The 1071172-nt window shown below is 38.9% G+C and overlaps 11 protein-coding genes, 1 long non-coding RNA gene, 1 other non-coding gene and 2 pseudogenes across 36 annotated transcripts; 9 read left to right on the top strand and 6 right to left on the bottom strand.

Moving 5' to 3' along the window:
• The first annotated feature begins 3366 nt into the window (after nt 1-3366).
• Nucleotides 3367-28720, top strand: DNA2 (DNA replication helicase/nuclease 2). Its single transcript, XM_088144316.1, has 21 exons — nt 3367-3643; nt 4270-4440; nt 6686-6869; nt 7833-7975; nt 8568-8690; nt 9677-9884; nt 13365-13482; nt 14769-14934; nt 15115-15306; nt 15469-15699; nt 16198-16314; nt 16409-16518; nt 17641-17750; nt 18854-19078; nt 20139-20332; nt 20416-20505; nt 20586-20775; nt 21336-21425; nt 24177-24359; nt 25750-25898; nt 28026-28720. The coding sequence occupies exons 1-21, from the start codon at nt 3549-3551 to the stop codon at nt 28078-28080; spliced, it is 3144 nt and encodes a 1047-aa protein (XP_088000442.1). The 5' UTR covers nt 3367-3548; the 3' UTR covers nt 28081-28720.
• A 2862-nt stretch (nt 28721-31582) lies between these two features.
• Nucleotides 31583-62596, top strand: RUFY2 (RUN and FYVE domain containing 2). 6 transcript variants are annotated; one of them, XM_088144311.1, is made up of 18 exons: nt 31586-31826; nt 34084-34257; nt 35050-35167; nt 36887-36988; nt 38342-38465; nt 39253-39314; nt 40676-40741; nt 42332-42401; nt 43200-43301; nt 45218-45334; nt 45532-45699; nt 47670-47767; nt 52045-52164; nt 54115-54244; nt 55820-55914; nt 57964-58012; nt 58618-58695; nt 59180-62596. In XM_088144311.1, the coding sequence occupies exons 1-18, from the start codon at nt 31730-31732 to the stop codon at nt 59321-59323; spliced, it is 1914 nt and encodes a 637-aa protein (XP_088000437.1). In that variant the 5' UTR covers nt 31586-31729; the 3' UTR covers nt 59324-62596. The 6 variants fall into 6 exon arrangements, 4 of the variants coding, with proteins under 4 accessions (XP_088000440.1, XP_088000437.1, XP_088000438.1 ...); XM_088144312.1 differs by lacking the exon at nt 31586-31826 and adding an exon at nt 31899-32037; XR_015796713.1 differs by lacking the exons at nt 58618-58695; nt 59180-62596 and adding an exon at nt 55247-55369 and having other exon boundaries at nt 31583-31826; nt 57964-57980.
• Nucleotides 62597-63089: 493 nt separating this feature from the next.
• HNRNPH3 (heterogeneous nuclear ribonucleoprotein H3) lies at nt 63090-78136 on the bottom strand. 6 transcript variants are annotated; one of them, XM_007423146.4, is made up of 10 exons: nt 77938-78109; nt 70477-70595; nt 69851-69989; nt 69147-69331; nt 68711-68797; nt 68323-68438; nt 66740-66875; nt 66553-66633; nt 66383-66472; nt 63090-66154 (listed from the first exon to the last, which is right to left on the bottom strand). In XM_007423146.4, exons 2-10 carry the CDS (start codon nt 70589-70591, stop codon nt 66078-66080), a joined length of 1026 nt encoding a protein of 341 aa, XP_007423208.1. In that variant the 5' UTR covers nt 70592-70595; nt 77938-78109; the 3' UTR covers nt 63090-66077. The 6 variants fall into 6 exon arrangements, with proteins under 6 accessions (XP_007423208.1, XP_025019121.1, XP_007423211.1 ...); XM_025163353.2 differs by having other exon boundaries at nt 77952-78108; XM_007423149.4 differs by having other exon boundaries at nt 69192-69331; nt 77938-78107.
• A 3352-nt stretch (nt 78137-81488) lies between these two features.
• Nucleotides 81489-91193, top strand: PBLD (phenazine biosynthesis like protein domain containing). Its single transcript, XM_007423157.4, has 9 exons — nt 81489-81640; nt 85111-85210; nt 87391-87489; nt 87578-87687; nt 87781-87810; nt 88778-88866; nt 89356-89534; nt 90508-90570; nt 91049-91193. Exons 1-9 carry the CDS (start codon nt 81557-81559, stop codon nt 91159-91161), a joined length of 867 nt encoding a protein of 288 aa, XP_007423219.2. The 5' UTR covers nt 81489-81556; the 3' UTR covers nt 91162-91193.
• A 17465-nt stretch (nt 91194-108658) lies between these two features.
• ATOH7 (atonal bHLH transcription factor 7) lies at nt 108659-112078 on the top strand. The gene has a single exon (XM_088144310.1). The coding sequence runs from the start codon at nt 108972-108974 to the stop codon at nt 109401-109403; it is 432 nt and encodes a 143-aa protein (XP_088000436.1). The 5' UTR covers nt 108659-108971; the 3' UTR covers nt 109404-112078.
• A 1502-nt stretch (nt 112079-113580) lies between these two features.
• MYPN (myopalladin) lies at nt 113581-198152 on the bottom strand. Of its 4 annotated transcripts, none has more exons than XM_025163350.2 (21): nt 198033-198152; nt 166037-166909; nt 158436-158611; nt 154792-154843; nt 150882-151041; nt 148114-148185; nt 147269-147410; nt 145093-145116; nt 141962-142078; nt 138543-138906; nt 136792-137403; nt 134121-134265; nt 127117-127209; nt 124717-124938; nt 123329-123478; nt 122994-123076; nt 122712-122838; nt 121938-122145; nt 120857-121022; nt 119994-120127; nt 113581-118343 (listed from the first exon to the last, which is right to left on the bottom strand). In XM_025163350.2, the coding sequence occupies exons 2-21, from the start codon at nt 166906-166908 to the stop codon at nt 118174-118176; spliced, it is 4089 nt and encodes a 1362-aa protein (XP_025019118.2). In that variant the 5' UTR covers nt 166909; nt 198033-198152; the 3' UTR covers nt 113581-118173. The 4 variants fall into 4 exon arrangements, with proteins under 4 accessions (XP_025019118.2, XP_025019117.2, XP_025019119.2 ...); XM_025163349.2 differs by lacking the exon at nt 198033-198152 and adding an exon at nt 183886-184112; XM_025163351.2 differs by lacking the exon at nt 198033-198152 and adding an exon at nt 183886-184112 and having other exon boundaries at nt 138543-138804.
• A 7183-nt stretch (nt 198153-205335) lies between these two features.
• Nucleotides 205336-256560, top strand: HERC4 (HECT and RLD domain containing E3 ubiquitin protein ligase 4). 6 transcript variants are annotated; one of them, XM_088144303.1, is made up of 26 exons: nt 205336-206017; nt 206948-207098; nt 211279-211370; nt 214307-214592; nt 216189-216348; nt 218213-218289; nt 218955-219176; nt 219600-219691; nt 224164-224294; nt 226168-226328; nt 226952-227028; nt 228503-228636; nt 230461-230520; nt 230621-230732; nt 234180-234369; nt 235761-235933; nt 237125-237244; nt 239670-239768; nt 246598-246765; nt 247645-247788; nt 249709-249875; nt 251083-251149; nt 251303-251385; nt 253507-253690; nt 254189-254291; nt 255580-256560. In XM_088144303.1, the coding sequence occupies exons 4-26, from the start codon at nt 214367-214369 to the stop codon at nt 255786-255788; spliced, it is 3159 nt and encodes a 1052-aa protein (XP_088000429.1). In that variant the 5' UTR covers nt 205336-206017; nt 206948-207098; nt 211279-211370; nt 214307-214366; the 3' UTR covers nt 255789-256560. The 6 variants fall into 6 exon arrangements, with proteins under 6 accessions (XP_088000429.1, XP_088000431.1, XP_088000432.1 ...); XM_088144305.1 differs by lacking the exon at nt 206948-207098; XM_088144306.1 differs by lacking the exon at nt 211279-211370.
• A 906-nt stretch (nt 256561-257466) lies between these two features.
• SIRT1 (sirtuin 1) lies at nt 257467-273740 on the bottom strand. The gene is made up of 9 exons (XM_088144309.1): nt 273197-273740; nt 271476-271592; nt 269572-269813; nt 267604-267756; nt 266023-266170; nt 265739-265818; nt 263932-264118; nt 263069-263644; nt 257467-260597 (listed from the first exon to the last, which is right to left on the bottom strand). The coding sequence occupies exons 1-9, from the start codon at nt 273699-273701 to the stop codon at nt 260266-260268; spliced, it is 2340 nt and encodes a 779-aa protein (XP_088000435.1). The 5' UTR covers nt 273702-273740; the 3' UTR covers nt 257467-260265.
• A 4209-nt stretch (nt 273741-277949) lies between these two features.
• On the top strand, nt 277950-290870 carry DNAJC12 (DnaJ heat shock protein family (Hsp40) member C12). Of its 2 annotated transcripts, none has more exons than XM_088144302.1 (5): nt 277950-278054; nt 281935-282013; nt 287101-287240; nt 288761-288959; nt 289111-290870. In XM_088144302.1, the coding sequence occupies exons 1-5, from the start codon at nt 277992-277994 to the stop codon at nt 289203-289205; spliced, it is 576 nt and encodes a 191-aa protein (XP_088000428.1). In that variant the 5' UTR covers nt 277950-277991; the 3' UTR covers nt 289206-290870. The 2 variants fall into 2 exon arrangements, with proteins under 2 accessions (XP_088000428.1, XP_007436407.1); XM_007436345.3 differs by lacking the exon at nt 277950-278054 and adding an exon at nt 279426-279657.
• A 10393-nt stretch (nt 290871-301263) lies between these two features.
• Nucleotides 301264-301345, bottom strand: TRNAS-UGA (transfer RNA serine (anticodon UGA)). The gene has a single exon. It is a non-coding gene; the product is annotated as a tRNA-Ser (tRNA).
• A 13386-nt stretch (nt 301346-314731) lies between these two features.
• Nucleotides 314732-324095, bottom strand: LOC103055067 (plasma membrane calcium-transporting ATPase 1 pseudogene; annotated as a pseudogene). The gene is made up of 3 exons (XR_015796711.1): nt 324044-324095; nt 322089-322142; nt 314732-318673 (listed from the first exon to the last, which is right to left on the bottom strand). The product of XR_015796711.1 is annotated as a plasma membrane calcium-transporting ATPase 1 pseudogene (transcript).
• Nucleotides 324096-328715: 4620 nt separating this feature from the next.
• On the top strand, nt 328716-1032378 carry CTNNA3 (catenin alpha 3). 4 transcript variants are annotated; one of them, XM_088144301.1, is made up of 19 exons: nt 328743-328875; nt 329001-329003; nt 335050-335156; nt 340564-340756; nt 366591-366757; nt 383973-384092; nt 471121-471384; nt 487272-487475; nt 696119-696199; nt 701944-702096; nt 761247-761339; nt 807869-808025; nt 843405-843605; nt 889111-889262; nt 936527-936619; nt 957472-957653; nt 1000014-1000119; nt 1007833-1007967; nt 1027209-1032378. In XM_088144301.1, exons 1-19 carry the CDS (start codon nt 328758-328760, stop codon nt 1027494-1027496), a joined length of 2817 nt encoding a protein of 938 aa, XP_088000427.1. In that variant the 5' UTR covers nt 328743-328757; the 3' UTR covers nt 1027497-1032378. The 4 variants fall into 4 exon arrangements, with proteins under 4 accessions (XP_088000424.1, XP_088000425.1, XP_088000426.1 ...); XM_088144298.1 differs by lacking the exon at nt 329001-329003 and having other exon boundaries at nt 328716-328871; XM_088144299.1 differs by lacking the exons at nt 329001-329003; nt 761247-761339 and having other exon boundaries at nt 328716-328871.
• Nucleotides 438182-438281, top strand: LOC112542863 (U6 spliceosomal RNA; annotated as a pseudogene).
• Nucleotides 527078-633323, bottom strand: LRRTM3 (leucine rich repeat transmembrane neuronal 3). Its single transcript, XM_007436274.3, has 3 exons — nt 632565-633323; nt 630685-632216; nt 527078-531688 (listed from the first exon to the last, which is right to left on the bottom strand). The coding sequence occupies exons 1-3, from the start codon at nt 632566-632568 to the stop codon at nt 531500-531502; spliced, it is 1725 nt and encodes a 574-aa protein (XP_007436336.3). The 5' UTR covers nt 632569-633323; the 3' UTR covers nt 527078-531499.
• LOC148215173 (uncharacterized) lies at nt 979636-988544 on the top strand. Its single transcript, XR_015796710.1, has 3 exons — nt 979636-980021; nt 980364-982550; nt 984436-988544. It is a non-coding gene; the product is annotated as an uncharacterized LOC148215173 (long non-coding RNA).
• Nucleotides 1032379-1071172: the final 38794 nt, after the last annotated feature.

Below are 1071172 nucleotides of genomic sequence, written 5' to 3'. Positions count from 1 at the left end.
TGGCATTTCCTAGTGGTCTCCTGTTCATCAGCCTGACTGTACTTAGCTTTTTCGTTGCCACCTGCTGACTGTAGCTTATAGAGATCCTTGGCTAGCCTGAGGATGAGGTTGATCTTGTTCATATACTCATCTTTGAGGCTCTGCAGAGCTTTGGATTTAAAGAGGCTTTTGGGCACTAAGATAGACCCTCTCAGCAATGCCTTAAAGCATTGTCCTTTCCCAGCCAGCTGCAGCATGATCCCAGAAGCACATGTGGTTAGAGGTGCCACATGTACATCCCTGCATGTTTGAAGCATCCTTTTCCTTTTGCGCCCAAAACGATGAACATTCCTTTCCGTCCCATTTAGAAATGCTTAATTGCAGCTTGTTCTACCACGTGTGTGTGGGTGGGAAGCATGGGTGGGTAAAAAAAGCAACTGCACCACCCATTTGAAAGGTGAGGCTTCAGACCTGCAGTCACAGCTACCATCTTGACTTTTTTCACTCACCCCTGCTCTGCCATTTGAAATCAAACTGGTAAGATTAAAAAAGTGAAGATGCTATCAAGCCAAACTTGATTCCTGGTGACAAAGCCACACTTTTTTTGACAGCAGCGTGGAATTGATTTGCTATTGTTTTGGAGGACCTATTCTGAGTCAGAGATTAATGCAATCCTTGTAAGTTTCTTGTCCTGAGTAGGAGGAAGTACTTTTATTGGAATCACTTGACTCTAGAAATGAAAAATTTCTGGAAATTTTAGTCACAGCAAAAAAGGTATGTGGTGCTAAAAATGGAACCCTTTACTGATCTTAGTTCATTTTGCTATTTTAAGAGCATGCAGTGCAGTATATGTGAGTTAATTTACCCGTAAAGTGATCCTGTTTGGCCTGGTTGTGAAATTTAAAATAAAATTATCCAGACAATTCCCAATTTTTTTAAAAAAATCCAATGTGGGAGCAGGGGAGAAAAATAAAAACAGAAAAAGTACGGACTTTTATATTTTTCCCCTCAAACCTTCTTGCCTCTGCATTCCTCCCATTTTCAGTTATTAATGAATATCAAGTAAGAGAAGGAAATAAACTGATCCTGCTGAATTTGATAATGTTACCCAGAAATCCCTAAAACGATAAACAAAGTAAAGCTTACATTGGCATTAATTCAAATCATGAAGTACTATTTACAAATACTGCCACACTGCAAAAGGAAAAACCTAAGGCATTTTTTTTTTTAAGTCAGTGCCAAATTACAGGGTTACTGCTGTGATAAGGGAATCACCAGGTTGGACGTGACGAGAGGTCACCCAGTCCAACCCCCTGCTCGGTGCAGGATCCACTTTAGCATCACTGGCAGCCTCCGAAGACTTCTAGCAAAGGAGAGCTCACCATTTTGTGTGCCACTGGCTTACAACTTGTTCAGTAAGATCTTTCTGATGAGCCTGTTTACTTGTAGTTTTAACCTAGTTCTTCTGTGGCAACAGATGGACTTTGTGATTTGCTTACGGGGTCACCTGGTTGGAGATATACAGACTGTAAGAAAACTTCTAAATATCTATGACTTGGAGCCATATTTTTTTGCCACAGTAAGGCATTAACAGTAAGGCATTGTTTAGGCTACAAAATAGTAACATTGATGTTTATTCAGTTATGGTTGCTGTTCTGTTAATATCATACAAATTAATGCAAATCCATTTCTTAAATTACAGAAGCTGATTTCTATGCAGTAGTTCCCCTGTAATAGCTGCCTTCCCATTGAAACTGCTTTCTGGATATACCCACGATACATACACTGAATAAATGAATTAATCCAGCTATTTTGGTTCACAGCAACCCACTGGGTTACAAAGTAGCTAGCTATCCTTTTACCAAAAAGTACTGAGGGAGCTGAGCTCATAGGTAGGGTTCACACATGGCGTCTATATATTTGCCTTTGAGGATCACAAGAGGGGTGGATGATAAATCATGCTACTTCTTTGGGGCACTTCTAGAGAAGGGCCAAGGCACACGGCTGTAGAAGTTCAAGGCATTCTCTACATCACTGTTTCTTGACCTTAGCAACTGGAAGATGTGTGGGCTTCAACTCCCAGAATTCCCCAGGCAGCGCTTGCTGGGGAATTCTGGGAATTGAAACCCACACATCTTCCAGTTGCCAAGGTCAAGGAACACTGCTCTACATAGAGAAATTTGAAGTAAGATTTAGGATTTCTAAGGAGTTAAATTCAACTGTCTCTCCCCCCACCACAAAGTCCCCACCGGCTTGGGGCTTTCTAGATACCCGAAAACAGTGCTTGGGCTGTTTATGGACTGTGGGATTGGCTTCCTTTTGCTGTAATGATTTGGTTACATAATTTATTGAATAAAGCAGAATGGGGGGGGTGTTATATTAAGCCATAATTCATGCAGCCCACATCAGACCTCATGATTTAAAAACCACAGCTGGATTCACACAATATGTTAAGGCCAAAACAACCAAACTCTATAGCTTAGCGCAGCCTTTCTTAAAGTGTTGTCTGAGGAACCCTGGGGGTTCCCCAAGACCCTCAGGGGTCTGCAAAATCAAAATTATTTGCAAAAATGTAAAACAATGTCACTGTTCACTATTTTTAAAAATTTGTTAAAAAATAAAGCTTTTTTCATGAAAAATATGTTAATATGTAATGGGTTTAATGTTATTTTTATATGATTCAATAAATCTATATTCTACAAATACATCAATTTTAAATTTTAAAGCAGTAAGTATCACTAAATATAACCCATACAAACAAAACCTCTTTTGGGATACTCCATACTTTTTAAAAGCAGGAAGGAGTCCTCAAAGCAAAAAGTTTGAGAGACACTGGCTTAGTGCAATGTGCGAACCAAGCCTCCCCGACTTCCTATGTATAGCTCTTAAGTCTTGTGGTGTATTGAAAAAGCTACAGGACTGTACTTTTTCCAAAATGCTAAGCCAAGGCCAAATAAACCACATTACTGTGCTCTTTCCCTGGCTGTTTTCCCCCCACCCACCATGGTTAAGTGAAGTAGCCCAGTCGCCTGGGTTCAAGGAATTTCAATTTATTAAATGTGTAGGCCGCCCCACTCCCAGCTACTCTGGGCAGCTTACAAATGGTTAAAACATTGAAACAAGAAAAGAGCAGCAGAACTCCGCTCCAGAAGCGCCTCAGAGAGGCACGGCCGCCAACGCAGAAGGGATCTGCATCCAGTGGCCGCCTTTTCTACTTCCCGCCGATCCCTAACATTTCCTAGTGGCCTTCCATCCAAGCGCCGAGCCTGGTTCGCGACGCAGGCCGTGGCCCTGAAGCAGGGAACGAGCCAGCGGGAAGGGAAGGGAAAGGAAGGGAAACTCGGGCCCGCCGGCAAAGGCCCCCTTCCCTCAGGCGCCCGCGGGAGCCTCTCCCGAGCAGGCACGAGGCAGCGAGGCCACCTTCGCCGAGGGGGCCGGGGAGCCTCGCCTCCTCCCGCCGGCCTCTCCGAAGCGCGCGCAGAGGGAGCTCCTCCCCGGCCGGGCCAGGCGAGCGCCGTTGGGGCGGCGGGTTTCGCGGGCTTTCGCGCCGGGGCGGCCGGGGCTTCGGCATGGCGGCGGGGCAGGGAGCCCTGGAGGCGCTGGACGGAGCGACGCTGGAGGAGCTGATGGAAAAAAGCTTCGCGGAGGAGCCGCCGGCGGAAAGGTGCTCGCCTCGGGCCGGGGCTGAAGCGCCGGCTTGAGAACGCCGGGGGGAGGGGGAGGGGGCGGGGGGGCGCTGCCCGGCTGCCCACCGCGTGCTCGGTGGGATGGTGGGGCGCGAGAGGCCTCCGGTTAAAGCCCTAAATGCAGCATGGCTTGACTGTGGCTCAGGTGAAGGTGGTAGCGCGTGGCTCCCTGTGGATGGGCTCAGCTCGGCGCTTCCGCTTCGGATTTGTAAGGGATCCCGCAGCATCGTCAAGATGCATCTGGTTACTAACGTAGGCAAGTAAGATGAAGTTAAAAAAAAAAAAAGTTAGGCCAGCGATCGCCTGGATGTTGGCTGAAAGTGAAGAAAAGGAGTAAATGTAACTGCTCCCTTCTGGGTTAGACCTTTTGGCTGCAGCCTGCGATGAGACGTGATTTCTCGTTTGAAATCCCGCCTGAGTCCTTCTCAGGGGTATCTGCAGAGAGGGGGCAAAAAAGTCAAGAGGGCGGTGACAACCGCGGGACTGAAACCTTTGTCCTTTTTTATGTGCAGTGCCATCCCCGTGGACACCCTGGTCATTGCGTTAGAAAACGTCTGTGACTATTCCGTTGTACGTGTAACGTGTGTGTGTGTAATAATTTTAGGTTTCCAAAGAAAATGATTGGCTTCCCGGACACTGCGCTCAGCAGAGGTTTGAACAACAGATACTGTGTCGTACACGTCCAGGATAATGAAGAGTTTGAGAAACGTCTGACAATAGTTTCTTCTCTGCTTGACGATTCAGACAGAGAATTGTGCATCCTTCAGGATGACTGGTAATTATTGGGCAAATGTGGTAGATATTTACAGGCAGGTTTCTAACTACGTTCAAAACCCGAAAAACTACTTTTCTGACAAATTTCTAAGAATTATGGGAAGAGGGCAGGGAAACATTTTATGGAAACTTTCTGATGGTTTGTTCTATCACATACTTGTTGTTGTTGTTTAGTCGTTAAGTCGTGTCCGACTCTTCGTGACCCCATGAACCATATTGCGCCAGGCCTTCCTGTCCTTCACTGCCTCCCTGAGTTTGCTCAGTTTCATGCTCATTGCTTCAGTGATGCTATCTAACCATCTCATCCTCTGCCGTCCTCTTCTCCTTTTGCCTTCAATCTTTCCCAGCATCAGGGTCTTCTCCAAAGAGATCTCTCTTCGCATTAGGTGACCAAAGTATCTGAGCTTGAGCTTCATTATCGATCCTTCCAAAGACCAATCAGGGTTGATTTCCTTTAAGATTGACTGGTTTGACCTCCTAGCAGTCCAGGGGACTCTCAAGAGTCTTCCCCAGCACCACAGTTCAAAGGCATCAATTCTTCGGCGCTCAGCCTTTTTTATGGTCCAGCTCTCACAGCCATACATTACTACTGGAAAAACCATAGCTTTGACTATGCGGATCTTTGTCGGCAAGGTGACGTCTCTGCTTTTTAATATGCTATCTAGGCTTGCCATAGCTTTCCTCCCAAGGAGCAAGTGTCTTTTAATTTCATGGCTGCAGCCTCCGTCTGCGGTGATCTTGGAGCCCAAATAAATGAAGTCTTTTACTGCTTCCATTTCTACCCCTTCTATTTGCCAGGAATTGATGGGTCCAGATGCCATGATCTTAGTTTTTTTAATGTTGAGTTTCAAGCCAGCTTTTGCACTCTCCTCTTTCACCCTCATCAAGAGGCTCTTTAGTTCTTCTTCACTTTCTGCCATTAGGGTGGTATCGTCCGCATATCTGAGGTTGTTGATGATTCTCCCTGCAATCTTAATTCCGGCTTGTGATTCTTCCAGCCTGGCATTTCTCATGATGTACTCTGCATATAGGTTAAATAAGCAGGGTGACAGTATACAGCCTTGTCGTACACCTTTCCCTATTTTGAACCAATCGGTTGTTCCATGACCGGTTCTAACTGTTGCTTCTTGGCCCGCATACAGATTTCTCAGGAGACAGGTAAGTGGTCTGGTACTCCCATCTCTTTAAGAATTTGCCACAGTTTGTTGTGATCCACACAATCAAAGGCTTTTGCATAGTCAATGAAGCAGAAGTAGATATTTTTCTGGAACTCTTGTGCTTTCTCCATGATCCAGCGAATGTTGGCGATTTGATCTCTAGTTCCTCTGCCTCTTCAAAACCCAGCTTGTACATCCGGTAGTTCTCGGTTCATGTATTGCTGAACCCTCCCATTCCTAATTAACTGTATTTTTGGAGTGTGCATGCATGCTGGACATACAGGGCCTGGATTCACACAGTGGGCTAGCCTAAAATATGATTAGCTGTCTTGTGGTTCAGTATGTCTTGTAAACATAACTCATAAGCAAATTGGAAAAATTATGATGTTCAGTTCCTTTGACCACCCTTGTGATATTTATGATACTTAATCTAGTTTTTCGTCACTTGGTATTTTTTCGTTTTATATCCATGATACACAACCTGCTTTATTTATTATTTCAATTGATATGGCTGCCCATCTGAAATTCATGATTGTGAGTGGCTAACAACAATTAAAAACGTAACTATAAAAGCAACATACACATATGAGCAGCTAAGGTAAAAAAAACAGAGCCACCACCAACAAATCAACATAAACCATTGCACAGGCTGTGCCACACATCTGGATCCTGAATCCCGGTGACAAAAATGTGTCTTTAAGGCCTTGTGAAAGTCCAGCAGCATTGGGGCCGTTCTGATCTCTGGGGGTTGATGTTCCAAATGGCAGGTGCCACAATAGAAAAGATTCATTATTTGTATTATTTATGCTCATTATTCATCATTAAAATTGCTCTAACTCAAGTAGTTTTGAATGCAGATAAATCTGTATCTTTAAAGAGCTTGTTAGGGCTAGCAGATCTGGGCTTCAAAAATACACATAACTACTAAATGGGAGCAAAGAGAAAATTCTTTTCTCCTGTTTATGGGTGGATCTGTGTGTACATAGATGGAGAGGGGGTGGACCATGTACAGAAATCATAGTTTGCTTTCCTTATTTTTCCTTCCATTTCCAAAAATATTTGCCCATTTTATGATCTACCTTTTTAAAGGATTTCTGTTCCAGTTCAGCCTGGAGATATCATTCACTTAGAAGGAGAGTGCAATTCTGGTATCTGGATAATAAATGCAGATTCAGGATACTTAATTCTGTATCCAGATGTGCTACTTTCTGGCACCACTGTATCAAAGAGCATTCGGTGCATGAGGAGAGCTGTACTGAGTGAAAAGTTCCAGGTAAGTAAAAAAATACTAGATTCCTGGATTTTTAAAACATTTGTCATGTCAAATATTTTTTATCATAAATCACAATTTACTTCAGCTAAAAATGGTGCTGGTATTTCAAATGTCATTTAATTGAATGGATGCTTCGTATATTACTTCACAAGTAAACCTATAAGGATAGAGGTTTTCTGAATGCTTTTGTTATTTCCATATATATTTGAGGGGATGGACCCTGATTCTTTTATAATGCAATAATAAAGGCAGTCTGTGCATGTGTTTTATCAGTTTTAACTGCCAAGACAGCTGAGATTTTGTAGTATTAAAACATGTGGCACTCTGTCTTGTCTTGATAACTTTGAGATGTGGCTGCTCTCATATAGTTTGTTTAAAAAAATACAATATGTGGGAGTTTATTTTTTAATATGGTTGGGCCAGCAAAAGCCATTTGTGCTCCAATAATCAGCCATAAGGCTCTTAATATTTCTTTCCATGGTAACAAAAGACATCTTTACATATTTTTCTTTATTTCTTCTGGACAAGCCAACAACAGCATTATTGGACTTGGAGACATGTAGATAGCTATATTGGTAAAAATGCATGTTCAGACTTATATTACCAGTCATTTAATTCAGAAACATTTACGATTAGGATAATAGACAAATTGTAGAAAGATAATATTCAAGTAAGAAACAGTCTTTATTATCTTGTAATTTAAGATCACTTATGCACTTCCTTTTTGCAATATGTTGTATATTTTTCTATTCTTAACTTTCCTGGCTTATTTCAACTATAGCCTTACTCGTCTTTGCTCAGAAATAAGTTCTCACTTTGTTCAGTGGGTCTTAATAACTAGTAAGTGTATAGGCCTGCAGCCTTAGTATGAGCATAGTAAGGGAACCACAGAATTTTGTAGATTAATCTATATGTAATACACATTTATGCAAATATTTCCAGAGTGGCTGTTTTGTTTTACAGAGATGTGAGCGTAGTTCACGTGCAATGCTAATAGGTACGATTCTACATGAAATTTTCCAGAAAGCGGGAACAAATTTTACGCAGGAGAAACTGAAAGAAATTGCTTTCTCAGCTGTTCATGGACCAAAGTATCTAAAAGAACTGTAAGGCGTTATCAATATACAATTTATTTAAGAACTATATTTTCTTAGTTTTAGTACTTAGTGGAGATTAGTTTGTGCAGTGTTGTCATGCATTACTGCTGTTGTTGACCATGTGAATGCTGTTTCGTTAGAACTCAGTATGTGCATTACAAAAAGATGCTGTGAATCAAAGGTTCACTTAATGAAAATGTTTTTGGTGTGTAACCAGGTTTCCAGCAGAGCAATTCAGTTACCAATTCAATTTACAATGGTAAAGCATTTCCCTTCTTGTCATGACTGGGAATGTATGCCAAAATCCTTTTCAGATTTTCACATTCCTATTTCTCCCCTTTTCCTGATCTGCTATATATTAAGGACCCAGGTCTCCATGCAGTCACCCCAAAACCTTGGGTCTGGCCCTTGAGTTCCTTCAGAAATTATTATTAACTGTACTTGGTTTCGTTTGAATGAATTTACAGTTTCATTTAATAAAATTATTTTGTGGTACTGGCCCCTTTTCAGTTTCTTCTAGCCGACTTTTCACTAAATGAAAAAAGCCTAAGAATCTTTCCTGTCCAGTTTCTAACTTTCTTTCCTTCTTTCACTCCTGAAGGTATCAATTAAATCTGGAGCAAAATGATATAATGTGTGAGATTGAGGAATACTTACCATCTTTTATTAAATGGGCAGAAGTCTATATAAACAAACACTGCCAAAATAATGTGCAGTTAAAACCGTAAGTAATTGTTAATTGAACAGGAACAGTAATCTTATCATGCTTTAGAGCAGTGTTTCTCAACCTCAATATTTACTGCATTAAAAATTAAAATTGATGCATTCATAGAATATTTATGTATTGAATCATATAAAAATTATATTAAACCTATTACATATTAACATAAATATTTTTCATTAAAAAACCTATATTTTTTTAACAAATGAAGGGTGACGTTGTTTAAAACTTTTGCAAATATCTTTAATATTTGGCAAATCATTTTGATTTTGCGGACCCCTGAGAGGGTCTTGGGGGACCCCAGGAGTCCTCAGACCGCACTTTAAGAAAGGCTGCACTAAGCTATCCTGCGGTTTGGCTGTTTTGGCTTCAGCATATTGTGTGAATCCAGCTATTGTGGTTTTTAAATCACGAGATGTGATGTGGCCTGCACGTATTATGGCTTAATGTGTCACAAACCCACCCAGTTGTGCTTTATTCAACAAATTATGTAAGCAAATCAGCAAAATCAACTACATTTATTTTCCTGTTTTCAGTCCCTTGGCTTTCTTTTCCCCCCGTACAAAATGTTAAGTTTCTATTATATCACCTGAGGTATTCAGAGACAATACATTTTCAAGCTTCTATTATTCATAGTTTTGTTGAAGTTGTAGGAGAGCTATGTTTAGTTGGAGAAAACCAGAAAGAAGTTTGCTTGCATCTTTTCCAGAAAAGAAGCTACTGGACTCCTCTTATTTTTGCTGTGACTTTCACAAAAGGCTGGTTCTGTTTGCTAAAGTGCTAAAGTATTTATGCTGATGTGTTCTTTTATTCAGAAGATAAAAATAGACAAATAATAGCCTAAGTTGTTTAGAAGCATTCTCTTTAAGGTAATATTTCAGCCTTCTGTTGAAGGAGGAATGCAAGTTTCTCCAGGAATTCAATTGTGTACTTCAGGAAATGTATAGCTTAACAATTTCAATTAACATATACAATTTGTTTTGTGATAGGCTAAGAGATAAGTCCTGTTATACTGTCAAAGTTACAGAAATCCTGGATGTTGAGGAGAATATCTGGTGTCCTAGGTTTGGCTTGAAGGGGAAGATTGATGTTACAGCTGGAGTAACCATTCATGAAAGATCTAAAACTGAGACCAAAATAATGCCACTGGAGCTTAAAAGCGGAAAGGAGTCTAACTCTGTAGAGCATAGAAGTCAGGTACGTACACATGGGAATTTATACGGAATGTAAATACATGAAATGCAGAAAATGAATAAAAAAGTAAGTTACAACAGTGCACTGCAGCACAGTTTTATAATATTTTTATAGCAGCTGGTATAATGGATGATCTCCCACTGACTACTGTTGAGGAAGCCCCTGATTTTCAGGACAAGGAATCCACATTGATGGTTAGGGCAAATTTGGCAGAATATTTCTTCTGCCAAGTAGAACAGCTTATATTCTATGGTGATGTTGATGACAGAAATAACATTACTGCTCTGCCATCATTGCATCTAGCAGACTTGTGCTGGGATTTAAAAAGCTTTTATAATCACCCTCTTGGCAAGCCCTAGCTTGGTGCTTCGTATTGTTTGGAAAAATCAAGGAAGTTTTTGCTTGTGTATAAAAAGTATCTCCTGCATTTTCATTGTTGAAAGCAATTGTAAAGCAGGGGGATTGTTGGAAATCTGGCACATCTGAAGAATATCAGATTATGGAAGGCATCCATGGTCCAGGAGCAGCCTATTATGACTTACTTGGAAATAATTTTGTAGATAATCTCTTTCTTCTGCTCCGGGTTGAATGACACTTTATTTCCCTGATTCCCTGAAATTCCCTTTGGTCTTGATAGTTGAAGTTATTTAGAAGAGTGCCAGGAAATCTCACCTGATATTCCCAGCAAGATGTTAGGAGAGGGCTATGCCATAATGGTTAGAATGTCTTTTAGTGAGGGATGTTCCCTATAACTATGAAGGCAGTGGCAACTTAAAAAAACCCCTGTAAATTTGGATGATAAGCCAATCTTTGATTTATTGGGTAAGGTAATAGGTGGACAGCTTTTGATACTTTGTAGTAAAGGTGATTGTGTAAGTTATGGGTGGAAAGTTGGGTGCTGATCCCTTGTGGTTAACCTTGAGAATTGTAGCGTAGAACTACAGTCGTGTGAAAAAGAAAGTACACCCTCTTTGAGTTCTATGGTTACGTATCAGAACATAATAAAAATCATCTGGTCCTTAGCAGTTCTCAAAAGTAGATAAATACAACCTCAGATGAACAACAACACATGACATATTACACCATGTCATCATTTATTTTACAAAAAGAAAGCCAAAATGGAGAAGCCATGTGTGAAAAATGAAGTACACCTTATGATTCAATAGCTTGTAGAACCACCTTTAGCAGCAATAACGAAGTAATCGTTTTCTGTATGACTTTATCAGTCTCTCACATCGCTGTGGAGGAATTTTGGCCTACTCTTCTTTACAACATTGCTTCAGTTCATTGAATGGGCATTTGTTTATGCACAGCTCTCTTGAGGTCCCGCCACAGCATTTCAATCGGGTTGAGGTCTGGATTTCGACTGGGTCATTGCAACACCTTGATTCTTTTCCTTTTCAGCCATCCTGTTGTAGATTTGCTGGTGTGCTTGGGATCATTGTCCTGTTGCATGACCCAATGTTGGCCAAGCTTTAGCTGTCATGCAGATGGCCTCACATTTGACTCTAGAATACTTCGATATAAAGAGGAGTTCATGGTCGACTCAATGACTGCAAGGTGCCCAGGTCCTGTGGCTGCAAAACAAGCCCAAATCATCACCCCTCCACCACGGTGCTTGAGGGTTGGTATGAGATGTTTGTGCTGATATGCTGTGTTTGGTTTTTGCCAAATGTGGTGCTGTGCATTATGGCCAAACATCTCCACTTTGGTCTCGTCTGTCCAAAGGACAGTGTTCCAGAAGTCTTGTGATTTGTTCAGATGCAACTTTGCAAACCTAAGCCATGCTGCCATGTTCTTTTTAGAGAGAAGAGGCTTTCTCCTGGCAACCCTTCCAGACAAACCATACTTGTTTAGTCTTTCTCTAATTGTACTGTCATGAACTTTAACATTTAACATGCTAACTGAGGCCTGTAGAGTCTGAGATGTAACCCTTGGATTTTTTGCAATTTCTCTGAGCATTGCACAGTGTGACCTTGGGGTGAATTTGCTGGGACTTCCACTCCTGAGAAGATTGGCAACTGTCTTGAATGTTTTCCACTTGTGAATAATCTTCCCCACTGTAGAATGATGGACTTTAAATTGTTTGGAAACGGCCTTATAACCCTTCCCAGATTGATGGGCAGCAACAATTGCTTCTCTAAGATCATTGCTGATGTCTTTACCCTTTGGCATTGTGTTAGCACACACCTCAATGCTCAAGACCAGCAAACTCTTAAAACTTTGGCTTTTATAGATCAATTGATCAAGGGCATTTGATTAACAGCACCTGGCTGCTACTTAGCCTCTTCATATGTACGGAAGCAGTAAGGGTGTACTTAGTTTTTCACACATGGCTTCTCCATTTTGGCTTTCTTTTTATAAAATAAATGATGACATGGTATAATATGCCATGTGTTGTTGTTCATCTGAGTTGTATTTACCTACTTTTGAGAACTGCTAAGGACCAGATGATTTTTATTATGTCCTGATACGTAAAACCATAAAACTCAAAGAGGGGGTACTTTCTTTTTCACATGACTGTATCTAGAGAGCCAAAGGTTCGCTACCCATTGTCTAGGTCAGAATTATACAGACTGGTAGTTACATGCCTCTTCCCTGGTTTTGTGTGAAGCCCCCTGAGCAGTTGCTGCAAACGTTTGCAGGCATGCATTGTCCCTGCCTGCTTTTTCTCTTTTTGCCTATTGATGCCACCTTTCTCTTTCTTCTTCCTCTTCTGCTCAGCAGTGGTATATATATGACCAACGGGTAAGGAAGATAATGGCCTGTGACCTTGTCTTATTCCCCTGTAGCTACTGGGAACAACTAAAGCAAAGTTCTCCCTACTTAGCATTGCCACCCCCTTCCTGCCAGTTATCTAGAAGTCTCTCTTCTGCTGTTGCTGCCTCCTTCCTGTATGTTTGCCATGTATCTAACCAGTACCTGCAATGTAACTTCCTCTCTCATCTGCATCAAGATGATAGTTTCCTGCCTATCCTAAGCACGGGTCAAATAGGCAAGCCGTCTGGCTCCCAAGTGTGGCTGTGAGTCCATTTGATTATTCATCAGCTGTAAGTAGTGGTGCTTCTCCTCTGACCTGCAAGCCCCAGCTGTTTGCCCACCTGTTTGCTCCAAGAATAAAAAGAACAGTAAGCCGTTGTCATGCAAGGCAAATAAATTAAATAAGCAGGTCTGCATAAGTCACCAGGAATCATGCTCGACCAGAAGACAACTTTTTTCATCTGTACAGTGGCAGCAGTCATCTGATGCAATTACCTGTGACTGTTACTGGGGTTAGAATTTACATAGCGCTTACCTCTGCATTGATGATCCTAGGATGGTCGTGTGCCAGAAAAGTATTTGTATGCTCACCGAAATACAGTAGCATATTGAATGACTGCAGCTTTTATGAAGTTCTTTCTTAGTAAACTAAAATGTTGCAAATATCTTCAGTTTGTTACTGTGGTTAATTTTTGGCCTTAATTGTTCTAAATATCTTTTCAGGTAGTTTTGTATTCCCTACTGTGTCAAGAAAGGCGAGTTGATCCTGAAGGTGGATTTCTCTTGTATTTGAAAACCGGCAATATGTTTCCTGTAGCAGGAAATCGTATGGATAGGAGAGGTAACTTTTATGCTGGCAAAAATATGTCCATGGGAGTATAATTACAGTATTTTCTCCCCCGTGTTTCCATTGTAGTGCCTTCACAGTGGCCATTGTGTGTGTTTGTGTGTCTTATGCCAAAAACAAAACAGTCTCTGAACTCAGTTATAAAAGGAAATACATTTTTAAACTTCTAGCATATGGAATACAAACAAAACATGTATAATGTAGCAGAGAAGATGGAGTAGACACCTTAAGAGTTTTTAATGGGTATGATTTGAGGGGGCTCTAAAAGGATTCCAGGGCAACCTGCAGTTTTGGAACCTCAAGTTGCTTATCTCTAGTCTAGGAGGATCAGCTGGATTGTATTTTCACTGTCTATCCCAATTCTGAGTCAAAGTTGGATTGAATTGCATTATGTGCCAGCTGGAAATATCTAAAGCTGTGGCCCTATTTGGTAATGACATTTCTGAGTGTCATCTTCTTTTCCTTCCTTTAGTGCTTAATGTTGTCCTCTTTAAGATGTTGCTCATTATTACAGTTGCAAGACATTTTGATCAAAAACAAATATTTTTTGTGCAATGTGAAGAACTTATTTATTTATCAAATTGTTTAGCAGTACTTGTAGGCTGCCTGAATCCTGATGAACTCTGAGTGGTGAATAGAGCAATAAAAAAAACCCTGGTACAAATTATAAAAATGCCTGTGATCAGTTCCCTCAATCAACTAGGGCTAAAAGCACATTGAAATAATGTGGTTTTTACCTGCTTGATAAATGCAAGAAGAGACAGGACCAATTATATTTCTGGGGGAAGAGCGTTCCGGAGTGTGGGGGCTACTAGATAGAAGGCCTGTTCTCTAGTCCACACCCTGTGTACCTCTCAAGGTAGGGGTATTCTCGACAGACCCTCTCTAGAAGTTTGTACCAGATGGGAAGATTCAATTATGGCAAGGGATCCTTTTGTGCCAGGTAGGGCTTTAAGGTAATGATCAGTACTTTGAATTGGGCCCAGAAGCCTACTGGTCACCAGTCCAGCAGCCTTACAGGGGGTGTTATCCTGCACTGTCATGGTTGTCCCGCCAGCCCCCCAGAAGTATATTCAATAGAGAGGCTGACTTGAGGTATGTTGGAAATGTATTTAATAGTTTGTTTGTTTTCAGGTGAATGAGGGAATGAATTCATAGGGCCAATCCATGTCCTGGAATGTGCTAAATGCCCAAGTTCTGCTGTATGCTTTTTTTTTTTTTGGGGGGTGCACTTTGAAATTGAGAGCATCTGAACCTGTTTCTGTTTTTCTCCTTTGCAGAACTGATTAAACTAAGAAATCAGTTGGCCTTCTATTTAATTCACGACACGTGTAAATCTGCCACAGGAAAAAAGCAGACACAGCTTGCCTCTCTACCTCCTTTGATTAATGATAGTCAAGCATGTACCTATTGCTCTCAGAAACAGAACTGTATACTTTATAGTAGGTAAGTTTCTTTTAAAGGGGTTATTTGAAAGTGTGCCTTAGTTCAAAATAGTTGACACCATAATTTTAAGGATCATTCTTGGTTTGGGTTTAAGGAAACGTAATAGAAGGTTGGACAGAAAAGCAGGAATCACACAACCTAGATTTTTTTCAGGAGGACTCATGTTTAGTTGTGTTTCAGGGCTGTAGAACAACAGAAAGACATCTTGATTCCTCCGGATATGGTGGCTGCTGCTGAAAAAGAGACCCAGCATTTGAAGCCTTCTCACTTGGAATATTTCCATCTCTGGTATCTAATGTTAACTTTGGAGTCACAGTATAAAGATGGGAAAAAGGGGCGCAGAAATATATGGATGATGTCTGCTGCAGAAAGGTAAGACAAAGAATAAAACGAGGACTGGCAGTGAATTTTGTAAGCTCGTTTATAAACTTCATTTTACAAATTAGAGTGAGAAGGGGAAAATGCTATAGCGTGACTTTTTTCCTAGTGGAAGAAATCCAAAACCACTTTCTTCTTTCTTCTTGATGTTTGTAGAGAAAAACATGGTGACTGCATTGGAAATATGATCAGAATGGAAAAGGTAGTAGAAGTTTCGGATGGACAGTATCTACACTGGTTCCAGCGTAGAGACGATTGTGTGCCAATCACAACTTTGATGGTTGGGGACAGAGTTGTTCTAAGTGGCGAAGACAGCAGTTTGCTTGGCTTATCTACTGGCTATATTCAGGAGGTCAATAGAACCAAAATTTCCTGCTTATTGGATAGGTATTGATTGCTTTGTATTGCTTGCATTTATATTTTACCTGCTGAGAGTTCAAAAAAGCAGACATAATTGCTAACTGCAAAAGAAGATTGCATGTGTCTTGTTAATAAACAGTGATATTTCTGTTTACTGTGACATTGGCAGATCTTCATAAATATATAGTTTCTTGCATGCTTGCCTTGTTGAAAGCTGTATTTGTGGGGTTTTATTTAAGCTGGTTCTTGGGTTTCAGTGTGAATTGCCACTGAGATTAAAAAAGGCTGTTTCATAAGTATCAATACTGGTTGTACTTGGGACTTTATGCAGTTTTGGCAAAATGTTTTTCTCAGGAGATGTTTGTGTGTTAAGGTTAGATGTGTTCCTGATGAGAATTGGAACTTGTATAGATGCTACTGTATCATAGTTGAAATGGCCATTAGATTTAAAATACTTCTTCTGTATGGGCAGGAGGTATTTGAACTTCTTGTGGAATTTTACTGGTTCTGTTTAATGTATTTCAGGAACTTATCTCATCTCCCTGGGGATACTGCATATAGATTAGATCATGAGGAAGGAGCACTTGGCATAGATGCCCCTTTAGCAAATCTTTCTAAATTAATGGAAAATTCTCCTGCCAGGTATTTTTTTGGTCTTTATTTCCACAAGTAACATTACTCTTAGAAATATTTCCAGATTTGACTATTTCATCCTTTCTCTCTTATTCTCTTTCAGTGAAAAGCTTCGTAACTTAATAATAGACTTCCACAAGCCACAGTTCGTTCAATACTTGAGTTCTGTCCTTCCTCCAGGAGCGAAGGAGACTGTTGCAAACATTCTGAAAGGTACAGGGGACAAAAGTTTAAAGGAAAAAAAACCCCTCTGGTGGTAGTTAAGTGAAATTCTGACATTTCCAGAGCAGTAAATTAATGTTTTCCAGCTGAGAATTTCGTTGCAAATCCTTGTGACAAAAATATATCAGAATCTGTACATCTTCAACAATAGAATCATTCCACAAACTATACCAACTATACTTCGTGCAGTAATATTCATAATCAGGCATATCCTAAAGAATTGTCAGGGCTTACAGTGCCACAGTATTGAAAAGCTACTCAGAGAATCAGTGGCAGACCTGGAATTTGAAATTCCATCTATGAGTGGTTGTAATTCTTATGAATACTATATGAAGGAGGGTAGTTTTCTGTGCTGGCATAAGGATTCTTAAGTGTATTAGCATACAGAATTTTCTCTGCTGAAGCAGTACTTTGAATTTCTCCTAAGGAGCCAATTATTGCCTAGTTTCTTTATGGTGGCTTACATTTTCTCCTCCTCCTCCTTTTGCAAATTTCAGGATTTAGTGTTCAGATGTAAAGTAACTGCAAGTAACCCACAGGTATTTCTCCAACTAATACTATCTGGGAAGCACTTTTTTACTGGTGGAACAGCCTATATGTTTTTTTTTAATGAGCATTTATTGCAAATATAATTGCCAGAAAAACAAGCAGAAGTAACTCTTAATTTACAAATTTGTCCTTGCATAGAACAAGTATTACTTGTACCACAAGTGAATAATTACAAGACCCTGAGTGTTGAAGACAGCAGTGAATTAGTTCCAAGTTCAGTTCTTGGATAATAGAAAGAAAGTCTGAGGGCTCACTGTAAGGGTCTGAGGTAAATGGCTTCTGCTGGTTCCACCCGTCCCAACATGCCTGTTTTAGCACAATGCTTGTGTCCACTTAGTTGGAGAATACTATACTATATTCAGTGGGACTGAGGTTATACAGGATGAGACTGAAGTACATTTTCTCTGTATGTGGAACAAAGACTAAATGGACTTTTAATGGTAACATTCTAACATGGGTATTCAAACACCTTCTCTCTTAGCGTTGTTTACAGAGAAGAAATAGAGTGCAGTTTTAGTTAACATGCAGAGTTAATGACTTTTCCCTTTGTCTGGTAAATCCAAGGCTTGAATAAACCCCAGAAACAAGCAATGAAACAAGTTCTTCTTTCAAAGGATTACACCCTTGTTGTTGGTATGCCAGGAACAGGGAAGACTACGACAATATGTGCTTTGGTAAGGCCTTGACTTTGAAGCAGGATTAGCAATTGCCCCTTTGTTTAAAAGTTTGACCCAATATTAAGGTGAACTTGATTCAGTTCTGTTACTCAAATTGTAACTTCTAAAATGTGAAGATTGTTTAACAAAACAAACCAGGATGTGACTATGTTCTTAATGTGGATATTATGATATCTGTTGAAGCAATGAATTCTTGACGATTAAATCATTGAAAATCTCAGAGCTGTATACCTCCAGCATGTATGAATTCAGTAGCTACTGAATATCAAAAAAAAGTTAAAGCACATAGGCTAGCTGCCTCCTGTTGCAAATAAATGCACCTAAAGCCCATAATCATCATTGTCTACATCAGAATGGACAATATAATCCCAGGGTGTCATGTGGCTTTTCATTCCTTTTTTTTTTTTTGCTTCTAGAGCCATCTCTGACTATAATTGCTGAAAACTAATGACATAGTGTTTTTGTCACTTTAAAATGGAAAACTATAAATAAGCCCTAAAATAGGTTTAATATACAAGTAGTCTTCCTTTAGCAACCACAATTGGGACTGGCAACTCGGGTTGTAAAATTACTTTTTCATCATCATCATAACTTTGAATGGTCGTTAAGTGAGGCAGTTGCTAAATGAGGACTACCTGTATTTAAATTACAAATTCCCCTATCCTCTGCCTGCTTTGCATTGTAACCTACTCACTGCCACCTAAAACATTAAGGGCTGCCATTGACTATCAAAAGGTCGATCATCCCTGAACTACAGTGCACAGAACCCCTTTCCTTACGTGCCAGAGACATGAGCACAGAGTTCCTTCATGCTTCAACCCAGATTTCCTACAGCTTGGAGGGAAGCTATACTTCAGGGGTTGATTTCTATACAAGTTGAATATGTGCATGGCAGTAAGTGAGAAATGTCCAGGGATAGACCAGGGTGAGATTGACCTGTATAGTTCTGTAGACTTTCTTGAAACATTTTCTGAATGCAAGAGGTAATGCCTTCTGATCTGCTCTTATATTATCTGGGGTGGGGTGGGAATCAGGGCAGGAGAACTAAGTAAAATACAGATTAAAAATTTTTTTTCTTGGTTGTCTTTCCCACACTTTAGGTTCGGATTCTTTATGCTTGTGGTTTCAGTGTTCTCTTAACTAGTTTTACCCACACAGCAGTTGACAATATCCTTCTAAAGTTAGCAAAGTTCAAAGTAGGATTTTTGCGGCTGGGAAGAGCTCAGAAGGTTCACCCAGACATAAAGAGGTTTACAGAAGAAGAGATCTGCAAATCAAAGTGCATTAAAACTGTGGCTCACTTGGAGGAACTGTACCAAAGTCAAGTAAGGAAAATGCATTTCAGGAGTCTAGCATTCCAAAAAAGAATCTCTGCTAGGAAGTTTGTGCTGGTGACATTCATTTAGTGTTGTAATTTCATAATGCTTATATTCTAGGTATGTGGTCCTACCAGTTTTTATCAAATTAATAAGAAAGGTGCGTTCATATTTTTCAAGAAAGGTGCTGCATCTCTTAAATTCGTTTTATATGATGTAGACATACATGATTATACAAAGGGGCTTTGTTAGCCATGCTTCCATTCTGCATAGTTTCACTGCTTAAAAAGAGAATAGATCTCAATATCCGTGGTCAAGATTTTGATGTATCTGCAGTTTGGGGGCTGTTTTTTCTTGCTTTACACATGTGCAAAAGGGAGATAGATTTACCCCCTCATAAACTACATTTCTTCAAGTTCTCAGGATCTGTAGTGTTGTTATCCACAGTTTCGGTGCTGGAAAGATATCCCCCCCAAAAATGAAAGCCACATTTGGGTTTGTAATTGGGGAACTTTGCCACTAAGTCCTGCAAATTTTAACATGGAACCTGTTCACTTAGGATTTGCATATGAGATAATAAATGTATGTTCCTGCGCATCTAAGGGAATTAGAGTTGTCCAAAGAATGCAGATGTTGGCCAGCCTGTGATATTCTACAACATAAAAAGGAATTCTCAGATTTCATTACCAACAAATTTACAGGCATCTTACCATTTAAATTTCTGTAAGGTCCAGGACTGATGAATGATTGCAGAGAAAGACTTACCTTTCATCTTCACCTCTGACCAACTTTGCTTCCCTGCCACCAATTTATTTAAAAGATAGGTAGGAAATTAGGTAGTTAAACAGACAGCTGGAATAATAAATTAAAATTGGCTCCATCCCAAATTCTGAGAGCAGAGAGACATTCAGTTAAAGCTCTGCATTTAATAACTTGTACAGGGTGCACAATCTTGTATTGTTTGAACTTGAATGGATGAATTTTTGATTCAGTGTTGAAATGTCTTTTTTAAAAAAAAAGTTTTGGTGTTCATATTAAAATATAATCATACTTTCTCAACTTTTTCCAGCCAGTCATTGCAACAACATGCATGGGAATAAACCATCCAATCTTCACTCGTAAACGATTTGACTTCTGCATAGTGGATGAGGCTTCTCAGATTAGCCAGCCCGTCTGCCTTGGCCCCCTTTTCTATTCATTTCGATTTGTGCTGGTGGGAGACCATCAGCAGTTGCCTCCACTTGTGCAAAATCCAGAAGCAAGGTAGGTAGGATGACATGCTACAGGAATTTAAACTGGCTGTTAGCAATGCTGTGTGCGAGCCACTGACTGAATTTTTATTACAGAGAATGTGGCATGAGTGAAAGTTTATTCAAAAGACTGGAACAAAACAAGAATGCTGTTGTGCATCTAACTGTCCAGTACCGAATGAACAGGTGTGTAAGAATGTAACTGTTGTTTCACTGCATAATATGAGTGGCCAAATCTGACTTTTTTTCATTTTAAATCCCTTTAGTAAAATTATGTCATTGAGTAACAAGCTGGTATATGATGGTAAACTGGAGTGTGGCTCTGAAAAGGTGTCCAAAGCTGTAATTGACTTGCCGAACTTAAAAAAACTGAAATTGGAAGAGTATTCTTCAGAAACGTGGCTAAAAGAAACACTTGATCCAAATAATCCTGTTTGTTTCCTTAATACAGAGAAGGTAACTTTTATGGGCCTCTCATGTCATCCCCCAAACAATTTGATGTGGGGTTTTGTTCTGTTACTCAGGAAATTGAAGGTGCAAAATTAATGTGAGGAGGTCACAGTTGGCTTTAACTTCCATCACCCATGAATGGCAGGGACTGTGTGGTGTTGCATCTTTGAGCAAGGCAGAGTGACCCGTGTCTTCCCTACGTTTCGGCCAGGGCAAAGCTCTCTCTGACCCCAAAGGACCTATCAGTTACTTTTGCTCTTTTCATTCTGGGAACCTCTATCCTATCCTTTTGCTATTCCATATTTCTTGATATAGAGATTGAATTTTATTTACTGTCTTTTTCTCCCTTGAAAATGGCTTAATTAAAAGTGAATTGCTTTGGAAAATGTCCAAATGTTCAGTTCCAGTAAGACTGGCATTGGTGTAAAATTGTCCGCTTTGGCATAATTAAATGATCTACATGCAGCAGTTTTTGATATAGCTCAATCTAGTCTTTCTGAACTATCAAACAGCTTGAAATTTGCATTGCTGTGAATTTAGATATATGGTGTTGGTCTCTTATTCAGGTTGTGGCCCCTGAACAGATAGAAAAAGGTGGTATATGTAACACGACTGAAGCCAGACTGGTGTTCTTCCTCACATCCATGTTTTTAAAGGTATTTCTCTTGTATTTAACACTGGAGATTTTTTTTAAATGTTCTTGAACAAGGATGTGATTTTAACCATTATGCTTAGAATATGTGTTTATGTTGAGATACTTGTTACATAAAGAGGTATACAGGTAGTCCTTACTTACCAACTGCCTAGTTTGCGACTGTTCAAAGTTATGATGGCACTGAAAAAGGAGGTTTATGACCGGTCCTTGAATTTACAGATGTTGCAGTGCCTCTATGGTCATGTGTTTGGAATTCAGGTGCTTGGCAGCTGCACCTGGTGCACATTTATGATGGTCACAGCCTCCCGCAGTCACATGATCGCCCTTTGTGACCTTCCCTGCCAGCTTCCGATAAGCAAAGTCAATGGAGAAGCCAGCAGGAAGTCACAAGTCATGGTCATGTGATGTTGCACTTAACGACCCATGGTGATTTGCTTAATGACCACAGCAGAACTGATGTAAGTCTGGTGTGGTTATGTGATGTTTCACTTTATGACTGCATTGCTTAGCAACAGAGTTGCCGGTCGCAATTGCAGTTGGTAAGTGAGGACTACCTGTACTTACTTGAGGGAACTGCTTTTGTGGCCTCTGTTCAGGACAGATGGTTTGGAAAGTTAGAAGGGAGCCTCTTTTACTGGTCTTCTGCTGTTTTCCTCCTGCCTCCTCTTCTGCAGTCTGTAAAGGAGAGACTTACAGAGGTTATGCTGTAAATTCCATATATCTGCTTCTTTTGCCAAGGGCTGCCTACAGACAACACAACCAAGTATCAACTCTTCTTTGTTACCCTTTTGTCCTTTTTAAGGTTTGCAGCCTATAATGAAAATGGAAAGGCATGTCTAAACTCTTTAGAAAGAATCAATGTATTTATATCCTAAGCTAAAGTGGGAAGATCTCTTAGATTTCTTGGAATTGTCAAAAAAATTGCATCAGTGCCCTGTGAACTTTGTCAGGCAGCACTTTTGATTCTTCTGCATTCGCAAATACTTTATTGTAGTGGCTAGAACTGATAATGTATTCATTTAATTCTTAAATATATAAATTGCACCTTTTTCTTCTAGGATTCTGTCAGGTTGTCCAAAAGTAATATTTAAACTTATATTTAAAAAGCGTATAAATAGAGGATAAACATTCAGAATATACAGTTTAAAAATAGGGAGAAAAAAACACAAGCTTGGCTGCTTTCTTTGACGCAACTCGGAGAAAGAGCTCATCTCACTTCTCTTGAATAGTTCAGATGTGCTCTTGAAAAAAGTCAGGAGATTCGGAAGAGGGGGGTCCTTCAGATAGCCTGCCCTCAATTTGTTTTGAGGGTGTGCGTGGGATTGGTGCTTCATGCCTGCAGGCTGGCTTTGTCCCTTGGAATCCATCCCACCCAAAGTCCAAGCTTCTAATTTCCTCCAGCAACACGTGGTTATAAATCTGTTTCCTTTGCAGAAAAATTGGCAATTTGTTTGTGTTCATTGGGATGAAGTAGAACGATAGCAAGAATGCAGGTTTCCTTCCCTTCCTGTGGGGAAGAAGACTTGTTTTTCCTCTTCCTTCCCATTGAAAGTATCATTCTGTTTGTGGGAGCGTAGGGGAGAGGGGCTTATATGTAGATGCAGATAAAGCATCTGAAAGCTTAACCTGCTTCTTTTAGGAGCCTTCAGATGGAAAAGGGGCCTACCTCTGGTTTAGGGCATACCAGATTAACCTTGACATGTATCCAGAACTAAAATAGAAGTTGCTGAAGTTTCACGACTGGGGGTGTAATGTTCACAAAGTGCAGTCCTTGCGCTGCATTCAGAATTGCAGAGTTCAAAAACAGTTTGGAAGAACAGCTTCACATTTTGCACAAACACAGCACTCAAGCTGTTGCACTTAATGAGTGGATTCTTTAAAACAGCAGGATCTTGTTTTTTGCAGTTTGCACAGAAGTCAGTTTGCTTTAATAAATGGCAGGGAGGTGCTGTGTTCTTGTCTGAGAAACAAAGCACACATTCTGGATGATTTTCGAAGAACTTATAGCTGTGCCTATATACCTTAGTAAAAAAAAAATAAATCTTGGGATACTTTTTAACAAAAATACATTTCTGTGATGAATAAGCTAAAAGGTTTATGTGAAGAAAATATACAAATAATTAATGTTATCAGAATGAGTGGGCCTAGTTTTTGCAGCCAGAGGGCATATTTTATTTCCATAACTTATTTCAGGTGCAAGGAATAAAGGAGGAGAAGTGGGCTGGCACTTTCAGTTCTTCTATTGTTATTTTTTCCCTAGTAGTATAGGTTAAATTAGCTAATGGGAAGCTTAATATATCTCAATGATTGCTTTTTTTTTTTTTTTTTAATAAAATAGCAGTAACTTGTGCTGCCGTGGTTAAACGATGGGGAGGCAATACAACCTGTGGACCTCAGATTGCTCACCCCAGCTATAGGAGAAGATAAAAGCAGAAGGGGGACTGAAGATATCTAAGAATAAATAATGTTGCATTAAAATTAAAAATATCCCTTAACTATCACTTAGTAGCTAACATCTTGTGTTAAGCAACTTTAAACTGTGAAACTTCAGATCCAGCGGGCATTAGAGGAGGAGAAGGAAAAGTTTGTTTAGTCTCTTATATCATCAACAGACAGAACCAGTTGGATATGAACCTTTTAAAACATTTCTATACTTTATCTTTCCTAAATTTCCTAAAGGGTTTATTGCTGGAATGTACTCTGTCATAGCCATGTGGGGTTCCACAGTTTAACACTGGGATTATTTTTTTAGGCTGGTTGTAAGCCATCAAATATTGGAGTCATATCTCCATATAGACATCAGTTGAAGATCATTACTGACTTGATGGCAAGCTCGTACATCAACGACGTAGAAGTAAATACTGTGGACAGATACCAGGGGAGAGACAAGAGTGTAATTATAGTGTCCTTTGTAAGAAACAATGTGGATGGAAATGTGAGTAAACACTATAGACTCATACACTTGTTCATAATTCAAGCATTTTAGGTTGGTTGTCCAGTTCAACATTTAACTTGTGTGCAGTGCAATGCTTAAAAGATGTGTGCACTAGTAGGTAGAATTGAGGGCAAAGATAAGCAATAATTAGTACAGATTATTCTTTTTTTCTTTTTTACAAGAAATCTAGTCTGGATTTTACTATGAGAAAGCCCTGTTGTTGATCATGGCTGGTTTTTATTTTGGTTATTTTCTTGTAGCTAAGATTCCCAGGTTTTCCTCTCCTTGTTTGAAGAGTCCATGTGTATAGTATATACGGCTGCTTTGCACGCTAGCCAAATGCATAGTGGGTAAGACTGTATGGCAAGTAGGTGTAACCCTACTAATCTCATCAGTGTCTGAGTGTTTTTGGCTTAATACCCTGCACATCAGGAGATACTTTCCTTTGGTTGTAAGCTGCCAAACCAAACTGAAAGAAAATTCAGCATGCCACTTTCATCTGCAACAGTGCTTGACCTTAGAAGTAAAAGAGATAGAAATGTTAGCTGGATATAAGACTTTAAGAATAGGCCCAGTGGGACAGATCAAAAAGTAAAACACAGAGGTAAGGAAGAAAAAACAAAAGGAAACTATGAAAAGAAAACAAAAAATTGTGAGTTATGTACTCTACTTGTATATGTATATGATAAGATGATGTAATCTTAAGAATAAATGCAATCATTTAAAACATCCATACTCAGTATTTCTACCCAGAATAACATTTGTACAAATGAAGATAATTCATAGAAAAACCATTAACATACTAAAGAAATGGTGACCAGATTTGAATACATTGATTTTGAATTGTGAGGATTTTCAAAATATTTTGTATCAATTTTTCAGCAAATGCCCACATTTTTAAATAAGAGTGATCCAATTAAAATTGTACCTTAGTTTTAATTGTTTGGAAATAATGAACTTAACAGATTACAGGGGGAATCAAAGCATACACACACTATGAAATATGGACACTAAATCAACAGCAGGATTCATTATGGGAGAATGTTGGGTGATTTTCCTGATTTCTTTACAACTTTTCACCAACATAGCTTTATCACCGTTTGCATCAAAAGTTAGCAATATGTAAAAAAATTGCTTACTTTCGATCAACTCTATAAAGGTTACAATCTGTAAAGTTGTGTTAGAAGAGTGGAGTGCCGTGTGTGCTTAAAACAAGAGTTTTAAATAATATGGAAGAAATCACATTGATTTTAAATGAAGCAGATAGCCACCATTCTTCAGGTGTTGGTTAATGGTTATCATTGATGAGATGGTACCATGCAAAGGAATGATTGCACTCGGCTCATTTGAGAGTAATTGAGAACTTGTACTTTGCTTTTTTTTTACATAGGTTGGAGAACTTCTGAAGGACTGGAGACGTCTTAATGTTGCCATTACAAGAGCCAAACATAAATTAGTTATGCTGGGCTGTGTGCCATCCCTGTGTCTCTATCCTCCTCTAAAGGAGTTACTTCATCATTTGAAGACTGAAGCCATGATATCCTTTCTTTATTATTTACATATATTGTGTTGACTGCTTAGATTAAGACTTTTCAGACCTCCTAAATGAAGATGAAAAAATTTAAAATGTTAACAAACTATCAAATCTGTTCAAGGTAATCCAAGCATTATATTGTAGCCAAACTAACCTAAGAAGGACAAGGTTGTTTCTTTATCACTTTCATTTAAAGAAAATGAAACCAGATTTTGGAATTTTCTTTGTCGCTTTGAATTAAGGGTGAACATCAGATGGAAAAAAATCATTTAGCTCCAAGCTTGAAACACAATAGTCCTCCTTGGAATCTTCTCTCAGAACATTTGAAGTGAATTGCGTTCTGATGGGACAAAATTTGAAATATTTTAAGTATTTAGCCATAAGGAACAATGGGACTCAGCCCTTGGAAAGTATGGGAATTTTATCCCTTGATCCCTTATTTTATTTTGTCACAGAACCTCAAAAGTAGGTGAAGTGGTTGACTGTTTTGAATGTTGTCTGTTATCCCCCTACATAAACATTAGCTGTAAGGATTTTTTTTTTTTTTTAAATCACCTCTCTGGAGCTGCTGGTGTTTTGAGGAGTGAGGGAAAGACTAGCCATTAGTCTAGTAGGAAGAAGTTGATTTTGAGGAAGACCAGATGCTCCACCAAATCAGTATTGAAATGTAAGCAGTAGGGTACCGTCACATCACATCACCTGCCCTGGAGCATGCTGTTCTTAGGACACTACTGTAGTTGGTGAGCATATGGCACATACTGGGGAACTATAGCTGGGCCAAGTCATCCACCTAATACAGGAACGGAATGATTGGTTTGTCTTCCTTTCGCTTGCTAGGATAGTGCGAAATGCCTGTGGAAGGAGCCAAGGATGCTCCATTAACCAGAGAACCTCCAGTATTACTTAGAATTAGAGATGGGATGAGAGGCTGGGCAGGCAGCAGACTTACTAATGATGTCAATTTCCAAGTTGGCCTGTTGCTTCATGAACCTACACTGAATTAACCCCACCTTCCACCACTCGGGCCATCAACTACCTCCAGTGAATGGCATTTAGGGCGAAAGCTGCTTGCTGCTTAATACCTTTTCCTTGCTTTCATGGCTTGAAGGAAATGTTAACCCAGTTGAGTAAACCCCATTTTGAAGTGAAGCACTCATTGCTCTTGCTTAAGACAAGACTTTGAGAAGGAAAGACTGTATCTGCACTTAAACCCATCTTTCCATCTATGGAGACAATTTTAGCATTGTCTGCTCATTCTCCTGGAGTCTAGTTCACTGTTAAATGTTGTAGAAACTGGATTTAGATAGATGTTGAACTCTTAATAGGGATGCAAACACTGCAAGTGCTGATGATAACAGTAAACGTGCGGTTTATATTCATCTGAAAAGCATGCAGGCCAGGGGATTCTTACATGGGGCTAAGTCCCTTAAGCATATTGGCAGCAATAGATTGTGTTCTTTGTGCATCTTCTTTTAAGTTAATGACACTTTTTAAACTTGATAGGAAATTAATGGTTTTGAGAAAATACTTCCTCTTCAGCTCCTTCTGTTTTATTTTACAGGTAGTCCTCACTTACTGACTGCAATTGGGACTGGCAACTCTGTCGCTAAGCAGCATGGTTATAAAGTGAAATGTCACGTGACTGTGCCTAACTTACGACAGCTGTTCTTCAGTTCCAGCTGCGGTTGTTAAGTGAATTGCCCACGGTTGTTAAGTGTGACATCATATGACCGTGACTTGCAATTTCCTGCTGGCTTCCCCATTGACTTTGTTTGTTGGAAGCCAGGTGTGAAGGTCGCAAATGGTGATTGTGTGACCATGGGACATTGCGACCATCGTAAATGTGCGCCTGTTGCCAAGCTCCTGAATTGCGATCATGTGACCGTGGGGATGCTGCAATGGCCGCAACTTTGAGGACCAGTTGTAAGTCTCCTTTTCAGCCGTCGTAACTTTGAACGGTTGCTGAACAAGTGATCGATAAGGGAGGATTACCTGTATAGTGTAATGGTTCAAAATACGAGATGGTGTTAAGTCAGATACGTACCTAAATTTTACGAGTTAAGCATTAAAACCTGACACAATTTTCATAGTACTTGAACTAAAAAACATGTTTTCCTTAATGTTTCCTACATTTTCAGTATTCCTTTAGGAGCATATCAACGTGTTTTACAGTGTAAACTCCTGTGACAAACAGACACTGAGGAGAAAATCTTCACTAATATGAGACTGATAGACTGAATTCTGCCAGAAGGTGCTAAACTAGATTATCACTTTAATTCTAGCTTGTGTTTTTTTTTACACACTAATGATGCCTTAAATAGAAATTTGGGCATTTTAAAAATAGGTCTTTAAGGATTATTACAGGATGTCTGTATTTTTTCCCATTCTGGAGAACAGTATCCCCTTATTTGATCTGACTGAGCATTTGAATTCCATTGATCAAGTTGATTTTGTGCTTGCAGATGTGAGCAGCTTTAGCTCTGTGTACACAGATCTTAAAGTGTGCAGATTACAAACTGATGTCTTTTTTCACTTCACCCTTTAGTTTAGCAGTATAAATTGACCCAAAACCTCTACTGTTAAAATTGGTATGTAAATATTCTAGGAAGTCTTTCTCTGTGTCATAACCATTCAAGGAACTTTCCAGAACTTTTTCTCTCACAGTCTGATTCCCCACTTAAATATGACTTCTTTCATATGTTGAAAATGTATTATCCTAATAGGAAATGTTGATATTTATATGAAATTTCAATGATGCAATTTTAGTAAGAAAGAATGTTTGAAACGCCCTTTTCTTTTCTAACGTTGACATAATTTGGGGGGGGGGGGAGATAGAACTGTATATCTCAAGCTTATTGCATGTTCTAATGCCATTTATTGAAGTAGTGTACAATTCAATTTTATGTGTGGAAATATATCCGGTAAAAAGTACACTAAAGGAATAAGCTACCTCTTGGATGATATTTTAAACTTTCCTTTGGATTTGATTTGTTGTAATAGCTACAGTAGGTCCTAACTGCATTTAAATCAAATTCTTTTCTACATATATTTTTGTAATCTTTTTACCTCAGGTATGTAATATTTTAAAATGCTCATGTTTTTGTAGAATGTGTAATAAAATTAATGTGATATATACATATATATTTGCATTATTGGTATGAGTATCTTAATTAAATATATTAATTTCATTTTCATCTGCCATTCAACTCTAGCAGCCTTCCAAACTCTTGTTTAAAGATAGGCAATAGCCACTTCTAACGAATGGAAATACAACATACATTCTTTTTTGTAGCTGGATGCATTCTTCCTCTTCTTCAAAATGGTTGAGAAAGCTACAAATGACTGAAACAGGTACATGTGGGTTGTTAGGCTAGCAAAGTTTGTGGGCAGGTGATTTCTACGCCCTTTTTATAAATATAGTTATATCTGGACTGCCTTCTCTCTGAAGTCCTTCCAGGGACAGCATGCCAGTTGTGAGGGAGGCTGAATGCCAAAAATGACAGGGCCATACTTTCCTAGATCAGGGGACCCTTCAGACAGTCACTCACGCCTTGGTCACCTCACAGCTTGATTACTGCAATACGCTCTCCATGGGGCTGCCCTTGAAGACCACCCGGAAGCTTCAGTCAGCAGAATGCAGCAGCACAGGCAGTAATGGGCGTGAGCTGCGCTGGTTGCCAGTTTGCTTCCGGGTGTGATTCAAGGAGCTGGTAGCTACCTGTAAAGCCCTGCATGGCATAGTGCCTGGTTACCGCCTGTCTCCCATCATGTCTGCCCAGCCAGGTTGGTGCGCTCCAGGCTCCATCGATTAAACAGCGCCGTATATCGGGACCCCAGAAGCGCACGTTCTCTGTAGCAGAACCTGCCCTCTGGAATGAGCCCCCCCGAGATTCGAATGGCCCCCCACCCTATTGGTATTTCCAGGCTTTTGATGAGGGTGGTGGATGCCCCTTCTTCCTCGTTCCCATCTGGGCCTGTTTCCTCTGCCATCTTTGTTTCTTTGTTTTGTGTTTCTTGTACTGTCACTTTTTAAAAATGTCTTTAACAACTTGTAAACTGCCCACAGTTGCTGGGAGTCGGGTGGCATATACGTTCAATAAATGATGGTGATGATGATGACTTAAGTTCCTATAAATCCTGTTTCTTAGCCATTTCCAAATCCCCCTTTTCTACGTTTTGCCTTTTTAAGCCCTCCTGCTCAGTCTAGGGTGTCCTGTGCATCCCGGTACTGTAACCCTTTGAAGACCTTTATTAGCGCAAGAGAGGAACAGGAACCAGCACAGGTTAATGGTTGTTCTTTGTGGGTAGGAATTGCACAGAGATTCTGATAAGTATCTTTGGGTCTGGTTTGCACCGAAGGAGAACACCAGCAGAAGAGGAATGTACCTATAGGTACCTTTTCTCTCCATCTGCTCCTTTCTTGAAGAACAAGTAGCGGTCCACAAAACCAAACATGAGCTCCTTTTCGCTCCAGAACAGTTTCCAAACACCCTTTTTTTGCTGAGCGTTTTCCATTATTGCTTTTTGCGGGAATTCTGGTGGGCAGATGAGATTCCGCTCCCAAAAACTCAACACTGAGGAGAACTGGAATGAGGTGCTGTACAGCAGGGTTCCTCAACCTTGGCAACTTTAAGACGGGTGGACTTCAACTCCCAGAATTCCCCAGCCTGGGGAATTCTGGGAGTTGAAGTCCACCCATCTTAAAATTGCCACGGTTGAGGAACCCTGCTGTACAGGATAGAAAAGAGGTAACCTAGGTGGGACCAGGTACAAGGGCTAGAGCAATATTTCTCAAATAGGGCAACTTTAAGGTATGTGGACTTAAACTCCCAGAATTCCCCAGCTGGCTGGGGAATTCTGGGAGTTGAAGTCCACACATCTTAAGTTTGAGAAACACTGGTTCCCTGTCCTTGTAGTACATCAATTCCACTTCTCATCCTTAACAAACTTATTTGATAAAATATGATGGGTTTTCCCCCCCCTTTTAAATTATTGCTAGATTCTTCAGCTGCACTCCCGTACTGCTTATCTGGAAATAGGGGGGAGTTATTTCTTAGTGGCTATCTGTAGGATTCTGCTATTAAGCCCTTGCTTTATGCAACATTTTTTGAGTCAGTGGAATAGTAGGATACATAACCATGTAACTGGATGCCTCTAGAAAGAAATATTTTAAAAGCTGTGTGGCCGAGGCTTGGGCTATAGGTGAGGTGACCATATTTTCTTGGAAAAAATAAAGGACGAACCTGAAAAAAGTGGCAAATCTGAAAGAGGTTCATAAGGATAAAAATGTTTAATTGTTTATGTTAGAACTTTACAAAGGAAAATTCAAGAGCAAAGCAAATAAAATCTTCACAAAAACGCCTATTCTGATAACAGTATCTAAAATCAAACAGGCTATGTAAATTTATTTTACAATAGATGTACGGTCACTGCAGCTATAGGAGGGATCAGACACCTGGCTAGCCCTTTCCAAAACGCCGGATTCTTTCTGAACAGGGTTTGGTGTTCTTTTGAGTTAGCGGGAGACCCATTTTTAAAATATTGGCTTGGTACTCTTTTTAAATCACGTTCTTAACTCGGCGCACGTTCAGCGAGGAGGACAGGACCAGGCGTGGCTCGTTTCTGACAGCCGCCTTTTCTCTGGGTCCAAGATCAGGGGGTGGCCCTTCACGCGGCACCCGGCGGCGCCGGGACCGGACTCTTCGCGCGCCGGCCCCGGCGCCGGGCAACGCCGCGCCGCGCCGCGCCGCCCGAGCCCGGCTCCGCCGCGGCGGTCCTCCGGCCGCGAGAGGCGCCGCGGCCCAGGCTGGGGGAGCAGGAGGAGGCGGCGGCGGCGATGGAGGATGAAGAGGGCTGGAAAAAGGCCGTGAAAGCAGCCAAGGCTGGATCCGCGCCGAGCTGCTCGGGCAGCTGCTGCTCCTCGCCGGCCATGGGTAAGGCGCGAGGGCGGCGGGCCGTGCCGGGCGGCGGGCGGGTGGGGGGGCGGGCGGCCGAGGGAGCCTCTCTGCCCGGCGGACGTTCCCGAGGCGCTGGAGGCGGCGCTGCTCTCCTCGGCTCGCTCTGGGGCCAACATGGCAGGAGCGGGGACGCAGCCGAGGCCGCCTTCCCAGCGGCTGCCGGAGGCCAACAGCAAGTCGGCCGCAGGTACTCGCTTTGCACGGTCAGCGCCTCGGAGCCCTGTGCGTGTGCATGCGCGTGTGTGCGCGTGTCTCGCAGCCCGCAGTCCTCGGAGACCGCCGCGCCGCCCGCCCGTCCGCCCGCCGCGCCCTGCCCTTCATCTCGCCCCGGGGCTTCCAGGGCGCGCGCGGCCAAGGGTGCTGGCGCTGCCAGGTCGGGGATCCTCGGGGGGCAGCCGCCGCGATCCGTGCCCCTTCTGCCCTGCGCTCCTGGCCGGGTCCCCCACCCCGCCTCGGTGGCAGGGGCTTCAGAGGCAAGCGAAAGGAGGGGGGCGCGGGTCCCTTTTAGCCATGAAGAGCCGGAGACGTCGCCGGGCGCTCGGAGGACGGGCGGCTCCCTGCGGGCCGGGAGTCGCTTGTGCCGGACGGGGTGGTTCCCGACTGGGGCTTCGCAGGCAGCGGGTGCCCCTCGCGGGCGAAGGGGGTCGCGTGCGCCTCGTCGGTCGGTCGGAGAACGAGAATCCCTCGGCGTAAAGCTCCCCCGCGAAAAGCGAGGCGCCGTGGGCCGATTAGACGTCTGATTTGAACGGGGGGGGGGGGGGAGAGATCTGCCTTTCCGTCCCCTCTGCAGCCCTTGGAGTAACTCTGGAGCCACATCAAAGTAGCCTCCAGATCAGGAACGCAAAGGAAATTAGGGGATTTACTGCCATCTGATGCAGCGATGGCCAGCAGGGCACACAGCGTGGAGAGGACGTTAGGCCAGTTTACGGTGGTTTGCTTTTCGCTGACTACCTCTCGGGGGCTGCGATTTCCCTCGAAACCCCAAGCAGCATATTTAATCGCCAGTTGCTAGGGAATCGCCCTTCTCTTGGGGGCTCCTGAAATCACACCGGTGGGTTGCTGGGCGCCAAGGAATGCTGCGCTAGATGGGGAAGGGGATTCCCTCCAGCCGGGTGTCTGCTTTTGTCAGGGCTACCTCCAGCAACAACGATGATAAGCATTTATATTGTCATAGTGACATGTGCTAAATGATCATATGGAATAATAATAATAATAATAATAATAATAGCAGCAGTAATTTACTTGAACAGCTTATATCCTGTGACAGTACCTCCAACACCATCAAACAACAACATCTGCCTATCCCAGATCCTTGGGAAGGACTCTGTAGGAGGATAAAAATGCCAAATCCAGTCTAAACATCTGGCTCACTGCAACCAACCATAATAATAATAATAGGATAAAGAGTGGAAACCAAAATGGGATAAGGCTTTGTATGTTTCTACTATAGTAATGATACAAACTTGTTTCTTTTGTAATGCTGATAAAATGGCTGTTTCATAAAATAAAACACAGGGCCCTTTTTCCCTTCATTACTTACAGTTTTGGTTAATTACAGGTTAAATATGAGCCAGTTTGGTGTAGTGGTTAAGGCATCAGGCTAGAAAATGGGAAACTCTGAGTTCTAGTTCCACCTAGGCACAAACCTGGGCCAGTCACTTTCTCTCAGCCCTAGGAAGGAGGCAATGGCAAACCACTTTTGAAAAACCTTACCAAGAAAACTGCAGGGACTTGTCCAGGCAGTCTCTAAGAATCAGACATGATTGGATTAAAAAAAAAAGCTGCAAGGTAAATATTTTACTGTAACCAGTTGGTTTTAGCTAAAGACTTAACACAAGAGACTCCCTTCAAGTGTAAGTCTCTTCTTTGAGATGTCTACATTTAAAATTAATAAACTGACGAAAATACAAAACAAAAAATAATAACCACCCCTCCCCATACCAGGAAATGGGATTTACTTTATGAAATGGAAAGCAGCACATGGTGTTCTGTCGTTAAAATGCTGTCCGCACTAATTTGGAACAGGATTTCTGCCAGTGCTGCAGGATTGTTGATCTAAACTCTTCCTGCTGGCTTCACTGAAAAAAATCCTCTATTTCTTAGCCCAGTGCCCTCCTCGTTGCTTTGATTCCCCCCCCCCCCTCTACTTTGCGATGCTTAGATTTGGCCATGACTGTTGTGCTTTGATTGATAAAATGTATGTCCTTAATCATTTATCTTTTATTTTTTTAAGCTGTGAAAGACCCCCTGGCAGTTGAACGGACGAATCTATTGAACATGGCTAAATTGAGCATAAAGGGGCTCATTGAATCTGCTCTGAGCTTTGGACGAACTCTTGATTCCGATTATCCACCTCTTCAGCAGTTTTTTGTCGTCATGGAACACTGCCTGAAACACGGTCTCAAAGGTACAGATGGCATTTTTGGGTTATGGGTCTTTTTACCCCGTCATCATTTTTATTCTGTATTTGGCCATCTGAGAGTGCCATCTTACACCAACCACTTTGTTGTGCACTGAGAGATAAGTATTTTTAAAAAATACAGTATGGATCAGTGTAGTCATGGCTGGCTAGGAAATTCTGGGAGTTGAAGTCCACACATCTTCAAGTTGTTGAGACTGAGAAACACCGGGATAGATTGTTGAATGCTGGCCTACCCATGTTTGCTTTCATTTGTCCTGCAATCCCACTGCAAACTTGCCTTTCCAAATTCAGAAGGAAGCTGTGTCTTCCTCCCCTTGAATTCATTGGTATTTGAGAGGGCAATTGAAGAAATGCTCTACTTTCTGGAAGTTTTACTTCATTGGAGTCTGAATGACTTAGGAATTTGGTTCATGTGCTTTTACCAACCTATTTCTATTATTGGTTGACTGTCTAGAAGTCAAGACTGTCTGGGATCTTGACTTCCTGGTTCAAATGTGCTTTTCCTTATTTAGTCTTCATTTGTCACAGGGTGGAATTGTAGCAGTAGTTTCATGGCAGGTTGCAGTGGTTATAAAAAAAAACACTGTGTTGTGCCATATGAAATTAAACATGTTGATGCTCTATAAATATAAAATATTGATGTTTACAAACGTTCACAATATTTGTATGTGCCTTTCCAATAAGTATTTCAGATACCTCCGGAGCAAGTATATTAAATGTGCCAAGAGAACAAAATAGAGTATAAAAAGTCAAAATGTGTTTTTTTCCCCCTTCCAGTAAAAAAATCTTTTCTGAGTTACAATAAAACAATATGGGGCCCTCTGGAACTTGTAGAGAAATTGTACCCAGAAGCTGAGGAAATTGCTGCTAGTGTTAGAGATTTACCTGGTCTCAAGTAAGTTATTTTCTCAATAAGGATCTTTGGAATTACAGATAATTTGTAATTTATTGAAATATTTTCCTCACTGCTTTCCATATATAAATCAAGAAAATGAAATGAACAAGAATCCATCTTCCACAGTTAAAATGTGTATAACTTTTCTTAAACTCATAGAATATTCTGTAGGTGAAATAATGTTCTTATTCAGAATTGTAGGAAAGGTTGTGTCTTGGGCAAAGAAGATAAGATAGACATTCTACTGGATTTGGACCATTTGCTCATGTATTGTCTGAACTGACCAGCAGTTGCTCTTAGATCTTTGAGGCACACCTGAAAGTGCCAAGAATTGCAGCTGGGAGCTTTCTCATCCAAAGGATCTGTTCTCCCACTGAACTATATTCCTTTGCAACTGCCAACACACAAAAGGAGGCTTGACAATGGGCACAGCTGCGTTAAAGTGCAATCCACCAATCTCTGACCCAGAAGAAAAGTTGGGCTGCATAAAATTTGCTGTTCTGATTGCCAAGTCCTATTCTGCCCCAGTCATGAAGCTGGACACTGGGACTTTCCTGTTTTAATGGGGAATTTTGCTTCCTGTCCCCTCCAGCATTGCCTGATGGGGAAACAACCATCTATCACTCCTTGGATGTGGCAAGCCGGACAGGTGCTTGAAGTGGCAGATCCAGTCAGCTGTCAAGTTGCCCAAAATAGCCCGCCCAACAGGTTGCAGGTGGGAAGGAGGGGTGCAGGATGAAGCGGGTAGGATCGGAAATGAGCGAACTCCGCCTCTGATTAGTGCTGCAAGAGAATGACAGTGCTAGCAGCAAGTCCACTTCTCTTCTTGTGGTGGATCCCAGCCCTGATCGTGTCTGGAATCACATTATTGATGGAGTATGCTAGATTGTATCCATGGCAAAAAGTGTGTTGGGAGAAACTGGAACAGCTAGAAGTGACTTTGAGGTGGTTCAGCTGTGGGGTGAAATGAAGGCAACATAATGAGGATGTAGCAGTAATATCTGGTTACCAGAGCAGGTCTATGGCAGCACATGAGGATGAGCCCAGTGAAGAACTGTTCTCGTCACAGATTAATGAGGTGAACATTTTAATAAAATAACTAGAATATTAAACATTGGTTTTGATGTGATACAGTTTTCCTATTCGTATTCATAAGCTGGTATTTAAAATAAAGTCTTAATTAATTAATATAGCTGACCAAGGGACTGTTGGTGGCTTACAAGAGTGGGCTTAATCTTTTCAGAGATTTCAGTAGCATAGAGTCCTATGGTCTCCTTTGGATCTCCTCCTCCAAATCCGAGTGACCCACCCCTAGATGGAATGACCCAGCCTCTGATCCCACCCCCAGCTGCCCACTGCAGAAATCTCAGGGCATTCATTAACCCCTTCTTCCCCAGAAAACACCATAAAGGGAAGGTATTTGCCCAAGATAAATACAGGGGAGGACATTTTCTTCCATTTTGGGTCTTAAGAGCTTTTTCAAGTAAGTGTTTAAATCAGAAGGGTTTTTTTTTATGAAAACAACTTTTTGATGAGAGTGTAAAGTGGCCAAAGCAATTACTGAGTTGAATATTGAACGATTAAAGGACATTGTTCCAAATGAAGATGGAAAGTGGTATAATCCGTGTCTCTTTATTGGAAGACCTGTTGACTAGTCTTAGAAACAGTAGGCCTGACCAATACATGTCTGTGCTCTGGGCTATTCCTTTTTTAAATCAGGACTTCATTGGGACGTGCTCGGGCTTGGTTGCGCTTGGCACTTATGCAAAAAAAGATGGCTGACTATCTACGATGTCTCATCCTTCGGAAGGATCTCCTCGGGTGAGCACTTATCCAGATTCTTATTAAAAGTCAGTGCTTTGATTGCAAACAGAATTGTGCACCTTGACTGTATTACATTGTAACTAGAACTTAGCTAAAATAAGGATTTATTTTCTTGGTTCAATAAAACAGCTTACATTTGGATTGCTTAGATAGCAGAAGCAATCCAAGCATTTCGGTTTCTTCTGAATTATAGATGTCAGTAAAACAATCCATTTTGTTGACCTGGCATCTGTTTTTTAGATAGAACAAAAAAGAAAGGGGGGATTCTAATGATCATTTGGGTTTTGACAGTACTGTAGCATAAGCCAGAAGTCAACAACACAATGCCTGTGACATTTTCAGACAGCACTTGCCACAACAGTGGTGATGATATATTCTTTCTCTTTTGCTGCTTAATGTATTATGCAAATTTACATTATGCTGTCAGCTGTTGGAAAAGGCTGCAGACCCAGAGCCTACGCTATACAAAATGTGGTTGCACAGTATTTAATTTTGTATTTGCAGAACCAGGCATCTTCTAAAAAAGTAATTTTCTCTGCTTTTTTATTCTAGATAGGGAATGTTATTTATGTTATTCTGGTTGTGTGTGGCTTCTGTTGCATGGAGAATCTTTTTCATCCTTGTGCAAATATGAAATCCAATATTTGATTCTCTTTGAGGATGTTATTTCTCAACATGTTATGATGTCATGATTTTAAGTGCTGCTGATGCTAGTTTGCCAAGTACCTGCTAATGGTTGCATAGTGGGACATGCAGTCATTAGCAGGTCTACTTTTTCTACCTGTGTTGACATTGGATGCAAACTTAGAAGATCTGCATATGTTTGAACTTTGGTAACAGAGGTAACATGATTGGAATCACAAGATACATTTGTGTGTATCATTGGTATTGAGGAAGAATGATGCAGAGAAAAGAGATGAAATTGCTGTGTGCCATGTGAGTTATTTCTAGAAATTGTGAAGAATTCTGTCATATCATCAAAGTTGAAGAAATACTTAACTACAGCCCAACCAGCTTTTGTAGATGGGAAGGGGCACAGGGAAGATAGGTTTTATTTTGGCCTCTGACAATTAGTCGGGCTGACTCTATTCTGTGGACACAGGCAAGTTTTAAACTCTCAATTTTGCTAGTTTGCATCCTTTGAAATAACTTCAATAACAATGGCATCTGTTTTCATGAGGAAAGCCACATGTTTTTGAATTGCCACACTGTGTTGGCCAGTACAGTAGAGCTTTAGATCTACTGGAATATCAGTGAAGCTAATCTTCAGGAGACTTGAAAAAAAGGTCAGCTATAGAATTGATCAGTAATTGAAAATGTGATTTGAATTATATGAAAATGCGTTTACAGTGAATTTTATGAATATCATGCACTGATGATGGAAGAAGAAGGAGCAGTGATTGTCGGATTGCTTGTTGGGTTAAATGTAATTGATGCAAACCTGTGCATAAAAGGAGAAGATTTGGATTCACAAGTAAGTAGACACCACATTAAGGTAGAATATTTAGCTGTAAGAGCAAATCTGAAGACCTTGAATAAATTAATTCAAATAATTTATTTAAATTAATCTGTTTATAAGCTGTTTTTCCCCCATGCAAACAATTTATTTTCTTTGAAGCACTATAAAAACTTATAAATTGCAGATCCATATAATTCTGCTTCTCTGAAGAATACTGGTCGATTTTACAACAAAAATGTTTCTTGATTAGGAGATCTTTCAAAGTATAGCCTGGCTACGTTTTTTCCCTTGTAATAAATTTAGTTCTATGTCCTTTCTTCAGGATGTGCGTGAGAGGGATGTTTTTAGCTTACGTATAGTTCTTAGAATTGTAAACTCAATGTGATAGCTTAAATGTTTGAGTATTAGAAAAATACCAATATTGGACTGTTGATAATGTAGGCTTATCTATATAGTATTCATAATTAAACCAGCACACTTTTGCTCATTTATGGGGACAGCTCATTGCTCTCCTTATGCGTTCAATCCACTGTGGGCTCAGTTTGGCCTGGAAGTTTTCTAATCCATGGGAGCAGATGTGGGGGAGATGGGGGTGGTTGTAAAAACTGTTCTGTTGCAAAATGACATGGGTCAATACAATCCAACCCATAGTTCCCTAAATGTTAAGGCACATGTAAGGTGATCATTTCCAAATCTGGAATTTCCCATTCTGTTGAATTTGGTCAAATTTCCAGGAGAATGAAGCTTATACCCTAGCTTTTCATTTACTTCATTTTGCAAAATTTGAATTTTTTTTTTTAAGGTTGGCGTGATTGATTTCTCCATGTATCTAAAGAATGAAGATGACACTGAAGATAAAGAAAGGTGAGTTTTAGAAGAAATTGTGATGCTTAGCATGTTGAACTAAATGGTTGAAAAACCCATCACGCTGGAAGGAATTCAACAGTGTCCTTCCCCCTCACAGAATATTCCTTCTGTTCAGAAGAAGGAAACCTTTGCCCGTGGTCCATTTTTTGTTCATGTTGTACCTAATGTGTGTTAGTTCTGACCTACAAAGCCCTCTAAGGCTTCCCACAAGTTGTACACCTACGTAACCACCTACTCCAACCAGATTTGATCCATGAAGCTGGTCATGTCACCCTAATTTCATGAGGGGGAGGGCTGAGGTCAGAAAGTGCTGTTTTTGCATTATGGCACTCTGCTGTGGAGGAACCAGCCACTGAGCTGTTAATCTGGCTGCCTCAGGGCTGGCTTTTTGAAGTTGGGTGGGGTTTGTTTTTTTAATGCCTTCAAGTCCCTGCAGTTTTCTAGGCAATATTTTCGGAGGTCGTTTGCCCTTGCCTCCTTCCTAGGGCTGAGGGAGAGGGACTGGCCCAAGGTCACCCAGCTATCTTCTTGCCTAAGGCTGGACTAGAAGTCACAGTCTTCTGATTCTAGTTTAGCACCATAACCACTAGTTTAAACTGATTCTTTCTTCAAGTTAGCAAAGGCCAAACTTTTCCAGAGGATCTTCAGGGAAAAATTGTTTGCCCTTGGTTTATTTGCTTGTTTTATTTATTGTATATTGTAACTGTACTGTGTGTGTGTGTTTACTTTCACCTTTATTGACTTTTACTAAATTCTATTCCATTACTTTACATCTTTATGAGTCTGAAAAATCATAATAATAGTAATAACAATAACAGATTTTAGCCTGAACATTCAGTACTGTGAAAAAAGTTATACATTTTGGTGCCACAGATCTCAAGGGCAAAAAGCAGAAATTATGGAACAACTAAAAAAAAATCAGAACAGATTCTATTGTTTAATGAAAGGCAATTGTTTAATCAAAGAAATGCAGAACAGATATGAACAGTCCTATTTTATCAAAACCTAATACAAACTCAGGAAAATAGATAATCAGTCATATTATTCCCATCTGATAAACCTTAGGCAAATGTTCCAGTTCCAATTTTGTGAGAAAACCAAATGAAACCTTTTTTTATGGACTCCAGATTTCTTGATGATGGAATATTGAGAAGAACCAGTTGATTATCCAGTTCATGCTGCTGCTGTTCTACATAGGATGTTCTATATTTCAAGACATATTCAGTTATTGTTGTTTTTTAATCTATGGGGAATAGTTATTAAGACAGCATATTTCCTGTACAGTAAATAGAAATTTCTCACATGGCATTCTCAAGACTCAGTATCTAATTAATCATTAAATATTCAACTTCTTTTAGAAATGACCATATTGCTGCAATATTAGATCAGAAGAATTATGTTGAAGAATTAAACCGGCAGTTGAAGTAAGTATATATTGAGGCATGGGTTAAGTATAGAGACAGGTATCATCTGTTTTAAAAAATAGTTACCTTGGTAATTATCAGGCATTGAAATTATTAGTATTTATTAAATCATTAGTAGAAAGAAGAGAAGTTGGGAAGGGTTGTGAAATGCAAGGGCATCCATGGGGAGGGGGTCAAAAAGGTCAAGATGCTGATTGCAACCACATGATCAAACTCTGCCCCTTTTTCATGTGGACACATGATCACATAAGAAGTGGGATTTTTTTTTTTTTTTTGGTGCCTTCAAATCAGTGTTGACTGCTGGTGACTGCCTGGACTAGTCCCTATAGTTTTCTTGGCAAGATTTTTCAGAAGTGGTTTGGCCTTGCCTCCTTCTTCCTAGGGCTGAGAGAGAGGGGTTTGTGCCTAAAGCAGGACTAGAACTCACACTCTCCCGGTTTCTAGCCTGGTTCCTTGCCATTTTGACTTTTAATCCCCACCTCTGATGGATCCTAGTTAGAAATACCTTAGGATATTCTTACATTAAAATGTGGTTACATTTTTAATCTGGGAGCCCTAGGAGGAATTTGTTAGCTGTTGCATCAAGGAATTCATATTGCCACGATAACTCCCTTTTAATATGGTTTTTTGCTGTTCTTTACTAAGCAGACTAACAACACAGTCCTGTTGTTATTGATTTAGGAGTAAGACTAATATTCCAGATTATAGTTGTAGATGACATTTGGTTCTACTGGTGTCTTCCATAGGACAGCTGTCAAATGAATAAGTAAAATATACTTCTTTAAAGTATAAAGTATAAAAGGTATATTTAAAGACCTGTGTATCTTTCCTGTGGATATGACATGGCTGTTCAAAGATGTTGTTCATGCATGTTTGGCTTCATGACGTCAAACACAAACAGTGCTCCCGTTCAGATCTCTCTACTGAGTGCAGTAAATCTGGATTAGAGAAAGCGGAGGGGCTGAGTCAGTGTGGCCAGCTTTGTCCTTCAGTAGCATGAACTTTCTCACATTATTCAGGAGAACACATGAACACATGAACTAATAATTAGCCTTCTCCAGATGATAAGAGGAGGACGAAGGGACAATCATATAATGGCCTTTTGGGTCATAGCAGTTAGCCAGCTTTGAGTGATCTCAAAAAGCTAAACAGCATCAGATCTCTTTGATATTAGGAAGGGAGACCACTGGGATATATACCAGGGCTATAGGCTAGTTAAGGAAGTCTAAAAACATCCTGGGAGAAAAGCAGTGGTTAACTACTTCTGTATTGTGGTCAAGAAAACGACATGAAATCATCAGGAGTGGAGCCAACTCAAAGGGGACTTTAGCTTTACCTCAAGCTGATTCCAACAAGGAAGTAAAAATTCATGCTACGGATAAGAAAGAAAACCTCTGGGGGAGATGGGCGGCACATAAATTTAATAAACAAACCAAACACTATACATTTTGAGGAGTGATGGCAAAGAAGTATCTTCTGATGCATTTGTCGGTGGGCACCAAGCAGCTGCTAGGAGGTTTTGTAAATCAACTTGTACAACTGCACAATTGCAGAAATAATTCTGAAGAATTTTTTTTTTATCATTTTCAGTAGTACAGTCAGCAGCCTCCATACACGCGTTGATTCACTAGAGAAGTCAAACACTAAATTAATTGAAGAGGTATTGTCTTTCAGCAATATATACTTTAATGTTGAAATTAGCAGTATTTATTTGCGTTTTGGGTTTGGTTTTTATTTTGTTTTGGGTTGTTTTTGGTTTGCTTCAGCCAATATGTTTCCCTTTGCCGGGGTGCATTGCGTGTTACAGAGCATCTGAGGAATGTGAAGATGGTGGCCTAGTTTCTTAGATCTTCTCCTTTTTGCTCAGCTGCAGTAAACCAAATGAAATCCTGGCCCATCAATATAAACCTACATATATTTTTTTTGCCATAGAGGCAGGGGCATGTGCAAGGGTGGTCAAAAAAGTCAAGATGGTCATTTAGTTGGAGCCCTGCCAGAGCCATCTTGACTTTTTTGACCCAGCCTATAGACAATCTGCAGATAGCCCTGAAATATGTATGAAAGCAATATGGAAGGATAGGTCCAGATCCACCAACCCATGTAATATATCTCTCCAGCTGCTGAGAGTCTGCGTACAATTGTGGCAGGGCGTGACTCATGGCGCTCTACATATTAAACATTCATTCACTATTGTTAATGTGGGATTTTAACTGAGTTTAATATCTTTGGTTGTAAATTCTGGATTTGTGCTTCCTGTCAACGGCCATGAGTCCATGGTTGTTGGCAATAGAAAAAGGTGAATGAATAAGTAATAAATAAGTATGCTGAATTAGTGCAGTGACGTGATTAGGAGATTGTGACATTTTCATGCAGCACTTTGTATCTGGAATTGTTTTTTTTTGTTTTCATTGTTTGAAAGTTTTTGAATTTTTATTGTTATGTTCTATCTTTTTCTTAGTTGGCAATAGCTAAAAACAACATAATTAAACTTCAGGAAGAAAACCATCACTTAAGAAGTGAAAACACACTCATTTTAATGAAAACACAGCATCGTCTAGAGGTATGATATTTGATTAGTATCTTTAAAATAATTCATGATTTGTATGGCACATTTGCAATTGTTAATGTAATTTTCTGTAAAAAATATGTAATTTTAAATAATTTATATAAATACTGCAAGAATCTAGCTAAGAGTTTCCAGAGGGAATTTTTGGAAGATCATTTGTAAATATACTTTGTTGTCTGGCAAATTATGATGACAATAAAAATAAAAAAATAATGTTATTTGTTAATAAAAGTATTACTGCATTCACAGTTGGACAAGACCTTTTAAAGACCAAACAGAATATCAAGCATGCAAGTTTCAAATTTCTAAAATTATTATCAGTACCAAAAAGTGTGTAGAGAAAAGAACAAAAACGTAAAAAATATATGAAGTCTAGTTCTAGATTTAACTGGTGGTGAGAAACTTTCTAGCAGTCTGGGCATCTCTTGAATTGTTCTGGCGTCTCAGAAGCTGTGGAGATACAGCCAGAAAGGAGGAAATAATTCAAGCAATTTTTCCTCTGAATTGCCCTCAGATAGAGTCTTGGCTATATACGATTGTTAATATACTCATCAAGGCCCACAGATACAAATAATGCCAGTCAAGTATTTTGATAAGGTCATATGGGGACAACATGGAGTCACTTCCTTGTGAGATGGGCGGTGTCTAAATTTGAAACATAAAATAAATAAATAAACATCTTTGAGCAGGGTTTTCAGAGCAGGGGAGACAGACCCCACTGAAGACATGAATCCAAGTTTTATACCCTCTTGAATACCCTCACAAGCACCCCAGGATCCTTATAAGATTAGAAAGATTTTGTAGGGATAATAGAAAAACTTCTAGAATGACATAATAACCACCCACAAAATATTCAGAGAGGGAACTTCTTAAAACTGCAGAAGTCAGCAGGGATGATTTATCTATTGAGTACAAATAGAAGAAATGAAAAATGGTGAAGCAGCTGAAATATGGGATAAAAATAGACCTTATGAAGCAGAACAGGCAAATAAAACTGACATGCAATTGGGGCAAATGACAGGGAAGTGGAAATACTATTTTGATACCTTAGGGAGTCAGTTAACGAATGGATTCTCCCAAGACCAGAACTGCAGGCCAGGGGAAGAGCAGTGTGTCTCTCGGCACACAACCCGTGGCCATTCCAAAGATGGAGTCGGTAAAAAAATTGAAATGGGCTAATAAGGCACAGCTAATTCTAATGTGTCATGACATCACTGAAGTGAACAGGATGAAAACTTTTGCCCCATATTTGGTAGGGGGTTACAGTTCTGCAAGGCTTAAGGCACACATTTCTCCCCTTCTTTGCAGAAAAGAGAGACCCCAAACGTCGTCCCCCTCTGTTCCACAGGTACATGGGAGGTGCAAGAGACGTGGATGGACTAGACGCTCCATATTCATGATGGACACTGAATTAATTAGTCCTGGCTAGATTCTGCGTGTCTCAAGTTACTCGTGGGGTTTTTGGAAGAAGAATCAGTTGCAGACCCCCATTTTTTAAAAATATAAACATTCAGCTGGTGATTTCAGCAGAAATCTCTTTCTGACCTACTGAAGATGAAATTTTCATAAATAGCATTGCCATGAGGAATATCTCATGAACAATAACAAATATGGCAGATTCCAAACTATAAAAGGAGCATTTTTTCTGTATTTTCAGTAGTATTTATACGTATTACAATACTTTTTAAATAGGTGCTGTGCTTGCAGCTTATATGTGATCTAAATCATTTTTGACACATGCATAGCCCTATAAAATACCCTTTCCTTGTCTTCATGTCATCACAAACCCAAAGAAAAGTTAGGAGGTGGTTCTTGCTGCCTAGGGCATTTATCTGTGTTGCTCTAGGAAGAGGCTTCTTTTTGAATACCAATGTTTTTAAGTACAATAATTTTCCTTATTTCCTTGGTAGATTAATAAAGTAGATGCCGAAGCAGAACTTCAGACATATAAACACTCCAGACAAAGCCTGGATGAAATGTATAATGAAGCACATAGGCAACTTCGAGAAGAATCACAGTTAAGACAAGTGAGTGGGTATCCTATAAACTGTGAAGTGGAGGGTTACTCCTGCATGTTCCTTGCTCTCAGTCATAGAGTTGCATACTTAGGTAGTTGCGTGCTGTTGTCAACCATCTATCATGCTGTTTGGCTAGATCTGTTTAATCTAAAATTAAACACAAGATTTTGGGAAGATTTGGATTTGTTTGTTTTTATGTTCTGTAGGATATAGAGAATGAATTGATGGTCCAGGTTGGTATGAAGCATGAGATAGAACTTGCGATGAAGTTACTGGAGAAAGATATACATGAAAAACAAGACACTCTTATAAGTCTGCGGCAACAGCTGGAGGAAGTCAAAGCGATAAATGCAGAAATGTATCAAAAATTACAGGTAATTCATTATTTATATCTTGAAACCAAAATACACAAGTGTAATATAGTGGTGTCTGGTGGTGTTTGGGGGTTTGATTTCCCCTAGAGAGTTGTTCCTCTTTCTCTCTAGCTTTCAGGGGCAACTTGACAGCTATTCCCTACATGGGTTTGAGACTGTAAATTGAGCTACAGAAGGGCTGTATTTGGGGAGGTCACAGAATGGGCTTGGTTTGTTTGATATGCTAGGCCACGTCTGCTTAGCATCAGCCATCAGCAAGAAACATACAAGCGATCCTATATTAATAACATGGAAGCCATTCTTGCAGAAATCTGGGTGTGCCTCTCTTTGCAGCTGGTATCCTAGCTGGCAGTGGCTGGCCAGCTAACCAGAGTTCGTTGCTAATTGAACAAAACACAAGGGCACTATGGCCTGATCAGCTTGGCAGCTTCTGTATGCAAGGTGAGGGATGCAAATCCTTCTTTAAGCACCTCTGCTTTTTTAAAAAGACCTTCCCGTGTAGCTGGAGCAGGAGGAGGAAAAATACATCCAGGAGCATCAAAAATGTGGCTGCAACAGCTGCTGTTTTTGGCCACTGCTCTTAGACTGTATTTACTTCTCTTCATTAGTCCAGGTTCAGACAATCTGCCAGACCATGGCTAAAGTAAACTAACCAAAAGTAAGCCACAACTACAGACCCTGTTTTAAAACATACCCTGTTAGCCCCAGTTTGAATGGTGGTCTGAGTTCAGACAACAAAGTCAGTGCTCGCAAGCTAGAAGAGAACTCTTATCCCTAACCTAGCCCTATTCTGAATTGATGAGACCTAAAATGGAGGGTAGTCACTTAAAGCAGACATCTCCATTGCTAGCAAAATGGCTGTCCAAGCGCATGGATGTGCAGACAGCTGGAGATAGTTTTCAAGCGGCTGTAGGAGACTTGCAAAGCATGTGACTGCTCTAATGCTTCGAACGGAGGTGCTTGTGAAGTGGCACTTTGGAATGCATTGTGCACTCCTACTAGTTTCCCTGTGTACTGGCTTCTCGTTACTCCTTTTAACTATCTAGCCCAATGTTTCTCGACCTTGGTGGATTTAAGATGTGTGGCTGGGGAATTTTGGGAGTTGAAGCCCACACATCTCAAAGCCGCTAAGGTTGAGAAACACTGACTTAGCCATTGAGGCCAGAGGTATCAGGCCACTCATGCCAAGTCAAGAAATGTCAGGTTGGGATGCCATACAGGTAGTCCTTGCTTAACGACTGCCCTGATTAGCAACTGTTTGAAGTTACAACAGCGCTGAAAAAGAAACTTTACAACCACTCCTCACATTTAGGAGTGTCGCAGTGTCCCAGTGGTCGTGTGATCAAGATTCAGGTGCTTCGCAACCAGCTTCTGACGAGCAGAGTCAATGGAGAAGCCGGCAGTAAAATTGCAACTTGCAGTCACATGATGTCTTGCTTAACAACAGAAGTGGAAGTGAGGTTGTAAGTCTGTCACAGTCACGTGATGGCTTGCTTAACAACCATGTCACTTAGCAGTGGAGTTGCCGGTCCCAATTGTGGTAGTTAAGTGAGGACTATCTGTATTCTCTCTCCACAGATGCTAAAGGAAAATAAAAAGCACGGGTCACTGCCCTCCCCATTCATACACATTGATAAACAGTGCACATCTTGAAGGCAAATTTTTTATTCTTATCATATAATCAGGTACAGATATTACTCTGACATCAGCCACATTTTTCCCTCTTTTTTCCCTGACTACATGAAATGTTTTTGGAACTGAAAAATGTGCAGCAGTTTTGCAGAACTGAAGTTGCCCTGATGACTGTTGGACTTTTTTTTTCTTTGCGGCCAGCTACTTTCTGCAGAGATTTCAGTATTCAGAGATTCATTGGTTCAGAGAGATCTGCATTTAACATCAAGGAGAAGAAGAAAGAAAAGCTACACAGCAAGATAATTACCATATTGTAATATAATAATCTCTAATAACAGTTTTCAGATGATGCCATGAAAGAAAAGAATGAAATAATTGGTCGCCTGGAGGATAAAACCAGTGAGATTACTGCAACTATGAAGCATCTGGAGCAAAGGTAGAACATCACATTCTTTTTTTTTCTTACTCATTTTTTCCCCACTAGCTTGATTGGCTGTTTGGCCCATGTCAATGCTGTTGTATAAAGGCTTATGTCTTCATCTCATGTGCAAATTTTGGTGAAGTTTAGTTACACTTTTACATAATCCCAACTATTTTTAACGCAGTTCAGTTTAACCCACCAGGTTCATAATCCATGGTTTGAGGTCAGCTTGTTAGAAAACATGATCTCTAGCTCATATGCAGTGACAAGCTGAGCTTTTGCAAAAGCCAGAATAAACACCCCTGAAGTCTGCCTGGCCAGCATTGGGTGATGGGGGGAAACTAGGAACTGGGTTTGTTCCAACTCACGTTGCAACATAGAACAGACCTTGGCTTAGCATTACATGCGAGCTGGGCAGGTTATAGACCCCGTTACCTGCAGGTTGTGCCAAAATTAATAGAACATCATTTTGGAGAACTATCAACATTTGACTTGCTCTTAACTTTAAATACAGGTTCATGCAGGAACAGCTATAGTTCAAACTGATCTGCTTTTACATACTTCTGTGAATATAGAAGATGCCTCCCCCTGATTTTGGGGAATCCACTCTCCCTTTCTCCTCTCTATCACATGACATCCCATTCAGCGGATTGCAGTTAGTGGTTTCAAAACTTTCCCCGTTTGGCTTTTCCATATTGCTTCTAATTCTTCAAAGTTCCACTTGACCTAAGTGTGCCTGGGGCACCAAATGCTGGGAGGCGGCAGAAGATAAGGTTTGAATCTCCTTTTAAATTCAGCTGTAGACTGACGCCCTGAATGATGAGTTGAAAAATGGAAGGGCCACAGACAGTGTTTTCGGTCCCATCCAGGGACTCTCGCCCCTTCTTACCCTTTTGGCCAGATGTGGCCTGCACAGCCTTCCAATACCAGCAGCTCTAAGGCCATCAGAAAAAGCTGGGAGATGTCCCACAGCTGATGGTTATAGAGTTTGAATTTTCAAGGGGTTGTTTTGTTAACTGGTTTCCTCATACTAGAATCCAGTGTTTCTCAACCTCAGTAACTTTAAGATGTGTGGACTTCAACTCCCAGAATTCCCCAGCCAGCATGGCTGGCTGGGGAATTCTGGGAGTTGAAGTCCACACATCTTAAAGTTACTGAGGTTGAGAAACACTGCTATAATCCATGCAGCAGGTTGCATTTGAAATGGAGAGTTTCAGAAGCAGTTTATATTTTTGCTGGTATTAGTTCCATGAAAAGAGCTTAAATATAAGGCAAGTTGCCCGTAAGAGCTTGAATGCTTGTAAAATAACTCTTGAGTTGAGGATCCATATATTAAAGTTAGAGAATTGGTACCATGTCAGTGTTCTGAAGGAACGGTACCCTTTAATTCTGACTTGGTTTCACTTGTTAGCAGAAACATCTAGTAGAAAACCCAGGACTTTTCTAACCATAGTTGGTTCAGCCTCAGATCCATGCCAAGCTTATTTCTCTCTTAAGAAGCCAAGAGCAAATCTAGGCTTAGGGTGAAATAAGCCAGCAATCCTGGTTGGAGGTGTCTATAGGTTTATGTGTCAAAAAAGTCGTCAGCCTTGATCAATGTCCTATGCCTTTTTCATTGCATTGCACAGAAAAAGGAATAGAGTTTTGATTGCATAGTCACGGCTGCCATCTTGACCTTTTTGACCCACACATCCTTGTGGACACTCATGTTCTGATTCAAGGGTAATGCTAAACAGATCATAGGGGGAGCTTCCCAGTTTGTTTAGCCACTCCCATTTCTGGGAGAAGCAAAGGGAGAATGGTTAGAATGGGGTACCCAAAAAAGCCGGTTCCTTTCTTTCTGAATCCCTGGGCCCTCTGAATTTGCACCCTTTGTTGCATCACATTCCCAGAAGTATGTAAAAAACAACAGTTGATTTTCTAAATGCTGAAAAAATGTTAACATCCATAGTCTCATCATTGTTTTCTTTTTCAATTCAGTCTACTGAACAAAAACATGATTATGTATTAAAACGTTAGTGGCATGAATATTCTTTTATTGACATCGTTTTTCCTCTTTCTTTTTCTTTTCTCCTTTATCCCAACTTTCACATTTTTGGATGTTTTTATTGCCTTTGTCTTTGATTTTTATCCATTGCACATCTGAAGTGACAAAGAATTGTTAACGCAGACTAGGACTATTGCTATGACTTTGGTGAAATGTTCCAGCCGCGAAGGGCAGCCCCAGTACAAGCTGGTTAAAGATATATCATTTTGAAGCTGAGCCTCTTGCAATTCGTAACGGAGCAAACAATCAGCAGTGTTTAAAAAGAAAATGAGCTTTGAATTATGATGCTTGGATTTGAGTCTCTTGTCCATGTATTTGGCTTACTTGGGATACACATGTAGTATTCTCACCTGGCAGTGTTTCTGACACTGACCTCCTGCTTTGTCTTTCCGAAATGAAGTGACATTAGAAATATTGATCTAGCAGTTTCCAGTTGGAATTAATGTGAATTTTTCAAAATCACAGTGTTCTTACATAGCAAATGATAAAGAGAAACTGAACCTTAAATTCAGCTAGCACAATTTTTATGACAGTTAGTGAAGCTGGTAGGGAAGAATGGTTCAGAGAAGATCTTACGGATTGTAATGGTTGGTGTTTTGATAAGGACAAGAGTTAAAACATGGTCTTCCAGGATACTTTTCTTTAGTATATTTACCTTTGCACAATGTTTTCTGTAAGAAGTGTAGATGTGCACCACAGTTATGCTGGGAGAATTATATTTTGCTTTAAAAAAGGAATTAAATTGGAAATCCACCGTGCTTTGGGCTGAAGAAGTAGTGAAATCGAAATTAATTGGTGGACATAGTGAAGCATAGAACCTTTTTAGTGGAATATATGCATACATCTACTTCCTGGTACAGAAGAAGAAAGAGGGACTGATGGATTTTTTTTTTTTTTTTTGGTTCACAGTTGATAGCATCCTGTCATGGAATGGAGATAACTGATCATTTGCTTGTGCTCAGATGTCTGCATGGAATCCTGGGTAGAAAGGTTTCTCAGTTCATTTTTTGGGAAGGGGCTTTCTCCCAAGCCCCTGCCTTTAAAACTAAGGGGAATCATCCTTACAGATGATGGTGCTTCAGAAACATATTAGTATTAAAGCAGGAGCACCAGGGGCCAAAAAAGTCAAGATGGCAGCTGCAACCATGCTACAGAAGCCCCGCCCCCTTTTTACACAGAATGCATGCGAAAGGGGCAGGGCTTAGATCACACAGTGGCTGCTGGCATTTTGAGATTTTAACCCCCTCCTGTGCAGACATCCCTGCATTAGAGCTCAAGATAAACCCCCGTTCAACATTTTTTACAGGATTTGTGGATGATTTCTACAGATTTCTCTAGGGACAGCGGGTGTTTTCAAGAGCAAGATTCCCCCTCCAAGGTTGGACTGAAAAAGCCCAGTGCGCGGAGTCCCCTCCCAGTTTGATTGTCCTTGGGACATAGGAGATGCACGGGAAGCTGGGGCGATGATCAATTTCCCTTTTCCTTGGAAAGAATTTTTAAAGCAAGTTGACTATCAGATTGAATGAGAACGGATAGAAAAAGTCTAGGAGGATTTCTCTGCCAGGCAGCATAGATCTGTTCTCTCATCCGGTCTCAAAACCTGGACGGGAATCCAACTATTTACATGTGAACTGACACCACAGATCGCAGTTAGTGACTTTCCTTGGCATATATTGTGTTGAGCCTCAAATGCACTATTTGTGTTCTGGATTCAATCATCCAGTGTTCTGCATCAGTGGGAGATGAGGGTCAAAAAAGTCAAGATGGTGGCTATGACCACATGGTCATGGCCACCATTTTGGTTCTTTTCACCACCCTTTAGGACACTCCTGTGCCCTTGCTTTCTTCTTTTGTGAAGCTGGTTGATTTGGGTATAGATTTGATGTTTCATTTTCCTTTTCAAAAAAGAAGTAATATCCATAAATCAGCAAAAATGCTTAGTCAGCACTCTGTATGTATAAAACCTAAAATATGTATCACTCTGCAGTGATGGCATCTGTTTATCATGAATCCCAAATAAAAAAAAAATGGAGAAACTTATGGATGTTTTGTTGTTATGGTGAGATGTATAATGTGAATTTCTAGGCATTGTCTGGGTCTCTCATTTGAGTTAGTGAGTTTATCCCCAAACTTTGTTTTCATTTAGAAATGTTCTATTTCCCCATTTTTTTCTTTTATTTGTCTTCATCCTTTACATCCAAATTCTAGCTTCAGTTTTACCCAAAGTTGATTTGAATTACACCAGATTGCAGCAAGCAGAGAAGGCTCACATGGAGGCAGACAGTGAGGACAAGAAATTTAAACAAGATTATATGAGTAAATCTGAAAGTCTCCAGAAAGAAATTGCCCAAAAGGAAAACCAAGTGTAAGTAACATTGATTTTGCGGAAGCTGGAATACTTTTAATATTTTATTATAAATATTTTAATATTTATATAATGTCAGTGTATACTTGTAATTTATCAAACCAATATATCCTGTCCCGGGTATATTTTTCCTTACAGAAATTTGTACAGACTTACAAAATATTATTTCATGGAAATGATTAAGGTGCACGATTAGGAACCAGGAGATGGTGAGTTCTAGTCTTCCCTTAGACAGAGAACTTGCCTAGGTGACTTTGGGCCAGTCGGTCTCCCTCAGCCAAAGCCACCTCACAGGGCTGTTGTTTTGGAGAAAATAGGAGGAGGAAACATTACTCCCTCTGCCTTGAATTAAACAAAATAAAGGTGGGATACCAATCTAATACATACATACATACATACATTTCAATCATTGTCTTTTACATTTTATTTTCTCAGATTAATTTCCTAAGAAATATCATGATTTTCCCCCCTCAGTAGACTATAGCAGAAAATCATGATATCATGCTGGCTGGGGAATTCTGGGAGTTGAAGTCCACGCATCTTAAAATTGCCAAGATTCAGGAATACTCTACTATAGTACATGGATAATGTATGTTGAATTAAACAGTCACAGAATGATCAAATTGTAGAATTGGAAGGGACCTTGGAGGTCTTCTAGTCCAACCCCCCGCCCAGAGCAGGAATCCTCAGACCATCCCCAGCCGGTGGCTGTCCAGCCTTGGTTTGAAGACCTCTGGTGATAGAGCACCATGACTCCAGGAGCCAGGCTGTTCCACAGTTTCATAGCTCTCGTGGCCAAGCAAGTCCTCCTTATTTCAAGTGTGGTCTCCCTCTATAAAGCTTCCACCAGCTGGTTCTTGTCTTGCCTTCGCCACGAAGGAGAATAAGAAATCCACAGCCTCCTTCCTGTGACAGCCTGTCAAGCATGGGAAGAGTCTTTCGCCTCTCAACAAGACTGGGGTCCTGATCCTCAAGCAGTTTGGTGGAGCTCATGGAAGCATTTATGCCTGAGCAAGTAACTGCAAAGCCACCGTGTCGATTTTGAAACTCCTTTGAGTTTCCTGTCAGGCCAGGGAGGCCTGTGCTTAAAAAAAGGGAAAACCTTGCAGATTCTTAAGCTCCTGAAACTCATTTAAGCTTTGTCTGTCCTTTTCCCGATAGCCATAACTAGTTTTTGTCCAAATGGCAGTTTTAAAAAGAAATTATATGACTTGAAGAAAAACTCTGGTGTGTTTTTGTGAACATGAATAACTCCAAACCACAAATGCAAATTTCAAACTAAGTTGGAGAATTGAATAGCTAAGCTATGATCCTGGCAACGCCAGCCAGCATGGGGAAGAAAGAGAAAGAGAAGAACCTAACATTTAGGAAACATTTTTAGGTCAAACTAGAGAATATGTAAAATGTAATTAAGTGATTACACATTTCATGTTCAGTCTAGTTTAACAACTTTATAAGATGCAGCTTCCTCCTTGTGGGTTTATTTTGAGGTATTGTGATTATATAAGGATTTATTTGGGCTTTATATCTCTCACTGTTTCTACCCAAACAATAATTTTCAATAAATCAATAACAATAAAATTAGAAAACATACAAAAAATGAGGTTCTGAGACATTCCTTTAAGGTGTCTCAGAAAATGTAGTCCTTGTAAGAGGAGAAAAAAAAGAGTAAGTGAACAACTTCTTTCTTTTAAAAAAATTGTTAATGTTCTATCATTTATTTTTGAAAGGGTCTGTTAAGCATAATATCAAGCACCTACTATTAGATTTATGCCATGATTTAAAGGATGTGAACTGTTTATCATGTAGTTTATGGCACTGGTTAATTTTAAAGGAACATTTATCTAATTATATAACATATTAAAATATTACATAAATTAAAATGAAGCTAGTGGAATATGAAAATATTCTTCCAGCTTGAATGAATTTTTAAATATTCTATATTTTTAGGTGTCAATTGGAGACAGATTTGAAAATAGAGAGAGAATGGAGACAAACCATGGAAGAGGACCTTAAAAAGGAAAAAGAAACAACATGTTTTCTAAAAACAGAGACTCAGCAAATCATTACCCTTAAAAAAGTAATTTCTCAAAACTTGAATCTTGGTTTAAAACAGTAGAGGGACAGGGGAGAGGAACTTGGGCCAGGAAGCGCCTTCGCAGCCTTCATGAGGTGGGCGTTGGGGGTTTTCAGGGAGGGGCCACCTGAGGAGGGCTTTGGAAGACTTCTTGGGGGTCGAGGTGGGTGGCAAGTGGGAGAAGAGCTCTTTTGCCTGGGTCTTTGTGGTGGCAAGCAAAGATGGTATTTTTATAACCATTTATACAGGGGGAAAAAGGAGAGGGGAATCACTGATCATGATCCTGGTGGGCTTCTCCAAAGACATATTAACAAATGCCTAATATTGACTTAATGGCTACCTCTGAATATGTCAAGGTGAGCTGTTCAGATTTTGTTTAGGAGTCGGGGCCCTTGTTTCACAAAGAAATGGAAATGAAATTGTCTCCATCAAATGTGAATATTCAGAAATAGTATACTTTTCTCAGTCTATTCGATTTGGGGGTGCTAGTTGTCACATTTAGGTGACGATCAGTGCTAGTTAGCATTTCCCTCTATTTTTAGATTTTACAGAATTAATCTGGGATTCTTAATTTTCATAAATTGGCATCATGCGGGGGGTTGTTAAAAATATGGCTGCAACTGCATGATCAAAGCTTAATCATGTGGTCATGAACACCATCTTGACTTTTTTTGACTGTCCCTGGATATATTCTGTTTTCTGCCAATTAATTCTAGGATCTGATTCAAGGAAGCTCTGAGCTCGCTCAAATGGGGATACCATCAGCTGGGGCATTCCTTGAAGTTTTTATTTTATTGCCATGTTTATCTCTCAAAATTCTCATGCTCTGCTCCTCACATTAATTAGCTTGAGTAAAGTTGTCATCACTTTATCCTTCCTCCTTAAATTATTTTTTAATTTTTTCCCATTTGTCTTTTGCTCCACTCTTGCTCATTATCTGCTATGGCTTTTAAAAGAGTTTATTTCTCCAATATTGTTAATGCTTTCCTTGACTCAATTGATTAGATGGGCACAAGTGGCTCTCTCAAGATGCCCGTACATACAAGGAACACATGTATCTGAAAAGAGATTGGTGGGAGATTGGTCTTCCTCAAAGACATAGTTTATGTTTAGCTGCCCACATGCAAAGTGAGCTTTTCTGTCGACTTACATGGAAGTGATGGTATCTGTCTATCTGTCTGCCTGTCTATCTATCCATCTATCATCTATCTATATCATCTATGTCATCTTATCATCTATGTATCATCTATCTGTCATCTATCTATATCATCTATCATCTACCTATCTATCTATATATCTATCTATGCTGGGTGGGGAATTCTGGGAATTGAAATTCACACATCTTCAAGTTGCCAAGTTTGAAAAACACTGATCTGTCCTGTTCTGACATGAATCCTTACTCTTGCACTAGCTCTGAATAATTGTTTCTGGGAATCAATATAGTCTTGATAATCTGGTTTTCCCTTTCATTGGGTGCCTGTTTGAACCTAAGAAATGCCTGATGTACACTCCTCAATGATAAAATATTGTCATGCTGTATGTATTGATGTAATTTAATTATGTTTGTTTGTATTTAAGGAATTCCTAAAATTACAGGGAAAAAACAAGCAGCTGAGAAATCTATGTCATGATCAAGAAGAAGCTCTCCAAGAACTAGCTGGCAAACTTAGCGAGTAATTTTCCTTTCTTTTTCTTTTAGGGAAGGGGCATAATTATCCAGGTATCCCAGTGTGCAATGGACTGATTAGGAATCATTTATAATTTAAGTATTACGTGCTCTGTTGGCAAACTGTCTGTTGTTCATGGGTACAGATCTGCAACCAGTAGAGTTCATGGGTACAGATCTGCAACCTCTAAGAGCATGTACACACAGACCATTTTAAGTGTCAACAGCCAAGTCAGGATCTATGCTTGCTAGGTAACCAGATCTTCAGAAGTTTCCATGTGCAGTAAACGTCACATCGGCAGTAGACTCTATTAGTGTGGGAGAAGGAAGTATAAGACATTTTCTAGGTATTATAGGACCTTCCATGAATTTAGTTCAGGATAAGAAAGATTTACATTTTTACAGGGCCCATCTAACCCATTGCCCATACTAGTGCGATTTCAAGTAGCAAAGAATTCAGCCTCAGAATTTCAGAACTGAAATGAGTTATTGGTACATGATTATAAAGAAACAGTAAAATATAAAAAAGACTAAAAAAAACCCTAAATTACATTGAAAACACCAGACAACCTCTGCTTACGTTTTTTTCTACTTGCAAGATATGCTGAACCAAATGGGACTTAACTTCTGAATGGTCCCACAATAGGACTGAGCTGTAAAACAGACAATAAGATACTTTTATTTCACATGAGATTCTTGATGTTATTGATCTTTCATTTTGAGTTCTTAAGTATGCCTGAATTCCAAATTATAGCTAAGTTTTAAAGTGAAAGAACCTCCAGCAGATTGTCATCACAAAAATGAACAAGTTCTTACTTAAATAACAAAAGGGCTAAATAAATACATTCATAAAAATATTATAGGAATAAAGAATATATAAATTCTGAAAGCAAAGCCAGGCCCTTCATTTCCCTTCCAATCAAGCTACCTATGAATTAGATCATTTAAAGTAATTCTAGGTTTCAGGGTACCTTCTAAGTGAAATTGGATAAAAGTATTCTGTTTTCCATGAAAGCTTATGCCATGGTAACTATGTTAGATGTTCCAGTCTTTTGAGAGAAGTACATTATTTTCAAAGCCCAGAACGCCCCCGATATCCTGAGCTTTTTTTAGTGATCAGAGGAGGACTCAACTTTTTTTTTAAATCACCGTTTTTGTATAGGCAGTTTTCTAGTTGGGAAATGGTGTTTAATTGTAGTCATTTTCACTTGGATTGTCAGCAAGTTGTATCCAAACAGTGTGTCTAAAACAGCAATTGTTGCTCACTGCTGCCAGATTCTTGTACTGTATTCCCGAGTTGCTAAGAGTGTAAGCAAGGCCTTTCCAATTTGTTAATAGGAACTGCTCCTCAACACAGCTTTTCTCTTTGATATCATCAAAGGGCTCAGATTTCTCACAAAGTCAGTTTCTTTGTCTCATCAAACATTAGTGTGACCGCCCCCCCCCCGCCCCGAAGCAGCATTTCCATTGCCGTGAGTGTTGTAAACTGCCAAGAGTTTAAACTTTGGGGTGTGTACTTACCCTTTTATTTTAAATATTTGAAGGCTGCCTTTGATGAACCTGAGGCAGTTATGCATAAATGGAATCATATAAATAAAATAAATAGGAGTCTCACAGTGAAAAAAGCTATACAGAAATAATGAAGGCTGCCTAAAATAAATGAGTTTTGTTATCTCTGAAACTCTCTGAAAAAGTCTCTTTCTGGACTGTTTGAGAGAAATTATTCCAAAGCATTTTAGCAATACCTGCAAAGGCTCATCTTCTCCTTGTAAAGTGCTCAGTTCGCACCAGAGTTTAGCTTGCAAATTGTGAGCAGTGTGGAACTCATTGGGGAATACATAGATGGGGATGAAACCTCCATAGTAACACCCAAGTCTAATTCCAGGAATGGCGAAGGGTGTTCAGTGAGTTTCCTATCTGCAGGTAAACACTGACTAGGAAGAGGGATGAGCTACTGCACCTTCAAATTCAGGCTGGAATCTCCAGAAGTACTGATGTATGTGCCCCTTATTTATATTTATTGGCCCATAATTTCTAAATCATGTCTTCTCTTTAGATCAAAGCTTAAAATAGAAGATATAAAAGAAGCAAACAAAACGCTTCAGGTTAGTAATGTTTGGGGTGGTAACCGACATCCAGAATGGATTCTTCCATTAATTTCAAATATTAGTTTTTCTGCCTTAAGCTCACAGCTTCCTTTTCAAATTGGAGCATAAACTGTAATATGCATATTGTCATTGTGCATTTGGATTCTATTCCAGGGTGTACAAAACATTTTCAATTTGAAATATGTTGTTCTGATGTTACCAGAAGTGTTCCTGTGCTGTGTTTCAAGCTCAGAATTATTTCCAGGAGAGTTGGAACACTTCCAGGTTAAGATGGGAACAGCCATTTCAAATTTAAAAAGTTTTTTTGCATACCTTTACTCTGGTCCTAGTTTTGTTTTTTAATTAATTTTTTAAAAATGATAATTCAGTACATTTCAGATGAGGATCAACAAATTCACACACAACTTTTGCAGTTGAATCCATTCACTTTCTCTGAACTGAAACTCTTATTTTACAAAGGACTACTTCTGCTGAAAGATTTCAGTTTGTGAATGGCTTATCCCAATTAATGTTGCCTTTTTATAAATCCTGAATGGCATGTAACTAAAAGAGTTTTGAACCTGCAGTGGTTCTGTTCAGATAGCATCTTTTCTCCTCACTAGGGTCTGGTCTGGCTGAAGGACAAAGAAGCTACTCACTGCAAATTATGTGAAAAAGAATTTTCTCTTTCCAAGAGGAAGGTGAGTTTACATTAAAAGTTGTCTTGTCTTTCATTAAGTAAAACTGATAAAAACCTGGAAATGTGTCAAGTGCCAGAAGATGTAAATGTGCACTAAATCTCATCAGTTGGTATGAATTAAAAAAAAAATATTTTCAGTCACCAGATGGACATTTTCACCAATCATTTGGCTCAAGTCAATTATTTTTCTCTGAAGATATACTGTAGAAAATAATTCTACAATAGCGAATTCTTATTTTTAAGAACAAACTTTGATCAGATATTAGAATATTTGTACAGCTGTTTTACTGATTCTGTAAGTAGCAGTCAATAAAATTGGGAGAATTTCTGTAATGATTTTCAAAATAAAATATCTTCAGGGGTGGGTACATCTATGTTTACCCACAAAAATAGGTACATAGGCTGGTAGAGACTTAAATTACCATTGGTTACATTGCTTAGTTCACAAATTATATTGGCATCAAAATCTTTTTCTTTTGATTTAGCATCATTGTAGAAACTGTGGTGAAATTTTCTGCAATGCCTGCTCTGACAACGAGCTGCCTTTGCCATCTTCACCAAAGCCTGTGCGCGTCTGTGATTCCTGTCATGCGCTGCTCATACAGAGGTGTTCTTCCAATGTGCCCTAAGTCATCTACAGAAAAGTTATAAAATGTTCACTATGAGGCTGAGTGCTGTTGTGTTGGCTACTTGTATATTCCTGCAACTCCGGCTTAATGCCATTAACTTGTCAAAATAATGGAAACCCTTGTTCCTAAGTCTTTGTGCCATTGTTCTTGCGATGCCAGAATCAAAGTCTTGTTTTGTGTGGTTGTGCTGAGGCAATGATTGAAATGCATCTGCTTTGCAAGTTACTGTATCATCCATCTGTAGGGATGGAGGCAGAAATGTTCTGCTTCTGTTTTATCATGCCAGTGGACTATTCCAGTATATAGTACAGAATTGTGCAACTTGACCTGGTAACTGAAAGCCTAAGCTGACAACAGGGAAGCCGAGAAGCTGAAACTGAAGAGGAGCGGGATAAAGTTACATGTCAAACTACACATACTTGTGTAGTTTGGTGTCCTCCCTGACCCTTCCCTCTGAAAAAGCTTTGTCGCTTCTGTATGGGCAAACTTAACTAGGCAAATTATAAACAAATGGCTCCAAATAATATAATTGTTCTGGTGGCAGAACTGGGTTATTTTCTTGTGTATTTGTGTGCAGTTCTTTCAAATACAAGTGGGCCTCTGATTCCAGCTTCTGCAGGTTTAAATTGAATAGGTAGGAGGTAGAGGATCTAATTTAGCAAAATGGAAGGCTTTGCCTCTCATGGGGAGATTCACGTTCTGGATCCACCTAGAACAGAGATCAGTCAGGGCTGAGAGGTTTCCTCTCGGAGGCTCAGATGAGAAAGGATAGGGAGAGAAGGGTATCTTGTGGGGCTAAACCTCTGGAATCAAATTCCATTGTGAACTTCCCCAAGTGGCTGAAATGCAGTAGTTACAACAGTTGAAAAATAACCCTTCATATTCCGAGGAAGGGTAGCAGGCACGCTTGAGGGATGACTCTTTCCTATACAGTAGTTGTCACAGACAAGTGATGCCACCTAACGAGATTGCCAGAGAAACAACTTTAGATGAGTTCTCCACATATTGTATACGATTGGTGGGGGTAGAGTGTGTAAAAAGAATGTATCTTAAAAATTGTCTTCAAGTACTTATTTTAGAAACAAGCCTAGTTGGACTTTTTATATAGTAGAGCTTTTATATGTATGCACAAGCTTGCACTTCTTTCCAATGTAAACTTATCTGAAATTATCTATAAAGGACATAGAAATGTACTTACAAACTGTAGCAGACTATCAAATGAACTTTTAACAGAGCAGGTTGGGATAGTACTGCTTGTGCCATTTTATTTACCTTGTAGGAGTAGTAAAAAAAAAGATTCCTTATTTAAGTCAACTTTTTTGAAAACTGCTATCTGATTAATAATTTTATCTGAAAAGTGGAGGATGTAGTAAGAAGGAACGGTAGTCTTGTTGCTCTGCTGATAGGTTGTTTCTAATAGACATTGCATCCAAGTACTGGAGATTTAAGATAAACGATCACCTTTTTTAAAAGAACGGCAGTTGTAAACAATGATCAGTTGCTAACTTTTTTATAGCATGACAGGAGATCCAGTAAATTACACTGTCCTTTGCTCTACCAAAAGTATTATCTGGTCCATTCCTATTGTGTAAATACTAAAGCACGGGAGACCTCTGGGTGATCTGTATGGCACCTGAAACTAGCTCCTACAGGACTGGCTGCTATTTAAAATACAGCTTAGATGAACTCTCAGTGTTAATAAGAAAGGAAAACTGTACAACAGGCCCAAGGCATTGCAAGTAATTATAACGAGCTACTGCCACACACCTCATTTTGATGATGATGATGCTATCTGTTCAGTTGTGTCTGATCCTCAGTGATTCTGTGGGCCAGCGCTCTCATTTTCCGATCTTTTACAGCTTCTTTCTGTTGTTTTATGCTCTGGTTGGTGTCAGCTTTGATGGTGTCTAGCCACCGTGTTTTTTGGTGGCCTCATTTCCTTTTACTACTGACCATTTCGAATATAACTGTCTTTTCCAGTGAGTCTGATCATACATGGCCAAAATGAGGCAGAATTTTGTGATTTTGCTGTCTTTCAAAAGAATTACACTTTTGCATTTGGTCACTTTTCTAATCCACTGCAAAAATGGAAGGCTACAGCCATTTGATACAATGCTCAGTAATGTGCTGAGCACACTTGAAAGCAGTTTTTAATGTGAAAACATCACCTATTCAAAAGTTGGAATGCATTTATTTTTCATTGGATTTTGAAATACTCAGTCTTCCATAACCTGGTGCCTTCCAGATGTGTTAAAAATGCGGAGTTGTAGAATCAGTACAAGACCCATGAAAGGCAAATATAACTATTGAGGTCAATAGAAGTTGGTGCAGTGATGCACTGTTCTGTAATTGTAATTAGTTTTCAGTATGTTTTAAGGGATAATACCTAAAGCATAGATAACCTGTTACAGATGTTAAGGGATAGTACAAGAAATAGTACAAGGGCAACTCCCTGTCTGTAAGAGCTGTCAGCAGTAGAACAGGCTACCACATGAAACAGTGAGTTCTCATTCATGAGAGGCTGGATGGTCAGCAGTGGCTGGGGAATTCTGGGAGTTGAAGTCCATACATCTTCAAGTTCCTGAGGTTCAGAAACCCTGCTTTGGTGGATTGTTCAGTGAGCAGAGACTTTTCTAAGGGGAAGAAGGTCTCTTCCAACTCAATAATTCTGAAATTCTTGTATCAAAATGTCAAAGTAAATCTTAACAACCATACAACTGATGTACTAATAGTTCATTACAAATTCATGAGTTATTAAATAACTGACATATTTTGTCATTTTTCACCCTTATCCCATATCATTTGTGAAATGATTGGTTTACTGATTAATCACTAGAGCTATGCGGTGGTTCAGATTCAATCCCCAAATGGTGCTTTGGAGCATGACACCTGTCTACAATTCTTTAAAGCATGTCCGTTCATGGGTTTGCAGGGCAACCACAACCCTGAGAAAAGACACAGAAATGCTAAATAATTGCAGACAGAATTGTTTGCACCTACAGAGGCTCTGAAGCATTTTGGAAACTAAATCCGAAAAGAGCAATTTTATTGGCTGTGTAATCAGCTCCTCTTCAGTTTCAGCTGTTAAATTAGGTCAAAACTCAAGACTGTCCAATCCTTGAAGAAATATGGGCTTGGAATCTTCATCAAAGTTTCATTATTCCTTTCTTATGTACAAACATTGTCTAAGAACAAGCTGCTAATTTCTGTGGTGGAAATGTGCCAAGTTTTTAAATTGACCTATGCATACTGTGAAGGTTTTTTTTTTAAAAAGCATAGCTTTAGGATTGACTATTATGGATTCTCAGTTCAATCACCTGAAAGATATCAAGCAACGCATTCTGGATCTAGGCTTACAGAGGGAAAGGAGCAGAATTTTTTACAGGTTGACATTAGCCTTTGGAACAGACCTTTATTTACTCCTAAGTATTTACACAACATTCTCACTGTCCTTCACAGGTGGTTTTAGGCTGTCCAGGCTTAATCCCATGCCAACAAGGCTTCTGGAAAGGAAGTATAGCAATCTTCCCTTCCCGGAACGAATTGCATGGAGGGTGTCATTGATTCAACATCACACATATTGTTGTGCCATACATGATGCTCTGAATTAATATCACCCTTCCTTGTAAATTGCTCCAAATATATCATGGAATGTGTTGTTCTGTTAGTTGGCAAATCCTTAGAAATCTCAAAAAAGGTAGCAAAATATTGTTCAGTCATGATTGCTTCAGGAAACTCTGGGTATAATTAAATTCTGATACTGTTCCACGTCAGAAGACAACTGTTTTTGTCTTTTAGCATTTTACTTTATTACATGTTTGGTGTTTGAAATTTTACATGGAATTTTGGTCTATGACCATAAATTTGATTAATTTAAAATACAAATGTTTGTAAACATTGGAAGAAAAATAAATATCCAACAATTTTCAGCATGCCCTGGTAATGCTCAAAAAGTCACTCACTTTGTTGATATGCACTTAGTATACATGGAATTGCCATGTAATAGGAGGTGATGCACACATATTTCCATTAAATCAAAAGTATTCAATTTTTTCCCAGTAAGTTGAGTTAATCTTGTAACCAGTATGCTGGTCCCATGTGACCAGGAGGTGCACAGCACTAATGTTTACAAAGGGTAGTTCATTAAGGAATGAGTGAGTTTTGTTATGAATCATGCTAATGCCACACCATGTTAGCAATTTTGGTGTAGGAAATAACAGGGTCTTCCATACACATATTGAATTCACCATTTAGCCCCACAAGGAACTTAACCTGAATGAGCGTTGAAGCTGATTCAACTGCACTAATCTTAGAATTCATTCTACATATTTAGAATGAAGAGTGAAACTGATGCCAGGATGATCCACCCCACCTGCACCTCTTGTGCCATAGACTTAATATATTGGTTAACAGAGGCTTACGTGATAAAGTCCTTGTTTTGATAGCCATGTCATTTGGCGTTTGATTGTATGATCCTGTTAATACACCCTATCATCTATGCGCTCCTTGTGCTATTAAATGCCTTGAACAGTGTCTACTTTGGGGTACATTTGGAAAAAAAGTTTTCAGAAAACAGAACAGGCATGACAGGACAACAGGGATAATCAAGGACTGAAAGGAAGCTTTAGAAGATGCCAAACGAGCTTTTCAAGTACCTGATGGAGTGTGACAAGCTGAGTCAAGACCTGTCTCTGTAATTCACAGGCAGATGCCAGTTGAATTTTACGGGTTTTTTTCTAACACCAAGTGATTCAACACTGGAACCTATTGCTAAGGGAGGCTCTTTACTAAGATTATTTTCTCGTTGTATTCAAGCAAAGGTATTTTAACTTGGATTTCTGCATAGAAGAGAGGATTAGATAAAATGGCTTAAAAAGCCTTTTAGTCATTGTTTGCTTTTCCTGTTTTTTAATTTTCTCTTTATTGTTGTACATTTTTACACCACAAACAGTTTTATCCAACACTATCCAGGAAAGACGACATAATATAATTTAGTTTTTTGGCAAAACCAGTGACGTTAATAAGGATGGTTTATAAGGAAAGGACTACAGTACTACAGTAGATAGCCTACCTGAAATTTTAATAGCATCTGTTACCAAACTTCCTCCTGGTTCATTTTATGGAAGACAGGCTGCATTGGGTAAAGCACACTGAAATCATGGATCTCGCTTTTGTTTTTCCTATTTCATCTGCTCTATAAAACCTTTCAGGATCCTAAGATTTGTAAACAGGAAATCTTCAGAATAAAAAATGGCTGGCTATTATGACACATGTGGCCCCTGTCTGTATAAACTTTTCTGAGAACAAAACTCATCTACAAATCAACACTTTTAGCTTTGGAATTACAGTATTAAATATAAACTTGTATCTTTTCCATTTTTCTGTGCCTCACGAAATTCTCATACTTACCTCTCTGTTGAGCATCAAGCCTTGATGCAAATATGCTCAACCAAAAAGAACCCCTCCTTATGGGACTAAATTACTTACGTTTTTGGTACAAACCTAGAAGGTGTTTCTCTTGTACAGACATTTTGTACGAATTAGAAAAGATTAAGATTTGCATTGTTTTGCCCCTCAGTTAGATAAATTGACACAACACATGTCCTAGAATGAAATCTATTTTGCTATCTCCCACAAGACATTTATTACATACATAACATTACTAGCAAAAACAGGCAACAAACTTTCAATTTATCACATTTGACAAATTATTCTGAAGAATTTGGAGGACAAGCAATTGAAACAAACAAAAAACCCTTGAATATTTAGTACCTTTTCTTCAATACACAGAAAATGCTTAAGTGTCTAAACAGTATTTCATCCAAACAATCTTACATGTTAAAAATGCAAAACAAGAGGACCACTTAATTTGTGTAGCTTATTAATCTGTCAGGCTTTCAGGTGGAAGTGTTGGCTGCCAGACAGGCCACAGAACCCTTACATAGGTGTCTTCAGCAACAGAAACGGCATCCCCAAGTCAATTCTGTTTTATTTTTAAGAAGTGTACGTTACTTCTCTATCAATGTTAATATAGTCCATTAATGTAATAGTTTTCTGTTTTTCTCCCATATCTTTTCCATATAGTATTCATTAACTCATCTCAAATTTTGATTGCCAAGAAAACAAGGTGAAGATTGAGACCATGTTTTCTACCAATACCTTATACTTTAAATGTTATGAGAATTCTGACATGCATATAGCTCAGACGACAATCAGGTTTTGGGTAGCAGTTGTGCATTAGGTCATTCCAGAACTTTAACTCATGGCCTTCATGTCCTGCACAGTTTTGAGACATTCTGCCATGGGAATTAGTCTTCACTGACAATTTATTAACTAAAAGAAACTACCTTACACTTGCTTTCATTCTGAACCTCAACAAATGTAACATAAACCTGATGGTTATTTTATTTCATAGGATGTAGAATCAATAATATGAACTTATAGTACTAATGAACCAAATTTCTTAAACAAAATCCTGGGATACGCAACTATCTTTAGGAGGAGCTAGTATAAAAACTATCAACATCAGTGGTTTGAATATAAAAAATTTATTTAAAGTCAGAGTATGCAACAAATAAAACCTACAGAAAACAGATTTCCCCATCACAATCTGATGCTTACCAAATAATGGGAAAACACATTCCTTCAGTCATTATAAAGTTTTCAATACAAAAGAAATTTAAGTTTTGTAAGAAAGCCTAGTAGACCAAGTACTGTTTCCTTCCAACACGCTTTGGAGACACAATGATACTCTTCAATACATTCCACGCCAGCCACCTCCTCCCATGTTGCCTTGCCCGTAATATCCACCACTATTTCCGCTGCCACGACCTACAAAATAACCGCAACACTTTTATTCCTGTAGTTAATATTGTTTAAAACTTATATCCCTCCATATAATTGACAATGAAGTCTTATCACCCTTATATATGCCTTTTGAGCATGGAAGCTATACTGCATTCTTAGTTCCTCATGCAACACAAAGTACTGGTGGAGAGTAAAACCAATACCATAATATTAAACAAAACAAAATAAAACAAAACCAAAAAAACACCTTACCATAGCCACCCAATCCATCAGGAGTACCATATCCTCCACTGTAACTGCTGCCCATTCCCATTCTTCCAACTGAACCATAACCACCTTGCTCTGGAAAAGAGCAGTTACCATTAGCCTGTAGAAATCATGTACAGATTTAATTTGAATTAAAAATCTGAAATTAAGCCTACCCATGCCATCTCTGCCATAGCCTCCCATTCCAGAACCACCTCCAGCAGTTGAATTCAGGAACAGCTCAATGTATCGATGCTCTTTAAAAGAAGAAAAAGTTTACTCCCACAAATGCAAGTATTACAATTATCCATACAAAACCAAGGGAAAATGTACAAAAGTTCAGACATATTTATTGTAACTTACGCATATGATTTTTATCTTTAGACATGGCAGCCACTGCATCTTCATGTGTCACAAATTCCACATCAGCCTCTCCAGTTGCTCTGCCATCTGCTCCAATGTCAATATGAACCCTTATAGGAGTCAGTGGTGAGAAAAACTAAAAGAAAGCAGTAAGTTAAAATTCCTCAAATTTAATCCACTATTTTTAAGCCTGTCATGTCCAATCTACAATTAGTTGTGAAAAATAAATCACACTTCTATCGTGCACATGCATTTTATGATACACTGCTTCTGATTTGCTGGTCTATTATTAGTTACTATCATGAAGTCCACTGGAATTGGGTGGCTAATAAATTAAAACAAACATACAAAAAATAAACTGTCTAGGAAAGCACCCAAAGCTTACTAGTTTTTCTAATTTGCACAGCCATTGCAGCAGCATATACAATTACTTCCTTAGTTGCTTTTTGTGTACAGAAAAATGTAAATAATGTGCTACTGCCTTAGGTAGAATATCCATAAACCATACACTGGAGTGATGTTGAAATATCAAGCAGAAATAACTGAGCTGATATGGATGAAGCATGTGGAGCCCAAATTCCTATGACTTCCCTTCTATTAACACTGCAGGCCCAGTGTAGCTCAATTATACTTCTGATGACTACATTTGGTTAATATGATACCAATAACATTTACACTTTCCCATTAACCTGCAGTTACTTTTAGTCAAAACATTTTTTCTTTTCAGCAACTTGTATCCTATTAGTATATTGAAGGCTACAATTAGCAGACCCCCCTCTCATCTTTTTCACTGATTTACTTACCTATTTTATACTGTTGCTACTATTCAACATCATTCCCAGTAAGCCACTATTTACCTTTTTAATTTATTAATTTATTTACCTATTTATGTTATGGCCACCCCCCCCCTTATAAACATCTCTTCATTTGAAGATTTCCAGTTCCATCAGCAAGAAAAATACATCAGCACAGAAGAATCACTCAACACAGAGATGTAATAGCTACATTTGTAGAGTTTCTATATTAAATTTGACTGAAGATGCCAGATGCCTATGTCAAGGTTTTCAACTTGATATAGATCACATGGCTGGCCAAAAGAAATTGAACAATAGCAACTATACTAAGTTCTTGTATTTGCTATAAGAAATTCTCTATCACACCTTTTTATTGTAACAATGGCTTTTTAAAATTTTGATTATCAGATTTACTAACCAGAGAAGAAAGGTAGGGGTATAAATCAAATAAATACTGGGGTTTCTTTTTCTTTTGTATTTGTTTTTTTCTCTTTGTTTAATTAAATAGTCTCCCCATCTCAAAGGGGATTCTAGCATAAAATGTGCAGTTCAATTATTTTCAAATATGACTAGTTTTCAAGTACTAAAAGTAACACATGAATTTAATAACTTTATGTGCTTTTTAAATTCTCCTCCCAAGATAGCCAAAAAAAAAAAAAAAAAAAATTTCTCTGGAACTTCTTAGTACTTTAACAGTTGCATCTGATTCCAGATGTGAAACTTTTCATCTCTGGGGAAAAAAATCCTAACATACTTGTTTCAGCTAGAAATATTTTCCACAATACTCACATTAGCAATATCATTTTCAGTTGCTCGAAAAGGCAAACCTCTCATGTGAACAAAATGGCCACCATGGAAGCCTGAGCTCGCATCTCCTGCTCCACCGTAGCCGTGGCCTCCCATTCCTAAAAACAAAACACGTCCATGAAGGCGCAACTGACTCTAGACGGAGGATATACACTGCACCTCCTCTAAAAAAGTGAAATACAGTTGCAACATCCTAAGTGCACCAATCAGTTCCTGTAATAACGATTTCGTCTAGCAGCACTGAGGCAGCACATACCATTTCTTCCACTCAGCTGATTATACACAGGACACTTCAAAGCAATACCCCTATTTCTAGCTGAGTTTGCTACAGGGAGGCAGCTCAAGAACATGGTAACATTTTTTTCCTTACCTCTCCCATCTCTCATTCTGTCATCATAGCCATCATTTCCATAGGCATAATTGTTATAGCCACCATACTCATCAAAGCCACCATATCCTGTGAGATTTAAGAGGGGGACAGACTGTGAAGAGTCTTTAAACATAAAAAAGGATGTTAACTTTGTGCATAGAATCAAATTGACTTGTTATGAAATACAATCATTTTTATATATGCATTTGAACAGGCTCAAAGACATGCAAACCAAGTTTCATTCATATTTAAAATCTCATTTCAGATGCCTCCCCATACCTTTTCAATCTCTAGTCACATGGCTGGCAGAAACAAAATAACAGATAGCTAGATTTCAGACTTGGTATGTATTATAATTACTGTCATTTCTGTATTTCTTGACAAAATGTCAGGAATGTGAAAATGACAAGAGCCTGTGGTCATTAGATACACATACCACCGTCATATCCACCACCTCCTCGACGCATTCTGTCATACATACTTCCACGCCCAGCTCCATAATAACCCCCTCTTCCTCCCATTGGTCTATCATATGGTCCAGGTCGCTGTCCCATCATTCTTCGTGGTGGATCATAGAAGCCTCGGATTTCACTCCTACTACTTTTGAAGATCTCAATATATCTGAGTAAAAAAAGATTTATAATGTACAAATGTAAGAATACAGATACATAATGCTTGGAAAAAATACAATGACAAACTGCACAAATGTTTGAATTTTAAATCTAGATATAGCATTGAAGAGAAGTGAACACTTTTTTTCCAGTGTCACTTAAACTTTAGGATTTAGGATATTAAATGCAAAAGCAAGCAGTTCTGTGATTTACTTTACTGACTAAAAATTCTAACTGCAAATTAAATACAGCAAATCTCTGAACCACACTCCCCCCTGCCCCAGTAAAAATTTCTTTGAAACAAATCTGGCTATTGTAGAACACCCTCCACAAAAATTGAAACAGCCCAATTTTAGCAAGCTATATAGTATTACCAATCCCCCTCCCACCACATCTATTTTACTCCCAGTTACTTAGGGTGATTTTTGTTAAAAAATAGCCAGTTGAATTATGTTCCCCAACCCCCCAACAGCAATTCTGACCCCCAACCCCCCAAAAAGATTTACCATCCCAAACTCTCCATCCCCACCTGTGCCCTATTCTTTCCTTGTGTTTCCCCAGAGCTTTTTCTGCTATCTCCTTTGAAGCAAACTGCACGAAGGCCTCCCCTGTGCTTCTCCCCTGGTAGTCCAGCGTCAATGTTATCCCATTTGGCACGATTTCCAACCCTTTAACCCAAGGACAAATAACCCCGTCAAGGGGAAGAGTGTTAAAGTCTGAAACATTCCCATCTGTAGAAAATACTTAAAGCAAATCTACACAAATGCAAGAAAATAGCTTAGCTTCCCCCCAACCCAAATACACAGGCTAAAGAGTTTTCATTTAGACATTGTATTACTGTCTCTTTGTTCAGACTACACAGCAACAGCTACATCACAAAAAACCCACCTATATTGCATGATGTAATAACTACATACTCCAAATTCTGACTCCTAATAGGATATCTAAATGTGTAAATTTTTATCCAATACTGCCAATGCAAACTCTTAACTTTTTAGTAGCGTTTTAACAAAGAATACCAACATTAGTAATCTAAATTTTAAAGACTGATTTCCCCCTCCCCCAAGAGAACTAATAAAATTTTAAGCTGTTTCAAATATCAATCTTGCAGACATAGAAACACTGAAAGTCACTTGACATTAACACTAGAGCTACCTTGAAAGAACTGAACGATCTCCTCCTTGCTGCAGCCAAATGGCAGACCACGCAATCGTACTGTTCCATCACTAGATGAATCATTTGGACCATTATGTTTCCCAGCCCAGTCCATTTTGCTGTTTAAAATCAAACACCATAAAAAACATAAACAGCAAATTTAGCATTTGAGAATGACGATTCACCCCCAACCCCTTCCTAAGTAGGACTGTATACATTAGAAACATCTTGAATGTTTTTAAAAGATGCAACAACTGCTCAGACACTGCTTAGAGTATAATGCTGTGATAATTTACAACTGCCATTGTCTTGAACTCATACAGAACTAGCATGACCTGCTCATGCAACCTGCCACATAGCTATTCTCAAGACCTCAACTGATAGGCATCTATCTATGAAGACAAATTCTACTGAAGTAAATACTTAGTACCTCCCTCTCACATTTGCCCAGCCATTTCAGTACACATATTCAATCACTGCAATGGGCACTATTTTTAAATTCATACTACTGCAGGCCAGTAGCAAATTGTTTCCTAAAAATGCATATGAACTAAATGCATGCTTCTCTCCTCAATCTGCATACAAATCTCATGGGTGTTCATTCCAATGCCAGCTACAAGAGCAAAGGCAGCAGTCCTACAGGGCTGAGGACTAGAATTCTGACAATTAAATAAATGGAAAGACAGTCAAACAACTAAGTTCTGGGGGCAGAGGTTGATAGGCACAGGATAAAATTAAGCTAACAGGAGAAGGGAAATGAATCTGAGTGTGTGCACAAGAGGCTGCATTATCCCAGCAACATAAAACACCAGCAAAATAGAAAAGCAAGCTTCATGTTTTTTTTTTTAATTAACTGAAATTGTAAAGTGCAGTGAAAAGTGTAATATTCAGTGGTCTATATGGGAGTGTATGTGTGCATGGTGTGTACACACAATGTAAAAACAGTACAAGTTGAAAGAGTCAGGAACTACATTTAATGATACAATGGCTAGCAAGTTCATAGTACAATTCACATACTTGCAGACATTTCTTCCACCACATTTAGAATAGCATCCTTCCACTTTAATCTTCCCCAAACTAGTGTCCCTCCAGATATTTTGGAATACAATTCCCAGAATAAAGCAACTATAAACAATACTGTCTTTACAATTTTATTTATAAAGTGTTGGTTGGTGGGGTAGAACAATTTACTTTGAGTTGAAGCTCCACCTACAGCTACAAGGAAAAACAGGTTTTTCTAACATTAAAGAAAAAATGTAATGGAAAAAATATTCTGCTCAGAATAGTTCATTCTTTCAATCCCTGCTTGTATCAGTCAGTCCTGTCTTTCCCCATGTTAAGGTGGGCTAGAGATATCAAAAGGAGAAATTAATCAAGGAATGACTCTCTCAGTACGCAAATCTGGGGAGGAGGATTTCAATAAATGAGGAAAAATGAGTTTGGTATGCAAGCACTTAAGACACTTCATAATATTGCCACTGAAGTGAACTTTTCTTGGGGAAAAAGTACCTCACTGTAATACACAGCGTAAGATGTAATGAAAATAAAAAAGCAAAAGTCGCAGTACAATACTCTTGCTACCTAAGGCTAAAACAAAGCAGATTTTGCAGATGGCCTACTTAAGTGCTGATTCCTTGGACTTTATTTACCCATAACGCTATTCCCCCAGGTTCTTGGAGCAGGGGCAAATTTGACCACATATCCTGGGCTCTCTTTGCATCTACCAAGTTCCACAGTACATCTGAATATTTTTAAAATTCCTTTAAAATCATCCATCCATCCATCCATCCAAGCACACTGCACTGGCTTTACTTTGAAGTTAACCAATAGAGCTTAAAGGGGATGGCAGTGAACAATCTCACCAGCTTGCCTTCTGAAACTAAAGTCTCTGTGACTGGCCATACCTTCTATAACCATCATTTTGAAGTAACATAAATGTCATATTCTCATGTATCTACCAAATCATAAAAGCTGGAGACTCCTGCCTCATGCTTAGTTTTACACAACAGAGGAAAGAGTCTTCTTAGAGATTTTCTCAGAGCTCGTTCAATCCAAAATTCCAGAAAAATTTTAAACACTGTGACCAATTTATAAAATAGGAATGGACAACTCCAGTCAGGGAAAATTTTGTAGATTTTCTCTGACTGGAGTTGTCCATTCCTATTTTATAAATTGGTCAGTGTTAATTAGGAAGACAGCAATTAGCATCAAAAGATACCTACCTTACCCTTATCAGTTTTACTGTTCTCTAGTGCAATGTCTTATGGACAAATTAGATGGCAGTTCTGCTTTCATTTCTGCTACTAAGGAAATTAGCAATGGACAAATTGCTTTTTACCAGAGATCTCACTACAAATGCCTCTTCAAGACTTCCTACAAAGGTCTTTCACCTTATTCTGTCACAAAAAGCTCCTATTTTGCATCTTTAATTCCTCCCCAAATGCCCAAAGGGGAAGTGGAAACAAGCTAAAAAAAATCCAATTTTATATCAACATGTCCTTGAAGCAGAAAAAAATACTAAATAAAGCACAGCCCCAGCTAGTAAAAAATTACCCAAACCTGGTTTAAAAACCCATTACCTGGTTTAGAAACCCATTTTCACCAAAGCTCTGTGGAGACCATGAGTAATAACAACAAAAAGTTTCTCCCAGCAGCCCATACAAGAAACAATTCCATCCATCCTAAGTCAACTCCATCACTTTTTTTGTTCTCAACATCCTCAAGGCCAATTTCTCTTAGTTCAATTAAAAGAAAGAGTGCTGGAAGTTTCCAGTTGTTCAACAAGAACTGAAGCTTCTCCACCACAGCCAAATAGATTCTAAACATATCCCTAAAGAAGTTGATGATCCAAGCGAAGTAGAACAGCCAGAGATGGTCAAAGAAGGGGGAGACTCAGAAGAGCAAATGCCACTGGGAATGCCAGAAGGAAAGTGTGGATCTCCATCTCAGTAAGTCTTCTGCAAGTGTAGTCATTATGCAGTGCACACTGGCACAGACAGTAATCCTGGTGAAAGTGCATATTATGATGGTACCATGCATGTAGTTATTCTAGAGGCTGCAGTCTCATTTTCTCTTCCTGAAAGTGAGCATCTTCAAGGCTTTCTGAACAAAAATAAAGCTTGTGTTTCAACACATATGCACAGTGATTCTTAGGCTGGGCTTTTTTCCAGGCAGATTACACAGTCAAAAGTAAATTCATATCCCAACTGAACCAACAAATTATTCACCAGGTTCTTTTCATAGCAGAAGACACAGATGTTTTCACTGCAACAGACTTCTACAGACTTCCTGTTTCTCAAGCCCGTCTCCCACTTCCATTACAATACAAAAAGAAAAATAGCTTGGAAGAAATAGTGATAATAGTTTTATACCAACTAGAGAATAGGATCTCTGGTAGAGCTATATCGTGGTTTGATATTATTTCACAATCAACATGGTTCCAGTTGACAACACAGAAGACAACAGAACATTCCTTATTTTCCTACTGCATAACATTAACAGAATCTTCAACTCTGCAAATGGAGGTTGAACACATTATTACTGGTTCTTAAAAGACCCTTCATCAGAACATACAGCCTTAATGGAACTTTTGAGTAAGGCAATGTATTCTGTATTCTTAGACCAGCTTCACAGCTTTCCAATATAATATCCTTGTTAATAAAAACATGTCTGCTGTTTATCAGAATAAGGAACCTAGATTCTTTTTACATGGCCCATATTAGATAGATGTAGACTTTATTTCTTTTAAAAGACTGTAATAAATAAAAAATATTTAAATGCACTTGATTGAAATTGTATAATAAAGAAGTAAACTACAAGAAGAATAGAATTTAACATGCATACTCCTCTGAAAGAGTTGCAAATATTTTTCAACAATAAAGATCTATTTCAGATCACCCAAAAGTAAACTGCTCTATTCCACCAACCAATAAAGAAAATCTGAAATCATTGTGAAGTTTCATTCTGGATGGTAGCAGAACACTTTACTCAAGTTCTGGGGATGGAATAATCACACTTGTTCTTCACAGTGTTTTTGACTAGTTCTTTTCATTACAATAAAACCACAAGTTATATAAAAACAATATGTACATACACTCCCATATTCCAATTAAGACATTTCTCAAAATTAATATAGAATAGCAGCATCAAATGTACTACACAAAATGAGTAGTTCCTTCTTTCCCGCTGCATAGCTTCAATTTCCTTGGGGTTAATACCCTTATTATATTTAATTAGCAATGTACATTTAGAACATGTTCAAAAACCCAATTGTTTCATAAAATTAATTAGCAATACAATGAACAAAATATAAATCAAAATGACTAGCAAGAACATGCTACTTGACAAATCTGAAATTAAGGTATTTTTTTACTACCCCACAACGCACATATGAATGTTACGCATGCTAAAATAAATACATTTACAATTTCCAGTTCTTTCATATTTTCCTTAATATAAAAAAATATTTATGAGAATTAGAACATCAGTTATATTCTATTTATGGGGAACAAACAACTTTTTTTCTGTTGAAGTCTGCAATTCCTCTGGAATAATCTGTTGGGAACAGTACAGTGGGGAGGGCTAAAACAAGCAATGGGTGGGCACCAGAGTAAAAAAAATAAAAAGATCTAGACACCCCTCCTGACCCCCCCCTTTTCTCTCCTAAGCCACAAAGTCTCCAAGGATATATAAACTCTTGCTCAGTAGATTTGAACTTAGCCTTTCTTTGCTATTAATGAATTAGTCTCAACTAAATAACACATGTAGCTGCAGTCAAAACCACATTTACACTAAATCTATACTCACTTACCTGGAAGTAAGCAACACTGAACTCAATGGAGATCACTTCTGTAAATGCACTTTACTATACTTTTCCTGTAATCAAATATTTAATTCATCTAATTTTGATCACTATAGATTTTTTTTTAGTTATTTGGACAGTATATATAATTAGTTTTACTTACCAAATGCCACCAGATTTTGATCTCTACTTTTATATCTACTAACTCAGTATGGTCCTTTATATATTTACCCAGAAAGAATTTCCATTTTGTTCAGTGGGGTTTATTCCCATGTTTAATATTATTTTAAATATCAAAGTTTCAATCCTAAAATGAAACTGATTTTATGCTTTCCTGTACTTCTTAAAAAAAACAAAACAAAAAAAATACAAAAATGAACTTCATCCTGAAATGAGCTGCTCTCTCACCAATTCCAATAACTAAACTTTCCAGTAACTCCTATTATTTTTCTCAAAAAGGTGTCTAGCCTCATTTTCAACAGCCACTTTAGCTACTGCATCCTAATATTGCCCAGATGGAAGGTTCTATAAACTTGTATAATGAGTTGTACTGATTTTATTTTAACCTGGAGATTATATAAAGTGAAGGAATTATCTGCAGAATCTTCCGGACCTGAAAACTGTAATTAGGCCATACAAGATTATATGTAAAAGAGAAGGATAAAAATGCTTATCTTTTATTGGCACAGGCTTTCTATTTTTAATGTTGGGACCCACCCCCAAGCCTCAGCCCTTCAGTAGATAATTTTGCATCCCAGCCAACAGTAACAGGTTATTTAAAACTGACTAAATGAACATAACATTTGCATGGTTAACTTTAACTGAAATATAACCATAATAAAATACACAACTGGAATCGCTTCTCTATATTGTCAAACTTATATCTAAAGTACAGTAGTTCTTAAGATGGCATTCTTGATATACTGATCAGAATGTTCTGAACTTCAGATTATAAATGTAAAGCACCGTAGATCCCTGCACATAACATTAAATTAAGGAATTATTAATTAAGGTAAATTAAACCTTCTCATTCTCTCACATATAATGTATGCAGAGCAGCTGCCTCACAGATCTAGTAGCATATTTGGTGTGTCTTTTACTAAATGACACTGTGCAAACAATGCAGAAAATATCACTTTGTAAAATACAGAGATTGCTGTTTAACAGATTGCCTTAGAACTACCCTAGTAAAAGCACATTAATTTTAGTCAGCTAAATCAACTATGAAAAACTATTATGTTTTTATTATTTTAATATGGTAAGCTGCCTAGAGCCAGGCAGCATATACTTGTAATAAATAAATAATAAGCCTATGGACATAGTAGTCCTGATTAGGCATTACCTTTTTGTGTTCAGTACAATATGCAAGTATTTCTACTTCAGCTGGGTTCCAGCTTGCTTGTAAGCAAAAGATGTCTGCTAGAAACAACCACACTTTTAAGTGAAAAGGCCCTAAGTCAGGAGACTGTCTCTTCACTTACATCACCATGTGATTAAAGGGAGAGATGATTCAAGTTCCTGACTTGTCGGAATGAACCGAGCTAAGGAGGTTCAGAGCTGCCATTTCTGAAATCTGTTAAAAACTTAATCAAAGCAGCTATCTATGCATTTCATGTGATACTGGTAGCGATTATGTTGCTTACTATTCTTTTCCTTATTCTTGATCTCAAGAAGTGGATTAAGCCCAGCAATGATCTTGTTGAGTGGCCATCTACAATCAACATCAGGGCCTTATATCTGATTAAGACCCAAAGCAGATAAGGCCCCACCAATCCCTGTCGCTGGTGAGCACAGAAATGTCACACGGCACAGACCAATGACCTTGCACTTCTTTTGAATCTTAATCTCAACTACTGTAACACCTTTATCACTGCCATCTGTCCTAATGATGCTTCATCGTAACTTTTCACGTCCAACATTCTGCACTATGGCTTTCTGATCAAGCCCTACCACCGACGGCATGTTTCCATTTCTCCAGTTCCAACTGACTCCAAGGCACCTTACTGCCGAGGAACTGAGCATGGGCTGTGATGCTTCGGGTTGCCAGAGAAACCAGCTTTTCCACCGCCCAAACTCTTCCAACATGCCTTGAACCTTCCGCTACGCTGAGCCTCAGCGCGCAGGCGCACGAGCCCTCCGGGAGGAGTGGCACCGGAGAGAAGGTCCTCGGCGGAGGAGGGTGATCCTCCGTCGACGCGGGGAGCCGGGCTGGGGTACAATGGCGGAGGCGCACGCTTCTTTTGTCACGCTCCGAGGACCCGCTTCGCCGTCTTCGTCCTTCCTCCGCTCGGGCTTGCCCTACTTAGAGCCGCTTCGGGTGGCGGCGGCCGCGGCCAGCACAAGGCACCGTGATACCGTTGGCAGGCGGAAGGACCCTTTCGCTCAGCGCCGATGCGTCGCGGCCGCCCCCCCCGGTGGCCGCCACGTTAAAAATGGCGGCCGAGAGCAAAAACCTGCCGAACGCTCCCCGCGCGCGTGCGCGCGGCGCCGTTTAACCATTTCTTTCTCCCCTCCCCCTCCCCCTCCCCCTCCCCCAGCCACCTGCCCGAGGAGTTCGCCCGTTTCTCTGGAGCGAGAAGGCGGGTCCGCCCACCTCGGCTCCCCTTTCCCCCGGCACACCGGCGACAAGGTTGCCCGGCCTCTTCCCGCCACCCACTCACCGGCAACACCTCACCCACTTCCCCAGGCGATCGGCCCAAGCGGCTGCGCGGAACTCCCCACAAAGAACAAGGAAGCGCTTAACCGACGGCCGACTAACAAGCTACGCAGCTGAGGCAGACAGGATGGCGTCGTAGGCGCGCGTATCGCGAGGACTCTCGTCGCCTAGCGGCGGGGATGGCGCATGCGCGGCGAGCTGGCGGACGAGAGGACGCTCCGCGCCGGAGAGGAATCTGTCGAGCTGAAGAGGACGTGGGCGCGCATGCGCAACATTGTCACCGCGGCGGCCGGAGGCGTTCGAGAGCCGGGTGGGAGTTTCCGTGGCGTTGCGGCGCCTCGGGAAGCTCGACTGAGCGACCGAGTGTGGAAGACAATTCCACCCATTAAGATGCTTCTCCCTGTGGCTCACGCAGTTAAAAAGCAAAGTTCTGTTAGGAAGCGCGTAGAACAGTATTTCTCAAGCCTGCAACTTTAAGATGTGTAGACTTCAACTCCCAGAATTCCCCAGCTAGCCGTGTTGGGTGAGGAATTCTGGGAGTTGAAGTCCACAGTTCTTAAAGTTGCCAAGTTTGAGAAACACTGGGATAGAATAAAAATACAGCAAATTGGATCTGGCGCTGGTTGCATCCTTCACGACAGCACATTGCCCGCCCCTCATGATTCCCAGCTGTGCTGGACTACAATTCCTATGTTCTGTAACAAATGAGTTCTCATATTCTGTAACAAATGCCACCAAGGTTCTGTAGGCTTCAAAAATTCAGACCACCACTAGAGGGGAGCTCTGCGTTGCTGTGTTTGCTGATTATGTAGCTACTGGTCATCTGAATTTTTGCCCAACATGTACAAAGTTGCTGGAGTGATTTACAGGCTAGCGAAACGTATTGGGATTTCCTAGTGGTCTCTCTTCCCAGCACTAGGGAGGGCTGTTCCTGTTTACATTTCCGTAGATCTGTAGCCAAGGTCAGCCGGATGCTGCCGTGGGCTCTCGGCATCTGGACAGATGGTTCCCTACAATGTACTTGATCAGCACATTAGTAGATCAAAGATCATGTTAAAAAAAACACCACCCCAAAGACCTTGGCCCAGATGGATCATCAGGGAACAGTCCATTGTAACAGTGTCAAAATGGTGGGTGTGATAGGCAGTCAAAGCCTCACCTTATTTTAACCTGTGACAGCACAGAGGACAAACCTGGCTGTTCAAACATTTGGGAATTACTTTTCAGTTCTCCCTTCTCCAGGGCAGGGTTTCTCAACCTCAGCACCTTTAAGAGGTGTGGACTTCAACTCCCAGAATTCCCCAGCCAGCATGGCTGGTTGGGGAATTCTGGGAGTTGAAATCCATATATCTTAAAGTTGCCAAGGTTGAGAAACACTGATTTAGGGGTAAAATTGCCTGCTTCAAATCTTTGTTGTTGCTGCCACCATTCCTGCTGCTATCAGCATGTAAGGCACCAGCATTTTAGATTTTATTTTTGTATTGTTTTCAGCAGTTGCTCCCAATAGAGATAATTGCAGTGTTTTTTGATTTCCTGAACAAAGGATGTGCCAGTTTTCTGAAAAAAGTAATTATATCCAAACTCCTCTGTTTTTCAGGATCCAGATTAAGTTCCCTCTCTTTGCTGCTAATCTGGCAAATTATGGGCAGGGTGGAAGCCACAGAATATTACCTCATGTAGTGTTCTTGTAGAGCACTTTAATGTATTATTCTGATTCTCAATCAGTTCTTTGAACAAGAACTAATTTTCCTGTTTATCAATGTCAACAGAAAAGTAACCCTTACCAGTGGCAAATTATTTTGCTCAGTTATATGGTGTCACAAAAGAACTTCCCAAATTTCCTTTATTTCTCTTGTTGGTTTCAGTACATTTTGTGTTTAGTCTTGTTGTTTGGTTTTAATTTTGTTATAACTGCTCTGCTGAGAAGGGACATATTTTGGTGTCTGCAGGTTTCTAACCATATAATAAAGATATTTAAAACATGGTACGGTCTGCTGTGTGAAAAGGTTAATACACTGTGATCAGACAAGTATTCCACTCTGTCTCTCTGACGGTTTAACACATACACTACAGAAGCCACTTCTGTAATTTCATTATATCTTTTTCCTTCAGCAATTAGGACTTACTGTGGTTTGCAAATCACTTCGACATACAATGTCCCAAAGAATGTGGCAGCAAACGTAAATGTGTTCATTATTAAAGTAATGCATTTCATTACTGGAATGCAGCTCAGTGATCAGGAACTCTGCATCACATCACGATCAACTTAAAATAGGAATACTAAGTATGTATGTACCACCCTATGCACATTTATTTGGAAATCAGTCTTATTTCACGTTTACCATCAGGAGATAATTGCTTCCAAGAATTAACTACAATATATATGAATTCTTTTTTTAGGGCTACATAATATTTTTTTCATATGGCAGTTTGCATTTCATAGGGAGGTTTATGGTGGACATGAATTTTAAACCAAGAATTAAGTTAGATTGCAATGCCTGTTCTCCCAGACAGGACAGATGCTCTCACACACAGACTTGAAAACAGATATATTTTGGCTTGGCTTATATGCCCTGTGAAAGAAAATTGCCATTATAGTACAAAAGAAGCTTAATTTTTAAAATATTTACCATATTTAGCAACAGGGTAAAAGTAAATGGTAATATTGTTTGCAAATCAAATATTGCAGTGTTAGTATAAGTAGTATAACTAATAAGTAGCTAACATCATATTATAGGTGTACATTCAATGTCTTTCTAACCCTGGGGAAGGACAATTTTGTTCAAACTTGCATACAAATCTCACACAGCAGGTGAACTGGGATTACAGAACAGCTGACAACTAAGATGCCAGTTGGAGTCCATAGTCCTTAGCTTCACCTGCAGCAGGTGAAGACGCAGCCATGAAAGGAGGGGAAGGTTATGTCATGCACATGGTCCCACCCAGGATTGCCCGCATTTTTCTAGGTTTGGGGATGGAATTTGAGGGATTTTTCTTTTTGTTGTGGGGCTTATGCTGAGTTCTTACGGGTTTCCTTCTTCAGAATGGTAGAAACCATGCAAATGTTGGCACGGTGTTGACTGAAAAGTGTTCAAAGGATGGCAAAAAAGTCATACTTTAGATCAGTGTTTCTCAACTTTGGCAAGTTTAAGATGTGTGGACTTCAATTCCCCATACTGGCTGGGGAATTCTGGGAGTTGGAGTCCACACACCTTAAACTTGCCAAGGTTGAGAAACATTGCTGTAGATACTGAGGTCCTGGAAAACTTAAACAACTCTGCTTTTTTTTTTTTTTTTTTGGTTCTACATAGTAGGATTTCCTTCTGAGTAAACTTCAGAACCATGTTTGTCTTGGCAATTGCATATTCAGATAAACAAACAAAAATAACTCTTCAAAATTCCATTGTACATAACATTAATGCCATAAATCACTTAGTCTTTGTGTAGTTGCTATAATAGGTAAATAAAGAGAAAAAGTTAAATCACTTTAGATAAGGCTATTGGTTCTTTCTACTTGTTGAGTTTAATATTAACTTGGATATTTTTGCAATAACAAGAAGGGAGACTCAGCAATTTCCAAACGGCCATTTTAAAAAGCACTGTAAAATACTGTAAGGAAGAAAATGCCGATTTCAATTTTCATAATTGATGCATTTACTGACCGACCCTTTGGTGGCAATCCTGCTTCTGTTTGTCTTCTTGAAGATGTAAGTTTTTAACAGTTTCCTTTACTTTAAAGAAAATTAACTAGCAATGCTCTTTGTTATTTGTGAGTAATGCCATTTTCTTCAGCTGGAATTTACTTAACTGGTTAACTGATCCTTTTTACAAACAGAGGACCTATATTGCTTATTTAAGATATGTTTTTCTTTTCTTTTCTTTTCTTTTCTTTTCTTTTCTTTTCTTTTCTTTTCTTTTCTTTTCTTTTCTTTTCTTTTCTTTTCTTTTCTTTTCTTTTCTTTTCTTTTCTTTTCTTTTCTTTTCTTTTCTTTTCTCCTTCCTTCCTTCCTTCCTTCCTTCCTTCCTTCCTTCCTTCCTTTTGCCCTCAGGAAACTTTGTTGTCAATATTTTATGAAACCACTGTACATTGCCAAAGATTTTGAGTGCATTCTGGGAAAGTTTTAGGTTCAAAGTGAAAGAGAGACTTGGATGAATTTACTGTGGCATGATCTGTAACTATGCTCTGCAAAGATAGAACACAGTTCTCTCAGAGCAGGAATTTTTTGAGAAGTTTATGCAGGTGCTAACTTAAGCCATTTTCAGGGTTAGTTTTCTGTTTTCTTCTTTTGAACCAAAAAGGTTGCCTTGACCTTGTATGAATCGTTGGCTGATTATACAGTACAAAATTAGAGAACAAGGGCTACAGCATTATATTTCAAAACTGCCACAAGATGGCGATAGTTAAAAACATACATTAAGTTTACCAGGACATTTTTGTTTTGCTGTGCTTTGAAAATAGATTAGGTTGACAAATTCATGAAGATGATGCTTACATTTCACTTCTAACGTCCCTGTCTCGACTGTTCAGAATCCTTCAAAGTTCTTTTAATAAGAATAATAAAGGGGAGATGGGCAGCCTCTAACTTCACAGCCATTTTTCGAAAAGGAAAATGATTGGGGCTGTTTTGTATTTAATAAATTTGCTTATTTACATTTATTAAATTTGGTAAATTCAATAAATTTGGTTGAAATTGTCCATCTGCCCAGAAACAAAGCAAAAAGAAGCTGGAGCGCAGAAAACTTTGGGCGGTGGGATGTTCAGGTTGGTACGGGGTGGCAGAAAGCTTTTGGCAAATGGGTGCCTCGGGTTTGATCACACGAGCCATGGCAGCCCGTCTGTTCCTGCACAGCCTCTGGCAGCCCTTTTGTGTGAGAGAGAGACCAGAGGTTCTCAACAGTCCAGATGTGTCCCCCAGCCGTAAAGGTCTCCTTAACTATAGTCTAAAACGTCTTTTGACCCAGTATGTTCCCAGTCTGGGTGGCAGCCAGGGAGATCTAGGGGGAACCACTGTGACATATGCCCGTAGCTCCCCCAAATCGTGCACTCCATCTATGGGGGTAGAGTCCTCTCTTTCACCTTCTACAATGATGCCTGCTCTAAATGTTGGCTTTCATCCAAGACATCTCTCAAGCGTGATACCGTCTTGTCTTCTCCTCTGAGTAAATGATAGGGCTATTGGCTCTGTCGGGTGAACTGGATGCAGTGGGTTGGGCCTGAAAAGGCAATATTCCTTCAGGAGAAGTACAATTTCGAGAAAAGACATGAAGTCTGTTTGCAACAAATTAAAAAGAGACAGGTTTTAGTCAGCCAGTTAATCTTTATTTCAGTCAATGACCAGCATGAAACAGGCAGAAGAAATAGGAGCAGAGTAGGGTTGTGCGTGAGCAGAGCATTTCCCTGTGATGGATTAAAGTGCCTGGACTTTTTCAAGATTTGGCATCAGCCTGCAAAACACTGCAGCTGCTTCGAGAAAGCCACCACAAAGGCCCTGTGGTAGATTCGACCTAGGGTGGCATCAAGCACAGACAAGTGGAATGATGGTTCCTGTGAATCAAGCCATTGACTGGCAGTCTGGTTATGGATTGGTAGCTTAACCCCTCCCCATGCTTCCTTCAACGGGTCTAGACCAGCGTTTCTCAACCTTGGCAACTTTAAGAATTCCCTACATCTTAAAGTTGCCAAGGTTGAGAAACACTGGTCTAGACCTGTGTCACCCGCCCCTATTAAATATATTCCTGTGTCCCACCCTAGGATTTACTTTTAGGCCAATGAAATTTTGTCAAAGCTAACTGGACTTATAAAGCTGGGTGCAAGCTCTGTTCTGGAGGCTCCCTCCCACCATAATTGCCACCTCTCACCACCTTCTCCCGGCAAACTGTCCCAGCCAGTTTCAGCCTCTTTTGCAATCGCCAGCCACTCTCTGCCTCAGACACAGATGTCCCCATGCTGGTCTACCACTGGGGCTTTTTGATAGGTCTTCTGATGTGGCCTTTTCTGTCAGATCCAGCGATGGATCTCCTCCTAGAGCTGTTACTACTGGACTACCCAAGTTCTGGCTGCTGGGCACCACTGGGTTCCTTTGTGCCTTGCCACAGGCTGATGGTTTTCTTTTGACCTTTTACCTCCCCAGCTCTATCCCCCTTTCTGCTCTCTGCATGAAGAAACAGCGCATCCCTCATGTCCACCAGCTCCCGCTGTAGAAAAAGAAAACCTCTCCCCATCTCCTTCTGTTGGGCTGGCATGCCTTCCATATCTTGCCAGAGCTGTCAGCATGGTCAGGGACCACTTAAAAGGAACCCAGGAAGAAGGGCACCCTGCCCCCCCTTCACAGGCACCGCTCTTTCCAGCTTGCCCCAAAGCCTAAAAACTCAAAACTCCTTTAATGAACAGTACAGAGATGCTGTGTTTGCATTTGGCTACCAGGGTTGGGCTGCAGAAAAATGCCCACAATTACTAGAGGACAGCAAAGAGAGAGATGTTTTTGTACTCAGAGGTGCAGACGTCAGTAATTGATCCAGTGACCATATGCCCTTTATTATAAGGGACAGTCCTTCATTTCAGAGAGCTGTCCTTTAGATCAGGGTTCCTCAACCTTGGCAACTTTAAGACGGGTGGACTTCAACTCCCAGAATTCCCCAGCCAAGGCTTAAAGTTGCCAAGGTTGAGGAACCCTGCTTTAAACTGATTTAATTTAATTATTTATTTTTTTGGTTTTGCTCTTGAATTTTCCTTTGTAAAGCCAAGTTATAAACATAAAGAATTAAACATAAACATAAACATATAAACATAAAGAATTAATTTTTTTTTTTTAATCCTTATGAACCTCTTTCAGATTTGCCCCCTTTTTCTCAATTGGTCCTTTATTTTTTCCAAGAAAATGTGGTCACTGTAGGTATAGAGGATACCTCAGCTTGAATCCGTGTTTTAGGTAGACCATAGTCTCATAGAAGATGGGTTATTTTTTTTCCAGTTGTTATTCAAGGATCTTCTGCAGCTCTTTGTTGAATAAGGGAACTAGGAACGGTCCTCGCTCTTGGGTGCAAGGATGAGTGTGTTGTTTATCAGATACATTTAACACAATATATTTATAGAAAATGTGAAACGTTATAGGCTTACTATAAAAGACATCCTATGCATTCATAGATCACTACTTAAATTTATTGTTATTCATTTTAGGAGCTGGAAGAAAGTTGGCATCAAAAAATTGCTACAGAAATGAACCACTCAGAAACGGCATTCATCAGAAAACTGCATCCCACAGATGACTTCACCAAAAGTAAATCACCTTATGTATATTCAAATACATAGTAATTTTGCTGTCAGCTTCAACTGAAGACGAATTAATAGAGGCACTTTTAATAAAGAAGTTGGGTGTCATTGTGGTAGATTATGAAATGAAGGCAAAGATCTATCCTATAGCTGAATGGTATCTCCAGGGATTCAAAAAAGTCAAGATGGTGGGCACAGCTGTACAATCAAAGCCCCTCCCCTTTATATTCATATGTGATGTCAACACACCTAACAGGGTTGTTGTTGTGGGGAAAATAGGCAGGGATATTAGATATGCTCACTGCCTTGAGCTGACCAAAAATATATGTTTAAAAAAAGATCAGATAAAATAATAATAATAATAATAGTAATAGTAATAATAATAAATACAAAAAGCACCAGGACCCTGCCTGTCATCTTTTTTTGGTACCCCTCCCCTGCTGATGTCGCTGCTATTCCTGTAAGCTAGTGAAATTAGAAAAGTTGCCTAACTTTGTGTCCTGAAAAGCAACAATTGTTCCCTGCTGGAATACTCAGGGGTTAATCAATCTACAGCTCCCAGAATTCTTTGGGGCAATTCTTTCTACCATGTGGCTGCCTTTGAACATTATGATTTATCTCTCTTACTTATTATTAAAATTGCACTTAGCCTTTCTGTTTCTTTAAGCACCCAAGGTGGCTTACCATAATTTAAACCAAGTATTTATTTAAAAGAGTACAATTAATACAATTCAAATCAAAATTAAAATCAATATCATTGAAATCAATGCACAGTTAAAAACCTTGTAAAATAAAAGCACTTTTGCTGTTTTCCTAAATACTTGGCACCAAATGCAGGTCTCTAGGGAGGGTCTTCCATAGGCTGAGAGCTTCGCGGGAGAGAGCCTTTTCCCACATACTGTATAGCCAAGCTTCAGGCAGAGGGACAGAAGTGTCTTTCCTATTGACATAATCAACTGGTTAAATTCACTCCAGAGAAGTCATCCTTTGGACAATCAAGCCCTAAGTCATTTAGGGCTTTAAAGTCAGTGGCAACATCTTCAAAAATATCCAGCGGTCTACTGGCAGACGGTGCAGTTCTTTCGGTACAGACATTACATGATCCCTGCTCCTTGGACCAAGTAACTACCTGGCCACTGCAGTTTGCCCCAGTTGCAAGTTCGGCATATTTTTCAAGGGTCACTCATTGTAGAGAATGCTGCAGTAGTCAAGTCAGGCGGCCTCTGAGTCTGATCAGCTCAGGAAGGATTGCAGCTGGCCCATTCACCACCCTTGTACAATGTGCTCCTTGCCACAGCCAGCACCTGCAAATCCAGTAGCAGCTGAGGGTCAAGGAGCCCTCTGAAACTGCAGATCTGCTCTCTTGGGGGGAGTGGAACTCTAGTCAAACAATCTTCATATCCATCCTTTAGTTTAGTTTTTTCCTTACCAACAGAACATCCACCTTATTTAGGCTTAATTTCAGCTTATTCTCCCTCAACTTGCCCATTTTTGAGATAAGCCAGTGTTGAATGATACTGGTTGTTTTCTTGGGGTTGGGTGGTTGGGAACACAAGATCTACTGCACCTTACTCCAAAACTCTAGATGACCTCCCTCAGCAGATTCATATGGATATTAAACCGTTTGGGAGATAAGATAGAACCCTGTGGGAGCTCATAGGTCAACACTCTAGATATCAAACAGTCACTTCCAGCAAAATCTTTCTGACTGGAAAACTAAACCACTGCAAAACAGTGTCCCCAAAGCCCACCTGGCCCAGAAGGCCCCCCAAACTTGGGGCTGCCAACTGAGACTGGCTCATCCTATCATGTTATGACATTGTTCTTTCATTAGTGTAGTATGCCTTTTTTATGCAGCCCAATTAAATTCTTTAAAGTTAACCCTTGACATCCTAAATAGCTTAGAATAGGTTGTTTGGGGGTAGTTTTCCTGTATGTGCCTTGCTGGATTACCAGATCATCTTTAAAGGCATTTTTCAAATACATGAAGCCTTTTCAGAAGGTCCTTCCCAAAGAAATGACCTTGGGGCCAGTCTTATATTCTCTGTGTTTTATTTTTCCACATTTTTTTTGTTTTTTATTTTGTGCTTTCTGAAGTCCTTGTACCATTTTTGGTTCCTTGTTTAATTTTGCTGCTGTTTTTAACATTATTTCCAATAAGAATGATTCCTGAGTATCCTCTTTCAGGTTCACATTTTGGATTAAGATGGTTTACACCAACAAATGAAGTCCCTCTCTGTGGACATGCTACTCTTGCATCTGCTGCTGTACTGTTCCAGAAGAAGAGTAAGTGATATTTAACAATTCATAATTTGACATAATACATGTTTTTTTAGCCACTTTGACGGTTACGTATTTCTGATTTCAAAAACAGAAAATATGAATCCCATCCTCACTTTCATAACTCTTAGTGGAGAGTTAAAGGCCAGACAAGCAGGAGATGAGATTATCTTGGATTTACCACTTTACTTCACTTATCCACAGGTTAGCCTTAAATGGTACCTTCTGAAATAGAACATTTCATAGAAAAGTGGAAAGCAAACATGATTTACATATTGCTTTCATTTTTTAATCTAGGATTTCCAGGAAGTAGAAGAGCTGGTAAAGGTAATTTGTACAGTTCTGTTTTTTCACATTACTCATCACTGTACAGACTAACTCAGTGTATGGTCACTGTATCAATAATTCTCTGTCAAATTCTCCCTGTGTGTGAGATTTAATTCCCTGTATTGAATGAAAACAATGTCTAAATATGCTACAAACGGAGAATTCCATATCAGAAGCCTCATCTAAAACCCACTAATTCAGGGTCAATATCTGCAAGATAGTGGGCGTGGCATCGCATCTAAGTCCCACCCCTTTTGTATTGCATGTGGATGGTGCTGTTTGATTGGTTTTTAAACATGGCTGTGATGGATCTCCCTTTTTATTGCATTCCTGGAGTTTTCCCTGGGTGGATATATATACATATTTTATATATAAATATATATAATATATACATATTTTATATATTTATACACACACACACACACGCACACATATATACATACAAACACACACACACATATATATATTTGTTCTCTGCATTGTGTACTGTAGCAGAAAATGCACTTCACTTTTAACAAAAAATGAGTGAAACTTCTGCATGGAATCTTCCCCAATAGCAGTAGAGGCCAGCCAGGGGTGTCCTCAAGGTGTGGTCCAAAAGGCAATCAAAGCTCTGCCACGGGTCACTGATAACAAACAGGCAGAGCCTTGACCACACCATCTCAGCCACCATCTCGCCTTGGGGACCATAGTCTGCACACACCCCAGACCCAGCCCTGGCCGTGGTGATAGGAAGAACTGCTGGCATTAAAAAGTCTTGCCTGGGGATCCTTTGTGCCTGTTGCGGGTTTACCAAAGGGGGCTTTAAATCATGGGTTGGGGTTGAGCCAAGTCCAGTCTTGGGGGAATGGGGCTGAAACTGGAGTTGCCGGATGTGGTTAATAGCTAATGAAGAAAGGCTTGCTGTGTGGAAATGAGAAAAATATGATAGCTCTCTTTGGCTCATTCTGCCCCATTTTTTCACCAGGCAGCAGTGGGTGATATGAATGTTCAAGATGTCCGTTACTCTCCAGACACAAAAAAGCTACTTATCTGTCTCAGTGAGAGGTATGAAAGGTATGTGTGTCTCAATTACACATTTCTTTAAATTGTTGCATGTAAATTTATGCAGTCCCATCTCCCTTCCTTAGTTGGCTTCCTTAATTTCTTTGGACCTGCACAATCTATGGAAAGGAGACGTTAATTTTACTTCTCTCTGCTAATTTTGCCTTGCTCACCTTACTCCAGCTTGATGCCCTCCAGATGTTTTGGACAACACCTGGCACTCCCCAGCTTGCTGGGAATTTAACTTTCTGGGAATTCATAGTCCAACACATTTAGAAGATACCACACTGGAGAATCCTGTTTTGGATTTATTACTGCCCTTTTTTTCTTCTCTTACTAAGCTTAATATTTGGGCTTCAAATCAGAACTAGATCTAACTATTACCATTGGTATTATCCAAAAATGCAATTCCGTTCAGTTCATCATTGATATTTTTGACTCAGAATTTTCAAACATATAGACATCTGTCTGAGTGCTTAATGGTGAATGTTTGTCACCAAGGTGTGATTTGGAGAAATTAAAAGTGGACGCCCAAAATCTTTTGCTGGCCGACAAGACTGGAAAAGTAAAAGGTGTAATAGTCACAGTTAAAGGAGATCGTCATGAAAATCGTGAAAGCTATGACTTTTACTCTCGTTACTTTGCACCATGGAATGGAGTTTCTGAAGATCCTGTCACAGGTAAGTTTGTGTGAGTATGGAGAGCTTTTCCCCATTTTTTATTAGAAAATAATTTAGTGAATAATTCCTGTTTAAGAATGGTAAAAGATTAGCAGCAGCAGAAGCCCCAAAATAATATTTCACCCTTAAGAGGAACAAAACAAGCAACCTCTACTGAAGTAGGCTCTTGCCTATAAAAGTCAGGGTGCTTTAGAACTGTTTTTTGACATATTTTTGATGTAATATGATCTATGTTTTTTCTTTAATATGTACTTAGTAAGGCTGTGCAGCACTTTGGAAATAATGCAAAAAAGGCGTTTTGGAGTACACAGGAGGATGAATGTAACCCCTGCCTGCAACTCTTTAAAGCCACTGTGTGTTTTCCAGGATTGTACCCTCTGCAGCGGCCACATGATCCTGGGGAAAGACGAGGTGGCTTTAATGAGCTGCAGACAGGGCCGCGTACGTATCCCGGAGCATTCCAGAGCACATTTTTGGAACTGAATCTGAAGCATTGCCCAACTCCAGTACTTAGCTATGAATAAGTGGGTGTCTGGGAATTCTAATAGACTCTTAAAACGAATATCACAAAATGGACAATAACACTCTTTGTGTATTATAGTCTTTGACAGCCTGGTGCCTTCTGAAGGTGCTAGACTAAATCTAACTGGTCAGGGATGATAACATTGTAATCCAATACAGATAGAGGAAAGCCTCCTGGAAGGATAATTGATCCATCGAGAATGGTGGGATTATAACATGTAATTGGAGGCTGAAAATTCAGAGATGCAACAAGCACCTGAGAGATCATCTCCACATACTAGCTCACCACATGTATTTCGCTTGTTAGCTGATAAGGGGTTCATTACAGAAATCATACTCACTTATACTGTTGCAATAATTTTATTACAGTTAAGTGTAAAGCGCTTTGAACACTGATATGTTATAACTTTGTCACTGTTATCATAGCTCTTACATCTTATTTCCCCTTAAGGATCTGCTCATGCTGTCTTAAGCAGCTATTGGTCACAGCAACTGGGAAAAAAGGAACTGTGTGGTAGGCATTCCTATTATTTTACGACAGTTTCCCTTTCAGGTCTCTGAGTGTAATCCGCCAAAGTCTTATTTGCAATGTCCCTCCTTAGAAGAGGAACCCTGAACTCAAGCAAGGACCTCGGCTGTTTCATTTGTAGCCCTGATACTGTACAAGCGGTAGAGATTCAGCTGTCCTTCCTTGCCAAATTTAATTAACATTAAAAAACCCAGCCATAATCTTTTCTTCCAGTTTGTCCACCCAATGAAATTACTGTGGCTTTTATTCTAAAATTAAGGATTATAGTAAATCACTGGCACTTAAATCAGTGGCCATATATTTTTTGAGAAATGTGGATAAAATTCTTTATGTTTCAGCTCTTCTAGTCTGGCCTGTGTTTGCACTGTGCTCAATTCTCTTATGTATCTGCTCTTAAGCATTGCTAATTTTGATAGTGAGAGAAGCATATTTCCTGTTTACCTAACTACCTCTTATTGTTTAGCATTTCAGTGCTCCAGCCGTGGGGGAAAGTTGAAGATTCTGCTACGGCAAGATGGAAGAATAGACATTGGTGGACAAACATTCATTGTGTTAGAGGGTGTTTTGGTTCTTTGAAAAAAAAAAATTAAAACCACTCTATAATTACATACTTTTCTTTGTTTGGACTCACTGCTGATACAGATTTGTATTTTACATCAAATATTGTTGTTGGGCATTCAAGTCAGTCTTGACTCCTGGCAACTACATGAACCAGTTATCTTGGCAACATTTTTGGAAGTGGGTTGCCACTGGCTTCTTAGGGCCAAGAGAAAGTGGCTGATCCAAAGTCAGCCAGTTGGCTTTTGTGTCCAAATCAGGACTGGAACGCAGGTCTCCCCAGTCCCAGTTCAGTGCCCTAACCACTAAACCAAACCAGCTCTCACATAGAATAATACTATTACTTTAGTTGAAAAACAAAATAATACAAAATTTGGAAGCTACTCATCAAACATATTAATATATTTATTTGCATAAATATTTGGCTATCTTCCAGTGGGTAATAAAAAATGAAAAAAAATCTTGTACAGTTCCTATATGCCATTTTTTTTCCAGCTGCCTGGGACATCTGAAAATGCTTGAGACTAAAATAATTTAAAAATACATTGAAAAAGACACATCCAATTAAATTCAACAGCTCACTCAGTTCTAGCCTAAACACAAGATATTAGGTCTTATGGAAAGCAGGCTTGAGTTTGGTGGACCTCTATGTGGGCACCTTCAATATTTTCTGAAAATTCAAATTTGTGATAAAGGTAAAGACTTCCTTGAGGTGACTCCTGCTGACTATACAGATATGTCAACGTTGTTTCTTTAGTAATGTGGGAGTGGTTTGCTTCCACTTTTTCTGGAATGTTTTCCAACTTCCCTGTCTTGTCTACTGCTTTGGGATTTCCTAATGATCTCTCATCCAAGTACTAACCAAGTCTGACCCCGCTTAGCTTTTTCAAGATGAGCAAAGGTTGGCTAGATGCTGTGTCCTGCTGATGGCACTAGTGTAGTGGGTAACTGGATAAACTAAAGGTCAGACCCTCTTTTAATGTTTCCCCCACCAGATCTGTGCAGCTGGACTTTTGGGCACCACTAAATCCTTCCCAATGCAAATGCCATATTTTGTCAAGATTGGTAGAACTGTTAGCATTGGATCAAGGCTGTGAGAATAACTTGAAGTTCTTCCTGATTGAAATAGCTAAAAAAAATCCTATGCCAGTTGATATGGAGGGTAGCATGGCAATTGTCTGAAAACTCATGTTTATTATTTCACATGGATAGTGTTCTGTGCAGAAAGCTGCTAACGAGAAGCTGCTTATATGTGGCTGATGAAATTTCAACCACATTGTTTACAGATTCTAGATAGATTTCACCCACTGAAGGACTATTGAACAAAGTTAGGGAGATACTTATATCTGTGATAGCTGCCTACCGCACTTTGTCTGGCCAAGCCCGTAGAAAAGCTATATATAAAGGTCTCCCTGCATGGCTATCGAGTTAGATTAGAATACTTTTTAGTTTCTTGGACATATCCAAGAAAGTTTGCCTTCTTAAACTAGAATAATAAACAATGGTTTAATTTCTTAATACTTGAGCTGGCCAACCTGCACTGGCGCCTTTACCACTAGTCCAAAGATAATTCCAGGCGAGTTCAAAAGCAGCTCTAGATCATTGTTATCCCATTAACTTGATAGAATTGGCAGCTGAGTTCCATTTATTTCTGGCTCAGTTGCCAGAACCTAATCACATAAAGAACAATCTTTCTGCAATAGCAAAGCTCTGTAGAACCTGTGAACAGCCTGTTTTCCCACAGGCAAAGAGTCACCCTACACCCCTTCAAGAGTCCATGACATGCTTCAGCTGCTGTAGCAGGTCCTGTAAATAGAACGTTATCAGAAGCCAAAATTGTTTCAGAAGCTCCCTGCGCTACAAGCTTTTTGGAGCCTATCTTTATCCTTAAAACAACAACGCTTCACTGGATGCTTCAGTTTTTTCTCGTTCTGTCCAGTGGCTTCTCTGTCATTTTTGTCCAAGGTTATTAAGTGAGTGGTTCTCTCTGAATATCTACCCTGTGGCCAACCACCTCACCAGCCCAATGCAATCCGGGCACCGTGTGGGTTGGATTGTCCGTGACCTGCTGGTGGCTTAGGCAAACTGTCCGTCTTCGTTACTGGGGCTGCTGGATTTTTCTGCTGCAATTAACACTCTTGATTATCAAACTTACCCTTTCTTGAGTTCATTAGGAGTTGATGATACTGTCTTCGTTGGTTTCAATCCTATATTTCTCATCGTACTTTTTTGGTTATGCAAAGCCTTTGTTGTCTATTCTTCCCTTGATTTGTGGGTGTTGCTCAGGGTTTGGTTTTAGGTCCACTTTGTTCACTTTGTCCTTGATTTCTTTTCTGATTTCTTCCTTTCGGTTCAATTATCAGATTTATGCCAATCACATCCAGGTGTGTTTCTCTGCTCTGCTCTTGGGAAAAATCCACACAATCTCCTTGCCCCAGTGTGAGGAGGGCCCACTGTTTCCAGAGGACAAGTCTGCTTGCTACCCCGTATGTCTTAGCCCACCTACTTTAGAAGGGCTTTAGGCATTCTGCTCTGGAAGTGGTGTTTTCCCTTTTATCCCATCTCCAGACAGGCTGTGCAGGCACCTTGATGCATATGGGGAGTTGTCCTGAATGCAAGAGATATGAAAAACCCTAACACGTTGCTGCCATCTTGTGGTAGATATGTTGAGCTATTGGCTGGTCAACCAATAGGGACTTTTTAAAAGTTCTGTTGTAGGACAGGAGAGAAAGAAAAAAATGCAGCACATGCAGTAACTAGAGCATTGTGCCTTCCAGTTGGGGGAGACATTTCATATGGTAGATGATGTTGGGCAAGGCTGGACTTTCAGCCAAGGGAACTACAAATCACAGCCCATTAAAGTCGTCTTGGCAGCAGCTCAGCACAGACCCATTTTGGGGGCATGGGGCAGCCAGATTTAGGGCAGCATGATCTCAGGATGGGAGGGGAGCCCACCAAAGGAGCACATCTGCATGCTACGACATAATGCTCACAGTCCACCCACTATAGGGTGGCTTTAGATCCTCTGCTCTGGAAGTGATGTTTTCTCAACCAAGCAGCTGGTACTTCATCATAAGTTACTTTCAGAAGGGTAACAAGAGATCAACTTAAAACATTTTCTATTAATATTAATGGCCTGAATAGTCCTTTTAAAAGGGAAAAAAACCTTTAAATTAAAGAAAAAAAGTGCATATTACATGCCTTCAAGAGACACATATTCAAAACAGTATTCTTGGCAAAGGAGTGGTGTGTGTGGGGTGGTCTCCTATACATTTATACACACTTTTCAGGGTTGTCAGCTTCCAGTGTTGTGTGTGGTACAAGATTTGGGAATTCTTATTGATGCAAAACTTTCTTTAAAGCCTTTCCTTGATAAAACGACAAGAACTGGATGTTTTAAAGGTCTCCTAAACGTCCAGAGAATCTGACTATTAATTATTGTTGAGAGAGCCAAACATTTCACGAGCTGGCGGCACCTTGTTTGGACTATTGTGACAGTCCTTCCTGATTCGGCTGTTTGTCCTTTCGCTCAGAGGGTTTCTTTATAATTTCCTCCCCCCCCCCCCTTTCTTTTTTTCCTGGCATGGTGGTGGGGGTGATGAGGGACTTTGGTGATTCTGGTGAAGTGGAGGTGGTGGCCGTTACAATTTCACTTTCTGCAACCTAAAACACAAACTTATTTCATCTGCGACTTATAGCCCCCTCTCCTGCGCTTCTGCCATGCGCTGGATCCTCCAAGGAAAATCAGAGATGGTGGGAGAAAGGCCAGGCTGCAGAACGACCGACCCGCTGTGCCAGTAGCGCTTGTCGTAAATGGAGAGTGGTGCCTCACTAGCTCACTGTTTCACCCGATGATAACTTCTCACCATTTTTGGCAAAGGGCAAAAAGGCCAGAGAAACGTGGCCATCTTGTATTGAAAAGTTAGGGTGGTATCCTCGCAGTTTGCTGTATTTCATTTCCTTTTCATGTGAAGTGGAGGTGAGGGAATGTATTTATTTGGGCTCCAGGACTTGCAGAAGTTAGAGTCCAGCATGGATTAAATGATGTTTTCCCCTCCTATTGGTCAGCTGGAGGGAGCACTGATGGCTCCTGAGTTTCCAACCCAGGGGTGGCCATGAGATGTGGTCCAAAAAATCAAAATGGCGGGTATGGTGTCATGACTGAAACTCTGCCTGTTTTTTCTATGCAATAGGTGGAACTTCAATTGAACCATTGTGGCTGCCAACTTGAGTTCTTTGCCCACACCCTGCAGACATCCTTGTCTCAGCCATGCCCTTCTTGCTCAAAAGTTGATGGCAGTGAAAACAAAGAGCAGATTTGCTTTGGAGGGACCGGAGAGCGAAAACAGTCACTCTGGAACTGGCCAAGTCCCTGAGACATTGTGGGTAGTAAAAAAAATCACTGTTGGAGGTTGTGTGCTTCTCACTAGCACACCTGCCTATACACGTGAAAAGTGTGTAGGATTCCTGGAGCTGCATTAAGGAGGCAATTATTGTGTTCATTTGTCCACATCTTACAAAGAGATGGTAGCGTTTTGTTTCCCAGGGGAATAAATAATCCCCCAGGTCTAATAAGTGTTTTCCCATCACAATTTTCCTGATGAAACCAATGTGCTTGCTGCTGAATGCAGGTTTTTCCCCCCCGTCCTTGTGCAATTTTTATTTTGGCATAATTTATTTTTTCGTTGTCTCAAATTCTGTTCAGGGCAGTGGGGGTGGGGTGGGGTGGGGTGGGGTGGGGGGTTGCAGCGATGCCCAACACAGGTGGGAATCTGAGCTCTAAGTGTGTTTGTAATCAACAGATTAGCTAATCAGCCATGATTTATTAATGATGAATTAGTTATTCCTGATTTTGCATTTCTGCTAGCTAAACGGAGCCTTAAAGAGGTTCTTTTATTAATCATTGTGGTGCTAATTGCAGACACTTACAGAAGGACTGCTAATTAAACATGCAACCGTGTGCAGAATGCGGTCTTAGCTGCTGAGAATGGCAAGAATAGAAAGTCTTGTTTCTTCAGCGGTGAAAGTTTATTCCTCAGAAAATACCACAGTGTTGATCCAACAATCCAAGCACGCTGTTTGCCAAGAGTGGTTTCAGCGCCTTGGACTCCCTACCCCCCCAATCCCCTCCTTTCAGCAATGACAAAACACAGCTCCAACTGATGTGTATATTTTCTCCAGTTTGATGATGCAAAAGTTAAAGGGCTTGGATCAGAAGAACCAAAATAAAAAGCAAGTGATTTCTGAGACATGTTTCAAATGGATGATTTATCGCAACTCTGGAATTCAGTCGACTGATGATCTGCCAGTTCTTTTTTATTTTCCACACGTCAGTACAACAGTAGGAAACCCATGATAAAACAGCAACAACATTTAATTCCAAACTTGGCTTCCATATAGGAACACAAAACATGCACACACATGCACATTCCTCACCCAAAAAGTACTGGGGAGCTGATTTTATATGGAGTAAGATTTGCAAATTATTTATTTCCACCAGCATACACTCTCTGAAAGCTAGGAAGTGAAATGCCTGGTTGCGTGATACAGCTTTGACTGCATCAGTCATAGTCCTGTTTAATGAGTGGATGGGGGAGCATTTGGAAACCCCATGGATATCAATCTGACTTCCATGAAGGAAGGAGGTGGGGATAGAAAGATGCTAAATAATGAAGAGATTCTATCAAGCATGTAGAAAGAAAAGAATCATAAGAGCCCACCAAAGCAAGTGAGAATTTAAGGTGTTATCACCTATGAAGCCCTCCATGGCTCAGGGCCCGGTTATTTGAGGGCCCACCGGTCACCAGTGGTTTCTGCCCACCTGTTTGGGCACAGTGGGGACACACGGGGTCTCCTCAATGAAACAATGTCACCTAGTGGGACCCTGGAAGCACATTGGGGTCCTGCCCTCTAGAACAGTATCCCTGCTAGGGATGTCCGTTCCTGCAAGGGCTCTGTGAGTCTTTGAAAATGAGGCTTTGCTCCTAGCACAGGGGGTGGATTGTGGGTTGAGCCCCTTTTGTAAATGTAATGGGTCTCCTTTTTCTCTTGCAATTGCTTTCAGTTTCCCCCCCTTTTTTCCATTTAACGATGTAAGCTGCCCAGAGTCGTTTGTGAGTTGGGCAGCCTTCCAAACTTAGAATGTATGTAAGTAAGTAAATAGAACAATTAATATTCGTACACATATATTGCTCTGGAAAATACTTCTATAAGACATGACATTTTTCTTCACAGATTATCCTGGCAATAAGTTATGGTTGGCATTAACCTTGAAGTCATCTATGGTTTTGACAAATTGGCTTGAGAGGTAGCTGACAGTCACGGAGTGGAACATTAGGAAAAGGAAATTGATAATTTGCATAGATAGATAGATAGATAGATAGATAGATAGATAGATAGATAGATAGATAGATAGATAGATACTGTAGGTGTATATAGACACACACACACACTAATGTCTATGTTTGCTGCAAAGCACAGCATAGAAGTGGGAAACTTGATTATGTGCCATCAAGTGGTTTTCAACTCCTAGAGACCACACAGATAGATTTTCTCCATAGCACTCTATCCCTAACCTCATCTTTCAGGTCTTCCAACGGTGCACTCATCACCACTGTAACTGAGTCCATCCACCTTGCTGCTGGTCTTCCTCTTCTCTTTCCTTCACCTTTCCCAACATTACAACCTTCTCCAGAGAGCTGAGTCTTCTCATAATGTTCCAAAGGAGGATGATTTGAGCCCAGTCATTTGTACCTTGAGTGAGAACTCAGGGTTGATTTGTTCGATGATCCATTTGTTTGTTTTTTTGGCTGTCCACAGTATTCTCAGGAGTCTTCTCCAACACCAAACTTCAAAGGCATCAATACTGTTCCTCTCCTGCTTCTTTAAAGTCCAACTTTTGCTTCCATAGAGTGTCACAGGGAATACCATGACTTGCACAATTTGATCTTTGTAGGTATAGAAACATCACAGCATTTGGATCCAAGGCCTTCATGGCTGCTCTACCAAGGGCTAGCCTGCAATGTATTTCTTGATTTACTGTTGATGGTTCATCCTAAAAGACAGAACCTATCCACCACTTTGATACTGTATCTTCATTGCCAATCCTAAGGCTGTTTGTTCTAATGTGAAAGGTTTCTAAAATGTGCATTGTTCTCATGGAAATATGCCTGCATTCCTGAGACTCTTGGGAATATTGATGGCCCAGCCCAAGGAGGAGAATAAGCCACTGAAGTCTGCAATCCTCACAATGAGCTTGGTATTTGACAGCCACTGAATCTTCAGCTGAGCAACGGCCCTCATGCCAGAGCCAGGATTTCAGGTCTCAGGTAATTTGTCCTGCAGTATTTTGAGCCACACTGGCTTCCAAGCCAATCCCGTGGCACAGCAAACCTCACCTTCTCTACCCTGCTTTGTCCTCATGAACCTTGCAACACTTTCAGGAGCTCACCACCTTTGTCTGGCTGTGAGCTAGGAGGCAAGGGAGGTAGTAGGGGGTCAACCTCACCAAGTTTTTAAAAGAAACCCATACATAACAGACAGGAGATGGATGCACTCCTCCTGGTACAGAGATTTGTGAGGAGGGAGGAAAAAAAAGCCATATTTCCCAGGGTGTTAGAGTAATCCCAGTTCTTAGCTTCTTGCGACAGGTGAGTGCTGATGTGCTGTTACTGCCACTTGAGCTCCGGAGATGGGCCCAGCAGCAGATATGGGATGTCATCTGTATGATGCCTGCTTAAGAACAAAGGGAGCATGCTAGGAAGGAAGCCAGCAAGAGGCAAAAGCACCTGTTTGCAAGGAAGTTGCTCTTTCAGAATCTGTACCTATCAAGTCATGGGGATGCACCATTAAAGCAATGGGCTAGAAGAAGAGATGTGTCAAGTTCCGGTGCAACCACTGACCTGCTTTATTATGGAATCTTATAAGAGGATCCTGTCCTTTGATAGGGATTCAGTCAGAAAATGCCTGATGCCACATCACGGCTGGAGAACCAGCGACCTTCCTGGGGTTGCTGAAGGCCAACTCAGCAGCTCAAGTTACAGCACCAGCTATCACCCCCAAGGTTTAAACATTATTTCTGTTGGCAATGTCTCCTTATGTCAGGTTTAAAACAAAATTATTTTATCAAAGGAGACCTTGTGGTTAAGAAAGACAGGTAGATGAGCTTGGAAGGGCTGAAGATAATTTGGCTGCAGCTTATGGCTTTCAATAAAATCAGTTAGTTGGTAAAAGTGCTACCAGACTCCTCCTGATTTTTGTTGCCATCAACTGAGAAGGGTCTCCTCCTACAGTGTCAACACCCAAGGCAAAGAGAAAGTGTTCATGGAGAGCTATCCCTTGCTATTAGCAAATTGCCACTTATTCCTCATTTCTTACCCTTCCTCACTTAATTCAGTGGCAGGAGCCCAAACCTCCATGTATGCATGTATAGTCTTAGGCAGGCAATTAGTAATAATGCCAAGTAATACTTTTGATGGAGGAGGCAAAACCATTGTTTTCTCATGTGGTGATTGTCTGGAAGGGGTTTTCTTTATATGTAAGCCACTTTTGGATGCAATTTCTCATTAGATAAACCAGTGTTTTTCAATCTCAGGATCCTGAAGATGTATGGACTTCAGCTTCCAGAATTCCCCAGCCAGCATGCTGGCTGGGGAATTCTGGGAGTTGACGTCCACACATCTTCAAGTTGCCAAGTTTGAAAGACACTGGGCTAAACCAACCTTCCCCAAAGTAGCAGCCTCCAGGTATGTTTGACTACAATCCCCATCATCCCTGGCCAGCAAGATAAACCAATGAGTATCGTGTAGGTGTGAAATCAGCCACACTCTCATGTGTATCCTTTTAAAACAAAATGACCCAATTAAAATACTAACAAGGATCCACACAGTAATGCTGATAATTAGCCAGGGCCATGTTTGACGAAGTTAGCTTTTCAGCAAAAAAGGAGGAAAAAATCCAAATGAGCACCTGCTTTTTATAAAATTACTCTGCGGCAGGTCCTAAGCCCCAGGAGAGGCTGCAGATGGTTTTACATTTGGAAACCTGACCTCAACAGCTCTTCATTAATCTTAAATCAAGTGACGCTTCGGGAAGCAGCGAACGTTCTGTTCCAGGGCGCTGCAATCTTTGTATATGGCTGCTAACCAGAATGATAATTAATTAGGGATTTTACTCTCCGGTCTTTTTAAACTCTTCCAAACTTCTCAAGATATACCTCCATTGAACAGATCTGGCCAGTGAAGGGACTATTTATAGAGCACGAACTTCCTGTAATGGTAAAGCCAGGGAGAAGCGCCAAATCAGTTTCACAGAGAGAAACAACACAGTGGATCTGTTCCCACAACATGCTTAACTGGGTGGATAGTGGGGTTAATGGGTTTTGAGAATACCAAAGAAGGGTCAGTTGGTACCAATCAGCTAATCCCCCAGAGTTAAAATTTAGGCCAACATAGATCAAATAATGCACAGGTTGAATTAACTCGCCAGCCAGTTATCTTACAGGAACACTTACAGCCAGATCACTGAGAGATGTTGCCCGCTTACTTCTCCAAGATATTTCTGCTGGGCAGAAAGAGTGGCTGAAAAAGAGGGTCTTCCCCCCTTAGGGAATTCATCACCAAAGTCTGCCAGCCTGGATCACCCCTCTGAAACACTGCTTGGCTGCAGTGGCTGATGAAGAAGATGGCTAGTGATATCGTAAAGACTTGCTAAGACTTTCCCGGCTCAAACGTTTATGGGATATTAGACTAGTGGAGTCCAGGGTGCTCTCTGAGCTTGGCTGTTTGATTGCAGAGCTCAGAGAGTACCATGGACTCTGCAGTTCAACCCTGCGCTACATATATTCTCTTCTACTGATATTAGACTAATATTTTCAATTTTTGACCTAGATAATGTGAATCTGTATGTTCAGAACCATTCGTAAGTGGATTTAACTAAGGAGTCAACACTGAGTTAAGAATTTTGTGGGAACAGTGCCAGAATATTTGAGGAAGCTTCATGTTTGAAAAAAGGACCAAAAATATGGCTGGTGTGGGTCTTCCGGACTGTGTGGCCGTGGTCTTGAAGTTTTGTTTCCTAACATTTCACCAGCACCTGTGACCGGCATCTTCAGAGTGCAGGAGCACAGACAGGAGCAGTTCTCTCTGTGCCCAGGGTGAAGTGACCCTTTTGTGGGTATTTATAGAGATCTGGGGGGGGGGGGGAAGGGGGGATTGGGGGTGTGGGGGGGGGGTTGGGTTACTGAGTGGCTGCTTGTTTTGGTCACAGGTGCTGGCGAAACGTTAGGAAACAAAACTTCAAGACCACGGCCACACAGCCCGGAAGACCCACACCAGCCATCGTATGCCGGCCGTGAAAGCCTTCAACAAGACCAAAAATATCTTTGACAACAAAATCAGAGAGAACCCCAAATAGCCAATGGAGACAATTGAGAGGCAACTGGTTAAAGAAAAGCATTCTGGCTGATGGTTTGGATACATTTCAATATTTGCTGCAGCTCCTAATTGTTGGTCTTAAAGCGAAAGCTTGCATAAAGTTCCATGCAATTTCATATTTTTAAAAAGTAATGCCATCTTTACAATAAGGTCCCAATCTGCATTCCAGTCCTTGTATGTTTTATGTGCATCCTCCTAAATTTGAGACATGTCACAGGTAGCATCAGGTTGTTTTACTTAGCCACTTTGTGCTTATATAGATAAAGATAAGTCAAACACTGTTTGAATCACCAAATTAACATGCCGTTTCCCTTATAGCAATTTCATATACAATTTTAAATTCTCCTAAAGAAATAATGCTTAATCCAGGCAGTATTAAGCAGGTGCCCAATGCGGGCATTGTTCTATGGTTCAGAACCAGACCAGGTAAAAAAATTAAAAACAAAACGGAAGTACAAAATCTGTAATCTAAGGTTACAGAAACTGTAACAAACAAATTTTTGCTGTTTAAAAGCTTTTAACCTGGGCTGGAGTGTTGCTATTGTGTGTGAGTGCAAAGGAAAATACTGAAAATAATGCTGACTAGAAAGTTCATTTCTCACCAACAAAATGCCATGGTGTCTCTCAATTCAATGGACAAGTCTTCATTTCCTTTTTTTTTTATTTTTTTGCTCTTGCTGCTCTCCTGCTGAGAAGTCAAATAAACATTACATTTCCAATCATCCTCAGCTTGTCTATAAATGAAATAGCCCAAAGATGGACCAATTGTGTAATTCATAAAACACTTAAATGTTATTTAGATTTAGGTTTGGTTCATCAGAGCAGGGTTCCTCAACCTTGGCAACTTTAAGATGGGTGGACTTCAACTCCCAGAATTCACTGGGCTGGGCTGGGGCATTGCTTAGAATGCTAAACCCTAATTCATAGGTTAACTTTATTTTTTACTTGAATCATGAGGTCCAGCAACTGGAGGCAAGGCTGGGGCCAAGAACAATGTCTGCCCAGTCTAGGTCCTTGTGATTGGGATTGCAACTGTAGTTCATGGCTACTGTCATGCTGAAGGCTGGCTAGGGAATTCTGGGAGTTGAAGTCCACCCGTCTTAAAGTTGCCAAGGTTGAGAAACCCTGCATTAGAGGCTTACTAAATATGCCTTTTTGACTTCAGGATCGCCTTTGTCCAACTACTTGCAAATGGGGCACTCTATTCCTTCCTTCCTTGCCTTCATTTTCTTTTGCTTATCAGAAGAAGGCAAAAATATTTAATTAGATTGGGGGCATTCATCATATCTTCTGGGCCCTCTCAAGCCATAACGCTGGATGCCCCTTCGGAGTTAATTCCCATCAGCCAAGCCCTCCCACCACAGAACATATGGGACCTACTTAGAAGCACCCAGGCAAAGGTGGGGCCTCCCTGCTGAGAAAACCCGAAGCGACCCAGGCCGAAAAGCTCTCAGTGTCATGAGTGGAGGTCAAAGCAAAGAACTAAACAACATCTGGCATACTGTGCCAATTGGAAATCAATAAGGCATGCTGTGTGGAAGGTTGTAATTTTATGCCTGTTTGCACAAGGAGATAAATTGGAATTAAAAAATAATAGGTCTGTGTCATCTGCCAGCACAATACTGTTATGATCATGTGTCTCTGAATGACAAGCCAAGCACTGAGCTAGGGCATTGCTTAGAATGCTAAACCCTAATTCATAGGTTAACTTTATTTTTTACTTGAATCATGAGGTCCAGCAACTGGAGACAAGGCTGGGGCCAAGAACAACGTCTGCCCAGTCTAGGTCCTTGTGATCAGCATCGCAACTGTGTTCATGGCTACTGTCATGCAGAAATCAAATCTAGTTTCTCACATGTAAAGTAATGTAGGGAGGGAAGCTTTTTAAATGTGATTTGTATGGCAAATAGTAGAAATACTTGCCAGTCATCCAGCTATCTGCCAGGAGGCTCTCCAATCTCCTTATGGTAAGGGAGTCCACAAGGGTGGTCAAAAAATCAAGATGGAGGCTGCAACAGTGCCATTGAAGCTTCAATGCATGTACAAAATGGGAAGAGCTTCAATGGCACCATTGTGGCCACCATCTTGACCACACTGTGCAGACACTCCTGCCTTAGGAAGTACCATATAGCCTCATATAGCCTCAGTGCTTTCAGTGCCCCAGCTAAACTACACATAAACTGCCACATCTGGGTTCTGGCTGTGCATGGGTTGGTTGAGATAGAAGAAACCCAAGATTTACCCAAGATTGCATGCAATCTTCTGGGCTAACAGAAATGCAATAATTTGCCCCAAGGTAATCCTCATTTTGCAGCTGAGTTTCAACCCAGGTTAGACGAATCAGTTTTAGAGATTCTTCTCTCTCTGATGAAGAAGGAAGAACTAGTTGAAAGGAATAGTTTTATGTCTAATAAATTGGAGATAAAGAATTTCAGGAAATTTGAAAACACCCAGAGGGGTACTGACTTGAATAAAGAAATACTCCCCTAAATGTATAGTTGAACAGGAGATTTTGGACATTGAAGGCATTATAATTATATAATTTTGATAATAATAGCAATTGTTGGGCAAATAAATGTTCATTGTCCAATTAAAGGTAAATCTGATATTCTATAGCATTGTTTTACAAATAGACCACATCTGTAAGTATCTGGGGACTTTAATTTTGGATTAAGTTTAATTCTGGATCAGAATAAGATTTCAAGGGGAAAAAAACCTTATAGTCCAGAGTCAGAATGTTTTCCATGCAGACATCTGGGAATTTAATTCGGTTGATATATGGAAGCAGTTATATTCTTTACTATGACCCTATATGCACATGTTCAAAACTGGATTACTTTTTAACATCTGAACTAATGGTTAATTTAGTTTAGAAGTTTTATATCGGCCAATTTCTGATTCTGCCCTTGTAGTTGTCACTGGTTTTATAAATAAAAGCCTCAGTTAGAGAAAGGTAGTATTTTAATATGTTGTTGCTAAATGATTTTCAGTTTGTTGATCAACTTCCCCTCTTCCAAACTGCGGTTTTGCAAACGAATCGGGGAGTGTTTGGGAAACATTTAAAACATTTAAACAGGCTAATGCAATGACTTTTGCTTCTTGGAGAGAACAATGAATCAGTTGCATGTTAGAAAGTTAGAAAAGAAAGTAAAAGAAACCCTGAACCACCCTTTGGAAACTTGGCATATTTTTAGGTTGGTTATCTGGAGCTTGAGCAATTAATAGCTTTGAGCACCAAATATTCTTTAAAGTGTATCAAGCAGATGTACTGGCAACCAGAGGAAAAAATCTGATAAATTATCATCTTCTCCTTTGAAACGTTTGAAACAAAGTAATTCAATATACACAGTGAACATGAAATTGAGCAAACTCCGGGAGGCAGTGAAGGACAGGAAGGCCTGGCGGGATGGGGTTCATGGGGTCACGAAGAGTCAGACACAACAACAACAATTCAATATATATTGTAAGAGATTCTCTGGAGACAATTCATAGAAATTATAATGAAATAAATCACTTTCTCTCAGCTCAACCCACCTTACAGGGGTGCTGTTGTGCAGAAAATAGGGGGTAGGAACATTATGTGTATTGCCTTGAGTTGCACAAAATAAAGATGAGACATAAATTTCATAATAAATAAATACATTTTGTTAACTCTCATAATGAATTGGAGTGAAAGTGAAAGTGAATAACATTATGGACTCAACTAGAAGGTTATTATGTAGCACTCTTGAAATTTTAGCAAAGACCTGGTCCTAATTATGGTAGGAATGCTATAGTTTTTCCTGCACTTAAGGTAGTTAAATTATCTTGGAATTATTGTTTAGGAAATTAAAATATATCCCAGCTCACTAAAAAAACTGACAGTTTGGAAGAATTCTTATTTTAAAATTGAACTAAATGATTTTAGTTCATATTATTTAGTCTCACTTTTTTATATACAGGTAGTCCTTAAGTTACAACTGCAGTTGGGACCAGGATTGCTGTTGCGACCGCATCACTTTGCAACAGTAATCCAGGCAGTCCTGGTTGTCATCGTGATCCAAGATGTGCAGTCGTTCAGCGGGAAGCAGAGGGAGTCCCAGATAAGGAGTGTGGGGTTGCCGCAGAGGGATAAGGGTGCATGTGATTGCAAGGAAGCTGTGGAAAGAGAGCATGGGGTGCGTGTGAGTGAAAGGGGGAAGGAGGGCATGGTGTGTGCGAGTGAAGAAAGGCTAAAGACTTACCCCAGTGACTTGCGACCTTCCTTGCTGGCTTCCCATTGACTTTGCTTGGGGGAAGCTGGCAGGGAAGGACACAAATGGCAATCACGTGACCATGGGATGCTGCAACTGGTCATAAGTGTGAGCTGGTTGTCAGGCCCCCGAATTTTGTTCATGTGACTGTGGGGGTGCTGCAATGGCTGGAACTTCAAGGACCAGTTATAAGTCCCTTCGTTCAGCACCGTCATAACTTTGAACAGTCACTGAATGTATGGTCATAACTTAAGGACTACCTGTATATATAATATATATAATTATTGGTAAATATAATAACCAGATATTTAGTCTCTTTTTATGCATACAGCTTTTTTTGCAAATGGATGTGAATGGGATTTATAACTTTTGCTTTTATTTTCATTTGTGTTAGGGCCACTCTGACCTCAGGGGGAATGGTCTTTCAAAGGGTGGGTGCTATGACAGAAAAACCTGCTTTCTGGGTCTGGTACGATGACGTTCCTTGACTGATGGGACCCTCAGTTTGCCTCTCCTGCTGGGCCCACCATGTCTGTAAAACACTGGGCCTCTCTGCTTCCTTATACAGAATTTTTCTAAATCCTTCTGCCCATAGAACATATCCATCTCAACAATTAATGTAATATCGGTGTGCACAGTGGGATTTAAAATCAGTTTTATTCACATATGTGCTTACCTATCAATTCTAAAACTACTGTGTTTTAATTCTGTGATTAGGATCTTCTTTCTCCTACCTGCAGATCTCTACTCTAACACGTGTATTATGTTAGCGGAGTTTCTTGGCATTGTTGTTGCTGTTTAATTTTATCCCACTTTTTTGCTTTCAAGCCTAAGATAGCATGCAAGATAGCTTTCCCTTCATTTGTCTTTACAACAATAACAAGTTGTATGTGAGAGAAAGTAACTGGTCCAAAGTACCCCACTGGGTCACCAATCTAAGACCTTCCCTTTCCTTAACACTTTCCTTGGCACTAAACACTGGCTGTTTGTAGGACTGTTCCTCAGGTGCATGAAAATGTGGATCCTGTTGCCCCATGTTCTCAAACCTGATGCTTGCCAGACATACTGAATTTCAAATTCCAGCATTAAAGCTAGGGTGAATAAAGTAAACTGGATTAGTTTTTCCATTTCAATATTCTGATCAGTCCTTGGAGCACAAATTCTTCTCTTCTTCCTTCACTTCCTTAAGTTCCTTCTATGTTAATTAAAATCCATGTTAACTACTGTATTATGCCATTTATTTGTTGTTAATAACTCGTTTGCAGCCTATCCTTCCCAAAACTTCCAGTTGCCAGTAAGCTAGGATTTGATTTAGCAGTTCAGTATGTGCAGAGCTTTCATGAAACTATTATGAGGAAATCATATGTCTTGAAACCTGTCCAACAAAGGAAGGAGTAAGTACAATAAGACTTTTAGTTTGATTAGCCACTGATCCACATGGAAACAAAGAAGATTCACTGGAAATTAAACACCAGTCTGAGACTTCAAAAAGATCAACAGCTTCATGTCTTTCCTGAAGCTTCTCCTTTTACACATAACCACCACGACCAGCCACAGCCACAGGTCTCACTGAGAAAACAGTATGGAATCTAAAGGCAGGGTTTTGACATGATGGAAGACAAATAAAAATAAACAGGAATATGTGAATTATCTTGTGGGAACCAGGGCAGTGCCATTCATAAATGGGGAAAATGCTGCTGAAATTTGGCTAAGAAAAAAGGTAGATGTTTAGCCTTCTCCTCCCCCCTCCCCAACAAGCCCATTTAGGAACCAGAATATTAAGAACGGGATAACTACGCTTAACAGGCTGGGCTTGACATCTGTCATGCTGGAGACCACTAATGTTCAATTGAATCCTATTGTTTTCAGATTATTCAACTTCGTTGTCATTGTGAAGGTTTAATCAACTGTTTGCAATCACGTGATGTTTTGGAGTCATAACTGGAACAATTGAGCCACAGTTTTAGATCAAAATACCATGTTACAAGCCTGAATGAAAACATGACTTGTTAATAAGTACTCAACAATAGTTAATTAGTCTGGAAACTATATTCTTTCCCCTTAAAACTTACATCACATTTTCAAGTGGGAAAGAAATATGTAAAGGTGAAAAATGTGCCTTTTCAAGAAGATGAATGTGTGTCTGTGAAAGTACAAAAGAAAATGTTTCTGTTTGTTCTTTAGAAAATAATATGCATTTTGCAGTCAATACATATGTGACAAATATCCTATTATTTGGAGAGCAGGCTGCCAATTCCCTCTTTTTATGCATTTGTAATACCATAAAAGCCCATTCCTTAAAAGTATTGTGCAAGCATTCTGAGCGGCAGAAGCTGATTCATTGAAAAAAAAAAAGGCCCTTTGCTTCGTTGTCGTGATTCTTGTGGGGTCAGGCCAGACGCTGCTCCAGATGGCAAGTTGTCAAGGCCAGACAGGCATGGCGTTGGGAGACTTTTCAGCAGACCCAGATTGCAATGTCAGGATTTTCTTGGAAGGGCTTTTTGTGCACGCGCACGTACATCCCGTTCCCAGGGCAGCAAGGTGCTGGGAGAGAAGCCGAGGGCCACCCACCCACCCACCTGCGGCAACCTGCTCAGCTTCTGCTGTTGCTTCTATAAAGACCTCTCTGGCTTATGAAGTCTCAGTGCCCCGGAGGAAGAGGCAAGGGGACTCTCCTCTGCTTCTCTTCGCTTCAGGTTCACCACGGACCTGAGAGATTGCTACGGAGGGTTTCTCTTAGAACTTCCTCCCTCTCTGCTTTGCCTTACCAAGCAGTCCTTTGGGAGACAGGTTCTCTTTATAGGCCACGCACTGAAACTCTTTGAGGTACAATGAGCTCTCGGCACTCACTGTAGTTTTCTTGCCATTTTAAATCGGAACCTTTGGACGCAAAGATGCTGCTTGTTTCTTTCCCAAACGGGAAGAAATGAAGACGACCAAGATTCAAGCAAATGTGAGGAGAGCCCCAGGTTTCCCTCTCGATTTGGCCAAAACGGGGACAATTCCTTACCTAGTGAATTATGTAATTTGGGAAGATGCTACTTTTCAAAATAAGCCCATCCTGTTGAATTTGAGGAAAGCCTTTTGTTTTGTTTTTTAAAGACGTACTGTAAACGTTTCTTTGTCTGCTAACACAGTCCTTGGCTTCAACAAAAGCTTCCCCATGAAACCCTGCAAATCAAACCCCAAGGTGACTCCCTGTGGGGATGCAAACTTCCACGGCAGCAGTGAGCCTGGCGGTGCGGCAAAGGCCAGCTCTGAACGCCAGGAGAATGCCGCCAAGCGCAGGCTGGCTGCGAACGCGAGGGAAAGGAGAAGAATGCAGGGCCTCAACGTGGCCTTTGACCACCTCCGCAAAGTGGTCCCCCAGTGGGGGCAAGACAAAAAGCTCTCCAAGTACGAGACTCTTCAGATGGCGCTTAGTTACATCATGGCCCTGACAAGGATCCTTGCGGAGGCCGAAAGGTACAGCACACAGAAAGGCTGGATTAACTTCCACGAGGAGCACTTCCACGCTTGCACAGGACAGAAGGTGGCCGTGGAGACTGATCCCTACGCACCCAGACTTTTCCACTTCCAGCCTGATCACTACTAAGTTTCACAACGAGATCACTGTGGATCTGGGACAGGCTGGTTTTCTCACTCTTGTAAAACGTGGCAACAAGAACTCAAGAGCTGCATCAGGTAATCTTCAGTTGTACTCTTGATCTCAGTTGATCTCATCTTTAGAATCAATTGATCTAATTCATGTGCTGCCTGTTGGGGCGGATCATTTTTTCCTCATTCTAGTGGTTACCTGTGAAATATGTACAATATCTTCAGGTTGCATAATTCTGACATTTTGCTTTTTTTTTTTTTGTAGTTATACATGTCTTACCTACCATGCCTTCTGTTTTCACTCTGATACATTGAATAAAGTAAGGCAGGATAACAACAGCAACAACAAAATTAATCCAGTTTTGTATATGGCCTGGACAAGTTCAATTACTGGAGAATGTAACTGAAGTTGTAACCAGGATGATTAGACATTCAAATCTTCATTAACTCTTAAATTGACAGTGTATTTTATTTTGTTTCTTTATTAATCGTATATGACAGAAAATAGAAATGATATTGTTTAGTCCTCAGAGAAGTAACTTCCTTAAACTTTGTAAGTTTGCCATTATGGGTTCTTCTAAATCAGACTGTGCAAGTTTCACTTACAACTCACAATTTCTCTGAGTGTAAACCTAGAACGGAGCTAATTTCAAATATAGTACTTAGAGTGTTTATATATTCTGTATGCTGCTACCTGGAAGATTAGTCCATGATGATACAAGATGCTTGCATGAAAATAGAATTTTACAGTTTGTGATTCATAATAAGCCTGTTTTTTTACATTGTTGCATTTCTTTTACACTGTAAGAAGTTTTGTAAACTATAAATAAACACATTTTTCCCATACCAAATGTCTGTTATTAAAAGTAGCGGGCATCCTATATTGGGAATTTGATATGTTCTAGGGGAAAAGTTCTGACCATTCCTTTAGATTTTGGATAATAAATGTAACATACATAAAAAAGGAACGCACTGGTTTTATTGGAGGGATTATGGTGTAAATGATTAAAGTGTTGGACGAGGACTTGGGTGAAGCAGACTGAAGTCTGCCCTCATCCATGGAAACTAACCAAGTGGCTTTGAAAGAGTCACCCTTAGCCCAACCGTCTTTGTAGGACTGTTGTTCTGGATAAAATCGGAGTAGAAATGGCTGCGTTCCCAGGGGAAAAGAGACATAAATCTGAATTATTATTGTTGTCAAGGATGTCTGCAGAGAGGACCACTCCCTTGTTTCACTGGCTGGCCGCAACTGCATGATCAGGTCGACTGGGTAACAAGTATTGTGCAGGGGGCCAGTGGACATTTCCAGGCAAATCGCTTCCGTCCTGTTGCTGAGAAAAGAAGCAGTTTTGCTGGTAGTCAGGCTCAGCTCGGGGGTTCTTCTCCCAGGTCCCCTTAAAATCCATAGCCATGTGCCTTGCTGATTTCCATAGCTCTCTGAGCCAGCAAGAAATTGATTTCATGGATTTTTGTTTGTGCAATGGGACGTGGGTATATTCCTGCCTGAAGCAATGTGCTGAAACAAAATGACAGATTCTTTCTCGCCATCCCCAGACATTATCAAAAGGCTAAACATTATTTAATAAAGAAGAGAGGAAGGGGTAGAGTACATACAGATTTCAAGACCAGAGTGAGAATCCAATTCACCTGAAACATGACAAAAGTCAATATACTGGCAGTGCCCAATGGGTCACTTTACAGAATCGTCTGTCCCACGGACTCCAGCGTGTGCCCCAAACCTGGCTCCCTTAAATCGACCAAATCAGTTCGAAGATACAGTATAAATTTACTAAGTACCTTCCAGAAAAGCACTGGCAGCTTGCTGAGCAGCCCTGAACAAAAGAACAACCACAGCTTACGCACCTATTACAAAGACAAGACAAAGAGAGGCAGAGAACGGGTAAATTACAGCGTGGCATGGGAATGCTTTTGATAATCCCATCTGGGTGACCTCCTTGTCAGTTATCTCTTCCTGCTCGCTCAGCGTGCTGCTCTGCTATCCCTGAGATCTGGTCAGTGAAAATGAACAATGTCGTTTCATGGGCCACTGGTTTCTGTTTGGTTCCTCCCTGGTCGCCGCTCAGATCAGTTCAGCTTGCTGTGAATGTCCTGTTACAAGGGCACTTTAAGTATTTCACATGGATTGGGGGGGGGGGGTCTTATAGGGTTGGTAGTGAATGCAGCTCATTTGTGTTTGAGGGGTACCTTATACCGCCACACTGGCATCTAGTGTTACAATACTTTGCCCTGAGCTGGGGATGGACTAGGTGACCTTGGGGACTCTGCGCTCTAGCCTTCTGTCATGAGACACATAAAAAAGGGATCTTTGACTGCATGGTTGTGGCCACAATATGGACTTTTTTGCCCCCCCCCCCGGGGGCATTCCTGACTGCTGGAGGCTGAAGAGCAACAGTATTATGGAACTTTTATGTTTTAAAATAATTTTTTAAAGGCTAAAGCTAATTTCCTCTCATGAGGAAATGTTCTGCATGTAGATGATGCTATGACCCCAGTCCATATTTGCAATCAGGACAGGGAACTGCAGCAGGGAAACACACTCCTTTTTCTTGTGGGTAGCAGCACAAAAGACAATCTACTCAGCTTCTCCCTCCTCCTGAAGTGATTGGGCAGCACCAGCTGATTGACAGCGGTGCCAAAAGCTGTCAATGTGGGACAGAGGCCCTCCTTCCCCCTTGCAAAATATATATATATATATATATATATATTTTAAACCATTATGAGGTGACATAACAATCTTTCATGGTACTTCCCATGAAGCTTTATGACCAAACAAATGGGATAAGACACATGAAAAGTCCTGAAGCAGCCGGCAAGCCAGAGATGTTAAAATGGGAAAGGCAATCCAAGTTAGGGAGAAATTCTATCAGGCGTCTTTTTTCTTCTGAAAACTCAGCTTTAAATGTGGATTGGCTTCTTGTGCCCCAACCTAAGTTCAGTGATGATGTAAATTGGATTGAGTGGGGCTGGGTCTGCTGCCCTGGGTTTCTCGCTCCACTTTCTTTGATGCCAACCCTCCCCCTCTCCCCCCCAAAATTCTCAAACACCTTCGAAGTTAGTGATTGTCCAGTCTTCCTGTTGCTAGCATCTTGCATGTTCAGGACAGAACAATGCAATTGCTCTTACGTTGCAAGAACAATATTCCGGCCTCTCCCTTATCCCAGCCAGGGCTAAACAAAGCATGCATTTTCATCCCTTCTGGCCTTCCTCAGCTGCTTGCAGAATCTGGATTAAGAGGGACGGGAAGTCTACCTCCTTGCGTGATTCACACATGCTAAGAATCAAGGAAGAATTTCAGACTGCAAGCAGATTAACGGCATTTAATCTTCTTATGCTGCTGTAGACATACAAGTTTTGCTGATCTTGCTCCTACTGTCACCTCTGAATAAAAATGGTTTAAGGAAAAAACCCAAACCAATTAGCCATTCAATTTTTTTAAAATTTATTTTTGTCAGAGACAATAGTGAGATGAGTTGCAAACAATGAGCAGCAGAAGTTCTGCTATGGTGCTTTCAATACGTGGATGAAAAAAACAGACAAATTTGTTTCTCTAATGGGAATTGTTTATTTAAAACAAATTTAATTGCAGTTATGCCCCAAACCAGGTTTTGTTCCTATTAGTATAGCTAATAATTATTTAAGCTAACTATATCTGGACTCTAAAGCTCAGAAGGGTTGCTTCTGGTTAGTACATTGGTGGCAGAGGCCGCCATCGCACTCCAGGGCTACAGGTTAGAGTGGGAAGCCGAAAGTCATCCCCAGAGAAGGAAATCCCACTTCTGTGCTGTTGCCCCCAAACCTGCCTGGATGCATCCATATTGTCACCAGGAGTTGTGCTTGACTCAAGGGAATGCTTAAATTTACCATGAAATCACATCAGAAATCTGATTAAGATTTTGCTGCTTCACACAAGATAAAAGAATACCTTGGACGAAGCCAGGATAATGCAGAGATCATTCCTCATATCTTGTTGGGAAAAAGGAACGAGGAGCTACTGACTTGTTAAGGACAGCAGCAGGCAAGACGAACAGAGTACATGTTTCCTGGTGATGGTATAGCTCTTCTTCATGGAGGCAACAATGAAGCATCCTAGCAGAATGTCTCCGAATTCAGGTTCTGTAGCAAATCCGGACATGAGGTTTTGAGGGCAGCAGGACGGTGTTCAGATCTGCATACGGAAACCATTTTTGGGGGTGTGGATCACCTCCTTAAGGAAGAACATAAGTGTTCCGTGCCATCTTCATCAGCTGCAATCTGTAATCATCACTTGCAATTGCAAGGCAAACCAGAAAAAGCCCTTGGCTCTGTAATATTTTGGAGAACAATTCCCCAGGGACACAGGCAAAGAGATACTTGTATAATGCCACTCTGAAGCATTTATTCAATGGATGAGGGAAAACACATTTGCTGAACAGTCAGGCATTTTTCTTTATATGCATTTAGAATATACTTTCGAGTGTTCCATTCATTCCCCTCCCTTCTTTGATATGCACCTTATATATTACCAGGATAAAACCCCATTTTAATGGAAAAATAGCAACTTCATATTGGTAGAATATAAGGCCATTGAATTGTGCAACACATACTTCATTTAACAGGTAGAAAGTTTCATTTGCTTTCCCTTCTATATTAATTCAGGTACTGCTTAAACTGGGTAGGTGAAATCATTTTTCCACAGAATTGTGTCTTGCTGGCATTGTTACAACAGTTCTTCATATATATCATATTGTGCCTTTCTCTGACACAAGCAAGAGTTTCCAACAAAACAGTTGTGGATCAATTGATCTATTTTTTTTCTCAAAAAAATATTTGTACATCAGAAATAAGAAGACGATGGTGCTATCATTTATTAGATTTGTGTATTGCTGACTTATATGAGAAACATGAGGACTCCAAGTGACTTCCCAGGATTGTCTATAGTGAATCCACTTTTCAAGTTTTCATTAATATTTCTGCTGAATATTCCCCTTGTTACGATTCTGAAGTTGTGCTTTCACAGCAATACTGTATCGTTTCACTGAAAAAGGATATCTGAAGTTTGGGGCTGATATATATTAAATAATCTCAAAACACAAAAGCATTTTCCTCGCTTTGTAGTATCCTCTTATACAAAAAAAAAAAAAAGTTTTTAGAGTCCTTTGGATTCTCTAAAATTTTTATTGGAATTTAGCGTGTTCAGAAAAGGAACCAGAATCTCAATAAAGATATTAATAGAAGAATGTGGATATAGTCTGTAGAAACCTATTGGGCTACCTTCAATCCTGAATCCACTTTCGTTCAAGCCATGTATTTCTTGTCTCTCCCCCCATCTTGTTCTAAAGCCCTTCACCTCCTTGAAGCAGACAGGATGGCTTGTGGAGGAGAGGAATTGACTATGATGGGGAATGTTCTTCCATGACGTGTTGGAAACCCCTTTATTCTCGCTTACCTGATTTGGAAGCACATATCCATTTGGCATCCTCATTTAGTCAGCAAGGATTTTAAAATAAAGATTTATTTTGCTACCATAAGCTTTCTTTCCTTGTGGAAGTTTATAGGAATGACTTTTGCTGCATAAGATGAAAGAACTTGTTTCTAGTGCAAATTTTAGATTCTGGCTTATGAAATAAATAAAAAGAGAAATCAAACTATCTTCTGCAAGAAGAAAACTCTCGCAACTCTGAATTTGTCATGTCTTTCAGCAATATCAATGGCTACAATGGTCTTTTTTCACATAAATCTACCTACTCAGTTGATTTGATATCAATTATACATACCAAGTGAGGGCTGCTTTATATATATCAAGTAAACTGAATTAACGTTTGCCTTGGCTGAATTCCACTGAGTCCAAAACTGATCAAATTCAAAGGAGTCATTATGCAAATGTCCAAATTTTTCTGAATATTGACAACCATTAAGTCTGAAAAAACATATATATTCCCTGTATTGCAGGAGATATATATGTTTTTGCAAATGTACATCAATACATGATGACAATTACATTTAGATAATCAGTAATATTCATTAGTTTACATCTGAATTTTCAGGAATACTCAATTTTTTTTTCTGGAGCATTTTCCATATGAAAGTAAACTTTGACCAAATTCTGGGGAGTCACACGACTTCAGTGAATCCCTCTGCTGCCGAGATGCATCTTTGTTGCCATATATTTTTTTCTGCCAATGTTTTTCTTTTTAAGCTACCTGGATACAGGAACAGCATTTCTTATAATACTTAAGGGATATCTGCAATCTTTCTTTATATGAACCTTCCAAAGTGAACTTTAATTTTACATCCCCATTTGGAACAAGGTATTGTTCTCTTGATCAAAGTTCAGAAGAATCTTCCCACGTTCTGCTCACTTGGGAAGATAGAATTGCCTCGATAAGAGCAATTGGGATTTTAATGAAACAGAACTTGATTTCATGGCAATAGTGCATTAATCTAGATCAGTGTTTCTCAACCTTGGCAACTTGAAGATCTGTGGACTTCAACTCCCAGAAATCCCCAGCCAGCATGATCTCCACAGATCTTCAAGTTGCCAAGGTTGAGAAACAGATTTAGATTCCGGCTTTATTTATAACAAAGCAGAGAAGATGCTTTCCAGAGCAATCTGCCTTACTGGGATCAAAATTCAAACTTCTGACAACTAGGAAGGATGGTATGGAAGTGACAGAAACGTTATTCCCAGCATCAACAGTATCTTCATTCAGATTTACTTTTAAAACACACACCTCTTACGATGGTTTCTTCAGCCTTGAATTCTCCAGCTACATGGGGATTACAACTTTCAGCATGCTGGTAACTATAGCCCCACTACACGGAGGACGCTAGTGAAAAAAACTATTTAAAACCAGGCTTCCCCACTCTGAATGTGTTGTGACTACAGCTTCCTAGAAGATCTTTTTTTTGTCTCACCCAAACACTCCCAAGAAGAAAATATGCTTGGCTATTGTTGAAGGATTGGATTACAAAATGGCATAATTAATGTCAGTGAATTCCTGCTGCTAGTGCAAAAGTTAACAATATTTAAATCCTGAGTTAGATTTAAATTTGGCTATAGTTTTTTCAAAGAGTTGAGACTTTGTTTAAATGTTATAGCCAAGTGACTATTCACTGCTAATAATACCTATTTTGCATGTTTTACAAAGGTTTTTGGCAAACCTGATGGAAATAGATTTATTCCCTAGCAGTGAAATTAGCATCATACATCTGAGCCATAGCTTTAAGCATAAACAACATGCTAATATGTATTTCTAGCTTTAGTGGGTCTTCATTTAGAATATTGAATAAAAACAGAAATGCAGTAAAACTGGTTAATTGCATGTACTGATTTAAATCATATGCTAACAAAACCTCTTTGCTTTATGACCTCTTTTAATTATTTGTTTTAAATATGGAGCTCTACCAATATCCAAAATGAATGAAGTTTGATTGATAATTTTGGACCAGATTAGAGCTCCTTTTTGTTTAGTGAGTATCATCTATGGAAGAATTTTATTCTCTGTACACTTTTATTTAGGGTGCTCAAAATGGGGGGGGGGGGAATAGAGGTGGCGCTGTTGTGAAGAAAGCAGGATTATTTCCAAGTCAGAAAAAAAAAAGGAAAATGCAATAAACCAGACCCAACCATGTCTGCAAAAAGGCTATAATTTAAAGAGAAGGTCATAACATCCTAACCCATTTTGATAAATGTATGTATGTATGTAGAATTCTGGAAGATGGAAAATAAATTCCTATCTAAAAGCCAATGAAACAAAAACAACATGGAAGTTATTTTTGTTTTTGTTCATATATTGAATTCTAAATATGGAAAAAGAAAAAATAAGCATGCTTCAAGATGTATATGCCATTGGGAGCTGTGGGGTGACTTTATAATATGGGCTTTGTGGTACATAAGCTGTTTATAACTAGTTGCAGTATGATCCTATACATATCCCTCAGAAGTAAGTCTCATATAGTTGAGTGGGCTTACTTTAAGGTAAGCGTATGCCTGCAGCCCTAACGACCAAGGCGTCAACACTATTATTAAGAACCCTCCTTGAGTGCAAGATTCATGAGTATAGAGTCACACTTTTAAAAAAATTCTACTGTTTAGAAGCAGTTTCTATCTGAAATGCTATGCATATCTAGTTTTGGGTTTGCTAGCTGTTTCATTTGTACGAACCCTTAGTAAACTGATAAGTCACGGTTTCATTGTCTGGCATTTGATCTCTGTGTTGTGACCACCAGCCACCCTTAAAACACTGTATTCAAAATCAGGGGGTCAGGGGTTATGCAGGGGATCCAGAAAGTAAGGTGGTGTCCTGGCGGGGTGGTGGAAACCACCATCTTGACTTTTTTGACCCCCTTTCTCCTTCCAGATGCCCCTGGTTTATCCTTCTTCAGAATGATTACCATCAATGTCAATGTCTTTCTTGGTTCCTTTCAGACAGCTATCCAAATCTTGACCAAGTGCCTGTTTACTGCCTTGAAATCCAAGCAGGAAAAATGGCCACAGCTTTCTTTTCTTAACAGCTGAAAACTAGGTCACTTTTCTTCATAACCCATGGAACAAAAATAACACAGCACAGAATTTGTTCCAGTATATTCTATACCACAATGACTCCAGAGTACGATGCTGTACTAAAATCTTGTATCTCAACATCTTTGCGGGTAGTCAGTTATATTACTTGTAAACCTTAAATGTCTCAGCATGTACCTTCCATTCCTTTTCACAGTTCTAGTATTTCTTTATTTTCAGGGAGGATTGGAATCTTTTTTTTTTTTTTTTAAAGTTCTTCACTTTCTACCACAGGCTGGGATGGAGATGAAAAGCGTGCTGGATTCTCAAGAGCTGAGAAAGCAGAGAAAATGTCGAGTCCTTGTCCTGTCAGATTTGCATATCGGGTGCCACTCGAGCGAAACTTGATTGGCTGAGGGATCTGTCGATGCCACTGGGCTGGAGCAAAAAATTACATGAACGTAGGGCACAACTATCAAGCATCTCTTTTAGGTCATATATACTGTAAAGGCTGTAAAAAGAGTTACCCCTAGTTTGTAAGTGAAAATTTAAGGCAGATTACAGTAGTGTGTGCTAACTGGGGTTGCCCTTGAAGTTCTCCAAGAACTTCAGTTAGCTAGAATAATGTGGAAGCTTCCAATCCTATTTTAATATATTACTGTCAATCTATAATGCCCTAAATGATTTTGAGCCCCAGAATTTATTTCAACACCATTCCTGGCATGCGCTAGCTAACCCCTTGAAATCTCTGAGGGGGGCTTACTTCTCAGGGCTATTACTTGAGCAAAGGCCTTCCTGTTGATGCTCCTTACGGTGTAGAACATCTTGCCTTCAAAGATGCATCTTCTCTTTTCAGTTTTATAAACTCTTAAAGCACACTTCGTTACCTAGAATTTTGGTTCCTCCTGATGCATTTGCTCCTGACCGCTGCTAAGAATGTCACTATATGGTATTAAACTTTTAATGTTTGTGTTCATGTTTCATGTTGCTATCATAAATGATGAGCAGTAAACAAAGAGTAGTAAACAAGCAAACACAGAATCACTGCCTGATGCTTCAATAAAGTTTGCCCAGGAATAACCTTACCTGTAGGTCAAGGATATATCTTTTTCAGGAATGAGGATCATTTTTAAATGTCAAGTGCTACATTTACCCAAGGAAAATTTCTTGGATTAATGTTTTATGTACTTGGGGGAGGAACCCCCATGTGCAAATGGAATCTCTCCCCCAGCTTGATTGCCCCTAGAAAGAGACAAGGTCAGGAAGGGAAGGGAAGGCTGCTGGTAGACCCAAAGGTATGATGGGTCTCACCTGGTTTGTGGTCTGGCAGTTTCCCCCCTCGCTGCAATTTTTAAATAACTCCCTACAGAATTGAATTGATCTTTCTTGAATTATGACTAGCTTCTGCTTCTACTCTCTAAGGATTGGTCCAGCTGCTTCAGCAGTTCCAAGAACTTTAGAGGCAATGAACTTGTATGTAGCAGCAATGAAAGAGTTTGCAATCTTAGACATGCATCCCAAAATACTTTATAATATCAGGGCAGCTAGTGGACAAAACTCTGAAAGTTGTACTTCAGCATCTTTTACAAAACTTCAACAATCTTAGGAACGCAGCTCTAGGATTGCATTGGTTTTTATGTTATTACTGTATCAGCGAACTGCCTAAATTGAAATAAGTAAATAATAAATACATAAACTCATCTATCTTTAAAAAAATCTTGGGCAAGTTCTATGTACCCTCATGTAGCTCACATAAGGAACTATTAATATAAGGATTCAACTGAGCGTTGGGTTTTATTAGAGCTATTGAAGACTCTACTGCCTGAAAATCTTTATTCTGTTATCCATGACCCACCTAGAAATATCTGGATCTCAACTCAGCTAGAACAGGATTCATCTCCCCTGACCAAATTAACCAGATAAGACATACAATATCTAAACCAAGAAAGAAGTCAAGTCTGACAAAGATGGCTTCCAAGTGGAAAAACATGCCATGATGGGAAGACAGGATAGATGACAGAGTTGAGACTGATCACATATATATCATATATTTTGTTAATTTATCCCTAAAGCCATATGGCCACTTACCATATATGTCAAGTCTAGCAGTGCAAGAGACAATACCAGCTTCATTTTTCGCAGACAACGTGTACCAGCCAGCATCTACTTTTTTGGCAGGCTGAATCAAAAGGCAAACATATCCTGTAGCATCTTGGTGCATACTAAGAAAAAATAAAATGATCTCAGTGTCATTTCTGATTAGGTTTCACATGCTGGAGGATTTTACTAAAACCATTCAAGAAAACAACAGAAACATGGTATTTATGTCTCTCTCTCTCTCTCTCTCTCTCTCAGTGTGTGTGTGTGTAGAGATAGACCTAGCTCATTGATCAATCACCTTGGATGTTCTGCAGTGGAAGATCCCAAAACCTCTTGAACTATTTGACCCACTTGTCTTGTTTCACACACGTTTGCTTATTGTGTATAGCCAGTAATACTAAGTAAGCAGTTCCTTTAAGTAAATGTTGATATATTTTAGAGTTTTTCAACCCACTGTGTTTTACAAAATCTAGCATACGTCATTTTCATCCTTTCGCAGTGTGTCTCCAACAGGACTTTACAGTTGATCTGTAGTAATAAATAAAGGTTCTACCTGCTCTTGGGGATTCTGCATTTCAGCAGAAGGAGTTTCAACTGTATTTATTACCACATACTTACCAAAGCATTTTCATTGTGTTTTATAGGAAGAGACATGGGGTATAGAGAAGCCATATTTAAATGTTTCAAAAGTTGGTTATGAACTGCTTCAAGAGTTATGCATGCTGAAAAGTGCTACATGTTCAATGCAAAATAAATTAAAAGTTTGGGGCAATAAAGTCTGACATCTCACATTTTCAGACAATCAAATGAAAATAACATTTCATTCCATTTTCCAAAAAAACTGTGCTCACCTCATCCTTTCCCTGTGTGGGGGGATGGTTTCATTGTCCTTCTTCCAATAAAATACTGGGGGTGGCATTCCAATTACTCGACATTCTAATCGGACAGGATGTCCTTCTGGCACCCCACAGTTTTGTAATCTCTCTAGGATCACTGGGGCTTTTTTAACTTCCTTCTCTGGAAAAGAAGAAAGAAAAAGCTCATGTAATTTTTTTCGGCCTTAAAATGGTTGAAATTGTACCACGTAGTCTGGTAGACTGTAAAAAATTCTGCGTGTGGGATGGGTGTCTGCACTATGAGTGTGCATATCTCTCTGTGTGTTAAAACAGTCAAGGCTGGCTGTAACTATCTAATCAAAGGCCAACCCATTTTTTTTTTCATGTGTTGTCCCTTAGACTGAAAGAGAAGGGATGGCTTATTGGCCAAACCCAGCCTGTCGAATAAGGACATCCAGTCTACTCAGTGTGCACCTTGACCCTATACGGCTCTTGCCAAAGTCCTGCTAGAGTCCTATCTCCTTGTCAGCCCATCAAGGTAGGCCAGGTCGAGAAACAGACAACAGGAATGCGACTTTATTGTTACAAGGGTATATTAAACGGAATCTTGAAAGCCTATCCAAAACCATCACTGCCCCATTTTTAGGACCACAGAGCCAAGGCAGGGCTGTTCTGAGTCTCTTTCTCATGCTTTCTTCTTTCCCAGATCTGAGGAACTTTTTTTCTTCCGTGACCCCTTCCTCTACACTCCTGCATTAGTCAGAGGCTGTGTATTTTCTACCTGGGAAAGATGTGGAGCTCTGTAAACTTCTTATATCAGTACTCCAGATGTTTTGGCCACCTTAACAATTGTTCTCCCCAGAGCTGGAGGACATCAGGGCTTGAGTTTTGGCCCACTCTCAATGCCATCCAACCCACTGTGGAGAAGCTCTGGGTTTTGAAGTCCAACAAGTTCCCCATTCGTGGTACACAATCAACTGAGATAATGAACATTTTCATATGATCCAATTTTCAGTCATGGGGGATTCTAGTTAGTAAAATACACAAAGAGTCTGATGCTCAGGGTGGTGGAGAAGAACACCTAATAAAGACTTACCTACAACACTCAGTTCCAAACTGAATGAATTTTGTCCTGTTTTGTTGGAGGCTATGCAGGTGTAGATTCCTGCATCGCTTTGTCTGAGAGGATCAATAAGTAAAGAGTGTACTCCGTTTTCTCTGACCAGCATTTTGTGAGTGGCATCTGGCAACACAGGCTTGCCATTCAGAAGCCACATCAGATCTGGTGGTGGTAATCCACTCACCTAACAGATGAGAAAACAGCAGTAAGCAAGTGATGCAGTCACATGGCGTTTTCCTATCGGTTGCATCTTTTAAAATCCATTGTCCTTGTAGAACAAGGGGTGTGTGGAAACCAGGGAAAAGAAATCATGTTATAGGGCTGGCTCAAGGACTATGGTAAGCCAGAGTTGGTTGAATAAGCCTAAATTAACCATGGTTTATTCAACACAATAGTTGGGTTCAAACAAAAATGCACCAAACAAACCCCAAGCGCACTCCCTGTGATGTGTGAGCTGAATGACAAAGAACATATCCTTCTATATTAAAGCTTTAAAATAAAAATAAGCATATGCATCATCGCAGCTTGTGCCACAGCCTGAACTCACGTTAATGAGAGCAACTGATGGATGTTCTTCATGCCGGTGACTGACATTTGCTGTAAAGCCAGGGGAATCCACCAGTCGCTTTCCTTAACTTGTCTCAAATGAAAGCTCCCTGGTTGTGCTTGTGTTCTTAGAGAATATGAGCAAATAGTACCGCAAATAATAATGCAACAGGGTAAATCAAGAAAGTGCCCTGACCCCAATACCTTGCAATCCAGTCTACAAAGCCGCTCTTCATGGGCTACCATGTCCCCAGGTGCCTGCAGGAAATATGGCCGGAAAAAACGTTCCTGTACAGGTTCCCGATCTCTTTCTGGTATACGGGACCTTCCCCTGCAATTCCAACACATCAGAATATTGGATAGGCTTGGCAGGAAGAAGTGCTTTTGGATTAGAAAGCATGGTTTCCTGCATTTCACTGTTTAGAAATTAAGGATTTCTATACTTTAGCATCAGATGTCCTTTTTATTTTATGTTTTATTTTTTACCTGTGAGACTGAATAGTTGTTGATAATCTACCACGCAGTGGAGGAGTCTGAACCATCAAACGACCAGAGCAGCTGATTCTCCCCTGCCAGAACACGTAAGAGAAAAGAAACATTATTGGCTCATTTACCATGCATGTTTCAGTCTTCATTGCTAGACCTCATTTAAGGCTGATTTTTAGAAATAAGACAACAATGGTTATTGCCATTGTTGCTAAGAGTGAACTTCAACTGATAACACTTATCAATCAATCAATCAATCATCAAAATGGACCTTCAAAAATGTATGCTTCTCCTCATATCTTTTAAGCTTAAGCAATATGTATAGGAATTTGTACCTGTGGATTTGCAGCCATGAACGTATAGTTTCCATCATCATCATTTGTAGTAGTCTCAATATGTAAAGAACATGTTCCATCAGCCTCTCGAATCATCTTGAAATGCTCATTCTTCTTTGAAATCTGTTTGCCATCCTTAAACCAGTATACCTGATGGATTTTTAAAGAAAGATCTATTGTAGCATTGTATTTAAGGCTGTAATCCTATGCACATTGGCTTAGAAGAAAATCTCATTGAATTCATTGGGATTATTTATTTCAGAGTAAAAGGATTGCATGAAACTGAACACTACAGCAAATAGATTCCCAGTTCAAGTTTAAATTTTGGAATAAATTAGTTGCATGACAGCTAGACACCATTCTCTGAAACCAAGGGCCAATGCAGTCCATAAACCATATGTATATATGATCCCACAATTTGTGGGGCCCCCCCAGAGCTCCCCAATCTCCTTGATCCAGTGTTTGGGATGGGTGGAAAAAGTTGGCCTCTCAGACATCTTCTTCTCCCGTTCCCATCTGTAAATCCTGGTGGGAAAAAGCAATGTTTTCCAGAAGATTGTCCATTCTGATGATGTCACCAGTCACTGAGTGGGCTCCTGCAACTCTCTGGAGGGTTGGGCAGCTGAATAGTGGGCACTCCCTGTTATCATAATTACTGAGTAAAAAGAATTCCTGAGGTTCCTCTTACCATCTTGGTGACCTCCAAGTGTGTTAGATTTTGGATCCTATGATCCACAGAAACCATAGACAAAAGCCATCCCCATAGGGAGATAATGGGAGTTGGAATGGCACTAAGTTGGGAAAGGGTTCCCCATCGCATATCTGGGCAATGGCTCCAGTCATATGCTTTCCTTGAACATCATATTTCTTCTGGTGTACAATTAAGGAAAAGAAGGATCTACACACTGTGATGTGCTTCCTGTTCTTCTATGAAGCGCAAAAATGAAGTGGAAGTGAAACACAGAAGCCAATTTGTATTAGCTACCCTAAAACACAATAGTTCAACCTAAGAGGCAGGATCTTATCATTTAAAAGGAATTAGAAATTGTCATGGTTTCTGCAGCACTGTATCCTTTGAAAATAATATTTATAGTCATGGGCATAGATTGCCTTTCTGCCAACAAAATCTGTTTCTGTTCACATAAATGACTCTGATCCAGCAATGAACAGCAACTTCTGCTTCTTAAGTCTTCTGGTGTCATCTGCCCTGCTCATCTATATGGCCCCCAACCCTCCAAAGTAGATTTTTGTGGGGGGAGGATTCATAGCGAGCTTCCTTTGCTTTCTGCAAGCATAAATGTCATGGCAGCAAAGTTCTTCTTGTAGGAATAGATCAAAGCAATTGACATGAGAAATTGCTGAGAAGTATTAGTGTTCTGATGCCTTACCTTGGGTACGGGGATTCCAACAATTTTGCAAGTGAAAGTAGCTGGATATCCTTCCAGGACACGGAAATGCTTGAGTCTCCTGTCAAAAATTGGAGCAATGCACTTCCCCATAGGGATCTCATCATGTTGGATTTCATCATCTGATTCATCCACTGGGGTACGTTCAAGCCGAAACTCTATTTCATTCATCAATCTCTGCTCAAAGTTGGAAATTTTATATTCCTGCAAAACAATAGCTCAGTCAAGTCTACATATCTCACTGGAGCCTAACAAATATTTCAAGAACTAATATAAAAGAAAAAGTGAACATAAATGTGTACATGCCCAACAAAAGTGAATGTAGATGTCTGCTTCCTCTTCCGCTGTGTGGATAATAATGTCAGCAGGATGAAGTTCAGATAGCCTGAGGCACATCTTGCACCGAAAATGTAAGACATCCTTACTGGGAATCTCCCCACTGTATATATAACAGTTGTAGCCCCCACCCTACATACTAACTTAATCAAGATCTTGGAACAAGGAGAACAATGTTCAACTTTCCCCATGAAGTTTTCTTAATTGAAACCACTCTCCCCCTCCCAAAATGCTACTTGCCTGATAGGGGAAATCATAGGGCATGTCCACCCCATCCAATATTTTCACCCCTTAATCACTCTCTTCAGACAGTCCACATTTATCCTCACATACCCATCCTGATAACATGGGATGTGTTTGCCCTTCTCAACCTTCCATTTTTTGCCTCTTCTCTTGGTTGCTCTTTGGGCAAGGGAGAGACTAGCCCAGGAATGGAGAGGGGGCATGAGCAAAGTTACTCATACCAGCCTTGTACACTTCACCCATCTAAAAGGACACTTTGGGATGGGAGATGGGGCAGTTCTGATGGGAAAGAGATCCTGGAGAAAAAGTTTACATTCTGCTTTCTGGTGCTGTCCAGGTTTGCCTTCTTCACAACTGTGGGAGAGGCTGACTTCCAGGTCTCCCTATTCTGACTGCTAAGTAGCCTTTTAAAAGGAACAGCACCCGTAAGTTGACACAACTGTGAAAAATACAGCCAGGAGGACAGCTGCTAGGTGGGAGTCCTGTTACTTTCAAGATTATTAGGTTAGCTCTGCTCCATGGCTGCTCCCCAGTTGGCAGGCAAACTCCAGGCTTATAAGATTTCACCTTGTTTAATTTTGTCTTGCACAAAGGATGCCTCAGCAAATTACTTTACAAAATGGGCCAAACTCATATCTCAGTTAGTTGCTTCTCATTGTTGTTACAAAATGCCTTTAAAAGTAGAAAAGCAAAATTGCTTCTCTCTGCCAGAAAATATATTTATCCATAGTAACAATTTTGAGCAAAACCAGTAAAACATTATTAGAGTTATTGAAAACATTACTATAGATATTGCCTTTTGAGATAAACCTCCAATATCCTTAAACCTAGTGCCAGTCTGAACCAGGGTTGCCCTGGATCTCTTAGAAATCTGGTCTCCATATCCCCGCTTAGCCAACAGTTTTGGAGCCTAGTCATTCTTTATGACTTTATGCAGGGGTGTCTGTTTGGTATGGTCAAAAAAGTCAATATAGCAGTCACAGCAGTGTGATCAAAGCTCCACTTGGGTTTTATGTATATTACACATGCAATGCACAGAAAAAACAGGCAGAGGTTTGATCACACCATTGTGGCACCATCCTCACTTTTTTTTGTCATATCCTCTAGACACCCCTGACTTTATGTGTTTTAGTTCCAGTACTGTAAAGACTTGAGAATAATGGAAACAGAATGACATACATGACAGCACATGGCTGTACATTAGAATGCTACCTTGCAACACGCAAGAAACCTGGGCAATTAAAATGCTCATAGAATGATTTCTGTAATATATCGATTTTGCCATGGAATTAGGAAATGTTTGCACTACAGAAAATGTCAACATGAATTGTCTCAGGGTGGGGATTCTTAGTCTCAGTGCCCTCATCTATAAATGGAAAACCTGTAAACTGAAAATGCATCACAATAAAATGTGGAAATTACTTACTTTGGAATGCAATGGATTGTGAATCTTTATAAATAAACAACAATGAACTCATAAGCTGCTTGAACCCCTCTGGTCAGAACAAGAAGCTATTGATCATACAAACAAACAAAACCGCGTTCCAACAGGTTTTTAGAAGCTGGACCTTCCTTATACAGTAGTTTATACAACCCCTGTGCTTTGAAGCACTGATTTCTTGTAATTAACATCTTTGGCTGCTTTTAAAACACTTCCGTGAACAGTCAAGCATGATCACAGCATGTTTTAACATAAGAAATACCCAACGTCATTTTAATGGCCAAAAGTTGAATTTCAGGTTTTACATTCTATTGAACATATGTACATATGAGACACACGTGTGTGGGAAAGGAAGGCTGTACCTGGAATACTTCCTGAGCTGAAAGGATGAAGGCTGGGGAATGAGGGCTTGGTCCCTGAAGCCTGCAAGCCAGATTTTCATCATAGGCTGTTTTCTGGCAGAGGAATGAGGAATGAGGAAAATTGCATGAGGAAAAGGTTATGATGACATTTATGGGCATTATTTTATTGAAAGCATGAAGAAGGAGCAGAAGGGGCTTTCAGAAGTAAAAGCAAACTTAGGATTTGACAGTACAATTTATTTAAATAACTGAGATAGCATAGAATGTTTTACAGGTTGCATATTATATATGTTTATACGCATGTGTGTGTGTGTGTGTCTACCAGTGTTTCTCAACACTTGCATGGCCGGCTGGGGAATTCTGGGAGTTGAAGTCCACCCATCTTAAACTTGCCAAGGTTGAGAACAACTGGTGTATGCACACACACACGCACACACACACACACACACACACCTTGGTGGGTAACTGTGGGCTGCTATTTTTTGGCTATTTTGTATTACTAAAGAGGAGGTGTTATCAGAGGTTTAAAAAACAAGAACTATAAATGTAAATAACTAATAAACTATAAATAAATCATGGTCTGTTTGTTCTCATATGTTACTTATAATGAATAAGGGAAATCATTAAGATATTTGGGCTGGAATTAAGTAGATATGATATAATTATGCTTTTAAAAAAAAATCAATTATGTGCCATCAAGTTGTTGCCGACTCTTAGTGGCCATATAGATAGATTTTCTCCATGACAATCTGTCTCTAACCTGGTCCTTCAGGTCTTCCAATGTTAATTATGCATTAAAATCTGTAATTGTGTTTCCTTATACATATGACTTTTTTATATATACATACTTAAGAATATGGAACTCTACATTTGCAGAAAACTGAAAATAAACCCCAGATCTTTCCAGTACAGTTACTTCTCTTTACAATGGATCAAAGAAAACTAAGAACGGACCTGAGACTTTCTTTTTTAGTGGAATTAAAAATTGGAATCAAGTATCTAGGGGGAAGACCTTCACTATAGGTTCACAATCAAGATTCGGAAATATATTAACATTGCAAAATATTAGAAAAATTGCAGTCTAATGGAAACAATATCTAGCTATCTGTGTTTTTAATTTAAATTAATAATATGAGCGATAGGGCATATCTTGGTTGAGTGTTTTATTCAATTTCTACCTAACCGTTCACCACTGCCATTCTTCCAACCTTTGTATATGTGATGGAATGTGAAGGTGACCTTGGAAGATGGGGTGGAGGGGGGAAGTGATGCTGCCGAGGGAACAGTCAGATAAAACGGGGAGCTGCCTGCAACAGAGTAACGGCCAGAGAAGGAAACTTAGGAGGGACCTGCCCTAACTACTCAGGCAGAGGTAAATAGGAAGGGTGGGAGATTTGTACTTTCAGACTTGCAAGATTGATGTCAGCCCTCCCAAGTAGACCGGATAGGAAACATGACTAGATGAGCTAATTCTACTTTATTGTAAGGCTACATTAGCAGAATCTTGCAAGTCTGAAAGTACAATTCTCTAGCCCTCCCTATTTACCGCCTGAGTAGTTAGGGCGGGTCCTTCCTCAGTTTCTTTCTCTGGCCGTTACTCTATTGCAGACACTTTTTTCTTTTAGCTGATGTTCTCTAGGCAGCATCTCTCCCCCACCCACCATCTTCCAAGGTCACCCTCACATTCCACCACAGTATACTCCCTCCTTCATAACTTGTTCTTCTCTTTTTGCCCAAACTAAGATCCTCCACCATCATTATTCCACTTTGCTTGAGATTTGCAATGTTTGGTTTTTTGTATCCTGTGTGTTTCTCAGATAGTATCTCAGATAGTATCTGGACAGTATCTCTGTCCCCACTAGTATTTTTAAAACAGCTTCCCTTACATTAAGCACAATAAATCATTGCAGAGTTTGAATATTATTTATGCGTTCCCTTCAAGGGGCAAAAATATCATCCACTGTATTTCCTTAGCTGAACAATTTTGGGCTGGCAAGGATTCGGTATCCAGATATGCCAGGCCATTTAATGTACACTCTTACTGCTCATTAAATGTTGGCAGCAATTCCTATTATGATGTGCAAAATGCCGAGGCCTATTCATCAAGAAGGAAGTCGCAAGCTCACCTTCCTCTTGACACTTACTAATCTTAAGGAGTAGTTTTCCCTGGCAGAATTGCAGTTGCTTCTGTAGCCATTGCTATACCCAATAAAGCAAAGGAAAAGTAAAACCAAGGTTTCCGTCGAATCAGGCTCTCCTCCTGGTGACCGTATGGCAACGTCCATGTAATTTTCTTGGCAGCAACGTGGAAGGGTTGGTTGTCTTTTCTGGGATTATTTTAAGTTTCCCAGTCTATCCTATAATCCTGGAATATTCTGATGGTTTCCCATCCAAGCACAAGGCAGGTCTGAAACTGCTTAACTTTCTGATGTAAGCCTAGATGGGCTCCTTGGTAATAGAAGAGGAGGTGAAAAAGATACGTAGACCATTTCCAAACTAGTCATTGGTGGCATCTTATAGCATCACTCAGCCATTGCTATGGGAATTAAACAAACAAACCTGTTTTATTGTTGATATATTGCTACAGCAATGGCTGGATGACTCTATAGGACACAGTAAGTTACTATGTGGAATTGTCTTTGGACATTTGCTTGAAACTATGAGGAGAATAATCATCAGTCCATCACAATGGCAATAAAGGTTGTAGCCTGTTGCGTCTGTCCTCCAAAGACAATCCCACTGGGTTTAATTACTGGAGTTGGCTCCCAAGTAAGTGTGCATAGGATTACAACCTTGTGAACTTATACAACCAGCCACACAACGTATAAATAACTTGTGCTGTCATCCGGTTGTTCAGTGACTGCAGAATGAGTGATGCTTCTAAAGGAGCCTTAACACTAACACAAAAGACCGGGTGATGTTTCACTCTCATCTTCTCAGCAATTTATCTTACTCCTTCAGCAAGTACGAACTTTGGCACCTATGATTCATCCATCTGTTCAAATATGCCAGGGGCCTGTGATTTACTAGAAATTATTCAGTAGCTCAATCCAACAGAAGAGACTCAACAGTTATTGGATCTGGATTGGTAACTTTCATTTATGTGGGGCTCCTTTCTTCCTGTACGTGCATAGATAATGGGCCGTGAGGCCATTTACAAGCATCACAATGTTGACAATGCTGGTATGTGGAATTCCACAAATTCGGCAAAGAGAAAAACATCTCCTTAGTCATCCTAAGAGTATTCATAGATCTATTTTGCAATATGTCATGTGGTATTTACTCGATTTAATTTGGCCTGTTTTGCCCTGCTTGGCCCTGGGACCTGTTTGCAGCAAGAGGGCTCAGTTCTGGATTCAGTAAAATAATGTCTAAACGATTGAGGTCTCTTGTATGCCAATATGCTAATCACTTGCAAAGCCACCTTAGCTATAATTACAGGAAAAAGTTAGTCTCTAGAGTAGAACTGTGTTACTCCAGCATGCTAAACCAGATTAAAAGGATACCTGATATCATTGGGATACTAACCATAATTCAATTGTAATTACTGTGGAACACCTTAACAGTTTTTTGCCCATGCCATGTTATAGGTCTGTTCATTGCCACTGGAACTCTCCATGCTGAGAATTCCCGGATATGAGAAGAAATCTGAAATTAACCTTTCCGTTTGGTTTCCAGATGAAGAGATGGGAAGCTGGAAACTGAGGCTGCTGTTGCCTCTGCTTTTCTTTTTTCTTTGTCTTTTTCACACATGAACAGAACTGAAGTCACAAAGAACGTGAGAGGAGGCAAAGCCTTCTCCTACACACTCTGTGGCAGTTCCAGTCTGTGATTTTTATATATTTATTTATTAGTCAGCCAGTCCGCTCTCCAGGGCATCCATGTGTTTGTGTGTGTATCAAAAAAGTCAAGATGGCGGCCGTATAATTGAAGCCATCGCCACCCTTTTTTAAATATGAGTTGCCATCTTGACTTTTTCGATCCTGTCCTCACAGATGCCTTTGCATCATATCTAGGATGTTACTCAGTAAACTGGGTCTGGCCTCTGTTTGCTAGGTTGTTTGGTAACGGAACTGGCTGCCACATCAGGGTTAGCATTAGATTAGGATTACAGCATTACACACTGGGCAAACATGCAAAAACGAAGACCTATCCCGTTGCACACTGGAAGCCTGGCTAATTTTTTTCCCTTTCTGAGTTTTTACGAAAAACTTAAGCTCAAAGAAATAAAAGAAAACAATAAGATTTTCGAGATATTGAATGAACACAGTGGCACTGATTCCTGTACTGGCCTGTATGAAGGAAGATTCCCACCTCTGGCATTGCTAGGACCAGAAGCAGCCAAGCTTTGGGCGGCCAAATGCCTCTCTTAACGTTTGGAGGAGAGGGCTGCCAGGTGGGTGGAGATGATCACAGAGGTGGATGGGGCTGAGTTGCGGGGGGAGAGCTTTGTTTTTTTGTTTTTTTAAAAAGTAGCAAAGTGCCTATTTTAGCTGTAATGTGCCATAGCTTCTATCTTGCACCTTAAGGTGAAAGGTAACTGTGCTTTCAGATTTCAGCAAGTTTGGTCAAAGTGGCTTCTGAGATGGCTGTGGGGGCCCCAGTGTAGAGAGTAAGGACGATGACCTTGATGGAGATACGCAGAAGCTGTTGCCTAGGGCAAAGGGGCTAAAGCATTATTTAGGTCCAGGACATCCAGAAAACATTCAGAAGTGCCTCAGACTGGCACTGCCATAATTTATTGAACCATAAGAAGGAAGAGAAGTACAGCCCAGTCAGACTTGCAAGATCCTGTTATTATAGTCCATCTCAACAAAAGTAGTTTTAGCCTTCCTGTGGAGTTGATTTCCTGGTCTGGTCTATCTAGTAGGGCTTACACCCTGAGGCTCTAAGTTCCCCTCTCCCTGGCTGAGACCTTGCTGGTAGACTTTCCAAGAAAACATCTGGTACTACAGTTTGAAGCCCAGGACGGGCTCCCAAGCCACCTTTAGTCTATCTCTCTTAATTCCTGTTTTGAAACACCATGTACCTACCATAATATATTAAATCCAGAAATAAATAAACGAGATCTTATCTACAGGATTAGTGATGGACTGGAGCAGGTGCACCATTCCCTCTCCTGATGCCACATTCAGTCTTCCTCTGGCGCTGATCTGGCAGGAGCAGTAGGGACAGCTGGCAGCCCTCAGTTCAGAGAAGAGCAGACCCTGCTAAGGACAGGGGTCCTGAGTGCTGCTTTCATTTTGCCAGAATGCCTCTGGGTCCTGGTCTAGAGGTATTCTGGGCAAAATCCTGGCTGTAAATCTCCTCCCTAAGAATAAGCTTAGCACTATTCCTTTTTGTTAATTAAAAAGAAAACTAATGGGAGATGCCATGATGTCTTCAGCAACTTTGCTAAAAGCCAGAAAGGTCTTAGTCTGAGTATATGACTCAGCACAATGGTTTGTGCTTCTAACATCAGTTGAATATCACAATAATCTTGACTTAATGATGTACAGTCTGATCTCTTGTCGATGTACACTGTTGACACACCCCGTCTTAAGCGCATTTATTTATTTGTTTAATACAGTTTATGTCTCTCCAGTCTAAACAGGACTCGGAGAGGCTTATACTCTTCCATTAGAAAATGGAAATAGTAATCAATGCAACAAGAACCAGCAGCAGCTCCTGGACCAGCAGAACAGCAACAGGACACAGAAATCCATAACAGGAGTATTCCTCTTATTACAAATCACAACAAACCATAAAAAATCTGTTCCCCAATATTTCCTGGAATAGCCAGGTTTTAATGGCTTTCTGCAAAACCATTCATGTGGTGGTTGCTCTACTGAGAAGTTTGTTGCTCTACTGAGAAGACTCCCTGAAGATGACACTCCTGAAGAGGAGGGACGATCTCACCCTTCCTCATCTTACAGGGTAGGGAGAAGCCATCAGGAGGAGGTGGACCCATAGATAGCCAGTTGGTAAGCTATGTAGGGTTTTAAAGGTGTCAACCAACACCTTGAATGGCACTCAGAAGGAAACCAGTAAGCAGTGCAACTCTCAAAGCAGAAGTGTTACAGAGGAGAACCTAGAGGGTCCCATCACTACTTGTGCTGCTGCATTCTGGATCAGCTGAAGTTGTGCATTGTAAAAGTCCAGACAAGATGTGACTAAGACATGAGTAAATGTGAGCAGGGCCTCCCAAACAAGTGAAAGTCATGACTGTCGCACCAGATGCAATTGCGCAGAGGGCTCTTAGCCACAGCTGCCATCTTCTCTTCAAGCAGGAATCCTGAGCCTGTGAGGGCCCCCAGTTCCATACAAACCAGTTCCATGCAGGACTGCACAAGCCCATCCACAACCAAAGATGGAAGGTAACCAAAGGGGAGCCCATCGCCATTCCACCTTGGTGAGATTAAGCTTGAGCCTGGTAACCCCATCCAGAATTTAAGAGCCTCCAGGCACTGAGATAGGACCTTCACCATTGTAGTATGAGGGAATTGTCTGGATTGGAAGTCACTGGAGCAGTTAGTGATTGTGTATGCATCGTTTAGGATTAAAAATTCACCTCAAAATCAACCTAAATCCCATCATCAGGAGGGGGAAATGGCTGATTCCAAGATAATTGGAACCATGCTGTTTACATCTCTGGCACAAACAATGATTAGTCCTTACCAAATCTGCATGCGTTAGATAAATCATTATATCCTATATGTAGTGATTGTAAGCAAGAAACATGGTCTGGGTTCATGTACCTTTTGTATGATCACTCTATAAAATCCTACCCCAATGTTTGGAATGTTGGGGTGGAGTGGGGGGAGAGGCATCTCGGGCAGAATTTTGCCTCTTTTTTTCTGTTAAGTGGGTGGCAGAGAGCAAGGGGGCCATTCGATGCTATCAACATCTTTTGCCCATTGAGTGCTATGCTGCCTGAAAGGTTTCCCTTTCCAGATATAATACCCCCATGTTTTGACAGAAAATGTCAACAGCACACACATTTTAATAGCAGCCTGCAGACTTGCCTGTTGGCTGTGTGAAGATTCATCATCCCATAAATGCAGCCGTTTCTCTAGATCTTTCCCAACCGCTGCTTTGTGATCTTTCACCACATTCTCTGTTGATGACTGCAAAGGGTTGAGATTTTTCTTCAACGTTCCATGGCTTCCCCTGTGAAAGTGAGACTCAGTTAAACATCTGCTTAAGTATTGAATTAATCCACCCGCTGTTCCGAGGGACAAAAACAAGAAGACTTGAAAGAGCTGGAAGTTGACTCACGATCTCAGATGGGCTCTGAGCCCTGTGATATCTCTGAGTCCACTACAGGCCTGTCTTTTCCATATTGCTTTTTCTTAAAAGTTAACAATGCCTCCACTATTTGGTGCTGAGAATTCATATATTTTAAAATTCATATTTTAAAACCCTGAAGAAATTTACAGCAGCAATACAAATACACAATAGAAAGAGAATTTAGACACAGTAAAAAAAAAAAATCTAACGATACAGTATGATACTTGATCAAATGCCATTGGCTGCTATTATTATTGCTATACAGTACAGTCTTGTTTTTTTATTGCTTTTTTATGGCTATTTTGTTTTGACTAGAGAAGTTGTGTTGATGTATGATGGAATCCTCCTCATGGGCTTGAAACACAGACTTCTAAAAGACATTTCTTTAAAGGCGATCTTTTAATACATTGAACTAGGAATAGATAACATGGAACCCTCTAAATACTGTGGCTGTAGAGTTCCTATGGTTCCTCATTGCTAGCTAAGCTGGCTAGGGCTGATGGAGTTGGCGTCAGCAATTCTTGGAAAGCCACATATGTTTTAAATACATAAAAACAAATTATTCCAACAGAATGATTGGATGGAGAATCTCCAGAGCAATAGGTGCTGTGCATATGATTTCTCAATCTAATTTAGTGGCCGGGACAAAGGGCACCCAATGCTCTAGAATAAATTACAAAGGTACTAAACTTATCTGGGAGAAAAAAGGAGGTACATGAATTCAACGTCTTTACTAAATAACTGGATGGTATATTTAGAGGTCATTTTACCGTGTTGCTTTTAGCCAGCCCTTGCTGTCTGAACACACACATTTTGATCCTGGGCTTTTTCCAATTACAAAGAAAGAGGTTAACTATTATGCATGGACGTGGCTGGAATCTTTTATATTTTTTCAGCCCCTTGATGGAGGAGATGATGATGAACATTTGGGGAGTCAATGACAGGCACCAGAGGGGCAATCAAAGCCTTGTCTCTTTTTATGTGCAAGCAACCCGTGCTAGGAATTTATTTATTATTTATTTAAGCCCCCAAGGGGGTGGAGCTTCAATCACCCTATCACCCCTGCCATTTTGACACTGCTGACCTCCCTGTGAATATCCCAACTGATGAGGATGACAATGGTGATTGGATATTGTTATATCCCAGTTTTTCAGCTGGAAAATCCCTGGAAGGAAACTGTACATTTTAAAAAATAGATTTTACAAAATCAAATCTGTTCAAATAAGGTAATACTGAAGTAAAAAAGCATTATAAGATTAAAATCTGAAAATTATAAAGGCAAGAATCAACCCAATGGTTTTCCAAGAATGAGGACAATGGCAAGCTGATAAGAGTTGATGTTAACAGAAGTTGCTCTAAAGTTCATGGCAAGACAGCAGGATGCCTGAGAAACTGCTTGAACAGAGTAACAACCATGCCATTAAGTTTTTGTATGAATTTATAGTCATTGATACATCAGGGTTCATAATTAAGTATTCCAGAGATCATAGGTTTCACCCTAGCTTCCCCTCCAACTTTTATTGATTCACTTTTATTTATTTGTTTGATTTATATCCTACTTTTTTTATTCAATCATACATTGTAGACAGTCACATTGTCACTGTTTCTGAACATTCATTAAGGACCCAGAGGATAGCTTCTGGCTATTTTGCACATAATATAATTGTGCTTTTACTTTTGTCTTAGAGTGATGGTCAAACCAGATCAAAGTAAATGAGATGGAATGTATCAATGTCCTCAAAACTTAAACTTCTGAGTTAGTTTTTTCCCAGCCTGCTGCCCTCCAGAAGTGGCTTATATATTTCCTGCAATCTCCAGCCAACTCAGTTAATGGTAATGCTATACTGGGGTTTATGAGAGTTATAATTCAATACATCTGGTGGGGCATTATGTTGTGGAAGGTTCTCTGGATGATGTCTCCCACCAGTTTCGAACAGATGTTAACCAGTAATAGCAAAAACACTGAGTTCTGCAACACAGCCCTTGGAAATCCAATATCTCCAAATGATTCTCCAAATGATCCAAAACTGTGCAGACCAGAGCATTTGAAAGGACCAATGAAATCAGTAGGAAAGAATTACCTCTTCTCATCTGTAGCTTTACTTCTAAGTAATTACATAATGAAATTGCATTGTTGCAACAGCACATTTTAGAATATAATATCCTCTCCTCAGTCAAGCCAATTTCAGGGAACAAAAAAAGCATAGATGACCCAGAGATAAGCCAAAAATAATAGGATATTTTCTATAATAAGTAAAATAATAATCTGAGAGGAGGAGGAGAAGGAGAAGGAGAAGGAGAAGGAGGAGAAGGAGTAAAGGAAGGCTACTTTAACTTGTTGAATTAACAGATATCCAGATCAGTATATTTTTACTGATCTGATCATTCAATGTTTGAATTACTTACATAGCAGGTGCACATTTAGGTAGGCCCATGGCATTTGTTGGGGGTGTAGAAGGAAGGGCAGGTAGAACAGCACTCAGGAAAGCTACCGGGTTCTGAATCCGCCCAGTAGGAGAGAGAGGTGTAGGAAGCACATTTTGGGGCTGGAACTGGCTCATGCTAGACACAGAGAGCAGAAGTGGTGGCAACACATGTTCTCTGGGACTTGGAAGAGGCTGCTCCGTTTGGTTTGTCAACCCTCCTGGAGATTTGGACTGGGTTGGTGGAGGAGATACTAAGAGTTTTTCCTTCTTAATTGTTTTCTGGGTTCCTTGAGGTACGTTGCTGAATGAAGACATAGGGGAGCTAGAAAGGCTACTGGCCGCTGAGGTGTTTTGAGATGCCAGGAACTGTTTAGGTCGGGTGTATGTGAATGTCTGTGTAGAAGGAACCTTGTTCTGCTTGTATGTCGCTGATGAAGGTTGCTTCTGGTGCTGCTGCTGAATGGGCAAAGCAGTAGATTTTCCTGGGCTAATATTGAATAATGACTCTGGTGGAGCTGAGGGAGAAGGTTGCTGGATTTGCTGCTGCTCAAACAAGACCTGGTTGTGTAGTTGTTTTAACTGGGTGGGATCCCTGCATACAAAAGATAAACATGAATGCAATCTATATTACAGGCTGCTTGGAAAGCACTGAACAGGCTGTACGTACTACTTCTGAAACAAAATCAAAATTATATATTTCTACTTGCATTTTCAAAGTCTTTTTAGAGCAAGTAAGAACTGGGAGAACGTGCAACATACAAAACTGAATTTGTATCCCAGACGGTGAACTGGGCAAGACCCATGTAGTCATGTAGTCCCATCAGCACAAAGAACCCTCCATTGTTCAGTTGGATCCAAACTGGGATCCTGCATATTACAAGCAGATTATTTCCCCACCATGTTACTTGAACCTTAGCAATTCCTCCATATGAAATACTTCTCATGTTTTTTTCCAGCCAGAAACTTCCAAGTCTATTAACCAAAGCCATGGTACAACTGTTCCATCTTTCCTTCTGCCCCTTCATAGAATTTCAACGGTAAGAAGAAAATGTGGAAAAGACAATGGAAGAACATAGGAAGGTCGCAAGTGGAAGACATCATAATCTGAACTCACAACAACATTTTGTGAATGAGGCAGGCAGGGACATCCTTGGGGGGTCAAAAAAGTCAAGGCGGCAGCCGTGACTGCGTTATCAAAGCCCATCTTCTTTATGTGCGTTGCAGGTGACACTTGTCAAAAAAGTGGGACTTTGATCATGCAGTCACAACCACTCACTTGACTTTTGTCTCCCCTGCCCTCTGTAGACCCCTCTGGAGGCAGTCACAATAAAACTTCACCAGAAGCATCCTAGGTTTTCTTTTGTAGGTAGTTCTTCAGGTATTACCAAAGAATCTGGAGATCTAATATTGTTCTACAGCAAAATAATGTTAGATCTCCAGATTGACTTAACACATTTCACTTCCTGCAAGCCTGATGCTTGACATAACAGGCTGGAGTATTTACTCACAAGTAACTTCTCTATTACTCTTTGTTCTTATTGGCTGCAAATGTACAAAGAGATTGAAGAAGTTAGGAGACAAAGAACAATAATCTGGTCCTCCTTATCCCAGGACTCCAATGCTGTATTTTTTTTGTATGAAGTAAGAATAGATAAATTGAATTTATACTGGAATGTTCTTCCTGACAGCTCTAAATATTTGCCAACCAATACTTTCTTACTTCTTACTCACAATTTAGGTTTAGCCAGTACAGGTGGTGGCTCTTTGGATGGTGAAGTGGGCTCCTGAAGTTTAAAAGCCTGTCCATTGATTTTATTTGGAAAACTGTTTGGTCTGGCTTGATTTTTAAGTCTGCTTCCATCTTCTGATGACGTTTCACTTCCCTTATCATCTTCAGGTAGCTTAAAGTGCACACGAAGGCCTATCTTGGAACTTGATCGGGGCTCATTGTGGTTTACCAGGACGCCTTCCAATTTAGGTTTTGGAGGGTTATCTATCAATGAAAGTGAAGGGGCAGATACTGAAGGTTCAGAAGCCACTAAACTGATAGAACTTATGGTATGAAGAGCAGCATTACTTGTCTGGTCCGCAGGTCCTAAGACAGAAGCATTATACATGTATTATCATACTCAAACAAAGCAATAGCAATAGAAGAAAATAAATATTGTTGGTTGACTTTGCAAACAAAAATGGGCACAGATTGAATCAATACAGGGGCATCCACAGAGGAGGGAAAAAAAGTCAAGATGACATCTATGACTGTGTGACTGAAGCCCCGCCTCTTTTTATGTGTGTTGTCGACCCTGGATCAATATAGAAGAACCCCATATTGGTGTTGTCGATTTTCATTTGGCCTGTTAATTTAAATATTTTTAAAAAAATTATCCATTGTAAAATCCATATCTGTTGATTGATTGCAACTTTCCCTAAATGCAAGATATTTGTATGCAACTTTCTCTAATGTATGTTTTTTATATTAAACATATATAAAAACTTTAAACTATGCTTTATTTGCACTTTTCATGAACTTTTTTTTTCTCAAATGGATCTTTCACAAATAAATGATTTCTTCTGCAACTTTTTAATTGGTGAACAACACTCTAGCAGGTACCTCTAATTGCTGCTGATGGAGCTACTGTTTTGACAGATTATGGTTGGGGAGCATTTCTTCCCTCCACTCATTTTTTCTCCAGTGCCATCTGTGACCCAAATATATAAATTAAATCAGAAGATGGATACAAATGGAATAATCAGTGAGAACTGAAATATTCTGACTCCTTAGAAAGTGGCATAGCTGTTGGAAACAATAGACTAAGAGCATCTACAATTGCCTAATCTTTCTGTAGTTCCCTAATCCTGTTGATGCTATCTGGGAAAAGAGTGGAAACATAAATCAATTTTGTTTACCCTAATTGATAGGAAAATGGGTTGGTGGAGTTTTAAAGCAGGGCCTTATTCTCTCTCCACCCAAAAAAGACAAAAGGACTCCAAGGAAATATGGATCATGACAAATATTTTAATCAATCAGTTTAGTGCTGACCTATTTTCTTTTGTTTCTTGCTGCTGCAGTTTTGGGATCAACCATTCTTCCCTCTTCTCACAAGCCTCTTTTTGCAAAAGAGTCTCCACAGCTCCACCACCTTTATAAAAATCTGAGTTGTGGTCAACCTTTTGCGAAATTGGAAGGGCAGAGAGGGAGGCTCTGTTTCTGTATCCCAGAATGCAGGGATGATCTGATATTTGCAACACATACTAAATACTCAGTAACTTGATTCACACTAAGCCACAGTGTGGTGTGTTTGGTGTTGATTTAGTTTATTTTAGCTCTAGAATTTATGATTTGTAAAGTATGGTTTTGTAGCTTAGCACAACATGTAAACATGGTTTAATAAAGAATGGCTTAGTGTGAAGTGAGAACTCAAGAGTCAATCTGTAATCTCCATTTTTAGACAGTCTAAATTGTAAACTTCATCTGAGCTAAATTTTGAACTTTCACTGAAGTAAATGTTCTTATCTGAATATTTATTTATTTACTTGATTTTGGGCCATTGCAATCAATTAACTCTTGGCGGATTAAAATTAGCAATTTGTAATAAAACTTCCAGTATCCACAGTATTCATCAGATAAAACAATCCAAAGTTAAAATCACAAAATATTATCATAAATATCTGTTCTAGTCAGAATGAACCAAAATGACAAAAATAAATAATCAGAGGGTCACATTCAGCTGACAAAAGCTCTACTGAAATCTAGAACTTCCTTCCTTCCTTCCTTCCTTCCTTCCTTCCTTCCTTCCTTCCTTCCTTCCTTCCTTCCTTCCTTCCTTCCTTCCTTCCTTCCTTCCTTCCTTCCTTTTTGAGTAAACCCTTCCTAGGCACTATAAATCTATATTTAAAATTATTAAAATATAATAAAACAATGAAACAAGACAATGAAAACTTATTTATTTATAATTTATATTTCTGAAGCTTCCCAAATCAGTGGTGATGCTGGCCACCACACAAATAAAAAACAAAGCCAGAGTACATTAAATCATAACAGGGAACAGACATATACCATGAACAAACCCAAAACAGCTTAGTCCAGGTTGACATGCATCCCAACCCAGGGTCTAAGGGAAAAGCCAGGTCTTCAAGGCCTGTTTAAAGGATATTAGGGCTGTTTGAACATCTGTGGGGATGTTGTTCCAGGGGACAGATGCCATGACAGAGAAGTCCCGCTTCCTGGGCCCCATGAGAAAGCATCACTGAAGAGATGGGACTCTAAGTGAGCCCACTGTGTCAGACTTTACAGGATGGGCAGAAACAAGGAGACCAGCATTTTAAGTTGCACCCACAAGTAAAGAGTGTGGCTGGCATATCAAAAGAATTATGTGGGCGTACCAAGACATGCCCATTACTGCTCATGCCCCTGCATTCTGGACCAGCTGTAGCTCCCAGTGGTCTTCAAGGGCAGCCCCATAGAACACTCTGCAATAGTCTACTTGTGAGGTGACTGAGGTGTGAGTGACTGTAAGAAGGGGCTCCTGGTCCAGGAAAGGGTGCAATTGGTATTCTAGACAAATTTGTAAAAGGCCTTCCTGCCCACAGCTGCTATTGGCTTTTTGAGCAGGAACTGTGACTCCTGGAAGAACCCCAAATTGCACTCCAGTTCTGTCTGGTGAAGTGCAATCCCATTCAGAACTGAAGATGAAAAAAACCCCAGCAAAGAAAGAACCATGAACTTGTACCCACTCGGCCTATTTCTCTCTATCCAGACCCCAACAACTTGCAGGTAATGGGATGAGATCTTGGCAGTACCACCTGGTCAACCAAGGTTGAGATATACAGCTTAGTGCTATCGACATATTGCTTGTACCTGACCCCATGTTGACGGATGAGCTCAGCCAGGAGCTCCTTGTAAATATTAAATGATTTTGAATTATTAATGATGGACTATTTAAAATGAAGCACCTGCAAACCAGGGTGTTCCGTCTCAACCTCTCCCCAACCATCAACATTGACTGGAGCCCACCATACAGAAAGGAAGAGAAAATACAACAAGACAGTGTACATCTGCTTTAAAAACCATTAAAATAAAATAATGCAATGATAAAAACATAATAAAACTGAACACGTCCCTGATTATGTTGGTTAAAATAAAGCCTTACCTTTTACAATTAGATGAGCTGCACTGGAGACTGTCCCATATTTATTGCTTGCCGTGCATGTAAAACTTCCAGAATCTTCTGAAAATACTTCAGCGATGACCAAAGTGCAGATCTCCTCTGAAAACCATTGTAAGAAAGTTAGCACTTTTTCATGAAGTATGAAATTATGCTTAAATTAACCATAATGTAGCACAATCTTCTCAGACCTAGTGATCTCCAGATAGGTCACGCCACAATTTCTAGCCAATGTGTTGAGAATGATGGGAATTGCATTCCAACAGGTCTAACCTTTTGTACAGAAGCTCAAGGCAGTCTACCTCCTTGTATTTTTCCCTATACCAATCCTGTGAGGTAGGTTGGGTTGAAAGAGAGTGACTGCCCCAAAGGCACCCAGTGAGCTTCCATGGCTGAGGGGGCACCAGAACTTGGGTCTCCCCACGCCTAGTCCAACACTTTCACCACAACATCACACTGGCTGTCTAAAATGCATAGAATCCAGCTGGCAAGATTATTTGACATCTGAGACATAAAGAGGCACTTTGGTGCAGTGGTTAATGTGCTAGATTAGGAACCAGGAATGATGAGTTCAAGTCCTGTCTTAGGCATGAAGCCATCTGGGTGACTTTGGGGCAGTCACTGCCTCTCAGCCCAACTCACTTATTGTTGTGGGGAAAATAGAAGGGAGGGAACATTAGGCATCCCACCTTGAGTTGTAAAAAATAAAGATGGTAAAGCAATCAAATAAATAAAGTACCACAAGTCTGTCTCCCTGAATAAATATATGATTAAATGTACTATAAAAGAGCTTGTTGCTGTTTCATGGCACTCAAAATCTGTTAAGGATGACTCTGACAAGGACAACACCATTTTTTTCTCCTAACTTTTAGTGATCTCTTTGCTGATTTCTATCCTTCACTGGGGTACAGTCTCGGGAATTACTTACAGGATGGCAGAATAGCTGATTCTTTTTTCCTTGCATAATTTCCCTAACTATTCTGACGATAAACTAGGGTTTGAAGTTTAAAAAACTATGGGATTAAAGACATACACAAAAAAATCCAGCCTCTCTTTCTTGGTATGATAATATGAAGGTTATCAGCTCTGGGTTGCAAAAATCTGGAGGATTCTTAGCTACTAACAAAATTAACGATTTCTGGGTGTCTCATTGCTGCCATCCAACAGTGAACCAGAGTTGTAGCCCTGGAAATATCTAAAGTTATTGTAAAAGTCAATTCCCCAAGTGATGATGGTTCTGGAGACCACCAGTCAACATCAGGAAAGACTCCCCGTTATCACCCTTTCTCCACTTCATAGGAAAGCTGTGAGAAACAAAAAATTCTCCTACCTCATGTCCACTGGGAGATATTGGGTCCAAACTGAAAATAATTCAGTTGCTGGAATTCTTGTAACCCTATCCCTTTCACTTCAGTAGATTTGGCTCAAGAGAACTTGGTGAGAATTTTGCAGAGAAAAGAACCACTTTGAGTTTTAGGCAGCTGTCAAAGAGGATGACTGCTATGTGGGTGCCCAGCTAAATGGGGTGTCCACTGGGTGTGGCCAAAAAAGTCCAAATGGTGGCCCCGAGGATGCACTTAAAATGGGAGAAGTTTTGATTGCACCATTGTGGCTACCATCTGGACTTTTGTGATCACACACTACAGACCCCCCTGCCACTAAGTGGTCTTGAATTCCACAGGAACCAGATCTGCTCAACTGCTTAGGGAGAGCACAATCCATGCACTTTAGAGGGAAAGGGAAATTGATACTCTAAGGATGTGTCCTCTCAATATTCTGGCAAGTGGCAGGCCATCAGCTAGTGAGAAGCTGGCTGTTCATGCCAGGCTAATGAAGAGCTCTCTCACCAAAGATACAGACACATGTGCTTTTGTTTCTCTGAGGCTGTTTGCAGGACACACAAAGTGCCCCCCAATCATGGCATCACTACTTCATGGCCCCTGGATGAGGTCCTTGTGCCCTTTCATTTAGCACTGACTCAGATCCTCTATTTTGGTCCTGAAGTCACTGAAAAAGTAGTTGCAGTCAGGATTCCCTCTTGGAGGGGGAAATGCTTGACATGGCCTTCTCCAGTTTCAGAGCTAGAATGCCTGAAGTGGTTCTCTCATAGTTCATGAGTGAGAGCAATGTGGAGCACTGAGGGTTAAGAGAGAAAAACTGGCACGGGCTGAGGGGTGACAATACACCTCGACTGGCAAGCTGGATAAATATAGTGCAGTCCAATATCTCCTGGTGTACATTTGGCTTCCAAGAAAGTAAGGGACTGAATAAGGCCTGTTTCATTCACATCAAGGCTGGGAAAAAGAAGAAGTCCCAGATCTGAAATAAGGACCATCTAGAAGAGAATGGAAGCTACAGTTCCAACCCTTGAACATCTTCAGGGTCAGTGTTAGTGGTTTTTCCAAGCTTTCAGTGCTAATGTTATTCCTACCTCACAGAGAATAGGCTCCTTTTAATTAAGTGGGGCTGATTAGTGGTAGAGGCATAATGCTATATACTCTTGACTTAGAATTTATTTAGAGTGACCTGGAAGTAAGTCCTATTAAAATCAGTGGGACTTTTTCAGAATAGGTATGTAGGGAATTCTGCTGCTATCATGTTACTGTGTTAGAAGTAGTGGGACTTCTTGCTTTTTGCAGATGAAGTTGAATGGAATATTTCACAATTCACAACACTCATCTGCTATAGTCAAGATACAATTCAGAGGAAATCGCCTTGTCTCCTCCTTCCAGTGGCAGTCTTCTTCCTGAAGTCAATATATTAATAAATAATTTAGCCTCATGTTATGAAAGATGCTCATGGCCAGGGGTGTCTGCAGGTAGGGTCAAAACAGTCAAGATGACTACTGCGACTGTGTGACTGAAGTCCTGCGAGGTTGGGGCAGGACTTCAGTCACACAGCCTCTCTAATACAGCCTCCCTGTAACAACATAATTTCTTTGCTTTATGTTTATGTGTCATATCGGGTAGGATACCTCTGTGTGCTTTCTGTGTGAAGCAGGAACTGCAATAATACATTTTTTTAAAAAAATCTGCTTTTTTGTTTTTAATCACAGAAACAATTCTGTAAGAGTGGTGTAATTTAGTAAGCAGGTACATTAGGATAAATATACCTACCAGGCTCAGCCATGGAGCGAGGTTCTAAAAAAGAAAGAAAGAAAAATAAACATTACTTAATGCTGTATTTATTTTAACACACATCATGTTTTTCCACAGTCTTATACAAAAATATAGAAAGCTGGGCTAATTCGTATCAGTTAAGCTTCTTTAAACACAGTAGATAGAACTATTGGAGTGGTGCAGTTACTTCTGGTCCTGATTCTAATCTCTGACTCATCCTGAGGAGGAGGAGGAGGAGGAGCAGGAGGAGGAGGACAGCCAGAAAGCCAGGCCCCAGCACAGTGGAGAAGCAGGACCAGGTCCTATTGCTCCTGACTCTGCCGCAAAGTCCTCCCACTGCAACCATCCAACCCATAAGAATGCCGTGGTCTTTGAAGAAGCCAGAGAAAGGAGCACAGAGCTTGGTGTGGGAGCATCTGGCATGAACTAGTCCTACTCAGAGTTGATAATTGGCTGACTGATGCCAGTTGTGCTCAAGCCCAGCCTGGGAATCTTCTGCATTTAAGGACCTTCCTGAATGCAACACAATGCTGGAATCACTATATGTTTCATGGGCCTTTCCCCACTGCTGAGTCGAAGTGCTCTCTGCTGTTCCTTGAGACAGAAGACAATGATAGTGGCAGGAAATTTGCTGCCCCATTGCTAATCTCTGTCCTGCCTTTATTGTCTCTGTTACAGCTTGCTGCCATTGCTTGATTTCCCTTAAGGTCACGGCTGACAAACTGAAGATTTTACACATCTTGAACTCGTCTTTGGATTGGGTTGAGATACCAGTAAAGTTGAGGAGGACTTCAGCCTGTCTTCCTCATAGGTTGGGGATAAAAAGAAGGCAATATCATAGGGACACAGCAGAATAAAGATGTTTTATGTTTTACCCTATGCCTATTTAAGGTGGGCAGAAGGATAACAATGCATAAAATTACCGACACACCACAAAGTGATTGGCTGTTCTGCACAGAAACTTGCACATGAATGTCTATGCTGGACTGTGTATAGTCTTGGAGAAATGAACTAAGTTTCAAAACTAAGTTCTCTCTATTGCATCAGTTTTTGCAAGCCGTTGCATTGTCCACATGGTACAACCAGATATAATAGCTTCAAATCAAAGAATGTGTATCAGGGGTGTTGACAGGGTATGGTAAAAAATTCAAGATGGTGGCCATAACAGTGCAATCAAAGCCCTGCCTGTTTTTTATGTGCAATGCACATAAAACTCAGGAAGAACTTTGATTGTACCATCATAGCTGCCAGCTTGATTTTTTTTACCATACTCTGCAGACACTACTGATGTACATACTGTGGCAAATGTTTTGTCCTGAACTTTAAAAAAAGCCTCTTTAGAAAATTCATCTCCAGACAGGTTTAGACTGTGCTCTCTGAATTTTAGTTATTAGTAACAACTTTGGTTTGTATGAACTTGGAGTGGTGTAGGATTATGCCTTCTTGTACATTGTACTGTTGTACTCTGTACAATGAGACATTGTATAGTACAGTACACTGCTGTAATTGCTAACTGTTAACTTTGAACACCTGTCTGACCATCCTTACCTTGATAGGCCAGAGTATACATATGGAAGTTACATCCATGATATTTTAATTCCTTTTTTTTCTCTATTGGTGAAACCCAGTCCTGAACTAGCTTCAGGATTTAGAGGTAAAGTTTACCCTGTGTTTTACCCTATGTCTATTTAAGGTGGGCAGAAGGATAACAATGCAGAAAATTACAGATGCACCACAAAGTTATTGGCTGTTCTGCACAAAATCTTGTGCATGAATGTCTATGCTCGACTGTATAGAGTCTTGGAGAAGTGAACTAAGTTTAAAAATTAAGTTCTCTCTGCTGCATCAGTTTTTGCAAGCCGTTGCATTGTCCACATGGTACAACCAGATATGGTGGCTTCGAATCATTTTTCTCCCTGTTTTATCACTTTGACTTGTAACATGGAGGCAATATTGACACGTCTTGCAGGACTGAGGTATCAGAAGATTACATGAGAAGTGCTTCTCATGTGCTTGAGAACAATAGCAATCCTATAGCAGTTTCCGGATTGTGGGGAAGAATGGTAGCTTAGAAATGCTACTTTCACAAGGTTTATTTAGAAGCCTTTGCATGTCACATGCAGCAAAAAATCACTTCAGTGCCACAGCAGTCCATAAAAGCTGAAAAGCATACTTTTCTGTAATATTCTGAAGTCTGGGGAGTCTTCTATCAATGTCCCTTCTCTGTACCATTCCACTTTTGGAGAAGGAGCTCCTTTCACTCGACATTCAAACACTACCAGCTGACCCTCAGAGGCGGATATGTTCTGTAGCATCTAAAACAAAAACAGACATTATGTTATTTTAACATTTTTAAGATTAATACATAGGTAATTGTGTGTGAATAAAGCGAAGTCAGCTTTGAGCTGAACTTGCCTCTGGTCCCTTAATGGATACATCCATGCAATTTTCTTGTCATGATACAAAAGTGATTTGCCATTGTTTTTGGCAAGAATGGGGGCATGTTGTTCAATTTCCTACTCTAATTTACAGCCCAAGATTTCAAACATGGTTCCATCCAAGTACTGGCCAGAGCAGACCCTGCTTAGCTTTCTACATCAGCCAAGGATGGCAATATGCTACTACCCACTAAAGCTGTCTATGGAAAGTTCTCTGTAGGACAGCAAGAAAGCAGTTTTAAACTACAATATGTGCTAGAACATCTTTCCCTAATCTGGTGCTGTCCAAATGAGTTGGAATATAATATCAATTTTATCTTAGCAGACATTGCTATTAAAAGATGGGAGGTGGCCATCTGGAGAACTTTTTTAATTTGTACAGCAGAAATATCTAATATTTTCAGATGTGTGCTTAAAAGTGTACTGATTCATTCTAAAGAAGCAACTTGAGGACACTAATGATGATAATATAATCTCTGATCTTTTGAGAGATATTTTATGATTGGACAAATTGCCTGAGAATTCGATTATCACATCTACTTGTTTCCCTTTATGAAAAGAACTCATTCAAGCAAGTCACCTTGGTGAACACAGGAGCAGCTATTAGGGGTCTTCCATCCAGTCCTTGCAAATAATTAGTGGGGCTCTGATTCTAGTAGTTAAACAAAGAAACAAACATCAGGCATATGATGTTGACATAACATTTTTGCTTCCACAGAAGATGATGAATGGAGAGAACTGTATGAAAAAAAAATTCAAAAGCAAAACTATATAGACTTTGCAGGAAAAAATAAATAAGCAGGAGATTGAAGTCAAGCCATATGGAATCTAACCTTGTGGGAATTTTCACAGCATCATTGAAGGTAAAGGTCAGGAGGGACCTTGGAGAACATCTTGCTCAAACCCTTGGCTACATATTGCCCTACAATTTAACATGGAACCTTTAGAGAAGCTGAAGTGTGAACCATTTATTATTTACAGAAATAATGGTTTTATATTGTTTGTTATTTATAAAAATTTCTATCCCACTGTTTCATTATTAAAAACAATCCCAAATTGGAGTGCTATTCACTAAAATAATTTTAAAATACTATTACTACTATTATTAATTCTTGTAAGTATAAAAATGTAAATAATTTTCAAAAATTCTAAATATGGACAATAAGATCAGACAAGACCAACATGTCAAAGCAGCACCAGTACATGAAAAGACTCCTTGTCATCCATAAATGAACAGGAAGGGAAGATCCCAACTCAGGAGTTTATACCCAAAATGACCTCTCACAGTCACCATTGGTTTTTGTCTGTAATGGCTACTTGTCAGATTTATTCCAGTATAAAGGTCCATGGTTCCAAACAGCCAATCAAACAGATAAATGTGATATGACCGGTCTCTTAATTGTCCAAGGATGCCTGTGGGGTATTGTCAAGAGAGTAAAGATAGCATCCATGATGGTCCAATAAAGCTCCACCTGTTAATAGGTTGAGCTTATATCGCACTGTGGGCATCCATATCCTGTGGTCAATGCTGTAATTGCCCCTTGATTAGATTCTCATATTTCCCCAGTGTTAGTTGTGTTCCTGAGTGCTATTAATCATGTTGCACTCCATAGGGAGTTTACTGGGGAAGAGGGTTGAAGGAATCCTGGTTCAAATCTACTTTACAGGTAGTCCTCATTTAGTGACTACAATTGGGACTGGTAACATGGTCGCTAAGTGATGCAGTTGCTAACTGGAAAATCACATGATCTTGACTGTACTTATGATTTTACTTCAGCTTTCCTTTGCTTTAGAGCATCCAAAGGATACGACCCCGAACAGCTGGGTGAGTCCAAATGGCAGAGAAGGTTTCTGGAACTTGACTCACAAGGAAGCCAGGTAAAAGGGCAAATCTTATAGCCATTTGCCCCCCCTGCTTTGGAGTGCTCACCCTGGCGCTGGGATAATTAGCAAGAAGAGAATTAATGTTCATTCATTGGAGAGGAAGGGATTACAAGAGAGTAAGCAGGCACACAGTGAGGAATACGCATTGAAAGGAATGTGCTAGTGCCTGCTGCTTGCCTACTACGCTTGCTCAGAAGGCAAACAAAAGCCGAAGGTGTGAAAGTGAGTAAAGTCTTGTCACTTGCAGGCAGCCTCTGTGAGCCAGCTAATTAAGGTCGCAGAGCTGAGCTTGTCAGCTTGCCATTAGCACTTTTTAGGGATGTGCTGCCCAGAGAAAAGCAACTCAGAAAGAGTTAGCTTGTTTAGGCAATCTCTCCACTCTGCAAGGGGGGTGGGGAGAAAAAAACCAGGTCAGGCACCAGGTAATGGCAAACACATGGCTGAAAGAGAGATGCTGCGAAGGTCGTAAATACGGGCCTTGGTCACAAAGTTACTTTTTCTTTACCATCATAACTTCGAATGGTCGCTACCTGAAATGGTTGCTAAGCGAGGTCTACCTGTATTTTATTTATTTATCAAACTTGCATGCTGCTGAATGTTTATGACTCAGGTTATTTACAGTATACTAAAATAAGTAAGAACATCCACAGAATAATAAAAAAAAACATTAAGACACAAAATAACAACAGTACTTATAGTAGCTTTGGATTAAAAAAAAATACATCATCATTCCACAAAGATCCTCTGGAAAATCTTGATCGTTAAAAGCTCCCAGAAGGATGTCAGTGAAATGTGCTGGACTATGTGGCAAACCCTGAGTTGGAAGAAGAGAGAGAATGCGACTTCATAGCTGGAACAGTTAAGGGCAACAGAAAGCTACCTCAGATGTGGGTTCCTAGTCTTTAGTGTGATAAAAATGCAAAGGGTCTGAAGTTGCATCTCTAACCCTTCTGAATAAAGGTAAGTAGAATTGCATTGCTAATAACAGTTTTCTTTTCAATTTTATAATAAATTATATTCTTATTCCCCCCACCCCCCCACCCCAATGATTTACTCTGTCTGGATACCTTATTTTGATTTATGTTTTCCCCTGTTCCATACCACAATGAAAACAAAATTGTGTTAATGCTTCAACTGAAAACCAAAGATTAAGATAAAATGCAAATTATGCGTTCTATAGAGCAGCTTCTGTAACATGGTCTCTTCTACGTATGTTAGCCTACCACTGGGTTCCTCAGTGGGATACTCTCCAGATGCAAGTGATGCCACTCCCAGAATTCTCAGTCAAAAACATCAATTGGATCTGCTGGCTTGGAATTCTGAGTCTTGCAGTCCAGTCCTAAATGACTGGATGTCATTTCGAAGACATCACCTTGGGGCAGATTGGATGACAACATCACAGCTACACAAAGCTAGGAGTGTTTTTTGTCCCCTTCAGGGAAGCATCATATTTATCTTTCTTACATGATACACAGGAACTGAGACAGGATGTTTCATCACAGGTTGTGGTTTAATGGTTTCTTGACGGGCTGTTGAAGAATTAGCAAGAGCAGGAGCAGGAGCAGGAGCAGGAGCAGGAGCAGGAGGAGGTGCATTTGATGAGGTCTTAATCTGGTTTTGGTACCTGGGAAAAAGTTGGAAAAAGCCAATTGACAAAAAAGAAAACAATATGAGTTTGTGAAGGCTGAACCTACCTTTAACCATTGATTTTGAGTGAATTAAAAACTACCTTGATGGATTGGGAACTCTGTCATGCAACTGGCTTTAAAGCCTTCTCGAAGCACCTTTGCCCCAAATGCCCCCCTCCCTTTTGTCCTCACCAAGGATCCTAAGAGTGCTCTGTGGCTTCATTCCTTGCTCTGTGGAGCGAACAGGAATGGTGAACAAGTACTTCCTCTAGCTGAGAAGTGAAAGATGGGATACGCCATCTGCCCCTGAGGGAGGTCAAAGTAAGGGTGCCCTTGAATTGGACTCAACTCCAGTGATGGCATCCAGGCCTTCTTCTCAGCAGCATAACGGCAGTGGTTTGCTCTTGCCTTTTCCCGGGATTTTTTTTTCTTTTCAACTTCACCCTCTGAGGGAGATGGGCAGCATATAAATTTAATAAATAAACAAACAAATAAACTTCTCCCTCTAGCCTTTCAGCCCTGGGATTTCCAGGCAGTCCCCTCACTGTACGAACCTAAACAACAGAATGTCAATAACTTTTAATTAACATTGTATAAACATCGTTGTATTGAAACAATACAATCTATTAAGATTTACAACAATATAATAAAAAGGGAAATCAAACAAACAAACCCCACAATATAATAAAGAACAAATTCCGTTAACCATTGGAGATGCCTTGTTTGAAAGATAATGCATACTTCAGCACAAATGTATCTTCTTTCTTCCAAAAGAACTTAACTATTTCCCCCCAAAACAAACGCTAGATCACTGTAGAGCTTGGATAAGCGTATTGATTAAGTTCCTCAATGATCAGTGAGGTTTCCTTATGGAAGGCAACTCTATCAAGATGGTTCCTCTGGGCAGCTTCATCCTCAAGATCACTTTGGAATATTCTAAACGGGGAAGACATCCCCCAGTGAGGGAAAGGGTGAAAAATAATTCACTGTGTTTCAACTCATAAGAAACATGTTTGGGGCTTCTAAACAGACATCTCCTAGAGGACCATGCAGCCGTTCCAAACTACTTTTCTTGCTGAGCATTATTTTGAAAAACAGGCTTCCATTTATAACCCTTTCATTTTTGTACATCTACAAAACAGATACGTTGTTTACAAAATGAAAGGGTCATCTGGTACACTCAGCCAGAACGAAACATGGTTTGCAAAAGAGGCAGTGAAAATGAGCTGCTTGGGGTCCGGGAATCTGAAGCTGGGCAATTTTCAACTTTGCACGAGTGCTTAAGCTATTTTCCTCTACACACGTTTAACCGGTGTATTTGTAAGTAAATTCATCTGTATGATGGGATCACGGTGTTTGCTGAGCTTAAATGTTCTTAAATGTTCTAAACACCTTCTTGAAAATGTTTCACTATAACACTAGCTAGCACTGTCAATGCTTTGGCAGAAGGGAGGGGGGTTTGCTGGCTTTTGCGTGTGGCGGCTTGCCTTACCTGTTTGATCAGGGCTGCTGTAGTTTGTATGCCTGTTTCTAACTGGCTTACCCAGCTTGGTTGGCTGGGTTGTTTCATCTTAGTTTGTTTCTGCCTATTGGGCTGGTTCTCCCTTATCTACCTGTTGATTGCTATGCCTGCGATGCTGTGTCCTGGACTGTTTGCTTCTCTCTTGGGCATCTGCTTGCTTTTTGAGTAGTTTCTATCTATATGTCTATTTAATGGCTGATGTTTCCAAATGCCAGGGTTTTAGGAATTCTCTTGCATTCTTGGATTTGTCTTGATCTAAAATGGTTGCTGTTTCGCAGTGCTCTCTGCGTTGTGAAAGAAAGAATTTTCATCATGCCTCCTGTCTGCCAACTGGTGTTCAGGCCTGCATTCTGCTACTCTTCGGGCTGCTTGTCCTACCCAGTGGCTTTCACTGTCCTTTTATTCCATGTTATAAATAATTCCTGTTCTGTCTTCTTTAGCTGTTGGATCTTTGGGTTTACTGAAGGTGCTTTGAAGGGGCTACTACATATGCCATTGCTCATCTCTTGTTAGATCATGGAGGGTTTTATCGATTTGCTTGTCCATTTTCTGCAGTTTAGGGTATATGCTTCTTTTTTGTTCAACAGTTGTTGAACTTTCTGAATATATTGTGCTCTATCCATGTTGACTATCTTTCTGCCTTTGCTGAAAAGATGATGAAGTTTTGGTCCTTCTGTACTGTTTTAAGGCTTTTTTCCCCCTTCTGCTTTAAGGTCATCCTGTTTCTGTGGCTGTTTGGTCACAAATATGACTGGATCTCATTAGAGAGACCAGTTGTTTTGAGCACTGGTTCAAATGCTCAGAAACTACCAGCAGATTTCTTCAACTGCTAGGCATCACAGTGGCCCACAAACCAATGAAATTCCTCCATATTTTCCACAATTGTTAATCTGTACGAGTGGTTATTTGCAGCAATCAGAATACATGTGAGTACAGAGATGGCTATATTCAGGCACTGAGAATTAAAAAGAGACTCATTAAAAGAGGGAGCTCGTTCCCCACTTTTTTCCCACTTATATTTGGGGACCGGGATGAGAATGAACCTTCACCGGCTAAGTCATTCTTACTGTCTGGGAACAGGAATGGGGAAATATCACATAGCAGTGACTGAATAGACAGCTGCAGAGATCAGATTTTCTCATTTGCCAGAGGAAGACTTGTCACATTTTTGGCAAACATAATACTCATTTTCTTTATATAAAGAATATTGAGGTTTATGTGGTGACAGCTGGATCTTTAGCAACAAGAAAGGGAAACTGTAGTTAATTGAGATCTAACCCTTTCTAATCCTGTCTTTTGAGAAGATCTAGGTAGTCTGTTAACATTTGCTTTAGTGGAAAACAGAGATCTCAGTTTCGGCGGCTTCTGTCACCTTCTATTGATTTCAGTGAAGTTTGGGAAAGACATTTCTACTTGGCCAGGCCTCTTGTATGATATGGGTTTGCTGGAGTGAAGAGGACTCTTTCAAATGCTATGAAAGTAATAATGTAATGATTCCCTGTACTTTCAAGCTATTATATTTGGAGAAGGCGTATTTATAGTCCATAGAAGACAATATCAATTGAATACCAATCTACGTGTCATCGCACCCACTGAACTATGTGAAATTATAGTTTGCAGTTGGTATAAATAATTCTCTATTACTTGTCGTCGTCATCATCATCATCATCATCATCATCATCATCATCTATTAAACTTGTATGCTCCCTGTATCCTTAGATTTGCAAGTCAGTTTCCAAAGGGGGGAGGAGGGGAGTGGAGTGGGAATTATTACTATACAGGCTTTGGTTTTGTAGTCTCACAGGTGATGGCATCTAACCAACCTTGTCTGGATTTGGAAGCTAAGCAGTGAATTCCAGGACTTCTGGTTAGGTAGAAAAGTTGAAAAGACATCTCAGAAGAAGACAATGGCTAACCCCTTTGGGATTGTTTCAGCAAAATCCACATAGATGTTTCTATGAAGTCCCACAGAGATCTTCAAAGGACCTGCTGCATCGTTTTCCAAATAAAATTGATCTACCAGTTGCTTTTTGGCCCATTGATAACACATACAGATACATATAACTAGCATTTTGGAATGGATGATATAGACTGGGAAAATGAGGAGGGTGAGAAGTTACTTCCACTCTTTTAATTCAGTTCCCTATCACTCTACAATCCTTTTTAAAAGAAATGAAGTTAGAATATAAATGTCCACAAGTGCCCCAATTCACACAACACTTACTGATCCATTTCTTCTTTGCTGTTGTCACTTTCAGATTCCGAAGACGAGGCTCCTGTGGGAAAGCAAAGATTACTTCCATGTGGCACCAGTTTATTTATTTGAGTGCAACTTAGACTGCCTCACTGATGTTTTCTATGTATCATAATTGCTTTGTGCAACTAATTTGATTTGTGGGACTGGATCCTAATATCTTTTCCAAAGGAGACACATTTCTTGTAGGGACATAATTGCTAATGCAAGAGCCATGCAGTGTAGTATTTTTGGACATGAAGGATGACCACTCAACACTCCAGTGCCTTTTTGAGATAGGACTTCTTTTTACACTTTCCAGTGAAAAACATATTTAACTACTTTTCCAGTCACAGTTGGAAAAATCTAGCAGTGAGCATTGGTTGGATTAAAATCAACCATCAGTTATGCTGTAATAGAGAACTTCACTCCTCAGCATAGTTGTTAGGTACAAGCCCCATGACATCATGTCCATCACGTTGTCATCACACAAATGCATGAGTTCTCTCACAACTCACATGAATTATATAATTGGTATGACTACATCATAATGTACATGACATCACTTTTTCCATGGACCTCCTGATGTTCAGGCTCCTAAGAAAAATATTTTAAAACTTGTTTGGGATCAGATAAAATACTTGTAGGTTGTTGTTAAAAAGAGTTTAAAAAAGATCAGGCAATATCCTCAAAACTGGAGGTCTTTCCATGATTCATTAGGTAAATGCTTTTTTTTCCCTATTAATCTTATATAGATAAATGCATATGTATCTATCTATATCTATATCTGTATCTGTATCTGTATCTGTATCTGTATCTGTATCTGTATCTGTATCTGTATCTGTATCTGTATCTGTATCTGTATCTGTATCTGTATCTATATCTATCTATCATTTGTTTCAGGCATGGATGAAAAGCATGATGCCATAAAGACATTGTAGTCTAGTGGGTTATTACAGAAGTGATGGCAGCTAGTATTAGCTTCTTTCAAATCCTGCCTGAAACACTGCAAAGAAATCTGCAAAGCCTGTTGAAAGTATGCGCGTGTGTATATGTGTATGCGTATGTGTGTGTGTACATATGTGTATGCACACATATATACTCTGTGTGTGTGTGTTTGTATGTGTGTGTGTGTATACACACACACACACATATAAAAATCACCAGATACTGAAACATGTTGCCTGCTCCACATTCTGCCCATTAATAAGCCAAGTCTGAATTCTGGTTTTCTTTCCTTTTTCTTTTTGCAAAGTTCACAATATTAGTCTTATTACAGTCCCTTACAGAAAGATCTTAAGGGCTGAAGGACCTGCTTCAGCTCTGTTGGTGGCTGTGATACATTTGCTGCTTCATTTGCATACTGAGATATAGCCATTGGCAATTGGAGGGGCAGGGGGAAGACATCTCAATTTGGTCAGAATCAAATAACAGTAGAATTAATGTTCTCTCTCTCTCTCTCTCTCTCTCTCTCTCTCTCTCTCTCTCTCTCTCTCTCTCTCTCTCATCTATCTATCTATCTATCTGTCTGTCTGTCTGTCTGTCTGTCTGTCTGTCTGTCTGTCTGTCTATCTATCATATTTGTATAGCTGCCCATCTCACAAAAAAGTGACTCTGGGTGGTGTACAACACTCAATTTAAAAGAAAACCAATAAATACATGCAAAACAGTCATTATTAAAACTATGAAAACTATAAAAAGCACACAGAACAAGAGAGGATGGTGTGAACCACAGTAAGGGAGCCACCTCAAAATCTGCCTGGTCCCCTGGGACCCCCAGGCCTGAAGGCATAGGCAGATCTTGAGAGGCTTATGGAATGTTGAGAGGGATGGAGCTAACCTCACTTCTAGGGGGAGAAGATTCCAGAAGGCGGGCACCATGGCAGAGAAGGCCTGCCTCCTGGGACCCGCCAAATGTGATTCTCTGACAGACGGGACTCGCAGCATGCCATCTCTGCCAGACCTGATGGAATGGGCAGATATAATCAGGGAGAGGCAGTCCCTCAGATAACCTGGCCCCATGCCATGAAGGGCTTTAAAGATCAAAACCAGCACTTTGAATTGGACCTGGAAGCAAACTGGCAATCAATGCAGCTTGCATATAGAAATGAAAAAGCAGGGGAGCAATAATCCATCCTTGTTTTATAGTCAGACTAGCATTTTCCTTTAAGATTAAGGAAATCTGGATGGTAGTAAAGAGTGGGAAGGTAGTTAAGACTGATGGGGTGGAACTACCAGCAGGCCACATAGCAAACATACAGACCAGCAACAAGTACCTTGGTATCCCACAGTCACATGGGAACCACGATGAGGAGGCAAGGAAGACAGCAACATCCAGGTACCACCAAAGGATAAGACAGATCCTGAAGAGCCAGCTCATTGGGAAGAACAAGATCCATGCTATCAACACGTATGCCCTGCCAGTCATCAGATACCCTGCTGGCATAGTGAGCTGGCCAAAGGAGGACATGGAGGCTGCCAATGTGAAGATCCAGAAGCTCCTCACAATGTATGGAGGTTTCCCCCCTAAGTCCAACACCGAGAGACAGTACACCAGCCAGAAAAAGGGCAAGTGGGGTCTGGTGAGAGTCAAAGCCACTGTCTGGATGAAACCCAGAGCATCCAGGAATACATCAGTAAGATGGCACCCAAAGATGAGCTGCTGAGAGAATGCCTGAGGCAGCAGCAGACATGGGAGGAAGTTCAAACAGAGGAAGTGCTATGGCAAGACAAGACCATGCATGGGATGTACCATCAACAGATAGCTGAGGTGGCTGACCACTGAGGTAGAAAACGTATCACTGGCTGGAAAGGGCTAGAATAAAAGACAGCACTGAGGCACTGATCATAGCAGCACAAGAACAGGCACTAAGCACCAGATTGATAGAAGCAGGGGTCTACCTCACTAGATAGGACTCAAGGTGCAGGCTGTGCAGAGAGGCCTCAGAGACAGTCCAACACATAGTGGCAGAGTGTAAGATGCAGGCACAAACAGCATATGCTGAACAGCACAACCAAGTAGCTGGCATTGTGTACAAGAACATCTGCACAGTGTACGGGCTAGACTCTTCCAAGTCTAGCCCATACACTGGGCTGGATGGGAGATTTCACCAAAGGTCATGGAGAATACAGGGCTAAGATCCTGTGGGACTTCCAGATCCAGATGGACAGGCAGGTACTGGCCAATCAACTAGACATTGTGGTAGTACACAAGTACCAGAAGAGAGTGGTGGTGATAGATGTAGCAGTGCCAAGTGACAGCAACATCAGGAAGAAGGAGTATGAGAAGATGGAGAAGTACCAGGGCCTGAAGGAGGAAATAGAGAGGATGTGGAAAGTAAAGGCCAGTGGTGGTAGTAGCACTTGGGGCTGTGACTCCCAAGCTGGGAGAGTGGCTCCAACGGATCCCAGGAACAACATCAGAGCTCTCTGTCCAGAAGAGTACAGTGCTAGGAACAGCTAAGATACTGCGCAGAACCCTCAAACTCCCAGGCCTCTGGTAGAGGACCTGAAATTGAGGAAGACACAGACCATCCATAGAGGTGAGAGGGGATTTTTATAATACAAATTCTATATTCTGCTTTCTATAGTTAAATTTCAAGCAGCTTTTATTCCAAAGTGGCTTCTACTATTACCTTCTACATAAATCTCTGCAGAAGTTGAGTCTGTCCCATAGATGTTAGACGCAAAGCACGAGTAACGTCCAGTGTCTTCTTCAAAAGCTTCAACAATAATTAGTGAATGCAGCTGTCCTGACTGGATGATGTGAATATATGGTGAATTTTCAAGTTCTTTCCCTTCACAATACCACCTGAAAAACAAGGCAATCATTTGTCAGCACTTGACAGATGAATGGGAAGACATATTGCAACAATAGCAACAAATCTCTAATCACTGTAAGCCAGTGTTGTCCAAACTTGGCCACTTTAAGATGAGTGGACTTCCACCCCCAGAATTCCCCAGCCAGCATTCTGGCAGTATTCCCCATCCCAGAATTCTGGGAGTTGAAGTCCACTCATCTTAAAGTGGCCAAGTTTGGAAAACACTGCTGTAAGCAGACATTCTCCCTAAATGAAACTAAAACAAAAGGATGAATAACCCGTTGTATTTAGCTGTAGTTAAAAACAGAGCTGCATTCTGTACAAAGTATTTGGATCTTGTTGAACAATGGGAGATGGAACCAGGGTCACATAGTAGTTAGCTTGTTGGTATTGAACTACAAATTCAAGTTTAAATATGCAAAACAGCATGAAATTCATTGAATAATCATAGATCCATTACTATTTCTCAGTAAGAGTTCCTGTATGGGTAAATGGATTGGGAACCATGTATGTTGCCATCCAAGTAAGGTGGATTCAAATTTTGTCCTTAAACAAAGATACATATACATGGGCCATATATACACACAGAATATGGATATATATGGTCATAAAATACACACACACACACGCATGCACACACATATTCTATGATCATATATAAATATATGGACATAGAATAGCCCAAAATAGCTCTAATGGTATTTTGTATGTGTTCATTAATATTGTCTACATGTAAATATGCATCAGAGAAAGTAAATCAACTGTGTTTCACATGCTTGAATAATATATATGAACACTGAAGGATATATCTAGAATATATGTATTTCAGCACTGTTCATTGAATTTCTCTGCTTATACAAACAATGGTGAAAATCTGACTGACGAGATACCTTCTGTATGAAATCTGGGTGGAGGATTCATCCATATAATTTTTTTAACCCTGTTCTATCTATGAATTACTCCACACTGTAATTTGAAAACTGGGGAAAAACCAGTTTTTCCCAATCTGACATTGATTCTGATTCCTATATTTTGCTGCATATCCAGATGGCACTAGAATTATTAAATTTTTGAGTTTAATTGTGCATTTGTCGATTAACTGTCCACTTAGTTCAAGCTAAAACAACCGTTAAATGTTTAAAACAGATGATATAACTTGCAAGCATTTTTGCCAACTGTCTTATACTGAGATTTATTTGCATGTTTAGGAAACTGATCAAATCAGTAATCTACCTGTTCCATCACTGGCTGTAGTTTTCCAAGGATTCAGATAGATACCCATATCCCCTTTACATGAGATTCTTTAGGGTGGAAATGGAAATATTTGAATCTAGTATCTACTAAATCGAAATGATCATACGAGGTGATGGGTCAGGAAAGGCTTGTTGACAGTCATTGTGGTGGAGTAGTTAGTCACTTGTCTATCCTTTCACTCTCACATGTGAACACATACAAAGACATATTTTTGGATTATTGTGATCTGTGAGTCTCACCTTTATGGCATGTTAACCATGGTTTTTAGCTTAATGTTTTTATGAACTACACCAACAGGTTTGTTCCACCATTGCTAAAACAAATTATGACTTAACACAATGAATGAACGTAGCCATTGATGACATCCTTAACAGAACTGGGTTAAAAATACTGACTTCAACCCCTCCCCCTGACATCTGGAGGTTTACCTAAGCTTTACAAGAAGAGGGGGTGTTTTGGTCTTAGGGATATTTTTTTTATAGTTTTGCCTATGTTGCTCATATCTTGTTGATATACTATTGTTTGTTGATCTGAATAAATTAGAAATTCATTTTTTTCCTAAGGAGGGTCCAAACCAGAATGTAATCTCAGAGAAGATAAGAACTCTTGGACCATATGTAAACATTATGATGTCATCTACATGTTTTTAACTACAGCCCCTATTGCCTCCAGCCAGCTTGGCCAATCAGGAGGAGTTGTAGGAAATGCAGCCAGAAAAAAATCAGGCTCTGGGTTCCTTCACTCTTTCCTAAACACTGAACCAGGCCCTAGAAGTTGATCAAAGGGTTACCTATAAATAATATAGGAAAAGTGAGCAGAAAGAGACCCCCTCCTTTCATAATAGTAGGATCTGATAAAACAAAAAACAAGTTGAGAAACACTGCATTACATTATTGGATTTTCACAGGATGGTAGTGGCCATTCCCCTAAAAGAGGATTTAGGCTAAAACAGTGGCAGATAATTTATCAGTACTTATTCAACTTCAGTGGAATTTTTGTATTCAGAAGCCGTATGGGAGAAAATACAAATTGCTGAAAAGAGATTTAATTAAGGTAGTTTTCCCTCCCTGCACTGCCTGTGGGCATGTTGGAAGTACCTGGCTAATCACCTCTGGCACCAAGATACTATACAAGAGGAACATCTGAACAGGTAAGGCAATTTCTATATTCTTTTGTGCTCTGGGATGTGCATCAATTTCTATCGTAAGTGAACCAGAGAATGCCATTGGCTCCAAGTAAAATTAAGGGGAAATCGACAGGGTTCCCTCATCTTCAACTTTTCACGTCGCTCATATGGATAATGAAACAGGGAAAAAAGAATGCATTCATTTGCATACACTGTCATTCAGGGAAATCCCAGGTGTCTATTCAGGAATGCACAACATACAGGAGTTTTCAAATATGTAACTGTGATAAAATAAAGACCCACATAGTGCCTGATGTTTAAAGATAAATCACTTTCCCTCTTTATCTCCTCCGTTCAGCATAGATATTGTCTAAGAAAATTTTGGATAAAACAAATTTAATAAGTTAAAGACAGTAGCAATTTGCTTTTTCATCCCTCCTCCATAATACATAAATGTTGTAGGACAGCCATATGCAAATTTAAGAATAAACCCATTGACTATAGACCTCTCTAGTGGAGTAGATTTCAGTCTATATCCCTGCACAACAAAATCTGTTTATCCAACTACTGAAAATATTTAAAAATACACTTGTGGCAACTTGTGTTGGAAGTAGTATGCTCTTTTAATCCGTCCCACCTTCATCTTAGGCCATTTTTTCCTGTTTCCTATAATAGTAGGCTGAGGAACAAAAGAAATGAGTTGCTCCTTCCTTCCTTCCTTCCTTCCTTCCTTCCTTCCTTCCTTCCTTCCTTCCTTCCTTCCTTCCTTCCTTCCTTCCTTCCTTCCCTCCCTCCCTCCTTCCTTCCTTCCTTCCTTCCTTCCCTCCTTCCTTCCTTCCTTCCCTCCTTCCCTCCTTCCTTCCCTCCTTCCCTCCTTCCCTCCTTCCCTCCTTCCCTCCTTCCCTCCTTCCTTCCTTCCCTCCTTCCCTCCTTCCTTCCCTCCTTCCCTCCTTCCTTCCTTCCTTCCTTCCTTCCTTCCTTCCTTCCTTCCTTCCTTCCCTCCCTCCCTCCCTCCTTCCTTCCTTCCCTCCCTCCTTCCCTCCTTCCCTCCTTCCCTCCTTCCCTCCTTCCCTCCTTCCTTCCTTCCTTCCTTCCTTCCTTCCTTCCTTCCTTCCTTCCTTCCCTCCCTCCCTCCCTCCTTCCTTCCTTCCTTCCTTCCTTCCTTCCTACCTTCCTTCCCTCCTTCCTTCCTTCCTTCCTTCCTTCCTTCCCTCCCTCCCTCCCTCCTTCCCTCCTTCCCTCCTTCCTTCCTTCCCTCCTTCCCTCCTTCCTTCCTTCCCTCCTTCCTTCCCTCCTTCCCTCCTTCCTTCCCTCCTTCCCTCCTTCCTTCCCTCCTTCCTTCCTTCCTTCCTTCCCTCCTTCCCTCCTTCCTTCCTTCCTTGTCCTCCTTCCCTCCCTTCCTCCCTCCCTCCCTCCCTCCCTCCTTCCTTCCTCCCTTCCTTCCTTCCTTCCTTCCTTCCTTCCTTCCTTCCTTCCCTCCTTCCCTCCTTCCTTCCTTCCCTCCTTCCCTCCTTCCTTCCTTCCCTCCTTCCCTCCTTCCCTCCTTCCTTCCTTCCCTCCTTCCCTCCTTCCTTCCTTCCTTCCTTCCTTCCTTCCTTCCTTCCTTCCTTCCCTCCTTCCCTCCTTCCCTCCTTCCTTCCTTCCTTCCTTCCTTCCTTCCTTCCTTCCTTCCTTCCTTCCTTCCCTCCCTCCCTCCCTCCCTCCCTCCCTCCCTCCTTCCTTCCTTCCTTCCTTCCTTCCTTCCTTCCTTCCTTCCTTCCTTCCTTCCTTCCTTCCTTCCTTCCTTCCTTCCTTCCTTTGGCATACTAATCTGGGGACGGGACATTGTTTGCTTAAATAAATTAATGGAGATGGTCTTGTTGCCTTTCTACTTTCTCATCTCTCCCTCCTCCTTTCTTTCTCTTTCACTAGCTAGCAACAACAGAATTGTGCTTTAAAAACAAGTACAGAAGAGATAGAAGTATCTCTGCAGGGGGAGTCAAAAAACCTACATGGGGTCCCAAGTCCATTCGAGTTGGGCGGCTTACAAATTCAGACCAACCAACCAACCACAGGATCAAAGCCCTGCCATTGTAACACATATAAAAAGTGATAGAGTTTAGATGATACAATCACAGCAGCTGTTCTGACTTTTCTGATCTCCCCAGATGTCCCTCTACCCTAGTGTAAAACTCCTATCTCACCCTCAGTCTTCATTTCCACAAACTCCCTTAGGATCTCTACTGCACCTCTAATTTCTGTAAAAAGTTTTATTAACTCCTTTGTTAATTCCTTTTCTGCACTTTCATTTGGGGAGTTTCTTGGTGAGAGGGACCTGGATCTCTGCCCCATATTCCTGCTTTAGCAAAAGAAGATTGGGATGAGGAACCGTGGGCAGGGTTTTTGCTCATTCTTAATTTGCGCCTTTCACAAGAAGTGGGAAATTTGCTACGATCAGAGTGCTGTTATTGATGCACACACAAACATTTCTCCTTCGAAAGAAAATCCCAATAGTCATATAAGTAATGAATCAGAGAGGGTAATGCGCCACTTTGACAGGCTGCATTAATCTGTGGATCCTCCCTTGAGTTAATACAGCTAACATTTCTAACAGTCTTTTGTCTTGTCTTTTGATGCAGCAGTGCCAGACTGGGAAATTAATTAAGTCAATGTGATTAGGTACCTGGGGTAATGTTGTGGTTAAAAGAAAAAAAAAATGCCTGTGGCATCGAGCAACCCTGCTGATAACAGGTACCATCAATGGATGAATCTGCTTTATGCATAGTCAAAACTTTGGTCCACATACTTCATTAGAGCAGTTGTCCACAACTGGTATCTTCTAGAGGCAATGCTAATTTTACCAGAATTCTCAACCAGCACTGCCATTGGATCAAAACACCTGGAACGTGCCATGTTGGGAAAGACCACAGTAGCTGTCCAACATGTCACGAAGTTGTTCTCAAGTATGATATCAGAAGTCTTGTATCTGGGACGTTATATATACGAAGCATATATTTCACCCTCTCCCCACCTTTGATTATACACCTTCCCCAGCATGCCAGATCAATAAGACAATGGAATGATTAAGAGTGCTAATATTTGAAGTATATAATATCTAAAATTTAGCTAGAAATCATTTCTTATTTTGGTTTCTTAATAGTTATATTGCACATTGCTAGAATGCAATCTTTACCACAGAAAAGAAGCATAGTTTTTTTTTTAAGTCATTTGATTTAATGAAGATCCGTATTGTCCATCTCTGAAACAGCATTTCTACCACACATTGTTTTTCTCCAATGAATACCTCTGATGTCGAACCCCACAGCCAATTTTGCCTTGAATGTTACTCCATCAACTTGTTGGATGAGGCATCAAAAGGGGATTAAATTTTTACTAAATTTGCAGGGAGGAAAATAGACATAATCAACAGGGTATATCTTTCTCTATTAAATGTTAGCAACTAGGTATATATTGTAGGGTATGCAGAAGGAGAACCATGACCTTTGTGGGGTTATGGTGTAATTGAGGGTTTTTTTTGACAATTTAATTTGTGAAAATTCAAATTCTGACAAAGCAAGATTTCATTGTCCATCTCACAGTTACTGAATATATCAGAAAGGACCACTGTAGAAAATACATGACTTAGCTGCTGTTTAGAAGACCTTGAATTATCTTGGCACAGGATAATTGCAGTTGCAAAGCTACAATAAATTAATTAGCAAAGGTGAATTAAGTAGCTTGGAAAAAATGGAGCTATGTGTAATAGAGGTGACAAGTACAATCTGGCTCACTTACAACTAATGGAGGAAATGTGTGAGCTACTGGTCTTACTAGGTTACATGCTATACATGCTAATTCTCCATCCGTGGGCCAGTTATGGAATAGTAATACTGCACTTGTGGAAGCCCTACTGGAAATATCTAGTGAAAACGCTTCAGAGTTCATGCAACTGAGATGGAGAAACTTTATTATGATCCCAGTGTAACTGATCACAATCAGTGTAATTAGGTCAGAGGATTTCTTTTCAAGGATTGCAGAATTCCAGGTGCTTTACTAAAAAGCATAAATCTGGCTTTTACCTCTTAAGATAAGGCTGGAAGGAGCAATGGCAAAAAGGGAGAATTGTAAACAGAAAACAATTTATGGTTGAGATACATCATTAAGCTGGTCTTAACCTTTTGCAGTTTGGGCTCCAAAGATGACAGCAAACAAATCACCAGTAGTGATATGGACAATATGCACCTACTTGGGGCAGAGGTTTCATGGGCATCTGTGGGGTGTGTGTGTATCAAAAAAAGTCAGGAAACAGCTACAACTCCACAATTAAAGCCCCATCGCTTTTAACATGTACTGCATCTGCAATGCCCAACAAAGGGAGTGGACCTTTGATCAAGTACAGTAGTCACAATGGACATCTTGATTTCTCTAAACCATCTTATGGATGCCCCTGTAGGGGTGGGAGAACATTTTTAACCATTTTCCCTTTTTCTAGAAGGTTTTAAGAATGGGAATGGGGAGAGGGAGGTTGCTGCAAGGCAACTACTTCCATTTCCAATGTAAACACTCCAAATTATTTCAAAATGGGCTACATGCAAAATGTGTGAATTTCTGCTGTATAATTTCAGATTCAGCAGGGGAGGGCTTAAGGTTTGCCCCCCATTCTCCTTTCCACTGTTTTTGTTGAAGAAGAACATCACACTGCTGAAAAAGAGCCATTTTGTCTTCAAACTTTCACAGAATGATCTCAGAGTGCTGGGGGAAATGCAAGTCATGTGAGGTTGGGGACTGCCCACCACTGCCTTAAAAACAAAGGTGCATGGAAAGCGTTTTGCCTGAAGCCTTGCAAAAATTGGAGACAGCACTAAGTGAGGTACAGTTCATAAGTAACCTCTTCCTTTCTAACAACCCCAAGAGGAATAAGTATGAAACAGGATTGTCTATGAGCAACGGTGGGGTCCTAGTGAGAAACTGACAAAATGTTAAGGGTACTTTACTACAGTAACCCATTCTATGAAGACTTATTTTAAGTACATAAATGAAACAGGGACATGTTTACCTGATTTCAGGTGTTGGTATTCCTACTACAATGCAGTCCAACTGCACTTTGGTTCCTTCAGAGACCTCCCTGCTTTTCAGTTTTTGAGTAAAATGTGGTGGTTGACCTATAGGCTCCTCAGAATAAAAAGGTGCAGCTGATGACTCTGTGGTTAATTCTGGATTTTCTAATTTATGGACAGCTTCCACATCTGCCTGTTGAGGATAATCTGGGTTTTCCAGTGAAGGCTGTGTATTATCTAACTCTTGAGATATTGGAACACAAGGCCTTTCCCTGTTTTCAGATAAATTGGCGAAATCAGAACTGAAGTCTTGGTTGGCCTTATGTTTAGATTCAAGTTTGCTCTTGTAGTTTTTGCATGTCCTGGGCCTGATTCTTTTTGAATTGTGTGCTTTGAAAAGAGAGGAAAGCTCTTCAATGAAATCGGCAGCCTTGTTGCGCAACTCCTTCTTTGATTCTGCCTCTGACCCAAATGGCTGCTTCTTTGGACTGTTGCCTGAAGTCGGTGACGCTGTAGACTGACAGTGCTGTCTCTTTGCAACTGTATTTTCAGAGTTTTTCAACTGAGAGGGTAAAAACACATGGATTTGTTCTTCTTGCTTGTTCTCAAGTGGCTCTTGATTGATAGCTTGTCTGGCCAAGTTCACACTTTCATCTAGCTCTTCTTGACTCAAAAAGGCAGAAAGGTCTGGAAGTTCATCTTGGCCAGTTACCTCATCTGAAGCCCTGGAAGTACATCCAGAATGGAAAGAATGCAGAGAAGAGTCTGATCTACTTCTTTCACTATTACCTTGATGGTTGTTTTCAGCTAAATAGCTCTCTCTCAGAAGTTGAGTTATTGAAGTTGAGGTTTCAGAAGTATTGTCTTGCATGCTGTTAACAAAGAGTACAAATAGGACCATAACCTCATAAAATGCACACTTTTCTAGTATTGAATTAAAGAAAGGATAGGGGTGTTTCTACTGTTGATTTCCCCAGCCTAGAACTTTCCAGATGAGTACTGTGGACTTCCCCAAAGAATAACTTTTATCAGCCCCCACCTGAGAATTTCTTTTCTTCCTAGCATTTTTCCTGCATGTGCAGTGTCCATTTTTTTCAGATCAACCAAATGTTCTGTTGGTTGCAACAGGAATTGACTGACTGGCTTGTCACCCAAGCCTTACATTGGGGGCTGAGAGAGAGGGACTGGCCCAAAGTCATCTAGCCGGCTTTCGTGCCTAAGGGAGGACTAGAACTCACAGTCTTCTGCTTCCTAGCCTGGAGCCTTAACCACTAGGCGAAACTGGCTCTCTAGCCCCAGCCTGAGAATGATGGAGGTTATATTCAACAAATCTGGAGATATCAGGCTGGGCAAAGCTGTTCTAATGGGATTGCTGATCAGATATATAATTCTTCTCTTGCACCAGATTTAACTGTGATCCAGTATGGCCAGCATCTCTATTATTCAGAAGTACTCAAACTTCTTTATAAGAATTTGGTGGCTGAAAGTAAATTTTGCTGCATAAAGTGATACCCTCAGCCGTTCTACATTAGAATTTGTCCCATGTACATTTACCTTATCCAGCTTCATTCTTCATCCATCTAGTCCTGTATTGTCTGCTTGGAGTTGCTGTACATCAGAAAGAGGCATTTACTTGCCCTGCAACCTGAGATTCTTTTAATCTGAGAGCTGGGGCTTGATTTACCATATGTACAGTGATACTATTATGCCCTCCCAGATTAAGATTCTGCCAGTAACCCTATGGCCGTTCTTAGCAGCAAGTGTTCATACCTGAATGCATTATTCATATATGTCATGCAAACACATTTACATAAATAGATGTGCATAATTAAAAAGATGTAACTGGATTTCAGTATTTTACCATACCTTGATGACAGTTTGACAGGGATGAGAAATGCTAGGTACAATTACCCAGGAACTGATTGGTTGATCACCCCTGCTTTGTATAAGAAGGCCTGAAATCCCTGCACATTAGAATGTTCTTTGTTTGAAGAAATTTTCTCAATGGAATTGTTCCCTATCCTCTCTTCCACCGATTTCTATAAGAGTAGTCCACTTTCCAATATATATTTTTGGTTTTCAACTCATCTCAAAATTCTATATATTTGATATAGAAGTTGATATAGAAAATCTTAAGAAAACCTGATTTTGAATAAATATAGTCTAGTGAGATATCTGCAGGATTGGCTAAAGGTATTTTGCTCTCTAAGGGAATGACACAACATTTTAGCAGTGAATCCTATTTCCAGAACTGAGATGAGATAAAATCCTGTACTAGCTAAGGGCTCCTGGAGAGACTACAGAGCACACACAGCTCCGTTCACTCCTACTCATCAGCAGTGGCTGTTGCAGGTGACCTCTTCACCATATCTAATCTTAGGGTGAACGGTGGATGACTCCACACTCAGCCTGACATTTAAGGACACTGCTTAACTTAGTCACAGAAGTCAGTTAAGTTAGTTACTGATTATGGGCAAAAAGATGCTTCTCTGTTTAGGACAGAGCTAGAATCAGACATGATTAGAGTTTTCTTTTTAACCCGCAGGCTTCAAAACGTTAAAGAGTATGAATATGATCTGAACTGGCAAGAAGAGGGAACATATCACCTTCTTTTCCTGCTGCAATCTTGAGAAAAAGTTAGGGCTAATATGTGCATTAGAAAAAATTGTCTAATTGATTTTGAGGCAAAAGAAGTTCAGAAGTTCTACTGTCCACAGCAGGGGTAGAAACAGCTAGGGTCAGTCCACCATCCATGGAAGGGGGGAACTGAAAAAAAGCCAAAATAGGGGCCACGATACTACAGCAGAAACCCCTCCCCTTTTAATGTGCATTGCAATACATGTAGAAAAAAGGAAGGGTTTCAGTCCTGAAGTTATGGTCACCGCATTAGCCTTTTTTGATTCCCCTCATTGATGAGCCTTGTGGTTGGTCTGATCCTCAGTTGATGTTTTTGCTTGCAACACCCCATCCCAAACCCAGCCCTGCTAGGTGAGAAGTGACACTAATTGCAATATCACATGTAGTTTTTTTCTTAGAACATCTGAATGACATTCAAGGCAACCTTATAAAACTAATACAATTAATTCAGGCACAATACCCTTGAGCATGCCAAAGAGGACCAAGTTGGTAAATGTGGCAAACTAGCAGCTGGTTTATACAAGTGGGGTGTTGTAGGAGAAGTTTTGACCAGCTTTTCTGTATGGATGACTGTAGAACCAACTGGTGGGTCAGTGAACAGCAGCCAACTGGGCTCCTAGATATGGAACTGGAATGACATGAGAGGATTCATCATTATGTTAAGTATACATCTCAGAAAAAGAAAATATCTTAAGAAAAAAGTGTGTGCTGAAGAGCTATAAAATAGCTCAGCATGATGGCAGTTAACAAGTGTGTGTATTTTTATCTGGTCCACGTAAAAACATCTATGCCAAAGTTCACAGCTGGAGACAAGAGCAAATTGTTAATTTTCTGCATTATTAGAATGCTTATTTTGTTACTCTTGCTATCATATTCTTTGTGAAACTAATGTAAGTTCTTCAAGCATGGCCAAAATATGTGAGTAGAAGTCAAAGTGAGCCGAGTACGCAGACTAGAGGCCATGATGCTTCCAAGGGTATCTACAGAAAGGGGATGAAAAAAGGTCAAGATGGTGGTCATACCCATACAACTGGAGACACATGTAAAAAAGGACAGGGCTTTGATCACATAGTTGTGGCTACCATCTTAACTTTTTTGACCCTTTCCCTACAGATACTCCTGGATGCTTTTTAAAAGACCATCAATAAAGTATTACTGCCAATTTCCAGCCAATGTTTGGAAGTTTTCTTAAAGCATCCTGACATTTCTTCAAGCAGAATCATGCACACAAACATCAGAACCTGCTCTTATTTACTAGATACCTTTGGCCTGAGGTGATGAGGCAAGCTATTTTGATAAAAGCAAGAAACAGTTTGGACACATAAGATACAAGGAGGTGAAGACTCCCTCAGGTCAAGCTTGCAGTGACTGCGTGGTCATCATCATCATGCAAGGTGGTGATGGGCTCTTCTTCAGGAGTATGTTTTTCAATTTCTCAGTCTACACCCCAGCCCTGGAACTCCCTGGTGGTCTCATTTGTTACTAGTCCCTCCCTGCTTAGCTTGCAAGCCTGGTCCAGGTCATTGGCCAGGTGCCACATCTGCTGAGCTAGGAATGTGGGAAAAAAGGCCGCAAGTGCTATGGGCGAAATTTTCATAAGCAACAACAAGCATAGTTGACCTGGTATTTGTTAAAAAGCAAATGACAAAAGTTAGGATTCAGCTAAGCGGGGTAAAGATCTCTTCCATTTTAATGATGAAAGTTCACATCACATCAAATCATTTATTACAGATCAGTCACCCAGACTAAATAAAGCTTACTAAATAAAACCTACAAAACAGAGCTACAAAACAGAACATACAGTACAAAATAAAATCAGGCATACCAGATTAAAAATGTACAATCATGCTTGCGCTATTTTGCTATCAGCAATATTCAAGTTTTACAAGCTGCGAAAACAAACTTTGCAATGGCAAGAGTCATGTTGGGGTCCTTATCTGCTGGGAAAAACTGACCATAAAAGTGGAAGTGGGGTTAGAAGAGGCATTAGTAACTCTTTACAAACAGCATGTGCCAACAGAGGTTACAGTGCTGCAGAATATGAGTGCGTTGTTCAATGTTACCATCTTTACAAGGGCAGAGCCTTTCTGCATATGGAATTTTACACAATTTTACCAAATAATGTGAATGCTCGCCAACATTTATTGTTTGTAAGTTGATCTAGATACAATGCTGCTTTGAAGTGTGCATTGCTATGGTCTGGTTGAAGCCTAGGTGAGAGTTCATTATATTCTGTTTGTAATCATCATCCTTAGCTTAATCACCACCAGTGCCTGATCTTGTGCCACAGGCATGAGTGTCTCCCTTGAAAAACCCAGTTTATATATTTTTTTCTCAATTTGGAATTTCCAGGAGGAACCATATTTATTGATTAAGATTAGCTGCGCCAGACCTTGAGATTGGAAATGAACTTTTAGCCAGTGTTTAAACACACAGTGTGGTGAAAGTTAAGAATGAATGCAGGGCTGTCCACAGGAAGTGGTCAACAAAATAAAAAAAAATTATTTATATTGATTTATGTATCAAATTTGTTGCCACCCATCTCGTTAGAAAATGACTCTGGCATTTTACAGGGGCAGGGCTTCGATCATGTTGTTATAGATGCCATCTTGACTTTTTATGACTCCCCTATGAACACCCCTGAATGAATGTTAGTTTTATATTGAAATTTTAAAAGTAGGTACATGAACTAAATCAATCTGGTTTTCTTCTCAACTAGTGATATTATTCATCTATATATTTTTTCAAGGCCAATAGACCTTGTACAATAAACTTTTATACCTCTATACCTCATAACTCATCACTTTTTCTCTACAGAGCCCCAGGATGCACTCTCCTCCAGCCTTATCCTTCTTAAAATCTTGTGAGGGAGGTTGGGTTACAAAGTGATTGACCCAAACTCATCCAATGAATTTTATCTGTGAATGGACATTTGAATCTGAATCTTCCTAGTTCTAGTTCAATGCTTCAAGTCAGCTTCTGGAGCAGTTGTATTCCATTCACATCATCTTCAGCCAGGTAGGTTCAACAGCTCTGGAGGGACTAGGTAGCAGAACGCCCTGAAATCACTACACTGGCTCTACAGTGTTTTTTGATTTAATTCAAACACTTTTAAAAAAGCAAACAAACAAAAAACTACTCTAGGGCAACTAGTATTAGGATTGTCAACCAATTTTTAAAAATGAGTTAATGAACCATCTTCCATTCTAATGATGAAACTGTGAATACATTTATACATTCTAGAATCTATACAGTGATATCGTTTTGGAAATGCTGTAGGAATTATCAATGAATCTACAAAGTGATGATTCTTGTTTGATATAACTTTAATCTGTATTTAAGTAACACACCAGAATCAAAATGGTCCTTCACATTAAACAAATGTGCCCCATAGTGAGTAAAATTTGGTGATTACAATTAGCTTTGATTGATTAATAAACAAAAATCAACCACTCTCTCTCATCAAAATTTGGGTTAATCAAATGAAAGCTCGACTAGGTAAATAAATGTAAATATCACAAAAACTTTCAAGACATTCAATTTTAAGGGCTACTGCAACTCTGCCAAGCTTCTCAGGGCTTTTCCATACAACCAGCCCATCATTCAAAACTTTTTCACAAGTTTCTTAACAGCCCTCAGTTGACTTTACCCCAGCTGCTGAGAACCGTAGATGTAGATGTAGAAACAGCCCTTCCTCCAGGCTGACCAATGGGACAGCAGAACAATTGGCCTTTATCTACAGTCTTCCATCCTCTCCTTACCGCATTTGCATTCATGATGGAAAATAGAAGAGTAGGACATCATGGACTCATATGCCCAAGCCACTCCTCTCCTCTATTTAGGAAGCCTGGTGGGAGAACACTATGCTGTCATGGTGGCTTAGCACCAGGACAGCCAAGGAGCCAGGGGATATAGAGAGGGAAGGGTTCCCATGAGTGGGAAACCTCCCAGCCCCAAGCTCTGTGGAGCTCAGAGCTGGCAGCTGAGCCAGATATAAGTCAGTTGAGTTGTTCTATGGTGAGGACTGCCTGGGATCACAGGTCATAGCATCAGTCTGAACCAAAGTCAATGCCCACATTTAAGAAGTGAGGCTTAATTGGCAAGTGATCCAACTGGGGCTAAAAAGGGCGATGTATTAGCTATTCTTTTCACTGCCGAAGCAGATCCAGAGACTGGGGTGGTTTCATGTGATACATTTGCTCCATTTATAGAAAATTATATATTAGTTTTGTATGTGCAAAAAGCAAAATCTGCATTTTGTTTAACCCCTGAATCTAACACTTTCATAGGGACCATTCCGAGTCATAACATTTTACCAAATGTTTGTTTGCTATTGTCAAATGATGCTGAAAGTAATACTTTAGTCCTGTATTGAGTCCAAGAATAATTGGCTAGCAGTCAGACAATGTACTGTGTCTGGCCTCCCCTCTTCTTGGGTGGGGCGTGGGGGGCTGTTCTGAAACATCAGAATCAGTGCAGAGTAACAAATGGTGCAATTCTAGGAAGATATACTCAGAAATAAAATTCCACTGAATTCAGTAGGGCTTTCTAGAGGTGTTTAGGATTGCAGCCTAAATCATACAAAATGCTTTTTAAAAAAATGTCGAGGAGGAAGTACACTTCTCAGGAGTGTCTGCAGGTATGGTAAAAAAAAAAAAAAAATCAAGATGGCAGCCATGACGGTATGTATGTTTTTTATGTGTTGGCACCTCTGATACTTCTCAAACCCAACTCAGAATAAGGAAAATATAAACTTCAGCTGTCTGCATTTAGCAGCTGAAGAGAACAAATTAATTCTGGAGGAGATAATAAATGGGCATCAATCATATGATAAGTTTATGGAAGGAAAATTCCTGGTCTCCTTCTTTTCTTCTGAAAGCTCCTTGAGTCTCACCTCATTTTTCTAAAAGATTCCTGATTTTTCAAATAATTGCTGAGAAGCATCAGTGGATGCAAGAGGGGTGTGGGCGAGCAGGGGGTGCAACCTATATTGGGGTTCAATGTATTGTATCCTAAAACCTTTTCTCTTGAACATTCTTAAGTTATTTCCAGATGGATGTCTCTTAAAGCATCTCAAAAGTAGGATTATTAACATATGAGATGCAGCTGTTCCATCGTTCGGTGTCTGTGTGTGGTGTGGTGGTGTTTGTTGATGGACAAACCTAAGAAAAACAATGGCAAAAGACAGGAAGATTATTAGTAAAAGACCACAGGATTCAGATCTTCCACCAACCTCCTGTGAGTGCAAGCTGATCTGTGTGACCAGATTGCCCCAGTATTAGCACAGACCACTAACTATTTTTCAAGGGCAGGAATGCATGATGGTCTTCACTCACCCCCAGCTCACTAGGAAGCCAACTTCTGCCTGGTGTTTCCTGCTACACATCAAAAGTAGAGTTTTCTGACTTGTGTCATTACAAGTGATGCTGTCTGGTCCACCTGCTGTACTTCAAACTTGACACTCAATTTGCCCACTGTGTATTGGGGCAGCAACACCTCTCCCCTCCTCCAGGTCACTACTCATGGCCCTCCACAATCCCTTGTTCCTGGACCACCAAGACTCCTGCTTCTTTTAGAAGGGATCTCATCCAGTGAAGCTCTGGGGTTTTATTTTGTTTTACTGCTGAACTTTTTTTACAAGTTCACAGTGTGGGATCAAAACACAGGACACAATGCAAAATAATCAAGGCTTCACTGCAGGGTTTATTAGACAGTATGCACTGGAGGGGGACTCCACCAAAGGTTAGTGGGAGAAACGCCCCTGTATGCAAAATGGATGCCCTGATATTTATACAGTTCTACAAGGAGGGGAAGGGGAAAAGAATGCATACACATACATATTTATATGATAATACAGGCATACCACCTAAACGAGCAATACTTCTCAAGTTATTTTCTGCCCCTCTGTTATCTGCTGTCTACAAGGACAACTGCTATCTACTAGGAAGAAGAAAAGAGGAAACTAATTGGTTCAAGGTGCCAAATGCCAGGAAGAAGGCATCCTCCCTTAAGTTGCTATGGGGATTTGTGATAAGGAGTTTACCATCAGCTTATTTCACACCAGCTTCAAAGGTACCAGCTTCAAGGGGGCTGTACATTCCTTTATGTTTCAATTTTATTAAGGCAATCCCATTCATCTGAGGCCTTTAAAAACTTGCTCCTTCCACCCAAAAACTTGCTTCTTTCACCCAAAGGTATATTTTCCTCATGACAGTGAAATATCAAGTTTTCTTCTTTTTCCAAACCCAGGGATGGAAAGTGAAAGAATGACCCCCCCCCCCCATTTTTCAGGTGAATTTGACAAGAGTTCTGCTGGTTTACCTTTCTAGCCCAAGTGAGAGGAACAATGGTAACATGGTGCAATTTTCTTTTATCTTCTGTCTTTTTCTTTTTCCCCCTCCACTAGTGGCACACCAGTCAGGAAGGTGTCACATATGGGGGGGGGGGAGTCAACGGAGTGTGGCTCACACCAAAGTTCTGTCAAGGGAAACCACCTATCCTCAAAGACTGCCCACAGAAAGAAGTGATGAGTGTTTTCTTTCCAACATGGGCGGACGTGTTTTCCTATCCATTTTATCAAACGTATAAAACACATGGCCCAAGCCATAACATTAATGTTCCTAAGTGATTAGTTCTGTACAACACGCTCAGCCAGAGTATAGTATGTTTAGTTGTGTCAACAATCAGTGATGCTTTATTCAGTAACAGCACAGGAACCTGACGATTTTCTTCAGGTTTAGGAATAGAAACTGCTTCCTCTGAGTTACATCAACTATTATGCAAAGACCTAGCTCTCAGGAAAAGACTCTAATGCTAAGAAAGGTGGAAAGAAAGAGATGAAGAGGAAGACCAGCAGCAAGGTGGATGGACTCAGTTACAGCAGCTATGAGTGCACCATTGGAAGACCTGGAAGATGAGGTCAAGGAGAGATTGTCACAGAGAGATTGTCATGGAGAAAATCTATCAATATGTCACTAGGAGTTGAAAATGACTTGATGGCACATAATCAATCAATCATTAATTCATTAATTCAATCAATCAATACATTATTTCTAGTATCAAAAGGAGGAGTCTGGGATCACCAGCAGGAAGAATGCTGTTTTATTTATGCTCACTTGTGGGCTTCATAGAAGTATCTATTAAGCCACTATAGAAAGAGAATTTTGGACTACATAATCCACAAGGATCACCTAATCAAATTGTTGGGGTGATCCCACAAAGTTTTTATGTTTTTAATTGAGTTCTACCCACTGAGAATCTGTCAAAATTTGCAACGATAGATTTACAATTTAAATTTTAACTGGAAGTATTTTAATCTAGGATAGACAAGCTAATATCCCAGAATAAATTTTGGCTTGGGCTGTTATTTTCTTTTTCTGTAGTTCTTGGCCAGCCATAATAGCTGGTAGCCCAGCAAAGTATTGGTAGGCAGTGAGTAGCATGGGGACTGGGCTCTCACAAATTTTGTAAAACTTGTTCATGCAAAACGCTGAGGAACACCTGCCAATAACACACACGAGTGGAGGAATCTACCCAGAATTGCTGTGGAATGTTCTTCTGTCTGCCTTCTCCAGCCCAGTGACCTTCAAATGTAGATGGACTGCAGTTCTCATCTCCCATAGGGGAGTAATGAGATTGCAATCAAAACTATCTGGAGGACACTAGGTGGAAAGGTTACAGGGTTTTCTTGGAAGCAATGCCTTTATTTAAAGAATGTTAGTGAGATGAGCTTCAATATAAATTCTCTGGCTCAAGTTAGCAGTAGAATGAGCAACACAGTCCTTTCAATCTAAGGGATCATTAGCTAGTATCACATTCTACTTGTGGTGGTTTTGCTAACCATCTCAAATGAAGTCTCTCACTGAGACCAAAACATTGCTCACTCATTTGTGATCAGTTAGAAACCCTGAATCTTTTTTCCCAGAATTACAGCCCAGGCCTTAATCCTTTTCAAAAGTATACATTTGATTTTGTTCTCCCTCTTTAGTCAATATTCAGCTTAACAGTCTAAATCAAGCTAAATCAGCCCTCTGATGTTTCCAGAAAATTCTGTTTTAACGTACACCGTGCTCCCCAAAATAGCATCCAGCTGATTTTCAGAGAATACTCCAAGCTCCTCCTAGACCAATTAATAATTGAATGCTAATATTTTAATGCAATTCTTAACCAATTACATTTTTAAAAGATCAAGGATCAGGGACAAACATGCAAGTTAAGCCATTCAAGTCCTCCTTTTTACTATAAAAGAAAGAGCCTTCTTAACTCTCCCTCATCAATCAAATATTCTTAGCTTTCGGTAGATTATATAACACTCCAATCCATTTCCAAGACTGAATCTGCCATTCCAGCACAAACATCTCGAGAGTACTCCACAACCAGTGAGAAGTATGTGGGGTGAAGGCAAGATGGCAGGCCTTTTCTCTAGTGGCCTTCAGGTTTTGGAATCACTTCCCCAGAGGTTCTTGCAGCACCCTACTTCCTGGTGTTTGACAAATAAATAACTTTACTCAACTGTGCTTTTACCCCTATTTAATTATTACGGGTGCTCATTCTGGGTGGGTTGATCCATTTTACTATGTTGTCTTTTATATAATTGTTTTGTTGTACACTTGCCAGAGTTTTCACAGAGGGGCAGGTGACAAAAATGGTTGAATAAATAAGTAAATTTTAAATTTCTGAAATAAGTCCTAATGTAACAAAAGAGAAACAAGAACCCAAACTATGCTTTAAAGGTTACAAATGCTTTATTTTTATTAAATGCTTATTCACCTTTGGAGTAAAGCATCTTTCCCCAGCATGACGTCTTCAAGATATGCTGGCCATTCTAGCTTGGAATTTTGGGAGTTATCATCCCAATTTCTCTTGATATTTTCATGTTGGGGAAGGGTGATTATAGTTTATCCTAAAATACAGATACTATAACAGGTAAATTCTCCATTCAAATCTATATTTAATGTGGATAAACCCGGTAGCCATGTTTTGAGTTTCCAAATAAGGCTACCCATGCTTTGTGTCTGCTTTGGAGAATACGAAATGTAGCATATTTTGCATATATTGTCTTAAAATGGGATTCTATTCTTTGAGGGCACATCTTCTCCAGCTATTAAGTAAAGCCACACAATTTCCTGTGTCTTGGTTTTTTTAAACTTTGAACATTATCTCAAAGTATTTCTAGCTTGCTCTAGCAAACATAGCCTAGTTTACTCTCCTATTCTTTTCCCCATACCAACAAACGTGTTCTTTTTGCTTACAAATGGAAGCACAACTGGAGTCTATAATTTTTAAAAATGGAGGATCAAGCAAAGTTTGTTTCTTCACACTAACAGTCTTAAGTATACTCTAGCACCATCATAGCCTTTGCAGAACTCAGGAACAGAAGAGAGGAATGGGACAAAGTTGGAGTGATTGATGATGAACAATAACATTCGACTTCAAAACAATGACATTTTATAAACATTCTTTGTTGGCAAGAAAATAGCAATTATTCCAATGATATTCTAAGCCAAAAAACACAAAACAATTATTGATTAATGTGCTATACATAAGTGCAGATTCCATGGTTGATCTAATACAGGTACTCTTCACTTAACAGCTGCCCTGTTTAGTGACTGTTTGAAGTTACGACGGTGCTGAAAAAGTAACTTTATGGCTGGTCCTTGCACTTATGACTGTTGCAGCATTCCTGAGATCACGTGATCAAGATTCAGGCATTTCGCAACTGGCGGGTGTTTATGATGGTTGCAGCATCCCGCAGTCACATGATTGCCATTTGCATGCTTCACAACTGGCCTCAGCAAGCAGATTCAATGGAGAAGTTGGCAGTAAAATCACAAGTCGTGGTCATGTAATGTCTCACTTAATGACCCAAGGTGACTAGCTTAACAACTGCAGTGGAAGTGAGGTAGTAAGTCCATAGTGGTCATGTGATATCTCACTTAACAACTGCATCGCTTGGTGACAGAGTTGCCGTTCTACCTGTCAAGGTATCATAGATTTTGGAATGTCAAGAAGAATTTGACATGGAATTCAGTTTAGTTGCTTAGATGTGTGGTGTCAACCTCATTCTTAGATATAATTGCTAAATAGCCAGCATGTTAAATTATAAAGCATTGGCTTGTTATGATTTATTCTTAACTCTTACTGACTTCCTATTTATTTTCAAACAGTGCTATGATTTAGAAAATTCACTGACCAAGTATTAAGGACAGGCTTCCCCCTTTTTTGAGGCAGGGGAAGTAATGCTACTATAACTACAAATAATACTATTTATCCCCTCATCTGGCATCCCACTCATCCTGTATCGATTTTCAAATGTAAGTGTTCTTGGGTCCAAGTCTGATTTTTGTCCCTTAACTGTGCAATCTATATACAGAGCTTGTTAAATCACAAATAACTCCACTGTGTTCATTGGATTCTTCAGAGAATGTGGACAAAATTGCAATTTTAGTTTTCTAAGATGGATTTTCAACAGACCTGGTCAAAGTATTGCATACATACACTTTAATTTTGTTTAAATCCTCTCTCTGTCTACATGCCTTCATTATTACTTATATTGATCAACTGAGTAAAATATAATAATTAAGTTTATCAACAGTTTCAAAAGCACTGTTTATTAGGCGCTGCTCTGAAACTATCAAATTATTTTTCCTCTTAGATTACGGACAAAATAAGGTTTCAATACTTTTCAGAATATTGATGCAAATAAGAAAGGTCTCTTATTGCTCAGCATACCCATCCTCATTTGCTAAATAGGTTTGGACATTTCTGTAGCCCTAAAAAGAAAGTTATCTTACTGACATTACAATAGGATACTGCAACAGCAACAACAAAAACAAAAATGCATATTACAAGGCACATCTATTTCTCAGTCTACACAATGACCATTATGATTCCTCTCTTTAAAAATGGCTGCAAAGAATTAAGGCATGAGATGCCTTTTAAAGTTGTACTGATGTCACTCAATGACTTATTATGTGATAATTCACACTTAATTTATGCCCTCCTTGAGCTATCACAAATAGTTGAGATGATAGGAAAGTTCTCACCTGGGACAGGATGAGATGTGAACAATCACAGCCAGGTGGACATGCTGAAGTGCAATTTGCCAGTTCTTGGCCTGGCAGAAAAATATGCTGGCATAACATTTGCTGTCCTGGTGGCCAAGATCTATTCTGCCCCAGGAGTGAGGCTGGTAAGTGGTGCCATCCTTTTAGTTTTAAGAAGGGACAAGTTAGAGGAAGTGATGTGTAGATTCCTAAAATTTCAATTCATCTCCCACCATGCCTCCCCCGCTGTTAAAAAAAACATGAATGTGGGGTGGGGCAGGGATGGATGAGTGCAGATGGGTGCTTGGAATGGTGGGTTGAGACACCAGTCAACTTGTCCAACAGGTCACAGGTACAGGGGTGCTTCCTGCCTGTGATCTGTCAGTTGTGCTATTTCTGAATCCTGGTCTAATGCTCTTTTGAAAGACCTCTATTCTGTGTTGACAAAAAGGTGAGCTGAAAGGTCAGAGGCACAGAAGTGTGCAGTGGGAAGCATGTAGAAGAGCTCCACGGAGCTCCCTTCTGTTTCACCTGCACCCCTCCTCTGAGCCTATGATATGCCCACTGGAGTGAGAGGAGCAGAAGAGAGGAATGAGGGAAAATGGGAGGGAGGGACTGATAATGAGCAAGCTCCATCCTCCACTAGTGCTTCAAAGAGTTGCAGTGCTGGCAGTGAATGGCTATGACTGATGGCACCTGGAAGTAGTTCTTGGAGTGGGCAAAATGGCATAGGAGTAGGCATTTGTTGCCTCCCCCAACAAAGTAATAAGGCAGTGAAAAGTGTAGCCACGTGAAACTCTTTGAGGGCAGAAGAAGTAGAAAATCTCTAATATACTCACTGGTGACAGAACTGGCAGAGGTTGTCTCTCTTTCCCAGTTTAAACTGACCTTCTGCACAGCCTGGAACTAGTGCTTTCTCAAGAGAACACTAGTCCTGCTTTTTAAACAAAGGTCCAACACTTTTTCAAAGAAGCACCAAGGATCCTGTGTAAGACCTAAGAAAAACTTTGGAATAGACTGATCTTGCATTATGTGGATAAATGAACGCAGGGGTCTTGTCTCTCCTTCAGCTGAAGCCAAAATGGTTACTGAGTGAGTGTACCACCATTAGCCTAAAGAGGAGCCAGACAGATCCTACCTCTGACCAGTTCAGCAACTACATCATTAGTGAAGCATGCTAGATTGTGTCTGTGGCAGAAATTGTACCAGGAGAAGACAGAAAATATTACAGTTGAAACTGAAGATGACTTTAAGATGCTTTGCTCTGGCCTAGGAAAGAGATGAGGACAACCTGGGGGGAGGATGGGAGGATGAGCCCTAAGTTGTGGAAGGTGGAAAGAGAGAGAAAGAATGAAGTTCTGTGGCCAACCCTCCAAAGGCATAATGGCTAGCCATATGAGTGGAAAAGAATAGTATTCTGCACATGAGGAGTGTTACTCTTTTCTCTAGCTGGCATGCATATAAAGAGTTTTGGTTCAGACAGAAACCAAAACAGACTTGACTGTTTTTTAAAACAAATTTGGGAATCAGGCACTGATCATTCCTACTGAATGTTAAACATGAAACTGTGTCAATGTCTATGATATAATATCGGTCTCTATAATATATTGAAATATATGTAAAATTGACCTGGCCATTTAAAACTAGTTGGCAGGTAAATTGGGGTTCTTGGGTTTACCACTAGAATAGGAAGATATTAAAATCACATATATTAAAATCACAGGTATGGAAAAAGTGGCTTTGATGTGATAGATAGGCAATTGTTTTAATTTGGCAAGTGATACACCGGAAAATGAATTAATGGGCTGTTGAATATGCAAAGTCTCAGGGCTGTCCAAAAGATTTGGCAAAAAAACTCAAGATGGTGGCTGCAATGGTGTAGTTGAAGCTCTGCCTATTTTTTTATGTGTAAAGTTGTCATCTTGACCATTTTTGACCATATTCTATGGATACCCCTACAAAGTCCTTTCCTGGAAATCAGGTATGGAACTAAGCTCATATTAATCCAGATCAAATAATTCCACCAATTCTGAAAGAAACTGCAGCTCCTAGGTTTGAAATCAGTTTCTCACTGACCCCAGATATAGGCCATGGAGCATTCCATTTCTGCTGCATTTCTTAGAAGCTGAAGGAAGTTCTGCGCAGTTGGATCTACTGCTGGGCAGTTTCTATCTCATATTTTGCATTATTAAACTCTGCTACATGCTGTTCTGTTACAGCCATGCACGTAGCAGCACGTATCAGGTAGGATTAATGGTAGGACTGCTGGGAAAGATCTGATGGCAAAATGTATTCCAACGTCTGTGTAGTAGAAAAGAGGAACTAGCAATATCAAGCAAAGTTTAATGTAGTGGAAGTCTGCTGGTCCCCCTGTTTGTAGGATGGGGTAGGATATGAGGTCATAAACTAGTTGCTTTTTCAGATGAGATTTGTTTGATAGACACATTTTTGAATCAGAAAGAAGCCTTGGCTATAAGTGAGAAGATATAAAAAATGTTAGTGTACCCTATAAAAATAATTGAAAGAAATAATGGATTTTCCCTGATAATCTGGCTGCAGTTTTGAAAATATTTTGACCACAGAAAATTCCTGTTCCAGGTTCTTTCCAATAATTAGAAAGAAAAGTAATTTACTGATTTAATTATTTGGGAGCAAATAATTTCTAGAATTTAAATTGTTCTCCAGACAGACACAAAAGAGGGTGATTTCTACTGTTTTTAATTAGTTCTTGGATTATTGAAGTGTTAAATCGCTAACCACTCTGATATATTGAATAATTACTCCAAATATGGCGCTTTGTAATATAATCATAAATCTATAGATAGTTCATAATATAATACCTCTTGCTTAAATATTTCAAAATATTGATAGCCTAGTTGGAGGACATCAAGAACATCATCTCTTCTGTTTGGATATTCTCAACAAGTGGACAGAATATTAATAATAATAATACCTCCAGTGACAGATACCTGCAGTGAAATGCTACAATTTAAGCTGAGTCACTGCTATGGATTTCCATGCAATTGTTGGTTTGAAGCCCAAGTATAATACTTCAGTTGAATTGAGTTGTGAATAATATTTCAAAGGGATATTATTTATTAGAGAAAATTGGTCCCTTAAAAAAATTGAACTACAATTCTCCAGTTATTCCAGTGTCATCTGGCAAGAAGACACATCAGAATCTGGTTTGAGAAGTGTATCTTCATGATCTTAACAATCACAGTTTAGAACTTTTCAGCTGTGAACATTCTTGTTGAGGATTACATTCATAGTCTACACTCTTGGGTTTTCTTCAGTTTTTATAAATCTTTTACCGTTTACATAACTGATATGGCTTTTTCCTCAGCTTTACTTTACAAATCTAGGAATTTTTTTTCATTTATTTGTTATCTAAAAATAAGAGTTCACATTAAAGAATTTTTATGTTAAGTGCCCAATAAGTGATCTGGAAACCTAATCTAATAAAGTTCATAAATGATATTCTCTCAATTCATGACGCTGCTTTGCTTGCTGTTTAAAACTGCAATCCAGCACGCCAAACATTTGCCACTGACAGTCAAAAACAATTTTTTTTCCAGAGAGAGAGAGAGAGGTGGTGAGGGTTGAGAGAGTAATGTTCTTCAGGCAAGACCATTCCTGCAGCTGTTGTGTACATTAATCCACAAAGCAGATCTCCAAACTCTAAATATAGCCAGCCGTATCATTTTACATGACACATTCTCTCTCTCTCCCCATTTCACTCTCATACACACTCGCACACATTAGATTTTAAATAAGAAGTAATATTAAGCAGGATTTGATGGAAATAATATACATGATCTGTGAGGCTTCATAATTGGGAATTATGAAATAATAATTTCAACTATGTTAGAAACTATGGGCATAAAAAATAACATTTAGCACCTGTGCCATTTCTACAAATCAACATTCTGCTCAGAATAACTAAACACGCATACAAGGAATTTGGAGAAACCCCCTTCAACGCATACGAAGAAACATGCTTTTCATATTCTGAAGATCATTCTGCTTCTCTTTAAACTGGTTTGCCTCTGTGTAATAGATCTGCAATTATCAGCAATCTGACATATTATGGATCCCACCAACCCCCTGGGCACAGGTGCAGTCTCATCAAAACACCATCCGCTTTTGAAAATTAAATATGTTACCTTTTCTAATTCCTCCAGATGTTGAAATCCAACTCTGGCACTCTGGCAGAGTGACAATGATTCCTAAGTAAGAGATTAGAGTGACCAAAGTGATGGTGCTCCTTCAGGTTCTTTGGAACTGAAATAACTTGGAGTCCATCAGGCAAAAAAAAAAAAAAAAAAAAGTTAACCTTAGGTTTTTAGGGAAGATGGCTGTAAGAAGCTGGACAACCTGTCACGACTGAAGCAATAGCATTTGTCAGTTTGCAGGTCCCAAGTTATTTTGAGACATACAAACCATGTGCCTGTGAAACATTTCCCTTCATTGGACAGGGTAATATTGAGCAAAGGGATTTCACTGCTGTAGCAGCAGCTACGGATGGGGGATTTGAACATTTTCTCTCCCCCCCCCCGGGGAATATTTTCCCTCAGTGCTTCAGCATTCTTGGCAGGACTCATTCATGAGAAAATACAAACTGGGTTTGGTATAGTTTAATGCAGAGTCATGCCAAATCAGGTGGTTTTATTTGAAAATTAGACAATAGTAGGGTTTTAGCCCTTCTTCTTCTTCTTCTTCTTCTTCTTCTTCTTCTTCTTCTTCTTCTTCTTCTTCTTCTTCTTCTTCTTCTTCTTCTTCTTCTTCTTCTTCTTCTTCATCTTCTTCTATTTCTTCTTCTTCTTCTTCTTCTTCTTCTTCTTCTTCTTCTTCTCCTCCTCCTCCACCTCCACCACCACCACCTCCTTGCTCAGATTGTATGTGAGACCTAACCTTATGTCAGATTAAATTCCATTTTCAAAGCTCAGATTGTTTCAATTAGGCTTTCCCAATCCAGAGCTTCTCTTTAGCCCAGCCACCATATTGGTTGGGAATCCTGGAACTTTGGATGCTAAGACATCTGGAAGACACCCATGCTTCAGCTATGTCCCTACCATTTGGGGGATTATGGATTAACATATCACTGCCTTGCCAGACATGTCCTGGTGAAGAGAGAGGCACATCGCCCTCAAACAGTGGAGGAAGATAAGAGTCTCCAGACATAATTCCCTAGTGAAACAATTTAAAAATACTTTTTCTCAAGAATCCACAGCAAATCTTTTTACTTGTTGCTTTTAGGAACATAGTATAGAACTTGGGGTGAAGGTTTGGGGAGAGTGGGGGGAAGAGAAGTGTTGACCTTGAATTCAAAGTTGTTTTTACACGGAGAGCCAGTTTGGTGTAGCGGTTAAGGTGTCAGTCGGGAGACCATGAGTTCTAGTCCTGCCTTGGCATGAAGCCAGCTGGGTGGCCTTGGGCCAGTCACTTTCTCTCAGCACTAGGAACCAGGCAATGGCAAACCACTTCCAAAACACTTTGCCAAGAAAACTGCAGGGACTAGTCCAGGCAGTTGCCAGGAGTTAAAAACTGATTCGAAGGCACAGATGCACACAAGATTCGCCATTTTTTTAACCTCCATCTTTCTTGGAATATTTAGTTGTGTAGTCACATCCACCATCTTGACTTTTTGACCCTGCCAAGCTAATATATACCATTTAGGTGGGTAAACATGGCTATGTTCTTATCTTGTAGTGGCAGTTCCTGATATTACAAGTCAAACCAAACACTTTCAAAAACCAAACACACGTAATTTGGATGTTCAAACATGCCAACCTTAAAGAGGATGATTCTGATTGTCAACACGCCCACTAATCAAACTTAGACTGAAAACCAAAAGAATTTTCAGCAGCCAGTTTTTTTTTTTTTTTTTTAGGGTGATAGGGGGGTCATCCAAATGTGCCTTATGTCCATGTAAGTTTTTGTTTTGGATAACATGATTTCTTTTAAGCTTTTTTCCCTTTATCAAGAGAAGTATTCTTATATTAAAGACTGAGATTCTAAGTTGCTAAAACAAAGCTGATGAATATTTTGAGCTGTATTCAAATGTAATTAGATCTGTCTTTGGGCTCCTGAGAAATGTGACTGATACCTCTTTATTTAAGAAAGCAGACAGAGATTACATGAAAGCTGATGGCATAATAAAACTATGATGCTGTGAAATTTGTTGTTTTTGATGCAACTGGCTAACACAATAATCCTGTAATCTGCACTTCTCTGAAAAGGACAAAGTAGACATCACACTTACACCCTTGTTAGGGAAGGGACCTACCACTTCATTTTATTAATTATATCATTTGACTCATATGCCATTCCTGGAATTAGGTGGAACACTCTTTCCAGTGATGATAAATGAAGTCACTTCTATTTTCAACATCTTTAAACAGTACCTGTGAATTTGATTTGGTGTCTCTGAACACATGAATATAAGCATGGATTCAGGGGGGCCATAATGGCAGGAATTTGGGACTCCACTCAACCAAATGAGCCAAATGGTCTCTAAAAGTCTGGATTCCCATATTTTGGAGCAAAAGCACTAGTACACCTTACTAAGGTTGTAGAAAACTCTTCATTAAATATTCTGGGTTCCCTGGAATGTCCCATTTTTCTCCCAGAAACATTCCAGTTCATCTCTCTGGCCAACATGTAATGCTCTAGATCAATGTTTCTCAACCTTAGCAACTTTAAGATAAGTGGATGTCAACTCCCAGAATTCCCCAGCCAGCATGATGTTGGCTCTATGATAAATAGAAAGAAAAATAAGGAGTAGCCACACAGACAGTTGGAGTATTAAGTTATTATACATGGTTATTTTTATTTCTTTGCTGTTGCTTTGAATGAAAGCCTTCTGGTTTTCTGAAATTCATAACTTCAGCAGAAGAAGCTAACAGCTGTTTAATTAATTATTGCTATTTTCTTTGAAATTAAAATCTATGCCTCTCTTGCCACTCCAACACATTTTTAAAAATTTCTGATTGCTAGTCATGCTCCCTCTACTGTTCCCAATCATGTATTGCACCATGCCAAGAAAAAAAATCCAATTAATTATCTTACCATAGAAAACAACTTCAAACTAATTCTTTTTACTTTTTAGATGTTTAGTCTGGGTAGCTCAAACTCAGGTAGATGGGTAGAAGAAGGATTACAAAGATAAATGTTATCTCAATCTTATAAAGCTATAATCTGAACAAGACAAAGAAACTTACGAAGTGACCATGTGTACAACCCTCTTTTTGGAATAAATATTACATCAGTATGTTAGTAAATCATTGTCAGCCCTTGTAGATCACTGAACTGCTGCTGTTTACTTGTCTCCTGTACTTATATGTTACCCTTCTGCTGATCTGTTCAACAGCTTTTATGATTAAACCACTAAAACAATTTTTAGACCTACTTGTACATGTCCTAGACATTACCCTTTCACATCTTAGTGGAAGCAATTAACACAGACATTTAGAATCCCAAACAGATGGAGCCTAGTTCCTTTAAGTTCCGTAATGCAAGAAGGCTCATAGAAAAAGCATTGCTATCTTGCCTTTCATGATTTTAATGCTCACTAAAATTGAGTTTCCCCATTTCAGTGTGGGGCTTTCTGAATTATATTTATTTATTTATTTATATTTCAAATTTGGTCACTGCCCATCTCACTAGGAAGTGCCTCTGGGTGGTTTACAGTAAAAACCAAAAATAAATATTAATTAAAATACAGTAAAATACAATAAAAATACAATAAAACCCATATTCATACATAAATAATAATATCTTCCAAGGTGCTGCTGGTAGAAAGGATTATGTACTGTATATGACAGAAAATTTAAAAAGACTGATGGGAGTTGTTAGATAATATGACAATATGTATATATGTATAAGATATAAGGGAATCAATATATCAATTGTTGAAGAAATTCAAGCATCATTCTTGACTGATCTTATAAAGTTGATAGTGGTATGAAGCTAGGAGAGATGAGTCTGTAAAATTTAGCATTCTCCTCTTCCCATCACAAATCTCATATAATTCTTTCTTCAAGGGGCTGCTTGATACAATACTCACACATAGAGCTTTTAATCAAAAAGTTGCCATGCTGGGACATCTGCAATGGTCACCATCATGACTTTTTTGACCCCCCCTCAACCTATGGATGTCCCTGCATGGTGCATTTTTTCTGTCTTTTCTTCCTTAGCAGATTTATGAGAAAAAAGGCAGAAGAAGGAGCTTAGAAAGAGGAAATGATATTTGTACAGTATAAACCTAATTCAAACCAACCATAGTATTTGTAGTTAGTATATTCTGTGAGATATAAATGTTCAGTTAAATAACCTTGACCATCTCAGGTGCTGCTTCCAGAAATCTCGCTGAGAATTTCTCAAACTCATTGATTCAAAGTTCAATGACCTCAGCAGTTCAACTTCTTCCACTCATCCATCTGGAATTCTCCTATTCCTCTGCCAAGCTGGTGAATCATTTCTTTGCTCTGGGCTTACACTGCAGTCATTTATATGCAAAGTGACTTCTATGACAAAGTATGCTATAGAAATATTTAATCAGCTTAGTAAAGAAAAGCTCCTTTGCTAGTTGGTGGTTGCAGGTTGTTCTGTGAGGAGTTGCCCAGATCAACCAATAAGGAGTCATGCCAGGTTGCATACATCTACTGGAACATGGTGCTTCCCATCTACCAGATACAAGGCATGTGTTTGTAGATATCATGTTATCATTGTAATCCACATTACCAGAGCCCAGGATGGAAGGCAATGGATACTTGGGTGGAGGGTAGATAGTTATCCATTCCCTTTTATCCTTTGGATAGACTTATGAAGAAGAATAGGCTAAAATCTAGTGCTGGCCCAGGTCATTTAGCTCCATAGCAAGCTAGAAGTTTGGATCCAAGTTGATCTGTCCTAATCTAGCATTCTGTAACAGAGCTGTACAATCTGAGGCCTATAGAAAAATCTTAATTCCCTCCCTTGACTTCTTCCAGAAATTGCAACCAAACTGTAATTTTTAATGTGATGTAAGAATGACATTGTTGAATGCAAGCAGAGCATTCCTATTTCAGTGTGGAATTTAGCTTTTGTTCTCCTCCCCCCCCACCCCCCCGGTCCTGGTCGTCCCTACTTTTTAAAGAGTTTCCCCTGGCTTACTACCCCAAAGCCAAGTGTGGTTGTCATGCTGGAAAAAATTACATTCTCCTGCTTTATGAGGTTTCTTGCCAAAAGTGTGAGCAGTATCTTCCCCTTTGTTGATCTTGAAAGGCGGTGAGGTCTCCCCTGACTCCCGGTGACTTTGTGGATTTGACCATGAGGAATTTTTGGCAGTAAAATGGAAGTGGTTTGCCACTGTTGAGAGGAAGGGAAGTGACCTTGACAGAAATATACAAGAACAGGGGGCTCAAGCATTCTTTAAGCCCAAAACAACAAGATAACATTCAGAAGGAGCTCAGGCAGATGCCTCCCTAATTCACTGGAGTATAAGAAGGGGGAGGAAATAGAGAACAATCAGACTTGCAAGATTCTGTTATTACAGCCCTTCTCAATAAAAGCAGCTTTAGCCTCCCTGTGGCGCAGATTTCCTGGTCTGGTCTACCTACTTACCTATCACAGCCAGCTCATCTACATTCCTCAGATTTTTGGAGGTTTCCCAACTATTTTGATTAATATTCTGAGGATAGCCAGCAGCATCCAGGTGCAGCCACCTGTTGTTGGACACATTCCTGGTGCACATTTATTGGAAATGCTGGGAATTTCAGACTGACTGCCACTGTCACCTTAGCAAAGGCTCACCGTATGGCAGGCATATGCTCTACACCAGTGTTTCTCAACCTTGGCGACTTTAAGATGTGTGGACGTCAACTCCCAGAATCCCACAGCCAGCATGGCTGGCTGGGGAATTCTGGGAGTTGAAGTCCACACATCTTAAAGTCACCAGGGTTGAGAAACACTGCTCTACACCTAACCTCAGTAATCTCACCAGCTAAATTAGGCCATTCTTCCAATACACACACACACACACACACACAATACATTGGGGTAGAAGCAATTTGACTGAGGGAGTAGTGCTAGTTAAGCCAGTTCTGCAGGCAGGAAGGCCTCTCAGTGATGGCACCGACTTCCTGGTTTATCTAGCACAGTGATTCTCAACCTTTTTGAAGCTGCCGCCCCCCCCCTAAGGAGCGGAAAATTTTTCAACGCCACCCTTTGGGGAGGGGAGGGGGAGTTACTGAATTATAAAAGGCAAAAATTTTAAGTAATTTTTTTCAGTTGACTTACACACCAAATTTGTTCGATTTAACTCGATACTTTTGCCCTGGAAGGTAATTGCATTCCTTTTATTAAAATTAAAATGACTAATGCAAAAAAAATGAAGCGAATGAAAAGCAACTCAAGAAACACGGGTCAAATCAAACATTCATATTGAAAGGACTCTCAACGCATGCACTGCAATTAATTGCGCGGGAAGACAGCTGACACACACGGTGCGATTAATTGCGCGGGAAAACAGCTGACGCATGCGCTGTGCTGGTTGGGATCGGAGAAGAATTGTAGTGTTGAGTTCTTCAAGGTCATCCTACCTAGAATACAAATTCGTCTCACCATTCTTAGAAGTGCGTGAGGGCAACCGTTGCGTAAGTTCATTTTATTGCTGGTACAAATGGTGTAAACCGGATAATCGATTTAATAAATTTTTTTGGGAGTTTTAAAATTAAGTTCGAATGCCAAAACATGCTCATCGCCCCTCTACCGCCCAAAACATGCCCACTGCCCCCCTACCACCCAAAACAAGTTCACCGCCCCTCAGCATCCTCCCACCGCCCCCCGGGGCGGTACCGCCCCCGTTGAGAACCAATGATCTAGCACCATCTCAGACTGGGATCAGATGAAGTTGAGGCTAGGTGAAGGTGCTGCCCCAAATGCCTGCCTTGTTTCTTCCAGCACTGATATCTAAATTCCATCTGTCTCATCATCGATATGTATATAATAGTGTCATGGTGAAAATCAGGCAGTAGTCCCAGCAAGGGCAAGGCAAGGCAGATCTACGAAGTGCTTGAAACAACCATACAGTATCATCCAAGCCACTTAATATGAGGCCTGTGCAGAGATTTGAAGGGCAAAATGTAATTCAGGGAAAATGCGGGCACAAATGGATAGTACCTGAGGAGGACATCTTAAAGGGGCTGCAAGGCCACATGAGCCCAGGAGAAGACGCAGCTGCTTAAGGTGTTCCCAATGGGTTCTATACGTATGTCTCAAATCACATTTTGTTCTTTGGATCTCCACATGGGCCTAGTTAATACATATTTTAAAGTTGCTGAGCATGGTTGTTATCTTATGCATACATTTCCTTGAAAAGTATCAGCTTCTCAGGCTTGCATTTCACGGCATTGTTATAATAATAAAAAGGCTCAGATAAAGCTAAGAGCGTACGGAAATGAAAACAAAAAGACAGGTTCCAGAAAGGGATGCCAAAGGGATATTTTCCATATTTTTTGGAAAAAGACCGAGAATTGAAATATTGGTGACTTAGAAGTAAGGTTTCCAGGGACTGAGTGATTGATTATATGCCATCAAATCAGTGTTGACTGTTAGTGACCACATGAACAGACTGTCTCCAGAAGATTTGTCCACAAGCTGACCCTTCAAGTCTTCTGGAATAGTGCACTCATTGCTGCTCTAATCCAGTCCATCTACCTTACTGCTGGTTGTCCTCTTCTCCTCTTTCCTTTCATCTTTCCCAATATTATGAATTTATCACAAGAGCTTAGATCTTTGCATAAGTGACCAAAATATAATTGTTCCTGGACATTTGTGCCTTGAACGAGAACTTTGGGTTGATTTGTTCAATGATCCATTTCTTTGTTTTCTTGGCTATCCATGGTGTTCTCAGGCATATTCTCCAACACCAAAGTTCAAAATCACAGGTACTCTTTTTATCTTGCTTCTTCAAAGTCCAATTTTTATTTCTAGAGTGTCACAGGGAAAATCAGTGCCTGCAAAATGTGTTCTTGAGAATCCTGATATATTTCCTAAAAGTTTGCCAACATTTTTCTTTGCAGTGAATACCACAACCTCCATCAACTCTTGTTCTGGTGCCATTTCCCCCCCAGGACTCTATTGTTGTGGTTGTTGCTGCTGCTTCTACTCCTTCTTTATACTGTATTAACATTGCCAGATGTGGCCCTTTGTTGGTCTTGGGATGCCCGTGCGTGCATGTGTGTGTGTGTGTGAAAAAAGTTAAGATTGGATCTACGACTGTGTAATCAAAATCCTGTCCCTTTTTATGTGCAACATGCATGTTAAAAACAGGGCACAATCAAGCTTTTTTGACACACACACCCCATAGAAACTCCTGGCTGGTGTTACTGACGGCAAACAAAATTAATTCAGAGGGAAAGGAAAACCCAGTCAGCACAGTATTATCTTCTAGCTTGTACTGATGGTTCTGCTAGGGTTGACCACCAGATGATGCTCCAAGGCTCCTCAGCCTGAAAGCGGCCCCCAAATCAGGTCTGCCTGTGTCTTTCTTTTCCTCGCTTCTCCTGTCTTCCCTTTCTCTCCCCAGGAGTCCTTTGAAGAAATGATCATGCTGTGACAGAGTCTTGCTCCATAGCAATACTAACCTTTTAAAAGATGCATACTTCTTCCATGGGAAGCCTGGAAAGTGTATGTACAAGCTGTAAAGTTAAGAAAGACTCCTCTTTGTGCCTTTTAATTAGTTTCATGAGTCAAATTGATTTCCTAACGTCTAAGGTATGGGCTGACTCACAGCCATTGGGCAAAACTAGGTAAGTCACAGCATTTAAAATATAGTCTCCTGTGAGAACTATGTGTCAATGCAAACATTTTAAGAATAGTTAGTACATTTGTTCTCTAGAAAAAAAAGTCTAAGTGTAATTTTCTAGCTATGAAAGTTCCTCTCCTCCCACCAATGTGTGCTTATTTTCTTTCATCCAGCAAGGAAGAAAACTAGAGTAAACTGGACTCCAGAATCTTAGAATGAATCAAAGGAACAAGCAAAGAGACATTTAGGTAAGTCTTTGCAATTTTTTGACTCTATCCAATTTTTTTTTTTTTTTTGTAAATACAGAGTACCACATTTAACATTATCTGCCAGTTCCTGTTACTAAAGAAATGTTGCTTTGAAAATGCAGTTCTGCTGTTTGATCAAGGTTTTGTTGCTTATGACAAGTGGTAATAATTTGGGAATAGTCTGAAAGAAAACAGAAGATACTAGGATTGTGTGAAGCAAAGTGAAAAAAACCTAGTTTTGAAGAACAAATAGTTGAACAAGTGTATATAAGGTTCCTGATAGGTTCCAATTCATCATTCTTCTATATTGATTATGGATATTATTTTATAAATGTAAGCTCTTCTTGCAAAATCAGTTTTAAATATTTAGCATAACATTTACATACTTCATTGTGGGGGGAACTATTGAGATTGTTATTTTAACTGGAAGATGTGATACATTAATTTAACTATTTCTGTTGTATTATTCATATTGCAACAAAAAATTGGAAGTATTTTAGTTTGTTAGATGGCCAGTTTTGAGTTCATATGATGTCTTTACTGTATATTGTTATCTATCTATAGTGACAATTACATGCATTTGTATTTTTGTATTTTATGTGGTGGAATAGTTCTTTTGATTTCTTCTATAAAAGCACTAGGTGGTGGCAAACTAGTTCTTTTGTTCAGATTAGTCCTTCTTATACTAAAATCTATTAGGAGGAGCTTACAGAGAAAAAGCAGTGCATGTGAAAAATACAGTAGAAGTTTCCCACTGTATTTTTCACTGGGAAAAATGTGGAAATAATGAACTTAATAAGGCCAATCTCCAATTTTTCTTCATTGCTATTGTCTTCTGCTGTCCTGCACCACTAGAACCTGCCTTATACTCATTCTGCTACATGGTCACACTTTTGATTTTTGTAATAGTATCATTTTTCTTTTTCATTTTTTATTAGTTTTTTTTTTAAATAAAAGAGACAATGATACTGGAATAATATACCTGAGATTATTGTTCAGCCCAGTTTTGGATCTTAGCCAGGGGTGGATCCTTTCAAAGGATACACCAGCTTTCTCCAACCTTGAGATCTCCAGACATGGGGACTATAGATCCCAGAATGCTGGATAGTATATTTGGGGACTATAGATTCCAGAATGTAAGTTAGGGCCAACTGAAATATACGGTGCTGAACTGTTACCTTAAAAGAAAGGCATTTATTTCAGGAACAGAGCACCAGCTGGTAGTTTGGGATCATCTAAGCTCTGTGGTGTAGATATTTTGGCTTGTTTTATAGTGGATTTTAATGGATTGAGTATTTAATTATTTAGGGGGTATTTTAATTGTTTATAGGCTTTTGATTTTTAATTGTGAGCTGTCCAGAGTCACCCATATTGATGCCCATGAGAGTACAAGGAAAGGTTTGATTTGTGCCTAAACCTATAATGGAAATCAGGGCACTGAACTTCTACTTATATGGTTAGTCAGTGAAGAAAACTAGAGGGATAGGACTCCACCTCCCTGTCCCTGTTCCATATTTCCTAAAAGACCACCAAAATAAACTTGCAAAACTCACTTCCAGGGAAAGTTGTGAAATTGTTTACGACTCACCCAGAATTCTTAGCTTTTAAATCTCAGCCATTTGCTTCTTCGGTACTCACAAACATCACAGTACTGGTGAACAATTTCACCATAGGTTCTTCCTTAGTTCTTTCGATGTGAGCTTTCTGCTGAACATTATGGGGCAGGAAACAGCCTTGCATCTTTTTCACCTCTGATACCCCAATTAAACATATTCTTGTTGGGTATGGCTCTTTGCCTTATGACACCCCCCCCAAGTGTAGTTTCTCACATAATAATATGCCTTGGAGAAGAAAACATGAAGGAGGGCTATCACGAAATGATGTCTGTGCATTTTAAGATGTGGACACTGTTAGTAAGTCATAGAGTTTTGAAAGTTGCTGAAAATATCTTTATTTTCAAAGTTCCCACACAATTTTCATAGTCAACTTAGGCTGGCCATTTGATAGTGCCGTTCATGTGTCACATAGAAATGTTTAAGTTATTCAGAACATTACAGGACACACCCTAGCTTAGGAACGTCTTGCTTTTGGATGCCTGCCAACTTTTGAGCACATATGAGGCCTTTTTATTGACATAAATAAGTCAGATATATTTCTTTGTGCATAGAATATAAATGCCTATGAAGTATCTAGGCCAGATCATCTGACACATTTTCGTATTACGTGAAGACAGACCTGTGCTTTAAAATATGAGCGAAGATCCAAGGCCCTTTCTGGATCCAGTTTCAGATTACGTACCCCTTTCATGCTTTCAAAAGTATGCAGATCTAAATGCACGAATGCTTTTCTGTGGGTGATCTGGTATCCTGGAGATTTCAAGGTTGCAGATTATGGGTATTGGTGGGGAATTAATGGTGTGTGATACTCCTCATGACCACACAACACGAGTAAACCACAATCCATCTCTCTTTCTATAATGCTATTGCCATTCCCTTCCAAGTTGCCCTGACTCTACATCTTTCTTCACTAGAAGGCTGACACTCTCGATGGGGCTCCACATCATTATTTGGCAGGCTATTTGAAGTGTGGTTGAGCCAACAAAAGGGATGCATAACTATCTGTTCCCCTAACACAGTTGGACTCCCAATAAATCATTGAAACAACTATGCGTGCTTCGGAATATAATTGGAAAAGTGGAGCAAGTGGAATTTGAAAACACGGAAACTGAGGATGGGACTAGTGTATACATCCCATGTTGTTTTCTTGCCTTATGTTCATTTGTTCAGAAACAATTGCCAGCAAAAGATTTGAGATTTTGTTTTTAGGGGAGGCAAGAGGCATATTCAAAGAAAATGAATATCTGTCCTCACACTTAGGTAACCTGAGGCAGAAATCCCGTTCCTCTTATACACACTTAGGTAACTCAGGGCTGAAATACAAGAGAAATCCCATTTTACTGATGGGGATAAAGAAAAAGAAAGCAAGCAAGTTGGTGTTCAAGTGCTTGGATGCCTTCAAAGCAATGTTGAATATATCAATATTGAATATATAGATGGTTTCTTTCTATCAAGTAAATAAGGCAATTTTGAGGTGTTTAGGGGTTGCAGCCAAGACCAGGGGAGGGGGTCACACTTAGCTCTGGACCTCAAGGGAAGACTTCTATGCATGACCAGAGTCAAGGACAGAATCTAGAGGAGTTCCAGAACTGTAATTATGCATGATGACTCCAAACTGTCAATCCATAATTATGACTGCCATACTTTAAAGGCAGCATTCATCCTTTCATATGGAGACATGCCCTCCTTTTTCTATAGTTTTGAAACTTTTAAAATATTTAGTTATGCCTATATTCTTTTCTATAAAGGTGCGAGTTGCAGAAGTAAAACTCCATCATAAAGTCAATAAAATCTCATAACTGAAATGTGGCTAAAAGTTCATACAGATGGTCTCGGTTCCATGTTCTGGTGCAGCAACATATATCGGAATCCTGCTGATGGTTCATATGTGGTACTTAGACTTGGGTTCAAATCTCCAGGGAATTCACTGGGTGATTTTGGCCATTCATTCTCTCTGCATCCCAACTATCTCCCTCTGTTGTTGCACAGATAAAGTAGTTCAGATAACATTAACACAACTTCTGCAAGAATGCGGCATTTTGTAGTGTTGCACATTCAATGGACACTTGCTATTCTGCCGTATTGTTTCCACTGTTAATCAACCGACAAATAAGACATTGAATTGGTTAACAATCTGTCCTAGGTTTGAAGACACAAAATGCATAGAAAGATTGAATCCCATTTACTTGTTTTGATAATTGTTATAATTTCATTACTTAAAAATTTATAAGTGAGCTTCCTAGACTATTAGTTGTATTCACATGATGAAAAAACACAATTTTCTTCACAATTAGCATTTAGAAACTGAACAGGGAAATGCTGATTTCTTGGTGAGCCTCAGAATAATATGATACAGAACTCAAATAATATGATGGTACAAGGGATGAACTTACGATATTTCTTTTATTTTGGTTTCTGACTCTGAGTTAAAGGATGTCCTTTCTTCCATTGTGAGAAGCTTTAAAAAATAAATAATTTAGGTGGCTAGACCCCCCTACTTCATTATCCAGATATCCAACTGTAGTCCTGTTCCAACTTTCCTGATTCTGGTGTCTCCTACAATGGCACGCTGATGTTGAGAGTTGTAGTCTAATAACCCTGGAGGGTGTAAAATTAGGGAGCCCTACCTGTATCTTCCTCACCTTTTCATAAACCAATAATCATCTGATTTTTTCCCTCTCCCCATATTACAGTATTACTTTCTTTGATCAGAGAGTCCCTAACCTATTTCCATTCGCTCTCATCCAGACAGTCCCCTCACCCCACATGTGACTCTCAAGAAATTTTCAGAAAGGGGGAACTTATAAAAAAAATCTGACTGAAGAAAAGAAAGGGCAAGTTACTCCATTGTTCTAGGTTTTACCATGACTAAACATCTGTTCAATCAGTTACGTTTGAGAAATTGCTTGTCTTTAAAGAAACTGATTTCGTACAAGTAGTTTTCCAAATTATCTGAAATTTTGCATAGGTACCCTATCTGAGACAGGGAAAAAGCATGACATACATTTAAATCTATCAGATGAAAGCAGCACCCATTAGAACAAAGATCCATTTCATTATTTATCCCCATTGTTAAAAGACAACAGAAAAAAAGAACATTCCCAGCCTGGTGCCCACTAGATATGTAAAATTACTATGTCCATCATCCCCAAACAATGACAGCATTGCCTGGGAATAATTGACTCATACCCAATTCATTTGAAGTTGAGGGAAGCAGGACTGAAAGTAAGGAAAGAAGTGTGAGGTTAGAGTTGAAGATAATTAATAATTAAGTGGCCTACCAACTAAGTGTACTCTTAATTGATTGCCTACTTAAGCCAACTTAATTTTTCTGCCTTCATTTTTAGATGATATAATTTCCTTCCTTTTTTTATCATGTGTTCTCGTTCACCATGGGCTCAACACTGTTGGGTTTGGACCACTCTCTTCCTTGTCTGCCCATTGCAACAAATCTGGAACTTCCATCTCCCCCTTTTCTGTGATGCTAGGTTGCTTTTCCCCAGCCTACCCTACTAATTCCCAGCCCAAGACACCCTTTCCCCACGTTCTGCTTTCACTAGAAGAGCCTCCCTTTGCTCCTTCCCAGAACACTGCAGGCGCCACCGCTTACACTTAAATGATAAATTCTGGAAATCTGAACAGAAGCCAGCTCAGCTCACCGTGAAGTGGCGTGATCTGCTTGCGTATGCGCCTGTCCCAGATCTTTCCTCCACAGTGGCTCTTTGCAATCCTCTCAGCAAGCTGCTTGCTTCCCGGCATGCAGTCTTGACAAACTAGTAAGGAGGCTAATTTTAGGTTACTTCATCACAGGGCCGTGGAAAGATAAGGTGTCCTTTCAAAGCCAGCAGCGTGTGGCACTGCTGTTTTTCAGAGCAAAGAAGACCTGGGGTCCCACCTTGCTCTGCCACTCAGCAGCGCTTGATAGTTCATAGAAATGCACATAACTATACAGTATTTGTCATCTGCCCTGGGGAGCAAATGTCTCTTCTCTGGTCCCTATAGAGCAGTATTTCTCAACCTTGGCAACTTGAAGGTGTGTGGACTTCAACTCCCAGAATTGGGGAATTCTGGGAGTTGAAGTCCACATGTCTTCAAGTTGCCAAGGTTGAGAAACACTGCCATTGAGACTTCACACCCAGTTTCAATATTCTTACTTTCATAATTTCTTTGGATGTCCTTAGTTTGATCTTCCTTCAGGGGTTTCCTCACAGTATGGTCAAAAAAGTCAAGATGGAGACCATGATGGTGTGATCGAAGCTCCACCACACCTTTGTGGCTACCATATTGTCTCTTCTGACCATATCCTCAAGATGGCCCTGATATGGCCCTATGCATTATAAACCATACCTGTGCTCTGTGTCTCTCTGTGTTTGTATATATGTGTCTTTATGTGTGTCAGATTTCCAAATTTTCCAAATCAATGTGGGTGACTTCATGAGATTAAAAGACAACAATATTATACATAAAACAAACACAAAGCATTGTATAAAAACACAACAGGGATATGTGGGGAACAAGCAAACATAACTTATCAGAGTGTCATCCCCATCTAAAACAGATATGCCCAGACAACCTCACCCAAGTCTTGGGAACAGAACCAGGTTTTTCAAGACTGCTTGAAGGTGGGCAAGATGAGGGGGGGGGGGCAGCAATCAAGAAGGCCTGCTTCCTGGATCTGTTAGATGGCATTGTTGAATTGATGGGAGTGGATATATGTGTACATCTTGTATGCATATACATCAGGCATGGGGGGAAATTCTTAGGGGGAAAAAATGGAAAAATTATATATATATTTTAAAAAACCTTTACAGGTCCATGCACTGTGTACAACCTTGCTCATAAATATCATGTTTAGCATCTTGCATTTAAAAATATAGTTAATCTTTATAATAAGTACAGACTTCTCAGCAGGTGGCAGCACCAGGCAACCCTTACCTAGCTTTCAAAGTTAAGCAGGATTGGGTTTGATTAGTACTTGGATGGGAGACTGTTACACACACTGCTCTCAGGTTCGGCTTATGGTCACCCACTCACTCACTCACAGCCTGTTGAGGCACACGGATCTTGTCAGCCCCCTTTGCTTTCTACCTGGGTTTTCCAGATAGGTGCGGCTGGAGCACACAAAACACACAGCCCTGGTCAACAGCCCGGAAATAATTAGGGACACACGCAAATCATTTTCAACTGAACACTGAGGCACAAGAGGTTCTTTGTAATACACTGAGACCCAATGAATTTAAAGTAACAGCAAAACTTCACTGGTTGCAAGGTACATTTGCTCTTTCTCATGCATGTACACACACACATGCTCATCCACACTTACCCACGTCCTTCCCAACTAGGCTGCCAGGCACTAGGTAGAGGGATGGAAGCCGCCAAGTCTGGATCCAAAGATGACTCAGCTGACTCAGAAGACTCAGAGGACTTAAAGTGGGCAGGCTTTGGGACCTCTTTTATCCCCAAAAGTCCTTGCTTTGTTGATTCACAAGTCTGGCAGCTGTTGATGGGATTGGGGTGAGGTTTCCATGTGATCAGGCCCAACTTCTTTTGTCTGGTTCAGGTCCTTTGTTTCCTCAACAACTTGCTTCCTTCTTATCTACCTCCCAGAAGGGATCTCATAGACAAGATTCCTGGTTTTTGTCCTCTCTGCTTACATGCCTGCTCCATCTTTAGGTTATGGCAGCTTCAGCCTAGTCTCACAAGACCTCTAGGGAATTCCAGGACTGGGGGCCAGAAAATGTCCCTGAAGAAGTCAGGAATAAACCACTCCTGTGTATTGTTGCTTGTGTCCAGGTAGTCACCAGGAGCCAAACTCAAGTTTGGTGGTGTGCTTACTGTGAATTACAAACAGGCATATTGAATTCACTTTTTAATAAATCTAATAGTTTTTCCAATTTGTTGAAAAGTGTTCTCTGGAGGTAGAAAAACATCTTAACCTTGCTTTTGCATAGGGAATTATATGTTCTTCTTTCATTTAGAGGTCTCTTTGGGGCATAAAGGATTTCAAAATATGCACGCCTTACTATAAATATTTTGTTCATCACTGATCCATCTGTCTCCATTTTACGGGTGACAGAGGGAAGATAGAAAAAAAAATGTTCCACTTTTGAGGACTTTCACATCTCTAGGTATGGCCAAGGAGATGTTTGCTGGTCCTATACTGCACAGGAAGAAATGGCCTAACAATTTTTTCCCCTTCTGTCATTATTCCCTTCTTGTCATAAGAGGAGAAAATAAGAGATGCTATTAATTGGCATTTTTTTATCATCATACTTGCCTTAAAAAAAAAAAAGAATCACAAGTGTATTACAATTATGAATTTCAACTCATGCCTACCTTGACCCTGAGTCACTTATTCATCCACACATACCCCCACAACATCTTTCTGAACAGTTATGGTCCAGTCCCCAATCTTCTCTCTGTGGGGAAGATTGTGGAAAAAGTGGTCAGATGGCAGCTACAGAGGATCTCAGAGGAAATGGATTATCTGGACTTATTTCAATTGGGTTTCAAACTGAGGCACAGTGCAGACATGGCATTGGTTGCAATTATCAATGACCTTTGGAGGAATTGGGATGGGGTGGTTCATCCATCCTTGTGTTCCTTGATCTCTCAGTAGCTTTCAATACCACAGGATGCCTATGCCTACAACGCCTACAATGCTCATGACCGCCAAGCCACAATGATTATATAGTTTTCTTCTTGATTGGAAAAATAGGATATATACTGAAGACTCTGTTGTGACTAACGAAGCAGAGCCTTAGGAACTTCACTGAGTATGAATATGTGGCAAAGACCACACCAGGATCATATATCATGCCGCAAGGTGGTTTTATTTTGGCTCAGCATCTTGTATGAAGCTAGACCATTATGGTTATTCAATAATCAATGGTCAGATAAACCATGGCTTAATTCAATGGATAGACCAGCTTGTAACAGTATTCATAGTTCAGTTGGAGTTGTCTCTATGGCTGCTGGGCTCCAACAACATAAATGTTAAACAAATGTGTTGAAAACCCAGTAGACTTTAACTCTGGAATTATCAAAGTTTTCCCTACATTTTATTGTAATTTCCCCCCATTTGGGGGAAGCCTTTTGATGAGCCCAGCCCATGGTTAGATGCCAGATTTAGAGAGCTGAAATCCCAACAGAACTGCATGTCAACAAATTGGGGAAAACTTTATCCCATCTTTGTCTTAATCTGCCAGAAGTTGCATTCGGAGTGATCCAAACAATAAATGGATCATCACCTAAAGCAAAACGTATTTCATACAGCAAGAATAAATAATGCCTGAGTTGCTGCACCCACCACCATCCAAACGTCCTGACAAATTGTAATATTTGAAGTGACAGGAGACTCTTGGCTATATTAGTAACTTTAGTAACACTATGAAAGTAATCTGTACTTACTTAATGAAAATTAAATCCAACTTAATTTTAGCTTAATTTTATTTGAAAAGAAGTGAAATCAAACTAACTTTTTGTCTTGCCCCAACCAGTGCCCTTCCAGAGCCCTTCCCTACATGCTTTTTGAACACTGTTCCTGGTATGCTACTGAAAAGCTAAGTATGGTCCTCAGCTGAAAAAAAAGGTACCCTTTGATTAAAAAGTCCCCACTACAGCAAAGAATACTCAAAACAGCAGGTTACATTTTCTGCCATGGAGGAAATAGATGATTAACTTCTGCTATCTCCCCAAGAACCTTTTCGTAGCCATGTCAAACCTCTTTTTGGCAGATCCTGTGACCCTAGCTGAAAACATTCCTTAATAAAGGGCTGTAGTATATTAACAGAAGGAAATATCTACAGTACTATTCTGTTTGTCATGATCTCTCAGTCTTGGAAGCTGAAACTTCTGTCCCAGAGTTATTTTCTTAGGCATCACAATGTAGCATATTTAAATTATTTAATATAATTCAAAACATAATGCATGTAAATTTCTGTGCAGAAGCTCAAGGAAGTGAAGATGGTTTTTCCTCCTCCACCTTTAACAACAGCAACACTGTGAAATAGGTTGGGTTGCAAGAAAGCAACTTGGCCAAGTCACCCAGTGAGCTTCCACAACTAAGGATAGATGCAAACATGAATCAATGCATTGTGATAATGTAACATTCTTTGTAATTGATAAAATTGCTTACCATTTCCTTCCAAATTTTATTTTCAGATTTGATACTCAAAATATTCTTTCTGAAATGTTCTAAACTCTGAGTTTTAACGTTGTGAAGATTCATAGAGGTATAATCCAACCTTAGGAGTTTTACAAACAGCCCATAATATGAGAAGCAAGGGACTTCTCAGCCTCACAGATGGGGATCTGAGCAGACATTGTGGGATTTACGGATTGCTCTTAAACATATTGTGGAAACTCATTTGCAGCTAGATGTTTCAAGGCTTGAAATATCTGAGAATTGCCTGTGAAGCAAAACAGTGCCTAGACATGAATTTATTTCTGCTGGAGATATATTTGTTACAATATATGCTTTATTCAGAAAAATACAGATAGAACGTACATGCAAGCTATTTGCACTCCAGTAACTAAGTAAAGACATTTCTGAGTCAAACTTGACGCTTGACAATCTGAGGGTCACATCCACGCATGGTGTCCGAGAGGAAGGGCAAGTGATGTCACGTGTGTCATGACATAATGATGCCAATGACATAAATTACATCATTTGCACAATGACGCCATGATGCATTTGACATCATCGTGGTTTTGTACCGATGTCTAGGCATCCATGCAATCCTGTAGGGGAAAGTATGGAGATGGTCTGCCATGACCATCCCCAAGGATGTTTTCCAACTTTCCAGTCTGCCCTGCAGTCCTGCAAGCCTAGGCACTAATCATGCCCAACTCTGCTTAACTTGCCAAGCCGGGTGCTGAATCTACTTACAGAATTATTCTTTCCCCTCAGACCCAGAGCCAGAAAGACCTTGTGCCCAAGAAGTCACTAACCACCAGTAACACCCTTTTCCCCACCACTTTGTTTCCAAAACTATCCTTTCTCCCCTTCGTACATCACACCTCTTATGTTAGCCCTGATTTGTTGTAGTCCTGACCGGTTTTTTGACTTGGCGCTGCCTTTTTTCCCCTGACGTTATTCCAAGGTCAAAGAGACTACAGTGATAGTTATATTCCACATATTTATTGACAAATAGATGTACATGCTACCCCCTCCACCTGCCCAGAGGGGCTTTTGAAAGCACATGCCTAACATATATAAAATTCTAAAACCATTAAAACGTTCTAACACTAACATTAAAACAAGATGTTACAAACCTCTAAAAGATGAAAAGCCCCAGGTAAAAGATAGGTTTCGACCCCTGAGTAAGCACTATTAAAAGTTTGGGAGCCGACTCAACTCCTCTAGCAGTTTGTTCCACCAAATGGGACCCACCACTGGAAGAGCAGACTCTGCTATTGATGTCAGAAGTATCTGTGGTGGAACCCACAAGAGGTGCCTCGTGGAATTGTTAGTGTGGAGTGAAAGGACAGGAATAGGTGGTCCTGCATGCCACTGGGGTATAAGCTGTATCAGGCTTCATACTGCAAAGGGAACACCTTGAATTGGGGTCAGAAAGCAACTGCTGGCAACGTAGCTGTTTCAGAACAAGAACAAGAAGGAAGCATTTGCCAATTGTGCCATTATCATATTCTTGGCTGGCTGGGATTTCTTGATCCAGCCAGGAGGTTACCTGCCTAGGTAACCCTGAAATCAAAAGGATGCTTTTTAAACAGCCAAAACAGAAAATAAATGAGAAAATGCTTTGGCTGGTGAAGGAAGGCTATTGGACATTGTTGATGTTGGCTATGCTATCTGGAGCTGATGCAAGATACAATATAATTTCTAGAGAGTTATCAGTTCTTCATGCCTGCAGCTTCATGCCACACAGAAGTCGCTTGCTTATATATCAACAGAAGAGGCCTATGAAAGGGTTCTGCTATATCTTGATGCATTTATTACAAATTAGGCTACTGATCCAATAAAATCAACCCTTATGATAATTTAAAAGATGTTTAATTAGTTACAGAATTAAAAACAATAACAGCAATTAAAATAAACCCTTACAAAAACATAGGTGGAAGGCAGGTTAGTTCATTCTTCTAATATAGCACCTGCTGGATATATGAATTGCTCATACTAGAACAAAAATATAAAAGGGAGAGGAATCTGTTATCTATAGAGCTACAGTTTCTATTCATCATCGGATTTATAAATACGTCATTTTACTACAGCAGACTATCAGAATACAGTAGTGCACCATCATGCCAGGGGTGTAAACAGATTTCTCTAGGTCCCTGTATTAAGCCAGGGAAAGGAAATCAATGGGCAAAAGGCATGCAGTGCCCTAAATGCCTCCTTACCTGATGCACACTTAACAAAGAGGAGAATTTAGGGTGTTTTGTGCTGGCCCAGATGATTCCCACCCAGTCTAAGAGATTCAAAGATTAGAGTCATGTTTTAGTCCTTCTTACTGATGATAGTTTACCCACTGATTTGCAATGGAAGATTTGATACCTGCTTGGGCCACTCACACCTATTATGATGCCCTTGGATGAGTCCCCACATCCAATACACAGGAGTAGGATTACAGTATGTAGGCTGATCACAGGAAAGGAACGCGACTCCAAAACCACGCTTCTGTTTTGCAAGATACAGGTATCCATCTAATGCAGTGTTGCATGCTGGCTGGGGAATTCTGGGAGTTGAGGTCCACACGGCTTAAAGTTGCCAAGCTTGAGAAACACTTTAACGCATGCAGATGGCGTGACGGCCATTCACTGTCCGTGCAGGAGATGCTAATAGCTTGCTCGCAATCACTCTGGAATCAGTCATTTCTCCCTCCCAATGATGGGATTTAGGTTGACTTCCAAATGAACTTTCAATCCTAAATGACACCACCCAGATCAGTTGCTGATTTCTGTACGACAGTAATTCCCTCCTGTTCCAGCCCTCAGAGGAAACTTCGCCGACCGGAGGCCCAGACCAGCTTTGCTCAGCAGTTGTGCCCTATCCGAGGGCGCACGGCCGCCTGGGGGCCCGGGGCTGGCCTGCACGAGCCGCCCCCGGACGGGAGTGAGACCAGCGGGCTGCGACCGCGCAACAGCTCGCACCGCGCTTGCAAAGCCCGGTGTATTGCCGCGATCCGGATAACCACCAGAGGGCAGCGAAGGGCCGGCCAGCTGCCGGCCTCTCTGGAGCGGCCTCGGGGTCGCCCTCGGCCGTTCGCGGCCCAGCCCGCCCGTGCCAAGGCTGGGTCTCCGCTGCGCCCGCCGGGCCCGCAGCGGAGCCCGGCCAGCTTTGCGCTCGCAGGGGCTGCCCGGTCTTCGGCGGCCCGGGAGCGGCGCTCCACGCAGGAGGCAGCGCCCAGGGCCCGCGCCGCGCGGGCCCCGCGGTCCAGGGGCGAGCCCCGGGCCGCGGCGGGAGCAGAAGGCGCCCGCGCCGCCTCTCCCTCGGGCGCGCTGGGAAGGGCTGCCGTGCAGCGCCTCCCGTCCTATCGGGGCCCTCCGCGAGCGGGCGAGGCGCTTGCGCGTTGCGCGTGCCGAGCCGGCGCTTCTGGGCCTGTTTCGTAGCGTTGGCGAGCCCGGCCGGGAGGCAGCCTCGCCGCTTACCCTCCCGAGACGGGAGGGAGCTGCGCCGGCCGCGGTGAGTCCAGCCGGGCGGGTGGCTGCCCGGCGCGGAGGGGAGAGCAGGCCGCGGGGCAGCGAGGGGAGGCGCGGGTGGAGCTGGGGCTCGGCGGGCGCCTCTTCTCCTCTGGGGGCTCGGCGGGGCAGCCCGGGGAAAGCTCTCCGCCGGCCGCTCCCCTCCTCTCGGCCCCGGCGGGGAGGCCTTCTGGGGAGCGCCACTGGGCGCAGGCCGAGCCGGGACTTCTGACGGCTCGTCCTCCCCCCGTTGATTGAAGGGGGAGGGAAGGAAGCCCCTTCCGAAGAACTGCAGGCCCTTTTGGGCCCCAAGCCGCGGAGATGCCAGGAGTGTGGGCGCCAAGGAGCCAGCAAAGGGGAAAACCTGGCTCCCCCCCAGCCCAAATTAAGCCGTGGGTTGCTCCCAGCCCTGTTGTAAGGCTGCCCCCAAGTTCAAAACTGGCAGCCTCCCAGTTGCCGGAGGAGATGAGAGGGCGTGTGCTGATCGGGCTTATCTTCCCGGACATGTTCTTCCCACTGGCATCTGCTGGGAGAAATAAGGGGTTGGGGGGCCTTGGCTTTCATTGAACACTCTCCTGCTTGTGGTTGTCTTCTTCCCCAGTTGGCCAGAAATCCAGGCTGACTTCTTCGTGAGCAAATGCCTGCATGCTTTTTGTTTTGCTTCCACGGGTAAAATGGCTGCAGATGGTCGTTTTGGGGGTGAAAAGTGAAATCTGAAGAAAAAGTATAAAATACCATTGAGGGGGGCATGCCCCCTTTGTTTTGGGCACTGTTCCATCATGATTTAAAAGCGTGTGGTTTGATAAATCATATAGCTCAGCTTCTTATTTGGAAGTAAGTCAGGTTGTTCTCAGCGGAGCTTACTTCTAAGTAAGGGAGCATTGGATTGCAGTTATGTGGTTCAGTCCATACTTGTTCTTTTTCATTGCCTCAGTCTCAGCTACAGTACCTGAACCTTTTGCTTGGGACCTGCTCTGTTGTGAAAGACACGAAACTTGCTGTCTAATATTTTTTTTCTTGCACGTGGCCTTCTTCCAAGGTATACAAAACTGTTCTGTATATCCTATTACTCAGATGATTCCTTGGTAAGTCCCATTATGTTTGGAAACTTACTTCCACATAAGTGCATATAGTAGTATAATCTTAGAGTTTAATAAACTAATGCTCTTTTTATGAGAGAGGTTCCCGTTAATATGTAATAATGGAAACCTTAGAAATATCACATCAAAGCATTTCTCCTTTTTTATTCTGTCTACAACAGGTGCTTAATATATTGAGTTTCAGACATATAGTTTATAATTCTCTATTGTTCAGAGTGGCTTTGTAATTCCAGCTACCAACATTAAACTGTTTGAAAAGGAGTTTGGTATAGGGTTAGGGTCTGTAAAACTCAGATAGGAAGATCAAGTGTGGTCTAGGTGCTGACTGTCCTTAGCATTACTGTAGTCCCCGAGTTAAGAACCCCCAGTTAAATACAACCCATAGTTAAGAACAGAGCCTATTGTAGCAAAATTAGAGTAAAATACACAATGATTCGCGTTAAATACACAATGGTTCAAGTTAATTACACAATACTACTTATTTATTTATTTACTTACTTATTTACTTATTTACTTACACGTGCAGTACTACTTATACAGTATTATACAATAATACTCTTCCGGCTTACATACAAATTTGATTTAAGGACAGACCTTGGGATGGAACTCGTTCTTAAACTGGGGACTACTAGTACTCACTATTTAATTACAGAATAATGTAGATAATTCAAAAGAAAATGCAGAAGCGATACCATCCCTGCTTATAGGAGTTGTGGTGAGAACAGCTCTTTTATATATGTGCCTATGTTAGGAGCATTTAAATATGTACGTATTAGTTCCATAGTCACGTCAGAAAATGCTGAGTAACAATATTTTTCTGATCCTGTGGAAGTGAGAACAAAAACTGCCATCATTAAGACATGTCTCCAGTTGCACCTAACAGTGGTATCATTATGCTCAAAGGTCTGTTTTCTACAGTAGATACTACTATTTCTTCTGTGTCAAGAACACTAATATATGATATCATCCTTATTTATATGGATAAGTTATATAGCACAGTGACACATTTACATGAGTAATGAGAATATGCAGGGCAGCGTTAATTGATGAAATATGCAGAGCTAAGACTTGGGAATGTTGAACTGAAGTTGAGGGCTTAATTGAGGTAGACATGAGAGAGATTCTAGAACAAGGAGAATAATTTTAAAATATAGGACATGGTGACTTTTAAAGTAGAAATTTCAGAATCTGTCTCTTTGCTGTTTTTAGCCCAAAGCTGGCAGTTATTCGTCAACTGTCTTATGTATACTTTTGTTTCCAAATCACTTCTAGTTACCAAAATTATAATGATGCTTTAAAAAAGAAAAAGAAAATGTGTAATGATGTGCAATAAACATTAAAGATCAATACATATCTGTTTAAAAGATGGTGGAATAAAAGTATTTTTTTTATTTTAGTTTTTAGTCTTACATAATGAGGTGGGGATTAGAGTATTCTTATTCATCTTAAGTAAAGTACAAAACTATGTTATAGGTAAGTGATGTTGCAAGAATGATTCATGCAGTGTAGGCTTCTGGAAAGCTCTAAGTTTATACAGAAGGTCTTTTCAGAATTCTTAGGTGCATGAATAAAATAAAACCTTAATTCCTGGAAATGGAATAAAACTGTTATCAGACTTATACCTATTATTATTGCTAAGAGATTTTTGTAAATGTTTAACGAAGTCAAACAAATGTTTACAGTGCATTCATAGAGGTTAATTCAGTGAGAGCCCATGTTTTCAGTGGGGCTTATTCCTGGATAAAGATTTGGAGTAGAGATTATGCTACTATATCCATTGTAGGTGTTATCAGCAAATGGAATAACAGTTTAAACCAGAGCTTTTTAAGGGTAACATATGGTTGATTCTAAAATGGCAGTCTTGTATTTTAAACTTTAGCTGTTCAAAACTGCTCTAAGAGGGCATTTTCTCCCTGGCACACAGATATGATTAAAAAAAGATAGACTATCTTCTATACCAGTGTTTTTCAACCTTAGCAACTTTCTCAACATGCTGGGAGTTGAAGTCTACACATCTTAAAGTTGTATAGGGCGAGAAACACTATTCTGCACTAAAAAAGCTATATTATAGCCCTTTCTTAATCTGTAAGACACCAGTGATATTGATACTGATTTTTTAAAATTTTCTTTAAGATATTGAAAAATGCGGGGATTGATTTTTATGGGTATTATGATATGTACAGAGTTTTAAATAACTTTATGTAAATCCCAGTTTACCTAAAACTTCTCTCTTTCAAGAATCCATATATTGTTTTTTAACAGTATTATATTTTTATATTTATCTTGTCACCTTTCTTGTTTTTACATGTCTTTGCTGTTGATTCTTAAATTAACTTTGCACTATGCCTAGTCATCATATTGCAAAATTAGTCCTTACTAAGTAGTTTGAGAGTGATGAGTTTTTAAAATAATACACATGCTGTGAGTTGCAAAATGGATTTACAGGTAGTCCTTGACTTACAACCACAATTGGAACTGGAATTTCCATTGCTAAGTGACGCAGTTGTAAAGCGAGACATCACGTGACCGCATCGCTTAGCAACCACAATCCCGGCAGTCCTGGTTGCCGTCATAAACTGAGAATTTGGGTCATTAAGTAAGTACCCATTCTCAATCCAAGCCATTCCAAGCTTGGTCCCTCCCAGTCCCAAGCCTCAGTAAGGTAAGGGACTGCCTCCAACTCCCCCCACCTGCCTATCTTTCCCACCATCTCTGCCCTTTTGGTCACTCTGCACCCTGCCTTGCAGGGTGGCATGCAGCCACAGAATGCGTGGCTCTGGGGCTGCTTGTCATACAGCGGGAAGCTGCAGCCGCCCCAGCCCAGTGCCAGCTGTCGTTGCCCTCTCCACCCTGCACTCCGAGACCCCTGCCACCCTGTGCTGTGCCACCTCTGACTTTTTCTGTCTTCTTGTTCCTGCTGCTGACAAGGCATGCCTGGCCTGGCTGCTGGGCTGGGCTGGGGCTGGGCTTTGTGCTGCAAAAAAAAAAAGCGAAAAGCAGTCCCTGAACTGCAGTGCAAAGGGGCTGTTTGGTGCGCTGTGGGTCTGGGGCTGCTTTCTGCCTTTTTTAAAAAAAATTTTGCAGCTTGGGCTGTGGCAGCTACAGCTTCCTGGGGTGTGGCAAGCAGCAGGGGGCCAAAAGATATAGATGTGGGGGAGGTAGGCAGAAAGTTGAAGCGTGATCGTAAGTACAGGCGGGCTGCCAAGTGCCCAAATTTTGATCACATGACCACGGGGGCGCCACAATGGCTGTGACTTTGGGCACAGGTTGTAAGTCCATTCAGTGCCATCATAACTTTGAACGGTCATTGAACGAATGGTCGTAAGTTGAGGACTACCTGTACTATATTTGGTGATTATTCTCCCTGGAGTTATGGCACAATAATATTAGAGAGAGGGAGAAACTTTGTCCATTGCAGTACAGAGTAGGCCTTTTTGTTTCTTTAATTAGTATTTTATCTTTTCTAAATAATTTCTTGCTAATTAAATGGAAGTCTTAAATTTACCATGTCTTTTCACTGAGAAAATCTTTTTTTAAAAATGCTCTGTTAATCAAGAGGTTAATTTGTACAGTGGTACCTCGGTTCATGAACTTAATTCGTTCCGCGACTCTGGTCGCGACCCAAATTGGTCGCGACCCAAATCAAATTTCCCCATAAGGTTCAATGTAAATACGGTTAATCCATTCTGACCCCTCCGAATTTGGTCGCCAACCAATTTTGGTCACGTCCCGAATCAAATTTCCCCATAAGGTTCAATGTAATTATGGTTAATCCGTTCTGAACCATATGTTTTTTTTTTTAAAACTACAAAAATATGACACAAAGTACAGCACGAAGAGAGAGAACGCTAACCTTGCTCGACGCGACTTCTGGCGTGGAGGACAGGAAGGCGGGTGGGGAGGCGGTTATTGCTTGGAAGGAGAGTCCCCCTCCCTACAGGAAGCCACAACCACGTGTCACGGGAGGGAAAATAGCCGCGAATCCTGTTCGTCCCCGGATCTGGCGTTCGCGAACGGAGGCAAAATTTTGCGAACGGAGCTGTTCGTGACCCAAATTGGTCATGAACAGAAGCATTCATGACCCGAGGTACCACTGTATATTATTTACTTGGGTTGGACAAATTTGGATTCCATTAATGTGTATCTGTTTATTTTTCTGCAACAGATTAAAATTGTACTTGCGGTTGTTGGCATGAATGCATAAATACTGCTATGCCCTCCTCAAAGTAGCAGCATCTTAAATGTCTCCTAAATGTGGTAGGATTTAGTTACTTATCTTCTGTCTTTCAGTCTAAAGCAATATTTGAATCATGCTTAGCTAGGAATAAATGTGTAAGATTCTAGGTTTGGGCAGAAAGTCATATTTGGAATTGGCTCAGATGGGAGAAATACATGTGAGCTGTAGGATAGGATAATAGTTTTCCACGTCTCCAAAATATCTTGGTATTTTTGGTGTGTTCCCATACCTATTTCTGATTCTAAACTCTTGACTCTAGTCCATTTTCTATTAGTCTGTGCGATATGCGGCATTTCAGATTTAAAATATAAAAGAAGTTCTGTAAAGTTCTTTGAATTACAGAGATGAGCAGCTTGGGGGAAATTTTGGGGTAAGACTATCCCATGAACTGCAGTTAGACCACAAGTTGGCCTAATCTGTTTTGTTTCAAATTTCCTTTTCCTGTTTCAAGTTTCCTTTTGGAAACTAGTCCAAAGCCCCACCTTTCCTACTCTGTGCCCAGAGCAAGTCCAGGAACACTTCAAAAGTTGTAGTGTACTTCCAAAATACTGCTTAGCAGTTAGGTGGGCTCCTTCGTGAATCTTCAGTTGTGTATATAATTAATAGGCTGGAGAAAAAGTCTTTTTATGGTTTTTTATTATAATTTTATAATTTTATTACATTCAAGGCAACTTATGCATACAGACATACAAATGAATAAGTGTGTATGTGCACACTTATTCATACATGCAGAGAGAGAAAGATTAAAACGTAAACAAAACAGTTGCCATTTAAAGATCTAGCAGAAGGGCTTAGCTGCTCTTCTTAAAGAGGAGTGAGTGTCATGCACGGCTTCTGAGAGAAAGTACATTTCCCAGGTTGGGACCAATGCAGGAAAAGGCTGTCTTGGCCAGGCCAGATAAATAAGCTTTTGGAGTAGAGGAAACTTTGGAAGGCTTTGCCTGGAGATTAGTGCCCAAGCAGTTTCATTATGGAAGAGGTGATCCCTCTTATAATCAGATCCTAAGCTGTTTATGGCTTTAAAAGTTAATAACTTGGAAAACATTTGACTACGCAGCCCAAGTCTTCCAGCATAGGCAGTTATTTTTCAAAGCTTTAACACCAAGCCTCCCCAAAATTGGATTACACAGTTTGAAAATCCTTGACAAGCATTATTATTCAAGCTCTGCTTTAACTTTTAATTTGTGATGACTGCCCTATATTCTATGTTGCACCCTTTTTGTGTTTTCACGGTTTGTTTAGGTATTCCAGTATTTAATAGATGTAATTAGAAGCTGTGGAATTTAATTTATGAGCTATTAAACTGGTTTAGATTCACTGTTAGGTATCTTAATCAATTAGTGTTCTGTTTGTGCTTTTGTAAAATATGATTGAATTCTCTGGGGTTTTTTGAAAGTGAGAACAATCGTTGCTATATTGTACTAGAATGGTATTTTAATGCATGTATAAATATTTTTTCAGTTCTATATTTTTGTAAACTACTTTGAAAAAAAAGCCTTTAGAAAAGTATTGCATCACCTCTAAATAGCAATTATTTGGAAGCAGAAACGACCCTTTACCACAAAGGTGCTGCTCTGGGGGCTGCTTCATCTCTCTGAAAGGACGAGGAGTGGCCTTTGGAGCTTCTAGAAGTTGTTATTAGATTTTACTTTTTAATGTGATATAAAGGGAAATCATTAGCTATGTGAGGAGCAGTCACACTAAATGTATTCAGTTTGTTAAAAATAAAATATAATTAAACAAATTAGACTTTGGTTTGATCCTGGCTGTTTTTCAAGTGTGACTCCTGACACATCTCTAAAAGGCAAAGTTACTCTAGGAATAACAACAATGATGCACCATCACAAGAAATTCTGATAGTTCCAGGATCAAGGATTTTCAACTCGCATAATTATTTGAAACTAGACAACCCTGTGACCCATTGGGTCATCCTTTGAGAGGAAGGTGGTGCAGTCTGATGTGACCAGAATGAACATTAAATTTTAGGCTGACCATATTTTTTTTACCCCAATGCTGGTCGGTCTCATGATCATCTAAGAAGAGGATATATCATAAATAGAAAAATAATTGTAATGGCAAATGAACTTCAATAATAAGTCAATATTTACTTGCCTAAACATATAAACAGAATGACCACAGGTGAGCAAAAAAGCAGTGAGAGAAGAAGCAACTTCCAACTTCCTGCCGGCTTCCCCATTTACTTTGCTTGTGGGAAGCTGGCAGGGTGCTTTGGAAATCACCATCGTGTGACCGCCGGGACCCTGCAGTGGCCACAGCTTTGCAAATAAAATGTGTCTGAACATTGTGTAAATTTCAATTCCACAGGAGTAATGGGTCCTGGATTTTTTACTCATTCTTTAAGTTAGTGGATTTTAGCTACCTTGATTCAAAAATTGTTGCAGTATAATGCACCATTTGGGCTAGCTTCAGGGTGCAAACAGACAAACAGATAAACACAATGGGAGTTTTAGTAGTATATAGATAGTTAGATACCTTTTTTTTTCCCTTTGGTGCCTTCAAATCATTGATGACTCTTGATGACTGCCTGGACAAGTCTCTGCAGTTTTCTTGGCAAGATTTCAGAAGTAGTTTGTCATTGCCTCCTTCCTAGGGCTGAGAGAGAGTGACTGGCCCAAGTTCACCCAGCTGGCTTTGTGCCTAGGTGGGACTAGAACTCACAGTCTCCCGGTTTCTAGCCTGGTGCCTTAACCACTACACCAAACTGGCTTTCTAGTTAGATACATACACAGATATTTAAAGTTACACATTTTGCTATCATTTTGAAAGTATAGACTGCACATAATGAGATCTAAAATTCTTGCTGTGGCCATTGCAGGGTCCCAGTGGTCACGTGATCGTGATTTTATTTGGGCCAGTCACAAAAATTCACGGGTGGAAGTAGTGTACCTTGATATAAATGCTAAGCCTTATTGACTAACCTTTTCTTCTGTGACAGTGATACTGGCGGAACACTTTTGCACATTGAAACTGGCAGAATATTGAAAGGAATTGCAACATGTTATGTTGGGGAAATGCATCTTTTGGACAACTTGGATTGGGGGGTATTGATGAAGAGATTGTCCTGGAACCCAGAAGATGCAGCTTCTTTGTAAACAAAAAAGTTCAAGATGTAGGCTGTGGACTGAGGCATACTGTGTTTGTCTTGGATGATGGGACTGTATATACCTGTGGATGTAATGATTTAGGACAATTAGGTCATGAAAAATCTAGGAAACGACCAGGTAAGTTTAAAAAATAATGTTGGTTGGATCTGCACAGTTTTGATTCTGTATTTTGGTACCAGTTTTGTATGCTTGAATGCTTCTAAATAATTTGCAGCATCAAAATAATTTATAATTTATATTTATAGAACTTTGCAACATTTTAGCAAAGAATGCTTATGTAGGGATGTTAAGAGTTTGAAAATACTATATTTGAAGAATTTTATCTACAACCAGTATTCTTATGTTTAAGTCTTTCATGGTGGTATCTTTTATCTTGGACATCATTTTGAAAATGTATGATTTACACCAGGAAAGATATATAATGCTCTTAATGTGGACGGGGCTGATACAGACTCATTTTCATCTTATGAAATGTTTGATATAAAAGATCCCCCTCTATAGTTTTCCATATATATATATATATATATATATATATAGGATTATGTCCCTCTATGTAGTTTTCCATATATATATATATATATATATATATATAGGATTATATATATATATATATAGGATTATATATATATATAGGATTATGTCCTTCCCAGTACAGTAGCCGCATGTTTTAAAAGGAAAAAACCCCCACTATTTTGTTTATTTTGTTTTTCATAGTTGAGGTAGATTAAATCCAATCAATTTAAGTTCAAAAGCTGAAAATCTGATAAAATAGCACCCAGATGTTTTGGAAGATCCAGCACACCAGTGGCAGTGATAAAATAAATTTTGCTTAGCTTTACCTTACAAAAATAATCCATGAGTTTCTACAGAATTCTTTTCTTGGGAAGTATGGCACACTAGTAGTCCTTGAAATGTTTTGGCTAATCTGAATAACTAATGGATCCTTAAAAAGAAAGGCAACTACTTTTTTTCTTTTTAACTTTTATATCACAGTCTCTGAGTGAAATTCTCTTAGTATTATATTTGAAGAAAATGCCAAAAATGCCAAAATGCTTTATTATAGTCTGGAAAATTTTGGAAGAATGAATCTTCTAATTCAGTTTTGTTTTCTGGGGAGGGTAATGGGGCATAGTTTTTATTGTTAAATCCTCTGTGTATTAACTGCTTATGTGGGCAATGGTGGTATAATATTCAGTGTTTGTTATATTTTGTGATGATATTCGCTACTGATGCCCAAGGTCTTGGAGCAACAATTTAGATATTATAGTCTCTAGAAACAATTCAGATCTTAGCTTTCAACCGTATGAAAATCATTTGCAGGTATAACTAACTTTAATTCAAGAAGATCAGTGTTTAGGGTCTCCTTTCTCTGTTTTTTTAATTAGTAATGGCTTCAGTGATCTCCTGATTGTGTTCCTGTGGCACAAGGGAGAGAATTTAACCCTTGTCAGTTTTCTGATTAAAGAAAAACTCAATAAATTAATGAAGCTGCTGTTTTTACCATGAGTGAAAATATATAGGGATTTGAAACTTATCCCGGAGAATGAAAAATCCAGACCTTGCTAGATGCAATAAGTAGACACAGGTTTCTCAGATTGTGAATTATTTTAGGCCAGAACTGGTATAAAATGGACCTGATTTGTTTGTAAGCACATACTTTTTTGTTATTTCCATTGTTTAATATAAAATGCCACTTTTTACTGATAATTACAGAGCAGGTTGGTGCCTTGGATGCTCAAAACATTGTCACTGTTTCATGCGGAGAAGCACACACGTTAGCATTAAATGACAAGGGCCAAGTCTATGCCTGGGGTTTTGCTGTGGATGGACAGCTGGGTTTACCTGGCACTGAGGAATATACCAGAGTCCCCAGGTAAGACAAAATAATCAAATAATGTTTTAAAAATCCCTTAGGAAAATCCTTCGCTTTGTGTTATTTTTGATTGCTTCATCTGTGCACATTTGGAATTTTTCGAATTCAGTTTTCTATAAAATAGTTTGCATCAATGTACTCTTGAGAGCTGCTATACTGAAGCAACTACTAGGGCTGCCTGAGAATGTCCTTTTGAGTCTAGCTGTATACTCAGAGTAGGCGGCATGCCACTTTTTGTAATAAGTAAATACAGCATTTATAAACACTGATACTCTTTATGAGATTCTGGTAGGGAATGTAATGTAAGTTAAGTAGCATGACGATAGTTCATTCCTGTATGTAGACTGGACCAAGATGAACTCTAGATTTGATTTAATTAAAATTAAATGAAGTACTGATAATATCTCGTTTATTTAAAGATTTCCCTCCTTTGTCACATTCGGATTTAGCCATGCTTTTGGGGGGTTTCTGGAGCTGACATCCAAGACATATCTTTCCTAAAACTGGCTTGTTTCCATTACTGGTGGTTGCATTTTTTTCATTTTAGTATGAGAATGAGGTGATGTCGTGAATTCATTTACATTTTAACAATTGCAAAAAAGCAAGGGAATATGCTTGAGGTTTTATTTATTCTGTAGAACATTTGGAAATTTATTTTGCCATCCTTAAACTGCATAAGCAGCATATTTTTCAACACATAGCCTTAATACTCATGCAGCATTTTAATTGTAATATCCTAAACATTGTAGAATTGCTGTGGAACTTAACGTTCATTTATTTAAAAAATTATTTATGTGATATCCTTACAGTATTGATGTCCAAAATTATTTTAATTGGTTTACAAAAAAGCCCCAACCTAATCAGATGCTGAATACTTACGACAATAATGGTTTGTTTGCGCTAATATTCAAGCTTTTTTCTCAAAAGTTCCCTCTCCTTCTAAGTCTTAGGGGCAATTGAAAAATATGTGAGGATTTATTATTTGGACCTGGAGGAGCAAAAATGGTTGGCTGACATCCATTGTCCAGAGCACAAAGATTTATGTATCGCAGTTGGTAACTGCTGTCTAGAATAGTAGATAGTTTCCAGTACTTAATAGAGTTTTAGGTGGCCTTAGCTTAACAGCATTGCTGCATTATGTCCCGTGTGTTAAACTTGGAGCAGCTTCAAAACAGTTCACAGTATATATAACTGGACTAGAAGGCTCTCTTTGGGGCTGCAAAAAGATGGAAGCCCAGTGTGATTTAAATATACTAATCTGTGCTGCATGAATCAAAATGTTTTGGTGACATGAATACTTGATTACATTTGATTTTAACCCAAGGTTTGAAAAGCGATAAGAGTAGTACTTCTATTTTAATCTAAAATTACAGCGTTTTCTTCAGTATTTAAACTGGAATACAGCCATATTCATCTATGTGGGTTGTGGTAAATTTCAAGTTCTGTATTTAGAGTTCCTCCCTGTTCTTTTACATTTAATAGAAAATGATCGATAGCCTTCACTTTAGATTTTAAACTTCCTGTGACATCCAAATGTACTTTGGTGTGGTTTATTTAAATTCTAGTTATTGAAAATAAAATGGAATCAAATTGTGGTTTCGTACTCTGGTTTCTTCTCTAGCCTGGACAAACCTTGGCTGTCCAAATTGGGGTACTGAAGGGATAGGAAATGTTAATTTACAGTAGCTTCAGAACTGGAAGCTTGTCATACCTCTTATTTATGTATTGAGAAATCATGTTCTGTGGTTGTTGTCCTTGAGTATTTAATACATATTTTTGCAATTTTCTTAAGGAAGTCATGTTTTCCACGTTTCTGTTTTTTTTTTAAATGCTGTTCATTTAATACTTTCTTGTTTTCTCTTAGGAACATTAAAAGCTTGTCAGACATCCAAATAGTGCAGGTGGCCTGTGGCTACTACCATTCCCTTGCACTCTCTAAAGGTAAACCACATTCTTAGCTGCTTTTTTATCTGTCTACTTTCAAAATACTTTCACTGCCACTAAGATCACACAAAAATTTTCTGTATAATAAGGCATGTATCTGATCATTTGCTGAGGCAGTGTTTCTCAACCTCAGCAATTTTAAGCTGTATGGACTTCAACTCCCAGAATTCTCTAGCCCATGTGCTAGCTTGGGAATTCTGGGAGTTGAAGTCCGCACAGTTTAAAGTTGCTGAGGCTGAGAAACACTGTGCTAGGGAAATGAAATATATTAAAGAGCATTAAACATTTGGTTAGATATCTATCTAACTATGCTCAGATGCATCTACTGTGTTCCATGCCTATTTCTTTTTCTACAGTATCACCGCCAGTCCATTTTCTATTGGCCTATGCAATGTGCCATATTCCAGATTTAAAAAGAAGCTCTTCTTCGTACTGTGATCTGTTTGACAGATGGGCAGCTTGTGGCAGCTTTTAGGAGTGAGAGTATCTCAAGTTGCCCTCACCTGTTTTAATTTCAGTCTTCTTTTTGTATATGATTTTGAATGTGCCTCTCTTCCTGCTGCATCCTTTCTGCCTTGTTTGAATTTTGCCCTGAATGAAATAATTTGATTCTTAAACTTGATTCTTACAGTGATTTTTAACTACTTTTTTTTTTTCAACAGGAAGTGAAGTTTTTTCCTGGGGTCAGAACAAGCATGGACAGTTAGGATTAGGTTATGAATTTAAAAAACAGACCTCTCCACAAGTAATCAAGTCTTTACTAGGGATCCCTTTTGCTCATATAGCAGCAGGCGGTGCTCATAGTTTTGTACTTACGCTTTCTGGAGCAATCTTTGGATGGGGACGAAACAAATTTGGACAGCTTGGTCTTAATGATGAAAATGGTAAGATCTAAATTGCAGATTTTAAAATTAGCTTTTATGATAAAAATGGCTCTGTTTTGCTCAGTGCTCAAAATATTTGCGTCGATAGATGGGGGCTGTCTAAATTACAAAACCTTGCTGAAATCAGCTGTGGCTCATACTAAACTGCAGTTCATGACTTGGCAATGCTCTGCATTCCTTAGTTGCCAGAACAATAGCACTTTCAAAAAGATGAATGAATTATGTTAAGTATCTTTCTGAATTGTTGCTTCCTGTTGCCCTGCACTGCTGCTTGATGCAGTATGTCCTGTGAAATTATGAACTTTTTAAGTTATGTTGAAATTCCTATCGCAGGCAGTGATATATCAAATGAGATGATTTCTGCATTGGTGTGTGTATGTAATTTGCTACAATTTATAATTTATGAATTATTACAATTTTTAGATAGATACGTCCCCAATCTTCTGAAGTCACTAAGATCCCAAAAAATTGTTTATGTCTCCTGTGGAGAAGATCATACTGCAGCTCTCACAAAGGTCTGTTCTCTCTGTCTTTGGTTTCACATTTTGGATTGGGATGCGATGTAAAGGACTTGGTAGTTCTTGGTAGCCTTATTCCATATAATTGGGTTGCATTAGTAATGAAATCTATTAAGCAGCTTCCTGGTACTCTGATGCTGAAAAATGGTTACCTTCTAATCACCATGGTGTCAGGGAAAAAACCACGTTAAACACGGGAGGCAGACACACCATAAAACAAGTTACTTCAAAGTTCTAAAAGCTTTATTAAATGTTAGTTCAACAAGCAAGTAAAATTTAACCAATAGCATACAAGGTACTCACTTAGATTCACATTGCAATGCTGACCATTTACTTAGATTCACACCGCAATGCGGACCACCCACGTAGATTCACGTTGCAATGCCGACCAACTTGACCGAGCTGTCAGGTAGACAGCTTGACCAAGTGGGTACTGACCCCCTCGTTGCAATCCTTTTTATCCTCAAAAACCACAAACCACAGACATGACTCCTAGGTTTAGCAACTGAACCATAACTTCCTTGGTGCTAATTTTACCATACTTTCCTGTTCTATTCGTCCCTGTCACGTCTGTTCCCATCAACAAGTTTGCTTAGTCTTGCAAGTTTACTTATTTCCTGGTATTGCCCTACAGGTCACATTTTAGCTAACTTGGCTTTATTAAATGCAATCAAAACTAACATTAAATCATATAGAAGGCTACTAATAATTTTCCTCTCACAATGGGAACTATGCTTAGGGCGCTGTGCCACCAGAGTTCTTCTGTGTTTTCTACTTCCATACCCAGGGCAGAGGGTTGAGCACACCTTTTTCCCCCTGCCCCCACATTTCAGCCCTGATCATAGGGCCAATTGATATGCTAAAGTTGTGTTCTCTTTTTGAAACATATAATAAAATCACCAACTTGGACAATGTACATAAATTTTCAGAATCTTCTCAAGGTACTGATTTAAAATCTAGACAGTAACTTGACTGTTTTATCATTAATTTAACTTGCTGCAAAGCAGAATTTGATATACAGGTAGTCTTCATTTACTGACCATTTGCTTGAAGTTACGACGGTGCTGAAAAAATAACTTTACGGCCTGTGTACAGCCATTTATGACCTTTGCAGCATCCTTCAGTCACACAATTGCCATTACAGTCAGCACACGTTGTCTTGTGTTTTTTTTTCCTTTTTTTCCCTCCTTGAAAAATTGATTGGACACATCAAAAGCAATGCGATTGTGCCAGCAGCCTGAGGCTGGGAGCCATGGGCACACTAAGCAAACAGCTTACAGTACTCTCTTAAAATCTCTTTCTCTCCAATCTCTCCACTCTTCTGTGGGGGGGGGGGGGAAGTGATTTCTGTAGTCAATCTCTCCTTTGCCTGACCCTTTCTCGCTGCCAGTGTGATTGCATTGCTTTCAATGTGTTGAAGAGCAAACAGCTTAATCTTTTGAATTTTTTTCTCTCTCCAATCTTTCCAGTCTGTGAGGGAAGGAGAGAAAAAAAGCATGCGATTTCTATAGGCAATCTCTCCTTTGTGTGGACACTCTCCCCCCCAGAGCAGATTTAAAGGGATTTAAAAAGGGTAAGCTGTTTGTGTAGCACACCCGTGGCTCCCAGCCCGGGGCTGCTGAGTAATTGCATTGCTTTTGATGTGTACAAGACAGTAAGCAGGCCCTTGAGCATTCCAAAGGGTGGGGGAGTGGTTAGGAGGCAAACAGAAGCCGAAGGTGTGAAACTGAGTAGTCTTGTCTCTTTCCAGCCAGAAGGCACAGTCGTGGTCACATGGTTTTCCAATTAGCAACCGCTTCACTTAGTGGCAGAGTCACTGATCCTAATTAGGGTCATTAAGTGAGGACTATGTGTAGTCTTATCAAAGGCCAATCTTACAAGCAAGATATTTCATGTAAAAAAAAAAAGCCATTTCAAGTTAAAAATTGTGTGAAATGCTTGTTTTCACTTAGTGGCAGAGTTGCCGGTCCCAATTAGGGTTGTTAAGCAAGGACTACCTGTAATTAGCCCTGGGGATAATCCAGCTCTAGGTTGGGAATTGGTAGTGAGGAACTCCACTTAAATTTGTACATTTCTGCAGTTACTATTTTTACACCTTTGATTTACACTTGATCAGGGTTTTCTGATTTGTAAATTACTCAGAACTGTTAAAGATTAAAGCAATGTAATCATATTTTACTCCTTTTTTATTTACATTATACAGTGGGGCAAAAAAGTATTTAGTCAGCCACCAATTGTGCAAGTTCTCCCACTTAAAAAGATGAGAGAGGCCTGCAATTTTCATCATAGGTATACCTCAACTATGAGAGACAAAATGGGAAAAAAAATCCAGAAAATCACATTGTCTGATTTTTAAAGAATTTATTTGCAAATCATGGTGGAAAATAAGTATTTGGTCAATATCAAAAGTTCATCTCAATACTTTGTTAAATATCCTTTGTTGGCAATGACAGAGATCAAACGTTTTCTGTAAGTCTTCACAAGGTTTTCACACACTGTTGCTGGTATTTTGGCCCATTCCTCCATGCAGATCTCCTCTAGAGCAGTGATGTCTTGGGGCTGTCGCTGGGCAACACGGACTTTCAACTCCCTCCAAAGGTTTTCCATGGGGTTGAGATCTGGAGACTGGCTAGGCCACTCCAGGACCTTGAAATGCTTCTTACGAAGCCAGTCCTTTGTTGCCCGGGCAGTGTGTTTGGGATCATTGTCATGCTGAAAGACCCAGCCATGTTTCATCTTCAATGGCCTTGCTGATGGAAGGAGGTGTTCACTCAAAATCTCATGATACATGGCCTCATTCATTCATTCATTCATTCATTCATTCATTCATTCATTCATTCATTCTTTCCTTTACACAGATCAGTTGTCCTGGTCCCTTTGCAGAAAAACAGCCCCAAAGCATGATGTTTCCACCCCCATGCTTCACAGTAGGTATGGTGTTCTTTGGATGCAACTCAGCATTCCCTCTCCTCCAAACACAACGAGTTGAGTTTAGACCAAAACGTTCTACTTTGGTTTCATCTGACCATATGACATTCTCCCAATCCTCTTCTGGATCATCCAAATGCTCTCTAGCAAACTTCAGACAGGCCCAGACATGTACTGGCTTAAGCAGGGGGACACGTCTGGCACTGCAGGATTTGAGTCCCTGGCGGCATAGTGTGTTACTGATGGTAGCCTTTGTTACTTTGGTCCCAGCTCTCTGCAGGTCACTCACTAGGTCCCCCCGTGTGGTTCTGGGATTTTTGCTCACCGTTCTTGTGATCATTTTGACCCCACAGGGTGAGATCTTGCATGGAGCCCCAGATCGAGGGAGATTATCAGTGGTCTTGTATGTCTTCCATTTTCTAATTCTTGCTCCCACAGTTGATTTCTTCACACCAAGCTGCTTGCCTATTGCACATTCAGTCTTCCCAGCCTGGTGCAGGTCTACAATTTTGTTTCTGGTATCCTTCGACAGCTCTTTGGTCTTGGCCATAGTGGAGTTTGGAGTGTGACTGTTTGAGGTTGTGGACAGGTGTCTTTTATACTGATAACAAGGTCAAACAGGTGCCATTACTACAGGTAACGAGTGGAGGACAGAGGAGCCTCTTAAAGAAGTAGTTACAGGTCTATGAGAGCCAGACATCTTGCTTGTTTGTAAGTGACCAAATACTTATTTTCCACCATGATTTGCAAATAAATTCTTTAAAAATTAGACAATGTGATTTTCTGGATTTTTTTTCTCATTTTGTCTCTCATAGTTGAGGTATACCTATGATGAAAATTACAGGGCTCTCTCATCTTTTTAAGTGGGAGAACTTGCACAATTGGTGGCTGACTAAATACTTTTTTGCCCCACTGTATGACTAAATTGTTTAGTATCTGAAATATATATTTATGACTGTAATCCCTTTTTAGGCCATTTTATTTTGCCGTTATACATATTGGACAGGTACAGTGGTACCTTTACTTATGAATTTAATCCGTTCCGTGACTCTGATCGCAAGTCGAGTTGGTCGCAAGTCGAAGTAAATTTTCCCATAAGATTCAATGTAATTACTGTTAATCCGTTCCGGTGTCCGCGGACCATGCAGCAGGGGCGGAAAAACAGCCGCTGACCACGTGGCAGAGCGGAAAAATGGCCGCGGACCACGTGTCAGGGGCGGAAAAATGGCCGCGGACCACGTGGAACGGGTGGAAAAATGGCCGCGGACCACGTGGAACGGGCGGAAAAATGGCCGCGGACCACGTGGCACGGGTGGAAAAATGGCCACGGACCACGTGGAACAGGCAGAAAATGGCCGCGGATCCGGTTCGTAAGTTGAGGCGAGTTCACAAGTAGAGGCAAATTTTTGGGGCTGGAGCTGATCGTATCTTGAAAAATTCCTAAGTAGGGGTGTTCGTAAGTAGAGGTACCACTGTATTTGTATGCGTAAAAAATAGTGGAGATGTTGACAGATTACATTTCAATTTGAAATATTTTTTAGGAAGGTGGAGTGTTTACTTTTGGAGCTGGAGGCTACGGACAATTAGGTCATAACTCTACTGCACATGAGATAAACCCAAGAAAAGTTTTTGAACTTATGGGGAACATTGTCACACAAATTGCATGTGGAAGGTAAGGTTGATCTTAGAATGGAACTGCAAAATTAAATCATTTCACTGTTCAGTAACTTGGAAAGTATCAAACCTAAATTGATTTTACACCTATTTATCATAACAGTTTTCAGTTTTAGAAGAACAGGACTTGCTGCCTCAAATAGTCTGGGATCCATTTATATATGAAAGCTGCTGGGTTTATGGAATTCTGCCAGGTTAGTTAATGGATAGGCAACAGAGTGTGTATGTGGTTGGGTTTTTTGAACCTGGATGCATAATGTGGATCTACATGTAGGAAACTGTTACTAGAATTAACAGAAGGACGGAGCAAGCCCCCTCCAGAAACAGGTTATTATTTCAAAGCTTATAGTTCCACTTGGCTCTCTGGATCTAGGCTCAAATCTTATAGTTAAAAAACATCCACTGTGATGTGCTTAAGCATAGCTATTAAATAGACATACGTACATATATGTATGTATATAGGATATATATTTCAAGCTTCATAAGATGTCTAATTTTTTCAAAGTGAGCTCTGGCCCAGCTTTAGATACGAATTACTGCAGGAGAAGTGAGAAGTTTTTTTGGCTTGGCATCCTGTTCCAAGTTAAATGCCATAAAGAAAGAAAGAAACAGATTACTAACTTTTCCTAGTTTGTTTAATAAAGCATTTATTTGATACTCATTTGCAAACTGGTTATGTTTGTTTTAAATATTTTTTTAATTAGAGTGTGTAATTATTTCTTCAGTATGTTTACTGTGATTCTGATCGTAATTAATAATTCAGAATAAGGTCATTTGGCAACTGCATCCATTTTCCACCAACAGCCGTGAAGTGAATGTAGCTAGAGAGATTAAACTATATTAGGCAAGAATGCTCTCCCCAGGACATTCTACTCTGCAGTGCTGTGTCCTCATCTCCTGTGCCTTTATAAGGTGGCATCCATCAAGCACTGGAAGGTTACAAAATAAAGATGCAGGTTTGGTAGAACTACCAAAATGGCTTAGCAGGAAATACAGTATAACATATCCAAATTATAGCCCAGAAGGGTATTTTTAAGAGGGATGGTTACAATTCTTGCTTGAAGTAAATTAAATGATGTCACGTGAAACTGGCTTCTAGAGGATGAGGATATGCTTTTTGAAGCATTCTTCTAATAGACATAATAAATGAATAACCATTTACTCTTGTTGTGAAACCTTGTTGTGGGTTCCAGCAACGTGCTGTTATAGAGAAAAGGCTGCTACAATTTAGACAACACAATAATTCATAGGGCCCAAGGGATGACTTAATTGCATTGGCACAATGTAGTTCCATAGGCATAATAACCTTCTGTCTCACTGGATTGCAAGCTTTGTGCTTTTTTGAAGCCATATAATTCCTTGTTGATGTTCTTATGGGATATTGTAGCTATCTTGAGTTAATTTCACAGATGGTTTTCTCTCATTCTATAAATGTAAAAAAGGTAGAGGAGAGAGATGACATCCAATCATTTGTAAAACTTCTGCTTTCTGAGACAGCAGATTCTAAGGATTAAATGATAGAAGTGATATCCTCAGCCATGTACCTTCTCTTTCAAGACAAGTGCTTCTGTTCCATTGCCTTGTTTGTTCTTTGCACTAAATCATGAGAAGGTCTGTTTGTTTTATGTTTGATGTGATATGAAAATCTCTACCTTGTGGTTTCCAAACCATGCTTTTTTCTTGAGGTCCACTAAAGCACAAACAAGCAACATTATGGCTTAGCTAGACTCAAACCTACCTGGAGCTGGGGACTCTTGGGTGAGCTAAACTTGCAATAAATGAATAAGTTATCTTTTGAATAGCTTTTTAGAGAATAGTCTGGGATTTCCCTGTTTCTTGCTTCTTGGATATTTCTTTCCTCTTTGCTCTAGGCAGCACACATCTGCATTTGTTCCCTCAACTGGAAGAATTTACTCTTTTGGTCTTGGAGGTAATGGACAGTTAGGCATGGGAACAACCAGTAACAGGAAAAGTCCCTTTCCAGTTAAAGGAAATTGGCTTCCATACAGTGGCCAGGTCCCACTAAATTCAGGTGATTACACCTATGCTTTATTTGTTTGGATTGTTATTGGGGTGAAGTGCTATTCAAGATATTGGCTGGGTTCACACATTATTCTACTGTATCATGTGATTTATTTGTTGGCTTAGTCTGTTGCATTTACATTTAAACCATTGTTTATGCTTTGCATGTTGTGCAAACCCAGCCAGTTCTAGTTTAGTGAACAAATTTTGACTAAACCATATACCATATACTAAACCCTATACTAAACATATAGTTGGTGGAATATTCAAATCATGTCATTGTGATAAATAATTATTTAGTTCTTGATAATCTATGTCTCATGAGAAGATCTTTATTAAGCATACAGTAGTAACAATACATTACAACATGATTTTTAATTTCTATATAAGGAAAATCTGGTCCTTAGGAAATTGTCAGCCCCCAATTTGTTCTGTAAGAGTATAAAAAAATAATTGTAAATATAATACAAAACAGAAACCATTCTTGTTGTGAAACTCTGGAATAAGATATGTTAACTGAAATATCTGTTGAGTTAGCTGACATGTCAGAGTTACAGTAGTTACATTTCTTAATTTCATTTATACTTAAATTAAGGAGCTGTTCCATTCAAGATATTCTTATTTTAATTATAGATGGTGAAGATTATTATTGTGTAAAGAGGATTTTTTCTGGTGGAGACCAAAGCTTTTCACATTATGTTACTCCACGGGTATGTTATTTATTTGTTTTGATTGATAAGCTTGATAGCAGAAACTTTGGCTTAATATTAGTGGGTTTTTCCCCCATTTCAGGAGCATAATTGGTGTATCTGTTGTATATTAGCTTGCTTAAAATATTTTTTTTCTAAAGAGATTTCCTAAAACTTAAATTGTTGGATAATTGTATAATTTGTTGCTGAATATCTGTGTAATTATTTAATTTGATTGATTGATTATGTGCTATCGAGTTGTTTTTGACTCCTGGTGACCGCATTAATAGATTTTCGCCATGATGATCTGTCCCATCCTGGTCCTTCAGGTCGTCCAACAGTGTAATTGCCACTGTAACTGAGTCCATCCACCTTCGTTGCTGGTCATCCTCTTCTTCTGTTTCCTTCTACCTTCCCCAGCATTAGAGCCTTCTCTAGGGAGCTAGGTCTTTTCATAATGAGTCTGGTGTAGAATAATTTGAACCTGAATTATTGTATTATTGTGTAATTATTACATAATTTGTTGCTGAGTATCTGTGCTATTGTTTAGAGCAGTGTTGTCCAAACTTGGCCACTTTAAGATGAGTGGACTTCAACTCCCAGAATTCCCCAGCCAGCACTGGTTTAGAGCAAAAGCAGACAAACTTTGAAATGCTGGGTGTCTAACACCTCTCTGACATTTCTAGAACATTAGAATGTTAAATGTTTGTTTATTCAGAATTTTCAAACGTGAAGGGCTTCTAGTTACAATCAAATCAGTCTCTCTTCATTTTCAATCTGAAAAGCAGAAATATTTATAGCTTTGCAGTTTGAGACAATGCTTAGGTTAGGAAAAAGCTGTAAAACTAAAATTATGATTCCCTACAGTTAAAATACTTTCTCAACCAAGTGCAGATCAGTACTAACGAGTGTTGTATAGGGTATTTCCTGATTTCACAGGAATGTGATTTATTTTTATCTCATAATTGCCTTTCATTCCAGAGTATAATCAGTTTTTCTCCTATGAAATACTCTAATCCCTAAAATACCCTAAAAGGTTTTAGATGAACTTCCTAGCCCTTTAAAACCTGATGGATTAATCTGGTGCTAAATGTTTCATGTTAGAACGTGAGAGCCTGCCTGAATTGAACAGAAGCAGATACTGGCCTACATCTTACTTTAAAACAATTTAAAATAATAAATCAGAAGATCTTACCTATGTTTTGTCAATTATATGAACACATAAGAAGTGGACAAGAGATAGAGTGGCTTGGAAATAAAAACAGGACAAGCTATAAAAACTGGAAGGGATTGTATATGGTTTTATTGTTACTTATTAAATTGTTTCTATGACATTAATCATTGATTTTGTTATTCAATGTTGCGTGGTAAAACACTGCTGGCTGACTTGAATACAGGTATAAATAAGAATAAATAAATAATTACAGCTCTGAGTAAGGGGTTTGCAGTTTACGAAACAATCACTTGTAATATATAATTTACCACTTAAATGCAGGATTTGGTGCCAGCAGATGACTTCAGATATCCTAATGCTTCAAAACAAATCTGGACTGTGAACGAAGCTTTCATTCAGAGATTAGTAAATTATTCGTCTTCAGGTGCAGGGAGACTCCCTGTGGAGATAGCCAAGTAAGAATTATTCCTACTTTTTGACAGATCCTATGAACAATAAAGCTGGGTGCTTTATCTGGTCAAACATAATCGGTTCTTGGAATAAATTAGTCTTACATCATCATCCAGAGCCATAAAATAAAGACTCTGGAATTGAACTGAACTCCTGGTGACCACATGGGCATATCTTATATGTTTTTCTTGGCACCAATATGAAAGTGGCTTGCCATAAAAGAACTTTTTAAACCTCCCAGACTAGCCATAGATTTTCCTGGTGGCCTCCTATCCAAGGACTAACCAGATCCAACTCTGCTTAACTATTTCCACAATTAGTCAAGTGAGCTAAATGCTGCCTTCTGAACGGCACGGCTGTGTGCTGCCTAGTTTTTGGGGGGTGTTTGGTTTCAAAATAATCACACTGATATTGAAATCTAATCTCGATTTCCCAGCATTGTGGGATCTGTTGTTCAGGTCCATTGGTATTTTGAACCTTGATGCAGAGAGAGTAAAAGATTGCCTTCTCACAAATTCAGTTTAAGCAAAATTCCTCCAATTGCTAAAGGGTCTTTGTGTGTGTGCCCATTCTATCCTTTTAAAAGTATTTTAATTTTGAACAGAATTAAAAGGGAAGCTGGCATGCTACAAAACAAAACAGCATTGTTTGTTTCTGGGAATTCCACACAGGCCCCACAGTTGCTCTCAGAGAATGAAAAAGGGTTTCCGGCCCAAGAACAGTGTTTTTCAACCTTAGCAACTCTAAGTGGTGTGGCCAACTCAATGCTGGCTGGGGAATTCTGGGAGTTGAAGGCCACACATCTTAGAGTTGCCAAGGTTGAGAAACGCTGCCCTAGAACCACCTGCAGAGAAAATAGACTAAAGGGAATTGGGGATTTATGAAGAGCATTCTGGAAGGCTAAAGAAAGGGAGCAATTTTACCATTGGCCTTCTGAGAAATGGGTGTTTTATGACTAGTTATATTCTCAGCTGCAGTCCTCCTGTGAATGGGCAGTGCCCCCTATGTGACAACCATTTTCCTTGAATGCCCATGACATTCTGTCAAAATACAAAATGTGTCCACTAGCCGAACAAAGAATATTTACTCAGATCAACAGGAGAGGCTTTTTTGAAGATGCTCAAGTATTGGGAGGGTGGGAAAAGCACTCCTTGAGGCAGTTTATTTGACTCTCATTATTCTAGGAGATGCAAAAATGTTATTGCTGCTTTCAGTGTTGGTTTTTATTTTTTAGATTTTTTTTTATCCCGCCTTTATTATTTTTATAAATAATTCAAGGCAGCACACGAACATACCTAATACTCCTTCCTCCTCCTATTTTCCCCACAACAACAACCCTGTGAGGTGGGTTGGGCTGAGAGAGAGGGACTGTCCCAAGGTCACCCAGCCGGCTTTCATGCCTAAAGTGGGACTAGAACTCACCGTCTCCTGCTTTCTAGCCTGGAGCCTTCACCACTAGACCAGACTGGCTCTCTAAACACAAAGGAAGTTTAAACAGAAAGCTGGGGTATTAAATTCCATAAATAAGTAAAAGGCTGCCCCCCCCACCCCCATGTGTACTTCATTGGATTACATGCCTGTTATTGGAATGTGACATTTATATAAAGCAACAACAATACTTATAGTAATCTATTAATTTATATGTTGCCTGACTAGGCAGTTTACAGATTGTTAAAAACATTAAAGAACAAAACAAAAGCGATCTAAGATGGCAGAGATGGCAAACCCAGGTGGGAACAAAGAAGAAGAAGAAAAGGGTGCCTCAGTCACACTCACTAACGGCCTTACATGTTTTTCCTTTTCTCTTTTTCCTTTTCCTTTTGTAATAGTGAAATAGATGGAACGTTTTCTTCTGCTGGCTGCCTAAATGGAAGCTTTTTAGCTGTCAGGTCAGTGGATAATAAATACATAGTTGAATGAAATCCTTAACATTTGTTTATTTAAAATATAAAAAATAAGTACAAAGCGAGATTTTTCTTCTTTCTGTAGCAATGACGATCACTACAGAACGAGTGCCAGATTCTCAGGGGTGGATATGAATGCTGCCAGACTTTTATTTCACAAACTTATTCAGCCGGAACATGCACATATATCTCAGCAGGTTGGCCTTAAAAATCTTTTTAAGTTCATTTTTGATTCCACTGTGACATAAGTGCTACTCTGTGTTAAGATCTACGCTACATTCTTTTTGTTGTGCATGGGGAAATTTAAATTGCAAATGTAATACATTTTAATTTAATATTTATTTCCTAAATTGTCAAAATGTGTGATGAAAACAGATTTTTATTAGTACAGTGGAACCTCGGTTTACGAACTTAATTCGTTCTGTGACTCTGGTCGCACCCCGAATTGGTCGCAACCCAAAGGAAATTTCCTCATAAGGTTCAATGTAATTACTGTTAATCCGTTCTGGTGTGAAGGACAGGGAGGTGGCTATTGCTTGGAGGGAGAGTCCCCCTCCCTACGACCACGTGTCAGGGGCGGAAAATGGCCGCGGACCACGTGTCAGGGGTGGAAAATGGCCACAGACCATGTGTCAGGGGCGGAAAAATGGCCGCGGACCACGTGTCAGGGGTGGAAAAATGGCCGTGGACCACGTGTCAGGGGCGGAAAATGGCTGCGGACCACGTGTCGGGCAGAAAAATGGCTGCGGACCGTGTCACGGGAGGGAAAATGGCGTATCCTGTTCGTACCCCGAGGCGGAGTTCACAAACCGAGGTAAATTTTTGCGGCTGGAGCTGGTCAAAACCCGAAAAGTTCGTTAACAGAGGTGTTCGTAACCCGAGGTACCACGGTATTTAGAATTTCATTAAGGTGGGTTGCACAGAAACATTGAACAATAAATAATGTAGTAGAAATCTGTTTATACTTTTGATTCAAGCTTGTGTAACAAACTATGGTCTCCGGCCAAAATAACTCCATAAAAGTAGTTTGAATTTGGCTAATGAATCTCAGTTTCCTTTAACTGGTTTAATCTTAGTCTGTTACTGGGCTGCCTGGATATACTGATACGAGGAGGAATGTTAGACAGTGAAATAATTCATGTAATTAAGAAATCGTTGTTAGTGTTTTCACAGATCTTTTTGTTTCATCTTATTTCCCACCCCCACCCTCATCCTTTCCATTCTGGCTGTTTATCCCTGCAACAACCTTGTGAAGGCCTACACGCACATACGTAGACAGAGGCATACATTCCTGTATTCCCTTTCAGGATCAGCAGTGTTAGGCAAAGTGCAAAAAAGGAGTAAGAAATCATGAACCAAAGAAAGTAAGACATGACATTAAAAAAAACCCAAAAACTATTACTAGTTTACATCAACAGCATTAACTGCTGACATACCCGATTCTCACTTTCCTGTAACAGAATGAGCAGAAGCAGACTCATAGCCATTTTACTTCTTTTGACAAGCACGCCTTCCTCATAGCATGCCACATGGTAACTGCTACATTTTATCGGCATTTGCACATTTTAAAATTTCTCCACCCGTTTCCACATTTTTGGAAACATTCTACCAAGCTATACAAATTCATCTACTTACCATGTTTTTACTGATGTATAATTTAAAATTGTTCACTCCATTTTTCTCTGTCAAACACAACTTCCTTGGTTTTTTATGCATTAATTTTCAGATCCATGCTGCTCATTGCATCGTATAGTCTATCATTCATTGTAAATCATTCAGATTCTCAGCTAAGTGCACGGCATCATCTGCCTAAAAAGCATAGCTTCTTCATGTCCCCAACCAACACACCTCTAACATCCCCACAAGCATTTCTTACATATATTTGTCCATAAATATACAGCCGAAGGGATGTTGCGCATCTTATAACTCCCTCTCAGTCTTGAGGGCTCACTGAAAAAGCTCTGTGCCAAAACCCAAGCTCCCTCCCACAGCTGGCAATGCCTGGGATTGCAACTTCCTGCTGGCTTCCCACTGACTTGATTGTGGGAAGCCGGCAGGAAGTTGCCTTGCCTAACAACCGGGGCGTTCACTTAACGACGGCAACCAGGACAGCATAGCGACAGAAGTTCCAGTCCCAATTGTGGTTGTTAGGTGAGGACTACCCTGTATATTAAGCAAGTCACTCAGCCTCTCCATAAGCAAAGGGCATACATAGTTTAATGTTTCTCCATCATGTTTTTGGTCAGTTCAGACTTTCACAGGATACAGAAGGAAAGAGTTGAGTAAATTATTAGTCTTACTTGTATCTGTGCCACATGCAGCATTCACTGATAATGGTTTAGATCAGTGTTTTGCAAACTTGGCCACTTTAAGATGTGTGGACTTCAACTGCCAGAATTCCCTACCAGTATAGATTGTTCTGGTCAGTTTGGACAAATTTTGCCAGCATGCTAGAAGTGTTAGTTTTTCATCTATGCAAGGTGGGTTCTCTTATCTATGTAATCTAGAGACTGCCTGTGCTGTTGCCTGCATTCCTCCAACTTGTATGATTTTTTGCATTTATATTAAGAATTTTTACATAGAATGAAAGACTAATCAAAAGAAAAAAATAAGGAAAGAGAAAGGAATGAAAAAGAAAAAAAAGCTAAAGTTTAGAAATACACGAATGACTTCTGACCTTCTTTTCACATTCATTGTGTACCATTGACTACAGGCATTTTGGTTCATATCTAAAGAAGCATATGTGTTAAAAGCAAGCAACAAATTTCCTTTTAGTAAACTAAAGTAGTTCCAAAGTTGGAATTACACTGTTTGACCAAAGATTAGAAGTTTCCTGAGCCATCTCCCATTTCCCTTTTTTCCATTTCTTTTGCAGCAATCTCCCTTATTCTTTTCAGCCTAATAAGGTCTCAAATAAAGGTTAAGATTATTCTTAGATTTCTTTAAAAAGAAATCACTATAGAATGGCCTGTGGCTTCAAAAGACTGGAGGAATGGTTTGACAGAGGGACCCTTTAGAATTCTGTTTCTTTGTGCTGAGCACTGTAGGGGATTTCAGAAGTGAGCGAGTTGTATTCTCTGTCCCATTTTGAAGCCTTATTTCCTATTAATGCCTGCAAGGTCCATGGGGATAACAGTAAGGAATTTGGAAAGCAGGTGGGTGGATGGACAACAAACGAATACAAGGTGAAGCAAACTACAATTTTCTTCAACAAAATATGGTTAAAACAAATTTGGTATTAATAATATATTCAAATGTAGCAAATAAATATATTTTTAGTAGCAGGGGTGTCCACAGGATGTGGTCAAAAAAGTCAAGAGGGTGGCCACAACAGGGCAGCATATAAAACCAGGCAGAGTTTGACTGTACCAGCAAGGCTGCCATTTTGCTTTTTTTGACCGTAACCTGAGGAGACCCCTGTTTAGTAGCGTTCGTTATACTCTGGAACAGAAATAAATGGCCATCGTTCTACCAGCTTTATTTAAAAATACTTAACTTTGCTTTTAAAAATAAGTTTTATGTTCAGCTGTGTTTTTAATTGCAAGAGGTGTGGTATGCCCTTCTTTGTATGATCCTTATTGATTTATTCCCCTAGAGCATGCTTTTAATTTAAAACTAGATTCCGTCTTGCACAACATCCCCAGGTGGCAGCCAGCTTGGAGAAGAATCTTATTCCTAAACTGACCAGCTCCTTGCCTGATGTGGAAGCCCTAAGGCTGTTTCTAACACTGCCAGAATGCCCCTTAATGAACGAGGCAAACAATTACATGACTTTGGCTATTCCATTTGCAACTGCTATTGTGAACCTAGAAAAAGCTCCGTTGAAAGTACTCGGTAAGGTTGGTTTTGTTTAACGTCAATTATGAATGCATAGATGTTAATCTGCGGCAAAGAATGAGTACGTTGCAAAACGCAAGTAGGTGTGTATGTTCCTTCTGGTTTTTTTGTTTGTTTGTTTTTTCTTACATTACTGAAGAGAAGTATTATTGTAAGCTTACCTTCACATGTATTATATATATAAATGGCAAAGTTGTTGTTATTGGTTGTAAAACTATATGTAAAATAAAACTTACTTTTGGATTTCCCATATGAAGAGCTAGACCATATTGTTGCTGATGAAGGATACAAGTTAAGAACTAGATAGATTCAGCACAATGCACATTGATGCATTCTATCTATCAGTGACAGTTTATACCCCCTCAACCACTATGGTATCCTTCTTGTCCATTAGAGGACTTTAAGCACTCTTTTACATTGGCACTAGTTTGTTTGGTTGAGCACTCTCAAGAGTTTATGCAGGGGGATTTTGCAAGTTCCCTTAGTTATTAGCTGTGGTGTTCCTCAGGATCAGTTTTATCCCATTTATTTTTAAGACGGTGCTGACAATGTCTGTTTAATCAACTGGGCTAAGATAGTCCTGAACATATGTTTAGACATAATGATTGATGGCATGTAGGCTAACAACTTACTAGATAAGATAGAGTTGTAGGAATCTAATCAAGCTAATCTGGCAGTGGCAACTTGTGAGACTGTGTTTTGACCAAAGGATCAAGGTCACATTTTGAGGGTGCTTCCAAGGTTTATTGTTGCTTTTGGAGGATCAGGTCTCTTCTGCCACCAATACTGCCTTTGACTAGCCCCTGGTGCACAGCAATTCATGAGTTAATTATATTCTTCATATGATAATCAGTTTTGTTTATAGAGTGTCCCTTCTCATAAAGGAGATCAGAGGGTATTAAAAATATCATCAAACTACAAATCAAAACAACAGTGCAGCATCAATTCAGAGAACATTTTGGTCCAGATGTGTTTTTGATTGTTGTCTAAAACTGAATAGTGTGGACCAAGTGTACTTTTCTTCTAGAAAGAATTCCACAAGTGGGGTATCATGATATTTTACCTGTTATTTTAGGGATTCTAAATGTTATTTCTGCTCATTGTTTTTAAAGATGGATTTTCTCCTGATTTGATTTGTTTAGTGTGTTTGCTTGCTTGATATTTTAGTATATTTTACTTCCTATGTCACCTTAGAAGTTTTTTTATGATCTGGAAGCAACTAAAGAGTTTTTTAATTAAAACATATAATATAGTAAATGATGTTCTGTTTGATGTAGGGTTAAACAGTAGATGAAGTGAAGTTATGGAGAATGCTAGACAAAAACAAATCCAGTAAGTTGCAGAATGTTTCAGTCTGGTAGTGTAACTGCCATCTTTTTTGTCTGTAGAAAACTGGTGGTCTGTATTGGAACCTCCGTTGTTCCTCAAAATAGTGGAACTTTACAAAGATGTTGTGGTCCATCTTCTGAAATTGTACAAGTTGGGTATCCCTGCTTCAGAGCAAAGAATCTTTGCAAGCTGTCTACATGCTTCCCTCAAAGTTTTGGAAATATTACATAGGGTATGTCTTGGAAATCTGTATTCTTATTTGTAAATTGAGATTGATTCAATTTATATCTGTCTTGTCTTCACTGTAGCTGGTACTAATATTAATTTACAGATCTAAGTTCTTTTACAGTGCCTTCTTATTTTGTAGACAGTTGGAATTGGTTTGGCAACTGTGTAGTTGTCACTGGAGGGAACATTTTCTTATCTTCTAATGGAGAGAAATGCTTTGATTTAATAAAACATCCGAATTGGAAATCTAAGCAAATGAGCTAATAGCAATTTTACAAGTTCAGTAGAAATTAATATTTAAGCCAGTTAATTTTTCAAGAAAACTATTTTGCTACAGTATGTCAAGCCAAAGCTGAAGTGGTGAGGCTACAGTTTTGAACACGCTTGCAGACATTCAACTTTGATACCAATTCAATTTATGTAAATAGCTACTAAGTTAATTCCACTTTTTAAAGCCACTGCATTATATTGGCAAGTATCAAGATATATTTGGGGTACATTTTGATCAAAATGCATATTTATGTCTTAACTATTATGTCTTAATTTCTTCAACATAACTTCTATAATACACACACACACACACACAACACAGTACAACACACAAGTACTACTAGAAAAATTCAAACAGAATTTTATCACAATTGCATTCTGTAACCAGTTTCTGTGATTTAACAAGGATCTTTGTATCCCATAATTACAACACAAATTTAAAAACCCTTATTGTATCTATTAAGAAGAATCCATCTTTTTTTTCATTTCCTTTTTAATACTGTTGTTTCAATACATCTCCAAAATTCTATTAAGAATGAATGGCAGAAGTTTTCAGTTATTGAGATAGATATAAGGAAGTGGTTCAAAATACTGTACAACAATCATTATTATGCTCTGTTTCTAGTCATAATAAAGTTCTAAACTTTATTGTGATATTTTGGTATATCTGCATATAGAAAATTAAAAACACGATTAGATTCTTGTTCTCACCAGCTGCTCAATCGTTTTATGAGTCAGAGGTGGTCTAACGTTGTTATGGCATGGAAAAGGGACATTGTTCATATATGAAAATGGGTATTTTGTAGCTTATCTATTATTTATAAAGATAGACAACATTTCATCTGGAAACATACATTTCAGTTTGTTAGAAATGAAATGAGAAATAGTTTTCGTGACAGGTTCCCTTGCGGTTTTTTAAACTTAGGTGAACGAAAGAGGTGGGCAGATAATACAGTATGATAAATTCTACATACATGAAATACAGGATTTGATTGATATAAGAAATGACTACTTCAACTGGATGCAGCAGCAGGCATATGGAATGGTAAATGTCTTAATTTTTGCTCCCACTGTATTTTTAAAATATGCTGCATGACAATGGATTGTTGCAATTCTTGGTTTCTGTCACTTCCAACTGTTAGTGAGTGCACTGCATGATTTTGCTCATACAAAATTATGCATTGGTGAGAAATGTGTGTCTTTGGGTTATTTGAGCTCCTGCATTGGAGAAGATAATAGCCAGTTAAATAAATTAAATTTTTTTTTAATTCTGGCTTAAAAAAGGTAAAGATGTGCTCGAGTCAAGCTGTAATTAGGAAATCAGCAGCAGCAGCACAAAAAGAGGTTGCATTCTTCTAGGATGTTTTGCTTATGAATCTCTGCTCTCCTGGGATTCCATGAAGGCCTCCCATTTAATTACTAGCCAAATACTGATTTTGTTGACACTGACCTTTCTGAACTAGGGGAAAGGAGCGCTCTTCTTCTGAATTCCAGAAGAGAGTCTCCTGCAAGTAGGAAAATTGTAAAGAACATCCCCCTTTCTACCTGGGATGGGGAAGCCGAAAACGCCATGTAGCTTTTTAAGAGAGCGGCTGCCATAAACCTGTTCCTCGTGTCAGACTAATAAAACAAATTTTGTTGAGGCACTTCCTTATCTTCTCCACATTTTATATCAAACTTTGTTTTCTGTATAAAGAAAATCCATCTTGGATTTTCCAAGAAAAGTTTCCATTAGAAACTTGACAGACATGCATACTGTATTTAAAAAAATCATGTAAGGTACAAATAGAATATGAAAGTACTTTTCATACTACTTATAATCTGGAAAAAAGTGATATATTTGTGTTGGAAATGTGATAGATTTCCTGGATTGTGAGTGTCTCTTGCTCAGAAATGTTTATCTCAAGTTTCTGGTGTGTTTCTTGTTTGTGCTGTCAAGCACTAATTGAGATAATACCCAAGGTCAGAACATGGTCTCTTAGCTTATACTGAAAGTTGTACTAAATCTGAGCTTTAAAGCTAAATATTTTGAAACTGCAAAACTTTGCATCACTAAATGACTTTAATCAAAACGCTAAGACCTTTTCAAGAAACTTTTCTGCCCTCAGATCTCTTCATGATTTACTCAGATAAGTTGCATTGGTAGGGTATCCTTATTTGACTTCACGTTGTTGTAGTGAGGTATGACATCTGTTGTTTCTCCACTTCTCCGGTTCAGCAACAACAGGCTCTGAAATCACGGCTGCCATCCCACTATGTACGGATTGTATTTTTAGATCAGAAATCTCTCTTTCCCTGTTCCTGTATCTCAAGTCTGAAATATTTTTGAAATTGCTTTGGAGAATAGCTGAAAAGCAATTTAGGATACATAGGGTAGAAATATTGATGGAGAAACCTGTTTCTGCTGTTAATAACTCAAGGAATGGAAAGCTGTGTTCATTTTTTCCCATTAAGAGTAATTTGGTATTACTTTACCGAAGCCTTTAAGGATGATTGGACAAAATATTGGGAATAAATGTACTAAGTGGCTGATATCTTAAAGCTGGAGAGCCCTATCTTTCAGCAGCAAACTGACTCATTTGTTAACCTTGTTAGTACTTGCCTTTCTGTTTCTGCCTCATCCTTTCATGTAACAATTTTGTGCGTGCTCAGCAAAGTTCAGAAGTGAAGACGCTAGAGTTTTATTATTAAGAGCCTGCAGTAGCCAAGAACCATAAATGGGGCATAAGAAACCCAAGAAAGGTCAAAGGACACTCCAGCATGGCACTGGCATTCAGTGCACAGAACTTGTCTAGAGGCAATGATAGCCTTGGGAGGTGGTATTGTTCTGTTCTAGCGCTGTTCTGGGGGGCCTGACATGGAGGTGATAGGCCTATCTTAGTTTTGCCTCTTTGGCTCAGCACTGTAAGAAGGTGGAAATGTACATGCTAACCGTGCCTTTTCCTCTTAATTACTGCTGCCTTTTGTGCATTGTTATGAGTAGGATATCAGCCATGGATTAAATGAGGTAAGCAATTATTTGATTTCCAGTTTAGAAACCAGACACAACAAAGTTAATTTCTTGGGTTTGCTCGTAGACCTCGAGATTACCCTGATAATATGTCACTTGAAAAATATTGCCAGATCTGGATGAGCTGAGCTACCAAAGAAAAAATGGCATATAGATTATTTATTTATTTATCGATTTTGTCACCGTCCATCTCGTTAAATGACTCTGGGTGGTTTACAGAACAATTAAAATTACAAAATTACAGTAATAAATAAAAATTAAAAATATAATTATATATTATTTAATATATAATTTATTAATTATATCGTTAAAATTAATATATAATTAATAAAGATTCCACAGCTGCATCTGTTGACTCATATGTTTAAACTTGGCTTCTTGTTATAATCAATTAAACAATGTTTTTTTCCATTTTTTTCCTCTTATTTCCTGCAGTAATTCTTTTCTTTTTTCTTTTTAGCTGTCAGATGGACCAGTTACAATTTGCACCTATCCCTTTGTATTTGATGCGCAGGCAAAGACAACACTCTTGCAAACAGATGCAGTCCTGCAGATGCAGGTAAATTAGTAGGGCTTTACTATTTTTAAAATAATGTACAAAGCAAGTATTGTTGTTCCTTGATTAATTTAACTAAAAAGTGTGTACTTTGCCTTTTCAGAATAAGTAGCTTCTCCTGCATCTTCCATTATTTGAAAGATGCTTTATAGTCCCATTTCTTCTAAAAGAGGAACCACAGGCACTGATTTTGGCTGAGGATCACACTTGGCCTTGAGTGGCTTGCTGTGTGCATCACATCGCAGAGTGGGAAGAGATGTTGGTATGGTCAGAACGAAAGCTAAATGTTATTTAATTCAATTGATATGTGTAAATGGATACCAATCACACTTTTCCCTTTCTGTGATAAGCAACATGATACAAAGTCTAGAAAAGAAGTAAGAAATTATAAGCCAAAGAAATTAAGGCAAGAGGTAAGGGAAAAAGAAAAATACTGATAAATTCAGTTTATACTGACACTATTCACTATATCTTTCCATCCTTGCAAATCATCTTTGTTTCTTCCACATCTGTAAACTGCTTTTACATTGCCTTTTTCTATACAGTAAACTTCTCACCACTCTTTTTGAGGATCTCAAAACTGCAGTCATGATGTTTTGGGTCTTCTCCTTCTTCTCAACCCATACATTCCTCTTTCATATATTTGTTTGTAGTTCAGGCCTAAAGAATTCTCTCTATATGACCAAACCACTTTTGTACTCAGTCCACATTAATTCATCACCCATTCATTCTTGATCCCATCTCTTTTTGTTCCTTAAGAAATCAATTTCTGCTGCATCCCACTTACTTTTGTTTCTCCCAACAATTCCAATTTTATTTCATATAACAAAGCTATTTTTACTGCTTTTGACAATCATTCCTTCCTTACAGCAGACCATTACATTTTTACCAGCATTTAAATATTCTAGTTTGCTATTTATATGTAACTTTCAGTTGTTTAGTTTGTTATTCCTATCCAACACAACTGTCTTGATCTTTGATACATTAATTTTTGGTTTCATATCACTAATTGCAATGTGCAATCTCATATTCTTTTAATCATTGAGATTCTTAGCCACCCACATAAAACATCTACATAAAAAATATAGTTTGTTCATATCCCCAGCAACACTCCTAATATCACTATAAGCATTTCTTGTATTTTTCTCTATAAATATATTAAGCAACCAAAGGGACATTATTCAAACTTACTTTATACCTGCTCATCACAGGTAGACCATGTTTAGCGACTGCCTTGTTTAGTGACTGTTTGCAGTTACGATGGTGATGAAAAAGTAGCTTTCCGACCAATCTTCATATTTACAGTCTCCGCAGGTCTGTAAAGCAAAGAAAAGCTGAAGTAGGATCGTAAGCACAGTCATGATTTCACTTAGTGACTGCTTCACTTAACAACTGAGTTGCTGGTCCCAATTATGGTCACTAAAAGAGGACTACCTGTATTATACCATTTGCTAAGCATTCTTTTCACATATATGCCTGCTTTGGTGGCATCACATACTGCTCCTACTTCATTTAGCAACAAACAATCCATATTGGTGCAGAACTTTTATAATACAAGCTTATTCACTTTATTATATGCTTTGTCTAACGGAACAAATATTCAGTATCTTTCTTTGTCACATTCATATATTGATTAATCTATGAGTTGCTGTACAGCAAAAATCTGGTCTTTATATCCTCTGTGTAGCATAAAGCCCTACTGTACTTCCCATGTTTTGCTCATTGTCACCTCTTGTACTTTACAATTAGAAGACTGCTAGATACATTCCGGGCAGGTTTAATAAACTGATCTCCTTGTAGTTCTAACATTCACTTTTATTAATTTCTATTATTTATTAAACAAATGTATATGGACTCCTGTCTGCCAGAAGAAATTCTTGCTACCTTTCCCTTTGTAAAGGGGAAAAAATAGTGGCATTTTTCAGTTCTCAGGCAGAGATGTAATCTTCATACATGTTTAACATATCACATACCAACTTCATGAGCAAAATACATCCTTTTTTTTTTTACATTTCTCCAGTTACACCATCTGTACTTGCAGCCTTGCCATTTTGCAGCTGTTAGCCCCAGGAAATCGTCTCCTGTGGAAGGCTAAAAGTACTGTTATTGAGATTGGCTACAATGAGAGAATCTTACAAGTCTGACACTGCTGGACCTCCTCCTCATTGTTATAGTTCAGTGGATTAGGGAGGTGTCCGTTTGAGCTACTTCTGAATGTTATCTCATCCTGGACTTAAAAAATGCTTCTCCAAAAATGCCTCTTCTGTCTAGGCAATAGATCCTGCATACTTCCCTCAAGATCATCTCCTTACTCTCTATAACAACATTGTTGTAGAGTTGATTCAAGCTGGAATGAAAACACTTTGCTAAGCTCACAAGAAATCCAAAAATGTGTGTTAAGTAACATTTATTGAAGGAAGTTAGGAAGCCATATTCAAAATATTCCCAACAACTGTAGTGATTCAGCAATAAACCATACTTACATATATTATAAAGGATGTTCAAATCCTCTGTCCCCTGTTTTTAGTACTGTCAGATTTGCTCTTGTTTTTTACTGACTCTGTGGAACTGACACTTAAAGAATTTATGACTGACTTTTCATCATATTTTAATTGGGCATTATCTTTCATGGTGTCTGTTTTGATTCCACTGTGACATAGACTTGTCATTTCCACATGAGTCTCTAAAATCTCTAAAATACTTCAGACTTACCCTCATCTAGTTTCTTACCAAACAAGCTCATCCTGCTGACATACATTTTTATTTTTATCAAAATAGCTTTTCATTTTCCAACTCAACAGTTCATTCCACTTTCTGACTCCATTGTGTTCCAAGCACCTTCCCCATTTTATCTCCTTATGTCTGTCTCCCATTCATTCTGTTGGGAGATTAATTTATCTTCTAATACAATTTCATAGAGGGCTTTTTAATCTTTCCACAATCATTCTGCTTTCATTCTATTTTTTTTCACTTCTTCCATGAATACTTTTTTGAAGTTCCACTCTTGATGCTACCAAGTAATAGTATGTCTCACATTCAGAATCTCTCACCACTTTTGAATCAGTTGAATCATTTACTAATGCTCTCAGTCATAAAGTCAAACCATGCTTCTTGATTTATTTCTTGTCCATGTGTATGCATGAATAGATTGATCTTAAGCTACATATTTGAAACATTCCCACCCATCTGTTCATTGACAGGATATTTTTCCTCATGGATTGTCTTCATTCAGAATGTTTATTTTTTATTTATTAAGTCAATTTATATTGCCACCCATCTTGTGAATGTGACTCTGGGTGGCTAACCACATGTTAAAACAATAAAAAGCAAGATTAACAAATGCTAAAAAGCTACTGTGTTCACTGGGGGTAACCCGGATAAAACAAATGGCAAAGTCCTCTCAACAGGCGGTCTCATTTCCTGACCCCAGGCCCCTGGAGCACAACCAGTGCAGCTCACGGAGCAGGAGTATAACATGGGTGTACTGAGGTGTTCCCTTTACTGCCTGCATCATTGCATTTTGTACCAGCTGCAGCTTCCAGTTGGTCTTTAAGGGCAGCCCCATGTGGAGTATGTTGCAGTAATCCATTCAGGAGGTGACTAAGGCATGAGTGACTGTAAGCAGTGCTTCCAGGTCCAGGAAGGGGTGCAGTTGTGCAAAAGCTCTCCTGGCCACGATTGGCACACACTCTTTGAATAGGAGCCATGAGTCCTCAAGTTGTGTACCAGTTCCAATCCTTGCATAGAAAAACCCTGGACCCAGGGCATCCTAAAACTCATAGGCATTCAGTTTGCCAGGGTTGAGCTGATGCCTGTTCTTCCCCATTCAGATCCCCACAGCCTCCAGAGGGGACCTCCAGAGCATCACTTGGTCAGCCTGGGGTGGAAATGTAAAGCTAGGTATCAATGCTTCATGTTGATGTTAAATAGAAATGGGGAGAACGTTAAGCCCTAAGGGACACCACAGAGAAGGGACTGTGGCTAGAACTCTCCCTTCCCCCTCCCCCCCCCCCGTCAGCACCAACTGGAACCAGCCCTCACCATTCACTGGAGAGGAACATGCAGCTGTCCACTAGCATATAGATTCCTACTTTTTTATGCACCTGTAGCAGCTTAAATGGCACCAGTTCATACTTTCTGATATACCTTTTTAAACCTTTCGTTCACAACTAGACCCATTCATTTACATTCTACATGTATTTATCAGGTGAATTCCATAAGAGCAGACCACCTTCATTCAGATCTGTTACATTCTTCCCCTTTCTCTTAGTTTCATTTTGCTGGTTTCTCTTTGTTTCACAAATACATAGCTATTTTTTATTCATTTCTTCATTTTTAATTTAGTTTCATTCATTCTTTCATTAATTAATTAATGCTCTTCATCATCTTACATTTTCTTACATTCCAATCATAATCTTCCATATGTTGTAGTTGCCAACAGATAGGCTCATAATACTGAGCTCCATTGCCAATCATGGCTTGAATCACTTGAGTCTTTCATGTATTTTTTTTTTTTAGTAAGATAAAGTGTAGACTAGTGTACCAGCCATAAGGACAGTCACTGGTTTTACCCAGTTTTAGATAGCATTCTCAAGCTATTCTATGCAATCAGGATCTCCAACAACAAAGTATTTTGCAAGCCAATATTATTGCCTTCGTGCTACCAACTTGGAGATATGTACAGTATACTGAGACACACTCAGGATATACAGTTGCAAGAAAAAATATGTGAACCTTTTGGAATTTCATGGTATTCTGCATTAATTTGTCATAAAATGTGATCTGACCGTCATCTAAGTCAAAAGTATTGACAAATATAATGTGCCTAAAATAATAACACAAAAACAATTCTGATCCTTCATGTCTTTATTGAACACACTCATTCAACATTCAAAATGCTAATGGAAAAAGTAAGTGAACCCTTGGAATCAATAATTGGTTGAACCCCCCTTGGCAGAATAACCTCAACCAGGTGCTTCCTGTAGCTGTGGATCAGACCTGCACATCGTTCAGGAGGGATTTTAGCCCATTCTTCCTGGCAGAACTGCTTTAGCTCTGTCATATTCTTTGGACATCTCATGTGTATGGCTCTCTTCAAGTCATTCCATAGCATCTCTGTTGGGTTGAGGTCTGGGCTCTGACTTGGCCACTCCAAAAGGCGGATTTTGTTTTTCTGAAGCCATTCTGTTGTGAACTTGCTCCGGTGTTTTGGGTCGTTGTCCTGTTGCATCACCCAACTTCTACAGAGTTTCAGCTGACGTACAGACATTCTCACATTATCCTGAAGATTTGATTTGATACACTTGGAAATTCATCTTCCCCTCAATGACTGCAAGCTGGCCAGGCCCTGATGCAGCAAAGCAGGCCCAAATCATGATGTTTCCTCCACCATACTTTATGGTTGGGATGATGTTTTCATGATGATATGCAGTGCCCTTTTTACACCAGATGTAGTGCTGCGTGTTCTTTCCAAATAGTTCAATCTTTGTTTCATCAGTCCACAAAACATTTTGCCAATACCGCTGTGGAGTGTCAATGTGCTCTTTCGCAAACTTCAGGCATGCAGCAATGTTCTTTGTAGTAAGCAGTGGCTTCCTTCGTGGTGTCCTGACATAGACACCCTGCTTGTTCAATGTTTTACGTATTGTAGACTCATGAACACAGATGTTAGCCAGTTCCAATGATGCCTTCAAATCTTTGGCTGTCACTCAGGGTTGTTTCTTTACCTCATTGATGAGTCTTCATTGTGCTCTTGGGGTCATTTTGCCTGGGCGCCCACTTCTTGGTAGAGTAGCCACAGTCCCAAAGTGTCTCCATTTGTAGATTGTTTGCCTAACTGTAGACTGGTGAATTTCTAAGGTCTTTGAAATCACTGTGTAACCCTTTCCAGCTATATGTAAATCAACAATTCTTGATCATAGATCCTCTGAAAGCTCTTTTTGGCGAGGCATGGCTCACATAAGTGTATTCTTCTTGTGCAGAGCAAACTCAAAAAGTTTGAGTGGTTTTTATCAGTCAATGTGGCTCTAGTCCACACCTCCAAACTCAATTTCTTAACAAGACTCCAGGTATGTTAACACCTGACTCCAGTTAGATTTTTTGAGGTCAACTCAAGGGTTCACATACTTTTTCCACTAGCACTATGAGGTTTTTATGATTGTTCTCAATAAAGACCTGAAGGATCAGAATTGTTTTTGTGTTATTATTTTAGGCACATTATATTTGTCAATACTCTTGACTTGGATGACAGTCAGGTCACATTTTATGACAAATTAATGCAGAACACCATGAAATTCCAAAAGGTTCACATACTTTTTCTTGCAACTGTAGTTCAATTTAAATTTATTCAACATAGGTTAATGAAGTGCAGCTAGTATGGTTTTTCTCCAAATGTTAATAATTTGTTCCTTTAGTCACACTGAAAATTACAGTTTGATGAAAAAATTGGGTGTCACATTGATGGAGACTTGAGGTGGTCCTTCAGCTTCTGGCTGTGCCCTCAGATGTCCTGTGTAGCTGTCACTGCAATTGACAATTACTGAAAGACCCCTGAAACATCATTATTATTATTGAGCATTGATGAGGTCAAAGCAAGCTTTAGGCAGCAAGAAATTGTTTAATTGGACTATTCATTGGTTGGAAACACTATGCTTGTTCATTTGGGGGGGAGCAGATTGAGAAAAACTTTCCTCTAAGTGGCCGATGCTGGAAATCACTATGTTAGTATAATTTTACTAGCTTATTATGAATTTTCATAAACGTTAACTCTGTTTTCATCCCATGCTCACTACTATTACTGTTACTCCTAAGGCTTTTACTTGGTTTTTCCCAGATGGCTGTTGATGAGGCTCACAGACAGAATTTCTCATCTATTTTTCTCCCGGTATTTGAATCTGTCAATCCATGTCTGATCTTAATTGTGCGCAGAGAAAATATTGTGGGGGATGCTGTAGAAGTCCTAAGGAAAACAAAAAATCTAGATTACAAGAAGCCTCTCAAGGTATGGCATTTTGGAATATTTTAATTTTGTGATAGACATCAGCTTACAGTCATGTTTCTCCCTCCTCTGCTCTTTCCCTTCTAAAGCTTCATCTTGGAAGTGCCTAGAAGGTGGGATGCCAAAATTTTGAGCAGAAAAATACCTGGCTGATAAAGGATTCAATATTCCCCGCCATTCAAAATAATAATAATAATAATAATAATAATAATAATCATTATCATTATCATTATCATTATCATTATCATTATCATTATCATTATCATTATCATTATCATTATCATTATTACATTCGATTTATTGTCCGCCCATCTCCCCCCAATGGGGAACTCTGGGCGGCTCACAAAGTACATATCATACAATTATACAATTAATTACGCTGTGTGACCGGCAGGGATCGCTAGGGGGTCATCTGGGCTTTTCCTCCTCCGTAGATCTTCCTCGCCGCTCGCCGCTCATGCCGGCTGCATTCGGAGTTCGGCCAGCACCGGTATTTTGCTCCCCTGCGCAGCACCGCCGGTTCCTCCCATCTAAACGGGAGTACCCATTTATCTACTCGCAGATGGAATAACTTTCGAATTGCTGGGTGAGCAAGGAGCTAGGACAAGGGACAGGAGCTCACCCTGTCCCACGGAGCTGGGCTCGAACCGCTGGAGAGCCAATAATTTCTGACCGGCAACTCCCGTGTCATTATTTTTTAAAGAAAAACTTAACAAAATAGAACTGGAGCTTCATTAACATATTTAAAAATAGAAAATTACGATCAATCTGAGATCCATGATAAATTTGTTTGTTTTTTTGATATTCTGCTATCCATGCAACAAATCTGTACTTGGATGTAATAATTATAATGAAGTACGCTAACTTCATTGCCAATGTTAGGTTATTTTCGTAGGTGAAGAAGCTGTTGATGCAGGAGGAGTCCGCAAAGAATTTTTCTTGCTTATTATGAGAGAGCTGTTAGATCCCAAATATGGAATGTTTAGGTATAATGAGGACTCAAGACTGATCTGGTTCTCAGATAAGGTATGTAATCTGTAGGATTGGGGTTTTTTTGCTAGTGTGATGACAGTGAATGGATTTTGGTTTGCCTTGCAAACTGACCCTAGGTGCACATCCAACTCTTCTCTTGTGAACCGTGATGGGATTTCTGCATCTGGCTCTGTGCTTCAGCTTGGATGTGTTACCTCTGTCCACATTTCTCGATCCTCTTAGACAGGTGCATGCAGCTGTCTCTGGTTATGTGCTTTTTGGATGACGTCTGGTATTAGTCACTTGTTGAGGAGAAGAACACTGCAGTGGGGGGGGGGCAGGGTCTATGTTTTGTGACCACTACATTGAACTGAGAAATGGGACTTATAAGCTGCAATTTGTTTTATTTTAGGAAAACATATGTGCTGCTTTTCCATTTGCAAATTAAAATTAAACATACAGTTCATAGCATTACATGAAAAACAATAGCGTAAGCAACATAACCACAACATATAACAGTTATATGTTGTGTTTTTTATATATATATGTTTTATATATATAACATTATATATATATAATGTTATATATATAAAACATTTCTAACAGTTGTGGAACAAATAGACTTAAAAAAAGAAAAGAATCAAAATTGGCACCAGATGAGCTTCTAGAAAGATAATTCTGCGATGGAGGGGCCATGTGAAAAGGCTCTTTCCCTGATCTGTCTGCTTCAGAAAATGTCTAGAGCTGAAGAAGGGTCTCAGAGAATTATATTGTTACTTCAGCCAGATTGAGTGGGAAAAGGCATATAAACTTTTGTCCTAAGCAGCGTTACAGATTAAAAGATAAGAACCAGTATCTTAATTTGTGCTTAAACGTGGACAAAGGTTACTGCAGTTATGTTTAAACTAGTTATATCCTTGCATTTCCTTCCTCCAATTTTTTTTTCGTACAGCAACAATCCTCTGCAGTACTTTGAGCTGAAAGAATAACTGGCTCCTAGTCACCCAATGAGTTTCTGTGGTTGAGGATGGACTTGTATCTGAGCCTTCCCAGTTCTAACCCACTACACCAATGGGCTGTATGTGGCCCTTGGAAGCCATTTACGTAGTCTGCACAGGTCTCCCTGGTCCCAGGTAGGCTACAAGGGACCATCGCCTAGAAACAGGGACTGAAAATCATTGTGTTCCTGAGCAAGAACAGTGTGATACTGAGCAGTGTGTAGGTATATATGCGAATGCACTCATCATCTATGTACAAATGTGTAGGTGTGACCCCTAAAATCTGAACAGCAATTTCAGGGCCCAAGTGGTTCCTCAGCTCTACTACAGTAACAGAAGCAGGATGTTACTGGACATGGGAACGGCGGCCAAGGTATTTAAGCCTAGAAGAGGTTGCAGAGGTACATCAGCATAACTGATGAATGGTAGACAGAATTGTTTCGACCTCTAAGGATGCCGGGTACAACAGGAACCTTAAACTGCTTGTTTGATCCTTCAGGAAGAAGGGAAGCCCATTCATTCTTTGAAGTCAGCTTCTGAACTAGGGAGCAAGTATCACAGCACATCTCCATCCTCTTCTCTGGTCCCTACTAGCAGGGCGCATCTTGTGCCAGGCAACAAACGCATCTTTCTGTTGACTCTTACCCAAGTAGTGGCCAGCCTCCCCTTAATTCTTATCATATGGGAGGATTGTCAGAGTAGATATGCCCTTTTCTCTGTAAGCCGCAGGGAAACTAGCTGATTAGAAGAATCTTTAATAATGTAGATTCCAGTCTGTAACAGGTGGATGAGTTAACTTTCAGTGTTTCGGCTTTCAAAAAGGTTCAAATTTTGCTTGAGGTTTGACATTTATTGAACGTACACCTAAAGCTTAGGTAATATGCATGTCTGCATAGAACAATGTAGCTTAACATTATTTTGCTTTGCTTTCTCTTGTTGAGTTACTTTTTGTTTGTTTTTCTGTTTGCATTTGCAGACCTTTGAAGACAGTGACTTGTTTCATCTGATTGGTGTTGTTTGCGGACTAGCAATATATAATTTTACTATTGTAGAACTTCACTTTCCGTTGGCTTTATATAAGAAGCTTCTGAACAGGAAACCTTCCTTGGAAGACCTCAAAGAGTTAATGCCTGATGTTGGCAGGTGAACACAATTGCAGTTGAAATTATAATATAGAAAGTAAATTATCTGTACTCTGGCTTTTTCATTAATGCGAAGAATTAAGTTACTATAATGTTAATCAGAAGATGGTATATAAATGTTTCTTACTCTGCACTGCTTAGAGTATTAATTTTTACTAAAGAGATATATCTATATATTTGTGGTTTAATCAATTTTGGTTTAATGTGCTTGATTAAAAACACAAATCTGATGATAAGAACCATTTTGCGTTTATTGTTCTCAGAAGTCAGTGCTATCTGTTTCTGTTTTGAGATCAATTAAATTAAATTAAATTAAAAACCCATTAGCCCAGCCTTTTTTCTGGCTTCATGTTTTTTCTGAAATCTGAGTAGACCCTCAGAAGAAAAGAAGGCCGCTTGCAGGAGAAAGAGCAAACGCTTTCTCCTCTGTTGTCAAGACAGACTTTGTAAGACAAAATAAGGTGCTGGGTTAACATACAAAATTGTATGTCTGCCATTTTCACGGCTTTTTAGTAATTCCAAATTTATTTATTTTATTTATTTATTAATCAAATTTATATGGCCACCCATTGTACTGTAAAAATTACAGTACAACTCAATCAAAATTAAAACATTTGAAAAATGAATACTTTTATTTATGCATATTTAAAAACACATATCTTTTAAAACTTTGGAAAGAAGACCATCCAAATAAAAATAGGCAATGTAACGTATGGTTTGTCTGTAAAGTATTGCTGTCAAGGTGAATTGTTGCCGTGATTGAGGAGAACTATGCTGCACGCTGGAGTGCTAGGAAACATGCCAGCACGTGCCCTAAAGTAGTGCCTGGAATTAGAATAGATAGTGACCTTGTAGTACTGTTGAATGAAATATTTACCTACTAGCGTGATTCCAAGTCTAGTCGTCAAAACAGCATGCACTTGTGGGGAACTATCAAAATGTACTGAAAGAGAAAATATCTCGGGGGGAAAGCCTGAAAGCATTGGGGGGGGGGACCAGAAAAGGCACTGTTAGAGCTGAAAATGCTCAAGGAATAGCGAATGCTGGCTAACTGAACTGAGAGTGCTCCATTTTGCACTGTAATATTTTTTTGCAGTACCTCCTTGTTCTCAGTTTTTGTAGAAGGATAGCAAAACCTTTCAAGATTGCAGGTTCTAAATAAATTATGTTGTTGCTGAAATGAAAGATTAGAATATTTGATTTTCCAGGAGTATGCAACAGTTGCTAGACTATCCAGAAGATGATGTGGAAGATACCTTCTGCCTCAACTTTACAGTAAGCATTATCTGTTGGCACGTGTGCCAGTTCATTTGAAAGTGGGATGAAGATTAATCTGCAGATGTTCCTGTCTTGAGTGAAGATTTTATATGATACACCTTGCAAAACAATTGCAGCAAACAGTAAAATACCTTGTTCTCTCCTGAACAGATCACAGTTGAAAACTTCGGTGCCACAGAAGTTAAAGAGCTAATTCCAAATGGTGCTGATATCCCTGTTGTCAAACAGAATAGGTAAGTTTTAATAACGCATTTCATCTTTTCACTTATAATTCAAAATTAACTAAGAGGACTCAAGTCATCAACAGACCAGTTGTTCAGGCAGCCTTTTCTGGTTTCATAAACTGTGGCCTGTGAAGCTGGGAAAGAGCACAAGGCCCAAGTTTTCCTTCTCCTCAGCTTTAGTGCTCCATCTCTGATGCACCTGAAACCATTAAAGAAACTAGGGCTATATTTAGTTAGCCTACATTAAACCAAACATGACAGAGTTTGGGCTAAAGGTATGTCATCAATGAAGGTCCAGAGCCAGGAGGACAAACAGCCATTTTGTAACTATGTCTTTCCATGATTTACAGTTGTGTGAAAAAGAAAGTACACCCTCTTTGAGTTCTATGGTTTTATGTATCAGGACATAATAAAAATCATCTGGTCCTTAGCAGTTCTCAAAAGTAGGTAAATACAACCTCAGATGAACAATGCATGACATATTACACCATGTCATCATTTATTTTACAAAAAGAAAGCCAAAATGGAGAAGCCATGTGTGAAAAACTAAGTACACCCTTACTGCTTCCATAGGTATGAAGAGGCTAAGTAGCAGCCAGGTGCTGCTAATCAAATGCCCTTGATCACCAGCCAGTGTGACTCCCTCTATAAAAGCTGAAGTTTTAGGAGTTTGCTGGTCTTGAGCATTGAGGTGTGTGTTAACACAATGCCAAAGAGTAAAGACATCAACAATGATCTTAGAGAAGCAGTTGCTGCTGCCAATCAATCTGAAAAGGGTTATAAGGCCATTTCCAAACAATTTAAAGTCTGTCATTCTACAGTGAGGAAGATTATTCACAAGTGGAAAACATTCAAGACAGTTGCCAATCTTTCCAGGAGTGGACATCCCAGCAAATTCACCCCAGGGTCACACTGTGCAATGCTCAGAGAAATTGCAAAAAATCCAAGACTTACATCTCAGACTCTACAGGCCTCAGTTAACTTGTTAAATGTTAAAGTTCATGACAATTAGAAAAAGACTGAACAAGTATGGTTTGTTTGGAAGTGTTGTCAGGAGAAAGCCTCTTCTCTCTAAAAAGAACATGGCAGCATGGTTTAGGTTTGCAAAGTTGCATCTGAACAAATCACAAGACTTCTGCAACACTGTCCTTTGGACAGATGAGACCAAAGTGGAGATATTTGACCATAATGCAGAGTGCACGTTTGGCAAAAACCAAACACAGCATATCAGCACAAACATCTCATACCAACCGTCAAGCACAGTCGTGGAGGGGTGATGATTTGGGCTTGTTTTGCAGCCACAGGACCTGGCACCTTGCAGTCATTGAGTCAACCATGAACTCCTCTGTATACCAAAGTATTCTAGGGCCAAATGTGAGGCCATCTGTCTGACAGCTAAAGCTTGGCCGACATTGGGTCACACAACAGGACAATGATCGCCCACCAGCAAATCTACAACAGAATGGCTGAAAAAGAAAAGAATCAAGGTGTTGCAATGCCCCAGTCAAAGTCCAGACTTCAACCCAATTGAAATGCTGTGGCGGGGCCTCAAGAGAGCTGTGCATAAATAAATGCCCGCAAACCTCAATGAACTGAAGCAATGTTGTAAAGAAGAGTAGGCCAAAATTCCTCCACAACGATGTGAGAGACTGATAAAATCATACAGAAAACGATGACTTCGAGTTATTGCTGCTAAAGGTGGTTCTACAAACTATTGAATCATAAGGCATACTTAGTTTTTCACACATGGCTTCTCCATTTTAGCTTTCTTTTTGTAGAATAAATGGTGACATGGTGTAATATGTCATGTGTTGTTGTTCATCTGAGGTTGTATTTACCTACTTTTGAGAACTGCTAAGGACCAGATGATTTTTATTATGTCCTGATACGTAAAACCATAGAACTCAAAGAGGGTGTACTTTCTTTTTCACACAACTGTAGCTGAATTAAGCCATTGCCTGACTGAGTAGTTGCAATATTCTGTTGAAGGAAAAAGAAATGTTCATAGTGCCATCTGCATGATTATTTCACTCTGTTAATCATGGGTTATAAGGAAAGAATAATTACCATTGCTAAATGGGTTGCAGATTGAGTATTTCTAAAGGGCTTTCCTTTTAATCTGATTTTTAGGCAAGAGTTTGTGGATGCCTATGTGGACTACGTCTTCAATAAATCTGTAGCTTCTCTCTATGATGCATTCCATGAAGGTTTTCACAAAGTGTGTGGCGGTAAAGTTCTTCAGCTGTTTGAGCCGAATGAACTGCAAGCAATGGTGATTGGGAACACAAACTATGATTGGAAAGAACTAGAAAAGGTATGTGGCTCTACCAGAAATTAGCTGCTCTTCACAAATTAAGCCTTTTGTTTATAAAGGTTATTTTCCAACATTTCTTGTCCTCCTTTATGCTCTTTGTAACAGAGAATGTTTGTTATCAAAAAAATGAATTAATATATTTAATACCTGTAAACTCACTGTAGGCGTTGAGCCTTGATTCCTCTTTCAGTTTAATAATAATTTGGTTGGTGGTAGATCTTAATAGTCAGTTAGAAAATCAAAAATTATGTATGTTGCAGTCCTTTGTGTGTTGGCTCAGAAGTCCCATGATAGTGTTGCTTAAATTGGTACAGGATCATGGCTATAGTTTTTAACTATACTATTTAAACATACATATTGCACAGTTCCTAACAGTGTCCTAGCCTGCACTTAAATGTCTGTCTGATAGTCAGTACAGCCAACCATTTGCAGGGGAGAAGAAGGGAAGAGTCCAAGAGAGAACATCCCTTGATAGTGTGGTTTTGATTTTTTCCTTAGAATACTCAATATAAAGGAGAATATTGGGCAGATCACCCAACAATTAAATTGTTTTGGGAAGTTTTTCATGAGTTACCACTGGAAAAGAAGAAACAGTTTTTGTGTAAGTATCAAAATCTTCATAAAATGAATACATCTTTACCATTGTTAGCTGGGGTCCATTTTGCACATAATGCTAAACCAGTCCTTCCTCTCCTCATTTCCAGTGTAAGCAAGAGCAACCCAGAGGTATTCAGTTCCACTATTAAACACTCCAGAAGCCTAGGCACTCTGCTTACATTGTTTTTTAACTGTTTTTAATTGGTTTTAATGTTTGAATTATGTTGATTGTTTAGTTTTTGTTTTAATTGTGTACGGCCCAGAGTCACATGCAAATAAGATGGGCGGCCACATAAATTCAATGAACGAATGAATGGAGTTCATTTCTGTGAATGAAAACCATTTCTTCCCTTGGAATGGGGAAGAGACTTTCTTCTTCTTTCAGCAGTCCCTGGCACAAGATATGCAGAAGGAGAAAAAAGCAGTGGGTAATCTTCTTGTATAACTGGATGTCTAGTTAGGTAGTGTTGGGGTTCATCTTACGTTTTATTCCAAGAAGCCTGGATCAGTGATCATAGTTTGTTACAAACCATAGTTCAAGCTAACCAGAATTCCACCAATCTTGGAGATAAGTGAGGGTAGAAAGGGTTTTTCTCTCACCTCTTTACACTAGAGGAGAAGGGAACATACCAGCCTGAAGCTTACTGCAGTATTGTGCTGGTGGTATATATGGGTCCGCTTTACATTTGAATCTGAGTCAGTGTCTCCTTTAAAATGTAGAATGTATTATGGGAAGCATAAATAAAAATATTTTAAAACTAAGAAGGGAAAAAATACATGGTGAGGATTTCAAACAAATACTCTTCTGGAAGATTCTAGACTATTAACATTTTCTAGGAATCCTTAGTATTCTTTCATTTTATTAAACAGTTTTATTTTGTTAAACATTCCTTTTAATTGGCAAACAATGCAACATTCTTTCTTTTTTACTCTGAAGAAAAGTCAAAATATTTTCCCTCCTGAACTGAAGGATTATTTCTTTAGCTTATTTTAGGTCTAAACCTGAATTTTGAATATGTGGCGTATAGGTGTTGGGGTAGCAAGCATCATGCTAGTAAAAAGCTTCCATGGTTAGTCTGATAGGGTTTACTACTTGAACACTAAATAGCTTGTCTGCTCATTTCCTGATTAATATAGATTTCACAAAAATAAATCTGTGTTTAGCCAAAAGTCTTTAATACAGGAGTACTTAAAAAAAAATCTTTTACATTGTAGTGCTGTATATCATGTAGTTGTACTCTGTGATAAACTTTGATATCTGGACTTAGATTATTCCATTTTTTTCTTTGTAGTATTTTTGACGGGGAGTGATCGTATTCCTATACTTGGGATGAAGAGCCTTAGTCTAATTATCCAACCAACCGGAGGTGGAGATGGATATCTTCCAGTATCTCACACATGCTTTAATCTCCTTGATCTTCCAAAATATACCAATAAGGAAACACTCAGATCGAAGCTGATCCAAGCAATCGATCACTACGAAGGCTTCAATTTAGTATAACATGTAAATACCTAGCGCCATGCAGTCATTTAATTGGGAACATTAAGCCAATGCTTCTATCTGCTTTGCAGTGTCAATGAGAGATACCCAAGTTGTGATGATTATAAGAGGCTGTTCATAAACATGTTCAGTGATCTGATTCTTTCATGGCAGCCAAAAATCCTTATATTAATGAATTGTCTTGATGCAAACTCTGGAATTGCATTTTGCCATCTTAACAATAAAAATGCAACTTTGGAATAAAAGCTAAAGTTTCACTAACTAAATTTTAGTATTTCACATATTGCAAAAATGACTTGCTGTGTGTGTGAAAGATGTGCTTTTCTTTTCCAATCACTGCAACAGTCAAATATTGATTTTTCATTTTGTTAAAAGTTTTTTAAAAAAACAATAAAATATGCTCCAACAGCAGTAGAGTATCTATTGCTTTATGGAATTGGGGCTGCTTTGTTAAAACAAACTTAAAATAAATAGAGAGAGAAAGCAAGCATATCTTTGTCCACATGTTGCTTGCTGAAGTTTGTTTGGGGGTGGGTTTGGTGAAAAGACAGTGATTTGCCATGATACTAAGGAAAGTTTATATAGCAACTGTTTCATCTTGAAACTAGTTCAGTTTCTTTTTAAATGAAAGCTGTCAAGAGGATGTCAATGCTATTTTGACAATTCCTTCACATGACCATGGAGTTGTCATTTGTTGACTAAAATTATGAAGGATCCCTTTATTAAATTTTGAGATTTGACCCATGGTAACCCAAATAATACAGGAATGTTTGGCACATCAGTCCAGAATTATCAGCAGATTCTACTTTTTTCTGTTGAACAGAGCTAAGATTTCATCTTTCTTAATTCTCAAATATTGGACTAGTTTTAACATTCTGGTTAAATTGTTTTTTTTTTTTCCAGTTTTTTAAAGACCCCGTTTGGTCATTGGAAAAACATAAGAGGTGGTGACTTTGAACTGAGCAGGGGGATTTATGGGGGAGGGGCTAGCTTAATTAAGTTCCTGAATGTTTACATGTTATTAATAGTACGTGACTTTCAGCTGTGAAATAAATATTTATTTTTTTTAGATTTATAAACTGCAGTGAAACAATTCAAGCATAAAATAAAAATATTTGAATGAAAATGTTGGATAATGTATACATGTAATAGTCTCATTCTTTCAACATTATGCAGAAAATTTTCTTAAGGCATGTGTCTGAATTATTTTGAGGTGAGCATGTGTTCAAACTGTACTTGAATCCTGTCACCCGTATTCAATTACAGGCCTTCTGAAATAATGTATAAAAGTATACTTGTCTTGAAATGACTAGGAGTTCTACAGCAGATAAATTTGCACTATATTTATGTTTGTACGCTGCCTTCCTGCTTTGTAACAGAAGAATCCCAAACAAGATAGCCTGCTGTGGCAAAACCAGGTTTATTTGATCATAACTACATTTCTTCTAGTGTTATTTTTAAAATCTTGCTGTTGCAGGACCCAAATAATAAACTTGAATTGGTTTCATTACTGATAGCGTAGCATATTAGGCAAAAGGAGGGGGGTATTATTTAATTAGAGAATCAACCAATTATGAAAAATTAAAGCTTTGTTTAACAATAACATTATATGAACAGGTAGTACAAAATTGTTTCTCTTTGAGGGAGTATGTCATGCAAATAACTTCTATTTTTACAGGCTATCACAAGGGCTACCGAACACTTTGTCTGGTTAGGAATGTGCAAAATGGTCCACGCGTGGCCTGTTCTGTCCATGGATTAGTTTCACCTGCTGTATATCCAGATCAAAGCATGTATGTCCTGAGGAGGTTTTCTCCAGGGGTGGGGAGGGCAACTGGAAAAAGCCAAGAGGTGGTAACTATAGGGAAGTAGGGAAAAGAAGGTGCTGGTATTGTAAGCTGCCTAAGATCATGAGAATTGGCAGTCTGCAGATGTTGGTGAATCAATCAGCACGGTAGACTGGAGTTCATCCTTCACCTCAAGCACACAGCACCCAATCTGTCTTGTCCCATTACAACAGATGCCACCTCAGGCTCAGCCCCACCCACCAGTGAGAGCGCTTAGATACACCTCCCCTCCACAGGACCCAGCATTTGGAAACCACCTGCTTGCATCAGTCCTAACATCACCTTTCTGTAACGCCGATATCGAGGCAGTAGCTGCCTCTATTTTGAAGGTAGTGCATGATGTATCAGATGATAAGGACAAACAGCTGGAGGTACAGAAAGTCCATATCCACCACTGGTCAACAGCATGTGCACAATGATGGTTTATACATGGCAGACTCAGTGTCTTGGAACCAGCGCCAGGATCTGGTCATTCAGTGAGGAAAGTAGCATAGTGCTATTGCATTCCAGGTAATGGTAAAAAATTAGCATAAAGTCATGGAAGAGTATTAAATTCAATGTAAGAAGCAGGAGAATCTAATTACTAATCCCAAATTGCTATGGTAACTTGCCTGGATAGTCCTGCAATCCTTAGCAGAAATTTGCGGTGGCAGCGAATGCTGCCAGATGTCCCACCACCACTATGGGCCAAAGCTTTCAGCCTTGCCTTTACTGCATCACAGGTCCTAGTCCCTGTGGCCCTTGCGGGAAACATCGTTTGAAAAATGCAGCAGTGGAAGAACTGACTGGAGTAATATCAGAGAAGCAGCATATTACTTCTCACAAACTATATTATTTTCTACACTTAACGATAAAATTTCATGCAAGACATTGTGCACGCATTGTAACAGCATCCAAAAGTTAACAATTTAATAGATTTAAATCAGACTGAGTATAAAACACTGGTTTTGTATTTCAAAAGTTGCAGGAAGAGAGCTAGGTCAATTTAAACAATCTTCTACAAAACATCTGCCAGTTGGTTACATAAAAGACACTATATACAATATAAAAGCAGAAAATAATCCACACTGTAAAAATAATTTAAAACAAAATATTTCCATTTAAAATATCTCCTATAGCACAAATACAGTTTGACATGCATGCCAAGCTAAACATATTGCATTCTTTAATGTAGTTGTTCAAGTTCTATTTACAACTTGAACAAGAAAACATGCCAACATTTCAGATGAACACAAAATGCCATTTTTAACACTTGGTTATGCTGTGTTACAAATCAGATGTATTAACTGTGTGAAAAGAGCAGCTCTTTATACTATTTCAAAATGGAATATTAAAGAAATGCGAAAGAATTATTGGTAACTGGTATCCAGTTGAAAAGTGGTTTCAAGAAGAAATTAAAAACTTATCAAAACAAAGCACAAAGGATCGAAACAATCTACAGCTGTAACATTTGACACATCTATTTTAGGAGGCAGTTTTGAAGCAGCATTGGAACTAATTTCAGTTGCTTTTTCTACACCGACGTACCAAGGAGTTACCATGAGTTACCAGTCCGTGAGGTTCTCTGAACTGAAGCCTTTAAGCAGCATACCTTAAAGTTACGGTTAAACTGAGCTTTCTGTTTTTTTACTGGATGTGTGAGTAGTTCTCATTAAACGTTTGTATAAAAGTACTGAAAAGTATAGAAACACTTTTGTTCTTGGGCAAAGATTTCATCTGTATTCTGAATATTATATATACACCTTCAACACTTAAATATTCACATCTTGGCAGTGTACACAAAGATTTTATACATTGCTTTATATACCAACTTCCTGCTCTAAATACTTGTGTTAACAAGGTTAATGATTTTTTATCTAATACTTTCTTGCTGTAATTTTGTACGCCAATAAGCATTATTATGTATCTACAGAAAGTTGCTTCACTTTAGTCTTTATTAAAAAATAGCATTTTTATTTATTTAAATAGTATTTTTTTAAATGCTATTTTCTAGTAATCTAAGGAATTTTCAGGTGCTCACTGATGTCTAATTAACTTCTAATATGATTGCATGCAAATATACCCAACATGAAGAGTTATTTTCAGAAAACATAGCTGCCATAGGAATTTGGGGGAAATCCCCATATTTAACAACATATTCTTGCAGCAGCAGACTTTAGGAGAGACATAAACAGGCTTTAAATAAACTGAAATGTTGCAAAACAAGAGAGGTATGAACAATACCATTCTTTGGTCTAGATTAGCTGTTCCCTTTATATTATATTAATATTCTGATGGCTTTTTTAAATGGTTCAAAAATAAAATAGGGTGAATTTCATTAAGCAAACATATTGTGTATGTGTGTATACGCACAGACACACAACACAGATAAACAATAAAAAATGAATGCAGTGACAGTAAAAGATACTTAGTGCCTTTTACAAAACTCAAAATGCAATGAAAATTAGTACTGAGTGTGCCTTTATAGAATTTGATTGGAAAAGTCAGAAAACTATGCATGAAAATCTACTCTAGTGTTTATAAACATTACATCGTTGTTTGCCTTGTTCTAAATTCAGTACACATTCATTCCAACATGCCCAAATTGCTAATGCTGGTGGAAAAGTTCCTGAAATAAATCAGTAATTATCTTACAACTTGTCTGATGAACTGTCAAATTCTACTGTCTGATTTACAGAAATTGATTCATCAACAGATTCTTGAAGGTCAGTTCCATCTTCTTCAAATCCATTCTCCTCTTCTCTGTCAGGAGCATCATCATCATCTTCTTCTTCTTCTATGCCGTTGTAATATTCTTCTAGTTCACTTTCCTCTTCTATATCTAAGCTTGGACTACGACATGACCCACTACCACTGCTACTTCCACAAGAGCTGGAGGATATGACATCATCTTCAGAGTCTGAATATACTTCAGCACCATGGAAAATATAGCGATTTGGTGGTGAAAACAAGTATTGAGTACCTGAAATAGGTTTGATCAACAACAACAAAGGGGAAAAAAAAGCATTATCATTATTAAGAATACAATCCTACATAAAGACAGGACACTTATTGTTCTAAGTTGTCAATATTTTATATTTGTTATAAGGAAACATTTGTGTTGGTGTATGTAAAGTTTTGAGGGGAAAATATTACAATACAATACTATAATTAACTTGCTCCCCCCTCCTAAAAGTGTTTTATAGCAATTTAATAGTATATTGATGTTTACTGCAATTTACTTTCACACGCTCTGAAAACATGCAGTTCCTTTTTTAATGGCTTAAAGCCTTTCCAGGTTCACTTCAATCAGAATATTCCAAATATTCCAAACTTTTCACTCTATATAACATATACATTATTCCACTTAAAAAATGGTTCCCTCCTATTCTATTTATGGGAGACCAGATTCTAAGATTTTTGAGGCAAGGCAAATGTATAAAATTATGTAATTGCCCAAATGTGGTTTAAGTCCATAGTAAGTCCCATTATTCTCTTTTATTTCCTAGAAACAGTTTCTTCTCTAAAAGATTCACTTGAATCAGGAATTATGTCAATCCAGTCTAATGACTCAGATCTCACCATCAAAGTTTATTAAAAACCAGCTGACTATACCAACACAGACTGTACCAACTATGCAATAGAACCAAGATGGTTGCAAAGGGTTCATGCTGCAAATATGTAGATAAAAATATTCTCTCACAAGCTAAGCAAGGGGCATGAGAATAAGTCTTTTTAAAAACACTCAGGATTTTATCTTTAGTATACCATCAGACACTCTGAAAGAGAGGAAAAATACTGTTCAATATTAGTAAAAATGGGTAATATAAGAAATACGAAACACATCCACACTTTACATCCAGTAGGCAGAAACAAAAGCTTGTGCGTGGTATGCCTGAAGCAATAGCAGTTCACCAGTACAAATACCATGATGTCAGCTCCTACATAACGCTGTAGAAAAAAGTTGATGGTATGAAGAAAAACTATACACTTCACTTTTTCACATGAGCTAGTATGCACTTACATTTACAACCTAAGGAAAAGGTTACTTCCATTTTTTTTTTTAGATTTATCTTCCAAGAGTGAGTTGTTTTAAATATGTTAATGTTTTTTATTCATTTAGACTATAATCCTGTGGGCAGTGTTACATTTATTACATCATATTGGTCTGGGCGTCTTTTTTTTACTTGAAGTACAGTAGAGCAACAATCTGAGCTAAAACTTCAGTTGTTTCTATTTTTTAAAAAAATTTCTGCAAAGGGAGAAAATGAAAATGGTATTTTTCTTTGGGGAGATGGTGCAATTGAACGTGAATTTATCCAGACCATACATAGAAGTGACACTTCTATTCCTAGCTTTCTAGAAGAGTGCAGCCATGTGCATTGTGTTAGCAGAAAATAGAATGGGATCTCTTGAGCCAGGTGATCTGAAAGTGAAAACCAAGCATTTTTAACTCTCAATATTCTGCAAATATTTCTCTCTCCTCCCCACTTTCTAAATTGGGCTACTGGGATAGAAGCAAGCTTGAAGGTAAAAACAGGAGTGGATTTTTTGAGTTCAGTTGTAATGAGAGAAATTTCTGAAGATGTTTTTAAAGGAATATTGGACCTTAATTCTAATACTCCCATTGTTATAAAGAACATTACTGCACCTAACTCCTGTTGATGAATACGAGGTATTTGTTATGAAGTAGATCTTGCAAGCCTGAAGTCTGCCCACTTCAGCTGTACTTATCTATTCAGAAGTAAGCCCTCCTGTCTCAAGGTTGCTTACTTCTAAATAATGGTTACAGGGATTCCAGCTCCTCTAAGCCAATGTTAAGGACAAGATCCATTAGTTTGGAAAGTACAACACAGATAATTAATTCATTTCAAGTTTTTAATATTATCTAAAAATAGTTTGAAAAATGAACATTTCCAAATGATTAGCTTATTTGGCCATAATCCATTTATTTTAGATTTTCTATGCCGTAACAGTGTTTCTCAAAGTATGGCTGGTTTGAGGACCCCTGGGGTCCCCTAAGATCCTCTCAGAGGTCCGTGAAATCAAAATTATTTGCCAGCCTGTGTTGAAAAATAATACAATATTTGAATCCCATCAAATGATTGTGAGAAGCAGTAGTGGCAGCAAATGCGTCCATTTTAATTTTTAATATGGTAAATGTTGATAAATATAACACATACAAACAGAAGCTCTTTTGGGGCCCTCTATAATTTTTAAAAGTGGGAAGGGGTCCTGACAGAAAAAAAAGTTTAAGAAACACCGCTATAATTACACAGTAGCCTGAATTGCTAGTGAAGATTTTGTTTTTTGACCAGCGTTTGACTGAATGTTACAATGTTACACTGAAGCATTCAAGGCAGAACTGTTAATATTTCAATACTCTGAAGTTATTCTAAAGCATTATAGGAAAATATTCAAAGCAGCAGTATTTACAATAGACTTAGCGCTTACCATCAAGCCGCTTGCTAATTTGCTCTTTCACACATCTATTCAAGCAACATTTTCTCAGTGTTTCAACAGACATTTTTTCACTTCTTTCTTTGTTTTCTTCTTGATTAGATCCAGGCTCCTTCACATGTTCTGCAGTTTCTAATTGACCATGAGTACTTTCTGAATTTTCTAAAGAGTTATGCACTTCTAATGGTTTTTCTTCTACAGACGTTTCTTTAGATTCCAAGGCAACATCAGAATTTCCTGCTTTATATGGACTAGAATGCTCTGAATGCATCGCTTGAGAATCTTGCGATGCAATTCTGTCAGGTGAACTAGAAGATTCAGAAATGTTTAAAGGAGTAGCTGCTAACTCTGTTAAATGTTTTTCAAACTCTTTGTGTGGCCGTGGAGGTTTCTCTGTTATTTCTGAAAGCTGAATGGAACTATTACAAAGTTTTGAATATTCTCCACCCAATCTATGACATAATTCATTGATAATAACATCACAGTCACCAAGAAGCTCCACATCAAAGTGTAGATGAGGCAATGGTTCCCTATTAATTAGAATTTGAGGCACTTCATGTGGGATGGAGCCTACATATTTAAGAAAAAAAAATAAAGTCAGTGATTATTAACAAACTGGATAAGCTGGATAATTAATGGTAAGGAATATATATAACTACATAAATAATTGAATAATTCTGAATTCTGCACAATTGTATGTTATTTAAGGTATGTTACATACATAATATTTCCTTTTTCTAACATGCTTCCACATCTATGATGCTCTCTAAATTCTGGCACTATTCATCATGATCACTAAATTTAAACTGCAACAAGGGCTCTCTGTTCTTCTCGATACATACATAATCAGTACTCACTTGGAATCAATGCTACTGGTCTTACTTTGAGTGAAGACCCAATAACAATAAGAAGATCAACTTCATCTTTGTCATATTTCATGGCCCTGTGAAACTGCTCAGGTAGATTTTCACCAAAGAACACAATTTCTGGCTTCATGATAGCAAGTGGTTCATCAGGTGAACATCTGGGACATCTAGGAACAACCTGATTAAAGAATTTGTATTCATTATTAGCATTCATTCATTTTATGTAAGCAGAATTCTAAGACCTGCATAAGTTCCACACATTTTTTCCAACAGAATGAACCACAACCTATGTTGCATATTAGTATGAATTTTTGTAGAGGACTGTAAAGAGAAAGTTATATGTCTGCAGCTAAGGAACTGACTAATGAAATCATAACCCAAGAATCTGCCAGAACTGTAATTAACTGAATTCCATTGTCTATAAAACCTTTAAAATTACAGCAATCATGTCCGGTTCTAAGGCATCCAGCCATTTTACAGTCTTGAATCTTCTAAACATTCCCTTGCAAGATTCTTTATCCCTTACTCTAGCTTTGTTATTTGCCTGGATACCGTATGTGAGTTCACTTCATTTTGCCACATTATCTCTATTTTTTTCACATAGATTAATTATGTCCAAAGTAAAACTTTGTTCAGTTGTGGAGTCCTTGGTGCTCTCTGAGGTTTGTTGTTTGCTTGCAGACATTTCATTACCTGACTAGGTAAACATCAGCAGTACTCCAGTGCTTTGTTCAGTTAGTCTATTACTACAATATCGTTACTAACGCTGGAGGTTGTCACTTTTTATCCCAGCCTGAAAATTTCCCTAGAAAAGGACAGACGCAAGCTTATAATAGCTTTCATTTCCATTTCATTGGAATCTTGCTGAAAATCAAAATTAACTGTAGCACAGCTAATCACTACCAGAGCTATCATAAACTCTGCAGATTTTACAACATTTGTAATAAGCTAGATAACCACATGGGGCTGTCCTAGATCAACTAGTCCAACCCTATTTTGATGCATGATGCATGAAAATGAAGAGTTAAAGCACTGCCATCAAACTGTTAGTAGTCCTGTTTGAAAACCTTCACTAAAGGAGAGATTTCCTTTAGCTTTCACTGACTTTATTAAAAAGTAATGTTGAGCTAAAGTGTTTTCCTCTGACATTTAAGGAATCAGTGACAGTATTTTAGTTGCTTGAAGAACATTATCATGTCCTGGCATATACACTTTCTTCAATCCTTCTTGAACATATGTTTGGCCATCTTTAAGGGGCAACTCCAAAGCTATTTCAATTTGTATTCATCCTTTAAAAAAATGCAGTGCTTTATATTAGATGGTATTTCCCAGTTTTGCTGTTAAACAATTAACTATTCTTTGCATTTAACTCTCATCCTGTGCTTCAAAAGGAGAACTGATGGGATGCAAATATAATTAAATAAATCATTATACATTATGCAATTGTGGAGTCTGCAACTGGTTCTTTGTAAACAACAGTACTCATAGTAATTATGTACAGCTATGGTTCACATATTTAGATTCAGAGAATGCTGTATTTTAAATATCTGAGTTGTATGGGATCAGTTTTAACAAAAAGGTTAAATGGTTCTAAATAAATAAAAACAGGGATTCTTCACTGAAAGCTGAGTTTTATGCGGACATTTTATTGCTTAAGACTCCTATTTTATGTATGTTCATTCAGCAATTCTACTCAGCCCCACAGAGTTTGCATGCTTATGGTTGTATTCTAACTATATCTAATAATATTTCTAATATACAGTTCTTTTTCACCACTGAAATCTAAAATAATAATTACCTGATTAAAAATATCTCCTCGTACAACTTCACAATCAACCTTGTATTTACAGATGAGGCAAGAAGCCGTTGCAAAGGAACCTGAAACACAGATACCAGCAAATAAAGGAACATACCAGTTGCCAGTTTTTTCCAACTCAGGGATTTTATTTTACCAGATATATATATATATATATATATTTCAATATATTCACTGTATATAATATCTTTCACTTACCAGATATATATATATATATATATATATATATTTCAATATATTCACTGTATATAATATCTTTCACTTACCATGGCACTGGATTATCCTTTGAATTCCTGCAACCTGTTCCAGTGTATCTATGTTCTGAGTGTAATTGCGAAGGAGTTTTCTTTCTTTATCCATTAAAGCGATAAATTTATGACAAAGAGATGGCTGAAACTGCCCAGGATATATTTCCTGCAATAGAACGCAAACAAGATTTTGTCAATAAATTCTACAATTGTTACATCTCAGTGTTTAAAATCCAACCACATATACAATTTTAACAATAAAGACTGCTACTGAAAAAACTGAGGAGCAAATACAATTTTGCTTGCTGTTTACATATCTACTAGTTGGTAAGGGAAATGAATTGTTGCAGGGGGCATACTTTGGAAATCATGTCTTGATTTCCATGTCATACTTTGGAAATCTAGGTACTGGGAACAGATTAGTGGAAAAGCAATCCTGCACATTTAATAGGGCTTACCTCTGAGTAGGTATAAATAAGATGGCACAGTACAAAATCTGAACCTCAAAATTTCAACAAATATTGGTTAATTTCACAAACTTGAAATAATATTACTGAAAGACAACAGGATCCTCCCCACAAAAATTACTGACCTGTGAGCATACTATACATTACAACTTAATTGTAAAAAATTGTGCCTTAACATTCCAAATTCCACAAATGTTGATTGGGAAGAACAGAAAACTGTTGTACCTACTCTGCTAAAGCCAAAAATAGTCCAGAACACAGCCCATATTAGCACTAAATATGTGTATAGTATCTGCATCAAAACTGCTTGTAATGGCATTGTTTTTGGACCTAGGAAGTGTGCCTAGGAAGGTCACAACCCCAGCCCCCGTAACAACACCCCCTCAAATATACAGACAGCACCCTCTCCCCTAGGGTTTTGAAAAGCTCTGAAAACCTGGTTTTGGTCTCAGGCTGGGGGTTATTGTGTTGGGGGGGGTGTCATGCTTTGTTTCAATGGTTGTTTTTAGTCTGGGCCGCCTTGTTTTATCTTTGCTTTTAATAGTTTTAATTTAGTATATTTTGTAAGCTGTCCAGAATCCACTAGAGCATGTAGCTATAATAAATTTAATGAAATAAATAGCTTGTTACCACAATTATATCCTAAATTGTCTATCACTTAACTTTAGTGATGACCCCTGAGTCATGCATTATGCTGGGGAGAAAACTATACTCTTTCCTAAATATAAGTAATTTTGGCTATCACTGTCCTTATTCACCCTGAACCTCAATTTGAGGTTGATTGTGTGTGTGTGTGTGTGTTTGTGCAAATAGTAAGGTCCACTCCATAAAATACATGCAGTGTTAAACTAGTAGACTTCTCCCTTGTCTCCTCCCTATGTCTCATGTTTGTTCCAAACCCTCTCCCCATCCAGGGCAGCTTTAAAGGCATGCAGATATATAAGGAAACCCCCCCCAATTCTGCTCATGGATCTATTCCACCAGGACTTCACCGGATCTCTCCCAATGTGACCTAAACGGGGTTTTCAAACAAAAGAGGAAGGAATTACCCTAGATTTACATTTACAAAGTCTATAGGAAGTTTATAAGTGATTATCTTCCAAAGATTAAAAAACCGAGAGAGAAATAGCACCTTTGCAAATTTAAAAAATGGCCTTGGATCTTTTCTGAAGTATTCTATGTCAAACATTGCTTGAGGATCAGGAAGATCTGGGAAATCAACTGCTAGGCGCGCATATATACCATCTCTTGATCGGAAGTCAGGAATACCACAAGAAACAGATACCTGAAATGGATAGCAAAATATTGGATTTATAGCTGATATCTGCTAATATTATTGCAATTATCAAAGATTCTCTTATCAAGAATGACCTGTAACATATAACTTTTAGCTGATATACTGAAAAACTACATGTGAGGAAATTCTAATTGCAAAAGGAACATTGTATTTCTTCACTTCTACCTGAAAAAATTCCCATGTGAGGAAATTCTAATGTAACCACAGCCACAGCACTTAAGAGAATCACGCACATTAGAATTGCAAAGAAAAGTAATAATACTTGCTTTACTTTATTGATGGCATTTCCATTCCACAAAAATGCAAACAGGCAGCCTGATTCTATTAAGCAATAGTAGCTATAACATATGATGCTGTGCCATGTTTCCTGAAACTCAGCCAAATAATGATGCTACCGTATGTACTCATAGATAAGCAGAGAATATTAGGTGCCAAAATACACCCCAAAAATTGGGTTTGGCTTATCTGTGGATGGGCTTATTTGTGAGTACATACGACAATATTTTTTAAAAGTACCCATACAGGTAGTCCTCAACTTATGACCATTTGTTTAATGACTGTTTGAAGTTACGAAGGCACTGAAAAAGTGACCTATGGCTGGTCCTTGCATGACTGTCACAGCATCCCCGTGGTCACGTGAAAAAAATCCAGGCACTTGGCAAACAGCATGTATTTATGATGGCTGCAGTGTCCTGGGTCACATGATTCCCATTTGCGACCTTCCCAGGGGGCTTCCAACAAGCAAATCAATGGGAGAAGCCGGATTCGCTTAATGACCAGGGCAAAAAAAGGTCGTAAAATCAGGCGTAACTCACTTAACAACTGCACTGCTTAGCAATGGAAGTTCCAGTCCCAACTGAGGTTGTAAGTCAAGACTACCTGTATTTCCCAAATATACTTGTGAATAAACCCATCTGCAGATAAGCCAACCCTCAAATTTTTAACAAAAATACTATGGAAAACGTGGGTCAGCTTATCCACAGATAGGCTTATATGCGAATATATATAGTACTTTTTTCAGATCATGGTGATGCACTTTTTCTTACTTACCTCAAGTCACCAGTAAATGACTTGAGCCAGAACACCAAAGGCTGCTGCCACTTCAAAAAGTTACATGGTTTAGCAATTTGGTGCCTTTCAGATGTTTGAACTTCTACCAGTCCCAATCAGCATAACCAATGGCAAGAAATTAAAAAATCTTGAGGGCCCCAAGTTGCCTCTTCCTGTCTAAAAATGATTATAACTTTGGCTTCACCCTTACAGCCTGTTGCTGGCATTCAGAAAGGGAAAAAAATTACTTCGTTTACAGAATTGTTCGTGCAAGTAAAATATGCACGCTTAAGTATTTGCAGGATTGATGCTTTCATCAAAATGACAAAATGTACGCTGCACCATAAGCTCCGCTGTTTTATTATGTGGAATCACAATGTACATATTAAAGCACAGAATTTGTGACATGGTGCTCATTTCATTTATCCCCCCTTCCTCCACCGATACCTCTACATGTATGGTTTTAAACATTAATACATTTGCTACAGTATTGTTATTTATCAACTAAGTTCCATGATATTACATTTGCTTATGCATGTTGGGAACACAGAATATAAATATTTTCACAAGAATGAGCTTCAAGGCATAAAAATATCAGATTTTGGTCATATATATTACTCCACAGTGAAAGATTTTCTCAGGAGTAACAAACAATTACATGTCACAGAAGAATCATTCACACAACACTGATACTAGCATCAGCAGATTAAAGCATCAAGTTATGATTTTTTCTATTTGTTAATAAATACATACCCCAGCTCCAGTCAATACAATTATTTTTTTGCACTCTTGCAGGAGTTTCACAGCATCCTCTATAGTATTAATATCTTTTCTCTTTTTCCTTTTAGGTGGTTCTGAGAGAATATTAACAACAATTTGCCATAAAGTCATATTATCCAGTTCAGGAGGAGGAATTGTTTCTGGTAATAGGTCTTTCAGAATTGCACGTGGATCTGTGCCTATCATGAGATGTTGTTGGACAAAGGTGTATGGACCTATTATGAAAAATAAAATAATTATGATCTAAGACAGTATAGTCAGATTAAATGAGAAAATTGTGCAGTTAACAATATTTTAAGATAACATCATTTGCTGCATTTTGAACAGGAAAGCACATTGCAACGCATGGCATAAAAAGCACAGACAGTGATATTATGAGAGGGCCTTTCATTTCAGCAACCCTAAAGCTTCTTTACCTACTGACATAAGGAATCCTATCAGTACAGTCAAGAATAGCCAACACCCAGAACTGCCCTATTCAAAGCCATTCTTGCTCTGGAAGGATTTCAGTGTTCCCCTTCCCCAGTTGTCCTTTTGATAAAAAAAAAATATTCTAGGGTTTCTACTGGTTCCAATTATCAAAAGAGCTCCAGAGCCTCCCCAAATGTGTCCACAACACCCCTTTATTGTTTCTATAAGATCTGTAAAGGGACATCTGATTAAATTTCCAAGAAACTATTTTGATGCCCCTAATAAAAGTTCAACTTTTTAATTTTTTAAAAATGTGTTTTATCAGGATGGGGCCATTTATATAGCCTAGTAAGACAGAAAATCTTAAGTATATCCTTTCTTTGCCCTGACACATGTGCATCCATTTGTGTGTCAAGTAATAATTTGCAAAATAGAGGTTATGTCACAGGAGACCTAAGATTGTCTGCACTATAGCTCAGATCCAGCAGCCCACTTTAACAAGTTATTCAGTGCAAAGTTTTGACATATTACTCTGGCAGGACGCAACATTCTATATATTTTCTTGGCACTGCAATTCTTAGTATAAACTAGGGATGTGGAAAATTATACAGTGTGGAAATAAAGAGTTCCAGAGAACTCCAAAAACATTCTGTTCCTCCTCTCGACCATACTAAACATCCTTTGGATCATGTGATTCCAGGGTGGTTCAGTGTTTCCCAAGTAAATTCCATGATGTGGAAGTAGTCAATAGTGTCCCCCAACATTTGAGTTCTCCATTCCCAAATTGCCAATTTTACATGTCCCTATATTATCATGATATATACACACACACATACCATGAACCGATTTTAAAGACAGAATTATTACTCATTATCTGGTAATAAATTTATCAGTTTATTACATATTTATGTCACTGTAGTTAAATAATTTAAGTATTTCAAGAAGGAAATAATGCCTTCTTGTGGGTGGCAGCCTATCTTGAATTGCATTTTGATGTCACTTGAAATCAAAGCAGGACAGTTTTTTTTTTCCTCCAGACATCTTTTCATATGTATGCATGGAGATGAGTGTATATGAAAGCAGATGAGGGAAATAATTTTCAATACAAAACAATTGAGAAGCTTCTTCATTTATAAAAAGAATCAAAGAACTAAGTATATTATACATTTCTGCTCTCAACTTCTAATCATGGATTTAAAGTGCCAGAGAAAGAGTCACTAAGAACACTACACTTCCATACTTCTGTGAAGGCAGCATTCTTCTATTCAGCTGCTAGCTTGAGATCAACTGCTATTAAACTCAGGTGATTGGAAATTAAACACATTTCAGAAGCAGCAAGTGGCAAACTTGTATAAAAGAAAGAAAGTATCCCAATGCCCTCAAGGTTGACAGGAAAATAAATGAAGAACTGAGGTGATTTTATAAAAAGATAATCGAGTTAGCTTAGATTAACAACTAAATTTTACCTATGCGTGGCCTTGGAGTCCAATCACTGGAACTTGCATGAGAGGCTCTATCATCTTCATCACTTTCGCAAGAATGGAAGCCATTTGCAATAATTTCATCACTAAAAAATGTATTATCTGTAAAACAACATTAAAGAAACAGTAACAGTTATTGTATAAAAGTAGTGCCATCATATTTGTAATGTACTATATTATTTTACACTGCACTGATATGGAACAACTGAAAATATTCTTGGGGGTATGGTTCATATGATAGTATTAGGCAGATAAAAACAGTAAATGTAAGTTTTAATCTGTACAGAAACAAAATGTATCATCAATTTAGTTTTAATTTCTGATCTTCAACTAATGGAAAAAGTGCAATTGAGGAAAACATGGTTTTTAAAATATTTTCTATGAGCTCTCCCAAAATCTTCTACACCTTTACTTAAGTGCAGCTTAAATTTCTGCTTATTGGATAGCAATTACATGTACAAGAAGTGAAAGAGAAACAAATTTCCAGTGCAACTTCTTATACAATTATCAATCTTTATTACAAACTATAAGTGTTGAAAATGAATCCCAAGCAGGTATAACATTAGGTCTGTATGAATATATTACATAAATTCTCCAAAATGTGTTGTCAAAAATCATCTAATGATGCCAATATACTTTTCAATCTTTTAAACTATCCCTAGCAATTCTTATTTGCTTTCAGAAAAACATTTTCTCCCTAATTTCAAAAAAAGCTTTATTTGTTGCTTTCAAAATTCACCCACTATTCAAATGTATTCATAGGTTTAAATTCACCAAGGTCACAACTCTGTGTATATTTGCTTAAAAGTATATTCCAATTATGTAATAGGATTGGCTTTCAAGCAAACATTCAAAGAACAGGGTAGCCAAGCAGTTGTCCTGTCCTATATGCTTGCATATTACTTATCTATGCAGAAGTGATACTGAACTGATTTACCGTTCTGACAAATATAGCATTGCAATTTAAAATTAAACAATTACTGTCTAAGCCAGTCCATTTTGTTAATGGGAAAACTATTAACTTTCTTTCTACTACTCTACAAATTAAGTATCTTCTTAGGATTAAACCAATTTTTATTAAAAAAAAAAACTTGCCCTACAGAAGTTCACATCTTTGGACTCTACACTAACAGCTTCGTAACGATGGGCATTTTCTGGATGTATCTTCACGGATCACTAAAGAGAGTTAATGTCTTCCTTTGCAATCTTCAAATCCTACCCGTCTCATTAGGTAAATTCCAATGACTCCAACGAAGGTTATAACAAGTATCGCAATTAGTATAAAGATGGTGTAAATAAACAAAAATCGTTGAATTGCAAGATCAAGGATGAACATAAACTCACTCTTCAACCACGTGTACCATAAACAAGAAATTACAGGGAAAGGGAGAAGAGCCGGAGGTTGCAGGTGTCTCTAGCGGTAGCTACCAGGAAGTCCCGCCAAGCAGGAGAGGCGCTGAGTTTGGCTGGATCTCCTGCTTACCGACTTACTTTCGAGTAAGCTCGCGGCCCTGCCAGGGGCCGGGAGGGAGAGTCCCCTAAGAGAAGCGCCCGGGCCCCAGCTGAGAAGGGGGCGGCCCCGCAGCGCCCGGCGCCGAGGGCTCCCGCTGTCAAGGCCGCCGGGCCGCCTCCCGGCGCGGCTCATACGTCGCCCGGGCGGCCGCCCTCCCGCCCCACTCCGCCCGCCGTCCCCGGAGGGTCCTCACCGGCTTGCGGCGCCCTCTCCGCTTCAGCCGCGCCGTTCGAAGACTGCGCCGGCCCGCAGCCAATGGCCGTCCCCGGTGGCTCTCCGGCGGGCGCCGCCTCCGCGCCCTCCCCTTGGCTCTGCCCCCGCGGCAGCTGCCGTTGGTGCGGCGGCGGCGGCTCCTCTCGGACCAGGCCCCACCACCTGGACCCGCTTTCCGCGCAGCTCCAGCCCTCTCCTCCCCCCGCCGGCGCGGCCGCCTCGCCCGGCTCGCTGCTGACACAGGCGGCGGCGACCGCCCTGTCCCCCTTCAGGGCCTCTTCGCGAGCACTTCCTTGGAGAGGCGCCGTCTCTGCCTCTCCGCCGGCTCCCGTCGCGGGCGCGCAGCTCTGGTCAGCCGAAGCCCGGCGCTGACGCTTGAGAGCGGGCTCGGGGCTCTCGGTGTCGGCGGCCGCCACAGCGCCGTTGTTGTTGCCGCGGCGGGCGCCGCTCCGGGAGTGGAGGAGTGGCATCTCCTCGTCCGCCATCTTGGAGCAGGAGCAACTGCTCCCTCCCCCTCCTCCCGTCTCCCCCCCCGTCAGTCGCGGCGGCCGCTCATAGTGGCGCCGCAGATAGAAGAAGCGGCCCCCACCCCCACCTCAGGAAGAGATTTAAACGCAGCACGTGACCCGGCCGACGCCCACGCGGGCAGTAGCCCAGCGTAGCACCGCAACAACAACAAACGGAGTCACGTGACGAAGCGGGGTTTGAAATTAGAAAAAAGCGGTGGGAGGGAGAGGGCTTGTGCTGCGGAGGTCGCGGTCACGTGACCCCGCCCCCTTCGATCGATGCCGCGTCGCCTGTTTCCCGGTCGGCGTTGCTCGTCGCCGTCGGTTCCGGCTGCGCTGGGGTGGCTCGTGTTGCGCCCCTCTGGGCGCGTAGCCGTAACCCTTAATTCTTTTTGTCCCTCGAGGGCCTTCTTACGGGGCCTTTCTTGGGTCGGATCGTGTGTTCCTGGGCAACACGGTCCACCAACGGGGCTGTACAAGAGCGAGAGGGGAAGAAGGATGGGGGGCAAACAATGCATTGTGTAAAATAAAGCAAGTACGTTTTGCGTGTCCTTGGAAATCAGCCTCACGCAATGATTCGTTGTATTTGGGGGAGATTTTAGGGCTGGGGGAATCCAAAATGCCATAGAGGCACAACACACCACTATGCAAATTCAATATAGTTAGTCTACGTTTAGTGACTGCCTCGGACAGCGACCATTCACAGTTACCAAGGTGATGAAAAGGTAACTTTGTGACTGATCTTCAGGTTTATTTCCTCTGTAAAGCAAAGGAAAGCTGAAGTAAGATAGTAAGCACAGTTGTGGTTTCACTTAGTTACAGCTTTGCTTAAGGACAGAATTGCTGGTCCCCATTGTGGTGGCTAAACGAGGACTACCTGTAACCAAAAGCTGGCCTTGATCCTAAAGACTTAACTAAACTAGAGGAATGAGACTGACTCAAAGGAAGGACTGGCTGGATCAGGGAGGAATCATCCAGTTTTGTATTGGCCAGTTGTGATTCTTTAAAAGTACAGGTAGTCTCCATTTAACAACTACTCGTTCAACCGTTTAAAGTTCCTGCGCCGAACAAGTGGCATGTATGTAAGACAGATCCTTGAAGTTCCGGCTGTCGTAGCAACCCTCGGGTCACATGATTGCAATTCAGATGCTTAGCAACTGGCTCACACTTATGACGGTTGCAGCATCCCCGAGTCATGTGGTCGCCATTTGGGACCTTCCCTGCTGGCTTCCCACAAGCAAAATCAATGGGGGAGCTGGTAGGGAAGGTTGCAAGTCACTCTGGTAAGTGGCTCATGCCCTCCCTCACTCGGCAGTAGCCACTTACCTGCCTGCTGGGCTGCTTGTCAACCTCCTGGGACTTGCTTATTGACCCGCAATCTTCGCTTAATGACAGCAATGGTGAGTGCTGGGATTGCTGTTGCTAAGTGGCACTGTCACGTGACATCATGCTTTATGACCACATCACTTAGCGATGGAAATTGCGGTCCCAATTACTGTCGTTAACTGAGGAGTACCTGTATTTCCCTAGGCTTCTGATTTTGGCACCTCCTGATATGACAGACCAGTATCAAGACAGATCTTGACTCCTTTAAGATATGTGGACTTCAAATTCAGCTATCATAAAGGCAACCTAGGGACCATATAGAGATTTCTTTTGCTAGCTTTTTATGAATGTGGCAGCTGTTTAATAAAATCAGGTGATGCCTTTAAAACAACCTTATTATTCTCTAAGCTTCTATGGATTTCCTCAACTGGGTTATCCTGAGTTACAAGCATATGTATTGCCTGGATCAGAATCATTACCAATGAGGGCAATTAAATGCAAAAAAATAGAGTGATGATTTTACACATGGAGAGTATTTAGGTGGTAGGATGACTCTTATTGATTGATTGATTAAATGTATATGCTGCCCATCTCCCTGAGGGGGTGACTCTGGACAGCTCACAATTAAAATCCAACCATTAAAAACAGTAAAAATATTAATATCCATATCAAATTAGCTAAAAAAATAATTATATATAAAAAGACTATCTACAATTCAAGATGATGGGGTTATATGATGTTATTCCTCTTATTCAGGTGTTACACCAGAAAAAAGAGCAAACAATAGGCTTTTGCCCAATCGAACACAGGTTAAAGGCTTCCACATGACTGGGATGCTGCAAACTATGGGGAGTTTAGCATCAGCCCAAGAGTAGCGGGAGGCCATCAGTTTTGGAGATTCTGTGCATTTTTCTCCTTCGTTGGAGTATTTCTGTCAGCTCTGTACATGCTCATAATCCTGTCTGGTCTATGGCCGTTTGAGGAAAGCTACTCTGATAATGGGTATCTTGAGAGCATCGTTTACCGATCTGTGTGTGTGTGTGTCCCTTAGCTGGCTGGTAGTGGAATGTGAGCAATTGACATACACTTGCTCACTTCCACCATCCTTGCCTTGATAGGATGACCACCTGTCCTCCACTTTCCCCTTCCTGCCCTTTGGTCTCACATTTCTCTCTCCTCACACAGCTCCTCCAGCCAGCAGGTCGTGCATCAATTTTGCAAGTCAAGATTTCTCAGAATTATAAGCAACAGGGTTGTTGTATCAATCGGAGGCAGCCACTGAGACCACGGAGTGGTTCTCTACTGTTCTAGTGCCCTTGTTAACTAGCCACGGGGCTCCACAAGCACATCAACCAGTAATGATAAGGTGTTGGGTAAATCTTAACAAAGCCACGGCACAAGACTTTCAAGGGGATTTCTGTGTCCTGTCTTGGTTTTCAGTACAAATATTTACATTTCCACTGTGCTTCCATCAGTGTACAACCATTATGTAACACTAGAACAATGTTGCTCAACCTTGGAAGCTTGAAAATGTGTGGACTTCAACTCCCAGAATTCCCCAGCCAGCATGGCTCACTGGGGAATTCTGGGAGTTGAAGTCCACACATCTTCAAGTTGCCAAGGTTGAGAAACACTGCACTAGAGGATGCAGTTTGCTACTAACTACCTGTATATGTAACACAGCTACTGTGGTTACATGCTGTACTACTTCAGCAAGTCAGCTGAACTGGTTCTGTTATGTTACGATAGAACTAAAGTGCATTCTGTTATTTCAGCAAAGCTTAACTCTGGTTTCTTATTCTAATTTAAGAATAAGGAAAGATTGTTCAGAGTTATTGCTATGTCCATTGTGACGTCTATTAAGTTAGTCTGCCTGGTATTACTAAGTTTGCAGATATTGCTCTGTGAGCATAAACTTGATTTCTTTTTTTTGTAAGAAACATGGTACAAAACATGTTGTCCATGTCTATTGGAACTGCAAATATTAGATTTCATCATCTTTCACGTCATACTAGTATACTAGGTTGTAAAAATCACTGGGTAAACAGAATTGCAAGCAGTTATCTGTAACTAGGTGGACAACCAATGGCAAAAATACTCATGTAACAAAAATTTTCCTATGTTTTTGTTACACTGTATTCCATTATATACACTGTAATAATGTTTCATACTAGAGCTAACATATCAGAGTTTTATTTAATTCTTTCAAGGAATGCTGTTTGCTTATACAGTACTGTAGTTTTGTTTAAAATCTGAAACCAACAATGGAATAAAGGTGGTGGTTTTTTTTTTTCCAGTTTAGTACATGGGAAAAAATTAAGGTCCTATCGTCTGTATCGTGATGCAAAACTCTTTCCTGCCAGTGGGCTCACTTCCTTGCTAGAAATGTGCAAGGGGGCCACATGTAGGCAGAAGCTGGGAGAAGAGTCAAGGGGGTCCCACCCCTATTTTCTCCTTTTTGTCTCATGCTTTACTATCTCTTTTTTTCCCACCCGGCAGGATGCCTTGGAGCGATGGGTGATTCTTACAAGAGGTCTGAGCTGTTTATGTATTAATAACAAGCTACGGAACAGGTTGCTCACCCTTGTTCCTCAAGCACATGCTGTTTCACTGACTGTTTAGAGCTCCTGGAGTGAGGTGATCCTGGGATCCTTACCAGCTTTTAATCTGAAGGATTAACACCTCTGCAATGGTTCTGCTCTCATCTCAATGGCCATCTCTTGAGCAGAGGGATTTCTGCTGGATTTTATTATGTTTACATGGTTGGGTTCTGCAGGGCCTCAATGTATCTCCCACCCAATTGAACGCTGAGTGAGATCACCCCGATATTAGAGACAAATGTCATCAGTATGAGATAATGAGAGGAAGCTCTGTGTTTCCTTTTCATCCAGTCCAGTGAAGCAGCGGAAATGCTTCATCGGTGCCTGCCTGACAATGGATTAGATGAGGACCAATAAACTGAAGTTCAATCCAGCGAAGACAGAGGTGCTGTTAATCTATATCCAGGTTGGTGGTGTTCAACCTTTTATGGAACATACTGCAGTTTCCCTAAAAGATCTAGTGCAGTGTTTCTCAATCTTGGCAGTTTTCAGATGTGTGGACTTCAACTCCCAGGATTCCCTAGCCAGCCACGGCTGGCTGGGGAATCCTGGGAGTTGAAGTCCACGCATCTGAAAGCTGCCAAGGTTGAGAAACTCTGATCTAGTATATAGTGTGTGGGGTGCTTTATACCATCTCTAGGTCCTGAAGACATATGTCCTCTGGTGCGTGAAGTGCCTTTATGCTAGCTGTGGCCCGACATAGAGAGATAGCTTTGCTATAGTAATCAATGGCTTGATGATTTCTTGATTAGGTTAACTCAATGCGTGCAATACCATAACAAGGATAGTGACTGGAATTGGACAGTCAGTTTTATATGACTATCTCTGAGTTCCCTCAATAGAAACGGCTGATATTAACTTATCAAGCACTTTTTTTTTTTACAGAGGAGATATTACAAAGCACCTGGGACCATAGCTTTTGGAGGAACACCACTTTCTGTACCTAATGCGCATCTTCCGTCAGGTGGCCTCTCATGCTACCTGGGAGCACACCTTTGTAGTAGTAGCCCCTCCCTCTGGCATGCCTCCCCAAGGGCTCTTTAAATAGTAATAGATCCATGTAAACAAAAAAATTATTTTATTTATAAAAATTACATTAATTTCAAATATATATGCTGCATAGAGGATTTTAGGTACTGTAGTTGCTGCTTTTATTTATTGTGCATGTTTATTATTTTATCTTATTGCACATTTATTATTAAATTTTTTATATTGTGCATTCGATACATTGAGATTCTGTCATCTGTATCGTGATGCAAAACTCTTTCCTGCCATTATATTTCCTGCCTATTATATTTCAATGTATTTCTCAAAACTGGGAAAGTTCATTTCTCTAGGGTGGCAGGAAAAAATGCTATAATAATGTCATTATTGTCATGAAGTGTGAAGCTAGGATTAGTAAACAAAATCAAGCAGTTCCAATTTTCAATTTCTTCCTAACAATAAATGCCATGTATATTTATTTGTAGTAAATTTAGTTACAATGCATCATTAAAAAGAGTACTTTATTCCAAATGCAAATGTGCCACATAAAATACATAATTATTCATATACACACACGCACACACACACACACACACACATATATATACAAACAAACAAACTCTGAAGAAACTCTTCCCCCCTCCCCATTGAAAGCTCTTGGAAATGAAAATCATAGCTGGATTACTTTCAGCATGACATGGAAAACTACATATCCCATGAAGCTTTGCAGCTGTAGTTTGTCCTTTGTTTGCACCAATAACAGCAGGCTTATTCAGGGGTGTAACTTCAGAGTCTCCCGTGACATCTGCTCTGTATATAAAGCCAATTGTAGCTGAGCTTTAGCATCACTATTATATCGGTGGATTCTCGTGTAAATATTTTAAATAAACCTTGGCTGTTTAGGCTTCCTGTTTCTTAGTACTGAGAAAGCAGAAATTGTAAAAAAAATGGATGCAATATTCAGCTGCAAGCTGGAGGATATGGAAGATTATTATAGCTTGCTGGGATGTGATGAATTATCTACAGTAAGAGAAGTTTTAAATTTATATATTCTCCCTTCCCACTTTGTCAGTGAGTTGAGTTTGATCTGTGTATGTAAGAAGAGTGTTGACTTTTTCCTTTTTTCTATAATGTTCTCAGTCCTGTATTTATTCTAGTAATCAGTTTAGTCTTTTTTTTTTAGCCATCTTCTGTAACACTGATGGAAAAGTTTATCCTGAATTCTGCATTGTTTAAATATATTAGCTGAATCTGTGTGTCATGTAAATATGAAGCAGACTTCAAGGAAAACACAGAGGCTTCTAGAAAGCTATTCATAACACACGGTAAAAGGATGTTGTTTCAAAAGTAACTCTTACGTTGCTTAATAGGATTTACACTGGGTAAGGCGGCATCAGATTAATTATCTGCTACAGTGAATCTTACGTGTGAGGTAAATTGTGGAATGTTGACAAATCTTTTAGACTTCTGAGAATGTCTAAAATCTTGGATATACTACAAAATGTTCACAGTCATTTATATGTGATAATCACCCTTCAGTGCTGGAGCCAACAAGGCAGGGCTCTGTCCTGCTGAAAGCTGATGTTCACAAAATTTGACAGCAATTGTAAAATTTGTCAGTGACAGTTAGCATTCTTCCAATGAAATATTAATGATCAGGGCCTGTGGCATGTTTTTAAAAAACAGTTCCTTTTTAGGATGTAACAGAAGAGCTTTTCTTTACTGTATATCAAGTCCTACCATTGATCCTGTAAGTCTTGGTGACTAGCCACGACTTTTGGAATTTCAGACTGTGGTTGCCAAAGACTGAACCCAAAATGTAGCAGGTGTTCGACCACTGACCAATGACCCTTTTTTCTGTGGTCACTTTCCCTTTGCCACTTATTGGAGATGGAAATACCTGTTTTTGAACTAACGATGTAATCGCTTGCAGTGAAAGTATGTGATTTTTGGAGTGGAGCAGTACTTAGTAACATTTATGTTGTAAAATTTCTTGTTGCATGTACTTGTCCAGTATTCATTTAATTCGTTTAATGATCCTGTAAACACTGAAACTTCAGTAAATGTTGCTGACTGAAGTGGTTGCTAAGAAGAATATAATTTTAGCTACTCTAGTAAAAAATGTTTCTCAGTTGACATAAGAAAAAAGCAACCAGGTGCTATGAAACATTTTGACTATCAAAAATGTGTGCTCTCAACTGTGAATTTTAAATTAAGGTTTTTAGATTCCCTGCCCCGATCATGGTGTGGCCAAAAAAATCTCTTACTGATTTTAAGTATGGCTTCAGCTGATTATTTTAATTTGTACCAAGAGTCCATTAATAATTGGGGAGGTGTCAGTTTGTTTCTTGTAAGGTGTAAAAAAATATTTCAAATTTTTGCTAAATTCATTTATTTTCCCAAGGGGAGTATAAATAGTAATTGATTTGGCCAGGAGGAATGTTAAACTAAACTACCTGTTGAACTAGCTTAGTTTCAACAATTATAAGATCCCAGAAACTAATCAAAGATCTAATTTTGAAATTAGATTAATTTACACAAGAGTATAATCAGATTTTGCATGAGATGAAAATGTGGAAATTTCATGATAATCATGATACAGTGTGATTCTGCTATTTTCAGTATGACAATTTAAAATTTAGAGTAAAACTAATCAAATTTAATGGAGGAGATTTTGACACATTTTGGATTCATATTTTTTGTACTATGTTTAAGTGATGATCTGCTACTTCATGTCCTATTTTAGCAGCACATTTTTATTGGGAATTCTGATCTTCACTCAGACCTTTGAGTTAAAATGAAGAGTGTGATGATTCTAAGCTAAGCTCCATATTTTACTAGGTATTGAGAATTTTAGCTCTGGTCTTTAGCATAGAAATAATTATTTTAGTCCTCCCCAACTTAATGCTCCCTAGTCTGTTGAGATTAGGGCTTTGGGGACTTTACCTGTACATCTGAAGAGAACCACATTGGGGAATACTGGGTTGCTGAATATGTGAAATCTGCGAGGGAAAGAAAAAGAAAAATCATGTAGATAAATAATAGTTGCATCAACATGCATGTTGGGAAACTACTGCCATTTTTCTGATCTTAAACAGATAAATTTCAGTGGTCGGAGAAATCCATCATTTCGCACATCATGGCATGCTAATGTTTTGCTTTCTTGCTTCCCATCACATGCAGTGAGGATGAGGGCAGCTCTTAGAAGGTTTTGAGAAAAAGAAAAACGGTAAAAAGAACTTGGACCCATCTTTCATTTCTAGCCTCTACATTCATGAAGGGTTTTTGCTGTTTTTGCATAGGTTGAACAAATTGTGGCAGAGTTTAAAGTCAGAGCCCTTGAATGTCATCCGGACAAGGTTCCTGGAAACCCCCAAGCTGGTATGTCTTTCTCATTTTCCTTTCTGCACACCATGGTGATTTGGCTGTGGAATCTTTTGGACAAAGCATTCTCAGTGGCACCCATGAACCAGAAAAAGGGAGTGGTGTTCAAATGTATCATTCCCTTGTCTTGCAGGCTTGGGTATCCTGTGTAAAATAAGGTTAGTCAACTTGTTGGCCTGCTGTTTCTTTGCAAGTGCTCAAATCTTAGATACCTGCTTGGCTGTGACCTAATAATTTGGTCTATTTGTGTTTATGTGGCACATTTCCTTTCCAGTGGTAAGTTGTCATATTGCTTCAGTAGTTATACAGCAGTGAATGTGGAAGGGGAGCATGGTTGCTTCGTTCTCTAGCCCACTTTTTTTGTCAATGTATATTTAATAGGGAGTTATGAAAATTCAGATGCATGAGGGCCTGACTATCTGGGGGATTGTTTCTCTTTTTATGGCACCTTGCCCTTTACTTAAATAAGCAGGTGTTAGCCCTTTGAGGTACACCAGGTCAGGAAACAGACACCACAAGAACTACTGGACTTCTATTGATATGGGGTATAATAGTAGATTCTTGAAAGCCTTACAGTGTTTCTTCTTCCCTCCCTCTTATACTAAAGAGAATCAAGGCAGGACAATCTTGAGTTTCTTTCTCACATGTTCCTGTTTTCCCAGGTTAAATTCATGTTTTAATAATGGTTGCTTCATATTTTCTTCAAGGCCATCTCCATGCTCCTCCTTCAAAGAGGTCCCTTTGAAGATGTTCCTCTTGCCATAAGCTCAGCTATCTGATATGTGGGAGATGGCCTTCTCTTGTGTAGCTTCCAGGGTTTGGAAAGCTCTACCTAGAGAGGTGCACTTGGTCCCCACTCTCCCACAGTTTAGGAAAATGGCAAACATGTCTCTTTTGTCAACCTTTTAAACCTTGATTTTAATATCATGTTTATATTTTGCATTTTAATTGTTTGAACTGGCACTGAGTGCTCATATAAGCACTCAAAACAGGATAGAAATTCAATAAATTCTAAACGCATCACTTCTCTTTGGGGGGAAAAATTGCATATATAGATATCTCATTCCAAATCAAAGTTAGCTAAGTAGCAATCTTGAGAAAGGGGAAAATACTTTTTAACTCATTGTGTTAACATATATTTATTCTTTGAACAATATATATAGCAAAAAACCAAAGCTGAACTTCATGTGTGTGTGGGTGCTGCTTGGGTTATGGCTGTTGCTCATAGGATAAACTGTGGTGGAATCTTCTTAATTTTTCCATGTTTTTTTTTATATGAATCTGGGAATGATTCAAACATGGAGTGGGAATCTCCTTGCTGATCCCTTCCTTGAGGCTCTGGGTAGAGGATCTAATCAAGATGACTAGGGGACATGACCCTGGTTCTCTGCTGCTTAGTTACAGATTAATGCTGGGCTACAAATGTAGCCGAAGGTCCCTTCCCCATTTGCACTTAACTGCAGCACAAATGTGGCTTGGTCTTCATCTAATCCTCAGGCTGCAAATGTGAGGGGCTTAAGCCCTCCTTAACTATACCAGCACTCTTGTCCAGAAACAGCCTCAGGCATATGCACCCATTTCCTTGGAGGGAAGTTAGGGGACTAGCATGGTTGGAAACAGAGCCAACAGAGCAAAGATCAGCAACAGAGACAGCACATTTCCTGTCGGTATAGTTTTCAGCTGATTAAAGGATGGCTGGAGAGCACTTGAGCTATACTGGTGTGATTTTGTTGGCATTACCTAGCCCAGTGTTTCTCAACCTTGGCAACTCTAAGATGTGTGGACTTCAACTCCCAGAATGGGAGGCTGGCTGGGGAATTCTGGGAGTTGAAGTCCACACATCTTAGAGTTGCCAAGGTTGAGAAACACTGACTTAGCCCCTAAATGGTGATATATGCAAAGGAATTCCTCTCATCGCTTGTGTATAACACAAAAACTTGGGAACGGGGCCATTTTCAGCAGCGAAAAGCCACTGAAGCTGTTACATGCCTGCTGTCAATCTGATCCCAAGCGAACCACACGTCACCACACAATAGAGAGCCCACCCTGCCCGTTAACCACAATGAATCTCTCTCAAAGTGATTCCTCCTTTTAAAAAACAATTGTGTTGTTTCTCCATTAACACAAATCAACATGGAATGTGTAGATAAATAAAACGGGAGCTAGGGACAAAATTGCATATTAATTAAAACTGAATAGTGCGTCCTCAAAAAAGAAATCAAACGATCCATGATTCCTGGGTGCATATGTGTATGTCACATAATTTGCGTCACACAAAAAAAAAACCTACCACCTTCCTTTTGTCTATGTTGCTTCCTGTGGAAGAGTTATCAGGCTGCAAAATGGTCAGAAGCAATTTAATTGAAAAAGCAATCTCTACAATGTTTGTATTTGTCAGCCCCGTTAGCATTTGAATTTCATGTATTTCTAAACAAATATCCGTTTTAGTAAACCTGCATAAATGAAGGATTGTTATCACTGCCACAGAAGAGAAAGGTGACTCACAGCTAAAATATACATTTTCATAATCTTTAGAGATGCTATTTCTGTTACCAGCAGGAGGGTAAGGAAGATTTAAATCCCCTGGAGAGAAAAAATTACCATAATGCAAACCAGCAGATGGATGATCTGTTGGTAGATGTGAGAGATACCACTTAAGGACTAGAGGAGGACATCTGGGCGATCTCCAGTTGTGTTAGGCCACAAATCCCTGAGGTCTTCTCCAGCCAACATTGGAGATGTTTCTGCTGAACCACATGATGATTCTTTAGCCGTTGCAGTGTTTCTCTGGGAATTAACTTTTTCTTTCCCATGATCTCACATGGACACTGCAGGTTTTGTTTTGGGGAGGGCTTTTTTTCAGCCATTTGAAATTCACCTATTCTGTCCTCACCCATTGAGTTTTTCTGGCTTGGACTACAAGGAAGTCCAGGCATTGTTTTCCTAAATAATGAAGGGAGGGAGGGATTTGATATGCAGTATGTTGATTATGCGCACGCTGAGTTTTTTTCTCCCATCTCCCTGCCAGGTGCTTTTGCCACAATAACTGGTAAGAAAACCTAAGATAGTCTTGCGAATCTGAACTGAGTGTCCTCCTTTATAGCTTTTTTCCCCCTATTCTTAAATTAAAAGTTTACACTGTGTGTTAATCAACACAAGCTTTCCGTTAGCCTCTACTCAAGACAGACCTATTATTAGAGGTGGTTACATCAGAGAGCAGAATTGGAGAGGTGGCTACAGATGTTAATGGAGAAACCTGTGAGCCACACTCTCAGGGAAAGTGAAGGCTCTTGTCACCTTGCTGGGGTAAAAACAATCAACTTCCACTCAAATTGTTTATTTAAATATTAATGAGAGGGGTTTTGTTTTGTCCTTCACCTCAGGCGGAAAATTGTCATGGGTGGATCTTGCCTGGGATCTTGCAATATCTCTTTGCAGGCTATTTTCCAACGAGTCCTCTTAGGCCTCCTGCTATGGCTGTGATACTCTGCAGTGAGTTTTATTGCATCGTCAATATGCAGAGAGTTTTGCTGCAGGCTCAGAAGCTGTGTATTTAAGACAACAGAAGGAGGGCTGTCATCCTGCTTTCTATCTTGCATACACCTTAGTTTTCATCCACCAGAGGCTTGTTGTCCAGATCTGAGTAATGATAATAAAAACATCTGTTGGCTAAAATAGACAGTTGGATAAGAATGTGTATACACGCATATACTTCATAGAGGATATGACCGGTGTTTCTCAACTTTGACAACTTGAAGATGTATGGACTTCAACTCCCAAAATTCCCCAGCCAGCATGGCTGGCTGGGGAATTCTGGAAGTTGAAGTCCACACATCTTCAAGTTGTCAAAGTTGCGAAACACTGATATTTCAGTGGCTACTAGTAATGCTAACTGTATATTATCTTCAGTTCAGAAACAGTATATTTCTGTATACCAATTGTGAGGGATCACCAACCAAAGAACAGTTGTTTCCTGACTTCCCAGAGGAAATTAGTTGGCAATGATGGGAACAGATTCTTGGATTAAGGGCATTATCAGAGGTGGTTTCCAACCTCTCCTCCTTTCCCCACTGATAATGGTGTAGCTGGGCATTTTCCATTCCATGAGAACTTGGCTTCTTCCACTGTTTCTTTTGTATTACATTTATATCCCATCTTTATTTCGAACAACTCAAGGCAATGTATATAATACTCCCTCTGCCTGTTTTCCTTTCAACACCACCCCTATGAGGGGGCTGGGCTGAGAGAGAGTGACTGGTCCAAAGTCACCCAGCCAGATTTTGTGCCTAAGGGAGGCCTAGAACTCACCATCTCCTGCTTTCCAGTCCAGCACCTGAACCACCACACCAGACTGGCTTTCTAGGTGTCATTGAAACCGAAGGAGAATAATTTATGTTCCCTGACTGTGCGAAACTGCAGTGGAGAGTACCCAGAAACAATCTAGGCCAGTGTTGTCCAAACTTGGCCACTTTAAGATGAGTGGACTTCAACTCCCAGAATTTCCCAGCCAGCCATGTCCACTCATCTTAAAGTGGCCAAGTTTGGACAACACTGCTCTAGGCTCCTGGGCAGATGTGAGGTCAGGACTCAGCCTGAGTCTTGCTTGAAGCTGAAGGCCACCTTGGATAATGCCTTTGGCACAGCAGAATTCATCAGGAATGCTGCTTTCAAATATTCTCACTCTCCTACATAATATGCAGAAAGAAGAATAATTCTCTTTTAAAACACAAATATATCTATATCATTGGAGACGGCTTTATAAGCATGAATTCTTTGCATCTCAGTCAGGACTGAATATCTGTTGTCCTTTGAAAATAATAATAATAACAACAACAATAACAACAACAACAACAACTTGTTAAACTTGTATGCTGCCTGATTCTCATCAACTGTCTGTTGCAGAGGCATTGGAGATTGAGCAAGGAAATTCCATTTTGTCATGCTGTGGTGTGTGTATTTCATGTAATAAATCAAAAGCAGTATGTCACTGATCGGACTCCTACAAAGAATTAATCTAATTACAATGCTAGAAAAATCTATGAATGCTTTCCCCCCTAAAATGTCCTCCTGTGTCTCTTTTATAGTGGAGAATTTTCAGAAGCTGCAACGTGCAAAAGAGATTCTTTCCAATGAAGACAGCCGAGCCCGTTATGATTACTGGCGAAGAAGCAAAATTGCTATCCCTTTCCAGCAGTGGGAAGCCCTGAGCAACTCAATGAAAACAGTTAGTTTTGTTTTATGCAACTATACATCCTGGAGAAATGAACAGTTATGCCCATTTGTGAGAGGGGAAGTTATCTACTGGGCAACGGAATTATGGACATTTCTTGTTACACCCATATAACACCCTATTCTGTGAGCTGCACTGGCTCCCCCTAGGCTTCCGGGTACAATTCAAGGAGCTAGTTATCCCTCCTAAAGTTTTACATGGCATGGGACCAGGTTATTTGTGGGATTGCTTGCTCCCAAGGAAATCTGCCTGTCCCACATGCTCTAACAGGGAGAACCTGCTGTGTGTCCCCTCCTTGGAATAATGTCATCTTATGCAACCCAGGAGGCATGCCTTCTTGGTGGTGGCCCCTGCCCTTTGGAACTTCTGCCTGAAATACAGTTGGCCCTGACCCCGCAGGCCTTTAGAAAGGCAGTCAAGACCTGTCTCTTTCTGGAGGCCTTTGGATGAGTTCCCAGTGTGAGGAGTTATAATATATCTCACCTCTGGTCACCATTTTATTCTTTTAGAAGGTGTTAATGATATGTGTTGTTTCTGTATTGGCTGATTTGATTTTCCTTTTCTTTTTTGTACATTGCCCGGAATCACATTGTCTGAGTTGGGCAGCCATATAAATTTTCTGAATAAATATATAAATGGAGTTCCAATGACAGGGTTGGGAAATACACTGGGGACACAAAAACAACTTATCTAAACAACTATCTTATTTAAAAGGAAAATTGACTTCCAGCTGAGGGGCATTATATGTCACCTTATGCCCAATCAGATAGTTAATTCATTTTGTTCAGTATTTCCTATACAGTAAACAGGCATTTTGCACAACAACTTCACTATTCTATTGACCATGGTATCCAAGCCTATTGACCATGATATCCGAGCCTTATGGGAACTGTAACTGAAAAGATCAGAGTGGTTATCCTTAGTCTAGGCTGATTGGTAAAAGCTCTCCAGAGTCTATATGGTGCCCTTTTCAGCCCTCCTGTGAGGCCACATGGCTGGAACCTTGTGCTTGCCTGAATGCATGGTCTCCTTCACAAATATACAACTATTCTTTCCAAACAGAGGAACAATTCTGTATGCAAAAAGGGTCATGGCCTTTGTGACAAACCTAGGAGGCAAAACTGTCCTGGGGGGGAGGGTTAAAGATACCCCTTTTGTGTGTATACACACACACACACATTACTCAAAGTACCACTGGAAATTACTAATATCATTGTCATCATCGTCATCATCATATCATCATCATCTATTTTGGTCATTGACCAACAACATTTATATTCAACACTAAAATCAAAGCCATCCCATTGTGCCAATAGTCCAATCTACGTACAGTACTATAAGAATAACTAAAATTTAAGGTGCTAGCAGAAATATAAACACATACAATACCATCAGGATAATCGACAATATGAACCTGAAACTTTTCTGCTCATTCAAAGTGTGTGCACGTGCTTGTTTTCTTGCTGGGCCCTTTGGCAAGCAGATTAAAAACAGTTGTTTTGTTCTTGTTACAGTCAATGCATTGGGCTGTCAGAGATAAAAAAGAGCCAATGTTGGATGCTCCTGATTCAAATCTTAATGGCAAGATGGCTGACCATTTTCCGCTCAAGGCAGAAATCAACAGTGATGATTTCTTGGATGATAGAAAGGGACTGGAAGATTTTCATAGCTGTGATGAGAAACTGATGTCGCCAAAGAGCCCTGATTCTCCAGGTAAATCTGATTATAGCAGGTTCTTCAGTGCAGGACACCACCACCATCACAACCTACATACAAAGTGTAATTGTATGATGTAAAAATCCTCTAGTTTTAACCATGGCACTATTCCTGGTCTTAGAAATTATTCATTTTCTTTTCATTACAGGATTTTCGGATCCAAACTGCTGGCACTTGCGTTTCCGCTGGTCTGGCGACACTCCATCCGAACTTCTGCGGAAGTTTAGAAACTATGAAATATGAACCAGAAGACCAAATGTGTACGAAGGACCTTGGGTTCACTATTTCAATACTTTTGTATAGGTTTATTAAAGAATGGCCGCTTGTATCTATGGATATATGTATTAGGGATGGGCCTACTTTGAAAATGATTCAAAAGAGGTGCTTCAGAACTCATGCAAGCAGACCGCCTCTTTTCTGCTAAATGCAGCTGCCGGTCTCTTTTCAGGTGAACTAGAGAAAAGGTTCAGCTGCTTTAAAGCTTGCATTCAGAGGTGGGTCCTTAGAGCAGTGGCATCATTTTTTCAAGTTTGCACGCCTGCCTGAAGGGAGGAAAAAAGGCTGCTGTAATGTAATGTAATGTAAACAGAGAGGTGCTGCGCTCATGCAAATTTTGAAGCACCACTTCTGAACTATTTTTGAAACTTGTGCAGCTTCAAAATATATATAACTTGTGCAACTATATATATTGTGTTTTAAATTTTGTAATATTATTTTTCTTATATAAATTATATAAAATATTATAGCTTTTGAACTAGATTCATTCATTAGATGGATAATATGTTGGTGCATTTATGTCAGGCCTAGCCCAAGGAACTCCAAGAGACAATGCAAAATCAGTTCAGCTATGTTTATTAGCTACAACCTCTAGCAAGAATCTTCCCAGACTGAAACCCCAGCTCCTAAGTCAGCCAGCCACAACAGTGTGAATTCCTCAGGGAGGTGCCAGTCTCATCTTCCTGTAGTTCCCACGCTCTTGCGGCAAGCTAAGAAAATGCTTATCTCCCTGAGCCTGGCCTTCATAATTCCATTCCATCACAATTTAGCCCTGTTTCCAGAAATGTATCCTTAATGAAATCTGTTTCCTATAACCGTAGAACCATTAAGAAAATTATCTGCAGCCACCTTGACATTCTGTCTTTCTGATTTATATTTCCAGCTATATTCTATCCTATAGAAATGAATTCACAGTCTTTAACCCTTCAGCTCTGCCATTCCCAGCCTCCTAAAAGCCTACTGGGCTCATAAATGCCTCTTTTCTTTTTCCCTTGCTGTTGCTTGGGAAACCTTCCTAATTAGATACGCGGGGCTGTCTCCGTATCACTCTTCAAAGTCCACCTTTTCCAAGAAACATTTCATCTAACTCTTTACGTCCTTCACCCCAGTAGTATTGTATATTTATCTTGCTATTCTTGATATTCAGGGCCAAAATACATGCCATGTTGGAGTTTCTAACGTAATATGTAAAAGTAGCCACAGGCTTCAGGTTGCCCAGTGCTAATCAGGGCTTTGGCACATGGAGAAAGGGGCTAACATGCCTGAACCTCCTGGACCCCATGGCTATTTTTATAGAATAAAAATTATGCTGGGAGCTTTGCTGCTGATCATAAGGTGACTTCGCTTTCCTTCTCTCCCTTATTTCTCTCACTGTCAATGTCTATGGTTGTGACTTGACTTTTTTTTTTATAATGATACTTGTAAATACTGTGTACTTGGATGGCACTAAATAAATATCCTATAAACAAAAGTATAACCCACTTCAGGAACCCAAGAATTATCAGCCTTGTTCAACATCAACTGTGAGCTTTGGGTGAAGTTTATGTATGTTTCAGTTGGATGTACTGTTCTTATTCCTCCATGGATGTTCATGTTGCATATTGCTTACTCTCCAATAAATTGGTTGTTGAAATTATTCAAACAGCAAGGCGGGCACCCTTTCAGTTTAGAATCATGACATGAGAGAAGAAGAAGCTACCTTTTTTTGTTTAAAATACTACCATTTCTAAAGTGCATTACAGAAAAGGGTTCTGAAAAGGTCGTAGAAGAACCTGTCTTAAGAGGGGAAAAAGAATAACACTACTTGCTGGGGAGATTGAATCAGCTGTGTGACCGTTTCAATCACTGGCAATCACTTTGAGACATCACTATAGGGCTTTGTCAGTCCTGTTGGTAGTGCTGGTTCTACAAGTTCTCAAAAATGCCAAATGGGGTAGGCATCTGTTTAAATACTAATCTGTGATTTGAATGAAAAATGGGGTACACTTCTGTAGCTTGCAGATGAATAGAAACTGAGAACTGGTTTCATCTTTTGTCTTTAGGCATGCCTCTATTTCTCAGTATCATTTATCAAAATAAGATCCTTATTTATGTTCCCCCTAGCAGGTGGTAGCACCTAGCCCATCTCAGAAGCTAAGCTGGGTTTGCCTATGGTTAATACTTGGATGGGAGATCAAATACCTTGACTTGGAAGTACCAAAAAAAAAAAAAATTCTGGAAGAAGACAATGGCCATTGACTTCTGCATTGCTTTCAAGAAGCACAACATGTTCTTAAAATATTCTAGCCAGAGTTCATGAAAGCATTGTAACAGCCAAAAGAAAATAATTGGTTGATGAAATAAAAGCATTTTCAATTTAGTTGAGAATCTTAGAAGAAACACTAATAAACAGTTTCTTAAGAGGGTTTCATAACCAGCATGTTGCTATCAAAACCCTACCCTAGAGCTACTAGACCTGATCTAAAAAAATCTGGATTATCAGTAGATAGTAACAAAGTTCTATATCTCTGCTGCCATCTAGTCATCATCTTGCTTTTTTGAGGGAGAGGGGGGAGCTCTACCTATCCCATGTCTTAGCCAACAAATCTCTGATCGTAATGGATGTGAATCATATTCAGTGGGCAGATGTTCATCTGAGAAGAGGCGGTCCATCAAATAACTCAGTGTCAAAACATTTAGAGTTCATATATAACACCAATTGAAATAAGAAACTTATGGAAGACAATTCTTGTAGGCATAACAATGCACTTTGCATTGCAGAAACAAACTACATTTGCAAGACTGTCCAAAAGTAAAAGCAACTGGAGCCAGGGGTTCAGTCAAAAAAGTCAAGATGGAAGCCTTGACTGCCATCTCAACTTTTTTGATACCTTCCCCCCACCCCCCACCCCCCACCCCAGTTGATCGGCTTGGTGGGGATAATTTGCATTGGGCTGTGGCAAATCAAAGCTCTCCCATCCAATTCCTATGGATGCCGTTCCTAATTCTGCGACATTGTTCACCAGGTCCATATAAACAGAGCAGCAGCAGCAGGATTGCATCGTCATTCTTAGTTCAGGTCCCATAAGCCCACAGGACAACCCTGCGGTCAAATACATTTACAAGCAGCAGGTCCCAGATTTAATGGATGCCTCTCTTTAAAAACATCAGGTAGCAGACCGGAAAATGCATTTGTATCCATCCTTTGGGAGCCATGGCAACATAGATTGGTTCTCTAACCTGATACAATGCAGGATCTTATATTGTCAATCTTTAATTATTCCATGCCATACTCTGATCCTTAGCAGGTTTTGAATTTGTTTCAGGCTTGCAGTTCTACGGATGTCACCATAGGATTAACAAAGGGATTATATTCAATGGTGATGAGCTTCCGGGCTATGAGTCCATGGTCTAATTATCTGGCATCCTGATGTTTCGCCAGCATCTTCGGAGGTGCGAGTGGTCTGATCCATAGCCCACTTCCTGGCAGCTCCCAGGCAACTGAGCCGGATCAACTGAGCTCTTGTGTTTGTAACAGAACTAATCTCTAATTCAGTGTTTCTCAACCTTGTCAACTTTAAGATGTCTGGACTTCAACTCCCAGAACTGGAGTTGAAGTCCAGACATCTTAAAGTTGACAAGGTTGAGAAACACTGCTCTAATTGGACTATGTCATCGGAATTCTGGAAAGCCAGTTTCTGATTGGATCTTCCTCCAGGTGAATTTGTAATTGGTCTGAGTTGAAGAAGGGATTGTAATTCCACATTCCAAATTAAAAACAACCTGAGGTCATACCTGGGCTGCAAAACTCTTGAGGACAACTTGCGGCCGTCCAGATTTTGGCAACCCAATATGGTAGCTCAACTGTAATCCATCTTTCCTAAATGGAAATATTTCTTGCAAGCTAACTTAAAAACAATGAAGCTGTCATTCAAAATTCTTACCTTGCTGTTATGACGAAGCAATTTTGCTCCCTTTTTTCCTCAGAGATAGGACAATAGGGTCTGAGTTGGCACAGTTGATGAATAACATTATTGGTCTTTTTTTTTTTTTTAATTTCCTGAGGCAGTCACCCTCCACTGCTAAATTCATAAGAAATGAACGGCGGGGCAGTTTGATCTGATGTGCTTGGCAGTGAAAGCAACGTTATAAACCAATGTAATTGCAAAGCAAGTGATAAAACTGTCTTTGCAATAGCTGGCGTTGTATATTTCCAGGTTCTGATCCTATAATATCCATCAGCTGCTTGTGCTTGGCGTTATTAGTTTCTTGGCATCTGCTTGATCTATCGCTATCAGCCACGCTGCTGAGGCTGCATATCAAACGGGGCCTGTCGGGGTTTGGGTGATCAGCTTGTGCTCTTCTCCAATTTCCTGTCACTTCCCAGCTACCTCAGCAGTTACCTGTATATTTGTCATGCTCCAAATGGTGGATTGAAAAGGCCTTGTGCCCGGGCAAGGGAAGCTACCGGTAGAGAGACAGAGACATGTTGATATACAGAATTAAAAACTGGTGGGTATTATATGCAGCTAAAACCTGAACATGAAGTGGTGTAGGGAAGAGAACGGCTCACAATAACAAGTGACATGCCCAGCCATGCCTTCCCTCCTTTTTTCCTTCCTTCCTGCTTCTGTAAATGGAGCTGAACTGTTCTTTTCCCGCTCACTGGGAAGAGAGCGCATTTGTGTTTGTATCCTTAGGCCATCAGATACAAGCCACTTGCTCAGAAGTGGCCCAAATGTTCAGTGAAATGAATTAGGGTCTGGAAGGAACCATGAACTGATTCACCCATCTATTCTACATATTCTACACATGTGAAAAAGCACCATCGCAACACAGTGTTGACACATTAGTCTAGAGGCTACCCTCCCCAAACTGGAGCTTTTAATCAAGAGACCACTCTTGGGACTTGAAGAAGGATGCATGATACAGTGGCAGGTCATTGAGTGTCTATCTGTAGATGCAGGACGTTCCCCTCAAGGTCTTTGAGGCAGGCAGAATCAACTCGAGACCTGCCCATTCCTCCAAGGCCAGAAAAATTCAGGAGTCAAGTCGTTTCCAGCTCCACCGTGATTTTCGCAAAACTGCAACAAGCCTATTCTTTTGTCTTGGGATCCTGGTGCAACTTTGCAAAACTTCTGGACAAGCCATTCTCTGTTGGTAAGAACTCATGTATCTCCCTGCCTCCGAGTTCCATTCTTGCACTACTACTGAGAGATTGGACAGCAGAAATTACAGGGTAGAAGTCTTCTTAAGCAGTGTAAAACTCTGTAAAAATGGCTAAGACTAAGTCAAAGGGTGTGTTATGCAAAGCATGCTTTTAGAAAAATGCATGCCTAGCAGTGGGCCTTTATTTTTCTACTCTTAATGTCAAAGGTAAAAAAAGTAGGGGAGAAACATAGTGCTGAGCTTTTCTCAAAATGGCAACATTTTAATAGTTTGGAATTCTATTGTCCTTGTAATAATATAGAAGGATTCTGGTGCAAGCATATGACAGTGGTGCACCTGTGCAAAACTGGAGCATTGGGGAGTAAGCAGGGAAAGAGAAGTGGGAGGATGAAATCACTGTTGATCTCCCAGTATCTGCAGGAGTGAAATATTATAGAAAATCCACACTTTCAAAGATTTGTGCCTTTGTTCTACATCTGTCCCCATAAAGAGACACAGAAAAAGGGACCCATGAGCACACACACACAGAGAGGTTTCCCTGGCTTTATATAAAGTTGCTTCATGCAAATTCAGTACTTTGCAAGTGATCATTTTCTTCCAAGAATTCACTTTGTATGGGAAAAAAAGACTATTCTGTGATTCGTGTTAGCATAGTCAATTTGTGCCAAAGGTCTGGAAACTGCCAAGGTTTCTTTCTGCCCTCACTCATGCATTTACCATTGCATTGTGTGGCTGTTCTACAGTTACCAAGGAGTCAAAATGCCCATCAACATCTTAGACAGCCCCCTCACCCAACCCTAGAAACAAAGTTGGATGTATTGTTGTTGTTGTGCCTTTGAGTCAGTCTTTGACTTCTGGTGACTGCCTGGACTAGTCTCTGCAGTTTTCTTGGCAATATTTCAGAAGTGGTTTGCCATTGGCTCTTTCCTAGGGCTGAGAGAGAGTGACTGGCCCAAGGTCACCCAGCTGGTTCTGTGCTTAAGGCAGGACTAGAACTCACACTCTCCTGGCTTCTAGCCTGGTGTCTTACTACACCAGACTGGCTCTCTAACAGTTGGACACACTATGTTGCACCGAAGTTTGAGGATGAGCTTTTAACTTGGCCATATCTACAGTATGGAGCGTGACAAAGACTGCTAATAACACTTGTAGTGCAGTGATGCATTCTACCTCTTTGTCTGCCATGATAACCACACACATTCGAAATCTAGCCAGGCAAAAGATGGAGAAAATGCTTTCACTGTACAGAGTGTTTGAGTGATGTTGTGCTTAAGAATAAGGCTCTAAAATGTTATGGGTTACAAAATTTGACACCATATCCCACAATCCCTTTTTCTACATGGTTCAGTGTCTCGCTTTATGCAAATTCACTTTATGTGGGCTTTTCAGGGAACGTAACCTTTGCATAAAACAAGGGAAACCTGTACGTGAGATGTTGATGAAGTAGGAATAAGGAAATTGGATATGCCATGCAATTGCTATATAGACCAATGCATGTTGTACAAGTCTCACTGGATTATCCAAAATTTAGACTTTGGACATAATGGAAAAATTTGGAGTATTATTTCCTTGCATAAATATTAAATGTTGGTAAAATTCCAAGACAAAGAACTGAATGCAGAAAAACTATCAAACATTGTGTTTTTCAGTAAGATGTAGTGACCTGATGTACTTGTTTTCTCTTACTATAAATATCAGTTTGGGAACATTAAAATCAACAGCATATGCTTTGATGATGTAGAAGTCTGGTTTTTAATTAAACCAAGGTGCCACTGAGTCTATTAAATATTGCTAAATGTTAACAATTAAGTCTGTACTACACATAAGCATTTAATGAACCCAAGTGACCATAGTTATGCAACCTCTTATTGCAGTCAATAGGGAGGAATTGGTTTACATTTAAGTATCACTTAAATAAAATAACTGTTTTGTACGTGTACTTGCACAAGAGAATGCATTAAAGCTTCACATATTTGAAGCTGCACAGAGCAATGGGGATGAAGGCAGGTAATTTGACTTCAACTGATCAGGAACCTTTGGGAAAAATAAAGGTTTAATTTTTCTTAGGGAAGCAAGCCACCTTGCAGAACCACAGCGCCGTTTTAATTTCAGGAATAGGCTGGATGAGGTAATATATCAGTGCTTCTCAACTTTGGCAACTTTAAGATGGGTGGACTTCAACTCCCAGAATTCCCCAGCCAGCAGGCTGGGGAATTCTGGGAGTTGAAGTCCACCCATCTTAAAGTTGCCAAGGGTGAGAAACATTATAATATATGCTGCAACTAAATCCAGACATGCAAGACTCAGGACCTGAGGTGAGCCTTGTCCTGGGTGGGGTGGTATTCCCCCAGAAGGAGCACATTCACCATTTGAGAGCCCCCTTTTAATCACCAGCTATGACAGGCCTTGCAAGTGGTAGCCGTGGCAAGGCATGTGTTTCCTCAGTTATGGCTAGTGAACTGTCACTGGCACTTCCTGAGCTGACTGGATTTTGCAACAGTTCTCCATGCCTCTGTTGCAACTCACCTGGACTTCTGCAATGCATTGTAGGTGGAAAAGCCTCCAGAAAGTGCAACTGGGACAAAAATGTGGCAGGTAGGCTGCTGATTGGTACAAGGGGCAGGGTTCATATGTCTGATCTGCACTGGCTACCTGTTGCCTTCTGAACAGAAGCCTGTAACAGCCTGGTTACTTCCTGCCTAGCTATTTTGATCTGCAGGAGAGGAGCACAGAAGACCCCCTTGCTGCCCGATGCTGGTCTCTTTTCTAGCGTGGCTTCCAGGCTACGGAGTGTGCTCTCTTGAAGATTTATATGTCTCCCAATATTTAGGAAGAGGGTAAAATCCGCATCTTTCCCACCAACCACTGTTAATTAACTCCAATGTTTAATTTCAATTAATGTTGCTTTAATTCCTGTATGACATTCTTTTATTGCTGTAAGTCACCTTGTTAATTGAAGTGGAAAGGATAGAAATTCAATCAATAAAAATAAATAAACAAAACATCCAGTGTGGTAGTAAGTTAACAAAAGTAAGAAAGCAAGTGGAAGGGGACTTCTGCATTCATAGATGACAGATGTTATGGGCAGCTGGTTGATCATTGTGGGAACAGAATTTTGAACTAGATGGACCAATCTTAGGCAATGAAGTGTCCTCCAGATGTGTCAATATGCCTCTTTCACAACTGTCATGAAGCAGAATTAGGGAAAATGTTTGAGACAGGTTTTGGTGTCATCTAGTATAGCTTTCCCATCATTCTTCTGAAGAAATATGATTAGAAATGCAACTGAGAAGAATGCATACTGTTTTGCTCTAAGGCAAAATATCTCAGGAGAAGACCAAAAGGCAGCTTTGATCACTACACTGTCAGGACCACATTATCAGCTGGAAGACAGAAAAAATATTTTGCTCCTCTTTTCTGGGAAGACTTTTCCTTGAAGATGTGCATGCTTTCCACAAAATGTTCAGCTAAATGTTGGGAACTGATTGCTATCCTGCAGCTTTCTGCAACCTGATACCCTCCAGTTATAGCAAACCAAGTTCCCATACTTTGAATATAATCCATCTGGAGAAGACCAGGCTGAGGAAGGTTACCCTGTGTTCATTAACAGAAGATGTCATCAGAAGAGGGAGAAACACAAGCATATCGAGGAGGAGTAACTATCAAGTGCTGTTTAGCCAGGGTACATAAATAGTACCTCCAGTACCAATGCAAATGAAGGCTGGTGCTTTCATCCCTGGAAGCTTTTAATTAGCAGACTTCAAGTTTCCAAGATCTACTGATTAGTTAGTGGTGTATATATTTGCATCAATAGGCAGATGCTTAAGCCTGCTCTGGCTTCAGGTTCAAAGCAACAGTTTGGAGATGGGTGGAGCCAGAAGCACGGAACTGTTAAAGGTAGTCCTCAGCTTATGTTCATTCATTCATTCAGCTACCATTCAAAGTTACGGTGGAGCTGAAAAAATGGACCTACGAACCTCCTTGGGGTTCCGGCCATCGCAGCACCCCCACAGTTATGTAATTGCAAGCTGGGCACTTGAGTGCCTGGCTCAATATTATGACGTCGCAGGGAGCCATGGTCATGTGATCATCATTTTCCTTTTATTTCTGTAAATGTGTGTTGTTATAAATTTTAATTGTACATCTATTTATTGTTTTAATATGTTGTGAGCCGCCCAACGTCCCCCTTTGGGGGAGATGGGCGGGGACAAGTTAAATAAATAAATAAATAAATAAATAAATAAATAAATAAGCAAGCAACCTTTCCTGCTGGCTTCCCACAAGCAAAGTTAATGGGGAAGCTGGCAGGGAAGGTTGCAAGTCACTCCTGCTTTTTCTCTTCCATGCAGCGTTCCCCCATCCGGCCGCAGCTTCCATTGGCCCTCCCGGGCCCTCCCTTGGCCTCCCCTACCCCCCTGCGCTTCTTACCTGGAACTCCTGCCTCTTACTGCTGAACAACCCGTGCAGTCTCTGGGTTATGATGCCAACAGGGATTGCTCAGATTGCCGTCGCTAAGCGATGTGATCACGTGACATTGTGCTTTATGACCGCATCACTTAGTGATGGCAGTCCTGGTCCCAACTGCTGTCATAACGCGAGGACTACCTGTATTCTCTCTGTTCAGTGAGCCATGAACCTGAGTGACCATATTTAAATGAAAAAACCTGTTTTACTACAGATTATCGATTGTACCTGATAGTTGTGGGAAGGGCAGCCTTTTCTTGTTGTTACGAAACAGCCTGGAGGCATAAATGCACACCAAAGAACAGAAAAATAACGCCTTAATATCTCAGTTACATAATACTTCTTAAATTTAGAACAGGCTGTTAGCAATATGGACAGAATTTATTGTAGTTTACAGTTTCACTTGATGATTCATATTGCGCTTATCACAGTTCCTGACATCTGTTCAAAGTTCAATAGTGATTTTCAGGTTTTTAACACGATATAGTATACCCATTATGTACTTACAATTATTTAATGATATACTGAAAATTATAATTTCTATGAAACTTGTAAATCCCTTATTTTTTTCACTTGTATTTACTCTTCTATCTCTTCTTTTGTTCTTTGTTTTTTGTCCCTCTTTTTACTTTCTCTTAAAGTGTTCAATAAATGTATGAAGAAAATAAAAGAAAAATAATGTGTTCTACCAACAGATTACAATCTACCTGCTGTGGATACCACTTCACTTTTTTTTTTTTTTTTAAACAAGAGAATTAATTTTAAATGAATTGTGAAAAGAAAGTTACTGACAACGACGCAACCCACGGAGAAAAGTGGAATTCAGAAATACAGCAGAATGCACTCAAATACATACCTGTATCAAAAGCATTGAAGGGGGTTTATAACAATAAAAAGATGTTTAATTTGGTTAGGTGCAAATACAAAGCCATGTTCTACTCAGGTAAATCCCAATGAATTCCACAGTTTATTCCAAGGTAACAGCATATGGGACTGATCTGTAGTAAATACATGCTACAAAATCAACTTTAACTATGTTAAAACACATTCTAAGGAATATACACTAAACTTGAAAAGTTATAAAATCCTACAAACATATACTGTACATCCAACTCTAATGTGCATAGAGTTTAACTCAGCGTTTTTCAAACTTGGCAACTTTAAGATGTGTGGACTTCAACTCCCAGAATTCCCCAGCCAGCATAGCTGGCTGGGGAATTCTGGGAGTTGAAGCCCACACATCTTAACATTGTCAAGTTTGAAAAACCCTGGTTTAACTGACAACTAAAAACAAAAAAAAATCAAAAGATCAATTAACTAAAATGGTAGGAGGAACATGTACAAATTGATGTCTCCCCTTCTCCCCAGTTCTCTTCGAGCCAGCAAACCAAAACAGCTGAACAATCGAAATAGACTCCAATATCGGCTGCCATAGGCCGAACTCCATTCCGTGATCCAGCCCGCACTGCCCTGGGACCGCGACGGCCTCTTCCGGGTGGTGGGAGGGCGCGCACTGGGGGAATGCCCCTCGCCGGACTCCCGATCCAGGCTGCAAGAGAATCCACACCAGGCTTTTCATTTGCGCTTGCAGGCGATGTGCGCGGAATTCATTCATTCATTCCAGGTCGCCTCCCGCGTTCTCTCTGCTGTCGGGGCTGCCTTCGCTCGAGACGCGTGACCTGGCCACGGAATCAACCCGTTTCCTGGCTTCCCACAATACGGGAAATCCTAGGTTAACCTAGTAGGTTAGATTCAGGGAACCGGGTGAGACGCACACGTGCAAAACTGAACTAGGATTGACACGGGAGTTTAGCATGTGCGAATCCCCAGCCATTATTATTTGACCTGGTTCGCCTGTTTCGGTGAATACAGACCATACAAATGAGAACGCCTGAACGGGGCTAAGGCCTGCCCCTCTTCTGGGGGATGCGTTGGAAAAGCAAGTGCAAAAGTTAAAGAAAACGTCGCCCGAGGAGCGAGCGGGCGCATTTTAGGTAGGGCCGTGTTTTCTTTATATACCCCGATATATATTACTGCTTTTCTGTAGGAACAATTCTGAGTCCCTTTAGTAAATCAAAGGAGGTTTATCTTTTCTCGGATAAACGAATAACAAATTAAGAATGCCCCATCTGTTGCCGCATTCGTGCAACGCAAATTACACGAAACTGCCCCCCAGTGTGCGGCTCGTCCACTGAAGAAGAAAGAGCGATTGTGCAGAGTAGCACCGCTTTTAGTGGAAACAGCGTTTGTGCACGCGCCGCCCTTTGCTTTTTCAACTCCGAGATTAAGTGCCGGCGAACAATGACACGAAAGCGACGGCTGGACCTCGAGCAAAGCGAAACGTTTGAGTCCGTCTGAATTTACTCAAAAAGAGTTCCGTAATATAGGCAAAAGATCGGCACCCGCACAATACCGCAGCGAGCAGGGTTCGAACCTGCGCGGGGAGACCCCATTGGATTTCAAGTCCAACGCCTTAACCACTCGGCCATCGCTGCTGCACAGGAGCAGCCTCCAAGCAAAAGCATTTAGCAAGACCGGAAACAATACCGAACGTTCTTTCCACCTGTCAGTCATACTGGAACTAGCCAATCAGAAAGCAGGGCATCTCCGCCTGTCCAATCGAAATCGGGAGCAGGCCGACCCTCGGGGAAGCGACTCCGCTCCTCACGTGACGGCGCGCGGCTCCCCAGCTACCTCGGAGCGCGGCGGGGTTTGCGGGGCGCATTGTTTATCCGGCAACGCCGCCGTTGCGATGCGCTCCGGGTTCTCTCTGTCGCAGAGTCGCCGAAAATGGGTTGATTCAGTAACCAGGTTCGGTGTCTCGGCTTGCGTCCGTGTGAGCGCAGCCCTCCTCCAGTGGCTTAAGACGTTACCCTAAACTGCGCTTCCCCAAAGCTCTCCTGGGGTGGAAAGCTGGTATAAAAGGGTTTTTTGGGGGGAGGGGGTCCCCTCCTGTGTCGGAGGTCTTGGACGTGATGCACCAGCAGGCTGCTGCAAAGCACCCCAATGCCATGGGGTGAAACCATAGCATGTTTCCAGGGGCAACTCCAAGTGCCCAGGTTCAGTCTGTGCCTTGAAGAGGCGTAGCTGCTTCTTCACCATCATCATCATCATCACCACCACCACCACCACCACCACCACCAGTCCTCCTCGTCCTCCTCCTCCTCGTCCTCGTCCTCCTCCATAGCTGTTTCTTCACCTGTCCTTTTATTTCCTCTTCATCCTCTTCTCCCCCTCCCCCCTTACCTATAGCTGCTTCTTCACTTGCCCTTTTATTCCTCCTCCTTTCATCATCATCATCATCATCATCATCATCATCATCATCATCATCATCATCACCACCACCACCACCACCACCACCACCTTGTTTAGATGCTCAAGCTACCCCTAACATCTGGAGGATGCAGGGACCAATCCGACAGGTCGCATTCACATAACACACTTTTCCCAGGTCAGTTGCCCACCAGATGCTGCCCTCCGACATCATGCTAAGCTTGAATGAATTTTTAGCATCCCATGGAAGCCCACCTAGTTTGGGTAGTTGATATATTACGCAGATCTTTTAAAAAGGGTTAATTCTTAGTCAAGCATGTTGTGTGAATGAAGCCATAGACCAGAGGCATCTCATGTAAGTGACGTCGGTTTGTGTCATTTTTCTGCATTTCCCTCAGGCTAGATTTCTTCAACTGAATCTGATGCCAGTCAGGCTCATTTTTATTTGTTAAAGGTATTTCGCGTGCCTTGAACATCCTTAAATTTTGTCTACAAATAAATGGTCTCCATGTGTATCAATCATCTCTCTCTCAATCCAGAGATAATATTAAATCATTTCTGCATGATCAGATCACTCCTGGGCAGATATGGATACTATAGTCACAATTACACCATTTTCTTATATTTACAGTGAAGCTTCATGAAGAATATAAGGACTTCTGATGGGAAACATAATGAAGTCTATTAAATCACATTCTAAACCAGGGAATAATTCAAGTGATCAAAAGCTTTTGTAGTTAATACAATACATTTCACTGCCTGAAAATGATTCAAATTAAATGTTTCTTGAAAAAAAAATTAGGACTATGTTGTTTACAATCTGAGGACAAGGAATTATTCCTGTTAAAATTTTCCATGTTTCAAAGGACTTTGTATTGCAAAATTATATGCATGCTTGACTCAACATTTTCAGTTTCTGGAAACAAAGCCAGTTTCCCAGCATGATAAATCTTTTCTGTGGGAAAATAATATTGACGTATTTGTACAAATCCCTTATTATAGACTTTACCACTTAAAAGGTTTCTACTAACGTTTTAGGGATGAAAAGGCATTTTTCCACTCTTTCTAATTGCGTATTTATCTTGTACGTAACTATCCTGTTATTCCTTGCCAGGTTTTAATTTAATTTACTAACTAGGAACGTAAATGTTCCTCACGTTTTGGTGTGAGGCCAACAGTGCATTCAATCCAGATTTCTTTATCTGACAGTTTGGGGGAAAAGTATCCAAACAGGTGATTATAGAGAAAAATCTGAACAAAAAGCAACAGTTGTTGATTGCAGAAGAATGTACTAATACTTTAAAAACTGTTTAAGCAGAAGAAAAAGCTCGTTCAATAGTTTATGGTATCAGTACATGCTATGCACTGAAAAAGTGCTAGGTGATTATGACCCCGGACCAGTGAACAAACTGATCAATGGAGGGAGTGATCCAGAAGTCACTTTGCTTGCACTAGAAGCTCATAGCACATTTTCTTGGTGGACAATTGCTTAGATTGGCCTTTAAAGTAGCAGATTAATATGGATCAATCTTGTCAATTCAGAACAAGATTATTACCAGCAGAAAACTGAGGACTGTAAAGCACATGGTTTACTTACTGCATGGTTTGAATTTTTGTTGCTGGACCTCTTTATAGTTTTTGACTACCATTATCTGTAGTATTCTCTTGGATGGCTGCTAAAACTTGGAGATTCTACGTATCTAGACCACTACTATCATTTGTCTATATCACAGTGATAAGAGGGAACATTCAAATGTGTCCTGCTTTACCGCAGTCAGGACTCACAGACCTGGTTTATAAATGTGGTCTATGAATTCAAGCTAATATGATTTAGTCAACAAACCATGGTTTAAAATCCTGGCTTAGCATTATATTTGAATGCGGTCACGACATAGTTGGCTTTCTCTCAAGGCAATTCAAGCAAAGTTCTCCTTTAGAAACTGTTATAGTATTATAAGAAGAGTAACTCAAATTACTAACAAACAATGATAGCTGGATTGCCCATGAAAATAAAACAATCCACAGAGGCAATATCTTTATTTTGCATAACAACAATTGAATAATCCCAAGTGTTTATGTTGTAACTCTCCTAAAATGTTGGGTGGCCTAATACAGGTATTGCTCAAAGAAACAAGAACGGTTCACTGAAATTACTGAGGCAAAATGCTGGTGGACTAAGAGTCCATTAGAAACAGAAAAATAAACATAGATGTTTGGAAGGCTGAGCATCTGTTCGGGCAGCAAGGGAAGATTTCTACAAGAAGAAGAAGAACAAGAAGTCACAATTTCTGCAACAAGAAGTCAGTGGCTGTTGTCGCCAGTCAGGTGGAAGAGCAAGGGTGCCTGCAGTGTATTGTCCGAAAAGTCAAGATGGTAGCCTTAATGGCACTTCAATCGCATTGTTGCAGCCGCCACCTTGACTTTTTGGACCGTACCCTGTGGACACGTCTCTTGCAGGGGTTTAATTCCAACAAATCTTTTCTTCTCTTTCTCTCCCCCTCTTTCTTTCCCCCCTCAGCTATTGCCAGCTGCTGCTAAAGCAGTGTTTTTCAGTCTTGTCAACTTTAAGATGTGTGGTGTTGTGGCCAAAATCTGGTTCACCCAAAGCAACCAAATCACTTTGAAGATACAGCATAATTTTCTTTGCCTGCATGCAAGCAAGAATAGTATCTGAGCCACAGCAGAACCAGGGCTTACATGCTTTTGGCCCAGGACATTGCAAGGCAAAGGCGAAACAAAGAAAAAGGCAGACATGGTGGGAATTACAGCACGGCGTTGGAATAGTTCACATAAACCCATCCGTGTGACCTGATTATTACTTATCCCTTCCTGCTAGGCCAGCATGCTTGTCTCTGAGATATGGTCAGTGAATAGAAACAATTTGGTTTACTGGGCCACAGATTCCTGACTGAGTCTTCTCCCCGTCGCCACCCAGGGTCAAACCAGCTTGTTGTGAATGTTTTCTTACAAGGGTGCTTTAAGCAGTTCATATGTACGGGGGCAACTCAGAGATTTGGTAGTGAATGCAGCTTACATGTGTATGGGGAGGGTGGGGTACCTTTCCACCACAGTGGACTTCAACTCCCAGAATTCCCTAGCCTAGTGGTTGTTGAAATCCACACATCTTAAAGTTGCCAAGGTTGAGGAACACTGTGCTGAAGGGACTTTTTAATACTTGAGAATCATCAGGCAGTTGATGCCACCCTCTCCTTTGCCAACCTTCATCAACCTGAGGGAACTAACGACACCAATTGTGGGCCTGCTTGGGAGCCTGACGTCCTTTGAACTGGCTATCAAGCTGTGCTGCGGTCCCTGCAGTAGAGAAGAAGGTGCAAAAAGGAGTGATGCTTGAAAGCTCTCCCAATACAGGAGGCATTGGTTTTCAGAGGAGGAGCTACTCCAGAAGAGTTTGGGGTGTTTCATTGTTCTTTTCTTGCATTTGGACGCATTTCCATCCGTTGCCTTTAGCACCGGGGTAGAAACACTTGTTTGGGATGGGGAATGTTGAGAACATCCTGTGGTCACGCTCACAAAATGGCTGCCGCATGGAGGCCAAGGCTGCTCTTGCTCATGAAGGTGAGGCTAAAGCCGGTGTTTTGCTTTGCAAGATGCAAGTCTGCTTTGTTTTCATTTCCTTTCCTTTAATTGACAAATTATAAAAAAAGGATGAAAGTCTGCAGGGAGACAATGTTGCCTCTTGGTACTCTGTTGCCTATCTCTGCTTTGGTGACATTCAGTAGAAAATTGGGATACACATTGAATAAACTAACTGCTCAATAAACTAAGGCTAACATTCATTCATTTGAACGCTAATGCTAATTGTTTATTACTACTACTGTTTCGCCTGCCCTGTTCATTACTTCTGACTATCCCACATGGAAAAGTCTGGTATGGTGGGGGAAATCTGGCGGGGGGGGGTATGTCAGAAAAGTCAAGATGGTACGTGTGGTTGGAGCTTTACCCCTAATTTACATGTGTCACATGCAAAAAATACAAAAAATTGCAAAAAATAAGTGACACATATGAAAAAGTGTCAGGGCTTTGATTGTATAGTCTTGGTCCCCATTATCATTATATACTTTTTAAAAAAAACTGGGGGCAGGTATTTCAAATTTCTGTAGACAAGCAAGAAATCTTCAGAAGGAACAAGGTCCTTTACTGCTGAAATTTGTTCCTGTTATACAAATACTAATTTAGAATAATCTCACCCTCATGTCATTTGGCTGTGGCTTAAGACAATATGTAAACATAGTTAATGTTGTAGACAATAGATGGGGATCATTACCCAAAATTGCAGTTTGGGGTGTTACTGTACACAAAGGGCTGTTAAATTCCTGGCACTTACCAGTTCATCTCACCAAACATCTTTAGTAGATTCCTTCTGCTGCCATGCTGATATTTTTCTGTATATCACAGTCTGAACTGAATGCTAGGATTTTGTTGTTGTTGTTTAAATCTTAAAAGGGCTTTAAGATTAGGAAATGTTAGTGGTCTTGATTATCTTTTTTATTGGAAAAGCAGTTTAAAAATAATTAAGAAACTAAATGAAGTTGTCATATCTTACCAGATGCCAGCTATGAACACAATCCACCAGATATTAACTCTGACTCTCTTTAAAGCACTTAAAGATTTAATTAATCATGCTATTCCATTTGGAATAAGCACCATTGTCCAAAGTGCGGTTTAAGGAATAAGAAATAGTAAGGAAACGAAAGACATGAATAATAATAAGAAAAGAAAAATAGCTAGATTACAGCAACACCATTCACCAAACTTCTCTATAATTTTCTTTCTTGCAAATTAGCCTTACTTCAGTCCATTGAATATTCTGCTTCACACATTGCATATTGTTCTTTGAATTTCTCATCACAATCTTTTTGTGGATCTCATCAACTTCTTCCAACCACAAGATTCTTTATTTTCTCCTTCTGCTCAGAACATTCATTTTTCCATCACATCCTCATTGATATTATCTAAATGACCAAACCTTGCACTGGATTGGAAGAGATTAGTCTTACATTACAATACCCAAAAAAAAAAAAAAGACTTAACAGAGGTACAAACTTCTAATAGTAATTTTATTAAAAATTACAATTATAAAGATCAAAACTAATACAAACTAAAAAAATAAAAATAATAAGAAAAAATTGAAAGTGAAGAAAAGAAAAAATAGAAAGAAAAATGGAAAAGAAAGAAACATAGAAAAGAAAGAAAAAATAAATATATAAATAAATGACTTCCCCTTCATCACAAGTATAAACAATTTACTATCTTCTCTTAAAATATGACAAATGATCTCTTCTTCCCATATCCCATCTCTTATCTCTAAACAAATCCTTGAAGCCTTGACATTTCAGTCCTGACCAGCAAAAGTCCATTAAGGGTTGCCAGAGATAACAACATATCTATTTTAACTTTGATCAAATAAACCAAGTTTATATTCCTTTCTTTCACTTTTAACAATCTTGATCTTTAGTCCCTTCAAATAATGGCCTAGAACTTGTTTTATTTTAATTTTTTCTTCTCACAAAACTCTTCAAAGCTTTAACAAGACTCTTTTGTAAATCCAATATAGGAAAATTATCCAGGTCACTATTTGGTTTATTATTTGTATATCCTTTTTAATTATGAAGACATCAGCCAGTTTCTTTTGTATGTCCAGTGTAGCATCTTTTTCATATTGTTCTTTGTAGCCTGTCATTTTTAAATCCACTTTCAGACCAGTCTCAGTCTTGTCAGGTAAAATCGTTCCTCTTTCATAACATCTTTTAAACACAGCCTATCTATAGAGGCAGACACTCTTAAAATTAACTTCTGGGTCCATTGTTCAAAAATATCCTTCAATATGTCCAATGTTATAATATTTTGCTTCATTCTATATTAGTAAGTCAAATTTAAGTGTTCTCCTTTAATTGTAATCTTTAGTTTCTTCTGGTTTCCTCTAGTGTCCAATCTTTAAAGTCTCATCCTATCATGTTTTTTTCTCTAAGAGAATTCAGAACAAAAGCATTTTCCCACAGGAAGGATTCTTTTAATTAATTCCAAAATCTAATTTCAAATCCATTTGGACCCTTACTCCATTTGTAACTTTCCAAAATTAAAGTTCTAATCACTCTTTTGCTATTTATTCCAAAAGAAAATTCTTTTTACATCCTTAAACTTGTTTTTAAAACTTCTTTCGCTAAGGATTGAAGGAAACTCACCCGGTGCTGTAAAACTTGTTGATCTGAAGGTTCCTGATAGCTTAAAAACAGTTAACAAGCAATTTCTGAAAGTGATTAGAAAAGAAAGTATGTGAACCCATTGTCCTTTTGAAGGTGCCGACCATGGTTTGAGCAAGATGGCTATTCCCTCATTTCCCAGAGCTCTAATCTGCTGGAGACCACTGTCTTGTGGTCTCCTCATGAGAAGCAACTGAATGGAGCACTTGTGAGTGATCTCAACTCCTCTCCTTGTCTGGCCTATTTGCCGGCTCTTCAATCCACCATGGTTGTTGGCTCCACTTCAGTTCACCATTTCTTCCCCAGAAGTCCACACAAACTAATTTCCTATGCTAGCAAAATAATGCTTAGGATCATCCAACACAGATTATAGCCCTACCTGGAAAAGGCGATGCCAGAAGTTTAAATTGGCTTTAGAAAAGTTTGAAGAACACAAGACGTTATTGGTGATGCATGCTGGATAATTGAAAAAGCCAAAAATATCCAAAAGAAGTCAGTATGCGCTTCATTGATTATAGAAAGGCCTTTGATTGTGTTGATCCTGTTGAACTGTGGAAGGTGCTTAGAAAAATGGGAATCCCAGAACATCTCATTGTCCTCATGAGAAAACCTATATACAGGTTACGAAGCCACAACCCAGACAGAACATGGTGAAACAGACTGGCTCCAAGTTGGCAAAGGAGTGTGACAAGGCTGTATACTCTCCCCTTATTTATTCATCCTATATGCTGAATTTATATTAAGGGAAGCTGGATTGGAAGAAGATGACCATGGTTTTAAAACTGGAAGAAGAAACCACAATAACTTGCGCTATGCTGATGAAACTACTCTGATAGCCAAAAATACAAGCAGACTTTATAAATAAAAGTCAAGTAGCACAGTGAAAAAAATGGGACTAGGATTAAATATAAACAAGACCAAACTAATGACAACAGGTACAACAACCAGAACTGACAATGAAGATCCTGAAGCGATATTCTGCTTTTCAAGATCAGCCATCGACGGTAAAGGAACAAGCAGTCAAGAAATATGCCACAGATTAGCGCTTGTTACAGTAACCATGAAAGCCTTGGAAAAATACTCTGATGGCATGACATGTCTACACCTACAAAAATCAGAATCATGCAAGCTATCGTATTACCTGTGACCGTCTATGGAAGTAAAAGTTGGACCTTGAAGATAGAAAGAATATTAACACTTTTGAACTTTGGTGTTAGAAAAGACTCCTGAGAATACTGTGTGGACAGCCAAGAAAACAAACCGAAAGATCATTGAACAAATCAACTCAGAGTTCACACTCAAGGCACAAATGACCAGGCTCAAATTATCCTACTTCAGACACATTATGGGAAGACCCAGGTCTTTGGAGAAGGCTCTAATGCTGGGAAGGGTGGAAGGGAAGGGAAGAAGACAATGACCGGCAGCAAGGCGGGTGGACTCAGTTACAGTGGCAATGAAGGCACCATTGGAAGATCTGAATGACCAGTTAGGGACAGTTTATCATGGAGAAAATCTATCTATGTGGTTGCTAAAAATCGACACCAACTTGAAGGCAAATAGTCAATAAAGGATGTTATTTATTATTGCCTTTTTTTCTTTTGTCTTCTGAACTAGCCTACACAATTTAGAATTTTAGCAGTAATCACAACTGATTACATCCTTAGCTTCCAAATTCAGACAGTATCAGCCAGGTACAAATTCTAAAATGCATTTCATGACCCCTATACAATTTACAAACAGTTTACACATGGTAAAAAAAAAAAAACTAAGCTCCCCGCTCTCCTTGGAGATAACTAAAAATTTCCCCACAGGTTTTTGTTATCATTCCTTTCTGGTAGCAGAATGCTTACCAACACGTAGCTCTATTAATTTTAAAGACTGTGTTCTTTTTAAAGATGTGTAAGTGCTTGATGTAAAATGATAACTAAGACAATTACATATCGTGCTGTTCTTCCAATAATGCTTTATGACAGAAATGAGTTGGGTTTAAAAACCCCATTAAGACCCAACTAATTCAGTGCCACAGTGCCCCCAGGAGGCCCTTGTCAACATTGCAGGTGAGTTTCTGGAAAGAGCTCCATTGATGGAAGTGTAGCTATAGAAAAGATTTGGCATTTTGCTGCTGGTCCCCATCTTAGGGGATGGCCATTTTTGGGGGAGGGGGATGAGTCCTGTCCGTTCACAAAATTATTGCTATAAAATGCCTTACAGTTCACACAGCCCCACTTTGGTTTGAGGCAAATTGATGGGAATGATCCCCACTAACCTTCAACTTATTTTGATCTCTTTTTTGGGATGGATGAACCCACTTCAGAACAAAGTCTTAGGTTTTGCACTTGGCAAGAAAGATGATGCTGAGGTCATTATTTTGCTTTAAAGCTGTGTTTTTCAAACTTGGCAACTTTAAGATGTGTGGACTTCAATTCCCAGAATTCCCCAGCCATCATGCTTCTTGGCTTCCACACATCAAAGTGCCATCACAGCTACCATCTTGACTTTTTTTACCATATCCTGCAGGCACCCTGCTCTTCCATCGTCCTGTTAGCAAGTTTGAAAAACACTGCTCTAAAGTGTCTTTCTCTCTCTCTCTCTCTCTCCCCCTCCCTCTCCCCAAGATGCCTTAATTCAAAACTTTCTGAGTTAATTAGTCATTGTTCTCTTTTCCTTTAGACTGGAACCCATGGTCATGAAACTCTGATGTAAACTCCTTGTTTGTTCTAATCCCAATAACCACTTTCCTGATTTAGACAGAATGGGTGTTACAGACACAGGTGGTCTACAAGGGTAGTTTAAAACAGGAAATAATCTAGGGAATTGCATTCACTGGAGAAATAGCATTTAAGCAGTCTTGAAAGAAAGCAATGAATAATCACTGAGTTTGTTCACTGGTGTACAACACTGTTCGCTGCAGTTCCTAGGGAAGAAGCAAGTATAATATATGTTCTGCACAAGCATGGGGTTAGGGTTAGAGTTTGTGGGGAGAGGAATGACATCATATGCATCATGCTGTTATTGTGCAAAAGATGTGCTGTGTGTCATTTGTGTCATGATGTGACTGATGCTAATTATATAATTACCATCTGCAAGAAGATGTTTTGATACATGTGACGTCATGGCTTCCAATGGATGCCTTTTTTTGCCATAGAGAATTTTGGGTAAGTGGCTGGATGGGTGCTGGCATTCTCTATCTTTGGGATTCCAGAGTTCAGCAGGAGAAGGAGGGTCTGTAGGTAAAGACAACAATAAGTAAATAGTTGGGTGAGGAAGAGGAAGGTAGACTAATGTCCCCTTTTATTTCATGGGCCTGGTTCTCAAGGACTATTGATAGATCCTCCAGAAGTTCATGGAAGGAAGGCAGAGGGTCCCTGTTAATGGGTGCTTTCCAGAGCTTTCTAGCTATATCAGCCCAGCATGCTTCTTGCTTTCCTAAAGCCATGAAAACTAGAGACCCAGCACAGTTCAAAGGATAAACACTGCTATACGCTTCTCTGCTGACTCTGAAGATACCTGATCAAGCACAGCCACTGGCTGTTTCAGGCTATGAAAGCCAACTCAGCAGTTGGGAAGGTTTTCCTTCTGACATCTGAGGAGGCAATATACTGAGGGGATAATTTCAGCTCCTGGAAGGCCTCTGCCTGCTTTCACACTGGCTATGCCGAAATCCAATCCATTAAGGAGATTTGGCCTCTGATGGCTCAGAAGGGCTGTTGGGATAAGCAGAGGCAGGGGAGATCGCTCATAGCTTGCTGCTCATGTTCTTCAGTGACTTCAGCTATTGATGGAGAAAGGAGTTCAGCATGAGTTTTTTTCCTTCTCTTTCTGGCTGGGGGAAAAGCCAATTTTTAAAGACTGTCCAATGTGAGTTTTTCATAAGTGTTGCCCTGTAGTAATACTGTGTCTCCTCCAGTACTGTGTCTTAATGGCTTTCCTTCCTCTATAATCCTAAAATGGTACAATATTGGGATTTCAGGAGACAGAGGACTTTTCAGGACAAGCTGGAGGACAGGGATGTTTCTGATCAAACTGGGGGCTTCTTTACATGGGACAGAACATACCTGATCCAGAATGTGTGGAATTGTGGCCTGTAAGGCTGACTGAACATAAAGCTCATGTATACCACAGCTTAACATACAAAACTGGGCTAACATAGCATTGCTTTGCTGCTTAGATTGATTAGAAGTATTGGAAAACACTAGAACAACATCTACAACTTCTCAACCCTCTCTTGTTCCTCTCAGGTTTGAATGGGTCAATAGCAGATCCCACTTCATTTTAAGATGAGATAGTTATTCCCTCAGTCTATTTTGAAAACTTTTGAATGACCAAACCAGGAATTTGGGGGGAGATAAAGGTACTGGACTGGCTTCCTCTCTCTCTCTCTCTGAGCTGTGCGTGTTGGGGGGGGGCAAACACATGATCCTGGGAAAAGACACATTTGAAGTTGCAGCCAGGTGCAATATTCACTCCCCTGTGCACTCCAAAGTCTCTTTTGAATTCTGAAGTACTGCCTAGCTCTAGTAAAGATTATTTGTACTCAACGTTGTATCCTACCTCATACCTTCTGGTATTCACAGATGAAGATAGTTGAACTCTTGTATATTTAATTAATTCCCTCACATTATGAGAGGGAAGCAGGTCTAGTACCTTGTCATCCTCAGCAACACTGGTGAGCATTAGTCACTCAGTTCAATCATTATTGTGCATATTACACAAACAGATCTCAGGCATGCATATTTAATTTGGGGGCAACTCAGCAATGTGCTTTGCTGTAATGGGTCTAAATAATGATTTGTGGTCATTTAATATATTTTATTTGCTTTTATAATTTGAAGAACATTGGGAAGCTACAGCTGGTGCAGAATGCAGCAGCCCACCATACGTTTGGGTGACTCCTTCGGGAGCTGCATTGGTTGCCAGTTAGCTTCTAGGTACAATTCAAGATGCTGATTGTTACCTTTAAGGCCCTATGTGCTCCAGACCTTGTTACCTGCAAGACCCCTTCTTCTGGATTCATCTGCCTGTCCTACCAGTTCAAACGGGGTCATTCTTAGTAGCTGGCTTTACACTGTGGGAGCCTTCCCGCAGAGAATGGATTAGCTTTGCCTTTTTGGGCTTTAGGAAAACTGTGGAGACCTGTTGGTCTAGCAGAGGAGAAGGGTCTGGGATGATGGAAGGTGAGATTAGCAGGAACACGGCTCTAGTATTTCTTGGGTTATAAATTCTCAACTGGTTTGTTTTTTAAATACCTACCTACCTACCTCCCTCCTTTGGGAATGTTATTTTATGTTGAGATTGTTGGTCACTCAGAGCCTTCAGGAATAGGCAGCATTACACATACAGCAGATCAATGAATAAAAATTGTTGCTGGGCCACCTCATGTTTACTGCAATTTAACATGTGACATTTAATTAATAATTGTTGCTAACACTAAAATACATTTATCTAAGAATATAATGTTGGTTCTTGAGTAGATCTGAGGCCCAGAAGTCTTCCAAATGTCCTGTCAACTAGCAATTTTAAGAACTGTGGGAGAGGACAATTATTGAATATATGGGAAACAGGTATGTGGGAGTGAAAATAGTCAAGATGGGGGTCACAACTGTGCAGCTGAACCCCCCCCCCTTCCATTTACGTGCATTGCAATTCACATAAAAAAGGAGCGGGGCTTTGATTGCATGGCCCAACTGCCATCTTGAGTTTTTTGATCCCTCCCCCCACAGACATCCCTAGTGGGAAGTAATCACATTAATCACCTCTGTCTGTCCATCTACGCATTTCTGGAAGATGTTATAAGGGAAATAAATTATCCATAATGCATACAGTTGGGACTGGAATTTAGGTCGCTAAGCAATGCAGTCATTAAGCGAATCATCACATGACTGGACCTGATTTTTATGACCTTTTTTGCAGTGGTCATTAAGTGAATCAGGCAGTCATTAAGTGAATCACGCAGTTCCCCATTCATTTTGCTTGCTTGGAAGCCAGCTAGGAAGGATGCAAATGGTGATCATGTGATCCTGGGATGCTGCAACAGTCATAAGTGTGAGCTGGTTGCCAAGCACCTGGATTGCAGTCATGTGACTATGGGGGCGCTGCGATGGTCATAACTTCAGGCACCAGTCATAAGTCACTGTTTAGTGCCGTTGTAATGTCAAACAGTCATTAAATGAACAGTTGTTAAGTGAGGACTTGTAGGTATGAAAAGATGATTACATCACTGATCTACATGATTGACTTCTTTGTATAAGAAATGGCTATTTTGGTTTTTCTCATTCTGCTAATTAACCAGCAAAAACAAAAACAGTTTGAAGCATTTTTTTTATTATTATTCGTAATTTTTGCTTATAAGGAACTATCAACAACAAAATAAAAGTAAGTTCAGCCTGCTTGTAGCCACATCTATCCCCCTTCCTTAGATTGATAGCCAGCAGCCTTAGGAAGGAATGAAAGTACTTGGGAAGTTGGCACAGATTAAGGGCCTAAGGCAACTCAGTCAATTGATATCAGTTATAAGCATAAACAGGAGCAAAGGTAAACGGTTATGTACTGTTTAACTTCTATCATTTATAATAAGAATATCACCTTTTAATCAATAAATATATAAAAAAATTAAAGACATGGATTTTGGCTTCATCGCTACTCTTTTCTCTGAAGGCATCTTTTGCAAAAAGAAATTAATGTCTCAAGATCCAGGACAAGTCTGCTAACATAATGATCAGACCCCTATAGAAAGAAAGTGTTAATTGTATTGCTCTATTGATTTCTTACGTTTTCTCCCATCTACTCGGAATTAATTTCGGACCAGAAAATTCTATTTTGCTAGATAGCTTCAAAAACGTGTCTCCTTGACCAACTGCTGTTAAACCCCATTCCCCATCCATTTCTCACTGTAGCTAACATGCGCATTACTCTTTGAACAGTCACCATACAGCGGTGCAACCAACAGTGAAAGAATTGAATCACCATTTCAGAATCAGTTTTGGTGTCTGGTCAGATAGTTTTACTGCTGAATGCTGAGTGTGGATCCTTGTATAAAGGATAGCGAAAGGCGTTCACTACTCTACACTGAGCTTGTATTCTGCTTAAGCCCCTGCACCACAAAATCTGGCTGCGACGCAGTTCCTGTTCGCCATAATCAATCTCTTCCGCTAGTTCTCCTGTAATCTCCTCTTTGGGTAGTTTCTCTCCAACTTCTTTCAGGCACCACAGATGCCTTGTAGGAATACTAATGATTAACTGTCCCCACACCAATGTCCCCACGCCAAAAAAGATTGACCATAGCCATTGCTCTAGTGTAAGTGCTGTGCAACTAAAGGGCTTCCCTCCAAACTGAACAATGAGAATTTGTGCAATCAAGGTTCCTAGAGTGACACAGCAAAAAATGCTATTTTTGAATATTCCTGAAAAAACATTCCGTTCTCCGTGAATCTTGCGTGCATTGATTTCATTACAAATCTGCATCATTACAAATGTGTTAAATACAAGAGTGTAATGCTGGGTAGGGGGGGACTGCAGCGTGGCAACTCGTCCATTTTCAATATCAAATAATCTTTCTCCTACAAACAGTAGTGCAAAGACAACTACCAGCTGATAAATGGCATGAAATAAAATGTTTTTCATCATTGTACGGGAGATGAGCGGTTTATTTCTACCATAAGGCTTCCGTTTCAGCAAAGCTTCCGTGGGCTTTTCTGTGGCTAAAGCGAGAGAAGCAAAGGTATCCATAATGAGATTGACCCACAACATCTGAACTGCCTTCAGCGGGGAATTCTGGGTGACGCAGGCACCTGTAAAAGCAACCACCACCGCTACTACATTGACCGTAAGCTGAAACTGAAGAAATTTGGAGATGCTATCATACACATTTCTACCCCACATCACTGCTTTTACAATGCTTGAAAAATTGTCATCGGTAAGAATGATGTCGGAAGCTTCTTTAGCTACATCCGTTCCAGCAATTCCCATGGCAAAGCCAACATCAGCCTTTTTCAATGCCGGCCCGTCATTAGTGCCGTCCCCAGTGACTGCTACCACTTGTCTTTGCTCTGTGATGTTGCTGTTGATGATCCCTTCTACCAAGTTATACTTGTCAGCTGGGGAGGATCTTGCAAGCACGCACAGCGTAGGCCAGATCCTGTCCATCAGTTCTTGTTTGATCTCCCCGTCTGGGCCACGAATTAATCTATTAAAATCATTCCCCTCTAAACACACAAAGGTCTCCCCAGCCCGCAGGATTCCACATTTGGCTGCTATGGCGCGAGCGGTGTTAATATTGTCCCCAGTGACCATGCGGACAACGATGCCGGCGTTCTGACATTTCCTTATTGCGTCTGGGACTTCGGGCCTCACTGGATCTTCAATACCCACGATGGCAATGCAGGTTAAATCCTTAATAATATTCTCCTCCTTGTCCCATACTGGTTCTGCAGCATCAGAGCCACCTGGGAAATCTCTGAAAGCAATGCAGATGGTTCGGAGTCCCTCAGAAGCCATTGGGGCAATCACGTTTTTGATCACGTTTTCCCTATCCCTTTTGGAAAAAGGCTCACATTCTGCAGAAGAGTTCAGTATTTTGGAGCATTTTTGAAGGAGTATTTCAGAAGCACCTTTGCTGAAGAGCTGATAACTACCATCAGCGTTTTTCAAAACTGTGCTCATAGATTTCCTGTCAGAATTGAAGGTATACACTTTATACAGTTTCTCTTCTGGTAACTTAGTCCTCATAGTCTCATAATCTAGTTTTAATTCTATAAGCAAGCCCAGTAAAGCACATTCAGTTTTATTGCCAATATGACGGGGCAGGGCCCCTTCTACTTCAGGAGTCAGTATCTTGGAAGTATAAGCACAGTTTACAGAAATACCCTTCAGCAGGTAAGCCAATGTAGTTGGATGAATTAAATTAGAGGCAGGAACAATTTTATAATGCATGCCCCCGATAAAAATCTGAACAACCGTCATTCTGTTCATTGTTAAGGTCCCAGTTTTATCTGAGCAAATGGCTGTTGCATTACCCATAGTTTCACAGGCATCCAAATGCCTCACTAGATTATTATCTCTCATCATTTGCTTCACAGAGTAGGCGAGGGAGATGGTTACTGCAAGCGGAAGGCCCTCGGGCACAGCCACAACCAAGATCGTAACGCCAATGATGAAGAACTTCACTATATATTGTATGTAGACGGGTGCACATTCAACAGTCCAGGTGCGCTTCTCAATCACAAATGTTTGAATGAGAAAAAAGGCCACAAGGACAGTAACAGTGATTATAGACATCGCCAGCCCTGCTTTGCCAATTTGCACGGCTAATCTGGTAAGTTTTGCCTGTAGGACAGATTTTTCTTTTTTATGCACGATGGGTTTTTTGGAGCTTTCATGAGTTTCATCCGTTTGCTCCTCATCAACTTTCTTTTTTCCTTCTTTAGTCTTAGGGGAGCCACCTGCCACATTAGCGTTCTTGTCGGCATGCTTTGCTTTCTCATTCTCTCCAACTCCAAGTAAAGTGAGGATAATGCCGGTTTGTGAGTTCACACCGACAGCTGTAACCACCATTTTTCCAGAGCCTTCCATCACGTGGGTGCCTGACAGCAACATAGGATCCTGGCTCAAAGACTTCTTGACTTGATCAGATTCCCCAGTCAGGGAGCTCTCATCCAGTTTTAGATCATACCCTTGGAGAAAGAGACCATCAGCTGGTAGAAGATCACCATATTTGATTTGTGCGACATCCCCAACCACTAAGTCAGCTACTGGTATCTGCGTTAATTCCCCGTTCCTGATGACATTAAATCTTTGCTCCTTTTCAATGCGATACTGCAGCCCCCTGAATTGTCTCTCCTTGCTCCAGTCATTGAAAGCTGTTACCAGCACCACGCAAACAACCGACAGAAGAATAGCAGCGCCTTCAATCCAATCCGTGTTCCCTTCCTCCTCTTCTCCAAAATCGTGAGAGTGACACACTACAAGATTTCCCGCTGGGGGCTGATAAAATGAAAGTCCCAATGATATGATGGCTGCAATTTCCAAGATACACAATGTCATATCTTGCAAAGCTTCCCATATCAGTTCAAGGAATGTTAGGGGCTTTTTAGGGGGAATAAAGTTCTTTCCAAACACAGATTTCCTAAGCTCTATTTCTGATTTGGACCCACGTATTCCATTTGTAGGAGATGTTTTCAGTCGTTTACAGATTTCAAAGATGTCACCATATAATTCTCTTATTTTGTTCACGGCTTCTTTCTTTCGAAAGTGCATCAGGTTTTTCAGCTCTGAGGTGGTGATATTGAAGTCCGCTGACCTAAGGGGGACTGGAGTCACCATCACCGTGCCTTCCTGCAATTCACAATGACAACCCAGAGAAAGTTAACAGCATTTATAAATTGAAGCTTAGAAACACATTCCTTGTATTTACCACCATTTATTTATGTATTTATTTATGTATTATGTATTTATGTATTATGTATTTAACACCAGCAATATTTATAGAGGAAAGTACTTTTTAAAAAAAAAAAAATCAGAGAGCAAAAGGATAATTTTTTTCTCAACTATTGAAGAAATCCTTACTTGTGTGATTGTTAACTGGCGATGTGGAAAAAGGCACATATTTCTATGGGTTATCCTAGAGACTCAAAGACCATATCATGACGTAAAACTGTGCTGGGGATTTCCCATTATTTTTTAATTTGAACAGAAGACTGGATTGGGCCCTGGTGTGGAGGCGGGGTGGTGGTGGTGGATGGATGGTCCTTTTAAATTAGGAAGGTGCAATAAAAGGATGGATTGACCAGGAGTGGACAATGTTTGGGGTCAGAGGTCACAAATTCTGAAGACCTACAGGAGACCATCTGGTGATATTATGACATCACCGAATAGGTGGGATTCCACTCAAAAGATATATATTTAAGATTCTATTAAGCAGAATTACTTTCTATGCTTTTTTCCCATATATATTCTGGAGACCTACAGGAGACCATCTGGTGATATTATGACATCACCGAATAGGTGGGATTCCACTCAAAAGATGTATATTTAAGATTCTATTAAGCAGAATTACTTTCTATGCTTTTTTCCCATATATATTCCCATATATTGCCCACAACTCCTTTTGGCTATAGTTTAACTGGAAATCATTCCAACTTCATTCAGTGGGACTTGTAACATATAACTTGTAACTTTTAACAGCGGGACACACATCTAGTAAGGAATAAGTCTTGCTGAGATCAGCAGGACTTACACCTGTGTAAACAGGAATAGAATTGCACTATTACAAGATCACTCTCCATGTGCACAGAGATAAAGAAACAGAAATCTGTCTTACACATAAATCTGCAACAAAGGTATGCTTTTAGCAATAGGATCAATAAGACCAAACAGAGGACCATGTTTTGGATTATACTCTTAAACTGTGTAAAGGTTCATTCAGCTCCAAATCCAGGAAGTACATTTGAAAAGGAAGAAATTATTGAAATTGATATTTTTCTTCTTCTTGTGTTAAAACAACACAAATCTTAAATGAAACATGTTGGACTTCCTAAGATGCTATACCACATAACTTGTATTATTATTGCTAGAGGACTGTCTGTCTGTCTGTCTATCTATCTCACCATGAATTCATATACATTTCAATAAGAAGCTGGTTGGAATACTTGTTAAAACTGTACTTCAGGGTGTGCCTCAAGTATAAATGAGGAGAATAGTGTTCTGGTGCATCTTTCTTTAGCAAACTAAGCATCAAAGTAGAATGTAACTGTTTTTCATAACAATAGGAAATGCTAGGTGATCTGATCTCTGTAGAACAGGAAGAGGAGGGTTGACTGGAGCACTAGAGCTATTGGAAAAAATTTCCTTTTTCCGGTAGAAATTTACCCTCTCTAAAGTTATGTTTCTTTTGATGAAAGCAGGGTAGCTCTCATGCTTTTCATAGTGGAGAATATGGATTTGGATGAGCATGTTGGTTCAGGAAGTGACATGAGTAAAAAGATTTGCTATACTCCCTGGATTAAGGCCCTGATCCAGTCTGGTACCCAGGGTGTCTGCCGAGCCATTAAAAAAATCAGGTTGGCAGTTGCAGTACACATTACAAAGGGGCAGAGATTTATCACATGGTCATTGCTGCTATCTTGACTTTTTTGATCCCCATGGACACCTTCTGCCATTTCACTGCTGCTTTAAAAGAAATAGGAAACATTGGGACACACTACTATTGATTTCCTGAGTTCCACTTGTTTGGCCTGAGATTATTGGAGAGAGATGCACCAGGGTACACTACTACAACCCTCATTTCAGGACTTCTCCCGTTTTCTCCAGCAATACAAGAGAATAAAGATGAAACTTTCTCTGCTCTCTTTTCAAAAATAAAACCCTCTTAATAGGCGTAGGCTATACAGTCCAGCATCATGCACCTTGAGCTCCTGAATGAAAGGTGTGCTATGTACATATGCGTGTATGTAATAAATAAATCCTCTGGACAAGCTCCTCTGTATCTCCCACTATTAGCCAGACTGACTAGGGTAATGTTGGAGTTGGAGTGTAATAACATCTGGATGACTACATGTTCCCCATCCATGCAGGATACAGAGATCAGATAAGAAATCATCTGTTACCAACTTTGTCAACTGATGGAATGATGCTGATGTGTATATGTTATTCTGAAATTACCCTTAAGCTAATTATGAAATTGTTATAATTAAATTGATATATGTTGTTATTACTATGTCAATTGCATGAAGCATTTCAGCTGAATGAGCTACATATGGCAAGAGTTGATTTTAATCACTTGAAGATGAATCTTAAGTCGCTGTGAATACACAGGGGAGGAAAATGGGATCACATCCCAGGGATTCCTAGCCCTACCCAGGTTAGTCCATATAGCATATACCAGTGTTTCTCAACCTTGGCAGCTTGAAGATGTCTGGACTTCAACTCCCAGGATTCCCCAGCCAGCCATGCTGGCTGGGGAATTCTGGGAGTTGAAGTCCAGACATCTTCAAGTTGCAAAACACTGGCATATACACATGCTTGACTGCATGCAGAAAAGGGGCACGTTCAGCTGTACAAACATTCAACTTCCTGCATGTTGATGTGAAACTTCATATACTAGCAGGATTAGCTAAACATCAGAATTATAGCCACGGGAAGTTACAACACATTTCATTACTGGTCTCAATGTTACTGTTCTTCAATAAAGGAACTTTGATGTGTAGTTCAATAATGAAATTAAGATTAGAGAGTGCCAAGAAACTTAAAAGACAATTATTTCCTATTGAGATGTTAATGAACTGCATTCTAACAACACAGTGAGAGATGATTTATTGCACCGTGGCTTACTGAATAAACCCCAATTGGCTGGGTTCACATCATGTGAAACCATAGTTTACAAATCACAACACGCTAAATACTAAGCCACAAATAAATAACCACCTTATGACTAGCAAACTCTATGAATACTGTCATAACCTTGTTTTATGCAAATCATCATGTACTATTTTTTCATATACAGTATCACTGGAAGAAAATACTTTGTGCATTGAATAAAGCAGAACAGACTACAAATCTAAGTCACAATACAGTTTCTTGTCTCCAAGGAACCACAACCTTCCACAAATGGGAACTTTTTGCAGAATATAGCAGTTGGGGTTCCACATATCAGGAAACGTTTCCTTAGGGAAGGTTGGTCTAAAATGCCATATGTGTGGGTGTATGTATGTATGATAATGTTTTATCATAGATAATTCCAACATTGGCCTACCTGAACAGGGCACTTCAGACAGCAGAGGGCACTTTTACCTCAAAGATCCGGCATCTTGAAGGGGAAAGCAGGAAAATCAGAATAGGAACAAAGGAAAAATAGGAGCGAAATTAAATCAATTTCTACAAATTAAATTAATTTTGGATAAATTAACATCACCTATGTAGTGATATGGACCAAACCATTAATTAAAAGCTTTATTTTTGGGGGGGAGGGTAACCACCTAAGCTTTCCACTTCCATTCAGAAAAACCAGAGATGATTTTTGTGGAGTTCTAATAGGAGCAATTGATTGGTTCTGTCTTTCCTTCCCAAATTAGATAATGGCTGCTTTATCAGGTAGTAGTACCCTTAAGAATCATTAATCAGATCTAATTCTTTTATTCTGAAGATTAGGGTTAATTTCTCTCTTCCCCCCTCCACCCCATTTGTTACCTGTTTGTTTGATACCAGTCTCACAAATGTTGAGTTTACACAACATACTGAAACCAATTAATTACATGGGCTAGCTTGCATGACCTGCTAGGCTAAACTACATTTGGTTAGTTTATGAATTAGCCTGTTGTAGACATACAGTCTGGAGAGAGCCACCAGGTGTTGCTTTCTTCAAAATTCACCTCTGGGATACAGACCTGTTGTCCTCTAGGTATTGCTGAATTACATTTCCCAGCAATTAGAACCAGCACAGTCAATAGCAAGGGAGGTTACAAGTTGATCAGCACATGACCACCACCTCTGTTTGGTTAAAGCCTTAAAGACAGGGACAGCCTGACCAACAAGCAGAGCCAAGTAGTAGAATTTGATTATCGTGAAAAGGCAACAGATGGTTATTTATTTAGGTTGCTGTTACTGAATTTTTATTGGAGTGGGGAGAAATGCATGAGGGATTTTCTAATTTGGTTATTATACATCTCAAAACCTTTACATGGAAAATCAGTCCCAAGCTCTATAGTTGCAGAGGACATTCTCATTTGTATTGAGGCTTTTAAAAGAATATTTTCTGCATGTTTTTCTATAGAAAGATGGCTCCATTTCTGCTTACCAAGAGATACAAACGTGCACATCTTAACTATCATGAAAGCTTAGAATAATAATATGCACATTTTGCATTGTGACTTTAGCCTTCAAGGGGCCTAGGCACCATAGCCAAAGACGATCCCTCCAATGTCTCCATCTGTCTAATTATGCTCTGCAGTAAAGGAAAAAAAATAGCCAGTGCTCCTTGATTAATCCTTAAAAATGAGTGTGTTTAAACTAGAAAGCCAGAAGGGAGACTGCATGCTTACATGCTTTTATAGCAGCATGATCTATAGGAATTAAGAAGTGAAACATTTTATGGCATGGAAATAAACATTATCACCTATCTATACCTGAGTGTCATGTGGTTGTTAGGGATTCAGAGGCCTTTTTTTTAAAGGGCAACCTACTTTTAAGTGAAAGAAATAACTGTTATATTTCAACACACAGAAAATTGCTGTTTGGCTGGAAGGTTCCTGTGCTTTTAACACTTAGGTGTTGAATTTAGCAAGTAAAACTTTTTTCTTAATTTCATCTTTGTATTGGTAACATTCTTATAAAGATACATGAGCCCTGTTAGATAAAAGTTGGGATTTTTAGGTATGTGTTACATTTTTGGCCACAATCCTCCCCACCCTTGCAATCCTCTTCTTGTCAAATTCTTGGCATTTTGAAAAAGGGGAGGCCAGATGTTGGAATAAATTTGGCTAGAGGCTGGGAATGAAGAAATGAGAATGTGGTAAGCAATCTTGGTTAGAAAGGAACATAGATTCTGAAATACAGAGGCAGAAGGTGATGGAGGTCATTTAACTTTTTCATAGTACAGAAGTTATTCACATGTGTGAATAATAACCACTGGTTGTTAGTCTGCTTTGCAAAAATATTTTGGCTGGATGTAGCAAAAGTAGTAAAGCTTAAGGTGAACTGTACAATTCTAACCTGCATTTTTGCTTCAGTCCTGTTCGCGTTCCATGCTCCCAAGCTAGTCCTGTTCCAACTGTCCCAGCATTACTTTGGCCTAGCTCCAAAGTCCAAAAATACATTTTTTCACATTGGCCAGTAACTGCTCTAAGTGGCAGTTACAACAGGAAGAGAAGTGGAATTAGAATGCCACCAGCAGCCAATGAAACCATAGCTAGTAGTCACATTCTTGTGAACTCCGACTCTCGGTGTCATCCACATCTGTGCAACCAAATGGGATACCCCCATTCCCTGGTACATGCACACAGAGTCCTTATATATCAGGGTTCCTCAACCTTGGCAACTTTAAGACAGGTGGACTTCAACTCCCAGAATTCAGGCTGGCTGGGGAATTCTGGGAGTAGAAGTCCACCTGTCTTAAAGTTGCCAAGGTTGAGGAACCCTGGTATATACTATAGATTGAAAGGTATCATTGCTCCTAACCTGTTGGGTAGATTGAAAAAAAACTAAAAATTGGTCATCTTATAAAAGGAGAAGGTCTATCTATGTGGTCTCTAAGTGTCAATACTGACTTGATGGCACACAATCAATGTGATTGTAGCACGGAAAACAATTCTGAGATATTTAAAGGTCTTAATCTGTTCAATTACATTCCTATTACACTGCCATCTATATTTACATCTTGAGAAGGACATAAATTTTGCTTTTGGGTGGTTAATAACCTGATCATTATCTATACAATAACAGGTAGTTGATCTCAGTGCTGTCCTCAGTCCAAAAAGCCATTTGAGATAATGGCTGCATCATCTGCATATAAAAGGAATGCAATAGGTCTACCTATTTTCAATGTCAGCTCTTAGCAATCACATAGACCTTCTTCAGAATGTTCTGTCTCCAGCCTGACTCTTCATGTCTTCTAACGGTACCCCCATTGCTCCTTTCATTGAGTCCATCCACCTTGCTGCTGGTTGTCTTCTTCTTTTTCTCTTTCCTTCCACTTTCCCAGCATTAGAGCTTTTTCCAGAGAGCTAAGTCTTCACATAATGAGCCCAAAATATGATAATTTGAACCTGGTCATTTGTGCCTCTAGTGAGAACTCTTGATAGATTTGTTTGATGACACATTTGTTTCCTTGGCTACCCATGATATTGTCATGAGTCTTCTCCAACCCCAAATTGCTGGCTGGGGAATTCTGGGAGTTGAAGTCCACACATCTGAAAGTTACTGAGGTTGAGAAACACTGTATTATACTATAAAAAACATTCCCCAATTCATGGATTGTTACCTTGGAGTTGTGAAATGGCTTGTGTAGGAAGCTATGAGCTCTGAGAATGGTTGCTCATGTTAGAGTGATAGATCGATCATAGATGAAGGATTAGACTAAATATGAACCACTGGAGAAGGAAATAGCAATCTACTCCAGTATTCTTCTAAGAAAACCAAGAAAATCATTTACATCTAGGACAATGTCAACATGATATTTGAAGACAAGCCTCCAAGATCAGAAGGTATCCAATGAGTTACTGGAGAACAACAGAGAGTGAGTAGTATATGAATATTACTGACATTTATGATGTGGCTGGATTAAACCCAAGGGGATATCCCTTTATATGCCCACAGGCAAAAGTTCAAGGCTCCAAATATATCACTTTGTGACTTTATTGTCATATGTGTCAGATTTGTGTTGATATCTGAAGTGAAACGTCAACAGGTATTTTATTTTATTTGGTCTTTTGCTATGGTGTTCCATCTGGGACAGAGATATTTTCATAGTCTATCTCTCCATCTTGTAGGAGGTGATCCAAGTGTGTGTGTGTGTGTGTGTGTGTGTGTGTGTAATTGTAAGGCCACCACAATGTTATTTTTTGTGTCCACTATTGTCAGATAAATGTGCAATGTGTTTTGTCTGTGCATATTTCTGTTTTAATGCTACTGTTATGACATCTCTGAAGTTTGCGATCAAATTTCCTCATTTCTCATTTGATTTTCAAGTGAGATCTCTAGCATTTGCCTTTCCATTACATGTTGTGTGACTCAAAGATTTTCTGTATCTGATTTCCATTGATTCAGTGCTTTGCTTCTATAGATCACTGCTGGAAGTACCATGGTGATGAAGGTGTTTGCTCTTGTCCTGGTGTTGCCCATCTGTTTGAGAACTGTTTTTATGTGATTAAAACTGAGCCATCCTTCTATTCTACGGCATATATTTATTGGTCAATTTTGTGTATGTGTTGATTTTTTGGCCAAGATACATTTAGTAAGGAAATGAAATGATTAAAGAGTTAAGAACATGGAACAAATGAGGAAAAGAAAATTGAAGGAACTGAAATATCTCTCCCAAATTGGGGAGATTAAGGGGCAACATGAAAGGACTTTCAAATATGTGTAGCTGGTACAATGGAGGACAATTTTCCTCAAAGGCCTCTTCTAGAAAAGAAGGAATAAATTCACACTGCATTTTCTATAGATTATATTTTCATACCTTTCAGGGCAAAATCCATAGTAATTCACTGTCTTCATGTTGCTGAAAATGGATTATAGATACATGTGCTTCAAACACAAGAAAAGAGTTAGGATTCAAAGAACATTTTAAAAAAAAGTTAATGAAGTACTTTTTGGTGAAGCTTGTAAGCGATGTCAACAGAAAGAGCATGTTTGAAGAAACAGGAACATTCTTAGTTACCAGTCAAGGGTCAGAGGTCAATTTTACATTGACCCCATAGCTTTAATTGAGCAAATCTGCAGTTGCTTTAAAACAGTTGGGTTTCATTAAGTTCAGTGGAATGGTAATGCTTATGCTAACAGTTGGACAACTGTGAGTGCTGTTATGGGAGAACATGCTGTAAGTTTCATTCCAGGAAAATTTTTAGGAATTAATCAGGCTCCTGTAATCTGTTTATACACGTAGGATGGAGTATTGGATTGAAAATATAGGCACACTTATGTGTCTCATATAAAGTACAGATGGTCCTCAGTTAATGACCACTTGATCAGCCATCATTCAAACTTGCAACAGCGCTGAACAAGTGGTACTTATGACCATTCCTTGAAGTTGCAGCTGCTGCAATGTCCCTGTGGTCACATGGTTGCCATTTGTGACCTTCCCTGCAGGCTTCCCACAAACAGAGTCAATGGGGAAGCTGGCAGAAGGTCACAAATGGCGACCACGTGAGGTCCTAGCTTAATGACAGCACAGGATTCACTTAACCACTGCAAACAGAAATGTCAGAATTGCCATTGCTAAGCAGCACAGTTATATGATGTTACGCTTTACGACCGTGTCGCTTAGCAATGGTGGCTCCAGTCCCAGCTGCCTTGGTTAACTGAGGACTACCTATATGATTTATATAATATCTCAGCAGCAGGTAAGAGAATGACAAATATTGTTTCCAGAGCTATGTTGATATTGATATATGGGAATCCACAAATAAAGGTAGCCTTTCTTGAGTTAGGAATTTTTTTTGGGGGGGGAACAGTGGGAGTGGTTTGTAATTGCAGATTTAGTAAGTAAGAACCATGTCCTCCATTGTACCAACTACACATATTTGAAAGTCCTTTCATGCTGCCCCTTGATCTCCCTAATTCGGGAGAGATATTTCAGTTCCTTCAATTTTCTTTTCCTCATTTGTTCTACGTTCTTACCTTTTTAATCATTTCATGCCCTTACTAAAATTCCAGATTTTCTTTTCTTTTCAACTTCCCAGTCTAGCCTTCAACCCTGGGATATCCTGGTGGTGTCCTGTTCAAGTGCTGACCAAATCTGACCATGCTTAGCATTTGAGATCAGCTGTTGTTGGCTAGGTTGTTGGCTTAGCTGAGCAAATGCTAACAACAATTACGTCTCAGTTAAATGCCAGGAAGGCCCTCGCGTCACTTTGTCTTGCAGAGAGGGTGAATGGTTTTTGTGCAGTTCTCTCAGAAATTCCCATCTCTGCCCCGAGGAGCCACTCACGCGTTCAGGGGTGCAATAAAACAGATTTAGTGCACATGTGGGAAAAGTTCTAGGGCAGTGTTTCTCAACCTTGACAACTTGAAGAGGTGTGGACTTCAACTCCCAGAATTCCCCAGCCAGCCATGCTGGCTGGGGAATTCTGGGAGTTGAAGTCCACACTTCTTCAAGTTGCCAAGGTTGAGAAACACTGTTCTAGGGGCTAGAGGTTATAATAAAAACCCTCCCCGCCTCCGTCTTTGCTGCCTCCTGTTAACAGTAACAGTGAAAATGTGTCTTAAGTCCTTCTACTAACAAGAGGGTGGAAATGTTCTAGGCATCTGCACAGAGTGGGGTAATGAAAGACTTCTTCAATAAAATGTATATATAATTGCAGCTGGATGTTTTTTGATACTTTCAAGCTTCTGTTTGTAAGAGTGGATGACAAAATATCCCTTATGAGCATGCTGTGGGATGAGTGAACATTTTATTCCCAGGGCAGTGGGTGGAAACCTCACTGTCCTTTTGAGACTGGCGTAGCACCAAATTGTAGGAGTGAGGAAAGCAGAAAACAAAGAACTTTTTCTGGCCTGGTGAAGCGTCTTTCATGTTGATAGGTCTTGTCTATTTCATGTGAACAAGAAGATATTTTTGCATGATTACTGTAGAATTATTCCTGCATGAGTTTATATTAGTTTGTGTAACTTTAAGGATTGCCCATCCTCCTCTCCACCCCCCCTTTCAGCAGCAACTATGTCCTGAAATACACTGGAGCGTTTGCTCCAGCTTTCTGTCTGCAGATATATGATAAGCCAAGAACCGAGCTATAATAAGTTTGCACAACTTCCAAACTCTGGAAGAATTATCTTGGCATTGGCTGAGTATTTGAATATTGAATCAGCTTGCATTCTGAGACAGGTGAGTGATCTGATATTAGCATCTTTGAGCAAAACAAACAAACAAAGAAAAAACTAAGCAGCCCAAATTACAATGTATTCCATTCTGTGATTGAAACAAGCTAGTTTTTGTTATTTTAATTGGTAAGAGCAGGTATTTAGGGCACGGGCACCGTAATAGCTTTGTGAAAGATACACCTGTTTGAGTTTTTTAAAAAAGCTTTAACTTCTGAAATGGTCTTTTTTATTGGCTCATTCATTATGCAGAGTGGGAACAAAGGAGTTTTATACACTGTTTTATATTAAAGTATGTGTGAAAAATAGTTCTAATTCTATTAAGAGACTTATTAGCAATGAGACCACATAACAATTGTCTTTTTTTAAAACTGAGTACAGAAATGTGTTCTTAGATTCATGAATATGTGTATTCCTGTGCTAGGACAAGCTTCTGTAATCAGAATAAATAAGTAAATAGGGCATTTGCAAATAACTTTGTTTTGCGCCACTTGTTCTGCTTTTGAGGGCTTTCCAAATAACATGCTTGCAAGAACTGAGGGATAATGTTGACAATATGGTCAGACCAGTAGCAAAAAGCTGCAATTCTATGTCTAATTGCTTGTAAATGAGTAGAAATGGAGTAAGCTCATGCTGACAAATTTTGCACATATCTGTAGTTGTAACCCGTGAAAGGAGATCACCACCATCTCTGATTTCACATTTAATGTGATGGATCCATCTTCTTGGGCCTGATATAAGGCTGATTACCTTTGATCTTTTTATTCAAGGTGTTGCAAAGGTATAATGAAAACTTCACTTCTTTATTTGGTGTAAGAAAATGTATCAATCATTTTAAGGCATTAGATTGTACTCCAGGGACCAGTGGTGTCCATAGGGTGTGGTCAAAAAGTCAAGATGGTGGCCACAAGAGTATGATCAGCCTGTTTTTTAATGCACTATACACTTAAAAAGCAGGCTGGGCTATAATCACATTGTCATGGCCACCATCTTGACCACACCCTGCAAATGCCCCTGCCAATGGAAATGTGTTGTTACAGGTAGTCCTTGACTTACGACCATTCATTTTGTGACTGTTCAAAGTTACAACAGTGCTGAAAAAAGTGACCTACAACCGGTCCTTACAACTGTTGCAGCATCCCTGTGGTCATATGATCAAAATTTGGGTGCTTGTATTTACAACATGTTGATGAAGATTCTCAGTCATCTAGGTGGAATTATCTGGAGGTTGAGTCATGGCAATTGGACTTCTTTTCTTTTGGTTTGATACGTTTTGCTGCTTGTCCAAGCAGCTTCTTCAGTCTTTACAATGGTTGCAGCATCCCAGGGTCATGTGATCACCATTTGTGACCTTCCCAGCTGGCTTCTGACAAGCAAAATCAATGGTGAAAGACATGAGAATTCTATGGAAATTGCAAGAGGTGCTAAAGGCAACTAATGAGTCATTACTAATGAGTCATTAAAATGCAAAAGTTGTCGAAATGGTGGAACCTGGAATTACAGGAAGATGTGGATTCAGTAAATGCAGTAATGAAGGAGATTGGTTAACAGAATTTTGTGAAGATAATTCTTTGTTCATTTCTAACACCCGCTTGAAGCAACATAAACACAGCTTTTACATGGACATCATCAGATGGACAATACTGGAATCAACTTAATAGGAAACAGACAATGAAGAAATGCAATCAACTTGGCCAGCTAGGACATTTGAGGTGCAGACTGTGGAACAGACTATAAATTATTGGAGTCAAACTGATTAAACTTAGGAAAGTAAAGAGTAGGCGTACCAGTAAGATCAAGGAAAGGAATAGATTCAGTACACTTACATGAAGGAGAACCTAAGGAAGAGCTGAGAGACATTGTGTAAACTAACATGGAAAAAATGTGTTTTCAAAATTTCACAGGCAAAATGCTCTAAAATGTTTTCAGAACAAGCCATTATGAAAGGTGGTCACACTCTTCAAGGGCCACACCATCCCTTCCCATAACTGGGAAATAAATGATAATCAAATTGAACAGGTTAAGGCCTTTAAACATCTAGACCTTTATTTCCTCTACTTCTTGGAAGCATCAGAATAATATGGGTACAAAAAAGTAGACTAGAACTTGGCTGGGTCTCCACAAAGGCTGTATGAGGCTCTGGTGATTTAAGCAAGAGCTGAAATTAACATCTAGGAAGCCAGTCTCTTACCCAGCTCATCACCAGATACTCATCCTTTTGGAAGGAGCAAATAGCTTCTGAATTGGCCTTTTGTGGACTTTCGCCTCACACTTGTGTTGGACATAGAAAAAGCCATATCTGAGGTCTTGCAGAATGTTTTTGATTTTGATCTCCAAACTGCATATCATTGCTAGAGAAGCCTTGCTGATATTCCTTACATCAGTGTTTTTTAAACTTGGCAACTTTAAGAGCTGTGGACTTCAACTCCCAGAATTCTCCAGAAAGCATGCTGGCTGGGGAATTCTGGGAGTTGAAGTCCACAGCTCTTAAAGTTGCCATATTTGAAAAACACTGCCTTACATCATCCATATTTCTGTAATATTCTTTCTGCCCCATACTGAAGGGTATAGAGTGTGTGGCCAGAGATTGGAAAAGATCAATGTATATGTATACCAAAGAAGAGACTTGCCAAAGAATGAGAAAATTACCGAATCACTGTGCTAATTCTTTGTGCACACAAGGGTTATTTAAGGTCAAAGAATAGAGCTGTAAAAAGAAATAAAAGTACCAGATGAACATGCGGGTTTCATAAAAGGAAGAAGGACATGAGACTTGATAGCTCATCACTTCAGTTTTTTTAATAAGCAGTATAGAAAATGCTATAGGTAGGAAGATAAAGATGTATAATGGAAAGAACAAGATAATACAAGAAAGTTTAGCTTTGCTTTATGATTACAGCAGGACCTTTGACTACATGGAACATGCCAGAATGTGGAACATATCAAGGATTGTGGGTGGGCCAGAACACTTTTGTCTAAGGACCTTTTCAGTGAAGAAGAAGCTAAATAAAAACTGTTTGGAAAAACAGAGTAGTCAAGAACTGAGACAGGAGTCCAATACTTATTTAACATATACTACAAATGTATTCTAAGAATGGCAGGACTGGAAGAGATGACAGCTGGACTCAAACTGTGAGGTCAAAACAATTTGACTATGTGGATGACACCACTTCATTAGGTCTTCTAAGTCTTCACTGTTTTCAGCTAAGTGCAGAAACATGGAAAAAAATAAATTTGGCTGCATTAACAAGTAGGAGAAAGAGGCTGCATTTACATAAGGTCCGAAGCCCTTTTTCCAAATCATTTTCAAAGTATGCACAGCTTTATAGGAAAATAGAAAAAAGGGAAGGCATGGATATGGGGTAGACTTTGAAGAAGCAGGGTAGGAAGAGTATTGACGCTTTTGAAATTTTGTGCTGGAGAAGACTCCTGAGAATACTGTAGACAGTCAAGAAAACAAATCAATGAATCATCAAACTATTCAATCCAGAGTTCTCATTCAAGGCACAAATGACCAGGCTCAAATTATCTTACTTCAAACACATTATGCAAAGAATGTGGAGAAAGCTCTGGAGAAAGCTCTAATGCTGGGAAAGGTGGAAGGAAAAAGAAGAGGATAAGCAGCTGCAAGGTGGATGGACTCAGTTATAGTGGTGATGAGTGCACCATTGGAAGACCTGAAAGATGAGGTTAGGGATAGAGTGCTATGGAGAAAATCTATCTATGAGGTTACTAGGAGTCGAAAATGACTTGATGGCACATAATCAATCACTCAATCAATCAATGGATAAGGGGAGTGGGCAGGATCCAGGAGATCACTTGAATGTCCCTGGAAGAATCACAGATAGGATAGCAGGCATTTTCCCATATGGTTGGTTTTCACTTGTTGTTGTTGTTGTTGTTGTTGTTTAGTCGTTAAGTCGTGTCCGACTCTCCGTGACCCCATGAACCATACTGCGCCAGGCCTTCCGGTCCTTCACTGCCTCCCTGAGTTTGCTCAGTTTCATGCTCATTGCTTCAGTGATGCTATCTAACCATCTCATCCTCTGCCGTCCTCTTCTCCTTTTGCCTTCAATCTTTCCCAGCATCAGGGTCTTTTCCAAAGAGTCCTCTCTTCGCATTAGGTGACCAAAGTATCTGAGCTTGAGCTTCATTATCGATCCTTCCAATGAGCAATCAGGGTTGATTTCCTTTAAGATTGACTGGTTTGACCTCCTAGCAGTCCAGGGGACTCTCAAGAGTCTTCTCCAGCACCACAGTTCAAAGGCATCAATTCTTCGGCGCTCCGCCTTCTTTATGGTCCAGCTCTCACAGCCATACATTACTACTGGAGGTTTTCACTTGGTGATACTTAATTACCTGAAAGGTATGTCAAACAGGTTGCTGAGTAAGTAGAATGAAATAATGCCATATATTGTAATAACCTGCTGAGGTTGCCTGCCTCTTCTGGCTACGAGTTCTTGATCAAATTCTAAGAACTGAATATTTATCCCATGGTGCATGGGTACATGGCTTATATGAGTCCATGTGTTTATGACAACCATTATTCTAATAATCTCGAAACTGCTGAAAGGTGAGCTTTCTGCAGGGTGTTTGGGTGTTAAAGCCAGGTATTATTTGGTGGGGAGGTAGGTAAGCATTGTATTTTTAAGAAATATTTGTGATTATGTTCTTGTTTGTGAGCCGCCAAAAGTTTATTTATGATTGTGATGGGAGATAAATTGGATGAAAAAAAAAAAAAAAAAAAAAAAAAAAAATTACAATTCAGTATATTGCATTGCCTGAAGAATCAAGTTTGTGACATGATAATTGTGAATTTAGACCAGGTATAGTAGACTGCAAATTGTTGATGAATAGTGTTACCTAGATAAGGAACAAAAGTAGTTATTTCTAGAGAAAAGACATAGTGTGGAACCAGACTTCCCACTAGATTCTGAGAACATGGCTGGGCAATATTCTCAGGGATAAGATCATGAACTGAGAACTGTGCCTCAGAGCTGGATCCCCTTCCAGCAGATTCCATCCCGTAAACATTTTGTCTTTCTTCCTGATGTCTCGGCTGGACTCCCTCCTCTCACTGTTTAGCCTAAGTCAACTCTCTCTAACCTGGTGCCTTCCAGCTCTGATGGCTCAGAAGCCCCTGAATTCACCGCCAGTGTTAACAGCAGCTAGGACTTGTTGGAGCTGTGAGCAATCACATCTGCTGCTCTACAGAACTGTCCATGGTTTCGCTCCCTTCCCAATAAATTTTAGGCATCCTTGCTCTTCACAGTCACTGACTTCAACCATGCTGATACATTGACTAAACCATGGCATGTTTAACCATGACACACTACAGCTGGATAGGTTCTTCCCACACACTAAGCTAAATTCAATTCATGTAAAGTTTAACCACAGTCATAGTTTCTAGGCCTAAGGACCAAAGGGGGGGGGGGGGAGACCTCTATTGCTTTGTAAAATAATTTGAATTAGTTCCAACAATGCAATAAAGAGAAGGACACTTCATCCGAGGGAACTTCTGCAAACTGAAGACTGTAACTGAAAATGAACCTTGTCCTGAGTAGGCAGACCTGGTACACTCTATGGGTAGTGGAAATTGTGTGATGCCTACCCTATGTTACTTAGCTCTGCCATGGCAGGTTTTCAAAACTTCAGTGAAGAGATCCGATGTGATGCGGACCCAGTTATGATTCTACTTTTGCACGAAAGTTATATTTTGACAGCTATTTAAAAGAAAAACTTGAGAGCAATCTTAGAACAAACATTGATTTATAGCAGTGTTTTTCCAACTTGGCAACTTTAAGAGGTGTGGAATTCTGGGGAAAGCTGGCTGAGGCATTCTGGGAGTTGAAGTCCACACTTCTTAAAGTTGCCAAGTTTGAAAAACACTGATCTATATGGAATGGCTACTAATCATTCATTGTTTTGATTGCCCGAGTTAATACAGTAGCCCTAGAATAGTTTTTTTTTTTTTAACTCCCATCTGGATGGGGATGGAATTAGTCTTTTATCCTCCTGTGCAGGAGCAACTGCATTGGTGGTTCACAAACATCAACGGTGGTTGTTTTTTACGGTTGTAGCCTTCTTCAGATTTCAGAGGAAGCTGATAAATTTAGCTCTGTGAAAATTGCACCTAGCCCAGATTGCACATACTACTATAAAATAAACTATCTTTTACCTGACAGGTAAAATGGCAGCAGCAGATCCTTACATGAAAATGAAAATTGATCCTCAGAATCTACAGATTCAGACACGTACCGTGGAGAAGTTGCTGGAACCCCTCATAATTCAGGTAGACCAGGTTAAGGAAAAATGGGTTGTGGGATGAGAAATGAAACAAGGAACGTTTTTCATTGTGTGGGTTCGTGTGATACTTGGCACAATTCAGAAAACATATGCACACAGTCCTGGTTGAAAGAATCTCTCTACAGGTATGTACACAGTCTCATTTATGATATGTGAATTCAAACTTGGCAATAATATCAGTCAGTCAGTTTATTACAGTCTTAGACCAGTACAAGCAATGTATCCATGAGTGCTCAGTGAATATTTATAAATCTATCTCAAGAGACAGTAAATAAAATTTAAGACAAAATTAAAATACATCTATAAAATAACCTGACTAGAATCCATGAGTGAAGACCCAAAGGAGCAATCTAAGTTATAAAGTAGTATCTAAAATTATAAAAAAATGTGATAATAACAATAATATGAATCTAATTTAACCATCATTTCCAGATTACAATGGTTCACATGCAAAGCTACTAGATTTGAGCTTGTTTGATCTAATGGTCTACTTAACCACTAGCATTAGATGGACATAAAAAATGGGTAGGCTTCGATTGCATATATGTAGCTACCATCTTGACCTTTTTGACCCCCAGATACCCCTGAATTAGGTGGATAGGCATCTCTGTGTATTTGGAATCCCCGATGCTTCCCTGGAAGTCATATCAACAAATGGCTGGTTTTTATTTTTATGGCCTAAGCAAGGATTGGAAGAATAGTTTTGATTTGCTGTACATAGATTGCTGTTCTGGGGCTCAAAATCTGTTAAGTGAGGACTGGCCATTCCTGTAATCCATTGGTCCCCAAACTCTTTAGCTCATCGATCCCTCCATGAGGTGTCAGATTGTTCATCAACTCCCATAATTTAAGAAACACTACTTTAATAGTACTACGAATAACAACAACAACAACAATAATAATAGATAGTCCCTTTGACTCTTGGGGTCAGTAGTGACCACTCTGGAGAACCCTGCTGTAATCAGTGCTTGATTTGTAAAGAACTTCGAATTATGTCATGCTGTTTCTATTAAAATTACTTCCCACAAAAATATGAATAATCAGTGTTAACTTCAATCAATTTCATATTTCAAAAAAATGTAATATTTACGCTGGGTAGTTACTTTTATTGTGCTTAAAACTTTCTGTCTTCCATTCATAATGCCAGGGAATCAGCTTTTTTCTTCATTAGATTAGGTTATTTTAAAAAGTCATATCTGCAGAGCAAGCCCTGACCCACTGTAAAATCTCTGCTCTTTTAATCTGTTTGCCAGCAGAGTCCCAATATAGAGCATTCAGCATTCCTTTCCCATAGGATAATTTTTAAAATATAATTTAAATCTTGCAGGAACTGTTATGTTTACTTGCCATTGCCTGTTAGAAATGCATTTCTTTCCAAAATATTTCATCCTTCTTACACAGTCGTCAGTGTACGCTTAAAAGCTTGATATATCTTGAACCTCGTTCTTTTCATTCTGACATGCCGATGAATCAGAAAGCTAGTTTGCATGGACGTGTATCCTCTGACATATTTCAATCATCTAATTTCACATGTTCCATGAGAAACTTTCATAGTAGCTTCTATTTAAAGTAAATTCTTGCAGTTGACCATATTTCTCTCTTTCCGCAGCCCCCCTCTAATTACCACCACTACCAATATGTGCTTGCACAGTTATCTTTTTTAACATACTGATTGGGCTGAGTGATCAAACATTCAGGTTTCTTGTGTTACAGAGTTGCACTTTTCATGGTCTTGTCTTCGGGTCATTGTAACTCTATGAATATGATTCAGTTTGCAAAAATTAAACCAGATCTCCGTTTAGTTTGTTTTGGGTAGGTAGAATTAATTTTGCAGCTATTTTCATTTCCTTTATGGCACTACGCAGCAGTTTTAATTTCCTTTATGGCACTATGTCATTTACTAGTTCCTACTGAATTTATTAAGCAGATTGGAACTTATATATCATATTTTGCATCTCTTTTAAACAAGACTGCCAATCAAAGTACAAAACTCTGAAATTACGCTGGCCTATAAATGGCTAATTAACAGTCCAAGTCACCACTGACTTAAACCATAGGGATTTTTTTTTTTTTGCACTACTATTTTTATCTAGTCATTCCAAGTTAGGGTGATTTTGTCTACAATGCCCACCGAACAATTTTCCTCACATAGCCAGGGCAAACAGGTCCTTTGGTGTTTTTTTAACCTCTGTTCCTTAAACCTTTTATTCTGGTCCCAAAGGCAGTTTCCCACCCAAGCAGTAACTAGGCTGAAATGGCTTAATTTTAACAGCGTTTAACATAACATCTCAGCCTTGGTAACTTTAAGATGTGTGGACTTCAACTGCCAGCATTTCTCAGCCATGCTAGGAGCCATATTTAGCAACTTTTGAAGGACTAACATTTTCCCACCCTAGGAATCTATGCGATGTGATTAGCTAAGAATTTCTTTTCAATACTATTCCACTATTCCACACTTATCTTCATGGAGGTGATGATACAGAAGTTCCTGGTGGATTGTGTTGCAATCAACATTGTCTAAGCAAGTTAAATTCTAGCATGGCAGCCACTGTGAAACCAGTTTTTCCTATCCTTTCTCTAGTTGTTTTAACTTTAAAACCTTGATTAAATTGTTACCAGTTACCTCTATTTAAATTTAATGAGTGAATGATATGACTTTATTCTTTAAGTTGATGTTGTTGTTGGCTTTTCGATGGTGGGGTGTGCATAGCAGTCTTTTTGTAGCCCCAATATTTGCTTTTTTTGTACTTGGGATTTTTGTATGACATACTAACTCTTGCTTGAAAAGATCACTAATAGTAGTAAAGGAACTGGAGTGGAATGAATCAGAATCCCCTTTCCTAACCTGATATCTTTGAGATATCCTAATATCTAATATGCTAATGAGAGGGCACCATCAGGTTGAGTAAGGGTGGTATAGAAGGAGGGAGCAGGCAGAATAGGATGGACAGATTTGAATGCTACCATCTTTTATGGGAATGCCTTCATTGTACCAGTCCAGAAGTCAAGGCCAAGGCTCCTTAGAAGACTTAAATGTGGGCCATCTAAACCTGTCTTCTGGGTAACACACACTTGATCTGGTCTTTCTTCCAGGATAGAGAAAGACTGTGGTCTACTAGCACTATAAGAGAGAAGTGTATTATGGAAAATGGACAAGAGATTTTGAGGAGTGAGCACTGACTCCCTCCTTCCACCAGGGATGTAGAGATTCTTGCATGACCACCCATAATTTACATGACTTGAGAAATCATAGAAAAACAATTCTGATTTCTCTTTAGATTGTGTAAATCTTTCACCCAATTCTGTTTGGAATACAATATCCATCTCTTTTATTGATTTTTCTCAGCCTGACTGCTCAGCTTGTCAAAGAGGACCCCACATATACTTTCCATGCTGCCAGACTATTGACTTTTCTTCTTGCTCATATTGCTTTTAGTAATACTTAAGAGGATCATGAATGTGTTGACATTACAGAGAATTAAAGAAATTAAACTGATGTTCCTTTCATTGTTGAGCCCAATATATCCATGTAAACCACATAATTGAACTGTTTCAATCCACAGGGGTAAGGGAGAGAGAGACATACACATACACTTATACAAACATATACTGTATAGTTTAGTTTGTGTCTGAAAAACATTATTTGAAGAATGAACTTTACACCCTACACTTTTCTCTACATTTGTAACTGTAATGACAATGTACGTGTGCAGATTTCTGCATCCAGATCAGAGGTGTTTACAGGGGGAGGGCGGGGGAGTAAAAAAGTCAAGATGGCAGCTATGACCATGCAATTGAAGCCCCGTTTCTTTTAAAGTATGTTGCATGTGATGCACACCAAAGGGGGGCGAGACTTTGATCTCACAGTCACAGCAGCCATCTTGACTTTTTGAACCCATTGCAGACACCCCTGATTCTTAGGACAGGGGGATTTTTACTGAGTCATAACAATGGTGTTTGTTTTGCCCTGATCTGTCCCAGTCTGGATTTCTGCCATAGTTTCTTGTGCAGGTTCTGGAGCCACCAGATTAATTCCATAGCAATGATCAGCAGTTGCACATTTAGTGTGATTCCTTAGAAATGATCCTGGGTTGTTGCTTCGAGAAGCCAGCCTGTCGCACACCCAGTGTGTGACCAAATAATACTTGGTCTACGCTGTGGTAGGCTGACGATGCCTGCCGCTATCCTTCTATCCCAATGTGAGGACTGAGAGTGTAGTCAGGCTACCAGATGGCTACATCCTTGCTCTGTGCTACTTCAGACTTCAATCTACTGATAACCCATGCCAGCCCTTGGATAATTATTTCTCCTCCTATTGACAGATGAGGACTCCTGAACTTACTCAGTGTTCAGTTTCCTTTGAAGAATATACCGTAAGGGGGTGATGGCTTAGCCCATGTACTACCATGGACTAAGCGTAAGATGAGGATCTATGATAACACTCCACAAATCCCAATTTTCCATCAGATTTCTAGTGTCATAGGATTTCTTTTAGAGAATCAAGAACCTCTGCAGATTTATAATAGATCAATGAATAAACATAGGATAAGCTAGGTAACCTAATTCTCTTGGTCCTTGAGAGAAAGAAAAATAGATGAGTAATCTCTACCTTTCATCTTCAACTCCATCTTCTTCCTTAGGCTACTTTAAGTGTCCTTCGGGAAGGTCAGGAGGCATTGCTTTCAGACGCTGATAGCTCAGTTCATCAAACCCTTTAAGTCGAAGGTGTAGGAAAAAGAGTAAGCTAAGTTGTAATAGTGTAATGATGAATTGCTGTTAAATCTGGATTGTTACACTTCCCATAATTTTAAATAGCAACCACGTTATTGAAAAAAGCAGCAGAATAAAAAAAAAGTGAACTCCAATGAGGACTATGGAGTAAAATGTCCATAACTCCATGTTCTGTGATTCAGGATAGCTGTGAATTTACTATTTTATTAAAATGCTATTTCACTTCTCTCCAAATGTTCTCACACATCAGAAATTAAAAATGTAGTTTCATTCAAAGAGACTTTTAAAATGACAAACCACATTTCCCTTTAACTTAGCATAGCAGAGGAAAAGTTTTTAATAATCAGTTGATAACTTTAAAAGTGTTTAGGGGATCAAAATTAAACTTTAAATAGATCCTGGTTGCTCATGGATGCCACAACCTCTTGCAACATTAATTCAGTGGAGTAATTTATGGGCCATTCTCTCTCCCTGGACCCTGGCTGCATTCGCACATCCCGGAAAGCTATAATGTGGTTCCTTTGGACTTGACTGGCCTGTTTGGAGTTTGGAAACCATGGTTTAAGGCTTAGCATTCCATGTGGATCAAGACTTATTTTAACATGGTTAAGCAAAACATTTAACTGCAGAAGTGAAACACGGCCATTCCCTTTATGTTTTAGGTTACCACATTAATGAATTGCCCTCAGAATCCTTCCGGGAAGAAAAAGGGATGTTCCAAAAGAGCTCGTGTGATCCTGGCTTCTGTGGAAGAAGCTACTTGGAACTTGCTGGATAAAGGGGAGAAAATTGCCAAAGAAGCTCCCATCTTTATGGAAGAACTGAACGCTGCTCTCCGTGATGTTCGCAAAGAAAGTAAGCCTGCCGCTACTAAGGCAATAATATCATTATTTCAAGAGCTGCCTATTCTCTCCCTGCTTCCGATAATGTGTCTTAAGACCTCTGTTTTGTGGTTCAGGATGATTTATTTCTTTTCAGGTCCTAAAATGATAAAGACAGAGACCTGTCTGCCTGTCTGTCAGTTGTTCTGTTTGGCATTATGCTCTTCTCAGCCAGCTGGCAGATTTGCCCTATGAAAAGCAAGATCACCAGCCACTGAGGAGATGCATCGGGATCTCCGTTTCTGGATCCTGAATGCAAAGATCAGATCAGTTGCAGGGGATTTTTGGAGCAGTATTATGAAATAAGGGGGTGTGCTGTGCATCAGTCTGACACATGGTTGGCTGGGGAATTCTGTGAGTTGAAGCCCACACACCTTAACGTTCCCAAGATTGAGAAACACTGATCTAACAGCATGCATCAATTTAGGCTCCTCTTTTTTAAAAATCAAAATCACTTCCTAATATAATGTGTGTTCTCTAATTTTATAAGGATTCAGTACTTTTACCATACTACACCAGTGCACTTAATTTGCCTGCTGTGGTGCAGAGCAGATGAAGAACAGGAAACGAGAAAAGAATTAACAAGGATGTTCTGACTTATCCCACTCTTGCCAATGTCAGGGCATCCACAGTGTGTGTGTGTGTGTGTCAAAAAAGTCAGTTGTGCAGTCAAAGACCACCCTCTTTTTATATGCATTGTGTAAAAACTTTTTCATGTTCTTTTTAAAATGGTTTATGATTTACTACACTTACAATTTACTAAACTTATTTTGTAGCAGAAACTTAGTCCTAGGTTATTCCCCAGTCCAGAAAAGTAGGCTCTTCATAATATTTTCTCAAGGTTGTCCCCCCGCCCCCCCCCATTTTTATTACACTGCATCAGATATATTGGAATAACTTCAGCTCTTTGGCTGTATTTGCTTTTTTTCCCTAAGTCATTAAAAATGAAATTCCAGTTTGTTGAGCTGTATCTTAAGAAACATGTGAAGATCCAGAAGAACAAGGGACAACTTTAGAGCAAAATAAGGATCAACACAGCAACAATTATTTGCAAAGAAATAACAGAAAGAGTTTGAAGGACATGAAATTGCCAGTGAAGTTACATCCATGAAGAATAATAGGAAAGAAAGAAGGGCAGTAGGAAAAAAGAAAAATAATAAAAATTGAGTTGGAAATAAAAAAAAGAAGAGAGAGGATTGATAAAAAAAATAATAGGCATATGAAATGCACCATAGAAATTGAATGTTGGATACATCATCCTCATCCACCAAATTGTTTCCTTCATGGTGCCCAATAGAGGAGGGATCACCTGGTGTCCTCCTTTCCATCTGTATTCTGCCAATGTATGTAAAAGGATTAAGGGTGGAATAACCAAAGGCCACTCCCTTTGGGGCTGTCCATGCAAACTCTGCACAGTATTGTATTGTTTGCAGTGGCTTTGGAAAGTTCTGTGCCTTTTGATATATAAATAATGTCTATTCCTTCCTGTTGTTGTTCATTTCTTTCTCTCTCTTCTTTTGCCTCATTTTGCCAGTTAAATGTTTTGATGTGTGCTGATGTTTCATAAATAAATTTCTAACTATATTTTGCTAGCTGAACTGAGTGGTATCTGTGCTTGCTCTGATCTGGATTCAGGGATTGAATGGGAGTGCACTAGGTACAAAGTAACTGGAAATCGTTCACAGAATCACTCAAGAAACAATACTGGAGAGCTATAAATGGGAAGCTGGAACTTCCCTTATGGTCCCTATGGTCTGAAACTCTCACAAATTAAAACCACATGGACTATTTCGAGTTCAGTTATGAGTACAGTGACCATACATCCTTTATTAAAGAGGACAGTCCTTTATTTCAGAAAGCTGTCCTTTAGATTTATTTATTTTTCAAAAACTCACTTGTGTCCTCTATTTGGGTCATTTAACTTTTTCTGTACAAATGGTAACTCTTCATTCAGTTTTTCACATTCATGTGAAAAATATGGAAATTGAATTGTCTTTTAAAAATAAATTTACATATACTGTTTGATTTTAGATATTTTTTATTAGAATATGCATTTTTGTGAAGTTTTTCTTGGTTTTGCTCTTGAATTTTCCTTTGTAAAGCAAAGTTATAAACATAAACCAGTAAAAAATTTTATCCTTAGGAACCTCTTTCCGGTTTGTCCCTTTTTCAGGTTTGTCCTTTATTTTTTCCAAGAAAATATGGTCACCATAGTTATGAGACCTGTTTCCAGAATCTCCGCAGTCTTATTGTTACAGTACTGTACTTAAAGTTGCTAAATTTGAAAGTGAAATATTTATGCCTCTGCTAATGAAATGCCTCTTTATGGCGACAGCCATTGAAAAAGCTTCCTTCACAGATTTACTGACTCACAAGATCTTGTGCATGGTGTGATCCAAGGGTAAATGACTCTGGCATAAAAAATGACAATATTGCTATAGTGTAAGCTTTCTGTTTGGATTCTCAAACTACTCTTTAATTGTTGTTGAAGTTGATGTTTAATTCCTGTACAGTCAGAAGGGCACTGGAATGGATTCCCAGGATAATCACTGGTGCATTTCTTACCCTCCCTCCCTCCGGCAGGACTGTTCAGGCATAGCTGGGATACTTGGCATTTATTTCCCTAAATAAATGCCTATATATGGGCTGGGAGATGGCAACTGTGTCTTGGGTTCCATCTGTTGCCCTGCCAAGCTCGCGTGTAGTTCATTGCTATCTTATCTCAAGAGAACTCTTAGATAAACTTTAACTCACAAATGCCACCATGACTTACGAACAAATTTAGGATACTTCAGCGGCTGTTTTGTTGTTGATCCACAGAGAAATCAGGAGATAGGGGTTGGATGTTTTAAAGGAAGATATAGGTAAAGCAACAATCCCTGGATAAACCGTGGTGTATCTGTGTTTGGAGAGTGCATTGAGTTACATACATGGGGCTCCAATTTGTAGAACTCCATTTTCTACCTAACAGTATCTCTGGCTTGGTAGAAACATATCACATGGGTTTCTCCCTAAGATGGGCAATTTTTGTCTGAAAGAATGGAAGGGGGATTGCTGTGCTTCAGGATAATTGATCCTCTCTTCTCTAATCTTATTTTTCTAGCATCCTAATATGTATGAGAGGCTCACCTATTAAGGGCATATATGTGTACTCTTTAGGCCCAAGTGCACTGACAGATGTACTTCAGACATTGCTCAAATATTCTGTACTGATTCTTCTATGCATTGAAGAAACAGAAGCTTCACTTCTTAGTCTCCTATGTCTGAGGACCAGTAGATCTTAACAGCATGACTGGCCCCCATTCATCCAGGGCTCTCATGCTGCTAATAATTATAGTACGTATCTTTCCTGCTCCACTCTGCTCATTTCTCCCACTCATACATGGAAACCACAACAGGAATGAAAGGATTTTTCTGTTTAAAGAACATGGGAAGTCTGCTAGTCTCTGTCTATCAAATGACATGCTTAGAATGTTAAGCTGGAATGGTAGTTGATCACAAGCCCAATAAAGGAAAACCGTGAGACATGGCTGCTGAAAAGGCAAATGGTGGTTAGTGGGCAGCTTTGTTCAATGGAAAGGATGTGTGTAAAGAGAAACACTAAACTTAGTATACCTTTTTTTATTCTAGGAAAGTATCCTGGAAGCTCATGCTTGCCCGAAAGAAAATAAAGATTTGTTTTGTTTAGGAAATAACACAGTGATAGCAAAGGCCGAGTTAGTTATGGGCTCCCCCACATGGCCTCTTACTACAGTTTGAAGATGTCCTGCTTACCATTGGGCATCTCACAGGCAGACCGCTGCAGAGGCCACTGATTCTGGCCCAAGGTGTTCTGGGATGAAATAGTTTTTGTTCCCTGGAAAATGAAAGATCTCCCATCCAGACAATCCATGGCACATGGAGGAGAAGGTTTTAAATCCTTTTTTTTTAAATTTTCAATTTTAAACAGGTTGATCCACCAATGGATTGAGAAGCTGGGAAATTGACTGGCCCACCTCAAGCTTAACATACGCAATTGAGTTGCCCAGAGGTGTCTGCAGGGTATGATATATGGTCCAAGATGCTGGCCACACACATAAAAAACAGGTGGAGCCACCATCTTGATCTTTTGGACCATACCTTGCAGACGCCTCTGTGTGCCTCTGTACAGTGAAGACTTCCTTATATTTTTGGATGATCAGAGTTGTGTATGTGCTGAAACTTGACCCTAGAATTAGAGAAGTGATTTCTCAACCTTCAGCTCTTTCTCAGTCTTTAGCTCTTCAACAACACTTACATGGTGGTTGCATCTCAGCTGTGCAAATCTGGATGGCACTGGATGGGCAGCCAAGGGGGGCAAAAGCTAACTCTTTGCTGTCATGGGACAACTACAGACATGAAGCCAAGGCCCCCTTTCTACCTGCATATCTCCTTTCCTTGTCTAAAAGACCTACTTTGCATATCTCTACATAACCTGCTTCTGATTGGTTGGATGGATGTTTTCTGGAGTTTTGTCACTTCCTCCCTCTCTCAGTTCTGATCACTTTGTCTTCAGACTGATTTGAGCAGTTCCGGTTCTCGCCTGACTCCCCGTCACGGGGAAGAGTCGTCTCTTACTCCGAGACTGCAGGACACAGATTAATGGCCTTAAGCGATAAAAAGGCCAATTCTGTCTGAAAACTAGGAAAAACACTTAGGTGTAAGAGCAGACTGATAGCAATGAGCAGAGCCTGGGTAGTTTTCTGTTGGGGATGCATTAATTCGGCATCCTGCAGGGAGGGGTCAAAAAAGTCAAGATGGCGCCCCCACCCTTATTTATGTGCATTGCATTGTAAAAAAGGTGTGGGGCTTCAATCACAGGGTTGTGGCTGCTTCTTGACTTTTTGTCCCTTCCCCATGGATGCTTTGGCAGGGCGTTGGATTCAAGAGCCCAAGTGCTGCCTTCAAGCAACAGATTTGATGTGTTTTTCAGCTCCATTCAAGTAGGAAACTAACAGCCAAAGAGGGGCAGGACAGCCGTGCCGCTGGGTTCTCCATATGGAGCAGGAAGACAGAATGGTTCGCGGCTTGTCTTTGCTTGACCTCCAGTGATTGAAAACCCTGATCGTGCAAGAGCAGCTGTTTACATTCAGTCAGGGACAAGAGAAAGGCTCCATTCAGTCTGGAAGGTTGTGGACACTGGAGGCAGGACCACTGCATGTGGCCTTGGCCCCAGAGTTCCTACTGACCGATCGCAGCACATCAAGGTGTAAAGCCTTCCCAGGATTTTCTGCCTCTCTCTATTCCTGAGGAAGGCTTGAGCTGGAGGTTCAATCTTTGGGATGCTGCTCTGCTAACAGTACTCAGTGTGTCTCATAAACTTCAAAACTTCTTACAAGACCTGGCAATTATAGACAGATATGAGAAAATCACTTTCCCAAAGCACAAGCTATAACTCTGCCTTGTGCTTCCCCCCAAGGCAGACCAGTTGGGGTTCTCCTGGATTTCAAGATTTGGCTGACATCCCATCCTCCACCCAGTGATTGGAATCTGTGGCTGATACCAGGCTAGCCTGTAGTTTACAGCCATGATGCATGGCTTATTGGCATTCTGTAGAAATGATTTGTGTGTTTTTACAAGGATGCCTGTAGTTGAATGAGCTAAAGGTCGAATACATTGTAAATCATGAATAAAAAGAGTAGGCTAGGCTGAGCAAGACACTAGTCTGGTAGTGATTCCAACAGCTCTCCAAATCATTCCCAAGGATATATTCAAAAGCAGTGGTGGTGCAGCAAGGTTAATTTTAGATACATGACTCCCTCATGCAGCCAGGTGTATTATTTCAAGTGTGAAACACACCACTAAAATTTCACTTCTCTCCAGCTTACCACCATTCTATACTTTCATTCCTACTCCTGTTATATTAAAGCAGAAAAAAGAAAAAAAGAAAAGAGAAACCAAACTTAATAGAAGAAGGAAATGCTGTGAGCTTCATTATGAATTGAGGAATATTTTTCTGCTTCTGCTTAGATACATAGCATAGATACTTGGGCCTAGGCACATAAATGGTTGTTTTGTTATAGAAAATAATTCTTTTTTTTTTTTAAAGTAAAAAATTATAGTTTAGGGAATTCTTTTTAATCCTTTACCAGTAGTGGCCAAAGGAGGAATCTGTATTTTCTTTTGTGTAAGGAAATAATAATTTGCATCGGTGTGTGTATCTGTGTGCCTCAGCCTCTAATCAGGGGGGTATGTATCAGCTGCCTTTTGCGTGTATGTGCCTCCGCTGTTCCCACGTGCTGTGTCTGTGTGTGTTCACTGGGAAGTATGGGGCAGGCTTCATACGCTGTGCTCTGGATCAAGGTCTAGGGGGGCAGGGAGGGAGAGGGTGATTAGAATGGAGCAGCCAGCAACATTGCGAGCCGCTACCCAAATGCCTCTCCCATTGGGATGTGTTGGGGGAATTGTTTTCTGGATTTTTTTTTTCCGTCACCCTTAACTGAATCCAGTCCATTTTCACACTGGATCTTTTGCCGGCTTCTCACCCACAAAGCTTGGTCCTGTTCTGTTTGGTTTTGGAGGATTAACCAGCTAAGAGACAGAGATATGATTTTATGATTGTTTCCAACATCCTCCTTGACTGGAAAAAATAAAGATGAGTATCTATAACCATGTATGTGCCTGTCCACCAACTTCTTAGGTATGATTTTTGTTGTTGTTGTTAAAAAGATGCTGCAGTCCTCAGCAGTGACCTTGGCATGCCCTGATAGCTCAGTGCTGACCATAGACTTGTTTGCTACTGTCCCATATTTGGTCATTTGGGGATGCTCAGTGTTGGGGTCCAGTATCAGCCGCAGTGCAGTTAACATTGGAGGTCCTTCTGATAGTTTTCTTTAAATCTGGCCAGCTAAGCATCCCACGTTGCAGCACAAACAGCCTTTTTGATACACATTGTGACACAAGTAGAAAAGAGTGGAGCTTCAGCTGCATGGCTGTGGCCACCATTTTGACTTATTTGACCCTCCTGCACAGACCCTGGAGTATTATTGTTAATAATAATACTAGTTCACTGCTGAACTTTCTGCTGGAAATGTACCGTATTTTAGATAACCTTCCCTGTTGTAAACTAGCATGGATTAGTTACAATTCTTGTATGAAATAAATGTATGTGTTATAACAGATAGTACTAGCTTTAACATGAAGCAAGTGAAATAGCTACTCTGGGCAGCAGATTATAGAGGAGGTGCCATTTCCTTCCTGCAGTCCCCTTTTATGTCTTATTCAAAAACGGAACAGGGGATCGGTTCAATTTGTTTCCTGCCCCAGAACAACACAACTCATCTAAACTTAGCACTGATATTAGGAAAGAACAGGAGCAGCCAGCCTCCTGGAGGCACAGCCAGCTACAAGAACTGAGCATGAAAAATCGAAAATGCGAATAAAACGAAGTTGAAAGAGCAGACCTTCCTGTTGGAGTTAAACAGGCAACTGTGTTAATCAGAGCTCTAGTTTATCTGCTATTACCTTTAATTGAATGGCAAAATTCTTCATTCAATGAAGTCACATTGCAGAAGAGGGTAAAATTAAAAGAGTGTCCTAAGAGATAAAACAGACTCTTTGATTTTATTTTAAAGTGAGATATGCTTTTCAATTCCTGCATTTCTTGAGCGCTGTCATTATACGGCATATAGCTCCCAGTTGGTGGGATAAGGGCAGAGTATGTTACTTTGCAAACAGTCTCTAGCTTAGAGATCCTGGCTTGCACAGGATAGCAGGCACATGCTTGGGGTAAAACTGGGCTTTGATTGCACTTGTGGCCTGCTTGCCCAACTCTGCCCAGAGTGACCAGGACTGTCCTTACCAATAGTACGGAATGCTCTGTGCGGCACAGGAGGACCTGAGGTTGATCACCTGGTCTGCAGTTCTGTACAATGCTTTGGTTGGCCAAATACATGATGGGTGGTGGAGGTCAACATCTAGGATCCATTTGGGGATGCCCATGACATACACATTCGCTCTCCTTTTAATTATCCACCGTCTCCAATTCAGGGGCATTTTCAGGAGAGGTCAAACAAGTCAAGATTGCAACTGCAGCTATGCAACTGAAGTCCTACTCCTCTCTGATGCATGTAAAGAAGGGGTGGGCTTTGATCACATGGTTGTGGCCGCCATATTGACTTTTTTCATTTTCCCTGTGGACAGCCCTGCTCCGGGTTCTTTTACGTCTTACTTTGTGCTCTTTTTCTGCACCTTGTATACCCTGACAGAGAATAGCATGATCGGTTTGCAAAATGGGAGTGGGATACATTGGCAGAAATGAAAACTGTAAGGGTGTTTCCAGAAAAGATTATAAGTTTATCACTGTGCCTTATTCACAAATATTTTAAGGACAGGAAGTATTATATGTCACATGTAACCGTTCTGTATCTTTCCAAGCTATTTTTATTTTTATGTGTTAGTTAAACGTTTTTTTTAAAAAATAAAAACCATGAAGGAGGAAAGCAATATAGTTGCAAATGTCTTTTGATTGCAACAGTAGGACAGGATACCTCCTCATCCAAATACTGTATTTTTTTTCCCTTCTTCCTAGCATTTTCCCCGCATGTACAGGGTCCAGTTTTTTTTTTTTTGGATCAACCGAATGTTGATCCATTGGTTGTGACAGGAATTGATGGACCGGCTTGTTTCCTGAGCCTGACATTGGGGGCTGAGAGAGAAGGAATGCCCCAAAGTCACCCAGCCGGCTTTCATGCCTAAGGCGGGACTAGACCTCACCTTCTCCTGCTTTCTAGCCTGGAGCCTTAACCACTAGACCCAACTGGCTGTCTTACCCAAATACTGTATTGCTGACTAATAGAACAGTAATGAGAATGGATTTTGCATCATCTTAACAATGGTTGAGTGAAGCTAGAAGATGCTGTTAGTCACTAGTAAGCAATAATATGATCGGCCTTGGATATAAGGGCCAGCTGTTAAGCTGTTTGAGGATCCCTGGCTCTCAGCTCATGGCCTTTCCAGCTCACCTTTTCTCATGGTGCCAGCCCTACGAAGTAACAGGGGTTTCATATGTCTAGAACTAAAAATCAGGGTCACTGTATTTCAGATTAAAAAATGGGAATAGTGGAAATCTATATACATAGATTTATACATGAACATCTAACAGAAATGCTAGAAGCACTTATGGTAGCTGGAATTGAGGTACAGTGATTTTAATCTTTGGGCAAATCCACTTGTTTTCTTCTGAGATAAATTGATGCCTTTATCCTTCTAATTCTTCTGTCCTCTATATAATTTTGAAAAGACTTGAACTTTATAACTTTAAATCTAAAGTTCCCACTAATTGCCACTGATATTTATATCTTTTATATAAATGACCAGCCAATATGTGTGCGTGTGTGTCTGTGTATGTTAGGGTATGTGCCTCAAAATAACTAACTCCTGATGTTTCAGTCATAAGTAGCTTCTCCAACCTGAAAAAAAGGTTATGTGTAGAAGTGACAATAAAGGTTTCTTGTGAAATACAATAAGCACCTTTAGAAAGTTTATTTCTTCACCATGGGAGGATGAGAATTCAGCTTTCTCTCCACACACTAAGTCCCAAGATTGCTCAGCTCTTCATTAGAAATGTTATTTTTATAACAGGGTAACTAATTGGGCCCTTAGAAAGAAGAGAGCCTGCAAGATCAGGAGGACATCAATAATTCCAAAATGAGATGATAGCCAACAGATGGTCAGACACATTCTTCATCAAAAAGAGCAGATTCTCTTGACCGCTCCTCTCTTATGATGGCAGAGCAACATAAAATAAAATGGCAGTACAAGATATACTTAACACTTGCAGACAACGTGCCATGGAACTGATGTGAAAAATTAAATCAGGCTGAGAACACTTTTAATGAGGGGTACAACCTAATATGAAGTCTCAGTATATTAATGCTGAAGTCTTTCCATGAAATTCTTTAGCTAGCAAACAATGGCATTCTGTGTGATTGCTAATATTATTCAGACAACTTTACAGCTGCCAAGCTGAAGGTTTCAGAGTAGGCTGCAGTTTTCCGGGCAGAAGGAATACAGGTTTTACAACTCCAGGGAGGAGACAGCCTTGCCTATGGCTTTGAGTTGCTTCTTTGCAGTGACAGCTAAAAAACAAGTATGTCTAAAACAGAGTTTCTCAACCTTAGCAACTTTAAGATATGTGGACTTCAACTCCCAGAATTCCCCAGACAGCATGGCTGACTGGGGAATTCTGGGAGTTCAAGTCCACATATCTTAAAGTTGCTGAGGTTGAGAAAGACTGCTCTAAAAGGAAGACAAGAATAAATTACTTAAAAACTCTCCTTCAAGTCAAGCCTGACTCCTGGTAACCTCATGCATTTCCTCTAGAATTCCCCCACTCCCCTGACTACCCAGCCTCCCTGGCACGCTCTAGGAGGTTCCAGAGGTCTCCCATCCAAATACCAACCAGCACCATTCCTGCTTAGCTTTTTGAAATCAGCCAGCATTGGCAAGATGCTACAATTTACTTGTAACGAAGATAAATAGATTTGAAAACAGCACAAGATAAATAAAAACATATAAAGGTGGAAAAATTGGGGTGGCCTAGTGTATTCAAATGATATGAATGAGGCTTATTATAAATACCAGTTGAAAGTGAGATGTTTTCATCAATCAACAAATATATTACTGCATAAACAAGAACCTACCAGTGGAATGGAAAATTAGTAATCTTTTTTCAGCTTAACATTCTTGATTTTAAAGTTTTCCTTCCTTCCTTCCTTCCTTCCTTCCTTCCTTCCTTCCTTCCTTCCTTCCTTCCTTCCTTCCTTTCTTCCTTCCTTCCATCCATCCATCCATCCATCCATCCATCAATAAAACATAGGTACAAAATTTAACATACATAAAAACCAAATCTGAAACAATAATGAAAAGAGGGTACCAACCAACATCTGCAAGCCATATTATTATCATCATCATACCATCTATTTTGCTAGAACCTTGACAAGCTTTATGGTGGTTGCTAAAGTTAAGTCTTGCAGAAGGAAGTTGTAACCTCTTGATCAGCAAGACAATGAAGATTTCTGACAATGAGGTTAATGAGGGCCATTGAGTGGTACAATGGGCAGTGTAATAATACATAGAGGCATATAAATGTATGTGTGTGTGTGTCTGTGTGTGTGTATACACATGTAAATATATATATATATTTAAATATATAAATAAATATAAATGTAATAAATAAATAAATAGGCTAATGACTCAGCTGCTGTATCTGAGCATATATGTGTGCCAATTCAAGCAAAGTAAAAAATCTCTGATGTGGAATGTGTAAGATTTTATAGAGGTAACTAGAGGAATCCATGGAGAACCTGCAACTGCACCATATAAAGGTGGATGATTTTAGCCCAACATTTAATACATCTAAATCAGTGTTTTTCAAATGTGGCATCTTTAAGAAGTGTGGACTTCAACTCCCAGAATTCCCCAGCTAGCAATGCTGGCTGGGCAATTCTGGGAGTTGAAGTCCACACATCTTAAAGTTGCCACATTTGAAAAACACTGGTCTAAATTCTAAATCCTCTGATCAATTAAGGCTTTATCTAGGCTGAGTGACAATACTGCCAAGTGTGAGAAGTCACAGTTTTCTAAATCAGAGTCAGTTTGCTTCTTTAGGGACAAGGAAAACCTACCCAATAGGGTGAGGTCAACCAAGGACTCAAGCTCTAATTGTTCAAAATCAGGCAACATCTGAGTTGGCAAAGTCTCAGGTGGGCCCCAAGAGAAATGCAGCCAAGCTCTAACTGAGTAAGGCATTTGAAAATGAGCGAGGAACATGAAGTAGAGCTTTAAGAACCTTAGTTTGAACATTCCTAAGGCAGAGGCATATCTTTGCTTTATTCAGTTTAATTGCTGCAGGAGTGTAATCATTGCCTTGATGAGAAGCGTATTTAAGGTTGGCATTGGAGACTTTTGCAATATTTTTATGAGGATGGAGTAAAAAGTTGCTATCTGTTAAAATATGCTGTAAACCCACCCAACCCCACAGATATGGCAAACTCAATCTTTTCAAGGCAGCTTACATCTCAAAGTGTTTAATTCCCATAAAAACACAAATCTGGAACAACAGCAGTTAAAAAGCAGCATGAAAACAATTAAGCAATAGTTCAAAGGGTCTTGGAAAATAAAACTTATTTTGGTACTCAAAGATCTGAGTAGGCTTCCTGTAAAGAGTGTTCCATACCGGAGGCAGCACTATTGCCCCCCTCCCCTGCTACTGAAGTTTGGCAGCAAAACTCCAACAAGGAGTGGTACAATTTTCTTTAATTTGTGGGTGGGCAAAATATCAAGCAAAACATGCATTTTATAAATAATGCAGTACCAGCTAGAAAAAAAAAGTTGTGTGCCCCCAAAGTAGGCAATTCTTTGGACACAGTCGTCCAAAATGAGGAAAACATCTGTGCTTTGAACCACACAGCTGTTCCAGTGGCACAGGCAAGCACTGTGTGGTCCTGCTTAGCTGTTTGGTGGTTGAATTTTAACATCAGCGTTTGATTTGTCTTTGGAGCAGCGGATATGCAATTCCTGCCTATGGAATTTACTAGAACATAGTCTTTAAATAATATTTGATCCAACTGTTTTGTTTCTTGTATCACTAAGCATCCAAATTTTAGTTACATATGAGAGTGTGTGTGATAATAGAAAATTTCCATGGTACAATGGATAGTGCTCTTTTAGCCTTATTCTGTTTAGATCAAGTTCTGTTTCTTTTAATCCCCTCTTTGTTTCAAGGCATGAACTGTCCTTCTCCTTTTATACTGATTTACTTGGTGTGTGTGTGTGTGTGTATGATGTGCAGTATAGATGACTGTCTCCAATTTTCTGATACTCAGCTGCAGCCATGAAAATTGCTGTTCTCCAAGAAAATAATTTCGGAGGTAGATTTGAGTAGGAACCTCTCAGGGTTTTCTTTCTTTTTGACAGCAAAGTCAGAATTTTATGGCGAGCGTCTGTTGCTGCTAATCCTAAACTGTCCAAAATTGTTACAAGTTGAGACTTTTTCATTGATTTCTGACTGTGAAAATGAACCTTCAAGGATAGCTGAAGTTCTAAGGGGCTTCCACTGGCCAGGAAAAGGTAGTTCTGTTGTAATATGAGGTGGCCAAGGAGTATGAAAGAGTAAAGAACTTCAACAACAACAATAAAAGCATGGCTAGTCTTTTATGCAGTGGCTTTCTGGAACACCTTGGCTCTTTGACTTTTAGTGAAATGGGTGTCTGGTGATGTTTGCTGACAGTTGTTTTTCTACTTTTGCATAACCTGGACCCTTGCGGCCCGTGTGCATGATTCCATCTCATCTTTCACATTGGGTGACAAACTCAATCCTGTTTTAATCTCAAATGTCTCTCAGCTGGTGCCTTATCATTCATTTTGAGATCATCAAAGCTTTGCTATTTTGCATGCAGAACTAATCAATCATTTCCCCTACTTTGTTTTGCAACCTCTTCAGTTTTTTTTCTGTCTGCCCTGTAGTAATAAATTTGCTTTGCCAAGTTAATCAGTTTTCCGTTGTCTCATTTTTCCCTCTTCTTTGAATTCAGTTATTTTTTTTTCCTTGTGTCCAACAAATGTATTAGTTCTCCTGCACCAATTCTTCAAAGTTGCAGCCAGCACCCTCCGTACTTATTTCTTGGCCAGAAGACATAACTTGAAAATGGGGTTAATTCTTCTTTTTATTTTTGTGAAACACTGTGGTGAGGAAAAAAAAAATACACAGAAAAATAAAATGGCAATAATTTTATTTTTGTGCTCAGTTTTGATGCGGCATCAATTATAAAACAAATGAGCAACTCTTTGAATTGTAGTGCTGGAGAAATAGAGATTCACTGAGTTTTACATCTTCTATTTGTATGAATCTTCCTCTCCAAGATTAGTGTATGCTTTTTGTGTTAAGATATATGCATTAAAAATGTAATTGATTATTGATTATGTACCATCAAGTCAGTGTCAACTCCTAGCAACCACCTAAATAGATTTTCTCCATGTTGATCCGTCCCTAACTTGGTCTTTCAGGTCTTCCAACAGAGCACTCATCACCACTGTAACTGAGGCCATCCACCTTGCTGCTGGCCTTCCTCTTCTTCTCTTTCCTTCACCTTTCCCAGCATTAGAGCTTTCTCCAGAGATCTAGGTCTTCACATAATGTTCCAAAGTAGGATAATTTGAGCCTGATCATTCGTGCCTTGAGTGAGAATTTTGGGTTGATTTGTTCGATGATCCATTGGTTTGTTTTCTTGGCTGTCCACAGTATTCTCAGGAGTCTTCTCCAACACCAGAGTTCAAAAGCATCAATACTGTTCCTATCCTGCTTCTTCAAAGTCCGACTTTTGCTTCCATAGAGTGTCACAGGGAATACTATTGCTTGTACTCTTCTGATATTTGTAGGTAAAGATACATCACAACATCTGAATATCTTTTTCAAGGCCTTCATGGCTGCTCTACCAAGTGCTAGTCTGCAGCAGCTTTCTTGACTGCTTGTTCCTTTACTATTGATGGTTGATCCTAAAAGAAGCTATCTACCACTTTGATATCTTCATTATCAATCCAAAAAAAATGCAGTAGGCAACATTTAAAGCATTTATTGATTTGTATACACACCTTCATGGACTCCTACAAAATCTATGAAGGCGATCTTAGAAGGTGACTTCAACAGTTTTGTGTGAAGCAGTTTCAAATGGAAGAATCTACAGGGAGCTGCATATGAAGAGAAGTGAACATACTATGCAAAATCTACAGGACTTCTAGCCCTGATGAAGGGACAAAATTCTATAAGGATGGGGAACAAAGGGACCTCCATTAGTGTAACTGCAAGAAGTCTACCTGGCACAATTAATACTGAGGGACTGGGAACTGTAGTTCAGCAGTGTCTTAAGAGCCCCAGGTCCCCTATTTACACTTCCTTTTTTTCTTTCCTTAACACACATAAATCTCTATCTCTATCTCATACATGTATGTTTGCATGCATGTATTTTATTAGACTTCTATGCTACTCTAATCATTCCTGACTCTGAAGTTACATACCTATTACAGTATATATAAACACAATTAAACCACTATCATATTTGACAATTACAATGAAGGATCACAAAGACAAAAACGACTTCAATATCACTAACACAATCATAATAAATCTCCATGCACCAAGGTACATGCAATCTCAGTTAAATAGATACTCCCATTGTGGGAGGGACTGACTCATAACAAAGCCTGTTGAAGCAGTGAAATTCAAATGGTTTTTCTATATCCCAACAGGATTGGGACCAACTGGATCTCATGAACAATGCTGTTTCAAAGAAAGGGGGCAGCAATTGAGAACGCCCATCTCCACAGTCCCTGCTGATCACCTTCCCTAAGAGAAGGGATTCCAGGGAGCCCACATTTCTTGAACTCATTAGAGAGTAGATACTATTGGGAGCAGGCAGTGTTGAAGATACACAGGTCTTGGGCTATGAAGGTCTTTAAAGATGACTATAAGCACATCTACATTCTCCTGGCTGCTCTAGCTTTGCTCTTATTTCCTGTTGCTGTGCTCTGCTGCTTGGCTTCTACTAGCACACCAAGCCCAGGCTTTGCTAGAGGATCCTGCTGCCTCCTCCCTCATAAAGCAGATTCTAGTTTCCCTTCATTCACCATGGTTTTTCCTATCTGTATCTCCACTCTCCAACACCATTCCACCATAGAATTATAACACTTCAAATGGGCTCACTTCATTCAGCTTCCCGTCACTTTCATTAACCTTCCTCTTGCCTTCTCTAACTTCTGCTAACTTCCATTACTCTCTCTTACAACTTTACTACTTCCGTCATGTCATCTTAAAAAAAAAAGTGTGTATGCAGTACATGGAACAATTATTTAAGAATATAAGTTTATTGTGCAACTAAAGTTAAAGTTACTTGCAATTCCTGAATTAAATTCTGAAATAGCTCCAGGACCAACTCTGATGCATCTGCAAAAAACTAGAAAATAACATATTTGAAGTAGATTCTCTGACCTAAGAGGCTTTAAAATAACATTATACATTGTAAGAGGCTTGAAAATGACATTATTCATGAACTGTATAATTTGGTTACAGCTGAAATTGGCCTAAATGATTGGGCAGACATAATTGTTTTTTTGTTCACTTGATTTTAGAGAAGAAGGGAGATGGTTATTGTCTGGGTGGCCACTGACAATTGAACAACTGAAATAATGACTCCAAACCCAGAACAATCTGGAGCATTGACTCCCTTGTGGACCAAAAGATATATTCATTTTATTAGCTCCCTCCATAAAAGAGTCTGCATATTAGCTATCTGGGCCAGACACAGTCCTGCAAGATGAATACACCTGTTGATGCCTCAAGATAAATTTAAATCTATCCCTTTTAGTGGGGCAATTATATATATATATATATATATACACACACACACACACACACATACACAGTATGTATGTATGTATGTATGTAGGTATATATATATATATATATATATATATATATATATACACACACATACATACATATACATACATACATACATACATACATACACAGTCAGGTCCAGAAATATTGGGACATCGACACAATTCTAACATCTTTGGCTCTATACACCACCACAATGTATTTGGAATGAAACAAACACAATGTGCTTTAACTGCAGACTGTCAGCTTTAATTTGAGGGTATGTACATCCAACTCAGGTGAACGGTGTAGGAATTACAACAGTTTGCATATGTGCCTCCCACTTGTTAAGGGACCAAAAGTAATGGGACAGAATAATAATCATAAATCAAACTTTCCCTTTTTAATACTTGGTTGCAAATCCGTTGCAGTCAATCACAGCCTGAAGCCTGGAACGCATAGACATCACCAAGACGCTGGGTTTCATCCCTGGTGATGCTCTGCCAGGCCTCTACTGCAACTGTCTTCAGTTCCTGCTTGTTCTTGGGGCATTTTCCCTTCAGTTTTGTCTTCAGCAAGTGAAATGCATGCTCAATGGGATTCAGGTCAGGTGATTGACTTGGCCATTGCATAACATTCCACTTCTGTCCCTTCAAAACCTCTTTGGTTGCTTTTGCAGTATGCTTTGGGTCATTGTCCATCTGTACTGTGAAGCGCCATCCAATGAGTTCTGCAGCATTTGGCTGAATGTGAGCAGATAATATTGCCCGAAACACTGCAGAATTCATCCTGCTGCTTTTGTCAGCAGTCACATCATCAATAAATACAAGAGAACCAGTTCCATTGGCAGCCATACATGCCCACGCCATGGCACTACCACCACCATGCTTCACTGATGAGGTGGTATGCTTAGGATCATGAGCAGTTTCTTTCCTTCTCCATACTCTTCTCTTCCCATCACTCTGGTACAAGTTGATCTTGGTCTCATCTGTCCATAGGATGTTGTTCCAGAACTGTGAAGGCTTTTTTAGATGTCGTTTGGCAAACTCTAATCTGGCCTTCCTGTTTTTGAGGCTCACCAGTGGTTTACATCGTGTGGTGAACCCTCTGTATTCACTCTGGTGAAGTCTTCTTTTGATTGTTGACTTTGACACACATACACCTACCTCCTGGAGAGTGTTCTTGATCTGGCCAACTGTTGTGGAGGGTGTTTTCTTCACCAGGGAAAGGATTCTTCGGTCATCCACCACAGTTGTTTTCCGTTGTCTCCTGGGTCTTTTGGTGTTGCTGAGCTCACCGGTGCGTTCCTTCTTTTTGAGAATGGTCCAAACAGTTGTTTTGGCCACGCCTAATGTTCTTGCTATCTCTCTGATGGGTTTGTTTTGTTTCTTCAGCCTAATGATGGCTTGCTTCACTGATAGTGACAGCTCTTTGGATCTCACCTTGAGAGTTGACAGCAACAGATTCCAAATGCAAATAGCACACTTGAATGAACTCTGGGCCTTTTATCTGAACATTGTAATTGGGGTACTGAGGGAATATCACACACCTGGCCATGGAACAGCTGAGAAGCCAATTGTCCCATTACTTTTGGTCCCTTAACAAGTGGGAGGCGCATATGCAAACTGTTGTAATTCCTACACCGTTCACCTGAGTTGGATGTACATACCCTCAAATTAAAGCTGACAGTCTGCAGTTAAGGCACATTGTGTTTGTTTCATTCCAAATCCATTGTGGTGGTGTATAGAGCCAAAGATGTTAGAATTGTGTCGATGTCCCAATATTTCTGGACCTGACTGTATGTGTGTGTGTGTGTATATATATATATATATATATATATATATATATATACACATACATACACATATATATGTATGTATGTATGTATATAAAAATACTAATATAAAATTGGATTGTTTGCACTGCCACTAACATTAAAATTCCCAGCTAGGCTGACAGAAACATCAGTGTAAGAGGTCACATAATTAGTAATGCACACTTCTAATTTGCTCCTGATCTCTTTGATTCTTGCCCGCAATCACTGCAGGGGAAAATCCATATTAACAATCAAATAATTTTAGGTTTTATACTTAATCACAGTGGTTATGTCTGGCTGAGTGCAAGGGTCAAGACTAATAAGTGAGGCCTGTAATTTTGTGGGGACAGATGCCTACACCCCACCAGAACTGCCTTTGTTTGCAAAGGAGTAGCTTGAAGTATATGTGATGTAAAACTGTTGGGTTCCATGTCCAAGTGATTAATAAAATCTTCAGCAATACTTCATCCGGTAGTAATACAAATGTTGGCTTAGATATTGCAGCATTTAACCCAAGTCCCCCTTAGCACAATTGTTACTGAACAGAATTTTGCAACTTTCCTGATTGTTTCAGGAGAAATGTCTGCTAAGCAGAAAGCATGCATTTTCCTCCTCCAACTGACCCAAGTGGTTAATGGTACCAAGACTGAAATATGGGGCAATTCAGCAAAACACGAGAAACTGACTCAATTTGATCCATCCAAACAGGGGTGGATGAGAGCCAATAAACTGAGATTTAATCCAGGCAAGATGAAGATACTGCTTGTGGGTTGTGCATCTGTCCAGCTGAGTGATGCCTTGCCTGTACAAACTCTCGCTAAAGGAGTAGATTCCCAGCTTGGGGGTGCTCCTAGATGCATCACTGTCACCAGAGGCCCAGGTGCCTTTTATCAGTTTTTGCTGATTTACCTGCTGTGACCTTACCTGGACAGAGACAGCCTTGCAACAGTTATTGGCAGTCTGGTCACTTCCCGCTTTGATTGTTGAAATGTGTTGTACATGGGGCCGCCTTTGAAAACAGTCTGGGAACTTAGTTCAAAATAGAGTGGCTGGAATGCTCACTGGGACTGGCCGATGAACATATTATGCCAATTCTTCTTCACTGGCTACCAGTTTGTTTCCAGACCCAGTTCAAAGTCTGGTTTTGAACGTTAAAGCCCAAAATGGCTTAGGACCAGTTACCCAAAGAAGTGCCTTTTCCACTTTGTACCTATTCAGACTTTTTTTAGTGCCTTCAAGTCAATGTTGACTCCTGACAACTGCCTAGATAAAACTTACAGTTTTCTTGGCAAGATTTTGGAAGTGGTTTGCCCTTGCCGTCTTCCTAGGGCTGAGAGAGAGAGACTGGCCCAGGGTCACCCAGCTGGCTTTGTGCCTAAGGCAGGACTAGAAGCCTCCTGGTTTCTTGCTTGGCACCTTAACTATTACACCGGGCTGGCTCTCTCTCAGACTTTAAGATCTCCTAATGAGGCCCTCTTCCAAGTCCCCACACCAAAGAAGGCCAGACGAGGCTCTAAAAGGAAGAGAACCTTTTCTGTGGTGGCACCCCATTGATAGAATTCCCTCCCCAGAGAAGCTCCACTAGCACCCACATTAGCATCATTTTGGCACCAGGTGAAGACCTTTTTTAATTTATCAGGCTTCTAAGCTGGATTTAAATTGGATTTTAACTATATTTTAATTCACATTGTTCTAGTTTTGAACGACCACTTTACAGCTGCCTAGTTTATATGATGACTTTATTTTGCATTTTATTTAGTTTTTTATTGTACATGTTTTTACTGAAATTGTGTTTTTTGGTGTGTTTTGTTTATTGTAAATCATCCAGAGACCTTCAGCTGTTGGGTGATTTAAAAATGTAAGTAAATACTTGTATGCTTCTTGGAGCAAGAACTGAGGAAAGCCTGTGCTCATAAAATGATTAGCATAGTCAGTGTCTATGCTATTCTTCCATGAGGAAAGAAACTGGTTAGCAAGAATTAGGGGTGACAAGAGAGCCTCTAATACAGTTTAATTTTAACCTGCAACTTAACTGGTGAATTCTCAAAGGAGGAAAGACACAAGGAAGATGAGATACGCAGCACGGAATGTGAAATATGATTCTTATAAATTTAGTTTGGATTTCTTCTAAGGCCAAGAAGTTGGACACACAATAATTTGCACTGTAAAGCAAAAGGTTCAATACCTTGTCCTTAAGAGTTTTACTGCTTCAGGGACAAAATTATTGCCCATGCCTGCTAGCAAAGTGAATGGTTGTGTTGGACGTCTTTGGGGCTCAAACAATTAAAGGTTTCGTTTGGTTCCCTAGTAAGGAAAATTTGAAGACTCTTTCAAAACCTTTATTTGTTCAATACTTATAATATCCGTTTTTCAAGTATGCTTGCATTTACTACATTTCTTGGTAAATACAATGACTTTAGTTCTGAGAAAATTAAAGTCCTGTTCTTCTTGGCTGCAATAAGCTGCTAGCTAGCATTTGGAAAATCCACCTTAGGCCTACTGGGGCAGAAAATAAAATAATTGCATTGTCAGCATATAAAATGAAGGTTTGACTTGCCATGGCAGAGGATTTGTCTGCTTTTTTGACAGAGCTTGTGTGATAAAATGAATATGGATTTCAGAAAATAAGGGAGTAAGATTATCTAACACCTTTTGGGTGGGTATTGGATTGGGCAAACCTCCAGGAGTGTCACACCTAGTCCACATGGAGGTATTTTCATGTAGTATAATAATTAATCATGGCAAGCCATGGTATGATTCTGTGCCTCAGATCATAGACAGCCACATGAATAGGGCCCTAGAGTGCTCCATCCATGTCTCTGATTGAGATAGACTCTCAGCCCCCGAGCCATCTTTGGGGGAAGAATTTGTTTATTGATCAACTTCAATCACCAAAGTCACTTTAGGTAGCTTACATATTAGGGTTAAACTAATAGCACCACACTAATAAGAACAATGGCCAAATAGCAATAAGAAGTCAGGTGCATGAGGGTGAAGAAACTCAGTCTGACTTAAATATGCAGTTACCTCACCCTGCCTCTGGGCCTTCTGAAAGAGGCAGATTTTGCCGCTTTGCAAAAGCTTTGGGTCCATACAGACCTCAGAGGGAATGCTATTCCATTTATTTATGAAGAATATCCTGTTAGGAGAGGGCCATAAGCCTCCGATTCCAAATGATTTACAGGTAGTCCTTGTTTAGTTACCACAACTGGGATCAGCAACTTGGTCGTTAAGCGAAGCAGTTCCTAAGTGAAACCACAATTGTGCTTATGATCTTACTTCAGTTTTCCTTTGCTTTAGAGACCTGCGAAGGTCATAAATGGAAGGATTGGTTGCAAAACTACTTTTTCATCACATCCTAACTGTGAATGGTCGCTAATTGAGGCAGTCGCTAAATGAGGACTACCTGTATATCTTTTGCTGCTTGAACTATCTTCCTCAGTTAGCCATACAAAGTTCCTGTTTTTTTTCCTCTTTTCCAGAAGAGCCTTGTAGTATTTTTTTTACAACTAATACAATACTCCACAGGTAGTGCCTGTTATCTCTGAAGGCCCTATAAGTGTAGAGAGCCATGGAGATGATCTTGAAGAAACTAGGCAGAGACAACAATTGTAAAAACAAACTTTAAGCCCAGGAAACAGAAAATGTAAGAAAAAAGCTCAGATTTATTCCTCCTTAATTCTATAGAATATAAGAGAGAGGGAAGGGAAAACACAGTCAGGCTTTCAAAATTCTGTTCCTATAGCCTATATAAATAAAATACGGGTAGTTCTTGGGTTAAGATGGAAATTGGGACTGGGATTGCAGTCACTAAGTGATGTGGTTGTAAAGCGCAATGTCACATGACCACATCGCTTAGTGATGGCAATCCTGGCAGTCCCTGTTGTTGTAACCCCAGGACCACACAGGTCATTAAGTGGGAAGAGGTGGGAGTTCCAGGCAAGAAGTATGGGGGGTGCATGGGTGCCAAGGACGGGTGCTAGGGAGTGTGGGTGGGCCAGCGTGGGCCACGGGCGGGTGGAGGGGGTGCTGGGGGTGGATGTGCACTATGGAGTGTGGAGAGGGGGTGCTATGGAGTATGGGATCCCTGGAATCTCATACTCCATAGTGGGGCTCCTCAAGAGAAAAAGCAGTGGGAGTGACTTGCAATCTTTCCTGCCAGCTTCCCCACTGACTTTGCTTGTGCAAAGCTGGCAGGGAAGGTTGCAATTGGTGTTCATGTGACCGTGGGATGCTGCAACTGTGTAAGTGTAAGCTGGTTGCCAAGTGCCCAAATCATGATCATGTGACTGCAGGGGTGCTGCCATGGCCAGAACTTCGAGGACCGATCGCAGGTACCACTCGTTCAGCACTGTTGTAATTTTGAATGGTTGCTGAATGAGTGGTCATAACTCAAGGATTATTTGTAGAGTGCATATCTGATGTGTGGTTTATTGCATTACCTGGCCTACCTCAAGGGCTACTTCAAGCTTGAATGAATTTAGTTTTTGCAACAAGATATTCATGGTTGAATCAATGAGGTCCAGAGGGCTCTAGAAGGTGTTTTGTTGTGCTTCAGCCATTGGAACTAGTCATTTTTTGAAGGTTGATAGCACTTCCTACATGCCTTCCATACTCTGAATGGACTGTTTAAATTGGGAGACTGCTTAACTGACTTAATGGCAGCTGGGATATGTGAGAGGACTACCTTCTGGAACTGATGGCCAAGCCAAATTTCAAATTATTCATAGCTGATGATTTTAATGCCCCAATGATGAAGCTTTTCACTCCCATTATGATAATTTGCACCTCTTAACCAATAAGCCAAGGCTGCATCATTCAAATGAAAAGGTAATTAAGTATGGAAGGTGAAGATTGGTCCACCTGACTATGAAATTTGATTTCTTGGATTGGTTGTTGTGGATACTGAAGGGAAATTAACCATCTGGGGTGGTAGAATCATAGAATCATAGGGTTGGAAGGGATTTTGGAGGTCTTCTAGTCCAACCCCCTGCCCAAGACAGGAGTCCTCATGCCCTCTCAGACAAATGGTTGTCCAATCTTTTCTTGAAAACCTCCAGCAATGGCGCACCCACAGCTCCGGGAGGCAAGCTGTTCCACTCCTTAATATTTCTCACTGTCAGGGAATTTCTCCTTATTTCCAGGTTGGATCTCCCTCTGATGACCTTCCACCCATTGCTTCTTGCCCTACCCGCAGGTGCTATGGATAATAAATCAACGCCCTCTTCCCTGTGGCAGCCCTTTGAGTATTGGAAGACTGCTATCATGTCTCCCCTCAGGCGTCTCTTCGTTAAGCTAAACATACCTAGTTCCTTTAGCCATTCTTCATAGGATTTAGCCTCCAGACCCTTTAACATCTTTGTTGCTGTTCTCCGGATTCTTTCTAGGGCCTCAGTATCTTTTCTGTATTGTGATGACCAGAACTGGACACAGTATTCCAAATGTGGCCTCACCAGTGTGGTGTAGAGCGGTATAGTCACTTCCCTTGTTCTTGATACTATCCCTCTGTTGATGCAGCCCAGGACTGCATTGGCTTTTTTGACAGCTGCAGCACACTGCTGACTCATACTTGTGGTCCATCAGGACACCTAGATCCCTCTCATAGGGACTACTGTTGAGCCAGGTACTGCCTATCCTGTACCTGTGCATCTGGTTTTTCCTGCCTAAGTGCAGGACCTTACTTTTCTCTCCACTGAACTGCATCTCATTGGATAGGGCCCAATGCTCAAGTCTGTCAAGATCCTTCTGAATCTTGAATCTATCTTCCGATAGCAGTTCCCCCCAGCTTTGTGTCATCTGCAAATCTGATGAGCGCCCTTTCAAACCCCTCATCTAGGTCATTTATGAAGATGTTGAAGAGCACTGGGCCCAGACTGCAGTGTTGTCCAAACTTGGCCACTTTAAGACGAGTGGACTTCAACTTTGAGGTACCCCATTGCATATGTCTCTCCACATAGATGTAGTTCCATTAAGGACCACACACTGAGTGCGGTTGGTAAGCCAACTTCACATCCATCTGGTAGTGGTACTGTCTACCCCACATTGTTCTATCTTGCCAAGAAGTAGGCTGTGGTCTATTTTATCAAATGCCTTACTAAAATCTAAGTATACTATATCCACAGCATTTCCTTGGTGCACTAATTTAGTCACTTTATCAAAGAAGGCAATAAAATTTGTTTGGCATGACCTGTTCTTAACAAACCCATGCTGGCTTCTAGTAATCACCTTGTTCATTTCTAGGTGCTCACAAACCCACTTCTTGATTACCTTTTCCAGGATTTGCCCAGGTATTGATGTCAAGCTGATTGGCCTGTAGTTTCCTGGACCCACTTTTTCCCCCTTTTTAAAGATTGAAACATATTAGCTCTTTTCCAGTCCTCTGGCAGTTCCCTCATGCTCCAGGAGCTCTCAAAGATTTCATTCAGTGGTTCTGAGGTCACATCTGCTAGCCCCTTCAGTACCCTGGGGTGTAAACCATCTGGACCAGGAGGCTTGAACTCATTCAGAGCAGCTAAGTGTGCTCTAACCAGTTCCTTACCTGAAGTGACAATACTATTGGTTATATGTGAATATCCCCAAATTTAGCAAGCAGAATTATTAGATTTTAAAATCGGTTTCCTCCTGGATAATAATTATTGCTCTTTTATTGTTATACTTGCTTATAAAACTCCAGTTTGCAGGTTTACACATCAGAGGAGCATCTGAGCCAAAGTCCCTCAGATTAGATGGCTCAGAAAGAGCTTCTCCATACATACCACTTTTTCTTTCTTGGTTTCATCTGTTTACCATTAACTCTTCTTCCAATACATGATCCAATCTTCTAAATATCATAATCATCATTATATGGGGTCATAGATATTGACTTTTAGTACCTCCCATGGCTCTAGTGCAGTGTTGTCCAAACTTGGCCACTTTAAGACGAGTGGACTTCAACTCCCAGAAGTCCACTCGTCTTAAAGTGGCCAAGTTTGGACAACACTGCTCTAGTGAATCAAGGCATCCATACAACCCATGCCACATTCACTGTTCCCTAAAGAACAGCTAAAGACAAGGATAATAGTAGTCAGTGTTGGCACATTTCGGTCAGTATGCTAGAAGTGCACCCCATGCCTAGGTTTACTCCCAGCATGCTTAGAACATGTTATTTTACACAAGCCAGGATCTGGGATCTAAGGACTGCCTTGCAAACTAAGATACCATTTTTTGCAGCATCCTGAGAGAAACTCAAAAGGCTTAACTCAACAACCAAGTCAACAACCAATGTGAGAATGGCTCAGGTATTGAATTGAATTTTCAAATGTTGTTTTATTAGTTGAAGACATTGTTAAGAGTGAAACTCATAAAACTGGGGTGAAAGAAGATGCAGCACGTATTATAGTCATGAAACAGGATGATTTCAGCTAGTTTTGGGCCCTGTGTTTATCTGTTTTACCATGGAAGGAATAGGTAAAATGATGACTGAATTGGCTTTAAATCACAGGGATGCATCTGTAATGGTAGGTTGTAAATCAACAGGTATTGTTCAATATAGATGGTCTACCTTTGGTAATTTATTATGGGTGTATAAATGGCAACCTCACTTATATCTTTATTTTGCAGGTGAAGCTTTAAAGATAACAGCAAAAAAATTCACCGATGATCCCTGTAACTTATCTAAAAGAGAGGCTGTTGTGCAAACAGCACGTGCTCTTCTGGCTGCTGTTACAAGACTTCTGATTCTGGCAGATATGATTGATGTTTCATACCTGTTGCAACATCTAACCACAGTGAGTAGCTACCATAGTCAGCAAATGGATTATACATCTCAGATTTCTTATTTTGTGTATGAGTGATCTATAAATAACTATTGAATTAAAGTCCTCTTGCTAATAAGACATGGGGCTTGGATCAGGGAAGAGAGAGAGTTTGAATCAACTCAGTTCACCTCTTTATATCAAATGCAACAAAAATATTATATGTATATATGTATGTATTAAACATGAATTAACCTTAAAGATAGCCTAGTGGAAGGTTTTCCTGTGCTAGCTAGTAAATGTGTGAGAATGTGGCTCCTGATATTAACAATTTAATCTATCCGATGCCTAACTAACAGCCTGTCATAGACCTGTACTGTTTTTATTGATTTAAGTTATTTAGAAATGTATATGCTGCCTTATCCCTTAGTGGCTTGCAAAGAAGATAAGTACTGTAATTCTTAATCTAATGCTTATATCCCATTAGGCTACAGCATAGGATACTGTTTCCTGTGTAGCCTTGTTATTGCACTTATACCTGTAATTTTCCTGCTACTACAATGTCCATTTTAGAGATTGGAAAAAGTTGAAGAGAGTTTTCTTGAGTTTACCAACATCTGACTTTTGAAGTGGAGTAATCTAGAGGCAGATTTAGCACCCTAGCTTCTAGATCAAGTTTGCTTCCATAATATACCTGTATGTGAGGTTTTCCTTTCTTTAATATTTGTATAGGTATTGTAACTTCGTTAATATGTGTCCTTGATAGTATCTATGATGGAAATAAAAGTTGAGATGCTCAGTACAAAAGATAACATCTGAATGCTGTTTATGAATATCTCCATCCCCCAAATGTCTTTTTCATGCTTGCCTTTATACTATACATTGTTCAGACTCCCACAAAGACAAGGCCAGGATAAGTGTGTATCCAGATGAGGCATTTATGGTACAATTATCTTGCCCCATTTTCAAGACTGTATGGGGGATTCAGATAATAATTTAGAATCCCCCTGTTTTTCTACCACTTGTTCCATTTTTTCCCTGACCACCGTAACAGATTAGAAAAAGATGAAAAAGCTGGATGGTGCTTTTGATTATAGCACTATTGTGGCCCTCTTCTGGAAGCTGTGGTGCTTCTGAGGGGTATCCCTCTACTCTTTGGGGCTTAAGACCAAACTATTCCAACATGCTTACTTCATGGGGCTGCAGGCTGCATTTGCCATTTGATCTTGTAGCAGTCACATTCGCATGGTGTGTGCATGTCAAAATCAACAAGATGGTGTCTGGAGCATCACAGTCCCACTCCTTCTGAATGCACGTATGCAAGTTTCAGAAGGTCCAGGGCTTGCACCATGACACTCCGTCTGCCATCTTGCTGATTTTTGCCCCTCCAGCAGATGACTCTGTTTTGACGTTCATATTTTACGGGGCTTGATTTGTGACACAGTTGTTTTATTTGTTTGTGGTTTTGTTCTGTAAACCACCCAGAGTCCCTGGAATTGAAGGTATATACAGTTGGGTATAAACTGAATAACCAAATCCATAAAATCCCTGGTGCAAGGGCAGAATTTCATAGTCTGGCAGGGTTGGCCAGAGATGGTAACAGTCCTGAGCTAGTTGGTTTAGAAGGGTTGTTCCTCAACAGCCTTTTAAAGAGTAGAACTTCGTTTTCCCTAGTTTAGCAGCAATCTGAATCATCCAGCTGTTGTCCAAGAGGTGCAGCTCATGAGAGAACTTGAGTGTATGGGATGGTATAGTCACCTGCTTAGCCACTGTTTTTGTGAACTGGGCCAAAAGGCTAATCTATATGAACTTTTTATCTGATCGCTGTGACATCATATTCTTTCATCATATTCTTTCACAAAGCATATGAGGCACTCACCAACACATCCTCTTGATGTGTTTCCCCTAAATGTTCCATATTTTCCCCTCCAGATTCCTTTTTAGGTGGTTCTTTAGAAGATTAGCACTTTTGTGCACCTACCAGATAAAATCTACTTCAGTCTCACCTAGGGTTACAAGATGTCTGGCAAGAGGAGGACATGGCCTCCTTTTTGTCCTTATGTCCTCCTTTGGCAGGCAGAGCCTTAAAAGCAAATATTCTCTGGCTTTTTGAGTGTCTTTTTTTTTTTTTAATTGGACTGTTTTCACAACAGTAGTCATTCAAACTTTTGTGTACAGGTAGTCCCCAGGTTATGAACCTCCAGTGTACGAGCAACCCGTAGGTACAAACAGGCTGCTGACAGTACTTAAAATGGTGGATGGTTGCCCAGCAATGAGATCTGACTCAATATGGCGGACAATGATCTCCCCCCTGCAATCCGCTAAACCGTGCAGTGCCTTCATGAGCGTCACAAAGTAATGCATGTGTTTTTAAAAGATTTTTTTAAAGTACAGCCTATTTTCAGCAGTTTTCAGTGCTTCCTGAAAGCATTGCGCAGCTTCAGTGGTTCCTCACCCGGCATTTTGAGTCATGTCACGTTTGAGTCGTGTCACTCATTTCAGACGAGAATGCTGCCCGGCATTTTGAGTCGGGTCACGTTCCTGTTTTTCCCTGACTATTTACCATGCCTCCAAAGGGAAAGCATGATGCAAGTGCTGGAGATGCTTCAAAGAAAAGAAAAACGATCACCATTGGAAAATAAAGTTGAAATAATAAAGTTGAAACGCCCTCGGAGATTCAAAAAGTGTTAGGCTACGGTAGGTCAACAATCGGAACAATTTTAAAGCATAAAGTAAGAATAATGGAACCTGTGAAAGGCCTGCCTTAATGGCAGCCACAGTTATTCCTAAGCAACACAGTGGTTTAGTCACTGAAATGGAAATGGTTAGAGGATCACAATCAGCATCATGGGCCTATTAGCCTTGCTTTAGTTCAAGAAAAGGCCTGAAGCCTTTTCAATGACTTAAAAGCTGCATGTACAGCAGATGAGAGTGATTTTGATGAAGAATTTGTGGCGAGTAAGGGTTGGTTCGATCGTTTCAAAACTGGGGCAAGTTTACATAACATTGAAGTGCAAAGTGAAGCAGTGAGTGCTGATGTAAGTGCTGTGCATGGTTTTCCTGACACGTTTAAGACAATTATTGAGAAGGAAGATGATTTGCCAGACCAAATATTTAACGTAGATGAGACTGGCTCATTTTGGAAAAAAATGCCTGAAAGGACCTACATTTCAGAAAAGGAAAAAGTGTACCGCTGCATAAGGAAGCGAAGGATAGGCTAACACTGTTGCTTTGGGGGAACGCATCAGAGGATTTCAAGCTGAAGCCGAAATCCAAGAGGACTCCACCATATCACTAAAGTATCTCTTCCTGTTATGTGGATGACACATGCAAAGGCCTGGGTTTCAAGTACCATTTTTCAAGATTGGATTGTGAACCATTTTGTCCCTGCTGTTCAGCGTTATTGCTTGGCCAAGCAAATTCCGTTCCAGGTTGCCCTTGTGCTTGACAATGCACCCAGACATCCAGGTACTTCAGATGACCTTCACCCCAAAGTAAAGGCGGTATTTTTACCCCCCAGCACCACATCACTATTTTAGCCAGTGGATCAGGGAGTCATAGCCTCCTTTAAGGCCTGTTATTTATGGTGGACCTTCTCACAAGCCATCAGGGCTACCCAAGATGATGTGATGAGCTTAAGGGACTTCTGGAGGACTTATAACATCTATGATGCCATCAGAAATATTATTGATTCTTGGGATGAAGTGAAGCAGTCAAATATGAAAGGATTGTAGAAGAAATTGTGCCCCCAATTTGCTCATGCTTTTCAGTTTATAACTGATGATAGTGTGGAAGCCAGGCAAACTGTGCTTGATCTTGATAATCAACTGCAGTTAGACATCGGTGAAAATGATGCCATACAGTTAATCAGCTCCTGTGCTGAAGAACTGAGCAATGAAGACCTTATGGAACTAGGTCAGCAAATGGTAGCATTTGAGGAAGAAGACTGGGACCTTACAAACTCCACAGCCAAAAAAGTTTGTGATGAAAGATTTAGCTGAAGCCTTTTGTCTCATTGAAGCAGGGATGGCAAAGTTAGAGGAGCAAAATCCTAATACAGAGAGGTTCACCAAAATTACCGAGGGCCTCAGCTGCTACAGGCTCCTTATGATGACAAAAGAAAAGCTGTGCTTTTGATGCCTACTTCAAGAGATTGACTCCAGTAGTAAACACCCCCACTTTCCCGCACCAGAATCAAACCCTGACTCTCCAGCACCACATCCATCCCCTGCAACACTAAGCCCATCATCTTGAACAGTAGCCATATACTGTACTGTTAACCTTTAATCGTGATCTTTTTTCTCTATCTAAACTGTTTTAAGAACTGTTTCTTATTATATGTTCTTATAACTATTATTATTATGTACTGTGTTATTATGTTTAAGATGTTGTAGTATCTTTGGAAGTGTTTCTTAAGTTTCTGAAGTGTTTCTTAAGTATTCTATATGCATACAAAGGTTAAATAAATGCTACATACTAAGACAAACATCTGACTAAATAACCTGTTCTAGCTTACATACAAATTCAACACAAGGACAGACCTTGGGAACGGAACTCGTTCTTAACCTGGGGACTGCCTGTATTGTGACCTTGTAAATTGTCTGCTTCTTTCTTTCCCTTGTCCGTCGACAGACTTGATAGCTTAGATTTATGTTATTTAATTTATTTCCTGATTCCACCAATTGGCTTCAATCCAGCCCCTTCAAATCTATGATCACTGGAGTCTGGAAATCACATGACTCATCAATATGTTCCTATGGTGAAATTTGAGAAGCTCCTTGTCAATTCTATATTATTGTTAGCATATGTCCTTGAAAATAAAGATTTGTTGAAAAAAATACTGCAAGTGAAAAACCAGTCTTTCTGATGCTGGAAAAAGTAATTTCATATAAATGTAGGTGTGAATACATTTTTTGGCAGTTTTTTGCTATAATTTTTTTCACAAATGCCAAGAATGTTAAACAGCATGTCCTCCTTTTCATCCCATTTGTCCTCCTTTTCAGTTTTCTGTGTCCCCTTTGCCTGTTCAGATAACTGGTAATCTTAGTCTCACTATACTCTTTCTCTAACTGGCAGGAGTTGTAGACCAACACACTGGTGGGCAGAGCTCACCTACCTCACCCAAGAAATGCCACACAGTGCCACACTTTTGTTAGCTGAAGAAAATAAAAGATAAATGAAGAAATCTTGTAACACCACAAGGGTTAATTTCTGAAAGAGGAGAAAGCAATGAGCCCTCAGAATGGGGGAAAAGAATATTTGCAGTCTGGAGATCAGTGTGTGTGTGTTTAAACTGATATTGTTACACATATATAAAAATACTATAAACACCCACACAGTTCGCTTTTAATATGTGAACTTCATTTCCGTGCAGACATTTAGTAAACATGGCAGTAGCTGGAGCCTGCAACTGTAGTAATATAAGTTGCATAAATAAATAAATAAATAAATAAATAAATAAATAAATAAATAAATAAATAAATAAAGTAGCCTTTCTAATAATCCCAACTCCTTTCACAATATTATGACTAGGTAATACTGTATGTTACCTATAAAGATCAGAATTGTGCAGACAATGGTATTCCATATGACACTCTATGGAAGCAAAAGTTGGACTTTGAGGAAGCAGGAGAGGAACAGTATTGATGCTTTTGAACTTTTGTGTTAGAGAAGACTCCTGAGAATACCATTGACAGCCAAGAAAACAAACCAATGAATCATTGACCCATCAAATGAACCAGAGCTCTTACTCGAGGCACAAATGACCAGGCTCAAACTATCCTACTTCAGATGCTATGTGAAGACCTAGATCTCTGGAGAAGGCTCCAATGCTGGGAAAGGTGGAAGGAAAGAGAAGAAGAGGAAGGCCAGCAGCAAGGCAATGGCTGCTCTATTGGAAGACCTGAATGACCAGGTTAGGGACAGATAATTATGGAGAAAATTTGTCTACGTGGTCACTAAGAGTTGATACCAAGTTAATGGCACATAATCAATCAATCAATCAATCAATCAATCAATCAATCAATCAATCAATCTTGTATGTGATAATCCCTCTCACTCACCCCAAGACATTCTGAATGTATACATTGCTCTAAACCATAATGTAGTTTCTTTGGCTTTGGGCATTGTGTAAACTCAGACACTGTGGTTTATCAATTGTTCTTTATGGATTTCTGTGTTGGATAAACCCAACTAATTATGGTTTCTTCAATAAACCATAGTTAAGAGAACCATGTGTGAAGTAGCTACAGTTTTACTTATTCCAGGTTAATATCAGGTTTGGATGACAGAATGATTACTATTTAGACTGGTTTTGATAAAGTTTAGTTTTATACTATGCAAAGTTGGAAACAAATAAAATGTAGCCACTCTTGCCACTTTCTAGGCAATCAGTTGGAGAGAAACACTGCTTGGGTGTGAGGATCTCAGTTTGGCAGGGCAGCCAAGTTGTCAGAGTGTTTGACTACCAGTTTCTTCCCTAAATTTGATGACAAATTAACCCATTTGCAAAAATTGTGTAGTGTAAACTTTAATAATCTTTCAAATGATATAGATACCCTTTACAGTATAATTTCACGCACTGCATATTTCAGTCCAGACTGGAATGTGTTGGATAACAAAAAAGATAAATAGTTTGCTAAACCCATTTAAGGGTTTGGTTCTTTTCTCCCCGCATTTTACACATTTACCAAATCTCTTCCTTGATCAGCAGTTTCATTTTGTGGTGAACAACATAACCTTTAAAATTAATGTTGGTTCAGTGATCAAACCTTCTATTTTATCCTATGAAAATTGCAAAACCTCTGAGCCGTGGAACTGGGAAGCACAGAAGCTCCTCATTTGCTCTCGAATGATTAATGACAAGTCTTCCAGCTAAGATCCTTGTGAAGAAGTGCTGTAATATATTGGTGCTATCATTGTATTGGAACACACTTCAGGGAAAGCTTTACAGGCATATATAAAATATATTGTCTTTTTAATTGATGATCACTAGGAAACATTCTGAGACAGATGCCACGAAGCTGGGTGCCGGTGTTCAGGGTTTCTGAAAATCTGCTGAAAATCAAATACTTTTTTTTGGTTGGGGGGGGCGCGGAATCAGGACTGCATTAAGAATATTTCAATTGCTGCAGGGAGCTCTAAAATATAATCATGAAAGTTAAAGACACTGGAGAGAGACAGAGGGGAAAAAAAAGCTAAGTCAGAACTCATTAGAGATTTCAATTGTATTACAGTTTGGCCCTGGATGGCAGTAACTAAGATGCCATTAGAGCCTCAGCCTGTTTTCTAATTAGTACAATAACATAAAAAGTGCTTTTGGAAGATGAAATAAGAATGCTTGAGTACCAGAAAACACACACAAACACACAGACACAAATATAGTACTGTATATAAATACATACACGCAATTCCTTACACAGAACAGAGCTGAGAAATATGCTGGGCACAGTGGCCAAAATTATACAGCTGCCTAATACACTCTAGAAGGATATGCACACAATCAAACAGAGGGTTTTCCCCCCCACCAATGCTATATTTTTAGAAAATGGAAAAAAGAAGATTGTGTTATTCTTTGGTACTTACATATTTCTGAAAGATTTCACAACATGGTACAATGATGAATGTTTTCAATAATTTTAGTACTTTCTAACAATCTAAATAATAAAGGAACTGAAAGCATTTTAGAAACACTGAGAGCTCACACAATTACTTAAGATTGGTGATTATTACTGTAAAAAGCACGGTAGCCGTACAAGTTTATAACTCCAACAGAAGCATTGGTTCTAAAAAAACAGTAGTACAATAAGGGTGCCTCTTGATAGAGGATACCTACTACTGAAAATCTGCTCCCTACCCTGGTCAAACAAATTATTTTATCAGCTTCACAACATAATTTTTAGTTAGATGGGGGACTTGACTCTGATTCCCCTGAATATTTGGGCCTCACTGGGCCAAGAACTAGCAGTCTTTTGTGACTGATGCGTTTGATTGTTTTCATTCACTTCATAGCTGGCATTCCAGGCAATTTTCTGAAATAATGATTTGGAATTTTTAGCAGAATACTGTTCCCATGGATGATTGGTATCTTATTGCATCAAGGCCCTCTAGTTATGTGTCAGCAGTTGATTGATTTCATTGGCTTTATTCATTTAGAACAGTGTTGTCCAAACTTGGCCACTTTAAGATGAGTGGACTTCAACTCCCAGAATTCCCCAGCCAGCCAGTGTTTGGACAACACTGATTTAGAAGTTGCTCTTCCAGGCTGTTCTGCTAACCCCGGGGGTTATAGAGGGGTTAATAAAAATATAATATTGAAAGAATTATAATTCTTAAAAATCTTCATTTATCTCTACTGCATTCCATTGTTGCTGGCATCTGGTGACTGTTGCCGTTCATTCCATTCTGGCAGTGTTTCTCAACCTTGGCAGCTTTAAGAGGTGCGGACTTCAACTCCCAGAATTCCCCAGTTCGCACCTCTTAAAGCTGCCAAGGTTGAGAAATACTGCATTCTGGCTTTTATATGACAATTGTTTGATCAGACAGAAAATGCAAGACGCCAGAGATCGACTGATGACAACCTCAGGCAGAAGGGATGTTAGGAGACAGCCTGTCCCTGTCTTTTTGAGGACAAAATCAAGGGTGCCCCACAATTTATTCCAGGCTACCCAGTCTAGCTTGATGCTTGGAATTTAATTTTTGCTTTAGTATTTCCATGACTGATGCTTTTCTTCTCATTACAAACTCCATTTTCTGCTGAAACATCACAGTTTACTGCTGTTCAGAGTAATTGTCTTCTCCATCAACTCCCGCACGCTAGGATTTGGAACATTCTCGTTGCTAACAAGGCATTTATTTTTCTATGTTTCTATTCTCAACAGAGTACTCTATACAGATAACAAGCCCTCTGTTTTTCTGTTGTTAACCATCTCAAGTCATTTGAATTCCGCAGTTGTACTAAAAATAAAGCCTTGATCAAGCATTATGTCTTCCTAATAATTATGAACTATTTTTGTGGGTTATGTCTTTTTACAGCACTCCTAATCAGATGTGTGGGGTGGGGAGGGACTGACTTGTCCTCATTTTTTAAAATGTATTCTTGACCTTGCTTGAATGCATTTTGTCTCATCTTTCTCTGAAATAATGCCTGGCAAAACAACCTTTAAATGCTTTGCAAGCAGTCTGTTGCTGTTCTTTATGGAAACATCACTACTATAACTATTATTTTTTTTCTTTCTTTTGCATTTCTCTTTGTATTTTCCACTACACCCAGCCCTCCCTTGAGTCCCTTTTGGATGTCAGGCTACAAAGATCATCTCTTGACTCAGACTCAAATCTAACTCTTCCGGTCTTTCATGTATAGGAAGTGTGGGAATCAGGAGTCTGCTCAGGGTATGATAAAAAAGGGTCCCATATAAAAAACAGATGGAGATCTATCTATCTATCTATCTATCTATCTATCTATCTATCTATCTATCTATCTATCTATCTATCTATCTATCTATCATATTTATATAGCTACCTATCTCATACAAAGTGACTCTGGGCGGCGTACAACAATTAATCACACTGTTGTGGCCATCTTTAACTTCTTTGTCCTGCAGACCCTCCTGGTGGGAATAAGCATGCTTGTTTGCACTCTGATTAATTCTTACATTCCAACAACCTCTCCCCTCTTGGGCTTGAGGTAGAGCTACTATATCTGCATTACAAAAATAATGCAGATAACAGCAATATCAGAATGGTATGTACAATCCACCTATAGATGTTATATGATGTCATGCCCCAAATGAATGGGGTTTTATATGACTTCCAGTGAAGGGGAAAAATGTATACCATTCTGATAATGCCTCTTAGATATCTCTTCCTACAACTGCTGAGTTCCAGGACCTGGATAGCTCCTAAAACTAATGCACTGTAAATAATTAAATATACATTATATCCTAAAACTTTAGGATACATTATATCTTAAAACTAATGCACTAAAGCAGAGTTCTGCAAACTAACGCCCGTGGGCCAAATCTGGCCGGCTGCCTGTTTTAGGCAGGCCATCCTATCAATGGCCTCCTTGCTGGTGGGCTGGCGCTGTCCAATGGCTGCTGTGCTCCCTGGCCTACTGACCTGCTAGATGTGCCCACAGAGGTGAAGGACTCTCAGAGGCTCTAACTTTGCCAGGGCCACTGCTGCTTTGCGGTTTCCGCTGTGCCAGAGGAGCTGCTGCACTGGACTGCAAGGGGGCCGGAGGAAGGGAATTTCATCATTAATTTTTTTAAATATAATTTTTATTAAAAAAATTAATTACAATAGTAAAAACTAATACAAACTAAACTTAGAGGAAGAGAAGAGAATGGGGAAAAAAAAAGAAAAGTGCAGGAAAAAAAAGAAAAAAGAAAGAATATGATAAAGAAAAGAAATATATAAAGAAGTGACTTCCAACCTTCATCACAAGAAGTATAAGCAAATTTAATAACTCTTCACCCTCTATAAGGTTAAACAGATATCTCTTCATCCCATATCCCACCCCTTATCTATCAGCAAATCCATAAAACATCCATAACTTTTCAACCCTGGTGTCAGCAAAAAGTCCATAAAGGGTTGCCAGAACTTTTAAAAAAAGTCTTATTTTAATCTTGATCAAATAAACCGACTTTATATTCTTTCCTTTTACTTCTAACAGTCTTAATCTTTAATTTAATCAAAGATTGTCATAGGATTTGATTTCTCCTCAATTCTTCTTTATCTCATCACACAGATTTCTTCAGGGCTTTAACAAGCCTCTTTTATAAATCCAAGAAGAAAACATTTTCCAGGTCAGTCTCCTGGTTTATCATTTGTATTTCCATTTAATTTTTAAAACTTCAGCCAGTTTCTTTTGTATACCCAGTAAAGCACCTTTTCCAAATCATTCTCTTGGCCTGTCATTTATAGTTCCACATTCTGTACTTTCTCTGCCTTGTCAGATAAAACTGGTTCCACATCTGTCATTCCTTCATTAACATCTTTTAGACATAGTCTATCCATAGAAACCGACATCATTACTGACAGTGTTGATACTGTAGTTACTCACCTCTGGTTCCATTTTTCAAAGATCTCCTTTAATACTTCCTATGTAAATGACGTTTTGTGTCATTTTGTAAGTCCCAGTATTGACTGATGTTGTTGTCCCAGGAACTCTGGAGGTTCATGAGTGGCATGCAGTTTCGGCCAATAAAACACACCAAGGGTGGAGATATAATATTTAATCTGCACAGAAGAAAAAGGTGCCCGGGAATATTTTCCAGATCGAGCACAAAAGCTCTCAAGTTAACAGAGTTTTTATACATACTTGCAAAAAGATGCAAAGTGAAAAACATCTTTTCAGTTTCAGCCTTGAAGCGATAAGCTGCGCAGACTGTGGAATTCTCAGTTTGCTTGTGTTGCTTTCCTGGAGCAGCTTTTCGTTTATACCTACATGATTTGCAAATACCAATGCATACCATTTTTATTGGGTGCCTGCCTGCTAATTTTGCACCATTTGTTCCTTGATTCTTGCTCATATGCATTGTTAACTCTTTGCACACTGCTCGCCAGTTGCGTTTGCACACTTTCTTCTCTCTTCACATGTCCCTACTATGCAGTCATTACTAAAGCTGATTATAATGTTAAATCTCCACACAGGGGTGGTGCAAATTCTTTTAGTGAACTCTTACAGAGATGATTCTTCTTTGCTGCGCAGCTGCCAGAAACAGTTTTTCTTTTTTTACTGCACCTTGCTGCCCATCAACATTAAGAACAGGCTTATATATTTTTTTTCTCTTGCTTAGAATCTTTAGACCCCTCTAATGTCCACTTATCTTTGTTATGACTTACAATAACCAGGATAGCCAAAATAAGTCTGTTTCCCATGAAAAGCTATTTATTTTTTATAATTAATTCCAAAATCTTATAGTGAAAGTCAATATTCCAAATTTATCCAGACCCTTAATCTGTTTATAACGTTCTTAAATCAAAATCTTATTTCGCTTTTTGCTGTTTATTTCAAATTCTTTAAGTTCTTAAGCTTAAAATTAAAATTTTTCTTTGGTTCAGAGTTGAAGATAAACTCACCCAATGAAACATTTTCAAACTTGTCATTCTGAAGCCCTCTAATAGCTTTAAGACGGTTAATAGGCAATTTCTGAAAGTGATTACAAAGTGAGGTTTGCAAACTTAGTGTCCTTTAAAAGGCTCCGCCATGATTGTGAGCAAGATGGTTAATCCCATTGTCTCCCAGGGCTCAAACCCGTGGAAAACTGCTGTCCTATGGTCAACTCCTGAGCAGCAGCTGTCCAGAGCACATGTGGGTGATCTCCCATCCTCTCCTTATCCAGAGAGGTTCCAAGGAACCAATCTATTCACCGGTTCCTTGGTTCTTTGGCATGGTCATTGCATCTGCTTTTGCAGAGCTGTCGTTGGTACTCCATACTTCCCCCAGAACTTCCTTGTCATTAAAAAAAATTGTGGACATTTGTTTTCTCTCTTGTTACATAAATACCTACAGAATATCATTGATTTTACCTCTTCTCCTGCAAAGCCTAAAAGATCTGTTATCTGGCCCTTTACAGAAAAAGTTTGCCGCCCCCTGATCTAAAACATGAAGGCCCATGAGTCCAGTTCCCAGTAGAGGGTTTGGACTCCATGGAATAACATTTGGCTACCCGTGTCTGAAGATTCTAGGAAAGATGAAACATGATGCCAGGCAACATGATGCCTCGAGATAACAGCAATTAAATCTTGCAGTGTTCTTATGACTGTTTGGGTTTTGCAGCCCAGAGCACAGCAGCCTCCATTAGGGCTTTCTGCTCATTAAAAAAGCTGAAGGGCCACAGGTATAACGTGCAGACCAGATGAAAAGGGCATTGGCCAAGGGGCTGAGAAATGCAATTGCTGAGTGAGTTTGCTTTCTTCTGCTTTTCATCTTGACTTTCAATATAATGTTTACTCTTTCCCTTCCCACTTCACATTCCCCCATAGAGAAACAGTGCAATAATTCCTGAGTGAATTGAGACTAATTTAAATATAACCCTGAAGCACCTCCAATCTCCAGGTATCTGGAAACCCTAGGGCAGTGTTTCTCAACCTCAGTAACTTTAAGATATATGGACTTTAACTCCCAGAATTCCCCAGCCAGCATGCAAAAACCCAGATAAAAAAATATTTTTTTCCAGGAGTTGAAATCCACACTTCTTAAAGTTGTGAGGTAGAGAAACACTGGTCTAGGGATACAAGTGGTTTAGCCAGGATTGGTTTCGTTCCAAGGAAATTTTATGGCATCCTTGTATGTTGGAAAATTAATTTCCAGTTTAGTTGCCCCCAGCAGACTCTGAGTCAGTTCCTATATCCAGATCAGAGCACGCACACACGCCACTCCATTCGGCTAGCAAAAATACAGCTTGATGTTAATTTATTAAACATGAGCAAACATCCAGAAATAATCAACTGGCAGAATCGGGGGAAAAGCAAGTAAAAATAGGGATAGAATGAGACGTGAACAACTGACAAGAATTCCCGTGTTTCTCTCCCAGTTCTATACCCAGAACTTTCTAGAGCCACTGGAAACAATACTTCAGAAGGAGTCTGGTAGCTCTTTTTCTGACAAACCCATTTTATTAAAAGGCATAAGCTTTCATAAGCTCTAGCTCATGAACATTTATGCCTTTTAATAAAATTGGTTAGTTGAAAAAGGGGCTATCAGATTTTTTTTAAGCCACAGACAAACATGACTCTCCTCCTACAATGGAAACAATATTGTGGATAATTAAGATGGACATCCCAAAGGGAGAGGCCCTTAGTTACTCTACTATTAACCCTTTCGTGTATACAATGGCAGCAGAACAGAGATGGAAAGTAGGACACCAGATGACCCGTCCTCTATTCTATGCCATTAAAGAAACAATTTGGCAGATGGGGATGATGAATCCAAGGGTAGCAAAAGGTTTCTGACACATATGTGCAGACTGTAGGGGGCTGTGAGAATAACCTTGGGAAACAGGAGAAAGTTACTGTTACTGTAACCTTACAATAAAGGTAGTGTTAGTACTTATGGTTTTGGTTTCCTGTCTGGACTACCTTGAAGGGCTGACACACTGATTATAGGATCTGGGGACAAGTTCACAGTGTTACGCCCAAGAGGTTCTACCTGTGAGATTCCTAAGGGACCCACATTCTCCCAGAGAGTAGGTGGGCTTCCGTGTGAACCTGCATGTGAAAAGGGTGAGGTGTGGCTGGGGTGCTGCTTACAGGAGGGAGAGGAGAGTTTAATTGAGGCAATTAATTCTCTGTCAAGTGGGGTGACATTTTTTTCAAATACAGGTCAGACTCAGGAGAGACTGGGGATACACCCTTGCTGTCCTCAAATGGTTGTCTTCCCTAAAGTAGCAGATAGCAAATCCAGCATGGAGAGCAGGGGTGGTCAAAAAAGTCAAGAGGGCAGACACGACAGTGCGATCAAAGCCTGCCTCTGTGATTATTCTAGCCTTTACCCTCTTATGTATGCAATGGCAAGAGAATAGAGATGGAAAGTATGCCACCATGGAGTATGATCCTTCCCATGGAGTGCTGATTGTATTGTTGGAGCTGCCATCTTCTTTTTTAATGCTATCCTGCAGACAACCCTCCTGGACATGCTAACCCTAACCCTAACCCTTGCATGAATTAATACGCAGGTTTTGACAGTTCATCAGAGCATTGGCAGAAAGAAGAGGAGATTACCTGGCTGTTGTACTATCTGGCTATTGCACTGTTCAGCACTTCGAATGAGCACACTCTTCTGTGCTTGTGCAGACACGGCTTGAACAATATGTACTAAAAGTGGAAAAATCTTTTGCTAGACCAGTGTTTCTGAAAATGTGGTCTGAGGACCCCTGGGGGTCCCCCAAGACTCTCTCAGGGGTTCGCAAAAGCAAAATTATTGGCTAGCCTGAGTTGAAAAATAATGCAATATTAAAATCCCATCAAACAATCGTGAGAAGTGGTAGCAGCAGCAAATGCGTCATTTTTAATTTTTAATGCAGCAAATATCGATAAATACAATCCATACAACCCAAAGCTCTTTTGGGATCCTCTTAATTTTTAAAAGTGGGAAGGGAAAGAAGTTTAAGAAACACTGTGCTAGACAGTCAAATATTTATTTTGAAGTATGATTTTTTTGTTAGATGAAGATAATGGTGATTAAAGGTAAGCCTGGAGTCACACTAGAGAATCCCTAAAGACTTGCTAGATTAGTGTTTCTCAACCTTGGTAACTTTAAGATATGTGGACTTCAGCTCCCAGAATTCCCCAGCCAGCCTGACTATGGATGAGAAGTCCAAGAGTTGAAGTCCACATCTATGGAGTGTCCTGGCTGGAGAGGCATGCATTACAGTCATTGTCTACTTTTTCTCCAAGAGTTCAAGGCAAATATGAGGAAGGGCCTCCTTCATCCTTTCCCCATTGCAATCAAAACACTGAGGATGGAATGAACCTGGGGCTCTCTAGTTCTACTCCAGCATTTTAAACCTACTCTTTCTCACCCACTTTATATGGAGGTGTTTCATCAAGTTTGCCCTTACAAAAGTCTCCTGGGAAATAGGTTGGGGTAAGAGATCCTAAATGTCCCAAATCCATTCAAGCGCATATTGAAATGAGACTCCTGAATCCCAGTTTAGGTCTTAATTATAATACCGTGTCTGGGTTCTTTGCATGCTAATCTAAACCTGGATAAATGGAACATAATGTTTGTGTTCTCATAATAGCCTGGGCCCAAATACAAGACATACAATTCACTTCTCCTCTTATCCGAAATGCTGGACTTGTACACAAATTGCAGTGCCTCTCTCTAGGGTTTTACCCTGGTCTGTGTATTACAATAAACCTTTGCTGCTTTTAACCATGTGCTGCATTTGAAATATCTGAGAGGTAACAGTTTACGTTCTGCCAGCAGGTACCATATCATGAGGAGATATTCTGGAATTGGTGTTTTGAGTACTGGCGATCCAACAGGTGGATGAAAGTAAAAAGAAAGCTTTAGCAAAGAAAAACACTGAACCAAGATTAACCTCAAAAATTTCCTTTCATTGTTACTGAAAGCCAGTTCTGACATAACGTTGTGTTTCAATAAAATGGATCATGGAGCTATTCTGGGAGGAAAGAACCAAAGGAAAACATTTAAATAAAACAGGTCCTCCCTTGGTGTTCATTACTATTGTTGGCTTGGGCAATATTCATGGCATTACCTGTTGAACAGTTGCATGACATAATTTACTTCAGTGTCAATAAAACGTTGTTGCACGTACAGTTTTGCCCACATCAGTTTATATGAAATGATGATAAAGTGCATAGCAATGCTGCTGGTGCTTGAATGGGAAACCAGAGTCAACCTTTTAAGCTGAGTATGAGCCCAACCAGGAGCATCCACAGGCAGGTAAAAAAAGTCAAGGTGGTGGCTGTAATCACATAGTTGAAGCCCACAGTACATGCAAAAAAGGGGCAGAGCTTCATTTGCATGGTCACAGCCATCACCTTGACTTTTTTGACCCTCTGTAGATGTCTCAGAGCACAGCTCATGGTCCTGTAAAGCACAGGCTGAGCTTTGACATGGTTCTAGTCTCTCCATTGCAGTCGTTGCTTTCTTCTCTTGAAATAATGAGAATAAAGAAACCCTCCCACCCCAAACTTCAGTTCTCCATGATTTTGATTTCCAGAAGAGTGTTGCAGCCACCTATAACTGAAGGAAAAACAACCTTTCTTATCCTCCATGACTGCATTCACATGTTCTGTATGGTTGTCCCCCTGACTGCCAGCTCCTAGCTTCCAACTCTGACATGTTGGGAGCAGAATGGACCAGCATTACCAGCTTCATGTCATGCAACACAAATGTGGAAGGAGTTTCTATTGTTTGTTCAGCTGTTTGTGCTCACAGAAGGAGACAAAGTGGAGTGATGGAATGATGTCTACATGGGTTGTTCATGTTAAGGCAGAATTTTGGCTGTGGGTGACATGCACGTATGAGCCTTGATATGCAAATTTGGAGAAAGGACAGGTTTTGAGTCTTGTAATACAACCTAGTGGTGGGGCAGATGAGTTTGGAGACAGAAAAGGATGGTTTCAAGAAGTATATTTTCCTTCCAATAGTATAACTCAGATGTAACAAGACCTGACACTAATTCAAATGCAGTGCAAAGAGCTGATATTAGGGGATTTGTTCCTAGACAAATTCAAATGCTCTTTTTTCCCACCTCTTGTATGGCCGCAGGTACAGAGAACATTTATGTCCCTTCGAAATGTATCTAGTAAATCAGAACTGCAGAAAACATATCAACATCTTCAGAAAGAATTGAAGAAGCTGGACCATTTGGCATATAAGCGACAACAGGTAAGAAATTAAAGAATATTAGTAAGATCAACCAATCTAGATTTCTTTTTCAAGTGGGTCTTCTTTGAAATAAATGTGCAAAAAGCAGCAGTCAAAGAAGTATGAGTGAAAGGACATGATTTAAGGTTCAGTTTGGAAACAGCTACCATACACATTTTTTCAGTGAGTCTGTTTGTTGCTGCTGAATTGTATCCAAAATACCTTAGCTAGGATGAGATTCTAAGATGAGGCTGTGATTCTTTAGTATGGTATAAAATAAGTGGGTCATATGACTAGCCAGCTAGTTTCTACATCATTTTGATTGGTCATTTTTTCGGTAACAAGAAACAAAAGAAGTACTTTAAACATTCAGTAGATTTAACTTATTTTACTTAAAAAAAAAAAAAACACCTTTCCATTTAATGGCTACACCCCATGGATTTTTTGTTTTAAAGGGTGCCCTTGATTGCAAAACAGGTTTCCTAGTTAAAAGTTCAGCTGTATTTCTGGTTTAAAATATAACTTTTTAATAAGTTATCAATAAAAAGGTTTGCTTTGTATTCACTCTCCTTCATTCAGTTACAGTATATTTTCTGGGGATTGTTTTAATTCTAAGGAATAAGTCATTCTAATCCTGAATCCATTTCGATCAGTGTTGTTCAAACTTGGCAACTTTAAGATACGTGGACTTCAACTTCCAGCCTCACTTGGAGGTCTTAAGGTTGGGTGCAGTGGTTAAGGCACCAGGCTAGAAACCAGGAGATTGTGAGTTCTAATCCCGCCGTGGGCACAAAGCCAGCTGGGTGACTTTGGGCCAGTGCCACCCTCTCAGCCCTAGGAAGAAGCAGCCAATGGCAAAGCACTTCTGAAATCTTGTCAAGAAAATTGCAGGGACTAGTCCAAGCAATCGTCTGGAATCAACACTGACTTGAAGGCACACTCACAAAACTGGGGAGAAGTCAAGTTATAGATGAGATGAGCAGAAATATGGATGTATCTATTTTGAAAACTTCACACTGCATATTGTGATAGAAAGTTGGTTCCATGGCTGAAATGGAGAACTCTTGATGAGGGAGATAATTCATAGCTGTTTTACAATAAATGAATTCTAACCCAGTATTGCCTGAACTGAATTCATATTCCAGGAAATTACTGCAGATCTAGAAGAGGTAGTAAAAAAGATGCACTATTGTATAGGAAAGCACAATATGCCTTTTTTAAAATAAAGAATATGAGAAGAATAATGCTACAAATGTTACAAAGGACACCAGATCAAAGTTTCTGTCCAATATTTTATTATTTGTTTATTAGCTAGAGTTGCAAGGCTGCCTCTAAAGTGACTTTAAAGAATGATGAAAACTATTGCTTAGTATCTCTGAAAGACAGCAGTTTGGGAAGGCTGTTCTAGAAGAATAATTACAAATACGTCTTTATAATATGATATTGCTGTAGAAATTTCTTTTGCTGTTCTCTAATTTGTTTCACACTTTGTATAAAGTGCATGTTTTGAATGCTGCGTGGTTTTTCATCAAATTTCATGAAAATGAAAACTGGTGTTTATGTAAAAACCAGAAGATGGTTAGTAACAATATCAAGAAAAAAGATAGAGGAAAACGTACATTTAACAAGTACATAATAAATTAATGTATACTTACATTAATACTGGGATAGGCTTTCAATTGTGCTTACTACTAGAACAAAGGAGCATTCTGTGAGATTAAAAAACTGCTTTTTGCTCACAATCTGTAATTACAGTTTGGAAATTTGATATCACTGCAGGCAACACTGAAGAAAAAATGGCCATTTATTCATAAGAGATAATAAGGCTAGGACTGTTAAAGCCTGTGCTTTAAAAATAAGCTTTGCAAGGATATTATTTGAATCTTCAAGAATTAAATAGCTTCTGAGTTCTTACTACAGAGAAAAGGAAGCAGGAAAAGAGGTATAACAACAATTACATTTCCCAACTTATTTAATCGGAAAGAGGTGTTTCTTAGAGATTTATTTTAAGGTACCTTTCATCTGAGTGTACATGACCTGATACTTTTTGAGTGTACATGACCTTTATTGAGTGAACATGACCTGATACCTCCCTTTTTGGAGTATACTTTTCTTTTTACTAATTTAAAATGGCCAGTAGGTGACAGTGTTTTCAAAGCTATCTCTGCTTTCTACTGCAAGGCTAAATTATAACTGGGGAAGTTCAATATTAAGGGCACATTTTATTGTTTAAAAATGTGATTCCTTGTCTGTCAATATAACAGAGAACGAAAAAGGAAAATAAAAGTTTATTTCTACTTGTAATGGCAAGGGGTACTGATTACCTTCATCATTCAAAAAAGCACTCATATTGAGCAGTCCGTAATATGAACTTTTATTTACTCTTAATCAAATAATGAATCGATACTAAAGCAGATTACTAATGGGCAAATCTATTGAATGACCTGGCATCTTTAATTCAGTTGCTTAAGTTTTAGAAGAAGAGTGGATAGTTTCTGAAAAAAGACAATTAATGTTGTAATTTTTGAAAAATGTATTTGGTATGTCTGTCAGGACAGAAAATGTGTGCATTCATTTTGCAGAAATGGATTGTTAGCCATACTACCTACATTAAGGCATTTTGATCAATGGCCAGATACTAAATGTAATAATTCTTGAGGACAGAGACACATTCACCAGCAAATTAATTTGTGATAATATTGTGTTGCTTGAGAAGCACCCCAAACCTTCATGCACTTTCAATGACTGATACTGTGCAAGACAGAAAATGTCTTTGGTCATTACTCTGAAAGTACAATTTGTGTAACATTCAGTCAGTTTTGCATTTGGAAAATCAGTAAGTATAATTGTATCTACAGCTCAAGCAAGTTTCCTGTACAACTTTTCCTTTCAGTATTACAAGAAACACCAGTTGCCAAAGATTTGGTTGGTAGATCTTCACCAGGGCTGTCCCAAAGTGGTCTGACTATATAGTCTTTGAGATGATGCAGTTGCTTCTGCAACCTTTCTGTTGGGCTCAGACTATACTAGAAACCAGGTTAGATACGTTGATAATTTGGGTGCATTAAAATATATTGTTGCTTAACTTGGCTGACTAAAATTATTTGTTCATAAGGAACTGCTGAATTTAATGTAAGAACCTGAAACTAGGCTTCATATTTGTGGGATACCCAGATGCAGAGATATGGCTAAATTCTCTTGGTAGCTAATAACAAACAAACAAACAAATCTCTTTGAACTCTGGTGTGATAACCTCCATTTATTTCCGCATGAAGCAGAAAACCCTATATGGAACAAGAATACTAACTGAGTTGAAGACATTGCATTGAAGTTATTCTTCAGCTGCTGGTATCTTAATAAAGAAATGGAACTGCTAAAAGTCTTGACAATAAAAGAAGGGGTGCGAAGGATTATTTTGGCTTGCAGCCATGCTAAAATGGTAGATCACTGCAAATATTAAAGCAATCTAGCAAGTTGCAAGAGAATACTTTGCTGAGCTGCAAGTGCTTTGTGTGTGTGCATGTATTGCTGTGCATGTGAATACACATACATACTTAACATACACACACACATGTTAAAGTCAGAGGAGAAGGCAGCAGCTGGGCAAATTTAGGAAAAATCAGTTTCAGATCTGATTCATATGTGGGTAGGAGACTGCCAGAAAACCAAGACCTGTTGGCTATACAGGAGGTAGTTAGATCTCCTATTAATAAGCAAACCACCTTAGAGGAAGGCACAAACCACTTCCATACTTTTGCCAAGAAAACAACATGGACATCTTGCCATGTTTTCACCAAGAGTTACGTGTGCTTTGAAAGAGTCTTTACTTTTACTAATTAAAACTGCAGATACCAAATGTTTGGTGTCTGCCAAACAGTTTCAGTAACTAGGAGCAAAACCATAATCCAATTGACAGCATTTGGAATTTTGATTGAAAACCAAGCAAGCAAACAAACCTTGGATGAATCTAAGAAGCTCATCTGTGAAATTAAACCATTTAAAGTTGGTTAAATATTTTGCACATGTTAAAAGTTATTTCAAGCAATTTAAAATTATTATGATGTAATTTATGTATCAATCTGGATTCAGAGGGAAATAGGTGATTTTGAACATGGGTGGATGTATTGGATTAGGGGTATTTGCAAGGGAGTGGTCAAAACGAGGGTGGCCATAACCATGTGGTTGAAGCCCCACCCTTTTTTACATGTGTTGTTAGGATTAGGGAGTAGGGCAACTCAGAAGATCATATACAATAGTCTCAGCCTCTGTGCCTGGATAGACTCAAAGGTGTTCCTGAAGTGGGGCATTGTTCAATCTCCCCTCCATCACCTTTGAAGGTAAGGTATCCCATGTTGCCATGTGAACCCATCTTCTTGTGAGGCAGAGGGGGGGTGTAGTTTGAATACTGGCAGGACATCATTGCAGCTATTGTAGCTTGCACCTTTAATTACTACATTAGTGGAGTTTTGCATCCAGATTGAGAAGTTGCTGATTTGATATTTCTATGAAGTGGAAGAGTAGAAAAAGATGTCTAGTCTAGTTAATTTTCCAGTTATGTAGATGGCTATTACAGCACTTGGAGTAATTAATTTCTAGCATTTCATCATGGCAATATGATCCTAAGGCATGTAGGCATCACGGCAAGACAAATGTGGATCGGGGGAAGATGACCCTGTCATCTGAGTATAAAAGGATAGGCCTTGCCTTGTGGCCAGGGTGGAAATCCTGTTTGGCAAAGACTTGTCTGATCAATGATGTCTGAATTAAGTAGTCAGGGAGCAGAATGCAGCCCTGCTTGGTGGTGGTAAAGCCTGCCAGATCACCATTATATCTATATTTAAGGTGCACAGAAGTGCATCGCTATCAAGTAAAAGAGGGGACAATCTATAGGTGATTTCCTGCTTTTCAGGGGGAATTGAGTCAAAAGCCACATGCAGGCTGATGAAGGTCCTGAGTAATTTTATTTGTTTATTTATATATCATTTATATAACCACCCATCTCACACAGTGACTCGGGGTGGTTACTGTATATGGTTGGTTTGGTTTATGACCACAACTATGGTGACTGGTAAACTATGGATTATGACTTTGTATTTTGAGTGAACCAGCTTGGCGTAGCTTATTCAAGCATACAGTATCTTATGTGTGAATTGAATCTTGCTGGTAATCAGTGGTAAGCAATATCTTTCATAATAATCTCTATTTCAGTGCTATAGCTTGTAGCTATGACTGAAGTTCTTCATGTTGGCAGGACTTCCTGTGTGCGGCCATGGTACTTTGGGTACAAATTCAGAGGATAAATTTGCTTCTGCTTGAGGACAATGTGATAGTATTTTGGCCTGACAGCTGATATCAGAACATGTAAAAATATTGCTCCACCTTCATTTGACATTTGAGAAAGACTTCATTGATTTTGACTTCATAGCCTCAGGCTTACAATATGGGATAAAAGAGCTTATTAATTTGTATATCCCCTTCATGGATCACTGCCTTGTCGTGGCGAAGGGGCTTGCGTAACTCAGTGAAGCCATGAGCTATACCGTGCAGGGCCACCCAAGACGGACAGGTCATGACAGAGAGTTCTGACAAAATGTGGTCCACTGGAGAAGGAAATGGCAACCCACTCCAGTATCCTTGCCAAGAAAACCCCATGGACAATGTTAAAAGGCTAAAAGATATGACGCCGGAAGATGAGCCCCTCAGGTCGGAAGGTGTCCAATATGCTACTGGGGAAGAGCGGAGGACATTTCCAAGTAGCTCCAGAAAGAGTGAAGCGGCTGGGCCAAAGCCGAAAGGACGTTCAGCTGTGGATGTATCTGGAAGCGAAAAGAAGGTCCGATGCTGTAAAGAACAATATTGTATAGGTACCTGGAATGTAAGATCTATGAACCAAGGCAAGCTGGATGTGGTCAAACATGAGATGACAAGATTGAACGTCGACATCTTGGGAATCAGTGAACTGAAATGGACGGGAATGGGTGAATTTAATTCGGGTGACCATTATATCTACTACTGTGGGCAAGAAACCCTTAGAAGAAATGGAGTTGCACTCATAGTGAATAAGAGAGTGGGAAAGGCAGTAATGGGGTACAACCTCAAAAACGACAGAATGATCTCAGTGCGTATCCAAGGCAAACCATTCAATATCACAGTCATCCAAGTCTATGCCCCAACCACTGATGCTGAAGAAGCTGAAGTTGACCGCTTCTATGAAGACCTACAACACCTTCTAGAACTAGCACCAAAAAGATGTCCTTTTCATCATAGGGGATTGGAATGCTAAAGTAGGAAGTCAAGGAGTAATCGGAATAACAGGCAAGTTTGGCCTTGGAGTACAAAATGAAGCAGGGCAAAGGCTAATAGAGTTCTGTCAAGAGAACAAGCTAGTCATAGCAAACACTCTTTTCCAACAACACAAGAGACGACTCTACACATGGACATCACCAGATGGTCAATACCGAAACCAGATTGATTATATACTTTGCAGCCAAAGATGGAGAAGCTCTATACAGACAGCAAAAACAAGACCAGGAGCTGACTGTGGCTCAGATCATGAGCTTCTTACTGCAAAATTTAGGCTTAAATTGAAGAATGTAGGGAAAACCACTAGACCACTCAGGTATGACTTAGATCATATTCCTTGTGAGTACACAGTGAAGGTGATGAATAGATTTAGAGGATTAGATTTGGTAGACAGAGTGCCTGAAGAACTATGGACGGAGGTCCGTAACATTGTACAGGAGGCAGCAACTAAAACCATCCCAAAGAAAAAGAAATGCAAGAAAGCAAAATGGCTGTCTGATGAGGCTTTACAAATAGCTGTGGAAAGAAGGAATGTGAAAAGCAAGGGTGAAAGGGAAAGATATAAGCAACTGAATGCAGATTTCCAGAGAATAGCCAGGAGAGATAAGAAGGCCTTCTTAAATGAACAATGCAAAGAAATCGAGGAAAACAATAGAATGGGGAAGACTAGAGATCTCTACAAGAAAATTGGAGATATGAAAGGAACGTTTAGTGCAAAGATGGGCATGATAAAGGACAAAAAAGGCAGGGACCTAACAGAAGCAGAAGAGATTAAGAAGAGGTGGCAAGAATACACAGAAGAACTATACAAGAAAGATCTTAATGTCCCTGATGTCCACGCTGGTGTGATCACTGACCTTGAGCCAGACATCCTAGAGAGTGAAGTCAAGTGGGCCTTAGGAAGCATTGCTAACAACAAAGCTAGTGGAGATGACAGTTTTCCAGCTGAGTTATTTAAAATACTAAAAGATGATGGTGTTAAAGTGCTGCACTCAATATGCCAGCAAGTTTGGAAAACGCAACAGTGGCCACGGGATTGGAAAAGGTCAGTTTACGTTCCAATTCCAAAGAAGGGCAACGCCAAAGAATGCTCAAACTATCGCACAATTGCACTCATTTCACATGCTAGCAAGGTTATGCTCAAAATCCTACAAGCTAGGCTTCAGCAATACATGAACCGAGAACTACCGGATGTACAAGCTGGGTTTCGAAGAGGCAGAGGAACTAGAGATCAAATCGCCAACATTCGCTGGATCATGGAGAAAGCACGAGAGTTCCAGAAAAATATCTACTTCTGCTTCATTGACTATGCAAAAGCCTTTGATTGTGTGGATCACAACAAACTGTGGCAAATTCTTAAAGAGATGGGAGTACCAGACCACCTTACCTGTCTCCTGAGAAATCTGTATGCGGGCCAAGAAGTAACAGTTAGAACCGGTCATGGAACAACCGATTGGTTCAAAATAGGGAAAGGTGTACGACAAGGCTGTATACTGTCACCCTGCTTATTTAACCTATATGCAGAGTACATCATGAGAAATGCCAGGCTGGAAGAATCACAAGCCGGAATTAAGATTGCAGGGAGAATCATCAACAACCTCAGATATGCGGACGATACCACCCTAATGGCAGAAAGTGAAGAAGAACTAAAGAGCTCTTGATGAGGGTGAAAGAGGAGAGTGCAAAAGCTGGCTTGAAACTCAACATTAAAAAAACTAAGATCATGGCATCTGGACCCATCAATTCCTGGCAAATAGAAGGGGTAGAAATGGAAGCAGTAACAGACTTCATTTATTTGGGCTCCAAGATCACTGCAGACGGAGACAGCAGCCATGAAATTAAAAGACGCTTGCTCCTTGGGAGGAAAGCTATGGCAAGCCTAGATAGCATATTAAAAAGCAGAGACGTCACCTTGCCGACAAAGATCCGCATAGTCAAAGCTATGGTTTTTCCAGTAGTAATGTATGGCTGTGAGAGCTGGACCATAAAAAAGGCCGAGCGCCGAAGAATTGATGCCTTTGAACTGTGGTGCTGGGGAAGACTCTTGAGAGTCCCCTGGACTGCTAGGAGGTCAAACCAGTCAATCTTAAAGGAAATCAACCCTGATTGCTCATTGGAAGGATCGATAATGAAGCTCAAGCTCAGATATTTTGGTCACCTAATGCGAAGAGAGATCTCTTTGGAGAAGACCCTGATGCTGGGAAAGATTGAAGGCAAAAGGAGAAGAGGACGGCAGAGGATGAGATGGTTAGATAGCATCACTGAAGCAATGAGCATGAAACTGAGCAAACTCAGGGAGGCAGTGAAGGACAGGAAGGCCTGGCGCAATATGGTTCATGGGGTCACGAAGAGTCGGACACGACTTAACGACTAAACAACAACAACAATTTGTATATAGTGAAAGATCTTTAATTGATAATGAACTATTTAAATAGTGATACTTTTTAAGATACTATTTAAGATGATAGGATCACTTCTTTGTGCAGATGCAAACACTTTTGTCAAACAAAATTGGTTATTTCTGTGGGAATTCTAGATCAAAAAACATTTAAATATACAGTGATCAACAACACTTTGAAAATTAAAAAAAAATGTAGGCAGAAAAAAATATTAACAAGTCCAAAAGCAGAAACTGCTGGAAGTATATATAGTACATTTGTATTTTAAATAAATAAATAATTTGACTTAGACTGCTGAACTCTAAATTAACTCTGGACAGCTCACAGCAGAAAGCTATAAATGTTAAATATCCATATTAAGTATTTTTATTCTGCACTTTTGATCTTACTTGACAACAGCCAATCTACCTGAAGGAAATCCTGCTGGGTGAAACCCCCCCCCCCTTTTTTGCTGACTTTTTATAGCACTAAATTGGCTCTTAGACCATAAATATGAGATTCTGGATTTCCAAGGCATCAGAGGATGATGCCCATTTACTTTAAGACAAGTGGTTTAGAACAAGTTTTATCCCCAACCTGTATCTTTAAGAATTTATAACTGTGTGCAGGAGGAGGAGGTTTACATACAGGTGGTCCTTGTTTAACCATTACTTGATCAGTGACCATTCAAACTTATGATGGCACTGAACAAGTGGTAGTTACAACTAGTCCTCGTACTTATGGCTGTTGCAGCGTCCCTTGATCATGGTTTGTGACCTTCCCTGCTGGCTTCCAACAAGCAAAGTCAATGGGGAAGCCAGCAGGAAGTTGCATGTCACAATCACATGAGGTCCTCACTTAACAATGGCAACTGGGACTGCTGGAACTGCTGTCATGAAGTGGCACGGTCATGTGGTTTTTCGACTTACAACTGTGTCACTTAACAACAGAGTTTCCAGTCCCAATTAGCATGGTTAAGTGAGGGCTACCTGTACTGCCCTACAAGAGGGTCAAAAAAGTCAAGTTGGTGGCCAGAACCATGAGATCGAACCCCTGCTCTTTTTTGACTCCCTCCCTGCAGATCCCCTGCTGCTCTACCCTTGGAGGAAAATTGCTTAATATCCCTCTGCCTAAACCAGTGTGGAATGAAAAAAAGGAGAGTTGGTGGGATTTTGTGCTGTCCCTACATTTGTGCTGTCCCTTCTAGAGTGATTTCCGTGTCTTAATGAAAATACCAGGCAAATCAGATAAACATTAGATATGCCTTCTTTTAACAGATCAGGACTCAAAAAATTAGGTGAATGTTCCACAATGTCTCTTACAGGGCATCAACAGTCAACTATATTGAAATAGTTGTACTGGGGTTCATTGGGAATTTTATTTAATGTTTAAAGTGACTGACACATTTTAATTATGTATTTTGTTTTTATAGTTTTATATCTAATATCTCCATGGTCTTATATCTGTCTAATATTTCTAAAAAGACATTTTTAGATAAATTACTGTAGATGGAGGTAATCTGTTAAGAATTACTGTGTTGATATAATTCAAAAAAAGTTCACATGTGAATTAAGACATGTTTAATTAAAGGATTCCTCAAGAGCGTTTGCTCCTAATTTTTCAGACAATGCTATTACCGACACTTTTAAATACTGTTTATACCCCCAGAAGTGTACTTCAGTTTTCCAATGTTTTGCTGTGGTGTATCTGGTCGCTAGCAACAAAAATTGAATAAATTTCTTATATTGCATATTTTTACTGGGAAAAAAAAATAAAGGGGGCTGTGTAACAGACGGTTTTGAATTTCTTCAAAAAATATTCAACCCTAAAGAATAAATCAAAGGGCTCTGCCACCATAAATGGTGATATGTATACAATTGAATACAACCGACATAACACGGACAATCTTAATTAACAAAATGCAACGGACAGAACCAATGATTGTTGCTGAATAAACTTTTTTTTTAACCTGTTGGCCTCCTATACTTACTGGGTATCTAATTGTTGTTCTGCAACAACTTGGTGTTAGATGTAGGATTGGAAGCTAAGTAGATTGGGAATTGAGATTGAGAAACTCTGGAATAGATGGATGCATGAAAATCCATCTAGGCAATTTCCTCATGAAAATTTTTTTGACGTAGATAAAATTCTGTGTCTTAAAGGGTTTTTGGAGTATAGGAAAGTAGATGAAGAAATTATGCAAGAGTATCCTGAATGGTGTTTAAAAGTATTCAAACAACATTCTGGCCTTCCAGCACCCTTACAAATGATCCCACAAGTTGTTATGGCTTTCCTCGTAAATGGCCTCTTATTTCAAGTTTCCATTCAATAAATCCATTAAAGTTAATTGGGAAACTTTCCTGGTGAAATGCTAAGTGTTGCTGTTCATTATGCTGGACACTTGGAAATCCAAAAGTAAAATAATTAAGAACCATCGCACTCCAAACCACATCCCTCCAACAAATGGGAAAGTCCTTGTTCCTGCTGTCTTGTTCAGACTTTCTCCCTTGTGGCAGAGAATGGGGACACAGTGGCTTCCACTGCAATCATGGAGGCTGTCAACTGTATCCTACACACTAACAAGCTTGTTTTTGGTATGGCCCCAGAAATTTGTCTGCTGTCCTCAAAGTTGTGTTCCCTTCCAGCCTCAACAACCAGCAGTTTTCTCTTTTGCTACTTGATTCTGATGCTTTTCTCTCAGTAAATAGTGAACCTCTTTCTTTTTAGTGGACACTGGAGCATCATTTTCTCTCTTGTCTGTTTCTTCCCCCTTCCCAGCTGCTCCTCTTTATGGAGACACAGTAACTGTTGTGGTCATCAACCCATCTGTCATCAGGTTACCACCCCACTGATCACTGCCATGGGCCCTTTGTCTGAGGAACAGGCTATCCTCCTGAGTACTGACTTGGAATGGTATTTCCTTGTAAGCTTGGGTAGACTGTTTTCTGCACCAAAAATGGCACATGTTTACAGGTCCTAGAAGAGCACCATAATTCAGCATTTGCTCTGATCCTTACTCTGTCTTCCGCTTTCTTGTTTTATCCCTTGTTTTATCACTTTATCTTGCTCTTGCCTGTGTGCCCTTAGTGTTATGGGCTACCTCAAGTCTGAATGAGGTTTGGTTAGAACATTGTGATGGACTGCTTTGCTTAAAACCTGCTGCACTTCTTCCTTGAATTCCTTGGTACTCCCAGCTAAAGATGCTATTGAAGGACTCCAACCTACTGAACTAAAACCAAAGTATGTTGGTGCCAACTTCTGGCCCTTGTAACAGTCCTATCCTTGCTGTCAAAAAGCCACACCGGAAGGAGGAGGATCCAGTCCAATGTCGCTTGGTTTAAGATCTAAGGAACATCAGTGCTATTTCTTGTGTCCAATCCAGTTCTTGTTTTGAGCTTCCTGCTTTACATAGCAGCATTGGGATGGTCACAGTACTTATAAGCATGCTTAGCACAATGTATCCATTTCTCATTTGTTCAGTGTATGGTTTTGCCTTAAATGGTTAAATTTCACATTTTTTTGTTCATGCAAAGGCACTTTCTTCCCTATACGGTCTTTTTAAAGGCTGACTGGTCGTTTCCCCATCTTAGAATACCTTGACATGTGTGCTGATTTATTACCTTGATATCCTTGTACATGACCTGCCCCTTTAGAGATAATAGAAAATGGTCTTTTATTTGTCCCTACTGTTTTGAGGAGTTCCACTTCTTATGAAACCCCCAGGACCAATAAAAAACTTTTAAAACATTCAGCTACCCTATGAACAAAAAGATTAAATAAAATATCAAGCTATTCTTTATATTTCTGTTGTTTTTCTTCTGCAGAAATACACTATATCACCTCAAACCTTCTGTAGCAATTTCCATTAAATGCAGTGAGCCCTACCGCTGAGGGAGAATAGATCAGCTGCAGCCTCCCTTGGGCAAAACGCAGCCAACACCAGCCATGGGTCCTCGACACCCCGCTGCTTGGTGGATGTGGCCTGTAGTCTTGATGAAATTGATTCCAACCTTGAGAGCAGAATAAAATATGTCTTTGTTTAGAGTGATCTGGGTCATAAAAGGCTCAGAGGCGGCCTGTGAATGTGTTATGGATGCTACTTAGTATTTCTTATAGTTATTTGCTATTGGCAAACACTCAAGAAAAATTGATTAGAAGAAACCAGGGATAGGTGCTATCATGGGTAACAGTTTATGTCATTGCTGTGGTGCTTATATTGTATGCCTGGAGAAAATGTACACTATTTCTCTTAGAAGACCTGGTAAGCCAGCTACTGAGTTTAAGCAGTTAACCAAATGCTCTTATATTGTTTTGAGATTATCTGGGGTACTGATTTTTGTAACCCACAGGCCTCAAAGACCAGAGCATTATGCTTAGAACTCTCGAAATGTGCTGCTGAATGTTGGGAGTTCGTTTTATGTACAGTTTTCTGAATTGTGCCAATAGCAGCTGCCTGTTATGCATCTTGGTGTCGGTCAACAAATCATTTAAGGAAAGCTCCACCTTTTCAACAATCATTCCAGAATTGCAATGGGCAGAAGGAATAACCTTAAGGAACATGAGGAAGATCTGCAACCAAGACAGTGGTCAGATAAAAGAAATCTGAGTCTGGGGCAGACATGTAATTTAAGAAAGCGTCTCAGAAGGGACCCTCCCTACTTCTCATGAAAGTAAAGGCAGGGGACGGGGGCAATGCAAGATTCTGTTACTGTAATCTTATAATAAAAGTAGTATTAGCTTGCATGTTTTTGATTTCCAAGTTTGGTCTACCTTGGTGGGCTGACAAGCATGAGCATGGAGGACCTGCCATCTCTTCCTTCACAGGAACTTGTGAAGATGCTCTCAGCAAGTTGCTTCCCTTCCTGTTTGGGAAATCCCCAAGTCAGAGGGAGACTCTTTCCTTCTCCATTAGGAATTACTGTTGAGATATATTAGAAGGTATATTGCTGAGGGAAACAATATTGCTGTCTCCTCCCTGCCACCTTCTTTTATCCATCCCTAGTTTCTTCTAATCATTTTTTTGGGGGGTTACTATAGTAACCCCCGTATATATAGTTATATACTAAATAACTATAAGAAATAGTAAATAGTATACACACAGCAGTCACAGGGAGCTTAAGGAGGAGAAAGTAACGGTAGCAGGCCTTTGTCTGTATAGGAAGGAAGGCTTATGGAGAGAGATTGCCTCTCCTGGTTACCTTCACGGCAGGCAGGGAGGCAAGGAACACAGTAAAGCTGAAATGGTATGAGGTGCCCTTGCTCCAAGTGGCAGGTGGGTCTGCAGATTTTCCACTTCTGCTCTGAACTTTTAGTAACTGGGAAGTGCCCCACCATTCATTGGGGGAAGGGGATGGAAGTGGGGTGGACAATTTCTAATACAGACAGGGGATGGCTGAAGAGGGGGAGCAATTTATTTGAAAGGTGAAAGGGTATAAATGGCAGGAAATTGACTGAAAGTGAATCTTTTTTGTCATTGTTGAGATTGGAATTTTCAATCTGAGATACAAAGCCAGGGGGACTGAGATACGATCAAACTAAACAACTCTGAACAAAATCTGCTTGTTTGTCAATGTTGTTTTACTCACATAATGGTTTTTGATTGATATAGGGAGAGGAATATGCAAAAATCAAGATGAATTGCTCTGAAAGAAAAGGCAATATATGATTTCTAATTTCTTGTATATGGTCCTGGCTTCCTGGTTGTTAGCCTGTAGTAGGAAGATATAAGAATATTAATTATTACAACTACTAAAAACTTTATTTTAAAATTAAAATATTTGATGGAGAGTATTCTTCAGAGATGTAATTGCTGCACTTTTTTGATATATAGTCTTGCTGTTTCTAGCATATACATATTGAAGCTACATCTACTGTATTGTTATTCTATCATGTTTCATGCTTAATGTTGGCTAAATTTCAGCTATTAAATAATGGTCACATAAAGAAATCTTGCTTTTTTATTTTGGATTGTAAAATATTTACGTATGTGAACATTCTGGATGCATATTCGATAGTGGTTGCTGTATCAGCTATCAACTTAGTCCTCCCTCCCTCCCTCCCTCCCTCCCTCCCTCCCTCCCTCCCTCCCTCCCTCCCTCCCTCCCTTCCCAATTGGGCTAAAGGACAATCAAGGCAGATTGTTTTCAGTTCCTTCTCACACTTTTCACTTTCCCAGAACTCAGATATGTTTTCTATAATGGCTGTACATTCTCCCAACATTCCATCATGCTGGCTTTGTTGCATGCATTTGGCCTTGATGGGATGGGATGGGATGGGATGGGATGGGATGGGATGGGACGGGACGGGACGGGACAAGACAAGACAAGACAAGACAAGACAAGACAAGACAAGACAAGACAAGACAAGACGGGGAAGGCAAGCAAAAAGAGATCCTATGAACTTCTGAAGATCCTATGAAATTAAAGCAAAGCAAAAATCAGTTGTGTCCTTCAGTGTACATATAAACATGAACTTTGGAGAATAACATGGCATAGCTAAATAAGAATCTTTATTGCATACATATGCCAACATGCAGACGCAGTCCCCTCTTATAACCACTATGTGTTAAATTTAGTGCTGCTTTTCCCCATCTTTGCCTTGGCTTAATGGACCCTTTGCCTTGTGTTTGTCAGGCTTGATGCTTGGTGGGCATGAGTTGTTGACACAACTGGCGTTCCTGTTCTGAGGTAACTCTCAATGTATCTTCTGTGAGTCTTGGTGTTTAGTCTCAGGGGTCAGGAAGAGGGGAAAAATGGGATAAAGCACATGAGTCAAGCTACAAGAAATAAGGGAAAGGCAGAAAGAGTTGGAGAGATAGAAGCAGATGGAGAGAAGAAGTGGGTGGACCAAGTAGAGAGCATGGGGTTTGAATCGGAAGACAGAAGCAGCAGCAAGTGATGGGGCTGGGGATGGACAAGGATTCTGGAGGCTGTAGCAGGACAAGATAAGAGAAGGAAGCATGCAGCAGGATCAGGCAGCAATTCCTCAGTGCCACTGAAATTTGGTAGTAGGACCTGGAGTTCTGAAATGAGAGCTCTATAAGCTGTACGTAACTGGTAGTCCATGATTTGTTTACCTCTGGTTTAAGGCCTGAACAGATGCAGTTACCATATGGAGTTCTGCTGGTTCCACAAGATGCATCTAGAGGAGGAACAACTGCCAAGGACTATGCATGTGTCAGTCCAGGCAAGAAGGACACCCAGAAGTCCTAGCTCTACTTTATTGTAAGGTTTCATTAACAGAATCTTGCAAGTCTAAAATTACATCTCTGCCCATCACCTTCACAGCCCATGACACTGGGGAAGGTCCCTTGTGAGAAATTTGCCACGCCCCCATTCCTTCTGCGGACTCAGCTGCCATTTATCCGACCGTTGACCTGGCGGTGGCTCTTCCTCCTGTCTCCCAAGGTCATTCCCACCTACCATAACAACATGAGGCCTCTTGAAACACTATCCTTGGCCTGCTCTGGACATCTTAATTCTGGCTTTAAAATGTCATCTGTAATGTAGCAGTGATTCACTTGAATCATTTCATCACCAATTTAATATGATGATGACTCATTTGTACCCTTTAAGTTTATATAGGAAGGGAGACATGGCCAGGTATCTTAAAAATAACCTTAACATTTAGAGGCATGTTTTTTTAAAAAAGCATATAAGTTCCAGTTAGATATCTCTTAGTCATTGTTCAATTAATTCTCCCTGAATGTCCTCACTATCATTTATTTGTGACTGCCACTATAGAAAATAGGCTGCATAATGTGATTGTGTGACTGACATGCAGTATTCATACTCAACTGATTGTGGAGACGGCGGTGCATATATAGCACATGGCTTTTAAAAATTTTACTTTTCAAAGTTAGATGTGTTAGGGTAGCATTTTCAAAGGATACAGCAGAAAAAAGCCTGTAACCATCAGTAGAAAACACTGAGTTTATCTAATGAGAAGCGAAGATTTCCCTCCGAGTGATTACCACTGTAAATGTATAATAGCAAGACATCTCTCATATTCCTTACATTTTTATGAACTCCTCTCCTATCCTTGTGCCCTTGCTTTCATTCACATTACAACAATTCTTTCCCCACCCCCACTTGTAACATATATATTAACTTGCTGCACTGTTGGAATTCTCCAAGCTGGATTAGATGCATATTACCCTTTTATCATGTGGAAATCAGAACAATTTTTAAAATGGTCGACGCTTCAGCGGTTCGAGTCCAGCCTTCGCGTTAAACAGGGTGAGCTCCTGTTTCCTCCCCAGTTCCTGTCAACCCAACAGTTCAAAAACTTACGTGAGTAGATAAATGGGGACTCTCACTCCGGTGGGAGGAAAAATGCTGGCGGCACCTTGCAAAAAAGGAGTTGAGAGCAGTTGCCGGTAAGTGCGAAAAACCGTGCGTGCCCGAAAAGGGCGCAAAGCAACGGAAACCCCGCCTCCTGCGCTCGCCAGCTGGTCTCTGCCCTAGGAAGGAGGCTCTGGCAAACCACTTCCGAAAAACAGTTGCCTTGAAAACTGCAAGGACTCGTCTAAGCAGTCACTGCAGGGTCAGCAATGACTGAGCGCAGATTAAAAAAAAAAAAATTCTTAAATTTGGTTTAACAGTCCTAGTTGCTTGCTGAAGTTTTTAAACGATGACAGCATCTCTTTTAGTACAATACATGAAGTAGCATACAAATATATCTAAGAAACCAATGCTACAATTTTGCATATAACGATCTCAGGTAGCTTTAAAATGGTTAGGCAAACAATGGAGGATGGGTCTCAAAGATAGCTGAATGAAACCTTCATATTCAGAGGCACTGGGTTTTGTGCATTGTGCCCTGTTTATGGGTTTTCCAGAAGCATCTGGTTGGCCGTTGCTGGAGATCCTTGGGCTGGTTTTGATGGATTCCCATTTTGACCTGGCAGGGCAATTCTTTCACATTTATTTTTTCTGATAGTCTGGCCCTCTTCTCCTACTTCAACTGCTTTTTTAAAAGATTAAAATAGAATAGATACATTTATCCTTGGTATGGAATGTATTGCAGTTTAGCAGAAGACATACTGAATGCGTATACAAGCTCCCTCTTACAGATAAGGATTTGCATTTCCACTTTTTTTTCCTGGAGAGAATTAATTGTGTAGGCGTAAGTTACATGTGACATTAGTTCTATGAATTCAATTGACATGGAAGCTTTTTGCTATGCAGGAAACAGCCATGGAACACTTTCTGCAGTCAATGGGAGCTTCCATTACAAGGCAAAAAAAAAAATACCTTCAGAAGACAGGTTTTTTTCCCCTCTCCCCAACACTGCCATAGGGAAATAAAGAAGTAAACATACCTTCCATATTCTCCTAGCCTGCTGTTTAAGAAATATTTGCATGTTAATTGCATTAGTGCAGTTCAGGTCATAACTAATGTTGTTAGTGTTGATAATATTTCAAAAGTGTATAGGAATAAAATGTATAGTTAAAAAAATACTGTTCCTGGGCTGCCAGACTGAATGAACTTAGCAATAGATTAACTTTATTTTAATGTATCATTATTACTATTGTACTAATGAAGGTAGAAAACCTATCTACTATTAGCAGCTGTTGACTTCAGTGAGACTGAAACAACTTTAACCGAACGCAGGACTGTAGCTTCATTTTCAACTGATTAATTTTAATTTGCCTAGTATTTCCAGGCTATTTTGGTTCTCATATTTTATTGTGAATAGAAATGATATACGACAGTATGAAAATTTGATTTGTGTGTCACTCACAGAGATTGAGTACCAGGAGATGATAAATTTATATATACAGACACCTACCTAATATGCTGGTTTCTAGAACTTTTGGTTGATCCAGAAGGAATGCTAAGACCAGACCATGAGATAGATTGTCCAGGACCCGAGTGTTCAGGAGACCCTCAAAACCATTCCTGTCCCTGTTGCTCTGGCCAGTTTGTTAATCTTAAGAACATTTATTATTATTACTATTACTATGATCATTATTGTTATTTAAATCTCGCAATGAACTGGTTTAATTAGATGCTATTTGATGAATACACAACTAAAAGAGCAGAGTCCTTTTGTTCCAGTGGTCCTCTCATATTGGCTCTGTGCCTCCAGAGCAGCATTGATTAAGCCAACTTGCATTATGGTTTGTTGCTTTTAAAGCATTGCTAAAAATTGCATGGTTTATGGCTGTAATCTTAGATAGTGGTGGCGGTCATTGGTAACAATGTTAATGACAGTTGGAAAAGCAGAGACACAGCAGGGCAATAGATGGACATAAATACTGGCATGCTGAATTAAGTAATTGAAATAATTTTCTTTCATTCATTTTATTTATGGTCCCAAACCAATAAATAATTATCTTCTAAACTGTCTGTGTAAAGGTTTACTATAGAAGGAGCAAAACTGGAACCCATAAAGACATTTTTTCTGTGAATATAACAAACTGAAATAATCATGTTCTAAAGCTACACCTAACAGATCTATGAGAAAATGCTCTGGAATATTATGTATACTTCTTTGATTCCAAATCTAATAAACTGCCTTTTGGATTCCTTTATTTACACTGGATGTAAACGAAGTGATGACGATGGCGTCTGCTGGTATTTCAGAACATTTTATTTATGAAATCTGTAGAGTCTCCAATGTATAATTTCAGGGTTGGCACAAAGTCTTTCTGATGAAAATCTAAATACTCTTTTTTTATAAGAATTTTATTAATTTTCAAACAAGAATAAAATGCACAAAAACATCAAAATAAAATAGAAAAGAAAGAAAGAGATAAAGAAGTGGGAGGAAGAAAAAAGGGGGGGAAAGAAAAAGAGTCAGAAAGTCAGAGGTTTCTGATTTTTGGTACAGTTATAAATAAAACAATACATTAACTTCTTACTCTAGTAGTATCAATAAAACACAATATTTCTATAGCAAAAACAGTTATAAATACAACATCTCAAAGTCAAAATTTCATTTCTTTCAGTTACAAGCAAAAATACCAAAAGTAATTTCTAAATAGAAACAAAGTTAAAGAAGTTTATACAGACATGTTATCCCAAGGCCCTCACCAACATTTGAAGTATCAGTTAATCTATCATTATTAAGCACCTAAGTCTATTTATTTTCTGTAACAGTAAAATCCATAAACATTATCATACAATCCCAGTCCAAAAATAAATTCCAGTATCACTAATCCAGAATCATAACTTGTATATTTTAACCTTGGTCCCATAAGTTCACTTTAAATTCCTTTTTCCTCTTTTCAGGGAGCTTGACATTCAATCTTTTCTTCAAGTAGAACAGTAATTTCCTGTCACTTGGTCCTTTTTTTTTTACTGTCAAAGACATCTTCAAAGGTTTAATAAGTCCTTCCTGTCCATCCAAAAAAAAAAAAAAGGGAAAAATCTCCAAAATACTCTTCTGCTTTTATGATCTGGATATTGTCCAAAAAAAAAAAAAAAACCTGTTGTGAATTTGGGCTTTATAAAGAACTCATTATCTCCAGGCTCAAGATAAACTAAATCATCCAGCCATCCATCCAAATCCAGATCTCTTATTCCAGTTTCACGTTCAGAAGATTCTCTTACTTCACACTGTATAACATTGTCAATATTCTCATTTTCAATATCCAATTTTGTTTGCAAAACAAAAATATCACTACCACATCTGTCTAATTGCTTCTCAGAGGCTTCACATTTAGTTTCTATCGCTTGTAGAATTCTAGTAGTGAAATCTTCAAATAAATGCATGTCTCTTTAAATTCCCTTCCCTGAACTCCAGCCATAACAAATGGCACACACAGAAAAAAAAGAAAAAAAGGGTAAAATGCAAGGTCTCAGAGTATTTTTGTTTACAAAGTTCCACCAATCAGCATTGCAGCAAAATAAAAAAAGCAGCTTTCTCACAAAAATCTTTAACCAGCAATCACAAGCTCTGATCTCAGAAGTACAGATTCAACAAAATTAACTTTTTAAAATAAAAAAAATGCACTCATTTCATAAAAACAACCAATAATTCAGCCCTTCGACTCTTTGCTCCAAATCAGATATATATATTTTTAAATAAGCCTTGAAAATATGAAAAACACCAAGAAGATACACTTATCTGTTGCCGAGAAAAGCTTCTCTTCATTTGAAAGAGTAATAAATCATTTAAAATACGTTTTGGAAATGGGGAGGTTGGTCATTTATCGTCCTACATTTCAGCTACGCCACAGCTTTGAACAGGATGGAAAAGCCCCGTCTCCCAGCCGCTCACCACAAGTCAATCACAAAGTCATCTGCTTCAGGGTCTCCTCGCAAGAAACGGCTGTCCAGAGAGCATCTGGGTTGATTTCATGGGTTCTCCTTTACATCCAGAGAATTCTTCAGGCTACTAGCTCCAGACGTTGATTCCCAGACAAAGGAATTGGTCAAGCCGCCACTAATCCCTCACCAGAAGTCGATAACTGTTTAAGTCAAAAGCCATTCCCAGAAACTATGAATCTTCCTGGTGGGCTGGAAGTCTAGGTTATGAATCTTGGGGAGGACACAGAGCACTGTACATGGGGATGAGATTTTAGAAAAGAATTCTCTATATCTGAGGGAACGTTTCCATAATTTTTACCTTCCAATATTCTGTTTCTAAAATATTAGTAATTTTTTTAGTGAGGCTTTTAGATAATTTCTTAGATAATTATCTGATGACCCAAGTTACATACTTTTTGCTTTCACTAAATCTACCCCTCCTTTTTCAGCCCTTTTGACTGAAAGTCTTACTTTGATAGGACTGAATCTTTCAGAGCCGTTCTGTATTTTACTATTTAAATTCTGCCATGTTCTCATTTTTTTTTCCTTACCCACCATTTGATCATTAAATTGTTTACTCGCAGAACATTCTGTTCCAGTGGTGGAATTTTTCAAGGACCTCTGGAACGTTGTATTCTTCTTCTGATTTGCTTCTTCTGGGGGTGGTCTGTTCGTTTTTTGGAACGGAAAGTGATTCCAGACATAACAGCCCGCCTAAATTTTTCCTGTTCCTGAATATTTATTCCTGAAAATTAATGGATCCTGCCAGAATGGCCAAATTGGTGTGATGTGGAGGAAGAACTGGAATGTTCTTTCCTGGAGCCAAATCTTTTGCACGTACCTTCTCTCAAAAGAGCTGTTTCGAAGAACACTTGCATGCGTGTGAAGTTTAAATGATATTCTGTAAAAAGTTAGTTGTGCGGTTAAGGAAATGCTATGTTTGCTCTTAAGCACTGATGAAGACCTTGAATCAAAATGTTTGATTAAGAGGGTATTATATTTGACATCAATTTTTTAAAACAGAAAATTTAAAAACTTTTGATGGAGTGTACACTACATTATATTATAGGTGATGACCACCACTTTAAATTGCACCCTGAAGTATAATGGCAACCAGTGCAGCCTGCAAAGCAGAGGTGTCACGTGGGCATACCAAGGCATACTCATCATTGCTCACATGGCTGCATTCTGGAGCAACCAAAGCTTCTGAATGGTTTTCAAGGGTAGCCCTATGAAGAGTGAATGGCAGGAGTTGCTCTGTGAGGTGACTAGGGCATGAGTGACTGTTATGAGATTTGTTTGCCATTTAGTGTAAATAGGCACTGTAACAGCACTTTAACACAGGTACTTTGTGATACTGATTCTATCTCCATATCAGAGCATACCTAAGTGTAGGTTGCTACAGTATATCTCTCCATTGTCAGCCTAATAGGTAACCCATTAATTTGGCTCAGGGAGAAAGGTTTCATGTGTGGGGCATGTAAGACATTAAAAAAGTACCTGGGACCCTGGGCACAGAGAGAACTGCTCCTGTCTGTGCTCCTGCACTCTGAAGATGCCAGTCACAGGTGCTGGCGAAACGTTAGGAAACAAAACTTCCAGAACACGACCACACAGCCCGGAAGACCCACACCAGCCTACCTAGGATAGTTGGAGGCAGAGGGTGGGCATGGGAATTCCACTGTAACAGAGATGAGAAATGCTGGCTCTATCAGTTTAAATGTCTTGGTCCCAAATCCTCTGCTTAACTCTAGCTCATGTTTTTATCAAGGCTAAGGGTGGATATTGCTGGAACAGAAAAGCTGCACATGATTAATTTGTCTCCTTAGGGAAGAAATGAACCTGACAAGGAAAGGTAGGCCAGGGAAGTTTTCCCAGATCCAATAAAAATGCTGTTCATCCCTCTGTAAACTTAATATCTGAATTTTATCAGTATTTTTTTTCATGAAGACCAACTGACCATGCCATTTTTCAGTTACTGAGGAACTTCCACTCTTGAGCAGTTATTAATTCAGCTGCCAGAAGTAAAAATATAAGTTCCTTAACTTTGCATTAACCTCTTTGAAAATATGTAATAATGCCAATTCTGAAGCATATTCTACTTTTAGTTTTGCCATCATCCTAACTTCCAATATTTCCAAACAATACTACCTAACTGATATTGCCAGGTATAATCTAATTAAAATCAAAAGTTTCTTTTCTTTTCTTTTCTTTTCTTTTCTTTTCTTTTCTTTTCTTTTCTTTTCTTTTCTTTTCTTTCTTTTCTTTCTTTAACTCCTGCAACTTCAAGCATATTTAAACCCTGGGACAAAGTAAAAATTCTCAAATGTAATCTGGATGTTAACAAATGGCATCTTAAACTCAAACAACTTACTGGCTGCTTGAATGCCAGTTACCATATTTATTAATGGAGATATTTTAATACGCTATAGCAAACATTCAGGGCACCAAAGGGCAAGCCATTCTTTCTCTGTTGCTACCACCAAATCTTCTTTATCTGGTATCTACTTCAGACCCAGTGGGTGTTCAGAAGCAGCTGAATCTGCTGACAGGCTGTTCTTGTTACTCGATCAATTAACACAGCAGGATGGCTGTAAACTGCTGAGTATCTAGTTGGGAAGCTGGAGGCGCAGTGATAAAACCTGAGAGGTTGTTGAAGGGATTTTTGTCAAGAGGATCAAGCAGGTTGTTGTTTTCCTCAATTTTGTTAAAAAAAAAAGTCTGTTCACCATGACCTCAGGTAAAAGAATTGCTTCCCTGTTTGAGATGCCTATATAATATTAGTTGCAGAACGAAAGCTTAATTGATAATATGGTCCTGTTTTTCAGGTGAGTGCCAGTGATTTATAATGTTTTTTTAAAAAAGAATCTAAATAGTAGTACACTCTTTATTTACAGGGTTTTTATGCCATCTACTCTGGTATAATGACTTAAAGGTGTTACACAATGGCTGTGTTAAACCCTAAAGTGGCTTGTTTGGTTTTTGCTTAACTTTTAATTAAGTTGGACTTGGTTGGACTGCAGTGACTGTGATTGATGTTTCACCTTTCTACTCCAATGAGTATTAAAAGCAGCTAGTAAGAAATCACTTTGATGGATGAAGCTAGCTATAGCGGTCTGTAAACCATGATGGGAAACATATGACTTACCAGATTAGCCCACTGGGCTCCCTGCTCCTTCCCGTAGGTTTGCTTTGGCTGTGCTATCATGGAATCGTGAGATGTTCCAGGAGCACCCTTGGTGAGATGAACGATTGCCAAAATGAAATCTAGCTTCTGTTCATCTTGCCTTCAAAACATCTATGAGGGTATGGGGAAGGATTGGCACTTGAACTTAATTAAGAGGAGGAAATGCTCAAGTTGTCTTCCATGTTTCTTTTCTTTAACATTTAAAATTCCCTGTGTGCTCCCAGTGGCATGTTGCTACTTTTGCACACTTCCTGGAGTTCAGACATGCCTGAGTACTTTTATTTTGTTCCACTAACACATTTCAAAGTTACATTCCTTTGTCAGGAGCTCCCCTGCTTCCAAGGTGGTTTCAAGTGTTCTGGACATGAACCAAACCTCCAGGAATGTCATGGAATAATGGATGGAGGATCACCTTCCTTGCAGGCTTAACTATTTGATACGAAAGAGGATGTTGCTAGTCACTGATGAGGATGGCACGCTGAGCTCTCTGCTCTTTCCCCAGTCTAGCTATTTTCTCTAATATAGCCAGTTTATCTTACCAAATAGTCAAATAATTTAAGCAGGATGTTAAGGAAGGAGGCTCTCTGTGCAAAGGAAAGGAGATCAAAGCTTATTTGGAAAACCCAAAGGAGGTTGAGGAGGTCCCCTTTCCCAGCAATGAAGAAGAAGCAATGGAGGAAGAAAGCTTTGCCCATACACATGGACAAATATCTGATATGGAGGTAACTGGACAATTAATAAAACAACTTAAAAAAAGAACTGAAGACAGAATGGGATAAACATGCTGTGCGAGTAACTAAAGACTTGGCAGGTATATCTGAGCAAATGAATAAACAATTTAAGGAAATGTCACAGCAAATAACGGATATAGCTCAGGTAGCCAGCAAAGCTTATAATATGGCTTCAAACAATACTTTAGAGATAGGCAAGGCTCAAAAGAGTATTTCTGAAATAAAGATTGAGTTGGCAGATTTACCGGATCGCAGCAGGAGAAATAACTTAAGGATCAAAGGAGTGTCAGAGAAAACTGGAACAACCAATCTGCTACTTATCTCATCTCTAAAATTAATGACCCAAGCTTTGATTTGAACTTAAAGGATGAAGGTATTGAACGTACTCACTAGGTTTACCCTCCTAGTTTACTCTCCATTTTGGTTAGGTTTGTAAATTCAAATATAAAAGATAAAATTATAAGAAAATTATGTGAACTGGAGGAGATTAAATGGGATGGTGGGAGGATATTCTTCTTCCAAGATATAAGTGCAGTGCAGTGAAATTCAAACCACTGACAGAAAAACTTATCCAGGATGAAATTCAGTACAAGTAGGGATTCCCTTTCAAGTTAATTGTTTTTATGTAACAAGAAGTTATTTCTACTTTGACTGAGATGCACTACTTGTTGGCAGAGCTCTCTAACAAGGGATGAAGGAAGCAATCTATGACTTGTCCTTGGAACTGTGGAAAGGAGGCTCAGCTACACGATGAAGATTAGATAAGAATGCTGCACTGAGCTGTGGAGTAAAAAATATTATATTGATGTTTTGAAGTTTTAGGTTAGAGGAAGGGGAAACAGGGAGTTAAATAAATAAGAGTAAAGAATTGAATAAAGCATTAATGTAGGTAAAACTATGGCTAAGGAATTATTGTAATTAAATTTGGAGTTGGTAGGTAATGGTAGAAGAACGTAAAATTATTTCTTTAGATGGTAGAAGTCTGGGAGATCCTATTAAGAGGAAAAGGATTGTTAATTATGTTAAACCTCATGTGGTTATGTTACAAGAAACATAAAACAAATAGGTTGAATGATAGGTATTCTGATAACAATTTTTTGCACAAGGATCTAAAAAAATCAACGGGAGTAGCTATTCTTCTCAAAACTGGCATAAATTTCAGGGTTCAAAAGTTTCTGAAAGATAGGGAAGGTAGATATATATTTATAGAAGGGGAATTTGATAATAAAATATTAACTCTAACATCTATTTATGTTCCTAATGAGGGTCAGATTGGTTACTTACAAAAGATTATGAACAGTAAAAAAAGTAATACAGATAATTTAATAATAGGAGAGAACTTCAATATTGATGCATTAGAACCTCAGATTGGAATCTAAATTACACATACCCCCTCTCTGCTATTGCCGTGTTAGGGACATAGGGATGAGATAAATATAACAGTAATGATATGGGGAGGGAGTTAAACATCTCCCCCTTTTTACAACATTGATCCAGAGAAAACTAGATGCTTTAACATTTATACAAAAAATCTACTGATCTGCTACGTATCATCACTGCTTCTTAATAATGTTGTTCCTAATTGGCTAAGCCTGGCAAGATGTGACTGCTGTATAATCTTGTATACATTTTGTACAATTCTGAAAACTTGGATAAAAATGTCATGCCTGTAATAATAGGTTTTGGCAAGATTTCTTCTCCTTTTAAAGCTGTTATAAAGGAAATTTAAGTTTTACTTTGTCACAAATAGGCATTTCTCAGTCTGTATAGGGCAGTCAGAGTTCAGTTATTCCTCCACTGTTATAACAAAAATTTCCAAAAATGATGCCATGAGAAAGAAGAGAATTGTCTGCCCATTTGGTTCTTTGTCTAGTCTTGTGTAGATGGGAAACTTGAAGGACTTCTGTATTTTTCTTTCCAGCCTGAAGGAAAAATAGAAGGGAATTTGATAAAGTTCCTCAATGTAGCCATCAACCAGCCCATAAACTGATTGATTGATTACATGCCATAAAGTCACTCTTAATGACCACATAGATAGATAGACAGCAGATAAAGATTTTCAGGAATTTCTTATAACTCAGATTGGTAGTTTCCTCCACAATGCTCTGTTTTAAAGCCACAAAAGACCAGTAGCAGAATTGCCTCTATTGTAGAAAACATCAAAAACTGACCTATATAGGCTTCCTACCTCCCAAGCTTCCTAGGGTTAGTTTGTGGATCTTTGAGATGCCCTTTATTTTGAGCAAACTGTCCACATTGCTTGGTTTAATAGGCTTTTGCTCTGATTCAGTCCCCCAGAATCTCCATGTAAGGCTGAAAAAGTCTTTTCTGTTAAACTCTGGAGCCACTTCAAGTCCGTGTGGGCTACAAGTAGGCAAACCTGGTGCCCATTTGATCTTTTGGAATAAAAATCCAGGCATACGTGATCATTGGCCTTATCATTTGGGGACTGAAGGAGTTATAGTTCAAAACACTGAACCAAGTTGCCCATCCTTAATACAGAAGTACCAACATAGATGAGTGAAAGTTTAGCTTACCATAACCCTTAGATTGCAAGGGAATTAAAAAGAGTAATGATAATCAAAGCAAACAATGTTAATTTTTCCAGTTCATACACTGAAGAACAGATGAGGCTATAGTTCATTATTTATGCCTTTATTATATTTGTATCTCACTGCAATCAAATGATTCTCTTTTTTGGGGGGGGACATACTTGTATTATGTTTTCTCTGGTAGTGGTGAGGAAGAGTGATGAAAATGTTTGTACATTTTGTTTTAGATTCAGTGCTGCACATTGAACTCTGTAGCTGATACTTTGGATAAAGAAAATGAAATGTCCTGAATAACTTTTGATCACTGCTGCACCACAGAAGAACACAGCTACAAAGGATGGTCGTGGTGGGGCAATTTCAGATAGTTGCTTTCCATTACAGACATATTCTGAATTGTCAGTAGACTTGAGTGCATGAATTTAAGCAATAAAATAGACATTCTACTACTACAGAAGTATGTTAACATTTTCTTCTTAATACAAGGAATTTCTGCATTTTGCAGAAGGTCCTATAAAACTTTCTAGAGTGCATTTTGCTTTTAAGTTGAGCACTAGTTAAGCTGGTTGCCTTTACCACCAACCTTTGTGAACTGAGAACCTCAAGAATGCTTTTATCAGTCCCTGCAGAAATATATATCTTGGAAGGAATAGCAGTAGTAATCAGCACACTGTTTTTCAGGGAAGTTTGAGTGCCTTTATGGATTTTTCCATCAAGGAATACCTTATAAAGGCTCCAGGAAACATACAGTTCCTCATCATCTTGGCTGTTCCATATATACATATATGTATGTATAACACGGGAGTGTCCACAGGGTGTGGTCCAAAATGTCAAGATGCTGGTCAGGATGTATAACACGAACCTTAGACATTTCTGGAGTTTCAGCCAGAAGATTGGTGCTTGCATCCCTTCTGTAAGGGACTTTGAACCTAATGTGTGAGGACAAAAGTTGAGTTCCTTCCTGCTTTGTTCTTTTCTGAAGTTTTTGAGTAAAAAACTCTCTTAATTCTTTTTACAATGAATTTTCAGTGGTAAAAGCCATTAAGAAGGCCTCTTTCTGGATGTAATTGTATTATCATATCCTTCATAGGAAAAAAGTGGACCCTAATCTAGTTGTTATGTTCTCTTTCTTTTGTTCCTCTTGCCTATACCTTGTGGCTCAACATTCTGCTGACTGGAGAGTCAGATCAGGAATATGTTCTTGATAGTAGTGGAGCTCACCAGCAAAGAAGTGCCAGAGACTAACATATAGCTAACACTGACTAGGTCTCAACTCAGCAGCTTTCTAGCTGAAAGAGCTACCTTAACTTCTTCTGGCATGTTTTCAGGACCCAGATTTGGAATGTACTAGGAATCTAATTTTCTCCTTATGAATAGGTGTCAGGTATGGGAGATCTTGGGCTAACATACTGTATAAGCATTGCACATTTGGTTCTGGCCTTCTGCTTTGAGACATTCCAATCCCTGCTGATTGGGCCTCAAGAATGGTGTTTGACATTACTGTACAAGACAGTTGTAATTTCCTCTGAAGAATGCCTCTGGAAAAGGGGCAATGATACCATAATGTGGCACTATTTCTAGGGGAGTTCTATCCAGGGCAGGGCTCCCCAAAGTGGTAAATATCAACCCTCAAGGGTCGATGTTGTTGTTGTTGTTTCTATTATTTAAAGTATTAAATTATTTTCATATAATGTTTGGGGGTCAATGAACAATCTGAAACTTCATGAAGGGGTTGATGAGCTGAAGAGTTTGGGGACCCCTGATCCAGAGGAAGGCAGCTGGGGTACTCAGGGTAGCCAAGTTACCAGTTGAACAGTGCCAAAGTCTATTTTTCTCTGCCAAAACACAATATACAATAACAAATTTTAAAATAAGAAATCTTCGATTTTACCTACAGAGACATGGATTTGATCTTTGGGGATGAAATGCCAAAATTAAATTGGACAAATTGTTTCAATCCAGCACTCTAAAGGACATAGTGTAAAGATTCTCCCTTGTGCCACAGGATCAATGAGACTCATTTGCCCTCAAATTCATTCTTCATGACTGCATGTTGAGGCATGGAATCCATTGTATTCAACAGTGTTCTGTAGTCAGATTTCATTAATAGGGTAACGCTTATATTCTCTTTCTAGAGGCAAGTGTGCAATATGAAAGCCTGATTGAATAGGAATACTGAATAGGGGTGATATACTGAGAACAATTTGTGGGATGAGGGGATTAATTGATCTCTGAGACCTGAAGTGCACATTAGCAGTCCCTTCTGTAATTAATTTGGAGATCTGAAATTCACTGGAATCTAGCCAGTGGATTTCTGACCTTTAGAGGGCTGGATTTATATATTGGAGACTCTTGTTCATATCCTATTTCAACCTTAACACCTGGTTCAGAAATATCAAAAAGAATCTGATAAAACACACTGTTTGCTGACCAGGATAATCATATCTAAATTAAGTCAAAGTGTATATGTTATCAATTTATGCCTGCAGAAGTTTAATTAGAACACTGAATTATCTTTAACAATATCTTTACAGTAGTAGTAGTAGTAATTTATTCAATTAATAAGTTGACCTTTTGCCTTACCTAAGGTAATCAAAGGAGCTAACAATAAAAAAGAAGGTACACAAAATCTCATCAAATAGTTAAAATCATTTTAAAGTAGTTGGGACTGAAAATACCTGGCTGAAGAGGAAAGTCTTTGATTCCTGAATGGGGAAAGAAGAAGTTTTTAGGCCATTAAGGATGCAGTTCTGTTTGATAAGTTTATTTATTTTGAGACATGGGGGATTGTGGCTCAGATAGAGTAACTCGATTTCCAATTTCTTATCTCTGAAGATGTGGGTTATCTCGAAATAGACAAAATCAGTGTTGCAAACCAGGGTTAGGATGACTGTACTTATTGTACATGCACTACAGCCTGTAATTTAATTAACCCAGGCATATATTTTGCATTTTGCTTTTTAAAGATCTTACTGTTTATAATTCTTTCCTCTCTATGTGCATATAAACTTGTCAGATTAGGGCAGAACTTCAAGCATCTGAATGTACTGTGTAGGATATAATAAATAGGTTAATATTTAATACGTCCTAGGACTTTTGCATCTGCTACAACTGGCAAATATGGCTATCTTTCTGAAAATGTTTACATTTAGTCAGTATATGGTGTAGAATATATTATGCTCTCAGTGTGCTGATCAGACTCAACTCAACTTACTGCAGCACAGAAAGCAACGCTACTTCTTCGGGTGCTTATTATGATAAGCGAACAACCCTAGAGATACAAAACATTTACTGTGTCGGAAAATCTTGTAATGCCATTTAGTTTCAAGAGAGATCAAGCATTCAGACAAAATAAACAATTGATTATATAACTAAGCATTTTGGTTATCTTGCCAATAAGTCTTTGATAGAATGAAGCTTATTTTGTCATCAGTTTCGGTGTGATAGAGAAAGAAAATGTATTCAGTACTTCTTTTATGTATGAATGCATCTCACTAGCAGCCATGTACAATCCTTCTATTCATTATAATTTGCAGGAAAGGTGGGCAAAATTCAATAGTTTAGTGAAGCAGCGATTAGACTGACATTGTTATGTATTACTGTAAAGCTAGCTTTAATCTTATTTAACTGTTATTGTGCTGTTGTGTTACATAAGTATCGCCCCCCCGCCCCAATGTTTGATGTCCTGATTTTGTCCTCTGTTCCCCAAAGCTTTCAAAAACGTGTCAGATCAAAAGAGATGCCTATTTTAATTCTGAATATTGGCATTCTTGTTGAAGAAAAAAAGTATAGAATGCATTACTGTAGGGGTGCTCTACCATATGCTATAAGCTCAGTGACTATCTTGCTGTAGAAGATAATTTAGTGATGATTTGTGCATATACGGCATAGCATTTATTTATTATTCCTGAAAAGAGAAGGAAGAAGCCAGGCAAAAGCTATTGCAGAAACCTGTTCTGGCTAGTCCTCCTCTCCCCATTTTCATCAACTGCCATATGAGAATGATCCCAGGGCTTCTTAGACCAATTATTTATTTATTTTCCTGGATTTAAAAACACCTGACTGCAGATGACTTGGGGCACTGTACATAATAAAAACCAGAACAATGGAAAGAACAAAGGCCTGGGCAAATAGCCAAGTTTTCAGAGCCTGATGCAACATAACCAGGGTGAGAAGCATACAGATTTTGGGGGGATACTGTTCCAGGGGGCAGATGCCACAACAGAGAAGTCATATCTCTGAGGACCCAATAGATGGCATTATTTAATAGACTGGCCTCAAAGCACATTATTATATCCAAGGTCACTAAGAGGACTTCAGATGCTTTCACAGGCTTTCTGTTTTGTAATGTGAGATATACCCTAAATAATTTAAATAAGCAAACAAAACCTGTATTCTGAAGGGATCTTGTGAGGGTTTCATAAAAAGGAAAAAATTACTGTGCTGTTTTTTTTTGTTTTACCAGAGTATTATATTGTTGAGAGAAGTGCCACTAGTGGAATCCCCCCTTCGGGGAACTTCAGTGCTACCGAATAAACACTCATTCTGATTTGGTTGATCAGTACGCTCAGCCGTTTCATTTCCAATATTAATCTTTTGTGGTTTACTTCTGTTGATATTTGTGTATTTCTTTCTGTGCTACAGGGATTGATTTTGCTTAAAGGTCATTTGGATATAATTTGTGCAAATTCAGACAGCAATGAGGCGGATTCAAACTTTGCCAGCCAAAAACAATCATTTAAGTCAAGCTGCTGCTGTTGGCTGTTGGCACGCCGAGATAGCTGAGGTGGTTCGCTTATCTGCACGACGAGTAATTTACTGGGATTTTAAACTACAAATGCGGGAGACTCACCCTTCGAAAGCAATCCCAAATGCATGCTGAGTACTAGGTAAACTACAGTTTCTTCCTTCCAATCCATCCGATTGTTACTGAGGATAACAGCAGAAAAGACATTCATGTAGGGGTGATGTGGCAGAATTAAAAACGATTGACAGCGCAATCCGTAGTGCTCTGAAGGATGCCTGATTCAGTTCGGTGAGGTTTATTCCTAAGTAAAGGTCTCAAATCCACTATCTGCTTCCTGGGAGTAAACCTCATTGAAATCATCAGAGCTCATTTCTGTGTAGACACGTACAGGAAACTATTGCAGCTTCTTTGCATGGTTTTCCTATCTCTGAGTTAATGTGCTTACAGCTGCATTCTAACTGTGCAAGTATTGTGCTAGGAGAGGGAAAATAATTGAGATTACAGAGTGAAACAGTCTTGGAAGGTTTGATTCAAACTACTTTGTTGATTTTATTTTCTTGAATGTCGCACACATGGAACAATAACTCTCTAAAACAGTGTTTCTCAACCTTGGCAACGTGAAGATGTGTGGACTCCAACTCCCAGAATTCCCCAGCCAGCATGGCTGGCTGGGGAATTCTGGGAGTTGGAGTCCACACATCTTCACGTTGCCAAGGTTGAGAAACACTGCTCTGAAAGGTATGTTCCTTGAGATTCCATTATATTATTTGATCTGTGCTGTATTCGTTTGAGTATGCTCCCTGTATAATTGACTGTTATATCCAGTAATGTCTTTATAATAATAGAAATACAGTAAGGAATTTGGTTTTCCTTTGCAGTTTTAGATCTTTCCTTTTCCTCTCCTTGATGCTGAGAAGTGAAGGCGGTGTAAAATGGGTATCTTCTTGAGGCTGAACAATCTACATTTAACTTGAGGAGTGGCTTATAATTTGGCTCCCTTTCTTAATGCGTTCTAGCCCAATGGAAACATAAAAAACTGAATACACTGCAGTTTACATCAAGAGCAAAATCACTATGTACACAAAATTATGCCAAGCCTTGATTTGAAATAGTGTTAAATAGACCATCCTAACTAATGAATTGCGATGCCTCTTGACTGTAGTACTTGCACATTTACTTGGCATAACCCCTCCCCTCTAAATTAATTTACTTGGGCATATCCCCCTCTAAATTAGTTTAATTTAAAAATTAATTAAACCAACCCCTGAATACAAATGGGTAGAATTAGACTGGCATCTGTTTATTATAATAATGGGAAAGACCCTGGGCACCCCCACTGGAATCTCTGACCCCTTAGAGTGGATTGATTATTGGGGTTTCCTTTGAGGCAAAACTACTGATTAGATTCCATACCGACTGGCCTCTTTATCCTTTTGTTCAGTCCTTTTCACCTGCTTTCAAGAATGCTTCTGCTCTGTTATGGGCATCTCGTACCTGTTAAATAGCAGCACCCTGTCAATCACTTCCTTACATCCGCTTTAACTGAAACACAAACTTTGTTGGGTCTGCATTTGTGAGCTCTGGAAAAGCTCCTTAAAGGAGGTACTGCATCAGCTTCAGATAGCACATACCTCTACACATGAGTCACCAGACTCGTTAATTCTTGAGTCTCTGAATGGCCCAGTCACTTTTTCTGTACTCTTTTGTCTTGTCATCCTGTTTCCCCTTGATCATATTAATTCCAAATGTGCACAGTTGTTCCCAAGACTCAACTCTGGCTCTTCCATTATCACTCTTCACTGCAGTGTAACACGCAGCTGTCACCAGTCTATAGATTCCTAGTGTCATATGTCACCCATCACAGCCTAGTTGACATCTACTTATACTTTCTGACATATGTTTTAGCTCTTTTATTCAGATTTAAACCTACATCTTCACTTTCTTGCATGGATCTATTACATCCTTCCCCTTTCTTTATTCACTGATTCACGACATTACATGTGGCCCTTGTTAACAACCATTCATTCAGTGACACTGCAAACTTATGACTGCACTGAATGAGTAGTACTTATAACCGGTCCTTGTATTTACGACGGTGACACTGTCCCGTGGTCATGTGATCACCACTTGTGACCTTCACTGACAGCTTTTGACAAGCAAAGTCAATGGGGAAGCTGGCAGCAGGTTGCAAATGGCGGCCATGTGAGGCCCTACCTTAATGATGGCCCAGGATTTGCTTAACAAGGGCTATTGGAACTGCTGTCGCTAAGAAGTACAGTCACATGACGTACTTTACAGCTGCATCATTTAGTAATGGAAACTCTGTCCCAGTTACCATCGTTAAGTATGGACTACCTGTAGTTTATTCATGCTTTTTACTGTTTCCTTCTTTTACACTCCAAGTTAAAATAATATTCCATAATTTCTTCTTTGAGGGAATCTCATCTGCAGGAATTCTGGGGATGAGCTTTCTCAGTCACAAGCACCCTTCTTAGAAACAGCATCTCCCACCCTATCCCAAGATTAGAGTAGCTCCCTCTCTATTACCATTCTAGAAAGCTGTTAAGATCTGGTTATTCCAAAGGGCTGGGAACTGGAGTCCCCCTGCTATATGTGTGTTGATGTTTCTGTACAAAGTTTATTGCAATGGTAATTAGTTGTTTTGTTTGTGTGTACTGTTGATGTACTGTTTTCCTTTTACAAGAGAGGGTTTTGTACATCTCCATGGATTAAAGCAGCATATAAACCCTAGTAAACAAACAAACAAAGTGATAAACCAGTGGGGCCAGATGATATATTGATCTTTGCTGCCCATCATGACTTTGGTCAATTAAGGCTTTTACATAATACTTTTAATAAAATAGGGATGGTGGTACCCAGGTTACCATTCTTAATTCTTCCTGTGCCACAGGAAGCATTCCTTACTAATAGTAAGGAGAATATTGGACACTTTTGGTGCATTTTGGCCAATATGCCAGAAGCACAACCAAAGCAAATTTTACTCCAGATATGTTCATGCTACTCTAGGCAAGCTAGGATCTCTGAACTGGAGACTCTCTTGCAAGCTCCCAAGAAGTAGTTCAATTGGAAATAAACAAGTTGCTATACTGGAGGCGCGTATGGTAATAGATATATAGTTACAGGGGTCTAGAGCTATAGATATACACAGGTGGTCCTCGCTTAACAACCACAATTGGGACTGGAATCTCAATTGTGAAGTGGTTGTTAAGCAAGATGCCCACGTGACTGCTTCACTCAACTACTGCAATCTGGGCACTCCCAGTTGTGGTCATTAAGCGATCTCCTGGGTCATTAAGCGGACACAGCAAAAGAGCTGCCTGCCAGACAGTTTCAGCTCCATGTGGAACTGAAGTCCTCCTGGCAGGCAGCCCTTTTGCTCTCAAACATTTCTGCAGCCAACTGAAGGGTTTCCCTTCCCCTTTGTCCCCTCCATTTGCATTGACTTTCTGGGAAGCCAGCAGAGAAGATTGGAAATGGCAATCACATGATTGTGGGTCGCTTGGCAATCAGTCGTAAACGCAAACTGGTTGCCAAGTGCCTGAAATGCGGCCACATGACTGGGGGGTGGGGGTGGCTCAACCTTTTACAATAGCTGGAAGTGCTTTACGGGCCATAAAGCACCCTTTCTGAGCCCGTAAACTTTGAACCATTGTTATACGAACGCTTGTTAAGTGAGGACTACCTGCACATCCAAATACAGTGGTACCTCTACTTACAAACTTAATCTGTTCCGTGACTCTGATCGCAAGTCGAGTTGGTCGCAAGTCGAGGTAAATTTTCCCATAAGGTTCAATGTAAATATGGTTAATCCGGTTAATCCGTTCCGCCCTCCGAATTTGGTCACACCCCGAAGCAAATTTTCCCATAAGGTTCAATGTAATTACCGTTAATCCGTTCTGGCATCCGCGGACCATGCGTCAGGGGCAGAAAAGCGCTCGCGCGCCGTGCGGCGGGGGCAGAAAAGTGCCTGCGCGCCACGCGTCAGGGGTGGAAAAGCGCCCGCGCAGGCGGCAAAACACCCGCACGCCACGCGTCGGGTGGAAAAGCGCCCATGCACTGCGCGGCGGAGCGGCAAAATGCCCGCGCCCTGCGCGTCACGGGCAGAAAAGCACCCGCGCAGGCGGCAAAGCACCCACGCGCCGTGTGTCAGGGGTGGAAAAGCGCCCGCGCGCCGCACGGCGGGGCGGCAAAACGCCCGCGCGCCGCGCGGCAGGGGCAAAAAAGTGCCCACACACCACGCATCAGGGGCGCGGCGGGGCGGTAAAATGCCTACGGACCATGTGTCAGGGGCGGAAAAATGGCCGCAGACCACGTGTCAGGACGGAAAAATGGCCGCGGACCACGTGTCAGGGTGGAAAAATGGCCGTACCTCGAGGCGGAGTTCGCACATCGAGGTAAATTTTTGGGGCCAGAGCTGGTCGTATCTTGAAAATTTCGTAAGTAGGGGCGTTCGTAAGTAGAGGTACCACTGTACACAGAAACACAACATAAACTTATGTCAGTTGCTCCTCCAGAAGAGGGATAGGTGAACAATTTCATTCTGCAAAAGTCAGTTAATGGAAGTTAAGTTATACTGATATAACTGTGATCAAACTGATGCTGATAATAATGGTCATGTCAGATGTAAAATAAATACAAATCCATTATGAATGCAAATGCATTTAATAAACATATATATGTTCCAGATCCCTCTGACTAGTATCAACATGTTGTTGTTGTTGTTGTTGTTTAGTCATTAAGTCGTGTCCGACTCTTCGTGACCCCATGAACCATATTGCGCCAGGCCTTCCTGTCCTTCACTGCCTCCCTGAGTTTGCTCAGTTTCATGCTCATTGTTTCAGTGATGCTATCTAACCATCTCATCCTCTGCCGTCCTCTTCTCCTTTTGCCTTCAATCTTTCCCAGCATCAGGGTCTTCTCCAAAGAGATCTCTCTTCGCATTAGGTGACCAAAGTATCTGAGCTTGAGCTTCATTATCGATCCTTCCAATGAGCAATCAGGGTTGATTTCCTTTAAGATTGACTGGTTTGACCTCCTAGCAGTCCAGGGGACTCTCAAGAGTCTTCTCCAGCACCACAGTTCAAAGGCATCAATTCTTCGGCGCTCAGCCTTCTTTATGGTCCAGCTCTCAAAGCCATACATTACTACTGGAAAAACCATAGCTTTGACTATGCAGATCTTTGTTGGCAAGGTGATGTCTCTGCTTTTTAATATGCTATCTAGGCTTGCCATAGCTTTCCTCCCAAGGAGCAAGCGTCTTTTAATTTCATGGCTGCAGTCTCCATCTGCGGTGATCTTGGAGCCCAAATAAATGAAGTCTGTTACTGCTTCCATTTCTACCCCTTCTATTTGCCAGGAATTGATGGGTCCAGATGCCATGATCTTAGTTTTTTTAATGTTGAGTTTCAAGCCAGCTTTTGCACTCTCCTCTTTCACCCTCATCAAGAGGCTCTTTAGTTCTTCTTCACTTTCTGCCATTAGGGTGGTATTGTCTGCATATCTGAGGTTGTTGATATTTTTCCCTGCAATCTTAGTTCCGGCTTGTGATTCTTCCAGCCTGGCATTTCTCATGATGTACTCTGCATATAGGTTAAATAAGCAGGGTGACAGTATACAGCCTTGTCGTACACCTTTCCCTATTTTGAACCAATCGGTTGTTCCATGACCGGTTCTAACTGTTACTTCTTGGCCCGCATACAGATTTCTCAGGAGACAGGTAAGGTGGTCTGGTACTCCCATCTCTTTAAGAATTTGCCACAGTTTGTTGTGATCCACACAATCAAAGGCTTTTGCATAGTCAATGAAGCAGAAGTAGATATTTTTCTGGAACTCTCGTGCTTTCTCCATGATCCAGCGAATGTTGGCGATTTGATCTCTAGTTCCTCTGCCTCTTCGAAACCCAGCTTGTACATCCGGTAGTTCTCGGTTCATGTATTGCTGAAGCCTAGCTTGTAGGATTTTGAGCATAACCTTGCTAGCATGTGAAATGAGTGCAATTGTGCGATAGTTTGAGCATTCTTTGGCATTGCCCTTCTTTGGAATTGGAACATAAACTGACCTTTTCCAATCCTGTGGCCACTGTTGCGTTTTCCAAACTTGCTGGCATATTGAGTGCAGCACTTTAACACCATCATCTTTTAGTATTCTAAATAACTCAGCTGGAATACTGTCATCTCCACTAGCTTTGTTGTTAGCAATGCTTCCTAAGGCCCACTTGACTTCACTCTCTAGGTTGTCTGGCTCAAGATCAGTGATCACACCAGTGTGGACATCAGGGACATTAAGATCTTTCTTGTATAGTTCTTCTGTGTATTCTTGCCACCTCTTCTTAATCTCTTCTGCTTCTGTTAGGTCCCTGCCTTTTTTGTCCTTTATCATGCCCATCTTTGCACTAAATGTTCCTTTCATACAATATCTCCAATTTTCTTGTAGAGATCTCTAGTCTTCCCCATTCTATTGTTTTCCTCGATTTCTTTGCATTGTTCATTTAAGAAGGCCTTCTTATCTCTCCTTGCTATTCTCTGGAAATCTGCATTCAGTTGCTTATATCTTTCCCTTTCACCCTTGCTTTTCACATTCCTTCTTTCCACAGCTATTTGTAATGCCTCATCAGACAGCCATTTTGCTTTCTTGCATTTCTTTTTCCTTGGGATGGTTTTAGTTGCTGCCTCCTGTACAATGTTACAGACCTCCGTCCATAGTTCTTCAGGCACTCTGTCTACCAAATCTAATCCTCTAAATCTATTCATCACCTTCACTGTGTACTCACAAGGAATATGATCTAAGTCATACCTGAGTGGTCTAGTGATTTTCCCTACATTCTTCAATTTAAGCCTAAATTTTGCAGTAAGAAGCTCATGATCTGAGCCACAGTCAGCTCCTGGTCTTGTTTTTGCTGTCTGTATAGAGCTTTTCCATCTTTGGCTGCAAATTATATAATCAATCTGATTTCGGTATTGACCATCTGGTGATGTCCATGTGTAGAGTCGTCTCTTGTGTTGTTGGAAAAGAGTGTTTGCTATGACTAGCTTGTTCTCTTGACAGAACTCTATTAGCCTTTGCCCTGCTTCATTTTGTACTCCAAGGCCAAACTTGCCTGTTATTCCGATTACTCCTTGACTTCCTACTTTAGCATTCCAATCCCCTATGATGAAAAGGACATCTTTTTTTGGTGCTAGTTCTAGAAGGTGTTGTAGGTCTTCATAGAAGCGGTCAACTTCAGCTTCTTCAGCATCAGTGGTTGGGGCATAGACTTGGATGACTGTGATATTGAATGGTTTGCCTTGGATACGCACTGAGATCATTCTGTCGTTTTTGAGGTTGTACCCCATTACTGCCTTTCCCACTCTCTTATTGACTATGAGTGCAACTCCATTTCTTCTAAGGGTTTCTTGCCCACAGTAGTAGATATAATGGTCACCCGAATTAAATTCACCCATTCCTGACCATTTCAGTTCGCTGATTCCCAAGATGTCGATGTTCAATCTTGTCATCTCATGTTTGACCACATCCAGCTTGCCTTGGTTCATAGATCTTACATTCCAGGTACCTATACAATATTGTTCTTTACAGCATCGGACCTTCTTTTCGCTTCCAGATACATCCACAGCTGAACGTCCTTTCGGCTTTGGCCCAGCCGCTTCACTCTTTCTGGAGCTACTTGGAAATGCCCTCCGCTCTTCCCCAGTAGCATATTGGACACCTTCCGACCTGAGGGGCTCATCTTCCGGCATCATATCTTTTAGCCTTTTAACATTGTCCATGGGGTTTTCTTGGCAAGGATACTGGAGTGGGTTGCCATTTCCTTCTCCAGTGGACCACATTTTGTCAGAACTCTCTGTCATGACCTGTCCGTCTTGGGTGGCCCTGCACGGTATAGCTCATGGCTTCACTGAGTTACGCAAGCCCCTCTGCCACGACAAGGCAGTGGTCCATGAAGGGGAGTATCAACATAGGTAACCTCTTTAAAACAATGCAGACTTTCCTCATAGTAGCTAGCCTACTTTTTCCATGTTCCCTCATTAGCCACAAAATACCACGTAAGGCTGGGTGGGTAATAAGTGGACGGACTGAGTGACTGACTTTTTATTTACTTACTTACTTACTTACTTACTTATTTATTTATTTATAAGATTTGTATGGCTGCCTGCAACAATCTCTTCTGTCTTCTAGCACCTCCCAGATGGCACTGAGAGCCCATCAGAGTGGACAGGGCCACATTGTTTACCCATTTTGCTTTTGTTATTTATGGGAGGAGGTGAGTTTTAAGAAGGGAGATAACATGCACTGAGCCCTGCAGGAGCTTAAGACACTCATATTCCTTAAATTCAGTTGATCCTTAAGGGCCTATTTTACCCATGGAGGGGAGGTATAAAGAGGTAAAATTGGGTTCTTATGCCTGTAAGTGGTTGTTCTTAAGCAAGTAAGTGTGTGTTCAAGACACAAATTTGGTTCCTTAATCTGCTCAAATCTACAAACACAAACAAATAAATTAAAAACAAAAAGTATTAGGAAAAGATCTCAATGCTATCCTTTTTGCTGTCCTCAGGCAGGGCAGAAATGAACTGAGCAATGCTGAGGTTGAAAGGCATTGCCCATCCTGGACTCTGTGGGATGGGACAATGATGGGGTATAGCTTCCCTTCTCTGAGCAACCCTTTATTTCTGCTGGCTCAGGCTTTAAGATCATCTCCTTCAGTCGCCCTGCTCACACATTATGGTATATTAACCAGAGCACCCTGGATACTCCATTGCTGAAGTCGCTGAAATGGGCTCAGCTTCTGCAGATACTTTCATGTATAGTGTGGACATCTCTAGAGTATAATCCTACAGGTGTTCAGAACAGTCTGCCAGTGAACAATTGCACTGAATATGTGACTCCCTGCATGGAGCTGTCATTGTGTGAATGATATTGTTTGATGTGGTGAGAGTTCCAGTTCTGAAACCCACAAGGGAGGCTGAAGTTGTGCTCCAGTTGAGAAAATGGGAAGATCCTGCTTTATTCTTGCTGGCTTATGGGTTTCCTGTAGGTATCTGGATGAAGGGAACTCTGGTACTGATGGGCACTGGTCTGATCTAGCACTGCAATTCTTGTTTTTTTGTAAGAATTGATTCTATACCGAAGTATGTAATAGTTTCACTGTTGATTATTAATCTAATGATCATCAATTGTTTTCTGATATATTACAGGATTAATGTCAGTAGATAACTCTTAATGGGTCAGTTAACCACGATCTCTCCTGCCTGTAACCATGTTTTCTGTCTTCAATCAAACTGCTTTCCATGTGCTCCCTGCAGATAGTTCCTCAGTTTCCCCTGAGGCTGATGTTAAAATGTTTGGTCTATAGCTTTCTTCTTTGTTTCAGAATTGATTCAGTTATAAAATAGGTTATGCTCACTGCCCTCTAGCTTTCAACAAAGACTCTATTTACTGATGACAGATGGCTAATCCTATAGGGGAGTTTGAAGGAAACATTCTCTACAGCTCAAAATTTAATTATAGAGAAACAGTGACTTTCCACGGTAAATAGCATTGTGCAGATGCATTCTCACAAAATCTCCCTATGCCAACAGCACACTCCCATGCTTTTAATAGCATCTGATATAAGATATGGGTTCATCTTTTTAAAAATAGTGGTACCACTTTAAAAAATAGATTCCAGCTCTGTTTCTGAGTCAGGGGCACAACCAGCAAGTGACTGGCTTTCTCTACTGTGCTCATTGCTTGCATTTTGGGTGATGCTCTTTTTTTCTCCCCATCCCCTTTTTCTCATCTGGCTAAAGCTCCCTGGATGGGCCTCGTATGCACACACTCATTCATGTTTATGCAACTGCTAATCGAGTGAAGGTGTACGTTCTTATCTGAGCACTCTCGAGGAGATTCAGAATCAGCCCAATGGTATTTGGAACTGGATTAACATTTCTTGGTGTACAAATCTTTTGATGATTGAAACAAATGATCACTGAGCAGTATAGAAAGTCAGTGGTCTGTGGGTTTCCTAAGTCATCCATGGGGCAGACATGCTCTGGGTATGATGTACCAATGTGCCAGCCATATAATATCACAGTGTAATCAGCTGGGGGTTTACTCCAGTGATTTGGGTTCTGGCCAAGGACATAAGAATCATGGAGTGTCACCATCAAATGTATGCTGTAAAAAAGGGGTGTTTTTAAATGTATTAATTCAATTAATACATTTAAATGTATTAATTGATACATTAAATGTGTCAAGTCTAGTAAGCTTAGCATTTCTAAAGAGTTGGTGAATCCTTTTGGTTTGACCCCAAGAACCTCCAACTATAATTGGTATGTCAATCAATTTTGTATATTTTTATATTATGCTATATATTATTGTTTACTCATCTGCTGTATTAGATGGTGGAAGAGCACTAAATAAAGCTCTTTATAAAATAAGAGTTTAATGGGTAAAAAGATGCACATGTTGAATTAAATTTAATCCCCCCTTTAAAAAAAAGATAGCTTTTGCACCATATCAACAATTTATCTTGTTGATTAAGATAACTGCAGGTTTGTTTATCTTTTGTGCATGCATAAAGATTCAGTAGGTTCATTACATCTGTACTAGTTCCTGTGATAATCACCATTATTAGCAAAACTTATTTTAGTCTGTGATGCTTCTTTAAGTGCTTGTGCTGCTATTTCCTCTCCTATATTCTGATGATAAGCTTGCTACTTTGACTTTTTCTCATACACAGCTTCTTTGCCTGCTGTGAATTCCCATCAAACCACTTATATGATCAAATTGTACTCCAGGCAGCCTTTAATACTACTCAAGGGTGTTTTGTAGAATGCGGTATGTTCCCTCTAGGACATACACTTAATGTCTTTGGTGATCAACAGTCATCCACCACCACCCACTCTCTGAGATAGTTTGATTTAGGCCAGCTGTCAATCACAACAGGTAGCACTGGGTAAATACCTTTGAATATCATGACAATTGTGTCTAGAGTACCACAAGGGTCCAAGGTAGCATATGGTGTCAAGTAATTTTCTCTATTGTTATAAAACTGCTGTGAGTAGTTACCAACAGATTGTAAGCGCAGGGTCGTCAGTATGAGAATGACCTAGCTCTGTTTTTCTATGATATACAAAGCAAGAGAAATCAGGCAAGTTTTTAATTTATATTTTATCCAAATGCAATGATGGGCTAGTTGGGGGCCATGAAACTGAGTATGAATATTGATGAGATTGAGAATCTATGAGCAAATGTGTCTTGGGTCTGGGAACTGGATAGACTACTTGTCATGGAGGTGGAGATCCTTGGAAGCTAGAGTTGCTGAAATTGTAAATACCTAACTGCTAACTTACATAGTTTGTAAGAAGCACAAAACATGGCTTCTGCTAAGCCATGTCAAGGGCAGGAAGAGGTGGTACTGAGTTTAAATATTAGAGATGCTAGCAGCAGCATTAACTATCAGAAAGCAATCTGCTGTTTAGATTGGTTGCAGTCCTCCAGAGTCTCTTGCATTCTCTCTATGCATTCTCCATAGTGTCTTTAGGTAAAGAGTCCCTTGAGCTGAGCTTGGCCCCTGGATTTTGCAGGGCTGTATCCGTGTAGTTCTCTCGCAACAATATGGAAGTGGTTTCCTATTGCTTTCTACTGGGATGTAATGTCTTCCCAATCTAGCCTATAATCTTGGGTTTTCTTTATGGTCTTCCATTCAAGTGCTAACCAGATCTCCTTCTGCTGAGCATTTCTGAGGAAGACAGCTTAAGCTCCATTTAGACTGGAAACTTACAGAGATAAAAGCTATTTTTGCATCTGAAAAGAGTTGTGCTATGTGCTGCACTCACTGGTTTTAAGGAGGCCATTGATAATATCTCTAGAAATATATTATGGGAAAAGTTCAGAGAGACATCACTGGGTCAACAGCTGCTTATTCTATCTCGAAGATGTAAAAAAACACTAATCTTACTAAGATGGAAAGTGCCAGGCAGTTCCCTGACTTGGCCTCTCCTGGAACAGTAAATAAACAAGGCTATATTATTCCCCACTATTAATCAATTTCTTCCTAAATGCTATGGTCAATTATCTGACAAACAGAATTTCACCCACTGAATATTCTAGGCAGGTTTGCAGTGGTGTTATTATATATAGCAAATGCAATAATTCTATCATAGACATCAGTAGGAGTAAAGGCTCTTCGGTCTTTATCCTCCTCTGCAAGAAGCAGCAGCTGCAGTTAAACTGAAATAAAACAAATATTATAGTGTTTTCAAAAATATCTAAAATTCTGAATTGGATTATTAATGGGCAGATGTTTGAGCAGATGGCCTATTTTTACTATCTTTGGATGATTTTTCATTCAATTGGGAACTGGAAAGCTCACTTACTGTATGCAACCCAGAAGACACAAGGAAATATTGCAGATAATTCTGTTTGTCTTGTGTACAAGAGGAGTATGCAATACATTTCATTTTTTAATTTTTATTAATAATTTATTGAAGTTCAAAAATACAAGATAAAAAACTAATACAAACTAAGAAAAATATACTGCATAAAAAAGGGGGAAAAAGTGCAAAGGGAAAAAAAGAGAAAAATATGGGGGGGGGGGAGGAAAAATATATATAATGAAAAAAGAATATATAAAGAAATGACTTCCCCCTTCATCAAGACAAGTACAAACAATATCAGTAACTTATCACCTTCTCTAGCATTTCAGCCCAAAATCTCTTCATCCCGTATCTCATCTTTTATCTAATAGTAAATAATAAAACCTCAGCATTCCATCTTAATCAGCAAAAGTCCATTAAGGGTTACGAGAAATGACTCTCTCTCTTTCTTTCTCTCTAAATATAAATAAAAACATTAAACAAGTACATCAATTTCCTTTCTTTTCCTTTCCTTTCCTTTACACAGTAACTTATCATTTTCTCTAAAAATACAACAAAATCTCTTCTTCCCATATTTTATCTTATATCTGTAAGCAAACCTATAAAGCCTTGTTGTTCAAACTTAATTTAAAAAAAAATCCCATTAAGAGCTACCAGAAAATCCTAACCTTTAAACCCTTGAAATCATATCCCACAAATTAATTTCTTACCATTTTCTCTTCATCTCTCTCAGAAATTTCTTCGGAAATTTAACATTTTCCTTCAGTCTTAACATAACCCTTCACTTTCTCTAATCATATAACAAAAAATCCCTTCTTCCCATATCTTACCTAATAGTAAATCTTTAAAGCCTCATCATTCAGTCCTGGTCAAGGAAAACCCATTAAAAGCTACTAGGAAAAAAAAAAACATGTAATTTAACCTTGATTGAACAGACCAACTTTATAATCCTTCTCTTTGGTTTTAAAAGCCTTGATGTTTATTCCTTTTAAGTAATGTCCCAAAAGCTGATTTCTTTTCCTTCTGTCTTTATCTTTTCTTGGGAACTCTTTCATAAGTGTAACACATCTCTTTTGTAAGTCCAAGATAAGAAAGTTGTCCAAGTCACTCTTCTGCGTTGAAATCCACACATCCAAGCCACTCTTCTGATTCATTATTTGGGTATCCCTTATAGCTATTAAAACATCAGCTAGTTTCATTTGTAAGTCCTGTGTTGCATATTTGTCAATATCAATCTAGTATCCTATCATTTTTAAGTCCATATCCAAAGCAGGCTGATTCTCAGTTGTATCCTCTTCTATCTCCTCTTTAAAACCCATTTTTATGGTATCAGACAATCTTAAGAGAAAGTTCTGATTACATTGTTGTCAAATATCCTTGAATTCTTCCAGAGTGAAAATACTTTTCTCCATTCTGTATTAGTGGGTCTTCTCCTTTAATTATAATATTTAGTTCTTTCTGGTTGCCTCTAGTAACCAGCCTTCAAGGTCTTCTTTTATCATGTTTTTCTGTAATCCACCCCATTTTTCCCATGGAAAGGTTTCTTACACTTAACTTCCAGATCTTCATATATTTTTAATAAGATTTTAAACAAACCACAGAAAGGATTCTTATAATTAATTTCAACATCTTATTTTCAGTCAATCTAGCCCCTTAGTCCATTTATAACTTTCCAAAATCAACGTTCTAATCACCTTTTTGCTGCTTATTTCCAAATAAGATAATTTTTCTTTAAGTTCTTAAACTTACACGAAACTTCTTTTGTTGAGGGATAGAAGGAAAACCACCTAGTGAAGTAAAACTTGTCTTTCTGAAGGTTCTTAGTATCCAAAAGACAATTTACAAGCCATTTTCAGAAGTGATTAAGAAAGGAAGTGGGCGAATCCAGTGTCTCTTTAAAGGCTCTGAAAGGCTTGGGCACACTGACTCTCTCAGCTCCCAGGCCTCTAAAACCCACCAGAGTGTTGTTTTTATGGTCTTGTCATGGAGACCCTCTGTATCGAGCCCTATGGGTGATCCCAAGTCCTCCCCTTTATGTGGGGAGGAAATTTGAGGTGCTGATCCTTCATTGGCTCCTCATTCTGCTGAGGTCATCAGCTCCGCTGAAAGCGAAGCTGTCTTCAGTTCGCCATTGCTTCCCTGGAAGCCTAGGAGCACACAAAACATTTCACCTGTCTTCAGGTTCCTTGTGGCCAAATTCATGGCTCAGCTTGAGCGGAATTAGGGCAAACAAGAAAGACATATTTGCCATACTGTCTGAGTTTTGAAAGAAGTGGCTTGTTGCCTTCCCAAATGCAGAACTCCCCTTGGAAATAGACCTATTGTTACACACAGAATAGTTATGACTTTGTACCCCATTGTTGAGAGGTGCTGTTGAGCACTATATATTGATTACTACTTGGCACTGATTTATAGATCAGGTTAATAATGGGGAACTTGGAACAAAGATGGGCACTTGAACATTGGCTTCAATAGATGCATACAAACTTATAGACCTGAGTTACATAACTTGTTTACTCAGGAACTGAACAAGAAGAGCTTGCTAAATATGCTAATTTAGAAGAAAGATGAGCAGAAGTGATGGAAGACTTGACCAAGGCAGGGTGGAACCCTCGGTCCTTCTTCAGTAAAGATCAAGTTGGAGAAAGTGGGCCTAAGACTTTTTCAGGATGAACCAACTCCTGCTCATGGATAGCCTGAAGAGGAACAGCCAAACACCATTCAGGGTCAGCATAATGGAGAGTATATCATAGAGGTCTTAACCAATCAGAAATGCCAGCATACATTGGGCTCTGACCAATCAGGAGTAAGAAGACCACTAGAGCCTGGGAAAATTGCACTACCCCAGACAGACACAGTGTGTAAACTGGGGGTCCTCCTATACTCACAACTCCTCTTCAAAGAGCAGGTGGCAGTCATGGCTAGGAGGGCCTTTGTGCAGCTTCGTGTTGTGTATCAGTTATGCCCCTTCCTGGAGCAGGAGGCCCTCCACATGGTCACTTATGCCCTGGTCACCTCCCGTTTGGATTACTGCAATGCACTCTATATGGGGCTACACTTGAGTATTTGGAAGCTACAGCTGGCACAAAATGCAGTGGTGTGGACAATCTTGAGCGCCCCTAGGGCAGCACATATAATACCTCTGTTATGCGAGCTGCATTGGTTGACAGTTTGCTTCCAGGTCCAATTCAAGGTGTTGGTTATCACCTTTAAAGCCCTTCATGGCACAGGACCAGGTTATCTGAGGAGCTGTCTCATCCCTGTTATAGCTGCCTGCCCCACTTGGTCTGGCAGAAGGGGCATGTTGCGGACCCCACCAGTCAAGGAACTTTGGCTGGTGGGGTCTAGGAAGAGGGCCTTTTCTGCCTTGGCCCCCACCCTGTAGAACAGCTTGCCAGCTGGGTTGTGGGCTTCCCCCACTCTCCTGGCCTTCCGAAAAGGTGTAAAAACATGGCTACGCTGGATGGCCTGGGGGCCTGATGGGGGCTCGCATTGCTGGAACTGGCTCGTGGGATGATTGATACTGCTTCCCCCATCTTCTTGATTTGTATATTGCTTTTATAGATTTGTTGTTTGTGTTTTAATCAGGTGGTATTTATATTTGTATTGTTTTTATTGTCTTGTTTTTTAATTGTAAGCCTCCCAGAGTCGCCCTCTGGAAGAGATGGGTGGCATATACATTTAATAATAAATAAATAAATAAAAATAAAATGTATACAACTGGTGACAAAAGGGCCAGCAGGCTTCAGAGGAACTCCTCTGCTGATCCATCTCTTCTTCCTGCTAAAAAAAAGGATGTTTAGGGAGAGTGCCTTTCAGAAGATAAGGTTGTCACTGGGGCACATTTCTGTTAACCTCTTAAAGGAATAAAATCTCCAACTCTGCTGACAAGTCTGTTCTGTGAATGCTCTTCAGTCAGCAGCAAGGATTTCCCATGCTTCTGGGGAAAGGCAAAATTCCTGGAGTTTCCCTTACTTTCTTGAATAGGATTCCCTTTTGGCCACAAGATGTTAGGTGTTGGAACTGCCCATCCTGAGCTTATGGAATGAATTAAAGGGTATGTTAATGAATCCTAGCAGCCAGCCAAAGCAATACACATAGGCAGATGGTGTTCAGTCTGGTAGGCTTCCTTAGAGGGAACTGAGCCTCAGGGACAGGCTTAAAGAGAACTTTCCTTCAGCACATAACTATCCAACATTGAAACATGGCTGATGTTACATAGTTTCTCGGTAAAGCTGAACTCCCTCTTTCCATGGCTTGGCCCCTTGATGTTAGTGGATTCCTTTCATGCCATATGGAAACAGAGGGCAGAATAGAAATTCCTGCCATGTGGGCTTTCTCCCCATATGCTTTTGGAAATAGGGCATGGCTGAACATCAGACATGCTGAAACAGATTTACAGACATTTATTTATATGTTCAATTTCTCTGGCCATCTACTCATCCATGACTCAGGATATCTTACATGAGCAGACAGGAAGTCCCACGCAAGCATCTAGTAGCGGGAAATCTCCAAGCAACCCAATACTTTCAAAAACTTCAAATGTGTTGTGGAATATTCATCTAGCCCACTTCAAAATTTTTCCTGCAGCAACCCTTGAGGGTAGATGTAATAGTACTCCACATAATGAAAGACTGCTCATGGGGGGAGGATGTATTAGACCCTTGTCCTTTGTATTATAACCTGTATAGTGACACTTGTAGCACTCTTTTAGCCCCCAATACAAAACAAAAAACAAAAAACAACCTCAAACAGCTCCAAACAATATTTTTGTAGAATACCTACTTGCAGATAGTGCCTAAAATCAAGCAGCAAGAGAAATCTTGTCTAGCAGCATGTCAACTATAGTGGAGTTATTAGAAGGAGCAGATATAAGAGGATAAGCGGCAATGAAGAGTTGACATTCAGTGTATTATCTGAGTGAGTGAACAGGAAAAGCAAGGGGCAGATTCCCAGTAGAATTCAACAGGAAGAAAGGGAGAGGACTGAAGAAGCTGTTAGATCTGAGGAAATGTGGGGTGAGCTATGAGGGGTGGAAAGGCTATCTCCTCAAGAGTTCTTGATTTCAGCTGGTGTGTCTTGAGAGCTGCTTACTGTTGCTTGTAGGTGATCAATTAGCCCCATCCTGCTGAGTGAGCAGAGACTGTAGGAGGAATAAAAGACAGGTAGGCTTTGAGGTGTGAGCATGTTGGGTGAACAAACAAGGAGAGCTAACAGGAGTTTGCCAGGGAAATTTAAGAAACCTAACAAGCTTTCACTCTCAGTGTTTCTGAAACTTTCTGCAATCATGGACCACTAAATAAACGTGGAGACCAATCCATTAAAGAAAACCCCCTCCCTATACATTGAAGAGCATGGAAGTTCATGTCTTTCAGTGAACAAGATAATTATAGTTGCATTTGTGTATGTCTTCTTGCTCCCAACCCCATTTTAAAGTCCTATTTACAGCTAAATAGTGTACAAAAACGTTTAATCCAAAATTAAGTATTTGTTTACTGCTTGAATTATGTTATACATCTTATGCCATATCAGGTAAGTCTTAGCACATCTTGCTGGTCAAAAAATATCATATTTGTATTTAGCACAGCATACCTGGACTGGTAACTGCTCTGAAGACCTGTTCACCATTGTCAGCTTTCTGAATTTTACTGCTATTTGTATTATTGCTGGCATGCTTCAACAATCTAGTTTTGATGACTGATCTATTTTTGTGAATCAGTATTGGTAACTCTGAGCTCTTCTCTGGTCAGCTGACTGGTGGTGAATGTTGGAGGAGGAGGAGGCTGACCTAGTGAACAGTTGTGGTCTGTCCAGCTGATTGCCAGTGAACACAAGAAGGAAAAGAAAATAATTAGTATCAGCTTTTCGATAAAAATGCAAATTGCTAACAAGTAATAAAGAAAAGGTTTCCATTCCATTCTATTCCATTCCTATTTTGGCTCAGTCTTCTCCAACAAGAAGATATGGGTTCCATCAGAGAACTATAAATATCAGAATGAAGGCAGAACTGAAGTTTGAGATGGATAGAAACCCTGTCTTGTTTAGTTAGCATGGGATTAATTCTTCAGACATTCTAGGTCAAAGGAAATAGTTAATGGTCTGTCCGTTTTATGTATTAGCTTTAGAAATCCTGGAAAATGGATTGATGGATAATGCTTGTGTATCTATGTTCAAAAGTTGAGAAAAAGGATCCCAGAAACTACAGACCAAATTTCAAACCAATACCTAGGAAGATGCTAGAGAAGATCAATAGAAGATTAATCTGCAGGTTCCTTGAAAACAACACGTTCATTGCTGAAGTCATTCCCACCATTGGCTGAGGAAGTTACCCAATCAAAAAATGAGATTGAAGGAAGTGGAAGTGTTTAGCCTGCACAAGAGAAGACTAGGGAGGGATATAATAGCACTTTTTATTTACCTGAAGGGCTGTCATTTCAGGGTGTAGGACAGGGAATAATGGATTTAAGTCACAAGAAGGTAGTTTCAAAAGAATGTGAGTAAAACTTCCTAAAAGTAAGAACAGTTCAACAGCAGAACCAATTATTCAGTGTGGTGAGGAGCTGCCTTCCACCTCATATCTTCAAGTGGAGTTCAGAGAAAGATGCTTTAATTCTGATTCCTGTGCTAAAACAGGCTGTTGGACTTGGTAACCCAATTGGTTCCTTCCAACTCTATGATTATATGAAGAAAAAGTAACAATTTCATTCATAACAGAACATGTTACTTCCAGCTACAGTGTATAAGGACACACTGTTACAATCACAGCTTCTCTAATAACTTTTCTGTTTCATTTCCAGATAAACTAGGGTTCTCGGGAAGTGTTTTCATTCTTTCTTTCTTTTTTTAAAAACCAATCATTTCCCCACCAGAAGCAAAATGTGACTGAACTGAGTTATTTTGGCAATTTTTTACTTACAAAGAAAGAAAATTGATAACATTGTGGCTAGATATTGTATGAAGCTCTGTCTCCCTGGTCTGGGTTGTGACCTGCTCTTATAAAGTACAATTGTTTAGAGTACCTTAAAATGTTTTTCTGGTCATGGTTGGAACTGTGTAATAGAAATCATCCATTACTACAACCTGATTGCATTTTGTTTAGGAGTATGTTGGTATGCCTGTTGCAGATAATAATTCTGGTTTGTATCTGTGGAACAATCTGCCTTTTTTGAAGTTACTAGTTTGTTGGATTTTTTTTTTTTTAACACAGCAACATAAAACCCAGTTTACTCTTCCCTATTCTTCCTTTAGAATTTGTATCCTGGAAAACATTAGTTCTCTTTTCATTCTACCACACTTTTTGTGCAGGCCATCTCCCCATCTAAATTCAAAAAACTGAGCTCAAACTTTCACAATCTCTCTGTCTCTCTCTCTCTCTGTATCTTTGGCATCTTCAGCTTTGGTGATGATGCATGTGTATTACTTACTTGTATTTTTTCTCTGAGCATTTTCACCCTCATCCCTTGGAGATGATCCTTACTAAATTAGATGCTTGTCAACTCCTGCTGGCTTTTCCCACAGTTCACTTTGAAAGATGCTTTGCTTGTTGTTGTTTCTTTGATGTTGGGATTGCCAAGCCTGGTTCATGTCGCTTGCCTCTATTTTTATAGGCATATTTATTTGAAATGTTCCCCAATATCCAATGCTGTATTTACATGGCAGTAAGATTTCCAATGCCTTCTGGAAATATGGTCTACCTCCATTGTTATGTTCTCAGCATACTGAAGAAAACCTTCCCATTTCAAAATCCTAGTCTTTTCAAATAAATATAGTAAATCTAAACCTTAGCTTACCGTCTCATCTAGATGTCTGACCTCCCTCATCCTGTGCACTTATAATTACTTAATGTTGCACATCTAGTTGGTTGTGTGCACGCAGGTCTTAGCTTTTAACCAAGCAACTACATTTGCCATGCCATTGGAATCCAGGAAGATAAATGGGCCTCCACTCTAACACATGGTAGTGTTTAGCTCATCTCTTACCCTTTCATTTATTTATTTTGCAGTACTTACCCATCCCAATCTCATAGGATTCTGGGCAATGTAGAACATCAAACAAAAGGTGAGAGAGAAAAAGTAATAACTAAGTGTCTGAAGAGGGATTGAAGGAGCCAGGTGGAGTATGGATCTAGCTCACACTAGATGAACATCCTATCATAGCTGGAATGATTTCCAAACAACGAGATGTTATCCTGCTGGTTCCGCCTTGTGGAATCCAGACCATAGCAAATTTTGTTGGTGACGTATTGCACAACCATCACATAGTTGGTGGGAGCATCTTCCTGCACCTTACTCCCCAAAACAGAGTGGGTCACCCTAAACAAGATTGTTGGAATGCAATCTGTTGACACAAATATGACCCTTATTGCTTTGGTGTAGGCTTTAGTAGGAGTTTTTACTTGTGTTTGATCAAGTTCACTTCTGTTCTTCTTTTACTGTTGCTCTACGCTTCTCTGCTTCTACTTCATCTCCGAATATCCTTGCTTTTGGGAGGCTCTGGAGGTGAGGCTGCTCAGTCCCATCATGCACTCTAGCCCAGTGTTTCTCAACCTAGCTGGGGAATTCTGGGAATTGAAGTCCACACATTTTAAAGTTGCCAAGGTTGAGAAATACTGCTCTAGCCACTCTGTATTCCAGAATTTGACTAGGCTCTTGGGGTAATTGCATACTAGGTACTGCGAAAATTCCCAGTATGTTCTCATGATTAAACAAATGGCCAGATGTTAGAAATTTGGTATTTTCAGCTGCCATGCTACTTTGGAAATTACTAACGGTATTCAATGATTTCTACATATCAAAAGACTTTAATGGAAAGATATCAGCCTTGGAGGGAAAATGTGCTGTTGTTCTCTATCTTTTGTACAGCATTTGAATTATAATGCCACCCTTTTATTTGAAACATGCAGCAAATGTGTGTCTTCACAACAAGTTAAACAATAAAAACCTGAAATTTTACTAATTCAGCCATTACTTTCAGCCTGCCACTTTAAAGCAGTTGCCTAAATAATGAACTTTTGTCACTCATTTCCCCTGGAATTTATTTAACATCTCAACTTATATCTCTTAGCATGCAGAATTCACTTCCATATTCTGGTGTGCTCCTTCAGAAATTTCTTCATGAATATTAATTCTATTATGTGGTGCTTTGCTTTTTTTCCAATTGTCCAGTATTGTTAGCAAAGGGAGTTACTGTCCCTTTGATAAAAGTTTGCATACTGAAAACTCTGTCTATCTGCCTTTTAAATGCACCAAGTTGTCAATAAAATCTGTGAGATGTGTGGAAATCCAGTTTGAGGGGGGAATATGACAGATTATATCGCCAGAATTTGTGGAACTGATTGGGTAGGAATACGAATTTTCAGGGTTGTTGTTGTGACCCTACAGATTACTATAAACTCTTCTGAGGGGTTTAAATAAAAATGCAAAAATGATGGATGCTTTCCAGTGTGGTCCAGATCCCTGTAGTCAAAACATTGCTCAGTCATGGATCTTGCTGAAGATCAGCTCTGAGGTGAGCCCACTCACGGGGGCTGAGCAACAGGCTTGTACTGCAGTGATGAAGGCAGATTTAGTTCAGTCAAGTGTCACATCCATTACATGGTTGGGCAGCAGCTAAGACTAGAATGATATAGAGAAGATTAGCATGGGCCCTGTGCAAGCCCTTTACCATGACGAAAAAGAAATTAATACATTTTACAGTATATATTATGTTTGATAGTGGTGTGTAAACTTATTTCTATGTAGACATGGGGGGGTGTTTCTAGATATTGTAAGATTAGTTGGGGTCCAAGAGAGTGAATATTATTATAGAATATTATTCTCAATAGCGAGCTGCTGAATAGGCCCGTTTTTCAGCGTTCTCCTGTAACAAAGCTAGTCTGTGATCAGAAAACAAGCATAGTTGTGACTTTATGTTTGATAGTGGTGTGTAAACTTTATGTTTGATAGTGGTGTGTAAACTTATTTCTATGTAGACATGGGGGGGGTGTTTCTAGATATTGTAAGATTAGCTGGGGTCCAAGAGAGTGAATATTATTATAGAATATTATTCTCGATAGCGAGCTGCTGAATAGGCCCGTTTTTCAGCGTTCTCCTGTAACAAAGCTAGTCTGTGATCAGAAAACAAGCATAGTTGTGAATGATTTATGAGTATAATATTTTTTTCTCCAGCGAATACCTATCACAAACTATTAGGTTTTGATTTTTCCTTTCAGGAAGGCAATCTAATTAAAAGTAGCAGCCATCTCCGTTTGCAGTAAGAAGTGGTTGAGCCCTTCTGTCATTCTGTCTATGTAGATGACTTAAAAGCTCCTTAAATGCAGAAAGAAAAAAGGGGGAAGACACAGCACCTCTAGCATCCCCTCTGGGGTTATAGGGGGCTGTAAGCCTGATATTTAGACATTCAGCTAAACCAGTGTTTCTCAACCTTGACAACTTTAAGATGTGTGGACTTCAACTCCCAGAATTCCCCAGCCAGCAGGGCTGGCTGGGGAATTCTGGGAGTTGAAGTCCACACATCTTAAAGTTGCCAAGGTTGAGAAACACTGATTTAAACAATGGAAGAGTATAAACATATGTTTGTGTTTGTTCCGTATGATTGACATTCCAGAACCTGTAGAAATCTCTGCAAGAAGGCTTTCCTGGCACAGGCCCTCCCAAGGTTACAGCCAGAGGCCTCTGAAGAGATCTCAAGTGACAAAATGAGCACTGGGTGGTGCAGTGCAAATTCCACCTCTTTCGTATGCATGACTGTGGCCCTTCACATTTTACAGGACTGCTGTTTTCATCATCTTTCACCACTGGCTGGTCTGATTGTGGCTCAAGATAGCTGCTGTCTTACAACCCTTGGATGCCAAACACCCACTTGTCAGAGAGAGCAAATATGATGCAAAATGTGCACATTATTATTAGATATACATATCCAGCCTTTATTTTGTACAACTCAAGGCTGCATACATAATGCTCCCATCTCTTGTTTCCCCCACAACAACCCTGTGAGATAGGTTGGGTTGAGAGAGAGTTATTGGCCCAGAGTCACTCAGGATGTCTAAGGGAGGAGGAGTTTCTCTGCTCCTTGTCTGTTCCTCTGCTCCTACCTTCTCTGCTCCTTGTCTAGCATTGCAATATGCTTATCCAGCAAGATTCTGGGTCTAACTCTGCAGTGATCAAGGGGAAGATAATAAATAGCATTTGTATTCTTAAAATGCAATCTAGCTTCACACATCATCAGTGAGGACAAAAAGAGAACACATTTCCCTAGAGCTCATGTCAAGTTTTGTATATGTATATACACGCATATACATACACACATGCAAATTATTATTTTTTTTAAAAAAAATAGATGTGTGCCTTAGCATTCTGAGGACATGTTGACTTTTGGATTCCTCCGCAAACACTACTAGCCATTTGAGAAGTTTGGGAGCTCTATCCTCCTTTTGCATCATGCTTTAAACTGGGAGGACTGGATAGCTTTTCCAACAGAGTCTACTTGCAAATGGAGGACTGTTCTTTGCTACCTCTCAGAGAATTGTGTCCTCTAAAATAGGAGGCTCCTGCAATCTGGGACGGAACCTTCAGCTCCTTCCTTAGCAGGTCAGCTTTGCTGCATGTACAGAAACGATGTTTTCTAATCTGTAATTAATGGAATATGATTTTAAAAAAATATTAATGGCATCTTCTAGAATTGGAGGTTTGAATATCATTTAAGTACAGTTGCTAGGCACTCAAAAAGAACAAAAAGCAAGGCGATTTGTGAACTAAGTATAGTTCTCTCAGTGTCCATACTCATGTTATCAACATGACAGTATCTGTCACAAAAAAAAAAAAAAAAGAGAGAGAGAGAAAGTGTTAAAGTACAAACAGCTCAAACAACTTTAGGCAAAGAACTAAGCACGGAATTTTTTCCCCCTGGGAATGCAGTGCAGAGTGTACTTTGGTGGTGGGAAGGAATCCTGGTGGAGGATTGGGGGAGGAAATAGACCGTGGGAAGGAGAGAGATGGAGAATGAGCGGGGTTGGCTGGGACACAGTCTGTTACTTTTTGGGGCATTCGGCTTGTCTATTTCAATTAGAAAAACTTAATTTACAATTTAAGGGAAATGTTATAAATTTTGGATTTTTGGATTGATCTTAGATTTTGAGATCATTTTGAAAAAAAATCTCCATGACTGTCTGAACACAGCTGTTGTAAAAGCTTGGGTTTTACTCAAATTTTCTTTACATTTTGGTGAGTCTCTCATCCTCATTTGGAATATCTTTTTATTTTTAAACATTTTTAGAAATGTGGATTTTAAAGATAAAATTTGCTGAGACCTATAATAGGGGTTGTTGAAATCATGGATGCAAATTTGTCTTCAAGTTTTTTGTTTTGTTTTTAAGTCAGGTTTGACTCATAATGGGGCCAAATCAAGCTTTAAAATGTACATTGGAGTCATTCTAATCTGCTGCAATGGATCTTCCTGAGTCTGTTCATTTCTGTGTGCAGAATATTTTAAAGGTATGAATTACTCTGTAAGAAAAGCTCCTCTGGGACGTAAGTGCTCATTAAAGTTGATGCAAATTATATATGATTATTTCTATAAAGAGGCAAGTCAGCTGAATTCATGACAAGAGAAGAGGGAAGAAAAGAAAAAAACCTCTGTTACTTAAAAGATTGTTTACATCTAATTATGTCTTGCACGTGTGTTACAAAATAGAATCAAAGCCATGAATAAACAACGAAGAATAGCATAGCAACATTTGCATATGGTGAGTTGGTAGGGCTTTGTTTGCAAATCTTTTAATAACTTATGAATGTATAATATTGAATAAAATTTTTGAATAATAATGGCAACTATATCTATTGGTGTTGTTTGATAGAGGGCAATAAGGGAAATACTGTCATGTCCATCCAGTAAAAAATGTCCCTCAATATCTTGGAATAATATTTTGTAGCCTTACCAACACTGTTCATTTCCTCTGGGCAGAGAAACCCAAATTGCTATTGTGGGAGGAGAGATTTGCACCCTTTCAGGACACAGTAGCAATTTGGAACATTTATTCACTCTCTGAAATGAAAGCCTAAAATTCATTGATTTACTGTAATATATTTTATTTTGTATCACAGAATACCAAAATATGTGAGGAGGGGAATAATGAAGAATTCCCAGGAATTAATAGCATACTCAGTTCTTGAACTATAACATTAATCACACGGCAATTTAATAGCACTGCCAATGCTTGAGAGAAAGTTGTGGTTCCCAGAGTTGGAGCTAGTACAGTGGTTTCTAGTGGATCAGTGGAGAAAATAGCTATTCACTCAAGCTGTACAGCTGAAAATCGTCTCATTTACAAAAACCAACCCAGGGCGTTCGGTTCAGGTTGACTGCAAGCCTAATCGTGATGATATCTCAACTGTGCATTTCAAACTCTGCCTTTGCATGAATAAAGCTTTTCTTCAACTAGATCCTGCTGAAAGGACTTCAAGAGAACCCCCCTTTCTGGTTCATATAAGGGGCAAAGTTCTAAATTTACTGAGATATGTGAACTCTACCAACAAATTTCTTTCACAGCACCTTTTAAGCTGGAGAGTTCCACCAAGGAAGCATGAAAAGGATGCTGATATTTGTGAAGTATGACTTGTTTTGAACAACTATGGAACTGTGGGACCACCTATCCCCAAATGGTTCCTGCCCATCCCACCAGACTTGGTTGAATGGGCATACTCCAGGTCTCCTCAGTAAAGCAGTGTCTCCTGTGGATCTTAGGACATGCACCTTCTCTGTCATGGCACCTGCCTTATGAAATAGCCTTTTCATAGCAGTACAGACAGCCCCAACCCTGCTGGCCTTCTGGAAGGTCAAGAAGACCTGTCTTTTCCCCAGACACTAGAGCTGGAATTAATGGAATTCTGGTATTTGTGTATGTGTAGCATATTGGTAATGAGATTTTCTTTTATAAGGTCACTGATTTAGTTTTTTAAATTGATCTGGTTTATGTATTTTTATCTTTGTTCACCACCCAGAATTTCACTGGTTAGATGGGCGGCCGTATAAAATTGTTTAATTAACAGACAATAGTCTTCCTTATGTATGCATGTATATATGTTCCTTTACTGCAATCTGCTATTGCTTGAAACTTTTAATACATTTCTGGAATTAGAAATATGAAATTAACCAAAGGGACTTTTTTTTTTAAAGCTGACAATCTCACCACATAGCTGTCTGCTGTTTCTGTTATCATATGGGGAAGGGGAACTGACTTGCACTTTCTGCAAGGTGGGGGAAAGACAGTAGATGGATATTTTTTGTTCAGAATACAACAAACGTGGATGAGAAAACAATATTAAATTGTTTTAATGTTTTCTTACATACCCTGAACCTTGAGGATGGAATGGAATACAAATTGCAAAAAGCAAAATTGAACTTCTTAATAATAGTAAAGAAAGATTACACAAAATAACTACCATAATACTATCTGTAATTCAGGGCACAGTTCATGAATCTCTTAGAACCAATTAATGAGAAATGCATGAGTTTTCTACCATTGTGTTTTAATCTCACAAAAAATGCAATCCAGATTAACTTCTCTGTATTTTAATTCAATTGATTTCAGTAGGATTTAGGTATGCATAATGTTCACTGAATTGCTTCCTGAGCTGACAGCATAAGATAATTCCTCAATTGTTTTTTTCAGTGAGAATGTCTACCAAACTGATGTATTTTTACAGCTGATTATGTGAGATTGGTAGAAGCTGTTGATTTACACACCCATGCACACACATATGCAATCATACATACACATACATACACATATGCATATACATACACAGCAATTGAAATAACAAAATCTGTAAAGGAATGCAGTTTTGGCCATTATCAGTCAAAAACACTGACTGTTTCAAAATAGGTTATATGCTTAAATATTTCCACAGATACCTGATGACTTCTTTGGAGGTCCCCCATTATTTTGAAAATTCTTTACACTTGTTATAATCAAGGACACAAGTTTTGCTAGGACATATCTATATGCTACATAAATTAGTATAAAGTATAAAGGTATGAAAGATACAGCAAGTTGGCCTGTGAAGTTCCCTGAATTTGGTAAAACAAATGCTTTTGCACTTGATATGCCTACTTTTAGGGGGAAAAAAAAGCTTATAGGACAATGAGCTGAATGCTTACTAAGATAATCTGGTGTGTTTATCTGTACAGCAATATTTTTCTTCAACTTATCTTAGGTTTTTGTGCAGAAATAAAAGTGATGGTGCCCTCCAGATGTGTTGGTTAAAAATCCCCAGTCAAAATTACAGATATTGTACTTTTGTATTGTACATCTGAAGAGGAATAGCTGAGAAGGCTGGTATAAATCTTACATCTGTCTCTAATTTTTTTAGATCTGCATTTTTTTTCTTCTTCTTTTGGACACACAGGACCATACTTCTAGGATCTGGACAGCTTCTAACTCATTTTCACCTTTTTTTCATTTTTTCCTTCAATTTTTAAATTCTTCCATTTCTAGAAAACAATGCTTGACCCCATGCTACCTTCTGATTAATGCTTTTGAATTCTGATTAATGGGCAAGTTCTGAAGGCAGCACTGTTCAGGCTTTCTAAGAGGCCTTTGAACAGTGTAATGTTCCTCAAGAGTAACTAAAGTGGTCCCTCCTTGACATATGTTATGGAGAGTCAGAGCTTTGTGCTTACATGTAAAAAAGATGCTGATGGGATTAATGTGAAGAGAGGTTGGAATGACGGCAAAAAAAAAATTGATTGGCATTTAGTGGAAAAGAAAACAAAACTTAGAAATTGATTCACACATATTTTAAGATGTATGGAGATGGCAAGATGCAGTATAATGAACATTGTGATTAACTGTACATTGTGAATCTAATTTTATGGAAATGATTGTGCCAAGTAGAATAGTGGTTCTGGCTATAAACAGTGAAACAAATGGAACCCAACAAATGCAGAATAATAATGATATTTTCTTAGCTCTTTGGGCACAACCAGTACCTTTTTCCTAAGCGGTACCCCTGGTAACTCTGGAAAAAGAACAAGAACAAATAGGAGTCTAGACTTCATTTTCAACAGCCTGGAATTCCTTTTATAATCCTATGGTTCCACACGCTGCTGTCAGAAGAAAAAAATAATAAAGGATGCTTTATGTGCAGGATAAATATAACTTGTAAAAATGGAATAAAGCTACCCCCTTGAGTCCTGTGTACTTCCAGCTTTTGTTGCAGGTAAGATGCTAAAATCTCATTTGCTCCATCTGTGTTTCACATCTTAATTAACTTTGGAACAGAGGACAGTAGAACAAGAATAGAATAGAAAAAGCTTTGAAATTGATTATGGGGTTCAAAAGTGAGCAGAATGACAGTTTAGAGAAACATGCCCAATTTAGCTAGGCAGCCAATGAACAAATACAATAAGAAGTGTGATTTCCCCCCCGGGATGTTTGATAGATAAACAACCTTCATTAAGCATTTTTAAAAATTCTTACTATACATTTTTAGGACCTCTGATATCATGATTATGAGAAAATAATCAGCAGACATACACCAGGAAATACAATTTGTTTCCAGAGTTCCTTAGGTTAATTTAGAAACCATTTAGATTGTAATTTTTGTTTTCAAACATTTTCTATTGTTTCATGTTCTAACCTGATGTATGTCATTGTGTTTTTGCTGGAGTTTTCCATGTTACAATTGCTGTGAGACAATCCTTACATCTTCTTGCAGCTCCCTTCAGACTCTCTCTAATAAAAATGCTAAACAAATAAAAATAAAAAAAATAGGTACAAGTAGTCCTTGCTTAACGACTACCCTGTTTAGCGACTGTTAAAATTATGATGATGCTGAAAAAGTAACTTTACAACTGGTCCTCGCTCTTATGACTGTCGCAGCATCCATGCAGTCACGTGATTGAAATTTAAGTGCTTTGCAACTGGTGGGCATTTACAACCATTGCAGTGTCCTGCAGTCATGTGATTGCCATTCGCGTGCTTCACAGCCAGCTTCTGTGGTCTTGCTTAACAGATGCAGTGGAACTGATGTTATAAGTCCAGTGTGGTCATATGATGTTTCAATAATGACTGTGTCACTTAGCAATGGAGTTGCTGGTCCCAATTGTGTTCATTAAATGAGAACTACCTGTATATAATAATAATAATAATAATAATAATAATAATAATAATAATAATAATAATAATAAAAAAAACAACGTTTCTACCAATCCATCAATGGAGAGACTGCAGTGAACCAGTCAACACCTGACAAAGAAGAAGCAATGCAGTTCTGGGCGCAGCTATGGAACAGCCAAAAGAAATACAATAAGAATGCAGCTTCGATAAAGGAGGTGGGTAAGAATAAAAAAGAAGCTGAAATGAAAAAACTTGTAATAACAGCAGAAATGGTGGAGAAAAGAGCAAGGAAGATCAAAAATTGGTCAGCACCAGGTGAAGATGAACTGCATGGTTTTTGGTTGAAATGTCAGACTGCTTTGCACCCACTCTTTGCCAAGCACTTTAACAACATACTGCAAGGAGGTGAAATGGAAGATTGGTTAACATCTGGCAAAACCTACCTGATAATGAAAGATCCAAGAAAATGGGCAGCACCAGGCAACTGCAGGCCAATTATTGCTTACCAATACATTTCAGATTGCTAACTGGTGTGGTAGCTGATGCGGTCCAACAGCATCTAGTTGAAGACAAGCTATATATTAAGGTATTGGATAGAAATACTGAATATGGATATTTACACTTTATTCTGCCTTGAGATATTTATGTATGATTTTTTTTCCCTTTTGGGTACGCTCCCTTTTTTGTTCTTAGTTTTTTTTAAAAAAAAAATCAAAGTTTTGTTGACTGCTATATGTTTAAATAATTTTTTGAAGCGTGTTTGTTCAGGTTAAATGAGCTAAAAAAATTGTGGCTATGTTAACACTCCAAGAATGTGGCAAGACTCGGATATTGTTCATTTTAATTTGTAAAGGAAATTAAATGCACTAAATGGCCAACAGTTTAATTATATATTACAATGTGATATATAGGATTAGCAGTTCTGTATAAAAGTGTATGCCAGATTGTTTTAGAAGTTGTGGGTTTTTGGATTTTTGCTTTTATATCATTTTTGGTTTTTTTTGCAGCTGTTCTTGTTAAAATAGGCATTCCTACTGAAAGAAACTAAGAATAGGGAAGGAAGTGTGCAGCATTTAAAGTACTTTTACGAGCCAAGGATGCTTTCAAGTGAAACACAGTAATTCATGTCTCTCTCTCTGTCTTGGTTGTGTGTGTGTGTGTGTGCGTGTGTGTGTAGGGGTGCCCCAAAGTAAAAGTAAAGAGATATTGAGTATACCTTTAAGATTTTTAAATTAAATTTTAAAGGCTTTAAAATTTTAAAATAATATTGAATTAAATCGAGAGAGATAGAGAGAAATCTGATGATGACATTGCTCCATTCTGAAGTCAGTTTTGTCTTAAGCCTACAGATGTGATTTGAAGTATAAAGAAATAGGGAAAAGTTGAAAATAGAGTAGCTACATGTATTCATAGAAGGAATATGTATGCATTCAAAGTCTTTACAATCCCTGAGAGTGCTGTCTAATAAGCTGCAAAAAACTTCATGCTCATTATATTGAGCACAGTACTGAATTATGAGGTTTCTGAACGAAAAGAAATACTAGAGTAAAAGAATCCTGTTGCTAAATGGCAGCGTACAGCATTTCTTAGTGCTTTGTCCTGGTGACTATATCTGTAATTGATCTTAAACCAGAACATAATTTCGTTGGTCACCGATTAGAAACAGTACATTTATTTCCCAAATCGACAAGAACCATGTACAACAGATTAACTGTAAAATGACTTCTTTTGCAGTTTATTGGGTTTGGAGATAAGAAATCAAACAACACCAGTTCATTACTTGCTGGATATTACAATTATGTTTCAAACAAGTGAACTGTTACCAATGAAAAGGAAAAAAAAATTGGTTTGAAAGAAGAAAGCAGAGGTGAAATTTAGAAATGTATTGTATGCAGAACGATGGCATATAAAAGTGAATTATTCAATAGGGGAAAAAGAGAAAAAACAAGACTATAGTTCAGAAGACTGCAGCTGAATGGCAGTAAAAGATGAAAATTACTGGTTGTCTCTTTTTCATCTCATTATAAAATGCAACACTTATAAAAATTTGCATATATTCTTTTACGAGGAACATTAGTCAGAATATAAAATCAATGAGCCCAATAGGATTGAAATCAATGTATTAGCTATGATATCTATAAGTTCTTACATGTATAGACTCCTATCCATGAGTGTGCCCCGATGTTATTAGGTGGAGAATTGTAAGAAATAATGCCATTTAGATGTTTTAGGAAATGCTTCAAGGGTAGGGGAATCCCTAACAGTTGATTGTCTCACATGATGTGTTAAGTTTAAGACATGTGCTGGACTTGTATACCATCCCAGCTGAATGATGGTCTTGATACAAATCAGTTTATGTGAATTCCAAGCTGAATCAATCTGAGATCTATATAAACCCTAAGTTTTTAAAAATAAAAATAAAAAAGTAACAGGGAACAAAATAAGCATACACGGAAAGAAAAGTTTTGGCCCAGCCTTTATTTGAAGTAGTTGCCAGTAAATTATCTTCCAGTTATCCCGGAGACATAGATAATAAGATACTTATTATTATATGACTGTTTTCACCCATTTCCTAGCAATAACGTCATAAAACATAACGGACTAATTGAAGCAGTGTTGATATGCACGACTGCAAAAATACACTGTTGCAGTGATTTACATCGCTTGTGTCATATGACACAGATGACACAAATGATGTTTGTGTTAAGGGATGTAAATTGACAGAAAATAATGCAATTTAGAATATCTATGTAAATATGGTACTATTTACATGATACAATTGCTGTGGAAATTTGGTCTGTTGCATGTGAAGCCCACTGTATTGTGGCTTCACTTTGTACTGGTCAGCCATGAGTAAAGCATTTAAATGATAAATATTTTATTTATTGTTAATCAGTGAGTATAATAGATGTCTTGAAAGAGGTGATTTTCTGTGGAGGCCTCTGCACTTGGGAAAGGATGTCTTGCTATTGCCTTGCTGATATTAATTCTGTTCTGATTCCATTCTCTATAATGGGCCCATTTTGTAGGAAAAGCTTTCAACAGATTAAATTAGCCCCAGTTAATTTTTGCTAGAAACTGAAACGTTTTTTAGTTATCTAGGCCTTCCACTGATTCTATCAGCTATGCTAATTATTGTTTGTTGATTATTTAAATGGTTGGTTTTAGTGTTTTTATTATTTTACCATTTTATTCTATATTTATTGTACTTATTATACTTGTTATTATAAGCTTCATTAACAAAAAAGCAATATAAAATTGTGAATAAAAAGGCATAATTATAAAAATGCATTTAAATCACCTAATTACACAGTACATTTTCCTGCTCTATGGGTTTTCATGTGAGGAATTAAACTATTGTAGAAAGGGTAGATTTCATGAGCTTCCTGATTGACATCGCTGAAGTGGCTTTATAGAGATTTGTAGATTAGAAGCACCATTATCAAGAAGGAACTCTCAGTGGAGAATGGTGACACTCTTGAAAGAGTTTGGATAAGTTAGAACATGAGATAAGAAATATAGAAAAAAGAATGCTCTCATGCAGAGCTTTTCAGCTGAAAGTCAGCAATATTTAGAGAGAGGGCACATCTTTCAACTGGCAGTAATGGTATCTTTCCTCACAAGGCCAATTCCAGTTATGAAACTGTTTGCTGAATTTCTTTATATTCTTCAGTTTATTTTCTTCATCTACTTCTGCCCCTTCAACACCCAACAATTACTAGTGAGGCTAATATAAGGCATGTTTTGGACAGAGACTGTATATTGAACAGCTTTCAGAGATAGCATCCAGGAGGATTAGGATCAGTACATTAACTTAATATTATCAAGACTTAAAGAAGAGAACTTGCTAAGCCTGCTGTCTGAGTCTTGAGCAGCCATACTAAGTTAAGAACACTCTTCTAAGTGAACTTGCATAAGACGATGCCGTGAATCTGATCTTCTGCCGGCCACCAGCAGAAGGAGCCCAAAAGGATGCCAGAAGATCTGGAGAGAGGCTTCTGAGTCAGATCATGGCTCAAGAAAGTGGTAAGCGCTGAAGAATAGTGGAGCAGAGGAATAAGCCTGGGACTACGGGGGATAAGAGAGGTACTGGAAACGTTTAGGGATCTAGGGTTACATTTTAAAAATACTTGCCTCTTCCTTGAATTTGAAAAATGAAAGATGTTCAATTCTCCTAGTAATTTTATTTATTGATTATTATTTATTATTTATCCTGCCTTTCATTCAGAGCTTAAGGTGGCATACATAACATTTGTCCTTCCTATTTCTGCTCTAAACAACTTTGTGAGATTAGAAAGTGAAGGACACAAAGTCACCCAGTCAACTTCCTTGGCTAAGGGTAGCTAATGACTAACAGCTTAATGTTTTCTCACATGTTGGACTGCAAAGCAGTCCTATCCTACTGTATAATCCTATTAATTACATGTAATCCACTGGCACTGTAGTTGATCACCTAAAGAGAATTTGCTTTGATCCCCCAAACATTGACAATCAGAATTTACTTCAGCCATTTTAGTATTCTAGTTAAATATGAAAATGACCTCTGTCTCAGACAATCACAAAAACTTGGCAGTTACTAAACCTGCTAATTTCTCCCCCATACTACAATGAATGTACTGGTTGTGATGTACTATAATGACCCCAACCTCTTATTTCCAATCACCATTGACCTTTTTTCTGGGACTACTAGCTTCCTCCTTTTCTGCCCTTCATCATGGCTACATGGCCTGCCTGCCTGCCTGCCTGCCTGCCTGCCTGCCTGCCTTCCCTCCCTCCCTCCCTCCCATGGTTGGCTTGGTAGGAACTCTCTTGGGGAGTCCTCTATGAAATGGTTTGCTCCCCTCTAGCATTCAATATCTACATGAGACTTCTGTCAGTTTGGGGTGAGATATTATTAGGATGCTGATGATACCCAGCATCACCTCCCCAGGTTGGGATGGAGATGCCAAGGATGGCTTGGAAGCTGTGGGGGTATAGATGGAATGAAACAAGCTGAAGTTGAACCTAACAAGATGGAGTAGTTGTTTTTCCAAAGACCACCATTTTTTCTGTCCCAGTTGTAAACCTGGAGGAGCAGGTCCATGACATGGTGTCTTACTTGACTCACAACCAGTTCTGGATGTGAGGATGGAGGCTGAATCTGGGGGCCTGTGCCAAACTTTGGCTGGTGCACCAGTTGTAGCTCCATACCTGCAAGAGTGGGGGAACCTGGCAATGGTAACTCATATCATCATCACTATTGGTGTGCTTTATATGGATCTAACTTTGAAGACTGCTTGGAAACTGCAGTTGGTGCAGAATGCAGTTTCACTGGGGCTGGAGGAGAAGAGCTGTTCTCCTTTGTGGAACCTTTGCTGTGAGCCCTGCACTGGCTTCCAGTAGGTTTCTGGGTACAAGCATTGATTTTACCCATTAGAGTCCTCCATAGCTGGAGTGCTAGGTACTTACAGGACTGCTTCCGCTGGGCAGAACCAACCTATGCTTTTCTGGCTGGGGTTGCTGGTGTCCCCCATGTGTGAGATTGATGGGGTCCTGGAGTGGCATTTCCCTGTCACCCTGTGGAATATCGCCCCCTAGAGATTGGCAGCAGTCTAGGCAACTTTTATGAAGACAGAGCTGTTCTGCAAGCTTTTTGAACCCTGATGTCATCAAATACTGTGTTACTGTATGGATTAGTGCTTTTATCTTAATTATTTTTGCTATGCTGTTTTATTTATCATTCTAATTGTAGTTTGGCTCAGTGTTTTTATCTTAATTATTTTTGCTCTACTATTTTATTTATCATTCTAATTGCAGTTTGGCTTTTATGTTTAGCATTGTAAACTCTGTGAGTCACAACATTTTGCAGTATGTGAGTGTGATATATAAATAATTAAGCATTCCCAATCTCTGTTGGGGAATTTGCATGGGTTGGTCCTATTGAGTCAAGATTATATAAAAAACAAAACCAGTGGAACCCACCCAACCAACCCCAGCTTTGATATCTAGAGAAGCGTGGGTGGCAGGATTTGTCAGAGGTGACTTTGGCAAAGTTTGTTGTCCTTCAATGAAAGAACACAATGGGGTTATGCAAATAGTTTGAAATATATGTCAGTTTTTTCTCTGTGTTTGATATCTGGTATTGTGGGAGTGTAGTCTACTGCCAGTTATTCCTCCATCGGGGTGGGTAGTAAATAGCTCCTTTCTTTCCCATTATGGAGAGCAGCATGAAAATTCATGCTTTTCTCCCTGGCACTCTCATTTCAGAGCAACAAACTGTGTCACAGCCCTTTATTACAATAGCCAGGAGACCCTATGAGATACCCTAGAAACTGTATGAAAAATAAATTATTCTTCTGCCTGTCGAATGGTTGCTGGGGAGCATCTGATACAGCCCAATTTACAAAACACACAATAAAATGACTGCTTAAAGTCTGGTCTGGCTCTCTTGTACAGTGTATATGCAAAGATGTGCCCACATAGTAATAACTTGCATGTGCCAGAATAAGGAAAATGTTGGGGATGAGGCTATATACACAGGCGCTGCTCTCCAGTACACCTTCCAATATATAAATATATATATATATAAAAATAATGCTTGAATGGAGTTTATAATCCACAGGAATGGCTCACTGAAGTTACAGTGTGATTATATATTGTTTTGTTAGTCTCCCCATGGAAAATCATGGCCTGTGGACTATCCAGCAGACAGAGGTTTCTTTTTGTAATGGCCCCAATTATTTATAAACATATTTATCTTAGAGGCAATGATATATGATGAATGAGAAGCACTGAAAAATGTAGTCTTCACTATGTTACCTCAAACAGTTTTGTCATATATGTATATATATATATATATATATATATATATATATATATATATATGACAAATATATATATTCCATTTGTTGCTTGGATTTTAAGATTTTAACATAACATGTTTAGTATTTATGATCACAACTGGAGTTAAGCTTATTTTCCATGAATAAGTTGCTTTGCACTTGGTAGATAAATAATTTATTCCTCCCCCCCCCCCCCCCCAATATTGAGTTGCCTGTATAAAGCTCATTTTTGTAACTCTTGGTCCACTGATCTTCCATTGTTGTCACTGTATGGGGATAAAATGAGGGATCAGTATAAAAAAGGCAGGATATAAACACAATAACATAAATACAATATACTAAATAATTTACAGGCGCTGATTTCAACCATCTTTAATAAAAGGGGATTTTCATTCTCCTCCCCCCTGTTATTCTTACCTGCCTCGAAGACTTATGGTGATAAGCTGGGGTGGGGGTGTGGGGTGGGGTGGGGAAAGAACCCTATGGTTTTTTTAGGTCCTTGGAGAAAAGTGGGTACAATTGCAGTTACATAAATAAATAAATGTGATACAATAATTTTGGAAGAGAGTATAAAAATGCAATACAAGGCAAGTTCATTTAGAAATAATTCTTGGGAGGGCTTCTTTTCTGCTGTTGACATTTTTTCAGAATATTGTACAATAATATTTTATGAGGATTATGCATTATCCTCTTGATGGGAAGCTAAATAGGCAGTAAACTCTGCTAGTTTAGCCAATTTTGCACTTTATTTTTAATCTAGGGAGAGTGGACAGTAGAATAAATTAAGGCAACGTTTAGAGAAAGTGAGACTAAAAAGTAGTATAAACTAAGACAATGCTTGGATTTCCAGGCCTATTTTGAGGAAGGGCTTTTTTTTCTCAGAGTGAACAATGGTGGGAAAGGGACGCATGGAATGATCCTGCACCACTATCGTTTTGGCATGATAGTCGCCAGTATCTGAAACTTTATTTGATTTTGTTGTGGCAAAGTGATGGTTGATGGATTTCCATGCAGCCCTTCAGTCACAGGGTCATGCTCTGAGGAAGAACATCTTCTGACTCAGGCGTATAGTATAGAGCAGAAGAGATGTTGGTGGCCATTTCTCTATACCGACAAAAATTTTAAAATATATTTGCTACTTGGGTAAAATATTGGTGGCATTCCATGTCAGGCACCCTGTATCAGCAGCACATAATGGGATTAGGTTCAACAAAGAAATGTATTTGTTTATTTAATTTATTTATTTGTAGGATTTATATAGCTGTCAATCTCACGCAAATGACTCTGGGGAGTTTACAAGGATTTATTTATTTTATTTATTTATTTATTAAATTTTTCAACTGTCCATCTCCCCCCAATGGGGGAACTCTGGGTGATTCACAATAAACATTAGAACATAAAATATAGACAGTGGTACCTCTACTTACGAACTTAATCCATTCCGTGACTCTGATTGCAAGTCGAGTTGGTCGCAAGTCGAGGTAAATTTTCCCATAAGGTTCAATGTAAATACGGTTAATCCGTTCCGCCCTCTGGATTTGGTCGCACCCCGAAGCAAATTTTCCCATAGGGTTCAATGTAATTACCGTTAATCTGTTCTGGCGTCCGCGGACCACGCGTTGGGGCGGCAAAGCTCCCGCGCGCTGCGCGGCGGGGGCAGCAAAGCGCCTGCGTGCCACGTGTCAGGGGTGGCAAAGCGCCCGCGCGCTGCGCGGCGGGGCAGAAAAGAACCTGCGTGCTGCACGGCGGGGCGGCAAAACGCCTGCGCGCCACGCATCAGGGGAAGAAAAGTGCCCGCGCGCTGTGCGGCGGGGTGGCAAAACACCCGCACGCTGCGCGTCAGGGGCGGCAAAGCACCCGCGCGCTGTGCGGCGGGGCGGCAAAACGCCCGCATGCCACGCGTCAGGGGTGGAAAAATGGTCGCAGTCCATGTGTCAGGACGGAAAAATGGCCACGGACCACGTGGCACGGGCGGAAAATGGCTCGTAAGTCGAGGCGAGTTTGTAAGTAGAGGTAAATTTTTGGGGCTGGAGCTGGTCGTATCTTGAAAATTTTGTAAGTAGGGGCGTTCGTAAGTAGAGGTACCACTGTAAACACATAAAACCTTAAATTAAATTAACATAACTAAAAAGAAGAAGGAGAGACCAAGGGGATGAAAACCTGAGGCTGAAGGATGAGGCCTCTATGAGGCTAGCCATCCCCATGGTTGAGGAATTCTCACCCCACCCCAGGCCAGGTGGCAGAACCAGGTCTTCAAAGCCTTACGGAAGGCCAGGAGTGTGGGGGATAAACGCACCTCTGGGGGCAGGATGTTCCAAAAAGCAGGGGCTACCGCAGAGAAGGCCCGCCTTCTGGACCCCGCCAGTCGAAGTTCTTTCACTGAGGGGGTCCGAAGCATGCCCTCTCTGTGTGATCGGGTGGGATGGGTTGAAGTCATAGGGAAGAGGCAGTCCCTTAGATAACCTGGTCCCATGCCATGTAGGGCTTTAAAAGTGATAACCAACACCTTGAATTGGACCCGGAAGCAAACTGGCACCCAATGCAGCTCGTGGAGCAGAGGCATTATATGGGCCCTCCTTGGGGCACCAACAATAGCCTGTGCGGCTGCATTCTGGACCAGCTGTAGCTTCCGGATACTCTTCAAGGGTAGCCCCATGTAGAGTGCATTGCAGTAGTCTATCTGGGAGACAACAAGGGCATGAGTGACTGTTTGAAGGGCATCCCGATCCAGGAAAGGGCGTAACTGATGCACAACCCGAAGTTGTGCAAAGGCCCTCCTCACCACGGCTGACACCTGCTCTTCAAGCAGGAGCCATGAGTCTAGGAGGACCCCCAGATTACGCACTGGGTCTGTCTGGGGCAGTGCCACCCCATCTAGCACCAAAGATGACAAAATCCTGGATACAGAGGAGCCATTAACCCACAGCCACTCCGTCTTACCAGGGTTCAGTTGAGGCCTGTTGCTCCCCATCCAGACCTTTACAGCCTCCAGACACCGCATCACTTACTTCACCAGGGATGGAGATGTATAGCTGCGTATCATCAGCATACTGATGATACCTCACCCCTGATTAATTTGTAGGTAAGGGTGAGGACATAATTTCTATGCCACCACAATTAAGAAAGACTCAGTGGCTTACATAGAAGAAATACAAGTTAAAGCATGTGCAGTAAGAATAAAAGAACTGCTAAAACAATGCAAAAACAAAGAACATAAAATATAGGCTCCAGAGAAGAGCAATAACAATTGAGAGGACAGTGGTCACATCAAGGGAAAAGCTCTCTGAAGCAGTTTGGTCTTCAAGAGTTTTGGAAAGACTATCAAAGATGGAGCCAGTCTGATCTCCATGGGGAGGCTGTGCCTCAATATCAGTGTGGCTACAGAATAGCAACATGGCATCACTTCAGACCGCCGAAATTCCCCAAATGTTCATGTGTCACTGAAAATGTTTCTTATTTCTGGATCTTTCCTTAGAAAAATTGGAACAGAGGCAATCATGCTTCTCCATGCAATGGAGCCTTAGATGAAGTTTTGAGATTTTGGTTTGTATTAATTTGTGACTGACTTGCCATTCAGTGCTGTCCCTTTAATCCTGGGCTTGCAGGGACATATCCTCTATCTTGTCGGGCACAGAAAGGCATAAGTTTTGCTGAGTGTGAAAGAAGGTCCAAAATTCTCTTAGGATATTTGCCCTTTCGTGGTCTTGTATGTAGACTGATATTCAGATGCCTACATGTTTTGTCTGAACCAGTCCCAGGCTTGAGATCAGATTCAAGATAGTACTGTCAATTGTCATGATATTGCCTTTAAGCATCTTCTCACCATCTTACAGGCATATGCCATATGAATTGTTGAGGAGCCATGGTTGGTAACTGGATATAGTATAAATAATATTTGCAATTACATAGATTAGATTGCCAGTAACTGTAGCTATGGCAGTAAGACTTCTCCAGTTAATTGGTGAAGGTATCCTGGTTTAGATTAAATTTGTAATTTTGCTTTTTTTGTGTGTGTGTGTCCACAATGACTTACTAGGTACAAATTGAAAGCAATAACATGAGGACTACTTGGGGGTAAAACGGTGGAAATAGGTTGTTTGATGGCATCTGGTATCTGTCTCCACCTGATCATAATGTCGTTACAAAATCTTTCTCAGGTTATGAAGGACATATTTTTCTATTCCTCTTACATTCCCATATTTATTAGAAAGGAAGAAGACCTAGAATGAAAGGCAACTCCTTCCCCTCTAAAGGAAGATTAGGCAGGAAGAAATATTTTAGATGTAGAATCAACTGTGTGCAATGCCTGGCTTCTCATCTTGCCAACCTAGGTGAGCAACTCCATCTGAAACCCACTTTGGAGATTTTCTCTCCACAATAAAGGTGTACATGACCCTCACTTGCATGTATAGTATACATGAATGGGAGTATATATTAGGCCTGTGCAGTACACAGTCTTGATTAGGAAGAGGTGTTTTGGAATGCATAAAAACATAAATATAGCCTTTGACTGTGACTCATTAAAAGTATCCACCTTTTTTCTCCAGAACCTGTGGCTGATGTGTGGAAGCTTCTGCTCCAGGCAAATTATATAAGAAAGATAGGAAGGAGGAATGGGTAAACAAATTTGGATGGAAGTGTGTTGAGGGTACCAGGTGGCTGGACAGGGAAGGAAAAAGAAGAAAAAAAATTATGTTTGGACATCAGAGAAAAGGTTAACATTGACTAGGGAAGCAGGTTCTCCTCAGACTAACTTCTAAGGCCCACAGTCTTTGCTGCAAAGATGCCTGCATTCACTGTACCTTCTTTTGTTTCAACAGCAGCTTCTATTTTTATCAGCAAATGTAAGATGACTCCTTCAGTTCACAGGTGTTCATTTGGATGAAAAAACTCCATCAGTTACTTGTAATATAGAAGACACATTGGGTCGGGGGGAGCAGCTGAAGACAGTAAAGTGCATGGTGTCTCATTGCATGTGGGTTTGGGGGAATATGAGAAAGCTAACATTTTCATGGGTTTTCCACATACAAATAATGAGAAACTTTGCCTTCAGTTTTGTGTAATTGTGGCCGGAGGAGACTTCAAAGTCAACATGCTGTCCACAGGTTGTCAACCTTTGATAGAGAAACTTATTCACCTTTGTTGTGTTTGGCCAAGGAAGTATATCATGTTTTCATGATATTCTTTATATCCTGTGGTTAATGATGTTACAAGGCAATCCTATATGTATCCATTCAGAAATAAGATCCCCCACCTCTGCCATGAATTTATGGTAGCCTTTTCTTGGGGGGGGGGGAGGTATCTATAAAACTGCAAAGAGCAAGCCACTTTTCAGTATAAGCACAGGAATGGGCTGTTATTTGATGAGTGCATAGCTCTTTATTTATTCTCTCCTTCTGCAGACATGCATTAACAGAGAAACCCCAGAGAAATGTGAGCTCATTGTAGTGAAGATGATTGAATAAATAAACATTTGCCATTAATATTCCTTAAGTATCATGAATAGGAGGATATTTCTAGGCAATTACGGACTACTGGACTACTCAAATGCACTGCAGAGATACGGGGCCAATAAAAGCTGTAGGTAAACAGCGTTTGTCACTGGCTTACAAGGAAGCAAATAACAGAGCCATGAAATCTTGCCACAGCCCTTAGGACGCATTAATGTGATGTTTGTAATTTGCCTGCTGGTCTCACATGGAGAACCGAGCATGCAGACACAGAATTCTTCTATCGTAAAATTAAAGAGAAGGATAGAAAGGTGATGGCAAAGAAAATGGCTCTCTTCAATCAAGCAGAAGTACCACTCTTGCTTAATTTAACGACTGCGTTGGGGCTTTATATTATTTTGAGCCTGCTAGTTTTAGTTCTGTAACTTTAATATGCTTTTCTTTGTCACTTTTCTTTGCTGATGTGTGAGGCGTTTGGGGCAGTTTTTGTGGTAAATATTTATAAAATAATGATAATGTCCCTTTTGAGACACTTTGCCAGTTGTTATCTTTCAGCAACCATCATAGACTGATAGTCTGTTCCCCCTTATAAAGCCTTTTCATGAGGGGGCACTTTGCAATGAGGAAAGGCTGGGTAACTTTCGACCATTTATTCCTCCTCCCTGCAAAAAATTCTTCCTGTTACCCTTTTTTAAAAACCGTTAAATGATTCAGGGTTATGTTTTGTGAGGTAAAGTACTGTGTGGGATGGAATTGGGAAGGCTATTAATGGAAAATTGCCAGGATTCCTTTTATGTGAAAAAAAAAAAGGTGTTTGGTTGTGACCCTATGCATTATAGTTCTGCCTTCCACAACATTTAATTTGAAACAATTAAAAATCTCCCTTAAGTTGAGCTCTTGGGGATTTCAGCAGTGATTTGCTATTATTGCCTTTTGGATTGTTTTTTCCTACTTCTCAATCTACCCCACTTTTTGGGAATTTTGTGTTAGTCTCCCATCCTGCAAGTTCACCAGGTCTAATGCTGCTTAGCTTTTTAAAATTGGCCAAGTGGGTTTGGTGCTGCCTCTCTCTAGCAACATTTAATTGCTTTCTTATAAAAAGTTAAAGATAAATCTCTCTCTCTCTTAATCTGAATATATTGACAACAAATCAGAAGTGACAATATATTATTACCTGGAAAAATGTCTACTGAAACTCTTTTAGCCAATATAAAATACAAAAGAATGGTCTTTTACAGTATTTGTTAATGAATTTCAGAAACACGTTGTCTTAAGTATTTATGAAGAACTTCTGTTGAACCAGTGAAGTCTCATTAATATCAGTTGCACTCTAGTGTTAGAAAGAAATGGAATTAAATAATACAGTCTTCATTGGATTTGGAACTCAAGTTAAATATAATGTTCATTAATTACTGAATTTGGAACTATGAAGGAAAACTGAGCTTTTAAAAAGTTCCATATCTTTTAAATAAGTTCCAAGAATTATCTTAGTGTGATATATAATGTCAGTGATTTTTCAGGCACGTTGTGGGTCATTATTTCAAGTAATATTTCAGAGAATGTTGGAAAGTAACCAGGATCTGTTCCTTCTTTATTAATTTGAAATGTTATTAACTTGATTCAAACAAATTGAAATGTGTATCTCTGTGTGTATTCTTTTAAAACAGAGTATCTAACACTTAATGACAGTGATGGATAAAAGTGTTTGTATAGTGTGTATATTTTCACTGCTGTTTTAACAGGAAGAGTGAGTTTTCTGTTTAAAATGAACCATAATGTTGATGTTTGCCAAATAGACCTGCCCTAAATAACTAATTCATCTCATCTCCATCAATTTTAGTCATTTGCAGACAATATTTGTTAGCAGAAGATAATTAAATAAAGCTGTCTTTGAGGGAACATCACATATTTTTATAACATTAATGGACATCTGAGAGATTGTATAGAGATTTAATTTTATTTATTCAAATTCAAATGAAATGTGATTTGTTGATGAGAGAATTGGCAACCCTTGCCTTGGAAGTTTAAATGTACAATTTAAATACATTTAAGATGGAATATTTAACACTTGCAATGATTCAATTAGTTTCACAAGTCAGAAAACCATGCACATATTTTCTATCTATGGCAAAATTCTCATTGGTGTCTTGTATTTGATATCCAGAAACTGAATTTTCCATCTATAAATGTGTTATTCTCAGACCAGTAAGGTGCTAAATTTTGCCACAGGCTGTAATTGTAAAGTGTTTCTCTGTCCATGGATGAGTAGGCTACAAGTTCATCCATGGAAATAAAGTCCATTCACACACAAGCTCGCTGATGAAATTCCATTATCAGGCAATGAAATCAAGAATACAGAATAACAGCTGTCACTTTAAAATAATGAAACACTGTCTCATGTTAGTTGTTCTGGAGACAATCTTGTAAAGCTGCATGTATAATTTCAAGGGATAAATAGAGAGTGCAAGTATCACAAGTTCCCACTACCCAGCTGTGTCTACTGTAGCTCAGGTAAAACTTTTACTGCTTTATCTTTGAAATCTTGTCATTTCATATTGCCCAAGAATCACCAGTGTGGAAGACAACAGCATAATATACTGTGTAGCCATCCATTTATTTGGCAGAAAATAAATTGAAAATGGTTTTAGTATCTTTCTTGGGCCAAATGCTATGGCCTTTTCTGAATTGTTCTACAATATTCCTGCACGTGAGCAAGCCTTTGCCTGAAATCAGCAGAATAAAAAATGTGAGGCTTGGAGATTAGAATACTGATAAAGATTGATAATAATTGGTGAATTTCCAGACAAATGCCTTTGTACATGAATTATATCAGGTGTTTGTAGCTCTACCTAAGAGTTGTAAGAATTGGCTGCCATGTAGTGATAATGTATCAGTGGAACTCAGAGCTAGCCAGACCAGAAAATGTAGGGAGTTTAAGTCATAAATTACTTAGATATCAGACCTCCAGAAAGTAACAGAATGCTTTAAAAGAAGACGCTGCACAGGGTCTCCAGACTGTGATTTAACCTTTATAAATTTACCTCAGGAATATGTACATTGATAAAGATGTTTGACACAAGAATATTTTATGTCATGGGAGAAAATGGTGTTGATACAGATTATTTGCTCATAAATGTCTGTCAAATATGAGACATGAATTATTTAGCAAATATTAGCTTAGAGAGATTATAAAAGGGTAATGATTTAGCCAATTTTTATATAGCTGCATGTACAATGGAAATATATTAATACAAAATCGATATACTGCACGTTAAAATCTCTACAATATACATTAAAAGGTCCACAACAACAGAAAAAATGGGAAATTATTATTAAAATAGAAAAATAACCAAACCCCTAAAAATCATAGATACCCTACTCCAATCAGGGGCATTCAGGGGAGAGGCTGTCAAAAAAGTCAAGATGGTGCTATGACCATGCGATCAACCCTGTCCTTTTTTACATGGGCCACACTGCTGTGGATGCCTCTGACTCCATGTGCCCTCCAGAAAAACATCATCTTTAGAAAAGAATATCTATAGCTCAAGGCTGAACTGTGGAGTCCTTGGGGTTCTCTGAGCTTGGCTGTTTTCTTGCAAATGTTTCGTTACCCAGCTAAGTAACATCTTCAGTGCTATCATATTGTCTAGCCGGGTAACGAAATGTTTGCAAGAAAACAACCAAGCTCAGAGAACCCCGAGGACTCCAAAGCTTTATCTTAATCTGTTTCAAGGAAGGAATAAAATGGAGACTATCACACTTCAGGCGGGAAAGTATTCCCTGAAACAGGCACTGAAACTGAAAAGCAGTGCCCCTTTGCCCCCTTTCATGGAAAGGGAAGGCCACAAGTGGTTTCTCCTGGGATAATTGCATTGGGCAGGTCGATCCTGGTTGGAAAAGATTCCTGTAAGTGGTTAGGGATCAAGCCATTAAGACCTTTAGGTTGAAACTAGCACTATGACTTGTGCTCAGAAACTTAGTTGTATGATTATTTCTCTTCGTCTCCATCTACTGATGAGGCTCATATTTTTTTTAGTATACTAGTACAAATACCTTCCAAGCATTAAGCCCCACCAGGGAAGAAATAATTAGCCTCATCTTATTATCAATTACCTCACTAACCATAACTATCCTCCTATATACTATTGATATAATAACCAAACCGGACATTAACAATCTATCACCATTTGAATGTGGATTTGACCCACTAGGAGATGCACGATCCCCAGCCCCCAATCTCTGTTCAATTCTTCCGTGTAGCCATTCTCTTCATCCTTTGGGCATTCAGTCCCACCAATCCATCTGCCCATTCAAATTTATAGCCACAAAGTGAAGAAGGCCTTCTGCACTGTTTATATTATGAAGACTTACATGTGGCTCTAGGGCTGTTTGTATCCAATGTAATTCTTTATCGGAATCATTCCCATATTAACGCAGCACCAAGAAAGAGAAGTATGATCTTCCAGTGCTTTTGAATTAGGAATTTCAAAGAAAATGAGATGCTGAAACAAATCCAAGCTTGTTTGCTTTTACTTTGGTTACCTTTTTTGTGTCTTTGTGGAATGTGGATAATTTCAGTATGTAATTATCTCTATATAATTTAGTCAAGAGATAGCACTGAAATCAGAAATTCCCTGTACAAGAGCGACTATACTATAAAATCCTTATGAAGGTTGATGACGGATGTGTTCTTTAAGGTTTCCATAATAATGCCTTCTTTTCAAGCTCCAAGGTCTAGGGTGGGGTAAAGTTCTGTATCAAGGAAAAGAAATAGAGATAACTCTGGATTTTGCTGGAGAATGCTTTTTGTTTCTTGTAGCCATGTAATTATTGTCCTGACTCTAAGAGGTCTGCTTTAATCATCATTATTGCAAGAGCAGAACAAACCATATTCTCCGTACTTTGAGGTGCTTATTTTTTTTTAAATAAAAAATAAGTATTTATGATAGAGTTCTTTGTACATAAACAGACTGAAGGGCAGTGAAAGACAGGGCCAATGTATAATTGGAATTCTGAACAGAAATAGGAATGAAAGTTTACAGTGAATTGATTTGATATTTGATAAAGTGGATTGGTATGAGACAGGTATGAAATGCAATAACAGTAGATACTCTTTGGACTTCATTGATAGTGTTGGATGGAAGACTCAGTCAGATGGAGAAGAATAATACTGAATACTTGCCTGCAAGGGGGCTGTGTTAAAAGTTCTCGAAAAAAGAAAGTAACTTTCTTTTATGTTGGACAGATTGTTAAAACTAAGGGGCAATATTATTTTTGGCATTTTCCTTTCGAGAAAAAAAAATGTCAGTGATCTTTAATGTGCTATAAATGTCCTATCCTCAGGACTATTATGCAAACACAGATGTACCATAATTTTTCTTTGGAAGGCTGGTATCATGTTTGGAAATTCAGCTTGAGAAAAGCCTGTTGTCATTAAGGATTAATGAAGCGCCAATCCATAGACATTTTACTTAAGGGCAGTCAACAGTACATGAATGAAGAAACTGCTTAAAAATAATATTAATTTCTCTTAAGAGCAAGTATTAAGACTGTTGTGGATCCCTGATTATCAAAAGAAGCAGAAACAGTTGTGTCCAAAAGCATGATTCTCACTTATTTTGATTGAATTGAGAACTGAACACACTACAAGGGACATAAAAATAAGTTGAAAGCCATGGGAATTGGGTACTTAAAAATATGGGGAGGGGCAAGTAGGACAAATGACAAGGATGATGCCAATCATGCAAATGCCATGATTTATGTACTTGGCTCAGACACTGGGGCTCAATGAAGAAAGGTAGGTATTTTCTTGATTTCATCACAGTAGACACATCATGATTTTGATATCTTGGTTTGCTGCATGCACTGCTGCTTAAGGAGTTTGTCTAATACAACAAGAAGAGATAGGGACAATAATGAATAGGTGATAAATATATGTGAACTATACACAAAAGGGAAAACTGGTATGAAAGCATTTGTGCTGGTGGTTTGGTCATCTAGAGAGAATGAATGAAAATCAAATTGCAAGACAAATATATGAAGGATGAGTGAATGGGGTTAGAAGAAGGGGAAGCCTGAGAAATGGATTTGGTGAGACTGTGGAAAAGAGGTGAGAAGTTTGATGAACAAAAGGCATTGTATAGAGTAGTGACAGATGAAGTGGAAGTTTAAGAACCTCAAACCCTTTTGACATAAAGGAGTGGTAATTTGATCACTCTGGTTGCTCTTTTGTTCACATTTTCAAAGTCTCCAGTATCTATTTTTGAAAGATGCATTGACTAGGCTTATATAATGTATTTCAAGTATGGTTGCATCTTAGATAGTTACAGATGTTTTACAGTCCTGGCAGATTTATTTTCCTTTCTTTCCTAATGATTCCTAATGTAGAGTTTGCCCCCCCCTTTTTTTTTGCAACAGACTGGTATTCTATTATTGATTTTATTCAGTTATTGACTGCAAGGTCCTTTTCCTCATCAGCCATCACCAAATTAGCCCTGTGAAATTCATTTTTTTAAAATGAAACTTGAATCCCTTTACCCTTGCTTGTGTTGAATCACTTTTATCTGTGTAAGGCTGGTTCAAAGATGGTCTTTTAGAATTCTTCTCTTTTCTTTCTTTCCTAAGTAAGCTAAATAATTCAGCATCATCAGCAAACTTAGCCACCTCTCTGTAGATCCTAAAGTCCAAATCATTTATAAAGCTAAGAAGCCAGTCCCAAGATAGATCTCTGAAGGTCTTTGTTGGTTAAATTCTTCTGGTGCAAAAATTGGCCATTTCTTCTTACCCCTTTCTTTCTATTCTTTATTCCATAATTGATGGATAAAGCTTCAAGTAATCCCAACAAGGTGAGCCTATTCCCACAACATGGAATATTTTTGCTGTAAATTGAAAGTCTGTTTGCTTGCCTTCCCCTCTTTTGCTTTTTTGTCACTTGCTCTGATATTATTGCTGGTTTTGTGTTTCTTATTTTTTAGAGCCATACAAATCCTTCAAAAGAAATGCTTCAGAATTCAAGGGAACACAGAGGAAGATCATTTTGTTAAAGCAGCCCCATTTTTTTCCAGGTTGATGTGGTTGCTTCATAAGCTGCTCCTGGGTGGGTGAGCTTGTGTGTTTGTGTGCAGAGCCCTGTTATTTTTATATTCTCTCTATATTATTAAATGGGCTAACTATTTTAAATGCAGATGGATCTTGATGATCTTTTTATAAAGGGGGGTATAAGATCTCATAAATAATAATGATATATAACAATGATAAATCAAACAATAAATTCATCCTTGTGTGTATGAATCAGCCCTCTATTGAATTTCTACATCCAAAATGGTTAGTGGAAGAAAGGGCAGGTGTGGCAGATAATAAGACCAATCAGCAGGACAAAAAGTGCTGTAAATGGAGACATTACTGCTTCAGGTGTCTGGTATACCTGTTGTATAGTTGAAATGTGAGAGGAACAATGCATTGTTATTTGAGATTGTTATATGCTGAGGACCTTGATATAGTCCTGACTCTGAAATAATGTACAGGGAATAGATTACAAAAAAAACACCCATGCTAACCTCTTAGATCCTTGTTTTAAGGCTTATGAATTCATACAGCTTTTCTTATTTTTATTAGTGCATAATTCTGCCAATGGTAATTCATTTGGTGCATTATTTAATTGTACCTTAAAACTGGTGTTTATGTTCTTTGAATTTTGCTTAAATCTTCTGAGCATTAATGAAGATGCTGCATTTTGAAATACACATTTGAAAATGGAATAATGTTTTTATATCTGAAAGCTCTTTGCAAAGATGGTTTCTAATTTTCTGTAGCAGTATCCCTTCTTAGTTGAAAAAGAAGAACCCATGTTTGTTGCTTTTCTTAACAAATGCTGATGTTGTAAATTATACAGCTGTTCTTCCTCGGTATGGATTTTGCAGTAGCAAGAGCAATTTATAGGTAGAGAGTGCAGCTGCTGAAAGTCATTTCTTCTTGGTTTCTGTATTAAATCTATCACGTACAAATACATTAACATTCAGTACAGAGCTCTATTTTTTTACTTCATGGTCTCACAGCCTGTAAATACTTGCTGGCTACACAAAACATGTCTTTACTATAATTTAATAAGGACATATTTAAAGGGGCTCTTTCTTTTGTGTTTTCCTCTTCTTATATATTTGGCAATTTAAATGGATTGCTATGATTTATTATTAAAAAAAATCCTATTACTCTCCTTGCAGTACTCCTTAAGTCCTCACTTAATGACCATTTGTTTAATGCCTGTTTGAGGTTAACAGCACAACAGTGCTGAAAAAAGTGACTTATGACTGTTCCTCACACTTATGATGTTGCAGCATCCCCACAGTCATGTGATCGTGATTTAGGTGTTTGGCAACCATTGCACACTTATGATGGGTCACACCATCCTATGGTCACATGATTGCCATTTGCAACCTTCACAGCTGGCTTCTGACAAGCAAAGTCAGTTGGGAAGCTGGCAGGAGGTCGCAAGTCACGGTCATGTGATGTCTTGCATAACAACCACAGCCAGGACTGCTGGAACTGCTGTTGTAAGTTGGCGCAGTCACATGATGTTTTGCTTAATGACTTCTTTGCTTAGCAATAAAGTTGCCAATCCCAATTAAGGTCATTAAGCGAGGACTACCTGTATATATTTTTTCCTTCCCAACCATGCTTTACCAGCCATTGTAATGGCCATTTTCCTCATATAAAAGAAAAATAAATAATCATGTCTTATGGGACCTATAAGGAAATTGGAGGGTAAAAGCAGTTATTAATTACTTACATAGGAGGAGAAAGTATTTTTATTATAAGGAGAGGCATCTGCAGAATCTAGTGGTTTCATTAGAAAGGCTACATGGATGTTGCAAGCCCAGGCCTCATTATGCGCATGAGATGCCATAATGTATGTACAACAGGAGCGTAGTTTGTGTTGCAATGGTCATTTAGTCACTGGCTTCCCTCTAGACTCCCGTGATCATAGGCTGAGTGCTGACCCATTCCTTATCTCATAGCACCTCACTGGGAACCTTTGACAGGTAGGGTGTGGCTGAAGGACAATATCAGAAAAGTCCCATGGCAGGGAATAAGTTGTTTGAATCACCTTGGTGTTTTATGGACACCACCTAATTTTTGTTCCAGTATTCAATTTAATTACAGTGTTATTGTAATAGATTTTTGGAAGGTGCTCTGACATAATATAAGTGTAATGCATAAATAAATAGTTTAAATAATCTGAAAACACAACCTCTTCAGATCTGAACGTGTGCCTCTGTAACAATTTCAGATAGATTTACTCCTGATATCAAGATTCATCTGGCTTGGTCTGTTTTCTCTCCTTAAAAAGTCATTGGGCTGAATGTCCCACAAGGAAAAGCAGCAGAACTATCTGCCTTTGGGGGTCCCTAGGTCATCAGAAACTGATTTCCATCAACCTGGCTACAATGCTGAAGTCCCCCCCCCCCCCAATTTCTTGACTCATGACTTTTAAGTTTGTTAACCAGAGAGGTTTTAGGAAGATTGCCAATATAATGAGAGACAAAGCGAAATCCTATGGAATACTGTAAATCAAACTACAAATTTTGAAGCACTATGATCTTGTTTTATTATTTTGTAAGACGTTCTATGAATCTTTCAAGCTGAAAACTGGCACATAAGTGCTTTAAATCAGTAAGTAAATAAATTAGGAGTTTGGCCCTTAAGACTTGCAAGCTTTTAAAATATTAATCCTGGCATTCTGAGTTGAGATTGGAGGTAGATGGGTAGTTTGTGAAGATGTTATGCAAGAGAGATATACTCTGAGGATTGATCATACTCTGATATCTCTATCTGGCACTGCTGTAGCTTCCAAAAATTCTTCAAAGTTGGTCTATGTGGAGAGTATCAACTTCATTGGGAACACTGTACCCAATGTATCAACTTAATATAGGAAAAATACTGCTGACTCAGAAATTCACCCAAATTGTGAACATTCTCCCTTTAGAGAGAAAGAAAATACATCTGTAGCAGGTTGTTTAACCCTGGATCAGATTTCTTCATCAGCTGTAGCTTTCATGGTGTCTCAGTTTTATTTTGATCGCTCATGCAGTCCTTTCCTAACTTCAGGCAATGCTCAGGACTTCTGCCATCTCTGTGGAATCTAAAAGAGAGAGAGTCATGTCAGTAACAACCTGAAGATGCTCTGTAAAGGTTTTTCCTCAGCAGTTTTAGGAAGATTGCCAATATAATGAGGCAAAGTGAAATCCTATGGAATGCTATAAATCAGACTACAAATTTTGAAACAGTAACTTCTGAAAGCCATTTTCTGCTAGGTGCAGAAAGTTTGTGCTGGGGTTGCACACAGCCCCAAAATATTAATTTTGTGGCCTCCAGAGCCCCTCAAAATAGATGGGGCCAAAATTTGGGGTCATTTTTTTCATTTTGGGGAAGGGTTTATGGGACAAAAATAATTACTTTAAGCTTTGCAAGTGCATAAGGCCTCCTTAAAACTCCTTTGCCAAATGTCTCTCCCCTCTTCTTAGTGGGGCTCAGTAGATGTGACCCTTGAGCCTACTTTTCATGTTCTTATCTTGTATAAATTACTGGAGCCACCCCCCACCCAGCTTTTTCTCCAACTGCCTTCTCCTCCAAATCTCATTTTCAATATGGAAGAATTTTTCAGTCTTATGTTGAGGGGGTAGGAAATGCTCTTGGATTGGATATGGATAAAACAGGAAAAAGTGGGAGATAGGCAGTGAACTAGGATGGCGGAAAAATTATTCACAATGGGTGAATCAAATAAAGAAAGTGGTCTGAAAAGAGAATTTGCCAAGGAGCAGAAACTCAGAACAATTATGGTACTGTGCATTAATAGATAGGTATTTGGAGAAAGAAAATTATAAGTTTCCCTGAGGAGAACCAGCACAAGAAATCTGATGGAGGAGCTAATTGCCTTAGTTTGTATTTATACTGCCTAAAACAAATTGTGTTGAAGTATGAGTTAAGCAGTTTTATGAAAAGTAAAAAGCAAAAAAGAGAGGGGAGGGGGGAAAGAGAGAGAAAAGTCTTCAGGCATGTGCAAGTATCATTAAACTTAATAGTATTTTTAGACAGTAATTAAACTGCAGAGATTTCATAGCTGAAGATAGAAAGGTGCATTTAGGAATCTAGATAGTAATTTTTAAAATGATATTTTTATAGGGTAAAGACAATTCCTCTCTTCTCTTTTCCTTTTGTTATATTGCAGTGTGACTGAAATATATTGAGGTACAAAGCAGAAATAAGCTACGGGAATTCATTTATGCATGTGTGATTAGGAAAAATCAGATGCTGTATTTTTACAGCTTTTTATCTATGAAGCTGATGCCAGCATGCTGTAGTTAATACAATATACCTCACGATATTTTGTGGAACTGTAAGTGCTTGCCTTGAGATCTTTCCTTCTCCAAAAATCTTTTAAAAATCATGTTGAGTTTTGTTTCTTCTCTAGCAGGATTGTATTCTGTAGATAACCAACATTTTCCCCCCTTGTTTCTTTGCCCTCCCCGCCACCCCAGTTTGACACTCAGATACCACAATGGCATTATTTTACCGCATGTTCTAACATCACCTCAGCCATGCACCTGTTAAGGGGATTAGACAAGTATTCCTCTCTGCAATACAAAGTAAAAATATTGACTTACTTTAAGGCGCTGTGTTGCTCATGAACAGGCAGGGCAGCCAAGAGGTTCTGTGGTTCTTAATGTGAACTGTCTCACATTCGCTGCTCAGAATTCTCAAACAATTTGGAAGAAATTCTCTTTCTTCTCCTTATGGCAATCCAGCATCCTCGTTCTTCAGAGTCATATTTATTGGCTTTAGTGCAGTGTTTCTCAACCTTGGCCACTTGAAGATGGGTGGGCTTCAACTCCCATGGCCAGCTGGGGAATTTTGGGAGTTGAAGTCCACCCATCTTCAAGTCGACAATTCTGGGAGTTGAAGTCCACCCATCTTCAAATGGCCAAGGTTGAGAAACACTGCTTTAGTGATTCCAGTTTCTGCATTTGTTGAAAACAGTCTCTGGTGCCCCACTGTATTTAAGGTCCACACAAAGCCATATTATTGGTGACTTTGACTGTAACTGTGTATCATAGCTTAATTGTTCCTCCTATATTGTATATCAGCTATTGAGGAACATGTTTAATTTTTTGTTGGGTTTTTCTTTCTCATCATTTGTGCTTTAAAAGTTTAATCAGAATTGAACTGTATTTCTGTGAAAAAAACCCTCAGAACTGAGAAAAATCCCAAATACCGTATCCATATCTCATCTGGCAAGGGCAAGACTATAAAAATATTTGTGTATAAATGTATGTGCAACAGAAATCTCGTTTTTTAATGTTTGGGTTGCTTACTAAATCCTTACTGGCTCTGCCTGACCCTGAGAATGGAATTTCAGCTCTTAGATTGGTTAGAGCGTTCAGTGGTTAAGGAGAATATTAATTTAACTGTGACTTAAGGATGGGGATTCATTCCTATGAAAAGAAGAGGCAGATTATTACATGTATTTCTATGGCTAATTCCCTATTTTTTACTATCCCTATCATAATCTGTTTATGAGATTCCTAGTGAATCTGGCTAGAGAAAGCCTTGATCTAGCTGATCCAGGAAGGTGTTCTCATGTGTTTATAAGAGTAATGGCCAATTTCAGTGGACATTTTGAAAAACAAAAGATAAAATCTATTCCTACTCCTTTTGCACAAGTTTATTTCTTTTCCTTTCATCCAAGGCTTGTTACAAACTAGGAGCAGTATGTGCTACAAGGGAACTAATTAGCTAATGAATATTTCTTAATTAATTTATTCGTGAAAAAAGGCTGAACAGATTGAAATAATTTGTTAAAAAGTACTTGTCAGCTCTGAAATGTTTGAAAAAATAATCATGGCTGTGCATGTTGCAAAAATTATATGGAAAGAGTCATTAAAGCATGCATGTCTTTTTTTAGGGCCTGAGAAACTTGCAAAAGTCAACCTCTTGAAACAGCCATGTTTTCTTCCATTCTTGAGCAGAAGCTTGAAAAAGAGCAGTGTTGTCATACTTGTTCTGGAGCATTTTTTCCTGAATAATTTTTGAAAAATGCATGTTAATAACATTAAAAATAACGATCTTGTTTTTCCTGATAGGACTTAAAATCTAACAGTCACCGAGATGAGATTGCAGCAGCTCGTGCTTCTCTGAAGGAGAATTCACCTCTTCTGCATTCAATTTGCTCTGCTTGTTTGGAACACTCAGATGTTGCATCTCTCACTGCCAGTAAGGACTCCGTTTGTAACGAAATACAAAATGCTCTTGATGTCATTTCCAATGCTTCCCAAGGAATTGGACATCAAAAAGTTCCACTGATGCCACAGTCTGTCTCTCTTGGAAGTGCTCTTGATGAACTTGAGGTAGGACAATCACATTATACTTCAGTAATATATTTTAATTTATTTTAAAGACTTGGGCTAGTTAGTAGCAGAAATCCCAGTTTGTTGAGCTTTCTGACCAGTGGTAGTTTAAAAAAGAAGCTCCTCCACCCTAGGTTATTAATTTTGATGAATAGCATACATGCCTTCTTTTGGGGTGAAGGTCTATTTTCTTTGCCCTCTACAATTTAGGGATGAACCATGAGCATGGATACTGAAAGAACATACGTATAGCTCAATGGCTTACATTATAAATTACTATAGAATGTATTCAGTTAATTTTGGAATTTGTACTCAGCCCAGCCAGATGCTCCTGTTGGGCCTCATAACAAACCATGACAAACAATTAACAAAGTAACAAAATCACAGTCCTAAAAATTAAAAATGGGAAAATCAAACAATAGTATCGAGCTGTTCTTAAGCTCATGTTTAATTCTATTTTTATATTTTATCTTACTATGTAACTAATAAAAAGTATACATGCAGACAACACCATTAAGGAATCACCATGTCCTCCATAATTAGCTTAGTAATAAAAAACAAAAATAAAAATAAATAATAAATAGAAGAAGAAGGGAGGGGGAGAAGGCCTGCAAGTTATGTTACAAACTGAAAACCTCCAAAAAATGTTAGCCATATTGCTCAGAAGTCATCTTCTTTGCTTCTTTATTTGCTCCAAAAAACAAAACTAATTCAAATGTTGAGAACACATTTTACATTTGTTCATTTTGTTAATAAATATCTATATCTTTTGTTAATAAATGTCTATAGGTGCAAGTTCAGTATACATTTTCCTTCCTATTCATAGTCCATATCCTTCATGACTCCATCTTCTTTCTTTAGTCAGGCACTCACAGATGCCTTTCTCTACTTTGTATGCATGTAGTCCACAGACATCATCTCTGCAACCTCCTATGTTATTCTTTCTTCTTTCTCCACCCACCTATCACTCCACCCTCCACATTCTATGACCAGCTAACTTCTTCTAACATTTTCCTTGCTCAAGACCTTCTTTCTTCTTCTTCTTTCAGGTTGTTCACACATTTTCTTGTGTCACAGAAACCACTACCAATACATTAGTTTCCTCTCTGCTCTTCCTTCCACTATTCATTTGTACATGAAAAGTCTGTCCATCCTCTCCACCAATCTCAGATCTTCTGGGAGAACTCCAGTAGCCAGATAAAAATGATTTATCAGGCTCCCAAGAAAACATATTCAGATGTATTTTATCTTATTTTTGGGCTTCTTTCAGTATGGGTACTCAGGGTATGTATTAACACAAAAATGAGAAATCTGTGGTGTAGATGTTGCTTAGACTACCATTCTATTTCTTGGACTACAATTCCCAGCATTCTGTATTATAGGATGGGCTTGTTGGATATGACAGAGGTTGCAGGTCTACAGGTTCATCACTTGTGTGTGAGTGTGTGTGTGTGTGTATGCATGCATATGTATACTGAAGATTGGGAAAACTCTCATGGTGTTCACATGGGGCAACCTGGTTCCACCAGCACAGGCCATCCTGATGGGCTGCTACAGCAGACTGAGGAATAACAACTTCTCATATGTAGAAAGATCACCCATGTTTACCTCCTTGGACCATATTATTAAATCACCTTTATTCATAGCCTTTTCTATGTCATTTCCCCCCCTATAATGTAAATCGTACCTGAAGCTGGCTGAATAGTTAAAGCAAAACTGATTGACTATTTGATCCTTTAGAAGTATTTTCAAAATTAAATGGTTTCATTTTTCTTTATTTATGGAAAAATGGCATTAGGTAAGAACCTGAAATAACCTTTGTCCATGTTGTTTCTGCATTGAAAATAAAGTGCCATGAAATAAATGGATAGTGGTAAACAGTCTATTGGGAGCCAATCTCATTAAATGTTTATAGCGTGGAAATGTGTGAAAGAGCTTACTCAACAAGCACTGTCTAAAAGCTTCCTTAATATCTTTCATACTACTAAGTTAAAATTTATAGCCGGGCAAAATCTGAAGTAAATCTGAATACTGCCAAAAATGTAAAACGGCACATTTTAATAAATTTGTTGTGACTGTAATGAAAAGCATAATGTAAATAATTTGTAAAACTTCATTAAAATAGATGGTTAGTTATTCTATTGTGTATCAACCACTTATGTCAAGTAGACCCTTCAGCACTCTTTTAAAATTCTTGCAGTATATTTTAGTCAATCTTTTGAAGGAATCACAACTATACCAAATCTCCATTTGTTTATGGTTTGGGCACTTCCTCTATTTCTAATTTTTAAAATTGGGCATATCTTGTTTTCTTCAGTCTGCAGCCTTATTCAGATTGTATGGGGAGTTTGGCTACAGTTAGGCTAGTAGCTCCTGGCCCAGATATTTAAGGCCTAAATAAGGTATTTGCAGGATTGTTGGCTCCTATACTTTTGGAGGTGCGTAATGAATTTTTTAAGGATGGTAAATTGCCATCATTGTTTTATGAGGAAGGAGACAAACCAGTGGATAGGATCCCATTCTGTGTCCAGGAAATGACATATTTTTGTATGTTGCCTGAACTGGGTTGTTAAAAGCAACATTTAAATATGTTTTGAAATTTGCTGTCCATGGTACTGAGATCATGGTATGTTATTATATTTCAGCATTATGTTTATTTGTCTTTCCTTTAAATTGAACACAAAGTAGTTTTGATGCCAAACCTTAACTTTGGTACACTGACAGTAGTAGAAATATGTCTCTGAGGAAGTTTCCTCTGGGCAGGCTAATTACAGCCTGTGCATATGATTCTACAGCAGTGTTGTCCAAACTTGGCCACTTTTAAGATGAGTGGACTTCAACTCCCAGAATTCCCCAGCCAGCCATGCTGGCTGGGGAATTCTGAGAGTTGAAGTCCACTCATCTTAAAAGTGGCCAGGTTTGGACAACACTGTTCTACAGTTACTGTGGGATGACACAGTTGTTCTATCTAGAACCCCGATAGGACTTAAAAGAGCTTTGACATCCTTGGTTCGCTATTGTGATAGTGAAAAGCTCGAAATAAATTATCAGAAAACCAAGATAATGGTTTGCTCAAAAAGACCGAAGAGTATTCTGTGGAACATCTGGGAGCACAAAATAGAGCAAATGGCTAGTTTTAAGTACTTAGGCATAGTTGTTCATGCTACAGGCTCAAGGACAACATACTGCAAATACGCTGCATCCACTGGACAACAATCAGCTAACACCATTCTAAAATTCTCCAGATCTAAGGGGGGATCCTATGTCCCAGCAGCACTAAAATTATTCCGGGCCAAGTCATTAGCGCAACTCCTTTATGGGAACTTAGTGGGCCCCTCCTCTTCCTGTTTCATGCCACTGGAAAAAGTGCAAGCCAAATTTCTTAGAGCACTTCTTCAGATGCCTAGATGCGTGTCAAATGCTCATCTTCGACTTGAAACTGGAATGATTAGGGTTGCAGCTAGAGTGTGCTTAGCATCTCTAACCCTTTGGTTAAAGTTTAAATTGCATCCCCAGGGTCTTATACCTTTTATCTTTCAAGATAACTTTCAGTCGTCATGGATTAAGGCCATTAACGCAAATCTACTAAAATTAGGATACTCTCCAGCTACTCTCCTGGAGATGGATCTTAATCGAGCAAAGCAAGAATTAAAACAAAGAATAAAGGACATTGAGAGACAAGAAGATATAGGAAAGACACCACTCTTCCTATCCCCTGAATCCAAAAAATACACATTTTTGGTTGCCAACTATCTTGACCACCTTGAAATCACTTGCCATCGGAGAGCTTTCTCCTTAGCACACTGCCATGCCCTCCCCTCTGCTGTCTTGGAGGGAAGGTATAAAAAAATTCCACTGGCTGCTAGATTATGTCCATGTGGCTCAAGGGAGGTTGAAACTATAGAACATGTCCTCCTGCACTGTGCCTTTTACGAAGACCCCCGTGTCAAATTTATTACGCCATGGATCGCCAAACATCCTGGACGTACAGACCACGAGCACATGCAACTGTTGCTCATAGATGAATATACTACAGTAACAGAGCAGGTAGCAAGATTCTGCGCAGCAGCAGTGAAGATCCGCCTCACCAAGAGACCAAAAGCTGAGAAAGGCTATCCTCTGTAATGGCTTGTATAGTTAGAAAACTTTTTATAATTTTGCCTATACTTATTTTTAAATATAGCATAGTCACAATGTAGATTTTTAAGTTTTATACTTTACATTTAATATACTTTTAATCCGTACATAGTTAGTACATAGTTAGTATAAACAACATAGGCTATATCCTAGACCTCACTCATTGAGCTGAACAGGTAATAAGTGTATTCTAACATATATGCCTCCCACTACAAGTTGTTAACATTCCAAGTTTGACTATGCTTGTTTTATAAACTTATGTTTTGTACTGGTCTATGACTGTAATAAAGATTGATTGATTGAGTTACTGTGGGAAGGGTATCCTAAGCAAAGAATAGTGCTATCAAGCAAGACGTTACTTTGTCTGCCTTGCAGCTGTCTAGTTTACATGGTGTTTTTATTTTGCATTTTGATTTTTCTGTATATGTTATTTGTGGAAATGCAATTATTTCTTCTAAAAGCAATATGAACATTTGTTAAGGTTCAGCTATGTTACAGATGGTCTCTTCCCATATTAGCCTGCCTACACCTTGAACTCTTTCTCCTTTATTTCTGTACAGAAGATCAGTGGAGATGGAAGAAAATGCCTTTGCAGTAGAGGTCCCTGAAATAGGAAACCTTGCAGGGGTGCTTCCATGTCATGATCGAAAAAGTCAAGACAGTGGCTACAACAGTATGATTGAAGCTCTGCATATAAAAAGGCAGAGCTTCAATTGCACTGTTGAGGTCCCCATCATGACTTTTTTGACCCTGCCCCGTTGGCACTCTTGAAATCTTGACTGTTTAATTGCTTCATTAAGGTCTACCTATTTAGGAATTTACTATCATTCTGCCGATAGTAAACAGTTGATTTAGAATGAGTCACTTGCTACAGCTACCTGCTTCACAAAACTCCTGTTGGTAGTTCAGAATTTATCTGGGTCTTCCAGAAGTTTTGGAAGAACCTGGGTATTTTTGCCCAAAGCAGTGTGAGGCCTCTGGGCCCTTGTTCTAGTGCACAGACTCTAATGGATTCATTAGTTCTGATTGAAGTGTGCAAAAGCCATGATTGAGGTGGGGGACAGGGGGAGGAAAGGGAACAATAAAATGTGATGGAGATCCAGGGGCACACTGGAAAATAGGGATAAATATCCATCCTTACTATCCAATTTGGCTTCTATAATATTTCTCCCATTTAAGCAAATAAGGAAAAAAAAATTGACAGCCAGTTTGGTCTAGTGGTTGAGGTACCAGGCTAGAAAGCAGGGGACCATGAGTTCTTGCCCTGCCTTAGGCATGAAAGCCAGCTGGGTGACTTTGGGCCAGTCCATCTCTCTCAGCCCCCAGTGTCAATTCTTGTTGCAACCAATGGATCAACATTTCGTTGACTTGAAAAAAAAAAAAAAAGCAGACCCTGCACATGTGGGAAAAATGCTAGTATGAAAAAAATAAAAATAAAAGCAAATAAGGAAAAATAATTCCATGAACTTGTAAGTGGTGGTGGTAGTCGGGAGGGGTTTGCAGGGAGCAAAACAGTAGTTCTCTTTCACTTAGGATTTCAGATTTTGGACTGGGCTTTAAAATTCTGTCCTCAAAATATTTCTGGGACATTGCTTCAGCAGAACTTAACTGACATTTCTTTATCCTGAAATAAAAGTTAGAATGTGGCTGCAATGAGCATTTATCTTGATGTATAAAACTGGAAAATTAGTGCAATTTTTTTTTACCTAAACATTCAGTTTAAATGTTCTAAACTTCTTAGGAGACATTAATTTTGTTGGAGCGAGAAGCATGAAGCATTCAGGCAGGGACATTAGAAAATCTGTTTTATCAGATCTGTCTGTGGGAAATGCTCACTCATTTGTATTGATTTCATTACTGCTCCTTTAAGCTGATCGGTGCAGAGGTGCCCAACACAACTCAGATTCCTATTGATAAGCTAAGATGGATCTTTATTTTCTGTCTCCCTCAACTCTTAATTCATTTAGGAAGGAAGAATGAACTCTTCACAGAAATTGCTATTAAGTTCCTTATCTTAATTGAATATTTAATTGAAAGAATTTATGTAACATAGCTACCAATGCAGCATTTGGTTCTATTATGTATTTAAAAAAACTTGAACAATCTTCCCAGGACCTAATTGTATGCAGAATTTTTTTTTTTGGATATATATATATATACACACACATACATACATACATACATACTGTACATATACATATACATATACATATACATATACATATACATATACATATACATATACATATACATATACATATACATATACATATACATATACATATACATACACACACGCTTATACATACACACTATATGTTTTTGTAGATTGATGCCCATGTTGCTCAAATTTTTGAAATGTGAACCTCTTCAAAATTTAGCTCTAAAAACACTTGCCATACCTAATGCCTTTTAAATATGTTGAGCTACAACTCCCATAATTCCCTGTCAGCATGGCTTTGCTCAATGGAAATTCTGGGGGTTGTATTTCAACACATCTGAAGGATAGGGTATTGGGAGAAGTCTCATTTGAGCTTCTTGCCCCACTGGAGCCATCTCTTTTGAAAGTGACTGGCTTGAACCCTGATACACAACACAAGCCTCGCTATGTAGGCATCTGTGGCTGAGTTTCTAATTCAGTGTTGGTGTCATAAGAGAAATAGCTCACCATTGCCACTCCAAAACATAAGACTTGGAGGGTGCATGCTCTGATTCATAAACCGCTATACGGAATTTGGACTCTCTTCAGATTTTCTATCAATCAGGAAGGTCAGAGATGGGGGTGTTAGGAACTCCTGCACTATCTACATGCCGACCATTCCTCTAACAGCATTTGGCCGCTTACAAAGATACAGCAAAGATATCCATGAAAATAATATTTAAAACACGATAAGTTAAACCCAGGACTAAAACAGGAGCATTAACCTTATAAAAAAATTATTTAAAAAATGATTTAAAAAACATTAGAATTAAAAATTAATTAATTAAAATTAAACAACTGTGTCCTGGGCCCCTAGTGAAGAGTGACCAGGCTTTAATTCCAGTGGCATTTTGTTTCATACTATGGGTCTGCTATGGAGAAAGTAGGACTGACTGCCCATGCCAGACATACAGGTGTCCCACTGAGGATCTAAGAGAGGGTGCTTGGATGCTGAATGTGGTCTCAGCCGAATGGCTGGCTTCCAGCAGGGGAAATGAATAGGCGGCAACAGCATCAGTAACACAAGCAGCACAAGTAGCTGGAGAAGAAGGGGACCTTGTTTGCTTTTTTTTAAAAAGGTATTTTTATCATTAAAATAAAAATAATGCAAAGGAAAAAAAGGTCTGCATTGGATAGTTACAGCTGAATAACACAACAAGAAACAACTACTAAGCGGGAATAAAACATAAATAAAAACATTATGGGAAAATTTTCTAGTAACACATTTTCCCCTTCCCTTCTGTTTATTTCCCCAACTGCTGGCCACAACCTAGATACATACTGTGTGCTTTATCTTAACATTAAAGATTATTGCTAGTATCTATTTGAATCCTTTCATCTATTATTTTTCATTACTCTCATAACTTTCTCCCTAAAAACATTTTCCAAATGTCTACATTTGCCCTGCTGTGTAATGTGTAACACATATGGGAGCCATTCTTGGTTAAATTTGATTAAACTTGTGTTATGGATATATACTGCACTGTCAATTTTGCCACTGCTGCATGTTCTCCAGTTTTGGTCTCCCAATCTGATATAGTCAGCAAAGTTCTTCTTTGTTCTTGTCAATACAGATGTTAGTAATTGTGATATTTTTCATTTATGTTTTCTGGAATTATACCTAATGAGAATTTTTGGGATTTCAGTACAAATTTTATTTTTAGGATTTTCTGAATATTTGAAGTATTTCTTTCAGAGGTTTTTTTGCATAACCACTGGGGGCTCTGTTTTGCAGAGATTCTCTTGCTTCCTCTATGGCTGGTTCCAGTTGACATTTGGGGTGGGGGAGAGGTCCAACCCTAGGCCCCTCTTGTGTGACCTGCCTCTTTAACATCTACATAAAATTGCTTGGTGAAGTCATTTGGAGGCATGGGGCATGTATCTTCAACTCTGATTGGGCGAATGATCCATTCAGATGCTGACCTAATACCTGGGAGGTGTGAACCAGCTCCAATTTAACTCTAGTAAGACAAAATAGCTTTGAGTTTTCAGGACCATCCTGAAATTACAACTGATCCAGAAGGCAGCAGCATGAACACATTCATGCACTCCTTGGTTTGCTCATATTACACTGCTGAATGAGCTGCACTGACTTCCAGTTTTTTTCTGGGTGCAATTTAAGGGGCTGGTTATTACTAAAGCCCTGCATGGCACAAGGCCAGGTTATCTGCAGGACTGCCTCTCCCTGAGGTTATCTGCCTGCCCCACCAGGTCAGATTGGGTGGGCACATTCTAAGTCCCTTATCTTAAATGTTGCCATCTAGTGGGACCTAGGAAACATGCCTTCTCAGTAGTGACCTCTGCCCTGTGGAACACTCTCCCCCCTGAAATCCCTGTGCCCCCCCCCACTTCTAGCTTTCTGGAAGGCCTTAAAAATGGCTTTTCCCTCAGGTATTGGGATAGGGTAAACCTGGAACCCTATGATTGTGATTGCTCATATATTGGGGACTGTTGTTTTAGGACATGGGGAGTTGTTTTTTGGATGCTGTTTTTTTTTATTGTTTCTTTTATGTTTTTATCATTGTTGGTGTGAGCCACCCAGAGTTATGGCACATAGGATGGGCAGCCATATATGTCTCTTAAATTATTAAAAAAAAAACAAAAACAAAGTTTAGGGTTCAGAAGGCAACTGGTAACCAGTGAAGCTGTTTCACCATTAAAATAATGTGAAGCCTCATGGAGGCATCACCCATCATGGACCATCTTCAAGAGCTGTTCCATGAAGAATATGTTGTATTAATTCACCCTTGCTAAAAGGCTTTCCTAGTGGCAGGTGTTATGTGGCTATCTAGCATCAGTGTTGGATTCCAGAAGATCCCTGGATTCCAATCCTTTCACTAATGGAGAATGCATTCTCACTGAGAACAGATATATCTGATAAATCCTAATGATGAGCCCCCAGAATCAATAATAACTCCATTGTCAAGTCCACAATGTCAAAACCCAATTCAGAAGCAATCTCAGGCAACCAGGCTTGGTTCAGAAAAATACTTCTTTATTAAGTGGTACATGTAGCTTGCAAACAGAACATTGCTAAAACTAAAGCCTTAGGTAAACTTCCCTCTATTTATCCCCCCTCCCCTTATTGTCTGGCGTCCGGATTCCTCTTCACCTGGTGTTGACCTCTCTCCTTCCTCCCCCTCCTACCCGAGCTCCTTCCTGGCTCTTTGGGCCCCAGCTGCCTTGCCGGCAATCAGGCCAGTCTAAATTGACCATATATGGTTAAGCACCGTCCCACCACCCGTTACTACTCCTATTACAACCTTTAACTGCAACCCCCCCAGTTACAATTGGCAGAACCAAATCAATCCAACTCCCATCGAATGCAATACAATGTAAAACAACAATAGTAGGGTGATGCAGGTTCTGACATCCATCTTGTTTGAGTTCAGCTTCAGTTTATTCTTCCACATCCTGGAAAGATAATCTTTTTCACCTAAGAGTTTCTGGAGCTGCAGTGCCAGTGTCCCCATCCAGCCTGCTTAATATGGAATATTGGACACCCGCCAGTAGTTGTTAAAATCAATCAGCTCCAAAAATAGCTTCTTAAGCAAGTACCTCACCACCATCCTCTTTCAGGGGGCAAAGAAACAGAGACATAGTAATGAACTGAGGGATTGCAAGAGATTGTCCCTAGAGGCCCTTATAAGATAATTGGCAGCATGAACATATTCATATGCCTTAGCTACTTATTTAGAAAACTGGAGTCTGGTTCACTCTAACAGAGCATCTTGAAGAGTGTCTTTGGAAGATTCTCTGTGGAGATAACTAGGGTGAAAATGCATCACTTCTTTTCCGCAGTTAGAAGCAACTATTTATAATACAGCAAGTAATTTTCTGTAAAGGACTAATAATATATTTCAGTACAGTACACATTTTCATTTCTCGTTCCTTGTTTTTGCACTCTCTGTATGATTCACCTTTGTAATGTTTTAATCAATCAGTTCTAATACCAAAATAGTTCTAAGCAGCTAGATGATCATGGCCTTTCCGGCTGTTATTTATTGTGCTGCCTTTGGCATAATAGTTAGATGCCATCAAGTCAGGCTTACATCTTGGCTATTGCAGGGATAAATGCTTGCATTTTGATTTATCCTAATAAAAATGTATAGCTCTTCCAAGGACATTCCTGAAATGTCTTAGATTCTTCCCATCTACCTTATCCATTGCCTTCCAGTTCTTCCACTTGCCAAGCATTATTATTTTTTTCTAGTCCTTCACCCAATTAGATCATGTGCCCAAAGTATGTGAATTTCTGATTACCACCTATATTTGGTCTTTGATTAATTCTTCTTGCATTCTGTGATACTTTTAATAAAAAAATTCAAAGAAATCTATTTTCTTATTCTTGCTCTTTCTGAGTGTTCAGCTTTCACAGCTGTGCTTTTACCATTGCTTTAGCATTTCTGATTTCAGGCACTGAAATGTCCTTATCTCTCTGATCTTGTCTGAGGCTTTCATTGCCTTTCTCCCCAGGATTTATCTTTTCTTCTGCAGCACACAAATAAACTATAAAGAAAATAAAAGAGACTTGGGACATCAGCGGTAGTGCTGGCTGAGTAAGCTTAACAAATGTCACCAAGAGTTTTGAATTGTAAGGTGGTATTTGCATTAAATTAAACTGCAGTGTCAGTTCCTAAACATGACAAGCTTTGAAATGTTATGGACTGATTGAGAGGTTTTGGAAATATTGATAGTAAGTAGTACATGCCACCTGAATATTTATCAACATAGTAACTGGCTGTCCCTCTGTGGCTCACATTGCAGTGGCTGTTGGCTTCTAGAAGTGCTGAAGTAAATTTCATGACAGAGTTCAGGTTTAGAATAGGCCTTCTGCTGTGTCCTTCCTCACCTCTTCTATACTGAGGAAGCAGTCCTGAGAGTTGGATTTAGGGACTGGATGGTAGTGGGACTTTGGATCATAATGGGGCCTTTCCTCCTAGAAACCCTCTCTGCTCAGATCATCTAGCTTGCAAGTGTGTGTGACAATCTTGGGTTTGGGCCAGAGTAAAGCCCTCCACCTGTAAGACATTTGAGATTTAATTTGTTTGTTCTGACATTGTAGCACAAGTGTACAGTCTAATTCAGTGATTCTCTACGTTGGCAACTTTAAGATGCGTGGACTTCAACTCCCAGAAAGCTGGCTGGGGAATTCTGGGAGTTGAAATCCACGCATGTTAAAGTTGCCAGGATTGAGAAACACTGGTCTAATTCTTCAAAATTCTCCCTCCTCCTCACCATTAAGTTTAAACTGTTATGCCATGATTTGATTTTCTTCTGTGAAAGAACACACAACAAAAGATATTTCTTCTTTAATTAAATATTGCTAGTTCTCAAGCATTTCTATTGTAATTGGAAAAGACTCCCAATAGAGCTTGCTTTCTAGTGTGCAGTTTTCCTTTGCAATCAGCCATATTCACCCTGCTGTGAGAAGTTCCAGGAAAAAAAGTAATGATGAAAGAAATTTAATAACTTTATGAATTTGTAGTGCCTGTTGCATGTTCATGAATTAAGGGCTGATCTGCTTAATTTCCATATTATGTGGTTGGTATTGCTTTTTGATAAACAAAGCTATCTTGTTTCATTTTGGAAGAAATAGAATTTCACAGGTTTAATATACACATGCACACACACAAATACACACACACACACATTCACAAGAGCGACCAACAAAGAGAAATATTGAAATAATAAAACATGTTTGTTGAATAAAAGATTTCAGTAGCCAAAATATTTGCTGAATCAACGTTTAGTTCCACTTTGTTTTTTTTCCTACAAACTTACCAATTATATGAATTATATAATATATTGTCATCTACAGTATATGGTATTACAGCATCATGTCTATGTATGTAAAGTCTTCACTTGTTTGTAGTTTTGTTGCTTCAGATAAATCCAATATTTCAAATAATGCCTCTACTATTCTGTAACTGTCTCATTGGCCATTGTGTTATTTTACTCATCAGAGCTGCTGAAGAAAGCAAAAGCTGAATGATTCTGCTTTCCAATTTCAGTATTTCTGTTATTCATCCCACATATAAGATTAAATTATTAACTACATCACACTGGGATTGAGAAGTAGTGTTTGATGCTTTAATCACACATGCAATGCAGTGAAGAAGAAATCTCTTGATTTTTTTTTCCAGTTGTTCATAGAAGAAAAGAATATATTTTTACAAAGTGCATACTCCGCTTCCTTACATTCATATTTTGAATACGGAACCCACAGCTCCTGGGAGCAGAAGGAAGTGTGAAATCATGTATATTAGGAGTCTGCAATGCTTTGGATTTAGTTTCAAAAAAGGTTTGTAGCGGTGCAAATGTAGCACCTGTCAGCAGCTGTTTAAAGCAGCTGTGTATTTTCCTTGGCTGCCTTTTGCAGCTGTGTGATCCTAATGACAGATGGAGTTGCTTTAAAGAGTTGAGATAGCTGTTTGATTAGTGGCCCTGAACACTTGGAAGCAAATTTTGGAAACTGAAGCTGAAGCACTGTACAGTCCTAGTATTTATCTGTGTATTGATATATCCTGTCTTATTCCAATAATTCTGCATTACAGGCAGCAATTGTCCTATTATAAGAGGCTGCACTTTTAATAAAAACTACACAATCACATAAAAGAAAATAGCAAAAGATCTGACGTTTGCAGAAGCTGAAATCAGTATTCCTGCTGCTGTCAAAAGTGGGCAGTCCTTGAAAAAAGTACATCTAAGATCAGTTTGTTCATTGCAGCATGATTCTTTAACTTGTGAAATCTTTCCCCATCAATGACTAAAAGATCCAGCAACTTCCATGAGACCTGTTTTTATTATTTTAGGGACATATGTGATATTACCTTAAAAAGTAACATTCACAGGGTAATTTACAAAGACTGGCGGTATCTGGGGACAAGAATGGTAGTATGCTCCATCTATTCTTTCTTTTATGTCTAGCCTCTCAGATTAAGCCTGAAAACAGGAAGCATGTCTAGGAAATGTAGCTATTCAGTGTCCTCATCCAATACAATTGCAAACCAATAGATTTAAATAGCATTTAAGTATTTTAAAAGCCTGGAGGAATAGAGAGTTATCACTTGATATTGAAAGCATCAATATAAAAAGTATAGCATCAGTGTTACCTTGTTCCTATGAATATGGAATGCAAAATATTGATCATGGGTTGACAACAGAGGAGAACTTTAATGTGAAGTTATTTATCCATAGATTGTTCAGAATGATTTTCAGACTTTCTTTTAATATACAAAGAGGAGGGAAGGGCCTTGTTTCCTACCATTATCTTAAAAATTTCCTACCTTGAAAATGGGAGTAAACTAACCTTCCTTAACTTGGTGCTGGAATAACAACTCCCAATACTTGCAATCCCTCACCCCAACCGTTAGCCAGGCTGAAATAGGTAGATGGTAGGGTTAACCAGCACAGTCACGTAGTGAAATAACATCATGAAAATAGCTAAGGAAAACCTACTATGTTCTATTTTTTTCACTTAGGGTATTTTCCCCCAACCTTAATTCCTTTAGAAGGTTTAGGACCTCAACACCCACTAGCCCTAGATAGAATGACCAGCGGTCAGGAACAAAGGGAGTTGTAGTCTAGGATCATTTAGAACAGAGGATGTAACTCGGTAGGCCTGAAGGCTTCACCACATTTTCCAAGCATATTGAGGGTTACAATTCAGGGATAGAACATAAACTAGGCCTGATTTGTGTAGAAGATTTAAAAGGTAAAATGGATTCCTTAAGCTTCAGTTAGACTTAAAATATCCATTTTGGTCTGCAAGAGGGATGCTTAAAGTCTGCATGAGACTTACAGGTTGTATGTTTGCACTTCTGATGTAGAAGGACTCCAGACTAAACCCAAACTTCTATTTTAGTTGTCACTGATTAATACAATGAATATGAAGCTGATCTTCCTGAAATGGATTCATCTTTTTTATTCTATGCAAAACTATGTTTATCTGTTGGTCTGACGTGGCTAATTTGATGTAATCTGAATAGGAATGTTCAATCTTGCTTGATTTTTGTTGTTATTGATTTTTAAAAATGAAGGTTAAAGAGATCCCAAAACAGGGGAAAACATTCAAACATGAGGATGATTGGCATGAATATGCTGGCAATGTCTTTGTGAATTTTGTCCCTTCTCCTTTTATGAGCTTGAAGTGAAATTAAATATTAAAATAAAAATAGCAAGAAAGCATAGTAAAACTATGAGTCAGTAGGAGAAGACAGAAACAGAAACTGGCTCATTCACCACAATAAATGACTAGACACTGTTAAAAAAATGTGAACTGCAAATAGTACTAGATATAAATTATAGTATACTATCTCAGTTATAATAAAGAAGCAGCTAGTATGATCTACTTAAGGAAGAATTTCCATAGTTAGGCTGCAGTTCAGAAAAGGCTCAGCTCTTTCAATGAGAAGACCAAAGTATGGTTTTATTTCCTTATTAATAGTATTTTTACACTGTTCATATCACCAGACTCTAGATGGTGTACAGAAACACTTAAAAACTGTACTAAAAATCATAAAAGCTATCTCCCAAGCAAAATAAAATAACACCCCAGCATATAGCATATAGCTCTCAAACACACATAAAACAAGGACCAGTGGCTGCCCAGTCATAATCAATCTTTGAAAACTGACTTTTTTCAGAGTATTATGAAATGTCAGTAACAAGGGTGCCAGGTGCACCTTGGGGTGGTGAGGGGTAGAGGTTAAGTTGTTCCAAAAAATTAGAGAAGGCGTGCCTTATGGTCTGTGACCTTATCTCCTGAGAAGGCAGAACCTTGAGTAGGCCCTCTCTAGATGATGTAAGAAAGCCAATTTGGTGTAGAGGTTAAGACATTGGATTAGAAACTGGGAGATTATATGACTTCTAGTCCTACCTTAGGCACAAAAGCCAGCCTTTGGGCCTGTCATCTTCTCTCAGTCCTAGGAATAAGTCCTGACAAGCATGGCTGAAAATTTTGGCAAGAAAACTGCATGGACTTGTTTCTGCAGTGACCAGGAGTCTGGGTTGCCTTGATAGACCGTAACAACAACAGCAGATAACCTAACAGAAGACAGTACCTAATATACCCCTAAACCACAATATAAAGGAATTTGAATGTAATAACCAGCACTTTAAATTGGATCTGGAAGCCTATGAGTAATACTAATCAGTGCTATATTTTGCTATGAGCAGTCTGGCTACTGTATTCTGTACCAACTGTAGATTTCAAAGGCACCCCCATGGAAAGTATGTTGTAATAATCAAGCTGCATAATGATAAGGGCCTGAGTCACCATAACCAGGGCTTCCAGACCAAGGTACAACTGTACTTGGCACACTAGTCTAAGCTTGGCAAAGGTTCTCCTTGACACAGTCTCTACCTGCTGTTCTTCAATCCAGAAAAACCCTCAAGTAACTGTCCTCTGTGGGAGCACAACCCTATATGAAGCTATCATTGGAGCTGATGTTTCTAGATTGCCCAGATGTTTATGGATGACCATTGTCTATGTCTTCCTAGAGTTTAATCTGAGCTTGTTTTATATTCCTTTTAATTTGTTTCCTAGAACTTGGTTGCCTTGGATCCTCTTACTGTAAATAAAGACCAGATAAGGCCATCACTTGAAAAACGTTTAGAGGGAATTATCAGTGGAGCTGCTTTATTAGCAGATTCTTCCTGTACCCGTGATCTTCACCGTGAGCGCATCATCACTGAGTGTAACGCCATTCGCCAAGCTCTTCAAGACCTTCTTTCGGAGTACATGAATAATGTAAGTTGGTGACTGTTCCACTTTTTTATTTAAATCTGTGTATTTTCTGCAGTGTCTCCTAGGTAAAGTTAATCCAATAGTTATTGGCATCCTTTATATTTATTTAGTACTGATTTTCAAACAATTCTTGTCATTTTGCATATATGAAGAGATGGCAAATGAATTGAAAAGTCCTGTTGTTATGCAATTATGCAACTTCCATAAGTTGGAGAAGAAAAATTTCTGGATCAAATATAATAGAATATAGAGTAACATGTGCAGAGACTGCGCACAGAACAATGATAGGGATCACCTTCCCATTTCCAGCTTTCATCCAGATCATTACTGGAATATGGATTCAAATACATTTCAAGGAAGATAATGCAGAAAGGAAGAAAGTTTCTATTCCTACCATTTACTGTAATGGGGGAGTTATTTAGATAAGTATGTGTGCTAAGGAGCTTGTATAGGAGGAAGGTGTCAGGATTCATCCATCATCCATGGGTGCCCCACATGTACAGCTGTAGGTATGGGGCTCCGTTCTGAAGTCCAATGGACAGATGACCCTCGGAGCAGGATTAGCCACTGTAACGCTACCCCTCCTGGTCACTTATTCTCTGTGTAGTCCTTCAGATCTGAAAATGCCTGGAGTGAGTTAGATTGGAATAATTTCTATAATCCCTTCTGCAGGGCTTTGCAATCACATTTTGACAAAAAGTCAGCAGAACAGGAGACAAATCATTTTACTTTAGCCTGCTAGTTTTCATTAAAAGTTATAAAGAAGATCTCTGGCATTATTTTCTTTTTTCTCTTCAAGTCAGTCTTGACTCCTGGCAAGTATATGGATATGTCCATGCAGTGTTCTAGGCAGCATTTTTCATTTAAAGTAAAATACAGTAAAATGAGGTAAGAATAATGCAGCACTCTAATGCTTCGTGCAATACTCTGGTCTACACAATACTGCCAGTAATCCAAATTGATTTTCCATTTGTAAAGCATGAATTCTGCAGGCTACAAATGCAAACTTAGCAACAGCATGTTTTGCTTTAGAGTCTTTATTTGCCAGGAGTTTTCCATAAAAATCATCTGATCGCCCGGAAAATGGCCTAAGAATTGATTAGAAGCTCACAAGACCTCTCTGTTTAGACGTGACAATATAGCAACCCAGGTTCCAGCGATTCACTGTTGTCAGATTGACCGGGGCAAGTCCTCCCTGCATACAGAGGATTCTGAAACTTGTTCTCCGCTATAGCTAATGGCAAGACGTGGAACAACGTAAAGGCTCTGTGGAATTTATTTATTGCGAGCTGGTTGAGATCCTGGGCTGGCTTGAAACAGATTTTAACTAGGTCCCTCTGGTATTCTAGCTGGTAGTTTGCTGTATTCTATTTGCAGTTCTGTATCAAGGATCCTTGGCCTAAGAGCAGTCATAGCCTGATCTTGTCCCGGTGCCAGCAGAGCCTCTCGTGGAAAACCAGCATTCTGAGCTTGGTCTCCAATTTGCTGTTTCCAGGTAGATTGGAATTTCTCTAGCAAGATAAGAGAGGTCCAGCTGAAGTGCTGAAGGTTCATCTTTAGCCAGCCATTGACAATATTTAGCCGTGCTTTTGTCTCAACCCTCAGCAGCCTTGCCTCCAGCCATAAGGCTACGCTAGGGCTATGTATTTTGCTAGCTGGAGCAGCTTTTGTAAGAAATTAATTTGTACATATGGGAGCTGGGCCAATGGTTCAGCCTCAGAAAGTGGCAGGAAACTGAGATAAACTAGGGACCTCTCGCATGCTAGCTGGGGAATTCTGGGAGTTGAAGTTTTTCTTTTTTAATTGATTTGCAATAAGTAATCTTTGCAAAAGTGGGATAGTCCCCTTATGACCCTTCTCAGTCTTACTGGTGTCTGCAATAGGATTACCCCATCATCTGCGTAAAACAGTCTCGATATGGACCTGTTTGCCAGTTTCAGGGGATAGCTCTCTTTATTTAAACCACTATGTTCTTGTATATTAATGAGATATATTTCTATTTAAAGAACACATTCACTATTTACTCCCATATACTGCCCTTTGTATTCAGAGATGATGGGATTTATTATTAACACAGTTGGGTGAATTTCATAGACACTGATTATTTACTTTAATAATGTACAAATGCTATGTATTTTTCAAAATTTTACTTTAATGTTTACTTATGAGAAATGACAGATGGAGAATTAGGTATTCAGTACAGTTTTCTAGGCAAACAATTTGGTTTGCTTCTTCACATAGGGAAATCCTCATAGAAAACGGAGATCTGGCAAGTTAGAAATGAGGCCTTGTGGGTTTATTGTATCTGATGTAGGTATTGAAAGTCCTGTACTGTTGTTTAGTTTCAAGATACTAGAAAACTCATGTCTCATATTCCCATGTTACTTATTGTAACCTGGTCTAATGCCATTTACTTTGATTTAAAGTATTAAATGAGCTTTGGCTGCTCTTCTGCATGTCAATTCCTATGTCTTTGATGAAGCTCACATGTGAAAAGCTTACAACACAGAACACATAAAGTAAAATCCAATGAACTCATCATAGAGGAAAAGCTGCATGAATCAAGGAAGCAGTGTCCTTTTGAGTGAACAATGCATTGCACTGCTGATCTCATTATGCTGCTGCACACCCAAGATTCAAGTGCATTAGTCCTAAAATGTTCTCCTGAATTAGCATAATGGTCCCAAGTGTCAACATTAACCACAGATGGTGTTTTGTGCAGAAGCAAAATACATTCTGAAATTACACATTGCTGTAGAATTATTGTAACCCTACTTCCATTTATCTAGTGACCTCCAGCTGTGTTGGACTAAACTTTTATTATTATTCCCAGCCAGCCTCCTCCAACATATTTATGGATCATATGATGGCATTTAAACCTTTAAACGATATCTAACATATATTTAGATGCTATTTGTGTAAAAGGTGATGGATAATCCAGAATTATAAATGAACATAGTTGATTAGCATTAAGAAGAGATCATCGAATCATTTTAGGGTTAACACCCTGCAATATTTCAGGGTTGATCTAATCTCCATTTTCTTATAGCCTCACAATTTTATTACAGAACACATTTCCTAACGAAGGGCAATATAGTGTTAAAGATATTCAGTATGTTTTTGTATTTTAGAAATAATATTAGATATCCTTGTACAAAATGAACAAGTACATTGGATGTCACTAGGGCTGAGCCTGGGAACTGAACTTTGCATGATTTAAACTGCCAATGTTCTGTTTTGTTTTGTTCCATTTTTTGTTTTTATTTAGAGCAAGAAAATCTGATCCTTTTGCCCCTCTTAGCACTCCCTATACAACAAGCAAATTAAAAAAGGCTCCATATATTAAACCGAGTCCTGCAGCCCAGTATAAAGAAATATGGAATTATATCTCCTGTTATATCCAAGTGTATCATCATTCCTCCTGAGAACCTTTCTAGAGGTATGGGAATTGATATCTAAATAGTGAAAATCATGTGAAGCTATTTGTAGGCTTATATAGAAGAAGCTATGAAGAAATAGCATGTTAGGAATCCCTATGATACAATTCTGAACATTATGAAGGAGAACATTTAGCTATATAATCACAAGGTATACCTTAATAGTTCATTTAGGAATATTTCTTCTCTTCCCCTTGGATAACTAGAGCTTGCTTAGCAGAACTTGTTCCAGCAAATATATTAAACTAGTGCTGAGTTACTGCACTGCAGATAATATCGTAGCTGAAACTAAACCCTAAATAAAATGGCTTGCAATGATAAACCCATTTCATTTTATTTTTATTTATTGGATTTATAATCTTCCCTTGAACACTGAAAGTGCCTAACAATGGCTAAAATACAACAACGAAAACTAAAACCAGGGTTAAAATTAATAATAATTCAAACTGAAGGCCTGATGAAAGAGATGCATCTTGGTTGCTGTTGTAAAGGCAGAGAGAGCAATGATTAAACACAATTTCTTTGGGACTGGATGTCATAGTTTGGGAGCAATGTGAATGAAAACTCTCCTGTGGATCTTAAAGGGCAGATGGATTTGTAGCAAGAAAAGGACTCCCTGAGAAAATGGACTGTAGGCTACCCTCTAGTGCCCATCTGATCCCACTTCTATCATCATGTAGTAGAAACCCTAGGATGGATTTTTTTTTTAGTTTGTCTGTTTTTTCCTTTCCTTTCCTTTTTCTGGTTCCTATCATTTTTTTAAAGTTTCAGGATTGTTGTTAAGGATTGCTTCATTTAATTTGTTATTTTCATGTACCTTGGTATTTTGCTTATATTTTGCATTCTTCTAAAATAAAGATTTATTTTAAAAAAGAATAAAAATATGGAATGGTACACATTTTTTTAACATTATGCAATATATCAAACTGAGGAATGTAAACAATTATTTTTATACTAGAGAAGTATACATTGAATTTATGTCATATATAACATGGCTATTAATGGATAAAACTGAATTTGAAATGAAGTAAGATTAATGTAATTTACAGTATTAAACCAGTCCTCATTCTCAAACTGGTGTTCTTATGAAGTGCATATATAAACGGAAAGTAACCATCTATCAGTTATAGATGCTTTGAGTTTATTCCAAAGGATTTCTCTGGAGATGGAGTCAAAAGCCTGCTTGAGCTCTACAAATAGGGCAAAAAGGGCTGACTTAGGCAGCTGAGTATATTTTTCAATCAATTGAGAGTCCTTGACCTTTGAATCAACCTGCCCAAAATTCTACCTGTTCCTTCAGTAGGATGTCTGTCCCTCTAGCCAGTCTAAGATTTTCCAATAAAGGTGTCTGGCATAGATCTAACTAATTATGCTAACCAGGATCATTGGGTGGGAATTGGCTGGATGGACCATCTTTCCCTTCCAGATAATTATGGCTGTGCCTCAGTCTCTAGGAATAGAGATTGTATTATTGATGAAAGTGAAAAATGTAGCCAACACTAGAGCCCACCTCTCAGAGTAGGTTTGTATCAGTTCAGGGGTACTTTTCTGGGTTTTAATTGCCTAATTAGTTTATGTACTTCAGCAGCTGAAACTGGAGGTCTCTCTAGCAGAGGCTGTTCCTCTTAATCAACCTCAGCATTTTGTAAGTTCTCCCCTCCATATTAAAGCTTGAAAATGAAAATAACATACCCAATTGTTACAGGGATATGACATTCCAGGGGAGCTGGGGAGCTTTTAATCCTCTTGCAGCTAAGTGCAATACTTAGCAGGATCTTTTGCATGGGCTGCTGTTACCAGCTGTGTTGGAATTTCATGCACCACCTCCCTCTTTATAGTAGTAACGAAGAATAAAAATGTTTGAATGACTTCTAGGTATCCTTGAATTCTTCAATCCTCTATGAGGTGACGTCTCTTTCATGGCTGTGCTGTTATCATTATAGGAAATTCCACAAAGATTGGGATTGTGTTTATATGCTTTGAATTTGACAAAGTTTGCAGAAAAGTGACTCTTTGAGGCAGCGCCAGCTAGTAAATAAAACTTCTTCAAAAGTGAGACTAAAAGTCACAGTACACTAATTAGTATTAAATTATTTTTATGGTTACCCTCTACCAATCATTCATATTTTATCTTTAAGCTGATTTTCCACTCTCAGTGACTATATAACGAAGTCATATGGGTATAAGTCTTGCTTTTTTCCTTCTACAGAAACATACAGTTGGTTACCAGCCCCATCAGCCAGGTGGGAAATAATAGCTTTATTTCTTATCAGCCCAGCCTCTCCTGCTCTTGTCTGAGTCCTTTTCTCTGTGCTGTTCTTCCTCCAGGAGAGTTTCCCACCTCCCCTTAGATGGAGAATAGGATGTGGGAGGGTGCAGGCAGCATTAATGTTGGGGATCTAGGGGAGGCGGGCTGTGGCTGCTTCAGTTCTGTCTGCAGTGATTCAAGTAGAACTGCTCCTTGTTTTATTTTTAGAAGTAATTGCTTGTAAAAATTCAGTGTGACATTTATTTCACTCAAGTCACCTTAACATTCAAACATGTGAAGTTATAGAATTAGAATTTAAGCTACATGCTGCTCATAAATGAAGTGATATTTAAAAACTTATATATGGGGGTGAAAAAAATTGAGAAAGGAAATTAAAGGTTTTCCCTTCTGTTCTTTGCTAAATGGTTCTAAGCCAACAATTTCAGTATTAATTGGTTACTTATTTGAGGGCTACACAAGAATAATATAGGATCATGGATCCGGAGAAGATGATTCAGTACAATAGTCAGTAGTTCATATTTAATATACTTGAATGCACCCAGAATTATTAGTCTGTTAAAGACTTTCTCCCAGGAAGTCTTCAACCAATTAATATTTTATTTCCATAAATCTTGATTATGGTAATAATCCAACATTGCAAATATAATTAGGATGCCATTATATTTTTTAATTCACAAGAAAGACTTTTCCGTGTGTTCTATCTTAAGTTACTGTAAGACTGTTACAAATTAACTGGAGTTTTACATTTACATAGTTTACTTTTTAAAGTTGTTTATATATCTGTATATACGCACGCACACACACAAAATACTGTGGAGCAAATTAATGCACTTTTGATGTTTAGCGTATGCTAATGAAGCAGTGCCCCTTCATGGATCACTGCCTTGTCGTGGCGAAGGGGCTTGCGTAACTCAGTGAAGCCATGAGCTATACCGTGCAGGGCCACCCAAGACGGACAGGTCATGACAGAGAGTTCTGACAAAATGTGGTCCACTGGAGAAGGAAATGGCAACCCACTCCAGTATCCTTGCCAAGAAAACCCCATGGACAATGTTAAAAGGCTAAAAGATATGACGCCGGAGGATGAGCCCCTCAGGTCGGAAGGTGTCCAATATGCTACTGGGGAAGAGCGGAGGGCAATTCCAAGTAGCTCCAGAAAGAGTGAAGTGGCTGGGCCAAAGCCGAAAGGACGTTCAGCTGTGGATGTATCTGGAAGCGAAAAGAAGGTCCGATGCTGTAAAGAACAATATTGTATAGGTACCTGGAATGTAAGATCTATGAACCAAGGCAAGCTGGATGTGGTCAAACATGAGATGACAAGATTGAACGTCGACATCTTGGGAATCAGCGAACTGAAATGGACGGGAATGGGTGAATTTAATTTGGGTGACCATTATATCTACTACTGTGGGCAAGAAACCCTTAGAAGAAATGGAGTTGCACTCATAGTGAATAAGAGAGTGGGAAAGGCAGTAATGGGGTACAACCTCAAAAACGACAGAATGATCTCAGTGCGTATCCAAGGCAAACCATTCAATATCACAGTCATCCAAGTCTATGCCCCATCCACTGATGCTGAAGAAGCTGAAGTTGACCACTTCTATGAAGACCTACAACACCTTCTAGAACTAGCACCAAAAAGATGTCCTTTTCATCATAGGGGATTGGAATGCTAAAGTAGGAAGTCAAGGAGTAATCGGAATAACAGGCAAATTTGGCCTTGGAGTACAAAATGAAGCAGGGCAAAGGCTAATAGAGTTCTGTCAAGAGAACAAGCTAGTCATAGCAAACACTCTTTTCCAACAACACAAGAGACGACTCTACACATGGACATCACCAGATGGTCAATACCGAAACCAGATTGATTATATACTTTGCAGCCAAAGATGGAGAAGCTCTATACAGACAGCAAAAACAAGACCAGGAGCTGACTGTGGCTCAGATCATGAGCTTCTTACTGCAAAATTTAGGCTTAAATTGAAGAATGTAGGGAAAACCACTAGACCACTCAGGTATGACTTAGATCATATTCCTTGTGAGTACACAGTGAAGGTGATGAATAGATTTAGAGGATTAGATTTGGTAGACAGAGTGCCTGAAGAACTATGGACGGAGGTCCGTAACATTGTACAGGAGGCAGCAACTAAAACCATCCCAAAGAAAAAGAAATGCAAGAAAGCAAAATGGCTGTCTGATGAGGCTTTACAAATAGCTGTGGAAAGAAGGAATGCGAAAAGCAAGGGTGAAAGGGAAAGATATAAGCAACTGAATGCAGATTTCCAGAGAATAGCCAGGAGAGATAAGAAGGCCTTCTTAAATGAACAATGCAAAGAAATTGAGGAAAACAATAGAATGGGGAAGACTAGAGATCTCTACAAGAAAATTGGAGATATGAAAGGAACGTTTAGTGCAAAGATGGGCATGATAAAGGACAAAAAAGGCAGGGACCTAACAGAAGCAGAAGAGATTAAGAAGAGGTGGCAAGAATACACAGAAGAACTATACAAGAAAGATCTTAATGTCCCTGATGTCCACGCTGGTGTGATCACTGACCTTGAGCCAGACATCCTAGAGAGTGAAGTCAAGTGGGCCTTAGGAAGCATTGCTAACAACAAAGCTAGTGGAGATGACAGTATTCCAGCTGAGTTATTTAAAATAGTAAAAGATGATGGTGTTAAAGTGCTGCACTCAATATGCCAGCAAGTTTGGAAAACGCAACAGTGGCCATGGGATTGGAAAAGGTCAGTTTACGTTCCAATTCCAAAGAAGGGCAACGCCAAAGAATGCTCAAACTATCGCACAATTGCACTCATTTCACATGCTAGCAAGGTTATGCTCAAAATCCTACAAGCTAGGCTTCAGCAATACATGAACCGAGAACTACCGGATGTACAAGCTGGGTTTCGAAGAGGCAGAGGAACTAGAGATCAAATTGCCAACATTCGCTGGATCATGGAGAAAGCACGAGAGTTCCAGAAAAATATCTACTTCTGCTTCATTGACTATGCAAAAGCCTTTGATTGTGTGGATCACAACAAACTGTGGCAAATTCTTAAAGAGATGGGAATACCAGACCACCTTACCTGTCTCCTGAGAAATCTGTATGCGGGCCAAGAAGCAACAGTTAGAACCGGTCATGGAACAACCGATTGGTTCAAAATAGGGAAAGGTGTACGACAAGGCTGTATACTGTCACCCTGCTTATTTAACCTATATGCAGAGTACATCATGAGAAATGCCAGGCTGGAAGAATCACAAGCCGGAATTAAGATTGCAGGGAGAATCATCAACAACCTCAGATATGCGGACGATACCACCCTAATGGCAGAAAGTGAAGAAGAACTAAAGAGCCTCTTGATGAGGGTGAAAGAGGAGAGTGCAAAAGCTGGCTTAAAACTCAACATTAAAAAAACTAAGATCATGGCATCTGGACCCATCAATTCCTGGCAAATAGAAGGGGTAGAAATGGAAGCAGTAACAGACTTCATTTATTTGGGCTCCAAGATCACCGCAGATGGAGACTGCAGCCATGAAATTAAAAGACGCTTGCTCCTTGGGAGGAAAGCTATGGCAAGCCTAGACAGCATATTAAAAAGCAGAGACGTCACCTTGCCGACAAAGATCCGCATAGTCAAAGCTATGGTTTTTCCAGTAGTAATGTATGGCTGTGAGAGCTGGACCATAAAAAGGCCGAGCGCCGAAGAATTGATGCCTTTGAACTGTGGTGCTGGAGAAGACTCTTGAGAGTCCCCTGGACTGCTAGGAGGTCAAACCAGTCAATCTTAAAGGAAATCAACCCTGATTGCTCATTGGAAGGATCGATAATGAAGCTCAAGCTCAGATATTTTGGCCACCTAATGCGAAGAGAGATCTCTTTGGAGAAGACCCTGATGCTGGGAAAGATTGAAGGCAAAAGGAGAAGAGGACGGCAGAGGATGAGATGGTTAGATAGCATCACTGAAGCAATGAGCATGAAACTGAGCAAACTCAGGGAGGCAGTGAAGGACAGGAAGGCCTGGCGCAATATGGTTCATGGGGTCACGAAGAGTCGGACACGACTTAACGACTAAACAACAACAACAACAACAAATGAAGCAGTGAAGGTTTAGAAGTAACTTTATCCAATGCTTGATACTGATTTATTCAAAAATAGGAGCAAATAATATAATTCTCCATTTAAATTTCTCTTTAGCCATCCATCCCAAACATTAGAAGTTCCCAAAATAATCTAGATTAACAAATTAACAAAACAGCAATTATTAATATATCTGCAATGAGAAAAGCCTGTTAGAACAGAAAGATTTTTTAGATTAGATAGGAAAAAAAGGTTATTGGATTGGAGGCTATCCCCTTTTCAATGGTAAGAGACAACCTTTAAACAATGTCATTGTAACCATTTAGAGTTTTATGATAATAATCAGGAGTTTGACTTGTTTCATGGGAAAAATCTGACAATTGTCATTGCCTTATCTGAAGACGATTCTTCAAAAGATGAGTCAGATGACCCCAAATCTCTTTCTGTTCCTGTTAAGCCAGGCTTTAGCATAGGAACTGTGCTAGAATCTCCAGCAGCTCATAGTCAGTCTTGTTTGATTGACTTATTGATGATCGACTTTGTGATTACTCTTCTGTGTGTCTCTGTGGGTAGAGTAATCCCTTTCAGATTTGTCCTTGGACAATAGAGCTGTTTTTGCTGCATCCTAATCCTAATTTAGGAGGGACAACTTTGACCAGCTGGACTGTCTGGGCATCCTTCTGAGATAGCTCCAATAGAGCACAAATGACTTTCTTCAATTTGAATATGACTGTCAGAAAACCAGGAACTCAAAGATTTCTTTTCAAAATTGATAGCTTTGTCTACTTTTACTTGAAGAGTGCAGAGTTCAGCACTGAAAGTGGAATGTATCTAATCCTGTAGGTTTTTAAGTAAATTTACCACGCTGCAAGGCATTTCAGGCTATAGCTCAGATATCATGGTAGTCTCTTGATTGTGCATTCTGCTATTTTGCACAGTTGTAGGTCTTGCCATGAATGAGAGCTGAAAGTCAATAAAAATTCAAGTGCGGGATAAACAAATCATTCCAAAAGCCTATACTTGGACCGTTCAGGGAAATCAAATGTAAAAAGCCTCTTAAAACACATACATCAAGTTATTGTTTTAAACATGACAATAAACCAGAGTTCATGAGTTATGATTAAAAAGTTAGTCATTTCATATTGTAATACTAGCAATACCAATATTCCATATAGTAACTTAATATATTGCTTTTTGATGTTGAGCACTGAGTATTTCTTCAAACCCTGAAGAGCAATTTACTAGAAGCTTATAAGTGCTGTCCTTGATGTTTGAACAAGCTGGGACTATGCAGGAAGAAAAAAGAAGCTTGACCATGAAGCAGATAAAAACAATAAGGTTTCCTGAAACCCACTTCTTTGAAACCATTGTGTACATTTCAAGGCAGCTCCCATTGGGCATTAGTGCATCTATGCATTTCATGTCATGTCTAGTTTGTTCTAAATGAAGCAAATTCATGTTGAATATGAAACATATAATAGCCCTTTTCTCCCTATGTAAATCTTTAATGTTCTTAATTTTAAGCATTTATAAAATAAATCTTTTTCTTATGCAATAGTAAGTATATGGGAGGAGTGCTAATCAGGGTGTGGGAATTAGTGCTGTGTGGTAGCCACTCCTACAAGGACTGAATCTGATGAGGTAGTATCAGCCCTTTGAAGTGGATGAGACTAGAAAAACCAAAGTTAGGAATGCTAATACTATGATAATAAGATTACAATAACAGAATCTTGCAAGTCTGAATAAGCTTTCCCCCACGTTCCCTTTATCTTCATGAAAACTAGGGAGGGTCAAGTCTGAGTTGCTTTCTCAAGTTATATTTCTGCCTTGGACTCAAATTTCTTTTATCTGACCGTTATCTTGGTTGTGGCTCTTCCTCTTGTCCTCAGGATTATTCATACTGCCCATTACAGGTGGGAACAAACAGTTTCAAGGTTAGAGAGAACTGGTCAGTAAATGTATCTTAGCTCTGTCCAAGGCCACCAAGAAATCAGCCAAATATCTGTTAAATCAGCCATTGCATTTGCAGGAAAGATTCTAACCTAATGTTGTTGTTGCTTTTTTTGCTGCCTGGACTGAGCTGCTGTTTATGAGATCAACTACAACAAGCTCCTCTCTTACCCATTGGATGTTTATGTCTAATATTCATCCTGTTCCTTTCCGAGCCTCTCCACAATCTCTTGCAATGTGATTGCCATTCATTTCTGAGGGTCATTTCTGGGGCCTCCTGGACTTCTGACTGACTAAATCAAGGTCCTCTTCTGGTCATTCCCTAGCACTCTTCCTTTTCTTTCTAAGCTTGCCTTAGGCAAGGTATAGCGTGAACTTTTTGGAAAAGTCACTCATACTTACAAATGGGACTTTCTATCTAGATTTGTCTATCTAATTTTGGTTCCAATTGTACTAAAAAAGAAGAGGTAAGTGCTCTCAATTTCTTGTACCAGTGTTCCATGATGGCTGGTGTGGGTCTTCCGGGCTGTGTGGCCGTGGTCTTGAAGTTTTGTTTCCTAACGTTTCGCCAGCACCTGTGACCGGCATCTTCAGAGGGCAGGAGCACAGACAGGAGCAGTTCTCTCTGTGCCCCATGAGTGTTCCATGAGTTAGGAAAACCTTGCATGCTTTATAATCAATCACACATCTTATTTGGTCCATAGCATTCTGCTTTGAACCATACAAACAATTCAATTTTCTAATACCTGCAAACAATTCTCTAACTTTTGTTAACAGATTTATCATTAATTATCCTTTTAAAGCAAACATTAAATAATTATTTCTTATAAAATAAATGTAATTTTCATAATCTTTTGTTCTGCATTTAAAATTTTAGATTTGTGTTTTATCGGTGTTTTTGTATTTTAAATTTTGTAAATTTAAAATTAAAAATTAAACTCTGAGACTGTAAATAAATTATTAACTGATTGATACATATACTGATATAATTTTTAAAAAGGCAGTACTAACATGCAAAGCAAATAAACAATCTGGTTTAAAGAGAGATATAAAACTAATATAAAACTAATAACAGAATTACTATTTATAATATCTGATTATAAGACCTTGGCTCCTTTAGCCATTCAGCTTCTGTACAAGTCTGTAAAACATCAGAGTCAAGAGAATTTTGCAACTTGTTTTTTTATAATAATTTTCATCAAAGTATAAAGATACAAAAATAAAGAATTAATACAAACCAAGAAAAATATAAAAGAGTAAAATGATTTTTTTCAGATTTTTTTAAAAAATAAGGTAGTAAAGAAAAAAAAATGACTTCCCCCTTCATCACAAGTACAATTTCAGTAACTTATCTTCTCTGATACTACCTCAAAAGATCTCTTCTTCCCATATCACATCTGTTATCTATAAACAAATTATTAAAGCCTCATCATTCAGTCCTCATCAGCAAAATTCCATTAAGAATTACCAGAAATAACAACAGATATTTTAACGTCAATCAAATAAACCAACTTTATATTCCTTTTCTTTCCTTTTAACACAGTTTAACATCACTTTCTCTGAAAATACAACAAAATATTTCTTCTTCCCATATCTCATCTCTTGTCTATAAACAAATCTTTAAAGCCTTGTCATTTGGACCTGTTCAGCAAAAACCCATTAAGAGTTACCAGAAACAACAACATATATATTTTAACCTTGATCAAATAAAGCAACTTTATATTTCTTCCCTTTGCTTTTAACAATCTTGATCTTTAATCACTTTAAACAGTGTCCCAGAACTTGATTTTTTTTTTCATTTTCTCTTTGTCTCTTCTCAGAAGCACCTTCAAAACTTTAACAGTCTCTTATTTCAGATTTACAAAAGACAAAATAAGATAGCTTTCTTATTTAAGTTATCCAAGTCATTCTTCTGGTTTGTTATTTGTATATCCCTTTTAAATATTAAGACATCAGCTGTTTTCATTTGTAAATCCAGTGTAACATCTTTTTCCATATCCTCTTGTAACATGTCATTTTTAAATCCACATTCAAATCAGCCTCAGTCTCTGTTTTGTCCAGTAAAAAAATTTTTATAACAGCAGATAAAATAAAAAATAAATAAAAATTTTTATAACAAATTATAAGCAAATAAAATTTTTTTTATAACAGCAGACAAACTTAAGAATAATTTTTAATTGTTCCCAAATATCCTTGAGTTCTTCCAAAGTTAGATTATTTTGCTCCATTCTGTATTAGTGGGTCTTTCTCTTTTAATTATAATCTTTAGTTCTTTCTGGTTCTCTCTAGTGTCCAACCTTCAAAGTCCCGTCTTATGTTTTTTTCTGTGATGGAACGGAATTATGAAGGCCAAGCTCAGGGAGATAAGCAAGTTCTTAGTTCACCGCAAGAGCATGGGAAGTACAAGAGGATGAGGCTGGCACCTCCCTGAGGAATTCACGGTGTTGTGACTGGCTGGCTTGGGAGCTAGGGTTCAGTCTGGGGAGATTCTTTCTAGAGGTTGTAGCTAATAAACACAGCAGAACTGAATTTGCATTGTCTCTTGGAGTTCTTTGGGCTAAACCTGACATTTTTCTAGTCAACAGCATTTTTCCACAAGAAGGTTTCTTATACTTAATTTCAAAATCTTCATATATTTTTAACAGAATTTTAAACAACTCACAGGGAAGATTCTTATAATTAATTTCAAAATCTTATTTCAAATCTATCTGGCCCCTTAGTCCATTTATAACTTTCCAAAAATCAATGTTCTAATCACCCTTTTGATGTTTATTCAAAAATAAAGATTTTTAAAGTTTCATAAAACTTATTTCACCAAGGATTGAAGGAAACTCACCTGATGTAATGAAACTTGTCTTTCTGGAGGTTCTTAATATCAAAAACAAAAACAAAAAAAACTTTAACAAGCAATTTCCAGAAATGATTAAGAAAGGTATGCAAACCCAGTATCCTTCTGAAAAGCACTGATTGCAGTTTGAGTGAAGATGGCATTCCCTTAGCTCCCAGAGCTTTAAACCCACCAGAGACCACTGTTTTACAGTCTTCTCACAAGGAGCTGCTGTCTGGAGCATGTGTGGACAATCCCAAGTCCTCTCCTTGTCCAGAGAGGAATTCTGAAAAGCTGCTCCATTCACTGGCTCCTCATTCCGCTACGCTCATTGGCTCTGCTTTCAGCGGAGTCGTCTTCAGTTCACCATTGCTTCCCTGGAAGTCCAAAATTTGCAACTTGTTAACAATATAGCTGACAACATTAAGTGTTGATGCTTAATGTAGCTTGTCTTCTGCGCTGCATGGTTTAATTAATCTGCAATCTATACTGAAAATCAGTTAATGAAATAGTAAATTAACAATTAGCTAATTATCTAAATTAATTAGATGATGCTTTCAGCTCTTTAAGCCACTGATGTCTGTTGTTAAAAATATGCAGTTAGACAGCAATGATTGGATTCAGAAGAATTTGATCTGCCTCCGTCTGATAGCCAAGGTAGATTGATAGCAGTATTTAAATTCATTTCTGTCTCTTAGCAAACATATTCATCAGCATGACTAGCTATTGTTTCTAAAGGGACATAGGAAACAGAAAGCTTGGCAATGGTACTGATAATCTAAAATTCCATATCCAGTAAAAGTGGATGGAAACTATTTTTACTTCCCTCACCTAAAATTGTTGGGTGTCTGATTTTACTTTTTACAGATTGAGGATTGTAATCCAAAGGTAGACAGGTTTATGTTTTGCTCATACAGACATTAAGTGCCTATTTTAATAGACTAAATGTGGGAGCTAGAAGGCCTTGGGTTAGAAACAAAGTGCCTGACACCAATGCACAGGTGTCAACTTTTCCTGTGAGAGAGAGTTCTCAGTCCATTAGGGTTTGAACCTGGGGACAGATCTATCAATGCATTTTGAGGCTAGCTGGCAATTACTGTTTTCTGCTCTAACTATGATTTTTCTAGGCTTTGTAATAAAACTAGTTTTTATCCTTGAGTCTCTGCTGGGTAGATTTTGAGTCAAGTAACTGGCTCGTTGAGGTCTGATGCTAATGTAAAATATAGAACATTGTTGGAAACATGTATTAAACAACTGGTAATAAATCCTTTTTATTAAAAAAAGAGGAATCTATATGTGTCTTTTGTAATATTTATTCTGGTGATATGCAGTGCAAATTGAAACAGAACAATGTAAAATTCAATAAAACTGCTTAAATCAAGAGGCTATTGAATATCAATTAAAAAAGTAAATTTCCAGTGTTTGAAATACAGCATCCTTCCAATATAATGCATAAAGACTATTACATGCCTGACAAAATGAAAGTATCTTAAAAGTTAAAAGATATACAAAAGATATCAGGGGAGCTTTATAAGCAGGACATCACAGAAAATGAAGGTTTTTCTTTTTTTTTTTCCTGCTGCCAATAATGGAACTCTGAAAAGGCCTAAATGGGAAATCTTAATCTTGGTATTAATTCGGTTCTTAATATTCAGCTATATTAATAGGGGAGAAGGAGTAAAGCATTAAAAGTAAAAACCGACACTTTGAATCTGGCTTGGAAGTGAATTAGTAACCAGTGTAAGATAGTATCCTTTCAATAAGTCCTCCAAGTAAAATTCCTGGCTGCTGAATTTGGAAGTACTGCTTTTTGTCCAATGGTAGTTCAGAGCACAGCTCAGAGCTCTTTACACTAATCTAAAGGAGATATTAATCACTGTGTGTCTTAGTGATGCTAGGTTATCTCTGTTTAGGATGGCTTCCCGTTTTTCAGTTGCCTTCTTAACCTCAGCTGGGAAAAACAAGTCATACCAATCAAGTCACCTGCATCATAAGTGATAGCTGGATCATGTTTAGGTTAGGCAACATTTTTTCCCCAGTAGTGGATCATTATATTATCTTGTGTCATTTACAAAAGGTATTTCAGCAAACGTGTAATGACTATAAGCCCAAGACACAACTAGATACCAGCCAGGACTTTGCCTTGACAAGATAGGAGTTCTATGGAGTCATGAACATCAAGGAGTCCCATAATGGAATAGATGAAGAATATGTGACATCATTACACATAAAATAAGCATTCCTGTACCATGTGATGTGAAGTAAATGTGATACGTTACTTGGTTTTGGCTTAAGTTGTGTGAATGCACCCATTGTCTATAACTCATGGTGTATGCTTAGCATGATGCGTGAACCCAGTCAACTATACGGACCTTAATCTGTACAAATAGGAATTAGAGGGATCTAATTTTACATTCTGAAGCAAAATGCAAATTGAAATGTAGTTCCAAATCTAAATTTGCAAGCCTCTGAATTTTGTAATCCAGTTTGCCAGTAATAATGAAGGCACATTAGGAAAAATATATATTCATAAAATAGTGCACCAAAAGAATTATATTATGCCAAATAAAACTGTGTACTCTAGGCAAAATTGCAAGCCTGGGTACATATGTTTGGAGACGTATGCACAAACATACCTGCAATTTCCCTCTGTGATCTATACCTTGCACTTTTTCTTCATGTCAGAACACACACAGCTTGTTTCTGTAAGCTTTCCACAGAAGAGATGATATGTCAATACCAGTGAATGTATAAAAAAACCCCTTTAACAAGCTTCTTTTTTATTTTTTGAAGCCTTTTCTATTTTTGTTTGCAGTTTTTTTTTTCTATTTTAAATGGCAGCCTGTCACTGTGGGATTTTTTTTGTGTGGGGGGGGAGGATGGAGCTCCTAACTCTCATCTGGTTGCCAAGGAGCATCAGCAGAATAGCTGTATTATTTCTAACCACCCCCACTCAATTGGATGAAATGAGAGGAATCTCTGCCTCTCTCTTCATATAGCCATTTTAGGTTTAGAGAAGTTCAAGAGGGTTGTGATGATTTCTTCTGAACTTGTTTAGCGATGGCATCAGGAATACCAATATGTGACTTTTGCACCAACAATACATGACTTTTGCACCAACAGATTGCAAAATGTCCCCTGCTGACCTAACAAGTGAGATTGCACCCTGAATGAGCTAAAACATTGCATTCCACATTGACGTTGGTCTATGGATATAGCTAGGCAGTTATGTTTAAGTGCTCTCTGCCAGTCCTTGGTGGGCAAACATAAAATGCTCATGCCACAATTATGGGTCATGAAAATGAGCCCAAAGAAAAAAAAATTGAATCAATAAAAAAGTAATAGCTGGTGGCTTCTATATAGGCTATGATTCTGAGATCAAAAAAAGGAAAACCCTTTTTTTCTTAATCCACTTCCAGAAACTATATAAATCTACCCAAATGAAGGGTTCCAGGTTTTTGTTTTTTTTTCTTTAAGAACTTTAGTGTGTATAACACCTATGGCAGTGTTTCTGAACCTTGGGAACTTTAAGAGTTGAAGTCCACACATCTTAAAGTTCCCAGGGTTCAGAAACACTGACCTATGTAGTAAACAGAACTTCATTTAGAAAGGATCTTGGCATGTTACTTCAGTAATGGAAAAACAATAACACTAGATGATCAAGGTTGGTTTTAATTCTATGATTCTGCCTTGCAGCCCTGGGTTGGTTTGGTCATTCAGAATGAGAGACCTTGATGCAGGCGGTCGTAAAATTATTTTCTGCTAACTTAATGGAAGTGAATAGGAGTTGCTACTCCTTTCATTTTAATGGGACCTAAACAAGAGAACCTACTGATGGATTATGTCTATTCCAAGGGCAGAACAATAGAGACAGTACTTTGTGGCATGATCAGATTTTTCTGGCTGAGCTGCATTGTCAGTATTGTGAGAGATAAAATATGAATAACATCATGATTTAGCCTCCAAGGGTATTTACCCAGGGGGCAAGGCTCTATCTTCCAGCTACTGAACCAGTCCTATGCTGCAAATCAGTTCTAGTTCCAGTTCACATGGAACAAAATCAGGAGTGGTGTGGTGCTTTTCAAGGGGCCTTTCCATTCCTACATCAGTGTAGAAAACTAGCAAGTCTTGAATGTTTGTTTTGGACTACTAGCATCTATTTGCAAGTCATAAAGTCCAAGACCAGTTTAACTGCATGTTTTGCTATTGTGTAGAGATTGTGAACATTTGTTTCAGGGCTGTTGACGATGTTGTATATAGAGCTGTCCTAACACTGTTTATTTGCTTAAACAATTTATATGGCTGTACATCTCATAGCAATGATTTTGGGTGATGTATGAGGATTAAAACCAACAATAAAAATAATTAAGATAGTACAAACAAGTGAGTTCCCAGTTTTGATTGCATTTTTTTTTAATAGTCAATCCACAAAATTTGTTCCCCCTGGGTGAGCACATACTGTATGTATGTGTGTGTTTTAAATAAAACTCTTATTGAACACTTTGATAGATTGTCTCCATGATGGTCTGTCCCCAAACAGATCCTTTAGGTCTTCCAAGGGTGCATCCATTGCTGCTGTAATTGAGTCCATCCACCTTGCTGCTGATTGTCCTCTTCTTCTCTTCCCTCCCATCTTTCCCAGCATTATAGACTTTTCCAGAGAGCTAGGTCTTCTCTTTTTCCACCTTTACCTTTATTCTCTGTTACAATAACAATATATATTGGGTTTAACTGCATGGGCTGAACTGTAGAGGAGGTAAGGGCATGGTTGTGAGATTTTTTGGAAATGACTACAGAGTAGCCTTCACCAACTTCATACCTTCCAGAAGACCATGTTCACTGGAGGACATGGGGCCCTTTGGGCAAACTTGCTGTTTAGTGGGGGATTTTGCTTTAAAGCCACTGCTGGTTAGTACCTCTGTAGAAATATAATAGTATATGTACATGATTATTATTACACATAAATCCCACTGATTTTAAGTAGATTTACTTCCAAATGAATATCTTTAGGATTGTGGCTTTGGGTGGGCAGAAGACACATTTAATAACCCCAAGCATGTTAGCAATGATTGAGCCAATGAACTATATAGTTCTTCAGAGATGAGAGGCTGTACTAGGAAATGAAAATCATATGCAGAATATAATGTGCCATTTTAGGTCAGACACCGATTACACTGAAAATGTGTTTTGGCAGAATATGAAAAGAATAATCTTCCATAGGCTGAATTCTCATTTTAGTTTGTATTGACCTGTACTTTTGACTGAGTTTCCAGCAGTGGCTGTTATTTACCCCAAACAAAACACAAAATTCACTATACTGAAAAACACTGCTTAGCAGAAACGTCATAAGGGAAGCATCATTAAGCTTTAAAATTATATTTTAGAAAGCACACTGTAAATAGAAATATTAAAGATTTATGGAATAAAATTAGTGGTAGTTTGTCACTGTACAGCTCTGGGAAATAAATAAGTAGGAGTCAGAATCAATGTCTGTCTCTGTACCTTGTAATTCACTGCTTCTAGTGGGTTCCTAAAAGGTAACCTGACATTGATTAGATGGCTCTGCATGATGAATGTTTCTTGATAAGCTATCTGCCCAAAGAAAAGTGGGTGTAACTTACACAGACACAAAATTGTCCCTGCTCCTTATCATTAAGCACATGCACCTTAGGTGTTTGCTACAGATTATATCAAGGGTCTGTGCATTAATTAAATGGGAAAATGTGTTTTCCATGCCTTACCAAGTGTGTAATGTGAAATTACCAGTATGTCTCCCATTTGGATGGTTAGATCACCAATTAATATGTGATTATAGCATTGCATAGGCTCTCCCTTCCCCACATTCTCACTCTCCACATAATAACCAATTCTCTTTTGAAGCTTCTGACAACTTCCTAGTGTGTCAAATAGGATTTATTTATCAGGAAATAATATTTAAGATCTCTGTGCAAACTATAATCTTCAGCTACTTATATTTGTCTTTCATGTAGGGACAAGGATTGCAGGATTGCAATGGGGAATATGGCAGTTTATTAAATACAGTATGAAAATGACAATATCCTGGTTCTTCTAGGTGACTGCTGAAAAGCAATGCCTTAGGTATGCTTTTATGATTTTATGATTTTAGAATGTAAAATAGCTCTTTTTCTATTTGCAGATAAATGATAAATAATGTCTACTTAAATTGTTGGGTAAAGTGTGCAATAATATTATTACATTTACATTTTTAGATGTGATGCTAAAATCCAAACTCACGAATGTGCTGCGCATCTGTCTTTTGCTGTATGGATAAAGCATTCTGGGATTGCTGGAGTGCAATCTCATTATGAAGCTTTTGAAGAAATATATCATGTCCACCAGGAGGACAGTATTATCAAGCAATCTCTCCTCTTGTTGTTGTTGTTGTTATTACTGTTATGGAAAGGTATACCTACCTTTATAACTACGAAAGCTATATACAGTTGCAATTTTCCCTTGAAGAAAGAAGAGAAAGGTAGTGGTAGTGGTGAAAATGTGGGTAAAGGTCTATAAGCTATGCCAAAACCAGAACCTGAATAGATGGTGGTGACAGCAGAAACCACAGAAAGACTATCCTTGTGTTAGCTGTCTGGTTGATGTTGTTGTGTGGCTGATGGCTGGGGGCTGAAGGTTGGTGGCCAAGACAAATTGGAATGGAGGACAGCTTGGGCTGGCATCTACCTGGAAGGGACCCTTTCTAGACTGGTTTGCTGGAGGCCAGGCCTGTGCTTGCTGGGGGCAGAATCTTATGGAGGCGGCCCATGTGTGTCCTTGCCCTCGCCAACCTTTTCCTTTGGCAGAGGTTCTTGTGGGGGCTATCTGTGGGGGTTTTGCAGAGATGGTCTGCAGGTGGCTTTGTGTCCTCACCCCCACAAATTTCTTTGTTGGTGGGGGCCTTTGAGGAGACTGTCTGCGGAGCTCGTTGGGCAGCGGTGGTCCTGGAGGACCTGAGGAGCCTGCAGAGGAATGAGAGGGCCAAAATGGTGCTTCCTTGACTAGCAGCGGTGGGAGACTGGGCATTTCATGCAAAGGAGTATAGTTGCATGTCTATGACACTGGAGTCTTCACCTGCAGGGGTCTTTCCCCATGGTGGTGGTGTGTGGCCCTGTCAGCCAATGCTGGGAACTGTGAACTGGACCTTGTGCAGTTTTCCAACTGAGTGGCCCCCTGGACCCTGGAGATTGCTTGGCAATGGCTAGGCAGAGAGGTGATAACAGTAGAAGGGCAGGCTACTGTGGATCCCAGCCTTGTGGAGGCCAGCTTGCCTTTTTCTCTTTATGAGGCCTGAAGAGGAGGATGCAATCTCTGGTGACGACTGTCAACAACCTGTCTAGCACCTATTTTTCAAGAACTATGGACTGTGGGTTTCCCACTGAGACACTGATTCTCTCCCCTGGGTGAGAGTGAGGGAAGGGGATTGGTTGGGGTGGGTGTAAATGGTAGGGAACCCTAAACAGCCTGGTGAGAGTGGCTGGGGTGTGTGTGTGACTGTTGTGAGTGGAGAAGGGGGGTGGTCACTGGATATCCTGATGGTGCTGACAGCTATAGTTGAAGTGCCTTGGGGGAGTCAACCTCCTCCCCTCCCTCTTGGGATGGATGGTAGTGAGAATAGGAGGAGACCCCGGCCTTGGGAACTGGAAGGGTTGGACTGGGGGATGTTGGGGCCTTCAAGGCAGATGGGGCAGGACAGAGTATTATGGTTGTAAAAGGCATGGGAAGGTATGGCAGGTGATGGGAGCCGGCTGTTCTTGAGGAATGTGAGCCTGATGACTTTTACTGGTTTTGCATTCTAGTTTCAGCCCCTGTGCCCAGTCAGCAGACCTTCAGTAGCCCTAGCTTTTGACTGCTGCTACTGATTGCCAGGTCAGTCTGTAATAAGACCTCCCTCATCTGTGATCTAATCAGATGAGAGAGCCAACCTGGCATGTATTACCAAGACCTGGCTGGGTCTGGAAAGTGGGGAGAGTGGCCCTTTCAGAAGTGTGCCCAGTGGGGTTTCAGGTGTGGCATCAGCTGAGACTCCAGGGGAGAGGTGGAGGTGTGGTGATTGTCATCCAGGAGTCTCTTAGGGCTTTCAGGGGTGCTGTTCTGCAGGTTGCCGGATGTGAGCCACCATTCATTAAGTTGGGCTCTATGGATTAGTCAGGACTGTTGCTGCTGTATCAGCCTCTCTGCTGTGTAGCAACCTCCCTGCCTGAACTGCTTGGCTCCATTTCCGGGTTGGTGTTGGAGTTCCCCAGACTTATGGTCTTGGGGGACTTCAATCTGCCTTCTCTGGGAGTGGGATCAGAGGTGGCTCAGGAGTTCGTGGCCATCATGACAGCCATGTCCCCCTTCTCTTGGTCAGATCATGACCTGATTATTATGGCAGGATCTATTAGATTGGTCCACCCTCAGCAATTGATGGACCTGGATGGGTTTCAGAGGGAGGTGGGGGGGGGTATTCCTGCTGGTCTGCTGCATGGCCCATCTGAAGCCTTGATTGCTGCTTGGAACACGAGGGCGGCCAAGGCTTTGGATTGAATCGTGCCTATGCAACCTCTCCCCTCTTGTGGATCCTGTCACTCTCCATAGTTCATGGAAGAACTGAGGGAAATGAAACAGGAGAAAAGATGTCTAGAGCATTGCTGATGCTCAACAAGAAACAAATTCAACTGAACATGGGTTAGAGCTGCTATTAAGGCCTACCTTGTGGCAGTAAGGGTGGTGAAGCAACAATACTTCTACATCCTTATTGTGTCCACAGATAGTTGTCCTGCAGCCCTGTTTTGGGTGATACACATCCTCTTGGGTAGAAAGGGCTCGGAGATCCCCTTGCAGGGTCATGAGGAAGAATTTGCTCAGCATCTGTTGGACAAAGTGTCTTGAATTTATTTGCAGTTGGACACTGGCCTTGTTGCAGGTCCTGAGGGAATGCCTGGGGTGGAGCCTTGGCCTGTTATTTGGGAATGGCTTGAACCTGTTGGGCCTGAGGAAGTGGACAGGGCCCTCATGACTGTGAGCTCGGCCACCTGGCTAACTAAAGCTGCCCGGGTGTGTCCTGCGAGTGGGTTCTAGTGGTAGTGAATTCTTCTTTGGGTGAGGGGGGTTTTCCTTTACCACTTAAGGAGGCCTTGGTCCTGCCCCATCCTCAAGAAACCATTGTTGGATCCCACCATACTGGACAACTTTCAGCCAGTGTCTAAGCTTCCCTTTTTAGGTGGTCATGCAACAGCTTCAGAGGATCCTGGATGAAATGGATTATCTGGACCCCTTTCAGTCAGGTTTCAGGCCTGGCTATGGGACAGAAATGGCATTGGTCATGCTTTTAGATTATCTCTGGTGAGAGCAGGATGGGGATAGTGCATCCATCCTTGCTCTGCTTGACCTCTTAGGGGCCTTCAGTACCATCGACCGTGGTATTCTTTTGGACTGACTCCATGAATTGAGGGTGGGCATCACTGTGTTGTGCTGGTTCTGCTTTCTCCAGGGTCAATACCAGTTGGTGGTGATGGGGGAAGGGAATGCTTGCCCTTGGCCCCTCCTATGTGGGACACTGCAGAGTTTGGTGCTCTCTCCTGTTTAACATCTACATGAGGCTGCTAGGTGAACTCACCTGTCACCATGGGGCGAGGTATCATCAATACACTGATGATACCCAATTATACATCCTTGCCCCTGGTGAATTAAGCAATGCTGTCTCATCCCAGTGCCTGGAGGCTGTGAGGGTCTAGATGGGGAATAACAGGCTTCAACTTAACCTTGGCAAAATGGAATGGCTTTGGGTTTTGGGGCCTCCTGGTTTGGGAACTATACCATCTGATTCTGGATTGGGTTGCACTGCCCCAGATAGACTCTGTGTACAACTTGGGGGTCCTCCTAGACTCATGACTCCTGCTTGAAGAGCAGGTTGCAGTCGTGGCTAGGTGGACCTTTGCACAGCTTTGTGTTGTGCATCAGTTTCACATGTTCCTTGATTGAGAGACTCTGCTCACAGTCACTCAAGCCCTGGTCACCTTCCATGTGGACTACTGTAATGCACTTTACCTGGGGCTGCCCTTGAAGAGTATCTAGAAGCTTCAGCTAGTGCAGAATGAGGTGGCATGGACAGTTATGTGTGCTCCTAGAATGGCACATTTTACACCTCTGCTCCACAAGCTGCATTGGGTGCCAGTTTGATTTCAGGTCCAATTAAAGGTGCTGTTTTTGACTTTTAAAACCTTTGTGGCATGGGGCCAAGTTATTTGAGGGACTGCCTCTTCCCAATTACATCTGCCTGTCCCATCAGCTCTGGCAGAAGAGGTATGCTGCAAGTCCCTTCTACTAAGAAGAATGGACCTTTTCTGCTGTGGAACATCATGCCCCCGAGGTGAGATTGGCTCCTTCCTTCTCATCCTTCCAGAAATCCTCAAAACTTGGCTGTGTCAACAGGCTTGGGGTCTCAAGGGAACAGTGATCTCCTGAGGCAGCTCCACTGTTCGTAATATCTAACACTTAGCCTTTTAAAAATAATAACATCAATGCTTTTAGTGACATTCTGTTTTAATATTGTTATTTTATGGTTTTATTGTATGACACCCAGAGTCATGTTCTGTGAGGTGGCTAGCCATATAAATATGATTTATAAATAAATAAATAAATAAAATTATACATGGTATGGAGAAAGTGGATGCAGACAATTTTTTCCTCATAATTCTAGAACTTATGGTTCTCCAATGAGTCTGACCAATGGGAGATTAAAGGAAGTACAGGTGGTCCTTGTTTAATGACTGCCCTGTTTAGTGACCATTTGAAGTTACCATGGTGCTGAAAAAGTAACTTTATGACTGGTCATCCAACTTACTACTGTTGCAGTGTCCCTGCTGTCATGTGATCGCCATTTATGCACTTCACAGCTGTCTTCCGATAAGCAAAGTCAATGAAGAAGCTGGTAGTAAAATTGCAAGTCATGGTCACGTGACACCTTGTAATCCAACCATCTGTCAGTGTAGGGAATTTGGAGCTGGAATATCCAAGCAGATGTTGTTGAGTCTGTGACTTGAGGTCTCCAGTGAGGGACAACCTGTCAACCTTTTCAGTAATTAGTTTAATGTCAAACTAATCTTACCTTTAAAAAGTTCTTCCAATGAAATTCAATCCGACACTTCCTTAAGCAGCAGAGAACAAGGTTTTGCTCTCCTCTGTAGAAAACTTTTTGGGGCTTCAAATATTTTAAGGATACAATTACATTTTCTTCTCTTTCTAATTTAAACCTATTGTGTTTTTTCCTAACACATGTTTTCCACACCACTATTTTCACTATCCTCACTGCAATACATGTGGGAAGCCATCTAGCATATAAACTATGAAGAATGTTTAATGATGGAGCATGCTTTTTATCTTTAAACTCAAGCATCAGCTCTCTTGCCCCTTTATTCCTTCCCAAAACTAGGCTGTGCATACCCACTTAGTTTTCTCTAATATTTAAAACTAAATATAGCATCAAAACTAGATGTTTCTTGTTTACATGCTGGCTATAGTGGCAGGGCTGAGACCTTAGTGTGGAAGTCTTAAACTTGTTTCCCATAAGCCTTGGTGTATGGCTTGATAACTTTTGCTCCTATCCCCTGTATTCCAGGGAGCACTTCGCCTAGTGTCCTCTCTTCTAAACCCAGTATTTGTAATGGTATGTGGGAATGACAGGAGGAAGAGCTGCAGACTGGACAACTGACATGTAAAAGATATCTCAGTTCACAAAAGGAGGGTGTGTGTGGGGGAAGTGTTTCAGAAGGGACCCTTCCTAGTTTTCTAGAGAGTAAAAGGAAAAGAAGGGAGAAATACTTTCAGTCTGGCAAGATTCTGTTAATGTAACCTTACAATAAAGTTAGAGTTAGTATTGATAGTTGTGCTTTTTGTCTGGACTAACTTGAAGGCTGAGATAGATAGGGCACCCATATCCCATGTTACTTTCTAGCAAATTGAAAGGAAAAAAAAAGGGAGAAACATTGAAATAAATTCTAGGGTACCACTTTGTGGCCCTATAAATATTGAGGAGTGTGGCTAAGGAAATCAGCCATTCCCCCTCTCCTTGTGGGAGATAGACCAATCTCACAAGAGACAAATAAAAGCAAACTTTTTTTTTTTAAGAGAGAATTGAAACTGTCTTTCAGGGTTAAGTAGCTAATTCCCTATGTAGATTATCTCTAGCCATGCCAATCTGTTTGATTGTTTACTGAAACTCAGATGTTGCTGGCTGTCAATGAATGTCCAGGATCTGCTTATTTGTTACACTGGTTTCCTATTGAAGCTGTAATGTCTTAGCTGCTTTTATAGTACTTACTTCCTATAATTTAAACTTTTAATTCTGCACCTGTAATGGCCATGTGACATTTTTCCTAATGGTGGTAGCTAATTTAAAATCCACTGATAGATAAAAATCTATTCTTAGTTATACATTACTTTCCTCTTTTTATGTACAATCTGATCTACCATTACAATTCCCAGTTATGTAGTTTTGCCCACATCCTTTGAGAATCCTTCACAGACCTCTGTCATAGGGTTACATAAATCATTTACCAAGTCATTTTTTCTCTTTGGTAAAACAACAGTAATAATCATATTTATCCACAAAGACAAAAAGGTACAGTGCTTATATAAAATAGCACATTGACTCCTTATTCTAAAGTTTTGTACATATCATAATTTTCAGATGATGTTGGCTCTTTGCAATACCAGTGCAAAGGACCTTGTCCTTTAAAGAAACATGGGACTTGTTCCTGACTATTTTATTTTATGGCTCTACTGTAAGTTCCATAAATATTAAAATGTAGCTAAAGGTAAGAATTTATCTGAAAATCAGAAAACCCAGGTAGACAAGCTACTGCTGCTCTAACTTGATGATGCATGCCAGACAGTGAAGTCCAGTGTTCAGATCTTTTTAATAATATTTAACAAATCAACATAAGATACACCACAGTTGGGTATGCAATCCTCAAATCTCCTCACCCCCAAGAACCAAGTTGCAAATGTATGGAATTGTACAGTCTGTGGAATAACTGTGTTCAGTTCCACGAATTGATTTGGAAGGTGTGAATTAGAACAGTTCACTTAAAAATCTGGGTATAACCAAATTATCCAGTAGTCTCTATGTCTACTTTTTAAATATTTTAATTAAATTAATAAGTTAATAAACAGTGAATATAAACATGGTTCATACTACAGTATTAATTGTTCTAAAATATTCTAATGTTTATTTTCTCATTAATCATAAAAGATGGTACAAATAGAGAAATCTATACAACTAATATTTTGGAGTGCACAACAAATTTCATACCTTTAATAAGACTGGCATTAAACCACATTTGTGATTAAGAATTCTGCCTATTTCAGTATCTCATTGATCTATATATAGAATACTTGCTTAGACCTCTAATTTACTCCTTTTTTCAGAAGTGACTTATAAACATATTTGCTTCCTATTCTCTTATGTATCTGTTTGAGCTGGGAAATTTCTTATAAAATACTTACATTAAAGTTGTTGGGTTTTTTTTGCTTATTTGGTGTACTGGATGTTTAATGCATAACCTCTATGTTATATAGAGGTTATGCATCAAAGAATCCAACATATTAATGCCTTAAAGAATTCAGTAAATTGTATCCTGACTTTTACTGTACATTTCTGGTACTTTGTTTGTAGAAAATAATTTTACCATTTATCTGCAAACTCTAATAATAAAAGTCAAGGAGCACAGTGAAAAAAATGGGACTAAAATTAAATATAGACAAGACCAAACTAATGACAACAGGTACAACAACCAGCCTTAGAAATGACAATGAATATATCGAAGTGGTAGATACCTTCTGCCTTTTAGAATCAACCATCAACAGTAAAGGAACAAACAGTCAAGAAATATACCTCAGACTAGCACTTGGTAGAGCAACCATGAAGGCCTTGGAAAAGATATTCAGATGCCATGATGTGTCTATCAGAATAGTGAGACCTGTGGTATTCCCTGTGACCCCCTGTGTCTGAAGTAGGATAATTTCAGCCTGGTCACTTGTGCCCCTAGTGAGAACTTTGGACACATGTAAAGTCCTAGCTCTTTGGAGAAGCTTCTAATGATAGGAAGAAATGGAAGGAAAAAGAAGATAACCAGCAGCAAGGTGGATGCGCTCAGTTAAAGCAGCAATACGTTGTTGGAAGATCTGAAGAACCAAGTTAGGGACAGATCATCCTGGATAAAATCAATCTGTGTGGTTGCTAAGAATCAACATCAACTTCATGACACATAATCATCTTATCTTATAATTTATCTGAGATTGATTGAGGTAGCAGTCTGTCTCATCAAAGCTGCTGTAGCAATGAATATAGGAATAGATTCCATGGATGTAAAATCTGAGTAATCAGTGCATGATCTGAAGTATGACAACTAATAATACTACTATTAATCACCCCTGGCAAACTCTCTTTCCAGACAATCTGGGAATAATAACTGTCTAGCAGATCAGAAAGTTTAAAATTCTCAGAATTTCTCCTTCTGTCATCATATCAAATATTCAAAATGAATTTACCAAGCAAGCCCTTGTAAATCCTTGCCACTAAATTATATTATTATACAGTTTTTTAATTACAGCTGTTTCTCCAAAAGGTTGTTTTGTATAATAATATAATAAACTTTTCCTGGAGATGCTATATAGCCATTATTTTTATAATTTATTGTGATTAGCAGATATATGTGTTTCCTACAACATAGCTGTATCCAGAATGCATTTCTTCAAGGTGGCTAAAATTCTTTCCAGATTAACTGGGAATTACAGCCCATTTATGAAATCATCCTTAAATCAGGTATCTTTTAACTTGTCATAGACAGTTGTATTGTACTAGACACCACAGAAATGAGGACATACTAGAAATAATACTTTGCTTACTGAAGAAAAAAGATAGAAACTTATAGGCTAGTAAAGTTCCCAGTCAACTATGAATAATAATCCAGGCACAAATCCATCATTGTCTGCTGGGTTTGAAAAGGGACTATCCATTCCCTTCTATAAGATTCAGTGTTGCTTCTAGAGAGAGAACCATATCAATCTGTTATGGGAAGAACAACAGATTTAATTCTTTAAGACAGTCATTTTTTAATTAAATCATTGCATTTTAATAAAGTGCTTACAGCTGAAGGGGTTGGATTTTTATTCAGTGTACAGTTTCAGTTTCTTTATTTTGTAATATTACTGACATTTGGAACAGGGCAGCTGAAGCAGAGAAGAAGGCATTTATTTCTCTAGGTTGAGTGATTCTGGCATATTGCATATTCAAGACATACTTATGTCATTTATTAAGGCAGGTTCTCCACATCCTTTTGCTTTTCCAAGGAGTGTTAAAACAGTTGATTAAGCTAAAGATTTGCATACAAAGTAAGAATTTATTTTTGAAATCAATCCTCATTGTATGGCTCATAAATCAACCTTTTTATTTTAAGCCTACATGGTGATGAGTTCTCTATTTTAAGGATTAAAAATCAGTTTTATGAACCCTGTCTAATGTGTATGAATGTTGTTCACCAATTAGCTGGTAAAAATAGTTTATGAAAAGTCAATATAGCTGCAAATACTGAAAGAGTTTCAAAAACTTTTAAATATTTTTCATGCTGTCTATTCAAGAAAGAAGAGTCGTGGTTATTTATTCATTTCAAGAGATAGCTATCCCTGTACTGTAATCATTTCTGTGGGACTGTAATCTGCAGGGCTGTTAAAGATAATTGTATTTTTCATTATTTTTAATATATGATGTATTAAAATAATTAATATTTACTTCCTTAGCCATGTCATCATTAAGAGCTTTCTTCTCATATTCCTTTACAGGTAGTCTCTGGGTTATGAATGCCCAGTTTATGGATGTCCCATAGTTAAGAATGGAGCCTATTGTAGCAAAATTCAAGTTAAATACACAACGATTCAAATTAAATACACAATGCTTTGAGTTCATTACACAATGCTACTTATACAAATTATACAAAGACAGACCTTGGGATGGAACTCGTTCTTGAATTGGGGACTACCTGTATTATGCAAACTTGGTTTTCAGCCTTTTTAACATTAAATACTCTGAGAACCTTGGAATGTGTTCCTCTAATATAAGCTATTTTAAAACTAGAATATTATAAACTACTTCTCATTGCCAAAATGTATAAACCAAGCTTTGAGTAAGTGCTGATAGAAGTAGAAAGGGTGTAGATGGGATTTAAAAAATCGAAGAGATATTTGGCATTTCAAATTGAAATGAAATATTACCAGGACAGTATAAATACAGTATTTGGCCAAATTCCAAATTAAATCAGGGAGCTTGTGAAAGCTTCTGTAGCTCTGGAGTCCTTGGAGTCCTCTGAGCTTGGTTGTTTTCTTGTGAACATTTCATTACCCAGCTAGGTAACATCTTCAGATCTTCAGATGTTAGCTAGCTGGGTAATGAAATGTTTGCAAGAAAACAACCAAGCTCAGAGGACTCCAAAGATGCCACAGTTCAACCCTGAGCTACATATATTATCTTCTATTGGTTCTGTAGCTCTCCATAATGAATTGGGGTTCCTCTGAATTAACCAGACTAGATAGGGTGGGGTTGGATGTGATTTGAAAAGGAAACATGTATGAAACATATATGAAATGGAGAAATTCAGTTCTGGAAAGTTCCATTCTCCTTTTATCCCAGAATAGGCTAATCTGACATTTGTGGGCACTGTTTATACATTTCAGGAACTGTATTGTCCATTTCTTGTTCTGAATGATACAACTTCCAGAAGAGCACAAATTACTCCCAGACTTCTCAGATCTGTCTATTTGTTTTTGGAGAAACACAGAATGTCTAGAGCTGAACTACTTTGTTTTGTACATCGCTAATAAAAAAAGTCTCTTTCACTCTGGCATGAGTTTTGAGGATTTGTGCCTGGTATTGGGCCACAGACACAGAACAGGGATACTGCCAATATAGTTCCCAACAACCTTCCTATCCCAGTTGGTGGGAGGTAGAATGGTGAAATGAAATGGACTATTGTCAGTACAACCTCCCTCAACCATAGAGGCACAAGAAGAGCTGCTCCTGAGTTTAGTTCCTAAGTCTAGATGATCCAGGACTGTAGACCCATTTCAGCTATATCCTTGTACTGTATGGACTACTGCAAATTAAAATCTTCATGTTTCAGGAGGCAGACAATGTAAATAGAAGCTTCAATCCAACACATTCTATAGTGAAATCCCCAATGGTGACAAAGTGGAGAATTTTTGTACTCAAAAACTCAGAATGTTCCATATTGTTTTTGTTGCAAAGTCCACTCTGATGAGTTGCAGTCACATTATGTACATAGGACTGAAAAAAATCAGGCTAGAAATGTGGGAAGCCATCAGAAGGCAGCAAATCACCAGAGAATATTCCATAGGTGGAAGGAGCTTGAGATCAGCATCAAGAGAAGATTGCATCTGTCCCTTTACTGGTAAAATATTCTGAAGAGGCTCACTGATATTACGAGAATGTTTGCTACCAAACCTCTAGCACTGCGTGGCCCTTCGGATCAGCAGTATGTTCCAATAACAGAAACTTCCTTAGAATTGTGGAGCTAATGTCTGAATTTGATGTTGCACTCTAAGAAATGTCACGATTGAAGAAATCAACCCACACCTACCTTGGAAAAACAAGTCAAAAGTACCATTACTGGTAATAAAAATCAAACAGAAAATTATGGTAGATCTGAAGTCAGGAAGGTATTATTCTGTTGTTCTGAACTTCACACATGACATCAACCATATGAGCAAATAGTTTTAATGGTGTTTTTTTTCACCATTTTCAGAACCTGGTGAAAATGTCCTGCAGTGGTGACTGTCAAAATGTACTTTCAAGAACTGATTGACGCAGGAACTGCTATGGGAAATTTGTTTTTTTTTAAATTATAACAATTGACATGAGAGATCAGGGCTACAATAATGGTGTTAACATGAAAGAACAGAAGAGTGCAGACACAAAACTTAAGCTTTCTTTGCCACATGCAATTTTCATTAATTGAATTTGATAGTCATTTTAAAAAGTAATTGAAATCATCTTTGTGTTTTTCTTTGCATCAATGGAAAATTTTGAAACAACATCTGGGAACACCTGTTCTAATACTAAAATCACCGAGTGCCACACAGCAGAGGTGAAAACTTAGTGGAGGTGATAAAAAAATGGGAAAATAGATTATGCCATAGTTGCCATTATGGGGAACAATACTTTGACAAGAACTGTTCATGGAAGAACAATGGCAAAGGGAAATGGAATTGTGAGAGGCATACATAACTTCAAATTTCTGTGTGGGTTACTATGGTAGCATGACATACTGCTTGAAATGAGTGTCATAAGTAAGAGAGACCAAGGTATTGATCTGATATAGTTGGAAAAATGGAGAATCAGACAAAGTAAAGGCATACCTACAGCCTTACCATGTAAATGAGGGTTTTGAAAATGTTCTGAGTACAAAGAAGTTGGCAAAGGAACTTCATACTGAAGCTATTTTTGACTCATTCAAGAGTACAAGAGTCATCAAAGTAGAAGACCCTTTTGATTACAAGACCCTAAACAACAATTCAAAGATGAATTATTTAACCACATGCTAAATTATACAACACTTACAGCTGAAGAATATTTCATGTTGTGGTTCTTCCTCTAGCAGCCAATCACAAGAATAGCCGCTACACTGATGGCCTTCTGGGAAAGCCACACTAACTCTTCTTCAGAAGGCCATCAGTGCAGTGGCTATTCTGATCTCAGGGACTAAGCTGCTCCAAACAGGGGAAACAGTCACCCAGAACACCTGCCTCTCTGTCGCCTCCTGTCATACTTTCTGACAGGAAGGGACTTTCAGCAGGCACTGCCTATTCACCCAAGTCAGGTGGGAAGAATTTATGTAGGATAGGCAGTCTATAAGATACCCAGGCCACAAGCCATGTAGGGCTTTATAGGTAATAACCAGCACCTTGAATTGCTCTTGGAAACAGACTGGTAGTCAGTGTAGTTTCTGCAGTAGTAGTGTTATGTGTCAGGTCCATGATTGCCCAGTAAACACATGAGCAGCTACCTTTTGCATCAGTTGAAGTTTCCAAGTGGTCTTAAGGGTAGCCCCATGTAGAACAAATTGAAGTAATCTAGATGCAAGGTGACAAGTGCCTGAGAAAACATATTTAGAGCATCCTGTTATAGATAAGGCCACAGCTGGTGCATCAGCCAAAATTGAGCAAAATCTCTTCTGGCTACAACCTCTATCTGCTCTTCCTGCAGGAGCCATGGGTCCACTAGAATCCCCCCATTGCAAGTCTGTCTTTCAGGGGGAGTCCAGTCCCATCGAGAGCCAAGGCTGGTATCACCCAAGAATCAGTTGGCTTCTAAACCAACAAACACTTCAACTTGTTTGGGTTGAGTCTGAGCCTCTTTCTCCCCATCCAGGTCCTGACAGCCCCCAAGTACTCAATTAGGACTTCCATTGCATTTCCCTTTTGGCCAGGAGCAAAGATATATAGCTAAGTATCATTGGCTTATTGAAGATACCTCACCCTGTGCTGGCAGATGACCTCTCCCAGTGGTTTCATATCAATATTAAAAGGTTCCCTTAAAAGTTTTTTTTTTTTTTAATCCTCAGTCTGGTAGCATGTTTTCATGTTACTTTGTCAGAGTAACAAATTTAATGAAAAAACATAAATTTTCATGACCTATAGCCTAGCTTATCAGATGTAGTTCATTAAAACTTATGCCTTTTAATAAAATTTGTTAGTCTGGAAAGGTGCTACCAGACTTCTCCTTATTTCTGGGTAACACAGACTAATACAATCTCCTCCTACAATGTCTGCTTTATCTTCAATGGGACTGAATCTCTACCCACTCTGCATACATATTCACTGTTCCAAAACTCTTCACCTGAAGTCCTACACCAGTAATGTGAAACCCTGGAAACACTGTTGATATGGGCAATACTGATGCAAATAATTTGGGTGATGAACTGAAAACTGTTTCAGTTATACATTTTTGCAGGATCTGCTTAAGGCTGTTTTGGAATATATATATGTACAAATAATATGATTACCTTCTTTCCAAAATGATTTGGTTGCTCTGAACATTCTAACAGTTCTAACTCTTCTTGTAATAATTGCCACTGGAGGATATACCTTCTCCAAGCTGAAGTTGTGAAAAACATCTCCTTACTCCATAGTGACATGGGAGGAACTGGTCAGCCTTTCAATTGTTTCAGTAGAGCATGAGCTGGCCCAGATTGTGGACCTTCAGGTAGCAGTTCAGATCTTTGCAACCAAGAAAGCATGGGAAGCATATTTTGATTATTCAAACAGATAAAAGTGACATTTATTCTGCATGCAAGAAAAGTTACATTGGCTGTTCAAGGTTTAGAGAGTTATTTAAGATTTCAAACAAGGCCTTCTAAGCAGTTCTTTTATTGAGGTAAGTAGCAGAGCAATACCATGGGAAAAGTGAAACCAGAAGAGGACAGAACAGATCATTCAAAGTTTTGGTCCAAATTGAAGGGGAGTTGGGGATAATTTGAATTTCTTGCCTCAGGTGTCAAAATGTTGTAGACCAACTACACTAAAGGGCATAATATAATTTGTTAATGCATTTAATTACATGATAGTCTCTGAATATAACTGCTTTGTGAGATAAAGAAAGCTTTTATTGGTTGCCTTAGTTTATTGCAGAGCCCACAATGTAGGTATCAGATCAAAGTGTGATTTAAAGGCTACAGAGACTACAAATAGCCTCTTGTTGTCAGGAACAGATTTTTCTTCCTGCTAGCTGTGGTAAATATAAAACAATGATCTATAATATAGTAGCTTCTCCTAAATCCTGTCTGCTCCTATTCAAAATACTTCCCCCTCCCCCCATCTTAACCCAGTGCACATATTTAGTATAATGAAAACAGCAGGCTTATTGGTCTGCTGGAACAAATAGATTTTATATCCTTTTGTGGAATGGAATTGTTAGTGTCACTGAACAAAATTCAGTCTCAAGAATAGTTTAATAAAAATAGGAGACAAATTGGGCAACCAATCTACAGTCTCACTTACTTCAAGAAAATTAGTTTTGCACCAGGTGTTTTCTAGATTTCAAGATCAGATCTCTACTTTCACAAGAGATAATTGAAACTCTATATATTCCCTCCTCTGATCAGGATTTTTATTTCATTAAAGTTCCTACAGATTTTTCTCCCAATATATGAAGGTGCCTTTCAATTCAATGAACAAACATTACTTCTGTAACTGTTATATAATCCATCATATTCTTTTCTGTACTTATGTGCAAATGATTTACAATTCATTTTGAGAATTGAGAAGAGAGGTGCCAAATTTCAGAGAAGTAGATGCACTAACTAGGTTGTTCTAATGAAATAGAACAATAAGCATTTTAGCCTTATGCACATGTGATGTTAGTTACAGCAACTGTCCTATACAATTCATTTCTAACATTGGAGGCATCCAGATCCATGCAGGAAAAAAACCCCCTACCTTCCTGTAAGGAATCAGTACCCCCAACCTAGTAACACTTAACCAAGAACAGATTCTTCCCACTTGTGAATTACACATACTGCCATCACCACTTCATTCTTCTTTTAGTGGAGGTTGGCATCCATTAGTATTTTTTGTTCTTTGGATATTACTGTTTAAAACATGATATTTTTGCCAAACTACACATACAGATTTTTCAACCTGATTATATGTTTTCTCCAACCCTGCATTTCCCTTGAATCATTCTTTACTGATTCATTCTAGTAGTTGATATTTCTAAATATTCTTTTCTTGATAATAATCACCATTTTCATATATTGGTCCATTCTTTATTTTTATATAATAATTTTATTGAGTATTACAATTAAGAAGGTTAATTAAAAAGCACTAATACAAACTAAAAATTAAAAGAATAAAAAGGAAAAGTAAAAAGTGCAGAAAAGAAATAAAAAAAGAAAGGAATATCTATCTATCTATCTATCTATCTATCTATCTATCTATCTATCTATCTATCTATCTATCTATCTATATGACTTCCCCCTTCATAACAAGTATAAACAATTTTACTAACTAATCATCTTCTCCTAAAATATAACAAATGATCTCTTCCTCCCATATATCATCTCTTATCTAAAAACAAATCTTTAAGGCCTTGTCATTCAGTCCTGGTTGGCAAAAGTCCATTAAGGGTTACCAGAGAACATATTTATTTTAACCTTCATCAAATAAACCAACTTTATATTCTTTCCTTTTACTTTTAACAATCTTGATCCTTAATTCCCTCAAATAAAGCTTGCTCCTTTTCCATATCATCTTCCAAACACAGTCTATCTATAATGGCAGACATTTTTGGAATTATCTTCTGGGTCCATTGTTCACAAATATCCTTCAATATGTCCAGTTTTAAAGTAGTTTGCTCCATTCTGTATTAGAAGGCCAATTTAAGTGTTCTTCTCTTTTAATTGTAATTTTTAAGTCCTTCTGGTTCCCTCTAGTGTCCAACCTTCAAGATCCCATCTTATCATATATATATTTTTAAGTATTCAAAAGATCAGCATTTTCCTATGGGAAGGATTTTTATAATTAATTTCAAAATCTTATTTCAAATCCATCTGGACCCTTAGTCCATTTATAACTTTCCAAAATCAATGCTATAATCACCCTTTTGCTGTTTATTCCAAAAAAAACAACAACAAAAAAACCCAAAACCCAGATAATTTTTTAAAGTCCTTAAACAAAATATAAAACTTCTTTTGCTAAGGATTGAAGGAAACTCACCTTGTGTAGAAAAACTTGCTGTTATGAAGGTTCCTAATATCCAAAGACCAGTTAACAAGCAATTTCCAAAGGTGATTAAGAAAGGAAGTATCTAAACTTTGTGTCCTTTTGAAGGTGCTGACCACGGTTTGGGCAAAAATGGCGATCCCTCATCTCCCAGAGCTCTAAACCCATTGGAGACCTCTGTCTTATGGTCTCCTCATGAAGAGCAACTGTCTGGAGCACTTGTGGGCAATCTCAGGTCCTCTCTTAGTCTGGAGAGGAATCATGAAGAGTCGACTTTTCACTCCGGCTCTTCATTCTGCTGCAGTTATCAGAATGCTGTTGTTCAGTTCACCATTTCTTCCCCAGAAATCTCATCTTTATCTATTCTTTAGAGGAGCATCTGATTTCATACACTCGTCAGGGATTTTATTTTTATTGATAACCATTATTTTTCTTTCTTTTTTCTGATTTATATTTAGCCCATCAAATGTATTCAATTTATACACTTGATTGAGTTAAATCTGTAAACCTTGCTTGCTTGACACTAATAGAATAGTGTCATCTGCATAGCATTTGTTTATTAAAATTTAGACCACCATCACATTCTTCTAAATATCCATTGAAAACAGTTTCAGAATAGATAGATAGATCTCAGCAGAATGTTTGACAGGTTTTCCTTCTGCTTTAACAGCTGCTGCAGACAGCTGTTACAAACTGCAAGACTCTAAAAACAAAAACCATCACCACCAAACAAAAACAGTTCAACTGCCGACCAGCAGAGAACATCGTAGCCCAGTAGCCTGGCATTAAATGGCTGCCCAGGACAGTGACTAGTCACTGGAGGGGAGGGAATGTGCCAGCACTGCAGCCAATCAGAACGGATGGAATGAAGGCCTGGAGACCAACCATTCTGAAGAATTTAAAATGTCTCAGGTCAGAAAACAGCAATTCTGAACTGAAGCTGGAAAACATGGATGGAGAATGCATTTACAATGGGCTGGGAGTGGGAGGAGAAAGTTCAGGAAATGGTGAGGGGCTTGTGCTTATGATGGACCAAGCAGAAAGTGCAGATCTGTCTTGGGAGAAAATGTTGATTCACATTTCTGAGCCAGCAACTTGCCATTAGGCAAAGGCTTCACAATAACCACACTCCATTACTATCAATGGAGAATACTACAGTGGTACCTCGGGTTACGAATTTAATCTGTTCCATGACTCTGGTCGCAACCCGATTTGTTCACAACCCGAAGCAAATGTTCCCATAAGGTTCAACGTAATTACCGTTAATCCGTTTCGGCGTCCGCAGACCACGCGTCAAGGGCGGAAAAACAGCCGCGGACTACGCGGCAGGGCAGAAAAATGGCCACGGACCACGTGGCATGGGTGGAAAAACGGCCGTGGACCGCGCGGCAGGGCGGAAAAATGGCCACGGACCGCGCGGCAGGGCAGAAAAATGGCCGCGGACCACGTGGCATGGGCGGAAAAACAGCCGTGGACTGCGCGGCAGGGCGGAAAAACGGCCACGGACCGCGTGGCTGGGCGCAAAAACAGCCGCGGGCCACATGGCACAGGCGGAAAAATGGCCACGGACCACGTGGCATGGGCGGAAAATGGCCGTGGACTACGTGGCATGGGCAGAAAAATGGCCGTGGACCACGTGGCACGGGCGGAAAATGGCCACGGACCACGTGTCATGGTGGAAAATGGCCGCGGATCCAGTTTGTACCCCGAGGCAGAGTTCGCAAACCAAGGTACATTTTTGCGGCCAGAGCTGGTCATTACCCGAAAAGTTCGTAAGCAGAGGCGTTCATAACCCGAGGTACCACTGTATTACTATGATCAACTGTTAAGTATTAGGAAGCTCTGAAAAACTTCTCCTTTCTCCCAGGAATCTTACTCTATTTCCTTCAGAGACCACTTGGCAATAATAAAGATGCAATCCGTCTCCAAAGTAATTTAGTATTGATGCTTTTTAATTAATACTTATTTGTAGATTATCATTCTCACATACTGGAGGTAGCATAAAATTAGATGACACTTGGAAATGGCCACTGTTGTGGATGCATTAGATCAGTGTTGTCCAAACTTGTCCACTTTAAGATGAGTGGACTTCAACTCCCAGAATTCCCCAGCCAGCCATGCTGGCTGGGGAATTCTGGGAGTTGAAGTCCACTCATCTTAAAGTGGACAAGTTTGGACAACACTGCATTAGATCTTTGAAATAAATAGTAGTTAGAATGAAATTAATATTGCAAGATGGAGGCTGATAGAGGAGACTGAATCCTCTGTCATGAAAATTTTTGTCCTTCAGTTTACTGTATTTTCAGTTTACTCAAAATCCTCTTTAGTGTTCCAGTGGCAAACACTAAAGTATACTAATTGTTTTGATATTCGTTAAAAAACATTAAGGCTAGTAGAATTCATCAAGATTAACTATTTATTATGAAATCTAATTAAAAGAAATAAATGTCTGTAATTAGCCAGAAGAAAAAGTATATAGGTATTGACCTAGTTTTTCTATATTACATAGCATTTAAACTTAGAAATATTGTGTGGGAGGAATTTAATAACCAAAAAACCAAAACAAAACAAAAACCAGACCATTTTAAGGTTATATCGGACACTTTGATCTATAAAGGAAAGGAAGTTTTCTGTGTTCTTGTGTTGCTATTGCTAATACATTCTGTTTACAAATATAAAGATGTGACAGTGATCTGCAGCAAATATATAATTTTCTTGCTTACTGTGGCCAAGGAATTAACATAAGACATGGAAAAATATACAAGCAGAGCCACAGAACAAAATGTATTGTGTGTGTTTAGATTAACTGTGGCTGAGGGGTTCAAAAGGCAGTTAGTAACAACTGATAAAAATTATTTTTTCTTAATAAAGAGAGTTTTACTCTGTATATATATATATATATATATATATATATATATATATGAGTAAAACTATCTTTATTAAGAAAAAATATTTTTGATTTATAGATTTTGTTTAGTTTTTGATCATTCATTTGCCAGCTTAGGACATATAGCAGTGTTTCTTAACTTTGGCCACTTGAAGATGTGTGGACTTCAACTCCCAGAATTCCCCAGCCAGCGTGCTGGGCGTTGAAAGTCACATGTCTTAAAGTTGCTGTGTTCAAGATAAGTAGAGGTATCTGCAAGGTATGGCCAAAAAAGTTGGTGAACATTAAAACAAATTATGTACTTATATACTTATTTGCATTAGCAGCCAGAAGATTAATCTAAATCATTTATTATAGAAAGCTTAAATGGTGGTAGGGGTATGGCCAGTGTTAAATTTAAATCCCCTATTTTAACTGTATTTTCAATTTTTGTCATGTTAATGGGAGTAATGGCCTATAGCAGTACCTGTTTTTTTAAAAATTACTGTGCATGATTCTTTAACCATGAATTTTCAGACAGTATGATTCTCTCTTTTCCCATAGTTCTTTTCACATGTTGTATTTTAATTTTTTAAAAATTTGTTATTAGATATATATCCCATCTTTCATGCCATCAAGTTGTTGACTCAGTGATCACATGGATTTTCTCCAGCAGTTCTCCACATACTTGCAGTAATGTTAACCCTACACCCAAATCTTCCCATATTAATTGTAGGGCTAAAACCAGTTTATTTTTAGTGGCTGCTCTCTGCAGAAGATAATAGACAACGTGAGCAAAATAGAACAACAGTAAGGCAGGAATGCAATAATATATCTGTTTCTCATTGAATTCATATTGTTACCTACCTTCTAATGTGAAGAAATGACGTTTTCTTCTAAAATTTCATAATAATGAGAAAAATAATTCCGTTCTTGAAAGTTAACATACAGCTTTGTCTGAGAACATTTTTTTTGGTCAATTAATTCTGCAGACCAGAAATCTAAGAATCCCCATTCTAGAACCTTAGGTGTGGTCAACCTTTTGTTATGCAGAGATTCTAGTTTACTTCTTTGGGAACCTTGGTAGGCCAATGGGGAAAAGTGGGTGGGGTTTGTTCTTTTTACCTCTCCTAGGAAATACCTTCCAGTTTTCCTATGTTCCCTGCCATCCGTTGATAGGAACTGTGCCACCAATTTCTAAGAATAGTGGCCAGAGAGAATTCCAAGGGTTGCATGTGGCAATATCTGAAGAAATCAGAAACTGAAGAGACTATGAAAGTTAGGATGAGTCTTAAAAATGACAAAATATTTTGAATTGCAAATAATTTATGCAAAATATGTTACAAAAATCTAGGATGTTAAATAAATAATACAGTGTATTCTTTTTTGACATTTTGTAAGCTTGCATTTCTTTTTAACAATATTCTGAAGATTTTTTTTCCCCAATAAGAGTTGCTTCATACAAATGGTTGAATTTCTTGATTTCACTGATGAAGTCATTGTAAAATACTTGGAAGAAATATTGAGAAAAATAGATTTGTGGTTAAATTTATCTTTATTTATAAAAAAGGATTGTTACTATTATATGAAATTTTGTCCTCATAGTTTGGAAAACCCAAGTATCGTTGAATCTTTTTTCCCTAATAAGATCACCATAAGATACATCATCTGTTTTATGATTTTAAAGTAATAGTGCTGTAGTATGTGTTTCAATAGAACAGTGTTATTAATAGTTTTAAAGCTTTTTAATCACTGACAACTAATCAAGTTCGTGTAATCCACTGGAATTCATGGAAAAAATATTTTTTATTGTAGACATTTTATATACCCTCCAGTTTGATCTGCTATGCAGTAATTGTGTTTTTTATTATTTTTTTATCCAGATTCATTGATGTTTACAACTACTGATTATTTTTTAATGCTTTCATTAGTCCCACATATTTATGAGAATATTTTAATTCTGCACATAAAGTTATGAATATAGGATTGAGGGCTCAGTGCTACTTTCCTCTTAAGGTAGTAATAGATGGACACAGAGGGATATTCTTTCACTTTACTGTCTGTAGTGAGTTGCTTTTGTTAGTTTTGACCAAAAATGGAGATGGAGTAGTTGTACCAATAACAAACAGAGATCCTAGTAGAGGATTAGCTTACAGAAGGACCTGAATGTGAAACAATAGATGACAAAATTTCTTACCGCATTTAAAGATAATGAAGTGATTCAGGGACTGCATGCATAAACCTGTAGACTATGATCCTTCCCATTTAGGGGAAACTTGTTTATGCTCACACCTTGCAGATCTAAATGAGCATGTGCCTTCCTTATGGCAGAGGGGCCATAAGGGGTTGACTGAACTTTAGAATTACCCTGGAAATGATGTTTTTGGAATACTTGTCATGTTAAAATAATTTATAATCTGTTCTCATCATGGAACACTTAGAAGACTGCTTCCTTACCTTAGAGATAATGAGAGTGTCAGTGTAAATGCAAAACAAACCTAAAAAATGTGTCATTAGTTTTACATTTTATCCCTCTTCTGCAAGGCACGTGTGTCAGTCGCTTTGGAGTTTATCTCTAAGAAGTCAGTTTTTCCCATCTATTGAAATCTTCCTTCCTTCCTTCCTTCCTTCCTTCCTTCCTTCCTTCCTTCCTTCCTTCCTTCCTTCCTTCCTTCCTTCCTTCCTTCCTTCCTTCCTTCCTTCCTTCCATCTGTGGGAAAACCTTGGACACGTGCATATTAGTTTATGAATATTTTAGGGCAATGCTGAAACAACCCTACAGCATACCTGCAGACAGCGTATGTTACTAGAACATGTTTAATATTGATGGCTGATTGTTATGTTTGTTATGTTTTGTTATGACCTGTTGTGTCACTTTGCTTTATAGTGTGACTAAAGAAAACCATATCCAGGTCAACCATTCCAAACAGTTTCATTTTTCTAGTTAAATGAAACTTGGTTGCTATAGTTACTGTCTTTGTCTTTAGTGGTGTTTTTTTTTTTTCATTTAGTCCATTCCATTATTGTATTTGTGTTATGAAAGAATAAAACAATGACTCGTTCATTCAGAAAAGTGTTGTTAAAATATCCCTCTTTATCGTTACATTTCATTGCTTGAGAAAGCAGTTTGTAATTCAAGGCAAGAGTTAATCTGGAGAACTGTTAAAAAACCTTTCTTTTGTTTTAGTAGCTCCCCTCCCCTCAAGACCATGTCTACATGAGTTTGAACAATCCAACTCTCATTTGATTAATAGATTATTTCCAGAACATGTTGAAAGAATTCTGCCGCATGATAGAGTTTGTGCCTAATTTGCACAGTGCAGAATTTTATAGTGTTTTGTTTTGGGGGCATAAACGCAGAACAAATCAGTTTCTACAAAACTGAGAAACTCTGAATATAACACAAGGTATAATTTTTGTTAATTTAAAATTTTAGAAACTGAAAATTGTAAAGTAAAATAAAGCATGGTCCTGTACATACCAGTACATTTCAGTATATTGAAACTTTACAATATGAAAAAATACATTAGCTCTGTACATTTTTTTTTCTTTTTACAGATAGGTAGGATGAGTTTTGAAAAAAAGATTTATTTTAAGTATCATACTCCATTTTTAAGTCAAAAAGACTGCACAACTTAGCTAATTACAAATCATAGACTTGAAACAATCTGTATCCGAATGTGTAACTTTTTAAACAGAACTGGGAGTTTTGAATCCACCCCTGGAGAAATATTGATTTAATTCTTCATGACAAATAAAAAAATTGGTGGTGACTCTGGGTTATCTTTCTGACCACATAAGTCATCTGAGTGTGATCACTGATTTCGTGCTGCTCTTGTGATTGTGCTCAGATCCAGGTCAGTCTCTAACTGTGTCTCCATTGTTTCTTCCTGTGCCTTTGAGTCATAGGACTTATGACCAAGAAGTTCATGATGTACACCACAGTAACTTATTGTAGGCTGATCGTATGCGAGAAATGTAGACATATTCATAGATAAAGGTATCTGAAAAGGAAATATATAGGAAAAATAATTAGTAGAGAAGCATTTGAAGGTGAGACTAGATTTAATGCCAGAAGACCATGACTATGTCTTCCGTCTTTCTTTAGTGTATTTGCAACTGCATGGGAGGTGGGATATCAGTTGCTCTGTAGTGCTTGAGTGAGGGGTGTTTTCATTATGCATTTCTTTTACCTCCATATTTATTACTTGTCCTTTAGAGCATAACATTTTTCATGAGGAAAAATTAGATAAGGAATAGTGACAAACCCCCTCACCGCAGTTCCACAGTCCTGATCAGATTCTCTTCCCATTTCTACATAGCTGCTATTAAATTTCTAACAGAAACTATATTTAGTTTATGGCAACTTTCAAAAACTGCAAATGTTCCTGTGAGATGCATCAAATTGTAAAACTTAATAAAGAAAATTTTAAACAGTGATTAGAATTGTCATGTGGAAATTTCCCTCAAAGGATGGTGCAGTATAACATTTTAGATCGTTTTATAATGTGAAGTTTTTAAGAATAAATCCTGCCAAGTTATCCATTTGAGTAAATCCCATTTTGGCCAGGAAATTTCTAGGCGAGGCGCACAGCCAGTTTAATATGCTTTCTTCCCATGCTCAGCTGGGAGGAAGGTATGCTTGCCCCCACAGCCTACATTTTACTGTGCCCAGTATTGAGGCTGGAAGGGTTGTTGACCTCCCCAAGTTCAATGCGGAGAAGTTTCAGGGCAGTGATTAGTTATACCTTGAGACTGCAGGGAGGAGCTCCAATTGGCAAGCTGACCAGGAAACATCAGTTAGATTTGCTAAAGCCTGTGGTAATCCCTGAGCTTACTTCCTAATTACCAGGCAAGCCTGTTCATTTTTACCAAAATAATGTGCTGTTCATGCTTGAGAAAGTGAAATTAACCATAGGTGTTCACAGTAGTTCCTCTCTCCTGCACCAAAAACTGTACCAAAAGTATGCCCAAATTACAGACCACATGGGAGGGTCATCTTTCCTCCTTTTTCTTAATTCAGTTAGTACATTTAAGAAGATAATAGGTTTTGGGGTGCATTGTTCTTAGTAGCTAAGTAAACAGCCAAAGACAAGAACTAAAGCAAAAATCAGCAACAGGAACAACAACAACAACAAATTCTGGAGTATCCCATCACACTGAGTTAGAAGAATGTCATGGTTCTGAATTTTCAGCAGACTCAACTTCTGTGGGTCTTTTAATAAGATACAAGGGAGATGATTGATGATGATGATGAGTATTATTCCTTCAGGGCAAGTGGAGCAAGTGACTTGGAGTTATTTCCTTGAATCACCCACACCTATTTCCTTTGTAAGCTCAGTACCCATTGCATGCCTGAGTGTTGCTTGTGGGTGGCTTGTGGTGGTCTCTTGCACTGTGGTGGTCTTTTGGTCTCTCTCTCTCTCTCTCTCTTTTACTATAAATAGTATTAAACTATGCACATAGTCATTCATTTATCTCTTTATTGAAACCAGTAAGCTTCTTTGCTCCCACATAATTGCATACTGGACAAAGTATGTGTGTGTGTGTGCATATAACACCTAATAATTTATAATTTATATATAATTTTATATAAAATTATGTTATAATTTATATATGCCTCGGGTATTTTCAACAAATTACTATGTGCTAACTTCTTCCAGTGGTCCCATGAAAACATGATACTCTTACACATATTGTAGGAGTACAGCCATGTTAGTCTAGAGTGGCAAAAGAGCCAAAACAAGTTTCATAGCACCTTTTCTGACTAGCAAATTTTATTAAAAGGCATAATAGAATTTTTGTTTTGTATCTTCTTCCCCAGTTCCTCTTTTTCAAAATACATTTTGTACTTTGTAAGGGTATTTAAGTCACTTGGTTGAGGTGGGCGGCTATAGAAATTAAAGCAAGCAAGCAATATTTAATGCAGTAAATATGTAAGGGTATTTAATACAGTAGCCTTGCTAAAATTAAGCAATGCTAGGTTTAGTGGAATTGTTCTAGCTGCAAAGATAGGAGAATGAAGATCTTGACCCACATCCTTCTGCTGTAGTAACTGAATAGTTTTTCAGTTGGAAGCAGTAACAGGAACATGCTTACTTCTCTGTTCTATAAAATATAAGATATACCTCCTCCTAATAAACAACACTGCTTGATCTACCTGTTGTGCCTCCTGTACACTGGAATAAGCAAGATAATATCTCTGATTTATATTTGTTTGCAGTTCAGTCTGTATTTTAACACAGTCAGATTTGACAAAGAGAAAACAGTACTGATCCCAGGTTTGGTAAGGTTTCACATTCCAGGAGCATAGGAAATGCAGAATGATTATAGTCACTGAGGGAGAATGATTTTTGACAGAATGAAAAAGTGTAGGTTGTAGAAGGAACAAATGGATGCTTCTACCTCAGCATGAAATTTTTTACCCATTGAAAAAAGAATGACCTAATACTAGATTAGGCTGTTACCCAAACAAGAGATAAAAGGAAACCAGGCCTCCCACCTGAAAGAAAATTGCTTCTTGGCTTTTAGGTAGAATGAGCAGGTGTTCAGTGCCAAAGAAATTTGAACATGGACAGTAGTATATATAGAGCTTGCATTTGAAACACAGCAGTTGCTGGAATTCTTTGATAATAGCTTATCAATTTATCAGACCCTTCATGTCCTGAGAAATATATTTTTGACATACAATGTTGAGTGCTCACCAGTGTTGCACTATTGGTTTTTGCCCACCCCATAACCAACAGAATATCTTTTTTATTACAATCCTAGAGTTTGAAGAGAGTTAGTTTGGTGTAGTGGTTAAAGGCACTGGGATAGAAACCAGGAGACTGTTGGTTCTAGTCCTGCCTTAGACATCAAGGTAGCTGGGAGACTTTGGATCAGTCACTCTCTCTCAGCCCTAAAAAGGGCAATGGCAAATCACTTCATTAACTATTGCCGAGAAAACTGGGAGTCAAGACTGACTTGAAGATTTTTTTTAAAAAAAGAGTTCAGAACTTCAGTAACTTCTTCTAATGAAGAAAAATAATACTGTAAAGCAATAATTTCTTGCTGCTTTTTAATAGCCTTCCCTATCTGTATATCTTCTTTTGTACATGTATCAAAACCTCATCAGTAATGTAGTGTTACCTAATTCAAACAGAGAAACTATGAGGCATTTAGGGTAAACTAGCTGACAATATTTATTTCAGATTAATAAAAGAATCAGAGTAGACACCATTCTTGACATTTCTCATTCCAAAATACCATACATATTTTAACAAATATCTGTTTTATACTTCTGTAATATGCATTTGCATCTATATTTCTGATATCCTCAATTCTGGAAGAACAACCTGATGAAGAAAATGTTTTTTCCCCCTCTGAGAACAGGTTATTGAAGTTTTCCTGCCAGTAAATGCGACCCCCCTTTATATACATATAATCTAAGGTAATTTATCAGCAAGAATATATTCATCAGCAAGAATACACACACACACACACACACACACACACATATATATATATATATACGCACACATATATACATATACATATACATTTTATATTTATATAAAACCCTTGTTGCTCTTTGCAGTAAAATGCTACACATACATTAATTTTCCATAATTTCAAAATGCATACTCTGTTCTCCATACTTCTGGATGATATATCTTTTTCTTTTATAGGGAATGAGATATTATTGATAAAAGGTTTTAAACTAATTTTGTTTTTATTTTTTTCAAGATACCACCAGTCTTTTTTAAAATCTGTTTCTTACAAGAATGCCATTTCTACCTTTTCTTAGTACAACTGGGAACGCCTCGTTGCCAGAGATGCTGTCAGTTTAGCAGAAAGAATGGCAAATCCAGCCATTCACTATCTTCGGGAAGCAAACCAACTAGAACTTCAAATGACTGCAGTGTAATCACTATTCTCATTTTAATTACAAAATGCAGAGCTGGAAAACTATTCAGTAATACCTAATGGTTCATACTGCAGCAGCAGCAGCAGCATTGTGTATCTACAGAATGAAGTCTTGTTCTTGCTAGAGCTACTGGACATGGATTCAGAAATATATTAGTTAGGCTTTGCTCACACAATGGGGCTCTCCTGCCCTTTCTCTGCACTGCAGGCCATGAAAAATAGAGCTTGGCCTGGAGTTGAGAAAGTGGCAATAAAAAGGAAATGTTGTGTGAGTCAGATATGAACTGAGGCAATGCACTGGAGGTAGATATCCATCATGGGAGAAAAGGCGGTTGCCACCCGTAATGCCCAGATTCCCAGCTTTCACTGGAAAAAAAAAGGTTAATCTCTATCACGCCTTCAAGCTGAGATGGTTGGCAAAATGTCTAGTCCTTGTTCTAGTCAGCTCTTCAAAAACAGAATAATCGGGGTAGGGAAGGAAGAATGGGATCGTGGTGGCACGATCCCTGATCACTACCCATTGTATGTTAAGACTGTACTTCATCTGCAACAACATTGCATGTATTTCCCTTTTCTCTTTGCAATCTGCTCCCCTCTCCTCAATAGGAAACCATTTCTAATGACTTCAGCTAGTTCCAGGGCTTCTGGGAAATAAATACCAAAGGACAGAGGTTACCTCAGTATGGAAAGGGGAAAGAAGATGGGGATGTGGGAAAGAAAGAACATTGCCAATTAGGCCAAAAAGTGGGATTTGCAAAGAGTGCCAGCCATCTGGATGCATGATAGAGGTCTGAGATGCACTGAAATGGAGCTGGATGAGGTCTTCTTAGAACTAAGGAAGCAGCAGCAACAGCCGCTAAAAGAAATTCTTCAATAGATTAAACATGGCCCGTAAAAGGTTCCTGACGAATAAGCTCTGAAACTTAGAACAAGCTGTAAAAGGATTGCAAGCCCTTTCTTCCTAGTATTATGATATCAGTTATTTGGCACCATTCTGTTCAGCCATAAAGATCAATTAAGCAGGACTATTTTCATCAATTGTGTATGCCACAGAATCTCAAAATACTAATACTACAAATGTAATATTTTATTATTTCTAACAGAAAAATGGAATGGAATAATATGTTGAAAAGTTGGCACTGTTTGTTCCTGACTTCCTTTATATCATTCCCAATGCATCATTTACCTCCGTTCATTTCACACCACTTCCTTTCCTTCACCCGTTTTGTCACTATGTTTCTCCATCTCTTATTTTTGCATTCTCTGTGCCCTTGGGTAGAGTGAGTCAATCAATCAATCAATCAATCAATAATCAATCAATCAATCATCCCAAGGTCTCTCATACCAGCAGAGTCACATTTATTTGTTGGGACAGTGGATGGGCCCACACTTCTTCTCCCTTGTTTAAGACAAAATAGATCAGTGCTTTAAGATTGAACAGTTTAATAAATCAGGCAGTAAATCTCGCAAAGAAGTAAACCAGTTTTTTTTTTTTTTTGGTGCCTTCAAGTCAGTGTTGACTCCTGGCGACTGCATGGACAAGTCCCTGCAGTTTTCTTGGCAACATTTTCAGAAGCGGTTTGCCCTTGCCTCCTTCCCAGAGAGATTGGCCAAAGGTCACGCAGCCAGCTTTCATGCCTAAGGCGGGACTAGAATTCACGGTCTCCTGGTTTCTAGCGGGTGCCTTAACCACTGCACCAATTAGCTTCAGTTATATCAAGAGTGGGCTTAGCTTTAGCCTTATCTGGTGCAAACTAGTAAATTCAGCATCTGACTGAAATGGGAGCGCTGGCTATTCTCCTATTTTGCACCCACTTGGGCTTCTCATTGCCTCATGGCCAGAAGAGGCCTGCAACCAGTTTTGAAGGGTAGATACTTCAAGTGACTGAAAAAATGATGAAATGGTGCATTGCTGGATTTATTAAAAAAGGAAAAGACATCAGGAAAATAAAAAATAATAATTTTAAAAAGTTTCTGCTGAGTTGTCAATCACAACTTTCTGTTTAAAAAACAAGTATTATAACCTTTTACCTTTTCTAACATTTCTAATAAAGGTTATTCTAGAAAGGAATTAAGAAGATAATTTTTATTTTAAGGCCGGTTGTTGTACCTGCATTTGTGTGCATTTGAATGTTTTAGCTTTGTATATATAAATTCAGTTTAACATTGTGTGTCTGTGTGTTTGTATATAAATATTCAGTTGCATATATAAAAATATGTATGTCCAATAAGATCCATCCACAGGAAGGTAGGAGGAGATGGCAGCCGGGGAATTGTGCAATGAGAGGGCCTCATAGCCTGTTGTTCTGACCGAATACCTTGCAAGCTATTGCCAAGCATCTTGTTCTGGACAGGATTTTCTTTAGAGTCAACCTAGCATGAGCACAAGAGCCGCTTATGGGTGCAGCGTAAAGTTGCCCTTAGCCAGATTTTGCTGCCTTTTTCATAGAGAAGCAAAAGACAAGAGGCAGACTGAAATCTGTAGAGGTCTACTTATGGTTACACCTTCTTTTGGAAACTAAGCAGAATACAATACAATTGGTCTTCAAATACTAGACATGCTTTTTCTCCCTATTAAAGTTGTACTGGCTGGTTAGGAGGCATTTAACACCGCATCTCTCAAGAACTTGCAGAATGATGTTGTTTTTTTGTAATTAACGTAAGTCTCTTCATGCTAGAAATAACAAATAGTGATGAGAGAACATTGCTAACAGCTTGCTTGTATCCTGCAAATGGTGACCTATGCCTGCCTAAATGGGCCTAGCTGCCTTTGACCCATCTTTTCAATCTAAACATCTGAGCTGGAATAAATTCTTTTTCTATGCTTTCATTTCATGATGCATTCTCTGTTCTCCATCCTCTAGCTGCCTGTTATCTAGGACATTGTCTCACAACCTGTTAGAAAATGTTTGAGTTAAAATAATGTTATACCTAGAGAAAGCTCTCAGGTCACCAGGTGGTGCTAGGTGGAATGAATAGGATACATTACTTTGCAGGTGGGAATTCACCATTTGGATGGTATTTTATGTAAAACAAATTTAAAAAAAAACTGACAACATTCCTTTATAGTAGAGGATTAGCCTAACATACTACTTGTTGTAAAGTACAGTATGTGTTAGATCTTTATTTGCATGAATACCGGGGAACTGGGATTATTTGGAAACCAAGCTTTTGGACAATATTTTGATCAATGGACTGGTTGTGATAAGAAAATGTTGTTCTATCCTGAGACCCTTTCTAGCCTGGGAGAATGAAAGCCATTTTAATTATTTTTTTGTTTGAGTCAAAATTCTGTCCTGAAAGTACCTTTATGTCATTTTGAAACAGGACTATCCTCATAATTAATATCTTGTTTGAAAGTTGGTTCTGGCTGTTATAAATGTTGCAACTCCACCCATTTTGTTCTAAAAACTGCCAACAGTGCTTCAAATAACAACCATCTTTATAAGGGCCACTCATGGCTTTCCTTGGAAATAGAAGCATTTGCAATTTCCCTAAGGTTAGAATCATTGTTTCAAAACTGCAGTGTTCAGCACTTTTGGGAATGAATAGTTACAGAATGCCTAGAGATGCCCAGAATGCTGTCATGTAAACAGTCTTACACTGAATGAAACTCTTTTGCTCATAGCATTAATGCCCACATACCACTTCTGTTGATTATTTTTTATTTTGTCTTCCTTCAGTTCTAAATTATTACATGTAACTTACATTAGTGACAGAGCACTTTGGGTATTAATATTCAAAATGCCAAGCCAGTACTAAAACTCCAAAAGATCAGTTATAGTTCTGCCTATGTACTATAAGTATATAACAGGAAAACACCAGAGATGGATGGAATAAAATCAGTTTGAGTCATTCTCTGAACTTCTTGATATTCCAGAAATACTAAGTCAAGTCACAGAGTTATTTGTATGAAAATGTGACATTAAAAAAAAAAAAATCCAAATAGAATTTCCATTTTAAATAAAGTATTTTCAACATTTTAATAACACAGATATTCTTGGAATGCAAGTAATTCCAGTAATACATTTCTTGGAGTTACAAAGCACCAAGAAATAGTCCTTATGCAGAACTATGAATACAAAACTTGTTGGCTCATAGGCTCCTGCAATTAGTGATTAGAAGAAATATTAATTAGGACATGTATATCTTTGGGATGAATCCCAGTCATATTCATGTTGGCATAGTAAAAATATTTCTCATTTCAAACAAACTTCTTTTAAAATAATAATTCTTTTAAAAAATTATTTAAAAAAAATTATTTTAAATTCTTTATTAATAAATTAAATTTATTAATAAATTATTTATTTATTAAATTATTTATAATTTTAAATTATTTTAAAAATAATTTTTATTGAAGAAGTTTTTCAACAGAATTAAAGAACAGTACAAATTTTGAATTAAAGAAGAATAAAGCAAAGTAATAAAGTGAAAAAGAAATATTTCAAACAATTTTCTTAAATTATCTAGCTTTTGTGATACTAAACAAATATGGATTTCAAGCTATAGGCTGAATAGGTCAACAATGGGAGAAATTAAACTGCTAGTTTTCAAGAAAGAAAATGATTGCATGACAGGCTGGTCCATGAATGTCCTATCTCCTGCTGTTATGACACTTTTTAATTCTAGCAAAAATGTCCTATTGTCCTTACACTAGGGATGGATAAGAATCCCAGTGCTTGTTTGGGAAATCAGTTAGCTATTCTCGTCAAATGATGGAAGATCCTGAGGCAGTATGGAATGGGGGCATTCAAAAAGGCATGATATCTGTCCATCTCTTTCAGTCAATGCAATTCCCTGTTCCAAGCTGGAGAGATTTCTCTGTAGAGAATAGAAACAGGATACAAGTGGTGGAGGGATCTGAAGATTGAAAAGGCCCAGTGGTTCTCCTCTTCAGTCTTTTGCCACCAAGGATCTGGGGTTTTACAGGTTCCAATAATATCTGAGGCACTGTTGATATTGATGCTAATAAGTGTCCTTATTTGTTAATGTATTAGGATTTGCTTTGGTTATTGCTTCTTTATATTACTGGGACTTCTTGTTTACTGAAATATTAGGATCTTAAACAGTTATCAAAAATGCTTCCTGGGAGGGCTGACACAAGGAGCTTGAGAACAAGGAGCTTGGAACAATGAGACCATTTTGCAAATAAAGACCAGATGCCATCAACAAGTCAGTGTGAGTGAAAGGTGGCAAATGGCCCATTACAACAAAAGGGCAGAAGAAAGAAACTCAGGATTGAAACCTTGAGCGACACCTAAAGAGAGAGCTGGATTCTTAGGCCTTATAGAAGCTGATTTTCATCATGATCTCTTTTCTTTGTTACTTATATAGTTAAGTCTTGCCCTTGAATCTTGTGCTAAGCTTCTGAGTGTGTGCCTGTATTCCTAGAGAGAGATTAATTGCTGTGCCCACACTGGAGCTGCTGACACTTTCACATCTCTTAAACATAATTTTTGAAATGCTAGTAATTTATGTCCAAAATCCTGACATTTCAGGTGGCACTATAGAAAAACAAATTGCAGAAATACAGTTTTAGTTAGTTAACTGTGACCTTTGCAGGTTTAAAAAAACTAAACCTTTCAACAGAGTGAAAGCTTTTAATTTATGTGCTGGGATAGCTATTAGGTTTCTATCAAAGACCTATTGAGAAACTTCTGTTGTATATGCAATGATTTAATATTTTAGCTTTTGTAGTTTGGCTAAGGTTAATGGCCTTGTTTTACTATAGCTCTGTGTAAGGTGAAAAAGTTTTATATGAAAAACAGATAACATAGAAATATCACAGTTTTAGCAGATTCAACTAAAATGTCATGCATGTGGAATATTGGAAGATACCCACTTCTCTAAGCACAAGGCAGATAATTCAGTGAATGTTGCCAGCCCCGTGAGTTCTTTTACTCTAACATCTACAAATGGTACCATATGCCCCTCTTTTCACCAGCACCTTTTTGGCTTTTCTTACTAACGTGTCTGATGTTGGTATTCTGTAGAACACAATTTTAGATTTCGAAATGCAGTATCTTCTAGGTTGAAGATCATTATATGTGATGCATGCTATAGTCCAACAAATGGTGCTAAAGGAAGAACTAAAGAGTTTGGGGGGAAATGGTGCAGCATTCAGAATGAATGTGACTGTGGAGAAAAATATTTTGCTGAAAGACGTGAATCATTGGGGAGAGGCAGAACAAGACAAGAGAGTACAGAAAAAGAGATTGTGCCACTTAAGACATAAGAATGAGTAAACAAGATGACTGATAAGTATCTGCTTAGAAAAAGATCTGTTTGAATATGGGTTCAAACATAAATCTATTCATGCATACATGTAGCAAAGGAATGAATATAAATCTAAAAGCATGACTGATTTGATTGTTTATGATGGAAGTTTGAATTAGTGAAGGATACAAGGATGATGAGAGATTCTGAATGTGGAAGAGACCATTTTTTGATACTGTCAAGAGTGGATTTTGGGAGAAAATAGGCATGGGAGAAAAGCAAAGAAGTGAAAGAAACAAGAATGAAAGTAGAATGGCTTCAGAAAGAGAAATTGTGAGCCTTTATGAAAATGCTGCTATACCTTCACTTCCCTGCCATGTATTGATCAGCTTTACTCCACAAGATCAGACCACCTTCATTCAGATCTATTACAACCTCCTCCTCCTCCTCCTCCTCCTCCTCCTCCTCCTCCTCCTCCTCCTCCTCCTCCTCCTCCTCCTCCTCCTCCTCCTCCTCCTCCTCCTCCTCCTCCTCCTCCTCCTCCTCCTTCTTCTTCTTCTTCTTCTTCTTCTTCTTCTTCTTCTTCTTCTTCTTCTTCTTCTTCTTCTTCTTCTTCTTCTTCTTCTTCTTCTTCTTCTTCTTCTTCTTCTTCTCATATCTGCATTATGCCTTAAGCTGCTCCTGAACTCTGCTCAAACTGGCTTGACTATAGCTGGCTTAAGAAAATCCTGTCCAGACTGAAACCTTCTGGTAACCATGATTTGTTCCTGCCCTCCCAAAACACTTCCTTTCCTAGCCACAATCTTTCATACACCATGGTTGCCACCAGATTGGCTCATACTTTGATCAACCAAGGCTTTCATGTAACTGAGACAAGACATTGTATTCTACCCAAAGGAGCCCACACTATTAAATCATCTGTTTAAGTATAAGTAAAGCAGACCACGACCATGATGCCTGATAGATTTGATGCATTCTTCACAGCCACTAGAAACCAAAATTCTTTGATTTGTTTCTTTGAATGGAGTACTTGAATAAGATAGAAAGAGTAGATGAGGTTACCAGGCTTAGTCATACCTGTCCCTCATCCAGCCTTCTTTGCTAACATAAACACACAAAGAGAAAGCCCAGTTGTATCCCAGGCTGGCTCCCATTGTTCTCTGCAAGCTAGGACCTCCACTCTAGAAACCACCTCCCCAAAACGAGGAGCTACGTGCAGTGTATTGATAAACACGTAGGATGTAAATGTTTTTATGGGTGATGTTTGTGTCCTTGGCTTTGGAGAAAGGCTGTGGGTGTTAATGTCAAATAATGTTTAAGAATCCCATTTAGATCTGTTTTCTTTGTCTCCATTTTTCTGTATTTTTCAATTCCCAATTCCCAAGTTTAGCTTCATTGTTATTTTCTGAGTGGAGTTTCTGTATTTTTCCATTGATTAAAGGACTAGCAACTTTGTCCTCTGATACAATGAGAGAGAGAGAGAGAGAATACAGCAGCACACAGCTAAGACTTCTAGCACTGAATAATTCAGAAGTACAAATGAATACTTGGCTGGTGTGGGTCTTCCGGGCTGTGTGGCCGTGTTCTGGAGGTTTTGTTTCCTGATGTTTCACCAGCACCTGTGACCGGCATCTTCAGAGTGCAGGAGCACAGACAGGAGCAGTTCTCTCTGTGCCCAGGGTGATGTGACCTTTTTGTGGGTATTTATAGAGATCCGGGGGGGGGGAAGGGGGGATTGGGGGTGTGTGGGGGGTTGGGTTACTGAGTGGCTGCTTGTTTTGGTGTCACCATCTGTGTGTATCTTCCTGGTGATTAGGCAGGGTTTTTTCTTCTATTGAATTGTTAATGAGGGGCTGCTGGGGCTGATTAGCAAGTTCATTGTGTGAACTGTTCACATGTCCTGGTGGTTGAGCTGAGTTCGTTGACCTTTTGCAGGCTGTATTTTTCAGGATTGGTAGCCAGGTTTTGTTGATATTTAGACTCTCCTCTTTTTTATTGAAACTGTGCTGGTGTTTGTGAATCTCAATGGCTTCCCGGTATAGCCTGGTATAGTGGCTGTTGGTGTTGTCCAGTATCTCTGTGTTTTCAAATAGGATTTTGTGTCCAGTGTGCTTGAGAGCATGTTCAGCTACTGCAGATTTTTCTGGTTGCTGTAGTCTGCAGTGTCTTTCATGTTCTTTTATCCTAGAATGGATGCTGCGTTTTGTGGTCCCGATGTATACTTGCCCCCAACTGCATGGTATGCGGTATACTCCTGCGGCGGTGAGGGGATCCCTTTTGTCTTTTGCTGATTTTAGCACTTCTTGTACTTTTCTGGTGGGTCTGAAGATTGTTTGGAAATTGTGTTTTTCCATCAGTCTTCCCATATACTTTGATGAAAATTATTATAAAAAAACAAGTTGCAAATTTCTCTTGACTCTGATGTTTTACAGACTTGTACAGAAGCTGAATGGCTAAAGGAGCCAAGGTCTTGTAATCAGATATTATAAGTAGTAATTCTGTTATTAGTTTTATATTAGTTTTATATCTCTCTTTAAACCAGATTGTTTATTTGCTTTACATGTTAGTACTGCCTTTTTAAAAATTATATCAGTATATGTATCAATCAGTTAATAATTTATTTACAGTCTCAGAGTTTAATTTTTAATTTTAAATTTACAAAATTTAAAATACAAAAACACCGATAAAACACAAATCTAAAATTTTAAATGCAGAACAAAAGATTATGAAAATTACATTTATTTTATAAGAAATAATTATTTAATGTTTGCTTTAAAAGGATAATTAATGATAAATCTGTTAACAAAAGTTAGAGAATTGTTTGCAGGTATTAGAAAATTGAATTGTTTGTATGGTTCAAAGCAGAATGCTATGGACCAAATAAGATGTGTGATTGATTATAAAGCATGCAAGGTTTTCCTAACTCATGGAACACTCATGGGGCACAGAGAGAACTGCTCCTGTCTGTGCTCCTGCCCTCTGAAGATGCCGGTCACAGGTGCTGGCGAAACGTCAGGAAACAAAACCTCCAGAACACGGCCACACAGCCCGGAAGACCCACACCAGCCATCGTATGCCGGCCGTGAAAGCCTTCGACAATACATAGAAATGAATAGTCTTAAGCAGTGTATCACAAGAACAACGTACCCACTGTCTTGTTTCAGATTCTTGATGAATTGATTGATTATGTGCCATTAAGTTGGTGTTGACTCTTACAATAGTGATCATATAGAGAGACTTTCTCATGACGATCTGTCCCTAACCTGATCTTTTAGGTCTTCCAACAGTCCATCCATCACCACTGCAACTGAGTTCATCTACCTTGATGCTGGTCATCCTCTTCTTCTTCCTCCTTCTTCTTCTCTTTCCTTTCATCTTGCCCACATTAGATTGTTACAACACTGCTAATTCTTGCTCTCCTTTTTGAAGTGTGTTGTTCTCGAACTATTCCTCACACTTTACAATGTTGATTAATAGATCCCACAGCTCTTTCTTATTTCTACATATGAACACTCAGTACAATGTTCATCAGGTTTAGGCTATGGTATGTTTCCCCCTGCAGCATGAAGAAGAACCAGAATATTGTTTGGGTTGAATTATTGTACTTCATTCATAGATACATTTTATTGGGGTGCCCAGGAGTTAAAGGACCTTGGATCTGATGGTTAAAATAAAGAAATAAATCTGGTTGGGTCCATGGGAAGTCTTAAGTAAAAGTAAAATCATTAGTTCCTGCAGATTGATAGGATAAATCCATACAGACCTGGAACATGAGATAAATGGAATAGCATCAGCAGGAACACTGCCAGTGAATCAAAGCTGGATTTGCACCTTGAACATTTTTTTTTGTAGAAAGCCAAAGCATAGAAACCTAAGTGTAACTATTTAGTATTTAACTTAAGTTTAATTCTACCATACATAATTCAAGGATGTGTACTTTCCTCTAATTTATGGATTTTATTGCTCCTTCTCTAATGCACAACTTGGTACACTTTTCTGGAATAAATGGCATAATGAAATTCTAAAAAATATGGATTTTTGCATGCAAATGCAATGTTTTTCTAATGCAGCAAGTGCAAACTGGATAAATCTGTATAAAAATTATGACCCCAGTTTTCTCCGTTCTTCAGGAAACAGTCCAAAGCAATATGTGAGACAAAGTAGGAATTTTCAGAGGAAGGAGGATTGGCAAGCCTCCTTTTTCTTCCCCCTTTACCACCTGTCATGATCAAAAGGAACCCATCCCTTAGCAGAATGGAGAATCAGTATCCAATCCAGTAGTTCACTTGATCTGAACCCTTGGCATTATATTGATTTTCTAACAGAAAAAAAATGGCTTTTTTAAAAGGTCATGTGAGTATAGTACGGCTCATCAAGATTATTACAGTGTGTTGTAGGAACGGTCTTGAAAAGGCTGTGATGATTATGTGCGTCTTACTGCATAAAGTCAATATGCTCTTGAGACATCTCTTTTTCATTTTTTTTATCCTTCTGTATGAGGCAGCATGGTATTCTTCATCTGAGAGATTATTTTTAATACCAGTTGTATTAATTCACCTTGAAGTAACTCAGACTCAAACTATACAAGGAACTATGGAATTCTTTCTTCTGAAGATTAGAAACAAACCCAAACTTTCAATGCCAAAGAAGGGCAGGGCATTTTGGAGACAATGTTCACCCCCTGGTCCTTTTTGCATTCAAAATTGCACTTAAGTTAGTTTCCCAGCTGTGCAAAGAAAAGGTCCCCACTTCTTACTCTTATCTTTGGCTGTTGGGTGAAGAGCAACTTGGGGAGAGAGGTAATTTTGAGCTTGATAGGATGAGAAGGCAAAGGGGTTAAGCCAGTGTTTCTCAATCTTGGCAACTTTAAAATGTGTGGACTTCAACGGTACATCTTAAAGTTGTCAAGGTTGAGAAACAGTAGTTAAACAAAAATTCTCTCCCTCCCAATCTACATCTACAGTGTAGATCAGTGTTTCTCAACCTTGGGAACTTTAAGATGTGTGGACTTCAACTCCCAGAATTCCCCAGACAGCCATACTGAGAAACACTGATCTAGATTTTTGGACATCAAACCCCCTAGAATTCCCCACTCAAGTTGCTTGAATGAAATAGTCACAGAATTTTGTTTACCCGTTTGGATCTCCTTTGTGCATTGTCCTCCCTCCCTCCCTGTCAGTGTTGACACCTGGTGACTCCCTGGAATAGTCCCTGCATTTTCCTTGGCAAGACTGTTTGGAAGTGATTTGCCCTTGCCTCCTTCCTCCTTCATGCCTAAGAGAGGACTTGAATTCAGGGTCTCCCAGTTTCTAGCCTGAGGCCTTAACTACTACACCAGACTGGCTCTTACAGAGATTGTTACCTGTTTTTATTAAAGGGCAATAGATGGTTATCTTTCCTCATTCTTTTCAATAGCTACCATCCCACTAGCCCTCCTTCTGTGTTGCTTATTGCAAAAGAATTTATTTATTTATTTATTAAACTACATCCATACATTCTGCCCCAATCTAGGCATGTGTGTAAATCCACTTTAAACAAAGGGAAATGTGCTGATGTCTTTTGGCTGGAACATAAATAGCTAATCTGCAGGGTTTGACTTGTTTTTCTAAGGATATTCACATCCCCAGCTGTTGACGTATGCTGGTATATCACATTCACGCATGAGTCTTTGTCCAGGTAGAGAGGTGCAGGCAGAAGCCAACTCCCACACACTCCAACTTGAGCAGAGCTATCATTTGTCCTGATATTTTGTTTATAAGCATCTGCCTAATTGTCTGTCTAAGCATCTCCCTCTTGTCATTGTGCATAATTGTTTTCTTGGACCATTACTGTTAATGCTTTGCAGGTGATTGTCCTTAAATATTTTTCCTCATGAAGAAAAGCTAAAAGGAACAAAATCCAGTGACTGCTGAAGCAGCAAAATACGTAGCTTGCAATCAGAGCAAATGCTACTATCTGAAAAACTTTTTGAATGCTTTTGACTTTGATTATGTGTTGTGCTCATTCACTCATTAACACCAATAGCATTTTCCTCCAATTGTGAATAGCAGCTTCAGCACCTCAAGGATAATATTAGGCAGTGATAGTTTAAATTATATCATTCAGAGGATTTGGAAAAAGGTGTCTCTCTCCACCCACTCCCACCCTCTGGCTTACACTGAATGTTATAAATATTGCCAGGAAGTTAGTTGCTTGTTCTGAGGAAATACATGAAATTTCCCCCAGCTAAATCTTTGGCTTAAATTAGGATGAAATTGGGAATTGTCTGCTGTGCTTATGATGAAGAAAGCACCTATGTACTATGATAAGATCTCTATGTACTGAGGCAATATTTTATTTATTCATTTTCAATTTATATCATGCTTTTCTCCAGGAATTCAAGGCAGTACATGGGGACCTCCCGTCATTTTATCCCCAGAAGAACAATCCTGTTAGGTAGGTTGGGCTAATAGAGAGAGACTGCCCAGTGAGTCAGCCAATGAGTTTTCATGTTTGAAGATGGACTTCAACCTGAATTTTCCCAGGCCTAGTCTAACATTTTAATCATCACGCCATTTCTGTGGACAATTAGTGAAGGAACATTTTTCCTCCATGCCATGCTTGCAGATTTTTCAGAAGCAACTCATTTTCCACTTTTGGGAAGAGAATGGGTGCTTGTAAATGCTGTGCTAGGAACACCCTTATCCAGTCCAGCAAGGCTCTTAATGGGCTAGATTCAGACTTGGTAAATTCCTTGAAATCAAGGGACTTATTTGAATTAAGTACCATTGACTGATTAAGCCTACCTAAGTACATCAGATGATTATGTTTGGATACTATTAGATGTCTGGTGGATCAGTATCAATAGTAACCCATAGGACATATCTTTCATGTTGTTTTTCCTCCTTTTCGCTATAGTTTTAATTTAGGCTTTAATTCATCAGTGGTTTGTTGTACTGAGAGATACTTCATGAGATTAAAGTATAAAAAATAATGGCCCTGTTTTAAATTACATCATGTTACAACCCATCATGTGTAATATCAGACTACTCTTGATCTCTCTTGAAGACAAGACACATTCCATCCATGACAAATTTAGTCTAATCAATTGTCCAAATAATGCTGTTTACTTCTATCCATCTTGGTAAATGGGAGACTAGCCATACATTAGTATATTTCTAATTTGTAAAGACTGGCTTTAAGGAAGCAACTCTATTTGGGAGATGACTGAGGGGGATTCTGTACTGAGGTCCTCCCTCTCCAACTGTTGCATCAGAGGTCTGTCTGCACAGACTCCTCTTCCTGCATTTTGTTTGCAATTCTATGGCCACTCAAAGGTTCTGGTAGAAATAGGGCATGGGAGGGGTCCTATTTTTTGCCCTCAACAGAGATGTAGTTCAGAAGTTTGATTTGGCTGTCAGCTGTTAAGAGGAGTGGAAGTTGCATAGAGCAAGTATACTTTTTGAGTGGATGAATGGAACTATGGCACAACATGTTTGCAAGCAGCTTGGACAGAACTGATAGAATTTGTAGCACCCTCAATATTTGGAGGTGCTAATCACCCCTTTCCTGGCAAAGCATTATAGAGCAAAAGCACAAAAAATGGACCATCATGCAATGCAAAATATTGCGGAAATTTCCTTCATGCCCACTCATTTATTATTAATAGCTTTAATATGATTCTTTTTATTCTGTGTCCCCCAGAGCAGACAACATTAGATTTTATATAATCTTTGACACTGGAAGAATTTAAATATGGGATTTCCAACATTAATATCTTCTGAGTTTTCAACTAGAGGGTTGAAATCTATTTGTTATAGACTGAATTTATTAATTCTCCTAATGGTCTTGATGAAACATTTTCCATCAGCCATTATTTCTCTTTCACAATATAAATGAACCATTTAAGTTTTTCTTGTAAGTATAACTAGAACAGTAGTAACCAGATCTTGGACTCAATGCCAATTTCCAGAAATGGCATTTCAATTGTGAGGTTCCACAAGATTGCTGCTTGGCTTTCGTGGCACAGAGGGCCAAATGAATGCACTTGGCTTATTACTTACAAACCAGAAGGTAGCTTTGTCAAGAGGCAGGGTTTAGGCACAATTTCAGAACTCTCCTCTTCAAAATTTTAAAAAAAGGGAAATAACTTCGGTTCTAAAATCTTTTGCATACTGTAAGTAGTTGCTGGAGTAAATATGCCATACACGACCAGTCATTCTGGTGTGGATGTATGACTACCAACTGGCTTTCATTGTTTTGTATTTCTTAAGTAGAAGGAGAAGATCAGGAGAAGATCCTGGAATTCTGCTCCAGCTTTTTGTCTTTGTCTTTTATAAAGAAGCTAGGCTTAAAAACTTGTACCATATCAGAAATAAAAGAATGGGTCAAATACAAAACTCACAGAGGATTTTCTGGAGGTATTGACATTTCAGGACCAAAGTAGATTAGATATCATCATCACTGAAAGGTTGATATCTTAATCTACTACCAGGCTAGCTGATGTACCAGTACGAGCCATGTTGCAGAAGAGTGCTAATTCAAACATTATGGAAGGAGACATCCCACATATTCTGCCATCCAGAGTTCAAAAGATGATTAAGTGAAGATATTCATCCACCTATCCTAGGGTCCTTAATGTGTTGCCATGGGCACTATGTGATGGTGGGCATCTCCCTGGCTGCCCTCCCTGTCCTCTGCTCCAGATGAAATGGGAAGCTGGCATGCTACAAAGCAAAATGGCCTTCTCCAGCATTGTTGATATTTCGAGAATATTTCTTGGCCATAAATAGGTTGTTTATTTAGAAACCAAAATGGCTGGGAGAATTTGATTGCCTTTTATGATTATGCAGGAAAGCTGGAGCTGGAAGATGATAGCCAGGAGAGTTAGAAGAAAGTTAATCTAAATGGTTTTTGTAATGGGATGTGGCAACCATTTTGTGAGACCATCTCTTAATAAACTGGATCAGTTACAGGAATCACCTGCATGCAACTTGTGTTTTCTTCTGTTCAATTACAGCCCCTTTTGCTGTTACATTTACCCACGGCCTGAATGGGGTGGCCAATGATTTGTGGCTCTGTCTTCCCCAGCCTGGGACTATTCAGAGATGATGGGATTTCAACTCCCACACCCATGCTCACTGTGAATTTCTGGCAGTTGAACTCCTCAAAATATCCAAAAAGCTGTCCAAAGAGTGCCGTCAGTCACAGGTGGGAATGGGATCTAGAGAAATAACAACATCTTGTTTCTCTCATTTTCTCCTTCTTTCTGTTCATCCAGTGCCACACTAGAGAGTAATTAACACTGTCCAGTCACAATGCACGAGCCTGCAGTTTTTCATTCACGCGCTCTCCTACCTGGCATCTCTTGAGGGGGATCACGCTGCAACCCTTGTGGTCTCTGCTCTAGTTCTTTTGCCCACTCACAGCCAGGCCAGAGTGAAGAGATCACTTCTCTCTGCATTGCCTTGCTGCCCTACCTGGTCACTACATTAAATTGCATCTATCTAATTTTTAAGGAACTCTGATGATAATAAGTGACGTCTGTCAGCCTCCAGGTGCCCATTCCAGCCACTCTTGCTACAGTGTCTATCAACTCCACAGACTGTTGCCTGACTGTACAGAATGACCTTCAGTGGGCTCCAACTTTTGCTCAGCAATGCGACTGTGGATCCAGTGTGGAACCCCCATTTGGTTTTTTGGGGGGGGGAGGGGCACCTTCTATATCTACACATTAGATTATATTATTATAAGTCCTCATCTGAATGAAATAATATTTGAATCTAACACCTTGTATAATTTTGAGATACCGCCTGCAAACATTCCATTTCTGATATAAATAGTATATGTCACTTTTGTACATAAATGTTTTCTTCTAAATCAGGACATTTTCAAAGTAAGCTAAATAAAGTGAAAATGGAAAAGGAGTAGCTCTAACTTATTCCTCCCAACCCTAATTATTCAAAGTTAGCTTTTCTTTGCACTAACTAGACTCTTAATGAGAAGTGGCACTGCTGAACAAAAATGCAATCATTATGAACATGGTAGCATTAGAAATGATGCCATATGGCAGTGTTGTCCAAACTTGGCCACTTTAAGATGAGTGGACTTATCTTGGCTGGCTGGGGAATTCTGGGAGTTGAAGTCCACTCATCTTAAAGTGGCCAAGTTTGGACAACACTGCCATATGCAAATGTGTCATTGCAATAGTCCTTTGTAATGTTTAAACCATTCTGCCATAGGTTTACTAGCAATGAATTGAGGACCCTTAAGATAGAGAAGTGGGATTTATAATTATGCTATTCTACAATAAATAAATAAAAAAAGATTTGTTCAGTGTCTCCAGAGCGAACATGTGTGTGGCTCTGTGTGTGGCCTATATAACTTTCATCAAGAAATATTGTTGACATAATTGTAGGAAGCTTTGCAACTTTGAACAGCCACAATTTAGCAGAGTAACACACACACACACACACACACTTTCTCACTTCTAGAAAATAGTCCATGTGCTTGGAGTTGCAAATAGCTCATTCCTTCACATATCTATTCTGAAGTCAGAGCTATTTATAAAGAAACTGCAATAACTTTTTATTTATATAAGACAGAAATATTAAAATAAAAATAAGATAATCACAGAAGATAATCCGTAACTGAATATTTGAGAAGGAATGGCATGTTAATACTTTGAATACATTTTGAATAGCCTATGCAATGCATAGCTGGTAGAAAGACCTATTAGTTCCATTGGTAAATTTCCACATTCTGATCTGATAGGAATAATATAATATAGAATATGCTTCCCCTGACTTCCTCCTGGGTCTTCTATAGAAAGAAATACATACATGGTAGAATGGACACTGAATATACTTTGTAGAATGGACACTGCCGTAATACATGACCCATTGTTTCTATTTTTCTTACCACATCTGGGCAACCATATTGCTCAATAGGATTACTGTCAAATTTCCCCAGTAGTAAAGGTGAAGGTATGGCACTGAATATTGCTAAGGAATAAACTAATCTTCAGCTTGAACATGCAAGGTTAAATAAACACCTGGCTGGTAATAAACCTTTCCTGTCTTTACTCCCACTAAGAAGAGGAAGAGACATATTCTGAATTTTGAAGCCTGTCCAACCCTAGTGAGATCAGAAACTGAAAGGAGAACCCACAGTTATGTGGATTCAAATGCTTCCCCTTCAACTGTTTCAACTGCTTTTTTCCAGGGTTGGTTAAAACCATCCTGCAGGATTAGAAATGCCACAGATCCATTGGAAAATATTTGTTTAAGACAGTAATTTAAATGGAAGAATTTGATCTTCTTAGTTTTAATGTCATTTATTTGCCTCCTACTTCTCTTGGAAGGACCATAAGTTTGGGTTTTTAGACAATTTATTGTTAAATATTGTCCTTATGTTTTCTCAAATCATCTTTCTTAGGTCTACCAAGATGGGCTCAAATTGTCTGTCTTAGGTCTGCCAAGATTGTCAAGAAAATTGCTGCATCACTTACTTACAAGATTGCAGTTATTGGCATATCAGCTAACTTAGAAAGATGGAATTCTCATTAGAGAATTACCATGCTACTTATATACTACCTAGTCTAACTATCAAACTGTGAGATTTATTTTTCATTAGGCTGTAGAAAGTTTCAAAAGAGATGCTTTGCAAAGCACATTAATATGAGCAAAGTATCATAGCAGTGATACATTTTGGAAGGCTCACCCAGGTACTTCAGAAGCACTTCTCACAGCTGTCTATGGGCATACCTAGACAATACTTTGTGGGAAACAAAGCCTTGGTTCAAAGCAACTATGCTTACATACTCACATGACACCTGGAGATGACCTTCAAAGCTGCCATGTGAGATGCTTGGGGGGTGGAACCACCAATCAAAGCATGACAATTTGCAGGGCACCTCCTTATATTTCAGAGGGAGAAAAGACAGATTTGGGAGGTGTGGAAGGAAGGCCAGGTCTCTGAATCTTCCAAAGGGCATGACTGCTTTAACAATATGAAGGTGTGTGCATGTGCTTCACTCAAGCTTAAATGCATTGCACAGCCATATCATGTTAACTCCCTCCCTCCCTCCCTCCCTCCCACTATTTTTAAATAACTCAGGAAGTTTAGCAGCTTTTATGCTGCATGTATTAAATTAAACAAAATTTAAATTAATTAGATTTGTTATGGCCACCCACTCCAGAAGACTCTGGGTGGCTTACAAAATCCAGAAATAAGAAACCAGTAAAAACAATTAAAATTGTTAAAACCCACATAAACAGGCAGCCTGGACTAAAACAACTAGAACAATAAACAGTACAAAAATATGACAGGGGCCCCACAAACACGTTAATCCTAGGCCTGGGAACACAGCCAGGTCTTAAGGTTTTCCAGAATGCTAGGAGAGTGGGCACCATCTGTATCTCTTGGGGGATGGCGTTTCAGAGGGTGGGGGGCTCACCAGAGAAGTCATACTTCCTTGGTCCCACAAGATGGCAACATTTAATTGAAGGGACCTGGAATGCACTCACTCTGCCCAAATGTGACAGGTGGGCAGAAAGAATTGGAGACAGGTGGTTCTTCAGATAACCAGGCCCTCTGCCTTGTAAAGTGGATGCTCAGAGAAAATACTGAAGATTGGAAATACATAGAAATTAAACTGGTCTGGACCTGTTTGCAATGCATGACTTGTAGTCTACTTTCTTTAGATTTAATTCAGATGCAGAATATTTGCCCGTGAATCCACTGACTATTTTTCTGTGCATGTGTGTGTATTTATATATATATTCAATTAATTATATTACGGTCAGATTTATCATAAAGCACCCATGCATGAGAGTAAATGCAATTTATGGTACAATAATACCACTTGTTTAGTCTGCTTTAAAATAATTCACTTCTGTTCCATTTTACATTATAATTATGTTAATACCGCTATTCTCTTGTGTCATGTATTCTTGTGTATAGTGCACAGTCCATTTTTATTTCACATCTTTCTTAGTTCTGAAGCCTCAAACAATTTTAAAGCAATGAAAAACAATTATATCCTTTTTATAATATCAATGATATCAATGAATGAAATAAGGGAACTCTTATAAATGAACCTGTAGGGAAAGCTTTAGGACATACAGTGCCTGAAAACTGTCAATGCCACTATCCAAAACCAGATCTGACTCAATAAAGCATTTCTATGAATCTCATTAACAAATGAGCCTCAGTCACCATAAGCTGTGCTAGTGCCTCCGTGCCATACTTTCCCTATGTACAAGGGTCTCTTGAATATTTTCCAAACAAAAGTCCAGCTTCAAAATTGGAAAAGAAATCCCAGCATTCTGAAAAATGGCCTCTAGCTTGGACAATATTGTTGGGTGACACACAGTCTGGTCCCAGTTGGCTGGTTCGATGGGCCTACTCACCTTTTCTCAAACCTGCTTTGGTCTCTGGGACCCTGCCAAGCTCTTCACATCAGCAAGACCTGGGAATATACCTTGCAGCTCCCGCAGGTCTAGCCCTCCTTCTTGCCAGGGTCATTCTCACTAGATAGGATGACCAATGCATGCAGTAAGGCCAGATGCCCCTCGCAGGGCTGCACTTCCTTCCCAGACATGTACTACCTATGTAGCCTTGTTCTACAGGTTGAGATGCAATCCTCAGAGTGATTTGCATGTTTGCTCCTGAACCCAGTAGACAGTGCTATGGCTGCTTAGCCATCTGAGCTTTGCTTCATTCTGCCCAAGCAAAGTCTCCTTCAGTGGGGAGAGGGGAGAACAAGAAACAAATCAGTGAAATATTAGCTCAGTGATGCACATATCTTATTGTCAGGTCTAGCCCAAGGAACTCCAAGAGACAATTCAGTCCAGCTATGTTTATTAGCTACAACCTCTAGCAAGAATCTTCCCAGACTAAAACCCCAGTTCCCAAAGTCCTCCAGCCACAACAGTGTGAATTCCTCAGGGAGGTGCCAGTCTCATCCTCTTGTTCCTCCCACGCAGTTCTGATGAGCTAAGAAAATGTTTATCTCCCTGAGCTTGGCCTTCATAATTCCATTCCATCACATTTATGCATGTCATATCTGGTACATATCTTATGTATGCCATTAAGTCCTGATCTCCATGTCCCAGTGGTGTAGATGCAGCTTAAGGGGAGTTCCAAGTGAATACAGAAGTGACTGTTCCAAATTTAAATGGATGAGTATCAAAACCCACCAGACATCCCATAGCTGTCACATGCAAGCACAGAATCACAATAAACTAGAATCGTGTAAGAGAGCTGCTCTACCAGAAAAGGTCCCAGCAAGCTGGCCAGATTAAATAGAACGCTCTGCTGGTGTGCATCGGCCAATGCTTCTATGTTGAGCATTATATATATCTCTTATTCAAGTTGCTCCGTCCTAGACTGCCTCAAGTAAATCCACAATCTTTTCCTTGTGGATATATTACACTGTTTTTAGATGGTGCTAACCCTCAACCTTTAAAGCCCATGAGGAAGGCTAGCAAAAATGCTGCCCCAACCAAGGGGACCTCAAGCTGGCATGTTCAATGGAGCATAGATTATAGATTTCCATGCATCTGGGATGCTGGTTTTATCTTTTGCCAGCCGTTCTTGGTGTGGAATAACTTGCTTATGCCTTGCTGAAAGAAGGGTGAAGCTGCAATGTGAAAGACCATAGTCCTGGGAGCCAGTCATTAAGGCCAGGTAACAGGTCCACTGGACCATTTATCAGACCTCCACGGAATCTGGAGAAAACTAAGGAAGAGGCAGCTGCTTTGAGATATGCAATCTTGGTGAAAACGTCGTTGAATTGAGCATTGTCTCCATTATCAAGATCCTGTTCTTAAAGATTTCTGGCAATGGGTCCAGCTCACTGGGGCCCAAAAATGAAGGCACTCCTGAAAGCAAGACAGGATATCTGCTGTGCTACGTCCTGGTGTATGGCACACTGAGAGAAAGGTGAGCTGGGTAGCCAAGCTCTTGGTCCAAATGAGTTCCCCCCAATAAGTTGAGTTAGAAGTTACTGTTTAGTAGTGATTGTGATAATGTTGTTCTTAGGTAGCCTGGACTCTTCTCAATTAAATGCGTTCAGGATGATTCAGCCTATTGATTTTCCTCAGCACTGCACTGAAATCAGGCTGGGGGACTCATTCCCTTTAAATGTTTCTTATAATGCTTGAGTCATCTTAACCTGTTTGCTGTAGCTGAAATTAGATAGGTGAATGTTTCTAACTGTCAATAATCAATGGACAAACATGGGCCTAAAGATTCCTAGTTTCTAATGGCGAGATCTTCCATGGTAAAATAAAAGCAGTTTAGGATTTCCTAGCTTACAGCAGAAATGTTCATTACTTAGAATGTTTTCAGGAAGAAGTTTCTTTAAGTACCTCAATTTCTTTTAAGCAGAAATGGATTTTTGCTCCTTTTACATTTTCTCCCTTTCTACTAACATAATTTATGTGAATGCCTTGTTTCTTTCTGTATTTCAAATAACTAATAGTATGGCAAGGTATTTTAGAAAACTCTAATATCGGTATTATGCTTAGACTTCACCACAAAAGTTTTATGAAAATGATATCCAGACTGAGACATTATTTATATTTACTGCAAGTAAGTTGAAATTATGCTTACCTTCCCTCACTAGACTGTCAACATGATATGCCAAGGAAACCTTTTAAAGAGATTGCATTATGTTATATAGAAAATGGTTCGTTTTTTCTTGCCAGAAATGTGTGGGAAGGATGCCCATGAACTCCTAGGAGTAAAGTATCATGGAGAAGAAATAAAAACAATATCAGTTCTGTTATAGTATGACAAAGAAAGCACCTTAGTTCATAACCCTGCTGGATACCCAGGGCAGGTGTGTCAGGCTTACAGTCTTGATTCCAGTGAAGCATGGTTAATATATACAAGCTATAAATAGAGTAAAAAAAAATGCAATGTGAGCATTAATTGTGTAAACATTTCACTGATTTCCAAACCTTATCACATGGAAAATTGAATCTGGAGTGTGAAATTGAATGGAATTGTAAAAAACATAGTTCTTGCATAATAGTCAAAGAACACAGAAGAATGGGCAGGTGTCCTTGGGACATTCTGAACTGAAGGAGAGTGATGTCATGGAGATGCTGCTATTTCCTTTTTAATATAAATTGTATTAAAAGCTTTAAAGAGAAGATAAAAACTAACAAAAACTAATATAGAGTAAAGAAAGGAAAAAAAGAAGGAAAGGAAAAGAAAAAAAAGAAAAAGAGAAAGACAAGGTGCAAGAAAAAAGATAAAAAGATATAGAAGAACCTTCTGATTTTCTCTGCAGTGAATACGAGTATGATTACAAAGTTATCTCTCACTCTATGCTTACAAAAAGAAAAGCTCACTTTTTTCTATTATCTAGGTTTTTTTCCTAATCATCAAAAGCACAAATCATAAGTGCATTTTTTTTTTGCTTCATGCAAAAAGTCTATCCAGTCAGCCATAAATGTAGATATTGTCTTTTCTGTAATCAAGAAAGTCAATTTAGCCATCTCTGCAAGTTCCATCATCTTCACCAACCATTCCTCCCTTGGGGTAGTGTTGGACCTTTCTACATTTGAGGATATAATAATCTTACTGCAGATTTGAACTGCTGTTACTTCCAAAGCGTTAGGTCCCATAGGAGCTGATGAATGCAGGGTAATGCATTAAGAAGGGTAATTCCTACCTACCTTAAATATGTTATAAATTTGCAAAAACATTCAGGAGTATATAACATGCCAGCTTAATCTTTCAAAGTCTGTAGTTCTTTGCCAGTGCAGGCTGCAAAAAAATCAACTCTCAGTGAGGGAAAGGGAAGTAACAACAGTTATTTAGCACTTATCTGACATGTGAAATCTGGCTTTGAAGTGTTGAGCTCTGAGCTTGTGGAAATGAGGTAAATGTGTTCAGAATAATCTGCTAGTCAAACTGCTTGTGACCTAGTTCTCATTTTGTTATTTGATATTAATGTTGATAGCACATTTTGTTTAGCTTTTGAAAATCAGCAAAATTCCTTTGGCCTCTTTCTCAGTGTGGCAACTATCTCAACAGATGTTCAGTTCATAGAGTTCACACATTAATGTGTCACTGGGGCATGCTTTTATGGTGGAATCTTATTTCCTCCCCTCTGCAGCCTCCCATACCTTCATCTAGGGTTACCAGATCTGATGAGGGAAAGGAGGACTCAAACATTTGGAAAGGAGGACATACTGTTTAACTTTCTTGGCATGTGTGACTAAAATTACAGTGAAAAACTGCAAAAACAAAAACAAAAGTTCTTAGGCCCACATATATATGAAATTACTTTTTCCAGTATCAGAAAGACTGGTTTTTCAGTCACAGGAATGTGCTAGAGCAGAGAAGCCTTCAACCTTCACTTATTAAAATCTTGTCAATTTCAGGCAGCAGGGCAAGCTGGAGGGTGCTAATCAACTAATTAAGGTCACAGAGCTGAGCTTGTTAATTTGTGGTTAGCACTTATTAGGGAAGCCCCTGGAGAAAAGCTGTTCAGGAAGATACTCCAAAAGCCAAATAATATTTGATTATAAGGCTATGCCTGCTAGATGTAGGAGATGAGGACAAAAAGGAAGACATGAACCTTTCGGCAGAGGTTTGGTAACCCTACCTTCATCAGAATTTGTTCTTCTCCAACCTTCTAAAACCAGTTTTGAGGGTGGGGAGGAGAAATTTTATAGCTCTAATTTTGCTAAAATAACAAACTCCATCTGAAGATGCATGTGGCTGAATACAATTGTTCATATTTTTCAGTCACTCTTCTTTAATATCTAAAAAACATGTAAGTCTCATTGATTAGAAATGTCAGACACTGTGACCATTACCCATATGTCCTTTTAGCTTAAATGCCAAGTGATAGATTTATGTGATGCAGTTAGAAATTTCAGAACTCATCTCTGAAGAAGTAAAAAATGCTGACAATAATTAAGTAAATCAATCCATGATTTGATTTTGGTGCACATTTGCAAGGCATATTTATTCTTACAAATGCACATATTGAACTGCTGAATCTGATCCGGACAGAAATCCCTATTTTGGGCAGATATGCTGTGCCATGGGCTTTGAATTTGTGGTCAGCTATTGCTGCCTCCTGAGGCATCTGATTCTTTACTTGCTGAGCGGAAGTTGTCTTTAATGATATTAATGTTGATGTTAAAAGTTACTGATCTGTTAAGTTTTCTATTTTGTATTTTTAAATTATTGTAAGCTGCTTTGAGTACTTATATGAACAGAAAAGTGTGGTATAAACTTAATATGTACTAATAAATAAAGATTAAGGGGATCAAGGGGAAAAACCTGGACTCAGGGTCAAAGATCTCTGGTGGCTATGTTTGAGAATCAGTTTTCATAAGTAGTTTGCATAGCCTTTGCCTACCTGCACTCTATTCATTTTATGTTTTACATTGGTGAAAAGGTGGTTCTTTTCAACCCTAGTTCCTGTTTTATTTCTTTTCATTCTCTCTCTCTCTCTCTCTCTCTCTCTCATCTTCAGAATATTGTGAAGTAGGTTAAACTGAGAGAGAATCACAAAGGAATCATTGTGTGGCATTCAGATTTAAGTATCCATTATCCAGTCCTATCATTTATCCTGAGAGGATCACCACATTTATTATGAATAAAAATCTTACCAAAAGTTTATAAAAAGCTATACCAGGCAGCATTTAAATATAAAATGTTAAATAAAAAACAAAAATCAGTGAGTTAGTAGCACAATCCATGTTAGTAATTCAGACATTTACAATGGAAATAGCCAAGCGCTCCTAGTGCTTTCCCTAAAGAAAAGCATCTTGACTCTCAAATGTTTTGAGAGGAATCATTTAAGGCAGGCAGCTAGAGGAAGGGCAGATTTCCTTGGGATGAAAAAGGAATCTGTCTTTCTCCCATATTTGGGGGTCTTTTTCCCATATTTGGCTGAGCTTTCTTTATGGGGACATACTATGACGAGCAGGGGTCCTGCTAGTCTTCTGAATTGATTGACTGATTGACGTGATACTACTTATCACCTGTCTCAGCCCCCAAAGACTCTGGGTGTCATACAACTTCACTGTAAGGAATATATATATATATATATATATGCAAATAATTTTAAATACAAATAAATATCAAGAATAAAACAGAACCACAAAGAAAAGCAAGGATAAAACCCCAAATAGAACCCAGGATATTTGCCCACATAGTTAGCCAACTGGGTCTGAAAGCACATTGGAATTGAACAGCTTTGATGTGTTTACGGCATGCCACCAACGCAGAGAAGTATCATACTTGTGTGCCTTTTATATCATTGTGCCCTTCCCTTGTGGCGGTCATACCAGCTTGATCTGTCAAAAATAATAAGGAAAACTTGCACTGAGATCAGCATTATCATTTACTGAGGTTTGCAAGAAAATCAGCTTGCCGTTCTAAGGCACTGGAGCAGAGCTTGTTTTGTCGATGTTGTTCTCTTTTTCCTTAAGTTGGCAAATGATGATTTTTTTCTGCTACAGGCAGTCATAGGAGTGAGTGACCATTGGAAACCACTAGCAAGTAATTATTGAGAGTCTATAGTGAACTGTGTCCTATTTCCTTTTTTGAGACTGGTACATAATAATCCGACGCTTCACTTCCTTGTCACTGAACACTTTAGACCAGTGTTTCTCAACCTTGGGAACTTTAAGATGTGTGGACTCCAACTCCCAGAATTCCCCAGCCAACATAGCTGGCTGGGGAATTCTGGGAGTTGAAGACCACACATCTTAAAGTTCCCAAGGTTGAGAAACACTGCTTTAGACAGTAACAAGTACTACTCAGCTGTACCAAATCTGCGTAAATCTGCTTATGATAATTCGATCAAAGTGAAATTGGCTGCAGGGGTTTCATTTTTAAGTTAAGAGATCAGCAATATAAAAATCATGTACATCTAACTCTAATCTCAATCATCTATTCCTCCCATTCCCCCCCCCCTCCTCAATTTTTCTTCATAAATCCATAGAAGATTAATCCTGGTGTGATAGTTAGCCGGTCATATACAGTGCACACCTGCCATGTGTATGTATATTAGACAACTGTTTTATGTAGAAGCAACTACAACACAATATGGTTTGGGCTGATTTATTTAAAAATACAAAGATCTAAGGCAGAATTTCCATTTGAGACTTGTAGCATCTTTCATCATCACCCAACCACTGAGCCATAATTGTGCTGATGAAGAGTAAGGCTTTGTAATATCTTCACTATGTTTAGATGATGATAGAAGATGGTGATTGGGACACAGCCTAAGCCTATTCAGAAATCTATTGGTGGAGTTCTGGGTCACAGAGTTTTTTGGCATATGTTATAGCCCATCACATTTTATACTGTACCAGAGAGGACTTTTATCCTCTCAATTTTATATTCTTCCTGTTTTGACAGAAGACCATGTGCATTTTGGAAAACCTTCACATGTTCTGAAGGTTTCTTTCACCTTTTACTGCATTTTCATCCATGTTGAAAATATTGCTTTTTATTTCTTTTGTCTTTCTGATAGCAGTCAGTGAAGCATGATGCTGAGTCAACATTTTATCAGTGGTGAAACAGCTATGGATGTGTAATTGACTTGGGCACCAGGCAGTCCAATCTACACTTCCTCTGTGCTTCAGTCATAACATAATGGCAGTAATATAAACCTGTAGTCATGGTGCCTTCTCCAAAGATTTTTCTCCTGTTGATTTGTTTCCATGTCATCACCACTGACATGCATTGACCTTGTTGATGGCATCAGAGTTTTTTCACTTAATTTTCTTTTTCACTGTTAAGTTTTCATGCAGATTAGTTTGCTAAGATAACATTGAGGAAAGCATTAACACTGAAAAACTATCTTAGGGGAATGAAAAACATTATTTCATTGTGTTAATATAACATTTCAAGGAACCAGACCAGAAGAAATAGTTGGGTACTGATTTGGGGGGGGAAATTTTTTGGGGGTATATTTTATTACATTTGAGCTATGTGGAACATTGCATTTATTGATTATAAGTAGCATTCAGTGCATTCTGCAGGTATGTTAGAGTTGGCTCAATAGGAGGGAATTGGACAGCTTTTACTATCCTTTTCTCACAAATGAGTCTGGCCCATATTTTTACATTGTAAGGTTGTAGGCAAGACCTGTTTTTTAAATGCAGCATTAGCATTTACATCCTTTATGAATACATAATAATACCTAGGATAATATGTGATGATCATGCTCAGATTTACTTCAGGACAAATGTCCACAGCCTTCCAGAATGACTGAAGGCACTGCCAGTCTACTTTGGTGACAATCTGGTATACAGCTACTATTTTATGGCACACATTTGCTGTTGATCCTTTTCTGCAAAAAGGAATAGATGGAATTAGAATTCCAGTTACAGATAACCTGCTGCATGCTGAACTTGTCATGAGGGTGCTGATATTACGTGGCTAAAATGACTAAAGCAACTGACAACCATCCTTGCGGTAGCAATGAAGGTGAATATGTGTAACTCAGGGTTGAACTGTGGAGTCCTTGAGGTTCTCTGAGCTTGGTTCTTTTCTTGTAAATGTTTCATTACCCGGTTAGGTAACATCTTCAGTGCTAAAATGGGATGAGGTTTGCTGTCTATCTGCTGTGGCCTGCTTTGCCAGTACTTTGGCAAACCATCCTTGCATATGCATTCTTCAGGCAATATGCTGTACAACTAATACAAAGTTTTGGGAAAGTTGTCTTTCTCTTTCAGCCTTTGCATGTTTTCTACTGGAAATGCTATTTAACAGCTATGGATTTGCTATTCTGAACACTGTTGTACTGTATGAAAACAAAAATACCACGATACTAGCAAAGTGTTTGGGATCTTCTAGAAGCTATGATTTCATAATTCCCAAGTTAACCTTGTTTATGATTTCAGTCTCCTTGTGGCATAAATTGGAAACAACTAGGTCAAAGCAAAGGGTAGAGAACTCTGCATACACACACTTTTACGTTTGATAGCTATTTTTCCAAGATGAAACTGTTAGGGTTCTCATTATATTGACCAAATACGTTGTTTGCAATTTGAAGGGAATCATATTGTTAGGGGCAACAGAAGTTATAGGGTCAGATCAAAATGGCCTCTCAATTTATGGTGACAAAACAGGGTGGCCCTTTTAGATGGTCTTTGTTGATGGAGTTGGGGAAAGGATGAGACTGCTTTGCTTAATACAATGGTGTTGCACTTTTATTAGTGTGTTTTTTGTTTGTCTTTATTTATTATTCAAGAGAGACATAACTATAGTCTCCTCAGATGGCAACATTTGGTTGACCTTGACTCAAAAGCTACACAGGGTCAGTCTTGGATAGCACTTGGATGGACATTGAGGGCTTGACTAAGAAGTAAAAAACACAACCAACCAACAAACAAAAACCGAACAACCCAGAAGAAGACAGTGGGAAGTATGGTTGTCAAGAAAACAACATAACTTCTTAATAAAAATCACTAGGCGTCGAACCTGATTCAAGGGAGATGTTAGTTTAGATGTGCAGAAGGGTCTTGTAGCATTAGCTAAAACGATTCTACCTAGAATGACTTTAGAAATAAGCTAGCATTTATTGTCCCTTGTATTCTTTATTTTTTGTTAAAGCTGAGACCCGAAGCAGCAACTAAAATTCCTTTTATAGTAACAAAGAAAAAGAAAAGGCATCAGCGGTAGCAACACTGCTCTGATGGCCTCCTCCCCTTCAACTACCACATAATCATGTTGTCCGCCTGATCAAAATCACACTTGCTTATTTAGGGAGAGGGAAGGGATTCTGCTCCCAAACTGGTAGCATCAGCAATTTTGGAATGGTTCAGTTCAACTCTGCAGAAAGTAGACAATTTTCAGCAGGAAAAATAGCACAGGTGAAATGTAAAATTGGTCCCCATGGGTCTCAGCAGGATCACTTTGTGCTATTTTTGGTTAAGACAGTGTTCCCCTTCCTTTTGTGCACCAGAAGTTTTAGATTACTGTTTTAGAAGGTAGATGGAGAAGAGCAAAACATCAGAGAATATGGTTTGGGAATCATAATGGTGCCTTTGATTAGAGGTTTGCATAATGATTTTGCCTTTCTCATCTTGACATACTGTTGTCATTTGAAAGATTTTCACACATAAGGCTATTACATCAATAGAATTGGCTTTGCAGTGGTTACTCACAATGTTACATAGGACTAACAATAATACATTTATACTAAATCTGTAATGTAATATATACTATATTAAAGAAGGGGATAATAGAATCTAGGGATTAAAAAGACAGTATCTGAAAGTAATATTTGAAGAATTCTGAAATCCAGAGGTTTTTAATGTTCATGTCTGGGGACTTTTAGAAAGCCTAACTAAAGTTACTTTGACAAATTTCTAAAAATCAAAAACAGGCCTCCTTGAAATTCACAACACTTAGAAATCCAGTGTTAACCTTAGCTTAATTTTCCAGTGAGATATACATTTAAAATATTTTTCCCTCAAGAGAAAAATACTTTTTTGAATGTGTGTTCTGAATCCATTTCTTGTTGGGTTGATTTTATGAATTATGGTTTTGAAGAGAACAGCTGTCTTTTGTCTTTGGCTGAAGTTGTGATACATCTATTCTATTGTACAGGATATAAAAGTAATTCAACCACAACAAAGCCATATTCTTTGCCATTGGAAAGAGGAAACACTTTTACTGAAGTTGGAGAAAACTCCTTTGAAAGTTATTTCAAGTGTAAAACAGGAAGCCTATTCCTTCAACAGAGACTATGTGCAGACACTTCGTACACAATGTACATTCAGTGTATATAGATCAAGTGTCACAGCTAGCAGGTGTAAGTCTGTTCCCTCCCTTCCAGGACTATTGGTATGACAAATGGTCTCATTATTCTTATTTAAGAAAGAGGATTAGATAGGGAAAAATTGATGCTTCACATGCAGACACAGAACAATATAATAGATTTCCACTCACTAAGGAAGACTGAATGGTTTGAGAGGAAAGGGAAGACATGGTTGGATGAATTTGATGAGGCCTTCAAAAAGAGTGAGAATCTGCTCCTTAGGGGAGAAAAGCAGCCCATCCAGGAGGCTTCTAATCCCACTTCCTGCTCAGCCTTTGTATTTCCATTTTGCCTGGATTTAAATTCAGTTTATGAATCCTCAACCAGCTGTTTATCAGATTTAATCAGCATTCACTAGTATCATCTCCTTTGTTGGAGTTAAGCTGGCAAGGAGCAATAGTGCTAGATACTGTCAGCTTACTGATACTTCTCTCCATGATTCTCACACTTTCATCATTTATGGTCTAGCAAACCAAGTTCAGCATAGTGGGCTGAAGTCCTTTCCCCACAAGTGATTAACAGTGTCTTCTAGAAGTATCCAACTTCATTGTGTTGCTATAAAAGTCCTTCATATTGCCTCAATGATGCCTGGATGACACTAAAATGTACTATAAATCACTTGTAAGAAATGGCCTAAATTTCAACTATCAGAATGAATCTATTTTCAGAATTGCCATCTGGACCCATTTTACTTTCTCAGTTATATATATTTATATTTGGGTAAGCAAGTTAAAATTCTCAACTTTTATGTAAATATTCATATTTATTTTGCATTGTTTAGAATTTCATTGTTGGAACTGATTATCTATCTATCTATCTATCTATCTATCTATCTATCTATCTATCTATCTATCTATCACAGATTTTGGATTTCAAAATTTTACTGATATAAAAATACATATAAAGAAAAAATGCATGCTAATTGAAAAATGAATTTCTTATTATATTAGTAGGCCCAATGGCATTTTATAGCTAATTCTTATTCATAATAAATAGTTTAGAATAACTATTTGTCGGAATAATATGAAAGCAGAGTGCATAAGTACACACACACTGTACTGATTTAAAATAATGTCACATTTTAAAATGGGAATTTGAAAAGTCAAGGGAAGTCTGACACATGTTACTATTTAAAACTGTGGTAGATGAGAAATAGGAATGTATCATGCCAGTTTTATGAAAATGAAGTACTGATATTAGTGAGCAAGGCCAAAAAGTTTTTTTTATTAATCTTTTAGTGAAATAGAATAATGAGATTATTTTATGTTGCAGTTGAGTTTCCTTTTTTAAAAAGTTCCTGAAATTCATTACAGAATGAGTAAACCAGATGGGATGGGAGAGTGGGCCTTCCCCCAGACTCAAAGGATTCAAAATGCATATTTTCTGAAGGCTGTGATCAGTAGCAATCTGGGAAGAAGCAGGCTGTCCTGTGGAATATTACAGGGAATTCTTAATGTGGAGAAGAAAACGAGGAGGAAGACAAAGCAAGGCAAATCACTTTGAGGACTGCCATAAATAGAACAATTAACATCAAAGACTTATCATCAAGAAAAAAAAAACTGCCTTCATTTGAAATAGTGGGATGAAAGTGCTGCAACCAGTTAACTTCCTAATATAATAAATATAATAGCCATAGTAGTAGTCAGAGTAGGAATTATGTACTCGGATACTTGGAATGGATACTTGACTTGGAATGGTCAAATTGCTTTGTACACATTATATCAACAATTCTTACTGAAGTCTTTTATGGTAGGACCTTTTATTGGCCACAGAGGCAAGAGCTTATCAGTTCATGCTTGTGAAGAGGTTTTCTCCCAAAATATAATACCTTTGGTTGAAGAATAATTTTATATGTCATTGGAAGCATCTTAAAACTGGTGAGGAGCTAATTATTGTAGCACATGTTTTAAAGCAACTTATTGCTCTCCAAATGCGTTGTCGCAAGAATTCACAGATTTCTTGGTCAACTTTGCCCAGAAGAGAAGTAGCTGGGACTTCAGTTCAACAGATGCAGAAGAGACTGAAAGTTATTGCTTCCTGAAAGGCCTTCAGAGGAAGAAGGATCTATTTCACTTTGCATAGTTCCTGAAGGTTCATCAGTGTGGGGAAACTGTAGAAAAATGTGCACTTCTCATAAAGAAATCAGAAACCAAATTATCAGCATGTTCCTACTATGTTCATATCTTTAGAAGGGGACTTGAAAGCATTCAGCCTTACTTTACAAGTATGGTAGTACTGTAGTTGAAAATGGTAAGAAACTCAAAAATATATTGTCCTCTTTTAAAAAGTAGGAATGGCAATGCTGTCTTGCCAGCCCCCTTTTCCACCTGTGCCTGCTTGTGTTCCAAAGGTATCTAAGCCAGGTGTCTCACTGCCTACAGGTCAGCCTGCCTTGATAGCAAGCGATCCCACTGAGGATGGTATGGCTTGTAATTCAAGATGCTGCTGCCTTCTGCGTTAGGCAGTGGGAGGCAACTTTGATCTTGCTCCATATCACAGCATGACATCTTCTGGCACTGACTAAACTCCTTCTCTGTAGGCTAATTTCCCCTGATACTGAAGTGGGGGATCTGACTGCAACCACTTTATCACACGCTCACACACCCATTCAGAGCATATACTCAATATAAATGATGCATTCTTTGGGCGGGATATTCAGGCAATGAATAACCTCGATGTTTTTGGATTTTCCATTTAGTTCAGATTGTCATAGCATTTTGAATTTTGATCCCTGTCCTCTCAGCATTCCTCACTATGATTTAGGATATCTGGTTCCTCTAGACTTAGGAGGAGGAAGTGTTAGTCTGTGGCAGAGGTTCTCAAACATTTTGGTCTCAGGACCCTTTTACATTGTTAAAAATGACTGAGGACTCCAAAGAGCTTTGGTACATGTGGGTTATATCTAGTGAACCCAAGCTCATACCATATTCTACACAGCTGGTTAGTCACAATCCTCAACAACTACGTATGACTTGAAATCAGAATAAACAAAAGGATATGAAGTTGACCTCCCTGCTCTGACTTATATTCAAGATATGGACTGACACATATATGTTGAAGGATCATTTGGTAGCAATCTGTTAGGACAAGGCAGCCACCTGATGCATCGCTTGAGATGCTCCTCCAAAGAAAACAGTGAGTGGGAATTGAATGGCATTCCTTAAGTTCTCTGATCACTGGGATATCTCTGTTATGGACATTTTTACCTTGAGAGCACATCAGTAGTGCAGGCTTTGTTGTAGAAGGGCTGGTGTTAAAGCAGTATCTCTTGGGAAAGCAGTTCAATGCAAGTAATGGCAGTTATATTTTCCTTCCAATTTCATTATTGATTCAGTCTGTTTCAAAGATGAAGCAGAACACTGCCAACTGTATCATGTTTACCCCATGGTGATGGCATTAAGTTTGATTTATTTCACTTGTAGGGCTCTCTAGCTGGGATTTTCTCTGATTACTCTTCATATGAAACCTGCTAGGGCTATACAGGAATGCATGTGACACCAAGACTAGTCAACTGTCAGCCTCAGTGTATGTCACCTTTCTGCTTCAAACCATTCTTGCTTCAAACCATTGAAGGGGGATCAAGGACAGTAAATGGAAAAGGTTTCAAAAATTTGCAAGAATTATGTGCTATTAAATATTACAGACTTGATCTGTGCGTTTGGCAAATCAATATGCTTGATCTACTAATGAGTAGCTGGTCCTCCTCCAGGTAAGGAACTAATCAACTGGTAAGATTACTGCTTGGTTCAAGGGTCTGACAGACAGCAGGGAGGCTATGGTCCTATATTATGATGGAATGGAATTATGAAGGGCAGACACAGGGAGAAAAACATTTTCTTTCATCGCCTGAGGCGAGAGGGAGAGATAAGAGGATGAGACTGGCACCTCCCTGAGGAATTCACAATGTTGTGGCTGGCATTACTTGGGAACTGGGGTTTCAGAGAACCCCAAGGACTCCACAGATACATCTGAGCAGGACTATGACAGCACTCTTTAAATAACAAAAGGAATTCTTGCTAGAGGTTGTAGCTAATAAACATTGCTGAACTGAATTTACATGGTCTCTTGGAGTTCCTTGGGCTAGGCCTGACATGTATGCATACCATGGGGCAGCGAGATTCCTGTCAAGGTCTAAGGTCTGGATTGTTCCAAATGGGACAGTGAGTTGGTACAGAGTATCACTCAAAGAATCATTGCTACCAGTACATAACTAATACTTCCTCTTTTATCTTGCTTAATACCTCCTGGTTGTGATATATTTAGGCTGTTGTGTTTTAACAGAAGGGCAACAAGGGAGGAGGCTGTTTAGTCATGTCTCCTTGCTATTGCTACATAAGAAATCATCTACCACAGCTGTTTTCCTTTCTCTGTGGAGTCAACATCATACCCTGGTTCGGAAATGATATCTATTTTTTTTTCCTCAATGAGGAAGATATATAGTAGAAACTTTTATTATAAACTGCTGAGAGACTTTGATGGTCAGCAATAAACACAATAAGAATACAATAAAGCAAAACAAAACAAAAGCGATGGAGAAAACTTCAGCAGTTCTGGTCTTGCTGTTGCTCAGAGTTACAGTCCCATGACTACGAAGGAATAGGTCTCCATCTGGCACAGGTCAGGCCTCACCTTAATTACAGTTTCCAGTTCATAGCAGTAAGTGTTCAGAGGGGAGACAACCAACTAAATATGTACCAGGTCATACTGCAAACTCTGTGACATACATAATCTCCAGTGCCAGGCTGCAATTACCAAATGGAGAAATTGGCACCGTGATGCCATCACATGTCTTTTTGGATCATTGCAGTCACAGCATCTCAATTCAAGAAGGATTCCAATTACAGGATGAGAAAAGAGTAATGAGGGTGATCAAAGGATTGGAAATGAACTGGGCTGTGCAAAGCGCTCAAATGGTGTGAGTGAACCTCCCCTCCTCAAAACAGTGAGCCAGCTTTCCTCTGTGAGGCCCAGTGTGGCTAAAGCTACTTTGAGAAGTTGTCTGCATGTACAAACAATATTTCTGCTGAGAATACAGCGAAGCAAAGGAGCCGTGCATGGACATGTGTGTGGCAACAACTTTTAAAGGAGCTGCACTGAGCTTTCTGGAAGACCAACTCACTCTTCAAAGCACCCATCCAAATGATTGCACCACCCTAGAAAATAACTCCTGTGCAGGGAATGTCCCATTTAGCCTTGGGAAGATGCATTTGATACATTCTAGCACTGAAGATGTTACCTAGCTGGGTAACAAAACGTTTGCAAGAAAACAACCAAGCTCAGAGAACCCCAAGGACTCCACAGATACATCTGAGCAGGACTATGACAGCACTCTTTAAATAACAAAAGGGATGTTACACAAAAGAAGGCTATGGTTTGTTCTGTATTATCCCAGACTGGAAGACAAAGAATAAATTACAAAAATTATCAAGTGAGGTGATGTTCTCATTTTCACATATTGTGTTGAAGTAGAATTGGAATAACAATCAATGTGGATTCCTATACTGAGCAGGCTGTTTGACCCAAAGGGCTACAGGCTTCTTTTGATTCTGGGTCATACATACCTGTAATCCTAAATGAAGCCATTTGTAAAACTTGATGAATTTAATTTGCCTAAACTCTTACAGTGGAATTATATGTTATTAATGAATATAGATCAGCGTGACCCAAGCTATGCAACTTTCAGATTTGTGGAGTTCAATTCCCAGAATTATCAGTGATGGCCATGCTGGCTATGGAATTCTGCACATCTGGAAGTTACCAGTTTGAGTAGGCTTCCTTGCCAGCTAGTATCACTGGCCCGGGAGTGGAGTGTTGGTGGTAAAGCATGGATGAAGACATGGCTCTTTGCCTAGGCCTTTGGCAAGGACAATGGACACTCCTTTCTTCATTTTCCTTGTCCCCATCTGGGTTTGTTTTCTCTGCCATCTCTGTTCTTTTGTGTTGTTTTTGTGTTTTTGTATTGTTTCTTGTTTTTAAGCATTCTTAACAATTTGTAAGCCGTCCAGAATCTCTTGGAGTCAGCATATAAATTTAAATCATCATCATCATCCCCCAGTGAGGCATTACCTTGATGAGGCTGTAAGGTTTGCATGCTCCGAGGAGGATGAGAGCTATGCCAGAGGTTCAACCATACTGGACAGGTCTCATCAGAGCAGCCAGACAAAGAGTGTCTCTCCCATAAACAATATGGTGAGATGTAATTTACAGAGACCTCTACCGGATCAGTCATTGCCTGGGTCAGAAAGGGCCTCACTAGGTGTTCTAGTGAGTTGTTCTCACTAGGACATTTGTTGACAAGTGGACTGGAAACAAAGAAATAATGATCTGCTATTACAAATCAAGTCCAATGAGAAGAGGATAACTGAAAAGAATGCACCAGTTCTGGAAAGAACAACATCCAGAATCAGAAATAACAGAACAGAGACTAGCAGATCAACACTGATTTATAATACAAAATAAAGTATTCATGAAGTAGAATTGGAAGAACTGCAAAGGTCTACCCAGGGCAAAGAAATCAAAGCCTTGCCAGAAGTAGCTCAGACTGTAGAGGCAAACCAGGGGGAGTTGGCAGTAGAAGAAGCCAGCATAGCTATAGAATCATCCTCATTTCCAAACCAGGCACCCTCTCCTCTGCCTTCTCCCCAGAAGGAACAAAGCCGTCTAAATAAAAAATAAGAGGAATTGAAACAAAGAATAACTGAGCATGTAGAACGACACAAAAAGAATAGAATAAGGTTGCCTGCATTGAAGCTTGTTACAAAGAAACAGCTAGCAGAAGTATTAAACGAGGCCAATACTGCAATATCAAATATAAGCACCAGCTCACTGCAAAGAAAAAAAAAACCCAACTAATGTACAGCACGGCTGCAGCTATAACTGAATATCTTGGATGCAAAATCAACAAACAAGAAAAAAAAAGCCAAACAGTGCACCCACAAAATGGAATATCAGGTTGGAAAATAAGATCAGCATGCTAAGATCAGATGCAAGCAAGCTAGAACAGATGAAAGAAAAGAAGCTGAAAAACAAGGAGACCAAAGAATACCTGATCAAGAAATATCACCTAGGAACAAGGAAGATCAAAGAAGTACTGGAAATAATAAAGCAGCAAATAATAGCCCTAGCCAAAAAGATCAGCAGATATGAAGCTTGAATTGCACAATATAGGCAGAATCTCTAATTTCAGTTGAATCAGAAGTGTTTTTACCAATCCATCAATGGAGAGACTGCTATGAACCAGTCAACACCTGACAAAGAAGAAACAGTGCAGTTCTGGGCACAGCTGTGGGATAACCCAAAGAAATACAACAAGAATGTAGCTTGGATAAAGGAGGTGAATAAGAATTTTAAAAAAGCTGAAATGAAAGAACTTGTAATAACAAGCAGAAATGGTGGAGAAAAGGGCAAGGAAGATCAAGAATTGGTCAGCACCAGGTGAAGATGAACTGCATGATTTTTGGTTGGAACATCTGACTATTCTGCACCCACTCATTGCCAAGTAGCTTAGCATTCTGCAAGGAAGTGAAATTGAAGATTGGTTAACATCTGGCAAACCCTAGCTGATAATGAAAGATCCAAGAAAAGGGGCAGCACCAGGCAACTACAGGCCAATTACCTGCTTACCAACAACTTTCAAATTGCTAACTGGTGTGGTAGCTGATGCAGTCCAACACTGTCTAGTTGAAAACAAGCTCTTTCCATCTGAGCAGAAAGGAAACTGCCCAAACAGCAGAGGGACAAAGGATCAGCTCCTAATTGACAAGATGATTTTGGAAAACTGCAAGAGAAGGAAGACCAACTTGAATGTAGCTTGGATTGATTATAAGAAGGCATTCAACTCCCTGCCACATGACTGGATAATCAAGTGCCTAGAAATAACAGGAGGCAGTAGAAACATCAGAAGCTTTGTGCAAAGATCAGTGGCACAATGGAAGACACAATTGCTGGTCAGTGGTGATAGACTGGGAGAGGCTAATATCAAGAGAGGAATCTTTCAAGGAGACTCACTATTACCACTACTATTTGTCACTGGATTAATTCCTCTGTCAACAATACTGAACAAGTCAGGCCATGGCTATCAAACATCAAAAACATCTGCCAGGCTATCCCATCTCCTTTATATGAATGATCTGAAGCTGCATGGAAAAACACTACCTGAAATAGAATTGCTGCTCAACACTGTCCGAATATACATCCAAAATATTACAATGGACTTTGGACTGGACAAATATGCCACCCTTACCATCAACAGGGGAAAAATAGTGAAAACTGAAGGAATCAAGATGCCCTATGGAAATAACATCAAGAGTCTGGATAAAGAAGATAACTACAGATACCTGGGCATCCTTCAGGCTTACAACATCAAGCACACTGAAATTAAGAAGGTTAGTAGTGAATACATCAGAAGAATGAAGAAGATCTTAAAGTTCAAACTCAGTGGTGGAAATACCATCAAGCCAATTAACACCTGGGCAATTGCAGTCATTAGATACACAGCTGGAATAGTGGACTCAAGCAGAACTAGAGGTCCTGGACAGGAAGACCAGAAAAATAATGACAATGAATCGTGCCCTTCATCCACACAGTGACTTTGACAGACTCTACTTATCAAGGAGCATAGGTGGGCATGGAATGTTGCAAGTACACCAGACAGTTGAAGAAGAAAAAAGGGTATTGGAAGAAAATCTGAAAGACAGTGAAGAAGATGCACTGAAGCTAGTACACCATGAAGGCTTACTGAATACAGAAGAGACCAAACTGGCCTACAAGAAAGACCTAATGAAGAATAGAAAAGAGACATGGAAAGGCAAAGTATTACATGCCCAGTATGCAAAAAAAAAACCTAGCAGGCAAAGTGGATAACAACAAGACCTGGCGATGGCTAAGAGCAGGAAAGTTAAAGAAAGAGACAGAGAGGCTAATTCTGGCTGCACAAGGCCAAGCGTTAAGAACAAATGCATACAAAGCCAGAATTAAGAAGACAGCAACAGACTGCAAATGCCACCTCTGCAAAAAAGCTGAAGAAACAGTAGACCACCTGGTCAGCTGCTGCAAGAAGATTGCACAGACTGACTACAAACAACAGTATGACAAAGAAGCAGCAATGGTGCCCTGGAATATCTGCAAGAAATACCATTTGCCTGCAAGCAAGGACTGATGAGACCACAAAACAGACAAAGTAATGGAAAATGAAGAAGCTAAAGTTCTCTGGGACCTTAGAATTCAAACAGACAAGCACCTGCCACACAACACCCCAGACTTAACAACTGTTGATAAGAAAGACAAAAAAGTCTGGATAGTGGACACTGCAATACTTGGAGACAGCAGAATAGAAGAGAAAGAACTGGAGAAAATAACAAATTACAAAGACCTACAAATAGAAATAGAACAACTGTGGCAAAAGAAAGCAAAGATACTACCAATAGCAATAGGCAACTTGGATGCAATCCCAAAACATCTGGAACACCATTTGATCACCATTGGCATTGACAAAATCACCGTCAGTCAATTGCAAAAGGCAGCTTTACTTGGAACAGTTTATATCCTGTGGTGATTCCTTTAACACCATCCAACAACATCTGCCTATCCCAGGTTCTTGGGAAGGACTTGATAGGTGAATAAAAATGCCAAATCCAGTCTAAACATCTGGCTGACTTTATGACCAACAACAATAATTATAACAATAATACATTGGCACTATGCTCCTCCACTATGCTTCTAAATTTGTTCCCATTTTACTCAGCTTAGCAGATTGATGAAGTATATTTAAGTGTAAGCCAAAAAAGGAACCCTTAGTTATGGTGTGCAAAGTGCATTAATGCACTGTGTGCTAGTTGTGAAACTCTTTGGATCCTTCTTGAAGCTTGATACAGAGCTGCCACAGATATGACCTGGCATTTGAAATAGGAAAAGTGTTGTGCTTGAGCCAGAACTGACTGCATGTTTAGCAACACAGCCATAGGTTTGTTTAAAGTAGCTGAAACTCATACTTTCCAACAGCTTTCCTGAGTCTATGTGAAATAAACTTTCGTAACCAATGTGAAAATGCTCAGCTCATAGCAAAGTCCTTTGAAAAATCCTCCCCATACAGTATTTTGAGCAATAACTGAATGTATTTGGGGCTCATGGATTATATGAACTAAAACATAGAATTTTAGGATTATTTGTATGTGTTGTCTGCTAAAAAAATACATTTCAGTTAGTCTTATTTTAGGTATTTTTGCACTTCAAGTGGCGGCAAAATAACCCCTTTAAAAACACTCCCTCAGAAATAATAAAGTTAGGAAAAGTTTTAAGAAATGGCTGCTGGATAATTATCTTTTTAAATGATCCTGTTGAGGAATCAATATGATCCTCCAGTTTCTGTCCCTCTGCTTTCTTGTATAATATGTCATAGGTTAACACCAAGTCACTGATGATCAGATGATTTTCACAGATGGTTTCTTGGTGAAATGTTCTTATATTTGTCCACCACTGTTTTGTCAGACTCACTGTTATCCAGCTGGGTTGTTCATAGCAGTCTGAGAATTTATTAAATCTGACACAAATCCCCTAGTTGAAATAATGACTGCTCAGCTTCCCACTAGACCATGTTTATTGTTTATCAGACACAGGGCCCATAAATCCTCTTCCATCTGGCCAGATTTTGAAAGAACCTTGAATAGACTGTTGATAGACTATAGGAAACCTTAGCCTCAGTCTATTGCAGTAGTGGAGATTAAACTGAGTTACTGCTGTCTTGTGGTTCTCTTCCTACCTATCAGGTATGTTTCAGAAAATAACAGAGGCTGTTGCTTTATTCCACAGAAACTATCCATTTTTTAAGGAGTGTTGAGAAACCACCAGCAATGAATGCAGCAGACAAGTTTCCCCCCACCCCCCCAAAGCTAGTTCAAGGCTGTATTCACACAACTACGGCTAATGCAATGAATTTAATTTTCTGGATGCAGATAAGACACTGTATCATAAAGTAATCATAAGGACTTGGCTCACACAGCAAGATATATTAAAACATGGAGAGAATAGCATCAATCTATCAGTTGGTTTCTAGGAATAAGAAGCTTCAAGAATTGTGCTATAGAGGCCTGGTTTCATGGAGGATGCCTTTCTTTTTAACTGGATTCACATAATGTAGCAAACAATGATTTGTTGAATATGGTGAGTTATACCCACATAATATTCGAAGCCATACCCTATTGTTTATTAATCAGAATGGCTGGGTTGGAACAATGTAGTAAGCCAAACCAAACTAAACTACTCCTATTATGATCCTAGCCATTTTCTCTCCTTAAGGCCTCACTTTAAGTTAATGCTAAAGCTTTAATAAAAAATGCAGGTAACTTGTACTTAAACTGTAAGTTATTTAGAATCATATGGAGTCAGGTGGCCTCTAAATTTAATAAAATAACAACAATGAAATGGTTAATGTGGAGAAATGTGTCACTTGTCAAGGCTACTCTGTTACATATTAGAATGCATGGTAGATAAATCATGCCCTGTGATAGAAAACCTTACACTTTGTAGGTTCTTCATAGTTATCTATACAGTTTCAAAGCTGGTTATACAGTTTCAAAGCATCTCTCCAGATCTTTCAGATTGTTCTGTTACTATGCCTATCATCTCGAGGTTGCAAAATATGGGTGACCAATAGATGGTACTAAAGTGATACAGAAAACTCTTTGTTGCCATTTAGTGATAATCTAGTATTAATTTTTAATTTAATGCATATACTGAATATGAGAAATGCCAGACAAGAAGAAATAGAAATTGGAATTAAAATTGCTGAGAGAAACAACAGCAAATCTTATATGCTGATATTACTTCAATAGCTGGGAGCAAGGAATACTAATGGAATCTGTTGCTTGGAGGTGAAAGAAGAAAGTGCAGAAGCTGCTCAATATTAAAACCAAACCCGACCGAAAAACCTACCCAAGTTTATATCAACAGGCAATGCCAATCCAGTGCAAATGAACAGAAAAGAAGGCCGAATAGTAAGATGAAGTAGTAATGGACTTCACCTTCTTAGGCACAAAATTTCACAGTGACTGTAGCCATGAGATAAAAAAAAAAAATCTTCAACAGACAAATCCAAACAAAATATTGCAGGGACCTCACATTGACAAGAAAGGTACATATTGCTAAAGTCCTGATTCTCCCAGTTATAATAGATGATTGTGAAAGCTGAATCATCAGAAAGGCTGAATGAAGAAAAACTGATGCTGGAGAACATTCTTGAGAATACTTGGACCACAAGAAGAACAAATCATTCAGGACTAGATGAAGTAAAAGCAAACTGCTCACGGAATGTGCTTAAAATGAAGCCAAAGCTTTGGACACATAATGGAAAAGAAGAGTTATTGGAGAAGATCCTATACCTGGAAAAAAATGAAAGGCAATTAAAAAAGAAATTAACAGAAGATAAAGGGGCTTATATTATCACTGAGAACACAAGTAGAGAGTTAGAAGGACTCAAGGTAGAAGATACTGAAAGTAAATCCTGGTGACACGAAGTCAATGGTTACAAAGAATTGGAAGTGACTGAATGAGTGAAAAGCAACACTGTGGTGATTTAGATTTCTACAGGCCAGATCCCTACTATCATAGGTGTCTGTCAAGAATTTCTCATTTCTATTTTGGAATCTCCATAAGATGAAACTCAGTGTGGAATTTAAAGCTGCAGTCTTTTGTTTATTGACCAGTGGAGTGCCCCACTGAACTCAGCAACAGTTCCTTTTGAGTAAATATGTAACAGATTGCACTTTTAGTTCTTTAGGTCTGCAAGTTATTTTATACTCAAAATGATAATACAAAGGAGACTGCTTTTCAGTCACTGGAATATAGTAGTTATATTAGCATTTGTAGCACTGGAATGGGAAACCGTGTGAAGAAGAAGCTCTCAAAGAGAGAAACCCCTACACAGCTCATTATAGTTTAGAGCAGTGTTGTCCAAACTTGGCCACTTTAAGATGAGTGGACTTCAACTCCCAGAATTCCCCAGCCACCCCACCCAAGCAGGCTGGGGAATTCTGGGAGTTGAAGTCCACTCATCTTCAAGTGGCCAGGTTTGGACAACACTGGTTTAGAGGAAGAAAGGAAGTCTTTCAGTTCTGCAAAATGTTCTGTTCCAACAAAAATGCTCTTGCATAGCTGTATTTTATTGGCAATGAAATGTTTTCCATGTGGAACTCCTTTAAAAAAGGGAAAGAGTGCAGTGTTCACATTAAACAGAAAACTGGTGCACATCAAAGGGAATGACAATTAGAATGAGTTGCTCATTTTTGCTACTGATGTGTTAGGAAATTTTATTCAGAGTTAATTTTCTTACCTCAAGAGCAATACCTTCAGTCATCTATTATTTAAGTTCTTTTTTGTTTACTGCTTTCTTTGGATGTCATCTCCAAAATAAGAAAGGTAAACCACGTGAAAGTGAAATGCTCAATTGTCTGACATAAAAACTTTGCCCCTTTTATTTTTCATGTAATAAATTATATAGTTTTTGCACTTAACCATTCTGTATTGTGCAGTAAAAGAGCAGGGTGCTGAAAAATATTACACTAATAAGCTCCTTTCTTTGTCTTTTATCTTTATTACATATTCTCAAAGATGTGGCTCAGAAAATTAAAGCTGGAAAACATTTCTGAAAATTATTGAATGCTATTCAGTGCAATATTTTATTATAGTCTGGAGTTTCTGCTATAATTTTAATAGCATAGCTGAGTTCACACTTTGCAAAATATGGTTTGTCTCCATGTATGCCTCCAGGTATTGTGGTTTGTAGTTTATTGCAGAAGTTGACAACATAATGCCAGCAGACATCATAGCATGCATCTGTGAAATTCCAAATTTTAAATTATCATAAGGCTACCAGATCTCACAAGATTTCACTGGTTGAGTATGTTAAATTCTTATGGGTTTGGGTGAGGTTTCAAAACCTCATGAGATTTGGCAATCTTGCAATATTTTGACCAATAAAAATATGATTTATTTTGGTTCTGCACCTTCACATAAATTGGTTTAATGGCCCAAGAGCCTTAAAAGAAGCTAACCAGTGGCTTAACATGGCTACCAGATCTGGGCTTCAAAAATTTGGATAACTACTAGATGGCAGCAAAGAAGCACAGAAACCTGCAAATCTTTCCTGCCATCTAGTGGTAATCCAGATTTTTTTCAGTTTATGTCTGATAGCCCTAGATGGACAAAATGGCTTATAAAAGGGCAGTGGCTAAGTTCTCATAATATGCTAAGAACAAAATACTTGATTAATGGGTGTGCACATAATGCTACCTTATCTTCAGTTACATGTGGCCCTTGTTGAGGTTTACTGAGTTGGCCTAAAATGGTTATCATTTTGAATGTGTGTATAATAACCTTTGTAACCAGGGTTTGCAGGAGGTCATGATAGTTTCAAATCTTGACTAAAAGGCAGCGAGGAGATAGTATAAAATGGAACTACAAGTGTACTCATTAATCAAACTTTTCTGCATAGGAAGTCATGCCAAGAAACACAGCATGTTAAGTACAGGATGAGTAACTCATGAACATGCAAAATGTTACAGCTCTTCTAGGGATTTGAAGTGCAGCACCTGAAGCTTCTCCACTGTATTTAAGCAAAACTGCAGTTCAAAGGCATCTGGGTTAGAATCTGGTCTTTTTTTGCTTGGTTTAAGTTCCTGGTACCCAAGCCATAAGATTGAAGGAGACCAACTCCTCTTTGCTATCGTGTGAGATTCTTCTTGAAACTTTAAAGCATGCAATGCTCCTAATTTTGGAACTCTGAGCCAATCAAAATTCCCCCTGTGACACCCGTTCTTGCGGTAGCAAATGCAAGAAATGCTGGGGGAAATGGCAGGAGGTGGAACTGCCACTATTTTGAATGATGTAGGTATACTAATTTCACAGTTTGGTGCATTTGCTAACTGTGGTCTCCAAACTGTCATGATAACTCATTGCAGCTTCTAAATAGCTGACTGTTTGCTTTATTATTGTTTCTGTGGGCTGTTCCTCAGGTCTACCTAACATTAGCCCCAAATTAACCATTTTAGAGGACATGTCCTCAAGATGCAGCCTTTGTTTCATCCCCAAGATTCCAAATAGGCTGTTTTAGACTTAAAGTAGTTGGGAGAAGAATATATGCATGATCTACAACAGCTCATCTTGGTGATAATATGGTTAGGGCTTGGCTTCTCCTTTAGTTTGTATTGTTTGGGTAATATTGTTGTGGGCACAACCCCTCCCCTCTCATCAGTGGCCCTTTTAGCTTGAGTTGCAGGACCAACCAGACACCTGATTTCTATGGAAGCATTTGCCCATGTAATGTCTACCCCATAGTTTGCAAAACTGTGTTGGAATGTATCTATGAGGAGGAGAGTGATGTGGAATATCAAGGCTATCAGGAAGGAGGGGCGGCATTCCAGCAGGAGAAAGGAGGCAAGAAGCAGCATAGTCCGCAGGGGGAGCGTGAGAAGAGAAAGAGATTCAGTATAGCCACTCCCTAGAATCTCTCAGGTATAACCACTAGTTGCTGTAGTATAGATTTAGTTTGGCAAGATTCTGTCTATAAGGCGTAAGCAAATAAAGGTACTGTACTCAACTGGACTGTTTCATCATTGTTCTTGGGCTGGGCCTGAGAAAAGCACTGTTCAGGCACCACATGGGTTCCTTATACCCACTGATATGCCAATGCTCTGGAAGATCGTGCAACCTGTTACTAAACACATGTTCATCAGTCTTTCAAAATATTAGTAGACCTGCTTGTAAGAAAAGGCTGCCAGTTCATTTAAACTGGTAAAGAGGGGTTGCTGATTTTGTCCCAGATGAGTGCAATTTCTTCTGCTTTGGCTAACAAGGGGTTTTGTGAGGTAATGCATCCTATAGTTTTTATTCAGGGGAGGGGGGTACCATTTTGCCCACTCCATGGGATACTTCCAGATAATGCTGACCACAACCACTTGCTTCTGTTGCTGCCATTTCCTTTCAGGCCTCATTCATTTGGAATACTGGGGACAATATTGGAATATTGTCAATTTACCCTTTTAGCTGAAGTGACAGAAATATCGGTAGACCACTGTCCAAAAATAACCCAACTGACCAGTGGTATGAAAGGTGGGCTAGTTATGCAGTAGGAGGGAGATCTCTCAATATACTATATGAGCTCTCTCCTGTTTCAAGTTCACAACCTTCCTCCACCTCACAGATCTATCAGCTGTGCTATTTTTAACACAAGTCCACTGATCTTCTAGAAGCCTGGTAAACCTGTTCCCTAATTACTTCATCTGATATGTTGGTGGATTTGAGAATGTTCAAGGATAAAGTGGGAAGGAGCTCTCGTGATGAGCCATGCAATTTTCTCCTGCCTCCCTTCTCTGCCCCACAGGTCAGCTAGAAAGGTTTGGAACACAGGTCTCCTGGTCTTCAGAGTACCAGTAGAATCATGTTAAAAAATAATCTGAATGACAGGCTATCATTGTGGAGCATCTTTGCATTGGCAACCTATGACTTAGCCAACTTGAAAGGTGGCTAAAGTCTGTGCCCCAGGCACCCAAGCATATTTGCCCAAACTCGCCCCATTATACTTTAAAGAAAATTAGTGGTGCTTTTTCTACCAGCAGGTCATGCTTAATGAGAGGGAAGATGAAACCACACCAGTTCTTTTCCTTAACGTGTCCTGCACGAGAATTGTAAGGACAGGACCTCTCACAAGTGGAGTCGGATAAAGCTTGGTCTTTGGAGCAATGCGAATTATGCCAGCAGACTTTTCTGCTGACTCAGGACTGGAAGAAACAACAATTAATAGGCCAAGAGGAACAGCTCTAAGAGGACCTCTCTAAGTGACCAGATAAGGAAGCTCTTGTGGTTTCCTGTTTCTTGTTTCTTCTAGGCCATTAATGTGTCACACAGAAATTCTTGTGCAGATAGGTGGGCGAATGTATTTTTCTGTGGCTAGGAACATATATCAGGGTCAACTATTATGTATGCATATACTATTTTGTTGGTGTTTGCTTGCTCCTGTAGTGCTACCATCTATTAAAAAATCATTTTCAAAAGTCGTGTGAGAGATGTATTTCACACTTCATATGTTACAACTTTTTTGGTTCTATGTGTAATGCCATCTGCAAAAGCATGTGCTCCATGTTTGTGAAGTACTTACTATCAGCTGTTTACTGACTTTATTATAGAACAAAGGGAATCAATATTAAAATAAACATCTCCTCTTCCAAGAGCCTCTCTGAAATAAAAAACTGACCCTGAAGGAGCAGAAGCTGGCAGTCACTTAAATCAGGGATAGAAAGACAAGTGTCCTCCAAGTAACTTGGACAAAAACTGTCACATTTCACTGACATTGGCAAAATTGGCTGGAACTGAGATAAGCTGAAGTTCATAACATTTAGAGAAATGATGACAGCGGACATAGCTGAAACCTAGCAGGACCCCTTAGATACTAAAAGAAAATGGAGTTCTTCCTGCTGCTATCTGTCAATCTGGGGGTGGGGGAACAAAAAGATAGGTTGAGCATGGGGGCAGAGTATCACATCCTTGGAACAGTGAGGGTAAAGATGCGTTGATTGCTGCAGGCCAGTTTCGCAGTGAAAAGGACACCATTCCAAACCCCGTTCAATGTTGGCAGAGTTACTGATGGTTAAAACTAAAGATGTGTGATTAAAATTTCTGTTTGAAAATGTTCATCTTTCTATTATGATGTGTGCTACAGTGATGATAACTTGCTTTACTAATAAAGGAATAGATTGTAAATTGCTTGACATGTCCTAGAGAGAAAGTAAAGTAGCCTGAGAGAAAAAAATACTGCTTATTAATATTGTTTATTAAATCGTGGCTTGTTAGAAAATGCCTGTTAAGTTGAAGCCTGATTCTTAATGTAAAATTGGACAATTTGCCATCTCTATTTCATAAAGGTTTTGCAATGACTGTGTTATGAGGACAACAGGACTGAGATGCTTCTGTGTTTAATTAGGAGGAAGTGTTAATTTGGAATAAACCTCTGACAGAATTAAAATAAAAAAGTAAGATATAAATTCCCCAGGATGAAGATATCAGTGGTCGCAGCCACAGAAACTGTATTTACTTGTCTTTCAGTCTCATTCTTGCCTGTATCTCTGAGATGACGATGCCGTGTCTAAGCAGTATGTCCATTCCCTGAAGCAAGGCCTGCGAGGCTTAGTACTGATGACATAAACCTTTCTGCCATAAAATACCCTTGCTGAAGACAGCATTGCCAGCACAGCAAATTAAAAGAGCAATAGAAATAATGGGGAGAAATTCAATTTCGGTATTTGGTTTGGCAACAAGAAGCTTAAAAAGAGACTTTATGGGTGAGAATGTAACCACAGAACAGTGACTGGAAAATATCCAGACAATTTTCACAAAACATCTTCATGTTTTAAATTGCATCTGTTTTTCTCCAACAGCTAATACATTTTTTAAATTTGACAGCTGGGCATATAGTTGATTTAGCTAATTTCAATGATGCTGTTGCCCAGCACTGCGTGTCTTTTGACTACATTTATCAATGGTATTGATTTGTTTCATTTCTACCAAGTGGATGCTTAATCTTTCTTTTTGAAGTATGAGGAAGTGCCAGTCTCTCCCTTCGTCTGCAAGAGAAAGGACGTATTATGATGATCACAGTAACTGTAATAATCACTCGATAACTTAAAGGGAAAACTGCTATCATCATATGCCAGTTTAACTGCTGTCCAAAAATTTTCTTATGCACGTACAGGTCATTACTGTATTTGTTGCCAGTGCACGGGCTAAAGCCTTGGATTTGTACCAAGAATAAACCTGGGTTTAAACCAACGTTCAGTCCCGATGCTTGCTGGATTATCTTTGAACAGGCAACCTCTTTCACTGTCCTGATCTACAATTTCTTTCATTCCCAATTATGTTTCCTCCAATTCCTTTGAAGGAACAACGATGTAACTCCATTAAATCAGTATAAATGTAACCTGAATCTAAGTGCAAAATCATATAGGATTATGACCTTTCCAAAATTGCCATTTCAGAATAATTTGCTCACGTGGGATGAAACAGCATATGAGTAGGTTTCAGGTAATTGCCGTAGAATTATGCAATCTACATGTTGGTGATCTAAAGCAGCTAGTCACATGATAAACAACATTGGCAGTTTCAACTCCTTCACTCACCCTTTAATTTGTTGAATTGGTCAATTGCTGTTTTCTGTGCTGGCATTTACACTTGCATTCTGTCTATGAGTGGCAAACTGACATGATTTATTGTGGAATCAAAGGGAATTCCTCCTGAAATGCATATGCTCAGGCCTGTGATTGCCACAACCTTGAACTCAGCCAGTCCAGACCTTCCCTGATGATTTTATAACACTTGATCTAAGATAGGCCTTTAGTTCCTCCATGTTTTATATCTGTACAATTATTTTTCTTGATGTTTTCAAGATACTAATACTAATACACACACACACACATACACATACATACACATATACACATATTGCATATGCTGAGATAGATAGATAGATAGATAGATAGATAGATAGATAGATAGATAGATAGATAGATAGATAGATATTCGAGTCAGTGTTGACTCCCAGCCACTGCCTGGACAAGTCCCTGCAGTTTTCTTGGCAAGGTTTTTTGGAAGTGGGTTGCCCTTGTCTTCTTCTCCCTAGGGCCAGAGAGAGTGACTGGCCCAAGGTCACCCAACTGGCTTCATGCTCAAAGCAGGACTAGAACTCACAGTCTCCCGTTGTCTAACCTGGTGCCTTAACCACTACACCTCACTATATTCTGTTTGTAAATAACCATCTGTATTGTACTGTACAGTATGTAAATAACTATCACATTAAAACTGGAAAGTATTAATTCATGTGATGAATTACATATCATAAGAATATATTGTTCTCATAAACTGTCCCCATTCCTTTGTGATACAAATGACTACAGTATCTGACTTCTACTGTTCCACCTCCAGTCAAACTGCTGTTTGTTCCTTAGTTCTGGTTTATCTCTTTTTTTTTTTCCCTACTTCTCTCCTACAAATGTTGATTCATTCGCTTGCCCCTTCAGTACTGTCCAATTGATAAAAAGTCATGGATCATATATGTAATACATTTTCTCCTACCATCCATTGCATCATCAGAATGGGGTGATGTTTAAGAAACGAAACTTATGCACAGTCATATTATTCCCAAGACAGTTTAGGAAGGACTGTATCCTGATTAATAAAGGTGTGGGAAATGCTTTTCCAGGTATTAGCCAATTGTGAGCTGCTTGTAGGAAGTTGTGATTATCATCATGTCAGAAATAAATGTTTGGTGGCAATGTTGAAAACAGAAGATTCAAAGTGGGGAGCTGCTAAAATACACTGGTTTGCAAGCCTTCCTGGCCTGCTACCTTGAACATGGGACTCAATACCAAAGAATGCAGCCAAATATATTTACCTCTGGAATTAGCCTAAATTTATATTTGGCTTGAAGAGGAGAGTCCAAGGAGGGGTTTTATTTTTTGGATTGGACCAAGTTGCCTAAAATGTTTAACATTCAACAGGCTCCTTCTGACCACATGCTAATCACAGATGGCTTCAGAAAATTTCAAAAACGGTTTGCTATTTATTTATTTGGTTGCTCGTAAGATTTTGACAGCAATTTAATCTATGGATGCTGTGGGTGTGCTTCTATTCAGGATATGCTCTATCAAGCTCTTAGCAGCTGCTTACAGCCCAAAAGCAAGATTCTCAGTTTCCTTTAACCATGCATTTTCAAAGAAAATAGGAATTAGTTTATAGGAATCTTGGTAATTGGATATGTTTGCTTTAACACCTGATTTATTTCTGAGTTTGTTACAGCAGAGATTTTTTCTGATCCTCTTGCTAACAACCCACTGATACACCGGGGAGGGGGCTACCCATTTTCCTGATGAAGGATGAATGTGCGATGCTCTTTGCTTGTAATGTTTTGCAAACTGTTATCCCCTTTCCCAGGCTCTGAGAAGCCAATTATTCCATGAAACGAATGGTGGTGGATGTTTCTATTCTGGCTGAAGATCAAAAATGTCTGCATCAGAAAATGACAGTAATTTACTAACAAACGTGGCAAAGACGTACATTGCTCTCTCTGCTTAATGAATGATGTCAGACTATCAGAAATCTATCTCACTTTAGAGTTTATACAGAGCTAATAAGAAAACTTTTTGGCTTGCTTAAGTGGGCGACTTGCAGTGCCAAGGAACCACTTTTTTATATTTTCAAGGGCCATTAGGCACATTTCCAAGAATAAAACTTTCAAGGCTATGATCACCTCTTCCTGACAGAAGAAGATGCCACATTTTAATTGCATTTCTCTAATGCGTCTGCAGAATTAATAACGGTCTTTGTGATTTATTCTGGAATCAAATTGCTAGCAACTGAAATCTTTCACTAAATGAAGCCCATGAAGGAAATTAACACTTATCAAAACAGACCCTTTTTATTGAACCATAATCTTTAAAAGAGAGTTGTCTGCATGAATTTGTGCATGCTTGAGCAAGTGATGATAAGTAAGACAATTTTTACATAACTATAATTTTTAGAAAAATCCTACAGCAACAACATTAAAGTTAAAATTGAATCTGGATCAGATTTTGGGTTTGTTATATATTTTATTATACTGTTATCTGCAGGGAGTGTCTGCAGTGTCTGCAGGGAGGATCAAAAAAGCCAAAGTGGTGGTCGCAGCAACACTATTGAAGACCATCCCTTTTGTGTATTGTTGAAGTTGCACACAAATAAAGGAATGTGGTTTTGTTTACCCTGTGATAAAAAATGGATCCTGTGTTAAGCCAGAAGGTCCTAGGTTTTAAAGCTGTCCATATTGTTGGCCATCTCTTCATCTTGTGCTACAGATTCCACAACTTAATGTTACTTTGTATGACAAACAGTGTGTTTTTACCCGCTGTGTTCTGAGTCCCTCATCACTCAGCCTCAATGATTGACATGGGGTTTAGTAGTTTGGAAAAGGGATATGACCTTATTGGAACTCTTTTTAATGTGTCTGAATAGTTTTGTGTCATCCACAAAAAGACTTCACTGCTCACACCTGGATCACAGATTTCTGGGCAACCCCACTATTTACATTCTGTTGTTCTAAGAATTATTCCCTTAATCCACTTCTCTGCTTTCTGATTTTCAACTCAAGCTTGGACAGAGAGCTAATTCTCCATGATACTGTTGCTTCAGGGGTTAATATAAGGAAAAGTCAAATATATACTACTCCATAAAGCAAATGGACTGAGTATAATAACATATTGAACTGGAAATGCAGCTTTGCTATTTTACCTAGAATAATATATAAATTTGCTTAGTAACCCCAGTGGAAAAGTTTCACATCAGCAAAAATGATAGAGTTTGGTGATTACAAATCAAATAAATTAATGCCAATAAGCTGCTTTTGCAATTTAAAGTTGGCTGTTGATCCTTTGAATTTTTTTTTTGTACCCTACACAGAAATTAAAAACTTCAGATTATAGCTAGAAAGAAAAGACGTGTTTCATAACTGAAATAGTTATTCATACATCCTGTTTTGTTTAAGAAAACCTAATTGGAAAACAGTTTATTGTAGTTCACATGTCTGAAAGTATACCTCCATTATAAAAATTGAAAGGGGAATCACAGGTCCTTCAAATGATGTTTAACCTTGGGATGTTCTTTGGTTTTCTGACTGAAAGGTTGATGTTCATTTCTAAATTGCCTTGGTTTATCATGGCTGAAATTAATTTCTGTCTAGTAAGTATGTTGTGGCTTGTGAACAATGAATTTGTCTCCTGCTTTGTCTCCTAATAGACAGGCAGGTAAATACTAGGCACATCAATAATTGTTTTATAAGCCAGCCAAAGGATTTCAGACAAGCTGAGCTGAACTGGTTCTTCACATTATATAATACTCTCTTTTTTCTAGTTCTCCTGTATAACCTTCCAATTACCTCTCCAGGCAAGTCCAAGTCCACAGAATTACATATCTGTCTTTCTACATATTTTCCCTTGTGCACAATTTCATACTTTGCTGGCAGATCGCTTAAGTTTTGTTCAGGGCATGTGTGTTTTGTGACAGCAAAGAAAGACATATTGCCTCTTTCAGATTTGATACCAAATATACATCAGCCAGGACATGTGACTGCATGTATTTTTTTAAACTTTATGCATTTCGTATCCATGGTTACTGAATGTCTTAAGTACTTTTAGTTTTATGGACAGAACCGAATACAAACAGATTAATATAAGGAACCAATCATGTTATTATAGGCTTTAATCTCTAAAAAAAAAAATATCAACATTTCTATTGAAAAAAGCGTTCATTTTTTGCTGAACATCTGAAATGATTTGAGAAATGATTTTAATATAGACAGAAGAAAAGCCTATAGTTTAATATTCAGAATAAGTTACCCTTGAAAAATATGTAAAATATGTAGTGCAATTTGACAAATTCTGCATGTTCTGATTCTTTCTGTGACGATGTAGTTAAGCTAAGAAAAGAAAATGCAACTGAACTTTGTGACTAGTAATTAGACAGAAGTAAAAATAAAAATAAAAATAAAAATAAGAGGACTATATACTCAGCAGGACTGGAGAAAGACCTGCTTTAAATGTATTGCTGCATTATAGTGCTATTAGAATGTGTTCGCTTCTGGTTGGATTAAGAATCAACAACCTTTCCAGCCATTAGAGGCATCTCTGCACCGCAGCTGTTAGTTGTTTTTGTTCTGTGCTCATAGTGGCTTGATTCTAATCCAGTTTTTAAAAAAATCTTGTCCAGATTGCAACAGTTTGAGATTCAGTCTGTACAGTAGGCTATCACATCTTCCCATTGGACAATTTGTCTGCTACTGTGCTTTCTCTTTCTTTCTACCTTTCTGTTTTAAGACAGCAATTCCCCGTCACTTTTCTTCCTGTGGTCTTGCTCTGCTATATTTTGTTGTTCAGTCGTTAAGTCGTGTCCGACTCTTCGTGACCCCATGAACCACATCACGCCAGGCCTTCCTGTCCTTCACTGTCTCCCGGAGTTTGCTCAGTTTCATGTTCATTGCTTCTGTGATGCTATCTAACCTCTGCTGTCCCCTTCTCCTTTTGCCTTCAATCTTTCCCAGCATCAGGGTCTTTTCCAAGGAGTCCTCTCTTTGCATTAGGTGGCCAAAGTATCTGAGCTTGAGCTTCAGTATCAATCCTTCCAATAAGCAGTCAGGGTTGATTTCCTTTAGGATTGACTGGTTTGACCTTCTGGCAGTCCAAGGGACTCCTAAGAGTCATTTCCAGCACCACAGTTCAAAGGCATCAATTCTTCGGCACTCAGCCTTCCTTATGGTCCAGCTCTCACACCCATACATTGCTACTGGAAAAACCATAACTTTGATTATGCGGATCTTTGTCAGCAAGGTGATGTCTCTGCTTTTTAATATGCTGTCTAGGTTTGCCATAGCTTTTCTCCCAAGGAGCAAGCTTCTTTTAATTTCATGGCTGCAGTCTCCATCTGTGGTGATCGTGGAGCCCAAATAAGTAAAGTCTGTTACTGCTTCCATTTCTACCCCTTCTATTTGCCAGGAATTGATGGGTCCAGATGCCATGATCTTAGTTTTTTTAATGTTGAGCTTCAAGCCAGCTTTTGCACTCTCCTCTTTCACCCTCATCAAGAGGCTCTTTAGTTCTTCTTCACTTTCTGCCATTAGGGTGGTATTGTCTGCATATCTGAGGTTGTTGATATTTTTCCCTGCAATCTTAGTTCCAGCTTGTGATTCTTCCAGCCTGGCATTTCTCATGATGTACTCTGCATATAAGTTAAATAAGCAGGGTGACAGTAGACAGCCTTGTCGTACTCCTTTCTCTATTTTGAACCAATTGGTTGTTCCATGACCAGTTCTAACTGTGCTTCTTGGCCCACATACAGATTTCTCAGGAGACAGGTAAGGTGGTCTGATACCCCCATCTCTTTAAGAATTTGCCACAGTTTGTTGTGATCCACACAATTGAAGGCTTTTGCATAGTCAATGAAGCAGAAGTAGATGTTTTTCTGGAATTCTCGTGCTTTCTCCATGATCCAGTGAATATTGGCAATTTGATCTCTGGTTCCCCTGCCTCTTCAAAACACAGCTTGTACCTCCGGTAGTTCTTGGTTCATGTACTGCCGAAGCCTAGCCTGTAGGATTTTGAGCATAACCTTGCTAGCATGTGAAATGAGTGCAATTGTGCGATAGTTTGAACATTCTTTGGCATTGCCCTTCTTTGGAATTGGAACGTAAACTGACCTTTTCCAGTCTCATGGCCACTGTTGTGTTTTCCAACTTGTTGGCATATTGAGTACAGCACTTTAACACCATCATCTTTTAGTATTTTAAATAGCTCAGCTGGAATACTGTCATCTCTGCTAGCTTTGTTGTTAGTAATGTTTCCTAAGGCCCTCTTGACTTTGCTCTCTATGATGTCTGACTCAAGGTCAGTGACCACACCAGCGTGGACATCAGGGACATTAAGATCTTTCTTGTATAGTTCTGTGTATTCTTGCCGCCTCTTCTTAATCTCTTCTGCTTCTGTTAGGTCCCTGCCTTTTTCATCCTTTATCATGCCCACCTTTGCACAAAACGTTCCCTTGATATCTCCAATTTTCTTCAAGAGATCTCTAGTCTTCCCCTTTCTATTGTTTCCCTTGATTTCTTTGCATTGTTCATTTAAGAAGGTCTTCTTATCTCTCCTTGCTCTTCTCTGGAAATCTGCATTCATTGGTTATATCTTTCCCTTTCACCCTTGCTTTTCACATTCCTTCTTTCCACAGCTATTTGTAAAGCCTCATCAGACAGCCATTTTGCTTTCTTGCATTTCTTTTTCTTTGGGATGGTTTTAGTTGCTTCCTCCTGTACAATGTTACGAACCTCCGTCCATAGTTCTTCAGGCATTCTGTCTACCAAATCTAATCCCCTAAATCTATTCATCACCTTCACTGTGTACTCACAAGGAATATGATCTAAGTCATACCTGAGTGGTCTAGCAGTTTTCCCTATGTTCTTCAATTTAAGCCTAAATTTTGCAATAAGGAGCTCATGATCTGAGCCACAGTCAGCTCCTGGTCTTGTTTTTGCTACCTGTATAGAACTTCTCCATCTTTGGCTGCAAAGTACATAATCAATCTGGTTTCGGTATTGGCCATCTGGTAATGTCCATGTGTAGAGTCGTCTCTTGTGTTGTTGGAAAAGAGTGTTTGCTATGACCAGCTTGTTCTCTTGACAAAACTCTATTAGCCTTTGCCCTGCTTCATTTTGTACTCCAAGGCCAAACTTGCCTGTTATTCTGATTATTTCTTGACTTCCTACTTTAGCATTCCAATCCCCTATGATGAAAAGGACATCTTTTTTTGGTGCTAGTTCTAGAAGGTGTTGTAGGTCTTCATAGAACATAGAACTTCAGCTTCTTCAGTATCAGTGGTTGGGGTGTAGACTTGGATTACTGTGATATTGAATGGTTTGCCTTGGACTTACTGAGGTCATCCTTTCGTTTTTGAGGTTGTATCCCATTACTGCCTTTCCCACTCTCTTATTGACTATGAAGGCTACTCCATTTCTTCTAAGGGTTTCTTGCCCACAGTAGTAGATATAATGGTCACCTGAATTAAATTCACCCATTCCCATCCATTTTAATTCTCTGATTCCCAAGATGTTGATGTTCAATCTTGTCATCTCATGTTTGACCACATCCAGCTTGCCTTGATTCATAGATCTTACATTCCAGGTTCCTATACGATATTGTTCTTTACAGCATCGGACTTGCTTTTTACTTCCAGATACAACCATGACTGAGCGTCCTTTCACTGAGTGTCCATGACTGAGCGTCCTAGCCACTTCACTCTTTCTGGAGCTACTTGGAATTGCCCTCCGTTCTTCCCCAGTAGCATATTGGACACCTTCCGACCTGAGGGGTTCATCTTCCGGCGTCATATCTTTTAGCCTTTTAACATTGTCCATGGGGTTTTCTTGGCAAGGATACTGGAGTGGGTTGCCATTTCCTTCTCCAGTGGACCATGTTTTGTCAGAACTCTCTGCCATGACCTATCTGTCTTGGGTGGCCCTGCACGGCATAGCTCATGGCTTCATTGAGTTACACAAGCCCCTTCACCACGACATGGCCGTGATCCATGAAGGGGGCTCTGCTATATACTTCTGTGTATAAGTTTGTGTGCTGATTTATCCTTTATAAATGCTGAAGGTAAGGAGAACTTGCACACAGAACTAAATTGAAATTATATGGAAAGTTAAAACATCAAACTTTTTTCTTTCCATTTTAAGTTAACTGCAACTACCCAGACAAGCTGCAGTTAATTGTTAATTGGACAAATAATTAGAAATGTACAGTATATGACCCTGGCTTGTTTTTGGTTGTTATAGTTAGAGATAACTACAGTTTATGAGAAATGTAACTGTGGCCAATCATAACTAGAAGGAAAACTTTCTGATTTATCCTTTATAAATGCTGAAGGTAAGGAAAACGTGTGCAAGCCTGGGTGAAGGTAAGACTCATTTCTGGCTGTTAGGAAAGAATAGGATTGGCATTCCTTCAGTAAGCAAAGCAACACTGCATGAACACAGATTGCCATCAGATATTTAATCCTGTTATATATTGAGGGATTCCATTAAATATATTCATCCTGAAGGCCACGAATGATTGCTGACGGCCCTAGTGGATGCTGTATCAGTTGCTGTTCTCTGAGTAAAATATTAACACAGCTGCTGCATCCTTTTCCAGGGAGAGGTTTTTTGATTGATAGTAATATGTGGCAAAGTGCCACTGAGCAGCAGACGTGGTCATCACCTACTCTAGCCAATAAACAAGAAGGAGAAAAAATGCCAGACCAATTTGGGTCCGGATCGGATCCAGAACATCACTTTCTAGGGCGACGGCAACAAATTACTCAGACTGTGTTAGTTAATTCTTAAAATGAGATCTTAAGAAACAGAAAATAAGATATAACAAGATATCTGAGTGGGGGGACAAAACATCTGGTTTGTGCCTGTGTTATCTTAGTACAATGTAAATTATTTTTAAGAACTGAACACAGCAAGTGGAGTTTCATTTCACTTTCATATATTTTGAGTAGCATTGGGTTAAATATTTAAGTATTAACTATTCAGGTCAAGTCTACTAAGAGACCTCAACAACCTGATTTGCTATAGCACAGAATAAATATAACTGTCAGCTATTGACCTTTCAGCAGCTATGTTATTAATAGCTATTACTGTAAGTATTCACTAACTATTCTGTATGTATCACATGGATTTTTTTTCTGTTTAGGAATACTGAGGTCCCTTTGTTGTGGTTGGAAGGTATTAATCATGTGGATCAACCTGAATCCTTAACACATAAATGGCTGGAATTGTCACAGAGAACCACTCACAGAAATAATTTTATTTATTATACATTATTATACTAAGCCACCTCAATCATTGAAATAACTCTAGGTATTTAATATAACACACTAAAACAATGAAACAAATAGAAAATAGTAACAATCGCTCAACTACATTATTTTATCAGAGAAGAAAACACCAAGAACTAAGGAATTAAAAAGTATACGTGTGGGGCCACAAATCTCCCTGCCTCAGGTCCTGCTGAGATAGCCACGTGACAACAGGGTTGGGGGCTGTGCATACTCGGGAGGGGTATTACTCCACAATGCAGGAACAACTACAGAAAAAGTACATCTCTAAGGTTTCACAAGATGACATAATTTTAATGATGAGACTTGGATCATGCCCCCTATATTAAATTTAATGGAATGGACAGACATAATTGGAGAGAGGTGGTCCCTCAGAGAATCAGGCCCTGAGACATGAAGGGCTTTATAGATGAAGACTAGCACCTTGAATCCCACCTGGAAGCCCACTGGTAATCATTGCAGCTCACAAAGCAGGGCTGTTACTCAGTGATTATAACTCTGATATGGCAATTCTAATTGTTGGATCTGTCCTCTATGAATTTTCCAACTCTTTGATAAAAGCCTTCAACCACCATTATATTATGTTAGAAAATTCTGTGTCATAATTAAATTTTGTGGCAGAAATTGCTTTCTTTTATCTGCCTAAATCTACCCGCTATTAGTTTTATCGAGCTCTAGTATTTTGAGAAGATATACGTTGGGAGGGAATTTATTGCAGAGTATTTATTTTCTCTATATAATTCATAGTTATGTTGTCTCCCTTCATGATTCCAGCAGAAAAAGAAAGATCCTCATTCACAAGTAGGGAGTGGTAAAGAACTTCTGGGTCTTCAAGATGATTGATCTACAACTCTCACCAGTTCTCCTGGGCCGCTAGGAAGGCTGAGAGTTATAGTTCCACAATCTATCCTGATTGCACTGGTTGCCTTTTTCTGCACCCTTTGCCAATTCAACAATAGTATTTTGATAGAGTGAACATTTTAATAAACATAGCAATCCTAAATATTTAGTGCATATTCTGTTGCTTCAAGTATGATTATTTCTGAGTATTCAAAGGCTTGGGAATAAAAATTTTAAAGACAGTCACCACATGCCCTTCTAAATAAAGTTACCCTTCAAGTCTATATTTTTCATACAGTACAGTAACTACAGTAACTTTAGTGGATTTACTTTTAAACGCATGATATGCATTTTTTTTTTAATCCGTTCAATCATGTCTGATTCTTGGAGACTGCCTGGACAAATGCCTGCAGTTTTCTTGGCAAGGTTTTTCAGAAGTGGTTTGCCATTGCCTGCTTCCCAGGGCTGAGAGAAAGTGACTGGCCCAAGATCACCCAGCTGGTTTTGTGCCCAAATCAGGACTAGAACTCACAGTGTCCCGGTTTCTAGCCTGATGCCTTAACCGCTTCACCAAACTGGCTCTCTGTATGATATACATAGCATTGGGTTATTAATATATTTAGAGATTTGGAAGAAATACAAGAGATAAATATTTAAGTTATTTGGTTAAAAGTGGTAATTGTTAGAATTCAAACCAGTTTAAATTGTAGCTGTATTTTGAATTACAATGATGTCTGTGAAAACTGTTTGCCAGAGTGTAACTTGTAAGATAGACATCCAAACAAAATATTAAGAAAGCTAGAACTTTAGCTGTAATATTACAGAGAAGTGTTAGAGTATGTATACCAGTACTATGGATAATTCATTCAAGGTACTCTTCTGCACACAAATGTTATTCTCTTCATGCTTGTCTCCATATTCCTTTACAAGTCTGTGCTGTGGGTAAATGTATACAAAAGTATCATGATTCAGGTGCTGGACTAGGAGCAGGGAGGCCCATATTCTAATGTACTGTCAGTCATGGAAGTGCACTGGATGACTTTGGGCTGGTCACTCTCCCTCAGCTCTACCTATCTTGCCTGGTTATTGCTGTGGGGAAAAGTAGGATGAAGAAGCACTATGCATGTCACCTTCAGTTCCTGTACAGAAGGCAAGCTTAAATAAATAAATAGATAAGTGAATAAATATTAGCCTATCTATCTAATGATACAAGAGTGTTATTGGCTAAACCAATAATACTTGTCTAGTACCATTAGACAAGAGAGACAGGATAACATTTATTTATTTGTTTAAACTTTAGACAATCATTCAATAACTCTGCTGTTCTTAGGTGAAAGCTGATCTGGTAGAGATGGAGCTCAAATTCAGTCTCGCAAGTGGAAAGGGCTGTTCCATTCATTCCTACATCTTACATTTTCTATAGTGCTTTTGGGTATATGGGTGGGTAGGTAGATAGACATACAGAAAGACTGTCCAGGGATAAACCCCAAAATTGGGAAAATTAGGACTCCCATCATCATGTGAAAGCCATAATGGACTTGACTCTTTCAAACGCACCTTCAGTTTGTTTTCATCCAGAATAGGTTTATAGAAAGCTTTAGAATGAAAATTTTATTTCCTTTTTGCCCCTTTATTCTCTTACCTTTTATCCTACTAATAGAATTTATCTACACTAAATGCATAGCAGTTGCCTTTCTGAACATTGATTACAGTTATATAGGTAGTTTGCTGAAAATCACAGCAAACAGAAGAGGTTTAAAGCTCTCCCCTCCCATTCCATGGCATGCAAAATTCTCTGTCCTGTGTGGGAGCTTCAAAAAACAAAAAGGGGAGAAAACTGCAGTGAACAACAACAACAGATCTTTATTATGGTTGTAGATCAACATATACAGAATAATAATAATAGCATTAAAAAAGAAAAAAAAGAGTAAAATTAGCACCTACTGTAACTGGGTCAGTAACTGTTATTGGCCATTTATGGGCAGAGTTTATACATATTGTAACACAATTTTGCTACTTTTAAAGAGAGAGAGTTATCCCAATCATCTAACAGACAGCATAAATAGAAATTTTCAGAATGTCGTGGAAATTTAGTTAAAAGGGCTGGTGGCAAATGACCCTACAAAACTGACAATAAAGAAGAACATGGGTTGTGGCTTTGATCGCACCCATGCTGCAGGAAGAATATTGTGCTTCAAAAGGAACTGTCTATATTTCCCTTCCAAAGCAGCTCGGGGGGGGGGGGCAGGATTAAAATGGGCTAGAGTTAAAGCTCTCCTCAATTTAGGAGTTGAAATTTGGAATAGGTATGAACCTGGTTTGGGAGCTAAAATTTCCTTATTTATAAATACATCTTGTGGGAGGGCTGCAGTTTCTATTTGACCTTCTATGTCTAAAATCCTTTGTCTAAAGAATAATTTAGCTTGATCTGGCCCTAATGGTAAAATAGCATTGCTGGAAAAGCAGTAATGATTCAATTTCCTTCGGATTGCTTTTTCCAAGGAGGATTTGAAATTATCTGCCAGTATTAGGTGGGCCAATCCAACAGGGTTGTGGAACAGTTTCAGCCAGTAAGTAAAGATATTTATCCAAAGACTGGATTAAAGTTTACTGACTCCTACTTCCTGCAGAAGTTCAGCATTTGGGACACAATGGGTAACCTGAAAGATGTTTCTTAAAAATTTAGGTTGGACTCTCACTAAGGTAGCCACGTTGTTATATGGTCCTAGTTGTGCTTGGGCTTTAGGTGCAAGCAACGTAACAGCAACAGGTATAAACTGTGCTCCTGGGTTGAAAAAAATAAGCTTGGATGGCTGATGTTGATCTGTGCATTTTGAGATACCATTGAATAGGTTAAGACCTTTAAATATTTAGGGGTAGTTGTTCAAGCTTCTGGAAGCCAAAATGCTCACTTAGATTATCTCAAACTCCCAATAAAGAGGAGAGATTTAGCTGGAGAGTAAAAACATTTAAGTTGCTCCTCAGCATTGTGGTTTCAAACAATATTGGATCATCACCTACATTATACAAACAAAAATCAGAACATTTCAAGGTTCTAAATTGGCATGAAATATCATGGTAATAAACTTTGGTTTCAGATGTAAGTCATCATTTTTTGTGTGACAAATTATAATTGCACTGCTCTATAGTGGAAGAAAGATGGCGTGTCATTTGCCATCTTTCCAAGGTTATTGTCTCATGAAGGCATTCCACAATGAAACTGGTTAATTGCTCACAGCAGGAGAATGTCTATTTCCTGAGGGGGCAGCAGATGAACTCATTCATAGAATAGTTCAGGGCTATCATCTCTATTAACTCAATGATATTTTAAAAAGTATTCTTTCTGTTGTTGTTCCATTAAGGTCTTCTTAACTGCTGCAGAACACACTTGGGTAAATTATACTGTTGCAGCAGATGTCTTCTAATTATGATTGCACTGTACAGTGTTAAGAAAGAGGAATTAGTGCCTCAACTTGAAAGTTAATTGAATGCATTGGAATTCTCTTGCCTGGTAACCAAACTTCCTGAGTTACTTAGGACTCATTCACGCGTAACTACCCAGGGAGAAGTCTCACACTGGTACTTGCCCTTGGGTCCTACATATCCCATGCTAGATAACCAACAATTGGCTCGATTCACAGATCTCACAAAGCCCTACACCATGGTTTACAACTCTATTGTACTAAGCCAAAATCCAACAAACCCCATAATAGCATCCTATCTGAATCCAGCCTGACTTTTTCCTGGCATTGATCTACCTATAAAACTTAATTGTCTCTGCCTAGATAGGTAGATAAAAAAAAGAGAGTGATTGTTCCTTATCTGCTTGCTTTGAAGTAGACTTTCATTTGCTCAGCGTCTATAATGATTGAGGATACAAAACTTGGATACTTGACAATTTCTTAGAAATCTGCAAATATATACTTTTCTCTATACAGTTTATGGCAATGTTTTCTGGGCACTCTCTTAAATAATTTTATATGCTCAGGTGGGCTGTTGTTCAGGGGATAATCATAGTTAATGCCACATTTCAAATCCCCCCCCCCTTTCTTTTATTTTTTTGAAGAAAGAAGCCATTTAGAAAAAGTGATTTATCACATCTGAATCAGACTTCTTAGAGCAGTGCTTCTTAAACTGGGGGTAATTTGGGCATATCATGGAGGTAGTGGAGCAATTTGTAATTGCTTGTTTGTGAGTCTGTGAGCCAGGGGTTTGGGGGAGCCAAAAAGGGGGCTGCTTTCATGAAAGCAAAGATGTGCTGTGCTTGCAGAAGACCCAAAGCATTTCTTCCGAATCATTTTCAAAGTGGACCCACTCTCAGCATATAATAGTGCATAAACTTCAGATAAATGAAAGTAGTAGAGTCAGTTCAATAAATCATGTCTTACAATACAATAGAAAAATCAGTGAAAATTATTTGAAGTTGCATCCAGTGCTGTTTTTCCATTTTTTCGTATTCACCATCTCTTTGAACCAGTGGATGTGTTCTTGTTTGTGTTTTCTGCCTTCTTTTGTATCCCTCCTATACTGTCTCCTGTGCTGTTCTGTGAAAGGGTCTCCAACCCCTGGGTGAGACTTGGGGGAGGTCAACAGGAAAGGGCTATCAACTCATTGTGTTCGAATGAAAATTAAACATGCTTTTCACCAGCAGGAGGAACCTACAGAATACGAACTTAGAGTTTTGGTTAGCCCATAACAATTAAGGCTCAGCTAACAAGTACAGCTGTATTGTAGTACACAGTATAATTTAATGCTGTGTTGGTGTATGTAAAAGAGGTATTTGTGTCACTCATACAATATCTTCTTTCCCTCTCTTTTACACATATCCACTGACTTCTTTAGACTGAAGTGCCCTGATGTCTTTGGATGATAATCCTGCATGCACAACATGGCTCTTAACTCTTTGTGAACTCTAAAATGTGACATCATCATGGTTATAATATATTTTCTTTTAGTATCCTTAGGGTGTTGGGAAAGGGGGAAAAAAACCCCTCTGTGGATCATCTTCTTAGCAGAATTTGTTGTGTTTAGAAAAGTACTACATAATGGGTAATACTTCCCTAATGTAAGTTCCATAATGGTTTGGGGAATTCCAAAGCATTTGTCCTGAGAGAATGCATTTTTCACTTGGATGAATCATAGGCATCTGGGAGCTGTGAAAGATGTTTTGTTCTGTGATTGGCAAGACCTAGATATTCTTGCAAGAAAATTAAAAATTAAATTAAGAAGAAATTAGCTTTCCTAAATGGAATTCATTTTGGGCCAAATAAGTTTTATTAGATTCATAAAAAATGGATCTCAAAGGTGGAGTAATTTTAAATTACCTCTCTACCTGTCCTGATCCTTTCTTACAATAGTCACTAACAGCTTTGGGCCAAAGCCATCAAACACTGCCCAGTGGCACCTGAAGGAACCCTCTTCCAAACGTAAACAGAAATCCTGAAAGTAGCATTTCAAAATACTATAGGCAAAAAACTAGAATTAAATGTTGTGTGCCATTAATTAGAATGGAAGCTAGCCCACTCACTGTCTGAGACCTTCAGACAGCTAATTAGAACAGCAAGTTCATAGATAAACTGCAGCACATAAATCAATCTACTATCTTGAACAGTTGGTAAAATATCTGCCCCAAAATACAATTAAGTTCCCATTGAATTTGTCCTTTGTGATGTGTGTGGATAGGTATCTTCTTTTAGAGGTGATATAAATGTTCCTGCTAGCACCCATGTTGAGATATTTCCTGCTGGACCCTGAACTTGATAGACATACACTCCAGTTACCCTATTTATTGAAGGACAGTGCCTATTTTCTTATATTTTTCCCTGATAAATCACTGCTTATATTTTGTCCATATTTTTACCACATAAATATGCCTCATGAGTTATTAGTGTACTTTTTAGAGTTCTGCTTAGTCCCCTTTCCAGAAATTTCTAAAAATTGAGTCTCCTAATGGGGTTTTGATCTAACTTGTTCACTAGTGCGTGTGCTATTAAAAAAAGGATGGGAACTAGGCTTTGAATTTTAACTTGAGAAAGTAGAGCACCACATATCACTGGACTGCCATAATCCACACTATTACAATACTTGCCAGAAGCACAAACCCACAAAGATATGCATAGAAGTACTAATTCAAGTACACTATTTCATTCAGAATACACCTGAAAACATGAAATATATTGAGCATGAAACTGAGCAAACTCAGGGAGGCAGTGAAGGACAGGAAGGCCTGGCGCAATATGGTTCATGGGGTCACGAAGAGTCGGACACGACTTAACGACTAAACAACAAAAATGAAATATATAAAGCTATAAAGCAATAAATAAATAAATAAATAAATAAATAACTGCTAATTTTTTGGCAGGAGTAGACATGAGAAATTGATCTTTCTAAATATTTTATTGCGTTTTAGGTTCTGTTAATATAACAGAAATAAAATCTTCAGTTATGAAGATCTTAAAGTAATACAGAAATGTGCTCCTAGACATACCAGGCCTTTTCCTTCCCCTGCCCTGAATTCTGCCTCCAACTGGTAGTAAGGCAACAAGTAGTGCACCTCCTGCTGTTGCTGAATTATATTTTGAATTTCTGATGGTCAATTTTACATTGTCAGAACCAAAATGGTCCTCTCCAACTATACTACAGCACTTCACTTGAATCTGATAAACTGGGTCAAGGGGGAGGGGGATTTTTTTGTGATTTTGAGAATGGACTAATTTCATTCCCTGCTATTCCTGACAGAACCCATTTTTAAAAAATCTACAAGACTTTGTCTTCCAGAGGACTGAGTTCTTGCAAGCCATTTTAGTTACTAAAGCCATTGAATTATATTTTAAATTGCTGGTGACCAATTCTACAAAATCTGCGCCAAAATAGTCCATTCCAATTACACTACTCTGCTTGAGGCTGTAAACTTAGGGGAGGTTTTTTCTGTGATTTTGAGGATGGGCCAGTTTTGTTTATTTACAAGACTTTATTTCCCAGTTTCAAGTCATTACTCTCTGGGACCTCCAACCCATATCAGGTATCTGGTGGCAGGTCTTCTGATGTCATTTCTATGATGATGTGGCTATTAAATGCCAAATCAGTTTGCAGAGCATGATCGTGGATGTGTGAACTGACTTGGCATGTATTGCTGAGAGTTTGGAAGGTGAACTGGGTGGTGTGGATTTGACCAGTTCTGCCCATCTGGTTTCTCAATGCAGCAACAAGAGTCAAGTGGAAGAGCTGCTGTGATCTACAAGAACACCATATTGCTCAAAATCTCTCTGACTTTATCTGACATTGGATCAATGAGAAAAACTGGGTTCACTTACTGAGTTCCCCTTACTGAGCTTGCTGAGGTAGTCTTGGGTGTGGCATTAGAACCTTAACCATTCAAACTGAGGCTGCCTTAGGTGGGGCAACCAAGGATTTCATGGCATATGTCTGCTTTAGGTTAACACCAAGCCAATGCTTTGGATACCTTTCAGTTGAACTTTGCTTCATATTGTCAGAGGATGACCTTTATATTGGAGGGACTGAATTATGAACAGGCCATCATCTTAAAGAGCCCTCACCACTGCTATGGCAGGGGACCCATTATGATGGACCGCTCACAAAGACTTATGGATTCTAATGCATCCTTGAATGCTCTGGAGGAAATTGCAAAAGTCAGAGCTGCTATCCTGTTGAGGCAACTGTTGACCTATGGAATGGAGAAAGAGAATGGGCCACTGACTTGATTGCTTCTAAAGTGCCCTTTCCAGCACTGTGGAGCCAGGGTTATTCCTGATTTTTGATGGAGCCCTAGGCCATAAAACAAATTAGCAGAAGGTTATACAGCAAGTGATGCAAGACTTTCTAAAAGGCATGACTTTATATATCTTGGTGTAGACAGTAATGCTCATTGCATGATGATGAAAGCCACAAAGAAGTACTCTATTACATCATCAAATACCTGTCAGGCTGTAATGGTATGTGGGAATGACCTTGAGAAGTGAGGGGAAGAGATGCTGCCTAGGGAACAATCAGATAAAAAAGGGACGAGCCCACAGCTGCATAATGGGAACAGAAAGAAATTTAGAAAGAATCCACCCTGACTTAACAGGCTGTTAAAAGAGGCAGCAGGAGAATTGTACTTTCAGACTTGCAAGATTCTGTTAATTTATTGCCTTGTGATAAAGTAGAATTAGCTCATTTTGTTGTGTTTCCTGTCTGGTCTGCCTGAGAGGTTGACATGGAAGAACTCTTATAGTGGTTAAAGGCATATTGTCATCTGTTACAGAAAATCCAATGCTGGAGCCCTGCAAAGCACTCTGAGAATAAAACTACTTGATTTCATATTGACTTTTGATTCAGTGTATATTACTGTATGGGATCACTTTCAGTTCATGAGGTCTGAAGACATGAACATGATGCTTATGACTATTCATCATCTTTGATTATATGAAATATTTGAGAAGGATTGACTGGGTCAATCCAGGGGGGGATGAATGCATCTTTGCATGACGGAATGGTGATACTGTCCTTAAAGGAGGCAGTAGTCCATCCACTCCTGAAGAAGCCCTCCTGGATCAAAAGTATTTTGCCAACTATCACAGTAACAAATGCTTGGTGGTGGTGGTGGGGGGGGCAAGATGCATGATACAAGACACCAATCTTATCACCCTTTTCAATCTGGATTCAAGCCTGGTTTGGGAACTGATTTCATCCTGATGGATGACCCCCAGCAGAGAGTGCCACTGTGTTCATACTGCTAGAGCTCACAGTACCTTCCTGGACTATCTCTATAAGCTGGAAACTGAAGGCACCATGTTACACTGGTTTTGTTAATATTTGTGAGGTTAGTCTCAGACTGTGGGTGTGCCTCTACATTCTGACAATGATGTGGTGCTGTTTCATAGTCAATGCTATTTAATATCTCTATAAGAAGACTCTCAGCTTTATTTCTCTATAATTTCTGAATCAGGAACGGTTATATGTTCTTAACCATGAATGGACAGTGTTAGGGTGCATGAGAGCCAATAAACTCAAATTAAACCTTGATAAGTTGGAGACCTTATAGACATATCTGTATAGGGATGTAATCCCTCAGAAAAAGGGATTGTTTTGGATGGTGCTGCTAAAGTCAGTGATGTCTGTGGTTAGGACTACCTGTGTCATTTGGTATATCAACAATGCTGTTTCCTAGCAATAGCCAGTCCTCAATGATTTTTATGCTGGAAACTGCATGTTTAGCCTATTGTAACATACTCTGTTGGGTTTGCCAGTCTGCTTGGTCTGGAAGCCACTTCTGGTGCAAAGTTCAATGGCCAGATTGTTTACTAGTACAATATGGCAGTACACAATCTGCCTCTTTACCCACATCTTTCCTGTTTGATGGCAGTATTGACTTTGTTTATATTTTCCTCCCCCCCCCCCTTTTTTATGCTGAAAGGATCATTTTATACTTTTTCAAACCATATTGACATTTATAATAATGGTTACATTAATATAATAGAAAAATATTACCTAAATTGTATATTTTCTGGTGTACCTTTTAACTCCTGGTGGACAACAATCCATTTTTCAGTAAGCTTATATAAGGTACAATAAAATTACTTCTGCTATTTCTCTTTAGCAACGTGTAATAGAAAAGGGTTAGGATAGGGAAAAAACCTGGAGTGACAGAAGCATGTGGCTATTTTCCATTGTAAAATGTTGGCATGTCTGCATCTAGTTCCCACTCCTCTAGTACCCATCCATCAACCTCACAGAGCAGACCACAAAAATAAAATATAAAGCCATCTGTTCAATACAAAATATGTGAAAAAATTAGAGGCCATAAACATACAGAGATGGAGACCATATTTAAACACTTAGTAGGTAAAAGCCTGTGGGAACAAAGCCAAAAACTTAGGAAAAAACACACTGAATTTGATCTAAGTCTATCTGTTCCAGTGTCCAGTTTTTACAGTGGTTAACTGTATGTCTATGGGAAGTCCAGAAGCAGGACATGAACACAATACCTTTTGAATTGATATCTAAAGAAATTGTGTTTTTAAAAATGGAGATATTATGTAGGCATTGATATTTTTATCTCCCACAAATGTATTTAATACCTTGTAAAGCCATGCAAGTTGGTGGCCATTATTGTACCGTGTAATGAATCAAAAGGTTTAATTATCTGAGTCTCTCACTATTTAATTTCATTGGATTATCCTGAATTTTAATATTATAAGAGAGGATAAAATATTTCTCTCTTTCCATTTTGCATAATTTTATGCACCTCTTATTCATCCCCATTTTTCTTTTTACATTAAGGAGCTCATAAATTTGCAACTGTTTCTCATAAAGAACTTGTTCGATCTCTTTATAATTTTGTTTTGCTCCCACATCTACACTACTAACACCATCACAGGCCCCAACAAACATACACACAAGATCAGAGGTGCTTTCCTCCTGTGTGGTATATGCCATCATCTGCCACTGATGCCTCTCTGGGTTCTACATAGGATAAATGGGACAAAAGAATTAATGGTTTGACATCAGGACTCAAAACAAGGACAAAATAATATTAGATGATTTCAACTTTCCTCGGACATCCCTCATTCCTCGGGCCTCAAAATGACTGTTTTGGAAATGAAGGACTTTAATACCACCACTGAGTGAGAAACTGTTGAATTCACTTGTATCCAAAGGTTTCAGACAATCTCAGAAAGTCTCAACATGCACAATGTGTTTTTAACACAACTGTTATTTGATAAGGTACTTGTAATCTATCTGCATCTGCATAACCAACCAATTTTCCCCTTCCTTTCCTCTCCACCTTTCCTCCCTTTGCACCCAAATTTAAATCCTACGTCAGTGTAACCGCTCTATGTGTCTGAGGAAGTGAGCTCCCTCTCATGTGTGACGTGCCTGACGCATGTAAGCTTATGCCTACCAGACTTTCCCTGATTTTTTGCATTATACAGAGTAAGGAGTTCTGTGGAATGTGGTTTTATGAAATATAAATGAGATTGCAAGAAAAGCAGAATAAACCAAATGACGAAGGTGTTGCCAATAATTTCTCAAAACGAATAACATTAACTAAACAATGTATTTAGCTAATATATTGAGCTAAAGAGCAATATTAAAAAAAAACCCTTATTCTGAACATTGTTATAGTTAGAATAAAAACTACAACAAACTAAATCAGAATGGAAAAATTGAAAAAGAAAGGGAGAAATAACAGAAAAAGCTAAAATGCAATAGGAAAAGAAAATAGAAAAAAAGAACAAGATATAAAGAAAGATATAAAACATAAAGAAGTGGCTTCTGACATTCTTCACAGCAGTTATAAGTAAAATTATGCTTTAACCTCTCTCTCTAAAGTTATATCATGCCTCTCTTTTTCTATAATCTATCCAATCTAATCACCAAAACCATAAATCAGAAGTTCATTTTTTTTCATTTTTACACAAAAAGTCCATAAGGGTGAACATTGTTATAGTTATCATAAAAGAATTACCCTGTGGAACTCATTCAGATTTATCTGGGCTTCTCAGCCTTTAAGCTGAATCCCATTCCATTTTCATATTGTGGATTGGTATAGTAGACTTCAGTAACTTAATAATACTTTTCTATATGTACAGTGTTTATACCCCCTTCCCCTGTACATGATATGTCTCTTTATGTATATAGTGCTTGGAAGAATATCATTGGTGGGTAGGAGATAACATACCCAAGAAAAACGATATCTTTTCTTCTGCCTGTTGCTATTAGTAAAAATAGGCAAAATGCTTTGGGCTTCTTTTGTAAAGATTTCTTTGTATTTTGAATATCCACTGAATTTCTGCTCTGCATTTCACATTCTGAAATCTCTGTATCCAGCAGTGAATTTCCCAGAATCAGTGATTTCAGAGGGTTTGAAGGCTTTGTTGACACCGTTGACCTTCTTATGAGGACCTTTAGGACTGATAATTCATGGTGAAATCGTAGCTGCTATGTCATAGGAAACATGTTATAGGAAAAGTAGAGGTTGCTACAAATGAACATTGCCTAATGGTCCATAGGTAAAACCTTCTAATAGCAGCTAAGAGATTTAAGTAAGCTTTCATCCTGTTCTGGAATGGATCCACCACATACTTGTCTAGCGCCACTTGAATTTTGCTTGGCATCTGTCAAAATTGGCTTGTCTCATTATAAATTAAGGGAGACACAAAGAAGAACAAGTGCAGCCAGAATCATCCTTTGGGCTATAGATCTGAAATTATCTGCGTAAAACCAACAAACTGAACAGCAGCATTGGGCCTAATCTCACAAGGCTCAACATGTCAAAAGGGTTTTGTGTAGTGCTCCGTATGATTGGCCCGCTGTTCCGCTAGTGTGAAGTCCTGCAGCAAACTGCTAGAAATCATTAAGATTTTTATATGGAGGCAGAAGGAAGATGAAGCACTGCTGCCAGATAAAAAACTTCCATAGTGATTTGGCATTGTTTTAATTAGCATAGCTGTGAAAACTCCATTTGTGGTCTGCAGTTGGGAAAGACAGCATTTCCAGTGGATTTTGTAAACAAAGGGAATCATAATAATAAATAAACCTGACAAACTGCCTGAATGTCTTTGCTGCTTGTTTCTTTTGGAAGAGAGAAAAATGCAGGATGAGCCTTGGTAGAGAGCTAACAGTCCTAATCAACTGTAAAGTAAACCATCTATAGGAAGCCTTTTTTTAAAAAAAAAATCAGAAGCACATTTTTGATCAAGACTTTTCTTAGAGTTATACTGAAGTTTTCTGCTGACATATTATTAAAGCCCTGTTTTTCTTTCGGTGTTCTTGGAAAGAGCCAGGCACGGAGGGTGGAGGGGGAGTGGGGCAGAAGATAGGCCTTGGATGCCAGCTGCTTTCCTCTGAGGTCACAGCTCTCAGCTGTGTCTCCAGCTACAGAGGATGAAAACCGATAAATCACATGGGTTCTGGAATGCTGTCCCACTTGCTATGGGATTACAGCCTTAAAAGACTTTTCTGTAATTGCAATAGTTTAGAGAATTAAATACCATTTCTGTAAGGAAAGTGATGGGCCTACTTGCTAGAGAAAAGCAGTGTCAGCTACGCCTTGTGGAAAAGATTTCACAACAGTGGGACTTAGGGCTACCATGTATGGACTGCAAGAGATGGCAGCATTAGCCTGTTCTAGCTCTTTGCAGCCTTCTAGTGGTCATCTGGATTCTTGCTGCCCAAGTACAGTAGCCCCAGTTTAATCAGGCCTCAAAGACTCTTTTGTAGACCAACCTGGAATCAACCCTGTGTGCTCTGGTAGCTGCATGAGCTCCAGCAAGCTCCTCTGCTTTACTTGTGCCTGCTTAGGAGGACAGGAGACTTTGAAAAGTTGAATCTGGAGACCAGCTTTTGGCATTCGCTTATTCATTCTCCACATATTTGTTTGGTGATTCAATCCTTGTCTGGTATTTCTATCTGACAAAACCACCTTCACGTACTTCTTTTTTACTAGTTGCTCACTTTATATTCAATACACATTATTTCATCACTAATTCATTCTTGACCATATCCATTCTTGTTTTATGATACCTTAACTAACCCACCCCCATTGCATTCAGTTTAGTGTTAGGCTTCTCCTGGGCTACCCAGTTCTCGCTTCCATATAACAGAGTAGGTAGAGGTGTGCTGTTCTACACAACCATTCTCGCTTTGCTTGACAAATATTCATTTCTTGCCATAAACCATCTACTGACCACTACCCTTCTTCTAGCATTTGTATGTCTTTGTTCTTGTTTTGGTGCCTTCAGGTCAGTGATGACTCCTGGTGATGGCCTGGACCAGTCCCTGCAGTTTTCTTGGCAAGATTTCAGAAGTGGTTTGCCATTGCCTCCTTCCTAGGGCTAAGAAGGAGTGACTGGCCCAAGGTCATCCAGCTGGCTTTGTGCCTAAGGCAGGATGAGAACTCATGGTCTCCTGGTTTCTAGCCTGATGCCTTAACCACTACACCAAACTGGCTCTCTCTTAAAACTTTATCAACCATTTGCTCATCTTCAGGAAAACATTCTACCAAAGTATACAAATTTATCTACTTGGTTTAATTTTTCATTAAAAATTCACCATTTTTAATATTTTGCAATTGTTCATTCCATTTTCCCCATCAAACACAACTACTATAGTGATAGGGGACCATACAGGTTACAAATTAAAAGAAAAAAATCTTTTCCCTCCCTGGTTGCTATATCTTCCCACTAATAAAATTAATTGGACAAGTTAAGTGTGTTTCTATAGTTAGCCCTCAGATTCATGAGATGGAGATTCTTGACATTAATTCTTACCTGCCAAATAATAAGCAGTAGGAAAAAAATGATTAGGTATCTTAATATAGAAGTTGCATAAGAAAACTATTTTTTGTCTTTAAAATGTTCACTAGTTATAGTATGTCTTTATGCATATAAGCATTGACTGGCAGATTCCATTCAATCAAGATATTCTGTGTATTTTTTAAAAATATATTCTGCTTGTTCAAACTATTATTAGTTTTGTTATTACTTATCCTTCTGCCAAGTATAGTTTATCTGCATTGTTTTCTCTGAGCAGTAAAAGGGAGAAAATTACAATTTTTCTGTGAAGATATTTCCAATAAAAACGAGGTGGATCCACAGGATCTTTCATCTATACTGTGTATAACAGTCCTGTATTACAGTTTGGAGATAAGGAAAGGGTTGCTTTTCTTATCTTAAAGCTGCAATACAGATTCACTGATGCATGAACTGCTGAAATAATAAGCATTTTTAGAAAGAAATGTGCTTTGATTTGTGCATTGGCTATGCCTTGTAAACACATGCACTGTCTTGCCTCCTTCATCCTTTTGTTTGCACAGCATACAGGAACAGAAGTTACTTTGTGCTGTTTAGGAGAATTTGAATCTGACATTTCTGGGATCTAATCAAAATCTTGGTCTTTGCTGCTTTGATAGAATAGGTCTTCATTTCCTCCATTTTACTGATCTGAAGAATCAAAGAGGTGATTACATTCCCCCCCCTTTCAGAATTATATTTTAGTAATATGTCTCTTTAGCTAGTTTTTGTCCAGTAGAGTTAAACGATAATTATGCCTTTATGCATTGCCAAGTGGCAGTTTCTCTGAAGTCTATTAAACGGAACACTTCAGGACTCCCAGGATTTAATCTTTTGGGTTTCACAGTTTTAGCTTAACAGGAAACAAACCGGTCTGTTGATTCTGGTCCAATTCCTGTGCTATTTTCACCCCCTTTCCAGAACATTCTAGTATCTGCAATAAGGAGATTTACATTTCACCACTATTGTATATTGTAGCTGTGCAGGCTTCAAAAATGACTCATAGCACCTCTCTGTTATTCATTACAGTAGCCCAAGTTTTTTCAGGTACCTTGTTGAAGCCTGGACAGTTGAAAAATGCTGGGTGGTGTTAATAGCAGAGGTGCTACACGTGTGCTTGTATAAGACCTCCTTCCAAAACATGCTCAAAGTGTGCAGAGCGTTACTGTATATAGGAAATTACATACTGTCCTTTTTGTTTAATAACCAAAATAAGAAAAATAGTCAAGATAGTGTGGCATTAGGATAGGTGAGTTGAGAACTCCAGAAAAGAGTGGTGACATCTCCAAGGAGGGGCCAAAAGCAAGATTTTACAGAAGCATTTGAGGTTTGGATTCAGGAACTAGTTCAGTTAGTGTCAATTTTGGTCATGCAATTGAGTTAGTTTTATTATCAAACAATATAATAATTCACAGCTGTATTTGAATGTAAGTGAGTAAAGACATCTTTAGTTACCCCAAATTATCACTCTCATCTGCTCCACTGACACTACTGTCACTTTTATTTTTGTAAAGGTGCATGTTAAAGGCAAAGTATAGTCTTCACTGCAGAAGGCACTGGGTGCATTTTCTGCACCACACTGAACTTAATCATATAATGAAGGAATTATATTTTCTTGTCAGATCTTTAGCCTGCTTAGTGTAATGAGGCTTTAGACTTTCCTGTCACAGAGGAATGGATGTGTGTGTGTGTTGGGGAGGGGGATAATCCTATAATTAGATCCTTTGACTACTGTTTTATGTTGCTGACCCTAATGGTTCTTTGGTGATCTTGGGAGTGTTAATCCAGTTACTTTACTTTGAGGAAGATACTGGGTTTTTTTGGTGATTTGCAGAGATAACAATATGCTCTTTCTGAAAGTCTGCAAAATTGTTTATTGTTTAGAATCTTACAAACTGGCATCATTTGTATCCTATTTATCAAGCTATTTGGGAGATCAGAATCCCACATGTTTTTCATTCTGTTTTGAATCATTCCTATTAAGTATTTAGCAATGTGGATTTGGCAGCCTCAGTCTTGAAATGGTGTGAACCTAAAAATAATGCCTAATAGAATTGTAACTAAGATAAATAAAGGGAATGGATGATGACAATGAGGTTTATTAGGACAACCAGATTTGGGCTGAAAAAAAATCTAGAGAATCACTAGAGAGCAGTGGTGATATATTATATTATATACTAAATATTATATTAAATATTATATATTAATAGTGTTTAAAAAACCTTTCCAGTGTTTGAAATGTATACCTTTCAAACAAACAGGAAACAACCTACAATAATATAAAGGCCAGGTACCAATAACCCAGGAATCATGAGCTAGTGCAAGTAATCTATAACAAATTTAAAAATTAATTTTATTACCTTTTTCATATAAAATTTTTTAATCCTGGACTGATTAAAAAAAAACTTTATGTAATCACTTAAAAAGATTGTAATAGGCTGAAGCCTGCAATATAATTCTTTGTTTAGAACAGTGTTTCTCAACCTTGGCAGCTTTAAACTGGACTTCAACTCCCAGAATTCCCCAGTCAGCACACTGGCTGGGGAATTCTGGGAGTTGAAGTCCACACAGTTTAATGTTAACAAGGTTCAGAAACACTGGTTTAGAAGTATGCCTAGGATTGTGACTCTTTGTAATACTATATATGAAGGATACCCTACTTCCTTTTCATCCCAGGATAACTAATTCCAACAATTCAAGTCTGAGTTATTCTGCCAACACAGTCATAGGATAGGTGAAAAAGTACTTTCAATTTAATAAAGAGGACACATTTTCATTGTGATGCTAATGAACATACTCATGAACTATACATTACTGTTTAGGAAGCATGATAAATGTACTACAGTTACTGTATGTTCTATTGAATTACATTTAGGGGTGCAAATGGTAAAGCAAAGATAGGTTCCCATTGTCTGCTCAGTAGGGTTGTGTTACTTTATGGGATGTGTTCCCATCCTTCCAGCTTTACAAATATGTGTTTAGAAATGGGTGAGAGAAAAGCTATAGATGTTAGCCTCATCCATGTCACAGTTAATTAGCTGATAGCATCCGGCTCTTTATTTGGACCTATGTAATAGATATTGATATTTCAATATGATTATCCATTGATTTGCAACACATGGCACCTTCTTACCTTCTTCAAACCATAGCTGCACAGCTCAGATCTTAAAATCATACGGACTGTGAGAATTGAAGAAGGAAACATCACAGAAGTCTCTGTAACTGTCTCTGTTCCCCCAGGCTGTCTAAGATTTTGTTCCTGGGATGGTTAGCAGGCAGGAGAGCATAATGGATATATTACTGCATCCTCATGAAGAACATGTGTCTGTGCTCATCAAGAGCACGATAGAGCTGAAAAATACAGAGCTTAATATCGCTTCCATTAAGATGACCTGGTTGCAGTGGTTTAGGTTCTTCGCTGTTTTTTCCCCTAACAGAATTGTTCCTTCTAATTAACAGAAAGGAGCACGATGAAAATAATGTCTGCATGAATAGTGTTCTCCTTGGACCAGATGCAAAGGTGCCTGAGGCTTCTATAATTGTTTGAGAGAACTTGGCTCTCAAACAAGTGATGAGAAGTGTTTGCAGACATGGACTCTCCTACAGAACTTCTTTTCTGCACCTGATTGTTCTAGCTCTGAATTGGGGTTGTTCTATTAGCTGATTCCCCCTCAGAGTGGGTGAAGCAATTTGTGTACATGACATGTTGATACTCTCATATATTGTCATTAACACATGCACCCTTCCAGACTGAACCTTAAAACAAGGAAAGCATATGGAAACTGATATTTCCTCCTGGCTTGGTACTTCAGTGGATAAAGTGGACCTAGTGTGCTTGTTGGATGTGGAAATTCCCTGGCACATCTGAAGGGACTCTAGGGGCTGCATCAGACTTTGGGCAGCTTCATCTGACTGTGCTCCATGGATTGCTCACCTCTACTTCAGCTTCAGTTATTTAAATCAGGAAAATCATAAATGTTAATCCCATTCAGTATATAACGTCCTTGCAAAAAGTAACACCAAGCTAAGGAATACCAAGCTAAGGAACACCTAAAAAAAAAAAAAGGCAAATTAAAGAAAATAACACAACATGATGATGATGATGATGATGATGATGATGATGGGGAGGAGGAGGAGGAGGAGGAGGAGGAATACTGTAATTGTCATCAATGTTTGTATGCCCAAAGTTGTATGCCCAAACTGTGAGCCACCCAGAGTCACCAGTTGGGGGAGATAGGCATACCAAAAAAAAAAAAAGTTATCTAGAATCAAGGTGATTTATAACAACATAAAATATATTAAAATATTGACATTAAGAAATAAACCACAAACCCAGTAACAACCTAATATGATCCGATTAAATAAAAAATCAAAAGTAACAATTACTATATACATTGAGTAAGAAATAAAACTACTGATGAGGATCAACCATTTTGTAACTTCTGGAAGGCCATACCAGGAGTCCAGTTTGCTTCTGAGGGAGACTTATTTGAATTATTTTCTACGATCTTATCTTGGGTTGCTAAATTCATGGTGTCCCATTTTTGCTTGTGGAACCTACTCTGGTGCCTCAATTTCTTTGTCTTTCCACAAGGTGGGGGCCACAAGTTTTCTTTAAACCAAAGATATCACTGTATGCCTCTGAGTAATTCTTCGTGAGTTTGACTTTCTTTAGGACTATTATAATTGTTTAAGTGCAAAGTTACTTTAGAATTAATAATCTAGAATACCCATAAATATGATTTTACAGGGAACTCTGAATCTTGGCATCTTGCCTGTCATTTCAGAAATTAAGCCTTGGCCTTGTGCCTGAACTCCTGCCAGCAAGTGAGTGAATGAGAGAAGGGGAGCGTCATCCTACAGATTGTAACTCTCTGATTAAACTCTTCTAGAATCGTCCTATTTACCCAAAGTGCACTGTGGTTTTCAAGGAGGGGGGAGCCACAGATGATTCAGCTGCAGCTTAGAGAGAGTCTGTTGTAAGCTTGCATTTTAATTAACAAGCTCAGCAAAGACATGTGGTCTACGTGCTGGACTGTCAGTTAACAGAGATCTTCTCTGTCTTAAGCTTCCATTTTACTCTGCCCTGTTTGAATATACTTAGAAAACTACATTTGAAATGATGATGTTTCTTAATAATTGAGCTAGTGTGAAATTAGCCCTGGGCAAGACTGCAGCAACTTAATAAAGACATGTCAAGTCCATGACTCACGTGTCACAATAAATTATTACCTTACTTTTTTTTCCCAATTCAGTTTAATGGAAATCTTAGACTATAGCTTTGGCACTATGACCAAATATAAATGGTTTAAGAAATCTAATGCTGCCTTTACAACTAATCAGCACACTACGGCATGAGACTTCTGACTCTGCAGTAACACAGACATTGATCTCCAAGTTGGCCATTTATTTGAAACATCATATGAATATGTTATACACAATTTATTCTGGTGATACACATGTCTTGCTGCTCCAGTAGATTTTAGTAGGGCTGCTTAATGTTCGCTTACAGTGGGTTGCTTGATTAAGACATATATTTTGCTCCCCAGACAATGGGGAGTAGCTAAGACTTAGAAACAAAAGATTTCAACAAAAACGGAACCCATTTTCTTTAATGAAAGTAACCTTTTAGCACAAGCTTGTTCAATTCTGAATGGATATGAATAGCAGTGGTTAATAGAACAAAAGGACGTGCACCTACGTACTATAGAACATAGGCTTCTCCTATTATAACATTTGGAATATTTTTATTAGAAAAGAGAGTTGATGGAAGGGGGAATTTTGCAGGCCAATAATAGAAAACCTAGCATCTACATTCCATCTCTGGGCAAAATGCAAAATGTAATGAATCTTCAGATGGCATGCATTATTATTATATAAAATCATAGGTAGGGAAGTAGATGGAATTGGATCTCAACTCCCTTTATGTATTAAAACAGAGATACAGCCCATGATCTAAATTCCATCTCTCAAGGACATTGCCTCCATTGAATGGAGAGATGCTCTGCATGGTTGGTTCTTCCTGAGATAAATTAATTCATGATCTGTCTTTTCATTTAATAAAATAACTATAAGGAACCCTAATTAGGGTCACAGAGCTGAGCTTCTTAACTTGCAGTTAGTACTTTTTAGGGAAGCGTTGCACTGCAGAGAAAAGCAGCTCAGGAAGAGATTGCTTGTTTAATCAATCTCTCTGCCCTGCAAGCGGGCAAAAAAAGGGGAAAAAATGGGTCAGGCGCAGGACACTGTACAGAGAACTTTATCTGAATGAGGCAGCAGCAACCAGTGATCTTCGCAACATCTCTCTTTCTCTTTCTGTGCCACGCGTTCGCTTAGTAACCAATTTGCTTAACGACAAAGTCACTGAAATGAATTGTGGTCACTAAATGAAGAGAGGATGCATAGCTTACTATTTGCATAATTAACATTGGGAAGATGGATTTTTTTTTTAATGTCACCTCTGGCTTTGTCAAAATGGTATATTATCCTTTTTACCATTTTATCATGTCATTTCAACTGCAGTCTACTCCAGCTGAATACCAGCTATGATTGCCTCAAGAGTGATTAGTACCTGTCTTCCTCTCCATGGATGCAAGTGGCATTTAATGATTCCCACCCAAAACAAAATAAAACAAAACTAGAAGTATGTGCTATTTGAAATTCAGAATATCACGGCAACAATAGTTTTATTTCTTTTTAGTTTTTATAGGAGAAAGTTTTGTTTTTCTTGGCAAACAAGATTCTCACTTGTGTATTACATGTCTAGCATACATTGTTGGATGGAGCTGGGTTAAGGAACAGAATTTTTCTTAGCATTCTGCATGACAAGTGGATATTCTCATTTATTCTACCTGAGACCCCTCCAGAACATTAGAAAAACAAAAAAGGTTAGAGAGGTAAGGAATCCAACATTTCCCAGTGCCATGCTTAAGCTACCTATCAGCTCCTATTTAGCATTATAGTTATAAATCATGTATTGGTGGCTGAGAATGATACTCCATGATAGCCTCTCTGTCTGCTTTTTTCTTGAAAAGGGAGCTGAGTGTATTTCAAGAATTCGTTGTTGTGACTGGGTTTTGACTCAGATAGCTTTAAACAAATGTTTAAATAACGTTGGGTGGATGCTTTAGTGAGCTTTTATGCATCGAACATCTAAGCATTTTAATCAACACCAGAGGCAACATAATCCTGTAGTATTATGAAGAAAAAGATCCAGAATTTTAAACAAGCTAAGTATCTTTGGAGTTTAATTGGGTACCATAATGAATATGGGAATGCAGTTGAGAATGGTAACCCCTTTTGAGTTTCCTTCTCCTCTCTCCATAATACGATGTCATTCTTTTCCCATAGCAGCCAATAATGTGAAGTGCTGGCCGGCAAGCACATGAAGATATTGAATCTCATATTCTTCTAACTGCCAACCATTAAAGAAAGAAGGAAGTCATTTGGGCAGGGGTATCCATAGGGGATCCACTAAAGCGAAGATGGCATTCACTACTGTGCAATCAAGTCCTGCCCTTTTACTTTAATGAGTCTTGGGTGTCTGCTTGCAGCCACCATCTTGGTTTCTCTGACTATTCTCCTCCCAAGATGCTTCTGTACTCAGCCAAGCCTGTGTTTATCATCACATTTAGATTCAGTTTCCCCATGTATATGTGTGAAATGAGTTATTGCATAAAATGAAATGCTTTAGAGTACAGGAAAATAATGAATGCTTGTAATGCTTTTCTTCCACAATGTATTCATTTAGGACCATTTTGTTTACTAGTTTGGTAATGAGTTTGAGTAATTTAGAGTTCAGAGTGCTGAATTAGGATTAACATTTAATTGAAGTCCTCTTTTCTTTTACAAAGAGATTGCATTTTTGCACCCTGGTTGGACATAATTATTCCAAGTCTTTCAGAGAAACCAGATTTCTTAAATATTGAATTTGTCACAGTTTCTACATATAAATCAGTGCATGGAAATCACTACCTTTATAGAGTGGTGGAAACAAATTAGAAGGATTTGTTTTTATTAAGGTTTGTAGTCACTGACAGGCAGCATTTAATTTTAGGTTTAAAAAATGAAGTACATTGTTCATACAAAATATGGCTCCTTGAATAGTGGCTGTAGGAAATTCTGGGTTCCTTTCTGTTTCCACAATGACTGTTACTATTGCCAATTTGTACTCATTTGAACACATCAATGCCTTCAACTCTTTGCTGCCATCTGGTGGTCCTCCAGCGTTTTGTAGCCCAGATCTGGTCATTTGAAGAGAGAACTACATTTGTGAGTTTGGAATGAAGACAATGAGGGACTAAATGGTATCTCCCAAAGTAACCTTTCACTAAGTTTTAAACAGCTAATTTGTGCTGCTCATTGGCAGCTGGAAAGCTGAAGAGATCCTCTTTATGGATCCTTTATTATTATCTCTTCTTTGGGGTGGGCATCCTTTTATTGGAGGAGATGGAAGGAGGGGTTGTTTCTATGCATGCCAGGTCCTCCTCTACCAGCATCATAAGCCATACCCTCTGATAGTTACACGTGTGTACTAAGCTTCTAGCATGAATCTTGATGGATTACATCAGAGATTACATCACATCAGAGACTATACTAAGGTAAGTAGTATTACATTAACTACTCGTGGGATTTTACTACAGCTCCTGGCTTCTGAAATAGCATCTTCTCCTGAAAATGTGCTCTCTGTCCATGCTTTCTGAAAGTATTACCAATATACTAGTAATAAAAATATTAAAACATTTATGGAAGGAAGAAATCTGATTGTAGGTACTGAATTTATTCTTTGTTTTTAAACCCTTCCCTCCCCCACTGTCACTGTCACATCAGATGCTAAGTGTTCCTGAAATTTCAGCAATCTTTTGACTGTTAAGAATAGCCAGAATGACCCCACAGAATCTACTGCCTGTAAATTTTAGCAAACCAGTTTTTCTCAGCTCAACACGTTGGGCATTTCGCAGGTTAAGAATGGGATATCTTCTTGTTTTATCATCATGACTGTTGGCTGAAGAAAGGAATTGTGGAAAGTTTGAGATGGGACTGGATACACAGAGAAAGCTCAGAAAAAGCAAATCAGCAAGCATGGATATTGTAGCAAAAGTCAATACTTTTTTCCTTCTCTCTCTCTCTTTTTAGGACCTTAGATTTGCCAGCACAACAGCAGCTGTAGAATTCTTCCTGCCACTTTCTTTCCTAATGTATTTCAAAGAAGGGAACAGAATGGCATTAGCAACCAAAATTTTGCTATTGTTGTTCAACTGCCAAAGCTGTCTACCCAGCCAGAATTTTTTTAAGTTAAAAAAAACAAAACAAGGAAACCTATTCGTTGGTTGCAATCCCTGCCCTAACTGTTTATGTGTAATTCCCCTTTCCCTTCCAAATCTTTGGCAAGCAACTGAAACTAAACGAGACCAAACCTACCTGGGATTGCTAGAAATCATGCATAATTCCCACCCTGTCCACAGTCATGTAGATAACTCAATGGCTTAGGAAGGAAAGTTCACTTTCTCTAGTTGGGGAGTTTCCTTGAGTTTGGTCTTATAAATTCAAAGCTTTTCCTTTGTTCTCCGCCATCTATTAAGGTAACACAATTTTCTGGAGTCTTAAAAATGACAATCTATAGGGCTTTTTCTATAGTAGTGGCAGTGCCAGCTTGGTGAAAGTGATCACCAGGAATTTCCAGGTCCACATGCTTGATTGTAAAGTAGAAAGGACATCAACTTCCATATCTGTCAGTCTTACCAGGTAGACCAGACAGGAAATTTGACAAGATAAGCTAATTCTACTTTATTGTAAAGCTACATTACCAGAATCTTGCAAGTCTGAATGTACAATTCTCCCGCTGTCTCCTTAACAGCCTGAGAAACTAGGGAGGGTCCCTTCTGAGCCTCTTGCCCACTCCGCTTTCTAGCTGAGGGCTATCCTGTCTCTTATCTGACCGTTCCCTAGGCAGCATCTCTTTGCCCTATCTCCCAAGGTCTTTCCCATATATCCATTACAATATCACTGCTAAAAAAACCCCTATGTGGATATGTCCACGTAGTCATCCAAAAGAAAGGACATAATACTGAAATTGAATGGAATTATTTGTGGATTAGTTAAAAAGGTAAAGGTAAAGAGGTGGCATTATACAATAGTGTACCACAAGTAATAAGAAAGCCATGACAGCTGAAATACAGTTTGTAGAAGTATTAATCAAAATCAATTTACCTAGGAATAGAAATGGCTTTTCATTCCTTACCACAGGTAAATTCTTCTGGAAGGACAAATAATGTATGTGGCAAAATATCTTCTGAACTACTGTCAAATATGTCACATTTATTTTTAAAACATAACTATTGATGCACCTAGTGATACCCATTCCATTCTTAAAAGGAGAAAATATGAATCATTAATCCATTTATATCCTTCTCCTTGGGGAAAATACCCCTCCCACTCAAGAGTTACTTATTCATTTGTATTCATTTATAAGATCTGTATCCTGCCCACTTCCAGTGACTGTGTTATGTCTCATTTCAGTTTTGAGCAAACTTTCTTAGAACAGGGATTAATAAATGGAGTAATATTAGCTGAAAATTTAATGTAAAAATGCATGTCATCCTTTTTTTCTGCAAAAACAACTCTTTTTTTCCCCCTACTCTCATTGTTAATAATAGTTAGATAATGCCTTGCCAAAAAATTCATGCTTTGATCACCATTTGGTTGGATTGCCATAATGGGGCGGCCTTTGGAGATGGCTCAGAAGCTGCAGCTGGTCCAAAATATGGTGACTAGAGCAGGGTTTCTCAAACTTGGCAACTTTAAGATGTGTGGACTTCAACTCCCAGGATTCCTCAGCCAGCAACTCCAATTCCGAGAGTTGAAGTCCACACATTTAGAGCTAGAATAATCTAGAAACAGTTTACTGTTTTTCTGGGTATAGCACAGTGCTTCCTACTTTGTCTTTTGAAAAAGAACTAGCATGCAAGCTGCAACTTGATTTCATGTAGTTAATTTCTTGAGTTTGTTGAATATAAGAACAAGAATGTTCTGAAAACAAAAATAAGATTGAATTGTCCTGTTCTAAAATTTAAGTGAAGAGGCTTGGGAAGTTCTTCCCAAGGAGAAGAGAAAAAGGCTTGTATCTTGGACTAGCGCAATCTGACTCAGAGATAGGCTGAACTTATACAGTATTTCCTTTCTTTTTCAGATCTGATTTCTAACTTCTTTAATGAACAACTTTAGGTTGTAGTTGGGATGGATTTTGTTTGTGTATGTGTGTTGTGTGAGAGAGTGTGCACCTTTGAGTTTTCTGGCAACATTTCTGGAAACAGTTTGCCCTTGCCTCCTTCCTAGGGCTGAGGGAGAGTGACTGGCTCAAAGTCACCCAGTTGGTTTTGTGTCTAAGGCATGACTTGAACTCATAGTCTTCCAGTTTCTACCTTTATACACCACCCCATACTTGCTCTCAGGGATGGATTTACAGTTGCTTAAAATGTAAATACTGTTTTTAAAAGTACAGTTTTAAATAGTGCCTAGTTAAAGACTTACATACTAAGTTATTTTCTCAAAAAAGATTCATAATTTATAATCAAGCATGTGATGCTATTGGATTTCTTCTCCAAACCATTAACATAGCAGTGAGTGTTGATTTCATAACAGACTAGAACAGAAACTATTGCTTAGTTGAGACCAAATCTCTTTTTCTTCAAGTTGCTGGGGAAAAGTCCTATTTCAAAAATAGGAAAAGGAGTAAGGCAGCAAATTTAATTGGTTCATGTTATAGATTAGTCAGTTAAAGCTTTATTTTATTTGTTGGACAATTTTAACTGGCACGTAATTAGAAGTGGGAAATAGCATAGTTATACATAACAATGGTTGTCTTTGATTAACCATGGATGAATCAATCATTATTGTTTTGCTGGGCATTCTTGACAGGGACTTAAGACAAGATGTTCATTCATGGCTATAGTTTTGAATTTGGACTTTTCATGTTCATGAAGGAAAATAGTAAACAATCTTCATTTAATAAACTGGAATACAGTTGTTGTAAATCAGACTTCCCATACTGAAGAACACAGAAAACCGAATTTTGTTGCAAATCATGAATTGAGTGGGGGGAACCTACTTTACTGCCATACATCCTCACAACAGTAGATCAACTGTTGTTGCTATATTGAAATGACATCAGAAAGAGCAAGAAATTTTAGACCATATTTATTAAAATTAATGCATTCAAAGAGTATTTCTAATGTTATTTGCTTTATGAATCTATTAACTTCCACTCTGTTTTTCATGCATATTTGTAAATAATAAAATAAGGCTCTGTTTCCTCAAGGAAGAGTTAAGTCCTGAAAAACTACCCTGGACTTTAGAGGCCCTTCTGTTCGGCATGAAGAGGTTCCTGAATGATAGAATACATTACTTGGGGAGCTGTGCAAAGGACATTAGAAGCCAGAAGTGGCAGCATGTAGTGGGGATGGAGAGATTGTGAGACCATCTGGGGAAAGAGTTATACAGGTGACAAAAATTCAAATGGATCATTCTGTGAATAAGGCTGGGAAAGTCAGTGGAGATGATGGAGAGGGTTGGATGGGTATGAAAAGAGAATCAGTGAAAATAGTGACCTCCAATATTGCTGCCATTTTTGGGAGAGGAAGGGGTAATGGAGGAGAAGAAAAACAATGCTGCCATCATTATTAGAGGGGCAGCTCACACTCAGTAGTAGTGCTATTTGGGAAATGAATGCTGAAGATAGATGGAAGGTTCACAATGTATAGGTGGGAGATTATGGGAGGAAGAACCTTTCTAGGTAGGGATATTTTATTCTAGGATTAGGGGAACTGTATTCTACTTTTTTGGCTGGCAAAGCAGTGTTAACTGTTGGTATCCTCCAGAGACCAGCTGAAGCTTTCCACAGCATCCCCTGTCCAGCCTTGGGTGGTGATGTATAACTGCATGTCCTCCTCATACTGAGGACATCTCACCTACATCTCCTCTCCCAGGAGTTTCACATAGATCAGTGTTTTCACTGATATAGGTCTTGGCAACTTTCAGATCTATGGATGTCAACTCCGAGCAATGGCCATGATGGCTAGGGAATTTCAGACACTGAAGGCATAATGGTCTGTGGGAATATCCTTGACAGGCAGGAGTAGGAAGAGCAAGATTCTGTTACTGTAACCTTACAATAAAGGTAGTGGTTACTCATGGTCTTGGTTTCTTGTCTGGATTACCTCAGAGGGTTGACATCAGTTTTGCAAGTCTCAAACCACATCTCTCTTGCCTTTATTTCCTAGAGAACTAGGGAGGGTCCCTTCTGTGACACTTACCACACCCTCATTGCTTCTGTGGATGGAAATGTCTATTATCTGACTGTTGCCCTGCCTGTGGCTCCTGTTTCTCAAGGATGTTCCCATAGATCACTACAGAAGGTCACACATCAGGAATTGTCAAGATTGGGGAACATCATATAGATGTTATATAATATGGTGAGGGCACCCTGCAGTGGAGCAACCACTGCCTTGAACACCATCCATCATGAGTACAGACTCAATGCATGTAGGAAGAGGATCACTGAGGCGCAGTCCCTCCAACTCCCAGCTTTATAGGCAGTCCAGCAAGTTACTATAGTTGGTGTTATTAAAAAGCTGTCAAGAGGTCTAATAACACCAAGAGGGATGTACTCGCCCCATCAAGGTCAAGCTGCGCAGAGTTATTGGGAGTCAGGCAGCATGCAAATTTGATAAATAAATAAAAGTCATCCCACAAGGGAGTGTTTCTGTTCCATGGCCAGGGCTGAATCCTGATTTGCAGGAATCCAGATAATATTTTTTTTTCTAGGATTCTCTGTTGCTGACCTATCACCTCCTTCACAACAGTGAAGAATGTTTGAGACTGGATGAAAATTGACCCCCCTCAAAGAAAAGGTGTAAGGGAGGGTTCCTTTAAGAGGGGATGGACAACCATATCTTTCAATATAGGTACCATGAGCCCCTCCCTCAAAGAAGCATTGATAGTTTCCCTGATGCAGGTCCCACACTCCCAAGCTGGCCAAAGGTTCCGGGAAGGAGATGGATTATGTACAAAAATAGAAAAGCTCTACAACAGAAGATCCTCTTCATTTCCTCAGGCTCAGCTCAAATCCCAGATGACAACTGAAGTCCCTGTTTTGCTCATTATGATGGATGCTGTTTGATGGGTGGTGTCCAGCTTAGAGCAGATGTGAGTGACTTTATTGATCAAGAAATTCACATAAATATCAGTCAAGCTTGCAGATGTCTTATCCCAACTGTTGTTCTATAAAAGGATCTGGGTAACTCCATCATGAGATGTATAATTAAAATAAAATACAAATAAGGGAGCTTAGTTTAAAGGGGCCTTTAAAATGGAGGAGGTGGGAAGGCATAACAAATGAGTTATAACTATTATTTTGTTTGCCAAAAAAACATGAACACGAAAACATAGAGAGGAGGTGTTTGATTAATTGGGTAGTGCCTCCATTTGCTGAATGGAGCGGTCCGTGACTGCAGAAAATTTGAGAAACATTGGATTGAAGCATCTTACCGTATCTGAAAGACTAGGATAAGAACACCAGATATCATACATTTTGCTGACAAGACTCTAGCTTTTTGAGTTCTGATTTTTGCTATGGTATGCTTTTTTTGCTTATTATTTTGTGGCCCAATAAAAAATTAAAGAGCTGTATGGTAGTAAATAAATCTTGGTCTAATGTGTATATGGTTATTAATATTTTGATTATTAATACTTGTAAACTTTTTTTCAGATGCACCAATGTTTTTTGCATCTGTTTATAGGACTGCATCTCAGGTTTCCATGTATTATAAGAATGTGTATTATAACATACACAGAGAGAGGGAGGGAGGGAGGGAGGGAGGATATATTAGGAACAAAATGAAGGTTGTAGTTTTCAGATTCAGCAAAATAACAAGCCTCTAATAAAAGAGGATAAAAACACTTGCATGATCACAGTTTTTAAAATGCATTTTACCTCTTTGGGGTCTTAATTTAGTTTACATCTCTGATGTAGGAGGGTGTGTGGTTTTAATGTAATTGAAGCAAAGGGTGGAAGAAAGTGAGGTAATCCAAACTTATAATATCTGAAGGTGAACAAAGCAGCAAGCAGAGTATAAAGAGCTACCATTGTCATCTGCTTTATTTAATATTGCCACTGGATGTCACTACTTTTCTGTGAAAATTTGGTGGTTAGAATATTTATCTAAATATGTGTACCTATCATAAAGCTCACTAGTGAATTATATTCGAGTTAGTATAAAATGATTATCTCAAATACTCATTTTGGAGAATATATGAACATATATTTGTCTTTAGTTTAATTATTAATTGAAGATAGTTCATTAAAGCTATCCATAAATTAACTGTTTCAGAATAGTAATGCTCACATTCATAGTTTCATTCATAAGACTGCTGTGTACTGTACTGGGTATGTGTCTGAAATTATTTCAGTTCACATTTTAGAATGTACTACCTAATCCACACTTTCTAAACTTTCTTTCTTTCCTTTCTTTGGGTCAGTGTTTACTCCTGATGATTAGATGGATAAATCCACACATAAATCTTTTCTTGGCAAGATTTCAGAAGTGGTTTTGCTACTGCCTCCTTTTTAGGGCTGAGAGAGAATGACTGGCCCAAGGCTAGCTGGCTTCATTCCTAATGTGGGACTAGAACTCACAGTCTCCCAGTTTCTAGCCTTGTGTCTTTAACCACTTCACCAAACTGGCTGTCATGCCACACTGGCTCTCTAAACCAATATAGAAATGGAAATAATTGTTAGGTAACATTTGCTTTTCTCTGAACACTGAATTGATGTCTTCGAATAAGAATATGTGCACAGTAGAAAAAAGTGTACAGTACAGTTTTTGTACTATCAACATGAGTTAAGTGAGACTTCCAATGATGTGGTGATAGTTAAATTCCAGTGATCTCTACTATTAGCATAAAACAGCTTGCAGAAGCTGTGGCAACCTAGTGTCAGCAGGATATGGAAGGAAAGAGCAGTATTGTCCATTCTTCCTTTCAGCCCCCTCCTCCAGGGGCTGGAGACTGGAAGACTCTTGCAATTTGCAAATCTAAAACCTGTCATGATCTGCCAGTAATACCCCTCCAAACTCTTTCCCTTTTTTTGTTCTAGTGATGTTAAATTCCAATATTGGAGAGTCAAGGTTTTAAGGTAATTTTTATAGAATTGGGGAGGGGATATCGAAGGTCAGATTTCCCCCTCCTTGAGTAGACCACTTGTCGAGGTGCAGATCCAGTCTATCCTGTGGGCCAATGAACAACTTTCCAGGTAGGATCAAAATAGAGGCTGAAAGACATCTGAGAGCTCACCAAAGAGTTAAAGGAATGGGATTCCTAGCTGGTTTACATCCTGAAACATTTAAGACTGAAGGTTGTTCATGCTTCATATGTGGTGGCAGTGGAGTAGCTGTGGCTTCTAGCTGAGCAAGATTTATGCCTATTGTTCCTCTTAAAAATAGAGCTGTGTAGAATCACATGAAGAGGAAGATGTTCCTATGCCTTTGTTGGTATCTATGAAGTTAAGGGAGATTCTACCAATTTCCTGATTTACAAACAGGAAGGATATTTTGGTCTTTAGAGTAAAGGATGGACAATATGAAACCATGAAACATATGTGGCTTTGTCCTAGTTCCAGAGATCCTCTCCAAGCAATTTAGATCCCTTGTACAACTTAACTCCTTTTTCCTAGCAGTCTGCTGTTTGGGGGATAGAGAGAAAGGGGTGTGTGAGAGAAAGGGTGCATCAGAAGTGGGAAAGACTCACTTTGGCTTCTCATTCCATCCAGCATTTGGTTTAGCCCCATCCACCATTGACATTAAAACTTGAAAGGCATCCCTAAAAGAATTCATTCTCTTCATTTTTTTTTAATTGCTTGCCCCTGCACTGAGGAATTAAAGTAAATCACCAGGATGAGAGGTAACTCTGTAAATAATGAGCTGCTCATTTCCATGATCTAAGGAGGATTGATGGAGAAGCAGGATTGACCCGCCTTTGGCATCAATGGCAGTGTTCCCATTAATGAAGGGTGGGGGCAAAATGGGCACCATCACAACTGCCTTCTTGACTTTTTTGACCATATCTTGCAACTCCCCTGTTTGTAAATCATACTCTTGGTATACTCTGGGAACCTAATTTCCTTGACATTTTACTTGTCTTGAGATAGTTGGGAGATCTGGCTAATAAGTTGTTCAAATATTTGTGCTGACTAATGATGTATCACCCCACTAGGACTACGAAACCAACTCCACAGGAAGGTTAAAGTTGCTTTTACTGAAATTGGCTATAATAACAGAATCCTGCAAGTCTGATTGCGCTGGACCTCCTCCTCTTTCATATAGTTCAGGGAGTTAGGGAGGCGTCTGCCTGAGCCGCTTCTGAATATTAACTTGTTTCTCAGGACTTAAAAGAAAAATCACCCTCTTTTGCCTAGATAATGGTTCTTGCATATTTCTGTCAAGGTCATCTTCCTTACTCTCTACATGATGTTTTCATTGCATTAGTTACAAGCTGCTCTAGATTAGAGTAGGTAAGTCAAGGGTATTGAGGGGGGGAGGGGATAAAAAAAGTCAAGATGGCAGCTGCAACTATGTGATTAATGTTGTACTCCATGTTTATGTGTGTCAACACAGGTAATTAAAAAAAAAATCTGATACTTATTCTTGCTTCCTATTAAGTACTTGGCCCATGTCTCATTTCTACTTCTTGTACATTTTCATGCCAAATCTCTGCTTTCATATACTCTTTCCTCAAGCACCTTCCCAGTTCTTTTCTTCCTTGCTAACATATATGATTGATCTTACTTATTTCCATGAATTCCCCTTGCTAATACTATTTACTCCAATTTAGTCTGTAGATTTGCCCACTTGGAAGTGCCTCCCCCCCAATTTTGGCTTCATTATTTTGCAAAGGAGAAAAATAAACAGTTGAGGCAATGGCCAATTGTCTTTATCCAGTGTCAGAATTTTTAAAACTATAGAATGAGCCAGATGAGGAAAACGTCTCTGTAGATCCCATAACAGATTTTTTTAGTCCAAGTAGTAGTAGGCCTGGTCAATTACTCTTTCATTTTTAAAGATGATGGCTGAATGGCAGGTTGCATTAATTCCAGAGTGACAATGACTTGTCTAAACTTTGTCCCTATCTTGATCTCTTGAAGACTTTAAAATAGATTTATATATGTTTATGATTTCCTTTCTCTTCTGATCTTGTTACGTCAATCCCCTAAAAATGTTTCCACTTGTTTGCTGAGGTCTGATCTCAGTGAATATAGTAGCTGAAGTTTGTTATGAAAGTATCTTTCTATCTTATCTTTTTTTCCTACCATTAACAATGTAATAACATATCTTGTGAAAGCACCCCCCTACAAATATACATATACACATTGAAACTACCGCATAGCAAGTAAAAAAAAAAAAAGCATTTCCCATAGCCTTTTGCTGTCATATTTGTGATTTCGCTGTCTTTCATTGGGCCAATTTATCAGATAAGAAAAGAATGACTTTGTAGTAATGCTTGTATTTCAAAAAATATAGCACAGCTATATGTTATGGGGATGAGGGGTGGTGGAATGAGCCAGAAGAACTTTAGTTTCATTTTAATAAACTTAGGGTGATGCTGTGCAAAGCAGTTCAGGGTTCCCAAATATTACCTAGCTTGACATAAGAGGACTAGACCTGCAGTTTTCCATCTCTCTGTGTCAAGCAGTTACCTGCCAGAATTCCTTCTGGTGCCTAACATGAAAGCTACATGAAAGTGTGTGCATCTTGGCAAGACACAGTACGGAAACCACTGACAACTTTTTGCTTGCTACACAAAATAATGAATTACAGCATTATCTTCAGTTTTCAGCAGCTGGACCCAATTTTATTAAATGCTGTTTGTTTTCTATTTTAAAAATTCTGTAGATCGAGGTTATTGGCAGGGTTTGGTAGAAGCTGCACAATCAACCAGCAGTTTCTTTCTAAGATAACTGTAGCAATAATGAGACATTCATCTGCACATCTAAATGGTCTCCAAGAAGTCCTTCCAATGAAAATACAGTTAATTGACTTTCTGTATGCCTGGCTATTATTTTTCACATATTAATTCTGCCTTGTTATGATGAGGAACTATTAGCATTAATATTCCACTCTTTGACATTTGTTGAAACATCAATATTCTCACCAGTTTTCTTTTTAAAATCCCTCCCACCTTCAACAGATTCTCAAATGGCACATTATTCTAGCCTGTGCTTTCAGCATAGGAGACTACAGTCTTATTCCAGTGAGGTGTTTCCTTCAAAAATGTACTATATTTAAAGTCATTCCCTGCATTTGCAGCCTGTTTTTCAGTATAATGGGAAATATGAAGACTTGGGTAAAATATTCCCATGTTTTCATATAAAGATAGTCTCTGGTTAGCATGCTAAAGTATATGATTAATGCAAATCAAGAGTCAAAAGCTAGCAGAACATTTTTAGTTCATTATTCTTGATAATATTATAATTTTTTTGTATCGTGAATATAAATGGCTAGTAGTACTACCACTGTTTCACACAGGGCACATGGATATCTTTAATTTTCCAGGCTTTTATAGCAAGCCAAGGTGATTACATGTATTTAGTCACATGAAAAAATGTTGATCCTCTGATGGCACACTATATATGCATTTTTATGGCCATGTTATATGTAGTTCAGAAAGGCTATAAAATATCAGAAAATCACATATGTGGTGTAAAGTGACCTGTGCATATTTGGCTGAATTGTCTGACTCTCAGTTTTCAATGAATGTATGTTTTATATTATGAAGCAGTCTCACTTCCTTTCCACTTCTTTCTCATTTTAAAAAAATGCAATTTTATTACCTGAAAATCACTTTGAATTAGTAGTGCTCACCTATAGGACTGGAAATGTTTGGGTGATTGTATTTGTTTTTTCCCAGAAAATCAGAGGTGGGGGGTGGCAAGAGAATATGGATGCTATTTTCTAGATTGCTGCAGTGCATCTGCTTTATAGAAACACTCTCTCCCAAGTGGTCAGAAATGGGCAGTGTACAAAGCTAAATCAAGTTATGCAATATAGGTAGTGAAGTTCTTTACCAGCTATTATAAACAAGTGAACTATTTCTGCAAGGGACTCATTGATTAATTTATAAGAAAATGTCAAGAGGAGATTTCAGTGAATTATATATTCTCATAACAATTTGAGATGGATGCCCTGAATTATTAGTGTCCATCATGATTCTCATCACAAATAGATTAACAAATAAATAAATCACATCTCTAAAACATAATTCAGCATTGATTGATTCCTTCCCCCTACTCCTTGCCCATTGATCCATTGACTTTTCCTAAAGAGAATCCTTCGGACGTGCTTCCCCTTAGATTGGCAAGGGTCCAGTTTCCCTGCCAGCTTCTCCCTGTTGCTGTGCTGTATTTAAAATGTAGCTTCATCAGCTTTCTAAATACCCAAAATGGCACATTGCATAATGAAACACCATGGAAGACAACGTTGCATTTTTGAAGGAAGAAAAATGACAGATTTAAGGACTCCATCGTCAATCACATTAATGTCTTTGACACAGTTGAAGGCAGAATTTCTAATGAGCGTCTGAGCAAGGGTATGCCGGAAGTGGTTTTGCCTTTGCAACTGTACATTTCAGCTCCTCTAATTGCATCAGTCAGGAATTTGGACCCCTCCTTTAATGAATGCCTTTTGACTACTTTCTGAAAGGCAAACGGCTGTGAGAAGGGGGGCACACTAGCATCTTTGATTTAAAACCACACAGTTTTCAATTAGAAGTTATCAGTACTGCAAACTCCATTGTGCTGGAGCTGCACAGTGAATCTTACCCTCTTCCAGCCCTTCCCTTATTCCTTACGAAAGGTATGATTCCCACCCCGCTTCGTTTAGCCAAGCCTTTCTCCCACCCCTGATGGCTCTGGAGGCTGCTTTAACAACAGCTTCTCAGGATGCTTTGCACTAGATAGAAATCAAGCATTCTCCCAGGGTTGTGCCTGCACCATCATAAGCCAAGCAAGTCCTGGAATGTATATGAAGCTACAGCACACCTGGCACGGTAGATTGCCCTTGAAGCATGTTGTGAATTTCAGCACACTGTTTATTTTTTGCACCATTCTTCCCCATCCTTATCTTTGCATATCAACATATTGCTAGGGGAGGAGACTGTTGCCTGTTTAAATGGGAAAAGCCCACACTGCAGCTATACCGGATGTGCAAAGAAAGTTTTCTGTTGGTGGGTAAAACATGCAAAGGGATAAAATTAGTAAAGAGGCTATCCAACCGAGGCTAGGTAAAACCTGAGCTCAAGCTTCACAGGGTTCATTTTAGGGTCGGGGGATGTGGGGAGGAAAGCTTTTTTAAAAAGAGTAAGGGAAAGGCTAACATTGTGGAGGCGATCAGAGAGGAAAGGTTTGTACCTGGACAGTGAAAACAGTCCACCCCACACAGCGTTCAAACATGGGGAGAGGGGTTCCTACCTCACACTCCCTGGAGCCTGCCTTGCCATACGTACAAGGTCCTGTTCCGTTCAGCAGCATCTCACTGGTCTCGCTGTTGGTGGGCTTATAGTCAACATAAAATTCCTGGGTGGTTGGAGTCATCTGTTTCAGTGACTGTCGTTTCTTCTTCCTGTGCCGTCGCATTAGAGAGCGTTGCTGCAACTGCTTCATGCTGACAGGGTAGCGCTTCCAGGAGACATAGATGACCAGCAGAATCACAAGCACGGACAAGAAGAGAGCCACGCTCCCAGCGATGATTTTATGGAAGGAGATCTGCTCAGCGCTGTGCTCGGGCACGGAGCTGGCCTCTGGGGTCCCTGTGGTTGGGGGCAGAGGGGGCTGGCTGTCATGCTTAGGCCTGATGACCTTTGGTTTAAAGGTTGGCTTTGGGAGAGCCTGTGGCAATTCAAACCTCTCTGTAGTACTTTTGCCACAGATGCTGTAGTTTTTCACTGCATCAATAACGTTCACCCCTTGCAGTTCTTTGGGGCTGGCACAGATAATTGTATTTTCCCTCAGCCCTTTGAAACTTTTAAGCCAGTTTACCAGCGAACAAATATTTCTGCTGCATTCCCATATATTCCCAGCAAGGCTGATGTCATTCAGAGATATCCAGGAATCCAAAATCTCTTGGCCGATAAATGTGAGCTTGTTGGAATCCAGGTTGAGGCGCTGTAAATTGGGCACACACTGGAAAACGCTTGGTCCACTGAAGGCTTCTATTTCATTTCCCGATAAATCAAGTCTTTGTAATGAGCTCCAGGTCCAAGACATGGTTTGTCCTATAACACTAATTTTATTCCATTGTAAATAAAGGTTCTGTAGGCTGACCAGCCTTGGAAAAAGTGCCAGGTTAAGCTTAGAAAATTGATTGTGCTCCAGGTGAAGCTCTTTCAGCCGGATCATGCCAGCAAAGACATTCCTTGCTAAGCTTCGGATCCTGTTGTAACCCAGGTCTAAGAGTTCCAGGTTCCTACAGTCCTGGAAAATCCGGACTGGGATTGTTCTCAGGGAATTGGACCTCAGGTGTAAACTCAGCAGTTTCCTTAAGCCTCTGAATTGTTCTGCTCCCAGGGAATGCAGCTGATTATAGGAGAGATCCAAATTTCGGAGGTTTGTTACTGGTCTGAAGGTGTTATTAAGAAAAAAGGCAATTCTGTTGGAACTCAGAATTAACTCTTTAAGCCTGCGTATTCCATTGAAAGCATTTTCATCAATATTGCCGATATGGTTGTGGTCTAAGTAGAGCCAGGTAAGTTGATTAAGACCTTTAAATTGGTTGTATTTTAGTTTTTGAAGGCTGTTATATCGCAAGGACAAACCTAAACAACCAGCTGATATACTCGAGGGTATCTCTTGTAATTTCTGGGACTCACAGTATACCATTTTGCCTTCACACCTACAGCCCTTAGGGCATCCTCGTTCAGCAGACGAAAGCATTGTCAGTAATACAGTAGGAGCTATTACCAGGGCTACTGCTGATCCGCTCAGTAGCCTAAATACATTGAAACCTGGAAATAGAAATAACTTAGAAAAGTTATCCCCCCCAAAAAACAGTCCAGATATTTTTCAGTCATGCTCAGAAATGCTACTTCAGTATAGAGGAAACCCCCAGGAGAAGAAGTACTTTGCAAGCAGTTTTATTTTACTCCCCCCACAGCCCCCCCTCATATTTTAAGGTGACAAACCTAATAAAGAAGAAGAAATAATGCATGGAAGCCAGACAGAGTCAGACTGAATCACGCTGAAATGTACCTCTAGTCGTAGCTTGCACAGAGGCCAATCTACAGAGTGATTAATACAGAAGCATTGCAGGGACTGCCGTGAGCTTACTAGAAAGGAATAAAATGGAAACATACCCATCCTTTGTGTTTTCAAAGGTCGTCCTTAGGCCTTTTGCTTTTGCCTAGGGGCCACAAACATGACAGCCCCTGTCAGCTGCTCTTTGGTGAATCAGGGCTCGCTGACACCCAGGAAGAAAAATTGGACCCCCTGGGAAATGGACCAATTTTGGGTCATTATCCTTTGCCAGGCATGCAGAACATCCCAGGAATAAATAAATCCCAACACGGCGTTTGCAGCAGAAAGTCAAGTTCTTCCTAGGTAATAGGGTCTTCATGGATGATGTGGTTTTGCATCTTTACATTGTGGACCCGGCTTCTCTAAAATCTCCCTGTGCAAAGCTTGAGAGATTCCTCCAAGTGACGCTCAGCTGTCTGAATTCACCCATCTGTATTCCGCTGGGCAGCAGTTCTTACAGTCAGCACCCTCGATCCAGCTAAGGAAGCTGCGTTGAAGCAGAGAAGCCAGGATGACCCGGTACAATGAACAAGCACTGTTCACTTCTGCATCCCGTCACTCTGAAAGCTTCTCCGACTGTTGCTTTGGTTTCAGTGAATGCAGTCTTATGTAAAGCTGCCCCCAGTGGTGAAGAATATTATGGGCATGTGCAGAAATGTCTCCTTTCTCTTCTCTTTTCTTTTTTTCTGTTCTTTTTCAATCTTGCAAATGAATAAGCTCTGTGCTGGGAAATGAGTGATTGTTCTGGGTCACCAAATAGAAGCAGACTGGACAGCCTCACTGTACACTAGTGAAATGGTAGTTTTGGCTGAGCCCCCTTTCCATCCCCCCCCTTTTTTTTCCCTTTTAGGTAATTTAGCAAAGCCTTTTGCGCTCAACATCTGCTGCTGGGACTTTTACTTAGCATGAAGCATAATTGTCACATTTCATTTAGGCATGAAAGTAGCACGCAAGTAATGTCTACATATCTTGTGCCTAAACCATGAATACAGTTGAACACCTCTGCTGATACATTATTTGAAACACACTAATCCATGTTATTACCATTGGTGTACAGTTGGTAAGATCTGTGAGTAACATGAGAAATGAAGGCTTGGTGAGCGGCAAGATAACTTCTGCTTGTTTGTAGACCCACCTCTCTGTGCTCAATAATGTACAGCAGTCACTCTGAATGTTTTCTCTACCTCTCTGAAAGGTACAGAACTCCCATACGAATCTTCCCTAATATCTGAGGGCTACTTCTGGAATTTTGCTGCAGACTCCCTTCCACCATTATCTGAATATGACTGGAAAGCATGAGGCAAAGCTAAACCTGTAGCTGTTCATTTTCTGGTCAGGCTGTTATTTTGGCACCACTTTTAAGATAACTTTATTACTGCAATTTGGGATCCATTAACTTTAGTTTTGTAATGCCAAATATGCAGCTTCATGCCATTTTTATTAACTTGAGTATGTTTATAGAATGATAAAATGGACCTTATTGTAGTGTATAAAATCAGTGCTGGGATGCAGTGCAGCTTCTTGTGGCTAGACCACCCAAAATGTGCAACTTCAAAAAAAGAAATATAGATAGTTAAGGGTTTGCAAAAGTGAAGCGCTTGTTTGTTTATCCTGCCCATTAATTTAGATGGGAGTCTCCAGCTTTCCAATATTTATTGGGTGAATTGATTGAGATGGTGTAATGGTACATGGGAATGACCTTGGGAGACGGGGAAGAGATGCTGCCTAGGGAATGATCAGATAAGAGGAGGCATAGCCTGCAGCTGCATAATGGACAGAGAAAGAAACTTAAAAAGGAACCTCCCTAACTTATCAGGCTGTTAAAGAGCCAGCAGGAGATTTGTACTTTCAGACTTTCGAGATTCTATTAATGTAGCCTAATAATAAAGTAGAATTAGCTCATCTGGTTGTATTTCCTGTCTGGTCTACCTGGGAAGGCTGCCAGATGGAGGCTAAATCTAGAGCATACTTGGTCCTTCCAATCTGCAGTTGTGTTGTTTCCTTGTTGACTGTCTCCCATGGCACATGGAAGATATATGGAAAGGTGGAAAGAGCAATATTCAGCTTTCTGAATCTGTTCTTATGTGTGAAGACCAGAATGTGCAGAGATGAACTCCCTCTTTTGCGGATGCAGATGTGTTTCAGTATTTCCCAGGGGACCTTGCAAGGATATGGGGTGGAAGGGATAGGGCATAAACTGGAGAGCTCATATTTCAGCCTGTTTGCAAACATAATTTGATGATTCACAGCCAAATATATGAGTCAAAGCCATTGAAAAATATTGTGTTAGAACAACAGCAGGCAACCATTCATATCCAAGACCTGCATTATTTTTCAAATTGGCCTTTTAGAATTGCATGGGATGTGGCACTGATGCAGTGACATCACTGGAGGGTAGGTCTGCAAATGCTGGCCCTCTTTTAAGTTAAAATGGATAATGCAATAGGCCAAACATTTAAATCACTCAATTTGCTTCTTATATCTATCCATGACCCCCTCTCCCAAATAAATTATGCTGCCAAATGCCAGAATTTTGCTAGTGAATAGGGCTAGCATGGTGAGGAAGGGGCTACAAGGAATGCAGAAAGGGGGCTGGATACTACAGGCAATCCATGAGTTGCCCATCTTATATCTGAGGAAGTGTGCAGGTTCCCTGTTGTAGAGTCCTTGGTGTTTTCTGAGCTTGGTTGTTTTCTTGCAAACATTTCGTTACCCGGCTAGGTAACATCTTCAGTGCTAGCTGCTAGTTCTGTGCTAGTTCCCTGTTGCCATGAAGACTGCTTAGTCCTCACTTCATCTTCTGTTTGAGCTGATATTTCTGATACAGTGTGGTGCAGTTGCAGAAGACATATTTTTTATATCTCCTGTCTGATCTGAGACCCCCCTGAAACTTAAAAGAAGATGCAGGCAGAGCTTGGCTCCTGCCCCTTCCTCAAAGAGAATGGGTCTTAAAAAAAAAAAAGATGATCCCCTGTGGATTTTGCAGCTCCTGATTTCTATATTAAGACTTTCTATGGAATAAAAATGGAAGCCCCCACATCTTTCTTCCCCACATTCACACCAATATATTGAACCTAATGCACAAAGCGTAAGTCATTGTGCTGTAAAACTTTGTTTTGCTGCTTCAAATCCATTATGGTGTAAAGTTTGAAATGAATTCATTGAAAGCAGGAGAACTATAAGCCTTGAAAGCATATGGCAGTCAAACAGACTTGACCTGGAAGTTGGCCCAGGCAATTTCATTCTAGAAGTTTTAAATACACACACAAGTACCTTTATGTGTGCTGGTTATATAAACCACTGCTTCTGTATCCTTCTGCTTTTCTTTTTTAACAGCAGGCCTTGATAAATTATTTTTAAAAGGTTGTGCCTAATTTATAGGTGCATAAGCTTCTCTGGACAAGGTCCCATCACTTCTGCTGATGAAGCTACCTTTAAAGTTCTGGCTGCATTGTATATGCATTCTGTATTATACAAGCCAAACTTCCTCAGCTGGGTAGCCTCCATATATATTGAGGGTCAATGCTCATATACTTTCCAGCCAGTAGAGCCTTTGCCTGTGAATTAGGCTCCATCATATCCAGAGGGCTTAAGATTAGAGAAGGCTGATATAAGCCATGCATGATATTAGTGATCGGGTTGGGACTCTTCCACTTAGTTCTTCCTAGTCCCAAACTCAGGCATAGAGTGCCCTGTACTCTGAATTAAATGTGCATACAGCTCCCTGCCTTCCACTGCACAGCATCTGAAATTGTATTCTGGGATATCCTCATTAAACTATGCTTTAAAAATGTTGGAACTCAAAGTTTCTAGGGAACTCCTCCCTCTTTCAGATGAATTTTTCAATTTTTCAAGTCACACGAGGCCCTCTGTCTGGTAGTTAACAAAGAACGTCCTACGTGGAAGCTTGCAGCTATAATACCTGATGAGAGTGAGTGTGAGGAAACTTTCAAGACAGAAATGGCTGAGTCTGCATCAGGAGCACCTTGCCTTGAAAGGTGGTCTGTGCTTTCCTGCTCTGCCTTCCAGCTATTATCCCGTCATGTATGCTGATGTGATAAACCCACACACACAAATCCTGATTTGTTACAGTTTTAAAGTAAGAGATTTGCCACCATATGGCATAGAAATTTCATGTTGTTTCCTTTTCATTTTTTACTGAGGGGAAATGGTCCATGTTTAGGTCAAGCCTGAATGAATAGTGCAAGGCAGTAAGTTACTGACCAGCAGCTGAGCACTGATTGGCTGGCTGTTCTCCATGCTCAGGTATTAGCCACAAAGCACCAAGGGTGATTGGCTGGTGTCTACAGATCCATAAACATGTAAATACGTCACTGTAGAATATTCCAAAAGATAACCTAATAGTCTGAACAGCTCAATTCAGTTATGGAAGAGTGGCTTCCAATGGGTAGGAAGATGGAAAAGCTGCTCATCTTGAAGATCTCTTATTTTTGGTGTATGTATGTATGAATTTAGAATAAAAATAACTTTATCCAGAGCAAATATATTTTGTTCATTGGGACTGGGTCAGCGTTAACCAGAAAGGAATGGACAGAAATGCACAGCTATCATGTTACTTTCTGTGGTGCCACCACTGCTTCTATGCACCTACCAGACATGGTACTGAAGATGTCATTTGCAATGTCATTTGTTTATTCATAAAGAATATTGATAGATGTTATCATTTTGTGTATGTAATACAACACAGTTGGGTGGCAGAGTTTGAGAGGTTCCTTCTTTCTCCTGATCCCATTCAAAATTCTCCAGTGGAAACATCATGAGTCCCAGAAGGGAGAGTTGCATTGGCAGTAGAGCAGTCTGTCCACTGAGAAAAAAATTCAGTCCATGGAAATACATCCCTGTCTCTATATGAAAAATTAAGGGACATATTTCTTCTGAAGTTATGTTGTAAACATAAGTTTGATGAATTCAATATTCAGAATTCAGTTCAGAGGGAACTGTACTGATTTAATTTAAAAATAACATTACCTTTATATGAAGCCTTATAGATTGGAAAAGTGGATTAACCACCTTTTACAAAATGGTTGGATGCTGAGGGCGTTATTCCAAAGATAGAAACCACACACACACAAACATGCATGCATGCACGCACACACACACACACACACACACACACACACAGAGTTATGTGCACATACCCCCTCACTCCTACAGACAAATGTTGGGAAATGCTACAGTGCCACAGAAGATGAAAAGAAAATATAGAAGCATGGTAACAAAACATATTGTTTTCAAATTTTACTTGGTTCTGTTGTCTTTGAATTTCTTTATACTGAATATGTGTTCCTTTGCCTGATTTGCCATAAGAGAAAGTAGTACAAATGTTAAACAGTTTAAATCCAAGGATGTGTATAATATCCCAAGCTTGAAACATTGTAAAGTCGGAACATCTGTTTTGAGTGATATTTCAATAGATTTTGGATGAGTGAGGAATGTTTTATTTATTTACTTATCACATTTCTATCTTACTGAATGTGAAGCATTTGCTTGTCTGATCAAAGCGTTATAAAGTGTTTTAAGAGAGTTGAAGCTGATGATGGTCCCTGATTCTCATGTCAGAGAAAGTCATTTGGTGAATACAGGATAGTCATATAACTCTTTAAAAATATATATGTACTCGAATAATATTTGTATTAGATAAGCATATATAGAATTGGAACTGTGTACTATTATAATGATATATTACCTTTTTCATTGTACTTTTTCACTTTTATGTTAAAGCACTTTTGTGTATTTTTTTCCTTTTTTGTGATAATTTTTTTTTTAAAAAATGCCAGAGAAAGTCATTTGGTGAACAAGGGACAGTTGGCAAGAAGCTTTAAGGATGAGAAAAGGCCTTCAAAAAGCCTCTTGGCTCAAAAAGGCAGGATTAAGCACCTCAGGATTTGAACCTTGGGGGTGACATCCCCCCCTTCTCTCTCTGTTTCTCCCACACACAGAATGTCTTATGTAGACCTTCCTAATTCCCTTCCTAATTCTCACAAGTAATGTTACTTATCTAACCTTCTTGTGCTTGTTTAAGAGAGATAAAGAGAGTGGGAGGGAGAGTGTTTTATGGGCCCACCTTGCAGGAAACTTTGACAAGTGAAACTTCCTATGATTTGGAAACTGTTCTAACATTGATGCAGCCCAAAATTGGGTTCCCTTTTTTGCAGCCACATCCTACTATTAATGTTCAATCTGCAATCCACTACTTTCCAAGATTTTTTTTCTCAAGTGGTATTACCAAGACATCCTATACCCATACATTTGGTTTTTATTTCCTAAATAAAGAACTTTGCATATACAGTGGTACCTCTAGTTATGAACTTAATCCGTTCCGTGACTCTGGTCGCAACTCGAGTTGGTCGCACCATGAGGCAAATTTCCCCATAAGGTTCAATGTAAATACGGCTAATCCGCCCTCCAAATTTGGTCGCACCACGAGGCAAATTTCCCCCATAAGGTTCAATGTAAATACATACGGTTAAACAGTTCTGAAACATATGCACCTCTTCCAGCACTTGTGTCCTCTTCCTCATTAAGATCGTTACTCCTTTTGCCACAGCAGCTCCTCTGATGGCATCTTTATTCTTCAAAATAGTCAAGATGGTCGACTTCGCCATCTTGTACTCCAAGGCCAGATCAGTCACACGAATACCACGATTGTGCTTTTCTATAATGTCCTTCTTAAGTTTGATCTTCACTTTTTTCTTCAAAGCCTTATTCTTGCCAAGCCTGCTCTGCATTTTCTTTGGAGCCATGCTGACAAGCACACCAAAAACCTTCCAAACGCCACAAAACACACCACAAGCCTCACCGAACATCTCCTTGCTACCGCGATCTCGCCCACAGGAAGCCGCGACCGTGTGGCGGCAGGGAAAATGGCCGCGGATCCGGTTCGTAACTCGAGGTGGAGTTCGCAAGTCGAGGTAAATTTTTGGGGCCGGAGCTGGTCGTATCTCGAAAAATTCTTAAGGAGGGGCGTTCGTAACTCGAGGTACCACTGTAGCTTAATTCTATTATTTCCAACAGTATATCTGTCCTATGAAGACACTAATGTTTTCTAGGATATTACCTGTCCCTCCTAATTTTGTATCATCTACAAATTTGGTAAGTGTTCCTTATACCTCTTAATCCGTTAATAAAAAAACATTGAAAAGTACATGCCAGGACTAAACCTCATGACATTCTCATTTGCTTCTTTCTCCAGTTTAGTAAGAACTCATGGATGAGCATTCTTTGAATAGAGTTTTTGACCCAGCTGTCTATAAATTTAACTACCATGAGATTTATGCTGACTGGGGACAAATGAATAGCCAGATGTTTAAGAATGCTACTAAAGACTTTAATAGAACATCATCAGGTACTCTGTCTAAGGCTTTGCTGAAAACAAGATATTGTGTGTTTGGCATTTCCACAATTTATTAAACAAGATGCTCAGTAAAAAAATAAGATAAACATATAGCCTGCTGAGATCTGTTCTTGACAAATCCATGCTGCTTTCTGGTAATGGCCATATTGTTTTCAAAGTACTTACAGATCAATCTCTTCATGACACTACAGAATCTTCACAGATACTAATTTCAGATAGGTCAGTACTTTCCTGATCTTCCTTTAGTTCCTCATTGGACATGGGGGCAACATTGCCTCTTCTATCACCATTTCTCAAAGATTATGCACAAAGGATTGTTTCAGACCATCAGCTATTTCCCAGGACGGCCCTGGAGATGTATACACATTCAAAGCAAAGAGATATTCCCTAACCATGTTTCTAACACTATCAGGATTTAGTCCAGTCTTGGAGTAGACTGCAGCAAAATAGGTGAGTAGCTTGGTCTTTTCTTTGTTACTTGTTAATGTTTTCACATCCTCAATGAGCATTTGATTCACTGACTCTTTAGCCTTTATTTTGACTATAATTGAATGCCTCCTTTTTCTAGTCCTTAGCATCCTTTGCCAACTTCAGCTCATTTATTGCTTTAGCTTTTCTGATACCATCTCTACAGTTCCAGGCTACCTATTTGTACTTGTCCTAACTGACCAAATAGACCTTTCCCCCCTGGGTTCATACTGCAGCTGTGGAAGGCAGCATGAATTCTGAAAAAAAAACACACAGATAGTTTTAAAGTATTGCCAACAAGTGGTACATGAGTGCTTCTGCACACTTCAAAACACATTTTCCTCTTCAGAACTGAAGCACTTCACAGCCCTAATATTTATGTGGAAGAGCATGAAGGCAAGATGGACCCCAGGGGACACCAGAGGCATTGTTTATGGCAATAAGAATCCTTCAGCATCACTTTCTGAAATCTCATCTGTAATAGAGAATAGGTCTCCAAGTCACACTCCAGCCAAGTGGCCTAGGATATTACCATGTTGAATGGTATCAGAGGCTGTAGATGTCTGCAAGAGGGAAGGAAAGGATAAAAAGTGTGTTGCAACATCACAGTGCAAACCCCACCCGTTATAAACTTGTAGGAGATATGGTGATACTGGTAGGAACAATAGGAATTAGTAAGACTTCTTGCATCATGATGTCATAATGTACATTTCACCATTTTGGCATCATTGTGGTTAGGAACTGATGCCTTTATTAAAGGCCACTGAGAGGTTCAGACACATCAATGGAGATGCATTTCCCGTTTCCAATAATCAGTCTATATTATCCACCAAAATGACATCTATCCTGTTACTGAGGTTGAAATTGATCTAGCTAATCTAAACTACTTTGAAACCTCTGAAACACATTCTGGCACTTGGACGAGTATGGAATATTGAAAATTGGTGAGGAGATAATTCAGCATGGTAAAGTTCTGGTGTCTGCAGGAAGCCTTGATTTCATCAACATGATGAAACATGCATTGTAATGCTACGATGCAAGATCCAGTCCTTGCATACCTGCAGGTGATATCTGATGTAAGTACAAAGTGGTTGGAATTAGTATCATAAAGTTATGGCACAAATTTTGTCATACCCCCCCCCCCCCATCACCACAAATGTCCATGGTTCAGGATGAATTAACTTAAGCAAACATTTCATTATAGCCTTTTTGAGGTATGAGTAAATCTTGCCTAGCTTCATCCAGAACTACTTTTACAAGCTAGGAAGGGCAAAGATCAAGGGTGATTGTGATAGGCTTCACTTCCCCAAGGTTCTCTTTATATCACTAGTAAAGTATACCATAGAACTGAACAAGCAAACTCACAGATATATCCTCTGGACCTATGCCATCTTAGATGCCATGAACAATTTTATTTGATGGCACATAATCAATCATTATTGAGATGTCCATTTACATCACATGAGGGACCGTCTCACCTCCATCACATCGACCCATCCCACCGGTCAGGCAGAGAGGGGATGTTACGGACCCCATTAGTGAGAGAATGCTGGCTGGTAGGGCCCAAGAGGAGAGACTTCTCTACCGTTGCCCCCCACCCTTTGGGATATTCTCCCCCCAGAGGTGCAGTGGGCCCCTACTATCCTGGCTTTCTGGAAAGGACTAAAGACCTTGCTCTGCCAGCTTGCATGGGGCAGTAAGAGTTTTAATCAATCCTGGGGGTGGCTGGGACCCTGATGACACTCCTTGAGCTACTTGCCAATTACCATCAATTCTTGGAATATATTTATTATTTATTCAGGACTACTTCTACATTGTATTTTTAATTAATTTTAACTTCTCTGTAAACCACCCAGAGCTGCTTTTTAACGAGAAGGGTGGTGACAAATTTGATATATAGATAAATAAATAAATAAAGGATGGCTGAATGGACTTCCACAGAATTTGGATGCTTTGAGCAAGTTGTTTTTTGGACTGCTGTGTGCACATGTAGAGTGATAAAGAAGAATCATTTCCTCACTGCCATTGTGATATAGGCTAGGAGAATGATAAAAACTTAGAGAACTTCTTTTGTTGCTCTGCTTAGCATCCTCAGAATGTTTAGTAGCTGCTTCTAAGAAGAATCCAATACTAGTTCAGGAGACCCTTCTGTCTATAAAGTAATGGAAGTGTTTTGCATCTAAAATGTGTATGAAATGCAGTCTGTGATTAATGAAAAAATGTATAAAAGTCATTGTTTGGAAATTCCCCTCTCACCCCTATGGGTAGTCTGTGTCTTCCTCAATCTCGGGTCCTCTACCAGAGACCTGCGAGTTTGAGGGTTCGGCGCAGTATCTTAGCTATTCCTAGCACTGCACTCTACTGGACAGAGAGCCCTGATGTTGTTCCTGGGATCTTTTGGAGCCACTCTCTCAGCTTAGGAGTCACAGCGCCAAGTGCTCCTACCACCACTGGGACCACTTTGGTCTTTACTTTCCACATCCTCTCTATTTCCTTCTTCAGGCCCTGGTACTTCTCCAGCTTCTCATGCTCCTTCTTCCTGATGTTGCTGTCTTGGCACTGCTACATCTATCACCACTGCTGTCTTCTGGTCCTTGTGTACTACCACGATGTCTGGTTGATTGGCCAGTACCTGCCTGTCTGTCTGGATCTGGAAGTCCCACAGGATCTTAGCCCTGTTATTCTCCATGGCCTTCTGTGGAATCTCCCATCTGGAGGGAGGGTCTAGCCCATACACTGTGCAGATGTTCCTGTACATAGTGCCAGCTACTTGGTTGTGTTGTTCAGTGTATGCTGTTCCTGCCTGCATCTTACACCCTGCCACTATGTGTTGGACTGTCTCTGAGGTCTCTCTGCACAGTCTGCACCTTAAGTCCTGTCTAGTGTGGTAGACCCCTGCTTCTATGGATCTGGTGCCTAGTGCTGTTCTTGTGCAGCTATGATCAGTGTCTCAGTGCTGTCTTTTAGTCCAGCCCTTTCCAGCCACCGATAGGATTTCCCAGTGTCAGCCACCTCAGCTATCTGTCGATGGTACATCCCCTGCAGGGGCTTGTCTTGTCATGGTACTTCCTCCACTTGAACTTCCTCCTATGTCTGCTGATGCCTCAGGATAAGACAGCTCCTGAAGAGCCAGCTCAATGGAAAGAACAAGTTCCACGCCATCAACACGTACGCCCTGCCAGTCATCAGATACCCTGCCGGTATAGTGAGCTGGCCAAAGGAAGAAATGGAGGCTGCTGATGTGAAGACTCAGAAGCTCCTCACAATGTACAGAGGTTTCCACCCCAAGTCCAACACCCAAAGAATGTACACCAAGAAGAGGGTGGGTGGGGTCTGATGAGTGTCAAAGACACACACACATACACACACACACACACATATGCGGCTGGATAGCATAATGGTTAGAACACCGCCTTTGATGCAGGAGACTGGGGTTCAAATCCTGGCTGGTACCTACCTTACCAGTAGGGGTCCTTGGGCAAAGACCCCCTAATGCTTCACCTGCCTACCTCAAAATATGAATGTGACATGAACTAAGAGAGTCATGCCGGCTTGGACGTCAGCCGGATTAACAAGGTCTGCGTCAGATGGTGGGGAACCAGGACAATCTGATGTTAAGTGGGCTACTAGAACAAACCATACATGGACGAGACAAGAGAACTTGGAAATGATGGGATGCTACTACAACAGCAGACCTAATGACAGGGGATATATGAAACATATAAGGGAACTATGGATAGACAGAAGGCCTACATCCACACTAACTGAGAAAAAACTAGTTACCCAGCGCTTCAACATAGTGAAGAGGAAGCTGCTCTCACAACTTGAGATAGACCAACTCCACATTACAACCCGGATTCAAGCAGACCTGGAAGAACAAGCAGATGTGCAGCCAACACCTGAAGCTGGAATCTCACTGCCACCCCTTCCATTACAGAGCACAGCACCTGATATGAGGCATAAGATCATGGATAAACTAGCTACAGTCAACCCTCAAGTCTGATTACCAAGGCTCAGTGGAGAAGTACCATCAGATAGTATGCTAGAAGATGCCAACAGAGCCCTCCAGACAATCCCTACTACCACCATAACTGAAACCAATGAATTGGTATATGCTACAGCTGCTGTAATCTTGGAAATGCTTGGCTACACAATCAAGAAGAACAGCAGTACATACCCACCCTGGAAAATGAGATTGGAGGCTAAGATCAAGGCAACTCGGAGAGAAGTCAGTCAGCTGGTGGAACTATAGAAGCGTGTGGAGATTAAGGATAAGACTCGGCTACTGAAAAAATACATGGGCCTGACTCCATCTGAAGCCCTAGAGACTGCTAAACAAAGGCTCACAGCACTGGCTACCAGGCTAAGGAGATACACTAGAGAAGCAGAGGCCAAGAAGATAAATGCCCTGTTCTCCAAAGAACCATCCAAAGTGTACTCCCAACTGCAGTGCAACCACAGAGTAACAGCTGAGCCACCAGCAGCGGAAACTGAACAGTACTGGAAGAACATATGGGAGAAAGAGAAGATGCATAACACCAGTGCAAAGTGGCTGCAGGACCTGAAAGCAGACCACAGCAATCTCCCAGAACAGGAACCAGTCACCATCACAGTAGCAGACATCCAACAGCGGGTCAAGAACATGAAAAGCTGGACGGCACCTGGCCCGGACATGATGCATACCTACTGGCTAAAGAAACTAACAGCAGTACATGAACGCCTAGCAGCACAGATGAACCAACTGCTAGCAGCAGGCTCCCACCCAGATTGGCTAACACAAGGAAGGACAGTGCTGATCATGAAAGACCCTCACAAAGGAACAACACCATCCAACTACCGGCCAATAACCTGCCTCCCCACAACATGGAAAGTTCTATCAGGCATCATAGCTGCCAAGCTACAAGACCATATGGGCCAGTACATGAGCACAGCTCAGAAGGGCATTGGGAACAACACCAGAGGCTCAAAACACCAGTTCTCCTAGATAGGGCAGTTGCCCAAGACTCAAGGTCTAGGCAGACCAATCTGAGCACAGCCTGGATTGACTACAGGAAAGCCTATGACTCAATGCTGCACACATGGATCTGTGAATGCCTGGCACTATACAAAGTCAACAGGATGCTAAGGACCTTCCTCAAGAACTCAATGGGACTGTGGAAGACAACACTGGAAGTCAACTCAAGACAGCTTGCACAAGTGACCATCAAGTGCGGCATATACCAAGGTGATGCACTGTCCCCACTGCTGTTCTGCATAGGCTTAAACCCCCTCAGCCAGATAATCACAAGGTCTGGATATGGGTACAAGTTCAAGAGTGGAATCACCATCAGCCACCTCCTCTACATGGATGACATCAAGCTGTATGCTAAGAGTGAATGAGACATTGACTCACTGATCCACCTGACACAGATCTACAGTGAGGACATTGGGATGTCATTCAGACTGGAGAAGTATGGCAGGATGATAGTAAAGAGAGGGAAGGTAGTTAAGACCGATGGAGTGGAACTACATAGCAGACATAGAGACCAGCTATAAATACCTTGGTGTCCCACAGTCACACGGGAACCATGAGGAGGAGGCAAGGAAGACAGCAACATCCAAGCACCACCAAAGGATAAGACAGGTCCTGAAGAGCCAGCTCAATGGGAAGAACAAGATCCATGCCATCAACATGTACGCCCTGCCAGTCATCAGATACCCTGCCAGTATAGTGAGCTGGCCAAAGGAAGACATGGAGGCTGCCGATGTGAAGACCCGGAAGCTCCTCACAATATACGGAGGTTTCCACCAGCTGCAAAGAGGGTGGGCGGGGTCTGATGAGTGTCAAAGCCACTGTCCTGGACGAAACCCGGAGCATCCAGGAGTACATCAATAAGATGTCACCCTAAGATGAGCTGCTGAGAGAATGCCTGAGGCAGCAGCAGACACAGGAGGAAGTTCAAATGGAGGAAGTGCCATGGCAAGACAAGCCCCTGCATGGGATGTACCATCAACAGATAGCTGAGGTGGTTGACATTGGGAAATCCTATCAGTGGCTGGAAAGGGCCAGACTAAAAGACAGCACTGAGACACTGATCATAGCAGCACAAGAACAGGCACTAAGCACCAGATCCATAGAAGCAGGGGTCTACCACACTAGACAAGACCCAAGATGCAGACTGTGCAGAGAGGCCTCAGAGACAGTCCAACATGTAGTGGCAGTATGTAAGATGCAGGCAGGAATAGCATACACTGAATGGTACAACCAAGTAACTGGCACTGTATACAGGAACATCTGCACAGTGTATGGGCTAGACCCTCCCAAGTCCAGATGGGAGATTTCACAGAAGGTCATGGAGAATAACAAGGCTAAGAGCCGGTGGGACTTCCAGATCCAGATGGTCAGGCAGGTACTGGCCAAGCAGACATTGTGATGATAGACAAGGACCAGAAGACAGGGGTCGTGATAGATATAGTGGTGCCAAGTGACAGCAACATGAGGAAGGAGGAGTATGAGAAGCTGGAGAAGTACCAGGCCTGAAGGAGGAAATAGAGAGGATGTGGAAAGTCAAGGCCAAAGTGGTCCCAGTGGTGGTAGGAGCACTTGGCGCTGTGACTCCTAAGCTGAGAGAGTGGCTCCAAAAGATCCCAGGAACAACATCAGGGCTCTCTGTCCAGTAGAGTGCAGTGCTAGGAACAGCTAAGATACTGCGCAGAACCCTCAAACTCGCAGGTCTCTGGTAGAGGACCTGAGATTGAGGAAGACATGTACCACCCATAGGGGTGAGAGGGGAATTTTTTTTTTTTATATATATATATATATATTTGCATGTGTGTTCTGGGAAACTGGAACTTGGACCATTTGTAATAGCTTTGGATTACAAATGGAATCCAAATAGCTTTGGATTCAAATGGAATATTTGTAATAGCTTTCCCACTTGTATTCAGCTGTCAACCCTCAGATGTTTTGTACTTCTGTTTTTTGCATTCTGCCATTTGTGTAATAACTGGGATATAGAATATTTCAGAGCTTTTCTAAAGACTAAGTCACCCTACTGGTATAGATTTCTCTACATATTACAGATTTCTTCCATGGAAGGTGCCACTGTGTGAAAGATTATCCAGATTCTATGTCTGATGTACAAACATACATATACACATGCAGAGAGAAATGGGCAGTCACATTTGTATAAACATATATGCATAAAATAAGAAAATCTCAGCCAAGGAATAGTATGCATTTATGAAATGAAACATGAACTTCTGTGATGACCACATATGAATCATCTTATTTTATTTAATTGAATTTCAGTCAATGAAGTTAACTGTAAGATGCAAACTGTTCCATCCTAGTGTCACAATGGAATAAATGCTATTGGCTATTTATTTATTTATTTATTTATTTATTTATTTATTTATTTATTTATATATATATCAAATTTATATCACTGCCCAACTCCCCCACAAGGAGGGACTCTGGATGGTTCACAACAAAACAATTTAAAATCAGTAAAGACATAAATAATACAAATATAAAATACAATTATTAAAATACAATTATTAAATACAATAAAATCCAAGAGATGGTGATATTATTTCAGCCATATTTAATCTGTCCATCAACTTGGACATCAGCAGTGCAGTGCTATGCAAATGTACCTGTAGGTAAAGTGCACAATGCTAAATGAAGTTTATTCTTAGAAGTAGGATTTTTTATCCTGACTTTTTTTTAAAAAACAGGTCTTTACAATATGTAACCCTGTAAATAAAATCTCTGAAATAAATTTCAATAGAATACTTAAGAGCCCTGGGGCATCATTAAAAGGTTATTACATATTTCACATACTTCTCCAATCTGCACTAAGTAGCTATGAGATGTGTTAAATTGTAGACTTCCTTCTGTATAAAATCTTATTTGACCTTTCTCAGTGACAAGACTCTGGAGATCTTATCTACTACTTCTCAACTGCATTATTTCTTAAAGCACTGTGGGATGTCATGTCACAAATGAGTAGAAATTCAGATTTAAGGTTGGTTCTAAATTCACCAGTTGATCTGGAAAACTGGGAATATAATGCACAATGGTGACTTTCTGTTCCACCCTTCACATTGTTATTTCTGTATTGGTAAACACTGACAACTGCAGGCCAAGGAGTTTCATTTCTTGGAGCAGAGCATGTGTTATATTAAAAACCATGCCAAACTAACATTTTTTAAAAATAATATAGAAACTTCCAAGCAGTATTTGATATTTTGTGATTTAGCTAAATAATAGTGCTCTTTTGAAAGGTTGAAAGCTCTATATCTGTTAATTTCTTAGAGCTGTCACAAGAAGATTAAGACTAGGGATTTTTTTGATTAATCTATTGTCATCATTACATTTTTTCCCCTCTTTTGATAGCACCCTCATCTTATTAGCAGCATTATTTACAGAGTTCACCACAAAGATTCATTAGACAGTTATTCATATTTAAATTGATTAGTCTTGATTTAAGTACTGCCTTTTCTACTGCAATGATAAAAAGTTTCAGGAGAAAGACATATCTCCTCCTGTTAACTGTGATTTTCTCTTGCTGAATTTGCAGCTGATATCCCATTGACTTTTCTGATTTTCATTAAAAAAAAAAAAAACCTGAAAAATGTTTGCTGTCCACAAAAAGCAGAATAGCCCTTTGCTGTTTATAGATCCCACCCATAACAAAACTGAATTTTCTATTATTCCAGATCAGATGGCTTTTCTTGTTTAGTCCCCTATTCCAACTGGCAGCAGATCTCCAGGATCTTGGGTAGTGATTTTCTCCTATCACCTCTTACCTGACTCTTTTAATTAGGAATGCCAAATGTAGAACTTGGTACCTTCAAGCAATGTCCTTATCAGTGTATTGGCTCTGATGTTTGTCAGGAGAGGGGAACAGATTGCAGGCATTTTTACAATCAGGTGGGCATCTAACAGAGAGACATTGACTGTAGGATGTGGTCAATAAAGCCCCCCCCCCCCAAAGTTGATCACACTGTCATGCTGCCATCTTGTTATTTATTTATTTAATACATTTTATTTATAGGAAAAAATTATGAAACACCTAAAACACTAACACAGACACAGACACACACACTTAACAAATCAATCTTCAAACTTAAAGAAAAAAATTAATAGACCCCCCCCCCAAAAAAAGGAAAGGGGGGGGTTCTATTAATTTTTTGTCTTCTTCCTAGGGCTGAGAGAGAATGACTATCCCAAGCCTCCCAGCCGGCTTTGTGCCTAAGGCTGGACTAGAACCCATGGTCTCCTGGTTTCTAGCCTGGCACCTTAACCACTACACCAAATTGGCTCTGAGAAGTATCATATACTGCTATAATATGATCAATACAAAATATTATTGTAAAATATTACAAAATCTCTGCCATAGTAATGCATATTGCTTCATCCTTTGATTAGTAGAAAATATTGCCTTTTCCAAAACAGATAGATCACACATTTCTGAAAGCCATTCCCTCCACCCCAATGTTCAATGCAACCATAATTCCAGATTCCAAAGCTTTGGTATATAATTCAGCATCACATTAACATCTTTAACATCTAAAGATTTTCCCATAAATCTCCTTATGGCTGCCATCTTGACCTTTTTGACCCTTCAGAGACCTCTGCAGAGAGGAAAGGAGACGTTTAGGAATGTCTGCATAAAAAAAAAGTCACACAGCAATCTTTGGGAGGGGAAAGAACCCACTTGAGGCAGTATTCACCTATTTTGCACTGAAATGAGATAATACTCCAAAAAAAGAAAAAATGCTGTCATGATTCTCTGGGTGAATAAGATACTTGCATGGCTATGTAAGGATATAACATTTGAAGCCAGTTATAAAAATGAAATTGCTCTTCTCTTTTCTTTTAATGTTGCTTGTCTTTTCAAAATGCATTAGAACTGACTATAATTTCATTTTTGGATCTGTATCTTAGCAGTAAGATATTCTGAGACAGTGCCTATTGAACTGTATAAATAAAGTGCTTATTCACGTATGAGATGTTTAGATCCGAAGTGTGAGAACATGTGCAGGGACCCACAGATGGGCAAAACTGTTCTCATATGATATTCAGTAACATCTTAAGTAGAACAACATCATAGCCATTGACTAGATTTGCAAGTGAAAGAAGGAAAAATGAATAAAGACACATATAATTATATTCATTCAGGGGCTAGAATCAAGCTGGTCTATTCATAATGATTGCGATTGCCTGTTTACCCCGTCCCCTTCTTGAGTTCCAGCTAGGTTCTGTGGGATTGAGTGGGTGGAAGAAGACAGGAGGAAAAATTCCATACTAAAAATAATTCTTTCCTGCATTGTATATTTATGCATAAAATCCGTCAAACCTTGTTCAAACAGCTGAGCTACTGTAAGTAGCTATCTAATTGAAATAGGTGATATTTTGGGAAAATGCAGGAACTTAATTGTATAGGCAGCCTTGTTTAGTTAATTAGCTGTCAGCACTTTTATTTAGCCTTGGCTGGGCCTGGCTTGTACCTTATAAGAACATGAAAAGAATTTTCTGGGGAAGTATGAGATTGCTAGGATCAATAGTATCTTCTCTTACTGGTATTCCTCTTTCTTTTTGCATCCCTCAATACAATCTTTCCCTTGCCAAAAAAAGGAGTAAGCAAAGTTTCAGTAGTCTACTATATCATCATCATATTATAGTCTACTATATCATCATCATATTATTCATTAGAGTATTAGCTTGTTGACAAAACAGATTGGCTTGGTTTGTGGTGGTCTCTGTGCAGTCATATGCATGAGAACAGTGCTTCTGCAAATCAAAGTTTTGAAATTTTCTAGTACGTGAAAGAGTCCAACACTCCTGTCTTTCAGTGGGAAACCCAGAACTGTTGGATGGTTTAAGGCTCCCACTTCCTTTTTGACCACTGTCTGAATAACCCTTTAGCATGAAAAATATTTCTCTTGATGACTATTTCTCAAAAATATGTAACTGTAACTTTTATTTTTTTTCATTTTCAAGTTTATCTCTTTTTTTAATGTGGACTCATTTTTATTGACATTTCAAAACGTAATGCTTCATTTGGACTTTTTTCCAACCTATCTATACCACCTCTACCAGATTTTATCCATGATCCTTCCTAATTCCTTTCTAAGCTTCCATCTTCTCTATAGCTTGATGTCCAGAAAAAATAGTATTTTACCTATAGAGGACAACTCCTTTCCATGGATTCCTCCTTCCCTCCTTCCCTCCTTGAAGAGTGTCCTGGTTTTGTCTCCACACATTTCCAAACGAGTAATGCTGAGGATCTATCTGGGTTACAAGGTGTAAAACAGATTGAGCCAGATCAGATTAAAAGACATTCCACCAGAAAAGGGCTATTTCTTTTTGAGAAGAGATACTAATCTCAGAATTATACAGAACAGCTACATGTACTCAGTCTTCTACTCTATTTAGCATTATCACCTTGAACTTCAGGCTTAAAGAATTGCCTTTTTGTTTAGAATAGTGGTATCTTTGTATTTTGCTAACTTTCTGACCCACCATCAAGTAAGTCTGGTTGTTCTTTACTCATATGCATGATATCCAAAAGACCAACATGAAGAACTGATGGTTTCTTCAAGAGGTCTTCTGTATATTCTTTCCCTTTCCTTTCATTTTCCCAAGATAGCTTGGGCAACTGTTGAAATGCAGGAAGGAGTGGGTGCCATGCCTCTTGAAGAATACTTAGTGAGAAGGGCAGAGCTCTTAGCAAAAACTTTAGTTCTGGAGCTCTTGACTCTGTGCTGGTACAGGATCTCTATGTAAGTAGCAAATCAGAAAATGGATAAATTACTAAAACTGATATCAGTAAAAGATTAATACTAGACATTCAATTCTGTATGAATTCTACATATGTGTGCATTCATGGATCTTCAGCTGTAAAATCACAGTTATAAAAAAGTAACCTATTCAGTGATTTTCTTTTTAATCTTTTCTCTTCACTAAACCTAGAAATGTTGTGCAAGTAGGGATGTGCTAAAGCAGAGGTCAAAAGTGTAGAATCTGTCAGGATAATAGCAGACAGAACAAATTGACATGGTGCCCACTGGCCTCCAAAACAATATTTTATAAGCGTAAGATCTGGGAGGACAAGGTTGGTTTTGTATGATGAGACAGTATAGGAGGGTTATTATTTTTTTTGTTTTAATTGATGATTTATAGATAAGAAAATGAACATGGAAGAGTATGCAAGAACCCACCTAGACAGTTACCATATTTAAAGCAGCATTTCTCATTGAGTCTCACAAGGATTCAATATCAACCATTTTTTTTAGATTTTTTTTTTAGATTTTTTAATCCCGCCTATATAATTTTTTATAAATAACTCAAGGTGGCAAACAAACTTAGTACTCCTTCCTCCTCCTATTTTCCCCACAACAACAACCCTGTGAGGTGAGTTGGGCTGAGAGAGAGGGACTGGCCCAAAGTCACCCAGCCGGCTTTCATGCCTAAGACGGGACTAGAACTCAAAGTCTCCTGCTTTCTAGCCTGGTGCCTTATTATCTTCTCATGTCATCCTCCCACTTTCAATAGGTTTGTAGTAACCAAATAGAAGATATTCAAGATACTACAGAATCATGTCATTTTTTTTAAAATGTCAAGAGTACAAAAACTAGTTTACAGTTGGCTGTAGGTGGAAGTCTCTTTTGTGTGTTTGCAGAGTGTGATCTTTTCTTATAGCAGAGTAGTTTTACCACTTGAAATTTCTTAAGTGAATTCTGTCAGAATAACCATCATACAGTTAAAGATATGTAAAAATAAAAAATAAATGTAATTTTTTTGTCTGTGATTCTTGTGGCTTCCACTTAAATATAGATTTCTCTGAAGTAGGTGCTGAAATCTATGAAATAGCTTTTCAAATTATGTTTGAAAAAAACAGTGCTTTGAAAACATGCACTGAACCAGGAGAATCTATGCTTACCTACCCCCATCCCTCACAGATAATACAAAGAGAAGAATAATTGAAGCATTTTATAGAAATATGTTCCTTGTACTTCATTTTCTTTGTCTTCTCCCCTTTCTTTCAGGACAAGTTAGCTGTTTATTAACACAAACATTTGATCTGAACAGATATCAGATATATTTTTTTGTGTGTGTACCTATATTTGCTACATTTGGTCCCTATCTGAATTACATGTCACTATGCTAACTAGAGCAAGTGTATTTATTGTCACATCAGAATCTGGATGAGAACAAAAGATGAACGCAGGATGTTTGTCATTTTGTGAAAAATGTGCTGCTATTGTATGATTCTGGATTTATTTCTTCATAGAAATAATAGGGCAAGTCAGTCTTTGGATCATTGTCTACGTTGTTTTGTGGATTAAGGACTGAGTTCCTCAAATATGAAAAATCCAACTGGTTGTGTAGGCCGGTTGCGACAACATTTGAAACTCGGATTCACCTAATACTGTGCAGCTGTCATGTGAATGGATATATCAAAGTAGTTTCTCTGTGGGATCACTCTGCCATGTGACCCTAATACTAACATTTCAGACAGAATCTGCTCCAAGCCCTTTTATTGCAGGAGTAGAAATCAATGATAGTAACAACCTCTGAGATTTTTAAAAACAGGAGCCACAGAAGCAAGGAATGGCTTAATGCTGATGCAAAATATTGGGTTTTGCTCTGATATTTTCCAGCCCACTGGAGCTTATTCTGAAGCAAATATAAAGAACTGTACCCCTAGATTCTGCAGCTAGAATCACTTGTAAGACAAAAATGCAGGACATGGCATGTGTGAAATATATATTTTGACTAATGTTGTTGTTGTTGTTGATGATGATGATAATAATGGGATAATTATTATTATTATTATTATAGCTACCCACTCCCATAGACTCCAGGTGGTTTACAAATACAAATTCAGAACAATAAAAACCATTAAAAACATGTTTATGCTGGACACACCACATTCTAATACATTTCAGAACCACTTCTATAATAGAGCTTACCCTTTAATATAGAGAAATAGTGCTATGAGATAGGGAAAAAAGAGTTAATACTAATACACTGTATTGTTTAGGAATTCTGCTATTATGCATATAGTTGTTTGCTATTATGCTTGCAACCTTCAGTCCTTCCCAGTTTTTCTTACACAGTAACACCCTTTATTCATCCCGCAAAGAGAACTGTATAAAATGGTAGTAACCGTTTCACTGCTACAAGTGACATGTGTTGTTTCTGGTGTGTGTACATGTAGGTATTTATAGCCCCATAGTTTTGTGTAAAAATACAAAACAAAATATTATGTTCCACTAAACGAATGGGACCTGCTGTAGATAAACGCACATAAAATTGCTTAGTCTTGAATCACAAACCTCTGCCATTCTGTGTAAGGGTGAAATTGTGCATGAGATTTTGGGAAGAAAAGACTGCTGAAATATTGAAGTATATTGTTTGACTTAAATGGATCAACTTTCCAGAAATTGTGTCAATGTGGAGAATTCCAGTCAGGAATAATTTTTTCCTCTCTGAACCTAACAAAAGAACTGTGATCTCAGTTAACAGTTAGAAGATGCTTATTCTATTTCTTTGTGTCATATGAGTTAGGAAAGTGTCAGTAAACGTGAAGTATGGTAGATGGGTTGAAGTATGGGAATTAGAGAGGTTTTCTCCCTTGGATAAAGTTGCACTTCACCTGAAGTGTGTACTTCATCTGAAGATACATAAGCTGGGTTCTCCCAGAGCCATCCTTATCAGTGGAGACACCTCCATGGTGAGGAGGGCCTTTTTCAATTCTGTCTCCTTTTCCAAAATAGGAATAGCTTGGCTATGATAATGCACACTTTGATAACCTTAGGATTGGATTCTTATGGTGGGCAGCATACGGCTATCTCTGATTTGTCCTCAGAACTGCAGCCAATGCACAGTGCTATGGTTAGGTAATTGAAGGGAGAACCCCATTTGACAGCTATTCTGAAGGCATTGTACTATCTGCCTGTTTGTTGCTGATTATATTTAAGCTATGGCTTAGGACCTGCTGCTCCATTATGCACCTGCTTGGCAATCAAAATCCAATGGGAAGGCCTCTTGAGGGACCACATCTGCCACGAATTCATTGGGTGGCAATCCAAGAAATAGCATTCTTGACCCAAGTACCCTAAATGGTGTAATTCCCTTCCTATTAAGTTATAGTTGGCAATTAAAATTCCTCAGGCCTTTTGGTTAATTAGGACTGGTAGGTAGAATTGAGCTTTGCCATACCACATTTCACCTATGACCAAATCATAACTCAACTACCATCATGCCATTCTGCCTTTCTCTGAACTTCTAAATGGTGGCATGATCTCTCCCGGTGGAGTTTCACCCCTGTTAGATGACTAAAGAACACACCAGAGTCTTTGGGCAAAGGAGGGAGATGTTATGTTGCAAATTCCCCTCCTTCCTCTACTCTGCAGATGGTGTGTGTGTGTGTGTTAGCACAATAGTCACCCCATGCATAAATGTGCTTCCAGGAGCACCTAACTTGCACCCAAATGGGAAACTTACTATATTTCTTTTGAACCAAACAATTCACTCCATCCACACTTTGCCAGAGATGTCATGGGATGTGGGCGTGTAAGTGCACGCATGTGTGTACTGCATCCTACTTTTGACATGCAGTTTTCTATGAGTGTGGCTAGTCATAGGGCTCAAGGGTTTTATGGTTTTAGAGATTTAATATAGGCAGTTACTTAAACTAAGAGTTTTCTAATCAGTTACTGGTTCAAATCCCCACTTTGAGATTCTCACCCCCTCCCAAAATGGATTTAAATATTATACATTAATTTGCCTTTTCACTAACTGTAGAGAAAACCCACTTCCTATTGAAGAATGTCTCTTGATCTTTGGTCTAACATAAATAATTGCTAGAAAAATTGAGACTGCAATCTAATATCCAGTTCTCCCAGGCTGAAATATTTACAGTTGCAGCAGCATAGCTGAATGCTTGATTGCATTTTTACTGCTTATTATGTTTGTATAAAGACATACAGACACATGCATGTGTGTATGTGGCACACATATGAATGTACAGACATATAATACTCTCCTAAAGTCTGTTCATGCGACATTTATTTGCTATTCCTCTTTTTAATCATCCAGTTATTTTCTTCCTATTACTTCTTTTTCCTATAAACTTTGCCACCTAGAGGTTCTGTCACCTACCCACAGACTCCTTTCCTATAGTCTGTCTGTATACCTCGTAGAGCTTTTTCAGCACTATTGATTTTGCCTTGTTTTCCAATATACACTCGGCCTCCTTGAAATTTCAATACATTTTATAACATCCTTCATTTGAAAAGATGGTTAGGGATTTCAGAGACTATCCTGTATAAACCCTGTGTATCCCTCAACCATCACAAGAATATAAATGTAAGACCAAAGAACCTTCCAACATCTCTTAACCTGGGGAAATACTTAAATTTCAGAGCCAAACCTATAGCTATCCTTCCCTTTTCTCCTTCCTTCCTTCCATCCTTCCATGTTATTATTATGATAACTTTATCTTAAAGAGGAGATAATTACAGGAGGAAAGCTATAGTTTTGATTCATCTAGTATCATGCAAAAGTACACATCTGTTTTTCATAATAGTGTTCAGTACTGCATAGAACATGTAAAGCATGCTTTAAATTAAATTAAGTTAAATCCAGTAATAAGAATGTATTTATAATATATTATCATTTTTATAGCCACAAATGGTATTGCATTAAGTGGACAAACTACATAATACCTGTCTAATGTATGAGTCTTCACTGAAATAAAAATACTGGGATACCCAGGAGAAACTGTCTTACTTTTTGCAGGGAATGAACCTACTTACAAGGCTGCAATTTTTATGTCAATGGCCATTTCGAAGAGGACAGACTATCTAGAACAGATTGGGGTTAATTGTAAGGGTGACAACTTATTATGAATGTGTCCTACTGTTTTCTGTGTATTGGTTTTATAATTTTTTGATATGGCCAGACAACTAAATCAATAACGTTTCTCGACTATGTTGACGATGTGACTGAAGTATATCCATTTTTAAATTGTATAGATGGGAGTCAGATTATAATTTATTGGGAATCCCACAATTTTCATGGTACCAAATCTTGTTTATAGGAGATACCAAATATTTTGATTGTATAAACATGATAGGTTCTAAGCATGTGGAATTGGTTTTATAAACCACTCTTGGTATGACTTGTAGATTGGTCCACTGTCAGCACCATTAAAGGCATATGGTTAAGTCCGTTTATTATTTTTGTTTTCCCAATATAGAGTAATTCATCTAATAATGTTAACAAGCCAGCCCAGAAAATGCTGACAGTGCAAAAGTTCTAATTCAAATTAGTGACTAATGAATGAAGCTGCCAGTGAAATCAGCTAGATTGAAAATCATTGCCCATTTGGAAGATCAGCTGATGTTTGGAAGAACATCTGGAGGTATTTGGGATTAAAGAAATTCACAAAAAAGGTCACACTTTTTGAGAAGAAGTGGGAAGGGGCAACATCTACTTGTTCCACCAACCTCTCTAACTTTCTTTGTACAGCTGTGAATTTGAGAGAGAAATAAAACCATACACCTCCACCAGTGCCAATTGATTTATTATTTAACCCAATGCCTCTACAGGGAGCTTTAAAAAAGGCAAAGGAGCAGATGGGAATGATTACTGTTACATCTCCCTGTGCATGATAGTCCCAATTCAGATTCAGTCAATATGTGTTTAGAATTAAGTACATAAAGTTGGAAGCTGGACTGAGCTGATAAATCATCTGTGTATTGTCTATTTTAGCCATAGGTGGATGCCATATCCTGCTTAACTGAAATTTGAAGTCAAGTTAAACATCCTGCTTAGGTAAAACTTCTGTGGGAATTCTAAGGCTAGAGTATGTATTTATCAAATTATTCCTATAATTTATTAACTTGTACAGGAGGTTGTAAATGCCTCACTGAGGGAGGAAGCAGTTCTGGCCTCTTTAAAAGAGGCAATGATCAATCAGGCCACTGCTGAAGAAACCAAACCTGGACCCAAAGATGAAAAAAGCTATAGGGCAGTGGCCAGTATTTCCTTCCTGGGCAAGGTTCTTGAGCAGGTGGTGGCCAGGCTTTCTTGGATGAAATTGGTTTTCTAGATCTGTTTCAATCTGGTTTTGAAACTGTGTTGCTCCTCCTGGTCCTATCAGTGGCTTTCCATACAATTGACCATGGTATCCTCCTGGATTGACTGTCTGTGTTGGGATGTTGGGGGCACCGTACTATAGCGGTTCTGCTCCTACTTGGATGCCCATTTCTAGAAGATGACTTTCAGGGATTTCTGTTCTGCCTCAAGACCGTTAGGCTATGGCGTCCCTCAGGGCTCCACTTTGTCCCCAATGCTTTTTAACATCTACATGAAGCCACTGTGTGAGATCACTTGGGGACATGGGCTGAGATGCCATCAATATGCAGATGATACCCAGCTCTAACCAGGTGGTGTTCTGAACTAGTGTTTGGGCAGGGTAATGGACTGGATGTGAACCAATAAAGTGAGATTCAGTCCAGACAAGACTGTTTGTGGGTGGTCTATGTGTCTAGCAGAGTAGTTTCCTGCTGATCCTGGAGGCATCTTCACTCACTTTGAAGGTTCACAATTTGGAGATATTGTATGCTGAGTTATGTTATTTATATTTTTATTTATTGGCTGTGTTTTTATTCTGTTTTAATTGATAGCCACCCAGAATCATGTATGGGCAGCCACATAATTTTATTAAATAAATAAATAATCCTATCCGAGAGACCCTGGTGGCCTCCATAGGATAAAATGCCTTTCATCAGCTTCAGCTGATTTAATAACTATGAATTTACCACAGCAGAGATAGTCTTGCAACAGTTACACTCTGGTAATTTCCTGGTTGGATTATTGCATTGCATTGAATGGAGGCTCCCTTTGAAAGTGGTCCAGAAACTTCAGTTGGTTCAAAACAGACTGCTCACTGGGACTGGCCAATGTTATTATGCCTGTACTTCATCATTTAAGCTGGTTGCTGTTCTGTTTCCAGGCCCTCTTTTAAAGGCTTGGGACTAGTTACCTGAAGGAGCACCTTCTCCTGCATATACCTACTCAGACCTTAAGATCTCCTAATGAGGCCCTCCTCTAGCTCCCCCCACCAAAGGAGGTGAGGTGAGTTTCTACAAGGGACAGAACCTTTCCTGTGGTGGTACCCCAATGACAGAATTTCTTCCCCAGAGAGACTCAACAAGCACGCCCATTAGCATCATTCCAGTGCCAACTTTTTATGTTCCCAGGCTTTTAAATCTTATTTTAGTCATATTTGAATTTGTATTGTTTTAAGTTTTGACAACCACCTTCTTGCTGCCTAACTGATATGGTGTTTTTTATTTTGTATACATACAAACCAATATTGGAACCCTTAGCTCTGTAAATATGGCCGTACAAAGAATAAGCAAATAATTGAGGCACCACGAAACAATTGCATAAAATAGACATATATACTGGGCTTCCCTAACAACCCAGTCTTCTGGAAGGCCAGGAGGATTGGTGTATTTTATTGCAAATTGCCCAGAGAGCTTTGGCCACTGAGTGGTTTTTTAAAAAATAAAATAAATAAAATCTAACTTGCTCTTCCGCCCTAAAGAAGTTACAGTTATACATTAAAAGAGTAGAACAATACTGTACAGATAGCACTAGTGAACAGCAACCCTCATAGATGTAAAAGGCATAATAGTATGCTTAAAATATTCAATGGTCCCTCAGAACACAAGCAGTGAAGTAGTCAAACAGATCCCCTAGTGGAGGGAGCGATAGCATAAAGAAGTCCCTCTGAGCACTGAAGAGCATGGTGCTTTAAAAAATCTGGTTTGCTTAGGGATTTATAGATTATATTCAGGATATTGAACTATACTTGGAACCAAAGGAGGGAGCCAATGCATTTGGTCCAAAAATGAGTTGATATGAACTTATGTTCTACCTCACTAAGAAGCCCACCTGCAATATTCTGAATGAATTGAAGATAATCAAACTTTTTTCAAAGGCATTGTTGTGAGAGATTTGTGAGATGTGGCTGAAGTATGTAGCCATGTATTTAGTCTGGAAAATTCAAGTATACCCAGTAGACTTATAACCATGCAAGTGTGGTTCTTGGCTGCCATTAAAACCTGAACATTCAGAACTAAGTCTCAACTCAAAAGTATGTACCCCATCTGTGGACCTTACTTTTCAAGATGGAAGGTAGTCTCTTTCAAAACCAGCTGAATATTCAAACAGATATATTACAAATGATTGGAAGAAACATTGTCTTGTTCAGATGTACTCCAGCCTGCTTTTGACTTTAGAGATTGGACTGAAGACATCTACAGCTTCCTTGGGGTTGCATTTCTCCCAATGTACCTTGGAGGACAAAATAGAATTTTGAGGACCTCATATCACAGAATATGGTATTGGATATCTCCAGAGAAAGGACTGATCCTACAACAGAATCCCTTCAGAGCCCAGGCCAGAGAGACAGGAGCACTGAGAATCCAGCAAAATCAACAGGGTGTCCTCCATTTTGTTTGTCCTTTATGAACTGATGCAAGACTTTTAGATGAACGGCAATAATTAATTAACAAAATTACATAAACTACTTAGAGTCCTTAGTTAGCTTTTCCTAGTACATACCCCCACTCAGCAGTTAATTCTTCTTCTAGCCTTTCTCAGTTCTTTAACTTTTAAAGTATTAGGTCTGCTTTCTTCTATTCATTGATTAAATCTGAACCTAATTTTCAATGAAGATCCTCAAGCAATATGGCCAATATCATTTTAGTTTCAGATTGAAGTAGAAAATAGTTTCATATGAAACCTGGACTTGAGACTTATGCTTCCCCCAAGAGTAGGTGAGACTGGCTAATAATATATCTTGTACCACTTAATCCAAAAAGTTGTATTACCCAGTATTTCTTTGAGGACCATTAATACCCGTAATCATATCCATGCTATCAAGTAATAAAAGCTAAAAAGAAAGCATTAAAGCAGAACGAACTTGAGGTTATTATCTGGAAACAATAATATTACAGCTTTTCATTCAAAATGAATGAGATAATTTTATCTGGATTTCACTTATAGATTGGTTATAGTACACTACTGAGTAATTCTATCTTCCTGGGGAATTACTTCCCAGGAGACATTTGAAAATCAAAACAGTTCCATTGGACCACATAACATAAATACTATAGTTATAGATAATCCCACTCCAACCTCAGTGTCATACAAACAGTTCAAAAATGGGGTTTTGCCTGGGTTCCATCTGACAGGTCCAACTCAAGCTACTTTCTTTCTCTAGGGTTTGGCTAAGGCTTCTACCCTGCCAGGACTTGCCCAGATTGTTCTGGAGCCAGCTGACTAGGTTTATAAAACAATGCACTTGATAGCCAAGCAAAACTGTTCTCATGGCAGTGAATGTCAATCGTGGGTTTGACACAGAATGACAGAAAATATGTTCTGGAATTTCAGAGGGCATACACAGAGTCACAGTTATGTGAAAAAGCTTTCCAATAGCATCTCTGAAATGTTCATAGCTCTTACTTATATTTTCTGTTTAGTTCCAAGTCATTTTTAAAGCCACAATTTATATATTGCACAAATTCTCTCACCCTGTGGATATGCTATTATTTCCACAACAGTGAGATGATTAATAGTATAGGTTTAGGCTCTATGGGCAATTTTGTTATTTTCCAGAGGCAACCTTTTGGAATTAAATTTACTCAAAAAGTGTTGGACATATATGACCATATTGCTGCAGTGTTTTGTTTATTATATTTATACAATATGATGTATTTGTCCCTCCTTCTTGGCCCATCAGAGCCTGAGATCTTAAGGCAACTTACTATTAATCATTAAATTTTCCACGTAAGCCAGACCATTTTTTTTCCTTTGTTGCGAGAACCAGGTGAATTGTAGGTTGAAATGAAAATGCTCCATTCACTGAAGCCAATGTCACTAACCAGATTTAAACCTTGACAATAATCTTTCAGTTATAGGCTTTGATGGTAGGCAAAATAGAACCACGATGGGTATATCTGCATGTCCCAGCAAACCATCCCCCTTCATCTGAGTGATAAACCAACCAGAAAATTGCAGTGGGAAGACAGAAATCCGAAGTGGATCTGGCATGCTGGTGAAGGACGGTCCTCTATATTCTTATTTCTTCCTGGCACATCATTGCTTTTGGAGTGATGGGAGTGGGGCATGATTTGAGGTGAATGGGTATGGCTGGGTGTGGGTAAGCAGTGGAGTTGTGGAGTAATGGGTGTACTAGATGTTTGGTTGTGCCCATGCGCCACTGCTGACCAACCTGTAAGGATGTTCACCTTATCTAATTTACCTTGCTCACCTTATCTGCAAGGTGGCAGAACTGAAGGATTCATCTGCTCTTGTTCTTGGGAAGGAAAGTAATGGCAGCATAAATACTAAGAAAACTGGTAAAAAAAAAAAGGTCCTTTTATCTGGTACATATATATTCTTACGTAGATACGTCCATGTATTGTTTTTGGTGATAGTATGGAAGTAGTTAGCTGTGGCTGTCTTCTGGGATATTTTACCAATTTTCCAGTGTGGTTCACTTGGAATTCCATGATAGTTACCTGCCTAAGTTGTAGGATTGACCCTGCTTAGCCTCCAAGCTCAGGCCAGGAAACTGTATTTAATTTAATATGCAGTCAAATTAAACACAATTAGATATTTGTTGTAAACTCATCTACCAGGATACAGATCATCAGCCTTTTTAAAAAAAAGACAAAGTATTTCTCTTTTGGAACATAGTACCCTACCCAGTAACCAACTCTTTTTGGCCCCCAAAACATGTGCATGTCTGATCTAGCAGAAGCATCATATAAAATGAATGTATAATGTGTGATCCTAAAGCATATATTTTAGCATACATTTCATTGTAATTATTTAGAATTTAACAGTATAAGGAGTTTGAGGATAAGTTTGAAGGGCTCATTTCTTAAATCTTTTTATTGGTGCACTATCTCTGATTCTATTTTTTGCTTTTTACCATTTTGTTAAAAAAATTAAATATTGAAACTTTTGAGTTTCCTGAATTATTTGGACCCAAATAAAGAAATTGGTTGTATTTCATTCATTATTGTTCTTCCTGATATTGAACTTTGAATACTACCTGCCATGCAGCATAATGTAGTGTACAGTACATTTATCATAGCATTATTTAATTATGTGGTGCAATTGACTGATTATGTGTACCTTTAAAAGCAGTTTATAAACAACATTTTTTACACACACAACATCACACACCTTCAAGTGTTGTGTTGTTGAACACTCTTGGATAACCCTGAAAAGATCCCTGGAGGTGCAGTCCTCTTAAAATAATTATTTTGGAATCTCTAACGTTTAAACTGTAACTTGGAAATTTTTCCTTGTTGTCAGTGCACAAAATAACCCCTTAAGAACCTTGCTTTGTACAGTGCTTTTCATAGCTAACTCTTCTTTCTCCCAGCATCTTTTGATGTTGGCTTATTCCCATTTTATAGATTGAGCAATTGAGACAGAATAATTAGCCGTAGTTATTCAGTGGCTAAGAAGGACTAATTCATATATCTTGTGGGTTCAAATTATTCATCTGCAGGGCCACACTGAATATGTTAGGTGCATTGTTATAGTTAAAATTATGTTTCATTATTATGATTCAGACCTAATGCGCACAATATATTTACATAGAATTGTACACGTAGCCCCTATCTACCAAACAATATAGATAGTGCAGATAAGCAATTCTTTCCCCGTCATTTCCACATCAGGCCCCCATATTTCAGCTGCATGACTTACTGATAAATGCAACATTTTGGGATAAGACTAAATTACATTGTAAAAGAATTTGAAGGACCCCATCTTGAAATGTTTCATATCATGTTGTACAAGTCTATAATTAGAAAGATGATGTATATAAAAGATACTGCAAATTAGGGACAGGAAATGTCTCTGTTGGATTCAGAAGCAATGGTTATTTTTACATTTTTTGAGAATGTGGCTCAATTGCTATTTATATGGTTTCTTTGCTCAATTAGATCTTTTAATAAGAAATTTCTCCAGATTTTCTTGGATGTGTTTCAGCTCCAGGCAGAAAGTGAATGATTAAGGGTTATGGGAGTTGTAATCCACCCTGATTTTAGTGATTTTAATAAGTAGACATGCAGACCAGTCTCTATGGAACACATCCTCGCTCTCACCTTTCTATGGATCATATATGTAGATATTGTCGAAAGATCCCAGAGAAGCTTTCTGTGACTACCATGGGTGAATAGAATTGCTGTGATGGTGAAGAAAATCAGCACAGTATCCTTGAACAACTTGGATCAATCCTCCTCTTGAATATAAGGACTGTTCCAGAAAGCAGTTGAGCATGTAGAGAGACAATGATCACAAACTTACTTTGAATATTTGGAACTAATTTTTGCTAAAAGCCATAATTAATTATGACTTATTTTTATTCATAAAATGCATTGTCAGAGACACATTATAGTGTTTATTTTATTTATGTTTAAAATGTATAGCATACATGGTAGCATTTGTATATAATTGCTGACTGTTCTATTGCAGGAATGGTGGAATTACGATGTTAACAATTGTATTTTACTTCCTTGCACATTTCCTGCTCAGGCCTTCTGATAAGTGAGAGAAGGAATTTAATGCAGTTTACATTTTGATAGGGACTAGCCAGCTTGGTGCTTTCTAAATCAATACATGAACTAGGTTGCAATTCCTCTTCTATATTCACAATTTTCAGTTAGCCAAGTAATAAAAATACATAACAATGTGTATAAGTAGGAAGAAGTATATACAAAATTGTGTCCATCAGGGAAAATGCACACAAAATGGCAGTATTTTGCATAATGTGTTTAAGGCAAAATGTGTATTTTAGAGAAACATAGGTCAAAAATATAAATGTTAAGGGCAAGCATGTGAGCAGAAAATTGCACGTGGATTTTTATGTGGAGATATTTTTTATTGAAAAGTTGCAAGCTAATAAACAATTCAGTCGGAATGAAGAACATGGGAAAAATAAGGAACTGAGAGAAATTGAAACTGACAAATTCTTCCATCTTAACTTCTTATACCACGCACAGCTAGTTTTAGTTTGCTATTTATGGTTCTGCAAAGGGGAAAAATATTTTCCTTCCCAAGAATTGGAAAAAGCATTGGGTTAAATTAGTGCCCACCTTCTGTCCAAGACACAAATTTTAGTAAATAAAATGATTAAACAAATTTAGAGCAAGCACTTAACCAGTTGTGCAGAGGGATTTGATCAAAAGGAAGGAAACTTATAGAGATGGTTAATTAGGAATAAACCCTATGCATAAAAGTGCCATTTAATTGAATAGGGTTTACTCCCAGGATAGTGCATAGAAGATTGCCTCTTCATTTTCCATTTTCTTTTATTATCTCTCCTCTACTTTAGCAGTGAGAATGCAATAGCCTTCCCCTCAGAGACAGCAACTACATGATACCAATATTCATAAATAGTGTTAGCAACTGTGTATTTTTTCCATCATGTGCCCTTCATTATTATGTTGTTGGAAATCTAGAACCCTAGTAAAATGAACAAGTGTGCCCTGGTTATGGGGGGCCTGATTGCTATTAATTTGATTTATATTGATTCATATCTAGGGGATATTATATAAAAAGTCATCTAACTCTTCTCTATCTTTAAGTATTCGGTATAATAAAACAAGTTGTCTTTGTTCTGAGTGAGTCACAGTGCTCAATTTTAAAAATGCAAACACATTTTGGTAGTAGAGTCAACTTAATGCATATTTAAGAAGACACTTTAGTTGATACAATGTGAGTCATTCCAATGGATTGTATGTCATTTTTTTAATACACTGAATGGAAGAGAAAAAATATTGAGAGAAAAAACAGTCCAATATTTGCTGATATAGTTCTTTGCTTAGCACAAAAGTGTTTTGTGTAGCTTGGAATGTCTTTGGGTCATCTTTCATTCTTGATTTTTCATTCATTCATTAGAATGCTTGGCTTCATACAGCTTTAATGAGGAAAAAAGAAACTTAAACAATACTGAAGTTAAAATTAGATTGAAGCTTTATCAGACTACTAATCATCAGGACAACTACAAATCTAATAATAATAATAATAAAAAAGGTTTTAAAGTTTTTTTCCTGTAAAAACTTCAGTTATGTGCACTGTTATAAATGGATAGGTAACATTATATGTTACAGCACAAGTTTTTCATGAAGACATTTCCAGATTTCATTGGAATTTTTCCACTGAATTTGGTGATTTGAAGGAATTATTTTTATTTCATACCCCCAGAGAGGAGCTGCCACAGTAGAAAATACTGCAGTAAATGAATAAGTGATCAGAAGTAAAACAAGATAACATTCTATGCTCTTCAGTATCTTGCTCTCTCCCTGTATACAATTTGAAAAAAATCCAAAGTCTGATAAATTGCTATTGAAATGTTGGCTAAAACAAATTCCAAAGTAAATCTGGCAATTTCTTTCTGTGCAAAAATGTCCCACATCTCAGAAAATTTTCAGTTACAAAAATGTTGAACAAGAGTGATAACACTGAAGGGAATATAAACAGGCAACTGCTTCTGTGGATAATTTAAGACAACTTACCTTTTGTGTGTGTGTGTGCCTTTGAGTCATTCTTGACTCCTGGTGATTGCCTGGAGAAGTCCCTGGAGTTTTCTTAGAAAGATTTCAGAAGTGGTTTTCCATTGCCTCCTTCCTAGGGCTGAAAGAGAGTACCTGGTCCAAGTTGGCTTTGTGCTTAAGGTGGGACTAGAACTCATGGTCTCCTGGTTTCTAGTCTGACTTAACCACTACACCAAACTGGCTTTCTTTACCATTATACTGAGGAAAACAGAGGAGGAGACAGAACCAGTTTTGATCCAAGATAGCATAAGATGGAATAAAAATGGTCAAGACTGATCAATTATGAGAAATGGCTTTTGTTTTGGTGTTACAATAAAGATTCAGTTCTAGCCATGTTGAGTTTCTGGGAAGGTTCAGCTAAGTTCTAGCCTGCCTAAGGACCCTGATACCACATTTACATTAGTGATACTGAATCATCTGCTTCATTATTTGAAGCCTGTGGAATTGTGTCTTCATCCTCTGATGAATATCGGGAGAGATCTTTATACATACACACTCCGTGATTTAGGGTTCTTAAGAAACAATTTAAAAGTCCTCTGCTCTTTCTTTAAATAATCCCAGTATATTTATGTTGTAGGTATATCCTTGTCTGTATAACAGAGGTGAAGGGTGCGGGTGGAGGGGGGAGTACTATCCCATTGGATTTGGTCCCATCCTCTAGTATTAATAGGCTATAGGGCCCTCAAAGATTACAACTGCAGGAGAAACCCACTGAGTAACCAAGATGTAGGACCAAGGTGCTTCTTAAGAGATCATGGCTTTGGTTAAAAACAAAACAAAATCTGAACTGTGATCTGGTTTTGATAACCAAGAGTTTGGAAATTGCTGTTTCAAATTATTTACTTTCCCATGTAGTTATTTACTTCTAAGCTATAGTCTAGTTGCCAAGAAATAATATGTTCTGATTTCTATGCCCCTTGTCCAGGTTCACTCCAACTCCATAGGAATGTTTTTCACAGAAAAAAGTATTTTCATGTGGGAAGCTCTCTAACAAAATTAGCTTATAGGGCTCAAAAGCCAAGGTGTTCTTTAGCCTGACCTAGTTGCTGTTTGTATGAATTGAAACAGATGAAGCAGGTAGGAGAAAGCTTACTGAAGTGCTTTAGGCACCCCCAAGATGTCTGGAGGTGAGATCATTTATTTCTGGAAAGTTGTATTGCAGTTCCTCCTTTGTGACAGTTGTAGCTGCAGAAATGTCTTGTGATGATTAAAGGCTGTTTCAGCTACTCTTTGTGTCACAACTGTCTCACAGTAAGTTTGATGTTTGCAGAGAAAGTCAATCATATTCAGCTTGATATTGGGAAGAAGCCCCACCCAAATGACACCAGTAGAAAGATGGATGATGATGATGATGATGATGATGATGATGATGATGATGATGATGATGATTTTGATCTTCATAAAAAAATATGTATGTGTGTATGTATGTAAAATTTGGACTATCTACGAGACTACCAAAATAATGTAAGGCTCCTTGAAAAAAGGCTGTGCTCCTACCCTCTAGATAAGAGTTCAAAAAGTGTGGGTCATGGGGTGGTTGGAGAAATTAAGCTTTGCAGACACTTATAGCACCTACTTCACCAGTTTAACTTCCCACTACTAGACTTCCTCTGTTTCCACATTTAGTGTATGGCTTCTGAAACAAGTTTGCTGCAGTCCTCAAACCAACAGAAGTTACATCACAAGGCTCCTGGGAAGGCCAGATCAGAGCCAGGAGGTGAGACGTAGGAGCAATTGCTTTGGTCTTAGGGCATATACTGTATCTCATTGGTCCTCTTACCTGCTAGCAACTGCTATGCTTTCTATTTTGGATGGCAGGAAAAGTGGGATGTTTGTGCACTGAGAAGTTTATGCATTGATTGAGATTGGATAGTCTAGAAGTTAAATTTCTTTAGCCAAGGCTAAAGACTTTTTAATCTATATTTCTTCATCTAAATGCTTTGTTCTATTTCTGTTTGTCCCTTTGTTGTGGTTTTGTTTTAGTTTTTTTTCCAGATGTTAATCAAGGGAAACTATAAATACAAAAGTGGAGTGTAAATTAAGTATAAATATAAGAGTTCAAGGCAATTTTACCATTTCTAATCAATGGAATAGACTATAATATGTACTTAAAAATCAGTTTGTCCATAGATCAAGAAATCCATGTGATTGCATAGATGAATGTAGATACAGTAAGACTTTCAATAATGGAGTATCACCTAAAATTCCACATGATTCCAACAATATAATCTTAGACTGTTCAAAACGAACTGAAAGGCAACAGATTAGGCAGGACAGACAAACTGGTTAGGGTTTCTATACACTGCTCCTAAATTTTCAGTTAATTTTTTAAAAGTACATAAACTCCTGTAGAACCTGTTCATGTGCAAACCTACTTTAGGTGAGCCAGCTGGTTTGTGTAGCTAGCTCAGGACTCGCCAAAGAAAATCTGGCTTTCCATTACATTAAAATAAAAGGTTAATATGGAAAGGTATCCTGCTTATGTGACAGCTCACCTAAAGCATGGATACACAACTTTGGGTATCTTCAGGGCTGTACCAAGATGTGCTAAGCATTCTGGGAGCAACACATTCTAAGTACTATAGGCCTGCTTGGGATTTTTTTTTTAAAGGTTAAGATAAATGTTTTATCCTTTAAAGACTCCCAATTTTTTCCTAACCACCCTCCAAACAGGCCAAATATTTTGGCCCTACTTCCTGTAAACAGGGTGTTGTGGTTTATTTGTGACCCAAGGTCTATGGGCACACCTTACTAAAAAGTGGCAGTTCCATTGTGAATCAGACTGAGAACAATGATATTTTGATGTTCACTATTGAAGAATCCTGTTTATATTTATCTTGTTATGAATGTTCATAAACATGTTAGCATAGTAAAACTATTACTATCATTAATAATAATGCATTACTGACATTTGGTGGTATGTTTCTCATTGGTTAAATTTGGATGCAATCTACATAATTATTTAGTGAAACTTTTTCCAGGGTGATGTTCTCCAGATCTGTTACGATCATGAACAGGAATAATGAGAATTGTAGTCCAAAATATCTGCAGGGTAGCAATTTGTTGAAGGCTGAAAATAAGTAATAAATGGGGATGATATCACAAATGGGTTTAAGAATAATGACTGGATGGCAAGTATTTAGTGGGATTCTTTTTTGAAGAGTATATTTCAATGGTCCATAACCTTCAATGGAGAGGTATTCATCTTGCAGTGGACTGATTCAGATGATAATTATCCATCTCTACTGAAAAAACATGTACTATAAGTAGTCCTCGACTTACGACCGCAATTGTGACCAGAACTTCCATCACTAAGTGATGAGGTCGTTAAGTGAGTCCCACCCAATTTCACAACCTTTTTTGCCACAGTTATTAAATGAATCACCATGGTCGTTAAGCAAATCACATGGTTGTTAAGCGAATCCTGCTTCCCCCATTGATTTTGCTTGTTGGAAGCCCCGTGGGAAGGTTGCAAATGGCAATCACGTGACCCCAGGACAGTGCAACCATCATAAATACATGCCAGTTGCCAAGTGCCCAGTCGTAAGTCACTTGGCAATTGGCTACAGCACCTGGCATGCTCCCTCCTCTCTGGTGGCTGGTTGCTGCCCTGTGCTTTATAGCCCACAAAGACCACAGAGTCCAGTGAAATCTCCTGGACATAACATTTTATCGACTTCTTCTGCCAGTGCATTTCCATTCCATCCTTACAGTTCCCTTTTCGTTTTGGCTGAGGTTGGGTGGCACATACTCTCTTTCTTTCTTTCTTTCTTTCTTTCTTTCTTTCTTTCTTTCTTTCTTTCTTTCTTTCTTTCTTTCTTTCTTTCTTTCTTTCTTTCTTTCATCCTGTGCCTATTGCACAGCACTCGTTCCCTTTCCCCAGTTTTTTTAACTATTAAAACTTTTTAGTTTTTATATTCAATGTTTCCTTTTATTTATTTTTAAAATTTTTACTTTGCAATATAAGCATGTTTGAACAAAGCTATATACTTTACACTACTCCTTTGCTTCTATCAACCTGAACCACCAGTTCTTCATTGCCAGTTTCTATGAACTCAGTGGAATGAAGAAATAATGCATTCCTTTTGCTTTAATGGTTGTAGCATAGATGCAACATTGATGAAAGGTGGGTGAGAGGGTTTGCACTATTATCAAACAAACAAAATTCTTGGGAAAGACGTGTGAAGGAAAGAAAAGCAAAAGAACAGAAAGAAAAGAACCCTCCCACATGGGCCAGCCAGCAAGGCTTGCCTTCCCTGTGTGGATGAGAAGGACACGAAGTAGGGAATGACCAGTTGGAGCGTGCAGTGGCTGGGGTCCTCTCTGTGTATCAGTCCAGCCCTGCTGATAAGCCACTGCAAGTCAGGCTGAATTTTTTAAAATCAGCTTCAAGAGAAGCCAGAAAGAGCATGGGAGAGAAGGAGATTAGGCTGTTGTGTACAATTGGGCCTTCAGACTTGCAAGGAGTTCTGAAAACATTTATTTATCAATATATTTATACTTTCTCTTTATGGAAGATCAGAGCAACTCACATCAATAGCTCTGATACCAGCCAATCTCTAAATCTGAGGAACACTACAGCACTAGATGTTTCCAAATGGTACATTGGGAGCAGTGAACATTCACTTTCATAGAGACATCTTTGAACAGAGACTGAATCTTTTCTGAACTCTGGCATTAAAGTACCCTGGCTATATGCAGTGTCTTACCCATTATGAATGACATCAAATATTGTGGTGTTGATGATAATCCATACTTAGTTCTAAGGTCAGATGTCTATTACATTTCATAGCAGTCCTATTATTCTTGTTTGCATAATGTAATTATTGTCATGTTTTATTCTACGGCAGTGCCACTCAGACTTTCTACTCCTGGGATTCATTAAGCCTGAAGTTTACTGAGTTCAGTCATTCATAAAATGTTGATGGATGTGGGTAGAGTCAGCCCAGAATGTGCCTCACTGGAATATTTGAAACAAACATTTATTTAAACAGGAATTGTTTAACCACTAGTGCTGCTGTATCTTCAATTTTTCAATGCTGCTGTATCTTCAATCTTTCGATCTCTTTGTAATTCCTTCAAAATGGTTTCAGGTCATTTCCTACAGATTTTCTCTATCATCTGACAGGGGGCAAGCAGCACAGTGGTGAGATACTATCAGGCTAAAAAGCACTAGAATGTAAGCTATATATGATTATGTAACCAATTCATCTGAGTGGTCTTACTTCTGAATAAATATCACAGGATTGCATGATTAGAATAGAATGATACTACAAGCATTTGCTTTAATTTTGAGGACATGTTGATTGTATTACTCCTTTAAGTATGAGTGCACCTGTGGATGTGCACACATACACAAACTTACATCCAAACATACATCCAAAGGAATTACCTGTATTTGAGCCAAGCCTTTCCAATTTTGCTATTCCAAGATAACAGATTGCAGTTCCATATCATTCCTCATGTGGTAGAGCCAATGGTCAGTGATGGCCTTGGTTGGAAATGGTTATCCCCTAGCTAATGCAACGGAGGACTTTCAGATTTATTACATATTCCTTCTGCTATGTTCATGTTATGATTGTCATTGTCATTTACATCAGGTATTGTTACTTCAAAACTATGTGGCAGAATTCATAAATGCCTTACTGATTTTAGATCGAATGCAGTGACATGTAGACTAAAAGTCAGAACAATACTGTGTCAGAAAGAAATGTGACATAAGACCAACATACCAATTTTTATACTCAGCAGCAGTTGCTAAAGTCTGGTATTCTGTATAAATCTAGAATAATAGGAGCTGCATTCTGCTCACTAATTTGCCAACAAGACAATAGTGACTCCAGGGATTTCTTTGAGTAGGACTAGAATAAGTGGTTTTCCTAGTCATTAAGTTTACAAGGCTTTGCCAATCAATAGACAAGTCTGCTTGGAAACAAATGACTGTCTTTAAAAAACAAAAAGCAAGGATACTGTATCTAGGCAGTGTCTAAGATAACTAGAAAATAATATATCAGCATGTTTATATTCAGATTTCTCTAATATACCTTCCATCACAAATTTATCAGCCCAGAATACTCATTTTGGACTAGCAAAATTATTAGGTTCCCAATTCTCCTTTGAGTGTGTCCCTCTTGGATACACTGGTGCAGCTGGAAAACAAGCTCCAATGTTTACCATACAGTCAATATGAGATTTATCAGTTTTTTTGCAGTCAATTCTGTCCAAAATATTGTTTTATGTGGCTGCTTTTATACTAATATTTGTTTAATGTTGCATTATTTGTTTTTAAATAGCAAACATGAACGACTTTGCCCTCCAATTTTTGAGAATATTCTTTACAGCAGCCCAGCAGTCAGTCTTCTGGCTCAGATTGCCCAACAGGAACTGGATAATTTAAATAATGCTGTTAGGTAGGTATCTATAGATGGCATAAGGCTGGAGGAATACATTTGCTTCACCATTTGTACTGCTGTGATGTTGGTTCAAGTTGAGCTCCTACCTAGGTTTGATCACGTTGATGCTTCATTTTCTGCCAGAATCATTCTGGTTGTCTGCCACTTCATCTCCTGGACCTCCTCAGTAAACCGAGGAATTTCCTTGGATTGGTGACCAAGAAGAGGGCGCTCAGGAGCAATCCTGCCTGGCACTGCTGCTGCTGACCCTCATTTGAGCCTTAAGCAAAATTGCCCACCAAAACTCCAGGAAATTCCTCACGAGCCCTTTGAAAACCAAACAGATTTATTAGGTGCCTGGGCACACTGGTGGAATAGGTGTCTCCATGGAAACTGTAGAGTGATCTGACAAAACACTGATGGATATATCTCCCATCCTTAGATAACTTCTCAACTGCTCTGAGACAAAACCCAGATTTTATATGTGGTCTGTGAAAAGCCCAATGGTTGTCTTGGTAGCCATGAGTTCATGAACTACTTCCCCCACCTTAGAGAAAGAAAATATAAGTCCCCTGAAGCAGTGGTCTAGGGGACTGCAACCCCAAGACCATGGCGAGGTCCAGAAGCACAGAGGTGAAACTCTGTTATACAACTGTAACTCCCTTAATTTGTCCTTCAAGCCTAACTGCTTATCTGCAAAACAGTGCCTCTGCAGAGTCTCCAGCTGACAATTGCCACTTCCACTCCTCTTCCTTGGGGTTATGGCTGATGCAATGCCTGAAACCCGGTTGAGCATATCTCCCAGGACCGTTCTCTTATCCATGGCCAAATCATGGATGAGGAAAGATTTATTACAGGAGACTGGTGTTCAGAAGCATCAGTTGGAGCTCTGGCCAATTCAAATCACCTCTACCCCATTCTCTAGATTAGTTAGTCCAAGAGCCTAGGAGTAAGAATTGGCCTGAGATTTTCAATCCTTCTTCTCCAAGGGAGCCTGCTCCTGCTTCTCAGCTTATCTCCTTCTGCCCAATGTTGCCCTGTCTTTACCCCTTCCACACCATATGGCTGCTTTGACTCTATCTTCGTTTGCCTGCAATCCCCACCCTAGCCATCCTCAGCCTATCTACTGTATCTATTTACGTTGCCCTTCAGCCACTTCTGCTCACCCCCAGACTCTGCTCTCACCTGAGACTGATCAGGATTAGGCTGCCCGCAAGACTCTTAGTCTTGGGGAGAACGTGCCACTTCTTCTCACCCAGAGGATGCTCTTTCTTTCCCCTCTACTGCCACCCTCCAGTCCTTCACAGAGGTTGACTCATACTAATAATTCTAGTGTTACCATGAAGGTGATGGAGAAAAAAAACAAAGTGTAGATTAATCTGTACATTCTCTCTAGGATGCATAAATATTCTTCATGCAAACCTGAGCTTTTTAGAATAATCATTGGTGGATATACTCTCTGGAAACAAAAATAAAGGGATATGGCTTTTCACGATCTTTTATGACATCCATGGGATATCTAAAGGCCAAAGAAGCTATAAAACAGCATATATGGGACACCAATAAACAAAATAGCCTGATGCTGTGCCATTGGAAACTTTATTAAAATCTCTGCCCTGGCTTCTTACCTTTTCAGTGACTTCCTTCAAAGGCATTTTCACTAGCCTGACTAAATGCTCTACCTTCTGCAATTATGTGAGGTACAGTAGCTTTTTTTCAGGGTCTGTCAAGTCAGAGAGACATGTTTTATTTCAAACTGAATCATTTATTACAGTTCTAAGGCCAGAAAACAGCAAGATAAAATCTACAAAATACATTCACACATACAAAAGATGTAAATATAAACATAAAATACATAACAAGGAATAAAAATTAAAAAAATATAAACACAAGAAGAGAAGTGCAGTAATGGTAAAATAAGGTAACATAAAATACAAGTAAATAGATGAAAGTAAAAATATTCAGGTACAAGTAAGGTGAATGGAACATATAGAGGCCCAGAACTGAGCAACCTACGAGGGTATTCTTGAGTTCTTATCAGAGAGGAGGAGCAACAAATGGAAGTTGTGCTCTCTGCCTGGAAATGTCTTCAGATGGGGTAGATGAAGGTCATCTGAGAGCCCTTGTAAAGGGAACAACAAAGGAGCATATGGCTCAGAGACTCTTTTGAGCCATCTCCATGTGGGGGACAGGTTGGTGCACAAGGGCAGATTGGACAGTGTTCTGGATCCATTGCTTGAGAGTGCTAATGAGCAGAGGCTCTTCATTTAGAAATCCAATGGGTGGACTTTGTCAATAGCTTTCTTAAGCCACATTGACTAAAAGTGACCCCTAAGGACCAAAGAAATCAACCATCTAGAGAAGAAAATTAATTTTAACCAAAAACTGATGAGTAGGAACCAAGATCTAGCACCCACAGAAACTAAACTCATCTCCAAACATAAGATGGCATTCTAATACATTATGGGACTGGCTCTAATAAACTTATTTTCAACAACTTCAAGAGTATTGAACTTTGTGAGAGAGCAGATTTGAGTACCATAAAGAAGCTGAGGGACAGTCTTGGCTAAGAAAACCTTATAGGCTGCAGGGATATAATGAGCTCCCTTTCAATGCAAAAAAATCTCATAATAGTTGTGGAGCTACACTGAGCAATGCTAGCCTGGTTGGAAAGATGTGTGCTGCAAGATAAAGAGGTGTGGAGCAGCACTCTAAGGTATTTATAGGTATGCACCTGCTCAATTGGAGTCCCATTAATTTGCCACTTTATGACAGTGTTGAGCAAATACTAGAACTTTGGTTTTCTGATAATTTATTAATAATCTTTCTTCTAAAAGAAAAATGTAGTGCCCTTAGTGCCCTTCGCATTCTCACCTGTGAAATGGAAATGGACATAATAACTGTATCACCTGCATATAAAAAAGCTGGAATCACTCAATTTGCTAGAACAGGAGGGTGGTGAGCAGGGACCGTAAGTGCCTGAATTATTGATTTATATAGCAATCAAAAAGTAAGGAGGGTTGTATACTGTACAACCGTGCTGTACCCATCTATAAGTTGGAACAGCTTCAGAAAGATGGCCCCAGAGAGGTGTCAGAGCAGAGAGACTAGATAAGTAGAAGCAGCCTTTTGTCAACAGTGGACCACCTTAATCTATCCCACAGTCTCCCCCTTGGAATTAAGTCAAAAGCTGACTAAAAGTCAACAAAGTTTGCAAAAAGGAGACACGTGTTTTCTTGTATTCTGTTTATAACAACTCTCATCACCTATGGAAAAAAAAAACAAAAACAAAACCATACCTATTTTAAGTAACTACCCAGGTAGGTTAGATTAATTTTATGTCACTCTTCTTCTATCTGATTCAAATCCAGACACTTTACTGTATATAAGGTGGTGAAATGTATTTCTGGAACCATGATTGATAAGAAACAAATAGCATCACAGGCAGTGCAAAGGTTGATTCATGAGGTTAAATCCAATTCTGAATCTGAATTTCAAACTTAACTATTTCCTCTATGTGTTTTGTTGATGTGTTGTTTTTGTAATGTTTTCTTTTTACATCTTTGGTCTTGGACCAAAATAAACACATTGATCTACACAGACTCGGGCAAGGGGGAATACTGTATATTCCTTCACCTTGACTATCACTTCTTTCGCTCGTCTGAAAGTATCCCTATGCAGACCCCATTAAAAGCTTGGGAGAAAGAAGGGAAAACTTTTCAGTGTAAGCTCTTAAGACCTTGCTGTCTTATTAGTCTCCTGGGTCCTATTATAATCTTGTCTTTCTTTTTCTCTGGAAATGTGTTGGAGTAAGTGGTGGAGAAATTACTGTAAGAAAGAAAAACCTAGCAAGCATTAAGGCCTCTTTGTTTAGCAACATCTCCTTGCTCATATATGTACTTTCTTCCTGTGGTCCCTTGCATCCTCCGGGCACAACCAGCCATCCAAGCAACATGGGCAGTGTGTGATTGGCACATGCATGGCAACCTGGGCCATAGGACATGAGCGGATGTTGCCTTCTCTTCCAGTTGAAGCAGACTTAAACCCCTCTGCAGACTATTCTAGGCAGCACCACTGAAGCTACTTTTAGCCCAGCTCAGTTGAGAAGGAACAGAAGGTGCCAAAGCAGTGTTTTTCAACCTTAACAACGTTAAGAGGTGTGGACTTCAACTCCCAGAATTCCTCAGCCAGCAGGAGTTGAAGTTCACACCTCTTAAAGTTGCCATGGTTGAGAAACCGTGGTAGAGGAACCCACCACCATCTACCTGGGTGGAGATGGGCAAACTGCAATTGAATACTGACTTTGGTAGCTGCAACTTTTTCCTCTGATTTGCTCAGGACTCCCCTGAAGCTCATGACCCACAGTTTGACAGCCCCTTTGCTGAAGGATTACTTATTTTGCTGCAGTGGCTTCTGCTACTTGCTTTGATGTTGAGGTATGAGTCAATGAATTATCTTTAATTAAGATAATTAATTCAAAGTTCAGGAGAATAATATATTATGTCTGTATTGTCCAACACTTTGCTCTGAAGTTCTAATCATGTAGACCAGTGTTTCTCAGGCTTGACAACTTTAAGATGTGTGGATTTCAACTCCAAGAATTCCCCAGCCAGCATGCTGGCTAGGGAATTCTGGGAGTTGAAGTCCACACATCTTAAAGTTGCCAAGGTTACAGAACACTGATGTAGACTGAGAAGGTTAGGGAGATTTGGAAATCTTGGTTGTAGGGAGCAATGACTAGTCCTTGTTACCATGTGCACCAGATGAATGGGACTGAGAAGTAACCTCCTATGGGAAATATACGTTGCCAGTGAAGAAATAATTGTTAATGTTTATGTCTAAGCAAAAGAATTCCACCTATTAGAGCTACTGTCAAGCTTTGCTGGAGAAAAACAAAAACATTTGGGAAGGCAGTGGGAAGAAGCGGAATAGCTAGCAGCTGGAACTCTATCGGCTTTTTGTTTAGTGTGCCTCTGTATGGAAAGATTAAGGGCTCCTGTCTCTTGGAATATGGTAGCAATAGGCAATCTTCTTGGAATGTTGACAGCATGAAGTGGGCACACTCACAAAATGGTTATCATTTCTGTGCCAGATTGAAAAATAAACAATTATTGAGTCTGGTACAATATTTTGTATTTATTTTTATTTTATTTTATTTGGTCAGTTTAGCTGCCCATCTCATATACATGACTCTGAGTAGCATACAAAGTTAAAAACACAAAAACAATACATGAAATAACCAAAAACATAACAACAAAAATCAATTAAAAACATTAAAAACAATTAAAAAAAAACATTACCACCACCACCCTCCCCATAATCCGCAGGAGAGTGCACTCAATATCCTATCAATACAGCCACATTGCAGGCTCCACAGGAACCCCAGGCCAGATGTCAAAGCCAAAGTCTTCAGGTCCATCTGGAAGGCCAGCAAGATCAGGGCCAATCTGACCTCGGGGAAATGATGTTCCAGAGGGTGAGGGCCACAGCAGAAAAGGCTCTCCTCCTGGGTCCTGTCAGATGGCATTCCTTTGTGGACAGGACCCGCAACATGCCCTTTCTGCTGGACCTGATGGGATGGGTAGATGTGATTGGGGAGAGGAGGGATTGTGAGGGAGGTGGCTGGAGTCCTGGATGAGGGGGTTACCTCAGGCAAGGTTGAAAGTTATTTAGCTATACTTAGAATTGCATTAGGTTTTTTTTGTATTTAAACTGTGTGTTGCACGTGTGTGAACTTATTTTCTTTTGGTACCTTTCATAAAGATTATTTTTTGTTTCAGTGCTGACCTTCTAGCACCCACCTCAGCTTGGCTGAGCAACAACTCGCAAAGTTTTATTCAGTTTCCTTTCTGTGTTTGGCCAGAGCCAGGGTGGGTTGAGGATTTCCCCTTCAATCCCCTCCTGGCTCCCCAGAGGGCTGGTGTGGAAGGGAGAAACCGGTTGAGATGGAAGAGACTTCATTTTCTAGTCACTCTTCACTCACAGATGCCTTTACCTCTGAACCAAAGGGGCTCAGAGGAGGGGCTGGGTCAGCCCTGAGGAGACCTTTTCCCTTAGCATTCTATTATGTATATATTTGTTTTAAAATCTAGTGGGCAGGAAACATATCTAGGAGTACAGTGGTGCTAGGTGACCTATCCCTGGTTTATTCCATGAATTTTCTTTAATGGTGCAAACCTTTTCCATCATACAGATGATATAGCTAGGGACATCACTCTTTAATGGCCCAGTTTTGATCTTAAGGTACAACCTAATCTTTGCACAGGGGCACCAGCACTAAACAGGAACAAACTTATTCCTCCTTTCTGCCAGGATGAAGTACTCTAGATGCTTCCCCCCATTACATTATTAGATTCACTGATCAATAGAAAGCAAACTGGAAAAGGACAGGACGAGTTGCAGAGCAATAGCTGTTGAGGGACTGTTCCTACTGAAAGTGATAAATCTTTAATCATTGAGGCTATAATTGTCTGTAGCCACTCTCTTTAGGAGGTTAAGGAGGAGAAACACAATTTTTTTCTTGTACACATGTGAACGGTATTTGTAATTCTTACCTGATATTATGCTGTGAGTATTTTAAAAAGTAGTTTTAGGAATCCCTATCTACTGTATGCATTTATATTTGTTATTTACTAAGTTGAAAGTAAACTATACCTTCAATGGGTCTTTTGCCTCACACTCCATCTAGACCAGGGTTCTCCAGAGTGGTCAGTATCGATCTCCAAAGATTGATGGGACTATCCAAGGGGTTGTTATTGTTGTTGTTATTGTTATTCATAGTACTACTAAAGTAGTATTTGTTAGATTATTTTCATATAATAAATGTTTGGGAGTTGATGAACAATCTGAAACTTCATGAACTGAAGAATTTGGGGACCCTTGATATAGACTGTGGATCATCCTGGATGGAAATCAGTTCCTTTGCTATCTCTTGTACATTTCCTCTTCATCTCAGTATTCAGTCAGGTATAGCATGGGTAAGCAACTGTGTTACACGCATTCCATGTGGAGGAAACCTTTTGGCATCGTTTCAGACATTTGCTGTAGCGTTCTACCAATTTCTACCCCAGAAATATACAGGAGAAATATCATCAATGGAATTTTTTTCATAGAACCTTACTATAACTGATTTTATGTATGGCACTTGTATGCCAAAATGCATACTCCTCATTTTTGGGGGGCAGTTGAAAATGTGTACAAAAATGTGTATATTAGAGAAAATAACAACAGCAACTACTACAATAATACACCATCCTCACATTATAATTTGAGAAAAGTCCTTTCTAATGAATATGTACACTGGGAAAACACCGTACATAGTTTATATATAGTTTGGCAAGAAGGTGATTTTCTAAACCAACATGGAAATTTATGCTCAGAATAATGTATGGTCAGAAAAATAAGAATGTCAAAACTTATAGGTAGAAGCTCTGTCTTGTTAGACAATCATCTCTTTCCTCTTCATGTTGTCTGAAAAGCTGGCTTGTAATGGATCTTGTTTTTCTGCTTGTAATGTTCTCAGCTACAATTGGGGTATTTTTTTGCTTAATGGCAGACACCTTACCATTTATTTATTTTACTCTTGCCAAGCAACTATACAGCGGCTTGAAAGCTCTGTAGCAAGGGACTATTATCCACTTATTTTGCAGGAGGAACCTGTAGTAGAGTCACATCTGAAGGAAATATATATTTTTTTCTTTAATGACTATCACTGTGTTTGGGCTGGCTACCAGTTAGCTTCTTTCTAAACACCAAAGTGCTGGTTTTAAATGTTATAAACCTTCATGAGGGCCTAGACCAGGCTTACCTGCCCATTAAATTAATGACCGTGATACTGTGAGATGCCTACACTGAACAATCTGCCTGGTTCCCAGTTATCTTCCAGGCAGAATTTAAGGTGCTGGAGTTGACCTTTAATGACTCAAATGGCTTAGGCCCTGCTTATCTATAGAACAGCTTCTCCTGCTATGAACCACCCAGATACTCAGATCAGTAGGGAAAGCCCCCACCTCCCAAAGATCCCCCAGTTACCTCTCCCCACATATACACCCTCCCTACCCAAGCATAAAACCACACAATCCATGTATAGATTAACTCACCTAATTTTTGCCATGCAGCTAACTTAACTCCCTACTCCAAACCATCCATCACCTGGGCATAGAGTGACGCAAGTCCTTATATAGATCCAAATTTGTATTACTAATCCTGTGCATTCAGAATTGACATGGAATTCAGCAGCAGGCCTGTTTCCTCAATAGGTATGTTCCAACCAGATAGTTTTATAGGGATGATTTTTTCTTCACCTTTCGGCTTACACTGTTGCCTTTCTTTGTGGATTTTTGTACAAAATGTGTGTACAAAGGGCATGGATTGGGGAAATGCAATCAGGCAAGGGCTCAAGTAATTATGGGCACATCTCAGCTTACCCATATGGCACTATCACAAAAAGAGCTGCACTGGTTGCCAGTTGGCTTCTGGGTGCTGGTTGTCACTTTTAAAGCCCTTCATGAGTCAGAACCTAGTTAATTGTGGGGCCACCTATTCCCAGTGGTATCTGCCCATCCAGTAAGATCTGATAGAGTAACTTCCCTTTGTATCCCTTTCCTTTGGGAATGTCATCTTCAGGAATCATAAATCCAGCAGGTCTTGAGGGGTTGGGATGCTGAGATCAGTTTTCTCACATTGGATATTTTTTGGCAAGTGCTGGATATTACCAGTTATACTTATTATTACATTTAATATTGTTACATTTCCTGTTTTATTCTGCATTTGAAGCAGCCCCTAAACTCAGCCAAATAAAAATATAAATAAAAACAAATGGTCCTTCCAGCACTGCAGTCTTAAGTGGGACATTCTTAGGGGTGGTAACATGAAAAGGGATCATGATAGGTGGCTGGCAAACTCTAGTCCTCACAACTCTTATAGATGCCAGGCTTTGTTCTCTCCCTACAAGATATCCTCTAATGCTGTGGTGGACCTAGGAAGGTCGTGGGACATCCCAGAATTAGTTCCCTGAATGCTTCTGTTCTCAGAGTCCCATCTTCATATTCCATGATAGCAGTACTTAAAAAAAAATCAGCGCAGTTCTGAAGTCATCTTAAAACAGGCCTGGGGTGACTTGGGCATCGATTCATATTTTTGTCTTCACTTTGCCTTTAAGTATTGTAGTAAGATTCCAATACCAATTAGAGACCTGGATACGGCATGGATATTTTTAGGTTAACAAGGGCATCAAAATTTTTAGAAAGATAAACATAAGATTAACCTTTCATATATTATTTTAGCAACTTTTGAAGTATTGAATTGTGAGATAAACATTGGATGATTAAGAAAACAAAAAGTACAGCTTATTGGAATGCAAGAAAATAAACCACTATACAGCAAAGATAGGCAATTTGGATTACAATCCCCACAAGCTACAAATTAAGTCAGCACATCAAATGACAATGGGAATTAGTGTCCAAAACTTCTAGAAGTATCAGATGGTCTGTTCCTGCTACAGAGGATATCGGTAAGAACAACTGCAGATATTACTATTTCAAATGCATGCAAGATTTTAAAAATACACCTAAAATGTAAAGGATGAATTTGACAATTTTATGTTTGCAAACAAATATCAGACATAGCCATTCATCAGTGAGTTGTGAACAGCTACACTTCTGGAGAATGTATTTCCAACAGCAGCCTACTGTTTTTGCGAAAGGTGCAAGACTATTTTAACAAAAGTTACAAAATCTTGTTAGATGCATCTTCTTCAGATGCGACACTAAATGTTTTGCTTATGCATTTTTTCAAAACAAATATACCTGAACATTTTATATATATAAATGAAATAGGTTTGAGTTCCTCAAGGTTCTTTTGGTCTATGGCAGGATTTGATGGCTAGCTTTTAGTTATTGTTCCTTCTTCAATGAGTAACAGACTGTGGAATTTACTCAGTTCTGTCCTGTATCACTGACCTTGCAACTCTTTCCTCCTTTTATTTTTAAAAACTTCAGAATTAAAAATTAAACGGCAGCATTGGAGATACTATATGTACCAACAGTAAAATATATTTGCCTTGGCTAACTAAGCGACAGTGTCTCTAGAGTCAAACTCTTTTGTTTTGATTTTTACCACCTTCCTTTCCCTATGGTAAGTTTTCATTTATTGTTGATATTGATCAGTGCAGGCTGAAAACTCTCCCCAGTGGGGATTGGAACAGTGGCATTCTCAGTAAAGTTCTACTTTGGAAATGCATAGTCTTCGTAGAAAGGTCATTAGGGTATGTAGTATTCCCATCTTTACCTGATCTTCATTGGGAACAAATGGATAAAAGCAACCAGGCCAGGTGGACAGACCTCTAGGACAGAATTCAGAGCCAGCACCAGGTGAGATGCCAGGGGCACAAGGAGATGTTAGATGTCAGCCCTATGAGGTAGGCCAGATCAGGAAGCCAACTCCACAAGAAGACTAGAACTATATTTTATTGAGGTAGGGTGTAGTAACAGAATCTTGAAAGTCTGCCTGTGTTTCCCCTCCCCTCTCTCTTATACCCCAGGAGACAGTCTAAGTCTTATGTCAGGTCTGCTATGTTCAAATCCCAACAAAGAAAAATCTTTTGAAACTCATAATAAGTTCAGAAAGAAGTTCATTTATTGAGAGGTACATGCAGCTTCAAAGCATTGCTTAAACTAAAAGCCTGTGCTTTCCCACTCTACTTTTACCCCCTCGTTACCCCTCCTTCTCCTCAGCCAGTACTGGGTTCTCATGTTGGCGTGACCTTGTACATTTCTGGCTTTAGATAACAGTTCACCTGGGTTAACGGTCTCACCTTCCTTGCTCCACCTCCCCACTACTAAACAAATGGCAGAAATGAAGCAAGCAACTAATGAGCTGACAGATTGATTGCTGGAGGTTCTGACATATTTTTCTAATACTTTCCCATCTCCCTGTGCTTAACGGATGCTTCTACACATTGTGGTCTTAATAGCTTCTGGAAGGTCATCTCCATGGCTCTTTATAGCAGCCTATGCAGATGAACTGCAGAATGTTGGCAGTCAATAGGATAGAGGATCAGTAAACCCCTCTGGACGATGCAGACAGCATGCTTTATCTAACCATAATATGCAACTGTAACAAAATCAGCAAGAATTGCAGAATTGTACAAATGGGTGTTGACTGTGAATGTTAAAATTCATAACCATTGCAACATTGAAAGCAATTTGTGCCCATCTCCAACACTGTGCCCATGTGCTGGGCATATTTTGCTATTTAAATTGCAGCAATATGGTTTAATGAATGGGTACAGTAGATAAATCTAAGGTTGGGCTACTTTTTTTCTAAATACATGTAAGTGAAATTAGGTCTTCTTGAAATTTGATATCTTCAGTTTTAATCAGCCTATGAATAAACCACAGTAAAATTAATTATCTACATGGTACGCACATATCAAAATTTTCTTTAATGCTCAAGTTGGCTAAAATAAAATGCAAAGAAAATACAGGTTTTTAATTAAAACCCATTGTAGTAAATGGGCGAAAATCTCACCCCAAAAGGTTCAGACATAAACAAGTTAAAGAAAAACCTAAATTTGATCTGTCTAGTCTAATGTGGCATTCCGCTTGTGAATACTGGTTCTGCCCATAGTAAGACATCTATCATCCCACTATTTAATTGTGGATGAGAGGACTGGTTAGGCATGTATCACCTACAACTGAGTGATGAAATTGGTTGTGTATATCTGCTTCAGCTTTCTTCATGGAATATGCAGTACAGCACCAACATGGGCTAGACTGGGGAGGTGTTATTTCTGCCATCTATAAGCAATTTATCCTCTTCCCCAGGAAACCAGTCTGTTCATTAGTGGGTCTGAGTATTTGTACCAGGGATTTGGTCAGAGTGGTAGACTCATGAATCTGCTAGCGTGCTGTCTAAGAGCTTTGGAGTGATGTTTAAAAAACCCCAACCAAACAAGGAACGTTTATACCGTGTGGACTTCAGGGTTCATAGTAGGAGAAGTATGTTGGACTTTTTGGCCAGCATGACAATCATGAGGTTGCCTCAATACACAGTCAGCGTGACATATTCTGTAAGAAACACTCTGCATCTAGTATTTATGACTGGTCAAAAGATTAGAAAGAACCTTGATGGTTGACCACCAGTCTTGTTACTAGGCTTCTATCTTTTTCTGGTGACATTTAGATTAGTTTCTTCTCTCAGGGATGGTAGATTCTTTAAGAAGTTCCACCCTCAGAGGCTTATGAAAGAACAGAAACCTTGAATGCTTTGGGGGATTTTGCGGTTAACATAACTGGAGGTTTATACCATGAAATATGGTATCTTCTGGGAAGGGCAAGGCTGTGGTAATGCAGTGGGTTTATTCGGACTTACAGGGTAGGCTTCAGGAGGCAGTATTAGGATTATCAGATCTGGGAGATACTCTGTTGGATGTCTGCAACCTAGATCTACCAACTGGTAGATAACATTAGTGGCTTCTCTTCAACTATGCATTAGTTGATGTTTGGGTCTGGAAAAGTTTTATCTTATCTTCCATGTGCTTATAATGTTGGGTGCATAGCAGTTAAATCCTGATATGCTGGAAACACAATTATATGAAAATCCACATGGTAGGAATTTTTTTTTCCCTCAGAGAGACAATCTAAATAGTATGAAGCATATTCATATCAATCCACAGCTTCCAAGTTTCAAGAAAGACTTATGTTTTTATTGGAGGAAGGATGATTGTCTCAAGTCTGTTTAGATTTGCAGTTTGCACACATTGACTGTTATTGCTCTGAGTAATGATGGCTATTAAAAAAAATCAACAAGTGAAAACATCTGTTGCAAATGCAAGGCAATAATACAGATCTGTGCTCATATCCTCAGCCAGATTGCAGGCTCTGTCTCTTAACTCTTCCAGAAGCATAATCATTGCTCTATATCTCATTTTGCGTGTGCATAGAAAAATTAACCATAATACTTTATACATTTTTTTTTGGTAGATTTAGTTTCTCCCCATGAATTCTGTTGCCAATATAACTAATTATCTGGTGTTATACTGGAACAAAAAGTCATAAGAACATAAGAATAAAGTTGCTTTGTTAGAACAAGGTCCATCTTTATCCCAGTTTTTTTATTTCTCACAATATTCAAACATGGGATGCTCTTGAAGAGGAGACAGACATATCCTGTAATTAGGGGTGTCTGCAAAAAAAGACAAATCCTTTCTTTAGAAAAGGGCAGAGTTTTGATTGTTAGGCATATAATTAATACATAGAAAACAAGATCTGGAACGAATGTCTGTAACAGTTAGGCAGTCTTGGGCTCGGGAGAGTGATAATTAAATCTCCCTTGAGGCCTGTGGCTAAACATGATGCAGGATCTATGTGGGTTGTGTCCTTACATTGTTGAGATGTTCTATTTTTACTCTAAAGAGGGTAGGCTTAAGGAGAAGTGAAACAGTAGGACCAGTGCAGATTATGCAATGGCTGGCACTGGAGCCCAGAAAGTCTTATAAAGAAGTCCCTCCTAATCATTCTCGAACAATGGTGTGTCTGAGTTCAGCTTCTGACCTTCCTTTACAACTTGAATGCCTGTTGTTTCACTACAACTCTGTCCATGCGCCCTTCCCTACATTTTCATATCCTGATTCTCACCTGAAATCTGTGTGGGAACCCTCGGCCTGCGCTTTGTTTCCAGCTGCCTGTTGCGTTTGCTGCTTTATAATCCTTAACTTTGTTAGCAGTTGGAATGTCTTGCTGTCTTAATATCCCTGAGAAAAGACAGACACTGATGCATTCTGACCGTCTGTTCCTTTGCTGTCTACAAAGGACTAAAGCATCACCTTTGTCCCCTTTTAGAGATGGAAGCCAAAGGTCTGTGAGATGGAATTATTTTGATTCCTTCTTTGCCTTTGAGTTGGCTCTGCGCCTTGCTTTTTTAGAAGCAGAAAAGTGATGAGGAATGATAAACGGACAATCCAATCTTGCATATAGCTCTTCAGGGCACGTTTCTTATGGAATTCAATTCCACATAAGAAACGATGTTAAAAGACTTTTTAAATGCATAGGCCTCCCTTCCCTATCTGAAGTGGGGAAGGCTGGAAGTTAGAGTTAGAAGTTAGTGGCAAAAGTCTTTCAGGAGTTGCCATTTTCAGTCCCCTGATTGTAGTGCAACTTGGAGTTCTACCACATGCATATCTCCTTGGTAATTTTATTTTTCAGATTTTCTTTGCTAATATTAAGATGCATGCTTATGTGAATTTATTTATAGTTTCATTGTTCCTATCCGGTCATGAAGGGGCAGGTTGAAACAAAGATGATGTGATAATACTTTGATTACAATGTCTGAAGAATATATGACAAAGCTGGTTTGGAAATCTGTCAGCTTCTTTTGGCATGCCATGCAAACAGAAAAATAGTTGTAAAAGAAATTGTCAGGTACTGTTTCCATACTTTTCAGAACTTCTACATGAATGCCATTGGCGTGAACCTTTTAGGTGGGCTGTTTTAAGGCAGCTCTGAGTCTGGCTGTGGATTTTTGGGGGCATATGTGTGTGGTGTACATGCTTAACTACGCCTGCATAAGAAATTATGATTAAGCAATGAGAATGAGCTTTAGCAAATTGGAGGACATCGCAGAGGCCCCCAGCTGGACTGGTGAGAGCCTGAATGCATGGGGGTTATAGCCGTGATTATGACCTGGGCAACTTGGTTGTATGACACCTCTGAATATATTTCCACCTGATTCTTTTGGAAGCTGGAGAGACCCTCATAAACCTGGAGATGCAGTTTGCTGTAAGGGCTAGAGTTCCTGAGGGCATGAATGGACTGGAAGCAAGGATGAGCTTTTGTTCTGAGTCTGCTCACAGACAGCTTGGTTGATGAATTGTGCGGCTCCTTCTCCAGAATGTATAGCCTATAAGTGTGTGGGAGTTTAAAACATCTTAATTTCTAGCGGGTGCTGGAAAGTTTGCATAGACAAGGTACAGGTGCCAAAAAAGATATGGCAAGTTACACCTTCCAGAGATAAAGATGAACTATTCTTCAAATCCATTTCAGCTCTTAGCTAGAAACTAGATAGGCCAGGAACAGAGACCAAGAACCTGAGGCCAAACAGGTCCTTACAATAATGATTGTAGAAGTCAGCCTCTGAGAAATGGCCAGTTCTCAGTACAAAGGCACAGGCAGGAAAAAGTTTTGAACCTGGGAACAGATCTGTACAGTATGAGCTGAGGCTTCTAGTTAGCAGTTGTTGTTTTGCCCTAATTCTGGCTTTTCTGAAATCGAAACTAGCAAAGAGCTGTGTCCTTCAATATCTGCCTGAGTGCAAATAATAACAGTCTGGGCAAAACCTGACAATTTTCATTAAATATAAGTTGTGTTTGGCATTGGAGAGCTCCACTGACTTCCCAAGATAATTTGAAGGGTTATCTACAGGGTTGTCTGCAGGATGTGGTCAAAAAAGTCAAGATGGCAGCCAAAATTTTGCGATTGACGCTTCATCCACTTTTTATGGGCATTGCACACATGACTCACATTAAAAAAATCAGTGGAGCTTTGATGGCACCATCATGGCTACCATATTGACTTTTTTGACCATACCCTGTGGACATTCCTGGTTATCTATATGTATTTCTTGCAGTACATGGGGATGCTTTACAATAAATGAAATGAATTTTTTTTCATTGAGGGAAGGGAAAGAACTCAAAGTCAAAGAACTTTGCAGATCATCAGCAGATGGTAAAATTCTCCTGTAGTCTTCCAAGAAGTCTGCATTCCAAACGTGCATTTCTTTCTTTATGTTTTTTTCATCAAATGTTTTGCATGAGTTTGAAAACAGGTTATTTTGAAAAATACAAAGAATTGCTATAGAGAACTGTATAGGATAATGCTCAAAATGCCAAGCTTTTTTAAAAAAATATTTTATCTAAATCCCTTCTGTATGAGGAGTCTGTAAGTTACAGTAATTTCCACTATCTGTGTTGTACATTACTGTTTGCAGCCTCTCTTCTCTGTGAAATACATTTTTCACCCTTTTCCCAATCCTTGCCACCCCCTGAGTTCTTGAATATACTGTAATCCTGTCAACATTTTTAAAAATAACAACTTGTTACCATCCTGGTCTGCTTCTCTGTAATCTTTAAACAAATAGAGACCTACTTTTTACTCAACAGCCACCATGCCAACGGGATGTCCTGTACTGATTTTCAACCAGCTTGACTTTCCTAAAGGGCTAGTTAAAGGGGCCATCAATTGGGAATCTGCTCATCTAGTTGATGATTGCAGTTTTTAAATGATATACTAAGAATACTTAATTATTCTCTGGAGTCACTGGACTTCTCTCTGCTTAGGATTGCTTTGCATTTCTGTAATGGAGGCTGTAAGGACCTGGATGGGGAGAAACCATCTGCGACTCAACCCTAGCAAGATGGAGTGGTTGTGGGTCTTTGGCCCCCTGGGGTCAGGAGAGTTGACATCTCTGACTCTGGACTGGGTAACACTCCTCTGAACAGATTTGGTGCACATTTGGGGGTTCTCCTGAACTCGTGGCTCCTGCTAGAAGAGCACGTGGCAGCCATGCTCACGAAGGCCTTTGCACAAATTCATCTTCTGGGCCAATTGCACTCAGTTGCTAGTCCAGGAGGCCTTGCTCATGGTCACTCATGCCTTAGTCACCTCCCAACTGGATTACTGCAATGCGGTCTATATGGGGCTGCCTGTGAACACCATCTGGAACCTGCAGCTGGTCTAGGATGCAGTGGGATGCACAGTTCTGGGTGCCCTGCAGTCCACCTGAGTTACACAACTGTTGTGTGAGCTGCACTGGTTCCTAGTTACTTTCCAGGCACAGTTAAAGGTGTTGATTATCATCTTTAAAGTGCTGGATGTACAGAGCCAGGTTATTTATGGGACCACTTCTCCCAGAGGGTATCTGCCTGTCCCACTAGGTCAGACAGAGTGGGTGTGCTTCAGGTTTCCTCTGTTAAATGTTGTCATCTAATGCGTTCTTGGAGACACGCCATCTCTGTCACTACCCCAACTTTTTGGGTTAGCGTTCCACCTGTAATTTGAGGGATACCTACCTTCTTAGCCTCCCAGAAGGCCATGAAGACCTAGCATTAGGCTAGGATGAGAGTTGAGTCAGGAGGCTAATTGGTGTGGTGTCTGGTGGGAAGGATGGTTTGTTTTTACTCCTATTTTATCAGTTGTTGTGAGCCACCTAGGATGTTAGGTGAGATAGGTGGCCATATAAGTTCTTTAAATAAACAAATAAATAAATGAAGGGCACCTATACTTAAGTAAGTAAATCCCCATTGGATTAGAAGGCTCCATATTTAATGGAGAAATTTACTGCAGGAAAATTTACTGCAGGAAAATTCTATATATTTACTGACAAATATATAGAATAATCCAGTGCCATCCCTGGATTTGTGTCTGTATCCCATATTTGCTGTGGACATGCTGTGGTACAAGCTCTATTATTCTTTTAAAGTCTTTTCTCCTTTATGTCACCTGTTTCTCTTATCTGCATTTCCATAATATGTAATTCTGAAACCTTTGTAAGGTAGCTTATCATAGAAACAAATCCTACTGCAATTTGGGGACAGCTTCCCCCAAATAAAATAGCTCTGTTTGAATAGTAAATGACTATTGATGTGGTCCAATTGTTTCTATTACAGAGAGAGACAGTTCCTTCTAAGACAAATTTGGGGATGCGTCCTGACCCTTTAATTTATACACATGGGTTTCTTTTACAGTTTTAGTTACATTTATTTATCTCTGTATTTTCATAGGCTAGTTGTGTGTTATTAGGTATTTGTAGATTAGAGGACCATACAGCTTACTGGCCCTTCAAATAGTCTACAAGTAAATTAAATATTATTTTCTCTTTTAAGGCAGGATTTCCACTAGTGACTTACAGCACTGAGAATTATCTACCCAATGTGTGCCTGGACAAGGACATATTTTACATTGCCTCAGTGATGGTTGAGTGATGGTTGAGTGATGCTCCAACACACGATAAGTCATAACTGGGGAAAGGGCCTATATCTCCCATAAGTATTATTTACACAATTTCTTCTGTGCATCATGATTCTTAGGAATTTATTTTATTTGTTGCTTGAAACATTTGAATAATCTCTGAAAGACATTAAATGGTCACGTCACACAATAATTGGAGAGAACCCTTTTCTCCCCCGCAAAAATGTTGGCAATGGTACGAGAGACATAATGCCTTGTGATAAATACTTTCCCTCTCTTTCTGCCTCCAATAAATAACTGTTTGATGTTCTGAAGCATTTCAGAAACCATTCAGAATTCCCAGAGTCAACAGTGGGACAAAAATAAACATACATGTCAATTAAAGTTGAGCAATTGAGAGCAACTAATTATAGTTATTGTTTTTCTATGGAAAGATGAAGCCATTTTTGCCATGTTCTGTACTACTTGTTATGAAAACTCAGTGAAACAAATAATTGTTTAAAAGAATGCATATATATATATCTAGACTAGAAGGGTCTTTTATGTGCTGTTTTGGCTCTCTTAATGATTTTGGCTGTCCAATTAATGTGTATGTTTCTTTAATATAGAAAAGAAAGAAAAATGAAGTCCCATTTCTCAGTATGCGCATTCATCTTTCACGGTGTTTTAGAAATGTTTAAGCAAAGCTGGTTGTCTCATTAGGGACCCATTTTGACTGCCAAGAGCAAGTGGTAAAAGGATGATGTAGAAGAACCCAGCCTGGAAGTGCAAAGCATTAGCACAGGCTGCCTACACAGCAATTTTTGTTTTCTAGGTTTAGTTTCATACTGCTGATTTTTAATGTACTAAAGAAACAAAAATTAAGAACATATGCTAGGTTTGGAGACTCTTACATACTCTTACTGGGCAGCTCCAGAACTGCTGATGAAAAGCAAGAAATACCAAACATTAAAAAGTAACCTGGTTGTCACATGAGATCTTAACACTGATAGAGCAAGTTGATGGTATAAAATGCTGCTTCACTGAATTTTGTGTGGTAAATGCTATAATTCTTGGCATACATTTTTCTCAAGACATTATTTTAAGTTAAATTGGCTCCTAGGATGGGCATAAACAATCAACAAAATATAATGTGCTTGTAATATATTTTAGCAAGAATTTTATACTTAAAAAAATAGGTTTAGAAGAGATTTCCATATTCCAAGAGCAAGCGGGAATGGCCTATACTCTCTACCTTCCCTGATTCCGTCCTTATATGATAGAGATATCTCAGTAGGGCTGCAAGATAGGTAAAGAATAGGCTGGTGTTGTAATGAAAAACTGAACATAAAAGAACTGTTGCTTATTTCTGAGAATGAACAGGGGAACAGTGTCCTAGAGGGAAACCTTAAGGCCAGTGAAGAAAGCCTCTGCTTTTTTTCCCTCTGAAATATTACTAATTGCTAATTAGTAATTAAATGTCGAGCTCGTAGCTACCACCATGGAAGAACTGCAGTGCTGTGACCAGACATGAAACAACCATCTTAGCCAATTTGGTTTGCACCTCAATATCACGAAGACTGAGTATCTAAAGACTAGCCTGAGCGCCACCACCATCCAGGTCAGTGGCAAAAATCTAATGAAGACAAACTCCTTCTGTTATTTAGGATCCCATCTTCACAATGATGGTGGCATTAATGAGGAAGTGTGCGCAAGGGTGAACACAACATGATTGTGGTGGAAGGAGATCACTGGAGTGCTCTGTGATAGGTGCATGCCAATTCACCTAAAATTGAAAGTGTACAGAATGATGGTCCTCCCAGTAGCACTGTATGGTGCTGAGTGCTGCCAACCACCAAAAGCCTTAAGCGCCCTTTACATGCCATGGAGATGTGCATGCTCCATTGGTCATTAGGTGTTTCCCTTCTCGACCACATCAGCAGTGATACAGTTCGGGAGCAGATGGGTGTGGCACCAATAACTGAGAAAGTGTGGGAGAAACACCTACAATAGTATGGCCACATTCTGCAAGCAGCACCCCACATCATCGCTTGCACCGCCTACCACTTTAACACAGATGGCAAAAGCCCACACGAAAGACCAAAGCGAAGGTGGCAGGACACAATTAATGTGGACATGGCATGGGTCCAGGTTACCTGAGGGACTGTCTCGCCCCCAACACATCAACCTGTCCCACCCAGTCAGGCAAAAATGGCACATCGTGGACCCTGTCAGTGAGAGAATGTCAGCTGGCGGGGCCCAGGAGGAGACCCTTCTCTGCCATTGCCCCCACCCTTTGGAATATTTTCCCCACAGAGGTGTGGCAGGCCCCTACTCTTCTGGCTTTCCAGAAAGGACTTAAGACCTGGCTCTGTCAGCTTGCATGGGGCGACAAGAGTTGTAATCAATCCTGGAGGTGGCTGGCACCCCGATGACACTCCGCAAGCTGTTCACCAATTTTATCATTCCTTGGAATTTATTTATTCTTATTTAAGGTTGTTTTATATTGTATTTTAATTGATTTTATTTCTTCTGTAAACTGCCCAGAGTTGCTTTTTAATGAGATGGGCAGTGACAAATTTGATATATAAATAAATATATAAAAAATAAAACGTGAACATGAAAATCATCCAGTTGGACATGGTTGCTGCGTTCGATTGCATGAAATGGCGTTAATTGATCTGAAAAGCGAACCCTGAACCTGTGAGAAAACGCTAGGATGAAGAAGAAGATTACTAATCGCTAATGTCTGTACTAAGAAAAAAGAATGTTGTCAGTCAACCTGAAGAGAAAGGAGTATGGAGATATAGATTCAGCTGCTTTTGAGGAGGACGTACGGAAATTGAATTGAATTGAATTAATTGAATATTAATTGTTAAAGTATGGAAGGAATTGATGTCTCAGATGTGAGCACAGCATTCAGTTGCATATAGGATGCATAGACAAAGCACATGGGAGTACTTGCCAGCTCATTTACAGTATTTGTGATTTTTTTTTTTTCATTTGAATGGGCTAGTTATGATTTTATGTAGACCATGGAATTGAAAGAAGTTGCATTAATCCTTGTAAAATTCCAGGACTGATTAAACTTTTGAAATGGAAGTCCTTATTGAATTGCTGAGGAAAATTAAGTTTTAAGGCCAGCAAATGAAGATTTCAGACTGCAGCGTACATCTGAATGAACAAGAGTGATTAGCCACAGGAATTGACAGCTTATGTCATTGTTCATTATCAGTTACTTCTCCTTTTTCATGACAAGTGACTTCTTCCTTTGACTATATTGTTCCCTTTATTTAGCACCATTCCTTTGAGTGTGTCGATGTGTGCATGCCTTAGGGGAAGCATATGATTACTCTGATCTTTTAATGCTGCTTTCCCCAAATTTATGCCCTCCAGAACCCATCATTCTCACCTAACATGTCCTTTGGAAAGTTAAAATCTTCCGTATCTGAAGAGCACCTGATTGAGGAATGCTGGTTTAAAGGATTCACCATGTGATCATTCCTTTAGAAACTCAGATAAGGCATGAGGCACCACTGCTTCCACATGGCTTTCCCTTATGGACACTTTCACCCTATATAGCACTAATGCGCTCAAACTGATTCACATACTGACACATCTTGGAAATTTACTAGACCATGTAATCGGGTACAGAAGTGAAAACCATAAAAGAGCCAGATAAAATTTCCTTTCCTTTCATTAAATTAAATAGTAAAGGATAAATTCCCTCTATAAATTCAAATCATTAGGACCAAACAGTGGTAAATCTAATACTTTTGGTTAAGTGAAAGTGAGCCAAATACCTTTTCTGCTCAATCTAGCATCTAAGCAGAGCTTTGCTGGTGATCTGTTAGAGGTGCCTTCCAAGGGCAACCTCTGTTAGCTGCTTGACTTTCCCAGCATCACTGAAGCACTTTGTGTTAGTCCTCATTTAGATGTCTTCTCCAGTCTGCTGTTCCTCTTAAACTAGTTTCAGCAAAGCCACTTCATACAGAGATAGGTATATATTTGGGCTATCTTGCAGTATTGAGGTTATCTATAAAGTGATTCTGCAGTTCTGTAGACATCCCAGTCAATGAGTTTGTAAAAAGTCAGCAACACAGTCTCTGTTTATGACTATAGTTAAGCTGCTCCATTTATAGTACTTTAATGAAAGCTTATTTCATGTTCTCATTCTTCAGACCTTTTCTTCTTATTCAATATTTCTTCATATTGAAGGCCTCATTGTAATCTAGATTCTATAGAAGCTTAGATTTTTCATTTCATTTTCTTTTTCTTTTTTTACTTTGTGTGTGTGTGTGTGTGTGTGTACACAAAAGATTGCAATGTGGTCTTCCTGCCAAAATAATAGCAGACCTCTGGAATATGCTCAATATGCAACAGAAACATGGGAAGAAGACAGGGAAAGAAATATGAGAAGACTATAAATTTAGTTCCAATGTACAAGAGGTTGCATAATGCTTGTACATGGAGCACTGTCTGTATATGACATGAAAGCCAGCTATAAATTAACATGCTTTACATATTATGCAACTTGTATTGTATTATCTTCCACCTCTGTTAATATAGAGAGTAGTTCGTGGGGTTAAAGAAATAGACAGTATATATTTTTTTGGATTTCATCAGGCATCTTTGAAATCAGAAACGTAGTCAGGTTGTTCAAACTATTCTAAAGCATAATTGATACTTCTAGCTTTAAAAGAGCTCAAAGGCTGTATCAAACATGTTAAACTTCCGAATTTTATATGTGTTCCAAATGAGCTTTTCTTTTTTTCTTCTAGGCTGACAAGAAGGAACGGGGCAATGCCTTGAATACAGCAATAGATAATATGTGCAAGAAAACAAGAGATCTCCGCAGACAGGTAATCTCCCCAGGGACAAAGTGTGTTAGATTTATGCAGGCAGTTAGGATAGAATTAACTCCCTTGATGAGGATATTAAACAACTACACACAATATTGGAAAAGAACAGTGATATTTGGGCAAAAGAGCTAAAAATCCAGATACCATTTCTGCAGATTGACTAAGAACAAAGTGTAATCACCAGGTATTAATTATTATTACTTGGTTTTTTATTCTTAAATATGAATTGGAAAATCGGTCATTATAATATGCTGCACAATAATATTTCATTTGAAAGAATGGAAAGTATGTATTATTGTTCTTTAAAATGCTTTGTAACTCTTTTTATATTAGAACCCTTGAAAGCTCTTGAAGAATTAATTTTCTTGAGTCAGCTGAAGTAGATTGGAAAAAGCTGTGGTTCTACATGTAATATGATAATATGATTTATTAGCATCTCATAGTGAGCATCCGTACAGCAAGATCCTATGCGTGAGAGACACCCTTAGTTGCAGCACCCACAGATGATGGAATCAAGCTGGGTGCTCTGCTGACGGACCTGCTTCCATCAGCATGGGAGCATCCTAGCATGGCACCAGGAGATGACTTCCCTTTCCCCTGGTTCTCCCTGTGTCTTCTCCAGGAGGTCAGGGACTTTGTTGTTCAGACCTGGGGAATTGTGAGGACTAAAAGGGGCAGGAGAGGAAGAGGAAAGTCCTGCCACATGAGGAGGCAAGGACTTGCCACATGTCCTGCCACATGAGGAGGCAAGTTTGTGCAAGATTGGGTTGCATCCAAATGCTGCAGCTAGATTTTAATCATGTGTTAGGTGATCACTCTTAAAGTCCTTTTTAATTTTTTTTAAAATTAGCTTTTAAAGCTTTTAAACAAGAAGATAAAAATTAATATAAACTAATACAAAGTAAGGGAGAAAAAAGAAAGAAATAAATCAAAGAAAAAGTAAAAAGTGCAAGAAAAGAAAAAATGTTAAGGAAAAATAGAAAAGAAAGAAAAAATATATAAAGAAGTGGCTTCCAGTATTCTTCACAGCAGTTATAAGTACAAATATATTTTAATCTCTCTCTCTCTAACATTGCATCATATTACTCTTCTTTCTATAATCTATCTTGTCAAATCATCAAAACCATGATCACAAGTTCATTTTTTTTTCAAAGAGGCTTCCAGTCATTAATACATGTAGATGGTGTTTTTTTTTTTTCCTAATCAAAGAAGTCAATTTATCCATTTCAGCAAAATCTGTCAGCTTTACCAACCATTCCTCCATAGTGGATAGTGTTAAATCTGTCCATCTCTGTGCATATAGTAGTCTTACCACAGTCATCATATATTGAAATAATCTTCCATGGCTTTTTTCTGTTTGTCCATTAATCCTAAAAGGAAAAGTTTTGGCTTCAGCTGAATATCGATCTTTAAAATCCTCTGTATCAAAGTAGGTATTTGAATCCAATTTTTTTTTTAGCTTTTTTACATGTTCACCAAGCATGATAAAATGTCCCTTCATGCTGTTCACATTTCCAACATACATTTGAAGTGCTTTTATACATTCTAGATAATTCCTCTGGCATCATGTACCAATTATACATCATTTTATAAAAAATCTCTTTGAGATCATAACACAATGTAAATTTCAACACTTTTAACCACACATTTTCCCATTGCTCCATCTGTATATTATAACAAAAATCCTTAGCCTTCTTTATCATATATTCTTCAACCTGTTCTTCCTTTGTTTCCAATTTCAGCAAAAGTTTGTACATTTTAGCAATTGCATGTTCATCATCAGTATCCAATTGTATTTCAAATTCTGACTTACTTTACTCCATACTGTAAGTCTTTTTATCCATTTTAAATCTTTCAGGTAACTTTAAATGGGAAAACCATTGACAACTATATCCTTCTGCTAGTAATTGTTCTTTTGATTTGATTTTAAATTCCCCTTGATAGTTTTTCAGGAAGTGCCGGTATGGCAACCATTTATCTTTATCTGACATTTCTCTTCTATAAAATACTTCTTGAGCTGAGATCCATAAAGATGTTTTCGGGCACAATCTGGGTTTGTATCTATTCCATATTCCCCAAATGGCATGTCTTAATAAAATGATTTTTAAAGCCCACATTAATTTTAACTTTATTGTCCCATAAATATCCATGGCATCCAAACCTCAGGTTGTGATCTTCTAACTGTAAAAGTCTCTTGTTTCTCAGCAACATCCATTCTTTCATCCAGGACAATCCACGAGTAGTGAAATACAATTTTAAATCAGGTAACCCCAATCCTCCTCTTTCCTTTGCATCTTGCAACACTTTATATTTAAGTTGTGTTTTTTTCCTTAGCCATATAAATTTAGATATGTCTTTTTGCCATTGTTTAAATGCAGCATCAGTTGTCAAAACAGGTATTGTCTGAAACAAAAACATCATTCTTGGCAAAACATATATTTTTATCACAGAAATTCTCCCCAACAGTGACAATTTTAATTGCTGCCACTACTTTTAAAGTCCTAAATGTTTAAGACCAAGGTATTTAAATAATGGTCACCTGATCAGTTCATATGGGAAGCTCTGTCACATATACAATCTCTGTCAGATGCTTGACTGGTAGATTGTGGGAGGAGATCTCTTCTGTATTGGCATCTACATTTTCCTCTGATTTGTTTAATTCCTATATGAAAGTATTTCAGTACTGGCAGTTTGTTGGACTTCTTGCTTTTTATTTTCTATATTAAATCTTTTCTTCTACTGGTGCATTACATAACACTTATATAACACTTTTTCGTATATAAATTATACATATAGAAGTTGATTCCCTGCCTTTCCATCACAGATAGCAAATATAATGAATTAATGTGCAGTAAAAACCAGCAGAAAAAAGTCTTATAAGAAACCACGACTCGGAGATCAAGCAGCCCCCCATGTTTACAAAGACTGGGGGGGTCAACAAACAGTGCAATTCTGATCAGTCCAACTCTTGTAGGCGACTATTCCTTGTGGGTGCAATTCTTTCAAGGTGGTAGCACTGCTTTCCCTCCCCCCCCCATTGTTTCTATTGCCTATTTTCCCCCTCTATTAATTTAAAAAATAGGATCTTCTTCGAGTTAAGCTTGACTCCTTGTGACTTCATGGAGACAGCCATGTAGTTTTCTTCGCAACAACATGGAAGCAGTTTGTGATTATTTCTGCAGTCTGGCCTACAGGCCTATGGTATGTGGTGATCTCCCATCAGATCCTGGCTTTTAGCCAGGTCTGACTCTGGTTGCCTTGTCAGCTTGGCCAAAGCTGGCTAGGTGTTGCCATCTAACTTGGCCCCACAAAATTAACCTTCTCTCTGTAGAGGTTTTTCTCCAGAAGGAATTTATACTCTATCATTCCTGCATGCAACACTTGATAATAATTCATTATTTATTTTTGGAATGAATTTGCTAACAATTTGCTAGTGCTTTGGGGTCTTTTAAAGATGCTAAGATTTGATTTTTTTTCCTCTGACAGAATAACCACTAGAAATTTGCCTTGCAAAGAACAAGACCTTTGTTGCATTCACATGTCTACAAGAAAATCATGGTGACTTTGAAGCTGTAAGACTGCAGCTTCCTGCCATTGATCACAAACTATCACAGAACAAGCAAACAAGATGTTTAGAGCAGAAGTCCAAAATTCTGCTCAGCAAATGAACAAATTTGGTGGTGGGAGAGAAATACAATTGGCTAGCCTTGGAAGTAAATAAAATAGAATACAGTATATTAAAGAGGAGAGCAGAATCATTTAGCACAGAGCCTAAGACTGCTTAAGCACCAGCAATATACTCTGTCTGACCATCCTGGCTTCTAGAAAGCATTTACGCTTTTGCCAAATATGTGTTTTTGCTACACGCAGGAAATTGAAGATGCATTCTGACCCAGGGAATATCCTTTGGGAGTATGTATTCTCACTGACATCATTTTGAAAGCATGTTTTTTTGTTGTTGTTGTTGTTGCCTTTTACTGCATTAACATTTTCATATCTGCTGCTAAGAAGCAGGAAATAAATATTTTGTGGTGAATAATTTAACTCAATTGCATTAATAACTTTATTTTAAAGGTTGCTTTTCCTGATGCAATTACCCCCATGGAGACTGCTTGCAACTGTTTCCATAGGTTGGATGCTACATAGCAGCATCAAAACATACCAGAGATGATTTGCATGACTCCCATTGCTGCATTGACTTGCTTTCTTTCCAGCAGCTTTCATAGGAAGCAATCTCCAAATAGCAAGACCTTCCTGTTGGGGTTGGTTTCCATTCTCAAGAATTAAGTAATCAGGGAATTGTTTGAGTGTGCTGGGATGTGGTTTCAGTCTGGCCTGGCATCAAATAGTGATTTGCCCAATACTGTGTCCATGAGTACATGTGCATAAGTAGTGATGGAGAAACTCAACTATCAGATTTGAACAAAATGCTCAGCCAAAACTGCTGATAATTCTGCTGTATCTCTAATAAACAGCATACATTGTTCCCATTTATCAGTGTCTACAGGAGGTCATGGGTGGAATGGGGCACATGCGTAAACAGGAATGTGATGGGTTGGCCCTTCTGGCTCCCTCAAGTGAGGTCCCTAAGTCTTTCCTGCCCAGGTTGCTCTGGGCAACCTCCCATAATCTGGAGGAAAGCTATGTCTGATCACTGCCACCATCATTTTTTTACAGAGAAATTTCCTCTGCACCTTTATTTCATAGGAGGCAAGTGGGACTTTCTTCTTGTCCTTCTGTAGGTAACAGAGTGGACAGGATGGGTGGCAGGCTAAATTCCATTTTCAGAATGAGACTATAGATATCAAAAGAAAATGCTGTATTATGTAGATGAAGGTTTGGGAGCCAATGAATAACTGAAGACAAAGAAAAAAGAAAAGGGAAATGTCATCCTTTAGGACTTCACTCAGTCATCTTCCTGGCATGAATACACATACTGATACAAGCACAATACAAATAGAACAAATTAGTAATAAGGATACAAATTAGTACTAAAAAGATCTGTGTGTGTGTGTGTGTGTGTTTATCTATCTATTCCTGATTTTCATCTATCTCCACATTTCCCTTGATGGCTATTCCCTTATGGCTTCTCTGATTCTCTTCTCTGGGTTAAGGTGAATTTCTTACCTGATGGCCATACTCAGAAGAGATGCTACCTGGCCAAAATGGCAAAACAAAATGGAGATTTTTTTTTGTTTTTTTTATGTTCAGGAAAATCAAGTTTTCCTCCAGAAACATTTTGGGAAGAAAAGATTCACATATGACCAAATCTGGACCCTGATTTCTTGTTACACTAACAAATCTGAATCCGTTAACCAACTTCCAACCCGGGCATATCAGAGGAGAGGCTATCAGGAGTTCTAGTTTGGATATCAGACTAATCTTTTCCACCTAATAAATTTCTGATTACTTTAAACTGTTCTTGACTGCAGCGATTGAAAAACAGTTAAGCAGCATATACTAATAAGAGGATCGTTCTGTGTGAATGTGCTACAGATTGGATGATAACTGATCAAAAGGAAGAAATATAGTGGACTTCATTTTTCAGATGACTCTCTGCGGGGCATAGAGGAGAGGTCTGAGGGGTGCCCATCCCTGACCTAAAACCGTTTGACGATAATTTGCTTCATGGTGTTGAAGATGAGACTACTCATTTGTAGGTTTTAGATTGCACTTAGTTGAAAGGCTAATGCTAAACAACTATGTAAAAACGGTTTTTATTGATGATGGCTTTCTTTTTCCAGCTTCGCAAAGCAATAATGGATCATATCTCAGACTCCTTCATGGACACAACTGTGCCACTTCTAGTGCTCACCGAAGCTGCAAAAAATGGACGAGAAAAAGAAATAAAAGAATATGCTGCAATACTTACAGAGCACGTGCACAGACTTATTGAGGTGAGGCTGGTGGAAATACCCTGTAATATACAGTATTCAATGGGTTGTATTAGTAATAATATTCTCAGCAACATATACTTGGTTTTTCTTAGCAGCTTTAATTGGTTTAAGTATTTGTTTATGGACTGGTTTCAATTCACCCAGAAATTAATTAATTAATTTCCTTCCTTCCTTCCTTCCTTCCTTCCTTCCTTCCTTCCTTCCTTCCTTCCTTCTTTTTTAGCATTTTGCTATTTTTGTTGTTGCTGTTATTGGAACCATATAGTTAAGTTGTCATGATGAGTTTTTTACTATCTAAGGGCTATCTAATTATTTATAGCAGATTCATAAACCCTTTTCCTCAGTGTTAATGTGATTAGCCAGAATTAGACAGAATCCAAAAATACAGAATCTACATTGTTTTTTTGTTGGAATCCTAATATCTGTCTCAGATTCAAAGGAAGTCTACAGAGCAAATATGAGCCATTGTTGATGCCTGACTTTGATCTCCATCAAGGTGGGGAAATCCATGCTAATGTTTGAATGCTGTTGGCCAACTAGATTTAGATACTATTTTAACGTCAGTGCCCCAATGTAGCATTAACTGTGGGCATTGTGGGAAATAAAGAAATAAAAGTTACACTTATCAAAGCATAGGAAAGCCCAAACAGAATGGAGGACTCCCATGAGAAGTCATTTTGTCTAAGGCTTCTCAATTCTCGAGCTGGCCTTAAGTTTCCAGTTAACTTATTGCATGATCTCCAATGGCCTATTCCATTCAATGCTGGCCAAAAGAAAAAATCATTGAGCCTTTAGATACACCTCACTAAGAGGTTTCTTTACACTGGTGGCCAAAGCATATCAGGCGATATTCTCTGGCACTGAAAGCACTTTTTCTGAGCAGTTAGGAGGCCTGCTTGCCACTGCTTTCTGATGGCTCTTGCCCCATTCCATTCTGAACTTCAAAAACTGATTTGCATCTATGGAATTATTTATGGGTGGGTGGAAAATATATCAAAGTGTATAATTTCATGGGAGGCATTAATCAGATTTTGTTTAGGGAATGCAAATGTCAAATAACATTGGAAAGAACATTGCAGTGCTATTTTACTTTAATATTAATTATTGTATATAGTTTTCTGCCAATTGATAGCATAATCAGTATAGTAGAATTATTTAAGGTTTTGAAGAGTATGATGTCACAAAGAGATGCTGACGCTTGTTTGTGTGTGTGTGTGTGGGCAGAAAAAGAATTCAGCCAATCTTGATTTTAGTTCAAGAAAATATGTTCCTTCTGCTATAAAGATCATTTAATTGATGAGTGGGTTATACAAGTCATGTTTTGTATTAGGATCTAGTGAGGAATTAGTGAAAGTGCATTTCTTGTCTCTTTCCATGCCCTTTTACTATACAAACTGCTTTACGTTAGTCATCTTTTTAATGGCAGGATGTAGAAAATTGATCCTATCCAGGTGTCTGCTCAGTTTTGGAATATATAACACTGCATCAAACATGGAAAGAAAAGGAATTATTCATTTGACTTAAAATAAATGCCATTATTATAGAGGTGATTATACATGTAAATGAAGAACTGTGTTTTTGAAACATGGTTCACTTTCTTTAAGTTTGATTACTTTCTGGCTGTGAGGGGTAAAGTTTGGAAATGATGTGTGTTTAGTAAGCAGAAACCTTTTTGTTTTTCCTCAAACTGGTGCCTCCAGGGACAGTATGTTAGGCTACAATTCTGATCACTTCCTGGCAGCACTGAATTATGGAGGTTGGTCCAAGCTATCTGGAGGGTACTAGAATAGTTTATGTCATGGCTTAGATCAGTGTATTTCAAACTTGGCAACTTTAAGATGTGTGGACTTCAACTCCCAGATCTCTGGGAGATTCTGGGTAATTTTGGGAGTTGAAGTCCATATGTCTTAAATTTGCCAAGTTTGAAAAACGCTGACTTAGATATTTTAATAGGGTTGCACCATTTGGAATCGCCACTAGAAGGCAGGAAATAGGGTTTATAAAAATGCCTTTGTTGCTATCTCCTGGTTGCCTAGATTTTTGCAGCCTAAATTTTAATTGTGTGCGTTTTATTATGCAATTCTAAGTGACAATCTGCCTGAGTTATGTGGCTGCAGCCGTCGCCAAGCTGCCACTTGAAATGGCACTTTTTATTTTTTTAAACACAGATATATTCCCCTTGCCCACATCATATTTAAAATGAGGCTTTTAAAAGTCTGGGAAATTGCTCAAAATTGCTGCACTCCTTCAGACTGTGTATTTGTTAATGTGTGTGTTGGTCTTCAGCCTAGCTTAATTTCTCCAGAAAATGAAAAATCAGGGCCAAATATGGAAATGCTTTACTAAGCTGCAAGCAAAGAGATCTGATCCTAGTAAATATGGATGATAACAAAAGTGGGCCAACTAGACCTAACAAATCAGAGGTTCTGAAACAAACTAAGGTAGATGTCAAGCATCGGATACATTTTCGTTGCTACATAAATTTGGACTGAACAGAGAATGAGATCCAGCTCATTTATATTTAGGAACTCTGTACATTTGTGTCCTGGTATTGTACTGTGGACCTTGAGTAAAGAAAAAGAAAGAAAATCCCTCTCTTGATGAGAATTCCAAATGGAAGAGAAAAATCATGGAAATTTAGCTTGAGTCGCAGTGGTGACATTTATAAATTTATATGGAAAAGAGTTTCTGAAACAGCCAAGACAGCTTATGATGAGAAGGCCTGAAATATTTGCCTTTACTGCTTTCAGTTTCAGTAGTATTGTATGCTTTGTACAAAAGTCTTCAACTGAATTTGACCTCATAAACATGAGTTTTTTTAACTGTGTATGTTTGAAAAGTTGGTTTTAAACTATGCATCCTAAATTTTAAGAAACGAACCTTACTGCAAGACCATGTGAATTCAAGTAATATTAGAAACATTGTAAACTTCAACAAAACATAAACAGCTGTATCCCATGCTTTCTCTGAAAATTCAAAAGTTTGTTCTTCTCTTCCCCTTCTCCCTTTTGATGAAAGTGCTTTTGCGTGTGTTTACATTTTTTTAATGGTAAGTTATAAATAAGCTAGCCCTTTAGCAAATATTGCCGCCTCTATATTTTCTTGTACATCTGCATTTTCTGTTTTGCGCACATTTATTTGTTCATTTAATCAATGTATTTGTTACTTGATCATTTATTTCTGTTTTACTGCTTCCACTACAATTAGGAAGACACTAATATTAATACTATTACTGATTTATCTAATGCTGTTCCATACATTATAAAGTTTTAAATAATATTCATTTGTAGCTTTTATTGGACATAACAGTAACTAAAATTTCTGTGACACTTATGGTTAGTTTTCTTGTCGAGTACCATTCTGCACCCTTTCCACAATGAGTGGAACAGTGGCAAATGTACTGTGAGTAAAGTTGTCCTCTGTCACATTTAGTAAACATTACGCAGTATCTAGGGGAAGGAAAAATCCTTAATAAAGGCATTGTGCGGGGAACGTCACCCTTGGCTTAATGTCTTTCTTTAAGCGCTTCTACTACAAGAAAGTAGCTAACTCAGGAATTTGCAACCCGGGGATCTGCTCACCAGATTGGTAGATTAAGTTGAGATACAGTAGATTAGAGGCAGCCAGAGCAAGCCAGAGCAATGGAAAACTCTCTCAATGAAAGTTTGGGGAAGAAATAAGTAGGATTTAGTGGGGCTTGCAGACAAGCAGCTAAAAACAATGAGTCCATGGAAACTGGTGCTTGTTCTAACAGAACTTTATATACCTGTTTTTACTGTACTTTATGAAATCAAACTCTGTCTGCAGAGGGCAAGAGATTATTTTTTTCACTGACAATAAAAAAATAATTCATAATGATCACTTAAAAGGAGAAGAGGAGGAACAGTCAGTGATGTTGTGATAGGATAAGGAGAAGAGGCTGGAACCTCCATCTTAATGCACTTAGTTTGCTTCCTATTTTGTTAAATCCACTTCTCAAAAATCATACATACTAAATGGCAGCAATGTGATCTGGGGGAGGAGGGACTGGGGCCATTAAAAAAAAGGGATAATGGAAACAGGTTGCCTGTTTTTGACTTATTGGAAAAGCACAGGGAACAAGGCTTCCTTTAAGACAGATCACAGTATGCCTAAGACACGTTATGTACCACCTTCATCAGTATCCTGTTAGCTTTCTTCTAATCTGCTTGACAAGGCTGTAAAGACATTCCAAGTGAGGAAAACGCCATAAAGGAAAGCAATTATATTATCTGTTAGGCACTGAATCTCTGCTCAATTTAACGAGGGCCTCCTTATGCAGCAGCCTGGGATCTTCTGGCATATGTCAGTAAGAGAATTGGCATCCCTATTTTATTTTTGCAGCGGGAATTGCAAGGAGTCCTGAGTCAACCATTAAACCAACCACAGATAAATGTTCTTTTGAATACATAGATCTGTAAGTGAAGCATTCTGATTGTCCAAGACATATTCATTTTATTCAGGAATCTTTCATAGGTACTGAGTAAAGTGATAGATGGGTTTTCCCTTAAAGATAATTGCTACCTTCATTTTAGTCATATTTTTGGCTTTATGAATATATTAAGAAGGTAGCTGAGGACTATTTTAATCCTGCAAACACTGGTTCAGAGAAATTCTCATGCTCCTTTAACAATTCTGCTGTTTCATTTTTAGTGGTAATGAGTGATTATAATTTAGGTGACCGATATGTGTTATTATCATTTTCTTATATAGCTATAAGAATTTTTTATTTAAAAGTTTGCTGATATGAGTTAGTACTTACATGCATTTCTGAGCCACTGTGTGATTAATGATATTGAGGGCACCTTCAGTAAATAGGAGTGCCAGGCTCGCCAGGGAATTAATTATATGGTAGCTCTATTGCATCTAACCAGTTAGGAGGAGATCACCTGTAAAATACTCCCAACTAAGCAGTCACGTAAGGGGAACTTTGACGTACAAATTATAAAATTTATTGATGTAAAGAAAGAACCCAAATGGTGTCTGGCATAATTAAAAGAAAAATGGAACAGGACAATGCAGATGAATGAAGATCATTTGTGTGAAGAACCAATTTTAGTTAGGATGACATCTTTCTATAAACACACTGAAAACTATCTATCTATCTATCTATCTATCTATCTATCTATCTATCTATCTATCTATCTATCTATCTATCTATCTATCTATCAGGTTGCCCAACTCCTAAATGACTCTGGGTAGCTTATATACCCATATTTTTCTGAGTATAAGATGATACTTTTTTCTAAAATCCTGACCCTAAAAACTGAAGGGCGTCTTATTCAAGGAAGTCAGCCGAGGAGAGAACCACGCGGTTGCAAAACTGCCCATACTTTGTCTCTGCAAAGAGGCTTCCTCCTATTGCTAGCCTCCAATCACGAATGAAATAGCTTGAGTCTGCAAACAGACTTCCTCCAATCATGAGCTGGATGTAACTGATGTCAGCTGATACTGAACAAACCAATTGGAGGAAGTCTGTTTGCAGAGACAAGCTATCGGCAGTTTCACTCGTGATTGAATGTAATCAGTTATGCAAAAGTGCCTGGAAACAGAGCTGCAGAGAGACGGTTTGGATCTCCTCCCACCAAGTGTATCAGGTAAATGTTAACTAATTACTAAATAAAAATGTGTTCTGCGCTATCTTTAAAATATTGATTTTTTAATTTTGGGTTGGAAAAGTGGGGGTCGTCTTGTACATGGGGGCGTCTTATTGTTGGAAAAATATGGTAGTTAAAAGAAAGGAAAACAATTAAAACTAATAGATGCTTTTACTGTAGCTTTCCTATTAATCAAAATTGGAATATAGTTGGTATGTAAAACCTGCAACAACAACAACAACAACAACAACAACAATAATTAATCCCACCTTTTTATATGTATTGGTCAGGTTCATACAGCCAGTTCCAAACTCGTGGCATTGCATGTCGTTACCTTCTCAGTGGGCCCTGAGGCTCATGACTTCATCTGCAGGCCTGTTCTTAGAGGGAATGTGAGCTAAATGATTAAAGGAGTACACAAATGCAAGGTGGGGCCTACTTTCCATCAAAATGCTGAGAACTGCCAAAGCCAGCTCTTTTCCAATTCACATGGTGACAGATAAAGAAAATTCACAGCCATCTGTTTGTCAAGCCTTTGAGGTAGGCCAGGTCAAGAAACGGGCATGACAGGAATTTCAAGAATGTTCTTTATTGTTTGTCAGAGGTTCTATATGTCCTATCTTGTACCAAAAAAAAACCCAGGTCTACTGGAGTGGGCAGCTATAATGAATTTAAAGTAATAGTAATAGTAATAATTTGAGTTCCTGTCTCACACTTTCCTCTTTCTCAGAACTAAGTAATCCCTTTTGAAACCATTAATGATTTTCTCATTCCTTCCCCATTCCCAATACTAGGTCTGCATCCCTTGTCCAGAAAAATGTGGACAAATCTTTATAAAATTAGCATTTTTAAAGCAAAGTTGTGTGAAAAGCCTTTATGTCTGGCTGTCTGTCTCTCTATCTCCTGGCATTGTGGAAGCTAAATATGGTGCATACTAGAGAAAATTGTGTAGGAAAGAAAATTAGGCAGTGTCTATAAAAAAATTTGGAGATATTTGCATCCAAAATGCACCAGATTAAAAGTGATTTGAGTATCTCTCAATTCTCCCTAGCCTTATCTAAATAGTTCCCTCTTAGGCACTTTTCTTTTAGCTGAGAAAGTAGCTGATCCATGTTCCTGTGGTCAAATACCTATATTAAATTCATAATTGATGGAATTAATTATGTTAGTAGCATTTTGTGCTACTATGAAATCTTTGAGGGGAACAAAGTGGAAACATCTGTGAAACTTAAATCTGGTCCTAGTAATTACTGCAAATGCAATAATATCTCTCTTGTGTTGTCTTCTCATTTAGATCAGAGAAAGAAATGATTTTTCATTGCAAGTAAAAATTTGTAATGCTGCTCATGAGAAAACAATTCTGCAGCTATGAATGAATCATGTATATTGGGAAACTATGCAGATGTTTATATGTATTTTTGTGCATGGAATTTTTAATTCTGTCCTCATCTGATTTTGTTTGGCTTTTTAGTATCCCTCAATTCTGACGCTTCTCTCTTCTTTAAAAATATTTGATCAGGTGCTATGTAATTTTATTATTTAAAAATAAACCCTCTGTAAAAATTCTATGTACATTTATTAGGAATCACATGTGTTGGGAGTTTTCCTTGAATGCTTTTATTTTTTTACGACTGATAATTTATGCAAAGGATGAAAAAGCTTCTGCAGCCTTTAAACCATGTGATTATCTCATAAGATTAAAAAGCCATTTTTAATGAAATACTGGCTAACTAGGATTTGGAAATGTAGTGTAATAATATAATATAAATATAGTAGGTATGAAAAGTAAGAGAAATAAAACTTGAATGTTAAAAATGACTACCATATTGGGCTTTGTGAATTCTCTGATCAGGAATCCAATCATTTCTGTGCAAACTTCATTTGCCACATGCCGCTGATGTAATTATCATATAAATATGAATGCAATACTAAAAGTATCATTTTACTGTTTTTGCATTATACCCAAAGTGGCCTTGGTGGCAAAAATAGAAAGTGATGAATGATGATTATGCAATCAAGATCTTATCTAAAGACAGAATATATTATATACCAAATATCAATATCGTATAAATACTGAACAAATTAGAATAAAAATATGTGAGTGTGGTTATCAGTGTTCTGGATGCGGAAGCCTCTGCTTCATTTTTAAAGGAGAAATATATATGCATACTGAGTTAAAAATTCATTCCTTGAAAAATGGATGCATTTAGGTTTGCATTTCAAGGTGCATGCTGTCCATGACCAGCTGCGTGTGGCTGAGGGTGTGTTGCCAGCAAATGTGTTTGCAGTTTAGAAGAGCACCACCATAATTTGCTTCTAGGCAATTTGGAGCTGCCCAGACTGTTAGGAGTTGATTGTGGCATGTTTTCTGGCTGCGGTATTCAAAAGCTGTGTACAGCTCAAGCGATTCCCCACAAAAATCCATGATCCATGGCTGGAGATACCTGTAGACCCACCATGTGAATCCTGATGTGGGTCTTGGCAAGCAGAAGGGGGAGCTGTGTTTGCTTCAAGATGTGACAACTACTCTAATTTGACCATCCAGTGTTGAATTATTCTCTGCAGCTTAAAGGTACAGTTTGGTTCAATGGTTTGTGTAGCTTATAGCCCAGACACTGCACTGAGCATTGCAGTGCTTGTTGCAATTTGGATACTATAGCAGGAAATGTTAACATCCTGATCAATAACATATATTTATTTATTATTTTGTTAGGAGTACATCCTGCTTCTTCTCCAGGAATATAGGGCAGCGTATATAGCACTCCCTCTGACATTATTTTAACTATCGAAAACAAAGCGCGTACACACACACAAACAATTCTGTGTCAATTAAAATAATAGCTCACATTGCTAGGTATGGTAAAATCCTGCCCTCGAGAGACAATCAACACAAATTGGGTCCATATATTATACTACAGTGGAATACAGTTGGTTTGGCTTTAGTTTTGTCTGTTGTTTGAATCTTGCCATTTTGGCTTGGGAACTACAGTTGATACGGCTTAGCTGATATATGGGGCCCTTCAAGTATGATAAACAAACCTGAGTTGACAGAATCATGGCTTAGCACTTGCATGGTATGTGAATCCAGACCAGAGATTTGAAAATTATAAGCCTTTTGCTCGGCCACCTCCTACCTTTAGAAATATAAGCAATGAAACAGACATAAAGCAGCTGTGTGTTCAGACTGCAATATAGACTAGAAAAACCTGCAGTGGTGAACTCTGAAGTAATTGAGCAAGTTTCAGTGAGTGCTAAATTCACACTGCAACCCACCCTAGATCAACAAGAAATGGAATAATTCAGAACTGTATAATCAGTGCAGCCTAGTTTCTTCAGCTGGAATAGGGCCCAGTCCAATTAGTGGCTTCAACTAATTCAAGGGAAATCTAGCCCACACATAAAGCAAAAGCTTTACAATGATTCTTAGGGAATCAAGCAGATGAATCCCTCATGTTGGGATTCCTCGCTGAAGAAGAGACAAAATAAAGCACAGGAAAAAAACTGGAGACCTTTACTGACCATCTGATACAGCATCTTAAAAAAGCTTTTGATCAGTGAGTTGAACCTTCGAGAGGCTTTCACAACCTTGTTGTACTGGCAGAAATACTGGAGCTGTGGTATCCTGAATGAAAACATCATTGGGGGCTGCCTTACTGTAGGCTTTTATAATGATAAACTGTCATAATTACGACTGGATTCTGAATTAAAACTTCAAAGAGCCATTACACAGGCTCATTTAGGTTGATCAAACAGCAGCAAAAAGAAATTAAAAATGCTCTCAAACTTAATATATATCTCACTCTTGAGATCTGGATATAGCAAGAAAAAGCACAAGTGAGCCTCACTTATCACAAAGTCAAAGAGTAGTCTCAACAAGATTTACCGCAAGGAAATAGACATAACATGGACTATTTCTGAAGGTGTAAGAATCTTCAATAGACATATGCCATGAGACATCTCACAACACAGTAAGATAAAAATGTAAAATGCTGCAAGATGTGAAGAGGTACTTGCAATTTAAGCTGGAATAGCAGTTGTACAGAAAAATGCTAGGAAGGAAAAAAAATTGATTCCACCCAGCTGACATAATGCATCTGTAGAAGAAGATGATTCTTCCCTTTAGTGGTGTGTAGTTTGCTACAATGAACAAGAATCTTAGCATCAAAATTAGATACTAAGAATAGGCAGGACAGAGCAGTTTCTTTCTATGTCATTTTCCATGTTCAAAACACACTTCCAGCTCAATCTGTAATTTAAATTCAAAACAACCAGTTTGCATTATTTTTGAATACTTTTGACTCAAGATATGTATTTTAGTACTTTATGAAGTGGAAACAGGATCAGAAAATGTGGAAAATGATGGAGAAATGATCACTGTGTTCTGATCTGAATGTTTGTCCAGCAAATCAGGTCAGTTTGTATAAAAGTGCATACTTGAACCAATACTCTGGGCTAGACTAGGGTTCCAGCAAATTGACTTGGATGAAGAATAGTTTAGCAATCTTCATCACTGCATTTGGGAAGATTGCATTTCCAACATTCCCCTTACCCCCTATTCTCAATTTGTACTATCCAAAATTATATAAACTTACCAGCAAAAGCATGGGGTCAAGGTGGGGAATTTAAAAAATCAAGATGGTGGCCACGCCAGTGCAATTGATGCCCCTCCTTTTTTTACATATGGAGCTTTGGTTGTACAGCTGCAACCACCATATTGACATTTCCAGTAATCACATTTTCAATTTCAGAATTATAAGAGTGTAGCATAATGAAAATTTCCCACAGTTTGAAAATTGTACAAAACCAGACTTCCTGGTGGAATTAAATGAATTAAAACACCTAGAAAACTGAGTCTGCCTTAACTTACTTAACAAAACTGGTATCTATTCAAAATTATGATGCTGCGCTTTGCCAGACACCTTTAACTGGTCATATTTCATCCATTTTAATTTGGAAAAAGTGTTTTTACTAAGTTGTGATTGATTTTGGCAGACTGTTTCTTGAGAAAACAGAAATAGCTAACATAACAGACTTGTTTCCCTTGACATCTTTGTTCTGTGCAAGCAGAGCAGAGTTATTGGATACTTCAAATTAAGTGATTTTTAAAATATCTGGGGGCTTACTTCAAATAATGCAAATGTTTGAAAAATATGGCACTTTCAGTCATTTCCTACTCGCTCCTGAGCTCAGAAAACAATGAATTATAATAGTACAGGTTGTTCTTGAGCCTCTCAGGACTTCAAAGACTCTACAAATCCGTTCTCCATGTTCTGTTGGGTATTTTATTTTTCATCTCTCTCCACTAAAGGTGCCTGGGCTGGGAATGAGCCACAATTCTGCATTAAAATGAGTCTGTTGAGCTAGTTTATTATGGGGTTCCCTTCTGCACAAGAATAACTGCACCATAGAGCATTGGAGCGCAAAAAGATTAGAACTGATTAATGCTGATGTCCTGGCAGATCAACAAAGGACAAGCAGACTTTCCCAAGGTGGTGCTTGACTGTTTCCTAAAGCACAGATACTCTATCATTAATCTAGCTAATGGATGAATATCTGTTAATGAAAAGCCTGTGTTTGATGCCCCCGTAGTCTGAATCACTAAGTGACAAAATACTTAGAGGTAGAGAAAATGAGTCCTTTTATTGGGCCATGCCACACATGAAAGGCATGCCAGACCTTTGGGATAGACTTCCTAGAACTTTGAATGCCATTCATTTCTGGAGAGTGATGGGGCAATTATAACCAGAAGTGCTCTCAAATAGTGGGACCAAATATGGCTCGCAACAAAATATTGCTGTGGGGAATGTGTCCATTCGGGAAACCAGCCAGGTGACCATACTCTAGGACATTCCATTTGTTCCTGATTTCCTTTAGTATCCCATTCTGTTCCTGCCAAACTGCTCTCAGAGTCATCTTCCTTGGTTACCACCCTCCAGGATTTTTTTGATATTTTATAAGTTTGGGTTCCCCAGGACTGCTAACCTCTTGTTTGTTTGTGTGAGAGTATAATAGTGTATTGGTTGCAAAGAACAAGCAGCATTGGGTCAGCTGGGCATTTTGCTATGTGCAGAAAATTTGCTGTAAATATTTTGCAGATATGTGAGAGACAGTTTTGATGAACTAAGGCCACAATCTTTTATACACTTTTCATTTCTTTACATACCTCAAAAGCCTTTACTTGTACACCTTAGAGTGAAAAGATCTGGAGTCCCTCCTCCATAATTGTAGGTAGAAAGCCCCCAACGCAGACTGTCTGTGGATTCTGGTTCCCTAAGCAATTGTTCTCAGGAATTGTTACTCAAGATTACCAACCTTGTTCATGCATTCTTCCTGGATGTGACCCATTATCCAATTTAAAAAGCATCCAATTTTGCTACTTTGGTTTGAAATACCTCCAGCTTCTGACATCCAAGGTACTGCTATTCTTTTCCAGCAACCTGCATCTTTGTGAACTCTTTCTGGCGCCCTTTTGATGTTTTGATATTCTAGCTGTAACAACAACTGAACTGATTTTCTCTTTCCTTAATATCCTTTTTTAAACCAGGCCCCCACAATCCCCCTCTTCTGTTCCATCGTTCCTGTTATGCATCAGATACGTTCTTTTATTTCTGGCTTCTTTAAACTACTATTACCTGCAATTTAATACAGGTTTAGTAATAAGGATGTGAAACCAGAATTAATCATGAATTAGAATCCAGGTTTATACATTAACATTAATTGAGCTGATGGGTTAGAACTGCAGCACAGATTCCTCCAATTATGGCCTAATGTAGGAAAAATCCATGTTAGCATGGCTTACCCATCGCAACATTTTTATGAGAAGCAATACCTAGGCTTTATTTTGTCATGGTGAGCTCACTCAGATGCAGAGATGAACAGCCAGTTCCAGAATGGCTGGAGAACCTCCGCCCGAGGACCTGCAGGCAGAGGAGGCGGGATAACCAGCAGGCACAGCTGCCGCCAGTCTCTAAGGTTGAGGAGTCTGATCTGCCACCCCCTCCCAGTGCAAGGGCTCACCAGGAGGACAGGAGAGCAGAGCAAAGGCACTCTGCAAGGCTCCTTGCAAGAAAGGAGACTCGCCCTTCCAAATGAGCAACACTGGGGCTGCTTCTGTTTAAGAAGAGCAGTGAGCTCAAGCCTCTCCATTGGCAACAACTGTTTGTTTGCCCAGAGTCTGTGTGCCTGGATTTGAAACCTCATGACTTTGACTCTGGACCTGGACTGGCTGATGAAACTTCTACAATGTTTGGACCCTTGGACTTCACTTGACCACTTGTGTGTCTGCTGTTTCGGATTGGAACTCTTTTAAGGCAAGCTTACTGAACTTTTGGGGATTTGTTTCTCTACTGCGTGTGTTTGTGCATTTACACTCACATTTCCATTGTTTATTTATTTCACAAAACTTCTCCGTAAAGCTTGCAACCACCTCTCTGTGTGCTTGTGTGCGCTTGGCCTGGGACAGGACGTATCTCTCCTTTACCGTGACTGCTCTTCTCTTTCTTCACACTTCATGTTCTTATCTGGAGGTTTCTCTCTTTTTCTGTCTTATTTCCTTATTTCTCTTTTATTCCATTGCTCTCTTGCGCTTTAGTTTTCTTCTCAAAACCCCAGCCCTTCTGGTTCTAATCCAGAATCAGAAGTTCATTCTTCCTTTCCTTATTTTTCCTATGCACTGCTCTGCCTTCAGTTTAATTTTCTGAATTTCTTTACACATTAAAGCAGAGGTTATCTTTGCTCTAGATGGTATATATTTAATAATAGTACAAACTGTGAGATTCTGAAGTGGGCAGCCAGTTCACCTTTTCCTGAAACATTTTCATAATAAATACCCTCTGCATTTGTAACATGTATTTCAGCAAGTGTAATTGACAGAGTTATGTCTCTTCCATAAACAATCTATAGATATACAATCTTCATTTTCATGACAGATGGGAAACACTGGGATTTCATTGCTATTAGCAAAAATATGTCACATTTATGAACATGTTGTCAATAAAATTCCACAATTTGTGTTTGGTGGGAGATTCAGAATTAATAAAAGGAAGCCCTTCACGTAGCTCATGCTGTGTTTACCTGAAAGAAAGACTAATTTTCTCTCCTCCCCACCTTACTTATTTTTAAAATGTGTGTGTAAAAGTTCCTTTATGACCAGTGCAAGGTCTACCTGTAAGTTTAGACAAATGTATGGAGGACAAGAATATCAGTGGCTACCAGTTGCAATGATAATATAGCACATTTGGTTTATTTCTTTTTCTGCTTTGCCAATGAAATTTTTATTTGTGCACATACCCATATCTTTACCATTATGCAATTGCTCACTGGCAAGTATTTTTGAAGAACAGTTGATGCTATACATTTTCATCTGTACATGTGATATAATTATGACATTGCTATTATCACACAAATTGGATGGCCATATTGATTGATTTAGAAGTGGTATTGCAACTTGGTGTTATCAAATACCATTATTATTCATAATAAATGGAATATTATGAGATAACTATATATCTCAAATACCATATGCAAGGAATTGGAGTTTATGAAGGCAAAGGTATTACTTTTCATACAGATTTCTTCAGCAGGAAGTAGGCAATAGAAATGGGAAGAAAGACTTCAATATCAAGGATAGCTCTTACATGATTTTTATTTTTGTTTGAACATGCAAGTTCCACTTAAATGCAAACAATGGGGCTTTAGAGAAAGAATGCATTCATCTGAATTTGCTTCAACTGTGAAATGTTAATTGTTTGAAGCCAAATTGCCTTCTCCAAATTGACCTAAATGGGAGAATGATGTAAGGAACATGCACTGTTTTACAGGCTGGTGATTTCCTAATTCAGTTAAGAGATTGAAACACTCACGAGCACTATGCTTATGGATTGAAGTTCAAAAGCCATGCTATTTCATTACCTGAAAAGAGTTTTCATAAGCCTATTTAAATATTAACAGGAACAAATCTTCTCTGAATCTGCATTAGAGACTGTGGAGGAAGAGTACAGCAAGTAAACTGAAGAAAAATTTATTTTAGTTGGACTTTCTCCAACCTTATTGCAAGTCTTGTTATAGAAAGTGTAAATAGCATATATCATTTTACACTGCACTTTATTCTAATTATAGCCCTGTAGGGGAAAAAATAGATTGAAAGCTCAGTATGGATTTTCAGCCTTCTATTAGCTGTAAGAAAAAAAATTTAAACCTCAGGTTTCAAGTTTAGAGGATTTTGTAGATATGTAAAGAGTTAACTCCATGTTTTATCTCTTCCTAATTTCACATCAAAAAATGGACATGACAGGGAAGGAGACTAAAGGTTATGCAGACTAAATCTACTGAATTTTATTGGGTAAGGTAAATGGGCAGAAATTTGGGAAAGAAAACAAAATATGCCTCCCAATCTACACATCCATGATATCTTCATAGATTTAATGCAAAAGTAGAGACATTTTCTAAAACCCTTAAATGGAGGCTCCAAAAGTCTTTTGGAGTGGGTGGCCACATTAATTCTAATAAATAATAACGTATAACATTTTTTAGAGATAAGTAGGTTTTTCTACCTCTTGCAAGTGGCAGAAAGAAGTGTTGTTCAGGCATCATGACAGCTTCCATCCAATGCCCCAATGATAACAGTGACACACCAGGACATTTCCAGGGATATTGTAACTAAAAACATGGTTGCCCCATGTACAGCTTATAAGGACTACTCACTTTTTAGTATCAACGCCACAAATAAATATGAATCCAATTATAAATGCAATGCATGATGAGACAAATTAATAAAGCTTTGAGAAATGAAAGAATCTAGTGATTCTTGCCCTGGAGAATCTCTGTGATGTGAAGATGACCTAGAAATTAGTACAGGAACTGTACTAATTTAGTCTTTAGAAGACTAAAAGTCTTCTCCTGCTGTTAAGTTGGACTGACTTTTTGACATTTCAGTAGGTCTATACAAACTATTCTATGAAGTGAAGGACTTTCTGCATCTCCATCTGAAAACTATAAAGCAGCCATAGCTGCTCAGTACTGGCATCCTGCTGAAGTATCTTCTTGAAAAGGAAAACTAACTTTCAGTTAGTTTAACTGCTTTGAGGCTTTCAAGGGGTAGGTCCAGAGGAGCTCCTCATTTTGAAGAAAAGTGCTAAACTTACATTATATTGAGGTGGTGGCTTTAACTCAGATGGGGAAAGTTGCTATGAATGAATTCATACAGTACTCCAATTTACAGATGTTTTAAGGTAATAACTGGTAAAGAAAGTCTGTGTTCATTATGTATATTCAGTACTACCTAATAGGAGTTTTGTAGATGATTTTGAACTCCTTGAATATATCCTAAATGGTCTTTTAGAACTTTTGGTATGGTAACCTTATTTCTTCAACTTTTGCAGATAAAATTGCCATCAGCTCTAAACTGGCTTCCAGATTGGAAACAGTTTAAATGTAATATATGCTTTTAGCAGGGCTATGGGTTATTTCCATGTATGCTGTTAAAATATTTGGAGATATTTGGTATAGTCTCTGTATATATTTAAGATTTACCTGTTTTGATTTTTAACATCTAGCAGGTAACTGGGGAAGGCTGAATATGTTCTGGAGATAGTTAATGTTTTATTTGATAGCGGGAGTAATTGCAGAAACTTTAAAGGAAGCGCTACAGAAATCACTCACTAAAAGTGCTGGAATTCAATTTCACATGCACCAGCTTTCTGTCCCCTATAAATCTATTGACCACTAGGGACAGTCACTGTAAAGGTAGTTAACGGATTACATGCAATTACATCTCCTTTCCTTCTCTAAAATACTTACTTTGCATGACTCTATGTAACATCTTTCCTATTGGTTAATATGATATTCTCAGGCCTTTTACCACTTCCTTCTTTTCTCAGTACCGTTCTCTATCTCTTCTGGCTCTGATTTATGAGTTTAAATACTTACCTGACTCCTTGTCTCTCCATAATGGAGAAGAGCACTCTGTAGTCTATAGAAGGGGTTAAGTGATTTAATACTTCTTGTAACCAGATTATTTCCTAAAAAGCTCATCTATTTTCTTTCATGCAAGCACCAGCATCAAGAATGCTTTCTTAAATAAGTTATATTTCTAATTTGAGTGTTTATCTTTCCATGCAATTCTTCCCACTACCTAAAACCATCTGGTAGCCAGCAAATTGTTCTTAATCATTGGTGGTGATGGATTCGTCTAAATATTGGCTATGGCTAATATTATCTTCTCAGGAAAAGTGCTCCAGAATGTGGCCATCCGGATACTCTGGTGACTCTAATTAAGTTGGCCATTGTTAGATGCATCTAGAAGAGAAGGCCAAAGCATGTCAGAGGCAGCCCAATAGCCAAGAACATCCATATTAGAAGAAATAACTCCTGTTTTAAAGGCTTGAAGCCTGGGCAAGATAATCAGATTTTGCATGGCCCCTTGGTAAAGGCCCTATTTATTCATGCTTGCTTGCCCTTCTTTCCCTGTCTAATATGCATTCAGATTATTGTAGTCGTGATGCCAAGAATGCCTCTGGAATTGCACACTTTCCACTGGTCCATCTCACATTATGAAAATAATTAGATCGCAGCTTCCGTTCTCCACATAATTCATTTAGCCAACTCCATTTCTTGGCATTAGTAAACTGAGCTTCAAGCTACATATGCTTATATTCTGATTACTTGGTTTAATTACAGTTTCTGTTACATAAGATGAAAGATGAACAACTATTCCTGTTTCAGAGTGTCTAAGAAAGATATTTCAATAACATGTAGAAATGTCAATCAACCTACAGTTAACAGGCATAGCAGATGGACAGGCATGGCAGATGGTGCACTGTGCAAACAAGAAACTTTAAAAAGTTGTACTGACCTATAAAGTACTATATTAACATTATAATATGGCTGACTTTATCAAGGACATAAAAAATACATTAATTATTAGTGAATGAATTTTCCTATAAATATATATATATTAGGACATCTAGATGATTCATGCATGTAGCAGAGGATCAATATGCCATATCATATTAGGAAATTTGTCATAATTAAATAGACAACATGTTTCCAGATTGGCTTTTTTTCTTGGAATGTACTCAGTGACTTAGGCTGTGATAATATGTTTGGTTTGGTTTTCGTTTATCATGTGTGATTTTTATGTCTTTTTTTAAAATAAAGAAACCCATGGGTTAAAGCAGGGATGTTCTGCTGCCATTGGCCTGGGGTTGCACCAGGCTTTGCACAAGATGCCAATGGCTGCATCCCTAAAATAGGCGTATCCCAATTTTTGAGTAGTTTTTAGGGTGCTGAAAGAGGAAAGTATGTGTAGGTCACATCCTGGCATCCTAGAAAGAAAGGACCTTGGGAGTAAGATTGCTGGGGGCATTTGATGATGGAAGGGATGTGTTATTTCAAAGTCTATATTATAAAACAGTGCAGAAGAAACTGCATGTGATAATTCCTGGAAAAAGGGCACACGGTTTGGAATTCTTTTCTTCTCTACCCTGCAGACTAGAAGAGCTAAGTGGTGTGTGTGTGTGTTTGTGTGTGTGTGTTGCAAGCAGGAGGAGTTAAGAATAGGATATTTTGTTAAGGATTGTTAACTTCTTGTGGAAACTGCTGGCAAGTTGCGAGTTGTTTTTCTTCCTTTCTATGGTCTTCTTAGAAGAATGGTGTTTTTGCTGTACTTTTCTTGAACTCCTTAACTTATATGAAGACGAATCTGAGGAGCTAAGAAAGGGGTGAGAGACACTATGAAAATCAAAGCACAAAGAATTATTTCCTATGTTTCAAGGAGGAAAAGATTCAAGTAGTTTTCAGAAGAAATTAATGTGACAATCAGGAATGATAGGAAGAAAGCTTGGGGCAAATAAAAAGGTCATATAGCAACTAAGCACAGATGCTCAGTGTCAAACAGGAAAGGATGAGTAAAGGTACAGTGTGTCAACAATAAACATAAACAAGTAGAAGAATATAACAACAAAAAGGAAACAAAAGACAAAATTGTAATGGGTTGTGAGAATAACCTTGAGACATAGGAAGAAGAGCTGCAGCCTAGACAATGGTCTGATAAGAGAAATCTGAGTCCAAAACAGGGAAGGGGGTGGAGAAAGTATCTCAGGATTAACCCTCTCTAGTTCTCTGAAATGTAAAGCGGGGGGGGGGACTTTCAGACTTGCAACATTCTGTTACTGTAATCTTACAATAAAGGTAGTATTAGTATTCTTGGTTTTGGATTCCTGGTCTGGACTACCTTGAAAGGCTGACATCAATCTTGCAAATCTGAAAGCACTGAAAGTCCCCTACCCTGTCTGAGGCATGCTCACCAGTATTTGTTCATTCAAAAATAGAGTCCTTAACTTTTTTTCTCTTCTGAAAGTAAAATGTGTAACAAAAGCAGCTGGCTGTATAGATATGTGTGTTTTTCAAAAAATCTGACTCAAAAGGTCTTTTAGTATGACATTCTCACCTGTACAGTGATGAACACAGTAACATCCCCACATTGATATCAGGGGTGAGGAATGCAGATCTCATTAATGTAAATGTAAAGATTTTGTGTGTATGTGTGTGTCAATATGCAACACTTTAAATTTAATTATATTGAATTACATTTGTCATTTGGAGCCCATTCACCAGGAATGTCTGCAAGGTATGGTAAAAAATGTCAAATGGCAGCCACAACAGTATGATCAAAGCTCTACCCATTTTTATATGTGTTGTATGCTTTGATCACATCATCATGGTCTCAATCTTACCTTTTTTTTTTTTTTTTTTACATGCTCTGTGGATACCCCTGTCATTTACTCACTTGGAGAGATCCTACTGGACCTCTTCCATATATATATATATATATATATATATATATATCCAGATATATATTTGCTTTCATCAGCTTGGTATCATGGTTGCTTCCCTATTCAGCCCTAAGTGTAGATTATTTATATACAAGTTAAAAAACACCAGCCTCAACTTCAGACCCTGGGAGACCCCACTTGGCATATCTCACCAGTGTGACATTCGTTCATTTATTCCTTCTGTCAGTTTCCCTCCAGAGCCTTTGGTGAGGGATTTTGTCAGAAGCATTTTGGAAATTCAAATATACTATCAACAAAACCATATCTTCCATCATTCTATTCTGTCATGCTTTGCCTTTGTTGATGAAAAATAAGTATTTATGTATTAAAAGTATACACCTACATTGGTTAGGCCCCACAGCAAGTTTTGTGTACGTTTCTGTTCATCACACTTTAAAAATAATTCAGATAATTTAGACTAAGTTCAGAGAAGGACAACAAAAATCCCGAGTGATTAGGAATTAAGTCTTATGAAAGAGATTGAAACTGAGGGAACTGGAATGTTTAATCAATCAAAATCAAAATAGCTGAATGGATGTCCCACAAAGGAAGGCAAGTACCTGTTTTTTTCTTCAACACACACACAAACACACATATACATGTCTGTGTTTATATATGTTTGTTACTGGAAGAAGATTCTAGCTGAATATTAGGAAAAACTTTGACTATAGCACCAATTAGCCAAAACAATTGTGCATTCTCCTTCACTGAATGAGTAAGTATTGGCTTAGATAGCCATCTATCAAGAATATTTTAATTGTGTACTTGCAGCGAGCAATAGGTTCAATGTGATCACCTATGATTTGATCTAAAGTGCTGTTGTAGAATTAAAACAATCTATTAGGAAGACACATATTAAGAGAGTTAGTAAATGGGAAAGTTCAAGCTATGAGTACGTATAACACACTGCAATATAGCTATCTGCATAGTTGTCCAATAAGTGAGGACTGGAGAATTTCACATAGGAATTTGCAAAAAGTCAAATGAAAAGATAAAACATTTTTAGTCTCTGCTCTTTCAATGAACATCTTCCATTCCATTGATTTCAGTGAAACTAAGCCTAGTCTGGATCCAATCCATTGATTGTAAGCTTTTTTCTCCCTGGGACTTGAAGATTAACTCCATGTAATGATTTACACCCTGCAGAATTACACTTAATAAATGCTATATTCTGCTGGAATTTGAGCTCGGTATCAACTTTGTTTATAATGCGCACACATATTTTTGATATGTTCCTTTATGGTACTGCATTTTAAAATCTTTCATAGAACAGTATTTTTACTGTAAAGAACAAGAAATCTTGTAAAAATATGTTATAATTTTAAACTGAATTAAGATCAAATAATGAGTTCTAGGGGCACAAAAGCATGCTTTACGTAAATCCAGTGGTACTATTTTAAAGTCAACTCTATGGGACAAATATTTATAAAATGTTAGGAATTAGAACTTTCAGATTCCATTCAGTGTTTCCACGGTAACTGCAGAAACTCGATAATCCTTGTCCTGGATCTCTGCACTCTGTACGAAAAGAGCAACAAGCTACAAACTCCAGATGCAGCCGCAGCTACCTTTTCTGGGAAGGACAGAATATGCATGCAAAAAATAATTCTATGGTAATAGAATAATCCATAGATGAGTTACTTATCATAAGGATAAATATTTTATAACAAAGAATCTGCCCTCGGCAGCCAAGCTTGGCTGGGTATGTTGTAAACGTGGCCATTTTATTTGGAGATTGGCATTACAAAGCTCCCAGCTCACCCAGAAGAGAACATTTGTCGATTAATTATAACAGAGCCAATATTGCTATTTATGAATTTTGGAATGGCTCTGTAACCACAGTTACATTACATTTAAAGGTTTTCTATTTTTGTTATATATGAATGTGAATATTATTTTTAACAATATGCATTTACTATGCATATACACCTATTTATTATTATATCTCCTATTTATTATGAAAGGCTTCTTCTAGTCTGCTTCTATATGATATAGATGTTTTCCCTATGCCATATAGGAAAGGAAGGTAGGGTCTTCATGTTGGATTCACATATTTCTACCTATGTATGAATGTCTTTACATGTTGTTGTTGTTGTTTAGTCGTTAAGTCGTGTCCGACTCTTCGTGACCCCATGAACCATATTGCGCCAGGCCTTCCGGTCCTTCACTGCCTCCCTGAGTTTGCTCAGTTTCATGCTCATTGCTTCAGTGATGCTATCTAACCATCTCATCCTCTGCCGTCCTCTTCTCCTTTTGCCTTCAATCTTTCCCAGCATCAGGGTCTTCTCCAAAGAGATCTCTCTTCGCATTAGGTGACCAAAGTATCTGAGCTTGAGCTTCATTATCGATCCTTCCAATGAGCAATCAGGGTTGATTTCCTTTAAGATTGACTGGTTTGACCTCCTAGCAGTCCAGGGGACTCTCAAGAGTCTTCTCCAGCACCACAGTTCAAAGACATCAATTCTTCAGCGCTCCGCCTTCTTTATAGTCCAGCTCTCACAGCCATACATTACTACTGGAAAAACCATAGCTTTGACTATGCGGATCTTTGTTGGCAAGGTGATGTCTCTGCTTTTTAATATGCTAACTAGGCTTGCCATGGCTTTCCTCCCAAGGAGCAAGCGTCTTTTAATTTCATGGCTGCAGTCTCCGTCTGCGGTGATCTTGGAGCCCAAATAAATGAAGTCTGTTACTGCTTCCATTTCTACCCCTTCTATTTGCCAGGAACTGATGGGTCCAGATGCCATGATCTTAGTTTTTTTAATGTTGAGTTTCAAGCCAGCTTTTGCACTCTCCTCTTTCACCCTCATCAAGAGGCTCTTTAGTTCTTCTTCACTTTCTGCCATGAGGGTGGTATCGTCTGCATATCTGAAGTTGTTGATGATTCTCCCTGCAATCTTAATTCTGGCTTGTGATTCTTCCAGCCTGGCATTTCTCATGATGTACTCTGCATATAGGTTAAATAAGCAGGGTGACAGTATACAGCCTTGTCGTACACCTTTCCCTATTTTGAACCAATCGGTTGTTCCATGACCAGTTCTAACTGTTGCTTCTTGGCCCGCATACAGATTTCTCAGGAGACAGGTAAGATGGTCTGGTACCCCCATCTCTTTAAGAATTTGCCAGAGTTTGTTGTGATCCACACAATCGAAGGCTTTTGCATACTCAATGAAGCAGAAGTAGATGTTTTTCTGGAACTCTTGTGCTTTCTCCATGATCCAGCGAATGTTGGCAATTTGATCTCTAGTTCCTCTGCCTCTTCGAAACCCAGCTTGTACATCCGGTAGTTCTCGGTTCATGTATTGCTGAAGCCTAGCTTGTAGGATTTTGAGCATAACCTTGCTAGCATGTGAAATGAGTGCAATTGTGCGATAGTTTGAGCATTCTTTGGCATTGCCCTTCTTTGGAATTGGAACATAAACTGACCTTTTCCAATCCTGTGGCCAGTGTTGCGTTTTCCAAACTTGCTGGCATATTGAGTGCAGCACTTTAACACCATCGTCTTTTAGTATTTTAAATAACTCAGCTGGAATACTGTCATCTCCACTAGCTTTGTTGTTAGCAATGCTTCCTAAGGCCCACTTGACTTCACTCTCTAGGATGTCTGGCTCAAGATCAGTGATCACACCAGCGTGGACATCAGGGACATTAAGATCTTTCTTGTATAGTTCTTCTGTGTATTCTTGCCACCTCTTCTTAATCTCTTCTGCTTCTGTTAGGTCCCTGCCTTTTTTGTCCTTTATCATGCCCATCTTTGCACTAAATGTTCCTTTCATACAATATCTCCAATTTTCTTGTAGAGATCTCTAGTCTTCCCCATTCTATTGTTTTCCTCGATTTCTTTGCATTGTTCATTTAAGAAGGCCTTCTTATCTCTCCTTGCTATTCTCTGGAAATCTGCATTCAGTTGCTTATATCTTTCCCTTTCACCCTTGCTTTTCACATTCCTTCTTTCCACAGCTATTTGTAATGCCTCATCAGACAGCCATTTTGCTTTCTTGCATTTCTTTTTCCTTGGGATGGTTTTAGTTGCTGCCTCCTGTACAATGTTACAGACCTCCATCCATAGTTCTTCAGGCACTCTGTCTACCAAATCTAATCCTCTAAATCTATTCATCACCTTCACTGTGTACTCACAAGGAATATGATCTAAGTCATACCTGAGTGGTCTAGTGGTTTTCCCTACATTCTTCAATTTAAGCCTAAATTTTGCAGTAAGAAGCTCATGATCTGAGCCACAGTCAGCTCCTGGTCTTGTTTTTGCTGTCTGTTTAGAGCTTTTCCATCTTTGGCTGCAAAGTATGTAATCAATCTGGTTTCGGTACTGACCATCTGGTGATGTCCATGTGTAGAGTCGTCTCTTGTGTTGTTGGAAAAGAGTGTTTGCTAAGGGGTCTTTACATATATGGAATTTAATTTATGGTGAAGTAACAGTGGAAATTTTAGAAGCCACCATGAAACTTAATGAGCCTGGCTCTGTGTGGAGATCAGCATTAGAAGCTTGAGCAGATTCCTGATTTTGTGGTAAGATGGTTCTGTGAAAAAAATCAATTTTAATCGGAACAACTGATCAGTGTCAACGTGTTTGATAATCAACAACAGAAATGAAATGAAATCCTAACTTGTAAGCCAAAAACTGATTACCAAGAGCAAGTTGACATAATTAATATGGCAAATCCTGAGTAGGAAAATTATGTGCAACAGGGCATGTTAGGAATCTTTGGCTGGCTTCACACATCAAGGTTAGCCATATTATGGTTTGCTTTATCTGTGACTTAGTATGTTTTGCGAACCCAGTCATAGTGGTTGGTAAGCAGTCATTTTGGTTCTTCAGATTTATTTATTTATTTTTAAAAGATTTATATGGCTGTCCATCATGTGAAACACAACTGGGCAGCTAACAACAGTAATAAAAAAGCAACAATACAACAAAAACAAGAGAAACCAGGCACCGAGTCGAACAACTACATCCATCCAGCTATACAGTCCCCCGAGCTCCAACCTTTCTATACGAGTGCAGGGGGAAAAGCCAGCTCTTCATGGCTTTCTGGAAGGTTGAGAGGATGGGGGCCTGCAGGATCTGAAGGGGAAGGGCAAAGCAGGGCCACTATGGAAAAGACACACTTCCTGGGTCCACCAGATGGCAACATTTGAGGGAAGGGACTGAAGTGTACCCACTCTATCCGATCTATATCTGAGAGGCGGTACCACAGATACCCTGGCCTGTGCCATGCAGGGCTTTAAAGGTGATAACCAGCACCTTGAACTATACCCAGAAAGAAAGTGGGAGCCAGTGCAGCTCACACAGCAGTGGTATAACTTGGGCAAACTGAGAGGTGCTGGGTTCTGTGTGAGCTGTTGTATTCTGGACCAGTTGTAATTTATGGGTGGTCTTCATGGGCAACCCCACGTAGAGTGCATAGCAATAGTCCAACCAGGAAGTGACCAAGGTGTGAGTGACCATGAGCAAGGCCTTCCAGTCCAGGAATGGGCACAATTGGCACATAAGATGTATCTATTGGGACTGAACTGATTTTGGTTTATTTAATAAACCATGACAAAGAAAACCATGTGTAAAATTAGTCTACGTAAATTAAAGCACTGGAGTGATGAAATAACCTTTATCTTTATCTACTCAGTTTTTCTGTTATAGTATAGAAGTATACATTATGCTGGCAGTCAAAACGGGGGTTATATTATCATGAAGGACAAGCAGATCTGCATAACAGAAGAGGAGAAAAGGTAGACCTGGATGTTTTAAGCCTGTAACCACACATTTTATAAATAAATACAGTACTTTGAAATTCCCCTAGATTTTTCTCTTGACAGCTTTACAATCAAAACATGGCATACTTGGCAATGATTTCATATTTGTAAAAGATTATCTAATGCATAAAGGAGAAATCTACTAGTGCTGGTTGAAGAGATACGGCTTGCTTCTACAGCTCTTTAATTTAGGTAGGGACAATTGGCACTTTGAATAATTGTATATGAAAAGCAATCTCTCACTGCTGTGTAATAGCTGATCTCCACTTTCCCACGTCTGCCTGAATTCTCTTTTAATGGACAGAAACAGCCCTCTTACATTTCCAAAGAAGAGAAATGAAAGATTTGCCTCTGGCAAATGATTAATACTAAAGTGCAATGGTTGTATAATCTCTGTCTTTTTAAAATCTCCACTCCGTTTTTTTTTATAGGCAGTTTTCTATTTTTCTGAGTAATGGATTCATTAGCCCTTATGAAACCTTGCTGAAATATACATGATGTTTGAAATGAAGCTTTTTTAAAAAATTAACATTAGGGTTATACTTGCTGTCCAAAAAGAGTTTGGGGGGGGGGAGAATAAAAAAGAATCTAGATGTGAATGTCCCTGTTCCACATGACCCTTCACAAAGAGATGTCACATTTGTAAGCACATTTATTACTAGGTGATGCTTGAAATGCTTACATTTCAAATCAGAGTTCTGAAATGGTCTTGGGAAAGCCTTCAGCAAGGGTCCAATGCAGCACCATAGAAATCTCCTCTAAATAAAGACCTTGCTCCAAGACGGCAGTCCAGCCACCCCAGAGGTGTTGGTCTTAGAAATTTCTCCAAACCCATCATCGCCAAAAGCATTATGAGTGTCCTTTTGCCAGAGAACAGAGAGCTGAGAGGACTGCAAATGGGTGATCCCTGAATCTGAAGGGATCACTCATTTTTCTTTGTGGCTCCTGGCCTGATCCAGCCCATTTTGGAATGGACAGTAAATCTTTCTTTTGTCAGCTCCTCCCTCACACTAAATTTGGTCCTGTTCTGTTTAGTGTTTGAAGAGTTATCCTGTGGGATGGGCAGAATTCTGAGTCCCTTTATGTATTTTTTTTCCAACACTTTTATTGTTTTAGAAAGAATGAGTTTGATTAATTTCTTGGTGGTATATCCATCTTAAGAACATGCTATTTGGTCCAGATACAGTTGTTTCTAAAGTTCTCCAATAGTTAGGGGTTCTGGAGTAATTATTTATGTCTCCTAAGCCGGCAATGCTTTTTTATACAAAGTTAAAATAAGTTGAGGAAATTGATGATAATTATGTTGCCATTGTATAATGAGCTTGAATGTTGATTGATTTTGGTAAATTGATGGAGGCTTTCATTAAACAATGTTAAATTAGTTTTGTATGATGTTAAAATAAAGTTAATACAAGATAAAGTTTTGCTTCATTTTTACTGGAACCTCAGGTAACAAGAGCTGACTATAACCACTTTATAGCTGGAGAAGTAATGCAGGAGTTGGAACATCAACATCAAGCCAGAACCAACCTGAAGTCTACATTCTTCCTCTATCCTATCTTGATACCCATATAAATGTAGAAAAATAAAGGTGGTGTACCTTTACACATAAAATTAACCTAAGGGATTCCTAAAAGGTCAGTCCCCTTTGGAACTGCTCCTCTGAAATATCTCTTGCAGCAGTGAATAAGGAAGCTGATGTAATCCTGGGCAGGTGGCTTCCATTGCATGGTGTCAGCTTGACTTTTTTGACCCCATTCCTGTGGACACCCCTGAATGGCATCAGACTCAAACCTAATGAAGTTTTTAGCATTGCCTTATAATAATGCAAGCTATAATGTTATGAGGGACGTGGTGGCACAGCGGCTTAATGACGCTGAAAGTTGCCAGCCAGAAATGGTCGACACTTCAGTGGTTTGAGCCCAGCTCCTCACAGCAGAGCGAGCTCCTGCTTCCTCCCCAGCTCCTGCCAACCCAGGAGCTCGAAAACTTACATGAGTAGATAAATGGGTACTCTCACTCCGGTGGGAGGAAAATGCTGGCGGTGCTTGCATGGGAGACGGGAGGAGTTGCCAGTAACGCAGAAGCCACGCACGCCCGAAAAAGGTGCAAAGCAACAGAAATCCCGCCTCTTGTGCTCACCAGCTGGGCTCCGCTCTAGGAAGGAGGCAATGGCAAACCACTTCTGAAACACCTTGCCTTGAAAACTGCAAGGACTTGTCCAAGCAGTTGCCGCAGAATTGGTCACGATTGAGTGCGGATAAAAAAAAAAAATAATGTTATGAAGGTCTTACAACGTCTACAACTAAGGTTGGTTAAAAAGGTCTGTGTAAGATGTTTATGAAGATGACTTTCTTTTTGGGTTTGGCAGTCACTGCCCTGAAAAAAGGAACAAATGGAAAAAGAAAGTACCGTATATTGTTAATTCTTCTAACATTTACTTTAAAATTGCTTCCCAGTGCTATATCTTCTTCTCTATCATTATTTTCAGGAATTGTGGCTCTATTATTTTACTGTAATCTATACTGTATGTTTTAACCCACTTTTAGGAAGGTTAGGATGTATGCTGCTCAAATCTGGCTTCCATTGGATCAGCCTACATGCTGAGATAAAGCATTTCCAAGCGTGCTATTTCCCTATTGCTTTGAAATGAAAGGAGAAATTGTATTATAGTCTATCTGATTTAGGAATTAAATAATTAATCAAGTTTGCCCATGTTAAGTTCATTTTTCTATTTCACAAATAAGACCCTATTCTCAGTTGTGAGTTGTTCACATTAGAGAATGATGGGTCTATTAGAATAGGCCAGACTCTGAATCTGGTAGAACCCAATGGATTCCTAAGAATGTATTTATTAAATTTCTTGGCTACGTATTGGAGGTATGGATTCAGTGGCATGGGTTTTTCAGTGCCTCCTCATGTACTGACCACAGCAGGCCATAAGGTGTAGATAGAAGTTTAAGGATTTATTCTGTATTCCCTGTTTGTCTATCCCTCTGCCTGCTCTCTCTCTAAGGGATGGCTAATATGAGTACTTCCTTCTGTCTTCCTTCCCACGCTCTTGGACTGTTCTCTTAGTAAGATATAGTTAGCTAGTTGCTACCCCTATAATGTATTTCCTTTAAATAAACTGCCTTTCTATTAGGGTTATAAAACCTGCTTCACTCAACTTTGTTGAGGTTAGATTCATGCTCTTATGAGATGAATCCCACACACACATATGGAATGCTTCCACTTCCATCAGATCGAGATGGATGAGGCTGGCATGTGCATAATACAGAGCATGCGGAAGGAGGACATAATAGATCATCTCTTGGTTTTTATATATGCAAGTGGTAAAGCTATGGCTTGGGGCTTTGTTTTGTGGGTTTGTGTGCATGTGCATATGTGTGTACTTTTACAAAAACTCTTAGAAAATGGTTCTCTACCACACTGTGTGCATGCAATGGGAACAACCTAAGATTTTTTAAAAACCAAGAACAAAGTTTTGTCTAATTGTAGAATATAACCTTTATTATTTTTCTGCCCCACCTTTATGAATACATTAGAGGAATTCCACACTGTCAGTTTAAACCAGAAGTAAGGAAACTTTTGGCCCTCCAGATGTTGCTGAATTAAAATTCCCAGAAGCCCTCTCCATTAGCCATTCTGGCTGGGGCTGTTGCGAACTGTACTTCAACAATATTGTGGGAGAGATGCAGCTTCCCTGCCCCCACTCTGAATAAATCATTGAATTGCTGAAACTGTCAGAAAGCCTAAAAGATAAAGATCAATTCAGAATAGCTGGTCAAAGACAAGCAGGCTTCACATTTGTGGTTAGATGTTTAAAAACAAAAGTAGAATGGAAAAGAATTCCTGAATTCAATTTTAACATAATAATACATGCATCCTAACATTTCCAGCAAGCCAGTTTGTAAAGTAGTGGATTTAATTATAATAACCATGGGGCATTCATAATCTTTCATTCTGTTTCACAAATCAGGGGATAAAAATGAGATGAGAACAGGGACCACAACTTCCTGGGAGAAACACTGCATTATGAATACATTTGTTCTTCTGCCTGTACCAGGTTCACACAGCATACACCCAGTGGTTTAAAAGCTATTACAGCAAGTTTATTAAAAATGGCACAAATGTTATCACTTTGGATTCAGAATGCTCTTGACAACTTGGAAAATGGCCTGTAAATAGCTCAATTAAATTAAAGAAAGTGAAGTTTAAATTGTTAAAAAAAGAAAGCCCTTCTACAAATGACAGGCAGTAGTCCAATTTAGAATACAGCTTGAACATATAGGCTTGTTCAAGGAAGAACATCTACATGGATCTTAGTTATCTACATAAATTATTTCTAGCATAGAATTTGTGTTCAGTGTTTGATAGGCCTGAATGTCCAAGTAAGCTAATGGGATGAAATAATGGAGACATGAATTTTAGCTAATGCAATAATTAAAACTAAATTAATCAGGTTTATTTTAGTTATTGTGATGACTCAAAATTAACAGAAACAAATTGAATTTCATTATAGTGTTGCTTCACAGCTGCTTGGTGTCAGATGGAGATACATACCTACAGCACGGAAAGGTGAAAGGAAGATATTGATGGTATTTCTGATAGCCGATGGGTTCTGTAAATACTGGGTGCAGAGATTCCCCCTTCCTTGCTTGCCAAACTGTGTTTCCATTCCAAAACTACTCATTTGTACATGTTATTAATTGCAATATTTTGCCAATAGTAATGCTTCTCTGGAGAGAGAACAGTTAGTTAAAATAGGCTTTTTTTAAAAGTAAAAGATGCACACAGACAATACAAAAACCTAAATAGGATAAAATCAGGGACAGCAGAAATAATGGCAATAAATACTGTACAGCTGAACATCACAGTAAAGTCAAAACTAAATATGAAAGTTCTAAAATGCCAAGAAGCTTGTCAAATGAGTGGCAAAATCAAAGTCTTCTGTGGGTCTACAAATGTAGGTGCCTGTCTCTGAAGGCTCTTAGGTCCTGGTAGGTAAATATGGCAGACAACATTGTTTCAGGTAGCTTGGCCCCAAATGTTATTCTTTTCCCTTTAATTTTACTTCGATATGTAATACAAATTGTTTCCTATTTATTTTCCTTTGTGTGTATTCTTTGTCCCTTCTAGTACCTTCCCTAAAGCTGATATTACATGCATACATTATATTACATAATGCCAAATTTATATGGTTATGTGTTTTGCCCCTTTACAAACCCTGGCCATGTGCTTGGTATCCCACCCTTCTTTTCTGTGATTCTGCTGTTCCTGTGACCAGAAACTGGTGACTTGTCCCACTCACTGTAATTTGGTCTTTCCAAGGTTCATGTTGTTGGAAAGCCAAGCAGTGCCGTTATAGCATTATTCCTGTGCTCCGCCCATGGCCTGAGGATTTCTGTTCTCCTGGTCTGCTTTGCCTGTGCTATGATGTCCTATTGTGTCTATGGTGGGGGCAAGGGGGAAAACCTTTCAGTATTAGGGGCCAACTTGATAAGTTTTGGAGGAGCAAAATCTGCAGAGAGTTTAGAGATTTCATATCCATGGGAGAATCAGGATTTTCTGGTATTTTTGTGCTAAAAAAAAAGTGTATGAATGTAATACATATTGTATATTCCCTGTTTTCATTCATCTCCCACTTCAAAATGACAGGAAATCAAGCGGATGGTGCTCCGTGGTTGTGGTCAGATGGCGCTCCAAGGGCCACAAAATGGGGCCCTAAGGGCATCTTGCAATGCTGATGCCTCAGTTTGCCCATCAGTGGTCAGAAGACCAGTCTCATGCCTGCCATTCTTCTGAGGCTTGTCAATGGATCTCCCCAAGAGACTCAGCCATTTCTTGTACAGAATGAGAGTCTATACCTACATGGTCCTATACACACCCAAACCTAAACATCACCCTATGAGAAAGAAATATGTGGGGTGGGGCTGGGTGGGACAATGCTGTAGTGAAGAGGTTGCTCATGCTACTGCCTGCTTCTATGATACAACACACATTGATTCTTTCTTTTTCCTGACTAATGCTGTCTGCCCAGAAGTGAGAAACCTCCTGTAGACTTAAAAGAAAGGGAACTGCCACTGTGACTACGTGCTAATATTAGTGGTTTTATTAACAGAGAGAGAGTAGCTGTTGTGTCATCACACGTACGATGCCTGTCAGGAGATTGATTAACCAAGGTGCTCTCCCCTCATACTCATGTGGAAGAGAATTAATTATGTTAACATTCCCATCATATTTCTGGTCTAACACAGAGAGACCAGGAGAAGTAGGCCAACTACTTTGAAAAGGAAAGTACACTTTATCTCCTAGAGCTTGTTTGTTGTTGTTGTTTTTTTAACTTGATGTATCTCATCATTCTTCTGTCATTTCAGCTGCTAAGTTTTATCTGTCCTCACAATGCTAGGATTAATGTCTCTCAGTGACAAGGTTCATATTTGTGGTAAACCAACCTTTGTTTAACCACTGTTTACTGACCAAGGCACAATTGGCTGGATTTTTCTTTTGCAGTAAATTGTTATCCAGTATAAAAAACCCCAACAGATGGGTTCCTACAACTAAGACAAAACTGAACAAACTACATGAAGTGTGAACCTGATATGAAATTTTCTAGCACTTCCCACTCCTATTTCTTTGCAGCAAAGGAATCACTGAAGGATTGGCATAGTTTCAGGATAAGAAAAATTTAGATTGTAAACTGGAGGGAGGCTGCAGTTCTGCTTGTGAATGGAAAAATAAGAACAAAAAGTGAATTAAAATAAGCAGGCAAATATCTGAGGAAAAACAAAAAAACTCAAACTTGACCTGTTACCTCCTACACATTCATTTATCAAATAGCAGCAAAAGTTTGCTTTTCATAAAATTGGTGAGCAAGGATGAAAATTGCACTCTTCATTTCCGTTAGAGGTTTGAAATGTTGGGGGCCTCCTGGACTTATTGACAGGACATTCTGCTTCCATTTTTTTCCACTCTGAAGAGAGCAAATGCAAAAAAGCAGATGCCTAGGAAGTAGGTCTCCTAAATACTGATTGATTTGTACTCATAGTTCTGGTCAACTGGCAATTCAGCATGAACTTCCTGGGTATTCTTGACATAGTTGCTTAAATATCAGTTGTCAATAATCAATAGTTTTGAACACAATTTCCAGGTTAAAGGTTCACACCTTGAGGTCTTCTGTCTGATTGAATGTTTTGCTTTCTAGTTCTGGAAATCTGAATGTAGAGTAGTTTCATTGCTGAAAAAGAAAAAGAGAGGCATCTGAGGCAAACAATCTTACTATTGTTAAACATATGACATAATAACTGTGATAAAAACATCCTGGAGGGTTCATGCTAGAGGTGAGATTCAGTTTGGAGCTCATTCAGAGCTAGTGCACAAAACCAGGAGCTGGTGCATAAAACCGCAATCAACAAACCTGCCAACAGTTGAATAACTAAAAGCCTAGCAGAATTAAAAGCTTTTGTATCCTGAAGAAAGAAGCAAAATAGGAAGAGAGCCTCCATCAGTGAGGAAGCTACTCCCCTGTTTCTACCTATTGTTACTGGCAATAAAGACACTTGAAGAACATCTTTCATTAGGGTCTTGGTGCTAAGGCAGAGGCAGGCATTCCTTCACTTAGCCTTGCTGGTCTCAAATTGCAAACATTTGATCTGTATTATGAATTACGAATTCTTAGTCCTGATTTAAGACATGTTTCTGTCTAAAGTGGGGTCAGATACCCCTACTTCTGCTTGGTTCAACATCTTGAAAAATCTTGTTCCTCCATTTAGACACCTTTTCCTGTCTTCCTTAGTCCCCATGACCTCATTCTATCTGAAAGAAATCTATTCACCAGTAAATTATATAAGATAATCCACATCCAATCCAAAGGCCAATTCATAACTTGCCAGCTGAAAATCATGTATGTATACATGGTGCATATGGATGGCTTCTAGGTGTTAAGCGTAGCTATGGAACTAGATAGGTGTGTGTTGGGGGTCGGTGGAGGGAACATTTGTGATCTGTGGGATCTTTTCTCTTCTGTAAAGGAGAAAAGGAAAGGATATCTTATTTGAGAACATGAATCAATGGTCCCCTTCACAATTCTGTGGAGAAGTACTTGGAATTTGCCCCATAACATTTCCTGGGAAATACTTTTAAGCAAATGTTTCTAGGATTACACTATAAAGTTTACTTTCCTTAATGGTAATTGAGGAAATGTTTGAAATAGTTTTTATAATGTGAGTGCAAAGAAAAATCTTGTTTTTGAAGGGTATTCTTTGAGTTTGCCTGGCTTTGTCAATGATATATATTACCGTATCTGGTAATATGAGCATTAATATTTACAGTCAATATACTTTGCAATAAAATGACAAACCAAATGAGATTTTTGTTTACTTTAAGAGCTCTGTATTTATTTGATGCCATCTTTTTTCCTGAACAGCTCTCATGGGCTAGCTGAAAATGGAAAGTACATTCAAAGTACTTTATAAATCCATTAGATCAAAAGGTCTCAGGCATCTTACATTAAAAATTCAGTTCCTTGCCTTTGTAACATTTATTAGATCTCATACTAAGATGATTATGTTAATTGTAAGCAAGTTTGATAAAAATATTATTGTGAAGAAATTAATTTAGGATTACAGAGTGTTTAAATATAGAAGCACATACATGGACACACTGAACATGTGTGTGTGTGTGCGTGTGTGTGTGTTTGTATTCCCAATGTTAAAAAGTTATGCATTTATGAACACATATGCAACCCATACCCAGAGATGCACAATTTTTAAAACAGTAAATAGAACACCAGATAACTTTGATTTCTTCAAAAGTGACTTATTGTTTAAACATGATCAATTTGTTAGTGTTTAATGAAACAGAAATCTGTCTAAAATTAGACTGATACCTTCGATTGTCTTTATGTGTTCAGAAACAGGATATGGTGGTCATTGCGGCTGTTGTAGAACTTTCATAGATGGGTTTTGATAGCATATGAATGTCATGTTTATCCTACAAGTAGAGGCTTATACTAAATTATACATTGTATGTATGCAGAATTTGTAGTGTAGCTACCTCTATTGCAGTAATTGACTAACTGGATAAATGGTAAATATTGAACTGCAACAGGTTCTTCAGATCGATCTTAAAGATTTAGGATTTGAGAATGTGGAAAAGTTTACCTACACATTGAATATGTCAACCTGATCATTTACATTCTGTAATATAAATCACACAGCCAAACCTATTGGTGGGTTTAAATGTAATTTTTTGAGCAGAATCTCTGAATCAAGCTAAAATTATTTTTGAGCAGCATGGAGTCTGTCACCCACTCAGCATTAATCTCTAAGCTGCATCTGCCTACATCTAGTGATTTTATATACTCATGCAAGTTGCTTTTCCAGGAATCAGAAAATGTCAACAGGATTATGATTGGCCTTTTGTTATGTGTTTGGAATATTATTATACGAGGTCTAAAGCACAAATAAAGACTGAGTTAGAAGAATACATGTGACTTGGAAGCCCCAGCTATGATGTAGGGATTGCATACGAATGTAAAGAAAACACAGAAGCATATAATGATTTGTAGCAAACAATCAAATCAATGGAAAAAAGGTATTTTATAAAGGATGGTATTGATACAACCTGTGAATGCTGTGACTTTTAAGTTAGTTGTCAGGAGATCTGGTTTTGCACCACAGTACGAACTGTACAAGACATCTACATTCAATTATAGACCAATACTTGAGAAATTTTGCAATATTCTTAAGGAAAAAAATCCACTCTGACATGCAAAATTGACATTTAGTCACTTTGAATATAGAATGTGCCAATTAGTTGCATTTTGAAGTTTCCCAGCAAATCTGAATTCTTGGTCATGACACTTAGTGATGGATGGCCAATATTCCCCAAAGAATCTCCACTGTATCCTGCCCTTCAGCACCAAATAAATATGCAAAATATAATGTAATATACATCATGAAGTATCTCTGGAAAGAAAAAAAAAAGGTTCAATTAATGGCCAATCTGTCCTTTTCCATTATGTATTTTTTATTGAAATAGTCATGTTTCATCTTCAACCTTTAAAGGGATCCCCAAGGTAATTTCAAATTAAAATTTAGTATAGAGTATATATAGCAAAATAATAGAAATATATGCATAAGAAATAGCAAGTGGGGAAAAAGGGCTGTATTTAGCCAATAACTAAATTAACTCAAAGTTTGGCAAAATGAAATCTTAGCAGAGGGCTGAAAAACTATTAGTGAAATGGACAGTTGGGCCTCCTAAGATAAGGAGATCCACACTTAGATCAATGCAACTCCAAAGTCCTTGCATTGTGTCTTTGAAAGCAATAGACAAGGCACTGGGCTTTCAGTTATCCAAATCCCAAACAATGTACAGTGGTACCTTGGTTTACAAACTTAATTCGTTCCATGACTCTGGTCACGACCCGAATTGGTCGCAACCCGAAGCAACTTTTCCCATAAGGTTCAATGTAATTACCATTAATCCGTTCTGGTGTGGAGGACAGGGAGGCGGCTATTGCTTGGAGGGAGAGTACCCCTCCCTACGACCATGTGTCAGGGGCAGAAAATGGCCGCGGGCCACGTGTCAGGGGCGGAAAAATGGCTGCGGACCATGTGTCAGGGGCGGAAAATTGGCCGCGGACCACATGTCCTGGGTGGGAAAATGGCCGTGGACCATGTCACGAGAGGGAAAATGGCCGCGTATCCTGTTCGTACCCTGAGGCGGAGTTCGCAAACCGAAGCAAAATTTTGCGGCCGGAATTGGTCGTAACCCGAAAAGTTCATTAACAGAAGCGTTCGTAACCCGAGGTTCCACTGTATAAATAGCACAGGTAATAGCATTTGGATTATGTCCAGACACAGACTGATCATCAGTGTGGATTGAATAGCACTAGAATCATCTTTTGGTCACTCCATTTACAAGAGATGGTTACCTAACACTTTTCCAAAATATCCTACCTAGGCATAGTGGCAGCAATATAATGGGTAGTAATGCAGTTTAGATGTGACTGAGGCTTGTGTCATGGTGGCCAGATCTTTCTTTTTCAGGAAGGAAAATAACTACCCTTGTACACAGGTAGGATATAAATGAAAGTGAAAAGAGCAGGTGAGCCATCTTGAGCTGTACCAAGGTGTTTCTGGCCACAGCTGAGACCTGATAATGCAATGTTTCCAGAATTTAGAGATCTGACATCAGCCCTTAGCAGATGTCAAGAATAGACCCCAATGGCTGCTCTAAATTGGTTGAGAGGACATCAGAGACCATTTTTTCATCCCTATACCCTTCCCCCCATAAAAAAAAAAAACTGCCAAGACTGGTGGTGTATCAGATCATAAATGGGTTTTCTTATAGACCAATATCACCATTGCCTTTTCTGGATTGCAGCTCAATTTGTTATCCCACATCCTAATCCATTCCTGTATCAGTTCATGTTTCCTTGTGCTGGGTTCCGCTGGAAGTAAGATAAAATACTGCTAAACGGATTATAAACTGGCCTTCCAGTGAAAAGGTTCTTAGTCTTCTCACATTTGTTGTAATTCCCAGCTATGAAGGTACAATTCCCTGCTGATTTCATTGCTGTGACTCGTGCTGGCTTTAATGTTACCAGCAGAGATAAGGGAGAAATGTCTATTGATTTCCTGGCTGTTCACATCTCAAGAACTGTCCTTTTGGTGCTTTAGAAAAAACAAACAAAAACTGTAGCATTCATCAAATAAATGGACATGGAAACAGCTCTGATTAAACTTTTGGAAGGGAAATGGATTTTTTGAACAGAAAGTATGAATGTCAACACGTGAAAGATATCCTGAATTTATCAAAATAAAGGTGAAAGCAAGCATAAAATCATTTACAAAATCCACCTTAGGTTAGGAATGGGCTTAAAATGAACTTATATATACTTTGTCTGACAGATCCAGAATTTTGCTCATAGTTATGAGATCCTTGAAAAGATAAGATCTTAGCTAGATCAGACCAAGAGAGGAGGATGCTACTGGGAAGTTCCCCGGAGGACTTGAAAGAAATAGATTTCTCCAAATTTAATTTCCCAACAACTGGAATTGAATGACATTCTAGTTTTGAACCAGAATTAGCACAATATTAATGAATAAACCTATTAGCCATTGATTTGTTCACTGCCAATTAACTTAGAAGGCACATTTGGTGGCCACCAATTCCTAAATTAATTAGAAGATATATTATATGAAAACCTACTTTCATTTGTCTATCCTGAATATCCCATCTACATTTTTTAAAAGCCAGCCTTATTACGGAAGCCAAACGATTTGATAGTGAGTTTCTCTTCCTTGAGTTGGATTACTTCAAGAATACATGTCTATGGATATCTTACACAAATTAATGATACATTCCAGAGCCTAATCTTAATGATAGTGAAACAAACAAACAAATAAAGCCTCAGAGAATAAATATGCTTGATGCTGTCTCTAAGGAAAAATATTAACCATATTTATTCTCTGAGGCTTTATTTATTTGTTTGTTTGTTTGCTTGTTTCACTACTATCATTAAGATTAGGCTTTGGAATGTATCATTAATTTATGTAAGATATACATAGACATGTATTCTTGAAGTGATGCTATGCCCAACACTTGTCAGGTAAGGAGCATTTTGAAGCCTTGGGAGAAATGTGAAAAGCCTGCCATTCATGTTTTAATGCAAGTTTTAGTTTAGTTTTATACTGCAGTGGTAACTGGTCTGTAAAGAAGGAACAATTAACTGTACGGCATTGCTGTGAGCAATTTCCGTGTACTCTTTATTTCTCTAAGTGGCACATTCAACTTTTGTTAGCATTCTTGACAGTTAAAATTCAAGCTAATATTTCAACAATTATATGATTTTGTGAGACACTTACCTTGCTAATTTGACAGATTCCTCTGAACTAAGCTAAATGGACATGTTTTGTAATTGTACTGAAATCAGTAGCAAATGTAACACTAATAGAATCATATATAGCTAAACTAATACTGACCCAGGAAGGCAAGTTAGTTGAATGACTCTGCCTAGGATCATTTTCTATGAGAAGTGAGGTTTTCAAATATCAAAAAGACATATGGTCATTAAAATATTTTAGAGTTCTCAGGTTTAAATAATTGAATCGGTTGGGTTTATCTTAAAGAATTAGTCATGCGCTATGGGTCACTTTGAATAATAAGTTGAGTCTTTCTAAAATATGGCTTACAAAGCTGGGAATGAGTGTAGGGATTGAGTGGAATTCTCTCCATTCATTTGGTTACACATTAATTTGGCATAAAGAAGCTGGGTTGCAATGAGCTGGAGTTTCTGTTTACATTCAAATCAATGAATGTTGGCTTAACAATAGTTAGCAAATTGGCAAATTAAGACAAGATCACATCATTATTTATTCTTCTAGTGTGATAACTAACATTATGTCAGAGGCTACTGATTCGGGCACATTGGGGAAATCTTTACAAACATTACAAACAAGGAAATTGGTATAGAAATCAGTGAAGATGGGAAAGGTACAACATAAGGTGGAATTAAAGAAATATATCTAATACTAAGAAAGGGCATTTTGTTTTGGCTTTTTAACCCAATTCTAAAAGTACCAAAAATAAAATTGAGAAGCAACAAAGATATTGTACGGTACTGTAGTTATGGCTCTATATTTGTCATGTCTTTAAGATGAAAATTCAAGGTGGCCTCTGATATCATTTTTCAATCATCAGAAGTCAACCTACTGTAAATATAAACCAGAACTATTATTTACAAGTTCTATCAAATGTTTCATATAACTGTAATGCATCTTTGTATAAGCCTCCCTGCAAACATATACAAAAGTGTATAGAACTAAGCAAAGAATATACTATAAAGAATCTAAGTTAGTACATTCATCACAAAAAATGGTACAACATTGATTGAGATATGCCTTTGTGTATGATACTGTTGATAGCATTATTATTTTGTAAGCTTTAGAAATCCCTTAGTCTTTTTTCCTATGAGAATTATGAAAATGCAAATTTCTTTAATGTTTAGCCAGCTGGCAAAACTGGTTAATTTTTTGGGTTTTTTTGGAAGTCAGTGGCATCTGTGACAAACAGCAGTGACATCAAAATGACAAGTGCATGATAGTGTCATCACAGAAATCCTGCCGTGATGTGCTTGTGTCCTGATGTCTGACACAAAAACATAAGTCATGGCATTTGTGTGATAATGTCATCATTTATTGTTGTCATTTGTCCCTGTTGCCTGCCCGTCGGGGGAGTAATTAATTGTTCTACATTCAAAGGATATTAAGAATCAGTATATACTGGTTATATCCTTCCCACAGGAGAATTTTTAATTAATTGATCGATTATGTGCCATCAAGTCAGTGTCTTTTCTTAGAAACCACATCGATAGATTTTCTCCAGGATGTTCTCTCCCTAGCCTGGTCCTTCATGACTTCCAATGCGTGCACCCATCACCACTGTAACTGAGTCCACCCACCTTACTGTTGGTTGTCCTCCTTTTCTTTTCCTTCCACCTTTCCTGACCGTGTTGACTTCTCCAGAGAGCTAACACTTCATGTAATGTGTCCGAAGTAGGATAATTTGAGCCTGGTCATTTGTGCCTTGAATTTTGTTTGTTGATTTGCTTGGCGACCCATTTGTTTGTTTTCTTGGTTATCCATGGTATTCTCAGAACTTCTCTAGCACCAAAGTTCCAAAGGGTCAATACACTTTCAGTCCTGTTTCTTCAAAGTCCAACTTTTGCTTCCATAGAGTGTCACAGGGAAAACCATTGCCTGCACAATTCTGATCTTTGTATGCATAGACATAGCCCAGCATCTATATATTTTTTCCAAAGTCTTCATGGCTACTCTACCAAACATTAGTGTGTGGTGTATTTCTTGACTGCTGGTTCCTTTACTGTTGATAGTTGATCCTAAAAGGCAGAAGCTATCCACCAATTTAATATCTTCATTGTCAGTTCTAAGGCTGTTTTTTTTTCACTGTGCTCCTTGACTTTTATTACTAGAGATCATTACTTGCAGATTACATGCAGGTCCTTTGTATTTTCCAAACACATTTGAACCCTGATAAAAGAAATAAAATATGTATTTCTTAAACCAGATTAATTACCCGGACCAGATTAGAGTCACTATTTCTCCAAAGGACTATATATGAACCAATCCACTAAGGTTGATTTAAACTCCAAATAACTCAGTCTTGGCCCTAATATTAGGTAAAATGAGAAAGTAGCCACTCTAAGCATTGAACTGGCTATCATTTTTTAATTGCTAATATCTCAGACCTTGAATGGGAGTCATTTGTCTTCTTTTTAAAATGAGACTTTGAGGAGATAGTAAATTTTCTTGGCATATATATGAATAAGTTTTCAAATCTCCAAAGCTCTAATTGTTATCTTAACAAAAGCACATTTTACAAATTGTGCACAGTTCATACACAGGACACATTTCTCAAATTTTATATGACATGCAATTTATTTCCCAAGCTGAGGAAAGTGAACATAATTAGGCAATTAGTTCTGTTTTTTCTCAGACTGTGCTGCTCCCCATCAACTTTCTAGTTTGTGAATTGGAAATGCAAGTTAAAATCCTTGGACTGAAATTTGTGCCACTTTTTTTTTACATTATCTGTGTAGCTTTCACATACAGAACTGCAATCTCCCACACCAGTCACAGTACAAGATTTTACCATTGTTCTCTTCCTTTTTTAAAAAAATTCCTTTCTATATACCTTTTGCTAATGCCTATCCAAATTGCAGATATGAGGTGGATCTTCACTGTATTAAATTGGCCTTATAGATGCATTCAGGAGCACAACTTGAACTATTATATGATGTTTTCGAACTCAACATATTGTTATTTAAGTTGTTATTATATGAGCCTGCATTCACTGTGCTCCCTGATCCCAGTGTTAGATTTGTACAGCTGCATTGTAATCGTTCTTACCCCCTCCCATATGAATAAGAGTGTTCCAAAAATGCACAAATTATGAAAAAGGTACCTTCGGGCAGGACTGTAAAATAGATGGGTTGCAGAATTGTAGAATCCAGTTTTATCAATGTAATACAATAAATTGTCACAAAGTATCAATCTACAATAAATATTACACAGAGAGGGCATGCTTCGGACCCCCTCAGTAAAAGAACTCCGATTAGTGGGGTCCAGAAGGCGGATCTTCTTTGCGGTGGCCCCCGTTCTTTGGAACATTCTGTCCCTGGAGGTATGATTGGCCCCCTCACTCCTGACCTTCCATAGGGTTTTGAAGACCTGGTTCTGCCACTTGGCCTGGGGTGGGGAGGGAATACCTCAAGCATGGGGATGGCTAGCCCCATAGAGGTCTCCTGTCTTCAGCCCCAGATTTTTCATTTTCTTGGACTCTCCTTTCCCTTTTTTAGAAATGTTTTTTAAATTTTGATGTTTTATGTATTTATATATATATTTATGGTTTTAATGTTCTGTGTGAGTCGCCCAGAGTTCCCCCCATTGGGGGGAGATGGGCGGGGGAGAAATTTAATAAATTAAATAAATAAATAAATAACTTTCAGGTCTCTCTCACTCATATATATAATGTATTAAATAATATACAATGAGAAATACTTGTTTATTTACTTGTCTTATTGTAAAATAATAGAAATAAACATTTTCTTTTTTTACAATGTTGGAATGTGGTTTCCTTAATATTGCCAATTATATTCTGCCTCTGAGAAATGGTAGCCCCATTTTCTGAACTCAGCACTGTTGCTTTTGAAAGCTCTAAATGAAATCCATCTCTCTTTCACTTTGTAGTTGTTTTCTCAATAACTAACTTCAGAAGAAAAAGAAAACTACTAGTTAGAAGGGATAGCATCTATTATACCTTAAATCATTTTCATCTCAGGAGTAATAATATATGAGTATATTGCTATTTTGCCACACCGTTTATGTCTCTAAAACCTCATCACATTTTCTCATTTTTACCCCCTCTAGGAACTTCATCATTTTTTGTATCTATAAAACATTCTTGTTTCCATTAATGTAGCAACAAAATAAGATCTTACAGAATCTGTGCAGTAGAAAGCAAATTTAATAGAATTGATAATCCTTGCCTAGACATAGCCATTTGAAGTGTTTTTTGTTAAAAGGCACACATTTCATTTGGAAGGATCAGCTTTAGGAGGTTTTTCACTCTGAACCCAAACATCTTCCACATTTGAAGTTCTGTAATTGTTCGGGATTGGCTTAACTATGAAGCTAAAGATCTGAATCAGAAAAGAAATTCAGAAGTGTCCCAAGCGAAAGGAATGGAAATGCCTCTGGGCTGATGATAGCCATGGGCTGATTATTTCATTCATCTTCTGGAAGATGGAATCTCCTTTTTCATCACAGGAAAGGGAATGAGAGGAGATGATGAACCACTTTGTTTCCAGGTAATACTGCAAAGAACCCAACATTGGGGGAAAAAATGAAGCTTAGAATTTATGACTGTTGTTCATTCTGAACTGCAGCATAAGAGAAGTAGTACCTTGCAGATAGACAGTATTTGTAATCAAAATGATCACAACCACAATATCAGTGAACCATACAACCGTCTTATTGTGTCAGACTATTACTATAGGGGATTTTGTTGGGTAGGAACATGAATGGCCTTAGACATGATGTGTTTTTGTTCTGCTATTAATTTGTCTGTTGCTTTTAACAAGATGTTAGTCATTCAGAGTTGCACTGTACATTGGACAGCCATATGAATAAAACAGACAGACAGACAGATGATAGATATTGCTATAGCTGTCATAAGATCATCTAGTGAATTCATACTAGCCCATATTTGGGGCTGACTTCCATGCTATTGTCTTTGGGAGTATTTGGACCTTTTTGGGTCACAATTTCTGCTTTGGTACTGGCTTTAATTTTATATTCTCAAAAATTCAAAAATATCTGCTTGCAAGAGTTTCTGCAGGGAAAAATAAAAAAAAGTGCAATGTGCATAAAAAAAGGAGCCAGAGTTTTTATCACGTGGTTGCAACCCTTACAATATAAGGGAAGAATGAAAAAAAATGATGTGTTATGGCAAAAAACAGTAAGGGATCTTTGCATGCTAAACTTCTAGCTACATTCCAATTCAGCTATACTCAAACCATCATGGAACTGCAGCAATAACAAGCGCTAACATCCTATTAAGACAGAGATTGTGTAATAACTAAAAGCTAATTTAGATGCTTGGTGATCCACAATGAACTTCTAAACGAAGTATTGAGCTAAGTAGCTCATGGAGGTTTTCAAGGTTAAAAAAAACAAACAAACCCACAGGATATCCATGGGAGGGTGGTGTGTGTGTGTCCAAATGTCAAGATAGTGACTGTGGACCATTTATAGTATACTGTACAGTTGTATCAGTTTACTGCCTTGCTTTTTAAAAAGCATAAACAAACAATGAGAATTGTTTTGTGAGTGTTAATTGTAATGCTGCTTGAGCAAATCCAGGAACAACCAGACATTCTCTCATGGCAAGATTCATAAAAGTCGGTTGTTATATTGTTGAGATTTGATCTCTTTTATCATATCTATTAGCAACTATTAATCTTAGCATTTATATTTTCACCTGACCTCCTTATCAGCTAGGAAAAGAACACCAGTTGTGAAGCACACGCTTCATTGGTATTGTTAAATAAGTACTAGGGTCACCATCATTGTTATAATCCCACTGCAATTTAGTGAAATTCTTCTTGTCTTATCTGGCACAGGGTAAACATTTTATACTTGGTAGCACTCCTTTTAGTCTCAAAGGAATTCTGCCTGGGAATAGCTCCAGGTTTTCAAACAAGGGCCCCTAGCTGTTAACTCAGCCTTCCCCAAGATGCTACCCTCTCTCCAAATGAGATGAAATACAACCTTAAGTTACCCATTATTCTTTTTAAAGTACACACTATACACTCAGTCAGCGTGGATAGATGACTTTTTTTTTTTTTGCCTCCTAGTTCACACAGTGATGATAAAGGATGATAACAGACACCTTGTACAGGAATGAGCAAGGTTTTGCCCACTTATCATTTTCCTTCCTGGCAATCCTTCATATAGATTCAGGGATGAAGGTATCAGCAAGACAGGACTCAAAAAAGTTGGGTATACTCTTGGATGCCACACTGGACCTGGATCCAAATTCTGTGTATTGTCCACAAACGTCCTGGCTACAAAACTAGAACCCAATCTCAGCCAGTGTTGAGAACCATGGAGATGATCTTGAGGCAAACATCAGAAACTGTGATGGAATGTATCTACAGAGGGGAGGGTGATGTGGGGGATAGCAACAGAGAGCAGGGCTATCAGGAAGGAGGGGGTGCATTCCAGGAAGGGAAAGGAGACAAAAGACAGCACACTCCTCAGGGGATCGTGGGAAGTATAAGAGGTTCAGGATAGCCATTCCCTAGAACTTCCCAGGGTTTGTTTGTTTGTTTATTGTATTTATATAGCCTCCCATCCCACACAAAGTGACTTCACTAGTTGCAGTAGTATAGATTTAGTCTGGCAAGATTCTGTCTGTATGGTGTAAGCAAATAAAGGAACTTAACTCAACTGGACTGTTTCACCGCTGTTCTTGGGCTGAGCCTGACAGAAACCATTACAAAAACAAAATGTGCCCTGGGAAAAGGGATAGTATTAGGAAGAGACTCAGGCTGGCTCCTCCATGACTCAGGAGAGTACAAGAGGGAGGGGAGGGAAAACACAGTCAGACATCAAGTTTCTGTTAATACATCCTATCTCAATAAACCTTAGTTCTAGTCTTCTTGTGGAGTCTGGATCGTGGTGGACTGGGCAATCTCAAAGGGCTGATACACAGAAATAGCAGGTTGTGAGCAAGCTTCTTCATGGACAGATCAAATGTTTACTTACCATAATCAGGTGATGGGGGGCATTAAGCCTGGGCTGTGGTAATGCTCCCCACTTTGCCCTGTTCCGGGATTGCTGATCCTTCCCACCTGCTTACCTCACCTTGGACCCATCCCAGTGCCCCCAGTGCAAAAACAGGGCACTAAGTTAAGAAGTCCTTTCCAAATCACATACGTGGATAGCCGAGCAGGGATGTTCCATACCAGATGCATAAAAAGAGACAAGCCGGCTTTGGATTCCCTATAACTACCCTGAGGAAGCTTGGTTGGTGCCAGACTTCCAGACCCATCTTTCTCTGACCTCATTTTCTGGGATGAGAGGGTTGAGAACTGCCACATCTTTGGGCAAAACTTGACATCTCTCTCACCCTGGCAAATCATGCTAGGATCATTGCTTTTCTTAATTACTATAGGGAGGATCACAATGCAAAGCCAAAACAACCATACTAGGCATGGATGCAGGGTAGATTTTTACATTTTTTCCTGTTTTTGAAAGCCTATTTTAGTATTTATATTAGTGTTTGCATCTATGGCCTAAAGAAGAGCTGGAAAACTGCCTGGCACTCTACATGTAGCTGGCTGGCTATGTGGGCAATATTCAGGGTTTATTACTCATTTTTCCCCCTCTTGGAGTACAGAACAGCACATGGCCTTTTTATGGTTTCAGGGTAGGAAAATCTACCTAGCGACTTGTAAGAAAAGATCCAATTGCTTTCAAGAATTAGTTTCCAATCCTTGACATGGCAACTATAGTAATTAAACATTTCCCCTCAGTTGACTGACTGGACAGATACTAGAAAAGTATAGAAAGGCCAAGGAGGTAGAAGACCCCAAGATCTTTATTTCCTTTTTCTCCATCCATAAACAGTTTGTTGTAGGAATTCCACTTATTTTTCAGTTACTAATTAGAGGAGAAATTATTTTGTTAATATAACCTCTTGTGGCCATTCAGTAGTCTGTCTCTTCATAATATCCTGACATTTTATGAAACCAAAATTACTAATAAATTAATTGCTGTTTTTCTAATGGTTTTTTAAACTGTTGTTTCAACTTAGTGTTTGTGCCAATGTGAGAAGGAAGGTCATTGGCTTTGCTTTTCTCCGGCTGACATGCACTTCTTTGCCAGTAATGGGGAAGAAGGAAATAGACTCGTATTGTAATGGGATGATGAGTATTGTGCACCAGCTAAATATGTTCAATTTTATTTTGTAAGACATTGGCGAAGAACCAATGTTAAATTATAAAGGGCTTGGGATAATGCATATTTACAGCCCTGTGTATGTGTATGTGTGAGTGTGCCATTTATTTGAGGCAGATTTTCCAACCCAAGCTAAAAGATGACAACTTCCATTGATGATGGAAGCTGGAGTATAACACATATTAAAGTGCCAACCAGTTGGCTGATTTAGGGGAAAAAGAACTGCAGGGGAAGCCATTTTGAGCAGAGAAGCAGTGATGAGATTGAGGACAGCTATTTGTCTCTGAAGTCTGTGTGTTTTCTCCCAGTGCTTTGCCCCCACTATAGTCACTTCTTTTCCCGTTTGTCTTGCAAATTCAGCTACTTAAATATCAGCCAGGTAAGCCAACTATTTTACTTCATTTTGGAGAAATCTGTGAAATATACAACTTGCTTTGGTCGTCTTGATGAAATACAGAAGAATAAAAGTCACCTCAGCAATCATGGACCTCAAGAGAATTTCACTTGCTTTCAGCAAGATTTAATTTGAGAGACTCTCGATGTAGCAAGAATTTTGAAGTGTTGAAGAAAGTTGGAGAGAAGAAAATGGTATGAAATGTAAGAGTGTATTATACTAGCCCATTATAGCCTCTGTAACTTCCAATTTGTTTCTGGGTCCAGTTCAAAGTGCTGGTTTGGGGTTATAAAATTCTAGTTAGCTCAGGACCTGTTGGAACAACTCTTCCTGTCTTTACCTACTTGTGTCTTGGATTTGGTACACAGATACTCTCTAAATGCTTCAATGGGAAGGTTACTATGAGAAAGAGGGTCTTTTAATAGCGGGTGTCCTATATGAGCAGGGGTGAACTATCTGTAGCTTCAGGGCTACAAGTGGCCACTGATTCCTGAGCCTGTTCTTGGCCATTGTGGCTGAAAGTAAGATTGTATCAGTCAATCAGGAAACACATAACAATTATAGTGCTCCCAAGTGTCTTAATTATAGATTAGAAATCTGGAGAAATCCTATGTGTCTCCTGAAAACAACCCATGGGTGGTGGGGGGCAGGGAATCCTGGTCACCCATTTGCATGACATGTAACTGCTTTGTGTAACTGCTCCATCTCCTGCAATCTTTCCTTTCAAATGTTAGAGTGTCATTTTCTATCATAGAATATCTCCTAGTTGGCAGAATATCGTCAGTTTGGTTGCATCCTAATACTTTTTACAATGTTTTTCAGGCTTTGAAGATATTAATAATATGATGCTCTATCATGTCTAAACTACTTTTATGTCAGTTGCAGCTTACTCCAAACAGTGTTAACCCAGCTGATGATATCTTCCTAAGAGATGCTTCTAGTAGTGCTCCATTTTTGTGCAGAGGGTGGCAGAAAGTGTCACCGTCATGTATGTAAGATTTGCCCCGTTCGACAAGAGAAACTCCCGTGACACGTGTGGTTCACAAAAGAGGTTTACTCGAGCGTAACGCAACAGTTACAAACAAAGCCAGGACTGGCTTGGCACATTTACATTGCTCATTTATAGTCGTCCCAATCTCCCGCGGGCCCCGTTGCTAGGTTACATATTACAAATTAGATTGCAGATTGCCCCCTGTAATCCCCCCCCCCTTCTACTGGAATGGCAGGTTCAGCCCAGTTCTCTTGTTTCTTTGATTGTTGTTGCCTGTGGCGTGGTCGTTGCCTTCGTTGGGGCTTCTGTCGCGCGCCCAGCCGGGAGCTCCCCCTCGCGCGCTGATCTCTTCCTCAATTCCGGGGCTCTCTCCTTTGTCTATAGCGCCCGCGGCCCTCTGGCGTTAACACAACGCATCCGCTCCAGATTAGTGAAGTGGCGCCAGGGGGCCCAGTCATTAGTTTGCGGTTTCGCACTTTGCACTTCCTCTTTCTGTGCTGGCGCTCGAGCGTGAAATTGACTAAAGTGCAGCTGGGCAAGTTCCTAGTCGTGCAGCACCGGCTGAACCTGACAATGTATAGTACCTATTCTTTGGAACAGCTTCCATTTAGAAGTTGAACTGGCTCTCTTGCTGTTCATTATTATTAACTGTTATTAAGGATTTTTTTTTACTTTATTGTTACTGTTCATTTTGGTTTTATGAGTTGTTCTAGGCTATGATGTTATGGGAGTTGTGGAGTAAATTTTTACTTGTTTGTTTATTTTTCCTTATCATGAAAGTTTTATTTACATTTTTTCCTGTTTTTCTTACAGTGGATTTTTAAAAGATTTTCTTTTTACATTTTTTTATTAAATATAATGATTTGCAAACCTATCTATCAACATACTAAATGAAGGAACAGAAAAGGAAAACAACACAGAAAAATGAAGTAAAATCTAAAACGGCATCCACCCCAATATACAATTCACCATGGAAAAAGAAATTGACGGGAAACTTCCGTTTCTAGACACGTTGGTCATACACAAACCGGACCTCAAATTAGGACACAAAGTTTACAAAAAACACACAGACCAGTACCTACACAAAAACTCCAACCACCACCCATGTCAGAAAAGAGGCATTATCAAAACCCTGATGGATCGTGCCAATCAGATCTGTGAAACCCAATTCCTAAACACTGAACTTAACCATCTTAATTGGGTCCTACAAGCGAATGGCTACTCCAAGAATGAAATAAAAAGAGCCATCAAATCTAGAAAACAACACATGACTGAAGAAGAAAAACAGCCCCCCACCAACAAAGTATTTCTGCCCTACATCAAAGGGGTCACGGACCGCATGGGAAGACTGATGGAAAAACACAACTTCCAAACAATCTTCAGACCCACCAGAAAAATACAACAAATGCTAAAATCAGCAAAAGATAAAAGGGACCCCCTCACCGCCGCAGGAGTATACCACATACCATACATTGGAACCACAAAACGCAGCATCCATGCCAGGATAAAAGAACATAAAAGACACTGCAGACTACAGCAACCAGAAAAACCTGCAGTAGCTGAACATGCTCTCAAGCACACTGGCACAAAATCCTATTTGAAAACACAGAGATACTGGACAACACCAACAGCCACTATACCAGGCTATACCGGGAAGCCATTGAAATTCACAAACACCGGCACAGTTTCAATAAAAAAGAAGAAAGTCTAAAAATCAACAAAACCTGGCTACCAATCCTGAAAAATACAGCCTGCAAAAGGTCAAGGAACTCAGCTCAGCCACCAGGATATGTGAACAATTCACACAATGAACATGCTAATCACCCTCAGCAGCCACTCATTAACAACTCAACACAAAAAACCCTGCCTAACCCCCAGGAAGATACACACATTCGTTGATCACCAAAACAAGCAGCCACTCGTTAACCCACAACTCCCCCCCCTTGCAGGCACCCTCGCTGATCTCTATAAATACCCACAAAAGGGTCACATCATCCTGGGCACAGAGAGAACTTCTCTTGTCTGTGCTCCTGTCCTCTGAAGATGCCGGTCACTGATGCTGGTGAAATGTTAGGAACCAAAACTTCCAGAACATGGCCACACAGCCCGGAAGACCCACATCAGCCAAAATCTAAACTTGTTAAGAATAGGACAGGAGGGAGATAAACTTCTAGTCCTGAAACTTTCAATGGAGAGCACACTTGCTCAGGAATGTCTGCTGTAGCTGAGCCCTTAACAACCTCAAGCTGACATGTAATTTTCTTTGCAAGGGCTATATTCCATTCCTTAGCACCCCAAAGATTCTCAAAGAAACTTGAAGGATCTTCCCAACTTTTGACCATAGTCTCTCATGCAGCCAGCAGCAAAGAGGAGACCAATTTTATTTAATGTTTAATATTTCTATTGCAATCATTATACATATCCAATAAACAAGGTTCAGGCAAAGATATAAGTGTTCTACCATTGTAACAGTAATGTCATTTTGGATTCCTGCCAAAAGCTAGCAATGAAAGGTCATTTCTACCACTTATGTATACATACGCCAAGGGATCAGCAGCTGTTCCAGCAGGTAGATGGTATATTGTCAATAATATGGACTAATTGCAAGGGAGTTGTATACCACCTAAGCCATATTTTAAAGTAATTTTTCTGGAGCCTTAGTAGAGGAGTGAGCTACTGTCCATCAGGACCAAACAGAGCTCCAATCCTGATCTGAGAAAAAAAAAATCCCAATTTATCCTCCTAGCATGGTGGTAACCCATTCAGTGGGCTTTTTCCTATCAGTTAAAATTGGATATACAGTATCTTAGACATAATGCCTTTCCCTGCCAAACCCCAGTGCCTCTAAATAACTCATTGGCTTAGCTGCAGCAGTTTTTATGGCAGATGTTGTACAAAAAGTTGCTAATGGCACAGACCTACAGTGGATGTTCTACTGTATTTTATTTTGCTGTAAACTGCTGTAAACTGATGGGAATCTGAATAATTCAGCAGCATAATAAATAACCACATCACCTATATTTTTCAAAAAGCTGGACTATTTTAATCTTTGTGGTATTGATGATGATTTTAGCTCCTATGTGTTCTTTAAAAAAAAAATCCTGGGATTTGTGTATTAGTAAGGTAATTATAATTAATAAGTATGATTTTTGAGATGTGTGCTGTGTTAAATTTGTCAATAGCATGTTTATGCAATTAATTATTTTATACAATATTACTAAGCTTCTACTGTATTGGTTTATATTGATTTTAAATTTTGACACTTATAAATCTGCTTTAATAAACGTCTAATCAATCTATATAAATACTACTGGTGGGAAAAGAAAGGAAATGAAGCTTTAAACTTTCACAAGCTTGCATTCTTTTGTCTAGAACTAGAACTGGACTTAAGTTCCTTGTTGGGTTAAACCTGTATTTTTCTGTAATGTGTCACATAAGGGGTATTTTTGCAAAGATGGACATCCTTAAGATTTACAGGATGGCCCAGCTGCAAATTCTGCCTGAATAGAGCCAGCACTTTAATGATCTCTATGTCAGAGCTCAATTTACATCTATTTTGCACACTAATTATTCTTAAAAGTGTTGCTCATATATAGCCTTAAAATGGAATTCGTATCTTTTTAATGGTTGCCAATTTGCTAGCCTATGTGCTTGAGCATACTGTATACCCTGTTAAAAAGAAATTTCACATTGTTGATGGGTTACTCTGACTCGGTACCTGCAAAACTCCAGACACTGCTAAACTACAGCTTCTAGCAGCCTAATTCAGTTTACTAGCTAATCATAAGGGATATTGGGAATGGTTAATCAGAAACACCTGAAAGGCCACGCAACTTCACAGTTCTGTAAAAGGAAAAATAAAGCCATCTTGGTTTTCCATTCTGTATTCTAGCTCTATCAAATTAAAAAGTAAAGTCTTCTTTGAGTTGAGTTCAGCTTCTGATGACTTCATGGAGATGTCTTGGCAACAATATGGAAGTGGTTTGCCACAGCCTTCCTTTTTTCACTTCTCAGACTGAACTACAGCTCTGGTATTCCTGATGGTTTCCCACCCAAATAATAAACAGGTCCAACTCTCTTTGGTTTGCTGAGATCAACCAAGTTTGAGAAGGTACTCTAATGTGTTCCATGTAGCAGGGCTGCAACTGAAGAGCACCTAGAAATCTTGGCACATATTTTAACAGCCAGACACATTGCTGGAGTTTGCTTTGCTAATCATTTCACTGAAGTTCTGTTTCATCTCCATTGGTTCTGCCTCCTTTCCTTTCCTTTCCTGCATACTATTCCAGGAACCCAGCAATTATTGACAGTAAGTAATAGAGTAAGATATAACATGTGCCCAGAAAAGTGGTGTCCCCCCAAAAAATCTGCAGTTCTTTAATCTATTTGTTATAGCAACAATAACAATGCAACAGTAACAATAGGGATGATTTTGTAAGATCTTTTCTGTAATCCACCCTATGTCAATTGTTAGATCTCTAAATGATTCTCCCCATTCTTTTCCCTTGATTCTGTTGTCCCCAGTATTGCTATATCTACAAAAAATTATTATTTTCAATTATTTTTGTATCTGGTGTGTTCTATTCTGAATGGTGATCAGTTTATATGCAAAAACCCCATAAAATTTTAATATCATTTTCTTTTCTTTTTTTCATAATATTTTAATTAAAGTTTTACATAATTAAAAGATAATACAGAATTAGAAAAGATAAACAAACAAGAAGAAAGAGCAAGAAAAAGAAGAAAAAACAAAAAGACACATAAAAAGTGACTCCCTCCTCCCTCACAAGTATAAGCATTACAATAATTTAACAGCTTCTCTACTATTACAAAAAAGAAACTCTTCTTCCCATTTCTCATCACTGAACAATAATCAGGTTATAGAACAATTCATCAGTCTTACTCAGCAAAAGCATTAAGAGTACCAATAATAATAACTTATACGTTTTGAGCCTGAACAACTAAATCAGTTTTACCTCTTGACTTATAACTTTCTGTAATAAGTAAAACATAAAAAAATTATTCCCATAAACATGAAGAATATCAGTAATAATAACACATATATCTTAAATTAAATCCAATACATCCCTTTTACATACTAACTCCTAATTTTCTCTAAGAAATAGGAAAGAGAAGATCCATCCCTATAAAGAAAAATCTTTACATCATCTTGCAATCCTAGTCAGAAAAAGATTCCAGTAATAACAACACAGAATCAAAGCTTATACAATTTAACCCTGGTCAAATAAGTCCATTTTGAATTCCTTTGTCTTCTTTTTAGGAGGTTTGTTCTTCTGTTGCGTCTTCAGATAAAGTCCCACATAATCATTTCTTATCATCTCCTTGTCTATTTTCAGAAGCAATTTCAGAGATTTAACTTGTCCCTTCTGTGGATCCAGAATAAAATGACTCACTCTTCTGATTTGTAATCTGGATATCCACTTTAATTGTTAAAGTATCAGCCCACACAGTTTGTATATCCTTTACAGCTTCTTTCTCCATGTCACTCTTGCAACCAAACATCTTTAAATCCATGTTCAGATCCACAACATCTTTTTCCGTATATTCCATCTCTCTCTTATAGTTTGGCATTTCTTTAAAATCCATTTTAAACTCCTTATTCAAATCATCCTCAGCTTCAATTTTATCCAATGGAATCTTCTCTTCTTCTATAACCTCTGTTAGACCCAATTTTAAAATAAGTCCTGGACACATTGTTCCCAAACTGATTTAAATGATTTTATATTAAGACAATGTTCCTCCATTATGTTAGGAATGATCTTTTCCTTTAATTGCTCTCTGGTTCCCTCTAGTTAACCTTCAAAGCCCAGTCTTATCATATGTTTATTTTCAGAACCAGTACTTTCCCAGGACAGATTTTCTTACATTTAAATCCAAGATTCCTTGCTATATTTCCTTAAAAGTTTAAAACAGTCCATAAAAAGGCTATTATTTCAAATCCATCTGGCCTCTTAACTGTCCCCAATCCGCATTCTTAATTCCCTTTTGCTGTTTCCAAAAGTTAAAATCCTTCTTTTTGGTCTTTAAACTTACTTTAATCTTCTTTCTTCCAGGATAGAAGGAAATTCTCCCAGCGGGGAGCAGCTTGTCTTTCAGGAGGTTTTTAATTCCAAGTGAATCACAAATAGGCAGTTTCCGGCATTAATTAATAGAGGAAGTGAAAGCAAATCTAGCGTCCTTCTGGAGGCTCCGAACCGCGGCTTGGGCTCGATGCTTCCCTCGACTCCCAGAGCGCTCCACCTGCTGGGGATCGCTAAATTGCGATCTCTTCACAGGGAGCCTCTGTAAGGAGTGCCTGTGGGTGATCCAGTCATCTCCCTCATCCGGAGATGGTTCTGAAGAGCCGGTCTGATCGCCAGCTCCTCTAATTACTGCGGGCATCAGCTCCACAAAAATGGAACCATCTTCAATCTGCCATTGCTCCCCCAGAAGTCCAAATTTTAACATTTTCAGTAACTTTCTCAATGTTGTGATCATAGATTTGGGAATCTTGGAAATTATAATTTTTACACAGATGCCAATGGATCATAGTGGCTAATCTGTCATGATGCTATTTATAGTCAGTCTGAGCAATTTTGCTGCATCTTCTACTTATGTGGTCCACAGTCTAATTTTTTTTTTTTTACAAAGTCTGTGTTTGCTGCTGTTTGTTGTATACTGAATCCTTGATTCATCACATTTGTTTTTAATGCTTGTTCTTAAGTTGCAAAAATTATCTTTCTGTTTCCTTCTTGATTGTGTCAGCTGGTAACCATTGCTAATTCCTGGTCTTCTCCATATTGTTTTCAGTTTCTTTTATATATTGACCATGTAATGGTTTATTTCTCGAAATTAATAAACATTTTTCCAACAGCTCACTTTTATAGTCCTATTTTGCTTCTTCTATTTTCAGGATGTTCTCTTTGGAAACTTCAATGAGCACTTTCCCTTTGCTTTGCCTGCAGTAAACCGCAGCCTCCCATTTTTTGTACTAAGTATAGTTGATCAACGTCACTTTGTGGATACAAATGCATAACAATGCATTGTGATCAGTTTTTGAGTTTTCCAGTTTAAATTGCCCAGTAAAGCTGTGTGCAGTCTACTGTACCAACAATGTACTGTATCTGATTATTGGTATCATCCATGTCTGTATGGCTTTTATTGTATTTCCACCATGTAACTTGCTATTTAGATTTTTTCGTACCCATTGTAAATATTCTGAACTGGTTGTGTTGTGGTTGTTATTGATGATTTCCTCCTCCTTCTCCTCCTCATTAAGGAATAACACAATACAAAAAACAAACAAAAAGAATCACCTCATTGACTAGTATTCTTTGGAAGTTTGAGTTCCACCCAGGAATTTAGGAATTATTCATGTAACAAAGTAATATCATCAGATGGTGATTTTGCTATACGTATGGATTCTTTTTATACTGAATTGTTGTATCTTATTTTTTATGCATTATAAGAAATTAATTTCACCTACTTGAATTGCTTTTTCCTATGCTTCATATTTTAAAGCATTCTTTAAGCTGCTCTAAGATTGTTTTATAAAGAAATGGAGGTAAACATTTGCAATTGCAATTCTAGCATATCTAAAACAGCAGTATAAAAATAATACAATGGTGATGTTCTGGAATGTCTGTGGCAAGTTAAGAGGTATTAAAAGGATATTTCCACATATATGAGATTTCTAATTTTTTTTAGTTATTAAAGCTATAAGGTGCTGACCTTCCAATTTGCACGACAATACATCAAGCTGTCTTACACTGCCATAAGCTCTTCATTTATCCTGTCCATCATTACCTACTCTAGCTGGCAGTGGCTTGTCAAAGGGAGATTTCATGGCAGGCATCAAATTGCCTATCCCTTACAAAATCATAAATACCACACATTTTCAGTTCCCAAAGGCTTTCATCTATACTGTGGGTCAGTTGACTTTCCAGTATATGATGCAGTTCCTTGAATTTTGGGGAAAGAATGGCTTCTTCTTTATCAGTATATAAATATGTAGATTTATGTTTAGTCTGTCCTTCTCCTTCCCAGGAAATCCCTTTTGGCGGGGGGGATGAGATCAATCCTGTATCATCTGCAAAGACGGAACACGTTTGGATCACATTTTTCTTTAAGAGAGATAAATATCTGACCAAGACAATTTGCATACCACTACGTTATTTACATCCACTATCTAAGCAATTTGTTGCTACCTGTCCTGCTCCTCAGTGTGATCCAGCTATTCTCACTGAGTCCTGTTCACACCCATATTGCCTTCCGGATATGTACTTCTAAAATCTTCTTTGCATGAATTCATTCCATTCATTTGAGGAAGTGGATGGGGTAATGAAATTGTATGCGATAATAAAACAGATCAACCTTTAAGGGGCTGCATAATCTTTCTTTGTTTTGCTTTAAAATTCCGGTAATACTTTGCCTTCGCAGGAGAGCGCATGGTCAATCTAAGTCCCAACAATTCTTTTTTCAAGTTTACATCCTTTTGTTATATCAAAATTCTAATTCAGAGTCATATGAAAAGTACTTGTAACAGTATGAATGCACACTATATATTCTTAGATGTTAATAATTGATTAGAAGAATCATTCTGAAGTCTACGTGTGCCTTTCAGAGAGTCAGTTTAGGTTTGTAACTATATTAAAAGAAATCTCTTGTATATTTTGCAGTTTTTTAAAAGAAAATCTTCCAGAATAGGAAGTGGTTTATGATATTTCAGGAACATTCCAAAAGAAAAACAGAACTTTCTGTATTTCCCTGTAATTTTCCATCTCTGAAACAGAGTGTTTTGCCTATCCCTATTTATGATATGCCCTTATTTGTTTCTTTTTATCTTTAAAATATATTCAGGTATCTTTGCTTCCCATTTAATAATCCTGATGGCACTTGTATTTGCTTAGCTGTATTCAGCTGATACCATTAAGAGAAGGGATTGCTATTTCACAGATGATATTTCAGATATCTTTAGATGAGAATAAAGAACATTGTGCGATGGTTACATTTTTAAATGAGTCAATGATCTCACAATACTTTTTAGATTTGTATGTTCTAAATGTTGCATATGCAAGTAACTGAGCACTTTGCTTCTTGACTGTATCTCTAATAGGATCATTAGTGAAAGAGGGGAACGAGATATTGTATCAGATTATAAGAATAAGGGAAGATGCTACCGATGTGAACTGTAGATGTCCTGAAGCTATAATTACATTTGGCAGATTCTCTTCACTGTTGCCATTTTTTTCCTTGTCCTTTTCAGCAAATTCTCTTAACAATTTTTAATAAACTGAAAGGATTTTGTTCAATAGAAGTTGACAGTCTTTGTTGAGACAAAGGTTTTTCAACCTAAGCAAAGTACAATATTGAAAGAATATAACATAATTCTTCGCTAGTCTGTGTTTGCATCCAACTCTTCTCACTTTGGCAATACAACAGTTATCCTGTTCAAGTGCAACACTCTACAGTATTTAGACTTGCCAACAAATAAGGAGAATTGGAAGGCAACAAAGAGCATAAAAGGTTTCTGAGATCTACTGAACCATCAATCACAGATTTACAGATTGCATATCCTGTGATATGCTGATCTCACTATTAGACTGCGGTGGACTTTTTTTTTTTTCATGATAACAAGTCCTTCTGAGACTATTTGAGTGGACTCTTAATTAAAAAGTGGCTAGTGTTCTTTCTTACAGGAGCTATCTTTTGAAATTCCCTGTAACCTTCCTGATTAACACTGCTATATTTAATTAAGATTCAATCCTCAGAGATCAGATTGTTACCAGTTTTTCAAAGCAGAATTAAAAGAGGAGATGGCAATTCATCTTCTTTCTTTATCGATAGGAAGTTTCATGGATAGCTTTTTTGCAACATCTGTTTGCAGAGGACTAGAGGTTTGTATCTATTTCTGTGTACAAGAGAAATATAGTGGAAAACAAACAAACAAACAAAAACTCTTAAAGCAGAAAGAATGAATACTCAATCCACATGAGATTCCATGTATTAGGTGCGCACCCTCCCTCCAACATTTTGAGTGGGATCACACATTGCACTAAACAGTCTTTCTCAACCTTAGCAACTTTAAGATGTCTGGACTTCAACTCCCAGAATTCCCCAGCCAGCATGCTGCTTAGGGAATTCTGAGAGTTGAAGTCCAGACATCTTAAAGTTGCTAAGGTTGAGAAACACTGTACTAAACCATCATCTGGCTTGTTTGCCTTTGATTTAGCATGTTGTATGACCCACCATGGTATAATGTGTAGACTCAGGCAACTGTGGTTTAATGAACAAATCAGGTTATGAAAATGATGGGTTAATGTAAAGTGGGAACCTGATCTCTTTGCCCAAAGGCTAACTGCTTGAAGCCTCTATCAGCCTGCAGATAGTCTGCTGGTTAAGGAACTATTAAACTCTGCTGGGTCAAATATTAAATAGCCAGTCCTAACCAATAGTGAGCAATTGGTAGCCATGTCATAATTTGGATATTACTCAAGTATTATGTTTAGGTTTTGATGTCCTGAAACTTAGTCAGATTGTTCATCATGCTCAGTCACTTTGTTCAGTCAAAGATCAAAATATAGCTCACAAATAAGTAAAAGTATCAGTGGATTACAAGAAAGTTCAGACTATATGCAGGTAATCCTTGCTTAGCAACCACAATTGGAACCAGCAATTCCTTCACTAAGTGATGCAGTCATTAAGTGAGATATCATGTGACCATGACGGACTTACCACCTCACTTTTCCTTGCGGTTGTTAAGCAAGACATCATGTGACCACTACTTGCGATTTTACTGCCAGCTTCTCCATTGACTCTGCTTGTCAGAAGCTGGCTGTAGAGCACACAAACGGTGATCACATGACTGAGGGATGGTGCATTGGTTGTAAATACCCACTGGTTGCGAAGTACCCAAATGGCACTCGTGACTATGGGGATGCTGTGACGATTATAAATTCAAGGAAGGACTAGTTGTAAAGTTACTTTTTCAGTGCTGTCATAACTTTGAACTGTCGCTAAACAAGGCAGTTGTTAAATAATAAAATGCATCTCACCAGATCAGTCTATGATTGATATCAAGAGCCTTGATTACAATCCATGCAATCAGAGGACAAAAGATCATGTAAGTTTTTCTGGGATTATAACAAAAATATAAACAAAAACAAACTTAGCAGTGATACGGTTTTGCTCTGGATTATTATATATTTTCATCAGCTATAGATGGCAATAAATATTTCTCCATAAATAAGGCCTACATCTGGCAGTATAAGAAATAATATCTGTCCTCTTCTGTGTCTGACTGCAGGCCCAGAATTTTTGCTGCTGGCTTCTTAGTACCTTATTCTTCTGACTATTGTAATGACCTTGTATGAAATTAGAGGGTAGCAATAGTAAGGGATGGTTAATCATAAAATTAGCGTCCCCAAGCAGTATCCTAGATTATGTATGGCTTGTTGAAAAAGAAACTAATACTGCTTTTTCCCCACCCCCGTTCAGGTGGCTAATCTTGCTTGCTCAGTATCAACAAATGAAGAAGGAATTAACATTGTCCAAACAGCAGCCAGTCATTTGGAGACTTTGTGCCCTCAGGTATGATTGTTATATTTACTACTTGTAAATACATATGTACGTACAATGCTTTTTCATTCACACAATAGTCCTTGTGCTACATAACTAAATGAACAAAACACTAATGAATTATATCTGTAAATATAAAATATTAGATTATAGAGCTTCAGTGTAACTTTTCTCAAAGCCTCTCTAATACAGTCTTGCTGCTTCATCATTCCTGTGCTTTGACATCCCCAGTGCAGTGCCCTCAGGATATGTGGGTACCACCACAACTCTCAGAATTCACATGCTTCCCAAGAATTGGGAAGGTTCCAGATTGGAGAACTGTAATGGTACGTGGGAATGACCTTGGGAGATGTTGGGAAGAGATGCTGCTTAGGGAACAGTCAGATAAGAGGAAACATAGCCCACAGCTGCATAGTGGGTGGAGCAAGAGGCTCAGGAGGGACCCTCCCTATGTTATCAGGCTGTAAAGGTGATGGCAGGAGAACTGTACTTTGAGACTTGCAAGATTCTGTTAATGTAGCCTTACAATGAAGTAGAATTAGCTCATCTGATTGTGTTTTTTGTCTGGTCTACCTGGGAAGGTTGACAAGAACTGTGCTGTCTGCCTGCCACGGTGACGCCATAAAACCACTTATTGACTCTATCTTGTTCAAACTATCTTTCTGCCATGTAAACAATGAGCTTCTGGGGTAAGGGTATCCTTTTTCCATGATGTCATAAGACATTTTTTTTAAGGGGAGGCCAATGGATACAAACTCCAATCTTATCCCCATCACAGATGGGCAATGTTTTTAAATGTTTTGTGGTTCTGTTCAAACAACGGTTCCTATTTTCATCTCTTCTACCTCCTGGGATCATCTGAGGAAGGTCACTTGTCCTGATATATGGCAAGATCAGTCTTGATCCCACAGGCTATAAAAACGTAATCAACTCATTCTATCTTATAGCACAGGGATGGAGGACCGGAGCCTCCACTTGTTGAACCATAACTCTCATTATCTCTTACTACTGGCCAAGCTCACCAGCATGATGGAAGATTGAGCTGAACAATATCTCCCATCCATGATATCTCACATAAGCACAAGATTAAACTACAGCCATAAATCACTGTTTTCTACAAAGGGCTATCATACACCTGACAAAATGTGTGTGTGTGTGTGTGTGTGTTTAAAGTCAAATTTGTATTTATACTAGTATTCTGCCCAGAGTCATTGAGAGTCAAATGGCATATGGTTTTAATATATTATTATTGGTTGTATAGTCAGCCAGATGGTTAGATGGGATCTGGCATTTTTATATACCTATTGAGTCTTTCCCAAGGACCTGGGATAGGCAGATGTTGTTGTTTGATGGTGTTAAAGGTATCATTCCAGGATGTAAGCTTCCTTTTGCAATTGACTGATGGTGATTTTGTCAATGCTGATGGTCTTCAAGTGGTACTCCAGATGTTTTGGGATTGCACCCAAGGTGCCTATTACTATTGGTACTATCTTTGCTTTCTTTTGCCACAGTTGTTCTATTTCTATTTGCAGGTCTTTCTATCTTGTGATTCTCTCCAGTTCTTTCTCTTCTGTTCTGTTCTCTCCAGGTATTGCAATGTCCACTATCCAGACTTTTTGTCTTTCTTATCAATTGTTAAGTCTGGGGTGTTGTGTGGCAGGTGCTTGTCTGTTTGAATTCTAAAGTCCCAGAGAACTTTAGCTTCTTCATTTTCCATTACCTTGTCTGTTTTGTGGTCCCACCAGTTCTTGTTTTCAGGCAAATGGTATTTCTTGCAGACATTCCAATGCACCATTGCTGCTACTTTGTCATGCTGTTGTTTGTAGTCAGTCTGTGCAATCTTCTTGCAGCAGCTAACTCGGTGGCCCACTGTTTCTTCAACTTCTTTGCAGAGGTGGCATCTTCTCAATTCTGGCTTTGAATGCATTTGTTCTTAAGGCTTGGACTTGTGCAGTCAGAATTAGCCCCCGTCTCTTTCTTCAACTTTCCTGCTCTCAGCCATTGCCAAGTGTTGTTGTTATTTGCTTTGCCTGCTAGTGTGTGTGTGTGTGTGTACTGCCCATGTAATACTTTGCCTTGCCATGTCTCCTTTCTATTCTTCGTTTGGTCTTTCTTGTAGGCCAGTTTGGTCTCTTCAGTATTCAGTAAGCCTTCAGTGGATCTTCTTCACTGTCCTTCAGTTATTCTTCCAATGCCTTTTTTCCTTCTTCAATTGTCTGGTGTACTTGCAACATGCCACACCCACCTATGCTCCTTGGCAAGTGGAGTCTGTCAACATCGCTGCTTGGATAAATGGCATGATTCGTTGTCATTATTTTTCTGGTCTTCCTGTCCAGGGCTTCTAGTTCAGCTAGAGTCTAGTCCACTATTCCAGCGGTGTATCTAATGCAGTGTTGTCCAAACTTGGCCACTTAAAGATGAGTGGACTTCAACTCCCAGAATTCCCCAGCCAGCCATGCTGGCTGGGGAATTCTGGGAGTTGAAGTCCACTCATCTTTAAGTGGCCAAGTTTGGACAACACTGATCTAATGACTGCAGTTGCCCAGGCGGTAATTGCCTTAATGGTATTTCTTCCACTGGGTTTGGACATCATCGTCGTCATCATCATCATCATCATCATTGTAGTAGTAGTAGTAGTAACAGCAGCACTTATTAGTATGTCTATATGTGTTTTTATTTTAAATGACAGGAGTGCACCAAGAGATGTGGAAAGAAGAAAGACAATTTGGTCCTAGATTCCCATGCATGCTTGGACTAAGTGGATTTGAAGCGGGGGCAGTTTGAAAATAGGATTCATATATATTCTTGTGCACAGTGTGTGTGTGTGTGTTTTTCCCCCTTATGTCCATGTTTCTTAAAGGATGCCATGCTGCTTAAACTGAGAAAGGTTTACTCCATTTCAGATCATCCTTTCAGCCTCCAGGCCCTGTTCATTTGAGCTGTAATCTTTTCTCTATTGATCAGAATATATATTCCCTTAAAGCAAAAATTCTTGACAGTATAATTTATAAGCACTTACAAAAACTCTCTGTGTTTCCTTTGCCATAGCTTCATTATTTAGGACTGAAATTGTTCTTTGTCCAAAATGTAGGTGAGGATCAGGATATCTCAGCCTGGTTCTGCCCTTGAGTTCCATCCAGCTAATCAAGAGCTTATATGCACACAGAGGCACCTTGCCTTCTTTCTATATTATTTATTATTCTGGGTGCAATTTAAGGTTCTTGTTATTATCTTTAAAGCCCTACATAGCATGGGACCAGGTTATCTGCAGGATCACCTCTTCCTGAGGATATCTGCCCATCCCACCACAGCAGAGAGGGTAGGTACACTCCAGATCCCGTCCCTCAAATAGTGCCATCTTGTATGATCTCAGAAGTGTGCCTTTTCCATTGCAGCTCCTGTCCTATGGAGCACCCTCACCCCTGAGATCTGACAGGCCCCTACCATTTTATCCTTCCGGAGAGCACTTAAAACTGGCTCTTCCCCCAGGCATTGGGATAGGGCGAGGCCAGGGTGGGATGATAATGAGGGTGCATTAGAGAAATGTGACTGCAATGCCAGGTTTTACACTGTTGCGTTGGTTGCAAGCCAGTCAGAGTTATTTTAAGATGGGCGGCTATATAAACGTTTTAAATAAATAAATAAATAAATAAATAAATAAATAAATAAATAAATAAATTTATACAAACAGCCAGGCTAACTCCCACTGTACAGCCTAGGTAAGCCATATCTGGGCTGCGCAATTCGAATGATCACTAGATGGCACCAAAGTGCTAGAGTTGGATGTATCTTCAGTGCCATCTAGAGGCCATTTGGATTTTTATGTAGATATGATATTAATATTACAATAATCAATATTAGAAAATGCTAGCCACAGCAGTCCTATGCATCTATCTATCTATCTATCTATCTATCTATCTATCTATCTATCTATCTATCTATCTATCTATCTATAGCACACAAAGTTTACTCTGCGGTAAAATTTGTATAGGAATGTGGCCTCAGTTCCATTATTGATAAACACATGCAAGATACCATATATAGTTGTGGATAAGCTCATCTGCAGATATAAGCGGACCCTTGAAATTTCAGCCAAAACACCATGAAAAATGTGTCACCCATGGATAAGCCAGCCCTTGAATTTTTAACTGCAGGTGGGAAACTGCAATTGTTATGTCATCATTTATAAAACCATGTGATATTAAGGCCATGACAGACTTTAAAAAATCTGAGCTCTGGTTCGCAGATAAGCCAAACCCAATTTTTGGAGTGTATTTTGGAACCTAAAATTCTCAGCTTATCTGTGAGTATATATCAGTGTTGTCCAAACTTGGCCACTTTAAGATGAGTGGACTTCAACTCCCAGAATTCCCGAGCCAACCATGTTGGCTGGGGAATTCTGGGAGTTGAAGTCCACTCATCTTAAAGTGGCCAAGTTTAGACAACACTGGTATATATGGTACCTGTTATCAAACCTCTCTTCTCAGCTTGCATTAATGTATTGATGCAGGATTGTGAAATATATTCTTTCTAGACTCCTGATAGGGGGCAAAATTTAAAGAGCTGGACCAACTTGGAAAGACCATTCAAGCATCCAAATAAATTTGGAAACGTTGTCGTCATTCTATGGGAAATTTCTGATTTGTGTGTCATCTCTTTGTGATGGCCCTGGCAGATTAAGTCAAATAATGCTTCTCTCCTTAGATTAACTTTGGTGGTGGTTGTCGTTTATAAGACTAAAACTCTGAGACATAAGTTGTTGTATTAACATATCGGCATTTTTAAGACACAAGATCTCAACTTCCTTGGGTATTGGGCTGAGAATATTCTCATGTAATGGCTGATGGGAGGGCTGCTCATTCACAAAATGGTTGTTGTGGAGGATATAACTGGTTACAAACCACCATGGAGAGAACAATGAGGAAACACGTGGCTCAAAGACTCCATGGACCTGTCCCCACAAGGACATATATGTTGATGATGGGGAATAATCCCAACAGGAAGGCAGAGGCAGTGCATCCAACCTGGCCAAAGTGAAGGCCCGGTGGAATCTCAGGGCTGCGACAGATAAACAGCCGGAGGCTAGCACATATCCATTTGAAAAGACCTCATGTGCTGCAAGGTGAGAGTTGGATCAGTTTGAAAATCAGTGTCCCAAATATGTTCTTTAAGGTTACTGCTGGCTTTGTTTAAATCTAATGGGGAACGGTTCATTATAGGCTGCTTCTGATAGCCTGTTTATGACCCTGTTCACCTTCTGTAGCGACTGTCCCTGGTGGCTCCTTTGATTTCAGCGTGTGTCCCCTGCTCCTGAGTTTTGTCCTGCATATCTCCCATCCTGATGAGTTCTAGCCCTTTAATCTTTAGCTTTTAGCTTTAGCTGTTTTAGCACAGGTTTCGGCCTGTGGTTTTGTTTGAGTGCCCGGGGCAAAAGTAGCTATTTTACAGGAGGGAAAACAACAACGAAACGAAACAAAACGAAATGAAATGAAACACAAGAACACTTGAATAAGATCATCTACTTGATCCTGTACCCATTGCTCTCCTTAAATAGCTTCTGGGAAGAGTCACTCTAGAGATTGGTGCAAATTTTGTGCAGCTCATTTTTTCAAAAAGAATTTAACACACTTTGCAAAGGCTTCACAATTGGGAAGTTAAAGTGCTTCACTTTTCAAAATCTGGGTTCAGTTACTGTGAGTTGCTGTTAAGCTAGGGTTGCTACTCAGTGAAACTTTTCAGCAAGCTGGTATAATCTCTTACACACACACACACACACACACAATTTTTATTGAAACTTTAAAAAAAGAAGATAAAAACTAATACAAATTAATATAAAGTAAGGAATAAAAAAGCAAAAGCAAAAGCAAAAGCAAAGAGAAAGCAAAAAGTGCAAGGAAAGAAAAGATGTGGAAAAAAAATAGAAAAGAAAGAAAAAAGATACAAAGAAGTGGCTTTTGATATTCTTCACAACAGTTATAAGTAGAATTATATTTTAACCTCTTGCTCTAAAATTACATCATAATCCTCTTCTTTCTATAATCTGTCCTGTCTAATCATGAAAACCATGAATCACAAATTCATTTTTTTTCATTTTTATGCAAAAAGTCCATAAGAGGTTTCCAGTCACCAATAAATGTAGACAGTGTCTTTAATCAAAGAACTGAATTTATCCATCTCAGCAAGATCTGTCAATTTCACCAGCCATTCCTCCATAGTGGCTAGTGTCAAATCTTTCCATCTCTGTACTTATAATAGCAGGCTGGTGGGATCTGAAGCTTCCCATGCAAGCTGTAGCAGTAGTGATGGAATTTAACCTTTTTTAAACATAGGAATGTCAACATTTGCAAACAGTTTATAAATCAGTTTGGAAGAATATCATATTGGAGAAAGAGTAATGGATATTTAATTGATTCCTAATTAAAATCACCACTTGGCCACCACCAGTGTCCAAGCAGGCAATTGGTATCTTTGACCTACGACTTTCACATCCACCACAGATTTCAGACATCCACGGGAATATAGTTTTAAAATACAGGTATTTGTGGAAGTTTCAATTTTCATCCCAGCTTAGATCAAGACTGTGTTACAATACGGCAGATTGTTACAACCATCTGTTTTTATCCTTACATCCGCTGTTGCTTTATAGAAGCACAAATATGAGACATATTCATGTATAGTAATATTTTTACTATAATCCAAGTGTAACTTTATACTTTGTTAATGCCATTTTAATACCAATATATCTGCTATCCACTCCCTGTTCGGCTTTTGCAAACTGGAAAGTTATCTGGGATTATTTATGATTCTCCTTGTGGATCAAGTTGTGAACAGGACAACCGATTTACTTAGTTATAGAAATTCCTATCTTCTCTGGATATCTACCATACCTTTTAATACTTACCAGGGTATTTGCAGGGTAGGGTAAAAAAAATCAAGATGGCAGCTAAATAGTGCATTTGACACACGTAAAAATCAGGCAGAGCTTCAATCACACCATCACAGCTAACATCTTGACTTTTTTTTTTAAACCACACCCAAGCAGACATATATTGGCTTGAGCTGACTCAATTGGAGCAGAAAATGGGCAACAATAAACTGAAATCACTAGTATTGATCATCCTCTGCACAAAAATATGTCCATGGAGGGATATATTTGGAAAGATACATCCTGAAAAATTTATGCATTTGGAAATTACTGAAAACAAAGAATTGTTTGCACCTGGAAAAATCGCATATTGCGTGTTATGCTAGCGTTATATTTTTAAAAGCATAAACTGTATAATGGGTTGCTAAAAATACATTAAGAAAACTTGTATACAAACTACGTATGTTAAGGGAAATACTGTAAATGCAACTTTCCAACTTGCAGTTTATTCACATGATGGAATTACAGAATGGAATAATGCATGAAAACCTGTGATGAAAAAATGCATATTGGCATTCTCCTTTTTTTTTTTTTTTGAGGTTAACTCATAAAATGTTCTACATAGATAATAATCGTTTTGTTGTGTTTGGTTTAATTAAGGCAAAAGCAAAGAGATATATTCTTTAAAAAACTGTCTCCCATGATTAATAAAATATGAATATTTCATGTTGTGTTAAGTCTTTATTTCCATCTTCACTAGCCTTCTTTCCCAGAGATTAGTTCAGACTAATGAGTTAAAATCTCCCTCACTGTCCAAAGAAAAATCTGAAAAGCCTGGCCAGATCAGTTTGTTGTTGTTCAGTCGTTAAGTTGTGTCCGACTCTTCGTGACCCCATGAACCATATTGCGCCAGGCCTTCCTGTCCTTCACTGCCTCCCTGAGTTTGCTCAGTTTCATGGTCATTGTTTCAGTGATGCTGTCTAACCATCTCATCCTCTGCCGTCCTCTTCTCCTTTTGCCTTCAATCTTTCCCAGCATCAGGGTCTTTTCCAAAGAGTCCTCTCTTCGCATTAGGTGACCAAAGTATCTGAGCTTGAGCTTCATTATCAATCCTTCCAATGAGCAATCAGGGTTGATTTCCTTTAAGATTGACTGGTTTGACCTCCTAGCAGTCCACAGATCAGTTTAGTGAAAGCCAATTGGTGTCCTTTGTTTCTAGAGCTAATCTTGAGAATAGAGAAAGAATGGGTCAATCATTAAGGGGGTATTTTCAGAAAAGATTACACAGTCATGAGAAAGAGGAAAGTGTGAGAAACAAACTCAGAATAAACCTGCCTTGATTCTGTTTAGCATCAATTGGGAGAGATTGGGCTGGCTTTCAAGGTTCTGTTCTTCTACCTTACTCCAAGAAAGGGTGTTTCTGGAATCTCTGCCACACCTGTTTCTTGACCCAGCCAACCTTAAAAGGCCAACCATTCTTCCATTCCTCCAATGTCTGATTATCTCTTTAGTTGGCTTCGTATATTTTTTCTATTTTTCTTGTTGAGTTGGTTTCATTTCTTTTATTCAGTTTGTGTTCTTGTTTAGCCCTAACCTTCTGAAGAAAGTTGTATTTTCCTCCAATTGCACAGAAAGCGTCTTGTTGCTAATGATCTCTTAGTGGCATTTTCCCTTACCTGAATTATACATTCAAGCTGAGTTTCTGGATTTATTTATTTAATTTATTTATACATTGGATTTATTCTCCCCCCATCTCCCCCCAATGGGGAGCTCTGGGCAGCTCACAAAGTACAACATATGCAATTAAGCCATTTTAGTTCTAACAATTTAACGGCTATACTATCCAAATTATACAAATTAATATACTATATATTAATTTGTTATTAACTTACAAGTGGTTTTGAGAAATCTGATCTTCTGAATCTCTCATTCATTTGTTTTTTAGTATGCCCCTAATATTTCTCTATATTAGACTGGTAGCTCCTAAAACAGTCCTTCTTCATATTTGGAACCTGATGATCTTCTGAAGCAGTTGTATACAATGAACTGTCCAGTAAATTAAACATCAATGGATGATAAGATTTGGCAGAAAGGATTACATATGAACATATCTGGAGAATGGACCAAGCAAAATATCCTTATTTTAGGATTATGATTATGATTCCATTATAGTTTGAGCATTTTGACAAATTCTAACCATGTCTAGATGCTTATTGTTTTTCCGACAATAATTTCTATCTTATATGAGCTGTACAATTTATATATTGAATCGTTTATTATGTAACCAATGTTCTTAGTCTGCGTTACTTCAGCCATTTTACGAAGATGAAAATCAGTGAGTTTCTTTGGTAGTTACTGGATTTTTAAAAATACTTGCCACTTTCTTTAATTTTATTCCAAGAGTCTTTGGGAGTGGGGTACCAAGTATTGCTTAAATCTCTTGTTCTGTAAACTTGGTGCTACGAGAGTAAACATGCAAATAATACGTTTATGGTGTTATATAAAATAGCAGGATAGAGGCATGATAAACACAGTTACAGAGATGGTTTATGTGTCTACATGATAGTGTAATTCTTTTGGTGCTATTGATGAAATAGAACTCGGATGGAGCATTGTGTTTGAAATAGTTATTGCAGATCACCATTCATGGTCTGTTTGGAAGTTCTTGAAATTCCATGGGCCATGCCAGTCTGTTATTGTTTTGTTTCATTCAGTATTTCTCTGGAATTTAGTGGGGCTTTTTTTTTTTTTTAGAAACAATTAAAAAACAAACGTTTACTCATTTCTTATTATAAACTGTCACTGATCCATTAAGTAGAAGTAGTTATTTCACTATTTACAACAAAATCTTGAAGATCCACAAATGTGTCATTTCTATCCCACCTCCAATGATTTTTTTCCAATTTTTTCCTTCCTTTGCTCCTAGCCTTTATTGAACTTTGAATTGTTTAGCCTACTTAGTTCATATATGCATTGATTTATGCCTCCCCAAACTACAGTTACGCTTATAAAATTGCAAAAAAATGAACCAACAAAATTATTTCTCCAATATATTGCTTTCTATTACGGAGTTCAAACCCCACTCTGTACTACTATGGATTGCAGCTGAAAGCACCTCAGTTTTCTGTAGATTTTATTTGCTTTCATTCCACAGATGTCTCATATATATTTGGTTTCCTTCTCTAAATCTTGATCCCCTTAAAGAATCGTAAATATTATTCATCAAAGTAATTGAAGTGTTTACCAGTTTGGTCCATCTTGAATCTATTAACACATACACTGTGTGTTCTTACAGCGTGCCAGTGCTTTTCCTGCTTAAGTATTTTCTACACATACTGAGCATTGAACAAGGGCAGAAAAATTGGGTAAAAGAAGGAGTCAGTGAGCTGCTTGCCATCTGCCTTCAACCTGGCAAAGCAGATGTTGTTTCTCTAACAATGTCAACATTTTCTTAAGTGCCATTTCCAGCCATCCGATAAGGGTATTAATTAAAGGTGCATATCATTGTCTTGAGATTAGTGCTATTAAAATGATAATGACATTTTGAAAAAGCGGAAAAAAATGTTTTAATGCTATTTTTATTGCTGTTGCTGCAGTCTTATGCCTGTTGAATGGAAGTCAATGTAAATTTCTTCCAGGGAAGTCTATTTAGGACTGAAGTATCTATTTTAGTAAGGCCCATCTTGGTTAGAATTGTTGCCGTTCTGACTAGAAAGATTTATTACACCTGTTTAATTCTCAATGTTTAATTTCCTTTCTAACGTTCCGTTAAAATATACAGCTCCTAGAGCATGATTTCTTCACAAAGCTATAGGTGGGAAGGAATGCCTGAGATGGCCACTGAATTAATTGGATGTGCTGGAATTGGGGTTCATTTCTTGGTGACTCTTAGGACGAAAGCTTGCTATCTTCTCTTGGATCTAGTAATAACTTATAGCTGTTCCAAGGACATTCCTGAAAACCCTTTGGTCGGGCCTTCGACATTACCCATCTCTTCCCCTTTTTCTACTTCTCTCAGTCTTGCCATTGGTAATCATTTTTTTTCTAGTACATCATCCATTCATATTATACCTTGCCAGAAGAGAGAAAACGGTACACTAAAAAGAGACAAAAAGGAGCAGTATAAGATGCAAATATGCAAACCTTAATATGCATGAGAAGATACCAGTTTAGAAATTGCAGTTAAAAACAAAAAAACCCAAGATACATCTCTCCCTAGTGGCAAAGGCTTGCCTGTGCGATCTTCAAGCCTGCTCCATGCGCTGCTGGCAACTTCAGTGCCCATCTCTCTCCTTGTGGCTCTATATCTTTAAATGGAATTTGACCTGACTGCCTTTACAGACATGAGTCTGATGCAAGTCCCTGTTCTTTAGCCTATTGCTTGCCACCTTTTATTGCTGATCTCTGTAGGTATTCAGGACTTACTGCAGAATTCCTTCAATTCTGGTTTAAGCGTAGTGGGCAATCTTTGAGAGATCAAGGGCAGCACTTAAAATTTGGGGGAGAGCTGAAGGTCATGACAGATGAGGGACTGATTCAGTGTAGATAGAACTATATTCGTATTTTTCCCTCAAATGGCTACAGGGATGGTGGTGGTGGTCTTTTTTTAAAAAAACCAAAACTCTGTAAAACTACATGTTATATGTTTGTTGCCTCAGAATGATGAGAAACTGACAATAATGGGCAAACAGGGGCAAGGCTATTTTGGCCTTAATATTTTTCTGCTATCAGACCAAGCTAAATTTCCATCCTGAATATGCTATTGCAATTTTTAATATTTAATTTGAAATCTCATTTCAAATTAAATATTAAAAATTATAATAGCATATTATAATGCTATTTGTTTACAGCACCTAACTACTCTATTATAAGTATCCTGGAGCTTATTGCATTAATGGAAAATTCCAATAATGACACATTACAAATATAAAGGCAGCAAATTCACCATTCATTGTGACTTGCAATCATTTCTTTCTTGTGAGCTTTGGACTATTTGTATTGGAAAGGCCTTCTGAATGCCTTCTGTGCATGGATGTTTCCTCTTTAATCTTTCCTTTTCTCTGGTTCATCTGCCTTTAACATTTCTTTCACGTAATTGGCAAAAGACAGTGCACTCATACCAAGAGCAGCTAAAAACTGAATTGGCATAATGCACCTTTATTGGTAGTGTAGATCACGTGTAGCTTGTTTTAACACAGTAGCTGGTCCTGACTTCCAGCAGCTGATTCCTCAGGGTCCAGTCAGCAGGATCCCGTCAACTTCTTTCCAACCCACTTTGAGGAGACCTCTTGCCAATTCTCCAAAAGAGGGGGGGCAGCTCTAAGGGACATTCCCCCCCATGAATCCAATAAGAAAAAATATAAAACTCTAGTTATGAACAGACAAAAACAGTTTTAGTGTACCACTTGTATTCGGAAACCAACAAGAGCAGAGATACTCAGGCAGTATTACACAGTATAGAGGAACAGCCTCTATACCTTTAAACCACAGTGGGCATGAATCTCAGTGTCCTGAGATGTCAGACGCATCAATCAAACTCTCCTTCTCTCACTCAACAGCTTAAATCGCCTCCTCAAAGGGACATACATTTTAAAGCATAGTACATTTTGAAACAAATCAAATCTCACCCCCACCCCTACCATGGCTGCTTTTCTTAGGTAGCAACTCATCTCACTTTCTTCTTGACTTTTGTCTTGGTTCTTCTTCTTTCACCCTGGCATCTCTGAATGCTGTCTGCTCATCTTCATCTTGGTGGCGATCCTCCCCAGCCAGCACACACCGGGCACATCTTGCTGATGAAACATGCCAGCCTCCTTTCCATAATGGCAGGTGTGCCAAGCAATTCAAGTTCTTTTGCATCCCCAAGCAGTCCCCTTGAAGCTGAAGTGAAGCATGCTGGCAGGGCAGAGTGCATGGGAGAAAAACCTTGTGCTTTTTGCCTTTTAACTCTTATTCACAAGTAGTCCTTCTGTCTTTTCCTTGCTTTAAAGCTTTGTCTCTTATTCTCTTTATCTCCTTAAGCTGCCTTTAGGCAAACAATTTTCTTCTCTTTCTTCTAGCTATTGCCTTTAGGCTTCTGCATCTTTTCCCCCCTGAGTATCTACCTGTCTCCCGGTCAAGTGAAATCCTTTGCATCCACAGTTCTTTATACCTTATCTTTCCCAAACTCTGAGTTTAATTTCTTTCCTCTCTACATTTTAGGACAACCTCCTTTTCCATTCTTGAGGTCTTCTATTCTGTTTTTCTTGCAGGTTCCACATTGTCTTCATATCTATTTCCATAATCTATTTGTTAAATTTCCTTTGATTCCTTTAACAAGTTAATGTCTTTGCTTCTCATGACAACCCCCTACCAGTTTGTACCAGGTTTAACTATTTCCCAACTATTTCCAATCTCCATAACCTTGATTTTACATCAGAATTATCTGTTTTAATCAGACACTACCATACTGAGAGAAGACTGTTAGGAATTTCCACCAACTTGGGAGTGTCCATTCTGCATCAGTGTGAAAAAAAAATCCAGCTCTTGTTGATTCTGTGATATCCGTAGTGTCAGAGAGATGATATATTTCTACCTCAGCTGTGATATAGCTGAAACTACAGTACTATTTTGAAGCACTATGATTCCATGGAGCTTGTGGGTGGTCTCTTTCCATCTTGAAGGGAACTCCTGTTTCACCCAGCTTCCTAGCTCCTGAGCTTTTCTTGAATGGGGGAATGGTGCCTTGACAGCTTGGCAGTTGAACTGCTAAGACATTTTTGTGGAACCAAACAAGTAGATGCAACATGGAAGAAAGGCATGATGGTGAAGTGATACCAATGTGTTGTATTTTCTTTTTTCTAGTCAATGACCTATAAGAGAAGGGGCATGACAAGGTTATTTGTCACTATTGGGTCCTTGTTCCCAGGACTCTGAACACAGCAGTAGGGAGGATGACTGTGGCTTGAAACTGTTTCTGAGGATCTGGGTATTAAAAACTGAACATAATAGAATAAAATGCAACAAAGCAGCAAAAGCTATTTCAGGATTATATTCTATGTGCATCTGTATAGTTTTCTCTGAAAGTAACAACAGCAGTTTCTCTCTTATCATGAGCTTAAGGCCTTATGCATTTAGCATATTTGGATGACTTCAGAGGTCCAATAAACAAAAAGTCATAATCCCCTGTTCTTTGTGGCTCATTGCAAGAAATTGCTAAATATTCTGAACTCTATGCAAGCTTCTAAATGCTCATTGGCCAAATCAAATGATCATTGGTTAACTTTATCACTGCAGCAGTTATGACTAGGAAACAATTAAATTAAGACACAATCTGATAACATCCTATTTTATTTTTCTTTCCCTTCTCTTTCTCTCCTCCTCTTATATAACCCTAAATTATAATTATAATAAAAACTAAGTAGGTATTGACTAAGCATCACCAGTTATGCTCAAAGTATTCCAGGTAGAACTTTATTATTATAGTATACATTTCTGTGTTCTATCACCACATTTTTAATTATCCTAATGTTTTAATATATTAGCATTAGTATTCTAATACTCTACTAGACAGGCATACGGCAACATGGCTTTGTACTTACTCAACAGTTAAGGATTTCTTGCAAACTTCACCACATACTTTAAATACTGTATGGTCTGGTACAGTTCTTACCTGCTGTTCTTACTTGGTCTCTCTTTTCTCCTCTGTTTTGTTAAACTGCTCACCTATGTTTATCCCCCCATTGTAATTGAATTGTACCTACATCTGGTGATTGACTGTAATAAAGGATTTGATTTTGATTTGATTTGAAACCCAACAGCTGAAAAATTAGTTCTGTTGAAAATAAACAGAAGTCATGTGGCTTTGAGAACATCTCTGTCATACTCCTTGATCAGCTTTATAAGATGGTCAAAGAGGTGCATCATACCATTTAAACTTGACGGGAAACTTTTGGGAGACAATGTCCAATTACAGAACTGGAGAGGAGGTGAATGGTTCTCTCATCCTTCCTGCTTTACACTGTTTTGCAATCTTTGGAGTCAATTTCTGGCATGTCTTGTATTGACTTTAAGTTTCTGGCTATATCATTGCCAATCACAGGTCATGAAAATGCGCCACACTCTGGATGTATTTTTATGAGAGATCAATGAACATTTGATAACGTTGTTGTGAAGGGGCAGTTCAGGTTCCCAGGCTTAGGAGCTGCTGAGAAGCATTTGTAGCCTGATGGCTGCTAACCTTTTCTGTGTTTGAAGAAGTGATTGTCATTAATTTTTGAAATCTGGACTTTCATCATTCAAAACTAATGTTCAGTGCTCCTGCAAATTTGGCAAATAGATCACAGTGCAGAAATGTGTACATGTTGGAGACTTTAAGGCAACTTTATGTTTATCCGTTTCCTTAGCTGATACTCTTTAATTCCTTTTCGTCACTTCTTCCTTCAGTGTTAAAACCAGCTTCCTACATCAGTAGGAGACAATGAACAGTCCTTGTATGTGTGCAACAGATGATTCTCTAGATCATTGGTTCTCAGTGGGGGCGGTACCGCCCCCCGGGGGCGGTGGGAGGATGCTGAGGGGCGGTGAACTTGTTTTGGGCGGTAGGGGGGCGGTGGACATGTTTTGGGCGGTAGAGGGGCGATGAGCATGTTTTGGCATTCGAACTTAATTTTAAAACTCCCCAAAAAATTTATTAAATCGATTATCCAGTTTACACCATTTGTACCAGCAATAAAACGAACTTACGCGACAGCTGCCCTCACGCACTTCTAAGAATGATGAGACGAATTTGAATTCTAGGTAGGATGACCTTGAAGAACTCGACACTACGATTCTTCTCCGATCCCAACCAGCACAGCGCATGTGTCAGCTATTTTCCCGTGTGATTAATCGCAGTGCGTGCGTTGAGCGTCCTTTCAGTATGAATGTTTGATTTGACCCATGTTTCTTGAGTTGCTTTTCATTCGCTTCATTTCTGTTTTTTCCCCTTAGTTTCGATTTACTTTCATTGTTTATTTGGCCAGTCGGCTAGGTAAGTGTGCTTATTAGTTCTTTATCGTGGTCGTGAATTATTAATTTTGAGAAACTAATGAAACTTTGAAAGCCAGCTTCCAGAATGGTGATAGTCTCACAGAATTTTGGCTTCAAAGTAACATCAATCGCCTCTACCCAGGACTGTGGACTATCATCAAAAATTTTTTAATTGCCTTCCCTTCCTCCTACCTTGTCGAGCAAGGATTCAGTGCTGTGACTGATCTAATTACAAAAAAGAGAAGTCGACTCCAAATCGTGGAAAGAGGGGACTTGCGCCTTCATCTCTCTAACAATATTGAACCGAACGTTCAGAAACTGGCTCTGAACCATCAAGCACAACCATCCCACTGACATAATCAAACATGTTTCATTGATATTACTCTTTTAGCATATTTTTTTGCTGTTTTTTTAATTATCTAATTAAGAATAAAGAATTTTTAAACATTAAAAAAGCATTTGCAAAAAAAATAAAAAAATAAAAAAAAATAAAAAAATTAAAAAAACGAGCATCAAAAAAATAAATAAACATATTTACAGCATTTTGAAATAAACGTATTTACATAAAAGAGCATTTAAGCATTTTTTTTGCATTAGTCATTTTAATTTTAATAAAAGGAATGCAATTACCTTCCAGGGCAAAAGTATCGAGTTAAATCGAACAAATTTGGTGTGTAAGTCTATTGAAAAAAATTACTTAAAATTTTTGCCTTTTATAATTCAGTAACTCCCCCCCCCTTCCCATACCCTAAATTACAGGATTTTCACAAAGGGTGGCATTGAAAAATTTTCCGCTCCTTAGGGGGGCGGCAGCTTCCAAAAGGTTGAGAATCACTGCTCTAGATCATGCTCATTATAAGAACACAAAGCCTGTATCTATTTTTTTCAAGTACTCATTTACCGTATATAAATGTTTATAGCCATTCAGCTATACACTGTAAAAATTTCTTTCTTGCATTTCATTTATTCAGAGGTTTTGCATTTTCCTCCTTTTTCAATTAATTTTAAACAAATGGTTACATACTCCTGAAAGAAAAGTGCTCTTGATGCAAACAGGCATACCACACTTGAACAAATACATGGGCAAATTCCATGATATGGACAAATATCAGTCACCATTTCCTGGTAAGGTTTATGATAGTTTAGACTTGTAGCTGCTACTTTTCTCTCCATGAGTTTGTACTTATTGAATAGTTCAAGTATTTAGACACTTCAGAAACTGTGTAAAACATATATAAGTGTTAACATATTATGAAAGTAGGTCTCTAGTTTTATTGCTATCTATTAAGACATTTGACAGTCTTCATCAAGATTTTCTTATTAAGGTTCATCTGAAAAATGTCAGTAAGCATGACGATGTTCATTTACTACATTCAGGGAGAAGTTACTGTAGTCAGAAATACAAATTCAGGTTTCCTGTGATCACAGAATATGCAAAATAGATGATTAAATAAATATTCATGATAAATTATTAGATTTAAGAACATTGACTCAGTTAAGATATAAGGATGTAAGACTTATGGTTGTCAGACAGATACAAGACTGTGTCTACAAGTTCTCTGAGCTAATTTCTGGGTTGCAAATATTTCAGCACTAAACTAGGTAACGTCTGTATGGAAGAGGTGGGAAAGTTAAGTGTGTTAGTTGGCAATGGTTATATATATATCTGTTTGTTATGTCAGTTATATTGTTGTTTGGGTGGGAGAGTTCAGTGAGTGGCAAGTAATTTGCATGTGAAAGTAATTTTTAATTATATATTTTCATAAGACCATAAATAGGATTTAAATCTATCTCTCTCGATCATGGCTTGGCTGGAATGCCAGTTTTCTAAAAATGCCAATCTTGCATTTTTTTATTTTTTTTTGATGTGGCTTGTTCTAAAATTTCTACTGTTTCCCGGTTTAAGTTATGTCCTAGATTGTCTGTATAGAGGGAGGTCAGTGATGTAGTTCTATATCTTTTGGTTGCTAACTGGTGCTCCTAAAACATTCTGCTAGTCTTTTGCCTGTTTGTCCTGTGCTGTTCAGAATGTAAATTATTTTGTGTGTGACTCCTGACTTATATTTTGGCACTGGATTTTTAGATTTGGATGTTTAGTATCGACTTTGTTAGCTTGTGTGTTAAAATTATTAAAATAGTCTGTTGGTAGACTCTAAGATGCCTTTAATGTAAGGGAGGGCTATCCTTTCAGTAGATTGGATATTTGTGTTATATTTACTAGTGTGAACATGCAGGTTTTGATAAAGTGGTGTGTGTTGAAGAATGTCTTGTTGGCCGTTTATTTCCATTTTGCACAGTGCTGGTGTGATTCAGTGCATTGTGGCTTCTCTGAATGGGATCTTTATGCAATTCTTTTTGTGTGATGTGGTGTTGTTAGTGCTGTAGTTGAAGATTTTGGTTGTGTGTGTTGCTTTCCTGTGAACTTAGGTTTGTTGTGTGCTATTGTTTGTTTGTTTGTTGTGCTGCTGAGGATGTCTAAGAAAGGTAGTTTGTGGTTACTCTCTTCTTGTGTGAACTTGATTCTACCAAATGTGTGGTTATATGTGCTTTCAAATTGTTCTTTTGTGATTTATGAAAAGGGAATCATTTATATTGCATGTGCCTATTTTGTGTTGTATTAACGGAAGGACTACAGCTTCAAGTCATTGCATTACTACTTTTCCTCTGAGATAGAGGATCCTACTGGAGTCCCTTTGAACTGTTTGTAGATCATTGAATTGAAAGTATATGGTGATGTAAAAAGTTGCTGGCCAGAAATGGTCGACGCTTCAGCGGTTTGAGTCCAGCCTCACCTTAGCAGGGTGAGCTCCTGTTTCCTCCCCAGTTCCTGTCAACCCAACAGTTCGAAAACTCACGTGAGTAGATAAATGGGGACTCTCACTCCGGTGGGAGGAAAAGTGCTGGAGGCGCCTTGCAAAAAGGAGCTGGGAGCAGTTGCCGGTAAGCGCGAAAAACCGTGCGCGCCCGAAAAGGGCGCGAAGCAACGGAAATCCCGCCTCCTGCGCTCGCCAGCTGGGCTCTGCTCTAGGAAGGAGGCTCTGGCAAACCACTTCCAAAAAACAATTGCCTTGAAAACTGCAAGGACTCATCCAAGCAGTCACTGCAGGGTCAGCAATGACTGAGCGCAGATAAAAAATAAAAAAAAAGCTTACAAGACTGAGAACAACAACAACAACAAAAAATCATCAAAACTGATGATTGAACCAAGTGCTCTAGCAGTTCCTCTTTTATTGCAGTCAGATTTGGAAGTTCTTTTTGCATTGTTGGTGTTATCCAAAATAAGCAAAGATTAATCCAAATCCAAAAAGTAAGTAATATTTTAAATTATGATTTGTGGAACAAGAAGTATCTGTTTGGTTTTCAGATAAAACTAAGCAGTAATAATATGAGGTGTCAGGTAGCTTTTGGCAGTTAATCTCACCGGTGCTCCATATAAGATCTGAACTGTTTGACTTTAAGATGTTTAAGAGTTGCAGGATTTAACTCTCCACACTTGGAGGAAAAAGTCGTGCCTATTGGCAGCAGAAGATTGTAATGCTGCCTGAGAGGCATAATCATGATGAGCTTTTCATGATACTTTAGTGTCAAAAACCACTCCAAAGTATTTATCAATTTTATCCCACTCTATGATCCAGCTTTTCTGTTCAGTTCTTTTCCCAAATACCATGATTTTAGATTTTTGATAATTGAGCATGAATCTGTTCTGCTTGCTCTAGAGAGTGATATATGTAGATTGAACAAAGAGGGTGCCAAGATGCTGCCCTGACGCATCTCTCTCTGAATGTCTGTTCTGTCCAAGAGGAGCCTTTACTTCTAAGAAGTTGTTTCTTTCTGGCCCAAGGACTGTATTGAAGGTTAGATTTGGATACAAATTATGGAGCAAAAAAAGAAGCCACCTATCACTTGATATGTTATGAAGTTCTCTGTATTATGGACTACTAGAGATGGAATCAAATGTATATTTAAATCCAGGAAAGTTACATACCAGGGACATTTCTGATTTTATATGTGCTTTGGGAGAAGACAACAGAAAACAAGTATGTGATCATGAGTTGCCTAGCCCTCCCTAAAGCTAGCTTTCATCCCTAATAACTTTCTCAGCCTCAATACAAACTTCAAATTGAGGTGCTAATGTTTAGGTGCTTAGCATATAGATCATGCTCAGTTGACTAATTAGTCTGTAATTAATTGGATCTTGTCCACTGCCTTTCTTATAGAGAGATATGATTATTGCTACCCTCCCCCCTCCCCCAATCCTATGGTATGAATCCAGTTCTATCGATAGATATAAAAATGGAAACCAGTACTGGTACCCACCAGTTCAGGTTCAGTTTTCTTGCTTCTGGTAGAACTTGGTCAATACCTAGAGTCTTGTCTATCTTCAGAGATCTTACTAGTTTTACTATTTCTGATATGGGAGCCCTGTTTCCACCTCCACTGGCCCTATTACAAAGTTGTGAAACAAATACTCTGCATATAAAGCTTTATAATATGCCTCCCACACCAATGTAGTTACTTGGTTGACCAGGTTGGAAAGTGTATTAGAAAGGCCTACAGCTGTTAAATGTCAGAAAAGTGAAGTGTGGTGATCTCTGACAGATTAAATCACCATCTGCCAGGTTTTCATGATGATTTTAATTGTCTTCCTCTTTATGATCATTTGATGATAAGAAGGGCCATCTGACATATCAATGTAGGCTGCTGTTTATAACCTAGGTATGCATTTTTGATCTATAAACATTCATGGTCAAATAACATAGGCAGTTTATGGCTTTAGCTGACCCACTTGTGTCTTTTCTCTGTCCCAAGATTTCATTAGATTCATTAAGCTGTTCAAACATCTCTGTACATCCTAGATGGGATTCAATGGTGATTGAACTAGTAAGGATTTTCATAGTGGGTAGAGATTTTAGCTATTCAGTGATAGCTGTTATGTTCTTATCATTCCAATGTATATAATTACAGTTCTGTAATTCAGGAGGGAACAATTCAACTGGTCTGGCTAACTCTTTACTGAATGCTATTGTTAGCATTACTAGGAAGTCATCATTTTCCAAATGTGAATCTCTTAAAAGTGAGGCTGCTAGATGGGCTTCAGTACAGAGGTCTATATAATTATTGATTACCTTCCTGCAGGGGCTTATCTGTGCCTGCATTCTAAGCAGAGGGAGATAGATACTAAAGATAACAATTTCCATCTCTTTGGAGTATGGGAAGGAATTTACTACCAAGAATTCCAAGGGTGGAAAGAATATGCAATTTGCTTCTAATCCCATGCTAATTAAAATTGCTGTTCTACCTTTAGAATGCCCACCTCTCTTGCTCTTGGATACCTATTAGCAGTTGATGTGATAACCTTCCAATTCTATATTAGATATGGCCCAAGCCTTTTGCAGAAAAAGAATATCAAAATTGGATAGATGCTTGAAAAAATGATGATCTTTAACACAGGAAAACCACCCTGTTATATTCCATGAAATGGATGCGAGTCTGTGTGATTTAAGAGTCAGCGGGTAATTCAGTGAGATGAGGTGATTCCTTTAGAACTGATGATGTCCTTCTTGTGAGAAGAGATTATTTCTTGTTTCTTTGTGCCAAGAAGGCCAGGTGCTTGGCTATACTCAAACTTTGTGCTTGGGAGGGCTGTGGGGAATTAATTAATCTTATATGTGGTGCTCAAAATTGAATTATCCCCCAGTCCTGAACCCCGCCCCTCTTCTTCCAAAGGCCTTTAGGGATTGTCATGCTTTATATTGGAGAATTAACCAAGCTAGTGTCTATGTCTGCTAAGGATAGCTCTGTAGGCGGTGAGTGGGGTGGGTGACAGCACTTTATCCTTATCTCTTTGATGTTAGAAGTGATCAGCATTTAGACTTCTGCCAGCTCCCAAATCTTCCCTAAAGTTAGGGATAGGTTGTTGAGGGGACAGCAGCCTCTCTCTGCATGCCCAGTTGACTTAGAGTGTGAATTATATGGTCCAGTTTTGCAGCCTTCCTACTTAACTCATACAGTATATGGGGGAAATGCTTGAGTACTTGAAGCACTAAGGTTGAGTGAGGCTTCTCTACAAGATCAGTTGCTCTCCAATGGGATGCATATGTCTCCTTATTTATCCTGCCTTGGAGGAGAAGCTGTAAAAGTTGATCTCTAAAACTCTTATGGGAATAATAAAGAAATTGGCCCAAAAAACTTTTATACACAGCAGCATTGTTGGGATAAATTGTTGCCTATAGGAAAGAGAATCCTTTTCTGAAGCAGGAGGCTAGGAAGCTAAACTATTGTTCTCAGATCAATAGCCTGTTGATTACATCCTAACAGGCCACCTAGGGACTTCATTATTCTTCTTCTGTCCAACCAGCAATCTTTATTGATGGAGTTAAATTCAATTTGCAAACAGACCTGATTAGGTTGGAGCACTCTAGTATGGGGGAGGGGGGAGCAACCGCCAGTTACTGGCCACCATATTTGATCTGGTAGAGGAAGATTGATACTTCTTTAGCTTCTTTTCATCAGTCTGATTTATTTTCTCCCCTTAGCTAGAAGTATCTTTTATGTTATGATTATTAAATGTTCCAAGCAACACCTTTATAAGATTCTCTGTTCTATGATTATGAGTCATTCAAAATAGCTATTAGTGTAAGCAAACATTGCCCGAGAATAGGATCCTCATCAAGGGCTGAGCACTGTTTTATATTGGCATAGGATCCCAGGACCTATTTCCAGGCTCATTTCTCCAGTGATAAGATTGCTGGTGCCTACCTCAGAAAGTGACTGAATGTTGTTAGAGGAGGGAAATGCACACTCCTAGGCTATGATTGCTTTAGGTCTGCTGGTTACATCACAGTGGAGCTGGTGGTGAATAGTTTCTGGTGGCTATACGCTGGTCATTTTTCAGCTCTTTAGCACATTTTCCAGCTATTTCCTCAAGAGTAGAGCAATGTCATTTCTCCTTGTGTGTGCCATCAGTCCTCTCATTTCAACGGTAAGTGTTGAAAGACTCTTGTTTATCTCTTATTTTCTCAGTTCCAATGTCAACTAGAACTTTAGGCTGATGTTCAGGTCAGGTAAGGAATTGGCAACCTAGCACCCAAATGTTCTGCAAATTGTCCAGACCTCATTAAAAGGATTGCTATTTTAGTACCATCCTGGACTAAATAAAGTCTGCACATAATTGATCCATTTCTGAGTCATGGAAAAATCTCACTCTATAATAAACTGTACTTGGCTCTGTTTCTTCTTCCCCTTTGCTCAGGAAGCCTCTGAAAACAAAAGCCTCCAGCAAACTCCTTCCTTGCTACTTAATCTCAAGGAAGGTTTTCACCTTACAAGTAAGGGTGACCTTTGGATCCTATTTGATCAGTGTTTCACTGTGGGCTAGAGCATCCAATAGGAACCTTTAGATTTATACTTTGCCTGTTATACTCCTCTGCGTTATATGTGTTATATATACTATTATATTTGTATCCATATATGTATTATACATTATCTACATTACATGTTACTTATTGGTTGGAGTCATCAGGATAAGAGCCTCTGGGGACCATACATAATTAACAGAATAAGCCAAACATCCAGGCATATCAAAACTGAAGTAGTTTATTTAATTAATTAATTAATTGATTGATTGATTAATTTATATGCTGCCCATCTCCCCCAGAGGGTGACTCTGGGTGGCTCACAATTAAAAAGTTTAGTTATGAATATGAATACCTAATCCACAGAAATAAGCTAAGACTGGCCAAGATGTAAGACAGCAGACAAATCAAGTGGAATCAAAGCCGAGCACTGTTACAGGGGATAATTTATCTCAAAGGATAATGGAGCACATCCAACTGGGCTTTTAATTAAAGGTCCTATGGTGAGGGTTATTCAGCTAGAAATCACAAAGTTATCTAAATTAGCAGTAAAAACAGTATTTCATTAGTATTTTTCAGGTTTTCTATACTATTTAGCTGGAATACAAAAATTTATGGAATCTTTTATTGTCTACAATACCTGCATATCTTTTTGTAAATTCTTCTTCTTCTCACAAAACTTAGTAGCACAGTAATAATTGAGATTTTAATTATAGCAATTCCCACATTGGGATATACTTGTCATTTTGATATACTTGTTATTTGGATTCTCTTATCCAGTTACTGCCGTATCTAATATATGAGTTCCCTTGGCCCCTTGAGAATATTTTAAGTTCTTAAATAAAGTATCATGTATGTTTATTTGAAATATCTTATCATGCACTTCTTTGAATGTAGTGGCTGTATGGCAGTAAGTGGCCAATACTGTTTAGGCAGTTGTCAATAATGCTTTTATGATGTCTCATTCTGTGCTTTTCAAAGCTCTGAATATTGATTGGGACTGAAGCAACATCATGAATGAAAGGGCTTTTGCTTGCAAATGGGGTGGGATGGGAGAGGAAGGCTGGCATGTTTTTTTTTCAGTTGAGCTCTGCACGGATCATTGAATTCTGGTCCTGTGCTTGCTTTGACATTCAGGAACAGTTTTTTGTGTTGGGGAGGGGGCTGCAGAGGGAAAGGAGAAATGAAACTAGCGCTGCTTATGCAAAACCCCAGGCCCAGTCTGGATATGTTTATGTTAAATGCCAGACCACTTTAATCCATGGAAAGGAAAAGGATTTGCATAGCACTGTAACATTTTCTGGATCATTCTTGCTTTTTCCTTTTCATAAATTTAAGCATTTTTGGTCACTGCTTTCAATGTGGTTTTTGGCAATAATAACACATTTCCTCTGAATGTTATGGCTGAAAAGGAATGCATGGATAATTGTATTGCATAACTAACCGAGTCCTCTTAAACTCCTTTTAGTGACATTAGATCACATTACTGAATTCTGCTTCCAGCCAATATTCCAAAGTAATTTCAATAGCTGTTAATTCACTCTTAGTAATCTCTGTTTCTGCCACTGAATAACAAGGTGACTATTATGGTTTATAAAAAGGGATCATAATTGTGTGTGACCCTTTATTCTTCACTACACATTGAATATCCTGCCCCAATTCATAGAAAATCCCATTAACAAATTAGGAACCCATTGGTAATTGTAATTTACATAATCACCTACAACATTCCTTTCCTAATCTTGCTATATATTAGACCGTTGCAGATCATACAATGAAGTGCCCCTCTGGAATTGTTCCTAAAAACTTTGAAGCTCCACGGTTGCTCAGAGGATCAGTGCTGCTGCTTCATGGCCTCCTGAGGACTTGGGAGTACAGACCTCTGCATGGGCAAAACTGACTTCCTCTGGGGCAGCTGGCTCTGTGATCAAGGGCTGTGAAGAATCAGATCCAACGGGGCACATTCTTAGGAGAGAAGCATCACTGAATGCTATCATCTCTCTCTCTCTCACACACACACACACATGCACACATCTACATATCCTGGTAAGGATTACTCCCAGTTATTCAATTAAATTAGAAGTCAACACGTATACTGTACATATACTTTTTCTTCTTAGAGCTGATCACAAGGGACAAAATGCCAGTCCAAAAGAGCCAGTGGTTGTGAAATAACAAGAGAATATCTACTCACTTGCCAATTCCCTTTTGTCATAGGTGGCACTTGACTGCTCCTTGGAGTCTAGTCTTCCCTGCTCCTCTGGGTCCAAACTTTTGGAAAAATGCTATGTGTATTTTCCAATTTTGTTTGCACCCAGCAGACTCCTGGTTAGTCCCTATATCCTGATCAAAGCAAGCATGTACATCAATCTCCATTCAGCTAGCAAAAATATAGTTTGATGCTTATTTATTAAACATCAGCAAAAATAAAGAGCAGTTAACTGGCAAAATAGGACACAAGGCAGGCAGAAACAGGGAGAAACAGAAATGAACAATAGCAAGAGATAGAAGGGCAGAAGAGTTAATATCAGCAGTCTACATGATCTATATCAATTAATCAATTAAAAGGCACAGAGTCTGAAAGCAGTCATGTGGGTAATTAGCATCAATAGATCCAAAGGAAGCAGCCTTTAGATGTTCCAGACTTAAGCCTTCTATGCACATAGCAGTATCAGAATAGGGAAGGAAAGTAGGACACCAGGTGATCCCTCCTCTACTGTGCACCATTAAAGAAGCAATTTGGTGGATGGGGATGATGCATCCAATACAAGCCAGGGCATCACTAAAGGGTATGTTTGCAAGTGAGTGAGAGCTGTCCAGTCATAGCAGGACTTTGAGAGGTCTGTCAAGGTCTGGTCCTTGAAATCACCTTGAGACTTGTCAACGTATCTGTGTGGACTGGACTAAATGTTCCATAATCCTAATTATTAGCTACTTATTGCCCTCTATCCTATAATGTACAGAAGTATTTACGAGAGCTCATGGCTTACAGAATTTGGAAAATACATTTAGGATTGGAATATTTCCAATGAAACTAATTTCCCATCCTTTGTTTAGAGTATCTGCCTGCATCTGAAAGTTGGTCTTTCCTGTTTGTAGCCATGGGGCTCTGCATTTCTTTTCCTGCTAATAACTGGAGACAGATTCCTTACCTGAAGCTAAGTTCTATATTTAGCCCAAACAGTCAATCGTATCACTTATATTATGATCAAATTATGCCTTTGAAACTTGCTTATTCAAAGTGATGCATATCATTAGGGTGCATCTTTTGTGTCATGAATTTTTAATTTGTTTTGCAATCATATAATAGTCAAACATAAACAAAGGAGAAGCAGCAAAAACAAAAATAACAGAATAAAACAGTGCAATTAATCCCGCAATTTTGTGTTTTGGAAAGATCTCCCAGAAGCTGATGGATACTTCAGTTCTGTCCCTCTGAGAGCAGGAAGAGGTCTCCAAATTGTTTCCAGCTATTGGAGAAATCTCTGTGAATGATCTTCTTGCTGAAAGAAGCTGTTGGAATGTGCTCCAGAAGAATGGAAATCTAAGCTGAGCAAAGACTACTGAAGCAGCTCTTGGTATCTTTAACAGACAGATTTATGACAGGAAATATATGGGTGGATAAGCAAAGCCTAGTTCCTAGTTATCATCCTATCAGGCACAGAGCAAGCATGCAAGAAGGAAACACTCTGAGATTAGCAATCGCAATGACGAAGAGCAGGCAGAGTAAAAGATGACACAGGAGCACTGAAGACATTCCTCATTCCTATCTACACCTCACTGTTCCTTGTGGGCAGAAAGTTGTGAAGTGCTGAAGAGGTAGGGCTTCTTACCGCTTCACTTCCAGCACTTCTCTGGCATTGGAATTAGATAGGGTCAAGAGGGTGACCACAACAGTGTGATTGAAGCTCCACCCATTTTTTGTATGTGTTGTGTGTGCTTCAGTCATACCTTTGTGGCCACCGTCTTGACTGTTTGAACTTACCTTGTGTCCCTCAAAAGATGGCAGATGTAAGCCAGTCGCTTTTCCCCCAGTGGAGTGACATGGCTGGGTGGACATTGCTGGGCAGCTTCTAGAGTCTGGAAAAGGACTTTGATAATTAAAAAGGGGTGCTTTGTACACATTCCCACATGTTCCAAAGAATCTCTTTTGATGGATTTCTACAACTTTACTAGGTGCAGACTTTTCAGCTGTTGTTAAAACATGTGTACTTTCCTAGTTCTTAGGAAGGACAAAATGCTTTTAGTAGTGCTATGTATTTTATACTGTTACTTGCTGAAATTACTGTTTTATTTTAAAGTTTTAATTGTGTAGAGCCAATAGAGGCAAATATGTGTAGCTCAGGGTTGAACTGTGGAGTCCTTGGGGTTCTCTGAACTTGGTTCTTTTCTTGCAAATGTTTCATTACCTGGCTAGGTAACATCTTCAGTGCTAAAATGGGATGGGGTTTGCTCTCATGCCACAGTATATAAATAGAGAGCAAACCCCATCCCATTTTAGCACTGGAGATGTTATCTTGCTGGGTAATGAAACGTTTGCAAGAATAGAACCAAGCTCAGAGAACCCCAAGGACTCCACATTGTGTAGAGCTTCCTTCTGAACATTGTTATTTAACAGCATACAAATATTTTGTAAAAATAAGCTTGCCAATCTTTTAATCCAGTTTGATGTATAATCTTTTCATGTATCATCACACTATCTTGCATGATGGCCTCTATGTTCCCCCCTCCTCCTCCCAATAGCTAAGATCTTTGTGCTCATATCGGAGATCTCATAATTTTTTGATTATTATTTTAGTCAACGAAGTTGGACTTTTCACTTTGCCATGCCCAGGCTTCAAAGTAAGCTTTCATTACTTTAATGCTGATCACAAGAAGATTAGTTGTTTACTTGCTTGTTAGGGCTGTGTCTTGGATTTGAAGGGAAAAAGATGTTTTGGAGCACCCTTGAGCATGCATGTGACACTTCTTGGCAACTGCTTACAGTAAATCAACATCCCTTTTCCTGTGAGTGTACTGCAGTGGGCAGTTGTGGAATGCCAGGAAATAATGCATCTGCTTTTAATCCCATGAATAAAAATATTTGAAGGTAAATACATTGATTGATTTTGAGTTGTCAAGTCATCGATTCTTAAGGACCGCATAGATAGATTTTCTCCATGACGATCTGTCCATAGGCTGCTCTTTCAGGTCTTCGAATGATGCATGATGCACTCATTGACAATGTAACTGAGTCTGTCCAACTTATTGCTGGTCGTCTTCTTCTCTTTCCTTCCACTTTTCCCAGCATTAGAGTCTTTTCTAGAGAGCTAGATCTTTTTCATAATGTGCTTGAAGGAGGATAATTTGAGCCTGGTCATTTGTGCCTGAAGTGAAAACTCTGGGTTGATTTGTTTGATGATCCATTGGTTTGTTTTCTTGGTTGTCCATGGCATTCTCAGGAGCCTTCTCCAACATCAGAGTTCAAAAGCATCAATACTCTTCCTATCCTCCTTCTTTAAAGTCCAACTTTTGCTTGCAGCAAGAGAAGTGCTGGGCTGGTCAGCTGCACTTGCATTGTGAGGAGGTTTCCATTCCTTACTCCAAGAAGTCATGCGGAACTGCCCACCCTGAAGCCTGGAGTTTTCTGGGCTTGCTTTCAATTGATAGAAACTTTTGCTTTATTGAGGAGGCATTCAAAAATGCGCCTTGCTTCTGCATTTGATCCAGAAATGGATCAAACTCTTCAGAATTTTTCCTTCTCATTCAGTTTCAGATTATGGATCAGGCCTAAACTCTGTGTTGGTAAGTAGCCAATATATAATAAATAAACTTCACTGAAGGAAGGAATCTTTGATATGCAGTTGAGGTGCACTGCACATTGATATAATATGACAGAGGAACGTTGTAATCAGCAGAAAAACAGAAGTGGTAAAAACAAACCCAGTGGGTACACTGATAAATGAGCAAATAGGGATACTAGTTGATCATTTGTTGGATTCTGTGCTGATAGAAGAGGTCCTGTCATATTAAACATGGCAAGTAATAAGGGAGCGGGACATAGCTGAATGTTTTTAAGGGCATGGATTCAACCAGGATTGACACAAGTCAGTATGGATCTGTGGTATTGTACCACACCCAGTCTATGCCACCTAAGCTGTGCCAGTTATCTTGTCAGAACCTTATTTGGAATGGAAAAGACACATACATTAGTCCTCCTTTTTCCATTTAGGAGTGTTCCGCTAATGCCATTCTAAAAATTTTTCGAAGTAAAGGGGGGTATTTTGTCCCAGCAGCTCTCAAACTTTTCCAGGCAAAGGCGCTAGCCCAACTTCTCTATGGGTCTGTTGTCGGCTCTCCAGCTTCAAGTGTGGCATACTTGGAAAGAGTCCAAGCTAAATTCATCAGGGCAGTCCTGCAAATGCCCAGATGTGTCTCCAATGCACAATTATGCTTGGAAACAGGCACAATAAAGGTCGAGTCGAAAGTGTGCCTAGCTTTGCTGAATTTTTGGCTAAAAATAAAGCACTACCCGCAGGGCCTAGCTCCACTTATCCTTCAAGATAAATTTCAATCCTTGTGGAAAAAGGATATCGAGCTCAACCTCTCTAAGTTAGGCTATTCTTCGGCTGGGATTCTAGCAATGGATTATGAGCAAGCAAGAATGGCCATAAAGCAAAGGACAGAGGATATTGAACGTCAAGCAGATTTAGGGAAGGTTCCATCCTTTTTGTCCCCGCCATGTAGCAAGTATACAGTCACTGCTGCCAGATATCTAGCGCAGCTTGAGCTCCCCAGTCAGCGGAAAGCATTCTCTCTAGCCCATTGCCATGTTCTTCCCTCAGCGGTGCTGGATGGCAAATACAAAAAAATTCCATTAGCTGCAAGACTTTGCCCTTGTGATGCCAAGGAAGTAGAAGACGTGGGCCATGTTCTCCTCCGCTGTATTTTTTACCAAGTCCCATGGAGTAAATTGCTCACACCCCTGATCAGCAAGCAGCCTGGCCGTCAAGAATCAGATTATCTTCAAATGCTTCTCATGGATGACCGGCCTTACGTTACAGCGCAGGTAGCCAGGTTCTGCGCGGCAGCAATAAAGATCCGTCAACATCGGATAGGAAGCTGCTGAAAGGTTTTGCAGTAATGGATTATAGCCAACTAGTATTTTAGTTTGCATTAACAGTTCCCAAAGAGACCTGAAAATACTACTTTGAGAGTCAGGGGGCCTTGCTGAGTGGAATCGATTTGGTACGGGTGGACTAAGTAGGTGATCATGAAAAAACAGACAGAAATATCACCAACACATTTCAATTTTAGATATTATCATTTTATCATCACCTTATTTTAGCTAACGATTAATAATGGTAGGATACTATAATTTAAGGAGTAATAATAATGTAGTGTAATAAATAACATTATAGGATAGGCCGTTTGACTTCATGTATAAATAACATTTAGGTGGCCAAATTATACTTATGATATAGATTTTACTTGACATCATTATATTTAAGATATTTAAGTAGACATGTTATGTGCATTTTTAGTTGTATTGATCTATGACTGTAATAAACATTTTATTTATTTTATTTATTCATTTAGGAGTGAAAGAGTTAAGACTTTCTCTTTCACTAGATTTCACAATGTTAAATATTTTTAATAACTATTTTTCTGCAATATTTTATTTGCATTTTTGACATTATACTGGTTTTGTTTTCAAAATCTTATTATCCACCTTGTCTAATTGGCAGCGTGTCAGGTGCAAATCAATCAGTTAAAGAAACAAATACAGTGGTACCTCGGGTCACGAATGCTTCTGTTCACAAACAATTAGGTTCACGAACAGCACCGTTCGCAAAATTTTGCTTCCATTCGCGAACTTTGCATCGGGTGACGAATAGGATCCACGGCCATTTTCCCTGCTGTGACACATGGTCGTGGCTTCCTGTAGGGAGGGGGACTCTCCCTCCAAACAATAACCGCCCCCCCACCTGCCTTCCTGTCCTCCATGCCAGAAGTCGCCTCAAGCAAGGTTAGTGTTCTCTCTCTTCATACTGTACTGTACTATACTTTGTTTCATATTTTTGTGGTTTTAAAAAAAATACATATGGTTCAGAATGGATTAACTGTATTTACATTGAACCTTATGGGAAAATTTGATTTGGGTCGCGACCAGAGTTGCGGAATGAATTAAGTTCGTGACCCGAAATACCACTGTACATAGTACAGTATATACCCTGAGCCAGAGAAAACAAGGGATTTTATTTTTTAGAAACAGATCATGCCCAGCTGATATGGAACATGCATTGCCACATGCTAAGAGTTATCTCTTCATTTCATACAATAAGGTGGAACATAAACATAGGTCTTTTGGTTGGACTATTTTTGAGCATGCACTTTTGAATGCCTGCTAAATCCATGTCCAAAATAGCCTGGTTTATAGGTTGCAGGCATAGGGGACGGACCTAGTGGTGAGATGGGAGGAGTCAGAGTCGTGGTGGTGGTGGAGAATGTCTCTCTGTTCAGTTGCCTTTTGATGTCATTGGGAGCAACATACACCAATTAACTAAGTGTGACTTATTGCTGGGCTCAGGGAGAGCAGAAAGGTTGGCAAGGAGAAGCTAGGAATCCAAGGGCTGCCCCTCTGCATTTCTTCTTATATGCCCAGAAGTGGGGAAAATCTAGGGGGAACCTTTGTGCCTGGGGACGCAAGCCAAGCTGCATTTCAAAGGAGCCTTGCTGGCAGGTGATTAGTGACTCCCTTGCTCTGCTCTGTGGGGCAACCCGTCATGTAAGAGCCCACTTGATGTAGCATGACCTACCAGCTCTGTTTTGTCTGAGAGGGCCTTTGTACTCCTATAAGGCATAGAAGAATCCACCAAAACCAAATGTCTCTTTATCTGGAAATGAAATTACACCAAGATCAGCAATCTATTATGCACTGACATGGGAGTAAACTAACTGGAAGCAGTGGGCAGCCTGTAAAATAACTGGATATAGAATTGTCAGCTACAACTCCACTGTCTACCTCTCTCTCTCACACACACAGATACAGTGGTAAGTTCAAAATTTAGCAGCAGCTTCTCTCCTGAAATCCCTTGATATTGATCTCCTTTGCTCTGCTCCAGTTGCTTTCCTGGGATCATTTGAGTCCTTGGAAAACTTATCCTGTTCTGCTTCTTCTAAAGCCTTCGCCAAAGAGTGCTTTTTTCTTGGGATCCAGAAGGTATAAAGAGCAGGAAGCCTTCTAATTTCAATGGATCTCTTCATGCAATTAAAAAAAATGGTTCTGGGTGGCTTGGGGATTTATCCCCTTTCCTGGTTTAAACTGACCTGTGCAGCACAGGACTAGGGTTCTATGAAGAGGTTGCTAGACCTGTTTTTCTATACACAGGTTTAGTGCTCTTCCCCAGTACATATGTGTATAAGGGTGAACAGTAATAAACAGTAATACTAAACAGTATAAGAGCTTACATGTGCTTCAGAAAGTACAGATCAGGCATTGTACGAAAGACAAATAACTGGGAGCCAGATGTCCATTCTTCCCTGCAGCCCAAGGCAAAACAGGCATGAAGGGTGGTACCCCAGAGGTAGGTCTGCAAATGTCTAAAGTGCCCAGTAGATGGGCAGATCCCAGCCCCAACTGCATCATCAAGCATACCAGATTGGCTTCATGGCAGAAATTGTGTTGGGATAAAAGGGAAACCATTACTTTAAAACATAGTGCTTCAGCTATGGTCTGGGGTTGAGACAATGGCACCGTCATGAAGACAGAGCATTAAAACAGATACGGGGCCATATTTGTGCTACAGTTGGGGGGATGTGAGGAGGAACCCTTGGCAGATCTAAGGTGTAACAGGATATTTAAAGGGTAATTGCACTCAAACCTAATTAGCCTCTGCACATTTATAAGGTCACGTTTCCTTTCAAGTTTGTCAGAAACCCTGGGAAAGAAAGATTTCTATATTCATTTCCTGTTCCTTAAAGTCCACCTGCCATGCAACTTTTAGTACTACTAGTATCATTTTACTTTCCTTTGAATTAAAAAGTTAGCTTATGATAGGCTGTTTTTATTCCACTTCTAAATAGTCATATTAAAAATGGAAATCTTTATATAATTGGTGGCATTAAAAGCTTAGATTTAATCATAGTGATAGGTAATGCAAGGGTTGTTCTTTTGCTCTTATTAACAAGCCTATTTCAACTTCTAATTTGAGTGGTATAAGTGAATTCAGTAAATCTATATTTAATTAAAGCAAAATAATGATGGCCAGAACTGTAAGTTTATTTGAGGAAAGTTTTTTAATTAGCAAATTTATTTCTAAGTTAAATTAATTGGATAATCAGTTGTTTCCCAACATGGATTTCTTATTCCTGCTATGGCCTGGCTTGCGCATAATGGAATATCAAGTAAATGGTCTTATAATAATTCAAAAACAAATCTCTTCAACAAAACATGAGGGTTTGGGTTTTTTTGTTTTTTGTTGACATTGGCTTGATGCTAAGTATCAACTCAACCTATTATGTTATTTGTTCATAATTGTTTTCCTCTTATCCATGCACCACATGAAGCGAATCCCACATTCTTTAATACGACATTATTGGAATTCCTCTAGACGTCATATTGATGCATTTTATCAGAATGCACTGTACTGAGTCCCTCCATAAATTCAACATGGCCTTCAGTGTAAGCATGGAGAGTAACTATATCTTCTGTTTTTTGATTAAGTTCTTAGATGAGGTGGTAAAACCAATCTATTTCTTTATTTCTTTACATTTATTGGCTGACCAACTCCAGTGGGTACATGTAGCTGATACCATTTTTTTCTTCCCATTGTACATGCTCCATTGTAAGATTACAAGCAATCACTCTGGGCTAACTATAACTATCCTTAGTATATCTGGGTAGATTAAAAGAAATAAAAACCTAATTCAAAGGAACAGGGTCAGAAATATGTATTGAAATTACATTTGAATAATAATTTAAACCTGACACACTTTCACTTTAAGGTAACATTGGTACTCTGAATCAGCATAAAGTCCACAACTGAAGCAAACTACAGCAATAATTAACAAAGACAAGAGGATGGAGATTATAAATTGCCATAGTTTTGCTTGCACTTTCTGAGTCTATTTTGAACAGCAGAATAATACATGACAATAAATCAGCTGATATGTGGTAATGGTTACGCTCTTCACAATAGCCATCAACAATTTCAGATGGGCAAATTTAGCATATAAATTAAAATACCATATGTATTTGACACTGCCACATTTTTGCAAGAACACATATTACCCCTCCTTGGAATGTCTCATTTGCCAACTGCTGATAGATAACAGATTCACAGCAGAAACAATTAGAAAACGAGATGTGCTGGATCTGCATCGTGCATGTTGCGGCAGCAGAAACTTGGATATGGACCACTGTATTTCACAGATAACAGAAGTAGGCTTAACACAGACAAATGGAAGCTTATTTTTGACTTCAGACAACCAAGGTGGTCTTGAATCTGGCTTGGTTCAATTCACTTTGCATTCCACCATTCTGCATTGACACCCAAACTTTTTAGTGGTCTCTGACATACTTGCATACTGTTCAGCTCAGAGATCTGAGCCAAAATATTAGTTGCTGCCTGAGTTCTCTAGATATTACAGATGCAGGTTTTGCACAACTGCACAATGCAGAGTACCATGTCAAGCATGCTAGCTGACCAATGGAAGGTTGGCAAGAGACATAAGGTAGCTTGGGATTCTGTCTGTCTGTCCATCCATCCACAGATAACTCTCTAAAAAAACTAAACACAGTGGGACGGGAGACACCAGCAAGAGAAAGACTGAGATTGAGCCATGGGCTAGAGCAGGCCAAAGGGGGAATAGAAGCATACACAGACACCATGCACATGCATTCACCATAATTAAAATCCTCACACGTAAACATTAGGTACTCTCATTAGAACCTCATTCATGCACCCACACAGAGGCAACATGTATGTACACATTGTGATTAGTCCTTGGAGAGAAAGTGCACAGACCCACTCACATGGACACATGTGCAAATGCAGCACATTATTTTGTTACACAGAAGGAAATATGGATGCCTCCCATGGTTGGAAGTATTCTGATAAAGTGGTTGGAAGAACTCTAGAAGTTGTGCTTTCCCTACCTTGTTTGATAAGAAGAAACTCCTCTGTTCCACTGTATGTACAGTTTGGTTTTGAGTGCTACAGCACTAATATCTTCAGGAGCTTTCAAATATACTCCTTATCCTGATAAGTATAAATATGTACCCTTAAGTATAACTTAGCCATTAAGTATATTTACACTGTTACTGCCTTTGTTTTCCTTACTCTGGACTGTAAGGAGCTACCTCTGCAAGCCCTGCACTGTTTTTGCTACAGGCTATTAAACTCAAGATGCCTTTTGATAATATGTGAAATATATCAGTAAGATAATCTTGTGTGAGAGCCCCCTTTATGATTTTTGTTTGTGGAAGGTCATGTTAAGAGTACCATTTCTAGGTTTTATTAAGCAAGTCACACAATCAGTTTATCTGTCTTTGGGCATTGTTTGGCAATGAGCACTTTGTTCTTATGATATTGTGAATTCATAGCCTGAGATAGAGCCTTTGAAGTGCAAATCTTCCAATGCAGTGATTGTGCAGTGCTTTTGCTGAGTAATCAGACTCTTGTGATCTCAGGATTCTACCCATGGATAGACTTAGTCTCCTTCTCAGTTTCCCTGAAACTCTCAGTATCAGTATCTACCAGTCAGTATTAATGCACCACACAGAAACAGTCCTGTGATTCCACAGTGATTTGAACTTCTGGATAGGTCCATTTTATACCTTATGTTGCCTCTTGCTGCAGTCCCAAACTCTTCATTTTTCAAGACTTTTCAGCCTGTTGCTTCATTTTTGGATTGCCAGGCCATCAAGGTTCTATATCTGAAAAGGAGATTGTGAAATCTTACATTTGCTGGCAGTACCCCTTCTGCATTTAGATGAGAGGTCACCCTCTTATTTCCATTCTCCATCTCCATACTGAAGCTGTTGGTACCAGCAAGACTCCCCTGAAGCACAATCCTTTCATGATTTCTCTGTTATCATATACACTTTCTAGGCTGGTGGTACAGCCCATACCATTACTGGGAACCCAAATCTGGGCAGAAGTTATTTGTTTAATTCATTTACTTTTTTCCCCTTACAATTGCAAGAGGGAGCTCCAACATAGATTGTTTATATGTGACAGTCTGTTGAAGTTAATATTAAGTGTTTTCTTTATGGTTTTTCTGGTCATACTATTTGCTATTTGGTCATTTATGTATTCTGTTTTAAGTATTACTGATTTAATTTTTCTTTTACAAAGGATTCCAATATATACTGAAAGCAAGGTATTAAGTGACTGGCATAAATAAGTAGTGAACTACATGTAGTCCAATAAAAAAACCAAGGATTAAATTCAAGATTTTGCAAGATTTGAAAGAGACAGGTGGAATAGTGGTTCTTAACCTTAAACTGTTTTTTTTTTTTTATCTGCGCTCAGTCATTGCTGACCCTGCAGTGACTGCTTGGACGAGTCCTTGCAGTTTTCAAGGCAACTGTTTTTCGGAAGTGGTTTGCCAGAGCCTCCTTCCTAGGGCAGAGCCCAGCTGGCGAGCGCAGGAGGCGGGGTTTCCGTTGCTTCGCGCCCTTTTTGGGCGCATGCGGTTTTTCACGCTTACCAGCAACTGCTCCCAACTCCTTTTTTGCAAGGCGCCGCCAGCATTTTTCCTCCCACCAGAGTGAGAGTCCCCATTTATCTACTCACGTAAGTTTTCGAACTGTTGGGTTGACAGGAACTGGGGAGGAAACAGGAGCTCACCCTGTTTAACGCGAAGGCTGGACTCGAACCGCTGAAGCGTCGACCATTTCTGGCCAGCAACTTTCAGCGTCATTAAGCCGCTGCGCCACCGCGTCCCCTTTTAAACTGTATTATTATGCTCCAATTGTTTAACAGAGGTCTCAGAATGGATTGTATCTCCTTATAGCCTGGCTACTTCTATGGAAGGGGCAGGACTTCCAGATGTTCTTTAGAAACATCTCTGGGTTGATGTAAACAGAAATAAACAAGTTATAAGAATAATGCGATATCTTGATGCCTGGGACAAATATAGGAAAATAATAAATCCAGATTGTTCCCCTCTCATTTCATTATTAAACAACTATGAAGAGGAAAGTACTAATAAATTTGATTAGTAGAAGGCTAATAACTCATTTAGATTGCAATATTTAATTATCAGTAAGATGAAGATAACATTTTTTGAAATTCTTAATTTGCAATGGTCTGGTTCACCTGATTAGTTTTAGTATCTTCAAATAAGTAGTACAATACTAAAAGAATTGCAGAAACAGTGGGAAATATTGAAAGAGTTGCCTGAATAATAATTATAACACCTTATAATAGACAACTTGGAACATTTGTTGGGCCTGATTTATAAACTGTTGGTGAAGTATGAATCCAAATAAGTCAAAGATATGAGGGTGATCTGGCTGCAACATCTGTCACCTCATTGATCGCCAGGGTTGATGTGGGTGATCTGGCTGGCTAGGTAGGTGTCCCCTTACTGCTCCATGCGCATCCCTCCCAAAACTGTGCTTGGTGGAAAAGGATGACCATCCCAGATAGGAGTGTTATCAGTCTTTGGTCACAGATATATGATATCTGTGCCCCCCTGCCCGGTTAGAATCTCCAATGTGCATCTAATACACATACACACACACAAACACACACAGTTTTTTTAAAAAAAAAATACTTAAAATACTACTTTATTGTTGTAAAATATCATGAAATTTTAACCAAAGAAAAACATATTGCTTCATTTTCTGATTAGGTAAAAATACTGGCTTTTCCAAAACAGATAAATAGCATGTTTCTAAAAGCCAGTCCTTAATATCTGGAATAATATCACTTTTCTAATTTCTCAAAATGCCTGATATAACCATAATTTCTCACAATCTGATTCCAAAGTTTTGGGATATAATTCAACAACACATTAACATCTTTACCATTTAGAGAATTCTCCATAAATCTACTAATGTGCATTGAAATGCTATTCCAAAAAGATACCAACAGTTCATAGGACCAGATCATATGGGTTAGTAAACCCTCACATTTTTTACATCTCCAAAAAAGAAAATCTGATGTCCATCCTTTTAAGTACCTTTTTGGGAGTCCAGTAGACTCAAAATACAATTTTTGATAAATCAATTTTAGTTTCAAATCTGTTGGTGCCAGTTCAACGTTTTTTAGAACTTGCACCCATTAATGTGGCATTATCAGGGATTCCAGTTCTTTAGCCTGTGACTGATAAATCCCACTGGTAATTGAATTAAAAATGTAATTTAACTTTTGGTAAAGATACGTTATGGGCTTAACTTCCATCATGGATTCCATCAGATGGGAAAGCAACTTGGCTACCTTTGAAGTGGCCAAGGCATCTGGCCCCTATTGCGCCATCAGAACATAAATCAGATGAAAGTACTGCCACTGGTATGAACTAGGGAGACCAAATTCAGTTTGTAGCTGAGAAACATCTTTAAAATCATAATTGATTTGAAGTCACTAACCTGGCTTCTGTTCATACTTTCCATAGAACATTTTTCCACCTATTTTGAAGTTAGAATTCTTCCAAAGTGTTAAACCTCTAATCTCACCCACTTTGTGGCTGCCAGCCATTTTTGCATACTAACTCTGATGATCCTCTTTCATCTTGTCAATTAAAAAGATTTCTTTGCTTCAGAGGTTTTCACAGTGCTTATTTTCAGATCTCTCTTTGGCCTTCCCTCTAACTATTTCTGCAGATTTGCATTGGAGACCAGAACCATCAGATCCAATTTCTACTTTTTAGTCTGTCCTTAGGCCCCAAAGGGTATGATATCTGCAGCAACTCATCTACATCTTCAAGGGATTCCCATCTTCCCCTGTACTGAGGAATGGTATAAAGTGGAAAGGATCCATCCCCTTAATATGCATGAATCCTGAAACTCTGAGCATGTGGTGAAGGAATTCACAGCACCTTTGTCCAAGATAGCACTGCTCCTGCTCAATCAGGAAGGAAAAAAGAAAAAGAAAGAAAGAAAGAAAGAAAGAAAGAAAGAAAGAAAGAAAGAAAGAAAGAAAGAGACAGACAGACAGACAAACAAAACTCAAAACCAGAACAACATAAGAGTGCCAGAGTGTGAGGCTGCATTTCCAGAGAATAATGGCCTTCTCAAGAGGTCAATCATGCAGAAGCAGTAGTGAGCACTGTAAGGCTGGGTGGGTGTCAACTGCCTGGAGTTTAACAAACCACATAAGTTCTTGGGCAGGTTGCTGGTAACATAATCTTTAATAGCCTCTTGATATGTATTTGTGTGTCCAGAAGTCTTCCTTAACTTTTCCCACTGGACTTTACACCTTCTTCTCTTCTCCAACTATGTTTTATATGTTTTTTTACCACTTTAACCTTGGATAAGGCTCTGACTATTCCTGTCATAGTTCCCACAGCTGAATTTATCTTGTGTGGCTGGTTAAACTGTGTTTTTCTGCTTTTAGACAGAATGTCAATGACAATTATTTCCTTTATTGAAGCTATGCTACTAGTCCTAATGCTGAAGGACAGAAATGTGACATTGCTGTATAGAACCAGGAAGCTCTTCACATGTTGATTTTATCAAGTTAAATAGCAAATGTTTACATGCATGTTTAGTCCATTACTATGGATGCAGGTGTGATTGTAGTGTCCTGCCCAAAACTCTATCTTGTAACCAAAGTTCTACAAACAAATGGTAAAAACTACTCATTGTCATTGATTTAACTGAAAGTTAAAACCAGAAGATCACATGAACAAAACAAGAGAAAAACAGGAGTCAAGATACAGATATAAAACCATTAAATAGTCCAGGTTTATTCAAGGATCAAATACAGTTGAATTTCTGCAACTGATTGAATTTTGAGATGTATTTTTATAGTTGATGCTTTTCCTGCCCCTCCTCTGTCCCAGTTTCTTCTATTTCATGAAATTTCAGAAAGTGTAATTCCTCATCTCCTTCTCAAAGCTGGATTCTCAAGCTCAGCCTCTAGTTGTCAGCATAGATACATCTGCACTTTTGTCCACTTGATAGCATTCCAGCTCATTGCAGTTCCAAATTATGGCATGTTCTTTGCTGTTCTTGGATCAGATAACAGTTCTTGAGTTTCCTCTTTTGATTCAATCACATTCTAGTTAGAAGCTATCATCATCTGCTCTTGGAAATAATGACACTTCCTGAATAGTCTCCTTTTTCATCTTATTTGTTTAAATCAGATGGATTCATGGCATGAAGTTATTTTCTCCGTTTTTACTATTCGTGTGTTCCAAGAAAGTGTGTTCTCTCTCTCTCTCTCTCTCTCTCTCTCTCTCTCTCTCTCTCTCTCTCTCCCTCTCCCTCTCCCTCTCCCTCTCCCTCTCCCTCTCCCTCTCCCTCTCTCCCTCTCTCCCTGGCATTAGGGGTTTTCATACGTGATCACAATGTGTGTGTGTGTGTATCTGCCCGATCATGAGGTAGTTTCAACACAGTATATTTCATTACTTCTAGAAACTTGTTTAGTTCTTTTGACTTTCATGGGAATCTCTTCTGAAACTTTGCCTACCTTAACTTTGTATCTTGTCTCCACAAATATTGCATTTTTACTAAATACTGCATTATTGTAAAGGTCATAGGTTACTGGAATTGAGTTGACCCAACACTCCTATATTAACTTGCTCACAGATACCTTATTTTTGCCTAAAGTTACATCCTAGGTTCATGTGGGTGAAGACATTTTAGTGCCTACTTTATTTGTAGGGAAGACATTGTATTGCCTTCAACTCTAGGTGGCATACAAAGATAAAATAATAATCTAAAGCATGTTAACAACAATAACCAAATATAAATCATCTGTGTTGGGAAACAACAATACAAACAGCATATACCAGCCAGATCACAAACCACCTAGCTATTGGACCTGTTGAAAAAGCCAGGTCTTCGTGGCTTTCCTAAAGTATGGCAGGATTGGGGTCAGGGGTAATGCTGTTCCAAAGAGCAGGGGTGGCCACAGAGGATCCTAGAAGAACATAAAAGCATTGACCATTCTGGTAGATGTTCATTTGGACCTGAAAAGAGGGAAATTGGCTCTATTAGACCTTTTGGTGAAATTCCGTATCACTGACCATAGTCTCCTTCAAGAGTTGGGGGTTGAAGTTACTGTCTTGCAGTTATTTCTCTCCTATTTCACTGGTCAATAAATTTAAATAATTCATTTAAATTTATTATAGCCACCCAACTCCAATGGACTCTGGGCAGCACGCAAAACCAAAAACCAAAATACCCTAAAAACAGATAAAGCGTAAAACCACACAGACAGTACAGATAAAATGATCTAAAAGCAACACAAACCAAATAAAACAAGTCTGACAGCAATTTCCCTTTGAGCGGTTCACCAATTGTCATTCATTCATCAAACCTTCTCATGTGAAACTCATCAACTGCTATTACAAATCATCCCCTTTTTCTTGATCACACAAATCAGCTCTTCCCATCCTTACATTTTTTTGGCCTAGTGATGCACAATACTCACACCAACGTAGTCAACCTACATTTGGCAGTGAATTTCAATTGAAGCAACTCCTCTGGCAGTCAAAAATTCAATCACAGTGCATTGCTTAAAGCACACTGACAAGTATTCACTGCAGGTTTTCATTTCATGAACAATAGCAATATAACTTTTTTCTCACAACTTCCCACCAACTGAAGTGAAAGAACAAATGCTAAAGTGTACATCAGAGCATCTAGCACATCAGTACTGCCATCTTTTGGTGACTTATAACATTGGAGTCATTACTTTTATTCAGCCCTTGTATTAACTAGTGCAATTAGTTATTAAATCACCAAAACTAGTTGTTTTGCTTAAGTATTAATAAAAAGGAGGCACAGGAATTAGTAGTGGATAGTAATAATATTTATTAAGATGTGGTTACTTAAAAGGGAGTGCAGAGGAGGTTGTGTCATCATGGGAAATCCTGCTTTCTATGTGCTGGTTAGGAAGTGTTCGCTCCACATGACATCCAGAAACATAGTTCTGTGTGTCACATTTTGTAATAAATATTGGCCAACTGAAGCTTGTCCAGATTAAGGTGACCAGAATATTTCAGGCTTGGAAACCAGGCACTAGGTATATTAGAAAGAAGAAGTTAAGGGGAAACATGATAGTATTGTTGCATAAAGTTGTTCTCTACTCCAAAAATCAGGGCTAGAATGAATGGTTAGAAATTGTAGGAAGCAGATTTAAGCTTTTAAAAGTAGATTTCTAATTGTAAGATTTGTTTGACTGTGAAACCAAATACCTTAGGAGGTGGAGGGTTCTCTTTCACTGAAGGTAGTTAAGAATAGGCTGGACACTCATAGATTACATCCTGCATGTAGTTACAAACCTGCATTATAGATTCTCGATTGAGCAAGAGTTGGCCTGATAATGTTTAGGTTCTTTTAACTGTAGGTTTCTATGATTGATTTAAGCCTCTGTCCATGTACCAGAGCAGTGTTCATGCTAGCTGGGGAATTCTGGAAGTCGAAGTCCACACATCTTCAAGTTGCCAAGGTTGAGAAACACTGTACCAGAGAATAAGCTTCACAAAACACAGGAAGATTCTGTTCTAAGTATTAGAATCATGGTGTGAAGCAGGAGAAAACAGTGCAGGTGGCTAGCTCAGATACTTATGATGAATTAATCTAGGCTGAAACAGCAGACACAGGATGGAATCTGACTCAAAGGTCACAGCTGTTGGAGCACAATAAGAAACCTCTGTGTTCTCCTAGTCAGCCCTTGGGTAACAGTTCTGCCTTTGTCTTGGATGCAAGTGTATCCTCTGAATGGAAAATTAAATGGGATGAACCACGCTTGCTCTAGGCAAATAGGTGCTGAATTGTTCACCTAGGGAGAAGTCAAATGTTTAAAAATGTATTTTTATGTATAGCTGGCTCAAAAGCCTGGCAATCCAAAACTGGTTAACCCAATAAAGTAGGGAATTATTGTAGCTACAGTTGGTGGGGGGTGCAACTGTTTTCTGTTAGCAAGCCTGATAGTATCTCTTAATTACAACTATTGTCCAGATTATCTGTGGAGACAGTTTTATTTGTAGAAATTGATTTCATTGATTGATTATGTGCCATCAAATCTCAAAGAGATAGACTTTCTCCACAATGATTTGTCCCCAACCTGGTCCTTCAGGTCTACCCATCCACCTTGCTGCTGATCATCCTCTTCTACCTTTCCCGAGATTATGGATTGTTCAAAGGAGCTGGGTTTTTCATATAATGTGTGCAAAATATAAGAATTTGAGCCTTGCCTTTTGTGCCTCAAGTGAAAACTTGCATTGATTTGTTTGATGATCCATTGGTTTGTTTTCTTGGCTGTCCATGGTATTCTCAGGAGTGTTCAGTAACACTAAAGTTCAAAAGCATCAATACTCTTTCTATTCTGCTTCTTCACACTTGCTTGCACTCTTCTGATCTTTATAGGTATCGACATATCACAGCAGCTGAATTATCTTCTCCAAGGCCTTCATACACTACCAAGCAGGCTCGCATTATCTCTCTAGGTCTCTGGAGAGGGCTTTAATGCTGGGAAAGGTAGAATGAAAGAGAAGAGGATGACCAAGCAGCAAGTTGGATGGGGTCAGTTATAGTGGCAATGGGTGCACTGTTGGGAAACCTGAAGAATCAGATTAGGACAGATCATGATGGAGAAAATCTATCTATGTGGTCGCTAAGAATCGACACTGACTTGATGGCAAATAATCAGTCATCAAGATAGTGTGATTCTGTACCTGACTTTCCTTTTATAAATGGAATGCCCATATATTGTCAAAAGCAAAGTTCTGACAGGGAGTAAACTAAACAGCCACCTCCAGTTTGTAGTAATCTTTCAAACTTTCTGATCTAGTGTTTTTGCTGAAAATTGCCAGTGCTGCTTTCACTGCTGGGTATTTCAAATCTGCTGGGTTTTGATATATCCATCTGGAGTAGGAGTGACAATGGAATAGTTCTGAACATTAATGAAGGTTGAAATTCTAAAGACCAAAACAAAGGTTGCAATTATTCTAGTTGAAATTTGCTTAAAGTAAATTATTTAATCCTCAAAGTGAATAATAGTCGTCGTAGTAGTAATAATAATAATAATAATAATAATAATAATAATGGCAAAAGAAAGCAAAGAAAAAAAAGAAAGCAATAGTAATAGGTGCCTTGGGTGCAATCCCAAAACATCTGGACCACCACCTGAAGACCATTGGCACTGACAAAATCACTATCAGTCAGTTGCAAAAGGCAGCTTGACTTGGAACACCTTATATCCTGTGACAATACCTTTAACACCATCAAACAACAACATCTGCCTATCCCAGGTCCTTGGGAAGGACTCAATAGGTGGATAAAAATGCCAAATCCAGCCTAAACATCTGGCTGACAATGAGACGAACAATAATAACAAGTCTGGATAGTGGATATTGCAATACCCAGCAGAATAAAAGAGAATGGACTGGAGAAAATCACAAGGTACAAAGACCTGCAAATAGAAATAGAATGATTGTGGCAAGAGAAAGCAAAGATAATACCAATAGTAATAGGTGTCTTGGGTGCAATTCCAAAACATCTGGACCAACACTTGAAGACCATTGGCATTGACAAAATCATCAGTCAATTGCAAAAGGCAGCTTTACTTGGAACAGCTTACATCCTGCGACAATATTTTTAACACCATCTGCCTATCCCAGCTCCTTGGGAAGGACTTGATAAGTGGATAAAAATGCTAAATCCAGTCTAGACATCTGGCTGACTGTGTGATCAAAAATAATAAAAATTAATAGTTAAGGGGAGAGAATATTTCAAAATCTAAACAGATACATTAAACAAGATATATTGTAAAAATAATACCTCTCTATTATTGTATCTTCATCAGGTATATATAGATAAGGATGTGGAATATTTTGTCTACAAGATTACGAAGAGAACCTTTTGTAATCAATGAATTCCATGAAAGGGGGACCTTGTCATGATTTAATTCTGGCAAACCAACATCTTTCTTTATGTAGTATTTGTTAATATACCTATCCTCTAGCTTCAACCTGGGATACTTGTCAAGCCCCTTATAACTGCTTTATCACCCAAGAAGACTTTATTCGCACAGTCTTGTTAATTAGATTTCTTGAAAGGAAAAAAGAGGGTAGGTTACAGAATCTTAGAAGCTGGCTATGTGTAATGCATACTTGTGTGCTATTTAACCTTTCATTCTACTTTTCATTGGGATGAAATATGTTTAAATCATGTTTCCATACCATTTATGCACTGAAAGATTTAGCTTTGTAATGTGTGAAGGACAATGAATTGTCTTCCCATAATCAGACTTATAAAAGGATTGCTTCCAAATACAATTCTAATATTTACATTTTGTCTCTGTTAACAAGTTGTATACAATATTACTTCAAAATCTAACTATGGAGGAAACAGTAACATTTTAATGAATAGCATTCTCTACATTCCCTAAGTAGACTTGCTGCTGGATAATCTGTGCTACAAATAAATCTTGTAATTGTTATTTCTCCATGTATATTGTAGGATGCTATCTGGTATTCAAGGGTAGTATTTACAAAATCAGGTTGTTACAATGCTAATTATTTAAAGAATGGGTTCTACGTGTCCGTAGAAAAATGTTTTCTTGCAGCTAGTTTGAAGATTGGAATTCTGGAAGTGAAGGAGAAGCAAGAAACTGTCTAGCAGTTGGGTACCTGGAGAATCTAATTGCCCCCTAAGCCTCAAACTGCTCAGACTGAGCCGGGCCAGAATCATAATTGGTTCCAGACCATGTCTGCATCCTTGCTGTCACTTGAATCCTTTCTGAGCTGGTTGTTACAGTGTCATGTTCTGCCCATCCATGTGAACGTGAAGGAAAGCTTCTTTTTCTGTCACAAAGCTACCAAGTTATGAAGAAGCCAAGCTAGATCTAGTTTCTAGCTTTTTCGGTTCAGGATCCTTGGCATTTTCTCACTGCATCCTGCCATCATCCCTAACTGAAGTTTAAATTGCTGAGAAGGTTATTATGTCTGATACTGTACTTCTCCTTTGGGAAAAAATCAGAATGCAAGTTTTTTCTGTTTTAGGGTTTTAAATTCTGTTTTAATACGTATCTTTAGTCAATGTGCATAATGGTGTACTTCTGCTATACAGGGTGCTTAGATTGCAGTTAAGTGCTTTTCTGTCTGATTTTAGGTCTTTTAAACATGTTAGTCTGTTTATTTTTCTGTAGGTTATCAATGCTGCTGTAGCTCTTGCGGCCAAACCCAAAAGCCAGGTGGTAAAAAGCACCATGGAAATGTATAAAACCACATGGGAGAATCACATACGTGTACTCACAGAAGCCGTGGATGACATAACAAGCATTGATGACTTTCTTGGAGTATCAGGTGTGCTGCTTTCAATTTCATCTCTTCCTCTGAAATACCTTCCCTTTCTTAATGATTATTTGAGAGATGGCACAATTCCTTAGGAAGCTGGGTTATATCATCCACCCTCTAGTACCTAGCCAGGTGTGAAATTAGTGTGAAGGAAAGTGAGTCTGAAGACAGAAGAATGCAATTGCTTCTGGTACCCAAAGGAGCTTGCAAAAGATAGCAGAAACTCTTTGCTCCCTTCACCTGTCCTCTAGTAGAGGAAGCACAGCATGTCTTGAAGCACCTAACGTACTGTGGGATGTCTTTTAATAAAAAGCAGTAGCACTCCCAAGCAGGCTTTGAGATATTTTATTTATCCTAAGGGAAAAAAAGCCAATTGGTGGGCCCAATTCACACTTGGTTTTAAGGTAAAAGTAATTATAATTGTACGTAACTGGAAATATGCTCTGAAAGAGTTATTCAGCCACACAGTACAGTAAAAGCTCTGGCACACTTCAAATAATATCCATTAGCAGCGAAGTTCAGAAGAAACCATTAGCATTCAAGAAAATTTCAGGAAGTAAAAATGACAATCTAGCTAAACTGGGAATTAATGGTGAGTTTATTCAGGGTCTCATATGTGGGGGGCCACTGGAAACTAATGTTAACAACTTGTTCATATGCTCATATTGTGACTTATTTATTTGAATGATTTTATTTTTAATTTGACTTATTTATTAGTTCCTGGGTGGTGTGTAAAATGTCAAAAATCTAAAAGCAATTAAAAACATATATGACATAACACAAATTGTAAAATCTTACCTTGCAATAGAATTAAACTTACATGATTTAAATTTTAAAAAGAAAAAAAAATGGTAAGAGGGTTAGACGTGTTAAGCGGAGCAGTTAAACACTGTGAGCAAATTGAAAGTGATGTGTTTGTAAAATCTTCGTAACAGCTAGCGTGGATGATAGTCCCACTCATGTCGTGTGGAGTGAGTTTCACAGATGCAGGGCAGCCACAGAGAAAGTGTCATCTCATGATCTCCATCTAGGGAGCCATTGTGTATGCACAGCTCCAAACATATGGCAATCTATCTAACACATCATCCTGCCCAATTAGATTTCAGATCTTTACATTCTCTAGTGTATAAGGGCCCCTTTAGTAGTGCATCTCGTCATGAAAGGTCTTAAACTGATGGAATAGGGAGTGAATATTTGGCCCCATCCTGGCATTTAAATCCCCACCCATTATTTTTGATGCTGCAGGGTATGCATCTAAGCAAATGAGGATAAAATTTTCTATATACCTCCAGGTGCTGTTATTCTGGGAGGTGTTTGAGAAGGGGGGATGCAGATGTTCAAAACTATGATTTTCAGCCTGTTTGAGGGACAGCAGGGAGGCTGATACCCAGGGGTTTAAAGAAGGCAGAGAAACACATTTCAGTTGTAAAGCTGCACTAACTAGGGTTGCGATACCTCCCTTGGGTCTCCCTCCTGCCTTGCTTGGGTTAGCTAAGATTGAGTTGACCTAGTAACTGTCTGACTCCACCTCTGATGTGGCCCAGGTTTCCTGTAAAAAAAAGAATATCAAATCAGGATAGGCAATCAAAGAAAGGTTGGTCTTTTGATGGTCCTGACCAGCATGCAATATTCCAAGTTAATAGGGAGATTACGTGAGCATCCGGTAAGAGTCATACGAGCATGAGTCACCTCATACAGCAGCCAGAGAGGCTGGTTTATTATGGTTTGTACATGCAAATACTTAGGTGATTTGGTCCTGTACACACAAAATGTGCACATTCAAGAAATCTACATGGGGAAGTTGCATATGACATTTCTGTGTGTGATCTTTTAAATAAATAATTACAGAATAGATCAATACTTGGATACTATCCAATTTAGATTTTTTGACTCTCTGCATATCAAGCAAATGTTATAACCACAATGCTACTGTGACATAGCTGCTAGCAGTAGCTGCAGCAGATATTACAGAGTTGGATAATGGTGACCATCCAACCAGGGGAGGGGGCTTTCCTGCCACTGCGTGCAATAGCCAACCAAAGTGCAGTGTGTTCAATCTTGGCAACTTTAAGATTTATAGACTTCAACTCTCAGAATTCTACACTGCTCTAGAACAGAGTTAAGTGCAGCAGATAAATCAAACAGCAACACTTGAGCCAACTCAAACTGGAAAACACTGCTTTGCAATCAGAGCAGGAAAACACAGGTAGAGGTTGTATTCATGTGCTGTGGGTGAATAGAAGAAATCATCACCTGTTCTTGCCTTCAAAAAATGGTTAGTACTCTGTATTTCTGATGAGGCAACTGACAGTGCAAATATGCCTTCAATTTTAGTTCTTAACCTTGATCAGATTGCTTTTCTAATAAGGTGTCAGAATTACAAAATAGGAAATAAAACAGGGATGAATATCCAGAAAATTGAATTCAGCTGAAACAAGAGAAGGAATTTAGGAATAAAAGCTCTTCCTTTTCCCTCTGGAATTACTGGCCCACACTTTGAAATGTAGGGATCTGTGTAAACTGACACATACTAGTGTCAGTGCCACTTGTGCTCATATGTTATCTGTGTCATTCTTTTTCAGTGAGTTTAGAAAAGAACTGCCAAAAATATGTACTTGTCATAGATAGATAGATAGATAGATAGATAGATAGATAGATAGATAGATAGATAGATAGATCGATCCAGTTTTTCATGGTTTGTCTGAATTGCCTAGAAGAATGAAGAAGGTTTTGGGTAGAATGCAGACTTCATCATGTTTAGAGCAAACTAACTGAAATTTTAGTCCACTGATTTTAATAAGCTTTTCTAATCATGACAGCCAGTGTGGGGTAATAGTTAAGGTACTGGACCAGGAGGAGTGGGATCCAGGTTCTAGTCCTCCTTTATGTATAGAAGCCAGCTGGATTACTTTGGGCCAATCATAGACTGTGAAGTTGAAAAACATCTATCTACCAACCTGCACTAGATAAGTGTGGTCGATTGCTATCCATAACCTTCAACAGAAGAGGCCTTCATCTGGGAGTGGACTGATTTGGGCTGTTGGTAAGAATCATCATAATTAAGAATTATTCAAGAATCATGATTAATATTGTTGGTATTTTCACCAGAAACACCAGCTGTCTTTTTGTCTTAAGAGCTTGGATTCACAAAGCTTTGATCAATTGTTATAAACAACTAAATTTGGATCCTAGCCATTTTGGATCCAGCCCATTTTCTTGGGGAAATATTTCTTTCTCTACCTTATTTCTCCAGCTGTGAAGAATGAGAACAAGCTCTCTTTCCTACTGGTTAATTGGAAGAAGATTAAGACTGGCAAATTTGCATGATAGAACTAGGATAATATGTGATATAGTGCAATCTTGCATGTATTTTCAGAAATAAATCCCACTGAATTTAGCATGACTTTTTCAGATAAATGAGCATAAGACTGCAGGATTGTTCTGTAAAAGTATTTTCATTTTGCTTTGTTTGGTCTGATATTGGTGGAGTAGTGTGCTAAGTGCTGAAGGAATTAGAATTTCCCAGAAAAAAAACTCCTTTAATTATTTTTAAACTGCTCAAATTTGGTTGCTCCTTGTTTATTACTACTACTACCATGTATTATTTCACTATACTGTGTTTTCATGAATGTGCTTAACAGTTCAAAGGAAACTGAGAGACTTAAATGGCACTAGAATAGCATACTACAGAGTGGACCTGGCAGATATTTTTAACCTGCCCCATGATGGACTTTTACGGTTCAGCTCATTTCTCTTGGCATATTTTCCTCATTCACAGACTAATTTATTTTCCAGTCAACAATGCAGAAAACATCTACTAATCAGGCAAACTCATTTAACTTTTAATCGTGTGCTAAATGGAAACTTGAATATGACTCATGGAAACTGGCTGCCAGTTTCAACTGAAATATATACTGTTGATTAGATTTCCAGTTTGGCCACTTGGGTTAAAAAGTGAGTCTTTGTCACCCAGTTGTATTGGCCAACTCCACATAATCCCAAAAACAAGATATAAACTAAAGACTTTGTTGTTGACAGAAAGTCCAGCATGATGAAATTGCTCTGTGGAATCTTCTGTAATGATGCAAAATCAATCCAGAAATTATAGAAATACAAAACCCAGTTTTGGCAAGGACTGTATTGCAGTAGAGAGAGAAGCAAAGTGATTTCATTGGCTCTGCTAAGAGACCAGACACATTCAGATCTCATTCAGCAGTCATAAATCAGAAGGAGTGCCACACCAAGTCATAGTTTGTGAAAGCTTATGCTTTTAATAAAATTTGTTAGTCTGAAAAAGGTGCTACAAGACTCTTCCTGATTTTGGCTCTCTTCCTACAAATTCAGCTATCATGTAGCAGTAGCCATTTTAGCACCCTACTTGACTATTTCCATCCTACCTGGTTATTATAAGATCTTTTAGTTTTAAGAATCAGACCTTTGCTCTTCCTCCCTATACCCCATTTTTTTCCTTTTGTGTTATCTTTCTTAGCTTATAAACTAGAGGGCAGGAATTGTTCTGATTTTAGTTGACTGCATACAAGCCACTGTGAGAGCCTTAGCAAATAAAAAGCAGGGTAAAATGCTTTAAAAGAATAATAAATAAATGTACTGGTGACAGCAGAGAAAGGTATATCTAAGCTATAGAGGAATACAAACAAAGTTACGATTGGCTAAGTTACAAGAGACTGCGAAAAAATTATACCTCTTTAGAACAGTGGCCAGTACAAAATCTTTCTAAAGATGTTCCTACTTTGAAACCTCTTTCTGCAAACATGAAAGGTTTTTAAAAAACTGGAAAGGCCTCAGATCTGTAAATGGGATAAGGTTCTACATTATATCAAGCAGATTCCTAGAAATGTAAGCAGGGATGCAGGCAATCTGAAATGCCAGTCCTAATTTGGGGAAAGGAAGGAATTGCCATTTGTTTTTAACCTCTTTAGTTCTTTCATGGCACCCTGTTAGCTTTGGTGCCATGGGATCTTTGAAGAATAGATTTGGAAGGTGCATTAGATGTCATCTCGTCCAATCTGCTGCTCGGTGTGAGATCTCATCACAGAGAACCATCCAGCCTTTGTCTGAAGACTTCCAGTGAAGGAGAACTTCATGTGATAGCCTAACGTGGCTAATAGCTTATACAGTCAAGTAGTTCTCCCTGTTGACCCTACTTTGTGCAGTTTTAACCCACTGGTAGTAGTTCTGCCTCTGGGGCAACAAAGTCTACTCTCTCTTCTATGTGACAACCCTTTAAATATTTGAAGAGTGCTATATATCTCCCCTCAGTTATTTTTTGGGTAGACTAGCCATAGCCACTTCTTGTGTGACTATTTTAAATACTTTATCCCATATTTATCTGGAACTAGCATTAGATTTGTAGAGATAAACCTATATACTACTAAAACTCTCATTGTGTTTATCTGTTTGTCTGTTTGCACCCTCAAGTTAGCCCAAATGGTGCATTATACTGAACAATTTTTGAATCAAGGTACCTAAAATCTGCTAACTTAAAGAAGGTGTAAAAAATCCGGGATCCATTACCCCTGTGGAATTAAAATTTCCACGATGTTCAAACCATTTTTATTTGCAAAGTTGTGGCTGATGCAGCATCCGGGCAGTCATGTGATCATGATTTCCAACACTCCCTGCCAACTTCACACAAGCAAAGTCAATGGGGAAGCCGGCAGGAAGTTGGAAGTCGCTCCCATTCCCATTGCTTTTTTGCCTGCCTGTGGTCATTCTGTTTATCTGTTTAAGTAAGTAAATATTGACTTATTATTGACCTTTATTTGCCACTACAATTATTTTGCTATTTACGATATATACTCTTTTTAGATGATCCCGAGACTGTCCGGCATTGAGGTAAAAAAAATATGGTCAGCCTAAAACTTAATATTCATTCTGATCACAACAGATTGCACAACATTTCTCTCAAAGGATGATCCAATGGGTCACAGAGTTGTCTAGTGCATCATAAAATTAACTTTTATGCCTATAGACGGAACAGCAGCAGCAAAAAGGCCCTATTTACTGAACCTAATTTTGAAGGATCATCAATGATTATCTAGTTTTGAACTGAATCTGAGTGAACCTTAACTAAATGCATATTTAGATGAAATTCCCACAGAGATTAGATTGTGTGTATAACTTGCACTCTAATGCTTTGACTTTTTTTTTTTGAAGTGCTTCTTAAATTGAATAAAAATATTGTACAAACCCACATTTTAAAAAAAAGAGTCTCAGAGAGATAATATGTAGTCATGGAAAGTGCAGTGTGAAACAGTATTCAGTAATGATGGTATGAAGTTTAAATTCATGGTATTGATTGCATTAGGTTTTAGCAAGACCTTTGCTCTGCATTTAAACAGGGAATGCCAGATGGGTCCCCTATTTCTTGTGTACAATGAATTTGCTTCTGTCTTGATATTTTTGAAAAGACGTGCATGCCGTGCCATTTGCACTCTTTCCTGGACCAGGAGGCTCTGCTCTCTGTCACTCATGCCCAGATTACCTCCTGAATGGGTTACTGTAATGCGCTCTACATGGGGCTGCTCTTGAAGAGCATTCAGAAACTGCAGCTGGTGTAAAATGTGAAGGCAGGGCAGTTAGATGCACTCCTCAAGCAGTGGATGTTACACCTCTGCTCTGTGAGCTGCATTGGCTACCAGGTGCAATTCAAGGAGGTGGTAATGATCTATAAAGCACTGAGATGGGACTATGATATTTGAGGGATCACCTCTCCCCAGGTACTGTACCCATCCCATAAAATCCTGCAGGAGAGCCATGTTCAGGTCCCATCCGCTAAGGAACATCATCTGATGGGACCTAGGAAGAGAGCTTTTCTCCCATGGTGCTTGCCCTTTGGACATCATTCCCTCAAAATTCAGATTGATCCCTACCCTTCTGGCCTTTAGGAAGGCCTGAAGTCATGGCTGTGCCACCATACTTGGGGGTCTGGTGGTAGTACTGAGCCTTGTCAATGGTTATACTGAATGGGATGTATGATTGGGATTCACCTGCTGACTGTGATTATGGTTTGTGTTTAATTGAGTTTGTAATGTTTTAGTACATTGTATGTTTCTTGCATTTATTTATATTTTTATTGTTCTCGTTGTTGTTTCTAACTGTTATGAGCCACCCAGAGTTACATATGTGAGACGGGCAGCTATACAAATCAATTAAGTAAATAAATCTGCAGAAATCTGTATCATCTCAGTGAGCTGCTCTGAAGTTTACCCTTTGGTTTTGTCATTGTGTCTTTACTGAGCTAATCCCTGAGATAACTGAAAAATTCAACCCCCAAATATTGCAGATTATCTTCTGTTACGAACAAAATACCTGGTGGGATTTCATCTCCGAGTTGCATTCCTGTGCTTTCAGATAGCATAGAACTTGGCATAGAAGAAGCCTCTTGAAATGCTAACATGCAATTCCTTGTAAAGGTGGTAGAAAGGTGGAGTCAATTCATTCCAAGTTCCCAACATGGTCTTCTGGGCCTGTTCTCTTTCTGTAATCAGCTCTGCCTTTGGGGTACATGCATTCTGGTGCCACTTCTGCTCTTGTGCTCCACAGAGCTCAGTGGCCCCCTTAATTGGTCAATATGAAATAATAGATGTGTATGGCACCTTTTATTTCCCAAGTCTCAATAAAGCCAAATAAAAAGACTTGAGACGAGGCTTCTTTAAGATAACAGATGTATTTTGATCAAGACACAGCTGGGTGACCCCAATCAACACATTCACAAGAAATGTTGATGAAATCACACCTCACAACACAAACATCAGAGACTTTATAGACATGTAAATCTGTAATCAGATAGTACATCCCCTCACACCCATACAAGGGATTTTTGGGACGGTCTGAGCAAGTGAAAGGTGGTTCTTAGGAAGGTAAACTTAAATGTAACTTTTTCTTCTGGTTACCAAGAGAATGGCATAAAAGATTTTTCTTATCTTTTCTCTGGAATGCAGGGCCTCACAACTGTTGCGAAAGCTTGGTAAAACAAACAACTTGTATTCAGCTAATTGCTTATTCGAAGACAATCGGGCATTCAGCAAAGAGATAAGGGGGGGGGGAGAAGAAGCCAGTGCTCTTTACAAAGCAAAAGCAAGTTAACCCTTTAGAAATAAAATAGAGTGCACTGTTACAGGTATGGTTAAACATTATGTGAAGCATATATATATACTGTATATATATAAAATATAGAATTGTGTATATATAGAATATAAAATTGTGTATCAAAATAATGCCCTTCAGATGAAAGCAGTTTATCCCCCTCAGTATCTGTGCATGTAGTGTTTCGTTTTGGGAAGGGGATCTACTGTGAGCTGTATCTTCTAGTTTATTTATTTGCTTAACCTCAGTCATATGTAAACTAATTCTCTGGTGGGCAGTCTGCAGCCTTAGGGCCACGTGCAATCTTGAACAATTCTTAATCCAACCAAAGTTGATGGTCTTATTTTCTATGGTTTCTGGTGAGCAGGAATTGCCAATTCTTGCACAAATCATGCACAACCTTTTAATGGGGTAACAGGTTCTGAATTTTCTTAGCTGGGAGAATGAGACTGTATGAAATGGAATACATTGCGGGATTCTGCTTGCTACAGTAATTATCCAGAAGTCAGGATGAAGGACATGTGTTTTAGGTGTGAACATTCAACAATACCTTTGACACTGTAGGGTGTTTTACAAGCCAGCTGAAGGTGGAAATTGTGCCCTTATACTCTTGTTTTCATTGGCATTATGGAAAACTTACTCTGGATTTCTGTGCCTGCAAAAATCAATATCCAGTATATGTTCAGTAGCACTGATGGTAAAGTTTGCCCCATGTTCTTTACTCACTGCAACATTTTGTACTTGCAGACTGTTATGGCATCATGTCCAAAGACTAGTGCGCAACTATCCTAGTTAAAGATGCATTCTATTTTTGGAATGATTTTCATTTAAAAATAGGAGAGTGTTGTATGTGCTGGAAATACGAATAATTGTGTCACTAGAGACCTTTAACTGTTCCAATTGAGTGTTACTTATCTATTTTCCTCAAGATTATTCAATACTGTCCTTGTCCAGAATCTTTTTACAAGAATTGGTTATAACCAGCAATAATTTTCAGAGATACTTTTTTCCTAGTCTTAATGCAAAACAGCAGATTTAGGACAGGTTTTAGCTTAGTTTTAAATAATCTCTATTGGGATCCAATTTCGAAGAAGCCCCTTTTCCAATAGTTCAGGCTGCTTTTATTTCCATGCATCTTGTTCACACTTTTTTTAAAAAAGAACTTTAAGGATTCTGCTTAAATTATTTAATGAAAATGCCATCAACCTGTTCTATTAAAACAACTGCATTGACTTCTTCCAGTGAAGAATACTTGCAGATGTATTGTTGCATTCTTTATTTCCAACAGTATATTTGCAAAATAATCTTCAAGTCTTCATTTACAAGCTGAAGGCATTTGTTTTATGGCCTTTCAAAGCAGGTGGAAGTCAGTTGCTTGAATTTATGCTAGATGTTCTCTGCCTGGTAGGGGCTGAAGGAAACAATTTTGCAATGGAGAATGAGGGCAAAGAGACCGTTTTATTGTTGTTGCTGCTTTCTTGCAAGAATGAACTTTATGATGACTCAAGGGGCATGTTATCAATTTTGAAGACTAAAACCGCTTTCCGTGTCTTTGTGATCTTCCCTGGTCATTGTGTACATTTGCAAATAAACAAATACAATAGTAATGAACTCCACTACTTTTTTTTCTTAGAAGAGGGATGGGTTTGTAAAATAGCTGCCCTTGAAATATATGATAATTCAGAAAATGCCGAATGAAAAATGATATGAAGGAAAGTCAACTATAATTGATACTTGTAATGGGCATATAATTAAATAAATAAAATGTCATTGGTAGTACAGCACTGAGGATATGGAAGGGGAGATGCTAAGGTCAGGATTTCAGAACCCAAAGGGAGTTTTCAGGCTAATGAAGACCTTTATCTCCAAAGAGCAATTTATTGTTATCTAGCACTTTTATACATTTCCTGATAAGCAGCCCTTTCTGTAGAGTCAGGAAACTGAACTAGGTGAAATATTTGTGGTAAGGTTGCGCTTGGACCCTGATTTATCCTATAATTAAATGTAGGTTTAGTTTATGCTTACCCGCTGGGATTCACTATTAGTTGATCTGCTGTGGAGGAGGCTTTTGAAATGCAGCTTAATGGGGTTCTGCACCTTTGGACATTGATTAGGAAGACACGCTTTAGAACTTGCACAGGCACAGCCTCTGTTCTTCATTAAGGCTGCCCAATATTTTTTAGGCTTCCTTAAAGCAGAGGCATCTTGGTTTTCAGGCTTGGATGAAAGCCTGAAAAGAAAAAAAAAAGGGGGGGGTTACATTAATGAAGAGCAGAGAAGACCAAAACACTTCCTCTGAATCATTTTCAAAGTGTGCCCAACCCTACTGCTTAAGTCACCTTTCTTTTTCACATGCTTCCTTTGATACATGTGGAAAAATTGCCATTTCTTGAATTCACTGATTTACTAAACTTCTAGCCCACTCCCAAATGTCTAGTAACACAATGAGAACAATATAATAAAACACAAAAGTGTCATAACTAAGAAGATGGAGAGAACAGATAACAGCAGATCATCATCCCCTCTTCTTCACAAATAGTCTTAACTTTCTCAGCAGGCCAGTTGGAAAGCACCTAACCTGACCTGACATTGATCCTGTGACTGGAACTATATTTTCTCCTTTCTGCTTTCCTAGAGTTGCTAATTAAAACTGTCCTTTTTCTCTCTGAAAGCTCAGGGTTCAGCAATGGGGAAATGATTACCTTTAAGAGAGGAGGTTAGGCTAACACACCTGTCTGATAGTTATGTAGGAAAGTGGGGCAGGGTTTCCACATCCATTGTGTATTTCTAAAATGCTGATCTGATCCTGGTTTCCAGCTCAGTTCAATTTCATGTTATCATGAGAGTTGTGGAATAAGACAGTTGAGGGGAAAATTTCCTTGGGCTATATTTTGAAATGAACTGGTTTGTAGATCCCAGCTTAAAGGGAGTCTCAAAATACTATAATTCTTTGGACTGCAGGCTGCTTAGAACGTGGTGTAGTTTTTAGCTCAAAAATTACTTGCATTACATATACAGTACAAAGAAAGTTGGATGCAAAAATTCATATATTGAAAACCTGCATTCAAGAGACATACATAATAAAACTACATATATGAATATTACAATTGTATATGGATTATTTGATTTTTTAAAAAGGAGAGATAAAGATGCTGAGTGCAAGAGATTTCTGATATGCAAATAGAAATGATTCCTTTGCCCCTACTTTTTTAATTGTAAGTTTGTGTGATAAGGCTTGTCTTTTAGTGTTAGTCCTTACTGTAGTCCAGACAAGAAGCAGAACAATGAATACTAGCTCTATCTTTATTGAAAGGTTACATTAACAAAACATTGCAGATTTGCCTGTGCCGGAGCAGATCATAAGGGCCTTCTTCAAATGACAGCTGCTACAGTATTTTCTGCCTGTTTCTTTCTGTGCTCTTTGTAGGGAAATAAACTTTGCAGCAAGTCCAACTACGGTGAACTCTTTACAACTAACTCTCTCCAAGATTCTGCCATTTAATATGGGAGGTGGTGGCAGTAATGATTCTATACTCTTTATCAAGTATACATTACAGATTCATGAAACAAATAAAATGAGGCACTATCTCTTCCTGCAAAAAAACCCCCAAACAAACACACAAACACTAGATTATGTATTTTATTCTATAGACAGTATAATGCAGGAAGACTTTATGCATAGGCTTCCTTCCTGCGTTGCTTTCTGCAAGGCTTTTGCAACCATGCAATGGCATTTGCGCACTTCAGGATCTCTGCCAGATGGGAAGATTTTGAGAGGATGCTCCTTGGAGACTGAATAAGAATAGTCTCTGTTGCATTTTTTTTAAATTATTAATTTACATGCAGAAAAAAGTCCCTATTCAGCTATGAGCAATTAATCTTCTTTGATTATTGCTGAAATCCTGGGATACCATTCCAATTCTAAGCATGATGAGTGGGAGTGAAAAACCTATGAAAATGCAGACAATGCATAAGAGTTATTATAGGGGTGTAGGAAAGGAATCAAAATGTTGGATTTTGGTGCAGAATTGGAATGTGTTTTCACAAGCACATTCTTCAGCTGATATAAGATTCTGATCTGACATGCTGTGACAGGAACTTTAAATTATAGAGAAGCATTTATTCTCCAAGTATTGTCTTAATGCTAGTATGTGATTTCCCTGGTATGAACCGCTGTTACTAAGATTCACTTCCAGCAGCCTCTGTATGAGAGCAAAAGTGTTTTAGGCAGCCTTGAATGAAAACCAAGTCGTTTGTGAATGTTTTCATTATGAAGGCCGAAGGCCGAATGGAAACAAAACTATCCTTTTTTCATTATCCTTTAGTTATTGAAAAACCTTCCAGCCAAAATAAGATGGTTGAATGTTCTGAATGAGGGTGAAGGGGAAAAGGGAAGATGAGAAACTGTTTTCAAAAACTGTTTTACATTAATTGTTACATATTACTTTTTTCTTTCACCAATGTAAGTGCAGAAATCTGACATTTATATTACTGTTGTGTAAAAAATGGTCTGCAGGTGAATGCTAATAGAATATCTTTCACTTAGCAAGCACCACATAGCATGATCTGTTTGAAGCTAAAACAAGCCTTCAAAATGGCTGCTGTTGAGTTGAGGTCAACTGGGCCATTATATTGTTTTGTGGACTAAAAAATGTTCTCTGAAATCTTTCAGTAAGACAGATCTATTCCTTAATTTTACTACATACTGCAGGAATTCTTTGAAGTTATTTGTGTTAACTGAGGTAATAATTTTATCTCAGTGTTCAAGATGACACATTGGGAATCATTTGGGAAGGTGACAGGCCATAAACCAAGTAAAAATTAAGAATATCGAGTAGAATCAAAGAAAAAGAAATCACCTTGATGATAAACTGAGACTGATGTTTAAGCATTGCTTTAGTCTATAATGGCAAAATGTTTTAAGCGGCAACCTATTTTATCAGAAGGAGTGGTGGAACTAATGAAAATAAGATGAAGATGGTTAATAATAGCTGATCAATGGAAATATTTGGAAATTCCCCAAAGGATAAAGTACAAATATAAACAATCTATAGAATGTGTATATGTCACTTAAGGGATTAATTATTAGTTATTTTGAGTCAATCAATGTTTTTGTTTAAATCATCATTACTGGAATAGGTTATAATAATTATAGCAGTTTCAGAGACTTGGTCTCTCAGGTAACTATGCTGACAATGAACAAACTATCTTGTACCATTCCCCAGCCTGATGCCTTCCAAGGGTCTGGATTTTAATTCCCATCATCCTCAGCCAGCCCAGCTTCTGGTGATGCCTTCTGGGAATTTTGGAGTTAAAATCTAAATCATTTGTAGGGCATCAGATTGGGTAAGGCTGCCCAATAGAAACCAGATTAATACAGTCATTTTTCTGTTTAAATCCTGTTCAAGTAGAACAAGAGATGTATCCATTTGTACATGCTGACCTTTCTAAGGCTTGGGATGCTGATTAAAATCATCACTCAACTGCTTCTTTGGTATTTTTGCTGTTCGTGTCTGATGATTTGTTGAAAATAAATGGCTGATGAAAATTTGAGGCATTAAGTAAAACACTTTGGTAAACATAGATGAATAAGTGCTGTAGATAAACTAGAAGGCACATGGGGGTAAGAGTGTGCAACCAAAGTGTGAACACATGATTGAACATGACACATTGTCATGGGTGGCCACTACTGCAGTCCTCCGTACAAGAACAAATTCAGAATAAAAACCTTCCAACCTCATCCTCTGTATAAAAGCGGCTGATGCCAGCAAGTGAATTGTGTGACTCTGATGAAGTTCTGGAAGCAGATTGTGATGTGAAGGGTTTGCTATTTGAAAGGAAATGCCAACAACTCCATTTGAGAGACTGGGATGAGGCAGAGGGAACGTTTGATCCCTATCATAAATGGAATCTAAACTATTTAGGATATTAGTTTAGTTTACAGAATTGTGTTTAGAAGGGCAATGTTTAGAAGGACAAACAGATGCTTAACCACTAATTTATTATGCCTGAAACTGGGCAATAGGAAGCTGCATTTTGTGCTATAAAATGAGATATAGCCATTTTACGTATAAATCATTCTACTTTTTAAAAATACAATTTCTTAAGATTTAGTTGAATGGAACTAGTGATAACCACTCTGTCATACAAGGTACACTGTGATTAATCATAAAGTCTTTTGCATCTTTTTATAACATAGTGGTTCCAATATGGCAATATTCCAGTATTTGCAAACATTGTCCAAATGTTGACACCAAATAGGAGTTATGCAGGGAATGAAATGATACATGCCTGGGTGAAGAGATTTATCCGGCTTACATTGAAAAAGAAATACTCTGATTGTAGAAAATGTCCCCAAGTGTGAAGAGCTAGAATGGGCTTTTTTGGACATGAATGTTGCTGTTAGTCAGACAGTCTTGTACAGAGAAGAAGAGGCAAATCAGCGCTCACCTTGATGTTATGGCCAACTGGGTAATGGCAGATAGTTCAGACTGACAGCCAGATTTAGGAAAATAATGCTTGCCTGGCCACTTATATCAAAGCAAAATTATTTTCTCATGCAGGGAGAGTAAAAGGCCAAAATGAAAACAAGCCTATTAATCTTCTTTTGGGAACTACACCAACTTGGATGCCTTATCATTAAGGTTTTTCAATCACAGCGGAAGCCGTTAGGCATAGGAATAGTGAGACAGCAGTCATCTTAGGAGAGGAGATCAAAGCAATTCCATCCCACCCCAGAAATGTTAAAATACAGGAAAGGATGTTGAGTAGAGACAAATAATTATCAAACTACAGTTGGTGGGAACTCAGAAGGCATTTGCTGCCGATATAAAAGGATACATTGCACAGATGGAAGAGCTATTCTGTAGATTCATGTGCACCCAGTGGAAAAATGTGGGAGTTAAGACAAAACTCCAGTGATGAAGCAAATGAATCAGAATCTCTTCTGAGAAAAAAATGGTAAAGCTTCAGTGGAACTGTCAAAACTCAACTAACAGAGATTTTGGCCTGGTAACTTGAAAGGATCATTGGAGCTGGAATTTTAAAATGTGATTAAGGGTTCAAAATCACAGCATTGAAGGTGAAGAGGAGTTTTTTGGTAGAATATAACATCTGAAAAAGGGAATAGTCAGAATATTTTTAAGTACTAGAAAGGTTACAGAAGTAATACTAACAGCACAAGTTTGCTAAAGAAAGTTAAGACTGAAAAGTGCTGCTAAGTTCCAGGAACTTCTGCAGGGGTGGGGTGTCAAAAAGTCAAAATGGTGGCGGTGCCTGTAACCATATGATCTTAAGAAAGGGATGGGGCTTTGCTAATAAAGTTGTGGCTATTTTGAATTTTTTGACCCCTCTGATACTTTTTCTTCAGTCTTAGAGTGTCTTTTCTATTTTTTCCCCCCCATGTAATACCCTTGCTCCTTGCTCCCTTGTAATTCCCTTGCTCCTTTTCCAGCCTCACCAAATATGCAATTTAGGTAGATCTGATTTTTTTAAAAAAGTGTACAAATCCAGCCCTGAGTTTAAAACAATGCTTTCCCTTTTATTTAGTTATAATTCAAATATATATCACCACCCGTCTCATATGTATGACTCTAGGCACCTTACAAACAATTAAAATAAATATAAAAACAATACAATTTTAAAAAACCACTATAGAGCATATACTGTAAAAAACTATAATAAAATACATAAAACTCACAGCCAAGGTAACCCCATTCAGCAAAACAATCAGTACAGCCACTGCATTGGCTTTTCTGGGACCTCATGCCAGTTTGGAGCTTGTGAAAAGCCAGCGGTTGGGGCCAATCTGATCTCCAGGGGGATGATGATCCAGAGGGCAGGTGCCATGGTGGAAAAGGCTGTCTTCTTGTGTCCTGCTAGGTGACACTCCTTGGCTGATGGGACCTGAAACCTGCCCCTCCTGCTGGACCTGATGGGACGGGTAAATGTAATTGGGGAGAAGTGGTCCCTCAAGTAACCCAGTCCTGTACTATGTAGGGCTATTTATTTTTCCAGAAGAGAGGGATTATATCATTTACATAATGCCTTCCTATCACCTTGTGGTTCAAGGCTAACTACAGAGATAAAAATCAGAAGTAACAATTTTTGTCTGCATGTGGAGCTCAGTATGTAAAAAATTGGACCTGGGAAAGCTCAAATTCACTTCATGCTCAAATGACAAGTAGCCTGATAGGACAGTGGGGAATTGCACATAGACTTTTCCTAACCAGATATCAGCTTTATGGGGAATATAGCATGTGTTCTATTAAAAAAAATCACAAATGTGTGATTTTAGAATACATATGTGATTTTAGAATGACCTACAAGGTTCTTCAAGATATCCAACTACAGGTGGTCCTCGTTTAACAACCACTCATTCAATGACCGTTCAAACTTGTGATGGTGAAACGAGTGGTAGTTACAACCGGTCCTTGAAATTCCAGCCAGCACAGCACCCCCTGTGGTCACATGATCATGATCTGAGTGCTCGGTAACCAGCCCAGATTTCTGAGTGTCACAGAATCCTGCAGTCACATGATCATTATTTGTGACCTTCTCTGCAGGCTTCCCACAAGCAAAGGCGATAGGGAAGCTGGCAGGAAGTTGGAAGATATGATCACATGAGGTCCTTGCTTAACAACCCATGTGGTCCTCGCTCAATGATGATAACCTTCATTACCGGTTGTTCCACCTGTTGCTAAGTGTCATGATCATGTGATGTCATGCTTTATGACTGCATTACTTAGCAATGGAAATTCCAGTCCCAATTACCATCATTAATTTAGGGCAACCTGTATACTATTGAGTCCTATTAGCAAAAACATGTTAGGGTTCGCTTGTTTACAGGAGGAAGAGGATTACTTGTGAGCCAATAAAACAATATATAAAATTGGCATTATAAATAAAGTTACCATTTGTGAATAAGATTGGGGAGTGTGTGTATATCTGTATGTACATCCATGGGTTGGTTCAAAAGGCATGTTTAGTTCTCAGTGACTTCAGCATTAAATAGTAAATTGAGTTTGTGAATGGCTGTCACATTCTGTATTCAAGAGCTGAGTCATCACACAATGAGCAGTCAAGTGATAAACACACCACAAATATATCTATATATTAAGGGCCCCTTTAGAGGGTTGGTGTTTCTTGGTGATCGATCTGAAAGCAGCAACCAAGTCAATGCAAGTTAATCTCTACTAGTATAGTACAAGGTGTAGGATCTGTACTGTGTAGTGGAGTACTGTAGTTATAGAATCTAGCTGTAATTCAAAATCACAATTGCCTCCTTTTCCTCTCTCAAAGATCTTTCCACTTTGGACTTTTCTGTCATCATCAGTCCTCTCTGTTTTGTTTCATTGAAAATGTCTCATTTTAGTTTTATTTGATAATACTTTTTTCTTTCCATGAATAAGCCGTTTCTCAGTATATGTGTATGCGGGTGTATAGTATTAATATCTTGATTCATTACTTTTTTGCTTATCTGAATTTTTCCATTATTGAGATGTCTGCTAGAATATTTAAAGATTCCTTAATGCCACCAGCTCTGATAAATAGGAAAAAAAAATCTATTTTAGTTAATGGGAATCATCTAAATCAGAATAAATCAGGAAAAAGTTCTACTCAAGATGTTTGAATACAAATAAAAGATGGTGGGCCTACTAATACTCACTATCTTTAGCCTTTCTTTCATTTAGGACAACATCTTATAAAAGATGCTCTTTCTGTGTGATGGGAGATCCTTGACTTCTTGACTACACAGAGGCTACATGCATGTAGTTTGCTTTAAAGAGTTCCAGACAGGCGCCTCTTTAGAATCAAATCCAACACATTCCACATGCCTAATATTTCTAATAGCTGTGTAAGGGAGGAGCAATGACGTCATGCTTATCATGATGTCATCACAGAGGTTATTTGCACAATGATATGGTGTACATGATATCATTCCAATGTCATCAGGCTTTCTAAGAAACACCTGTGATGACAGCTGTCGCTCTAGTTGAAGCCTAACAGCAGTCTTTGCATCAGTATGTACCTGTACATATATAAATATATGCATATATCAAAAATATTAGTATACAGATTCTTTCTTTGGAACTTAGCATCTTGTGTCATGTCAAACCCACTTGCTTACATATTTAGAAAATACCATTTCAGACTAGGTTTTCAGCATCTGAATGTGATTTTTTTTTTAAACCAAAGTTCGAAGGAAAGGAAACAAAATGGAAGGCGCACAAAACGATATAATACTGTATATTGTACAAAGGACTTGCTTAAGTTTTCAGATGAATAGTGTTTGGCTCTAGGTTTTACTCCCCCAAAACGTGAAGGTTTTAGACTCAAATGAAAAATTAATTATGATTTAAATTCTACGGTAAATGTATGCTTCCCCACACCAGTCCATGTTCGTTCGTTCTTGTGTGGCATGTCCTTCTGCTTTTATGGATTGGATCCAACCACTGATATGGTCTAGCTTCATTAGAAATGGGACTCATATATCTAAAACCTTGTTTTGTTTTGTTACTTAAATTTGCTCAACTAAGTCTGGGCTGCTACATCTCACATTTATGAATGCAGTGTGACATTTTTACAGCCTCTGGCAATTTTCAGTTTTGTGTTATACATAATCTTACTGCTGTTTAATGAGCTTACTATCAGTTTTTCTGGGATGAGAAATATAATTTTAACCTCAATTTAGTAGAATTAAGTGTAATATTATTACCAGTTTTATCAGAAATTGCCTTGAAAAGAATAATGCATTTGAAAGCTGCTATCCATCATTCCAGTTTCCCCCTTGTTTGTGTGTGTGTGTGTGTGTGTGTGTGTAAGCATACAAGTCTATGTATACTGGATATATATTTTTCATAACATCTACCCATAAATTTTGATGGTCCATGTTGCATATACAGGAATTGTCTGCCCATTTATCTTTCATATCTTGAAAGTCTTTCCCTGCATTTTCATACATTCTGTTTTCTGCTGTTTTACCTCAACATGGATTCTCTAGAGATGTACGGGTGCTGCCCTGGACTGGGGTTAGAGGCGATGACCCCTGTTGCCCTTGAGATGCAAAGGATCAAAGAGGTTTCTTATACTAACACAAAGCTGCAGAGTGTTAGTGGAGAAGAATAAGCTGATGTGCAGGTCATGCTCTCTTCCCCTGGCTTCTGTTATGATACCTGGAGAGTAAATGACGCCTCCTTGCCTGGTTCCAGTCCATACAGAAACTCAACTACACCTTCTGGGGCTCTTTTGCCCATTTACAAAGTAGAGAGAGCCTGCTTGTGAAGACTCAAGCCAGTAGATACCTGAACAAGGAGAAGTGGCTAAAATAGTGTTTGTCTTGCTCAAATGGCAGGAACCTTAACTAGGCACAGGACTGGGGCAAACCTATGTGACTGCTCTTGAGGTAACTCCAGGGTGAGGTTTAAGTACATTTATGTGTACTTAGCAATCATATTAGATTTTAAAATAAATATTAGATGTGAGGAAGGAAGGGGGTAATCACATATCATAGGAAGTTATATTTCCTTATGCTGATTTCCTTGTGAGGGAAGGGGGGGTTAACTGAAATCATAGTCAGCATGAAGATTTAAACTCCTTCTCCTTGTACAGTAGAATTCCAGTGATTACTGCACACGCATAACTTTGTTAATTTAAAGAAGAATCTACAGAGCAATAGTATTTTTGAAGACCCTTGAGGAACTTCCTTATCATGGCTTGATGGAAACAAGTAGGATTCTATGCTTAACTTTAGCTTTACTATAAAGTGTATGCCGTAACGTTCCACAATATTATATGCGTTCTGCTCCATGTGGTTTTTAATAGCTTCAAAAGGAGCAATTAAAAGTGATACATTATTGACCAATATGAGCCATCAACTCTGTGTCTCCAGAAAATGGTGTTCACTGGAGCTGGGACTTTCTGGATGAATGCCCTTTGGTAATGTGGCCGCTGCTACATTATACTGAAGGTTGTAATTTATATGGGTTGAAAAGCATAGCTTTTCCTGTAATTGAAAATGTTCTTTAAAGGCATTTCATTGGCAGTCTTCAACTTAACATAGTATATTAAACTAAAACAACAATAAAAATCATTTTCCATTTATCTTTTTTTTATTACAGTGCACATAGCGATAACAGATTTGATGCAGTATTGACAGGGCACTTAAATGGATGGTTTCCACATTCAGTTCTGTGCTGCTTTAAAAAGTTGTTTGAAAGCTGTACCCTTTCTTCCATCACAATTTTGTAGCAAAGGAAGAAGGTGGAAACGTTACATATGTAAGCCAGTGATTTTCAAATCATAATCCTGCAAATGTCATGGTTTCTCAGAAGTTCAGAGAAATGTTCAGTAATATTACACAGCCTTCCCTTAAAGACAGAAGTTAGGAATGTGTGATATGTTCCAAGTTTGCTTTAAATTAACTAGGAAATGTAAAGATTTTTTTAAAGAAAGAATTTGGCTCAGATAAATAATTGGGACTCTTTCAGTCTGAGAGCTCATAAACTGCTTTCCCATTCCTCATAATGTCCCAGAGCTTTCTCTATCAGTCCCTCACCTTCATACAATCTTTCTCTTTCCTTATTTTTTGAGCCAAGAATAACTGTCAAGAACAACAGAGAGCCAACTTGGTTGAACGTGGACCAGGAAGAACCAAGATCATGTCTCCACTCAACCATGGAGATCACCAGGTGACTTTGGACCAGTCATTTCCTGTCAGTCGGACCTATTCATAGGGTTGTGGGCTGCAATGGGGGAACCCGCCCCCAGGAAAGGTGGAACATAAATCCAGTAAATAAAGGTGATTGACAATGAGAGGAGGGAATTTTTCTCTTCTTTCGTCTCCATCACAGTGAAACTCTAGGCAGGAACTTCAGGACATAATATTTGAGAGATCATAGGGTTTTTGTTTGTTTGTTTGTTTTTCATGCTTCCATTCATTTAAAAGAAGTCTAGGGCAAGCCATTGAGAATCTGAATGAGCTAAGAATGCTTTCTCTCTCTCTCCATCAAGTGCATAACTGGCTTCATAGAATTGGAAGGAGCTATTTAGTAGAGCTGTGGAGCAATCTGGACTGGAAAGAGAGTAAGTTATTCTCAAGCACATGTGGGTGCTCACTTAGCACCCGTTGGCACTTCCTTATACCAAACACACATCTTTCTGGGATTACATAGACTCAGTTGCAGGAGGCCAGGAAAATAAATGACTTCTTTAAGGAAAAATGCTGCTGTGCTTTCAATCACCTTTTCCCTTAGAAGCCAGATCACTGTAAGGCTGTACTAATTAAACCAAAAAATTGCACCCTTTTCTCAGTGCAGGAATCCAAATTGAAGCATCCTTAACATATGACTGTCTGGCCTCTACTTAAACATATCCTGTGAAGGAACGTACACTACCTTTCTAGATTATTTATTAATTTATGAGATTTTATAGGCTGCCCCAAACTAGAGTCACGTTTTCTTGTTAAACTGCTCTTACTGTCTGGATCCCCCACTCTGTGAATCATATCTCCATCAAGGTCATCTTCTTTACTCTCTACATCCAGAGAAGCTTCAAGTGCTGGCTGAGGAGGGGCCTGAAGAGGCATGAGCATTGGCCAAAGGGAGGGAAGGAGGGCCCGCCATTGATGAATCCATGGGTGCAACACCTGGTGGGGCCCAATCTGCATGCATCTTGGAGCCTGGAGCTTGGGCCGTGACATTTCCTTTGTTACCTGTTACCATTCTGCTTTCTTCATTGCTTGGCTGATATACAGATTCTTTCTTTTCTTTTGGCCATACCTAAAGGGCCCTTTTTGTTATTCTAGTAATTCTTTACTAACCTCAGCTCATTTTGAGGTTTTGCTTTTCTGACACCAACTTCACATTTCCAGATTACCTGTCAGTACTTTGCCTTTCTGACCTGGTCCTTTTTCTATTTCCTGTATGTTTCCACTTTTCTTTCAGATCTTCACAAATATTTTTGTGTAGGTAGATTGTATCATTCTGCTGTCATCCTTTTTTTTTTTCTTCTTCATTGGAATTGTTTACCATTTCATCCCTCCATGTATCCTGAGCTTCTTTTCTCATCGTATTCTCCTGCCAGAGGTTCCTACCTATCGTTGTTGTTATTATTTGCATACAGTGTAACTCCTCCTCCTTCTCTATTGCTTTAATTTTGAATTTACCATAGGTTAGTTGAGAAAACAAATATAAACCCCATTCCTGAGGTTTAGGCAAGGGATCCTTATTCTCCAATATGCAAACTGACAAAATATTTCCTTCAGTGCAATCTGCTTTTCTATTCAGTCTTGGGTATGGTGCCTACAGGCAACAATGTGTTAAGAGTTGTTAACTTAAACTTAACTTAGATCTTTAGAACATATGATTTACAGTTGGTTGAACAATTCAGTTACCCATATTCAGCTGGGCTCTGGGATTTAAAATCTTTCAGTATTGCTAAAAATCTGGTCACTCCTCTTTTTACTTTGAATTTTCATTATCATTTTGACATATTAAGTAATGTTTTATTTAAAAGCTAATCTCCTTCATAGTGAGTTCCTTTCCATGAAGTTCTCTTGGCAGCAAAATGGGAAGGCAGGGACGTCTGCAGGTCAAGATGGCAGATGCGACGGTGTAATCAGAGCTCCATTTATTTTTTATATGTGATGCACTTAAAAAAAAAAAAACAGGTGGAACTAAAATCATATTGTGGCAACTGCCATCTTGACTTTTTTGACCACATTTTTTTGGCTTTCTAGTCTAGCCTACAGACCTGATATTCCTTGGAAGTCATCCATCTGAGTCCTAACCAGCCTCACCCTGCTTAGCTTCCATGCTTAGAGAAGGTCAGTGAGGTGCTGCCAATAATGTATTAAGAGAACCATCCTGAACTGAATTGCTAAGGTCAAATGCTACACTTAGGCAATTTGCCAAAAAAAACCCAACAACAACCAAAACTCCATTTGCACAATGCTGCCTTAGGTATTTGCCTGCCAGATCATTTTGTTAAAATGTTACATTTGCCATTGGAGCAAATCTACAATACTGTACAAGAATAGAATTTGTGCTGGTAAAGGAGCTTTGATAACAGGATTATGTGACAGTAAATTTTAGCTTATGCTCAAGTTCATGTTTCAAATTAGTTTCGACCTGTTGTAGATAGTAATCTGATAAATTCAAGTCATTCAAAATAAATTGCAGAGTGCATTGTAAATAACCAAAGGGTAGAAAGATGATTGAGATCCTATCAAGATCTGACTGACATTATATTGCTTCCATTATAAAATCAGCTTTCAGATGAGTGTACTACATACTGCTAATTCTAGGTATACTTTGAGTGCAACTGTATAAAACAAGTCAGAAGAATGTGATAATTCAGAATGCTTTATTTAAACATTAGAGCCTGTATTAGGCTTATTGGTAGGACTAATAAAAATGTAATACTAGTGTAGTTAATCCATAAATAAATTCTGATTCCATTACAATACAGTATATGTAAAAAAAACCCAAAAACAAAACAATGCAATGGATCTACATGAAAACCAGCAATAAGATCAGGTACAATTACAACAGGAGATGCTGGAAGAGGATCAGGCTGGACCTTTAAAGAGAAGCTACCTCAAACCCCTCAACATTGTGGTGTTGCAATGAGCTTTTTAGTCCTAGAATGGTCCTCTTCTTACAAATCTGCCACAGCTGTATTTTGAGGACCGAATCTTCTTTTGAGTTGTGCAGATTAAAAAGAAAAAATTAAAACCTGTATTTTCTTTAAGAGACTTATCATTTTAGCCAATTGCTAAAGGTGCACTGCCAAACTTTAACCCTGATGTTTTCCTATCCTAACTCCAGGTATAAACCGCTTTTGGATAGGCTACATGCAACTGAAGGCATAATTCTTAGAAATTTAGATGAGATCTTCTGTAATGAATTGTGATCCTTGTAAATACAGTGCTAGCACCATAGAGCTCTGGCTTTAGCATTAAATATCTTTAGGGCTGCTGATAAATGCTGCCTCCCTGTTGTCTCATAAAATCTAAGAATAGCAATGCTCTTGGGGTCTCTGAGCAGTCTCTTTAGTTTTTCAAGCATTCCTGTGAGCCAGGTTCCTGGAAAACAGACCTCAAATATTTAAAAAGTTTCACCTGTTGTATATCATTCCTGTCCAATTATCATCTGGAAAAGGAAGTCCTTGACTTACGACCACAATAGGGACCGGAAAATTCATTGTTAAGTGGTGTGGTTGTTAAGTGACACAACATGTGTCTGCATCCGATTTTACATTTTTTTTTGGCAGTCATTAAGCAAATCACCATGGTTGTTAAGTGAATCATGTAGTTCCCAATTGACTTTGGTGGAAGCCCCCGGTGATCACATGACCCCAGGATGCTGCAATGTTGTAAATACTAGCCGGTTACCAAGCACCCGAATTTTGATCATGCGATCACAGGGACACTGTGATGATCATAAGTGCGAGGACCAGTCATTACTTTTTTCAGTGCTGTCATAACTTCGGTCACTAAATAAATAGTCGTAAGTCAAGGACTACCTGTATATTTAGAGTGCTTGGTGAAGAGCAACAGCTTTGCCTCTGATGATTAATGACAACTGGGAAGTGATGGCTGGAACGGTCCTCTCAGGCCTGTTAGTGTTACCAAAAGAGTTGCCAGATCATCTGCATGCTGGAACATAGAAAGATGCTTATTGGTCAACTGACTGGATGCTAAGAATGCATGTAAGCTTTTGAAATCTATTGATTTTCAAGGGTAACATGAACAGCATTTGCTGTGTATGTGGTGGTGGGGGAGTTTCACCTTAAATGTTCATTGTCCTTGTAATGGGACCATGTACAAGATGAAGAAAAGAACAAGCAAACAAGATGGAAAGTACTTGAAATAGCATTTCCTGTTCTACTTTAAAGGAGGAGAAAAACAGCTTTAGAAATATATATAAAATAACCAATGCAAATAATAATGAATAATATGCAGTGGGGGAATATACCCAACATATCCTTTTACAAAAAAAAAAAAGATATAGGAAGGAAACATTTATGACATAAAGGAAAGAGAGGGAACTGTGTTGTGGCAATTTTATTTCAAAAAGGAAGGAGTTGAAGAAAAGAATCTTTTAACATTACCTGAGGTTGATGTAACCCTGCCCCAAAAACCGATTCAAGAAAAGGAGAAACAAATGGTTGTGATCAGACTATATGAGAGAACTTAGATCAGGAATTTGGAGATTTGAATATTTTCTGTATAGGTAGCCTCATTTAGCAACCACAGTTGAGACCACCAACTCAGTTGTTGAGCAAAGTGGACACTAAGTGAAACCACAACTGTGCTTACCATCTTACTTCTGCTTTCCTTTGCTTTATGGACCCGTGAAGGTTATAAATGCAAGGATTGGTCGCTAAATGAAGACTACCTGTATTAGCTTTGCTTAAAGAAAGCAATCTTTGGCTTGTAAACAAAGATGAAGATCCTGTCACCACAGGTCTCATTAGACATAAGCACAATTATTATTACTGAATGGCCCAAACTTCTGCTTGCAAAACTCAAGCAAATAACACTGAGACACATATTTTAAACACCTTTGCAAGCCACACAGAAACAGCCTTCACCAGAGCAGATTCTCCTGCAATTTTCTTTTCATTGTGGAACTTTGAAAGCAAACGGCCATGGATCAGGTAATAATGACCTTTCTGAAGATGCTGTTAAGGAAGCATAATGCGTGAGCACATCTCCGTAGGAGAACAATCAGTTTCCCATGGAACACTGCCCAAAATTTCTCTCCAGAGTAATTCCTGTATTTTTCCTTCCACCTCTCCTTTGAGAACTCAGCGTGATTTGAATAAGACAAATCACATGATTTAAAAAAGAATGGGCTAAATGCTGTCACAACTCTTAAGTGGAAAGATGTAGTTTGCCAATTTCTTTTAAAATCATTTTCAGTGGGGGACAGGACAACAGTAATTAAACACCAGCATGGCCTAATATTTCCGATCACATATGCAAACATGTCTATTTTGAAACTGCTCCTGGAAATATTAATGCTATCCTAATACATGCGGGCGATTTATGTTTGTTATATAATTCAAGTCAATTAAAAACTGATTTCTGCTTTGTTTAAATCATAATCACATTTTCTTTCAATACTCTAGAAAACATGGGGTATCACAACTTTAATAAAAGTATAAACAAAACTTTCCACGCTTATTCAAATGCTAGAACACATCCAATACATCTCCAGAAATCCGAAGGGCTACTATTCCATTGTGACAATGATGGTAGCTGCCATTCCCATGGTGCCTGTGTAGCATGCCATGAGATATGAGAGCCAGCAGTGAGTTTTAGTGCTGGGTGAACCTTGCAGCAGGAGAACCACATTAGTATATGTAGCAGGAGTCTGGCAGCATCTTTTCCAACTAACAAATTTGACTGAAAGGTGCAAACCTGTGTGAACTGCAACTTACTTCATCAGATGCCTAGAGTGATCCCAGGAAAAAGTGCTGCCAGATTCCTCCTAATTTAGTGTTGAGTGAAGAACTTGTACTAAAGTGTCAGAAAAAGGGTGACTCTCTAGGAAAGGCAAATGTAGATCCTTCTTCAGTCCTTATTACCGCCATCCTTTTCTCCTTTTTTGTTTACAGACGATTTTACATTGTGATTATGTTAAAAGCATCTCAATCCTTTGGCTGGCTGGATGCCATATTTTTCCCCACCTCTAGAAGGATTAACGGATAAACTAAGTGTAGATGCCATAGTTACTATCATGCTCTTCTCAGGAGGCTCTATCTTTGGAGGAAGAGCACTTAGATTTAGAAGATTACGGGCAGCAACTTACTCCTACAAATCCTAGGTCTTATATTCAGAGTGTTGGAGCTACTGTCAAAGGAACCATACAGTGCTTAGTTTAATACTAAACTGCCAGCTGAGCTACAAGTGGGATTCTTGAGAACTTGGCTATAAAAGCTCTCAGTTTCATATTTCTGGTTGTAGAAACATTGGCTTTTCATGAGATGTATGTTAGCCTTTACTAATCAGCTGTCCTTTTTCTGTTGGATTTACTGAGCTTGACTTTTGGAGGCCCTCATTTGTGCTGAGTAGTATATATTATAGTAAGCAAGACTGGAGACCAACTTGGCTGTCTGTAGTTTGGTCTGACACCTCTCAGCCCATTTAAGGATGTCTTTAAGCATGTGTACCAGTTTCACAAACTCCTTGATTTTATGGGATTTAATTCTTGTTGAATAGAAATTCACTACCCAAAGAATAGTGGAAACAAGGACTCAAAGTGATGGAGTCCAGATTGGCATGTTTCCACTATTCTTTGGGTAATGAATTTCTATTCAATAAGAATTAAATCCCATAAAAAATAGATTCTCAGAAATTAATCTTAAATCTCAAAAATAGATTCTGTTCTGTTGTTCAGTTTCACTCTCCATTCCTACTTTCTTCTTCAGTAATTTAGAAAGAACCATCTGGATATATTTTATTTTGCCTATCCATAGCATGCACGCACATACACATGGTACAAGCTAATCATTGACTAAGATACTTTTATTAAACTCCCTACAGCTGAACATAATAGCAAACACAGAGGACATTAATGAGGTTCCTCTCATTATTCTGTCGAGCAAGAAAATGCTAGTGTATAATTGTTCTGGGGTATGCTTACAGGGCATTGTAAGCAAATAATGATAAATCAGGGATTCTTGCCCCATTCTGAGCATTCATCCTGTATACAGGGAGCTTTAGTCTGGGAACAGTTAAATGGAAAAAAATAATGCTTCAAGTGTTGCTTGTTTGTGTCTCGGTTTAGTCCTTTTTTCAAAGTAAGCAAAGAATCAGGAGAGCTATTATGCCTAGACAAATTATATATAAATAATAACTGTTATTTTTGCTGTCTACACAAGCAAGATAAATAGCATTAAAGCATGCTCCTATATTCCTATATGTACAGACTTTGAAGCAATTGACTGGTAAGGCTTCTATGTAGGTGAGTATAGAATTACAATCATGTTAGAATTTGTTACTTTCTGTTTTTTACTTTCATAAATATTCTTGTGATGGGTGGTCTCTGCAGACACGGGTTTTGTTGCTGTTGTTTGGTTTTTTGCTTTAGTGAAAAGCTGCAGGCCATAGAAATTTCCTTGCATTTGGACATATGTTACTATTTTACTAATGCAACGGAGAGCTTGAAATGAGATTAACGAAGGAAAATGTGCATAGAATTTTTATCACTTTTGTATCAGTCTGAACTCCAGGAACACTGTTCCATACAATTTCAAATAAATGATTTAGGTGAGGCAGAAACATTGAACTTGATGCCAGTCTGAAAGGTAGTTAGCGTATTCTCATTTTGGGATGATGAAAGTTGCAATTTACTGGATCTTGGATGAAAAGTGTGTGAATCACCCAGGACTGCCGCTAATACTATGTACACATACAATGAAGGTTTGTACTGTATTCATATCCTGTTCTTTTAAAATGGGTTTTAGATTTTTGAAGATTGAGGAAGATTAAAAAAATGTAGGAATAGTGGTAGAGAATATCTGTAGGTGTTGTATATTCCCTAATGCACATGAGTTGCAATATTTTAGTTAAGGGAAATCCCTTGTTTAAATTTCATAGTCATTACGATGAACTCAATAGGTAGCCTTCAACAATTTGTGAGTGCTGCATTTATCCATCCTTCTTAACAAAGAATACGTGGCAGCTGCCATGAGTAGGTTACTAGCTGGTGCACTGCTGCCTGGGTTGTGTGTAGCAGACGTGATCTCATTCTTCACCCCATCCACTTTGTGAGCTATGCGTGGGGGTTCTTGTGCTAAATGTATCTTAAGCACTCTGGACTTAAAAGTGTTCTTTAAATACTTAGTAAAATAATTTAAAGTAACAACTATGATTCATGACACTAAAAGTGCTAAACTTTAGTTTCTATCTTCCTCAATTTGAACCATAAGTAAAATGTAATATTTTTCTATTCTTAATGATAAGTTAGATAAAATGTTGATTTCCGTGAGTGCTGTTTATATTATATCTGATTTATGGGAGTAAGACTGAGTGCATCCAATTTACTTCTATTGACTTTCTCTAGTTTAATCAACTAATAGATGTTTTCCATCTTCAGGCTGCCTGGTTGCATAAGCAAATTGACTTATAATGTAAAAAAATAGGCAACGAAATGGGAACTGATGATAGCAAACCAGAATCATTATGTTCAGTCTTAGTGAAGATGGCTGGGAGATGCGGCAAAGCAAAAACAAGCAGAACATGGAACTCAGAACAGATGTGAGACTGTTTCTCACTCTAAAGTTTTTTAGCAAGGAATGTCTTCCCAGGCAACAATACTGACTATGCTCAAGAAAGTTTGATTAGATGATATGACAAAACAAGGTCATGCAAAAGTATAGGCTGATGAGACAGCTGCTCTCTTTATATTTTTAAAATATTTGTGAGCAATTTAATTCAGATTTAGCAATAAGTATATTTCTTATACTTCTTTTTCAAATATTGATCTGTCGAGCATTTCAGTGCTTTATTCTTCAGTAGTTAATGCCAAATATCTCTATTTGTACATACATAAATATATACTCATTATGCATTGGTATCTGCAGTGGTCCCCTCTGCGAGGGGAAAGAAGTTATAAACCATGCATTGTGATGTCACAATGCAAATTCCACCAATACATGCATGTGTCTGATGCCAGGGCAGTCACCATTTTCATTCATTCTTGGGTCTCTAAATAGCCTAATTGCTTTTTCCATACTATCTCATTGCATTCCTACCCATCCATTTCATGCACCTAACTGATCTTTTTTTTCCCTCCTGAGTTACATTCATTTATACTTTTTTCACCTAAATTCATCCCTGATTTTTCCATTATCATTGTAGCTAAACATGGAACTGTTGTCAATCTGAGTTCCTACTTTCATGGCATGGGGCTTCTGTCCAGTGGTATCTACCCGTCCTGCTAGATCCAGCAAGAGAGGCATGCTCTAGGCTCCATCTGCAATGGAGTGCCATCTGGCAGGATTCAGGAAGAGCACCTTTTCTGTTGTGATGCCCACCCTCTGGAACATTATCCAACGACATTTATAATCTTAAAATGAATGATGCAGAGCTCTTTATCTTAATGTGGTTCTCAGGCATTAATACAGCTCCTTTTTTTTTTACTATTCTCTCAGTTCCAAACTAGTTGCCAGTGATCTGTTTTGGGTATAGCATTCTTTACTTGCTTCTGTTTTCTAAATCATATAATAATGAAATCTGCATGTCATAGAGCAGATGATTTAGAATAGCAAAAGAATTAGGTACCCCTTACCTGTTGCTTCTCTGCTTCTATCTCTCCCCCCTCCTCACTTACCTTACAGACATTTTCAAGGAAAAGACAAGGCCATCCAGATTAAATGCAAGTCTGCTGTGTAAGTGATTTGCAAATTACAACCTAAATAATCAGTTTCCAGCTGGTATCTCACAAAGACATAGAGGACAAATTTCAGTGCCATGGAAGAGACATTCCATTTGTGCCAGGATTTGGTAAAACAGATATATAGCAGATACAATAGAATATTTCCATAAAACAATGTCTTCACCTGAGCAATTATGTAGGAACAGCAGATGGCCATTATCTTCTGACAATATTTTATTGGCATCTCTGAAATGGATAGCGCTTAGCAATGCATAATCTAATGTGATAGTCACTCTATATTCACATTGCACAAAGAATAAAAACGTTGCAGAGATGTCTGCAGTCGTATAATGCTAATGGAACAAAGAGAATACACCTAAAATATTAGTGTTCTCCTCCCTCCCCCAAGTGAGTTTAGTCTTTGAAAAGTGCAGAATTAACTGAAGGTGTTCAGCTGTTGAATGAAAAGTTATATCAACACTATCAGGATGGGTGGAACATTTATTTTATACTTTCTAGGCTTTGTTTCAAGTAAACAACCTTAGAAAAAAACAGTTTAGCATCTATGTTATGCTCTTTTTTCTCTCATTGTCAGAAAAAGTGGCAGATGTAGGTAGTATTAAAAGTCTGTTTTAGCAGCTCACATTTTGAACATCTTCTAAAAATGTCTCCAATTATAACAATCCTTTCTTGCTGCCTCTTTCTCTCCTGATTAGGCCACAGTAAGACATAGATTTCTTTTATTCGTCATTCAGTTGAAACATTATTTGGAACACTGAAAGACTTAAATAAAACAAAAGGAGGAAAATTTAGCATTCCTTGTCTTCAGTAATACAGTTGGTAGATTTACTCAGTCCCTTTGATACAAATATGATATTTGGTGTTGCTTCAAGTTTTTTGCTTCCAGATAAGAGAAGAATGATGCTCCACTCTATTTTATATGCAAAATCTACCTGGCTTGAACCCTCAGATAATAACTGAATATCAGATGTAAGAGTACTCATAATTAAAACTTTGCAGCTTGATTCAGCATGTGCCACATGAAGTTTGCTTTCACAGATTATCTATTTCTATGAAGGGTATCAACATATCACCATTTTTATTTCTCTCTACATTCATAGAAATGATTGAATAAAGTTATTCATTTTAGAAAATGTACATTTTGAGGTGGTTTTGAAATTAAAACACATAAGTGAATAATTAAAACAGCAGGAAGAATGGTATGCAAAGAGAAGATCACTTCGGATAGAATGCCATACTCAAGACATTTAAAAACTGCTAGATTAAAATCATAGTGCAATAAAAAAGTAATTGAGGACTTAATTCTCAAAAGAAAGGAAGCCTAGGGAGCTTCAGCAACACCACTCTGCAGAAAACACAACAATCAAATACACAGTCAGGATGCACTAACATATACTCCACTTTGTGGAACAAGCTAGCCCTAACACCCAAGGAAACAAGCAGGTCTTCAAGGCCTTCCTGGAGACTAATGGGATCAGGGCAAGTTGAAACTTGGGGGAGATCATTCCACATTCCACAATAATGGAAAGGCCCTGTCCTTACCCAACGCCATTCTGGTCTGCTGTCCAGTGCAGGAGTAGGTAAGGTACATACCAGGAGGAAACAGTCTTTATGATAATCTTGCTCCATTCTACTAGCGTAGATGATGGAAAAATATCAGTTTCATTTGCACACATTCATGATTTCATATACTGCTTATTTATTTATACATACATACATACATACAATTTAGAGGCCACCCAACTCCTAATGAATCTAGGTGGTATACAGTTAAAGAAGTAAGAACGGTACAACAAAATGAAGGAAATCACATGTGGCCTGAAGACAAGCATACAGGTAGTTTTTGCTTAACAACCATTCATTTAGTGACTGTTGAAAGTTACAATGGCACTGAATGAATGGTAATTACAACTGGTTCTTGAAGTTATGGCTGTCGCAGCATGCCTGCAGTCATGTGATCAAAATTCAGGTGCTTGACAGCCTGCCTGCATTTATGACTACAGTGTCAGATTCAGCTGGCGTGGCATGGCTAGGAACTTGCCCAGCCGCGCTTAGTCAGTTTCACCGCTTGAGCACTAGCAAGGAAAGGGGAAGTGAGAAACCGCAAACTGATTAATGGGCCAGCTGGCACCGCTTAACTAAACTGCAAGCGGGTACTTTGTGTCAATGCCAAATGGCCGCGGGTGCTGTAGACAAAGGGGAGAGCAGCGGATTAGAGGTAACGCAATCAGCACGTGATTGGGAACTCCCGGCTTTGCGAGCAACAGAAAGACCCAACAACTACAACAACAACGCCATCGATAGAAAGCAATCAAGAAAACAAAAGAGCTGGACTGAATCTGCCATTTGAGTAAAGGGGGGGGGGATTCCTGCGGGTAATCTGTAACCAAGCAACAGGGGCTAAGCACGGGAATGGGGGAACTATAAATTGTATTGTAAGATGTGCCAAGTCAGTCCTGGCTTTGTCTGTAATTACGTACATTACGCTTGAGTAAACTTCTTTGCTGAACACACGTGTCACGAGAGTTTCTCTGAGTCGAACAGGGTAAACCTTACATACAGCATGTGCTTCAGCTCCCCCAACCCACCTATCTCCTCCCCATCTCTGCCCTTTTGGCCCCTGTGTTGCGAAGGGGCAGCAGTGGCCTTGGTTGGGTGCACCTCAGAAGCAGGAGGAAGAGGATGGTGAAGGTCAGTTGGGGGAGGCAGGGTAGGCAGTGGTGGAGTGCAGGCAGCCAAAAGGGCAGAGATGGGGGGCAGATAAGAGGGTGGGGGGAGTTGAAGCGGAGGCGATGGAGCCTTGTCTGCCGAAGGGATCTTGCTGGGCCCAGCTGGGAAGAAGAAAGCAGCAGGATGGAGCCAGCAGTTCACGCAGGGCAGGAGAAGCACGAGGTCCTCCCCTAATGGTGGAGTGCTCCTTGCCTAATGACCACAATCGGGACTACCAGAACTGCCGTGGCTAAGTGGTACGGTCATGTGACATTTCGCCAGAGTGTTCCAGGTTAGAATGTTCTGCTGAGGATGCTGGTCAGACTCCCTTCCATTCCAGAGAGGACACCTCTTTCCCATGAAATGGTTTTCTTCTCCCTCCTTTTCCCTGGACCTGCTCTTTTCAATTGTTCTCTTTCCATTCTGTCCTGGGGGTGAGATATTTCCTTACTATCAAGTGCTAGAACTTCAACTTCCCAGCATTCCACTGGGCATGTGGGCAGGGGCAGGGCCTACTGTGAAAGGGTTTTTTACATCATTTGCATCATCTGTGTGATGACGACATGACCACTGCAGCATCTTGTAAGGTCCTGTGGTGTTTCTATGGGGAGGCACTTTCTCAAATCTGGCATTTGCACGGAATTCTCTGAGAAATGTAATTAAAGTACTTTAGAACTCCCAGATAAGTACTGCTGTGAACTCTGCCCTTTTCTTTATTGTTCTATTATTGAACAATTGTTTTATCATCTTATCCAATATTTCTTACTCATTTTCTCCTAGTAAGGTGATTTTAAAACTCAGCAGAACTTATAATATGCATTTCTTAATTAGAACAGGGCTTATGTGCATAAACCAACTCGGTCCCTTGGTTCTGTAAATTTCTTTGTTAATAAGCACTGACTTTAAGACTTTTTTTCCCATGTTAAAAATCAGAAGGAGGCTGGAAGCATCTTTTCTAACTAACAAACTTTATTAGAAGGCATAAGCTTTTGTGAGGTGCATCTCACTTCATCAGATGCATTGAGTAGCTAGAGTGATGCAGGATATATCATTGTTAGTTGTGAAAGATATCTTAGAATACAGCACAGACCTATGTTTTATTATGTGAAGCTGGGACTGCTGGGTTCATGTTGCCCTGGTGTGGGACTGCCCTCTCTCTTGATGTTATAGCTTAATTTTTAACCCATACTTTGTCCTGCTGCAGAATAGGGTTATGAGAAGGCTGTGTAGGAAGTAATGAAAAGATAAGGACAGTAATTCTAGTGATCTACAGTAATGTAGGCTTCTTTGCTATGGGTTTTTCTCTTGCTATTGTTGGCTGAATCTGCTTGCCACAGATTATGTATGCCAATACAGAAAATGTCTACCCACTAGGGTTGACTTGAAGCATTAACACAATTCTGCCAATCAGATTGTTTTGAACACTAAAATGAACATTTTTATTTGAACATTTTTAATTATGTAGATAGACTGAAAGTTGTCTGTAATCCCTGTATTACAGATTAATATGTTGGATGAAGTTTGACATTTGGTCTGAAGAGTGGCTCTTATATAGAGATGATTGAACATGAATGATGTAGGAAATTAATTTTACGAAAAGATTATAAGCTGTTGATTAATTATTCTATTTTTAATTACCATTGTTGAGGCTTGGTATAGATTTTCTTTCTGACTATAGTATGTTTTAGCCAATCTTAAAAAATATGGAGCTAACCTGAGGATTTAACTTTTACTCAGCTGTAAAGTATATTAGGTGTTATTGGAACAGTCATTTTCCTTCGGTCTACTTCTTCCCAGGAGTTGGAAATTAAAAATGGTAGGTTAGGCTGAAAATGTAATGAACCAAATAAACAACTGAAGTAAGTGCTTACACCATTTTCAACTATTTATTTTATTATATGTATAACTCAACTTACAGCTCCCAAAAAATAGAAAAGGAAGGAAAACTTTGCAAAATGTCCATAAGACTTCATGGACATTTATGCATAAATCTTTAAAGAATTCCTTTATTTGGTATTGTTTATGTATTGACCTGTACTCACATGTGAAATCTTGGCTAGAACGTAGATCAATTGGTTTCATTCATTTGTCTTATTGGCAAAGGAGAAATTAATCAAGGAACTTGGACTAAATAACCTTGCCTGATCTCATTTTCTCACAGAAAGTCATATTCTGGAGGATGTGAACAAGTGCATCATTGCTCTGAGAGAGCAGAATCCTGATGAATTGGACTGTGCAGCTGGTGCCATCCGTGGGCGGGCAGCAAGAGTGGTGGACATCGTTTCTGGGGAGATGGACAATTATGAGACAGGGGCCTACACTGAAGGAGTGATGAGAAATGTGCGATATCTTTCAAATGCTGGTATGTATATATGCATTTTTTCTAGGTTCTTAATTTCTGTTGTGTTTTCTTAGGGAGTATAACCAATTCCCTAAAATTGACATTACAGTTGATTCATATATTTTGTTACAAAAGTTAAAGGCATCCATTTGGGAATATCTGCCTAGCTTTCTGTGTGCACTAGGAGACCTATGTTTTCTATGGAGTCCTTGGGGTTCTCTGAGCTTGGCTGTTGTCCTGCAAAGATTTCATTACCCAGCTAGGTAACATCTTCAGTGCTAGAATGGTATGGGGTTGCTCTCTGTTTATATGCAGTGGCATGCCCTGCCAGGGTTGGTGGGGGTGTGGGCGTGGGTTTTGTTTTCTTTTGTTTTGTCCTCTGGTAGTTCCTTGATTAGGATATTGTTTACTGCTTGATTGTGTGTTGGTGATAATCTTGGTGTTAATCTCTGCTTATCTGGGTGATGATTGCTGGTGAGGAGATGTTCTGGTCTTTTGCTCTCCTTTTTATTGTCGCTTTTAAATAGTGTGTAGATGTTGTTTATCTCTATGTGCCTGTTGATGGCTGCCTTGTCTGAATACCAAGCTTCCAGGAATTCCCTTGCATTTTTGGATTTAGCTTGGTCTAAGATGCTGACAGTTTCCTGGTTGAAACTATGGTTAAGTCAGCCAACGTGTTATGAGATTAAGGAGTTTTCATCATGTCTTCTGACTGCTGGTTGGTGTTTGCTCTGCTAGCCTTCTGCCTGTCTGTCCTACATAGTGGTTCTTACAGTCCTTATGCTGTATGTTGTAGATGCCTCCTGTTTTTTGTTCTTGGGCTACTGGGTCTTTTGGTTTGCTTAAGATGTTTTGGAGGGCTTTAGCTGGCTTGTGTGCTACGTGTAAGGTTTACCCCGTTCGTCAGAGAAAAGGTGGCCACTCCGCTTCATAAAATTCCTCACCTGTGTGAGGAAGCAGGGTAGTTGTTTGGGGTCCCCCGAGAACTTTCCGTTCAGGCCCCAGAATTACAGTGCGTCCGCCGCCCGTCGGTCTCCTGATACCTTGCCTCCGAGGCGCGTCCTCAGAGCCGGATGGGGCACAGGACCAGCGCTGGCCTTGCCCGACTCCTCCTCCACCTGTGGTTCTGCTGCAGGGGCCTTGTTCCCATGAAGTATGGCCTGCAGCATCACCTGGATGGCTTCCACCAGCTGCTCGAATTTGGCCTCCAAGCAGGTTAGGCGTACCTCTAATTCCCAGGCTTTGGATCCTGAGCCACGGCTCGTCATGACTCCCCATACTGCCAACCCGTCGGGCCCCATGCTGACGCCAGACGACCACCTGGCATCCTCCGGCACCCTCTCAGCTGCATCCCCGTGCCCCTCGCTCTGGGCCGGTCCCACCATCGTGCCTTCAGGCTTGGGCTCCTCATTGCACCGCTGGCTCGCGCCTTCTCCGTCGCTGGCCATCTCGGTCAAAGTTGACAGGCTTGGAATACTCGGCTGTCCTGCGGACAGAATTGCGAGCACTCCTCGGTGATACTGGGTAGTGCTCAGGATGAACCCTGGCTTTGTCTGTACTTACTTACGTTACGCTTGAGTAAACTGCTTTGCTGAACACATGTGTCACGAGAGTTTCTCTGAGATGAACGGGGTAAACCTTACACTACGGAGATGCCATGTGGTTGTAATAGTCTGTTGGTAGTTTGAGACGTTACTGATGTATGCCAGTGTTATCGTTTCATAGCTTGTGTTGGTTGTGTGGTAGTAGGTTGAATGGTCAGACACTTTTTGATAAAGCTGTGTGGATATCCATTTTGTTGGAAGATGTTGTATAGGTGGTCTGTTTCCTTTTTCTGCTGTTCTGGGTTGCTGCAATGCATTTGTGCTCCTAATAATGTTTGAATAATGTTCTTACACAGCTCCTCTTGTGGGAGGCTGGGTTGTTACTTTGGTAATGCAGTACTTGATTAGTGTGAGTTGTCTTCCAATAGACTTGAGTTTCTAATTTGCTGTTGTTTCCTCTGCTGATGAGGATATCCAGGAAGGGTAGTGTGTTGTTGTTTTCTTCCTTTCTGGTGAATTTTATTCCTTTGAATAAAGTGCCTGACCATTCAACCTACTACAACACAACCAACACAAGCTATAAAAAGGATTACAACCACATGGTATCTCTGTAGAACACAAACCAACTAAAGCCCTCCAAAACATCTTAAGCAAACCAAAAGACCCAGTAGCCCAAGAACAAAAAACAGGAGGCATCTACAACATACAGCATAAGGACTGTAAGAACCACTATGTAGGACAGACAGGCAGAAGGCTAGCAGAGCAAACACCAACCAGCAGTCAGAAGACATGATGAAACTCCTTAATCTCACAACACGTTGGCTGACTTAACCATAGTTTCAACCAGGAAACTGTCAGCATCTTAGACCAAGCTAAATCCAAAATGCAAGGGAATTCCTGGAAGCTTGGTATTCAGACAAGGCAGCCATCAACAGGCACATAGAGATAAACAACATCTACACACTATTTAAAAGAGACAATAAAAAGGAGAGCAAAAGACCAGAACATCTCCTCACCAGCAATCATCACCCAGATAGAGATTAACACCAAGATTATCACCAACACACAATCAAGCAGTAAACAATATCCTAATCAAGGAACTACCAGAGGACAAAACAAAAGAAAACAAAACCCCCACCCCCACCAACCCTGGCAGGGCATGCCACTGCGTATAAACAGAGAGCAACCCCATTCCATTCTAGCACTGAAGATGTTACCTAGCCAGGTAACAAAATGTTTGCAGGAAAACAACCCAAGCTCAGAGAACCCCAAGGACTCCACAGTTCAACCCTGAGCTACACATATTCTGTCCTATTGGTAGCTATGTTTTCTATGTTTGACATCTATTTCACCTGTTCCTTATATATATAAACATAATTACATTGGGATAGGACATTAATACTTCTATCAAATAAATACTTTGGACCCCTGGATATGATTGGACAATGTTTGACCATTGGATATAGCAAGAATTTTGGATGTCTGCTTCAATGTGCTACCTCTGTATTTTGGTGCAATGAGGTCTGATGCTACTGTCTCAAAATAGTGGTACACAGAATCAGATTTCCCCCATACATGAAAGCTCTGTGCATGAGTGCATGAAAGTTAAGAGTGGGAGCTGGGAAGCAACTGGCTAAAATCTCACTTAGTAGGTGGCCATAACAGATCCACTTTCTTCTCAGGCTGAGATAATATCTGCGAAGAAGTAATCTGACCACACGAAATATGTCATTTAACTTCAAAGAAAACAGAACAAGCCTCTTTGTACAGTACTAGGTCATACCAATTCTTTATCTAGCCCAGTATTTTCTGGTTTGGTGGGAGGTAACCCTTCAGGGTCTCAGGCAGATGATCCCCCCCACCCCCCGCCACCTAAACCCAGTCCAGTTAAATAGTGATGCCAAGGATTAAATTAGAAACATACTTCTTCATGTCAGGTATGTAGTCTACTATTAAAAGCTAGAGTTCCTCTGTCAAAAATTGTGATTATTATCTGGTTTGTATTAAAATGAAGCTGCTGGGATTCTGAGGAATACATTCCCTCTTTCTTACTACAGATGTAATGTAAGAGTCAAATGGGACATACAGACACTGGTTCAAATAATTTATTTCCCTTTATTTCCTGAGGGATATACAACCATGTTAATTTCTATGTCTCCCATTTTTCCTTTCTCTGTTATATCCCATTACAGTATCAGTTCATTATTTTTAAAAGGTTGGCACAACAATTTGTACATATTTTCATATGCATTTTCCTAATATGCATAATTTTGCAATCAACTTCTCCTAGAAAATGTTATTTCTTGTTGTTTTCATTGAGATATAGATATTTATATCTCCCATTTATATTTATATCCCAATAACACATGTCTACCCAAAGGGCAACAGAAGCATGCCTTTTGCTCCCTTCCTTTGGAGTAGCATCCCCCTTGGATATTGGAATGGCCCCTTCCCTTTTGTCATTCAGAAAGTCTGCGAAAACTTGAACTTACTCCAAATGGCCTTAGGGGTTGAATGATATGGCTTTCCCATTAGCAATGGAAATGGCTTTAATTGTAGCTAGGTCAATGGTGATATAGTCCTGGGCTCTTATATAGATGCTTTTTATGGATTTATATGGAATCATTTTGCAATATATACATTTTGACGCACTTGGAATTTCAAAAAAGTTGGGGAACTATCAGTCAGTGTCTCCACAAATAAATATCCTTTGGGATAGCTGTCTTTTATTTCATCTATTCATAGTGATTGATTGATTGATTGATTGATTGATTGATTGATTAACGATATGTCCAAAAGCATCACTATTCTTTCTATCCTGCTTCTTCAAAGTCCAACTTGTTGTCATTAGCTTAGTCTTCTTTATATTTAATTTTAGTCCAATTTTTGCACCATTCTTGACTTTTCTTACTAGAGCTTGAAGTTCCTTTGCATTTTCAGCTCTCAGAATAGAGCCATCAGCACAGTGCAGGTTGATGTTTCTTCTTTCAGTTTCTGAACCATACTCATTTGCTTCCAATCCAGCTTTCCTTAATATATATTCAGCATATCAGTTTTTCTGTGTCTGTTTCCTTCAGTGCCTTTACAGATATTGTTGCGATACTGCTTCTTGTCTCTGCTAACATCTCTCTGCAATTCGCTGTTGAGTTCTTTCCTGAGAGCTTTGTCTTTTTTGGCTTTTTTGTGCCAGGTAGGGGAGTGGCATTTAATGAGAGACTCTAAATATACCCATTGGGCCCAAAAGATTACATACCCAGTGCTATGCTGATCTCCATACTTTTTTTTTTTTTTATAAGGGAGGGGTTGTGTTTAATTTAATTTGGTCTTGACTTCCATGTCACAAGACTTCTAGTAGCAGATACACATGATTATTTTTAAAAAAGTAATAAAACCTAATTGTGTACAATAACTGAAAATGTTAACTCCTCCTCCTCCTCTTCCCCCAATCAATATACAACAGCCAAACAAGAAAGGCCTGGGTGAAGAGATGGAACTTCAGGGTCATGAGTTTCAGTTGACCATATAGACGGAACAGTAGAATACAAGCAAAAGAATATTTGCTAGAAAAACACAGGGAGAGATTCCTGTCAGGGTGTCCTACTTGCAGGCTTCCCAAAAGTTTATGCTTGCTACTTTGAGAAAGGGATGCTGACTAGATAAACTTTACAGTGTTCCAGCAGAGTTCTTCACGTGTTCTTAATGGTAGTCCATGTTTAATATAACATGCAATGAGGTCTAAGATTTACTGCTGAAAGCTACTTTTTGTAGCAGCCTTGGTTATGAATTATCCAGACTACACTTCTAGCTAGTAAAGAATGTTAAAGTTAATTTGCATCAAATCTTTGATTCCACTTTAAATACGTTTATACTGAAAGACCCGTTCATAGTATAATCAGAAAGCAAGTTCCCTGTGTGTATGTAAACCATTCCCTATTTTGACTGTTAGCTATATGGCATTTGCTTTGTCTGTCAGTGCCAATTATTTTATAGCAAATGACAGATTTTCAAGAGAAAAATAGAATCACATAAAAGCACATTCTGTAATTGTACAGGATCTGAAAATTTAACATAATTTGTGGCTTGAAGGGCATTATATAATGGTACTGACTATTAAAATATACAGCAATTAAGCGACATTTTATGTTGGGGTAATTTCCTTGTTTATAGACTAGACTAGAAATTATTATAAATATTGTCTATAGTATTTCAGATTATATTACTAGATTATCATAATTTAGGACATGTCTGTTAAAACATTCTTGTCCAAATCCCTTGAGCATTTTATGTTGATGTATAAACAAAACCCCAAGTACTAAGCATTAAATGTGAGAACAAATAGGTTTTGTAGAAATGTCCTTCCTTTGGCACTCTTATGTCTTCAGTATCCAGTTGGGTGTACACATGCTTTCTTTTAGAGTAGAACCTGGGGGCTGACTTTATCTTAGTTTTGCTTATATGATACTACCCCTCTGTTTGTTTGGTGTGTTAAAGCATATGTATTCCTCTTTCTCATCAAATGGTTCTCAGTCTTTTGTACCGATGCCCAAAGGAGTTATGGAGTCTATTATATTGCTTGGCATAGCTTGGTCCTGCTCGAAGGAAATTGATTTTGCATTCGTTCGGATCAAGATCATTTGATCCTACAGATTAAGTATCCTACCATCCATACCATCGTATGTGTAATGGGATTCAAGAAATCCTGAATCTTCTGCTTTGTACATCTTCTGAATTGTGACCACAGCAGTATATTCTGTCATTGTTGTTTAGGCTTTGACCAATTTCCATAATGCCTGGAATATACTGAAATATACTGAAAATTTCACTGTGATTAATCAAGAGACAAGCAGTAATGAAGGTTAATTTATTGGTTTTCAGTTCAGCAATCAAGCCAGGGTGAAAAATAAAATAAGCCTGAGTCAAGTTGTATAATAGTTCAATAAGCTGCCAGGCAAGGGTTTAAGGAATATAATACAAGAGTATAATAACATGGGAAAAGGAAATAGGAAGAATAATGCTTGGAAGGGATGCAAAGGAGGCTTCTGTTGCTTTGTCTTTTTCCACTTCTTCCGTGATCTTTGCTTGTTTCTCTGCTTTTCTGAATCTATAAGCTCCATCCCTTGTTTTCAGTGTGCTCTCATCTCCTCTGCTGAGAAGTTGGAGGAGAGCCATCTTCTCCTGGTTCTGAATCAGGCAGAAGTTGGCTCCAAAGCTGCCCAGCTGTGTTATGATTAGAGACATCTGCAGTCTGCGTAGTGCTGGAAGCTTCCAGAGTTATAAAGTTTCATCTCTTTTAGACAGCAGTATATCCAGAGCACCCTCCTGCTCTGCAACTGATTGACTCATTCTTTGAGATCTGGTTCGTGAACTTTCTGCATTACTAATCTGATTACTGACTTTCTTGTCCAACAATTTAGTTTTGCCTGTGTGAGGTGAGGGACTCTGTGCTGTTTGATCTGTGCTTGTAGAGCTGAGCCACTGAACATCTATGGACCAGTCCAAGGAAATTAATGCCCAATTTTCAGATTAGTATGATCAGATTCTTACACAAAAGTACTAGATTACAAAAGTGCAGTAAGTTTTTTTTTTTAATGTAGAGAACTTTGCTGTCTTATATTACATGATGTTATATATTTATTTATGGTCAATGATCCCATAACATATGTTAGGTCCCCTGAATGCCCTGGAAACTAAACCTTAAAACAAAAAGATTAAAACTGGTATATTGCTCTAAAGCAATGCAATGCAATGGTGATTGAACACATGCTGTTCTGGATGCCATCACTGACTTATCTGCTAAAGGATAACAAGAAAGTCTTCTTCCAAATACTCATGGAAGTTAGTTAGTAAGGGCCTAATTGAGTCCTTGCATCAGATTGAATAAAAAGAGCCTTAGAGAACAATATGGGCAACTGATTCAAGTTGCCAAAATGGGCAAGGATATTCTTGCAGTCATTAAATCTCCTTTCTAATAATTACAAAGACAACACACTGAACCTGGCTATAGTGAAAGTTGTCATTTGCATATGTGTTAGTAAATTAGGTTGCTGAGGACAGTCTTCCAAATTAGCCAGACAATTGTAACAATTTTAGCCTGGAAGTTAGTGGTTTCTGTAGATTCAGGTCTACTGCTCACCATTTCAGCTGTAATCAGGCTCTTTCAGAGCCAATAGAGTTCAGTTATTGAATAGAAAGGCCATTGGATTTTTAAGTCCATATTTACTCCGATTATTCATTAAGATGTACTTTTATCCCATAGGATTTCTGATAAGATATTACTCAAGTATGCTATGCTTTACCGTATAGAGAAGATTCACGTTGCCTAATTATCTTTAGATGTATAAATATTCCAAATATGTAGGAACAAACTTCATACTTATCCTACATATTTGTAAGATAAATATCTCTTACTATTGGAATATATTTGCAGAATTATTTGCTAGAGTTATTTTGATGAGAAACCTCATTTTAATAGTTCTGGAACTGCAAATCATCTGCAGTCCTTGGCCCTGAGAGTCATGAATGTGTTGTCATAAATGGCTCCATGTTAAACTTGGAGAAAGGCTCAGTGAAACGTGGATTTTAAAAGTTGTGTTCTCTGAGGAAGAAAAGAGCTTTCACATATAGGATAGGGTAGAGATTTAGTAGTTTATAGATAAGACCTGTACATATTTATCCTTTAATACCACTGAGTTTAGAAAATATTTCCTGTATTTTCAGTTTATGGATTTGAAATTCATGCCATACCATCTGTTGTATGTTTACTCAAAAATCAATGTAGACAGGCGTGCATGATAATCTCATTTCCTCTATTCTTTCTGAGTAAACATCTTGAATATTATGTTGCAAAAAGCCTAGTCAGTTTTCTTTTCTTGTGCTGAGAATCTGATCAGGCTAATAAAGCAGTGATAATACTATAGCAACAGAGTTAGGTTACTTGCCATGATCAAACATACCTAACTTTTAAAAGGTATTTTTAAGACTATTAAATATATAGACATTTCTTTAAATTCAACACTTACATGTCAGACATCTATGCCAAATGTGTGCCCAGATAAACCTTTAGAAATCTACCAAATACACTTCTCAGTCATATAGTTATAAAGTATTCATTGCATGTTATTAAAACGCATCAACTTTTGAATTAAATTGCTGACCTCTTTCACCTGACCTAGATTTTACTGATATGTTGGGCAAGAAGTTCATGGTCCACCAAAGGCATATAGCTACTACGCTGTTTTGCATGTCCAAAATTTGTCTAGACAAGCCAAGTGAAGGTTTAGTCCCCTACTTAAATGTTATATCAACCTAAGATATGGGATTCATTCATTATGAACTAACTGCATGGACAAAATGTCATGACTTCTTCAAAAGATCACCAAAATTGTGAGTCAGGATGGGATAACATTTCCAGAATTCTGCAGAGATACTGCATCTTGGGCAAATTTGCATATGTTCCATGTCTTTCTGAAGTCCTGATTTCCTGATAATTATCCCTAATAAGCTCCATTTGCTATTTTATCCCAATATCGACCTCTGATGGAAGAGGGGGATGTCTTGTTAGAATTGTTCAGCTTTCTGCTCCTGACTCTAGAATATCTAAGTGGGTAGATAAATGTCTCTTGTAGAGAAATTCACTAAAAGGATCTGATATGCTGTTATGCTTATCATTATGCAGCTGATAAGGGGAGTGATAAAAAGGTATGACATTGTTAATCATTTAATTTACCTTATTATATCTACTCAAGAGTTGGGGGAGGGGAAAGCTTATGAGACATTCAGCCTCTGCTTTTAGAATAGCATGTTTGCACTTATGAACTTTGACATGACAGAAAGCTACGTTTATACCAGTGCTATTCAGGTAATGATTTTTTTAAAAAAAGGTGTATTTCTTTTTAAGTTTTCTACCTCCTATCCTTTTAGTGCCACTGCCCCGGTTTAACTCTGGAAATAACCTTGGTAATAACAGACTCCAAATGAAGAATATAGGTTTGAATATCAGTCTTATTTGAGTCCTGTTCTGGATGCAAAAGTGGAAAAACATTGCACTAAGGGCTGAGTTAAGGTCCCACAAACACTTAACTGAGAGCTTCCAAGGAATTTAACCAGTGATTCTTTATATCTGATAGAGGGAATGATGAAACAAAACAATTTTTTTCTGCTAATTTTTTCTCATTTTTTTTTCCTATACACTATTTTTTTCTAATTTACATTTTATTAAACTGAGGAGAGTGTTTCTTAATAAATGCATCTTTGCAAGCAGTGCTGTATAATATAATGCATTTTATGGTTTGTTTTCTCTAATATACATTTTCTCTGTAATATGTTGACTTCTGTACATGTGAATTGGAAATCTGCATCACAAAATGTGAAGAAGTGCAGCTATGGAATGATATTTGCATGTCTTTTAATACAATATTCGTTCTGGCTATGCAAATTAGGTAAGTTTGCATTCAAATGGAAGCTAGCAAATTGCTGCTGCACTCGTAATCCTGACTACTAAAGCTGTGCAAAGCATGTTGTAAGCACAACTATCCACACTGTGCAGTGATGTGTAGAATGATACACATTGTAAACATTTACAAGTAAAATTGGATGGGAAATAACTATTCCTCTCATCCTATTTTCAACATCATTTTCCCCATGTTCCTGTCTGATTTTTCTTATTTTTGGTTGGTAGGGAATGCAAAATATTAGTTGTGATCCTGGCACGTGGTCTAAGATTCTTTGGTGCCCTGATTAGGCCAACAGTGATATATACAATCCTGTTGGAGATTACCAGAGTGGACCAAACAAAGGGGAAGCGTTGTATTTTTGTTATGAATGTGGAGTCTTTTGCCACAGGAAGTAGGGAAGAAAGCTGTAACAGGACAGGTTGTGGACTGCTGAAACCCTAAATCCTCAGCTTAAATCAGACCACCTTGATTAATATCTTTAATTCTACAAGTTGTTTGCCATAATAGTTGTGAATGAACAACAGTATAACACTTTTTTTTAGGAGCCATGTACAGTATTCACATTTCCAAGTAGGTTGAATTATGGAATCAAATGTAAGTTATCTGTAATTTTTAATAGAATCAAGTATTTATGTGTCAACTGCACAGAATAGTAGACTCTTTTGTTTTGAAATTTCAAGTTGGTTGGTAGATTGAATGACTGGGAACATCAACAGTTGGACATGTAGAGACTTCAGATGAATGTGTCACCAGAAATCAGTGTTAATGAAAATGTTTCTAGATAATTTCATGGACTGGTCTCTCATGTGTTATTATTTTCCACTGTGTCAGAGGTAGGGGAAAAAGGGACAGGAACGTTCCAGACATCCATACATTTTCTGTTTACAGCACTATTTAATATATACAGTGGCCTTAGCTTAAAAAAAGATACATATCCATTCTATACAGGCAATTTCAAACAGAGTTTTTTACAGTGTCTGTTTTACTCCTTCCCTTACTCACTCACACACCTTCTTTCTCTTCTTTTACTTCTGGGTTTGCTTTTATCCCAAGGAAGAGAATGGGGAAAGGGAAAAATAATTCTTTTGGGAGGCTTCTTGGATTCCAGCACCTTTCTCAAGCATTCTCCCTTGACATCTGGCCTGTTCTGCAAAAACTGTAGTCCTTTCCAGCAGCCTCTTTGTTCAGCAGATCTCTCTCTTGGGTCCTGCTTGGTCTTGATGGGTCTTCAAGTGCAGATTCCTCCTTGTTGGCACATTCAGTATCTCCAGTCGGCGCCGTACAAAAACAATTCCAGGAATGACCAGCATCCTCCTCCTTCATTACTTAATGCTCCTGCCCTTTTTTATGTTTACAGCTTTAAGACAGATGGTCCTGAAATTTAGTATTTTAACCAGACACGAAGCTTCTCAGTGTCTATGTGACACTGAGCCTAATACTGGCCCACAATAAAAACCTTTAAGTCTGACACCATTGTGTCATCTCATGTGCACCAGGACAACTCACCCTGCCACACACTGCTATTAGAAGCCAAGGCTGGGGAATTCTGGGAGTTGAAGTCCTCACATCTTAAAGTTGTCAAGGTTGAGAAACACTGTTATAGTTTATTATTTGAATCACCAAAGGTGCATTAATCCATTTATGAATTTGAACAAATATTTCATCATGTTGATTTTCCTGGTATGGGTACATTGCTATTTTCCTTTATTATCAACACAATTTATCATTTATACAAGATTTGTAGCTGTTGCTTCATAAATTTGCCTTTACAGGTAGTCCTCGACTTATGACCACAATTGGGATTGGAACTTCCGTCGCTAAGTGATACGGTCATTAAGTGAATCACACCCAATTTTACAACCTATTTTGCCCAGTCGTTAAGCGACTCTGGCTTCCCCCATTGACTTTGCTTGTTGGAAGCTGGCTGAGAAAGTCACAGATGGTGATCATGTGATCACAGATGGTGATCATGTGAAAGCTGCAACTGTCATAAATACATGCCAGTTGCCAAGCACCCAAATTTTGATCATGTAACCGTGGGGATACTGTGACAGTCACAAGTGTGAGGACCAGTTGTAAGTCACTTTTTTCAACAGTGCTATAAGTTGATGAAATGAATGGTCGTAAGAGTTCCCCCATTGGGGGGAGATGGGCGGTTAAAAAATTTAATAAATATATAAACAAACATAAAAATGATTTTAAAAGTAACAGGCAGTCTTTATCTTGTTTATGAGCTAAGGCAGATGATACATTTTAAAGAATTTTATTAATACAGTTAGGTGAGGTAGATGAGGTTTCTTCTGAATGATACTAAAATAATATTTTGGAGATCAATGCCACAATTAGATTTCTTTCTCATATTTTCACAAAAGTCCAGCTTCTAATCATAAGCATCATTTTATTACAATTTTCATTCTACAGCAAGGGTCAGGCTGAGCCCATTAGTTTTAACCTACTGAAATATTAGTGGGAAAATATTCACTCCCTAACCTATATACTCTTTTAATTTCATAAATTATTATTCAGAGATCTATTCTTTGTCAAAATTCTGGAATGCATTGGCTTTTTTTTTTTTAGTAATATGATATATATTCTTCTTGCTTCCCACAATCCAGAGAGACTTTCAATGAATGTGTTTATTTTTTTTGTGTGTGTGTCAAGTCCACGATGTCCAACTCTCAGTTCTGAAGCATTCTCACGCAACCAGGCTTGGTTCAGACAAATACTTCTTTATTAAGGGGTACATGTAGCTTGTAAACAGAACATTGCTAAAACTAACGCCTTGGGTAAACCTCCCTCTATTTATCCCCCCTCCCCTTATTGCCTGGCGTCGTAACTCCTCTTCACCTGTTGTTGACCTCTCTCCTTCCTCCCCGAGCTTCTTCCTGGTTCTTTGGGCCCCAGCTGCCTGGCCGGCCATCAAGCCAGTCTAAATTGCCCATATATGGTTAAGCTGCTTCCCAACTCCCCTTACAACCACTAACAGCCACCCCCCCTCCTTATTTACAAGTGGCAGAAACAAATCAATCCAACTCGCAGTGAATGCAACAACAGTGGAATGGAAAACAACAACAGTGGGGTGATGCAGGTTCTGACAGTGTGTGTGAAGTTTCTAACACAAAGGATGGACAATTTTATTTTCTCTACCACAATTTAACCTATCAATCACTTCAGTAGATGATTTACCTCTGCATCTCCCTCTGTCTTTAACAAGTTGTGTCTGTCCTTTAAGGTTTGGGTGCTTGGCAACTGGCATGTATTTATGACAGTTGCAGCTTTCTGGGGTCACATGATCACCATCTGTGACTTTCTCAGCCAGCTTCCAACAAGCAAAGTCAATGGGGGAAGCCAGAGTCGCTTAACGACTGGGCAAAAAAGGTTGTAAAATTGAGTGCGATTCACTTAATGACCGCATCACTTAGCAATGGAAGTTCCAATCCCAATTGTGGTCATAAATCGAGGACTACCTGTAAAGGCAAATTCATGAAGCACATTAAGATAATAAAAAATTGTATCAAAAAATTAATTAGGCCAGCATTTATTTATTTGTTTAGATTTATATGGTGCTCACTTGACCCACAGCTCTGGTAACTAACAAACAATGGAAGAACCAATAATAAACTATTAAAGCAATTGAAACACCTCAACACACACAGAGGAACTCTGCACACATGTCGACAGAACACCAGGTTGGGCTTACGTCACAACCTGCCCCAATGCCTGGGGAAAAACCAGGTCTTCAGCAGTTTATGAACAGCCAGCAAAGCCACAGCCATCTGAATCTCAGGGGCTGTAGGGTTCCAGAGGGCAGGCACTGTGACAGAGAAGGTGCACTTCCTGGATCTTCTTGGATGGTGCTGTTTTATGGAGGCAGGGCACAGATCAGTCCAATCAGATCAGTAACCCAAGCAATCTATTTCCAGCCACTCAACTGACATCACATGATCTCTTACTGTTATAACTTACTTAGTCTAATATTCTTTAATAGTGAATATTCCATTTCTTCAGATAACCAGAGATAATATCATGTCTCTCACGCTATAAAACATTGCTGTGTCAAATACTTTTATTGATGAACCCATTCTTGCAGTAGATTTACACAGATAAAATCATACTTGCAAATATCTGAATTATCTCTGTAGAGTTTTCTTTTACAAATATTGTGCCACATTCCAGAGGTCTACCATCTAAGAATGAAGTAAGGGATTTATGACTAAATTTAAATTTTTCTTAAGAATCAAGTAAGAAATTTATGGCCATACATTTTATGGCCCTTCCTGACTCTGATTTGTATTGATACTTGGGTCAAAGTTAGTGTGAGGAATATAGATTACTTTCTGTCAAAGGAGCTGTTGGCTACTTTTCACTGAGTTGGGGTGTATAACCAAATGCTTTTTCTTGGAGATTTTCTGTATTTGATTTGCTAATATTCTTGTCCAAATTAAATTAGGCAGGTATTGATTCCTCTGTCACAGCAGAGTCAGTGTGCATCTCTCACAGAACACAATTACCTGGTGGGTGGCAGACAGAAGTTCGTCACAAGAATTCTCTTTTGCACATGTCCATAGAAGCAAGCCTTACAGAGTGCGGCACCTAACACTTTCCAGATTGTTAGGTCTTGCCTTAAATAGACCTGATAGTGTTGCTGCAACTTATTTGTTGCACATAAAATATTTATGTTCCTAACAAATCCTTACATTCTGAATTCTGTTTTTGATTTAATTAATTTGAACACTAGGTATGAGATATTAATTATACTCTATCACAGAATATGATACCGTATATATTCTTTAATACAGGTGTTCTTACATAGTATCCAAAAATGGTCTTTGTATTCTTCCTGAACTCCTGTTCAAACTTAATTTGCTCTTATTTCCAGTGCTGTATTAGATATGATGTTATGCAGGAGGGGCCAGTTGAGTGGGAGTCCCCCTGTGGTTGTTCTGTTGTGTGCTTAGTTGCCATTTTACAATTTGCATTTATATGTTGTCTGTTTATCGTTTTCTTTGTTTTTCCTTCTTTTTGATTTATAGTGTGTTTATGTTGTATGCTGCCCAGAGTAACACTGTTTGAGTTGTGTGGCCATATAAATCTTAAAAGTTAAATAAAAAACTAAATGTACAGGGCCAACTGTGTAAAATGTATGCCACCTGAAGGGCTTGATGCTTCCTTCTGAGATTTATGATGATAGAACAGCGATCATGCTATTTTTTTTGGATAAGATTTGCTCCAGTGCACAGCTATTTATATTGTAACAGATATTTGAAATTTTGACATTTGTACTGTGGACTTCCCCAAGATTTCTGATTGCTGATAGATGGCTCAGTTGCACTCTGAGTTTAAAACGAGAGATGATGGGAGCCAAAACAGGTTACATTTATTTTTTAGTACAGCCTAGTAACCAAGTAAAAGCAAAGGAGGAGAGAGGAGCTTTAGACTGGCAAGACTGTGTTGCTGTAACCTTACAATAAAGGTACTGTTAGTACTCATGATTTCTGCTTCTTATCTGGACTACCTCGAAGGGCTGACATTAACAGAACAAATAAAGAATAAAACAGAAAAGGAAAACAAAACTATTTCTTTTTCTAGGCTTCTCATACAGCATGTATGTATGTATATACTGTAAGGTTTACCCCGTTCGTCTCAGAGAAACTCTCGTGACACGTGTGTTCAGCAAAGGAGTTTACTCAAGTGTAACATAAGTAAGTACAGACAAAGCCAGGGTTGGCTTGGCATAGCTTACATGGCATTTTATAGCTTCCGCGTTCCCGCGCTTTACCCATTGCTTAGTTACAGATCACCTGCAGTAATCCCCCCTCGCCCAAATGGCAGATTCAGTCCGGTGCTTTTGTCTTTCTGATTGCAGTCTATGGGTCATGCTGTTGTTGCCTTTGTTGGGTTTGCCTGTTTGCGCGCAAAGCCGGGAGTTCTCCATCATTCATTGATTGCTTTGCTTCTGAGCCTCTGCGCTTTCCTTTGTTTGCAGCGCCCGAGGGGAAACCGTGCTGATTCAAAGTATCCGCTTGCGGTTTTGAGTTAAGCGCCACCACCTGGCCGTAATCAGTTCACGGTTTTCATTTCCCCTTTTCCTCGGCTAGTGCCTGGGCGGTGAAATTGACTAGGCATGGCTGAACAGCGCTTTGCCGTGCCGTGCCATGCCGGCTGAATCTGACATATACATACGTGTGTGTGTATTTGTGTGTGTGTGATTTACACAATAGTATGAATAAAGGATGGCCATATTTCATTATAGTCTACACATATTTTCCATCTGTAAGGAAATTGTTCATAAATCTCAAGTAATGTCGGCTCCTCAATCCATTGAGTAGCTGGGCCCATCAATTTATGTTTCTGTGTTGAAGAATTAGATTTCTAGCATCAAGAAGGGCACAGAGAATCCAATTCCATTGTCCAACTGTCAATGTCCATGTAATATGTATGTAATTCAGAAGAATATGGACATTTAAAAATATTAAAACCAGTCTCAGAGTCAAATTAGTATGTAGATTATTAACTTTCCCACAATAGAATAATTTTAGGTCATTGCTAAAATGTATATTTTGATGAAGTGTTATTCTCATTGCATCTCTAACAACACAATGCTTTACTCATTCCTTTTCTATCCAAATGCAATGAGATTCAGTATGTCCAAGATATGATTTTGTGTTGAATAAGCTGCAGCTTAAGATCTATTGGAATTTTCAGTGCAGAGATTAAGGCAGTATCCTTTGTCTGATACAATACACTATTGTATATATAGTTAAACTTTAGTGTGAATTAAAATTATAGATTTTTGCTATACATTTCCTTTCATTGCATTCAAGAATAGTTATTGCTCTCTGTGAGACAATAAAAATCTCCACATGATAATGAGATCATTAACTTCAGCATCATATGGATAATACCAGTGAAAGTAAAATAAAATAATTGTATAATCTGCCTATCCTGAACAAAGTAGAGATAATCTCATTTTAAAAAAGGATGTGATAGAACTTAAAAAAAAAAAAAAGTACAGAATTGGGCAATTAAGATAAATAGAGGATAACAAGGAAAGGCTAAAGGTTTTATGCAAGCTTATTTAAAAAAAGCCTAAGAGACCATGATAAAATAATTTATAAAATTATAAATTTTTGCTACATTACTAGAAGTTAGAAAGATTTAATGGAATAGATGTGCAATAACTTCAAAAAGACAGAAATAATTTCAGGGTGTATAACATGGAGAATAAGATCTACTAGTTGTAGATTATTATTATGTAATAACTAAGTGGAACTATGTTTAGGCTGTAGACTAGAAGTAGGCAATATCATGTCTCTGGATGTCAGTGACCCTATAGGCACTTTGACTGGACTTAGCTTCATCTTTTAAACATGATTATTATTAGAAATAAGCCTAGATGTCAACCTCATGAGAGCCAGTTTGGTGTAGTGGTTAAGACACCAGGCTAGAAACCGGAAGACCATGATTTCTAGTCCCACCTTGGGCACAAAGCCAGCTGGGTGATCTTGGGACAATCCCTCTTTCTTAGCCCTAGGAAGAAGACAAGGGCAAACCACTTCTGAAAAATCTTGCCAGGAAAACTGCAGGGACAAGTGCAGGCAGTCACCAAGAGTCAAAAACTGACTCAAAGACACCGGGAAAAAAAAAATCAACTTCACTATTTCTTTCCCCAGAAAATATGTGAGTTCTGACTGTCAGATTATTCATGGCATTCATCTTGTATGTAGGCAGACCTTCTCAAGAAGTTGTGAAGAAGCTGACAACTTATCCTGAAAGTTCCAAATATTCCCATTAGCCTAAAATGGTTAGTCTGCCACAGACCTTAGAATAACTTGAGAAACTCATCCTTTGGAAATTCCACCAATGTGTAAAAAAGACAGGAATATACACTGAAACAGTCCCCCCTCAGGGGTGGTAGATTCAGGAAACATCTACTATGAAGGAATAAGATAACAGCTCTGACTCTCTAGTCCAGTGTTTCTCAACCTTGGCAACCTTCAGACATGTGGACTTCAAATCTCAGAATTCTCCATGCTGGCTGGAGAATTCTGGGAGTTGAAGTCCACACATCTTAAAGTTGCCAAGATTGAGAAACACTGCTCTAGTCTGGGAGCAAAAATAAGGAAGGTATGTATGCTACTCACAGAACATCCTTTGTAATTTCCAATATCAATTTACTGAGTTCCTGTCTCATAAATAAGCATACAAGTAAGAACTTGTTTTCTGCTAGCTTTTCTAGTTTCAAACACCCTGGTGGAGTTCTGACTCTAATAAATTAAAATCTTTGAAAATGTTTACAAATGTATTAATATAAAAATGATAGAAAATAAATGTTAGTGTATATTTTTAAATACATATCTGAACTTGAACATCTTTATTGTGGTCAAAGACCAGTACCTAATAAAACTCAATAATGTGAAACAGATTGCATATATGTGAATCAGTACAAATCGTAAATTTAATTGAATGTATCAGTCAATGGATTGCAAATTTTGCATATAATTTTTAGCTACACTTAGCATACACTATCTATCTATCTATCTATCTATCTATCTATCTATCTATCTATCTATCTATCTAGTAAAATTATACAATATATAAAAATAGTAAATAAAACTGGTCAGAATGATCAGGAAATTTGTTTAAATGTGGAGTTATCAACTTTGAACATGTTGAACAGCATAAAATGGGCAATATAATAATGTGTTCACCCTTCACCACATGGCCAAAGCCTTAGGCCAAATGGAATAAATGAAAGGGCCCTAGTAGGAAGGGTATCTAACTGAGGCAGGGAGAATGCTTTCCTATATTTAGGGACTGTAATTTACATAGGTAACTAGCAGGTCTAAGATGAAAGAATTAATCAGGGATATATCCTTGGGAATAGATGGCAGGTCTGATTGGTAAATACATATACACCAAGGTTTTCAACTGGTTGTTATCCAATTCTGAGAATACGGAACATATTTGTTGTAATTTCTGTCTTGTTTCTCTAGTTTGCAAAAGAAAAATGATGTCATGACATTCTAGTTTTCACATATAGTCCAATTCATTTTGATAAAATACTCTGTCTCAGTGATTGGTACCGATGTTAAAGATGTTGCATACTATTATGATTAGACTGAGGGAAGGTAAGATCATAGTTTTACTAGTTATGAAAGTAAAAGAATAATCCATGTGGATAAATGAAGAACAAAGGGCATTTGGAAATAAATATGTAGAATCTCGTGCAAGATATCCAGTATGTGGGTCTGGCAAAAAGATTAGTTGGAAAACAGGAAAGAGGGTTTAGGATAAAAGTATCTAGGATAAAAGGAGATAAATCAGGTTACTCCCCACATCTGGCTTTCCTTTCATCCACTTTATCATTTTTCTAAATGTAAATATTGATTAAAATTACTGCATTTTTATATCTCCTTACACGTTTCCTACACATTTTTGGGACAGATAACTCCATTGCAATCTTGAGAGAAAAGCAACTTTTGAAGAATAACTGGGTTCCATATATTGATTTGAAAACATAAAGTTAAATATTTTCACATTAAAACATAAACAAATTGATTTTGTAGTTCACTTCAACTACTGTAATCATTGTATGTGTCATTATATGTTTCACTATATTCCTCTCCATAAAACCAGCATTAGACTTTGCATCTCTTCTAAATTATAAATAGTCTTTTTCAACTGTACTCATTGTACAATTGTAATGCAGCTATTTCTTTTTTCTTCTGGTAACAAACTTGTAAAATGATGACCGCCATGTGATTTATACTGCTAAATGTTGTTTGCAAATAGTTCAGATTTCAAATTCTTTTTCAGCCACGGTAATTATTTCTCCTATTGTCTTCTGGAAGCCAGATAATTTATTCCTATTTATCTCCCAAGCTCCAAACATCTTCAAGGAGCAGTGCATTGTACCAATAGAAGAGAATATGTATAGTTTAGGGTTGAACTGTGGAGTCCTTGGGGTTCTCTGAACTTGGTTGTTTTCTTGCAGACATTTTGTTACCCGGCTAGGTGACATCTTCAGAGTTACCTAGCCGGGTAACAAAACATCTACAAGAAAACAACCAAGCTCAGAGAACCCCAAGGACTCCGCAGCACATCGTGATGCATTATGAGTGTGACCAGATCCTCTTTCTGGTCTGGGAATTTGGGGTTAGGAGACCACTATGCTTTCTTGCTGAGAGTCCAAGCATCACTTTGAGGGGCCCTTCCATACCTATGCTATACTATATACTCTTTTCTTTTTGATAGTATTCTGTTTAACTTAAACAAAATAGCTATGTTCCTTTGTCCTCCACATCAACTGTTCCTCCCTCCTGCCAGTATCCAAGAAACTCTGGATTAGTTGCAAGTGAAAACATCACAAGGAAGCATTTTTTTTTTCTTTTAAGTTATAACTCCTCCTTTAATTTTACAAGCACATCCTTTTGATTCTGGGGAAGAAACTATAGTGTTTAGCTCTGTTTTTGACTGGTTCCAGTCAAACTGAACAATGAATACAGAGATCCCGGGATGTGCATTTGCATTAAGTGTCTTCAAGCATGATCACTTTTCCCCTCATACTAATGGAGTTGCAGCATGATCAAGGTTTGAAGATATCACCCTTTGGGGTAGAAATAACCGCAATGGTTGGCCGATGATCAATGCCAGTTAAAATATATGGATCCATGCAATTGCTGTGGCCATATGTGAAATAACTAGGAAATGCTAGAGTGCATCCAATCAACATTTTCAAGTTTAGTGTTTGAGGAAATTAGTAGAAGGTTGTGTTCAGCTCTAGGGATAAAGCAAAAGGCTTTTGATAGGTACATAGCAATCATCTGGTGGCACTATAAATTACATAATCTGCAAAATTTTGCAGTGCTGTCTATAATTTAATACTCGCAATGCCTGGTGAGAAATTCACTCAATCTGCCATCCCCGAAGAGTAAATTGTAAAGCTTATTAGGGTCATGGGGCTTAATTGGGGGCTTTTACTTCATCTTTTAGGACCATGCTTTTATACTCTTTAGCAATGCTGTGTGGTTCTAATGAAAGTATGGCACAATTATGGACTTCCCCTTTGAACAAATATGGCTGTCTTAATATTCTTTCTTCCCAAGCATTGGAGCAGCAGTGTGTCAAAATTTGTAAAACTGTAGACAATATCATGATGCATGATGTAAGCCCTGCCCTTTTGAATATGTGTGTGATGTCATCTGCCATCTTGAGGATATCCCCCCACCCCACCTTTGAAGATGCATCTGCATTGGAGATACAATATTTACAACAGGAAGGAAGTTAGCAAGGATATAGAGACAAAATCTTCCATACCCAGTGAACACTGGGTTCTTGCAACACTTCAAGGCTTGCACCTGTGAGCTGGCTATAAAACATAGTCTTTTCTTTACTCTGAGACTTCTTACTACCTGTCGCTTGGGTCCCCATCCATTTAGGCAGATTATATCCACTATCTAGTATGCTAGAATGGATGGTCTTTCAAGCAGCTTTTTAAATATATCTAAATGAAATCTAGAGAACAGATGATCTGTTTTCTTAAGGGCCAAAACAAAAAATTGATTTCACATAGCACTATTATATTACAATCATCTATGGTTTAATCATATCTTTTAAAAAAATAATGCAGTGAGAGACTTTTCACTGAATTGGTCATGGGTTTTTCTCACACACCATAATTACAAGGTGGCTGTAGTGTGTACATAAATACTCTAATTATTCAGTCATCTCTAGTGACCCCCTGCTTCTCCAGTTTCAGATATACCCGGGAATAATGTCAAGAGGTAACTCCTCCCATGGAGTTTTCAAATCAGTAACTGTGAAGAGCGGAAGGGGTTGCAAATGAACAAGTGCATTTCACAAAAAAGGCACATACAAAAAGCAGCTTTAACACTCCACAGCAATACATTAAGCTAAGAAGTGCTAGTTCCCCTAAATTTGAAAAAGAATTTCTGAGATGCCTTGAGAACCGAGCAAAAAACAACAACCAACCCCCCCCCCCCCCCTCTTTTGGTAGATCAGGTAACTAGTGGAAATAAGGATAGGATCTGAACCTACCATATGAAGGAAGAGTTCAGTTTGCTTACTTAAACTCCAGAGTAGGCTCAGGAAAAGATGACCATGGTCTTCTGACAAAAAAATATACATCAGAATAAGTTCAGATTCCAAAAGATAATTAAGTCTGTCTATTAATATTAAGTTTATATTTGGTATCTTGCTGGAACCATCATATGAAAATATTTTGGGCAACTAGCAGAAATACATATGTATTCATATGAAATTAAATACAAATACGTGGTTTTTTCTTCATTTACTGTTAAATGTCAGCAGACTGCCAGGAAAGTTACTTTACCATGATTAAATTAGTATTTCAATTATTATTTCATTATGTGTATGCAGACATGCACAAAAATGTACCAACATATTAAAAAGTTACAAGCAACTAATGGTCATTTAATATTGTTAATTTTTGCTAACATATTTCCCAAAAGGAAACACATACAGATGGGGGGAAATTGTCTGTTTCAATTAAGAAATTACAAGAGGGTTTCAAGGGATTTTTATCTCTTAGAAGATGTTCTAGCTACAACCCTGTTTCTTGTGGGTTTAATTTAATGTATAAAAGGATTTGCCATCCTGGGGGATCCCCACTCAAGGTGATCAATGAATTGGAAGAACCAAATTATTCTGGCAGCTTTTCTCCCCAACCCCAAGCCCGTTAAAATTATTTTCAAATTCTCAAAGGCAGCAGGATGGATGGATTGCTGGATAGAAGCCCAGAGGGGAGTCATAACTGCATCTGCAAGTCATCCAATATCCTTGAGTTTCTGTCATGAAAGGGTAACATGTTCTGGAACATGATGCTATTGCGAGGCCACATAGAGGATGGAAGAAATAGTTTGCCTATGTAGAGTACTCCAGGTGGAGACTAGTTCTTGCTGACACACAACATTAAAGATTGAAGTCTTCTTTACTTTCAGCTAACAGATTTGTATTGTCTACATATCTCAAATTATTAATATTTCAGCCTCCTCTTACGCTTTTAGTTACCATCATCTTGCTACTTGATTATTATATAAATTATGTAAGTTAAACAAATATGAGGACAGTATGCATCCTTGTTACACTACTTTCCCTGTCCTGAACTGCTCTGTTTCTTAAATCAGTTCTCACTTGCTCATTGTAAAGATTCTTCAGAAGAATAAACAGGTGTTCTGTTATACCCATTACATTAACAATACAATACATCTTTTGGCATGATCCAGACTATCAAAGGCCTTAATACAAAGGTAAACCTGATTTTTCTGTTCTCTTGGATTTTTTCATTATTCATCTTTTGTTATCTATCTGATCTCATGATTTTCTCTTTTTCAAAAATCTGCTTATATATTTGATGTTTCTCTCTCTCTCTCTCTCTCTCTCTCTATCTTTCTCTCTCTCTATATATATATATATATATATATATATATTCTATCTTCCTAAAATCTTAAGCAAAACTTTGTTTAAGAAATTAATTATTTGGTAATTTGTGCATTCCTTTGCCTCTCTCTTATTTGTATTGGTACATACATCAGTTTCTATGCCACCCAGTTGTCTTCTATATTTGCCCATAAAGAGCTATTACTGTCCTGCTTCTGGTTTCAATTACACACACTCAAACATGGTTGCTATAGAAATTAGCAATTTACTTCAAGGCTGAAGAGATAACAGTGGACAAAGAATGTAAAACAAAACAGTCTCTGAAGGACAGTAGCTTGGCTGAATGGTTTCACTTTCAACAGGAGCACGCAGGAGAATAGTCCAAATCCACTTTCAGAATTTCCCAAACAGAATCCACACATGAGCATCATGCAAGAGCCAGAGATCAGATGGTTGTTCAAAGGCACATGGTTCAGCATTGCCTCTTAAATCAGGATGCAGCCAGCTATCATGAATCAAAGGGTTAACTCACTTACTTGGCAAGAAGCCTCATAGAACACCTTTGCTCTGCTCTCTTCTCTCCTTGCAGGGGCTGGGCAGCCTTACATCATCCTCATCTGACTGCTCCAGCTGTCCAGGTGGTGTCTGGTTTTGATCAGCTTCATGTGATTCTCAGCTTGGTGTTTCCTGAGGCTGACATTCCACAAGTTCAACTGGAGCAGCTTCTTCAGATTCAGAATCTGATTTCTGAGCCTGGGCCATGACAATTACCATTTGAATTGCCTCTTCTCCCACCCTTCAGAGAGTTCAATGGGTATCTGCAACTCATGCTTTTGTCTTTAATAACTGATGTACCTCACTTTCTAATCAGGTTGGGTCCCGAATATATTCACTCTCTATGAGTGTGCTGTCATTTTGTAATCCCATTTATAAAGGTTGCTGTCTAATCTCTCCATATTCCTTTAGCCTCATTTGGTTCTTGTAGCTGTTTTCTGTGAAAGCACTGTAAATTTTCCTGTGATTTATCTGCCCTTCTTAAAAACATCCCTTTTTTTCCGACTGAATTTCCTCTATTTGCTGACATTCTCAGTTGAGGTATCTTTCCTTATCCTTACTTTCTCGATATTGAAAGATTTTGTTTGGTTCTCATACATCCTTATTACTACCTGAGGCTTTCATCCTCCATCTTCCCCTGGCTGTCATGACAACTTGTTCCAAAAGCTTTTCCTCTTTGCTATGTTGGGATTTATTTTTTTATTTATTTTGATGCTTTTTGTTCATAGGGTCTTCTCTCTTTCCCTAATCCCTTTGTCTCTCCTTTGTATAAGTACTGAATCTGCTCCTTATGTTTATCTTATATTCTAACTGTATGTTCTCTGGGTTAAATTTTGCTTGCACACCTACTCTTTAATTTTTTTAGATTTAACACATATATTTTACATAAATAATTATCTGTTCCGCAATTTGCATTTGCATCCTAGCCTGCTGATTGGATTGTACTTTTCTGTTTTCTACTTCTTGTTATGTAGCTGATTTGATGTCCTTTAAAGCATTTAAGAGAGTTCTCTTTAGATTAGCCAATTATCATTACTGCATTTACCTAATTCAGAGTGTCCTGTAATTCCTAGTTCCTCATGCCTGCAACTTTTGTATTCTAATTCCTTAGTAGTACAACATCCCTTCTAGATGTTGCATTTAAATTACCATAGAATTCCTCAATGTCTTTCACCATTGCCTGTGTACTATGTATATACATTTATACAACAAAAATGTTCATTGGATATCTACTAGTATATATTATTCTGCCATTAATTAGGTTGTAGCTGAGTGCATCTTAGTAATGTCCTTTTTGAATGTTACTACTTTTCTGTGATCTCATGCCTTGAATGTAATCATGAGATTTAAACTGGCCATGCCTGTTCACCTAAGTATTTATTATTACAATATCCAGTTTAGTATGCTTCATTTCTGCTTGGATAATTTCAAGTTTTCCCTTGTTCATGTTTCTCACATTCCATGGCCCAGTTGTATGTTTCCTTAAAGAACAATATTGGCACTATCAGTGGACAGACTTCATTATGTTTTAATCTGATCACATCATCAACTCCACTAAATCACTAAACTGTAGTGCTGGAAGAGACAACAACCATCATCAAGCCCAACCATTTGCAGTGTTCAGAAAAACCAATTTAATTGTGCATGACAGACAGCTCACACCTTCTGTAGGCAGACTATTCCACTGTTGTTAGATATTACCATCAGGAAGCTTTTCCTTATATTTAAATGAAATCTAAGTAGCTGCAGCTTATTTCTGGTGATAGTTTCTGAGGAAGGTAATTCTTGACCATCTTCCCTACTAGTTCCTTGAATGTACCATGTACCTGAAAACAGCTATCATATCTCCCCTTGGTCTTCTTTTATCCATATTGACTATCCCAAGTTGCTTCAGTCTAAACCCCTAAATGTGAGTTCCTGTATCATCATCGTTGCTCTCCTCTGAACCCTCTCTAATCGGTCAATATCCTTCTAGAAATGTATCCAGAATCATATACAGTATTTCAGGTGTAGAGGATAATTATTTACTTGATACAATGCTACATCTAATGCCTGAAACTGTGCTAGCCCTTCTAGTAGCTGTCACACTACAGACTCACATTCAGCTTATTGTCAATGACCATACCCAAGTCTTTCTCAGATGTAGGTTTCCAAGTCCATGCATCTTTCATGTTGTATGTCCTACATTTTTTTCTCCCTTACATCATATTTAAATATCTTGCTGTTAAGAGACACCTTGTTCATCTTAGCCCATCTTCTAAAGTCCAGATGGATTTCAATTAAATTTCTGTGTTGGCCAGACCTCCTAATTTTATATCATCTGCAAATTTGATAAACAACCTATTGGTCCTGTTATCCAGATGCTAATAAAAATGCTGAATAATACTGGCCCCAAGATAAATCCATATAATGACTCCACTGGTTACTGCCCTCCAACCTGATGTAAAGCCACTAATGCTGGGCATTAGCCTGCCTTACTGTGGTTCCATTGAAACAATGCTTTTACAGTTAGTAATGAGAATGTTGTATGGAAGCTTGTCAAAAGCTCTGCTGAAATCAGAAACATTATATCTACCATTTTGCCCACTAGAGTAGTGACCCTGTCAAAGAAGAAGACAAAATTTGTCTCACATGATCTATTTTTGACAAAAATAATGAGAGCTACTTGTGAAAATTCAACACTGTTTCCCAGTAACTAAGAGGAATGCTTTCTGATTAAGAAGGATCTCATCAACCAACACCAAACTTGCTTACATATTACTGCCATGGCCACAGAGTTTTTCTACCCATAATAAGGAAGTGGTTGGTCACTGCTTTAATTCTGGAGTTTCTTCTTCTAGGTTGGTTGGCTTCCTTCATGCTTGCAGACCCTTACCCCCATTGTGGATTACTCTTGGCTTCATCCCCTGACTCCACCTCAGCCCCTGACAGTAAGGTTGACCCTACCATGAATTCTCATTCCCACCTGCAGTGGTCTCAGAGTTATTGAAGTACTAAGCCCTCCTTCTACCACATCAAGGTGGTGTCATCCGGGAGGGAACACCTTAAAGGCAAAGTCTTTTTTACTTCATCAGATTTGCAAAGTTTTATTCATTAACTATATATAAATGTGGTAGAGAGGACTGTAAAATTGGAGTTAGGTGACAATGAAATGCAAAAAAATAAACACAATTTAATTAGAATGTGAACATATGCTAAATTAGATAAAAACTATTAACTACAACAGTAACTGGCAGGAACACAATCTTAGCATACCTGTTTTAAATAGGAAATCCCTGCCTCTATCTTGACCCAAAGAAATAAAATCGCACTTCATTATTCATTCTAAATCAGTTTTTTTACATTGGTTTTTCTCTTTGAAATTTCTTTGTTGCAGAATGGTATGTTTTAAGTCAGGAGTGGGGGTAGAAACTATTATGCTATTTTCTGAAATGATGCAGTTCTATGCACGGGGGGCCAAGGAGAATAATTGTATGTGAGACAACAATGGACAGATCAATATATTTCTGATTTATATCAGTTTTGTATGCACTTGTTCTTAAGGTCATGTATCTCATTTCTGCATTACTTTGCTAAATGTCTATGTGAAGATATGTATTTAAACAGAATAGAATGAAACATTTATTCAGTGGATTCATACAAAACTGTATTTTCCTCCTCTCTGCAGCATCCACACATGTCAAAATGTATTCCATAGAGTTGGAGCTTTCTCTCAAGTAGCAACGTAAAGGATTTCTGCTATTAATTCTGCTGGCAGTGAATTTGATGCTTTACTCCCTCTGGACATTGCAGTGGGTTGAACACTAGCAGCTGACAAAGTCCACTAACAATCAGCTTCCCTGATCACAAAAATCTATCCCTTCCTGGAAAATACCTGAAAAACTGTACAGGACATAAAGTTGATCGCAAACAGAAGTAGTTTCAAGAAGAGTTTACGATGAGGGAATTTAAATTTTTAAAAGTGAGGGTGGGGCAATGCAGCAAGAAAAATCCTCCCCCTGCTATGTTCTTGTTTTCTTTGTTTCAGTTTGAGCAAGAGTAATATAAAGTTGTTCCACAATATTAGTATGCTTCGGTGGATAGAACCTGGCTTGTTATATACATGGAGTGAATAAGATACCTTATTTAGGGTCAGGAGGGAAAGTTTGTCCAGATTCAATTTGCCAATAGTTATGAGTGCCATTTTGGGAGAGCAAGAGGAGGTATCCTTCTCCTGGGCTTCAGATTTCAACATTGATTTCAGCCATGTAAACAATATTGTTATTCCTTAGATGTATTTGTTTCTGATTATTTTGAAGTATAATGACATGATCGCATAATATATGTTTTGTGGGCCCTTTTTGTGGCTTTAGGCATTGGGGGGTTTCATGCAGCAAAATGAGCATCTTCAGTCTTGTAGAAGCTTAAGGTATCAGTTGCTTTATTTAAAAAAAAATATATCACCCCAGTTTTGGGCTGATGTTTCCATTGGGGAGAGTTGAAGGAGAAAAATGGGGGCTTAAACCTCTCTAAGACTCAGGCCACTAGTTTCATTTTTTAAAAACCCTTTAAAAATAAAAGAAAATCAAACACAAAAAAGGTCTCTCATTGCCCAGGACGATACTGTATATGGGAAATTATAGTGGCAGTATTATTTAGGTGGGCAGAAATACTATGTGGGTAGAGGGACCACCAGGGATTTTTTTTTTTTTTTATCAAAAATAAGAATTCTTGAAAGGAATAGAAATAGGAGGGCAAGAAAGTGAATGAGTTACAAGCAATCCAGCTATTGTAGTATTTCAACCCACGGGTACTTCCAAGTTGATAAGAATTATTTACATCTCAAATGATAGATTGACAGTTTGCAACATGCGGTGATCAGAACTGGAAATATTTTCCATTTCTTTCTTTCAATATAACAGAAAGTCAGTTTCTCTCTGAGCTAAGCCCAGGTTAAAATGCAAACTAACTAAGCTTCAGGTGGGCAGAACAGCAGATCCTAGCAAGGCTTCAACATGCAGTGTATGCCTGGGTGGGGGTAAATTTGGAAACCCAGGACAGAACAGAGAGCAGCTACGGTCACAAGAGCAGTGTAATGTAAGGGAACAAAAGAGAGGAGAAAAGTGCTAGTAGAGAAAAGCCAGCAAGTGATGTATCCATCTATAAAATGGAGGGGATTAAAGAGAATATGGGATATACATAGACCAATACAGATCAAACATTAACATGAAAAGTTACCATTAACAAATTAAATAAAATGAAGGAGGAAGAAAATGAGAAAAAATTGAAAATGGAAGAAGGTTGGGTATATAAGTTGGGAAGCCATCACTGAAGGACAAACCTGCCAGGGATTCCATCAGAAATTAGTTTCATAAAGAAAACTGAGCTAACTTCAAGCTTTCTTAAGAACAAGGGAGCTTAGGAAGTGGTTACCTATTCTGCAGGCACCTTTTTTCTTTGCAGCAAATTCTAGCTTAAGTGTTGAGAATCCCCAACACGTGATCAGAAGCATATGTTGGATTTATTGAATAGGCAGTTCCTAAACATGGCTCTCAGGGTCTGGCTGGGGCATCAGGGGAATTATGGAAGAAAGTACAGGCTGTGGTTTAGATAACTTGACTCTAACAATATCATGCTTATACCATACTCTTCAGCAGTGTTTCTCAACCCTGGCAACTTGAAGATGTGTGGACTTCAACTCCCAGAATTCTGGGCATTGAGGTCTACACATCTTCAAGTTGCCAAGGCTGAGAAATACTGCTCTACAGAGCTTTCCTATAAGATGACAAAGGTAAAGATCTGGCCACCAAAATGCTTGTAAGTGGAACTGTTGAACAAGTTTTAATTGGACTGTAAATCAGGCAAATAATAGTTGGAACACTACAGTAAACTATAATTGTCCAGAGTGTTTATTTTTAAAAATATAATTATCCCCAATTTTCAGAAAGCAGTACTGAACCTTAGGTGTTGGTAGAACAGTTTGTGAATGAAGTGATTTTTGAAACAAAGTTTTTGCTGTTCTGTTAAGAATGATCAAGTCTCAGAAATTTGCATTTCTGAGTATACTCTCTCTCTCTCTCTCTCTCTCTCTCTCTATATATATATATATATATATATATATATACAGAGAGAGAGAGAGAGAGAGAGAGAGAGAGAGATTCTTTTTCCCTGTCTCTGCCCAAATCAATCCACTGCCAAATGAAGGCCTTTTGGATAAAGCTGATGGAATGTAGTCTACCATGCGGGTCCAGTGTAGGCTGGTAGATAGAATATAATTTTTATTATGGTCACTGACCAGAATTGCGAACAGAAACACATTAAAAATAAAAATAAAGACAAAACAAGATAAAATATTACAATTGGTAGTGGGTTCATTGGTGGACAATCAAAGTCTGCCTAATTTAATAGACGGTATAACAAAATTTAGCTATGTTCAAGGAGACGGAATTGTACTGATCTGATAACAACAACTGTACATAAAACAGATCAGAATTTCCTGGGTGTTTTACCAGGTAAGGAATTATAAGGTGGGTCTTTGAATCCTTATAGAGGGTACAGTATAGCAGGACATGAGCTGGTAGATAGATTTTTTTTTTTAAATTTATTTCCCAGGCTAGGGCTGACCCAAAGTCTATTTACTGGTCCAAAACCACCTGGCCAGCTTCTGTGCCAGACTGGAATCTGATCTTCCAGCTCCTAGTTCAGCACTTGCACCGAGTCTCTCTCTCAATTTAAATATCAACAGTAGAAGTACTAGATACGGAACAGATGTCAAAACCTGTTGTGGCAGATCTGGTTAGCTGTCTCTCATGATGCCGAGCAAAATGTGAAATCAATGACATTTTAGTTACAGAAAATATTCAAGAATGTTCAGACTATAGTGCAAAACAAAAAAACAGCCCCCCCAACAACTGAGAAATAAATTAATATCTTCCTGTTCTGTACTATATTGAAAAGACAAATGATAAAGAACCTTGCATTTCTGGGCTATGGAAAGATTGCCTGTTTCAAGCAATTTAAACTTTAGGAAAAGATGGAAAACAGTTTTCTATTGAATTAATGCTACCATCCCCATTATCATCTATTTTTGAACAGATCATCCCTTTATTCTCATTATGAATTATATAATACTGTTAGTAGCATGCCCTGGAATGAATTAGGCTAATAATGAATGATGACCTACATTTAAATGGTGACTCAACCTGCAGAGAGGCTGGGATTATGCAATCAGTCTATGTGAGATGATAAGGGTGGCAGAAGGAGCTTCGGGTTGCCCCAAAGTCTGCTGCGTGGTCTGATGGAGGGCAGCAGGCACTCATGTGGACTCTTTTTTCTTGTGGATCTTGAAACTCCCTTTGGTTTATGGAGGGGCTGAGGGAGATGAAACACTTGAAGAGATGCCTAAAGCACCACTGGAGAACCACAAGGAGTGAATCCAACTGAGCCTGCGGTAGAGCTGCTATTTGGGTCTACCTCGTGGTGGTAAGGGCAGTGAAAGTCCCATGTTACTTTGCTCTTATTGCATCCACAAATAGTTCAAGGTAAACTGGGCCCTTCTGGGGAGGACTAATTTAGAGGTTTACTTGCAGAGCTGCTGTGAGGAATATGCTCAGCATCTGTTGTATAAAGTTGCTCGGATTCACTTCAGCTTGGACTCTGGCCTTGAGACAGGTCCCATGCTGGTGACCGAAGCTCTGTCTAACTTGGCTATCAGGGAAGAGTTTGACCCTGTTACTCTGAAAGAAGTGGGCAGGGTTCTTGGGACTGCTAGCTTGGCTATTTGCATATTAGACCCCTGTCCCTCCTAGCTGGCTAAGTGTCAGGCGCAGCCCAAGAAACAATGGTGAAACTGTCCAGTTGAGTTAAGTTCCATTTGCTTACACCATATAGACAGAATCTTGCCAGAGTAAATCTATACTACTGCAACCAGTGGATATACCCTGGGAGATTCTAGGGAGTGGCTATCCTGAGCTTCTTATGCTTCCCACGCTCCCCCTGTGGATTGTGTTGTCTTTTGTCTCCTTTCCCTTCCTGGTGGCCTTGCTCTCTGTTGCTATCCCCCACATCACCCTTTGTAGATACATTCCATCACATCAAGGCTTCCTGGGACATAATATGTGGTTGGGATCTGGCAATGGTGAATTCTTCCTTGAGAGATGGGGTGGTTGCCCTATCTCTGAAGGAAGCACTGATATGTTCCTTCCTCAAGAAGTCATTGCTAGACCTAACTGGGCTAGACAATTTTCTCCCAGTTTTCAACCTTCCCTTTTTTAGGAAAGGTTGTTGAGAAGATGGTCACACAGCAACTCCAAAGAACTCTGGATGAGGCAGATTATCTAGTCCCCTTCCAGTTGGGTTTTAGACCTGGGCATGGGACTGAAATGGCATTGATTACACTTGTAGATGGCCTATGGTAGGAGCAGGATAGGGTGGTGCATCTGTTCTCACTCTTCTTGATCTCTTAGTGGCTTTGAATGCTATTATTCATAGTATCCTTCTGGACTGGCTTTGAGGGCTGGGCATGGGTAGCATTCTGTTGTGCTGGTTCTCTTTCTTCCTCCAGGGGTAGTTCCAGTTGGTGTTGATGGGGGAAAGATCTTGTCCATGGCCCTTGTTTTGTGGGGTGGGTTTGACACTCTCCCCACTCCTGTTTAACATCTACATGAATCTGTTGGGCAAGGTCAACCAAAGACATGGAGTGACGTATCATCAATATGCTAATGACACCCTGCTGAATATTTCTACCTGGGTCATCCAAGTGATGCCATGTAGGTTCTGTTTCTGTAATGGTACGTGGGAATGATCTTGGGAGATGATGGGAAGAGATGCTGTTTAGGGAACAGTCAGATGAGAGGAAACATAGCCCACAGCCGCATAGTGGGTGGAACAAGAGGCTCAGGAGGGACCCTCCCTATGTTATCAGGTTGTAAAGGTGATGGCAGGAGAACTGTACTTTTGGACTTGCAAGATTCTGTTAATGTAGCCTTACAATGAAGTAGAATTAGCTTATCTGGTTGTGTTTCCTGTCTGGTCTACCCGGGAAGGCTGACATTCTCAGTGTCTGGAGGCTGCAGGTGTTTGGAAGGGGAAGAACAGGCTTCAGCCAACCCTAGTGTCAGCCCTTCAAGGTAGTTCAGACCAGGAAACCAGAGTTATGAATGCTAATCCTACTTGTATTATAAGGTTATAGTAACAGAATCTTGTGAGCCTCAATGCATCTCCCACCCCTCTGCCTTTATGTTCAAGAGAACTAGGGAGAGTCAAGTCTGAGATGCTTTCTCAAATTACAATCCTGCTTTGGACTCAGATTTCTCTTATCTGACCATTGTTTTGGTTGTGGTTCTTCTTCCTGTTCCTCAAGGTTATTCTCACAGTCCATTACACCTAGCAAGACTGGTGGCTTTGAGTTCTAGGGACCCCTGGCTCTGGGATTCTGGATAGGGTTGCAGTGCCCCAAACAGAAGCAGTACATTCTTTTTGACTTGCGGCTCCTGTTTGAGGAACAGGTAGTGGCCATTACTAGAGCAGTTTCATGCAGCTTCATGTTGTGCATCCTTTCTTGGACACAGAGCCTTTCCTCATGGTCACTTATGGCTTAGTGAACCCCTGGATGGTCTATTGCAATGTACTGTATATGGGGCTGCCCTTGAAGAGCATCCAGAAGCTGCAGTTGGTACAAAGTGCAGCTGTGCGAGCAGTTATGGGAGCTTCTTGATTTGCACATGTTATACCTCTGCTCTGTGAGCTGCATTGGCTGCCAGTATGCTTCTGGGTTCAATTCAAGGTGCTGATGGTTGCATATGAAGCTCCCTGTGGCATGGAGCCAGGTTTTTTGCGGGACCACCTGTAGTGGCAATGTGGAAGACCTGCACATGTTAAGAAAGTTCACTCTGAGTCATAATAATGTTTAGCTGGGTTGTTTTTCACTTTTACTTAGAAGTCAGAGGGGAGGGAGAAGAGAAAACCCTCAGGACTGTTTAGGTTAAGCACTAGCGAATCTGTATAATTCTCAGACCCTGGGAACTATCTGGTCAAGGTTGGGTCCCACAGCCTCGGTGTCATGGAAACAGAGTGAGCAGGTTTTAGTGTCAGACTTTGAGAAAGACCCTGGTATTGCCCCTTGAGTCTTGGAGCGTGAACCCAGGCCTTGGTATCAGGGGCTGTGTTATCTAAGCCATCTTGGGGTCTCTCCGCTGTCACTTTATTGTGGATCCTGAGAGTAGGGGAAGAGTTGTTATCATCTTGCTTGGTATGTTATGCTTCTATACTATGCCTTTTTATTTCTGCTTAACTCTATCTGCTAATTTTGTATTCCTGTTTAAATCTGTTTGCTAGCATTAACAATAAAGCTTAAAATCTCCTTACTTACCAGTGTGTGTTTATTGTCTCTGGATCTAAAAGAACTAAAAGAACCAATTGCCTGGGCACCCAATCACTGCCTTGACAATTGGCAATACACCACCTCTCCCTGTCTTGTCTACCTGTCCCATCAAATCTGGCAGGAGAGGCATATTATGGGTCCTGTTCACTAAAGAGTGCCACCTGACAGGACCCAGGAAGAAAGCCTTTTCTGTCACTGTGTCTGCCTTATGGAATAATCTCCTTAGAAATCAGATTGCCCTGATCCTACTGGCCAGGCTTTGTATTCCCAGGCTTAGAGGCTGAGTGTCTGTTGGAGCCGGTGAATTTGTTTTATTGAAATATCTGTATTGTATTTGTATTGATGGTTTGTTGTTGTTTATCTCAGCTGCTGACTGTCTATTTTGTAACACTTTTGTTCTCTTTTTTGCTGTTTTTTATTGTTGTTAGCAACACAGTTTGAATAAACAAATATGCATTTTGAAAATCATAATAAAAATTGTTCTTAGGTTAGAAAGCATGATATCTATAGTTTGCACATTATTTATATTCTATAGTGGATAGGCCAGTGTTTCACAACACCTTGAAAACAGGTTTTTTTTAATTAGAAACTGGAGACATGCTGCTCTCTTATTCCCAAAAGTCTAGCATGTATAAGAGAAACAATTAACCATCGATCTTTAATTCAAGTGCAAATTAGGATACCCTTGAAGGTAATTAGGAAAGAAAGAAAGAAAGAAAGAAAGAAAGAAAGAAAGAAAGAAAGAAAGAAAGAAAGAAAGAAAGAAAGCCTTGCCAATTGTAGCTAGCGTATGCTGCTGACAAGTCCGCATCCTGAATTTTTATTTTGTAGAGAGTGCTTTTTCTGCCGTAGCTGGCATTCAAATCAGTGTTATAAAATCTAATAAAATCACTAATAAAATTAACCAGCTGATTTTTTTTTTAAAAAATGTGTGCCTAAATATTGTTTTAGCAAGATGCTCAGTGACAGACAAGACATAACCAAAAGATAATAGTAAAAATCAATATTCCCAACAAAAGTCTGAGTAACCTGAATGGACTAACCATGAAAGCCTAAATAATGAATAAAAGAAAACTAATGCTGCTTAATATGTGCCTTTTGAAATGGCATATCAACAAATGCAATGAGATGGTGCAAAGGTTGTGTTTTAGAAAGTAGCTCCTGCCATAAACTTAAAAATGGGGCTGCAGATGCTCCTTGGAAATTGTACAGAAAAAACTTGGCTGCCAGCTGCCAACATTGTTTTCTAAGTTGCACTGTGTCAATTGTGGTGATGAAACTTAAAACACATTCTTCAGTCTGTGTAATTACAATTTTAAGTAATGTTTTAAACATTAGTGAAGATTTTTAAAGAGTTTGCCCATTTATTTACAAATGGGACCAAAAAAAAAGCCTTGAACCAACATAAATAAACCACAATTTGATCCAGCTGGCTTTGGACAGATCTGTCCATCCTACTTCGTATCATGTGCTATTAGTAATAGAACAAGGAAATTCACAGCCTGAGAAAATTAGGTCATTAATTATGATAGCCTAGATATGATTCCCCAGTTTGGTGGCCTCTAGATATACTGGATTATATCTTCATAAGTCCAAGCCATCATGTCATTCAGTCATGGTGGTTGGAAATTATATGTGCTATACTCCAATATATGTGAATAGGGGAAAGTGTTGTGTAGTGATAGGAATGAGCCTAACAGGTAAATAGTTTGAGATCTCGAACCTCCTCCCAGAAATCCTATGGGTGCCCACGTCCTGACTCTATTTTCTCCCTTGATATAGCAAGATAGTAGTTCTCACAGCTCCTATTTATCTTCCTGGGGCAGAGCTTTGTCTTCCTTCCTCAACCTGATGTGTAAAAGAGATAGGACTTCCATCCCCTGTGCAGGTAAAAGGGAAAAAGGGATAAAAGGGAAATTACTGCTTATCATGCACTTCTGGGCCCTGTCCTGTTTAGGCAGATGACTAAGGAAATCAGCCCCTTCCCTCCTCTGAGAGGTAGATCAATCTCACAAGGCATAAATTGAATCAACTTTCATTAAAAAAAAAAAAGGAAAAAGAGAAAAGATTCCTTTTTAACTTTAAGTATTTACAGTATATACAAAACATTAAGTGGTAGAGGAGATAAAAACATAGAACTAAAATTACAGACAGGATGTTAAAAGAACCTCTAATTAAAAAAAAAGATATTTAAAAAGATAAAGTTCTGACACTTGACAAGATGATGCTGGTCTGCTCCTAGGTTTAGGGACAACTCTGTTGTAAAAGAATCCAAAATTGCATAAAAATCACACAATGACTGAGCTTGTATAGAATCAATGAAAGATTAACTAGCAGAAACAGAACATAAATTAAATAATGCACTTATCTAACTTTTCCCTAATAAATAATCCAGGAACAGATATTACTTCTATTTCTCATCCAGAAAGGTAGAATTTGGGGAGATTTAGTGCTGCATATGTGCTAAAAGCCTTGTGATTCTGCTGGAGATAGAGAAGATGTGCATTATCTGTATGAGAAGCAGCTGTCAATCTTGCAAATGTTGCATAGCATCATAACATGTATTGAATGTTTTCAGAAGGAGGAGAGAAAGGGGCATACTCATAATTTTTGGTCTGACCTAACATTTAGTTCTACCCTACATTGGAATAAGTAAGACCTCCTTTCAAGTATTGGAGTAAATCATAAATCAATAGTTATTTATTTAGGTTCCATTTAAAATCTATTATTCTTATGTATCTTTGGTATGAAATCTGTAAATATAGAACATGTTCTGTATACTTTTAGAAAATCTTGTAAATTTCAGAGGAACAAGAAACTGAGAGAGAAAGAAAATTATTAGGTAAGAAAGTATAGTTTTCTTTTGTTCCAAATAGCTATTTATTTTTTAATGGAAAAAACAGAAAAAACTCACATTATTTAGTAGGGTTATACTTATTTTAATATTGAAGAAAAGGGTGTGATCTTTGAGGCCCAGCAGTGGTGATCAGTGATCAGCTCTCTTATTTATATTTAGGATGGTAGAACTTTTATTTAAGAGAGTTAAAGTTGTTGTTTATACCCATGGGGCCAGATTAATGAATTCGGGGGTCAGTGCCATAGCTTTGGAGATCTCACCACACATATAGCCCTTGATTAACACTGCAGATGAATTTCTGCAAAATGGTTAACATTGCAGATGAATTCCTGGAAAAGAAGATGGCTTACAGGAAATATCCCTTTGCAGTGGCTTTAAGATGCAGGAATAGAACCATACCACTTGCCGTTTAGTAAAACCCTACTTAGGAAAATGATCTGGCAGCCTGATCTACCTGCCCAAGTTCTGTTAGTCTATGGGTAGACCAGTACTGTACACTCTAAAACTCAGTTTGCTAAGGTGAACACAAGACACTCTTTCAAGAGTGGTGTAGATACCTACAGAGGTATTGCCTTCATGCTATGAGATCACTTGCCCATAATTCTCTTCTACCCGCCACTTTGTTTAGGAGGCTATCAGATTTCTGCATATGTTGTGACCCATTTAAACTAGCCTCATCTACATAAATGGAAGAAATTCTTTTCTCAGGGTTGTGTGTGTGTGTGTGTTTGTATGCCTTAGTTGACTCCTGGTGACTGCCTGGACTAATCCCTGTAGTTTTAACTGCAAGATTTTTGGAAATGGTTTTCCCTTGCCTTCTTCCTATGGCTGAGCATGACTGGCCCAAGGTCACCAGCTGGTTTCATACCTATGGTAGAATTAGAACTCGCAGTCTCCCAGTTTCTAGATTGCTGCCTTAACCACTACACCAAACTGACTATTGCTCACTTTAAGTTCTAAATATATTAAAGAATGAAGTATTATGACAACACAGAATAATCAGATGACAGTTAACACACATTTTAAGCAGGTAGATGTCATAATTTTGTAGTAACCGGCTACTAGTTGCTAGTAATATTTAAGACACTACGATTTGCACAGTAATCATGGTGTTTACTTCTACACTCTCCCTTTACTCCTCAAATTAACATTTGACCCTCTGTCTTGAGATTTCCAGCGTTTACTGGAATCTCCACTCTTGATGGATGTGTTCCCATTGTGGGGCACAGGTTCTCACAGCTTCTACATGGATAACTGTTCAGATTTAGGTTCCCAATGAAAGCAGAGGCCAACAGCCATTAAAAACATATTTTAAAATTCTGGGTTTTGATTAGTAATGAGTGAAATAAATAAACCAATACACACACAAATCTATCATAACCTAATAATAGATTTGCCATGCAAGAGTACAATGGAAGAGAAGAAAGGATGCAATTTCTGCTTTTGTGCAAGGGTTGTTTATGTAATGCTTGCACCTACCGTTATTTTAAGCCTAGTGATGTGTCTATTGTGATGTGTCATGTTCCTCCATTTCACTACTACCTGGTCTCCTTTTATGTGAAAATGTCAGAAATTTAATCTGCAACTTTCTTCATGCAAATCATGTTCCTATCACAGAGCCCAGGCTCCTCCACTTAGTATTTTTAGATGAGAATATTTTTATCACTTTTCTCACTGCTTTATTTCTTAAGTTTCAGTGACATCCTCCAACTGTTTGTTCCTCCTATAGTTTTTTTAAAAAACCAATTACTCAATTTTTCTAAAAAAAAAACAAAAAACAGTATAGCAAAAATAGTTAAAATTAAATGCTTTCAGGACACAAACAACATCCATCTAAAAAGGTAAACACCACATCAAGTTAGAAGGTGGCTACACTGAAAAATATTTTTCTCTGTCTCCTCTCTTTCCTGAAATCTCATGTCATGCACACATTTATCTGTTTAAATGATTTATAGAGCAACCCATATCCCTGCTGTGACTCTGGGCAGTGTACAAAAATTAAAACCATCATAACAATATATAAGCCATGATGCCACGGTTAAAACAATAACCCCCCAAACCAAAAGCCCCATTACCAACAGAGCTCACCTAACTTCCTGGCCCAGATGCCTGGAGGAACAATGCCTTACAAAAGGCTAACAGGAATATGTTATTGCTACAGAATATTTGATTTTCTGAAATGCTGGGGTGGAGCAAATGTAGCAAAATAACAGTCTTTGACTTTATTGGGAATAGGCTATGCTCTGTTAAATAGCATTTGGGGCTGCCACTGGACCCTACAAGAATACCAGGAGAAAGGGAAGCTTCAAGACAAGGGGGAAGGTCACCGTTTGACTTCACTGCAATTATATTGTTTGCTCTGCTCACATCTTCTGATCCATTGTTATCTTGAAAGCATCGACAGACAATTTGAAAAGGATACCAAATAAAATACATTCTTCAAAATTGTTTTGGCTGAACGAAACTGCAGCAGGCAGCCTTTTTTTACATCCTGATTAATTTGCAATGAGTAAGAGATAATCTTTAATCAAATGGAGAGAACAATTTTAGTAATTGCACACATGGCTAAATTAAAGCTGCATCCTTGTTTTAAATTGTATTAGTTACAGGGCATATCTGCATTCACTGTTTAAGCTGCTCCTGTCACGGGCTCATGCCAGCTTGACTAAGCTGATTTAAGAAAATCTTGTCAGAACTCTTAACATTTTGGCAACAGTTTCAGGACCTCTGTGCATGCGTAACTGATTGAGGTAGAACACGGCCTTGTTTTCATCATTTGCATGTGTGTGTATATATTCACCGTTTGGGGCACTGTTCAATTTCACTTTCCTTTTTTATCCATTCCTTTCCTTCTAATACCTTGTGTGTGAACTAGGCTTAATCAGGGCTTGCCAGAGCTCATTTTAAGTACAACTTTCAGGTACAGAAGAAGACAAAGAAGAACACAAATGACTTTCCTTTTATGAGTAATCACAGTCAGTATCCATTAAGTCTAAGGATCTCAGCTTATTTCTGAATCTAGGAGATTCACAATGAAGCAGTACCTGAAAGAAAAGCATCAGGGTGAGAAAGGAAAAATTAGAATGTACCAAGAACAGCAACATCTATCAGTCATACACTGACATCTTTTTCCTGCTTCTCTCTAGAAAATCCTTAGGGAGCAGAAAGAAAATCCTTTTGGTTCCTAGTTGTGCACAAAAAAAGGCACCACTTTTGGCAAGCGAAGAGGAAAAGGAGGGACAATGCATGCAATTGAAGGGGGGAAGGAGGGCGTGGTTCATGCGAGTGAAGAAAGGCCAGGGGGGTAAGGGAGACTTACCCCAGCAACTTGCGCCCTTCTCTGCCAGCTTTCCCATTGGCTTTGCTTGTGGGAAGCTGGAAGGGAAGGTTGCAAAGCACAAGCTGGTTGTCAAGTCCACGATGTCCAACTCTCAGTTCTGAAGCATTCTCACGCAACCAGGCTTGGTTCAGACAAATACTTCTTTATTAAGGGGTACATGTAGCTTGTAAACAGAACATTGCTAAAACTAACGCCTTGGGTAAACCTCCCTCTATTTATCCCCCCTCCCCGTATTGCCTGGCATCCTTATTCCTCTTCCCCTGTTGTTGACCTCTCTCCTTCCTCCCCGAGCTTCTTCCTGGTTCTTTGGGCCCAAGCTGCCTGGCCGGCAATCAAGCCAGTCTAAATTGCCCATATATGGTTAAGCTGCTTCCCAACTCCCCTTACAACCATTAACAGCCACCCCCCCCCCTCCTTAGTTACAAGTGGCAGAAACAAATCAATCCTACTCCCAACGAATGCAATACAATGGAAAACAACAACAGTTGGGTGATCCAGGTTCTGACACTGGTTGCACAGTACCTGAATTTTTTCACATGACTGTGGGGATGCTGCAGTGGCCAGAACTTTGAGGACTGGTCATAAGTCCCTTTGTTCAGCACCATCATAACTTCAAATGGTCACTGAACAAATGGATGTTATGCAAGGACTAGCTGTATATAGGACTGCAGCCTTAGCAACGTTAATGACAGATCATCATTAACCACATAGTAGTTTTGGCTTGAGATGTACTGTATTCAAAAGACCCGTAATAAATTGCTGTTAATTTAGAGAAAAGAACTAATTTTGGAATGAGAGTTTCCTGTACTGACACTTGATGAAAGTAGGAATAGTTGTGCTTTTCTCCTTGAATTTAATTTCAGAATTGCCTTTGAAGAGAACAAGTGATAACTGATTTGTGTTATCATCAAATCAGTTTATCCATCTTAATTTTTTATCTCTCCTCCCCCCCCCCCCCGCCATTCTATACAGTCCCCCCAGGATATGAGCCATTATCCATCCTGGAAAAAAAATAACAAAGAGTGACACTAATTTGTTATAAGAGTATGCAAAAATTCGCTAAAGAGAGCTCACACAGAATAATTGTTTACAAGTTCCACCTTGCTTTTGAATATGTACCTATTTAAACTCATTACATCTTGTCAAACCAATCAAAATGTCAGGAAAAAAAACTATATATCCATTTAAAATCAAATGAGCCTCTTCAATAAGACATCATCATCATCATCATCATCATCATCATCATCATCAAACACATAGCACATATAGTAGGTTCTCTCAAAAAATCATGGGAAGAGAACTTCTGATCTAAATATAGTGAACTGTTTGTCATAAAATTCCCTTCATATTTACTTTGGAAAGCTGTCAACTGTTGACCATAACAACAATTCATTCCCTCTTTAAAATTACATTACAACATTTAAACTTTTGCTAGATTCTTTTTTTGGGGCAGAGGGTATTGGTGTATATTACCGCCTTGTGTGGCAATGCCCATTACATTCTTAATTTTGGTTTGAAATTTGAAGAAATTGGAAAGCTCAACAATCCTTGGCAATTAATCCCACCATTAGTTTACCATGATTTCTTCCAAGATTTAAAACACTGTAAATATGACCAAACATCCCACATTCCAGAGTTAAGTCTTGACTATGAAACAAAATACCCACACCCCATTTTGTCTCCTGCTTGCTTCAACGTCACTCCGGCATCTCTCAATTGGCTTGTTGTGGCTTTTTACAAAATTCAGAGTGCGGTGATGTTGTGTTAGCTAATAAAATAGCCAGCACCATTTCATCACAGGTGCCACTGAAGACAAGTGAGGATGATGGAGAGTTAGTTAAGGACAAAGCCATCATCCTAAAAGAAAAAGACTGTTATTAGCCTGGTAGGTAAGCTTAATGCTGTTTTTAAATTCCTTGCTAAAGAGAAGTTACAGTTCACGAGATTTAATGTAATGTTGTTGTCCCTATGCGTTGTGCTTTCTTGGGTTGTGTTTACTTGGGCTCTTTGTTGAGAGATGCTTTCTTTGGTACAAGGTGGACAAAGGGCGTGCTATGCATGTGTGTAAAGAAGAAGCCCAAAGCTAACAACGAATGAGGATTGGGGGGCTGCTTTATGTTTTTCCCGGGCTGTATTATTGTGATGCGTCTACGACTGTTGCTTCTTTTTTGTGTGCTGTTTGGTGGCTATTTGTCAAAGCAGATCAGGTTGCAAGAGGGCCCTTAATAGTTGCTCTCATTGTTGCTAGGGGAATTTAAAACTGTTTATGGTTTTCTTTAATCACTTTGGCTAATTTTTGGGCAAGTTAAGTAATAGTACTCTCCATGTGCTTTCGTAGTTCTTAGAACTAAACAAGCAACAACAAAAATAGAGTAACAGGACTTGTTTCCATTATTCTGTGTGGTGGAACACTCAAACTGTTTTGAATTTTATTGCATGGAAACATGGAATTCTCAAAAACGTGGCAAGTGAAGGTATATTGCTTCAAGCTCAGAACAAAACTTGTTACCCATTTTGTGTACATCTCTAATCGTTCTTTGCCTCAGCAGTATTTGAAAGTGTGGGAAATAGCATTGTCTGAAAAATTAGCAAAACAATTTTAAAGATCAATTAACAATTATTTCATTGTTATTGTTATTATTGTTATTTATTTTTATCTTTACCCTCTCTTTAAAAATTGTTTTTTGTTAGACAAGAAATTGTCTAAAATACAGAATTTCAAAATATTTGAATATGATCTAAAGGTGTTTTGTTATTGTTCAATTAGATGTTTTTTTCTTCTTCTGGATGATTCTATTATTAGTAATGGTAGAGGTAGTTGTAAGTAGTAGTAGTAGTACCGGTATTTTTATTGCTGCTTGAGCTCTTGAAGGAAAGGTAAAATAGCAATCAATTGATCAAACAAATGAATAGAAATAAAAATTTAATAGTCTGACTGTCCTTTTCTAATGGTTCATTAGTATCAAATAAAAAGAAACAGAAATGCTGCATAGACTCTGGCTGAGCTTCCTTTCATTTCTGAAAGGTCTGAAAACTTCAGATCTCACAGCTGACACATTTATTGTTATTGTTTTGTCACAATGAATTCCTTCAATGAAATAACTGACACTGGAGAATAAGGCAAACAATATTGTTATGACAAAGATATCTACAAAGCTATTGAAAAAAAACCCCTAACAATTCATATTAAAACATCTTCTAAAATCAGCAACAAAACAACACTGGAATTCAGAATTCTGTTTTTTTCAGTTGGAGAGACACTGAAGGAGAAACCTCTTCATTTCTACCTTCTGTTTCTAAACCTTTATTTGTTCATCTGGTTTCAGTACAGTCTCTACTAATGCCCGTATGTTCATTCCATGGTCTGTAAAGTTACCACTTTCTCTCCTTCATCTTACTGACACTACTGTCTTCTTCCTCTGTTCCCCACTCCCATCAAAATAACTGGGAAGGGATATAGTCTCCTAGAAGAGGTATGGATGGCATGTTTTTAAATTTAGCGAAAACCACAGGTTGCCCAGATACAATAACCAGATTAATATACAGTCATCAGGATCAGGAGCAAAAATAGCAGATGTATTGCTGATCCTCCCTCTATTCAACTGAGCTGACAAAGTATTTTATTAACCCAAGGACTTGCCTCAAGCTATTCGTTCTTTTATATTCTTTAGCTAAATATCAGTAAGATATAAATCTCACTCACACACACACACACACACACAGAGGCCCCTGGTGAGTTGCTAAGCTCACATATGCAGGAGATCCAAAATACATCTTCTGAATCATTTTTGAAGCATTCAGAAGCCTAGTATGTATGTTATTTGTGTTGCATATATGTTTTTCATTCATTCATTCATTCATTCATTCATTCATTCATTCATTCATTCATTTTTTGAATTTAGATACCCCATCTCATGAAGAAGTGACTCTGAGTGGTTCACAATAAAACAACAAATAAATATTAACTAAAATACAATAAAAACAGTATAAAAATACAGTAAAAATACAGTAAAACCAAACACATACACAATTAATAATATCTTCCAAGATGCTGGTGATTGATAAGATGTTAACATATGGGAGCATCTTCAAGGTGCTAGCCACCCCCAGAGTTGGTTGCCCCTTTTTTTGCCCCATGCCGGCTAGGAAAGCCAGGTCTTGACTGCTTTCTGGAAGGACAAGAGAGTTGCGGCCTGCCTCACTTCTGGGGGAAGGGTATTCCTCCTTTCTCTATTTTGCATTTTTTCCCTTAAGTTTCCAATAATTTGTTTTTCATTTAAGACTGATGATGACGTGAACAGGGAGCTCAAGAACACCAATTTCAGGCTGATTTCCACTGACTACCATGAACTGGATGATCACATGAATCAATCAATTTATGTCAAAAGCCCTAATTTGTGAACAAATTGAATATTAATACATTACATGGTATAATAAATGTAGTGCTGATATTTATCCCCCAATTGCTCTTAAGTGTGGGTAGCATTCTCAGAGTCCTTTATAATTTTTAAAGAATGTTTATAAGCTTGTTTTTTTACTATCATGTATAGAGCGTGTTGGTACATCCTGGTTTTTCTTGCTACCTGTTTCTCTGTCTGTGCAGCCTTCCTGATTACCAAACTTTCTGAGCTGAAAAGAGCTCACAAGAGGGTATCTCTCAGACTGACTTCCCTTGGGATTGAATTGAACCAGGGGAAGCCAGTGACCCTGCTGAGTGCTAGAAAGAGTTTTGCACAATGACAAACATTTTACACAATTTAGGGCACCTTATAACTAAACAAAGTGCAAGAACCTTATACCTCATTGATGATCATTTCATGAACTTCTTTCCAATTAAATTTCTTTCTCATTAAATTTAAGAATGGTTTTAAAAAGGCAGAATAAACTTGACCATGCTAGTAATAACCCAATCTCAACCCAATGTAATTGCTCAAAATCAAGAGAGAATAGTTTAAAAGTCATTCAATAGCTATCTTTTTAAAATTTATTTGACAGTGATTCCAGAATTTATTACTCAAGTCAACACTGCACTGGAAAACTTAAGCAGGAATACGATTCATCTGTTTGATGATAATCAATTTGTTGACATCTCTAAGAAGATTTATGACACAGTTCATGACATTAGATGTTCAGTTATGATGATACGGGTAAGTGTTCTGATTCTTTCATTCATTTCCAATTAACAGATGTGTCATTAATATTGCTATGCAACATTTATACAGGCAGGAACTAAACAAAAATAGCATGGAAAAGCAGTTGCGGGTTGTTGTTTTTTCCCCCAATATAATGAAAAGTATTAGAATGCTGCTGAGTAAAACTGTATTATTGCATTATGGACCTATTGTATCTACTACCGAGAAGAAAAATTCACTATAGATTTGTTCCATATGGTCCAGGGCTTCTCTTGTTTCTCCAAAGATATATTGTAAATAAACAATGATGGAAAATAACACTTCAGACTATAAAAGTGTCTTATTTCTAAATACTCCCCACATATAACCAGCATGTGGGTATGGCAGAAGCTATCCCGCCATGTAGTAATGTATAAGTCAATTACTGGGATTCAAATATTTTTTGACACCCTTTCGTCCACAGGCCAAGCACTGGGGCAGAAGCATCCTTGGCTTAACACCCAGCAGCCTGGTGCTTGAATGTGAACCCTGGTGAATGCTGTTCTCTGATATAAATAGAAAGGTCTTTCACAGAAGACAAGCCGGTGGGGCTACGTTGCCAAAGAGCCTGAGGTAGATAGGATCTGAGTCCTTCCCATGTAGCCATTCATTTGAAATCAAGCTTCTGTTCCAGTCTTCCATTCCATTTCACAGAAGACAAAAAGACAGTGTGAAACAAAGAAGCACCTAAACCTGAAAATGCAAAGCACTTTAGTGTAACAGTGGCTTTTCATGCTACTTCACTTCTCATTGCTTTTCATGGCTGCTCTCTTTTGTCACCCTTAATCTCTCCTCATGGGTGTTCCATTTTCTGTTCGTACTTCTACCTTTGGGATGCTATTTTCAGATGCTCTGTTTTTCTTTTTTCTTTTCCTTTTTCCTGCACAAGCACAGGCTTTGCTAGATGCTACTGCAACCACTGCTACTACAGAATGCTGTTGCCTTGCTCTTCCCAAATGAATGATAGTCACCTTCTACAGGCCTAGGCTAGCAAGGAGGAATGCCAGCTAGCCTTAGTGTCTGAGGCAGAGTCTGAGATTCTGGTCCTGTGCATCTGAGGAGAATCCTCAAAGCCAGCACATTCAATGCCATAGAAGAGGGTCCTTTGATTTCTATATGCAAATTAGTTAGAGATGATAGGCAAGTTTAGTATGTTATTCATGCTTAGAAAAGCTTTATAGAAAAATAGATTTTTGCCCAGACATCAAAAAACCAAATTATTTGCTAACTGACACATTTCTTTCAAGTACTGCACCCACATGAACAGAGGCAATGCAGGGTGAACACTTTCCTTTGTTATCAGATGAGCAAATTCACCTACACATATTTCTAAGGAATGTTGATTCTCATCTCTGGAAAGGAAAACAAGTTTTCTTTCTAAGAAAAACTTTTTCATTATACTAATATACTATACAATGGTAAATGTTTTTTGCACAATTTTTCTAAGATAGAAGTTGCAAAATACAGGGGTGATGTTGTGGGGACTGAGTGACATTGGTGCTTTCAGAACCAGGCTTACATGTTAAATGTAAATTAAATTTAAATTAAATTTACACATGAAGTGAACACTTCAAATGAACTGTTCATAGTTTTCTAAATGCTATTATCATTGACTTGTATTAGATACATTGGCCATTTTTAAATCTGCATATTTGAACTATCTAATAAAAGAATCTATATCTAGGTATCTAGTCTATCCATATAAATGTGATGGAGCCAAAATTGCAACAGAGAGTGTATGGAAATGTGAATGCTTCAGTAAACACAAGGGAAACTTTTCTCTCTCTGTGTCTCTGCCCCTTCAAATATCCCCACCTCCAAGCAAAAAGGATGCAAAGAGTTGAAAAGAACTCTTGTTGGCATTTTCCAAAAAATCAGCAGGTACAACCTGCCCTTCCTTCACCAAAGAGGCCAGCCTCCAACCTGTTACAAAGAACACGAGAAAGAGATCCAAGACCTGTTCTCCTAATTTGCCTATGTGTAGTTTGGTCATCTGAAAGTAAGGTACTTGCCAACATTCTTATAATCAGAGCAAGTTGTTCTTGGGATTAACCACTTTCAGTGTAATCTGCTAAAGAAACCTGACAAAGAATTTATCCTTTTCCCCCACCCCATTACATTTCCAGAAAATATTGTCTGGCTATTTGCATTTTAAAATGAAATAATCTAGGCAGTTGCAACAAAAATCCTACCACTCCTCCTATCACATGAAACACAAGTAATTGGTATCACCTTTTACTCCCACTGTTCCATGGGGCAGCTGTTGGAAAAATCCACAGAAAGTCTGCTGGTTCCCTTCTAGAGTGAGGAGAAAAGCAGGTAGACCTAATGTAAATTTGCCATTGTTCTCTTCACTTGAGCTATCATAACAGTTGCAAGAATCTAAAAGAGTCAGATCAGCCCAGATCAGTTCCAGCTTCATTTTAAAATGCAAATAGCAGGGCAATGTACATTTTTCTGGTTGTATGCAAACACAATCTGAGCAGTTGCTGAGAAGGGCACCTGTCAAGTCACCTTATCCCTTTAAGTATCTGTGAATAAAATGCTACCCAGCAGGGAGGCAGAGTGAGATCAGGGTTCCTAGGCTGTCCACAAACTGTTCATTGATAAAAAGGGAAAGATTTTTTCTTTTTTTGCAATGTAGTTAGTTGAGTCAGAAATAAATCAGGGCAGTTGCTGAAGGCCTGAGCATTTGCTTATGGACAGAAGTCTCTTCCAGTGAGCTACACTATGTGCTGGAGGATGCCTGTCAGTGTGGAGCTCCATGGGGAATTATGGTATCATTGTCTCTTGATGAGAGAAAAAGCAGCGTGCATGGCCGGCAATATTTCCAACTGATTAAAATAATTTGTGTTTCTTGAAAATGCTCCATACTAGTATGGAAGCAAGATAGTTTGTACATGTGTGTCAGTCCAAATTATAGCTCACTGTAGGCCATTAGATGTTATTTATTTTATTATTTATTTTTGTTTTCAACGCACTTCTCAAGGTGGTTATATATATTCCACTGCTCTATGCCCCAAGGAACAATTCCTAATATTCACAGACCTTCCAGTAATAAATAACCAAAACTAATCTCTCATACTTTCCCTTCTTGGAAAGAGACCAGCCCTTCCCCAAAATGCTATATTGCTCCCTCCCTCCTTCCTCCATTTTACTCAGGGGGGCTAAGTGACACCAGCAGGAAGGAAGATGGATTAGGTATCACACTCCAAGGTCTTAGTGTTAAACATGATTTATGTTTATTTATGTTAGAATAGTTAATACTGGATCTTGAGAAAAACCAACAAGACATTTCTGTTCCCTAAATTCCAGCACAGTCCACTGCTCGCCTAAAGCATTGTGAGGTTTGTTTTAATATCACAAGGCCCCCTAACTATGAGCCCTGACCCCTTCCCCCCAAAACTAGGGTGGATATTTTGCCCAAAAAAAGAGTTGAAAGAAAGAACAGCCTGTATTTAGAATGAAGGATGCATTTAATTGGATACCAGACAATCAATCCTAGATTATTTTAAGCTCTCTATTAGGCATTTCAGCATATCTGTGCATTATTTAGGCATATGAACCTTCCACAGCAGCCAAGGTAAGGAAATTATCATGCATTGCAGCCAGCTGCTGGCTGCGATACATTGATTCTCTGCCAGATGCATCAGGCTTCTGATTATACAAGGAATTCAGTGCTAATGTGAGCAAAGATTCTTGATCAAAATGTAACTGGGAGATGCAGATGAACAATATCAATTCACATGGCTTCCTTCCAACATGAAAGGGGAAGGAGACTCTCTCAATGGAGGTTTTAACTCGGTAACTACAGTGAGGGGTGTGTGTGGCTTATATAGAACTCTGTCTGTCAACTGATGTTATTAGCTCAGTCTGCTAATAGCAATGTTCAAAGCTTAAGCAATTACTCAAAAATGTAAATATTTAGGAGCCAAACAGAGTTTAGTATAAATGCATACTATATTCCTGTGGTAACAGCAGAATGTCAAATTATTGATGACCATCTTGCTTCAGACTCCATTATTATTCTGAAAGTTGATCTGTTGAAAATGGCAATTAGTCCTCGGCTTGATTATTGGTTCAAAATAATTAAGCTTTGGATCCTTTCTTTAAAAGTGCCAGAATGCTCTGATACTTTTATAGTTTCCTTATTCATTGCTTACCATATTTTCTATTCCCTATTTTCTTATACTTTACCCTTTTCAAAGTAAGTTTAGATCCTTTCAGATGTTTGCCAGTGATGACTTGTAAGTAATTAAAGATTACTGGCAATGGTATGAGAGACATCTGAAAGAGCCGATAAACTGTGATCTGTACTGGTTCAGGTCATAAATGAGGAATTATCAAATTCATCAAAGATTTCTTTTGAATTCAAATGATTTTATCTCTTGCTTTGGTACCCAGATACATGAGACAAAGGGATCATATTGCCAATGTTCAGAATACTAGGAAAAGCTGAGTTGCCTTCAAAAAGCTGCAGCTGATCTGAGGACAGAATTGGATTTCAGGTTCATTTATGTATTTATTTACATTATTTCCATGCCACCCAATCATGTCATCTCTGGAAGTGAATAGTGAAACACAGTATCTAAAAATAACCACTCCAACCCACATTAAAATCACTAAATGTAACATTTATTCCTTACATTTAACAAATATAAATGTCAGGAATAAAGATAACAGTTGCCCATAGAAAAGCTTCAGTTTTTAATGCCTTCTGAAACACCAGAAATGAAAGGGTGAGACACACCTCTGGCAGCAGTCTTCTACAGCGTGGGGGCTACCACCAAGAAGGTTTACGTTTTGCTCTTTTACCTGATTTCAGGCACCTTTCTTCCTCATCTTGGGAACAGTTATGGTCTGTGCACAGCCACTACCTAGAGAAATGAAAAAATAGCTTATGGTCATCTGGCTCACAGTTGGACCTAGCATTGTGTTAACAGGAATGGTGGCAATAGGAGTCATCACTGGATGTTTACCTTCACCTGTATACAGAAGACATGAGTTAGTTGCCATATTTCTCATCTCACTGTTCCTAAGCAACCTATGCTACACTTGGATCCTCCTGCTTTTCAGGGAAGGCCTATAGATAAAAGCTGTCATGTGTCCTGGCGTGCACCTGGCTATAGGCTACCCAGATACTGAATGCTGCAAAAATAGGATCTTTACTGCATATATGAATGAGGCTATTCTAAGCAGTTGACTTAAATTCTGTGGGTTGTCTTTACTGCCTTTCCCACAGCTTAACAGACACCTTGCTCTGAGTTTCTTGACCTCAAAGAGAATGCCATGTGCTACCTTATCAAAACCTTTGATGAAATCAAGGTAGATTATATCCATAGCATTTCTCTGGTGCACTAGAGTACTTATCTTGTCAAAGAAGGAGGCAAGATTTGATTCACAAGATCTATTTTGAAAAAGCCATATTGGGTCTTAGCACATATGGCATGTCTTCAAGATGCTTATGAGTAACTTCCTTTATTACCAGCTGTAACATCTCTCCAGGGAACAGGGTTAGGCACACTAGTCAATAATTACTGAAATCCTTATTAATTATTCTTTTTTTCTGATTTTATTAGCACTGCTATATTTTGGTTGTACTTTATCATACCTTCTGGTTGTTATACTTACCAATGTGTGTGTGTGTGTGTGTGTTTGTGTATGTATCTAAATAATTAACTGAAATCCTTTTCTTTTTCTTTTTTTAAATTAATTTTTAATTGAAGAATTTTATGCAATAGTAAAAATGATACAAATTTAAGAAAAAGAAAAAAAAGTAAAGTGGTGAATAGATAAAGAAAAGAAAAAGAAAGAGAGAAAAAGAAAAAAGTATAAAGAAGCGGCTTCGTTTATTAATTGCATGAACACCCCCGGGGCCCCTTTTAATCCGAACGGCATCAGACGGAATTGGAAACTTCCAAGCGGGCAGTTGAAACCGTTTTCCACTCATCCCTTGCGCGGATCCTGACCCTGAAGTACGCCTCACACAAGTCCAGTTTTGTGAATACCCTCCCCTTGGATAGGTGGGATAACAAGTCCTTCATCAAGGGAAGAGGGCAATTGTATTCTGTACTTATAGCGTTCAGGCCCCGATAGTCCACGCACATCCAGAGCGAGCCATCTTTCTTTTCCCGGAACAACACCGGAGCCGCCAATGGAGACTTTGAGGGCTGGATAAAACCCCGTGCGAGGTTCTTGTCTATAAACTCCCAAAGGGTGCCCATCTCCTTCCCTGACAGGGAATACATTTTCGGCTTGGGTAGCTTGGCTCCCGGCTCTAACTCGATGGTGCAGTCACTGGGTCTGTGGGGCGGGAGTTGATCCGACTCCTTCTCACTGAATGCTGCCGTCAAGTCCTGGTACTGCTGAGGGATGCTTCCGACGCTCTCTGGCTCTGCTGCCTTTCCCGTCACGGACTCGCCCACCGTAGTCGTCTTGTAGGCCGCCGCTGGTTTAGGGCCCCTCGGTTTCGATGCTGCTGCTGCCTCACGGGGTCCCGTGCTCACCCCTGCCGCTGCTGTGGCTCCCATCCTGGTTCGCTTGCCTCCCTGCACTGGACGCTCTGGCTCCACCAACTTCTCCTCTGTGGCTACGCCTCCCCTCGTCGTCGGCTGTCGGCACTTCCGGCACTCTTGCTCCCACTCCTCCGCATTTCCGAACCTCAGCACCTCCGACACCCAGTCGACGAGCGGGTTCCGCTGCCTCAGCCATGCCAAGCCGAGCACTATCATGTAATTGGCAGCTGGGACCACCACAAACCTTAGCTCCTCTTGGTGATCCCCGATCGTCATTCGGACTGGCTAGATGTAGTACTGATCCACCCCCCCCCCCGCAAGTGAGCCGTCAAGCTGACTGAAGGCGATGGGCTCCTTGAGTCTCCTCACCTGGAGACCTAGCCCTGATACTAGCGCCGGGTGTATCAGGCAGTGGGTACACCCAGAGTCCAGTAGTGCCTGCAATCGTGTGTCAGCCCCCGATCTCACCCCAAGGATATGTACCCTCACCCACATGGGAGGGCAATCCTCATCCGCTATTGGATCTGCGCATTTCAGCTCCTCTGCCCACACTGGGACACCATTCAGTGCGAGCGCTGCTTGTTTCCCGCCGTCCCCATCTTTTCCCCGGATGATGCCATCTCGGGAGTGGACCACCTGGTCCTGCCACATTCTGCTGCCACTGCCCCGACTCCTTTCCGTGGCCGGTCAGGGGCTCGCCACCCCGGGGTCTTCATGGCCCTAGTGTCCGCCCAGGGTGGGACCCCGTCTCACTCCGTCGGGCATTGTGCCGCCTGATGGCCTCACCCCCCGCACCAGAAACAGAGCCTGGATCTCTTCGGAGCCTCCCGTCTCCCTGCAGGTTACCATCAGCTGCTCCACCTCTCCTCTGTAGCCCCCTCGTGTGACTCGTCCTTAGTCGGCTCTCAGTTCCTCGCTCTCCGCTTGATCTGCTGCCATGCCGCTTCTGCTGTCTCGGCCAGCCAGATCCACTCTTTTAGTGTGGTCGGGTCATCCCGACCAAGCGCTCTCTCGAGGACCTCCAAATTGAGGCCATTTTTGAAGTAGTCCACCCTCAGGGACTCCGGCCAATCCGTCAGTTTCTCCGCTAGGTGCCGAAACTCCAAGGCGTACTCGGCCACCGACTTCTCCCTCTGCTGCAGGCATAGGATGTCATCTCTGGCCCGCCTGGCACTCAGCGTGTCTTCAAATCTGTCCTGGAGTGCCTGCATGAATTCCGGAAACCTCTTTAGTTCTGTTGCATTGGCATCATACAAGCGGACCACCCAACCAGCAGCTTGGCCCTCCAACAAATCCGCCATGTAGGCGACTTTCTCCTCGTCGCCTGCGAACAGGTGCCCACTCTGCTTCATGAAATTCCGCACCTGTGTCAGGAAGCAGGGTACCTGTTTGGGGTCCCCTGAGAACTTCCCGGTAAGACCCCGGAGTTTCAATGCATCTGCCGCCCATTGATCTCCTGCCCTGAGGTTCAGCCCTGGAGTCGGCTGGGTCACTGGGCCACCGCTGGCATCGCCCAATTCCTCATCCGCCTGCATCTCTGCCATTGAGGCCTCACCTCCCCGAAGTATGGTCTGCAGCATCACCTGGATAGCATCCATCCGCTGTTCGACCTTGGTCTCTAGTCAGGTGAGTCGTTCCTCCAGCTCTCGGGTCTTGGATCTTGAGCCATGGCTTGTTGTGACCCCCCATCCTGTCGTCTCGTCGGGCCCCAGGCCCACGCTAAATGACCACCTGTCCTCTGGCGCCCTCTTGGCTGCATCCATGTGCCCCTCGCTCTGGGCCAGTCCTGCCATCATGCCTTCGGGTCTGGGCTTGTCATTGCCCCGCTGGCTAGCGGTTTTCCTGTCGCCGGCCATCTCCTGGTGCCATCAATTGGTTCTCCTCCAGTTCTGGCTACAGGAAAAACGGTGAGCGCTCCTCAGTGCGTACCGGGTAGTGTTCAAAGGTGAGTCCTGGCTTTATGTAAGGTTTACCCCATTTGACTTAGAGAAACTATAGTGACACATGTGTTCAACAAAGAAATTTACTCAACTGTAACGTACATAATTATAGACAAAACCAGGACTGGCTTGGCACATCTTACAATACAATTTATAGTCCCCCCGTTCCCGCGCTTTGCTCCGTTGCTAAGTTACAAATCACCTGCAGTAATCCCCCCCTTCACTGAAATGGCAGATTCAGTTCAGTTCTTTTGTCTCTTGATTGCTTTACCCCGCTGGCGTGGTCTTAGTCTTCGTTGGGTCTTTCTGTTGCATGCAAAGCCGAGGTTTCCCAATCATGCGCTAATTGCTTTGCCTCGGGCCACTGCTCACTTCTTTGTCTACGGGGGCCAAGGCTAATTGGTGCCAATACAAAATATCCGCTTGCGGTTTTTAGTTAAGCGGTCCCAGCTGGCCCATTAATCAGTTCGTGGTTTTCCCACTTTCCCTTTTTCCTTTGCTACCGCTCAGGTGGTGGAACTGACTCAGCGCAGCTGGGCAAGTCCCTAGCTGTGCCGCGCCAGCTGAACCTGACAGTTACATCATGATTCCCTTCTTCCCATATTTTACCCTTTCTAATAATCAAATCCATAAATCACCAGTTCATTTTTTCCCCATTTTCGGCAAAAAGTTTGTAAAGGGTTTCCAGTCACTAATAAATGTACTTGTCTTTTCCCTAGTCAGACAAGTCTATTTTGGCATTTTTGTAAATTCTGTCATCTTTACAAACCATCCCTCCATTGTAGGCATTTCCAAATCTTTCCATCTATGTGCATATAATAATCTCGCCGCAGTTACCATATATAAAAACAGTTTTCTGTGAGTCTTTTCTAGTTGACTGTCCATAAGACCCAACAAAAAAAAATCTGGTTTCAGATGAATATTGATCTTTAAAATTCTTTGTATCACTGTATGTATTTGGACCCAGAATGTTCTAGTTTTTTACAAGTCCACCATGCATGATAAAATGACCCTTCATGTTTTCCACATTTCCAACATAAATTTGAAGTACTTTTATATATCTGAGATAATTTTTCTAGTGTCATTTACCAATGGTACATCATTTTGCAGAAGTTCTCTTTTAAGTTATAACATAATGCAAATTTCAGTCTTTCAACCACATCTTCTCCCATTGGTCCATCTGTATATTATAACTGAATTCTTGGCCCATTTTATCATACATTCTTTAACTTCTTCTTCCATTTCAAAAAGCTTATACATTGTCGCAATCACGTGTTCATCATTTGTACATAATGCAGTCTCAAAATCCATCTTATATAATTCAATTCCAGTTGTCTTTTTGTCTAAATTAAACCTTTCTCTTAATTGTGTGTCTGAGAACCATTGAAAACTAAATCCCTCTGCAGTTCATTGTTCTCTTGATTTCATTTTTAGTTTACCACGTTCCTGAATTAACATATCTTGGTATGCTAACCATTTCTCTTTACTCTCTGTTTCTGTTCGTGAAATGCTTCCTGTGCTGAAACTAACAAAGGCATCTTCGGGCACAGCCTGAATCATAAATCATAACTTATGGTCATTATTCATTTGTTCCATAGTCTCAATATGGCATTCCTAACATACTGATTTTTAAAATCTACATTAATTTTATCATGCCATAAAAAGCCATGCCACCTAATCCTCAATTGTGACTAATATCTTTTTATTTCTCAGAAGCAACCTCTCTTTCAACCAAACTAAATAGCAGGCTGCAAAATACAATTTAAAATCAGGCAATCCCAATCCTCATTCCTTTGCATCTTGGAGAATTTTAACTTTAACTCTTAGTTTTTTCCCTTGTCATATAAACCTAATTATATCTTTTTTATCAATGTTTAAATTGTGCATCACTTGTTAAGACAAGTATTGTTTGAAACAAAAACATCTTTCTAGGCAATACATTCATTTTTATCACAGAAATTCTCCCTATAAGTGATCGATGTAGTTTTTCCCATCTATCCTTCCAAATTTCATTCCATGTCTTAACATAATTATTTTGAAATAACATACAATTCATATTAGTCATAGTAATACCGAAGTATTTTTTTTTTCTCAATCTTGAAACCAGTTTTTTCCATCAGTTCTATTTGATTTTCCTTTGTCATATTTTTGTTAAAGTCTTTGCCTTTTGACTATTGATTTTAAAGCCAGCTAGTGCACCAAAATCCTGTAATTTTCCCATTAATATCTTTATTCCTTCTAGGGGTTTTCTAAATTACAGCTTGTTTTTCATTGTGTTGTTCCATATATTCCAAGATATCAAGTACATTTCTAATATTATCCCTTAACTGTCTTTTAGGTAAAAACCTACATTGATCTTCATGAATAAAGTCCTACAAAACCATTTTCATCCTTTCAGCTAAAATCATCGTAAATAATTTACAGTCATTATTCAGTACTGATATTGGTCGATAATTTTTGTGTAAGGTCAAATCTTGAACTTCTTTAGGAATTAATGTTAAAATTAATGCATCTATCCAACTATCTCATATCTCTCCATTGTCTAAAATAGAATTCATCATTTTTTGCAAATAATTAATCCTCAGAGTATTTATAATAGGAAGCCAGTAGGCCATCTGATCCAGGCTCTTTCCCTATTTTAGTCTTTTTTATAGCTTCAAAACTTCCCTTATTGTTATAGGTCTCAATAGAAGCGAATATGGGTAGCTCAGGGTTGAACCGTGGAGTCCTTTGGGTTCTCTGAGCTTGGTTGTTTTCTTGCAAATGTTTTGTTACCTGGCTAGGTAACATCTTCAGTGCTAGAATGGAAACCCCATTCTAGATGTTACCTATCTGGATAATGAAACATTTGTTATAGGTCTATTCATCATTTGTTTCTGTTTATCAGGTATCTTAGGTAAGTTTTGCTTCTTTAAGTAATCATCAACTTTTGCTAGAGAAATTTCTTCTCCTTTATATAATTTTGAATAAAGTACTCTTCTTTTTCTTTCTTGAAGAGAAGGACCACATTTACTCTTCTCTAGTTCTCCTGGACTTCTCAGAGAGACAGACAGAAGTCCTGATAGCTCTTCAGTCTTCAGTATTCTAGGGTGTATTTCATCAGGGTCTACGGACTTGAAACATTCAAATCAGCTGTAAGTTCCTTTAGTACATCCTTACTGATCTGTATTGTCTCCTGTTGTGCTTGTTCCTAATTTGTGCTATTCAGATCACAATTTCCTTTGTATGTGAAGGCAGAAGCACAATAGGGGTTGAATGCTTTTTCTGTTCAACTGTTTCCATATGAAGTAAGCAGTGAGCCTACCAGCTCCATTGTCATCTTCTTACTGTTGACATATTTGAAGAAGACCCTTTTTGCCTCTCTTGTTAGCCTTAGCTCATTTTCTGCCTTTGCCTTTCTGACCTCATTCCTTTATTTCTTTTATGGTAAGGCCTTCCTTCCATTTCTAATAAGCATCCTTTTAAAATCTCAGTTTCTTCATAAGCCGCCTGCTCAATCACATCAGCTTCTTTTTTATTGTCTCCTGGTTTTCTTCTTCATCACTATTATTTGAGACTGTGCAACCCTTAATTCCCTGTTCAAAAAATTCTTGCTGGCTATAAACCTTGCTGATGCAGTGGGTCTTTCTATGGAGAAAGATATTTTTTCTAAATGCTTAGCTTCCTGCTCCAATAGCATTACCCATTTTATAAGTGTTACTGAAGGCAGTGCAAGGAGTCTGAATCTTTATACAGTTGGGAATGTGCCTTCTTTTTCCTAGGGGTTGAATATTGTAGGGAAATTCAGCTTCTAGGAAAAGAGCTCCTGTCACATTTATCATTCCTAACTACATACATTCAGGCATCATGAAGTGCCTTCAGAACCAGAATTGTCTACCTCTGTGCTAATTCCCCAGTGATGGCCAAGGCAGCTGTGGGTATCTATACCTGTGCTTTGTCTCAAGATTTGGTTTCTTCAGGTGCTAGGCAAGGCAGATGTACTCATGTTAAGAGGGAGTGGTCTGTGCCATGCAATCCTTCAGCCTCTTCTTGAGGTAGCACCTCCAGCATCTAATTCCTTGAACTAGTGCAGTTAGGTCTTCCTCAGTGAGTTGAATTCAAAAACACATACTGTGCCAACATTAAGGTTGTACATATGATCACTCAGAGGATCCCAGTGACAGATGAGCAATCTGGTCTTCCTCATGGTCTATGTATTTTACACAAACAGGACAGCAATGTGTTATATTTGCAAGTCGTAAGGCAGGCCATGAGCGTATAACAACAAGAAGAAGGAAGGCAAATGCCTGTTTTTGTCTACAAAAACAGGCATTTGCTTTTCTATCAAGTCTGCAGTAGCAGACAAACAAGAAGGGGTGTAATCAACTCAGAGACCAGCAGATCTGAGGAATTAGAAGACTGGTTGGGAATTCTGTACACATGACTTCCACTGTTTTCAGACTTCTTTCCTTGTGGTCTGGACTGAAAAGAGTTAATCCAAGGAACAAGAATCTAGAAGCTCTAACAGTATTTATTAGAAAGAAGGTTGAGATTATAATATAAGAATTCCAGTGAGTACTTTAGCCCTATATTTTGGTAGCAAAACTTTTATCCACTTCCTCTTTTTTTATGTAAAGGGATGGAAGTTTGTCTCTTTTGGGAAGGCAAAACATTCTGATTGGTTCTTTGTTTCATACCTCTTAAGACTTTGTATCAGCATGAGAAAACTGTCATACTTATGGGAAATAGGTAAGTGGAAGGCCAGGGAAATAGGTGATTGAACTTTATTGCAACCATTGACTGGCTATGATAATTATCTCTCTATCTCTCTTATCTATTTCCCTCCCCCCCCCCCAATCTATCAATCTCCAAGAAGGAGTATATGCATACACAGTATAAAAGGTAAAAACAGAAAGTGTAATTCTCAGGGCTGACATAAACTAAATGCCCCCCCCCCCCGGGGCAGGAAGAGTGTATGTGTACCTGGGACAATTGGAAAGGCTCGATGGTAAATCCCTGGACAGCAGTAGGACAAAACTTTACTACTTTTTAGAGGTTTTAACACATGTGTCTACCAGAAGGAATAGCATTTTCTTCTCATTTGACCTGCCAAGATAATTTAAAGACAAGTGGGATATTAAGTTTGAGTGCCAGCCCATGTCAAAAAACCCCAGCAAGCTAGGACGTACAGATGCTATATTTCCCAGTTAGCAGGGGCATATTAAGTCCTGAATTTGGGTGTTGTTACATCTCCCCTGTAGTAACATAGAAGGTAAAGTGTTAAACCTCTCTAAGGAGAGGCATAGAGAGTAAAGAGGAGGGAGAGCCATTACTGAAGAGATGAGAAGGAAAACATAGATTAAGTCTGGGACATGTAGAAAATATGCTTTCATAAATCACACAGATTTAAAAGAGAGAAAAAGGGAAGCACAGTCACACGTGCAAGACTATGTTATCATAGCCAATCTAAATAAAGTCCTATTTAGTCTTCTGATGAGTTATTTCTTGGTCTGGTCTGCCTTGTAGGGCTAACAAGAACACTCTCCAATGTGGTGAGCACAGGATGTTAGTTAGATAGTTAGCTAGCTAGCTAGAATAGAAGATCTTTGGAATTGGCATCCACTGTAGTTGGGAGTGAAGATGGTGCTCTCACAAGAAGGCACTAGATACTTTCTTGAGCTTTCACAGCAGGGTAGAGAATGAGCCTTTTTCTTGTCCTAAAGCTGTACTAGAAACCTTCTTAGTTTTCACAGATTCAGGGCCATTTGTGTGAAACACAGAAACCACAAACAATTTGGAACTCTTAAAACCGAGATAAAAATTTCTAACTTATAAATAGAAGTACCTACTATTTGCTCAGCAGTTGGTGAATAAAAGTTCTTGGAACCAGAGGATATTCCATTTCTTCTTAAATAGCGATAACAAGTCCTGCTGGTGCACCACATAAACATAGGGACCTGATAGTCTCTTAAACCCATTCACAGCATGAGGTTTGGAGGGACAGATGGTTTCTAGAAAACTCTTTGCACTTGATGAAATGTAACATACGGATAACAGATTTCAGTGTAAGGACCATTGATAGAGAGGTGTGGTTTTTTTCTTTTGCTTTAAAGATCCTATAGCTATGTTATGCTTAAGAGGAACCAGAATAATATTAATGCAGGAAGGACAGGAAGGATAGCTAATATGACAAAAAATTGTCTCAATGACCTTCAGTTTAATCATTATTTCCATAGCTGGATGAGAAAAAGGGGAAATCTATTGCACACTTTCTGTCTATAAGCATCTCCATTTTGCATTCCTTTACATTTTCTTTTCTGCTTGTGCTACAAAAGAGAATGAGAAAGAAAAAGAGATAGTTGTGTTTTACCATGAGCTGGGCAAATATTCTTCCTTTTGATGTAATCTGTGATCTTAGTTTTTGATACAAACTATACTGCAAAGGACTAGCTAATGAAAAAACATGCCTTTGATCTCCTCACCAAAAAAAAAAAAAAAAAAAAAAGTGATGTTCTGCTTTAGGGTCTGATGGTATGAAACAGTCCCGAGTGAAAGAATTTAATGATTTCTAACTTGACAGCTAATGACAAGATTTCAGTGAGAAATTCAAGAAGAAATAAACTACTTAGTTACTTTCCCACCTCTGTTGCATAGCTCAGTCCAGTCCTGGACATCCACAGCAGGGGGTGGATGTCAAAAAAGTCAAGGTGGCAGCCTTGACAGCTGGACTGAAGCCCTGCCCCCTTTTTACATGTGTCAACCTAAAAAAGGGGTCAGAGCTTCAATTGTGTGGTCATGGCTGCCATCTTAACTTTTTTGACATTCCCTCATGGAGGGCCCCGGCCTAGTCCATAACTAAGAGAAACTCTCAAATATCTTTATTGGCAACAGTGTATGTATGTATACACACACACACACACACATACATACACACACATACACACACACACATACATACTGTGTGTGTGTGTGTGTTTATCCCCCCCACTCTATGGCGGTATGTGTGTTCCTCAATATCGGGTCTTCTCCCAGAGGCCTGGGAGTTTGAGGGTTCTGCACAGTATCTTAACTGTTCCTAGCGCTGCAGTGTTCTGGACAGAGAGCTCTGCTGTTGTTCCCCCGAGTGCTCCTACTTCTACTAGGACCACTTTGGCCTTTACTTTCCACATCCTCTCTAGTTCTTCCTTCAGGCCCTGGTACTTCTCCAGCTTCTCATACTCCTTCTTCCTGATGTTGCTGTCACTTGGCACCGCTATCTATCACCACTGCTGTCTTACTGCCTCACCAATCCTCCTCCTCAAAAAGAGTGACATTGGTTGGGAAAAGAGTCTTGGCTAGAAGGCTTTTGGTGGTGGTGGTGGTGCTGAACCAACATTCAGAACTGAAGCAGAAGATGGATAAAAACATCAAAGGCAAAAATGTCCAAGATATTTGCTGCCTGAGGCAAATAAATGCCACACTGCTTTCTCAGTCAAAATGCAAGGACAGCCCAATTGTTTTGCCCCTGATGATAGAAAATCTGTGAGAGGCTCCCTTTCCCTGCCCCTGACAGCAGAAATACAGAAACAAAACCTAGAGCATTTTCTGTTCTGTTATACAGTCCTCATCCTGTATAATGGTAGGTCCAGATCCCATATTCTGAATTCTCCACAATTACTATATTTGAGAAGATTAACAGTAGAGATAACAGAACTATTGCCAAGTCTGTGATCAACTCTATGCATAATTGTATCTCCTGGATAGTTGGATGTGTAGGAGAGAACTTAACATATAAATTCATGTATTTTTATTTTGGGATTTTTGTTTATCTTTTTTAAAAATATGTTCATTCTGAATTTAGTGTTAGCTTTCTACTCTATTCTTGGAGAACCAATGGTGCCTCCTCACAATAGTTGTCTGGGGATTTCTCATCATTAAATAGGATGGGGAAGTCACTAAAAGTGTTTTCTTTGCAAGAGAAATAGGACTGGCATGCAGCAAGCAGATCTAACAGAGAGAGAGGCTATCACTGGAAGTCAGCAGGACTTAAAGGACAGTAAACCCATGTCCTAAAGTGCATCAGTGGGCAGCATTCCTGTTGAGAAATGAAGCTTGTCTATGAAAGATTGACTCCATGGTTATCATATAGAAAACAGTATTTAAGAAGGTGCCTAGCAGGTTATGGCAGGGAACGAAGCTTTTCCATTGCCTCCAAGTGGGCAGCACCTGTGAAAAGGCTTGTTTGGCACCTGAATCAGCCAGTTTTTAGGTGAAGGGGCATCAGCATGATGTCAAAATGGTCCATCTCTCTCTTTCCTTCAGACATGCAGCTTCAGCATGAGGTCAGAGTGGACAGCCTCAGTTGCTCTCTTCACTGAAGCAATAACGGATTGTACCATTTGGATCTTTAAAAAGAGCATGAAGACATTTAGCAGAAAGGCACAAGTAGCTGCTAATTATAGGAAGTGACTTCCCCAGGATGTCCTGCTACCAAAAGAGGTAGATAAAATGGATGCAAACAGAAATTTTGGCAACATGCAAGCTATGCCTGAGCTGGGTAGTTTGTGAAGGAAACTTGCAGGTGGCGCGTGGGTAGAAGAATAGTGGGGCACTGCAGATCTGGCAGTGCTACCTGAAAAGTTGCCAACTTGAATGCCAATCATCATCATTTTTGTCTGAATTAGCCCCAATGTTTTTGTTTTTATTTAGATTTAGTTATTTCAACACAAAGCAAAATCGAATTACTTTAGTCAATCTTTTAACTGAAAGTAAAAGTTTTTCCTTAGTTCATAATTTAAGGAAATCACTTGCTTAATAAAATACTGTCAGTAAAGCTGCCAAGAATGCTGTCTAGAAAATAATTGCAGTTTCTTAAAGTACGTACACTGTTGGTGTGACCGTTGAGTTTCTTTTTATGATTCCAGCTTAGGCATCAATTGCTTCTAGCTTTTTCAATAATTGCTAAGATTAGGGTAGAGAACAGAAATCAGATTACTTAAAAGAGAATTGAACCCATCTTAAGCCAAGATGTATATGTGTACACACACACACACACACACAGAGGAACGGGAGAGAGAATATAATGCAAACTATCTGGAAAGAGGCTGGAGAAAGTTGGGGTCTGTTTTTATAAAGCTGTTCCATCTCAAGTGGGAGAGAGATGAAAGCTCTGTTTTGGTGTATAATTCTCGCTATACTTGCTCTTTAGCATTGTGCGTTTGTGGGGAACAAGAGGCTGCCTCGGGCTTGGTATCAGCGCAGGGCACCACCAGAGTCACAGGCTCCCCAGAGGCTCACTAGCAGGCTGCCGGGCTCCTAGGCTGCAGCTCAGAAGTTCAAATGGCGGCTTGGAGGCAGCTGGCACTGAACGCAGCGCTCTTGCTGCCAGCGTAGAAGCCTGCCAGCACTCATCAAAGGAGGCAGGGGTCAGGGAAATTGCCCTCAGACAGGAGCCTGTGCAGGCTAGATCTGAGGCTGATCTTGAGCACCACAGAAATTATTCTGTTTTTCTCTCACCTAAATCAAGCCCAGAATATAAGCAATGCCTCCAGGATATCACAGTCTCTTTTCAAAGGCACGAAATTGAATGTGTTTAGATATTCAGGGCAGCAGTTTTGAGGTGGGTGGGATGAAAAGGAGCCCAGAGATTAATTTAATATTTGAGGATGAGTGCATGACCTCTGGAAAGGGGGACAGATTGTCTTAGATGACATAGGCAAAAGCTTGATTTTATTTTATATATAATAAGACTTTCCGATGGATGGTGCAATCTCCCCCTCTCTAGAATCCATTGGGAAAAGACACGTCATCAGCACATTGTCAGAGGCCATGTGCCCTGCAAAGAGGACACAGAAACCAGAGAAGCAAAGCCACTGTTCTGAGGCAGCACCTCTTTCATGGGAGAGGAGGGAGAGACAAAAATCTTCAGCGTGCCTCTCCTCATGCCTTTATAGATTTTCCAGTGATTGAAGGGAGTAATGTTGTTACATGTTGAAAAATGTGCAATTGTAGCCATCACACAATTTTCTTCCCTTGTTGGTAGGGGACCAGGGTGTCTGTAGGGGATGGTCAAAGAAGTCAAGGTGGCAACCATGATGGTGCAATCAAAGATCCACCTGTTTTGTTTGTTTTGGGCATGATGCACACAAAAAACAGGTAGAGGTTCAATTACATTATCATGGCTGTCATCTTGACTTTTTGACCACAATCTGCAGACACCACTAATGGAGACTCAAGATACATTGTGCAATATTTCTTCTTATCTATATTATTTTCATTTGATTTGAACCCTAAAAATTTGATTATAATAGGAAAATCTGCTACAAACTAAACTTAAAAAAAGATAAGAGAATAGAAAGGAGTAAAAACGGCAAGAAAAAGGAAAAGAAAGAAAGAGAAGAAAGAAAGGTAAGAACATAATAAAGAGAAAATAAATATATAAAGAAGTGACTTTCAACGTTCATCACAAATATAAACAAATTTAGTGACTCTTCACCCCTTCTAAAGTTACAAACATTTATCCCATATCCCATATATATAAACAAATCCATAAAACATCATCTTCTCAGTCCTGGTGTCAGCAGAAAGTCTGTAAAGGGTTGCTAGAGGTAACAACCTATCTTGCTTTAACCTTGATCAAATAAACCAACTTTATATTCCTTCCTTTTATTCCTAATTATCTTAATCTTTACTTCATTCAAATATTGTTGTAGGATTTGATTTCTCTTCATTTCTTCTTTGTCCCATCACACAGAGTTCTTCAAGACTTTAACAAGCTCTTTTGTAAATCCAGTAGGAAAAATTATCCAGATCACCCTCTTGGTTTGTCATTTTTATTTCCCTTTTAAATTTTAAAGCCTCAGCCAATTTCTTTTGTAGATTCAGTGAAACATCCTTTTCTAAGTCATTCTTTTGGCCTGTCAGTTGTAAATCCACTTTCAATACCATTTCTATCTTGTCAGCTAAAATTTGTTCTACACCTGTCATTTCTTCAGTAACATCTTTCAGACATAATCTATCCATAGAAGCAGACATAATTACTGACAGTGTTGATATTGCGGCTACTATTTTCTGATTCCAGTCTTCAAAAATCTCCTTAAGTATTTTCATTGTTAGAACATTTTGCAACATTTTGCAACCTGTAAATCTTTCCTCTACCTAAAAACTTTAGTGCCCTCTAGTGTCCCGTTTCTGAAATCATGAAATTGCTTATCTTTGTTTTGTCTCGTAAAAACCAATTTCCCACAAGAAGCTATTTGTTCTTTATGATTAAATCCAAAATCTTATTGTAAAAGTTTCAATATTTCAATTTTATCTGGACCCTTAGTCCATTTATAACTTTCTAAGATGAAATCTTATTTAGCTTTGTGCTGTTTATTTCAGATTCTTTAAATTCTTAAGCTTATGATTAAAATTTTATTTCATTCAGGAAGACTTTTGGGGGAGGTATGGCAAACTGAAGATAGCTGTGATGAAATGTGTCTACGAAGGGGGAGGTGATGTGATGGAATGCAGTGGAGCACCAGGTTCTCAGGAAGGAGGGAGCACATTCCAGGAAGGGGGTGGGGGGTGGGGGGAACAAGAGGCAGCACAGTCCAGAGCAGGAGCGTGGGAAGAGGAAGAGATTTAGCATGGCCACTCCCTAGAATCTCCCAGGATATATCCAGTAGGTTAGAGTAGTACAGATTTAGTCTGGCAAGATTCTGTCTATATGGTGTAAGCAATAACAGAACTGAACATGACCAGACTGTTTCCCTGTTGTCTTGGGCTGAGCCTGACAATAGCTCTGCAAAAACAGAGCTGACAACTGTGGCAAAGACCAAGGAACTGGTGAGTAAACTGGTTCCTTGGAACCTCTCCAGATAAGGAGAGGGCAGGAGATTGCCCAGATGTGCTCTGGATGGCTGCTTCTCATCAGGAAACTGCAGGACAGTGGTTTTCTGTGGGCTTGAGCACCAAGAGATGACGGGATTAGCCATCTTGCTTACAGCTGTGGCATAGACTTTTAAAGGACGCTAAATTCACAAAACTCACTTTCTAATCACTTTTGAAAATCGGTCATTAACTACTTCTAAGCTATTAAAGACCTTCAAAATGACAAGTTGGAAAACACTGGGTGAGTCTGCCTTCAATCCTGAATGAAAGAAACATTGTGCAATATTTCTAAATTACGATCGTTGCAATTACATTTCATAGAAAAGTACTCTCCCTCTGCCATTGATCTATCCAATATGACCAAAAAAAGGGGGGGGGGAACCCTGCAAAACCCTGCAAAAACAAAACAAAACAAAAAATATTGTAACTTCTACAAGGAAAATTTCAGCTGGTGTAAAAATGTAGAGCAAAGCTGTTAAGAATAAGAAAACTGCATAGGTTAGGGCACAATATTAGAAGTCACAGTGTGACATACATTCTTATCATAGCCCTACTGTGGTATTTGACATTTTATATCCCAGCTGAAACAATAATTGAGCAAACATCATTCAATTGGGAACCAAAAAAAAAAAAAAAAAATCAGATTGCTTTCTGCAAAAGACCATGGAGATAGATGGCACTTTTAAGGAACACTGCCCTGCTGTTTGAAAAGCTGCCAATGAAACTAGATGAAACAGAAGCACAACAAACTGGCAACGTGAGCCAACTTGTTCTTGTATCATCCTTAGTGCAGAAAAAATACCACAAATTCTGACTCTCATTTCAAAATGCATTATATATTCCGAGAAAAGTTGACTATGTAAAAGCTGGAAGTGGAAAATATGGTCTGAACACCTCTGGAAGAAGTTAGTGGTAGGGAACTACATTATAACTGACTTTAGTTGATCCCTCAGGCATTTTCTAAAGTGATCCCACGGCCTTCAATTTAACAATCTTCTTTCCAGAACCTTCAGTGGGGTAGCATGTTTTGATGCCTAGGACACAGTGAAAGACAGTAAGGGCTCTTGCTGTTTTTTTTATTTCTAAACTGAAGTTTGCTGACATACTTGTTACAGCAGAAATGTGTTAATTGTTTTTATCATCTCGTTGCCATTTTTTTAACTGCTGCGAGGCTCCAGTAATATGCATTATATATAAAAAATCAGGAATAAATAATGTAGAGCCTCACAAATTATAATCCAAATTTAAATAATCTGCTATTTTTAGGAAGTGGAGATGGATGGATGGATGGATGGATGGATGGATGGATGGATGGATGGATGGATGAATGATTGAATGAATGAATGAATGAATGAATGAATGAATGAATGAATGAATGAATGGTGAAATTTCTATGCACTGCAGTTCAATATTCTTGCCCTGAGTAGTTGCGTTCAAGACACGCTGGATGAGAATTATAAGAGACTACCCAGTTAAAAATTACTGATTGGTACCATGAAATTTTAAAACACTAATTTTAATACTGCTTTGAAAACCATTGGCCCTTGTCCAAAGTAAAATTAATTATAGTAAAGTTTTATTCAAACCATTTCAGTAATTTAATATTTTTTGACTAAATTGAAAAGAATTCATATGCAGGGTTATTTCCCTTTCCCCTGGAGCATTTGGCTCCCACCCCCCACCCCCAATATATCCCTTTGGGGACTGGACAATCTTTTAAAATGTCAGACAAGGAGCAGGGGTCTGCAGATGAAGGAGGATGTGTTAATTAAATAAAAGAGCAAATTGGAATCCAGTCATTAGTGATGGAATTTTCCCCAAGGATTTCAGCAAGCATCTAGAACAGGGTTCCTCAACCTTAGCAACTTTAAGATGGGTGGACTTCAACTTCCAGAATTCCCCAGCTAGCATGGCTGGCTGGGGAATTCTGGGAGTTGAAGTCCACCCATCTTAAAGTTGTTGAGGTTGAGGAACCCTGATCTAGAACAAAGACTATGTGTTCCTGTCTGGGTTCTTCCAAACACTGAAAAGAGTATGCATGCTTATGAATGAAGTTCATATTCTAGTTTACTGTAGTAATTGCAAATATGGAAAAAAGAGATGGTGTTAATTGCCTCCCTTTCCATCAATATAGATGGTAGCTGTCCAATCCCATGCATATGACATTAAATATTGATAGAGCCAGAGTAATCCCGTGACTAGAATGGACTTAAAGCTGCCTTTCCTCAATCAAATATCATTGATTGGAGAGATGAGAAAAGCTGTCCTTATCAGAAAGCCTGCATTGTAACAAGCTCTTGTTTTTTGCCAGTTAAGGGTTAGCTTAACAATCACCAGAGGTCACTCAGATGACCTCTTTTGCTTTTTAGCCACCAAACAATTACTTCTATGGTTGTTGCATTTGCTTTAATATTTTTATTTTTTTGTTCTTGTAAGCAGTTTTGTGTGGCCACAGATAGCAAAACAATGCAAAAATAGTAAATCGAATCAGGGACAGAAAGTGACAGAAAAGAGGGTGTGAGCGCTGGGATTCAGCCTTAGTGATAGAAACTGCTGGAAAGCTACTTGTGTATGTGGGTTATTAAATGAATTCAAGAATTTAAAATATCTGATTTTAAGCTACAGTTAACGTTCTCTAGAGATTCTGAAAGATGCATTTACTCAACTAAATTCTAGTACCTCTTATTTCTAATAGCAATTACTTAGGTATACCCTTTATCTATAGGGTGTCCTTAGCACATATACTAGTGCCTAGAAAACAATCTTAGATTTTCTCAGAACAATAGGAATAATCAGTTAAGAGGAAAAGGCATACATTATTTAAACTGTCCCTAAGAGATAAGCCTCTGTCTAGACAGAGATCCTGAAACAGTGCTGGCCCCAAGCCAGCTTTTAGGTACATCTGCTGTTCCTAACAGCTGAAGGAATGTAAGATTCTCTCTATCATTAATTCTATCTCTCTGCCTCTGATACTATTCATATCTTTTATATTTGCAATAATAACTTGGACACTTCACCAAGTTGTGTGTTCAGTGTATCCAGTTCTCTTAATTGGTGCCTCAGAGCATATCTACCAGTCCTGTTGGAGTTCATACTGGCCATCAATCTAAAACTGACTAAAGATGATTTCTTCATGACAATGGAGTCAGAAAACCAAAATGAGTGCCATGCTTCATTTATGAGATCAACTATTTGTTGGGACAGGTCCATAGTTGTGATGGAGGATGTGAAATCCTGAGCCATTGCTGACTGAGCATCTTTCAGGACACAGTGCCTAGTGTAATCTAGCATCATACCAAAATCAGTCTGGCTTGTGTGGTGGACAGTACATTCACACCATCCTTATGCTGTCCTGTCCTCCCAAACACAAAAGTTGTGACTTGCTGAATGGAGCGTCTGGTCAGTGAGACAGAATTTTTACAAACTATATCAAGTCTACTCTTTCTTCTCCCAATTTTAGCTTTAGCACAGAGTAGCCTGGCAAACAAAACTGGGAGAAGTGAATTTCCTCACTTGGGTCAGCCTGATCTCCAGGATAACACATCAGATCAATAGGCTGGAGAGGCCACCATCTCAGTCACCTTGACTTCTTTAGTTAGGCTGCAACCTGAAAGGAAGTGAGGCCTGTCATTGTCCTGCCCTCCTTTCTCTGCAATAGGTAGGTTACAATAGGCAGCCTGTCACCATATCTCCTCCTGAGAATTATTACTTCAGTGTTTGCACCAGGCCATTTTCATGTCCCCCAGACACATTTCTTAACACCAGGCCACAGCAAATCATCAATCCAGATTTCTCCCTCCGTCTCCTAGAAATGATATATAAAAGATCAAAGTGAGGTGTCTTCAGCTTAAAGATCTTCCTACTGTGCAGGCCCCTTTTGAATCATCCCCAAGGTACCTGGGGATGCTTCCAATGAGCTCATCCAATTATTTAAGGCCAGGCCAGGAAACAGTCTCTGCTGATCCTGTGAGAACACTGTTCTCTACAAGTAGAGAGGTAGCTAGCCAGGTGGGGCATTCCTTCTCTCTCTCTCATCACCTCCCTGGGCCAAGTGATCTTCTGTTCAGACTCTACTCACAGGATAGGGTGCTGATGGTCAGATATATGCCTCTGAATGCTCATTTAGTATGTGGACTCTGTCGTTTGTGCCTCCGTAGTATGTGCCTCTCAATAGAAGCGAATATGCATAGCTCAGGGTTGAACTATGGAGTCCTTGGGGTTCTCTGAACCTTGGTTATTTTCTTGCAAATGTTTTGTTACCCAGCGAGGTAACATCTTCATCTTCCATTCCATTCTAGCACTGAAGATGTTACTTAGCTGGGTAACGAAACGTTTGCAAGAAAACAACCAAGCTCAGAGAACCCAAAGGACTCCAAAGTATGTGCCTCTGAATGCTCATTTTTATGAGGCCCCCCAGTAATTTCTTGCACTTGAACATTTCCCATTACATCACCCATCATGCTTAAGTGGGAAATTGAGTTTTTAATAGATGCAATAAGCTTTTTAATGTTTTTATTTTTTTAATGTTTTAAGTTTTTAAAATTTTTAATCGATACAACAAGCGGAAAAAACCTACTGTATATCATCTCCATCTCTCTCCCTCCCTCCCTCTTCTTCCATAATATAAGCTCCATCATTAGGAGTGACCACATTTCATTTTCTGGCTGAGAATGATGTGTGTAGTATTCTAATTTAGCTGAAAGGCACAAGATTGGGAAATCTGACTTTCTTTTGTGAGTTTACTGTTGTGCAACAATTGAATTCCAATTTAAGCATAATCATTTTGAACTGAATCTTGTTGACTGCCGAAGTTACTTCCTTCAGTTCCCCTATACCCAGTCCTTATTGTTGAAATGCAGCAACCACCACCGGGCAAATATCTTTATCCCAAAACATGTGCCATCAACTTCTAGAATTTTATCAGTCTGCCCAAGTTCAATAACAGTCTGAAACAGCAGCAAATTGGGTATGCAGATTGCACTAACAAAAATGGAAAATTATGAAAATTTGTATTGTTCCTTTCGATTTTCTCTTTTCATCCTATAATCCCAGAGGCTTCTTATAACTGCTTTCTGCAGAATATGAATTGTCTTTATGAAGAAATGTTGACAATCCCAGCCAGAAGCATCAGAAAAAGCCATGGCTGCTGCTTCTATTTGTTTTCTGTGAAATAATCATTTTTTGCTCAGTGTAACTGCTTATATTTATCCAAAAAGGACTTTTCATTCTGTACAGTAATGCATCAATTATGGGAGGAGGTGCTCACCAGTGAACCAGGAGCCCTTCAACTTTGCACAGGTATTGACTGTGTCTGTGGGCACTAATCAGTCCTATTAGGATATGACTGATGAGTCTGATGGCAAAGGAGCGCCAAGCTGTCTTGGAAGCCTGCAGCACGGGGCTCAAGCTGTGGAATTACAGAGGCACAGGAGGAGTTTAATTTAGCATTTTCCCACAAATGGTTTATACCCTTTAAAAGGTCTCCCGAAAACTTACTAGCAGTAGTGGTGACAGATAATTTATTTTAACAAATGGAGAAATGCATAGGTTCTTTTTTTGTACCCATATCTCAAGGTTACCGTGTTTCAGGATGACCAAAAGAGACCCTGTGCTTGATGAAATCTCAGATGCTAACATTAATATGCAGAAGGAGTGAGCAGGATTCTGGCCTGGGCCACTACAAATGGCAGATGAGAGATTCTTTTTCCTATGACCCATCTAATTTTGTTCCTGCAGTTACCAGAATAGCACAACATGAAGAAAGTTTTGTTGTGCTCTTTTCCTTATGCTTTAGGTTACTACATAGGAATCTTTTCTTTTTTTTTCACATCACAGAGCAGTAAAGAACATAATAACCCTCAGTTTACATCTTCTTCTGTCTAACAAGCTCACCCTGTCAGGATGAAGTGATGCAGTGGAGATCCTGAAGTGGTGGGAGAACATTTACCCTTTTTGATATATGTCTGGAAAGGGGATCTTTTTCTTCTTCCTTTTTCTTGATAGCCTCCCCCTAGGGCTGTGTGTATTTTCTTTCAGTTTCCTTGATCTGCGCAGAGGAAACACAACATTACACCCTGCTGTTTCTCTGGATTAGCACTCAATAATTTAAAGGGTCACATTCTTTTACACAATTGGTAGGAATGCAAGCTTCTTGGCCATCTTACTGCGCAATTTTTAATGTTGGTTTGCTACCTTGGAAATGAAAAGCTGATCCATTGAACTACATTAAAGTTTAGGTACGATCAGTGGCCGCTCCTCCTCCCCCCCTTTTTTTTGGAGATACCAAATTCATGTGATGCACCATATTATATACTGCTTTTCCATTTTCAGAAGTCTTTTGACATGTAAGAGATAGAGAGCTGCTGTATATAAAACCCGGTTCCAAAATCTTCTTGGGCAGGTGGAACAGTTGCAGGTGTCTTTGGGCTCCTGGCAAAAGCAGTGAATTTTAAGTAGGTTTAAAAAAAGAAAGGAAGAAACCTGAAAGAGAATAGCAAAAAGGCCATTTCTCATTTTACTGTTCTTCTTAAATGAAAATTAATGTAAAGTAGGTTTACCGGCATTCTCACTGATTTATGGATAACTTGCAGGTGGCACTACTTACTTTAGCTGCTCATTTGCTTCAATATAATTTACATTAAAACAAAAAGGATATAAGAAATACGAGGTAGTCTCTGGGTTAAGACTGCCCAGGTTACAAACGACCCTTAGTTAAGAACGGAGCTTATTGTAGCAAAATTCAAGTTAAATACAGAATGATTTGAGTTAAATATACAATAGTTCAGGTTAATTACACAATACTACTTATACAGTGTTATACAATAATGCTGTTCTGGCTTACATACAAATTCAACTCAAGGACAGACCTTGGGAACAAAACTCATTTTTAAACTGGGGACTGCCTGTACAATAAATGTTTTCTCTATTGATGTTAAGTATTTAGCTGAAAAATAACTGCAGTGTATGCATTTTAAAATGCTTCTATTACGATAGTTGCCTTTTTTTTTTCATTTGTGCAAAGTAAGCATTCATCAATTCTGAATGGGATCGTTGTTGAAAATTACGCCACGTATAGGACAAGATAGTTTGTGTGCATTAGCAGAAGTTTTTTTAAAAAAAAAACTTAAAAGAAAGCTAAAATGGAAATATTGTATCTAGGCACACTTTCTGAAGGAATATAACTTCACTTATCGATCCACCTTTATATGTAAAATGGGTAATTAAATTATAACTTACTTTCTATAAATTGCATACTGTTTCCTAAGCCTCCAAAAGCTAATTAACTTTAATAAGATTACACAACATATGTAGATGTGTATTATAGAAGTTGCCATTTGGCATGTTCAAAAAGAAGCAGGAAAGTGTATGTATATATTAGATGCATTTTGTATCTTTACTCCATGGCTTTCATATTTACTTCTGGTTCACCCATCAAACTCTTCCTTTGTTCAGCTGAAAATACTATGACAAGCCCTCTTTCATTTATCCTATTATGCAGAAAAAAATCATCTTTTTCATGGTGTGTGTTCTTGTCTTCATTCTAACAGTTACTAAAAGGTTTCAAAGAAATTTCAAATAATTACGGTATAAGCCTAGTATGGTTACATGAAATGATCCTGAAAATTTCTTTGTCATCAGCTACAATAAGGTTTTATTTTTTGTGATACCAACTTTGTTAATATATTGAAACTGTGCCAAAATATTAAAGCATTTTAGTCTGGCATGGACAGATAATCCAGAGTGCTCTGGGCTTCTGTCTCATCTGAAAAATAATGTGAACTGCCGTACATGACTTCTTGCATAGAAGGAAAGTTGTATACATTTCTAGTGGACGATGCCTACTAAGTAATGTTCATTTATTTACATGCTTGTGGCATTTCCCCTGAATGATCTCATAGATACTTCTATTAAAAAATAATCTGAATTCAGTTCTCATGGGATTTATTCCTAAGTAAATGTTTGCTGCAGTGTTAGTTGCAGTCTCAGTATACCTTCAATCCTCCAGATACTATTTCACTAAGCCTCATGTTTACCTTACATAAGTTTAGAACAGTGTGCTCTTAATTTTATAGGACTATCCCACGTGGTCTGATAGTGATATGACAGTGTAATACGTTTCAATTAATTTGAGATGAATCTGTTTCTGGCCTACAAACCAGAAGTATCTCTTCCCCTATTTTGGACTCAATGGGAGGCCTATATTTAGCTTTAACTCACATTATGCTGTGATTGATAATTTAATGAGACAGGCAGCTTAATAGAAGATTAATACTGTTAAACTTTGGTGAATAACTGATGTATAATTTCATTTTTTCAAAAAAAGCCTTCAAATTCACATTTGCTATGTCTGTTTCATAGAATATGTTTTTCTATCACTATTTGGGGTTGCAGTAAGCTGGCATGCTAAGCAAAATAATATAATTTCATTATTCATTTGTCTGTCTCGTTAGCTTTGGGACAGCAAGGGTGAAATAATCAGAAACTTTGTGAATTGCCTGAGCCCTAAGTGGCATCCAGGGAACCACCTGCCTGCCAGCATGTTCTTTGGCACCTGCCAAGCTCCCTGCCTTACTGCCTGAGTCGGTTGGGGTTTGCCCTACTAGCAACTTAGCTTGAAGGAGGGGGCTGGGTGTAGCATAGGCAAGCAACCTATTCTGTGCTTGATCTCAGGCCAGTTTCTCAAAACATCACCCTGAAATCAGCAAATATGGAAATGGTGGGGTAAGGCAAGGCAAGGGCAGGAGAACCTGGTTATTAGAAGCTGAAAAAGAAGTAGATGGGGACAGTAGGGTGTGGAGGGTGAATGAAAAAAGAGAACAAAGTCAGCCTTGTAGGAAATTTTACACAGATTCTCAGCAGTAAGGAAGGAAGATAGGAAAGTCTTAGTGAACTGACTGGAGAAAGCACACCCTTTGTCAAAAAAAAGAAAAAGAAAAAAAAAGAGCTTTTTACAGTTTTTTTCCATCAGGGATTCCCAGGGTGCATTTGCAACCAGCCTGGGAAAATTGGCTAAAACCTTGTAAGGAATCCCTTTGGGCAAATTCCTCTGTAGGCCAGACCAACTATTTGTGTATATTTCCAAATGGTGGCAAAGTTGGCTCGGGGGGTCTTGATGGAAACGCCCAGTTAGGGGTTGGTCTCCAACATGCCTTAATTACAAAAGACCTATCCCTTGACAAAGAGGATTCTCTAAGGAGTATCCCTAGAGAAGGTGGAGCAGGTCATGATGGCAGCTGAGACTGTGAGATTGATGCCTGTCCCTTTTTTATGTGTATTGCCTGAAGGTGCCCTTGTTCCTGTAGAGCAGCGTTTCTCAATCTCGACAGCTTTAAGATGTCATGACTTCAACTCCCAGAATTCCCCAGCCAATTCTGGGAGTTGAAGTCCACACATCTTAAAGTTGCTATATGGTAACAAAGAACTTCTGTTTGTTGTAAATGTCTTACTTCTGAATATTCTGAAAGGAACCGTGGATTTAATAAAAGCGACGCACTTGTGAACCATTTCTGTGTGCTAATTAAAGTGGAATGACAGGATATGTCATACTTTTCTTCCTACTGAGGTTAATGAGTTGGATTGGCCCTACATACCTAATTTTATCTTTCTAGAATATTTTCATTAAAAATAAAAGAATTGGAAACTAACTTTTTGAAAAACTTGTGATGCAATATGTTTTTCCAGTAATGTCTTTGGGCCCTGCCTAGATTCCAGAGACATCCTTAGGTCTTAAGGCTTCCTGTAGCATACCGGCCTACATGAAATCTTTACCTGAACATTTGAAGACAGTTAATTCAAGATCTTTATCCCTTTACTCTATGTATCTTAATAACAGATTCTATTCCTACTGGCAGTAGCACCCTGAAGTTTCAAACAGGGATTATTTTCTCTGCATCCTTTCTGTTCAATGCCATTTAACTGGAGATTTCAAGAAGTAAAGCTAAAACATCCTACATGCAAAGAGGTATTAGGACTTCTTTTGTGTCTGGGGGTGGGTTGTTTGTGGGCAAATATTAGCCATAACTAGGGAAGGACATGCATTCCAGCAAAACAATGTTATTCCATTTTGTTAGTGGCATGGAAGAATATCAAGTGGGTGTGTGTGGAGAGAACCTGTGAAAGAGTTATCTGTCACTTTGACATCAGAATGAAGCTTGTATCCTCTTGGATATGCATCCTCCTGTGGCAGATGTTTCTGTCTAAAACAACTCATGTGAAAAGATCAGAAAATGACCTTAGCGATGTTGATTCTAAGGTGGCTGCACTATGTCTTTCAGAGTGTAAATGGACATTTATCCATTCTGGCAACTCCTCATTCTCCCTTGATAAAGCTGTATAGCCTAAGACGTCAAGGATGTGAATTAAAAGATTTGCAGCAGCAAATTGCTGTGTGGCTTGGCACCAAGTGTCTTACAGTTGGGGTTGCTGGATCAAACAGAGGGGAAAAGGAAAAGAATGCTGATATCATATGGTGTGCAGTTGAAAGCTGTGTATTCTGCAGATGACTTGGAGGGGGATAATATAACCATTACTCATAGTAAAGATCAACTGTGCATGTGGTGTGTGAAATAACTATTTCACTCATTTCTTCCTTTAAGAAAAACTTTTTCTTGAACATTTAATTAGCAGTAGAAAGTTGACATTATAGCTGTACATGTTCCTAATAATTATACATTAAAAAAGAATGTCTTAACAATTTCACTATTCTGTCTCTTACCAATTAGAAAGATATATAGTTCAGTGCCACTGAATCACTTCTTGTGAAAGCTTCTGCATTTTTTCATTTTTAAAATTTTGGGAATGTTTTTTGCCGCTTCAGGTTTCATAGCATCTTATTTCTTCCCATAGCTCCTCAGATTTTTAAAGATTTATTTATTTATTCAGTCAGTCATTTTATTTGGGCCATTGACCAGCAAAACAGATCTTTGAAAAACAGAGTCACACTTAACTTGCCGAATATTAATGCAGCCTATACAGCACAGAAATTGACAAGAATAAAACAAGCTATAAAATCGTATAGATTTATTTATTTATTCATTTGTTTAGCATAAGAAGCATACCAAATCTATTAGTCATACTGATCTTATATTTTGACTATGCATTCTTGAGGTTAATCTTGCTGCCACTTTCTTAAATGTTCTAAGTTTACTCTCTATATATTTGATGCCAATAATTGATGGTCTGTCTTACAATCTTACAATACAAGAAGGTATGTTGTCCATCTAGTAATTTCTAGATAATCAATGAACAAAAAATAATATTCACAAAATGCTACTAACCTATCTTCTGCTCTACTGCCTTTACCCAATACAAATCTTCCTATAAATCCAGCTTCTTCCCTTTATTCCAAATTTTGCATTCCATTCATCCATTTTAAGGTTGTGTTTAGCAACTTATACATTAGACAAAGAATTCCTCAATATCTTCCACTATTATGTCTATAGCAGGGACATATACTGTACATTTATAACATTAATATCTACTAATTGTAATAATTAGGTATATTACATTGCACATTCTCTCATATTTTGTCAAGAAACACCCAACATTGAACTAAATATCACAAAAGAAATGAACAACATTTTTTTTAAAAAGTACAATATTTCTCTGAATACTCTGGTCTACAATCAGATGCAACAAACCAGTTGTGAATACTATAATGCTAATTCTCCATCAAATACACAATGTCTTGATGATCATAGCCGAACTTATAGTGTGAACCAATATCACATTATCAATAACATTAGCTCCTTTTTTTCATGATAGAATGAATTTTCAGCACTATTGTGACTGAAAATGCCTTTCTGTATTTTAACCAATAATAAGTCCTAGAGGAAATTAACAATATGCTGCAATAATGAAAAGAAATAAAATAATTACTGGATGGTTTCTTGTTCCCATTTGACTGAACTTAGCTATCTAATTAGCATTACAACTTCTATAGTGCCCTAATTTATATTGAAATTTGTGGTCCTTGTAGAAATAGAACATATTTGATATTCTAATATTATCAGCAGTTTTGTACTTCTGCAGACACACACACACACACATACAAACACACGCATGATAAAAACATAAGTCAATCTTTGGTATTCTCTAAAACTTGGGTGTTATTTTCAATTGTATGTAAGCTACTGAGAAGCAAAATTGTCCCTTTCCAGTTTTCAAATGCTTGCATTTTAATCAGAACCAGAACTCCCATGGTGACTATGCTGAAATAAGACATTCACTTGTATTACATATTCTTTTGTAAAATAACAGAGTTTTAAATTGTTCATGAAGTCAGTGATATTATTCTATTTGCTTCATACGCCATTGGCTGAAGTGCAATGGAAATTTTGCAATATGACATTTCAAACCTACAGAAGCAATAGCCTATAAAGATTCCTCTTCATCACTTAATGTGTATTTGTTTTGTTGATTAAAATCCCAGGGCTGTAAACTAGGGACATCATGGAAGAAGATAATACTCACCAGGAGCTGAACTTGACTTGTGGGAGACTTCACCATTATCTTTTAAAATTGTTTTATTGCTCAAAATAAAATCATCCCATAAATACAATTGAACAGATATTCTAGAAGAGTTAGTGATTATTATTTTTTGATTATGTAGGACCTGGATATTTGAAGAATCACCTTTTCCTCTACAAATCTACTCATCTGTGGAGACTACTTTTGTTTTTTTAACATGTATACATAATTTTGATTGAAAGTTTTTACATAATTAAAAGATAAACAAGAAAAAATATATAAAAGGAAAGCAGAAAAAGAAAAAAAAAATTAAAAGTTCTAGAAGCAGTACAGATAAAGAAAGAAAAAGAAAGAAGTTAAAGAAAGTTAAAGAAATGATTTTCTTTACAGCAGTTACAAATAAACTTTTACCATTTCTCCCCCTTTAGAACTGCGTTATATAGTTCCCTTCTTCTCATATTCATCCCTTTTTAATCAGCAGATCACCAGTTCATTTTTGTCCATTTTCAGCTAAAAGTCCAGAAAAGGTTTCCAATCTTTTATAAAAGTACTTATTGTTTTGTCCCTAATCAAATAAGTCAATTTTGCCATTTCTGCAAGTTCTGCCATCTTCACAGTCCATTCCTCCATTGTGTGTATTTCTGTGTTTTTCCATCTTTGTGCATATAGTAACCTGGCTGCAGTTACCATATATCAAACCAATTGTCCATGAGTCCTTTCTAATTGGGTATCCCTAAGTCCTAATTAAAAAAAAATCTGGTTTCATCTGAATATTAATTTTAAAAATTTATTGTATCATCGCGTGTATTTGTGTCCAGTACTTTCTGCTTTTTCACATGTCCACCATGCATGATAAAACTGTCAAGACCATTTTTGGAGACTCTTGATATGTCCCAACAATCCCTAAGATTCATTTAGTTGGGACCATAGAGCAGACTCTTTTTTCAGTTGCTGATAGGCTCTAGAACTCCCTTCTGAAGGATTCAGTTGCATTCCTTTTTAGAAGGACCTTTAATGTATAATCTTTCTTCATATTGTTTAGTATTTTCCTTTCCTTGTGTTTTTCTGCTGCTGCTTTTGGTTTTACATTTTTATGTTCTAGAGCATTCTTATGAGTTTCTTGTGAGCTGCCATAACTCTGTAGTGGATGGGTCATCACACTATTCTTAGATGATTACCAGAATATTCTAAATATATACAGAAGAGCTCTGTTATTATCTTGTTTCAGTCAGAGAACAATTAGATTGGACTGCAAGGCCAAACAAGCATTTAATCGGACATCCAGGTCTAAATGGATGGTCCAACAGAAGTAGGAATTTGAATAGGTTCTAAGGGTGTTTCAGAAAACGGGTGGAATGCTAACACTCAAGGGGATGCAATAGGTTCATCTGTCGTTCAGTGAGACTTTACTATAGCTCAGTTTAGGTAGCTGGCTCCATCCCACTGTGAAAAGCTTCTTAGATTTAAAGAAGGAGTCTTTCCACATTCTGTAATGGGAAATTGAGGGAATCATGCCTTAGCTGTGGATATTGAATCTTCAGAATCTTCAGAAACCAAGAGTGATAGAAATGCAATTACCTACAAGGAGGTAGCCTCAGAAAGCACTTCAAAGTTTCCATATAAGAACCATCTGGGAAACAAGGGTACTTTTACAGTCCTCACAGAGACAAATATTTTCCCTGTGCTGCTTCTGCATTTTTCTTGGAGTAGAGAATGTAGCACTACTCCTAACAATAATTGAATGGCTTAAGAGTGCACATGGCAGCAGAGTTGAACAAAAGCACCACATGTTTAAAATAAGTTTCTCAGCAATTTAGCTAGCATTCTTGGAAAACGTATAAGGATGTACTCTTCTCCCCAATACCTCTGTCACATTTTATTTCAGCTTTAATATTTCAGTATTCTAGTAGCATATGCATTTCCTACATAAATAGCTTGAATCTTGGAATTGCAACCTTCATTTTAATATGCTTATTTTAAATCACGTGAACATGTGCAATCGTTGTTCACATGTATGGACATAAATTGCAAATGTGCTATCAGGAGTGCATGGAGGCTGTGAGGGGACTGTCAAAGTTGTCTGCTTAGCTAAGAGCTTTTCTCAAGGTTGCTCTAACAAAATATTGGTGAAGCATTTTCAAAATTTGAATGTGATATATAAACACTGGGGTAAAAACATTGCATATGGTGCAATAAGTGGGTAGAATAAAATCTGCAATAAGGTAGAAAGAGACAGAATGGTTTAGAGATAGGACTGGGGTCAATAGGGGGGCTTAATTTAAAAATGAAATATTAAAAACTGAGAAATTCAAACTATAGCAGTTGCTTATAGGAATGGTTGTACTAATCTGTTTACGCTCTATCATTTGATATATTTACCCCATTTTTGTGTGATTTTTTTTAAAAAAACAACTGTATGAAAATAGTTTTGAAGACATTTTGCCAATGTATTTTATCTAAAATCTACGTATCTGTAAATGGATCAAAATTCTCCTTTCTCTGCATGGGAGAATTATTGACAAACTAGGGAGTGGAAGAATTTCAATAATTTTTTTTTTCAGGGCAAGGGAAATTATCTGATAGTTTTTTTGTGAGAGGGAAACCATAACCATTGGCAATAGCATACCTTTTTTTCTTAAATGTTTTGTATTTGCAATTTGATTTTTGCCCCTCATAGCTGTTGCAAACAGTATCAATAGTAACTGCATTAGCAATCTATCCATTGCTTAACAATCTCTATAATGTTCCAGATGTGAAATCATTCTAGGGCATTGTCAGGGGAAAATGGTGGCTCCCTCCCAAAATTTAGAGAATTGTCAGGGGAAAAAAATAGGTGTTTTTTTTCTGACTACTTTTCTGCAAAATAGTTTTTTGTCCGGCCAATGCTGTCTGAGAAAAATTAACTCAGCTCTAAAACTTGAAAGCATCATTTTTTAAAACTTTATCCTGAAATACAACTTTTTGGCAACTTTGAACTGGAGAGTGGAGAGATAGAATATTGGAAAGGTAATTATATTTATCTATCTATGTGGTTGCTAGAAGTTGAACATGACTTGATAGTACATAATCAATCAATCAATCAATCATATTCCAATCTATATACTAGTTTACGTCAATTTGCATCAAAATTCATAAAAAACAAAACAAAATTGAATTCTGCAAGCATATTTTTGTGGCAGATCAGAGTAGTTACACAAACCAGTAAGAAAGATCACAAAACAAAACATTCTCAATTGTATCAGACTGCACAGACAGTCAAGGTCCTCCTGACGCCTAACATGCTTTTACGTTACTTCCCCAGGCTTGCCTGTGTAACCACAAGATGGCCCTTACCTTGTGTCTGTAGGTAGTGAGGGACTGAATGGGACAGAATAGGCTTAGACTGCATCCCAGCAAGACAGAGTTACTGTTTGTTTGGAGACATCTTGGTTTCTCTTAGTTCCAGTGTTGGCTTTGGATGGAGTTGCATTCAGAGCTGGTGCTATGGACTCATAGGGCTTGCTCAAGTATCAGATAGAGACTATGGCCAGGAGAGCCCTTACCCCACTTTAGATGGTGTGCCAGCTGTGGCCTTTTCTGGACTGAGAAACTTTGGTGACAATGATTCACACCTTCATCACCACACACCACACACAAATATGGTAACACACCATATACAGCACTGCCTTTGAAGATGACTCAGACACCACAGTTGGTCCAAATCGCAGCACCCCTCTTTAGGAGCATAACACCAGTGCTTTGGCAGAACATCAGTTCTGCCTTGATTGCTAATAAGATTCCAAGTCCAATTCAATGGTTTAAACCTATATCACCAGAGCTATTTAATGGTATGACATCAGTTAGTGTGATCCAATTTCTAGCCCATGAATTGATGAAATGACTTACATGGGGGTAGGAGTAATATGAGCATTTATAATTTTGTTATCCATGGTGTAAAAATGTACCTTTTGAAGGAAGCAAGCAAGCTTCAACTCTGGGCTTATTCCCATTTTTTCTTGTGTAAATGATACCTTTCTATTGGTGTGCCATTCATGTGTTTTTAGCAGGTTAGAAACAACATGATTACATTACTTCATCAGTACTTTAGTGAGATATGAATCTGACATAGTGTGAGAGTCTTCAGTATTACTAACAAAGAGTCTTTTGCCAAAGGTCTCCAGATCCACGTATGGATGTCCAGCATGTGAAACATACAAGGGCTATATAGTATGACTTTAGCAGATGGAGCATAAAAATAAATAAAAATATTTCCTCTGAAATTGTTTCAGATTGGTGGAAGAAAAAAAGCCCCATTTGTCAAACTGCAGTAGAATTAACATCTTTTTATATATGTAATTGGGGAAAGATTACTAAAATATTTACAAACCTCCAAAGAACATTTTAATGGAGTGTCATATTTTAAATTGTCTTTTCCACTAGATGGAGCACATACATGTCAACTTAGCAGGCAAAGAAAAAAATATGTAAGGCTTTACATGAATTAAAGGTTAGATAATTTTTGTAATCACTGCAGACTCAGCGCAACCTTGGAATTGTCTTTCTCTCTGTCAGGTTCATGTGACGATTACAGAATACTAGAGCTATCCTGCAGCTATGGTGAGGTTACTGAAGAAAATTTTAAGCAATTCCAAAACTATTAACTTGAATCCTGTGTTTTAGTTGCCCTGATCTAGCAAGCAAGGTCCATCTGCAGAAACAGACTTCCTTGTTTAAAGATGGTACAGATGGATGCCTGCAAGTCTAGTCAAATCAGAGTGCTTATCTCTCTAAATCGTTAGATATGGGTTTGATGGAACTGGGAGTATCTGGATTAAGCAGGGGTAAAGTGTTAATTTGGGGTCTAAACAGAACTTGTGGTACGTAACATATCCTAGAAGCTGATTCATTTGTACTACTGAGGTGCAGCTACTGATTTGTCCCAGTTGAATGAAACACCCTTGCTAAACTGCTATTGAGACACTGAATTTCCTACATCCCTTTCTTACGGAACTGAAAATGTACTTATAGTCTGGCCAAGTGGCTTTGAAGATGCTGTTCCTCTCCTGAGAAAATTAAGTATGTCAGGAATCTCCCTTTGGTCTTTGTTTCTTTCAATTTGCTTCCGCATTTGACTCAATTTAGAGCAGAGTCTCCCTAAGTGCTAATAAATTCCCTTGTGTTATTTCTAAGTGTCTTTGTTTCACTTTTCATGGTGTAACACACATATATGGATTTTATAAATGTGGTACAGGAGTTTTTATTACCTTCCTAGCAGATGCTTTTGATTTTCAAATTTTAAAGCATAATCCAAAATTTGACAAATATAGATGAAAAAGTTGTGAAAAAGAAGGAGTATGAATACATGTTTCTATTCTAAGAGCTGCTGAAAAGAAACAAAGGCTGTTGGTCCAATATCTGTGCAATGAACTGCATAATACGGTACTGCTTTTCTCACATATCAGCATATTACATTCTCTGTAAAAGGTAATGTAAAAGGCAGATTACTGTTATTTCTTACCTTCTGGGACAAGTATGAAATGTGAATCCTAGCTTCTGAATAACCAAGATTACAACTTCAAGAACATTTACTTGGGAGCAGGCTTCATGGAACTGGCTGTGATGATATTAACTAAATGAGCAATGGGATCTTAATAATGAAGCATAAATCATAAGTTTTCATTCTTATATTTCTATCCAAATGTGTCCTGATGTATTAAACATTGTTCATCCTTTTTGGATGATATTCTTAAGCAGACAAAAATATTGCCTATGTTTATTTAGAATTGGTGATTACGCAGCTAGGATATCTTCCATGCAGAGCTGTGTTCCTGAGATCTGGCCTTTCTTGCATCAGCTTTCCACACTTTAATAACAACCTTACAAATGATAGAAGCCATGTTTTCTGAAATTAACTGGAACAAAAATTGGCACATTCCACCCTTAAGCAGTTTTCATGGCTGTGCTATTCAAATGCTACTAGTAAATCACATTCTGAGGATATGAAATAAGGACTCATCCAAGGCTGGTTCATAGGTAGATGTGAATTATATGTGTCATGGCTGAACTGACTATAACAACTTAGAGTATAATTACGGTGACCGTATTTTCTTGGAAAAAATAAAGGACAAGCCCGAAAAAGGGCATATCTGAAAGAGGTTCATAAGGACTAAAATAATAATAATAATAATAATAATTATTATTATTATTATTATTATTATTATTATTATTATTATTTATGTTTATAACTTGGCTTTTCAAAGGAAAATTCAAGAGCAAAGCCAAGAAAAACTTTACAAAAATGCATATTATAACAACAATATCTAAAATCAAAGAGTATATGTAAATTTATTTTAAAAAGACAATTCAATTTCCATATTCTGTGCAATAAGTGATAAAAGTTAAATTAATTCATCAGTATTACAGTGGTACCTCGGGTCACGAACTTAATTCGTTCTGCGACTCTGGTCGCGACCTGCGAATTGGTCGCGACCTGAATCAAATTTTCCCATAAGGTTCAATATAATTACAATTAATCCGTTCTGAACCATATGTATTTTTTTTTTTAAACCACAAAAATATGAAACAAAATACAGTACAGTGCAGTACGAAGAGAGAGAACGCTAACCTTGCTCGAGGCGATTTCTGGCGTGGAGGACAGGAAGGCGGGTGGGGAGGCGGTTATTGCTTGGAGGGAGAGTCCCCCTCCCTACAGGAAGCCACGACCACATGTCACGGCAGGGAAAATGGCCGCGGATCCTGTTTGTCACCCGATGCGGAGTTCGCGGACGGAAGCAAAATTTTGCGAACGGTGCTGTTCGTGACCCGAATTGGTCATGAACAGAAGCATTCGTGACCCGAGGTATCACTGTATGTTTAAATATGAATATGCTTATACTAAGATAAGAATGCAGTGGGAATAAATAATCATAGGAAGGTGACAAGAAAAGGCAAGATTACAGATATGCTCGTGGGTCTTGCTTGTTCTAGTAATGTCCCAGTAGGAGGTGTTATTAGTGCGTTATGACTGTAATGGCTGGCTACTGGTGTGACCTCCTCTGTGGATGCTCATATGATGCTCCAGATTAACCTTACACCCACCTAGTTACAGCAGTCTGTGGGAAGGGTCATATTGAGCTACTGATGTCTTGTATGGAATATTGTCAGAAAGTGCACCGGAAATAGAAATCACTTAGCTCAGTGGTCTCCTCATTGTACAGGTTTCCTCACTTCTTTTCCTTAACATTAGTTGCGTTCATAAATTTGCCTGAACAAACAAAGGCCCGAAAGCTGCATTTGCTCAACATGCTAAATTTGATTAGGATTATTGATGGATGGGGGTGGGGGGGTGGTTCTATTTTGGTTTGCATTTTTGTTTGTAACTTAGTGTGCAGTGTGAACTCAGCCTGTTTGGTTAGTTCATGATTCAGTGTATTGTTCAGTCCTAGACAATAGACTACTCAATCATCAGGTTAGGTCTGTTGTCTGAAAGCATCTTATATATACAAAATCTGATACTGCTTGTTTGAAAATTTATTCTACTCTACTTATGCCACTTTGATTCTTTGGACTGAGATCACATTGGCAGATTGCCTGAGCCTATTCAGAAGAATCATCCCACACAAAAAGTGAGTCCTGTGGGAGGAAAGGGAGAGAAATGTGTTAGATCTATAGCCTCAGTTTCCTCCTTGCATCTGTCTTCGCAATTGGAAGATTAATTTTTTTACTCACTTTGGTTTCCTGTCTGATTTAGAATCTTGTATGACAGTTTGGATCATGCAGGGAGATAGCCCAGGTAGAAAAGATTTTCCAGTGCAGATGTTCACTCCTTTAGTGCCTGACAGGGACAGGGGATGAAGAAATGAGAGGTGAGGTAGAATCAACAGGATCCCGTAGATGATCCTGACCCTAACCCGAACATAACTTTGAAGAAGGAATACAAGGGCAATTACATAAATATCCACTTAACTATAAAAGAGATGAGCTAGTGAGAAAGAAACTCAACATTGACCTACCTTGATTCTCTTTGTTATAAGAAGAGCGAAAGAGGAATTGTCAGGTTTTCACAATTATGTTATTATGCCCTGCAACAATAAAATAGAGTTCCAATAGTTGTTGTGCAGTCTATTTCTTGGCTGGCCTACCCTGCAGGGCTGATAGGTCCTCCCTTTTCTCCTCATTCAAATTGTTTCTTCTTTATAAAGGAATTAGCAGATTTTAATAGTCTTGCTCATTTGTACATCGGTAAATATAGCTATTCGAAGTAGCTATCAACAGGTGAGAAACCTGCCAGAGAAAAGTAGCGGCCACCAAAATTCCACATATAATTGACTTCATTTGGGTTCAAATCCAGACTTTTAAAAAAAAATTAATCTCATGAGCTGGGCACAGAAATTAGGTACACTTCTCTATCCTAGTATATTGATAGTTACAGAAAATTCCTTCAGTAGATATTAATTCTTTTCATTTCGCCTCTACTTCTCCACCAGAGTTTCCTTACATATGAAAGTGATGAAACAGCAAAATTCATCTTTATAACTTGTGATATGTTTACTTCAAGCTCAAGAATCCTATATAAAACATGAAATACATTCAAGTTACTTCAGATGTCAATTTTGAGCTTCTCAAAATAACTGGCATTTTTGTTCCTTCCCCAAGGCTCATAGACATATTCTAGTAGTGCCAAGAAATCATAGCTTACAGGATACAGGGAGGAGATAAATCTTACCAAGAAATGTTGAGGGACTCAGTAACAACACCTCTGAAATACTATTTCAATGAAATGTTTTATACATCAAATATGATATGGCAGACTATAAATGTATTGAAATTCATTTGGCATACCCTAAAAAACTCAATTGCATATAATGAAACTCTTCCACATTCAAGCTATTAAAATATTTATCCCATATCATATCATCGCAAGTAGGTGCTATATTTCTATAGGAAAACATAGATGAGCTTTTAAACATATTCCAAGCACTTTTTTTCCCTTTTCTGTAAAAAGTGCTACTGTATATATGAATCCATTTTGTTTGGAAGAGGCCAAGAGTAATCTTTCACATGCTGTATAAGAATTGCTTATCCTAGTCATTTGGGAATGAAAGAGAATGGATTTGAAAAACTAGTTTTCACGTCCTTCTAAGATTAGAAGTGAACAAGGGTTGCAACAAAATGTGGGGAAGTGTGAGTGAAAAAGTGAAGTTGGTGGCCATGATGCAAGTAAAAAGGGGGGCAATGCTTCATTTGCACAGTCATAATTTGACTTTCTTTACTATTCCTGCTGACACTCCTATATGATGATACCCCTTTTCCATTTCTTATTTAACAGGATTTTGTGACTATTGAGCACACTCAATCTTCATTGCACTGTATAAGTTCTCTTCCTTTAGGATTTTTTTCCCCGCATTTTCCTCTCTTGGTTTTGTATTTAGGCAAATCTTGAAGTCTTCCTAGCTCACTGCTAAACCTTTCTTCTGCCTAGGCTTTAACATTAAACATTTTAAACTATTGAATTGAACACAGAGACTAAGTTTGCTCTTGGTATAATATTAGGTCAGCCACAGGAAGCCTCAGGGCTTCCTGTGGACCCTGACTTGCCCTTTTGCACCTTGGAGCACTTTGGACTGCAGCTGTTGAAAATCAGTTTCAGGGCACCGTTTCTACCGTTTCTGGCTGAGGAATTCTGAGAGTTGAAGTTCACACATTTTAAAGTTCCCAAGGTTGAGAAACACTGATCTACACAGATGTCTAGCATCAAGCTGACCATGGCTGATTACCAGAAAGGTCACATTTGGTAGTACTTGGGTGGAAGAGCACCAGAAACCCAGGGCTATACACTAGACTAGGAGGCCAAGAACCCCTGAAACCTTCCCAAAACAAAGGAAGAGGAAACCACTTTCCTATTATTGCAGAGGAAACGACATGATGTGTTCCTATAGTTCCCAAGAACTGAGCTCAACTCCGTTGTTTTAAAAGCCTTTAAGTAATATGTTCAGAACTGTCTAGTTCTTTTGTTATAGAAAAAAGGGGTACCTGGTATGCATCAAGAACACAAAATGGGAAATTGACTCCCCCATGTGATTTTCCTGATTAATGTTTCTTCTCAGTCAGTCAGCAAGTCTGTGGGGGATGAGGGTCAAAAAATTCAAAATGGCAGTCTTGACTGCATGACAGGACTCCCACTTCTTTTTCACAGGAGTTGGACATATGACACAGGGGTGGGTTTTAAATCTCATGGTTGCAGCTGCTATTTTGATGCCCTCCCCATCCTGGACACCTTTGCTCTCAAACCTGTTCATAGGCTCTGACAATTTTATTGTTGCAAAGCCCTTTTCATCATGCATTATGACTCCTGTAGAAAGCTTGCCCAGGGATAGATAACATTAAAAAGATTGCAGTGGTACAAGCAAATGAAAAGCCAGCTTCAGATTCAGTCATCAAATACTGTATATTTTAAAAATCAGGCAGAGCAAGAGAACATGCAAACACCGTGAGAATAATATTTCCATTTTGTTTTCAAAGAATCAAATCATGTTCTTTATGAATGGCACAGACTATGTCCACTTTATAATATATGCAAATGGAAAGTCAAGGATGCTTAAAAAATATATACAAACACTAGACAGTGAAAAATAAAAAGTACAAGCAGCTGCTTATACCACCCTATTTCACCTAATTGATGCCATTTGAGTTTCTTTGCTATTGGAAGTTGTTGTGGCCAACTTTTAGTAAATACCACAAAAAGGAATCACTGAATAAACCATTCAAAAAGTTTTTTTAAAAAGTCAGTTCTTTTGATATGTGGTAAGTAATCTTTTCTCAGAGTACTAATGTGTTTTTGCATTTGCATTAAGTTGTATATTTTCTGTAAGCAACAATGCAAATTTCCAGTGTAAAATGTGGGAGAGGTGCATTCAAACAGAGTTTAATGCTTCTATGGAAAAAAAAGCTACGTTCTTTTGTTTTTCAGTACTTATAAATGAAATTTATAGTTGAGTAAGCACAAAATAGTTTAGTCAAATCAGATTCCTCTTAGCTCAGAATATAGCACTTCTTCATGAGTAATCATTCCATAGAAAGAAAATTATACAATTATTTAAAATATTTAAACAAATATCAGCTTTCTGTTTCTGTGTAAATGGAGCTTATTTTTGTACTGAGACTCAAAATGAAACCTTCGTTACGGCCTTTAGGGTAGATAACACTACAATAAAAATATATTAAAAGTAGACATAAAATACAATAAAATTACATAAAAATAAATTAATATAGATTTAGTATATAGTATGGTATATAATTTATAGCAGTAATAAGTTGGAGTAAGAGTCGAGATGGCAACCTTTTAACACAATTCTCCATTAGCTCCTGTTCCAAGTTGCTGCCTCCCTGTTTTAGTACTGTTTAAGACTTATTATAGTAAGCTAATGGCATCACTTATGCATCTGTAACTTCCTGGGAGAGAAAAAAAAGGAAGGAGTCAGACATTGTCAGTCCTCCCAGGTAAACCAGACAAGAAACACCCCCAGGTGAATTACTTCTGCTTTATTGATAGGCTACATTAACAGAATCTTGTAAGTCTGAAAGTAGAAATCTTCCACTGTCCCTATTCACCACCTGATCAGTTAGGGCAGGTCCTTTCTAAGTTTCTTTCTCTGTCTATTACTGAGTTAGGGGCTCCTCCCCTTTTTATCAGATCATTCCCTAGGTAGCATCTCTCCCCACCACCCCTGCCTTCCAAGATCAGTCTCACATTCCATTACAGGCAAAGAAGGGAAGGGAAGGGAAGGGAAGGGAAGGGAAGGGAAGGGAAGGGAAGAGAAGAGAAGAGAAGAGAAGAGAAGAGAAGAGAAGAGAAGAGAAGAGAAGAGAAGAGAAGAGAAGAGAAGAGAAGAGATTTCTGACTCAGGAGAATGGGGAAAAGGAAGCAGCATCACAGAACCACCCCAGTTCACAGCACTCTTCCAAGATAGCCAAATAATCAAAAATTGATGAGCTTTTTCTATTTCTGTATTGGAAAATTCATCAGCAATACAAGTGGCATCAGAACATGACCAGTGCTTTGAAGCCTGATGAATGCTTGTTATCGTGGCTCAGTTTTTAAAAATATTAACATTGAAAGATTGTTTTCTATTTTTTTTTCCAAAAAGCCTCGAGGAGGATGAACAGATTCTTGGTGTGTGAATTAGTGGTGGAAGGAACAGTGGAGTGAAGACAAATGTCAAGCTTGAATGTTCAGGATTAGTGGTAGCAAACATGATGGCAGAAGAATATGCTGGCAGAAAAAGAATATGCTGGCAGAAAATGAAATATGTTCTTGTGTGTATTACAGATTGCAGAGGAAGGTGTGGGGGGATGTGTTTAGAATGTGGTGGATGGAAAGATGTGAGTCTAAAGGTAAGATGAAGAAGAAAGGATGGCCCAGGAGGTCACAAGGTTATAATCAGGGATTGTGATTGTGGTGTGGGAAAAAATAAGTGTATATTGGAAGGAAGGACAGAAGAAGATGGAGTGATGAAGATTTTTGATTGTGAACAAGACTTTGGGCTGTCCTTGTTGAATCTGTACTGATTTGCTGAATTGACAGGAATGTAGGCTGGATTGATTTGTGGGTTTGTGAGTGGAAAGTTGCGGTGGGAGGTAATTTCTTTGAAAGTATCAAATCTGGGAGGTACTAATGTGAATTGGTATTTTATGGAAGTAGTTGGAAAATTTGTTTGGGAAAATAAATTCCCTTAAAATTTGTTTAAGGGAATCTGTTCCTTGCTTGTGTTTACTTAACATACTTTAGAATCTATAATTTGTGAGAGCTGGGCCCTGTACTCTTACTATGTGTTAATGAAGAGAGGACCTTGTCTTTTCTTTGCTTCCATCACTGCTGGAGGATATAATTTGTATCTGGATTTTGTATTGATTTTCACTAAGGTGGGTTTGGTGGTGATATTTGTGTTTCTTATTTTCATTCTTTAGCTTTCTGTAGTCATGCCTGTTTGCTGCCATTTTTTCTGTTCCAGTTGCTGATGCCATGTCTTTTAATTATTTGTAGATGTATTGTTTTGATGTGGCATTTTGAGATCTTTAAGTTTTTAGATAGTTTTATGATGATGTGTGTATTTTATTCTGTGTTGGGAAAGCTGGACAGAGCACAGGTTGCCCCCTCCAGCATCCTTTGCATTTCTCAGAGGGCCTCAAGGCAGACCACTGCAAGTGGTTTGGAAAATGATTCTGAAAGCTGAGAAGGTCTGAAAGCAGTGACTGTGTGGAAGTGGCTTAGTCTATGCTATATGAGTCCCAGAAACATTCAGAGGAAAAGCATGTGGGATATTTCTAAAACCTCAGCACTTCATAGCCCACTCACCATTCTATTAAAAATATTTTGAAAAGAAAAAACTGTTGAATAAGCTGAGTGGGGAGGTGGGAAGGGATCCTGTAGATATTGTGATCAGCTTGGAAACCCACCAGGATGATATTGTTCAGCAAAGCTTACTCTGGACGTAAACCGACAGTCCAGTATTCCATCTTCAAAAGTTATTAGCTGACCTCTAGCTGCCAGTCAGCTTCTCCATTACTCATCTTCTGATGAGTAGCTTCAGGATTTGATGGGGACAAGTATGAATACACTGTTTCCAGATTTTGCTCTTTATTTATTCAGACAGAAAAAGGTTTGAGATCAGAGCTATGTTCATCTCCAAGAATATATGCAGATCTCCAATCGTATGTGCTAGGAGTAGCAAAAACTATACATTTTTGCTTGTCCTTGTTCCTCCTTTACATTTATTTTGTTTTATTTCCTCAGAAATGTGCAACTCTGTAAATAATCTGCAAAAAAATGTTTTCATGTTTTCTGGATATTTTCTAATATGTTCATTTCTGTAAACATTTTGCTTCATGTGGTATTGTTTTGTCTGGGCCTTTTTTTCACAAATACAATAATTTTTTTACAGCACTATTCTCATATGCATTTTGTGCTTTGAAAATTGTCTTACATAATTCTCTACATATCAAAAGATAACACATTTCAAGTCACATATTGATTTGAGAAATGTAATTTTGAATATTTTTGGGGAAGAGAACCAAAAGATCATTTCCTGATTTCAATATATAAATAATGTAACAGAATATATAATAATAAAATTATTAGAAAAATCTGGTGAAATTTCAAAACTCATGTTACCCAATAAAGTTGGGTTTTTATACCCATAAAACTTATTGTAATACCATAATGATGAAATATGTGATAATATCAGTGTACAGACCTTGCACAATTGTGAGAAATATAACATGCACTATTATTACTGTAAATCACTAAAATGGTGTGGGACGAAGAGTATTCATGCCTCTTAGAAGCCGTAAGAAGGCTGGAATAACAACTCCAACTCCTTTTGGGTATCTAGACCAAATGTGGTTAAGTGACAATAAATAGATGTCCAAAAAAATAACCCACAGACTAGATAAGTTCTGTGATGGAATTGAATTCACCCCTAAAGATATTGTGATGTTTCTTTCTCAGACCCCAGAAGAGTTAGAAGATGTATCTGACCTTGAAGAAGAACATGATGCCCACAGCCGTACCAGTATTCAGACAGAAGGAAAAACTGATAGGGTAGGTATGGAAAAATGCTGAATGGAATGCCTGCACTCTGTTTCTTTAAAGGCTTTGAGTTAAATTGGGAATTGTGCCAAAGTATTACTATCTTCTTCAACCAGTTTCAGAATAATATATTGTTACAGCAAAATAGATGCATAATGAACAGGAAAAGATTGAAGGTCTAAATACTAAATGGTTAATTAAATTTGCCTATTCAAAATACAGAACTGCTTATATTCCATGAGTTTTAGTTTGACCAGCCAGCCTAAAAAATGGATATTATTACTATTAAGAAGCTTGATATCCTACTACAAATTTAAATGAGTTTCAAATGATTTCAGTATTAGAAGTGCATATCGGTGGGAAGGAAGAAGAAGTTCATTTGGTGTGGATTTTTTAAGGAGACTGATAAACTTGCACCCTCTGAATTAACTCTTCTGCAATGCAGTTTCAGTTTCAAGGCCATAGGTTGCATAGAAAATATGTACATTAGGAAAAGTTGCATTCCAAAATTAATATATTAAATAAAGTTGCTATATACACACACACACACTTACATATACATACACATACAGTGTGTGTGTGTATGTATATGTACACACACACACACACACACACACACACATGTGATTACTGAGAACAGGAAGAGTATCTTGTAGATAGCCCAAATAAACTAAGTTTTCCATTTTTAAAGGGCCTGGTATATACAGCACACAGGCTCACTAAATAATATTTAAACACTCATGTTTCTAAATGCATTATTTTATTTATTAACTGAACAATCATATACTAAAAATATTCTTAAAGTGTACTTTTTGTTAGGCCTCACCAAAAGTAATCTTAAAATATACCAACAAAATTGTCATTGCAGTTTATTTGAATTAATGTACAGCCCTATTTCTTTAGAAATTCCCAAAGGAAGTAAAAACATTATAAATCCATATTATGTTTTACATGACTGTGACTTGACTACTGGGGATAATTTTTTGGTAACAAATACAACTAACCCATGCTTCAAATATTATATCTAAAGTTAAGACACAGTTCTGTTTGCAAGCCTACCTTGCAGGGTTATTTGAGAGGGATATTGAAAAACCAAATTATGACATTAAAGGAAATAGTAAATTTTCCTAGTGATATGCATGATTATTCAAACAGCAGAGGAGCCCTTCCTTTAGAATATGGTTGATTTCTCCTCAAGATCAGAGCTTTGGGGAGCTCCAGCAGCCTGGTGTGGGTCAGTTGAGCTCTTTCACATCATAAGTCTTTTCAACCTTCAGCAAATTCTTTAGCTTATAGACAACAAGTCATTATTTTAGAGATGTCAGTGTTGCTGTTATTTCTATTTTGGCAACCCAGAGCCTATGCTTTGGTTCTGCTCTTCAGCTTTCCAACCGACTCATTTCTGTACACAGTGTTTTATGCCTCCTGTAAATTTTCTCCCACATCCTCCATTCATACTCCACAATGCTTAGACGGCATTTATTTATATGTATTTATGTATATTCAAGTCATATAGATTATATAGTAATAATTATCAATGAATACTTGTGATTATAGAAATGAGAATCAACCAAATGGTTGAGTTGCTAAGTTTCTGTCTGCAGCAATGTCCTTAAAAAGATGTCTTAATCTTGGAGTGATGACAGACTTCACACTTTATTTTCCATTTTATTTTATTTTATTTTATTTTATTTTATTTTATTATTTCTATTTTATCTTGTGATTTATACTGTTTTATTGTATCCTACTCAATTTCTCCCTTTTTTTAAGATTTGATTTTTTTAGGTTTTATATGACCGTTACACTATCTTGTTTATATTTGATCATTGCTTCTGAGATTTTCACCTTGTTGGTCATTGGCCATGATTATAACAATTTGATTTGGTATGAGGAATTCACCACAGTGCTTGGGGCTGGCAATTTCAGGAGAATGAATCTGAAAGTTTCGTTATTCATATGATTTTAAAATCTAGTTGTAAGAGATGCATAGAATTGATACTGGAGAGAACAGAAAAACGCTGTTTCACTAAAAATTCTGCAAAACTGCATCCTGCAGTGTTACAATAAAACACAATGTACATTGGAAGGAAGGAAATGGGCAAAATAAGACTGCAGAATTTCCCTGAAGGTGGATCTCCTCTCTGATGTCTTGGTGCTACAGGATAGCTGAAAACTTCCCTGTGAAATGAAGATCCATCTTCAGGAAAACAACACAGTTCTTGGGCATTTGATCTTGGAGCTCTGATTTCAAAATGGGCAAAAAGTGGGGTGATTCTAAGGTCTAAAGTCTTCCTAAAGCCCTTTAATGTTTTAAAGCTTCCTATCTTTGCCCATGAAATATTCATGGGCAAAACTAGGAACACTTAGTTCCTTTCTCCAGATGCAAGGCTGAAAAGGGGAAACTGAATTCCAACCCTTGTTTTTGAGGGAGGGAGCACGTTCAAATAAAGAAAAAAAAATACAAAGGGGGAGAAGTAAAAACTGTTCTTCGTTTTTGTTCTGCAAACATGAGTCTTTGTAAAAGGTGAATCATTTCACTTCAAACTTCCCTAACTTGGCAGGTAGGATTCCGCTGTTTGTCATAGATAAACAGGAATCTTTTAAATGGTTTCTAAAGAAAATTCTGCATAAATGCTTTGCTAATTGACTTATGACTCAGTTTGGAATTGGGCTTTTGAGGCTGCAGATAGAATGAAATACCAGAACTAAAATAAAAACAAGGTTTTAATCTAACCTTAAATTCCTTGGATAAATAGCATAATTCATCTACATGGATGTATCATTTGAATTAGCTTTATTTAGCTTCTACCCTTCCTCTACATGTCTGACAAGGGATATAAGAAGAGATGCTGATCTAACATAGTATGATGCAGTTCAGATCATCCAGGATTATCCATTCCTTAGTGCAGAAAATTAACCAGAAAACTCAGCATCAAGAAGAATAACCCAATTTTAGCATTCCCTGAACAATTGTCCCTAGTTGATTTGTTAGTTGCATTTGCATTAAGTCATGACAGAGATTTAAAAAAATACTGTATAATAATCTTGTATCCAATATAATGCAACTACCACAACTCTTTAAGAAACCTACTGGGACATCATGTTATTTATATAAACTCCTGTGATCATAGAATGTATCTTAGTTAATATACAAGAGCTAACTGGTTTGCTATCCTCTCAAGTAGTTAATAATATTTTCTAATTTTAACCCCACATGGAATAAAACTGAAGATGGATCATAATTGTTTATGAGAGGTTTCTACTGCTCCAAGTCACATTCACATCTTAATGGGATAGTAAAATGCTTTCAGGCTAAAACTATAGGTATATTTATGGGAGAAAGGCACTTAATTCTGTTTACTTGTATCTTGGGGCATTTTAAATCCAAATCCAACCTTTTATACTTTATTTTTATATATTAGCACTAGTTGAGGCCTTTTGTAAGAAAAATGATAAAACTGCAAAAAATCAAGAGTCTTCTTGTGGTGGATTCTGCTAAGCTCTTTGGCTTTCAAACAGAAACTATACTGGCACTCTCTAGATTAATGTTTATTGTAAAAACATTAAATCTTACACATTATATTGACTAGGCTAAATAAATAAACAACTCTCAAGTCACAAAGATTCAGTTGGGATGCGAATATGAGTTGGAAGACCTTATTCATCTGGAGAACCACCAGTGATATCCAAGGTGGGGGAGGGATGTAAAAAAAATCAAGATGGCAATAATGACTGCGCAAAGTCCTGTCCCTGTTTTACATGTGTCATACACATGATGCACATAAAAAGAGGAGGGTGTTCATCACATAGTGTCAGCCCTTCAAGGTAGTCCAGGTGGAGGTGAAGGGATAGTTTTAGAATACAAGGGGCAGGGAACTCTTCATAAACAAGCAACACTCAGTGGAAGACTGGATGCATCTTTACTGAAGCAGGCAATTGTAAATGAAAGGCCATTGGGATAATTTTCTGGGTAACTGGGAAAGGGCAATAAATTTTGAGTCCAGCTTTTTAGAAAGATGGACAGAAGGTAAAAACTTAGTGGAAGTAAGTTTTTAAGATCCCCCACTGCAATCGTGGCACTCTGCCTGTGTGTGTCTGTGCCCCACTTGTATGGAGCCTTTGTCAAATCTAGCTGTTCCTTTAAGAGGAACTGAGCAGCCTGTCTCTCCTGTAGAAAGTCAGAGGCACAAGGAACAGCAGATGTTAAAGTTCTAGAGAGCCAGAACTACAGTCTGCCAGAAAAGGTGACATGCCTGTGGATGAGTGTTTTGAGTTATTATACACTTTTGCAAGAGGCAACGGTTCATTCCAATTGTCCTACTAATAAGAGACATAACACCTCAGTTACTAATCTAATAATTAGTTCATTCTTTCCATTTGTTCATTAGAGGATGGATGACTCTAATATCTAGAAGAGAGCCTTCTAAAACCTGGATGTAAATTGAGAGTCATAGCCCAAGATCATATGATTGACTAAATTCCTGTACCTATAAACATGGTCTAGAAAACATGCAGTCTCCTAAGTTGATAGAAGGCTCTTGCAAGGAATAAAATGAGCCTTCTTAATAACTAAAACAATTACCCCAAAAATGGCCATGTAACCCTGTACAGGGGGAAGATCAGTAATAAAATCCATTGAAACAGAATCCCAGGATCCCAATGATGATGAGGGAATCTGAAGTAAATTGGGCAGCCTTCCAAAAATACTCTTGGCCCAGTGACAAACACAAGATGAAACATAGTTCTTGACATCTGCTGTCCCTCAGCTCCCAGAATTATCTGAGCATTCTCTCATGTCCAGCAGTTCTACTGTCATGGCAGAGTTGCAGTGCTTCTTCCCTCAAAGGAAGGGAACAGGTAAGTGATCATTGTGAAACAGCTGACCATCATTTGAAGTGAAAGGCAAAAAATCAGTTTGTGGTACTCCTTGGAGGTCATCTATCTGACATATTGTAATGGGATGTAGGAATAACCTTGAGGAGCAGAAGGAAGAGCCACAACCAAGACAACAGTCAGGTAAAAGAAATTTGAGTCCAAGGCAGAAATATAATTTGAGAAACTGCCTCAGACTTGATGCTTCCTAGTTCTCATGAAGATAAAGGGAGGGAAGTGGGAAGCACATTCAGACTTGCAAGATTCTGTTCTATAACCATATAATAAAAGTAGTGTTAGTATCCATAACTAGCCTCCTGTCTGGACTACCTCGAAAGGCTGAGAGGTAGGGAAGGATAAGTAAGCAAGATCATATTCAGGTTATACTGCATCTGGTAACTTGTTCAATATATTCTGTAAAATGTATGTGATATAAAAATTGAAATGGGAAAAAAATGTGCTCATCAGATCTGACCAGGCATGGGGAATCATCCCTTCTGTAGGTATTCCAAATTTTTGTGATCTGTACACACTTGCATTGGGTACAAGGCTCCATCTAAAAAATATCTCCGTTGCTGGAATGCTGCTTTTATCACAAGCAACTCTATTGAAGATGCCATAGTATCTTTCAGCTGGGAGCATCACAATCAGCATTAAGAGCACACCACAGTTAGCTGATCCACAGGGCAATGCCATGTATTCAAAATTGCTATACTAGGAAGACTGACATCAAAAGTAGTTAAATATTCATGGCCCTCTTTCTATACTTTATAATTTTCAAAGAAAAATAATATTTCTTTTATTAAAAAAATAAGGTTGCAGATGGGGATGAGGATGAAAGGTGAATGAATCCTTTCTTCAGATTGTCATCTAGAAATTCTTTTAAAGGTGCTAAGTAGACATGGGTCCTTGTCTTTTAGCTGGAGTTTTAGCTGTCAGCTTCAGGTTTACAATACAGCCACATGTTTGATGAGGCAATGCAGTTCTTTCCTTTTCCCCAAATACATCAGCAAACTCTGAATACTTTTCTGGATTCAACACATTATGCTGGAGAGGGAGATGGATAAGAGTGGAAGGCTTGCAAATATGGCTGTTGACACTTTGAGTTGGAAGAGAAATTGTACCTTGCTCCCAGTGGATATCTGGATCATGGGTTTGCAGCCAATCAATGCCTAGTACAATGAGGACATGTGAGGAAGCTGTAACATAAAGTGGTGAGAATTCTGTACGATCATTTATTGTCAGTTGCAGGAGAGTTGTGCATTGCACAATAGGACCAGTTCAAAGTTGTCACCTGCCAATTGTTCACACCAGCATAGGTTTCTCTAACAAATTTGTATGGGCAATTTAAACTGTTGCACTCTGGCCTCATCAATGAAACTAAAAGAGTAGAGAGTTATACTTCTAAGCCTGTTGTTTGCTGTCTGAGCTCTTCTTAATTGTCTGAGGATTACCCTCCTGAGTTTTGCTCAGGGGTTCAGTCTCTTGTTTGCTATATGGTCTGGAGTTCCACAGGTGCTGCACTCTGCAGTTGACTCAGAAGTCTGTACTTTAGTGGTGCCAATCTTGACTTATTGACCTAGGGATCCACAATAGGAACATAAACTGAAGTCTGTTTCTCTGTTGAGGATAAGGATCTTTGTACTTTCCTGTTTGCATGGGTTCTCCAGCCTGGTGTCCAGATAAGATATGGGGGTGAGAGGGGGGTATTGAAGAGAGGCTGTAAAACTTCTTCCCCTTGATATTTCCTCTGTGCCTCAACTTTTCCAATTGTCCATCAATTCATCCACAACATTGGAATGGTTCTTACAAATTCTCTGGTGTGCCTTGTCTCACTAACCCATTTCTCAAGTTCATCAGCAGGTCCTTCTCAAAATCAGAACAAGATCATTCAATCTCTGGCACATAACTGAAAATTCAATAAGTACTCATGAACTCTGGTTTCCCTGTTTCAGCTTGCAAACCTCTCAATTTGCTGTTGCTCTCCTAGCCAAATCATCAAATGCAGCTCTAAATCTTTGCATGAAGTTCTGGTAATTGTACAGTAATGGATCATTGCCCTCAGTGGAGGGCATGGCACATTTGGCTGCTCCTTCTTTCGGCAGACTCAGAATAAAAGCCACTTTGGTGTGATCTGTAGGAAATTCTGCTGCCTGACCTGCCATAAACAATCTAAAGTGAGTCGTAAAAGTCAGAAATCAATCTTGGGCTCCTCCAAACTTCTCTGGCAAACTCCCATGACAGCAAAGACATATTGGTGGGGCTGCAGGCTGCTGAACTGCTGGCTAGGGTAACCCTAGCCCCAAATGCTGATTAGTTGTACCCTGACATTGTACAGGTTATTTCTATATCCATTTCCTGTTGATGTTGTAACAATGCCTGAACAAGCTGTTCTGCAGCCAGATAGATGGATGCCCTGAGAATCTGATGCCATTTCCATGAACAAAGGCAGGTTGTGATGCCTTTTTGATTAAAGAGTAGTGAAGCTTTCAAGATTGATGTCAGCTCTTTGAGGTAGGGCGTGACAGGAAACAGACACAACAAGAACGACTGGAACTCTGCTTTAGCATTGTAAGATATAATAACAGAATCTTGAAAGCCTGCCAGAATGTGTCCCCTCTTCTACCAAAGAGAATCAAGACAGGGTTGTGTTTCTTTCTCACCCTCTCTTCTTTCCCAGGGCTAAGCTGATGTTTATTTAACTGCTCTTGCATTCTGACTTCTCTAGAGATGGTCACAGCCATCATAGTGGTTGTTTAGCACCCCCAAAGTATCACATGATCCTGGGCAGCAACCTGTCAGTGGAGCTCAAATGGACACAGCACTGCTAGCTCTTTGTAGGCCCCTCTACATTCTCACACTGAAGTGATGATATTCTGGAAAGGTTACACTGTAGGTTGACCTCTGATATTTTTGGCCAGGAAAAGGCTCTGCAGATAAACCTACTATTGAATGAGGCTTGGCTGATAGGTAGTGCAGATGGCTGTTGGAAAGCCTCCAGCATATTTGCAAGTGCTGTAATTGGGGGTGGGGGGCAATAATGCAAACTATTTTCTAAATACTTCACCAGATTAGAAAGAGGAGACAGCAAAGGCAATTTTATTGATAGGGGAACAGTGGGGCACGGGAGGAAGGACAGAAGGAGGAAAGGCTAAGCCCAATGCTTCTTCTTGGGGGGTTGGCCAACTGGGAGGAACATTTCTCTGAGTAATTACCAAGGAAAGGGGAAAATAGCATTCTCTAGGAAGTCTGAGGGGAATTAGAAACAAATATCTCAGTTTTTTTTCCACATCATTATTTCCAAAAAATCCCAGTCCTTCTCCAACCTAACATATCAGGGAGAGGTTGTGAGCAAAGCAGCTGGATTAAGCCTTGATTGTGGGAGACAACTTTTGAAACTTCATTCTAATGATTCCAATGACAGGTTTAAGAAAGGTGAGCCCACCTGCCACACAGGCACCATTTCCTCCACTGATAATGAAACAAGTTGGCTCAACATTGAATCTAGCCAGATGGCCGCTGAAGAGACGCCAAACGGCCAGTACTCTTTTGCATCATTGTTTGGCGGCTCTCCAAAATGGCTGCCTTGACCAGCAGCTGCCTCTTACAAACCCTGGTGGAGCAACACTTCTTCTGCCCAGGTGAAGTGACCTTCACCCCATTTCATGCTGCCCCTTGGTAGTTAAAGCATGTTAGCAGATCTTATGCATGCTCTGCGCAGAGTGAAAGCACAGTGTGCAGTGTCAGTGTATGTAACAGAAGACTGTAAAAATAAGCTGTACTGAAAGCCCAAGGTGCTTTTAAATTTCATCCACCCTCAGAACATACTGTGTGAAATTATTGTTTCCTGTAAGGATAACTAAACAAAGTAGCTGGCAATTAAATTACAGCCACTCCCGCTTTGAGTCTGAATTCTGCCTTAACAATACTCCATTTGAAGGCTAAGTCAAACAAAGGGTTTCTTCCAAATGCATTCCATTGTCTCCCTCTTTAATTCCTCACAAATATAGGTGAAGGAATGGTGTAAACATTGCACAGGAATTTCTTTGAGAAATTTATTTCACATGAAACCCTGTTACCATGAAATCTAGATGGTTTTCCTCGTGAAGAAAAATCAAGTCTACTAAATTTCAATAACATTAAGAATAAAAATAAATAAAACATGTCATGATGTTATAAAAGTTCCTAACAGATCATCAGTGTCTTCCTCTTCTAAACTGGGTTCAGACTAAGCAATTATGTGGAAACCCAGCCAGTGTGATTTCTTCAACAAACCATGATTAAGCATATTATCATAACGGGGACTATCCTTATTATAAAGGATAGTCCTTTTTTACAGAAAACTGTCCTTTAGATTCATCTAATGTAATTATTTATTTTCTGGGTTTTGCTCTTGAATTTTCCTTTGTAAAGCAGAGCTATCAACATAAACAATTCTTTTTTAATCTTTACGAACCTCTTTACCCCTTTTTCAGGTTTGTCCTTTTTTTTTTTCAAGAAAATATGGTCAATGTAATTATCATACATATAGAAAACAGCTCAGGTTTTAAACACAGTGTTAAACCTTAGACACTGAACAGCCTTTACACCAATAAGGGGCCACATCAAAAGAAGTGAGCACAGTGATCCATGACTGGAAAACTGGGGGATCACTGTCTTTCCATCCTAAATGAGTCATCTTTTTTGCCATGCCCCATGCTTGATAGATCTATAGTTCTTTGTATTATGATAGATGTCAAATATTTTGTATGTAATTAGACAATATAAAATATATTTTTATATTTTCAAAGGACATTTTCAAAACTGGCAAGGAACACATGCCTTGAATCCATTCTTTAATATCAGTAGCATAACTTTCCATCTAGTTCCCAGGTTTGATAGAGTTTTTCATAAAATGTCAAATTCCATATTTTCAGAGAGTCCTCAGACTTCTTACAAAGCCAATCAAAAAATCTGATATCCAACCTTTTTAAAATGTTCTCTGAGTAGTTCAATAAATACAAAACATTTTTTTCTGATGAATTAACTTCATTCTTAAATTTTAAGATGTATATTTTGTATTTCCTAAAATTTGGATTCATTGATTTGCAAAAATTGGACATTCCAGACCCTCATTCCACATATCATGAGTATTAAACTTTATTCTATTTTAAAAAAAAATTACACATAAAACTGGGTTGTTGATCTTACTTCAGATTTGGCATATCTTAGAGTTCTTAGTAGTCCAGATGCCTCTGAAGTCACTAGAGCATCTGGACCTTTTTTTTTCTTCAATACATGTTGAAAAGCAATGATAAAAGCAGAGATAGTCATGCCAGCAAAACCATCCAAACATTTACAGTTTGAAAAAGCAAGACAGTAATAACAACTTGAAACACTATGAAACACCAGATTCTTATTTTCTATTTAGTGTTTTCTTAATTTATACATTCCTGTTCACCATTCAGTTATCTGCTTGAAAGCATAAGGAGCCAGCATTACCTGAATTTCTATAAGCTCATCCTACTAGAGCCTGTTACGATACAAAACCCAAACAATGTGTCCAAAATTCAAGAATGGAATTGAAATTCCTAATCTAAATGAGGAAGCAGATGTGTGGATCAAAAGAGGAAAAAAACAGGGCTAAATAGAACATTCTTTGAGTTTTTTTGTTGTTTTGGTCTTTCATTCAGGGTTGGCTTGCCATAGATACAGATACAGATGAATTCACAGGCAGGCTGTTTCTACAACTTTGACTGTTCTTGCAGTGAATTGTTTATTCAGCAAGAGATGTATGAGATCATTTCACAGTAGCTCCCACTTGCCCTTCTACCTCCCTTATGAAAATCATAATCTAGTTATATGTACATTGTAGTCCTCAAAGACTCCATCTGTCCTTGAATTTTAACAGCTGGTTTAGATGCCACTGGCACTTTCACCAGAATCATGATTTCTTTCTTTGGAGCTAGTCCATTGGAGAGTCCTCCCCCCGACCCTTGGCTTTTTTTCTTCATTGATGACTAAAAACAAAGAGTTAGATGCTCCTCTTGACCACTGCAGTTCAGCATTTGAGGCATCACTGGCATAACCAAAGACCAGATGACGACACGATCTGAGCAATGGCATGGATAGGAAATGTCTATCAGTATTGATTCTGTGGGTCTCTGAGGACAAGAGTTCTAGCAACAGATTAGCCCATGGATTCTGCACAGGCTTGTCTATGTGGATTCCATGTAGGAGATTCTAAAATTAATATATATCAGGCAGAAATAGATAAGCATCTATTACAGACTGGACTCTGGATTGAATTTGAATGTGAAAAATAGATACATGCGCATCATTAGAGTGCCTTGCATATGGACTTTATAGATGATGACCATCATTTTGAATTTTACTTGGAAGCCTATTGGTAACCAATGTATCACCCATAGCGCTGGTGTTGTATAATTCTGGTGGCTGTCACACACCAGAAGACAAGCTGATGCATCCTGTACCAGTTGCAGTTTCTGGGTAGCCTTTAAAGGTAGCCCAGGTAAAACACACTGCAGTAATCCAATGTAGAAGTGATAAGTACTGTATGTGAGTAATCCCCTGCTCCAGGTAGGATTCCAACCTTCCCCAGCCACATCTCCCACCTGCCAGTCTAGCAGTAGCTGTAAATTCAGGATGACACCCAAGTCTCAGACATGCTTCTTCAGAAAATGTATCTGGTTCAGAGTAATAACAGGAGCCAAAAGCGAGCCAGATGGTTTCTGGGCAACTGGCACTTTGGTCTTGCTGGGATTTAATTTCAGCTTGTGTCTTCTCATCCAGTCCCTTACAGTCTCCAAATACTAGGTCAAGATTTCCACAGTATCTCCAGACTGTCTCAGAGTGGTGATATGTAACTGTGCATCATCGGATGATCACTTCACCCAGTAGATTTATGTGTTCATCCACTACCAGATTGTTGGCAAATGTGGTCTTACTATGCACAGGCATTTACCAGTAACAGTCTGTGGTCTCCAACTTTAACCCACTATGTCCTAGAGCCAACAGAGCAGCTGTCCAGTGAGCTCCTGGCAACTGCCTGGACTCGTTCCTGCAGTTTTCTTGGCAAAGTTTTTCAGAAGTGGTTTGCCACTGCCTTCTTCCTAGGGTTGAGATAGAGTGACTGGCCCAAGGTCACCCAGCTGGCTTTGTGCCTAAGGAGGGACTAGAACTCACAGTTCTTTGCCTGGTGCCCTAACCACTACACCAAACTGCCTCTCATTGCATGCTAAGGATGCAGGTTAAATCATCACTATTACAAATAACACCAGGAAAGTCTCCCATCTGAATAGAAGTTACTGCAGCTCAGGAAAAAAAAAAACAGCTTAGCAAAGGTTTTATAATGTCCTATGTACCTTAGGATCCATGCTGCTGCCAGCAACAGTCAAAACTAAAATGGGGAGAGCCTAAATTGCAACTTGGATTGAAAGAAATTTTCATTTAGTCTATATTTTTAACTGAAGTGACCTAATTTGCACATACTATCCCAATATGCAGATTGCAAGTTATTTTCTGTTCTGTACATACTATATATGAATATGTTAGGGAAGATTGCACATTTCTGTGTTAGGTTTGGGAAATGATATGAAAATAATTTTAATATACAAAATTGCAAATCCTTTAAAGAAATTACAGTAATAGGATGGAATGGATTTATGATGAATCCAACACTAATTTGGGGCAGTGTTACGGAATTTTGTAACACTTTTCATTACTAAAGTACACAAAAGCCAAAAGGAGAATATGAGGTTAGAAAATTGCTTTTTAATTGAAGTTTAAAATTCAGTTTAACGTAACTATGAGTCCTCTCAACTCTTTTTTCCGTGGAAAATAGTTTTAAACATTATCCCCTTTATATCTGAAAAGTCCTTGTACCTGTGACTTTGACATCAGAGAAGATTACCACAGAGATCAGTCCCTGCAGTCTGATTATCATGTATGATTTATGAGCAGCAAAGCCCAGTGCTATTAAGTAGGTGAGAATGAATGAATGACCTAGAGAAACTTGCTTCTAACTGTGTTGCTTGTTAGATTCTTAAATGTACAGTTCAGTAATTGTAGAGCAAAGAAAAGTCATGAACCTTTTAATGCCCCCAACGTATAGCACATGTTTTGCAATGTATTCAGCATACTTGCCTAAAGCTAGTTGAAATTCTAAAGCAGAAGAGAAGTAATATTCTACACCACAATTTGCATGATTTTAAATAATTCATCTAACATATATATAGAACTTATTCAGAGTTCATTGGAAAGCTATCTGCATTTACCTTTTGGTTCACATGAGCTGTCCTCACATTCATGGAGCAATAAAATGTGCAATAAAAAAAAAAAAGAGGGTGGCTTTCAGCAGCCTTATTCTTGCACTTTGTCTTTTCAGATTTTTAAAGTTTCTCTTACTAATAAAGAAATGGAAAGGTTTTTTAAAATGCAAATGATATTAAATTTCCATTGACAGTGTATGTCAGGTTCATACGTTTGACAAACAGATATTGGCTTCTCTAAACATGAACTTCTAAAGGGTTACCAGGGGTAGCAAGCAACGTTGCTCACATCATATCACACAAGTAATGCAAATACAATGTGCATCATTTTTGCAAAAATGCTAGGAAGAAAAAACAAATTGTAATGCCAGCATGACACACATGATGCCATCATAGCTTCTGCTGGACACTATAACCATATGGGGTGGGACATACTATAAGCAGAGGGGCTGTATGGGGCAAACACATATGGCTTCTCCCTCTGCCCACTTTCCCCATATGGCAAGGATATACAACTCTTGGCCTTCCAAAATGTGGAAGAGAGTAGGACACAAAGCAGATGGGACCAGGACAAAAAAAAAAATCTCTGATGTCATTTAAATCAAAGATGAAATGAAGTACTGTTAAAATCTCTTTAATTTTGAATTTGACATCTGACAACCTTGTGATCACCTGCTGAGAGCAGTACAATTACATTCCATAGATTTAGTATTTATCTCTTCCATTGTTTTAAGAATTACTAATTGATGAGAACTTGGGGGCAGGAGATTGGAAGCACACCAAGACCTGCTTGTGGGGCGGGGGGGAACACATGTAGTTATGGGGCTTCAGGCTGTGTACTTCTGTGTTAGAAGCCACAAATTATATGTCTCTGCATGTATCTAGAAGTTCTTTCTGAAATTTTGGTAAGCTATGAATCTAGGCAGCAACAGCCTAAAAGGATCAAGGGAAGAGTATGATGAGGAAGAACTCCTCATTGGGCTACTTAGATAATCCAGAACTGGCTCATATAACCCTATCAGGACTGGAAGATAAGAGGAAGCCTGCAACATTTCTGTTGGAACAAGTTGGCCAATTGTTGATCAGATAAAGCAGCCTGTGTCAGTGGAGGTTGCCAGCTAATCAGCACTCCAGTGGTGTATGAACAAGATGCAAATGCCTAACCTATCTGCTTGCCACATGCATCGTGGAGAAGGATGAGCAGCCACACATAGGTAGCTAGATTCTTTTTTGAGATTGAATGGATAATTTTTGGACCACCAGTGAGTGAGCATGATATCCTGCAGGCCCAGTTGCCAATATCCTTGGTACCAACCTGCCCCAAAGGTGCTGATATATCTTTATCCTTCTAATTGTCCCAGCCTTTGCATACATTATAGTGCTGAAAGCTACCAAAATAATTGTCCCACACAATTTATACCTAGAGTAATTAAGATGGAGTTATTCTGAGTCTTTCTCATGTTTCCCTCCTCCCTGAGACTCAAGAATCTTTTCTAAAACAGCCCTGTTTCCTCACCGTCTTGCTGACTTCTCTGTGTTCCCATTGTCTCTTTGGAATTCCGTCACCCTACCTTCCTCTTCAGACTCATTCTCCCCCACTGCCATGGAATGCATGGAGAAGACTAACCCCCACCAGGTCAACACAGAAGTCTGAAATGGAAGAACCCAAAGAGGCTAGATTGTGTCCCTCCCTCTCTCTTCACTGTTTGAGCTTATGAAGCAGGCATAGAAGGTAGCACAGAGCCATCTTCTTTCTGGCAGTGAAAGACAGGCATGGCAGGAGGCTGTTCAGGGTGACAAGGCTGCTTGGAAATTTCAGATGGAACTGGGGAACAAAGTGTGGCACGTGTGTATCTGCTGCCACTTCCCGCAACCTTTCTTGTCAGGGTGTGAAGGAGTGTAGAGCTGACCTTAAGAATAGGGAATATAATGGTATGTGGCAATGACCTTTGGAGATGGGGCCCAGAGATGCTGCCTAGGGAATGGTCAGATAAGAGACAGCATAGCCCGGAGCTGGAAATTAGGCAGAACAAGAGGCTCAGGAGGGACCCTCTCTAATTTATCAGGCTGTAAAGGTGATGGCGGGAGAATTGTACTTTCAGACTTGCAAGATTCTGTTAGTGTAGCTTTACAATAAAGTAGAATTTCTCAGGATTTTCTCATGGGAAAGAAGTTCATCCCGTTATCTGTACAACAATATTATGGCTATATGAGTCATGTGACAAATTTGTTATTGTTAGTGTAACTTGTGACTGTGTGTTGTGCACATATACTGCTATTTACTGCCACCTATTGGCGTGTGTATGCTAGTTACCCAGTGGGTGGATATAGCGTGACAGTATAACTGGAGCATGTATGCCCACCTTTGGCAGTGGTAGTTGTAGTTGCAGCCACTATGTAGGTATGTAGATTTATGGGTTATGTAGTTGTAACTAATAACCAAGTAGTGTACCTCTTCTCTAAGAGTTTTTGGCTAGAGACTTTATGTTTGTGGATAAGTCTTGGATGCTGAATATATGAGAAGAAGTGTTTTTTCCTATATTTTGTATCTTGTATTTTATGAAGTTTTGCATTTTTATCAATAAACAACCAGATAGTATATATTTTCTGGCTGAGTTTCTTTAAAGAACAAGATATGGGCATTGCAGTTTGCAAACCTATCGTGCTGGTGTGTATTTTTTCCTTGGGCAAAGGGTTTCTGGGAGCACTGCTGTACTCTGCTCAACAGAATTAGCTTATCTGGTTGTGTTTCCTGTCTGATCTACCTGGTTAGGCTGACAGGGAAGGAATGAGAAAGCCATTAAGAGGAGGCTTGCAGAAAAGATTACACACTCCTGAGATAAAGGGAAACATGAGAAAGAAACACAAAATATCCTCACCTTGATTTTGTTTGGTATAAGATGGGGCAAAGAGAAACTTGAGCAGGCTTTCAAGATTCTGTTATTGTATCGCACAACAGTGAAGTATTCCTGGAATCCCTGCCATGCCTATGTCTAGACCTGGCCTACCTTGAAGAGCTGAGATCCATCTTGAAAGTTAATGGCATCATGGTACTGTGCAAATTCATTATCTCTGTCTCTCTCTGCTCCCATCTGCCACTTGTCCTGCCAACAGTGGGGAACTTTGAGGATCAGAAGCCACGTGCAGATCCAGAATGCAGGATCTGATGCCTTTCTGATGGGAGAGTAAGGAGGTTTTCAAGATTAAAGTCAAGTCCTAAAAGGCTGGCAAACTCAGGAAACAAGAGCCACTTGGATTTCCGAAAAGATATTTCTTGCTAGTAGGATAATGCGACAATATTTTGAAATCCTGCCCAAGTAATTCTCTTGCCCAGCTTATACTAAGTGTAATGAAGGCTGACTTGCTTTGAATCTCTGTCTCATGCTTCTCCCCTACCTGGACTCAAGAATGTCTTCTGCAATGGTCCTATTTCTGCCCTTAACTCTGTTGTTGCTCCCTCTCTGTTCCTGAAGTTTGTTAGGCTTTCCATCACAAGGCCAGTGGACTCCTTCTGGTTTTTACCAGGAAATTTTATGCAGCTTGTAATTCTGGGTCAATTCTGCCAACAAAGTATTGTACTTAAAAGGGCAAACATTGGACATAGTAGCAAGACCAAAGAAAGCAGTTTCATAAACATGATCCTTTAAAATAAAAATGAAACTGTGTTCAGATGAATCCGCTAATTAACCAAGGAAAGCATATTTTAATGCATTTTTAACTAGCGCTGGTGGTCTGCGAGTGTTTTTGCCTCCCGTTGCAGTATTAATAGGCATCCACTGCCTGTTAGATACGTAGGTAGGTAGATATTTTATTATAGTCCAAGGGACATGGAAAGAAAACATTAGAAACACAAGAAACAATAAGATGCAAATTGTATGAAGGAAATAATAATGTTTAAATTAGAGCAGCATTATTGGACCTAAATCTATAAATAGGTTAAACTCTGCCTTCTCCACCTAAATTGCTTTTGGTTCCTAGAAAGCCTCAAAAGAGACCTGAGATGTGGTCTGGGGAAGAACTTCAACTTGCTCAAGTTCCTATCTAAGTTTTTACAAATTTCCCCTCCTGCTGTCTTTTGAACCATACCCATGTCCTTTTGTGAAAGTCTCCAACCCTTCAAGACAAGGTTGTAATAGCACAGAGCAGAAGAGGGATGGACATGCTGTTGTTCCAAGTCTATTGAAACACTTACTGCACAGGACACAGAAGTGTTACCTAATCAGGTAGGTCCATTTGCAGAGAACTGGTTATTAATATTATTTTAGAATGGGGTCCTGCTGTGCTTGGCCTTTGATGGGAAATGGCAGGCAACATGTTTAAAATTGTTAAGGGAGGTGGCAAAACTTGCCACCAGTGAACACTCAGAAGCACGGGGAACTAAGCATGAGATGGGGCACTGCCCATTGCCCAGAGAGTCACGTGGAAGGAGAGGTGACCTCTTCCACTGTAGAAAGCCATCCCTGAGCACGTTGAACCCACCAGCCCTGATACTTGGCTGGTTCTAGGTCTTACTTGCTGTGGTGCACTTAGGATACTACTAGGAAAAAGCTAGTTACTCCTTGTCTCTAGTAAACTTAGTAATGAGAATGAGATAAAGTCTTGCTGTTTTTCTTTTCAATTCCAGACTGTGATGAGCTTGCTCTTTGGTGGTAAACTGAACAACTGAATTTTTATAACTTCAAGCTACCATCTTCTTTCTGAACATGTCAGACATTGGGATTTTATTATTTTAAAATTTTGAACACTTCCATTGCAATTTCAGAGCAATTCATTCTGATCGCCTTTTGGCAAGGCAGATGGTATAATCCTTGACAGCTGCAAAGAGGATGGTGATCATTAAAAAGAAGCTTCCAGGCAATTCCTGGAAATTAAAGCATAACTAGAAGGAAGAATTGAACATGGACCTTAAAAATGACTGAGTAGGATATTCATATGTCATGCCTTGGGGAACAACCTGAATGTGTCTTCATAAAAGTTATTCCTGCTTGGCAATAGAATGAAAAGGTTGTGGATCCAGCTCCTACTGCCCCCCCCCCCCGTCTCTCCATATGGAGTAGTTTCCTCCTATAAAGGAAGGAGTATATTTCACTCTTCTAAAATGGTTTTAGAATATGTCTTCAGCCTTCCACATTTCAGGGCTTGTGGGGAGATAATAAAATAGTAGCCAAAAACAAAACTAAGAGCTCATTATGCCACAAGTGCAATTGAAGTCCAATTGTACTCCAAGTCCAATTGTACTCATGCTACGCAAGCCAGGGTGATTGATTGATTGATTGATTGATTGGTCATGTGCCATAAAGTTGGTGTTGACTTTTAATGACCACATAGATAGATTTTTTCCATGACGATCTGTCCCTAACCTGGTCCTTCTGCTCTTCCAGTGGTGCCCTCATTGCCACTGTAACTGAGTCCATCCACCTTGCTGCTGGTCGTCCTCTTCTCTTTCCCTCCACCTTTCCCAGAATTAGAGCCTTTTCCAGAGAGCTGGATTTCTGCATAATGTGTCCAAAGTAGGATAATTTGAACTGGTCACCTCAGAATACAGAAAGAGTATCTGGTCCAACATTACTAAGTTAGATTGTATGGTTGAGAATCTTCCCTGTCCTAGTCCAACACCTTAACCACTACATTACAGCAGCTCTGTGTGTACTGTCACAGTATTGTACACACTGTATGTACCTCCTAGTTGGAAGAATGTGGGCAACATTATGTTGCCTAGTGAGATAGTCCCTAGATTAGGGTTTCTAGCTGGCATAGATTAGCAAATCTATACATTCTCTATCTTACTCAATTTTCCAAAATATTTGTAATAGAAGGATTACCTGTTTGTGTAATAGTTACTGGTCTGGGGAAATTCAGTTCTCAGCCATCTTTTTTTTCACTTGGTGAGTTCAATCTAGCCCTTGTAGTGAGTAAGGAAATGACCTTGATGGACATATGCAAGAACTTAGGCAAAAGAGGGTGAAACATTTTTAAAGTCCAGAGCAACTAGATAACATTTGGAAGTGGCTCAGGTAGACACCTCCCTAATTCACTGGAGTTACAGCCCAACCAGATTGGCAAGATTTTTTTATTATAGTCAATCTCAATAAAAATAGTTTTAACTTTCCTGTGGAGTTGATGTCCCGGTCTGGTCTACCTACTGACCTGATAGCCCCTAACAATTTGCATTGCGTACCAATCCCAGTGCATATTTCTATTCATTCTGCCTATTATCAAAATAGCCATCAATTTCCTAGTGGTAAGGAGTGTAGGCCATGGATGGTTACTCTTCCTCAACCTATTCCTGTCCTCACCTCATCCATGCAGTGTGGGATAGAGAGGCATTGTAAGCTACCCAGTGCCTTACAAGGAGCATGGTTGTCTAATCTGCACCCTGTGGGTACCTGTATCTTGCAGAATGCTTAGGCATCAGTGAATAAAGTTGATCCTTTGATTAATGTTCTCCTTGATGGCAATATTGCCTTGGCAATGGTTATGGAGACCTGGTTTTTTTACTAAAAAATGGTTGCCTTCGCTGCTTTCTCTCAGCTGGCTTTGCTTTCCAGTCTGCCACTCACAGAAAGGGAAGAGGTGAGGAGGTTGTATCCCTTACCACCTGCCATTTGTGAATTCAGTTCAACCTCATTTAAGATGATCATGAGATTTCAGCAGCAGCCTCAGGTATTTAGTGCATCTGTCTTGATGTATTTTCAGCTTGGCTTGATATTTTAGACATTCTGCGTTGTCTTCTGCTGTTAGCTAGGTATTTCAGTGGTTTCTCTGATGCTCAAGATACCTAACAAATGTGAAACTATAGAATTCAGAAGTGAATTAAAAATATTTTTAGAAAAGCAATTCAAATTGTTTTAAGATATATCAATACTGTTCAAGCCATTCACACTTAAAGGGTTACCTGAAATGTCCTAACTTCTCCTCTAAAGAGTAAACGCATTCCAAACTTGGAGTGATAAGCTGAAGGCCCTCTCATATTTACTTGATAAGCAGAAAATGGGAGCACCTTCGAAAGGGCTTTTCCTGCTGATTTTAATGGCTGACAAGCACATCTGGGGAGATGTAGTATTTCAGATAATCAAGTCCTCAGTTAGGACTACCATATCTGAGGGGGGAAGTCTGAATGACCACTAGATGGCAGTGAAGAGATGGTCTTTGCTGCCATCTAGTGGTCATTTAAATCTTTAAATATTATTACCATACCTTATTAGCAGTCTAACTGCCACATTGTACAATTGCACCAGCAAGTTGTATTTGGTGGACAGGATGGTCAGATTAGGAAGAAAGAAAAGCAAGTTAAAATCAGCATAAGGATGTCTCTCTCAGTGCTGTGGTCTATTCCTCTATACCCCTTTACTTGCTATATAGAACTTGCTTTCTCTTGCTGTAGGGAAAAGCACAATGCTACACTTAGGGAAGTAGTTGTAGTACAAACTGTCTTCTATCCCTGATGTTGGGTAGCCCATCAAATTAAAATAAACACTGGAGGAAGAGGGGCTTATTTGTGCATAGAACTATGTATTCCCTGCAGCTGTGATGTTTGGTCCATATCTAATAAAGATCAGCCATCTTACAAAGATTTGGCCCAAAGATTTGTGGATCTCAGCTGTTTCACAGTAGCATCTTATTTGGAGCAATAATTTGTTAAAGTCCATTTGCATCCATAAAAGGAAGATGTCCTCTGACATAGGCAGATGTTTTGCAGATCAAATTATCTTGATTTTGCAGGCAAAGATGACTCAGTTGCCGGAGGCTGAGAAAGAAAAGATAGCTGAACAAGTGGCTGATTTTAAGAAAGTCAAGAGTGAGCTCGATAAGGAGATTGAAATATGGGATGACACCAGCAATGACATCATCGTTCTTGCTAAACGGATGTGTGTGATTATGATGGAGATGACAGACTTCACAAGGTAATTATGCAGGAATTTAAAAGAAATAGATATTTCGGAGAGCTGGAAGCCATTGTCACATTCAAAATGGAAAAGAGAAAGAGTTTGATAATGATAGGTGACAAGTGCGTGTCAAAACTAATAGAGCTGAAAATTGAAATGTTCACTGTAAAATATTGAAATGCCAAGACAATTGTTTAAAGTGTACACTTTCATCCTTTTTGTTTCCCTTCTATTTTGCTTGTGGTTGTTTGCTCTGGGTGACCCCTTTATGATGGATACACAACAAAATGACCTAATGGCAGTGAACTTGGTTGAGAAATAATTCATATGGCACCCGAAAAAGTTTAAATTTACTCACTTCGTGTTTTTCTTTGTGATCTTTGATCATATTTCCATTAGAAACTCACATCAATTTTGCACTAATTGAAAGGCCATGGCTTTTCTCAATGAACCATGGAGATTATTGTTTAGAAAGTCAGTGGGGGGCATGGAGGTGTCTAGAACAGAATGATGCTTCTAAGTTCATTAGGGAAAGGAAATACATATCCAAGCAGTTTAAATAGGTTGTGTAGATATGGTCTTTGTTTAGAGCTTCTCATGCAGCCAGGTATGTCTTCTACAAAAGTTGGGTTGCATCCAACTGGTATAAAATGTTCTTTGATATAGACTTTGATGTAGCACAGGGAGAGTGGCAAGTTTTTGTAAATCCCCATCAACCCCTAGTTTAATCTGGAAGACTGGAGAAAATATAGAAAGAAGTTCTGGAGGCTACTGTGGCGATGGTGGGGAAATTGCTAAAAATTGTTTTCCTTTTCTATTGCTGATAATTGATTCAAATAGATGCAATGTTCTTATTTTGTGGGCATTTGGGTGCTCTTCAGCTACCTATCAAATAAAATAGTTATGTAAAGATAAGGAAACTACTTGTCTCTCTAGAAATTGAACCTGTTTTGTCTCACAATGGTGTACATTTCTGGTAGCTTCCTTTTCAGTACATTTATATTTACAAGGATTTATAGACTGACTACCTACCAAACCATGGTACTTTTTTCTCTGGCTTTTCTTCCATGAAATGATGGTATCATGCAAATATCCTCAGTTTTTACCCATCTGCGGGGGGGGGGGGGGGCGGAATACCAGGACTTTGTTAGAAGATCTCCCACAGGATTTCTGGTGCCCCTTCTTAAAAGAGGAACTCAAAACTAGGGTTTTTTGAGCATACCCTGTGGACACCCCTGTCTATTTGTCAGCCTTTTGAAAATAGTTTTGATAAAAGGAAAGCGTAACTGCATAGTCCTAAGGGCGGCAGCATTCCCCCCCCCCTTTTTTTTCCTAAGAAAAACAAAATAGTCTATGATTCCTTTTTTTCTGGCTCTTCCGAAAGCCCCAAAAGGTTAATTCAGATTGCTCTCTATCCAAACAATTCCACACTCGTTTTTGGGGTATATTGCAAGACCGTTACAGCCAAATAAAACAATATCCTAAAGATGTTACAGATTATATAATACATGGCCTGAATCAGTACAGTAAAAAATTCTCGATCTGTGAATATTCAAATTCACTAAAGGGTGATATTTTAAAAGCTCATGAGCATTGTACTTTAGATGTGCAGTCCAGAAAGGATTCTGGAACTAAAAAGTTTCCACAAAATATATTTTGACAAATGAGGCCTTTGAACCTCTCTCCTACTGCCCATATCGCCTTTTAATGGTGCTAGCAGAAAAGAAAGCAAGGAAATGAGATGGGTTTACACTGCAGCCATGGCCTTACGTAGCAACATTTCTTCCTGCCAGCAAGAATTATTTCTGATCAAGGGAAATTTTTGCTATTCCCCTTATGCCATTCAAAGTGCAGTGCAATGTCTATGCCAATCTGCAACTTTCCCAAACTCTCCAGAATAGATTTTTGGAATATGAGAGGAACTGAAGGAGGAAAGGAAATTGGCAGAAGGGCCTTTTCCCTCACAAGAAAAAGGCCACTGCTGAACTAAAAGTCATCTATGAGACTTTCTGAAGACGAAAGACCACTGTGGATGTACCTTATTGTATTGATCAATTTAAGCTAAAGGAATATTTTCATTTTATAATCTACAAGCTGCACTGATCTCTCATAATGCTTCAAGGTAAAAGCTTTTCCTGCCTGCTCTCTCTGATCTGCTGTTATCGTTCTTAATACTTGAAGTGGCTTTTGATCCAGAGTAAACTGAATTGAAGTGCCCGTGAACTTCAGTGGTCTTGGAGTTTACAAGACAGTTAACCCTGATTTGGTTGCATTGATTTCAGTACAATCTAATTGTAGTTTAGGCTGGATCTGGTCAGAATCTGCTCAGACCTTCATGGTTCCAACTGCTGCAAATGGGACATTCACAAGGGATAAAAAAAATTCACGATGGCAGTCACAACTGTGCAATGGAAGTCCCACCCCTTTTTATCTATGTCGTAAAAAAAGGCAGGGCTTCGATCGCTTGGCTACCACCTTGACGTTTTTGCCATCACTCCTATAGATGCCTCTGGTTGTAAGTAGGGTACATGAAAAAGGCACAAGGAGATTAGATTTTTTTATATTATAAATACCAGGGCTAAGCAAAATAAGTACATAAATAAAAGATTTAGATGAAGTGAGTGAAGGGACACCTGGAGCACTCTTGGAGGATGATGAAAAATGAATCTGACTGAACATGGGTTAGAGCAGCTATTAGGGCCTACCTCATGACAGTAAGAGTGACGAAATCTTAATATTTCCCCACCCTCACTGCATCCTTAGAGCATCACTGCACCCATCCAGCAGCCTTGTTTTGTGTGACCTGAGCCTTCCTGGGAGGGGGTGGTTCAGAAGTTTACCTACAAGGTTGCTGTGAGGAATTTGCTAGGCATCTGATGGATAAAGTCAATTGGATTCATGTTAAGTTGGACTCTAGCCTTGGAGCAGGTCTGGTGGAGGTGACTGGGGTGTGGTCTGGCTTGGTTATTTGGGGGAGTTTGATCCTGTTGGGCCTGATGAAGTGGACAGGATTTTTGTGGCTGTTAGCTCGGCCATCTCTGTTTTCAATCCATGTCCCTCCTGGTTGGCTAAGGCCTCCCAAGAGATTATGTGTGATTGGGTCGTAGAGGTAGTAAATTCCTCTTTGTGAGAGGGGTTGGTTCCACTGCCCCCTCCTCAAGAGGCCATTGCTGGACCCTACTGTTCTGGACAATTTTGCTGTGCTAGTTCTCTTACTTCCTCTGAGGCCAGTTCCGGTTGGTGTTGATAGGGGAAGAGAAGTCCAGCCCACAGGCCCTGTTATGTGAGTGCCACAGGACTTGGTACTCTTTCCTCTCCTGTTTTCCATCTACATGAAGCCACTGAGTGAGATCATCTGATTGTTCAGGATGAGGTATCATCAGTATGCATGACACCCAGTTTTATATCTCCACCTGGGTCATCTGAGTGAGACTGTGGAGGTTCCGTCTCAGTGTCTGGAGGCTGTGTGGGTCTGGATGGGGAACAACAGGCTTCAACTCAACCCAAGCAAGAATGAGTGGCTCTGGGTTTTAGGACCCCTTGGTTCTGGGGAACTTCCACCTCATATTCTGCATGGGGTTGCAATACCCCTTACAGAACCAATGCACAATTTGGTGGTCCTCCTGGACTTGTGGGTCCTACTTGAATAGCAGGTGGCAGCTGTGGCCAGGAGTCCCTTTGCACAGCTATGTGTTGTGTGCCAATTGCCATCATTCCTGGACCTGGAGGCCCTGCTCATGGTTACTCATGGCTTGGTCACCTCTCAGTTGGAGTACTGCAATTTGCTGTGCATGGGGCTGCCCTTGAAAAGTATTTAGAAGTTGGAGCTGGTGCAAAATGCAGTCATGTGGGCAGTTACGGGTGCCTGTCATTTGGCACGTGTGACAGCTCTGCTCCGTGGGCTGCACTGGTTGCCAGTATACTTCTGCGTTCAGTTCAGGGTGCTGGTCGTTACCTTTAAAGCCCTTCATGGCTTGGGACTAGAGTAATTGTGCGGCCATCTCTCCCCAGTTGTATCCATCTGTCCTGTTTGATCTGGCAGGAGAAGTACACTTGGGGTCCTGTCTGTTAAGAAATGCCATCTGGTGGGACTGAGGAAGTGAGGCTTTCTTGTTGCGGCACCCACTCTCAGGAACAACATTCCCCCAGAGATCAGACTTGCCTTGCCTGCTGGCCTTTTGTAAGGTCCTGAAGACCTGATTTTGTCTCTGAGCCTGGGGATCAGGAAGTGCTGCTGGGTCGTATCATGATTATGTTAATTGATGGCGGTGGTTGCTGTTTTTGGGCTGCTACTTATGTGATTTATAATTTTGTTATATTGTTTTTATTTTGTTTTGAATATTGTTAGCCATCCAGACTCATGTATTTGAGATGGGCACCCATATACATTCAGTAAATAAATAAACACACTTGGTAGTCTGCTATAAATTAGCAAGGGTTTTTGTTTGTTTGCTTGTTTTTAATTTCCATTATTTAAAAAGAGCACCAACAAAATTGCATACCAGGAGCAGGTCTGTATTAGAAGGAGCCTAAGCAGCTACTCCAAACAAATTAAATTCTATATTAGAAATAAAATAGAACATTGTTTGAGTTGCATTTAAATAAGAACTTATTTATTTAACAAATTTATATGGCCACCCCAACTCACTCATGGTGGGGCAGCTTACAGAGTAAAATCCCCAAAACAAAAAACCCATTAACTGTCACCACCCGTGGTGGCCATAAACATAAATTCCTCAATTTATACTTCCCCAGTCTGTATATGTAAACAGATTCCTGTACTTTTCCAGATTTTTCAATACAATTTACTAATTTAAAAATGCCACAATGTTTAAATGTTATAGGAAGATGGGTATGAATGTTGGGGCAAACGTTTTAAAATCCTTTGCAAGTGATACAGATATAGGACAGAACAAATGTAAGGTTAGAAAAATAAGAAACCTGATGAAATTGAATTTGGCATATGTGCCCATCTGTATTCTATATTATGTTGCAATTATGGCTCCAAGCTTGGTTGGAGAGCCCCAAAATTCCAGATTTTTTTTTTTTTTAAGTAGAAGCTTGAAGTCTACAAGCTTGAAGTTGCCTACTAATGGCATCCTCTCTTTCTTCTGAGTTAATGAAAGCGTTTTTTATAATCTAGTATACTGGAAAGAAGAAAATATTCCATAGAAGAAATGTCATCTGGATCATACAAAGTTAAGAAAAAACATAAATGTAATTCATATTTTACGTATTTTGAGTGTTTTAAAATCTAAAAGCTATATAAGGAAAACTGAAAAGTTGACAGTTTCATGTTGTGAATATTTAGTCCCTTTGGGGGACAAATAAAAATATAGTTGGTAAGTCTAAAATCTCAGATAGCAACAGATTTTTTAAATCCTACCAAATAAGGTATGTTTTAATAAAATCTTGTTGTACAGTAGATCAGTTCACATTTTGAAACTTTCTGGTTTTGCATTAATGTTTCAATTCCACCATCAGTTGCTGAATAGTTGCAATTTAACAGAACTATTTACGAAGTCTTAAGAAATCTAGATATACCGTATTTTGTTTTCAGAGTAAAAGGCTTTCCAACAGTGGGAATCACAGTATAGATGTCCAGCTGTTTTTGCTTTTGTTTCTTTAATTAACATCCACGTTTATTAAATGTCAGGCAAAAATATCCTGTTTCATTGTGGTGTGTGTGCATGTCTTTGGAGGGATTTGCTCATCATTTGCTCCCTTTGGAGGGAGGGGTGAGCAAAAAGTGCTGGAAGTATACACCAAGAATATATTCTCCACCAGTATCATGCAAGGTGTGAGGGTCATCCCAGCTGCCCAAAGCAAGCAGGTACCCATATCAGACTGGAGGCCGATAATCCCTTTAGTGACAGCAGCAAAGACATAATTTCATATTGCATGGGAGAAGACAGTGCCAAACCAGTATTTTACCAAGAAAACCACATGGACAGAAAAAATAAAGTGATTGACGAGTTAGGCACAAGTTAACTGAAATGGGCTGGAATTGGACACTTTCCATCAGAAGACATTACTATTTATTATTCAGGATATGAAAAACAAAGAAATTATATTTTGAAAGCAACGTCAGGAAGGCTATAGCAAAGCTAATTAGTTGGTCAAAGACATGCTAATCAGTCTTAATAGACGTTATGTAAATAAATGCTTCCCTCAGAGGGAGCTTCTGATCTCAGGAGGCTGCTCCGAAGAAGGCCCCATCTGGCACACCTTCCAGCGTGATCTGCTTAGTGCGGCTCATGTACACTTACAGCACATATGGGGAGAGCTCCCTCAGATAACTTGCTCCCAACCTGTTTAGAGCTTTGTACATCGAAGCCAACTAGCCAGTGAAGTCAATCTAGGATTATGGCCATCGTGGTCACCAAGATGCACTCACTGCAAAACTTTAATGCCTACATTTTTCAAAGGCAGCCACTTGTAAAGTGTGTCCACTGTAATCTAAATGAGAGGTGATGAAGACATGAATCATGATGGCCGTTTCTTTCCCCAAGAAAAGGCACATCTGTTGCATGAGACAAATGTTCTAAAATATTATAGCTACCCTTTTTTCCTTTGATAGTTCTTCAGGTGTGCGTAGGAGAAAAAAATACCTCATCCTGTTCCTACTCCATTTTTTAATTTACGATCACATTTTAATCTGTATAATTGATATAAGCCATTTGTGTGAAGCAAAGTAAACAAACACTGCAAAGAATTATGTGAGTTGCCTCTATGACAAACAAGATTGTGAAAGTAAATTTGCCTAAATTCAGGTATGTAAATATATTGGTTTGGCCTCAACAGGTGAACAGAATTATATCCCTGGGATGTCAGGCTATTGTGCAGATAATACTAACATATAAGATGAACTTGCCAACCTAAGGCATAACCAATTAATAACACAACCTTTCTCTTGTTCCTTCTTATTTCTTCCATTCCCAGTGCTAGGAAGTGAACAAATTTAAATGGAGTTATTTATTTATTTATTTATCAAATTTGTCACCGCCCATCTCGTTGAATGACTCTGGGCGGTTTACAAAACAATTAAAATCAATTAAAATTACAAAATTACAATAATAAATAGAAAATAAATAGATCTAAAATAATTGGCAATCACTCAGAGAGCGTCTTCGAGGCACTAGCCACCCCCCAAGATTGGGTAAAGTTGCTATCCTCCTTATCTTTAAAAATACGTACATAGACACATAGCAAATATTTCTCCACCTGTGAGGAAGGTTTCTATCCTATCAACAATGACAGTATAACCCAGGAATTCAAGCCAGTAGTGATGGATAGTGAATGAAAGCTAAAGACAGCTACTGTCCACTTTTATAAAAGTAAACAGACAGCCTAGCTCATTGTTGTCCAAACTTGGCCACTTTAAGATTCCCCATGCTGGCTGGGGAATTCTGGAAGTTGAAGTCCACTCATCTTAAAGTGGCCAAGTTTGGACAACACTGGCCTAGCTGAAAGATCTTGTCTCATTTGTCTAAAAATTACATACTTGCTCTCGTTTTCTTATTTGATGTGTGTTTGGTCTTTCCATAAAGGTTTCTTCAACTGATCCCTTGATATGCTTTGTAGGGTTTTCCTTTTTTTAAAAAAAGAAATGTTGTTCAAAATTTTAATATATTGAACAATACACTTATTATTTTACATTTGTACTTTCTCTAGTATTGAAATGCAGTATTTGGGGGAAGGCATTGGGTCAACACAAAATTAATTTTATAAAATGATACTTCTATAAACCTCAATAACACCTCCCATATTGTTCCATCTTCCTTGGCTATAAGAAACTTTGTCTTGTAACTGCAGTGTTTACAAGCTGTATAATAGCCTATGTGAAAAATTATGAACTAATCTGTATGCAGTGATTCAAATGTATTGTAGTTTCACCACAGATTTAAAAAGAAAGCATTATAGTTTTGATAGTTTTGTATTTTAATACTTATTCCCTAAGTTTGGAGAGAATCTTTTGGAGTTATTCAGTACTTCTTTCTGTTTTAACACCACAAAATAATTTGGTATCATCAGTAAACATTTCACTTCTCATTTCTAATTCTGTTTATGGATATATTAAAAAGCACAGATCCTTCAAGGAACCACTCTATTTATACTCTCTCTTGTACAAAACGGCCATTTAAGGATGCATTTATTCCTAATTTCTAATACTTCTTCTTTTAACTAGCTGCCAGTCTTGAATTTCTTGAGTTTGCTCAGTATTGTACGTGAGAGATTTGTAAAAACCCTTTAAAAAGTTCCAGTAAACAATATCCATTGGACCACCCCAGTCTACATGCCTGACACTTTCAAAGAACTCTAGAAGATGAGTGAATCAGGACTTACCTTTATTGAAGCCAAATTACTTCCTTCAACACACTTTTCAAAATATATGGCTCTAATATTTAATTCATACTGTAATTTCTGGAATACTTCCTTAGATTGCTTTTTACAAATTTGACATTACAGTGGCCACTCAGTACTTTATATTAATATAATAGTTGGTCTTAGAGTTGTCTGATGTATTCTTGTTGAAGGGTGTACATTTTCACATTTGAGTTCTTTAGAACTTTTGGATGGATACCACTTGAACCATCCAGATGCATTCTAGCTGATGAATGGGATAGCATCTGGACCCTCAGAGAAATACCATCTGTATTCTTTATTAACAGCAAAAGTGCTTCAGCACACTCTCAGTGAAATGTGTAAGTAAAATAAATATATTAAGGAAGACTAAGTAAAATACATACAGTTCAAAGAACGTCGTAAGACAGAACATTGAATATATATGTAGTTTATGTACATATACACACAGTATATGTCGTATATATTAATATATAGTAATAAATTACACAGACAATAGTAACAAAATGAGGAAGGGACACAGAACTTAAGTAAATATTGAAACTTGTCCCTTTGAGTGTGTGACCCTCAGGCAGTTATCTCTATCCTGCTGTGACACATCAGAATTGTAAAAGGAATATAACCCATTGTTCAACTCTGTGGGTAACAACTGTTACAGTTTTGATTGTTACTAGCTGAGCATACCAGAGCAGTGTCTCCAGAGGTACCTTCTTTCTCAATGAGCCCTGCCACACTACAGCTCTGTGGTTTCACAAACCATTCCCAGTGGAAACTAGGAAACCCAACCTGCTTTGCCTCTGTGTCACTTTCACTGGTGGACATTAAGAGTCCATGGCCTGAGTTCCAGAGGGCTTAGAGCCTGGAACTAGGCTCAGCCTCTCCAACTGAAAAGCAAAGTGTGGCTTTCCTTCAACATCCTTGAACCAGGGACACAGTTGTAAGGAACAGACGTCTTTGCAGAGCAGCCAGATCTTTTGCCTATTTCTGATGGGTCACTGCTGAATAGTAAGCAGTTATGTGAGAGCTCTGATGTGTCTCCAGGGGCAGTTATGGGTTTCCCTTCTGTGTGATATACAGTCAATGTCTCCATGACTTCCTGATTTTCTGTATCACTGATGGGGGAGAGATCAACTCTTAAACTTTCTCCTTTTCAGACCGAGCAATCTGTCTTATACTGGGTATGAGTAGACAATAATTTACTTGGAGTTGATCAGACACTTGCAAATAACAGAAGAGAGATGGAAAAATATGCAAACTATTGTCTTAATGAATATGTATATTCCTTTTCATACATGTTCAGATGAGGTTCTCTTCTGTTGTCTCTAGTTTTAAAGGAAAATAATATTAATTGATAGCTTACACTTGAAGCTGTAACTGCACTGCATGAATTCAGCCCTAAACTCTGAGAGTGGTTCAGGCATGCATACTTTAAAGGAAAAGAGAAAAGTATTGCTGGAAGCAACTGAGAGCTGATGACATTGGTGCATATATTCATTTCCCAATGTTCACATCAAAGCATCTGAATGATTGAAACTATATTTGGATTTCAAAGGAGCAATCACCAATGCATTCGAATCAACTGTATAGGATGAGACACTGCAGGAATTCTGCTGTCAGTGAAGTAAGATACAGTTGTTAGAATTGAGGCACAAGAGCAGGAAGAACACTGCTGTCTCACACAGAGATGACATACACCTCTCCTTTCAGGTTCCTTAAGAACACAGCAGAGGTGAACTTATTATTTTCTTTGTGGGGATTGCATTAAAATGCTGTCTTCTAGAACACACTGAAGAGTAAACGAAAGAGAATGAGGCAAAGAGGCTGCCTACTTAAGACTCAGCCAAACAGAACTGTTTCTACATCTGCAGAGAGAAGCAGTTGCTTAATTAATAAAGGAGTTGACCTCTTTTGCTCTGGGACCTGAAAATACATACAAAATAATTATCATGCTGTCATTTTCTGGAATGTGTGGATTGTTTATGAAAGGTAGAGCGGCCATTTGTATGAAGTCCCACTGGCTAAATCCTGCCATAATTTCTTTTCATGGGGGCAAATGAATTCTCTCCTTGCATATATGATTCTGAAGTGCGTATTAGACAGAGCAGGCAAACTGCAGCTGCCTGAGGACCCTGCAGGAGAAAAAGACAGATAACAAAAACCAGGTTGTTGTACAGGGAAGGCAATAAATGGGTACAATAAAAGACACAGTTTATGTTAGAGGGTGTTAGTATCAGTAGAAAGGGCAGAATGTAGAGGCGTTCTTAGAAAAGCAGAATGTAGAGGCACCAAGTCAGTCTATAGTAAGGTCACCCCCTGTTATCTGATTCTACATCCCTGTTGTAAAGGTCACATTATAATCTGCATTGGTTTTGGGTGTCCTAGGTATCATTTTAGAGAGCATATAATCTGTCACCTTTGAGCCTTGGGGCTCTCCTGCATATTTTTGGCTAGAAGCCCAGTGATCACTGTAGCTGTGCATGCCATTAAAAGATATTTTCTTGCATCTGTGGTTTGGTTCCTTGCTGAAGTGGGCATTTTCTCCATAATAGCCTGGTGCAGTTGACAAAATCAGAAGGTCAAGAGCTGGGGCAGTTCAAACAAAGGGTCTTGGACATGGCTGCCCAAGATGATATTACATGCCTTAAGCATGCAAAGTCCTTGAAGTGGTCAGCTCAACACAAATCAGCCTCCCAGGTAGAAAAGTATTTAACAACTTACAGGCCTCAACATCTTAGTTTTCTCTAGAGCACATTTTGTGCAACTAGATTCTATGGTAAGGTATGGGAGGTTCCATGGAGTTCCATTTGAAGAAAGACTGTGTATCTGTGGTGCACCAGCTGTTGAAGACATTGCACATATCCTGTTTGATTGCAAACTACACTTAGCAGAAAGGACCATCTACTTAGAGCCTTATTTAAAAACTAAAAAATATTGGGACACCCAGAAGAAACTGTTTTACTTCTTGCAGGGAATGAACTTGCATATCACTAGGAAGACTGCAGTTTTTATATCAAAGGTCATTTCGAAGAGGGCAGACTACCTATAACAGATTGGGGTTAACTGTAACAATGATGATTTATCATGAATATAGCCTACTGTTTTCTCTGTATTGTTTCTAGAGGTTTTTGATATGGTTAGATGATTAATCAATAGAGTTTCTTGTTGTTGAGTACTTAAGTGAGCATTCTTCCCATAATAGCTTGATGTAGTCAGAAGGATTGGAAGGTCAAGAGCTGGGGCAGTTCATTGTATTTGATGTACCCTTGCTACTTTTGTAGGTTTGTGGCTTCTACTCTGCAATCCTGAACCCATTTGGAGATATTTCTATGGGTTTCAGTAGTGGGGAGACTTTTGGAACAAGTCTGGGACTATGCGGGTATGAGTCCTAGTAAGTTGCAACTCTAGATGGTGAGTTGTGGGTTCCTGCTGTCTGACTCACGGGCAGTGTGGGGTTTGTGAGCCAGCATAATAAGTAAAGTGCAAAATAAACCAAGGGATGAAGAGGTAGTAATTCTTGTATGTTGTTTGTCCTTGCTGACTGTGCTGTGTTTCTGTCCTTTGATAAACTCCCACTGTATACCAAAGCTGGTCATGTCTTCCTCTCAGCTGCTGTCATTTGTGACCTTCCTATCAGCAAGAAGCCTTTTCCACTTGTGCGTGTGTTTGTGTTTATATACATTTTCTTACCACTAACCAGATCTGTCCATCAGCTTTCCTAGCCACACCCATTGGGGGAGTGAGAAGTTGTTTCTCAATGACCCCTCTGTTTGGAAAGCAAGGGGGATCGATGACTGTGCCTGCTCCAATGGGCTGCATCTACTGAGTGAGTGTGTGAGTGTTCAGGTGTGTGTTGGAACATAGTAACTAACACAGGGGTCTCCTCAAAAGGGTTGGTGTTGAAGGGAGGAGATAGATAGGGAGATTGGGATAGGTGGGCTCCAAAAGAACAGAGGAACTGTATTTGAAGGGTTACCTTGCACAAGAAATGTGACTACTTTATGGACAATCTGTATTGGCATTTTTACCCAGTGGACTGAGGATTCTTCAGCCTTACTGCAGTTTCCCACCAGTGGGATCCTTTGATTTAGAAAGACTGAACACTTGAAGGGGAATCTGATGTCCCAGAAAGCAGGGAAGAACAGGATGGCCACCTTTGAGAAGTGGGAATCCACTAGGATCATAAAGAAACAGGAGACCCAAATTAGAGGTCTGTGTAATAGCTTGGACAAGAAAAAACATCTTAGAAAGGAGGTGGAGGAAGATAAATCTTGAGTGCTCTGAGAGCAAATCTGATCTCCAGCATCAAGTGTCCCACCATTAACCATTAGCTCCACTGGCGAAGGATGCCCTGGGGAAAGGGATGTGTTGGACTTGTGTGCTGTATCCTCATTTCATCTCCCTGTCCCCATGTCAGTGGACAAGGGATGGAAGGCATTGGCAGAAATTGACTTGGAGGATGGGGAAGAGGATGGTGTAAAGCAGAAAGAGGAGGTTGGGGTGCCATACTTCCAAAGGAAAACAAAAGGAGTCTCTCCAAAACATTCTTCTCCTGGCATGGAGGACCTTGCTGGACCTTCTGGATTACAGTTAAAACCCATGCAACAAGTTCTCCACCTTGGATTCTGGGAAAGACTATGTATGGGCATGTTCCTTGGTCCCCTACTGATCTGCATAATATGGACATGGATAAAGGACATTGTATTCACTGGATTTCTTTTTCTTCTAAAAAGGATGCTTATATATTTTTGCATAATGTGGAGCTTGTTCCACTGTTGTACTGTACTGTTTGCAATTCCTGCTGTCAGCTGTACAAAACATTCTCAGAAGGTGCCCCAGGGCTGTCCACTTAATATTGTTCTGGTTCCTGTCCACCATATTGCCCACCTGAAGAGGGGGAAAAGAAATTGTGGAATGTGGGGGACAAATAAAATTCCATCCTTGCATATATGATTCTGAAGTGCATATTAGACAGAGCAAACAAACATTTTGAAGTATACTAAAACTCTTTTTCTAGATTTGTATTCAAATATTAAGCTGATCATCATATGCCAAGTTGAACACAGCTCACCAGTCAAATGCCCGACAGACAGGACTGGTACGCAGTTTGGGGGCTCTCTCTTGACTCCTGTTTGAACAGCAGGTGGCAGTTGTGACCAAGAGGGGGGGCTTTCCCGGATGGAAAGAGGAGGTGCTGGGCAGAGTTACTTATCTTGGTCACCTCCTCAGTGGATTACTGTGATGCACTCTACATGAGGCTGCCTTGAAGAGTGTCCAGAAGCTTCAATTGGTCCATAATGGGCAGCGTGGGCAATTATGGGTGTGCCTCATTATGCCCATGTTACACCTTGTTACAGCAAAGCAAGGTGCTGGTCTTTACTTATAAAGCCTGACATGACATGGGGCCAAGGTATTTGAAGGATTGCCTAACTCCTATTCTTTCTACCCTTCCCTGCTCTTGGTCCCCTCATCCAGCGTTGTCACTAGTGGGACCCAGGAGCACCCTTTTCTGTAGATGCACCTGCCCTCTGGAATACAATGCCACCTGAGGTAAGGTTGGCTCCAACCTGTTCACCTTTTGGAAAGCTGGGAAGACCTGGCTGTTTTCCTGGCCAAGGAGATTGGGAGAATAATTGGGCCTTTGCTGTTGGTGTATGGCAGTGTTGTCCAAACTTGGCCACTTTAAGATGAGTGGACTTCAACTCCCAGAATTCCCCAGCCAGCATGGCTGGCTGGGGAATTCTTGGAGTTGAAGTCCACTCATCTTAAAGTGGCCAAGTTTGGACAACACTGGTGTATGGTGTCTTTGGCAGCTCTTTTTTGTTTAGTCAGTTTTGATATGCATTTTTTATATTGTATTTATATTGTATTTTTTGAAATCTGCATTATCCACCCAGAGTTGCATTAGTAAGACAGACAGCCATGTAACCTGATGCAAATAAATAAATAAATAAATAAATAAATAAATAAATTCAAAACAACATATTAGCCTTTGAAATATTGTTGAGGAAGACATTTTCCTGACAGGTCAGAAATAAGCATGTGAAAAAGACAGACCTGAAATATTTGGATAAGTGATTGTAATATATAATGAAAATACATATTTGAACAATGGATTACTAAGGTATTAGGAACTTTGAAATGTAATTAGACATCCATATTAATAAACACCTGTCACAACTGTATAACAGATGTTCTAAGAACATATCAAATGCAAATTTCTAAGATATTTCACAGTGCTGTTAATTACATCATGTATCTTGTAATTTATTTTTATTTTGTTCCATTTCAGCTGCTAACTGGGGCTTTATGAAAAATGAAAGTATTTTGGCAAAGGTAGCTTTTTCAGGAGAAAAAAATCCTTTATTTCTGGATGGTACACATTCAAACTGCATTTACAGAAATCACAGTTTGCAAACAACTTCAAACGGGGTGCTTCCTTCTTAGATCTCCCTAGTCCCAAGGTCTTCAGCTTTGGGAGCTGGTGGTCATGGGCATACATAGCTAGTCCCAAAGTAGCAATTCCTCTATCCCTTTCATGACTCCCGTGCCTTTTTAAATTAAAACATTTTTACACAATGAAAATCAACTGGAAATTGTAAGCCTACTTTATCGATTTACTGTCAGAGACCAAAAGAAAAATGGCAAACATCATCTCTCTCACATGAAACCAAAAGGTTTGTTTTTATTGTTGAAGTGCCATGTTTTCTCTTCTTTTTTTTTACTTTTTAATAATGGTGTAAATAAGAGTGCACAGTTTAACCTGGATCCATTATCAGCTCTTAATAAGAAAGGGTATCCGCAGTGTAGGGAATTGCCTGAAAGATACTGTCACAGGAAAATGAGCTAGTGATCATGTATGTGTCATTTAGGATTAAGAAGTCCACCTAAACGTTAAAAAAATCACTAAAATCTCATGGGAAAGGGGTAATGGCTGATTCCAGAGTGACTGGAAGCAAACCATCACAAACAATGAATTGCCACCACAAAATTGCAGATGTTAGATAATCATGTCTTGTAAAATAGTAATGGTAAGCAAGAAGCATGGTTCGGGAGCACATATCTTTTATATGAGTAACCTATAAAATCTTACTTCAATATATGGGACTTAGGAGTCATCCGTGGGGTCCAGAGCAGATACACCTTGATTGGGAACAGCCTCCATCACAAGGTAGTGTTGGGTTCTTCCTTGCAGATCAATGGGTAAGATAATATCCAACAAAGCAACTTTTTCCCCCTCATTTGAGAGTGCCTGTAATCTTAGAATCTCTCAGACCAGAAGGGTGATCTTGGGCAGCCCAAAGCATCCTATTCTCTCCTTCCTGTTGACCATGTACTAGAGAGCAAGAGAGCTATTCAGAGCACGTTCTATGCAATTAACACCTTTCACCCATTGAGTGTTTCACTGTCTGGAAGGTTTCCTCTTACTGGTGTAATGCAGTACTCGAATTTGAGAAGGAATTCAACATACTTGCCCAGCTCCTACAAAACAGGCAAGCATTTTATCAGAATAGTGTTAGTGAGCATTGCAATTTGTCTTTCCCAGTTCAACCTCTGCCTCTTGCAGTCCAGCTGATATAGAAAGGGACAGTAAACAATTCAGTATTTGCCCAATTATACTCTTTTCTCTGGGCTGTTATATGAGTTTCCAAACTGTTTTACTACACATTGTCACCAGAAGAATGCATTACAGTCTCCTGATTTAATTCAATCTGGACAGACATTCAAGTAGAAAAACTTGGTTGGGTGAGAGAGAATGCAAAAATAGCAGCTGCTTCTTTGCCTCAGCCTTTTATTCCAACTTCCATCCAGCAGGAAAGCAAAAAAGAAAAGAAGGCAGAAACAAAGTGGCCGATGCCCAAAGGAGTAGGTCTACTTATTCTCACACTACTGCTGTCTTTGGAGTCATATGGAAGAGTTGGCTAAAAGTAAGCCTTTAGATGCATTCAGCTCCCCTTGACAATATGGTTGTGTCCAGATACCATAGTTTCTTCAGCAGCAGTTTGGAAGTGGCTTGCTGTTGCCTTCAACTTTCCAATGTGGTCTCCCATCCACTGATCACCTCAACATGCTTTCTCAGATTAGGCAGCCTCACCTAGCTCCTGCCATCTGTTGTAGGCTGATTGGGCCCAATTCTCACCAGCACATCATTGAGAGGAACAGGGGGGATGAAGTGAACGCTCTCTGTGTCGCATGATGGAGGCAGCTCCTCCTCCTCCTCTAGCTATGACTCCCTGGGAATAATAGAGAGTAGCTAGAGGTGGAGTAGGAGCTATTTCTTGCTTGCCCATTCCTTACCTGGAGGCAGTGGTGAGCACTCTCACCTTTGTTCACTTCGAGTCTCTGCTGCAGAGCAAGCAAAAGGAAGGTTGTTTGACCAGCTCATCTCACTAATGAGCTGCTTTTCCTTCCAGATCAAGGGAGTAAGATAAGCCACCCTTCTAAAAGACTTGTACATCAGGTGTAATTAGACTGCTACAAGAACAACATTGGTAAGCGCACATGGGTTCAGAAGCAGTCCTCCTCTCCTAGAACTAGTGTATCTGCACTGCAGAAATTTAGATGATCGCTAGATGTTGCTGCCACCTGAGGTTGTCCAGATTTTTACAGCCAGATTTGGTAAACCTTCCTTGTTTTTATTTTTTAATTTATCCGACAAGAACCACCTTGTGTAGTAAGTTGGGCTGAGAGGGTGTGTCCTGCTGCACCATTCAGGATCAAAGTGTCCCTGTTTCCCAATCTGCCACCTCATACCAACAGATATTTCTGAAACGCTCCTCTAAATGAATTTCCAGATACAGTTTGAAGGCTACAAGGCACCAAAGTGCATCTCTTCTTCTCCACCCAGTGCATTAAAGAGCCTTGTATTTTTTTTTTTTTACCTCCAATGAGCCTAATTGAGGGCTTCCTTGCAGTTTTCATGTATTTTCTGCCTCTAAAACTCTCCCTAAACCCAAAATATCCCAGCCCTGCCCTTGTGCGTGATGCAATTTTGCCCATTTTGCACACTGATTGTCGCCCTTGAATGCTCCCCAAAGTGAGACCTCTTGCCAACAAAACAGTGTCCATTCCTGGTCTAATCATAGCTATTGTGTCAAGTATAATAACTCTCCAATTTATATCTGTGTATGTTACCCATAATTCTACCCCAAATGGCACTTAATTCAGCATAATGGACTGCAAAACAGAAAAACAAACAGGTTGCCCAGCCTTGATTTAGACACTCCCATCCAAATCAATGGCTTTCAGACTGTTCAGATGCTTTGTGACCTTAACTGACCAGCTGAATCATTGGTTAGTGTGTATGGTGAAGGGCCTAGGCTTCTCTTTCGCAAGAAATCTTTATGTCTTTCTTCCTAACAAAAGACATGGACAGACTAAATCCTACCTTATTTCACATATTAGTCTGACTTTCTGGTGTCATAGCTTTGTGTTAAACAGGTGCCAAAGTCTCACCTAGAGTAGGAGTGAGGAAATTTTGTGTGTCTAAGAGCTACAATTCAGCCTCCCAACCTTTTGAAGGACCCAAGAGGTGATACAGTGCCATGGTGATAGAGCAGAAATCCTCCTGCTCCCGTTTCCACTCTTAAACTCTGAAAAAATGGGTAGGGAGAGGAACAGGCAGCCTCTGAGAAGGTAACTGTGATCAGGCCATCTAATAGTAATCATTGGGGTAACCTGATTTGTCTTCAAGTTGTTCTGAGAGAGTAAAGATCCTGCAGTTGAGTTCTAGGAAGCAGAATCCTATTAACTGTGGAGAGATAAGACTAGATTTTGTATTATTTTAAATAGCAACTGGCCATCTCTGATTCTGCTCTACTAAATTCTTTATTAAATGTATTGAATTGGACATTGAAATTGATTTAAACATTTTGCCTAGTGGTGTTCCCCTTATGCTGGGTGCTGTAAAGGAACTTGGGGCTGACCTTGGGAAAGATATGAGAAAGTAAAGTGGCTTTCAAGACTGATGTTGGCCTTCTGAGGTAGGCAGTTCAAGAAATAGACATAGCAGAGTTACTAGGAATGTTCTTTATTGTGGTAAGGTAGAATAACAGAATTTTGAAAAGTTTTTCCAGTTTGGAAAAAGATAAATAATGAAATGAAAAGTTGGACTAAATTACATTTGAATATTTTAGCTGTATAATAGCTGTTAAAATAAAGGTCCCTTCCAAACTTAACTTCCTATTTCAATCTCTTCCCTTAGAGATTTCAAGTTCCTCCCTGACTTTTCTTATATTAAATCAAATCAAAGTGGGGTTATTTCGTGTGTTTTTTTTCATACTTCCTTTTATTTCAGCACTGTGAATTCTCTTTTCCAGGTTCCCCCTTAATGGCTTGCTTCTACCTTTCTTCCTCTCTTAATGGCTCTCTCATACTTTTCCCAAGGTCAGCTCTAAATTCCTTTATAGGTATACAGGTTTAAGGAGAGAAAAAGGAAGTTTTACAAAAGCGGGCTGTCCTTCCCTAGAGATGAAAACACTAGATTCTCGTTTGTTCGGAATAGGATGCAGTAATTACTGAAAGTTACATGAAGGTCATGTGTGTGTCTCCATCTGAGGATGGAGCTTATTTCAATCTGGTCTGGTAGCCAGTTCTGCCTCATAGGGTTATAGATGCAGATGCTTCAGGAGGTCACAGATGTTCTTCAGCAGCAAGATATTCAACTGTAGAGGCATAACTGAATTAGATGAGCAAAACTGCCAGCCACATGCATTCTTCAATAACTCTTTCAATGATCTATGGAACCTCTGGAAACTTTGCCCACGACATGTTCTCTATGATCCAGGTTATCAGCCAGCAAGTGAGTGACGAGGAAAAACCAAGGTAACTGGCAACAAGCATATTGTTCAATTTTTTCCTTATTATGTGACTGGTATAAAAGTAATTTATCCTATAAAAGTTAGAATTCATCAATAATTTTAATTGCCCTAATCCATATTGGTTCTTCCTCCCCAAAAAGGTCATCAGAGGTGCCAGAGGGGAGATGCTACATATTAATACTAAATATATACTTTTTTTTCCAAATCTGAAACATTTTCTTGGTAAAGGCATTATTAATTTTATTTATTTTTGAAGTTTTGGGGAACTGGAAGAGTATATACAGTATATATATTTTAAAAATGTCAAGCTCTGATATATTCTCTATATTAGTCCACTACTTAGCCTGATCTTCAAATGACTTAATTGTGCTACTTGATAATATATATTTTTTAAAATTTGGGAAATATCCAGTCTCCGTCTTTTTATGACTAATATAAAATCCATCTGTTAATTCTTGATTTCTTATAATTGAAACAAAAGCTTTCAATCTTCTCTGCCACGTCATTAATATTTTATCTGGAATTTCTAAGGGAAGAGATTGAAATAGGAAGTTAAGTTTGGAAGGGACCTTTATTTTAACAGCTATTATACAGCTAAAATATTCAAATGTAATTTAGTCCAACTTTTCATTTCATTATTTATCTTTTTCCAAACTGGACTGAAATTGTCAAATAATTTTTAAAATATTCTTAGTAATTTTGCTCCATCGATGTTTCAAGTATTTCTATGCAATTTGGATTCTTAAAGCAATAGTTACTTCTCTCTGAGTTGCAGAGAAGATAAAACATCAAATGGGATCATTGAAAATTCACGAAGAGGTCCGATAACTCTGCAAACCCATCAACTTTCTCCTTAATATGTTTGGCTGCAGAGCTAGGATTCAACAATGTAAATACATCATCTACAAGTAAGCTTAATAAATATGATCTATCTCCAGTTTTAATCCCTTGGATTTAATTGTTAGTGCACAGTGCAATTGCTAAGCCAAATTAAAGAGGTAACAGAGAGCATCCTTGTTTAGTGTCCCTTGAAATTATCATGAGGTCTGAATCATAATTGTTAAACACTATCTGTGTATTTGTAGGGGTGTAAATCTGATCAGTCACATTAAGAGAATAGGGCCCAGATTTAAATTTTATTGGTACCTGTTTTAAAAAAAGCCCCTCCAGAGAATCAAATGCCTTGAATATATCAGTGAACATACTTTATGGTTAAAAGAGTCATATGAACCTTACAAAACCATATGATATTTAACATTTTCCATATAGAGGAGATTATGTTTTTTTTTTTTGGAATAAAGCCAGATTAGTTTCAATGAATTACCTTATTTGCAACAGATTCAAGGTGATTCACCAATATTTTTGTATATCATTTATAATCTACACTGAGAAGTGAGATTGGGCTTAAAGAAGTAACTTCCTGTGGATCTTTGCCTATCTTAGGAATTAGAATTATCTTAGAATCTTTCCAGGAGCAGGGGAGAAAACTGCCTAGATGTAAAGTACAACCACATTGTACTTTGCAATGTGTTGCAAAGTAATAAAAATTCTGCTATAATGTCTTCTCTGAATCCTTTATAAAACTCTTCTCAGTCCATCTGGCCTTGGAAATTTCCCATTTTTGATACTCTTAAAACCTTTATAATCTTGAAATTAGAGAAGGGAGCATCCATATATTGGATATCTTCCAGGGATAGTTCTGAAAAGTTAAGCTTATTTAAATATTGATTAATTTTCACCAGGGATGGATCTATATAATTGTTGAAAAAAATTAATGAATTGTTTACTGATATCAAAGGTCTTAGTGGAAACCCAGCCTTTAGTACCTTTAATAGCTTTGAGAAATCTTTTTTCTTTATTTTTCTTTAGCTTACTTGCCAGAATTCTTGAGTTCTTATTATCCAACTCATAATACTTCTCCTTTAAAAATAATAGTTGATCTGAAGACGTCTCTGTTAATATCCAAGTTTCCTGCCTTATCTGAAATTGGAACTTTTAATTTTTTTAAAAAATGCATACTTTTTAAAAAAAATACATACTTAAAAAAAAATTAAATTATCGTATTAGTACTGACCTGCCTTTCATAAGTGGGAGCCACAGGAAGCATATGGTTTGCTTCCTGGTTAATGAATGCTTTGCAGCTGGAGATGCCCACTATTACAGCCATTTTGTGAGGGCGCCTACAGCATGAACCCATGATCCTGTGGTATGTGCCTATCCTGTGTTGTTGCTGTTTTACATTTCTCTGTTTTCAGATCTTGGGAAAATTATACAGTACTTCATAAGCATTTTTCACTACTGACACTACCTTTTTTATTTTTAGCATTATTTACGAAGTATATCATCAGAGTTTGCAAGAATTTGCTTATGCCTCTAGGACTTGGGAAGCTGATTCATGAAATCTCATTTTTCTGCAGCTGACTGGACAGCATGAAAACAGATTGGACTTGTCATTTCCTTAACCACATTATTACTAGAATTGAGCTAGATTGCTGAGAGACAGCATTCTTGGGCAATTCTCATCCTGAAAAAACAGAAATGCATAAAGTAAAATGCATGCTAAAGAATAAATCTGATACCCATGCCAGCATATAAGTAAGACCCTTTTACATTTGATAAACAGTCCAAATCTGAATCTTATTCTATAGAACCACAACACTGCCTTAAAAACTAAGTAATTTTAGCTTAGAACATGAACTGTCTATGCCAGTTCAGATTTAGATCCAAACCCTGAATTTCCCATGATGTTGTTAGTGTTCAATCGCGGAGTCATTTTTTCCTTTAGTTCTGCACTGGTTCATTTGAAACTAGGACAAAGCTGGTCTTATTTATTGCAATGGCCCAGTTCTGAAGACCTTTAGCAGGAGTTCATGTCACCTGGCCATGAGCTTCAGCATTTGTTCCTGCTGCGCGGCTGTAGGTAGTGTTTAGAATACGCCTCCTCCACTCCAGCTGTTGGAGCATTATGCAGCCATGGGATCAGAAGAAGGCCCTGGTTGCTGATATGCTAAGATGCTATCATTTTACTGCCACAGCTTGCAAGAGGCATTAAATGCCTGAGAAAAGAAAACTTTGCAGCTGGAAAGTTTTTCCTCATGCAACCACTAAGATTTTTTTTTTCCCAGATGACCTTGAAGATGCACCCAGTATGTACAAAAACATGGAAGACAGGGGAATGCTAGCAATTCACTCGTTTCCTTCTTGTGTGAGTAGAGAAAAAGTGATTTTTGTTGTTCCAGGGTCCCTAATAGCTGATCCTTTTGGCCAGCTAGAAGTGAATGTTGTTTGAGTTATGGTGCTCTCTAATTCATCTCAATGTTTCAAGGCCAGGAGAAGGGTAGAGAAAAACTGGTCAACTTCAAGCTGCCTTCTGAGGGTTTGGCGGATGGAAATGGTACAATACAGAAATGCTCATGGAAATTAGTCAGTGACCGGCAGCTTTCACACTTTCTAGGTATTGCAGTGAAAAACATTAATTGGTTGATTAGTACTGAAACATAGGTTGAACAGATGGATCAATGAACTAATGGCACACTATGGCCCTTAGGTGCAGAGAGACTTTTGTTGCAGCTTCACAGTTCTGGAACTCCAATGAAACTGGTGTTGCGGTCATTCTATGTGCCTTCCAAAGCAGCTCTTCTGAATCAAATCCAAACCATTGTATGACCTTACTACATACCCTTGCTATATATATATACTATATATAGGAAAGCCTATGACTCAATGCCACACACATGGATCTGTGGATGCCTGGCACTATACAAAGTCAACAGGACACTAAGGACCTTCCTCAAGAACTCAATGTGGAAGACAACACTGGAAGTCAACTCAAGACAGCTCGCACAAGTGGCCATCAAGTGCGGCATATACCAAGGTGATACGCTGTCCCCACTGCTGTTCTGCATAGGCTTAAACCCCCTGAGCCAGATAATCTCAAGGACTGGATATGGGTATAAGTTCAGGAGTGGAATCACCATCAGCCACCTCCTCTACGTGGATGACATCAAGCTGTATGCTAAGAGTGAATGAGACATCGACTCACTGATCCACCTGACACGGATCTACAGTGAGGACATTGGGATGTCATTTGGACTGGACAAGTGTGGCAGGATGTTAGTAAAGAGAGGGAAGGTAGTTAAGACCGATGGAGTGGAACTACCAGTGGGCCACATAGCAGACATAGAGACCAGCTATAAATACTTTGGTGTCCCACAGTCGCATGGGAACCATGAGGAGGAGGCAACGAAGACAGCAAGATCCGAGTACCACCAAAGGATAAGACAGGTCCTGAAGAGCCTGCTCAATGGGAAGAACAAGATCCATGCCATCAACATGTATGCCCTGCCAGTCATCAGATACCCTGCCGGTATAGTGAGCTGGCCAAAGGAAGAAATGGAGGCTGCCAATGTGAAGACCCGGAAGCTCCTCACAATGTACAGAAGTTTCCACCCCAAGTCCAACACCCAGAGATTGTACACCAGCTGCACAGAGGGCAGGCGGGGTCTGATGAGTGTCAAAGCCACTGTCCTGGATGAAACCTGGAGCTGCTGTTCCTAGGATCTGTTGGAACCACTCTCCCAGCTAAGTCCCACAGGATCTTAGCCCTGTTATTCTCCACAACCTTCTGTGGAATCTCCCATATGGACTTGGGGGGGGGGTCTAGCCCATACACTGTGCAGTGTATATAGTCCTATATATAGGACTATACACACACACACACATACACATACACGTTATTTATATAGGACTTGTGTGATGCCTTACGCCACGATTGGCAATCATGGCACTCCAGTTGCTAACTACATACCTTGAAAGTATGGCAAAAGATGAGGGATGTTTAGAGTTGTAGTTCAGCAAGATCTGCAGTGCCACAAATTTTGTGAGATAAGGGAGCAACCTAATGCCCTCCAGGACCATGATTCCCATACTTTTTGACACATAACCATCATGACCAGAATTCATGAAAATGGTACTCCAAAACAGGGTGTAGCTCCTATGAATGCTTGCTTTCAACATCTGATGAATGGTAGTTTCTGTCAATAAATGCTGAGAATTTAGAAATAATTCAGTTTATTTAAACCTTGATGGGTTATTGGTTTAAAAGAAAGAATTTAAAGAAAAGGAAGTCATTGTCTGACATATCACATCCATTATTCTGTTCTCTCATAATCTCTTAAATGAACAAAAGCCTTCTGGACTAGGTAATTCAACAGCAGCCTCTAAAAACACTATTCCATGGACTATAAATAAAAGCAGTTCCCTGAAGAACTGGACAGAAAGAAAGTTGGAATGTGTATGTAATTTACCATGATCATAAATGTGGGTCTCTAGATAGTTGGCTCATGAGATTATGATATGTGACTTCTGGCAGCCCAAAACAGAGCACGTGGCGCTTCTAAATGAGGGGCAAATTGGAAAAACGCACAGGCATATATCCAGATTTAGATAAGGGAACACTCAAAACAGATATATTCAGAGTATTAACATACAAATGAATGATGATATTTACTTTTTTTAGGAGATTAATCTTGTTAATGTTTAGAAAATGGGTAATCAAAGTTAGGGCCTAGGATTGCTACAGCAACTACAAAACCAACTATTTATAGTTCTGTTTCTTGAGATGCAGCTGCAGAAAGATGTTTTCCAGAATCCAGGAGTTTCTCTCCTTCTTGGGCCAATGGGAATCTTTGACATTCTAAGAGCACATCATGAAAGAAAACGCTTGTCTCAAGAGGTGGGTTGTAAAATGGTTTCACGCTGCATGCTACCAGTCACAAAAGGCTAATTTACCAGCAGATCTGCTGGTGGGGTCGCTCCTTGCCATGCTTTCGGGCCTACAGAAAATTTATTTTATTTTTATTTATTTATATTTCAAATTTGTCACCATTCATCTCACTGTGGAGTGACTCTGGGTGGTTTACATAAAAGCAGAATAAAACATTAATTAAAATAGATAAAAATTAATTAATTAAAATATACTAAAACCAAACTTCTTTTATAATATTTCCAAGAGGCAGATGTTAATTAGGTGTTAATAAACTCAGGGAGCGTCGTCAAGGCGCCAGCCATCCCCAGGGATGATTGTATTTTTCCTCACCCCACGCAAGTTGGCAGAGCCAAGTCTTCAATTCCCTCCGAAAAATTGGGCGGGTAATGGCTCGCCTCACCTCTGGGGGGAGAGTATTCCATAGGACAGGGTCAACAGCAGAGAAGGCTCTCCTCCTGGGACCCGCCAGTCGACATTCTCTCACTGACGGGATCCACAACATGCCTTCATGGTTGATTTTCAGTTTACATTTAAGAAAGGGGGCTCATCTGCAGAGGAAGCTCTAAGCAACCATTCTGCTATTTTCAATTTTTAGGCACACCTCCAGGGCCTATGTAGGAGTTAAGATTATTCTGATAACAGAAACATCTCTTTGCAGCCTGCCAGCTTACTGTTTATTTAAAATTAAAATAAACATTTAAAAAAGAAAAGGGTCAGGTGGGTTTATAGGCCCAAAACTGGTTTCAGTGGGTACCATATTGGGCACCCCGGCCCTAAAATAATAGCATTTTAAATAAGAATATGTCACATCAATTATACAAAGAGGCACAATGATATACCTGGGCTTCATGATATCCACCTTACAGATTTCTTTTGGTAAAACTTATTCACTTTGTCATGTTAGTCATGGCAATGTGTTCTTGTATTTGTTTAAACCTAAGAAATAGATATAAAACTTAATGATAACTGACATACGTGATAAAATAGAACATTGTGCTTTATGACTATAACAATTTGTTAAACTCTTTTAAATTGTTAAGGGTTTAGCTATAAAAGAAATAATACATGTAACCAGGAAATCTCTGGTAACGTCTGGAGGAAGGAGGGTATTTAAATTATTTCTCAGGTATGGCTTAAGAGAGGCTTACTGAATATAGTCCACAAGTTGGCATACTGCATGAATGTTCTGGTGGGTCATATTGACTGAGGAGGCCAATATGATTTTACTTGGAACAAAGCTGACTTTGTACAAATATTGACTTTATTTGGTACAAAGAATACTTAGTATTTTTAAAAAGTTTAAGCTAAACTGGTTAATATGAGAAAATTATAGATACCTCCAACAATATTGGATTGCCTCTCCCCGAGAGTATCTGCCCCTCCCCAGCAGATCGGATAGGGTAGGCACGCTCCAGGTCCTTCCCTGAAATCTTGCTGTCTAGTGGGACCTCGGAAACATGCCTTTTCCATGGCTGCCCCTACCTTATGGAACATCCTTCCCTCCCCCAGTGATTTGGCAAGCCCCCACCCTTTTAGCCTTTCGGAAGGCCATCAAGACCTGGCTTTTTACCAGGCACTGGGATAGAATGAGGATATCTGGAGCTGGTTGTGGGGCATCCCAAGGGGATGATTGAGGCACAGGGTTTTTGGTTTTTGATTTTATGGTTTTATGGTTTATGATTTTTATAGTTATTGGTTTTATTGTTGTGAGCTGCCCAGAGTGGTGTTTAAGATGGGCGGCTGTACAAATCTTTTAAATAAAATGAAATAAAAATTAACAAAACAATAATAAAACCTAACCATGATAATGGAAATAGAAAAAAGTAAAAAAGTTCTTTTTTTTTCTTCTTAGCATTTTTACTGCAGGTGCAGGGTCCACTTTTTTTTTTTTGGATCAACTGAATGTTGATCCATTGGTTGTGACAGGAATTGACTGACTGGCTTGTCACCTGAGCCTGACGTCATGGGCTGAGAAAGAGCGACTGGCCCAAAGTCACCCAGCCAGCTTTCATGCCTAATGCAGGGCTAGAAGTCATAGTCTTCTGGTTTCTAGCCTGGAGCTTAATTGCTAGACCAAACTGGATCAAAAAAAGAAAAAAGTAAAAAAGTGGGGAAAAGAATTGGAAAATTTTATTAAAAACACTTCTGAGGAAGCAATGGCAGACTGAAGATGGCTCTGCAAGAGTGGAGCTGACAGTCACAGTGGAAAGAGGAGCCGGTGAATGGATCATCTCCTTGGAACCCCTCTCCAGATAAAGAAGAGGACTAGGATCACCCACAGGTTTGCTCCATACATAGACTCAGCTGTGAAGAGATTGCAAAATAGCGATCTCTGGAGGGTTTGAGACCTCTGGGAGCCAGGGGACATTCACCCTGCATAAGCCGTGGCTCAGCACCTTCAAATGGACACTGGGTTCACCCACTTCCTCTCTTAACTACCATAGGAAATTGCTTGTTATTGATCTTTTGGATGTTAGGAACCTTCTGAAGGGCAAGTTTCATTATGCCAGGAGAGCTTCCTTCTATGCTGGATGAAAGAAGTTTCATGTAATTTAAGGATTTAAAAAGAAAAATTTTAATTTTTGGAAAATAGCAAAAGAGGGACTAGAATGTTGATTTTGGAAAGTTAAAGGGTCAAATAGACTCAAAACAATATTTCCTGTCCATTGCTTAAAATTTTATAAAAGTATATATGAAGGTTTTGAAATTAACTGTAAGAAATCCTCCCACGGGAAAGTTTTGCTGATTGGAAAATAAACATATGATAAGAGGGGACTTCAAAGGTTGACTAGAGGGAACCAGAAAGAACTAAGGATTACAGTTAAAGGAGAAGAGACCTATTAATACAATGGAGCAATATTATCCAACTATAAAAGAAATTAAGGCTGTCTGGGAGCAATGTACTTAGAAATTATTTTCAAGATTGTCTGCCATTATAAAAATGGATCTAACAGAGGCTACAGAAGAGGAACAGATTTTACTGGACAAAATAGAGATGAGGCTGACTTGAATGTGGATTTGAAAATGGATTTAAAAATGACAGATTATAAGAGTGATATGGAAAAAGATGCTACAATGGATTTACAAATGAAATTGACTGATGTTTTAATAACTAAAGGGGACATACAAATAATAAATCAGAAGAGTGACTTGGATAGCCTTCTTATCTTGGATTTACAAAAGGGATGTTTTAAACTACTGAAGCTGTTCCTGAAAGGAGACAAAGAGAAAATGATAAGAAACCAACTTGTGCGATATTGCTTGACAGGACTGAAGACCAAGCTTTTTAAAAGTAACCGGAAGGACTATAAAGTGAATTTATTTGATCATGGTTAAAATATATATGTTGTGGTTTCTAGTAGCTATTAATGGAATTTCTTCTTGATAGGATTGAATGACAAAGCTTTGAAGATTTGTTTATAAATGGGGAGAGATTGCTTTTGCTTTATTCCTCAGAGAAAGTGATAGGTTGGAATAAAAAATGGATTTATTTGATTAAGGTTAAAATATATATGTAATTACTTCTGGTAGCTATTCATGGACTTGTGTTGAATAGGACTGAATGATGAGTTTTTACATTTTGTTTATTGATAAGAGATGAGATATGGGAAGAGGATATATATGTTTTTTTAATTCTTGAAATGCTAGAGAAGGCGTTAAGCTACTGAAGTTGTTTATACTTGTCTGAGAGGGAGGGGAGTCAATTTTTTACATTTCTCCTCAGCCTTACAAAAGCCTCAGCCATGTTACTTGAAGATCTTTCTTATCTTCTTGAAAAACAGAAACGCCACCCTAATTCAAATGTTGATAAAATGCAGCATCGACCGCAAATCCCAGTGACAAAAAATGATAATACAGAAGTGAAAACTGCATCATGAATGCCACCATTACATACTTGCATCCCAGCATTTAACTCAAGAATGTCAGTTTCAGTATTTGTACGATTATGTTATCAGTCACACATCATAAGTTACCTAATGTGCGCCTGTAGGGACATTCAGCTTGATACCCATCAACAGTCTATTGATGCAAAACATGTGTTGATTTTTCTTTCCAGTGTTATATGTTAACTCTCTTAGCCAATCCCCCATGTCTGAAAAGTCCCTGACACTTTCATAATAGATTTCCAATTCAGAACATAAGATCAAGAAGAGCATTACATCTTTAACACATGGCAATTGATTCAGTGTCATGTTAACAATCTGGTTGATGTAATCCCCAAATGTGGCAATCACAGGATAAGTCCAAACTATATGAGTTAATATTCCCAAATTGCATCTTCATCAACTTCCTTCAGATTCCTATAAAAAGGATTTACTGGCTTAAGAGCCAGTTAATTCCTCCACAACCTCTAACAGTGTGGAACTTCATAAGCAGTGATAGCATTTGGAACAAATAAATCAAATACTAATGCTTAAGTTCACAAACTGCCAAGAAGCACTCTGAGATTAATCAATTTATTTGTTTTAATTCTGCAGAAGTTTTAAAGATGGCTAATATAGAAGACAAAATCCTAATATACTTTTTATACCAATACACTGGAAACAATATGGGAAACAGTCTTCTCTAATTTCATAAATTTAATTGTAGTAACAATTGTTGAAATGAAAAGAGGAAGTAAAATTGGTAATATCTCCCTATCATAAATACAATAAACTCACTTTGTATAAAAACAGTCTATCTTCTTTTGATGAAGACTGGGTGCTATACACTTCAGAATAAATTTTTTAAAAATTATTAATGAATCTGGAATCTGTATACATGTTCCCATTTGAACCCTTAATAGATGGTATAATATTACATTGCTTAATTTAAGTCTGAAGGCCAATAACTTACTAGACTCCTTTTTCATTTTCTAGCATTGTTGCCTCATATGATATAATAAAATTTCTGCTTTGGAAGAATAAAGCTTGTTATATTCAATTTTAATAGAGACCAAATCAGGAGACTGCTGGAATATATAAAGTAATAATAATTATTGAACTAAAAACTAGCTTTAATCAATTGTTGCTACTTTTTATTTGAGGTCAAATTATTATATGCACTTCATATAAAAAAAGCCACAATGGACTAAAACCATGTTATCCACAGGGGAGCATATACTTGACAGTTACACACATATATACACAGAGAGATCAAAAGTGCCAGAAATGGTGCATATGGGAAGGCTTGTGCTAGAAGAAAATGGGGGGAAAAGGACTTTAACATTGGATCAGATAAAAACTTAGTTGGGCAGCCTCACCACCAGCTAGAGAAGAGTTGAAGAATAAAACCTTAAAAAATTATTCACAAGTTATCTGTGAGAAACACAGTTAGCGGGAATGTGTAGATAGGCCCTTAGATTAAAAAATTTGGTTAATCCTTTAGCCTTGAGTCAGACAAGACTAACGCTTTAAACTATGGAATATTTTACATCTTGGTTAAGAAGTTTTTTTAAAACTTCCATTTGTACGCTTTAATTATTTGAATGCAGGGCAGCTATTTTTAAAAATTCTATTAATTTAGCTTTTTATATTAAAGTCATGTGCATTCCTGAAATCTAGTCAAGTGACAGGTAAATAATTTGGCATACTTTAATCTGCTTTTGGAAAAGGAAAGAGAATGTGGGAGAATATCATAGAGGTTTTTGTTTTGTTTTATTTTTTTAATGATCAGAAATTAAGACTACAGAAGAGAAGTTTGAGAAAATAATGTGGTTTAATCAACTAAACAATCTTCTCATTTGCTATCTTATTTGCTTTTTTTTTTTCAGGACAGTTTTATTGACTGCCTTTGAGGATTATCTCAGATTTATGTTATATTTCCTCAACCTCCTTTCTATGGAAATCAAAGGGGCATTCAATGTTTAAATGTTAATGTTAATTGTAACTTGCTTTTTGTTTTAATAAGGTAAATTATGTTGTAGTGTGTATGTCTCTATGGGACATAGTCATGTTTCTTTCTGGGCTGTTTCAAATGAGAATAAAATAAATAAATAGGACCAAATTTACAACAAGTTGTAGGAGACTGGTCTCTATTGTCTCAGTGAAGCAGGCAATAGTGGGTGGACAGCAAAACAAGAAGCTGAAGAACGTTGGAAAATAAGTACTACAGCAATTGTAGTGTAGCTCAGATAAACCAAGCAGACAAGAAGTTTTTTCCTAACAATACTTTTTTTTTTTTACTGCAAGCTAGATTTTCATTTTCATAACCCTGTCTCAGTTTGTCTATATAGTATGTATCTTCTTTCCCTGTGCCTTAATTCTTCTTCATCCCTAGCAGCTGGGGATGAACCTTCCACAATTATATCTGTATATAATAATTAAGAGATAATTGTGTTACCCTGAACGCAGGATAACACAATTGTGTTATCCTGAATGCAGCAGAGAGATAGGGTAATTTGAAAGATCTGCCAGAACTGATCGTACTTTGAGATATAATCTGGCTGACTGAAAGTGGCTGAAAAAATAATAGGCACTGTTACCATAATAGCTTGGAAAGGATTTCGATTCTCAGCAGGCACCCCCCAAAAGAGGGTTACCTGGTAACAAAGTTGGGAGCACCAGCAGGAAGAAAAGAAAGGTAGTTTGCCTTCAGATGCAGTTAGGCTTCAACTTGGAGCATGTGTCATATGCTCCATGTAGGAAGACCGGAAGATGGTTAACACACACACAAAAAACATATATTGGGGGTAACTTACAATTGAGCAGGAAAAGGTGGAAAAAGAGCCAGATTCACCCTGTACCTGGTAGAAAATACACCCTCAACAGTCCCATGACACTTTTGGGAACCCCTGTAGAAGATGAACTTTCAAAAGCACCAGCTGCTAAGGATGGAGAAGAATTAAGGCACAGGGAAGGAAGATACATACTGTATAGACAAAAACTGAGACAGGGTTATGATAATGAAGATCTAGCTTGCTGTCAAAAAAAAGTATTGTTAGGGGAAAAAAACTTGTTGATGAAATGAAACACAGACAAGATGTAAATGTTTTGAAATGTCTTTGGAGCATGACTTTGAAAACAAAATAAAATCTGGCAAATTCTTTGAATATAGAGTTAGCAGCTGGCTGGTGCTCAGAGCAAGGGTTCCATACAGACCTTGTTTTCATCCTGCCCCCCACCCCCAGCCCCTGCTTTTTAGCTGATTGGTCGGACTGTGTGCCCCTGTCCAAAACAGCCTTACGGTAGATTTTCCTACAGAAATCCCAGCCCTGTTTCTTGTTCATGTGCTTGCAAGGTGATGAATGTCCTATTCAAAATCGCTGCAGAGTTTTGTATCCCTCAGGCCCAACAGCTGTGGTGCAATAATAAAATTAAAGTTGGTTTGCTTACTATTTCATTTCAGTTAATAGTTCTAATGATGAATAATGTGGAGAAGAGAGAGCTCCGTGGCTTTTCTCTGCCTAATGAAATGGTAACTGCCCTTGCCCACAGGTTTCAATCCAGCTGATGGTCCTTTTCCTTACAGAAGAGAGACTGAGGTTTCTTTTAATCATCCCACCAGCAGGATTTCTCATAATTGTTCAACAAAATGAGCTATGAAATACTAAATGGAAATGGTCAGCTATCCTAAGGCCTTTAATTCTTGTTCTACAAGCTAAGAAATAGGTATAATGACACTCTTTTCATTAATGTATTCCTTTCTACTAGCTTGTCACAGCAGTTTCATGCTGATCACCTATGTAAGCTGGGGGAAAAAACAACAACCCAGAACTCTCTTGGTGTTATTAGAAACTTGAAATTATGTGTTTCTACTTACCCTGACTAAAATGTTCTCCTTTCTTTGAAGGCTTAAACAGCCTCCCTTGATAATAAAAAGTAATGGTTATGTAAATAAATTAGCTAAAAGATGCCACACTACCTTAACCTATGAAAATTATTTTCCCACACACACACACAAACGTAGTATACGGTTTATTAAATTATGTGAAATCTAAGAAACATATACATTTGAGTTCAGATTGTTCATATTCAAATTATTTCCAGCCTTTCCTTTCTTCATGCCCTTGTTTTCCCTCTTCTTAACTTTGATTTACAGCCCTGCTCTGTAGGAGAGGGTAACTAACTAGAGGAAAGGTTAAAGTAAGCTTTAATGGTCATTCTTAATGAATGTTTTAGTAATTGTTCTGATTTTTCTGCCATAAACCATTTTTATTGCTTAGACAGATAAAAGCAACGAGATCCTGCTTTTTCAATTTCTATCTTATATTCTTTCTATACTGAGCCCTGCAGATAATTTGCTAGGTCCTAAAACTATTACAAGTCAAATAAACTAGGTTCCCCCCACCCCACCCCTCTCCATCTCTGGCCATGTCTGTAGTAATAAGTATGAATCCTAAAATTTTGAGGATTAAGCAGAAGAGTCATTTTGAATCAAACGGATGTCATGAGAAGAACAAAGAGTGGGCCACTGGGTTATACGAGCCTGGAATGGGTATCTAATTTCCCCATTTAATCCAATGGAAAAGAATTTAAAATAGACAATTTACCAGGCTGAAAAGTCTAGCAAAGCTGATCTCATGTACAACTTCTGTTCATGGCGAGCTAGGCTGAAGACACTGACTGAAGGTTGTCAGTGGCCAATCCTGCTATTTTGAATAGTCATGGGACCTACTTCATATTCCTCCACTCAATAGATGGTACCATGTTTTTATTCTCTTGCAACTGTCTCTCCTGCTGTGCACATAGTGCCATATACACCATCAACCAAGACTGTGCATAAACCTCAGACAAAACACAAATCTAACTCAAAGGTGGATCAACTTACGAGATTCAGACAACTGTTAGTGTAAATGAACTTGCATCCAAGGTAAATGAAACTGATTCCAAGGGTCAACATTGGGATTAGAGTCATGAAAAGAAGTTTTTATTGCCCTTTTCAATTCAGTGTGTTGGATTCTTCCCGCCCCTTCCCTTAGCTGTCCATAAGTGGAAAATGCTAGAGAGAGGAGTGATACAGTCAATCTAAGCTTTCATCCAGGGCATAATTTTACAACAGACTTCTTTTTTTCTTTTTTACTTTGAGTTAAGAATTCAAAGGACTTTTCAGACAGAAAATATGAAGATATGTGTACTTTAAAGTTTTGAGATTTGGAGTTGCTGGTTCCTTTTGTTATCTGATTGCAAACTAATTATTTCTTCAAATTGTTCCTATATCCAATTTTCATGCATCCTATTTTTTTTTCTTTGCTGTAGCACCTACCTTTAGTTAAGGCTACTTCCTTCATCCCTCACCCTTTTTATATTGCTCTTGGTAATTTAGTATTACCTATAGGTCACTCTGTGTAATGAGTACAAATTCTGTAGATACAGAAGTGGCAAGATCATTTTTTGTACTGGCTCCAGAGGCCTTCCTTCACTGAAAGCGAGAACAGAGCTAGAGGTCTAGAATGACATTGTTTGTTACTTTGCTGCAAGCTGAGCAGAAAATAATTAGTATTTTAATATTTTAAATACTGTTTATTGATAATTCCATAAACTGTTGCACCCATTTCTATGAAATCCAATAGTCTCTATCAATTAGAAAGGGTTATCATGAAGCCTGCCACATCATCAAGTTTTCCATTTTCTAATATTCCCAAATAACTTTAAAACCAAGCCACAATCTCTCTACATTTTTCTTAACATCTGCAAATAAAATTTTTCCAACATGGTCCTCTCTAAATGCTGTGAATCTGGAGGTGGCAGACAGCATCTTTAACCAAGCATTGCTCACTCTGAGATAGCCAATATTACACAGAAATACCAGCCAATAAGAGCTCACTTTTTCTGTTTCAAACTGGCTAGTTGCTATATATTGACCTAGGAATTTCCAGTGCTGTGAGTTATGAAACAACTAATCCCCCTTCCTTCAGAAAAAGAGAAGCATTCATCTCCCAGCTCACCTACAGTCCATACACAAGTCCACCTTTATTAGTATATATGATTTTTGAAACCATTTACCAATCTGCCGAGAAGCCTCAAAAGCCTTCTATTCACAATGGTGCTAGATCAGTGAACTTGTACGGATGGCATTCTAGTTGCCTCTATAAAATGTCTTAACTCAGCATATCCCGAGAATGTTGCATGGTAGCAATCTCTGTGAGAGTAGCTTGCCAGCCAAATTGCATTTGAGAACTATTCTCCTAGCTAGGCTGAATGAAACGCTAGGTGGGGAACAGTGAGAGCGGCCCTCAGTCTCCCCCCCAAAAAAACACTAATGCCCACAAACATAAGATGAATTTCTTGAACAGAGTGTTCATCCAGTTCTACAAACTGGTTTTCTGAGGATGGTGTGGAGTCAGAGGTTTTAGAATTTATACCACATCACCACTGGTTTGCAGACAACAACATGCAGTCAACTTCACTGGCAATAAATTTAAATAAATAAATTAAAAACTCAAGATGTGAAGAAAAATCAGCATCTGGAATATGCCTGCCTATGGAAAAATGCTTTAAAAGTTAGAAAAACATGTTGATTTTTCTACTACACTTAATAGGATTGGCATGAGATGTTAGGAAATGAACCAAAGTGAAATTTCAGTCCAGACTTGAGATAGGCTAAAGCATATTTTTAAGGAGAATTAAGCCAACCCGTTATTTGCATTAATAACTCTGGTTCCAAACCAATTTTTGTTTTATGCATAGCTGAAAGATCTGAGAATAATGCTCACTTTGAAAAAGAAAGGAAGGAAGAAAAAAAGGGGGAGGGAAGGGAAGGGAAGGGAAGGGAGGGAGGGAGGAAGGAAGGAAGGAAGGAAGGAAGGAAGGAAGGAAGGAAGGAAGGAAGGAAGGAAGGAAGGAAGGAAGGAAGGAAGGAAGGATGGATCAGCTTTGTTCTAGATTCAGATAAAGCATAAATCATTGAGGAGCCAGAAAAATACAGTACCAGCCCAGCCCTATAAGGGAGTAGAGGTTGTCGAGACACAGGTCTGGGCTGACTGGGGAATGGCATCAGAGTACAGGAAGGGACCAAATGCTTCTTAAGCAGCAGCATCTTAACAGTCCTGTGCAACTCCCACTCATTTCACCACCTGGAATTGGTGAAGATCCCAGTGAAATGTTTCCCTTATTCTAAAAGAATTAATTTCATTTTTAATACCTCAGAGCTCCAGTCATTCAAATAGGGCAATTGTGTGGCAAGAGGTAGCAAGATCAAAGCCTAAAATGAAGTAAAGTTTGGAGGGAACTGACATCTCTTATCCACATCTTTTCTTCTTTCTGGGGGCTTCTTTTCCTTGCTTCCTTCAATGGGAAATAACATATTGATTTGTTTCTAGCTAACAATATGATTATACCTCTGGGCAAGTGGAAATAGCAGAGTGATAGTTCAATACTATCCGCTTCATTAGTCCTCTTCAGACATTTCAAATGTACAAAAACTCTACCTGGAAAGAGGGGGAGCAAGACATTAGCATGTTAGCAATGATTTCCTCTGCCATCATTCTCCTTTGTATATAGAGAGTGGCTGTGTGCAGTGAAGAGCTTCCCTCTCCATGGAGATGTTCTGCAAATTTGGAACTCTTCAGGATTCTAAATTGTGCAGTGAGTCTGTACAGGCTGGCTGCAATTACTCTCTAGACTGGGGTTGTGGGAGGTGTAGCTCAGCTCCTCAGCAAGGCACCAAGCAAGGGACATGAACTATTATGAAAGCTCAACTCCTGCTGTTTTCATGGACACATCCACATAGTTTTCTTGGCAGCAATAAAGAAATGATTTGCCACTGTTGTCTTCTTCCAGGATGTGTTTTGTCTTGTAGATCTGCCCTATAGCCTTGGAATTCCTGGTGGGGTTTCCTGATCCTAGCCAGCTTTGACTCTGTGTAGCTTTTTGAAATCAGTGAAGATTGGCAAATGTTGCCACCTCACTGGACTGCTACCTTTCCTATAAAAGGGAGAGAGGGGGAGCCCAAGTTGTTAAGGCTATTTGTGGACCAATAATTATTCCAGCTTCTCATAGTTATCTGACAGCAAAAGCATTCTTTGTTTACTTACATATTGCCTGCCTGTTTGCTTGAACTGGTGAAACATGTTGGCAGTTAAATATGAGATGAAAAATAATTCTTTTTCCACAAAGATTTAGACTGTTGGATTCTATTTCAACAGGCTTTTATAATATAATCTCTGTCTTTTATGACTTTGATTTAAATGGAAATGATTAACATTATTTTCAGTCGTTTTATGCCAATACTGTACATATCAAATCCAAGAGCGTCTCATCATGCTTTCTCCAAACTTTTCTTATATCTTATGTGATATCTTCTTCTCAGAATAAGTTTTTTTTTTAATCTGGAAGTTGCTTTCACGATATGACAGTTTATATGACATTTAAAAAGAAACAGCCAATAAAAATAAAAATCTGTATATAATACATTACCAGCATACTCTCAGGCAATATGCTATTTAGTAGAAAGTGCACTCTTTTATCCCTTTGTTTAAGTCATTCAAAGTCAGTACAATGCCCCACAAAAGCTGTTTTGGATGAATATATAAAGCTATAGCAACTTCAAAGATATCAGATGGTTCCGAGCAGAAAGTATTAATTCACTTAAGTGGAAGGGTTCAATCTTTTCATCCCTAAAGACTGCATCTCTTTCATTGTTGGGAATTAAGAAGTGTACATGGACACATTCATGCCTACACACATATTCACCACTATCGCTGAGCTGGAGAAAGAAGCTCTCTCTTAATTTCTGACAGGGATCCTGTCCAGGATGGGTAGTTTGCAGTTGAAAGATCTGGTCTTGCCAAAATAGCTGATCAAGCAAATCAGCCCAAATGGTGCAAAAAAAAAAAAAAAAAAAGTTCAGCTCTCAGTATCCAGCAAGATGAGCTGCTGTGATGTGCAATCTGTGATGTTTACAAGAAGAAAAATATAAATAAAAACAAGAAGAAATCAGAATGAAATAGACATTAAAACTGTAATGAAAAGCTGAAGAGGTCATAAAATTGTAACGCAAAGTTCAAGATCGTAACTGAAAAAGCCTGAAATAGAAATCTTTGCTTGACATTCAGCAAAAATAGAAGAAGAGATGGTGTCTGACACAGAGTTAGTGCTTTCTGCCACATGTACTTTTTCCCCACTCTGTACAACTCCAAAAGGCCTGGGGGACAGAAAGTTCCTTTGGTCTTCCTTCTCCACCCACACAGACATTGTCTTTTCATTGTTTCCTCCATCAGTGTAATTTTTCCTCCATTCTTTTTTATGCAGGGAATTAGTCTGGGTGGAGACACTAAACACTGAAATAACTCTTAGGGCTTTATTTTAAGTGACTCCCCCCCCCCCCTTTTGGTGCCTTGAGTCAGTGTTGACTCCTGACAACTGCCTGGTCAAGTCCCTGGAGTTTTCTTGGCAAGTTTTTTCGGACGTGGTTTACTATTGCCTCCTTCCTAGGGTTGAGAGAAAGGCCTAGGGTCACCCAGATGGTTTCGTGCCTAAGGCAGGACTAGAACTTGCAGTCTCCTGGTTTTTAGCCTGGTGCCTTAACCACTAGACCACACTGGCTCATTTTAAGTGACTACTCTTACTGAATTGAAATCTCAGCATTAACCCATTCCTTTCAAAGGCTGAACCATACTGGGAGGCCTCAGGCTTGCCAAGGTAGGATCCTTGCAAATCTGTCTGACCTGGGAGTATCACTGCCATTTAATATTGAGGCCCATGAATATTTAATTATGGAAGAAGTTAACTTTAAAAATAGGAGCCAAAATGTTCTATTGGAAACGGGGTGGAATCTGGAATACTCACTTTAAAATCAATTACTCTGCAATGATTATTATAAGGATTTTTCTAGACTTCATATGAAATTTTGCCAACCTAATTCACAATATTAGCAATACAGTCAACTCAAGCACATCTCAGTTCAGTATGAACCAGCAGCTTTGGCTGCTTCCAAGAAACCAGAGGTGTTTTCATCCTGATGGAGTTAATGTCCAAAACTAAAGCCACATCATATTTGTATCAAAAACTAAATAATATTTTCAAAGTTGATATTAGTGACATTTATAGGTTATGGACAAAAAAAGTGGAACATCCAATAATGGAACATCAATGGTTGCAGGTCCTAAAAATGTCCAATTGGTTTCACTGGATTTGAGATTAAAACTGATTCATCAAAATATTTTATTTTGAAGTTTATGGACCCTCCAAAGAATATATTTGAAAAGACGGACATCGGAGTTTCTTTGTTGGTGATATAAAAAATTTGAGGGGTCATGAACTCATATGATTTGGTCTTGTGAGCCATTGGCATCTTTTTGGAATAACATTAATATACATAAGATTTATGGGAAAACTTTTAATGTTATTTAATGTTCTATTAAATTCTATCCTAAAACTTTGAAATTTGACTATTTTTGAGGAATTATGGCAATTCTGGATGTGGGGTATTGCTAAGAGAATTATTTTGAGAAACTGGGAAAGTAGTATTATTCCCAGTACTAAGGACAGAATTCAAAAGACACGTAATATATCTCATTTAAAAAAGGCAAATTTATCTACTAATCAAAACAATGACTCAATATTTTTCCCTTTGGCACAGATTTCATGACTTTTTACAATAGAGTATTATGATTTATTCTCTTTAATCTAGAAACATTAAAATATTGTTTAGTATTTGATGGATATGAGATACATATAGGTAGTTAGTAATCCCTTTTTTGTCATTTCTTCTTTTTTCTTAGTTTATTATTGCTTTGTCTTGTTGGTGTTTTAATACATTTTTATTTTGTTTCTTTCCATTTGTTTGTGTGGGGGTGGCTATTAAAATTTAAATGAATAAACAAAGTTCAAAAACTTAAAAGTTAAAATGAATAAACAAACTTATAAAAAAAAGAAATTATTGCCATTTAATCCCTGACAGGTAGGTTTGGCATTTATTTGGGTGTTTACTTTGCTCATTCCGAGAGTTTCAGATCCACATTATACAGTATATAAACACCACAGAAGCTATACAGTGGGTGATGTTATTGTATGTAAAATCATTACAGATTGCTTAGTAATAATTGAAAAGTCAGTGCACGGTCTGTCCTGATCATATGGCTGTAGTCGGTATTTCTAAACATCTTATGATGCATTGGAGGGTAGAAACAAAGCTTCACAGCTGTACTTTTCTACAGATCAGTGGCATCCTCAAGGAGGATCAAAACAGGCAAAATGGTGGAAGTGGCACTGTGATGCAAGCCTTGCCCCTTTTGAAGGACAAGATGTACATGTTATATGTGTTGTAAGGCTTACATCGCAACACTACTTGCATCTATTTTGACCCCACTTCCATGGACACTGATGCTGGAGATGCCCAAAGAATGTCACTGCAGAATCCAGAAGATTGCAACCTTCAGTCAAGCTAATCAAATAATAATGAGGACAATTCAGGGTTGTTTTGAGAATGAAATGATCTAGCCATACTTAATTCACAGGACTATTTTCAACAAAGTAATTGCAGAAATTGGCTGCTGGAAATTCAAGCTCTAATGTTTGCTTTTAAACAAACCGCAGATAGAAAATTATTAATTCCTTCCTCTGAAGGAATGAGAAGACTGACTAAACCCAGACCTTGGGACCAGTCATTCATTAAAATGCTTTGAGAATAAGGCATGTGGAGAGAAGTTCCCTACATTTTTTCTTTTTTCTCTTCTTTTTAACTCTCTTCAGTTTGGAGTTAATCAGTTCTGGACATAAGTAGGGATCAGTGGTATCACTAGGATGGAGGTTGGAGACAAATGATCTTTACTAATAGGCAGATCAGAGTATCTTTCAGATACTATTGTTCTTCCTGTTCTTGCTTGGCCCAGAAAGAGTTTGCAGAATTTAAGACAATGGGCCCTCAATACAGATTTTTTTCAATATAATTTTTATTAAAAGAAAATTTTACATAGATTAGAAAACTATGGAAACATAAAAGGAAAAGTAGAAAAAAAGAAAGAAATATGAAAGAATAAAAGAGAAAGATATCTAAAGAAATGACTTCTGATTTTTTTTGCATCAGTTATAGACATGATATTTACCATCTCCACCCTCCCATATTACATATCTTGTCCCCCTTCTTCCCATAAACAACCCTTTTTAATCAGTAAATCCAGATATCACCGGTTCATTTTAATCCATTTTCAGCAGAAAGTCCATAAAGGGTTTCCAGTCTTTTATAAAAGTGGTTTCCCCTGCTTAATCAAACAAGTCAGTTTAGCCGTCTCTGCAAGTTCTGCCATCTTCACAATCCATTCCTCCATTGTGGGTATTTCTGTATTTTTCCATCTTTGTGCATATAATAGCCTTGCTGCAGTTACCATAAATAAAACCAATCCTCCATGAGTCTTTCCTAATTAACTATCCCTAAGTTCTAATAAGAAAAATTCCGGTTTCATCTGGATGTTAATTTTTAAAACTCTTTGCATCACCATATGTTCCTTCATGTTTTTCACATTTCCAACAATAATTAGAAGTACCTTTATACATTTTAGACAATTTCTCTGGTGTAATACACCAATGGTACATCATTTTATAAAAGTTTTCTTTTAAATTGCAAGACAATGTGATTTTCAAACCTCTTCACCACAGCCCTCAGTACAGATATTGAGCAGGACTTATTCCCCACCACCACCACCCAAAACCACCCAAAACCCTCACCCTATTTGGTATGCCAGGCATCTGTTTGGGAGCCCATTCTCTCATACCAAATATTAAGCCAACATCCTTTGAGCATCCCACAACAGATTCACCATTTTGCTTTTAAAAAGGAAGATTTGAAATTCCCATTCAAGAATGTCTTTAGCCATAACCCTTAAAGGAAATAGAAATATTCACAAGTGATCTTGCAAAGCCCTTCTTAGATGGTAAGTGTGTTTAGATGGCAAGGTGTGTTAAATTTATGACACCTCTTCTGATTTATAGTCACACAAGATTGGATGAAGGGGTTGTCTCTCCTTTCTTCTAGCAGCTCAGCAAATTTTGTTGAAAGGTTGCCAAATTTCTTGCAATTGCTATTGCAGCAAGAACATTGTTTAGCAGTCTTGATTATTTGTTTCTTTATGGGTGTGTGCATGCACGCACACACACACTTCTTTTTCTTCTGGCTGTTTTAATATATATGGCATATTAATTTGTCCTCTAAACTATATCAATTGAGTTTTAATAATTCTCTTCATTTCCTGTTCATCCATACAACATGAACCATTCCTGTTGTCCTTAGTTTATGTTTTAGATGTTGATTTAAAATATTTTTTATAGATGTATTGTAGGCCACCTTGAGAAACAGGCGCATCACACATAAAATAGATGAGATTTGATTGCTGGTTGCAGCCACCGCCTTGATTTTGTCAACATCAGCCCTTGCAGACATGCCTGTTGGGAAACTTTTGTTTTCAAAGGTGACAGAGACATTCTTAGAGAAATAAAAGAAACTGTGTTCTCATATTTATTCTAAGACAGTACCAGATACTTAATATTCATTATATATGTGTTGTTTTAATTAAAGGGGCAGAGGGCCACTGAAGAATACATCCGATGTGATTAATGCAGCTAAAGTGATCTCAGAGGCAGGATCTAGAATGGATACATTTGCAAGGCTCATTTCTAACCAGGTAAGCTAACAGGGAGAGCATAACATGTTGTGTGTTACAATGGACTCCATGCTCCAAATACTATTGTATTATTTATATTCTTTGTCAGGTGCCTACTTGCTTTGTCAAGTAGGTACCCAGGAATTACTACAGCTGACATGTTGCAGAATGAATTATTAAACCAGAAGCACATGCACTAGTTAATTAAGTGGCATCTTGCTAAAATTATCTTGGTAACTTGAATTTTAAACCCTATAATTGCCTTCAGAATATACCTCTTGTTTCACAGGAATGCTATCACCTTACTTTTTCAATTTCATTTATATTAAAGTACAAACATAAATTGGAATAGAGTTTTTTAATAAATAAAAATAGAATAAGATAAAAATGCTCTAATTTCTTGTAAAGTATAGCAAGAATTAAATGTCCTTTCATAGTCATGTTCTGCTAAAAATAAAGACCATAATAAAATAAATAAAGACCTATACAAATAAATAAAACAAATAAAGACCTATACAAGACCAAGTGAGATACAAACATTTATTAAACTTGCATGGGTTTATTTGCTTATAAGGTAGAGATGGGACCTTATAAGGTTTTACTTTCTATCTTACTTCCCTGTTTTGTCACTACAAGCCTGTTTTTGATCCTGGAATTTAGCTAAAGTGAAACATGGGGTAAACATAGAGGATGGCTTTGATGGACAGAGGGAAGATCCATTACCAAGAAAGTGCCTTACAAAAATGCCTCAGGCAGACCACTCCTTAATTCACATGTAGATAAACCAGAGGAGAAGGGAAGCACATTCAGACCTGCAAGATTTGTTACTATAGCCATTCTAACAAAAGTAGCTTTAGGTCTACACAGTGTCTGTTCCTTAGTCTGGTCTAACTGATAGGGCTGACAAAACATGAGAAGTGTGATAAGGAAAAACAGAAGACAAGGTAGGTTAGTAGTATGGATAGTTCTTATTTTACAGGTATTCTGAAAACAAATCGAAGCAACACTGTTCCAGTGGGGATTTGGACCTTATTTTAATTGAATTGTGCCTTTGATGCTGTTGTTGTTTTTTTTAATTGCTGATTTTGGTTATCTGTCTGTCTGTCTGTCTATATTATTGCACTTCTTTGGACTTGGATGTATCCTACCTAGAGTCCATTTGGATTGGAACGAGCTATAAGTCTTGTTAAATAAATAAATAAATAAATAAATAAATAAATAAATAAATAAATAAATAAATAAATATTATTTTGAGTATGTTCTTACTAAAGATGGTTTAACTCATGGGACACATTTAACTCACAGTCTGGACTTTAATGGCTTCTCTTGCTTTGTCAAGGGTGTGTGACATACAGACCATTGCTCTCCTCTGGCTAGATATATGTGTAAAAGAAGTTTTATGTCCCTGTCCTTAATAATGACCTAGAGCCTTGTTCGCTGAAAACTCATGAGTACATTTGCAACCCTGAACCAGCTGCTCATGTTGAACTGGTAGCCTGGCAAAAAACTGACAGCACACAAATCAGCCGCCCAAGAGTACAGAGACCTCGACTGAACTAGTGGCTTGGCATTGTTCCTGATTATCTTTCCCCACTATATGCACATCTTCCCATAGCAATGAGCATGCATGCCAGTGAACTGTGGGCTAGATGTTTTATTATTCTGCAGTTTAAACAAAGATTTTTTTCAAAGATTTTTTTTCCTGGCTGAGAAAACTGGGAGATAGCTGAATTGTTTAGTCTTCTTGCCAAAGCTAATAATGTCATTTCAGTGGAACACAGTTTATCATTCATAGTACCTTTCAGAGCACAGCTCTGTTAGCCTGAGACCACCTTCCAGTCAACACCTCCATCATAAACCAAGTAAAAAAAAATGAATTCTTTTTTTTTTCGCTCTCATGTAGCTCCTAATGTGAAAGTGTGCTTGAAATAAGCAATCAGTCTATAATGAAGACTCAGTGTTGCATAACTTTGACCTTTTCCAGTTCATAAAGTAGAACAGTTTCAAGTGAATGACTTTTATTTGGGTTTCATGCCATCTCAGACCATCAGAATGGAGAACTGTGAAACCATTGAAGTAGGCAATATGGATTATTTCCTGTGGGGGAAAAGGATGTTGTGATTTAACATTAGCTCCATCTTATAAGACATTTCCTTTAGCAGGATATATTTTAAACATATACAGGAACGACGTCACTTCTCATTTCTGTTTAAAGAAATTGACACATTACAATAGTGTTAGACAGATTAATTACTGTCGTGGTAGTTGAATGCGTGGCTCAGAATTGACATGTTACATTGTTGGATTCTCCAAGCTTGGTTTGAGGGTTGCAGATGTTTCATTACTCTTCTAGGTGGCATCATCAATGCAGGAGTTTTGGAGGTGTGGGATTATATATTCTTCTGTCTTGCCTGCTTTGAACATACTTGCATAGGTGGTTCTGTGGGCAGATGTTGCTTTGCAAGTGATGGTGGTTCTATCTTTGTGTTGGTTACTTCCTACGTGATTGCTGGCATTGATGTCTGATAGGTGATATTCTTTTCCTGTAATTGTTGAGTTGGTTCTTTGTTGTGTGACGGGGTGAACGTGCAATGTTGAACGGATGCACTCAAGCTAGTTCTTTGGATATGCCTTTTAATAAATCCATCAATAGGGTAAGTCTGAGTCTGTTGATCAATGCTTGGTTGGAGTGCCCTGCAAAGAATTCTCTTGCATTTTTCAGTCTGGCTTCTTCTAATATTTCTACTGTTTTCCAGTTGAAATAATTAGTGAAATAATTTCACTAAAAAAGCTTCTGTCATTTTCTTAAGACTAATAAGGGCTCATGGATTAAACCTGGATTGAAAGGCAAGGTACAAATGTGGCAAAAGTTAATAAGACTATACATAAACCATTCTTTCGTCCTGCCTTGTACCATGAGTGTCTCAAAATAAGGCTTTTATTTTGCAATTTCCATGTCTCAAACCCAGAATTCCACTGGTGAAGTGAGGGAGAATCCATACAGCTTTGTCTTACATGCATAATTCTCTTATGCTTTCCTGATGCATTTTCTCTCTTTCTTCTTGTGGAGGGAAAGAAAATCGATTATACCAGGAACTGCCTTCCTGTAGTACCCAAGCCTGATTGTACTTGGGGTGTTATTTTTACTTTAAATATAATTCTTGTCTCTTGGTGACAATAAGCTTTGGGTTACTTGATTTTTTTTCCAACTCTGGCTGTGCAAATCCGATTTGAAATCCATGGGAAGCTATACATAGGAAGAAGTTGCATCCATGTATAACTCTCAATAAAATTTTTGACAAGTACAGATTTTACAGTCTGATATCTTTTGGTTATATTTCTCAGCAGCATAGAATTGTTTTCTCCTAGGGTTTTAGCTTCTTCTAACTTCTACGTGAACACAGAAACCCCATCATAATTTATGCCAGAATCACGCAGTCTCCCGAAAATCACTTAAAACATGTTGGCAATCAATGTTTACTCTATGTTCAGTAGATACTGCCAATTTCTTGTATTAATTATACTCTTAGATGCTTTTCACTACCCCAGGAAGTAAGACATTTGGCAGCACTACCTCAGTGCTTCCTTGAGAAAACACCAGGGCCTTTTGCTCTCTTACTTCTACCTCTCTGGATTGTTGCTGTTGCTATCAGAGCCAAAAGATGTTAAACAGTAAAATCAAGAATAATTTCACTAATAAACTCTTTGTCCTTTTCTTAGGCTAATAAAGGTTCGTGAATACCCTGACTGAAAGGCAAGATACAAATGTTCCAATAATTAATGAATAAAACCATTAAGATAACTTTCTTTCCTTCCCTCGTGCCTCAAAGCTTTATTTTATTGTGCCGTTTCCATGTCTGAGAATCCATACAGCTTGGTCTCATATTTTCCTGCTGCTTTTTCTGTCTCTCTTCTTGTGGAGGGAAACCAGACTGATTGCACTAGGAACTGTCTTCCTGTAGCACCTGCGTTCGATTGTACATGGGCCATTATTTTACTTTAAATACAATTTTCATCTCTTGTTCTTTTCATCTTGCACCTTTTTGTACCAGGAGGAAACTGTATGCATTTCCTACCCCTTTTCCTATCTCCTTGCGAGTTCCTGAAAATTCTGGAAAGTGGTTTGCGCTCCACACTTGTTGAGAACAATATAGATGTTTTCCTCCATAGGGAACAGCTTGCAATGGTTTGCAAATCCAATTGGTTATGGTTATTGGTTCAGTTCAGCAATTTACCTGGATTCCAATGCAAAATTGCCAGCTACCTTATTTTCTCACACCAGAAACTTTGCATGCAGTGATTTCACACCGCTCACCCATCCCCCCCCCAACTCAATTATGTACTTAGGAGGAAAACTTTCACACATTAGTGCCTGTTGAAGAAACATCAAACAATCTTCCTTAATGCTTAACAAGAAATCAGTTTGGAAAAAAAAGCTGATCACCCAGAGCTATAAAAATCCACTTTATGCTTTTATTACAATATTGTAGAAGCCAGAAACTTAAAAAGCAAGTTCTAATTAAGACATTATTTTTTATTAGGATTCTATCTTGTGGCATATCAGTAAATTACCATAAAAAGATTTCAAATATGTTAAGATGATTGAGACAAAAATCACAGTAATGTGATCATGATAAGTACAATCAGGGCAATTAAGATAGTTGTCTGGCTGTTTAGAATAGTATAAATTCAGTTTCACTTTATTTGCTAGTCAAGGAGACCCCACTGAAATCAGTGCTGCAGTCAGACCCATCTATATTTCCAGTGTATATTTCACCCTGGGTTGAAATCATCCATGATTTTTAGTGCTGAAAATTCTAAAATCAGTAGAGTGAGGTAAGTAATTTTATTTCCTTGGAAAAATGCTGAGATGAAACTGAAGCAAGATTTACTTAATACAGTATATAGTCAGACGAGTTTTCTGTTTGTTTTTTTTATCCAGTCTTCCTTATTTTTATAAATAACTCAAGGCAGCGAACATACCTAATACTCCTTCCTCCTCCTATTTTCCCTAGAACAACAACCCTGTGAAGTCAGCTGGGCTGAGAGAGACAGCAACTGTCCCAAAGTCACCCAGCCGGCTTTCATGCCTAAGGCAGGACTAGAACTCACAGTCTCCTGCTTTCTAGCCTGCAGCATTAACCACTAGACCAAACTGTTGTTTGATTTTATATTTAACATTTTGAATTATGAATATGTAGCAGTTTTTCCCTCTTATTGTTTTGCAAAATGTCAAATGACAATACCATTTCCACTTAGCTCCAATTCCAGTCACCAGAAGTGTGCAATTATAATCCATTTAAGGTTCTCAGCAGCTCTCTGTGTTGTTCATTGGAGAACAGCACTGAGATCTCTTTTCCAATTCCTGCCATTGCTATTACTTCTCTGTTGAATATTATGTCACTGATGATGAATCTCACCCTTTCCAGGGAATAGGATGATTGTAATGATCTAGGAATAGGCTATGAGAGCCAGTTTGGTGTAGTCGTTAAGGCATCAGGCTAGAAACTGGGAGACCATGAGTTCTAGTCACACCTAGGCAAAAAGCCAGCTGGGTGACTTTAGGACAGTCACTCTTTCTGTCAGCCCAGCCCACTTCACAGGGTTGTTGTTGTGGGGAAAATAGGAGGAGGAAGGAGTATTAGGTATGTTCGCCACATTGAGTTATTTATGAAAGAGTCACTCTCTCTCAGTCCTGGGAAGGAGGCAATGGCAAACCACTTCCAAAAAACTTGGCCAAGAAAACTGCAGGGACTAGTCCAGGCAGTTGCCAGGAGTCAACACTGAGTCAGGCACACACAGAAATGAACACACACACACACACACAAGAATAAGCTAAGTGTAGGTCTCTTTTCTGAAAAATGATGGAGACAAAGGTAAGTATTTTACTCCATTGCTGGGTGTAAATAAATTACCTGGAACAAAGTATCTTAGTTCAATGGAGTATATTACTGAGAAGACATGTATAACATTTTAGTTTTAGTGGCATAAACAGTTTCTACTTTTCCATAATTGCCAGTAAGGGAAAATGAAGGAAGTAGTTGGGAAAATATTATGATTTTTCTCAAAATGGTTGCATGTCTCTTTATTCTCATCAGGGATCTTTCATTGTAGAACTTTTCTATAGTCTGGGTAGAGGATCATAGCTTTTTGAGAAGCCTCCTCTGTAGGAAGAGTGTATGTAAAGCTCTGCGTTTTGGATCTCAGTCTATTTCCAATGAAAATTATTATTCTGCCACAGCCTTTACTAAATATGGCAGCTCTACCTAGTCATTACTTTTTATGGTGAAAAAGATCAGATTGCTAATTCTGTTTCAATGACATTCATTGAAAGGAAGGCAAATCTTGTTCCAAAGGAAAATATAATAACATACGAAATTATAAAGATTTTAGAACTGTATCCCAAATATTAAATAATCTTGTTTCCTGTCTCTCAAATCCTTCTACTGACAATATTAAATGTGTGCTGCTGTTTTTTCCTCCTTTCCAAAGAAAGTTGCATTCAGGGAACTTAGCCCTGAGCCTTTGAGCTGGTTCCGAACCAGCTCCAGACCCGTGCAATCATGCAGTTGCTAATTTGAAGAGTTGAAATGTTATAGTTTTCTGGCTCTATTACAGTTTATGAGAAAGGAAATCAAGGCTGATGTTTCCTTCCAGGGCTGCAGAGTTCTTCCTCTCATAGGTGGGATCTCTTGTTTCTCCTGTCTACCAGCTCCTGAGCTGTAAAGCTGCCAGTATTCTCACATTTTGCCCTGGAAGCTCATAGGGAGGTTTTACATTTAACAAGGAATAAGGAAAAGGTGGCCTTGTTATATTCATCCAATGACTTGCTTATTTCTTTAATTGTACAATCTCTCACTGATCTATTGGAGGAAGTGCTGATGGCCTCACGGTGATCTCTCCACATTTTCTGTGTGACTTCAGCAGAACCAAAGACCGTGGAGGGTCAGTTTCAAACTGTCTTGGAGAGATTGAGTAGTGGAAGCAGCTGCGTGTGCAAATGCTGTCAGATGTCTTTTTCATATTCAGTTCACAGAAACTCTTTCACTTATTGAAACAGAAGAGCATACACTGAAGACACTTTTCATAATGTTTTGCAGAATGAGAAGTATGGGTGATTATTCATCTCCATAATATTTTATTCCTAAAGGGGACATTTGTATTTGCTGTGCCAGGCACCAAAAACAAGTGAAAACACTACCACCACCACATAGGTATTAGAAGCATAAAACAACGTGGAATTCATTATTATGTAGCTCTTGCAAAAACAGCATAATGCTATCAGATAAGTAAACTGGCAGCCATACAAAATAGCAACTGTAAATTTATGATGCTCACCAGCATCTGAGGTCAAGCAGACAATGTTTTGTTACATAAATCTTGATAAGGAGCATTAGAGAACTGGGATATTTGGAAGAAAGACAGTGGGAGGAAACAGGACTGTGAAATGACCAAGGCTCAAAGGGACAGCCCAATTAGTTCCTCACCCTCAAGGAATATTCAGTTTCCATCTCCCTGACCTTTCCCCACAAGGCACCTAGCAAACCTTTTCTGAAATGTGTAAGAGTTTCTTGTGAAATCAGTTTAAGATAATATGGATATCTGTTTTAAAAATGAAAAAAGAAAAATGGGAAAAAAAAACAACCATTGGATTTATGCACCCCTTTAACTCATTTTTCTTTTGGATCCCTGATCCAAATGAAACTACTAGGCATCTTTGCTTTTATTTTTTAGTGTCCAGACTTGTCATGCAAGCAAGACTTACTCGCTTACCTGGAACAAATCAAGCTCTACTCCCATCAACTCAAAATCTGCAGTCAAGTCAAAGCTGAAATCCAGAATTTAGGCGGAGAACTCATCATGTCAGCAGTAAGTGCAAATGTCTGGAAGGCTTTTCATGATATTGTTATCTTCCAGGTACAACCTGGACTCTGATAAGACAGGTGATGGGTCTCTGAAATTAAATTTTGGCCTCTTGTAGTTTAAATCATATCTGAACAAGTTCATAGTGGGTGCTAGAGTTCATAGTGAATGCTAGAGTTTAAATATGGTTGTAAATTAAGTCATGTGTTTATTATTCATTTTCATATTTCCTTTTAAAAAAACACTGAAGTTAAATTTCTATGATCCTGGCACGAACTGAAGGATTATGTGATTAACTATGGAAATAGGAAGATTTGCAATGCTGTTGTAGATAATATAAAACTTAAGTGCCTATTTTCTGATTTTGCCTTCTTTACATAAATTATAATACTAACAAGCGGACAAGAAGTTGGTGTGCATAATATTCCTGTTCAGGTCTGCTTTTTTCTAGGATACTTTGTTCAATTATGTCACCATTCCCAAATTTCCATTTTTCCCTATAACTATCATCGTTACATGCTGTTATGGATTATGAAACAGGATTGCAAACTTTGTATTTCCCATAAGTTTACAGTTACCTTCCTTTTTGGCTACATGATGAACTGCATGATGAACTAAATAGCTACATTTAGAAAAAGAGGTAGGTATTAGTATATAGGAACAGGCACCCTAATGCTGTCCAGATGTTCTGGATTTCAGCTCCTGTCAGTCCTAGCACTATCTGGTAGGACTAGCTGTTCCATTTCTGATAATATAGGGTCCCTAACTATACAGTGGAACCTTGGGTTATGAACGCCTCTGTTAATGAACTTTTCGGGTTACGACCAGCTCCGGCCGCAAAAATTTACCTCGATTTGCGAACTCCGCCTCGGGGTACGAGCAGGATACGCGGCCATTTTCCCTCCCGTGACACGGTCCACGGCCATTTTTCCGCCCCTGACACGTGGTCCGCGGCCATTTTCCGCCCCTGACACGTGGTCTGCGGCCATTTTTCCGCCCCTGACACGTGGTCCACGGCCATTTTCCACCCCTGACACGTGGTCGTAGGGAGGGGGGCTCCCCCTCCAAGCAATAGCCACCTCCCTGTCCTCCACGCCAGAACGGATTAACGGTAATTACATTGAACCTTATGGGAAAATTTCCTTCGGGTTGCGACCAATTCGGGGTGCGACCAGAGTCACGGAACGAATTAAGTTCGTAACCCGAGGCTCCACTGTAATGTGTGCAATCTAAACTAGTTGGCCTAGACTGTGAGAGTCTTTCTCTCAGGATGCATCATGACAGTTCCCTGAAAATCAAAGAAGGTATCCCCAGTTAGTCCAATGGGAAATGAATGAGCAGCATTGGTGTAAGTGCATATTTAGTTGCTTCTTATGTCCTTTCATTGAGATATGAACAAAAACACGTTATATTTGTTATTCTGCCCCCACCTCTATATCTGAAGTGGCAAAATGAGCAGCAAGGTAAACTTGGCGCTATATTTCCAACTACCTAAGATGACAAATTTTGCATTTTTAGCACTGAAGCACGTACCAATATATTGTGCCAAACTCAAAACTTGTGTTTATCCAAAAACTCTTGCAGAGCCCCAGGTGGGTATAAGGGATCGTATGGTTCTTAAAGTATGTTCCATGGAACAACAGTGTTCTCTGAACAACCTGAAGATGTTCTTTTAGCTAGCTCTGAGATCCAAGAGCAGTGTGTGTGTGTGGATCTGTTCAGTTTTGCTATCCAAACAGATCTCCATCTATGAGTGAAGGTGTGATGCTGGCAGATCTATCATCAAACTCCAACATTAACAGGCACACACATACAGAGACCAAAAGACAACGTTCACAGAGGGTGTGACCTTTAAGAAAAATGGTGCTGAAGGCTCTAATGAATTTTCCTTCAAACTACCTTTTCTTTCAACATATCCTTGTGAAAATAGATATTCAACACTCGCAACAGCTAAGGTACTGAAACAGACTGAAAAGACGGAATATTATATCAGTTCTGAAGCTGTATCCACATTACACTTTTAACCAGGTCAGGTAAAGATCTAGTAGATACATTTCTGGCACAACACAAAGTCAAATTAGGCTTGGCTAAGGATTTTTTTTTTAATTATTATTATTATTATTATCATAGTTCAACATGTGGTGTGAACCCAGCTCATTTGATCAGTTCAACATATTGTGTAAACCCAGGAAAAAGAGGTAATTCAATAACCACATTAAGCATATTATGTGAACAGAGCTAAAAACTTTCATTAACAAATCTCTATCCAGATATTGATGAAATACACAATCATATTTGTCTGTGTGTGTGTTAAAAATTCCTCTTTCACCCCTATGGGTAGTATGTGTTTTCCTCAATCTTGGGTCCTCTACCAGAGGCCTGGGAGTTTGAGGGTTCTGCACAGTAACTTAGCTGTTCCTAGCACTGCACTCTTCTGGACAGAGAGCCCTGATGTTGTTCCTGGGATCTGTTGGAGCCACTCTTCCAGCCCAGGAGCCACAGCCCCAAGTGCTCCTACCACCACTGGGACCACTTTGGCTTTTACTTTCCACATCCTCTCTAGTTCCTCCTTCAGGCCCTGGGATGTCTCCAGCTTCTCATACTCCTTCCTGATGCTGCTGTTACTTGGCGCCACTACATCTATCACCACTGCTGTCTTCTGGTCTTTGTTTACTACCATGATGTCTGGTTGTTTGGCCATTATCTGGAAGTCCCACGGGATCTTAGCCTTGTTATTCTCCATGACCTTCTGTGGAATCTCCCATTAGGACTTGGGAGGGTCTAGCCCATACACTGTGCAGATGTTCCTGTATACAGTGCCAGTTACTTGGTTGTGCCATTCAGTGTCTGCTGGTCCTGCCTGCATCTTACACCCTGCCACTATGTGTTGGATTGTCTCAGAGGCCTCTTTGCACAATCTGCACCTGGGGTCCAGTCTAGTGTGGTAGACCCCTGCACATCCCATGCAGGGGCTTGTCTTGCCATGGTACTTCCTCTGCTTGAACTTCCTCCCATGTCTGCTGCTGCCTCAGGCATTCTCTCAGCAGCTCTTTGGGTGCCATCTTACTGGTGTACTCTTGGATGCTCTGGGTTTCATCCAGGACAGTGGCTTTGACACTCATCAAATCCCACCTGCCCTCTTTCTGGCTGGTGTACAGTCTCTGGGTGTTGGACTTGGGGTGAATGACTGGCAGGGCATTGTGTTGATGGCATGGATCTTTTTCTTCCCATTGAGCTGGCTGTTCAGGGCCTGTCATATGCTTTAGCAGTACTTGGATGTTGCTGACTTCCTTGCCTCCTCCTCATGATTCCCATGTGACTGTGGGATTCCAAAGTACTTGTAGCTGGTCTGTATGTCTGTTATGTGGCCCACTGGTAGCTCCACCTTATCACTCTTAACTACCTTCCCTCTCTTTACTACCATCCGGCCACACTTCTCCAGTCCAAATGACATCCCAGTGTCCTCACTGTAGATCTCTGTCAGGTGGATCAGCGAGTCGACGTCCCATTCACTCGTAGCATACAGCCTGATGTCATCCATGTGGAGGAAGTGGCTGATGGTAGTTCCACTCTTGAACCTGAACGTGTATCTAGTCCTTGTGATTATTAGGCTGAGGGGGTTCAAACCTATGCAGAATAGCAGCAGGGGCAGTGCATCACCTTGGTATATGCCACACTTGATGGCCACTTGTGCAAGCTGTCTTGAGTTGACTTCCAGCATTGTCTCCCACAGTCCCATTGAGTTCTTGAGGAAGGTCCTTAGTGTCCTGCTGATTTTGTATAGCACCAGGCATTCACAGATCCATGTGTGTGGCATTGAACCATAGGCTTTCCTGTAGTCAATCCAGCTGTGCTCAGATTGGTCTTGAGCCTCAGGCAACTGCTTAATCTATGAGCAATTAGTGTTTTGACCCTCTGGTATTGTTCCCAGTGCCCTTCTAAGCTGTGCTGTTCTGGCCCATATGGTCCTGTTGCTTGGCAGCTCTGAGGCCTGATAGGATTTTCTGTGTTGTGGGGAGCCAGGTTATTGGCTGGTAGTTGGACAGTGCTGTTCCTTGTGGAGATCGTTCATGATTAGCACTATCCTTCCTTGTGTTAGCCAGTCTGGGTGGGAGCCTGCTGCTAGCAGCTGGTCCATCTATGTGGCTAGGCATTCATGCACTGCTGTTAGTTTCTTTAGCCAGGAGGTGTGGATCATGTCCGGCCCAGGTGCTGACCAACTCTTCATGTTCTCAACCACAGAGATTGCTGTGGTCTGCTTTCAGGTCCTGCAGCCACTTTGCACTGGAGTTATGTGTCTTCTCTTTCATATGTTCTTACAGTACTGTTCAGTTTCTGCTGTTGGTGGCTCTGCTGTTACTGTGTTGTGGAACTGCAGTTGGGAGTACACCTTGGATGGTTCTTTGGGGAACAGGGCATTCATCTTCTTGGCCTCTACTTCTCTAGTGTATCTCCTTAGCCTGGTAGCCAGTGCTGTGAGCCTTTGTTTAGCAGTCTCTAGGGCTTCAGATGGAGTCAGGCCCATGTATTTTTTCAGTAACCAATTCTTATTCTTAATCTTTACACCTGTGGTGGAAAGTATCTATGACAGGAGGGTGATATGAGAGATCAAAGCTATCAGGAAGGAGGGGGTGCATTCCAGGAAGGGAAAGGAGACAAAAGACAACACAGTCCACAGGGGGAGTGTGAGAAGTGAAAGAGGTTCAGGATAGCCACTCCCTAGAATCTCCCAGGGTGTATCCACTGGTTGCAGTAGTATAGATTTACTGTCAGGCCTAGCCCAAAGAACTCCTGGAGACCATGCAGGTTCAATCAGCAAGGTTTATTAGCCAGCGCCTGTTTACAGAAATCTTTACAGACTGAGCACTAGTTCCCAGCACAGCTATTCACTATCTTCTGGAATGTTTAGGGATGCGCCAGCTTTCTCCGCTTATCTCCAGAGCGTTGCTCTGGAGACGAGAGCACCGTTTTCACCCCCCTTCCTCCATTCCAGTCCATCACATTTACTCTGGCAAGATTCTATCTATAAAGTGTAAGCAAATAAAGGAACTTTAATCAACTGGACTGTTTCACTGTTGTTCTTGGGCTGGGCCTGACAACACCCTTCTGTAGTTCCACCAGCTAATTTCTCTCCAAGTTGCCTTAATCTTAGCCTCCAACCTTGTTTTCTGGGGGGCAGGGGGGGGGAGGTACTACTGTTCTTCTTGATCATGTAGCCAAGCATCTCCAGGATTACAGTGGCTGTAACATATACCAGTTCATTGGTTTGAGTTATGGTGGTAGTAGGGATTGTCATGAGGGCTGTATTGGCATTTTCTAGCATACTATCTGATGGTACTGAGCCTTGGTAATCGGTCCTGAGGGTTGACTGTAGCTAGTTTATCCATGATCTTATGCCTCATATCAGCTGCTATGCTCTGTAATGGAAGGGATGGCAGTGACATTCCAGCTTCAGGTGTTGGCTGCATATCCAGTTGTTGTTCTGGGTCTTCTTGAGTCTGGGATGTGACATGTAGTTGGTCTATCTCAAGTTGTGAGAGCAGCTTCCTCTTCACTATGTTGAAGCATTGGGTAACTAGCTATTCCTCAGTTAGTGTGGATGTTATTTGTAAAGTTTCATTAACAAATCTCTATCCAGATATTGATGAAATGAACCATCATATTTGTGTGTCTGTGTGTGTCTGTGTGCATGTATATATTTCCTACAGTATAAGGCCCAGGAGATAGAAGCAGCCTTTGAAAAGCTAAGTACTTGGATGTGAGAGCATCAGCACAGAGGGATTGGCTGACGTAGCCTCAACCAGGTCTAGCACTAATTTCTCATGTAACCTTTCAAAGTGTACTGTACTTAATAATCAGGATATACTAATCCATCTTTAAAAAGGAAGCTGTAGTTCTTTCAACCAAGATAAAAAAGATGGCAAGTCAAAACAATGCCAGTGAGGCAAGTTCTCAAATTTTGCAGTACCACCCGCCCCTAAATTTCAAACAGGTTTGAAGTTCCTCTTCACCTTGAGCTCACAAAATCTGCTGTAAGTAAAACAGTTTGGTCTTGGTTGCTTTAGTTAGAGAACTTAAGGCTGTGAATAGTGGAAGAAGAGTGCCTAGAAGCATTTTCCCCTTGTTTAACTCCCCTCCCTCCTTTAAGTATTGCTGACTTCTATACAGATGGTTGAAACAATTTTGTAGATTTATTCTCAACTCACTGGCCGCACTTCTGTGTAGAACTTGGTTGATGCTATCAATTGTGTAAGTATACTAAGTTTAAAAAATATATGTATGGACATAAAAATTGGGAGAGATCTTCATCCATAGATTACAATTATACACATTTAAATCTATTAAAAGGGTATTGGTAAAAGTTAGTTCTTTCTTGGGTGCTTAAGTCCCAATACTTTTAATATAGTTTTCCCACTATACCTGGACAAAATGGCCGTCCATAACGGCCAGCATATGACCCTGTCTTTGTGCATACAAAATCTCCTCCTTGTCAAATGCACTACAAACTTTTCTTCCTGATCTGTCTGGAAAGCAGAAAAACTGTGGGTTTCAAGCTGGACCAAATCAACTAGATCACACCTCTGCATTGGGGGATCCTAGAGCTGAAGATTAAGCAAAAAGCTGAGAAAAATTGCAAAAGAAGGTGGTGTCAAACCACTTCCATGTTGGTGCCAAGAAAACTGCATGGGCGTGATGGGGAAGTCACTGGGCGTTGAGATCATCTTGAAGGGGACTTTTCCTTTTATTAAATGTAAGAGAGAGTAAAGAATGTGCTTTTATTTTAATATAAATTTTAGCTTCCTTTTTGAAAAAAGAAACAATAATATGTGTGTCTTCTTTTTTTCAAGGAAATATTGCACAGTGTCCTTTGATCTTCAAAAGTTTTAAAAAATGATACTGTGTTAGCACGGTATGCCAGAACAGTTATGCCACAGAGCAAGGTGATTTGTGTCATGGCAAAAGTATAGGGCCAGAATAAAAGAATAAAAACATGATACTCAAATGTAATTAAAAGTTTTAGATGTATGATCCTATCCTGATTTTTATTTGAAGTGACATTATTGTGTATCTTGCAACTGCTTTGACAATTCTTTGAAAACAAACTGTCAAAAAGACTTTGACAATTCTTCAAAAAAAAGCAGAACTGCTTGACTGGGAAATAAATATATAATCAATCAATCACACACTATTGTGGAAGAAGGCAATATCAATCCAGATCAGTATTATTTCAATAAAGCTATATTGATTTATTTTACTACTGATCTTGCAGATGTGACTCTGGGTAGCCGAACACACATTAAGAACAACAGAGAAACAAAACATATCAACAAAACATAAAAAACTTACAAGAGAATGGACTGTACCCATGAAATCACCAGGAATCAAGCTGAATTCACAGGAACGGTGTCTTTTAAATAAGCAAATAATTCTCATCAGGAAAAATATTCAAGTGAAATAGACAAATTGCCCCAGTGACCAAAAATGTAAAAAGGAAACTTTGCTTTAGGGGTTCCTGTCATTGTGTGGGTAATAAATAGTTGGCGAATCTATTCCGTGAAAATTCATTAGAGAAAACAAATCTTGCCAATGAAGTGACAGAATCTGCTATCCTTGACAAAATTGCCAAGCTGCAATATGGCAAGACATACCACGTTCCTTCTGGCTCTGCAACTTTGGGAAACAAACTGTGCGTAATGAAGGAAAATAACTTGACCTCAAGAATGTAGTAGCAGCATTTCACAGAACAGGAAGTGTTTGTTTGTATTTGCATTTACTTGCCATAAAACCCCCTTATGATTAATTTCTACCTCTTCCTCCTTGCTACGATCCTTCATGGAGTGAAGGATGGCACAGATGTGAAGGTAGCCATTTCCTTGCAGGCTTGCTGATGCTGCCCTGTATTAGGCCTGGGCAAGGAGAAACTATGGAGTCCTTGGGGTTCTCTGAGCTTGGTTCTTTTCTTGCAAATGTTTCATTACCCGGCTAGGTAACATCTTCAGTGCTAGAATGGGATGAGGTTTGCTCTCTATTTATCTGCTGTGGCCTGCTTTGCCAGTGCAATCTCACAACACATGGACAGACTCAACCATAGCTTTAACTGGGAAACTGTCAGCATTTTAAACCAAGCTAAATCCAAATATGCAAGAGAATTTTTGGAAGCCTGGTACTCAGACAAGGCAGCAGTTAACAGACACATAGAGATAAACATCATCTACATACTATTCAAAAGAGACAAAAGACCAGAAGATCTCCTCACCAGCATTCAATTACCAGCAATCATCACCCAGATAAGCAAAGGTCACCACCAGGCACACAATCAAGCAGTCAACATATGCTAATCAATGAACTACCAGAAGAGCAAAACAGAACCTCCCCCCCCCCCCCCAGCACTGCAAAGCAGGCCACAGCAGATAAATAGAGAGCAAACCTCATCCCATTTTAGCACTGAAGATATTACCTAGCAGGGTAATGAAACATTTGCAAGAAAAGAACCAAGCTCAGAGAACCCCAAGGACTCCACAGATCTTCTGGTCTTTTGTCTCTTTTGAATAGTATTGTGTTGTTTAGTCGTTAAGTCGTGTCCGACTCTTCGTGACCCCATGAACCATATTGCACCAGGCCTTCCTGTCCTTTTGAATAGTATGTACTGTAGATGCTGTTAATCTCTATGTGTCTGTTAATTGCTGCCTTGTCTGAATACCAGGCTTCCAGGAATTCTCTTGCATATTTGGATTTAGCTTGGTCTAAAATGCTGATTATTTCCCAGTTAAAACTGTGGTTGAGTCTGTCCATGTGTTGTGAGATTTACAAGTTTTCACCATGTCTTCTGACTGCTGGTTGGTGTTCATGGATGTGCTTTGCTACTCTTCTGCCTGTCTGTCCTACATAGTGTTTGTTACAGTCCTTACACTGTATGTTCTAGATGACTCCTGCTTTTTCTTCTTGGGCTACTGGGTCTTTTGGTTTACTTAGGGTATTTTGGAGTGATTTTGTTGGTTTATGTGCTACAGAGATGCCATATGGTTGTAATAGTCTGTTGGTGGTTTCTGAGACGTTTCTGATGTATGGCAGTGTGATCCTTTTCATAGCTTATGTCGGTTGTGTTGTAGTAGGTTGAGTGGTCAGGCACTTTTTGATAAAATTATGTGGATATCCATTTTGTTGGAAGATGTTGTATAGGTGGTCTTTTTCTTTTTTTTCTGCTGTTCTGGGTTGCTGCAATGCGTTTGTGCTCGCTTGAATAATGTTCTTACACAGCTCCTCTTGTGGGGGAGAAACTAGTCACGCTTGTTTCCCATGCTTGCATCCCCTGCGTGGTCAGGGAGCTGGGCTGAGTATACTTGGAAACCATTGTGACAACGCAAAGCTGAGAACAGCCTTCTTTCTGCCCCTCCAAGCCACCTTTCAGGTTCCGCTAATAAAGTTCTTATAAGTCTGCAAGGTAAATAGAAAACTGATAACCTCTGCAGCTTTTCATAATCATCCTAAATGCTCCCATTGGCAGAATGACAAATGAACTGCTAAACAGAAGAGAACATTGGACAGAAAATCAATTTGGCAGGCAAAAGGGGGGGAAAATCACTTCAGGCAGCTCTTTCGGTATTCTGAGTTTTCCATCTTCTTCTACACTTCTTCCCAATTACATACCCTGACATCCACAAACACATACATGTATCAGTTCTTTTACTTTGCCTACTAACACACGGAGATTTCCCTTCTCTCTGAAGTGCTGCATAGTTAATATCTGATTTTGAGAACTGAGTTTAAGGAGCTCGAGTTTAAGACGTGATCACCAGACCTGTGAGCTTTTGCTGGAAGGAAAATGAATGAAGGAAAAGGGTATGATCATCTTTATAAGGCTAGAATGTCACCCAAATCATAAGAGAAGTTCTTTCATCTGAATGCTCTTTCTTCCTGTAGACCTGCCACTGTGTTGTCACAGTTCTATAAAAAGTGTCTCAAAATTTGCTGCCTAGAACATATACACATTAAAAACAAAACAAAACAAAAATCTTGTGAATGAACAAGTGAGAAAGAGAGAGGGAATACAATCAGTTGTAAAATGAAGCCATTCTGTAATCTTAACAATCCGGTCTCTCTCCCTCTCCCTCTCCCCCCTCTCTCTCTTCTTCCTTTTAGAGATGCTCTGTTTTAACCTGGCAATTACTGTGTGGCCAACCATTTCTAGAGGTAGAGCTGGAGATTCTAGTGAGACATCACAGAGCTGTTCCTTTTTCATTATATGAATTGTGAAATGGGTAACTCTTGGGTAATGATCACTATAGACCTTCACTATCCTACATTTTCTTTGTAGCTTTCTAAGCAAATAGACTATGAATATATATTTTTTGTTGTTCAGTTGTTAAGTCATGTCCGACTCTTCGTGACCCAATGAACCATATTGCGCCAGGCCTTCCTGTCCTTTACTGCCTCCCTGAGTTTGCTCAGTTTCATGCTCAATGAATGAATATACACACACACACACACACACCCCATCCTGGTTTTCAGATTGGCAGAACAACTTAAATACAGTAGGTTATTTTAGGCAACATTAAAATATGGCTGAGGGAACAGGAGGAAAGAGGAATTTGCCAGAGTTCAGCTGAAGGAAGAAAAGATTGTAATTATGTATGCTGAACAATTGTGTGCTGAGCTGTAAAAGGTGAAAAAAAAATCATCTCCTGAAGAACTGCTATTGCAAGGGATGTATCTTGAAAATCACTGATTGTCCAATCTGGGCAACTGAGTGACTGCTTCCAATTGAGTAAGTAGAGACTGTAAGAGGAATATAAGGAGGCCAGATTCCAAAGATGAATTAACTAATAGAGAGGGAGCTAACAAAACTTTGCCAGGTGAATTCAACATGGAAATTTAAGATAGGATCTCTAACAGTTTTTCCCTCTAGGAGGCTAAAATTGGCTAAGATTAGAGCTTGAGAAGAGAACAAGAAGAAATGTAAGCCTTTTTATTGGTACTGCCCTTAAGAAGACAAAGTGAAGATGAGTGGACAGAAATTTGCACCTGTCATCTACACAACTTGTGTCAGCTTTATCTTCCTGCCTGAAAAGATCCTGGCATATATTTGCAGCAAATGCTAGCTCCTAGCAGTCCTTACCTACTCCATAGTAGCCTGGAAGTGTAGAGGTGCTATCAGGAAAGTGAAAACTTAGAATGAGCTGAAGGTTTTAGATATGTTCAAAATAAAAGGCAAAGCACTAGCTGCTAACAGGTAACAAAGAGGTTGTCCTCACAAACTTAACAGTGGCATGAACACGCCCCAATACCATTTTAGATGATAAATCTTCATGACATTGTCTTCATCTCAGCTCCAGCCCCAGCTGTTTTTATTCCTTTCCAGGGAGGACGGTGTCATTTTCCCTACTCCACCACCATTTGTGAGAGTGCTTCCCTTGCAGCATGGGTTGAACACAGAGCTGCCTTGTTACGCACACTTGCTTTCTGACTGGTTTTAAAGTTGCTTAATTTTTGCCAGGCTCAGTTCCATGAATCTGCTTAAATGGTTTCTGCCTGTCCTTTTCCCCTCCATTTTCCTTTCAGTGTCAGATATTCTGCTGCTGCAGTAATGGATTAGAGAGCAAAACGTAGATGGTAGGAAAGAAAGCCTTCCATCCACTGGCTTTATTTTTCTAGTTTTCTAGCACTCTTCATGTTTCATGCCCTGACTAGAGAAATAGATTCCTTTGATATAAATATTGAAAAACGTAAGAGATCACTGGATATCAAACATTTGGGAGAGAGGCAAGGGTATTCACAGGATATGGGCGGGCGGGGGGGGGGGGGGGAATCAAGATTGCAGCCACAAAAAAATCAAGCAGAGCTTTGATTGCACCATTGTGATTACCATCTTGGCTTTTTGGCCATACCCTGTGAATCCCTGGGGAGAGGAGACTTGTGAAAATAATAACTTATTTTGTAAGTTTGAAGCCAAGAATGGGAGCTTCAGGTTTAACCTGTATTTTCCCCCCTGTTGGCATTCCCTTCATTCCTGTTTCACCAAGGGTTCTAATTTCTACAATACATATTGGTATGAAATACAGTGCTTGACCGTAATTCCAAATTTTGTATATTACATAGAAAAGAAAGTAGCCTAAAGAAGGAAAGGAGAAGAATTGGGTTGGTGGGAGGGAAAAAGACTTGGTCACCTTGGAAAATATGTTGGCATTATGATAAGGTAAATAGAAATACTTCTCAAGGCAAGCTTGACTCTTGGTAATCGCATGAACCCTTCCATGAAGTTTTCTGGGTAACAACATGGAAATGGTTTTCCTCTGCCTTCTTCCATGATGGGTTTTCAACTTTCTGTGTAGCCTGCAACCCTTGGACTACCTGGTAGTCTGTCATACAAAAATCATCAGGTCCAAACCTGTTTTTTGTTTTTTACATCAACCAATAACAGCTGTGTCTGCCACCAGCTGGGCTACCCTTATGAACCAAACACTATTTCTTCAACAAATGTCACTTTTGTTCAATGTGTTTGTCATTCACACCTAGAAATTTTATCTGTTTAACAAAATTGACAATTTTCTTCATAAGGTGGAGAAAAACTTCATTTTTCAAACACATATAGGAGAAAACAAAACTGAACATTTGTGTACCAGCCCTCTCTACCATACTGGTTCACAATTTCAGTTTCTCATCCATGTAAACAAGAATTCTCCTTACTCGTGTATGCTTAACAATTCAGGAAAACTATGCTGTAACTTTCAGATTCAGATATTGGAATTTGATCTTATGGAATGTTGAGTCAACCTGGCCACCATGTTGTGTCTCTAAATATGGGAGGCATAAATCCATCAAAGTCAATGTCACTGCAACATTTAGAAAAGTAAAATATTGGATTATAACTGTATATAGACAGCACAAATCTGATAATTTTGCATAAACAATTTCCTTTGCCATATTGCATATTCAGCTTTGGAACTGAAAATCAGGTGGAGTCTGGTAGCACCTTTTCCAACTAACAAATTTTATTAAAAGACATAATCTACAGATACAGTGGAATGGCAGGACTGATGTGAGATTTAAATTGGGGTGAGGCGGGTGGGAGAGAGGGGAAGACAGAACTCAGAGTGGTTACAAGGATGTAGGTTACCTGTGACACTGATTAAAAGTACCTTTTCAGTTGTAATATGTTAAAAATCCATGTGTTTGTTGAGACCTTTTGAGATACCCTGAAACCTTTTGAGGTATGTGAGTTCAGCAATCTTCCATTCAGTTGTGCTGATAAAGATCCTTTTTTCCAAGGAGCTACTTTGAGATCTATAACAGAGTTTCCTAGAAAATTGAAATGCTCTGATGTTACTTTGTCCTTCTTTTGGAACCAATAATTACTCAATACCACTTTGATACTAGGTACAGTACTTGAATTGATTAAAAATGTTTGGCTGGGTTTTTTTCCCCCAAATCGTGTAAAGATAAAAGTTTCCTGACTGTTCACAGAGCACATGAAGCATGAAAGATTATGCCAATACTTCCCATATTCTTGTTATAAAGTTTTTTCTAAAGCAAGATCAATACTGCTGGCTCTCTGACAGTTTTCAGTTATTTGTTTAAGGTTAAATATCCTAGAGGATGCATGTTTACCAATATGAACAGCAGACTACCTGTTTCTGTAGGTATGTTACATTTTTCTATTCTCCATAAAGTTGGATACCACAGGGTATCCAAGTATAAAGAAGTGCACAATACATTCTGTATATTCAAAATTTGATGCTAAAGCAAGAGAGATGTTGGTTGGGTTGCCCTCATGTGAGTCACAGGGTGATGATAATTCAAGTCAGTTCTCCCTCAGCTGACCTCAGCTTCTAGTAGACATGTCCATATAGGGTTTTGTTTGTTTGTTTGTTTGTTTCCAACAATATGGAAATACTGCCACTGCCTTCTTGCAGGATTTAAAAAAACAAAAAAACAAAAAAAACTTTTCAGTCCAGGACACAGCCCCAAGATTTCTTTGTGGTCTCCCATCTTTTTATAGAGGCAGGACTTCTTTCTACAGTTGGGTGAAAGTGATGACAATGAAGGCAAAATTACAGAACCAGATAACAGAAGTTTCCTATTGTTATTTTCTTAAATTCATTATATTGCAATAATGATCTGACCCAATTTCTTTGAAATTAACTCCAGAGCAATTTCAGGCCAAGCTTTTATTGGGCAGTTGTTCTGCCTCATTCACACAAATGTTATGGAGAGGCTGGGCCTAAGCCATGCTGTTTTCCATTTAAAATTCTGCGCAGTCTGCCTGGTGCTGTGTCTTTTTTCATTCCTGGAAAAAAGTATCTCAAAGAAGGAAAAACAAAAGAGCTTTGCAGCGACTTCTGAATGTTTGGATTAGGAGTCTTCTATTGGAAGTCCTTTCCACCTAAGCATGTGTAAGTGAAATAGTCAAATCTTTCTCAGCTTTCTTCTTTTGATTCCGTTGTGTAAGTTTTGGAGTGTAAGCGCCTGAAAGCAGGGGCTTGTCCTCTCATATTCCCTTGAGCACCATCCGCAACGATTGTAGCCATATAACTCCAGAAAGGCTATGATGCTGTTTCAATGTTAGAAGGTATTAAATAAACCTATTTCTAGTCCTGAAGTGCCAAACTTGTATAAATCAGGTTTTTTCTCCCCTTTTGAATGCATGCGATAATTTCTTGTCTTTGATATTGGAAGCAGAAAAGCCATAACTTATAAACACATATGCCCTTCTAACTGATGAAGATAAATGTCTAGGCTCTCAAAAGAAATATTCGATCAAGTATACGTTTAAGGGGGTTCTTACTTCATCAGTTTTTCATACTTAAGGGGGTAGAAGGCCTTGAGGAAACTCTAGAAAATAGCTGAAACAGCCAAACAAAGCAAAATATCTAAGTGAACATTGCCTTGAGCGTGTGGGTTTCACATTAGAACATGAAGTACAACGTAGTAGAGCAATGCCCATCAAGCAGTCGAAGTGCCCAGAGGATGAATTAAAACCAGAGATGGGCTATATAGCCCCAACAGCTCACGCTAATTTCCATGGGAAGCCTGACTGGAAAGTGCATTATTATCTGTTTTTGCTTTCAGACTTTTTTTTAAAGGGAAAGAATAAAGAAAAAGGGTGAAATACATTTTTAGGGCAGTTTCTACGCAAAATTCATCCAGCTGCGCTAGATGTGGGTATTTCCTCTAGTGATGCTCAACTAGTAGAGTAAGCAAAATGGAGTTTTTACCAGAAACTGAAACTGTATTTATTGTATTGGCCTTTACTTAGTTGCTTTATTGGCTGTCCTTTTACTATTTAAATGGTTGGTTTTATGATTTTGCATTGTTGCACGGCTTTTATTCATTATTATATTGGAATCATGATAAGTGTTTTCCAAGCCACGCATTTATTTTAATGAGAAGAGATACAGTATGTTCTAAATAAAATACTTCAAAGTAAAAAGGAAAGGCAAATATTAAACTAATATTAAAGTTTGATATAATAAAAACAGTCATACATAGAGGCCAATAACAAGTAATTAAAAGGGAACTTAAAATAGCAGCTAGATTGATCTCCACTGATAAGGGTTACAAAGCAGAAGCCTTCGCAAGAGATTTTTCATACAAACAAATAATATTTATGTGTGTCGGGGAGGGGGTTGGGGAGGTGGGGAGGAGACTGAACAATTCTCATCTATCTTCTATCTCCACTTATACCAGACTACTATTATTGCACAAAAGTTCTGAACAGTATTTTCAGTAATGATGTATCCTGGAAGTACAAGCTATGGCTGCAGCAGAATTCAAAGGTTTTGGAACGCGAGTTTCAAGCGTCAGCTCTGAGATTGAACCTCCTTGCCACAGACTAGGCCACAGGGCTCCATTCAAGCACTGGGTGAGAAGGAGGCCTGGCCTTTGGTGCTTAGTCCTTTTGTCCACTAGAACCAAAGGAAAAGAAAAAACCACCCCAAGGCATGGCTAGGAGGTAGTGTAGTCAGTGATGGCCAGCTTGATGGAGCAAAAGAATGCTATTGAGGATTTGGTTATATACTGTATTAAATCTGTTAATCAATGGGAGAAGGTTTTTAAAATACTATGTATTTCTCCTAGGATCCTAAGGTCAATTTCATTCAACAAAAGTTTCTTATCCATGTCTTTCACACTCCTCAGAGAATGTTCAAAAGGGCTTGCTTGCCAACATCACAGTATTGCAAGTGCACTACAGGTAGTCCTCATTTAGCAACTACCTCACTTTATGACTGTTTGCAGTTACAACGGTGATGAAAAAATAACTTTTTACAAACTTCGCAGGTCTGTAAAACAAAGGAAAGCTGAAATATGATCATAAGCGCAGTCGTGGTTTCACTTGATGACCATTTGGCTTAATGACCAAGTTGCCAGTCTCAATTGTGGTTGCTAAACAAGGACTCCTGTATAGATGAGGGAACAGCTACTCTGCAATTCGAGCTTTTTAAAATTAACATCCTACTCTGAACTGATATTCACAAAATTGTTTCAGTGGTATTGCAAAGATCATTGTGGTTTAAAGATTGTGAATGTGCTTAAATTACATACTGAAATTTTGGAATATCTTTATGTAAAAAAACTATAGCTATATTATGGCAGGCGGGTTAGTAAAGAAAGGAACTATTCAATGCTGGAAATACAAGATTTACTCTGTATTTACAGTGATGGCTAGAGATATGTAATAACTTCCTTTTACAAATTGGCACTTCGACAATACAGTGGAAACACTGATGAATATTATTTCATGTGGTCAAGGTTTAATGATTTATTTAAAATTAGGCCAAATGATTTTTTATAGAATGAAATTTTGAGGATTTGCATTTTTCTTTCTTTTTTTCATAACAAGGATATTAAAATAATACAATGAAGATTTGCCTTACTATGCAATGGACGGTATTGTGGAAGAAGCAAACCTGTGGGGGACATGGTTCTGCTGCTGCCCTTCTGTGGTCCTGCCCAGTCTAGTTCCTAACCAGGAAGTAAGCCAAGGGTTCACAAGGCTTCTGAAGGGCTCAAATTAGCATTTGCAGGCATAAAAAAATGAGTCTTCTTCCAAATCTAAAGACCCATAATAAATTATAATGATACATATTTGGAAGGATCTGCTGTAGCCTGCTGTTGGAGTCATCCCTGCTTGCAGTGATTCCTGGGCATGTTTGCTCTGCTTTGGGTCACAAGGCAGCAGAAGAATCATCCCCTTGCAATTTTTCAAGCAGTACAAAAAGAATCTTGATAATATATTTTCAAATCAGCATAAGGTGTTCTCATTCTCAGTTCTACACTTAGTGATTTTTGAAATGAATTATGTCAAGAAGCTGCACATTGTATCACTTTTTTTCCACCAAACTTCAAAAGATGATCAGAATAATCAGGTTTATTTTCAATGTGTGTATGTGCGTGTGTTCACAGGTGAGGGTTGGGGAAAATATAAATCCAAGTACATGGCATTATTTAAAAGAATTTGAAGTGGAAATGCATTTCTAAATTGAAATTGTCAACCTTGTAATTAAATATGAGCATAGAGACTCTTGGAAACTTGAAAATTATTCATTCAAGTCAGCAATATGCATTTCAGTATATTTATCCTTTTTCCAATTTTCCAATGTAAAATAACAACACAGGAAGCTTAAGCTGTAGGTGGAATCCATAATACAAGGAAAGCAATGCTTAAGAATTTAACATTCACCTAGAGGGCTATACACAAAATGAAATATGATACAGTTCAAATGCTGTGCAGTCTGTGTTACAAATCATCTCACTTAAATGATTCATTTTACACTGATATCTTATTTACTAAGAACACTTCCAGGATTCCTTCTCTCCTCCATATAATAAAAAGTATTAGCCCAAGTACACAAGAAGAATTTAACTGGATCAGATCAAAAGTCCATCTACTCAAGCATCTTGTTTTGAACAATTGACCATATTGAACAATCAGAAAGGAATCTCACCATCACTAATAAGTATTAAAGGCCCTTATACTAAAAGAAATTCATGTTATTTTGAATATATTTAAGTTAAATATAGGACAGGAAGGCCTGGCGCGATATGGTTCATGGGGTCTCGAAGAGTCGGACACGACTTAACAACTGAACAACAACAACAGAGCTAAATATTGGCAAATTGCCAAGGGCTCAGATCAAAAGTCCTAGTAGAACATGGGTCTATTAGAGCAGGCTAGCAGCAAACACATAACTATTCAGATAAGCAGCAATTGTACTGATTACACACACACTGCTGACTGGCGTTATTGTTTAACTATTTGACACAGCTATACCAGCCTCTGATTGGATTCGCCTGGAGAACAATGCACACAACACCTATATTTCCAGCAACTACAATAAAGACCCATATGGAATCTTCAAGACAAATGTATTATGACATGAGTTTTCATGGTCAGTTCAGCCGATGTAATAACCCACTGCATCACCCAGTTCTCTGTCTTCATGTTTCCAGTCCGTGAATTGAATTGATAGATTTGGTCTAGTGGTTAAGGCTCCAGGAGACTGTGAGTTCTAGTCCCATCTTAGACATGAAAGCCAGATGGATGACTTTGGGCCAGTCCCTCTCTCTCAGCTCCCGATGTCAGGCCCGGGCAACAAGCCAGTCGGTCAATTCCTGTTGCAATCAATTTATCGACATTCAGTTGATCTGAAAAAAAGTGGACCCTGCACCTGCGGGAAAAACACTAGGAAGAAAAAAATATATCAGTATTCCTGATGTGTTTTGGACAGTTGCATTTTTCCCATAGCACAAACTGAAAGTAATACATTCACACATTTTCTCAGGCATTAAGATAAAATAAGAGACCATGATTCCAGATTATTTCTATCTCCAATGATTTCATCTTTTCTGTCTTCGTCAGGTAAGGCCTGACTGCTATCTGAGCAATACTGTTTTGTTGGGAGCTAGTCTTGCCAAAATTACAAATCTTTGAAATTGCAAGGATCTGGGATTACAGGATGTCCAACTTTATTTTTGAACAAAAGTATAATCTAATTCACATTTGGTATGAAAATTTGGTGACTTGATGTTGCTGCTTTTAGTTACTTTATTGCATTTAGGTTTACTGTGAACAAGACTTTCAAAAACTCTAAGGTGGACCTCATTAAAGTAAGTTCCCCCCATTCGTTTCTGTTATCCAGCATTGCATGCCATTTTTGACCCAACTCTATTTATGTTCTGGGCATCCAGCGTACAAAAGGAAACAACAAGCCTGATTTCAGAGATTATAATAGTTGTGTTTCTGCTTACAGTTAGACAGTGTGACTTCACTGATTCAGGCTGCCAAAAACCTGATGAATGCTGTGGTGCAGACAGTGAAGATGTCGTACATCGCCTCCACGAAGATTATCAGAATTCAGAGTCCTGCTGGCCCACGACATCCTGTGGTGATGTGGCGGATGAAGGCTCCCGAAAAGAAACCTTTGATTAAGAGAGAGAAGCCAGAGGAAATCTATGCAGCCGTCAGAAAAGGTTCAGCTAAGAAGAAGATCCGCCCCATTCAAATCATGAGCGAATTTAGAGGAAGAGAAATACACTGAAATTGTTATTCTGTTCATTGCAACAGCTTTCTTAGATGAAAAAGCTGCTGAGAACATACTTATTTTTTTTCACTTCTTTAATGCCACAAATGCACTAACATTTCACATTTGTGTGTTTAATATTTGTATTACATTAAGTCGTTTCATTTGTATGTGATGAAGAATCTGTGGGTTTTTCTACCCAGCTAAGAGGAGCTTTCAACACATCATTTTAAGTTTAACCGTGTTTTTGTATCGACCACTCACTGATGCATTTGGCATTTTAGCATTTTGCTTATGACATAAAAAAATGTTGACGTACGTTGCACTACTAATTGATCACAATATGCCAGGCTTAATCATGTGTAGTGTTTCTCAAAATTTTAAGTTGTTCACATGTATCATATCTCAGTATTTGCTAGCAAAAGTCTGGTAGGGAGTCTGTCATTTTGTAGAAGGGAGCTGATCTATCTATCTATCTATCTATCTATCTATCTATCTATCTATCTATCTATCTATCTATCTATCTCCTATAACACTGAGATTTGAGGATTGTACTTTTGAGTGAACCCTCCACTTCTCTGGTACCATAGTTGCTTTCATATTAAGGACTAATGTGATATACTTGCCTGGGTTATACAGTTTAGGGGTAGTGTTTAAAGGCACTGGGCTAAAAAGCAGAAGCTGTGAGTTCTAGTCCTGCCTTAAGCACAAAGCCAGCTGGATGACTTTGGGCCAGTCACTCACTCTCGGCCATTCTTTGGGCCAGTCACTCACTCTCAGTCACACTCTCAGAAGAAGAAGGCAAGGGCAGACTACTTCTAAAAATATTGACAAGAAACCAGGAGTGAAACCAGGAAATCCACATACTATAAAGATAAGAATTGTGCAGACAATGGTTTTCGCTGTGTTGCTCTATGAAATCAAATGCTGGACTTTGAAGGAGTAGGATAGAAAGAATATTGATGGTTTTGAACTTTGGTGTAGGTGAAGACTGAGGATAGGCAAGAAAACAAATGCATTATAGAAAAATCAATCCAGTGTTCTCATTCAAGGCACAAATGACCAGGCTCGAATTATCCTATTTTGGATACTTTATGTGAAAACCTAGCTCCCTTGAGAAGTCTATAATGCTGGGAAAGGTGGGAGGAAAGAGAAGAAGAGGATGACCCAACACCAAGATGCATGGACTCAGTTACAGTGGCAATGGATGGCCCATTAGAAAACCTGAAGGAGCAGGTGGGGGAAAAGACCATCCTGGAGAAGGTCTATCTATGTGGTCTTTAAGAGCCAACACCTTGATGGCACATAATCAGTCAATTAATAAATCTCGCTGGTTTTGCTCATTTTATTAAATACTGATTAAATGGAAGCCCACTGAGTGCTTTAAAAAATCTACCTGTCAAAAGGGATTGTGTGTACAGCACTTCTTCCCTCTACCCTCGGTGGTCTTGGGGTGCCCATCACTGGTTTTTTAGGAGCTGAGATGGCCAAGCAAGCTCTGTGGGATTCTCCCTTCCAATTCCAGTCTATTGTCCAGTTACCATGGTGCCATGGGTGGCTTTACCTGGAGCCAAAACCTGGGGGAAGGGGCTTCAGTCTTTCTCCAGCAAGGATAAAAATCAGAAAAGAAAATCACTGAAACCGCAGGCTGTTCTCTTAGACAGCAACCTTGACCCAGTGAAGTGCCCCCAGCCAGCCAGCCAGCCAACCATCCCTTCCTGACAGTCAGTAGGACTCCCTTACCGAACAGTTCTCCTTGCTATCATCATGATGTCCTCCCAGGGCAGCCCATGTCTGGGTTTCATTTCCATTCCTCTGTGCTCCCACCCAGTTCCGAATAAAATTCCTCTTCCTTCTGCTTCTGGGCTGAACCATCTCCTGCCAAAATCTCCTTTTTGTTTGCTTACCAAGGATTCTGTGGACCTCCTCCCCTTCCAGTGTTCTCCTTCCTAGGGACAGATTGGTGCTCCTCTCCTGCAATTTATTTCAATGGCTGAAATAAATTGCTGCAATCACACGTCAAGAAAAAAAAAATCAGATAAAAACCCAACAGCTTCATGTGTAATTAGTCCAGCTGTTCAAATGTTGGTATTTGGCACAGAACTTGCAGGGCTTTAAGACCAGAAAGAAGAACTGGTCCTTAGAGGCATTTTTTTCCCAAAGATTTGTTGATCTTTGTTTTTAGAAGACTTCCAGAATTATCTCAGGGACGTACCAATACTTTGTTTTTCTCAAAGTCAAACAAAAAGTTATATATGAGGAAAATACATATAGAACTGAACCATTAATATGTCCCATTCAGAGATTTTTATTTATTTATTTATTTGTCACATTTGTATAACTGCCCATCTCACACAAAGCAACACAGAGGTAAAATTACATATCACATTATATAATTTTATTTATGTATATCTTTGATATATATCACATCTTACATTCAGGATCTCAAAGCAGAGCAGAGTGTCCTCCCCCCTTCTAATTTTCCACACAACAAAGCTGTGAAGAAGAAATTGGCACAAAACTACCCAAAGAGTTTCCATGGCCGAGGGTGAATTTGAACCTTGGTCTTCCTAATGCCAGTCCAACGCCTTAACTACTTCACCACACTGGCTGTCATGACTGGTCCCAGACCTCCTATTGAGCTTCATGGCTGCATGGGGATTTGAATTTTCCCACTCTGAGCCCAACCACAGAATGTGACACAATACTATTATAATAGCTGTTAAAGGTGTGAGAATGTATTTTTAGTTTAAAGTAGGTTTCTCTCCTGTTTTCTTGCTAGGTTTTCTCCATTCCCAGTGATTATGTCACAAATCTTAACAGCTGAAGACTTACTTTAGTTATTAATTATACAGTCCAGTTGCTACTGTCAAGTTATAAAAGCATGTGATGTTCTATAATTCCCCCCTCTATCATCTCTCTCTCTCTCTCTCTCTCTCTCTCTCTCTCTCTCTCTCTGTCTAATCTCTCTCTCTCTCTCTCTCTCTCTCTCTCTCTCTCTCTCTCTGTCTCTCTGTCTAATCTCTCTCTCTCTCTCTCTCTCTCTCTCTCTCTCTCATCTTTTGCCTGCAACAGGATTTTCTTTGCAATGGAGTTGAGGAATTTTGTTGATGCAAGGCTTTCAGCAGCTTGTGGCAGAACTGGAGCATCTTTTGCGGGGGGGGGAGGGGGAGGAGGATTCATCCAAAAAGTGAGCATGGCAGCTGCAACTGTGTGATCCCCACCCTTTTTAATACGTGCTGCATGCCCAACATATATAATAAAAGAACAAAGCTCCAATTACGTGGCTGTGGCCACCATCTTCACTTTTTTATACACACACACCACCTCTGCAGACACTCTTGTATTTGTAAGAAAAAAAAAATAGTGGAAAGTATCAGTGCAAAAAATAATCTAGAGACATTTCTCGGTGACTGACTTTTTCTAAGAGGTGAGTCAAGAGGACTATTCTCTGAGAAATGTTTGCTGAGAATGTATGAGCTTGGCACTAACTATGTCTAATTCCCTCTCATACCAACACTATGCCCATAACCTATGCATAACTGATTTCAGTATGAGAGACTAATGGCTTACCTGATCCTTCTGTTTCATGATGGGTGTTCTCATCCTGTGTCTCTATACAATAGCAGATGCCTCTTTGCAGATTCTTCATTACACCACATAACATGGGGTTAAGGTTAAAATATTATGGATGGCAGAATACAATAGTTACCTTCTCCAATTTAAGCAGATTACATGAACACTTCCCTGTGAGTTTTTAAGTCTCTGAAACAACAAAGCTTTACATCTGTTATAGTGGTTGCTAGGAAACGGATAACAATATCCTGGAAAATGTAATAGATGTGCTGGCCCTCAGTGCTCCTGTGATTAGTTAGCAGCCAGTATAAGTTTGTTGGGAATGAAGAAATATTATATCTGCTGCTTCCAGCCACTGGAGAGAGGGAGAGAGAAGGGTGAGGCATTGTGTCAAGGACAATGGAACACAATTTTCCTCCCATTCCTCTTTCCAACTCCATGAGTCTATTAGGGTAAGTGAAAAGTTGGTATTCCTGTATTCCCTGAGGAAAAGTTTGATTCTGAGTGAAATGGTGCTGAATTCTAACCTTACGGAAATATAACTCTGTTACATAGTAGAGAGTGGCACAGGAGCAGCGGTCCCCACAAATAGCCACACCATCTTGTTTGTTAGACATTAGCCTCCAATGGTCATCTTTGGTCCAGTGCACCCACTTCTGGTCTTCCAGCTGAAGGGTGTTTGACTTCATTGAGATGGAGATTGGCGTCCAGGTCAGGAGAGAGTTGTTGGCAGAATACCTCACGTGGGGCTCCTGGTAAGGTGAGTAAGAGCAAATACGGATGCAGCATGACCCAAGGCATTTAAACAGCTCTCTGATCAGATTGTCAGAATCGTTTTATCCGGGGGACACAGACAGGCATCATCAGTGAATCTTGTTGGGAATGCTTTATGCTGATACCAGCCCTGCTTGAGACCACGCAGAGGCATCATTGAAACAATTCAGCATCTTTTTGTGGACGGTACCAATAAGGCAAAGGTGATTTGTGGATCAAATATGGGTACAAACAATCATACAAAGTGTAGACTTTCACTCCACAAGGGAGCTCTTACTCATTTATTCATGAGATCTGCCAATGATGCCTCTAATGGCCCTGTACAAAGGCCAAGAAGCCTATGAATTGGGGCACAGGGGTGATGTTCCTGGAATTGGCACCCCTTGGGTTGCATATCTGCTGCATCTGGATGGTCCTTTTATTTAAAGCCTCAGATTTCTTTTGGAAATACCTTTGTTTCCTCCCACTTTGATATTTATGAATCATAGTATGACTCAGTGTGATAAGACACAGTATCTAATCAGTTGCAATAAATATTATTTGGCACACATGCAAGGGGGCCTTTTGTGTTTCCTTTAGGTGTGACAGTTCTGGGTATTTGTAATGAGAAATGTAAATGAACATGCAATTAAATGTTGCCTTTCCGCAAAGGGCATTTACTGAGGTTAAGCAATATACACCTGTGGGCTTAGAAAAAGAATGGGAAGCAAACCTGAAAAGTCTGGCTAGGAAGAAAGATCTCATCTTGAAATCTTGGGTGACTGAGAGCAGAGGGAAGGGAGGCAATTAGCGGGGTTAGCCCAAGGCGAGAAGGATGCTTCTCCATTATATGATTGAGTGATGTGAAATTTGCCTCCACATTCAACTCAGGGAAAAAAGAAAAAATCAGAAAGTAACTTTGGGCAAGTATTTTCTAACTGCTGGCTAACTACTTCAATTATGGTGTCATTCAAAATCTATAGCCTACAATAGCTTTGCATCACAGAAGAAGGGGTGAGGGTTTTCTGATTAACAAGTTCTGAAAATTAACTGAATCCTCACTGAGTGAGTGTCTCCTTGACCATTTTTTGTTTTTTTTGCAAGTTAGTTGGCCTGCAGTAGTCAGCATGATCTCTCATCCTAACACCTCTTGTGGCTGCAGAGTGAAAAACAAAAGATTAAGAGGCTTGTTTCAAGTTCCCATAATTTCCCACAAGCAAAAATACTAGAAATGGTTTGAGTTTTCTTTCTTGGAAAAAAGGAGATCCGCATCTTCTTAATGCTCCTCTAGAGAATATCAAAATGCATCTACTAAAAACAAAAATCCACGCAACAGGAAAATCATGGCTATCACCACATTTAGAGGAAATTAATATTATCATTATATATTGTGCAAATACTTTCTCTTGTTTATGGTGAAGCTGGAGACTCTCCAATTGTGCATATTACATAGCTACCACATTATTACATCTATTAACATATCTAGAAAATGTACATTGCATCTGATTTTATGTTGAATTGTTTAATTTAAAAACAAAACAACAGTTCTGAACTGATCATCTGCTTTGTAAACAATGGAACCCTAATCTAGAACCTTCGTTTTTCTTCAAAAACAGCAAATCAACATGCACTGTTAATCTGTATTTTGCTTATTAAATCATGGCTTCAGTGTAGTTTTATACAAATTTTGTCCTAAATAATCATATCAACATGATCTACAATAAATCCAACCAGTAAAAATGGAACTTTTCTAATAAAATTAGCTGCCGGGTATAAAACTGATTTGAATCAAAGCTACCTTGTTACCCTGCTGGCTGAGGAATTCTGGGAGTTGAAGTCCACGCATCTTAAAGATGCTGAAGTTGAGAAACACTGCTGTAGATCATCCCAAATATATGGACAAAAACATCATCCACTGTGAAGTTCCTCAGAAGGACATTCTAGGAACTGCTGATGCAGCCTGGGTTGGTGAGATATACCGATCTCTAGCTTCCATGAGCTCTGCCCAGCCCACAGGGGGCTGGAAGAGCACGTGAAAGAGGGCCCTTGGAGGCTGATTCGTGAGCAAGCACAAGACACGGAGCTGAATATGCTTGGTTTCCGTGCCCCACAAAACCTACAGCTCTTGTTTTGTTTTGATGCATGGGTGAAGTTTTGAGCACATGTGCTCTTGTGCCAATGAAGTTATGACCAGAAAAAGATAACATGTACAAACAAAATACCTAAAAGAACCATCCCCACAAACACCATGAATTTAAACATAAAAAAAATAAGTAATACAACACTATCAGTACTAAAGTTCTATAGTTCTAATGGTCCCAGCATTCTGGGAAAGGAAATGACTGCTAGCAACTAGACTCGTGAATTATTATCTATTATGTTTATTATTACATATAAAATAATATATTTAATATAATGTAAATTATATATTATGAATATTGTTAGCAAATTGATGTTCTGGTTTTCCTTCAGGAGCTCAAGACAACATATATAGTATTCCCGCCTCCAAATTTTCCCCACAACAACAACCCTGTGAGGTAATTTTGACTAAGAGCTACTGATTGGACCAAAATTAAGCTTCCAAAGCTAAATTAGAACTACATCCGACATCTTAATCTCTATCGGACATTGCATTGCGGTTCAGGAGGGACATTATCACATGTAGGTCATCTGGAATCTCTTCTTCCTGACAACTGTTAAAGCCCTCCCCCACAAAAAATGTTTAATTCAGCATTATTATAACAATAATTTAACTCCATGCTAATACCTGAAATAAAAGAAAGTGGTGCGTATGGGGAAGCATGAGTTGCCATAATGAATTTTAAAATTAGGCACACCATTTTCCAATAGAAAAGAACCACCAAGAAAATTTCCACTGAAGCATATCACTGTTCAGAGGGATCACCCAAAGTTAATAGATCATCTTTATTTTGAATATGGCCTTGAATCCAAAAATGTCCGTCTGAAAGAAATGATTGAGGACTTCTGTGAACCACATGAAAACACAGGTAGAGCTTTGATTGCACCATCACAGCCACTTTTTTTTTTTACCACACTCTGCAGATACCCCTGTGCATAGCGGCTCTGTCTGCACAAGAAGCCTGGGCAGAAAACGCTTTTGGTACAGGCAGCAGCAGACTCAAAGGTCTTCTACTCCCAGTTCTCTGATCCTATGCAGCAATCACTCTGTGGGATCGGAGAACCGGCACCCAAGGACCCATCCTTCCCTGCTTTTCTCCCCCCTCCCCCCTAACCTTTCTGAAATACTTCCCATGCTTTTTCCCCACCTGTGGACTGAGTTGCCTCTTATCAAATCATTGCTTAGGTTGCAGGTCTCCGTCCTGTCTCCCAAGGTCATTCCCACATTCCATTATAGATATGCCAGTCACTGACATATTTGGTCACATATGTTGAAACAATTTTTTTCAGTGTGCTCACAAATCCCACAATGTTAGCAAGAAATTGTTTTCCAAGCTTTTTCAGAAGCAGCATTTCATCTTCTGGAAGTTATCCATTTAAGTTACCAGGTAATATCCATCTATAGCTAGGTTACTACTACTTAGCAGGTATCCCCCTTTATAACCATAAAAGGGAATATCTTAGGAATGGCAGGAGGGTAATTTTCAATTTAAGTTTAATTTAATATGGTTTACAATTGCAGGTCTCCCAAATGGTTTATATTCTTATCCTTACTTACATTCCACAGCCTATACGGGAGGTGCAAATTTATTTTTCAACTTTTGTCAGAAAAGGTTTAGCAGATTTGGACATTATTACATCCTTTTAGTTACCTTTAAAAAAAACTTTATTTATTTGTGGTTTTATCATCATCATCATCATCATCATCATCATCATCATCATCATTATTATTGCAACAATAAAATTTAGCAGTAAGAAAATAGAATGTCTTCAAGGAAGCAAAAAAATACATAAAGCTTACTAAAAATAAATTATATTCATAACTTTGCACTTCATTAGTATTCCTGTGATTTCTGTGGAATGACAGCTTTCATCAAAAACCACGCAGTCCATAATTATGAACAAAATCTCTGCAGAAACCAAGGTCTGCAAAGTTCTTGAAAAGACTTGGTGTGCCTGTGCCACTAAACAGCTACCACAGTAACTAAGGAAACCCCCAAGTTGCCAACTGACCAAGGAAAGTAGTAGGCCTGCTACTGGGTGTTAGTACAGAACCTGACTCCCAGTCAACACTTGTCTTTGTTAACAGTAGACGTGATGTTTTGGCATTTCCCTCTTTGATGTATTGCTTTGCTTGTGAATGCTGATGAAATTGCTTTGGAGGGATGGAAGAATGGGAAAGTTTGATGGGAGCTCATCTGGCTGAAGTAGATAATTTTGGGGAGCATATTATGGGATTTCTCACAAAATTCTTGTCAAGGTGAGCAAAAATATTCATTTTCCAGAAGGCAACCTGGTGAGACGGATCCCTAAACATCTCCTCCAAGCCTTTCTCCCCTGACATTCCCTGCCACCCTCTCTGCTTTTCTTTTTGTCCTTTTTCTGGACAGGTATACTTGTTCCCTAATAAAGCAATGGATGAAAGAAGCGGCCCATTGATGGGTTTTTAAAAAAAAGTACCTAGGGATAACATCCTGTCAGTGAGAGGGATTTTGGGAAATGTAGCTAATGCTGTTAGCTGATGTTTTGCTTTGCAGCATGCCAGCTTCCCATTTCATTCCATTTTTAAAAATTATATACTTCTCTCTCTCTCTCTCTCTCTCTCTCTCTCTCTCTCTCTCTCTCCACCCCCCTCTCTTTAAATCAGATGGAACAGATGGAGGCAGGCACTTAGGGAAGTGTTGGTGGGCACACTCATGGCATGAAAAGCACATTGGACAGGAGACGGATAAATTGGTTCTCAGGGTATATTTTGTGCTGGTCATGCTAACTAGGAATTAAATTCCAACATAGTTGGTGAGTACAATATTGGGGGAGGCTGCTCTCGAGCAATGCTGCTAGATTAGGCAAATGCCAAAACCAAACAAAACCAACCAACCAAACACACAAACAAAAAACAGGGGAGAGGCTAATTCAAATCTACTTTAAAAAAATAATTTGGATTTGTTGTTTAATTTCATAAGCTGGTCATCTTGGTATCTACAACTATTTTTTTTATTTATTTGTTTCTTTTTAACTTGCCTTTCTTTTTTGTCATCCAAGGCAGCGCATGCCTCTTATGTTCCCACTTCCTATTTTCCCCACAACAACAGCTTAGGTTGCTTAACTTCAACCACTTGGCTATGATGTTCCAATTATATTTTCCTTGCTGGCTGTGCATACTGAAGACAGTAATTCAAAAGTAGGTACTGATGGGTGAGGAAGAGCAGACCTTGTACAATGAATCATGGTTAATATAATTCATTTCAATTACTGTCTTTGGGCAGACAATAAAGGTCTATCAAAAGTGAAGACAAGAGAAAAATGGCCACAATAATTTGAGTAATTATGGTCTTATTCTAGAAATTACTAGTGTCAGAAAAGTGCTATTCTAAGAAGGTTGACAGGCTGTGAGATTGGATTAATGGAATAAAAAGTTCTCTTGTAAACAGATAGTTATACTGTAGGTAGACTTCCAAACTAATGCAGAAGAGAAAAGAAACCAGAAAATATTTTTACACCAACTTAATGGATATTTCTACCCAAAGGCAAAAGGCAAAAATCTTTATTGCAGTCAGTGACCAACCCATAAAACACATTGCATACATGAAGGTAATATTGATTAGCCAATTAGGTAAACAAATCAGTCAGACTGCTGTGCATCTTACATCTTACATGACAAAATTGGGCCACACTTAAGGAGGTAAAATCACTTGAATCTGAAAGTAAATATTTTAAATAAAATTGGTCTGTTATTCCTGGTGCCCTCTAGCTATAGTAATCCAAGACACCATCTCCAACCACTATGATCATACAGAGAGCTTCAGAAAGCATTGCATAATCCACATCCAAGGATAGACCAGGCAAAATTGACTCAGTCCAATGTGCAAGGCAATGATGAATAGCCTTGCCCCCTTTTGTACATGGCACACAGCCCTTCTATTTGGTATCTATGCATTCAGCTATATGTACAGATATGTCTATGCAAGCAGAAGCTCCCAATATTGCTGGATTATTGTTCCTATGGAAGCTATCTATCTATTATCTATCTATTATATATAGATATATAATATCTATCTTTCCTCTCTGTAGTTTTCAAGAGAAGGTTATACATTAAAGAAACAACAACAGCAACAATAACATCTTGCAGGACCAAGGAAGCTTGCCTTTTCTGTGACAGCCCCCACTTTTCTGTGACAGCCCCCGCTTTCTGGAACAGCATCTCCATAGAGATAAGGATGGTACTGTCAGGTTAAGCCCAAGAAACTCCACGAGACAGTTTTGGAACAGCTCAGTTACTTTATTAGCCCGCACCTGCTAGACAGAATCTCGCCAGACTAACTCTAAACTCCCCAAACCAGCAACTAAACACTATGAATTCCTTAGGGTGGTGCCAGTCGCATCTTCTTTGCTTTCCCATGCTCATGCTGGGGGCTGAGGAGATGCTTCTGTCCTTGACCCCTCTCATTCCATTCCATCACAGGTACCTACTCTCCTGGGGTTCCCGTCTTAGGTCTGGGGTTAATGTATTTCTGGGGCCCCTGCCATGTTTTATTTGTTACTGTTATGGCTGTTTTAGGCCTGGCTGTGTTGTTTTATATTTTTACTGTTTTTACTGCTTTTTCAGATTTTGTAAGCATAACAATTTATTATTATTATTATTATTATTATTATTATTATTATTATTAACAGTAACTATATTATAGTGATTCATATAAACTAAATATAACAAATGAAAAAAAACCTAATCAACAGAAAAAAACATATAGTAACTGTAAGTTAATCATTAAGCTTATTAAATCTAGCAATATATGGTATCATTTTCTCATTTTTTAGAACACAGAGACTTTTCAAAAATGGATTGTGAACTTGTATCCTGGATCCATTCCTTAATATTGGAGAATAATTTTCTTTCCAATTACATAAAATTATCCTGAGTTCCCATGACTCAGTGGAGCCAAAGGTCTTCATGAGATGACAAATTCCATGTTTTAACATCATATATGATCCTTAACTAAAGCATTTCTTCCCCAAATTATATTAACATATGTAACAATTTGAAGCCAAAAGAAAGCTATAACAGAACAGGACCAAATCATTGTTTCCAAATTAGTGTTTCTCCAGACACTCTCAGGTGGCTTCCTCGGGTGCACTCCAATTTTCTGGTTATCTCCATCAGTTTACCAGTTCTTGTGAGGTCCACTGTTCCAGATGAGGTCCCAGAGACTGCCTCTCTCTGCCTTGACCCACTTCTGCTAAAGCCCATTAGTCATGTGTTCAGCATACTTTCCTGTTCTTTTGGGGTCAAGTGCTTCAACTTTCTTCTTCTCAAGGGATCTCTATGCCAATGCCCTTCTTTAGTCGATCTACTATTTTTTCTTTGTCTGCAGTTATTACAAAATGCTCTTCTTATAATAAGATAAGAGATGAATCCATGATGATGATGATGATATCACACAAATTATATTGTACGTATGCCAAGGTTAATTATATGCAACAAGCCATCAACACATGCTCAGAGACATTTGTGTTAGTATTTCTTAAGACAGTCCTTTGTACAGTATTGATCTAACTAGTTTAAATAATCTTTGAATGGGCTACTCTTTCAATCATTAATTAATTAATTGTATTCTTATATTTTCCTATGAGAGTAAACCATCATTTTGCAACCAATATATTACAGAATATCCAGGTGACAATAGCTGGTACTACAATTAGCATCCAGCAAGGCCACCTGAAGAGATATGCGTTCAGTAGTTGATTTTTATTAGCTGGATAGGATCAAATTGGTCACTTTAGAGTTCCCATAGAGATTATCCACTTCCTTCCTCAAAAGGATAATTGCTGCAATTCATATACATTAAATATTGTTATAGACTGTAAAGCCACAAAAGCTATGGAAAACCTGGTATCTCCAGAGGCATTGCTGCAAGTGGATAGACATTGATTCTATTAGCACACAAAGAATTGACATACAGGGTAGACAGAATTTCTGGGGAAGCAAGATACTGCAGGCAGGGATAGCTTAGTTCTCATCAGCCACTCTTGAGTTCCAGGAGAAACATTACATTGATTGTCATTTCAAAAGCAATTCAGGAAGGGCAGCATCTCCTCTCAGCCAGTGGGGTCAGCAGCAGCAGCAGGTTTGGCCAGGAAGACTGCACACTTGAAGTTCCTATAAACAAGCAAATGTCGTTCATTCATTTATGTGGGGGTGGAAACAAGTCTAGCACTGAATAGGAATAGAAATCCTATTTAGCACTTTGGACAGCACCAGCACAGACATGAGTGGCATTTATTCACCATCCTGTATTTACATCAACTCTGCCTATTTGTTTAAGCTGCACATCAGTAGAATGGAGCAGATAAAACATTATTCAGCTTCTTTGCAGACTAGGATTTATAGACAGCTATAAAAGTGATATATTGGCAATCAAAACCCAAAGAAAAGATGCCTTGATGGTCATATTTCTTTTTGTTCTCCCTCAGTTCTTCATACTTGCATTCACATATGTCTACCACTCTCCTGAAAGGTGACATATATCCATGTATTTAAAATTTACAATAGCAAGAAAATAAAGACTAGAGCATAATAAAAATGAATCTGTTTATCTTACCATTCTAGTAGGTATTTTTGCACACGGTCAACCTAACCCAGCCCAAATGCCAATTCAGTGGATGTCTTTAGTATGTGCTTAATTCTCTACTACTGAAATTAACAGGACTTAAGAATTCCTAGCTTTGACTCAATTGGTCATCATCAGTGGTATGAAGAATGATCTCAATCTGGCCCACAGCAGTGTCATCCCAGCTCCCAATGTTTCCTTAGCCAAAGTATGGGATTCATGCAAAGCATTTATGAGAGGACTATTTATCTCTTTGGCATCAAAGAGAAATAAAGCCTTATGAAGACAAAAGGAATACTGATGAATGAATAGAAAAACTAGAATTAAAATATAAGCAGTACCCAGTCTTTGACATAGAACAAAAGATTAAAGTGATTGATAATCAACTGGATTTAATGGAAGTAAGTGAAACCTAGAAGAACAAAAGTCTTGCTAAAAATAAATATTTTGAAAAAAGTACTAAGCCAGACAAGCTGCTGACTTATCAGCTCTGAAAGGAACAAGAGAAAAGAATTATTAACACTGTTTGGGACAGAAACGGGCATATTTTAACAGCAGAGGACATAAGGGATCAATCTGTTAAATATTACTCTCAATTATACAGTAAACAGACAATTATACTGTAAACACAATTATTTAGTAAACAGACATTAAAGATCAAAGAGCATTTAAATACAATATAGCTTACAATGTACAGATCAACAAAAGGAAGCCTTTAATAAACCAATTACAAAAGATGAACCAAAAGAAGCAGTATAGAAATGGAAATTGAAGATATCCCCAAGATCAGATGCTTTTTCTGCAATATAATATAATTCTGATATTAATTTGATTAAACAATTATTTCAAGTAATGAATGACATTCAACAATGTCAAGTACTGTCTTGACAAGATTGTTTTATTTCTTTGATTTACAAAAAGGGGAATGATCCAACTCGTTCATAGTTGTATAGGCCTACAGTATCCTTTTACTGAATGTAGATGGCAAGTTTTTTAAATGGTAGTATTTGCAAAGAGATTAAGTGGCTTTTTTTTTTTTTTTACTGAATTAGTACATCCTGAACACACTGGATTTGTCTCAAAGAGATACATGAGGGAGAACATCAGATAAATTTTGAAAGCTGTGAATAATATAAATCAGAAAAGCAAGGGGCTATTTTTTTTTCTAGATCTAGAGAAAGCCTTTGATAATTTGGAACGGCCTTGTATATTTTCAGCCTTGAAGAAGATGTATTGTGGTTCAAACTTTCTTACATAATTCAGAGCATTTATAAAGAACTAGAAGCTAAGATAATGGCAAATGAATATTTGTCACAAAAAATGTATTAATGTAGGGGACAAGACAAGGCTATTCCCAATACCCTTTTTTATTTTTACTGGCATTACAACCATTGGTTAGGGAGGTACAACAAGAAAACAAAATTTCAAGAAGTAAATTGGCAAATGAAGAACACAATCTTTAATATACAGATTATATTGTACTTACAGTTGTTCATCCAAAAGATTCTATAGAATTAATAATGGAATACATATAACAATACCACTTGGTATCAGGACATCAGAATAATAAGGACAAGATTCAAAAGATTACATGGCATTTACCCAGAGAAGAAAGCAATATCTGTAGTAAAAAATGGGGTTTAATACTAAAAAGCTTAGCTGCCTAGGAATTTGCGTAGCAAAATACAATAAGGATTTATTTAATATTAATTGTTCACAGATACAGAAAAGGATAATGGCAGATGTTTCAAGGTGGAGATAGCTAAAATTTTCTTGGCTAAGAAGAATTGCAGTGATAAAAAATAATATTTTTCCAAAGCTTTTTCTTATTTGTAATTATTCCAATCAGAATTGAAGATAAGGTATTAAATAGTGGGAGAGACAAATAACTAACATTGTATGGTTGAATAAAAGATGGAGGATCAAACTCAAATTATATGCAACCTGAAAGAAGTATATGGATTGGAGTACCAAATTTCAAGATGGTTTATTTGGATTACAGACTAAATTGTACTACTTTATAGCTGGGATGCTTCTTGTGAGGGAGTGGGACTCCCAAATGGTTTGCATAATTATCTTTGGTTTGATAAACCAAAACATACAACCTATAAGGGAGCATTCAGTTATAACCAGCATATTAAAAGTATGAGATAAGTACAGAAAAATAATTAGTCCACACTTATTGCCCCTTGCTTCAATGATACATTTTTGTTTTCATGAAGGTGAATCAAGAAAAAGTTTTGAAAAACTTTCAAATAACTTTCAGAACATTTGCTTGGGCTTATGTACAAGTTGGTGATGAAATATGATTCAGAAACTGAACAAATTAGTGTGATTAAATGGATACAGAATTTAAATAGGACAACTGGCATGCAACAGTGGGAATATCAAAGAAAAATATGTATGGAATTCATCACAATTATTTTATTTAGGGAAAACTGGTATAAGATATTTTATTAATGGCATATTACTCCATTATTGATTGCTAAAATAGATCATTTTCTAAAAATTGGTGAAAATGCAATAATCAGATCTGATCATGACATTTGGTGGCAAAGGTCCAAGAATTCTGGAAGATGATTTATAGTATTATAGAATTAAACAAATTCTAGAGGTTTACTTCCCTTTCCACCCAGCTGTTTTTTTGTTAAATATTACTAAATCTTATATTCCCAGAAAGTATACCAAATTGGTAACAGGTGCCAGAACACTTTATGCTTTCATTTGAAATCATGAATAAATTTCTTTATAGAAGAATGAGAAATTAAGTTGTGGGAATATGCATCAATGTCAAAAATAACTTCATATTTGAAAAACAGATCTGATTCAATTCAACTTGGAAACCATTTATGGTTACTTCTGCATATGAGATTATACTGCATCTGAAGTTGGCTTTCTCTTAGCGTAAGGCTTTACTATCTAAGCTTTTGTTTGGTTTGCTCAATAAGGGTAGAATTCTTAGATCAGACAGAATCTTTGTGATTCTTCATTTTGACTTATATTTCATATTATATTGTAGTTAATTACTGCCTATTGGATTTAAATATTCTGAAGTTCTCAATACAAAGATGCTTTAATATGCAACACTACTCTTGTGTTACTTTGAAATTTTTATTCAGTCTTATAATGCTTGTAAATCTCTATTTGTTTTGTTTTGTTTTTTACTCTATTTTTTCCTTCAGGATTGTTTTTAAATATTTACATATATATATATATATATATATATATATATATATATATATTTGATATATGTTTCATATATATATATATATATGTTATATATATGTTTCATATATATATATATATATATGAAACATCCCCAATATATGCCTCTTTAAACTGCAATTTTCTCCAGTTTAAATGGTTTTTGGAGGAATTTCTCAAATATACAATACATGTTCAGGTACACATTTTTGAGTAAAGAATAACAGATGTGAATGAGCTTCATTCACTGTAGTAGGTCCAAGCAATAAGAGCACAATATTTCATTCAAACTGAACTTTAGGGTGAACCTCTTTTACATCTTTTCATGTAGCCATACATTTAGGACTATATTAAAATGTACCAAGCAACAGAAAGATAAGACATAATAGGATGACCCACAGTTTTAGAAAGACGAGGGTAGAAAGATCCATGATGGTGAAAGTTGTGTGGGTCTTGTTCAAAGAGGCTAATAAAAGCAAATTTCTTGGTCAAGCACGGGGACAGACCAATGGCTTTTCTTGGCTTCTGGCTTTGCTTTCAGGCATTGAGCAGGCCCTGCACAAGCCACAGCCTTCTATGTCCTTCCTTGTGACCAATTCAGGCCCTGAAGAAGATCCTCTCCCTGATGCTGCTCCCACAGACCTAGGTGGTGCATCCCAGATCCTCTTTTACCATGGTCACATCTTAGTCTCTGTGTGCCATACCCACATTGCTTGCCAACGTTTGGCTATAAAAACTGTTTGCCATAAATATCAAACTCTGTGCATATTGTTACATGCTATGGAGGAGAAGTGAGGACTTACACTTACATGAAAAGGAAGATCAGCAGGAATTTAAGAGAGGGCACACTTGATGTTTTTCATGATTTCCTTCTTCCTGGTCAATCAGAAAAGACACCCATTTTCCAGATCACTTCTGAGAACCACACCAAAAACTTTTCAAATGTTTGGGGGGATAAGAATGAAGTACTGTGTTTTGTTTTTTTAAAAAAAGATTGTTGGCATTTTTCCTCATTTAAAAATGGAGTTGGAAGAGATCTAGAACAGGGTTAGCAGAGCTCGTCACTGCTCCAGCATCATTAAAAACTAGCTGTCCAACAACCTCTATTTTAAGGTGTCCACTGAACAGGCAGCCTGTCCTCATGCTGAACCCTTCTTACAATAGAGAGGTTCTCATAAACTGAAACCTGTTTCCTTGCAATTTCCACCCACTGATTCCAGTTGTGTGCTCTGGAGCAACACAAAACAACTTTGCTCAATTTTCTGCATGATGGCCCTTCCAATCGTTGAAGAATGCAATCATGTTGCACTTCATACTTCTCAACATTTGCTTTTATTTGATTGAAGACCCTAAAGATTTGTGAATGCTTTTTATGTTTACATAGGATTTTCATTTGTTTAACTTGACTAGCAGAAGACACTTCTAAGAGTAAGCTGATGGGTTTTCATGTTCTTTTTGAACCATTTTTAAGAGAGCCAGCATAGTTTAGTGATAAGGTGTTGGACTTGCACCAAGGAGACTCAGGTTCAAATCACCTTCAACCATTGGAATACAGTCAGTGACTTTAGGTCAGTCATTCTCTCAGCCAGGTTACCCGATAAATTGTTGTGGGGAAAAATCGGAGGAGTAATGCAACATATCGTCTTAAGCTTCTAAAGGAAAGGGGGGATATAAATTGAGCAAATACAATAAATACTGTTTTCATATTTCATTCTTAAAAGGCAGTAGTATATACAGTATGCAACAGACAAAAGGAAATGCATCACAACAACAAAACTTTATTGTAGTCTTAGACGAGAATTTAAAATGAATAACCATTACATGCAGTCAACAAATACTGTGATCACATTACTTTCATCCACTCAGTTTAGAATGTATTCTCTCTGTGTGCACATGTTAATTATTTCTTTGGCAGAATAGTGAGCTTATTATAGGATATCTTTATTGTTAGCATGCACAATTTTGTGAATTAGGGTTTCTGTCTGTTAGAAGACAGGTTATATAAAACCCATCATAAAAACAAGGGATTTTTTTTTTAAATTAAAGGTCAAAGCAGCCTTTATCCCAAGCCACAATAAAATTCACAATACATTAAAAAAAAAAAAACACCTCATGCTCCATAGGTTTTATTTTCCAGTCACAAATGGTTATAGCCTTTGAGATTTGGGGATGTGATTAAATCTGGCTTCTAGCATTACTGAGGATAAGCCAGGGAAATGGGCTTTTGAGAATAGCCATCCATATTTACAGTAGATAAGAGAATGGAAGTGTTTTGCAGGGAAGAACTTCTGTCTGAATGGTCAATTCATCCTTATGACTTGATTCAGCTCATTCTGGATGAGATCAACTGATAATGTCCTAAGCCTTGCCCAACACTAACAAAAACCCAGGTGACGTGTGACCATACAAGCACAACTTGCTTATTATAGCCAACTACCGTTTTGACTTACGATGGTCACATAAGATTAATGAAAGCTGCACTGTGGGGCTAAATTAACCCTTTATCCAGGAAATACAGTGGTTAAACTCCAGCCCTAATTCTCACCAGCCCAGCCTCTAACCTCAGGGCCATATTAGGCACACATCTGCGGGTCAAAAAGAGATCTTCATAAAAAGCCATACTGAACTTTTTCATAAGACTGAAAACTTGAGCAAGGGTCCAGTTTGGCCCAGGTGATATGGCTGTGAATCAGAAGAGCCTGAAGTAGTTCAGTGCTGAAATGGCAAGACCCTGAGCAATTTGCAAACACAGCGTGCTATTTCTGCCACAAACTGCTTAACTCTACCTACTTTGTAAAAGTTTGCTTGTCCAATATCAATTTCAATCAATCAGTAAATCTAACAAACAAGTTTTCTCCAATTTTCATCAGCACAACTGGGGCTGGTGGTTTTCTCTTCCACCTGCTCTCCTTGGCCTGCCCTACAGATTTGCTCAGGACAGCTGGGGCACCTGTGGGAGTAGGCAGTGGGAAAGTATGGAGGGCCACAAGGATAGAAGGAGCGGAAAATGTGTCTTTGCAGGAACAGATGTCCACCTGCATGAAATCGGATCTCACTCATTAAATTTATAGTTGTTACAGCAGCAGTAAGTTACCTGTTTGTGTGTGTGCCAATGATCTGAAATTGTGTGTTTCCTTACCCTTCCACATTTTAAAAGATAGCTTAATCCCAACATGAATTCTCATACAGAAAACACTGCTGTCAGCCAACTGAATTTTGTGATTTGGGTTTTGAGTTTTTCTTCCTTCACTTACTCTTTTGAAAAATTCCTATAATTTTTCAGTCCATGGTACTTGCTCATCTTGACATGTTTTCTGTCTGGTGTACCTGGGAGCCTGATATCATCCTATTCTATCTTTTAAAACCATCTTTGCTCCTGTCATGTCTTTGCACCAAATCTTGCACTGTTGTTTGGTCTTTGAATCTCTCACCTCTCTTTTTTTTTTTTTTTTTTTGAGAATCACATCAAATCCACTCAAATGTGACTTAGTCTTTCCCTTCCTTGCAACCTACTCACTTTTTCTTCAAATTCTATTTTTGTAATTAGACCTTTTGTTCATTTTCTCTGCACAACCAAATCTCTTCAACATTCTTAACTCAAATATTCAGGCCATATTCAGTCCAGACTCATTCATTCTTAAATCTTTCTCTTCTTGTTTTTATTTTACACACTTCTTACGTACCCAATTCCCATGGCATTCAATGAATTCTCCAGATTCCCCAATCCTCATTTCCCCCAAATGGGCAGAAATACATCTTACACAAAGCCACTTCTTTTGACAAACATTCATTCCTTACAACAAACCACATATTACCTATGATCTTTCATCGGTATTTACACATCTTAACATTTCTCGTATCATTTCCTCATCTTTAGTAAACATTCTACCAAGGTACAGAAATTCCTGTACTTGTTCTAATTCTTCATAATTAGACATAATTTGCAATTATTCACTCAGGTTTCCTTGTCAAACACAACTAGTTGAGCTTCAATACATTTATTGCTACAAATCATTTGAGTTCATGCCATTGTCTCCATACAAAAGTATACACACATTCATGTCCCTGACTAGTGATTGACAGACCACTAATGTCACTACAAACACTCCTTATATACTTATTCATAATTAAACAATGAAGAGGCTAGCACACATTCTTGCCTTGCTCTCTGTTCAGTGTTGAACTATTTTCTAAAGATTCCATCTGTTCTGATGCATGATTTATTGCCATCATGTACTGCTTTTATACCTTCATAGATCAGAATTGTGCAAACAATGGTACTCTCTGTGACCCTCTATGGACGCAAAAGTTGGACTTTAAAGAAGCAGGATAGGAAGACTATTGATGCTTTTGAACTTTGATGTTGGAGAACACTCCTGAGAATACCATGGACAGTCAAGAAAACAAACCTATGGATCATGAAAACCGATAAAAACAAATCAACCCAGAGTTCTCACTCGAGACACAAATGACCAAGCTCAAATTATCCCACTTCGGACACATTATGTGAAGACTCAGCTGCCTGGAGAAGGCTCTAATTTTGGGAAAAGTAGAACAAAAGAGAAGAAGAGGATGACCAGCAGCAAGGTAGATGGATTCAGTTACAGAGGTGATCAGTGCACTCTTGGAAGACTTGACTGACTAGGTTAGGAACAGATCATCTTGGAGAAAATCTATCTATGTGGTCACTCAGAGTCGAAAATGACTTGATGGCACATAATCAATCAATCACAACTGCTTTTATCTCATTCCACAACCATGCCTCAACTCCACATACATGCAAAAGCATTCTGGTATTCCAGCCTATTCACTTTATCCCATGTTTTTTTTCTAAAGAGGAAAATAATAATCAAGTTTCTCACATCCAGAAACTTTTTAATAACCTGCTCAACACCTGCTTTACACATCCTGGACTGCAGTTTCCAAATTCTGCTATCAGATTTCATACCTTTTCAATCAGAATTCTGCCAAGTGCTTTCCCAAGCATTCTTAATGAATTAATATCTCTATTGTTTCTGCACTCTCTTTTGTAACCTTTCCCTTTGTAAAAAGAATAAGAACAGCATTGTTCCAACTGATGCAGGCTTTGCACATGTTAAACAGGTTGCATAAGCAAATCACATCCATATTTTTCTTTTCTATTTGCATCATCTACACCTCCAGCCTTATCAGTTTTCAACATTCTCACTGTGTTTATGACTTCCTTCTCATTATTTTTTTCTCCCTTGGGCATTAGCATTTACACCAATCATTTCAATTCCATTCAAAAAGTGTTAAATATTTGTTCAGAGTCAAAAACAGCGAGACTATAACTTTCTTTCCCCTTGCATGCTTCCTTTGAGTGGCTTTCTAATTCATAGAATAATTTTTGGTTTTCTTGTTTTTGTAAAGAATACATTATAAGAGAAGCAAGGAGTTTGGGCAATGGTGGAGCTGAATCTAATCACTTCCTCTTGGCTCAGGGAAGGGCAAGAAACAACTGTTCACTGGCATCTGCAGAAAAAAAGGTGTCTCTAGTTAGCATTAAGCAAGGGAACTTTTATTGGTTCTTTCCCGGTGCTGATCAGAGAAGCAAGTAGACTGATTATGCATCTTTGCAGAGTTTCCCAGATCTGCAAATAACTGTTTGCTAAATTTGCAGCAAAAAAGATCTTGCCTTGGTTATACTAGCCAAAGGTAAATTGTCATCCAGAATTCAGGCTAAGCCCACTGGTCACCTTTAATTTTTTTTTTTTTTTGCAAAAGGCTGACTTTCTTAACCCACGTCTATCTTTAAATCTTTTACAACAGTTCAAAATGACCAGAGCGACTTTCTTAACCCATTTTTTATCGATGCCATCTGTCTCTTAGCAGAGCAGCACACTGAACTATGAGCATAGTGCCTTGGATAAATGAAGGTGTGCCTTTAAGAGGAGTAGTTCACCTATGAGTCATTGGTGGATTATTTTATTTTCATATGGGAGTGTATCGAATGCACAGAGCCTAAAAATATCATCTTTGAGAAAACTCCTTAGGCACAGAAATTTAAAATAGTCTCTCATGGTATCTCTTCCATAATTGCTATATTATATTGAGGCAAATGCAAGTATCTTAAGGGCCCACTGCATGAATTATTAAATCCAGCTGGCTTTTCATTTTCCAATTATTGGCTACACTAAGCGAATGGATTTTTATAATAGAATTGGCCATAATGAAATTTGTAATATATGAATTGGCCTGGATTTTTTAAAAATGATTTTCCTGCTGAAATGTATTCTTCTTTGACACCCTTTTCACTATTTGCATAACTTCAGTGGATTTATTAAATGCCCTATTCAAGCTGGCATTTCTGCAAATATATATATATGCTTGAGCCTATACTGCAGAAGGGAGAGAGAGAACATATTCTCTCTTGAAAAAAGTCTACTTAAGTTGGATACAAATACACGAAGGAGCAGAATGTTGCTGTAGGTCTACAATCCTTGAGCTAGACATGAATAATTTTCTTTGGACCAATTTTTTAGATGAAATTATCTAATCCACATTTTTTGGGTCCATATTTGGTTGCTACTTCATTGGTCTGCATTTTAAAATAAAAGGCCTAAACTCCATTTTATGGACTTCTGTCTATATAATATCTATCTGTCTGTCTATCTATCTATCTATCTATCTATCTATCTATCTATCTATCTATCTATCTATCTATCTAACTGTCTGTCTGTCTGTCTGTCTGTCTGTCTGTCTATCATCTATCTGTCTCTCTATCATCTCTACCCACTTACAGTTAGAAAGGCTATTAGCTAAAGTAGCCAAAAGAACCAGCCAGACCTCAGTGTTGTCTGTCTAGTAAGCAACCCATAACAGTAACAGAAGCTGTAACTTTTATAGTTTTAAAAACTACAGTTTTAAAAGGAACATTTTAACAGCTTTAACGGGATCTTGATAAATGTTTCTAAAAGTATAAACAACATGATGAAATTGGATGGAGATTTTCTTGATAATTCTAGAACTCGAGGTCATGATGTAAAACTGAGAATCAGTAGATTTGGGGGAGGCAAAACAAAGCATTTTCTCTCTCCCTCCCTCTCTTCCTGACCAGAACTTTCAGCAAACAGCCCATACTGGAGGCTATTACATTACACCCCTTCCCACCCTAAGCTGAAACTCACTGATTGAGATAAGGAATCTTCTCAATCAGAACGCCAAATCGAATCACACCCACCAGCACTGAGCAAGGGATTTTTCCCAAGTGCACTTGATCTTGAAGACTGGTAGCAGAGGCAGCAGTGAGAAGGAGAAGGAGAAGTTGCAAGTGGAATAGCAAAGCTGTCGATTTCTCAGGGCCTAAAATTTGAGACCTAGTTTGGTGTAGGCACCAGGCCAGAAACAGGGAGACCATGAGTTCTAGTCCTGCCTAGGCACAAAGCCAGCTGGGTGACACTCTCTCTCAGCTCTGGGAAGGAGGCAAAGGCAAACCACTTCTGAAATGTTGCCAAGAAAACTGTAGGGACTTGTCCAGGCAGTTGCCAGGAGTTGCCTGGCAGTTGCCAGGAGTCAACACTTACTCAAAGGCATCATCATCATCAACAACAACAATTGGAAGGCTATCAGAATCAAAATAGATTCCAGTTCAGTTTGGGGACACAGATGTGGAGATAGGTTGTTTTGATCCTGGCCTGTTAGTTTAAAGAATTAAGGGCTGTTACATTTACTGCATAAGCCTGATGGTTTGCCTTTTGATGTTGTTTAATTTTAATAAGCACTATGGAGATATTAGGGGGGCATCACAGCATAAGGGAGGGGAACATTGACCCCAAACATAGTATTCATGTGCCTGCTCCTAATGGAACTAGTCATTCTTGGTGAAGGAAACTCTTCTCTATCACTCATATCATGTAAGAGCTGTGTGAGTGTGTGTGTGTGTGCATGCACGCCTCCTCCCCTTACAGATGCCCTGGCCCCCCTGTCCTGTCCCAAAATGACTGCCTTGCCTACCAAAATGAAATAAAATCAAAGGGAGCACCGTGTTCCATACAACATGTAATATTGGCTCTAAAATTCCAATGTAAAGCTGAAAATCTTTACTAACTCCTTGAGGCTTTTGGCAGGTGTGTGAGATAGAAGGTCTGTCTTCAATGCAATGGTCCTGGAACCTTCTGAAACCATGACAGAATACCAAATCTGTTACTTTCAGAGGAACCCTACAAGGTTAACATCTGAATCTTTGGAATGTAAAATGATTAAAAGTGTCTGTATTATCTTAAGATCAATGTCCTTTATTCTATCCCCTCTTTTCTGGGGAGTGGTAAGTAAAGTTAGTACCTTTAGAAAGACAAGGAAATAGTTTCAAAATATTGACACCAGACATTCTGTTTTATTTATAAAGCCATGCAGAATTGGTATTTCTTGTCTGAGAAAACTGGGGCAGGAAGAGTAATTAGCCAGTGGAATTAGCTGTCCAAAGGGGTGGTGATCACCAACCTAGATGTTTAAAACTGGATTAAGCAAATGTAAGGGGAAAGTCTTACTGGCTTTTAGGCATGAAACTTACATAAAATGTACACGTTCATGGACTGAGACACCATCTGAACGCACTTTGGCATATGGTATTTGTGCTGATTTCACAATGGTCTCCTTCTTGGGCCACTAAACTGTAGCAAATTATTGCAGTGCTGGAGCTCCACAGGAACTGAGCGCTGTCTGTTTTTCATTTATGGGTATGATTTGTCATTGTCCTTCTGCTGCCTTGGCCTGATGCTCTCTTCTGATTTCCTCACCAATGAGCTTAATCCTTCTCGTCAGTTTCACAGTCTCTGCACAAAAGCCGCTGGCTTTGATTTCCATGTTTAGGTAAGCGATATGCACCAGCGCCTGCTTTAGCCCACCTCCCAGCTTCTGGGCTCAAGTAAGCCATTCTTCCCTTTCACTCTCCCCATCCAAGAAGTTGCACACTGAAACCTACCATGGCTGAAGCTGTTAGGAAAAGCCCCTGGCCACAAAATTCTACTGTCATGCCACCATCACCACTTTCAATGGGAATTTATATGCAGAAATGATGTGTAAGAATGGCCAAGCAGCCTTTCCTCAGTGTACCCTCAGTTTTCTTGAGGAGGAACCAGACAAAAGCACATAGCATAGGCTGAAAATGTCAGGGGAGAGATTGGTGATGTCTTTCCCCCCTTTTCTGGCAATCCAAGATATATACAAAAGGGCTGCAAACATCTGTATGACCGCTAGGATTAGTGTTTTCAAGGTGGGTGGGTGGATGGCTGGCTGGCTGCTTCCCTCTAGAGGCCACCTGGATTTTTGTGGGCCTGACCTGGTAGACCTAATGTATAAAATGTGCAGCTTTTTAGAAAAGTGCTTCAGAAGATGCATGGGTGTACTTGCTATAGCTATTGGTGCCTCTTTAAAGAAGCTGTTGAGTTAAGGAGGTGTTCCCAGGGGCAATAATATGGTGGCATCATTTCACTCTTTCCTAAATGCCCTCTTGAATAGTACTTTTCTAGGAATGTGTAGCTACTGTGTGAGCTCCAGAAAAAGCACAACCCTTTTTAAAATTATATTTTGATTAATCAGTTTTGAAAAATGAAAGAAAGAAAAACAGAGAAAGGCAAGAAGAGAGAAAAAAAATCAAGAAAAATAAAATACAAAGTGAATAAACAGGAATTTACAAGCATCATAGAACTGAGTTAAATTTTTCAATATTTCATTAATTGGCTTTAAATAACTGGATGTATATTGTCATTTTGAAAATTACAGATCATTGTTAAAATCCACATAATATATGATTATCAACAGCAGTAATTAACATGGTATAAATCATAAAATAAGACTGAGAATTACGGTAAGTTCTATCCAAGCAGCTGGAGATCAATTCTCACTTAATAGACCCTTGAGAGCTAGAATGTTAAGATTTTATGTGAAGAGAAATTTCAGAACTGGTACAAGCCCATACATAGACTTAGAATACAAAAATGGATTCCGTTGAGTTAAATTCTGGATCAGACCTGCAATATGAAATTATTTTGGATACGGAGCATACTCTCCCAACTTAATTCAACATTCTTCTGCAGGGAGGGCGGAGCTGGCGTCGCGGCGATACGGCGAGCGATCCTGGGCTCCCAGGATCGCAGCCAATATCTCCCCCCCCCGGACGGTCCCGATGGACCTAAGCCGTCCCGTAGAGATGGCGATCGCAAAGGGCGTGTCCTGCGGATCTCAGGGACGCCGCAAGTCCCAGATTGATCCCAGGAGAAGCTCTTGAAGCCGGCGGAGGAGAGGCAGCCATTTAATGACTGCGAAAGCCGGGACAGCTCCAAAGGAAGAAGAAAGAGAGGGGTGTCAACCGGGTGAGATGGACCTTTACTATTCAACTATTCTTAGAGAACACCTTAAGTAACTTAAAGAGATTTTTAAAAGTGAAGAAAAGTGGATTAAGCGGCGAGATTGAGCCTTATAAAAAAAAGGGGAAAAAATTTTTTTCTTTCTAACTTTCCCGTTTTAGTGGAATTGGCAAGATGTTTTTCTTTTAAAAATATATATATATATATATTTTTAATTGGACTGGCTTTTTCTTTTCAATACTTAATAATTTTTTATCTTAAGCTTCTTTTTTGACTAAGATTTTTATTGCTATAAGAAACTTATATTTTTTTATTTCGAAATGGGGAAAGTGGAGTTAAGAGAAAGTAAATGAAAGAAAGTTGCACTGCCATCTAGAGGCTCGATATAGTGCCTTTTTTTTCATTGTGACATATGCTCAAGGACCCTGGGCTTTCTAAAAAGATAGTGGGATGTGCATGTTTATACAGGTGCCATCCGAATAACTATAAACAAGAAAGCGGAGTTGAAAGCGACTTTGAAAATAATTCAAGATGGAAAGTTTGAGTTAGTCACAAGAGCCTTGATTAGTGGCAGTAGTTTCTCTTTCTGCTAGAAGCTCTGCTTTGCTCTCTATCCCTCCCCCAGTTGGATTTTTAAAGAGACCTAGCCTTTCCCCTCCTCTTCTTTTTTTTTTCTTTTTCTTTTTTTTTTCTTCTTTCTCTTGGCAAGAACAAAGATAAAGAATCCTTTGACTTAATGAAGGTTTATACAAGATAATAGACTATACGAGAAACACAATGCAGAAAAAGATTTTTAAACTATCGAGGATGACTATAAAAAACTGGAAGAAGAGCTGCAGAAATTCCCGCAAAAAAAAAAAAAAAAAAAAAGATATTAAAGCTAAAATGGACTTAATTAAACATAAAACGGGATCAATGGAAAAGGAAGAAATAGCACAAGAAATCAGAAACATTAAACAGAATTATTTTGAGGCTTATAAACTGAGAATTAAAAGGGTTAATCAACTGATAAATGAAGAGGGACAGAATTGTTCTTGGTACTGAGGGTGAGAAAAAGATTATACAAGATTATAATGGAGAATCGTACTAAGAGAATGCATAAAAAGAAGAAGTAAAACAATATTGAAAGAAACTACTCCAGATGCCTAAAGAAAAAACGAGGGGAATGCAACAATGATGGAACTGACAGAAGCTTCAAAAAGCAGAATGTTTGAAAGGACATTTATTATTGCTTTCTCTTATCCAATAATATAGAAAAAGGAATAAACAGCTAGATGTTTTGGGATATTGAATGAAAAGGGTGAACTTAAAATTATGCAAGCGTTGCAATAAGGTATAAAACTGAGATATATAGTAAAGAATTGTACTTGATTGTAAATGTTTTAAGAGATTAGACTAAAATTCATACATGGTTGGATATAGTAACATAGATTTTAAACTAGAGACATTTTTGTTGAAACATGTAGTGAAGAATTAAGTATGTTTTGATAGTGGTTAGAACTGTAACTTTTAAGAATTGGAAGAATGAAAAAGTACCTATGCAGGAGGAAGTTATTGAAAATTATGGAATGTGCAGAGATGAGTTAAATTGATATCTGAAATTAGAGTAAGAAGATACGTAATTTTATATGACACGGGATTTGTTTTTTAATGATTGGATGAGAAAATATAGTAATGTAATGGATTAGGAAATTTTATAATAGAAATTTGATATTAATTATTATATATATACACATATAACCGATGGATAAAAATGTACTACTAATCCTATTGAAAGTTAAAATTTTTTGTAATAAATGATTCTATAGACTAGCTATGAATGATTAATAATTGTTAATTGATAAGTATACAAGTATATTTTGAATAGATGATATGAGAATTTAAGATTATGAAAGGGGCACCAACGAGTTGGTAACTGGTTGACACACGGTATAAAATGGAAGATTTTTTTTTTTATGCTTTTGTATGTTTTTGTTTGTTTATGTATGTTTTGTGTTTGTTGTAAAGAATAAAAAAATTTATTAAAAAAAAAACCATTCTTCTGCAGAGGGAATTATATATGCTTTCCAGTAAAAAGCATAGAATATTTTGCATCAGTTACCATGTACAATGCTATATTGGTATATTTTGTGGGAATAGTAATATTTAATTGAAAAATAAATTGAAAAATAAATTCAGAAATTCAGCTTTGTTTCATTCTGTTAAAAATCATTTTCCAAAATTGTTAGCTTCTCAAGATTGCCACCAAATATATCATATAAAATGGGGAAAAAAAATCCAACCTGGTCATTATATTTCCAGCAACTTTTAGAGAATGAACTGTCTGTCTTAGCAATCAGTACTGGAGTAATCTGTCTATGGTAAAAGATCATACACTAGTTTTCTCTAAGTATAATATTCAGTGTAAATTTGATGTTTTTTTCCTCTTCCACTGGAATTCCCATTGTTGCATATCAATTATTGTACCTAGATTAATTATTTAATTATAACTTTTTAAACTTGTTCAGTTTCTGAGTCGTATCTCCTCAACAATGTATAAATAAGCCCCAGCAAATGCTCTGAATGTTCTATATTCAGGTTTTCACATTCAGTCAATCTATGAGTGTTCCTTCCTTGTTTTTGTAATTATTTTAATACTATACTTATTACCTTTATTTGAAGATATAACTGGTCAGGTGGCTCTGGCAATTCCAAAGAGAAAATCTCAAAAGATTTTACCTTTGTCTGATGAATAATCAAATTGTGCAGTCTATATGATTTATTATCTCTCTGCTGAGTGTTTGGGTTTTGTTTTATGTTTTTTTATGCTTTCCTCTTCATGAAAGTAAGTACTGAGTAGAAAGGTAAGGGGGATAGGTCTAGACCAGTGTTTCTCAAACTTGGCAACTTTAAGATGTGTGAACTTCAGCTCCCAGAATTCCCTAGCCAGCCTTATTGCTGCTTATTATTGCATTGTGCATTACTGGATTTTTGGGGTCTCAATTTAACCCCATAGGAATTGAAATTTAATTGCATCAATGGAACCCTTTCAGGTGTGTCTCTATTAACCCAGTTAAGCCTGTTGTTGGAAAATGGTCTGTATCTACTGATATGGGGGAGGGGGACATTAAGTGTGCATCTGTCAGCTACCCACCCACTATCCAAAGTAGTAGAATCCAGGAAAGTTTTACCATTTACTTTTTCAAAACTCTAGGTCTGCAGTTTCTGCTGTCAGATCTCAACACTCTTCAATTACATAGAAGTTTACAATCTCTGATTTTATTGCCTACACATCAGGAGGAATGCATTAAACAAGGTTGCCTTTTCAGGAGATAAAATTCATTTACAGGAAGCTTTCCCATCTTGGCTCATACTGTCTACAGATTTTCATTAGTGTAGTTAAAGCATATATAAATTTTGTGGTTCCTTAATGCTGCAGTGCCCAAAAAAAAAATTAAAAAAAAAATCAAAGTGAGCAATCTAATTTCTCCCTTAATAAAAGCGTCAGTCAAAAAATATACAAAAAGTTAAAGGTGTTTGCTATCCAACAATTGCTTCAGTTCAAGCTCAGTTTAAATTTTACAATACAATTTTTAAAAATACAACTGCATAATCTTTTATCGTAGGCTGTTTAGGATCTCTATTGTCTTTCTGTGTCTCAGAGCTCTTTCTGTGCTGCTTCTTTGAGACACTCTTATTCTTACCTTCTTTGTCTTGATTCTGTTGTGCTTTCTTCATACTATTATTTCCATCTTCAGTGTCCTAGACATAAATCTCCTGTAGATTCAAAACCCTACGAAGCTCTACTCCCTAATCTGAGCTAGCAGTGACTCCCTCAGAATGAAATCTAATTGCCTCCAACAAGGCTGGGCATCCCCCAACACAGATCCTAGGTCCATGCCACCAGGTACACTTTGGGTTTTCCACAGGAAAACTGGGGAAAACTTTATTTTCCCCTCCTGAAAACAGAATTCTTTGGCCCAAGGTCAGAATTAATCTATTGACTTAGAACAACAAAACAGCACAGATGATGCAAGAGTAGCATTGGTTGACAGAAGAGATAGAATGAGAAATTATGGTGTAACAAATGAAACAATGTTTTAATGATGAAAACAAGTGCATACGACCGTTTCAAATGTTCAAAGATATTTGCAACTTTTTTTTTGTAAAAAAAAGTTAAAGCTTTGATTGGTGTGAAGAATGGGATTGAAGGTAGTTAATCAATGATGTGCACAAAGTAACATTGAACTCAAGTATAGGCTACCTTCATTGTTACTTAATAGGAAACATCTTTGATTAACTGTAATTAATTAACAACAGGCTTCGGCTCAACCCTGCCAAGACTGAATGGCTTTGGATTTTGGGGCCTCCAGGATCTGGAAACTTACCATCCTTGGTGCTGGAAGGGGTGGCACTGCCCCAAACAGACCCTGTGTGCAATCTGGGGGTTCTTCTGAACTCATGACTGCTGCTTGAGGAGCAGGTGGCAGTCATGGCTAGGAGGGTCTTTGCACAACTTTGGGTTGTTCTTGCACCTGTTCTTGGATTGGGAGGCTCTACTGTCTGTCACTCATACCCTGGTCACCTTCCAGATGGATTACTGTAATGTGCTCTACATGGGGCTGCCCTTGAAGAGCATCCAGAAGGTACAGCTGGTGCAAAATGCGTGTGTCCCAAGATCAGCACACATTACATTACATTGGTTGCCAGTTTGCTTCCAGGTTCAGTTCAATGCTGGTAATGACCTATAAGGCTCTACATGGCAGGGGGCCTAGGTATTTGAGGGACCCCCTCTCCCCAGTCACATCTACCCATCCCATCAGGTCTGGCAGAAAGGGCATCTTGCAAGTCCCATCTACAAAGGAGTTCCACCTGACAGGACCCAGGAGGAGAGCCTTTTCTGTCATGGCACCCACCCTCTGGAACATCATCCCCCCTGAGGTTAGACTGGCCCCAAACTTGCTGGCCTTTAGGAAGTCCCTTAAGACATGGCTATGCCATCAGGCCTGGGGATCCTTTGGAGGTGTGGAGCCTGCAAGAGGACTGTATTGTTTGTGAGCTATAGGTTGACACTCTCCCATGTTTTTTTTTTTTTATGTTTCAAATTAATTGTTTTGATTTTTTTTTTTTTTGAGTTTGCTTTTGCTGTTTTAACTTGGGAGCTGCCCAGAGTCATGTAAGTGAGATAGGCAGCTATATAAATTGAAATAAATAAATAAATAAATAATATTCTTCATACCAACATTTCAGAAAGGTACAAATCAATATAAAGTTTTGCTGTATTAATGCCTGTTTTAGTGGACAATGATTCTTTTGCAATTATTTACGCCTTTTTTGTCTACTCTCGATTTCCCCTAATGTGTTTTGTATACAACCTTCCCACTAAACATTTTTTTACTGGAAAAAATTCTGGGTGTCCTTTTTAATGTCAATTTCTTACATTACTTTAATCAAGTAATTTTCCCCAATGCATTCTTCAACATAAAACACTCTGAAGGACTTTTTGGGGTTAAAATGAACATTGAAAAAACTATCCTCAACATGTTGCATTATTTGTAAGACACAAGCATCCCCAATATTCCCTTTTTTATATACCCTGGCAGGGTGGGAGGCTTTTTGGAATCATAAGGCAGTGCTTAATAGCACAATATGTTTTATTGCTGTTCAGAGCCTTTGAAGGGGCGCTCTGCAAATTACTTGGTATGAACCGAATGCCGCTGCTGAAACATTGAGGCAGCTGCTTTAAGTGCTGCTGAAGTGAAGCAGGGCTGGGCAGAAGCGTACGAGAAGAAATGGTCCGGAAAAGCTTCTTGCAGAAGAGGCTCTGCTGTGCTTCAGTGAGGGACATTTATTTGTGCCAATTCTACAAAGTGCCAGTGGAAATCCTTTATACGTCCCTACTATATTTTTAGCTTTAATTTTTGTGCAGAATTAATGTGAACCAAATGAAACCCAGATTTACAGTATACAGAGCATTAGTTAGAATTTTATTTGCAATTCTTGCACTGGTTTCTACAGTAATGTGGTATGTTTTCTTTTAATAAAGGGTGACATATTTAACAGCTTTGCTTTGCTAAAGAAAGTAGAATTCACATGAAAATAAAAAGGAGCCCCATCTCTTAAGCTGTTCTCGGAGGTGAACTCCTGCTAGAAGTTATCAACCCGTTGGATCATGACATTAAAAAAAAGGCATTTTCAAAGGGCATTTTGGCCTATGGCAATGTTATACAACATTTAGAATTGAACTGCTAAGACCTGGCTGTTTCAGAAAGCCTTTGTGGGTTGGTAATAAGATGGGTCCTCACCTGTAAGGAGGTGACAGTTATTACTGGAGAATGGTTTTCTTATGGTTTTATTATTATTGGCTGTCTGGTTTGTGTTACCATTTTATATTACGTTTTTATACTATCATTTTACTATTCATCAGCTGCCTTGAGACTTTTGGGACAGAGAGCAATTTATCAGTTGCAATAAATAAAGAAACTATATGTTGTAAAAAGCAGTGGACTTCATTCCTAGTGTCAGTATTCTGATAATCATCTGAACAATTGACCAGATATTTAAGATACTTTACTTTGTTACTGAGGAATAGCACAGAGTTGCAGAGTTGCTATCCGAAAAAAGTTGGTTATGGCAAAGAGCTGCAATGCCTCATGCAGAGCTTCAGGGCTGAGTTTTAGTTCTCATCAAAGCTCTTTGTTTCCTACAAAATATCCTGGACGTTGTCTGCCAAACCTCCAAATTTGTCTAGAAATTTGCATTAAACAAATCTTATCTACCAGACAGCTAGCAAAGACAGAGAAGAAATTGTCCCAAACATGCCAGTTTGTGTTCAGATTAGAACAGCTGAGAGAGCTACAGAAAACATCAGCAGCTGGTTCTGTCTTTTATATATCAACCGTCCACGTTTCTTCTGAAATATTCAAAGTGAAATTGTTATATAGGGACAGAGTGAAAGCTCAGGTTGGTTCAGGCAAAATGGTGACAAGAAAGACACAGTTGTTTTTCTCTCCCCCCATAAGTAGTAAAAAACACATCTTTAGACCTTTGGGAGGGAACCTGGTAAGCAGAAATACCAATTAGATTGTTTTTCATTAAGCCTGGAATTTGGGGGGTGGGGGGATAAAATGCCTTGTAAACCTAAGAAACAACCTCTCCCTTCTTCTTTTCCTTGTCAGAGACCCCTATTCCAGATCTATCTTCTGGTAAAGCTGTAAGAACTGGGGAGTCAGGCTTCAAGTGAGAAATTATCTATTCTCCACCTTGCTCCATTGGTGGGGACTTTCCCTGAAATTCCAACTCAGATAGGAGATGTGCAGAGAGCTATTCTACCTCCCAAAGGGGGATCTTCCTTCCTTCCTTCCTTCCTTCCTTCCTTCCTTCCTTCCTTCCTTCCTTCCTTCCTTCCTTCCTTCCTTCCTTCCTTCCTTCCTTCCTCCCTCCCTCCCTCCCTTCCTTCTTCTTTAAATTTTGTAGGTTGGGAGGGAGACAGCAAGAATGGTCTTGCTATGCCTATGCCAGGAGTCCTGATACATACATACGTACATACATTCATTCGTTTTAATATTTTTTCCCTTTCTCTCCCCTTTTATTACTTTTAGTTGATTACTTATGAATGGGAGTAAGTGTGGTATTTTCCTAAATCAGATTTTTTCCCCTCTTTTCTGTTTTTGACATTTATTATTACATGGTTTTAATAAGGGACTTGAGGATAATACGGTTTTTAAAATTAGTTTCAATTCTTTTTAATGTTTAAATATTACATTTTAGACCTAATATTCAGTCCAATCATCACTCCAGGAAACAAAATACTTTTAATGTTTTGTTTTAATATAAGCTACATTTATGACATGGAATGTTAAAGAGCTGAGAGAAGGATGGTTGTTTTAATAAGCTGAAGATGATGAAATTGAATTTTTATTTCTATTGCAAGAAACTCATATTATTTCTGAAGAAAGAAATATCTTTTCAATATCAATTGGATTTACCAAATATGAGTGGAAAATAAAAATTTGCCAGAGGAATGAAGATTTTATTTAAAACATCTTCTAAAGTTAGAGATAAGGAAGAGCTTTTAGTTTCTGAAGGATATTACATAATTTTGGTAGTTAAAAAGAGAGTTTGCTGGGTTGTAACTTTTTATGACCGAGCTACAGATAAATCTTAAATTTGTCATCAATGTTCTGGAATATTTTTGGGTTACAGGTTAATCATATAATTGTTGCTAATGATTTTAATTTAATTTTGGGTCCATTATTGGATTGATTTCAAGTTAAAAAATAAAACAACTCAGAGTTTAATGTTCTCCATGTGTACATCCAGGAATTTATTATTTCCCCATTTATGTATAGGGACAATTTAATCCATACATCCAAGAGTATAATTTTGCATCTACCACGTGACATATGTTCAAGACCGAAATATTTTTTAATATCTCAATCAATGAGCAATTTAGTCCAGAAGGTAATACTGGTACCCTTTTAATTTCTGATTATGCACCAGTAGTAATGTTTGGTAAAAACAAACAAACAAACATCAGCTAGTGGGAGGTGATACTTCAACCATTTTTTATTGGAAGATTCTCAGTTTATTGAACAAAGAAGATACAAATAAGATTTTAAAAATAGAGAATGGACATTAATTGGAGATTGTTTGGGATATATTTAAAGATTTTATTTGAGGTAATAACCTATGCTTCCTCCTAAAAATATGTATGAATTACAGCATAGAAAATTAGAAAATGAAGTAAATAAAAACTCAGATGCATATGGTAGAAATCAGATTTTGGATGCTTTTGAATCAATTAATGTGGAGCTTGATCAGTTACATGCACTGAATATGGATTATTCTCTAAAACAAATGAAACAGATGTATTGAGAATAAGAAGGAAAAACTACTGGGAAATTACTGGCTTCTCATATGAAACATTTGAAACAAATATGGCTCATGATAAGGATTTCTATAGGGACAATTCATAGTGATTGGCAGGGAACTAATTTTCAATCGACTGAGCTTTGCGAAGATTTATACTGTGCAAATATTGATATATCCAAGGGAGCAGGTGCATTTTTCTTTTTTAATGAAATAAATCTTCCAGAAATTTTGACCGCTCAGTTAGGGGGATTTAGCTGCACCCCTAACATTACAGGAAATTTATGACATTATTGATATAATGAAATGTCCAAAGGTCTGACGGAAAAGCTATAAAGTGGTACAAACAACTTAAGGAGAGAGTAGCTGATATTTTTGACATATACAGTATATGAGGAATCTTATGAAATAGGTTTGCCAGCCCCATATGATGAAGCTTATATAACCATAATTTTGAAAGTTGGTAAAGGCCCCATGAATTGTACAGGCTATTGTTAAAGTTTGACACCAAGATTCTACCTTGGTGAGTAAGAATTACCCACTATAATTCATCTAGCACAATTAAGTTTTATGAAAGGATATCTGGCCTCAGATATTACTAGACCTGTGGTCAATATTTTAGTTTCAGTTGATTACAATCAAACATCATCCCAAAATAATACAATTCAGTACAAAATACAAATTAAAACACAAGTAACATATCTCAATAAACAATAAATGCTACTAGTACATATTTAAACCCTAACATCTTATTGTACAACCAGTAAGCAAGATAGCAAAATTTTGTAATCTGAAGTATTATTTTATGGTCTGTATTGACTTGTACTAAAGAAACATAAAAGGAAACAGACTGCCTAAATTAGAGTTTCTCAACCTTAGCAACTTTAAGATGAGTGGACTTCAACTCCCATAATTCCCAGCCAGCATGAATTCTGGGAGTTGAAGTCCACTCATCTTAAAGTTGCTAAGGTTGAGAAACACTGGCCTAGATAATGTACAATAATTGGTGTGGCAAGTGAAAAGCCCGCATTCCTATAATAACAATTGGGCATGGCCAACTGATTCCACCTCTCTGGAACCATGTGGACAAGACTGTTTAGAAAAAAGGATGCCTGCATATCGGCCCTATAAGACTGCTGAGGCCATCAAAGGCATCAAAAAGCCCTTGTGTGAATGGCCTCCTCAGTTTGGCCTGAGTAAATCTATATAGATAGTTTGCCAACTTGTAGGCTCTCTCTAAATTGCCAACAGTTTAGTCACCCTTTTGTAAGTCCCCTATCAGTCTGGTCAACATAATAGCTCTGTGTGTGTGTGTGCATGCCTTCAAGTCTGTGTTGGCTCCTGGTGACTTCCTGGACTAGTCCCTGCAGTTTTCTTAGCAAAATTTCGGAAGTGGTTTCCATTGCCTCCTTCCTAGGGCTGAGAGAGAGTGACTGGCCCAAAGTCTCCCAGCTGGCTTTGTGCCCAAGGCAGGCCTAGAACTCACAGTCTCCCGGTTTCTAGCCTGGTGCCTTAACCATTGCACCACACTGGCTGTCTTTATAATAGCTCTACATAGTGATAAATATGAAAAAGTAATTTTGACATTGTTGGATACAGAAAAAACCCTAGATATGGTGCAAATCACATGTTTAGTTCAAGTGAGGAAGCTTATAGTGTCTTTTCTTGGATAGCTCTTTACTGTTCCAATCCCTCTGTTTGTGTAATACTAGTGAGATTAGCTCACTGGTAATTAAAATGCAACACAGAACATGTCAAGGATGCCTATTATCACCCTGAATTTTCAATTTGTTGTTGCAACCCTTGGCACGCCTAACAAGACAAATTGGTTATATCCAGGGAATACATTCTGTTAAATTTGAATATAAGTTGCTGTTATATGCAGATCACATTGTTGTTTTTTTCCCCCAAGTGGTTTCTAAATATCTTTATCTAAATTTGTAGAAATGGTACAGCTATAAGGCAAATATACTGAATATACAATAAATTGGAATAAGTCTAATATTGTGTTTATTAATAAAAAGGTCCCTAAAGGAATTTTAATGAAGGAGGAGAGAGAGAATAAGTTTGTCTGTAACTGCTGTAAAGAAGATCAGAAGTTGCTTCTTTATATATTCTTTTTCTCTTTTTTTCCTATTTGTATTTCTCTTCACACTTTTGAATCTTTTTTCTTGTTCTTTAATCTTACTCTATATTATTTCATGCTTTCTTTTACCTTTGTGAAAATCTTTGATAAAAATTATAAATCCAAAAGTGATTGTTTTGCCACATTAAGATGTGGGCAGGAGATGGGTGGATTTGAAATCAATAAATACACAAATGAAGTAAAAGCTGAAATGGTTTATAGGTAGTCCTTGTTTAGTGACCACAGTTGAGACTAGCACCTCAGTCATTAAGTGAAGTGGTTGCTAAGTGAAACAGCAGCTGTCATTATGATCTTACTTCAGCTTTCCTTTGCTTTATAGACCTGCAAAGGCTGTAAATGTGAGTATTGGTCACAAAGTTACTTTTTCATCACTGTCATACTGCAAATGGTCACTAAATGAGGCAGTTGCTAAATGAGGACTGCCTGTATTAAGCAAAGTACAGCAAAGGAATAACTTTGACAGCAAATCATAATATAGGTGCAAAATATCCACAAACAAGAGATGGCAACATTCAATAGGGAAATGTCAATATAGGACAGAATTTTACCTCCTTCAATAGTAGGGAGCCCCTCATCTGCATGAGTGGCACCTACAGATGTCCCCCAGATTATTCTGGCTGGAATATAGCACTTTTCAAAGCAGGACTACCTTGAGGCTCAAAATAGGTTGTTTTGACATCTTTTATGCTTTTACAAAAGAGAGGAGGTATAAATTAAGAACATTTAGAGGTTTTTGGTAATATCTGATCAATAGCTTGAGGAAACCCGAAGATTGAATAATTTCCAAGCTACAATACTGGCTTACATCTATCTATCTTCCCTTCTCCAGCTGTTGGACTAGAGAATATGTGTTGTTTATTCTTCTTACCTAGTAGTTATTAAAAGTTTATGTGAGATAGTACCAGCCCCTCCCTGTCAGGTGCCTGGTCTTAGCAAAGAACTTCTAAAGTTCAAACTGCATGAGAAAGTGACAAGAGTTAGACAGAATTATGTACTTTAAGAAAGGCAAAGCTTTAGCTAGCCATACTGTGCACAAACATGCAGAAGAAAAGCCATTTCATACAGGAAAGCCCAAGGAAAAAAATGGGACACCCCATTCAAACCTCTTTGTCATTAAAATGTCTTCTGCAGTAGCACTTCAGGTGACTGTGTCCATATGAACAAAGCCCCACCCACTTTTGATACATGTCCATGGGCACCAGGGATATAAAAAGGGGCAGGGCTTTGATTGTGTGCTCTTGACACCACCACCACCACCACCACCATCACCACCACCACCACCATCACCCTACTGTGGACGTCCTCATGTGAATGTCAATATCCAAATCCAGTAGGATTGATCTGACTCTGGTTAAAGATCCACACTCCCATTAACACACAAACACAAAATATCTGAACAAAGATACACTCTGAAAGTCAAGAATGAAAGCCATGTGATTTGCATTTTAAAAAAGCAGACAAGCAAGGGAAAGCTTCTTAACAGTTAAGCAATTAGAAGGACATGTGTTCAAAGCCTCCATATTTTAGGAGATACTGAAAATATAAATATGAAACCCTCCAGATTGGCATTCTGCTCTATCAACATGGACGGTAAAGTGAATAAGATTTGTACATTTTTATATACATTGTTCTCAATATACTTGCTCCAGACAAGACTTTCCTGAATTAAATTATAACATCTTAAAGGACTGTTTATGTGCTTTGAGGTATATGAGCTTAGATATGTCCCTCTCACCTGGGAACTTGGTTTTATCAGGGTTAACAAAGACTGGAAGAATTCTGCGTCTCTTCACTCAACCCTTCAGAGGTTTCTCAAAACAGAAGAGTAGGCCATGGATGGCCAGCTGAAGTCCCCTCACCATCCCAATGAGTTGAAATTCCCAATTTAGGCTTAATGTCTGAACATGGCTTCACACATCTCCTCCTGATCCTTTGCTGTTCCACCCAAAACTGCTCTCAGCCAAATCAGAGAGCTGAGCCTGAGAATGAATAGACACAAGGCAGTCTCACTATTACCACATCCTTTTTTAAACAGTAGTCTACTTGGGATGCTCCTGGAGTTTTCCAAGAGAGAGGTTTGTCTGGGAAAAGGGGCCTTCATTAAATGGGTCACTAGACAGCCTTTGGGTTAATGAATTATGAGTGCTTTGGTTCAAAGATTACTTCTTCAGGAATCTTTTCATGTTCTTGGATCAATTTTTTCAATGTTAAAACATTTATTTCACATCAAGCTTTCTTTCTGTGAACAGCATGTTTCTGGCATTTTAAGAGTCTCTGATTATGCAGCCAACACATGGAAGCCTTGTGAAAGTGACATCTATCTGAGTATTAAGTCTCCTGACTCCTGCTTGTGTCAGACGGGGTCTCTGCTGCAACAGGAAGCCACCTAACATCTGTTGATTTAGAAGTCACTTGCGTTCTCTGTTTTTTAGTCTGATTCATTCCTATTCATTTTCAAAAAGGTGCAACAAAATAAAACAATTCAAAAGAAAACATGTATAAAGACAATCTAGAAGGCTCTCTCCCAAACATATATATTTGCAAAGAGGGGAGAGAACTTCACTTTCCATCAGACACCATCTTAAGCCACTGAGATTCATCTCAATTTATTGATTAAAATTAAATGTGGATAGGAGCCATATAAAAACCCTTGAGACACTGTACATTTCTCCATATCACAGCTTTTTCATCCACATGGTAAGATTTTGTCTATTCATTTTCTCTTCTCCTTATCAAAAGAGTAAGCAAACTCTTCAAGAGCCGAAAATACACAGAGAAATCAGTTTAACATTTGAAGGATAAATCTCTTTCACTTGCAGTCCAGGATGCTGTTGCATTAGTACCTTAAGATTAGTCACGAAAGAGGTTCACATGGTTCTTCTGCGGTAGATGTCACAAATGGCGTAATTTGAATTTGTTTAATAGACACTCCAACTCTGTAGGAAACTCTGGAAATGGTTGTTCTGGAAAAACATAAGCAGAGAATTCTCAGCATCAATAACTAACATGGACATTTGTGAATTTATTCACATCAGGATGATTGGCCATATTCTGAATCCACAGCCATTTCCCTCTCTCTCCCAAGCTGTTCCCTTGTTCAGAATATAAAATGAAATTCGGAGATTGTGCAATCACCAAACCACAGGCTAGGCATAAAAATCAAAGCCAGCTGCAGTGTGAGTGCAGAAGCCATTTCATATAACCTCCTTTTCGCTTTCTGAAACTTCCCACTGATTGCTATGGTACATGTGCTTCCTTGGTGCAACTATTATGCTATGAAATGGTCACCCAATAAAGTAACTTTTTTTTTTGGTGAATAAACTTCTTTATTTGAGTCAATTCACTCAAATGTCCCTTGTGTATTTTTTTTAAAAAGTGTGCTATACTCCTGACCCAATCTAAAACTAATTCCTGGGTAGTTATGTTTGAAAAATAGGTATGCTTGAATTTAGAAGGAGCTTCCTGCTGGTTTGTGGAGCTGCAATTCCCCCATCTCCACACCACCCCCCACAATTCTCAAACAGCATTATGTGAACAGGTTGGTGGAAAATAAGCAAAGAAATAGATGAAGACCGGGTTTTGTTTTTCTGAACTGTCACCAAACATTTTTAAAAAATATATGTGAATACATATATATGTGAAGAAATTTGCATGTGGATAAGTACATCCTTCATAATGAAGATATCCAAGTGATAGGTCACTTCTACATTTTGGAACTGACTATCAACTATCAAGAAACCAGCAGTCAAGAAATGCTGATTAGCACTTGGTAGGGTAGCTAGCCATTGAGGCCTTGGAAAAGATATTGTGATGTATCTGTACTTACAAAGTTCAGAACTGTGCAGGAAATGGGTTTCCCTGTCACATTCTATGGAAGCAAAAGTTGAAGAAGCAGGATAAAAACAGAATTGACATTTCTGAAGAAGTTGGAGAAGACTCTTGAGAATGCCAACAAACAAACAAATAAATAAAGCATAGAACAAACCAATCCAGAGTTCTCACTTAAGGCACAAATGGCTCAAGACTCAAATTACCATATTTTTGACCCATTAAATGAAGACCCAGCTCCCTTGAGAAGTCCACAATGCTGGGAAAAGTGGAAGGAAACACAAGAAGATGACCAGCAGCAAGGTGGCTGGACTTGTTTATAGTAATGATGGGTGCACCATTGGAACACCTGAAGGAGTAGATTGGGGACAGATCATCCTGGAGAAGATCTATCTGTGTGGTCACTAATAGTTGACACTGACTTGATGGCACATAATCAATCATTCAATGTAACAAATGAATAGGGAAACATTTGGATCTTTTGCGAAGTGTAACAAATGTTGTATTATGCTAATTCACAATAGGGAAATTAGTAGACTAAAGCAAGTATAAGTGAATTAGTTTTTATTTTACTATGAATGTTTACAAATGAAACAATATTAGGTTAGTATCATTAGTAGCCAATAGGTCAAATCCCTACTACTGGACCCACAAACTACATCTAATAACTATGACAGAACAAAAGAAAACAGACATCGAGAGTTATGATTCACAAATAACAAGCAGTAGAACTTCACTGTGAACTTTAAGAATTCTTTTGTTGAAAAACATTTCAAGCTGTGCAAAAAGCAAATGTTCATCTTAGCTGGAGCATCATGAACAGAGAAGTCATTTAAAATTCTGAACATGAACAAGAAAGCTAGTTTCCTAGAATTATTTTGCAGGAGAGAACATGACATTGGTATGCAGATACTGTAGGTCCAACTATGGAGGCCAGCATTATCAGGGATGGCCTGGCAGCAAGAGCAGAAGGATGAATCAAGAAGAAAAGAAGTTTAGCTGAACTTTTGCAAAAAGAAAAAATAGAAATGGCCCCTGTTGAGCTACTAATTTCAGGAGTGAACTAGCAAGCAATGAATGAAAGCAAAGGACTATTGCTGTGAAGGGACTGTGAATTGTGAACAGAAGTGGAGTTAATTAATAAGTGTATGCAAGGGAAAAATTCTTTCTGAAAAACTTATTTTCATATTAGAAGAAGTTTTTGAGTAGAAAACAGAATGTGGCTGTGTCCCTGCTTGAGACTTTTCAATATTTCTTCAAGGTGAGGAAACCAGTTTGCCTGCAAGGATTGTAAGTACTGTAAAAATGGGCAATGAGTCAGGAACCACCAGGTTTCTGTGTATACAGATAATTTTTCTCTCCCCTCTGCCCTCTTTTGAGCACACACGTATGCATTTACAGGCATTCAAAAGAGTACATATATACTATAAGATTAAAACTGAGGGGAGAGGACAGAAGAGTTTGTTAATTTAGACTATCTCAGCAGATGGTAGCACCAGGCCAAACCTTTCTGGGCTTGGAAGCTAAACAGAATCTGGATTGGTCAGTACTTGGATGGGAGACCATTAGGGAATGTGAGTTGGGTTGTAGACTCAACTGAAAAGTTGTTAAAACATCTTGGAAGAAGGAAGAGCAAACCACTGTGGTTGCCAAAAAAGCCACATAGGTGTGTCATGAAATCTCCAGGAGCCAAGCTTATTTGTTGTTATTTATATAACACTGAATATCACATTAAATATATTTGTTATTCTATTTGCATTATTATTGTTATTCCTTTTGCTTAATCAAGTATATTAGAAAAAAGAATGTAAATTTGTGCCTGTTGATGCAAAAGTAAAAAAATGTTAGTGTAATTTAAAGCAGCATTCACAGAATCACAGTTTCCACGTCATAAACAGCTTCATGCTATTTGGCACAAGGAAGGAAGGAAGGAAGGAAGGAAGGAAGGAAGGAAGGAAGGAAGGAAGGAAGGAAGGAAGGAAGGAAGGAAGGAAGGAAGGAAGGAAGGAAGGAAGGAAGGAAGGAAGGAAGGAAGGGTCAAATGGCATTTCACAGGGTTCCATTCTAGGCTCTGTAATGTTTAATGTATTTATAACTTACTTGGATGATGGATTAAGAAATATAGTTATCTATCTTGCAATCTCATTTTGTAGGATTTCCCATCTTTCTGTGATGCTTTTGACCATTAGGATTTCAACCTGTTGAATCCAACCTTTATCAAGTATCAAAATCTGCATTTCTGAAGCCTGGTGTGCAAGTTTGACTCTT

This window comes from Python bivittatus, unplaced genomic scaffold, assembly GCF_059951505.1.
Source record: "Python bivittatus isolate LINGU-HERP-01145 unplaced genomic scaffold, Pbiv_v1 ctg000400_np1212, whole genome shotgun sequence".
NCBI classification, from domain to species: Eukaryota; Metazoa; Chordata; class Lepidosauria; order Squamata; family Pythonidae; genus Python; species Python bivittatus.
The sequence above is the reverse complement of the archived record's forward strand: the minus strand, read 5'-3'. Positions and strand labels throughout refer to the sequence as shown.

What these genes read in the sequence shown, in the direction of transcription:
- HNRNPH3 (XM_007423146.4), bottom strand. Translation starts at nt 70,591, where the DNA reads ATGGACTGGGCTGGGAAACATAATGGTCCAAATGATTCATCTAGTGAT. An exon ending in AAGGAAAGAATAGGGCACAG is followed by an intron (nt 69,332 to 69,850) that starts GTGGGGATGGAG and finishes TTTTTTACTCAG; the next exon opens with ATATATTGAGATCTTCAAAA. An exon ending in TAAAGATAAAAATCATATGC is followed by an intron (nt 66,634 to 66,739) that starts GTAAGTTACAAT and finishes CTTCTTTTAAAG; the next exon opens with AGCATCGATACATTGAGCTG.
- DNA2 (XM_088144316.1), top strand. Translation starts at nt 3,549, where the DNA reads ATGGCGGCGGGGCAGGGAGCCCTGGAGGCGCTGGACGGAGCGACGCTG. An exon ending in AATAATGTGCAGTTAAAACC is followed by an intron (nt 8,691 to 9,676) that starts GTAAGTAATTGT and finishes GTTTTGTGATAG; the next exon opens with GCTAAGAGATAAGTCCTGTT. An exon ending in TTGAAGACTGAAGCCATGAT is followed by an intron (nt 25,899 to 28,025) that starts ATCCTTTCTTTA and finishes TGTTTCCTACAT; the next exon opens with TTTCAGTATTCCTTTAGGAG.
- SIRT1 (XM_088144309.1), bottom strand. Translation starts at nt 273,701, where the DNA reads ATGGCGGACGAGGAGATGCCACTCCTCCACTCCCGGAGCGGCGCCCGC. An exon ending in GAGGAGATATTTTTAATCAG is followed by an intron (nt 264,119 to 265,738) that starts GTAATTATTATT and finishes TTCTTTAATCAG; the next exon opens with GTTGTTCCTAGATGTCCCAG. An exon ending in AATTAGCAAGCGGCTTGATG is followed by an intron (nt 260,598 to 263,068) that starts GTAAGCGCTAAG and finishes AACCTATTTCAG; the next exon opens with GTACTCAATACTTGTTTTCA.
- MYPN (XM_025163350.2), bottom strand. Translation starts at nt 166,908, where the DNA reads ATGCAAGACAATACTTCTGAAACCTCAACTTCAATAACTCAACTTCTG. An exon ending in AATCTTCACACAGCCAACAG is followed by an intron (nt 127,210 to 134,120) that starts GCAAGTCTGCAG and finishes TTCCTCTGCCAG; the next exon opens with AAAACAGCCTATGATGAAAA. An exon ending in TTGGAATCCCCGTACCCAAG is followed by an intron (nt 123,479 to 124,716) that starts GTAAGGCATCAG and finishes AAAATCCATCAG; the next exon opens with GTATACTGGTTTAAGGATGG.
- DNAJC12 (XM_007436345.3), top strand. Translation starts at nt 279,580, where the DNA reads ATGGATGCAATATTCAGCTGCAAGCTGGAGGATATGGAAGATTATTAT. An exon ending in TGAGCAACTCAATGAAAACA is followed by an intron (nt 287,241 to 288,760) that starts GTTAGTTTTGTT and finishes TTCTTGTTACAG; the next exon opens with TCAATGCATTGGGCTGTCAG. An exon ending in AAAGAGCCCTGATTCTCCAG is followed by an intron (nt 288,960 to 289,110) that starts GTAAATCTGATT and finishes TTTTCATTACAG; the next exon opens with GATTTTCGGATCCAAACTGC.
- ATOH7 (XM_088144310.1), top strand. Translation starts at nt 108,972, where the DNA reads ATGAAACCCTGCAAATCAAACCCCAAGGTGACTCCCTGTGGGGATGCA.
- CTNNA3 (XM_088144301.1), top strand. Translation starts at nt 328,758, where the DNA reads ATGATAAGCCAAGAACCGAGCTATAATAAGTTTGCACAACTTCCAAAC. An exon ending in CAAGAGATCTCCGCAGACAG is followed by an intron (nt 696,200 to 701,943) that starts GTAATCTCCCCA and finishes TTCTTTTTCCAG; the next exon opens with CTTCGCAAAGCAATAATGGA. An exon ending in TGACTTTCTTGGAGTATCAG is followed by an intron (nt 808,026 to 843,404) that starts GTGTGCTGCTTT and finishes ATTTTCTCACAG; the next exon opens with AAAGTCATATTCTGGAGGAT.
- RUFY2 (XM_088144311.1), top strand. Translation starts at nt 31,730, where the DNA reads ATGGAGGATGAAGAGGGCTGGAAAAAGGCCGTGAAAGCAGCCAAGGCT. An exon ending in GAATTAAACCGGCAGTTGAA is followed by an intron (nt 40,742 to 42,331) that starts GTAAGTATATAT and finishes TATCATTTTCAG; the next exon opens with TAGTACAGTCAGCAGCCTCC. An exon ending in AAATGTATCAAAAATTACAG is followed by an intron (nt 45,700 to 47,669) that starts GTAATTCATTAT and finishes CTCTAATAACAG; the next exon opens with TTTTCAGATGATGCCATGAA.
- PBLD (XM_007423157.4), top strand. Translation starts at nt 81,557, where the DNA reads ATGCCGATTTCAATTTTCATAATTGATGCATTTACTGACCGACCCTTT. An exon ending in CTGTTTGTCTTCTTGAAGAT is followed by an intron (nt 81,641 to 85,110) that starts GTAAGTTTTTAA and finishes TATTCATTTTAG; the next exon opens with GAGCTGGAAGAAAGTTGGCA. An exon ending in TGTACTGTTCCAGAAGAAGA is followed by an intron (nt 87,490 to 87,577) that starts GTAAGTGATATT and finishes TTTCAAAAACAG; the next exon opens with AAAATATGAATCCCATCCTC.
- LRRTM3 (XM_007436274.3), bottom strand. An exon ending in CAGGCTCCAGGGAGTGTGAG is followed by an intron (nt 531,689 to 630,684) that starts GTAGGAACCCCT and finishes TTTCCTTTTCAG; the next exon opens with ATACCTTTATCTATGAATAT.
- HERC4 (XM_088144307.1), top strand. Translation starts at nt 214,367, where the DNA reads ATGTTATGTTGGGGAAATGCATCTTTTGGACAACTTGGATTGGGGGGT. An exon ending in ATGCACATATATCTCAGCAG is followed by an intron (nt 230,733 to 234,179) that starts GTTGGCCTTAAA and finishes CAACATCCCCAG; the next exon opens with GTGGCAGCCAGCTTGGAGAA. An exon ending in CCTGTTGTCAAACAGAATAG is followed by an intron (nt 251,386 to 253,506) that starts GTAAGTTTTAAT and finishes TCTGATTTTTAG; the next exon opens with GCAAGAGTTTGTGGATGCCT.